Below are 931,230 nucleotides of genomic sequence, written 5' to 3'. Positions count from 1 at the left end.
AATTAAAAAAAAACATGACGAACTATTCTTTATTTGTTAATAAGTAATTCCGGGATATTAAATTTCAGCTTTGCAGAAACTTTGACTTTTCAATGTTTTTTTTTTTTTTTTTTTTTTTTTTTTTGAAATTGCTTAAAATATTTAAAATTGATTTTACGAACTTGCTTTCTAAACTGATCTCATTGGTTAATTTATTATACACGGAAAAATAGCACTCAAGTATATTGTTTCTTTGTGGTGTCAAAACACATTTTGATTCTGGGCCTTTAGCCGACGAATTCACACTGCTTGCAGAGAAGAGACAGGCTTAGCCCGCACCCTGGCCCGACAGCTTATTTAGCTTAATATTTTGATTTATTATTTTTGTTTTCGTCCTCATGGAGTTTCAGTTCTTTAAGTTTTCCTCTTCTCTTTTTCTTCCACAAGTCGGTGATAGAAAAAGATTTTAATTTACTAATTTCCTTGTTTAGACATCTAAGGCGGAGTCACATGATCTCAAAATTTGGTCTTCATCCGACGTATATCTTGCCTCTGGCTCTAAGTATTCCTATGCACCTACCTTGGGCTCGGATTTAAATCCTTGGCACAAACCTCCAAAAGCGAGTTCATCTCTAAGTGTTCGGTATCTTCTGCTGTCAGGCAACTCTCTGTTTTGAGTTGTTTAAACGCCTTTTGAACTACAAAATCCATTTTAAAGGGAATTTTCTGAAATCAGAATTCATTTCTGAAAGTCCGAAACAGACAAGTAGTTTCATGAACTTGCTTCTCAAACGAAGGAAGATGAAATTAATATTAGCCACAGTATTTTGATAAATCAGTTTGCTACCTAAGGAGACATGAAAAACGATATTTAAAAATCTATTCCAATTTCTTCAGGCATTCAATTTTAATTTGAGGTTTTTATTCCATCTTCCTCGAAGCGGTTTGTCTGTTTTTGATAAAATTTTTGTTTTCTTTCTCACTTAAATAAGGATATTTTTTTTATAAGCGTTTTTTTTAATTAAATTATTTTAATGTTTTTTATATTTTTGACTAAATACAGTTTCAACCCTAAAGACGGAAACTAATTAATTTCCTACCAAAACCACCTCTATTATATAAAATGAACCTTTTTTAGTTTTTGTTAAGAAGCTAAACTATTTTTGAGAATTGCAACTATCTTTGAAAAATCATGGGCCTCGGTTTTACTTATTTGTTCTCAGATGTATTAAGTCCTGTAAAATTTCTGAAAAAGAATCTTAGGGATTTTGAAAACAAAAGGCTTAGTTCTGGTTTTATTTTTATGCATATTATATCTGAAAATTATTTTGAATATCATACATATTATATCTTAATATTATTGAATTATCGAACGGCGAAACAATTTTATTTCATATTACGAAGGGATACAACCGAATAGATACTGTTCGTACTACTAAATGTTCGAAGCAATTGTAGTATATTTTAGTTTTAAAAGTAAACAAATGTATCTATAAATATTGATTTTCCCCCCACTTGGCAGTATTCTTCCTCCAGGAATGTTTTTAAACACTCTTTAAAACAAAAAAGGTGCTTAAATATTATTGAAATATAGCTGTGCAATTTATTTTACATTGTATAAATATATTATGCGAAACATAGTTTGCATCTTTAACGAGCTTTGTCGGATACATTAGAATAAAATATTTTTATGTACTTATATAAATGTGAGTTATCAATGAGCTTTAAAGACAAAAAATGTGTTACCTGTTTCTGAACTCTTAGAAATATCAGAGTAGTGGACTTCAGAAATTAAGAAGTGTTACTTATTTCTGAAAACTTAACTTCTATTGAAATTTATTAAGTTAGCGGAATATTTAATATCAAATCGATAAGCTACAGAAATTGAAAATTGTTCCCTGTTTTCTGAAGTCCCTTAAATATTCGCGAATCCAAAGAGCTTCAGAAGCGGAAGAAAATATTTTCTGTCTCTGAGCTTTATAACTATCATGTTAATGAGCTTAAAATGTATCACGTGATTCAGATGATTTACTGCTTTCTTTTTTCTTGAAAATTAGTTTTAGAGTTGAAAATATTGTAAAATTTAAATTTAGTTGAAAATAATTTTTAAAAATGGTGCTGAGTATTTAAAATATTTTTTGGAATAAGGTATTATGATCAAAAATAGTTTATATAGTTCAAAGACAACGCTTTATATTTGTAGACTGTTTTTATCGATCAAAAATAATTATAAAGAGAAATTTATATAACCTATGTCATAACTAGCCCATATCAAATTAGCAGTTATCAGTCGATAGACCTGTTCAGTTTAAATACGATATTTGAACCTTTATAATGGATATACTACTGTTAGCATTATATTGAAAGGAGAATTCAAAAATCATGTAAATATGCTTTTAAAAGTAATTTTTATGTTAAGTTTTTAAAATTATATATTTTTCTTCCAAGAGAAAAAGGTTCGCGGTATGTTTTAAATCAATTAGAAATTTAAATTAATTAGGAATTTAATTTAGCTAGAAAAAAATATTTGACTTGTTTTGCACTTATAGGTAAACAATAATTATAAAATAATTAATTGGAAGTTAACAGTTTTAGTAACTGTCTTAAAAAGTGTGTAATTTTTTTTAAAAAAATATGAAAAGTTTGAAATTTGTTAAACAGAATATTGATATAACTGAAGTAATTTTTAGTTCGAAATTTAATTATGCCGGAGCAGAGAAAGGGATTAAAAAATATACATTTAAGAAAAGTAAAAATATTAATAAAATTTGTTATATAAGTTAATAACTAAAAGAAATCATTCGGCAATTAAATGAGAAAAATGCATTTGCATTTAATTTTTTTTTTTTTTTTTTTTTTTTTTTTGCTCTCTACTTCTGCAATCTCCTGAACTTTGCAGAAAAAAGCAGAAGTTCTCGAGTTTGTAAAAAGGACATCGGAGTTTCAAAAAAAAAATTCTTTCGAAATTTTGGATGAATTTCTTCTTTGACTTGAAACTTTTCAATCAATTTTGCTTTTAATTTTTCACTGTATTATATTTAAGTGTTTATCACTTGAATATCATATTAAAAAAATTTTCGTATTGCTGTTTTTTGTTTCAATATCAAGAAACCCCCACTAACGCCATCCCTGAATTGCTGTTTCATTCATATTTAAGATAATAATTAATGCGTGATCTGTAATATTTTTAAAAATTTTAACAGCAAAAACTTTAAATATTTTGTTGCTCATTGAAAATTGATTTTTCTGAAACATTAATATTTTAACTCGTTACTAAACAGATGAACTCAGTTGAATGTAGTACAGAACCCGTTATCCGGAAATCAGAAAACCAAAAAACCGGAACGAAATTCGATTAGTTTTCCCGCCATTATAAAAAAAAAAAAAAAATTTTCCTCATAAGATTTTAGTATTTTTCTTTCTTTTTTTAAAGATCATTTGGATCATCACCTTACCATCATTTTGGAAATAATCATTAGTGTATTATTTCATCGTTTTTTCTTCTTTTTCAGATTATTTCCAATTTTTTTTTTAGTTGGGTTTAACTATAAAAAAAACGGCTTTTTGTAGCGATTCAGAAAACCGGAAAAATCAGTTATCCGGAATATTGATGGTCCCGATCGTTCCGGATAATCGGTTCCCTACTGTATATAGTTTCAAAAAACAGCATCCATTTCTGATTTTTTTTATATTTTTTTATTACAGTTCCAGTTCGAGAACTTTTATTTTTTTTTTTTTTTTGTCTTTCTCCTATTATCAACATTGATTGTAGGAATGCATTATCTCGACCTGCCACATCGTAATAGAATGCGTTTTGATTAAAATTTCTTATTTTGTTGCCAATTTTAAAAAAAAAGAATTTCTTGAAAATAAATATTTTAACCCGTGATTAAACCGATAAATCTAATTGCCAAAAAACAGCATTTGCATCTGATTTTTTTTCTATCAGTTCAAAAATATTTATTCTTTTGCAGCTGTACTGATTATTGATTGAATGTATGTATTATCTTTCACCTGCCACAATAAAATTGAAATTTTAAATAAATATTTATTGAATTTTACAAACTACTACCTTTTAGTGTTTTGCATAGTTTGAGTGATAATTAAGTGGTAGTGAGTTTGTTTTGGTGTGGCAATACGATCAAACTACTATCTTTTAAGTCTAATTTTGCATAACTAGATAGTAAGTTTATTTTTAAGGACTTTGCGTTCATACTACTATCATTTAGTCTAGTTTTGAATAACTAGATAGGGCTGTGAGTTCATTCCAGAGATGATGGAGTCTTGTTATTTGTAATCTGAGTAACTGATACTAAATTGCGCCAATGGGAGAAGCCCATCAGGGAAATCGGTATCCTTCTTTTATCGACAAATAGAACATTTTCATTTTAAAATTATCTATATGTATATAATCTGTGTGTGTGTGAGTTCAACGTTGAGTTGTGTTGTAGTACAAATTACAAAGTGTATATCCCCTTCCATTTGCTAAGATACCTTTTTCCTTTTATCACCTCCAACTTGGTGTTAAATTTTTTATTTCATTTTCGCTACGTTTTAGCAAATTTTTGATGATGGGTTATCATTCTATTGCACAATACTTTAAAATAAAATATAGGAAATAAAGGCATCGCTTTTATGGATTCGGAGATATGGTGTTTGATAACATTTAGAACTTTTACCGACTCATTTTTTAAAAGAGAAAACTAAAGAAAAAAAAATTATGTGGATTTGCAAATTTTGATAGGTAATTGAACTCTTCCTATTTATTTACTAATAATTTCTTGTTTACAAATAATAAAATCGCTTTTATTAAATGAAAATGATAAAGTTGATTTTGATTCTTTTGAAATTTCTATTAACATTTACGCTAAAACAAACGCTTTTTTAGAGAAGTCTGAAAACGAACTAAGACAAATCTAATTAAGATGTACTGTGATGAGACAACAGTGAATTTTCTAAAAAAATTTTTATATGTATTGCTTTGTTACAACAGCAGATTCCCTATTAACTTTATTAAGATATATTTAGAGAATGCTACACATTCGACGAGCAAACACTTTTCACTTTAATGTCTTGATCTTATTTCAAATTTTTCATTTATTTATTTTTTTTCTATTGATTTATTTCTGTTATAAATAAAGCAAAAAGTTATTTTTGAAAAGCATTTATCTAGGAATTATAAGAAATAACTCATATCCGTATTTATTCTTCGATTAATTTAAAAAGAGCAATAATATCCGCGTAGCATATAAATACACATTTTATTCAACACACAAATCAATTCTATGAAAAAAATGTTGTGCAATATTTAAATAAAATGATAATTTTCTTAAGAAAAGAAGTGTATTCTTGACGAAAAGAACGCCTAAGAATTTTACGAATTGAAAACAAAAAGTGTTGCCATATTCTCCTACTTTAAAAAAATGAGTCATATTTTTTTTCGTGCTGTAAAAATAGTGGGAAACTATTTAATTTCCCTTAGAAATTCTAATTAACTCTAACTATAGAGTTGTAATAATATAGTTCAATTAGGAAAAAAAACTTCTAAATTCTAAAATAATGCCTTCTATATCCCCTCAATCTGATAAGACAGCAGTGTGCTATTCTTTATGGCTTTTAAAGAGACTTCACAATAGAATAAATACTTGTGTGGGGTTTTATTATCGACTATGTCAACCTTCATCTATCAAAAGGTGCCCCTGGATAGAATCAAGTTAACATGTCTTATATACTAGTGGAATTCATTCTTCGAATTCTATCACAGGTAAAATTCTGGAAGGGGAGTAATGTGGCGAATTCTATCACAGATAAAATTCTGGAAGGGGAGTAATGTGGCGAATTCTATCACAGATAAAATTCTGGAAGGGGTGTAATGTGGCGAATTCTATCACGGATAAAATTCTGGAAGGGGAGTAATGTGGCGAATTCTATCACAGATAAAATTCTGGAAGGGGTGTAATGTGGTGTAACTACCACTATAAATATTAAATACCAATTCACAACTATATAAGATATGTTAACTTGATTCGATATATATAGAGGTACCTATTGATAGATGAATATTGACATAGTCAATAATAAAACCCCAGTAAATGATGACCAACATCATATTTAACTCTTTATACCACTCTGAGAATTGAGTTCCACTTATAGAAAAGAGAAATTTTAATGACTGATTATTTCTCAACAGAGTTCACTTATTGGAAAAGATTTCAAGTCTTGTAATCAAATTGGTTGGTATCCCCCCCTAATTGCATAATTCTATTTATATGTGGAAAAACGTATCTAGGACATATGGAGTTTGTTGTAAAGAATTGTTAGATTTTTAAGTTGAACAAATGTGTTTATAAAAATAATTATTAATTGTTGTAAAGAATTGTTAGATTTTTAAGTTGAACAAATGTGTTTATAAAAATAATTATTAATTGTTGTAAAAAATTTTTAGATTTTTAAGTTGAACAAATGTGTTTATAAAAATAATTATTAATGGTTGTAATTTAATACATTTAAAAAATTGGATTTTTCAAAAACTATAATTTGTAATATTTTAAAAATGTGGTCAAATATGAATACATTTAAGTTGAATATATTTTATTATTTTTTTCTAACATCAAATTAATTGTAGTTATCATATATGTACTTTTCTTGTATTTTAGAAATATAATTTAAAAAAATATGAATATTTTAATTTAATCTGTGATACCTGAGTATTTTTAATGTTTCTTTTCGTCATCGAAAAATTGTAAATTGTGTATGAATCTAAGTTGTGTTCAAATATTTTTTCCTAGATCAGTACAAAATATAGGTTTATATAGCTATTACATTTATGATATCTATTTTAATTTTTTTCTTTCTTAAAATAATTGCATATTTAGTTTAATGTGTTTTACGAATGAAAAATAAATTTGGTAGCTCTGTTGGAATGGTTAGAGAAATGTTCATCATATTTTCGCATTAATAATGTACGTATATAAATTAATGAAACGTGAACATGAAATTTCTCTTCAGAAATATATTAATTCAAACAGTAATAAACGTTATGGTAGTTTTAAATAACTCTCAAAAGCGTTTTCTTCTTTTAAATGAGGATGTTGCCTTCTTCGGGAATTAATTTCCGCTGGTAAAACCTCAGACAAAAAGGCTCGGGCGGGTACATGACTTGTGTCACCAACACTAAACTTTTTGGATTCTTTGGGTAAGGTGCGATGGTGATTTTCTCTAATTTCCGTTTGCTTTCTCGTTTTGGCCACAATATAGCTTAAAGCATGATTTAATTTCGTTACCACGAGTTCGATTGATTTCTACAATAAGTCTAACGCGGAATAGTCGTACCTGGCTTTCGTGCCAGTATGCATTGAATTCCATCAACCAATATAAATTTTGAAACAGATAAAAATCTTGGAAATGTAGCGTATCTAGTTAGACGTATTAAAACTGCTATTCCAACCAAATTTAAATACATAGAGGAATATATTAAGAGCAGAGTGTCCGATGAAGGACAGTCTGATTTCAAAATTTAAACCTTGCAAACAAATGACAATAGCAGAATGAAAAAAAAAAAAAACTATGTATGTTGATTGTAAAAGCAGTGAAAACTTGGTACATTAATTTGGAATATTGTAGATGTCGTGTACAAAAGATGTCGTTTTACTCTGTGCAGTGTTCTTAAAGAGATTGCAAATACTTCTCGAAAAGAATACAGAAACTATTCTTGAAATCACAAGGAAATCTGTTTAGAATGTTTCACTTTTAATTGATAGCACTGATCATCGGAGCAATATACATAGAAACTTAGTAATGCCATTACAGCTTGCAGCGTCATCTGCTGACAACTTATTTTGCAAACTAGCGAGTTTCAGAATAAAAATTTTATAGCCCTCGCCATAAACATTCCATTTGTTTCATTTCTCTTTTGTTTTTTCTTCTTTTGTTTTTTATTTTGACATTAAGCTATCCTTCGCTGAGCACCTTGAACTGTTCTCTTTGATGTGGTGTAGTTAGCTTTATAGCAAGCCATTTAAATGTCCTGCTTTACTTTGTCAATAACAAAAACGTAGGAGGAAGTATTAAATTTACTTATGTCCGTTTAGTGTTCGTGTTTGTTATATTGTGGTAATTTTTCGTTTTAAGTATAATCTTTGTATTATAAATGATAAAAAAAAGATTAACATTTTAATTTACGTTTGAAGTACCTATATTATTCAAATGACCATGTTTGAAGCTGTTGGTTTGATGATTAACACTAGAAAGACTGAAACTTAGTATGTACCTATATAGCCCAAAAGCAGTCAGAATGAGTGCATTGTGAAAGAATAACTAATGAGTAAAGAAATTTTTTTAATTAATTTTTAATATTTTTACATTATTTAAAGTTATATAACAAGTTATTAGTAAATATTAACACTAAAAAAATTTACTTCTCTTGGAAAGAAAATATAAATTTAAGCATTATTATTTGTATATCTTTTGAAAATTAAAAAACAGCCAAACTGACTTCCTTTAGGCAACCTAATGTTGAGGAATATGCTTTCAATTTTAAAGAAACTTTCATAAAACTGACCAATTTTCTAAATAGTTGTATAAACTTATGTTGTCTAACAGTTAGTGTGTTTGCTGCGTACTTAAATCAAAACTTTATTTTTACAATTGTCTCCTTTAGTTTCGTATCAAAATACCAGTGAAATAATTTTTGTTTATGTTGATATTTATGTACTTACATGTTACCTTTATTTGTCTTGTAAAACTGTTAAGTTATAAAGTATTTTCAATGCTGTAGTTTTAACGTTTTTATTGACTATAGAATCGAAACACTTTCATGAAATATAAACATAAACAACAGGAATGTATTTTGGGATTTCTTGATCCATATTTTTAAAAACATTAGTTCAGATATCCTATAAAGAGGAATAAAATTACTGTTATTGGTGTATCTTAGCAAGCATTTTTTTTAATGGCTTGCAAATTTTGATTATAATGCTCGACATTCTTTTATAGTGTGAACCTAAATTTTTCGGAATTAATGTACTAAGAGGCTCTACCATTTGCTTTCCCCGCTCACCTACCTTAATAATCGCTTCGTATTCATCATTATTTCTTAAATGTTCATGAGAAAGTATAATTTTTAGCGATGAAATATATTTATTTAGCAAAGAATTTCATAGGAAGAAGAAATTCCAATTACTATCGAACCAAATTGGATTAAAATTAACACTGGTGTTCGGTTCTCAAATAAAAAAACCTCTTTCAATATGTCTAGTTTCAACTCTGCAGCTAGAACAAATGACTGATACGGTGTTGTTATTGTGTTTCTGGAATGGAACTGCTGAGATTTTCAGAGAGAAAATTCTGAAGTGAGGAAGTTGAGTGGTAAAAGTTTTTAGAGCATCGAAGATGGATGTAAAGTTTGAAGATGACTGAAACAAAATGTGATGAATAAAGTACGGGAAGAGCAAATCAAGTTTCAAAATAAAGTCGTCCCCACTTAATTGCTCCAATAATCAAATAACCAGCTTATTCAAATAAAATTTAACGAAACCAAATAATTTTATATGAAACTAATGTAAAACTTTCCCGTTTAAAGGAATATTTCTTGTTTTTTTTTTTTTTTTTTTGTCTCCGCTTAATTGCATAAGGAAGATATACTGAAATTAAAACAAAAAATTTTGTTTTGATAATCCAGTGAATAACTCTGAGTTGGTTGCAAGCTGAGCGCGAAAAGGAATGATTTGAATTAATCAGAAAATAAAGACAATGAATCTTGGGAACAATAAATTAAAAAAAATCCCGAACTGAAATGACGCAATATTTTGAAATTTCTAAAGTTTTGAGGATTAGAAAAACATAAGTAAAAATATAAAAAAATTCTGAATGTATTTGAAAGGAATACGCAAGTCATAAAAGTCTTGTATAAAATGAAATGGAAAATCTAATTATGATAAATTGAGGAATTAAACGGGGATAAAAACAGTCTTCTATAGAGTGTTTCGGAAGGGATCAAATAATATTTAAGTACCTATTAAACAAAAAGGGAAGGGTATCGGTAAGGGAAGGATATCGAAAAAAAAAATATATATATATATATATATATATATATATATATATATATATATTTAAAAAAAAGCAAGTTTCATATTTTAAGGGGAGAACCCTTCAGATTATATAATAGTTAAACATTACAATACAACTAATACAAGCCAATGATTGGTGGTTCAATGGTAGACTGATTCTACTGGGGAGATTTCAAATTAGGCTAATTTAAAACACCATTTCCCAACACTCCCCACCTGATAATTTTAAAGTAAAGAAATTATCACAAAACTTTAGAATAGCGAAACAATACTTATTTTACATTTCACATTATTTCAAACACATTATATATTTTTAAACTAAAAATACACATTAATCGATTATTTATAAAACAGTAAAAGATAATTTAAAACATCAAATTTAAAGGAATAGTAAATTATTAAAATATCAGAATGTTCATTAATCAGTTTTCAGCTCTAAAAGAGATAGCAGTTGCACTGATGGGCTTCTATACTCGCCAGTTTTAATTTTTATGAGACAAGATCGAACTAGTCCGTCTCAACCCTTATAAGCTTCAAGTAGACGGTCTAAGTTCCATAAAAATTTGAACTTACTTTTGCCTTGAACGAGCACTACATCACCGATTTTTAGGTTTTTCCCACAGTTGGGTTCATGAGAAAAGTGTGATATTGTCTCAAAGTCAACAAGTATTCGTTTTTCCATCGTAACTACACTTGTTTCGAAAGACGAGTTTGAAAAAAGCTTTCTTTTTATCAAACTTTCTTGTGTTGGAGTCACATTAATAATTTCAGAAAAATTATATGGATAGTAGTTCACAAGTCCAGAAAACAAAAAATGAGCAGGTGTCAGGGGCTGTAGTTCTGATTTATCATCACTAACATATGTGAGTGGTCGGCGATTAAGGACGTTTTCAATTTCAACTAAGATAGTCATGACTTCTTCGAAGGAAAGTTGAGCCTTTCCAAGTATCTTTTTCCGAGGTTCTTTAATACTTCTCATCAACCGCTCATAAAATCCCCCCCCCCACTATGGGGCAAGCTCAACAATAAACTTCCATGTAATGCCTTCAGAGGAAATGAAATTTTGAAATTCTTCTCCTCTAATAATAGAAAAAAAGTACCTTACATCTTTTGAAGCAGTTATTTCTTCTTGACATGAAACGTCGTAAAACTAAGATAAATTTATTCGTAGACAAATTGGAAATCAGTTCCAGACGCACAGCACGTGTGACTACACAAATAAACACAGTAATGTAAGATTTCACAACTTCATCTTTATGCTTTACGTAAATAGGCGTAAAATCAACTCCAACCACTGAGAATGGTGAAGATTCTGAAATTCTATCTTTAGGCCGCTCTCCATTACGTTGATTGGCAGGTTTCGCAAAGTGTTTTCTGCAAATCACGCATCTTCCAATAATTCTTTTCGCAAGTTGCCTGGCTTGTGGAATCCAATAACTTTTCCTAATCTGTGAAAGAGTGACATTAACACCACTATGAAGCAACTTTTTATGTTCTTCAGTGATCAAAAGCTCGGAAAATTTCGAGTTCTTGGGTAGCAGTATAGGATTAACTGCTTCAGGACGCACTTCAGATTAAAACACTTTACTGCAAATTCTTAATATCTGTTTCCCATCTAGATATGGACGAAGACTAAATATGCTGGAGTTATTTTTTATATCTTCCTTCTTCATCAAGGTTTTTATTTCTTTTTGATAATAGTTAATTTGCGCCTCCCTTATTAAAATAACTTCGGCTTCTTTTAACTCTTCAGTAGTTAATGAACCTTTCAGTTTGTCATAACTTCTACAGTTTTGAATAAACCGCTTTGACCAAGCCACAATTCTTTTCCCCTTTAATAAAGAACAGCAATTTTCTAAAATTTTAAAAGACTCTTTAGAATCTGTGAGGCAACTGTGTTGAGTGATAACGATGTTTCCAAGATCTGAATCAACGGAATGCTGCTGATTAATTTCAGTATTTTACTAAGGTCACTTACTTTCATCCTCTATGAGCCAAGATGGTCCGAATTTCCGTAAGCTATCATCTACAAGGCTTTTTAGGGATTCTCCACGAGTTGCCAAAGTTTAGGGTCTGTCTCAGTTTGAAGTTTAAACACTCTGTTTTGCACGAAGGGTTTCAAAGAGTTGTTCTTCTTTATCCAAAAATATGTCATTTTTAAATCTGTCCACAAATAAAAATGCTTGCAAATGTCACTAAACAATTTGTGTAAATAATCATAAATTCTCGCACCAATAACCGCTACCATAAGCTCTAAGCAGGGCAATGTTAAAGTCTTGATTGGTGCTACCCTACTTTTGGACGTAATGAATGACGTCTTATTCCGTTTGAAATATTATATATATCCGTCTGAAGTACGCTACAGCACCATAGGCTTTTATGCTAGCATCAGTGAAAATATGAATGGTGAATTCTTTCTTATAATTACAGTTATCAAAATATTTCCGTTCTATAAAAAAATTCTTTAAATAGGGAACTTCAGAAATCCAATTGTTAAAGTCTGTTTCAATATCTAAAGGCTGAGGGTTATCCCAAACGAGTCCACAGCCTTCCAAATGTTTTGCAGTAAAATTTTCATCTTGAAAACAAAGGGAGAAATTAAACCGATTGGATCATAAATTTGAGCTGCAAATTTTAAAACAGTAAGCTTGGTGCACTGAATTGACTTAGATGATGACTGCTCTAAAGTTTTAAATTCAATCAACTGCAGATCACTTGCTGTATTCCACCTAACACCTCTGCATATGCAATCGATTCATTAATGGCAATGCCATTTTGAATCTATAATTTCTTTAATTCGTTTGAATTAGAATTAAATTTCCATAAATTCATACTCGCAGATTGCAAAATATTTACAGCATCAGATGATAGTCGATATGCATCATTAACTGTATCAGTTCCCCAGTACAAACCGTCCACGTACAATGAAGAATTTAACATTTTAACACAATCGGGTTTGTCATAAGCATATTTTTTAATGTGTTACTGCTCTATTATTGTCTTCAAAATGAAAGGGGAAGTAGTAACTCCGAGCGGTAACCTTTTCATATTCATAGTTTTAAAACGTTCGCAATTATCATAATTAACCCAAAGAAATTTTAAATATTTGCACTCATTTTCATCTGTATCTATCATTAGAAACGCCTTCTCAATATAACTAGAAAATTCAATTTCATGTCTTCGAAAATTAAGTATGACATCCAAAATATTCGGATTTAAATTTGGACCTGACAATAACATATCATTAAGGCAAAATTAAAAGTGATAAGATGTACATAGCCAATGAAGTAAGTTTTTTAGAACATCCTTAAATTTATAAGTACTTGAAAATCTTAATAAATGACTTACCCTTGAAGATATTTAACAACTAGTTTGGTTGGCAAATAAGCTTTAGTTGTTATACTGTTAACTAATAATAAAACTAAGAATAAACTACTAACTGTTACTGTTAACTAAGAATAAAAAGAAAACCATTTTAAAAACATCTATATAGAAAGTTGAATAAACCATCTAAATAAACAGTTCTCTAACTATTGTTACACCAAGTTTATCTTCTCTACAATCAGCCAACTGTATGCGCTACACAAACATGCTTAAAGTCAGTCTTATATACGAATGAACCACTACAGAAAAAAAGTAACATTAACAATACTTTAAGAAAATTACAATACCGAAAGAGACAAATTTCTCACAGTGCCAAAAATCCCAATATTTTATTACTCATTTACAGAGTTAACTGATTTATTTTGAATACATTAATCTCATTGATCAATTTAGAATGCAAGGCATACATTTCATACACAAGTACCAAAATTCACAAAAAACGATATCGTAAAAACTTAGCTTTGAACATTGTACAATATCGTAACGAAACATTGTATTATATAAAAATGGACCCCTTTTATAACGTATATTCAATATCGCGAAACAATATTGTTCGATATTGTAAAAACGTTGGGGAACGTCGATCGATACCTCTCAGCATTTCGGATATCTCTAAATTTATTTTTTGGAATTATAACAATTTGACATCATTTTTTGTCTTTTAAATGATTAATTTTGATTTAAGAACACAATAAAGTTTAAAATGAAAAGCTTTACAAACAGACTTTTAATGTCAAATCGACGGGTCACGACAGTATCGTACACTCAATGTCAATTTTCGCTAATATTGACAATGTCGGTCGATGTAGACTAAAGTTGCTACAATATTCCTGTGCTACTTGGGTACTGTAGTTATTATGAAATTTTGAAATATATATATAGACGAATTGTAGATGGAAAAAAAAATATTCCTAACTTTAATCAAAATTTTCTCTTAATACAGCTGCTCTAAAAAATGCAACCTTTATTTTTTAATATTCCTTATTATAAAATATACATAACAAAAATTTTAGCAATCTTCCTACCTTCCTAAATTTTAACAACAAACTCATTTATTTCCGTATGAGTTCATTTATTGTTATACATAAATAACAAACTATATAATTTCCTAAAAATTATGCAAGCTCATATTCGCTATATTACCGTTGATCTTACTAATCTATTCTTAATAATCAAATATTTGCGTTAGAATAACTAATATCAAAACATTCCAATATGAAAACATTTTTAGGTTATCAGAACGTTTCCTCCACAAATATTATTTAACTATTTTCCAGTGGGGGGGGGGGAGTTATAAATGCATTACAAATTTCATTCTCAGAGAAAAATAACATGTGAATGATTGTACGCTTTATGGAACTTAATATATCAACATTAATGCAATCTTTTCAAAATTAATTAGTTAAAAAAGCAAATGCATTAAATATGTAGGATTAACATAATAATAATTTTTACTTACGACAGCAGATTTACATGCTGCAAAAGTTCAGCACGTGCAAGCCACAACAAATATTGGCGATCGAAATGGGCTGCAGGTGGAGTAGAGCAGAACACTCTACCCAAAGAACTTACACTTATACAATCTTTGCTCTACCTATGGCAACATTTCACATGCCTTCCCCATTAGCGTGTGGAGAGTCAAAGGAAGTACGTTAGCTTTTCTCTTGATTTTCAAATAGATTAAAATCTTTTAAGTTGGTAAACTGTATGAAACTGAAAACTACATTAAACATAGTTTTAAAGAAAAGCATCATGGAAATTTTAAAAAATATTTTTGTTAAATAAAAAGGAAAAATATTAAGAAAAGAGAAAAATAATATTGTAGTTCATTGCTATACAACTGAAAAGAGGACGAGAGGGAAGGGAGAAGGGCTGAATGCATGAAACCGGTCTCTCCCCAGATGGCGTATTCGAGCGTTGCGATCGCCAATTCATACGAACACCGGCAATGTGGCGATTTTACAGAGAGAAAAAATCGCCACGATGATTGAAATAGGTAACCCATTTTTCATTGCCACCAAAGTTAGATATTCACTTCCTTTTCCGGGTTCCTTATATCTGCGAAAGTCCGAACTGTAGCACATCATCATCACATTTCGCGCGTATTGTTAAAAAACAAAACAATATATATTTTTTTTCTATGCGCTAACTTTTAAAATTAATGTTTACTTTCTTTGATTTCCTAGCAGTGAAATTATTTTAACTTTATCCAAAATTTTGGAATTTTTCTCTGCTTCGAGAACTGTTATAGTATTTTCGATTACTTTTGCTTCAATATGAATTCCGAGGACAATAACTATTCTACACTTGAAGAAATGAGAGATCACTTTGACAAAAGAACGGACGCTATATCTGATTGTCTCAAGTATAGACCCATTGATGGAGATGTTGCGAAAAAATTTCGTTTTATAAAAAGTGCCTTATCCGAGTTGAATGGAGTTTTTAAAGAAGCTAGAAAAGAACTCACTGCTAATAAAGAAACTGTTTTAGACATGCAGGTACTCATTTACTTACATTGATATGATTAATTTACTGAAACAATACTCAAAAGAAACTGTTTTTAAGGGGGAGATTTCCGTATCATGATCTGTGGCATAATAATCGCCAAGTCTGGGCAGTGGCCCGCGAGAAACTAAAAGAACATCACAGAAAGGGACCAACTCGAAATGTATAACTCGTAGCCAAAGAATATATAACTTTGAAGAAGACCAGCTCTCATAGGCCCTCATATAAACCTGCTCCGTAGGCAACGGTTACCTCCATCAAGGTGGGGAAGTATGCTAGGAAAACAACCTGCCTCCTTACAGTGGGTCCCTCCGTCCTTACCCCGTAAGCGACCCCATTCCTCTCCGCTCCCAACAAACACCTTTCTCATTGTCTCCCCCCACTCATGTAAACAGCTAATGAAAAGTGACTCAAACCCCGTCTGCTTTTGTTCATTACAGACTTATATGGTTTTGAAAAAGGTTTACTTATTAAACAAGGAAAATATTTACTTGTGACGAATTCATTAAAAGATAAATATAATTTACTATTTTAACATAGGTGTATAATGTAAATAGATATCGGTCACTTAAAGATGGCGAAAAAATTTGTTGTTAAACAAGTTTAGATACGCTATGATGGATGAAAGATGTGCGCATGCGCTGGCTCAAAAAACTTTGGTGCTTTTCTTGTCATGCAGAGGGACCTTGTTGGCCCCTGCTACGGATCGGAGAAGCTAGACTTCTTCTCACATTATATATTCTTTGTCGTAGCCATCCTTGGGCAAATATCTACTTTTCAAAAATTACAATGCAATTTTTTTTGTAAATATCTTCTTTTTAACAAAAAATTTGCAAATTTAAAATCTATTTGGCATTTTGGTCTAGTGTGAAACTTGCAAGTGAAATATATTTGTTTAAACTTAAATAAATTGTCTTAACAGCCGTCTTAAATAAATTAATTAATATATTCGTAAACTTAATAAATGTGTTAAGTCAGTCATTTGTAACATAGTATTTGTAATACTTTTTAAGCTTAATTTCTTAAATGTTTATTTCTTTACGTATGAACATTGTTTCTGACATTAATCATTTTTGTCAGCTTAATTATTTATTCCTCTGTGTTGTGTCTGATTAAAAAATTGGAAATGTTAAATTTCGCAAAAAAATTAGCTGTTGTGTTTGTATCAAAATTCTTACTTTATCTTTTTCACATTTACTCTAAATACTTTTAAGACCAATTTATTTTATTTAATATATTTCTTTTTTACAAAAGTTAATTCAGCATCTTTATTTTTACACCAAGTGCACTCAAAATTTTCTTCATTTTAGCGGGAACATTAATAGCGGGATAACTTAAACACAGGGTTCGTGATTTTTTTAAAAGAAATCAGAAGAATCAGATTTTTTTGATTTAAATTGGATTTTTTTTTATTTAAATCAGATTTTTTTGATTTTTATAAATACACTGTAAGAACTTCAATTTATGATTAAAAAAAATTATAAATGTTTAATCAAATTAACTTAATATTAAAACTATATTGTAACAATATTTTAGAAGCTCTAACTAAAATATTTTTTCATTATAATACATGGCTTTGAATGCTTAACTTAACAACCATTTTGAAACAAATGCATGATTAAAATTTAAAGACTAGAATTTAAAGAATACTTTAGTTGGTCTGTCTGGATTTTTCTGAGAGGTACCTATTTTGTGAAAATTAAAAATTATATTAAAAAATCAACACAAATATAGTAAAAATATGGATTTATCGTTTCTTACGAGACACAAAAATAAAATTTTAAGAAAAAGTATTTTGCGTGATTATTCTATCATTTTTCCTAAAGTTGAATTTGTAAAGGTAGTGTTAAACGGTAGTAAATTTGACTTGGACAGACCCCTGTACTTAAACTATTAAAACAAAGTTTCAGTTAGCAAACCATAACTTTAATTTAAAATTGTGATTTCTTTTTTTTTCCTCTTGATTTTTAAAATGACAAAATAAATGTAGCAGACTGTGTTTATAAATGTAGTCATCCATCAATAAATAAATAAATATTTAATCTATTTTTTTTATATTAAAATATTCATTTTTAAATCTATATCAAAATAGATAGGGGAGAGGGGGGCACATTTCAACATGGGGCACCTTTCAACAACTAGAATTTCTGCCTTCTAATATTGCTTAATGATTCACCAATATGCCAGACAATAAGCTTTAACTATGCATAACTGTTGACATTTAGTTTTAAGCACTTTCTTTTTACCACTGTTGTGTTACTCTGTGGAACATGTTTTAACATTCCAAAAGTAAAAAGACAATTTTGATTTTAAAACTGTTTATCGACCAGTAATCTTTTAATAAAGTAAGTGATATTTATTCATTTGCTAGCTTATTTAATTCTGCTTCTAACTGTATCATTTATTAGTAAAAAGTCTTTTTCTAAAGTGGTTGATAATACTTTAACCAAAATGTCTGTACCAGGGGCAGATTTCAACAGAGCTTAGGGGGCACATTTCAACAGTGTTAAAAGGTGTCCCAGGCTTATTATTTTTTTGTTAAGTAATCTTGCAGAAGTCATTAGTCAGCAAAAAGCCCATTAATTGCGGTTGTTATATTTTAAATACTCAACTTTTTCTGTAAGGCATTATTCTAAATATTTTGAAAAACATGTGAATGTGTTCAAGGAAGCATGTTTGTAAAAAAAATTTCAATTAAATAAAATGAAATTTTTTTAAAAGCTTAAAATCAAGATTCAGTTTGTTGCATTGTTGTTGAAAATAGAATTTATTTACAAAGAATTCATTAAAAGCATCAATAAAATAATTATTTTAAAATTTTGTAAAAATATTCAAGAAAATTTAATTTGGAATGAAAATAATTTAATTTTAAGAAAATTGAAAAGTTTAGGGTGTAACATTATATTTAATAAAATTCTCAATTCTGATATTTTACCTTCTTACAATTTATAAAAATGTTGCGAACATATAAAAAAAAAAACTCTCTAAACCAGAAGTTAGTGAAGAAAACGTTGAAAAAACAATGTAAGCAGTCAGAAATGGTGCATGTTTAACAGCAGCAGCAGACTTATTTGGAATAGACTTTTCAGCTTTATTTTATTAATTAAAAAAAAAGAAAGTCAAATAATTGTTTGGTTGGTGAAACCAAACAATGTACAACTACTAACACACAAAATGCTACAGTTCTAAATACACAAGCCAACAAGTTTTTGATGTCCAGCAAGAAACCCTGCTTTGTGAATACATAATTACATGTTCAATTCTCAATTATAGTCTAACTTACAGACAAGTTCGAAAACTTTCCTATGATAACGCAAAGTGTTTCAACTCCAAAATTCCTAGTAGCTGGGACAAAAATGAAACGTCTGGAATTGACTGGGTTAAAGGTTTTATGAAGTGTCACCCACAGCTTACTTTAAGAAAACTGGAAAACACCAGCTTTGCAAGAGCTATAGCTTTAAATAAAGAAAATGTTCAAGAATCTTTCAACAATTATGAGAGAGCTCTTAATTCTGGTCATTTTACAGTGGATCAAATATATAACTTGGATAAAACTGGAGTTTTAACATTTGTTCCAGCTCCGAATGTTGTTGCCAAGCTAGGAGCTGGTCTGGTGAGGCAGGTAGTTTCTGGAGAGCGAGGAAGCATGATAATCAATGTTTTATTTTCCTGAATTAGTAGTATAGAGGACATTAGTAGTATAGAAAGAAATGACATTAAAATGAAACTGCCTCAACCAAGTTTAAGCTACGTAACAGCTCGAGCTGTATTTTTCATGACATTCTCCGTAAACTTTGATTTTATTAAAGACCAAATAATGTAGAAAAAATCTAAATCAATCCAATATGTTCATTCATTATTATTATTTTATGAGTAAAGTTAATTTTCCAAAATGTATGATTTTGTTACGTTCTCTTCAGTTGTTGAAATGTGCCCCACCACCCGTTGAAAACTGCCCCCCAGGAGGGGTAGATTTCAACAAAATACATGGTTCACTAAATATGTAAAATTAGGTATTTTGTCTTTGGTTTAGACCTTTGGAAAAAATTGAGAGGTTACCTCAAATATCAAATTAGTAAATAAAAATTAGAACTTAGATTTTGAAAGCAATAAAACTTCGAAAATAATTCTTAAGCAAAAACTGTTGAAAGGTGCCCCCCTCTCCCCTAAGTTAAGCTAAAAAAAATTAGAAAATCTATGTACTCATTGGAATTTTTTTTCACCAAATTTCTTCATAGAATATCAGATAATGTCAATGTAAACATATTATGAGAAAAAGATACCAGTTAATAACCCTACTGCTTCAAATAGACTTTGAAAGGGAAGAATGACACTATATTAAGAAAAAAACATCTGAATTCATCAGCCCTTTTTTTTCTTTTTCTGTTTTTGGCATATTAGGGTAATTTCTCTTTAATATAACCTCAAGCTGCAGAAATATACATTTTCCACCAATAAAATATTATGTAGATTTTAATTCACGCTTTTTCGTTCAAAAGGTAGAATTCTAATTAACATTATTTGTATTATTTTTTGAAAAAAATTCATGTTTATTAATTACTTTCTACAGCTATGCAAGTCTATATTAAGACAGCGTTAAATGTTTACTTTAATCTGTACTTTCAATCTCAAGAATCAAAACATTTTTAAAAATGTAATTTCAAATGTGTTGGAATTTAACACACACCAAGAAAGTAATTTCGTTAACTAAAATGAATTAATGCAGCAATTTATTTAAATTAAATTTTAATACTAAGAAAAGAAAATAATAAAAGTATCAAAGATTTAAAATACTGTTTTTTGACTTTTAAAATCAATATATATAGATAAAAATAAATTAGGACGAACCCTGCTTAAACATTTTAATGTTTTAGTTGTCCTCCCTTAAATAATTTTTTCTTTTTTTAGTAGTTATGAATAAAACTCAAGTGTATTTTTCATGTCAAACCCTACATAAGAAAGATATATGCTAGGCCACTACTGTATATGTTAAAATATTCAATGTACATTTGGTTTTGGTGAAAATAGCTCGAAGTTACTTAAATTTACATCCAATTTATTTTAATGTAGCAGGTATTAAATGGTGATTAAATAGGAACAGAGTTGGCAAGATTTTGCCGCAGCTGCAAAAAACTGCGGTAAAAACCGTCCTGGCAGAAACAGGTTTTTGCCAAGCAAAGTGGCAAAAACCTATATTTTCCAAGATGAGTGGACAAAAACACATTTTTGATACAAAATTATTCCTAAAATTGAAATATATACTATAAATATTTATAATTTAAAGAATTAACAAAATTATTATTCCATAATTAAATTATAACATATTAATATATCATTTTAGTAGTTTAAAGCATTATTGATTGGAAAATTAGTGATTATTCTCTTTTTTCCAGTGAAATGAACTTATTTTAAATTGATATAACTATAATTCAAAGCATAAAATATCTATCAACATGTGTAGTTGATTAAAATATACAAGTATCAATGCAATTTTTTAAATTTGCGCAAATTCAATACTTTGTTCATCATCGCAATACAATTTGTGTTGTCTCAAACATAGCGTAACAGAACACTAGTTTTGAAACATTATTTACAGTAGGGGTGCTCAACCTGCGGCCCGCGGGCCAAATGCGGCCCGCCAACCCTCGATGTGCGGCCCGCGGCCGCAATCTGAACAAAATGAAAAAAAATTAAATATTTGTTTTTGAAAAATAATAAAAAAAATTCGTTAATTTAAATTTACACTTTTAAGTTTTTGACGCACCCAATCTCAATCAATGTAGTTTTTCGATGGTTAACGCTACGGATTTCAGCATAGTTTCAAAAATCCCAATATTTTTAATACATCATTATTACGATTTACGAATTTTAATTACCACTTTTGACGCTTTTCGTATGTGCCGATTCCAATGACTTTTAGGTAGTTATTGCTACCCATTTTCAAGTAGTTTCTGAAATAGCGATTTTTGAAAGTTATGAAACGCTTTATTTGTGCAAACCTCATGGAAAATCTAAATGACTTTAGATCCTTTCTTCAACAGTTATTGCTGCACATTTCCGCCCGGTTTTTAAAACTTCGATATTTTAGCACGATATTATTACGAATCGCGAGTAAAGAATCGCTCATTTAGATAACCATTTTTTGACATGGCTTATTTGTAACGATTTTATCGCAAATCAAATTATTTTTCAATCGTTATTTTAGAAATTATTGCTACACATTTCTACAAGGTTTTGAAAGTACCGATATTTTTTATACGCTATTGCGACATTTTAATTTCAAATCTCGCATTTAAATTACATAAAATATTGATGGACTTTATTTACTCCAATTTCATCTAAAATATTAAAGTACTTTGGTTATTGTTTTAGTAGTTATTACGTTTTCCCCGTGATTTAAAAAGATTATGATATTTTTAATACTTTGACAGCAAGCGAGTTTTGAATCGCGCATTAAAATAATTATTTTTTGCGTGCTCTGTTTGTGCCGATTTTATCATTTGCGTTGTACCGATTTTAACACGAATTTTTTAAGAGGTTTTTCGAAAGTGTTTTTTCTTCTTTCCCGTTATTGCTGCATTTTTATTTGTGATTTAGAATATACCTGATATTTTCCCACAATATTACAACTCGTGAAATTCGATTCAGCTTTAATTTTTTTTCGTAACTTAAAAAGTAATTACGTTTCTTAGCCAAATCAACACCTTCCCAGGAAAAAAACCCGAGATGTGTTTATATTAAACGCGGTCCGTTTTGCAAAAAAAAAAAATAATAATAATAATAATTCAAAAAACGGCATAATTCTTTAGTCCCATGAACATGTGCAAGTTTAACAACACACATCGAACCTATTCTTTTTGTTGTCACATGTAATTTAAAAGTCATACATCGTAATTTGTATTTTCGCTATCTGAAAATTGCGCATCGCATTTCGTATTAACATTAACGAGATTTAAAAATAATCCATCGCGTTTCGTATTTACGAGATTTAAAATCACATATCGCGATTCGTGTTCTGGCGTTTAAAATATCCGTTGCTACTTTTCTCGCATTTTCTCGCACGCGTTTTAAAAACCATATATCGCGATTCATATTCATGCATTTTAAAAATCAAGTGTTCTGAGTGGTCCTTTCGCAATTTAAAAGCCACACGATTCGTATTCACGCGATTTGAAAAACAAGCATCGAGTTTATTATTTACGCAATTTAAAAATCACACATGGCAATTCGTATTCAAGCAATTAAAAAATAACACATAGCAATTCGTATTCAAGCAATTAAAAAATAACACATCGCTATTTGTATTTCCGCGATTTAAAAACCCAGAAAGGAAGAACACCATCTAGGACAAATTTCAAAACTGATTATGTTATTTGCTCTAAGTTTAGTACTACCCACAACAACAGCTTTTGTCGTAAGACTGTTTTCCAGAATGAATTTGGCCTGTTCAAAATTACAGAGTAGTCTTTAAATACAATCATTACATTTTCATTTAATGGCTCAAAAAATATCACATGATCAAGTATATAAAATTATCACAATACTCAAAAATTTTGCAAATTACAGTGTAACCATTAAGAAATTTTTTAAGCCATTTTCTATCTTCTTGGAGCATTTTATATCATTTATGATTATATGCTGGGAAATGATTTGTATATCATTAAATTTTAACTGTATAAAAAATTTAATTAAGATAAGTTTCGAAAAGTAATGTAAATTTTATTGATTGTTAATTGATTGTGTATTAATTGTAAATAGTAAGTGTCATGTTCAAAATATATTCGTCATAAAAAGTTGTAAACAAGTATCTTAATAGTTTTTTATTATTAAGGAATATAGTTCCTTAAAATTTAGTAATGTGTTTTCTTCTTTCTTTTTCTTCCCTCTCTTTGCCTCTTATTATTAATTTAAAATAAAAATGTCTGTAAGATAAAGTACATTCCCTAATAAATGCTAAGTCTTATTTTACACTTAAGGGGTTTAGTTTTAGTTTTAATCATTTTTAACCCTATAAACTTTCTTTAAATCAAAGTATTTAGCTTGAATTTATATTAATGACTAGAATATTTATTTATTTGAAATTTAATTCTATGAAAAAAAAATTAAAGTTAAAATTTATGTTTAAATGGACTTTTGTATTTTGTAATGTGATAAAAAAAATTTCAATTTTTCCATAGTTTTTTAATTATTTCAATTTATCTAATTTTTTTCCGATAAATTGATTCTGATTTTCGAATTCTGTTTTCCTTCTTAAGTAATCAGTTTTGCATTTTCTAATTTTAAACGTTTTAAAGTATTGTATTTTCTGCAAAGAGATTACAAGGTTAACCGACAAAAAGAATTTAGTGTTATATAAACAATGATGTTTATATAACAATCACCACCAACAATTGCTTTCAATATGTCGGTCTAAACACTTTGGCATGCGGCCCTTCATTGGTCAATCTGCTGTGCATGTGGCCCTTCACTGAAAAAGGTTGTGCACCCCTAATTTACAGTCAACCTATTCCGAATTTTAGAATGTACAAATGAACAATTTGAAAACACTCTTTCATTGGCAGCACTACTAGAAGGACATGAGAGTAAATTAATTCACAAAATTCTCTGGAAATTTCACAAGAATTTTGTGCACTCCGCCATCATTTACTAGCATCAATTGTGGCTATAACTTGCTCTGAGAATAATATTTTAGGGAATGGTTTTTTTTTGTAATTCAAAATTCAAGGCATATGAAACAAATGATGGATTTATTCCTGCAAGAAATTCTCTGGCCGTCTCGTAAGATGAGTGTAACTTATACCACCCACCTTTTTTTATGTGAAGTCAGGGGGAGCTGGTTTGTGAGTGAAAAGGATCAAGGGAATTTAAATTGTGTGGTGTTGTTTGCATTTTGAAGTAATATTGAGAAATGAGGTGATTATCTAAATCTATCTAATAAAACATTCATCTTAGCTTTCTTATGTCTCTCTTTAAATATACAGGGTATCCGCACACCTGGAAAGTCATGAATTGTCATGATTTTAACTATTTTTTAAAAAAAATCATAGAAAGTCATGGATTTAGGTTGCCGAAAAATTTTATTTTTAAAATGGAATTCCCACCCCCACCCTAATTTCAGTGTATTCCAAATATCTGGATTTGTAACAAAATCCCCTCTCAGAGTCATATTTTATTAAAATATAAAAATTTTTTTATCGTGTTCTTTAAAAATTATAACCTTCTTTCAAAAAATGAAAGAAAAAACATCATTTCTGAAGCAAAGTATCTTTTAAACTTCTGTGATTTCAGAAATTTTGTTATTATTAATTTTTTTTATTTTATCAATTTAAAATTCTAGCTGAAGCAAGCCAGTCATTGGCATTTTTTTCTAATTCCGAAATGAGAACAGAAAAATCTGTAGTATTTCTGTCCTTTTTGATGAACAAGAAAAGTATCTTTATAATATAATTCTGCAGAAAAAAAAAAATTATTTGCCAACTATTATTTTTTCAGCTATTTTATTGCTTCAACTCTTTCTTTACTCTGTTTTTTAATTCTAAAATCAATAAATATAAAGATGCAGAGTAAAACAATTTTAGTTATACCTATCATTTCAATTAATGTTATTATAATGCTTTTTAAATTTATTATTCTGTTTTTATCGTAGAAAATAGTAACTTCGTTAAGTCATGAAAAGTTCTTGGAATTAGTCATGAAAAGTCATGAATTTGAAAATCTAAAATGTAGCAAATACCCTGAATATAGTGTAAGTGTGATATAATGTAAAATAATACATACCAAAAGTTATTATGAAGAAGTAAAAAAAATACAATTTGTAAAAAAACATTTAAGGATTCTGAAATGAAAAAAGGTCAAATACTTTCCATCTTTAAAAAATTATTACCCTTATATTAATTATTAATACAGTGGAACCTGTAAAAGTGACCACCTGGGTAAAGTGAACGCCTGAGTAAGGTGACCATTCTCTACAAGTTTTATTTCAAGAGTCCTTTTTAAAGAGTCTTCGTAAAGTGACCACCTCTATATAGTGACCATTTGACTTGGTCCCGAGGGTGGTCAATTTAGACAGGTTCCACTTATTTTAAAAATATTTTTCTTATGTAATGTATCAAAATTATTATTCCTTATGATTGATTTGAATTTGTTTCAAGTATTTTGTAATAATATTTAATCAGCAATTTAGATAATTTGGCTTTTGCCGGTTTTTACCCTTTTTTGCTGGTTTTCACCAGGGTTTTGCCACTGTCCTGGCAAAACCCCCTTTTTGCCGGCAAAAACTCCAACCCTGAATAGGAATATAATATTAATAATTTAATAGGGATTTTTAAATTTCTTTCTGTGTTCCTTTTTTGAACAATTATAATAAGCATTGTGTATTCATTTATGAAACAAATTAATATATACATCTATAAAACAAATTAAAGCATTACGTTATTTATTTTTTCTGTTATTAAATTGTTAAATTTACATATTTTCACATTTTCAAACTTTTAATTTTCTATTTTATTCACTCATATAGAACTTACTTGAAAAAGTGGAAATAATTATGAAAAGATTGGATCACATGGAGAGTAATTTTCCCTCAGTGTTAAAGAAACCAGCTGCAATTCCAGAAAAGTAAGATATATTGAAAAATCAAAAGATGTAAACTGTAAAAACCTGGGAGAGCGGCAGATTCTCAGGGCCTAATATTTCTAATGAATACAGTTTTTTTTTTTTTTTTTAAAGCTTCAATAGTTTTTTCCATCTGAATAAAGTGGCAGATCTGTTGAAAATAATAGAAATCATATTTAACTAAAACAGTAATTATTTAAAAAAAAAAAAAAAAAAAAACTAAATTTAAGGTCTCACTCGTAAACTTAAGGAATTACTGTTACTATGGTAACGAGCTATAACTATTTAAAGTAGGGGTACGGGGTCACTGTTTAGGAGTGGATTGGGTCGGCAAGAGAAAAAGGATCCCTTTCTTCGGGCTATTGTGTTAGCCCTAGAGTTAAAAGAAATAAGCATTCATGCCCGAAACTTCATTTAGAGCGTTCAATTCCTTTTTTTTTTTTTTTTTTTTTTTTTTTAAATCTTTTCACTTTTTCACAAGCTTCAGATTTAGAAAAAATTTTCAACCAATTTATTTTTGTAGCACATTTTTTTTCTATTTTTCATCTTTTAACTTTTTGGAATTTTGAAAAGTGCCTTTTAAATTTTAAAAAAGGTGAAGTTTTAAAATCAGCATTATAACTAATGCATTATATTAAAATAAGAAAACATTATTAAAAAACTTGGATGACTTCAGATGGATGGTTTGATGGGTGTTGATAAAAATTATCATTGATAGTTTTAGATTTCATCCTAGTTGCAGTAACTTGCTTTCTGTTTTAAAAAAAAGGCAAAAAAAAAAATTAAGATATTTAATATTTCTTTGCCATAGATGACATGAACTATTTCTATTTTCAGCATAAGCTTTATCTCTTAAAATTAGGGTTAATAAGTTTATGCGCTTCACTTTTACCAGAAAATTCAACTAATAAAAGAAATTAAACCATCTAAAAATCAATGAAAATTCGTAATAAAAAGCTCAAAATTAAAAAGTAACAACAACAAAAAAAAAACCTGCTCTACCCTTAATATCAGAATTTGTTAAATTTTCTTTTTTTCTTTGTACTTAAAGAATAGCAAAGAAAAAGTGAGTTAGGTAAAGATAATCATTTTAAGTAAAGAAGAAATATATCCATGTGAATCTTAAAAAAGTTCTTGAATCAGATTAAATAAGTCTCCTACTGGTGGCTGAGTCAGCCAATCTGGTATACTTCGCATACAAGCTATCATCAAAGCTACCCTCCCTAAAATGCGCCATTCTTGTTTCCATAGCACCAGGCGGTCTCAGACTTTGTGGCAGGAGGAGTACTTAGCTTGGACAGACTATATACTAATAAGAAAACTAATAAATAAACAAATTGAGAATTAAAATTCTTTATGTTTGTTATGTTTAGCTTAAAGTAGAAAATATTTTTTCTTTTTAGACAGTAAGTTGATATTGTATAGTAGGGGTGCTCAACCTGCGGCCCGCGGGCCAAATGCGGCCCGCCAACCTTCGATGTGCGGCCCGCGGCCGCAATCTGAACAAAATGGAAAAAAAAAATTAAATATTTGTTTTTGAAAAATAATAAAAAAAATTCGGTAATTTAAATTTACACTTTTAAGTTTTTGACGCACCCAATCTCAATCAATGTAGTTTTTCGATGGTTAACGCTACGGATTTCAGCATAGTTTTAAAAATCTCAAAATTTTTAATACATCATTATTACGATTTACGAATTTTAATTACCACCTTTGACGCTTTTCGTATGTGCCGATTCCAATGACTTTTCGGTAGTTATTGCTACCCATTTTCAAGTAGTTTCTGAAATAGCGATTTTTGAAAGTTATGAAACGCTTTATTTGTGCAAACTTCATGGAAAATCTAAATGACTTTAGATCCTTTCTTCAACAGTTATTGCTGCACCTTCCCGCCCGGTTTTTAAAACTTCGATATTTTAGCACGATATTATTTACAAATCGCGAGTAAAGAATCTTTCATTTAGATAACCATTTTTTGACATGGCTTATTTGTAACGATTTTATCGCAAATCAAATTATTTTTCAATCGTTATTTTAGAAATTATTGCTACACATTTCTACAAGGTTTTGAAAGTACCGATATTTTTTATACGCTATTGCGACATTTTAATTTCAAATCCCGCCTTTAAATTACATAAAATTTTGATGGACTTTATTTACTCCAATTTCATCTGAAATATAAAAGTATTTTGGTTAGTAGTTATTACGTTTTCCCGTGATTTAAAAAGATTATGATATTTTTAATACTATGGTTTGACAGCAAGCGAGTTTTGAATCGCACATTAAAATAATTATTTTTTACGTGCTCTGTTTGTGCCGATTTTATCATTTGCGTTGTACCGATTTTAACACGCATTTTTTAAGAGGTTTTTCGAACGTGTTTTTTCTTCTTTCCCGTTATTGCTGCATTTTTATTTGTGATTTAGAATATACCTGATATTTTCACACAATATTACAACTCGTGAAATTCGATTCAGTTTAAATTTTTTTTTGTACCTTAAAAAGTAATTACGTATCTAAGCCAAATCAACACCTTCCCAGGAAAAAAAAAACAAGATGTGTTCATATTAAACGCGGTCCGTTTTGCAAAAAAAATAATTCAAAACACGGCATAATTCTTTAGTACCATGAACACGTGCAAGCTTAACAACACACATCGAACCTATTCTTTTTGTTGTCACATGTAATTTAAAAGTCATACATCGTAATTTGTATTTACGCTATCTGAAGATTGCGCATCGCATTTCGTATTAACATTAACGAGATTTAAAAATAATCCATCGCGTTTCGTATTTATGGGATTTAAAATCACATATCGCGATTTGTGTTCTGGCGTTTAAAATATCATCCGTTGCTACTTTTCTCGCAATTCATATGCACGCGTTTTCAAATCATATATCGCGATTCATATTCATGCATTTTAAAAATCAAGTGTTGTGAATAGTTCTTTCGCAATTTAAAAGCCACACGATTCGTATTCACGCGATTTGAAAAACAAGCATCGAGTTTTTTATTTACGCAATTTAAAAATCACACATGGCAATTCGTGTTCAAGCAATTAAAAAATAACACATAGCAATTCGTATTCAAGCAATTTAAAAATAACACATCGCTATATGTATTTCCGCGTTTTAAAAACCCAGAAAGGAAGAACACCATCTAGGACAAATTCCAAAACTGATTATGTTATTTGCTCTAAATTTAATACTACCCACAACAACAGCTTCTGTCGAAAGACTGTTTTCCAGAATGAATTTGGCCTGTTCAAAATTACAGAGTAGTCTTTAAATACAATCATTACATTTGCATTTAATGGCTCAAAAAATGTCACATGATCAAGTAGATAAAATTATCACAATATTCAAAAATTTTGCAAATTACAGTATAACCATTAAGAAATTTTTTAAACCATTTTCCACCTTCTTGGAGCATTTTATATCATTTATGATTATATGCTGGGAAATGATTTGTATATCATTAAATTTTAACTGTATAAAAAATTTAATCAAGATAAGTTTCGTAAAGTAATGTAAATTTTATTGATTGTTAATTCATTGTGTATTAATTGTAAATAGTAAGTGTCATGTTAAAAATATATTCGTCATAAAAAGTTGTAAACAAGTATCTTAATAGTTTTTTATTATTAAGGAATATAGTTCCTTAAAATTTAATGTGTTTTCTTTCTTTCTTTTTCTTCCCTCTCTCAGCCTCTTATTATTAATATAAAATAAAAATGTCTGAAAGTTAAAGTACATTCCCTAATAAATGCTAAATCTTATTTTCCACTTAAGGGGTTTTGTTTTAATCATTTTTAACCCTATAAACTTTCTTTAAATCAAAGTATTTAACTTGAATTTATATTAATAACTAAAATATTTATTTATTTGAAATTTAATTCTATGAAAAAAAATTTAACGTTAAAATTTATGTTTAAACGGACTTTTGTATTCGGTAATGTGATAAAAAAAATTTCAATTTTTCCATAGTTTTTTAATTATTTCAATTTATCTAAATTTTTTCTGATAAATTGATTCTGATTTTCGAACTCTGTTTTCCTTCTTAAGTAATCAGTTTTGCATTTTCTAATTTTAAACGTTTTAAAGTATTGTATTTTCTGCAAAGAGATTACAAGGTTAACCGACAAAAAGAATTTAGTGTTATATAAACAATGATGTTTATATAACAATCACCACCAACAATTGCTTTCAATATGTCGGTCTAAACACTTTGGCATGCGACCCTTCATTGGTCAATCTTCTGTGCATGTGGCCCTTCACTGAAAAAGGTTGTGCACCCCTATTGTATAGGAATATGTTTCAATAGACTTTAAATATATATTTTTTAATATTTAATTGATTACCATCTTCTCATGCCTTAATTGTCCAAATGCTAACAAACAGTAATCCGAAAATGAAGTAATCTAATTAGTTTTGGTTAAGAAAAAAGAGCGCCGAAACATTCTTAAGTGGTTTAAATTAAATGCTTGCTTATAAATAACAACATTCCTTTTTTCCTTTATGCATACTATCAATGACCTTAGATGTCTTATACACTTTTAAGTAGTATGCTTATGAAATCCTAGTTAAATGATATTTTTCAATATGAAAGTGCCTCTAAGGACTCTTTTAGAAGGTTTGAAGCTTTATGAATAAGAGGTGTTTTAAGATAAGACTATGGATCCAGGTTTTTTAAATTTCTGGGTTTTTATTTTTAAAAGTGGATCCTTTTACTTGAAATTATACTATCTCCCCTTTAAAGACTTACATAAAAAATAACTGTTTGAATGATTAGTAAAAAAATTCAATTATTAATTAATTCAGTAATAATAAATCACAGAAAATTAAAACTGAATTTCTTTATTTTTTCAACTCAAAATTATTATCTCCTGTCATAGAGTTAAAAAAAAAGTTACACTGAATTTTACTTATGTATATTTGGTGTATAAAGCCATCGGTGGAAATAGTAAATCGTATTCGAGATTCCTTTGTGAAAAATCCTAGGGAGTCAATTCGTCAAGCAAGCTCAACATTCCAGATCCCAATAATGAGTGTGTGGCATATTTCATGAAAGCAGCTGTAAATGAAACCTCATCAACTGCAATTAGTGCAAAATTCGCGGGATATGAATGTTCAGTTACAATTATCTTTGAATTCTCAACAGATGATAGAGCAAGAAATTTTTCAGATAAAGTGATCTAAAGTGACAAGTGCACATTTCTTGTGTGTGGCAATGTTAATCCATTAAATGTTTTCATTTAGGACGTGCTAATCCTTTGGAAGTTTTGGCTGACGTGTATGATTCTAAAGTTTATGTATTTGCTATTATGTTTTCTTTACTAATGCATGGCCATTTTTCTCTGCAGAGAAAACTATTAATGACATTGTTTACCTATGCTACAACTGTGTTTCATGCTACAATCAAAGGAAGATCGTTAGTTTGGTCCATTTTTTAACAGGATGTAGCCCCCCCCCCATGATCTTGACAGACATTCATGATTTCTTATATAACGAGCTTCCTCTTTGTTTGATAAGACACAGGTTGGACTACAGCAATTGCTTTCTTTCATGGCCACCACCCTCTCCAGACTTGCCTCCCTGTAATTCTTTTTATGAGGTTACATCAAAGATTTTGTGTGTGCTTCATAAGCCATGTGATTTAACATAATTACAACAAAGTATCACGACTGCTTTTGCTACCATTGATTGTGACATTTGCAGCAAATGCGGCAAGAATTTGACTTTTCTGCTGATTCAAAATAAGTTTTTCTGTGGCAAAAATTTTTATGTTTCTTTATTGGAAAATATAAAATTTTTTGATTTTATTTTAATGATTTGTTTGTTATAAGCTTTCCAAACTCCTGGGAAAATTGTGATACACACTGTATATATAATTTAAGTTTTAAATGAGTGTTGTAAAGTTTTAAAAATGTTTACACGACTTTAAAAATGTCTGTCTAGACATTCTTGCTTTTTTTAGTCTTTAAACAGGAGTATAACTTGCATTATATTGGCATAGCTACAGGCAGAGTTATAGTTTTCTACAACTGAGGAAAAGAAAAAGACAAAATCTCTTTTAAATAATGAGTTAGAAAACATAGACTCACACTATTTTCAGTTGTGCTACTTTTTTGTTGAGTTTTTTTTTTTATGTTTGATTTCTAAAACAAAAGTAAATTGTGTAATGAATTTAAATTTTCCCTGTTCTGCAATATTCATACAAATCTTATAGTTTTCATTTTATTATCTTAATTTTTTAAAAATATAAATGGATGATGTTATATTTCTCTTGATCATCAACCCTTTGCTCATTTGATTTAATAAAAATGAGGATTATCAATTTTTACATTGCAGAAATGTTATGTGTGAAACTATAGGACCGTTCACGAATTGTGCTGAAATTGAGGTATTTTATCTTTATATTTTTCAATTTGTCAGTACCTGGTTTTCAGACTTCTGTGCGTTAGATTTCCTTATCTTAAAAGTTTATTTGTGTGATTTCCAGGGTTATTTTCTTATTTACCATTTTTAAAAAAATGCAATAATGAATCAAATATTGAATAATTGAAAATTGTAAAGTTCACTTTACATTATAAATGGTCAGATGATTATTACATGTCTGTGTAATATATAAACTTTTTACTGTATATTTAAACAATGTTTTTTTTTTTAATTTTAGAAAGGCTGAAACTGCTTTAAATAATGTTTCAAAGGAGAATGCCGCTCCACCAGAAACAAAAGGATCCAAAGTAATTGCTCAGGTGGCATATGTAACTCTTAAAGAATTTGATGCTGTTCCTAAGTTAGTAGACATCTTTATTATTTCCGTATTTTTTTATAAAATTTAGTTTTTTTTTGATTAATTATAGTTTTAAAAGTTACTTTTAGAAGTAAAAAAGTTTCTTCAGAAACTAACTTTACTTCAGAAAATAAAGTTAAATATAAAGTAAAAATTATCATATTTGATGTAACATGTCTAAATATGCCTGCTGCCCTTTGTTATTCAACCTGCTCTGCAAGTGGTCCTTCACTCAAAGAGATTGTGCAACCCTAATGTAAATATTAAATGATTTCTTTGAAATACTAATTGATATTAAATATTTATTTTTATTATTTATTGAAGTTATAATTAATGTTGAAACTTCCATGATGTTTTTGATTGATATCAGATGTATATGCCACGGGCAATGTAAATAATTGGGCATTGTTTATAATGCCCGGGCAATTTAAAAAGTGCCCAAAAGGATATGATAAAATGATAAATTATGTTGCAATTATTACATTGCCCGTTTATTATGTATAATGCTAAAAGTCAAGTGGGCAATTTCTGTCACACACAGCCACAGGGTATCTTGGGATATTCATCCACTTTTAGATGCACCTGGATAATTTTTTTAAAAAATTTTTCCCGCACATGCGCTGTATAAAGCAACTACTTCAATTACTCTTATCTGGCGCAGTTTTTATTATTTTTTTTTTTTAATTTTAAAGCAATAATTTTGGTATCAGTTAAAAATTGATTCAAACGTTTTGTTTAATTTTTTTTAAATATTTAAGCTATAGCAAAAGTGGCACTAGACCTAGTATATATTTCGGACATTTACCAAAGGTCTAGTCATACTAGGTCTGGTTAAGTGCCATTGCCTGGTATATCCTACACTGATGTTTTTTTAAGGTCAAGTGCCACTGCCTGGTATACCCTACATTGATGTTTTTTTAAGGTTCAGTGCTACTGCCCGGTATACATTTGCCCGGTATACCCTACACTGATGTTTTTTTTAATTTCAAGTGCCACTGCCCGGTATACATTTGCCCGATACTCCAAACGCTGATGTTTGTTCTAATCTATCGTCAGTAAGTATTAAAATATCGAATAAATGTAATTATATCCACAAATAAATTAGTATCAAATGGGATGTAATAAATATTTTGGACATTCACCAAAGCGACTAATTTGATTCTCAACATTCACCAGTGAACATTGGCCAGCCAGAATCACACCACACTCACGTGGTTGTCCCATTGCTGTCAATTAATCACAATGCTCAAAGAAGTAATAGCGGTATTTATAATGACCGGGCAATGTGAGAAATTATCGTAAAGTAATTCGAATTTATCAAATTGCCCAATTTTAATGGTCATTATTCATAATAACTAAGCATTATGAATACTGACCTAAATAATTACATTGCCCGTAACATATATATTGTTATCTTACTCTAACATTGAGTAAAAGAAAGGTTTTTATAGAATCCGTGTAGATTTTAATAAGTTTGGAAATTGACAGTACTTATTTTAAAAAGTGACAGTTTTTTTGTGGTTTTTTTTTTCGAATTGTAAATTTTAACTGTTCAAATTTATAAATAAAATTTGAAAAAATCTTTGTCTTAAAGCGCATTTTCTATTCAATTGACAGAGAAAAAAAAAAGCAGGTTTATTGTATTTGAAAGCTATCAGATTTTAGCTTGAATTGTTTTCACGGTAGACACTTGAAAAGTTAAATTATTATTTTATTCAATTAATTTGAACATCTACAAACATTAAGCAAAATCATCTTCAATTTATTCAATTTATTATGCCCCCCATATGCTCCTGCCTTAATCAGGCTCTGGGTGTTCTACTGCGGACATTGTCTTTACTATCAGTCCAATTTCAAGAGTTAAAATTATTGACTGCAAATATGTGGCTGAATATTGACTGTGACTTGAAATTAAATATGTGTGTATGTGTAACTCACTTATTATGTTATGTATTTTTGACATACATTGTCTGTAGTAAATTTTCTTTTTAAAATTAGGTACATGAAAGGGCGTCTTAAATATGAACAGATAAATAAATTTGTTGATGAATTTAATGCTGTTATAACAAAGAAATATCATTTGATGAGACTGCCTCGAAAAGAATTAAAACCCCAACAAATGGATGTCATTAAAAAATTAAAAGGACAAGAAAATAGTGATACTAAAGGTAAGAATACCAATATTCCTAATTTAAGTTATATATCTTTCTGTAAAACAATTATGCTGGTAATTGATTTTCAGTGTAATCATTAATAACAGTGGTGTAGTCTTGGGGAACGAAACCTCCTCCGAAATTACACATTACTTGATTAATAAACTATTGTACGGTAAGTAGGAAGCAGTCTTAAAATGATTTTCATTATTAATTTTTTGTAATTTAAACATTTGGAGAAGAAACAAATTATATATATATATATATATATATAATGTCAGAAGGAGATAACCAATGAATACATTAAAACTTCAACACTGATTAATAAGTAAAACATTTCAAATAACTTTTTAAAAAGTATTTTTTCGCTTAGACCATGTTTAAAAAATTTTCTAACTAAAAGAAAAAACTCAAAAGTATATAGTTTTTATCAACCATAAGACTTGCTGAGCTAGTTGCTTATGCAAATCATTGAGGTGGTGAAGTCCAAGTATGTGAACAAGTATATCCTTTTCAAAAGAAAGAAAATATCTTAAATATCAGAATTTATTGATATTTAAACTATTGATTATTATCAGAATTGATGATATAAATAATATTGATGTTGATTAAGAATTTATTTCAACAGACGGGCTGAGCCCATCTTATTTTTCGTATGTACAGATGTAGTAATTGTTCTTGTATATCTGATAAATAAATGTTAATGTAAGGTGGCAAATAAACACACAATTTATAACTAAATAAAATTTAATAACATAGGTAAAGTTTTAGAACAAATAAAAACTCTTAATAATAACAGAGAGAAGAAAGTCTTTTCTCCTCATTACATATTCATCTCGTTACTAGATCTATTCGTTTACTACACTATTGTCTGGTGATTAGTCACTACCGCCATCTGGCGGCGTTTATAGTTACGTTCAATTCCATGGCGTTAACATAAAGAATTTTTCTTGTTTTTTTTTTTTTCTTCTTTTCTTTTAAAACCCATTCACTTTATATTGACAGATAATAAAAAAAAAAATAATTTCAACATCAATTCTGTAAATTCAGAATTTTGTGTGAAAAATCTATCAATCTCATTTTTATTCAAGAATCTCATTTTTATCTCAGAACCTTTTTTTAATACAAAATTAAAAGGTTCCTAGAGCTTCTATTAAAAAATAAATGCTGCATGTCACTGTGAAAGAGGAGGATTGTTGTAATAAAATAAGATTATTTTGAAGGTTTATATAAAAAAAGTTTTTTTCTCTCATATTTTGGCTCCTTCCCGATTCAGTCCTGTCGTGCCATTTATTAGATTTGCCTATTTTGATATAGATATTTTATTCCATTTCTTCCTTTTTCTTATTACAGTGTTTATGCTTCACTGGTCTTAAATATCTGCTTTTTAGTTTATTAAATTACTATTTATTATTTCCAGGGACTGAAAATGAGAGTTTTAATTTATTAAATGTGGAACTAAACATCCAAATTATTAAGAATATTTATTAGAGATTACTGACAATTTTCTAATGAATTAAAAAAAAACTTTTTTATTGTTTAAAGGAGACTATTCTTATTTTGTATCCCATTGTTTATGTTAATTATTATGTAATAATGATTGTAAAGTTTAGTAAACAAATAAATAAGGATTTCTGTGTTAACTACTTCTAATTCAAATCATTCCGGCATTGAAAGAAAGAAAATGTTCGAAAAGAAACAAAATGTTAGCAAATAAAAATTAATGAAGTAGAAATAAGCATCATTGCAATTACATTGGGGTGTTTAGCATACTTGATAAAATCTTTTCAATATCTAAAAATGATATCTTAGATTTTAATATCTAAGGAACAAACATCTTACTTCGTTGTATCTTGTTTAAAAATTTTATTCCAAAACTTTTTTTTCTTTCAGGATTCTACTTTTGTACTTCAGATGATTTGAAAGAGTATGGAAATATACGACCTGATAAAATCTCTTCAAGTATAATAACAATACTGCGTCATTGCCTAAAAGTTAAAGAAATAAGAAGTCCTGGAATTATAAGATATGCAATCTTAGTCTGATTTTAGAGTCTGTTTATATTCTATGGTACAGATCTTTAAAACTTTTATAAATGATTAGTGCATTGTTTGTATATTCCCAGAGATATGCAAGAGAGTTTTGTAAATAATTTAACGATATTTATATATATATAGGCTCAGTTGGTCTTTCCTGAAGGTAGTACAAATGAACCTGCAGCTTAATACAATATGCATTATCAAAATGTTTTAAATAAAGATTTAAAAATAAATTTTTTAATTAGCATGATTTTATTTCTGGTAAAATAATAAGTTTGAAATTTGTTGCTCTCAGCAGTAAAGTGTAAGGTTAAGTCTGTCAAGTAAGACAAGACGAAAATTTTAAACATAAATATTTTAAAATTTTTATTTAATTGGCAAGGATAAGCACGATTCTTAAAGAACTGGACATTTTAGTCAACATAAAAGTAAATAAATAAACCACTTTTGTAATTTAAAGATCTATTTTAATATGTTTATGAAATAAATATTTGAAAATGTGGTGTTTTATATTCTTAAAAAACTTTAGTCTATTTTTATTGTTTAACTTTATACAAATACTAATATATATTGTTCTAATTTAACGACATTTTTACTAGCTTAGTTCTGTTTGGTGAATTTGTTGTTAAAATTTAGTAACTTAAAAAAGTTAAATACTGTTTATTTTTTAAACATCGAATAAAAAGAATGGAGCCTCTTTTCTAACGTATCAACAAGAAAAAAATTATAATTCACAACCACAGATTCTCAAAATTTTTTAATTGGGTGAAAAATTTCCCTCTTAGAATATGATGCTGCCTCCCCTTTTTTTAAATCAGTATTCAACAGAAAAAGAACCCTCAAGTTACACACATGCAAAGACTTTGATATATATATTAAACAAAAATCTAACTATCTCAGAAAAAAATCTTATTATAACTATACAACATTATTTTGCCGAGTCCAAAAATTTTTTTGGTCTTAGATGAATAAATGGTAAAAATCTAATTTGTTTTTAGTAATTTGAGTGTCTTAGGAGAACATAGGACATCTATTGATAAGAAACTTTAGAAAAATCCTTTTTAACTGCAAACTTAAACATTGAGAGCACAAACACTATGATGTAAGAAATTTTGCCAATTCAAAGCTCTCGTACAAGAATAAACACAAAACACATTCTTCCTTTCCCATTGTCTACGTATAAAAGCTAGTTGACTCTAACTCACTGAAATGCCACTTAGAACTTTAATCCACTAAGTTTTGTTTTTCTCACGTTCTAATGATTACAAATAAAAAATTATAAGACACAAAAAATAACTTTTATATAAAAAATTTATTAAACAAAAATACATTATCAGTGCTTTTTCTGTTTGGCAATGCTTTCATATTTAGATTTACTTCTGTACCACAACAAGAAAGGTATTCCAAGAGATGGCAATGTCATCACAGCAAAAGCAGCCCAGTCAGTCTGTAAGTAAAATGAAATTCACATAAATAGGGTAAGGTGGGATAAAGCGGGTATATGTTTAAACAAAAAAAAAACATCTATTTTCTCCTTTTAAACTGATACTATTATCATAACGATCTGCTTATGATCAACTTATACAGTATATTTGTTTAAGTCGTTGATGAACTTTTTTCTAATATCATTAAATACTGGCAAAAACTTTATTTAAATTCAGACTGGTAGAGGGACATCTAAAGAACAGATCTACATAGGAATTTAAGAATAAATTTCAAAATTCTATTTATTATTAATTGTTTTCTGAGGTAGGGTAAAATGGGTTTATGGTTAGGCTTAAATAAGTGTTGTATAATAAAAGATATTTTTCTTTAGCTTTAAGTATCTAATGCAGTGATTCTCAGCCTTTTTTTTGCTGCGGCACACTTTTAACAATTTCGAAATTTGACGGCACACAATGAAAAAAATTAGATTAAAAGTTGTTTAATTACCTATTTTACACTGTGTTAAATAGTTTGTGATAATAATTTTGAATTTGAAATAAAATATGTACTACAAAAGCTCATTTATTATGGGATTAATTATTTCTTTAGTTATCCTTTGTTAATTTGTTTTTTATATATTAAAGTGTGGAAAAATTATAAAAAGTATATATATATATACACAAACTTTTCTTTAATTTAAACTTTACTCTTAATGACAAAAAGCATTATAATTTTTATTGTATCATTTCTAATATTTGGCGGCACACAAAAGTGCCGTGGCACAGTGGTTGAGAATCACTGATCTAATGCTCTATATTTTATAATGATATAGCTAAAAAATAATTGACTTGCTTGATTATAGTCCTACATAGTAATTTTAACACTGAAAACAAAATTTATTTTTTAAAGTGAAGAATGATAGGGAGGAATTTAAAAAAAATTACCAAAATGATACAACTTAGTGAGCATATTTAAAGATATAGAATCATGCAAGTTTCTGCCTTCATATGGCAGTTTTATCGTGGAAGACAAAATTTCCTTAAAATAGTTAAATTGAATAAAAGTACATGTCAGCTATAAATAGTAAAAAAACTAAATTACCACTATAGATATTAACTTTTACAATATCCTTTATATTCCAAATAACACCAAAAACTATTACAGTTTTCTTGATATTTGATGAAATTGTGTAGTTAAGCAAAATATACAGCATTCAAAGTGAAACCTAATTGTGATTGTGCCATGAACATTAACTCTTTAATAACATGAAGATAAAAAAAAAATGTTAGCATTTATTTTTGTGAAGACAATCAGGATACATTAAATTCAGAACATTTTTTTTAGAAATCTAAAACAATTATGTATGTTTTTAAGTGAAATATATTCTAATTTTTGAACTATACCCACTTTATCCCACTCTGGGTAAAGTAGGTATATCAAAACTTCTTTTGAAGGCACTACTGTAAGAAAACAAAAATAAGTAATAGTTTATATTTAATCTATATGAATCCAATGTATATAAAATGCCTCAAAAATTTCAGTAAAATAAATTTAATGGTTTGGTTTTAGAGCCTTCTTTAAGAAAAGTTTGATTTTACACCCTCTATACCCCACTGTGTGTTAAAAGATTCATACCATAAATCATTGAAATAAAAAAAAAGCAAACTTTACCATGTGAGGAGAGAACTTTCTATCAAAATCTTTTCCCAATATGATAACAGCTTCACCAGGCTCAGTTGAATATGTTACCTAAAATGTAATGTTGAAATATATATGAATAATATATCGCTACACTAGGGAGATGCACTAACATTTCTAATCCGCGTAATTATATCTAGATATACAGAATGTCCAAAAAATATTAAAACAGACAAATGTCTTGAGAAATATGCACCATAACGTAAATCTAAAAATAGATGTGAAATATTTTTAAAAGATGCTTTCATGTCAAAATCGACTCCCAAATTTAGAATGGAGTATGGACAACCCAGCTGCAGCAAGTAATGTAAGGGAAGGGATCCTGTATGGTGTCACTAGATAGGCCATTCAAAATATTAAATTTATATTTTTGATCTTATGTTTTTTTCAAGATACCTCTATTTTAAACAATATATACCCTATTTTCATTGTACGATTACTGCACCACCTGAATCCAAAATAAACTCCTGTTTGTGAAAATTGCAACACCATGAAGGAATCGTCATAATTGAATGAAATTTACTACACAGTTGAGTGGTAGTGGCACAAATAAATGATTAAACTTTCAAAGCAAACAAACAATAACAAGAGATCGAAATCAGCATTTTGTGTAGCCACCACGCACCGCAATAAGCGCTGCTACACGACTCGGCATGGTGTCAAGCAAATTTTAGATGTCTGTCTGAGGAAAAGCATTCCATATAGTTTGTATGCGTACCCAAAGTTCGTTTGTAGAAGCAACAGGACGAGGATCGCGAGCGAGGCACCGAACAACGAAATGACACACATGTTCAAACGGTGACGTATCTGGGGAATACGCAGGCCAAGGAAGAAACTGTACCTGCCGCAATGCAAGGAAGGATTGAACAGTCCTAGCAATAGGAGGGCGGCCATTGTCTCGTTGAAATACAGCGCCTGGTAAGGCTTGAAGGAAGGGAACAACTTGGGGCTGTAAAACATCACTAATGTACCGGTTGTTGTTCAGATTACCCACAATTCGTAGCAATTGAGATCGTCCATGATATGCTATGGCACCCCAGACCATAACTCCGGGTGTTCGTCCACTGTGGCGCTCGAAAATGCACTCCGGAAGGTGGTGTTCACAGGCATCGCTTCTGACACGAATGCGGCCATCATGGTACCACAAAATAAAGCGGGATTCGTCAGAAAACACGACATGCTGCCAATCAGCACGCCAGTCCTTATGCTGATTGGCCCATTGTAGCCGCAGACGGCTATAGTTTAGCGTGATGGTGATCCTGTATAAAGGAGTCCACGCTGCAGTTGACGTCTACGAATTAATGAAGCACACAATGAAACACCTGTAGTTATTGACCACTGTGCTGCCAGTTGTCTAGAGGGAGCCGTACGGCCTGTCAGTGCCATGCGGACCAGGTGTCTATCATCGCGAGCTGACGTGACATTTCGGGGTCCACTCCCGGATTTCCGAGTTGTCTGACACTCGTCCGTCCTCTCCTTTCAAACACGTATCACTGTGCTGCTGTCACGCTGCACACGAGCGGCTACTGCACGATGAGACAATCCAGCTTCACGAAGGCTGATGATTCTCCCCCTTTCAAACTCCGTAAGTTGGTGAAATCTCGCTCTCTTTCGTCGAAGAGGCATAAGTAACGTCTGAGCTAACGTTTACCACTAGCAGATAACCACCGATAACCATACACGCCTCGCTACAGCCGTCTATTTATTCGGATCTATCCTCCGTTCAGAGGGCGCTGCTCAGCATACGCATGCGTTACGGGTCTGAAATTCTGATCATTTGCATATTATGCTCTACTTCACAATTCCTGAAAATTTCAGCTCACTCGCATAAGTCCTTCATGGTGTTGCAATTTTCACAAACATGAGTTTACAAAACCCTGTATATCAAATTTGGGTACTTTTTCTTGGAGAATCTAAATATGTAGTAGACTATCTTCTATTCAGTTTCTACTTAAATTGCTTCCTTATTTCATCTGCTGGGAGGTATAGTTAGGTATAAATGAAGACACCTTTGAAAATATTTCACACCTATATTTTTAGATTTTTGATCCGAAACCATTTTTTTAAGATTTTTGATGCTTTCCATAATATTTGGACACCCCTGTACATTGTATCCTTTTGGAATATAAGACGACTTAGAAAAATGAAAATAGGATACAATACTCTGAATTTATTGTTTGGAATTTTTAAAGTAACTTTATATATGAAAGTTACTAATTTGGTGCACTGAAATGTCATGTGCTGTAATTCACTTCTCGCAATTTGGATATGAAAAGCAATTCCAATGTAATAGTCTTTATTGTTCAAATAAAATGCATAAATCATTGAAAAAAATATTTGATAGCTATCATAAATTTTTTCTTTAAAGCACTATTTAATTCTAACATAGTACACTTATTAATTCTAACACTGTAGTAACTTAGAATTAAGTTTAAAAACCAAGTCATGATTTTTATGTTTCAATAAATCTATCATTTTCTCTTTTTATTATTATCAATACACAATACTTTTATATTTCTCCCATTGTTCAAATAGAAGCGCTGTGTAAAAAGAAAGTCTTTTTATTAAAATATAAGATTACAAACTATAACAAATTGAATTCAACTTCTATAAAAGGAAAAAATTTTAATTCAAATTATTACTTTTGTTCACAACAATTACTTATAATTGCCAAAAGCAAGTAAAAGCACAATAAAAATCCAACATCACAAACATGCATTATTTTATTTCAACTTTAAGTAAAACTTGTTGCTACAGTAATAGATATTTCAAATAAGTCTTAGCCAAACCTTAGTTAATACCCAAATTATGTTTCTCTTCTATTTAATAAGCAATATATAATTTTTACATTTTTAATTATCACTCAGTGAGTTAAACAAATATGCACAACTCTTTTATATAGGATTAACATAACAAATTATTTTTTTAGCATTAAACATGTAACAGTTTTGTCAATCGGCAAATTCAAAAGCAATGATCGTTTGACGTTAATTATCAAAATTCAGGCTTCGTTGGCTTTAGAGGCCTTATATGTTTATACCTCTTCTGGTAGTTGCAGTGAATAGCCAGGAGGCAGAGTGATCGCAATGTACGTCAAAGGTAAGGAATATGCATAAATTTATCATTCCTAGTAATTTTTAATGTTAAGCATTTGGTTGTTGGCATGAATGCTGTGTAAATTAAGTCATAGGATAAATGCGGCTGGGTGCCTGTTGTTTGATCTTTTCTTTTTTTTCCCTTCGTCCCTAACCTATTAAGAAACGACAGTGTTCCGTTCAATGCTCAACAGCTGTGTTTATGGAAACATGAGGTCCTTGAGTTCTTAATAACGTCATTAAGCATGCTCACTTTGTTCTACGTTGCCATTTTGATGCGCTGCACTGCTTTGTGCAGCCAGAGAGCATTGGTTGTGATTTCATGATGTCCTAACCAATGAACTTTAACAACCATAATGCTGTGACACCTGATGTGTTTTTAGTTATGAGTGTGACTGAATTTGACAGTCTCTAAGTGTATGCCAAGTTCACCGTTTTCTGCTATTTATTTGGATGATCAAATCTGCAAAATTATTTTGTATTCTTCTATGTCTTAGTCATAAGTGTGTTATGATTAAGTAGTAGGGTTAAGTTCATTTATTACTCATGAAATAATTTATATCGGCCAAATATTTTATTAAATACAATTCAAAGAATATTTTGTTTTGAAATTTCATTTCATTTTAAATAGTTTAAAAAGAAAAGTTATATTTTTTAAGATGCAAAAAACTATCTTTGTAATGAAATTAAAGAAAGGAAATAAGAATTTTTTTTTTTTTTTTAACAGTCTTAGAGATAGATTACTTTAGATTTCTAAATATGAATTTTTATGTAACTGCAGAAAAAAATACTAAAAGACTACTGATTATTGAGATATATCTTTTCCTTTGTGTTCCGTAGGTTGTATACAAACATATAAATTTTGTTGAATACAAACCTTTAATAAATCAGAAAAAATAGCAAAATAACAAAAAAAAAATAAGTAGCAGATTTTTTCCTCTCCAAATCTTTGAAACATAACTGTTATGCTTTTTTCTCTTTCTAACATGTTATAATTTTAAAATAAGCCTTTCTAGCTTTTTCTAAAAATATCAAATTATTATTGTCGATTTATTTTTACACACTGAAATATTTTTTTAAAATTAAATAAAATTAAGTTTTCAGCAATATAATTCTTTACGGAATTTCAACATTTACCTGTAACTCTTTGCTGTCTTCAGATGGATAGTAAGTCACTTCAGCAGCGGTAAAATTATATAAACCAGTTCTCTTAGGTCTATAGATTACTGTGTGAGACAAATTGCTACCACTACACATAAGTTAAGAAATTTTTTTTCTTAAAAATGTAAATAATATATTTGATCTTGAAGAGTTTTAGTTCCTAATTTTTCAAATGATTAACAATATATGTAAATAAATAATTTAATAATATGAAATAAATGATATATTTAGAAACACATAATAAATGAATGAATTAAACAGAAAGATCACATTTCAACCAGCTAATTTTAAAAATCACTCCCTGCACTGCCAGTAAAAAGCTAGATAAAGATGTAAAATTTATATATGCAACCCAACCTAGATTCCATATTTAGCACTCTATTATCTAACGGAAATGGTAGGAATGACACATAATTTCAACCCTGGACAGATGATGTGGACAGCACATGAGATGGTATCCTCCAAAGCAGAGGCGTGAATGATGCCTTAACAGACTGTGCCATCGGAGCAAAAAGTAAACTTTATGTATTTTGGGGAGAACAAAGAACTGTGGAAATCAGCATATTTTAAAATAAAGATCAAGAAATTAACAGAAAATTTTCAAACGTATAAAAACATATAATATAATAGATAAAGTAAAAAAATTCCACTGTGGTATAGCATAAAATTTCAATAAAAAAATATTTTTGATACTGAAAGTATGTATTTGAAAGCCTGTCACCGAATTTAACTAAAATATTTTTAAAAGTAAATCCTAAATTATAAGTATTAAAAAAAATAAAGACATAAAATAAAAAATTATACATAAGAACATCAAAAATATTCAATAGGAATGATTTTTTTTAAAAAATTTGTCCTTATGAATACTTAAGTCAATAATTGCAAATAGGTTTTTAGGCTGAAAGCAAAAGGTACATCACATAATGACAATAGCCTCTTTATATCATTTCTTGACTAAAAAGTGATTGATTATTGAAGTTTTGACTATGTTGTACCTACAGTAGGTTATGTGGAATAGAACTTATTTTCTAATAAGTAATCCTAAATTTTTCTTTAACAAAGTTCTGATTTTGAATATGAGTGCTAAATGTATCTCTTAGCACTGTGATAGCAAACAGAAAGATCAAGTCCAGGAAGGTCTGAATAAACCTTAGCCAAAGCATCGGTAAACTCAGTACCCATGATTCCACAATGAATTGGTATCAACAAATGATAAAGATTAGAAAAACATCAGTTTATAAATTATCTAATTAATATTTTGCATTGTACAAGTTTTAAAGATTATAGCTAAAAAATTTTAAAGTTACAATTTTTTTTTAAATTCACAGAATTTATAATATGTAAAAAAAAAAAAAAAGGATACGCTGCAAGTCTGTCAAGTTTCATGCTAGGAAAGCCAATTATCAATTCAAAATCTTGAAGTGGAAAACTATTATCTTTTAGCTGGACATTAACAGCAGCACTAAAAGAGATACAAAATGTTAAAACAAAATCTGCACTTTTAATTTACATTTTAGTATTATTTGGATAATTTAAAATTCAATGAATGTCCCAACTTTTATTAAATAGTATTTCAAATTCCAAAATGCTTCATTTCAATTGAGTTATTCAGTTACAAAACACATTATTTTCTGTTTAGGAAAGAATAAGTTGCAGAGAGTAGATGCTTAAAACTTTTATTGTTAATACTTGTTAAACAATATATATATATATATATATATATATATATATATATATATATATATATATACAGTAGGGAACCGATTATCCGGAACGATCGGGACCATCGCTATTCCGGATAACTGATTTTTCCGGTTTTCTGAATCGCTACAAAAAGCCGTTTTTTTTAGTGTTAAACCCAACTAAAAAAAAAAAAATATTTGGAAATAATCTTAAAAAGAAGAAAAAACGATGAAGTAATACAGTGATGATTATTTCTAAAATGATGGCATGGTAACCATCTTTCAAAAAAGAAAGAAAAATCCTAAAATCTTATGAGGAAAAAAATTTTTTTTTTAAAAATGGCGGGAAAATTTATCGAATTTCGTTCCGGTTTTCTGATTTCCGGATAACGGGTTCTGTACTGTATATATATAGTATATATATATAGTGATTAACAAGTTTTTTCAATACAAGTTTTAAAGCATCTACTCTCTGCAACTCATTCTTTCCTTACAGAAGCTTGAAAGAGAAATTTTATGTCTTATGTAAACAATTTAAATTAAAAGTAAGAAAGCAAAAACGAAATTCTAAAGATATGTATGTTAGCAAAGACAGCACTTTATCAGGGGTGTGTCCTCTGATGAAGTGCTGTTTTTGATAACATACATATCTTTAAAAAATTGGTAGTAATTATTCAGTATTAAATTGAAAAATAAGTATTAAATTTTATGCAATTATTAACTGAACTTAGCATAATCAAATATTCAAACTCATTTAATGGAGGAAAAAAAATTTAAAATTGACACTGCTACAAGATAAAAGAACAAAATTTTAATTACAAGTCTATTATTTATTTATACACTAATTTACTTTACAGGATGACTTCAAAAAGTTAGCCTAAAAACTAACAAATGGTTAACAAAAAGTTTCTCTTATAACTATTATTTTAAAAAAGTTAAATTTACCTTCCTCCAACATTATAGATGTTATAATCTGCTATGAGGTCTCTTCCTTCAACTAAGTATTTATTAAGAAGTCTTTTATGAACTAGAAGGCGGGCTTGAGTTTCCTCTTGAGCAATAGCAAGGCATATAACAGCACAAAAAACAGAAAATATGTAGAGCTGCATCTGTAAGAAAATTTTTTTTATATAAATAAATACATACTAACTCCAACCAAGATATAACTATCTTAAGCTAAGATGATTCAGAAGATAAGTGATCACTATCTAAAGCAATGACTCAGGTTCGAACTCTGCCCATGGGTGCAAGTTGGAAAAAAGGCCAAGACTGAAAATTTTTTGACTGAAATACCTAACATACACAATATCCCCTCGACATATGCAAACTATCTAAGAAAGCTTTACCATAATACATCAAGTTTAAATACTGTACAAAAAATATTTATTCATCTGTCTTTTGATAAATTACAGGTATGAAAGTGGACAAAAATAAAAAAAGCTGAACTTTTACAAAGCATGTCACTGGGAGGACGGGGAGGGAGGGGGTGCTCTATATGATACTGAGAATTATAAAAGCAACTTTTAACTATGCTGGGAGATTCTTATTTAATATTTAAAGTGGGAGAAGCATTTAGACAGTTAACTTCAAATTTTTCCGAAATAGAATTTTAAAATTTTGACTACCATATCAAAAAAAATTAAGCAATTATAGGAAGGCACAACTATTAAATTGCTTACTAATGAAAAATATACCACATCTTTACAGTAACTAATTCAAGAAAAAACTTACTTCTACTTCTTTGAAGAATCGCGATATTGGATTTTAAAATCGCGTGAATATGAGTCGCGGTATTGGATTTTAAAATCGCGTGAATATGAATCGCGATATTGGATTTTAAATTCGTGTGAATATGAATCGCGATTTTGGATTTTAAAATCGCGTGAATATGAATCGTGCGGTTGGATTTTAAAATCGCGTAAATATGAATCAAGCTGTTAGATTTTAAAAACACGAAAATACAAATCACGATATTGGATTTTAAAATCGCGTGAATATGAATCGCGATTTTGGATTATAAAATCGCGTGAATATGAATCGCGATTTATGATTATAAAATCGCGTGAATATGAATCGCGATTTTGGATTATAAAATCACTTGAATATGAATTCTGAGGTTGGATTTTATAATCGCGTGAACATGAATCGCGATATTGAATTTTATAATTGCGCGAATAAGAATCGCTATTTTGGATTTTAAAATCACGTGAATATGAATCGCGCTGTTGGATTTTAAAAACACGAAAGTACAAATTGCGGTATTGAATTTTTAAATCGCGTAATTAAGAATCACGATGCAGAATTTTTAGATCACGTGAATACAAATCGCAATGAGTAATTTTTAAATAGCGTAAAAATACGAAAAACGATATCTGATATTACAACTGCGTGATAATGAATCGAAATATTGGACTTAAAAATGAGTGAATACGAATCACGACGTTGTATTTTAAACTCGCGAGAATACAAATAGCGATATTGGGTTTTAAAACCGCTTAAATACAAATTGTGATATTGAATTTTTAAATCGCGTAATTAAGAATAACGATGCATAATTTTTAGATCAGGTCAAAACGAATCGCAATGAGTAATTTTTAAATAGCGAACAAATACGAAAAACGATACAACTGCGTGATAATGAATCGAAATATTGGATTCTATAATGCGTGAATACGAATTGTGACGTTGGATTTTAAACTCGCGAGAATACAAATCGCGATATTGGGTTTTAAAAACGCTTAAACACAAATCGCGATATTGGATATTTAAATTGAGTGAATAGGAATTGCTAGTATGAGTTTTAAATAGCGTAAAAAAAATCGCAGCACGTAACTTTTAAATCAGTTAAATACGAAAATCGATGATTGATATTAAAATCGTCTGATTAAAAATCGCGATTTTAGCGATTCCGGAGCAGTTCCCAACATTTAAAATTCGGAAAATCAGCCAAACAAAAGAAATCAAATAACGGTGGTCAGAAACGAAACGCTTAGACTCCTTTCCACTCTATAGCGGAAGTCGCGGTAATCCAACTATCGTTCAGGCGGCTAGGGTTCTTTAATTTAACTCTTCAAAAATTTTAGTTTTTGGAACATGGTCGGAAATTTTAAAAATTGGGAGAAAAAAGCGGATTTCCGCGGAAGTCTTTCATCCCTGTAAAATAACAACAAAGAAAGTAGACCAATAACGTAGACCTAAAAAATATTTTTAAGGACAGAATTTTTTTTCTTCCTATTTCCGTCTTCGAGTCAATCTTGTTTCCGTCTTACTTCCGTCCGCGGACACTTTCGAAAGACGGAAATCCGTCCTGGGGACGGAAGACTTGCACCCATGACTCTGCCAAAAGCTGGTCGATTTGATTACTGTTCCCACTTCGTAATAACATGAGTGTTGACTCAAAATAAGTTCAGTAGTAAGAGAAAGCTTGGTTAGAATCCTCTAACCCTTGAGCTGACACTGAGTGCTTTTTATTTACATAACTGCCAACTTGGATTGAAAAAAATACAGATTTTACAAAATATAAATTTCATGATAATTGTTGCAAAAGGTACTAAATATTTTACACATGGGGGATTTTAGGGATTTCGATTTTTATAGTCACCAAAATAGAAAATCTGCATTAATTTCTTGTCATGATTAACAATACTGAAATGTTACGCATTATGTTTATTCATAATTTTGCATAGTAATGCGAAATTTAATTTATCAAAGATAGTTAAATGATTTTTAATTAATTAAAAAAGAGACTTCTGAATAAAAATAAACTCAAAATTTCAGAACAAAAAAGTTTTAAACTGATTTTTATAAACGAGGCTCGCTTCATTATGTATTAATAACAATTATTTAAATATTCAATCAAATAATAATCTGCAGAAAAATTCTATTTCAATAGGGATTTCTTCAGGAAACTTACTCAATTTTAGGGAATTTTTGAAAATGTCTAAATTTAGGAGAATTTTTATTACATCAGTAGAGTTGGCAACTATGTATTTATACTACGCAAAGACAAGTTGGTTCAATTAATAAGTTTGCATGAAGAAGAACCTGGCGAATGTTTTCTCAGTTCAAAATTACAAGGCTAAATAGTTTAACATTAATAGCTATTATTTCTATAAGTATTGGCTGTTCAACAACAGTGATAAAATTTTACTTGACCTAAAATCTTTACAATAAGCAAAAACGTTGTGTTACATTACACACCTAAAAAAATGACTTTTAGATAACTGTGACATAAAATTAAAATTTCAAAATAATAAGGGCCTTCAACACTCATGTAAATTTTGAATGTGTTTAAATTTGCTGCTGCAGACATTTACTTAGTTTACCTTTGATTACATAATTAAATTGGATAATGGCAAACAGATCTTATTTTATATATAATTTAATTTAATGAAACATTTCTTAAGAAATATGGTGAAAATAACATAATGCAGTGGTTCGAAGAAAGTTTCTGAATGGCTGCTATAGTTTTTCTAAAGTAATAACTCCCCTAGCCATTCACTTGGACAGGTGGCAGTGATTATGGTAACGAGGTATAACTCAGTGTTTTCACTACAGAGCGAGAACGCGAGAATCTCGCATATTTTTTTCTTTTCTCGCATTAAAAAATTATTACCGCGAGAAAATCGCGCATTCTATAAACCAATTTAAAAATTCGCGAATTTCTCGCATTTTGAAAAAACTTTCTCATTGCGCCATTTAGAATAAAATCCGTTTCACTTTTCTTCTTGGATCTTTCTTTATTTTCAATATCTGCCCCATCCCTATTTACCAGGATTGTTCAGAACCTTTAAGAACAACAGAACACCATCCCTCCGAACCTCTTTCAGAACGCATTTCTCTGCAACCACGTGTTTACCGTAAGGTTTCTTTATGTAAGACGTTCAAATTTTTTGCGCATTAGTGCAAGATGGACAAATACCTTGTAAAGGCAATATCTTCTACTCCGAAACGGACAAATGAGAATGAAACAAATGTGGGTAGAAACGATCAAAACGAAACAAATACGCATTTGAGCAACCTAATGAGAATAGCTGATGAAAAAGTAGATGTAGAACATTTTCCATATGATGATGCAGCAAAAATATTCAATGCTTTAAAAATTAGAAGATGTTAAAAATGTATTATAATTAAAGAAATGATTTTTTTTTTCAAGTCACTTTGTGTTTTTCTTTTAATTTTTAGAAATCTCACTTAACTTTTTGAAATCTCACCCTGTTTTTGAGAAAGGATGAGAAATTCTCACCCATTTTTTCTCTGCGATGAAAACACTGTAACTATATCAAGTAGAGGTGGGGGGTCACTGTTTAGGACAGGTTTTGACTCGGATCGGCAAGAGAAAGGAAATCTTTTTCTTCGATCTACTGTGTTAGTCCTAGGGTGAAAAGAAGCTACCCTCCCTGAAATATGCTATTCTTGTTTCCATAGCAGCAGACGACCTCAACGACGTGGGGTTATTACAGCAGAGAAACTATAACCACTTCAATATTTTGAATTGAAAAAATATCTTAGACATTGTATCAAAAGACAAATTTTTTTTTGTATCAAAAATGATTGTTATATTTTGAAAATCTACATAATTTATTATTACATAAATTAAGAATATGTTGATAATATAATTAAAGAACTTGTTTGCAAACTTCTAACAAGTAAGCACTTACCTCATATTGAATGACAAAAGGTAGAAATTAAAGTGATTGCATTGCCATACCAAACTGAGAATTAAAGGATGGTCAATTGTTTGGCAGTTAGGGATTCCCAATTTTTCGTATTAATTATTAGGATGAAATAAATAGTTCACTAAGAAAAGAAGATTAAGATCTACTAAGAATAAAACATTAAGATCATCCTATTTCTGCATTTATTTACATTTTTTCCAATTAACTGTATGAGATCTAGACATTTACCATGTAGTACAGAAGGCTAGGGCATCACTACTTCGATTAGAAATTTACTAACCACAAAGAATTTTACGGGGTTTGATTCCTATTTGACATTATAAATGAAAATTACATAAATGTTTTGCAAAAAAGCTATGAAGAAAAGATGATCAGAAATATTTAATTTCATTCGATTTTTAAACAAACGGTTTTAAATGCAGGATTTACAGAGAATTTATTATTCGATGATAAAATGTGAATAATAAAAATTAAACTGCTTTTTTATAAATATAATTTCAGTTGTAAAATATTACATTAATCGTTGAAAGTCCAATAAACTGAGCAGATAACATGAGAAGAGCAAGCTTACAGATTAATAGTCTGATTAATTTGTAACCACCTAAGAAAGAAACTAACACTGTAAAGTTTTTTTAATAATTTAAAGAAATACTTACCTTGTGTGGATAAATAATGATCAGATGTTTAATAAATTGAATTCATAAGAAAGCGTAACGTTTACAATTATCAAGCTTCACAATCACAACATAGCAGACCGGACACGCTCGCATAAGACGTGGAAACAAACCGAAAATTTCAAATTGTTGCCATCTTTAATTTCGAGAAAATATAAAATACTTATTACTTTCGTATTATACGTATTTTAAATTAAAACCTTAGGTGAAAAGATCTAAAATTTTAAAACTCCATCAGCTCATAAGTTTATTTTCGAATCAAACTTTTAAAAAAACTATGCTATGTATTTTGTAACCGCACTGTCTTGGCTGACCGCCCTCTTATAACCCTAAACTTTGGCGATCAGCTGAAATGGGTGATTGCCAAACGAAATCTATCGCCAACTGCTTGGATGCCCGCTTTTTGAACGTGATTGAAAATGGCGAAAATGTTTGAGCTGGACGTACTCGGAATGATTAAGCAATGAAACGAATTCGCTAGGTAAGTCATATTTTTAATTGTAAATTTACTATATTATCTCCAATGTTCTTTCGAATGCTAAGAGCCGCACCATTTGCTCAATTAATTCAAAATGCCTTGGATATTTTTACTTGCTACCCATATATTCCAACTACCTCACTACTGAAATCAGTTATTTTGCATCTATAGTTTCCTGTCATATCATAAACAAAATTATTTTTCAAAGCCATTTTCTAGATTTGATTGAGCTGGATTTTATATTTTGTCATCATGAAAATTTTATTTACAGGTAATTCTTATTAATTAAAGATTTATAATATAAGTGTATGTTTTAAAAGCATTATATTTTAAAAAATCATGAGATTTTGTTAATATTAAGAGATCATACTAAATTTCCTGAAAATGCAAAGATTTAGAATTTAAATTACATAGTTTGTTTTCCTTTATGTATTTTTGAAAATCATAAACCAAAAGAAAAAATTTTCATTTATCAAAGTTTTTCCATGTTTCCAGAAATCTTTAGTTAGATTGTCTAAAATTAGCAACGCAGTTTAGTAATGAAATTTTTTAAATTTAAATGATGAGTTGATTTACGTTTATTTCAGAGACATAATACAAAGAGATTTTTTTTCTAGAAAATGTATTAATTAAATTTTATTTTGATAGGAAGCTTTTGTATTGAATTTTCTTCATAACAGGGGAGAGTTCTTACATCATATTCAAAATAGTTTTGTTTCAATTTTATTATAAACTTATGTTAAAAAGAAATTCTAAATATGAATCTGTAAAGAAACAGAAAAATTCTTATTTTGAATTTTAGATAATATTTATCATTTTCGTTCACAATTACTGCTCTTATTATTCTTTTAGATTGTCTAAACTATTACATTAATTATGAGCATGCATACTATAATCAAGAAATTTTATTCTATATGTATCACATTTATGTGCAAAACAATTTGTACACATAATTTAATTTTTATTTCAAATGCATATAAAATTATTATATTTCTTTAGAATATAACTCATATTAACAAATTAATAACAATTTAAATTAACTTATTTAGATTTTAATTTGAAATTAAATTTTTCATTTACTACAAACTATTTATATTTTTTTCTATCTATAATTTTTATTTTCTCAAAATTCCAAGATTTTTTACAGTTAATGTTTAAGTCAAAAACTACTATGTAAACCAAACCTTGCTTATTTCTTCTGTACTTCTGTCCCCTTTACTCTTTTTACTAAGGGATTCCATGGTGACATATTTAACTGTTTTCTTAAATGTTTAACCTTATTGAGATATTGATGTTGTCGCAGATGAATGTATTAGCAAAGATGGCATTCATTAAAACTGACAGGGCAATATTCAGTCTGTGAAGAATGCATGACTAAGTTGCTAAAAAGAAAGTGTATGTATACACGACTTTATGTTTACTTATATATATGTTAACTAGATTCATGAAAACATTGTACTCTTGTCTTGACATTTAAGCCTGATCACCACAACTCAGCCCATTCAAACAAGAGAGAGTAGTCAAAGAACTGCATCAGACTTAGCACTTTGATGCTGTAAGGAAAAATATTCAGTAGAAAGTGTTTTTTTCCCTGATATTCTTCTTTGTACTACTTTACACAATGGAGAAAAATGTTTAGAGGCAATAGAATGTTATGAGTTAATTTAAGTACTAATTCTCACAACGGTTGTGGTTCTGCCCCTGAGGGACAGAGGGAAGATCGCTAAGAACATTGCCCCTGAATTATAAATACTCTTTCACTTTAAATATATTTGGTATATACAAAGTAACATTATACAAAACTAAGTTGAGAGATTACTGTAATAAAAATTTGTCTATTGCACAGAGATTCATCTAATTTTATTCTTTTTTTAGCTTAAATGACAGACAGATTAAGAGGAGCCAATACGAGTATTTCAGTTAGTATCAGTAGTTAGTACTATTGCTACTAGTATAATGTTTTTTATTTTGATTATTCAACTAATTGTATATTAACTGTGGCATTTTAAGTGTTTTAGTTTTTTTTCTTCAACTATATTGTTGTAGTATTCTGTTTGCAAATTAAAATTTTAATAAAATAATAAAAGTCAAAATAAATATCTTTTGATGTTTATCAGTATTTGTCTTTAATCAAATGTAGGTTAAGAAAAAGTCAATGTTTTGCTGGTTATTATCTTCCTCTATTATTATTAAACAATAAATTTATTAATATATTTTTTATATTAATTATTTTAAAAATTATTTATTCTATTTGCTTTATCAATTTTAGAAATTTATTATTTTAGCATTCAATCTCTAAAAATGGTGAAAGATTTTAAAAGTATTTAAATCTTACCTCTTAATAAATGAATTATCATGCATAAGTATTCAACATGGTTGATTTTTACTTATAAAACTTTCAAAGTAATGTAAGGTCTCTTTTTTTCTCCCTAAATGACATATGGGCTAAAGAAGAAAACAGAAAAAAAAGCAATGAAAAGTTTATAAACTTTTATTATTAAACCATATTTTTGTTAATATTGGTTTGATGCTGTGGTTATTTTTTAAAGATTTGTATTTTCCCCTTTAAGGTTAACATAGTTCTTGTATCAGAAAGTTAGTTGTTTATGTTATTTTTTTAAAAATTTCTTATTTCAGCCATCAGTCTGTTACTGTCTGATCGGAAAAACCAGAATTAAGTTTGCAAGTTGTGTGGTATAAGAGGCAGTCTAAAAGAAATATGAGGTTTGTTTTTTAATATTTGATTCTATTTAAATTTTACTTGCTGATTTAGTAGTATTAGCATAATTCATAACACAAATATTTATCATGTTTTCAAATAAACTACAGTTACATAGTTTGGGCATAGTTATCCAGTAGCACAGTTTATTACTAGCAGTTTAGATGTAGAAACCATTATTTATTTCTCTTGAAACCATTATTTATTTATTTCTTAAGTTATACTTTAACAATACAAAGTTGAAAAGAAGCCCCTTTTTTTCTCTTTTGAATAAAAGGTTAAATTAATAGTATGTTACACCCTAAACTTAAAGTTACCAATAAGAAGTTATCAACTTTCCTTGATTTAGCAAGTTGAAGCAAGCCAGTCATTGGCAATTTTTTTATTTTTTTTATTCTAAAATTAGAACTGAAAAATCAAGTATTTCTTTCCTTATCAATGAGCAAGAAAAGTATTTTTAGAATATAATTTTGCAAAAAAGAAATTAATTGCTTTTGTATTTTTCAGCTATTTTATTGCTTCAACTCTTTATTTATTCTGTTTTTTAAATTAAAAATCAACTGAGGATGCAGATTACAACAGTTTTGGCTATACCAATCATTTCAATTAATGTTATTATAATGCTTTTTTAAATTTGCTGTTGTGTTTTTGTCAGAGTGTTGTGTTTTGTAAAGTTTTGAAAAATTCTAGGAATTAATCATGGACTTGGTAATTTAAAATGCAGATTTTATTATATTGCTAGTTTTTGAAATTTGGATTACATGTGCTAAAGTTTTTATGCTTACATACTTCATTATTTGTTTGATGATGCAAGAATAACATTACTACTATAAATGATATTTTTAAATTAATATTAAAATTTTGAATAATATTAAGGGTTCATGAATCAATAATCGAAAAGAACAAGTTCTGTTGTATCACAATTTGTGCTTCATGTTTTGTTTATCCAGTTGCAATGCTTTTAGTTTTCTTCCAGGTTGTTATGATCATCAGTTATTGTGATGCATCCTTAAATGTAGAGAGAAGGCTCCTTCATTGACTGAATTTTCAACCATGATGGCCTGAGAATTATTACGATTTCCAGGTCAGTGCTTGTTGAAATTCCAGTTTTGATCCGTCGTGTCCAGTTTTCTGTCAAATCAACATTAAGAAGGAAGTTATGATATTGAATAAGTATAAATTTTAATTTGTTTTAAAGATATATTTAATCTTGGTTTGTTTACGGAGTTAATATATTACGTTGTACTATATTTTATATTAACCTTATCTATTATTAATATTTATAGTTTTATATAAAGAAAATTCTATTAAAAATATATGTATATATAATTTATATGTATTTTAATATCTTACATAATTATTAATATGGTATCTCATGAAATTTTGTTTCATTATTGTCGCATCATTATTTTTTACACATTTTTTGTGGTTAAAAGTCCAAATTATTTTTTGTTGTAGTGAGTAAAACAATTAATTGCAAGAAATATGAAGAATTTCAATGTACTTTTACTATGTCTTATTGCCTTTATTAAATTTTACATACATTAAAGTTTTAGATTTTGTGTTTACGTTTTTTATTATTTGTAAGATTCTACTTATTAAACATTTCTGTAAATGACATTTTTAAATCTAATATTATAGTTCAGAATAATATGGAGAGACTAGTATAGAATTTGAATAGTTGAGAAGAAGCACAAGTAAGTAGCAATTGTATCACAAATTGTAATTTGTGCGTCTTCGTGTTTTGCATATCTAGATTTGTTGCAAGTTGAGACTTTCTTTTCATCAACTAATCAGGTGTATCCTTTAAAAGCTCCTTCAGCATGTCTTTGTCTTAAATGGGAGTGATGAAATTGCTTGTTATGACCATAATTTGTCGGAATAGAAATACCTACTGGACTACATGCTGTCAAAGACTTGTGTTGATGCTGAGTAAGTATAAGTGTCACATTTCTTGCCTAAATAATTGTTAGTGTGACAATTTCACTTGCTAGTCATTTATTGTTGCTGCCTCTCTGCATAAATCTAAAATTGGTATGCACCTCCGACATATTTTATATTTGTAGATATTTTAATCTCTTACATTATAATTAATTAGGTATCTTTTTCATTGCATTATATCTATGTGGGGTAAAGCAATTTTTTGTGCTTCTAATTATTATATTGGATATAGTTACTTATAATAGTATGAAAATATGCATATTTGAATTAGTTACTTGTGTATATTGAATATTATTTGAAAGGAAATATGAATGACTAATAAGTTATACTTTAATAATACACGGTTGGGAAGAAATCAGTTTTTTTTTCCTCTTTTGAAGGTTAAATTAGTATATTACACCCTAAATTTAAAGTTACCATTAATAAGTTACCAATTTTCTTTGTATAAATATCTTCAAATGGTATAAAAAATTGTTTTACATTTTATTATATTGCTACTTTTTAAAATTTAGATTACATGTGTTAAAGTTTTCTGTTTACATACTTCATTACTTGTTTAATGATGCTATGATTACATTACTACTATAAATAATACTTTTAAATTATTATTAAGAGCTCATTAATTTTAATAATTGAAAAAGCACAAGTTGTGTTTCATGTTTTGTATATGCAGTTGCAATGCTAATAGTTTTGTTCCAGGTTGTTATGATCATCAGTTAATGTGATGCATCCTTAAATGTAGAAAAAAAGGCTCTTTCATCCACTGAATTTTTAACTACTCTGACCTGAGAATTATCAGAATTGCCAGGTCAGTGCTTGTTGAAATTCCAGTTTTGATTCTTCAAAAATTCTGGGTACTCCAAATCAACATTATGAAGGAAGTGGAAATATTGATTTAGTATACATTTAAATTAGTTTTAAAGATATATTTAATAATGCATGGGTTATTTACAGAATTTATATATTATATAGTAGTATATTTTATATTGACTCTATATTAATTTGATTGAGTTAAGAAAATTGATTCAGGGTTATCTTTATAAATATAATGCTTTTAATTTTTTTTTTTTTTTTACAGATTATTACAATTTTCAGGAATCTTTTCATGAGTGGAATTTTAGAACTTAAGTGACTTTTTTGTAAGCTGTACTGTGATCGTTTTCTTCTAATTAGAAGAATCTGTTTGCTTCACTATTTATAAAAATTTATGCTAGGCTGTAATTAAAGTGTAGAAAATTTAACAATTACTATGATTTTTCATGAACATTATCAATTAGCTCAATATCAATATTATCAGTATCAATATTTTAATATGAAATGCAAATGCATACTAACAATGTACCACAAATTATTTTATAAATAATATATATGTGTGTGTGTGTATCTCTTTCCATAATGATTGAACGAAAGTTCTAAAATATTTATTAAAAAAATTTATCAGGGCCATGAAATTCAGCTAATTATGGAGCAAAAAACCAGGGTTGGGAATTTTTAACTTAATTTTTTCAGTGGTAAAATATTTTAGGCAATTAAAGTTGTTTTATTAGACTATTTAAAAAATATTTCATAAAAACGTTTTCTACCATTAATATTTTAATAAAAAGTAAGAAATTTCCCTTTTTCCTATACATTATGTTAACAAGTCTACTTACAAATATAAATGTATTGGAAGCATATGTATAGGAGTGAGTTATACTGGCTCTTTGCTCCTCAGTTCTATACATAAAAATGCTGTTCTTCAGAATTATATAATGTCCTTTTTCCAGGGTAGGTATATAGTTCAATTACTTATAAATTAAAGATATCTTGTTTTATTTTTCTCTTGACATAATGAAAGTTTTAATATTAAAGAACATGGAAATTCTTATGAAACTTTTAGGCATAACACAATATACTTATAAATAATGCAGTATTGGATAAATGCATTTATTACTTTAAAAAACTTTAAAAAAAAATATCGAATCCCTGAAAGAACCGATTCAGGTTTTTTCAAGGAATGGGTTTTTCCAATTTCGTCTGATTTTGTCTTCATTTCTTTAAATTTTTGTAGTTTAGTCTTGCTGCATAAATAAATACCATAAATTTTATTCCTAACCAAGCCATTAATAATAATTATTTAAACATTTCATTATCTATGTCATTAGTCACAAGTAACAATACTATTTTAAATGAGAGTAAAAAAGTCCAATTACCTTTGTAGGATTTACCTATTCTGTTTTAAAATAGAATTATAAAAAAAAACTGCTAAATGTTTTAACAAAGAATTAAATTATTTATTTTAATTCAAATAAAGTTTTTTACTTGGTTGTTGTTAATTTACGTCGCACTAGAGCTGCACAATGGGCTATTGGCGACGGTCGGGAAACATCCCGGAGGATGATCCGAAGACATGCCATCACAATTTTGATCCTCTGCGGAAGGGATGGCACCCCGCTTCGGTAGCCCGACGACCTGCGCGCGAAGTCGAGCACTTTACGGTAGCACAGTTTAGCGAGGACCAATACCGCACACCCTCGGTCCCTACGCAGACTGATCCAAGTGGTCACCCACCCGCACACTGACCGTAGCCAGTGATGCTTGACTTCGGTGATCTGCTGGGAACCGTGTCTTAACGTCCACTGCGGGACGGTAAAAATTTTAATAATATTACAAAATAGCATACAATGCCTTTTATGTAGAGTTTCATTAGAATGAATTTATTTGTAAATATTAGTTAGAATATTAGACTTAGAATATTTTCACATCCTACGAAAAATATAAATATTAAGGAATAAAAGTTCAAATTATATTATCAATGTTTGAATTTCCTTATGGGTGTAATATTCTAATTTAAAAAAAATTGTTCATTTAAAATTAAATTTTACATTACAACCGAAATTTATTGTAACAAAAAGTTTAGGACCAGATATCAAATTCGTAGAAGTATGCTCCGAAATGCTATTGAAATATGGGAAATGTTGCAACAAGTTTTTACGGATTCGTTATCGAACTAATGAATGAACAACCGGTATAATAATTAACGTTGTAATGATACACTCAAGAGCCAAAACATTATGACCACCTCTTAATAACGAGTTGGCTCACCTTTAGCCCGTAACACAGTTGCAACCCGCCTTGGCATGGATGCCACAAGTCCTTGGTAGATGGCCGGAGACAGATTGTACCAGATGTTTAAGCAACGGTCACACAAATCCGAGATATTGCGACTCAGTGGTCTTTGAACTCTGAGCTGCCGTTTCATGACATCCCAAATGTGTTCTATCGGATTGAGATCCGGTGAGATAAGTGGCCAGGACATTAACTGGAATTCAGCGTCATGTTCCTGGAACCAGTCCAACACAATTTGAGCCTTGTGACACGGAGCGTTGACCTGTAGGAAAATTCCATTTCTAGCTGGAAAAACAGAGGCCATGTAAGGGTGCAACTGGTCCGCAATGATGTTCAGATACCCTGTAGCATTCATGGTCTGCTCTGCCACAACCACGGGCCCCAGTGACGCCCAAGAGAACGTCCCCCAAAGCATGATACCGTCACCACTGCCTGTGTATGACCTACAGTACATTGAGGGAGCAACTGTTCGTCTGGAAGACAGCGTATCCTGACACTGCCACGGTGGGATGAATGATAAACCGTGATTCATCTGACCAGGCAACTCTCTGCCACTGATTCATGGACCAGTCGCGATGTTCCCGGGCCCAGCGCAGGCGTAGTTGGCGATGACGCTTGGTTAGCAAAGGCACACGAGTGGGACGTTTGCTGCGTAGCCCCATATCCAACAGTGCCCGCTGAACAGTGTGCTCTGATACTACTCTACTTGACCCTGCATTGTATTGGGCTGTCAGCTGAGCCACTGTCTGGCTCCGGTTTTGCTTCACCAAGCGAAACAATCCCCGACGACCTCTTTCTTTGATAGCGTGTGAAAGTCCAACACCATGTCGTCTACTGCTGGCTTCACCGTCATTCATCCACTTTGCATAAGCACTAACAACTGTAGATCGCGAACAACCCACGAGTCATGCAGTTTCGGAAATACTTGTTCCGAGCCTTCGAGCCCTTACAATCTGCTCTCTATCAAAGTCGCTTAGATCCGCAGCCTTTCCTATCACACACAGAAGTAAGTGAAAGAATGATTCTTCAAACTCTCCAGCAACAGTTAATACCACTTCCACCTGATCACGTACCTTCCACGTCATCCAGGAGAGTTCGTTGCAAAATGTAGGGGTGGTCATAATGTTTTGGCTCTTGAGTGTATAAAAAATAAACTTCTCCAGAAATCTTGATAATTTTAAATAATTTTTTTATTATTTTATGTATTTCTTTAATAAATTATATATTAATGTCTTGTCTACAACCAATCATTTCTTGTTTACATAGCCTCTAAGATGATTTAAGGAGAAATTTAAGACAAAACAATAATAAAAGGATGGATACGAACAAAATTGATAAATTGGTTGCATATAAAACTATCCTCATTTGTCCTGATATTTAGTTTTCAGTCATCTCTTCAGAAGCTCTTTGTTGATAGAAAATATCAATTCAAAGATTTTGTAAAAATCGATTTGAAGAATCAAAAGATTTAGAATTTTGATCTAACATCTTTTTATTCGCATAATAGTGCTAGTAAAAATAGCAAAATCTAATAAATCAAACTTGAGGACCGCACGCTGTGTATATACAAAGTTAATTTAAGCTCTGTGATTTTAACCAGTTTATAACATCTCAAATTTACAATCCGCTATTAATATTTAATAGGATAAATGTATCCTAAATTTAAACATTATACTATAACTTAATAGTAAAGTAGAAAATTTCTTAATTAAAAAATTTTTTTCTTTCTCCCTTTAAGTAGCACTAAAACTTAATTAACTTTATTTCAGATTCATTGCGCATAAAAAAGTAATATTCATGCCGTGTAAGATGCATATACAAATCTTACTTAACACTAGATTGCCTAAGGAAGTCATTTTGACCGCTTTTTCATTTTCAAAAATTGTACGAATAATAATGCATAAATTTTTTTCCCAAGTGAAGTAATTTTTATTCCCTTAATATTTATTATTAGCTTGTTATATAACTGTAGATAATATAAAAAATTATAAAAATTACATAAATTAATTTTTTTACACATTAGCCATTCTTTCAGAATGCAATCATTTTGACTGCTTTTGGGCAATATAGGTATATAGGTAAAAATACTATAGGTAAAAGGGCAGTATGGGTGAAAATTACATAAATTAATTTTTTTACGCATTAGTTACTCCTTCAGAATGCATAGTAATACTTTTTCAGAGTGCAATATAGGTAATACTAAGTTTCAGTCTTTCTAGTATTAATTAAAAATGTAGTAAAATTTTTGTGATATAACTTTACAAAAAGGTTTTCATGTCTCCTTTTCAGCCGTGTTACTGAAGACCGTAAACTCTTAAATTACCGGTAGAGGAATATTTAGAGTATGTATTTTTTATTGTTCTTTGTACTGCGCTGAAAATTTAAGGAGTTACTCGTTTTTTTTTTTTTTTTTTTTTTTTTTAAAAAATCCTGAAATGTGCCTCAAGAACGATTGCAAAATTCACTTTTTATTTATAGCATGTGAGCAGAATACCTTTTCTTCGTATGGACTGAAAAAAGCAAACAATGAATTAATCAGTGCTTAACCACATTGTGGAATATGCACAAGACAGAAAGACATAACAATTAAAAAAAAAAGCGAAAATTTTTTAAATATTTTTATATAGTATTTAATTTAGCCTTAACGCTTGACTTTACATAATTATAATGAGCGAAACACATTTTCAGTTGTTCGTTATGATTAAACAGGGTCATGTTATGCACGAAAAAGATTTGCTAGATTTTTAAGAAACATATTATTTTACATAAAATGGTTTGATTAAAAAATATAACTAAATGTATTAATTTATATCAATTTATTTTAGAAGTTAAAACCCAATTTTTAAGCTGAAATAGTTTATCTACGCAAATATCTAATTTCAGAAAGAAATTTTCCATCCTTATAAGTTTTTTTTTTAATATCTAAATTTAATTTGTTAAAATCAATTATATATTGTTTATCTAATCTCTTCTGCCTTGATCTTATTTTCTTAAAAAAAAATAGTTTTATTTTTAAAATTCAGTGATTTTTTTACGGAAAAAAAAAAGGCAGTTATTGTTTAGAGAATATAACTATGATGAAGTTAAATTTATTCCTGTTCTGTTTTCTGCTCTAAATGAACTCTTAATTATCAAATCGTATACTGTTTATTAACTTTACTAAATGAATATAACAACAGTTATTAATTAGTTATTTGTAGAAAAAAATTATAACGAAATCATGTAAATATTAAAGAAGTTATCAAATACCTGAGTAAAATTTATATAAAATTTTTAAAAGCTTGTTTTATACATCTGAGAATGCATCCAAAGATTTTTTTATCGCTAAATAGTGTCAATTTGAATAAAAAAAATTTCAAAATTTCAGGAAATTGACTTGCATAACGAATAAAAGAAATTGAATAAATTTGCAATACATCGTAGTAAACTTGACATTTAGTGATAATCGATATACTTATATTTATTTCATTTAATGCCCAGACCAATCATATAAAAAATCATTATTATTGATAAAGGTTCAATTCTAAAAAAAGGACACATAAGTCATCTCTGCTAGAGTTAGCTAACTAGAAAAAAAATTCAAGTAAAGAAGAGTTAATCACTATATAGAATATATCATACAGTTATATTCAATATGAGTTTTACAATATTTCATTCATGTCAACAGGGTGCTCTACAAATGGGGATCTGAAATTTGCAAGTAAAACAAACACCATATTCTTAGAAGAATAAATAACTGGTGTTCATTTAGCATATGATACGAACATGCATGAGTAGTGCCTCTTAATGTAGTTTCTAGAGAGTTACGGGTGCGTGTGGAACACTTGAATAAAATGCTAGTTATTGAATTAACTGCTAAACGTCAGTCCTGAGATACAGTTGCAGATACATAAATTATAGTTTTGAAACAAATATTTATCACTCTAAACACAAACCAGCAGGAAAACTTCATGAAAAAAAACATTCTCACGTGCTTATGTAAAAACTGAGATATGCTTTTATCCTGACATTATATGTAATTAAATTAAATAAGTGGCAATGAATGATTTAAAAAAACAAACGTAACACATTATTAAAAAAAGAAGGAAAAAAAACCAAAGCATTTACGCATGATATTGATTACTTTTTTTTTCAAACCTCTTCTTAACGTACTTTATGAATATTCAACTAATCATCTAAATAATAATTTTCTAAGAAAAATTACGATCGCAACAGAATTACATAATTGGGTATAAAATATTATACAGCTAAATTTCCGAAAGCAAATATAGAAGGAAAAAAAAATCTATGCACAGAAATCAATACAAGTATATGTACCTTTGTACTATGTTAGCACTTTGTTGTAAAATACCTTGATAAGTATGAATACTATTTAATTCGTTAGAATCCGGAAGAAAGAAAAAGAGAGTACATATAGTATATTTATTTGATTTGAATTAACTCGCATGAGTCTGAAAAAAAAATACGCTTGCAAAACTTTCTTGCAACGATTTTTAAAAATAATTATTAGACGATTTCACCACTAATTTTAAAAACATATCATCAAAGAAAGCTCTTATTTTATTAAGCATTCAGTTAATTCCTTCTCCTCAGTTAAGTTCATTGACAGTTAGATTTTTATTGGATGTCATTGATACGTGACACCGATATGGTTGACACTGAGATATGATCACACACAAAAGTATCAAATTTAAATTAAATAACTGCCATTTTTGAAGAAGATAATTCAGTTGTTCTCTAATCCGGGCAGTTAATATATATTTTACGAATCCTTATAAGTAATGGAATAAAAAACGTGTGTAGGGATCAAATTAATATTTAGGAGAGAAAGAACGCACACGCTGCTGAACTTTGATCAAAAGCATGATATAACGAGGTTAATAAGAGATGAAGGATTAAAATCATCTGAAATTATTTTTATCGAGAACAAAGTTTTTAGGCGTTTGTGATAGAAAGCATATTTCAAAAAAATCAACAGGTATTTTTTGTCTCTTCCTGACTCAAAGAACATTTGGTTAGAAATTTTTTTTCTCCAGATATATCAGATATTTCAATATACATATATCAGATATTTCAAAATACATATATCAGATATTTCAATATAACATATATCAGATATTTCAATATGACATACTAGAATAAGTTATTAGTAAAATAATAAAATCATAGGAACCCGAGTACTTAAGTTTTTTAATTTTAACACTGTAAAAAAAGTTCATGTTTATTTTATCATTTGGATATTTTCGCCATTACAAATATAATACTATTTGCTCGAATTTTATTCAGATGTTGACAAAAGACAACCTGATGAACCGTCAAATTTTCTAACAGTAATGTAGAAGAATCATTTTTCACTTAAAAAAAAAATAATAATGGTAAGAAGGGAAGCAGAAAATAAATCAGTTTATTGAATCAAATTATACAGGCAAGTTCATCATAATTCCAAATTCTGGACGTATCAGTTTTATAATAAAGCATTTACTCTGGTTTTTGGAGTGGTTAATAATGGTATAAATATTTTTCTTCCTTGCTTGAATAAAAATTTGAGAAAACAATCATATTTTGCATTATACGTGAAGGGAAACCACGAAAATATCTTTCAGATGGCTTGATTCCATTTAGAAGTTCAGTAATCGCAATGAATTTTTTTTTATAATGAATCATTTTTCAGCATCTTTGAGAGACTTCTTTGTGACTATAACGAGATGTTATTCAAATTTTTGTAGTTTTTAACCGAAAATCAAAGTAACTCGCTATTTTAGTATCGGAATAAAACCATATTTACGTTATAAAAATAATTATGTTTATAAAAATAATTAAGTTATAAATAAATTAAAGTTAAGTTAAAATAATTAAGTTAATTAATTATTTTAATTAATTAATTATAAATTAAGTTAAAATAATTAAGTTAATAAATAATTAAGTTGTAAAAATAATTAATTATAATCAAGATTAAATTGAAATTAAAATTATCAAATTTCGCGTTACACGCTATGAAAAACAGACAAAAATGTTTTTCAGATCGCTGTTATTGGTATATAAAATAAAATAATTTGCAATTTAAGTATCGGAGTAAAAATTATAGATAAACATTTTTTCATTGTTATTATCCTTAATAGATAGGGTACCATCTTTCTGAACAGAACGAAAAGCTCTTCTTATTAACTCAACCCAGAAATCAAAGTGTGAGCTTTTTTATTTTGTGAATGTAATGAAACACCCTTATTATGCTTAATTCAATTCAGAGATCAGAGTAATTAACAATTTAAGTATCAGAATACAATCATATTCATGAAAGTTATAAGAATAATTTATTTTAATGAAGATTAAATTAAAGTAATCAAATTTGTGTTACATGCGAAGGAAAACCACGAAAAAGTCTTTTAAATTGCTTAATAGTAATAGGTTTCCAGCTTAATGTTGATTATCGCAATAAAATTATTTTTTAATAATCAATAATTTTTTTTAATCATCTTTGATAAATAGTAAATGCTGTGAAATGCTCTAAATTTTTTTTGTACTTTTTTGAATTTTTGTAGGCCACCCAGATATCAAAGTTACTTGTAATTTAAATACAGGAATGAAATTATATTTTGAAAGACTTCTTGAATGAAAATAATTAGAATTTAGATTACGCACAAATGAAAACCATGAAAAAGTTTTAATAACTAACTAACTGAACGCTAACAGGCAATTATGAGACTCTATCTCAGCAATTATTAACATTTTCCAATTTATTGTTCTTCATGAAATTAAATGCTTTGGGCAGTTTAGATTGCTTATAAAACTGTTCTATTTTATTTTAATTATTTTATTTATTTTTTAGTTACTTTTATATTTTTTATATATTTTTAATAAGCACTTAAATTGTTTTTTTAATATTTATTTCAAGTATTTGAATTTCAGAACAATATAAAAATCAATTTTTTAAAATACATAAATTTTTTCATTTAAAATTTACAAATTATAAATCTTTAAAAAAAATTTGTTCAGATTTTTCTGGCACAGAGACAGAATGTTATTATTTATCATAACAATTTATGAAAATCAAATAAAAAAAATAGAGACCGGTGATGTGTCCGTTTCGTTCACCCTGACATCTGTTTGGTACAGTGATTGATCTTTCCATCTTTATGTCTTTGTTTGAGTATACGCAAGCAAAGGAGAGGATACAAGCATCTATATTCATTGTCTACGAAGTACTTCGATTGGTTTAAATAAATTATCAAACTGAGCATGCGCGTTATTAAAATTCTGCCAAGCAAAAATGCTAAAAGCGCCATTCTAGTAAACCTGACAAAACGATTAAGCGATAACGATGAAAACGATGATGTAATCGACCAATCAAATGCCTCTATTTATTAAAAAAGCGGTCAGCCAAGCAACAGCCATTTTGTAACTCGCGTGGCAGCTTCTTTAAAACACTAATGCTTATATTTTTGGATATGGCATCAACTGATTCAATTAATAGGTTTTTGTTCCGAATTGCCGGTTTTATTAAGAGTGCCATTAATATTTACAAGTAATGGCTAATTAAATTAAAATGTTTAAATTATTTAAAAATTCTAGATCAGCAAGGAGACACTTACCACACATACTGCTAAATTTACATGCTATTGATAAGCAATTAAAACCGTGCTATTTATGGGATGCATTTATAGCCGATGTTGATGAAATTCAAAACTATTTAAATGTGCTAAATTCTTGTGGGAAAATAAACAAAAACCTAAGCGTATTTTCTGTAAATGATACTCATTTTGTCACCCAAAAAGAGCATTTAAAAAATCATGCCGAAATTTTCGCCACAGACGAAATAAATTTAGTTGACGTGTCAGAAAGTGGTGATAAACCATGTATGCTTTATGATGACGAAAAGAAGCAGGCACTGAAGCCCATCGTGAAAAATGTTAGCATAATATTGAATATGCTTGCTGAGAACCGTGATGTGCATGACATTACTCTCAATGTTGATTTTTCTGTTTGCAATCTCACTACTCTTTACGGAGCATTGTTAGGTTATCCTGTTCTATATTGGTACAGTCCTCAAGAATCGAATTCTAGCTCAACATGTTTATCAATGGTACCTCTTGTTGTTTACAGAGTTACAAATTGTAAGGAAGAGACTAACGTTCCAAATCCCGCTCATAAAAACAATAGATTATACGACCATCAAATTTTTGCTTTTAGCACACCAAAAAGTTTGTTCAATCCTATTGAGTGTGGAGTAAATAGCTGGTTTAAAGAACTTGAAGCTAAATGTGAAAATTCTATGTTTGATGATTTAACTTTAAGTCGTGGTTTTGTTACATTGCCATATATTTCTATGTGAGTAACAAAATATTTGAGAATATTCACAAAATCCCAAATATTTTATTTAATTTTTCCGAAGATGTGATTGAAAACATTTCTTAGAACTATTTTTTATGTTATGAAATTCACTTTATCTATGGGTTCTTATTTCATAGTCATGAAAATGTGTTTATTATTATTTTATTTGACCCTTCTAAAGAAGAATTGCATAATTATCATTTCAATATATTCAGACCCATTTTTTTAAAGCTATAAAAATTTTCATAGAGCATAACAAACTCTCAAAAGTTTTTGATCGGAAATTATTTTTGACAGATGCTCTGTTTTTTGGCTTGTCAGAAATTCCTTTTTTTAAAAAAAAAAAACAAAAACAATATTTTCTTTACTCATTAATGTTATTTGAACATTACCTATAATAGTATAGTTAAATTTGATAGGACCTATAGTTTTAGTTTGAAATAAGTATGTTCTAATTTATAGAAATGAAAACAGATATAGAAATTTAATGGAAAAAATAAATTATTAAGTGCTTATCATAAATGTCAAAAAAATATTTCAAATATGTCATGCTTAAAATCTTAAGCTATAAAATTATTACATAACTTAATCCTATTATAATAATAAATTTTTGATTAAAAAATATGTTCCTGTTTTTGTATGGACACTGTTTTCGTAATTTCTTATGATCTTTATAAGTAAGACTATTTTGATTTCATTATATTTCATTTGCATGATTTATTTATTTGTTCTGTTTATTATTTTTTCGAAAAAAAGTAGCATGATAGTTTTTTTAAAAACTTTATTTTATAATTTATAACTGGAAAGAATTCTACCAGATTCAAGTTTTTCTTCTTCTTTCTAATGCTGTTTAGATTCTTCTGATTCTATCAGCACAGATCTTTTTCTAATAGTAACTGGAGATTAAAATGTCTGGATATAAAATTGTCTATTATTAGAGAGTAGCAAATAATGGGGCATCTTCAATTTCACCTAAAATAATTTATTTTCTGATTTTTTTATCAGTTGCTGTAACCATGCAATCCTATTTAATGTTTTGGATAATTTTAGTTATGGATTATATGAGTTTATGTAATAAAAAAAGGCTATTTTGCCAGAAAAATATAAAATAAACTCATAATTTCAGTAAATTTTCAAAATTAATTTTTTTACTACTAATGTTTTACAGATCTAATACAATAACTTTTTCAATGATCTAGTTGTGCATAGTCCCATCTTTTTTATTGTTTTCTTTCTAATAAAATGTTACATAAATAAAAAGGTATGATTTACCTTTTAAGTGTTTTCTTAATTTAAAGAAAAAGATAATTCAGTTAGTGAAGATTTACTTAGGCTGCATTTAAGCACCTTTTTCCTCAAGGAAATTTAACCCCACCATAAAATTTGTAAGCTACAAATCGGTTGTGGTTGCCCCCTTTGACATGGTTAGGGTCAGCCGAGGGGGAGATAAGGATTGATAGATTTATGAAGAATTAGAATGCAGAAAGTCTTGTCTTAACAATTTGTTCTTGAGGAATATAACATTTCTTTCAATTTGTTTTTATGGGGTATCTATTTCATTGAATGAAAAAGCTGTTTGCACGTAGCCTTGTAAATTGTTGAAGAGAAGGCATGCATTTTTGTCATGTTGCAGAGATAGCTGGAATTTTAGATAAATCTAAAATATCCAAATTTAACAGATAAATTACATCTTTGTAATGTGAATTCAACTATTTTTCATTACTCTTTCATGTATAAGTGTGAGTTTCATGTAAGCTATGTAACTTTCTTTATTTCATTTAGTATTGGAAGAGAAGTATACTGAATATTTAATTAAAAAAATGAATATAGTATTGATTGTCTGATGTTATTCCATTAAAATATATCTGTGATACTTATAATCTTTTGTAATACAGTTTACTAACATCTTGTTATGGATATAATAATCTTTGCCAATTTTGCAAGCATAGAAATTAGATATATTGTGTATGTTAAAAGTAAAAATACACTGTTTGTATTGATAAAAAATAATTTTAGAGGTGCTTTTAATTTGTTAATTAAAATGCTTGTCAAAGTTTTAGTATATTTTAGAACTAAGTTTGACATTAAAAGAAAATGTTCTAACATGTACTATATTATTTTATAATTATAAGTTTTATGAACATGTAAATTGTTCATTTTTATAAATAGTTTTTATGAATTTAATAAAGCTTTTTGATAATATTTTTGTGCTTTTTATTGTTTAGAACAAGATTTATAATAATAATAAAAAAGAAGTACCTATATGCAAGAGATTTTAAAATTTATAAAAACTGTATTAAAAATATATATTCTAATTGCAATTTAATCTAAGTCATGGAAATTTGCTTTTTTAGTTACAGAATAAGATGCCCAGTGGCTGAGTGGTAGCGCTTCACGATCCTGTTCCTTATTTGCTCCTGGGTTCGATCCTCGGGCTGGGCAAGTTTGACTCAGCCTTCCATCCCTTCAGTGGGTCGATAAATGAGTACCAAGCATGCTTGGGAACTAAACACTGGGGTTTTCACTTTCGGCTGACCACCTAATCGGAACATCTGCTCTTGCACCCCAGAGCCCAAGGTCAAGAAAACTGAGATGGGAACAGTAGGCCTTGGCCCTTTATGGGCTGTCGCGACACTGAGTTTAGTTTAGTTTTTTTTAATTACGGAATAAAAGCATAATCCTGTTTGATGGGAATACATTTTCCCATAAATTTTCCTTCATGATAAATCCTAAAATAAGATAATAAAAAACTGAAGAATCAGAAAATTTGAAGTAAATTTATTCATACTTAGAACATCTACATAATTTAAAATGAAATATATAATAATTCCTGTGAACGTAACATAGTTCTTTTATTAATACATTGCTGATTACTTACTATATACTTGAATAGTTACTAATGATAATATATCTTATAAATCAAAAAATAAAATTACTTTAATAAATATAACTTTTTTTTAAAATTAAATCTATTTAAAGAAGTATTTTAACACAGATATGAACCAATAAATTAATGAAAAAAATTGTAAATTTAAGTTTTTAGTGAATCTAAACTAGTAGAAAATTTAGTTAAAAAATGCAATGTTATATTCATTGTAATGATTTCACCATTTTCTTCACTTTTCTGGAACTATATTTCAAAGATTTAATGATACCTGTAAAATAATTTATTATTTATAAATGTGTGTTTGGCAAGTCATCAATCAAATGATATTTTACTAATTTATTACAAATATTTTTTCTCCAAAAAATTCTCCCCATTACTAAATTTCAATACCATCTTGATTAATATTTTTGAAAAAATAGTAAATTTAATAAACACACAAATAGTCTAAGAACATGTAAAATTTTACAATAGTCATAAAAAAAATCAAATTCTATTTTTTATTTTTTTCGGTAATGCTGCTAACATTCTCTGTTGAATGGGAAAAATGTATGATTGAAGGAAAAAAAATCAACAGAAAAAGATAACTAAATGTTGAGAAAAATTCATTGCTATAAAAAGGGATAAAACAATGGTTCAAAACATGCTTGTGAACTCCTAGCGCATCAATTAAAAATGAATAAGAATACAACTTCAACATTTCTAAAAACAAAGAAAGATATTTTATTCTGTATGCTATTTTTTTTTAGCATTTTTATGTTGTTTCTTGCATGATGTTATTGTTGCCAGATTTAATTCACTGTTCATGTTACACAAAATGAATCATATCCAAAACCAACTGATATATGTTTTTAATTGTCAATTGTAATTTTTAAAAATGGAAAAGCATGCAGTATTTTTCTTGGAACTAATTACATGTAGTCACCTTTGTATAGTAATGCCAAAAGTCTTATATTAGTAATGCAATTCTTCTTTAAATAGGCATTACATAACTATACAACACTAAAATAAATATAAATGAACATGAATGAAAATTACAATTGCAATTTAAATAATTAACTTGCATAAAGGAGTTTTAAATCCACAGAAACCTTTTAATATTGATTTTCTCAGAAGTATGAATTTTTGATATCTTTTTAGAGTTATGCCATGTGAAATAACATCTATTATATATTTTGAACTAAAATTAATTTTTTTTTCTTCAATAGAAACAGATTTGCAAAAATTGTGAACCAATAAATTGTCTTCTTTGGAAATTCCAGATACTATTAAAATAATATTTTGAACAAAACTTGCTATTTTGTTACTTCAATTGATTTTTGGGTCTCAACAGTCATTTTGAGCATTCACATTTGAAAATAATAAAACAAGTTTACAATTTTTAAACTACTAGTGCATTTTTTATAAGTATTATTTCGATCAAAAGTTTATGATATTTATAATTTTTTTAAAACCGAAACACCTGGCCGGGATAGCCTGGTTGGTAGGGCACTGGACTCAAGTTTGTGAGAACGGGAGTTTGAATTAATCTGGCCGAAGACTTTCCCTGTAGTAAATGGTGCCTGGTACACGTTAAATCAGTCGGGACACAAAGTCCTCCATGATCTAATAGCTAATTATACCTCTGGGAGTACTTAATTGGAGATTGATCATTCTTTGGTTCAGGTCAAAATTACGATCTGTGGATGTATGAATCTTCACCCTATACACGGGTGTGGCAGAAGTAAAAATCCTGGCCACTGGCAAGCAAAAAACTGCCACACCCCCTATGTCTTGATGGCTCATGACAGCAAACCAAAACAACTAAAATTTAAAAAACAAACAATAACAAACATTTAAATGAAAGAATTTTTAAAAACTTGACCAAATCCCAATAACCTTAAAAAATAAATTTAAAAATGCAGTTATTTTCTCAAATGTGTTTTTTAAGGAGTCCAATTTTAACAAATAATTTTATTTATTTTATAATTTTATTTATTTAACTTCATACAAACCTGCTGTTAAAATTCCTTTGGTACTCTGAGTAATGCTGGGCCAAAAAACTATATCTTCAATTGCTGAAATAAATTGAAAATAAAAAATCAAAATTAAAAATCTTGAAACATAATTTTTATTATTATAAATGATACATTTAATGCATTATAGAGTAGCATTGTAATTTTTCTTTAATAAATATCTGAGTTATTTCAGTCAAATAGCTTCTTTTATCATAGAAGTGCACAACTTAACTATCCAGAGGCCGAATGCAACCCTTGAATGGTTAATATGTTATCTTCCTCCTTGCTATCAAAAATTAATTTTTAAAAAACATACATAATTAGATTAAGAAACTTTATAACTAATTTCAACAAATTTGGAAAAAACACTAATATTATAAGATTAACATTTTAAAATGAAGGTATTAAAGATTCAAATTTTTCATTAACTCAGTTTTCTTTTGTACATTTTCTTTAATCAAAAGTTGTTCAAAAAAAATGTACTTCTAAGGTTTATTTAAAAATTAAAAAAGTGAATTAATTGGAAATTATAAAATTAGGTTTCCATAAAAAGGTTAAAATCATATAATAAAATTTTTTTTTCAAAAAAAGATTTTTTTTATTTTATAAATGATACATTTAATGCATTATAGAGTAGCATTGTAATTTTTCTTTAATAAATATCTTAATTATTTCAGTCAAATGGCTTCTTTTATCATAGAAGTACTCAACTTACTATCCTGAGGCCGAATGCAACCCTTGAATGGTTAATATGTGGTCCTCCCCCTTGCTATCGAAAATTAATTTTTAAAAAAACATACATAATTAGATTAAGAAATTTTATAACTAATTTCAACAAAACTTGGGAAAAACACTAATAATTTAAGATTAACATTTTAAAATGAAGGTATTAAAGATTCAAATTTTTCATTAATTCAGTTTTCTTTTGTACATTTTCTTTAATCAAAAGTTGTTCAAGACAAATGTGGTTCAAAGGTTTATTTAAAAATTAAAGAAGTGAATTAATTGGAAATTATAAAATTAGGTTTCCATAAAAAGGTGAAAATCATATAATGAAATTTTTTTTCAAAAAAAGATTTTTTTATTTTTATAAATGATACATTTAATGCATTATAAAGTAGCATTGTAATTTTTTTAAATAAATATCTGAATTATTTTAGTCAAATTGCTTCTTTTATCACAGAGGTGCTCAACTTTCTATCCAGAGGCCGAATGCAACCCTTGAATGGTTAACGTGTGGTCCTCCACATTGCTACCAAAAATTCATTGTTAAAAAATATACATATTTCGTTTAAGAAACTCGTTAACTATTTTAAAAATAATTTCAACAGACTTGAAAAAAACACTAATATTATAAGATTAACATTTCAAAATGAGCGCATCAAAGATTTAAATTTTTCAATTTCTTTAACAAAACTTGTTCAAAACAAATGTAGTTCAAAGGGTTAGTTAAAAATCAAAGTAAAAAATTTATTGAAAATTATAAAATTAATTTTTCCACAAAAAGGTTAAAATCATATAAAAATTAAATTTTTTCAAAAGAAGACGAAATGCGAAAAAACTTCAAATGTTTTTTTAAGTGAAAATATTATACTATGTAAATGTTTATAATCTGCTCTACTTTGTATAAAACTTTTAATATAAATTAAAATTATCTAATAAAGGTTCTTACTAAGAAATAAATAAGTTTTATATAATGGTTTGAAAAACTGGATTCATCGGCTAATGTATAATATCTTGTCCATGTGGTCCTTTTCTCCAAAAGGTTATGCAGCCCTATTGTACTATTTCATTTCTTTGATTTTGTTGCAAACAATCATTCATTTGTAATAAAATGTTTAAAAAATACTAAATAAATGCCTTTGAAGCCACAAGTGGACAATGATTGAAAAAAAAACGACTTGCTCATAATATATATCAAGTGTTAATTCTTTTATGAAGTTTGTATTAAGGATTATTGAAATTAGAATGACTTTGTTAGATCCTTGTCAAACAAATCATTTTAACTCAAACACATTAATTAATTATAAAGATATTTTATTTTGTCATAAATGTAAAATGAAAACAAAGTAAAGGTTAGGTAATGTGCCGTTAAACTAGAAAAAAAAGAAGTTCTGCAATAATAAAAAAGATAAATTAATTGAATATACATTGCTCAAGATCTAAAATTGAAATAAATTTTAAAAAAAGCAAAAACCATTTTAAAAACTTTTTTTTCTACATTAAGCTGACACTTTAAGTAGCTTAAGGTTAAAAGACATGAATATTTTGTACAGAAAAACCTTAGTAGTTTGTACCATTTTTAATAGTATATCCCTAAAATTAGTTACTTGTGAAAACTCTGAAAATATTTAAAACAGAAATATCATCCAATCAAATTTATGATTTGGAAAATTTTAGACTGCAAATGACAAGTTATTAGGAAATCTATTATGAGAAATAAATTTTACTTATTAAATACTGAATTCTAATACTTTAAAACTAATTTGAGAATAAAACTTATTTCATAATTTTTTGATATTTATAATATATTTAGCTGAATTTTAAAAAAAATCTAAGCAAACAAGTTACATGGGTAACTAAATACATAATTCAAAATTTTAACAAATCGTTATTTATTAATTGTTAATTATATTGAAAGAGTATTAGCTTAATTGCCTCTTTGAACCATGTGACTGCTTTCAGAGTCGAAGGCAACAACTTGAAGAATATCTTCAAGATCTCTATATCTTCCATCTTTGTTGTGCCTTACTAACAAATTGTGTTGAACTGTTTTTGGAAGAAGATTAAGATGATGAAGAGTAGCTGCACTTGACCCATCTTGCTAAAGAAGATAAAAAATTAAAGACATTTTTAAAAATAACAAAATTTAAATTTAATTAGATAGTGCACTAGATTTTTTTTAAAGAAAAGGGTGAAGAAAATACTTTTTATTTAAATATGAAAATTTAAAATTGAGTAACAATGAAATTTTTTTAAAATTTCAAACTGAAATAAATTTTAAAAAAAATCATTTTTAAATTATATCATCAATTGAAAATAATCTAAACTATTTTTAACTTTTTTTTTAACAAAGCTCCACCAAAAACTCTTAAAGATAACCAACTATTGAACAGACTGCTCCTGTTCTGCAGTTATTTCAATATGGTTTTATCATAACTTTATCTGTGTTGTCTTTTGCACTATTAGATTTCTTCAAGACATATTAAGAGTTTTAAATTTTAGGCATATGTGTTAATATAAAGTTCTGGTTAGCACATACAACATGGTAAGCATGTGATTGGAACACAAGCACTGAGAAGTTCAAACCACTGTCACACTTAAAATTCCACTGTTTCACATTATAAATTCCCTTGTTTTATAACTGTGAGTACATTTTTCCCCTTGAAAAAATTTTACACACAGTTATAAAATTCATTTATCCAAAGATAATTTCACACAAAAGTAACTTTAAGTAAATATTTGTTATTTTATTTAAGAATGGTCCAAAAATTTTGAATTGTGAGGTATAATTTTTTTTGCATAATTTAAAGAATGTAGATTTACATGGCAAAATACAAAATTTAACAAGATCGGTCTAATAGTTCCTGAGGAATCGAATTTTAAGTATCTGATATTTTTGAAATTCGATTTCTCAGGAACTATTCGACTGATTTCAATCACATTTTGTATTTTGCTAGGCAAAATTACATTGTTTAAAAAAATGCAAAGAATTGTATACCTTACAATTCAAAATTTTTCCTACTATTATTGAATAAAATAATAAATATTTACTAAAAATTCTCTTTTTTTTGCATGAATTATCTTTAGACAAACAAATTTATAATTATGTGCAATTTTTTTTTTAATTTACTTAAAAAATTTTCGAGACAGAGCGAAATATCCAAAGAGTAAAATTAACGTTATGGGGTCCAAACTTTGGAGCTCTCTCTTGACTGAACTAAGAGGATCATATTTTCTGCAACCCCCTAAATTTTTGGGGTCAAACATTCGAATCTGCCGAAGAAAAAAAATGGTATATTTATTCAGAGAAAAATAATTTTTATATCTGATTTTGTAACTTAAAACAGCGTCTGCACTTATTAATTAGCATGCTTGAGTTCACCTCCTCAAGCCTTTAAGATTGAGTTCTAGGACGTGAAGATCCGATCATTAATTCAAAAGTTATTCAGGGTGGTGCATTTTTTAGAGCTCTGTACATTCTTTGTGTTCTTATCATACATTTTAGAATGAATATTGTTGAATCAGGGAGTAGATGTAATGTGTGGGCCACTGTGTGTAAGACATGCACATAGAGAAATTTGTTAACTATGAATTTCTTTTCTTATATTTTGATCTATTTTTTCATAATACCTAATTTAAAAAAAAATTTTTTTTTTGAGTCTAGGAGGAAAATACAAAATGAAATATTTAAAAAAATTACCAGAATGATTTTTTTTTTCTCATTATTACTGACATTTGCATCCTAGGTAAATTAATCCCTATAGAATAATTTATCCATAGGAATACAAATCAAGAAAACAAATATTCAACCAACTAAAAATAAAGTGGAAATTAAATATAATTGTCATTGTCATTACAAAAGTTTTAGTTACTAGTAACAGTCCAGGCCAAACACAAGAAGAAAAAAAAGGAAGAAAAAAAACACTGGTTATAACTGCATTTTCATATATTATAAGCAAAACATTTGAGAGATATTTTATTTTCAAATACATCCTCCTAAAATATTTAAATATATAAACAACCAATTTATTAAAACAATTTCCAGAAATAGTAAGACAGCTAAAAATATGTTCAAGATGTTAAAACTACCTAATTTTTTTCAAAATTTAAGATAAGTTTATCTGCTATAAGCTATTTGAATTTTAAATACGATGAACTGCATATTTTATTTCCAAAAAATGAAATAAATTGTTAAAACTGCAATATCTAATTAAATGAATTGCAAAATAAACTTTACCAATAAAAGCATAGTACTGATCACAAGATTCAGTCAAAATTATGTATGCCATTCTGACTAAATATAATATCTATTATAGATTAATATTGCAATTTTAAAATTCTACTATTTCATTAATTTAGTAAGTTTTAAAACTTCTCAATACCAACATAAAATGATATAAGTCGTAACTTATATACAGTAGATGTAAAAAAAAATTTTATTCAATATATTTTTCCAAAACATTTTAGAGCCCTTTATCTTAATGTATTAAGTAACATTAAACAAATCAAATTTATGCAATTAAACATTAAATTACATTTCGTGCAAAAACATTTTAAAATGGAAGATGAAAATACTATGGCGATATAGATATATACATATGGCAATTAATAAATAAAGAATGAAAAAAAAGTATTCAAATAATAATCTTTTTTAAATAACATAAATTATGATTTATGTTGTAGTCAAATTATCATTACATATTTTGATAAAATTAATAATCATTTCAGTAAAATATTAATTAATTACTATAATATATAATTGCTTATTAGACAAATATAACATAAATATTAATAATATTACTCAACTACACTAATTGATATAATAAATGTAATTAACAAGTTACTTCAATTAGGTTTTGGTTAGGATTCCAGTGAAGCAATGGCATAGATTTAATGTGGTCAGCATATACATTTCTAAAGTATGGTACTTGATTTTGTACAATTTTCTGAACTTTTTGTTTATCTTCTCCAAAATACATTCGAAAATCTCCTGCAAACAAATTAAATTGTTAAGAATACAAAATTGGCGACTTGTTTCATTTCAATCTATAACTCGGTAACTAGCAATAGAGCAGAGCAGCGAAGTTGCTTTACTTATTAAAAGTATGACTTCCAATAATTTAAATGTGACAATTTTTTTAATATTTTTAAGCACTTATGTTGAATGATGAATATGATGATGTTACGATGAATTATATCATGTTGTTATGATGAATATAACTTAATTTGTCACACACAAAAGGAAAAAAAAAACAAATAAGAAAAATTAATGTATTTTAAAGAATAAACGCTATTTAAACAGATTTACTGATCAAAAAGGAAATTTTTTTTTTTATGGAAAAACAACAAAATTTGCTTTTTTCTTCTTCCACAGCATTATATTTGTTAAAAATCTGCTTTAATTAATTCATTTAAATCTGGAGATGAAATACTAATAATTTAATTACACTTGTTTTAAATAATTGTCATTCTGCAATAATTACAATAAATTAAGAGAACTATATTACATATTACAAATTTAAAAAATATTTCATGCAAATTATAATTTCTGTTCCTTCCAACTAAAAAAATATCTTTATTTCAAAACTATAATTTTAACATTTTTATTTATTTATTTATTTTTTGCATTGAGATAGAGTGATCTCACAGTGAAATATACTCTTTTAAAAAATAATAATTTATAATGCCTAACATTAATTTTCTAATCTTGATTCTAAAATTAAAATTTCAAACTTTTTTACTTCATTTTATTTACCTATTTATTTACTGCATTCAAGAAAAACTTTCCTGAGAAAGATTATTTTTCGTGGGGGGTGGAACTGAAATATGTAAATAAAAATATCTAAATGCAAGGTCCTTACTGTGAGGTAACAGATTACTAAATATACAGAGCAATAACTACAGAGGGTAACTGCTACATTTTAGATTTTCAAATTCCTGACTTTCCATGATTAATTCCAAGAACTTTTCATGACATAACGAAGTTACTATTTTCTCCGACAAAAACAGAATAATAAATTTAAAAAGCATTATAATACATTAATTAAAATGATAGGTATTACCACAACTGTCATACTCTGTATCTTCATATTTATAGATTTTAAATTTAAAAAACAGAGAGTAAAGAAAGAGTTGAAGCAATAAAATAGCTGAGCAAAAAAAAATGTATTTCTTTTTTTCTGCAGAATTATATTCTAAAGATACTTTTCTTGTTCATCAGAAAGGTAAAAAATACTCCTGAATTTTCTGTTCTCGTTTCGGAATTGAAAAAAATTTGCCAATGACTGACTTGCTTCAGCTAGAATTTAAATTGATAAAATAAAAAAAAATAATTAATAACAAAAATTCTGAAATCACAGAAGTTTAAAAGATACTTTGCTCTAGAAATGATGTTTTTGCTTTCATTTTTTGAAAGAACACCATAATTTTTAAAGAACATGATAAAAACACTTTATATTTTAATAAAATATGACTCTGAGAGGGGATTTTGTTACAAATTCAGACATTCGGAACACCATGAAATTGGGGGGGGGGGGGATTCCATTTTAAAAATAAAATTTTTCGGCGACCTAAGTCCATAACTTTCTATGATTTTTTTCAAAATAGTTAAAATCATGACATTTCATGAAAAATTTTGTTCAATACCAAAATTCATGACTTTCTATGATTTTTCATGACTTTCCAGGTGCGCGGATACCATGTAACTAACAAACTGGACAATTAAAACAGAAAGCTTAAGGCAGAAATAAAATTCCTGCTTAAAATTTAAGAAAATATAAGTTTATTTTAGAAAGAACAAAAAAACTTGATGCATACCTCTGTAAGATAATTCAGTAATTTTTGTATATAAGTCATCTTCAGAAAAAGACTCTGGCAACATTAACAGAGCAGCATGTAAAGCACTTTGCAAATTTGTATGCAGTGCTTTTTGTAATTCAACATTAGTTGCAGGTTTGATAAATTTTACCTATTAAAAAGAATGTCAATCACAAATTTAACGATACATCATAATTTGATAATAGTTAGTATTTACAAAGATAAAAGCAAAGAATATCTGGGAATTATTTTTGTTTCTTGTAGAAATTTTTATCAAAAATAAAATCGATTTCAAGAATTTCTGTTGCAAAGAGGATTGCATTTTTTTAACTATAGATGTTTGCTAGTTGATTCCAAGAATAGAACTGAATCAAATAGATGTTTTTTTTTATCATTTAATGTGTAAAAACAGTCAAATTGAGTCGTGAACACCCTGCATGTGTATGATGACAGGAGTTGTTCTTTTAAAAATTATTTCCACACCTATGCATCAAAAAAAGCTGTTTGATTTTCTTTTAAGATTATACCATTTAATTATTGCACATTCAAACAAATTGGGTAATCTAAATGAGTTAAATGTTTAAATTATTTCCGTCATAAATACTTTCCTAATAAACAAATTATTATAAAAAAATTGGAACACTAATCTATAAAATAAAAGCAAATGTGTAGAATTACACTTAAAAAGACAAGCGTAATAACAAAAAAGCATAAAATTTGAACATGTAGTTTATTGAATATATTCAAATCCAACTAATTTATTTTTAATTACTAAATGAGTGGAAAACTGTGGAGCAATTCCATTGCTTCAGACTTAAAAAATAAATATAAATTTCTTAGAAAAACTCTCTCACAAAATATAAGTTAAGTTTAAATCATCAGATTTTTATAGCAAATATTTAGTACATCATACATTGTTGGTTTGGTATATTGTCGGTGTTTGGTATATTATTGGTATATTGTCACACGAAAGCAAAAAATGATTGCTCATTTACAAATTGTCTAAACTGTGTGAATTTGACTGTAATTTAAATGTCTATGTAGTTCTTAGCTTATAAAATATGATGTATAATTAATTAAAAAAAAATTTACATTCGTGTCAGACGTAAATTCTTAAAGTTGGATGCAAATTAAGTAAATGACACCAATTATAAATACTAAAAATTACTTTAATTTTTTTACCTTAATGCTATAAACAGTATTTCTTCTATTAAATAGTTTCTTTAATTTATCCTTTATCTTGGAACTGGTGGATCAATGTGCTTTATAGCATGTTCCATCTCATAAAATTTAGTTGAAAAATCATAATTTTAATTTTAACTATATATTAACAACAGCAGTGTATATTAACAACATTGTAAATACAACTCATATTTAAGCAAATGTTTTCTCAAATAAAGTCTAATAATTTTAAAAATCTTCAAAAAAAAAAAAAAAAATTAACAACTGTCTCCAACAAGTTTTTTATTTCCAAATAACATGGGGGAAAATGCAGAAAAATTTCACACTTTTTAACTACAATAAAAAAATCTTTTGGAAAATATGTTACCGTACATTAAAAAGAGAAAGAAAAAAACTCAATTTTTTACAATATTATCAGTCTATGACAATTTTTTCTGTGAAAAAAATATCTTTTCAAGCAGTTGAAATGGTAATTCTGATTCTGTATTTAACACCAGCATAAAATTAAATTATTGTTTCATTAGGTTACTGAGATTAAATACATTATTCTAAATTAATTTTAAAAAAATATTTATTTATAGAAAGAAGAATTAGAAAGTAGGTAACTAAAGAATTAATTACTTTCTTTTCACATTTTACTTCATTTTATAAAGAAAAAGCAAAATATGATTTGAAAATAGAATGAAATAAATATAATGGAAAGAAAAGCAGTGGTGTCAGACATAAAAATAATTAATTATTAATTTGCAATAAAAATATTTATTATTTTCAAAACCAAAAGTGACTGCACAAATAAGACTTAGAATCTTGCTTTATACAAAAAAAAAAAAAAATTATTATGTGGTTAAATCTTAGTCGCACAGTGCAATTAATTATGTATCTTGGCGTCGGATGTAAAATCTCAAAAGTGCATTTTGGGAATAGTTCTGTACATCAAAACGGGAAATGTCTCTAAACATTTGTTCAAAATAACCTTTTTTGATACCGTTTACAAAACGATATTTTGAATGCTTAAAAATATTAGGCTTAAAATTTTGGTCATCTGGTTGACCTTACCATGGAATTACCCTTTGCATATTTTTTAACTCAGTGCTTCTTCACATGTCTATGCCATTTCTGCTAATAAAATTCAAGTAATGGGAATGATCATATTATTGTTAAGTGGGATGATGAAGAGTGGGTCCACCATCAGATCATCATTCACCATCATCATTCCCAGAGCCAGCTGCTATCATCCTCTATTGAGAACCAATGCAATATCTCAATGGTAACTCCAAATTGAAAAAAGCTTCACAAAAAATTGTTTTAAATTTCAATAACTTTTGAGCAAATTGAAATATTTAAAAAGTTTCAACAGTGTTTAGTGCAGAAAATCATTCACTTTCAGCATACCAAATAAGGCGAGTATTTGTTTGGTTTGAAATTCTGGTACACAAAATAAATAACGTTAGGGAATTAACAAATATTCTTTTTAAGAAGATAAGAAAATTTCAATAAATATTCCTACTGGTTTATGCAGTCTTCCACTCATATACAAGAACTTCCAGTCTAAAAGATCTTCAATAAGATTTGATGTCCGGATGACTCCATATTTTATTAACTGTAAAATAAGCATAATTAGTAAAATGATGTAATGTAAGAAATATAAATACTTAGACAATACTCATATATTTACTTTGTCTTCAATTTGGACTAATGTGTTAAAATAAACATTTGCACCAAAGTGATCTTGCAGTTTAGTTATAAATTCAGCACCTCCATATTTAATGATGGAATAGTGTTTTCTATTATTGACTAGATTCATCTTATGCCAAGCTAAGGGATCATCCACACAAAAAATAAAATCAATCATGTTTTCCTAAAATAAAAAATAGCAATATTTTAAAGATCTGATACTTTTAAAAGGATACGTTTAAGCATAATAAAATATTAAACATAGTGTTGGAGTAATTTAATCTATAATCAATGCTTGTAGATGATGAAGACTACTTTTAAGGTAAAACACAGTTTAGTTTAGGTTATTGCGTTTTCTGTTTAACCACGATCTGATCCTAAGACAAAAATCTTAAATGTACAAAATATTAAATTTTATTTATGCATGATTTGTGAATTAGAGTGACAAGATATTGTTTATGTAAGATTTGAATTAAATACAGAAGCTTTTTCTTTTCTTTCATATGCTTGTCAATGATAAATTTTATTTTTAATTATAACGACATTAAAAAATTTTAATTTCAAAATAAGGGAACAAAAAAAAGGTGATTATTTTCCCACTATTTAGTAGTTTTCTTTATTCTCACAGTTGCCATGCTATTGACAATGCATTAATGAATCAGGTAGTTTTCTATGGCTAAAATTTAATTTCTTTTGAATTTATGAAATTTATATTTTTGTCAAAAGATAAACTTATAAATCAAGTATATATATATATATATATATATATATATATTTTTAACCCTTTGAGCTACAGGCATTTGTAACTTTTGCAACAAAAATTGGTTTATCCCATGTTATCCAGTGAGAAAATATTGGGTATCAGAGAAATTTTAATTTATACAATTTGTGATATGAATTCAATGCTTGGAGAGTAAAAACTGTTGCAGTTTTATTTATTTCAGGGCAGAGGAGTTAGTTATGCCCCATTAAAAAATTTCACTAAATGTGTTCTTCCAAGGGCTATTAAAGCACTAGCCATGCCTTTAGTTGCTTAATTCAATATTTTCTATTTCAATATCAGTTACGGAACTAATAAAACAGATAATAGAGTGTGATATCTAGGTTTATGTAATAACTAACAGAATATGTCATTAAAATATTTACGAGTGCTTGAAAGATACAATTTAATATGCAAATTACATAAGTAGCAGCACCACTTTTGTTAAAAAAATATAATTATCAATGTTCTGAAACCTAATGATATATGGAATAGAACATAATAAAAATTTAAAAAAAGATAATTCCTTCAGATTCTAATTGCCTTTTAAAAATTCGAAAATAAAATGAGTAAAAGCAATTTGGAACATAGGGTTTAATAAAAATGTAATCTACTAGCAAGAAAAATTTCTCATGTCAATAAAATATCCTAATATAATAGTCACTGATTTTATCTATATCACTAATTTCTAACCACAAATCAAGAGTAATAAGTTTTTTTTTAGTTTTGAAAAAAGAATAATGAATAAATTAGTAATAAAGAGCAAGGTGGACATAATTTAAATCAATTAATTATTAAAAAAAACATTTGATTAAGATTTACTGATACTAAAAAGAAATCATTACTTTCAGTCAAAAATATTTTTTTATTTACGATCTTATGTAAATGTGGTGCATTTACATAATGTATGTTACATAATGTATGTATACTTTTAATATTCAAAATAGACTGAATAATAATAATAATAAAAACAAAATGTAGATCAAAGTATGAAAAACTTTTAAATTATAACTCTCCATTAGCATACATATTCATATTTCAATCATATCAATTTAGTTCTGTTTGTTTAAATACAAATAATTTTAAAGCTCATTAACTCTGTGTAAATAAATAATGAAGAAAGACTTCTCTGCCATGAGTAATTTAAAATAGGTGTTTTTTTTTTGTTTTTTAATGTCTTCTGACCTAATTTAATTTAATTTCCAGTTGGTAGCTAACTGATAAATTGGGTCCTTGTCTTTACGAATTCATAAAGAATGAAAACTAAGATTTTATTTTTAGTTAGTAATAGTTATTTTAGTTATTGTTTTTAAATAGTATTAAGCATTATTAATATATTTTATATCAGCTTTGATTGACATGAATTTAAAAAAAAAAATCACTTAAAAAAAAAAAAAAAAAAAAAACAGAATTTTAGCCAATCTTGCTGAAGACAATAAGAGATGGTTGCAGTAAAGAGGAGCTCAGATTTTTTATTGGAGATCTGAGCTTAAAGAAAAGCCCAAGATCTACGAGTTCTTTGAGCCAGGTGTACAAAAACCAAAATTTGTGAAGAAAAAAGTTAAGCATGATAAATTATTTGAGATGAATAATGAGATTTAATACCTTCTACATTCCATGTATGTTATTTTTTATTACAATGTTTACATTAATAAACTGTACCAAAATTTTTTTTCTTAATTTTAGTTTTATTTTAAAGTAGTACTGCAACCCAGAATCAATATCCAGATCAGCTTAATGATCTTAGAAGGAACCTCTGGTCTATGCTTCGATGAAAGACCACAAGGCCAAAACCATCTCACATCTTGCTCAATATTAGAGAAATTAGGAAGATTTCAACACCGATTTTTAAATTTTTATAAAGCTATTTAAAAAACAAACAAATTACATAAATTTGTTTAACAGCGATAGTAAAAGGATTTCTCCAACAGGACTATCTTAATGTTAACACTATAACAGATGCAATCGAAGTGAATATTTTCATTATGAAGATATTACTTATTTTCAACTTTATTGTTTTTGTTTTTTTAAATTAAGCGGATGTTTTGAAATAAATAATTTGATTACAGGAAATAAATAAATAAAGTATAATCAGTCATAAGTAATAATTTTAAGAATAAGAGATCTCAGACTACACTCAATTGTTCATAGAAATAAGTCAGAAAATAGGAAAAACCTTCCTTTCTTTTTTCAGAAAGCAAAGAATTTATCTATTAATTGGTTGGGCAAAGATTAATAGCAAAAATTCTCTTAATGATAACATTAAGAGAAATTTAAGAGGAATTACGTGGAAATAAAGTCCACTAAATTTTACTTTCTTAATTAGCTCTTTTATAAGTTATATATTTACTACTAAATGCTATGAAATTATAATTTTGGCAAAGTTGTTTACATTTTTCTAAAAGTGTCTTATTATTGATAGAACACAGAGTTGTTTTATAAATTATTTTATTGAGCATTTTCAAGTAAATAATTCAGAATTCCTTGTTACATTAAGAAGACATGCATATGACAAGTAATACACAGATATGAAATACTTTTTTTTTACAATTTAAATAATCAACTTTATTTACAATATAAAGAAACTAAAAGTAAAAATACTGTGTCATTTGCACTCTTACAAGAGAAAGCATAATGAATTTAAAGTAGATTTTTTAAAACTATAAACTTTTTTTTTAATTTAAAAAAGTTAAAACAGAAACTTTGTGATGGTACTCGCATACTTTTTACTGTCCAGACACTTTTTTTTAACATGAATTAGATTTTTCTTTTTAAATTTTGAAACTATTATTAATTTTTATAAAAAACAAACTGCTAAGCACTAGTTTTTCATGTAATAAAACAAGGAAAAACAACCTCAGAGTTCAGAAAAAGTCCGGAGAAATGCTCAAAGAGTTACTTAAAAAAAAAAAAGAAAAAAGTTGTAAATGATAGTTATAATAACTACGTAAATACAAAAAGAAAGATAAAAATATATCTTTAAAATTAATTTAATTTCAATATTTATTAACATGTAAAAATAAAAAATCCTATGCATGATTACAATGTAACAGATATAACACAATATCTTGAGGTACATACCGAACTAAATTTTTCTTGGTAATAATTAGTTTTTCCTCAAAATTTGCTTTATATTTTATTATCTGTTTAAACAACTATCAACAACTTTATATTTTTTACCTACCATTATCTTTAATTTGAAAAATCTACTTTAAGTCATCATCTTTCTAATGAAATGAAATCTGCATCATAATACCTGCACAATTCTCAAAAAACATTTTTATCATAATACAATCAAATGTTGAAAATATTGATTAATTTTAAAATAAATTGAATCAACATTCCATAAAATTTATTTAAATATTATCATTCGTATTTACTCATGACTTTTTTTCTTGTACAAATCTAAAACAAAAAACAAATGTTCTCAATCATAAAAACAATCACAAATCTCTTACAAATTGATAAAAATAATCAATTTCATGAAATAATAACAAATAAAATACTCTTAAATGTCTTAGAAAAACAAAACAAAATTTCAAAACATACAGATATATTTATGTGTTACTTTTATTGACTATTAATGATGTAAATTTTTAAAAGAAATTTATCATATTTTATCAAAATGATAATTTAAAGAAAATTCTACAAAACATTTATTTGTTTAATTTTACCTTTTTGTGCATGCTTTCTAATTTTAAAAGAGTACAAAGATAAAATATTAAAATTACCAGATTGTGGGAAAAACAATTTAAAAAGATACTGACACTAAAACTTGTAGACAGCAAACCACCAAGCTGTAATCTATTTAGAAATAGACACAACACACAACATTGATAAAGTGCATAGTCTTGATTAAATCTAAAGTTTCTTTTATAGAACATATAATAAAAATATCACACCAGATTTAGCAATACTTAATTAAAAAATATATATTATTAATAATGACCCTTCTAACTATAAAATATTCAACAATAAAATAGCATAAAAAATATTGATAATTTCATCAATTAAACATAATAAACTTTTTGCTTATTAACTGAAGTATTCAATAAATCTTATATATAATAATATTTATTATAATATTATAATAATATTTTTAATATTTATTATAATATTATAATAATATTTTTCTTATTATAATAATATTTTTAAATCTTTAAATTGTGTTTGCTACTTTGATCGTATGTCCATATTAATTATACATACATATTAATTATGTCCATATTAATTATTTGTCAGCACCAATGATATTTGTCTATTTTAAGTAGTGTAGAACAGTTTCATTCTTAAGACAATATTGTGTTTGTATGTTATCTTAGTGATTAAAATCTATAGAAATTTTCCGATATGAAATTACACTAATGTTCATCCGCTTCTGAATAAATAGGAAAATCTACCAAGTCCAATTTTTCAATCGTCTTATACGAAGGGTATAGTCCACTTTTTTTAGTTCTTCGATTCAAACCCTTAGAATAACCATCCCAATGATTTCCAGCAATTCCAACGATATCTCCTTTTACCATTGAAATTTCATTAGAGTTGCGGGCTGTGTGATTAAAAATGGCTAGCTGATTGTGGTCATTTTGACCTCCAAAATAAAATATATCATCCAAGGAGCGAAAGTAAGACGATGCATCTGGATGGAAGTTTTGCATGATTTCGTATGCAAGACGGCAAACCTGAGATGAAAATGTGCAAACTAAATAATCACATTTTGACAGCATGTGGATGTCGATAATTACTCCTTTTAAAGACTCAGTAGAATAACGTTGACCAACCGATGCACTTTTAGCCACATCCGGATCTCCATAAAATATGTAGTCTGGATATTTTTTCCTACTTTCGGCCAACAAAGTGGGATCGTCTGTAGCAAGATAAACTCTTCTTTTGTCCACCGAGCTCTTAAGTTCTAGAAGACGGAAGTAATCTTCGACGTGTTCCATGTACTCTTCGATGGAATGAAATTGAGCTTCGGTACCAATCTTGTCAGTTCTACGAACATGAATGCCAACAACAGGATGCACTATGTCCATTTTTTCTTCTACTTTTTCCAAAAGTGTTTTCATAAATTCTTGAGGTCTAAGAAGATACTTCACAAATTGAGATATCCACCAAACAACAGGGTTACCATGCAACCTTACAATTCTTTCAGAGAGGTCTTTAGGAATGGCTAAAGGCAAATAAATTGGACGAGGCCTTACGTTATCAATAATTGGAAGATCAACCACCTGTGTGGAGTCTGAACCAGGCCAAGTTGCCCGAGAAGAGCCACTATCGTCTTTGCATGTGTCACTAATAGGAAGAAAAACAGACTCCCATCCTTTAGAAGCATATCTCCAATTGTTTGAGCGTAAAATAAGGGTACGTTTTGTACCATAAGCCACTATAAAACAATAAACAGCATGATGAATCTGGCAACCATATCCACAACCCTTATTCAAATTGCACAAAAGTTTCTTGGCAGAAGAGCAATCCTTAGGATTTTGCAGATAATGCAATCGCTTTTGAACAATATCACCCAGTTCTCGTGCCTCTTTTTCACGCCACTTATTTAAACCATCTAAATTTTTAAATTTATTGAGGTTTGAAAGTAGAACTCTTTTGTAATTATTTGCATCTTCCATAAGCAGAGATACTTTTTTAGATTTGTCAGCACCTAACGAGACATTTAATTTTTTCAACTCCGCATTTAAATAATAACCCATTTCAAGCACACCATCTTCAATAAGCCTCCTAGTTTCTTCAAATTCTTTTGAAGGCTCTCTCATCATCACATTTTTACCACTTTGTTCTTGCATAAAAGTGCCTTCTTTTGTTTTTAAATTATCCTTCGATGATAAGGAGATAAGCTTTTCATTTTTCTCAGAGCTAGATGATAGCTGCAGGGAATTTAAAAGGGATTTTAACTCCTCATTCTGAAGTTTTAAAGCTTCTAATTCACCAAGTGCTCGAGACAATCTGACAAGAATCTGTTCTTCTGGCTCATTGTTATGGAACATAGGTCCACTTAAAAGTATAATAACTATTAGCCATGCTGCTAGAAATCCTATTATTACCCTTCCAATAGTAAATACTACCATCTTCTTAGTTAGATTGGTTAACTAATATGTATGTAAATCAAATAAAAATATATCGTGTTAATGAGATACTAGATAAAGAATATTGTGTTAGGTAAAGGAATGATTTCCATACAATCTCTAAATAGAAAATAGTGGGATTTTTTTACTTTAGCAGTACAGTTTTTTATAGATATATTTATACCTCTTTAGTCAAATTGTACTTCTTGCTTTGAGGGAAAATCGAGGAGCCATACGCAAAGAGTAGAGAAAAATGCTGAGGAAATTTGGAAAGAATATGATCGAAAACTTTTGCAGACATCGGCATTGTAGGGATGATATCTTTAGTTAGAGAAAATATGCTGAGATTACAATTGTTTAACCTAAATCGGTATCAAGATAAGTTTGTTTCAACTTTTTAATAAATCGAAAGATTTTTCATTCTTAATTAATTCAAATTATTTACATTTTGTATAATAACAAAGTAAACAACGAACTTAACAAATTATGCAATTAATAAAATTTATTATTCTGACGCGTTTAGTCAATAAATATTTATACTTCGGGTAAATGCGAAGTACTCCCTTCATACACTATTGCTCCTTTCTAAAAAAAAATCAAAAATTAAATGCTTTGACATGAAAGTGCTAAATTTAAAATAAAATTTAGTAATTGGGTTAAGAATTTTTTTTTAAATAAAATTTTTAATCAGATTGAAGAAACAAACTAAATTTTATTTTGACTTATCCTAGCGGCATTTTATCGAAACAATTGTTTTACACATCGATCCAATTTCAAATCTTTACTTTTGCATGTTTTCTCTTTTTTCTACAGCGACATCTACTGGCAGTAATCTTTATATATTGTCTTGTACTGACAATCGTAAACATTGAGTAGTCAGTGATAAAACTGTCAGCGGAAGCGGCGTAAATAACGGAGCAGCTCGATGTAGACTACTTATAACATTAAGTTTACACAGTTTTTATTTCGTTTTTAAATTTTAATTTTCTGCTTTTGATTGTTATATGCAAAATAACTAATGATGAGTGACGCTAACGAGGAAACCTTGGTGCTTGACAAGAGGCAAGAAAAAACACCTATGTTTGTTTATGTTGTTGCTTCCTTGTCAGCTGTGGGGGGCTTACTTTTTGGTTATGATACAGGTGTTGTATCAGGGGCTATGATTTTATTGAGGGATTATTTTAATTTAGACTCGACAATGCAAGGTGTTGTCGTTAGTGTCACAATCATTGCTGCTTGGGTAACTTGCTTATGTGCTGGACATCTATCAGATAGATATGGTAGAAAATTCGTAATTATTTCAGCAAGTATTGTTTTTTCGATTGGTTCTGTTCTTATGGGCATTTCTGCAAATATTGGCATGCTTCTTGCTGGGAGAGTCATTGTTGGCATGGGAATAGGTGAGTTGATTTCAAACTTTGATATGTGTCATTCGAAACTTTTATTTATTATGTTGTTTCATCATTGTCATAGTAAATGATTTAAATGCTCATTTACGTGTAGTAAAAGTATAAGATTCCTGATTTTAAGCATTCAAGCTTTGTGAAATATTGTTAGAGTTTTCAATGGGAAACTTGAGTACTTAAAAGGCTAGAGGCAATATAAGCCATCTTTTCAAATTGTACTTGTGTGCCTCGCTTTTTTGGTGAGCACCATCTCTCTGCAGGCATTAAGTTATTTCTCTGTTTTGTGCTGTCATTTAGCAAGAAATTTCGAAAACTTGAAAAGTACCTGTCTGGAAACAATACTACTTACCAGTTTGAAGTAATGATATCTACTTTCGAAAAAATACTATTATATATTGCCCCAAACCCTTTAATTTATAATATAATATGTATATAAAAATAAATTGCAAAATTTGTTTTGCACTTTTATATTCTCTCTAAGTTTAAATGAAAAGACAAGGTCACATTTTTATCATAAGGTTTTCTCTTATTGATATTTATTGCATAATCTAGACAAATAAATTTTATGACTGATATCTGAATCTATTTTGAAGAGTTAGATTTAAAATATGGGATTTAAGAATCTATGAAGTATATCTAAGAATAAAGAATAAGATTTAATTAAAATATTATCTTACTAAAAACTTATTGGTACATAGAAGAAACGTTTATCCATTGATCTTCTAACAATTTAATTTTATAGCAAAAAATTCACTTTTATTTTATCTTTTTAATTTATTCCATTGCAGTAAATTTTAATATCTCATAATCATTTAAATTAATTTATTATCTATTGAGTGAAATTTTAAAGATTGCTAAGGTTTTATTAAAAACACTATATTCTCCTTCTCAAAAGAGTAATAATTATTATAACTGCGATCAATTAAGTAATCTTTTTCTTATTTACTGCAATAGAGTTGTAGTTATATGGTAGTAAATGTTACATTAGAAATTTAAGTAATTAAAGTTTAAAATGAAAAAAATATAATTTTACTATGACAAGTATTCATTTTAAGTCATTTTCTAACTAACATAGGTTTTATACTTTTTAATATTATTTTATCTACAATTTAAAAGAAAATCAACTATATTCTTTTTTTTTTAAAGTTAATTTTTTATTGTGATAATTTTGCTAATTTCATGAAATTACAAATATTTTTATCTTTCTCGTTAAATACATAAATTGAATTTATAACCTTAAAATGCTAATTTGAAAAAAATTCTGTTAATATTTTCTCCTAATTTCTCTTTAATTTTCACACTTTTCCTGTTTTTATTCTTTTTTTTTTAAGACTGAATTATAAATTGTGATTTGATTGCTTCGTAACAGATTTATGAGCTTTATTATTTTTTTAATCAGAAGACAAAAAAAAAAAAAAAAAACACTTTAAGATTTAGAAAATGTGCAATTTTGCCTGCTTTTTTATAATAATTTGAAAATATTTTTGAGAAATGCTGGTTTTTCCAACATTATTCGAAAGTAATAATAATTTGTTTTAAAAATTTATGTCTAATATTCATATAAGACTGTTTCAAAATAAAACGAGTTATGATTTTGTATTTTAATCTATAATTTTAAAAAAACTTCTTTAAGAAATTTTTTTTGGGTAAAATGTTACTGCTTTAAACTTTTATTAAATAAATTTTTTCTTTAAATTTTTTCTAAATAAATAAATTTTTTCTAAACTCTTACGTTGCCCATAGATAGGAAACTAGTTAACTGACGCACAAAAGAATTTTATTTTATAACCACTATTGAACAGCCGACAAACTTTTGGGTTTAATACTACTTATGTTCTACTCCATAGCCTTATAATTTTAAACCCAATCCAGAAGACAAGGAAACTCGTGGGTCAAGGTATTGGGTGAAATTATCCCTCATGGAGGACTTTTTGATGAAACTAACTCGCATTTGCGAAAACTTCAAAACCTCCCACAGTTAGCCTGACGGCTGGAGGATTCTAACTGATGATCTGTCTACCACTGAGGATGTTTTATGTAAGCACTGTGGTTGGTGCAAGTTTGGTGGAGAATTCGTGTCGACCAGCCATTGCTGGGATTCGAACTCAGTTCATTTCATTGGAAGGCGAATGTTCTATCCTATCAGCTACCGCAGCCCACACAAAAAAATTAATGATTTTTTTTTTAAAAAAAACTTATTTGTTTGTGGGAATTAAAGATTACTGAGGATAAAATATTTCTATTCTTTCCAAACCGCCTTTTTAAAAAAAAAAAATTATTATTATTATTTTAGCAACCTTATACATATTTTAATTTTAAATTATAGTTTTATGTATGTGTCAGTGTAATTTTTTTTAATGATTTTTGTGCTATATGAGCTATGAATTTAATTTTTTTCATTCTTAGATATATTTATTTGCAATTAGTGATACTCAGCAACTTAATGTACCAATAACATTAGCGAAATTCATAATAGTATTATGTTTTGAATTAATACCTGGATCCTTTGCCATTTGCACCTAGGTAGCTGCTGTGCAATGCTTCGATGATTTTTAAAAAATATTTTAAAAAGATTTTATGAATTTAGAAAAAAATTTTTTTAAATGTTTTTGCAAACACTTTGTAAAATATTTTTGCCAATTTAAAATGATGCAGTTAATGCTAATTTGTTTTTAAATTTAAAAGTTAAATGAAATCGGATGGCGATGTTTTATGTTTGAATTCTTAATTAAGCGTACGGGCTAATGACGAATAAAACATGTGCAACGCAAAATGTAAAAATCAAAGTTGTTCGATTGTCGAAGATCAAGGTAAAAGCTTTTTGCTTTTATCTACAATGTAGAAGACAAAAATATGAAGCAGCAGAAAATTTACATGAACTGTTATAGCGATAAGAAAGTGAAAGTTTCATTGCCATTAAGACTAGTCTAGAATATTCGTTTCTTAGACATACACATTGCCATCTTGGACGTCTAAAAATATCTAGAAATTTTTGCACAAATTTCGTCATTTAACTACTTTGAGCTCTAAATTAACGTTTTTTTAAGAACTTAATAACATTAAAGTGTTTATTTTAAATTATTAGGGATCGTTTTAAGTAAATTTGAGATCGTTTACTAATCCTCCTTAAAATATTTTATTGTTATAATAGACCCTCCTTAAAATATATTATTATTGAAAAGTTCCCTTCACTAAATATTTTATTGTTGAAATGGAATCTTCGCAAACTATTTTATTGTTGAAATGGAATCTTCGCAAACTATTTTATTTTTGAAATGGATCCTTCGCAAAATATTTTATTGTTGAAATGGATCCTTTGCAAAATGTTTCGTGTGATTAAAAACGTACCTTTTTACCAAATTAATTTGAAAAGCTGATTCAATGACGCTCTTAGTTTATTATTTTCGACTTCTTAGAAGACCTCTCCCCCCCCCCCCCCACTTAAAACGTGATCTTATTTTCACATATTCACAAAAGAAAGAAGAAAAAAACGACTATGCAAAAAGAACCAGACTTATTTTTTTCCAAAACAAGACCTTTTTTCCAAAAGTCTGATCAGACCACTGGTGTTGAAATTTTTCACGAAAACGCACGTTCACATATTCTGGAATAGAATTAATGAATTTTTGTTGTGTTAGAATCCTAGCTAGTTAAAGTGATGAAAATAGAGCAATGAAATTTTGCCGAAAAATAGCTTAATTCATTTAACCTTATTTCATTTTCTTTCTTAAATGATTTTTTTCTCTTCGTTTTAAACTTTTAGAGGCTTAAAAAAAATCGAAAATAAATAGTAGTCGTCTTGCCTTAAAAGCATTTAATTTCTTTGATGCCAATTTTTGATTACTAATTAACTCTTCTGTATTTTTCTTGCGTTTTTCTACAGCTTTTCATAATTTTAAATGCCTTAATTTTGTGCAAATCGGGAGAAAATAATCGCTCTTTCCATACTTTGAAAGCAGCGGTTATGATAATTTTTTTTTTTTTTTTTTTTTTTTTTTTTTGAGTTTACTTTATTTTTTCTGTATATCATTAAAATAAAAATCAAGTCGTCTTACAGTTTTGTGCATTCTTATTGGACTGAAAAGAAAAATTACATGATATGATGGTTTGTACACAAAAATATCCTGGTTTCTTAGATTTTCATCAGTATAAAATTAAGTTATAACTATTTTTATTTGTAGATTATTAATTATCATTATTCAACGATATTTAATTGTGATATTTATCGTTCTTTCTCATTATTATTCTCCATTATTATTATTACGTTTATTATTTTGGTAATTATTCAAAATTAAAGGATTGAAGCTAAAAGTGCTGCATCATTATCATATTACAGTGTACTCTCGATATCTCCAAGTTAAAAGGACGCTAAAAGATTTCGAGATTACAAGATCAGAACTAAATATGTTCTAAAAAGTAGATACATGAAACATAAGAATAACTTTTAATAAATATGTATGTTATAGTAGACAATAAGTCTAAGTGCAACAATGATAATTTTATTTTTAAAACAAAGACAAAAATGATTAGGCATTAAATAGAAAAAAATTAGTTTACATTAAACTTAAAATGTGATTTTTCCGAAGAAAAAAAATGAATTTCTATTTCGAAAAAAAATTTGACACAACATGGTTTTCAGAAGAAACTCTTCGACATAGGAATTGAAATTTACATTAGGTTGATATATAATGCTAATGGGAATTTTTTTTTTATTTTATATAACAAGGTTTTCGAGTTATCGAGAGTATTCTGTATAAAGTTATCTAATTTTATTATACAATAATTTTAAGTTTTAATATCTTATAAACATTCATTTTTTGACAAGTGATTACTTTTATAATAAATTTTGTGTAAAAACTATGTTTAAACAACGTGGTGCTACAAATTTATAAATACTTTTACTACGACGCTCTTCAAACAATAAAAGTGCATGACGTCATCCAATATTTTTTTTAGCAACCTCTCTGATGTATTTTTACAAGAAACTATTGTTGGAACCACAAAGCGGAGAATGAACGCCTTGTAAATATGTACAGATGTCCCATTAGTCGTTTTGTTTAGTTATTGCTAATAAATCTTCCTATCCGATCAATAGTACTGCCCTGGCGACCGAATAATTACAACAATAGTTGATATTTATAGCGGGCCTGACTGTATTTTCCATGTTCTATCAGATGCTGGTAGCGCGATCGTTAATATTATAGTTCAAGTGTATTGTTATTAATTTCTCGCCTGTCTTACTAATTCAATGTAATTCACATCTGCTGTTCTTGACTACTGCATGAATATGTTAATCACCCTTAGTAATCCAGGCGTTAGCAATTATTTGCATTGTTAATAAATCAATCCTGTCTATGGCAGCTGAGAAAGTGTAATTTATTCAGAGGGGAAAGAGAAAGTCGTCAATGAGATTTAAATTTTCTTATTCACACACCTTTTAGAAAGAATACTTTTCTCAACAATGCGATCCTTGCCGTTATCTTTATAATATGTTATCTTATTGTGTTATCTATAATTTTATCTTCACGTTTTCGAAATGGGTTATAATTATTCCCTTTTAAACTTAAAATTCCGAGCTAAATCAAGTAGTCATTTTTTTTAATATTGTATTATTTTTGAAATTAACAAATAAAATTAAGAAATTGTTATTGTACAATATTTTGGTTTTATTTTAATTTTTTTCTCGTAAGTTTTATGAGTGGATATTATCTTAAATTGTATTATGAGTTTTTTCTTAGTTCTTCTGATAAAGACGTGTTTTGATGTTATTGGGATTGCAATTTTTTTTTAAAATCTGAAACTATGTTCCTAACCTCCTATAAACCTCCCTCCAAGAACTTATCATTAATAATTAGTAAGAATTGAGTATAGAATGTTTACTATTTATCTTTTATCTGCGATGTATTATCATGTGTCGTTCATGGGTTGCAATAATGCCAGTGGCACAACTAAAAAAACACGCGTTTTGAACTAAGAACAGGTGTAAATATGAAAATGCACATTCTTTCAGCAGCAATGCTAGCACAACTCATAATTCAACTTGAAGGTAATCTTCGTTTAAGCAAACTGAAGCATTTCTTATGCATTTTCCTTAGCAATGAAAACTTTAAACCCACTTATCTCAAAACATGATTTTTTGAGTTGTGCCGCTATTGCAGCCCATGAGCGATATATAATTAGTACCTACTCTTTTACGATGTTGTTGTTAATATTTGTAGACTAGCACAACAAAATATGACTATTACATTAGAATCTTTTTTTAGGTGACAGTTTTGTCTTGTTTATTGGTTTTCTCAGTGAAATTAAATTTCTTACAAAAATATTTTTTATTTAGAAAAATGCTAGTTTTGAGAAGTTTTTATTGATTCTATTAATTACGATAGCTAACTATTTTAAGTAGGGGCAAGAGAAGGTTAATTACTTTGGTTTTATAAAAAAAAATACTCTTAGAATTTTTAAAGTTGTGAATTTCGATTCATGTATAGGTTGTGCATCAGTTTTTTGAGAGACACCATGAGGCCTACAATTCAACTATTTCCTTTTTACAATCTTTTCTGCAATTCGCAATAATGTTACTTTTCTTAAAATATTCATCAAATCAAAAATATTCAAAATATTTATATAAAAAGAAAATAAATATTGATAAAATAGCATGACATTATTGTAATTTATTTCCATTGTTAATTATAAATTTATTTTATAAATTAAATCGTAATATCAAATTCGTAAAAATATGTTGTCTAAATTAATAATTTTTATGGATTTCATTATTTTTTCTTTAATAATTCATTATTTCATTTTTTAATAGCACCTGCTTGTTAATAGTTACATTTTTTTCTTTTAAAAAGGATTGATAATTGCATTATTTCTTTTAATAGTACCCAACATAATTTTTTTCTAATAATGGTAATTCATTTTATTTACAATATTGGTAATTCACTTTTTTGTAATATTAGTAATTCGTAATAATTTCATTATTTTTTCTATTAAAATTGAAATAATCTAATTTTTTAACGATAATTCAGAATTATTCTTTCCGGAAAGAACGTTGTGCTTTCGGTCGAAGGAAATTTAACGCCTATTGGTTTTTGTATTTAAAAGGTGAGTTTAATAAGTGGCGTTTTAAGCTTTAGGAAATCGAACTTGCTATTATAGCATTCAAATTCTTTTTCCTTTTTTTTTAACACTGTGTAAGGGGAAAATTACATCGAAATTAATTATACATATAACTAAAAACTTTTATTACTTTGGTAAGTTATATAGTCTCGAGTTTCTAACTTCTAGGTTAAAATTACTTTACTTTTTTGCCTATTTCTAAACAATGTTAAGTGTAATTTTATAAAACAAACTTTGAAATTTGCACTTGTGGTTTAAAATTTAGAATCTGTATGCATAATTTCATTATAATCGGAAATTTTGTAGTTAAAAAAATTATTTTTGACGCATATTTTATATTAAATGAAAAGGAAAATAATTTTATCGGAAAAATCATTCGTATTGTTGATTTTAAGTATAAAATCTTGAAAATGTGAATTTTTTCTTTTGAATATTTTATTCTTGAGAAAAAACAAGCGACCCGGGGAAGCTCTGTAAAACTTGTTTTGCTGCGGGTATAGTTATGGAGCAGTGAAGATGTTTTGTAAAACTCGATGGGGAATTCAGAAAAAATGTTTTATTTGAAATATTTTAGAGTGTTGAAGAAAAGAGGGGGGAAGCAAAATTTTTGTGTTAATAAAAAAGGGTAAAAGCTGTTTCGCTTTGAATAATAAGATAATTATTTTTTACTATGTTTATTCTGCAATAGTTTTAAATGTTTACCAAAACTCAAACATCTTTGAAAGTTATTAATATAATTTAAATTGTTTCTCCCTAATTTTTTTTTATAACCTACAAATGTTCTGTAACTTTTTTTATTTTAAAAAGCAATTTTTAATTATGTTGTCAAACGATGTTTTAATTTACTAAATACAAACGTTTGGAATATGCTATTGAAATTATTCAAAAGTACATTACAAGATATTAGTTAAATGTTAAGCTGCCGCCTTACTCTGTCCACATTCATTGAACATAAAGAACGTCTTGAACATGAAGAAACTAAGGTCTTCTCAAATTTTGATTGAAAATATTTTAATGAAATAAGCATTCAAGGATTATTTTCTTTTAGTTTTAAATTATATTGAATATTTTATTAAAATATTGAAAGTAAGTTATTGCGTGTTTGTTGCTTACTTAGTATAATTTTCGTGATATTCACAATATTTCATGCATATTTTATATTAAAAATAAATACATTACATTGTTTCCATTATTCATATTTAATAAATCAAAATATACTTTCGTTATTTACGCAAATGATCGTAAATTTAAGTTATTCTTAATGAAAATAAAGTTTTTCTAACGAAATTTTTAACTCCCTTGATCGGTATACTTTGGAAGTCTCTTTAAATGATATTGGAAAAGTCAACCTTTAGTTTACATGCTATTGCCTTTTAAATTAGTTGCTCTACATTAAAATGAAATCTTAAAAACTAATCAGACTTAGACAAAAGTGAAAATATGGTTATTTTTCTTCAGCTACTCTGTTTCTCAACAATACGCAATATAGTATTTTATGTTATTTGTTTAACGTTTCGATATACGCGGTTTTTCTGTCTTACGCAGATTTCAAATATTTTAAAACACTTACCTTGGGAAAAACATCATAATATATTTTCCTCTCTAGTATTCCTTTGCTTCTTATCTCAAATTCACTTGCGATTTATTTAAAGTATTTTTTTATGCTCTTGAAGTGTTAAAGTTTCCACATTACTATCTTTGTTTCTTCATTTTTCTTCTTCTGTCTTTTACAGATGTAATATAATTTATAGAACATAAATGTTTTTAAAGATATTTGTTTTCAACTGTTACTTTCGCATTTTGAATTTTCCAGGCTTTCATTTTAATGCACAAACAGATTAAATAATGAGTTATCATTTATATATCTTAACATTTATCATTATAATAAGCATTACTGGATATTTAGTACAAGTATTTGGTATTCTAAGTATTATAAACAAATGAGAATTAAGAAAAGATCAACAGAAAATGACAAAAATAGAAGATATTGCCTTGCTTAGGGTGGCAGTATGATTAACCCTTTAACACAGAATTTTTATTTAACATATTTTTCATTATTTTCTATTATTTTATATCGAAATAAGCGAAAAATATTATATTTAGCATTTTAATAATTTGAAATACTGCTTTTTTTTCTTTTTTTTTCTTTTCTTTTTTCGTTAAAAGTTAAATCTTCCAAACAAGGCTCTCTCTTCCAAACAATAATTTTTCGAATTTACACTTATTTGCGGTTATTTAGATCTCTAAGAGAAACAGTAATTCATAATTAAAATTTCTTTAATTTACAAAGTCAATTATTTATAAATTTTTAAATGGGAGTAATAAAAATTTCAAACGATTTTGCTTTGTTTTGGATTTTATATTTTAGTACAAATATAATCCCGATAATCAAACAGATTTGTTTAGTAACTAGAGGGTCTATATATATATATATATATATATATATATAATATATATATATATATATATATATATATATATATATATATATATATATATATATATATATATATATATATATATATATATATATATATATATATATATATATATAATATATATATATATAATATATATATATATATAATATATATATATATAATATATATATATATATAATATATATATATATATATATATAATATATAATATATATATATATATATATATATATATATATATATATATATATATATATATATATATATATATATATATATATATATATATATATATATATATATATATATATATATATATATATATATATGTGGGACACCAGTGTCCCATCTGTATCAAACTATTAATATCGTATAATGTACAGATGGTAATTTCAACGACAATGTAAACTATGGACTTTTAATAGTCAGTTTTATTGTTGTTGTCTTAACTGTTTTTTAGATATTTAATATAAATATGTTATAGTCATTTATTTGGTAATAAGTTTTCTATGAGCAAATAAATATAGCCTTATATCTTTCTAAATATTTGAGTGAATGTCAATATTGTTTATTTCTTGGGATATATATATATTTTTTTCGATCTATTTTATTTTCCCTAAATAAATCTTTTTAGTAAATTCACAGAAGTTCTTAAAATTTCTCTTTCAGAGCTTTCTTTATGTCAGATTCCGTCTCAAATAAAAACACGTGACGAAAATATTTTTAGTCACGTAGTTCTAACATACTAACAAAAAGGTAGCTTTGTAGACAAATTACCGTTGTGAAAAGAAGAAAAAAAAACTGAGAATATTTTTTTCTAAATAAAATATTAGTTCTGCTTCACCCTATTATATCCTTAGAAATTATATCACGTGATATAAATTTGTTCAAAGCGTCTAAGAGAACGTGCTTAGACTATACCTTCCGTAGTCCCCTTGAGTAATCCTAATGTATTTCAGGGCGAGTGAAGTTTGAGATTTGATTTTTCCCTGCTCATTAAATGTTTTATTTATCGATATACAGGGTGTGAAAAAAGAGTTTTGGAAACGGTCAAATATCTCGAGAAATATACACTGGTTATCATAAATTAAGGAAAAATCACAAAAATAGCGATAACTCTTTCAAAAGTAAGCCAAACCGTGCAAAATTTGCATATGTTGTCCACTAAGAGTAGCTGAGTAAAATTGCAATATGCAAATTAGTGGCGCTGCACTCGGCTTACGTCATCTGCCTGGAGCATAAAAGTCCAAGTTTGAGAGAAAGCACACAAATTTTACTGTGATTGCGACATTGAAAATCTGAGATAGCCAATTCGTAATAATGACCTCTAGGCATCATTTGCCTGAAGAACTACGATGGAGAGCCATCGGGAGACTAGAGGCAGGGCAGAGTCAATCAGAAGTGGCCAGATGGCTAAATGTGAGTCCATCTGTGGTTCATAGACTTTGGAGGCAATTTCAAACCACAGATTCGGCATCTAGGAGGTTCAGTCAAGGACGGCCAACTGTTACGACCAGTGCCGATGACCGATATTTGACATTAAGTGCACGCAGGAATAGAACCGCTACTCCGACACATCTTAGATCCTCTCTTGCTGCAGCCACCGGAAGGTTGGTGTCAACGTCAACTGTGCGCAGAAGGCTCCACGAAGGTGGTCTGTATGCGAGACGACCAGCCATTTGCGTGCCGCTCACATCACGCCATAGGAGAGACCGTTTGCAGTGGGCCCGACAACATGTCCACTGGACGTCAGATCAATGGAGGCCTGTTCTCTTTACGGATGAGTCCAGGTTTAGTCTAGAAAGTGACAGTAGACGTTATTTGATATGGAGAGAACCTGGGACCCGTTATCATCCATCAAACATCCGTGAAAGAGATGCATACGGAAGAGGCAGTGTCTGTGTTTGGGGAGGCATATCCTTAGGAGGGCGCACATACCTCCATGTCTTTCCAAGGGGAACCGTGAATGCTCAGGTTTATCGAGACAACATCCTTGATGCTTATGTGCGCCCATATGCCGGGGCAATTGGTGATTGCTTCCTGTTACAGGACGATAATGCAAGACCACACAGAGCTCGCATTGTTGATGATTATCTTCAACAGGAAACAATTACTCGCATGGAGTGGCCAGCTCGATCCCCGGACTTGAATCCTATCGAGCACGTTTGGGATGCTCTAGGGAGGCGTGTATCTGCCATCAATCCGCCCCCTCAGACCCTTGCCACGCTTGCAACTGCTTTACAAGAGCAATGGCTCTCACTTCCTATTGAACTGATAGACCGCATAATTGAAAGCATCACACTTCGCTGTTTGTGCTGTATTGCTTCTAGAGGCAATCATATTCCATATTAAAGGTACTTTTTCTATTGCAAACCGATACTTCCAATTTGTTTATTTTATACATGTGCTAATTTCTATACTACTATTAATGTCTGATAATTTCTTTTTATGTTGTTTAATACCTTACTATGTGTTGTATATTGTGGGTAAGTTTCATAAAATTCCATGTGTAATTTCTTGAGTTATCGCGATTTTTGTGAATTTTCCTTAATTTATGATAACCAGTGTAGATCGGATCGAAGAAGTGAAAATGATTGGCATTCAATATTTTTTTAAAAGCTTTCCAATGATACCAAATGCGATCTTCTAAATCTCCCTGGGGGCGGGGTTACAGCAAATAGCCCCCATTTTTATTGCAGATTTGTATTCTCTAAAAAACAAAGTAACCCTATTTGATCTTTAGGTTTATGCATTTTGTTTCCCAGATTGCAATGTAAGTGAGAAAATTTAAATTGAGTAAAAACTGTGTGAAATGATATCTCAAGATTCATCAGATTTAGAAAAAAAAAATGGTTTTAGAAATATTTAAAAAAAATATAAGGAAAAAAAATCAAAGACATTTGATACATATCTCTTTTTTATGTTCTTAATCTTAAGGATCTCGATTTTCGCAATTTTAAACAACGTGTACTCTACTGATTAAAAAACTTCAAAACTTTATTGGTATAAAAAGTATGCTGATAGAAATAAAAGTGGACACGTTTTAAGCGCTCAAAAATAGGTGCCCATTCTCGAGACATGCCAGACGTCTCATTCACGTCTTGCAAATCTTGAGAATGGGTGCCTATTCTTGAGTGCTTTAAACATGTCGGAGATCCAAGTGAGGTATCAGTGGATAACTTTTAAAAGAATATTGTATACGTCTGGAAAGAATGCAGTTGAGTTTTTCTAAAAGATTTATTTTAAAGGTATATGACAGATAACAACGATTCAAGCAAAAATTATTGAAGTATCGCGAATGATTTTAAACTTTATTTATTTTTGGAGGGGTGCGGTTGAAGGTTATCCTACAGATATGCTTATGGGACCCCCCCAAAATAAATACCCCCTTTCCTCATACAGCAGAAAAATATATTACAAAGTTTAAAATTGTTCTTTAATCAATGAGTTGTTTAGCATTTTCAGAATACAATGCAAATCGCTCAATTATTTTATTTACATATTTCTTAGAACAGATCGAATGAACGTAATGGAAAATAAATCTGCTCAACTGTCTTATTTTTTTACGATGTGTTTATATGTTGATTGAAAATTGGGAGTATCATTTTAGACTGAATAAATTTTTTTTTTAAAAATAAGCCTGCCACTATTAGCCTGACTGCGAGGGAACTCTAATCCATGATCCATCTACCACTGAGGATATTTTACGTCAGCACCGTGGTCTTTGCTGGCTTGGTGCGGAATTCAAATCATGGCCATTGCTGAGATTCGAACCCGGTCACCTCATTTTGAAGACGAGCGCTCTATTCCTTGAGCCACCACGGCTAAAAAGGAAATTAAAAAAAAAAAAAAGAGGTTAGTTCTGATCCCTGGCTATATAAATGCTTTTGTAAAGTTAGAAGTTGCGAAGTTCGGAGTTTAAGATAAATCTTGACTGAAAAAATACCTCCTATCCAAAAATTAAAATAGATGATTTTTATAATTCAGGAAATTAATTTGCCAAGATTTTAAATATAGACTTGTGTTGTTTTGCGTAATAGGTTTCTGAGATATTCTATTAAACTTTCGTATATTATTTTTTATTTTTTGGTTTGTTTTAAGCTTCATTATTTTCCTATTATATATTGTTAATGGAATTTTTTTTTTAAAGATAGAGACAAACCCTGCTGTTTATCTTTTGTTTATGACAATCTTGCTTCTTCCTACTGAAGATTGGTATTTATTTTCACGTTTTATTTGGTAAAACGTATATATTATGGTAAAAAAATAGGAAGTTGAGTTTAGTAGGACAAGTTGATATTTGTTGACATAACCTTCTGAAATGTCTTAGTAGTTGTTGCTCTCAAAAACAAATCTTAACGTCATAAAAGAGGCTTTAATAAATACTTAATGGCTTTGAACTTAGCATGACATAAATTGGATTGTTGATTGAAGTAGTGTTGTGTTTTTGTTGTTTTAAGTTTCAACCTTGAAACACTGAAACGAAGCAAGGTTGTGTCAGTTTTGACACTTAATGATAGTGCTGCAACCAATAAAAAAAGTATACATACTTTTTATGTATTTTATACATTTGTAGATGTTGCACTCAACTGATTTATTTTTAGCATCAAATATAAAATAATGTTTACATAAATAAGTATTTACTGAGGCAATGTCAAAAGCTAATGTGAATTTTGTTTTTGATTGGGCTTGTTATATCTGATTCATAAATTCGCGTCCTTTTTTCCCTTGTTTGATTCACTCACTCATTTTTATTCATTTATTTAACTGTTACTAAATCATTCACTTATTCACTCTCTATATTAATCTATCATTGTATATAGGAAGATATCATTTGGCAAACCAATTAAAAATGGTTATCATAGGTTGCTACAGTGACACGTACTTATTATAGGTTTTTAAACGTATAAAAAAAGATTCTATTTAGTTGATGTATTTTTTGTGTATTGTAGTCTATAATTTTTCATGCATAGTAATTGATATAGAAAAAAAGGCAGATTGAATTTGCAGCTTTGAATTTGCAACAAAAATATAATGAATCAAATATGAAGAGAAAAAAAGCTATATTTAAAATCAAGTTTATAATAAGAAAATGCAATATCACGCTTTTAAATATGCTATTCGTAGCTAATTACGAGGGTTGTAAATTAAATAGTGGCAACTTAACCTTTAAACTCACAGAAGGACGGGCATGCGCAAATTAGATATGGGAGCTGTGAGGTGGGGCTGTTGTCGATGTGTAGAGTGCAAAAAAAAGTCGATTAGCTTAGAAGGGTAGTTGTTGTGTGGCGTTAAAGTGAGGAGTTTCGTTTCCATCGCTCTAAAGCATGTTTTCAAAAGGTGATCAGCGGTCGTGGCTTACAATCGAGGTTGCCCGTGGCAAAAATGCAACAGAATGCTATCGAGGATTAGTGGAAGCCTTTGGAGCAAATGCTTTACCATATAGGACAGTAGCACGATGGATTCAAGCATCTCGTCTTTTTTCGTCATTAAGCCTTTTCACAACGTGCTTTAGAGCGATGAAAATGAAACTCCTCACTTTAACGCCACGCAACAACTACCCTTCTAAGCAAATCGACTGTTTTTTGCACTCTACACATCGACAACAGCGCCACCTCACCGCACCCATACCCTATTTACGCATGCGCGCCCTTTTGTGAGTTTCAAGTTTAAGTTGCCACTATTTAATTTACAACCCTCGTATGATACAAAAGGATACTTTACCCCACATTTATCCAATTGTTTCAAAAGTGGTGTCCGTGTTGAGGTCTAGTTTTCGTTTTTAGGCCCTTGATATATCGCTCACATTTAATAAATTGATCAATTGCTAGCTTTTTAAAGTAAAAATTGGCTGATTAGCGTTCATTATTGACTAGTGCAGCTGTTCCCAATTTTTTTCGGCTGCGGAACCCTTTATAATCAACCTTCTTTCGGTGGAACCCTGACTTTATAAAGATTATGAAAGTAATAGTGAACGTTATAACCTATAAATGATTATATTTAAAGCATTTAATTAGAGGAATGAAGATTTTTTTATCGTTTAATCATTAATAATCTTAAATTAGGTTTTATATCAGACGGTTAAATTTGCAGTCCATGTGCTATATCTAGTCTAGTTATGAATTTGTTTTTGGTGTATATGTGTTACGGCCAAAGCCCGGATTCGGCCACTTCGCGAATTGGCCGGCCAAATCACGAAATGGCTAAGAACGTTGTAAATTGGCTGGCCAATGTCCGATCTTTTCTTGATTTCGGGAATTGGCCGGCCAGATCGCGAAGTGGCATGACAGGATCAGCCAAAGTTGGAAGAAAAAGTCATTGGCACGTATTATTGGCTCTGTATAACCATAACTTCATTCTTTAAAAATTACTAGCTGCTGTACCAACACCTCCTAGAAAAGAGTAGGCCTCTGCACGGATTACCATAAATATCCTTTAGTAGTCCAAACGTAATGACATATTTCGTATTTTCAACCACTGCGCAGCTTAGTACCCCGAACGTAATGACATCTTTCTTATTTTTCATCAACTGCACAGTTAACTACGTCACATCGGATTACTAAATTGATCCGTGCTGAGGCCTTCCTACTTCTAGGAGGTGTTGGCTGTACCCGCAGCTAACTGCGGTGGGATGTGGCCATTTGAGACAAAGTAAAAAATTTCATTTTTTAAATTATAATTTAAAAACTTGTCCATTTTTTATATTTTTAATTTATATTTTTATTTTAATTTTTATGTTTTTAAATTAAAAAAGAAAACAAACTGGGCAATATTAGCAAATTAACTTTTTGATGAAACAAATATTAAAAATTTGTGATCCCACCGTACCACCCGGTATGTGAAGAAACATACCACTACAATTTTTTTCTTCTGTAAAGTAAAAGTTATTAGAAATACAAAAGATATTAAAAAAGTAGTAACAGCAGACAAATGTCTCCACGTGGCACATTCCCGCCGGAATTGCAGATTAGCAGCATACCGGGCATTCTTGAATGAGCACATCGCGTTTTGGCCGGAACATCGTGGCCACTTCGCGAAATGGCCGGCCAAAGTAGAATATTCACTGATCGTTTCAATTACATCGCACTTAGGCGGAAAGGTATGGCCAAAGTGCGAAGTGGCCGGACTTCGGGCGTTGGCCGTAACATATACATAAACTGAAAATTTAATAAAAGAAGCCAAATTATGGTTTAATTCAAAATTAAAACTTAAAAGAACTTGCCGAAACGGTTGAAAATGGTTATTAGGGAAACTTGATTTATTAAAAAAATTTTGATTTGAAAATATTTTATAAATACTTGCTCCATTCATAATTTATTCAATATACTGTTACTAGAAATATTATATTTTCTTTTAAGTAATGCCATTTCTATTTCATTGGCATTTCACTTGAAATAATTTCATGTGGTTATACCATGAGATTAAATAAATTTATGAATTATAGGCTCTAAATATAATCAGAGGTTTCAAAACCATTAGTTATAAAAAGTACCAACTCGCGGAACCCCTTTAACTTTTTACGGAACCCATGGGTTCCACGGAGCACTATTTAAGAATCTCTGCCCCAGTGAATTTCTAGATTTATTCTGTTTTCTTTTACCCTATTGTTTAAATTAACATTGGAAAGTAATACTAATAAAAATAATAAGTTAAGGAAACCCGTTGTTTTCCCCACTTTTTTTCTCTCTCTGATTTTGTTAATTAGCCCAGTTTGATTCGTAGTTGCGATTCCAACCGCGTGTAAATAGTACGTATTATCAGGATTTTCCTTGCACGCGTTGGAATCTATGATTATTTAAAGTTGGGATTTTTTGTTTCATGAATATTTCGATCAAAATATTGACACAGGATAACACTATTTATGTTTGGAACTTTCGTGATTGTTAAGATTCTAAGTAAACATTCTTCTCTTTACAAATACGCTTTATGTTTGTTCACCCACAATTACTCATTCAAGAAATCTCTATTATAATTTAGATTAAAAAAAAGTAATTTGTTTTTTAATCTGTAGTTTTTTTTTAATGTACATTTTTCCTTTGTACATTTTTGCCTCTGTTAAAGTGGATTCGTATGCCAGTTGCTTGTAGCTTTGACTTTAATGTATCCGACTAGTTTCAACAACTTTTTGTGAAAAATATAAATGTAAAATTTTGAAAAAACTGGTCTAATTGTTTTTATTACGTGTAAAAACTTATAAAACTAGCTAAAAAAACTTTTTTCTTCTTTTAAATGGCCATTTTTAGGTTAAAATAAGGAATTTTTTTGCATGTTCGCTAAATACTGTTAAAAGAACATTAAGTTATTTTACAGTATTTTAAGTTACGGTATTTATTAAAAAGCGGTATTTTAAGTTACGAAATGAGACACAAAAATGTACTCTCTGAATAAACCTGCCTTGTTTTCGACAGATTCGGATTTGAGATCCCCAAAATATAGGGGTCATCGCAATCTGGAAAAATATAATCCCTGTAGTTTGGTCAGAAATAATTTCAAATAAAAGAGAAAAATGGAGGAAGGTTCCTTGGAAAGGCTCTGAATCTCAAAAATCCGAATCTGGCGAAAAACCCGTATTCAGAGAAAGATTTCGTAAGTTCTACACTAATTAATTAGCATATCTGAAATCAGTCCCTCGATTAAAAGTATTATTTCGTCCTAGAACGTAAATATCCAGTTATAAGATCAAAAGTTATTTAAGGTGGACCGATTTTTATTTAGTGCACTGTATCTCACTAAGAAGGTTAGAAAAACTCTATTAAAATTTGAAGAATATGGTCAGATGATTTATCATGTATAAATTTCTTTGTAAACGGTTTTAATTTACATGTATTATAAAAAAATCCTGTTTTTATTATAAAGGTTTAAAGAAGAGAATATATATAAGAATTTAAAAAAAGAAATCTCTTATTGCACATCGAAAGCTAATTTATTTTGCAAACTATAAAATAAATCTTCTGTATGTCGTTTTACAAAAATCAAAAGTTCGAGTACATATTTTTGAAATCTTGTTATAAATATTTCCACATCATTTATTTTGTGAAATACTTTTAAAAGAATGTTCGATTGGAACCTGAATTATTCTCTTTCTTGAATTTATTTCAGTCAAGAAAACTGAAACATAACAATTTCAGAAAGCCAATACTTTTGTAAGAATAGGGTTTTTCTTCCGTTTTTATCTTTAGTTTTTTTCTTGTTATCTTTTCCTAAAATTCATGCAGTTGTTAAGGATTCAAAAATAAATATTGCTTTGATCAGAATATCTTGAAACTATGTATAATGATGCTGATTATAAGGGAATAATCGTATCATCAAATATCAACATTGAAGAATAATCTTATAAGGGATCTTATACGTATGGTTCTAGGCACTTTTAAAGAGTATTCAGGAAGGAAATCATTGATGTGTGAAAAAACTATTTACATAGGAAAATATTCACGTAAAGGAGTATTTACACAGGAAAATATTCACGTAAAGGAGTATTTACACAGGAAAATATTCACGTAAAGGAGTATTTACATAGGAAAATATTCACGTAAAGGAGTATTTACATAGGAAAATATTCACGTAAAAAATTATTTACAGAGGAAAATATTCACGTAAAAAATTATTTACATAGGAAAATATTCACTTAAAGGGTTATTTACATAGGAAAATATTCACTTAAAAGGTTATTTACATAGGAAAATATTCACGTAAAAGATTATTTACTTAGGAAAATATTCACGTAAAAGATTTACATAGGAAAATATTCACGTAAAAGATTTACATAGGAAAATATTCACGTAAAAGATTTACATAGGAAAATATTCACGTAAAAGATTTACATAGGAAAATATTCACGTAAAAGACTATTTACGTAGGAAAATATTCATATAAATGACTATTTGCAATATACAGGTATCCACATAAAGAATTTACATAAATAATTACTTAAATGAGGGTTCTGTTTAGAAGAAATTTCGGTCCGTTAACGGACCCTTCACAAAATATTTTTACTTAAATTATTTTGTGAAGGGTCCGTTTTTATCTTTTAATCGGACCCTTCACAAATTTGTTTATCTTCATTATTGTTTTGTTAATCGAATAAACCCTTCCAGGGGAAGAAAGACATGTAAACAAACTAAATTTTGTCTTCGGCAGACGCTTCTTCCTTTATTCGTCCGAAATGAATATTATGCGTTCTGCAGTATAGGCTAAATACCAAATATTAGTATGTTGCATCGCTAATTTAGTAGCTGCAATTGCTGTTTATTTTTGAAAATTTAGTTTTTTTTTAATTATTTTACAGTGTTGAGCATAATCTTGTATCTATTCACAATTTAAAAACTCCTTGAAAAAGTTTTTTTGCAATAACGAACACTGTTTGCACAAATTCACAAAAGCGAACCCTGGTTGAAAGAATGTGACTTAATGTTTAATTTATATTCACAAATTACGAGTAATTTTTTCACAATTTTACAAAAACGGACCTTTCACAAAATGTCTGAACAGACCCCTGCTTAAATGATTATTTAAATAAATTAATATTTACGTAAGCTATTAAAATTACATATTACAAACATTACATATTTACATTAATAATTTCATGTAATTTTGCTGTTGACATAAGAAAATATGCTTACAAAACGCATATTGAATTATTTTGCATCTCTGCTGAATTCATTTGCAAACAAATAATTAATTAAGTGAATTCCTTTTTTTTATTACAGTTATAATAAACGATTTATTGAGTGTATGGTTAATATAATTATCCACATTAAATGTTTTTACTGTCTTCTGTGAACTATGAGTATACGATTACAGAACCAGTAGGTTCATGCGGTAACCAGTAGGTTCATGCGGTTGATCTACTGTACTTTTATCGGAATTTAAGTTCTAAGAATTTGAAATAGCTTTAATAACACAAACTCAAACAACATCGATTGACCCTTGAATTTTGATTTCTTATCAAAACAGTGTCTAGTCATTACTAATAATACAAAATAAATATCTTATTTGGGAAGCCATCGTCCTTGGTGCAAAATCCAAAATTATCTCGTTACTGAATAGCCTGATTCAGCTGGTTTTAACCCGTGATATGGGTTTTCCCAAGGTTATATGCAACTGTGAATTTCTAAGACCTTGCACGGAGTTCACGAGACTTATAAGTTACTTCCTTATCCAATATAAACACCAATGACTTTAGAGTATAAAAAGCCCATTGTAAAACTGCTGTTCGATACGCGGTGTTGATGTTACGCATTAAGATTCCTCTTAGGAATGCGAAATAAGGTAGAAAAGTTCAATAAAGTCATATTAGATAAGATATTCTTAAAATTAGCACGGAATGAACTACTTAAAAACACTGCATATTTTATCGCTTTTAATTTGGAAAACATAATTTTTCGAATATACTAATTTGAAATTTAGCAGCCACACCAAAATTAATTGAAAAAAAGATTCCTAATTGCTTAATTTAAATGGTCAGCAAATATTTTCTTTTTTTTCTTCTTTTAATTTTGATTTATTATTAGTATTGTGACAAAATCAGTATAATATATTAACCGTCGTTGAACAGCCGACCAATTTTTGGGGTTTACGACTACTAATGTTCAACTCTGTAACCTTATAATTTTGAACCCGATCCAGATGACAAGGGAACTCCTGGATTAAGTATTAGGAGAACTTCGTCGAGGACTTTTTGATGGAACTAACCCGCATTTGCGTTACATAGTGAGGAAGACCGCGAGCACCTCCCGCGGTCAACCTGATGGCAAGAGGAATCTAACCCATGATCCGTCTACCACTGAGGATATTTCACGTCAGCACTGTTGTCTGCGCAAGCTGGATGCGGAATTCGTATCGACCAGCCATTGCTGAGATTCGAACCCGGTTCACCTCATTGGAAGGTGAACGCTCTATCTCCTGAGCCATCGTGTCTCTGAATATAATAATTGTATCGTGGTACAAATAAACATTTAAGTCAGTGATTCTCAACAACTGTGCCGCGGCACTTTTGTGCGCCGCCAAATATTAGAAATGATACAATAAAAAATATGCTTTTTTTAATTACGAGTAAAGTTTAAATTAAAGAGAAGTGAATATATATAATATTATATATATACTTTTTATAATTCCACGCTTTAACCGCGTGAACATCTTTGTCGGCGATTGTCTTATCTCTGAGAATCTTAAAATAAGAATGAAGATTTTAAATTGTCTTTGACAAAAAATTTTGAAATAAGTAGAAAAATTAATGACTATTAAAATTATTAATTAACAAAAGAAAGAAAGCTAAATATTACAGTACAGAACCCGTTATCCGGAAATCAGAAAACCGGAAAACCAGAAAACCGGAACGAAATTCGATAAATTTTCCCGCCATTTTTTAAACAAAATTTTTTTTTCCTTATAAGATTTTAGGATTTTTCTTTCTTTTTTGAAAGATGTTCACCTTACCATCATTTTGGAAATAATCATTAGTGTATTACTTCATCGTTTTTCTTCTTTTCAAGATTATTTCCTAAAAAAAAATTTTTTTTAGTTGGGTTTAACAATAAAAAAACGGCTTTTTGTAGCGATTCAGAAAACCGGAAAAATCAGTTATCCGGAATAGTGATGGTCCCGATCGTTCCGGATGATCGGTTCCCTACTGTACTATCAAATGGAAATAAAAGCTAATCATTAAAGTAAGCTATGCAATTTATAATTCTAAAAACAAATTAACAAACAATAACTAACAAAAAATAAGCTAACAATTAATAATTAGCAATAAAACTAATTAACAAGAAATCACAAAATAATAATTAATGTAAAAAACTAACAGTTAATAACAATTAAAAACAAGCTAACAATTAATAAATAGCAAAAAAAAAAATAACTGTTACTAATGAAAAATTTGTCGAAAGAAATAATTAATCCCTTAATAAACGTGTATTTGTAGTACATTTTATTTTATTTCATATTCAAAATTATTATCACAAACTATTTAATATAGTGTATTATAGGTAAGTAAACAACTTTTAAACTAATTTTTTTAATTGTGTGCTTTCAAATTTCGAAATCGTTAAAAGTGTGCCGCCTCAAAAAAAAGGTTGTGAATCACTGATCTAAGCTAAAAATCTACTTTTAAAAACTTAAGATTTTTAAACTTAAGTCTTTTTCTCAAAGTAAAATGTATATTTAAAGTATTGACTGTTCTTATTTTGATGTATACAATATTTCATTGTGATTATAAAAAAAAAAATCAAAGCTAACTTTTAGTATTGTACTTAAGCATTTTCAAATATGTTGTAAAGCATGTTACCTTTTTTTATTTAAAAAGTTCTTTCTCATATATTTAATTTGTTTCATGTTGGTTATCACCTTCTAATTGTGAGGAGTTTTTAAAATTCCTGAAATTTTATCTTCTTTACTCCCGCCTGTAACGCCAGAAAATTCTGCTTATCTTTTCCCACGTGTTGCAACATAAAAGAAATTCTGGAATATCAGAAATCTAATTTTATAGTAAATTTATCTAGGTTATCAGTCGACTCATGTAATGAACGAACTTTTGTTAAATGTAGGTTTTAAGCTACGCGTGTGCCTAACACATTTTACAATCTTAATTTTAACCCGATTTATATATTTCTTCAGTATTTTTTATGATTAAAAGGAAAAAATCGTGCCATTGTTAAATTTCTCTTTAACATGAAAACATAACTATGAAACAATAGCATGCTTATCTAGCTATGAACGCGTTTATAAGTTAAAAAGCGTATTTTTAACGCAAAAAAATCATAAAAACGTTAAAATATTAATCCTAATGAATTTGTTTTGTTTTAAATCGAAATCTCTGCATAGCTGAATAGGAAAATACCAGTAGATTTAACGAAATAATATCAATTTCATGATAACTGTTGCATAATGTACTAAATATTTTGCAAATAGAGAATTAAGGGATTTTTATTGCCATCAAAATACAAAAACTTAATTACACGAAAAACTATAAATATAATATTGCATGTCTATGAATATAATATCTGCAGTATTTTCCATTTATGATTGACATTAAATAAACTTGAATTTGAAATATTTTTTATTATGTTAACTTCTAATTTTGAATAGTTATAGACAAGTTATTTAATAATAATAGTTAAAAAATTAATTTAGAAAGGTGGTTCTGAATAAAAATAAACTGAAAATTTGAAGAAAAAAAAAAAGCTTTAAACTTATTACTGTAAACGGAGCTCACTTCATTATATATTATTAATACTAATTTAAATATTGAAGTAATAAATAGCGTAAAAATTCTATTTCGGTAGGAGTTTCTACTAGAAATTTTTTTAAAATTTACAAAAATCAGGAGAATTTTTATCAAGCCAGTAGACCTGGAAAAACTGGAAAAATCCAGTAGTCTACTGATAAATCCAGTAGAGTTTGAAGCTCTGTCTCTGTAACGAAATTTTTAAGGGATCATGAATTTTAAATTAACTTTGCATTCAACCAAGATATCAAATTCCGCGACAAAAATTGAAAGTTCATAATTTCAAAAACTGTTTAAAAGAAAAATTATTTTCTTGTTTTTGTTTTCAGTTTAGTGATCTAAAACGAAACTTTTGAAGGCTTAGAAGTGTTTTGTCATAAACGCGACACCTCCCTAACGAAAAATTATTAAATATCGTAAAATGTTAAATAATTTGTCAATTTAAAAAAAGAAGAAAAAAACGCTTTAGCTCTAAGGTGAATAAATTTTCTACATATTGTTGTTCTACATATAATTTTTTTTTAAAAGAAATGACGTAAGCGCGGTTATCAAAACTGATAAATTTTTCCCCGTTAATAATTTTAAAATTCATCCGCGGTTAACATTAAAACTAAGCCATCAAAGGTTTCACCAAAGGTGATTCAGAAAATAATTTAACGAAATAATGTTATCGGGAATATTTTTAGGTTTTCAATACGGTAGATAATTCGCAATTGTTTTTTTAGATATTATGAAAAGAAAAAAAAGCGTTCTAATTGATTATCACTATTGTTCTTATCGGCTTTAGAATTACTTATTGGTATGACGTTTTAAGCTGAGTAATATTCAACTTTGAAACCGGAAAGGTTTAATTTTTCAAGAAACTGTGACGGTAAAATACATTTGGCAAGATAAAGAATACTTGTGATAATTATATATTGATAACCATTACGTAAATGCAAATTTCTTTTGCCGATTGCATTAATTTAATAAAAAAAAATTCTATTTTATCAGTGCAATTGCTTCTTTAAATGGTAACTTTTATTTTTTTTAAATGTACCTGATGCGTTTTTAAACTCGATGCGTTTCGTTTATTTCTTGAATTAAGATTGTGAAAGTGTATTTTGATTGTTCATTTTATTTCATTTTAACAATCACTTCTAGAGTTTAATGAAAAACATCAAACTCTGTTTCATTGTCGGGGGGAAATAAAGTGGTTGAGAGGTGATTATTTGTAACACTTTCAAGTTTTACATCTTTCTCACTAGTGATTTGTTAAGAGTTTTAACTTTTTGTTTCTTTTTCGAATTACAAAAAATAAATTTAAGGGGCCGAAATTTTCTACTTCTAACAAAAATAAACTATTTTGTAATATTTTCCAGTTTATGGCTACATATTTTGATGCTCAAAAAAACTATTTTGTAATATTTTCCAGTTTATCGCTACATATTTTGATGCTCAAAAAAACTATTTTGTAATATTTTCCAGTTTATCGCTACATATTTTGATGCTCAAAAAAACTACTTTGCAATATTTTCCAGTTTATGGCTACCCCCTATATTTTGATGCTCAAAAATACTACTTTGTAATATTTTCCAGTTTATGGCTACCCTCTATATTTTGATGCTAAAAAAAAACTACTTTGCAATATTTTCCAGTTTATGGCTACCCCCTATGTTTTGATGCTAAAAAAAAACTGTTTTGTAATATTTTCCAGTTATTTTGATGCTCAAAAATCTAAGTTAACCAGAAAAGGATAGTATTCAGAGAAAGTACGCGTATGCAAAAGTACGTTTTGTGTCTGATTGCTTAATGTTATAATTAGTACTAATGAATTAGCACATTAAACTGCCCACCTCTTGAAACTTTGAAGTTCATACTTAGCACTTGAAACAGCAAAAGTTGTAATAGCTTACTGTATAAATAACAATTTATTTCTTTTCTTCCGTAAAGAAAGGGAAATAATATTTTATTTCAAAAGGATCTTGCCCGGAGTCATATAGCTCTAAAAATATAGAAAATTGTATTATAACAAATAGTTAGAAATAGTTTAGTTAGGTGAAACTAAAAGTTTGCTATCGTTGAAAGATCAAGTGACCAGCTGCTTCTTTTCTTTTTTATTCTTTTCTGAATTATCTATTCTTAAAATGCTGTTTTTTTTTTTTTGTTTTTTTTTTAAATGTGTATGAATAATTTAGAAAATTGTTGTGCACTTAGGAATTTAGAAAATTTACGTACATTTAAAAAAGAAAACATTAAAAATAAGCAAAATATGAAAATTAGTGAAAATATAATAAATTAAATGCAATTTAATTTTAAATTAAGTAAAATATTAAGATGCTTTTTCGTAAAACGTTGTTGCACAACAAAATTACACTGAATTAGTCTTTCGTTATCATCTATTTTTTTTTATTTTTATTTTAAGTCTTTTGTATCAGAAGTTCTTGAAAGTGGTTAAATTTACAAAATAATAGAAACCTCAGATTATTTATAACAAAAATATGAAGAGGGGGATTTAAGCTATATTTAGAATAAAGTTTGGAATTAGAAAATGCAACAAGTTCTTAAAAGCCGTTTTACATAATTCATAAACGTGCGCATAGAAAATCGGTTTAGATTTTCAATGCGCACGAATTCGTTTTAAACTAATACCCGTAGAATATTTCATTTTTACTTGGTCGCAAGCATAGAGTATTGATGAGAAAACATTTTATGAATTGATTTCTTTTTATGAATATAAAATGCTTTTTACTTTAAATTACACTCAAAATTTGAAATAGATTCGGAAAAAAATTTAAATGGGAGCATCTTTTTTCACAGTTATTCTGTATATTATAATTTAATTTCTCAGTCTGTTCTGTTTCTAATGCTTTATTAATATAATATCTTCTGACGCTTATTACAAAATCGTTCCGAAATATCGGTAAAACTTGTTTCAATTTAGAACTTTAGAATTTTAATCTGTCGGATATACTCAAATTTTAGGGGTTGCTGATGCCATAACATGTGGGCTCCCACTTTAGCTTTCATTATTAAGAAGATAGCTTTTAAGCTTTCCTAAAAGCAAGTATTTCTCTGGAGACGTCTTGTACGTGATATTAAAAATGTCAAGTACTTAACTTAAAGCAGCGCACGCAAACTTACTTTAAATAAATTATTCGAGAATAGTCCATGCTTTCAAACTATGGTTTTAGAATATGTTTAACGTTTAAGCTCTTTTTATTCTGAAACCATGCTTAAAAAATGTACAATATTTAAATAATATTTCTATCGATCAAATACTAAAAATATTTAAGTATATTCTTTTTTATTTTTTTAAATTTTTTTTCTGATTTCTTAAACAAATATACAAATACTAGGGTTCTATATATCTTATCAGAGATTCTCAATTTGAAATTTTTTTAATCCTTATTTATATTTAGATTTAATTATTAATCTATCGTTTAATATTTCGGTTGTCTTTATAAATTTATTTAAAGTATAACATTAAAAAAAAGTTTTTTTTTTTTTTTTTTTTTTAAAGTTTCTCTAACAATAATATCTTGAGTATATAATGAAAATTACTTGTATTTATGAAAGAATGTCTTATATTTCCCATCGAGCTTTTCAAGTCTAACTAAATTACTAAAGTCGTTTATAAAGAAATATGTAACCATTTTTAATGTTTATAACAACTTTGCTTTTGAACAAAAATCATAATGTGGCTAAATTTGTTTCATTTTCATTTATGCATAATACCCCAAAAACAAATTCAGGAGTGTAAATTCAATTGTGTCATATAAAACTTAATTTAACATCATTAATAAAAAAATTTCGTTCTTGTGAATGTAAAGTAGTTTTTTATTGGTTAATGTGCTCTTAATTGTTTTCATATACTTTATTTTATGCTACTTTTATGTACTTTATCATTTATACAGTCGGGGGTTCGGGGGGGGGTGAAGAAAGATCAATTATATTTAGGGTTTCATAGCTGAAAATTATTGGGAGCAATTGATAATACTATGTGATATTATAATGTTTTAAGGAGATAGTAGAAATAAAAACATAGTTGTTTCGAAAAGAAATAATTAAAAAAGATTTTAACACTTTGGCCTAATTAATTTGCACAGTTTAGTAAATAATTGTTAGTTCTTTCATGTTTTGAATTTTATTTTCTCTTTGTCGTCTAAATATAATTTTAATTTTTTGCATAATTTTAATTTTTAGCCAGTTTAAAAATAAGCTAAATTTTAATTCCAGTCTGTCAGAAAATGTTTCCCTAAAATGGTAATAAATCACATTAAAATCAAACATTTTCTAATTATGAAAATGATTAAATTTTTCTATTCTAGTTTTAAATAGTTAAGAGCTAAGTTAATTATGAAAAATTACACAATGGTAATATTTTTATATTTTTAAAGGGAAGAAAATAACTTTTTTGTCCTTTCATCATCTTCTGATACTCCTCATTAAATTTTTTTTATGCAAATTTTGTCTAATTAAAATTTCCTGGTAAAGTGATCGCAATGGTAAGATTAAGGAATTAGTAAATTAATCTTGATTTTGTAAATTGGAGTTAGTTAAACATCATTAACTCAGTGTTAAATGTTATGCATACTGTATTAAGTTGAAGCCACAAGAATGTGGTAAAGCTGATCAAAACTGCATAATCATAGCTTAAAAAGACAATTAGACCATCTTCACTAATGTTTAATTAGTGAATTCTCTTATTACGTTAATTTTTTTATTATGTTAATTCTTTTATTCATGTTTGACATGAAATTTATGCAAACTTTCATTAGAAAAAAAATTATTTAAGCGAGGGTCTTTCCCCGATTAATCAAAGTCCTATTTTTTATTTGAAGAGTTTAAATGGTACTAATAAAGAATTAAATTATGTGATCTTTACCATGTATGGGTACTCTTAGCAAGATTACATAACATTGTGATGTTAAATAAGATGTAGCAATAATTAAAAAAAAATATTAACTGTTATTAAACTAAAATATGAAGAATCTTTCTGAAGAATTGAGGCATATACCAATATAGGGCATATACCAATAATGCCGAAAACTTCATGACATCTTAAGGCAAGGGAAGTCGGTCCAATAATGCTGAAACTGACCTGTTTCGATGTACATTTTCTCAGTATCTAAGCAGGATATTGCTTCAGATTTTTCTTCGCAGAATATTTGCATTAGCATGTTTCCACTGTAATAACTGTTAATACATATCTTTGACAGAATTTGTTTTTAAAAATTATGAACTGAAAACTTAAACTTTTCATAATTTTTGAACAAAAATCTTTCATAACTCAAAGAGTATTGCCGTTAATGCTAAAACATTTTCACAGCATATAACTCATATATTCTTAAATATCCAGCACAAATTTCAAAGTGATACCAAAAGTAGTTTTTCTTAGAAAAGGTACATCGAAAAAGGTAAGTTTTAGCATTTTTGATATGTGCCCTATTGACTCTTAAAATAATTGAATAATTTTTTTGGCTAATACACATAAAACAGCTGTAAATTTCGAAACGAAATTCGCTTCGATATGAAATTCTGGTTGCTTTGCTAAGTCCAGCAGTGCTTATAAATTCGAATAGTATTTTTTTTATTAATTAGAAAAGTGACAGGACTATTACAGAGATGCCAACTTGCTCCGGACAGCAAATATATATTTTAAAGTGGTAGTTTATAAATTGTGACTCTCTGTTAAATAAATTCAATTTTTAGTAGATTTTTATCCACCACTATTTCTAAATAATTCGTAGCCTTATATGATTCACCACTCTATTATACTTAAGTTATGTTATATCTTTTGAAAAACAAGCAAAATAGTCAAATATTTGCTAAATTTACTCTGTAGTTATTTACCGTTTTTTTTATAATTATTATGGCGTGTCCGGAGCAGTTGGCATCTCTGCTATTAATTTTACTGTAATTTACGAATGCTGCAACTTGCTGTAAATTTACGAATAAAGTTCAGAAGAAGAAAATGATGGCTGCTGATTGCAGCTCAGATATCAATATTTTTTCTTTATCAGTGACAGACGATAAAGGCCTGTTTACACGGTCCAATTTCTTGAATCCGAGAAATTGGTCGGATTTCTCTGTCCAAGAAATTGGATGATTCGTTGACACTATCCAAGTTCTTGAATGTCGCTGATTCGTTGAAAGAAAAACTTGCGCATGCGCATTGTTCATATTCAACATTATAAAATAATACTCACATCAGTTTAAAATTACTAAATAAATTCAAATAAAATCATAATAACACAAATAAACCTCAACAGATCAATTTTTTTAGACTAAAATATATGAAAACCCACAACAAAATGACATAATTTGCTGCCAGCTTGTTGACGTCACAAAATCTAAGACGCTGATTGGTTGAGGGAGAAAAAGCTTGGATGGAAAGTAGAACATGCTCTACTATCGTCCAAGAAGTTGGACCAAGTTCTTGGATGTTTGTTTACACGATCAAAGCTCAAAGCAAAACAAGTTTCCATCAATATCAATCAATCTCTGTCCAAGAAATTGGATCGTCTAAACAGGCCTTAATGCCCCCCCCACCCAAAAAAAAGACATATTTGTATTTAAATTATTTATTTATTCAGGTTTTTTATTCGTTTAAAATCAAGAGTCAGCGAAATGAAAAAAAAAAAAAAAGAAAGAAATTTAATTAATTTCTCATTAATATTTAAAAATTAATCTAATTCTGGCTATTTATTATTTTCCAAGTTTTTTCTTTTTGTTATTTTAAACGAACTTTATAATTACTTAGATGTCTAATATTAAAAAATCCTTAAATTTAAATTAATTAAAAGTGTGGAAAATTACGAAATAAAGCAAGCATTTAATGTTTTCTTGTAGCCAGACTTTTTAAACTGCTTTATACCGCATATAATTCCATTTATTTCCAAATAACATTTATTATTTTATATTTATGTTTGCTTTAGTTTATAGCCTGGTGAGATTGCAGTTTAATGTTAACAAATACATCCTGCACAATCTATCAGTTTCATCTTCTCGAATTACATAACCTTTGACAAATATCCAAGAACCGTATTTTGTAATGTTGTATTAAAAAAAAAAGAAAAAAAAGAACATAGTACAACTTTTAGCCTCAAGGTCGAAACAAAACGCGTATGGAGTTAATTAAAAATTCTTTCTAATCTAGGACAAAAGAACTAGGATTAAAATAGTTCTATCTGCAGTTTATGTCAGACGTAAGGTCTTAAGGCATTTTATACGATTCTATGAACATATTAATTAATATTATAAAAAATCTGCTTTGTTTTTTTTTTTATTAAAATATTTTTAATACATTTAAAGACTTTCTTTTGACATTCCTTTTTTGGTTTGTATTTATTTATTTTTTGCGCAGTTGCTGTATTGTAAAGAAATGCAAAAACTTAAGCTAGCAATATCTAAAGATTAAGCATTTGACGATAGAACGTTTTTTGTTTCATTACTATTTTGAATGAATTCATCCTGATCTATATTTCGACTTTTTTAACTGTCAGACCATTTGGCTAATTATGAATTGTATTCCTGCTTTCACTGTTGAGTGAGTTTTTTTTTTCAGTCAATTTGCAATAAGGCGAGTATAATGTATGCTAATTGCAAAAGGCCTTATTATAAACTTATTGCTATAAACCTGAGCAAATTCAGTCATAGTAATTCTACACAGATTTTCTAATTACTAATAGGCTTATTGTAATGTATTTAGGAACTAATAGGCTTATCGTACTCATCCTAAAGAAATTGTCAGGGAGATAAGAAAATACTGAAATCTTTTCCAGTTATCTTGGTGCATTACAAACTGCTGGTAACGTATTCAAAAAACTGGGGTATTGAATTAATCTTTGATATATATATATGTTATGGTGAAACACCGAAATCTGGAGAAAGTTCGACATTCACGTAGTTGCTTGGTGTATGTCCGAAATATTTGCTTAATACCCTTATTTCTGACTCGCCGGTGAATGTCAACAATCACATAGTCGCTTTAGTGAATCTCCGAAATATTTGTTATATCCAATTTTATATTAATTTATTCGTTAATATTATTATATTTATTTGATATATTTATATTTATTCTATATTTTAATACTTACTGACGATAGATTAGAAGAAACATCAATGTTTGGAGTATCTGGCAAATATATACCGGGCAATGGCACTTGACCTTAAAAAAACATTAGTGTAGGGTATACCGGGCAAATGTATACCTGGCAGTGGCACTTAACCTTAAAAAAACATCAGTGTAGGGTTAAATCAGGGATCTGTTTAGAAGAAATTTGGGTCCGTTAACGGACCCTTCACAAAATATCTTTTCATAAAAACGGACCCTTCACAAAATATTTTAATTTAAAAACGGACCCTTCACAAAATGATTTTTCTTTTAATCGGATCCTTCACAAATTTGTTTATCTTCATTATTATTTTGTTAATCGAATAAACCCTTTCCAGGGCAGAAAACAAGAAAGATGGATGTAAACGAATTAAGTTTTGTCTTCGGCAGACGATTCTTCCATTATTCGTCCGAAATGAATATTCTGCGTTCAGCAGTATAGGCTAAATACCAAATATTTGTATGTTGCATCTCTAATTTAGAAGCAGCAGTTGTTGTTTATTTTTTAAAATTTAAGTTCTTTAATTATAATTTTACAGTGTTGAGCATAATCTTGTATGTCTTTACAATTTAAAAACTCCTTGAAAAAGTTTTTTTTTGTTGCAATAACGGACCCTATTTGCACAAATTCATAAAAGCGGACCCTGGTTGAAAGAATGTGAGTAATTTTTTCACAATTTCACGAAAAACGGACCTTTCACAAAATGTCTGGACAGACCCCTGGTTAAAATATCGAATAAATGTAATTATATCCACGAATAAATTCATATCAAATCGAATGTAATAACTATTTCGGACATTCACCAGAGCATATCAGTAATTGTCGACATACACCGGTGAGGGTCCGAATGTACAAGAATGTAATGAAATATTCGAACTTTCACCGACGTATTTGGTGTTTGTCGACATTCACCGGTGAAAGTCAACAACCACCGATTTCGGTCTTTTGCCGTGACATATATATACACACACGACCCGTGCTAAGCCAAATGCGATAAAATCGTAAATTTGGAATAAAATTTTGTTTTTGGCAAATGCATTGGCGAATAATTTTTTTTTCACTGGAATGAAATTTCACTTATTTACTGGCTAATAATTTGAAATTCTTAGAGCGCGCATATATATATATATATATATATATATATATATATATATATATATATATATATATATATATTATAAATACAAAAAGAGAAAATTAAGAGAATCAATAAGTTTTATTTACTGAGCATAAGCTGCAGGTGTATAGAACTCATAAATAAGTTCAAAATATAGAGAAAACATGGAAAAAATTACAGAATAATGAAAAGATAAGACAAAAAAATTATTAAAATAAAATGAAATAACATTAAAATAAGATAAATAAAATCCAGTGAAAAAAAGATAACCTCTTCATCAGCTTACGCTCTTTTTTCTCCCCAGATTTTGTTTATATTTTTAAAAATTTTTTTAATGTTATTTTATTTTATTATAATAATTTTTCTTATCTTTTCATTATTCTGTAATTTTTTCCATGTTTTCTCTATATTCTATAAGTTTCTACCTGTAAGTTTCTATTGAGTTAATTTCTAATAAAAACATATAAGTTATCTGTTTATTACAAAGAAAGGAAAACAATTTAAATGATCTGTTAAAAGGCTTGATATATAAATCATGAAACTCATTGTTATTGTGCGCTGTTTGCGACGGGACTATATCTCGCTTAATTTCGCTAATAGCTTCGGCTTTTTTTGGTATTTAAAAATAGATCAGATCAGTAGTCTTTTTTTTTTCGAAATAAAAAGAAAACATGATAATTATATAAAATTTTTCAACAGATTGAAGATAATAAAATTTTTCTGGCGTAAAACTATTAGGATTTTCATAAAAGATGAGTAGATTTGTTGAAATGTTTTTTCGGAAAAAAAAATTTGTTTTTTTAGATTTAAAAAGAAACTCTAAATCAGATTATTTCATTTTTATTATAATTGAATTAATTGAGGTTGACAAAAACATTTAAAACTAATGTATGCAGGGAACCAATATAAAGCTGGCAAAGTTAATTAAACAATTCTATTTTTATATTCCAAATAACACACACAACTTAACTTACTCAAATATTAGAACATTGGCCATATTTATTTATTTATTTTTATTTTTTTTTTGCACAAAATATCCAAAGAATTCTATTCAGATTCCTTTTTCTAATTTCAGAATGTATTTTCGACATATGCTTCCAAATGATTCCAAAATTAATGTTTCTTTTAATACTTTCTCCAAAAAAAAAAAAAAAAAAAAAAAAAAAATCAGATTCTAACTAAATGAATAATGTTTGCTATTTTTAGAAAAGTAATATTTTTGGATTTACCCTTTTTCGAAACGAAGCATTAGTTTTCAGTTTTTAAAAATTTATATTTTGTAAAAAATCAAGTCTTCTGCAATAATGGATTAGAAAGAAAGAATGAATAGAAATATAGGAGGGAGGGTAAGAATTCAATGAAACTTTCTGAAAAGCAATCTACTAGTTCTTAACGAGTAAATGAATTGTTTTGTACCAAAATGACCTCGTCATAATCTATTCCATGTTTATTTTATTTTTATCTAAATGTATTTTATTTAGAAAAAATTAAAAAATTGTTTTAAAACTAATGTTTTGCAAATAGTTTATTGCTATTAATTTTTTTAAAAATATTAAATGATATTAAATTAATTCACAAGCGAAAATTTTTACAGATGAATAAACGATAGTTGATCTTGTAAACTTACATTATTTAAAATGATATAAAAAATTGTGTACTTTGCAAATTACAATTCAAAATTTTTTCGACCATGATTGAATTAAATAGTAAAAAATAATAAATTGTAAATTTATTGCATAAAATTTTCTTTTTTATAAACGAATTTTATTTTTGTGGGAAATTCGTTTTTAATTCGCCTAATAAGCGTTATAGAGACAGCGTAAAAAGTAATAAGAGGTTCAAACTTTAGACCGCTTTTTATAGCGATGTTTAAGCCAAAGGCTGAATTGACTAATTTCAATTAATTTGAGCTAATATTGATGCTGATTAACTTTAAAACGAAATTTTTTCCATTAGTTTCTACTAGTTAATGTTTAGTTAACTTTTTTTTTTATAACCGGCGTTAAGCAGCAGACCCAATTTTGGGTTGACGACTATCAATATTAAACTTCAGAGCCTTGTAATTTTGAACCCTAAGCAGAAAATTAGAAAACTCCTGAATCAAGCATCGATACAAATTAGACTTCTAGGAGGACTTTTTGATGGCACTAACCCTTATTTGCGTCAGATGGAGAATAAAAATTACAAAAACCTCCCATGGTTAACCCGACGGCAAGGGAATGCTTCCTTTGTAATGACAATTTGACAAACTAGTACCAAAAAATCGTTCAAAGTTAATATAAGTATTCTAAACGTTACTTTTCTAATTTGGCTGGGTGGCGCAGTTGGTTGGTCGTCGGCCTTCTGAGCCCAAGTCTGCGGGTTCGATCCCCGGCCCAGACACCGGATTTTCGGGATGCAGAAAATCCTCAGCGGCCATGTCGTATGATTATGCGGCATGTAAAAGATCCCTGGAGTGCCTTATTGGCTCTTGGCATTTCCGGCAAAATTAAATTCCTAGTGCACTTTAGCATCCAAATAGTCTCGGTGCTGCCATCTAGTGTGGCAGAAACGAGACGTCCAAATTAACATGACCAACGGTATCTTACCCATTGTGGTGGTCCTGACAGAGTGGATACCACCTCTGCAGAACGCACTAGGTCTGCTCATCGGCAAGACCGATACTGCATCTCATTGGAAATAAAAAAATAAAAAAAAACTTTTCTAATAATGCTATTTATCGCGCATTTGGTTAAATTTCTGGGACTCTTACTTTTTTTTTTCTTCCGTAACCTAAATTTTCAATTGTTTATATATCTGCAACCAATGCGAAATGGTCAAATTCTTATATACTTATTTTAAAACCTAACAATTAATTGTATATAAAAAACAGTTTGATTTGCGAGTGACACTTCGCGACCTTCCTCCTTGTGTTTTGATAGTTATTTGGTTATAGAGTTCTCTCGTCTTCTGTGTTGAGTTCTAAATTATAAGGTCATGTGTTTTGAAATGCTTATAGACTAAAATCAGTTACGTGAATCGATTTGTCACCCGAAATTTGAAGAAGAAAAAATGGAAAAGAAAAGCAAGAAGAAATTTTCAACTGGAGAGCACAGTTATTTTTAAAAAAATATTTTTTCCTAACTTTTTTTTTATTACAAAAAAGAAAAAAAATAAACATCTTAATCTATTTGTGATCATATAAAGTCCACTCACTCGAACTTATGCTCTTAACAAACTTTCAGCGACATCATTTACTTTTTTTTTTAATGATCATTGAGTTAGCAATGATATTTTTCAGTTGGTTAAGTATTGCTGACTTAGTCTTTCTTCCTTTTTCTACTTTACTAATTCAATATTATATAAGTTCCTTAGAAAAAAAAAGAGACTTCAATTAATGGTACTCTGATTTGTAATTAACTACAGAGCGGAAATCGAAAGCTAATACGAATGTGGAAATCCGGAAATAGGGACGAAATCTTCAATTAGCAAAAATTTCCAATTAAAAACGTAATTATTTACGGTAACTAGCTTTTCCCTTTGAATCTGACATCAGAGAAAAGGGAATTATTGTAGAATAAAAATACACTGCGTTGGTTTTATTGTGAACTTTTCCCTAGTTCAAACTTAAAATCCCTAATTATATATTGTTGAAAGTTCTGTAGTAATATGCATTGTTTTATTCTCGAGAGAGAATTAATTATCATTAAGAGGAAAACATACGTTGTTTCTCAAGTTTAATATATTCTGCACTAGGAAGTTTTCCTCTGGTATAATGGAAACGGTTATTGTTTCTCATCGTTATTAAATTGCAATTAACTTTTAGTAAGTTTATTACAACTTTTTAATTAAATATTAAGAAAAATATTTTTTAGGATAATTTTTTTCGTAATTATAGTTTAATTCATTAACCAACTGTATACGCGCTTCAGTTGTGTATTTATTTCTCTAGTTTGGCGTAATTTCAGTCTAGTCCCACAGTAGACTACTCGAAAGACACGGTTCTCTATAGATCATCGAACTCGAACATCACTGACTATAGTCAGTGAGCGAGTGGGTGATCATTTTGATCAGCCTGATGCGAAGAGCCAAGTGTACGCTGTATCGGTCCTCTTTAATATGTTCTACCGTAAAGTGCTAGACTTCACACGTTTGTCGTCCTGGTCTCTCCCTAAATAACCCTGTCGGTGGTACCCATGGGTGTACCGAAACGAGAGAGCCAACCTCTGCAAAGGATCAAAATTGTAATGGCATGTTTTCGGATCATTTTCAGGGATGTTTTCCAGTTTGTTACCAACTGCCCATTGTGTAACTCTAGTGCTACGTAAATAAAGCACTACTACTTGTAATTTCAGTTTTAATTTTATAATCTTTGATTTTCTATTTCTGCCATTTTGTCCTATTGATGAAAGGGTACCCATGGTACCGAAGCGTGTTTAAGTTTTTAAACGTTTTTTTAGTCAATTTTAGTCTGAAGCAGTATTATAGGAAGCTGACTGTTTCAGATATTGTTCGAATTTTAATTAAGTTCTATAATTGTTGTGGCAATAGGAGGGTGGGAAGGCAAAGAAATTAATTGGATGTTTTCATTATAAATGCAAACAACAACAATCTCGAGGTCTTGACCTGATCTACTTCCGGTTAGAAAGTATACAGCTGCTTACTACAGCATATTCTAGGAGGCAATATTTTCAAACAGATAATTTTGTTTTTAATAAAAGAAATTATATAATTTCTGAGCTCATATCTACTGTATTTCATAAGATATTAATGATATTAAGTAATTTTGGTGAAAATTTGTTTTAGTTATTTAAGATGACATGGTTGTTAGATTTAGAAAGATCTCTCTTTTTTGGCAGTCCAGATTTGGCCTCTTTTTACTTGCTTTTACTTTTTGTTCTTGTTGCAAGCCGTGCATCATCATACGTTAGTATATCATTTAAGTTTATATTTCAAAGTAGGTATATTGCAGACAAAGAAGTGTTTTATAACAATTATTTTTTTCAAAGGACGATTCTTACTTCTTGAAGAGACAGGTCTTCAAATGACGATTTTTATAACGATTCTTTTTTTGAAACACAAATAATTAAGCAGGTAACAAATACACGTATACAAGAAATACTACTCAAAAGAAGCTCAAAACACTATGATCGCGTTGTGGGCTTCAAAATACACTGGAAGCAGTAACCCGGAAGTATAAGCGGTAAAGAGCTTTCATGCATCCTAGTGTAGAAAATACCATCCATTGGATCGATGAATCAAAAAAGAAGAATAGCTATTTTAAAGCTACCGCTCTAAGTATGCTAAATGTTTCGCTTATAAAATGTCGCTTCGCGGTTCTTTGTTGATCAATTTAAAACAGAGGATTTAAATTTATGAAAAATAATACTACTGAATTCAATAAGCAGCAAGATAATCAAAAAAGAAAACGAATGACATCTTCCTCCAAGCTTAGAAATTATAAATGAGGTTCAATTGGTTCTATGGATGGTGTTTTCAGTATAACTGTAAACAATAACAATCTCAAGCTCAATACCTGCTCTTGTTCCGGTTAGAAAGTTAGCAACTGCTTACAGATCATTCTGCGAGGCGATATTTTCAAACGGATAATTTTGTTTTCAATAAAAGAAGTAAATTAGATAATTTCTGAGGTCAAATCTGCCGTATTTCATAAGACATTAATGTTATTAAGTAATTCTGGTGAGTTTGGAGTAAAAATTTGTTTCAGTTATTTATAGATATATTGTTAAAAAAAGTGACATGGTTGCTAGATTTTGAATAACTCGCTTTTTTGGCAATCCTGATTTGGCCTCTTTCCATAAGTTTATTACTGTTTGTTTTTGTTGCAAGCTTTGCACCATCTTACGTTAGTGTTAGCACCTTTAACATTGTAAACACAAGTAATAAGTAATCAAATACCGCGTTTGCAAGAATCTCAAAACACAATGATCACGTTGTGAGCCAAATGGCTTTAAAATACACCGGAAACAGTAACCCGGAAGTATAGGCGGTATGGATCTTGCAGCGTTCCCTTGTGTAGAAAACACCATCCATTATATTACGAGTTCTTTGCGGAATGCAGTGACTTTTGATTAAAATTGAGGTTAAACGGTTAACAGTTAACGTGGCAACGTTACAAAAATCTCACGTTTTGCTAGGAGTTTAGTTACAGGCGAAAACAATATTATGCCCCTTTTGTAAGCACGCACCATCAGTTGAATGCTCCACTTTATAATTGCAGGGGTCAGTTTAGAAAAAATTTGGCGGACCCTTCACAAAATATTTTAACTTGAAAACGGACCCTTCACAAAATAATATCTTTTAGTCGCACCCTTCACAAATTTGTTTATTCGATTAACAAAACAATAATGAAGATAAACTTTTCCAAGGAAGGGGGAGGGGAGAAAGACAGATACAAACGAACTAAATTTTGTCTTCGGCAGACGCTTTTTCCTTTATTCGTCCGAAATGAATATTCTGCGTTCAGCAGTATAGGCTAAATACCAAATATTTATATGTTGCATCTCTAATTCAGTAGCTGCAATTGCTGTTTATTTTTTAGAATTTAATTTTTTTATTATAATTTTACAGTATTGAGCATAATCTTGTATGTCTTTACAATTTAAAAACGCCTTGAAAAAGTTTTTTGCAATAACTGACACTATTTGCAACAATTCACAAAGCGGACCCTGGTTGAAAGAATATGACTTAATGTTTATTTTATATTCACAAATTACGAGTAATTTTTTCACAATTTAACAAAAAACGAACCTTTCACAAAATGTCAGGACAGACCCCTGAATTGTTATAGTTTTCTTCACACTAATGAGCTATTGGCGACGGTTTAGAATTCATCCTTATTGATGATCCAACAACAATACAGACGCATGCGTACTCTGCATTACGGCAATTTAAATCGAAAAGCAGATAGTGGTCATAATCATTCGGCCTCTACACCACGCTCCTCAACCACCCAACAGTGCGTGGACATTTATCGCTCTGAAACTGCTACCAAACCACTCAGACATGATTGGAGGAAGTGTAGTTCTTTCAGACATGCACGGGGAATCAAATCCTGCTCCGAGTCTTGGTAGACATAGACTAAACCCACCACACACGTGGGCACATTGTTGTTTTGCATATTGCAATTTCAGTTAATAATTTTTTGCACTAATAAATATTTCGAAATTTTAAGGTTTTAACATTATTAACGAAGTAAAAAGTTTGATTAGTGAAATGTTCGAATATTTTTTTTTAAATTAAATACTTTTAACTTTCAGTTTAACTTTATCAGTAATTTAAAGTTTTATGTCCGTTTATTATCCGTCATTATTTGTATAAATATTTAGTGGATGGATTCCGTATTTCACTCACGAATTCTTCATATATTGGTTAAATTCTCTTCGCCAGTTAGCTAAAAATGCCGTACAACATCGATTTCCCATATCCACTCGCAGCATATCAGCTTCAGTCGCGTCGTTCTTCGAATTCTGTCGCTCCAGTTTGGGTATTAAATATTTATGAGAAAGACTACAGATATTTTCTATCCCTCTTGTATTTTTTTGTGTATCTTTAGTACACGGTAGGTACATTGAAACTGCAGTTTAGAAGTATTAAAATGGAATGCAATGATGTCACTGTTTCAAGTCTATCGACAGATATAGCAGTTTAGAACACATTCTCTTACAAGATAGGCTTAAACTTTTTGACTTAAATGTTAACTTATTGATAAAATGACATTTTCCCGTTTCGTATATTGTTATGTGTTAAAGTTACTTGTTTGCGATGGAATGAGTTGGTGAATTGGAATTTTAATAAGTTAGTTCTAGACATTATTCTTTGAGCATTATCCATTACTTTCTAGCGATCATTTTTAGAGATCATTCTAAAGATACAACAAAAGTTATGGAAATTAACTTTGCAATATGAGTTTTATGCAACATGTTTTTAGTTATCGCTATATTTATAACATTAATAAAAAATAAATCTTTAAAACTTACATCACGGCAAGAGCATGACTTTGTCTCACCCTCTGCTCTAAAACTGAAACAAAACTCACATTTCTGTAAAACTTGTTTATTTAATATTAAAAAATAATAAATTGCAATCAATAACAATTCTCGCAATAATGACTTATTTGTGTTTACAGACGTAAAAATAATGTATACTAAATGTTGGTAAATAAGTCGCTGGAAACACTGCTATAATAATGAAATATTTTGTGGAAAGGACGAGTTATCTCGTGTCTAGTTCAAAGTGAATATTTCTAGAAGATTAGTTATCTCATCCGTCTCGATGAAATAATTGAAAATAATAAAATAAAAATATCGCAAAGGCTGTGAATATTGTACTGCTGGCGCTATCTTGTAGAAATTTTGTAAAGAGAAACCTATGGACTGGAATGAGCTGAAAGTTTGGTATATAAGTCGCTGGAAACACTATTTAATATTGAAAAATTTTGTGGAAAGGACGAGTTATCTCGTCTCTGGTATATAGTGAATATTCCTAGAAGGTTAGTTATCTCGTCCATCTCGATGAAATAATTGAAAATAATAAAATAAAAATATTGCAAAGGCTGTGAATGTTGTGCTGCTGGCTCTATTTTGTAGAAATTTTGTGAAGACAAACTTATGGACAAGAATGAAGTCGCTTGAAACACTATTATAATATTGAAAAACTTTGTGGAAAGGACGAGTTATCTCGTCTCTAGCGCACAGCGAATATTCCTAGAAGACTATAGTTATCTCGTCCGTAGCGGTGAGATAGTTAAAAGGCTGATTAATGAGGCGTCGGAATGGATTGCGTTATGAAACATCAAGTCGCTACAACGGTTTCTAAAAATTTTTAACTGCATCGAATTCTAAAATTTTGTTGCAAAAAATAGCAATATTTCACGAAGTTTGTCCTAAACGGTGTCAAACTCACTAAGCTGGGAAATTTTTTGTTTTTATTTTATTTGCACAGTACTGTAGTTAACTTAAGTTCAAGAAAAATATTCAACACTTTGAAATAGCTGCTAAGCACAAACTCACGCAATATACACCTATTTACGAGCTATTTTCAAAATTCGCCTACGCATTTTCAGAAACTGCCATAAATAGGAATAAAATCGATGTTCGTAAAGTGCTTGCTAGTAGATATAACCCCTTCAGAGAAATAACTGAAATTTTATTTTGGTGCACTTTTTATATTCGTTTGAAACCTAAAAATTAATCCTTTAACTCCTTTTTACTCTTTTTCCTGAGAAGGAAGATTTTAAAAAATAATGCATTATTCGTATCTTTTATTCTCCAATACCCCGTTTCACAACTCTGACCTTTTCAAAACCATTCTCTTTTCTCATCAGTTATAACTCGAGTTGTAATTCATTCCCCACTTTTCCTTTTTCGCTTTATTTTAACGCTGTGATTATGCTTTTATTTATTTTCTGTTTTGTGCCATGAAATTACGAAAATGTCTCTTTTTTTTTCCATGCTCTTTTTTATTTTTAATTTGTTCCTTTTATTTCTCTGGTTTTTATGATTTTTGTTATGATTGTAATTATTTTGTTACTTAGGAACCCATGTAGCATGATACGTAAATTTTTGGGAAATTGGTAAAGTCGCTTTACAAGTAGATTTTACGTAATATTGACGGAATGATATTACCATTGAGAAATTTTGGTAAAAATATCTTTGGAACATTTTACGTAATATTAATGAAATGGATTTTACCCACTACCCTTCCGTAAGATTGCATTCGTATATTTTACGAAAGATTGACGAAAGGATATTTGCTATTTATATTTAGTTAAAATGATTCTGTGTATTTCACGTATTATTGACGAAGCAAATTTACCATTAAAATTTCGATAAATTTCGGTTCGAATTTATTGACACAAATTTTCTGTTTTTTGGGGTAACTACTTTTTTCTATAATTTGACGGTTTAAATTCAGGGTTTGTTGATTTAAATCACGATTTAAATCAAATGATTTTTTTAATATATATATATATATATATATATATATATATATATATATATATATATATATATATATATATATATATATATATATATATATATATATATATATATATATATTGGTTTAAAAAGTTTAAAAAAAAGTGTTTTAAATTATTGATACTTTTATTAATTCTTTTCTTAGTGTTAAAATTTATTATTGCTGCATTACTTAATTTTAGCTAATGAAATTACTTTCTTTCTTTCTTGGTATGCGTTAAATTCCAACACATTTGGAATTACAATTTTAAAAATCTTTTGATTCTGGAGATTGAAAGTACAGATTAAAATAAGCATTTGAGTATTTTTTTTCTCATAATATGTTTACAGTATCTTTGACATTATCAGATTTTCTATAAAGAAATTTTGTGGAAAAGAGATTTCAATGAGTACATAGATTTTTGTAAAAAACATTTTTAGCTTAACTTATCTATTTGATATAGGATTAAAAATGAATATTTTAATATAAAAATATATAGATTAAATATTTATTTATTTTTTGATGAATGACTACATTTATAAACCCAATGTGTAACATTTATTTTGTCATTTTAAAAATCAAGAGAAAAAAAATGTAAAGAAATCACAATTTTAAATTAAAATTATGGTTTGATAATTGAAACTTTGTTTTAATAGTTAAAGTATTCTTTAAATTCTCTATTTCATCTAGTCTTAAAATCTCAATCATGCATTTGTTTCTAAATGGTTGCTACGCATTCAAAGCTATGTATTATAATGAAAAATTGTTTTAGGTTGTTAGAGCTTCTAAAATATTCTTATAATATAGTTTTAATATTAATTTAATTTTGATTAAACATTTATAAAGTTTTTTTAGTCATTGATCAAAGTTCTTAGACTTTATTTGAATAAAAATCAAAAAAATCTGATTTTAATCAAAAAAAATCACGAACCCTGTTTAAATTACGTACATTTTGATGTAAATATGTAAAAATAACGTACTCATTCTTACCCAGTAAAAAGTAGTTGGTAAAATATTCTTCAAATAAACGAGTTTGTTTACGTAAAATGTTACGTAAATTTTACGTTTTTTGCGTAGCCATTTTTTGCTATAATTCGACGATTCAGTTTAAAGTAAATTTTACGAATACTGAATAAAATTAAAGGTGAAATATGCGTATTTTTGACTTAAAATTGATGGTTCTCCGCTAACTGGGAAGTAGTTTTGAACCATGTTTTTTCGATTCTTTAACATATTTTTCCCTCCAAGCTCCTTTTATCATCCGTATAACAAAGCAGTAGTAGAATGTTAAACTAAGGAAAGAACTCTGGTTTATCTTTCTCTTAATTACTTTCAAAAGATTATAAATCGATGTTTATTTTTTAAATAATAAAAACATTCGCAGAATATCCAAGAAGAGAGCATGCTACACCAAACTTTATTATTTCATATTGAATCGATAGTCCATAGGACGAACATCGATATCGTTCGCCATAAAATGGGCCCTCGAAATTTTTTTATTAAACTCATTTAAAACTTAATTTTACGAAAATTATAATATTTCAAAGGAAAATGGGCACATTATTTATTAAATAGTAACTAAATTATGTGCCATCTGTATATAGTTCTATGCATGCAAAATTATATTTGCTACTGAAAAAAAGAACTTTTGACAACTGTGTTAATCATTTTAATTTATTCTACGTAAAAAAGAATATTTATATAGCATAAATTATATATTTTTGTTTACTTAATGAAATGCAGATTCCCATTAGTATTTAAGCTTAAAAGTGGAAAATTTTTGTGAATGAATTTAATATTCTTCTATTTGGCTCGATTCAAATTGAAAACTATTTAGATAAATATTAAAAAATATTAATATAAATAGGTTTTTGTAATTTATATAAGAAAATAATGAAAAGATTATTTTTTATGTATATATAAAAACCATTTTTTTTCTTTCTACTTCCAAAAAAAACAAAACATTTGGTATCAACAATGGCATAACTTAGCAAGCACTTTGGTTTGAACCATATTTAAACCAGCAAACAATGTATACGAGTCAGTAAAGTTATTATGATTTAATATAAAGCATAATTTATGATTTGTATAACATTTGTTATTACTTTATGATTCTTATATACCATATTTATCAAAATAAAATTTGTTTTTTAATCAAAAATTCACACAGCACAGAGACAATCTGAATTCAAACTTAACAAAATTAAACTTACTTAGACTTAACGAAACCTAAACGGCTAGAAATTACATATTATATAAAAACGATTTAATAGAATTGGCAGTTTTTTGTCGATCTTATGAGAACATAATTATCTTTTTTACAACTAAAAACATTCATGTCTTTTATAATAGTTTACTTCTGATTTTGAGAAATGTTCAGCATCGTGCGAGCAGAAAACAAACCGTTGTCGCTTGACGGTTTCCTGACGTGAACCAAAATTAGCGAAAATAATTAATTAATGTATAGCTGCCAACTCTACTGGATTTTTCCTGTTTCTACTGGTCTACTGGTTTAAGTAAAAATTATCTTAATTTTTGTTCATTTAAGAAAATTCATTAAAACTGAGTAAGTTTCCTAAAAATTCCTTATTGAAATAGAATTTTTGCACGGATTATTAGTTGCTTGAATATTAAAATAAGTAATATATATAATAAAGCTAGCCTAATTTATTAAAATCAGTTTAAAACATTTTTTATCCTAAAATGTTCAGTTTATTTTGATTCGAAAATTAACTAATAAATATTTTAACTATCTTCGATGAATTTAATACCTTTTATTGTTCAAAATTATCAGTAAACTTTATACATAACATTTCAAATTCATTTAATGTCCATCATAACTGGTAAATATTGCAGTTTTTCTATTTTGATGACTATAAAAATCCCTAAAATTCCTTATGCGTAAAATATTTAGTGCATTATGCAACAGTTATCATGGAACTTAAATTATTTCGTAAAATCAACTGGATTTTTTGCTATACATGTTCGCAGCTATGATAATGGAATAAATGCATCTGAGCTTGGTGTGAGATTTATCAGTTATTGGTGCTAAGATTTAACTACATCTTTTAAAGTTAACATGAACGCTCTATTCGTTATTAACTTGAAGTAATCATACACACAATTTTTAGTGCTTTTCGACACCAAATTCGGATCGATATTACCCCACAGTTTTTACGGTGTATGCACCAATATGTCTTTCAGGGTTCTCTGACTGATGGGCAATATTTTTAAAACTGAATTATTATTTTGCAAGTGGTGACGTAACATTAAATTTTCAGAGTGTCGAATTATCAAATAAAAAAATAAATTCCACATTATTCAATAGTTTCTTGAGGATTAAGAATATAATAGAAAGATGTCTTTCGCTTCCATTTATTATGTATTATTAAAATTTAGGTCTTTTTTTTTAAAAAAAATCTTTAATCCTATTAAAAATTTAAGGTGTTATAAAACTAATTTCGAAGCATATATCTTTTATCGGGAGATTCTTATATATTTTAAAATTAAAATAAAATTGCACGATTAAGTGTTTTACTTGTACATTATTTCTAGAAACGAAACAATGTATTGCAGGTGATAAAATCATTTCTAATATGTTTTCAGAGCTTTTAGAAGCATCAAATAGAAGTTAGTACTGTTCAAACGCATCTTTACTGATAAGGTTCTTTTATTGATTTATTTATCTATCTTTTAACGTCGCATCAAGCATTGTCTGGGTTGTTTAGAAAATTCTGTAATGTAACATTTCCTCAAGCTACGTGGAATGTATGTTCATGTTATGAGAATGAATAAGTCATAAACATACCATTTAATGATTTGTTGTAAAATAATTCCGATTGTCTCGTATTTTGCAACGTTATTTTCCAGTGATGTTTATTAAAACCAATGACAATGCTTTAAATGGAAATTAAGTCTTATGTATCACAGTTAGACAGGACTGCCAACTTTCTAGGCATTTTGGAAAAGATTTCTCCTGGCTTTAGCTGAGTTATTGCTTTAATGTGTTATTCTTTTTTCATGCACTTGATTTAAAGTTATTTTTCACACCACTATTTGTAAATTATTCGAAAGCTATTCCAACTCTCTCGCAGTGAAGCTTTTAAAATGTTGGCAAAATTACCAAAAATTTTGTAAGCTTTAGTTTTTACTAGTCTACCACTCAATAAAATATTTAACGAAAAGCTTAGTAGTAAGCAGCGTTGTACTTAGGTTATAGAGTTACGAAAACAGTTTCAAAGTTGTCCGAAATAAAGATTGCAAATGAGGAAAGACAGCGGACTCGGTTGTCAAGCTATACGAAGTTTCTCTGTAACTGCGCTGTCAGCTGTAAGCTTTAGTTTTAAATATTCTACCACTCAATAAAATATTTAGCGAAAAGCTTAGTAGTGGGCAGCGTTGCACTTAGGTTATAGAGTTACGACAACAGTTTCAAAGTTGTCCGAAATAAAGATTACAAATGAGGAAAGACAGCGGACTCGGTTGTCAAGCTATACGAAGTTTCTCTGTAACTGCGCTGTCAGCTGTAAGCTTTAGTTTTAAATATTCTACCACTCAATAAAATATTTAGCGAAAAGCTTAGTAGTGGGCAGCGTTGCACTTAGGTTATAGAGTTACGACAACAGTTTCAAAGTTGTCCGAAATAAAGATTACAAATGAGGAAAGACAGCGGACTCGGTTGTCAAGCTATACGAAGTTTCTCTGTAACTGCGCTGTCAGCTGTAAGCTTTAGTTTTAAATATTCTACCACTCAATAAAATATTTAGCGAAAAGCTTAGTAGTGGGCAGCGTTGCACTTAGGTTATAGAGTTACGACAACAGTTTCAAAGTTGTCCGAAATAAAGATTACAAATGAGGAAAGACAGCGGACTCGGTTGTCAAGCTATACGAAGTTTCTCTGTAACTGCGCTGTCAGCTGTAAGCTTTAGTTTTAAATATTCTACCACTCAATAAAATATTTAGCGAAAAGCTTAGTAATGGGCAGCGTTGTACTTAGGTTATAGAGTTACGACAACAGTTTCAAAGTTGTCCGAAATAAAGATTGCAAATGAGGAAAGACAGCGGACTCGGTTGTCAAGCTATACGAAGTTTCTCTGTAACTGCGCTGTCAGCTGTAAGCTTTAGTTTTAAATATTCTACCACTCAATAAAATATTTAGCGAAAAGCTTAGTAGTGGGCAGCGTTGCACTTAGGTTATAGAGTTACGACAACAGTTTCAAAGTTGTCCGAAATAAAGATTGCAAATGAGGAAAGACAGCGGACTCGGTTGTCAAGCTATACGAAGTTTCTCTGTAACTGCGCTGTCAGCTGTAAGCTTTAGTTTTAAATATTCTACCACTCAATAAAATATTTAGCGAAAAGCTTAGTAATGGGCAGCGTTGTACTTAGGTTATAGAGTTACGACAACAGTTTCAAAGTTGTCCGAAATAAAGATTGCAAATGAGGAAAGACAGCGGACTCGGTTGTCAAGCTATACGAAGTTTCTCTGTAGCTGCGCTGTCAGCTGTAAGCTTTAGTTTTAAATATTCTACCACTCAATAAAATATTTAGCGAAAAGCTTAGTAGTGGGCAGCGTTGCACTTAGGTTATAGAGTTACGACAACAGTTTCAAAGTTATCCGAAATAAAGATTGCGAATGAGGAAAGACAGCGGACTCGGTTGTCAAACTGTACGAAGTTTCCCTGAAACTGCGCTGTGAGCTTTAGTTTCCAATGGCCTACCACTGAATAAAATATTTAACGAAACGCGTAGTAGTTGGCACTTAGGTTACAGAGCTACGACAATAGTTTCAAAGTTGTCCGAAATAAAGATTGCGAATGAGGAAAGACAGCGAACTCTGTTGTCATACTTTACGAAGTTTCTCTGAAACTGCGCTTTCTTATTCCGTTTTGGAAGATTTTCGATTACAGATTGATTTTTTTTTAGTGTTATTTTAATTCTGTTGTTAACATCTTGTGTTTTATTTAATCTTTGATTAAGTCATGACAAATTAGCATAATTAAGTAGAAAGTGAAAAATCAGTATCGATCGACGAAGTTTCTTTGTTGCTATGGCAACTGTACTTAGCTGACTTCAGTAATTACCTATGCAGATTTTCGTTTTTTTTTTTTTTTTTTTTTTTTTCTTTGTCCAACTAACAAAAGAAGTACGTATTTCGAAAATTCCTATTAAAATAAAGTTAGCTTAAATTAAAGGGCATGGGATTAAAAACTTTGGATGAAGTACCAATTAGCCGCCAGATCTGCCCTTAGTGTATAATTTGTCCCATTAAAGTTTCAGCTCATTTACTTTTTAAGTAACACAAACGTCAGAGCTAGTATTCGGGGTGTAACGGATCCCATCTAAGACGATTGAAGTTTATCTCCAATTTTCCAAAGTTGATAACTATTTACTGTTTTATTCAATTTATAACGTATTATTTTTTAATTTAAATTTTTTTAATAAAAATTAATTTTTTCATAAAAATATGGATTATTTTTAAAAAATTACAAAATTTTTAAACTTTAAATTACAAAATGTATTAATTGTGTAATTTTTTTTTAAAAAAATACTAAATCTTAATTTGCATTTTAATTTCAAAAGTTTTTTTTTTTTAATAATCCATATATTTGAATTAAAAAACAAAGCAAAAATTAAGTATCTATTTTTTTGTTTTTAAAAATTTAATTTATTAAAAAAATTAATTTAAATTACAAAAATAATAATTTATAAATTGAATGAAACATAGTAAATAGTTATCAACCTTTTCATAAATCGTATCAACCTAAATATTTTTTTATATTTTATTATTTTTTTTTTTTAAATATTTTTTTAAATAAAATTTGTAATACATTTTAGTCATATTTTGGGGTTAAAATATAGCTCTTTTTTTCAAACTCTTATTGCAAAAATGCTATAAAAATGCAAAACTCTTGATACATATTTATGAGTTTCGTTTAAAAATGCATTTCCCTTTCATTTCAATTGAAGGAAGAAAAAAAAAGTATCATTTTCAGTTTTGACATTTTTTTATTCATGTAGGAAAAAACCTTTTACACTTGAAAGTACTTATTTGCCAAAAAAATTATTTTATACGGATATCTATTATGTATCTACGGTGAATATACTAAAAATAATTTACTTTTTCTTCCCTGATAAATATAACAGAAATGCAAAACAATTTTCTTTCCTACAAGGAAATGATTTTAGAATCGGTAAGTCATAATTCAAATAGGAACCACTATTGAAGTACGGATAGGAATTTTTATTGTCGCCGTAAAGTAAATTAATAAATGGCGCAATTTATAGTAATAACGGATATTTGTGAGTTTCTATCCTGAAGTACACCTATAAATTGTTCCCCTGCGCTTTAACAATAGTGTAGGGCCCAATGCCAAAGATTCGGAACCATGCCAAATGCGATAAAATCATAAATTTGGCGAATAAAATTTTTTTTGGCATAAATATTGGCGAATTATTTTTTACACTGGAAAGAAAAATATAGGAACTCAATCTCAATATAACTCAATCTTCAAAATTACGTCAAAATGAATTTTTCTAAGCAAATCGATATTATTTATTTGATTACAGTAATTTTCGTGCATAACCAATTAGAATTGGTTCCAAATAATGTAAGCATGAAACAAACTACCGTAAAATAGTTTTCTATGCTAAAAAATTTATTATACAAAATTGTTAAAAGCATTTGCATTAACAATTAACAAAAGTAATTAACAAAAGTAATTGCATTTGGCAAAAACTTTTGAAAATTGCCGAATACTTTCGATATTTGGCTAATTTACTGGCTAATAATTTGAAATCCTTAGCACGGGCCTTGATAGTGTACTTCTTTTTAAAATTTCATCATACATCTGAATCAATATAAAGTGGTGCAGAACCAGCATACATTCTCTAAGTAATAGCATTAAGATAGTTTATAAATGAACAATGCTAGATAAAATCAGTTACAAAGAAGGACATTTTTGCTCTATTATTTCTCTATTTTCTACAAATTTTTATATTTTGCATTTTGTGGCATGGAAATTATTTCAACAAAAATAATTTTTCGATAATTCTTAACATCAATGCGTGACTAAATTGTTTTTTTCTGAAATTCTATAAAAATATTTGCCTTAATGATTTTGTGTCAATTATTTTCCCAGTTTTTCCGCAATGACGCAACTGCTCTTTGAAATCAATAGTCATTGAAACTATTTGTTGTCTACAATTTCTTTGCACTTGAAATAATCTAATTTGGATTTAAAGCTCATCATTTAATTTATCTCCAACACATTTTTTCAGCAATAGAAAAAAAAAATTCATTAGCGTTAAAAAGCAATTTTGAGTTAATAAGCTTATTAGAGTTAACTTAATTAGCATCTGCTTAATGCTTGTGTGTGTGAATTGTATTTGTCTTCCATTATCTTGTTCATAAAAAAAATATTTCAAATATAAATAAAAATTTAATTATATTTCTGTAAAACGTTTCTTAAATTTATTTGAATATTTCGATTGAACGCGTCAATGCAAACATAATATTACTCACCTTTTAAAAATTATCAGTGTTTGTGTAACAGCTTTTATGTTATGCTCTGCCAAATCAAGACTTTACTCACTGTTATTAAAATGAATTAATCAAATGTTATTCCATAATATTGTTAAAAAAATAATACAATACGTCATATATTTAAGAAAAAAAAGCTTTTATGCATCGTTTACGTTTTCTTTCTACTCTTAAATTTCCTTATAAAGTTCTACTTTTTTAATTCACTCCAAAACCATTTTACTTCTCTGTCTCGTAAAAAAATGCATGACTTTTTTATTATATAAAATTTATTTTTTCCCCCTGAAAGCTGGGGCATGATCTCCTGCACGCTTATATTCGCCAACCCCTGGTTTTATTTACGCAGGTCTTTTTTTATTTTTTTTTATTGCTTTGCTCTTTTGTTTAATCTAATCCCTATGAAATATGCCCCACCTTTTATACTTTATTTTTGATATTTTGCTTAAATATACACTTCATTACCCAGTGAACATTAAAGAAAATTAAATTCACGGAGAACCCTTTTAATAAGGAAAAATGAAGCACTAATAAGTTATTTTTGGTATTGAAGCAATTTTTTTTTACTTCTAATACTTCAGTTTTATTTAGTTTTGCAATTGAGGATATGAGCCATCGATCGATGTAATCTTCCTACACATTTTAGTTTGTCTTCTTTTTATGATTTAGTTATATTATTTTAGCGTAAAAAATTGTTGCATCTAACAGAAATCATAACCTATTTGTCACCCTCTAGAAAACTCAGTTTACTTAAACTTTCTTTCATACATAACGAATTCCAACTTGTTGAAAATCTGGCACTACTCCAATTTGACTAGGGAGCATTTTTACGATAGCGGATAAGTAAAGGGAGGGAAAGTTCTCGAAGTGCTTATTCAAGCAAGCAATTTCTTTTCAAAATGTATTTCTGCATGTTCTAAATTATCCCCTCTGAGAGTACCGAATAACGACCACTTTCGCGCAACCCTGATTCTATTTTATTGCTCTATCGCCTTTCGAGTGGAACCAAAACACCAAAAATAAGCCAGTGTTCCACTCCAGAAAATTCAATGTATCGAATATCTTATTCTGCCGTTTCATTCATAAATCACTGCATCAAATCCCACTATGGATGATGGAAAATGATGTTGCTCTCCAATGACGAACCTAATGATGACCATGGGATGAAGAAGAATTATATAGTTTGGTTTTCTGTTGGATTCGCCGTTTTGAGAGCTCGCGTAAATGGTGCTTTGGTGAGCGAAGAAAGCTCTGAACGATGCATTTCGAGAGCAAAAGGAAACTGCTTGTTTTATTTGTTTTCCTGTAAAGGTCAAAGGTTAAGAAGGAAAATTTATACCATAAGATGGCAATAAAAACTACTTCTAGGAGGGCGATCCATTAATATGGAGTCTTCGGCAGAAAAAGTGATAAAAGGAGAGTTGTAATAAAATTTTATGCATATGTTCTACCATAGACTTATATTAAAATGTATTTTATGCTTTATATAAACTGTCTTTTGGTTTGTGATTTGTGTTTTTTATGGCATTCTTTTTAATTTGGAAGATTTTTCAAAGATTCGTTATTAAAATAATATTTAATCATTCAAATATTAATATTTAATTATTAAAAAATTGTTCAGAGAGCTCAATCTTACTTACATCTTCTTACTATCATCTTGGCCTATATCTTCTCCAGAGATCAAATATTAATTTCGTTGCCTTTCGGGTTATCTGTGTGGACGTTTTTTCGTAGTTTTTTTTACTTCAGTAGCGCATGCTTTGCAAGGCTTATATTGGCGGCTATGGCTGCTTTTTTTTTATACATAAAACAGATAAAAAGGATTAATTTCAGAAATTGGCGACTAATTTTATAAAAATTTATTTTTGAAAAAAATATTGTTACCGAACTAGTGCCGCGTCAAATCTAGTTCTAATTTGTTTTTCCTCCACATCTGCATAGTTTTTTCAATCTAAAAACGCTGATATTTATGATGGAAATGACAAACTTGGCAAAATTGCTTAATTCAAATTTCAAGTTTCGTAATTTTGTAATTCAACTCTTTCAATTCGCAATTTAAATATTTCCGGAACAACCATTCTCTGTTCCACATTAAAACGGTCGTTAATGGAGGTTAGTCGTTCTTAAGGAGTTACTTCCATTGACTTCAAAATGTTATCGAAGGCACATGATTTTTGTAAGCGATTTTAATTTTACTTGGTGTCATTTTCTAGGTGCAGAAATGCCTCTTGTGTTGAGGTCGGGAAAACCGGATCGATGAATAAAATTTAGCTTCAATAAAAATGACTCCTACTCTTATAATTATGTGTAAAAACAAAAAAATTTAACAATTATGAATTATTGAACTATTTAAAATGAATATATATATAATTATGTTTTTTGTTTAAGTTTGCTTTTCCTCACATTGATATTTTGCACCACTTTCGTCATCGTCGAAGGCACTCGCTTAAAATGAACATAATCCATCCTAACAATCACGAATAACTGTTACTAACTTACAATAGTTATAAAAATGTCATATTGTTGCGAAAAAGGTTTAGTGTTGGTAGAAAGGCAATAATTACGCACAATAAATGATTTTGACTTCGAAGTCGAAGATAATGGTTGCGAGTACAATAAATTATTCAAATATTATTGAATGAGATATGAAGGCAAATACAGATATTAACAAGCAATAATTTTAATTTTTGAAGTAGCAATCCGATACTCAATTGTTATGAAAACTGATATCAAAGTTTATTGCGCCAAAAAACATATGAAAACATAGTATTTTGCCATAAACATTATCTGGTCTTAAAGGCTGTTTTTTCGAATGCTCCATCGTAATATGAAATGATGCTTTTTGTGAATAATATGCTATTTTTATAATTTGTGAATTTGCAACCATTACTCTCGACTGTTTGGTCAAGTTTAGCCTATCTAAAGTCTGGACTGTCTCTACCCTTACTCTTATTTTGAAAATGGCGCAAAACTTCTATGGAGAAAAGCCTCAGTTTTGTGAAAATGAAAAGCGTTTGTGGTCTAATATTTTAATATTAAAAATTTTACTACAATGCTGTATTTCTTGGGCTCATAAAACTTTGCAAGAGCTGTGGATAAGGCAGTGATTTTGATAATTTTCATCTAGGTGGAAAAATGTCGCCAAATTGGCTATTTTGTAAAAATTTAATAACTTTTAAAATATTTATGTTATTTGTCTGTTGTAAAGCCCAGATAATTCTTCACGCCAATATTATATCGTAACAAAATCACATATTATTTGCAAAAATGCGTAATTTCAAAGCATTCGTAAAACGATCCACAATACGTAATATATAGTTTTTTAGCAAAAAAGTTAGTCTATGGAATGTAAAGTGTTTTTCCATATAAATGGTAAAAATCAAACTGAAAATTAAAAATGCTTTATTTTAATTTTATTTTTTTTAAAAAGTGGAAAACTTATTTTTATACTACAGTATTCACTGCAGGGTTGATAAACTATTAAATTCTTTCATAGAAGATGTGCAACTTTAACTGCATTTAAAGTATTTGTAACTGAGCTATAAACTCACAACAGTTAAATAGTATATTATTCTCTTAATAGTGTTATTTCATATTACAGAACCTTCGAACAGCCTTTGACTACTCGTTCTCGCTTATTTATTGTCAAATGCTCTTGGAACCTTCTTCTACATCGAAAACATTCTAAGACAATCACTAAGGGCTTTCACGAAATAACTAAATTTACAAAATAAATAAATGAATGTCTTATTAAATAATACTTAAAAAAGTTTTGTTTTTTTTTGTTTAAAAAAATTTAATATAAGTGTTACTAAAGGACTTTCTTTCAATTCGCCATTTATCGAAGTTTTGAGGTCCTCTTCTGACGTCATAGCATTGACGTGACTATTTCTTTTTTTGACGCCTCGGATTTGTTTGCATATATGTACTTGGAATACTCAGTTCTGAGTTTAATTTTTGTGTCGCGTTTTTTCAAAAAAATGTGTTCTTTATATTTTGAAATATCAGAAGAAGATATTGAAAAAAAGTACTTTGGGAAATTATCCTATATTGATATGCCTGATATTGAGATAATCCTATATTGATATGCCTATATTGATAATTACCTGATAGTTGAGATGCGGATTTACGAAATTTAGTTTACACGAGCAGAAATTCTTCTACCTGAATCTTAGTTGAAGCAACCTCTACAAATACTGCCACCTACCGTGAAGAACATAAAACTCAGTCGGAAATAAGGTGAATACGTTCTTAAATTTGAAAAAATCAAAACTTTCTTTTCATTCAAATTCAAGAAGTTGCCTGTTAATGTATTATTACCTATTTGGTTTGGCACGTTTTCTGACAGTTTAGCATCTATTAACTTATCCCTGTAAAATACATTTTTTAAGTGTTTAAGTTGACTATTTTTTTTTTCTCTTTCATACCCTCTCTTGACATGATCCTAAACATTTTGTTTTTCCCCTAAGATTCGTTTTTATTTCTGCCTTCGCGTTCTACTTTCCGGATATGAAATTCGTTTCCGAAAAGCAATTTTCTTTTATGGAACAATTTGCCTCGGAATAAAGTGGCTTCAAAGAAAAAGAAAGGAGAAATTCTTGTAGATTTGTTTTTAACTATTGAATGTCAAAATAATAGAGAAACTCTTCGACGATTAGAGTCGGCATCTGGTCTTCTTTACTGGTTTCTTTTATTTTTACTATTTTGGGAGTTGACTAATAAAATGTGGCATATCTGATGTTAGTTTGATAATAGCAAACAGAAATTTCGATCTTAACTTGCTTCTCGAGCTTAAGGCTGTTTTCTATCACCGCCAAAAATCTCCTCTTGGTCTTTTGAAAGTGATGCGCCTTACTTTTTTTCTTCTCTGGCTTGTTAAAAATCAAATTATTTTCGTATTTTTTCATCCATTCGAAGTGTTTCATTTTATTTTAACGAGTCATTGTATCCCGATTTCCATTCTAAAATGTGACCAACTTTTATAGAAATTCAAATTTTTTTTTTTGTATTTATTGAATCTTTTAGTTAAATTTGTTTTTTGTAATTGTGTAATTAAATACAGAAAATAAAATTTAAGTAAAGAGAAAATGGATAGTAACAACATTTTATTTTTTGCATAACAATAATGAAAAATAAAAAATAAAAGTTCACTTTGGAAAAAAATCTAAGAACAGCATTCTATAAAATTCAGAGTGATAGGTTTTTTCACTCTACAGCAGGGGTTGCCAAACTTTTTTGATCATCGACCCCTACGTAATTTTTCGAAATCTCCATCGACCCCCATAAAAGTAATTTTCTGTTAATTAAAATAAAACTCTATTAGATACTGTGTTTGTACATTTATTTTATGATTTTGAACATTTATTAAAGTAATAGTACATAGTGTAACAATAGTTTTATGAAAAATATATTAATGTTGAAATATAAATACCTTAATATTTATGAAATAATAAGTAATTATAAATAAGTAGAAATAATAAGTAAAGTAACTACGGATTTATTGCTTCTTAATCAATGACATGGGTGTGCCTGGTGTTTTTTTTCTGCAAGGTTCGTTATATTGGGTTCAAAATTGGTCAATTTTAATCTTAAATCCCCTCGAAACTCCACATTTAATTTGTTTCTGTTCTTAGTTAAGATTGAATTTACGTCACTGAAACCGGCTTCAACCATATAGGAACTTAGAAATGCTATCATAAATGGCTGAGCTATTTCGTGAAGTCTTACATATTTTTGCATTATATTTATATTGGTCCAAAATTTGCTTATTGTTAAATTTTTAAAAAGCGTCTTTGCTTCAAATCCCCATAATAATTCAGCAAGCTCATCCTGCAGGTTGATGTCCACGTTTTCAATTTGAGCAGAAAATGGCACAATAATCCAATCAGGGATGTCAATGTTTTCCAAATCAACAAAACGCAGTTTAAAATCGTCGCTCAATTTTTGAAGATTACCTGTATATATTTCCAAGTCTTCTTCTTTTATTTCTAATTGTCACATATCTGAAAAATACTGATAATCCTTCGACCAATCGACCCTTCCGGTTCGGGTCGACCCCCATTCGACCCCCTGGCTCAGATCGACCCCCGCTTATGTTAAATAGACCCCTGGGGGTCTATATAGACCACTTTGGCGACCTCTGCTCTACAGTAACAATATTTTATTTTTTAAATAACAATGATGACAAATTTGAAATAATACACTATGCAAGAAATTCTAAAAATAACACTCAATAAAATGCTTGATTTGGTTTAACTTATTTTTAAATTTTAATTTTCTACTTGTTTTAGGCCTCGCCTCTATGTGTGTTCCGATGTACATTGCTGAAATTTCTCCCCAAGATATCCGAGGTACTTTGGTGACTATCAATAACTGCGCAATCACTTTGGGACAATTCATCGCCAGTTTGGTAGATGGTGCATTCAGTACAGATCACGTAAATGGGTGGAGGTAAGAGCCTAATAATTATCTTGTTCTAATAGTATTAATTTTTTTTTAAATAATTGCATGAAAATCAATAGTCTGGACGAATGGATATAGAAATGTACGATTTATTAATGTTCTCTATTGGAAACCGACAAATTTATTCTCTCCAAATTCTTAATTTTTCAATAGATGGCGCTGTTTATTAGAGAATCTTATCTATATATTAAATTATAGCGTTAAAATGACTGTAATATAAACTAACTATTATAGTACAACACTAAAATGTGTTTGTGTGTGTCTCCTATAACTCAAACCGTTTGCTCTATCAGCCAGAATTCGGATAGCGACTGCAAAGGCAAATTTTTGTCCTCGATCCAGAAATCCGTTCCAAATTTTAATTTGGATCGTTCGGAAGAGCCCTTAAAAAATTGGATTTTCTCAATGATTAGGAGTTAACCATTGTTTGTTTTAAATTAATCTATAGACAATTCTGTGTATGTCAAATATTTTAATAATGACATAACTATTGTTTCCTTGCTTATAGCTCTATTTGATCAAAAGGTTTATTTCACTTTATTATTTAATTATTTTTTATTTTCTATGTTAGATACATTCGATGATCAACGGTAACATGGGCGAACTATGTCACCAAATTAGTATTTCTAAAGTTACCTGAAACTGCATGTTTATTTTGTTCATAGTAATTCGTTTAAAACTTCTTTCGATGAAGCTAATTAAAATGAACTGTTATTGAAATGGAAAAAAAAAGATATATATTGAAAGGCGCAATCTATCTATTATATATAATTCTCTTACGTGGCTCCCAAATTTTGGCTTTATTTCTTTTCCGCCGGTGGCAACGTTTGCTTTGTTTTGAAAACACCAAAGCTTTCTGTCTTTTAATGGTGTGTTTCTGATATAATATATATAATTCTCTTACGTGGCTCCCAAATTTTGGCTGAAGTACTTTGTACAGCTAAATAAGATTCTTTTCACAACAGTTAAATATTTACTTTATTTTCTTCATTCATAGAGTAAACAGTCGGCAAAGAATTCTGTTAGGTTAAAAAACATTTCGCTAAAAAAATAACGAATTCTAAAAGAAATAATAATAAACAACTTAAAAAATAAAAGTGCTGTTGCCAGCCATGGAATTTTTTGAAAGTTAACTTAGCAACATAAATCAAAATGACATAGAAGCGCAACTAGATCAAAATTATGATACCTGAGCGCTTGACGTAACAAATCCTTCAATTATAAAAGTGTTGTATAGCCAAATGCCCAAATTAACAATTGTGTTCTTAAAGAAATTCTATAAAAAGTTTTAAATAAAAAATCTACTTCTACAACTGCTTCTTGAAGAACTTGGCTCATTGATTAAAAATAATGTTTTAATTTTACAGTACTAACTTTACTTCTACTTTCATTATTGCTATGACCCTCTTTCATTACATTTTACAACTTCATGCTAAATTTGAGGATTTTAAGTTGTTTTGTGGTTGAATACTGACATTTAGAAATGTGTACATAAAAAAATAATACTTAGAGGTTAAGAGTTGCCTCAGAAAAATTTGAATTGTTGACATTGAACTTAACAATGGAAACAATCGTTTTTGTGGAAAATTAAATTGTATTGTTGACATCAAAACCGCGGAAGAAAAGAATTGCCGCGGAGAAATTTGAATTGTTAGCAATGACTTAAACAAAAAGTTTTATTTTAACTGACAAATACTAGATTATAATTTTGACTTTTTCTATGACTATACTCATTTTCTTACTCTTTTCTTTGTTTTTTTATACATTTTATTTTTTTGTGATAAAATAAAAAACACTTATAGTTGTTCTGCTTCTGAACACTGATGAAAACACAAATGATGGGCTTCATCAACAATCACAAATATATATATATTTATTTTACAAATTCCATATTATTAAGGTGGCGCCCTTCAGAAAATTAAAAATACAAAATTATCTTCATCAAAGCTGTTGCTTTACATCCGGCGTTCAGGGACAGACTACTATTTCATATTGTTTTACAACACATGGCTTTAGCCCTCTGGTGGGAAAGACTTTAAAACAAAACTTACAACAGTTACTTTTCTCAACAACTGAAATTTAGAATAGTGTGATTAAGAAAAATATGTGAACTGTTTGCAATTTCAAATTAATATTGAAATGTACAGGTTTAAAATTTTCTACAGTGAAAAGTTTTCGGAACTTCAGTATTCAAAAAAGTATACAAAAACTAGACGTTAAGCACGTATCCAATGAGCGAGCGAAGCGAGCATTGGATTGCGAAGCTATCCGAAATGAACTGTGAAAGCAGTTTCGGGGGTTGGCGAGCGCCAGCGAGCAGGGGGCGAAGCTTCCTAGTATTTTTGAAATCATGATATCGTTTAATCATATCATGTTTTATAATCATGGTAAATCATGACATTGGCCATTTCAGAATTCAATCAGGTTCGACAGACAAGCGCGTGATGTCTCTTACATGCATCAAATTAAATCTGATTTAAATTTCGAGGTTAGTTATACTCACTTTACTTCTTCTCTAGTTGCGTGTACCCAATTGTCAATATCTTGATAAGTAAAAAATGCTTAAAATGTTTGAGCTATTTGTCCTTTTAAAAGGCTAGATTATTATTTTTTAGCAAGATACTATATACAGTGGAACCCGTTTAAGAAATTCCCGCTTATTAAGTTATTTTTAAGAAATTATTTTTGAAACAAACCAAATACCTCAATGTTAAATTTACCTTTATACAATGTTAAATTTCCCGTTTTTCCCGTTTAATAAGTATCGCACGTTTAGTTGAGGCCAGTATGAATGGTACAGAAAAATTATCGATTTTAGTTGCTAGTAAATCGAAAAATTTGTGTATTTTTAACCTTCAATTCCGTTTAAGAAGTTTTCCCGTTTAATAAGTCATTTCTTTCCACACCCTTGAAAAATTTCTTAAGCGGGTTCCACTGTATATTGTTTAGAAGTTAAGGTTTTGCGAATTATTGGCGTTCAAACAGATGCTTTTTTTCCCCTTTAGTGCTAAAACTTTTTTTAACAATTTTAAAACAAAGTAATCTTTAGTTGGGGTGATTTTAAATATCCACTGAAATTCCTACGCTCCTTAAAAATATTTGTATAGTATGTTTATAGGAATAACTAGCTTTTCAGCATTTATGTGTGTATTTTCTAAGATTCAATTGCACATAATAAAACAGTATTTTATCTGTTTGATTTCTTTTATGATCTTAATAAAATTTAGTATTTTTCGCACTCTTGAAGGTCGTTTTTTATTTCATAAAAAGCATTATAGAAAAACAAATTTGTCTGAGCATTTTAGGAAATCTATTTCTTTTATGTCATTCAAAATCGTCTTCTAGTTAGGACAAAATTGTTTACTAAATAGTATATTTTGTAATTCCATTGAAATAGAATTGTTTGAAAAAGTGGAGGATTCGGAGGTTAAAGAATTACAGTCAAGAATGTAAATTTCGGGTATCATTCAGTTTTTTTTTTTTTTTTTTTTTTTTTTTTTTTAATAAGATAAGATAGAACATTACAAAAAATTTTTAAAAATTAAAAATGAAGTTTTTATTTTGAGTTTTTGTTGTTTGAGTATTTATTGTTTTCCTACTATGCAATAACTACTAATACTATGCAATTTCCGATTCTCTGGAGCAGCGATTGCCAAAATGTGTTTTCCGGGACCTTAGGGTTCTGTGAAGGATTACAGGGGTTCTGAGAATTGTTCTTTTTTTTTACCAGAATAATGAAATTTGTAGAAAATAAAAATTTTCCATGTTGTCTGCGCTCTGTAGATTGTAGTAGATTTGACGTTACCCAGGTTGCACTGCGAGGAGGCCAACTACACCACTAATGCTCTAATGTTTTAAATGTTTATAATCTAATAATATTTTTATGTTGCATGCTTAATTAGATATTGTTTTATATTCAATGTTTATTCTCGTAGTATGTTTGCATGGAGTGTTTGCACACTCCACTGAATGATATTGTATAATAAAAAATAAATTAAATTTATATCTTGTCAATATTATTTAATATTTCGATTGTTTATATGAACTTAAATAAGTTGCCAATAAAAAACTGAGTAAAATTTTAAAAAAAAGTAAAATTTTAGTTTTATATGGAATAAATTATAAAAAGGATATGTTTCTATAAAAAAAATGCAGTTATTATTTTTTTATCGAGTTTTACAAAATAAAATAACTAAATTCAATAATGAATGATTACATTTTCTCTAACTATTCTCAACTATTATATCGGTTCTTTCTTGAAAATTATCATATATCTCATTTTACTAATTTTTTAGCGTATGTTTACACCTAGATCAATTACATAAATGCATCATTCTTCGGATTAAATATTTTTAGAGTAATTAATAGTCTCTTATTTTATTTATATGCTGATGAAAATACTTCCGTCAATAAAAACTCGACTTCCGGCGAAAAGCTTTTACTTCCGTCAATAAAAGCTCGATCTTTAGAGTTTCACAGCCGAAAAAAGTTGGGGACAGCTGCTTTGGAAAACTGTCCTGCGATAACAAAATTTTGAAAGCAAAATATGAAAACGATCAATAAAATGCCTGTTTGCTGAAGTATTTCGTTTTCGTTAAATTTTTTTCATGCTATATATTTTCCTCGTGCGATATAACTTCAACGCAAGTTTTAATATTTTCAAGATATTGTGTATGAGAGTTTTTGCAATTATTTTTCTAGAACTTTTTTAAATTAACTCTATTAGTTCATCTTATCGCTATTCTTAATCGAAGCTTTGTCTCCAAGGAAAATAAAAAGAGCCATAATTTAAGTGCCTTGCACTTGAAGCAATGCGATGATTTTAAATTATATATATAATCTTGCCGTGGAGAATTATTTGGGCTTTAGAATTGGAAAATAACTTAATTTAAAAGTTATTAAACTTTTTTTTAAAAATTCGCCAATTTGGCTACATTTTTCAACCTAGATGAAAATTATCAAAATCACTGCCTTATTCTCAGTTTTTGCAAATTTTTATGAGCCCATGTAATGCAGCATTGGAATAAGTTTTTAAGTATTAAAAAATTAGGCCACGAACGCTTCATTTTCATAAAACTGTGTCTTTTTTTTCATGTTGACATTTTGCGCCATTTTCAAAATGAGCGTTAACAGAGCTAGCTTTAGATAGACTAAACTTGACCTACCAGTCATGAGTAACAGTGGCAAACTCACAGCAGTTATAAAAATAGCATATTGTTAGCAAAAAAGCCTAATTTCGTATTACGACGGAGTTTTGAAAAACAGCCTTAAACTTCCTACAGTGATAGATTTTTTTCTCTCCTTTCACTAGAATTATAATTGATACAGAATCTTTGTCAAATTTCAATTAGTTTTTGTAAAATTTTACTTAAATACTAATGTTGGTCATAATCTTAATATTTATTTTTATCTTCTTTTTCCTGTTTAGATATATGTTGGGTATTGCAGCAGTTCCAGCGATCATACAATTGGTTGGGTTCATTTTCATGCCTGAATCTCCCCGGTGGCTCATTTCTAAAGGTCGTTACGACGCTGCTCTGGACGTACTACGAAGAACTAGGGGGCCGAATTCCAACTATGAAGCAGAATTTGAAACTATTAAGAGCAATTGCTTAGAAGTAGATCGAGAAAAAGAAAATGGTTCGTATGAAACTCCTAATACTACAGAATGTTTTTTCTTACAGAAATGAACAATGTATCGAAGTATTGAGAAATTTGTCTTCTTCTATAGTTCTACAGCAACCCTTGGTGGGCCCTGGCTTGTTCCATAATTCCATTCCATACAACCCTCTGTTTTTACTTCTCCCTCCACCTATGGATCTTCATTATTTCCAAGTCGTTAATAACGTTGTCCTTCCACTTTTTCTTGGGCGGCCTCTGGGCCTGGTTCCCATAGGTGTCCAGTTAATGATCTTTTTCGAACCGTAATTATTGTCTTTTCCCTCTATGTGCCCAAGCCATGAGAGGTGCTGGGATTTGATAAAGTGACCAATATATTTATTCCCTTTATGATATTATCAATTTCTAGGTTCAACTCTATCATTAATAAGTCCTAGTATTCTCCACAGGACCTTTCGTTCAAACACCAGCTGATCATTTTAATCTTTTTTGGTCATTGTTCATGTTTCACTTCCACATGTCACTGTTAGTCTAGTAATAATTTTACAAAGTCGCATTTTTAAAGATTTTGTGAGCAATTTATTTTTTGCAAGGCAACTGTATAAAAAGTATGAATGATGGTTTCCGTTTAGAATTTTTGAGTGTATTTCTTCTGAGTTACTTCCTGAATCGGTGGTGAAACTATGCACTCTTTCAAAATCAAAATGATCTACAGTAAGTTTTGTTATCTGATCATTTGAAGTTTTACTTTTTTCCATGTACTTGGTTTTTTCAGCTTTAATTTTAAGTCCCACCTCGCCCGCTGCTCTAATTAAGCATCTAGTGATGGAGGTTAATGCTGATCTTCTTCTACTTATAACCAGCAAAAGCTCAACTCTGCGATGCTCTGTTGCAGATGTTTCCTTTTAAGTCAAGTTGCCGAACAATATGCTCCAGAATCAAATTAAATAACGGGGGTGAAAGTACTTCAACCTATCGGACGCCAGCATTAATAATAAATTCATCAGCCAGTTCATTTTGCACGATTGAGAAATGTGTACTAAGTATTTTTCAATATGATTTAAATCACAAACTTTTAGCTAATTTTTTAAAATAAGTGAGCAACAGGAAAGCGAGACACACGGAAGGCGAATGTCCATACGTTTTCAAGAGCATGAGCACATGGTTCATGTCTCTCGTTTCCTGCTCGTTCTCTTAGTGCGTAACTCGACTTAATTATTTATAAAACCAGAATTATGTTCGTGGTGATTATAGAAACATTTTACTGACAGTTGACCTTCTGACGAGCATACCGTTAACGAGAATCTGATAAAATGTTGTAATATGGTCATTATTAAGATATGCACTGTGATAAATTATCCATTTTTCGTAATGGCTAGTTTAAATATTAGTTATATGTGATTTTAAATACGTAATTTCTGTTAACGTTTAGCTGAAACCACGGGGTCATTTTCATTGCATCCATTGAAGGACCCGCGAAGGTTTGTACCTTTCAAATTCGAAAAATTAGTTGCATTCAAACTAATTTACACTACTTTTACATTACTACATTACTACACTACTTTTTTAAAAAAGTAGCACACTGCACTACAAACTACGAAAAAAAGTAGCGACTATTGTAGTTTCACTACCTATTGTGCGCTATTTCCTATAACTGAGTTTAATCCTAGAAATTAGACCCTTTTGCGTGAGTGTTTTATAATTTTATGATTCACAATAGTAGTTACTTATTTTTGTTGCCGTTTCATTGTTTGATTTCTTCTGTTAACCAATTTTTCCTTCTCATTTTAGAAACAGCCTCCATCATTCGACAAGTATTGCGAAATTCCTCTTTGCGAACAGCATTGATTGTCGGCTGTAGTTTGCAGGCCATTCAACAGTTATCTGGCATCAATACTGTTATGTAAGTGAAATATTTCATAACAATTGAAGATACGGGGAAAAGAACGGTTTTTTGTCCATTTTTCTCAAAAATGACTATTTGATCGCCACTCGTTGCATTTTGAAGATTTAAATTTTGACAAATCAATAACGTGAAAAATTAGTTCTGCCCGAGAGTTATTACGCAATGAAGATGAGTCGTGCTATGAGAAAACAGTTCATGTGCACGCACTTTACCTTGATTCTTTAATTGAAGCAATTATGTTGCGTTTCGAAAATGAATCAAAGCTGAACTTAAGTTCGGAGGGATAAGTGACAAGTTTTTTTTTAAGGGTTAGACAATGTTGGATATTTAACTTTTTTGATTTTGTTAAAATTTTCAGGGTTTATTTTGCATGTAAAACTATTAATGTTTTTTTAATTTGCTAAAAAATATGTTCTTGAAGCTTTTTTTTTTTTTTTTTTTTTTTTTTTTTTTTTTTTTTTTTTTGGAGGATAAAAACTGAAGATCCTTTGGAATATTGAGAAAAATAATCTGTTTAGCGATTGTGTGATGACTGCTATTTATTTATAACTAACTACCTTAGGCGACTAGCTGATCCACGTTTTTAAATAAGTGGAATTTCGAGATTAAAATCGCTAATCGAAAATCAAGATAATATATAAGTATAATAAGCTATTAAATTGTTTAAGTGAGCGTGGATTAAAATTTTGTCTCTTACACCGTACGCTCGTATGGTATCCTTGTAAATTTATTGTTAAAATGTTTAGTATAACATATTAAAATTTAAGAGAAAATAAATAAATATGCTAACTATCTCAGTAGTTCCTTTGTTGATGGATAATAAATCAAATTGGTAACTTTGTCAAAATCAAACTGTGTAGTTATTTGCTGTTATTAATTATGCGTGCTTATGAATTTAATTTGTAAGGATGCGGTCTAAATTGTAAAGATGCGGTAAGGTCTTGAAAGCGAAACGGAATTTAACTGTTATAAATTTCTTAAAGTTAAAAGAATACACAGATCTAGAACATTAAACAGTACATTTTAAAGCAATAAATAAACTAAAAAACAGCATAACCAAGTAATGTTGCATTAAAAAGTTAAATACAATCGACATTTATTTGACCCGTTTAATTGGTTATCAAAATGAACTTTTATTTTGCCAACCAGTTTCATTTAACTTTTTTAGGCCAAAACGAAAAATTTTTGCTATTAAAAACTTCCCTTTTCTGAGACCCAACAATTGAGATTTAATTAATTTAAGTTTTAAATGTGTGTAATCAAACATATAATTTACGTACGTTTGTTACCCAACCTCTTATCCTCTACATTCTCAGTTATTACCATGTGTTGGCGACTGCTTTTCGTTTTTCTAACAATAAAACAACAACAAAACTTTTTTTTTTTTTTGTTGTTAGAAAAACGAAACATGACCAACAGGGAAACGAAATGAAAACGAAAGTAAGTTAATACTAGATAATAGATAATATTAAGCGCTAAAGCTGTATTAAATATGATCACTAAGACAGCACAATAAAGACAGAAAGGATTTTTAAAAAAAAAGATGAGAAAAACGAAGAAAATAAATAATAATTCATCGTTTACCAAAGCGTTCCTAACTTTATAGAACTTTTAAATGATAGTTGGGTCTCCAGAGGTTTAATGCGTGTTTTTGAAAACGCACGCAACCTGGTATTTCAGTGTGCTAGTCTACTACAAAATTTTGTTTTTCAAAGGGAAAAATCAATACTAAAAAAAAAATAGAAGCAAAAATAGAACTCTTTAATGAGGTTTTAACTGTGTAGATAAATTTAGTGCTCTGTTTATTTGCCTGTGTATAATAAATGAACATCATTTGGAATTTTCGACAAGTTTTTATTAGACTTTCTACAAGTATCTGTCATTTTTATTATAATTTTTTTTTATCAGTGTAATTATCGAGGCGCCATAGGCACCTTTTTTAACAATATTTATATCTACACGTTATTTCAATTATTTAATCTGATCGCTTTATATAGTCGCAATAAATTATATATAATTTTATTAAATATTTAACGTTTTACTGTATAAAAAAAAATTATTTTCGCTAGAGGGGTCATCTTATTACAACGTTATTTACAAAATTTTCTTTACATTCAGACTTTAAAATGCTACTGTCTCGTTTCTTAATTTTAGTTACTGGTATATGCACATTATACAGGGGTCGTAAATGTCCTTATATTCCTGATAAAAAATATTTTGTCTTTACTTAACACCTCTTCTCATCTTTCAAAGCTAACTAATTTTTATGATATAAAATTAAATGCAAACTTAAGCTAAAATAAATAATTGTTTATTTATTTAAAGTAGTTCTATCATTCATAATTGGTAAATTTGTTCTGACTCATAATTATATCAGTAGGGATCATTTTTATTGACGCTAAATTTTATTCATCTATCCGGTTTTCATGACGCCAACACAAGTGGCGTTTACGCATCAAGAAAATGACGCTGACTAAACTTAAAATCGTTTGCAAGAAATCATGAACCTTCGCTACCATTTTGAAGTCAATGCAGGTAACCCCTAAGAACCAACAACCTGCATTAATGACACTATTTTACTGTAGTACAGCGAGTGGTCGCTCCTGAGAGGTTTCACTGTACTTTATAATGAACTAAACATTTTGATGTGTAATTTTGATCAACCTGACATGCGCATTCCTTTTGCATGTTAGGTTAAGCCAAATAATTACAATAGGCAGATCTACATAATATACATGAACGCGAGAATGCAGTTCGCGTAAAATTTGTCACCATCGCGAAAAAATTTTTACTATTACTTAAAAGAAAAAACAAATCCACTTCTTCTAAGAAAGTTTGTCTTTTTTGAACTTCCGAGAAAAAAATTTTCATTTTTAAGCCTTTTCTTTATGTAAACGCGATTAAAAGCATGATTCATGAACATTCACATGATTTAAAATCTCAGAACGCGATTCCTATTTACGCTATTTAAGATTGTGCATCGTATTTTCGCGATTTTTTTAATTAAATATCGTGTTTTGTTTTTCACGGATTTAAGAACCGCTATTTTGATTCGTGATCAAGTGACTTAATTATGCATTGGAATTCGTATTTACGCGATTTTAAAATTAAACATCGAAATTCGTATCCAAGCGATTTTTTTAAAAATTGAGGTAATAAAAATTTAGGGTCGAAATACGCATTCGCACACTGAAATTATTTGCACATGAAAATCACTCATTGAAATTCATATTCCCACAATTTAAACAAATAAATAAAATCTCGCATCAATATTTTTCTTTAAACGTTAATAACATTCTTTGGATAAATTCTTTCTACATAATAATTTGGATAAATTCTTTCTACATAATAATTTGGATAAATTCTTTTTCCTTACCCAAACTTCTTACTAAGATGTACAATTTTTAATGTGCAGGTACTATAGTGCTACTATAATCGAGATGAGTGGTGTAAAGGATAAAAGCAAGGTCATCTGGTTGTCAGCCGCAACTTCAGGAATGAATTGCATTTGTTCTTTCATCGGACTTATATTCGTAGAGAGGGTAGGACGGAGGAAACTGCTTCTTACAAGTTTGGTTGGTATGTGTATTCTTTTTATTTTCTAAATGTTCTAGTAATGAAGCTGCTATGAGTACCAGTTACAAATGTTTGCTGTATATTACTTTGTTGTTTCATCGCAGTTTAAGTTTCGTTAATATTGATTTAATAATTTATGTACAGAGTAGCAAATAAGTTACCTGTTTAGCCCAACATAGAGTGTCTATTGTGGTGCATAGATGTCGATGAAACTTGGTATTACATTATATGAACCTTGCGAAAAACATGTGTGCCGTAAATGACCTTTCATTTCACAAACAACGATAGCGCTTTTCAAGTTATGTAAAAGACGCTATTGCAATTTGAAATCGTTTAAAATGGCAGTAGTCACTGTCGCAAAATCATTCTGCACTATGTCATTATTAAAAAGTAGATTGATAAAAAATAGATAGATTGAATAGATAGAAAGATCACTATTGAATTATATGATAATTGCAGGATATTTTTTTTCTACAAGTTCAGCATTTAATTTTCCTCTAACTAATTAATTATTGAATGTTAATTTTGTTATTACATTGTTATAATTCTTGAAGTTTTGCACAGCAAAGTAAAATGTAATGTAAAATTGAGTACCCAAACACAGTGGTGGTGGCAATGACTCATATTATTTTCTACTATTGAGAGATTTAAATAAAATTTATGTGCAGCTGTGGTCAAAATCATTATGAATACACTTCGATAAATCAAGATAAAAGTATACATTTTTTTTCCCATTTAAAGAAAAAGAAGAATCTTTTGACAAAATATAGAGATTTTTCAGTTATGCTATCAGTATGTTTTTATGTTTAATTTCTTGATTTTTATGTCTTAGGCGTAATCTTAAGTTTGACTGTGTTGGGAATCAGCTTCCAGTTGGCGGATACATATTCTCCAGCTTTGACCTATCAGGATACATCAACTGTTGGTTCTGTATGTCATACGTTTAGGTAAATATTTGTTATGCAAGTATAAGAAAAGGATAATATGATAGTATTTAAAAATGTTTCTGTAGTCTTCAATGATTAATGCTTCAATGATTCAATACTGTCTTAGATGAATTCTAGTTCCAAATTTAGAAATTGAAAATCAACAAAATTATATCAATTTTAAGGACAGGGTAATTTATACAAACACTTATATTTTAATTTTTTTATTCTTGTTTTAATATAATTTAGAGTTTTTAATGCAATTGTAAAATATTTTTTATACTTAAAATTATTTAATGTACTCATTTTATGTATAAAAATATTATGTAAAGCCTCTAACTCCTTCAAGAAAAAATAATTTTCAGGGGAGCATTAACTGACAGTAAATTATGAATAATAATGTATTATAAATGATTATGATTGTATTTATTTTTTCCATCTTGCATTTGAAAAGACAAAGGAAATCCAGTAGCAATATCAGGTGTGAACTGCAAAAATATAAAAATGTTTTTAAAAGGTACTAAATCAAATTGTATCCAAAAAAATTAAAAAACATTTTTGTTCAAAATGTGGAATGAAAAATACTGAAAATTTTATACAAATTGATGTTAATACAAATAAAATATTTTGGTTTTAAAAACTACTTAACAAGAACACACATAAAGTTTCAGCTCTTAAAATTTTTTTGTTCTATTAAATTTAAGAGTAAAATACCATCGAGCATTTACTTATATATTACTTATATCCATTAATTTTTCCATAATTTGTTTATTCACGAATCTCCAAAAGAGGATTAATGACGTCTATTTGTAAAAAGTATAAGAATTCACGCTAATGTTGTATAACTGATTTTGCTATTATTACTGTGTTTGATTATCTTCATAAAATTGAAGATTGAATATTTAATTGCATTGAAAGTATAGATTCAGTTGCTTTTATGAACGAAAAATTGAATAAAAATGATTTGCTCAGATATTCTTGATTATAATTTTCAGTTCATGTGCTGGATGTATTGACAATTCAGCGTGCGGGTACTGTTACACTGAGTATCAAAATGGCACTCTCGATGGAACCTGTTTAAAAAGAAATGCTACGTACCAGATATTATCAGATGGGGGACTTTGCGATAATGGAAACCTGCCTCCTCATGTTACTTGGACTTATGAATGGTGTCCCACCAAATACTCGTGGATCACATTTTTAGGATTGATGTTATATTTATTTTTCTTTGCACCAGGTACAGTTTGTTTTATTTATAAAAATTTATTTTATTTTGTATAATGTAGTGGTGCAAAACCTTAAGATCTGGAGGCCAGATGAATTCTTTAATTGTTTGATATGTAGCCTCCATAAAGATTTCTTTTAAAAAATTTTAGATTCCTTAGCAAATTGTAACACAGCATCTCAATTCTGAGCTGCGGTGGTTCAAGAGATAAAACGTTTGCCTCCCAGGTTCAAATCCCATCGGTGGCTGGTTGATGCGTAATTCTCGTCCCGGCTTGCGCTGACCACAGTGCTGGTGTAAAATATCCTTAGTGGTAACACACAGATCATAGGTTTAGAATACAATTGTCGATTAAGTTATGTTAATGTTTTGAACCAGTCATAAAGCAATATTTAATTGTGTTTATGTTGAAATATGTTAATAATTATTATTTTTACAATTTCGTTACCTTTGTTTTTGTCTTTAACATCTAAAGGAAACAGTGGAACCTCCAAAAAGGACCACCTCTATTTACGACCACTTGTGAGAGGCATGAAATTTTTTCCGTAGACTTGGTGTTTAAGAAAACCTTTATAAGAGACCATTTTAACCTCTTCCAGTGACCGGGAAAACATCTGCACCAAATGCGGAAAAGGTCAAATAAAGAAACACTAATAAATATTAAAACTAAACATTTAACAAAAGAAATAAGTAGATTAAAATGTATTCAAAATATTTGTGTGGCGCTCTGATTTAGAGAACTCTTTTTGAGATACAACATCATGTTGCAGTCAGAGTGCCCTAAAGACGTTGCTATCAATGATTTATTTTTAGGGTTGAGAATTAAATTAGAGAAAAAGTTATTTTAGATAGAACAACATCTCAAATAGAAAAGCCTCTTATCTTTTAAAGCAAACTAGTTTTTATGATATAAAATTAAATGCAAAATTAGGCAAAAAACATAATTGTTTATTTATTTAAAATAGCTTTATGATTCATAATTAGTAAATTTGTTTTTGCACGTAATTATATCAGTTGTGATAATTTTTTATAGACAATATAACAATTTTAAAATCAATGGAGGTACTAACCTCTAAAAATGACCAACCTCTATCAAAAACTATTTTACTGTGGAACAGAAAGTGGTCGTTCCTGAGAGGTTTCACTGTACCAGCATAATATAAATTTTTCTAATATTGCATTTTCTGCTAAGATTGCTTTTACTCCCAAAATCATCTTACTATATTTAATAATATGTATTAAATTAAAAATATTTTTAGGTATGGGATGTATGCCTTGGACAATAAATTCAGAAATTTATCCTTTATGGGCTCGTGGTACATGCTACTCAATTGCTACATCAACTAATTGGCTGTGCAATTTTGTGATTTCCTTGACATTTTTGGATTTGATGCAAGCTATCACAAAATATGGTTAGTAAAAATATTTATAATTATTGAAAACTAGATTTTACCTTAACCACGAGTTTACAATCGTAGTTTTATGTTTATAAGTATCTTTCACTTGCTTGAATTTTTTTAACTGCCACAAAATATTTAAAAATACTCTGAATTCTTATCTTTATTACAAACTGTAATATTAATAAGGATTAATTTTTAATTTAAAGTATTTCAAATTAATGCTAGAGTAACATTCATCTTTAAATGTCGTAAAATTTTTTGACAAATAATTACACACTTCCCATATCCAACCTATTAAAAACTTTTCAATGTAAATTCTCCAAGAAATTTTTATTCATATTCACCAATCACTGGTTTAAAAAAATAGCTCCATTATTCTTTATTGACTTTCGCGTTTGTCTTTCTGATATTTGGGTTCAATACACAACTATAGGATGTCCAATAATTTTGCTTGCAGTATTTATATTGTAACACACATAAAACTGAAATAATGTCTGAAAACACTATGCTACAAAAAAAAATTTTTTTTCAAGCACTGATGCTATTCCTACTGGTTCTTACTTGACCTTTTGAATCCAAATATGATGTGCAGGTCGTCGGGCTACCGAAGCGGGGGTGCCATCCCCTCTGCAGAGGATCTAAATTGTGATGGCATATCTTCGGATCATCCTCAGGGATGTTTCCCAGACCGTCGCCAACAGCCCATTGTGCTACTCTAGTGCAACGTAAATGAACAACAACAACCAAATATGACCCCCATTTACCAGAAGCCCTTCTCTTATGTTAATCACTTTTTGATAATTTTATGGTCATGAATTTGATTTGGGGGAAATAAAGGGAGAATTATTTTTGCTGTTAAGATGATAGAGAAGTGAAAAGTTCTGCAACGAGAAAGTTTTCAAGGTGTTGTCCTCTTCAACTGTAAAAAAATTATTAGAAATAATCATCTTTTTAGTTCATTTCCTTTAGAATCTTTTAAATTATTTTCTACATATTCTATCTTGCAGCCCACATTTTCTCCCCTTAAGAATGCTGAAAAAATTCTTTGAATCAGGTCTTCCCTCTCTGATCTCTCCCTGATCTACTTTTAATCAAACCGTTTGATAAATATTTTTATTTCTTAAGGGTGTTTAAGGGAGGAAAAGTGGCCTGCAAACTAGAATATGTAGAAAAAAGCTCAGAAGCGCTGTTTAAAGAAACTCAAAGAATTTTCTTCAAAAATTTTTTTGCAGTTATAAGGTGTGAAATGTGTCAAAATCCCCCACTTTTTTTCTAATTGTTCCCGTTTTTTGGATGTTTTCACTTCTCTAACCTCTTGTAAAAGGTTTAATAATAAAAATAATTACTTTCTTCAATCTAATTCAAAGCAATCAACCAAAAGCTATGAAGTGGTTTTACAGCTTCCAAACTCTTTGCATACCCTCCAACTGCTACGGAATTTCCGTAGTTTCAGAAATCTTCTTTTCAGACGGTAGCAAAATTAATGTCATAATATTTTTAAAAAATTAATTTTAGCGCAACTTGTCCACTATTACTTATAAAAGTGCAGGCCATATGGCTAGATTCTTAAGTTATGATAAAAGTTTTATGAGATATCCATTTGCTTTAAAAACTTCTACTTTGGTTCGCTACCACTAGAAAGAATTATTTTCAAAATCCTCATAAGTTGGAGGGTATGTCTTTGCATACTATTCTATTTTATTATTTTGAGTAGGAGTAAATGCTACTGAAACTGAATAATGAAGAGTGTACGAATTTGAGAGCAAGTATAGAAAGAAATTTTTATAAATGTTATCTGTCCTCGCCTGTATTAATTTTGATAAAAGACAAAAGCTTATACTTAATTTTGCCTCTTTTGTTGGGAATATAACTGTAATACTTTTCACTGTGTCTCAGAATGGTTTGCTTAAAACTGTATGAGTATTCCCTATAAAAGACTATTCTAGGTAATTTAAATAATGAATAAGCAATCTTTAATTTTGATAGGTATTTCGATTATAGAGGAGTTTGTAAGTTTAATTACATGATTTGTGACAGAAGCATGTTAAATTGTTTTTTCTTCTTTTTCTTAATGAAAGCTTTGTATGATTACCCTTTTGTTATGACAGAACGTGTACATTTCATTATCTATTTTTCTAGGTGCATTTTATTTCTATGATTCATTAGCTGTTATTGGGTTTGTTTGGCTGTTTCTCATGCTTCCGGAAACAAAAGGTGTTTCTCTGGAAGACGTTGAGGGACTCTTCAATCATCCATGGTGGAAGGATGCAACTACCAGTACAGAGAAGAAAACAGTGCAGTATGTACATATTCGTGGTATCAATCGTGCATTTGCTGCAGAAGATTCTGATGAAGATAGTTGATTTGTTATTTGTATTTCTTTCTTGCTTTTGTCTGTTGCATTGATGACATGGTTAGAATTCCAACCTTGATATTCCAGTTCCTACCTTAAACCAAATGATCTCTATCATTGTTAATCCTGATCTATCTGAAAAATCCAAACTCATCTTAAAAATATTTAACATACCGAATGTTCTGCAATCACTGCTTTGAATATATGACGTGTTCCTTAATGGCCACCCTTAATATATATTTTTTGTATCCATGTCAAAAATAAAGTGGGAAAAGTATACACATTAGAGAACACAAATTAATGTTTAAGCAACTAAGAAAACAAGAACTACATGAAGTTATGAGAAATCGATACAGAGGCAGAGCCAGGCTTAAAAATCTAATCAGTTTGTCGAAACATGAAGAGGTTTCTAATAATACCCTTTTTACTAATGTCTGTTTTTCTGGCAATCGTGGAGCTTTTGTTGTTTTTAGTCACATCTTCCATACTAATTTAAATTTTGATATTTTTTTTTGTCATTATGATCATTACAGAATACCCTGTACAAGTTTTAGAATCCTTGTCAAAAATGAACTAAAAGGAATATATGCATTAATAGTTGTAAATTAATATTGAATGAGGAAAAAGCGAAAACACTCTGAAAATCTCTCAAATCGCTGTTGAGAAGCCTGTTATTAAAACCTGTTAGGTTAATGGAAAGATACAGATTGTAGTTGAAAGATGATCATTAGAAACGCCTTCAAATTTCTTTTGGTTTTTATATTTACACATCAATATACTCTTAAAGTAATTTGTAAAGTTTTTTTTTTATTTTAAGGTATTTTGACTTCCAATGTCATACTTTTTTTAAACTAGAATTCTAAAATTTTACGTCAAAGACAGTGATTGTAGTAACAGCTGTATTTAACTGAGAATCTTTGCTTTTAAATAATGAACTATATTTCTATTAAGAACACAAAATTGTCAGGAATTAAAAAGATGTTTCTGCCTAAATATCTAAACCCGAAATAATTGAAAATCAGTTTATATTACTGTGAAACCTCTCTAGAGCGACCACTCTCTATTCCACGGTAAAATGGTCGTTAGTGGAGGCTGGTTGTTCTTAGGGGTTACCTCCATTGACTTCAAAATGTTATGGAAGAAACATGAATTTTGGCAACGATTTCAATTTTAGTCAGTGTCATTTTCTTGGTGCGAAAATGCCACTTGAAATGCCACATCATGAAAAACTGATCTCATTACCACTTGGTAATTTTGTGTAAAAACCAAAAATTTCTTTCAATTTTTTTCTGAAAATTATGCAAAAATATTTGTGTACGTCTACATAATTGTTTCGTGTTTTCATGATAAAATTTTTTATTTCCAATATTATTTCAAAAATCAAAAGGAAATTACTTTCAATTTTTTTTTGTTGCTTTCTATGATGTATTGCTGTTTGTTTGTGTTTCGTCTGTGTTTTTGTTGCTGTGTGTTCAAGCTTTTTACTTGTACTAATTTTCAACTCTTCATAAACTCTAGTCTTTAGATCTTTTTATTTTGGTTATCATAATATACTATAAGTGTTTAAATAGGAGTTAACTTTTCTATAGATAATTTTTTACTCTTTGAGAAATATGCACTTTATACCTGTTAAAAAAAAAAAACATTTTTTTTCTATTAAACTTTTTCTTAATATTTACAATTTTTATTTTAAATTACTCTTTTTAATAAGTCTGTGTTAATCTGCAGCATTAAAAAAGTTTTTTCTCACAATGTCCGAAACAATGGTATTTTTGTAATAGTTTAAGTCTAATAAGAAATGTTAAAAATTGAAATCACTAATTTTTATAGTCTGTCTGTAAATTTTAAAATAATTATTATAAAAATTTCAAAACCTGTAAATACTTTAGAATCCAAATTCTAATGTTAAGATAATTGCCTATATATACCTATAATCTTAAATTAATTTTTACAGTTAATGTGAAAACTAAAGATAGTCTTTTATTAATTTTATTCGTAATTTTTCTTAATACTACATAAACTTCCAAATTAAGAATTTCAGCCAGTTTTTAAAATTTTAAAAATATTGATTTTCTGTCATAAATGCAAACAAAAAGAAAAAACATAACAAAAAACAAGCATTCTATAACAAATATAACGACCAACAAATGTTTTTGTTTGATAAAGTATAATTGCAGTTACGCTATTGTTATTAAATGAAATATTACTGTAAGTGTAACACTGTTGTTATTACAGAAATTTTACTTCTAGTTTGAATTTCTGATCATTGAATTATTCATTTAAATGTGTATCTTTTTTATTTTTTTCAGAAAACACAAATATGAATATCTAGTTTTTAAGAATCTTAATTATACACAGACTGTATTAAAAATACAAAGTTTTTCATTATTAAAAGCGCTAAAAAATTTTATGCGCTGTTAAAACAATTTATCACTATTTACATTTTTTAGTTTTAGATATATATTTTTAATATTCTTTTTCTTTACAGAGATTAATTCATCGCCTTCGCTATCTTGAATAGACATGGTTAGTGTATTTTTTTATAATTACAAATTTCAAGTATGAACTATTTTATTAGTCTTTGCATAATTGTGCTTTCGAAAAATACTTGTAACTTAAAATATTTTCCGCTAAAGTATTTTGTTAGTCACTGTTAGCAACCACTAAAAAAATATAATTAAAAAATTCCATCAATATTTTTAAAAAATAACTTTCGATTTTGTGATATTTTTCTTTTTTTAATTTATGTGTATGTTTTTTTACTAACGTGTATGTGTGCATTTAACTGCATATACATGTTACTAATGCACATTGTTTTTGCAATTTACTAATGTACACAAGTGTGACATTATTTGCTTATGTGATGCTCTACCTTTTAGATAATGTTTATTTGGTTCATATGTTAAGACTGATGAGTTTATATATTTTATATGAGTTTATATATTTTGAATAGTGATTGTTTATGCACAATTTTTTTAATTTTTTTTTATGTGTTGAATAAATTTGTGTATATGTGTGAAAACAATCTTTTTTTTATTTTTTAACCAAACTAATGAATTGTGCTTATTTCTTGCTTTGTCTGTCCAAATAAATAATCATTTATATTTGTTATCTTGCAATGTAGATGTTTATTGTCAATATTTGTAGCTTTGAAGTGTTGTAAAAATGTGTGAATGTCCAATTTGCTTTTGTTTTTCTGTTATTGTTTAACTTTCCTGTTTCTCGAACAATACTACAATCAGATACGGAATGTGTGGCTTAAAATTGATATTTTTTTTAAACTTTTTAATAATTTCAATATTTTATTTGGTAAAAGATGTATTATTTTTTTTTCTAATTTCACAATATACCTGTTGTGTTAAAATTTTATTGCTGAAAATTTGTCTGAATATAATTAAACATTATTTTTAGCCATGAGGTTATGTGCCGATGTCAAGTGCCAGTCAAATTCGCATTTGACTGTCAGTTTTGATTTAATTTTAATAATATTTTTAGATAATAGTTTAAAGTAGTTAGGTAGTTTGTAGTGAAATGATATTTCAAAGTGCTTTGTTTTTAAAGATTTGCAGAAAATAATAAGTCGTATATATTTGTAGTGTTTGTAGTATAAATGTGTCTCTAGTTGCTTTTTTCTTTCTTCCTTTAAATTATATCCTGTTGTATAGTTTCCTTCCTGATAAAATAATTTGGTTAAAAAAAAATTTATAGTAGATATAACACTTTCCCTTTTCACTTAATTGTGTAAGTAAGTTTCCTTAATTGTGTAAGTAAGTAAGTACTTTCCCTTTTTAGCTTTTTCTTTTTAGGGTTTTTTTCTTAAAAATTTCAATGTAAGATTATTTTTTTTTAGATTTGTAGCTTGCACTCAAAAATTTTTGCAGGAATAGATTTTTTTTTTCTTTTTGTATCCCTAATATGGAAATTTTTTTTTGTGCTTTTTTAGATTGTTAGTGGCTGATATCCATTACTTATTTTTCTCAAGATTTTAAAAAAAAATATCAGACCATTTCTGTTATTTTGATCTTATATTTATTATTTGTTTTTGTAAAATAAGTGTGAAAATTACAACTGTTCGTCTTATTGATTAAGTATATTCTATTGCAAATAATTTGAAATTTTTAGTCAGATTTTTTTTTTTTCATTTCAAAATAAGTTTTTGAAAATTACGTCCTAGGTTTAACAAATGGATTAAGGAGCATAAGCAAAAAACATGAATTGCTATTATGAAACAAAATATCGTATTTTTTTAAAAATTCTTGATGCTAAATTTTACATTTTTATCCAGTTTTTAATATTTTTAAAGAATTGAAGATTTTTTAATTGGTGAAAATGTAAGGTAGTTATAAGATTTAAAATGTAAATAGCATTAAATTTTAACATTTTATAATGGTTGAAAAAAATTAAATGTTGTAATTTTTTATTTATACTTTATTGACATATTTATCATTGATGAGGAATAATTCTAATTTGAAAGTCACTTTCTTCAATCAGTTTTTTTTCTACTATAAGTTAAATGAAAATTGCTTTATTTTGATTTTTTTATACTTAAATATTCTCAATTAATTTGTTTTCAAAATTTTATTTTTCAACGCTTTCTTTGCATGCATGGTTCGCTGTTATGGATGGTTAACAGAGAGTAAACAATGCGTTACCAAAAATTTAAAAAAACTTAGTAAACTTCATGCATTCATTTCATTCATAATGCATATGCAAGTGCAAGGTGTGAACAGGCTCAAGATTCTTGGAAGCTTTATTATTGTATATTAAGTTTTAATTCAATATTATCAGTCAAATTTTTTTTCATGTTCCCAATTAATGAGGGCACTAAATTTTGAATTCAACTGAAAATATTTGAAAAATCAATAAATAAAATGAATAATATGTGCTATCTTTTGCGCTTTTTTAAGCATAAAATTATTTATTTATGATTATTTTTTTGATTCGTTTCATTCTAAATATTGAGGATAAAAAAAAAAAAACTACATAACGAAAAAACTCTGTAAAAAAATTAATAAAACTCTTAAAAGTCAGCATGATTGCATAAATTCTTTTCTTTTGCATGAAAATGAAATAGAAATGGTAACCTTGTAATCTCCTTTCATTTTCGTAACTAATGCGTAATTTACTTTGTTAATGAATTAATTAACAGAGGCTTAATTAATTAATTCAATTTCGTAATTAACTTTGTACTGTCAACCATCCATAGATTTAAATATTTTTTTAATTATATATTTTTTTTCTGTATTCTTAACAGTTTTTTCACTTTGTTTATGTTTTACTTCTTATTTACATCAGGGGTGATTGTATTTCGGGTTTTTCGTATCGTCAAAAACTAACAGTAAGGCATAAATCAATCTAGTATGGTAATTTTCTCGCAAATTTTGTAATTCCGCGTATCTCAAGGCCGTCGTTTCGCGGACTTCCTCGAATTAAAATTTTTGATTGTCGAACACAGAGTTCCACAATCTGAAATTTAAAACTTTCGCTACATCGCGTTAAAGACACATATTCATAAATGTTAATTTTCAGCCAATATTATTCTTTAGAATTGTCGGATTTGTGACATTTTTAGCACTTGAAACTACACCTGATTTTAAAGGTACACATTTTAAATTGTATTCACGCAATTTAAAAATCGTACGTGGCGATCCGTATTCACATGATTTAAAAATCCAATTTCTTGATTTTTATTTAAACTGTTTTAAAATCAGTATCGTGATTGGTATTCACGTGAGTTTAAAATCAAATGCCGTTATTAGTGTTCAAGCAGTGTCAAAAGATCGGTTATCGTATTTACACCCGATTTAAAAGTTACGAATTGCAATTCCTATTCTCGCGATCTAAAAAGTATGCGTTACGATTCGTATTTATGTTATTTAAAAATCCAATATAGTGGTTTGTAATTTCGCATTCTTAAAATCCAATGTCTCGATTCTTGCAAGAACTAAGTTTTTCTTAAATTAGTTACTAAAAGGTGTTATTTTTTTTCTTTTAAAGGTAATTTAATTATAAACCTTAGTTTAAAAAAATTATATTAAATGTTAACAATATGAATTAATATTGTGATTTCGAGTTTTTACACATAAAAGTTTCAGGGTTTTTTACTTTGTGTTACAATCACCGCTGTTACATCTTTGTCTTTAGTTTGTTATGTTAAGCAAATATTTTCTTATTTTTCTTTTTCTTATTTGTGTGCAGATTACAAACTGTATCCATTACTTCAACATCTGAATATGTGGCTGAGAAAAGTACTTAATCAAACCATACAGTGGCTGTCTCTAGAAAAAGCAGTGAAATGATTTATGTAAACAAAATCTGACATAGAATTTAGTCTAGACAGTCAGAATCAGACAAATAATGATTTTGACAATCCTTATTTATTTATTTGTTTTCACTAACAACATCTAGAGTTTTGGCTCTCTTGTTGAATTATCATCCTTTTGAAATTTCACTAATCATAAGTTCATCAAGGCAACTCTATTTCATTAATCATTAGTTAATATGTATATCATATATGTATATTGATCATAACATTTATTCTTTATTAAACAATGAAAACATAGTTCGGTTTACTATGTGCTTATGATCTCTTGACAAAGTCTGAAAAATAGCTAACCAAAATAAAAAAGTTTGTCTTTTTAACAACAACAATATTATTTAAAGTTTGTAAGATTTTATATGAATAATAAAACTTAAAGAATGTAATGAAAAATATGATGAATTTAGGCATAATGAAGTTTTTATATTAAATGATGTACAAACTTACAAAAATAAATTCAAATAGATGGCTTTTTTTAATAATTTTTGTCATTTTTCAAATTATAAAACAAGATTTATGTTTAAGTTTTTCTTAAAAATGTTAATGCTATTTTAATAATGATCTTTTTAAAAAAATCGAAAATACTTGGAAACTAAACAAAAATGCAAATTTTTTGCCGATAGTTTTGTAATCTTTTTTTTTTTAAAAGAAAATAATAAAAATAGAGAGACTTAACTTTTAGCACTATGTATTTAAATTCAAACAGTTCTATTGCAGTTAATGTATATTTAATCCCTGCAATTCTATTGTGACCAATTCTGCAACAGGATTAGAAAGCAATATTGCTTCAAAAATTTTTAAAAATATCACAATTTTATAAATATGTCTTCAATATCTTGTAAAATTCTCTGAAATTTCTAATAATCATGTTCTTTCTTTAATCTAGACTTAACTAATAGAACTATGTTTAAAATTTAATTAAATTTTGTAAATTGTTAATTACATAAATTTTTTTGGTAAAGTTGATTTTAATTAATTTATATCAGTTAAATGCTAAATTTTTGCCCTGATAAAGTATATAACTACTTCAATTCTATTGTGATAAGCTGGATATAGAAAAGTAATATTGTAATAAGATGAAAAAGTAATATTTCTGCAAAAAATTATTTTTAAAAAATTGTCTAAACTTTAGAAATATATCTTCACATTCTTATTCACATATATTAGTCAAATACTAAACATATTATCTATACTTTTAAACATATTATCTATACTTTTGAACATATTATATTAGTTAAATGCTAAATTTTTGCGCTGATTAAATGTATTTAACTACTGCAATTCTATTGTGATAAGCTGGATATAAAAAAAGTAATATTTCTGCAAAAAATTATTTTTACAAAAATTATCTCAATTTTAGAAATTTATCTTCACATTCTTGTAAAACTCACTAATTTTTATGATAATTTATATTAAGAAATTTATATGAATCAAGTGCTAAAATTTTAATGCTATCAAAGTATATCTAATTGCTGTAGTTATATTGTGATAAACAGACAAGCAAACTAATAGTATACATATCATGAAAATGCATAGTTTTGATACTTTTTGCTCTTTCTCTATAATTAGCTTTTTTAAATTTCAAATGGAAACCAATTTCTAGAAGATATTTTGGAAGTCACAAATCAGTCGTATTTTTATCAGTGTCAAATCAATTTTGTATTGAATTAGATATTGTGTATGCGGCAGTTTTAAATCAAAACATAAGAGAGGCATAATTAAAATTGTGATGGCTTTAAAGAATTATATATTGTGTAATGTTGAAAAAATTTTTAAACTTACGGACATTAATCAAAATAATTGACATTATTCATTTGTTTTGTATATTATTTGTACATATTCATATTGATATCTCAGTCAGAGTATTTAATGTGAAACATAAATCCATACTTCAAATCATATATTACATATTTATTGCAGTTTCCAAATTAATTGATTTAATGTTGACTGTTATCTGATGTTGCTTTTTTGATTATTTTTTATTATACACAAATGACTGTGATTGCTATTAAACCAAAAAGATCTTAACTTATTTCAAAATTGTAGCTTTATTTACTGAAGAAATTATTTTATGTATATTTTTTTCTTATGAAGAAACTTATTTTCGTTATGTTTTTATAAAGAATTTATTTTAACAAATGTACAAATTCCTAGAAAAATTCTGGTTGTTAATTTCAAAACTTAAAAAGCTAAAATAATTAAAATTTCTATTATTGCACTATAATTAAGTACACATTATTTTTTTAAAAAGAATCTGAATAAGGATTTATTGGCTAATAAAAGTTTTAATAATTTTTGAGTAAATAAAGAAATCTTACTTTATGTTTTGTGTGAAATTTAGCTTACTTTTATAATTGATATACTTTCACACTTAGTGGAATTGAACTTATTTTTTAATAGAGTAAATAGGATCATCATATTCTGAATACTCCAGCGATGTAATTATTCTGCTTTATTTGCTCAAATCGTAAAGAGTCAAAATTTACGTAAACGTAAATTTTAAATTTTTATGTTAACACCAGAATTTGTCTTTTCATGCCATAAATTTCATTCAGTTAAAGAATCTTCATCTCCTCGTATGACTTTAATTATGTTGCTTATACTTTACCAACTTTCTACTTTAATGCACTATTAGTGAGGATCTTGCAGAATAAAACGGGGATCCCTAACCCTATGGCTGCGGGCACCATGATGCCCATCCTTTGTTTTAACATGTGTTCAGAGCTGTGCGACCATGATAAAAAATATGTTTTAAAAATATAAGTACCAACTGTAATTTCACTTTGAAAAAATTAAATGGTTCCCGCTATCCAACCAGTACTCTAGAATTTGCTCCTGAGTACAAAGAGGGTAGCGACCCCTGATCTAGGACAATAACAGTGTAAAACAATCAATCTCTTAGCATACAATCATTTTGTGTGCCCATATATATTCCATGTACCTCACAGTTTTCAATGATCTTTGTGATAGGAACAAATATTTCTATTGTTTTTGTTAGAAAAAGTCTCTGAAATATATTATTTTCTTTTCTGCCTGCCAAATATAGTTGAGTGTTTGAAGGAATTTTGTTACCGTGAAGAATTAATGAACAAAGTTATCAGTTTTCTGATGTAATTCACTATTTATCTAAGATGGAATTGAACTACACCTACTTCTTTCTTTTCAATTGATGATCAAATTATTTTTTAAGGCTTCTTCGTATTGAATTGTGCCATTTTACTTAGATTTTCATATTTTCAAAACTATGTTAAAATAAGTATTTGATTGCATTTTATGCAAGTAGGAAACAATTTTTGTTTGATTTATATTTCAATTTATATTAAACATGAATGATCAATTACATTTATTAATATAAAATCCTACTAAATCTTTTCAAAATATTTATAGGATATAGAATTTATCCCTTTTTATGCTTATAAAGTTTTTCCTTCATATAATGGAATTTTAATATGGCATTTAAGTTTCTCACAAATGAAAAATCAAGTACTCTATATGCACAATTTTGCTTCTTTGGTTAATGATTATTCTGTTTGAAATATAGTATACGGTTTAAATATTGATTATGTAACCGTTTCATGATATATGTAGGTTATTATTGAATGTTTGTTTTTTCAACATTTAAAAATAGCTCCTGTTAAATGTATTGAGGAGGTATAATTATTTTAATCTAGAATGTTTTATATTTAAAATGATTTAATACCTATAAGGCAATGTATTTGTTTGTATTTTCTCCTTTATGCATAAATTTAAACAATTTATTTAATATTGTTTTCAAAATACAGGTGACCAGGAAGAAGTGTTTCAAATATAAAATGAAGCAAGAAAATAGGTGAATAAAAATATATTCCAATTTTTAAAAAAATATGTATTCTACATTTATGAAATCATGAGTGCAGAATGTTTGCCATTACGTGAAATGGCGTGATAGGAACAAAATATTGTATTGCTGACTCCAGGGCTTGCACATTAATTGACACATAATATTTCTCTTTAAATTACACATTTAAGCTGAGAAACAGTTTTGGGGTTTTTCTAATACACTTTTTCTTTAAAACTTCTCCCACAAAAAAAATTGCTTGGATTGAAGTCAGGAGAATAATGTGGCCGATTAATGTCTATTCCTCAGTGATCCGGATAGCCCAGAATAATTGCATGATTCGGAAAGTGATAAAAAGTACACGAAAAAGGAAGCATCTGCGAAACAGGTCCAGTTGTTAGTATTTTTATTCCTAAATTTTTAACGATTTATGTACAGTGGTTTTGGAGATATTAGTTCTTTATTGAGGCGCTTTTTTCTGGTCACCCTGTGTATAGGAAATGCTTTCATACAACGATAACATTAAACTATATCATCGAACTATCAACGATTACTTCAATTTTTTTTTCAAGTTATACTTGAAATTATATTGTCTCTCTGCTTTCCGTTTTGTACATGGGAAAGAAATTCAATAATTATCCATGGGTTAAAATTTTTATGTAATTAATTTATAATTTTTTCATTTGTTATTTGACAATAAATTCATTTGATAATACAGGGTGTCTACAATTTAAGTTAGTATTGGTGAGGAGAAAAAACTAAGCCAAAGAATTTCATGAAAATTGGGCACTGACACGAAAAACTAATAGCAACTTTGTCTCGAAAAATTTCGTAACTGCTTGTGTAGTTTGTTTCAGATTGCTTTGATAACTTAGTTGATACTTGCTATTTAGTCTAGCTTAAAATATATCATGCTTTACTCTTTTCAAAATGATGTTTTAAAAGTATAGTAAACAACATATACATCTTATGAAATCTTTGATTTTGATTTCTATATAGTATTTCAAAACTACTTGGAAAGCATATTTGGAACAATAATTTATTGAATTTCCCTGTATTCTTTGCTATAAATTACAGAATTAAGAGACACATCAGTTTTAAGTTCTTTATTTTGATGCAAAATCTTAATATCTATAAACAAAGAAAAATTTCACTCTTGCGTTAAAAAGTACCATTAAAACCATAATATATAGCTCTATTAATGCTATTTTTTAAATTAATGATCATAATTAAAACGAAAATATTGAACCTTCTGTATCCATAGACTCTTCGCTTTTCGCCTTTTATTTCTAAATTTAAAAAGCATATTAGATTCTCTTTTCATTCTTTTAAAAGCGGACTCGCTTGATATTTCACTTCTTTAAAACCAACACCAAAAAAAAAAAAAAAAAAAAATTGTTTGGTGACAATCAATAACATATAAAATCCAACAATAGCTTGTTTACCAAACATGTTCAGTATTATCTTAACTGTTGTCTGCAACATTCCGGCATCAAATTATCTCTTGTCCAATTGTTGATAAATTTTAAGCACATGACATTTCTTAGACAGATATGATGAGAGAGCAGTAGATAAAAGTTTTAGTCATCCTCGCATCAAGAAATATTCATGTTTGAGAATTTTTGAAGGCCAAGCTGTAAGAAAGTGATGACTAATAATTGCCATCCAGTTGCAATTTCTGGAACTTTTTTTTTTATTCGTTAGATAAATTCCCCAGCATTTTGTTTACCACTACTCAAGTTTTTTTGAAATTCTACTGCATATGAAACAAACTGCTCACTAATATCGACTTTAATTATAAACATCTTGTTTTTTCCCCCAATTCTTTTATGGTATAAAAAGCCTAACCAGATCTAAGTATGTTCTTTCAAATTTTTGACAAAAAATTCAAACTTTTCTAATTTTGTTTCCTTTCCAATTTTCCAACAGTATAGCTCAAAGTATTGAATTTATTTCCTGTGAACTAAAAGTTAAATCATAAGAACAAAGTATATCTTTAATTATGGCCTGTGTCATGTAAATAGTTAAATCTTAATGTTAGAATTTGCTTTTAATACTCGTACATTTCCACATGTGGGAAATATGCATGGCTGCTATAGCCTCCAGCAATAAGTGATGCCGTCTCTCCTACTTATAAGCTTATTCTAAGCCTTACCACCCATCTTAGGGGAAAAAATAGTCTAGTTTGGTATACAACATTCCAAATAGATTATATATTTTAGCTCTATTGAATGATATAATGTATTTTGCTGTAGGTTGTCAAGCATATGATTATTTCACTATAAGTCATATATCTTATTCTGTAACTGCTTTTAATTCCATTTTAAGTCCCATTTACAAAGCATGGTCAAAAAAGTTTGGTAAATGTTAAAATATCTAAGGAGAAACTAAGCCTCTAAAAGTTTCTGGAGTTCAGTGCAAATTTATGCCATTTTCATCACTTCAAAACATCTTTTTGCACAAAATTGCAATCACTTCTCCAATTTGTTTAAGAATGGACCTTTTTTTAAAAAATGCTCGAGTTTATCTCAACCTTTAAGTATAAGAAATATATTGTTAAGGTAACAAAATTTTGGTAAAATTTTTGTATCAATAAAAAATTATGATGCCGCATTTAAAAAAAGGAGAGAGCATTAATTCTTATAATTTAATGTAAATTAAATTATTAATTCTATTCATTACAAAAATATAAAATTGTGACTCCTAAAGTTTAACTTTTTTAAAACCTATCCAAACATTTATTCGAGATGCTTCAAAGCATAAAAACAAACAGCATTATTTTTTTTTGTGATTATGGTAGAACACGTTGAATCTAAAAATGTGAGGCGCAGTGCAGGGGGACAACTAATAAACTTTGAGTTTTGCTATCAATTGAACAAGATTAAGATGGAGGCCCATAAAATGTTGATGAATGTGCACAAGACAAAACTAATGAGAAAGAAATGGGTTTACTTAATACTCGAGGAATTATTTCTAGTCTCCTGTTTGTTAACATTCACTTCACACATTTAAAGTTTAGGATCATCGTGTTAACACTCTGTGTTAAATATAGTTTCCTCCAAACACCCATCACTTAGTTCCGCATATTTCAACCAATATTTCATGGTTCTCCCTAACAACTGTAACAATTGATACCAAAATTTATTGTGTTAAACATTAATTCTTAGAGAGACCAAAGCTGATGATACTTAAGGTACTTGTATTGCTTGAAGGTATCTTACTTTGTCTGAATAACCTTCAATCTTGTGTCAATTTATTTAAGGATTACCAGTAGCAACAAAAGTGAATGGAAAATGGCATTGTTGCTATTAGTTACCAGAAAACTCAATCAATCGGACTACTTAAGGACAACTGATTTAGTTCAGCATCATAAGTTGGATTTCTCCATTGAACTGTTTCACATTCGAATCAGTCCTGCTCACAGAAAATAGCATTTAGACCTATATTCTTTTAAGCTTGGGGCAACAATATTAAAGTTTCCGAAGTTATTGTTGTGCTTAACTTTCGGGGACACTTGTACACTTATTGTGCGAAGTTAACTGCACATTTCAAACTCTCATTGTTTTTCAAATGTTGAAACATTCGCCATTTTTTTTTACCATGCTTTGTACAATATATAGGAGCACATCTTGCATGTGTTCGTTTTTATTCAAAGTGTTATTAAATACTTCTTGAAACATTCTATACTTGATAAGTCATTCCTTGTACAATAAATATTTGAATTTTTTTTTTGTTGATTTTTAATGTTGAATAAATACAAAAAGAAATATACTTTGTAGTGTTTATTTATTTTGCACAAATTTTACACTTCACTTAATTGTTGACCAACTTTTACACACAATCATCAATTATGCTTCTTTTGTCACTTGTTTTCTAATAAAAAGGAAAAAAAAATGAAATCGGAGAAATTATAATATTTTTAGACTAAACTAAATTTAGTAAAGTAATAAATGAATAAAGTAATAGCATGAATAACGCTGTTTTTTTCTGGGTTTTTTTTCTGTTGCATAAGTTTTTTTTAGCAGATTTAGATTTTAGCAGATCTTAGACGCTTTCGTATCGCTGATTTCGAATCTGCAATCAGTTTATCCAAGTTTTTTTTTCTTTCTAAAATTATATTTTTAATCTATTTTTATTAAAATGTATAAGTTTAAAAATGTAACAGGGATCGCATAGACGTTGCGACAAACTTCTAAGAAAGTTAGGACACATCATCAGAATTAAGAATTCATAAGAAACAAGGAATGTCGTTATACGCCTCTACTGATTTTTTCCCTGTTATGAACTGTTTCTTCGAGTACTTCTGAACAGGATTTAATAGGGAAGCGCCTCTAGCTTACGACAACTTTCCTGTGCATGGGTTCCTTTGCAATTTTAAACCTGGTGGACTCTATCTCTTACTAGAAGTTTGTTACAACATTTACGGGACCCCCTGTTTTATATATAATGTTTTTAAACTTCTACATTTCGATTAAAAAAAAGAGACGAAAAATGTTATTTGAAAGAAAATTTATAGATTTAGGAGCAAAACTTAATTCCAGTTTGAAACACCCACACCCGAATTAAACAAATCAAGTATTTATATAAATGCAATATTATATCAATGCTATTTCCACAATGTTAAATTTATGATGCTTGCATGCAAAATTGGATTAATTCCTATTCTCAGCACCTAGACGCACATATACTGGAGTATCTATATATATATTTCTCTTACACGGCACCAAAAAAAAGCCTCATTACAACTCCCCGAATGGCAACGTTAGAAAATCGGCCAATGATTGCTGAGAAAAATGTCACATGAGGTGGCTCAACATATAGCGCTTTTAAAAATGGAAACAATAACCAGAGTGAGCATTATCAGGATGTTCAATTCAGATTCATGCCCTAAAAACATGATAATATTTAATTTAAACTCAATTGGGTATAATATGAAAAAAACACAACTACTTCGATTTAGTAGGAACAACATATGACGCAATGCTAAACGAATAGAATTTAGTTGTTGTTTATTTAGTTATTGTTATTAGTAGTTGTTGTTACTTGTTTTAGTTGTTGTTGTTTATTTAGTTTCAATAACTTTTCTTTATAATGCAATAAAATCTGGCGAGCAGCTATTTAAACGATCGAACACTTCGTTTGTTTATTTGTGGCTTGAAATTAGGCTCGCAGAAAATGCCGTTCATGGGTTAAATTTAGTAAGAACAACACAACCTGTGACGTAGGCTATATTATACCCAATTAGGAATTAATTTGGCTGGCCTTCTACATGACTATAAATAAGTCACAAGGTCAGACTTTTGAGAAAATCAGTTTAGTATTGACTAAACAAGTTTTTAGTCATGGACAACTTTATGTTGGTCTGTCAACAGTTAAATCATTTGACAGCCTTTCAGTTATTGCTCCAAGATGCCAAATCTATAATTGTGTTTTCAAAGAAATTCTAAATGCTTAGTGTAATTTCTTAGAGCTTTGCAGAAAAAAATGTTTTTTGGAAAAAATTTTATTGAAACTTCTATTGTCAGTAGGCAAGGGGAACAGCCAAAATCAAAACTTCCCGATTAGAAATGCAGCATGGCGACCTCCACGTAATATTTCTCGAGTAATGCTAACAGCCATGCATTTTAATTTATTGTATGTAAAACATCCTTATTTTGTTCTAAAATGTTATGTACTTTATCACAAATGTTAATTAATATAGAAATTGATTTCAATAATGCTGATCACCAAAAAAAAATTTTCATTTGGCGATAAAACAAATTTTTGTGTTCTTGAAAATGAAAGACTTTTTGAGGGTTATTATCTCACAAGGAAAAGTTAGGGTTTAAAGTTTATATTTTTAAATAATAAATTTTTTTTCTAAAACTTTCAGAATTTCTAGCATTAACTAATTTATTATACACATTTAGTTGAATTTAGGTGAGTAACTGCAATATTTGATAATTTATTTTGCTAATATGTTTCTCATTTAGCTAATGTTTTGATTTTTTCACCATGTACAATCTAAATAGCTAATATACTTTTTTAAAAGTCAATAAGAACATTGATAGAATTCTTCTACATAAGTACAATACTATGTCTTTAATGATAAAATACTATGCCTTTGATGATTGATAATATACTATGTCTTTGTGCTAGAACATTGTGTTCATTGGCGAGCGAGCGCAGCGAGCCATGGTTCACGGCGTGTACCACATAGGAATGCGTAGCAATTCTCGGGGGTTGGCGAGCGTTAGCGAGCAGGGGGCGGAGCCTCCTAGTATAATATAATACTCAAATAATAGTACGCATTGCTCAGCACTTATGAATATTCTTGGCCAAAACAAATGATTATGCACTGTTAATAAAACATACCAAAGAAGTTAAGTGCTTCAACATAAAATAATCCTCTCCTGATTACCATATAAGACATGGGCTCATTGGCAACAAAATTTGCGAATATTCACCCCTGTGGTAACCAAGCCATGTAGAGAGAGCTACTAGTAGCTCGTGGGGACATCTTTAGTACAATGCTTCAGCTGCCTAACTTTGATATCTCCACTGAGGTTGATAAGTCAAGTCCCGTAGTGGACTGATCGTCAAGACACGGTTCCCATCAGATCACCGAAGACAAGCATCACTGGCTGCGGTCAGTGTGCGGGTGGGTGACCACTTGGATCAGTCTCCGTAGGGACTAAGGGAGTGCGGTATTGGTCCTCGTTAAACTGTTCTACCGTAAAGTGTTCGACTTCGCGTGCAGGTCGTCGGGCTACCGAAGCGGGGGGGGGCATCCCCTCTGCAGAGGATCAAAATTGTGATGGCATGTCTTCGGATCATCCTCAGGGATGTTTCCCAGACCTTCGCCAATAGCCCATTGTGCAGCTCTAGTGCGACGTAAATGAACTACAACAAAAACGTTGATAAGCCAACTGTTATATTTTTTAAGTTGATAGTTTCCTTGGTTGATTGCTTCTTGCAATATTTAACAACGGTGCAGAAGCTTCATAATTTTGGTGAAAACTGGTTTTCACTTATTAAAAAAACACATTTAAAAAGAAATTTAAAAAAAACATCGAGCAATTTAGTTCTGTACTTATTAACTCTTTACACGGAAGTGTGCCTCTCTCACCATTGTGATCTTTAGGTAGTTTCTTTATTTACGTCACACTAGAGCTGCACAATGGGCTATTGGCGACGGTCTGGGAAACATCCCTGAGGATGATCTGAAGACATTCCATCGCAATTTTAAACCTCTTTCAGAGGGCATGTTTCCCCTTCTATGGTAGTCTAACGACCTGTGCTCGAAGTCGAGCCCTTTAGGATTGAACAGTTTAATGAGGACCGATACCGCGCGCCCTCGGTCCCTACGCAGGATGATCAAATTGGTCCTCCACCAGCTTACTGACTGCAACCAGTGATGCTTGACTTCGGAGTTCTACTGGGAACCATTATGATCTTTAAAATACGAAATAATCGTTGAAGTTTTCACAACTTCATGTTTATACTGCACAGAAACGACTAATAAGGTGTGTAAACGACTAATAAGTAAACGACTAATAACCACTTATTTTGTAACCTATATCTAATAAGGTGTGCATAAATATGGAGTTGTGTCTTCAAAAGTTCCGGTGTTTTTTTGCTATTTTTAATCGTTAGAAGAACTTTGAGCGCAAAAGATTTTGCTGGCCATATACGGAGGGAGCGAGTGTGAGGCAGAACACATACGGGAAGTGAATCCCCATACATTTGCATTAGAATGCGCAAAGGAAGCCAGTGAAGCTTTTATCAAGTAGTAATAATAATCAAATTAATAACCCCACCAAAAAAAATTTAAAAACATCCACCCCAAAGAAATTCAAACTAATGTTTGCAATACTTCTTGGATAGTATACGAGGCGGGAAAAAAAAAAGGTTGCCAGTAGGCTATGTGCAATATTTTCATTTAAGAATTCTTTGCGAGGGTGTTATTAAATTTTGTCTACTAACATTTTTCTGTTTTCTAAGGAAATTGGCATTCAGTGAAGGAATATATTGAGAGAGTTTTGAAAAATTTAAGTCATCTCTTAAAGATTGATTTCTAACGTATTATGAAGCATTTGCAAATAGATCGCAATATTTGGGGTATCTGAAAGTAATGTCGTTTCTGTGCATTTGATATTTGCAATCAAGATTTTATTTTTAATCAATAATGTACCCAATAATGTATGCAACAACCTTTCAACGTCGGATCGAAAATGAATCAAAATTTATCGATAAAAATTAATTGGTCATAAAAATGACTAATAAATTTTTAATGCTCCGAAACGACATCAGTTTCCGGTCCCCCGGATATTTCTTTCTGTACAGTGTCAAGTTTATTTAACAAGTGATTTAGTGCTGTGCACCATACTGGTGATGCATAAGTGGTTATCGGTCTTATGGTTTGTAGACACAGTAATTTCTTTAGGTGACGTGGCAGATTTGAGTGTTTTCCTATGAGTGGTCTTAGAGCTTTGAGAGCTCCCCTGGTTTTTGAGATGATGTCCTTTATATGGCCATTCCATGCAAGTTCTTTATTTAATGTCAGGCCGAGATATTTAGTTTTCTGCTTCACTGGAACAGTTAGGTTGAAGATTTGTGCACTTTCAGAGAATTTTGCTAAGATTTATTTTAATTTTAAGAATAATTATTCACTTTGTGCACTTGTTCTATAGAGTTAATCGTTACCAGGCTGTACGCAGAGTAGAAAGTAGGCGTTACTTTTCATAGCAAAAACTCTTTTGCACTTTGATTGGAGCAGGAAATGCTGTTTGCTTCTAAAACGAGTCTATAAATAAAGGTTACGCCCTCTCTTTAATAAACTATGGATATTACTTTATATATTTCTCCCTCCGTATATTATTCCAAATATTTCTCTCTGTGCTTTATTCCATATATTTTTTCTGTAGCAAGCTATTAATTATCTAATCACGTATTACAATTTTCTGTAGTTACGATTATCCATTCAAGTTAAAATAAATAAAATCATAACTACCACTAGAAAGTATTGTTTTAATAAATTAGTTATATAAACGACTAAATTCAGTAATGTATATGTGTGTGACTGTGAGTTTGCATTAGGGGCGTCGAACTGGGTGCTTGGTCACTCCCTCCGCTCCTGGGAAGGTCTGAGGAAAGAGCAGCTTCAGTTTCGTGACGAAACCATCTGTAAGAGGATGGCGAACTTACCAGCAACGTTGATCTTGGTAGTTTGAGTGTGATGTGACAATTGTCGTTGATTCTGTAAATCTGCCTTGATCTTGGAATTGGTTGGCTGCTGGGATCACAAGTGCGATATGCAAAGCTTGCGTAGATTGTAAGCAACTCAATTCAGACTACTCCACTTTCACACATGAATTTTTGATTTCTTTAAAAACTTACTTATTTTCTAGAATGTCTAAATTTTAACTAAAGCTCTTTGTTCGGTAAAAATTCAATCGTTTCCCGTTGGCACTTTTTTAAAATTTTATTTTCCTTCATTTTCCTACTGTACTTGATGAAACTTATTTTTATTCTAAAGAGATTAAATATTAAAAGGAGCTAAGATCACATTATTTTTTTTCTTTCAACTTTTTAAAATTTCTTTTTTCTTATAATAGTAAGTGATCAAATTTTAATTTGAATTTTGTGTCAAATAAAAACTCGAATTTCAATTTTTTTACAGATCGTTGTTAAGTTTAACTCTTAGTCGAATTTTTCATTAATGAGCTAACTGACACAAAACTGAAAAAAAAAAATTTAACCAAAGGGGTGGGGGGGGGGGAGTTTTTAAAAACCAAGTTTTTCAAGTTCACTAAAAGAGATTTCATTCATAAATGATCATTTCATTTATCATTTAGATTTTTCTTATAAATGATGGAAAATAAAACTAAAAAAGTCTTTTTAAGACTTTTTTAGTTTCACACCCAGGAAACCTGATATTTTTTATAAATGATGGAAAATAAATGATGATGGAAAATAAAACTAAAAAAGTCTTTTTAAGTTCAATAAAAGAGACTTTTTTAGTTTTATTTTCCTTCATTTATTTGCTGCACTTGATCAAATTTATTTTTATCCTAAAGTGATTAAACATGAAACTGAGCTGAGGGCACACAGTTTTTTACTTTGATCTTTTAACTTTTTAAAATTTAATTTTCCTTATTTGAACTGTATGTCAAGAAAAAGAAAAAAAGCTCAAGTTTCACTTTTTTACAAACCTTTGCAAAGTTCAGCACTAATTCGAATTTTGCTCATTTTGTATATTTAATGAGCTAATTGTCACACACACAAGAAAAAATCTCTTATCAAAGGGGGGTGAAGTGGGAGCTTAAATAGACCAAGTTTTTTAAGTTCAGTAAAAAAGAGGAAATTGATTTTGTTTCTGTCACACTTAAGATAATTGCAGGAACCGAGGGACGGAGAGGGTTTTATCCCCCCTCACAATTTATAAACAAAAGAACACAGCCAATTTTAAGATTACAATTTTTCACTTATTATTGATGTAGTTAAATTTACATTTGAAAAAATATTTTTTTTAAGATTGAATTTTTTAAAAAAAAATGTCTAATTCAAGCAAGCTTTAACATTTCTATGTTGAAGACAAGGATGAAATCATTCTAGAAATAGAATTGATATGTAATAAAAATTAGTAAGCATAAAAAAAAAGAATATGTTTTTCTTTCTTTTGTTAGAGTAATGGTCTCGAAAATAAGGTTTTTATTCTCCAAGAAAATGTCTGAAACCTTCTATCATATCATTAACGGAATAATGAATGATATTTGAAATATTAATTAAGTGAGATTCAGAGACTAGATAAATTTAAAACTAGAAATAATATTTATCCGCAATTCATTAAGAATATTCACTTTATTTTCTTTAGTTGTGATTATTTTCATATCTATTTAATTTAATGATATTTTGAATTTCGTGTAATTATTTAAGGTACTTTTCAGGACAGACTTCCGTATACTCACTTCCTTGTAGCTACGTCCAGTTTTCTTAATAACTATTTCAGATGCACTTCGAATTTTATTCTACAACGATCATGCAACTGCTATTTTCGATCATGCTATTTATTATGCTCAATCTTATTTATTCGAAAAATACTATTAATACTAATTTATAGATTTTAGTGTAGAATTCGTTGATATAAAACTGCTCGTAAATCTGATCCCTACTAAATTAAAATAATTTGAATTTATAGCCTTTAATATTGTAATTTGTAGATCTTATTGAACTAAAGTAACTTAGAACCTTAGTCGTAGATCTAAAATAGTTTATAGACTTGATTTTCATTGAATTTTTGAAAATAACTTATAGCTTTTAGTACTATATATAGTTTTATATAGTTTTATAGCTTTTTACAGTTTGTAAATTTAAAACGTTTTATAGATTTTTTTTTATTAAAATAAATTATAATTACTTGTATAGTAATTTATTGTACTTAAGAACTCATAGATTTTATTAAATTTAAAGTAATTTATGATATCAGTATATAGCTTTAGTAATCATGATCATCACAGATCTAAAACAGTTTAAAGACTTGAAAGTATTTTATAATAATATATTCATAGTCTTTAGAATAGCAGTCCGAATTTCAAGTTAGAATAGTTTAGAATAGATCCTTTTGAATAAGAGCTACTAATAATATCAAATAAAAGCCTTTAGCGCAGTAGTTCGTAGACTTCATTGAATAATTTTATAGCCTTTTAAACCATAGTTTGGAGGCTTTAATGGAATTAAATTATTTATAAATAATTGAAGCTAATGATTAAATAGATGATTGTGATTTATAGCGTTGAGTGTAAGAGTTCCTACATCAAAAACAGTTACTAGGTCTGATATCTTTTGAATTAAAAACGTGATATATTTAGAATGAGTATTAAGGGTGGATTGAGAATCTTAATCTTACTTTTGTGTGTTCTAAAATTTTCCTTCGGTCTCAATAATTCAAGTCATCTAGCATCTGTATCGAGGGAATACTTCACGAAGAACACTTCGTTTTCACGAACTAATAATGACCATCAAGATATTGCCAGAAAGTGGTCAGAAGCCGAAGTAAAATTAAAGCACGCTGTATCAGCCGCACTTAAAAGTCTTTTGTCTCGCATTGCACGATCTGATGAGAGTTTGAACTTATCACCCAACTGTACACAAGCCATGATAAATTTCTATGCGGGACTGAAACAGTTAAAGTTCTGGGCATTCAGAAGTAAGTACGTTTGGTATCTGTTTGATTGTCTTTAAATTCTTCCTAAATCAAATGATGTTTGAGAGTTCTGAATGCGTAACTGGAGATTTAATAGTTTTATTAAGAACCTGCGAACTTTTCATTGGAATCATGGCATGATTTTTGCCTAAAGCCTTAGCTCTATGATCCCTGGTGAATCAGAAAAATAAGTAGAAAGTTATTAAAATTATTATTGATATATATTTTTTAAGTCTGGAAAAAAAATTCCAGAAAAAATGCAGCATTTATTTCATATTGAAACGGCTATTTATTTGCTGTTATTACGTTGTTTTCTTACTAAATCTAGAAAAATTATAACTGAAAAAAAAATGACTATGAAAAGCCTGCTTTCAAAATTATAAGACCAAAAATTATAAAATTATAAGACCAAGAATATTTATCCTGCATAAAAAATTTTGCTAAAAACAATTAAATGAAATAAACGCTAGGGAAAAACATGCTAGTCAATATGCGTTTATTTATTTTTTGTTAATGTTTTCTTAATGTAACTGTACTTATAAGTAAGTTAGTTTTAAAAGATTTAGATAAGGGCCCAGAAAATTTTATGGGCATAAGGGGCTCATATTTGTCCTGATCATTTTATGCGCATTATCTATTTCTTTTAACTACAAATATTTAAACTTTTTTCATCTCTTAAATAACTTCATTAAAATTGCAAAATTCAAAATTTTCAAATTCATGCTCTAATTATATGTTGCTATACGATCATGTTATATTACTTAATGTATTTAACATGGAACTTTTTTGCTTTGTTCCGAAAAGAAATTTTTTTTTTTTTTTGCAAACGTGAAAATAATATTCCCCCTAGTGCTACAGATAATTTTTTTTTTAATTTTCCTTAAGAATTGTCTATTAGAATTATGAGTTAACAAGAATTGTAATAAATATAAGTTCAAATTTACTAATACTATATTGCAATTTGCACTTGTTTTAAAGAATTCAATGGCACTTCATAAATAAACACAAGTTTTTTTCTAAGTAACGACCAAGGAGCCTCTGACAGTTCTGTGGCTAGGGTCACCGCCTTTCTTGATCACGTCCTAATTGATGGATTAGATACTAAGGTAATTTTAGAGCATCAAGGATTAAGGTCACAATCTTTGAAAAACTCAAATACGTTTCGTGACTAATTGTTATTTTATTTACTTATTTGCTTAAAGTTTAATTTTTCTCTATCAGGATTTACTGCACCGCTCTTCAAAAACTGTTTTGTTTTATATTTGTACACAAAGTTCTTGAAATTTTTATTCGTTGGACGTTAAAATCAATTACGTTTGAAATCTATTACAGTAAAGTACTGATTATCCGAACGCCGATTTACCGGATGATTTAATTATCCTAATCTTTCAAAGACCATGTGTTTTTCCCACCTCCTTCTTCTTCAAAGGAAAAAAATTCGTGAAAATAAATCTTTATTTTTAGAATATCTGAAAGAGGCCGAAAAATGCCTTCTTTTGCCCCAAGATGACATTGATAAGAACATCACGCTCTTTCTGCCCAGTTTTTACTGTGTTCTAATAAGAGTTGTAATTAGAGTGTGTAGAGTCTAATAAGAGTATGCAGTTTCTAATAAGAGAAGAAATTTCTAATGAAATTTTAAAATTTCAAAAAATTAGAACTTTTAAACATGTTATCACAGGCATTACTACAATTTCCAATCCTAAGCTGAAAATTGCGACGGGAAGGTGCTTAAAATAATCTCGTAGCCGTTTGTTAAAATTGTCCTATTATCCGGGCTTTTCATTATCTGGATCGGCTTTGGTCCAGATCGATCTGCATAATCGATGCTCTACTATACTAAATTTCATAAAATATTTTTCGACAAGGTATTTTTTGCATTTTAAAGTTTAATTTTATAAGTTTAATTTTAATTTTAAAAAGACTCCTTATTCTAGATAGGTAGGTAAGTATTTTATTTACGTCGCACTAGAGCTGCACATTGGGCTATTGGTGACGGTCTGGGAAACGTCCCTTAGAATGATCCGAAGACATGCCATCTCAATTTTGATCCTCTGCAGAGGGGATGGCTCACCTGCTTTGGTAGCCCGACGACCTGCGCGCGAAGTCGAGCACTTTACGGTAGAACAGTTTAACGAGGACCGATACCGTACACCCTCGATCCCTACGTAGATTGATCAAAGTGGTCACCCACCCGCTTACTGACAGCAGCCAGTAATTCTTGACTTCGATGTTCTACTGGGAACCGTGTCTTTACGATCAGTCCACTGCGGGACTCCTCATTCTAGAAGAGAAGAGTATTCAAATAAAAAGCTTTCAATAATCCATTCCGTATCTTCCAGTTTCAAAGTTGGGTAATTTAACTTGAGCTGGGTGGAAATAGTCGACTCTTCTTAATGCCACTCCTTTTAATACACTTTTTCAGTGCTGGATTCATCTGGCAAGATACCAAGTGGATTATTCAGTGGAAGTATCAACACACTAGGTGATTACGATGGTTGCATAAGTATTATTGGCCCTCGAAAGATCCAAGGTCAGTACTGTGTTTTGGAGCTGTTTCCTACATTGCCTCCTAGGAGGCCTTTCTTCGCTTACCCAAATGGAATACCAGAATTCATCAACATCTCGCAGCCTGATTCAGTAAGACTTCATAACATTTTTAATTCTTGTTTTTCTTAATTACTTTCACGTCCTCTTTAATCGAACTAGATAGTCTCTGATGAGGAGCAATCCTCATTAGACATGCATAGTTTTAACCATAGAGAACAGAAGAGGAGGGGGAGTAAAGTTCCTAAAAGGGAGTGGGTCAAAAACTCTTTGGAGAGGTGTTTTTCAGTAAACTTTGTGTATATATATATATATATATATATATATATATATATATATATATATATATATATATATATATATATATATATATATATATATATATATATATATAACGGTCAAAACGGTTGTAATACAAAAGTTAAATAGTTTTGTATTAATAAAAGAATTAAAACTCTTTCGTTTTCATAAAATGTCTTTGTTAAAGAATAAGCGTAGAGAGATTCTAAGATTCCATTTTGGAAATTCAAGGCTGAAAACATATCATTGAAATATAAATAGATTTATATTTCAAAGGAAGAGTTATTTTTAGAATCGTTCCCTCTTTCACTCCCATATAAGGAAGCAGTAAATGATTTTCCTTAATGCGTAAGGTTACAAGGAATGTACGAAGTGTGCCTTTTTACCTCAAATCTGTGTTGGTATAAAACGTAAGAACACATAGTTTTGCGTGTTCCTTTTCATCATGATGTGATCCTGATAAGCTGTTCCGGAATTGTCCGGAGTCTTGTCCACTCCCCCTCCTTTGCAGGAGTGGGGACGTGAACTGTTATCAATACCAGCCTACCTCTAAATAAACCTGCTTAGAACGTCTGATGGCTTACGACTGCATTATTTCAAGCTAAATACAACACTGATAACAGGGTTGTAGCCCTGTTATTACATATATATATATATATATATATATATATATATATATATATATATATATATATATATATATATATATATATATATATATATATATATATATATATATATATATATATAATGTCCTAGCTTAATGAGATGCAGTGTATATTATATCCGACCGAATTAAGAGGCACATCCGATACATACATTATGCGTTCTACGTTGTTTTATAAAAGCACTTTTTGCATTGTTATATAATTGGGTATGCTCTCTTCGGAATATTAAATTTTTTAAAGACACTATATCGAACAATGCCGGCGATTTCAGCACTGTCTTTAATTTGCACTTGCTGGAAGATAATCTTAGATTGAGCCCAGTTACTGCCATTTTACTATCTAACGCCTGTCTGTCAATTTACTATTTTAAAAAAATCTAATTCGTTATGCTTTCTCGAATACTATTACCTTATTTTCGCTCAACTTCAGCAGGGGATTAACTCTACACTGAACATGCGTACAGCCTCGCGGGAGAGAAGGGTCCCCATGTTAGATTCCTTAAGTAACCGTTGTTTAGACATGTGCTTAATTGCATGCTTAGCCTGTCACACATGTTTTTGTATTAGCCTTGATCTTGTACATATTTTCACGCTGTTTTACACAAACTTTTGTATATCGCTCTCACGTTACCTAGTACATTGTCCGTTTTTCGTGTCATTTATTATTCAACCGGATTTATTTTAATTGTTTATTTAATGTAGCATTCATAGTTGTTAACCCATTTGGATGCTGATTCACACAACTCTGGTGTGTCCTTCCAGATCTCTAGGATTGTACTTGTGTACGTCCCCCTTTCTCTTTTTTTCCTTTCATTATTCATAATTATTTACCTACTTATATTGCTTTCAATTACCCGACTCATATTATCCACGTATTCGACTGCAGACGCCGACATCCTGCAATCGTCGTGAATCGTGAATGTTATTTACGGACAGAATTTTCTGATGGACTTTCTATCCTGTGGTGTATGCAATTTTGAGTGAGACAGGAGTTGGAAGTAGGCGTTACTTTACATCTTATAAGTGTTCTTCCAAGCTGAATAAACAAATATAAAAATATTATTTTAGTTTCCACCACTCATTTCTTTAGTAATTTTCTTATAAGAATTAATATTTTCCTAGATTAAGTATAAAATGACAAATCATAAAAATTACAGTTAATAGTCGAAAGTCTGCTGCACGTATCATGGTACGGATGCGGTGGATTATAACAAATAAAAATGTTCTATTCGTTTTATAATTTTACCTTTTGCCCTTCCACTCATGGTTGTGATGTTACGTAGATTGGTTTCAGTGATCAAATCGAACAGAAAACAATCTGATGGCTGTTGCCCTTCATTTAAAAGCATAACGGTCATGCTACCGGAAGTGGAACATATGAGAGATTTGTTCTTGAGATGCATCGATTAAAGGGGTTGGTATCATACTATAATGCAACCATTGCTTGTATCTATATCCAAGGGGGTGATACAAGTGGCTAAATATGTAAAAAGTGGTAGAAACTGAAATCATTCTTAATTATTTAATTTCTCTTTAATATTCCATCATAACTATCACTTAGATTTCAAATTATTGATAATTAAAACAAAAGCATTCTTGTTTGACCCTTCGGATGATATAATCCGTGATAATTCGAATTTCAGCCCAATTACCGCCTTTTTATGCTCAGACTGCATACTATCAAAATACTATTAACTTTATCATACAACTCTACTCAAGGGGATCTCCCAATTCCAAAGAAGATTTTCACTTCAAAACTAAAGATTTACTTCTTTAAGGACTTGATTTGTCGTTACAACTTCAAAGATAATTAGGACCTCATAGAATACGACAAAACAGAATCGATTAGAGGCGCTTCGCGCCAAACGTCGAGATAACCCCAATATCCAGCATTTGACCCTTCGGATGTGCACGCATTATTAATGAGAAGGTGTGATGAAGTTCTCACAATTTCCTGCTTGGAGTTAGCATTCCCCTCTTAGTAATGGAATACTCTGAGACCCCAATTTATCTGAATAATTTAAATGCTTTTATGCTAACACTTAATAGTACATCATAACACATACGTACATCATACATAATTACACATCATAATAGTGAAAAAAAATTCTTTTTGATTGTAATCTAATCAATATTAATCCGATGTAAGTTTTTTGTTTTACCTTAAGGTTTGTGTAGTCTTTTCCAATTTTCATTAACAAGTAACCACTAATTTCACCACAACTAACTTCACTCAATTTTCACAACTTGGATTCAGCATCTATCACTTTAGAACTAAAGCGGCCTCATTTGTAGTTTTCACCTTCATTCACTTTCAATAGTAAGCTGGGGGAAAAAATAGTTGCCAATTTTATTTTATTTTAATAAAATTCAGAATATTATGAGTCAGCACTTTTTGCATTTTTTGTCGATGGGGGCAACCCTGCGTATCTCCTTTGCTCAGATTTCGGAAACTTGAAACCTAAATTATTTGCCAGTAAAATATATATGAAATACTTGAAGAATAAGTAGGTTTATATACTCTTGTTTGCTCCTATGAAAGTTACAAAAAAATTATTTTACCTTAACGTCATAAACTGAAAATCGTCATCATAAACTGAAATGCATTATCGCCTACTTCCTACCACTCCCTACAAAGCAGAAAAGTGGTGACACTTAGTATTCATTTGAGTGATTTATTAAAAAAAAAATCATGTTTATTATTTATTTGCATAAGACTGTAGCTTGCAGAAAGAAACCATTTGGCAAATTTGAAATCAGCGATGCAAAAATATCTGAGACACTTTCAAAAGCGAAATTTATTGTTCGTGAAGCTAAATTGATGAAACAACTTTGCATAATTAATGCTATTTTTTCGTTCAATTGGCAAAATCATAGATGGTAGAGTTTAATGCTCCAGAGACAGAACGTCAGCAAACTCTAAGTATATATTTTACTAGCAAATTAACCCGTTTTGTCCCAACTTTATATATTGAAATGATACAAGAAGTGGTTTTATGGAAAAGGTGGTATAATATATTATCGAAATTAATTGGTTTTTCTATTGCTAGGGCATTCAAAAAGTCTTTGATAGATCAAAAAATACTTGCTCCTTTTAATTCTAGATCTAGTCAGAAATAACTAAATCATTGTGGTATCTGAGAATCTTTTAATTCACCCAAATAAATGAAAATTCTGAAAAAAGTTTCCCACCACACTGAGTGTCTTAAGGAACTGTCCTAAATATATGACGCTGGGCGTTAACCGGTTAATACAACCTCTTTGCTCTTCTCGTGGAATTCGGGTCAAACGGAATAAAATAAAAATATGTATTAAATGCAATAATGCCGACGCATTAAAATTTCAATCTTAGATCTGCGATGCTAATCAAATATTTAATTTCAAAAAAGCGAAGTTTATTGACCTGGAAGCTAAACTGACAAAACAACTTTGCATAATTAATGCTATTTTTTCGTTCAATTTACAAAATCATAGATGGTAGAATTTAATGCTCCAGAGACAGAACGGCTGACAAACGCTAAGTATAATGTACAAGCAAATTAATACAACCTCTTGCTCTTCTCATGGAATTCGGGTCAAACGGAATCAAATAGAAATTTGCATCAAATGTAATAATGCCAAGACATTAAAATAACAATCTTAGATCTGCGATGTTAATCAAATATTAAATTTCAAAAAAGCGAAATTTATTGACTTGGAAGCAAAGTTGACGAAGCAATTTTGTATAATTAATGATATTATTTCGTTAAATTTACATCCGATTAATCCGATGTATGTTTTTTGTTTCACTTTAATGTTTGTGTAGTTTTTTCCTATTTTCAAAAACAATTAACCACTAATTTAACAACTAACTTTATTCTATTTTCACCACTTAGAGTCAGCATCTATCATTTTAGTACTATGGCGGCCTCATTTGTACATATTTCTAGTTTTAATCTAATATTTAATCTTATATAATGCCAACACATTAAAATAACAATCTTAGATCGGCGATGTTAATCTAATACTATTATATTTCAAAAAGCGAAATTTATTGGCCTGGAAGCTAAGTTAATAAAACAATTTTGCATAATTAATGTCATTTCTTTTAAGTAATAACGTTCTGACCGTTTTAAAACTTTTCCCTTCAATTTCTGGTTGTGATTAGCAATGTGTCAATTGATTCACTGAAATGTCCGGTATTATGATACCAGTAAATAAATAAAAAAAATTTATGATAATTTTTCTATTTCTTATAATTTGCTTAATAACCAGTGGAAGTGCATTGTGTAATATATCTTAGCGCTCGGGCATCCTGCTATGCAGTTGATGCCTGAGTTCAATGTTAAGAAGAAGACGTGAATTCAGATGTAGCTTAACCACTCCTGAAATCGCCTAAGTTAAAGATCCGCCCATTTTTTATATTGACGGTCTTGGGGCATAATATTACGGATAAATTATATTAATTACTGATTTAGTTTCTGGCCTTACTATTTAATTTGATATTACTCCACAAGAGCTGTTTTACTACAAAAAGCTTATCAAGCACGGAGAGGCACTCGACGTTAATAACGATAATACAATGTAACATGTGTTCTTGTCTTTCTTTATAACAATAAATTTTATCTGACTCCATTTACGTATCAATAGCACATTTATTTAAGTCTTTCTGTTATAAATTTTAAAACTTACATTATAATTTATTAAATCTTTACATAATTTCAGTAACAAACAGGTGTTTATTTTTGAGATGCCTATTTTAATCAATTTATTGCAGTGGTTACAGTTAATAAAATAAGATACACGTGATAAAGATTAAATTATTAAATAAATATAAAATTAAAGTTAAAACTAATGAATAAACAAATTATAATTATTGTAACGCAAAAATAATTTAAGTTCAGTTTTAAAATATTGTAATTAGGAGCGCTGCATACAAGGCCATCAGCAGGCTTGTCATGTTGCCATCTTACGACTTCTTACCACAACATTACTCCCTTACCAGTAACTAAGTTTAGATGTTAGAAAATAGCCTTGAGAATTAATTTTTATACATATACATGGTGCTAATACAATCACAGCACATAATTTATATAGCCAATAAGCAAGAGAACTTATATATTTACATAGTGGATGGTTTAAACGGAATTTTTTGTTGTATATAGTTAACATATGTTATTTAGTTAACATAAACATCAATTAAACTTGATAAGTATAGATTAATTTGTAGTTTCAAATGAAATTCACATAATTTGAATGATATTGCTTTAAATTACGATTAATGAAACAAAGTAAAATTCACCTTATACACGCATGCCATCATGACTTTTGAAATATCACATAATTAACATTAACGATTATGGAGTAAATTTACATGAACATGATTAATCCCTAAATCTTACAGGTTTTTGAATTTTTCTACCTTTACAAGTAATTAAATTTTGGTCATTAATATGTACATTAAGAGAATTTTTGTCAGGGTCTTTCTTTGTATCTGGAGGTTCTTTTTCTACTAACAAATAGGAGGGCTTTAGCCTATCGATTGAAGCATTTACATTTTTTCCTTTAAGGAACATTGAGAAATACTTATCGTATCGTATACTTACCACAATAGAAAAAGGTCCTTCATATGCAGGTTCCAAACCTTTCTTTACTCTATAAACCCTAACAAATACATGTGTACACCATTTAAATTCATTGCAAACAAATACTTTTCGTGATGTAATAACAGGTGAGTTGACTGGTCGAAGTTGGACTATGAGACGCTGTAATCTAGTTACGAAAGTTTAAGGATCCATGTACAGCTCTGGCAGGGTCATCCATCACTCATAAAATATCCAATATTTTTAAACAAACCACCAGGGATGCAAACTGCTTCTCTTTCTGCGAGTGTTTTAAAAAATTGGTAACACAAGAAGAAGAAAAAATTTAAGAATAATTACGCCTACCCTTTAGGAGAGTAACCACAAAATAAAAAAAGTTTCATTTCATATGATGCTTTGCATTTTTTTATATGATTTTTGTGGAAAAAAGTACTTAACTAAGAATAACATAAATTTTGTTACTACAAATAAATTTTTACAAACAAGGTTCAAGTTGACATCTCTGGGAATAGTGGATTACTGTAAAAGAATGCGTTTTAATATAAATGTATTAACTCTAAGGAATCAAAATGTTGTTCAATTTAATTCATTCAACAGAGTTAATTGAGAACAATTTCTATATTTTATTTTAATTATGATCCAAACATAGCATCAGTTGCCTGATAAATATATTTAAAAAATCCCAATTATCTCTTCATTGTTTACAATATTTTCGTTAATGGAGAAATGAAGAAAGAGTTTCTTATTCGATGTCTAAATTTTTTTAAACCATTTAAGAACAAAAAAAAAAAAATTTTTTTTTTCAAATATGAACCACTTGTCAAGTGGAGCACCGTATCACTTTCATTTCCAAACCAGTACTTTTTTTTTTCTTAATTCATTCGAGTGAATACTAAGTCTCTCCATTTCTGCAATACGTAGGGTGGATAAAGAAGAAGAGGATAATATATTTCAATTTAAGACGCGATATTTTAACGTCAGACGTTTTTAAACATTCAGCCAAAAACGTGAACTAAAAACCCTTTAGATATACATCTGTATTTTTCCGAACGAAATTAGCGATAAATTTACAAACCTCACCAACGAAATATATACGGTCAAGTTTACTTCCGAATTCAAGTGCCTGAGTGTAATTATGTAGAAACTTGAGTAACTCGAGGAAAACATTTGTATCGGTAAATTAAAAAGAAGGAGAAAAACACATATTCTGATAACTTTCTATATTTATTCCTAGCACAAATCCTTTGTTGCTGTAACTAAAACAACTTAGCTTACATCAAAAGACAAGATCTCTAAAGATATTTTAGTAACCTCTAGAGATGAATAATTTATTTTATTTTATTTTCAAATGCATTTTATTTTGGAAAATTATTCCCTCTAAACATTAATCTTCTTTCATGATGTAAACAGTATGCGTGAAAAATGGACAGTTTTACTGTCTTTTTAAAATTGAATTGCCATCAATCTCTAACACCTACTTTCGCTTGAGTCAGCAGCTTTAATTGTCCCTGTTTGAAAAAGGTTTAGAAACTTACACTTCTATATTTCGCTAAAATTAAAGTAGAAAAAATTGCTTACACGCCGTTTGATATAAAATAATACAATCACCGCAACCGAATTAGGTAAGATCAAATATTTGCATAAATGCGATAAATTTGCTTTCGAGTGTAATTATTGTTGTAAGCATTGCAAGTATAAGAAAACAATCGTACCAGTAAATAAAACGAAAAGTATTTTTCAAGTTTTCTATCTCTTTGTTTCACCGTAAACAAGTTGTTTATCTGTTCATCTTAAAACTGTAAGAAAGTGAATTTGACCATAATTTTACCAGTAGTAAGAATAAAAATCATACTTTTGAGTGTTCTGTGTCTGAGCATGTATTATCAAAGATCATAAGGAAATAATCGGATGGCTAATAAAGCAATAACGGTCGTGGAACCGGAAAGTGGCAGAAATTCAGATCATTCTTAATTGTTTATTTTCCCTTTATTATTCAATAATAACTACCACTAGGATATATTCTCAAATTTTTGATAATTAAAACAAGAATTCTCGTTTAACTCTTCGGATGTGCATGTACTATGAATGAGTTCGTGTGATGAAGCTCTTTTAACAACTTCTTACATGTAGTTGGCATAGTAACGAAATACTCTGAGACCCCTATTTATCTGAATATCTTAAATGTTTTTATACTAACACTTCATCATAATAGTGAAGTGAAAAAAATTCCTTTTGATTGTAATCTAACCAATACTAATCCGATGTATGTTTAAAATCCCACGGATGTGCTCCGGACAGCAAATATATATTTTAAAGTGGTAGTTTATCAATTGTAATTCTTGGTTTAATAAATTCAATTTAATAGATCTTTATCCACCACTACTTCTAAATAATTCGCAAGCTTATATAATTCACCACTTTTTAATTCCTATGCGCCTAAATGCATTAGCAATAATAGTATAAAAAGAGATCTTAAAATTGATGACATCAACGTCTATATAAAAAATTTAAACCAAAATTTCTACGATGAAGCAAAACCCTGTACCACCAGCAAATTTAACTCACTCCTAGATATTGAATTAATTGACGACAACACTAAATTTAGCCCAATCACTGCCTTTTTCCTTAGGGATATGACGTAGCCCTAGCACACGAAATACACTCTCGATTTTTGGTGCTAAGCACCACCTCTTCCCCCCATCTCCAATCCACCTCACTACTCCTCATCATCGAATTACTACTACAGATGGATCGGTTAATGCCGCTTCGCGGCAGCGCACCGAGATTTATGTAATTTCTACCATTCTACCAATTCCTATGCAGAGAAGCCAACCTGCTCCGGACAGCAAATATATATGTTAAAGTGGTAGTTTATCAATTGTGATACTCTTTTTAATAAATTCAATTTGGTAGATTTTTATCCACCACTATTTCTAAATAATTCGTTGGCTTAAATAATTCACCACTTTAAAGTACGGATGTCGTTATCGGCTCCTCCCACTCTTTCTCACAATATTGATCAAAACAGAACAAAATAACCAAATCTACTCAGTAACCAATATTTGTGACCTTCCCGTGAAAATTGAAAGATTTCGTGGAGGGAATAGCCCAATAATGTTATAACTGCCAGAATTTCGGCCACACACAACGAATGTGCAAATCTCAACCAAGATGTCTAAAATGTGCCGCCGACCACCAGTGCCATAAGGATAAAACTTCACCACCTAAATGTTGCAACTGCGGAGAAGCACATACTGCAAATTACACAGGTTGCAGCAACCGTCCTCCCAGGAGAGGCCTTCGTGCAACTCCTGATACAATCCCATCAAGAACGATAGGTCAAGCCCATAGACTTGCATCAATTATCAAAGAACTTAAAGAACTCTTAAAAAACCGAGATGTATTTCAACTGCTGCAAACAATTATGAGGGAGACTACTCCGGAATAATTTCACTTTAGGACTAAAACTGAACTCTTCTCTGACTTTAAATATGCATCTCTATAAATTACAATTTAATAATCTTGAATGCTTCACACTAGATTACGCCACTAAGGCTTCGCAAAATTTGTAATTTCTTCCTGATTCTGATTACCGATTTTGTATATTCTTTGCTATCATCAACTCTGATTCCTGGCTCTGTAAATATTTATGCTTTCATCAATTTGTCTCCCGATTTTATATATACTTACGCTATCATCAACATTAAACACTCAATTTCAAATTTCTACTGATCATCAATGTAAATATCACAGATTAAGTTTGTATATCATGTTTTCATATCTAATCATGGCTATTTTCAATTTTCTTTGCAATTCATGTAAACCTTTGATCTAGTTGTACTTTCTAGTCATGGCAATATTATTATGTAACCATACTATCATATAACTCAAAATGACTATATACACTGTATTATTTTCATGATGGATGGGTTAGAGGACGCTGCGCGGCCTAGGCACCCAATTTATTTTAAATAAAGTAAGTAAGTAAGTACGGATGTCGTGTTATACCTTTTAAAAAGCAAGCAAAAATAGTGAAATATTTGCAAAATTTATTTTGTAGTTATTTACCGCTTTTTTAATTATTATGGCGTGACCGGAGCAGTTGGCATCTCTGCTTGCGTAGTCTTTCCCTATTTTTTTCATTAACGGCTAACCACTAATTTATCTACTAACTTCATTCTATTTTTACCACTTTGAGTCCGTATCTAAGTACCATACCGTAACTAAGTAAAATACCGTAATGCATAATGGTACTGCATGGAAAGAGAAGTCATTTTAACACTTCTGATGCTTATTATGCCGAAATGTCCGAAACTTATATTTACGTTGATAAAAAGTTGATGAAAATGATAAAAAGTTGAAAAAACACTTTTTTTGTATTATATGAAATCTTTAAGTATTTTGGCTAAACTCCACTTTAATTTTTTTTAAATAACAAAAAAAAAATCATCTTTGTGATTTTTTTCACGTTGAAAATTATGATGTTTTACATTAGGTGAAAAAAATTGTGTTGTCTCTAAAAAAAAAAGTTCTCGAATGAAAATCGTAAAAAAAATTTTTTTTCTCCCTAAACTAATTTGAGCAAAACATCTTTAAATGCTCGTATATATTTACTTACAGAATTTTAAAATTTTAACTACGTAGTTCCCCCCTTTTCCATCCATCTTTTTTGATGACTCCAAAATTTAAAAATTTGTTTTATAAGTGAAAAATTATAAACGTTAAAAACATATGAGCCGTCATCTATACTTAGGCCATTTTCTTAGTCAAATTTCAAAAAAGTACCTCTAATCAAAGTTTTGCCTGCAAGAAGTATCATAAAAGTATAAAAGTTTTCTTTTCTTCTTTTTTTTTTTGCAAAAAAGGGGGGAGGGGGAAAAAGAAAATAAATAAAATTATAAAAATTTTGAGATGTTGACTACGAGATTTTCTTTTAAATTCAATTGGAATGAGCCAAAGTGAAGAATTTTTAAGAGGGAGAAAACATCTCAATACATTAACGAATAGCAGAAGAGAAAAGAAAGGTTTGTCACATGACACTTGGTGTTTTTGTTTTTTTTTCTCCGCAAATGGTGTATGCGAACGTTGAGATCACACACGCAATAACATACACCATAGGGCATGTTTTCAAAGTAAAATTATCTAATAGGCTCTTCCGATTCTAACATACCGAATAAGCAAAACAAAAACAAATCTAACAAAATCTAAACTCACCAATTGGTGGAGTAACGGTAGCTATGATTGGCGGAGTTTCAATTAACTACAAAGATTCATAACATCCTTGCCGAATTTCACCAAAAATATAACGTTTCTCTCCTAGCGCGATAGTTTTTAAAAATTAGAAATTTTAACTTTTAAATTGTTAATACTTACTATACGAAATGCATACCTGCTAGCATATAGGCATTTGGCGTAAAATTTTATATTTAAAGTGGTCTAAAACGAAGTGGATAACATTTCTCTCTTAATTTTGCCTTTAGTGCGTAGCTAATTGTTTTACTTCAATTAGCAATTTATCAAAATGAATTATTATTAGCATTAATATTGGCGTTTTTTACACTTATTCCGCAAAAAATTACTTACATTTTTCTTTTAATTTTACTTTTCATTTCAAAACTTTTCTTTTATTGCCGTTAAGTTTAAATTACTTAGTATTATAAAAAAAACGTTTTCAAAATCATATCTATAAAAATATTAACGCGTGGTTTCAGCTAACCTTGAAAATATTAATCAGGTGATGTAGTCACATTGACCTTTCAGTTAACCTGTTATATTTAATTTTGAAAAAATAATTAAGTATTGCAGAACACGTAATAAACAACTTTTTTGATGAGAGCTATAAGCTAACAAACACCACTGGTGTTATCTTCAAAATATTTGACAAAACTCAATCGTCTATATCTTATTCTGTAATAACGGCTTCCGCTAAGCCAATGAGAAAATTCCATTCCTTAAATGTCTACGAATTTAAAAATCAGATTAAAAATCAAAAATCGGGTTTCGTAAAAAGTTCGCTGTTGTACTCATTCAGATTCAAGTTGTATTTCATATTCTTAGAATCTACCGTTCAATCAGGTATACCCGCAATCACAGGTATACAGCATACACTCCCTATTTTATTAAATTAAGACTCGGATCGTATATGAGATAAATAGACGAGAGCCTTCGGATGAACCGGTTAACGCCCAGCGTCATATATTTAGCACAGTTCTTTTTTTCAAAGACACTCATTGTGGTGGGAAACTTTTTTCAGAATTTTCATTTATTTGGGAGAATTAAAAGATTCCCCGATACCTCAATAATTTAGTTATTTCTGACTAGATCTGGAATTAAAAGGAGCAAGTAATTTTTGATCTACCAAAGACATTTTGAATGCTCTAACAATAGAAAAACCAATTAATTTCGATAATATATTATACCACCTTTTCCATAAAACCACTTCTTGTATCATTTCAATATATAAAGTTGGGACAAAACTTCAAAACAAGAATATCGAAAAACAAGACAAGATACGAGTCCTGCGTGTCCACTGACAAGGACAAGTGTTATGTAGAATGTAGGCGTTACTTTTCATAATGAACTTTTGTCCTTCATGTGAAATTAGTGACGATAAAGCATACCACTATATAAGTATTTTCAAAATTTTAAAGTCTATTGAAACTTCTAATACGATACTATAAGAATAAATCACTATTGAATGAAGGATAAGGAATAATGTAAGTTCTATGATTTCCACAAACGGATAGATCATAAGAACTAGAATTTATAATAAATATGTTTAATTCGAATCTATAATTTTTCACCTTTAAGTTAAGAATTGAGTAGTGTTTGGTTGAGGTAGAGGATGTAGGCGTTACTTTCCGTAATAAACGTTAAACCTACATTTTAAATTATTTATTATGAAGTACATCACTATTTAAATAATTTTTACATTTTCAAGCCGGAGAGCCATCGACGCGAAGATCTACCAGCACCTACTTCAAGACATCCACACCCTTCCTGTGGAAAATTCTACAATTTTTTTTTAATGCCAAAAGTCACCGAGGGCAAATTTTTACAGATGAAGAAGTACTTCACATAACCACATATAAAATTTTAGTAACTTTTACAATAGATAACCGTGCAAAGTAAAGTATTATTCAAATAGCTCTATGATTTCCACAAGTGGTAAGAGCAATATTTAGTAAATTGTAATTCTTGGTTGTTCTTAGTTTCTACAATTCTTGGTTTTGCTTATGTTAAATAAATCGGTTTCAATGATCAATTATAATAAAAATAGAAAAGAAAATAGCTGCTGCTCTTCATTATAAGCATAACAGTCACGCAGCCGTAAGTGGTAAATAAGGTGCGTCGATTATGGGGTTTGGGTTGGTACAGCAGGGACTCTGATGCAACGATTGCTTGTATCTGTATCCAGGGGGGAGGGGTTCCACAGGTGACTAAATATATAAAAAGTGGTAGAAGACTCAGATCATTCTTAATTATGTATTATCTATATTAGTTATCCAATCAGAACTACCACTAGGACTTAATTTCAAATTTTTGTCAATTAAAACAAGAATTCTCGTTTAACCCTTCGGATGTGCATGTACTATGAATGAGTTCATGTGATGAAGCTCTTATAACAACTTCTTACATGTAGTTGGCATAGTAACGAAATACTCTGAGACCCCAATTTATCTGAATAACTTTAATGCTTTTATACTAACACTTCATAACAGTGAAATGAAAAATATTCCTTTTGATTGCAATCTAACCAATACTAATCCGATGTATGTTTAAAATCACACGGATGTTTTTTTTTGTTTTTGTTTTTCCTTAATGTTTCTGTAGTCTTTTCATTAACAACTAACCACTAATTTATCTACTAACTTCATTCTATTTACACCACTTAGAGTCAGCATCTATCACTTTAGTACTAAGGCGGCCTCATTTGTACATATTTCTAGTTTTCACCGTCAGTCACTTAAAAAAATAATAATAATAAATAGTTGCGAATTTTATTTTATTTTGATAAAATTTATAATATTATAAACACCAATACAAAGTCGCGCACAAAACTTTCAAACAAAAACAGACGCAAATAATAAAGTTAAAGTGATTTCAATTTTCTTTCTTCATTATCTATTATAATTTGTTGCACTTCTCGGTTGCTTTGTTTTACTGGCTTAAGCAAAAACACATTTTGAGCAGTCCATCCTATCAAAATGAAGATTAACTGTATTCAGTATTATCTGGCATAATGCTACAATAATTGTATAATGAAACTGTGCAATAAGTGTGCAGCTGTATTCGGCACTTAATTTACTCTAAAACAGGTTCTACCTTCATAAGAGAATATTTGATACCTATTAAAATTACACCAACTACTATGAAGCCAGTAGTGCTCGTTAATAAAATTATTCATATTTAGTGACAATAACAGTATAGCGATTTTTAATCGTAGTCCGTAACGAATAAGTACCTTCTCTCTTTTAAGTTTTCTTTATAAATCTTAGCCTATTACCCATTGGCGAAATGTGTTTTATTTTGGGTTTGATGGCGTGCGCACTTTATTTGGACGTTATCACACTTTCCAACAATGTTCAAAATAAATAGTAAACAGTGCGCATGCTTCGTCATTGCATGAGTTGCTATGGCAACCGCTGACGTTTGATTATTTTTTTAGTATTCTTTTTTTTTTCCTTACATTTTCACCAGCAATCATTCTTAATGTACACTCTATAACAAAAAAATCGACGCACCGAGAAGCAATCATCTGATTGTTTTGAAATTTCGTATGCATAAATGTTTTGAACAGATGATGCCGACTGGGGACGTATAGTCTTTAACGACGAATCCCGCTTCCAACTGTGTCCTGACGATCATCGAAGGCGTGTTTGGAGACGTACAGGGCAGAGGGGGGATCCTGCCTTCACTACTGCACGCCACACCGGCCCTCAACAAGGCATTATGGTGCGTTGTCACACAGGTGCCATTTCCTTTGACAGCTGGACCCCTTTGGTCGTCATTAGAGGTACACTTACTGCACAGCGGTACGTCGACGACATCCTAAGACCTGTTTTGCTACCATTCCTGTTGCAGATCCCTGGGCTGGTTTTTCAGCAGGACAATGCCAGACCACATACGGCACATGTTGCTATGAACTGTCTGAAAGCTTGTCAAACTCTTCCTTGGCCTGCCAGATCACCAGATCTCTCTCCCATCGAGCATGTCTGGGATATGATGGGAAGACGATTGCATCTGCCACGGAATGTTGATGACCTCGTTCGACAATTGGATCGAATTTGGCAGGAAATACCGCAAGAGACCATCCGGGAGCTTTATCGGTCTATGCCACGCTGTGTGGCAGCTTGTATCCAGGCTAGAGGTGGGTCAACACCTTATTGAACTTGTTACTGTAACTCAGCAATAAATTATTCAATTGTTCTGAAATTTTAATCATTTACTATTCTGTACATTGTCTTCCTATCCACCAATTTTCGTTTCAATCGGACAACTCCTTCTTGGTGTGTCGATTTTTTTTTTGTTATAGAGTGTATTTACATAATAATTATTAAAACCCATCCGACGGCAAACATCAATTGAGGCAGTTTTTGCAATCCATGATTTGAAATGCTGTGGCGTTTATCGGAGTCAAACCAGAAGGGAAAAAAACTTTTCACCAACGGGTAACCAGTGATCGCAATAAAGCAATCACAATTTTTTCCCCTTAATTTCAATTTGGTACTTATTAACGAAATTCAGTTAGCATCATTGACTTCAATATTAATTGCAGATTTTTTACGCTGTCTAAAACGAAGTGGATAGCATTTCTCCTTTAATTTTTTCTTTAGTGCATAGCCATTGTTTTACTTCAACTAGTAATTTACCAAAATTAATTATTATTAGCATTAATATTGGCGTTTTTTTACGTTTATTCAGCAACGAATTAAATATATTTTTCTTTTATCATTTCAAAACTTTTTATTTTATTTTAATTGCCGTCAAGTTTAAACGACTAGTATTATAAAAACACATTTTGAAAGCATATCTATAAAAACATTAACGCGTGGTTTCAGATTACCTTAGGAATAATAATTTGGTGATGTAGTTTGTTTATGCTACTAGGATCACGTTCATCATTCAGATAACCTGGCGTAACAAATAAAATATAATTAAGTATAACAGAAAGCGCAATAAACAACTTTTTTGATTAAAGATAAAGCTAACATTACTGGTGTTATCTTTAAAATATTTGTAAGAAAAAAAAAGCAATCGTCTATCGTTTATTTTAAAACACTGGCTCTAAGCCAATGAGAAAATTCCCTTTTTTAAATTTAAGAAAATTCCATTTTTTGAATTTAAAAAAATCGGGCTTCGTAATTTGTTTATAATTTTACTCATTGAGGCTCATTTTGAATCTCGTATTTTCGGAGCTTACGGTATAGCCGCAAACAGACACGCATAAGTTCTTCACTTTATTGTGTATATTGATTAGTTGTTGTCCAATCCGATAGCTTTTCGATACTAGATTAAGCAAAACACATTTTTAGTAGTTTATTCTATTAAATTAAAGATCTACTGTTATCCATATTATTTGGCATAATGCCGTTGGCAACTCGTGATATTTTATTTAAATTTTTCCACACTTAAGCTGCTTTCTCCTGTACTTATCCATCTGTATAATAATTGTATAATAAAAATGTGCAGCATTGGTGCCATCATAATCGGCACCAAATTTACTCTAAAATGAGTTGTACCAGTATAAGAGTATATTTGGTATCGATTAAAACTGCACCAATTACCATGATGCCAGTAGTGCTTATTATCAAAACTAAGCATCATTGGTGCTAACTATAGCATGACTAACAGTATTTCGTAATGAATCAGTAATTTTTTTTATTAATTTGCCTTTTAGTTCACAGCTTATTTTTTTTATTTCAATTGGCCCAATCATTGACATCATCATTGACATCAATAACAATTTACCCAATTTTTAATGTACGAATATATACCTTTTTTCGATTAGTTTCTCTTTTTATTACATGGCTTATTTTTTACTTCAAATTATAATTATTACCAAAATTAACTTGCAAAAAAACAATTTTTTCAATAGAGCTATACGTTAATAAACACCACTGGTGTTATCGTTAAAATATTTGACAAAACTCAATCGTCTATGGCTTATTTTGTAGCAATGGCTTCCGCTAAACCAATCAGAAAATTCGATTTCTTAAATCTCTCGGAATTTAAAAATCTGATTAAAATCGAAAATCGGGCTTCGTAAAAAGTTTGCAGTAGTCATTCTGATTCACGTTGTATTTCATATTCTTATAATCTACCGTTTACCCGCAATCAGGTATACAGACACACACACGTACACTTTTTATTTAACTATATGTATAGATTTACCCTTTAATGGTAAGCCTTTAATGCCAGTAAAAGTGTATTAAAATATTCTTGCAATTGAAATTGATATAAGAATCGTATTTGATGTAAGAAAAAAAAACTAATTTGGCTTATAAAAAATTTATCTAAATTTTAATACTTTTTTTTTTTTTTTTTTTTTTTTTTTGTTTTTTTTTTTTTGTGGTGGTGATTATGTTTACCACGACCCATTAGGAACTTATTTATAAAATAAATTTTATGAATGATGCAAACTTCAAAAGGCATTATGTATTTCATAACTTTTATACGTTTTCTTAAACTAACAAAAATGGTTGCCAAATTTATTCACACCCACTTCAATAAAGCTGAAGTTATTAACAGATATGAACCTAAATGAAAAGGGGTAAAAAAAGTTTACTATGGACATAAAAAAGTGGTGATAAATATACTTACCTCGGCCTTCCGAAAGGTTAAGACTTGGTTCTTATATCAGATAAATAGGAGACAGCCATCCGATTACTACCGAGAAGCAAGTCAAAATCCAAGTCCTGAGCGTCCACTTGGAAGTTTTTTTTGTAGAAAGTAGGCGTTACTCTCCATAATTAGCTTTCATCTTTCATATGAAATTACCTTCATATGAAATTAGTGATGATAAAGCAAACCACTACATAAATATTTCTAAAATTTTGTAGTTTAATTAAAACTGATACGTCACAGATTTCTTTCTACCCACTTTTCGGTCTTCCGGATAAAAGTTTTGTGATTTCCACAAGTTGGATTGATCGTAAAGAACGAGATTTCTTTTAAATTAAAATAATAATGTTCTCTCTCTCCGTTTTATAATTTTACCCTTCCAATCATGGTTGTGATGTTAAGTAGATTGGTTTCAGTGATCAAATAGAACAGAAAACAATCTGATGACTGTTGCTTGCCCTTCATTTAAAAGCATAACGGTCATGCAACCGGACCGGAAGTGGAACATAAGAAAGAATTGTTCTTGAGATGCATCGATTAAAGGGGTTGGTATAACAGGGACTATAATGCAACCATTGCTTGTATCTATATCCAAGGGGGTGACACAAGTGGCTAAATATGTAAAAAGTGGTAGAAACTGAAATCATTCTTAATTATTTAATTTCTCTTTATTATTCCACCATAACTATCACTTAGATTTCAAATTATTGATAATTAAAACAAAAGCATTCTCGTTTGACCCTCCTGATGATATAATCCGTGATAATTCGAATTACCGCCTTTTTATGCTCAGACTGCATAATATCAAAATACTATTAACTTTATCATACAACTTTACTCAAGGGGATCTCCCCATTCCAAAGATGATTTTCACTTCAAAACTAAAGATTTACTTCTTTAAGGACTTGATTTGTCGTTACAACATACTACAACTTCAAAGATATTTAGGACCTCCTAGAATACGACATAACAGAATCGATGAATCGGTTAGAGGCGCTTCGCGCCAAACGCCGAGATAACCCCAATATCCAGCATTTGACCCTTCGGATGTGCACGCATTATTAATGAGCAGGTGTGATGAAGTTCTCACAATTTCCTGCTTGGAGTTGGCATTCCCCTCTTAGTAATGGAATACTCTGAGATCCCAATTTATCTGAATAATTTAAATGATTTTATGCCGACACTTCATCACAATAGTGGGGAAAAAATTCTTTTTGATTGTAATCTAATCAATATTAATCCGATGTAAGTTTTTTGTTTTACCTTAAGGTTTGTGTAGTCTTTTCTAATTTTCATTAACAACTAACCACTAATTTCACAACTAACTTCACTCAATTTTCACCACTTGGATTCAGCATCTATCACTTTAATCCGATGTATGTTTAAAATCCCACGGATGTTTTTTGCTTTACTTCAATAAGTAATTTACCAAAATTAATTTTTATTAGCATTAATATAGGCACTCTAGCTCGTAGTGGATTCGGTAGCCAAGGAAGTTTTGATGTAGTTCCACCGACTGCCGCTTGTATATATTCTGGTGATTCAAGAAATAACACAAGTGATTTCAAAAAGATTAAATGTATATGGTGTGACAAGGATTCACATAGCTCAGTAGAATGTTTCAAGTTGCACAATTTAAATTATAACGATAAAAAGACAGTTTTAAAAGAAAAAAGAGCATGTTTTCGTTGTTTGAAAATCGGCCATCCAGCACAACAATGCAAAAGTTCTGTTAAATGTTTAATTTGTAATAGAAGACATTTGACAGTAATGTGTTGGAACATAAAAAATGGTGAAAACCAAGGTCAAACAAAGTCAAGTACTAAAGGAAAAAATGATGAAAATAGCAGTAGTTCTAAAACTCTTGTTAATCAACAAAAGGGTGAAACGTTGATGCAAACACTGATAGTAAAAGTTGAGGGCATAGATAAAACAGATAGACTCGCAAGAGTTTTGATTGATTCCGGTTCCCAAAGGTCCTATATAAAAACAGAGGGGGTAAAAAAGCTAAATTTGCCAATAGTTGGAGAAGAAATTTTAAACCATGCATTGTTTGGCGGAATAGAAACTGGTCAGGAAAAACACAGTGTCTATGATGTCAATATAAAATCCCTAGATGGTCAATTCAAAATTACCTGTCCAATGTTAGCCCAGACAAAGATATGCAATTTCGTACCGAGATTAAAGAATCAAAACATTTATCCCATTCTACAGCAAAAATCAATTAACTTATCAGACGTTGGGGACAATCCTTTAGAAGTTAAAGTGTTATTAGGTGCGGATGTATTGCCTCAAATTCTCACGGGTAAAATTGAAAAATTGGATGAAAATATTATGGCTATTGAAACTCGGCTTGGGTGGACAATAATGGGTCAACAAAATGGAGAAGAAAAAACAAACACTACTTTAAGCTTATTCTGCCAACCCAGCATTGAAGACCTTTGGAGCTTGGAGACTATTGGAATACGAGATCCAGCCGAAGCTAAAACAACAAAAATGAAAGTGAAGAAGAAGAGAAGGAGAAAGAAGGCTCAACTTGTACAGCGTGGTAAAGAATCAAATAACAATTTAAAAGAAGGAGACGTGGTGCTTATTGGCGATGATAATGTCAAAAGAATAAATTGGCCTTTAGCAGTTGTCTTAGAGTTATATCCCGGCAAAGATGGCATATCAAGAGCTGCGAAATTGAAAACAATCCATGGAGAGAAAATAAGACCCTTACCAAAGCTGTTTCCCTTGGAAATTTCGCCTGAAGAAACAGATTTTTACAAACCGAAATCAGCAGTCCCTATTTCCGAAGGAATACGGGAGAATATTACTCGTTATGGGAGAAAGATAAAAATACCAAATAAACTGGACTTGTGAACTATAAAACATTTTTCATTAGGACATTAAGAGTTAAAAATATTTTTATAATCAGAAATTGTTGTCTTAAAACAAAACAAGAAAAAAATAATTAAAAGTTTAAAATTTATTTGTTGGTGGGGAGGACGTTGCGGGTTCGCATAGGTAATATTGGAAAGCGGGAAATAGTTTAGTTGTAATGGAATGGCAACAAAATATAAAATATTATAGAACAAACAATCGATAAGTTAACAAGAAAAACGATGTCTAAAATAGTTATTCTTTCTATGTTTCTTCCTATGTAAAATGTCCTCGTCATGTAAATAAATGTGCTCTTGTCTAAAACAACCTGTATCTTCTTCTTGTGAGTCGTAGTTCAATATTAGTATAAAATTCAAAGTTCGACTTCGCAACATTAAGTGGCGTCCGTGACAGGACAAAAGAAACGAAAGTAAGTGAAACTATCAGAATTTAATTAATATTTCACTTCATAAATGGAAGAATTAAAAAATAAAAGAAAGCCATTGCGCCAAGGATTTACTTTAACTGCCAATAATTTAGAAGCAGAGTTATCGAATACGGAAGTTAAAGTGGATCGCGTAAAGATTTTATTATCACAATTGACGAATAAATTCGAAAGATTAAACGATGTGCAAAATCAGATTTCTGAAAATTTATAAAAACTAGAAAATAATGATGATTATGAAAAAGATTTTGAAGCTAATGAAGAATATATTGACAGATATGTGTACTTAAAAGAAACTGTTAATCTTCGTTTGGCGAACAATGAACCAAGTTCACAAAATAGTGCGGAAATGAAGAGAAAATACAAGCTTCCAATGTTAGAACTACAGAAATTTAATGGAGAAATAAAAAATTGGCTCGGATTTTGGGGACAGTTCCGTAAAATACATGAGGACAACACCATCGATGATGATGATAAATTTCAATATTTGGTTCAAGCAATGGTTCCCGGGTCACCAGCAAAAGAACTGGTAGATAGTTTTCCACCGTCAGGCCAAAATTATCAAAAAGCAATTACTCAACTAAAATCGAGATTCGCGAGAGATGATCTGATGGTCGAAATCTATATTAGAGAATTGTTAAGATTAGTGTTGGCACAGGCTACAAAAAAAGGTCACATGCCATTGGCGACATTGTATGATAAATTGGAAACACAGTTACGAGCTCTGGAATCGCTTGGCGTTAAAAGTGATATTTATGCCGCCATGCTTTACCCATTAGTAGAATCAGCTCTTCCAGAGGATCTTTTGAAGGCGTGGGAGAGATCTCGATCATCTGGAGAAACAAATGCTAGCACAGAAAATCTTACAAAATTATTGAAATTTCTCAGAATTGAAGTTGAAAGTGAGGAACGCCTGCAAATAGCTCGTAGTAGAGAGCCTAGAGTAAAAGAGAGTGGACAAGGGAGAAACGATTCCTGATTGGTGGACAGAAAAACTTTACCGCCGGAGGCGAGAGTGGAAAATTCGCCATTGGAATTACATGGAGTGAAAATTATCTGACTCAAAAAAATTATGTTCTGTATTAATAAATGCATGTAATAAGTTCATTACTTACTTTTTTTCAATAAGAAACTTCACAGTTACAGTAAATGTTAAAATTATGGCTGAAAATTTGGATAGTTGTTAGTTATTAGAATTTATCCTTATTATCACTCATATAAAGTTATGTTTATCTCATTGTAAAGAGAACAAGGTGATGAAATAACTAATGGTTAGATAAGAATAAATGTATTTACTTTTAATGCACATAATTTCTATCTAAATTACTTATAAATTTTAAGATTTGAGCATCTTTTTATCAAAACTTCAGAAGTGCAGAGTTTGGCGATATTACTTTGACATGTTGGCGCTTTACAATGTTCGCGTTACAATGTTACAATGCGCGTTACAAAGTAGTATTTGTTTACTTTTCGTTACCAACTGTATAAAATGTTAGTTTGTTTTAAATTTCAACTAATTATGGAAATTTTTGTTGAAATAAACAATACCTTTTCAGGTGAATATGCGATAATTTTTTCCTGAAAAAGTAATAAATAATAATAAATTATATAATTTGTGTTATTAATTATTATTTCTGAAATAAATGGCATAATCATTATTAATTTTTATATTTTATTTAAGGCATTTATTAAAAGCTGAAGTCTTTTCATTAGTCTTTTTTTTTTTTTTTCATTGACGTTAATTTTTTAACAATTTCAGATGCTAGACAATGTTTTTTAAAAAATCTGTAATATCATGTGCTTTCCAATCTTAAAGTTTATATTATTGATACTTTAGTATATACTCTTAGAATAACAGAACCTTCAGAATAACACCAAATGAGCGAGTGGCGCCAATTTCGGTGTATCATCTGGCAACCCCCTTGGACAAAAATCTGACGGCAGCGCATGCGCTCTTGGATATTGTCATCACTCTTTTCAATACAGGCACTCTAGCTCGTAGTGGATTCGGTAGCCAAGGAAGTTTTGATGTAGTTCCACCGACTGCCGCTTGTATATATTCTGGTGATTCAAGAAATAACACAAGTGATTTCAAAAAGCTTAAATGTATATGGTGTGACAAGGATTCACAGGATTCAGTTAAGGTGTTCAAGGATTCAGTTAACCTGTTATATTTAATTTAAAAGAAAATAATTAAGTATTGCAGAACACGTAATAAACAACTTTTTTGATGAGAGCTATAAGCTAACAAACACCACTGGTGTTATCTTTAAAATATTTGACAAAACTCAATCGTCTATGTCTTATTCTGTAACAATGGCTTCCGCTAAGCCAATCAGAAAATTCCATTTCTTAAATGTCTACGAATTTAAGAATCAGATTAAAAATCAAAAATCGAGCTTCGTAAAAAGTTTGCTGTTGCACACATTGAGATTCACGTTGTATTTCATATTCTTCGAATCTACCGTTCAATCAGGTATACCCGCAAGCACAGGTATACAGCATACACTCCCTATTTTAATAAATTAAGACTTGGAGATCGTATATGAGATAAATAGACGAAAGACATCGGATTAATATCGAGAAACAAGAGAAGATATACGAGTCCTGCGTGTTTTTTTTTAGTACGAGTCCTGCGTGTCCACTGACAAATGTTTTGTAGAATGTGGGCGTTACTTTCCATAATAAACTTTTGCCCTCCATGTGAAATCAGTAATGATAAAGCACGCCATTATATAAGTATTTTTAAAACTTTAAATATTATTAAAACTTTTAATTCAACTGTTTCGTTTTCACAGTAATGTGAATACGGTGAGGCTTGCTATGGTTACAGATGGGAACTATTATTTTAAAAGACGAGTAGAAGTACAATAACCAAATATAACGAGAAAAAATTTTGATTTTGGAAAAGTACAGAACAAATAAAGTACCCATTTTAAGAGGAAACCAAACCATAAGTAAAAATTTTTGTGTATAAAAGGGAGTTTTAATTTTATTAATTTGAAAACTATCAAATCTTTAGAAATTTTGTTTTTACTTACGGAAACAGTAGTAATAAATTAAATTTTTGAACAAATTACATAAACATTATAACGTTCGTTTAAAGAAATGAATAAGTAAAGGAAAATTTGTATGCGTGTTCAGGAAACCCTATGAGATTTATTAAATTATCTTTCGTTTTCATAAACGTTAAAATATTTATTGTAAATAATGTAATTTAATAATAGTCAAGTTTTCAATTTGCGATATAGATAAGCCATAGTGAATGCACTCATAATCAAAAATTGAACACAAAAGTTTAATTTATGTACTTCCAATTACATGGTTAACAAACAATATGGCTAGTCAAACTTAAATAGGTACATAATATTTTTTAAAATAATATAAATTATCATGTATTATGTATATATAATAAAATATATATATAATATAATAATATGTAAAATAATATGTATATACGTAATCATATAGCGTGTTTGTCAATCGTTGCTTTTTGTGTAAGTCTTTAGAATCTTTATAAATTTACTGCATTATGAGAATCACTTTCAAAGTTACAAGCTATGCGATGTAATAATAAAAATTATGTTACCAAAATCTAACAAATAATTTTTTAACATCTTCGATAAGCAGCCTATCCAGCTAGTGAATTACAATATTCATTTTATTTTTGTTATTTTGGACAAATTTGGACGAAGAGCGAATCTCGAATTTTAAAACTCCTTAATCGAATTTTAAAAAAATCGTACATTTGAAATTCAATTTCCCAGGAACTATTCAACCGGTTTCGCTCAAATTTGGTATTTTGCCATGTAAGATTAGATGCTTCAAAAATAATGTAAAAATTTATATACTTTACAATTCAAAAGTTTAACGTCCGCTATTAAATAAAATAATGAAAAATAGTAAATATTTACTAAAATTTATTTTTCTGCGCGGAATTATTTTATGATAAACAGATTTTATAATTGTGTGGAAAGAAAATATTGCAATTCACTTAAGAAGTTCCCGAGATGTGGTGAAATACGTAAAAAATAAAATTAGCATTAGGGTGTCCAAACTTTGGATCACTCTCCTGATCAAACTATGAGGATCATATTTCTCAAATAGTTAGTACTTTAGGGATCAAAATTCGAATCGGTCGAAGAAATGTATGCTAATTTAGAGAAAGTACATTTTCGTTTCTGATTTCGTAACTTAGAATGTTGTTTGTTCTAATTAAAAAGCATATTTTAGATCACTCCCTCGAAGCATTAAGATGGAGTCTTAGAACGTGAAGATCCGATTATTAGATAAAAAGTTATTCAGGGTAGTTCGTTTTTTTTTTTTTTTTTTGTCGCATTGTACCTCCTCAGCAATTTTTTTCTATCTGAACTAGACTTGTAGAACTAACCAAATTACATAAGGAAATGTATTAACAAATGTGAAATAATGTGTCCTTTTATGCTCTATTGTTTATTTTATTTAGCAATTTACATAAATGAATTAGTAACGAAATTTAAAAAAAATATTTTCTTTTTTCAAATATCATGGAGTGCTAGAAGTGAAACGGAAAATAGAAAGATTTGATATTAAAATCATTTTATTTATAGCTGGTATTCAAGAGAATTAAAATAAGCCTTTATTTTTCTGAGTTATGATATATCCATCCTTATTTCAATTTCTCGGATTGATTGATTGATTGATATGAGTGGAATCTCGGTGTTAAGCGCAAAGCGCTTCTAACCGATTCATCTATACTGTTTAGGCATTTAGTCTAGAGGTCATATACAGTTCAAAGTTCTAAGTTAGGATCAGATAATAAGTCCATGATGAGGTGAGGCATGAGTTGATTCAGTAGTACATCAGTTGTATGGAAATTTCTCGGATTAAAAAAAAAGTTCTATATATCCGTTATAATAGTTAAAAAATTTTGGTAGTCATAAATATTTTAATCTTCCCTCCTCCCTAAATCTTCCTTCTTTCTTTAGGCACCTCCTAGGTGCATAAAGAAAGAAGGAAGATGACACTGGAAGGAGCGGAAAGTCACCGCTCCTTCGAGTGTCAGAAGGACAAAGAGTCTCCTCCTAAGTGCTGCAACTGCGGCAAAGCTCATACTGCTAATTTCTCTGGGTGCGAGGCCCACCCCAGCAGAAAGCCTTGAAGCCGTCCTAGTGTTCCTACAACAAAATCTTCAGCTCATCGACTAGTAACCATAGTGAAAGAACTTCAGGAACTTTTGCAGAATGAAGAAGTAGTTGCTCTTCTTCAAACCATCCTTCAGGGAAAGACCCCTGATCCTGATCTCTTGTGTTTCTCCATCCCACTCAAGTCTTCTCCAACCACCACTTCGACGCTACATTTACCTCTCCCTTCATATCTCGGAGTTTTGCTCCGAATTCAATTTCATACAAACTCAGATGAATGAGTTAGAGACCCTTCGGGGCCGATACTTAGATAAGCATTTCACATAAAGCATTAGCTTCCCAAAAACAAGTTCGAAGAAAATTATCTTCATATCAGTTTATGCTTTTTTCTACATATGTACTCGGCACCGAGCATGATATTTCATTTTTAAAATCAGTTGCAAATTTAGCTTGCCACGGACGACTAAAAATGCAAAAAGTTTTGACTGGTAAAATTGACAAATTTATATCAGATAATAAATTAGCAATATTATTATAACATGTTCTTTTTAGTTTACAATTGGGTATGTTAGTTAAGTATGATTTAATTTAAATAGTGATAGTTTGAAAAGTAAGTTATAGTGGTAGATACGATTGATTAATTAAACAGATAATAAATAAATCTTATACTATAATACGAGGAATGGTTGCCAAGTCGAAAATCGCCCCAGAATTAATAAACTCCAGTAAACTTGGGGGTCTGGGGTTTTTGGCCACGAGGAATCGATTGGCGCCGGTTTTGAAGCGCTACGGTCGAGCAGTTCGGAGTTACAGATAGGATATTTTCAAACTTTATTAGTTCGCCATAATGGCTATAGATACTTTTCTCCACTCTTATAAATTTATGCTAATGCGAACCTTACAATTGAAATATTAATTTTCGACAACTTAAACCAATAATATACGAAGGAATTAATAATTTAATTGTAAGGTTCGCATTAGTTTACATTTATCAAAGTGGAGAAAAGTTTAACTTTTGTGTTAAAATCACCGTCAACAAAGTCCGACATTTCAACATTCGTCAGATTTCAAGCTACATTTTCAACATGCAGAACGCACCTCTACATGAAATTCTTCAAGGAGCCGGAATTTTGGAACAACAAGCGATCAACTCAATTCTACCCGCAAATGGACAGCTAGAAGATACCGTCATTGTCAGAATGCTTCTCCATTACGCCGAACAAGCTTACCCGACCGTCAAAGTTGCCGTACTTCACCCTGAATTTGTCGCACGCTTCTACGTTACAACAGCGGATGGCGCTTATGAAGGAATGGCTCTTCTCAACGATATCAGCGACCAGAACAAGGCTTCCAACTATCTATACGGCGCTCAACAAGGATTCGACGTGCTACTCATTCCCATTCACAAGAGAGCTCAAATGGATAGAGGCGAGCACTGGATGCTAGGAATTTACGAAGCAAGCTATGGAGAACGTCAACTATTAGTCTGCGATCCAGTCGACAACCCGCTGCCCATCGATGCTGTTTTGAGAAAAATACTGCGACACGTTTTGAATACCGTTGTTACGAATGAAAAGCTGAAAGGATCCATCGTGAAACCTCGCAACGCTTACAACCACCAAGATGACGCGTCTTCCTGCGGAGTTTACATCGTCTTTTATGCTCGACAATACCTCTCTCATCGACGCCTTTTCCTGGACAAGAATTTTCAAGAAGCGGATGAACGGAAGCAAATTTACGAATTCGTTGTGAACAGTGTCTTTAATTGTATAATTTTTTGTTATCAATTACATTTTATTTCCTATGACTTTTCAAACTTTGCCTTTGTATAGAATAGTTCCCTTTCCAAACTTTGTTTAGATAGTTTACAATGGTGCACTTTAACCGGTTATCTTTTCACCAATGGTTTCACAAACTTTCTTATGGCATGTATTATTTTGATAAATCACAATTGAAAATTTAAATCTTCGAGTTAGCTTCGATACCTGTTTTCTCCGAGCGGAGCTCGGTCACCCGCTGGTAAAAATAAATCGAGTTTCTACAACTTTTGCATTTTTAGTCGGCTGTTGCATCCTTAATAGTACTAAAAAATAATACTAGCAAAATCGAGACTCACACACGCATTATTTAAAGCGCGGGAAGATTTCCGTATTGTGATCTGTGGCAGAATGATCGCCAAGTCTCGGAAACTTCTGGGCAGTGTCCTGAGAGAAACTAAAAAAAAAACACAGAAAGGGACCAACTTGAAAGGTATAACTCTTAGCCACCCCCGGGCAAACATCTACAAGTTTGTTTTTTTTTCAAAAAAAATTTTAAGTTTGAAATCTATTGGGCACCTTGGCGATTGTAGTTGGCGCGACAGATCACGATACGGAAATATTCGCGATCTCTAAATGGTAAATATAAATATTTTTAATCATTAATTTATTAAAATATTTTAATTGCATGAAAGTTTAAATACTCAAATGCGTGATTCTGAATACGTCGGTAGAAATAATATCGTATTTTAAATATCGTATTAAAAACTATCGTATTAATAATTTAAAGATTTCAAAAATGATGTAGAATTTGTGGGCCGAAAGTAAGACAACTAACTGCAACAACTGCGGAGAAAACGATTAGAAAATGACGTCGTACATTTACGACAGCATAGTCGCGAATTGAGTGCGACTAAAGTGATTAGTCAAATTTGAAATTTATGTGTCGTAATGACATCCATCATATTAAAAATGTCGTTGTTTGAAAAACCAGGAGAAAAGGACTGTAAATAAGAAGAATAACTGAAGAGAAAACGGTCGGAAATAATGTGGATTAACGATGTAATAGTCGCGAATAAAGTAAGCCAAAAAGTGATTACTCAAATCCGAAACTCAGGTGTCAAAATAAGACTGTATTTAAAATATAAAAATGTCGTAAAAACGAAAAAATAACTTCCGAGAAAACGACTTGGACTGATGACGGAACAGCCGCAAATCATGCGCATAAAAAGTTATTACTCAAATCCAAACTCGCGTCGTAATATCACCGTATCAAAAATAACGAAGTTTGAAAACTTATGTGGAGATCACCGAAAAAACAATTAATATATATCGAAAAAATGAATGGAAAACGAGGAGAATTTACGATGTATTCGTCGTTAATCGAGAGCGTCAAGAAGCGATAACTCTAATTCGAAATTCGCGTGTCGTATTAAAAATATCGGAATTTGAGAAATTACGTGAAAAAACGATAGAAAATTCAAATAATCAGAAGTTTTTTTTTTCAATGCCCGAATGGGACCCTTTTTTCCAGGCGGCCCTGGACCGACCCTTCGTCATACAGGCATCTGAAAGGCAAACTTGTTGTCCACTTTTTCAGGGACACCATATTAGGTTGGCCAACGTTGCTCCCACAGTGAGGACAGATAGTACCGAGAATGAAAGAACATCCATGCCTTGTGCGGGATTCGAACCCAGAACCTTTCTGGTGAGATAATCAGAAGTTTCTAGCAATTTTTGCTGCTCTGTTTTTCTCTAGGTTCTAACAATTTGCTAGTCGATGAAATCGAGGCTTCTAATTTGGTATATAAGCTTTCTGACTTGATGATAACCCACCAGCAGTGAGGGGATTACCTAATACAAAGCGAAGCCTTATTATTATAAGAAAATAATTGTTAATCTAAGATGAAAATAATATTTTATATTGTATTTTAATTACTAATGTGGTGTAGTTTTTTCTTTCATTATGAATATCAGGCTGCTCATGAGTTTATTAGACTTGCTGCATATTTTTATCAATTGAATTTCCGTTCATCAGTGTGTCTCCCTTCTCCCTGTTCACAGACAGATGCGAAGAAAATGGTGAAAAGAGGTATGACACTCATCATTTGCTGTTTTCATTTTTAATAATCAGCTTAACTTAATAATTCGGTAAAATTATGAATTCTAAGCATTCGCAATAAGACACTTTTCGTTTATTTTCAATATCGATTGTGCAATAATACTAATACAACTGTGCAATAATACTAATTAATTAGAATATTTAAGATTATGCCCTCGAAAAATTAAGATAGAGTCATAGTACGTTAAAATCTGATTATTAGACCAAAAGTTTTAATTTAGGGGTATTAACTTTTTTTTTCGCCCTGTACAACTTAGTCTCACAGGTAAAGATTGTTGTACCACTTTTATAATCTTAGTAAAATGTTTCTTAAAATTATTGGACTTAATTTTGTTTTTCTTTTCAGTGCTTGAATCTGCAGGTATAAAGCTTGAAATAAAGGTTCCCAATTGTGAAATAAAACAGGACTCTTTAACATTTAGCAGAAATGAAATTATTATAATGTGAGTATAAACTTCGTTGCCACTTATGCTGAAATTTCATGAAGAATGTTTGAATTATTCTGAGCCTCAATGTGAGGCAGGGATAATTTCAAAAAAGAAAAAAAAATGAAAGAATATAATAATTTTTGCAAATTCACTATAAATTACAAATGATAGTTTCTTATTTTAGCTATCCTTGATTGAAGAAAAAATATTGCCATCACTTTTTTATTTTCTTATGGTAGATGAAATCATCAATAAAACATATCATTTTGCACAGAGGCCTCCCTGATCAAGCGGTATCCCCCGCCAAACGCTGTGCAAAAGCGTGGAGGTAGCGGGTTCGAATCCCGTTGTTACCCTGGGTTCTATATTCAATGTATTGAAATGTCTTGGATATAAAAATCACCATATATGTATATAATTAAATATATACAAGATACCATGCTAGAAATCAGCTATTATCGTCCTCTCCTCATTTTGTCGATCCGAATTTCGCATGGTTAAAAATGACATCATTTCTAAAAACTTCAGGCACGATCTTTTAAATTATGTCAACAATCTAGTCAAGTTGCCCCGGGATAGCCTGGACGGTAGGACGCTGGGCTCATGTCCAAGAGTTCGGGGGTTCGAACCCCGCCGGCTGAAGACTCCCCGTGTAGTAAATGGTTGATGCTGCTCGTTAAAATTCCGTCGAGTCGCAAAGTCCTCCATGTTCTCATAACAAATCAATACCTCTGGGGGTACTGGATTGGAGATCGATCGTTCTCTGATTCAGGTCAAAATTACGATCTGTGGATGAATGAATGGATGTATGAATGGGTCAGTCTTATAAACAGGTGTGACGTATGGTGTGACGAAGACGACTTCTTGGTCATGTCATAGATGGCGCCACTGAAAAACAAGAATCGCACACTCTGCCTTAAATTTGCCCGGTTTCACCCCGCAGGCTTGCCAGTGTGGCAAGTGGCATTAGAACCAACCAAACATTTAGTCATGCAAAATCTTCCAAAACATTTTTTCCTGAAAAAAATTATAAAATTTTTTTTATATAGTGCTACTATAGAAGTGTTTCCATAACATTTGTTTGTGAGTCATAAAAAGTTGAGACCATTCGTGGTTTTTTTTTTTTTAATGCAATTTACTTTATTAAATCAACGCTAACATCATATTTTCTGACAGCTAAAAGGGTAAAAAATTGAAAAAGTTAAATATGCAGTAGCAAATTCAAAATTTGTGGCGATCGTAAAGTCCTAGTAATACAATATGTTAGAACCTTAAACATTTAATATCTGTTTATTTTTATTATTAGAAACTGGTTGAAAATAAAATAAGATAAATGTTATTATTATTATTTTTTTAAAAGAGAAAGCATTCCTCCACATCTAAATTTACCACAACAAAATCTTTCAAATTAATCTGTTACGGAAAACATCTTCTTCTTTTATTGGCATGACAGCTCTTTGTGGGCCAAAGCCTTCCCTAGAGCCATCCCCCATTCTGCTCTTTTCTTAGTAATTGTTCTCCAGTTAGTAATTCACAGGATTTTAAGATCCCCTTCCACACAGTCAAGCCATCTGATCTTAGGCCTACCTCTACTCTAGTACCAATTGTTTTGTAATTGACGATCTTAAATGTCAAGGATCTTAAATGTTCACTCAACAGGTCCATTCAACAGCCCATGGAACAGGAACGGGAACCATCTGCATAACAAATATATCTGCAGCTTTTTCCGATCTATCAATCACTGATACAGTAAATTCTAAATCTCGCAGTATGTTTCCCTAAATTATTTAAGATTTTAATTCGTTGCTCTAATTTTTCTATTTGCAATTTATTTACTGATATTGTAAGATATTGTAAGACTGATACTGTAAGTATTGTGTTGATACTGATACTTAATAAACTAAGCTGTTTTTTTCTTTCTTTCCTAGTGTCATTTTTGCCAGCTTTATAACAACGGCATTAATATCTACTCTTGTTGACGTTTACTTCAAAATAACACTTTCAACTAAGGGCTTATTGCTAAAAAAGCAAGGTAAGTCTTCCATATTTCTAAAATATTTTTAATTGAAATGTTTGCAAAATGTCTGCATTGAGTGTTTTAAATCTATATTAAAACACTAATTGCATTTAAGTGAGGGGCATACAACTATAGTTGGAAATAATAAAAGAAAAATAATTAGCAAATGGAAAAAGAAGTAAAAATAAATAAATGAAATGGCAACAAAAGTGATATAAAAGACAGTTTTTGTAATGAATACATGGAAAACAAGTCCTTTCAAATTAAACTATTTTAATTTCAAGGAAGTAAGAGTTGTTGTTGTTCATTTACGTCGCACTAGAGCAGCACAATGGGCTATTGGCGACGGTCTGGGAAACATCTCTGAGGATGATCCGAAGACATGCCATCACAATTGTGATCCTCTGCGGAGGAGATGGCACCCCCGCTTTAGTAGCCCGACGACCTGCACGCGAAATCGAGCACTTTACGGTAGAACAGTTTAACGAGGACCAATACCGCACACCCTCGGTCCTTAGGCAGGCTGATCCAAGTGGTCACCCACCCGCAAACTGACCGCAGCCAGTGATGCTTGACTTCGGTGATCTGCTGAGAACCGTGTCTTAACCCCTTGGGGACGGGTGATTCATTTGTACAAAATCAGAATCAAGTTGCAATTAAATAAAAAGCTGTAACTTAAATGTAGTCGTTGCTAATTTGACAGACTTACTTTGCTTTTTCTTTAATTATTGTTCGTTTAATCATATATATAATCAATGTTAGTTCAAAGTATAACTAAATAGTTTTATTTTGAACAAAGTAATGGTGAATTAAATAAATCAAACAATTATAACTCCGCCCACAAATAAACTGCTAAAGAATTACTTTGATTACCAGTTTTATATTTTTATCCTGATTGATACAGTTTCATGCTGTCACGTATTTGTGACAGTCGGCGCGAAAGGGTTAACGATCAGTCCACTGCGGGACCAAGGAAGTAAGAGACATCGTTTCCTGAACACCAATTATTGAAAGGATTTAATTAAAGTTTGCTGGCTCCACTGGCAACAGTGAGGGCAATCTCAAGAATCAGATTGTCATTGGGTCATTTCCATGACTCGGATCTTTTGGTATTCTAGTGGTAGCTACGTTAATGACTTAAATGTATTATTTTTTTTTATTCATTTAAACTTATTTTCGACGCCACTGTATATAAATGATTTAAACGTTCGTATGCAACGCCACTTTGCTCCCGCTTTCTCGTATCTACGCCATCAGTACCAGTCGCCCTAGAGCAGATTAACAGATTAAGAGGTCTGGTGCCCGTTAACGCTGGCAGGTATCTTGCCAAACACAGATCGTAGTCCCGCTTTCTCGTGGTGAAGTTTGGCGCAGCATGTCCGTTTTCGGATCTTGTGCTACTAAATCCCACATTCAATTCAGTTCAATTCTCGTGATGAAGCTTTTAAAATGTTAACATAATTACAAAATATTCTGAAAGCTTTTGTCGATAGCTAAATGTCTACCACTCTATAAAATTTTTTGCAAAAAGCGTAGAAGTTGGCAGTCGTGTATTTGTAATGGATATATGTAATCTAAAATCACAGTTAAAAAATTAAGAGAAAAGGAAAATAATTTTTTTAATATATTTTTATGTAATTATTTTTTTTTTAAATATAATTATTCAAAAAAATCTGCTGTTTTATATAATAGGATTGCGACGAACGAAGTAATAACGAAAAAAAATGATAGTTAAAGGTTTTCGTTAATATTTTCTTCACGGGTGGAATAACAACGCTTTTACTTGTATTATTCACCAATGCTTATTTCAAAATAATAATTATTCGAAAATGCTGTGAGCTAAAAAGAGTTGTTTCTAAAGCAACGTAACAGAGTAGCAGGTTTGAATCCCACCGTTTCGTCTGATGAATCTTAAGGTTGACCTTTTCGAACTTTACTGTTCGCATTTCAACGATAAGGGCTTAAAACTATAGTTTGTAATGAATGTTTGCATGGGACAGTAAGTAAATAAATAAAAAAAGGAATTAACTTATCTAATCGGTAATTAAAATTAATTATAGTTGCTATCATACATGATGGCGTGCACTGTCAGCTTTGCAGACAGTTATGTTAATGTGTTAAATGAATTTTTTTTTCCTTCTTTTTCTTAAACCATGAAGCCGTTATTATTATTTTTCTTCAGAATCATAATTCCTGAATTTAATGCGAAATAATATGTAGTAAAATAGATTTACATCTATGTATACGTTTTGAGCTTGGCCTTGCCCAAAAGAAGAAAAAGAAACTAATAAAAACTACATTACATTACTCAAGTTCAACTTTATATAAAGATGGTATTGGCCATATCATCTTTGTTTTATTGCTCAAGGGGGCGTAACCTATTCGCTATTCCATTGTACCCGGGCTGAGCCATTGCTGATCATTTGTTGGAGTGGGCGTTACTTTTTGGCAAAGCCAAGCATTAATGGTAGAGATGCAGTTTTTTCGGAGGATAACCACATAACCCGGTCTGAAGTTATAATTAATTGCTCATTGCTCTTCTAATTTTCAATTAGAAGAGCAATTAAAAGAAAAATTAGTTTACTCTAAGTAACTAATTTTTTTTAATTTTGAAGAAGTGTTTTAAAATGCATTACGTATTAATGGAAAATTATGCATGTTCAATGATCTGAATATGGGTACTTCAATTGAGCAACAATTCGCAACAGTTACTCATGACTACTTGATCAAGTTTAGCCCATCTAAAGCCAGTGACGTCTATGCTTACCCTGAAAATGGCGCAAAACGTCAATAGGGCGAAAAGCCACAGTTTTGTGAAAACGAAAAGAGTTTGCGGAATAAATTTTTAATATTTAAAAACTTACTCCAATGCTGCATTACCTGGGCCCATAAAAATTTGCAAAAACTGAGAACAAGGCAGTGATTTTGATAATTTTCATCTAGGTTGAAAATTGTCGCCAAGTTGGTAATTTTTAAAATAGTTTAATAACATATAAAATATTTAGGTTATTTGTTCTAAAGCCCAGATAATTTTTCACTACAAGATATAATTTTAAACCATCGCTATGTAAGGCACATAAACGGAGGCTTTTTCATTTTCCTTGGCGTGAGATATTCGAAATCCATGTTAAAATTTAAATAACATTAGGAATATTTCTTAATGTATTAAACTGCCCAAAGTAGAAATTAATACAATTTTGCAGGTCTGTGGATTAGATGTTTACTTTGTTTTTCCTGGTATGCAAATGGCAAGAACCTTTTAAAAAGAGATGATAACCCCGAGTCTATAAAAATATTTCATGGCATGAAAGTAATCACCATGCTGTGGATAATTTTGGGACACACTTATCATTATCTGAATAAGCAAGTTCTCAGTAAGTATTAAAAACTTATTAGTATTTATTTTTAAGGAATGAATATTATCTAATTTCAATTTGTTAGTTTTTACCGTGATTAAACGGCCTGCTAACTATCCTTTACGACAAGTTTATCAGTTATTATTAATCGAACAATTCTTGAATGTTAATTTTTTTTTATTCTATTGTACTCTCGAAACCTTTTTTTCAAACAACCACAGTGATTTGATGTTTTTAAGTCTTAAAGTTTTCGTGAAGCCAAAACAAAAGGTAAAGTTATGTTTTATGTTATCTGATTAAGCAAGTTCTCAATAAATATTAAAAACTAGTCATTGGTATTTATTTTTAAAGAATGAATATTATCTAATTTCAACTTTTTTTGTTTGGGTAAAAAAAGGCTTAACCGTCCACTCGTTCCGCTCATCAACCACTGTGATTGAAAGGCCCGCTTACTATTTTTTTCAACAAATTTATCAGTTAATATGAACCGAACACTTTTTCAGTAAGTACAGATAGTACAGCGAATCTCCCAGAGTAAGGACAGATAGTACAGCGAATGTAATGCCAGACTAGCCGTGGGAGGTTTACGTGTCTTTCCTCTCCATGTAACGCGAATTCGGGTTAATTTCATCAAAACGTCATCGATGAATCAAAAATTTCTCCCAATACTTGATCCTGGAGTTTTCTTGTCTTCTGGATTGGGTTCAAAGTTACAAGTCTACGGAGCAGAATATTGGTAGTCGTAAAATCAAAATTGGGTCAGCTGCTCAATGACGGCTATAAAATAAAATAAAGTATGTCTTAGAATTACACACCACACCCTTCATAATTTATAAATTTTTTTAATTTCTCTTATTAATAATCTCTTAATAATAAGTTTTAAGTTAATAATAAAAATTACGATATTTTCCCATAACTCTTTATAAGGCCGTGGTAAGTAAAATTCCCATCAACTTTTTTAATTCTTAAACATCGATGGGATGTTATTTTCCCGCCTGTGATTAAATCGACCATCTGCCATAATTTCAAAAAATACGAAGAAGAAAAAAGCAATGAATGAACAATAATCGGGATCTAGTTTCCTAGGTGCATTATACCTTTGTTCACTTGATCCAGTCCTTATGAAGATCTTAACATCGAATTAATAAAGTTGGTTTTTTATAAGCACAGACGTTGTAAGTTCATGACCAATTCTTTATAGTAAGCAAAATTTGGAATATTCCCTCATCCCGACAAAAACATTGATTTTAAAAATAAGGCTAAAAAATTTGATAGCTAAAAAATTTTCTTTTTATAAATCAATCCCAATATCAAAAATATTTTAACATAAAATTATAGGGAAAAAATGGCTTTAGAAAGGGTTAACATTATCAATGAATAAAATTTTGGCCTATATGAATGAAAGTTGCGAAAGTTTTTATTTAAGTGGCGAAATATCGGAATGATGAGAAATTAGTGAATCCGCGTTAAATGTCAAAATTTTAAGTGTATATGTTCATTAAATAAATGATCGCAAGAAACTAAAGCAGTAAGATATTACCTGATTAAAAACTCCATTCTCTCCTGAAATATATAAATAGGAAATAACAGTCGACATGTTTCAAGCGCTCAAAAACAGGCACCTATTTTCAAGACTTGCCAGACGTGAATGAGAAGAAACAAAAGTGATTTGGTATAAAACGTAAAGTAGCTAAAAAAAGTGGAAGAATTAAGGTGAGAAACAAAACTGGAAGAAACACAGTAGCCGAGAGAGAAAAATAGAAGGAAACAGAACAAGAAAAAACACGGTGGTGGAGGGGAGCAAATCAGAATAAAATGCATTTCCACACGCTATGGAGAGTTGGTGAAAAACTAATAATAAAAACATAGGATGATTGTTAACGTCATTAGTTTTTCACCACCTCTCCATAGGGCATGCAAATTCATTGCCCTGATTTTTCCCCCTCAGCCATTGTGCTTTTTTTTTTTCTGTTTTCATGTATTTTTCTCTCTCGACTACTGTGGTTTTTCTAGTTTTGTTTCTCACCTTTTTTGTTTTTCATTCGTTGTTGGTAACTTTTCGTTTTATATTCAAATTACTTTTGTTTCTTCCCATTCACGTCTGAAAAGTCTTGAAATTGAGCGCCTGTTTTTGAGCTATTAAAAGATGTCGACTATTATTTCCTATTTATATATTTCAGAAGCGAATGAAATTTTTAATTATGTAATGCACAGGTGCATGTTTTTGTTCCATTTTTGCCGGGAGCATTGACTTTTAATTTTAGAATGTTCCTAAATATTGTTACGGAGCAAAATGTCGTTTTAGTCAGATATTAATGATTAACTCTTTGTAGTGACTTTTAAAAATGTACCTTGACTTTATATATTTCTTTTTATTGTAACATGATAGGTTCTCTAGTGAAAATGAAGGAGACAGGAAAAGAAGTTCCATTCCAAATAATAGCAAACTGTTTCATTAGCGTTCAAACTTTTTTCTTCATCAGGTAAGATAAAACTTTTCTTCGACCTTTGTGTTGAATTTTTTTCAATGCTTCGATTAAACCACAAGTGAAAGTATTTCACTCTAAATTTTCCCCTTTTTCTTCAGAATGCATAATTTCTTTTCTTCCCTCTCCCTATTGAAAATTTGCTAAATTTCACCTTTTTTTTTAATAAAAAAAAAAGGCTTTATATAATAATCTTATATACTTGATATTTTTTACTTGATACTTGATTCTCTTCTTATAACAATAGATTTGATATTTTTTTCTGTTTCATCAAAATCGTCTTTTAATGGAATTGTTCTAAGTGCCATTGATATATTTTATTTTTTACTTTCAAAAGAAAAGAAAAAAACTTTAACAGAAGTTGCTTTCACTTCCTGTAGAAAACCCAAAGCAGAGCATAAGTTATTTGTCTGCAACAATTGTTCGTCAAGTCTTTAAGAGTAGTTATTTTACATAAAATTTTAAAAAAGTTATAAAAAATAAAATGATAAAACTGACACCTCCCAACTATATACAGAAATCATGCATATTATTACTAATAGCTGCCTTGCTCTGAATTATTATCCTCAAACCTCTCATCAAACCTAATTTGACAGACTTACTTTGCTTTTACTTTAATTATTGTTAGTTTAATCATATACATAATCAATGTTAATTCAAAGTATAACTAAATAGTTTTATTTTGAACAAAGTAATGGTGAATTAAATAAATCAAACAATTATAACTCCGCCCACAAATAAATTCCTAAAGAAATACTTTACCATTTTTATCTTTTTACCCTGATTGATACGGTTTTATGCTGGCACGTATTTGTGACAGTCGATGTGAAAGGGTTAATGAACTAGAAACAGAAAGAACAAATATAGCTTTAAACAAAGTAGACAAGAAGATTGATGTATGTTTTAAGTTGAAGTTGGTGTTTTTTACATTCGCCACGGATCTGCAAGTTAAAATTGTATCCGCTGGCCTGACAAGGACAAGGGCCGTAGTTTGCCCAACTCCGATCTAATCTAATCTAATATTATTATTACACATAACCCAGTATCACGTGGTATCCTTTGGATACAGGATTACATTTTTAATAGACTATCAATTGAGATAGCCGCCAATTCCAATCATTTATTAGATATTTAAAAACCGAATATTTTTTTTTCTAAAAAATACTGGTATATATAAAATATATATATATATTACTTTAAGAGTTTTACAAGTATCATGTATAGTGCGCAAAATAGTATGAAACGGACCTCCCCGAATAACTTTTGGATCTAATGATTGAATCTTCATGTTCTAGGACTCAATCTTAATGGCTTGATGGGGTCACCTCAAATATGCCAACTAATAAGTGCAGACGATATTTTAAGTTACGAAATCAGACAACAACAAAAAAAAGCATACTTTCTTTGATTAAACATACCGTTTTATAGATGGATTCGAATTTCTGATCCCCAAAATATAGGAGGTAGCCGAAATCTGGGATATATGTTCCCATAATTTGGTCAGAAGAGCGATCCAAAGAACAATTTTGGACAAAGAACAAAGAAAAGTTTGGATCAATTAATGTTTATTTTACTTTTTACGTATTTCGCCATATCTTGAGAACTTTTTAAGCGAATTGAAAAATTTTTGCACGTACTTTTAAAATTTGATCAAAAGATAATTCTATGCAAGACATAAATTTTAATAAGTATTTCTTATTTTTCATTATGTTATTAAATAACAGTCAAAAAAGATTTGAATTGTAAGGTATACAATTTTTTGCATGATTTTAAAGTATGTAATTTTACATGGCAAAATTCAAAATCTGAGCGAAATCGATTAAATAGTTCGTGAGAAATCAAATCTTAAATATATGACTTCTTAAGGTGTAATCCTATTGCCGTCTAGCAGTCTAAAAGACTTTTTCGTGGTTTTCCTTTGCGTGCAATGCAAAATTTGATTATTTTAATTTAATCTTAGATAGGTTATTTTTATTGCTTTCATAAATATAATTGTTCTTCGATACTTAAATTGCGACTTATTTTGCTTCGTGGGTTGAGTTAAAAAGAAGAGCTTTTCGTTAAATTCAGAGAGATGACATCCTACCTATTATAGATAATAATAATAAAAAATGGTTATTTATAAAAAATAATTTCCTTGAGATAATTATGTAATTAGCTGAAACAATCCGCCAAACAATCTGAAAATTTTTTTCGTGGTTTTCCTTTGCGTGTAACAAAATGTGATTATTTTATTTTAATCTTAATTAAAATTAATTATTCTTATAACTTTCATAAATATGAATGTATTCCGACTTACTTTGATAACTAAACTTACTTGCGACTTACTTACTTTGTCTTATGGGCGACTTACTTTGTCTTTGTCTTAAAAGTAAGAACAGCGTTTCATTATATTCACAAAAATTATAAAAAAAATAATTGATTATTAAAAAATAACTTTTTAAAGATAATTTAAAGGTTGTGTTAAAAGTAAGAACAGCGTTTCATGACATTCACAAAGATGACAGGCCATCTATCAAGAATGATAAAAAATAATTGATTATTAAAAAATAACTTTTTTGAGATAATTTATGGGTTGTGTTAAAAGTAAGAACAGCGTTTCATGACATTCACAAAGATGACAGGCCATCTATCAAGGATGATAAAAAATAATTGATTATTAAAAAATAACTTTTTTGAGATAATTTATGGGTTGTGTTAAAAGTAAGAACAGCGTTTCATGACATTCACAAAGATGACAGGCCATCTATCAAGGATGATAAAAAATAATTGATTATTAAAAAATAACTTTTTTGAGAAAATTTAAAGGTTGTGTTAAAAGTAAGAACAGCGTTTCATGACATTCACAAAGATGACAGGCCATCTATCAAGGATGATAAAAAATAATTGATTATTAAAAAATAACTTTTTTGAGATAATTTATGGGTTGTGTTAAAAGTAAGAACAGCGTTTCATGACATTCACAAAGATGACAGGCCATCTATCAAGGATGATAAAAAATAATTGATTATTAAAAAATAACTTTTTTAAGATAATTTATGGGTTGTGTTAAAAGTAAGAACAGCGTTTCATGACATTCACAAAGATGACAGGCCATCTATTAAGGATGATAAAAAATAATTGATTATTAAAAAATAACTTTTTTGAGATAATTTATGGGTTGTGTTAAAAGTAAGAACAGCGTTTCATGACATTCACAAAGATGACAGGCCATCTATCAAGGATGATAAAAAATAATTGATTATTAAAAAATAACTTTTTTAAGATAATTTATGGGTTGTGTTAAAAGTAAGAACAGCGTTTCATGACATTCACAAAGATGACAGGCCATCTATCAAGGATGATAAAAAATAATTGATTATTAAAAAATAACTTTTTTAAGATAATTTATGGGTTGTGTTAAAAGTAAGAACAGCGTTTCATGACATTCACAAAGATGACAGGCCATCTATCAAGGATGGTAAAAAAATGATTGATTATTAAAAAATAACTTTTTTAAGATAATTTATGGGTTGTGTTAAAAGTAAGAACAGCGTTTCATGACATTCACAAAGATGACAGGCCATCTATCAAGGATGATAAAAAATAATTGATTATTAAAAAATAACTTTTTTAAGATAATTTATGGGTTGTGTTAAAAGTAAGAACAGCGTTTCATGACATTCACAAAGATGACAGGCCATCTATCAAGGATGATAAAAAATAATTGATTATTAAAAAATAACTTTTTTAAGATAATTTATGGGTTGTGTTAAAAGTAAGAACAGCGTTTCATGACATTCACAAAGATGACAGGCCATCTATCAAGGATGGTAAAAAAATGATTGATTATTAAAAAATAATTTTTTTAAGATAATTTATGGGTTGTGTTAAAAGTAAGAACAGCGTTTCATGACATTCACAAAGATGACAGGCCATCTATCAAGGATGATAAAAAATAATTGATTATTAAAAAATAACTTTTTTAAGATAATTTATGGGTTGTGTTAAAAGTAAGAACAGCGTTTCATGACATTCACAAAGATGACAGGCCATCTATCAAGGATGGTAAAAAAATGATTGATTATTAAAAAATAACTTTTTTAAGATAATTTATGGGTTGTGTTAAAAGTAAGAACAGCGTTTCATGACATTCACAAAGATGACAGGCCATCTATCAAGGATGATAAAAAATAATTGATTATTAAAAAATAACTTTTTTAAGATAATTTATGGGTTGTGTTAAAAGTAAGAACAGCGTTTCATGACATTCACAAAGATGACAGGCCATCTATCAAGGATGATAAAAAATAATTGATTATTAAAAAATAACTTTTTTAAGATAATTTATGGGTTGTGTTAAAAGTAAGAACAGCGTTTCATGACATTCACAAAGATGACAGGCCATCTATCAAGGATGATAAAAAATAATTGATTATTAAAAAATAACTTTTTTAAGATAATTTATGGGTTGTGTTAAAAGTAAGAACAGCGTTTCATGACATTCACAAAGATGACAGGCCATCTATCAAGGATGGTAAAAAAATGATTGATTATTAAAAAATAATTTTTTTGAGATAATGAGCATTCAGCTTTAATCATAATGCCGGTGAAAGCTATCTGAAAAAAATCCTCCTGGTTTTTTCTTTTGCGTGTAACGCGAAATTTGCTACTTATAATTTCAATTTAATCTTGATTAAAATAGATAATTTTTAAAACATTCTTAAGAATGGTCTACTCCGATATTTAAATTGCTTTGATTTCAGGGATTAGTTAAGATGTTTTCGTGTATTAAGTGTCACGCAAAATATGTTTCTTTAAAAAATATATTTTTGCTTCTTCTTAGTTTTCTTTAAAAAAAAAAAACATTCAAAAAGGCAGCAATAGTTACATAAATCATGCGTAATGCTATCTTTCTTCCTTGTTAAAACTACAAAAGAAGAGCATTTGATTAATTGCAATTGACTAGAAGGGTAGATAGTCATTTGCGAATAAAAATAAATGTTTTGATAGAAGTTCAAAATACAGAGAGAACATGGAAAGAATTACAGAATAATGAAAAGATAATAGGAGAAATTTTAAAAATAAAATCGAGTAAAATAACATTAAAAATATATATATATATATATGGAAATCCGAAGAAAAAAAGACATAATTTCTTCATCAGCTCACACGATTATATCTGCAAAAAGGAGTGCTTTCTAATATTGTATCAATCTAGCCAAAGCATCACAAAACAAACATCACATCACAATACAAAATAGAACACATTATGTAATAAATATCACGTAAAGAAATAGAAAATAAAATGTAAAGAAAAAACAGAACAAGACACATTACGAAATTTATAAAGCGAGTAACGAATTCAAATGAACGAACTAGGACAGTTAACTTTCAATAATGATTTAAAATATTTTTGAAATAATATTGCCATATTATAAAATATGAAAACAGAAGCGCAAATTGAATTAAAACCGTAAATGCAGGGATTTTGTTATATAGCGCGTTCTTACTGTAGTACTGAAGCGCGTTTGATTTGTTAGTTACCAAGGATCGGCCCGAAATTGGATGTGCGCAATGTAATAATATTATACTGGATAATTTAAAGAAGTTTATAATGAATAAGGTTGACATTTAATTATACAATTGTAATGATTTTAGAAAATTAACATTTATTTAAGTAAATATTGGCCCATGTCCAAGAGTTCGTGGGTTCGATCCCCGCCGACAGAAGACTCCCCGTGCGGTAAAGGGTGACTGATGCACGTTAAATCTGTCGAGTCACAAAAGTCCTCCATGTTCTCATAACAAATCAAACCTCTGGGGGTCCAGAAGCTTCCATGTCTTATGGATTGGTTCAAAATTACGAGGCTACAGAGTTGAACATTAGTAGCCGTAAACTGGAAGACAACTGCCAGGCGGAGGCAGGCCTGGAGGAAGTTGATTGAGAAGGCCAGGGCCCACCCGGGGCTGTCGTGCCATTGAGGAAGGAAGGAAACCCAAAATTGGGTCGGCTGTTCAACGACGGTTATAAAATAAAATACATTAGTTCCTGAGGTGTGATGGCTCAGGGGATAGAGCGTTCGCCTCCCAATGAGATGAACCGGGTTCGAATCCACATCCAGCTTGCACCAACAGCAGTGCTGACGTAAAACTTTCCTCAGCGGTAGACGGATCATGGGTTAGAGTAACCCTTGTCATCCGGCTGTTCAACGACTTTTATGATATGTTAGTCCCTGACCAGTGGGCACCGCATGCCTCCATCTGTACATTTGCCCTTGAGCTACTGGGTCTATGAGCAATGTATTGCTGTAGTTGAAAGGAATTCCACAGGAAAACTCTGCTGTGCTCATCGAATACTCTTATTAATTTCATAATTTTAATTCTTTTCTGTGTACCATATGGTATACCTCTACAAAAAAGTACAAGCGATCGTTTATGACAGAATCTTTCAACCCAGAATTGATCTTAATTAAATTTGATAAATATTAAAAAAAATGTTGTATTATTCATGCCAATTCGAATAAAGGTTACTTTTAGAAACACTAAATGTATTACTTATTTGAATTAAAATATACCTAAATTAATCATTATTTGTGTTTAAATTCGCTTCATTCGTTTGTAATATTTATACATTTAATATGCGTGATTTTTCTACAGTCAGTACAAAAGCGGAGATATTTAGAAATCTTTACAAAAGTAGGCGTTTCTTTTATCCAGCTTAATTTTACTTTCCTTCCAAGGCAACTTGTAAAACTTACACATTTTATATCAGGAATGAGATCACAATGTGAAGTAACACCTACTTTTTTCTCAAAACTTTACTCGGAAAGGCGAACGCATTTTATCTTCGCGATAAAACTGCTTAAAATTTTGAAACAGGACTTTTCAGGATGTCTTAAAATTTTACTACAAATGTTAATCAATAGTCTAGATAGCAATATCAGTTGCTTAAATTGGTATAGGCAAAAATTATTTGCTTGTACAGATGAAACCTTTAATAAATTTTATAACTGCTAAACTATTAAAACAGACAACTTTTTGTTTTATTTTCATTAGATTCAGCGTAATGATAATCATAGTTAACGATACCTTACTTGCCTAGATAGCTATGTTAGACAAGTAGACATGTATACGTAAAAAAAATGTAATTTTTATACATGAAACTTAAATAATTTCAGAAATATTGCTCACTCTATTTACCGAAAAAAAATAGGAAAAATACCAGATTGTAGTCATTTAAATTTACCCCCTTATACTTTTAAAAAGGGAATAATAAAATGCCCTTATATCTCAAAATCATTTTCATATCAGTGATAATCATTTTTGTACTATATAAGTGAATGTACTACTATTTATACTATGCAATACAAAACAAATGAAATAAAAATATGACCACCGAAGCCGACGTCTTCAGGGGGTACCGGCCCCGGTAGCCATTAAAAACAAAACCATTTCTATTTGAGGGAGAAGCAAAAGCTTAAAATATCTCCCTCAGTACCCCGATGGTTTTGTATAGAGGTCCAGGAAAAACAAGATACATTCAAAAGAATAAACAAATTACGAAAAGAAAATCAATAAAAATCATCAGAAAAATAAAAACTCACAGTCACAGGTCAAGAATCAACTTCAAAAGCAAGTGGAGGAAAAGAAAACACTAAAAACTGAAAAACAACGCCCCCTATAATAATGCGCAGGAGAAGTTTAAAAATGAAATGAAAAAGGTCAGGGGAAGGAGATACGTAGATAAATTAATAGAATGCTTAACTGGGGCTGCTCAGTTAAGACTAGAATTGCGCCCTGTTAAAAGAAAAAATATATAAAAACTTAAAAACCATCAATCATTTTTTTAATTAAAAAATTAACATTACAAAAATTAAAAGGAAAATCATTTTTACTCAAATTATTTAAAAAATTATCCACAGCTTCCCGAAAACTTTCAACATTATTAAAAATTTTCTTGATCCTAACTAATTGCGAAAAAACAAGATTTTTGAATATTTTACTACACAAATTAGTTTTAAAGTTGCAGAAAAAAATAACATTAAAATTAAAGGCTTTTCTTTTATCAAACACACCAATTTTAATAAAATTGTTAACAATATCAATTTTAAAATCTAAATATTCAATATTAAAGCAATTTTCATTAGTTTTTTTCAGGACCAAATCACCAGGATAAATAGTATAAATAAAATTATAATCGTCACAATTAAACAAAATCAAATCATCAATGTATCGGAAAGCATTAAGTACTTTATGTTCAAGAAATTTAGCCTCGAAAAAGTGCAAAAAAATGTTGGCAAAAGCCCCAGAAAAGGAATTACCTTGTGGAATTCCAATAATTTGTTTATAAAAATCTAAACCATTAAAAAGAACATTCTCAAAAAGATTAAACTTGCATAAATCTAACCAGTTAAACCTATCAATTTTTTCATCAAATAAATACTTGTCATAAATACCTTCACAAATCTCAATAATTTTTTCATGTGGTATGCTGGTATACAAATTTTCAAAATCAAAAGTGTTAATGCTGGAAATATCATTACTTTCAATAAAATCCAAAACTTCAACATTACTTTCAATAATAATATTTTTCTCTTTTTTAATTTTAAGCAAAATAATTTTTAAAAAACAAAAAAACCTTTTACTAATATCAGAACTAACTATTAGTAACACATGCTATAAACCTAAATTTAATCGGATTTTTATGAAATTTAACTATTGGAAATAAATATGGAAATGTAATCCTATTTAATTTAAATTTTAATTTTTTACTAAATGCAATAATTCTTTTTTCAATAACTTTTTTATCTTCTTTTAACTTTAAATAGGTATTATTTGCTTTATATTCCCCAATAATCAATTTTTTAAAAAAATATTTACACATAATACAGAAATTATTTGAAGCTTTATCTACAACAGTAACAATGAATTTATCCTTAAGATTTTTAATTTTTCTAGATAAATCATAATCAATAAAAGTACCTTTAGGAAATGAACTAAAACTGGTATTAAATAAATTAAATTTAACCCTCTCAATAATTTTAGCTTTCCACTCAGAAAAACCTTCAACAGGCCAATGATATTTTCTGGAAATTTTTGCAATAAATAAATCTAGATCTTTTTTAATGGATAAAATAAAATCTTTTTTCATCTTAACTCTGGTTCTAAATTTTGAACCCTTACTTAAAATGCTAATTAAATCCTGATCACCCACAATTTCCAAATTTCCGGTAATAACATGTCCATAATCATTATCAATAAATTTTGAAAAACCCTCCTCATTACAATAACAATCAGATTTAGAAATACAATTAAGATTTCGACTTAAAAAATTATAATTACACACCTTTTTCCTAAGTGTAGAAGAATATTTAAAAGCAGCAGTAACCCTAATTTGTTCTAAAGGAAAGAAATCAGAAAGACCATGAATAATCTGTGGTAACTTAGCATTTTCAAAATTCTTATCATGAAAATTAATCGTACAAAAAACCCTTTCGACTTTAGAAACATTATTAAAAAGCAAATTAGTTTTATTGACACCAATTTTTGATTTAATTAAATCCAAAACTATAAATTTAACAAGTTCAGTATCAAATTTAATTTTAGAACCAAATTTAATAAGGAAATTTTTTAAAACTTTATTTTTAAAACCAAAAATATATTTCCTAATAGTGAAAATATTATTCAAATTAACAGGTAAGTTACAAAAATTCGAAAACTCATCAAACTCAATAAATTTACCCTTACCTTTTCCACCTCCCCTTTTACTTCTAAATTTTGAATCACAAACACCAGGAAAATCAAAAACTTTTAATTTATTATAAATACAAAAAGTACTTAATGCTTTCCGATACATTGATGATTTGATTTTGTTTAATTGTGACGATTATAATTTTATTTATACTATTTATCCTGGTGATTTGGTCCTGAAAAAAACTAATGAAAATTGCTTTAATATTGAATATTTAGATTTTAAAATTGATATTGTTAACAATTTTATTAAAATTGGTGTGTTTGATAAAAGAAAAGCCTTTAATTTTAATGTTATTTTTTTCTGCAACTTTAAAACTAATTTGTGTAGTAAAATATTCAAAAATCTTGTTTTTTCGCAATTAGTTAGGATCAAGAAAATTTGTAATAATGTTGAAAGTTTTCGGGAAGCTGTGGATAATTTTTTAAATAATTTGAGTAAAAATGATTTTCCTTTTAATTTTTGTAATGTTAATTTTTTATTTAAAAAAATGATTGATGGTTTTTAAGTTTTTATATATTTTTTCTTTTAACAGGGCGCAATTCTAGTCTTAACTGAGCAGCCCCAGTTAAGCATTCTATTAATTTATCTACGTATCTCCTTCTCCTGACCTTTTTCATTTCATTTTTAAACTTCTACTGCCCATTATTATAGGGGGCGTTGTTTTTCAGTTTTTAGTGTTTTCTTTTCCTCCACTTGCTTTTGAAGTTGATTCTTGACCTGTGATTGTGAGTTTTTATTTTTCTGATGATTTTTATTGATTTTCTTTTCGTAATTTGTTTATTCTTTTGAATGTATCTTGTTTTTCCTGGACCTCTATACAAAACCATCGGGGTACTGAGGGAGATATTTTAAGCTTTTGCTTCTCCCTCAAATAGAAATGGTTTTGTTTTTAATGGCTACCGGGGCCGGTACCCCCTGAAGACGTCGGCTTCGGTGGTCATATTTTTATTTTATTTCATTTGTTTTGTATTGATACTTTTTTCTGAAATTTCTGCTGCTTCTTAGCGCGTTTTTTTTCAAAGAAGTTTTATCCTTTTGATCTCAATTATTTGTGTTTTCTTTCAGTATTATACTATGCAAGTTATATTTGTAAGTGAATTGTTTAGAACTATTAATAGTTGCTAAATAAAGATTACAATATTCATAAAATTAACAAATATCAATTAATATTCTACAAACTCTGTGATTTCGTTTTTCTCCCATTACGAACAGCGTTGTGAAAGTATGAGATAATAGCGTCAAACGGAAAAACAAAATAATATTAACCAAAAGTCAAGATAAATAATAAAGTATGGTAACCCGTTACGAAAAACTGTTCGAGCAACCTATATTAAGCAACCCTATCGGCAACTTCAAACCTCGAAATTGCCATTTGAGTTGAGGATAGAGTGGAGGTTACGCTTACGGTTGCTCATAATTTTCTGTCGTGCGATATCCGTATAAGATTTATGTCTGGCAACATGTAATCTCTCTATCTTTTTCCACTTTATTTGTGATTTTCACCTGAATTAGTATTGAAAACGATCCAGTTTGAACTATAGGGTAGAATTTCTGATTCTTAATTAAAAGAATAAAAACAAAAATATCGCACAAATGATGAAATTCTCTTTTATTCACAACTCAAGAAGTATTTATGGGATATCTCTGGTCCCATATCTCAAAAATAAAACTCATCAACTTAATGCATAATAATATTAAAAGTGAAAAAAAGAATTCTAAAAAAAATATCAAACAGCAGCGGTCGCCACAGCAACGCATGCAATGACGAAGCAAGAGCACTGTTTACTATTACTCTCGAATAAGGCTCCTATACTATCAATTCAGGGGCTCTACTCTTGAACACAGTTGAAAAGTGTGATGACGTCGAAATAAGGTGCGAACGCCATCAAACCCAAAACAACACCCATTTTGCCAATGTGTAATAAAAACCTTGTCTGGAGCTTAATGAATTATGCGATTCGCAAATTTAAGTACTTACTCTAGGATTTGCTTACTGCGTAACTTCGTTTCAGGCATTTATTGTCTTTTCTATTTGTATTAACGAACAAGCAAGTAACCTAAGAGGTTACTGAAATGAAAATTAACAATTCATATGCTAACATTAAAAAATGAGTGGAAAAGACATAATAGGACAAAAGAGAATGCACATATCAGAGAACAAAGCCAAGTTAAGCCTACTAAAGTGGTGATTTCTACCAGAATATGATTACCATCTCTCTCTCTCTCTCTCTCTCTTTTTTTTTTTTAAATGGAAATGTATAAAATATTGGAAACATTATTCAGTTAAAATGTATTAAAAGGGAATAAAGGGTAAAATAACCAATGGATGAGAGCAAATTTGTATTTATAAATTTGTTTACTTATTTGTTTTGATAAGCCAAAATCTGGTGTTCGGCACCATCGCCTCTTAGGGTGAACAAAAATAAGCCGTCAGGGACTTTGTAATCGGAAAAGAACAGTATTTTTTAGTATCTTCTCTTCTGATTTGTTTTTGCTTACTTCTGTCTTAAAATGGCCATCCATTTCTGCCACTTTAATACTCTTATCTAATTTCAGTGCCGTGCTTCTTAGTTACAGAGTAACAAAGATGAAGGAAAGAAAAATAAATATATTTCTCTACATTTTCCGTAGAATTTGGAGGTAAGCGAGAGAAAAAAATTCTTTATTAAAAATTCACAACTTTTTTGCTTAGAAAGCTATAATAAATAGGTACTTTTCGGTTAACTGAACGCAAACAAATTCAACTATTTACATGATTTTTTAAGTGTTTAAAAAAATAAATAAAAAAAATTGGAGAGATCTACATTTTTTGGCGACTTGTAGTCAAACGTGTAGCGTATTATGTAGCTTGTTCCAGCCTCACCGAAAAGTACAATCAAATACTTTTTGAATAAAAAGGAAATTGAAGTTTAAGAGGAGCCTTAGTACCTAGAAATGATATGCCGAAAGGTTAATAAGCAAAGTAATATTAATAAGTCGACCGCCCTGTGTAGGGGTTAGGGAACTATTCTTGCATCAGAAAGATTCTGGGTTCGAATACCGGGCAAGGCATGGATATTCTTTCATTCTCTGTACTATCTGTCCTTAGTGTGTAAACAACATTTATCCACCTAATATGGTGCCCCTGAAAGAGTGGCCAACAAATCTGCCCTTCAGATACCTGTATGACGACAGGTCATTCTCCAGGTGGGCATTGGAAAAAAAATAGTAATAATAATAACTAAGTACAATGACAATTTGCGCAGCCCACCCACTCCACTGCATGAGTTCAGAAAACTTCAAAAGAGCTTTTATCCAAGTCAGTCAGACTCTTAGCTCGAACAAATGTTCATTAATTGAATACTAATTTAAACTGTTTGTTAAAGTACGTATGGTTTATTGACTTTATTACATAGTATTTTTGTCGCAAACAGTTTTATGGTTTCATATTTCAATTTTTAAAACGAGCTATTCTCACAAAATAGGAAAATTAAAAAATGTAGAAAATTACTTATACATTACTTTAACTGGAATAGACAGTATTATAAACATACACACTCGGTTATATGATAGACAGCGTAACAAGTTAACCTATAAAACGGGCCGGGCCAGCTTAGTTGGTAGGACGTTGGACTCGAGTTCGTGAGAACGGGAGTTCGAATCTCACCTCGTGTATTAAATGGTGACTGTTACACGTTAAATCTCGGGGTCACAAAGTCTTCCAAGTTCCAATAATTAATCAATACCTCTAGGAGTACTGAATTGGAGATTAATCATTCTCTGGTTTAAGTCAAGATTAAGATCTGTGGATAAAGGAATGCGTCGGCTCTGTAATACAGGCTGAGCCATGTGGATGTGGCCGAAATTGTATTCTTGAGCAAAGTTGGTAAACAAAAACCTACCCTCTGCCTTAAATTCGCTTGGTTTCCCAAGCAGGCTTACTGGGATTGGCAAGTGACAACAGAAACAACAACATATAAAACAATTTAATTCGAAATTTTTTATTCATATTTTCTGTATAACAAATAATACAGTATTAGTAAAGCTTTTTCTGAAGAATAAAGCTTTGTCAGTAAGTCAGTTCTTTTTTAATACAACATTTTTTTGTGAATAAATCGAAAAAGATTTTGTGATTATGGATAACTTAATGCCAAACTAGGGGATTTAAGAGGTCTATGCAACTAATTGCAGCAAACTTATGTCATCATGTTGTAATTACAGGTTGACTCCTCCCTTAATGTTTGTTATTGCGGGTGTCATTCTTTTACCGAATATGGGATCAGGTCCGGCTTGGAAAGAAACAGTCGCAGATGGTTTGTCAAGAAACTGTAAAGTGAACTGGTGGACAAATCTATTATACTTTAACAATTTCATCGCAAAAGATGAAATGGTAAGTATCGAGATTAAACCGACATGCTTTATGACGTTTCTTTGAAAATAGCATTCAATGACCAGAAATAGGTGGTTAGAAACTCGAGAAATTTTGTACATGACCTAACACTTTGCCATCCTGATACTTTTAAAAAGCCAATCGAACTATTGCATCCACTTGCATTTAGAAAAGCATAAATGATAAAGGAGAAACCGGTATCTAACATAAATAAACTATCATTACCATTAACGCAAATCTACAACCGCAATAACCTTATTACATTTAAACAAAATTTGTAGTTCAGTTCTAACTAGTTATTGGGAGGAGCAAAGATAAACCTTGGAAAATTCTATGTGTTTTGATTAGCTAATCACCATCGCTTTTAAATATTTTTTGCAATATTGAAAGTTGTAAAATTAGATGGCAAAAATAATGTACTTTTTCCATCTAATTACGTTGATGATATGTTTTGATGGTTGCTAGAAAAGATTAGATGGTGATAGTAAAATAATTAACGTAATTAGAATTTTAAGCTGCTTCGTCTATTAATATAACTGCCTAACTAATCTTTTATGAATATATATGCTTGAATTATTGATTTTTAAGAGTTTGCCATGATTTGTTTCGAAACTTTAAATGATGACGGTAAAAACATAAATGTTGCTACCAGAAAGATTAATTTCCCTTCATTGAAAGCGCGAATTGGCAGCCGTTATTGTCTTTTTTGATCATTAAAATAATTAATTTTTTTCGTTGCAGTGTATGGACTGGTCTTGGTATATACCAGCGGATATGCATTTGTATATTGTCAGTCTTCTTGTACTTGTTCCTTTAAAAACGTATGTTAATTCATTTATTATATTTTAAGTGTAATTTTAGCTCTCTATGTGATGTGTGCTCGAGAACATGAGCAAAAGTTAGTAATTTTTTGAAGAATCACAACTTTTTTGCAACGCGTAGTTTGTGCACAGTAAGAAAAAAATATTGTATTAATCCCTTGTACTCAAAAGTAACCTCTATGGCGCCACTGTTACCCGAAAACTCCTTACTACTACTCTAAAAGTTAACATTTTTTTATCGATCAATATTTATAGTAACTACTTGATTAACTAGTCTTCAGTTCACAGTTTGGTTCACAGTGTCTACCGTTGAAGAAAGTCTCAAACGAAAAATCCCTATTATTGATTCTGTTAATAACCAATTCTTTCAATAAACTCATTCTTATTCCTGAATATCGGATTAATTGGAGAAATTGTATTGTAAAAATTAGTTAGGTCAAATATCCTTGAAAACTATCGAATTTAGAATAAAGGTTACGGAAAGTTTTGTGCATAATAAGTGTCCAAAGAATGAGTTATGAGTTGTAAACTTTAAGTTGTTGCTGTTACTTATGCCACTGGCCAATTAGCAAGTTTACTTGAAATCAAGAGTGCGTTTCTTGTTTTCTTCTGTGGCGCCATCTACTGTTGAGAATACAATTTCCGCTACACACTCATCACAGATCGTTTTACAGGGAGGACACAATAACACATCATTCATTCATTCATTCACAGATCGTAATTTTGACTTGAACCAGAGATCAATAAATCTTCTATTCAGTACCTTCTAAGGTATTGATTTGTTATGGGAACTTTGTAACCCCGACAGATTTAACTTGCACCAGTCGCCATTTAATACGGTGACTCTTCGGCCGGCGAGGCTCGTTCTCCCATTCTCACGAGCACGAGTCCAACGTACTACCAACGGGGCAATTCTTGCCCAAACTTTAAGTAGTAGCCCCACTTTTCCTTAACTGAGCCATTGTGGCTCAGGGAATAGAGCGTCCACCTTCCAATGAGATGAACAGGTTCAAATCCCATGGATGGTTGGTTAATTCGAATTCCGCACCTGGCTCGCACCGACCACAGTGCTGACGGAAAATATCCTCAGTGATTGATGTATCATGGGAGAGAGTCCCCTTGCGCTCAGGTTAATCGCGCTAGGTTTTCCTCTCCATGTAATGCAATTGCGGGTTAGTTTCATCAAAAAGATTTCCATGAAGCCAAATTTCTCCCAATACTTGATCCAGTAGTTGCTTTGTCTTCTGGATTGGGTTCAAAATTACAAGGCTACGGAGTTGAACATTAGTAGTCGTAATCCCAAAATTGGGTCGGCTGCGCTATGATGGTTATAAAATAAAATTTTCTTTTACTGAGCCGTGGTGGCTCATTTGCCTTCCAGAGAGGTGAACCGGGTACGAATCCCAGCCATGGCTGGTCGATACGAATTCCTCACCAGGTTGACTCGCAACCACACTGCTGACGTAAAATATCCTCAGTGGCAGATGAATTGATGGAATTCTTATCTGTTAAATGTTTGAGTGTAAAGAATTTACTTATTGTTAATAACTGTGATCTTATTTTAATAACTTTTAAATGCTTTTAGCGAATAAGGCGGCATTTTACCCCACAAATTGGTAACAATTTTAGTTTAATTTTTTTTTTCTTGCTTTCCTACTTTGACTTGGTTATGAGCAACAGCAAAAAGGTTTTTTTTTAAAATTGTTTTAGTATGTGCAGTGCTGTTCTGGTAATTAATTTCTTCCTATATAAGCTTATCATATATATATATTTCGTTTCCGTAAAATTTACGTATTTTCTTTTGCCATTCTTTTCATTTCTTAAATAGAAATACTCTTATTATTTATTATACAGAGAGAATTTTATTTCTTACTCATCATACGCAAATCAAAATTTATTTTTTAAACAAAAGAAATTTTTTTCTGTTATTAAAGAGACAGTATATTTATGCAAAAAAAAAAGGAGTGTATGAAGTTAAATGTTGATCAAAATACTAATTTTTAATATAATTCAACTACTGTCGATTCTAAAAATATTTTTCCTAATAGTCGCAAAGGTAATATATTTATATTTTTAAAAATTAGATTTAAAGAAAATTTTATCCACCACAAAACCAAAAATATTTAAACAGACATGTATACCATTATATATACAAATAATCCTAAGTTCTAATAAATTTTTTTAAAAACAAATCTACTTGTTTAAAAAAATTCTGATTAATTTCACTCCCACAGAAAAAAAATCGCAACAGCGTCAAATAATTGGAGCATTTGATAAATAATTGGTCAAATAAATGGTCAAAAAAATGGAAATAATTGGAGTCAAATAATTCGAGTCTCAAATAAAGGTCGATTCGAGTTTGAAAATTCCAGTCTCATTTGACACTACTGACTCAATGTATTGTATTATTTTTACATTAGTAAAATACTAATTCTTTTATTTTACTTTTTAGGAATATTAAATTAGCATTCGTGATTAATGGTGCATTGCTAATTTTTGGAATTATCATTTCGGCTGGTTTGCACGTTTTCTATAGGCTGCCACCAACTCCAATTTACGTCTATACACATCCAGAGTAAAATATGAATATTTTAATCTTATTTCTCGAAAGTTATCTTTTTTAATATTACTTTATTTTGTAGAATAGAATAAACTTACAGCGACCAAATATACGAATTTTTAAAATTCGGTTTCTCGGGTACTATTGGACTGATTTCGCTCAAATTTTGTATTTTGCAATATAAAATTGCACTCTTTAAAAATTTAAAAATTGCAAAACTTACAATTCAAATTTTCTTTTCGATTATTATGATAATAAAATATAATAAAAAATATTTATTGAAATTATTTTTTTCATGGAATTATCTTTGGATAAGAGAATTTTATAATCTTTTGCAAAAATGTTTCATTTCGCTTATAAAGCTCACGAGATATAGCGAAACAAGCAAAAAAGTAAAATTAACATTATATACCATACAAACCAATTTTGACTACCTCTATACTTTTAATTTAAGGAATCGAAACCCATTTGACAAAAGTATGTTTATTCTGAAAGAGTACTTTTCGTGTCTGATTTTGTAACTTAAAATATCGTCTGCATAAAATAATTAGCATATTTGAGTCCAGTCTCGTGAACCATTAAGTTTGAGTCCTTGTATGTGTATATCCTATCATTGAATTAAAAACTATGCAGGGTGTTTTTTTTTCTGCGCGCAGTACCATGTCCAAAAGTAATAGATTTAGCACTATCACGTAACATTCTGTACGTTTATGTTGGCAACCTAAATTGATGTTTGATGACTTCCATCATTGAGATGTAGAGTAAGCGTTGAAGCATGAGTTCTATTTTAGTTAAGAACTTGTATAATTTCTATCTGCCTGCTCTTTTCTTTATTAATGGTTTGACAAGATCTTTCCAATTGAATTTGATGTTTATTAACAGATCAAAGACATTTTGTTCTTTTAACAATGAGGATAATTGATTTTAGAACAGGACGTAATTTTATATTATTGTTATATTCTGGTTTTTGTAGGATTATTCAGCTATACCAATTGTAAGTGCTAAGAATGAAAAAAATTTGAGTTAACAGTTTTTAACATTTTGAAAAAAGAAGAAAAAAAAAGAAAAAAAACATTCGTTCCAAAAAATGGAACTTTGGTGCTTAGAAGGTAAAACGTGAGATGTTGACAAGTACTAGGGTAGGAGGAAAAAATACTGGAGCACTTTTATACTAACGCTGCGCAAACTTCATTTTAGCAGCAAATGTTTTGAAATTTTTTACATGTCAAAACTGTTAGCCCAATTTGAAAGATCGTGCTTGAAGCTTTTAGAAACGGTGTCCTTTTTATGTTTGTAAAATTTGCATTGACTAGCAGCTTCTTAACTTTTTTTATACCATTATATTTTCAAAAGCATTGTTATATAAATTTCGCAATCCACTATATTGAATTCCGATTTATTGGTATGAAAGCTAGCATGTAGTTATTTACTTCATCTTCTTATTTTGATCGTTCCTAATTTTAAATGGGTAAAAAAATGGCCCAATTTCTTAAAACTGAAATCATGATATTTCCAATTGTGCAAACAATATTGCCTTTCTAAATCTTCCAAAACATTTACTTCTAAAGGAAAAATTGTTCCCATACAGTTAGTAAAGAAGTGTTTCCTTATTTTAGTCAAACCCTTGTATGTTTATTCAAAGTTAATTCATATATTTGGAATGAACTGTTCTGTTCGTGCGATTTAGTGGATAGATCACATGAACAGTATATTTGTGGAACAGGAAGCAAAGATATTTGCACAGATTGATGTAATACAACACTTATTGCACCAAGGAGTGGGATGTTTAAGATCGTCGACTATATTTTGTATACTAATTTTTACATATTTTATAAAAATGCAATCTACTATTATCGAATTCACTGTCTTTACCCTAAATTTTAGTGACGTAAGCTATTTCGCAGAGCGGGGTTACTACAGGTCATACTTGCACTTTGCTTCTTATTCAGTAGGTCTAACCGTTGGTCACATACTTGCAACCAAGCAGAATATAAAATTCACAAGGGTAAGTACAAAAGTTTGCCCTAATGAGAAGTCAATAATCGTGAAAGTGTCAAAAATATAGTAACAATAACAAAGCCTCCCATCATGGTTCTAAATTAGCGTGAGAGAAGGACGCTGCACATTACGTATAAACTAGTGAACTAGCTAGCATAAAAGCATTTTAAGTAAATGTAAAGTTGTACTAATCTGGACATGTACAGCACTTAACAGTACGCTACTAAGAAGATTTTTAATGGTAGGAGGTGAGGTGGACATTTATGGGCTATTTTGACAATAATGTTCTTATTGCTAATTGGTGGAACACTGTCTAGGACAGCTTTTGATCTAATGATGAGATTATTATGAACTAGTTCGAGGGCATAATCTTAAATAAGCTAATTAATTAGTGCAGACAATATTTAAACTTTCTGAATCAGACACGAAAACGAAAAAATAAATATGTATTTTTTGGCACATTAAATTTTTACCCACAAATATGGTAACCGCAATCTGGAAAATATGGTTCCAATCCCAATAGTTCAGTTAAGAGAGCGTGATCGAAAGTTTTGAATCTTTAATGTTGATTTCCCTTTTTGCATATTTTGGCACACAATTGTATAATTGTTTGAAACACAATTGTATAATTCTTTCACTCAAAGATCTAAATATTTATTTTATTTAGATTTTATTATTTTACTAATGCCTGAAAATTTTTTAAACAGTATGGTATACAAATTTTTGCACCATTTCAATCTACGTAATTTTAAATCATAAAATCCCAAATTCAAATAAAATCAGTCTTTGTGAAATAAAAACTGAAAAATACCACCTCTTTGAGACACCAACATACGCAAAAACTGAAACTAATATTAAGGTCTCTAAACTTTTGACTGTTTTACTAATTATTTTCCAGAATTGAAATCCATAAAAAAAAAAGGATATTTATGTCCGATTTTATAACTTTGAATGATGTCTACACTAATTAAACAGCTTATTTAAGGTTAGAACCTTGAAATGTACATTAAAATTCGAATATTAGTTCAAAATGTATTAAGGTGTTCTCTTTCTCATTTTGTGCACGTACGTCAATACCGGTTTTGCCAAGAACCAGCGCAAGTAAACAGTATCTCCATCTCCAATGAATCCATAGCAGCTTTTATGTTCCAATAAATCCAATGCTGAATTGATTTGTGAAAATTGAAGAATTACAGCTCGTGACATCTGTAGGCACTTCGTGGGAGTAAAGGAATGGTGCAATCACCTTTCGTTACTAAAAATCGTTCTTCCTCACATTGTTTTGTTCTAGAAAGATCCTTCTTGGCACGACTTTACATTCGTTTTATATTATCTCATGTAAATTAACTTACCAGTTACCCGCAGTCTTCGGTGCACTATAGTTTGTCTAACATAAGAACTCCTTCAGACATTCGTCTGGACCTGTGGCGGTGACCATGGTAACGAGGTATGACTATTTTAGGTAGGGGTGCGGGTCACTGTTTTCGAGTGGTTTCGGCGAGAGAAAGGGAATCTCTTCGAACTATTGTGTTAGTCCTAGAGTGAAGCTACCCTCCCTAAAATGAGCCATTTTTGTTTCCATAACACTAGACGGCTTCAGACTTTGTGGCGGGAGGAGTTCTTAGCTTAGACCAGTGTTTTCCAAAGTGTGGTACGCGTACCCCCAGGGGTACGGAAACAGTTTAGCGAGGGTACGCGTTCTTATGCAAAATATCTAGCAACAAACGAAAATTTCAAAAAATTTTCGTTTCGTTTCTAGCCATGAAAATTTACTATTACGTATTTTTCTATTGTCTACTTTTTGCAGAGTTATATGTTAATAATTAGTAGTGTCAACAGCCAGTTGTGATTTTTAGCTTTTGTGCAGTTTCTTTATAGTAAAAAATACATTCATTTTTTTTATTAGGAATACACAGCGCTGCGAAAAATTTAGAAAGGGTACACAAAAGACATAAGTTTGGGAAACACTGGCTTAGACAAACTATATCTTCTTCCCTTAATTGATTAGTCTTTGTGGGTAGCGCTGTTATTGTAACTGTATTTTTGACGCCCTCACACATGTCCAAGTTTTTATTTGAGTAATCCTTATATTTCATTTTTTTCATTTTGGTTTGAATATAGTAAAATCTGCTTTTAATATTTCAAATCTGTTACAAATTAGTTAACAAGCTGCATTAAAAATTCTTTCACAAGTTATCAGTCTAAATAAGTGATTGGATTTCTATTTGATTGTGAACTCATAAGCTATTTGACTTTTATTAATAATCAAGAGATAGAACAGAATAAAAATAGTAAAATTTAAAATGTGGATGTTTCTTACCGTGGAACAGATTTTTTTTATTTATTTATTTATTTATTTTTTGCACTACTTGAAAGTAGCTACTTAGGGAAGCGTTCATTTTGAATATAGAAGTGTTCATTTTGAACCTTCAAAATGCATGTAAGGAAATAATCTTAGTTTGAAATGTGCATTTGAATAAGTAGATAAAGCTCAAAATGCATAATAAAGAAAACTTCCTCTTTTGAACTTATCTATGTCCATTTTCTTAAAAGCACAATAATTTATATATTTTTTAAGCACGCATTTCAAACATAGTCTATTCAAGATTGAACTAGATTAACAACTCAGCTGTTACATTTAAGGTTGTCTCAATTTATTAAAATGGACTACCACAAAAGCAATGTTACTTCTATGACTATAGTAGCGCCCTTTATGTAAACAATGGCATTTATTAGAGTGCCAATACAATCACGTGTTTCTACAATTTGCATAATTTGAACTTTTATACTTTGCTGTTTTGTATATATTTCTCCTTATTAGTCGAATTGACCTAATTTAGGTCAAGCCTAGAAATTTTATAAAATGTGGTATTGTTTTCGTTAAAATATGCTTAAGTTATATCTATTAAGACACAAAAAAAGTTTCGTTCGAGAAAAATAGTATTTTATTGATATAAAATGGTGGGTATATGTATCATTGGCTAAATCAATAGTCAAACCATTTAGTTGAAGACTAGTAATTTTTATGAAATTTGTTTAGTGTTATTTTATTTTTATTTACAAAACTTGCCACTTTAATCCATCATAAAAAAATGTATGGTTAATCTCAAATGGACTAATTCAAATTTGTCAATAATCGTCTCAAGTTAAGAAACTAGTATATATTAAAAATTTCTTAGCAAAAAATATTTGCTCCAATTAAATTACTGACATTTTTTTAGATGTCTTCAAATCCCTTGATAATAGCAGAAAAATAAAATTAGTGAAAAATATACGTCACAATATTAATAAGAAATATTTATTGAACTGTTGCGTTTACGCACCTTTGGCCAAATATGGTTTAATTTGAAACGCGGAGATAGTTTTTGATCGTTGAATTTTTTTTTACTGTCCAATATAAAAGTATTAATAAAAATTAAAACTATCATTAAATTGCGATTACATTGTGTTTTGTTTATTTATTTACAGAAAGTTAGTGCCATAGGTTGGTTGGCAGCATTTGGTTTAGGTATTAGTGTCGTTTATGGAGTATATGACTGGAATCAAGGAAATGTTCCTGGCATATTTGTGTCCACTTTGTACGCATGCCTTAGCAAACTCGTGTGGGCTTTGGCATTGGCTTGGATCACAATTGTTTGTGCTACAGGCAATGGAGGTATGCATCGTTTTTATTCGTTAAACTCAAAATTTGAGGAAATCTGATATTCAACAAATTTTGAAAGGAAATTGAGAACAATCTTCTAGCATCAAAAACGTTTTGAGTTTTAGTACTGTTAATTTAGGAATGAATAATTTAAACTTTAAACAGTAATTTCGAACATGTAAGGTTTGTCAGTATTTATACGCTTTGTATTTAAATGGACAAAATATAAGTAATCAATCGAAGACCAACTAGTATATAACACCTCCATCTTGCAGCTTAAGGTGTCCTTATATTTTGAAGTATTAAGTTTCTCTATGATAAAGTACGCACCTTTTTTTTTTAATGTGTTCTTCGAACATTTAAAAGAAATCATTTAGCTTCGTCAGGCGTCGACCCTGTTGGACTGGTAAAATGTAATTTATATAGATTTCCTTTAGTACCAACTTTTATGTATTTTTTGTGGAAAACATTCAAGTTATTCTTTTTGGCAGAAAAAATATATATTTTTCAATATTTGATTCACAGTAATAAGTTTGATTTGAAATGTGGTTTTGATGAACACAAAATATGAATACTAAAAACATGTACGTAAAAAACTTAACACTCAAGTGGCAATGTTTGTAAGCTCCTGGTAAAATTCGAAAAAGCAAACAAACACATGGTTACTTTTAAAATATCTGCCTGCATTAAATCACTACCATGCCTTTACTTAAAAATCTTCCTCGAAAAGCGTAAAAATTAACAGCTATATATCGTAGTTAATTGTTGCAAATTAAGCAAGAAGCGGATGCATTTATAATTGATTGCATTGGTGTTACTTAAGAATTATGTGGTATTCGTAGGGATTGATAATTGCTAATATGAATGTCAGCTATTCACATTAAAACGTTACACTCTAAATTACATACTTTTTGTGAAATTTTAGCGACCTATTTATGCAGCAAGATGACAGTTTATAATGCATCGTCGTTTTCTACATCAATAAATTTAAAATAAAAACATTAAGACTTCTTAACTCTTTAATTCTTTTAATGCCAGCATTGTAATTCATTTCCTCTAGACAACTCTTCATTTATTCTGGTTGATAAAATAAGCGAATGAATAATAGTTATGCTTATCATTAACTTTCCATGTTTAACACTCTATTTGATATTTCAGGCATTGCTGCAACTATTCTTAGTTGGAATGCCTTTGTACCGTTTAGTCGCCTGACATACATGACATACCTGATTCATCCTATCATACAAATTGTGTACGTTGGAAGTACCAGAACACTCATAGAATCAGAACATAGAACATTGGTAATATCAATACATTACAACTAATATTTTCTTTTTCATATATTTCTGATCGTATTTCTTTGTTTCTAATTTCTTGTTTTTCTTGGTGTAAGTTATAAATACTGGCTCTTAATAAGCATTATGTTGTATAACCTATTCGGATAGTAATTTGCCCTTTTCACTTTAGCGCGGGTAGCACGACCCTGAGGTAGATAAATGATTTTTTTTATCTCCTGTTTTTTTCATTATTATTGAATGTACTTCGATTAGTTTAACAATAAACAAATAAGCCGGGATAGCCTGGTCGATAGGGCGCTGGGCCCATGTCCGAGAGTTCGTGGGTTCGAACCCCGCCGGCCGAAGACTCCTCGTGTAGTAAATGGTGAGTGATGCACGTTAAATCTGTCGAGTCGCAAAGTCCTCCATGTTCCCATAACAAATCAAAACCTCTGGGGGTACTGGATTGGAGATTGATCGTTCTCTGATCCAGGTCAAAAATTACCATCTGTGGATGTATGAATGGGTCCGCCTCATAAACGAGTGTGACGTGTGTGGGGTTGAAGACGAATTCTTGGTCGTAGATGGCGCCACTGAAAAACAAGAAACGCACCCTCTGCCTTAAATTTGCTCGGTTTAACCAAGCAGGCTTGCTAGTGTGGCAAGTAGCATTTGAAACAACAAATTAAACAAATAATCTGAAAACTTTCGACATCTGCATTATCACATAAAATTATTTTTAGCTAAAATTAGGTACTTTATAGATTTTGTGTAAACTTTTCTTATGAAATATTTTTTTTGAAAATGGACATATCTATTCAATGGACAAAAGTATTGTGCAATGGACAAGTAAAAGTAGTAGTAATGGTAAAATTAGTGGCAATGGACAAAACTTATTTGGTTTCACTTTCCATTATATTAAAAAAAAATAAACGAGTGAATCCAATTAAATTCGAAATACATAATATACATACCGACATTGTATTTATAAATAAAGGCACAAACCTCTGATTTCGTTTGTAGTATTCCAGGTCTTTGTCCACATTTGACCTCTTAGTATTGTTTAATTTTAGTGTTAAAAATAAATAAATAAAAATTCCTGAACAATTTTTTTAAATGATTTGGTTCCACTGTTTAACATTGAAAGCCACATTTTATACTATGCTCTGCTTCTTAAAGCAGATATGCTAATTTTCTCCGGATTGCGGATAAATATATTTTCTAGCGGTAGCAAAATTTCTGTTTTAATGTATGATTATTGGCTTTGTAAATTTAATTTATAGTGGTTTTACCCTTTCCTACTTCTAAATAATTTAAACTCTACTTTGTAAGAGTTGTTTCTCCTTGAGCCTTTTAAATTGTTGGAAAAATTAACCTGATGGTCTAAATTATCTTAAATCGATTTTTTATCAAACCAAGAATAAAATTTAAAATATAAATTTCGCTGTGACAAAGATAATGGATCTTTTACAGTTGTTACTGAAATTCCGAAGCAATTCCAGCATATTTTTACGAGGCCTCAGACATCCAATTACAGATTTATACCTATGCCTAAAAAAATTTTATTCTTACCTAACCTCAGACATACAGTTACAGATTTATGCCTATGCCTAGTTAAAGGACATTCTTACGCCGCCTGAGGCATCCAATTGCACCTATGCCTAGTAGGAGGGTATTCTTACGCGGTCTCAGACATTCAGTTACAGATTTATGGCTAGGCCTAGTTGGAAGGCATGCTTACGTGAGCAATTTTTATGAAATTCTTATCAAAATAAGATCATATTAAAATGTACGTGAAACCACAATTTTTTCTGTCCAGTTTGCTTTAAGCGTATTGGTCGAGGCACTAGCCTTTTCTTCTGAGATTTAATTGCCAAAGGCAGTGGACAATATCTCCATTTTTGGAATATGTCTTTTTTTAGGAAGATAAAGAATGGTAAGATAATTGGGTTTTTTTTAAATTTAATTTATATATATATATATATATGTCACTGCCGTCTACGACTGAAAATATTTCACGTCAGCACTGTGATCGGTACAAGCCGGATGCGGAATTCGTATCGACCAGCCATTGTCGGGATTCGAACCCGGTTCACCTCATTGGAAGGCGAACGCTCTATCCCCTTAGCCATCACGGCTACGAGTTAACTGTTTTATTGAAACAGAAGGAAAGAAAAACGCAGGTAAAAATCCTCTTCCCCATTTCATGCCTTTGAAGACGAATGAAATATCCGTGAGTGCCAAGAGTTATTAACAGTTATAATATGTATTTCCTTGTAGAAAATATGCTAAAATCAAGAAAAAGAATTGTTACTCTTGAATAGTTAACTTCTTTCGGTAAAAAAGGAAAATGAAACAGCCTAACTACTAGACCGTTCAGATAATCAAATAGTTGAATAATTGGAACATCAATAAAATTCACTTACAAGAACCTTTTATTTCCGTATTCAAGCTTTTAAATTATTAATATATGATGATTATATATGAAATTAAAAAAATATTTCAAGTTTACATGTGAATTAAATATTTAGTTTAAGTTTTACTATTAGGTACTTGTTAAGAAATATATCTGCCACTGCTTATCCTACGTAACAGTTTGCGAATTAACAAATGTAAGCTGGTTTGTTAATTCAAAACTGTTTAAATTTTTAATGAGTCTGAGCGAACTACCTTAAGTCTACCAAACTACACTTACCCAAAATTTAAAACTGTAATTGTCTAATAGATTTTATTTAAAAAACATTTGAATCATCGATTCGCTAAAATGAGAAAAATAATTATTATTTATGAAACTATTATGTAGATTTATACATCAAACATAAAAATTATTATTACGGAGTGAAATTTTTAACCCCGTTTTTGTAATTTCGTATGCTTACAATTATAATTCTACATCACACATTTCGGATTTTTTTTCCTCCAACGTATTACTTTCATAGTAAATAGTGATTAAAAATACCGATTCTTAACAGTGGCGTAGCTAGGTAACCAAGGGCCCTGGGGCAAATTAAAAAATGGGGCCTCACTGCTTTTTATCAAACTGATTAGGTTTTATCAAATAAAAATATGAAATATACAAATTCTTTAAAAATGCTAAGCTACTTAAGGGGACAATGGACGTTCAAAACCAAAAATTTTAATTTTCTTCCTAGCCATATGAAATTTTTATTGAATGTTGGTAAGCTCAATAGAAGCCTGTGTATAATTTTTTTTAAGAAAACGTTAATTATTTTTCAAGTTATAGCTAAAAGTATATTTTTAATTAACGATAAATTAGCAATACATAAAATGTCCCTTGCGCATCAGTTTTGCTTTTTTCAAAATTATTTTTGTAGAAAAAAGGAGGTTATAAGTACTTTAATGTATTTAACTTGTTTCAGGTACAATGTAGAGCAATAATGTGTATCAAAAGTTTTCTTACACATCGCTCTTAAATTTTCATCAAAAAATTAATATTCGTAAACTTTCGTTTAAATATTAGCAACACAAATTTTTGTGCAATGCTAACTAATTGTAGTTCTATCTTTAGAACAAACATCAAACAATCCCTGAAAAAAATTTCAGAGCAATAGAGCAAAAATTGATGCGCAAGGAACTTTTCGAAGATAGAAAATCGTCCAAAAATCTTATTCTGAGAAAAATCCATATTTTTCAATGCAAATGACTTACAACATACAAATTGAAACTCTTATAACTCGTTAACAAAAGCTCCAATTTGAATTCTGTTTGCTGTATATTATTCAGAAAAGCATGATTTTTTTAATATCACAAAAAACAAAAACCCAAAATTTTAAGGATTTTTCGTATTTTGAACGTCCATTGTCCCCTTAAGCTCTTTTCTGTGCACTGCAGGGCAGGTAATAAAAATATTAAACAGTAACAACATAAATTACAATTAATACTTGGTGTAGGTTTGGCTAATAAAACGAAATAGAGAAGATTCAAGGGTTTATTATATAAAGGTCGGGCCTACCAACTGACTAAATAACAATTATATTTACAATTTTTTCCTAGCTTTAGTTTTCGCAAAAGTATCCATGACTTCGTTTAAATCCAGGCTTGATGCGGTTTTGTTTTCAATTGCTATTAGCTATAAATGTCGGAGTCGAGTTTGGCCCATACTATTTCTTAAATAATTTTTTATTATTTTTAATTTGCTAAATGACCTTTCAGCTGCTGCAGAAGTGACAGGAATTGTAAAGAATAATAACATTGTTGTAAATACTTCCGTTAAGTCGCATTCTAGCACTCCATATTTGCTCATTATTTCCTTACATAATTGGTGAACAGTCCATGCTTGAGTTAGTTGAGGTAAAACTAGGTGGTAAATATTAATAAATTGAAGTGAAAAACTGGGGCCTATTATATCTGAATATTTTTTTTGGAATTCGTCACACTTTTGTAATAAAGTTGCTTCATCAACATGTAATAAAAATGTTGGTGTTAGAAAATCGAATATATGACAGACTGCACTCATACCAATAAAACGTGTATCTAATTGAGATATTACTGCGTCTAGTACATTATTGAAAATCTCAATTTTAAATATTTTTTCTCGGTTTGGAAATCGGTGATCAGCAGCTAATTCATCAAAATGTTTTTTAACTTTTCTTTGCCTTTTTTCTTGAAAATGGGTATCAATACCATATTTTCTTGCAGTTTCACTGGCTTTGCACTTGAATAATTCGATATCATTTCTATAAATTTGCAACTTTGCTTTGGTCTCTGCTAAAACTTTACTCGCCTCGCCCAAATTGATGTCGCATTTTTGTAAAGTTTTGGATGCATAATTGATGTCGTTCAATACACTGTGCATGAATTCGCAAAGCAACACGAACTCGAAATTTAGCATTTTTGTTTTAATACTCTCTGCTTCACTACGCTCATCTTTATTAGGATTCTTCAGAACTATTTCTGATAAAGCTTTGATAATATCAAAATAACGAAGTTTTATTGCAGATATCGTATTGACCCTACTGGACCATCTAGTCGGATTTAGTTTTTTTAGAGTGGTGTCCGATTCGCCAGTGAATTTTGACAGTAGATCCCAACGTTTGATGCTGTTTCCGAAAAAGTTATACAAATCTTGCAACGTTGCGAAAAAAATCTGTATTTCCTCACAACTGCTAACGGCATCATTTATCACCAAATTTAAATTGTGAGTGGCACAATGTACGTACTCTGCGTTAGGCTGGATATCCTTAATTATTATTACCTTACTGGCCCATATTTAGAACACGAAACGTAGTACGATTTTGAAAAACACCTATTGTTCTGGTTGATGTCTGTTGGAAAAGGTTCTGAAGGCTGTAAAGGCCCCATATCAAGAATTTGACGTTTTTCGTTATCACTTAATATCTTCTTCGTGAAGTTTCCCAAGTCATAAGAAGATTTGTCGTACACATTTTCGAAAAATGTAGAGGTCTGTGGTTCCTCCAAACCCTCCGCTCTAATGCGTGTCATGCAAACATCATCCACGTTCACATGATCGGCGGCGGGGGTATCTCCAACTGCAATAATTGTCGAATCTTCTTCAGTAGGCTTCTCAACCAACACTGCAGTTACCACATTATTTGAGTCACTATCAATAGAAATATTTTGGCCAGATGTAGTTGCAGAAGGCTGACAAAAAAACTTGTCAATTTTGGGCAATTTTTGTTTACTATCTTCTCTTTCTTGGCGTTGTTTGCGTTTAAATGCACCACTGGGTTTCTTCTTTTTATCCATAATTTTAGTTTTCTGATTTATTTAAACAATACAATATTAGATTGTGCTCGAGTAGGTAGGTACTCACTGTTCACTGACGACGTTAAAAGTAAAATAAAAGGAAAGAGAAACGCAATGATACGCTACAAGTCTCGTTGGGGAATCCCCGGAAAACAGTTATCACCGTTAGTGTTACCACATTTAACGGTGGAGACTGTAATGGTTGGCAACTGTTAGGCGATCTATTAAGGCGCACTTGGCGCATTTTGTCATCCCGTCGGAGGGATGCGAGAGAGAGAAAGGTAGATGTATGTTTGATATAATCGGGAGAGGGTTTCCTTGGTCTTCTAAGAGCTGGAAGCTCTTACTGGAAAACAATGCCTATTTCTTTTGTTTTTAAATAAAGTTAAGTTTTATTGTTTTAAAAATCTGGTCTGCTTATTTATTGGAAAGGAAAGGCATTACACAGACCATGAACGATCTCCTGCCCACGGACTTAAATTAATGTGCCTACTGCAGGTGACTTGCATTTTTTCACGATATTTCGCGTTATACAATGAGCTGTAGCCGAAATCTGTAGATTTGACACGATTTATTGACTTAACGGAGATCAATATGAGTGGTAAAATCAAATAAAATTGAACCACTATATTGACCAGTACAAAAAAATTTATTGACATTAGCTTACTTACTCCTGATACATTAATTTTTTAACCGTTCTCGAAAAAAAATCTTAATTCGAGTTCACAATAAAACGCACATCGATGAATAATAAAACGCACATATCACTATCCGTCAAATTGACAACACTGCCAACCTACAGAAAGAATTTAGGGGAATTGCCTAGGCATAACTTTTGAATTTCTCTCAACTGAGTTGTCATGATTAAAGTGGGGTTGCAACCTGTCATATTTATTTTGAAAATGGGAAAAATTTCCAAAAGTTCAGTTCGATTGAGATTTCTGGTAAGGATTCGAGGGCCCCCTAAGCTTGAGGGCCCCGGGGCACTGCCCCGCCTAGCCCCTTGGTAGCTACGCCACTGATTCTTAAACTTGTTTCTAATTGTTATAAATTCTTTATTTTAGATATTTATGTACTGCGGCAACGTTGTTATTGGTTTCACTTTGGCGTGTGCTTGCTACTTGCTGTTTGAATCTCCTTTCACGGCTCTGGAAAGAGTGTTGCTTTCATATTTTTATCAGAATGAAGGGAAAATGATGGAAGCATTGGACTTACAAATATCTAATAAAAAATTGCGTTTGCCATCCAATCATTCCTCTGACGACTCTGTATTTGTAATCAATAGCAATGTAGATGGTGTAACCATCAAACAAATCATCAATAAATAGTGAATTTGTATCTTAACAAAATGCCGAAATTATGCTCGGGCTTTCAATAGTTGCACAATATATACACTACAGTATATGTCATGCCCCGCGAAATTCATTGCAAATTTTTCTTGCTGTATATCTGAATTTTTCTTGCTGTGTGTATTGGGCCCGGATGCACCCCATATGTTTTACAACTGGGTATGGTGCCACTGGCTTCAGAACTTCGTGTTACAGTAATGATGTATTGGAGCTTGCGGATGTTGTTTTGAAGGCACACGAGGCCATTTAATTGTCCATGGACACGATAAAAGAAAAATTAAAAAAATACTTAAAATATTTACGCACATTTCTTAAAATTTTCATTTGTAAATTATTGTTGATGTGTTGTTTATTTCTGATTTCTTGATTGTCACATTGAATGGCTACGTTACTTTTGACCCATCTCTACTCCGGAAAGCTGTAAATAATTTCGAGGGGTAGAATTTTTTTGTTAAAAAAATAAGTGTTAACCGTAACCCAAATTTCATAAACTGCACATCGGGAACGCCTACTCTTAGTTCGTCGTTCCATTTTTAAAAAAGGCACGTCAATGTAGTGTACTTCTGCTTGTTTCTTATTTTAATAGTAATGTTTTATTTAGCATTCAATAATTAGCTAATCATAAAATGAGTCTTATGTAATTCATTGCCAACAACTCCTTGAGGAGGTGGTCATCTGTTTTGCCGATCCCACAGGCGGTCAAGAGGCAGAAATATATACAGTTGACATGCCCAGTTGTTTCTATTCACGATGTATATATATATAGTTTCAAATAATTATACTAAATATTAGTGGTAAGGTTTTAAAAAAATTATTGCTTTATTTTAGCTTTAATATATACATAACAAATCGGAGAAAAGTTTAAACTTTTTTAATTAAAGAGCAGAGGTCGAATGTAGCGGAACTATTGTAGTTCTCCAGTTAAGTTATTAAGTTAAGTTTGCCTTCTAAAAGTAGCGAAGTACTGACTACATTTCGAAAGTAGTTGGTAGTAGCTACATTTTTTTTTTTAAAAAGTAGTTGTAGTTTATTATAACTACTTTATTACAATTGTAAAAGAAAATATAGTTTTTCTTGCCACTGAGTGTTACAGAGTATACTGTATAATGATGATCTGCCACTTTATGGTGCCTTATATGCTTCTCGAAAAAGAAAAAAGTTCACATAAGTTTCTGGAGATGCAAATTCACATGATTATATTATGGAAATAAATAATTTTGATTTAGATCATTGCCTCACTGGATTAAAACATTATCTTTAAATTAATGAGGTGTAGTGCGCAGTATAATAATGAGTCTACAAATATCTCGTGTGACCACCCCCAAATATGGATAACTGTAAGAAAACGCCCACTCTTAATTCGAATTTCTATTCTTCCAAATCAAAAGGCACATTAAGAGGGTGTCCTATTTTCGCAGTTACTTATTTTTTGATGCAGCATTATATTTTGCGCTCACAGTTAGCTATTTATTATATGATTACTGATCATTCAGGGGTATCTTTCGAAAATCATTGCCATCAACCATATTGGAAGCGGTCTTAAAAATTGCCAGACCCGAGGGCGGACTTAACGCAGAAATATACACCCAATTGCTGTGCCCGTTACATGACAATGTTACAACGAATATATAGCTTCACATAAACTCACAAAACTTTAGTGGTATATCGAAAAACCTTTGTTCTACTGTTTTAACTTTCGATTTCTGAGTACCTGGACCCGCGCTAAGCATTCACCAAATGAACGAATAACGTGTTTTGGCGAAAGTATTGGTGAATGATATTTTCCACTGGAAAGAAAATTATAAATTTAATTCTATCCTCAAAATTACGTTAAAATGAGTGCTTTCTAAACAAGTCAGTATTATTTTTTTTTTATTCGATTACAGTAATTTTAATAATTTTTCTTCTCTCTTTTCATTTCTCTCTTTTCTCATTTCTCTCTTTTCATTCTCTCATTTCTCTCTTTTCATTCATCTTTATTACTTTCCATGTTTTCTCTATGTTTTAAGTTATTTTATGAGTTCTATATACTTGCAGCTTATGCAGTTAATCAATTATCAATTTTCTTCGTTTTTCTCTCTTTTCTTTTTATCCTTTTGTTTTTATTGTGCTAAGTTTTAGTGATCATATTTAATGTATTTTCTTATTTCGTGTGTTCGGGCGTTGAAACTTTGAGACTATTATGGATTTGAAGGAAAATTATAAATTTAATTCTATCCTCAAAATTACGTTAAAATGAGTGTTTTCTAAACAAGTCAGTATTTATTTTTTTTTATACGATTACAGTAATTTTAATAATTTTCTTCTCTCTTTTCATTTCTCTCTTTTCTCATTTCTCTCTTTTCATTCATCTTTATTACTTTCCATGTTTTCTCCATATTTTAAGTTATTTTATAAGTTCTATATACTCGCAGCTTATGCGCAGTTAATAAAACTTATCAATTTTCTTCGTTTTTCTCTCTTTTCTTTTTATTCTTTTCGTTTTTATTGTGCTATGTTTTAGTGATCATATTTAATGCGTTTTCTTATTTCGTGTATTCGGGCGTTGCTCTTTGAGCCTATATTTTTGGATTGAGCCTATTATGGATTTCAACAGTAATAATAATTTAGCGCCTGTTAAAAAGCTCTGCAAAACAAGAAAATCATGTTGTTGTTTTTTTAAATAATTGTTAAGTTTCTAAAATTGTATTATTAAAAATCAACCTTATTAATTTTTATTTTATAACCGTCGTTGAACAGCCGACCAATTTTTCGGGTTTACGACTACCAAACCATATTAAACCTATAAACTATATTAAACCTATGTTCTCTATACTTAGGGACGCCACAGGTGACTACAAATGCAAGAAGTGGTGGTTAATTAAAAAGAGAAGCAACTTTTTTAACTATTTCTTTCACTATTCAACTATTTCTTTTTTAACACTGGCAACTAAAAATTGAGAAAGTGGTGACTAATATTTTATTAAAAAACCTTAAAATTTGCAGCTCTTTCTAACTTTTTTTTTTAAAACTTAATATTGGAGAAGTTAATGTAAAAAATGATTTTCGTTTGAATATGAATAATGTAAAGTTAAGTCACAGTGGTAGATAATAAATAAATAGGAATTGAGTTTCTACCATTTTTCAAGTCAGTATTTTTTTATTAGATTAAAGTAATTTTCGGTAAATAAGCCGCTTAACCAATTAGAATTGGGTCCAAATATTGTATAAGTCTGAAACAAACTACCATAAAATAGTTTTCGATGGGAAAATATTAATCAAGAAAAATTTTTAAGATTTGCTATTTACATTGCTATTATTTTTATTAGGAAACTATCTAATAGACGTTTGGCTTAACCTGTTAGTGCCCAGCGTCATATTTATAGGACAATTTCCTATCGATAAAGACAAAGTGTACAGAAACGTTTTATTTCCTGCATTTCAGTCGTTATGCTTTTTACCAAAAACATTCATCATGTGGCTTAGAATGGTACAATCTATGCTTGTCAATTTAAATTTTCTTCACTTGTTTCTAATTTCAAGAAGGAGGATAGTATAGATTTTGTGCTACGTAGACCGAAACAATTATAAAACAAAGCGAATAAAGCACATGTCCATTTCTGTTTTTTATTTGCGCCTTATTCGCATTTTTTTTTTTTTCTTTCTTCATGTTTAAAACTTTGTTACTTCTGAAATCCCATTTCTTTAATAATTCAAAACCAAGCAGACAAAGGAAAGATTAGAAATAAATACCCACATTATTTAACACTAGAAAGCAGGGCTCGAAAAAACTCAGAAATTTTACCCGTCCCCGAGGACGGCTTGTCCAACAATGTACCCGTCCTCCTTTGAAACTAACCCGTCGCTTCTAAATAAATAAAAATATAATTTTCTCTTATTTATTACAAACATCTATTATATATAATTCTCTTACGTGGCTCCCAAATTTTGGCTGTATTTCTTTTCCGCCGGTGGCAACGTTTGCTTTGTTTTGAAAACACCAAAGCATTCTGCCTTATAATGATTTGTTTCTGATCTAATATATATCTTACGTGGCTCCAAAATTTTGGCTGAAGTACTTTGTACAACTAAATAAAATTCTTTTCACAACAGTTAAATATTTACTTTATTTTCTTCATTCATAGAGAAAACAGTCGGCAAAGAATTCTGTTAGGTTAAAAAACATTTCGCTAAAAAATTAACGAATTCTAAAAGAAATAAAAATAAACAACTTAAAAAATATAAATGCTGTTGCCAGCCATATAATTTTTTGAAAGTTAACTTAGCAACATAAATAAAAATGACGTAGAAGCGCAACTAGATCAAAATTAAGATACCTGAACGCTTGACGTAACAAATCCTTCAATTCTATAAGTGTTGTTTCACCAAATGCCCAGATTAGCAATTGTGTTTTTAAAGAAATTCTATAAAAAGTTTTATCTAAAAAACTTCTATCCAGCTACTTCTACAACTGCTTCTTGAAGAGCTTGGCTCATTGATTAAAAATATAGTTTTAATTTTACAGTACTAACTTTACTTCTACTTACATTATTGCTATGACCCTCTTTCATTACATTTTACAACTTCATGCTAAATTTGAGGACTTTAAGTTGTTTTGTGGTTGAATACTGACATTTATCAATGTGTACATAAAAAAATAATATTTAGAGGTTAAGAGTTGCCCCAGAAAAATTTGAATTGTTGACATTGAACTTAACAACGGAAACAATCGTTTTTGTGAAAAATTGAATTGTATTGTTGACATCAAAACTAAAAATATTGTGTTTCAATTTAACAATACTACCTTAATTTATACTTCAGAATTGCCTCGGAGAAATTTCAATTGTTAGCAATGACTTAAACAAAAAGTTTTATTTTAACTGACAAATACTATATTATAATTGTAACTTTTTCTATGACTCTACTCATTTTGTTACCCTTTTCCTTGTTTTTATACATTTTATTTTTTTGTGATAAAATAAAAAATTTATAGTTGTTCTGCTTCTGAACACTGATGAAAACACAAAATGATGGGCTTCATCAACAATCAAAAATATATACATTTCTTTTACAAATTCCATATTATTAAGGTGGCGCACTTCAGAGAATTAAAAATACAAAATTATCTTCATCAAAGCCGATGCTTTACATCCGGCGTTCAGTGGCAGACTACTATTTCATATTGTTTTACAAGACATGGCTTTAGCCCTCTGGTGGGAAGGACTTTAAAACAAAACTTACAACAGTTACTTTTCTCAACAACTGAAATTTAGAATAGTGTGATTAAGAAAAATATGTGAACTGTTTGCAATTTCAAATTAATATTGAAATGTACAGGTTTAGAATTTTCTACAGTGAAAAGTTTTCCGAACTTCAGTATTCAAAAAAGTATACAAAAACTAGACGTTAAGAACGTATCCAATGAGCGAGCAAAGCGAGCATTGGATTGAGAAGCAATCCGAAATGAACTGTGAAAGCAGTTCCGGGGGTTGGCGAGCAGGGGGCAAAGCCTCCTAGTTAATATAAATTGCACAATGAATTAGTAGTTACTAGGATTACAAATACTAGGATTACATTATACAGTAATAAAAGAAATACTAGGTTACTAATAGTATAACCTAGTATTTCTATTATTCTATCTCTGACGAAATAATTTAAATAACAAAGGTTAAGTTATCAGTCAATTATCATGTCAATTTATCTGATGGTACTGCGTTTTTTAAATGAATCAAATATGACGTTTGCCAGTTCCACAATCAAGCCAATGATTTACAGAGGTTTCTGCACAGAAATCTGAAAGAGGTTTTCCATTTAGGTAGATGTTCATAAATGCGTTTAACGCTTTTTGTTTAAGACCAGTAAGTAATGTTTTTTTTTTTTTTTTTTTTTGTAAGTTCATTGCTGAAAAGCCCCTTTCAACCACTACAGTACTCCCAGACAGAGAAAACATCAATTCCACCATGAGCAGTAAGTTGCTGTATTTCGAGATTAGAGGGTCATTTTAGAAGACTCTGAGGCGCTAGACTCTTGTAAGGTAACAAAAATTGAAAATGCATCACGAACATTAACGGGAAAATGGCCGTCCGCGCGGACGCTGGATTCGAGAATTTGTTGTCCGCGGGGAGTTTTTGACCGCCGAGGACGGGCGGTTTTTCGAGCCCTGCTAGAAAGCTCACCATTAACCCCTTGGGGACGGGTGATTCAGAAAAGCATTCGTACAAAATCAGGATCAGGACGTAATTAAATAAAAAACGGTAACTTAAATGTAGTCGTTACTAATTTGACAGACTTACTTTGCTTTCACTTTAATTACTGTTAGTCTAATCATATATATAATCAATGTTAATTCAAAGTATAACTAAATAGTTTTATTTTGAACTAAAGTAATGGTGAATTAAATAAATCAAACAATTATAACTCCTCCCACAAATAAGCTGCTAAAGAATTATTTTGATTACCAGTTTTATCTTTTCACCCTGATTGATACGGTTTCATGCTGTCACGTATTTGTGACAGTCGGCGCGAAAGGGTTAAGTGACAGCCACATGTTTTAAATGTGTTTGCGGAGAGATGGATTAGTCACGTGGGAATACAATGAGGTCAGTTCAAATATGTTTATCAGTTAATGCGGATGATACTTTAAAGTATGAAATTCCTCACAAAAATCTATATACTCTGGAGAAACATATTTTTTTTAATAGATTTGAATATTCACTATCAAAATATGCACCGATAAATCAGATTTCTTACAATAAGTGTTTACGTTTAATGTACTGTTCGTGTTTCTATTGTTAGCGTTTTAAATTATTGTGGCATGCCAACTATTGTGTCATGCAAATAATTCAATTCATTAAAAAAATGAATAGTCATATTAGTTAAAATGTGTAATTGGGTATTAAATGGGCATGATTTATGGAACTAAATATTTCGGAAAATTTTTAATACAACTTAAAAGAAAACAACGTAGAAAATTTCTTGAAAAATATAGAAACTAAATAGTGCATTTTTTATAATTGTTCCTTTTAAAAGTATTGTAACTAAGTACTGAATTGATTTGAATAACGTTAAAGCATAATATGTCAAACGTGACATAGATGAGTGAACTTGTGCGCTTATTTGATTAATGGATTTTCTTACTCCTATCAAAATATTTCATTTAAATGCTATCATATCTACTATTTTATTGAAATTATTTGTTTAAACTATGTAAGAAAATAAATTAAGGGAACTTTCAATATAAATCATTGGAATTGCAACTTTTAATGAAACATGCGAAGTGTTATTGACCGATTTTGTTTAATCAGAAATAAGTGTAGGCCTTGCAGCCAAAAAATATGCCCAAAATAAAGATGAGGGCAGTGTTTCGGAAATGAGGTGTCACATGAAGGTAAATCATCAAGAAAAATGGATTGCAGTAAAAGTTAGCAGCAAAATTTTATATGTTTATACGGAATAATGATCACATAATTTTGAACGCATTTTATTCCTAACTATTGTTCTCTTACCTTTATTTCATATTATAACCGTAGTTGAACAGAAGACCCAATTTTTGGGTTTGCGACTACTAATGTTCAACTGCAAAGCCTTGTAATTTTGAACCTAATCTAGAAGATAAGGGATAAAGTATTGAGAGAAATTTGCCTTCGAGGAGAACTTTTCGATGGAACTAACCCGCATTTGCGTTACATTGAGAGGGAAAATACGAAAACATCCCACGGTTAGCTTAGCATCAAAGGGACTCTCACCCGTGATCCGTCTACCACTGTGGATACTTTACGTCAGCACTGCTTTCGGTGCAAGTCATTTTCTTCAAATTTTCATAGAATGTTCACAATAAATATAATTTACGTTGCACGCAGGTTATTTATTTATTGGGTTCTCCTTTCGCCATTTTGTGAAAAAAATTCTTTTTAAAAACTCCAACGTGCAACGATAAAGTAAAAAAAAAAAACAAAAAAAAATATCAAAATTTGCAATAACTTTCGAATAAATGGAAATTTCAGAAAAAAACATACTCGTGTTCAAATTATAATACAATCAACACATTCAATTTCAACTTTGTAGTAGCATTTCAACGGACGACGAACTATAAAACGTAACATAACGACTAACAGGTTTTTTTAATTATAAGTTTAACAGTTGATAATTTTCGAATTAATAATCGAATCTTACTTTTTTTAGGTATATATTCCCTCCTATTTTCTGTACACTTTTTTACACACCTTAGAAATTTCAAGTTTCTAATATAATTTTTGCGCATCAAGCAAAATGTAACGTTACTTCGTACACTTATAATTTTTTAATATAGAAAATAATAGGCTCGACTTTTTGAAGAATAAATTATCGCTATTTTTTTAGTAGATTAGTCATGATAATTCCATGAAAAAAAAATTATTAAATGAAAATAAAGTCACATACAATTGAAAATAAGAACTTATAAATTTGGAAAAATCATCTAGAATGTCTTTGTGATTAAATATTCCCATATATTTTGATAATTAATTACATAAGATAAATTAAGAGTCAAACTATAAAATAAATTCATAACTTAAGTGTCCAGCTAAATCTAGAATCCAGAGTTCGTTGAGGTTTTCTCTTTATACAGCAAGGTGCACTTTAATGTAATACTTTGCTGAAGCAAAACATTTGAGAGAAAAAATTTAACTTTTATTTTAATTTGTAAGGGTAGTACAAGTATTATCTTTATTTTTTATTAATAATTTTATTTATTTATCTATTTATTTTTTGTTTATAACTGTAGAGTTATTTTATGTAGAATGTAATTAGAATATTTTTCCGTACGTTCAGAGAAATAAGCTTTATTTATTCCCGTGAAAATAACTACGTAATTAATGTAGTACCTACAGCCTACATCACAGGATCTCTTATTTCTGATAAAATATACTAAATAAGAGGTAAACAGATACATTCTCCGATTTACGGTGCAGTCGAAGTAATTAATAAATTTAATCGATTCAATAAATCTGCTGCATTTCGTATTGTCCTTGTTTTCGAAATTTATGAAAATTCTAGAATTGAAGGTTGTATTGTTGGAGTTTATCAGATTTTAAGAACTTAATCCTTGAAAATTTTTTGCATTTCAGGAAAATGAAATTTTTACCTTATCATTTGATGATTAATTTTGGATCATTGTAGTCTTATATAATCCACAAAAATAGAAATTGAAAATTAAGTAGGCGTTACTTCTCTCAATAAAATAAAAAATACGTGTTGCATTCTTAGGATTAAAAAAAAAGGCGTTACTATAATAGCTATCGTTAAAAATATGGCTTTACTTTTAAATTCTTGCTAAACTTATTGAATACATAACTCGCCTTTGTATCATCGAACCAGTAACACATTTCAAATCGACAATAATCGATTTGGTACTGAGTTTTCCCAGCTATCATTTCGCTCTAAAAATCTTTTATACATCAGCTTTAATACTTTGTATATTAGATCTACTGGAAAATTCGAATATGGAACTGAAGAACTTAAGAATGAAGAATTTATAAATGACTAACAAGGCTTTCAAGTACCCAAAAAACATGGACAAATCCCCCCATTTCTCGCCTTTGAAAAAGGAAAAAGATCAGAACTGGAATTTTTTTCATGAAACAATTAAATTCCACCGATTATACCAAGAAACGTATATATAACGAAGCCTGTGTCAAAACGAAAAGCATTGATACTTACAGAAAGATACAGATCTTATTACAGACCGAACCAAAAGTGAGTTATTACTTTTACAAATTACAAGCAGGGGTGAAAGCGAGACGGAAAAGAGGAAAGGCTGGTAGTAAAACCATTTCAGTTATAGCTAGTTTTGGGGAGGAGTTTACTTATTCTTTTTTTGAATTTTTCAACAATATCTACTTTATCTTGGAAAAGAAGCAGTTTTATATATATGCCAGAATTATAAAAGAAATCTTGATAGTTACAGATATTTCAATTTTTTCGATAAAAATACTGGAATGAAATGTTTTACGTACCAGGTTTTTCTCTTTTCCGTCTTGCTATATAAGGGCTTTCACCCATGATTACAAGAAGAAAGAGTGAATTATGGATATCCCTGCTGAGATTTCTGAAACTGATGTCAGTGCAACAGGATATATCTCATACTAATGTCCTCCAACTCCCAAAACGATTGTGAAGGACCCTAAGATTGTGCCCCCTAGAAGCTAGACAAGCGAAATTTAGAGTTTAAAATTGAGAGTTTGGGCCCATAGTTGTGTGTTAAATTAAATATATGGCTAAATTAATGAGTATATACAAAATTATTAAGTATTACTTAATAATTTTGTATATACTTATTAATTTTATAAAAAACTATTGCTTATATTTTACTACCACTAAATACAAAAGAAAAATATTTTCATAATTTATAAAATGTTCCTATCATCAATGGTTCATGCCACAAGTCACAACTATTATCATAACAACCAGATGAAGAAGTGAGATGCCCGCTCCGCGGGCAGGTACTTTGCTCCAATTTCTATCAAGTCAAGTTATCATCAATGGGACCTATTCTGCAGTTTTAGAAAAGCTTTACGATCTGACTGAACTGAATGTGGTATGGCCGGGATCGTAAGAGCTAGTATTATAAAAATAGATAAATGACATTAATGATTGTAACCATTTTTACAGAATCGCTTCTTAAATGTCTCAAGTCAAATGTCCCTTAAAATATTAAAAGCGACTGTCTACTGCAGGGATGGGCAAACTTTTTTGGTCGAGGGCCAAAAATCAAGAAAAAAAATATTTGGTGGGCCAAGTAAGATCTTCAAAATTTAAGAAAGAAAAAAAAAGCGATATACAAGTTTTAATTTAAATATTTAGTGGGAAATTGCGATTTCATTTCTAAAAGTTCCTTATATTAAGGTTCGAAGTGAGATGTGCTTATTTTAAGGAACAAGGCTAAATCCTTTTCTGTCAGTCTACTTCTGAAATAATTTTTTCTAAGGTTCATAATTGAAAACTCTTGTTCACGTTTATAAGATTAAGCTAACATAACACTGATTTTCTGGGCGTGAAATTTTAAATTTTGGAAACTAGCTTTTGGTAATGATTTGTCAAACTTAGGCATATTTAGAAACAACTGCTTCAGATTATTGTTAGATTATCCGCTCTTTGGAGCGTAAAATGCGCAGTCTGCCAAATGTGAAGTACAATTTACCTATATTAGATTCCATAAGTCAGCTCCTCGAGAAAGACAAACGCTAGTTGGAGCCAATCTACGGCAATTCTATAAAGAACTTCTGCTTTCAACATTTTACCAATAGAAGCTGTCTGTGCTAACTATTTTCATCAATTTATGTTTTGTAGAACAAAAATAGAGAAAGTAAAAATGTCATCAGTACTTTGTTAAAAAAGGAAAAACAGAAATAATTTTAAACATAGTCGACAATAAAAAGGATGTATATTGTTTATATTTGCCGCTGATCGGCAAATAAAAATTCTATCCGCGGGCCGGATAAAATCCTCCGGCGGGCCACAGTTGGCCCGCGGGCCGTAGTTTCCCCATCCCTGGTCTACTATATAGTTTCGAAAGACTGTGAGCAAAAAGCATGTAAACTACAAGAAGCGACTAGGGGAAGGACGATTTCATAATGTTTAAGACTTGAGTTTCGTCGGAAGAGTAAAAATAGGAAAGGAGGATCTAATATGAAAATATTGGGGATTTTTTCATTCGCATCCTTGGCTAAATTGTAAAGGTTTGCTGTCACCGTTCGCATTTGTTTATGTTTATTTCTTGCGACGTTGGCTGTCATTTTCGAACTCGTAAAAAATATCTTATTAGTTGAATTTTTTCGTTATATTTTTTTTTATTGTTGTTATCTGCTTTGTTGTTTTAATTTTTTTTATACTTTAAAGTTAGTTGTTTTTAATTTGATTTTTTGCGATCTGCAGTTTAAAATGGATGATATTCAACATAAATGTGTTGAATGTAAAGGATATATTCAACGAATTCCAATTGGTATAAACATATACGTCTGAAGCATCCGGATAAAAGTTTAGAAAATATGCTGTTCGGATCACGATCCGGCATCAAATGTGCTGTTTGTAATGAAACAATTCCGTCTAAAGCGAAAATGGAATTTCATGTTGAACACATGATATTAAAATCCAGAAGGAAATTTTTGAATTTTCTTCGTTGGACTCATTTTCTTCTTGGAAAGAAAATATTGATCATGAATATCATGTTATGTATGTTCAGAATTCTGGATCTAAAAAGAATGGTAGTTCTGAAACCGCCTACTACTATTGTCATCGAGGTGGTGTGTTAATTCTAGAGGTATTGCATTATTAATTTTACAGGGATTTTAAGCCAAATGATAAAATAAGTGTGTATGATACGTATGACAGGTCTTTTTTACTTTGCATTTATGTATCCTTATTAATTTAACGATTGTTTTATATTCAGATCTATAAAAATTTTGACTAATATGTTAAAAAAAAAAATTTTAAAAGTTAGCAGCGTAAGTTTTAATGGTTTTATCATCTGAGTGTCTGATGGTTTTATAATATACGTACTTAATGATTTTATTTTTTAATATTTTCACGTTACGTAGTTCATAAATTTGTTTTCTAATGTATAATGTAAAATCTTACATTTCATTAACATATATGTCATGACATTTAAATATTTAGAGGAAATTAAAATTCTTTTGAAATTAATATTGGAATTTCAAAACTAAGCTAAGACCTACTTTCAGTTTATAATAACAATAAACAGAGCTGTTCATTTTTTCCCCTAATAATGCTTAACAACAGCTGCTCGATATGCGGCATCAGACTTTCTCTGCATGGAGCAAATACATTGATTTATTCATCTGCCAAGTATAGTTTGCTTATTTCTATTCAAAAAATTTCAAAAGAAAGTTTTTATTTTAAATTTTTTAGGCTATGCAAAGTATAGATAGAGAAAACATATGGATACAAATTATGTTAGCCATATCATGTGTAAAATATATGTCAATAACATTAAGTTAACGTATTTTGATTGTTATCTTTCTTTAATGAACTTGTTTAATGAACTTTGTGAACTTCTGTGTTTGTTAGCAATTTCACGTTCTTTAAAGATAAAAAAAAAATAATAATAATAATCCATTCTAACAGTCTTCAATGTAAAGCCTAATAATCAATTCTTTCTTTTTTGATGACCCTAGTTAAGTGTTTGTTTCAGAAAACCCCTCCAAAATTTGGCTTCCAATGTTGGCGCCAAAATAAGGCGATATTTTGCTAAGCTAATGCTCTCACCGGCAACGTTTTCCCGATATCAAGTTCATTTCCCCTTTCTAAATTTTCTAAGTCCGTTTGAATTATGGAATCGTCCAGTCCCTAATCGCTTGTGTCCAACACAGACATTATCTCGCATGCGTAAATAACGTAAAATTTTTATTATGAATTTGTATTGATTTTGTTATTGTCGAGCAGTGATTTAGAAAACAAATAATGACTTTGTCCAAGAAAAAACACATTATAGCTTAGCTAAATGAAGAAAAAGCGGAAGAAGAAGCTATGTTTAACGTTAAAATCAAAATCTTGGCTGATTTCAATGCTCTGTTTGGATGTTATCAGCCATTGCTTCGGTCGGTAACGCTACGTTGTAATCCAACATCAGTTGATTTTGATTCGTTCGTTAGTCGTCGTTCAAGCTGAGCTTTCGATGGCATATGCTGTCTAGCTCACAAATTGACCAATCAGGGGTTAACGCTCTCTTGAAGCTGCCGTTTTGAAACGCCGAACTGTCCTGAGAAACCAGGCCTTTACGCGGGCCTGGTACCTTGCCAACTACAGATCGTCGTTGTAGGCAACGGTCCTGTTATTAGTGTTGAAAAAGGAGTTCCTTTTTAGAATAGGAAAAAGAGCACATTTTGCTGCTTCGAATTTATTTTTAATATTTTAAAATGATATTTGAATGTCAGGGTTTTATCCATAATGACACCCTAAGAACGTGGCCTTCGTTTCCCATTTGAAAGATAAGTTGTTATCAATGATAACATTCTTCTTCTAGCTCCTTTTTCTGGTGATTGTTGTTGTAGTTAATTTACGTCGCACATGAGCTGCACAATGGGCTATTGGCGACGGTCTGGGAAACATCCCGGAGGATGATCCGAAGACATGCCATCACAATTTTGATCCTCTGCGGAGGGGATGGCACCCCCGCTTCGGTAGCCCGACGACCTGCGTGCGAAGTCGAGCACTTTACGGTAGCCTAGTTTAACGAGGACCAATACCGCACACTCTCGGCCCCTACGCAGACTGATCCAAGTGGTCACCCACCCGCACATTGACCGCAGCCAGTGATGCTTGACTTCGATGATCTGCTGGGAACCGTGTCTTAACGATCAGTCCACTGAGGGACCTTTTTCTGGTGAATAGCACCGCCTGAGTTTTGTCGATATTGAGGGCAAGTTTTCAATTTTGGAAGTAGTCAATGATGGTGAGGAGATGATAAATAATATTCCTGTTGATATCGCTGATATACATGCATTGTGTGGCAATGGCTGTATCGGGGTAAAGTGCAGTCAGGATACTAGGATTTCTGGGAATATTAATAAAAATAAAAAATAGTAGGGGTCCTAGTTTACTCCCCTGAGGAACACCGCTATTAATGGATCTTAAGGTGGAGAAAAAGGTGCTGCAGTTGACCATGAACTTTCTGTGTGTTAGGTAGGATCGTATAATTAGAATAAGTGGTCTAGGGGAATTGTATTTAATTAATTTATAGATAAATGCATCGATCCATACCTTGTCGAAGGCCTTAGCCAAATCGAGAAAGACTGCATCTGTGAGTTTGTTGTGACGCCATCCTTCGTGTATGTATTCAATGAGCCTAATGAGTTGGTGTTGTGTGGAATGTTTAGGGCGAAAACCAAATTGCTCATCGATAATAATGTGGTTATCATCGCAGAAGTCTCTCATTCAACACAAGATGATGTCCTTAGCAATTTTGCTCAGTGAGGAGAGTAAACTAATTGGTCGATAACTGTCTGTTTTTTTTTTTTTTTTTTTTTTTGGAGTCTTTTCCTAGTTTTAGAATAGGTTTAATGCCTGCTATCTTCAAATTAGTGGGGAAGTATGATACGAACTTAGAATGTAACATTGTATGAGACGAAAGTTTAAGATTGAAATAAAAAATATAGTAACGTGAAAGGTCTGAAATATGAATTCCGTGAAATTTTTGGAGCTCACAGAATGTGATAATTCGTTTCGAACTCTAGGGCATTCGTCTATAAAACTCCAGAGTTCAATCTGTGCATCTTCTTGATTACTCAGAGTTGTTGTTGTTGTAGTTACTTTACGTCGCACTGGAGTTGCACAATGGGCTATTGGTGACGCTCCGGGAAACATCCTTGAGGATGATCCAAGGACAAGCCATCACAATTTTGATCCTCTGCAGAGGGGGTGGCACCTCTGCCTCGGTAGCCCAATGACCTGCACGCGAAGTCGAGCACTTCACGGTAGAACAGTTTAACGAGGACCAATACCGCACACTCTCGGCCCCTACGCAGACTGGTCCAAGTGGTCACCCACCCGCACACTGACAGCAGACAGTAATGCTTGACTTCGGCGATCTGCTGGGAACCGTGTCTTAACGATCAGTCCACTGCGGGACTGATTACTCAGAGATTCTTAATCACACATCTATGCATGCCAAACAAAAATATTGATTAATTGTAAATTACTGAAATAAACAAGAATTATAATCGCATAAAGCAGTTAAAATTTATATATATATATTAATAAAACTAAAACAAAAAAATATTTTCTTTCCCCTTCCGAACAGTAAAATTTGAAGAAAAAGACTTTTTTGAGGCGCCATCTGTTGGCTCCCATTTTACTAACGGTCTCGTTGATTCATACCTTAGTGTACAAAAGTAATGCTCACCAGACCATAATAAAATAAACGCATAATTATTGAAACATCGAAATTCCCCATTATAACAACAAGAAAATAAATAATTTTTTTGTTTTCATACTATACATTCTTTTCTTTTATAAAGGAAAAAAAATATTCTGAAGATGTAGAAAAGCTACGAAGAATTTCATCAATACGTTGATATTTTTTGTCGGACAACATTACTAAAAGTGTAGATACGATTAAGTTTGCTCTTTACCGTACATTTAATTAAGAAATCAATATTCTTTAAAACAAAACATTGAATAGATGTCAAGATTCATCGTTTTTAATACCAATAATAACTATTAAAATTTAGAGATTAGATTTTTACTGTTAGAACATTACGAAAATATCAGTAGCGTGGAGAATTATGAGTTATAATTTAATATTTTATCTGCGATAAAATCTTTTCCGTTGTTATTTTAACATATTACAAGAATAAGAAAAGGTCTCATATTGGTTATTAAAAATCATTACCTAACATAATAAGGACTACTAAGTATAACGATTAATTATTTTAATTGATTACATAAAATATGGAATCTAATTATATATGAAAATATGAAATCTAATTATATTGATTTATAATAAATTTACTAAGTTATTATACCGATTAATCGAACTGATTCACAGAAAATATCGATTGATTTTAATATCGAAATAATCAAAATGTCACTCTTACTATATTAGCCGAAGTAAGACTCTTAGTGAAAAACTCAATTCAATCGTTACCTTACCTTCCGCGCATTGTAAGTTGGTTGCGCAGAAAGCTTTAATTTAATTTAATTTCAAGGAACCTTTATAATCTGTTGTACAGCGAATTATGTGTATTAATTCATATAAAATTTGATGTAGTTTATTACTGGTAGATATGCTAATGGCTTAATAATGTAATTGCGTGGTTGTTGTTTCAATGAAATTCAATTACTATCCTATTTTTGAGAGACTATTATCTGTTAGGTATCGATAACAGTGAAAGAAGCACAATAGCCTTTAGTTATGGCATAGAACTCACTATGATTGTCAAGTTATAGTATTTCTTAAAATCTTTTTCGTTGGAAATACCTAAAAAAGAGAGAATTCTCAACGTGGTATGGGTTTTCAGAAAATGTTCACAATTTCATCCTTGTAGAAATCATTATAATTTTGAAAATTAAATCTTATTCACTTTGCTCTCCGTTTAACTTACGGTGGTAATTACCATACGTTAGCTCTCCGTACTGCGGAGAAGGAGAAAGTAGGCGTTACTGTCTAACGTAAGTTCATCATATTTGAATGACAAAACTTTCAAGGAAATGGACACGAAGTGTATGGATGGGTGATCGTGTAAAGCTAAGGGTGGTGGCGCTAGTGGTAAAATTGCTCTTTCAAGACTTCCGGGTTACTGCTTCCGATATATTTTTACGCCGCAGATTGAAAAAACGCGCCATCATATTATTGCATCATATCTTTTGCAGTATTTCACAGGTACCGAGTTCTTTCTTTCAGCCTTTAAACTTCAGCATTATCATATTAATATTATAATCATTAGAATATTTTCTAATTAGGCTAAATTAAAAAGATATTTTTAAAGGTATTTTATTCAAATGTAGCCAAATAAGGGATAAAATACAAAACATGGCAAACCTTTAGAATTATTCACAGTAAGATATTAACTTTCCAAAATTTTTTTTCGCCTTACGACCTCTGAGAATCAATACATTTCTGAAAGCTCTTATGAATGGTACAATTATGTTTAGATTTGAACCCAAATTACAATGAGAAAACTGCATAGAATATTTGGCTTGTTCACACATCGCCTCGTAGACATAACATAAGCGGAGGGATACACCGGAAATTTTCTAAATTTCTTCCGGTTTAAGGACGCTTGTTATTGTTTACATTAGACCACCCATCCTAATCTGAACTCTCTTAACCCTTTCGCGCCGACTGTCACAAATACGTGACAGCATAATACCGTATCAACCAGGGTAAAATGATAAAACTGGTAATCAAAGTAATTCTTTAGCAATTTATTTGTGGGCGGAGTTATAATTGTTTGATTTATTTAATTCACCATTACTTTGTTCGAAATAAAACTATTTAGTTATACTTTGAATTAACATTGATTGTGTATATGATTAAACTAACAATAGCTAAAATAAAAGCAAAGTAAGTCTGTCAAATTAAAAACGACTACATTTAAGTTACCGTTTTTTATTTACTTACATCCTGATTCTGATTTTGTACGAATGCTTTTCTGAATCACCCGTCCCCTAGGGGTTAATGCACGCCATCTTCCTCTATTTGTGATTAATTGCTTTTAATTCATATGTAACTGTCCTTCGCCAAGTTCAAATAAATTAATAATAAATCAAATTATATTTTTTTGTGCATATGCATTTTATTTTAAGACCTCTTTAATGGTTCACCCCTAAAAACCGGTATTGGCCCTATATAGGAGTATAGGACCAATATTAAAAAATCTAGGCATCCCAATATAGGTCCCTCTATGCATGTTCATATAGGATCTATATTATGCCAATTTTGACTCAACTGGGAACAAGATAAAATTGTCGCTAAGAAAGTTATTCGTTTAATTCCCCTCCACCAGAAAAAAAAAAAAACTTTCATGTTGCATATAATAGTGGAGGAAAGATTGCAACTCTTCTTTATTTACAGCTTTAATTTAATATAAAAAGTCTATGTGTAGATATTGAAATTTGTTTTATTGAATACTTTCATTTCAAAAAAAAAAATTTGTAATGTGGGAGGATGCGATCAAGATAATGCCATTTATAAAATTATGTCTTTTAATTGCTATTCCGTTTTTCCTATTTTTAATAAGGACATGAAATTTGATTTTATAATTATGTGGCTCCTAAATCGTCTAATCATTTATAAGGTTCCACCTCTTTTAATTAAAATGTCTCCTTTGAAGTTCTCATACTCACATGTGGTGGTTATCTTAGCATCAGCCCCGCCAGGGGCTCTAACTAATTCATCTGAGTGGGAATAAATAATGAATCGCCGAAGCGCAAATGAATGGTGAAAGTTGGAGTTCAGTAACATTTACTGAGTGAAAATTAAATTTAAGTACCGAGATTAAGCAAACAAATTTAAGAGAGAGAAGAGGTTTTTGTGGCAGACTGACTCGCCTCCCCTTTGAAGTTATGTAGTACTTTGAAAAGTGTATTTGCAACTTAGAATATAATAAGGGTAAATCATTGCTTAAATTTATTGGCGATATCTTTAAGTTTTAAGACAAAGTAAACTAATACTGTTATCAATCATAGAGTTTCAGAGAAAATTTTAGTACTTTAGCTAGTTTTAATTTGGTCAGAAAATTTTGGCTGGCAAACTAGATTCTTTTATTACTGTAATATCTAGATAAATCCTACTGGTATCGAGTGAGGAATGATTAAATCTTGGATTAACGCAAGGCGCGGAGCTTTAGTACGGTTTCGAGGTTAGTCGGAAATCGAAATTGTGACTGCAAGATTCTATCAACACAATAATTCACCCATAGAAATTCCATTGTAAGTGGAGTAAGATTCCCATAAGATGGGTATTTTATTTGAGTTAAAAAATTTTAATTAAGCAATACAAAATATGTATATTAAGAAAAAAATTTCCTTTCTAATATTTCGCAAAGTGACCAATAATGATCTCTTTTAATTAAAATGTCATTCATTTTAGTTTTCTTTCCAACATATCTTTAACTCAAGTTCATACTTGTTGTTGTCTTGGGCTATTTAAGACTAGGGGTGATTATTTTTGTCTTCCAGTGGCCCCCTCTATGGCCAAGAATTCAACTTCTGTCACACCCGTTTATAGGGTGGACCCATTCATTCATCCACAGATCGTAATTTTGACCAGAGCCAGCGAACGATCAATCTCCCATCCAGTGCCTTCAGAGGTATTATTTGTTATGGGAATATGGAGGACTTTGGGACCCGACAAATTTAACGCTGACAAGTCACCATTTACTACAAGGGGAGTCTTCGGCAGACCGGATTCGAACTCCCATTCACACAAACTTGAGTCCAGCACCCTGCTAACCAGGCTATCCCGTCCCCAAATCAATGGGCTATTACACCTGAATTAAAATCTATCTACAAGACATGGGGGGTATGCAGAGTGGTAGAGAAGTGTAATGATAGAAGACCTCTACTTTGATTGCGTGTAAAGAGGGATGTGTGCATTTTATGTACAATTGGGGTCATTTTTTTAAAAGTTAATCGTCCAGAAATGGTGAATATACAATAGACAGTAACGCCTACTTTCACTTTCATTCTCTACTTAGCAGTATGAACAGTTTGTTTGCATACGGTAATTACGATCTTAAGTTAAACGGCGAGCAACGAGAATAAAATTTTATTAATGTCCACAAGTTCGAAATAATTAAAATCTCATGAAAATCCAGAATATTTTGAGAATTCTCCTTCCTTTAAGCACTTACTATCAAAAGGATACTATGAAATATCGCAACTGTATTGTAGTTCTGGCAATCAGAGCGAGTCCTACAAATTCAAAGCAATCTACGGTGTTTTCCTTGCATAAAACCTTATGTATAACAGATTAAAAAACATAATTAAAAATTCAACTAAAATTTGTATGTTTATCTACCAGTATTTAAATGTTTAAAATTTGATCAATACTTTTGAAATTTTAAATTAAAATGATTAGGACACCGGCTGGAAATAATCAAAGCCTTCGGTGCAAAGTTGCAAAGTCCTTTGCAATGCGCGGAAGGTGAGGTGGTAAGGCAAGGTATGAAGTCTTCACAATTGGGTTATTCCTTTCCTACTAAATGTAACTAGAGCATTGTCTGCGAACCTGGTTTCTAGCAACAAGTAAAAGCATCAAACGAAGTGTCTTGTTTATAAGTCGCTACTCGCCAGGTTGGAATTGTATTAGTCTAGTTCCTTTGGAAATAATTTATATTGTTGTTTTACCGAAGTTTATGAATTTAGTAAACATATTTAAAACTCAGTTTATTAATTAAACTAAAAGGTAATTCCTAGGTGTTATTCCTAGTAAGTGGAAGTAGTTGTGCTTTTTTCATATTATACCCAATTGGGAAAATGCTCTACTTGTGTTAGGTTAGAATCTGGACTCAACGTAGTCTTCTATCGCACCATAATGAGCGCGAAAGGCATGACTATTCTTGAAATGTTATTTTCAAGTGAAGAAATCCAAGGTCTTGCCCTCTGTGGAACTAATTCCATCTATAGTCTTGCTGCTCACAACCTTCAGAGCTATTACCAGAGAAGAAGCTTGATACTTTCTTTTCCTCACGACAGCAACGCTGTCCTACCCTCTGCGTTTAGTTTCCCCGCAGCACTGAAATTGAAGCAAAATACAAAATCCTTTCAAAGTTGCTTATTTCACTTTAAAAAAAAAACTATTGAATTGCGATTAATAGCCATATTCACGAATGAAACAATAGAGCATAGCAAATATTCCTGGATTATGAGTTGTCTCGATTAACGCAAATGAAACAATAGAGCATAGTAAATATTCCTGGATTATGAGTTGTCTCGATTAACGCAAATGAAACAATAGAGCATAGCAAATATTCCTGGATTATGAGTTGTCTCGATTAACGCAAATGAAACAATAGAGCATAGCAAATATTCCTGGATTATGAGTTATTTCGTCCGTCTCGATTAATGCAAATGAAACAATAGAGCATAGCAAATATTCCTGAATTATGAGTTATCTCGTCCGTCTCGGTTAACGCAAATGAAACAATAGAGCATAGCAAATATTCCTGGATTATGAGTTATCTCGTCCGTCTCGATTAACGCAAATGAAACAATAGAGCATAGCAAATATTCCTGGATTATGAGTTATCTCGTCCGTCTCGATTAACGCAAATGAAACAATAAATGGATAAAAGCAACTTGTACTTTAGAAATAAAGTAAATTTTAAAACTTCGCAAGTATAACTCCGTTTGCGTGTGAGAAGAGGGAAAAAACGCTAAAACCATTTTTGAATCCGTGATATTTAGTTGCAGTTATAGGTTCAACTGGTATTGCAGAAGTCAGTACTCTGCTGATAGTTACTTAAGATTCAGTGATCCTATTTTTAAACTTTCTGATTAAGATTCATTGAAGAGATAACGAAGCAACTATTGGATTTAGTTATTATAGAAGCAATAGTTATTTTAAATTGGCAAAAAGTATTTCAAAAGTTATTGTTAGAACTTTTTTTTATATTTTTTTGGATTATATATATGAATTTTTATATGTAGTGTGTCAGTCAATAACGTTGTAAATCCATTTTGTTGAACCAAAATAAAAATTAAAAAAAGTAAGGATTTCCAAACCATTTTAAATATAAAAGCGATTCCTTCGAGAAAATCATTAAACTCTACTGCCCGCTATTGTGTTATTTTAGGTCTTACAGTAATAGTTTTTTCACGTCCTCTACTTCCATTACCACTTCAATTTAATTGCATGTGACACTTTAAAGGTTTGACTGATTTAAAAATTTCAAAATCCATACAACCATTAATATATAATCAGAATATGTCACTTAAACTAAAGAAGCTACTATATACAGCAATGATCCGCCCAATACTTACCTATGCCTCACCTGCCTGGACAACGATACCTCAACATCTACTGAAGAAATTAAACCAATGCCAAAACAAGATCCTTAGAAAAATAACCTGTGCAAGATGGTTCATCCGGAATACCAATATACATGCAGATCTCAAAATACCAACTCTATCACAGCATATATACAAGCTAAATGCAGATTTTTTCGATAAAGCCATAGAATGTAAAACAGCAAATTTTAATGAAATCTTTAAATTTGAAAATTATATCAAAGATAAAAACTACAGACCAATAGCTGCACATTTCACCTCCGACGCCTCATATCATAACTATCAAAACAAATAATTTCATCAACTTTTCTGAAAATAACGTTTACTCATGCTGATACAATTCTGAACAACTCCAAAATCAAACAAACACAGTTTAGAGCAAGCTGCTCAATTTATTTTTGATTCCTTTTTAGTTATTCAAGCAAAGAGCTTGAAACATTCATAAAAGCAACTCCATTGCCTGCTCACATCATTGCTCAACCAAAACTGTTATAAAATTCCAGATGAATGGGATAGGGGCCGCTTCGCGGCCCAGGTGCCCAATAAAATCAAAACACTAGGACTAGGACTAAATTTCAAAATATCGATTATTTTTTATTGCATATTTCGATACGATATACTATGCAGTATATGTGGACTAAACTATTTTCCCCGGAAACAACTTGATCTAGAAGAAAAATATAATCATCGGACCTGCCGTTCAACGAATTAATTTTACCTATTCTACAAAAAAATGGCTCATTTTATTCTTTAAAATTTTATCTATTTCCTATGAATAATTTTTATTTTTATTTTATAACCGTTTCTGAATAGCCCACACAATTTTCGGGTTTGCAACTACTAATGTTCCATTTCGTAGCCTTGTAATTTTGAATTTAATCCAGAAGACAAGAGAACTCTTGAATCAAATATCGGGTGAAATTTTGCCTTCTTGGAGTACTTTTTGACAGAACTAACCTGCGTTTTCGTTACATAGAGAGGAAAACCACGAAAACCTTCCATGGATAGGCTGCTGGAAAAGGGGCTCTAATCCATGATCCGTCCACCACTAAGGATATTTTTCGTCAGGGTATTTTTCGTCTGTGGTCGGTGGGAGCCGGGCGTGGAGCTCGAATCTACTAGCCATCGCTTGAATTTGAACTCGGTTCATCTTATTGGCAGGCTAGCGCTCTATCCGCTGAGCCACCACGGCTCTATGAATAATTGTAAAAGCTCACTTAGCAACTTAAGGAAATATTTAATCGTATAAAGATTCGAAATTAAAACATATTGTCTTTAAATTATAAATGAACTTTTTAATCCATGTATTTGTTCATTTCTTATAATTAGAAGCATTAACAAATATTTATTGAATTGTACGCCGCTCACTGGTCAAGTGTCCCTATTCTTGGGCTAAAGGAATTCAGTCGGACACTGCGAATACACTAGAATGTGGGGTTTAAATAAAAAAAAATTTAGAAATATTTAAATACTATTTTAAGTTAAATATATTATAGTATTATTTTACTTGATATAATTTTATATAAAATGTATACAAATAAATAATGAGTTCTAAAAATTTTTTTTTATGATTGTAATTTGTTTTCATAATAAAAAATTATTCCTAAAAAATACAATTCATGTTATAGAATACAAGAAATTTAAATTAAATGAGACGAAATTATTTTTTTGGGACAACTTGAAATGCTTCTCAAAATCAAAATGAAACCCTCAACAGAAATAAACAACTATATATAAAAGTCAATGTCAAAAAATGGCCAACAATTCATCACCTCACAATTGAATAGTTATGGTTCTCAGCCCTTCTAATAGTTTGGTTCAAAGATATGATAATTTTTTTCAATCAATGTTTCAATCAATCAATGTTTTTTTAATCAATTTAATGTCATCCTCCCATGGCTGATAAGAAATCTCGCCCCAAAATATTCAAACCCTCAATTTAGGAAAAAGGCAAAAATACATTTCGGAAAATATGAGCGTCTCTTTTTTTTTTATAATTTAAATAAAAAAATATTTAGTTATTAATATTGCAGTGAAAATCTCCTGGATATTTCATCGCAAGCATTATTTTGTGAAACTTCATTTTTAAAAGACAAAACTAAGAGCGAGGAAGAAAAATCCCCAGAAATGGCATGATATAGCAGTTTTCTTTCTCAAAAGAAAAAATCAAATTCACTAATTTATAAACTTTCTTCAAACTCCAATTTCTTTTCAACAAAATTACTTGCAGTATGTATTTATAATAACGTGAATGCGAAGGATTTGAATAGAAATTACTATAAATTAGACTAAAAATACTCCTTATTAAAAGAGATTTTAAAAATAAAGTTTCCCTCATCATTAAAAAATTTCTTCTTTATTTATTACTAAAAAAATATCGATGCGAACTATTTTTCAGCTAATTTTTTTAATAATCTAATCTATTTTAATAAATCTAATTTTCAGATAACTTTTTTAAAAAATATCTAAACACACTCCTTTAAAATTGCTTTATATATTCCACCTTCTTAACCCCTTGGGGACGGGTGATTCATAAAAGCATTCGTACAAAATCAGAATCAGGATGTAAATAAATAAAAAACGATAACTTAAATGTAACCGTTGCTAATTTGACAGACTTACTTTGCCTTTATTTTAATTACTGTTAGTTTAATCATAGATATAATCAATGTAAGTTCAAAGTATAACTAAATAATTTTATTTTGAACTAAGTAATGGTGAATTAAATAAATCAAACAATTATAACCCGGCCTACAAATAAATTGCTAAAGAACTACTTTGGTAACCAGTTTTATCCTTTTACCCTGATTGATACTGTTTTATACTGCCACGTATTTGTGACAGTCGACGCGAAAGGGTTAATAAACCCCTTAATGTTAGTAGATAAGATAAAATTGAAAAGGAGTCGATTCTTTTAACCCATTCCATAACCCGTCATGCATGCGTTTAACCCGTGTAAACCCGTCATGCATGCGTTTCAAGTGATAAAGAAAAAAGCCGCGGCCAATATAGTTCGCTATCAGTCTATTTTAGAAAGAACTAATCTATGAATTTTTAATAACCATATCACCTCAATGGGGTTTTTGATTTTCGGATAAGACTCACGATCTGATCTGAGAGTAAGACGTGTTTTGACTAGCTCTGTGCGAATCATGCCCTATCACGGAACTGCTCGCGGCGATAAGATTTGACCTTCTGGCCGTCGTCATGACTCGATTGAATATGATACATCATCTTTAGATGCTGCAATTGCGACTGCTTCAGAAGCTGCCAACAGTATCAAGTTTAGTCTTAACAATCTCAATTATTTAAATTGGTTAAAGGAGTTGGAATCAATGAAAAAAGAAGAGCCAGCTCCCATCTCAGAACCTCAAATCGACTTAGCATCAACAAAAGAGTCTGTGCCCGTTCCCGAGCCCAGAGTTCAAGCTTCAGAGACTGCTGCCACCAGTAAAGAACATAATACAGAACCTGGCGAGGAGGTCTCGGCCTCTGAATCAGCGATCCCATAAAATAACAGCAAGGAGCCTCCAGCCAGAAAGAGAAGGAAGATGAAGAAAAAGCCTGCCGCAGTTAAAGAAACCAAAGCCACCTCCCCACCCAAGGCTACAAATAGCTGAACTCCTACCAAATCTCTTCCACAGCCGGAGACACCCATCCCAGTCCCTATGGATACTACGGAGGAGAACATCAAAAAAGACTCTACAACTACAGATGAGAAAATGAAACCAGTAAAGTTCCTTAAAGTTCTCATTCATGGATTTCCAAAAGACTTTGAACCAGACATTATTTCTCTAGAATTAGGGAAATTAAACTTAGAAGAGTACAAGATCGTACAGTTCCAGAAGAGGGTGGGCGGACACTTTTCCTAGTCATCCTGCCTTAGCTAACCAATCATGAAAAGATATACTACACGGAAAGGATCAAACAGTTCCCGGTTAGCATCGAGCGGTTTCACGGCGGCCGCTACAGTGTTTTCGCTGCCAAGCATATGGACATACACAGAGTTCTCGCACTGATAAACCAAGATGCATGAAATGTGCCGAAGGGCATTTTTCCTATCAGTACAGGAAAAGCGAGGACACTCCTGCAACTGCAGTAACGCTCGCACATCCAACTTCTTCTTACTTGAATTAAACAATTTTGGTGATTTTTATGTTCATTTTTCCTAATTCATGGGAAATTTCGTCAATACTGAAATCAACTGGAAGTCCACGGATGAGGAACTTAGGAATTCTTCACTGGCATGACTTTATCTTTTGTAGTATCCAGACACAGGAACGTCAGTGATGTTCTCAATTGTAGTTTCCATCTGGGATGGGACTGCGGACTCCGGCTGCAATTCATGCTTAGAAGGAGAGCTGCTTTCAGTCTGGGTAGCAGGGCTTTGACTGTGTTCTGTGACTTGTACTGTCTTTCGTTTCTTCTTCTTTTTCTTCCTTGCAGTGGAGGTCTCGGTGACGGGACCTGTAGTTTAAGTCTCCACCATCGTAGCTTCTGTCGGTTCAGATTCATCAGTAGCTTCGTTGATTTGCTCTGTCATTGAAATCGGCTCAGCTTCAACGGTGATTTTCTCAGCAGTCCATTTCTCTTAAAGATCCTGTAGGTATTCTAGCATAACATATAAGAACTCCTGGCCGCACTAATTGCGCTGGGTTCTTCTTGATCCTTGGCAAATATTGGCTTGAACATACCACAAGCGGCCCCTGTGGATCACAATTTTTTTTCTTCAATTTAATTAAAAATGAAATTTTTGTTTACTTCAAAGCAATATTAGTCAACACTCTTCAATCCCAGTTAACCCTTTCGAATGCCATGGGAAGTATACTTCCCACCACTTTTTTACCACTTTTAATTTAGGTTTCCATTTGTTAATAACTTCGGATTTCTTGAAGTGCGTTTGAATAAAATTGGTATCCATTTGTTAGTTTACAAAAACGTATAAAAGTTAAAAAAAACATAATTCCTTTTGAAGTTTGTAGCATTTATAAAATTTATTTTATAAATAAAGAAAAATAAAAGTCAATAAGTTCTTAATAGGTCGTATTAAATATATTTACCATCAAAAAATGGCTATTTATAAACTAAATGAGTTTTTTTTTCTTATATCAATTACTATTCTTAAAACAATTTAAATTCCAAAAATACTTCAATTTACCTATACTAGTAATAAATGAGTTAAATTTGTCAGGTCACAAAGTCCTCCATGTTTCCATAACAAAAAATACCTCTGAAGGAACTGACTTGGAGATTGATCGTCCGTTGGTTCAGGTCAAAATTACGATCTATGGAGGAATGAATGGGTCGACCTTATAAACGGGTGTGGCAGAAGTTGAAATCTTGACCATAGATGGCGCCACTGGAAAACAAGAACAATCAACCCCCTCGCCTTAAATAGCCCACGACAACAATAAAAGAGATCAATTTGAGTTAAAGATATGTTAAAAAGAAAACTAAAATGAATGTCATTTTAATTAAAAGAGTCAAATATTGATCACTTTACGATAGATTAGATAGGAAATTTTTTATTAATTTTTTAATATATTTTGTGTTGCTTAAATAAATATTTTTAACTCAAATAAAATACTCATCTTACGGGAATCTTACTCTACTGACAATGGAATTTCTATAGGTGAATGATTGTGTTGATAGAATCTTGCAGTTAAAATTTAGATTAATTTCCGACTTACCTCGAAAACTTACTAAAGCTCCATGCCCTGTGTCAATCCAAGATTTAATCATTCCTCACTCGATACCAGCAGGATTTATCGAGATATAACAGTCAAAAAAGAATCCAATTTGTCAGCAAAAATTTTCTGAACAAATTAAAACTAGCTAAAGTACTCGATAACAGTATTAGTTGAATTTATTTTACAACTTAAAGATATCGCTAATAAATTTAAGCAATGATTTACCTTTATTATATTCTAAGTTGTACATACACTTTTCAAAATACTACATAACTTCAAAAAAGACATTTTAATTAAAAGAGGTGGAACCATATAAATGATTCGAAGATTTAAGAACCACATAATTACAGTACAGAACCCGTTATCCGGAAATCAGAAAACCAAGAAACCGGAACGAAATTCGATTAGTTTTCCCGTCATTTTTCAAAAAAAAAAAAATTTTTTTTCCTCATAAGATTTTTGGATTTTTCGTTCTTTTTTGAAAGATGTTTACCTTACCATCATTTTGGAAATAATCATTAGTGTATTACTTCATCGTTTTTTCTTCTTTTTAAGATTATTTCCATTTTTTTTAGTTGGATTTAACTATAAAAAAACGGCTTTTTGTAGCGATTCAGAAAACCGGAAAAATCAGTTATCCGGAATATCGATGATCCCGATCGTTCCGGATAATCGGTTCCTTACTGTATAAAATCATACTTCACCTCCCGATTAAAATGGGAAAAACAAAATAAGTTGTAAGTAAAAGACGTAATTTTATGAATAGCATATAACTCCTAGTTTATAACTCCCACACTAGTTTATAACTCCCACATTATACAATTTAAAAAAAAAAATTCAATAAAACAAATTTCAATTTCTACGCAAAGATTTTTTTATTAAATTAAAGCCGTAAGAAAAGAAGAGTTGCAATCTTACATCCACTATTGAACATGAAAGTTTTTTTTTTTCTGGGGGAGGGGAATTAAACGAATAATTTTCTTAGCAACAATTTTATCTTGTTTCCAGTTGAGACAAAATTTACATAATATGGGCACTATATGAACATACACCGAGGGACCAATATTGGAATGTCTAGATTTTTTAATATTGGTCCTATATTCCTATCTAGGGCCGGCCAATACCGGCTTTTAGAGGTTTGCTTTTAAGGGTGAACCATTTAAAAAGTCTTAAAACAAAATGCACAAAAAATATATTATTTATTATTAATTTATTTGAGCTTGACGAAGGACAGTTACATATGAATTAAAAGCAATCTGCAAGACATGGTAGGATAATCACAAATAGATGAAGATGGAGTGCATTAAGAGAGTCCCTAAGCTCAGATTGGGAAGAAGAGGAATATTTATGTATTCATTTTATATACATTACGTGTCCATTTCCTTAAAAATTTTGTCATTCAAATATGTTAAAGTTAAGTAAGCGTTACTGTAACTTAAGTTAGACAGTAACGCCTACTTTTTCTCTTAAGCTTTTCTCTGCAGTACGGAGATCTAATGTATGGTAATTACCACCGTAAGTTAAACGGAGAGCAAAAAGTGAATAAAATTAAATTTTCAAAATTATAATGGAGTCTACAAGGATAAAATTGTGAACATTTTCTGAAAATCCATACCACTTTGAGAATTCTCTCTTTTTTAGGTATTTCCAACGAAAAAGATACTAAGAAATACTGTAATTTGGCAATCATAGTGAGTTCTATGCCATTACTAAAGGCTATTGTTTTCCTTTCATTCTTATCGATACCTAACAGATAATAGCCTCTTAAAAGTAAGATAGTAATTGATTTTCATTGAAATAACAATCACGTAATTACACTATTATATTAGCATATCTACCAGTAATAAACTACATCAAATTTTATATGAATTAATACAAAAAGATTTAAGACTGAACTTGAAAATATCACGAAATGAGAACGTGAAAATGTACGCCTTCTGCGCAACCTACTGTACTGAGTGTGCTTGGAGGGTAAGATAATGCAGACTGCTCCGGACACGCCAAAATAATTTTTAAAAAAAACTGCAAATAACTACAAAACAAATTTTGCAAATAGTTGACTATTTTTGCCTGATGTAAGTACAGAGATGCTAACTGCTCCAGACACGCCAAAATAATTTTAAAAAAAGGCAATTAACTTCAAAGTAAATTTGGCATCTCTGTAAGTACTATAAAGTGGTGAATTCTATAAGCCTACGAATTATTTAGAAATAGTGGTGGATAAAAATCAAATAAATTGAATTTATTAAACCAAGAATCACAATTGATAAACTACCACTTTAAAATATATATTTGCTGTCCCGAGCAAGTTGGCATCTCTGATAATGTAATGCTAGCCAAACTGCCAGTTTCTCCGTTACTTCTGCTACTGTGATTTATTAGTGACTATGTGATTATTTCGATATAAAAATCAATTGAAATTTTTATCAATCTATTCGATTAATCGATATAATTTATAAAATTTAATATAAATTAATCGATTAATATATTTTAATAAGTAATCGATATAATTAGATTTCAGCAAAATAATGGATATCATCCATATTCTATGTAATCAGTTAAAATAATTAATCGTTACACTTAGTAGTCCTTTTTAAATTAAGTAATGATTTTTAATAATGGTTCGGGATTATGATATGGATAATGATTTTCAATATATAGTAGATTGCAGAGTAGTAGTATGATTTTTAATAACCAATTGGGGCCAAACACTGAGTTTCCATGCTGATCCAGCAACATAGTACGCAACTTACCATGCGCGGAAAGTAAGGTAATGAATGAATTGCGATTTTCACATAGGGTCGAAACTGCTAGTTCTCTATTACTTCCGCTACTGTGATTGTAAAGTAACAGTGACAATGTGATTATATCGATATAAAATCAATCTATAATTTCTATCAATCATTTCGATTAATCGGTGAAATTTATTAAATTTGATACATATTAATCGATAATACATTTTAATAAGTAATCGATATAATTAGATTTCCGTGAAATTATAGATATCATCAATATTTTATGTAATCAATTAAAATAATTAATCGTTATACTTAGTAGTCCTTTTTATGTAAAGTAATGATTTTTAATAACCCACGTATATATAGTAGTATGATTTTTAATAACCAATATGAGGCCTTTTCTTATTCTTGTAATATGTTAAAATAACAAAGGAAAAGATTATATCGTAGATAAAATATTAAATTATAACTCATAATTCTTCGCGCTACTAATATTTTCATAATGTTCTAACAGTAAAATTCTAATCTCTGAATTTTAATAGTTATTATTGGTATTAAAAACGATGAATGATGACATCAATTCAATGTTTTGTTTTAAGGAATATTAATTTCTTTATTTAATGTACAGTAAAGAGCAAATCTAATCATAAGTGCACTTTTAGTAACGTTGTCAGACAAAAAATATCACTGTATTGATGAAATTCTTCGTAGCTTTTCTACATCTTATGAATACTTTTTTTTTCCTTTATAAAAGAAAAGAATGTATGGTATGAAAACAAAGGTTTATTTCTTTTTTTGTTGTTATAATGAGGAATTTCGATGTTTCCATATTTATGTGTTTATTTTATTATGGTCTGGAGAACATTACTTTTGTACACTAAGGTATAAATCAACGAGACCGTTATTAAAATAGAAGCCAACAGATGGTGCTTCTAAAAAGTTTTTTTCTTCAAATTTTGCTGTTCGGAAGGGGAAAGAAAACAACTTTGTTTTAGTTCTATTAATAGATATAAAAATTTTTACTGCTTTATGCGATTATAATTCTTGTTTATTTCAGTAATTTACAATCAATCAATATAAGCCAAGCGGTGGAAAGATGACCTCCTAAATATCCCTAATGGTCCATGCCGTGAAGTTGTGGCACAGTTTCGACTCCTAACGGGCCACGACTGTCTGGCTGAACACTTGCACCGCATCGGTATTCTAAATTCACCTGACTGTTCGCTCTGCAACTTGGCAGAGCCCATGAATAGGACCCACCTCCGCCGTTGTGCTGCATTGCCTTCCGGCTCTGAATCGTCGCTTTATTGGCAAGCCAGAGAACTTTTAAGACTTCGGTCATTCTGTTTAGTTTATTTATTCACCTGTTTTGTCTTTGCATTTGTTTTCTGTGTTATTTCTTGTTTATGCCCTGCCATTGGAAATAAAAAAAAAAAACAATTAATCAATATTTTTGTTTGGCATGCATAGATATGTGATTAAGAATCCATGTTGAACAACCGACCCATTTCCCGGGTTTACGACAACTAATGTTCAACTCCGTGGCTTTAAAATTTTGATCTGGATTGAGTACTGGCAGAAATTTGCCTTCGTGGGGGACTTTTTGATGGAACTAACCAGCATTCGTTAAATGAAGAGAAAGACCACGAGAACCTCTAACGGTTAGTCTGACGGCATAGGGACTCTAACCCATTATCCGTCTAGGATATTTTACTGTCAGTACTGGGGTCGGTTCAAGCCGGATGTGGAATTCGTATCGACCAGCCATCGGTGGGATTCGAACCCAGTTCAACTCATTGGAAAACGAACGCACTATCCCCTGGATCATCACGGCTCCTCTAATGTCATTTGCTAATACCAGCAAGCCAGCGTGGTGAAACCAAGTGTGGTGTACCGTGCTTCTCGCCAGATGGCGATACAAGAAACTTTCCTTGTGTATCATTCCTCTCGCCAGATGGCGATAGAAGAAACTTACGAACTTTTTGTAATTCTGCAACTGGCAACACAAGACTGAACTCTTCTCATAACTTGCAACCACAACAGCTGGCTAGTCAACCAGTCGAATTTATTTCTCCGTCCAGAGTGGACGTACTCTCGCTCTGCAATATTCCGCAGCACCTTGCTGCTTTTCGCTGATTCGCCAATGTCGGACTTACTCTACTCGACTATCTTTAATAACTTTATTCTTATCCTAGAATCGTGTAACCTTTTTTTTAACCAACTTAATCGTTGCTTTATTTGTTATTTTTCATAATAGACTGTGATGTTAAATTTAAATGTTAACTTCCTCTCTTGCTTAATAATAACGCCACACAAGCAAATTTGCGTGCACCAGTTACCATTTACTACACGGGAAATCTTCAGACGGTGGGAATCGAACGCACGTCCTCTTTAACATGGACCCAATGCCTTACCAATTCGGCTATACGGCTAACAGAAATCTTTAATGCAATTTGAATTTTTATTAGACTTACGCCAGAACTTAAAAGTATGATTATTTGCCTGTTTGACATTTTATATATTTGTTTAAATTCTGTCAGATCTAATTTATTAAAATGTAACCTTACCTTTGCTACAACTGGAAAAAAAAGTTTCTAAAAATACGGAAATTTCGTAGTAATTGTTGGGTACGGAATTTACGACAAGGTAAGACGGTAACAACAAAAAAAAAGAAAAAATTCTGAAAATATCTTTCGAATATTATAAAAAATTAATATGATTTTGATATTCAACATATATGATAGTTTTCCCGGATGCTATTGAATCAAAAATTTCAAAAGTTTTTGTTAAAGTTCTACCAACTTTTTATTAAATATTTTTATTGAAGTATATAGTTGAAGGTATTGCCCATCGTTAGAGGGGTAGGCCGGTAGGAGTTTCTTATTGTTAGTGACCGCCCCTGTGAAATGGGGTGGCAATATACGACCTGCACGAAAACTTCGTGTGTGGCAATAAAATCTGGCCAAGATGTCTAATGTTTATTTTAACACATAATAAAATACGCATAATTAAATAAGAAATAGTACAATAGGAGAAATACTGGCCTAGCCTTTTATAAATCTCAATTACCACAGATACATACAGTTGTCATATCTGACTCTTCAAATTTATGATTATCGTGTGGCCAATAATGGACGTGATCTTAATGATCATTAAAACTTAAATATATACCAGAATTTTGCGACGGAACTGAGCTTATAATGAATAAACTAGAACGTTAAAAAATTTATATTGAACTTATCAAAAATCAAGTTAACTGTCGGTTAATTGTTAGCATAATGATTTAATAGAATCATATCTTGTCAAAAGAATATATCTTTGATTTATTCTAAATAGGGAGAGTTTCTTTTTGGAGCCCGGATTTTGAGTGAGAGTGCTTAGCCCTCCCATGTCACAGATCCAAGGTTCCATCCTCGGATAGACGGTTCCCAGCAGATCACCGAAGTCAAGCATCACTGACTACGGTCAGTGTGCGGGTGGGTGACCACTTGGATCAGTCTGCGTAGGGACCGAGGGTGTGCGGTATTGGTCCTCGTTAAACTGTGCTACCGTAAAGTGCTCGACTTCGCGCGCAGGTCGTCGGGCTACTGAAGCGGGGGTGCCATCCCTTCCGCAGAGGATCAAAATTGTGATGGCATGTCTTCGGATCGTCCTCCGGGATGTTTCCCAGACCGTCGCCAATAGCCCATTGTGCAGCTCTAGTGCGACGTAAATTAACAACAACCAACTAACAACAACAACCATCCTCGGATAGGGCAAGGTTGACTCAATCACTTATCCCTTCAGTGGTTTGATAAAATGAGTCAAGCATCATTTAGGGACTAAACATTGGAGGCTCCATGCTTTCGGCTAACCACGCAATCAGAATATCTGCCAGAGTCAAAAAACTAGGATGGGTACAGTTGGCCTTTGGGTACGGTCACGCCACTGATTTTAGTATAGAGGTTATTTTTTTAATTAAATGGCCTTAATATTTCATGTATAAAATTTAAAAATTTTAAATTGAGACCTGCAATTCTTGCAAAAATTTCATAACAACCCTACAAAAATAAAATTACTAATTAAGTATCGTATTATTAATATCGTAAGACTGACTGGAAAAATGCCAATGCAAAAAGTGATAAAGCCATATTAGAAAATAAGTTGCTTCTTAAAATCTCCATACATTTATTTTTCTAAAGTTACTGTAATTTAGAATCTGGTTGTGTCAAAAATGATGTAAATGTGTTACCGGCCCTGGATACCTGGTAATATTGGCCAAGTCCGGTACCCGATTGAAAAACTCTTTTTCGACGTGCGGGTAATGAAAATCTGGGCGGGTGGGTAGTTTACCAGGTACATCTCTAATAAATACATAATTCTTTTGTCGTTTGAAATATAACACGGGGGGGGGGCAATTTTCCTCTGTTGATTAAGATTTTTGAACGGATCTTAGATATATTCGCGCCGCTGACATCAAATCTGCAACCAGTTTCTGTGAAAAAGTGACAGCTTTTGTCCAATCCAAATTACTGATATAGTCTTAACCAAGATTATTTTAAAATTCACTCGAGTAAACACTAAGATTCTCCACTTCTTCGTTACGCAAGGAGTGGTGCGAAGAAGGGGAAAATACATTTCAGTTTATCATGGGAGTAGTTGGCAAGAAAGGGATAATGACTAGTCAGTAGAGTTGGTGTTCTCCCTGAGAGTGAGATCAGGATCTTGGTGACTTCTTCAATTTTGATGAGAACCAGGATTCATTTGATAATAGCCACAAGGCGATGGTCAGAAGATGTGGGATCTGTAGAGGTGGAAGGAGCTAGATTTCATGAATCTAAATCTTCCAGAGCGGGCTGGACATCCAGAGTAGTTAGATATATGAATTGAATTGAATGCAGGGTTTAGTGGCACAAAATCCGAAAAAGGACATGCTGCGCCAAACAATACGGTAAAACAGTTCAAAAGTCAAAGTGCATACTAAGCTTTACTTGCCTCGCTATTATAACTAATAAAATAGTATAAGTAGATGAATAGAGTCAGATAAAAGGATGAATAAAATCAGATAAAAAGTATGTGTACGGTATAAAACGCATGTAGTAAAATGGTATGAAGCTGATAAGATGCTTGCAAAAGTGTATGAAATTGTAGCTGTATTAAGACATTTATAAACAATAAAAAATACCAACAGCACGTAAAAACGCAAAAATGTTAGGATGATGGGAGCCACCTTGCAAATCTTCAAGAGTTAAAATAGAACTACCGAAAAAGGTAAGACGAGTTAAAAGGTGGAAATATTAATAAAATGTGATTAATCGAGAGAGGAACGCTACAAGTACTGAGAAGGAGGCTCTCCAAACAGTAAAAGTGGAGGTGGGTTAACCGGGTGTGACCGATACATAGATGTGTAAGCTTATCATCAGCACTACGCTAGGGCAAAACTGGCAAAGGCTTGAAATCGGATTTGATGCTATGCAGTTTTTTAAAAACATTGAGGTCGCACTGTTGTTGACATAATGATGTCACCAATTTCCGAATATGTAGTTTTTTTTTATCAGAGAAAGGTATGGAAAAAAATTAAAACAAATGTGGCAGATCAGGCAGCTGAGTCAGCTAGATCATTCCCTGTAATACTAACATGACTCGATACCCAGCGAAATAAAATCTCAATGCCATTCTTCTGAAGAGTGGTTAGCAAATGAAACATAAAATTTATGTGAATCACAGTGAAATTTTTATGATTGACTCAAAACGCTCATACTATCGGAGTATATTCAACACTTCCCAGTAGAGCATGAGGAGATTAGTCGTAGTGCAAGTAGGATAGCTCAGCTTCAGCAGTGAAGACGGAACAAATCTCGGGAATTTGGTAGCTGTACGTGAAGTCCGCAATGATGACACCACACACAACATATATAGAAGATTTTGAGTCATCTGTATATATCGGGACATAATGAGAAAACTAATGACTTTGAAAAGGGAAAAGTTGTTGAAATATGGTTGGTGATATGGTGATTTATTACATACCTTTAATAGAAAATAAAAATTATATGGTGAAACAGTCCAGTGTGAAATAAATAGGTGGTCTACCAATTATGATGGCGAATCTGAAATCTCAAATGTTTGAATATGTGAACGCATACGTGTTATAAGAGAGCAAACAAGAGAAGGTCGAGAATCATATAGGCGCATTAAACTTATTGGGGTAACTTAACACTGTAAAAAGACCTGATACGATAGTATTGCGTTAAGGACAATTACATTCTGCGTAGATCCAATGGTAGCTGATGACAAACAGCATGCAAGCATTCCACGGGGGAAGTTCGAAATGCACCGCTACAAATGCATAATGCAGTGTGATGCACCGTACCAAGGCGTTGTAGTCGCGAAGCAGAACCATAAACTATACATGCATAGTCCATGCATGACAGTATAAGTGTTGGAAAATTCACAATAGCGTAGTGCGGTCAGCTCCCCCAAAGCGTGTTAGAAAACACTCGTAACATATTTTAGGGTCTCTTGCATCTTTTCCGCAATTGCTTTATGTAAGGCAGAAAAGTAAGCTTATGATCGAAAATAAATTTACCTTTTTGATTTAAAGTTTGATTTAGACGTAACATCCATTGGTGGGTTGTCGAAAAACGATTCGTTATCCGATGGATGTATTGTTATTTCAGTGTCCATCTTCCGCAAAATATCTGATGTGGACTTTTTAACGATTTGTATGAATTTTTGATCATTATTCTTTTTAGGAATGCCTGGTTTAGGGTTAGGTAGCAACTTTACATTCGGACGCTGCTTTAAGACAGGACGAGACTTTTCTGGGACGTCAATCGAGATGTTTTTGGAGGTGGAGATTTGGATACAGGTCTGCGAGAACTAGATGGTCCAGTGTAATTAAATTGTGGTTTCTGTTTTGTTCGTTGTGAAGAAAATGATGTTAAGGTATCTATTTGCTTAATTATGATGCAATATGAAGTATTAGCTGCAGCTGAATAGGTTGTTGTTGTAATTCATTTACGTCGCACTAGAGCTGCACAATGGGCTATTGGCGACGGTCTGGGAAGCATCCCTGAGGATGATCCGAAGACATGCCATCACAATGTTGATCCTCTACAGAGAGGATGGCATTCCCGCTTCTGTAGCCCAATGACCTACACGGGAAATCGAGCACTTAACGATAGAACAGTTTAACGAGGACCCATACCGCACACCCTTGGTCCCTACGCAGATTGATCCAAGTGGTCACCCAACCGCACACTGACAGCAGCTAGTAATGCTTGACTTCGGTGATCTTCTGGCAACCATGTCTTAACGATCAGTCCACTGCGAGATACCGCTGAATAGGAAACTCCCGGATAGGGAGTGCGGGTAGTAATTATTCGGTGGGCTTTCATATTTGCTAACAGTATAAAACTACAACTTTCATTGCAATTTACACGTTGCAGAAAAACAGCAACGAGTATTCCGTGCACTCGTCAACGTTCGTTAAATAAGGATAAACCCTAAGATTCAGACAGAAATGAACTTAAAAGTTGAAACAGTCTAAAAAGAACACTCATTACTAGTTTTGCGAACGAAGTTTGAGTTTCGCTTTGCCCTTTCAATATTAAATATTTGTTATCATTTACATTTGTTATCAAGATCAAGTGTATAATGGTGATCGATAACAATCACAATTAATTCATTCTCCTTTAAATATTACGTATTGCTGTTTAATTGTCTGCTAAATATCGACTCCAGTGTAAACATGTCTGACAATAAAACTCAAAGATTTTTATGTACATGGAAGATTGAAAAATTTAATAGCATTCCAAACGAAAGGCAGCTCGAGAGTCCTTCATTTCAAATTAAAAAATTGTATCATAGTAAATGGAAATTAGTTCTAAAATCTAGTAATCCAAAGTTTGTTTCCTGTGAAGTTGTAAACACAGGTTCTAAAATTGCTGAAGAATCCTATTAGCTTTCGATTCCATTTGTTATGTCCCAAAGGCGATGTTCATAAAACGTCTGAATTATTCACTGAAAAACATTTTGAGTTCAAATATTCATCTTGTTATGACCTAATTACAGTTGATGCTTTGAAGCAAGAAATGTCTAATTGGCCAGAAGATACATTTACTCTTTGCTGTCTCATGGAAAGTGTGCTAGATTATGATTCGTTATCGCTGACAACAAGTAAAACAGCTGTTACTGGATGTAAACTTGAAACAAATATTTCTAAGTATGATTCCTCATTTACATGGTCGTCAAAAGAATCTAAAGGATTAAAAAAATATCCATTGAATATTAAAGAAATAAAGCTTGGAGACATTACAGTGAAAGTGATTATTACAAAGAGATATGGGTTTTGTAAGCTTTATCTTGTCAGTGATGTCAATGATAAAAGGCACCATGCTTTATTTTGGCGTATATGCTTTGCGAAAGAAAAACAAATAGAAAGGTCATTATGTAATTTTAGTGAGGAAAAAAATGTTTACTACACTGGTGCTGAAATTGAAAAGTATAACATACAAAATGAAATCAAAGTAATGTTTTATATAACTTATCTTGCTCACTCTTTGATGAATTATTGCTATACAGATGAAAAGTATGATATTGAAACTCAATCAATATCACTGGAGTTGTTCAAAATCGGAAGGACTTCAGAAGAGGAGAGTGTTTATTGTTTACAGCAAAACTTCAGTAAGTTGCTTTTGGATAAAATATTTACTGATGTTAAGTTACGAGTGGACGATGAGATAATGACCGCTCACAAAAATGTATTAGCCTGTAGATCACCTGTGTTCGCTGCGATGTTTGAACAACAAATGACAGAAAATAATACAGGTATTGTGGATATTGTTGATGTAGAAGCAAAAACCTTTTCTTCCTTTTTAGAATATATTTATACAGGGTCAGTTAAAAAGATAGATGAAGAATTGGCTTTAAACTTGTTAGTTGTAGCTGATAAGTATGATGTACCATCACTGGCTAAGAAATGTTCTTTGTTTTTGATGTCTGTTTTATCGAATAACAACTTATGCAAAGTATTATTGATTGCTGATATGGTTAATCAAAAAGAACTGAAATCATTTGTGGTAGAATTCATCTTAAAAAATTCTACAAATATTTTATCTTCTCCTGAATGGTTGCAGTTAGTTACGAAGAATAATACTTTGGCAACAGAGTTGCTGCTTTTAATATCAAAAAAATTTGATGAACAGAGTAAAATTAGTGAGGTGAGTTATGATAAATTATTCTACAATTTCTATTCATGTTTGTGAACAAATTTGATATTTTACAAAGTCTTGTGTGAATGAATTTAATATTTCTTACCTTAAAATAGCCATTAAAAAAGCTATTCATAAAAATTAAATATAACTTTTTTATTCTTCTGCAGCAGAAAATGATTTAAGAAAGTCATGATTAGTTTTAAATGTAATCAATAATAATAATTATAATTTTTTAAAATTTTGAGTGGTGAGAACAAAAAGTAAAAATTGAAAAATAATTTTACTATTAAAGTACTTTTTAAAGTAATTAAATAATTCAAAAAAAAATTTTTTTTAAACTGCATTATTTTCTGTAACAAGAAAAAAAAGTTAATTTGTCATGGTTATTTTTTTATATATCTATATATATATAAGTATGTCACAATCATCGCTGGAAAATATTGCAGTTTTTCTTTTTTAATAACTATAAAAATCCCTGTGTAAAATATTTAGTATATTATGCAACAATTACCATGAAATTTATATTTCGTAAAATCTCCTGGATTTTTTCCTATCCATGTTGGCAGCTATGGTTATGACTACACCCCATATTTTAAGAGTCAAGGTTTAAAGTCAATTAAAAAATATTCAGAAGTTTTTTTTTTTTTTTTTTTTGTCTGATCTTATAACTTACGTCCACACTAATTAATTAGTATATTTAAGTCTTATGGACTATTTATATCCTATCGTTATATTTGTAATCTGACCATTTGCTCAAAAATTATTTTTCTTATAGCACAAATGTTAAATTTTAATTTGTGCACTATGCAGGGAGGAAAATAAAAAGCAGACCACCCTAATTAACTTTTGATCTACTGATTGAATCTTCGCGCTCTAGAACTCAGTCTTAATAGTATGAGGAGATAACCTCAAATATGCTAAATAATTAATGTAGACAGTATTTTAAGTTACGAAATCAGACACGAAAACATTTTCTCTGAATAAACATATACCCTTTTTTTAGCAGATTCGGATTTCTGCCCATCCCCCACAAAAAATATATGGGGTAACTGCTATCGGGGAAATATGGTCCCCATAGCTTGGTCGGGAGAGCTTCTAGGAAAGATAACCTCTATTTAGGACCATTTTTGGGAGGCACGAATTACCCATGATCCATCTACCACTGAGGATATTTTTCTTTGGCATGCAAAGTCGTTACAAGCGGAATTCGTATCAACCAGCCATTGCTGGGATTCGAACCTAGTTCACCTCATTGGAATGTGAACACTCTGTCCCCTGAGCCATCACGGCTCCTATTTTAGATTGTACGAAAGCGCCATTTTCCACGTTGGATGAAAATACTCGGTCTACATGCGTTTACATCAAAGAATTTTTGAGGGCAGGCGCCGAGAACTTATGCTTTTAGGAAGGAGGGGGAAATCCCCCTTAGCTGAATGAAATTTTGAATTTGACTGAACCATTAATATAAGTGTGTAGTTCAGTACTTCATTAGATTCAATAAAAAAAAATTCTTTTGTTGCTAATATTTTCACAGCACATTAATTTTTTCTACCAATATATCACTGATTTAATGACTATTTACAGTGAAACCTCCAGGAAAGACCACCTCAATTTGCGACTGCGTTTAGAAGGCACAGAATTTTTTACGTAGAATTTTGTACATAATTGAAGAAAACCTTTAGGAGAGACCATTAAAGCCTCTCCCAGCGACCGGGAAAATATCTGCACCAAATGTGTAAAAAGAACCATGAAAAAATATCAAAACAAAAAATTTAACATAACAAATAGATTGAAATGTATTCAAAATATTTGTGAGGCTCTTATTTAGAGAGTTATTTTTGACAATACAACCTCATGTTGCAGTCAGAGTAAATGTGTGCTTATCTATTATATTTAAAAAACATGTTTTTAAATCAATATCCTTTATTTATTTTTTTTTCACTTATTTGAAGAAGATATACAACATTACAAATTATGTATTTTGACTTCTGTTGAATAAATTATTGAATATGTTTGATTATTTAAATCATGAACTAGAAAAATAAAGAGCTGTTTTTACTGTTCAAAAAACTTTCATTCAAAATACTTTTTGACTCTAAATGAAATGATGTTTACTTGTTTAGCTGATTTTGAATACTTTTATTTTATTGTGCTATTTCCAAAAAATTAGTTTTTATTTAACTTTTTTCATTTATTTCAGAGAAAGTAGGGTCAAATCTCCAGCAAGATCATCAGGGCCACGTAAAGTTTACGAAGCTGTAAGGCGATTGAAGTAGCAAGTTGCAAACAGTGCATTTTTTGTAATGAGTAACATCTTCAGTACACATAATGGAAGTTTTAAAAGTTAGAACTTAAATGAAAAGGCTTGAAAAGTATACAAGAAATAACCACCTTAAGTTTTAAGGATAAATGCCTTTTTCAAATTACAAAGTGCTAAGTAAATCAAAATTAAAATCACGTTTATGATATAATAAGGGAAAGGGAAAAAAACAGGGAAAGGGAAAAAAACAGCTTAATACATTGAAATTTTCTTATAAATAATAATAACTTTCAAGAAGTAATTAAATAATAACTTTCAAGAAGAAAAATAAATTCAAGAATTGAATGAAAAATTTCATCAAATTATAACTAATGAGATAGGCAACATAACACACTGTCTGCAAAAGCTAGTTTTTAATTTTTAGAATTTGTGAAAGTTAATGAAAAGAGCTTGTGTTAAGGGTATAGTTATTTTATGAATTATTAAAAAAATATTTAAAATAACTTTACTTTTTTCTAGCATTAGGGGAAAATTCTTCATTAAATCTCAGTTATGCTCATAGCAACAAGGTTTTAAAACGGTATTCTAATCAACTATTTTTTTTTAAAAATTTCTTTGTTTAATTTGTTATTTTATTAAATTAACGTTGGTAATAGCAATTTAAGTTCTTATGAAAAAAATTTTGTTGTCTATACTGTATAACTAAAAAATTGAATGTATTGATGGTAAATAATTTGAAACATGATGAAAAAAAATAACAGAATTTATCTTATTTATGTTCATTCAAAAGTAACATTCATTTTTTTAATTGTTTCTAATATGTCTGTTTCCTGTTTAATAAGTATATACAGGGTGCGTAGCGCTTCTTAAAAATGCTTAAAGGCACTTATTTTTATTTTGTTTTTTAAAAGCCCTTAAAGGTGCTTTTTTTATTCAAGGTTTTTTAAAAAGTGCTCAATTTTCTATCTTTAAAAAAGAGATTTTTGTTTGCTATTTTGATTGTCGTTCTAAATTACAAAAAAATGCATGATTTTCACAATTTTCTCTGCAGTATTTAACAGAGACTAATTATTTTATCATGATTATGTTTTAAAACAACATTTTATCAAGCGGATAGAAAAGTGGAGACCAATTTTATTCCTACTACCAATAAACAAAGAACATGGGAGCATGTCTCCTTTTGTAATTAATTACTGACACTATCTAATATTCCAAGGTGTCTCGCGTTTTTAAAAAGTGCTTATTTTTGATTTACATTTTTTAAAAGCCCTTAAAGATTCCTTTTTATATTCGGGGTTTGTAAAAAGTGCTAAATTTTCTATCTTTTAAAAAGATATTTTTCTTTGCCTTTTTATTGTTTTAAATTACAAAAAATGCACGATTTTCTCTACGATATTTATCAGAAACTAGTTATTTTATCATGATTATGTTAAGTTTGTGAAAATATTTTTGAATTTTATTGATTTTATATTCATAAATTAAGAACTTAAAAGATAGAAGGAAATTATTTTTATTATTTCACAGATCCTAATTATGATTTTTTTTTTTAAGTGATTAAAAATATTTTTTGACTGCTTAAAAGGTGCTTATTTTTTGTTAAAAAATCTGGCTATGCACCCTTATATATTCTTCCAAGCAACTTAATCATAGTACAGTACCTACCATTAAATGTGATTCTTTTGTCACTTGAAGGTTTTGATTCCAATAAATGGCCAACTCCACTAACCGACTTAAAAACGTCTTTAACCATTTTTCAGTATTCCTTAAATAGAGGATCTTTTGAATAGAGAGTGTGCCTTATTTGTGGTTGTCCTTTACAGAAGGTACTGCTAAATTCAATTTGTAAAAATTTATAATTGTTGAAATTAATTGTAATGTAAGGAATTAATCTATTTTTTATAATTGAAATTAATATATGCTTGTTGTTGTTGAATTTTTAAAACTTTATGATTGTTGGATTTTGTAATGATTTAAAAATGGATATTTTTGTAATTGTTTTGTCTTCCATGTCTTTTGTTTTGTTTTGACTCCTTAATAATTTCACTATAATAAAAATATATAATTTCAATATAGTATCCTATAAATACACATTATACATAACTATGACATCAGTAGTATGAACTGACTGAAAAATATCCTTTAAGTTTAGTTAGCAACTTCTAGCTGCAAACTCTTAAAAATAATTTTAAAAACAGAAGTTGTAGTTTTTATTGGTGTATTCAGCTGCTGGAAAACTGAAGTTTCATTGTGTCAGTTTACTTTGATTGGGACAGGAAAAAAACTTGGTTGGAATATTACAGAAAAAAAATTTAGTGAAAAAGTAACTTGTTTTATAAGTAAAATAAATAGCATTTACACAATATACCTTTTTACATTTCTCATTAAAATATTCAGTAACTCTCAATATTTTACTACCACTGCTTATACTTTAACAGTATCTTGATTTCTTGCTGGCATCTAAATTAAAATACACACACTAGTTTTCTAAATTTCATACTAAAAAAATTATTAAATTTGCTACACATATGCAAAAAGATGTTCTGTTCCTTCTTTTACCTTTCATGAGTTTAAATCAATAATTCATGAAAATATTCCTTATTTGAAATATTGATGGGACTTAAAAAGATTTTTAATTATTGAGGGGATATATGCATACCGTCCTTCCCAAAGACCATCCATGCAATTTCTAATACTCAAGGCTAGACACAGGATTTTATGAGCCCAGTGTAATGTTCATTGCAGGCCTTTCTTCAAAACACATAAAATCTAAATATCATATTTTTTATGTTATATCAAAATGCCTTTGATTCTAAAAATATCAATTTTTATAAATATACTAACGCATTTCTTTTTTTAAACTTATTTTAAGCAAATAATAAATATTTGTTGATTTCTATTTTCATCTACATGTACTAAAGATAGATTATTGATAAGAATGGATTATTTGATTTTATATTGATAATGTAAAATTGTAAATTGCGTTTCGTTTCCATAAAATGACTAAATTTCGAAAAAGGTGTAAGCCATAAACCCTGGGTATTAGTACATAGTAATAAAATGTCTGGTTCCTTTTTATTAGAAATTTCTATTCAAATTAAATTTAGAAGATAAAAAAAATTTTTTTTCTTTAATTGTCATTTACTTTTTAAATTTTTTTTCTTTTGAGAACCTGTTAATAATAATCAGATAATAGATACCGTTTCACTATCATCTGAAAATAAAATCTGATTCTCAAAATAAAAAGAATTGAAAGTTATTACAAAATACATAATGTTGCAAAAATTAGTTTTTAAAAAAACAAAACCTTCAAAAAAGAAAAAAAAGTTCCACCAAACAATATACGTGTTTCAAGAGGGAAAAAGTGTAAAATGTATTTTAATTATAGAAAATCAGTACATACCCTTTTGTAAAATCATACTTTTTCTAATTCAATAAAATCAGTTAATTTTTTTCCATTTTAACGAAGTAATTTTAAGAATTTCTAGAAATCAAAGTAAAAAAATGAAAAAGATTTTTCTTTTATAAAAAGTGATATTTGTTTTCCCATTAGAAAAATCTAAATTCAACCCCTGATAAGCTTGTAACAAAAAACTGTTGACTTTTAATATCTTTAAAAAAAATAATAAGAATAAATGATTTTGGCAAATGGATGTTATAATATGGTGAATTAGTTAATTCCTAAAAGAATAATTTTTATGAGAAAACTTGAAAAAACGGAATCAAATGGTGTCTTTTTTATTAAACATGTATTTTGATCTGTGTCCATTTTTAAGGAATAATAGCTTCTTAAATTTCAGTTACTTTGATTTCACAGTTATGCAATATCAATAGTGAAACCTATCAGGAGCGACCACTCTGTTCCACAGTGAAATTGTCGTTAATGGAGGCTGGTCATTCTTAGGGGTTACCTCCATTGACTCGAAGAAACATAATTTTTCGCGAGCTATTTCAATTTTTCCCCGTGAAGTTTTCCTAGTGGGGACTGTAACACAAGATTGTCTATCTCTTTCAGAAATCGTCAAAAAGAGCTTTCCTAATAAGATCCACTCACAATTATTTTGTTAATATTTTTTACTTTGATATTTTTTCGTGTTTTGTTATTTGACAAGGTGTGTAGTGTTTCTTAAAGGTGCTATTTTCAATTTTCGTTTTTTAAAAGCCATTAAAGGTGCATTTTTCATTAAAAGTGCTTAATATTCCCTTTTCCAAAATGAGATATTTATTCTTTACAATGTTAATTTTTGCCACGAATTATGCTATTTAACGTTTTCACAATTAATTCAACCCCAATCTATTTCGGTGTACTGTCAGTCATAGCGCATGAAACACCATTCGTTTCACATATTTGATGAAATACTTGCAGGTTCGCATCTACGTATACCAAGCTAAATTCTGGGTGAAGCATTTTTGCCCTGTCATGTGCAACTGTGCTGCATTTTGCACGAGATTCTCAATTTCAGGCTTCATTTTCCATCCTCTGACAGCAAACCAAAAAATGTCTTGAATTTTAGCAGATTACAGTGACCAACTAAACATAGTCAAATTTTTTTCCCTAATAGCTATTGAAAATTTTATTTCTTTTGCTAATTTCATCGTTGATGATGCGCAATCGTCTTCATAACTGGCAAGCTAATGGCCTTGTGCCATTCTATTTGTAGATCAGTACCATAATATTTGAACTTTACTTGGGGACCATTCACTACAGGTGTATTTTCCCATAGGTCTCCAAAGCAATTAAGAATCCCAAAGCTTCATAAACTCCTCAAAATTTCCATCTCTCTTTCACTCATTAAATTTAAGAATTAATTGAGAAGTTTAAGAGTAATATTTTTACCTAAGGGACCATCCACCAATTGTATAAAGTTTTTGTAATTGCTTAAAATTCTATTAACATTGGGGACATTTTATTTGACATTAAATCATGCATAATACTTGCATTACATACTACTATAATTATAATTTATATTATATATCATTTATAAAAAATATAGCCAAAATCATTATTTTTCTAAACAAATGGTTTTCTTAATCTATTACGATTAATAACTATGAATTATTATCAGTCTAAGTATTGATTTTAATTATTTTATGCCCCAATTTAGACAGATTTTTACATTAAGTAAAACTGAAGTGGTCGCCAATAATTGTCTGATCTCAAATTATTTTAAAAAAATTATAATATATGCTCTTTTATTCAAGAATTGTGTAAAATCAAACAAATTTCTTTTCTTTTATAAACTTCACTTTCCAAAAATATTTTTAAAAAGTTATTGTACTAGAAGAAAGAAAAAACTAAAATTTTTGAGGAAATTTCGATTTAAAAAAAAAATTAGTTTTGAGGAAATATTAGGGACTGAGAATTTTCTGCACTCCTGCTTATATGTACATAAATATTTCCAATAAATCATGAATATAATATACTCCCTGATAAGAAAACTAATTATAATTTACAAAAAAAAATTTTTTTTGTTTAAATGAGTTAATTTTTTTAAATCAATCAATTCTAGGATTTAATTAGGTACAGTAGGGAACCGATTATCCGGAACGATCGGGACCATCGCTATTCCGGATAACTGATTTTTCCGGTTTTCTGAATCACTACAAAAAGCCGTTTTTTTATTGTTAAATCCAAATAAAAAAACAAATTTTTGGAAATAATCTTAAAAAGAAGAAAAAACGATAGAGTAATACACTAATGATTATTTCTAAAATGATGGTAAGGTAAACATCTTTCTAAAAAGAAAGAAAAATCCTAAAATCTTATAAGGGAAAAAGAAATTTTTTTAAGAATGGCGGGAAAATTTATCGAATTTCGTTCCGGTTTTCTGATTTCCGGATAACGGGTTCTGTACTGTACTATCAATTTTTACTATGCTTATTAGAATAAATTTCCTAATTACATGTTATTTTATTATGTTATAATAGGTAAGTAGGTCAACATTAAAGTTTATACAGCTGAGCATCAATCAAAAGAACAGTTTCAAATTACGGTTTTATTCATACAAAACTGAAAAACGAACTTGGTGTACACAGAGGGCTTCAAAACTAATTTTTTGTGAATGTTATTTTGTAAACTATTTTGTTGTTTTAATAAAGTAATTCAAGAACATGATGGAACACTTATAACTTTACATGTATGTTAATTTAAAATACTTATCTATACGCCAAAATTTTGAATCTTTGACAATTATCAAAAACTATTTCAAAGGTTTTTTTTTTGGCATGACGGTTAAAACAGTCAATTGTCAAAAACTTGTCAAGCCTGCCTAGTTATATTTTTTAAAGTGCTTAAAGATATTTGTGTGTTTGAAAAGTGCTTACTTAGCTGTGATAAGAGACAACCGCAATGCCACAAAATTTTTATATGCTAATAATTTTTGCTTAATTTTGTAATCATTTATGAATAAATTGATAGTAACTAAATAAAGATTTTTTTTCCAACTTTAATTTTAAAATAAAATTATTGCAAACTGATTTCATTTAGAAAAAAAAAATATTTAGAGAGAGATGTTTATTTTTTTAAAATTAGGTTTTTTTCAAAATATATGTTATATTTTTTATGGAAGATGCTGCTTGTGGCGGTCAGAAGGGCTTAAATATCCCTTTACAGCTTCATCCGCACTCAGGACAGCTGATGACAAGAATGTTTTATCACACAAACTGCATTAATAAAATTTTTGTCCACTATAGCAAGATATTGTTCAAAAGTAGCTTTATGTGAGCCCTGTGGCAGAATTTTTTCTGACTTTGTGCGACAAACCTAATTAGAGCCAATATCTTTCTACGAGATATTTTTATCGTTATAAATGTATGTGTAATGAATTTATAATAATATATGAAATTCGTGTTTATAAAATAAGTCTACTTGCATAGAATAAAACTGTGTAGAATTTTTTTCTTAATTTCATAATATAAGTTTACATTTCTTAATAAGTTTAAATTGTTGAAGTATAAATTTACATAATCTTCGATAATAAAAAGTTATAAATGTATAGATCTGCAGACAAAAATGCTTACTAGAGCATAAATAAAGATTACCCAGAACCTGTAATAAGATAGAACTTATAGAAATAGCTAAGAATGGACAAAAAGATTAAATTTATAAAACAAGATAACTGAATTTGAAGTATCAGTTTAAAACAGTATGATTTAATGTTTCATTATAGTAGTTATATCAGGTACAGAAACAAATCAGGTGAAAAAATTAATATTGAAGTTGAGTAATCAAAATAATAAAATAGTATTGACTATAACCGAATTCTAAAAGCAAAAAAATTAAAGCAATGTTTGCTTCAATTTTTTCTACATCTAATTAATTAGATTCGATTAATATTGTACTGACTAATTGAAAATTTTTTTTTTAAAAAAAAGGAGGTAAATAAAACTTTTTTCGTGATCAGATTAAGTTCAGAACGAAAAAAATACACAGCGCTTGTGATTTCGCACTGTATTGTGTAAATATATAGCACTGATTCCACACGAAGTATGCAGAAGCAGTTTCCGACTCATATGCTCAAGTCTATTCAACATCTCGAAACGAAATAGTCTTTATCAGTACTGAAACATCGGTATTAGAGCCATACTCATTGGATGCAATTTTTTTTGCATGCGTATGGAAACCTGTTTGAAAGTGACCAGTAAACATTTTTCACCAATCTGGTGAGATATCTTTCAGGCTTTATTTCATTTATCGTTAGATTGCGTTTTTTTTTTTTTTATTATCGACGATTTAATTCAAAGGATATAGGCATTTTATCTTTAAAGTATATATATATATTTACTTTTTACCTTTGACTGCTTCTAAAATTTCTTGATTTGTTGGAAATGCTGTCTCATCGATATACTATCGATAGTGATATCTCATCGATATCGCTACTAGTTAGAATATTTGGTTCGAATCTAGAACGTTTTTTTTCTTTTCTTCCAATATTAGTAGCGTGGGAAGCTTCTTTTCCTGTCGCTTTCCAGAAAAAAAATCTCAGACATCGCTAGATGTTGTCGACTTCCATCTTATTTCTTTTTCGGAATGCCGCCTTGAAAAATCGGTTTTCAAATTTCTTTTAACTATTGTGGCTTCACAATTGCAACAAATAACCTTTTCGCTAGACATGATTTTTTTTAAAAAAGAATCTTTTTACGCATGAAATTTTTCACATAAGTGCAAAAAATATAAAATGCTCTGTTCTCATAAAAAAACACAAAGCAAATTACTGCGCCAGCGATAGAGGCCGAAGTTGGCAAATTTCCAAAAATAGCTTAATAAAGGGGAAAAAAATTCTCCCCTTTTTATCCAGTAACTGTTTGTGTTGGAGATTAACAGAGAATTACGAGCGCTTTCTCCTTCCGCGGTACGCTAGAAAAAAAATATTTAAAACAATTCTGTAAGAAAAAAATTTTGCAGAACCATTATTGCTTCTGCAGAAATTTTTTGTTTCTGAAGAAAATGTTTTTTTTTTTTTTTGGATAAACAGCTTCTGTTTCTGCAGAATTTTTTTTGAGAACTTTTGTTTGTGGCAAACCAAAAATTTTTATTTCCCAAATAAAAAAAATCTTTCTGCAAGAACTCAGTCGCTTTCTGCGACAATGTCGCCGTGTTTCTGCCACGAGGGTATGTGAGAATGGTTCATCACAAACACAGCGTGAAAAAGGTGTTTTTCTATTATAAACAATTAGCTTCAAAGATTTATCAGCACAATACATAAAGTTTTTTTCCAGTATGAAACAAAATATAGGTTTATTTTAGGAGTGAAAAATTTATCTGACACACTGTAATATAAATTTTTTCTCCAATTAGAATTTTCAAAGAAGTTTCCACACAAGAATGTTCATTTTTAGTTATCTGCAAAAATAATTTATTACACATTGCATAAATAAAGCTTTATTACAATATAAATGAGATCATTATTTAAAATAACTTTTTTTGAGAATGTTCTGTTGCACAAATTGAATTAATAAGGTTTCTCTATAGCATGAATGAGACAGTGTTTATTTAAACTAACTCTATATTTGAAGGATTTATCACACATAAAGATTCTCTCCAGTATGAATAAGATAGTGTTTATTTAAACTAGATCTGAGCGTGAAAGATTTATCACACATACTGCACGTATAAGGTTTTTCTTGAGTATGTACCCGCAAATGTCCATCTAAATGAGTTTTCTGAGAGAATGCTTTACCACACACATTGCATGAATAATTTTTTTCTCCGCTATGCACAAGATAATGTGTTTTTAAATTACCCTTTAATAAGAATGTTTTACCACACAAATCACAAAAATGACGTTTCTTTCCCGCATGCATGAGATAGTGTGTCTGTAAACTAGCTTTGTGTCTGAAAGATTTATTGCATACATCACACAAATAAGGTCTTTCTCCAGTATGTATAAAATGATGTTCTTTTAAACTAGATTTGTATACAAAAGATTTGTCACAGACAGTGCACTTGTATGATTCTTTTTCAGTAGGACGCAGAGAGCGTCTTTTTAAGACAGTTTTGGTTCTGCGCGAATGATTTATTTCTGTGCCATGATTGCTATGTATACGATAGTGTTGATTTAATTTATATTTCTGTGCGAAAGCTTTACCACATATGTTACATGAATGAGGTTTTTCACCTGTATGAACAAGACTATGATTATTTAAATGATCTTTACTCTTGTAAGATTTATCGCACACACTACATGAATAAGGTCTTTCATCCGTATGAACAAGAGAGTGACGATCTAAACTTCTTCGATGAGTGAAAGATTTATGACAGACACTACACGAGTAAGGTTTTTCTCCAGTATGAATATGGAAATGACTTGTCAAACTAATTTTATGTAAGAATGTTTTGTCACATACATCGCAAGAAAAAGGTTTTTCTCCAGTATGAACAGGAATGTGTCTTTTTAACAAAGCTTTGCGAGAAAAAGATTTGTCACACCAACTACATGAGTATGCTTTCTCTCCAGTATGGACAAGATAGTGTTGATTTAAATAACTTTTACGGGCGAACGTTTTATCACACACACTGCATAAATAATTCTTTTCTCCACTATGAATTACAAAATGTTTATTTAAAGTATATTGATCAAAGAAAGATTTATCACACACATGGCAAGAAAACGGATTGTCTCCAGTATGAATAAGAATATGATTTGTTAAACTAGTTTTATGTAGGAATGTTTTGTCACATACATGGCAAGGAAAAGGTTTTTTTCCAGTATGAACAAGAGTGTGCTTTTTTAACAAACCTTTGCGAGAAAAAGATTTGTCACACAAACTACATTTGTATGGTTTCTCTCCAGTATGAATAAGATAATGCTGTTTTAAAGAACTTTTACTAGCGAATGTTTTATCGCACACACTGCATAAATAATTCGTTTCTCCACTATACATATCAAAGTGCTTATTTAAACTAGATTTATCACTCTCACTGCATGGATAAGGTTTATTAACAGTATGAACAGAAGATTGTTCTTTTAAGTAGAATTTCTGAGGGAATTTTTCATCACACATACTGCAGAAATAAGATTAATCTACTCTCCGAGTCAACTTTAAATAAGCTACATGAACACGGCTATTCAGCAGAATTAACAAAATAAATATGCATTTTATATAACTAATACTTTTGTAGCAAACAGCGAGTAAGCAAATAATCAAAAAAGCATGCTTGTATGTAGAATATTGTGACGATCTCCTTGCGTTAGCTTATAGCTTTGTATTCTTATTTTGAGGCTAGATAGATAGCAAAAAGTTGCTGCCGCAATAAACTATAGAGGGCGTTGCTGTATGAGACGAATACCTGCGATTCATTCAGTTACTCTGGATACGTCTTTAATGTAGCGTGTATCATTATTTCATTATTGTGGCTTATTAAACTTAAAAAAGAAAAATGTTTGATATTCTTTCTTATGTAAACGAAAACAAAATGGGTTTTTTTAGAGAAGGAACATCCAAAGCACATCGGAAAAATATTTGTAAATAAACAGAAAAAAGATATGTATCTTCTTATTTGAGTTAAAACCTAATGCCTGAGAAATAGTTTTACTAAATTTAATGATATAACATGAAAGGCCTATTTAAACTTCACATTCCACAGTTTAAAGAGTCATAATACTTTAAACATTACAATAAGCAAAAAGTATTCATAATTATGTATATATAAAATTATATATCTTAAGCCTTATAATTTTATATAATTTAATTTTGTAAAAAAAAGTTTTTTGACAACAATTTTTATCAAAAAATTATAAACTAAAAAATGTAAAATAACGAATTGTTTGGATAAAAAAAAACGATCTTTATTATAAAAATCATGACACTGACCTGCATTATAAATCCGGAGAATTCCATATTAAATGATCTTTGTTTGAAAATTTAATTTTCAAATAATATGTAGGCACAGACTATCCCTTTATTACTTTTAGATAACATACCACACAGCAAAATCTTATAATTGTAAGATCTCGATATGAATTTTAATATGTAGCTTAAAAACAGATTAGCTGAATTCTAGTTGAAATTATTCTTTCAAAACTAAATAATATATCAAGAAAACGATAAAAATTTATTAATAATCAGCACAAATGATACTATTTCAAGTAATTCAGATAATTCTTTATTGTTGTTTTTCGAATTATATAGATACAGAAATATATACTATTCTATAAATATGAAGAATATTCTATTATAACTATTACAGTTTTGTACGATATGAATTCCCATTTTTTCATTTGAATGTGGAAAGCAATGTTGACTTCACTTTAATTTGTAATGAATTGAAGAACGAAAAAATTTATTTTACCGTAATACAAACATCTGTAACAGTATGCGATCCCGAAATCGGAAGTTATCAGTAGCAAGGTTGTTGATAATAGAAGTTTAAAATTATTGAGGAATTTTTCTTCAAACATTTGGCGTGTTCTGTTCCTGAAAGATTTACAGTCACTCGAGTGACTGTACCAATGTTCTGGAGAGTTTTTTCTAGTTCTTCGACCTTTTCTTAGGGAAATTTTGCTTCTTATTTGCTGCTTAGAAAATGGCGTCTGTCTCTGCCATTGATTCTGATGGAACTAACTGAAAACTTAACAAATTAATGCCTGATAATTGCGATCACTAATTAGTAAAAAATTGGAGTTTGGTCTTCAAACAAGTCACGATATAGCTGAATTCTGAAGAGATATGGTTGTAGTTGTAGTTAATTTACGTCACACTGGAGCTGCACAATGGGCTATTGGCGATGGTCATGGAAACATCCCTGAGGATGATCCGAAAACATGACATCACAATTTTGATCCTCTGCAGAGGGGATACACCCTAGCTTTGGTAGTCCGACGACTTGCACGCGAAGTCGAGCACTCGGTAGAACAATTTAACAAGGACCGATATCACACACCCTCGGTCCCTACGTGGACTGATCCAAGTGGTCACCCACCCTTACACGTACCGCAGCCGGTGATGCTTTGTAGAAATACGGAGATTGGTACAGCTCCTTACGAGTATTATGAAATGCGGGACATTCCAGGAGAAAGTGATTGTTCGCGTCCACAACTCCGCAGTACGGGTAGTAAGGGCTTTGTATGAGTTGTGTGCAGGGGCCCCCATCAGGGGGGAGGTGGGCGCACGATGCGCCCACTTAAAGCTTGGGGGGAATTTAGACGTGAATTGTGAATGCGTCAAAGAGCTTGGGGGGGGGTGGGGGCCACTGGTTGTGTGTATGGTCTTATTGGTAGGAACGGATTTAATTCTAAGCCTGGTAATTAGTACATCAAGGTTTCGGGAACTGATATGGGGCGGTTGACCTGGGATCTCAAAGAGATCGAAGGAAAGGAAGTACACTTTATAACAAAAAAAAAAAAAAAAAAAATCGACGCACCAAGAAGCAATCATCCGATTGCTTTGAAATTTCGTATGCACGAATGTTTTGAACAGATATGCAAATGATTAAAATTTGGTGTCCAATGAATGAATAGTTTGATCTCTGACGCATCGGAACTGCGCATCCAGGAGACGCAATAAGGAGCAGCTCTTCAACGGTTGTTAAAACTTTCATTTAGATTGCGATTCAGATTACTTTTCAACAACTTAAAAAATGCGTCACTGCAGGATTCGCGCTCATTACGAGCAACTTTCAGAGTTTGACAGAGATCGTATCATTGAATTGAAAGAGGCTGGTTGGACAAATCAGAGAATCGCTCGTCATTTGAGTCGAAGCGATGCGGCGATTCGAAGATGCTGGTAAGGATGGGTGGAAAATGGCAGAGTTCAGCTTCAGGATGGTAGCGGTCGACCTAGGGCTACAACAGAGAGTAAGGACAGAGTGATTGTCCGAGCAGCTGTCACAGCGCCTTCTTCATCTCTATCAACCATCAGACGTTCAACCCAAACACCAGTGTCCACCATGACCATTCACAGACGGTTGAGAGAGCGAAATCTACGCTCGCGGCGACCGTTAGGCCACCTGCCACTCACGCCTGCACCAGATTAAAGTGGTGCATGGCTCGAACAGGCTGAAATGATGCCGGCTGGGGACGCATAGTCTTTAGCGGCGAATCCCGCTTCCAACTGTGTCCTGACGATCATCGAAGACGTGTTTGGAGACGCACAGGGCAGAGGGGGGATCCTGCCTTCACTACAGCACGCCACACCGGCCCTCAACAAGGCATTATGGTCTAGGGTGCCATTTCTTTTGACAGCCGGACCCCTTTGGTCGTCATTAGAGGTACACTTACTGCACAGCGGTACGTCGACGACATCCTAAGACTTGTTTTGCTGCCGTTCCTTTTGCAGCTCCCTGGGCTGGTTTTTCAGAAGGACAATGCCAGACCACACACGGCACGTGTTGCTATGAACTGTTTTCAAACTTGTCAAACTCTTTCTTGGTCTGCCAGATCAACAGATCTCTCTCCCATGTCTGGGATATGATGGGAAGGCGATTGCATCTGGCACGGAATGTTGATGACCTCGTTCGACAATTGGATCGAATTTGGCAGGAAATACCGCAAGAGACCATCTGGGAGCTTTATCAGTCTATGCCGCGCCGTGTGGCAGCTCTTGTTTGTATCCAGGCTAGAGGCGGGTCAACACCTTATTGAACCTGTTACTGTAACTCTGCAATAAATCATTCAATTGTTCTGAAATTTTAATCATTTACTATTCTGTACATAGTCTTCCTATCCACCAATTTTCGTTTCAATCGGACAACTCCTTCTTAGTGCGTCTATTTTTTTGTTATAGAGTGTATTTGCAACCCGTCCAAACACTGCTTTCCTTCCTTAAGGAAGGGTTGGCTGAGGTCTAGAGGTGATGAAAGAAAAGAGGCCGTGAACTTTTGGGAGGCGGAAAATGATTAATTTGTAGAATAAAATTCCTAATTTGACCGAATCCTAAATAAGTGTGTTTTTCATTTGCTTTGATAGAAATTTTTTTTGTTCCTAATATTTTCACTATATTCTACTAATATTACAGATGCAACGATTTTATACCTAATTATTCCAGTAAATGAGCCATGATTTGCCAATGAGTAAATCACTAACCTGTCGTGAAGAGCTGGGGTTCGATCCCCAGCCGTAGCTGGAAGCCCATCAGGTCGATGAGCATCAGCTTTTCTAGACAGTAGATACTGTTTGTGCGCAATGCTGAACACATTGTCACAATCAACAAAATTGAGGAGCTTAACCTCCATAAACTCCTTATCCACAATGAGCTGTTTCTTTCCTTTTATTCTAGTCAATAAATAATGAATAATTTAATAAGTAAATAAAAAAAAGATGAAGACATAATTTTTCACTATCCCACGAATTAAATAATTTGGCAATCAGAAAATCTCGTCAAATACCGAATAGAAATGTAGTCTGTGTCACATGAGTACGGAAATTGAAGACCAGGCATATAAGTTTATATGAATATTAACATCGAGCCTACTTGTAGGTATATAACTATGTTATCTTCACAATTATTTAATCTTTAAAATCTGGTTCTTGTTGTTTTTAAAAGACCGATTTTTTTTTAACCTTTTGGGTTTTGCAAAAAATAACCAGATGCATAAAAAATATCAGGGCCATATGGATGGTTGATTGAATTTATACAATAAAAACTTCCTAAAACCGGAAGAAATTTAGAAAAAACTTCCGGTGTATCCCTCCGCTTATGTTATGCTTACGAGGCGATGTGTGAACGGGCTTAAGGAAATTTTGTAAACGTGATTTATGTTTTAACTTTCTCGTAATTTTACCATTCATAAGAGTTTCCTGTAATTTATAAATTCCAGCAGGTCATGAGTCTAAAACAAAGTGAAGAAAATTAATATCACAACATAAATGAAGTGCAACATGTTTTGAGTGTTATCCCTTATTTAGCTATACTTGTGTAAAATATTACTGTCAGTTTTTCTTTGGGTTGCATCTTGTATAGCATAGAATGCTTACGGAGTTTTCCAGATTCATATGTTGCTTGTTTCGTTGAAATTTAAATTGAAAGAGCGTGTTATATTACAAACACTACAGGTTTAATAATACTTGATCGATCCTTTTTTCAAGACTTTCGAGAAAATGCGCAGAAAGTAGTATCCCGGAAGTCTTTCTGCGAATTTCAACCCATGGCGCCATCCGTGCTTAGCTTTACACGGTCGGTTTTGTACTACTACTTCCGACTGATTTTCACGACTAATCTTGAAAAAAAAAAACGCACTATCCAATATTATTATACATGAAGTGTTTAAAATATAGCGCGTTCTTTCAATGAAATAAACAACTAATAAATTTGGAAGATTCTGCAAGCTTGCTATGATACTACCCAATGAATAACAAACAGTGCTATTTTACACAAATATAGCCAAATAAGCGTTTTTATATGGCTAACCTATTTATGCTGTTGTATTAATTTTGTTGCATTTGTTCCAGGCTCACGACCTGTTAGAATTCATAAATTGCAGAAAACTCTTATGTATAGTTAAAGAACGCGTAAATTTGAACACAATTCACAATCATAAAATTTCCTAGCATATTATGCCCCTTCACACATCGCCTTGTATGCGGAAGGATACACTGGAAGCCTTCTAAATTTCTTCAGGTTATAGGAAGCTTGCCATTGTTTGTATTTAGTCAATCATCCATAGCTGCAAAAAAATTCTAATTCCTTTGCTAATCGTGGGTGAGATTTTAAATTGGGACACAGCTCTTTATTATATGCGTGGTTATGAAAATTGTTACAGCTTAAAATGCGTGTTTACGAAAATGGACACAGTTTCTGAGCTGTGTCCGTTTTCGTTCATATTTTATTCATTCAGTTTTACTCAGAATGGATGTTAGAGATATAGATCTGTAAGTGGATACAAGATAAATAGGTTTAAGGATTTATAAGTAAGGGTTAGCACACCCTGGCTTAAATTCGGTTTGGATCTTTGTTTTTACTATTATTGTGTTTTAACAAGTCACTTGAGAAACCGACCTGCCTCTCTTGATGTTGACTGGGCTTCTAAAGTGGTGTGATTTGGCTCAAAATCTCCCAGTGAGATAAATAGGGTAGTTAGGGATCAGCTAAAGAATTGCAATTAGTCAACTAAAAATTGGACCTTAGGAGCATAAAGGTTCACACGTGAGAAAGTGCAGTCAGAAGTGATAATTTAAAGAGCTATAATTTCGTTGTCTGATGGTGGTAGATTAGGTATAATTTTCATTAATAAATTAGGATCAACCGCAATGACTAAATCACGTTTTTTTATCAATATAAATAGTAGGAATGTAAATAAAAAAATTGAGCCACAGATATGATAAAAATAAATAAAAATAAAAAATCACAGCATCGACTTAATGACAAAGCTTTTAATTAGTGAATCCTGAACTGAGTTAGCTGTGTGACATAGTTGGTTTCTCAAACAGCAAACTAATTGAAAAAAAAAATAAGAAAAATAGAATGCACCTAAGTTAAACACTAAACATATTATTTTATGATGATTTTATAATCCAGTTTTGTAGGTACTTTAAATGTTAATATATTTAAAATGTGTGTGTTTTTTTTAAAATCAATATAAATAGTAGGAATGTAAATAAAAAAAATTGAGCCACAGATACGATAAAAAAAAATCAGCATCGACTTAATGACAAAGCTTTTAATTTTTAATTAGTGAATCCTGAACTGAGTTAGCTGTGTGACACAGTTGGTTTCTCACACAGCCAACTAATTGAAAAACTAGCTGGAGGTGAAGTTTTTGAATAATTCATCGAAGTTGAATTAAAGTGAGAAATAAAATGCATTAAAATGTTGCTTTTTTATCAATATAAATAGTAGGAATGTAAATAATAAAACTGAGCTACAGATATAAAAAGAAATTTAAAAAAATCACATCGACTTAATGACAAAGCTTTCATTTTTAATTAGTGAATCCTGAACTGAGTTAGCTAAGTGACACATTTAGTGATAGATTATACCAAATTTCTATCTTAAAAACGCTAAGAATGAAGATTTGTTTTTGACAGAGTAGGTAAAAGCAGATTAAAAAAAATTCTTTTCTAAAACTATTTGTCCACGCACAAACAATTGTACTTGGTTTAAATATATAGAAATACTTTCTCTTAAGAATCTGTAGTTTGCAAAGCAAACAGAATGACTGGTTCCAAAAGAGAAAATATACTGTTGCTGACACAAGAAACTCACACTGTTCTGAGTTTTTCAGGACATATTTAAAGCTTAGTTACAACTTAACATATTTTAGAGATCATTAAAAATTTCCTACATTAAAATTATTATATATTAAAAAAATTATTCATAGCATGCCACGACACTTAAATGCGGCTATTTCAGGGGATGTCCACTTATAGTTCAAAATATTTTTCATCATTTACACAAAAAATATGCATTTTGATGAAGAGTTTCTAGAGGAAAGGTATAAAATCATTAGTCCATTTATTTACAACAAAAATAGTACATCAGATGTACAAAATATGACTCTTTTGACGAACAAAGAAGTTGAATTAATTTAGAAACCACATCCTATAGAAAGTCTCCTATTTTTAGGCGGATTTTAACATTGACTGCAGCAAGTTCTGAAAATAGATAACGATACACATATGGAAGGTCGATCAATGTCACGTGTTTGTTAGTGCCACATATTGTGCAGGTCCATTCACGTGCTGTATATTCTACATTTGTGATCATTCTTTCTTGATGATCATAGATCGGCGATAATGCATTTTCACACTTCATACAAGCATATTGCTGAAAGGAGAAGAAAAAATTATTTTTCCAGACACACTTCAATACATAAATAACAATACATAACATGTAATAAAATGCATGAATATTTTGAAAGAAGAAAAAATTATTTTTCCGGATATGTTTAAAAAAGCAAATAACAATTATCTTTATTTCATAACATGTAATAAAATGTTAGACTGTACATCAGTTTCGCTAGAAAAAGAATATGTTATGTCTTCTCAAATTGGCATATCTTAACAAATAAAAGTGACACTAAATTTATGCAAATTATTGTATAATACATAAACTTTTTACACATACAAATTTTAAGGATATTTTTATACTAAATATAAGAACATAAAATATTGAAAAAATTATGTTCATAAAATTTTAACTTAATATTTTCTGCTTATAAATTGGCATTAACCCCTTAATGATCAGTTAATTTTCTAGAAAATGGTCATAATAGCGCCTATTTTTTTATTAGTGCTATTTGATTAGTGCTGTCATCTAGTTTAAAATAAACTAACTATCTACAATTACCTTAAAAATATCCTGGTACTGCCATCTGGTGTGTAAAATGAGAAACGAAATGTTTTCCGGACAAGAGAAATAAATTGGTTTTATTCTTATTGGCGCGTTACTACTGAACACTTCAGCCCGGAAATATCACGGGAGCGAGAAATAAAGGGCAAAACCTCACCCCGTCATTTTCACGGGAGTGAGAAATGGCCTTGAACATTTTTTTTAAAAACAGGGTTAGTAAAATTTTTAAATCATAACTTTAAAAAAAAAAAAAACACTTAAATAATTTTGCAAATACAAAGAAGGGAAAATACTTTCGGGAATATAAATAAACTTTGTGATTAAAATACCAATACATTTTGAGATAAATAAACTTTGTGATTAAAATACCAATACATTTTGAGATAAAAAAGATAATGAAAGGCATGGAAATTACCAAGTGGGAGGGGGCAAAAACTGTCCCTCACACAAAGTTGTAAAACCACACTTCACTTAACATGACAACAGGTTAACCAACTGATTTCTTTTTTCAGTAAATTTTTGTTTCTAATATTTAAAAAAAATCTGAGGTGTTTTAAAGCAAATTTGAGTTGGCTAATTGTGCATTTTGCTCTCCGACGAATTTTATTACTTGCCACAGCTGTTAAAAAGTAGTATTAATTTCTTGAATAATACAAAGATGGAAACTAATATGGCAAAATAAAATTCTTATTAACATTATTGAAATTTAAACATATATAGGATATTTAAAGTGTTAGGAAAAGAAAATACAGGATACACAGAGAAGATAATAAACAATTAATAAAATAAAGGAGAAAAAAAAAATCACAATTAATAAAAAACAAAAAAATATTTTTCAAAAAAAGGAAGAAAAAAAACTAATAATAAGTAACTAGCAAATAATGATCAATATTTCTTTTACCTGAACAAGGTCAGAACATTCTGCAAATCTGTCATATAGGAGTACTGATGCACCACTTGCAATTAAGGCATCTCTTTCCATTTCACCAAATCTGATACCACCATCCCTCTTTCGACCCTTCACTGGTTGACGAGTCAGAGGATCAACAGGTCCAGTGGAACGAACCTAATAATAAATTTTTTACAAAACTTATTTTTAATAAAAAAAAACAAAGCAAACAGGAATGGAAGTTAAATTAGTTAATAACATGGCAATTTTTAAACTAAAAAACTTGCTCTTCAAAAACTTCATGTTTACAATACAACATATAGATACAATAAATTCTAAAATTAAGAACATAGATTTTTATATTAAGAGCTGGTGTTGAAAAAAGAATGACTAATGTAATGAATTCATTGAGAACATTGGTACATATCAGTGAGTATAAAATTATATCATACAAGAGATCAGGCTCCTTTGCTGACTGCAGCTTCTTAAACTATAACAGCCATATAATTATTTTACTCAAACTTTTTTTTCTGAAGTTTCCAGAATTTAGAATTCTGGATCTTCAATGTTATACAGTATTAATTAATAACAAATGAATAAAATTTATCTACCTCTCATATATACTGTTAGCTATCAGAAAAATACATTTACAAATGAATTTTGAAAGTAATGGTTAAAACGAATTCAGGATGCAGAAAAGGTACAAAAAAAAGCTGAAACAATTTTGGCACTTTTAAGAGCTTGCCTTAACCTCAGTCTTGATTGTCTAAGAGATTAATGATAAGCAATATTTACTTGATATTTGTCTGCAACCATGTGTCTCAACCTTTGATAGTATATTACACCAAAGAATATATCAGCTTCGAGTTCTCGACCATCAACTCCACTGTACATCCTCTCAGTGCCATAATAGTCAAATCCAACTGTTAAATTAAGACAAAACATAATTAAAAATAAATAAAGTGAAGAAAAATATTGAATAAAATGTATGCAAAAACATACACATTTTCAACTTTTGGAAACAACATGACAGCTACCATTTAAACATCTAAATACTAATTAATTTCTATAAACATTTCATAGTTGCTCTGATGGCTTTCTCTTACAAATACTACAATGAAAATAATTACAAAAAATTTTCTGATATTATCCGTTTGATGATCGTTTAACAAATAGAGGAGAAATATAATAGTTATTATTGAAAAAACTTTTCAATACAACAAACTTATTGAGAAAATTTTCAAACGTATTATATATCATTAAGTCTTCGTAACTTAACTTGAAAGTTAGTTTCAATTCTCTGAGATTATGTTCTTCTTCCTTTGTTTATTACATCAAGGGACATTTATGAATGTTCTTGCTGAAGAAAACAAAATAAACCAACTTATCATCCCAAAAGAATCAATTCTGAGTTTCTATCTTTTTCTTAATCATTATCAACTTTCTTAGTTTGCAGTAGGTGAAAGTGGCAGCCTTTCTAATGCATCAAAAAAAAAAGAAAAAAAAAAAAAAAGAAAAAAAAAAAAGAGAGAAATCAATCTAAAATTTCCCAAACAAAATAATGATTAAAATTGTTACCTTTTTGTAAACGTTCTCCAAAATAATGGGCAGCTGTGTCAGTTTCTGAAAACTGAAATGGAGTGGCATCATGAATTGTTCCTTCCATCGCTCCTGCTTTGCCAGCCATGCTTTCTATCATCATACCTAAAATTTCAAAGTTTAGGAACTTAGTTAGTTAGAAACAAAGTTTAGAAACTATATAAATATTAACAGTAAAGAGATTTCAATAACACAATTCCATATAAACAGCATTGACTTTACAATCTTTAATCAAAGCAAACCAAAATTGATTAATTTAAGTTTTAATGCTTAATGTAGAAGTTTAATGATACATGAAATTATCTATGTAACACAAATTCTCTATTTGTCAAATTAATAAAAAACATCATTATCATATCTGGCTAGACAGCCCAGGGTGGGCCAGTGCCTTCCTTTGAATTCGAATCCACTTCTCTCTACTTTTGACACTTGTTCGCCAGTTTTTCTCCTTTAGAGTAAGGAAATCAGTCTCAACTAAATCCAGCCATCTCAGCCTGGGTCTACCTCTTTTCCTGTTCGTTAGGGGTTTGTGTAATAGGATTTTCTTTAAATTTGAGTCATCATTCCCTCTGAAAATGTGAGCTGCCCAGTTCATTCGATTTATTTTAATGAATTTCACAATATCTGGCTCTCTGTAGATTTTATACAGTTCAGTATTATATCGTCTTCTCCAGGAATTATTTATTTTTATCCCACCAAGGATGGCCCTCAAAACTTTTCTCTCAAAAATGGCAATTTTATTTTCACCAGCTAGAGTTAGGTTCCAGGTCTCAGAGCCATAGGTAAGTATTGGCCTAATTAATGTTTTATAGAGTAAAAGTTTTGTATTTTTTGATAAAAGAGATGATTTGAAAAAACGTTTTAAACCATAAAAAGCCTTATTTGAACAAATTAGACGACTCCGAATCTCATTGTCTATGTTATTGTCAGCAGTAACAATTGAACCAAGGTAAGTAAAATTCTGAACAGTCTGAAACCTGTGGGAACCAATCTCCAGATAGGATTCACTAGAATTTAATTTAGCAAGTACAGGCATGTATTTGGTCTTATCGGTATTGATGATTAGTCCCATATCCCTAGCAGCAAGCTCCAAAGAAAGGAAAGCTTCTTTTAATGCAGGAACAGTTCGTGCAATGATGTCTAAATCATCCGCATACGCCAATATTTGAATAGATTTTGAAAATATGTTGCCTCTGATATTGATTTCAGCATCTCTTATAACTTTCTTTAGAGCAACATTAAAAAGAAGACAGGATAAACATTAATGATAATAAAAAACATTTCTTTGAAAAAGTAAAGTAATATCTTTACTGTAAAGTACTACTACTTTACCAAGGTGCGTAGCCCAATTATTCAACAAAAAATAAGCACCTTTTAAGCAATCGAATAATATTTTTAAGCACTTTAAAAAAATATCATAATTAGGCAAGGTTGGAAAGTTTTTGACAATTGACGGTTTTATCTGGTTTCAACAGTCATGTCACAAAAAAAAAGTCTTCTGGCATCGTTTTTGACAATTGTCAAAATTTTTGAATCATTTAAATCGAACGGCGTTTTCATAAGCTACGGTCTGACGATGCGCCGAAATAGATTGGGGTTGAATTAATTTTGAAAAAGTTGAATAGAACAATGTCAACAGTGTCTTTCTGCATAATTCGTTGTGAAAATCAGCATGGTAAAGGAAAAATCTTAATTTAGAAAAGGAAAAATTAAGCGCTTTTCAAAACACTTTTTAAAAACGCTACGCGTACAGTAAAGAAATTTAAATAACACAATTCTCTGCAAACCGTATTGACTTTACAATCTCTAAAGCAAACAAAAATCGATAAATTTAAATTTTAATGCTTAATATTGAAGTTTAATGAAACATGAAATTATCTATGTAACACAAATTCTCTATTTGTCAAAAAGATTAATGATAATAAATAATATTTCTTCGAAAAAGTAAAGTAATCTCTTAACTGTAAAGTACTACTATTTTACAGTAAAGAGATTTAAACAACACAATTCTCTCCAAACCGTATCGACTTACAATCTCTAAAGCAAACCAAAAATTGATAAATTTGAGCTTTAATGCATGGTAAAAAATTTAAGTTTTAATGCATTGAGTTTTATTTCATGGTAAGTTAATTTTATTATTATTTTGAAAATAGTAATGACCTGTTCCAGATAAACATAGCAATGCTTAATAAAGAAGTTTAATGATACATGAAATGATCTATACTAAGAGATTAATGATAATAAATAGTATTAACTTGAAAAAGTAATCTCTTTACTGAAAAGTAATGCTACTTTACGGTTAGATTTAAGTAACACAATTCTCTATAAACCACATTGACTTTACAATGTCTAAAGTAAGCAACAATTCATAAATTTGAGTTTTAATGCTTATAGAAAGTTAAATTTTATTATTATTATTTGAAAATAATAAGGACCTGTTCCTGATAAACATAGCAATTCTTAATATAGAAGTTTAATGATACATGAGATGATCCATACAACACAAATTCTATATTCTATGCTTCAAAATTTGTATTATAAATATTTTCTACTGTAAATCTCATTTTAGCGTTCTTTCATTACATTTTTAAATACATTGAACATAAGTCAGGAAGCAATTACATTCACACGCATTAGACATTCAGTTGAACTCTATATTTGTAGAGATTAATAGTTGGAAAAAAAATCAGCTAAATAGAATACTTGAACAAAAACCAATTAATTTAATGTATTTAAATTTTGATTAAAGACAAGAATTTGGATCTTTAATAGAAAGAGTTGCACAATTCATATTCACACAAGGAAAAAAGAAATCAATACGATTTCTTAAGGAGAAAATTTCTATCGCCATGAATGAACTTTTCATTCTGATTTCAATATTTAATGTACAAAATGTAGTTAACAAATTAATTATAAATATATGTATTTATTAAAATATGTACAGAATATGCACAGAGCTCTCAAAAGATTCCCAAAATATTTAAATATCAGCAAACTATTCATAAAAGCAAGAGGAAATTTTTTTAATTAAGCAGCCACATCATTTTAAATAACTTTCATTTCCTAATCACCAAATTTTTATAAATGTAATAAGATGTCAAATTATTATGGTAACCAGGAACATTTGATGATAAATTTGATAAAATGATAAATGAGAACATATTTATGTTCTAAAGTTTACAACCACTGTGGAAATTTTAAGACACTCCCAATCCCTGCATAAATTTCTAAAAATTAGTAATAAAAACAGCAAGATCTACAGATTTAACATAAGCTTAACACATTCGCTGCCACTAAAAAAGATATTTCCATCCTCAGAGGCTGGATTACAAAACAGTTTTAATGGATTAAATGCTCCTTATATTTTACTAGAAAAACCAGAAAAACGAAGAAATATATTATTTTCCTATTTAGAGAGCCTTTTTTCCCGACGCTCTGGAGTGTCAGTGGCACACAGACTCAACCTGCCTTCGTGAGTGCCACTCAACTCCAGCGCGTCTGATCAATATTCTCAGAAATTACTGGCATATTGCATAAAATAGCAGCTTAAAAGGAATAAATCGGAATACCATTCAAGTATATGCAGTACCATTTATGAGACAATACTGAAAATATTTACAAATAATAAGCACAATATACAGATATTGGCAATCACGCACATAAAAAAATTCAAACCAAACTTTTGAAAACCAACCACAAAAAATGAAAAAATAATGCTTCACTAACGTGCTGAAACAATCTCTCTGTTCAACTCCCAAAGCCACACTAAACACAGAGCATATAACTTATCATAGTCGATCGACGCGCTAGCACGTTTTAGGCATACCAAGAGGTGCCGCTCTGAGGCGCTATTGCGTCGGTGGCAGCGAATGTGTTAAGTGGCGTTTCTTCTTCGTTGAAATTTGGCTAAGAAACAGTTAAACTAAGAACCTATTTTTAAAAAAATATTTAAAACTCTACAATATTCAATTTGTTAACAAATACAAAAACAAACCACATAATTATGATTTTATAAGATAAGTATTCCATACCGATTGTCATACGAGAAGGAAAACCGTGTGGATTAAATATAATATCAGGAATCATCCCTCCTTCCGTGAAAGGCATATTCTCTGGTGGCAGTAACAAGCTGCAGATTCCTTTTTGACCATGTCTGCTGGCAAATTTATCACCAATAATTGGGTTTCGCTGAAAGCACATAACTATTGTAAAAACAGAATCAAAAAATATCTTGCCATAATATTACATATATATATATATATATATATATATATATATATATATATATATATATATATATATATATATATATATATATATATATATATATATAAAATATTGCTTTTTTTGCAGAAATTTTTTTTTCAAAGCTTCTATATAACACTATTAGTTCATTAATCCTTTTAAAACAGAATCAAAAGTATAACACATTGAAGGAAAAAAGTAAGCAATAAAATAAAGAAAGCAAATAATAGGTCAAGATGTATAAGAGTTTGTAATTTTAAAATAAAAATTTTGTTAGTTTTGAATCTGGAAATATAAAATAAGATTTTAATTTATAATTTGGTGGCATACCCCAAATAATAATTCACCAATATATTTGGCTGAAAAAAGATGAGTCAGTAAAAAAAAAAAAAAAAATTGTACAAAAAATATTGAAATTAACATAAAAAATAATACTTCATTAGAGTGTTACACAGCTTATGATAGTTTATTAAACTTCCTCACAAAAGTAAGGAATTTTTTTTTTTTTTAAATAAATGTAAGATAGTGTACATTAAAATAATCATATCTTCAAAATATAATTTTCATTAAATAAACAAACGGTTGGTTCATTTAAAGAAAATTAAATGATTTTTTCAAAAAAAAGAAAAAAAAAAGTAAAACGGAATGCAATATTTAGTAAAAAATAAGGCAAAATATTTAGACCTGTATATAAATTAAAAAGTTCTACAGATTACATAATAAGAATTGCCAAAATTAAGCAGTAACATTAAAAACTCACAGGTATTCTATATTTGATAGCTATTTGTTGGTTAGTATCAGTTCCAGTGTCATTGCCTAAAATTTTCACATCATGAACATAAGCTTCTTCTGTTGATTTATATTTAACGAATGAAAATTCGCCAGTTGTATTGTCTTTGTAGCTAAAAATATACTTAAAAAATTATTTTGGCAACACAACAGAGAATAAATATTTATATTACTAAAGTATAAGAGAAATAGACATGAAAATAACCACATAGCGAGTTTTTTTCTTCTTTTTCTTAAAGTGGCGACTTAAATAAACAATTGGCAATTTTTTTAAAAAAATCGGTCAATGATTAAAGTACATCAATACAGACAGAGACTCTGGATAACAGAATTTTTATTAATAACTTTCCAATGTCTCAAAAAATTTCTCCATCCGAAAATTTTGATTCTTCAAAATCTATCAATTTGTGGTGGAAAGATTAAGGGGGAAGAAGAGTTTTTGTTTAACAATTCACTTATTTGAAAATTGTAATGTATACATTTAATGCATTTTGACTCCTCAAATATTTTTTTTGTTCTTTAAAATCAGGATGTTCAACTAAAATTTTTTCAATTTTTATATTACTCTTATGGCAGAATTAACATTTTGTGGACACAGATTAGTTCTAATGCCAATTTTTTTTTAAAAACATAAAATTTAATTCAAGCAAAAAGTTGCTATTAAATGAAAAGGACATATCGATATTAGTCACAGACTCATTAGGTTTAACGAAAAAGTGGTTATTAAAGGAAAAGGATCTATCGATATTAGTCACAGACTCGATTAGGTTTGACCAGTGGCTACTAAGTCACTAGAGTCTATCGGTCACTGGCTATCAACTGAAAATTTACATTTTCAGGTCTTGTGAAGTGCAAAAAGTGAAATTTAGGCACTTATTTAATGAAGTTTAAATTAATTTAGATGCTTATTTTAAAATTTTCAGATACCTTTTTCGCAATAATTTCTAATGCTAAAATATAATAAGAACAAAATAAGTAAAAAAAAAAAAATTTAGATAATTACACGACTATTTAAACACGTAAATTTCACAGAAAGGTTTTAAAAATAAATTCAAAAACAAAATTGAAATATGTTAAAAAATTAAAATAAACTAAATAGTTCAGAGGAAAATTATTAGTATGAAATAAGCAACAATTTTTACCAGCACACAGGATCTCCATAAGTTAATCTTGTACCAACATGAGGCAGTCCATCTTCATCAACAAATTTGAGAAACTTAGGGTCATTTTTACGACAGAAAACCAATGTGCCTTGCTGACCACGGTCACCAGAAATGGTCCTCAAATTAATAATTTCTGTTTTATAAATGCTGCCATGTTTGAAACCACGCTCTACGGAATGCTTGTTTAATACAATAGCGTCTTCCATATCAAAGCCCTAAAAATTATAGATTAAGAAAGTTAACTGACTTTTATGTACATACCAAACTTTTAACTGTAATTATATATTAACAATATACTGTATACAAGATTTTATATTTATCAATAAATAATAAGGGCAATTTTGTTACCCACAAGAGATAACAGCATTCAACAATATCAGTTCTCAAGGCTAGAAGTTTCATATCAATTAAAGAGAAATAGGGCAGAAAATTCAAGTTTAGCTTTTATTTAAACATATTGAAATATATATATTTTTAAATGTTATTCCTCCACTGGAATATACAAGCACAAAAAAAAGTTTTTGTTATTGTTTTGTATGTATTAAAATAGGTAGTAAATGTAGCATGGTCAAACTGAAAATACTGTGGTCATCTTTACACTGGCCCTTATGCCAACTGAGAGTTTTCCTCTCAGGGGTAGGTTCAGGCTTTATTTTTTTTAAAGAAAAATTTATAATATTTTAGTGAGAATTTCTTAATTAATGAAAAACATTCAGTTTTAGTAATCACTGGACTTCATGTTTCAAAATAAGTACATGAAGTAATTTGATAAAATACTTAAATAACTTATATTTTTTGACAATGCCAAGTTAAAATATGATACTTACATCTTATTTCTTGCTTAATGATATAGACAAATAAAGATTTGGAGATCATTAGTTGTCTGCAGGATAACACATACATAAATAAGAATTTTTTTAAATAGAAGTAAACTGAATTGCTTAGAAAAAAAAACCTATGAACGTTTTCTACTCCTCATTTGTTAAATTATTTAATGAGCTTTTCATTGACAATTAGCAACCAAAAACTATCCAAATACAAGCATTTACATTTTGACAAATAGAACTGAATTTTGTACTTGAATTCAAAATGTCTATAACTCCAAGTAGTTGAATTATAAAAGGCAGTTCATAATATGAATCAAGATGCAATGATATGCCCAAATATGAAACACTACATTTGATTTTTAAAAATCACACAATTAAATTTGCAATAAAGGATTTTTAAAACATGAGTACAAATCGTCATTTTGGATTTTTAAATTGCAGGAATACGATTCATGATGTTTGAATTTTTAAGTCACATTAATTTGAATCTCGATAGGCAATTTTCAAACTGTGTGAAGCACAAATTGCAATATTTAATTTCTTTAAATCGCAACTAAGTAAATAGAAAACTAGATGTTTGATTTTAAAATCATGTAAATATCAATCGAGATATTAGACTTTAAAAACATGTCAGTATAAATCATGACGTATGTTTTTTTTTTTAAATCACTTTTATTTGCAAGAATACCAATTACAATGAGTGTCGATTCATAGGATTATGGACCATGATATTTGATTTCTTTCAATAGCATGAAAACAAGTTACAACACATGATCTTAAAAATTCTGCAACTATGAATCATGATGTGTGATTTGTAAATGAACTATCTTCGATGGGGGTTGTGAAATCACTGTGAAACAGTTTTCTTTGTGGTTTGTTTTAATTGTACTCTCATTGATGATGAGGACTTATCATATCTATATATTTATTACAGGCTCTGGATTATTATGTTTAAGAATATATACAATTACACACATTTTAAATTAAAAAAAAAAAAACACAGTCCAACTCTCAATTTCTGGAGTCACCTTACTCCCTTCACCTTCATTTATATTCTCTCAGCAACATGTCCATAACAATATGATTTTTCACGAGAGTCCATCTCTTTTAAAAAACCTTCCTCATTTGAAATCATTTTTCATGAGAGAATCTGAAGATTGAATATTCTGTTCATAAAATTTTAATTTAATCAACAATTTTTGTTAATAATTTAATTTTTTTAGTACTGATTTAACTTTACAAAAGAGATCAATTCAAAATTTTGTATTGACTAATGTTCAATATACAAGATTTGATTTCATCGTCTAAACATAGTCAATAAGTATACAACACCTAATCTCTCTAATTAAATTTTCTAATTGCTAAGTTTATTTAATCAAGTTTTTTTGTTACTATATTATTCAAAGACCATAGGAATTCTGAAGCAACAAACTGGTTAGATCTGTAAAATATTAATACCAATTTTATACAATTTGTGGATAGTCCCCCAGTTTAATATATCACATTTTTGCATTGTTAAGATTGCTAATTAGATCTTATAATGGAAATCAAGTGGAAAAAAAAGAGAAAGAAATCAGCGGATTCGGGAAATAGTGGCATGTCTAATGAATTCAAATGATATTAGTTCAAACAATTGATATTCACTTACTGTATAAGATATAACAGCAACAATAGCATTGGTACCTAATGGATAATCATCCAAATGGTAGTAGTCGTGCATTTTAGGTCTTACAACAGGTGACTGAGGAGTTTGAATGTGATACAACTTATTATCAGATCTATATTTAAGAGCATGACAAGGAGTTCCCATTGTTTGTTTACCCATCTGCAAGACAAAAGGAATTAAGCATTACAGACAAAATATTCAATCCAGCAAAGGTGTGCGTAAAGAGAAAAAAAACAGTACAGGAAAAAAGTTTACCTGACATTCATACATGTTTCTGGGACTCTGATTGAAATCAGAGTAAGGAATCTGATTGGCCAACATACTCAGTACACCAAGCGAAGAAATTTCCTGATGAAATGTTACCTAAATATATTTTAAAAGAATAAAAATTTGATATTTACTCCACAAAACTGTTACTACAGAAATTCAATATATATATATAAATTTTTTTTTATAATATTCCCAAGCTTAACAGTTTGCAAGCTTGGCAGTTTAGTAAATGGGCAAAATTGGGAGAATGTTTTTCCCCTATACTCCGATTCCCTATCTGATTACATGGAAAAACCAGTTTTATTAAGCAGAGAAAACTGCAGGTTAAAATACGACTTTTTACGTTTAGAAGGGTCAGTGGGTAAGACGCTAAGAATGACATATAGAAGACTATGACCTCATATGGTTACCTTATAAAACTGACAAAACATAAAATACCAGTCATTCCAGTGTAACTCATGCCTTGTCAACATAGCAAAAACATTATAATAGGAATATAATGTACAATAATAGCAGTATAATGAAGTAATTGCGTTAGGCAACCAACTTGGTCACCTTTTAAAATGATCTTGTACAACATATAAACTTTAATTGTAACCAAGAAATGTCCGTGATATTGTCAAAGTTCTTTTTGTATTGGATTTTAGCAATAAAATCTAGAACTGTCTAACAGCCATTAAATCTCATGAATCACTGTAAGTATGAGTTCGGGACAGTTCAACATAATAGGCAGCAGAAGTATTAAAATTATTTCCATCTCTCTCCTGAGATACGATAGAAAGCTCATTCCAATGTTCCATTACATGCTCACGTACATCTCAAGTATTAACTTGAGTTCTCTTGCTTGAAAAAAGCAAGCTCCATTATCAATAATCAATATGAAAGTATACAGCGTTACAGCTAGCTTTACATTTAAAATTTATACAGCCATTTCAGAAATTATCGAAAATAAATCTAAATAATTAATTTGTAACTAATCTTTTACTTCTATAAAATTATTCTAAATGAATACTTAGCATATAATTAACTATTTAACACTGCTTAAAATATTACTTAAGACAACCAAACAAAATGAATAATAACTATAGTGTTAGCATTAAAGAAATACCCAAGCTTATTGTACCGCTTAAGATACATAGAGATAGATAATCGATTAAGAATTATACTCACTCCAGACACTACTTTTTCTTCATCTAATGCAATGTGCAGGTACACTTGCTCCATGGTACCTATAAGCTCTATAGTGTCAGATGAGATATTTTTTACAGGTCTCATCATTCTTGCTGGAGTTGTGAAGATAAATATACCAGGGTATTGTGAAGCATGCTCTGTTCTATGAATAAGACATATTTCCATGGTGCTTGGAACCTGTTTTTTTAATAGAAAGGAAACTTTTCTAATCAGTAGGGTAAAAAATCTATTATTGAATTCACACTCTTTTACAGGGTGTGTAGCCAAATTTTTCAACAAGAAATAAGCACCTATTGAGTGCTTTAAGCACTCAAAAAATATTTTTAAGCACTTTGAAAAATATAATTAGACAGGGTTTGCAAGTTTTTGACAATTGATGGTTTTATCCGGCTTCATTTAAAGTGACGAAGACGATGGTGCGTCAAACGATGAAATTAACAAGTAAAATGAAATTTTCTATCACTAATAGAAAAAAAAATTTAAAATTTTTAGTTGGTCCCCGTAATCAGCGAAAATTGGAGTGATTTTTCGATTCTATTACAGAGGGCGGAAAATGAAGTCTGAAATTGAGAATCTCTTGCAAAATGCAGCAGGGTAGCACATGAGAGTCAAAAATCCTTACCACCTAATGCAGCTCGGTATACATCAAACAATCATACACTACAGACCAGCAGTACGCCGAAATAGATTGGGGTTGAATTAATTGTGAGAATGTAGAATAGGAAAATGTCTTTTTGCATAATTTGTGGCAAAAATCAACATGGTATAAAAAGTATCACATTTCGGAAAAGGGAAAATTAAGCACTTTATAAAAACACCCACGGAAAAAAGCACCTTTAAGGGCTTTTAAAAAACGAAAATAAGCACCTTTAAAAAACGCTACGCACCCTGTTTTATCAAAGCAAATATTAAGGGATTTTTTTTTTTGAAAAAAAAAGGAAAAAAATTAAGGATATTAATAATGATACAATAATTATCCACTATCAAATATACACCCATTGGAACAGTGTCAATTCTTCTTCCATTTATTTAAATAATTTATTATTAAATCACGCTTATTTAAATCATGTTGACCATCTGCATAAGTGGCTGTTTTTTCAAGTATGTTATGGGTACTAATATTAGATAAAGTGAACTCAAGTGGAAAATTGCAAAAAAATAATAAATGAATGAATAAAAATTACAGTCTGAAATAATTTAGCAACACAAGAACATTTGAACAATAAGTGCAATAATATTTTAAAATTTATGCTTAAATGCTCTCATGTTGTTACACTCATAAAATTATTAAGATCCAAAGAAAAAAAAAATATTCTTACAAGTGCTCTTACTAAAATATTTTCTAAATACAAATAGATAACCAACTTAGTTATTACTTCTAGTATTTATCAAATTTATTCATTCCTATTCAGTTATTAAACACCAAAACAAGGGGAGTACAGTTTCTTCCACAGATTTATTTCAATTAATTTCTTTTTTAAAAAGCAAGTTATAAAAAGTGACACTACAAAAGCTTATTAAACACATGATTTACTCAAATAATTTTAATTAGCATATATTTTGAATTTTGATAAACGTATATTAGAAAGAATCACAATTCAAAAGTAAATTTTTTTTTCTTGAGACAGTTAGTCTTCAATACATATTTAGATCAATCTTCTAAAGCAATTATGTTAAAACCAAGGTAGGAAAAAAAAGGGTTTTTTCTTTATTTATTTAAACCTGTTTTTTTTTTAAAAAAAAAAACCAAACGTCAAATAATTAAAACTCTTAATTGAAACTAATTCAACCATTTCATTAACCTATTAATAAATGTTTTTCAATAAATTCAAAGATATTCTTCTTAAATAAAAAATACAAAAAAAGAATAACTGCATTACATACAACTTATAATAGGTAAGTACAATTTATAATATTACTTTACAACTCCACTTAACAAGCAAATAAACACTCAAAAACTAAATTTTATTTTAATACATGTGAAACAGTGATTTTTCCATTGGTTGTCTACAATATGTAAAAATTGTAATTCAGCATTATTCAATTAATGCTGTTTTTTGAAACTCTGTTGCTATGGAAAGAAACACATAGTTTAAGAGCCTTACACTTGAAGCAATGTGACTATATACATAATCTTGCTGCTAGAAATTATCTGGGATTTAGCACAGAAAAATAACTTAAATATTATAAAAGTTATTGAACTTTTTTAAAAATTGCCAATTTTGAGGCATTTTTCAGCCTAGATGAAAATTATCAACATCACTGCCTTATTCTCAGTTTTGGCAAATTTGCAAGAGCCTAATGCAGCAATAGAGTAAGTTTTTAAATATTAAAAAATTAGACCACAGGTGCTTTTCATTTACAAAAAAATTTGGCTTTTCTCCATTTTCAAAATAAGCGCAAAAAGCGTTGGCTTCACATAGGCTAAACTTGAACCAAACAGTCATGAGTAACAGTCGAAAAATTAACAGCAGTCATAAAAATAGCACACTATTTGCAAAAAATCATAATTTTATATTTTGATGGAGCCCTCGATAAACAGCCTTAATATCATTGTATGGTATACAATTTATAGCACTGTTAATTAAATTTTATATAAACATCTCATTTTTCAATCGTTTGAATGAATATAATTTTATAGAGAAATATTTAAGGCAATAATTCATACAGATTTTATATAAACAAAAATTAAAAAAATAGTAATTGAAAAATGACGGTTTCACAATACTACTAAATTAGGGCCTTCTGGCTTTTACTTCTACTAAAAGGAATCATATTACATTAGGAAAACATAATGTTGTAGGGCAAAGGGTTTAACCAAGTTTCTTTATTTGGTTAAAACCAATAAATTGTTAAGTTCTTTTCGCTCTAAAATAAGTACAATATTACAATCTTACATTTTGAAGAGATTTTGATTTGAGGTGCCTCAATTTGTAGACAAAACTAGCTGCTTTTTTCTCCAACATCCACCCAACAACTTTCCCGTCCAACAAGACTGTCAACACATCTTGGAAAGATGAAAAAGGATCATCAATCGGTATCATCCCGAATTTGCAGAAAATATTAACCAAGTGATTGGTAGGAGGCTGCACATTCACAACCTAAATAAATTTAAATATTAATAAAAAGATTAAAAAAATGTCTAGCAATAAAAAAATTTATTCTTAAAGGAGTCTAAAACAATTTTGTAAATTGACAATTTTAGACAATTAAGCAGTTCAAACTCAAAAGTCACAAATTTTATTCTATTTAAAAGTCACATTTTAATAACAAAAATTTGTTCAAAACAAAATTTATTAATTTAATTATTTATTTTTAACTGTTTTTTATTTCTATTTTGTACTAAATAAATAAAGAGTTTTCTGATTACCTTAAAAAATTCAAATAAAAATTAATGTACTGAAACAGATTGACAGGCTTAAATATTGCAAAAAATTTATTAATTAAGAACATTAAAATAGCGTACATTATTTATAAAATAATCACAATTATTTTTAAAAGCAGTTGTTTCAACTATCAGAATGTAAGTTCTGGCATTCAAATTGGTTGCTTTTCACAATAAAATAAACTTGTTTTGCTGTTAATCAATATTGTTATCAGGGAAACAATGAGGAAGAGAAAAATATCATACAAAATTGCACAATTAAGGATTAAATTTTCAGAAGAAAAAAAATTCTTTTTGACTAAAAATAATTACCCACCTGACATTGAGCAGCCATATGATTCAATAAGCCACAAGGTGTTCCATCAGGTGTGTGAACAGGACACAAAAATCCTACAACATAAAACAAGTATTAGAACTACAAGCATTATTGCAACTTATATAAATTAAGTATACAAACGTTTTTGTCAAAGAAATGTGCATGTTTTTGTTTTATGCTGTTAAAATCGTGCAAAGACAAAATGGTTGTTAATAAAGTTATCAGAAGTCCAATTTATGGGCATTTGAAGAGGAAGTTTTAAATTAATTATGTATGCTTTCATTTACTTTAGTTAAATAAGATATATCATTAAATATTTTTAATTCTAGATTAATCTAACAAACAAGGGATGTACACAACTGCAAAATTCTTGTTGAAACAAAATCAAGCTTCAGTTAAAAAGCATGGTCAAAAATATAGTATGAGACCCTTCAAAGTTTTAGCTCATTTAAAATGAAGATTAAAAAATAACAAGTAGAAAGAGTATTGATGGCTGAATGATTAAAGTATATGACTCAAAGCGGAGAGAACACTGGTTCTATCCAAGCTATGTAGCCGAATTCACAGAAAAATCTTTCATGCAACTAATTGCTAGAAGAAGAAAATAAAAGACCAAGTTGCACAAAAGTAACATTTATCAAATTTATAGAGAAAATTTTTGTAATATTTAATTTTCTTATCAACATATAAAAACATAAATGCCATGAAATCTCTCAAGAGTGACTACTCTCCATTCCACAGTAAAATGGTTGTGGTTTGAGGTTAGTTGTTCTTAGAGGTTACCTCCATTGACTTCAAAATTATTATAGAAGGTACATGATCTTTTGCAACTATTCTAATTTTAGTCAGTGAAATTTTTTTGGTGCGAAAATATCACTAAATTACTGGCCTTAGCACAGGCCCTGTAGAAGGGTGGCTAAGTGAAATGAAGAGCAGAAGCGAAGGGCCATACTAAAGAGTGTAAACTGTATAAGGATAAGAAAAATCTGCCCTCAAATAGAAACAAAATTACGTTTTGATAAGAAAATTAATAAGTTCATAAGAATTATGCCATTTTTAACATTGCAATGCAAAAAAATAATCATTCAACAGAAAATTGCAAGTTAACATAGAAAAATTAATAATATAACTTACTCATTACAATAACGAGAAATTTTAACATCCTAATATTTGACTATGATGTTAAAAAAAAAATCTACTAAATTTCTTACCATATAATTCAACTCATTAACTTTTAAAACCAATGATAATGATTTTCTTTTTGATTCCTTTTTAGAGCCAACACCTAAATATGTCATTAGACTTGCTTAAAAATTTTTAGATGCACTTTAAGTGGCACAAAAAGCATACAAATTACAATTACTCTAGTTCTACAAACTAACTTAGAACAGGCGAAAATGATCAACTAAAAAAAGAAATTGATTCTCTATTGAATAAATAGAAGAGTGATACAGAGTGAAACATTTGGAGGAATTCAAAGCAAGGAAACTAGTTTCCTTTATGAAACGAAAGTAAAAAGTACATACTTTTAATTGTACTTCGTTACTTTTTAAATTTTGTACTTTTACTTGTTTTTTTTTCTTCGTTACTTTCAGTTGAAAAAGTTCATATTTTTGTAACGAGAATGTTGAAAGAAACTGTTACTTTTTTACAAGTTACATTTGAGACTAACCACAGAACTATATAATGATTTAAATACTCTTCTGGGATAGAAAATGGAATTTTACTCCAAGGAGAGGGGAGAAGTAAAATTAAAATTTTTAATGAAAATAATAATCAAATATTAAATGAAACCTTAATTCTTACCCCAAGCTTCAGGAAGGAGTTTTCGGACAGTCGTTGTTCTCATTTCAGCAAAAAAGGCACCTCTGTGAACAGAGCGAAAATGTGATAAATATCGCCAAAAATTTAATTTGTCAGCTAGAATAACTAAACCCGATGACTGCATCAGATTGCTTTCATATCGTGCCACAAAATTTCCTGTTGCAAGGAAATTTTCTATACTTTTGGACACATCCATTGTCTTGAAAATACAGTTTTTCATAACATCTACGAAATAAAAAGAAATATGTTGAGTTGGATATTATGATATAAATCATTTTCCAAATGGCAGACACATTTTTAAAATAAAAACATAAAAGGCAAAATACTAAAACTTTAAAAGTAAAGCTGATTTAGATCAGAAAAAAAAAGAAAAAGTAAATAAAGAAAAATATCCTTTAAGTTGAAGAACTTATTTTAATATTTATTTAAAAAACTATTTCACATATAAGATCTTTTTGCACACATTTAAGAGTCAAATTCCATTTTTTAAGCTGAAAGTAGGGTATGAAAATAAAAGTTCCTCACATGTACCAATTGCTACACGCCACATATCAGAACTTTTCTTCAAGTACAATCCAAAGACCAAAAAGGCAGTTATTGTCAATGGCAAGGAAAAAAAACTTGAAAAACAAGTGAGCAGTTGCAAACCAAATCATACAAAACAAATCCAAAGTAAATGTAAAAGTAAACAAGCTTCAAAGTTTGTTTTCTTCATTGGAATTTTTCATATTTGTACACAAATGTTATAATTAACAATTTACAAAATTGGAAATTCTGCCCAAATTCTGAAGAATCTCATGATTCTGATGTGCAATTCAAAAATCATGCTTCTATCGCGCAACTGAAAAATCAAAGCAAGTGACAAAAACCTCAATATTGAGATTTTAAAATATTTCACATCTTTGTATAGTTAACTACATATTGCAAAAAAAAAAAAAAAAAAAAAAAAAATTCAAAATGAACTTTGCTTTATCAGTTTTTTGAAGGAAAGTAGTTTTTTAGTAGAAGTCACTTTTCTCGGTATCAATCGTGAAGCACTTACGTTGTTTGTTTTCTTCTTCAATTTCACGGCAGTATTGTTTTTGTATCCTCAGCAAAATATTCTCCCGACATAATTAATAAAAATGTAAAACAACAAATGCAACTTTGAAATAAATTTTTGCTTTAGAAAAATTTAAAATAGTACACTACTTTGATCAAAGGTTGTGACTTTCCCAGATTTTATTTTCTTATCAATGGCGAGTCTTAAAGTTCCCAGCCAAGAGTATAGTTTTTCCTGTAATAATACATAATATTAGCTGAAAAAATAATTAACAAAGAAATAAACAATTCAGAACAGGATAAACAATACAAACATTTAGAGTTCAGCAAATCAGAAAACAATAATTAAATAATTTTTAGTAGTTTTAATAGTTATGAAACTACATATTGTTTGTTATCAGACTTCAGTCCATTTAATTTACCAAATATTTTGTTCATTATCTGTTTAGAAGGTTGCCACTGAGGTAAGACTACAAAAATAGTCACTTCAGTAACTTCAAATATGAGAAATAGACTCCAAAAGAGTTTCTACAAGCATAAAATAATCTAAATAACATTATTATTTTGAGCTATTATTATTATTATCCTTTTTTAAAAATATTTATTAATTACCAAAAAATGATTTTAATGGAAAAGATTTAAGCATTTTTATTTTTTATAATTGATAGTACTCTGGAAATTCTGCAAATATTAGAATTGAAGATACAACAGCAATTGAATTTTAAAAAGTTATATACTTAAAATTTGATTTCTCAGGAACTTTTCAACTGATTTTGTTCAAATTTTGTATTTTGCAATGTAAAATTACACTTTTTGAATTGTGAACATTATATGTACTTACAGTACAAAATTTTTCAACTTTTATTAAATAAAATAATAAAAATTTATTTAAAAAAAAAAAACTTTTTCTGCATAAAATTCTCCTTAAAAAAAAAAAAAAAAAAAAAAAACAAATTTTATAATTTTTGCAATAAATTGTCAATCTGCTTAAAAAATTCTCAAGATATGGCAAAGTATACAAAAAGTAAAATTAACATTAAGAGGTTTAGACGTTGGATCACGCTCCTGACCAAACTATTGGGAACATATTTCCCAGATTGCGGCTATCCTTCCCCAATTTTCAGGCTAGAAATCCAAAGACGTCAGAAAAAAAGTATGTTTATCAGGGATGAGATTAGCCAAAAGGCAAAAAAGCTGAATTTCCACGATAGTAAATTTTACGCAAGCGCAACCCTTTAATAATAAATTCCAGACAGTTTAAGGTAATAAATAATGCGTTGACATACAATTGTGTACTAATCTATTATTATATAAATGATTATATTGATACTTAACATTTAGTGAAAATAAAAATTACCAATTGAAAAAATACAGCTGGAAATTATATTTTTCCTCAGTTCACCCAAGAGACAATTATTACTTGAAAAACTACCTGGTTTAGCAAATTAAAACTACTGAGAACAAACATTAATATTTCATTTCTTTTAATAAATACTGTTATGTGATTTATAGCAAATATATCAGTAATATTATTTTTTAAATTATATTGGAGAAAAAAAAACTTGAACCGAATCATTATGTTCATATTATAGTCTAATCTAACTAGAGCCCTTTGAAACATATCAATAACAGTGAAATAGAAATATATAGTAACTCCTTAACATACAAAAATTGCTATTTTAGTTTGAAAAATTACATGACAATCAGCAACTGTTTAGATAATTGTTTTTTATTTGATAAGAATTTTGCATTTTATAGCATAAATAACAGCAATTTTAAATAAAATTTTGATGATGAGTTAATTAACTCTTTTTCCAAAAAAAAAAATTAACTAAATCTCTTTTTAAGTGATTGCTTTTGTTTGCTATATTTAGTCGTTAGTCCATCTTCAAACATCTTGTGACAAATCCTATTTTTTCTTCTTTGCTACCACAGAATGTAAGTTTTGAATATATTCCCTTCCAGTTTCTCTGATGTTGTAACACTTGCATATACTAATAATCGTCGTTAGAAAAACAACCACCTTTATAGTAACTGATTTTAAAAAAAATATACTTCTTACAAGAATCGCGATAGTTGATCTTAAAATTGCGTGATTATGAATAGCAATTATGGATTTTGAAATCACATGAATATGATACTAGATATACGATTTTGAAAATGAGAAAATACAAACAGGGATATAGAATTTTTAAAAGGCGTAAATACAAATCACGATTCATGATTTTTAGATCGCGTAAATACGAATCATGATGCATAATTTTTAGATTGCATAAATAAGAATTATGAATTTTTAGAATGCGTGAATGCGAATCCCAATGCTTTATTTTAAAATCACGTATAAATACGAAAATCAATGTTTGATATTATAAACCGCATGAGCAAATCAAGACATTGAATTTTAAACTTGCGTGAATACGAATCGCTACATAGGTTTTTAAAAAGGCGTAAATACGAATCACAATATCGGATTTTTAAATCTCGTAAATAAGAATCGCAACGTACAATATTCGAATCGCGTGAATAAGAATCGCAACACGCAAATATGAAAAGCTATGTTTGATATTAAAATCGTATGAATAAGAGTCGAGATATTAGCAGATTCCAGGCTTGGGACCTCTAAAAGGTTTGTCAGACATAGCGTCGTTTGAACTACAAAAATCGGATTTATCTGGAGGGCGGGTAAAAAATTCGGAAAATCTTATCTGCTGCGTGTAAAAGGGGAGAAAATAGCTAAAATAAGTAAAAATGAGAAAGGATTGGTAGCTATGTAGTTTGAATTTTCTGTTTCTCTTTGAAAATCGGTGAATTTTCTGAAAAAGCGGAATACCGATAAAAAAAAGTGAAATTTTTAGAAAATCTGAATTTTTGATAAAAAAAAAAAAGCTGAAATTTAAGAGATAAAAGTGAAAAAAGCGGAAAAATCTCATCCCTGAGTTTATTCAGAGAAAATATGTTTTTGTGTCTGATTTCGTATATTAAATATTATCTGCACAAATTAATTATTATATTTCAGGTCACCACCTTGAGCCTTTAAGATTGAGTTCTAGAACGCAAAGATCCAATTATTAAATCAAAAGTTATTAAGAGCAATACTTTTTTTTAAGCAGACAATTATTAAATCAGTCATTTATAATCTCTTTATAAGAAGGTAAAAAAAGGAAAGCATGATGATGGTCGTTGTCATGCAAGCAGTATATTTAATTTAAGAAGCCAAAAGATAAAAAAGTAGTTCTGTCCTAATTTTTCTATAAATTAGTCATTTTACTCACTGTTTTAATTCAATTTTTCCAATGAATTGCATTCTACCAATGTTCATTATAGACCCAAGGTGGCTCAGGGGATAAACCGTTCGCCTTCCAATGAGGCGACCTGGCTGGCATCGATAACAGTGCTGACGTAAAATATCCTCAGAGGTGGACGGACAATGGGTCAGTCCCCCTGCTGCCAGGCAACCTGTGGGAGGTTTTCCTCTCCATGTAATGCAATTGTGGATTAGTTCCATTAAAAAAGTCTCCCACAAAAGCATAATTTCTTCCAATACTTGATCCAGGAGTTCCCTTATATTCTGGATTGGGTACAAAATTACAAGGCTATGGAGTTGAATATTAGTAAACCCAAAATTGGGCCGGCGGTTCAACGCCGATTATAAAATAAATAAAAATTTTTAAATGTTCAGCATAGAAGTAGAGTTACTTGAAACCACAAAATTGAAAACCTCTACCTAACTTCTATGCACTGTATGTAAAAAACAAATGGATCACCCTGAATAACTTTTGATTTAATGATAAAATCTTCATATTCTAGGATTCAATCTTAATGATTCAAGGGGGTGACCTCCAATATGTTAATTAGTGCAGACAACATTTTAAGTTATAAAATCAGACACAAAATACTTTCTTTAAATAAACATACTTTTTTTCAACGGATTTCGATTTCTAACCCCCAAAATATAAGAGGTAGCAGCAATCTGGGAAATATAGTCCCCATAATTCGGACAGGAAAGCCATTCAAAGTTTGGACCTCATATTGTTAATTTTATTTATTTTTTTTTTGTATATTTCGCCACATCAAAAATTTTTCAAGCGAATTGAAACATTTCTGCAGACTATTATAAAATTCATTTACCCAATGATAATTCCAAGCAAAATATAACTCTTAGTAAATATTTTTTTTTGTTTTTGTTTTCTTCAATAATGCTCGAAAAAACTTTGAATTGTAAGGCCTAAAATTTTTTACTCAAATGTAATTTTGGCAAAATAAAAAATTTGAACAAAATTAGTCGAATAGTTCCTGTGAAATTTTTTTCAACCATTATTAAATAAAATAATGAAAAGTAATAAATGTTTACCAAAAGTTATATTTTACATGGAATTATCTTTGGATAAACAAATTTTATAGATATGTGAATTTTTTTTTAAATTGAGGGATGATGAAATATGAAAAAAAAAATAATAATAAAATTAATATTAATGGGTCCAAACCTTGGACCGGTCTCCTAATCGAACTATGGGAATCGTATGCCAGAGATTGTGGTTATCCCTTATATTTCGGGGGTCAAAAATCCGGCGAAAAATAAAAGGAATGAAAAATAAACAAAACAAATTTAATGTAAGATCTAAAAATTTTTAATGCAGATCAAAAATTTCTAAAAAAAAAAAAAAAAATTCAAAAAGTTGTTAGGAAAAAAAACTAACTACTCGATCTTACATTCAGTAAGAACGAATTTAATAGTTGATTCATAAGGTTAACGTTTACGAATTTAGAATAATGTTTAGCATTCTTACGCTCAGTAAGAATTAATTTATGAATACCAAAGAGAATTGCCTTAAGAACAAGAAGAAAAAGATGTCCAGGCAGCAGGACCTCCTGATTCATAGGGTTATCTGGAGATTCCAATGCACATTCATTTTTTACAAGTGCAAATAATTTTTGTATCATGAATCTAGAACAAAGAAAAAAGTTACAAAACATTATTTCACAAAGTAATACAATAAAATTCATAGTTCAATATGGATGAAGACATAGTTTATAAGATTATTTAACATTGGAACTAGCTTTTTACATAAGGCATTTTTTCAAAGAATTAGTCAGTAAGCCCTGTGGCAGAATTTTTTAGGGCTATCTGCGACATACCTCTCTAATACTAATATCTTTCTGCAAGATATTTTTAAAAACAACAAATATACATGTCACCAAATTAAAGAAACAAAAGCATCAACTTCAAAAAAAAAACTCTTCGGATCAAAAATTTTTTTAAAATTAAATATGTACAGTAGAGAACCGATTATCCGGAACGATCGGGACCATCGCTATTCCGGATAACTGATTTTTCCGGTTTTCTGATTCTTTACAAAACAACTTTTTTTTTTATTGTTTATCAAACCTAACTTAAAAAATATATTTAGAAATAGTTTTAAAAAGAAGAAAAAACGATAAAGTCTCGCATAATACATAGGTTTAATAAGATAAAAAGGGAAAAAGAATGAAATTTAAAATATATATACAGAAAATAAAAATATATACAGAAATTAAAAATATTATAAAATGAACAAATAGGTAAAATGAAAAAAAAGTATCAGCATTTTTTTTAAAAAAATTCATCCATTTTCTGTTGACGGAAACTTGGTTTTTGTTGCATAAACAACTGCTGAATCTTATAGATTGACATAATGTGGGATTCGTCCACAAACGGTTTTTGCTCCATCCCCTTAATAAGTTCTTTCGTCAACTCGATGCATCGTTCGTTCGAAATAAAGGCTCCTTGATTTTCATCTTCCTCGTCGCTTTCTTCAACTTCGTCGTTGTCTGCGCCGGGATTTAAAACCATCTCAACTATCTCAGAGTCTGACAGTTCGTTTACAATGGGAACATCGTTGTCGATGTTAAAACATTCCTCAATTTCAGAATCTGTAAAAATATCCTTTTCGCTCCACTCCCCACTGTATTCTAAAAGTTCTCTTTGAAGGGCTTTCTCATTAGAAAATTTGAAGCCTTCAAAAGGCGATTCTTCTTGATCGTCTTCGAAAAAGATCGATGTAGGAATCAGCTTGCGCCATGCATGCACTAAAGTATCGCGAGTTACTGAGCTCCAGGCTTTTGCCGCTAACCATATAGCTTCCTTTACATTGAAGGATTTCTGGAAATCTTGTATTGATTTCCCCTCATTAGAGGAATCAATCATTTTTTTCAGAAAATCTACTTTGTAGCGGCACTTGAGGCTTCTTAAAACACCTTGATCCAATGGCTGAATTATTGATGTGCAATTTGGGGGGAGGTACTCAATCTCAACATTATTTGCATTTAGCACAGATGCGGGGGGATGTGCTGTGCAGTTATCTAAAAATAAAATAATCTTGCAATCGTCAGGTAGCCCTACTGATTTGCAGTGTGCCCGAGATTTTTGAACAAATTCGCTTTTGAACCATTCAATGAATAGTTCCTGTGTCACCCATGCTTTTTTATTTGCTTTGTAACAAACTGGGAACACTTTAACCCCTTTCAGGCAACGAGGATTCTTGCTTTTGCCAATTACAGTAAGTCTTAACTTGCACGTACCCGCTGCATTGGCGCAAGCTAGCAGCGTCAATCTGTCTTTAGCAACTTTTAAACCGCTAGGGTTCGTTTCCCCTGCTAATGTGTACGTTGTAGGAGGAAGAAATTTATAATACAGGCCAGTCTCGTCAGCGTTAAAAATCTGATCCATCGTTATATTTCGAGTTTGAACAAGGTTCAAAACTGTTTCGACATAGTGTTCTGCCGCTTCAGTATCCGCATTTGCTCTTTCTCCACAAAGTTTTGTAAGCCGAAGACCATGGCGTTGCTTAAAACGGGCAAACCATCCAGTGGTATATTCGCAACTGTTCTCTAGGCCAAGATCCCGGTGGAAATTTTTAGCCTGAGCCATTATAACTTGCCGACTTAATGGGAATTGCTCAGATCTTCTCTGCCTTATCCACTCGATCAGTACTTTATCAACGTCTTTGTTTTGAGCTTTATGTAATGTTTTTCGCGAGGTCATTGCGTCCACTTGCTCGCAATTGGAAAAAAACTTCAGTAGATCTTTTTTTTGATTTTTGATATCATAAATCGTTGATAAACCGACGTTATAACACTCGCTTAGTAATTTTACTGACGAACCTTCGTCTAACTTTTTCAAGATCTCTACTTTATTTTTTATAGATAAACTGACGCGTTTTCTTTTTTTAGATGACGAGGCAGCAACTAGTTTAGACATTTTCGAAAGACTAAAATCTAAACACAGCACGTAAAAAAGTAAGCAAAACAAATTTTTTAGAATGAATGCACTCAGTTTGAAACAACTCCCTAACAAACCATTCCTAAAGCAAAGAGCGAATGATAATAAATCCCTTAAGTTAATCCCTTAAGAAAATAAATCCCTTAAGTTAAGGAAATTAATCCCTTTTATTAGGGGGTGGGATTATATGAAGAGCTGGTACTTGAATGGAGAACTCTCCAATTCTGAAAAAGATCTCAGAAAATATGTCATTACGAGAGGGGTGGGAGTTTATTATTGTCTTTGCAATTCTCAGTGGGAGGAGAACACATTCAATTTTATTTCCTCTTTTATGTCAAAGTAGAAGACCACCATAGTAAGTAGAAAAAACGCTTTTTAGACCAAGTGTAGATAAATCATTAATTTTACTATTGGTTCTCAAATTAGGTGACAAAAAAAAACAATGAAAGGGAAGTTTCGCTCATTGTAATTCATTTTGTTTTGAATACTTAATTACCATATTTCGTATCTCGAAATGATATCATATTTCTTTGAAAAATAAAATTATTACTGAATAATAAGTGGACTGGATACACTTGAATAAAAAAATCATCTGCTCAACATCAACTTCGGAATTAATTTAAAAACGCTACTTAAGTAAGAATTAGGAGGATTGAACTGTCTCTCTCTCCCTTTTTTTTTTAAATTATTTCTATTCTTTTTATAAATAATCATTATTTTTGCATTCTGTTTTTTATTGTAAAAATAAGGAAGGCGTGATTTAGAAAAAGAATCCGCAAATAGTAAGCCACACTACAAAACAAGCTTATTAAAAACTATATAAAATAAGCATTTAGAAAATTAAAACATCTTTCTAAAGGTTCAATAAACAAAATTTAAAAATCTGTGTTACTTATTTGACAAATCTAAAGCAATGAAATTATGTGCAAATGATTGGGAATGTCATTTATTTATAAATAGATCTTTTTTTTTTTTCTTTTTAATCAAATCCTTGAATATGGCTAGGACTGAGCTAGAAATCGATGCATCGCAAAATATGCTATGCATAGTTTCTTTATGCCCTATTTTTGTCTTTGGGAGTTTACTTTTCTTGAAAATAATTTTCAGCTGGACATGCGTAATTTTGTCAACGTTCTGCACTTTATTTCGTCGGGATGTAACGTTTCTTGTAAATTATTTTCAGTGAGACTTTTGCTACTTGGCGATCATTTATTTCATTGTGCAGTATTTCGTCGCTTTTTTTTTTTTTGTCTGTCGGGATTTAACGATTCTTGTCAATTATTTTTAGTAGACCTATTGTTACTTGGCGATCGTTGTGCAATCTCTGTTATCTTAAATTTTCGTTCTGAACTCAATCTATTAATGAAAAGAGATTATGAATAATTGTTTTTCCTTTTAAGAGATACAATTTAATAGGGGTATTTTGTATTTAACTTCGCTAAAAAAAGTTAATTTTTAAAAAAAAATTATTTAATGAACGTAAATATACTAATTTGATTGAAGTTGATTATTTTTAAACAAATAAATCTTCAGTCGTTTTTAATTATAAAAAAATTTGGCTATTAGTTAAAACAAATATTTTTTTAATTGAATAAAAAGTTAAGCAATGTTTTGACGCTTTTTAATAATTTTTTTTTTTCATTTTTAATGCAGGTATGTAAAATATTTTGTTAGTTTTATTATTATTTTTAAACCAATAAATCTTAAGTCCGTTTCAATTTTGAAAGAAAAAAATTAAAATAAAGCTTGGGTTTGTTTTTGCTTAAGGCATTTTATTTTGTAATAAATTTATTCCTTTTATTTATTTTTGATTAATTTAAAGATTTTTGATCGATAATTTTTGAACATATACTAAATCGCGATACATCGCAATGTCTAACAGACGATGTATCAAGATATAAAATTTCTTACATCGCCCAGTCTTAAACGTGGCATTACAGGTGATTTTTTTTTTGGGGGGGGGGGCGAGGGTATTCCAGGTAGCCAGCTCTCTTCATGTTAGCATTGATCAACACTAATAAACGTCTTGTGCGTCTCGCGATTTCTCAGAATACCAATAATTCTCTCTATTTCACTCATAAAAAAAAAATTCCGTCATCAGAATGATACATTTTTTGTTTCTTAACTTGTTTTTGATGTCAGAATTTTATTTTAATTTTAGACTTTTTTAAGGGAAGATTATTAATGATTTTTTTTTTTTTATCTGAAATATTGTGTTAGGGAGTACTTTAAGAGATTTCTAGGAATCAAAGATGACAAATAAAATAATTTGTTTTAACTCTCCTGCATGAAGCAAGGAACAGATGCCAGGACTCCTACTATGAGAAGCCCCTAGTTATGACTCTGCCTGCTTAAGGCTGAGCTGATACGAAAACAGGTGTTCAATGAGTCACCCTTTCTCACTTGAGCTGTGATTGAAAAGAAGCAACTAAGTAGGGAGTGAGGAAGGGAATGATTGATGATATTTAGTACAATACTCTTCCTTCTCCTGACAATGTAGAGGGAACTAATGATTATTTCAAAAATAGGTGGTAAAGTAAAAATCCTTAAAAAGAAAAAAAAAAAAAAAATTTTTTTTTTTTTTTTTTTTAGAAATTAGAAATGGGGGTAAAATATATGGAATTTCGTTCCGGTTTTCTGGTTTTCCGGTTTTCTGGTTTCCGGATAAGAGGTTCTGTACTGTAATATTTTTTATGCAAATAGTATGGGCTATGAAAAGAAAACCAACATTTTTTACTTTATTTTTCACTGTTCTCAAATGAGAATAGAAAAAGCATTTTCTCCAACTGGGATGTGCGAGAAAGGCATCTTTTGAAAGCAATTCTGAAGAAAAGATAAAATCTTTCGAAAATTTCAACAAAAGAAAAAAAAAAACTTTTTACTTCCCAAAAGAAAAATCGTTCTGCAAGACCTCAGTAACGTTCTGCGACAATGTCGCCATGATTCTGCCACGGGGTCAGTAAGGATATCATTTAAGTATTCTGGACTTACAAGACCCAAAATTTGGTTTATAGTTACCGCAGTCTATTTATTAGTAACATAAATAACATCAAAAGTCATACCTTGATAGCATTTTTACATTTTTAAAAATTACATAAGTAAAATTATACTTGCCAACGCTGTAATCTGCATGACCTTACATTTCTAAACTAGCGTTTTACACGCTATTAAAGAACATTTTTACACAGAATTAAGGATAATCTGCTGCTGAATTTATAAAACCTTTAAAAATACATTTGTCAATTATATATACACTTTTCTAAACAATTATCCTTTTGAAAACAATTTAAATTTTTTTTTATATAAATCCTGACAAACTTTTTTTATTATCAATAACATAATTTTTTTAACGCACTACTTATACACAATTTCAAAATTTAATTTTCCGGGTTAATAAAAAAAGAAAACGTTAAATTAATATTTAGGTTTAATTAACAACAAGTAAAGTTTTAAATGTTCATATGTATCAGACTTAGTTACTTTTAAGAATTCCTTATAAAAGGTCTGCTCATAACATCTAGTTTGAGTGGTTTTAGCAACTAGAATGTTCTCCATGGATTTGTCAGACTAAGACTTTCTTTTTGAACAATGCTGAATAGTCTTTCATATTCAGCATTGCTCTGTGGTATGCTCAAAATAGTAACCATGATTTCTACTATCCTATAGTATTTTTTAAAGCAGCCACCATAGAATGTTATTTCAAAAATAACACACCATTTTTTGTCCATTCTTATTTTTCGTTTTACCTCAGCAGGTAAATCTGCTATATCATTTAATTCTTCTAAAAGTCTATATTTCCCCATATCTTCAGCATTTTTACTTGCACACATTGATGAAATTTTTTTTAAAAATAATTTAAATTATTCAATTCCTAAAAATGGAAAGAAAAAAAAACTTACACTAGCAGATCAAACTTTTCTTTGTCATTCTGAAGGTGGACCAATATACAATTTCTGAAAAGTAAAAACTTTCTTTAAAAACACCTGGATAGGCATATAAAAAATAGAACTATATCTACTCACATGATATAGCAATTATTTTTAATATTTACTATGATGAAACAATAAAGTTATATACCAAGAATTACAAAAAAAAACATGATAAAAAACTAAACAGACAGTTTATGTATAATGATATTTCTTAAAATTCTAATGAAGCTAAATTTAGATAAAGTATTAAATAAAAGCAAGAGAAAAAAAATTATGAATGAGTTATTAACTTGAACGATTTCTATACAAATTAATGATCTACAAGGGCTATTTTTTTAAGTAAGGACCGTTTGAAAATAAAAACCAAACAAAAGAAAATTTTTATGAAGCAAATTTATTTTTTGATTCTACATACGTTTCTTTTTTCAAAATAGTTGTTAAGTTTGCTTAAAAACTTATCATACCTTACAACTAGATTTAGAATACCTTCCTCATAGCAGCACCAACATGAAGTTCGATTTTTCCACACTGTATATCATTCTTAAATATATTTTGTGCGTTCATCTGGATTTCTGACACTTTCCTTATCATCAAAAACAAAAATTTTATTGTTAATGATTTTCCTACATATTTTTTAAATATTTGGAAATTATAAATTTAATGTGGCTGATTGTCTGGTTTTAATTGGCTGATTATCTGTGTCTGATTTTAACTGTATATTTATCTCTATTGTGTGACATAACCCTGTTATCCTACTGATAAAGGTGTACAAATGTGACAATGAAATGCATACAGGTTTAAATAATTTTTTTTTTACCATTTGTGATTTTTAAACATTCCTTTTTTAAAAAATTGTATTTCCCTTACAAAGAATAACTCTAAAATTTTAAAGTCAATGAAGAATGCAAATTAAAGATAGAAATTTCATTAAAAAATTTAGGAATAAAAAATGCATCTAACCTGAGTAAAAACCTGGCAACATCAGCATTTTCATACCAAGATGGTAATCCAAACTTGACACTAAACATTTTTCCAACATAATTTAGGGCTTGGTTATGGAAGACAATTCCTTCAGAATTAATCTGACGCAGCATCTTAGTAATACAACTGAAAATAAAAACACAAATTAATTTTCCATATGAACAACAATCAAACTTATTTAATACAGACTTTTTTTCACTCAAAACTGCTCTCTTTTCAATGATTTCTTGCTTGAGTATAACCCTGCCTTTTTTTTAACACTATCAACATTTAAAAGGAAAAAAAATTTAGTGGTTAGTTAATATCAGTTAAATTTCCAAAAATATCAGTAAAAATTCTGCAATTTTGAGAAATTTTGTTTTGTAAATACTTAAAATAAATTAAATTTTTTTAACTAATTTCTTTTTTTAATTTGGATAAAAATATAAAATTGGTTGAATCTTTTATAATTAAAAACATAAATATTAGAATGAAAAGGACTACACTAAGTGTTAGATAAATATAGTAAAATATTGAAAATTAAAGCATGTTAAATAATAATAAAAAGAATAAGTTAAAAAAACAATTTAACAAGCAACATTTTTATTTAAATGCTGCTTCAGGATAGTGAAAAGTATCAGATTTAACAATTTATAACAATTATTTAGGACATGTTTTTTTTTAAAAAAAATTTAACAAAAGAGGTAATATATAACTTGTAGATTAATAGGGCAGAAAATACAGAATTTAGAAACTGCTCAAATTATCTAGGAATAGTGGAATATTAATTACAAAATTTGAATTTAATTAGATTATTCTACTACATAAAAATAAAATTACCAAAATATGAGATGAAAATGTAATAATCATTTAAAGGGAAATGTTTATAAACATTAAAGTGAAATTACCCTTGGAAAAAATTATCTTTTTCTCTTCCTTTAATAAGTTGCTGGTATATATAATTATCTGTTTCATCAATAAGGACTTTAAGAATCAACATCACAGGAACAAAAAAAAGTTCTTTCTTATAAGTAAACATTAGTTTCACAGTACCATCAGATAAGTAGTGAAGAACAAGATTCTAAATAAAAAATGAAACATACAACCAAAATATATTAATGCAAAGTTGAAAGGACACAAAAAAATTTCTTATAACTAAGGCCCGGATTTTGATGACATTAGCATTTTTTTGCATTTTTGGACATTTTCTTTCCATTAGAGCATTTTTTCAGATTTATAGGGCATTTTTTTTTAATTTTGCGGTGTATTTTGTTTAAAGCATTTTCTAAGGTTTTTGTTAATTTTTTCCAATTTTTATTATTTTTTGGGGTATTTTTATTACATGAAATGCAAGATTTGTCCTATAATTTTACTTTTCATATAGTAACTCTCAAAGAATGTTTCAAAACATTTGCTAGAGCATACATTTATGCACTAGAATGTTTCAAAACATTTGCTCCTAGTCAGCTTTGCCCCCAAAACCAGTAATCACACGATGGGGTACCTGGTTGGATGCATGCGTATAATACTACAGTGAAAATTTTAAGATAGTGAAGTCTATCGTCAGTACTTTTGATTCGGAAGATGCTGCATCAATTTAGATAGCGCTAAACGTGTTCGCTTCTGATAAAATCAAAGGAAACTTAGCATTTATCAAGTTTAACTTTGCTATTGAGTCCTCGACAATTACAAGCCTGGAGAAACAAGAATTGGAACTTTGTGATGCAATAAATTATATTGATGTAGTGAGTCGAGTGTTGCAAAACGCAAGGGGGGAAATAGGACAAAGTGTAGCAGCTAAATTTAACAAAGTTTCGGAGAAGAACACTGGCTTCCAAACAATGAAGAAAATCTCTAGGACACTAACAGGTGAAGCAACAACTTTTCAAATTAAAGATGAATTGTCAGTAAGTGAGACCATCTTTTTCAAATATGCATCATTAACATCAGTAGACGTTGAAAGAAGCTTCTCCAGGTATAAAGATTTACTTTCAGACAAGAGACACTCGTTTACATTTCAAAATATCAAAAAACATTTAATAATCCAATGTAATTCTGATATTTAGTAATATTATTACATGTAAGTTGTTATATTCATTAAAGTTTCTGTACAAAATGAAAATGTTTTGGTGTCAATATATTTTCCTCTTTTTTTGTTATTTTAGGATATAACACATATTTTTCAAATTTTAATGAACGTAGAACAAGTATTACATTGCTTTATAGTTTTTGAAATGACTCATAATTTTAAAGAGTAAAATATAGTTTTAGTTCGATATTTTTACTTACTCAACTACTAAGTCATGTCATACTAAGTCATGTCATAAGGCATTTTTAGTGCAATTTTCGCATTTTTAGAGCATTTTTTGCACTTTTTAAGGCCATTTTTTGCATTTTTTAAGGACATTAGTTGAGATTTTTTAGGTCATCAAAATCCGGGCTCTACTTATAACCAAAGAAACATCCCTTCCGATGGATTTAAAAATGAAATGACAAAAATTCATTGTTTCTAAAAAAAAGTCTAAAAATTCTCAGAAGCTTTATTAAAATTTACTGCAATTTATTAAAATAATGGCACAATTACTTTAAATTAATTATCATGCACAGCAGCAAACACATTGCATTTTCAAATTTTAGCTCCAATCTTAGTTTACGCAGATAATTTATATTAAAATTCAAAAGTTATCAACAAATAAATCTCTAGTCAATTTCCGTATAATCAAGCCTCAATATCATAAACTCAAGGAAAGACACAAAAAAAAAAGGAATAAAAAAAAAGAAAAAAAAAAAGAAAGAAATATGGAGTATTGAAAAAAGAAATTTTTTTTTTTAAAATCTTAGTTCAAATAGTAACTGTACTGACATTTTAAAAGTTGTATAACATGTATTTACTACATAGTTACTTTTAAAAAAAAATTTACATTTTTTTTATTTCTTCATTCGATTTTAGTTTTATCAAAATTTTTCTTTTCATCTTTTGATCAGTTTCTTTTAGATTTATTATTTAGACCATTTACTCCTGTGGATGTTCTTCTATTATCTATGCTATTTCTCTTATCTATGACATACATCTTAGATGAATACCAGGCAACTTATTTTTAAAAAAGGCAATTTCTTTTTTATTAGGGCTTAAAAAAATAGATCAAAAATTTTTTTAAAGAGGTTTTTAAAAATTTTAATTTAAGAAAGCATTTTAAATACTTTTTAAATTAGGAAGAAAAAAAAACTTTTGGTGATGAAAATATTTTGGGAAATCAAGATTCATCTGGTATTCAATGTATGCAGTCGAGATACTAAACTAAAAGAGATCTTTTTCTATTATCAACAGAGCAAGTGTAGAGAATTCATATTATTTCATAATAACGAAAAATGCATTTTATTGAAGTTCATAATATTGAGGTTTATGTATGCATTTGAAGAATGGTTTTCAATACAGTAATCATTCATTCAACATAAATATTTCAGAATCCAAAGTTCATTAAATAAGTTTAATTTTAATGTCACACTAGAACTCCACTATGCTAAATGGTAACACTTACACAGTCACTTATTTAACTTCAATTAGTACTACACTATCCAAATTTAGATTAGAAGGAATATGATGGTAGTAATAAACTGACTGCAATAGACTAAATGATAAGATAATGATAATGGTACATAGACTTTTATTGCTCTAAAACCACTGGAGACATCAGATTAGCATAGATTTCAAACAAGTAGCACTTAAAACGATGAATATGTAACCTGATTAGATATCTAGTCTTTAGAGCAGGAAACTAAACTCAAGCCCATGCCATGGAAAATAATAATAACTTTTTTTATATTTATTCATTACCTTAGCATTTATAACAGAAATTTATTAGTAGTTGAAAATGGACAGGTTAAATAGAAGTTCTGAAATTCAAACCACTCACACATCCACTTTGATCATCAGCAACGCATCTAATGGAGACTCCATAATCTGTAAACATGTCACCTCTTTTTTTCCAACCATTTCTTTGCATAGCAATCGGCTATAAACAATAACAAAAATCATTGTTAACTATACATATTGTATGGCTTTCAGGAGAACTCCTCTACAGATTGGTCTTGCATTGTGGCAGGTACTATGGCTATGGGGGTAAGTCACTTCGGATAGAGGTGAGTGGAGATTAATTTAGTCTTGCTATTGGCTCAAATTGGCATGAAAATCCTTGCCTTGTGACTAATCGACTCTTCATTCCGCCCATGTACCCTCATCAAAATATGCTCTTTCTCTTGTTACCACAACCCAGACAGCCCCAGACTTTTAGTCTAGAGGAGTTCCCCTTACAGCTGAACAGTAATAGTGTTTGATAAATACATAAAGATCCTTGAGAAAATTTAACATTGTGCATACTTTTTTTAAAAAAAAATTTCTATTGTAGTTTTATTTTCATTTGATTAGTTGTATTGTTTTCAAGGTTTTAAATACTTAAAATTGACATAATTTTGTCTTAAAATTAACAAATTTTTTTTATAACAATTACAGCTTATAGTTTTTAATTTTGCAATGGCAAATTCTAACCAGACAACAACGCCTCACCTTTAAAAAAAAAAGTGCTTTAGTTTTTCCTCACAAACTCTACTTTTGTATACAGCTAATTTAATGCATAATCTTTATAATATATAGAAACAAAATATCAGATATATTTATAAATCAAAAATGAATAGCTGGAGCTTTTACTTTAAGAAGTATTATTATAGACAAAAAGATGTTTTAACTATTCAATTGAATATCAAGCTGCTTTAAAAGTACATTAAAAAAATTAAAGTGAATATATATACATATGAAAACACACACACATATATATACGATATAAATATTTACATATGGATAAAAGTATCTAAATAAACTTACATAGTTTCTTCTTTGCATGATCAAAAGACGGATAACTTTTTCAAGGCCATTTATAATAAAATAACCACCAAATTCCTAAGAAAAAATAAAAAAAACTATGTATACATTGGACCATATAAACTATGGGCACAATCTGCATTTACTGCTACATTGCTCCTTTAAAATAGGGAAAAACATGCATATTAAAAGAAAGTCAATTAACAAAAAGGTAAACCATCCCCAAAAACTACTAAAATTATATCAGAAATGAATTTTATATTTTACTACAGTATTTTGGATATTTTAGCAATCACAACATATGCTTAACATATAACTAACATAATTCTTGTAAAAATTAGTTCAACTATTATTTTTCCACTGAAAACTTTTAAACATTTTAATCTGTTAAACTATAATTGAAATTAGATAAAGAATCACAATTTAAGTTAGATAGAATTTTTTTAGGAATTCATTGGAATGTTGAGAAGGTGTCATCTAAACTTCATTGATTCACGGTTTCCTCTTAAATGGTATAACAATTTCTACTGAGAACACTGACCTCAGTCAAGTTCTTAGAAGAAAAATTTTATTGCAAATTAAAATTATAAAGATAAATTATTTATGAGTGAGTCAGAAGGAGCAAGAAGCATAAAATAACAAATAAAGCATAAAAAGTAAAATGAATTATAAATAAATAAATGAAAAGACGTACATTTTCTTCTTCTCCAACTGCAATTAATTCTTTCGGCTTCATTTTACTAATATTGCAAGCCTGAGACTAGAATGAAAAAATAATCAAATAATCTAAGAAACAAATTTCTATACATTAATACTTTTATCTATAGAAAAAAAAATATAAAAAATAGCATAATATTTAGTAGTAGTGCTTTATTCATGCAGCACTCGAGTTAAACAATGGGCTTTTGGTTATAGTAAGGGAAATACCCCTGAGGATGGGCCAAAGTCACGTCATCGCAATTTTGATCCCCTGCAGAAGGAATGGCTACCCGCTTTGGTAACTTCAAAACCAGTGTGCGAAGTTGAGCACGTCACAATAGAACAATTTTGTTGAAAATATTTTAACTAATCCAGTAATCAATCACATCTTCCCTCAATTACACTTTTTCTTAATTCGCCAAGCTGTAAAAATAAAGTTTAAGGTCACATGACATTCCTTCTTCTTCTTAAGGAGTAACACACATTATGGTATAACTTATTACATTTTAAGTAAGGAGAGAAAAGTTTACATCCAAACTTGTCAATATTTCTCCACTTTATTGATATGCAAAATGACCAGGTATTATGAATCAATTCAGGACACAATCAAATTTTGAATAAAAGTAAAAGATTTTTTGATATATAGTTGCTTTGTCACATTGTGGTTTTTAATGTTCTCACCTCCCCCAATAAAATGCGAGAATATTGCCCATAATATTAGAATATAAAAAAAAATTACTTATTCAATTAAAATTTATATATATATAATAGCAGGGCTACATCCCTGTTATCATTGTTGTATTCACCTTTAATAATTCAGCCGTAAGCCATAATAAGTTCTCAAATGGTTTATTTAAAGGTAGGTTGGTGGTTATAAAAGTTCAGATCCACACTCCACAAGGGAGGAGGTGTGGACAAAACTCCGGATGGTTTCGACAGATCTTTTATGGACCACGTTAATCAGCAAGAGACATGCGAAAACAATCGCTCCCGCATTAAATACAAACAGAGAATGATGTAAACAGGCTCAAGTCATACATACCATTGTAACTCTACGTACCATCGATAATCATTTAATGCTTCCTAATATGGAAGTGAAAGAGGGACAAGATTCTAAAAATAACTCCTCCTTTGAAATATAAATTTATTATATTTCAATGGTATGTTTTCAGCCTTGAATTCACAAAATAGAATTTCTACACCTAATCTTTACCAAAGACATTTTATGAAAACGAGAGAGTTTTAATGTTGTTATTAATACAAAAGTATTTATAATTTTTGTATTACATATATATATACACACAGGATTTTTTTTTCCTTAAATTAGTAACATATATCTTTGTTATTATTAAAAGTATTATTGAAGGAATTTTCGAAACTCATGAAATATGTAATTTTTCTTCTTCCAGGAAATTAGCAGAAAGCATAAAAAATTATAGTGTTTCTTTAAGTAAATGGAGGACATGTGCAACCATTATGTTTTTCAATTAACTTGAAGAAAAAAGAGAATCGGTGCTTAGAAAAAGAGACTTATTTACACTTATAGAGAATATTATCCTTTTTTAAATAGCTTATTTGATTTAAAGACTGAAATTTGTCTAAAACTCCATTATTAATAGAATATAAACACATGTTACAAAAGTTACAACTGCAACATGTTACAACTGCATAAATATAAAATTTCAAACCAAAATTGGTACACAAGTTTCCACAACTAATGCGTGAGAAATTCACATATTTTGACCTACCAGTAGTCAGAAACTGTAAAAAAAAAATTTCATAGCAACATGAGTCAATCTTAGCATTGAAAAATTATTCAACTAATATGTATATATGTTTATCCTTCAATATAGGCTATGCAAAAAAATTAAATATCTTTAAAAATAATTTACCTTCACCATAACAGGGATTTCACCAACCAATCTTTCTATATATTCTTGTAAATAGCCATTCAAGCTCCATGCTACAGTAATTGTAAAGGGAGCTTTGTAAGAAACACAGCGAGAACGACACTACAAAAAAATAGCTAATTAAAATTGTATTTTAAACCATAATATTTGAATTATTATTATAATATTTGAACTATCTTACATCATTCAAATAATATTTTGTTACACACATGATGGTACATTACAACTTACTTTTATCAAAACACTCATTCTTATCTTGTTCACGAGTTTAAAAACTAAACAAACACATGTAATTTTAAACTTCATATAATTCGATCCAAAATCAATTTTGTTTAAATACATAACTTGGGAACACTAGAACTCTTTTCTGCAATCTGATTCATTTAACACTATTTCATTTTCAAGTTTAATCATTTTAAATACTTTATCATATTAAATTACGCTAAATCTATTTTAAAAACATCCAATTATTTTTTTTCGAATTTTTTTATATTTTTAGCTAAATTTAAAACTTTACTTTTCTAGCTAGTGAAGTTAACAACTTTTTCTCTTAACTCTTTCCAAATATATTAATTTCTATTAAGTTTCTAATTTTCAAAAAAGAATTCCAAATATACGAAAGCTTTTCCAAAAACAAAATATGAATCTAAATAATTTTAAATACCAGTCTTGCTCTTCTTGGTGACCATAGACATAGAGTGAGGGGTAAATTTTTTCTTTTCAGAAAATAGTTAATTTATTTTAAGTTTTATGTATACATGCATATTAATTTTTAATATGCATGTATATTTATATATAACTGCATTCATAAAACTTAAAATAGATAAGCATTTTTCTAAAAAATAAAAGTGTGTGCTCCCCCTCACAATACGCCTATGTTGGTGACTAGTTTTGATGATTCTTTAGATTGCTTGACAAACTTTTTTAATAACAGATAATTTCAATTCCTTTAGCATTTAGAATACTCTCCTTAACTATTGAACTTTATTTCTTTCCACTATAATTTTGAAATCCAAATGCATAGTTCCAAGTGAAATTTTTTTTTGTTATATCTTTTTATTTTTTTTTAATTTCAGTGGCAAACACTTTCCAGTTACTTTTTGTTTTATTTTTCAAAAGTTTGTAAGCACTTCGGTAATATCTCTTAACAATTCAGCAAATTGGTAAATTTAAGAGTAACTTAGACAACTGAGTTTTCTTTAATCTAACAACAAATTTCAAATTTTACATTGTAGAAGATAAACCAAAATTTACAACACTTCAAATTCTACACAGGTTCTAGGTAAGTTTTCAATTCAAAATGAATTCCGGTAGTTTTAAATATATTAAAAAATTTTAACTGTTGGCTATGATTCTATGCTCCCAAATTACCTAAATTCTTTGGCTAGTTTTTGTATGTTCATCTAGCATTTTTTTATTTTTTATTTCAGACTTATCTCCATACAACAAATCACAATCTCCATTTTTTCTACAGAATTTTTCATCTCTAAGTGACCGAAACTTTTTCTAACTCTTCAATACTCATATTTAAGATTCATATTCTTCGCTGTTATCATTTCTTTATTAAATTATAATACAGTATATATGTACAGATTTAATATTACTGATCGCTGGAACACACTTCACTCGTATTTTGTAAAGTGAATGCAAAATTCAAAATCATAACGTAACAAAAAAAAAAAAAAAGCTTATCATACAATTAATTTCAAGTTCATGCCAGCTGCAAAGACAAAGTGACAAGATGAAAAGCAGATAATACAAGCACCAACATGATGCAAACCAGCATTTTATGTTAAAAAAATAAAAAAAAAACCCGACTAATATGTTCATCTCTTTATTCTAGGTCTAAGCATGCATCTTTTTCTAAGCAAAGAAGGATATAATTGATTTATTACAAGTAGGTAAATGATTTGTTTACAGTGAGAATAATATATGAAAGATAAATAATTTCATAAAAGGAAAAGTAGGAGATTATTCTGAATATTCTGATTTATTCTGAAAATAAAAATGAGATAAGAAAAAAGACCAAAATTTACTCACTTCAGCTGGATAAACTTTAAATGTTCTAGCTGTAGTACCCCGTTTTATGCAGGGTATTCCAATATTGCAATTCTAAAAGAGCAAGAAAAAAAAAGAGAAAAAAATGTGTACATGTAAGTAAAGCATAAAAAAATCATTTAATTATCTCTTGGAAAAGGAACATTATTTATACGATGTAAATATTTTCTGTACAAATATAGCGCTAATTAATAACTATGAATTCAAAATTAAATGATGGAAAAGAAATGTAATTGCACAAAGAATGGAAATTCAATATTTATTATTTATTGAAATCTTTTTATAATAGGAATTTTTCTCAAAAAAATTAAAACTCAAGAATATAGAATAAAATATTTATCAAGAAATTGTATCTCCACTTTCAAAAGATTCAAGCAGAATATTAACTCAATAATCAGATGAATATTTTAAATTATTTAGAATATTTTTAACTTATATGATAAAATAATTTATACATATTTCTCAAACTATTTGAACTAACAGATTACAAATATAGAGAAGAAAACATTATACAACTTTTGGCAAAAAAAATATTAAAAGTTGAACTTTGATTCAATAGTAGCGATTACGAGTTTACTGCATTTTTTATTCATAATTAGATAGCATTGTTAGATAAATATGCACAAAAATAATAAAATTTTGAAAGAAAAGATGAAAGAAAAAAAAAAGAGGAAAAAACAGATTTTAAAAATGAAACCCAATTTGTGATAAATAAAATTTTATAGAAAAAAAACTAAAACATTTTACGAAAATTACAGTGAAAACTAGAACTGCACTTATTTCTTACAAAAAGTTTAGCATCCAAAAGTTATAACTTATTTTACTTTACAATTTCAAATTAGTTAGTTAAATAATTTAAAATTAGTCAAACATTGTAAAGATTAAAATAGGCTAAAATGCAATGCTTTTGATGAAACAAGCAATTATTCATTCATTTCAAAAATAAATTAATGGAATCCTTGACAGAAATAAATTAAAATATGAAAAATTTCAGAGGCATTGAATAGTTCTCAAATTAGGAAACTTATGTACTAAAATTAATTACAAGATATTCCACTTAAAAAGTTATAAATCATTAAGATACACTAAACATAACCTTTTTTAAGCTATAAAATAATTGATCTAGTAATTAAAACTACAGAAAAATAAATGTTAAAATATAATTGCAAATATCATTTACAATAACTAAAATAAAAATAATTACAAATTACTTATAAAATAATTCTCTTCTTGTAGATAACAGTTATTATTGCATAGTCAGTATGAAATAATACAAGTAAAAATTTGTGGGGGTAAGATAAAAGTCTTTAAATTATTTTATGTCAGTTGTTACAAAATCAAATTTTTAATATTAAACCAGAGTCTTATAGCAGTTAAATTGACACCTGACTCTAAACATACAATTGGTATTTGATGAACGGATTTCTAAAAGAAAATAGTAAATATTATTAAAATTAAAATTCAAGAACAAATTCTGTCATTAAAAAAAAATCGAGCACTATGTTAAAAGTTAAAACATTTCAATGTCATTGCATTTGATTAACTCAAAAAGCAAATAATTGTTTGAAGAGGTAATGAAATATTTTTTTAATAATTATAAACAATACTAACAGTTATCCAAACTTTCAGACGATCTCCATTTGGTAATCCCATTTCTAAGGGTTCAATGTTCTGCAAAAACAAAAATTAATTTAGTCTTAATTGACAGTTAGTTCTGCTTTAATAAATTATATGTAGTATGGAATTCAAAACATAAAATATGAAAGAAAAAAAAACTAACTTTAACAATTCTCGGTAAACCATCATTTAACATATAGTTGAAGGATTCAACATGTGCACGGCTAATGTCTTGCAAAACCTGCAAACGCAATAAAAAAATTACAAACATATAATTTATTCTCATAAAAATATTACAATAGAGTATGCTGTGAAACATAAAATCAATTCAAGATAAATACATTCAACACGATTAAAGAGGTATAAAATACAGAAATTGATAATTATATTACAAATTAATTAATTGAAAATGGATGGTAGCAAAATACAGTTATATAATTTTAATTAATATTTCTGTATTGCTAAGTAAATAATGGGTGAAAGAACAACCTAAAACCCTAGTTCTATATTTAATGGTTCATAATGATACAGAAAATTGAGTCAAATTATATTGCCGAATTATATTACTATCATCTAAACTCTTCCAATTGCTTATTCCAAAAATAATAAAAAACATTACAAGATACAACAGAAAATCTAAAATTATCATCAAAACCAATGCAAAATAATATTACCTCGACCACTAAATAATACTAATTTGCATAGAATCAAACATATATTGCAGAGAAAATAGCAATCTTTGTATTGTTCCAATATTTGAAAATTGTGCAAAATAATGATAGATGTCCTTATATTATCTAATATTATGAGCTACTTGGGTAGTGAATATTTATCTGACATGTTTTTTTGCAGTGAAATTAAGGAGGACTATCAAGGTGTACTAATGTAAAATTGTATTGTGGCATTTCAACACTAACCCAAGTTTTTCATTGTCTTCAATGGCTTTTTTCATTTTATTTACTTAAAGAGTTTCAATAGATTTTATCTACAAAATACTAGTTGCCACAATTTCATGACTGGACTAATTTGGCCTAAGTTTTACTTTAATTTTTGACTGGCTTTTAAATCCAATCATTGTACCCATCATTACAAAATAATTTATTCAACATTTTAATACAGAGTGAAAATCAATTTCTATATATATAGATATTTATACAGTGAAACCGCCCGGGAGTGACCGCTTTCTGTTCCAGTAAAATGGTCCTTAATAAAGATTGGTCGTTCATAGAGGTTACCTCTACTGACTTCGAAATGTTATCAAAGGTACATGATTTATCGCAAATGATTTTAATTTTTGTCAGTGTCATTTTCTTAGTGAAATACCACTTGTGTTGGCGACATGAAAACTGGAATGATGAAAAAAATTTAGCGTCAATAAAAATGATATCTACTGATGCAATTATGAGTAAAAATAAATTTAACAATTACGAATAAGAGAACTTTTTTAAATAAAAAAAAAAACAATTATGTTTTTTTCAGGTTTGTATTTAATTTCATATGATTGAAAATTAGTTAGCTTTAAAAAATAAGAAGAGGTTTGTTTGTATGAGATGCTTAGTTTGTCCTTAATTTACCTTTTAGTTACGCTCAGCTTTAGCATTTGGTGCAGAGGACTGCCCGGTCGCTGAGAAATGTTTTAATGGTCTCTTCTAGAGATTTTCTTCTACATCAAGTCTATAGAAGAAATTCCGAGCCTCCCAAAAGTGGCCATAAATAGAAAAGGCCAGCACACAGAAGTTGCCTTTCTGGGGTCTTTTATTTCACTTGAAAAAAAAATTCCCTTTTACTCTTCAAAAAGTGCTTTTCTTAATAAATGCACCCTGCTCCCTTTTAAAAGAAATGTGAACGTTGCATAAAGGTAAAAACAGATAAACCTTCCAGAAAATAGCTTATCAAAGATACTCTTCAACACAAATTTATAAATTCATAAATAAATCAAGAAAACCTAGGTGAAAGTACAACTGAAATAGGCAATAAATACTACTAACTTTTACTTGCTCTGGTTTAGGAAAACCAAACTTTTGACTCTGAGTATTTTTTATGGACGCTTTCTCCATTGCTTCTAAACTTGAAAATAACTTCTAAAGTTTCTTTACATTTGTACCACTATGTAAAATATAACGTGAAAGTCCAAGACATGCTAGTACTTGCAAACTGAAAACAGCGGTAAACCAAAACAATAACACGTGTTTCAGTCTTCATCGATGAATCGTAAAAGAAAGATATATTCTTTCACATTAAACTTTAATTTATGAATTAGAGTTTTTATGCATTTTTAGTTATGTAATCATATATTTTTATCCAAGAAAATTACAAATTTTACTGAATTTCTCTTTTATTAAGCTTTCAGTTAAGCGAAAACAAATAAAATAATTAATTAATCTCCTTCGTAAATTACAAAAGTAAGCAGTCGGAAAAGCCCCATATAATTTTGGCATGGAAGGGAAATGACGTAAACTGAAAATAAACAAATAAGCATGTTTGTTGAAAGTGTGAAATCATTAGTTTTTAATTGTTGTATTCTGATATTTTATAATAAAAAAGAGATGGAAAAACTGAAAATAACTGTATTATTTTAAATATTTTCTGAAAAGTTTTCAATATTTTTAGAAATGGAAAGTTTTACCTGCGAGTTAGAATGGTTAAAAGCAAGTTATAATCCAGAAGAGATGGAACATTTTGTTTCAAGTACAAAAGCATTAAATTTCATCAATTAAATTCTAGCTGTTAAACAGGCTATAAATTACCTTATAATATGTGCGTTTTCCGCACTTCGTTAAACTGAGTTATTATTAACTAATTTCATGAATAAACTATATTATTATTTTATTTTTTATCTACTTCTGCTTTATTTTATTCATAATCCTATCTAAATTTGTGTTTTTTAGAAGTTTTCTAAAGCGCATAAATTCAAATCGAATGAGAAACAATATTTGTTTTCTACTAAAATTATGAATAATTTAACTGCATCAATTTCTGCAAATGATTTTTCTTTGGGACAACTGGTCATTGAGAAAATGTGAAGTCATATGAAATGAGGGTATTTCTAAATCCTTGTTAGTTTTTTAAGTAGAAATTTTTCAAAAGAAAACAAAATTTCCCATTGAAACTTGACTGGGTATTAATTAGTTTAGAAACAGTTTGTGTCTATAATAAATCATAGGAAGTTTTATTTAAAACTAAAATGTTTAATAGTTGTCAAACAATTTGTTTCATGATAATATATTTAATTTATTTTCCTTAAATTAATTATCGTTAAAAATTAACTTTAATTATTAATGAATTAATAACTTTAATTTGTTAATGAATTCACATGAAATGAGGATATTTCCAAATCCTTATTGGTTTTTTAAATTGCAATTTTTTAAAAGAAAGAAAAATTTTTTATTTAACACTAAAATGTTCTGATAGTTGTCAAACAATTTGTTTCTTAATAATAATGTAGGTATTTAATTTATTCACTTTAAATTAATTATTGTTTAAAATTTACATTAATTATTTACTTAATTTAAATCTTTAAAAAAAAGTAGTATACACAGGTCTTGAAATTCAATAACCTAAGATTTTTTACTTTGTATTATTTGATATAACTAGTATTACAATAAATGTTTATTTTTTTTAATAAAGAACTATATTATTCATAGAAACTCATTTTGACCTTATTTACCCCTAGGAAATTCAACAATTTTAAAGTTTACTCTCCATCAAGGAACATTTGTGACATTTGAAATACCTGAAAGATATCCTCAAGAAGCTGCTCACATATCCGTCTGTTCTTCAGAAATGACGAATTCCGAGAAGTGCGCCATTGAGAAAGACGTTAGAAATTATGCTCTGCAACTAATTGGTAGGCCTATGATCATGGACTTAGTCACTAAAACTCAAGAATTATTTAGACATCATTGCGTGGTGGAATGTAAAAGAAATGAGCAGACTCTTTTAGAACAAGGTATTGATATTTCTTTTAAAAGTTCCGTTATCCTTAACCTAAATTTTTCTAAGAAAGGTGTATAATAAAGGTGTTTTGGGGATTTCAACCAATTTCTTAAGGAAAAAAAAGTGGGAATTGAAGTTATTTCTTTTAAGAGTGTGTAGTAAAAACACATCGATGAGTAATTATTTTTTAATTAGTTTGTATAAAATTGTAAATGTACAGTAGGGAACCGATTATCTGGAACGATCGGGACCATCGCTATTCCGGATAACTGATTTTTCCGGTTTTCTGAATCGTTACAAAAAGCCGTTTTTTTATTGTTAAACCCAACTAAAAGAAAAAATTTTTTTGGAAATAATCTTAAAAAGAAGAAAAAACTATGAAGTAATACACTAATGATTATTTCCAAAATGATGGTAAGGTGAACATCTTTCAAAAAAGAAAGAAAAATCCTAAAATCTTATGAGGTAAAAAACACTTTTTTTTAAAAAATGGCAGGAAAATTTATCGAATTTCGTTCCGGTTTTCTGATTTCCGGATAACGGGTTCTGTACTGTATATGTAGGTATATATTTTATTGATTTCTCTGTTTTATGCTATGAAAATACAGTGAAACCTCAAGGAAAGTGAATCTATGGTGCCAGCTCCTGTACACAAGGCTGTAATCTAATCTCAGTCCTCAGATCTGTAAGCTAGAAGTACCGCCAGTCAATGTAAGCTGAAAGCTGATCCCTGTGCACTACGAGGAAGCAGTGGGGATTTCCCAGAGAGAGAGAGCAGGTTGGAGAATGAACCAAAAAAGACGTGATGATATGCACTCCAAAGAGGAGTTATACAAAACTTTTAGACGAACTCTCATTTATTATTTTTTTGTTATTTAATCGTTAATCGTCCGTTCCTATGCAAATTTAATCTTCAATATATATGTTTTTGTTTAAGAACGTGCCTTTTATTTAAGACGACCAGTCATGCAGTCCCCACAAACTATGTAGCGACCACTTTTGGGTGGCATGGAATTTTTTTCATTGACTGTGTTGAAGAAAACCTTAAGAAGAGACCATTAAAACTTCTCCCATCAATCGGGAAAATATCTGCACCAAATGTGGAAGAGGTCAAATAGGAAAATATGGACAAAATATCAAAACAAAAAATTTGACATAGCAATTAAGTAGATTAAAATGTATTAAAAATATTTGTGTGAGGCTGTTAATTACACTCTTTTTGATGATACAACCTCATGTTGCAGTCAGAGTGCCAGAAAGAGGATGCTATTGATGATTTACTTTTAGAGTTGAAAGTTAAATAAGAAAAAAGTTATTTTAGAAAAAACAAGCATACCAAATAAGCAAGCCTCTTCTACAACTTTTAAAGCTAAATACTTTTTTCGATCTAAAATTAAATGAAAATTTTTTGTTTTAGAAGATTATATTGCTGTGATAAGTATAGACCATATGAGGCAAAGACGGAAATACTCAAAGACTCTTCAATCATGGGCTTGCGAGCTAAATATTTGTGGAATACTTTTGTTTTGCCAAAAATGGATATATCTTATTCTTGAAGGATTGAAAAATGACATTAAAGTAAGATTAATAGCAGATTTGTTAATAAAAAAATGTATTTACATAAATGGACTCACTATGACTGTGTAAAGGAAAACTTTTAATATATATACAGTGAATTCGCGATAACTCGAATCTGGTAGGACTGACGAAAAACATCGACATATCGGAAGTTCGACTTACCGTTAGTTTCGGTTTTGGACTTTCAAAATATTGTCGGATTATTTAATTAATTCTTATTAATTACAAATCTTCTAAATGCTTACAATATTTAAGATCATTTTTCTGACAAGCCATTTACGATAAGACTGTTTGAAGCACTTTATGATACCCTGGTCCATCGGCTGCAACTTTGCTGTTGTGTTTGGCGGGAGAAACTGCAAGTTTACTGCTTTCAAATTAGGTAGATCACTATGCGCTGTGCATTTATCCATAAAGAGTATCACTTTTCTTTTTTTAGCGAATAATTTCCGATCCAATTTTCTTACATAGTCTTCAAATAATACTGATGTCATCCGAAACTTTTTGTTAGACTTGTAATCCAAAGGATACGTTTCTACATTCTTGAAACATCGGGGATTTCGATATTTTCCGATAGCAAGTAAGGGCAATTTCTCTGTTCCAGACGCATTTCCTCCAACTAGGACAGTCAAACGTTCCTTGCTCATTTTACCCCCTGAGCAGTTTTCATCCTTAAACATCATAGTCTTATTTAGAAGACATTAAAAAAATAAACCCATTTCATCAATATTGAAAACATCATTTTAACTGTATCCTTGAAGTAAATTTGGTAACGTTTCATTTGACCACTGTTCACATACTTCAAGAGGGACAGCTTTAGCTTCTCCATGAAGAGTGCGAAAGACATTGTGTGTGTGTTGCAAAGGAAGGGACAAGATATCAGCTCCTAGGTTTTTTTTCTTGCTTCAAAAGATCCAAAAAAAATCGAGTTAAAGGGAGTAAAATTCAAGTAATCGAGAATAATTAACATGAAATTGAAGATAAAAGGGCCGGGACATCATAAAAAAATCAAGTTATAGTAATATTCGAGTTATCGTACTTCGATTTATAGCGAATTGACTGTATATATACATTTTTTAAACAGTTTTATTTGCCTTTTGTTTTTGTTCCTGGAATGAAAGACTTTTGCATCACTTTATAATATTTTTTCTTAATGTATTTTACAAAAGCAGATTTTTTGTTTTTGTAAGAAAAGTATATACATATTCTCTCTTATTTCATTATGTTAAACACTTTTAATTTCAATCAAATGACAAATCTATAAAAGTTGCTAAACCTTCAAGAAAACTTGTTTTTTTCTGTTCTGAAAAAATAACATATAATTCAATTCTTTTGGAATTAATTAAATGCAAATTAAAAAATATGTCAAACTTCTTTTGTTTAAATGCAATGGAATTATGCTAAAGTCAATCAATTGAAATGATTTTTTCAATTAAATAAAAAAAAGACTGGCAATAGTCATTTAATTCTTAAGTACAAGTTCAACACTTTTAAAAAATTTATTGTTTTTGCAAATTTGATGGTGTTATGCTCTCTTGATCCTTTTCTGCAAAGCATTTCACGAGACATTTTCAATTTTCTGAACTTTTCTGAGTCGATATCCAGTCCTATATTAGTATACGTAATATTCCATGTAGGATTATTAAAAAAAAATTTATTAAGTGAAACAAATCTGAGCATAGTAACAACAATTCATGTGTCTGTAATCAATAGGAAATGGCCTTTTTTTTTACCATCCACTTAAATTGTAATTGATGGATAGGAAAATGCAATTTTTTGAGATGACAAGAAAAAAAAAAGAAAAAAAAATTGTTTCATAATTTGTTGGAAATATGTGTTTAGTCTTACATTTGAGTCTTATTATCACTGAATATTACTTTAAGTCAAGTAAGTAACCGTCTCTATAATATATAAGTAGCAGTAACAAATAGTATTTTGATAAAGCTTGATGCAGCTATTTATGTTTATTATTATTTTTGCTTTAGAACTACTTAAAATATAGTTTACACAGTAATAAAATCTAAAACAGATTGAGAAAAACAACAGTTTTTGAACCTTCAAAGTGCTTCTTTGGAAATGTGCTACGAAAATGCTTCATCAACTTATTTAAATACTAACTTTAATGTTCAGAATAATATTTAAAACACCTTAAGATTGCTTCATCAATCCTTTATTTTATTTTCAAATTTTGTGCATTTGTTAGAGTAAAAAAATTCAGCAAAATAATTTATGCTCAAGTTATATATTTTACTTTTAAGTTATCTGAATTTGTTTTCTGTCATAATTGTGCTAAAACATTTTTTTTTGTTGTTGTTCAATTTTCAGGAATTCATAGTTAGACATAAGACTATTCCTGTTGATGTCGATTCTAGTGGAAAGCCATGTAAGGAAAAAATGTGTAAAGTTATCTTTGAAGGAAAACAACCAAAAGTGTAAGTATAATAAAACAGCTTTTCATTATGACCGTAACATATAAAAATGTTCGCTTTATTCTCTTTGAGGAAAATATAAATTTGTCATCTTTTTCATGACAATGCAGTAAATCTCTCCAAATATTTTGTGTTAAATTGTGGTAATGTGAGCTCCTCTCTACTGGGAGAGTCTTTTTTTAAAAACTGTGCAGTGAAGTGTTTTTTTATAACGTTTTGCACTATTTGTTCCCAACTAGTATTCTACAAGCACTGGCATAGTTTAGGAGGACAAAACCACCTCCAAAATTAAATATTGCTTGATTAATGAACTATTGTATGGTTAGTAGGATGTAGATATAAAAAAAAATTTCAGTAATAATTTTTTTTATTTTTTGAACATTTTTAAATTAATGTGTGTGTATATATATATATATATATACATACACACACTAACAAATCAAATGCACTTCAGTAATGCAGTAAGAACACACTTTAAAACAAAACTCCTTTAGTTACGCTTTTATCTCAATTTCCTCTTTTGTTTTCATATTTTGCAATCTTGTTACGAAAATATTTTAAATCATTCTTGAAAAATTTCCCGTTCGTTTAAGTTCATTTGATTTCGCTACTCGCTTTATAGATTATGTTTTTTCTTTATATTTTATTTTCTGTTTTTACGTGTTATTTTTACTTATTGTGTTCTATTTTATTTGTTGTAATTTTTGTAAAAATTTTTTGAATGCTCCTCACACTATTGTATTGATATATTTTGCTTTGGCTATATTGATACAATATTAGAAAGCACTCTTTTTTGCGGATATAATTGTGTGGGCTGGTGAAAAGATTATATCTTTTTTTTACGGATTTTTTAACAGAATTTATCCTTTTTTTCCAGATTTTTTTTCTCCAGTTTTATTTATTTTTATTATTAATTTTCTTTTCCCCCCTTTTTTCATTAGTCTGTAATTTTCCTTTGTTTTATCTTCATTTTGAACTTATTTTATGAGTTATATTTACTTGCAGCTTATGGGCAATAAATGAAACTTAATGTTTTTCTTAATTTACTTTGTGTTTTTTTGTATTTATTTATTATGCTATTTATATATATAATCATAAGGAGATAATCGATAACCCTCCTCGAACATACATTAAAACTATGCCACTGTCTAAAAGGTAGGTCATTATCAACTCTTTGTGAGTTAGAACCAGACTTTGTAAACTTTTAAGGTGGTGCTTACTTGCATAAAAGACAGGTTTTCCATATGTTTTTCAATGAATACGTACATTGCACAAGAATTTTAGTACAACTTTGCTGCACAAGAATTTTACAACTTGACAATTTGAGAGTTAAAAAAGATTAAAATATTTATTTAGTTCCAGTTCTGAAATTTAGCAAGGAAAAAAAAAGACCTAAATACAATATACAGGGGTTGGACAAAATAATGGAAACACTTCTATACAAACTAATTTTTTTTTATATTTCTCAAAAAGTACTTGGAGAATTATTTTTAAACTTCAGAAGCATTTAGGCATGCGATTTCTCATGCATATGAATAAGATTAAAGCTTTTATAGTTTTGAGGAATTGACAATAAATTATGAACAAAAAGAAAAATATTTTTGAACACCCTATGCGATATCTGGACAATATAGTAACAAGCTTATAACTCATGTCCATTATGTTGGTTATTATATGCAATAGCTGCATAAAATTTTGTAAACCTATCTTAAATATTCATTAAAATATGGGAATTTTTTCATAAATTTGTTTTCAATCATATTTAGTAACTTTTAAAAAAATTCGATTTGAATATATTGTAAAGTTTCTAGCTATTTTCTAAGTAGTTTTAATGTTAATTTGGAAAGAAAGATTTGAATGGTAAGGGCGTTTTCAATAACTTAATTTCATAATATTAAACAAGATTTATTAAAAATGAGATAGTCATTATATAGGACCACAAACTATTAAATTATGTTTTATATCCTGATGCTATCATGTCTTGTCCAAACCATCATTTTAGGGTACTATCATTTGTTATTAAATTTCGTTTTATATAACAAAATGGTATTTAGGTTAATAGTTTAATGATCATTTAGAACTTTCAATAAAAAAGTACAAAAGTTACTTAGAAATTTGCTAGAAACTTTTTTCATTTTCAAATCGACTTGTTTCTGAATTTACCAATTACAATTCTGAACAAAATAACGGAAAAAAAGTATTTTTATGTTTTTTGTGTATGCACAGTATAAATAGACAGGATTACTTTAAATATTCATATCTTGTGCAATTTTTAATAATTTTTTTTTGAAAATTTAAAAATTATATTTTTATTATTAATTAAAAATTACTCTAAAAATTTTGCATAGTTTTATTGAATATTTCTGCAGTTATAGTAAGTAAACCTAAGTAAAAATATTAGTTTTTTTTACAAAAATGTCCATATCTGCATGAATATTTAAGCTTGGTTTACGAAATTTTGTGCACTTATTACAAAACGTGTTTGTAAAAGCTACAAGGGTATCGCTATATTGTTTAGCATAGGATGTTCAAAAACATTCTTTTTCGTAAGTAATTTATTGACGGTCCCTGAAACCTTTAAACTTTATTGATATGTATGAGAAATTGCATGACTCATAAACTTCTAAAGTTTTAAGATAATTCTTGAGAAATATAAAAAAAAATGAGTTAGCCTAGAAGTGTTTCCATCATTTTGTCCAACCCCTGTATTTACTGCAAAATCTGAAAAGATAGGGACAATATTTTATATAAAAGCTATAATCCTTCAACTCGTCAACAATACGAGGGTTGCTATTTATATTTCTGGCCTTGGCAACAGTAAGTGTTGCTAGGCGACCGCAAATGATTTTAATCGAAAGTTTGATACTTTTAAACATAAATTCAGCAGACGATTTACCATTATAGCTTCATTTGTGTTGTTGACAGTAAATTGAAAAATTCTTCTCTTTCAAAAAATGGAATTGAATCGTGAACATTTTCGTGCCATTATTTTTCATAACTTTCGACGTGGATTGTCAAGACAAGAGTGTTTCGATGAACTTAATTTTTTATTCAGCGATAAAGCGCCATCCTACAGCACTGTAAAAAATTGGTATAACGAATTTAATCGACACAGGACGAATCCCGTGCAGGTCGTCCAAAATCCGTTATTGTGCCAGAAAAGATCGATGCTGTGCGTGAACTGATAAAGCAAGATCGTCATGTGACATACCGTGTCTTTGGACATTAGTATGACTAGCATCAATAAAATATTGCATGAACATTTGAGCGTAAAAAAAATTTGTTCGCGTCGGATCCCGCATAATCTGACAAACGCTCAAAAAAAGGCTCGTGTCGATTGATGCAAGGAAATGTTGGAAAAATACGTTCAAGGTACATCAAAGGCTGTGTATAACATCTACACAAGTGACGAATCATGGATCTATGCATATGAGCCGGAAACTAAACAGCAATCAACTGTATGGGTCTTCCAAGACGAGGCAAAACCAACAAAAGTTGTTCGAGGAAGAAGCACATCGAAACAAATGATTGCCTGTTTCTTCGGCATTAGCGGTCATGTGGCAACAGTGGCGTTAGAGCAACACAGGACGGTCAATTCTGAATGGTACACGACCATTTGTTTGCCAGAAGTCATCGGAGAAATTCGAAAAAAGCAGTTTCGATCCTACGTATTTCTTTTTTCATTATTAGGCTAGAAATATAAATAGCAACCCTCGTAAGCTTACCAATAAACTATATAAACTCTGGTAACGAACCAATGGTGTTTGATACTTTCCCTCAGTTAGAGATGAGATGGGAATGCTTAATCGAAAACTATTATAAAAATGAGCTATTTATGAAATAATTATTTGCTTACTTAAATTTGCTAATAATAGCCTCATTCTGCGTTTTCAGATTCTCTTCATTTATTATCGAAGAATTTTCAAGTGTTAATATTATGGAAACTTATTTCACAGAAAGAAACCTACATCAAATCCTCAAAATATTAGAAACTTGTTACAAAATGAAATGAATATATAGTGGAGCCTCGATTTAACGACCTTCGTGAGACTGGACGAAAACATCATAAATAAGAGGACATGGCTGCATCAGGAACATGATAAATCTCATGAAAACAAAAATTTAAATATGTACAATTTGATTACATTTTGTTAAATACTAAAATGCAATGTGAAACTTAAGTGTCCCCTCCCCCCTGACGTTAGGGGATTGGCCTTATGAGCCATTTCTCTTCTAACAGCCTTTGAAAGATATTTGTCAAATCTTCAAAACTCATCACTTCGCCTGAAGAGCACAGAGGGCAGTCAGAAGCTTCCGAAACATCAATCCGGGGAAGGTGAGCCTGAAGATAGTTGTGACCAGTTAAAGTACGAAAATTGAAACTTAAATGTAATTTAAGATTTTAATAGTTGGGTGATTTTTTAACAACTGGGTGAAAGACAGAGTTGGGTTTTTGATGTTAAAAATCTGACAAAAACCTGGGACAAGTTCATTTTTTGTCATTTGGGACATTTTATTTTTGTTAGTAAATCATACACAATACTTTCAATATATACAATTTTAATTATGATTTATATATAATGTATACAAAATTTTTTATTCTTAAAAAATGTGTAGCTTCCCAAAATATTTCTTTATTAAAAAAAACAGTAAATATCTGTCTATTCCTGTATTTATTAGTTACAATTCTTTAAGTTAATAAGTGGGAGCTTAAATTCAGTTTAATAATTTATCATTATTTAAATATATTTTTCTATTATTTTTAACAAATATGCTCGTTTATTCAAGGATGGTGTAAAATCTAATGAATATTTTTATTTGCTTATTTATCAAAAACTTTTATCGATATATTAACTTTACTTTCCAAAAATAGTTTAAAAAAGTTATTTAATGAAAAAAAATTGGGGGGGGGGGATTTCAATCTTTAAAAAAAAAAAAAATTGTTTTGTGGAAATATTAGGCTCTGAGAATTTTTGGCAACCATGCTTATATGCAATAAATCATAACTATAATATACTCCCTGGTAAGTAAACTATTATATTTAAAATGAGTTAATAATTTTTTCAATCGATCAATTCAATAGTTTAATTAAGTTACTTTCAATATTTAATACAGTTATTAGTAAACCTGAAAAAAAAACCACTCGCGACGTGGTGAGTCAACAAAAAAAGCGAGGACTTAAATTAACAACCAGTAACTTTTTTTTTTGGAACATTTTTTAATGATAAAAATACATCAATCCAGAAAGAAACTCAGAAAAACAAAACTTTTTTTTTTCAATGTCTCCCTTCAAAATTTTGACACTTCAGAATCCATCAATATGTGGTGGAAGGAGAATTCTTTAGCAATTCAGATATTTCATTTAAAGGTATTTTGCCTCCCCAAATATTTTCAAACAAAGTTTTTTAAAGTCAGTATGTTTAACTAAATTTTTTTCATATATTTATATTATTTTTATTATTGAATGAACTTTTCATAAGCCATAGGTTATTTCTTAAAAGAATTTTTCCAAAGAAATATAATTTTATCAACAAAAAAAGTGGTTATTAAATGAAAAGGACGTGTCTATATCGGTCACAGACTCATTAGGTTTGAGGAAAAAATGGCGACTAGTCTACCTTTTTTTTATTACGTGTTATTTTATACAGCAATAAAAGTTTTAGTAGGTCTACATTTTAGTGAAAAACGAACTTGGAGTACAGAGGGCTTTAAAACTATTTCTTGTAATCCCATGCCGAGAAAGGAGTAGTGAAAATTGATTTTGCATATGATAAATAAGATGATTAAGTGTTTTTATTTTATAAGATGATTGTTTTGTATTTTTATTCTCAATAATTAAATTGGATGGCCGTGGTTGGCAGAATGCTGAACTCACATTCGTGAGAAAGGAAGTTAAAATCCAGCGGGCATATGACCCCCTCCCCGTAGTAAATGACTAGTGCACGTTAAATCTAACAGGTCTCAAAGTCATCCATCTCCCATAACAAATTATACCTCAGTGGGTGAGCCGCGATAGATCAGGGGATAGAGCGTTTGCCTTCCAATGAGGTGAACCGGGTTCGAATCGCAGCGATGGCTGGTCGATACGAATCCACATCCGGCTTGCACCGACCACAGTGCTGGTAGACGGATCATAGGTTAGAGTCCCTTTGATATCAGGCTAACAGCGGGAGATTCTTGTGGTCTTCCTCTCCACGTAACGCAAATGCGGGTTAGTTCCATCAAAAAGTCCTTCACAAAGGCAATTTTCTCCCAATACTTGATCCAGGAGTTTCTTTATCTTCTGGATTGGTTTCAAAATTACAAGGTTACGGAGTTGAACATTAGTGCTCTTAAACCCCAAAATTGGGTCAGATGTTCAACGACGGTTATGAAATAAAATATCTCTGGGAGTACTGAATTGGAGTTTGATCGATCTCTAGTTCAGGTCAAAATTACGACCTGTGGATGAATGAATGGTTCTGCCATATAAATTGGTGCGGCAGAAGTCTAATTCTTGGCTATAGATCACACCTCTTGCCTTAATGGCTTACAACAATAACAATGGATTGGGTAAATTCCAATTTTACATTTTTTTATTAATATTTAATACACCAAAACTCAGGGGGACATGACAACAATGGTCAAATAAAAAGATTCATGGGAATAGTATTAAAGGACACCTTAAATACCATGGTTTTTTAAACATTAAATGATATCAGAAATAAAAAGACGTTAAAAGCGATATCCTCAAGTGACGATAAATCGGACTTCTTTTGTACTTGTTACTTATGCTCAAATATAAAAATTATTTTACTTTTTTGATTATACATGTGTAACTTGTCAAAATTCACAACTCATAGGAGTCTACTTTTTAATAAATGTTTATTTTTGCCATACTACTGCTTCCTTGCATTACAATTTATAAGATATTAATTTTTAACTTCAGTTAGTTAATTATATTATTTTGCTTTATTTATAAACATGTTTTGAAACACAATAAATTCCGACTCCTATTTTAAAAAATGTTTAGATTAAAATATATATTCAAAAAATCAACAGTGTAAATAAATATTTCATTAGTTTGTAATGTAAGTACAGTACAGAACCCGTTATCCGGAAATCAGAAAACCAAAAAACCGGAACGAAATTCGATAAATTTTCCCGCAATTTTTAAAAAAAAAATTTTTTTCCTCATAAGATTTTACTTTCTTTTTTGAAAGATGTTTACCTTACCATCATTTCAGAAATAATCATTAGTGTATTACCTCATCGTTTTTTCTTATTTTTAAGATTACTTCCAAATATTTTTTTTTTTTTTAGTAGGGTTTAACACTTAAAAAACGTCTTTTTGTAGCGATTCAGAAAACCGGAAAAATCAGTTATCCGGAATAGCGATAGTCCCGATCGTTCCGGATAATCGGTTCTCTACTGTATATAAGTTTGTAAGGTCTCCTTTTCACTAATTGATTCTTTTCACTTAAATACATTTATCACGTTTTTGAGCCTCTCTCTGCAATCCATTATCGTGATAGTTGCATTTCAGCAGAACCTTGTTTTTCAGTGATGATGTGGTATTAATTATATAAAGTCCTAAGACATCAAAATAACTTCTGATCTGATAAAGCTGTAATTATTTAACTAATTAGACCAGGTACAAAACAGTATATTGCAAATTTAAGAAACAGAGAAGAAGAAAAAAAGTTAAATGCGTCATTGTATCAGATATTTGATCAGCTTTAAGATAAGTAAACTCTTTGCTTTTTTGTTAACACTAGCTCATTATATCAATATAAGAAAAACTCAGTATACTTTACTGAGTGTACTCTTTTGATATTTTATCATTCTTTTCTGGGTGCAGTTAAATTTTGTATCTGGGTTACACATACATATGTAAATGACACCAGTTCTCCTAATAGCATAATATAGGGTTATATTATCATTCCAGTAAATGGTAAAAAAATTTCAGAGAAAGACACATTGTGCATGCACATAAAGGTTAAAAAAAGAATGTAAAAATTAAATGTTTTCATAGTGTTCATAAAACTAAAACGTCAAAAACTACAACAAAAAAAATAATAATAATTAGTGTATCAAAAGCTAATTTCATATTTAATAGCTGATGAGTGTTGAATCATAATTGTTTTAATGGTGACACACTTCTTTTGTAATTGTAGATTTATCAGCTTAGATGTTATTTGAGTTTGTTCTAACTTTACTTTGTTGTTCGACATTAATGTTTTCACTAATATGTATGTTTGTATAAAGCCAATTCTGTATATTATACTGCATAAAATTTTAAGTTTATAAACTAGTTTGTTAAATATTACCTGTTAATTATTTAAACAATTTCACAAGATAATACAAAAAGGCTTATAATGAATATAATGATTTTATTTTAAACTTTCTGGCACATATAAATACATTCAGTCATGATTAAATTATTTACAAGCAATATATCAAGACTACATAATATGGCGAAAATGAAACTGATTTATAACTTTACTTAGAATTCAATTAATAAAGAAATGCTATATTATATTTTCTTTTTTTGGCAATAATTGTAGGCTTATTTTTTTAAGAACTATTTTACACAATTCCACTTGAAATGAAACTATTAACACTTACCATGCCTTGAAATTGTTTAATAATTTAATAAGCATAATAATGTTAGAGATGGCTAATATTTATTGTATGAAATAATTTTGATATGTGACAGAATTTTGCTTTAAAAATAATATTTTTAAATATTTGTTGAATATTTTCTGTAACTGTAATTAGATTTGGGCTAATTTTAAATTTTATTACTGTCTGAATAGTTTGAAATTAAATTAAAAATCTTTCCTAATAATTTTTTTAATGTATTACTGGATAAAATATAATATAAAATATATTTAGCTCCAGTTTTATTTTTTTTAAAAAAAAGCTAGATGTATTGATTATTTTAAAAATTAATATTTTTTAACATTTTAGTGGAAATTGTGGGGCCTAATTATCACGATATTTACCTAACAATAATATTATGGATAACAATTCCTTAGTTACAATTTTAGCAAACCAGAAAGACTGATGAAATAAATCTTTGCATATATTACCTTGTTTGTAACACATTTTGTATCATAATAGCTATATTATATTACTATGGTAGCTGTTGGCGATAACCCATCTCCAAAAAAGAAAATTTTAAAATTAGTTAACATTTGTTTAAAAGCAAAATAACTTATTTAGGCACTCTATATCACACATTTTAAAAATAACCAGGACTGTGTAGTCTCAGTCTCTAAAAACATGTTGACTCTAGTTTAGGTTGAATTTTGTTGGATGATAAACTAACTAAAAAGGCAAAGAAGAACAGCCATTTTTAATTATTCTCTGAACAACTGGTGTATTCAAATCAGGTCAATCAGACTACAGACATAGCAATTGAGTCTCTATCATCCTCTTTCAATGATTGAATTAAGAGTTTGAGAAAGATTTGCATAATATTAAAGAGGCTAAAGAAGAGCGAATGAAATTGAAAAATTTCTAGACAGCCTTTGAAGAGAAAAATAAGATTGCTCTAGTAAGACACCTAGTTTAAAATTTATGCAAATCTATCCTGAAAAGTTAAAATATGTAGTCCTTACAGCAACAGTCCTTCCACCTGTATTTACTCTTGGCAAAGATATGACTATTCTCATCTATCAAAGATCTTGCCAAAGTTATGCCGGTTATCCCATTTAATAATAAATGATAATTAATGTGAATATTTTGATATTTTTGTTAACTCCACAGCCCTGAAAATAACTAACAATAAACAAATAAAACAAATATTGCCTTTTTAAAAGACCTATGATTTTTTACAAATTTCTCTTCCTCATACATTAAAATCAAGTTCAGTAATACTCAAATATTAAAGACCAGCATTAAGAGAATTAAAAGTGTAGAAAATAAATAAAACAGTTCAAAGATCAGTCTTTAAATTTAATTCTTTTTAACAAATATAAAAAATTCATTGTCAATTTAAGTACATTTTACTAACAAACAGGTATCTACCTCATAATGAAAATGACTAGTCAATGTGCAAAAATTTTACAAAATAATAATAATAATTAATAATTTAATTAGAATGGCAACTTAATGATTATAAAATTTTCTTAACTTGAATAACAAAATTATTACTCATAATTTTAATTGACTTATAATAATTTTTAAATCTTGAACATAATTGATAATTCATGAATACCAATGAAAATTCAATTTTAAACAAAGCAATAAAATCATGACTAAGTTCATAAAACAATAACCATTCAAAAAAATACTACAATGTGAGACGTTATTCTCTCAATATACCATGAGACCAAGTAATATCCATTCAAATATCTGTATAATTTAGATTGCTTTGGGGTTAAAAAAAATTTTAGGCTCAAAATTAGCAGTTCATTACAGAAAACTTAAAAGCTTGAGAAAACATTAGAAAGATATATGCTTTATTTTCCTTTTTGCTGAAAAATAAAATATCTTCACAAATTGCGATGCTGATTTTTGTTTCGACCAGTTTCTGTCACAATCACGCCAGATAATTGTATATTTATTTACTATACTACCAATTTTATAATACACCACATCAACGGATAAGATATTTACATTTTAAAATCACAATTTGTTTTTAATTCTAAATCATTCCTGGAATATATTTTGTTTCATTTATTCATCACTGCAAAAATTTGAAAATTAATACTTGGTCTAATGATAAACAACATTATTCCATGGAACATTACATTTTTTAAATTTCTTTTTGCTACATAGTACTTATCTATAAAAATATTTTTATAGGCAATTGTTAACTTCACATTTCAAATAAAAATATACAATAAAATCACACTAATTTCTTCAAATGAATATATGAAAAATACACAAATAATATTAAAAAAATACATAACAGTTTGCAAATTACAGTCAAAGATGAAAGACTTATAAAAGCAGATTTCAGTCAAAAAAATATATTCTACTGTGAATTAGATAACGAATGCATATATATCTTGATTCTGATATTGTATATAATCACGCATGACAATGTTGTAAGACGATTAGTAAAATAATCAGTGACCTATGTCTAAGAAAAAATCTTACTAAAACATATTCAAATCATTAGATAAAAATTTCGATAAAAACTGAATTACGGGTAATCGTAGTTGTGAGAATCAGAAGTTAATTTATGTCCCATACTTATTGATGGATTGATTATGAATGTGATTTTCCTTTAGATAATTTATAATTTGAAATCTTTATTTTAATTCTTCTGATTAATAATAAAATTTGTAAAGTAAGCTTATACGTGCATATATACAGGAACTTTTTCTTTAAAAAAAAAAAATTTCAGTCTTAAAATATAATACACTTTTAAGTAAAAGTACTTATCACTTGGTCCCCGTAAGGAACACACTTTTCGCTTTCAATGGAACCATACCAACAACAACACATATTGAAACATGATACTTAGTTAATAATACAGATCTAAATTTTTAAAATATTTTTTTTTCATTGAATTATAAACTGTCAATATTCATTCAAATAGTAAGTACTTAAAATTTTACTGATCAGCTTTCAGATTAATAATTGAAAATTGATATTTTTAATCTACATAACAAATAATGTAATTCAAATCATTAGAGAAACGGTACACTTATAATTTTCTTTTTATTTTTTGTTAGGAAAAATGAAAGGGATATTATAATGAAAGTTTTTTTGAAGATTCTAAATGGCTTTATTTTTTGTTTCACTGGCTTTTTTCATGCGTTTGTTCGAGGATTACTTCTAGGGTAATTGTAATATCAATAACAAATATCTAGTACATCATTTCTTTATCAAATTAATAAGTTCACAACCATTAGTTATGATTATTAAAAATGTCAAAAGCTTTTTGTATAATTCAATCAGATTAAAAATCATGTAAGTAATACTTTTTATCCTTAATTAGCTCTTTGTTTAAATAGCCTAACGTGTACTTTAATCGTTTTTTTCATGCTTTTGTTCGAGGATTACTTCTAGGGTAATTGTAATATCAATAACAAATATCTAGTACATCATTTCTTTATCAAATTAATAAGTTCACAACCAAGTTCAAATTAATAAGTTCACAAGTTATGATAATTAAAAATGTCAAAAGCTTTTTGTATAATTCAATCAGATTAAAACTCATGTAAGTAATACTTTTTATCCTTAATTAGCTCTTTGTTTAAATAGCCTACCGTGTACTTTTATCGCTTTTTTCATGTTTTTGTTCGAGGATTACTTCTAGGGTAATTGTAATATCAATAAAAAATATCTAGTACATCATTTCTTTATCAAATAAATAAGTTCACAACCATTAGTCATGATTATTAAAAATGTCAAAAGCTTTTTGTATAATTCAATCAGATTAAAAATCATGTAAGTAATACTTTTTATCCTTAATTATCTCTTTGTTTAAATAGCCTACCGTGTACTTTTAAAACACTCTGTAAAATAAAAGGATCATGTAAAAACTAAATCTCATATCACAATATATTTGGTATGGATCCACTTTTAAAAAGTATAAGATTTGAAATTGCATTTAAATGCTGAGACCACACAACGATTGTCTGGTTAAACAAAACTATCATTTTTGAATGACGTCATTAACGTAAAATAAAACTAATATTTTGCAGTTTTTAGGAATAGATACTATCCCCAAGCTGGCAACACAAAATAAACATATAGGATTTTTTCATAAATACCAACAAATTTCTTCAACAACTAGAGAAGTGTCTCATAAAGATCAGGCACTGCAAATAGGCCATAACAAGACAAGATTTTGGCCATCTTTCTTAAAGGCAGGATGTGGAGTTATATTTGTGGACTCAACAGCTAAAGTTCTGCTTTTATTACCCAACATGCATTGCAGCTGTGGATTTACAATCACTCTTAAGTCTTTACCTTGTAAACTAGAAATTAAAATAAATTTAAATTTAGTTTATTAATATTCATATCATCTTCATGATACTAAATACAATAGCTAAAATATCATTCTTGTTGTTTAACATAAGTTAAACTCACATTCTTTAACCCCCTGGCGACTTAGCAAATGGACAAAATTGGGGCAATATTTTTTCCCAATACATTGATTGCTTATCTCATAACATGTAAAAACCGGTTTCGCTAAGCGGGAAAACTGTATGTAAAATTACGACTTTTTACATGCAGAACCGTCAGTAGGTTAAATCTTAATCTTTGAGAATTTTTTAAATTCTATAAAAATTTAAAAGACACCTTTAATACACAAAGAAAAGAAAAGTTTTTGTTGAAATTTGACAACTTAAAATATTCAAAGAATTAATATATATATTTATATTTAATAATTAAAAACACAACTTGTATGATAACACTTATTTTCGAAAATTAAACCTAAATGACAACTTTCAAAAGCAAAAACTAATTACACAGCTATAAATGTTATATAATAATATTGTAAAATCTCTTACATGCAAAAAGAAATCGAGACTTCACATAAAAATATTAGAGCAATTAAGTAACTAAAAATTTTTTCGCATAAGTATTTTTGTTTCAAATCGAGCATGAAGAGTAAACTGAAAGTTCAACGATTGTAAACGTTAAATTTTATCACTTATCTTTACAATAATAAAATATTCAATAAAATTTTATTTAAGCTACAATAATTTGTTTAACATAAATAAAGGAAGTATAAAAATAAACATGTTTTTAACTGCAAGTCTATGAGTTGTAGAGTAATACTGCTTTATATTTAGATATCATAAGCTAAATAAAGAAAAGATTTTACTTACAAGTGCCATCTATGAACAATAATTCCAACTAATTCTCCCACTCTTTCATCTTCATTTTTAGAAGTCAGTGCTGTTACAAGATCATTATTGCCACGTAAATGTAAAATAATCATCTGATCAGGTCCAGGCGTTACACTGACGCCAGTTAACTAAAGAAAAGTTTAAGAAAAAAAATTATATGTCTTAGAATTTTATCAACAAATTCACTTGAAAAAAATCATGCTTTTAAATTGTTTAATTTTTTTGTTATTTCTGTTAAAGATAAATTACAACTGGTATTATAATTATGTCAAAACATAAAGAATAAAAAGCATGTTGCAGGTCTTTAAATATATGTGATAAATCATACATAATATCAGTGACTTGGACTATTCAATATAGTGAATGTTGGACTATTCAATAACTTTTTCTTTTATTTTGTGTGCATGCAAAGCTAATTTGGATAAGTTTGCTACAAAAAATACCTTAAGAGCAGTTAATAAACATCAAAAAGAAAGAGAAAACAGAAGTATTATTTTGATTTCATCTGTAAAAAAACGTTTAGTTAAATTTTTTGCTATAACAAAGAAAATTAAACTTTAAAAATTATAAACAAAATAAAATTCAAACTAAAGGAGTAGTTTTTATTTAAATTAAGACCCGCAAACCTATTTATTTATTGTATAAAATTATTTATTGTAAAAGTTTTTCAACCATTGTAGACATAAGACAAGAAATGTATAGAGGGTCAGTTTTCATCAAAACTTTATATAAGTTAATTTTAGTTTTTTAGAAAAATTAATGGAGTTAAGGGAAAAAAATATGCAAACAATGTATTCAATCTATTTTTATCATATTCTTTATGACAAAGATTTAAAATCTTGCTAGTTAAATTAGTTAGTCCTAGTAAAATAGCATATTTCAACTGTGTTAACATTAATATAGCTAACAGTTATTATATTTAATCTAGAACTTTAGTTTCAGTTTAAAATTAAGATATTATTAATTTATACATCATTAGCAAAATCAATAGTTTTTCAAAGTAGCGCACTACAGAAATACCTTTTTTAAAATACTTACATCAGTAATAGGTATTGCAGATCGTAAGGGTTTGAACTTTTTGCTATCAAGTTTGTATATAAACTTATCCGTCACAACTATAGCTCTTTCTGCACATTTGTTGTGCTTGTTCACCTTAAAGTGAAAAAAAAAATTTTTATTGTTACAAAAAATCACAAATGTAACTTTGATTGCAAAAGAATATCTATATTAAGTTATGTTGTAATATATTTTTTAGTTTTAAATTGAAATTCATTTAAATCAAGAAAAGTATTTAAATCTACAAAACATTAACCAATACTAAAATGTTTCAAATAAGATATTAATAAGTATATACAATATTTATCTTTTTTTCTTTTTATTGAACACAAATATACTTATACATAAAAAACTGGTTTTTTTCTTTAATACCTGTGTATATATAACTGAAGAGAGAACATAAATTATCATTACTTTCCTTAATTTGAATGCTTTTTTTTTTTTTGATCAAGCATATCAATTAATAATTATTATATATATATTTAAAAAAAAAGCAGACGGACAATAATTTATTGACCATTATTCCTTTACAATACTCTTTTTAATGTAAAAAAATGCAAATATTCTCTAAAATATATAAGCAAACAGTGATAATAAGAAAATTTTAAAATGCACAATCGTACTTTCTTGATATAACTGGAAAATAGAACTTTTTGAAAATGATCTTTGTTTCTCAAATTCCCAATGGATTGCACAAACGAAGTGGTATTGTCGTTTTCAGAAATCTGAAATAGAAATTAATAAATTACTTATCCAATTTTATTCAATTAATAATAATATTATCATATACAATGAAAAAGATTTTGTAGTCAAGTATAATAACAATAATACACAAGGAATGAGAAAAAAGAGCACTAATATTTCCAGGTAATTACATTTTATAAATTCTTAATTAATTTTTGAACAACTGAATAAGAGGAATCATTTTACTAATTTAAAATGATGTAGCAACACAATGCAAGTTGCAACCCACTGCTGAGAAGAAACTGTGTACTATATTTGTTTCTACGAAAAATTTTCTTTAACTTTATAGGTAAATATAATAAACAATTAGTAATTCATTTTTTAGAGGGTGACAAAAAAGTTAAACTTCTATAATAATTAACTGTGAACTAGTATTAAACCATATCAAATACATGTTACTGTGAATGACCAAAATTGGCAGTTGCTGACTTCTACCGGTGAATGTTGACAATCACATAGTCGCTTTGGTAAATGTCCGAAATATTTACTAGTTTTAAATAAGTGCCACTGCCCGGTATACCCTACACTGATATTTTTTAAGGTTCAGTGCCACTGCCCGGCATATACTACACTGATGTTTTTTTAAGGTTCAGTGCCACTGCCTGGTAAAAATTTGCCTGCTACTCCAAACACTGATGTTTCTCCTAATCTATCCTCAGCAGATATTAAAATATCAAATAAATATAATAATATCAAAGAATAAATGAATACCAAATCGGATATAACAAATATTTTGGATGCTCATCAAAGCGACGATGTGATTGTAGACGTTCACGGGTGAAAGTCGACATTCTCTTGATTTCAATCATTCATGGTAACATACACACGATAAATAAAATAATTTGAATTTTTCCTGAAGATTTGATGCATATCATATTCATGCTTCTTTCAATATTTTATAATTCCAAAATCTGAGAAAATGTCTCTTTGATTTCTAAAAACTTAAGAATTCACATATCTTTTTATTTATACCGTTTAATAAAATTTTAAAGCTTGGTTTTCCTCTGCAACCAACAGCAATTGTGTTTAAAATTTAAAGACTTTACTGAAGGTTTCTATAATTTCTTTTATGGTATTTTACTTTCATTTCAGAATAGTTTTTAATCAATGAAAATATGATTAATTATTTTTAATATTACAATCATTACTTATATACCACAGTAACTAAAATATAAAATATTTTACATACTCGATGAAATTACTTGCAAGATTTTATAAAATTTAGTACAGAATATAATTAAATTTAGTTTGCTCTTTTAAAAATAAAATTATTAAATGAATTCTCTAAATGAATGCTCTAAATAAATTTTGAAATCAAATCATTTGCATAGCTGTTACCAAATAATATATGTTTTGTCAAATATTTTTTATATATATATGTTTTTATAATATGTTTTAAATAATAAGTTTTACCAAATAATATAAATTTCTTGATAGCTGTTACATAATATTTGAAATATTTTTTATACAGGGAATTTTATGGATTTTTACTGTCATCAAAATACAAAAATTTTGTTACACTACTAACTATAAATGGTCTGCAAAAACTTTTTATTAACTTTTCATTTTAAATAGTAACAAACAAGCAAATCATTAGTAATAATTTAAAGATTTTATAATTTAAAAAGGGGATTCTGAATAAAAATAAACTGAAATTTTTAGAAAAACAAAAAATTTTAAACTAATTACTTCAAGTGAGGCTTCCCTCATTATGTACTAATAATATTTATTAAAATATTCAAGCAGGCAATAAATTGTGTAATAATTCTATTCCAATAGAGATTTTTTTTAAAATACTTACTCAATTATAGGGAATTTTCTAAAATTCACAGAATTTTTATTATACCAGTAGAACAAGAGAAAATGGTAAAATCCAGTAGTCTACTGATCAATCTGGTAGAGTTGGATGCTATGCATTAGTCATTATAAATTTATATGGTAAAAATTTTTCACTTACAGATGCTAAATAATTTCCTTCCCACTTCCTATGATAACCCCAATCTTGACGTCGGCTTTTCAACACTTCCGCAGCCATTACTTTTAAATGCATTTCAGGCCATTGTTCACGAGGTATCTTCCTTAGAATCATATAGGCACGCCATCTAAATAGATTTTAAACTTTTATTAGTACACTAAAAAATGAGGTGATTAATTGAATGTAGGGTTTAGTGGCACTAAGTCCAAACGAGGGCATACTATGCCAAATAATAAGTTAAAGTTGGATAAAATAGTTTTTTTTATTTATTTTACTTACAATACACAAATAATCATAATATGAAATAGTATTTATAAATATTTATTCTGAGAATCAGAATTCCTTTTATTTGATTATGTATGTCTAAATATTATCTTTCTTTTTTTATATTATTCAATTTTATACACTAATAATAACATGCCATAGTTACACTAATGAGCTAATTAACTGTTCAACTTACAAGCTGGGCTTGGGTTTAAAGCATGGACTTTCTCCACTTTGAAACCGATGGAAACATTAGATTGAAGCGGGTTCAGTACCACTAAGACATGACAGGAGAAAAAGCAACGAAAGAAAAGTTTTGAGCAGACAATATTTAGGGAATGATATTTGGTTAAGGTAAAAAGATTTATGCATTAACCATAAAAGTGAGTGAAATTTGAACATTCATTTCACTAACCATATCTATAGCGATTTTAACTAAGTCTATTTTTTTCTTGTTTTTTAATTGCAAATCTTTTTAACTTTATCAAATGAGGGCAACATATTTCAATAGAACACATCAACTAGTTTAATACTGCCAGACATAAAGTCTGCACCATTCTATTTTATAAGCCGATAAATAGGTGAAATTAGTACTATTTTATTTTAACAATTGGAATAAACTTATGAAGTTCTAATAATTTCAATTTAACAGGCTTTCAGTTGTCATGAGTATCATTATCTTTAGTTCTCCATTCATTCATAATCATTCTTTTATCATTATGAAATAAATATCCTTATTTTTTTTAAATAAGTAGCCTGTTTGTAGTTTTCAGCTCTCATGCTATGCTTCTAAATGTTAGAACTTATTTCTATGAGAGCTACATTTAACAAAGAATTGACTACAAACAATAGTAAAATTACGAGAGTAATTTTTTGAGATAATATTCAAGTTTATTAAAAGCAATGTTAAAAATCACAAATGATAAAATTTGTGTCAAAATCTATATAGGTATATAGATTTTGGTCAAAATGGTACACCTTCATTAGTAGAAAAAATGGCAGGGTAAAATTTTTATTAAAACTTCTATACGTTTGAGTGTCATGGTAGTACACCTTCATCAGTAGAATTAATGGTAAGGTAAAAATTTTTTAAAAATCTATATGCATTGCAGTGTCACAAGAGTACACCTTCATCAGTAGGATAAATGGCAAGGATCGTGAAACAGAGACAATTTAATCAGAAAATATTTACATCATACTAAAATAAATATTCAATTAAAAGGGAAAAAAATTAAAATAACAAAGTTAATGATTTCAAAATATTTGATAAATATGGTATAACAGCAAGAAGAAATAGAAACTTTCCAAAAAGTGTAGGTCAACTGGATTTTTGGGAGTTATCTCTTAAATCATCAAAATCTCTATTTTAATCATAATCTCTGTTACACCATCTTCATTACTTCTCCTAAATCATCTCTGTTTTACCAGTCCTTCCATTTATCCTACTGATGAAAGTGTACAACTGTGACACTGAAACCTGATAGGTTTTAATAAAAATCAAACTATTTGTGATTTTAAACTTTGTTTTTAGTGAAACTAAACAAACAATTTTTACGAGGGCTATGAAGCAAATAAACCTTACCTTTCATGTACTGTTTGAAGATCGGATGCAATATTTCTATGAGCAGTGGGTGCGGGAGGCCATACAACTTTTTTCCCATAGTCTCTTGATGATTTAGCATTCCTTTAAACACAAAAATAAACCACTTTTAATTAAAAGAAGTTTTGATTAATGTCGCTATTAAAGTACGATTCCTATCAATAGTTACAAGCTATGATCAGAATATAATTAATAAAAATTACTATAAACTTTATTTTCATGTCTTACCTGAAAAGTAAACATAGTTGATTGATATACTGCCGCAGTTTCTGATAGCGGTAAAACTTAATAATGGCTAGCATTGCTAACATTTTTCTGTATCTCAATCTAGCTATTGCCCCTCTCCATAACTAAAAGAAGAAAAAAAAATATGTAACACACAATATTTTTTAAACAGTATTTAAAGGATTTATTACTATCCTCAATTATGAACCATGATGGCTCAGGGGATATAGTGTTTGCCATCCAATGAGGTGAACCAGGTTCCAATCCCAGAGATGGCTGGCCAATAAGAATTCCGCATTCGGCTTGCACCGACCACAGTGCTGACTTAAAATATCCTTAGTGGTGGATGGTTCATGGGTTAGAGTCCTCTAGCAGCCAGGCTAACTGTGGTAGGTTTTCCTCTCCATGTAACGCAAATGTGGGTTAGTTATATCAAAAAAATCCTCCACGAAGGCAAATTTCTCTCAATACTTGATCCAGGTGTTCCATTGATTTCGGCTGTTCAATGTCAGTTATATATAGAGAGAGAGATATATATCTTCACAATTAAAAAGTTCTTAGTTGAATAACAAAGAAAAAAATTAAGATTTCAGACAAAATTATATGAACATGGTTCATCTTTAATTTATAAACTTATTGAATGTTACAGATTTTACACATAATTTTAAATTAATATTCCACCCAGAGTTTTTTCTCTTTCACAGTAAATGAATCACAACCAAATAGTGATTCTTCCCAATAAACAAACGAAACATAACCCCACACGTCATACAATTTCTTACCTTCTGTAGAAAAACTACAATTCCAGGAATCAACTCTAATCTGGAATATTCCAACTGAGAGATGGTTTGTGGTGACTGGATGAAAATTTTAGTTTTTCCATATCGAACGTCATCTGAAAATCCTTGTTCATCAATAAGCACCCGGCAACCTTCTTTCTCTGATCCTCCTCGAAAATTGGGCCAAGTATATTTCGAGATCATTTTATATCTAAAAGAAAGGTTGTCAATTAAAATTATTATCAATTACCCTTACATCAAATTTAAACTTTATTACTACCTAAATATAAAACACACAACTTAAATATTGTGTGCTACCTTCACAAAATAAAAAACGTTTTAACAGTACATATTTCAGGGATGAGATTAGCCGAAAGGCAAAAAAGCTGAATTTCCACAATAGCAAATTTTACGCAAGCGCAACCCTTTAATAATAAATTCCAGACAGTTTAAGGTAATAAATAATGTGTTGACATACAATTGTGTACTAATCTATTATTATATAAATGATTACATTGATACTTAACATTTAGTGAAAATAAAAATTACCAATTGAAGAAATAAAGCTGGAAATTATATTTTTCCTCAGTTCACATAAGAGACAATTATTACTTGAGAAACTACCTGGTTTAGCAAATTAAAACTACTGAGAATATACATTAATATTTCATTTTTTTTAATAAATACTGTTATGTGATTTATAGCAAATATATCAGTAATATTACTTTTTAAATTATATTGGGAAAAAAAACTTTAACAATGGACCGAATCATTATGTTCATATTATAGTCTAATCTAACTAGAGCCCTTTGGAACATATCAATAACAGTGAAGTAGAAATATATAGTAACTCCTTAAAATACAAAAATTGCTATTTTAGTTTGAAAAATTAAATGACAATCAGCAAGTGTTAAGATAATTGTATTTTATTTGATAAGAATTTTGCATTTTATAGCATAAATAACAGCAATTATAAATAAAATTTTGATGATGAATTAATTAACTCTTTTCCAAAAAAAAATTTTATTAAATCCCTTTGTAAGTGATTGCTTTTGTTTGCTATATCTTTTATGTTTGCTATATTTAGTCGTCAGTCCATCTTCAAACATCTTGTGACAAATCCTATTTTTTCTTCTTTGCAAGGCAAGCACAGAATGTAAGTTTTGAATATATTCCCTTCCAGTTTCTCTGATGTTGTATCACTTACATGTACTACTAATAATCGTCGTTAGAAAAACAGTCACCTTTATAGTAACTAATTAAAAAAAAAATTTACTTCTTACAAGAATCGCGATAGTTAAGCTTAAAATTGCGTGAATATGAATAACAATTATGGATTTTGAAATCACATGAATATGAAACTAGATATACGATTATGAAAATGAGAAAATACAAACTGGGATATAGAATTTTTAAAACACGTAAATACAAATCACGATTCATAATTTTTAGATCGCATAAATACGAATCATGACGCGTAATTTTTAGATTGCATAAATAAGAATTATGATGCATAATTTTTAGAATGCCTGAATGCGAATCCGAATGCTTTATTTTAAAATCACGTATAAATATGAAAATCGATGTTTGATATTATAAACCGCATGAACAAATCAAGACATTGAATTTTAAACTTGCGTGAATACGAATCGCTACATAGGTTTTTAAAAAAGCGTAAATACGAATCACAATATCGGATTTTTAAATCTCGTAAATAAGAATCGCAACGTACAATATTCAAATCGCGTGAATAAAAATCGCAACTCGCAAATATGAAAAGCTATGCTTTATGTTAGATATTAAAATCGTGTGAATAAGAATCGAGATATTAGCAGTTTCCAGGCTTGGGACCTATAAAAGGCTTGTCAGAAGCAGAGTCGTTTGAACTACAAAAATGGTATCTATCTGGAGGGCGGGGAAAAAATTAGGAAAATCTTATCTGCTGCGAGTAAAAGGGGAGAAAATAGTTAAAATAAGTAAAAATGAGAAAGGATTGGTAGCTATGTAGTTTGAATTTTCTGTTTCTCTTTGAAAATCGGTGAATTTTCTGAAAAAGCGGAATATTTATAAAAAAAAGTGAAATTTTTAGAAAAATCTGAATTTTTGATAAAAAAGCTGAAATTCAAGAGATAAAAGTGAAAAAAGCGGAAATCCGCTAAAAAGCGGAAAAATCTCATCCCTGATATTTAAACATGAGGTGGAGAAGAGTTTAAAGTGAGAGTTAAAGATTTGCTATTTAAAATTACATTTTTTAAAATTATTTAAAAGTTTGTATAAGTAAAATGTTTTTGGTTATTATTAAATAAGTTTAAAAAGTCATGAATAACAATTCAAAATCATTTCAACATAGAAATTTTATATATTTATTAAATTTATTTCAAAATTTTTTTTGCATAAACAAGTTTTATAATTGTGTGCAAATATTTTTAGATTCACTTAAGTCCTTGAGATGTAGAGAAATGTGCAAAAAGTGAACATAACATTATTATAAAGAAGTTTAAACTTTCAACTATTCTCTGGGAAACATTAGAGGTTATTTTGAGGATAAAGAATCCAAATTCGTAAAAAAAAAAAAAAAAAGTAAATTTATTCAGAGAAAGCAAATTTTTTTGTGTCTGATTTTGTAACTTAAAATATTATCAGCACTAATTAACATATTTAAGGTAAGGCTTTTGAACTATTAATATCAAGTCTTAGTAAAGGAAGTTGTCTTTTTTTGTGCATTGTACAGAAGCTGATGACCTTTGAAGTTGTGCAGAAGCACATTTACTATTTTAAAGTCAAAATATAGGAACAATATCTTCAAATTTGACTAGTAAGTTGGAACTGTAAGTATTGTCTTTCAGTAAATGAAGCCACTTATAGACCACACTTTTCACCATTAAAAAAGTAAACATTTTTAGCATATGTCAGACACACAATAATTGAATAACTCAAGAGCAATTTTAGTTTTGAAGTAAATATAATACTACATGTTTTAAATCACTAATGAATAAATGACACTGTTTAACACTAATGCTTTATAAAATGCCCAATTCTAACTCAATAACAATTGTCAATTAAATAATCTCTTATGTATGAGAAAATTTTAATTTTAGTAATAAATAACTGTAATAATCAAATATTCTGAAATAAGAAGAATATTAACCTTCGTAAGAAGCGGTTATATGTTTGCCGATATGCAAATCCAGCTCTCCTTACTCGGACATTCTCCAGTAGACCCAAGTAGGACACTTGATGCATCACCATCTCATCATCAAAGCAGGACGGAGATTTCTGATCATTGGGTTTGATACAACGGACATAGTAGGGCTCCTAAGTAATAACAAAGAAAAAATGATTTTATACATTGATAGGTATTTCATTTGCACTAGAACTGCACTATGGGCTATAGGTGACGGTCTGGGAAACATATCCGAGGATGATCCGAAAACATGCCATCACAATTCATGACACCACTTGCTCAATTTAGACATAGATCTGAAAGGGAAGAAAATTTCTTCTAGATCCCTGTACCCATACCCATGGTACTGCTCACCGACTGACCCAAGGACCTTCAATTCACAGATTTTACGAGCACGTACATCACATGTGAAAGTTCAGAATTGAACCTCAGCCCTTTTGGATCAGAGTTCGATTCTGTAACCACTGGGCTACCACGGCCATATACATACGTAAAATTTACATATTTATAAATGCAACAAACTTGAAACATAAAAAACTTCAATATATTAATGGTTTAGAATGATAATAATTGCTCTTGAAAAATATCTGCATTTAAAAGGCTAATATCTGTTAATTAAAGACTGCATGATGGCTAGTAAATTCTCTGAGATAAACACATAAAACTATTAAAAATAACAGCATCAGAAAATGTTATAAAATGATACTTTGTAAGTTCAAAAATATGCAACTATGGTGATTAGAATATTACCATGAGAAACATTTATTGACAGTTTCCAGCAATTATTCAATTGATATAAAAAGTATGCTATATCTAATGGCGATTACTTTGGCAGAATAGGTATTTTATTTGTATAGCTTGTTCGAACATTTAATGGATTTTTCAAACGCATCTTGTATTTTTCAAATTAAATTAACATCTTGTCTAGTTTTACTTAAGGTTGAAGTACGGTTTATAAAGATTTCTACAATAAAAAGTTTATAACGATACAGTTTATAAAGATTTCTACAAAAAAATGTAGAGTTAAAAAAAAATAATAAAAAATATATACCATTCTCTTTGTGCTGGAAGTAAAAAATAAAGTAACAATATAAAAGAGCATAAATAAGAAAATAAAAAAGACATCTTTTTTAGTACTGCTAGTAGCAGCTATCACTTGGAGATAAAGTGAAGATTGTACTCATTTAAAGTATCAAACCAGCAATCCATTTTTTGCACTTGTATCTAGTATATGTCTTTATTTAATTTATCAAATAATCTTTAAAGGGAAGAAAAAGAATATTTTAGTTAAAAAAAGAAGACAAAAAAACTCTACAAAAGTATAATTTTAAATTTTTTGTGTTTGCATAAAAATGATAATTTCAAGATATAAACTGCCATAATGCAATTGTTAGACAGCCGTGTCCAAACTATATTAAATTTTAAATTTATTGCAGGCAGCACATGAGCATTTCAACCTGTATTTTATATGGATAATTTTAAAATTCCTAGTATTTTTTTCATAATACAAAATAAAACATCATCATACATAATAAACTCAGTAGTATAGGCAAACTGAATGGACTAGTCAAAACAAAATTGATACAGTACATTTTTATCTATGCCCTGTATAGATGAAATAAACTTATTGAAGTTGTATGGATTTTATTTGATTATTTTTAACAAATGATCAAAAAATTAAATTTTAATTACTAAATTTTGAAATTTAAATTTGATTTAAACTTTTAATTTAAAACTAAGGTTAACATTTAAAAAAATATGCATTACAACTGAGTAAATAATGATCAGCAACTAAACATACCTTGTTACCTAAATTTTTTACTAGAGCAATCATAGAATTTTTAAACAATGTTCCAGCAGTTAAAGGCCGCTTGGTAACCTAAATTTAAAAACAATTTTAAAATTAATAAAAAAATTATACAATCATTAAAACTCTATATGTTTATTTTTTTTATTTTTTTGGGTTCTTACTTGAGTAATATCTTTATCTCCATCTGGAAATAACTGTGAGAGCATTGGATCAGCACTATAATGAAAAATTCCCAAAAAGATTAGGTTTCTTAACAATATATGGAAAAACTATTAACACTAAAATGAAAAATAGTAATATTTGGCAGGGTGATTATAAAAACGGAGAATTTATCATCCCTAACTCCCCATTTACACGACACTGACATCAAGCACATGCTGTCACAAGCCTGATTTTTCACTGATTCTCCAAGCCAGTTTTCAGGTAAGGATTTCCGGACGAAGGCAACTCAGGCATGCATAGACTGGCTCTTTTTATCACATGTTTATAGATAATGTTCTAGGTGGAGTTCTTAATTTAAGGAAAGGTGTAAATTTGACAAAACTTTTTTTCAGGCTTGAGACATCAGAAGACGGCTTTCGGAGCTTCTTATTTTTTCCAAGTCATTGTGTAAATAGGGCATAAGATGGATGATTAATTACTTCAACACATTAAAATAACAACTCTATGGGGTTACTTCTCGAAAGAAAAACTTTTGCTCAAATACCTTAATTGTAAAAGTTAAAAAAATGAAATATTGTTCAAATGTTAATGAAATTAATATTGATTAACGCCTAATATTATTAATAATAACTAAGTAAGTCAGTTAAAGTATGCATGAGCGTATACCGTGAAAAGACACTAAACCTTAACATTAGTGTAGGGTATACCAGGCAATGACAATAAACCTAAAAAGATCATCAGTGTACAATAAACTCAGCAGTGACATTCACTTTCCTTGGTTAATTCGATTATTAAAAATAATAAGCAGCTGTTATTATGAATAGCAGCATTCCATAAAATAATATTTTGATTAACCGGAGGGGAGCGATTAGGTAAAGGGAAGTGGTAATAAGAAAGAGATAAAGCTGCGTGAACCTTAACTTATTTATTAGGAATTGATCAAATCCCTGCCATATATATATCTTAGCATTATAAAAAAAGTATAACAAAAATTAAAAAAAACACCATACTTTTAAAATAAAATCTCATTACAGCTTAATACTGTAACAAGAGCAATTAATATTTCACCTAGTATATAATAGCCTTTTAAAATCTTGAAACAACGAATCCGTGTTTTTCTCCATGAATCCTTCAATGGAATAAGTCACGTCACCAGCATAATGTCGAATTCTAAAATCCCGACCATGCTCTAAGGTCTTATCGGTTGGAACAATCTAAAAATACATTATATAGAAGTCTAGTACAGTAATCCGTAATTATAAATAAATACAATAATCAATATTAATTAAAGAACTAATTTCAAAAGAAATATTTGTGTTTTTTTTTTAAGGAAAAAAATTTAAAGAAAAATGAAATGAGTATTATAGTTAGAATTTGAACACAAATTTCAAGATAATTATTGAATACAGAAATATACTACAGAAATAGGATAACTTGATAATTTTTTTAAACTAAACTTTTACAAAATGTTTTTAAGGGAAACATGTACATTTGCCCACTGTATGGGAATAAGAGCGACCATAATTTAGAATTTTAAATTTTTAACATTATGGTAAATAAAAAATATATATAAATTTTTGGTGAATATGAATTAGTACTATTCCTTCTACCCTTTTTTATACTATACCTTTTAAATTAGTCAATAATTTATATTCAGTCTGAAATTCTTTAAATTTACTGTAAAGAAGAAAAAAAATCTTTTTACTTTATTGTTTTGCTTAGGGATCATACATAATACTTTACAGTGCTCAATTTTAAGCAGTAAATATGAATCATTTTTAGCAAATGAAACCATATTTCAGCAATTCCCTTTGTTACTTATTAAAGGCTTTGAAAAAAGTAAAATCATTTTAAAATTGTTCTAAAAAGCATGTTGAGGAGGAAAACGAAGTATATATATATTTAAAATTTTTATGATACAATGTTAATTATTTTCAAACTAGATAAAAACCCAATGAATTAATTAAAAATGCTAGATTAACAATAAAAAACAGTTCTAACAATATAAAACTTACTTTTCTACTACTGTAATGTTTGTGAGAGGCAAGTTTGATATCCATTGCTTCAAGCAACATCTGTAAAATTAAAAAATGCAATAATTAAAAACAAAATTTTTTTACAGAATTAACTTTTAGCTTACAGGTCATACTACAAGTGGACCAAAATTACAGGTTTCACCATGCCAAATACCCTATGCAAAAGATTAAAATAAAAAATATGTTAAAACAGACATGTGATTGCTGAAAGAAGAAATTATCGAAAATTTTTCAATGTGTAGTTTTTTTTCAGTCCTTAATTTACTTTAGTTTTTTTTATCTTTTTGCACATAGAATATAAATAAAAGCCTCAATTTTATGAACAAAAGTAACATAAAATTTAAAGAGACAAAAGAAATTGTTTTATTTTACATTTTCTTTTTCTAATCTACACATAAAAGAATATTGAGAAAATTGAATTTCGACACATCAAATACTGAATACTCTGGTGCACAATTTGTATTTCCCATATCATAATCAAGATCTTAAAAAAATCATGTGAAAAGAAACAACAATAACTGCAAAAAAAGAAAACAATCGAAATACCGCATGGATTTAGCGCAAATTGAGCATGTCCAAAAGTAATTATTTAAATGTCTCGTTTCTTAATAATAGCATAGGAAAACTTCAGGATTTAAAAAAACCACAAGCAATAATAGCCAATAAAATGACTGAAATACCACATGGATTTAAGATGGTATGCACACACATCGAATGCATCAAAAAGTTATTACTATGCGCAATTCTGTGTGTTGTAATAGCATTGGAATTTTAAAAACACAAGCAAATCAATCGCATTAACCGCAAAAAAAAGAATGGAAGCACAGCTTTACGAAAGTATTGAACGTGTGGAAAAGTGATCACTGAAATGTGCGATTAGAGATTTCCACGTCATATCATTTGAAAAATTAGTTTGATCTAATTGCAGGCAAATGAAAAGGGGACAAATATATCACATTGGTTAAACAAATCTGTTAAAAATCGAAATTTGCACCAAAATTACTACTCATTAAAATATTTGTTAAAAAAATTTACGAAAAAAATACCGTTTTTTCTTGCGAACAACGTTTTAAATGTTTGTTATTTCGGAATAACTATTCAGATTACAAATTTTACACTTTAGTGTTTATCTTAGTATTCGTTATTTTAATGTTCATTTTATTTTAGTGTTCTTTATTTTTTGACAAAGTTATTGTGGATTTTTTTTCCTGTCTCGTGTTCTCTATATTTATCCTTCTTTAACAAATCTGCATAAAAAAAAAGTCGTTATCGAGTGTGAATGAGAACTTAGGGGAAAAAAGAAAAAAAGGTGGTGCTAGTAAAGCACAGAAATTTGAGTATTAGCTGAAGAATCACATGAGTGGTAGAAAGTTCCAGTTCAGGATATATGTCTCGTCCACGAAATTTCGCGTAAATAGCGAATTTTAAATTAGTTGCATTCCAATAAAATTTTTCTGAAATATATATTGATTCTCGAAAATCCAAGAAGTAATGGTTTTAAGATTCACAGAAATTTGAGAATTAGCTGAAGAATCACATAAGTGGTAGAAAGAACTATTATTACAATCGATTTTAGTCAACATTATCAGGCAAGCAATGAAAACTACTAACTTCATCAGTGACTTTTCCCACAGAGAGGCAAGCCTCATCAGCTATTGCAAATATTCCTTTGTGTTGCTCATCCATGAGGGCACAAATGATTGAATTGTTGAAATAGTCTACGTTCTGCCACGTGATTCCTTCTCTCCGGTATTCCTCTTGCTCTTGCTTAAGCACAAGCTCTATGAACAGCTGTTGCAATTTCTCATTGCAGTAATTAATACAAAATTGCTCAAAACTAGAAACAAAAACATACAATTTAATATAAAACAAAAAAGTCTTAAAAATATTTTAAGACATTGATAATATTTTTAGACTTAAAAATAATTTTAGACAAACAATTGATAGTACTTACTAACTTTTTCATTTATCTTATTATATTTACGCATTTATTCTTGAAACAAATCTAAATATATTTGGTTTTTCTGTCACCTAGATGTAATCATCTTAATGTTGATGCTTTGCTATTGCTTTAATATCTTTGTATTTTAGTTCGTTTCACTGCTTAAAAAATAACACCTTTATATAAGCAATAAGAGAGAAAAACCATAGACACCTAAATATTGCATGACAAAAGCATGTCATGCATGATTTTATCATGCATGACAAAAAGAATTAAAATATTAAATTATCTTTTAAAAGTTACATTTTTTAATATAATGATCACTAATATAAGAGTAGAAAAATATGGATCGATTTTCAATATAATTTGAAATTGATTCGTTATTTAAAAAAAATAATAATAAATATATAAATAAAAAAAAACAGAAAGAGAAAACCAACTACATACTAACATTGCTGCACCACAAAAGCCTTTTCGTTCACTACTGTTCTTCATAGTTAAATAATAATGCAATTCTGTGCTTGCAGAAACAGTTATTCTTAATATGTTAAAAATTGTTTTCTAGCTTTACGAATGAGAAAAAAGTTTTTTTTTTGGACATATTAATGCTAGATAAATTAAAAGTACAACTTAACATGTCCTTAGCTGAATTAATATATAGAACACACAACCAATTAACTAAAAATAAAGTTTTTTTTAAAATTTTAATTCCACCAAATTTAAGTAGGGTCATGCAAATAAATAGCTCTAGTAAGCGGATGCTATTCTGTGTGATTTATCAAATTTGTCAATTGAAAAATGCTTTAACAAATTACCTATTATTTTCAAAAATTTCAAATCCATAGATGTCTAAAACTCCCATAACTGTATTATTTTTCTTCAAGCCATGACCATTGTTATCAACTTCAATAGCCTCATTAATGCGACTCACAATGAACGAAAACAATCTTTCATAGATGGCCTAAAAATATGAAAGAAATATAAGTTTTTTCCTTAAAAAAATAATAATAAGTGAAATAAACTAGAAGCACATAAAAATATAAACACAAATGCAGACTTCAATTAATGACTAGTATTGATTGGCCCTATATCAGACTGATTTATTAATATTTTAATGAATTAATTTATATTTCAAAATATTCTAACAAAGAAATTTTGAAACAGCAGTAAACTCCAAAACTAACCTATGAATGGCATACCATTATGCTTGGTTTGTGCGATTTTACTGAAATAACTCGTTGGTTATTCAATAAAAATGTTCCTTGCTGAAAAAATTAAATTTTGCTAAAATTTCAAAAGCTAAAAATAGCTACAATTTAAAATTTTACAACTTAATACATGCACTTTTTGAAGTTATAATATTCTGAAGTTTGGTGCATTAAGAAAGGTACCTAACATTTAAAACATGTATAAAATTAGCAATCTATCCAAGTAACTAAGTGCTGTAATAAATTTTTTAAAAAAAATGATATCATTTACAACAAAAAAATAAAATAAAAAAATAAATAAATTTTTCAGAATTTCACCAAAGTAGTACTAGAACTAGTACTTTAGTTACATTGCATGAGAGCTGTACAAGGAGACGGTCTGGGGAACGGCCTTAAGGATGATAGGAAGACGACATGCCATCACAAATCTGATCCAATGCTAAGGGGATAGCTCCCCTGCTATGCTAACCCGAAAACCTGTGCATGAAGTCTAGCACTTTATAATAGAACAGTTTAACACTGAATAGAACAGTTTAAGGATCAATGCTGCACACTCTTGAATTATATGCAAACTGATCCCTCATGAATCATAACCAGTGATGTTTCACATTGGTGTTCCAATGGGAACTGAGTCTTTATGATTAGTCTAATGTGAGACGAATTTTTCAGAGACTACCATAAGAATTATTTAGAAGAAAATAGTTTGCTATTAGTAAAGGCAAAAACATTCAAAACTTCTGAAATTCAAGTACATTAACTCAGCACAAATACAACAGCTTTAAGAGAAAAGTTGTTGTTGAGAATGATGGGTGTTTGATAATTCTATGCAACTAGAATATTACTACTATCTATTTATAAATCATAAAATAATATATTATTTTTAAGATTTAAATTCATAAATTAAGAAACGTAAAAATTAACTGTACAACAACATGGGTTAAATCGCAAAAAAGAGCCTTAAAAATAATTCTTCATAATTTAAATTCTTTGCAGTACAATTTTTTAAAAAAAGTTCATCATAACATAACCTGCTATTACCTAGAATGATGAACATTGTTCTTCAAATATTACACAAATGAACACTTAAAATGTTTAGATTTATGATGAATATATTGAAGGAATAGAAGTATATGAAACTGCAAAGATTTTAAGTTTTAGCACAGAACTGAAATAAGTTAACTTTAGTCAGAGAATTTTAGTCGCAAAAATAATTTTTGAAAGACATAAAAAAAATTTCTAAAAAAAATATTAATTTATTTTAAAAACAAATATTGAAAAATATAACTGTAGTTTAGACTTATTATAAAGCATTACACTTTTCAAATAACTGAACACAAGTTAAAATTTACTTATACCAATAAAATTTATTAACAAAACCAATCAGATAAAAAAATTTGTTATGAGAATTAATTTTTAAAAGGTAAATTCTACTAACTTTTGCAAAGGCGTCTCTTCCATAAACAGCTTCAGGGACAGTGTGAACTTTTTCCATGACCTCTCCTCGAGCAGCAATAACCCTATGACAAAGAGCTTTCTCCAAGCTTTCGCCTGATACGCCAAGGCACTGAGAAACAGATAAAAGCAAATCTCTGTCCTGTACAGACGTAACTTCATCTTTGCTTAAAAATTCAATGTTTCCCTATTCAACAATAATTTAATTTTAATTTTCAGTACAAAAATTTATAAATGAACAAATTACTTAAAAGAAGTAGAAATTCCTTTTAAAGGATTTCAAAGTATTAAATGAAATTCTGAAATAAATAATAGAGTAAATATTAAAAATAATAGGAATAGAAATAGAAGTTTTTTTTTTTATTGAATTTTATTAAAAGATTGCATTTACTATTCAGCACCAATGGAACTAATATTTAAAATAATGAGAGAAATAATTCTGATAATAAAAAAAAGAGCAAATCAATCTTGAATGATTTTGTATGGTAGTTTGATATAATAACAGTGATTTTATAAGTATTATAACACATTCAGACATATCCTGCATTATAAAAGTGCAATAATTCCAATAATTGCATTAAAATCCTCAAAATAAATAAATAAATACTAACTATATATTTGTATGGGGCTTTTTCTACGCCTACATTTGCAAAAAGATATTGATTTTAAAATTCATTTACAAGGAGATCATTCAATTTAACAACAAATAACTTCAAAAACTGCTAAATACAATGTTTTAGAAAACTCAGAAGTTTAACAAAAATGAACTTAAGCAAGATCAACCTCAATAAACTGGACTAAAATTTGAAGTAAAATTAATTTAAAAAAAAACATATAGATAATTTATATATTCATATATATAATTTAACCTACAAGTTGCAAAATTGCTGCTAAAATTCGCCAAAGAGTTTCAGACTGTTGTTGATGAAATCCCAAAACTTTCATAGCTCCACATACTGCTTTGTGATCTGTTTTATCATTTATTGAATCAACCTTTAAAAAAGAAAATATTTCACTGAATAAAACATGTAAAATTTAAGAAAACTAATTACAGATACTTAGTGATAGGTTTGAGATACAATTAGATTGTTTTACTGCACAAAAATAGTTTCCTGCAATGTTGATCAGTAGAGAACCTGGGCTTGACACATAAATTTTTATACAAATTTAAAAAATTTATTAGATTAAAGAGAATATAGAATAAAATTTTATATCCTTCAATTTGAACACAAACTTATGTATAGAAAAAGGGTTGAAATCAAAGTTTAAATGTATTTAACTATATTTAATTTTATTTTAGTAATATATTGCAAAAATTAGCCTAAAAGTTTAACATCACACAAAATGATAATGATAAGCATAATGTAATTTCCATTTGGAATAATTGGCAGATATAGCCTAATATTCTAATGATCATAAAATCTTAGCATGATTTCATAAGAGACTACAATACAAAATATAATAATCAAACTACTGCTTATATAAGCAGTTTACACAATTGAAATATTTAATAAGTAAATGAGATAACAGTAGTCTTCAGTTGTAATTATAAACAAAACAGAAGATCTTTAATCCTTATTTATAATTTAAATTTTTTAGCAAAGTAATGTCTGTCTGGCGTATGTTTAGTTACATTAAGTTGATAATTCGATTTTCTTTATTTAATTGTTAGATAAATTAAACAAATGCAAATATTAAGAGCATAAACAGTAGAAAAAATGAAATCAACAGTTTTTTTTCTATCATTACCAACAGAAGATTTGTTGTTTGTATTTAAATATCTTTATTCTAATCATCATATAATCTTGGCATATTTTAATAAGAGACTACCCATTATAAAATTTAATAGTTAAACTACAGCTTATGTTAGCACTCACACAGTAGAAATATTTAATAAGTAAATCAGATAACAGTAGTCTTTAGTTGAAAATATTTATAAAAAACAGAAGGTGTGTATGGTAAACCAACCAGTGAAGGAACACTACCCAGTGAAGGAACATTTCATATATATTCATTAAAAATAAGAATTTGAAAGTTTTTCTTTAGATTGATTGGTAAGAATAACTTACTGCCAAACAATAGGAAGTCATCTAGCAATGTTTTGGATTACCTGGTCAAATAGACTTCTCTGGAAAAAATTTTGAAGTTGTTATTATCTCTGCAACACCTTGTTTCTTTGAAAAAATTATAAGGTGAGTGTTTGTATTTATATGTTTGAAGTGGAATTAATTGCATGTAATAGTTTCATTTTCCTCACTGTGAAAAAGAGAATTCAAAATATAATTATTGAAGTTACATGTTTTTTTTTTTTAAGCATCATAGCATAATAAAGTACTGAGATAAGGGGGTGTTTATTCACTGGATCACCAAACGATGAAAAACCAGTGAAGGAACAAGTGTTCCTTTACTGAGTTTTTTTTTTTTTAAGTTAATGAAAATAAAAGATAAACTTTAATTTTCTTGTACCTTTAGTGATGTTCCGCATCAAAAGTATGTTAAAAATATGAAAAACAACTTCTAACCAGTGAGGGAACAGGCATGTTCCTTTACTGGGCATAGATTTCCCAGTGAATGAACAGTATGTGCTAATATGTTGACACTTTAATTTTCAATTCATGATTACAAAAAAAATTTATTATTTTCCAAGTATTTATATGTTATAATTTAAAGAATAGGCTTTTTTTTAAATATTTGTATGGCTTATAAATTCATAAAGAGCATTAAAAAATAACCAAAATTAAGTGTTCCTTTACTGGGTGTTTATTCACTGGTAAGAGCTGTTCCTTCACTTGGTCTTCTTACTATTTGTTATTTGAACCTCCAAAACTTTAAAACAATCATTATTATGCAATCAATATTAATCAACAATCAATATTATGTAAGTTCTCTACAATTTTTTTACATAATTTTCAACTAGTAACAAATATGTTGACACTGTCAATTAACTAAAATTACGAATTTTGAAATTAAAATGTTTTTCTAAAAGGCAAGCGAAGCTTAAGTGTTCCTTCACTGGTTACTTTACCCTAATCCTTACCTACATTTTAAATTTCTCAGCTGAATAATGTTATTAATTATACATTTAATAAGATAGCATTCATTACAAAATGAATTTAAAATGAGAATTTACTTTAGGGCTTCCACCTTGTCGAGTGTAGTGATAAAGAGAAGCATCCCTCTTAACTCCATATTTTGCTAGCAAGGACTCAGGTGTTCCATAGAGCAGCTGATAAAAAGCATGGAAATTCCTTTCACCTCTTTGTTGAGCAACAACACGAGACTAAAATGAAAGTAAAAAATATTATTTCAATATCATTTAAAAACCAAAAAAGAAATTTTTTAGTAGTTTTTTATAATGAGAAAGAAACAAAATGGAGAAATGTTCAGGAGAAGAATAAGGCCCACTCCGGGCTGTCTTGTTAATGTTGATGATGAAGAAACAACACTACAAATGATATGTGATTAGTAGTAGTAGTACTTCATTTTCGTCTCACTAGACCTGCAAAATGTACGCTTGATGACGGTCTGGAAAATATCGTTGCGGATGATCCAAAGGCATGATATCACAATTTTAATCTTCTGAAGAGGAGGTGTCCCCTCCACTAAAGTAGTTTGATAACCTGTGCACAAACTTGAGCAATTTATTGCAGAATAATTTAGTGAGGACTGATATGGCACACACTTGGTCCTTTGCAGAGATTTATGCTCACTGACTGCAGTGATCTAATGAGTACCAGTGATCTTACGATCAGTCTATGGACTGAATTGCGACTTAGACATTAATAACTTCAAACTAAAGAATCTAATAAAAAATATGACAACCAAACTGGCTCATTTTTGTTAAATACTTTTTAATAGTGAAGTGTTGATGTTTTCAACAGAATTAGGTTTTAAAATATTAACTGTCCTTTAATAATTTTGACTATTTAAAGACTTTTTGTATCATCTAGAAAGAAATTTTTTTTTATTTATTATGATACTAGTAAACAGTAAAAGTTGAAGAAAAAAGCAATTGTTACTCTTTAAATAAACACTGTTTTAATTAACCTAAACTGATAATAGAGCTTAAGTTTGCATATTTAATTTTACTAAAAGACATGAATATTGTAATACAACTTCCAAATAAGAAATACAATAAATAAAAATTGCAAGTAATTTTATAATGACCTTTTCTAAAAGATAGTTGCTTATATGGCCACCATAAGGATCTCCTTTAAAATCAAAATTTATGTCCATGTATTTTCCAAATCGACTAGAGTTATCATTTCTGTTTGTTTTGGCGTTCCCAAATGCTTCCAAAACACAATTTGATTGCAATAGTATATTCTTTACCCTGAAAAAAAATTAAAGAATGTAGTAATACTTAAATTTGATAAATACTACATATGCAGACTTACACAATACCCACAATAAAGCAAAAAATACACTAAACTAAAAGAAAATCAAAATGTGCTAGCAAAAAGAAATTATGATTCACACTTTAAAATTCACATCCTATCTTTTAATCTATTTTAAGTTCAACTATGCATTAACTAAAATTTTAACATTAATCTCTGTAACTAAGCGTGAGAAAGCTAAATTTTCCAAGACCTATTTAATAGATCAATTACAATTACTAAGATTTCACTTATTTCCTGAAACGAAAAATTTTACGGATTTACTTTGCAATATTTTCCCTAACTTTTATTGAAGAGCACAACAATTTTGTGTCACTCTCTAATAATTATTTACGGATTTTACGGATTTCTCTCTCTAATAATTATTAGATAAATATTGTACTCTCTTTCCCTGCCTAAGGCCTGTTTTTATTCTTCTTCTCAGCAACGACGTTAGCAAGGCCGTAGCCAGGATATTTTTTCGGGGAAGGGGATATGGTAAGAAGCAAGGACAGTTTCAGACATGCAAAGTAGGGGAAAAACATTGTTAACAAATATTGTTTATTCTGTTGTTTGCAAAAGTTAAACTAGTAATTAAAAGACATTACATAATAGTTATTTTTCAATTAATATTACATAATAATTATAATCAATTTGTAAACAAAGTTTACAAAGACATGCGACAGGGATTTGAAGAAAATTTTTCGATTACTTTTTTAGGACAAACCGGAATATCCCGAAATATGCTTAATAAAGTTAGCCCTGTTAGCCTTTCTTCTTTAGTAGCATTTCTTGTTGCTGTTTTTATGCGTTTAAGAGTAGAAAAAGTTCTCTTTGCAGTTGCTGTGGTGATTGGCAACATGGTCAATATTAATAACAAGCAATAAATGTTTTGGAAAAAGATACTGTCACATTCTTCCATTGCTGAAAGTGCCGTATCTGGTCTACTAAGAGGTTCGCGCAGGTTCCACTTTGATGCCCATACTTCCATTTCTCCCATGAGGTTTTCGATGTCAATGAAATCTGCATAGATTCGGAAATTGCATAAATTAATATGCTGAAAAACAAATGATTTCGGGGGAGGAGTCTAACCAAAGGAAAGATAAGCCACAAGGTCAAGTGAAGATTATACACTAGAGAAGGTGGTGTACTGGGAAAAGGTTTGATTAGACAGTTTTTGTTTTTCTTTTTACTGAGCGGCTCAAAGAAAGACTAAAAAGTTTAAATCCCAGAATTTCGGGAGGGGGGGGGGATTTGTTCCGACGGTCCCCCCCCTGGCAAGGGGCCTGGACGTTAGATATGTATATTAGAAAAATAAATAAAAATCATTGTGACATTAGGTCACAGCCTAATTTTCTAAATATCCTTTTTTTTAATCAATAATACTAATTCTTTTGACTTAATTCATAATTTTGTAATACATTTTTTATTTCATCATCTTTCTTTAGCCCCTTAAGCGGTAGCGCAATTTGGACATTCTCCCCCTAAAATTCCTTACCAGCTCCTTGAAGAGCCCCTTTCTTTCGAGAACATTCCACCCTTTTTTTTTCTGAGAATTCGCACTGGTTGTCGGCATCTTTCATCTCCGCGTGTATGTTGTGTTTCTCAACCGTAACTGTTAACGTATAATCAATTTTTCGTCTCAACTCGTGATTTTTAGATAATTTAACTTTAACTTGCACAACATGTAATACAACTTCAACTTTAAGTTTTTGTATCTTATAAAAAGGAAGAGCGCGAAAGACGAGGGGCTTTCGATATTTTGATGGTCAAGTAATTTGCTGCCCTCCGCTTAACGGAGTTTTTGATTATTTTGCTCCCACCTCCCTGAGGTGGAGAAGCTTTTTGGAAGAATGGCTTCCTTGCGCCATCTTTATTTGTTGTTTTGTTATCTGTAACTAACTCATCTACCGCCATGTTGTAAATCTGCTGTCCTTTTCATTGTCTCGGATAAATGTCTATTAAAAAATTTTCCTGATAAATCTCCAGCTTTTAAGATGATCCGCTGACCAGCCACCGCCAGTGATGGAAATCCTTCACAGTCATTTTCTAACTTCATGATCGGGATATCTCCTGCTGGTTAATCTCTTCAAAAAAAAATCTCAAAAAGAATGTCGGCAGCTTTTTCTTTTCTAGAAAAAATCCGGTCTCCTGTTCCAGTTATCACTAGTTACAACATTTTTAGGATGTGCCATTGATGATTCCTTACATGATGTGCCTCAATATGATGATTTTTAACATGTTCTTATCCAATAAAACAACAAAGATTTTTTTCAAAAAAAGAACTGGACTAATTCATTTTCACTAGCCAAGTTTTTTTTCTGTTTGTTTCATCTTAGACTCAGGTAGCTTCTATGGAGAAGGAGGTATGTTTTTTTAGAATATACTTGTTATCTTCTGGAACTTAGTTTTGAAGAAGAAAATTTACTATTCCTTATGGGTTATAAATGTTTTGCGACACCACTTCAAAAAATGTACTAACTATATGTTTCACCCGGCCATTAATTTTTAGTTTTTTTTTCTTTCTAAATTGTTATCATTTTTGCAACTTTTCATTTTTTATTCTATACCCAACCGTAACAGGGCAATCATATCTTAATTATTTAGCCATAAAGTAGCATTTTAACTATTCAAATTCAATAGATTATAACCAAAATTTAAATATATGACTTTTAGTTTTTAAATAAATAGTCATGACTATTTTAATTTTAGGATGTATAAACTTGTTTATTCTGTAGATTTTACCAAACCACCATGCCAACAAACACAGTATACAAAATAGGTAGGTGCAAAGATAAGATCACTTGTAATAATATTTTTAGAAATCCAACATCAAAATTTTACTTATTTTTTATCATTACTTTGTAGTTAAGCGGTTTAACTAGCCACACATTAAGTGTCTATTTGATATTTTCGAATAAGAATTAGAGAAATCAATATCTAAAACAAAAGGATAAAAACCACTAAATATCAATAAAATTTAGAGAAAAAATATAAAAACAAAGCCTATTAAAAGGTTTTACTAAGTAACAAAATAAAAAATTAAGTATACAAGATGCGGCTAAAATTTCAAGGACTGACCTAAAAATCTTTTAAAAAATTGTGAATACTCATTTGATAAGCTTCGAAATAACCTACACCTAATTTAATGCATTTCTGTAATCAGTTTTAAATGTTTTAGGAACAACTTTTAAAAGTCTTTTTCGAAATACTCTTCAATTCTGACGTTCTTTAACCTTGTTCCTTCAGTAAAATGTATCATTTCAGAAACAAATATTCCTCAAAAGATATGTTCAAAGACAATGGTAAACAAGGTTTAAGAATGTTGAAGACATTAAGAAAAGTTCAACAACAGAATTATAGGGGAATTTAAAAGTAGTATCTGAAGCTTTTATATTTAAGTACATTACGAAAGTTACTTCGACACTCCATAAATAGACATGTAATGCACAAAATATTTTTGGATTTATTAGATCAATTCTGGAAATTTATAACTGCATTTTGTAATAATAAATGTGATTACACAAAATAAATGTAATCTAAATAAAGTTAGTTAGAAACGTTTTCTATGTAAACAAGGTATTTAAAATCTTTTTAAAAGTGTACAGCTGATCTCTCTTCTAATAGAGGAAAAAAAAAACCTTTTGGAGAATAATATTTTTAAAAATTATAATGCCAATTTTACCTTTCAATTTCTTTCTGACCACTAGTATTTGTAATTGCTGCTAAATATCTCATAATTATCTTAGATGCCTCAGTTTTACCAGCACCACTTTCACCTGTAAAGGAAAAGAATTTAGGTAATGCAATGATATCAAAATGCTAAAAACTAGTTTGCAAAACTAGATACAAAAAAACTAGTTTGTAGTGATTCCTGACAAATATTTTTTACTTTAGTTTAGTAAAAAAACAGGGTTCTAACACAACTAATTTTTCAATTTTGATGGCCACAAATCCAATGTAATTTTCCAACCACTGACCACACCAATATTAAGCAGTTTTGGTATAGATAATGTCAAAAGAGGTTTTTATAGGCCTACGGGAGGAATAAGTACAACAAAAAATTGCTTTATTGTAGCAAATTTTGACTATTATGAGTTAGCTTTGAACAACAGCATCATACCAAATGACACTGAATACAATAAATCCCTTTTTTTTTTATTGGATGAAGCACTAAAAATGTGTTTTGCTAACTCATATAACGCATAGGAAGAGTAACAAACAACACATTTTTAAAAAATTGGAATTATTTTAAATTTATTAATTGTGAAATGTCTTTTAGTTCTATGCACAATTTAGTTTGTGTAGATAAATAACGATTTTTTAATTATTTACTTTTTTTTCTCATATGAATAACGTGTAGTAAGAGATGATGCAAAATGAAATTGTCTTACCCGATATAACGACACAAGTATCAAGGGAGTTTCTCTTCATAGATTTATAGGCAGCATCAGCTATAGCAAATATATGAGGTGGCCTTTCAAAAATTTCTCGGCCTTGGTAGTTATTAATATAATCCTGACCATAAATATTCATTGTTCTGTAAGGGTTGACAGAGACACATACTTCACCAATATATGTATAAATATGACCTGCATTGTACCTGTAAACAAAGATATTACTAACATTAATCTGAAGTATATAACAACTATCTATTTAACTAGAAAAAAATCATGTATATGTTAGTAATAATTATGTGCGAAGGAAATTTCTTTATTTATTACTAATTAACTTTCTATTAATGATATATATTCCAATAATTTCTTTATTTATTAATGACTCTAACTTATACCGGGAGAACTCAGTCTAAATTAGAGTTATTAAAAAGAAATTAGCATTTCTCTTTATACTTTTTAAAGAAATAATGTAAAAATACATCTAATTTTATTCAAAATGAATAAAAATTGATATTATTTTTGTAAGAGGTCAGCATCATTGAAATAAAACAATTTGCGTCTGAGCAGTTTAACTTTTAATGGCTTGTGTATTAATATAGAATGTTAATTTTAATAATTATAAAAGTAACTGCAGTAGTCCAAGGTAATAATTCAAGAAAAGTATCTATGCTGCTTCAAGAAATTGAATTTAGTTTATTATGATTTGGGTAAGTCCAAGTAGATTTTTAAAATGTTTTTATTTATTAAAACATGTTAATGGAAAAATATTTTGTAAAGAATAAAAAAAAAAAATTTCCTAATTTTTTTATATTTTACAATCGTTGTTGAACAGCCGACCAGATTTTGAGTTTATACTATTATTCAACTGCATAGCCTTGTAATTTTGAACCCAATCCAGAAGACAAGGGAACTACTGGATAAAGTATAGGGAGAAATGTGCCTTCAAGGAGGACTTTTTTGATGGAACTAAACCGTATTTGCTTTAATGGAGAGGAAGACCAAGCGAACTTCCCAAGGTTAGGCTGACGGCAAAGGGACTCGAACCCATGATCCGTCTGAGAGTATTTCACGTCAGCACTGTGGTCGGTGCAAGCCAGATGTGGATTTGTATCGACCAGCCATTGCTGGGATACGAACCCCGATCACTTCATTGGAAGGAGAACGCTCTATCCCCTGCGCCATCGCGGCCCAAGAATTTTAATTTTGTATGAATCCTATAATTTATTTAAATTTCTACAAATTACAATGGACTCAAACAAAATTTATAAAAATACATAAACAACGATTTTCGCACTTATAAAATACATCTTTTGTTGAAAAATTAAGAACTTTAAAAAAAAATAATAATAAAACGAAAATTTGTATTTGAACATCTGTGAAGGTTTTCTAAAAGATAACAACTTACAATAAACTTATATAAGCTATAGAATAAAATTTTAGTTATTTCCATAAGGAATATGAAATAATATAGTTTTTGCAAAAGAAAGGCGTCATTTCAAAGAAATGTTTTTAAAAAATTAATTAATTCTTGCCAATTTTTTTTATATAAATACGTATAAAAGGTCAACTTTAGTAACTTTTGAGTGCTAGGAGTGATCAAATCATTTTTGTATGGATTTCAGAAAATGATTGACATGTTATATGTATTTCTCATGTGATAAGTATTTCTATCCAATAGAGGTTACTAGAACGGGATTTTAGGAACGAAGACAAAATCATTTTATTTTTGTTAACTTACATTAAAAAAAAATTCAAAGCCGTTGGGGAACATTAATGTGTTCAATTATTTAATTAAATAGTTTTATTTTTACGAAAAAAAAATTATTTTTTTTTATCTTGAAACAAATATATAATCTATAATCTATCCCAGAGAAGAAAGATTAAATTAAAATAAATAAATAATTAAAACCTTAATTATACACTGGTGTCATTCCCTTTTCATAGAAATATAGCCAAAAAATGGGCTTTAAAAGCACAGCATAACTCATTGTTCAATTCGATAATAAATTTTTAAATTTAAATGTACTTTTCATAAACAATTAAAGTTTTTATCATTTCCTTGCAAGAGTTTTTTTCTTTTCTTTCTTTCCTTAAGATGCCAATATTTCGTGATACCTATACGTAATCGAACAAAATAAATTATTTCAACGATACCAGAAGTTACAATTAATTAATTACAAAAAATAATAATAAATCTTGGAAGAAATTTCACTTTTCGAACAAAGGAAACGATTCATTGAAGTAAATAAATTCATAACTAACAGATAAAACTACGTATTTATTTAACCCGATTTTAATCAGGCAATTATAATTCGTTTTAAACTGAAGTACGACTCACAAATTGAAACGGATATATGGGTCAATAGGATCGCTAACATTTATTCCCCGCCAAAACAAAAATGAAACCAGTTTAAAAAAGAAAAGTCAATTTCAGTCATTTTCGTGGTTAGTAAATCGAAATTAAAAACGTAGGTTACGTCAATGGAAAAAAAATAATAAATAAATAAAAAAATACGTCATATATAAATTAAGAAAACTTATGACTCGCTTCTAGAAATAATTTTAAAAGTAAATTAAGTCTTGTTTAAAAGATTGTTTTTTTCAACAGTGCCATTCGTTGCGCATTAAAAAGTCTTCTTTTTTTTAATTTATAGGTTTTTTGCACTTGACTAATTAACGTCTTTTAAAAACTCCTTGCCGCTAACACAAATAAAACTAATTCAATTTAAATAATGGATAGTTAAAACAACCCAAAATAAACATGACCGAATCATCTTTGTGAGAGCGGTTCTTCCATTTCAAATAAATAAAATCTTTACATTAATATTTTCTTATTAAGAATTTTAATTTATACTGTTATGCACTAAATCTAACAGTGTTGTAACCCGATTAATTATATTTCTAAAAAAAAAAGAAGAAAATTATAGTCTCACTTGTTCTTTCGTAAAAAATTTAATTAAATTGCTATTTTTAGAAGTATTTAGAATATGTTTAACTGTTAATAAAACATAACACAATCAGCATAAGTAAAATAATTGAATGAAAAAAATTTAAAGTTTTAATTTCTTAAAGGAACATATAATCAATTTTAAATTAATAAGTCATTCAAAGTTTAAGAAACCATGAAAAAGCATAAAACTTTCCAATGGCTATCTGCGTAAGTTTTTCAAATAGCATCAACATTCCTGAAATGATGTAAGCATGTGTATCGTGACTCACATTACAAAAGAACATTGAGAGCCTTTACCTTGACTTTCGATTTCAGAAGAAAACATATTGAAAAAAAAATTTATCCCATTGTAAAATATACTTGATCTTACTCCATCTGTGACTTTTAAAAGATTTGGTTATGTCTAAAAAGTACATGCAATGAATGTGTTTACTATGATTCATAAATATGGAAATTCAGTTCTTTTTATTTGTATAGTAGGTGTTTTAATAAAAATGCATTTATACTATTCAGAGAAATGAAACGAAGTACTATCTCGATTATTTCAGCAATTATAACCGACATTAACATCAATGCTACAAAAGATTTCGCGTACGGAAATATGTATTGCTTTAAAAAAATTCAAAATCCTAGAAAATTGTCAAATATAAATCGAACACTGGATATTTGCGTCCCAAAGATTAAACTTGATTCCCTAATGTATACACAGATCCCAATTTTGCATGGGTTTTTGTTTTAAGGGTTCTTTAGGCGTTAGGGAATAACAATATGACTCAAAAAACTTGGCATTGGACTTCTGTTTGAGAGCACGCCAGTCAATCTCGTTTTAATTTAATTTCGAGAATTTAATTTTTTTTCTTCTGAATTTTGAGGTAAATACAAATATATATTTGCCATATTTTGAGTAATATATAGTAATGTTTGTTCTTATTAAGTAATAATTGTACCTATTTAGTATCAGATTTAGAAATTTTTTGTGTAGATTTTTGAGTATCAGAATTTTTTAGTATCAGATTTTGAAAATTTGTTTTGTGGGATATATTGTCCCAATCGTACTTACCATTGGGACAATATATCCCAATCGTACTTACCAGTGGGACAATATGTCCTATGAGTGATAAAAATATTATAAGACAAAATTTTAGTTTTTGTTTTGATTATTTTATAGCGGCAACTTCTGGTAAGACTAAATATTTGGATGAATCTATATTATTTTCATAATTTATTCCAATGCAATATATAGGTATTTTTACGATATTCAAGACTTAGAGCCGCAATGGCTCAGAGGTTAGAGCGTTCGCCTTTCAATGAGGCGAACCGGGTTCGAATCCCAGTCAATACGAATTCCGCATCCGGCTTGCACAGACTACAGTCCTGACGTAAAATATCCTCAGTGGTAGACGGATCATGGGTTAGAGTCCATTTGCCATCAGGCTAACCGTGGGAGGTTCTCGTGGTCTTCCTCTCCATGTAACGCAAATGCGGGTTAGCTCCATCAAAAAGTGCTCCACGAAGGCAAATTTCTCCCAATACTCGATCCAGGGGTTCCCTTGTCTTCTGGATTGGGTTCAAAATTACAAGGCTACGGAGTTGAGCATTAGTAGTCTTAAATTCATAAAATTGGATCGGCTGTTCAACGACGGTTATGAAATAAAATATTCAAGACGATTTAGACATATAGTCCCAGGAGATTTCCGGGAAAACGGGAAATGTGGAAAACTTTAAACTCCTAGTATACTTACTTTAATATGTCAGCATTAACATAAACTGCTTTTCATACTTAAATTTTAATGCTGCAAAAGTCAGGCTGAAACGGTTAAAAAATTATCCCACTGATATCTCACGGATGAAAACACAGATTTTCAAGTACCAAAAACTGTCCAAACGCCCATTACTCTAAATGGAACACTCAATCCCATAATCTGATCTTAAGGATGTAAAATTAGATTTAGGCACTTAATTCCATGGGGATTTTTACCCAGATCTTCAATTGAAATCCAGTCAAGATAATGGAGACTCCGAAAAACAAGAATACAAAACTAATTTTGCCAATTAAACGTCAATTTGCATTTAATCAAAAATAAGGTAATATTATTTGAGTTGAGTCAACTTCATACCTTTTTCATCCAAAATTAAAATAAATGAAATTATTTACTGCGAGGATATAATTCCTTGGCATGATTTGCGACTTTTTCTTTGGCACATTTATGATTCTTGTCACAAAATATAATTACTTGAGAAATAAATAATAGCAGATCTAGTGCATAACAGTGTAATTTTAAGTTCTGAAGAAGAAAACGACATCAATACAAATATTTAATTTGCTTAAAATTTTTCGTGGGGATCTACAGCTTATCATTACGTTGCACGACTTCATCGATTTTCTACTAGTATTAGCCGTTTTCCATTTAATTTTACAAGTTAACCTCATAGCAATTTCGGACGTATAACTTTGCAGACTTTAAATATGCTTAACTTCAGATTATTTTAATTTTTATTAAAAATAACTCGTGGTGTCATTTGCATTTATTACTATTTTCAATAACTTTCAAAAAGTTACATTTAAAAAATAAATAAAAACTAATTGCTGCGGACATGTTACATTCGTAACAGCAAGTTTTAGGTTTAAAAAGAAAATCCCAAAGGTTAATAAAAAGTACAGTGAGTTTAAGCAATAAATAGCAAGAGTAATTTTAAGAAAAAATATTCAAATGGATTAATTAAAAAAAAAAACTATGCTGCATATAATTTAAAGTTATTGAATATTACATTCATAATGATAAAACTGCCTCTCTAACATAAGTGTAAATGTGTATTTTAAACTGTTTCAAATGATAAAATAAAAAGCAAATTTAGCATCGTTCCATGAAAACCAATTGAGATCTGTTTTTTTAAAACGGCTAATTCGTAATTTATTTATTTTGGAATGCCATATGAGTACATATATGCCCTTAAATAAAGAATAAATAATATATATAAGGAATAATCTCAACGAAAAGACAATATTTTGTGATCATTTTATTTCAAACAAAACATAAGAAATTTTATTATTCCTCGAAATGTTTAGGATGCGCGCTTACTTCACAAATACTAAAATGTGTAACGAGGCTCAATAAAAGTAGGTCATATGGCTCACTCGATTGCGACATCACATCTAAAAATTAACATTCAGAAATAGCAACCGTGCACGAACATTCCACACACTGACAAAACGGAAGCGATGATTAGAGATTGTGTTCACACTTTTTCCCGCGAAAAGTGTTTTGTTATCGTCTGCTCAACAATTCGGAAAGACAAATTGAAAAAAAAAAAAAAAAAAGTCATCTGACAAAGCAGAAATGAATTAAGAACCACTAACAGTAAAAAAACACCTTCGTTGATAGACTCATTTTGAAACCAGTTAAGTCAGATTGAGTGATAATATTGCAACGCAAGAGTGGTCAACTGAAATGCTGCGAACCTTATTAATTGTTTCTCGAACTCTTTTGTTGACACTGAATGGAATTATTTGTTTAGAAAATAAGGTTCAAGAGATATTAGTAAATGTTTATCTCGAAAATCATTCTTTCGATGCAACAAATGAGTCAGCCAGCGCAGTGGTTATAACAACGTTAATTGCTGGGTGTCAATTTTTGACTTAAAATTATTTAATGTCACAATTTAAGAGAGCTAACTTGTTATATTAAGTTGGCAATTGTGTACCAGTCCGCCGAGTGAAAAACTAAGAGATAATCGCGCATCAACATTAATCATGAAATTAGTTTACAAATCCTAGAGTTGATGTTAGTAGGTAAAAAATAAAGGGGATAATTTAGAGAAACATTTAGCATAAGAGAAGATTTTGCACACGCTTGATGCTGAACATGCTAGCTTATATATTTATCTTTAATATTCCTTTCACGTATGTCGGTAACGTTATTTCGAACAAGTCCGCAAGATCTATAGAGAACCGGGATTGTTCTGTTTGATCTAAGTTTTATAGTTGCATAAATCTAAATATTTCCATTTTAAAATATAACTCTATTGAATCTATAATTGGTTAGCTGGAGGTATTTGGAAGGTATTAATTGCATTTCTGTTACAAAATTTGGTTTTTAACAACGTTTTAATTTTTGTTTTTGTTTTAGACTACTTGATTTGTTCAAAGTTAATTTATATAATTTTTAGAAGAAAAATTAAAAAGAAAATTTTTCCTCCTTAAACTCCGTATTGGCTTTTGCTGGATCCAAAATTTCAAAAATAATTTTAATACACTGATTTCGAAAAAGTGCAAAAACAGAGAAAACTTTGAGTTTAAAGAAAAATTTAGCTCGGTTAAGGAAAAAAAAAAAAAGGGGGGGGGAAGGATTTTAGGGTTCGATATTAATTAAAATAAAGTTCCTTCTAAACTTGGAACTAAACAAAATTTAGAAGAATCCACCCCGCAATTCATAATAATACAAAACACCTTAAATATTGTATTTTATACACAACCGAGCTAGAAAATTACAAATATTTTAGAAGCTTTCTCCGAAGAACTAAATAAATAGATAATTTAACTAACGATTAGCAGTGTTTGTGAGAAGAAGCTGATCTAACTTTTAAAAAGATCTGACGTAATGTTGATCTTGTAACGGTGACCATAAAAAAAATATTTTTCTGTTTCTCTCTGTAGATTATTCTAAAAATGAGATTGAGAAATAAGCCGTTCATTTCGCGCGCCATAGGAAACGGAAAAGCTGTCTTCTTTTTTTATTTTCCCCTTTCGTTTCTAGTAAGAGGATGACTCAGATCTACACGCAAGTATATTGCGCAATGATTTCGATTGATTTTTTTTTCTTTTCTTTTTTACTTTAACATCGCAAAAGTAAATATTGACGTTCGAAGAAACTCTCTCCTAAATGATAGATAATACACGGAAATCGAAACGAGAAACAACGAATTGCTAAATCGAAATTCAAGTAATTATCACAAAAAAATTTTTTTCAATCTTTCGTTTTCCCCAAATTTTGATATCTGAGATTTTTAAATGTAAACATTATTCAAATATGTACTGCATGCGTCATAATATTTTGTTTTATTTCTACGAAATGAAAAAAAAATATGGCATATATTTTAAAATAAAATATTTTGTTACTTCGGCAAAAAAAATCAGTTCTAATTTCTAGCACATAATAAACAATTATTTTAAATTTGGAAAAAACAGACAACGCTTACATCTTGAAAAACCCAAATTTATTTCCTACTATAAAAGTAAAAATAACTTAAAATGTTTCCAAGGTAATGAATTTTCTTTCTTGATTTTCAGAAAGCTTTAAGTATAAGTATTTAAAATAGTGTGCCACAAAGATATCTGAAAATTTAACATTTGACGATCTACTTTGGCCAATACAAGTTTGCATAAAACATGCAGCTCATATGAATCTTTAAACTTTAATCGAATGTTCCAGAAAACGTTTTTCGGCCTCATATCGAATAAGCAGAAACTATTCATATTATTTTCTATTTTGGAAACGTTAGGCAATCACATTCAATATTTATTTTTGATTATTTATTAACTTCGACTGATCATTTTTTTTCTTCAACTTCACCGAAAAAATTTAAAAACGGAGACAAAATATGAGAGCAGAAAAGATAACTCAAAAAAGATATCTTTGAGTCATGGAACAACAGACTTAGGCATTAGGCTCATCACGGATAAAAACTCCGAAATTATGTTTTCTAAGACTTAGACTAAAAACTCTTCCTTCGAATGAAACAATGATTTTTTATCGAATAATAGGCTATTTCATAATTGTTGCTAGCTCGTAACATTTGTTAAAAAAATTATAGGTTAAATTCTGTTCTTTTATTTATGATCGAAAATGGCAAAAAATATCAAGTTAAAATTTCGCGAAAGTGAAAAGCGTTTGTAGTCTAATTTTTAAATATTTGAATACTGCATAGCTCTAAAGTTGGTAGAAATTAAGAAATCTTGCCAAAAAAAATTAAGAAATCTTGCCAAAAAAAATTAAGAAATCTCGCCAAAAATTTAAGAAATTTGGCCAAATCAGCGATTTTTTTTACTGAAAGTTTAATCATCTTTCAAATAGTTAAAATTATTTGTTTGTTTCAAATTCTAGACTTTTGTCCGCTAACATAATATATACTATTTAAAATCAAAACTTTGGTTAAAATTTACAAACTGTTCTTTTTTTCCCCCCATTCTGTTTAGGAACTATTTGCACCCCTGTCCCTTTCTTTCTTCTTTTTTTTTGTACTGCTTTTTCCATTTTTTTTTATTTAATTAAAATTAATTCAAGTAAATGAGCTTTGTTTAAATTTATGACAATCATCGAAAACAATTCTTTTTAGAGGTTTGTAACGGGCGATTTGAAAAATAAGCGAAGTTAAAAAGCAGAAGAAACAGCTAATTCTTCGCTTATCTCTTTCTCTCTTTCCATCAAGGGTATAAAAAAAAACCGAGTTGAGACGACTTCCTACGAAATATGGTGATGAGAGTTAGGAAGAATTTAACAGCGGAAGAGCGAGAGCGGAAAACGACACGTGCTCCTAAAAAAAATAATCATAATAAAGCTGCTTAAATATTTTTATGCCGAAGAGAAAGGAGGGCACTCAACATATTTTAACTTTTGACCCACATCCTAGAGTGGGTCAAAGTTATTCTTGAAATTAACAAAGTGAGAAAGTCCTAATAATTTGGATATTGATAGAATAACGGAAGAAATTATAGTATTGAATAATACGATTTGCGCATTATCAAAATTACAATTACAATGTTAAACAAATATTGCCTAAAAATGTATCCAAGTTCTGATATCTACAGTTGTGCCATTGGCAAAAATTTGCTTTTTCGTTTTTTGTAGTTCAAATTCAGGCACAAAAATCTAAGCAAATTGTGAATATCTTGAATAGACTTTCATTTTCTTTCATTCGCCTTGTTCATTTGATGAGCTGGATGCAATAAAATGATAAGCCACATTTTCCGATTGTTCAGGTTCGGAGAGAGATTTTGTTGAAAAAACACAATGACTTGCTTAGTAACAATAAGTTGTTTCTGAGTATTGAGCTGTAATCGAATGGAAATTCTAGAAACTTGTAAAGTACTAAAAGAATTAGATGAGAAAATGTCACCTTTTGAAAACATGTGACTTACTATGACTTCCCCAGCTAGTAGTACAAGCTCTTCAGTTATTTGACTAAAACCTTTTAGTATGACATTTTTTAAAGAAATGCCATGCAAATAAACGCTAAGTGAATGAGAAACAAAACTTCTAAGCTTGATTTTAAATAAAATGCCTGATGCTGCCACAAAATATTTTAAAAGCACATAATAAAGTACAAGCACGCTACAAAAAAAAGAAGAAAAAAAAAATTTAGTAAGTAACAAACAGCGCACACATGTCTTCCAGAAAAAATGGCAGAATTTTCAACAAATAAAACATGAAATGTAAAGAATTAAGAAGAAAAAAAAGAGCTTGCAAGACGTCAAGAGCAAGGTTCAGTTTAAATATAAATATCCTTCGTATACTTTTAAATAGACTCTTTAAAAAAAATTTTGAATGTTTCAGGGCTAAAAATTCGTTATAAAAATAAAATCTGAATAATAATAATAAAATCTGAATATTGTGTCAACAAAATAAAAGATTACGTTGGTATGTAATGCATACTTGTCAACTTCTCTTGTTTTTGTCGGGAAATTTTTCTTAAATGTTATTAAAATTACATGCCATATTATTATTTTATTTTTGATTAGTAAAATTTAATTTTTGCAATGATTTTGCTAACCATTATAAATATATAAACAATTAAAGCAAATATATAAAAGACCCCATATTCTTGCTTTCAAATATTTAAACGTGAGCACAATTAAGCACAATCTCAATTTTTAGTAAGCTAACTGCTTTATGTTTTGGACGGAAATGTAATTTTAGCAGGCTTAGTTGAGTTGTCGGTGCATTAAAATTGCGTACAATACTTTTGCCCACTTTACTTATTTTTAGATTGTAGTATATTATAAATATTGATTGTTCTTAGGTAATTTGAAGAAAGCGAGGAGCAGTTATACTGATTTGCATTCAAACACATGCATAAAAAAAAATGACCTATGCTCAGAAAGAATGTTAGCTTTTGTAGACTCCTACTCATGTATGTGTTATAAAGTAGAACATAGCGGAAGTTTCAGACTCAGTATTCTAAAAAGAGATGTGATGCGAATCCTACGTCAGGACTTGCCGCTTGGGAAGCACATCGGCTTACAGCCATGCTCTTCAATCAATTGCCACCCTTTACTAAGATTTAATCCTTTTTCAGGCATCAGAGGTCCCTAATCATGTTAAAACATGCATGCAATGCTTTAACTCAATCCAGATTTGTGTACACGCTTATGAATGATGGCGCAGATTGGTTTATTTAAAGAATAACATTGTCACGAGCGGTCTCGAAGCGACGTTAAATAATGCAAACTTTAAATAAAAAAAAAATTTAAAAAAAAAATAATAAAAAATAGGCTTTTCGTATTATTTTAATTAGCAGACACAGTTAGTTAGAACGCATTTTAGCCTTTTAAAAGCTCTTGTTTCAGTTTTTTTCCCTTCCAAATATGTTGCAGCTTTTTATCTACTACGCAAAGGAATTTGTTGAGTTTCACAGGTGAAAGATACAAAATCCGTTATAATTGTAGCTAAATTCAGCGATATTTCTAACTAAACTTTGTTTTAACCAATTTTAACTAACTCAACGATGTTCCAAACTGAGTATGCCGGGAATAAAACCAAACGAAAGGAAGAAATATCATTGGGATCTCAGCGTCGTGAGAAAATTTTTTCTTACCTAAATAGTCCCCAATTTAAGAAGCATACAGTCACATACATTCACGAATTGTACCACCAAAGAATTTTGCCCGACGAATTTTCATTGCGATGAGTAGTGACTACGATGAATAGTCACTGTAACGAATTGCGTGGGTCGAATTATCACCTCGACGAATCAATGCAAAACTTTATACCTCATGTTTTAATTCTTTCAGGAATTGTATACAAAAAATATGGGCATTTAAGTTGTCAGTACGTTTTACCAATCATCGTCCACATGTTTTAGTATTATTGTTACTTTCTTTAAAAAAAAAAAAAAAAGCTCTGACTGTAAATAAAAATTATATTTTCATTTTAAGCAAATAAGTACTCTAAGATAACTACTTTAGTTTTTGTTTTAAAGAAATGACTACTATTGGATACCTAATACTTTACTTTTAAACAAGTGATTTCTCTTTGATAACTACTATACTTTTAAACAAATGACTACTATTTGATAACTAATACTTTACTACTTTTAAACAAATGACTACTGTTTGATAAACTACTTTATTTTTAAACAAATTACTACTCTCTGATAATCAATTTTAAAGAATAAAAATTAATATATATATATATATTTTTTTATATGAGGCAATTTTTTCAAGTGAAGATTTATTTCATTATTTGCTTTAACGATTACTGAGATTAAAACAAAGAGACACAACGCTTGTTTAAACATTTTACATCATTTTTTCATTTTAAATTCTTTTCTCACTTTTTTTACGGGCAAAAAAAAGCCCGAAAAAAGAACATTAAATCAACCTAGTTACTAAAAGTTCCATACCGTTTATTTCCTCTATCATGACCAGAATAAAGCAAAATCGTATCAATCGCGTTACATAAAACAATGAACTGTTAGTTTCGTAACAAAGTCGATATCGAACATCAACAGTTCACATTTTTCAGACACGTTTTTGAACAAACGATCTGAATGGTCGGGGGTCACGATACAGACCTTTGCAGGAGGGGGGGGGGGATTATAAAAACTGCGGGATGGAAGATCAAAACAACGACGATGTCCGGAAAAACCGGATCTGGCTGCGTTTCCTAGTGCAATGCTCTCACAAAATTCGCCAAACGGCACCTTAATTGTTAATGATTTAATTCAACACGGGAGGTTTCTTTCATAATACGTATCGAATATATAGAGAACTCAAAACTCACCTTCTATTTAAAGTGGTTATAGTCAATGTAATGAAACTAATAATTACTTAATGTGTTTTTCTAAGATGCAAAAATAAAGTTAATAGTATGAAATGAAATTGTTTTCGAATAAGGTATATGTGTATCATTGCAATACATTTTAAACTATGTTTTAATAATTTATGTTTACGACTTATCATCTGGAATTTATATTAAACACGGCTAAATGTCGAAGAGCCGTGTTTCGAAGTTATATTTTTCATAGAAAATAATTAAAAATGAGATAATTTATAACCACCTTTTATAAACTTTATAACTTCCGTGGTAACCCGAAGAAATAAATAATAAAAATAATAATTAAAAAAATAGGCACTATAAAATTAAAGTTTTTTTTTTAGTTATAAAGTTTTTTATAATTTTTTTTTTAGTATATAAAGTTAAAATTTTTCAAAACTACTGAGAATACTGAACTGATTAATTTGATTCAAATCACGGTAACATCACATTAAAAAAAAAAAAAGTTTTTTTCCTTTCTAAAAAAGAAAACACCTATTAAAACTTTGAATAATTCTGTGTTTTCGCAAATTTCTTGAATAAATAAATAGTTAATTTTAAAAAAAAATTATTAAATGAGACAAATTAAACAAATCCAATTTAGTCAAAATAATCGCCATAACTCACAATGTTGACAATAAATCTGATGTTTTTTATAACACACCGGAATACTACATTAAAATGTTATTTAGAAAATTCTGATTAAGGAATAATAATTATTTAATTATAATTTAATAAGGTTAATTACAATTTAGAACAAGACAGCGACTGGCGAATTTCATTAAGAACTTAACGAAATTCAGCACTACTCCTTTATTCATTTTATTTATTATACAATGCGCAAAAAGAAAAAAAAGGAACGGACCATTTTGAATAACTTTTGATCTATTGATCTGATCTATACGGTCTAGTAATCAATCTTAATGGTTCGAAGGGGTGAAATGCTAATTAGTTAGCGCAGGCGATATTTTAATTTAAGAAATCAGACACAAAAACGCACTTTCTCTGAATAAACCTGAGTTTTCTTCTGACCCCCCCCCCCCCCCCCAAAAAAAAGAGATAGCCGCAATCAAGGAAATATGGTCACCATAGTTTCGCGAATTGGAAAATTTTTGCACGCAATTATTAAAATCTGTTTATCCAAAGATAATTCTGCACAAAAATAAATTTTAGTAAATATTTATTATTTTATCAAACAATAGTCGAAAAATTTTGTATTGTACGGTAAACAATATTTTAGATTATTTTAAAATATGTAATTTTAACATGGCAAAATATAAAATGTGAATACGGCAGTGGTTTTGATAATTTTCATCTAGGTGGAAAAATGATGCCAAATTGGTAGTTTTTCAAAATGTTTAATAACTTTTAAAATATTTAAGTTGTCTGTTCAAAAGCCCAGATAATTCTTCACGGAAAGACTATATATGTAGTTTAAAGTCATAGCATTGCTTCAAATGTAAGGCACTTAAACTATGGCTTTTTTTATTTTCTTTGGCGATAGAGCAATTGAAAAACAGCGTTAAGGCAGAAAAAGGCACCTGTGTCTCAGGCTGTATTTCATAGCTATAAATTATTAAAATACTAAATATAATATTTTTCCTTTATTTTGACCTAAATTAATATAAAATAATGAAAAAAAAGTATAAAAAATATGTTTAATAAAAATTCTGAGTCAAAGGATTATCACTGTTTTGGTTTTTAAAAAAAATCCCACAATCTAGCTTAAGTAAAAATGATCTAGCTAAAATTAAAAGTAAAATAAAGATTTAAAATTAAAAATAAATAAATGCATAAAAATAGAATAGCCTAAATTTTTTGAGTTTTCTTTTAAAAAAAAAAGAAAGAAAAAAAAGGAAACCTGCAAGGTTAGTTTTATACATAAAAAGAAAAGGAAAGGTTTTTCTAACACTTATTTAAATCAGTTAAGATTAAGATCACACACTGATTGAGACACAGTTCTCGAGCGGAAGATACTTCCATTACACAAAAAAATCTTGAAGATAGTACTATTGAGCAATTGCCACACCTTCTGCCCCGAGGAGACTATTTCAGCAAAATCTGTGTCATCTGACAAGCATATCAGGAAGTTAAGATTCACTCTCGTTTTTTAAACTCTCACTACTTTCAAACCACCAAGAATTCCATAAAAATGAAGGCATTAGTAGACCAATGATGTTTACGATTGCAGTTAGTCTACCGAAACAAGTCTTTATTTCCACACTGATGGTAACGAAGTCAATCGCGTGTCTTTTTTTCTTTTACATCGGAATCTTCATTTTACAGAACAGGACATTTAAGTTTTATGCAAATAGACAGAAGGAATGATTTATTATAAACGAAGCTGTTCATTTATTTCATTAACATTTTTTCGGATATATTTCGCAAATAAATAAATTAGTAATTTCAACATACTAAATTACAATTCAATTCTAGCTTTTGCATAATTAATGTCAAGCTTTATTAACTTTTCTTCAAAGAGAATTTGCCATAATTTATGACCGTCATATTTTATAACCGTCGTTGAACAGCCGACCCAATTTTTTGGGTTTTTACCTATGTTCAACTCCGTAGTCTTGTAATTTTGAACCCAATCAAGAAGACAAGAGAGCTTCCGGAACTAGGCATTGGAACAAACTAGCCTACGTGGAGGACTTTTTGATGGAACTAACCACATTTGCGATATATAAAGGGGAAAAACCACAAAATATTCCCATGGTTAGCCCGACGGCAAGGGGACTCTAACCCATGATTCGTCTACCACTGAGAACATTTTACGTCAGTAAATGGTGCGAATAGGGAGCGGATTCGAACCAGGGTCACCTTATTTGGAAGCGAGCGCTCTGTCCTCTGAGCCACTATGGCTCCAAAAATTAATACGGAGACTCATCTAATTAGTTTAGTACACCCAAAATATTATGCAATTGGTGAACTAATAAAATTGTCGAAACGTGTCATTTAATGAATTACAAACTAATTCTTTTTAAACTCTTAGTATCATATTACCTCTTGGCAATGGTTAGATGCTAGCAATTAAGTGACTTGATCAATGCTACGCACTCAATATTATTTATTTTCTTTTAAAATAGTAATAAGAGTATAATAATATTTTCTCCTTAAAAAGAGAATATTTAGACTTTTCTAGTTATAATAATAACTAATTCTATTCTGGGTTAAGAAGAGTATTTTTCAGAATGAAATTTAAATTTTAAAGAAATTTCATGTACAGGTGTCTAGTAAACCTGCCATACTAATTTCTAAAACATTTCAGACCAGAAAAACTAAAACAGTTACATAAGGGACTTAATTCAATACCATTTTTCGAAATTAATTTGTGAAAACTCAACTGCAGAGTAGTAAAAAATGTTTAATGCGGATTTTGCGCAGGAAAATGTTAATGTGCTTTATCGTCTGGTCAAATAAATCGATTTTGTACTTTGCGCAATAGAATAGTATAATGAATATTCGGAGCTTTATTTCACGTTTTCCTATTTAGTACCAAAGCAAATGTTTAACAAAAACATCATCACTTGCGTTAACTAACTATATTTGTCTAAAAGTTAATTCTTCCATTACAATAAACTGGTTTGAGTTTATTTCATTAAGTCATCACTTTTTTATAGTAATACCTTTAATCTCTGGTTTTAAAATTTTACTAAACGTAATTTCGAAGATGCACAGGTGCACCAAATTATATCACAAGTGGAAATGGTCAAGACCACTCATCCACTCTAGATGGGATGACCCCTTTAGGTGAATTTTCTCTCGCATTATGTAAAATTCTTTCTTTTTTTTTTTGAGTGGGTGTGTAAAATTTTAGCCAGAGTAGGAAGAAAAAAAAAGACATAGCTTCGCAACAACATACCCTGCTTAATTTTAATGCTTTAACTATGGATTGCGCAATTAGAACCGCATATTTATGCTAGAAAGTACATTATTAACAGCATTACATTGTTGCAATAAACTTTCGGCATTTTTCACAATTAATTTAGAAAAGTGAGTTCAATCATTTAGAAGGATCCCTTATCTATGATTCGTGTAATAATTTAGGGTGGGCTTCAGAAATTTTAGACAATTAAGCCGTTGTGCTGAAAGCTTTTCGCGTGATAACCCCAAAACATGATCTAGTATTTCATTTTATAATTATTGGAATTTGTTAGTAATGAAAAACTCTATTAATCATACAGTGGAATAAATAAAATGGGAAAGTGTTTAATATTACATTTATGAATAAGTTCTAAAATAGTTATACAATATTTATATTAAGGTAAATCTTTTATAAACGGTTTTAAAAAAATTAGAAGAAAAAACTAGGAAAGGACTGTTTATTTATTCATCAATATATCCTCGAAGTGGCATAGCATTTGCGTAAAAAAAAATAAAAAATAAAAATTAAAAAAAGGGGAACATGAAAATTAGAAGCTGGTTATATTCATGTTACTTGAAAATAAAAAGCATAGCATTTTTCTAAAAAACTAAACAGGAAAATAAATAAATAAAAAGTGTAATTTTTTTAATTAAATAATGTACATAATTGAAGAAAAAACATCGTAAAATTTAAACCGTTCTAAAGAGACAATTTTTGTATAAAATTTTTTTTTCTTCCCTAACTTAACAGGAATATGAAGAAAAAAAAAGTTATAGGAACTGGATTTGAAACGCTTGTATATTGTAAAAAAAAAAAAAAAAACCAGCCCTGATAAGAAAAAGAAGCAAACGATTCTGGAGTTTCGTGCAAAAGAAATAAGTTTTTAATTCAAACGATAAATAAAAACATTAACAACTTCATCAACGGAATATAAACTAACAGCGAATGGCCACTTAAAGAGGAAAATACTAAGCAATAAATTGTCATTCAGAGATCTAACAAAAGAATTATCTAGGCGGAAAAGGCTATAGAGGATATATATAATTTTAGGGAGCACGCTGGTCACAACTTAAAAATCGTTTCGCGTAGCTACACACATCAAACATCCTTAGTGGTAATGATTCCGTTAGGTGACAAGTGGATACCACTATGAAACGTCACAGTCGAATCATCACTTTTTTTCACGCTTACATTCACAATCCAGATGGTATCAAATTCTACCGTATTCATTACGGACGCTCTATAATTATTCTATAAATTGACACTGCAAATAATGAAACAAATAGCTGAAAGGAGTAGATATAGAAGGAAATAAATAAAGGATATATGTTTCAAAATAGAATTTTTTTCCCCTCGCCTTTTGGAGTTATTTTAACCATTTGACAACTTACACAGAAATTTGGCATATTAAACTGAAGGACAATGCAATTGATGTGATTTGGGTTTTTTCCGTTTCAGATCAGTTTGAAAATGCATTTTTGTCATAGAGTTTTGTTATATTTAGAACAAGTAATCACTTTAGTAGCAGTTTGGAGTAATACGGTTATAGAGTAATACTCTGTTTAAAGAATATGTTGATTTTAAAAAAAAAATTTAAAAAAACAGGAATTAACTTATGGACAATTTGAAACAGCTATTTTTCACTTTTAAAGCAGTTAATAGCAACAGTTTTAGACTTTTGAAGCATTAAATTGATTTTTGAGCAATGATTTTTTTAATATTTTTTTTAACAAGTCATACACTCATTTAATTTTAAGCGATTTGAAAATTCGAAACAGCAATTTTAAAGCAGTCTGGTATACCAGTTAATATTTTTGGGGCATTCAGCTGAATTTATTCGAATTTGTAATTAGAAATAAAATTTCTTCTAATAAACATTTTAATAAAAAATATTAGCAATTATCACCGATTTTTTAGGAATCCCAATGTGTTTCGGCGAAAGTAATGGCGAATGATTTTTTTCTACTCGAAAGAAATTAAAATTACGTCAAAATGAATTTTACTAAACAAATCAGTATTTTTTATTCCATTACAGTAATTTTTGGTAGATGCACCATATAACCAAATAGAATTGGGTCCAAATAATATAAGCCTGAAACAAACTACACTAAAATAGTCTTCTATGAGTAAGAAAATAATCATAAAAAATTAAGATTTGCATTTGGCGATGACTTTCAAAAATTGGCGAATACTTTTGATATTTGGTTTATTTATCGGTGCTAATTTACTGGCTAATAATTTGAAATCCTTAACTTCGGGCCCTGTGTAACATAACCGGAATCTGTTATACTGTACCCCGAATACAGTCGCCAACACGCACTTCTTGTAAGCTAATTAAACTACATAATAAAAACAAAGAAAACATTAAAATGCAAAGATCACTGATTTATATCGAAATTCGTGATTACCTAAAAAAAGGTAAATATCATTAAAAATATATATTGTCAGCGAAGGCATCAATGCTAAAGATCCACAGTAAAAACATTTAACATTTTTTTAGACAATGGTATGTTAATATTGTAGTATATAGGAACACTAAAAGAATTAATAGAATAATTTTTTATCAACTTTTATTTCAATTTATATATTCTTCCTTTCATTAAAATTCAGAGTATTATTTCATTACACATCAGATTTTCAGAAGCAAATCAAACTTAATGTTGAAGTAATGCGACTTATGTATATAGCATGATATCATGCAAACCGCAAAAGTTATAAAAATTGTTTCCATCACCGAATGCTTGCAATAAACAATAAAGGAATTCTTAGACGACAGGGCTTGCATCACTTTATCAGAAACAAGAAATAAAAAAAAAAAACGATGGAATTTTTAAGATAATAAAAGCGAGCACGAAACAATACCGTTTCCAATTTTTATTTATCCATACAACGGGCAGAACGGAACTTGAATGGCGTCACCCTAACACGTCACACACACTCCAGAGAAGTGTCAACAAGAATAATATTAAAACGAAGGTGCAGAAATGTTAACTACAGAAACGGATGCATTCGATAAAAAGCGGTTGCTTTTATCACTTGGCAGTTCTTAAAGATAATGTTCCCGAATTATGGACATAAATAGAAAAATGTCCTCAATTATTGAGAGGTCAGCAAGCCTTTTGATGAGCTATAATGACCATAAGAAGAAGTGTTTCACTGGCAGATATATATATAAACATTAGAGAGTATGGGTTCTTATATGATGACAGGCGAACAACATACTTTTTAAGCTCAACTCTAAGTTATCGTATGTTCACGGGGTTATGACAGACTTTCTGTTAAAGGCGCTGTTTTTGTGAAAAATCAACTCATAATATTCTGAATCTTAAATTATCGTAGAATTGGGTTCTTTCTGACGAGATCTGTAGCAGTACTAAAATTGATATTTCAATTGATCCTAAATAGGATTAAATTCAAATAAAAGATATTACTTTGCTTAAAAAAAATTACGTTCGAATTCACTTTCTATAATTTTGAGTAAAATATTCTTAAAGACTTTATAGTGTTTTTGTACTTTTTTATGCGTTTTATACGTTTTCACTTGAAGTCAAAACTCTTAACCGGTAACATTCTTTAAAGAATCCTGCATTTTTTTTTTCTTCCAGAAAAGCGAAACTGCTTTTGTGAAAATTTGTTGAACAAGAAACTGTAGTTTAAAAAACACGAACGAAAGATGCCATTCAAAATGAAAAATAATGTAAAGAGCCTGTTTTTAAGATAAAATATTTTGTGAAGGGGATGTCTTTAGAACATAATATTCCATGAAGAGTTATCGATTTTAACGATAAAAATTTTGTGAAAGCTCCGTTGACGAATATAAACTTGCCCCCAAATCAACCCTGGATATTATGCATTAGTGAAGCAAAATAATAACAAAATGAATATATTAATAACAAAATGAATGATAGATTGCAGGGAATAATTTAGATAGGAATTTTCCAGAAAAGATTTTAAGATGTGCTCATTAACTTCATCTGAAAGTCAGAGGAACCTCATTGTTATGAATCGCCTATGTACGAAATAAATATATGTTTTGTTTATTAATTATCAGGATTGTCAAAATTCATGATTTTTTGTTTTAAAAAATCCGAAAAGAATCGGATCATCTTCATTCCTCGAATTAAATATTTTAAAAAAAAATTTTTATAGGTTATAACTCTTACATTTATACCCATTTAGTTTTATATTTATTTGAATACTTTAAGTGTTTTTAAAATATAATAAATACGTAGTTAGTGTTTAACAATATTGAAGAAAGACTTGTTCTGCTTAGAAAGCCTAGAGAAAGGCAGTGATTCCCAATTTTTTTCGGCAGCGGAACCCAAAATAATCAGATGTTTCGGCTTAACCCTTTATGTTTTAAAAGCACTTAAAGTATTCAAATAAATATAAAACTAAATGGGTATTACTGAAATATGTTTATTACCGGCAAATGTTATAAACCGCTTATAGAAAATAATAATTTAACAGTTTAACATTACTTTTTTCCATTTTCAGTATAAATTAACTTATTTATAATTAAACTATTTTGAAATATAATAATTTACCCTTATATTATTTCATTGGATAAAATCTTCAATATCAATTAAATCAAGACTTCAACAAGAATCATCACACTTTAAAGAATACATTCATAAAAATATTTTCGACATTATAATTTACCTCTTAAAAAAAAATCAATTAGTTTAAATGAATGATTTTCTTTAAACAATTACAGTTGATTTAAATCAATGATGTTTAAAAAAAAAAATCAAGTAATTTATATGGCGAATTTAATCATAATTTAAATCAAGTGATTTAAATCAAGTCAACCCTAATCATTATAAGTGTCAACATCAAAACTATTCGTTACTTTCAAAATATACATTAGATGCTTGGCTTTGTTAGAAGCTTTTTTTTTTATCTTGTTACAAATTAACGAGCCTATAAAATTAACATTTATGCTAGGTGGTTTCTATTGTTCTGTTTTTTTTATTTTTACCAGTTATTTTATTAAATATATCGTGCTGTGTTATCCAAATTAGCTATATCACCCTTTAATTTTACTTTAGTAATTAAAACGGGGTAATCATAAATTAAAGTAATAGCATTGAAGTAATAATAAAGAAAAAGCATTAATGCAACTCGGAAGACAGTATTTTAAGGATCATGAATAACTTTTGATGTGAAATTACCCACGCTATTTCCGCTACATGAAAAACGAGCTTCAAAAATGTTATGAATTCTTAACAGCTATCCGTGGTTTGCCAATTAAGTTTCATACATCTTTAGCCAGCTGATTATAAAAAGTCGTAAAATGTCAATATTAAGAAATAAGTTAGTTTTTTGAAAATAAAAAGCGTTTTCGATCGAATTTTTAATACTTGAAAAGTCACTAAATAACACTACATATCTGGACTTATAAAAATATGTAATGGCGATTGTTTTTAAAAATTGTTTAATAGATTTTTAAATAATTCAAACATAGGTCTTTTTAAATTTCAGGAAATTTTTTTCACAGTAAGATGGTATATTAAGTTTCAAAAAATTACATAGTTTTATATTAATTTTTAAGTTTAACCTATTCAGAGGCAGTAAGATAAAAACTATTCAACATATTCGTCTTGACAGTAATATAAAATCACAAAAATTGAAATTGTTTTTACCAACCACTTTTTATTTTAAAAAAAATGTAAAAAAAAAAATTATCGCATCAATCTGAACGTGCATGCGATGACCAAAATTCTTTGGGGTTTTCTTAACTAAATTTTTTAATTAAAATTTTTTGTCCTCTCACCAAAGCGTTAAGCTCTCCAAGGGCATTATACATACAACAAACATACAATAACAAATATTATTCCATTTTGTGCTATGTTTTTATCCAGCAAATTAAATAAAAATATAATACAAATATCCATGCGAAAAAAATACTTGCCTAATAAAATATGAAGAAAACAAGAAAAAAATAATTATAAAAACAATTGGATAAAGAAAATGTACGAAAATAAAAATGTTAATAAATAAATGATTTGAAAAAAAAATAATAAAAAAAAAACTTTATTTTCAAAAAAGAAGGGGAAAAAACTGCGCAAAATATATTATTTTGCAACAAACATGAACATTTGGCTCGTTTCAGTTCATTTCTTCACCAGTTAAACAATGTTTAAAAAAAATATTCTTTTCTGGAACTCAATACTTTTTAATATTTTTTTTTCCAAACAAGATCATTTTCTTTTCCAAACAATATTAATTTCACCCATCATTTCCCAGCTCAAGTGATAAATATTTCAGATCTTCTCCAACTGGATATTTTATTCCCTCTTCAGTAATTGTTGATTAAATTTTGAGAATAAAATAAAAAAATAATAAATAAAAATAAAAAAACGCAAAAATCGGTGTTTCAACTGAAGAGATTGTTTGGCTAATCAGTATTAACATAAGAATTTTAACTAGAAATCTTTGAATCTTGAAGCAACACATTTATTTTAAGATATTTTTGTTTGTACTGTAAAATACAATATCAGAAAAGACAAAAAATTACCACGCTGCAATAAAAAATAAAAAAAAAATTCATAAATAGAAGGTATGTGAAAACGCTTTTCTATAGTTTAGAAAATGGGACAATTAATTTTTAAAAATTTTCAGTTTATTTAAAAGAATGAAAACTAATTTATTAGCAAAAGTGATTATTCAGGACTTTTGCAAAAAAAAAAAAAAAAATTGGGTAATTTTTGTTATGTTTCAATTAATAATTTTTAGTTTTGTACCAATCAGACTTAGTAAAATTACCCCATGAAGAACTGTGTTAAATTAAACGATTGTTTTTCTTTTTTTGTTTAATAAGAAACTATTATCAAAAAATTTTAATAACATACTAACTTTACTTCGTAAAAAGGTTTCTAAGAAGTTATAGTAACTATAGAAAAAAATAGGGAAAATTTCAAACCAAAAAATTTGCATCCTCGAAAAATATTACGCTTTGAGAATTTTATGCTCCTTTGTATAACACAAGTGCTGAATGTAATTATACTAATATACAAAACCAAACTCTTAAGTGAAAGCCTCCTTGAACATTTAAAGTAACTAAATTAAACAATGTTAAAAACAATGACTGACATAAAAATTAAACAAATAAAAAGGAAATAAAATCCTTATTCACACAAAGTTTGAGAGAAAATGAAAATTCATTTTCCTGAAACTAGGAGTTTCAGGAAATGTAACACATTTCATAACAAGGATGTTTTTCAAAAATATAAAGATTTAATACTAAATTATTTCATTCTCGAAAATTATTTAATGGGATCAAGACAGATGTGTTCATTGTAGTATATTAACAAAAGTATCTTATTACAAAATTTATGCAACTGTACAATTTTAAAACCAAAATGGTGTAGGTCACGTTAGAAAATATCAAATTAGTCTGAGCATTAATGCCCTATCACTTTTTTTTCAAAATTTTTTATCATTACCAAATGTGGTGATTTAGCAACATAAATCCAGAATGGATAGACAAGAAATTCAGTTTCCTTTTTCATGTACACATTTACCTTTGTATGAATTTATAAAATTTCATGAGTTTATACACGTTAAGTGTATTTATAATCGACAACAAAAAAAAAGAGCATGGTGTCAACAGATTTTAAGATAAATAATTGAATTTTTCAACAGTTAAATCTCCTGATACAGTCAAAACTTTCATTAAACTGTGATAATAAAATGTCAATAAAATATTTGATCAAATAAAGCAATATTAAATAAAATAATATTAAATATAGTTGCAATTAAACAGCTTAGAATAACTTAAATAATTTATTTATTAATCAGAGCAGGACTTAGGTTTAGTGAAATCCATGGCATGTTAAATGTAATGGGCCATTTTAATTCCAATTTGAATTTCAAAAAAATATATAAAAGAATATCAAATTTTCAAAATAACAATTCAACTTGTTAGGAGTCTTTTTTTCTTCAATTAAAACAATCTAGATTTTTAAGCTAAAACAAAGTCCAGCTCTGGATAAAACATACAACAAAAATTTAATAGTAAAGATGATTGACTTAATTTATAGTTAAGTAAAATCAGATTATTATTATAGGTAAAATAAAATTCTAAAATTAAAAAAAAAGATCTAATAAAATGATATTGTATTTAAATTGCAGCGAAGACTCAACCCTATAAAATTAAAGAAAGGTAATGTGTCAAAAAAGTCCATTCCTATCCAACAAAAAGCAAATTTAGCTCATACTTCAATTGTTAAAGTATTATATAAATATTTGTAGTAGTTTTAGAGAAAAACATTCTTACCATAATAGCTCAATTTTTAGAAAAAATTCTTAATACAAAATTTATATTAACATTCATACCATAAAAAATCTTTTGTACAAGACACTGTAAATAAAAAAATAATTTAATGACTGATTATGGCTTGTTGAAGTTAGAATAAAAAATCCTCCTTATAAAATAGAACAGCATTTCCAGTATAATGTTCAATTCTATTCTACACAACTAGATGTGTCTAATAAATTAATTCCATAAAATAAATATAAATGATAACTCAAATAAATTTATACTTAAAAATAAATTACCAATATACTATTTATTTAGTTAAAAGAACTCCATTTAGTTCTGTTTATACTTATAAGAGTTGTTTGTTTTAATTAAGATACAATTAGGAGAGAAGTCAAAAAAAAATAATTTTTTTTGTTTGTTATATCTCAGTTGTGTTTTAGCTTAGTGTTGTTTAGTAGTCAATAGTTTAAAACATAGATACAGTTATGAGACAACTCATTTTATAATAATACATTTAGAAAAATATTTGAAGCTCATTTTTCAACAAAGTTTTTAAGCTTATACTTTGACTAATTCAGCAATAACCTTTTATCTAAAACATTGCTGTTATTTGTTATAATTGCTAAACATAAAAATACTTCTATTCATTATGCAAAATAAGTTTCTTTCAAAAAAAAAAATATTTAAATATAAACAGATTCTCAGCGACTCTACTAAAAAAATGTAAGAATAATTTATTTAATACAAGATAAATTTAGGAATAAGTCTTTTAAATAACTTATAGCAAATATAAATAAAATAAAAATTCTTTACAAAAGCACTTAAAATAAATACAATATTAATATGTATCGGATTTTAAAGTCAGTAACATAGAGATACAATCATTTAAAATTAAAAGAAACAAAAGGAATTATTTGATCGCTATTAAATAAACTGAAATAGTTTATGAGGATATTTATATTTGATTTAATCCATTTCTGCTACATGACAACAAGCTTAAAAGAATTTAAACTGGCATAAAATTTTTTTTTTAACAATTCAATGTTTAAAAGGTACGTTGTTTACGTTAACGAAAAACCGGCAATAAAACATGCTTTCTAGAGATCATAAGGGAGGGGCTAATAGACAATCGAACTGGTTTTTTAAAACAGAAAAACCATCAAAATATCGATCAATAACAAAAGATGATCAGAACATACCGTAATTTTAAGTTTTTCATAAATTCTTCCATACAAATATCCTCCAAAAGCACAAAATCGCCGATTCCAGCTTCCCCGAAATCCGCCATTGTTATTTTGAAAATGACAGGTCCGCCAACCGCTCCACTATGTTGTCGTCTGGTTAGTTTTCTCAGTTGTTTAGTCAACACGAGAGGAAAAGGTTTACTGCAAAAGAAAAGAAAATCGCCAACTAACGTTTCAACGCCAATGACGATTTTTAAGTAAAAAAAAAATTAATTGTAACCAAATTTTGATTTTTTTTTTTTTAAACTTACATATTTATAGATATTGAAAATAACCGTAATAAAAGTGTCAAATAATTTTTGTTTTCAGACTGTGTGATTTTATATTGCAATAGAGCCAAAATTTAAAATTGGGCGATTCAGGGAGACTAGTTTTTGAAAGGCACGAAATAAAAATGCACAGTAGTTCGCAAAATCTCACAATAAAAAAAGGACGTAGCTCTTTTTCTTCCATTTGCTAAATGTCCGTCAAATAATTAATTATTTTTTCAATGTCTTGAAATGTTTTAAACATTTAATAATATATAAATTGATAGTGATTCATGATCTTTTTATTATTATTAGTCTGAAATATTGGGGGGAAATCTTTTTGAGGCTTATATTTATTCAGGGAAACATAAGTTTATCCCCCCCCCCAATGAATCACTGGTTGAAGGATATCCAAAAAATAACAATTTAGGACATTGGACGTTTTACAAGAACTGGGAGGTCACTCACCAACCCCCGGTGTTATTTAGCCCCGCAAAAATCGGTATTTTTTCAACAATAAAGATCATTTTGTCTATAAAATGTATAATTATTATAATTTAGGGAAACGACATTTTGTTAATATGTTAATCATAGCAAGATGAACGTTAACTTGATTATTTGGATTTGCAAAACAATCAACAGAATATGAACAAATTGGCGTTTTTTTTTTCTTCTTTTATTGCAAAAAAAACCTAATTAAAACATTATTTGAAGTATTTAATCATTTTAGCTATGTTGTCAACTATAGTATTTTATATTATTATAGTTAGATTTTCAAAACATTATATCAAATAAGGTATCTAATTATAACAATATTGCATTTATGCGTATTCAAAATCACGGTCTTTTTGCAATAAATTCTTGCATCAGATAATATTACATTTATTTCAGATAAAACAAAAGTAACGACAACTGATTAAGCACAATTAAATTTCAAAATTTTAGGAACATGTTATAGTCAGAGAAATGTTGCTTTGAGTTGAGCACAATTTAGAAATAAATATTTCTGGTTAAAAAATTAAACTAAAGCAGGTTTGAAAAAAAATCATTTTTCACTTACAGCAAAATAGTAAAATTTTTGTAAGCTTCTGATTATACGTATTCTGTACTAATCAATAAAATAAAAATTAATGAATTTACTATTAAAGAAATAATACAAATAATTAAAATCAATTATGACAATTTCTAATAAAATTATAACAATTAAGTAGCATATTTTGTTTTAATTCGTTATTCATTTTTTTAAAAAAATAATTTTTAAAAAATCTTTAATGATTGAAAAAGAATTATTGATGGAGATACACAGAAAAATAATAAAAATAATGTATTCAACAGAAAAATAATAAAGGATAACAAGACTTTAGCTGTAAAATAATTTAAAAAAAAAAATCATAACTGAAGCTTTCTTAAAATATTAAAACGCTTAACGCTACTTTTTTAATATTTTTTCTTCATTTTATACATATATATTTGACTTCCACCGGTGAATGTTGACAATCACATAGTCGCTCTGATAAATGTCCCAAATATATACTAGTTCTAGTTATAAGTACCACTGCTCGATATACATTTGCCCGGTACTCAACACTGATGTTTCTCCTACTCTATATCCTCAGCAGATATTAAAATATCGAATAAATATAATAATATCAAGGAATAAATTAATATAAAACTAAGAGGCTCCGCCCCCTGCTCGCTGACGCTCGCCAACCCCCGAGGATTGCTACGCAGTCCTATGTGGTTCACGCCGTGAACCATGGCTAACTGCGCTCGCTCGCCAATGAACACAATGTTCTAGCACAAAGACATAATATATTATCATCAAAGACATAGTATTTTATCATCAAAGACGTAGTATTTTATCATCAAAGACATAGTATTGTACTTATGTAGAATAATTCTACCAATGTTCTTATTGGCTTTTAAAAAAGTATATTAGCTATTTAGATTGTACATGGTGAAAGAATCAAAACATTAGCTAAATAAGAAACATATTAGCAAAATAAATTATCAAATATTGCTTCACTAATATTCTGCATTTTAAAGCGTGAAAATTCAATGCGTAAATAAACGCGAAATATAAAAAAAATTCAATGCATTCAATACAAACACTTAAACGTTTTTTAGACGTTTAGGTAGCTCCCAGTAGAAAAATATCAATTCAACAGCGGCCTTTTAAAACATTCTCACTTCAATTAATTAATTAATTCCTAATTGGGTATAATATGAAAAAAACACAACTACTTCGATTTAGTAGGAACAACATATGACGCAATGCTAAACGAATGGAATTTAGTTGTTGTTTATTTAGTTATTGTTATTAGTAGTTGTTGTTATTTGTTTTAGTTGTTGTTGTTCATTTAGTTGTATTTAGTTTCAATAACTTTTCTTTATAATGCAATAAAATCTGGCGAGCAGCTATTTAAACGATCGAACACTTCGTTTGTTTATTTGTGGCTTGAAGTTAGGCTCGCAGAAAATGCCGTTCATGGGTTAAATTTAGTAGGAACAACACAACCTGTGACGTAGGCTATATTATACCCAATTGAGTTTAAATTAAATATTGTCATGTTTTTAGTGCATGAATCTGAATTGAACAACCTGATAATGCTCACTCTGGTTATTGTTATCTGGTTGCTCACTACGTGCTCTTGCGCGCCGAATCCAATCAATTAAAAATGAAAACTGTTGCCAGAGCGAGAAAAGAAATATCATCGGTTTTATTGATACATACTTACATACGTACGTATTAGTGTTTTATATAATAAGATAGATTGGATTATAACAAATATTTCGGACTTTCACCTAAGCGACTATGTGATTGTTGACATTCACCGGTGAAAGTCGACATTCCCTTGATTTCTTTCTTTCACGGTAACAACATATAAGCTAGTACAGGGATGGGCAAACTTTTCGGTCGTGGGCCAAAAGCTGGAAAAAAAAGTTTGGTGGGCCGAGTAAAAACTTCTAAAATAAAAATTCTAACTTCTGAAATAAAATAAAGTCAATTCATCATTGAACGCATGGCACTCTGCATCAACTTTGCATTTTTTAGTTGCCATTTTGGGATTAAAAATGTTTACAAATAACTCAAAAAGGCAGTAGCCATTTCATACATTTAATAATTTCACCGTTATTCACAATGACTTTGTATGTGTGCAGCCTTTCCATAAGCAGTAAATTATGTTAGAACTCATGCCGGAAGAAAAATCCGCTCGTTGGAATTTAAAATGCGTAGTAAGCCTCATGTGAAGTACAATTCACCTATATTAGATTCCATATGTCTGCTCCTCGCGAAAGACAAATGCTAGTTGGAGCTAATCTACGGCTATTCTATAAAGGACTTTTATTTTCAACATTTTATCAATTGAAGCCGTTAATGTTAACTATTTTAATTAATTTATGTTTTGTAGAACAAAAATAGAGAAAGTAGAAAGTTAAAATTCTGTCCGCGGGCCGGATAAAATCTTCCGGCGGGCCACAGTTGGCCCGCGGGCCGTAGTTTGCCCATCCCTGCGCTAGTAGGATGCCCGTTTTCCGTACGGGGAGAAAAAGAAGTAAATGATCTATGCTCTCGTTTAAGCCAGTATTGAACAATACAAAAGTAGTGCAAAATTGAAAGACATACAGAACCGAATCAATTTCTATTTTTTTTATTTATTTAGTATTTTGTTTTTGCCAGTGGCTTTAAGTTATAAGATTAAACAAATTACTTTTTAGTATTTCATCCCCCCAAAGTAAAAATTAAAACGGTATTCAGTTTCTTTTGGTATGATGCTATTACTCGTGGCCTACTCATCATAGGAAAATTTTGCGCAATCAATCAATTTTATTATCCTTTTTAGAAGACGTAAAACACTTATTTCCTCAGCATCTATATTAAAACCGCAAAATATTGGTGCAGTTTATATAAATACCAAATATAGGGGAGAGTGGTGTCAATTGTAACAGGATACGATTGTAACAGAGCAAAAATTTCGAGTATCGGGCTCTAGATTTGGTTCCTAGGTGGCGCACAAGGAGCATTTAATAAATCTACATGTACACCCCTGCTGGCAACCATTTTTATGTACTTTTGAAAGAGTTACATCACAAAAGATATTTTCCCGCTACGTAAGTACTTTTTTTGGTATTGGAATATTATATTGTAACAAAGTAATTTTGTTTAAACAAATAAAAGTTATTAACCGAATATATAAATGGACACCTTAATTAACATTTCAACAAAAAAAAAGATTAGTTTTGTTAATTAACTAGCATTGTTTTTAACAAATGAAGCTGAAATGGCGTCTTGGGGACGATTGTAACAGCTGAAAATAAATAATCTTATGTTTGCAAACCATTACTTAACTCTTTAAGAACCACCAATAGTTTCCTATATCATTTATATTATGTTGCATGTGCATTATTTTATTTGTCACCTTTCACAAAATAAATTAAAATTTTTAACCCCTTAAAGTTAAAAGTTTAACCCTTTAGGTCTCTGCTCATTATTATTTTTACTCCTAAAATATCACTACTATTTTGATCAATAAAAAATATATCACAACTATAATAATATGTATAATTAACTATGTTTTAGTTGAATTTATGAACTGTTAGAATTGACCCCGAAAGTGGGGACAATTGTAACAAGTGTACGACTGTCAAAAATTGTTAATAACTAATATAATAACATTTAAAATAAGGTATTTATTTTTTTTCTAGTAGAGGATAGTCTACTTTACTCGTCTGTCAATTAATACTAATAATATATCGGATTTTTTGTCAGTTAAAAATAGTTAAGTAAAAAATGTTACAATTGACCCCACTCTCCCCTACTAATTGTATTTTTATTATTATATTTGGTATATCATCCCAGCACATTTCTTACTAAACTGCACCATTAAATTTACGTTTTTCCTTAACGAGTTAATACTATATCTCTTTAATTTTACAAATTTTATTTTTTATTTCAAATAATACCTGTTATCAAAATTGCTTAAGTATCATTGGCGTCAATAATAGCATGACGATTTTTCACGTTTCTCTTAAAAGAATTAGTAAGATTTATGCATTAATTTTTCATGTATGATTTTTTAATTTCAATTAGCATTTATCAGCAAAATTAATTATGCACCATTTGGCGCCAAAAATATTGTGGCGAATTTTTACTTTTCTCCGAAACGAAAATGAATATGTACCATTTCTCCACTAATTATGCTTTTTAGTACCTACTTGTTTTCTTTGTTTTAATTTCCTTAATTAGTCACCAAAATTATTGAAGCAACATTGGCGTCAATAATCGTACGGCGATTTTCCAACTTCTAAATAAATTAGTATCACTTCTTCATTAATCTTGCTTAGTACGCAACTTATTATTTTTTTTTTATTTCTATTAATACCTACTATTACCAAAATTAATCAAAAATTATTGGCATCAATAACAGTATGGAGATTTTTATGTTTTTACCTTAGAGAATTTGTACTATTTCTCCATTGATTTGGCTTATCAGCTCATAACTTAATTTATTTCAATTGCCGTTGACTTAAAATTAACTAGTTTCATATAGCACGTTTTAAAAGCATAACTATTAAGAAAATCATGGTTTCAGATAACTTCAGGAATGCTAATTTACTTACGTAATCCGAATGAATGTTACCACATTCACGTTGATCATCGAGTTTCATCTGACATTACGAATTAAAAAAAAAAACAAATAAACGTTAGAACTACAATAAACTCTTTTTTTAAAAAAAAATTTTGATTAATGTATATATACAAATCTGAGAAATTTTTTTTTGTGATTTGAAGAAGCGTTAATAAATTTTGCCGTTGGTAAATTGTAAGGCAGTTCCTAAGAAACGTTTGAAGCATTTCTATTTAATTATAAGTGAAGAACTGGGCTGCAAACTGCGAAATACTAACACTCCAGAATATTTATAGTGGTAGTGAAATTAAAACTAAATACGCAATTTCAAGAAAAAAGCTTTTAAAGCATTACAAATGTTAATTAATTAAATTGCATGCGTTTTTGAATTATTTAAATTTAAAAAATTTTAAATTATTAGCTAAAATATAAAATTTTCACACCACTTTAATTGTGAAAAATACTTGGCTAGAAGCTGAAAATTTAAGGGATATACGTATGATCTAGAACAGAATATAGTAATGCCACTGTTCCCCCCATTTTTATTTTTAACAAAAAAATAATATAAGACATAGGGAAGAATTTAAAAATTTTTTTTTATCTATTTTTAACCGTTTTTTAAGAAAAAAATTTTTTTTAGAAAATTGTCTTACTTGAACTAAACGAGCGAAATGGAGTGAACGAAAAGGCTTTTAATCGTATATTTAGCTCGTGCTAGTTTCATATAAATGGCTTTTAGGAGAAAAAAAATTCGATTTCTATTTGATTAGAGAACCAATATTTAAAGAAAATTTAAAAAGTGGCATTAATATTATAATAAAGAAAGCACAAATTAATTTTCTTTTATTAGCTTTTAACTTTTACCATGGTTCTGCGTCGCTTCTCTCCGCGCACAATTCATCATGACGATCATTAGACGCGCACAAATTCTAGTGGGATAATTCGTCGAGAACACAATTCGCCACGGTAACAATTCGTCGTAGACACAATTCGTCACGGTTAAAATTCGTCGTCGGTACAATTCGTCACGGGCACGATTCGTGGCACGTACAACTTGTCGTACTTATTATCGTAGCAACGATTCATCGTTAGCGCAATTTAGATGATATACATCTATTTATGAAGAAGACGAAGCTCTAATACGTCTATTTACGAAGAAGATTTGCATAGGTAAAAAAGATACAATTTCTAAAAGCTTCCAGCATAATCTTTCAAATTGTGCGAACAGTTTTACCTCGTCGAACCTTCTCAAACATTTAATTGCTTAAAGATTGAGTTACTATAAAAGTGTTTCTATTTTTTTTATCATAAGCGATTAAATTTCAAATTTGGCCGGACCATGCTATTGGTCGAAAATGACATCACTACTTGTGGGAAGGGAGATGGTACGTATCGACTGGCGTTTACGTGACTTAAATATTTATTTTGTTGTATAGTTTGTCTAAAGTAACAACTCCCCTAGTCATTCGTCTGGACCGGTGGCGGTGACTATGATAACGAGGTATAACTATTTCAAGTAGGGGTGTGGGGTCACTGTTTAGAACAAGTTTTGGCTTGGATCAGAAAGAGGAAGGGAATCTTTTTTCTCAGTCTACTGTGTTAGCCCTAGAGTGAAAAGAAGCTACCCTCCCTGAAATGCGCTATTCTTGTTTCCATAGCAGCAGACGGCCTCAGACTTCATGTCGGTGGGAGTTCTTACCGTAGACAAACTATATTTATGAAAACGAAGATCTAATACGTTTATTTAAGAAGATTTTCATGAGTAAAAATAGACACAATTTCTAAAAGTTTTAAGCAAGATCCTTCAAATTGTGCCATCAGTTTTGCCTCGTGAAACCTTCCGAAACATTTTATTGCTAAGAGATTGTTTGCACAAAGATACTATATTTCCATATTTTTGTCACGAGCGATTAAATTTCGAAATAGCCGTATCACGCTATGATTGGTCGAAAATAACATCACTAGATTTGGGAAGGGAGATGGTATGCATCAACTGGCGTTTACTTGACTCAAATATTTATTTGGTTGTATGCATTATACATTATAACATTTATAACTAAAGCAAACCAAAATACTGTCTTACAGTCGCAGTATTTATATTTATTACCTATCAGCTCTTAATAAGACTTAACCACTGTAGTACTATCATTATTTTTCTTCCACTGTAATACTATCATTATTTTTAGTATTATTTTTTTTTTCTATTAAACACACATTTCTTTTATTTAAATTAAATTTTTTGACATGTTAGGCTAAAAAAAAACACGTCTGAAAAAAAATGTAGTAATATATCTTGAATGGTTTATTATTATAAAGTCAATAAATTATTAAATAGAAATAAAGAAACTCAAAAACTAACTTGTTCAGAGGCAACATTTTTAGCAATTTTCTAAAATCGCTTCAACGCAGCCAATCTTCCTTCACGCAAACAATGATGTCATTTTCGACTAAATAGCGTGATCAGGTAGGTCACTTTGAAATTTAATAGCTCGTTTTTTTTTTTTTTTTTTTTTTTTTTTTTTGTCCTACCCCTGTTTCTTCGCGATTCTTTTCTCTGATTTGTGCTAACAATCCTTCTACTTATTTGACAAAACCTCATGAGACTAAATTGAGCACACGAGCCTGCAAATGTATTTTTTACCAATAAATAGTCTTTCACAAGATGCTGAGATGCCAACTTTCTCTGTTTAAGAGAAAACTTTTTTAGTCGTAACTAGTTTAATGTATTTAAAATTTTTATTCTCGGCTTAGACAATTTGATTTAGACAACTACTACGCATTTTGAAAATTATTATATAGAGTGGTAGACATTTAAGAACTAAAGCTTTTAGAAGTTTCTAATCAATTGGCATCCATGTGTACATTGTTGTTGTTGTTAATTTACGTCGCACTAGAGCTGCACAATGGGCTATTGGCGACGGTCTGGGAAACATCCCGGAGGATGATCCGAAGACATGCCATCACATTTTTGATCCTTTGCGGAGGGGATGGCACCCCCGCTTCGGTAGCCCGACGACCTGCGCGCGAAGTCGAGCACTTTACGGTAGCACAGTTTAACGAGGACCAATACCGCACACCCTCGGTCCCTACGCAGACTGATCCAAGTGGTCACCCACCCGCACACTGACCGTAGCCAGTGATGCTTGATTTCGGTGATCTGCTGGGAACCGTGTCATAGCAATCAGTCCACTGCGGGACCCATGTGTACATTGAAAATTAGTATAGATATCATCATCATCAACATTTATCTGGGCGCCTGGGGCCGTTAGCGGCCTTTTTCCCATTCGTCTTGAATTTTGATCTTTGGGGTGGTTCTTCTGGTAATTGGAATGCAATTGAAGTAAAAGGAAGTTAAATATTTTGAATTTTAGATAAAATTACGTCACTACAAAAATGAGCTGCCATCGGTCTGAGGTTTATGTCTTCTCTTAAGTTTTCAAAAGTAAAAATTTCGTTGAATCCTGCGGTGTCACAATTTATGGTTTTTTCAAGAAATCTGAAATTTAGCTTTGCAATGTGATGTTCTAAAGAATCTATGTTGAGGTCGCGATGTATGTTTTTATTTCTGATAAACCATCTTGCTTTTGTTATTTTCCTGAGGATTTTGTTCTGGCATGTTTTGAGTTTTTTAAGGAGTGATGTGGTGATGTTGCACCAAGCATTAGTAAAGATATTTACTTTTACTTTACTTTTATTTACAAAAATTGGTCACCTGGGCGGCGCAGAAGGCCCATATTCCATACATCATGTAATATTACAGAAATTTATTATAAAAAACAGTTTGAGTTCAGCCGTCTATAGGGCGACTGTTACTGAAAAACAAGTACCTTGCTAGAAGTAAAGATATTTGCAGGGCTGTCAACTTTCTATGTTTTTTTGGAAAATGTTCTTCTAGTGGTAGCTAAGTTTATGAATTAATGTATTATTCTTTGTTTCGTAAATTTGATTTAAAGTTATTTTCCACACCATATGTAAAGGCACGCCTGCCAACTACTACGCTTTTTGCAAAATATTTTATACAGTGGTAGACGTTTAAAAACCAAAGCATTCAGAACTTTTGATAATTTTGCTAACATTTTAAAAGCCTCGCTATGAGAGAGCTGCAGGGTTTCCTCAGCTCTTGTAAATTTTAAAAAGTGGTAACGAAAATTCAACAAATATCGATAGTTTAATTTCTGTGTAACTACCAGTAAAAAATGTTTTCCAAAGAAAGTATATATGCATGAAAATTCCAGCTTCCAAACCACTTAACAACGAAGTATCATATTAAAATAAGAAATATCTTTAACCATTAATCTAAACGTAATACCACTACCATACCTGCCAACTTTCACTCTTTCTGAGAATGAATTTTCCAAGTGGTAGTAAAACAATTACCGAAAAACAACCTTACTCAAAAATATATTTATATTTTGACTAGGTTAAAATTCGCTAACGTTAAGATTAGTATGCTTTTATATATTTGATTTAAACGTAGTGGTGGTCAAACTCATTTATAATTATTATTATAATTCAAAAATTTTAATGACATGACATGAGTTTCGGTACAACTTTAAATACAAAATTAAAATCTTCCGGAAAAACCGGAAGAGTTGGCAGGTATGCAGTACTAAAATTTTTCTAGAACCGAGGAACCCCTGAAGCTGAAAAAAAATGGCGTTCGATAAGAACTTTTAAATCATTTATATATAGTGGTGTGGAAAATAAGTTTAAATGAATTAATAATACATTAAAACATAAACTTAGCTACCACTAGACTAAATTTTTACAAAAAGGATAGAAAGTTGGCAGCTCTATGAAACACCGCTTGGTCCCAGTTCTCTCGTGTTGAGGCTTTAAAAGTGTCAGCAAAATTGCCGAAAATTCTTAAAGCTTTATTTTTACTTGTCTACTACTCTATAAAATCTTTCACTAAAAATGTGATAGTTGACAGCCAGTATTCATAACAGTAGAGTTTTTTCTCATCATTATTGATTTTATTTAGAAAAATGAGACTGAGAATAAAATTGATCTTTATTAGCAACAGAATTAGTTACAAAAAAAGAGTGAATCTGTAACAAAGAGGATCAAGAGAAGCATTTGTGTACAAAGAAGCTATACAAAGTGTTAGCAAAGCCACACGAAAAGGAATTCAATACAACTTTTTTCTTTCAGGTCTGGAAGCACTTGCACCAAAACAAACTGCTAAGAAATAAAAGAGAGAAACACACATTAGTACAAAAAATTGCTTAGTTTACTAGCTGTATACCAGTTAAATACGGGATGAATATATATAAAAAAGAAAAGAATCTATAAATTAGTATTGAATAACATCAAGAAATCATGCCCGTAACTAAAAGACATATACCAACACAATTTATAAATCTAAAATAATTTCAACTATTTTTTACCCTTTTGCAAAATGGGTATTGTTTTGGTTTTGATGGCGTGCGTGCCTTATTTGGACGTCAACTGTGTTCAAGAGTAATAGTGAACAATGCGCATGCGTCGTCATTGCGTTGCTATGGCGACCGCTGTTGTTTAATAATTTTTTTAGAATTCATTTTTTTTTTCTTTTTATTTTCACCAACAGTCATTCTTAATGTATTTATAGAATAATACTCTACAGAATTTTTTCTATTCTTTTTAAAATTAACTTTTAATTACTTACTTATATAAATATGAATACAGAAGAAGGAAAAGTAATTTCTAACGTCTTGAAACACGTATATAGTCAGGATTTGTAAACTAATCAGACGACATTTGAGACAGTTGGACATCAATCGGGACAGTTTGTACAACTCATTATTTGAAATGTTGTGGCTTTTATCGGAGTCAAACCAGAAAAAAAAGCAATTGCCCAATGGGCAACCAGCGATCGTAATAAAGTGATCACAATTTTTAATTTTTTTTATTAATTCCTGAGTGTTCATTTTTATTATTAATTATGTTTTTTCCAAGTAAAAGTCGTACTTGAGCTTTCTAGTAACAAACTGCATGTATTATGGCAACTTTTTTTGACTTACAATGCCATTTACTGACCTCGTAACAAGAAAACGTAGGAGTGTATTTTACAGTAAAAACTTAACTCTTGTTTTGGATTACGAATTCTCGATTTATTTATTTACTCAATTTTTCCTCAAATTTTCCAGGTCGGTACGATTTAGGGAGCTGGTGATACGAATTAGGCAACTGGTTTCCTAAATCGTACTACTTGCAGAGCTTGTAAAAAGAATTAATTTTCATAACCCTACTGCAAAAATATTTTTACAAAAAAAATAAAAAAAATAAGTAGCTCTGAATAACTATATTTTATTATTAAAATATCTCAAATGCATTTGTCAGTGATTTGTGATTGTTAAAAATTTATAAGTGAAAAGTGATACGATTTAGGCAGTTCGCCTCTAACTTTATTAACCCTTTCGCACCGGACGGGACATTTGCTGTCCCAGTCCATGGGTGAAAGCCCTTATATAGCAAGACGGAAAAGAGAAAAACCTGGTACGTAAAACACTTCATTCCAGCATTTTTTTCGAAAAAAATGAAATATCTGTAACCATCAAGATTTCTTTTATAATTTTGGCATATATATAAAACTGCTTCCTTTCCAAGATAAAGTAGATATTGTTGAAAAATTTAAAAAAAGAATAAGTAAACTCCTCCCCAAAACTAGCCATAACTGAAATGATTTTACTACCAGCCTTTCCTCTTTTCCGTCTCGCTTTCACCCCTGCTGATTTTTCGCCGTATTTCGCCGAAAGGGTTAAAACAGAATTTGTATTGGTGCAGTTTTAACAATTACCAAATAAATCAGTAAAATACTTCGTACCTATATTGGCATATTTGGTACCTATTACATAACCTCTAACAGTGTGAAATACAATTATTAGAGGAAGCAAACCAAAACCTATATACTTTAAAAACAAATAGATTTTTTATCTGACCCAAATAAAGATTTTAGTGTATGGCTATTTTTCAATCTAATTTTTAAAATATCGTTTAAAATATTCATAAGTAGTGGTGGAAAAACGTTCTTTTAATTTTAATTCATTAAAATATTAATACGCTATCTTTGCTACCACTGGAAAAAAATATTTTTTGAAACTACGGAAAAACCGTTGTAAAATTCCTGATTACAACTGCATTAATTAACATAATAACAACAGTACGTATTACTAAAATTATATAAGCGAAATTATATACTATGGTGATTTTTTACATTTCTTCTAAACACATAAGTAACTTTTCTCTGTTAATTTTTCTTTTTAGTCCATAGCTTTTTTTTTCTTTTTTTTTATTTCAATCTTTGTAAGATATGAAACTATCAACAGTTCTTCTTAAGATATGAAAATACTAAGTTTCAGAGCTTTACAAAACCTGCTGTTCCTTCTAATAATCCAGCTTGTTTTTTGCAATTGCAATTTTCGTCAAAAATCACAATTCCATCAAGTCTAATGCAAATTGCGTCGAAAATCACGTTTTAGAGAGGCAACCACTTTGTTTCGTGGGAAATGTTACGAACGTTATTTTACGCTCCAATTTAAAATAGAAAAGTAAACAATGAAAATAATTTTTATTTTACTGGATTATCAGAAGACTTGTATTCGATGGTTTTCTCTATCGCAGGCTAGTATCTGTCCGGTGGGGGATACGGCGATGCCTTCCAGACCCTTAAACTCTCCATCACCCGAACCCCAAGTCCCAAAAGCCTTGAGGAAAGTCCCGTCCGGGTGGAAGATCTAGAAAGAACGATACATATTAGCAATATGTCCAAGTACAATTACGAAAATACAATTACTAGTTGAGTAGCCAAGTAAGTAGCCAAGTTTTCTTAAATAATAACATAAGTGATAATAAAATTTATGATGTTTTGTTTTATTTTTGATAAAATAATTTTGATTATTATTAATTAAATAAATTTGAATAAAATTGATAGCAAAATTTACATTAATTGAATACTTAAACTTTAAAAAGAAGAAGACCTCCCATACCCACACATGTGACCTATAACGTCAGCTAATCTTTATCAGCAAAATGGCGTATTAAAGTTAAGCTAAGTTTATATACATAAGACAGAATGTTAATTAATGATAAGTTAATTAAATTCTGCGCCGCATCGAACATCGAATTAATATAATTCTTTCATAAAGTTGAAATATAATTCTTTCTTGTCTACTTATTTCACTTAACTATTTGTTTAGCAGTTTTAATTATTTGTTTATGTATTTTATTGTAACGGTGGTATATTTTTGTTTTATGTACCAGGCAACTTCAACTGCATAATTAGTTTGTTTATGTTCCTGTTTTTGTGCCAGTTTCGTGCCTGTTTTTGTGTTAAATCTCTGTGTAAATATATAGTAAAAGAATTGAAATCTGGGAAAAAGAATCTTTGAAAGAATTCAGAATGTGTCACTTAAGAGAATTGATATTTGACGGTCTAGGCTTAGTCGAAATCGAATATAAGGAACATTTGCTAACGTAAGCAAATACCACTTTTCAACACCCAATCAGGATCCAGATACACGCAGTACGTCACTCGTAGGTATGTCTGAAATTTGCTTATTTGTGGGACCGTTACAGAGCTGAAAGCACCATAATCTGCTCCTAATCTCAGACTGACGGTGGCTCGACACTGATGATAACATTGAAAGTGTATCTTTCAAATTTAATGTGCTAATTGCGCTTTTTCTAAGTTATTTTTTTTCAGCTTAAAGATAACCATAATTTGCATTGTTACAAAACTGTTTCAAGCAAAAGACTTTCCCCGTTTAAATGTTCTTACCTGAATTCGATTGTTGCCACTGTCTCCAACGATCAAATAACCCTGATCGTCGACGGCTACTCCCCGAGGATATTTGAACTGGCCTTCCTCCGATCCCTCCGTTCCAAATGTCGATAGAAGTCGACCGTTGACGTCGTAAATCTGTATTCGGTGGTTGTTGCTGTCGCTCACTATCACACGATTCGTCGTACTCACAGCCACGTAGTGAGGATGTTCCAGCTCCCCGGGTCGCTGCCCAATTCCTCCGAATTTCGTCACGTAGGTACCGTCTCCCTGGAACACCTATAAACATTGAAAATTGTATTAACTTATTTCCAATATAGTAATTTCAACCAGCATAACAGCAGCAACTCTTTTTAACTCTCTTAGTATCAATGTATAGTGTGCAAAATAAAAAGCGGAACACCCTGAATAAGTTCTGATCTAAGGATGATAGAAATTTTAATCTACTAACATGTAATTAATTCTTTAAAGAGTCAAACTTAAATTTGCCAATTGATTTGCGGAGACGACTGCTCGAGAATCAAGCAGTTTTATTGATATGCTACAATAGAAAAAAAATTTAGAAGTTACACAGATATTTAATTTTTCTCGAAAAAAAAAAATGCTAGGAGGAATTGTCCTTCCTACCAGTTTTTGTTCTTTTCCGTCCTGGTATATATAAGCTTTCAGTCCTGTCTGGTACTGAGACTGGTGTAAGGTCTTGGAGTCCTATGTTTGCCTTTTCAGGAATAGTCTTTTAATGTATGATTCGTGGTTTAATAAATTCGATTTATCGAATTTTTATATACTACTACTTCTAAACAATTCAACGGCTATCAGCATTCTAATACGCCCCTTAGCTGCAGTTAAACCGTGTTGAGCCATTTAAAAAGACGTCAAAATCAACCAAAATTCTTCAATTTTTAGATTTTAGTTCTCAACCACTTTTTTAAAATATTCTGTCTTGTCCGGAGCAGTTGGCATCTCTGGTGCTGTAGGTCATGATTACGTTTAAATGGAGAGCAATGTGGCACTACACACTATTTTTGGCCAGACATTTTCTGTAAAATGTAGATATTTGCCGATGATTGGCCAGCCAGATATCCAGACTTTAACCATATGTCTGATATGCTTAAGGGAGGTTAATTAACCCCCTCCGAGAACCATCCAGTGTCTCAAATCAACGTTATTAAATAAGTGAGACAAACTGCCACAGGAATTCAAACTGTTTCATTTCCAGTATGAAAGGTGAGAAGCCTATATATCTGTATTAGGGGTCATAACCCCCTATTAACCCTTTCGAAGGTCGTGGGAAGTATACTTCCCACCACTTTTAATTTAGGTTTCCAATTGTTAATAATTTCAGATTTCTTGAAGTGCTTTTGAATAAAATTGATAGCCATTTGACAGTTTACAAAAACGTATAAAAGTTATAAAATACATAATTCCTTTTGAAGTTTGCAGCATTTAAAAAATTTATTTTATAAATAAAGAAAAATAAAAGTCAATAAGTTCCTAATAGGTCGTGTTAAATATATTTACCACCAAAAAAATGGCATTTTTATAAACTAAATGAGTTTTTTTTTCTTATATCAATTACTACTCTTAAAACAATTTCAATTCCAAAAATACTTCAAATTACTTTTACTAGAAGTAAATGGCCCTTTAACCCCTTGGGGACGGGTGATTCATAAAAGCCTTTGTACAAAATCAGAATCATGATGTAAATAAATAAAAAACGTTAGCTTAAATGTAGACGTTGCTAATTTGACGGACCTACTTTGCTTTTACTTTAATTATTGTTATTTTAATCATATATGTAATCTATGTTAGTTCAAAGTATAACTAAATAATTTTATTCTGAACTAAAGTAATGGTGAATTAAATAAATCAGACAATTATAACCTCGCCCACAAATAAACTGCTGAAGAACTAGTTTGGTTATCAGTTTTATCTTTTTACCCTGATTGAAACTGTTTTACGCTGGCACGTATTTGTGATAGTCGGCGTGAAAGGGTTAAACTGTTTTTTATTCAATTCTGCAACCACTCTTTTATACCATTCGAATCTGGTGAGTGTTACGCATGATAATACGTGTGTATTAGAACAGTTGAATGGTTATTATTTTTGTATTAGATCAATCTATTACATTTAATCAAAATCTGTCCAGTAGTTCTGGAGATAATCGACCAAAGATAAAAATTCTCCAAACTTTGTCCATCATAGTAATTAAGTTATATACCCCATAAAAAATTCTGCAATGTTTCAAAACAGGTGTTTAGTTATAGTTCAATACCTATGGTATATTTTGCAAGATATATTTAATATATATGATATACTTTTTTATATATATACCTATGAAATATTTAAGTAACCATCATGCCTGAAAGCGAGACGGAAAAGAGAAAATACTGGTAGGACAACTATTTCAATATTAGATAATATTTGGGAGGAGTTAACCTTTTCTTAACAATAAACAATTCACTGTAATTAATTTTTGTACTGCGAAGAAACAATTTTTTATAAAAATTGTATCCGTTAAAAACAATTGGTAGTTATAGATTTTTATTATTCCTGGAAAAAATTAAAAAATGAAATTTATTTGTTACCAGTTTTTACTCTTTTTCGTCTTGATATGTAAGGGCTTTCAGCCCTGGTAACAATTAATGATATTACAGGGATGCCAACTTGCTCCGGACAGCAAATATATATTTTAAAGTGGTAGTTTATCAATTGTGATTCTTGGTTTAATAAGTTCAATTTAGTAGATTTTTATCCACCACTATTTCTAAATAATTCGTCGGGTTATACAATTCACCACTTTCTAGTTCTTCTGTCATGCTATACCCATTAAAAAGCAAGCAAAAATAGTCGAATGTTTGCAAAATTTACTTTGTAGTTAATTTACCGTTTTTTAAATTAGTTAGGAGTGTCCGGAGCAGTTGGCATCTCAGATATTAATTTAAACAACTTATGTATGATATAGGCAACTACATTGCATTGCATATGCAAAAAAATATAGAGCAACGTTGTTCTAGATAACTTATATCCAAAAATATATTTTTAACAGAAAAAAAAACTGCCATGGTTCAAAAATAGGAGGGGAAAAAAATCAGCATTATTATCTTGAACCTCCACTCAGGAAGAAAAAAACAAAGAGCTCTAAAAAAGATTTAAAAAATAAGCGATGCCTGCTTGCAAAGTAGAAAGAAAAAAGTATGTCATCATTCTCAGGTTAAGTAGGAAAATGTTTTTGCTGCACATATTTCGTCTTCCCTATTATTTAGCTTTAACAACTAATTAGTTCTCGTTTAAATATGAGGAATGGGTATTTAACATGGTTACGAAACAGCTATTTACATTGGTTTATATGCGTTTGGTAATTAGTTTCCATGTATCTTTAAATGTATAAGACACACTATATGCTTTTCGCATTGTTATTAGTTATACTTTTGTTTGCATGTACTTATATTTATTAATTTTGAATAAAAAATTAGTATTTGAAGAAAAAATTTTTTAATGTGAATATTTTTTTCATTTCGTAGAACTGTTACTCACAAAGAAAAGAAACAAAACTGGCAGTAAAACCATTTTTTATAGTTCATTTTAAAGTAAAATATTTATTGTTACCAATAGCAAGTTACTAACGTTTATTAAGAATATTTGCTTGTTAATGACTTCACGAGTATATGCAGGTGTTTTTTTATTTTTTTATTAACCTTATAACCGCCGTTGACACCCAATTTTGGGTTTACAACTACTAATGCTCAACTCCGTAGCCTTGTAATTTCAAACTAATCCAGAAGACAAGAAAACTCCTGGATCAGTACCCCCAGAGGTATGATTTGTTATGGGAACATGGAGGACTTTGTGACTCAACAGATTTAACGTGCGTCTGCCACCATTTAGTACATGGGGAGTCTTCGGTCGGAGGGGATCGAATTCATGACCTCTCGGACATGGGTCCGGTGCTATACCGACCCCCTATATGCACGGTTGGACAAAAAATGCGGAAATACTTCGATACTAACTACACGTGAATGATCATCCTTTTAACAGCAAATAATTTTGAAGAGTTTTTATGGCATAACTCTTGGCACAATTTAAAAGATCACGCTTGAAGATTTTAGAAATTATGTCCTTCTAACTCATACAAAAGTTAATTATTTTTATTTAGCTTCAGTAACTAAAATGTTAGGCCGGTATAGTATGGTTGGCTGGGCGGTGGACTCACGTTTGTGAGTTTGAATCCAGCGGGCAGAAGACTCCTCTTGTAGTATATGGTGGCTGGTGCACGTTAAATCTGTCGGGTCACAAAGTCCTCCTCGTTCCCAAACTAAATCATGCCTCTGGGGGTTACTGAATTGGAGATTTATCGCTCTCTGGTTCAGACCAAAATTACGATCTGTGGACGAATGAATGGATCCGTCCCATAAACGGATGTGACATATGGATGTGGCAGAACATGAATTGTTGACCATAGATGGCGCCAATAGAAAACATTAACAATCGCACCCCCACTGCCTAAATGGCCGACAACAACAACAACAACAATTTTGAAATCATTCTACTATATCTGTGTAAATTTGGGTTCGGAGTATTTGCTCCTTATTGGAAGATTAAATTTATCGGCAAGAGGGGTGGGGGAGTAGTGAAATCATTCTCTAGGATTGTGGTGTTTGCATAAGAATACTTTTTAAATTATAGCGCTATTCAGAAAGAAAAGAAACTTTTAACTTCATGCACTCATTTCGGTCGATGCGAATTTTGCATGGATAAAAAAGTTACATCACAAACATGTTATTTAAAATTGTGCCAACGTTCTTGCCATGTGAAATCGTCCAAAACATTTACTGCTAAAAGAGAGATAGTTTACATTGATTTAGTACAGAAGGGTTTCCATAATTTTGTCCAATCCCTATACGCAACTGTTCAACGGCAGTCATAAAATAAAATCCCTTTATGCATGGGTAAGCGTTGTAACCAAGAAAATAAGTGGTACTCGCATATAATTTACATCTTTAGAAAACGAAAAGAAGAAATGAAATATAGTTATATAAACAGTTTCTCCAATTTTTCAAAATATTTTGCCGAAATTAATTTTATAGTTTAAATTATAAGTGAGATCGTGTTTTATAATTTAATAGAAATTAGATATAAAGCCAATGCTTCATTCATATCAGTGAGCATTAGTTACCAATTTGTACGACAGTTAGAAAAAAATTTACGAAGTGATAACTTAATAATACTTCAGATACATAAGATTTTCTCAGGTCCTTCGCCAGCATGAATGTCTTAACAAACATATCCTATACACATATATTTTATTTTATAACCGTCGTTGAATAGCTGACCCAATTTTTGGATTTACGACTACTAATGTTCAACTCCCCAACCTTGTAATTTGGAACCAATCCAGAAGACAAGGAAACTACTGGATCACGTATTGGGAGAAGTTTGCCTTCGTGGAGCAATTTTTGTTCGAACTAACACGCATTTGCGTTACATAGAGAGGAAAACCACCAAACCCTTCCACGGTTAGCCTTACGGTAAGGGGATTCTAGCCCATGATCCGTCTACCACTGAAGATATTTTACGTTAGCACTATGCTCGAAGCGAGTCAGGTGTGGAACTCGACCAGCCATCGCTGGGATCACACACGATAAAGAACAACACAGAGAGATGCATCTATGCTTCGTGAGCGATTCTAACCCGCAACCATTGGCTTCGCAGTCAGGTACGCTGACCGCTCTGCCACCTGGTCGCCGGATGTTAAAATGCAAGGTATCCATTTTTCAGAAATATTTAGAAACTAGTTGAAAAAGATGAAGAAAATGAAATGTTTTAGTTCATTATTATTGACCAAAAATATGTGGAAAATGAATATCTCTGTGAAAACTGAGCAACTGGATTCCTAAAATTTTTGTGAAATTAAAGCCAATAAAATTTACGCTCCCTTAATTCATTAATGGAATTTACTTCTTTTCAGTAGCATTTGGAATAAGATTACTTTACATTTGGGATAAAATTACTCTTTAAGATTACTCTTGGGATAAGATTACTAAATAAATACAGAAAAGAATATGATGGCGAGAAATTTGTTAGCATTACCTCATAATACTAAAATATCAATACAGAATATCATAAAGAATATAAAGGAGCTTTATTTATTAAAGGATCTCTATCCTGTACCACTGGCATTCGGTGTAAGGTATCCCATCTATTTAAAGTGAATACAGAAAAGAATATAAAGGTGTGACATTTTTGAGTATTACCTCGTAATACTTTCGATATTTTTTTTTATTTTGAGAAACTCTCATTTAAAAATAAATGAAAAAAAAAACATTTTGTAAATTGGCAACTTGTCCTCAAAAAAAGAGAAGTTATTAACGACGACACTTTCGTTCTTTTCTACTCTCACCTAAAGGAGCTTTGTTGTGTCACGGATAAATGCCGGCACTTGTCCAAACCTTTGAAATGGTTAAACGCAAACGATTGTGCGAGTTCTAGAAAGCATGCCCGCTTTTTCCCGACTTTCCTTTTTTAACGATCGCTCAAAGTGTCAACGCGAGAATGTCGTTTCCATATATTTTGGCAAGTAATCGTTCAGGACATACCAACTCTTTCTGACTGAAAAAATCGTACATTTATGTTTTTACATGACATTTATTAAGAGCGGAAAGTTATGAATCATAGAACTCGTAGTGGAATTCAGAACACCTGATTTTATAAAGTACGCATCTCGTTCAGATCTTCCATGCCACAAATGTTCTTCGAAATTCGTTAAGGCGTTATTGGCCTAAATAGGAAATAGCTAAAGAATGATGTTTAAGCAGCAATGACTAAATGGTTAAAGGTACTGAGTTTTTATTATGGAGAACTGATGTTTGATAGTCCATAGCGGCTTGAAGTTGCTTGTTCTTATTATAAAGAACTAAGGTTTGATAGTTCATAGTAGCTTGATGTTGCTTGTTCTTATTATGAAGAGCTGAGGTTTGATAGTCCATAGCGGTTTGAAGTTGCTCGTTCTTATTATGAAGAACTAAGGTTTGATAGTCCTTAGCGGTTTGAAGTTGGTTGTTCTTATTATGAAGAACTGAGGTTTGATAGTCCATAGCGGCTTGAAGTTGCTTGTTCTTATTATGAAGAACTAAGGTTTGATCGTCCATGGCAGTCCAGTTTCAGATCAATGGGTATCAGTTTGCCTGAGAAGTAAACACAGCCTTTTGCACAATGCTGAACACACTATCACAATCATACTATTAGTCTGGAAATTATAGAGCCTCACTCTTCATGATCCTAGTGGCTCACAATGGGCTGTCCCTGAATGGCTTTATTTTTAAGAGAATAATGCTTCATTAACAATTTTTAAGCGTTCAACAACTATATAAAGGGCTTAGGGCTCATGATAAATAAATGATAAGTATTTTATTTCATATAAAATGAAGGGGGGAAATAAACTCATAAATGTAAAAATTACTAACAAATTTCAGATCAAAGTACTTGGTAATGTTCAGGTCAAAGTACTTGGTAACTAGATAGATTGGAAATATTGTTATACAATTGAAGGTTTTGTTATGAAATATTTATGAGACATAATATTATTATCCTTAATTCATGTGAAAATTCAATTATGTTTGCCAAAGAAAAAATTTCAACAATTTCAAAGTGAACTAGAAAAAGTCGACGTGTTTCAAATACTAAAAGCAGGCATCAGCCGATACGTGAGTATTGATTCCACGTATGATGGGTCCTAATATTTGGCGGCCTGTTTTGAGTGTTTGAAATACGTCGAATTTTTGTAAGTTTTGCAATAACAAGTACATCTTTCTGTTTTAGTTTAACTGGATTATTAATTCCATTTAATCATATTGTCCATCTCTTTTTTTTAAAAGTTTTTTTATTGTTTCTCTTAGCAATGGCAGTATAATTGCAAAAGAGAACATGTTGCTTTTAATATTTTTGTGGAAAACTGGGCCTCGACAATCCTTAGCCAATGTATTTGGAGTCTAAATTTCCTTATCCAATGTATTATGAGTCTATATTTCCCTATCCAATGTATTAAGAGTCTAAATTTCCTTATCCAATGTATTAAGAGTCTAAATTTCATTTTAAAAAGATGGAACATTCTAAAAGGAAAAAAAAAAGAAAGAAAAGAACACTACTGTTAAACAAACATCACCATCAAACTATTAACCACGACTCACACTAAAACTCTTTTTCATTAACATGCATCATTTCAGACCACACAAAATATTTTATAAGACCATAAAGGCTGCCAATTTATAGAACAAATCATTAACATACTGTCAACTTTAAAATAACTAACTTTAAAATCCAGGAAACGAAGCTGATTGGGAAAAAATAAATTTTTTAAGTTTTAGACGAGGCTAAAAATATAACTCAAAAAATTAAAACCTTTTACTGTTTTACATTAACCCTTCCCGGCGTTGTGTTGTCATTCTGGCAACAGTTAATCCAAAAATGTTACAAAACACTAGAAATGCAAAACCATTTACTTCTAGACTATCACTAATTTTTAACAACCATTATTTTTTAGGCAACAAAAAGATAAAATATGACTTTTCAAAAAAAATCCACTGCCTGAAATGGCAGTTGCTCGTGTGTCACCTGACCAATATTTACGAACGCAATTTGCTGTTCGGTACAAGGTTAAAAAAGATTGATAGGTAGTTTTGTGCAGTTTTAATATTTTTTTAAAAAATACTAGTGAATATGTTAAAAAAATTTTGTACTTGATGTTTTGAGTCAAGAGTTTGCATCGCGATCTTTAAATCAAATAAGCGATATTCCTATCTTTTCCAGTTTTTTTTTTGGATTTGATAAGTTCTTGCTTCTTCATAAACGGTTGTTAAAAACGAGTGTTACAAATAAAGAAAGACGTTTAAATGTGATAAAAAGTGTATAGGCAATTCCAACTTTTTTTTTTACAGGTTTAACTGGAGAACTAATTTCATGTTGCATTTATTCAAGTACTCGATCTAACCAAATCTGAAATTAACTGTTTTGTTCGGAAAGCTGCAGTTTTTTTCTAAAATGACATTCTTAATTTAGTTTATTTGAATGTACAAGTTCATGAAGAACGTATAGGTTTATATGCTTATTTATACACTGTCTGCTTTTTTTATAACACTTAAAACAAAAATATATAACCTTAACGTTTTGTATCATAAATTGAAATTTATTATTTATTTATTTCTACCACTCCCTGCGTAGCAGAGAAGAGGAGACACTTAGTACTCAATCGAATGAAGTTTTAAAAAAAAAAAAAAAAAAAAAAAACTTCTGAGGAATAATTTTTTTAAAATTTGCATGAAAAATGAAGCTTGTAAAGAGAAACTGATTTATAATTTGAAATAAGCGACGCAAAAATATAAAATCTGTTCATGCAATAGTAAATAAAAAAAGATTTGTTTCCCAGTGTTATTTGAGGAACTTGCTTCTCAGCCATTATCACTTCACCTAATTCCGTGGATAATGAATAGTTTACATTGTTTTCTTTTATAGAGTTTTTCGAGATTGCAAAATTACTCTTTCTTGAGATGGGTATAAGCACTCCACTGCATCCAGTAGCAACACTCGCATGCCAATAAAAGAAATTTCAAACAACCTTGACTTACTTGAATCCTATGATTCTCCTTGTCGCATACATAGATGAATCCCAGGTTATCTGTGGCCACACCCCACGGGTAATTGAACTTTCCATCCGATCTGCCTTCATGCCCAAAAGCTCTGATGAAGCGGCCATTAGGATCAAAAACTTGCAGACGATGGTTGTATCTGTCCGACACAATGAACTGACCGATTCGATTGACAGTAACTCCGGCAAGACAGTCAAATTCTCCGTCTGCGCTACCGTATGTTCCAAACTCTTGAATATATTTACCAGAGGCGCTAAAAACCTGAGAATAATCAATTAAGAATTTTTTTAGAATACTGCACAAGATGAAATCAAATAAAGAAAGAAGTGGCAATTTTAGAATATTTTCTAATTATAATCCAACTAATGACTCTAATCTCTATTCTATTGAGCGTTTTTGTCATTTTCAAAAGGAATATTTAGTACTGCTATTAATTTTAGAAATAAGTCAAAGAAAAGAAACAAACACAGTATAATTCCCTTAATTAAATGACTAGAAATATGATAGATTTTTACCAAGATCATATATTTATGCTTTGTCACAAACAAATTATATTTAGAGGCTCCGTACAGTTTATTTTATTTTCACCTTTTACATTAACTTAGTGACTTAAATGAAGAATGAAGTCGTGACAATCTTAGAATAATTTCTATTCTATATTTTCTATTATATATTCTATTCTATATTTTCTATTATATATTCTATTCTATATTTTCTATTAATATTTTCTATTCTATTTCTATATTTTCTATTCATATCGACCAGCAATTACTGGGTTTCGAACCCGGTTCACCTCATTGGAAGGCGAATGCTCTATCCCCTCTGAGCTGTTAGAATGATAGAGAATTTGAAAAACTTATGCTTACCTGAACTCTATGATTGTTACTGTCAGCCACTACTATGGTATTGTCTGCTCCGACGCTGACACCTCTAGGCCAGGTAAAACCTCCGTGCTCAGTCCCCCTAGAGCCAAATTTGAAGCATGATTTTCCCTTTTGCATGTATGTTCTTCTAGGAAGGCTGAATCCTCTGGGAGAATTGCTGTCACCCCTTCTAGAATAATCTGTTTTTCTCCTGGGAGGAGTATCTTCATCAGAGCTATTATCACTTTCTGACCTTGGTGCAACAAGGGATGCAGATGTCCGGCTCCTGACTAGTCCAGTATTCGTTGTACTAGGTCTTCCACTATTTCCATATTTGTTCTTCATATACTGAGACCAGGAATGCGGAGCTGTTTCTTCTGGACTCGCGTCTCGCATGGCACGTCGAGTTCGATATCTGTTTCGTATCGCTGTTAAGGTGTCATCTTCTGGGCTATCTTCAGCTGGGCACAGGTCGTGAGTACTCTTGCTTCTGGCTATTCGGTTTCGTCTAGCTAAATAGCTGTTGTCTTCGGGACTGACGTCTCTCGCTCTAGTGTTGCCAGACGTGACACTAGAACGACGTCTGTCGAAGAGACGACTGTAAGGTGTACGTTCTTCGGGTTCAATGATAGAAGTTTTCCTTCTAAAAAATAGATATTATTATAAGTTCTAAATACCTGTATAGATTAATCATGTGTAATATTTTGTTGCATAATATTGTGGAAAACAAGGTTTTTTTTTAACGTCAATATGTGTGTTGACCTTGACCAGATTCAAATTGTTTCTTTTTTAATGAATTAAGTTAAAATTATCTATATAATTTTTTTAAATTACAATTGCAGAAACGGGTTTTAATTTATATTAAATATATAATTATTGGACTATAAACTGATGTAATTCAAGCATTTCTGTATTCGAAAATCATTACTTTCCTCGAAATTAGATAGGAATTCCCTTCCTTAAAGAGCTTGATACAATGTAATGCGATAAACTAATGTGTGAATTACATCCAATAAACTTGTTTTTATTCAATAAGATTTTTATAACGTAAAATATTATGTTTGAAATTGTCAATAACGGTTCCATATTAGATACAGTCTGGAACGCTGGAATGCAGTATCCAATTCAAGACTGTATCCCAATACGAATCTGCTTGTCCAATAGCTATTTAATTTTGTTTTATAACTTAGATAAATAAACTATTGTAATCCAAGAAAAAAAGTGAAAAAGAAAGAAACAATAGTCTAAAAATTAAAGATTTCTTTTAGGGCTGCCTTCAGGAATTTCATGCATTAGCAGTTTAGAACCTAAAAGATGAGCTCTTCAGATGCCATGTGACAATACGAAATGAAGTCTTTAATTCTGGTTAAATATTGAGTAAAAATCTGGTTAAAGATTTTATTCTTGTTAAAGATTAAAGTAATACAGGCTAAAGATTGAAAACAAGCCCTTATATTCTACCTAATTTTTAGAAATTTTAAAATGAGTTGAGCCGTAATTTCATTCAAATTTGTTCCTCAGAACAGTGGTTTGTTAAACAATATGATGAATACTTCTTGAATTCGACTATACTAGGTATTGTACTTGAAATGAAATAATGTTCAGTTTAACTCTATTTAGGAAACCATGTTTAAGTTTGTACCAATTTCATATCGCATTATTGCTTAATGTCGAATAGATTTTCCTGAGAATAGTAATGGAAATTTTTGCAACGGAAAATATCAAATGATTCGAGATTTTGAATGACGCTGGCAGAAGGCAAAATTCTCCTTTCTCTAATCCCACATAGGTTATTAACCCACAAAAGCAATGGACATTTCGATCAGCCATCACTAGGATTCGAGCCTGAGTCGCCTTACTGGGAGACGAGTTCTTGATCCTTTAAGTCTTTCTAGCCTAATCAAACTACATTTTATTTTATTTTATAACCAGCATTGATTAGCCGTCCCAATTCTGAGTCTACGACTATTAATTCTCACCTCCGTAGCTTCGTAATTTTAAACCTAACCCAGAAGACAAGGGTACTCCTTGATCAAGCATATTTGCAAACTAGCCTTCTTTTTTGATGCAACTAACCCACATTTGCATTACATGGAAAGAAACTGCATTTTATTTTATAACTGTCATTGAAGAGCCGACCCGATTCTGAGTTCACGACTATCAATGTTCAACTCCGTAACCTTATAATTTTGAATCCAACCCAGAAGACAAAAGAACTCTTGGATCAAGTATTGGGAGAAATTTGCCTTCGTGGAGGCTTTTCTGAGGCAACTAACCCGCATTTGTGTTACATGGAGAGGAAAACCATGAAAACCTCACACGGTTAGCCTGATGGCAAGGGGACTCTAACCCATAAACCGTCAACCACTGAGAATATTTTATGTCAGTACTGTGGTCGGTGCTGGTTCACCTAATTCAAATCTGGTTCATCTCATTGGAAGACGAACACTCTATCCCCTGAGCCACTACGACTCAGGGGAACTACATTATAAAAATCATAAATTAATTAACCTTGGCGATGACAGACTTTCTCTAGACGGCTCTTCGTCCTTTCTTAGTGATTCTCTCCAAGGCCTGTTGGAAGGTCGTGGTAGTTTGTCCTCCGGCTGGTTAAGGATTCTAGCCTGTGTGTTAGCACTCTGCTTTCTTGCTTGAGCACTGCGTGCTAATAATGTATTTACTGAGGGACTAATATCTCCTCGCTTAATTGCAGCTTCGCTATCTACATCTTCACTCTCACTTTCTGAGCTTGAGCTAGTCTCGCTGGACGAAGGGGAATGCTGAGGTATGGACAATCTGAGCTTTGGCCTGTCATCTCGTTTGTCCATCGGACTAGAGCGACTACCAGCTGTTGTTGAAAGGTTGGAACGACGTGGAGTATCTGCTGGTGCGTCATCTTTGTCTAGGGATGATGGTTTTGGCAAGAATCGACTAGTTGGACGGTTACTACAAAATGAAAAATACTATTATTTTCGAAATCAAACAAACAATGGAACATCAAATCAAACATTGGAAGAAAAAAACAATAAATCAAAGGAAAAAGGCGAGCATGGCTTACAAAGGGATTTTCTATAATTGAGGTAAAAACATCAGGACAGAAAAACATCAGGATCGAAATTTCCTGGTTTTTCTAAATGTGTATTATTTTTTCGCACAAATCCTATTTTCTTGTTTTTACACTTGCAACTCAAATCAAAAACATATTATGTTGTTTTAACAAGCACTTTAAATAAAAATAATAAACAAAAAAATTGAGCTTAAATTCAAAAAATTTTATACGAGTTAACCCTTTGCACTCTAGATGCGATTCTAGGTTACTATTACCAAGTGTGAAATGGTAATTCACACATGGTAGTAACGTAACGCATTGTAATTGTAACGTATTTCGTAATCCTTTTAGTCAGCTCCGTTTTAGGTGTTTTTATGAAAAATATATGAAAAACGAATCATAATTTGTACATTTTAAGTAACTATGTCCATTATTTCGGCTCTAAATAAACAGTCTTATTTATTAGAGTAGTTCAGAAATCTTTTATTTTGCTAGAAATAGCACATGACAAGAGAAATTGAGTTTTGGCGTTCTAAGGATTTGAGAAATTAAAGCCTTGATTTCTTAAAAATGTAAATAATTTACCTCGCTGGTGGTGTCCTGGGAGACGGTGGAGGCTTGTCTCTGCCTCTGGTTGGGGAGCTCGGAGGACTTTGGGATGCATCTCTTTCAGTCGCAGCGCTGCTTGTTGTCCTCCAACTCCTCAATCTTGAAGGTGGCGGTGTTGGTGTTTGGCTTTCCTCCTTCGGAGTTCTTCTTCCACTTGCTGATGAAAGTGGTGGCTCATCTCTGGACGAATTTCTTGTTTTGGGTGTATTAGTTTCTTCGGTTAAGGTACGGGATGATGCGTATCTAGAAGCGTAAGGGGTTCGTTCTTCTTCTCTTTTAGGAACTGGTTTTGTTGTTCGGGAATTTTCGATACCTGTACCACTCTGCAAGGAAATGCGACGTTGTTTTACACTTACATTTACAGATCTTACTTCAAGTTACAATGTTATTAGCTTGTAATACTTGGGTCGCTTAATGACTTCGGAATAAATACCTTTGACCCCTTTTGCTTTAGTATCTCAAACAAGTCAGCTAAATATGACGCGAAAAAATTGAGTCAAAGTTAAGTTTTTTTTTTTACCTCACGTAATTAAGTTTAGCAAAAGCTTTTAACTAAAGAATAATGGCTTACAATGGGTAGTTAGCAGTAGAACAATGGTTTGGTTTTTGGTTATTATAATGTTAGAATAGAGCTATATTAATAAATTATTGGCGATGGTCTGAGGTTCGTCCTTAATGGTGATTTAAAGGTACTGGTGCATGCCCACACTACAGTGTCATAATTTAGCTCGAAGATCAGATGGTTGTTGTAATGACTCGGCTTCCACACCTCGCTTCCCAACCACCTAATTAAGGCGTTTCAGTAGAGCCGGCAGCAAACCACCAAAACACGATCGCAAAAAGTGCAGTCCGATCAGACACTCAGTCTGTGGAGAATTAAGTCCTGATCAAAGCCGTAATAGGCAAAGTTTAACCCATCACACCAACTGTGTAACCAAAAAATTATGATTTTTTGCAGCAAGGTTTTTTTTTATCTCTGAGGATGGACAATACATTTATCTTTTTTTAGTTACCTAATTAATTTTGGAACAAATAAAGCTTGATCTAGTGTTCAATTACGAAAAAATACAAATTCATTCAAATATTTTGAGCTTACATCAATAAATTGGTAATCCGGCTCATTGCGAGATGGACAGGTGGAAGAAAGCGAGGTCAGATCTCGGAGCGGAAATGAGCCGCTTCAGCAGTATCAGAGGATGGAGCTCCTTACATATAAAAAAAACTTATTTTCGAACAGAATAATTTTTGGGTGAGGATATTTAATATTTAGGTTGAAAATGTTTTGCTTCGCCTATAGAGTTTCAGAGACTTAAATAAAATATATTAAACATATTATATATTTAAAAATATATTAAAGGTAGTTAAATCTTTAATTAGTCTGCTGACAAAACCATTTACCAGGTTTCCATTTATGTGAAATGATTCCATTTCCATTTATGAGAATATGGTTTTGATTTATGTTTCCCTTATTCGATATTTGCCGTTTTGGATCAGATGAAAAATTTGCGACACAATTAAAAAATGTTTCATGACTGCACCAAGAAACAGATGTGAATGTAACACGAAGAATATTAACCTCAAAACTGTTGTTTAATTTACATTACTAGCAAAAGGTTTGATAAACCAAGTACTTTTTTGCCTTTCGTCAAATGCATTTTTATTTTTTATGGTCAAATACCTTTCAGACGGTAACTGGTTGATTCCTCTTAATTTATTTTCACTCCAACACCCTTTTCTAATATTGATTGCCCAGAACTCTTTGGGAGACAGAAAAATGTGAACCATAATTTTAGTCAAGAATAGCCACGATGAGAATTCTGCGTGCAATAGAAAAAAAACATCGTAAGTGCTTCACGATTGATTCCGAGAAAAGTATCTTGACACCTATTTTCCTACTCTTGCAAATGCTATGAACGCTAAAACAGAATTTCAAAAAAGCTGATACAGTCAAACCCCGCTATAGTGAACACGGCTTATAGTGAACTCCCGGATATAGTGAACGAAATGCTCGGTCCCGTGCCTTGCTATACACGTATAATGTAATTTTTAGTGGATATAGTGAACCAAAAAAGTGAGGAAGTTGGATATAATGAACATTTTTCTGTCTTCGACTGATTCACCCCCCCCCCCATTTTCTTTGTAATAATTTTGAAATTTGTACTTCAAAATAAATACATATACCGATTTTTAAAACCATCTATAGAAACTACTTTTATTTGCTCGAATGGCAGGTTAGACAGGTTTAAAAAGCGGAATAACAGAAATTCAGGAAAAATTATCTGAGAGTCGGTAAATGTTTCCATATCTGATGTTGAGGATTGCTCATCAGCTAAAGATTAATAATTTTTATTTGTACGCAAGACGAAGAGTGATGAAAAATAACACATTTTTTGCTACTACATAATATTTTTCAGTCATTTATATGAATATAATGTAATAAAAGGGAGGAGTTTGGGAACCATTAGTGAAATTGCCTGCGTAACGGATATAGTGAACCGAAATTTCGGTCCCTTGAAGGTTCACTATAGCGGGGTTTGACTGTAGAATAAAATTTAGTTTTGGAAAAAAAAAAGAATTTTTTTTGTGACGTGTAATTTACCATACAAAGATGCCAAATATATAAAAAAAAAATATATTCGCTGAAGTTGATTTTTCAATTGCACGGCAGAATTGTGCTCATGGTATGCACGCCTTATCAGAAATTATCAACTTAGTTCACTTATTTGTTACCAATTTCTCCAAAAGGTTCTTTTTTACATTGTTGCAAAGTGATGTGCTAGCGCAACGTCAGCTACTGTATAACGGTTGCGAAACCAAATTAATGCAAAATAAAAAAGAAATTGTAAGAGTCAATTACCTTAGCTGTTGTACTTGGGGAGCTAGTTGCAGCTGCAGCAGCAGCTGCTTTATTTTCTTTCTTTTGTTTTTCGATTTCGTCTTCGCTAAGCTGTCGAGTCATAGGTCTGGACACAGGAGGAGGAGCAGGAGGCGGCATTCTAGCCTTCCGTTCCTCTTCCTCTTTCATTCTTTTCTGCTTCACTTCACTATGGTGAAGTCTTTCCATCACGTGAGGACTGTCCAGTATTCGAATGACCCCACTTAATGGCCCTTTAGTGGCATCTTCAGTTTCACTGACGTGATCTGTGCAAGCCTGTCCTTCCATGGCCGATCGACTTCGAGAAGGCGTGTCGGAATCATCGTTTTCATCAATGACTTCCCTTGATGAGAATCGATTCTTCTGATTGTGCCTCACTTCTTCCAGTTCCCTTCTCCAGGAAGATGGAGAATGATCACGATTGTTAGGTACGTCTCTCTCACTGCTATCACGATCTTCTCGAACGAACTTATCCCGAAATCTTCTGGATAAAGCGTTCTCATTGTCATCCTGATCTTTTCGCTTTTGAGATTGCCTCTGACCACACAATTTGTGGTCGCTTTGACTCCTTGACAAAGCGTTTGTTTTGGGTGGGGTCAGGGTAACTGTAGGACCCTGGTTAAGATTATTCGAACTGTTATACATCCCGCCATTTTGCAATGGCTGATTTTCGTTTTGATTGGGATTCGGTGTTGATTCTTCGTTCAGTTTAACCTCGGCGAAATCTATTAGAGTTTTGTGAATCACATCGGGGTCGGACCGAGGATGGAATTTTACTTTACGAACACAGTCTGCCGGATCTGAGTCGAAAGCTCTTAGGAATTCTAAAGTTTTCTGGAAAATTTCTTTATAGTCCGTGAGTTCAACATCTGTCCAGTCAACTCCATTGTTGACGTACTTGTCAACTAAATCACAGTTGCTATTAACATTGTTTAATTCTATTTCCAAATCGTGTTCTAGCCTGCGCATACTTCGAAGCTCGTTTTTTAAATAAATGTCCAGGTGATGTTTTAATTTTGATTCAGTGTCCAGTAAGTCTCTGTTATAGCGCCGAACAACTTCTTCGATTTCATCTTTCACCTATAAGTAAAAAATATAACAATAACTGAACTTATAAAAAATGTATAGCACTGCATTGTCTTTCAAAATTTTGATTTATGGCATTTAGTGTTTTAATTCCTTAATCAAGAACTGCGACATCAATCAGATGTAAAAACAATGACCCCCCAAAAAGTTATACAAAATACTAAGCCCAAGTTGGTGGAAATAAGCTAAATATGTAATCACGTACGTTAAAATACCTTATATGAAGTGTTTGTGAACTACGTTAGTATGTCCAGATTTTAGGAGGTCAAATATTATTTTATTTAATTTATTAAATATAAAAGAGAGTATAATAGCATATTAAAAATTTTTTAAAAATATATGTTTTAGTGTATGTTTAGTTTAAAATATATCGTTTTACCATTAACAACCAAATGATATAATCTGTTTATATAAAAGACAATTTTAAAAGAACTAGATTTACTTTGTAACTTCATGCATTTCCCCTACATAATTCTTTTCTATCGTATACTTGGGGAGATTTCCGTGTCGTGATATGTGGCAGAATAATCGCCAAGTCTTGGCAACTTCCGGGCAGCTGCCCACGAAATACTTAAAATAAAATAAATTTAAAAAATCACAGAAAGGAACCAACTAGAAAAGTATAACTCGTAGCCACCCCCAAGGAAACATCTACATGTTTTTTTATTATTTTTATTTTTTAATTGCAAGTATAAAATCCACTTGGCGCCTTGTAGTTGGCGCGACAGGTCACTAAACGGATATATTCCGAATTAATATCTTTTACATACAATCAATATTCTGAAGTAGAAAAATAGAACTTTAACATTAGGTTGTATTATGAATTAGTCAGTCAAGCAGTTGTCAATTCAGTTAGAAAATAAGTAAACAAATGAAATGTTTTCAATGATTCTTATGATCATCGTCCAAGAATTCTAAGTATAATCAGACACTTAAGAAAAATGAAGTTACAAAAACATTTTTTAATCATTATGGGGAAAAGATTGTATACAGGGATTTTTGTTTAATTCCCCTAGCTGTCAAGTTTACGCTTCTCTTCTAAATAAATAGGGATTGCAAAAACATAATCATTTCCTGATTTCTCTGCCGAACCCAGAACTTGTCATAGGGTGTAGTGATGTTGTTTACAACGGAATTTTATTTTAATCTTTTTTTGCCAAAATTGTGTTAACTTTTTGATATAATGCAGAGAGAAAAGGATATTTGGTTGGCGAATTGATATTTTTTTTATTCAAAAATATTCATTTTGTCATTCTAAAGTGTTATAAGTAAACTGGTCAATACATAGAAATAAAAAGTGTTTCGAAAGTTTTCACCAAATGGTTTCATCCCAGATAGGAAATTGAAATATTTAAGATTTTTTAGTTTTTTACTAGAGATGCAAATAATTCTTAATCCCTTATTTATTTATTTTTAGTTATTTTTTTTTATTCTTTAAACCATTTCTCCAGAAAAACTACAAAAAATAAATGATTGCTTATTTGCAATAATTTTTCTTATATGTAATATTGAATTTATTCAAAGTAATAGACTGGACGCGAGAGTTGTATTTTAAAATTTTATAGCTAAAATATGTTTGCAAGATGCATTTGCAATACAAAATTCATTCAAAATTTGCTTAAAAAGAAAACTATAAAATCACGATAGCGAATTGTTTTTGTGTGTGTCGAAAATTTAAAGAATTAAAGAATTAAAACTACAAAAAATAAATAATTGCTTATTTGTAATAATTTTTCTTATATGTAATATTGAATTTATTCAAAGTAATAAACTGGACGCGAGAGTTGTATTTTAAAATTTTATAGCTAAAATATGTTTGCAAGATGCATTTGCAAAACAAAATTCATACAAAATTTGCTTAAAAAGAAAACTATAAAATCACAATAGCGAATTGTTTTTTTGTGTGTAGAAAATTTAAAGAATTTAAAGTCTGATGTAAATAAAGTACTATTTTTCTTGAAGAATTAAAATGAAGTGTAATTTTTTAACTTTCCTTTTTTTCAAATTTAAATATTGCTAAAATTGCAAATTTTGTTTCAAAATTTGCTATTTTAGTGAGAATCAATAAATTGTTAAAATTGTTTTTTAAAATTTCAAAAATTACAGAAACGAATTTGAAACATGATTTGTAATAATTTGAGGAATGTTTTTTTTTTCCTCGGTTGAATTCCCCCCTCCCTTCTGAGGAAAATTTTTGTAGATGCCCTTAACAAAAAAAAAGTAATAAATTAAAATAAATAAATAAATTGATGAATGCCAAAAAAAGTTTCAAACTACTGTCCTAATTTCGACTCCCTGACCTGGGAGCCGAATGGTGGAGCTAACCTGGGAACCGATAGCGACTCCCAGGTTAGCTCCAGATAGGAACACGTCTCGAGTCGCTTTCCAGTATGAATCGCAACTTATCACTGAAGAGAACCTACCCTCAATAAACCTCTGTCTTAAACAGGTGTTTTAGACACCATGCCAAACGGTCAAACCCACAGTCAAGGGGATGCAGACTACAGTGCACCTGGTATACATGCCACCTGTATTGCAGTCTCTGCGTGACTGTTATCCGTGAATTAAATGTTCCTGATGCATTATACAGGTTGCGAGACAGATCTGTTGCTGTCGTGGACCTATTCCTTTTCGCTAAAAGTCTCAAATAACCGTCTTAAACCGGCGTTGTTGCCCTTCTGCGGCCTTAACCAAATCGGCAGACCACTGTGTTCCTGTCTCGGTGAATTGTTTCCACAGAGTAGACTCCACCTTTCTTGAAACTCAAAGTTCCTTACAACTTATGGCCTGTGATTTGCTCGCTTCAAGTCTTCCAACTATCCGCCATTTGTGTGCATTGTCTAGAGCAGTGATTCCCGAAGTGGTCTATGTCGACCCCCAGAGGTCGACGACAATCTGAAGAGGGTCCATGTCAAGTGGGAAAAATTGGGGGGGGGGGTCCATGAAAGGAAAATGGGGGTCAACGAGAGTGTATATCATATAAGCAGATTGTGACTTTTAATTTTGGCATTTCATGAATGGAATAATCAACATACACTGATAGTACCTATTTACTTACATTATACTACCTTATAATGTAAAGACATATATCTATCTACATTCTGCATAATTTATAAAAGTAGCTATGAAATAAACTTTTTATTAAAATTTAAGTTATTAGGATTATTTTGTTGATTTATGAAACTGAATTATTATAAACTATCAGTTGCCTGCAGCTCACCTCCAACTTTATCTGCACACAAGATCACGGAGATTTGTTGCTTAGTTTTTACGTGAAAACGTAATTAACAGACCGAAAATACACTATTACGGTTTTATATACATTATTTCCGCAATTATAATGTTAGTAGCGGAGTACCAGTTTTACAGTGCACTATTTTATTCCCTTTACATAAACTAGTAATTAAATTCGTTTGAATTTAATTAATAAATTTGAGAAATTAACATGTGTTTTTTTTCTTAATGTTTTTCACACTACACTTTTACTACAGTTAAAAATTTAAATCTTTCACAGTGAGTGGCACTGTACCAGCTGTCAAAAATACATTTGAAGTTGATGAATTTAAAAAAAATCAATATCAGGTAAGCAGGGGGTCTACCCAAAACCGAAAAACATGGCAAGGAGTCTACGAGACAAAAAAAGTTTAGGAACCACTGGTCTAGAGTCTAGAAGAAGACAAAGAAATAAAAAAAAAACAAGTAGTGGGTATGATGTTTACGTCCTTACGCTACAAGCTTCGGCGAGGAAAAGAGCTACCTCTACATAAATGCGATCACAGCTCCATTGCCTTACGACATGTCTGCCACTGTATGGCAGAGATATCTGCGAAGAACTCAGCTATCACCTGATACCTTATTTGCGTATAGGCGTTACTTATTTCTTTTTTTTTAAAGATTTTTCATTTTTATTCTTTTTATCAGTGAAGATGTTCAGTTCATTTCCATGTATTGGCTGTCAAAATTCTCAATTAAATTTACGCTTCCCATTAATGAAATAGAAAAAAAAACATATTCCCTTACCACTATAAATATTAAAATAATAATTTCAGTAAAATCGAAAAAATATATACAATACACTTGTTGTTGAAAGACTCGTAGCAATCTAATCACGAGAAACTGCGAAATTCACATTTACATGTGTGGACTGTGGAGGACGCAGTGGCGTTAAGATTAAGAGACTAAAGAGACAGTATTTTTTTCGTATTTTTTAAAAAAGTGGCATGTTCTTGTTTTCCTTTTATCAATTATTATATCAAAGAGGAGTGCGAAGCTAGTTTTTAAGCGATTTTTGAAAGAAGCCAACTGGATACATCTCGATTTTCACGGTGACCGCGATAAACTGCTAGATATGGAAACCACATACTAAATGAGAATTATTCTAGCTTGGCGTTGTTTTAAATAGCGGTCGCCGTTGAAATCAAGATGTACCGCTTACCGTTCATTTTACACTAGCCGCTTTATCTAGTGATGGCAGTAAGGAATTAAAAGTAAATTTATTCCTTATTTGTAGATTATGACATAATATAACTTGCTTTTTATGCAACCAAAACATTGTTAAAATAGATTTTATGTTGTTTTTTTCCTATGTAGAATATAAAATAAAGCACGGAATTCTTTTTCCTTTAGTTCGATTTTGAACAAATTTCTTATAAATCATTTATGATACACACAATTCTTACTAGACAAAGTTGCTGATTTAAATCCTTGTTACTGCACGTTTACCAGAAGTATAAGTGCACGAAAGGAAAAAGATAATTGTTTTTCCATTTTAAAATTATTTTATTCTCAGTAATATATCCTTTTATTTTATCCGTTAAATAGAATTATTATCCATTTAATAGTATTTTATCCTTTTGATATTATTTAGATTTCCAAATTACTGCTGAAGATGGCGCTTAAAAATATGTAGTATTTTTTAATTTCAAAATCTGGCAACCCTGAATGAGAAGCAGCTGCCAATTATGTGGGTGGATGCTTTATGAGAATGGTACTAGAGAGTGTATGTAATGTAGTTAATTATTATGTTATATAAGAATGGTGTAAGGAAATGGTGCGATAATAGCATTTGTAGCTTTTCGGTTTCAGAATTTAGAGGCTGGGCTAAAATAGTCTGAACTTGTAAGAATCCGAGTTCGTAACAGCATTCGTATGGATGGTGTTTTCAATACAAATATAAACAATAATAATTTTGAGCTCAATACCTGCTCCAGTTCCAGTTTGAAAGTTTGCAACTGCTTACTGCAGTTTATTCTGCGAGGCGATATTTTCAAACGGATAATTTTGTTTTCGATAGAAGAAGTAAATTAGATAATTTTTGAGTTCAAATCAGCCGTATTTCATATGATATTAATGTAATTAAGTAATGCTGGTGAGATTGAAGTGAAAATTTGTTTTAGTTATTTATAGATATATTGTTAAAAACGGTGACATGGTTGCTAAATTTTGATTAACTTGCTTTTTGGCGATCCTAATTTGGCCTCTTTCTATTTGTTTATTACTGTTTGTTCTTGTTGCAAGCTATGCACCATTTTACGTTAGTGTTAGCACCTTTAGCATTGTAAACACAAATATTGTTAGCATTGTTAACCCAAATAATAAATAATCAAATACCACGTTTGCAAGAATCTCAAAACACAATGATCACGTTGTCAGCCAAATGGCTTTAACCCTTTCACGCCGGACGGGAAATGTGCTGTCCCAGTCTTGAACTGGAGTAGAAAACAGAGTGCCTGTCCGCGAAGCGGACAATTGACTCCTTCATCTGAGGTGATGCCCGTGGGCGCCTGTAATGATGTCGATGGAGAGAAGGGTAGAGTGGCGAGCGAAAACGCAGAAGCGGAAGTCACAAAATAGTTTAAACTAAGAGTGAAGATCTGTCCCAGTCCATGGGTGAAAGCCCTTATATAGCAAGACGGAAAAGAGAAAAACCTGGTACGTAAAACATTTCATTCCAGCATTTTTTTCGAAAAAAAAATGAAATATCTGTAACTATCAAGATTTCTTTTATAATTCTGGCATACACATAAAACTGCTTCTTTTCCAAGATAAAGTAAATATTCTTGAAAAATTTAAAAAAGGAATAAGCAAACTCCTCCCCAAAACTAGCTATAACTGAAATGGTTTTACTACCAGCCTTTCATCTTTTCCATCTCGCTTTCACCCCTGCTGATTTTTCGCCGTATTGAAAGGGTTAAAATACAACAGATACAGTAACCCAGAAGTATAGGCGGTATGGAGTTTGCAGCTCAGCAGCTGTCCCTCGTATAGCACCATCCACTTATATTATTTGCATCATTTTTTTTTCTTTTTTTAAAAAAAACTTTTTGTTTAGATCTTAGTAGAAATTTAGCCTTACTAGAAATAAATGGTTCATTAAGGACTAGGACTGAATTGTTTCTTTCAAAGAATTTATTTGCAGAAGCAAGACAATTATGCTCTTCTGAATACAATAACATTGTAATTAGAATTTATACGACAGCGATTTCTTTCTTATTTTTCCCTTTTTCTTATTTTTGTAAGGTTTAAAGGCAATTTAGTTTAAACACAAATGCACTACCTTCTTTGAACTTCTCTTTAGTGTTAACTCAGTTATTTTGTCTGTCCTTCTCGAGGAACGTTATCCCCTATCTCATATGACTTCAGAACAGTTGGTGTTAGTGCTCTGAAATTTGGAAATCATTTCGACTTAAAATGACCAACTTTAGCACCCCATTCCAAAAATTTTTAATTAGTTCGTTCGGGAGATGTCTATAAAATAGTTTTTTTCGTATTAGCTTAACATTGGCCGTTGTTATAAATAAAACTGTAGACGATTCTGTTTTAGATTCCATTGAAAATCCTTTACTGTTTAATTTTTTTCTTCTTTTTTTTTGCAAGCTCAGTAATCAACAAAGTGGCATTACGGATCAGTGCTACGTCACTTTATTAGTATTCCGAGTATTATCTGAAATCACACGTTTATTTTGTTCACAGTTGTGTTTATAAAACATGTTGTGATTGAGATAAATAATTCAAATTAAACGGTAATAAAAATAAGGAAAAATAAGATACTTACTAAACGAAAAATTAATGGAAAAAAAGGAGCTGATTCATAATCAAATCATTATATATTATTGACGTTAATGGTGCTTAATTAATTTTTGTAATATGTACTATTATTATTATTAAACAAATCACGATATATTATTGACGTCAATGATGCTTATTTAAGTTTTGTAATATGTACTATTATTATTATTAAACAAATCACCATATATTATTGACGTCAATGATGCTTAATTAATTTTTGTAATATATACTTTTATTATTATGGCAATTCGCAGGGCTTTCAATCTATACAAAATATACTAAAATAGAAACTTCTGTACTATGGTAATAGTTTTTTCATGGTCAACCGTAGGGTATGAGTATCGGGGAAAATATCTTAATTACGGCTATTATGAGATAATCTCGAGCAAGTATATCACGGCAAATGATACTGATTGATATATATTTGCACAATTTCTAAAAAAAGTGATATGCTGAATGTAATAACGCTAATCTTTGAGTTAAATGGACGAAAATAAAAAGATTTTAGTTCTGTTAAAATATATACTTGAGTGAAGTAACGTTTGCATACAAGATTTCTCTAAAATCGCTAAATTCGATGGATAGGGCAGTAGCTGAAGTTGCCCGAGAGTTAAAAAGATATTTCCATACTTCATTAGTCACCCTGTATATCGAAATATTGTGGTGATTATAATTTACGCATGGAAGCACCAATGAGAATTTGTATGTGAGTGTTGTGTGTAAATATCGAGACAAATATGTGCATCGTGTTTTGACAAAATATCGAGAAACGAGCACCCCTTGTTGAAAGAAATAGCTTATGATTAAATTTTCCTTTATAACTATAAATTGACAACCGTTAGTGACAACGTTGCCATCTCCTGCAATTTTCTTCTATTACTCTGCAATCCAATTATTCACATATTGGTATATCTGTTTGGATTATCCATCAATATTTATACGATTTTTCTATTCAAATATTGAAAATAATGTATTGATTAATACTTCACAGTGACAACAACACGAACGCAAAAGTTTTATCTATTAAGTTTCGAAAAAAAAAAATTTGAAACTGAAAAATTCTAGGAAAAAAATTAAAGTACACGACCTTAACTCGGAAATTTCTATGGTTATCGTAAATAGCTTTTAACCTAACCTAACTTTGTTCTTTATTTTCTGTATATGAAAAAAATACGTGTTGATCACAGTTGCGCTCCAACTAATTTAATAAACTTGTCTAGAAAGTAAAAATTCTTTCCGTATGTCATCTAATTTAACCCTTTCGAACACTTTTTTACCTAGTTTAATTTAGGTTTCCATTTGTTAATAACTTCAGCTTTCTTGAAGTGCGTTTGAATAAAAATGGTAACCATTTGCTAGTTTAAAAAAACGTATAAAAGTTATAAAATACATAATTACTTTCGAAGTTAGTAGCATTTATAAAATTTGTTTTATAATTAAAGAAAAATAAAAGTCAATAAATTCCTAATGGTTCGTGTTAAATATATTTACCGCCAAAAAAATAGCATTTATGTAAACTGAATGAGTTTTTTTTTTCTTATATCAATTACTATTCTTAAAACAATTTCAATTCCAAAAATACCTTAATTTACCGTTACTAGAAATAAATGGCCCATTAAAGGGTTAAATGCTGCAAGCAATTGTTTACAACTCAAAAATGAGAGCTCAGATTTAAATCGTTTTTTTTTTTTTTTCATTTTTTTTTATTTATTTATTTTTTCTTATTTTTTTTTTTTTTTTTTATTTATTTTTTCTTATTTTTTTTTATTTTTTAATTTTTTTTTTTTTCTTTTTCTTGTGCGCGTTTGTAGAGTGTAAATATTATCCACGGTATGGATTAAGAACAAATGACTCTATCCTACGAAGCGTGGCAAAATTTGAAAATGATAATTGTTAGTACCTACAAATAGTATGGTAACAGAACTTAAACGAGAGCTATTTCGCAATGAACAAATTTTGTGTTTTTTCTATTTTAATAAAAGTTTTAAAACATAAATATTTTTTCTTATCTTCTTTATGTTTTTTAATTATTATGTCTGCTTTTTAGTGTATTTACTGAATATCTCATGTGTGTCAGTAAATTTTATTTGTGTTCTAGCGATGTTTTTAAAATTTTTCCAGAAGCTTTCACGAATTTCGGTGTTTTTTTTTCCCGTGACGAATTTATAACCTAAATTATTACATGCTATGGTGCATTTACTACTCAGGACTAGGCTGCGAGTAAGAAGTAGGCGTTACTTTTGACACTCGTTTCCCAAATTTATTTAATATGCAAAAAAAAATAAATACAATTAATCTACCACGGCTATTGAAAAAATAAAGTTTATATAATTTATAAAAATTTTCCTTGCTTAAATATTTATTCAATTTATGACTACCTAATCTATGCCTATTAAATTTAGATGAATCAGTTAGCGGCGCTTCGCGCCGAATACTGAGTTACTATTCATTTCCAACGTGCTTAAATAACTTATTTTAAAGTTTTAGTTGAAATTGAAAAACAAGCAGCTGCTTATTGTGGCTGGCTGCTTCTGCTTCTGCTTCATGAGATCGAGAATATAAATGGAAAGAAGAGTACTATTACATACCTGCCAACTCTTCCAGATTTTCCCGAATATTTTATTTTCATATTTAAAGTGGTAGTAAGTATATACTATTTTTTCTTTTATAAACTTAATTTTTAGATGATTTTTATCACCACTATTCTTGCAAAAATTAAGCACATATACTAATATGCGTTACTTTACTATCATAGTTGTCAACTTAAGTTTTCTCAAATGTAACGTATTTGTTTGCTTAAAATTGAAGGTTTGGGAAATTTGACTTACTTAGTCAGTTTTCACTTTAATTTATGTTAGAGTATTCACAAACCTCATCATTGAGCACTCAAAGTGATAGTTTATAATATTTTTCATTTATTTATTTATTTATTTTTTTTGAGCAATGGTGGGTAAGAAAAGTCAAACTATTATAACCCCGCCCACAAATAAACAGCTAAGTTTGGTTCACAATTATGTCATTTTACCCTGATTGATGACTTTCCATGCTGACACGTACTTGTGACAGTCTTCGCGAAAGGGTTAATCTTAAGATAATATGTTTATATCCAAAATAATATTGAAATTTTGTAATTTCTCCACTTTCCGCAAAAGTTTTGATAGATTTGCAGCGAATTGGATAGTAAAACTTGTAGAATAAGGATAGCTACGCCCACTCTTTGAAAGTGTCATCAAGTGATAACTGCTTAGTCTAGAGCCCCTGAATTAGACAGGCCGACTTATCATTTATTGTTGGAGCAAAGAGCTAACATAAGCACATCGAATAAATATTTTCAAGTGGTAGTTTATTAATTGTAATTCTTGGTTTAATAAGTTCGATTTAGTAGATTTTAATTCTCCACTATTTCTAAACAATGCGTAGGCTTATATAATTCACCACTTTGTATTACTTATTACATGCTTTACATTTTTAAAAGCAAGCAAATATTGTCAACTATTTGCAAAATTTACTTTGTAGTTATTTACCGTTTTTTAAATTACTTTGGAGTGTCCGCAGCAGTTGGAATCTCTGTAATAACACAGCGAATACTAAAATAACGTTAACTTGCGAACTTGTTTGCTCCAATATTGCTTGATAGGTCAGCTCTGATAGTATAGGAGCCTTAGCTTAGTCCTAGTATGTATTTAGATCTGGGCCGGACAGCGACCCATCCCATCCATTTAATCGTTCGGTTGAAATCATTGAAGTTAGCAATCGGGGTGTTGACTTTATTTGAGATTTGAACTGGGTCGCGAAGCAATAATCAATTTAAAGAATTTATGACTTTATCTGTTTGTTTATATTTTTACCTGTTCTATCTTTTTTTTTACAGCAATATCATTTAGCTACCTAACATTAAGTTTACTAACCCAAATAATTTTAATATCAATGGCCTTTGATTCAGTTTGTAATCATATAATTTACGGAGGTGGCATTTTTGGCCAGGTACTCCTGTGCACCAATTATTAGTTTCCGCGAAGCTGCCCCTGTCCAGCATGAAGTGATAAACATTCATTGTGGTCAGCAGTCGTTGCCGTCAGCAGTTGAGCACTAAACCTCTAAACGCTAGCGGGCACTAAACATCTAAATCTATAATTTGCCCTAGGGAAACCATGACTAACACATGAAAAAACCTCTCGCGAAAATCCATAAAATTGAAGAAAATGCTTGCGAAGCGTTGTTAGATACGAAGGACTTAAGCCAATGTAGTATAAAGCTAACTTTTTCAGAAGAGTGTTTTTTGATGAAAAATACCGATATTTCCATGATAGCAATGGGATATTTTCGCGTTTTACTGTAGTTTCGAATGCTTGTGAAGTACCTATTTAAAAACAATTTTTAAGAGCACTATGATTCGAAAAAGCCAGCTTTGGAAGAAGTATGGCTTATCATGCATTGTTCGTAGCCCATCATATTTAATACCTACAACTATAAATAAAATTAATACCTGTGAATAGTTCTTTTGTAACTTCTCTTCATTTTCTTTGGTGCAGCTCAGCGCATTGCAAAGTTGTTGAAGACCTTCCCGAACTTGACCGTTAATAAGTGCAATTTCTTTCCTCAAGATGTTAACGTGTGCAGTCTTGCATTCCTTGCATACTTTACGGTTGCAGTGAGCGCACAGTACAAGTTGCCCTTTTTCTTTACAGGTATTGCATTTCTGCATAGATGCTGGCAGTTCAGGTTCACGGCCACTTACCTAAATGTAAGAATGAATTCATAAATTTAATTGTACAAAAACAACAAAATAATCGAAGTCCTCGTAAGCAATACACGCAGCTTTGCTAACAAGAAGAACTTGTAAACATTTTTAAGAAATACTTCTTGATATTTTCTTACAAATAAAAGAAATTCTTTCTGAAACACAACAATCCTATTTAGATAGATAAATTAGAAAGAGCTTTATTGTTTTTCTCTCTAGTATACGATAGCTGCCAACTCTCCCCTAAGTTTACAATCATATATTTAAATTGGTAGCAAAATCTGCGCTTCTCTACAAATTATTGGTTGCATAAATTTAATTTAAAATAATTTCGGCCACCACTTCAGGATAACGTTTAATGTTATCTTTTAAAAAGCATGAAGTACGTTTTATGACAAAAATTCATATAATAGTTTATGGAACCGTAGCAAGCCAGACAATCTAGTAGCAAACTTTTTAAAATGGGATATTATAAAGCAAATTGAATATTCCTTAACCCTTTGATACAAAATTTTTATTAAACTAATTTTTCATATTTCTTCATTATTTTGCATTAATTTAGTACAAAATAAATAAAAAATATTACTTTAAGCATTTTAATAATTTATGGTTATGAAATACAGCATGAAAAGCCGCTTTTTTTCTGCGTTGTCTTCCAAATACGGCTCACTTTGAAGCAATAATATTTCAAATTTGCAGTTATCTAGATTTTAGAGAAACAGATATGCATTATCGAAATTTCTTTAGTTTGAAAAATCAACGATTGATAAAGGTTTGAATATGAAAGAAAAAAAATATTTTTTCCAACCACTTTTTTTTTTAGATTTTATATTTTAGTACAAATATAATTTTGATAATATATTTGTTTTTTAAGAAACTATTAGGCCGTTTTTAATAATTAAAAAACACCAAAATATATTTTTGCTTGCAATTAGAATAAATATACAAAAGAGACCCATCTGCATCAAAAGTTAATTGTAACCTCGCAACCATTTAAATCATGTGGGGATCTGGGACTTTCGTATTTTATGTTTTTTACGAAGAAAGAAAAAAACGTCCTTTTCCTTAAAGAAAATTTAGTAGCCTTAAATTTTGAGTTAAGATTATAATTCATTAACAGAAATACAGGAAAGTCAGAATTGAAATAGTCTGGCTAAATTATTAATAACTGATTTTTTTAAAATTGTATATGATTATACAAATTATATCATAATGTAGTCACCCCATCACTTCTAAAGAAACTAAAAAAGAAAAAAAAAGCCGGAATAAAATATTCCGAAAAATAACACAAGCAAGATGGATAAAAGAAGATACCTCGCGACTCAGTCCATCGCCTTTTAGACCATCATATTGCAAAGGTAAATTGCAAATTTTCGAAAAAAATTGTGACTCGCAGGATTTAAGGAAATTTTCACTTTTGAAAACTTGAAAGAAGACATAAACCTCAAGTTAATGAATGACAGCTTATAATTGTAGCGACGCATCTTAATCTGGAATGCAAAATATTTAATTTTCTTTTCCCTCCAATTTGTATTCTAGTTACCGAAAAGAGCCACTTTAAAGTTAAAACTTCAAGATAGACTGAAAAAAGGGCCATAAACGTCCCGAGGCGCCCAGATAAATTTTATGATGATGATAATACTTCTCTTCCCTTTTGAAGTACAACACTAAGTACAAATTTATAGTTTGCTACCGCTTCTATTATTTTCTCACACTGATCAGCTACTGTACACTGACACTATACCAGTCGCCCTAGGGCATCACCACATATGAAGATGTGGATTAAAAGATGTTTGCGAAAAGAGACATTAACGGCCTCAAACGCTCGGAAAAGTCTTAATGATGATAATGCTTTTCAGGTCTGCCAAACATAAATGCCGAATTATTTCTTTGCACGAAATTCATAAAAAGGGCAGAGTGTTCTATGTAACCGTCTACTTGCCTAATTTCCGTAAGATTTCATTATTATTTTAAAGTGATAAAAAACTTGTGCTTCTCTTGTGTGAAGAGCTTAGTGAAAGAACCAGGTAAGTGACATTTTTAGAGAGGTAAGACGAAAATAAAAAAGTAATATTCGAACTATTTTATTATAGATTTGTTAGAAGGTGGCGCTAATAACTCTTTACCGTATTTTATTTACCACTGCCTAATTGGAAATAAACATCACTCAAGCAGACTTAAAACTAATCAGGATTAGTTGTGTGAAGAAAGTGAAAACAACTCTTTTACATTCAGCATACTCATATTGATGCAACCACTTTTGTGTTATTTTCTCTGATTCATTAATACCCTTAAAAAAAGTCACTAACCTGATTTTTGCACTAACTTCATTATAATCCATTAATAAATGAAGTAATCGATTAATAACTTCATTTATTAATTCAATTTAGAATGATTTAGGCCACCGCTGCATGTGAATGCCTTGTATATACGCACGATAATCATGCGTCATACCTGTTTGTTTTTTCTCTCAGAGGATGATTTTTTCTATTAATGTGTTACAAAAAAATGCAAATACAAGCAGGAATATTTTTATATTATGCAAGAGCTTAAGCGCACCTTAAAATATTATTTTGTATTAAAATATATATATATGATTAATTTTTATCAGGTGTTGGACAAAATCATTTTAAATTAAGTTTATAAAGCCAAGGATGCCAACTGCTCCGCTTTCTGCAAAAGTTAATAAATTCGTAGCGAACTGAACTGTAAAACTTGTAGAATGAGAATAATTACACTCACTCTTTATAATCATTACCACGAGTTAACTACAATGATGTTGTATTTCATATGATATTGCGAAAGAGTGTTGAAAATATTACTTCAAATGAAAAGTACAATATTTTTTTTACAAAACGGAGCAAGTTGGCATCGCTGTAAATCCAAAAATTAAGTAGAGGAACATAAATTTTGCTGCCACTGCTAATACGTTGAAGAATTTAAGCTCTACCAAAATATAAAAATATTTTTGTTTGCAATTTTTATATACTACCACTAAATAAAATCCTTTTTAGAAAAAATTAAAGTTAGCAGGTGTGGAATTAGTTATATAGTGTAAAGATAACTCGTGGAGATGTAACGTTATGTTATTGTTGTTGTCCAATGCCACTTGGCAATACTAACAAGCCTATTTTAAGACAGTGGGTGCGTTTCTTCTTGTTTTTCAGCGGCACCATCTATGGGCAAGAGTTCGTTTTCTGTCACACACATACGTCACAGCCCATTTTACAAGGAAAACACATTCACATACCATCCACCAGTCCGCAGATTGTAATATTGATCTGATCCAGTACCCCCAGATATCTAGATTTGGTTTTGAAACTTGGAGGACTTTGTTACCCTGACAGATTTAGCGTACTCCGGTCAACATTTTTCACACGGGAAGTCTTCGACCGGCAGGAATCAAACTAATAACCTTTTGGACAGGAGCCCAACATCTATATACATATTTCTCTTACACGGCAACAAAGAAAACCTCATTACAACTCCCCGAATGGCAACGCTAGATAATCGACCAATGATTGCCGCTAAAAATGTCACATGCCAAATCTAGCTGAGATGGCTCAACATATAGCGCCTTTAAAAACGGAAACTGAAATAACCAGAGAGAGCATAAGCTAGGCAGTAGTGAGTAATCTTTGTCGATAGATCTCTATTTTAGTATTTTGTCGAAAGCTTTTTTTTTCACGAATTTTACGAATTTATTTGACGATTTTTGATTTATATCACGAATTTATTTGCTTTACTAGAATTTATTTGTTTATGCAGGTTTTTCCATTGCAATTCACTTATTTCAATTTTTAATAGACTTAATTATAGCCAAAATTTTAACCTTTTTAAAGAGATATCAGTTTTAGAAATTTTATCTTAAGATTTTATACTATAGCACATTTCTAATAGGTTTAACGAATTACATGTCATTTATTTGAATTCAAATTTATTTTAAGGACTTAGTACTCACTAAAAAGAAGTAATTTTTTTTTTAAAAAAAAGTTGTTATATGGATTTGAATGATTGTTTTGAATTCTTAGAATCTTTTGCATTTGCAATGTACCTAAGTTAGTAGTGAGCGAAGCGAGCTTGGTTTGCGAAGCAAACCATATAAGATTGCGTAGCAATTTTCGAGGGTTGGCGAGCGTTAGCGAGGATGGAGCGCAGCCCACTAGTATAACGAAATAACGGTTTAATTACAACCGCTCTTTCCAAGTTTTTCATATTATGCAGCATCTGATGCTTTTTACTAACCTCGAATACAGTGAAGCATGAAATAAAATGAAGCATAATGTCAACTGAATACACCAATACAAATTTTTCTCGAAGTGTTAATTACCTCTAATTCTAATGGAAGTGTTATTCAGCAACTATAGATAGCTATAAAAATTAGCATTCGCGACTGCACGCAGCCCACATCCTTGGCAACACACCAGATTCAGTTTGATTCAAGAATGTAGGTAATCCATGAAATTAAAATATTTCAATTTTGAAATGATGCCATTGAAAAAGTAAACTCTGAAAAATTATATTTTATGAGAGCCTTCCTCTCTTACTATGCTGGATTTTAAGTTAATTTTTTTAATTTTCATTATGATAAATTTTAATATAGTAGAATATTGATAACAGAATATTATTCTGCAAGACAATGTAGAGTATAGAATATTGATGACAGAGTATTATTCTACAAGACAATGTAGAGTATAGAATATTGATGACAGAGTATTATTCTACAAGACAAGGTAGAGTGAACAGTATAGAGTGAAAATTTTGATTTATTAGTTTGGGAGAAATAATGCTTAATAGCTTTTAGAAATTATGCAATATTCTCCCGATCTTTAACCCTTTCGCGCCGACTGTCACAAATACGTGCCAGTATAAAACCGTATCGACCAGGGTAAAAAGATAAAACTGGTAATCAAAGTAATTCTTTAGCAGTTTATATGCGGGCGGAGTTAGAATTGTTTGATTTATTTAATTCACCATTACTTTGTTCAAAATAAAACTATTTTGTTATACTTTGAATTAACATTGATTATATATGTGATTAAACTAACAATAATTATAGTAAAAGCAAAGTAAGTCTGTCAAATTAAAAACGACTACATTTAAGTTACCGTTTTTTATTTAATTACATCCTGATTCTAATTTTGTATGAGTGCTTTTCTGAATCACCCGTCCCCAAGGGGTTAAATTATGACAAGAAAGGTGATAAAGAAAGTAAACTCATAAATGCGATAAAGTATTTAAAGAGAGAAAGAAATGACTTTAATTTTTAATTATTATAAAAAAATTCTAAAAAATAATTTTATTATAAACTTAGTTATGATAAATGATAAAGATAGTACTTTTTTCATATTCAGCGAAGTTTTTATCAAGTTTTATTAAATGAAAAATGATAAATATTAATTTTCAGCATTTTTAAATATCTTGTTGCTACTGATCAACTGAGTTCCTCAGATTGACGTAAAGTTAAAGTCTATAAAATTTAGATTATTCTCATAACACATATTTCACCACTTTTTTAAATGTATCCAGACTGTGGCCTCCCTCTACACAATTTTGTTTTTTAAACGTCTATTCCAATAATGAAATATTTCTGCTTACGTTTTTTTCCCTTTGTTTTTTATATGCGTGATAGAGTTATGAGCAGGAATTGTCGTACCCGCCAGCATTTGAGTTTTGTGCGTTAGATAATTATCAGTGAAAGTAAACTAAAACTAAAAATTTTGAAACAAACAGAGCTTTCCTGAAATATTTATGCAAAATTTAAAAAGTAATGTCAAACGTCTTATGAGGTTATCGCAAATTTTACAGGTTTTAGTTTCACATCAATTTTAGAAATTTAGTTGTACAATTGTAACACAGATACAAATCTTTTTGGCCTATAGTATTTAATTTAAACATTTTCTAATAAGTTCCAATATTTTTTAATATAATGCTACCCTTACATGTGCATTATGCGTGCGCTACACTACTACTATTCAGCTTCAGAAAATTAAGATGAATAAGAGCATCAGTGCAGGATTCAATTACTTAGCAATAAACATAAGTAATTAAGCCAATTGAGAGGTGCTATAAAGTATGTCTGATAAAAATGGGGGGAAAAAACCTGGTCATACGAAGTAAAAAACTTTGGTTATATTATAACCTGGGAATCTGTACCCAAGGGATTTCTTCAGGTAAAGAACCATAGTGGCTTATAAATAAGAAGCAGCTGCTTGTTGTATCACAGCTTCTCAGCTCCACGCTATTTAATTGTCCAAATTTTTCTTAAATTTATCCTAGTTTAAAATACCTATAGTAATTACATTTGAGCGAGAGTCGATCGGAGAAATAGCAATCGCAGCAGGCATGAATCTTGCATCAGAGAAAATCGAAACCCAACTCAAGACACGGGAATGGTAGACGCTATTCACTATACTAATTGAGTAATGCAATGTATTTAAAATGAACAACAGAATGTTTACGGTTTGAAAATGGTTTGAAACGACTAGTAATTTCACAAATTATCAAAATTACATTATCACTATTTATAAGAACTTTAAAATACTCACTTGTTGTCTGAGTTCCAAGAATCGAACCAAAGTTACGTTATTGGGAAAACCCTGGACACCTCCTTGGAGAGGCATTCGATGTTCTGCAGAACATTCTGGACATTTGATTTGGTGTTTGTTTGCCTTGTCTACACATCTTGACAAACACGGTTCTGCGCAGAATGTATGGTTACATGGTAATAATTTAGGATTTCGAAACCTGCCTGAGCACACACTACATTTGAGAAGCTGGTCCATGCGATTCCATGGTGACGACATCTTGAAGATAACGTTAATGTAAAGATAAGCACTTTAATTTTCAACTTAATGAAGAAAGCAGTTCATGCCTTAGGATAACCTGTCGGTAAATAATCGTTTCATTCCAAGAAACGAACGTAATTAGTATCTGTGATATAAATAGCTTTTCTTTTTATACATATTAGACCATCACAATAATTACAGGATGTTGACATCTTGGAAACACGAAATACGTTGCAGAAAAAAAAGAGTTGTGTAATGTTGAAAAATGGCGTTTATGTATTGTTTTTGTTTTATTTTCATTCAGTTATCGAAGGTAGTGTAGAAACAAGCTACGTTTTCTTCTTATTCAGCGGAGTGGGGGTTCTTCTGAGGAGGGAGATTATTCTGGTGGAACAACAGGTGCTGGTCGCTGTCCAACTCTTCCAAGAGAAGGAATGTCACTGTTACATGAGTGAGTCACAGCTAAGAGGCTAAATTAATCCATTCTTCATTGCCAAATAACTAAAAGGCAACTGTCGAAAGGGTTTGCTTGAATATTTCAGAGGCTTTAATTCTAGAAATAGAATAAAAAATATGTTAGAATTTTTAACTCAATGATTGTAATGAGCTGTAATTTAGAGCAGGATTTACTTTGCCTTCAAATAAATGAAGAGTTTAAAAAAATGAAGAAGAAAAAATAAAAAGAAGTTTTTTATTAAATAGAAGTAATACAATCATAGTAAGCAAGCTTACTTATAAATTTCACGCACTTAAAACATATACAGCCCTGCCTACAACTACGCTTTTTTTATAAAAATATTTTATAGAATAGAAGAGTTGGAACAAGGTGGTGTTGTATATGAACTTTTAAATCATTTATATGTAGTGGTGTGGAAAATAAGTTTGAATTAGTAAAAATAATAATACTTAAAATCCTTAACTTAAATACCACCAGAATAAATGTTTACGACAAGGGTAGAAAGTTGGCTGCCATGATTTAAGGATGGTTCTCGCGCCGTGTAAAAAGTGGTGTAGTAAACAAAACGCAATAATAGGAAATAGGTTAAAATAAGCAAAATTCTTTTATTTGATTGTTTTAAAGATTCTCAGAAACTAGAACTAAGCTTCATTAGTAACGGTGTTCGTAGGGCGCGAAGTGTTAGATACATTCCATTCTTCTTTCAGTTGTCGTATCATTGAGAAGCAGGCCTTCCAACTACTACACTTTTTGTAAAATATTTTATAGGGCGGAAGACAATTAAAGTCCAAAACTAACAGAATTTTTAGTAATTTTGCCAATATTTTCAATGGTTCACCTTATTTTAAATGACTCTTTATAGAAACTTTCGAATTATTTACAAGTAATGTTATGAAAAATAACTTTAAATCAAATTTGAAAAGGAGAGGGCAATACATTAAAGTACAAAATTAGCAATCGACGAAAATTTTCTAGGCAGGCTTGGAGAAATAGCCAACAGAGTGAAAAATACTTTTAAAACAGTTTGATCTAATTTTATGTGTTTAATATTGCTAAATGTAGTTGCAAATAATTAATTAAATTGTGAGATTGAATATTTCCAAAGAAAAAGAGGGCTAACATAATTATTTGAATCTTAACCTTTATTTTGCAAAATTGGGACATTCGTGTGCTCAATAACATATTAACATCTTTAAATAAATATCTTTATATAAGGTAAAAGTACTAACATATATAGTACCTTCTATAGAAAATATATGGTTTGCTTAACAGCATATGTCCTACAGTTTGTTTTATATAAGTAAATTTCTTGTGTACAAATGTTGCTTATACTCTCCCTTCAGAAAGTGGGTTAAACAAAGAAATAAATATTAAAACACTCATTTAACTTCCTCTGGGACTAGTTTTCTACTAATGAGGCAAAAACTGGCAGCCATGTGACGTCAAATTTTCAGCCTTTTTTTACGAACTGTACAAAACCATGCATCAAGATTTAAAAACTAATACAGTGAAACCTCTCGAGAGCGACCACTCTCTGTTCCATAGTAAAATGGCCGTTAATGGAGGTTGGTTGTTCTTAGGAGCTATCTTCATTGATTTCAAAATGAAATCGAAGGTGCATGATTTTTCGCAAACGATTTTAATTTTAGTCAGCATCATTTTCTTGGTGCAGAAATGCCACTTGTGTTGTCGTTATGAAAGGACGGATCGATGCAAAAAAGCAAAGCGTCTATAAAAAGGATCCCAACTGGTATAATTATGTGTAAAAACACATTTACCAATTATGAATGATGGAACTATTTGAAATAAATAAATAATTTTTTTTTTTATATTTGAAATTTATTTTTTATCATAAAAATTAGCTTTAAAAGATAAGAAGAGATTTGTTTGAGATGTAAAGTTTATTTAATCTACTTATTTGTTTTGTTAATATTCTTTGTTTTGATATTTTTTCGAGTTTCCCTTGTTGACCTTTTCTGTATTTGGCGTGGAGATCTGCCCGGCAGCTGGGAGAGGTTTTAATTGTTTGTCCTAAAGCTTTTCTTCAACACAAAGTCTATGGAGAAATTTCTGTGTCTCCCAAAAGTGGTCGTAAATAGAGGTGGTTCCTGGAGGTTTCACTGTATTAGATTTTTAAATCATTAATATATTGTGATACGTATTATTGATATATTTTTCCTGTCTTAAATAAATTCGAATGATAATAAGATAGAAAAATATGCTCAACAAATAAAATAATGCACTCTTTACTCAATATTATAGATTATTCAACATTTCTTAATTAATTAATATTTTATCGACGTACTTCTAGAAAAGAACAAAAAAATTTTAAGGTAAAATAATATTATTAATTCATAATTATTATATTCAATCTCCTAACCTGCAATTAAGTATAAAAATGTTTCAGGCATAAGACCAGCCACTTGTCTCTCCAGATCCTAAATATTAATCACTATTGCTTCATATGATTAAAAATAGAAAATTCTGAAGTAAAAAAAAAAAGAACCGTAGAACGTTGTGAAATCATTCAGTGTCTTTTTCTCATTTCCCAACATTTGGCATGCTTTACTCAATTTTCGGGAATGCGCAGAAAAATAAAGTTGTTTAAATTTAGCTGCTCCGACAGGTGATATTTCCGTTTGAACAAAGACACCGTTTTCTACTTTCACTCGCCCCCACCCCTTCCCATCTTTAAAATTTTATTACGTCAGACCAGCTATGTTATTATAAAGATTTCAGCCGTGATGTTTATGTAATATTTTCATTTTTTCGAGATGATTGCGAAACTCGTGTGCAAGAATGATCTGCTTTCTGGCATCAGAATAGTTGAAAGTGGAAGAAATAGTCATGGATTTCGAAATAAACTATTTTAAATAACGTCATAAATCACACAAAAATTTATTATTTATGCAATTAAATATTTATATACTCTAAACCATATACTAGAAGTTAGGGACAGAAAACTATCGACAGAAAGCCATTACCCTCAGGAAGATTTTGGAGTGATTCTATCATGCTGAGTGTTTATAAGTTGGCTATCTGGCAGGGCTCGAAAAAACTCAAAAATCTTACCCGTCCCCGAGGACGGCTTGTCCAACAATATACACGTCCTCCTTTGGAACTAACCCGTCTCTTCTAAATAAATAAAAATATAATTTTCTCTTATTTATTACTAACATTTATATAAATTGCACAATGAATTAGTAGTTACTAGGATTACAAATACTAGGATTACATTATACAGTAATAAAAGAAATACTAGGTTACTAATAGTAAAACCTAGTATTTCTTTAATGAAATAATTTACTTAATAAAGGTCAAGTTATCTGTCAATTATCATGTCAATTTATCCGATGGTACTGCGTTTTTTAAATAAATCAAATACGACGTTTGCCAGTTCCACAATCAAGCCAATGATTTACAGAGGTTTCTGCGCAGAAATCTGAAAGAGGTTTTCCATTTAGGTAGATGTTCATAATTGCGGTTGACGCTTGTTGTTTAAGACCAGTACGCAGCGTGTTTTTTTAATGTCCATTGCTGAAAAGCCCCTTTCAACCGCTGCAGTACTCGCAGACAGAGAAAACATCAATTCCACCATGCGCAGTATGTTGCTGTATTTCGAGATTAGAGGGTCATTTTAGAAGTGAGGAGCTAGACTCTTGTAAGATAACAAAAATTGAAAATATATCACGAACATTAACGGGAAAATGGCCGTCCGCGCGGACGTTGGATTCGAGAAATTTGTTGTCCGCGGGGTATTTTTGAGTGCCGAGGACGGGTGGGCGGGCGGTTTTTCGAGCCCTGCTATCTGGTCACTCGTCTCGTGTCAATAGGATTTTTCTGCTATGACGGCTGTTAGCCATGACCTTCCAAGGGCCGACTAATTCTTGTAAAAATCCATAACAATGGAAATCCATTCAAATGTGTTATGTTTATTTATGTAATTATTATTTATGTACTCTGGACCATATACTAGAAGTTAGGGACAGAGTATATACCATCGAAATTACCTTCAGGAGGATTATAGAGCGATTCTATCTATTATGCTGAGTGCTTATAAATTGGCCTTCTGGTCACTCGTTTCGTGTCATTATGGTTCTTCTATGGCGACCGTTATCCTTGGAAACATACCAAGGAGCCACTCTCTCTCTCTTGTAAAAATCCATAGCAATGGAAATACGCCAAAAAAATTATATGTTTGTTCTAAAATAAATACAGTTTTGCCACAGGCATCGTAGCAAAAATCAGCATCTGTTCTAGTTAATCATCATATAATAGATATTTCAAATTAAGAAACTTACATCTTAACATATAAAAATCAGATCATTAAATCAAAAGTTTATCAGGGTGTAATGTTTGCTATGTTACACCCTAAATAATTTTTTATCGAGTGTTTAGACTAGTTTCTACGAGGTTTAGGATGTAGCGTTTCACTAGAATTCTTCTGATGGTGGCTGACAGGCTTACAGGAACTTAATAGCCACTACCTCCTGTGTGGTATTGTATACCACAAATGAAATATTTGTTTTATAACATAAATATAATTTTCTATAATTAGGTATAATACATGGTTTAATTAATTTACAATGAATGCCATTAAGTTAATTATGTTACTTTAATGTAGTATATATTTGTTAAATTAATATATTTTAATTAAGAAAAATTGCTGTGATTTAATTACTACCTCCTCAATGGAATTTATGTTACCAATTACGAATTATTTACTTCATGTGTGAACTAAAGTAATTTTTTTTCAATACGCTACTTTCATAATATTGGATAAAAAATAATTTAAACAATTTTTCTTAATTAAAAATTATTAATTAGCAAAAAAATACCGCATTATCTTAATGACATCCATTGCAAACTAATTAAAACATGTATTATTGTTAAAAATATAGAAAAACATATTTATATAACAAAACAAATATTTCATGTGTGGTATATAATAACCACAGCTCCTATATCTTGGATTTCCAAATCCCAACCACCCCAAAAATTATTCATTCTCGGGTTTCAAAATTCCAACAGTCCCAAAAACTGTTTATTCAAATAAAAGTATGTATACTGGATTCAAAAATTTTTATCGTGAGTCTTCAAACTAAATAAAAAAAATTGCATTCTATGTAAAAATCTGATCATCAGGCCAAAAGTTGTAAGGGGCATTTTTTTTAACCATGCCTTCTAATCAGGGGCCCCCATCAGGGGGGAAGGTGGGACCACTTACAGTTTTGGGGGGGGGGATTTTTACACTAAATAAAACGAATAGTTTGGGGGGGGATTTAGAATTTGCCCAAGAATGCGCCCAAGAGCTTGGGGGGGGGGCCACTGCTTCTAATTCTAATGCCAGAGAAACGTTCAAAACTGTTGTGCTATCATTTGATCAAAGTTGATTGTTGTATAAGACGTTTTGATAAGATCATCATTACTCAAGTCAAAATTTTTTATGGTTTTCCATTGATGAACCAACATAATCTTGATGGTAACAATAATTCCATCATGAACCATTATATTTTTTGATGGTAACCAACATAAATAACCATCATCCCAATGTATGAATTCGGACTGATTTATGATAGGTTAACATGAAAACAATTGTTTTCATGCTATATTCCTTATAACTAACAAGAATTTCCATTAAAACATCATGGAAATGTACAATTGGAACCATCATGAACTGTTGGTTCATGAGAATCAAACATCTCCTGATGGTAAACCATCATAGTATTGCAGCATTTTCCAACATTTATAGGGAATGATGGAAGTTTGTTGGCATATCAAACACCATGAACGCGTAATGGAAAATGTTGGATGATGGTGACCATCAAATGATGTTGGACCATCATGAATCGCACTGAAACCAACATAAACCATCAAAATTTTTTGATTGGACCATCAAGAATTTTAACTTGGATAGGAATCTTCTGCTGTTGGTGATCGGTCTTATCAGGAATGTACCTAAAAGAGAGCAACTGCCTCCTATATCTTGGACATCTCGATCCGTCGACAAAAGTGATATGTTTATTCAAATAAAATATTATTTATGTTATCGATTCCATAAACATTATCATCTGCTCCAATTATTTATCACATTTTCAGTGGATCCTCAAATTAAGAAAATTGCCTTGTTGTATTAAAAAATCTGATCATTAGTTCAAAAGTAATTCAGAGAGAAAAAAAAATTTCTTAGCTTTTTGCATTGTATCTTCCAATACTTATAACAGAGGAACATCCAGAACCCGATTAGAATTGATTGTAGCTTAAGGAGAAAGCCTCAATCCTTAGAGATTTCGAATTTTAGGCTTAAAAATAGCTCTTTCTTTTAGTTATTTTCTTCAGAGATTCTTTATGAAAAGTAAACAAGGAAGAGGGGGGAATGATCCCATTGCTCTCTTTCTTTTCTTTTATCTTATTTTGGGGTGGGAGAACTGAAGTGAAGAGAAACATTTCTCACAGTAGATCAAGGAGAATTTTTTTTTTCTCTTGGAAAAATGGAGTAAAGCCGTTATCTTAGTTACGGCATGAATGGAGAGGATATAAATATATATAACTGCCAGATCTAGGATTTTGTTTTTGCTCAATGACAAATGTTTAAGGAATTATGTGTTTCTTTAAGGATATTGTTAAATATATTAACTACATATTTCAGGTTCCAGTTATCTTTGTTTCAGGTTTTTTTTTTCTAAAAAAGAAGCTGGGATTTTCTTATTTTTACTCCGATAAACAGAAATGATTTAACATGCTTGGTTTCAAAACATGTTCTGTTTAATTTTCGAAAACTTCAATGAATATGAAATGAAAAAAAAATTCTTCAAAGATGCCAATAATTTCCGTTTTAAGGGGAATAGTTAACAAATGTTTAAGGAAATAGTAAAGGTAAAATAGTAAAACTATTTTAGTAAACTATTTTACTAAATAGTAAAATAGTAAAACTCGTAATGTTTAAGGAAATAGTAATAGTAAATAGTAAATAGGAAAAGTACTTTTAATATACAACATGTAAAAACGCTGTATATTTCAGATACCTATAATTGTGAAAAGTACATTTAATGGCGATTAAAATCTTTTTAACTCAAGATTATAAAATCGATAATACAATGTCGCAATAGCTAACTCTCCCGAATTTTAGCGAAGATTTTCTTTTTATACTAACATCAAAATTTAGAGTACTACTTCTTGAATACTATATAGTTTTTTATGCTTCTAAAATATTAAAGAGGTTAATTTACAGTCTTAGCAAGATGGTAGCAAAATTTATGTTTTAATTATAAAATAAGATAATTAATGCTTTATTTAATTAATTCGATTTAAAATAATTGATTATCATTATTATAAATAATTGAAACAAACATTTTGAAGACTTAATAGCCAATTGATGTGATGTTAGTTATTGACGAAATGTAAGAACTTATTACTTTGAAATTGATGAAATTTCAAAACCATGTATTTGTAAAGTGCGGGCAAAATTAAAGAAAGTGTATTTACTTAAATGTTTTTACTCCGCTACTCATTTCTAGTGTAAAACACTTTTGAACAAACATTGTATAATTTGGCTGTAATGTTCATTGGACAATTTCTTTTTCCCCCATTAAAGTGAATGCTAATATCACATTTGATCTCATACTCATATGTTGTAGTTATCTTAGCATCAGCCCCGCAAGGGGCTCTAACTAATTCATTTGAGTGGGAATGTATGATAAATCGCCGAAGCGCAATTGAATGGTGAAGCACATTTGAACATCTTAGTGACAGGGATGACACAGGTGACTAAAAATGTCAAAAGTGGTAGTAATTCAACTTTTTTTATTTATTATATCATTAATTATATAATCGTAACTACCACTACGACTTAAAATTTAAATCATTCATATTTAAAGTACCCTATAATTATATATCAAGCTATCTAAACTAAAAAAATATATGCCAGAAAAAGTAGCCAAGTAATCTCTTGTAATAAAATTTAGAATTTTATTGGTCACCCCGTGGTAACCCTGTAGTGATCTGTGGCTGATTGCCAAAAAGACTGATTATTTCCAAAATAAAAGTATTAAAAATGTAATACAAATACATACTCGTAAAATAATTATAGTCAGAAATTCAAAATTTTGAACTTATTATTCTGAAGAAGTTAGTGAAATTAACTTTTTTTCATCGAGACGAACGAGATAAATCGTCTTACGGGATAAGTTCAGAAGATAAGATAAGTTCAGAACACATAAAAATTTAACTATTGATTTCTAAGAAAGTAGGTGCAAATAGGTATACAACTACGAATTTTATAAAAAAAAAATTCTTCAACTATCATTTTTTCGAGTTTTTAGAATGTTGAGCTCATTTATTCTAATAAAGTAAAATCTCAATAGAAAATGCGAAATTTGATACATTGTGGTATGATATTTCACGAAAAACGAATAATTCATTTCGAAGCAGAAAAACGTAATTAATTTACATGTTTACGAACTTAAACAAAGCACTCTTATCCCATTATTTTTTTTAACTAGTTTCTTTTATTTATTTTGATCTCGTTTTTTCTAACAACGTAAAATCGTATTAACCTTCCTGCAATAAAGTTGAATAAACCAACATAAGAAATAAGAATGCTTTTGTTGGAAAGCTGGAGAAAGCTTGTTGTTCTTTTTCCAACTGTAGCATTGCTATTTTCTTTGGACTCAGCTCAAAGGGGTGTAGGCGAGAATAAGAAAGGTGACGATGAAAAAAGAGTGAGCTGTTTTTCCAACAGTAGCCTACTACCTTCCAGGAAAACTCAAAATCTCTGGCTCGTCACTGTTGAACTGGAATTCGGTGTTTTTTATGTGTCCAAGTTCTCACGGGAGGATAATCATTCACACTCAAACGATGGCAACTTTCTTTTGTTTTTTTCTCTCCCTTCAAGTCACCCTCTTTAAAAATCTTTTTTGGCATTACGAGATCTGTAACAGTTTCAGACTCTTAACATTCTTTTAAACTTTTTTTTTTTAGTTACAAAACTGGATAAATTATTCACAGTAACTTATCATCGGATGTTTCTGAATTTGTAAATATTAAATTGGAATAACGACTAATTATAAATTAGATTGAATTGCTAATTAAGTTAAAGCACAAAAAGATTCAATCAGCCAAGCAAAACTAGAACTTCATTATTGCTTTCGATCTAATCATCGAATTTCCGTATAGTAAGTCTCCGTAGATTGATTTAAACATTTAACAGTTACTGATTAATTAACAATACCCAACAATAAATTTAAAAAATCTAAAAAGTTCTTTATTCGAATGTCGTATAATATGCATAACACCAGGGTGTGTGGGTTTCTTTTCATGTTCATCATCATAATAAAACACTCTTATTACATGTAATGATCATCTTTAACTACAATGATTGTATATTTCGAAAACAAAATATTCTGACTTCTTGTGGAAAATATCGACTTTAAGTGTGGGGGGGGGGATAATGAGGAATCAGAAGCATTTACAGGAGTTGGCGAGCAGGGGGTGGACCTTCCTAATTAATTTAAGACAGTCGTCCTTTGTTTTGTGCTTAGAATATTTTATTAACTTTAAGATATTAACTCTTACCGGAACGGTATTTTGATTGGAGATTTTAGTCAAGCAGGATATTAAATAGTGCAAAAGTGAAGTGACATACTTTAGCTCTTTGTTCTTTTAAGACTACTCATACTCATATGTGGTGGTTATCTTAGCATCAGTCCGCCAGGGGCTCTAACTTATTCATCTGAGTGGGAATAAATAATAAATCGCCGAAGCGCAAATGAATGGTGAAAGTTGGGGTTCAGTAACATTTACTGAGTGAAAATTAAAATTAAGTAGCGAGATTAAACAAACAAATTTAAGAGAAAGAAGAGGTTTTTGTGACAGACTGCCTCGCCTCCCCACGAGGTATTACCCCCGAGCTTCTCAGATGCAGAGTGGCCACATAGCCTCAGAGAAAAGGAAAAATGCATGATAATAAATACGCAAAAATATATATACAAGTATTTACAATTATTTACAAAATTTATGGGACAAAACTCCATCGGATAGGAAAAAGGCGTTCTTTTAAGAATAGAATGGTAGAAATCATATAAATCTCGGTGCGCTGCCGCGAAGCGGCATTAACCGATTCATCTGTATTACTTAATCGATGATGAGGAGTAGTGAGGTGGAATGGAGATGGGGGGAAGAGGGGGTGCGTAGCACCAAAAATCGAGAGTGTATTTCGTGTGCTAGGGCAACATCATATTCCTAAGGAAAAAGGCAGTGATTGGACTAAATTTAGTGTTGTCGTCAATTAATTCAAAATCTAAGAGTGAGTTAAAATTGCTGGTGGTACAGGTTTTTGCTTCATCGTAGAAATTTTTGTTTAAATTTTTTAAATAGACGTTGATGTCATCAATTTTAAGATCCCTTTTTATACTATTATTGCTAATGCATTTAGGGGCGCCGACGAGTCTTCTTATATTCTTCCCTTCTGCCATAGAGAGTTTATTTTTTAAATGATCACTTAGAGTGTTAATGCCGGGGCAGGCATAAGTTAGAATTGGCCTAACTGCCATTAGATAGACAGTGCGCTTGCATTTTAAGTCTAAAGATGACTTCGAGTTTAATATGGAGTTGAGGGCTCAATAGGCACCATTCGCTTTTTTAATAATTATATTTATGTGTTGTTTCCAACTTAAATTAGAGGTGATGGTGACTCCTAGATATTTTGCACTCCTTGTGGGTTTAATGATCTGCTTCTATAGGACTATATCAGGAATAGTTCTACCTTTCTTTTTACTATTGAAAATAATCATTTGGCACTTATCCGGGTGTAGTTTTATCTTCCATTGTGAGCACCATTTTTCGATATTGTAGATCTTCTTTTGCATGTATTTGAAGGCTTGTAAATGACTCATAGATTTCGTGATAATTGCTGTATCGTCGGCATATTCTTTTAAGAATAATGGTTGTTAAGCGTTTTAAAAGCAATTAGTTTTACATTTCTAGTGGTTTGTAACATTTGTTGAATTAGTGTTGCCATACTGGTCACACTGCACCTATAAGAGTTAACTTACTAAGCAGAAGATTCGAATATTTAATTTTGAAGTGAAAACTAATAATAAGAAATTTTCAACTTCTTTATAACAAAATTGATAAAAATCGCGTAAAATTGAACTGTTACACTGTTCAATTTTTACAATGGCGAAAAACTATTCATTTTATCACTGATATAAAAAAAATTTGTTATTTAATTATTTTATTTTATTTAATTACTTGCTTTTATTATTTAATTATATTATAGTTTAATTATATTTTTATCGATGATGAAAAAAATCATGATATTGATAAAATTCAAATTACAATCTATCAATCGAAATCATGTTTTCGAATTAAATTTATTTTTAGAATAGATTATAATCTTTCGAAACAAATAGCAATTTTTACATTTTAAAACAATTGCCTCCTCTCAACCTATACATTTTTATTTATCAATTTGATTTTCGTAGTTATGTAATGGCACAGCCTCTTAAAAATAAGGGATGATGCGTTTGCTTCTGAACTAAGAGCTATATTATTACTTTCGACCGAATTAACTCGTGGGCAACGAAACATATGATATAACCTGTTCATATCTGAGTAATTTGGCACCAAGTATAAGATAATAATCAAAAAACTTCCAAAGTTACAGCGAAAATACTAAATACCGTTTTTTTTTAAATTGAATTTCGCAGCTCTAAAAAAATTAAATTATAAAAGTTCTTTGTAATATTTTTCAGTAGTGTTTGCATTAAAATAGTGTTTGCATTATGGTAAACTTCAATAAAAAAAATTCAGAATCCTAAGTAGAATTTTAAATAAGTTATAGAAAGTGAAAAAAAAAATACATAAATGCTTTCTTTCCTTATAAAATAAAAACCACCTAGACCTTTTAAAAAATTAGGTAGGGTCAGATGGGGGAAAATGGGTACATGGGGTAAAGAGGGTGTATATTTAAAAGACCAGTAAGTTGAGATAATTTATTTAATATTTTTAAAGACATTTACGGGCTAGCATTTTCATTTCAATTTCAGAAACTGAAAAAAAAATTTTTAATGTTTTTTAACTATTTGTTCATGATTAATTTAAGTATATTACTTTAAGCTGAAGAACTTTCTTTTAATATCATTAAAATCTATCAAAAACTATTAATTTCAGTTCAAACTGATAGGGGAACATCTAAAGAACAGATCTACATAGAAATTAAAGATAAAATTATAAAATTCTATTTATTATGAATTGCTTTCTAAGGTAGGGTAAAGTGGGTACATGGCTAGGCTTAGCTAAGTGTTGAATGATAGGAATATTTTTTTTACTTCTGCGTTAGCTCTTGTAAGTATCAAATGCTCTTTATTTTATAATGAAATAGCTAAGAGATGATTTAATTGTTTGATTATAGTCCTACATAGTGATTTTAACGCTGAAAATAAAATTTCTTTTAAATTTTATTATTTAAAGAGAAGAATGATAGAGGGAAAAACAATACAACAGAAATATAATACAATTAAAAAAAATTACATAAATAGCATAATGGTACAATTTAATGAACATATTTAAATATATAGATGAGTTTTCATGCAAGTTTCTGCCTTCATTATGGCAGTTTTTTCATGGAAAACAAAAGGTTAGGAAAAAAAGAACAAAACAATTTCTTTTAAGTAACTAAATTCAGCATAAATACCTGTTTGCTATAAAAAGTAAAGACACTTTAAATTACCACTATAGATGTTAATTTTGCCACTTTTATTTATATTTCAAACTTGGCAGAAAGTATGTATATATCAAGACGGAAAAAAAGTAAAAACTGGTTACAAAAAAAAAATTTTTTTTTTTTTGCTTTTTTTTCGGGAATAATAATCTATAACTACTAAACTTTTTTAACAGATGCAATTTATAAATTGAATTGATTCTTCCACGAGAAAAAAAATAATAGCAGTGAATTGTTTATTGTTAAGAATAGATTTACTTCTTCCGAAAATTATATGTTATTGAAATAATTCTACTACTAGTGTTTTCTCCTTTCCTTCTCGCTTTCAGACCTGATTTCAAATAAACCAAAAACTATTACAATTTTAGCTTCTTGATAAAATTGTGCAAAGTATATTGCATCAGAAGTGAAAACAAAATTTGATTAGCCATGAATATTAATAATAAGAAAAAATTAAAACTCTAATTTAATAATAATAAGAAAAAAAAATATTTTTTAGCTTTTTTTTAAATATAATCATGATACATTTATTTAAGAACATTTTTTTTTTCTAAAACAATGTTTGCATATGTATTTCAGAGAAATATATACTAATTATAGAGCTATACCCCCTTTACTCTAGGGTAAAGTGGGTAGATCAAAACATGTTTCTTGTAATACATAATTGTAAGAAAACAATCACGAAACAAAATAGATAAAGTATCAAATAAAATAGATAAGTTATGCCTCATATTTAATCTATATGAATCCTACGAATTTTTGAAAAAAACCTGCCTCTACATTAAATACAGAAATAAAATCTTCCGGAAAACTTAGCAGTGATGCATATGAATTAATGTTTTAATTTCGATCAGAAATTTAGAAACCAATGCTAGAAAAAATCAGATTAGACTACACTTGATAGCCTATCACTTCACTGTTACAGCAGAGATGCCAACTGCTCCGGACACGCCAAAATAATTTTAAAAAAACGGTAAATAACTACAAAGTAAATTTGCAAATATTTGACTATTTTTGCTTGCCTTTCAAAAAGGTATAGCATGACACAAATACTATGAAGTGATGAAATATATAAGCCTACGAATTATTTAGAAATAGTAGTGGATAAAAGTCTACTAAACTGAATTTATAAAACCAAGAATCACAATTGATAAACTACCACTTCAATATATATATTTGCTGTCCCAAGGAAATTGGCATCTCTGTTACAGTAACAATAATCTTATGCGAATATAGCAAGATAACTCATCAATTTATTATTTATATCACTTCACAAATACTGGTAAATGAATAATGTTGAAAAATTGTTATCTCGCTTATTGAATATTAATTTATTTCATAAAAGATTAATTTTTTTGTCATTATCTTTCCCTAAAATTACATCACAAATTTCAGCCAAACACCGCAATAACATATTTTAAATTCTAAGTCATTAACTCACCTCTTATTTAAAAAGCCATTTTTCTTAGAAAAATCCAATGGTACATAAATTTTCACGGTCACCCTTTCGACTGGCACTTTCGAACAAAACTGAAACTAAACAGGAGCAAACGATCTTTCCTCCACCTCGTCGTCCGATCTTCTTTCCGCAGTTAACTAGACTTTTCTTGCGCGATTCGCCCTCCAAAATCGGGCCGTGTGGAACTATATTTATCCGCGCATCGAGGTGCTGTGGAAATGAAGTCAGGGTATTCATACGTGCATGCTGCCTGAGTCACAATCACAGGTTATGAGGATAAAAAAGAAAAGAAGAAAAAAAAGGAATTAGAGAAACAGGAACAAAAAAACAATCCAGGATGCGGGGGTGACGCTGCAAATTCGAAAATTTCAAGAAGAGTAGCTCAGGACGATTAATAAAATTTTGTAAACTAGCTTAAAAATAGTGCTTCAGCAGTTTCTTCTAAGATTAAGGATAAAGATAATCAGTAATTAATGAAAGAAAAGCGACCGTTTTATTTTACTCCGAGATTTAATTAATCTTATAGGACTCATTATTAAATTGTGTTTTCGGTTAGTAAACACGTTTAAAAATAGCGTTGCTACCGTTCTCTCTATGTTTTAGATTGAGAACAAAGATATATAGCAATTAGTATATTAGCAGCGTTCAGTTTGTAAACATTGAGTTCGCAATATTGAGCTCTATTATTTTTCTGAAGTTAATCGAATTGTTTTCGAAGCAATTAAAATAAGCAGATATATTAAAAATAAATTATAAATCAAATAAATAAATAAGTAAAAACCAATAAATAAATAGTAATTGCATTTTACATGAAATAAAAGAGAACTATAATACTGAGGGAATATACTACTATATTAAGATGCTAAGCGTCATATTTTAAGTGATATCTCTGGTCAAATATGAGTTAACATGCTTTATATACTACTCATTTCGTATTTAATATTTATAGTGGTAGTTACGCTACATTACTTATTATATTTAAGCTTATCAACTTTTTACACGCCAATTGGATTTTGCTTTAAGGAGATAATAAAATCAATATATCTATACATAATAATAAACGCGGCTGTGTGTGTCTGTAATCACAATATATCGCCCCAGAAGCCTCGCCCAGGCACGAAACTCGGCATATAATTGTGTTTTGACATAATGAAGAAGTATTTTTTTTCTTTTTCAAAAATTTGGATTAGTTTTTTAGTTATTAGTCATTTTGTAAGAAAAATCTATGCTTTTTCGTCTTCAAAAAGCCATTTTCAAAAAACTATTAAAAAATGCATTTACTTTTCTCCACTCTTATAAATGTATGCTAATGCGAACCTTACAATTGAAATATTAATTTTCGACAACTAAAACCAATAATATACGAAGGAATTAATAATTTAATTGTAAGGTTCGCATTAGTTTACATTTATCTAAGTGGAGAAAAGTTTAACTTTTGTATTACTTTTTGGCAACATATAACTTTGTGGCAACATATTCGATACGTAAATAGAACGCTTCGCTTTGATATATTTGTCGCTGTTCATCTGGATATGAAGACAAAATTGCAGGACAGGAACACTTTAATTGTCCACTAATCTTCTGATTTCCTGCTATGTTTTAAAAAACTTTATTTGTGAAAACCTTTAGCGTGGCGGACAGCTGGCCGCCTTAGGCGGCTAGTAAATAAATAAATTAAGTAAAATAAATAATAAAAATTGCTAAATATATGTGCTTGAATCTTATTTGAATTGAATTTTGAATAAAAGTTATAGATATAGTTTATAAATATTCCGTTCATGTTGCTAATTTTCGTAAATTGAAAGCGTTAAAGCTTATGTGTATTTTTTTTTTCAAAAAGAAAAAAGGCTGTCTAAAAGAAATTAAAAACATTTAAATATCTAAACTCAATAATTATACCATGAGAGTCGTGGTGGCTCAGGGGATAGAGCGTTCTCCTTCCAATGAGGTGAACCGGGTTCGAATCCAAGCTATAGCTGGTCGCTACGAATTCCGCACACGGCTTGCACCGACCACAATGATGACGTAAAATATCCTCAGTGGTAGACGGATCATGGATTAGAGTCCCCTTGCCGTCGGGCTAACCATGGGAAGTTTTCATTTTTTTTTCTCCCCATGTAACGCGAATGCGGGTTACCTCCATCAAAATGTTCTCCATGAAGGCAAATTTCTTCCAATATTAAATCCAGGAGTTCCCTTGTCTTCTGGATTGAGTTCAAAATTACAAGACTACGGAGTTGAACATTAGTAGTCGTAAACCCAAAATTGGGTCGGCTGCTAAACGACGGTTATATTATAAGATAAAACTTTTTAAGGGATTACATAAATTTTGGAGAGAGTCAAATATTGAAATAAAGACAAAAAAAGTTGTTTACAAAGCTATTGTTAGAGCAGCACTATTATATGGCGCAGAAACCTGGAAACAGACTACAGACTAAGATCGAAATACAAAAATTAGAAACCTTTCAAAACAAATGGTTAAGATTTATTTTTAAAATTTTCTGGCCTTCAAAAGTATCAAGTCAAAATCTATTAAAGAAAGCTAAAATAAAAACAATAGAAGGTGAAATTAAAAAACGAAGATGGAGCTGGCTCGGACATATCCTTAGAATGCCCAAAGAAAAAATTACATCTGTTGCACTTACATGGGCCCCTGATGGTAAAAGAACAAGAGGAAGACCCAGACTTACCATCCAGCGCATGTTTTTAGGCGAATTAAGAGAATGTAGAATATCTGGCTGGGAGGAAGCAAGATCTATTGCAGTGATTCTCAACCTTTTTTTTGTGTCGGCACACTTTTAACGATTTCGAAATTTGACGGCACAAAATGAAAGCAATTAGTTTAAAAGTTGTTTAATTACCTATAATACACTGTGTTAAATAGTTTGTGATAATAATTTTGAATGTGAAATAAAATAATATGTACTTCAAAAGCACATTTATTAAGGGATTAATTATTTCTTTCGACTAATTTTTTATTAGTTAGTAACAGTTTTTTTTGCTAGTTATTAATTGTTAGCTTGTTTTCCATAGTTATTAACTGTTAGTTTTTTTACATTAATTATTATTTTTTGTGATTTCTTGTTAGTTAGTTTTTTGCTAATTATGTTAGCTTATTTTTTTTTGCTAGTTATCCTTTGTTAATTTGTTTTTATAACTATTAATTGCATAGCTTACTTTATTGATTAGCTTTTATTTTCGTTTGGAAGTTAGTATTTAGCTTGTCTTAGCCTTTGTTAATTAATAATTTTAATAGTCATTAAATTTCCTACTAATTTCAACATTATTTAAAATTGTGTGTCAAAGACAATTTAAACACTTCCTTCTTATTTTAAGATTGTCAGAGACAAGACAATCGCCCACAAAGAGATGTTCACGCGGTTAAAGCGTGGAAAAATTATAAAAAGTATATATATAATATTATATATCTATACACTTTTCTTTAGTTTAAACTTTACTTGTAATAAAAAGAGCATTAATTTTTATTGTATCATTTCTAATATTTGGCGGCACATTTTAAGAATTTGGCGGCACACAAAAGTGCCGCGGCACAGTGGTTGAGAATCACTGATCTATTGCTACAGACAGGAGGCGTTGGAGGGATATGCTAGAGGCCTTAAGTGCCCAAAGGCACGTAGAGGATAAGCAAGTATAAGATAAAATTATACCATGAAATAAAATAACAAATGTACAATCTTTCGCTTAAACCTGTTACTTACTGTATGAAGTATTTGTAAGTAGTTTTTCACGCATTTTACAAGCCTGAGAAAGACGCAGTCACAGAGTCTATATGTTTTGATATATTAAAAATGTAGCTAATAAGTATTATAAGCTATACTAGTGATTGAAAATCATATGTTGAACCTAAAAAAAAAAATTGTATTGTGAAATAAGTTAGTCTCGTATGGTTCAAACATAAAAAAAATCTTAAGGCTATTTTTCAAAGGATAAGTCGTAATATGAAATTATTATTATCATTTTTTTTAATAGTGTGTTATTTTTAAAACAGCTGTGAGTTTACAACTGTTACTCCTGACTGTTAGATCAAGTTTAGCCTATCTAAAGTCAAACGTTGTTTACGCTTATTTTGAAAATGGCGAAATGAAAGCCGTAGTTTTGCAAAAAAGAGAAGCGTTTCCGGTCTAATTTTTTAATATTTAAAAACTTACTTCAATTCTGCATTACCTGGGCTCATAGAAATCTGCAAAAACTGATAATAAGGCAAAGATTTTGATAATTTTCATGGAAAAATGTCGCCATATTGTAGATTTTTAATTAAAAGTTTCATAACTTTTAAAATATTTAAGTAATTTGTCTGTTCTAAAGTTCCAGATAATTTTTCACTGCAAGATCATATCTATATAGTTTAAAATCATCCCATCGCTTCAAGCGTAAGGCATTTAAACTATGGCTTTTTTATTTTCCTTGGCGACAAAGCTTCGAAAAACAGCGTTAAAGTGTCTAGAAAAGTCTACTTTTTATTACTGATCTAGATAATGAATTCTGTCTTGCCGCATCGGTTTACCTGTAATCTTTAATAATTTATTTCAATTACAGGACACAACGCAATCCGTTCATTACTCTCAGGTTGAATCAGAGTCTGATCTTTAAAAAGTTGAAGAGACCCTATCCATCAACTAAAAAGTCGCAATCAGACATTATCTCCACCAGACATCGCAAATTAAAAATATATTCCCCGAGTCCAAAACTCCAAAATGGCGACGCATTCTAGAATAATTTCAAAAGAGTAAAAACATTCTATTTGGAAGTCAATGTGTCGTCACACGCTGTCTAGTTCAATTGTTTCGCGCTAAGCCAAAAATAGGGAATCTGAAACAATGAAAAAGATTTTTTTTATTTATTTCTATTTCAACTGAAAATAGTCGAAAGGTAACAACTCGGAGGCACAATACGGCATCGTTTGATAACAAAACGCTCTCGGATATAATAACTGGTAGTTAAAATTTTTTCATTGTTACTTTTCATTTTGGAAAAATAAAACTTTCTGGTTTGCTGCGATATATTAATAACATAAGGCTTCAAAAATACATAATTAACATTAAAACTATGTTTTATTTAATAAAAATAACTAAGGGACAGAGGCCGGGAAAGCCTGGTTGGTAGGACGCTGGGCGAGTTTGTGGGTTCGAACCCCGGCCGAAGTAAGTGTAGTAAAATGGTGACTGATGCACGTTAAGTCTGTCGAGTCGCAAAGTCCTCCATGTTTCCATGACAAATCAGTACCTCTGGGGGTACTGAATAGGAGATTGATCGTTCTTTAATTCAGGTCAAAATTACGATTTGTGGATAAATGCATGGATGTATGAATGGGTCCCTATAAACGGGGGTGACGTATGGATGTGGCAGATGTCGAATTCTCGGCCATAGATGGCGCCACTGGAAGACAAGAACAATCGCACCCCTCTGCCTTAGCAGGCATACGTCAACAACAACTAAGAGACAACTATTACGATAAAATATCTGCTAATTTAAGTAATAATATAACACTACTCTTTCCTCAAAAGCATTTTCACATGATTGCAATGCTAAAAAATCCGTCCTTAATAGGTTAAAACCATAAATACTAAGTGTCATCTTAAGTATACGACTGTCATTTGGTTTAAAACAGTAGTGGTAGCAAACTGTGGAAACTATCCACTATGTCAATACTACCTTTCCTCTTTTTTTCCCCACAAAAGGGCTACTACACTGCAAAAAGTCGAGTATTTTGAGTTAAAATACGAAAGCCTTTTTCAGTATGTGATGTCATAGTCGGAAGGAAAAAAAAACGAGATATGTCCGTAACCTTAAAAAAAAAACGAAGATCACTGAATACTAACAAGAACGATAACCTGCAAATATATTTACGCAACTTTCTTAATAAAGATTTGAATGCATTATTTTTGTTTCATGCGACAATATGATAGTGATCCTGATCAGTATCAAACATCGTTGATGCCAATGAATATGAAGGAAGGAAGGATTGTCAATAGCTCTCATTTCACATTTGATAACTCGGGTATCAATAGTATGTAAGGGAAATCTTGAACTGCCAAGATGCTGCCAAAGTTATAAAGGCTAGCAACATTAGACGGCTTGGACACCCTTTTAAATGTAATGATGACTTAAATCCAACTAAATTAGTGACTTTTTTCAAAAACAGAAGGTAAAAAAAAAATGGAAGCTCCCCCCCCCCACACACACACATATCAGGATGGCTGATTCTGTTGAGAGAGATCTATTGCTCCAGACAGAGTCAGATGGAGGCAGCCTGTGCAAGTGATAGGCTGCAGTGCTGAAGAAGAAGAAGGATATTTTTTACCTCTAAAATTCTGTGAAGCAGAAAAACTATAAGTTACTTTAAATAGCAGAATTGATCCGCGTGAGATTGAGTAATTGATTGAGGAGATTGAGGAATTGAGAACTCAAATAGAGCATTCGCCTCTTAATGGGGTGAGGCAGATTCCAATCATAGCGGTTGCTGGTTTATACGAATTCAGCTCCCGGCTCGCATCGACCACAGTGCTGATGCAAAATATCTTCATTAGTAGACATATCATGGGTTAGAATCACCTTGCTGTCGGGCTAACCGTCGAATATTTTCGTGACTTTTCTCTCCTTATAACGCAAACTCGTATTAGTTCCATCAAAAAGTGATCCACGAAGACTAGTTTGTATTTAGGATAATTATGACTCTATAACATTTGAGGTAATTATGACTGTCGTTTATTAGTCTGGTACTGAATTGAGAAACAAACAGGATTCCGGGCATAAAAAAATCGATTGTTTTAATCTTTTTGCTCATTTACTTTTAAACACTCTATCCCGAAAATATCACGGGCACCAGAAATAGAGAGTGAAACTCTATCATTTTGACGAGAGCGAAAAAGAGGTTTCAAGAATCTCTGCTCTTTGAGTTCAATACAAATATTATAACTCGTATTATTAATGTAAGAAGATAGATAGAACAATGCTGTTTCTTCAAAATAAATGGTAATAATATACACTTCTTCTTTATTTGAAATGGGTTATGGGGCATTTTCTGAACCAATGGATTTAAGGGCATTTTTTAAAACCGTTCGATGCATAAAATATTAAAATTAGACTCTCAATAAGAAAAACCTACTTTTTTATTGCAAAGAAAACTTATATTAAAATTGTATTCGATTTTTTTTTTTTTTTTTTTTGAATAATTGTTTGGTATCGTAGAATGATTTCCGAAAAAGCGCCAAAAAGGCGAAAGATAACATGTTTGGTCTGGGGTTCCTTGGTTTTACGAAATGAAATTTGAAAGATGTGATTTCGGATGCGTTATTTATCATAATATAAAGAGGGGAATTTTTAAAAATAGTTCCCGTTAGAGCGTCGAGAATTATATATGTTTTTCCCCTTTAACAGTGCAGCACTCTGGGAGAAGGTACCTTGACGAAGTATAAAGAATCTTTTGTCTTAACCGTAGTGGAAATAAACAAGGCACCGTTGTCACTAGAAAAAACTTACACGCGGGTCATCATCATCTTTCCCACCTACAAATTCGAAGGTGATACAGAGCTGCAAATAGGTAATTTTTCCTTCAAGATACCATTTAACACCTTAGAATAGGAATAAGGATACCCCAATTACTCCCTACTCCAAGTTTAGCACTCTCTTTTACGAACATCTACGAATGCGCCTGAAAATTTACGATTCGTGAAGTCCTTAACAAATGTATGATTAAAGTAGATAAAATTTTCTCGTTTTAACTATAATGTTTAAGGCGTTGTATAAGTTGAGTTACTTAAGTTAAATATGTTATGGTAAAAACGAATGAGTTAGATAATTTATATCTTCAGAAAATTGGTTAAAAGGAGAAGCAATTTTTGTACCGTTTTTTTAAATATTTTTTTAAACTGTTTAAATCATGAATTTTGAAGTCAGAAATCCAAATCCATCTCGAAAACATTATGTTTATTTAGAAAAACCGCATTTTTCTGTCTGATTTCGTAACACAACTAATAAGAAGACGATAAATAGGTAAAAAGTTATTTAGGATGTATTTTGTTTGGATTATTGTATAGTTTTTTATACCTGTGGAATACAATATTTTCGGGGTTCAATTATTCGTTTCTTAGTTCCTGTTTCTTTATCCACGTTTGATGAAATGAATCTTAATTCCTTATGAGTTGCATGTGTCGAATTGTTACAAACACATTTTATGACAGTAAATATTTAATGACAAGCAGGGCTAGAAGCCTACGTATACCAAGGCCCAAAAGAGTAAAAACTGTTACGAAAGGCTTTTCATTCTAGCATTTCTTTCTAAAAAAAAAATGATACATTTCTGTTACTACCAAGAATTTTTTTTACAATTATACTATGTATATAAAACCGCTTTCTATCGGAAAAAAAGAAGAAGAAAGAGCGGATATTGCTAAAATAATTTAAAGAAGAAAATAGATAAAACTGTAATGGTTTTACTAACAGCTCTTCTTCTTTTCCGTCTCGCTTTCACCCATGTTAACAAGAAACTTTAATGATTATGTTGCAATGTTGAGTCGAATCTGAACTAATTAATAATACATTGTGCTAAGCACCATCTATTAGAAATATTATTGACACATACAATATACAGGGTGTTTTGTAATGACCGCGCTTTACACATAATTTTGGAATCCTTGTGGAGGAAAAAAAGAGTTTATACATTAGGAAACACAAATAAATGCTTAAGCAAGGACAAAAGCAAAAACGCTATCCAAACCCAACGAATTACAACTGGTTATTATTATTGGACGGGACTAAAAACATTAAAACTTGTTTGGTTGCCTGAGGAAACTTATAATCCTTAAAAAGGGACTATTAGAAACAACTTAAAGTTCAATCAGGCAATAAAATTGGCTTTCATTTTTCCAGTACCACGTTCCTCAATAGTAAATTGTGTAAATTCGATATGTTTTTGTTCCGCCCTTGCTTAAAATAAATTTGCGACCCCTAATGCAGATGCTGTATTCGACTGATTACTTTTTTCTTTAACACAGGCTGTTGGATTTTGTTGAGAGCAAATCAGACTGAAAGTCACGTAGAACAAACTGAAAACTTAACTTTTATTTACATCCAAAAAGAATATAAAAACAATAAGATGTTGCCAGCACAGGAAACTCAAACTATCTAACTAATCTCGAACTCAAACCTCAACATCCTCCCCACCCTGGTCGACCTCGAGGGGGATGACCAGAGCTACCGGACGGGTTATATTGTGACCATTAACTCTCAGCTCACAGGATCTTATTTTTCCGTCTCGTCCTTCATGCAAGTTCACCACTCTAGCTTTCTTCCACATGTGACGTGGTCGGACATCTTCTTGTAGAAGTACAATATCGCCAATTCGGATGTTAATGATATTGTCCTGATTACGAACTTGATGAAATGACCGCAATTGAAGCAAATATTCCTTAGACCATTTTTTCCAAAAGCAGTCGAGTAAGTCCTGCTGCTGCTTGTAGATTTTTCTTAGCTTTGTGTTGTTATTTGGGCTGGATGGAATGGCGGTTAGTTTTCGTCCTGTCAAGAAATGGCTTGGTGTTAAGGCTGTGGAACTGCCATCTTTTCCATCTTCGTATACCAAAGGTCGGCTGTTCAGAGCGGCTTCTATTCCAATGAGGGCCGTGGACAGACCTTCCTCGTCAAGAAGTGCTCGTCCGAGTACCTTTCGTAAACATCGCTTGACAACTCCGATTAGGCGTTCCCACCAGCCTCCCCACCAAGCCGCTCGTGGGGCGATAAATTTCCAAGTTATGCCATTTTGGGCATAGTATTGCTGAGTTTTAGCTGATGACAGAACTTGCCATAGCAGAATCAAGTCCTTATTTGCTGCATGAAAAGTGGTAGCATTGTCGGTATAGATTGTGTGTGGGAGTCCTCTGCGGCCAACAAAACGTTGTAGTGCCAAAAGAAACTTGTCTGTGGTAAGATCCGACACAAGTTCGATGTGTAATGCACGTGTTGTTGCACAAGTAAATAGTGTTATGTAGGCTGTGTCTCTTGATTTCAAACATCGAATATTCACGGGTCCAGCAAAATCAATTCCTGTGGTAGTAAATGGAGCAGAAGGTACAACTCTTTCACGAGGTAAAGGAGCTTCGATTTGTTTTCCGCATTTCGCTTTGAACAGCTTGCAAGGTAGGCATTTGTGAATAACTTGCTTTATAGCTTGACGTCCTCTTAAAATCCAGAAGGTTGAACGTAACTCGGACAGGATTATACGCACACCTAAGTGGTGGAGTCGTATGTGTGTATGCTGGATCAAAAGGTGGACAAAATAGTGTTTACAATCGAGCAATAAAGGGTGTCGAGTGTCAGATGAAATGTTTGAAAATTGCAGCCTTCCCCCAAGGCGCAAATAATTATCTTCGAGAAAGGGATTGAAACAGGAAATTTTGGATTTTTTCGGCAGGGGACGTTCCGCTTTTAAGGCATTTATTTCAGCTGAGAAACATTGATTCTGTACAGTCTGTATCCAATAGTTTTTAGCTTTCTCTATTTCATTACAATTCAATTCATGAGTTATGCGTTGCTGTGTCTTACAGTTGTATACAAAACGTAGTATCCAGGCAGTCACACGAAGGAGTTTCGTATAAGAACTATAACGAGATATATCTATGATGGGTTCTGTTGTTGCAACGTAGGAGGATTGAAATTTGGTTTTTCGTGATTCAGCTTCAACTAAAGGTTGTGTACGTGTAGACAAAACTTTGATAGGCCAAGTTTCTGGATCATTTTTTAGCCATTTCGGGCCGTGCCACCAAGATTCTAAAATCGATAACTGTGATGGAAAGGTACCACGAGTAAGATGATCCGCAGGGTTATCTGTACCGGGACAGTGGCGCCATTGTGCTGAAGTAGTGTTTTGAAGAATTTCTGTTGTTCTGTTGCAGACAAATGTTTTCCAAAGGTTAGGATTTCCCTTTATCCAACTTAAAGCTACAGTAGAATCGCTCCATAGTATGGCAGTGTGGGAATTCATGTTCGTTTCCCTGCAAAAGTATCGGAGTAGGCGAGCTCCTAGTAGTGCAGCTAACAATTCAAGTCTCGGAAGGGTGACCCTTTTGATTGGGGCTAGTTTATTTCGACTGCAAATGAGATGGATCTCTGTAGAAATATCATCTGCGTGACGCGCGTACAAGCAAGCACCATATGCACGTTCCGAAGCGTCGCAAAACACATGTATGGTAACGTCGGAATTTTCGGAAAAGCCAATCCATCTTGGGATGCATATTTCATTCAGATAGTGTAATTCATTTATCCACTTGTGCCACTGCTGTGCTACAGATGGAGGTAATAGTTCATCCCACTGAATACCACTAAGCCATGTATCTTGAAACAATTTCTTCACAACTACTGTAACTGGAGCAAACAAGCCTAGAGGATCGTAAAACTTTGACATCAACTTCAGTAGTAAGCGTTTTGTTACTGGTTCTTTACATGCTTGAACAATTTTTGTCTGCACATCAATTTGAAAAACATCCCTGTTAGTATCCCATTTAACGCCCAAGACTTGCGTAATATCCTTAAACGAGACGTTTTCTTGTTTCCACATATCTTTCAAAATCTTAGAATTTGTAGTCCATTTGTCTAATGGTAGGCTAATAAGTGATATAAGTTTCTGCAGTTCTTGGTAAAGAATCAGAGCTTCAGTATACGTAGACGTTCCGGTTACAAAATCATCCATATAGGTGTTATTCTCAATGTGTCTAGTTGCTGTAGGATATGCTTGTTTGTGTTTTGAAGCCAATTCGCGAAGAGAAGCTGCTAATAAAAATGGACTAGAGACGAGTCCAAATGGAAGACGTGTGAATCGATAGGTTACAATTTTATCTTCAGTGCGGAGTCTCCCATCAGGAGTATATGTAGTATTGTACCAAATAAATCGTGTTGCATCTCTGTCTTCTTCTGCTAGAATCAGCTGCAGAAATGCTTGTCGCCCATCACTAGTGATTGCTATTTTAGAAAGTCTAAATCTCAACAGTGTGGCTAAGATATCGGGAAGAAGATTTGGTCCTACTTCAAGAGCGTCGTTCAAAGATGGGTGACCTGGAGAATGTGAAGATGCATCAAAAACTATACGCCACTTAGTTTCTCCATTTGTGATTTTCTTTACTGCGTGATGGGGCAAGTAAAATAAACGTTCCTCATTATGTGTTTCTGAAACAACTTCAACGTGTTTCTTATCAATGTAATCTTGCATGTGCTCAATATATTTTACTTTGAAGTCTGAATTTGCATGCATTTTCCTTGTTAAAGATTTAAATCGTTGAATTGCAACTTCATAATTGTTCGACGAAAGTTGAACTTCTGGTTTCCAAGGCAATTTTACAACTCTTCTACCATCGATGATTGCAAAAGATTGATGAAAGTTCGTTAAGAGTTCAGAGTTGTGAGGACTTATTTTTTCTTGTGTTGGTTGTATGCCAATGCTCTCTAAGTTCCAGAAATCTCGTACCACATTGTCTAATTCCTGAGTTGAAGTATCCACATCAACATTATGAACCGTTGAAATGAAGGAAACTGTTGCGTGTGATCGAGTTCCACTAAGTACCCAACCGAAACTTGATGGGACCAAGGCCAGAGAATCCGACAACCTGACTGGAGCTTCAGAATTCATAACAATCCAGTAGTAATCTGCACCAATTAAAATCTCAATTGGTAAGTTCGACAATGAATCATCTGGATCAGCAAGTTTCATTCGCTTGTTTTTAGCAAAGAGTGAAACATCCGTTGATGAAGGTAGGTGTGATGCATATTTGTTGGAGCTTTCAAATGCAGTAACATTAACTTTAGATTTGTCCCAGATACTTGATAACTGAAATTTGACTTGTCTTCGCGTGTAGCCAACATTAGCTGGGGATTCGAATGCTTGAATGTCCAAATGTCTGGTTGAAATGACTGGAAGTTTTAAAGTATCCACAAGATTAGAAGAAACGAAACTAGATTGACTTCCACCATCCAAAAGACAACGTGTCAATTTTGTAATCCCAGTGGGCCCAGTTATGAAAACTCGTGCAGTTTGCAAATGAACGAAATTGGAAGGCGATACATCAATTTTGTTTGTAGATGTAGCCACAGGCTGCTCATTGGTTAGAGGTTTGCATATTGATGTATGGTGTTTTCTCTTGCATTTGGAACAGACAAATTTTTCTCTACGAGGGCAAATTTTTTTGGTATGTCCTCGGTTAGTGCACAAAAAACATCTATTACTAGTCTTCAATTTCTGTATGCGCACGTCTATGTCCGTTACAACATTGCACTGTTGAGGCCAATGTCCGACAGTTTCACAGAAAGGACAAAAGGGTGACATTATTTTACTTTTGGTAACTGATTTAGAATTCACGTTAAAATTTTCTAAGGAGGATTTAATAGGATAGTCTGGAGCAAGTGAACCTTTAATATTACTTGCAGTAATTGCAGTGGCGTAGCGAGCTTAACTCGCGCCCGGGGCACAATACCCTTTTAGCGCCCCCCCCCCCATTCGAAAACCATATAATATTATATGTAAAATATACTCGCAAATTAATAAATAAATAAAGTAAAATAAATAAAGACATAGACTCTATCTAGGCTTTAAATTTGAGACAAATAATGTAGTTGAGAGAACAAGACTAGATTTTGAAATGCATATAATCATCTAGAATTAGTTCAAAAGATACCTATCATTTATTTTTCATATTTATAAAGAAATATTTTAAAAACACGCAGTTGTAAAACAATAAAAAAGTAAATATTTATTATCTCTAAGGAGATACATATATTTAATAATCATATGATTATAATACATTAATAAAACTAATTACTATGTCTACATTTTCAGTGCTTTTGATGAAGCAAATGTATCAATAATATCATCAAAATTGATCATTTAAAATTTTTCTCTTTTCACACTTAAAAATGCTAGGTCACTTAGGCGATCTGTCAAAATTAATTTTAATTTGCTGAATGAACGTTCGCAGCTAGCAATTGATGCTGTGATAGTCAGGAGTATTTGAAGTGCCGCTCTCAGATTTGGAAAAACATCTTCTCCATTCGAGATTGATTATAAAAATAAGAAATTCTTATGGAGTTTTAGGTTCAATTTCTTTTCTACTGCGGAGTAACATTTTGCTGTCACATATTTTGATAAAAAGTTCTACTACATTGAAATCTGTTTTATAAAATTCACCCAAATTTTCACAATTTTTTTTTCAAGGTCGTTATCAAAATATCCTTGTTTAATAAATTTTCACCATCTAGTAGAAATCCAAAGTTGAAATTAAGGTCACTTAATCGTGTATACATTTCTTGCCAATTCTCCAGACACGTATTGTTGTATCCATATCCCATTTTTCACAAAGAGACTCCGCTTTTTCTATTGCTTCTTTACGGAGCTTGTCTCAAATTTCGGCTAGTTCAGTCGCTAATGATTCAAGATCATAGAACACTTCTCTAAAATTCATTCTAGCATCTTGTAATCTGAGCTGCACACGATCAATCCTTCTTAAGATTTCATACCAGAAATGAACTACAGTTATAAAACTAAAGGTTAGTATATTTTGCAACAGAATTGTAGCTTCACTTCTGTTGTCACTTGTAGTGGTAGTGTGCTCTGCTAATCTTTCTAATAGTTCTTTTATTTTCTCTAGCCCAGAGATGATAAGGCTAACTGCTTGTATTCTGGCGCTCCATCGCGATTCAGATGTGTGACCTGCCATCACGGCAGCATTATCGTAACATTGTGATCTGCAGTTTGTTAATGAAATTTCATCGTAATTTAATTTCTTTAAAATTGTATTTTCGATCGAGGCTGCATCTTTAGCATGTATTTCAATAAAACTCAAAAAAGATTCTTTGATGGAAACTTTTTTATTGATAAAACCAGTATCTACATGAAGTTGAATCGGTGAGAGATATCAGAAGTTGAATCAAACAAAAGTCCATAATATTTATTTCTTTTGATATCGTTTATTAGTTGATTTCGAATTGTAGATGCCAGAAGATGAATGAATTCATTTTGAATCTGTGGTGGCAAATATGAGAACAACAAATTTTTCTGTTAGCAAATTTTTTCATACTCTATTCACTTAATAATAGAATCGTCGAGTAGATGTAGTAAGTAATATTTGATTTATTACTTACCAAGAATGCCTTGAACTTGAAAGGTAGTAACATAGTGAAATATACAATATAATTTATGCTGACATTAAACTTATATATAACATTTAATATTTAATAACATTTCATTTTTATTCTAAGCAGAGCGCGATGACAAGGAAGCAAAACTGAAAAATACACCCCCAAAATAACTTAAAAGTTACTATTTCGGGTATTTCACTAATTTTTCGCAGACTTCCACAACCTGTCTCAAATGTCACGGATATGTACAGTCACGGAAAAAAGTATCCGGAAAGTAACAAATAATCTTTTTTTTTTTTTAAAAAACAGATAATTCTCAGGCACACAACAAATATGGCGTTGTTTGTGCCCTTTCTTAGAAATGACAAAACGTTGTATTTGTTGTGTGTCTGAGAAGTATCTATATTAAAAAATAGACGATCCTTTAGTTGTTATTTTCCGGACACTTTTTTTCCCGTGACTGTACATATAAGTACATTAGAGTGTTATGGTTATCGTTTTAAAATAACAAGCGTAAGCTACATTGTTTTTATACAAATAAAAATAAATAGATTTCTGAAAGAAAGAATGTTTGTATTTTGTACACTGCAAATATTTATTTTAACATATTATGAGATAATTTCACACAGCATAGAAGGAAGTGCTGACAGACACAGGTCGAGTTAGGCAGACACTCTGCCAGTGGAAAAGACGTGCCATTTTGTATTATGAATATATTATTACAGTTTGATTTAGACTATTAAACTGACATTATGAATTAAATATTATGAATAATATTTATGAATTAAATATTATGAATAATATTTATGAATTAAATATTATGAATAATATTTATGAATTAGCATTTATTATATCACACTGGCACTAATTTAAAATATATTTTCCAGAAATAAATCATAATAAAAAAAATTATCCAGCAATTTTTTGTTTTGCGGACCATTTGGCGCCCCTTTGTGACTAGCGCCCGGGGCATGATGCCCCCCCTTGCCCACCCCTCGCTACGCCACTGAGTAATTGATCCCTCGACCTCTTCTGATAAAAATTTCATTAATTTTGAAATTTCGCTTTCACCAAAATTTTCACGTTTGGCATGTACAATCCAGTTACGACAGATTTCATGAGGAAAAGCACGAAGTATTTTAGGAGCCAAAATTCTTCCGTATGATTGAGTTTTTTCTCCTAAAGCATCTAAAGCCTGTATTCTTCGATTACAATCAATATATAACTCATTTATTGCTGCTGGAGAGTGATTTTTGACAGGTTTTAGGTTTTCTAAATAATCGAGATGAGCCTGTATTATTTTATCTTTATCGCCATATTTCGATTTCAAAATATCCTTTGCTGTTGCATATGTTTCTGCAGTTATATTAATTCCATCAACTATTCGTTTTGCTTCTCCATCTAAATATCCCCGCAAAAAAACATGCTTGTCAATCAGCGATAAACTTTCGTTTTTGTCGATACAGTTTTCAAAACGCTCCCAAAAACTATGGAATTCCTCAATTTCGCCGTAAAACGTATTTATTTTTATTGTAGGCAACTTTACTGTAACATTTGAAGGCGAAGACGAAAAATTATTTATATTGGCAGCTGTTGGCGATGTTTCAGAAATTGAATTCGTGTTCCGATTCGCTGTTCTTTTGAAATTAAATAACGCCAAATGAGCATTTTCTGTGTATCTTTCGCATTCTATTATGTCTTCCTGATATTCTTCATCATTTAAAAAATTGTGTATTTCATCGTCTGCCAAGGTTAATTCTTTTATTTTATCTTGTAAACGCTCAATGTTGTATTCTTTTTCAGTTTGTGTACTAGCAGCATCGTTCAATTTCGTCGTTAGTTTCGTAATGGCGGTACGTAGCGTCGTTCGTTTGCGTTTAAATATTACAAGTTTTTCACTACCGGTAGCCATTCCAATTCAGAACTTTGACGAAAGTAATTATAAAAGGTTCAGTATGACTTACCGAGTTATTTCGGCACCAAATGTTGGATTTTGTTGAGAGCAAATCAGACTGAAAGTCACGTAGAACAAACTGAAAACTTAACTTTTATTTACATCCAAAAAGAATATAAAAACAATAAGATGTTGCCAGCACAGGAAACTCAAACTATCTAACTAATCTCGAACTCAAACCTCAACACAGGCCTTTATATATAAGAATTATTTTAGAACTTTAGCATCGATTTCTCATACATGTCAATACAGTTTAAAGCTTTTAGGAGTTTAAGGGACAGGCAATAAATTACGAACAAAAAAGAATGTCTTCGTACACCCCATGACAAAAATACTGTGATAAGCTTGTAAATCATCTCAATTGCATTGATTATCATATGATATAATTGTTTGAAAAACATTTCGTAAACCTAGCTTTCCAGAAATACGGACATTTTCATAAAAAATTAATTTTTGGAATTACATTTTCTTACTATAACTGCAGAAATATTCAATAAAATTAAACAAAATTTTTGGAGCAATTTTTTCTTAGTAATAAAAATATCATTCCTAAATTATCTAAGAAAATCTTTAAAGATTGGTAACCAATGAGAAAAGTCCGATTTGAATATCTTGTAAATTTAAAAAGTTTCTACCAGTTTTCTAAGTATGCATTTGGGGGGGGAAGCTTTGAATGATAAGGGGTTTTCTACAAATTTCATTTTGTATCATAAAATAAAATTTTATAATAAATAATAATACCCTAAAATGATAGTCATGGCAACAAACTGTGATGGTATCAGGAAATAAAACATAATTTAATAGAGTGTGGAACAATTTAAAAAAAAAAGTATGAGAAAGCGTCAACAAGTAGGATCCTCAAAGCAAACTTGTAAAGTAAAATCTTTGAGTTTTTATTGCAATTTCTACTCATGTCATGTCATTTATCAAAGTAAATTCTCCGCCTCGATGCAAATTTGTTAACCTTTTTTTAAATTAATTTATGCGATTCAAATGCAATGTAAGTTTTCCTATAATTCCCGTCGTATTTTCAACAAAGTAAATTCGTATTTTTGACTGAAGTTTTTAAAAAGTTTTGCGACTTAAATGCGGTATGCGATTTTAAAAAACGGCGTGAAAAAACACTAAAAAGCAGGTTCCGTAACATGAATTTGAAAATTTTTTTTTTTTTTTTTTTAATTTCCATTGATACACTTTCGGTCCATGTTCGCCACCAAGGAATAAAAAAATTCATTTAGAACCCCCGGAAATTAAATAAAGCAATAATCATTCAAATTATTATTTAATTTACTTTAAAATGTTATTGATTTTTATTTTAAACAAACATAAATAATGCTAGTAACGTGTCATATAAAATCCATTTCAATCTCATAAACTGAGCGCAAAAGCTTCATTTCAAATTTAATGTATAATTAATATATTTTTTCCTTCAAATTAGAAGATATACTGAAAGATGAATACATTATTTAAAATATTAGAAAAAAAAAAATTAGAACTAGATTGTATTTTTCTGCTCATATTTTATTTAATAAAAGAGAATTTAAACAAAAATTATTTTTGTTAATTTTAAAATGTATTAAAATTTATATGTTGTTAATATTTTGAACTGAGAATTTAAATCTAGTTATTATATGTAACTTATGAAAATAACTTGACGTATACTTGCAAAAATATTTCTCAGAAATAATTAAAGAATAAATAAATTTATACATGATTTTTTAATTATTATCATTATATATTTTTCTTGGCTTCAACTACCTGTGAAAATTTCTGAAATTGACCTTGTTTCGATTTCTTTTTTCACCTCAGTTAAAAATTACCATTTATGTTGAAAAGTTGTAATTTTGTAAATGTCCATGGAAACAATACGATTTGTTCCTTTTTTTTTAAAAAATGAAAAAACTATTTTTGACAACCAATTTTGAAAAGTTTTACTTGTCAGATACAAAGCTTGACGCAATTTTTTATTTTATTTTGTAATGCAAACTCGTGAAATCAATTTTCAAACTCGTATATCATTATAATAGCTTTCACTTTAAGATAGAGTTATACATTTTAAGTATTTTTAACAGCAACTTTTCAAAAGATTTTACGACTGAGATGTGTCGAAATCTTTTTGTGCAGTGTTGACTTTTTGTCTGTTGACCAAAGCGAGACTGTTTTGATTACAGCGCCACATGACCTTTTGAGGTTCGTTAAAAACATTTTGCTGTGCATAATATTTTTCTGATTTGGCATCACTTATTTTGCCGGTGTTTCTGCTGTCTGACATTTCAAGATGTCTGCTTGGTCTGCTCCAGTGTCTGGAAATCCACACGTGTTTTTAGATGTCAAAGTCGGAGAAGAAAAAGGTTTATACTTTATCCTTCACCTTATATGCCATCATCTCACATACTATATTTATTGTTTTAGTTTATTTCTTTAACTTATTCTTTAAAATAAAAGCAAGTTGTGTGTCTTTTGTCAACCAAAACATAATTCTTTAAAACCAAAACTAGATTAATCTTGCCTTTTATTTTTAAATTTATTAATTATTTATAAAGATTATTTCACATATAATGTCGAAGCATTAGGTCTGATCAATTGTTATATTGATTATCAGAGAAATCCATTTCTCTTTCATTTGTTTACATTAGTCTGTCTGTAAATAAAACATATTACGTGCTATTATTTTAGCTTATTCTTTGCCAATGTAATTTTTATTATTTTGTATCAACTTCTATCCGGCAATTTATAAAATGTGTAGCGTATCTACCACTACAAAATTACAACTACAATTCACTAGTATATAAGACATGTTAACTCGACTCTATGTCGGGGTACCTTTTCATAGATAACGGTTGACATAGTCGATAACTCTCCCCACATTGGTGACCCGGACGTGATGTGAACACACCTACCTCGGCAGTAACGCCTACTTCGATGGATAGTCCACATTGAACAGTTGACTTGCTACTGGTGACTGCGACAAAATCCACCTCCTCGCACTGTTACTACTCAGTCTCGAGCACACAACGTCGGCCTGCATACACTCGACTGCTAAAAGGCAACACAGGAGCGACTATGGCCGTGAAGTTAATACACCTCTCACATTCAGCACTCAAAAAGTACGGTGATCTTAATACAGCTCTCCCGGCTCAACCGCACAAAAACAGCAATAATTCAACTAGTGGTATTCATTCATCGAATTCTATCACAGATATAATTCTGGTGGGGGAGTACTGTAGCGTATCTACCACTACAAAATTACAACTACAATTCACTAGTATATAAGACATGTTAACTCGACTCTATGTCGGGGTACCTTTTCATAGATAACGGTTGACATAGTCGATAACTCTCCCCACAAATGTAATACAGTATTATATTCCCAAGTATTATGTTGAAAGGATGTTTATAAACAATTAAACTCTTACACATTATACAGAATGTTTCCAAACACTTCTATTTTTGAGACTTTAATAGTTTGAAGAACGATTTATGTATTTTATTAATGAGTAACAGGTGTTAATGTAGATATTCTTTAAAGCATTTTGTTCAATTAGAAAAACTTAGTTTCCTTAAAAGAAAACAGCAACAGTTTCTACAATCCAAGACATGTCTCTCTTACTCTGGTTCTCAGATAAGAAGAGTGATTGTTAGTTAAACTTTAGAAAAAACGGTAGTTTCACAAAATCCTTTTTCTTAAAATTTTAATTTTGTGTCTAGTAAGAAACGATAAATCCATATTTTTATCATTTTTTTGTGTTGGTTTTTTAATGTAATTATTAATTTTCACAAATTATATCTAAATTTTCACAAAATAGGTACCTTTCAGAAAAACCACGACAGACCCCTAAACTTATATGTGTAACTTAACTAGCGGAGATTTCCGTTTCTTTATCTGTAGCAGAATAATCGCGCTTAGTCTTGGAAACTTTCGGGCTGAGCCCTCCTAGAAACTAAAAAAGTCACTGAAAGAGACCATCTCGAAAAGTATAACTTGTAGCCGGGGGATATTTCTGTATAGTTATCTGTCGTGCCAACTACAATCACCAAATACAAGATGCCAAATTGATTTTAAACTTGCAAATTTTTTAAAAAAAACATGTAGATCTTTGCTCGGGGGGGGGGGGGGCTGCGAGTTATACCTTTTGAGTTGGTCCCTTTCTATGATTTTTTTTTAAGTTTCTTGTGGGCCACTGCCCGGAATTTTCCAAGACCTGGTGATTATTCTGCCACAGATCACGATACGGAAATCTCCCCTGTAGCCACCCCCTTGGATTAACATCTACTTGTTTTATTTGGAAAAAATTTGCAAGATCAAAATCTATTTGGCACCTTGGCAATTGTAGTTAGCTCAGCTAATCATGATTCGGAAATATCCCCATTAATCATACTAACCTATCAAAATTAATGTTATTTATAATGAGATCATGACAATGTAAATAGTAAATATTGTTATTTAGAAAGTTAATTAAACAATAACAATGAATACTAGCTATTAACTTTAAGCTTTCAATGATACAATAACAATGAGAGAACAATGTTTGAGCATCTGCTACTTTATACCTATGTAGCATACCTAAATTCTAATCACCTTCGGCAATTCATTGTAAGTTCTTGCAAGAGGCCTCTATGATAAAGTACTCTAGTAAATTTTTAAAACGTGTAAAACATTCCTAACAAGATAAATTTTAATTTTCTCCTTATTTTAACTAATATGTAAGTTTTTTTTTAAACTTTCTTTGAGCTATTAATAAGTATTTTCTTACAGTTGGAAGGATAGTTATTGAATTGTTTAAAGATGTTGTGCCTAAAACAGCAGAAAATTTCAGAGCTCTTTGCACAGGAGAGAAGGGAATTGGAAACTGTGGAAAACCCCTGCATTACAAAGGAGCAACATTTCATCGAGGTAATGTCTTTTTTATTTTTGCTAAATGTGGCTTAATATCAAATTATTTTATTTACTGTATTGTTTTATTAAAAAATCAAGGTATAGTTAAGAACGAGAGGATTTTTTTCAGTAAATTATTAGTTTGAATATACTATTACACGTTTTTTTTTTTTTACTGAAGTGTTAAAGTTTAAATTTATATGGTGTTCCATAACCACTGCCTGCCCCTATTACATTTTTTGTCTAAAAGATAAATCAAACTTTTGAAATTAATTAATTAACTCAGTATTTTTATCATTTAAATTTTTTTTAAAATTAATTGCAAACCTTATTGGCAATCGAAATGGCCTACAGGTGACATAGAACAGAACTCTCCACCTATGGCAACACTTTACATGCTTTGAGTCATAGCAGAGATGCCAACTGCTCCGAACACGTCAAAATAATTTAAAAAACGGTATATAACTTCGAAGTAAATTTTGCAAATATTTGACTATTTTTGCTTGCTTATTAAAAGGTATGACATGCCATAAGTTCGATAAAGTGGTGAATTGCATAAGCCTACAAATTCATTAGAAATAGTGGTGCATAAAAATCTACTGAATAGAATTTAATAAACCAAGAATCACAATTGATAAACTACCACTTTAAAATATATATTTGCTGTCCGGAGCAAGTTGGCATCTCTGTCATAGGAGAAGGAAGTATGTTAGTTTCTGTCTTGATTTTCAAATAGATTAAAACTTTTAAGTTAGGAAACTATGTGGAACTGAAAACTGCATGAAACATAGATCTAAATGAAAACGTATTGTAAATTTAAAAAATATATTTTTAACAATTAAATAAAAAAAGGAAGAAAATATTGTAGGACATTCCGATACACAAAGATAAATCGGAAATCGTCATGGAGAAATCTTCAGAGGAAGGCATTGGGCTGTTTGGCCAACTGTGATGATGATGACATTCCTGTACAACTGAGAAGAGGATGAAGGTCAAGACATGAGGGGTAGGGTCAAGACATGAAACCGGTCTTCTCCCGAGGTGGTATATTCGAGCCTTGCGATCGCGAATAATTCAATGATATATTTTAGTTAAATTCATTTAGAATATATAGGAACTACTAAAATTATTTTGCATTAAACTGTGCTTAGGCAGGGGTCTGTCCAGGCCAAATTTACTACCGTTTAATGGTACCTTCACAAATTCAACTTCAGGAAAAACGGTAGTTTCACAATATTCTTTTTCCTAAAATTTTATTTTTCTATCCCTTAAGAAACGATAAATCCATATTTTTACCCTATTTTTGTGTTGATCTTTTAATATAATTTTTAATTTTTCACAAATTATGTCTAAATTTTCACAAAATAGGTACCTCTCAGAAAAACCTAGACAGACCCCTGTTAGGTAAATGGGCTTTTTAGTTGTATTCTAAAATACTTTGATTTGTTTAATTATTTTCAGAAATACACTCTTGATGAAATTATTTTGAAAAGTTTTCAAAATTAAATGAACGCAACTAGTAATAAATTCAGAATTCTAAACTAGTCTTCTTTTTTCCTCCAGAGAGTTTCAAAGTAAAGTCTGTTTTAATCCTTATTTTGATGTTTGGTTCCTCTTTTGAATGATTTAAAAATTATTTTCAATAAGCCTTTTAATTATGATAAAAATGCGATGCACACAAAATTTGCATGTCGACCTCCCTCCGCATCCTTCATGTTGTTTGAAAGCCAATGATGCTGATGTTAGTGAACTGTTTAATTATAGATCAGTGCCACAATCATTGAACCTGGGGATCAATCTTAATTTAAGATTTTCCATGCTAGTTTAGAAAAGTGAAATGACAGACGGCATAGCTTCACCACCTCAAAATTTTCATGTCTCTTTTATTCATTTTATTTAATAAAGGTCAGACTTTCCACTTTTCTGCAGAATTCTGCTTTAAATTGCAAATGATTTATTGTTTACTAGGGAGGCCATGTGTTTGAAATAGCTTACATATTTTACACTATCATTAGTCATTTGTTGTGGTACCTGAATTTACAAATGGATCTTTGACTGAAACAGGTTGCAAGCACTTTAAGCTAATTAGACTTTCATCAACTTTACTTTTTTGTTACAACCGAGATCACATTTTCTAACTTCAGCTTCTCCCCATATTTTGAAACTTATGTATCCTCCATACCTATTAAAAGCGATTTGTGACTTCTGTAAATGTATGTCTCAATAACTTACTTGAGATTTTCCTTTGTAACTATTAAGATTGCAACTGCAATTTAGTATGAAAATATGAGTATTCATTGATTTTCATGTACTTATGTATATCGGTGGAGGTTTCACGTTCAGCTGACCACCTAACCGGAACATCTGCTCCTGCACCCCAAAGCCCAGGGTCAAGAAAACTGAGATGGGCACAGTAGGCCTTGGCCCTCTATGGGCTGTCACACCACTGAGTTTTTAGTTTATGTATATGGGAGAAACTAAAAGGAAATGAGACTAATGTAAAAGAAACTAAGATTTTTATACTTGAATTGAATTGCCATAAACAATAATTATGATTTGTACAGTAGTGTCAGTTATTGCTGTAATGATATTACATAATTATGTCAATTTTTGCTCTTTAACAAGGTAAATAAAATCTTATATGTCTAGTGGTAAATATTTCATAAACTTGTTTTTAATTTTACAAATATCGCTTTATTAGTATTATGAAGAAAAAAAAAAAAGAAATTGTTGTTAGTACCAAACAGAAATGAATTTTTCTTGGTTTGGAATTTTAATTTCTAAAAAAATTGAGTTCTATAATTTGTTCCATTTTCTTATATGCTAATTTAAACCATTTATTTACTTTAACACTATTTGATTTTTAATTAAAATTTAAAACTGCAATCAACTAATTTTAATATTGAAGTTCATGTAATGCCCTATAAAATTAGCTAGATATAAGCATCTATGAAAGAATATTAAAAAATATTTTTTTTTCTTATTTGTTCTATTTTCAATTTTAGTTATTCGTAGGTTTATGATTCAAGGAGGGGATTTTATACATGGAAATGGCCAGGGCTCAGAAAGTATCTATGGTGATAGTTTTGAGGATGAAAACTTTGACTTAATGGTATGCCTAAGTTTTTTTTAAAAATTATTATTAAAACACATTTAAAAGAAATTTTAATCTATTTTTATTGTACAATTTATTTTTATTTTTTGTTAGTTAAATAAATTAACAAAGATACATTTAATTATGACAATTATTAATTTAAAGTGTTTACAGAAGAAAGTATCGAATAAAACGTTAAAAAAAATTAATTGTAAGAGTAATATTTTAATTCTAATATTTTAGGCGCTTTCTCGCATATTGTATTCGAAAAAGTCAGCTAATTATTTCCTCTTTCAAATGTTGTAAATCATTACAAAAATTAAAATTCGTACTTAAATTAAAAATTGTAAAATCCGTCCAGTAACTCCAAAATAAAGACCGATGACGAAATCACTCGAATAGGACTCTTAAAAAAGAGATACTAAACTAAGAAGAAAAAATGAAAGAATCATCATTTCTAGAACTATCTTTTAAACTTTCGCGATTTCTGAATTTTTTTAATTTTATGTTATTAATATGACATTCTAGCTGAAGCGACTCATTACTTTTTTTTTTCAATCCAAAATGAGAATGGAAAATCCATAATTATTTCTTTCTTCCTCTCTGATACACAAGAAATAAATCTTTTGAAAAAAATTCTGCAGAAAAAAAAAATCGAAAAATTATGCAGAAAGGAATACTAATTTTTTTTCTTTTCCTGAATGAAAAATCTTTCTGCAAAAACTCGGTAATGTTCTGCAACAATTTCACAGTGTAGCCTCAATTCTGCCACATGCAAGTCTTAATCCTGTAAAAATATTATTTTACTTAAAATTTTTTTAAAAAAATTGATAGATTGTTACAGCGCGCTTTTTATGAAAGTTTTTATTTGCAGTGATTTTTTTATGTTATTGTAAAGTCTAGCATTATTCTAGGCACATAAAATTCTTAAGTTATTAAATGTTGTCTTTTAGAAATTCCTGGGTCTTAAAAAAAAATTTCTTCTTCTGTTTTTAGCATGATCAACCAGGATTATTAAGTATGGCTAATAGTGGCCCTAATACTAATGGCTGTCAATTCTTCATAACTACTGTACCCACCCCACATCTTGATAATAAGCATGTTGTTTTTGGTAAAGTGAAGTATGGTTTGGGTGTTGTATCAGAATTAGAAGGTCAAATCACTGACAATGATACTCCGTTAGAGGTTGGTAAAAATGTTATTTTATTGCATTGAATTTTTGTTGCGTGTCTAAACCCACTGACAGTTCTGCAAATAAAGTCTTATTTTAATATGTGGAAAAACCCCATTGAAAAACTGGTTTTTCCTTGTCATTAGATAGGGAAATAATGTATTGGGGGAAAATCATTCTCCTAATTTTGCCCATTTTCTAAACCGCCAGTGGGTTAAAAATCTAATGTTTTTTTTTTTTTTAAATCACTATTTTTTTCTTCTTCAAAATATGTTTACTGACACACGCATATTAAAAGTTGTTTAAAGATAGGTTTTATTTTAACATGCAATTTTCTCCCTATAGCAAAACCTGTTATTTTCCATATCATTAGGTAGGGAAATGGTGTATTAGGGCGAAACATTCGTCTAATTTTGCCCATTTACTAAACCGCTTGAGGTTTAAAAATCTAATGTTTTGAATTACGATTTTTTTCTCTATGTTTACCGACACGCGCACATTAAAAGTTGTTTAAAGATATGTTTTATTTATTTTTATTGATTGTCTAGTTTTGAAATGCATGCATTAACCAGTGTATTCTTTTCAAACTGTATACTGAATCTAACAGGTATTTAGTTCTGCCATTTAAAAATCTCCTTGCAGTTTTCTAAATTACCTCTGTTCAATAAATGTCTGCCATATTAAATTGTTAAAACGTGGACCTTTCTGTTAAATTTTATTAACTATTTTCAGTGCATTAATGACTTCTTATCTAAGAAGATCGTATCATAAAGTTAATGCTTTTCTTGTCATTCTACAAAATTTTCTTACTTCCTAAATATTGAGTGTGTGCTCGGCAATCATTGTTAAACCGCTTTTTCCGAAGATAAAAATAGTAACCTCATGAGAAGTTTGAAAAGAGCCCTTTCATTTTTGTATTTGTTAAAAAAATTTATGATTCAGCGCAGTTCCCTACATTAAATAATGTGTAAGATCTGGTTTTATGTTCCAATTAAATATGGTTTGGTGACAGAAAAGTTATTTTTGAATTTTAGATTGGAAAAGAAATGAATAATAAATAGTCAAATAGAGTGGCATTCTTTTTCTCCTCGAGCCTCGAAATTTATCTTATATTCCATCTATTAAATACATATCATCAAGCCTAATTGATAGAGCATACACATTCACCTTATTTTATTTGTCTAAATATACTAATTTTTTTCCATCGCATACTCTTTACTTGTTTTTGTTACAATATCAGTTAACAGAAAATAATCTTCAACACTTTAACGTGTTGCTTTATGTTTGAATAGCTTGCATATTGCATATATTTCAGTATTAATGTGTGACGATTGACATGTTATGTTTGCAAGACATTCGACTTTGTAAAAAGAAACTATATTAAAATTCATTATTTGTTTTCAATGTCTCAATAATTTAAAATTATATTTTCTGCATTTAAAACTTTTTTTTAATTGAACAATGCAAAATTTTTAAACAATTGTGGAAAGAATATTTAATATAAAATAATTTTTTATTATTATTAAAACCATGTGTAATTTATGATTTTTATATGCTATATTTTAATTATACTGTAATTGAACTGTAAAAATTTATATTTGAATATTAAAAAACTAGAAAATGCCAAAATATATTCTGGGTTTTAATTATACAGTAATTGTATTGTGTAAAAATGTACTTGAATATTTAAAAAATAAATTTTTTTTTTCCTTAAATTGAAAATCTTAAAAATCATGCTTTAAAAAACTAATTTTTAAAAAAAAGAATATTTATGTATATTTTTTTCCTTTCCTGTCTAAAATTTATGCTACTCATTTCTTGTAACTTAATTTTATAATCAAGTGCACTTATAAAAAGAAAATTTAATAACCTTACATTATTAAATAAAATGTGTGTTTTTATTAAAATAATAAGACTTGTAAATTTCAATTATAGTAACAAAGCGTTTTAGGCAGTTCTCTATAGTCTCTGATACCATTTATACTTTTATATTGTAAATGATAAATTTTCTTTGAGTAAATAGGAAGTATTTTCCATTCAATTTTACAACTGTCATTTTTTTGCAGTCTTGTATAATAGAGAATTCTGGAGAATTTCTGCCTGGTCAAGATTTTGGTCTGTTTGAAAATGATGGAACTGATGACACATATGCAAATTTTCCTGAAGATTCTGATCTGGATTTCAATGATGTAAGAAAAATTATTTAATTTTTACTGTTCCTAAAATTGCATATGGCTTTTTACTGGTAAAATAATTCAAAATATTATAGTTTGGCTTAGATTTTATAATCAAACTTTCTTTCATGTGAATTACTATTTATTTTATCAATTATTTGTCTTTATTTTCTTTAAATTGAATTTTTCATAGGGTTCATCTTGTAAAGCTAATTGTTTTTTATGTTTAAAGTGCATTGAAGTCAAGTTGTGTCATGTCCGTTTCGAAAAGAGTGTTAATTTCTGACTAATGACATTAAACTTTTCTGGTTTTTTGGGAATTCCTCACTATGATGAATTAAAGTAAGGAATCCAGTGTTGATATGTTTTAAGTTTATTATTTTTTTATCATTAATTATTGATATGTCATATTACCATAAAGGTATACCCTATATTGAGGAGCCTTCATCACTAAATGATTAAAATTAATGTTATAGGTTCAGGATCGTATTTGTTTATGTTTCATGCTTGTTCTGTTTGTTCTATAAAATTCTTTTAATTTTAATAAATATTTTACATTATAGATTGATGAAATACTATGCATTGCTGAGAAAATAAAATGGGCTGGAAATATATATTTTAAAAAAGATGATTATTACAGTGCTGTTAGAAAATATAAAAAATCTCTGAGGTAAAAGTTAAATTTTATCTGTAAATTTATACGAATTCTCGTGTGTTAGCTTGCATTATAATATTATGTTTATATTGTAGGTATCTAAATAAACTCCATGAACTTCATGAAAATGTACCAAATTTAGATAAAAGGACAAGTCCCATAGTTGTTCCCTGTATTTTAAATAGGTAATGTACAATCTTTATTTGATGTTTACTTAATAATGTCTGTTAAACGTGTAATGGAAATTTAATGGGAGCTGTTTTAATGTTTTAACACTGTATACCTATTTTTTTATGCCTGCTATATTTATCTATGCAAAATACCTTATGTGCTAAATTTCTATATGTATGTATGCATATGTAAACACATTATGTATTTAAGGGATTGTGGGGTAAGACAGGATACCTAATATTCAAAGACCTGTGGGAGAAAATTGCTGAAAATTTTGTTATATTTGTATGAAAATTACAATTTTACATTAGGATCTTCAAAACTTCTACAAAATATGACTGTGCTTTGAAGAAGGTTCCCACATTAAAATTAGTTCTGGCCAGTGAAACTTTTGTTCAGTCATGAATGTAGTTATCTTCAACATTAAGTTCTATAAAACATTGAAATATAATCTATAAATCTAATTTTAATTTTGTCATTGACAGAAAATAATGTATTATCTTTTCTCCAATATGACGAGAATGCATGCAGGGTTGCAAAAAACCCACCCTAAAGTGGGTTTTTCTGAAATTGATTTCTTATTTATCCTCTGTTATATTAAAGAGCTATTTTATTGAAATACAGTAGAGAACCAATTATCCCGGATGCTCGGGACCATCGCTATCCCGGATGTCTGAATTTCCCGGTTTTCTGGATCGACCAAAAAGTGTCGTTAATCGATGTTTTATCGCATGCGAATTATAAGGAAAAAGTGTAATGCATAAAGTAAGAGAAAAAAGAAAGGTACTCCTAACTTTAAAAAAAAATGGTAGAAAAATAACATTTAAAAGAATAAAAAAATTTGCAAGTTTAGAAAAGAAAAACAAGTTTTAAAAATACAAAATTCTCGTATTTATTTTTTAAAAATAATTACAATTCCTAAATTAACTAAGATAAACAAAACCAATGGTTAAATAACGCAATATATTTCATACCTAATTATACAGGGGAAACGATAAAATAAAAGGAAAACTACTTAACTAAATAAAAACGCTTGAAAAATATCGAACCGGAACGATAGTTAAAAAAGACACTAGCATAAATATTAAAACCCGGAACAAGGCAAGATCAACGGAATTTAAAAAAAAAAACCTAATGATAAAATTTATGAATAAAAAGAATCAATTTATTAAGTGCGAAATTTATTGTGAAAAGAAAAGAATATCAAACGTAGTGGAATCAGAAAAAAAAAACTGCAATCTGCTTCATAAAATAATCCTATGTTTAAATTAATAAGCAATTCTCCTTCTATTTTTTGTTGTTGATAAAAACACGATATTTAATTACAGCAGATGTGATTCCACATCAATAAAAACTTGAAAATGATACCGTAATTCCAAAGAATGAAAATTTATTCAGAAGAAAAAGATTTTATTTTTATTAATCAGTGTCAAATAGATAAATATATTTTTCTCTTTCATCTTCTGTTCACTGATATGCCTGCAATGCATTTTCCCCACCCCCTCGTAAGTCAAACAGAAAACGAAATCAGCATGCCACACCCTTGAGCTTGATTGACGGCCTAAAGGAGAAAATAAAACATTCCTCCCTCCCCTGCCTTCAAGGTCACGGAGGAAATGACGTTTCTCTGGGTTAACGGGGGAAAATATTCTCCCCTTCCTTACATTTTCCTCTACTCAACTTCAAGGATGAGTTCAATTTCCGCTTTTTTTTTTCATAATCGTTCTCATTTAAAATGGCGGGGAAAACTGATCAAAATTTTTTCTGGTTTCCCGGTTATCTGGATACCGGAGAAATAGTTCTCAACTGTATATATGTAGTCTAGCCTAAAAAAATGAATCTATGGTGAAAAAACAACATTTATAGACTGGAGTCATCTTCCTGGCTAGATTTGACTGTATGGCCATAGTCAGTGCCTTTGATTCGCTTTCTATGCAAAAAAAATATTTCCTCAAATATTTTTTAAGATTAAAATGTAAATAAAAAGTAATCCTGTGTTAAAATGAGTTTCAAATGTGCTATGTATGTGAGTACATATAGCATTTTGTATTGTGATGTCAGAATAAACTTTCTTCTGACTTTTGCACCAATTTATTTGTATTAATTATTAATTACACTTTAATTACCTATATGTTAAGTCAATTCATAAAATTAAACTTAATTGTTAATATTAAAATATGGTACTTATCCCTGCCCTCTCTTTTGAAAAAAAAAACCCAGTAAAATCTGAAATACCCAGAAAAACCCAATAGAACCCAGAAAAGTCCTATGAAACCCAGAAAAATTCACCCTGGTTAGGTTTTTCTGGAAAAACCAGTGTTTTTTGCAACCCTGATCGCACAACTAAAAATCCAGGACAAATCTTTGCTCACACTTCAGGAAATTCTAATGGGAAAAAATTTTCTGTCTCTGTCCAGTTTTGTTCTGTTTGTATTGTTAGCAAAATGAAAATTATGACAGAAAATTTAGAATTTGTTAACATTGATCTTATAATTTTATAAACTCAAATAATTTCATATAACACCTAAAAATCTTCTACAGAACCCAGTTTGAAAATCCCAGCTCTGAAAGCAGAACTAATTTCATCACAAACGAGGTACTAGGCCACTTTTCTCCCTATTGAGATTTTGTTTTAAAAAATTTTTCAACCAAAAATTTCTCTTGTACAACTAAAATTAATAATTTTAAATTAATTTTTAAAAACTCTGTAGGTTTATAGTATATCTTCCAAGAAAGGATTTTAAGCTAATGTTTGCAAGTTAAGATATTCATAAAAAGGAAGTCATTCAATTTACTGCTTAATGTTTTAAAAAATACAGCAAATATAAATAATTTCATGTAGCATTTGTTCAAAATCTTATGTGTGTCTAAAAATTTGATAGAATTTGTAGTACCGGCATTTTTAATGCATGGAATTTTAAAAAAAGGTATTAACGTCGAGCTTTTTTGATTTTTTTCTGAAACTTAAAGGCATACGTATATTTGTGTTCAGCTGACATTAAAAAAAAAAATGAATAAAAGAGCAAAAATTATTTAAATTTTTACACAACTTTCAATTTACTTATTTCAGTGCTGCTTGTAAATTAAAGTTAAAGCAATACGATCGAGCTTTGGAAGATTGTGATGAAGTAAGTTAGAAATACCTTTGAACTTCTGTTCTATTTTTTTTTTATCAATGTTTATACTCCTACAATTTTATTTATTTTATCTAGGCTTTAGATATTGACCCTACCAACGCCAAAGCTCTTTATAGAAGAGGTCAAGCCTTTCATGCACTGAGTGATTATGACCGAAGTTTAGTGAGTTACATTTTCACTTTCTGTTTTGCTAAATAATGTTTAAATGCCAATTTGAACTTTTGGTGTGTTATACAATTGAAAAAAAAAATTAGTATGGCTCAGTTTAACAAGTTCATTCACAGATCTTTTTCAGTCACGAAACTTCTAGTATTTATTAAATATTGTGGAACTAAATGTTAAAAATTAAGTTGTCTTAGTTACCAGCAAATTATAAAAGTCCTTAAAATTAGACTAAGGTAAATTAATTTTTGTTTCACATTGTGTTTAGGCATTTTATATTTTGTTGGAATATATTCAGTTAGAAATTTGTTATATTCAGTTAGAAATCTTATGAAATTCAGATTTTTCATTTCAAAATATTTAATTCTTCTCTATCATTTAACAAATAATTAAAATTAGAAATTCAGGTATCTCAGATTTGTTAAATATAGTGAAAATAATAATTTTCTTTAGACAAAGATATTTAATTTCAATACTCATTGTATTTTCATTAAAGAAATACTGAACCAAATTATAAATTTAAATTAAGAACATAATTGGGGCCATTCACTAATTTACATTTGCCATATGAATTCAATTTTAGAAATCTTTTTCTATTTTTAGTTTGCTAAACTCTCTACACATTCTTATTATTTCAGGATGTTCGATAATTATAATCTTGTTTAATGTTTTTCAATCTATGTAATTAATCTAATTTAATGTTAATTAATTTAAAAAAATAGATTGAGAAACTCTGAATTAAATTATAAGTAATTTATTTTTGTGGTCAATTTAATCAAATTAGTTCTTTGATGAAAACTTGTTATTTTATCACAATGCTAAAATCTGTAAATTTTGTAAAATCGGAAAAAATTTGGCATGGTAATTTTATATGCACATATTTGATGAATGTAGAATTTTTAGCCATAGGAAGAAAATATTTTTTTTTATCCTAGTTATAATTTTTTTTTTTTAGTGCTAAAAATTTTTGAGTGCTTAAAAAGTACCTAAAAGGTGCTTATTTTTTGATGGAAAATATGACTGCACACTGTTAATGCTTTTTTATCATCTATTTCTTTAAAATTAAATTATCTATATAATGACAATCCTCTACTGAATTGCTTTTCTTTTTTTCTTTATCTTTATAGACTGATTTATTAGCAGCTCGAAAAATTGCGCCACATGATAAATGTAAGTAAATGTTTTGTCTGTATCTTACTTTTGAAACTATAACAGAAATAGCTTCTCTCAAGTTATACCTACTTATATTTAATTTTTTTAATGTGAAATGTACAGTCCTCCTAAAAGGAAAAAAAGATTTGATCTTATGACTGGATGTTCAGGACGTTCTAGGACTCAATCTTAATAGCTTGAGGGAATGACCTCAAATTTACTAATTAATAAGTACAGATGGTATTTTAAGTAATGAAATCGGACACAAAAACGTACTTTCTTTGAATAAACGTTACCTTCTTTTTTTTCTCGATGGATTTGGATTTCTGAACCCTGCAATATAGGGGTAGCTGCATTCTGGAAAATATGGTCCCCATAGTTTGATCAGGAGAGCGGTCCAAAGTTCGTGCCCCTCTTTGTAAAGATTAGTATTTGCAAATTCTGTTGAATAGATTTCTCAGGAACTATTAAACAGATTTTGCTCAGGTTTTGCATTTTGCTTTGTAAATTTATGTTCTTTAAAATTTAAAAAATTCTATACCTTACTATTCAAATTTGTTTTGACTACTATTAAATGAAATAATATATATTTACTAAAAAATATTGTTTGCATCAATGGATAAACGAATTTTAAAATTGTGTGCAAAATTTTTTCATTTTACAAATTAACCCCTTCATGTTTTATTTTTACTTTTTTCATATTTCTCCTTATCTAGAGAAATTTCAAAGCGAATTAAAACATTTTTCATTTTACAAATCAGCCTTTTATGTTAATTTTACTTTTTACATATTTCTCCAACTCTCAAAAAATTTTAATGCTAATTAAAACAATTTTGCACACAAATATAAAATTTGTTCGTCCAAAGATGATTCCATGCAAAGTATAACTTTTAGTATCTATTTATTATTTTATTTAATAATAGTCGAAAAATTTTTGAATTGTAAGGAATACAATTTGTTGCATTATTTTAAGAAATGCAATTTTAAATTGCAAAATAAGTCAGTCGAACAGTTTCTGAGAAATCTAATTTTGAAGAAGTTGTATTTTTAAAATTCAATTTCTCAGGAACTATTGGACCAATTTTGCTAAAATTTTTAATTTTTCCATGCAAAAATACATATTTAAAAATGTTGTAAAAAGTTGTATACCTAACGATTCAAATTTTTTCCGAATGTTATAAAATAAAATAATAAAAAAATAGTAAATATTCATTAAAAGCTATTTTTTGCATGGAATTATCTTTGGCTGAATAAATTTTGTTATTGTGTGCAAAAATGTTTTCATTCGCTTAAAAATTTCATAAAATTGACATGAAGGAGGTCAAGCTTCAGACCGCTCACCTGACCAAACTATTTCGACTATATTTTAGGGACCAGAAATCCGAATCCGCCAACAACAAAAAAGTGTGTGTATTCAGAGAAAGTACGTTTTTGTGTTTGATTTTGTAACTTAAAAAATTGTCTGCACTAATTAATTAGTATTTTTGAGGTCAACCCTTAGATTTATTAAGATAGAGCCCTAGAAGGTGAAAATCCGATCATTAGATCAAAAGTTATTCAGGATGGTCCATTTATTTATTTTTTTGTGCACTGTACATATTATGACTATGAGATGTTTTACACTTGTCAAAAAAATTTCATAAACTACATTTATTAATATTTTCTTTTTTTTATTTATTTTAATAGCTGTTATGGCTGAAATAGCAGCTGTTCGAGGGGAGATGCAAGCCTATAAAGCTAGAGAACGACAGGTTTACTCCAAATTATTTGCATAAAGGAAAATGCAGTTATAGAGAAATATTGTAATTAACTGATATCATCTTCAAAACCTGTGGTATATTTGTTTTTACTGTTATTTCTTGTTTTATTGTGCATCTAAGTTTCATTCATTTGTGTTAATATGAAAGTCATTCTCATTATTATCAAATATTTTCAGCATATTACGTTGTCTATTAATACTGAAGCTTTTAGTTTTATTTTAAAGGAAATAATTTGTATGTGAGAGTTAAATGATATTTATCTACTTTATCATGAAAATATAACCATCATTAAACCTTAATTTTTTAAATTTAAAAATAGGATTTCTAAAAATAATATGGGGCTAATATTTGTGTTTTCTTTTTCTAACTCACCAACAGAAAAAAAAATATATATATAGCCATTTGGATACATGACCGAAAAAATGAGTAATTGTAAATGAATACTTATGTATCTCTAAGCTATAAAAAAGTTTAAGTAAAAATAAAATTGCTTCAATATTTCAAAGTTGAATTTTGAACTCGAAATTTATAAAATCATTGTAAATAAAATGCAATAAAAATATTGATCTGAAGAAAAAAATAGTTCTTTGTTTTATAACATAAAAAAATCATGCTTGTAAAAATGAAACTGTTATAATTAGTATATAATTATGACATGTGCAATATGTATTAAAAATGTAAAACGTTTTGAAGATTAAAACTTTTATCTGCATATTTATGCCAAAAATTTTATTGATAATAAATATCAAAGTTATGGGGAAATCATAAAATAAACGAATTAAGTAATTACCTAGTTAAAAATTTTCATACAATTTACATAAATGTTTTAATTATAGATTCATTTTATACAATATTTTAAATCTGAGAATTGTATTCTTTGTACAAAATTGGCTCCCACGTTTAATTCAATATCTATTTCTGGACAGTTGTATAAATTTTTAATTTATACTATAAACGTGAAAGTTTTGGGTAAATCACAAAAAATATAAATAATTACCTATTAAAAAAAATTGAAAGCAATTAATAATGTTTTAACTATAAATTTTTTCTATAATTGTTAAATATCTATATTTTTATGTGTAAAATATTTCAAAATTTCGTTTTAAGGATTCTACTTTTAGTGATATGATATAAATGAATCAAGTATTGAATACTATTTGTTTTCAGAAGTTATTAGTGTTGGTTTAAAATTTTTAGATCTATTTATAATATAAAGTGTGTAGATTTATATTTGTATATTCAAACATGCACATTATATTTGTGATAGTGTAGCCATCAAAATGTGCAAAATAACCTCAAATATATGTGTTGTGGTAATGAACTATGTAGAATAAATAAATGAAAAAGAGATATTATAATATTTGAACAATTGTTTCATTAAAATATTTTGATAAAATCTTTTACTATCTGTGTAAAATTCTATTAAAAATATTACATTGTAAAAACTTTAAAATGACTTAACAAAAAAAAAAATGCTAACTATGCAACATTTGACTGTGATTTAAATACTGTGTGATGCTGTTTTTATTTTTCCTCTCAGTGTAATTTTTTGTGCTAGATAGATTTTTTTCTTTTAAGAAAATTAATAAATGAAATTAATACATATTTTTAAAAAAAAATTATTTAATTGTTATTTCAAAACTAATTTGCTTGTGAGTAAAATCTACCTCTTATTTATTTTCTCACTGTTGTAAAAAATTATTTTAATCATTATTGTTTTGTTTCAAAGTTTAATTTTTGAAAGTTCAAACCAAGAAGATTTATTTTTAAGCTTTATTGTTAAATTTTAAGTATATTAAATATAATAAAGTAATTGTCAGATTAAGCTTAAGTAATGGTGATATTCTACACCAGAACTTAGTAGTTGTATGGCAGCTTTACTTTTCACTCGTTGTGCCATTTGTTTTATAAATATTGAATTAATAGGTTGTAATTTGTTAGTAATATTTTTGAAATATTATATGATTGTCTTGTCAAGAATATATTAGTAAATATATTCTTAATATTCTAAGTTAAAATCTACTGAACTGCTAATGTTACATTCTGTAGAAATTAAGACATTGCCAGTTAAATTTAAAAATAGGAAAATAATAATTTTGCTCTTCAAGTTTAGTTATTTTATCAAAATAATTTAATGTAACGTTTTTATTTCATAAAAAAAATTATTTTAAGAACTCAAGTGATTAAATAGGATTTCGTTTTGTATCTAATTTAAAAAGTATAAACTCACATAAAATTAAAAAAAAGAAAATTAATCATAAACTTATAGTTTTTATTATTTTTTTACTTTGTTATTAAAAGTTTTATTACAGTATGAGTTTTTTTTAGTGCGGTTTTTATTGGTGATGTTTTTGTACAGATATTTGTTAAGGTGTGGATAAGAGATAATTGTCTTCACGTAAACAAGAAATTTTCAGTTTTTATTTTCACTTAAGTTATTTGCATGTTGCATTTAATATTAAGTAAAGGTAATTTTTCTTTGGAAGATTCAAAAGTAATACTTAATAAGTCTGAAAATCATTCTAATGTTAATTGTTATTTTCTGCTTTAAAATTGTTATTCTGCTTTCAAAGTAATATATTCTAAGCAGTTTATTAAATCAGATAACTAAATAGGTTAATGTTGCAATCTTCACTGTGTATTTCATATGATGGGGTGAAGACAATGGATTTCAGAACTAAATTATGGTAAAAATTTCTTAATCCAATTCTCAAAAAGACTTATTTTCTAATCAGCATCTTCCATCTATAAAATGCCTGGCATATTTGCATTAAGATTTATTTAATCATGTAAATGAGTGGTTAAAAATCATTAAAATAAATCATTTAAGTTCATTTCAATGCTTAATGCCAATTAATTTTTTTAGTTCTTCAATCTAAATGTTATTGTTAATGCTTATTAATCTTTTTGAACTAAGAATTTTTTTATTTTATAAATGTTAACACCTGTAAAATATGCTAATGCACGCTTTTATTGTAATGTAGGCACAATATTTCTGTTTTTAAAAAGAAAAAACTAGATAATTTAACAGGCGTATGGAATATTTTTTTTAAATAAATGCTTGTTTTTTTATAATTTTTTTTCAATTAGTTAAAAATTGCTCAAAAAGTTTTTTCAGACAGCATTTTAAATTTAAAAGTGATGTTTTTTTATTTAATTTAAAACATTAAAGATTTAATATAATTTTTTTTAAATTTCCTAAAACTCTTTTAAAAAAATATCAGTCCCATAATGGCGAAGTAAAAGAACTCATATTTTGTGTTATAATTTTTAGGTATTGAGTTGGATACTGTAAATGCTAAAAAATTTCTTTACCTGCAATCTAATTAAGATAAATACAATTATTTCTATTTTATTAGCATTAATATTTTAATAAAGTAATTATCAAAATTTTCAAGATTTTTTTCGTCCCACATACCCACCCTAACTACTATATTTGATATAATTCAGATTATTGAAAATTGCATTAAATACTAATTGTTGAGCTCACTTGTGCATATTTTATTGAAAATTTAGTTGATACAGTATAATTTGTTTATTGCAAGTCTTAATTTAACAAATACTAAGTTATTTGAACATAAGTGGTTTAAAGAAATCTTTTGGTTCAAACTATGCAAAAAGTTTAGGTAGATAAGAAATGGAGAGTAACAATTTAAGCCCTTCACCCGTCTTGTCATGAGTTCGACAAGTCACAGTGCTTGCAACCGATAAACAAAAAATTGTGAGTGATAATTACAGCAATAAATAGAAGATGTTGCTGTGTAAAACATCGAATAGATTCGGCCTCCTGTTGATCATATGCATGCCTGTCTGTTCCTGTCCACATTATATGCTGTGAGTGCTGTACACTAAACGATTGCCAAGTCACAAAGCCAAATCACTAACAAAACTCACATTTTTTTCCTTCAGTGTAAGTAAAAAAGAAGTATTCCAAGCATTTACTTCTTTTGGATTTTATATTTGATAATGTAGGTGTAATAAGCAACCTGATTATGAGCAAGTTCAACTGTATCTAATTCTGCTGATTAATATTTTTCTTGTGTTAAGTTTATTTTAAATGTAGCTATATTTTGTAAATGTGTAATTTATAATGCATTCTATATTCATGACATTTATTTGTAGTTAAGTTCTTTTGTTTTAATATGTACCTAGCCCTTGCACTTGTATTTGATATCAATGTAATTGTTAAAATTGCATTCAATGCTTTATTATTTCAAGTCTGTTTTACATATAAATATATATATCTGTGCTCCCTCCATTTGTAAAATTGGCTATAGATCAATATTTATAATAAATTTTTGATATAGATTTTAGTTTTTTATTTAGAGTTTTAATATATAGTTGGAAACTGATCTTCAATGTTTAGAACTGAAAATTTTGACTCCTACTACAAATTTTTCCCAAATCTGTTGAAAGTATTGTTATGATATTAATTTCAAATTTTATATACAATTACTAGAGAAAATAATTTTTTTAAAATACATATATTTATTCTGAGAAATAAATTATAAAGTATTGATATTGTGAATAATCATTATAAGAAAATAACTATTAATCAATGTGTGATAAGCTTATGCACACGTATACAAATATCTTATGATAAGATGCTTTTGTTGAATTTGCATGTATTTTTATTATCTTTACAACTTAGTTAAATAAATTTGTTTTTGAAATTTAAGAATTAAAAAGGAACTTGATTATAATTCATTTATTAATATCTACTTTTCAAAAATTTTCTAAGTATTTTTTTATTAGCTCAATCTAACATAAGCTCAAATGGGAAAAACAAAGCTTGATATGAAATAATTCAAATTAATATTTGCCTAAATATATTTTATAGTACAGCCTATAGTACCTTACTTGATTCAGAGTCTGCAAAAGTTTTTCAATTTTGGGAATTCTGAATTGGAAAGTGGCACCCTCTGGTGTGAGTAAGAAATATTACTCGCACCCAAAGGGGTCACTTTCCAATATAAGTGACTGAACAATTTGTTAAAACTATATTACTATGCTTGAATGTGGTGATGTTCTAGTACAAAAGTTTCATTAAACACGTTTGAATAAAACTGCATGTTTTGACAATTCCAAACAAAGCACAAAATATAAATAACATGTTTCGAGTAAGATGGGAACATTAAAAATAAATCTTTAACTGTGATGTTTTAAATGAATTGAATTTTGTACTCTGTCATTTGACATTCTGTACAATCGGTTGTATAAAAAATTCATTCTTTTCATTTCGAAAGTCATTTTCCAGGCGGCAATGAAGGGTTCAATGATAGCTACAAGAAGACTTTTATCCCAAATTATAATTTTCGTTAATCCAAATTTTTGATCACCTTCCAAATTACTTAGGTGCTCTAATTTCAACTGCAGCTCTGAGTGTGAGAACAATGAGTTTTAATTTTTTCCTGGCCACCACAATCAAAGTTTGTTTATATTATAGTGTCTGGAAATTAGCTTTATTGAATGTTTTGCCTAGCAAGTATATTTAAATTTTAACTGGAGTTCTGTGTTGATTGATAATACAAGTTGTCAATCGTTTTCTGAATAGTTATAAACATAATTTTCAACATGTAAAAGAACTTAATGCCCATCGAAATTTAAACTAGAGCTTGATGCTAATCCAATTTAATATTGTTTTTTGAATAATGCGAGCAAAATTAATGGTGATATTACCATAAAGTTTCAATATATCAAAATGCAAACAAATTAATGCAAGATTACTTCCCCTCTTCCTAGTGCTGAGTAATTTTGCCTTAATTTATTTGCATTTTGAAGAAAAAAAATTGAGTTTTTGAAATTAAATGGCTTATTCTAGGTTCACCAGATACACCACTTTACTTTCAAATTAATGTAAATGAAGGCATAATTTTACAGTGAGCTAATAGAATTTAGACAAACAGCATTGATTTTTAAACGCTTCCATATTCCATGAGAAATTTAAAAAAAAATTTCTGTTACATAATCCAACTGTGAGCAGCCAAAGAAAGCAGTATTATCTTTTTTTCTAAAATCAAGCCGTAAAAAGCAACTTTTAAGTCCAAGAAGAAGAAAAAAACTAATTTCTGTACTATAAATGTACTACCATTATCAGCGCTAAGAAAGGAAAAAAAGTGATTCTCTATCTTTTATGTTCCGACATCGACTAGTGATAATAGTTTATAGTGACAAAATGGTTGTTGACGCAGTAATAATCCCTGATTGGTTTTTTTTAAAGCCCAATCTGGGGACTTTAAAATTGATATTTATCGGCAAAATAAACTGATACACTATTTTCCTCCATTTTAATAGATTAGAACTGACTGTGGGTTTGGCTTAAGCCAAATTTCTCGTCAAGTTCTTAATCCGTTGATTTCAAAACTAAAGGTCGATATCAGTAAATTCTTGTTTCCTCTTCCAGCTTTCTAACTCTGAGTAGAGGAAGTACTATTTCCTGCGATAAAAAATAATTGAACTCAGTTCTTTTCCAACATATTTTGATTGTTCAAAATAGTGACAGGCATTTTGAATGAATGCTTTACAAAAATGCTGGAATTGTTCATGTGTTTACCGTTAATAATGGTGCTGATCTTGCACATGACTTTTCACATTTCCATGGATGAAATTTTCGATTTCAGATTGGGTAGCTATTTAAACTACAATAAGTACGAAGACGATCTTCAGTCATCGAGGAAGGTATGATTTTGTAAGCATAAATTATAGTAAAATATGTTTCAAAATGAGAAGAGTAGCGGTATACAGTTTCAGTTGAAAAATATAGATATTTATTTATGTAAAAAATTATTTAGCGTGAAAACATAACAATTTTACTCTGAAAAAGATTGTTAATTGAAGAGAATAAACTAAGACTTTAAAAATCTATAATAAGTGCCAATTATAATATATATACATATAAGTTAAAAATATATAGAAAACATGGAAGAGATTAATGCAAAGAGAAGAAAAATGACATTTAAAAAAATATGTATTAAAAAGCAGGGAAGAAATAAAAAGATATAATATCTTCATCAGCTCACACGATAATATCCTCAAAAAGGAGTGCTTTCTAATATTGTATCAATATAGCCAAAGCAAAATATATCAATACAATATATGTATGATACAAGTTTTTTAGTATATATATAGATTTAAAAAATTGTATTATACCTATTTAATTTATTAACTTAGCCTCCTTTACGATTTGTTGTCCTACTCCCTATTCATTCAACCACAGAAAAAAGGAAAAAAACCGGTAAAACTTCTACTTTGCGATTGTTGAGCTCAAGCTGCCTCTGAAATCGTTCTTGGACGATTTTCTGACAAACAATGCTAGAAAAAAGTTTGGTCCTAATTGATGTTGCTAAAATTTTGTTTCATGAATATCAACCTTAATATATTTATCTTTTCAAATAAAACTATATTCGTTGAAAAACATTAAAAATCCATTCATGAAAACAAACAGGTGCTATGAAAAAAATTCATTAATGTAAATTAAATAAATAAACCCCAAAAATTTTACGAGTTATGTTTTCACATATATATTAAAAACATAAAGATTGAGCGAAGTAACAAAAACGGGGAACGTATATACTTTAAAGCTCATCTTCAATTGTCCAGTCAAAAAGAACTAGAGAAAAAAAAAGAAGATTAAAATAGTGTCGGAAAATAAATTAATAAATAAACAAGAATAATATTTCGTAAAGAAACCAATAGTATTAAAAAATATTAATAAGAACCAATCGAAAATGCGGCATGAAACGTAAAAGGAACAAACACCTCTGGTTAGACGCAGAGCGTGACTATTTTGATCTGAATAATTATTTGGCTCTGTACTTTTGACCTAAAATACTTTTTTTTTTTTTTTTTTTTCAAGTTGGATACAAAAAGAATTGATTCAAACTGCACAAATCACAGAATCGAAATCATTATAAATCAAGAACGTTTCAATCAAATTTTGTGTAGATAACTGAAATTACACCTTTATGAGTACACTTCTTCCATACTAGGTGTTTTTATCTTTCGTTCAAATTCCAACTATTGAAAAAAGAAGGTGGTGGCTTTCGCTATTTTTTTGTTAGTTATAGAGTTAATTATAGAGTTAAAATTTAAACATTAGGGATTTTTCAATGTGTTTGCAACAATTGTATAGATTAAATTCTTGTCAATGATATCTAGTTTTTCCTTTTTGGTTCTTGAGATTCTTTGGTGATAAAATTGTTATTACCAAGCCACTCAAAGAAGAGTGTGTCTTTTTTTTTTCCCAATTGAGTAAAAAGTAAGCATTTTACTTGTACTTCGCTGCTTTTTAAATTTAGTATTAAATTTATATTTTTTTGTTGCTTTTTTGAAAAAAAAAAATAGTGTTTGTAACGAGAACGTCGAAGAAATCGTTACTTTTTTATGAATTTTTTTTAAAAAATGTTCCTTTTTAAAAAAGTTTTTTTTTTTCGAAATTTATTATTTTTTTTTAACTTATAAATTTAATGTATGAAATTTACGATTTCGTTGAATTTGGATTTTCTCGAAATGTACTTTAAAATCGCTACTTTTTTCTATTTCATACTTTTAAAATCGAAAACTTTTATATATTTTATAAGCCAAAATTTTTATTCGTTACTTATTAAAATGAAAACTTTTTTCTCGTTGCTTTTAATTCGTCTTTTAAAAGTTATGTTCAAGTGTATGCTAAAAGGTGCATAACGATGCAAAAAACATTGACCTTGCTAAAAACATTTCCTGATTCAGATTTGAAAGATTTAGATATTTTTCAGTTAGAGCCTGGTGGACCAGGAGTTATAATTGATTCGAAAAAATATAGATGAAAATAGCTTAGAGCTTGCTATTCCATTCTATATGCCTGTGAATATTTTTTAAAAAGTATTATTGAAACATAGGGCTTCTATCACAGCTTTCTATCTCTCTCGATTTGTGGCCAGGTATTTTATTGCCTCTCTCATGTCTTTCCTATTGTTTACAATCGTCCTGAGCCAAGTATTTTTTAGGTCTTCCTCCTTTTCTACTGCCCTGAGGGTTCCAATCAAAAACTTGTTTTACTTTAAATTTTCCAAGTTTACGTAGAACATGACCAATACATTTCTTAATTTCCAGATTAATCGGTTTATGTTTTGCTTTTCTAAGGATTTCTGTATTACAAATTTTATGGAATCACTTGATACGTAAGATTCTTCGTAAACACTTGTTAATAAATACTTGAAGTTTTTTAATGTTATTTTTATTGCAATGACAAGTCTCAGAGCCATATAGTAGGGCAGATAAAACATTAGTATTGAAAATTCTAATTTTTGTTGAATTAGTTATGTTTTTCCAGAACGTATTGTGAATAGCATAACTGCTTCAGACTTTGTTTAATCTATTTAGTATATCTTCAACAGTTCCTTCTTTTTTGTTAATTATACTAAGATAAGCAAAACTGCTTACCTCCTCTAGTCCTAAGTCAATAAAAAGTAAAGACAACCGAATTGGAAAAAGTCAGTAAAAATTTTTTAAAAATGTCATGAATGTGTGAATTGTGCTCCTTTTGAGAAATTTCATTAACTATCCTTGAAGAATATCTCCTTAATGTGTCACATTTCATGCTTTAAAAATTTTTTAAACTATTTATATATTTTATAATCGTTAAAACGTGCTCATTATTTGCTTCTTTTTTTAAATTATAGTTTGCCCGGCAAGCATATTGCCAATGCGAGTGCCAAAATCAACTGGAAAGAAGCAAGACGGATTTACGCATCGAAAGATCAACTTGTGATTGTTTGTATCAAACAGAAATTAATGAAATATATACCCATCAAGGTTTCTGCAAGTAAGTAAATAAGTTTTCTACCATCTTTGTAAATAGAATCGGAGTAAAAAGGTTAAGTAATTTCCCCACTCTCCACGCTTTTCCCCTCTCTGCTTTTTTTTCCCTCATGCAAGTATATTCCTTTCTGTCACTGCAACGTACTGCAAATGGTTAATTCTATGCCATCATATATAAAACTCTTCTCATTTTGTAGTAATAAGTTTACTTTCCTCCATTTAATTCTTAATACACTTGTTAGTGACCACTAATTCTGAAACCAAATTTATTACTTTTAAAAGGGTATAGCTATCTCTTATCACTTTTTTTGCACACTCTAAATCGAAAATAGTATTTTGTGGTAATTTTTTTCTCTTAAAACATATCCTCATGTCATATAAATATAATAATAAATGTTGCAAAAACAAACGTAAGTATTTTCTTTAAAAGGTATTTACATGTTCATAGTATATTGGTGATGCTCAATAGCTCAGTGATTCACTTTTTCCCAGACCGTTTAGCTTATAGATAAAAATTATAATTCTACTGTTTTCCACGAGGTGTGCTGAAGACAGATTAACCTTGCAGATCATAGTCATTTTAATATACCTAAACGTCACTTTTAAATTATAGCTGTTGCCACTCGAAAGTTAAAAAGGTGGATAAAAATTTAGGGGACGCTCTGCATTTTGTATTTTAAATAACATAAGTTTAAAATTCAATATACTGAAAAATGCAATTTTATTTAATTTTCAGGTGCTTGCCAGCTAATGAATTTCAGCAAGAAGTCCGAAGAAGAAGGCCTCCAGTTTAAGATTTTAAAAAAAATGTAGAATCTACTTAAATATTATTTAAAGAATGTGAGCACTTATGCATCTTAATTCGTCATAGATAAATGTAAATAATCCATCTTTTCCAGAATATCATTTGAGTGACATATATCTAATAATTTTTTAGTAAATTAGTAGTGAGAGCAGCACTCAACGTAGGTCACTTATAAAGTAAAGGGATGGGATTTCTTCAGAACGGAATTAGGCGATTTTTTCCCGGTCTCTCGATGGGAACCTTCGGCGATTCTCTTTTTCAACCCCCGTTGGGTGATGGGATGTGAAATCGCCACTGCCAGGCCTAAGATTCAAATTTTTAAACACTAGTTTTCTTTTACAGGTTTCCTCCGCAAAGCAAACATCCTGCCGGCTTTCTAATAATTTTTTAGTAAATTAGTAGTGAGAGCAGCACTCAACGTAGGTCACTTATAAAGTAAAGGGATTTCTTCAGAACGGAATTAGGCGATTTTTTCCCGATCTCTTGATGGGAACCTTCGGCGATTCTCTTTTTCAACCCCCGTTGGGTGATGGGATGTGAAATTGCCACTGCCAGGCCTAAGATTCAAATTTTTAAACACTAGTTTTCTTTTACAGGTTTACTCCGCAAAGCAAACATCCTGCGAGGCTTCTAATAATTATTGGATCCACACCGATATTTTTTAGTTATATACAAGTCATTACAGCATGCAGTGGCGTATCTAGGGTATGGCAAGTATGGCGAATGCCATGGGCGCATTATTTCAAAAAGGCGCAAAATCGATCAGCATCAAAAATTTTTTTTACCTATATATATATATATATATATATATATATATATATATATATATATATATATATATATATATATATATATATATATATATATATATATATATATCCTTTTACGAAAAGTCTTTTTTAACCACATATATAATTTCAAATGAATTTAAAATTTTCGAAAATGTAGCTTATCATTGCTTTACAAGTTAAAGCTGTAATAGAAAGAATTTAAGTTACAGCCGATACGGAAAAAAAGGAAACAAAATATAAGCTCATTATTCATTATAGAAAATTACAGAGAATTTAATTTTTTTCCTTCTTTTCAGTGTATTATGTATTTCATTTTTTTCAATTAAAAATGAAAAATAAAGCACAAACTAAACGTAAAATTGTTTGAAGAAACGAAAAAAAAAATATTTTTTTCAGGAATAAACGATCATAAAATAAACAGTTTAATAATGTTCATTCAAAAGGTTTATTCGCGCATAAGAGTTTTAAAGTTCACAATCTTATAAACAAACAAGACACTATTGATAAGACTTTATTGAAACTAACTTAGAGTCAAACTGTAATATTGCATAAGGAAAAGAACACTGAAATAGCCTCAAAATATCATGGTTAATAATCAAAATATTTATAAAAATAAAATAATTCAGTAAATAAAAAAATTTAAGTTACAAAGGTATAAAGCATATACTAGTATTAAGAATGTATGTTGTTAATGCCATATTTCAAATGTTTATATAGCCTGTACAATGTATGATGTTATAGCTCTTGAGTAGTAATATATCGATATAAATCAATGTCTTTTTCCTCTGCAATGCATAACGTATTTATTTAAAATCATGTACTTTTCAATAATAAGAACAGAAAACAAATCCTAAAAATATTTATTGATTTTCATGTAGAATAGTTTAGTTTGATATTCATTTCAATTTAAAATAATTTACTTAAAAAAATGCTTTTCGACTGAGATTGTTTGATATTATTTATGCATATTTGAAAATACCATACGTTAAAACTAAACTATAATAAAGAAGCTGAGTCTTTAAATTTAAAATATTTATCTATATGAAAAAATTAGCAAAAATATAACAGACTAAAAAAAGAAAGGCGAACGAACGAAACTAAGGATGTTCAAAAGTAGGTGGAAAATGTAAAGAAACTTTTTTCCCCTTATATCTAAAGGAAAGTGAGCAGTGCCGTAACTTCACCCCTCCGGGCTCTGGGGCAAACATTTTTGGAGGAGGCCCTTTCAAAAACTTTCAGTACTCCATCTCTAACGTCATTTTAGCTATTTATGTACTATGTTAGCGAATATATTTATGAAAACAAGTTATTTGTTCGTATATAAATTGGACTACAAAACATTGTAAGTTTTCTACATGGCAAAATATAAAATTTCAGCAAAATCGATTAATCCTGAGAAATTAAATTATAAAAAGTCGTTCTTATAAAACTCAATTTCTCAGGAACTAATGCACTATTCAACCAATTACGCTCAAATTTGTATTTTCCATGTGGAATTAGATACTTTAAAATGATACGGAAAAAAAATTATATGGCTTACGATTCAAAAGTTTTCAGACTATTATTTCCCGAAGTGGAGTGACCGTTAAGACACGGTTCCCAGCAGATCACCGAAGTCAAGCATCCCTGGCTGCGGTCAGTGTGCCGATGGTGACTACTTGGATCAGCCTGCGTAGGGACCGAGGGTGTGCGGTATTGGTCCTCGTTAAACTGATCTACCATAAAGTGCTGGACTTCGCGTGCATGTCGCCGGGCTACCGAAGCGGGGATGCCATCCCCTCTGCAGAGGATCAAAGCTCAAGGGATGTTTCCCAGACCGTCGCCAATAGCTTATTGTGCAGCACTAGTGCGACGTAAATGACCAACAACATCAGACTATTATTAAATAAAAAATAATAAATATTTACTAAAAGTTATTTTTTGCATGGAATTATCTTTAGATAAAAGAATTTTATAATCGTGTGCAAAATTTTTTCGATTCCCTTAAAAAGCTCTCGATCTGTAGTGAAATACAAAAAAAAAATAATAAAATTAACATTTGGGGGTCCAAACTTTGGATAGCTCACCCGACCCAACTATTGGGACCATATTTTCCAGATTACAGCTACCTCCTATTTTACGGGGGTTAGAAATTTGTTGAACAAAAGTTATGTTTATTCAGAGAAAGTATGTTTTAGTGTCTGATTGTGTAACTTAAAATAAAATATCGTGCACTAATTAATTTGCATATTTGAAGTCATACCCTGGAATTATTAAGATGGAGTCCTAGAACGTGAAGATCCGATCATTAAATCAAAAGTTATTCAGGGTGGTACATTTTTGGTTCACTGTACGTAAAGGGTACCCATTTATGACATCTCACCGAGGAAATATGACTAGGGGAAAAAAAGCAAGGTGTTAAACATTAGGCAAGGTGTTAAAAAAAAAGCAAACAACTGTCAAAAGTAAAGAGAAGTGGATTCGAATTCAAAGGAGGGCACTGGCCCACCCTGGGCTGTCTAGCCAGATATGATGATGAAAAAAAAGCTATTCATGTTGTCTACTTTTGTCCCCCATGTCCACAGTAGCCTCCTTTTCCTCTAAATATAATTCTAATCATAAAATACCAATTTTATAAACCTGTTGAATCCGGTTACTATATCGCAAGGAAGGTCTTTTCAAGACAAAACCATTATAAAAATGAAAATTTATTTTCAGTTTCAAATCTAAAAGTTTTTTGATCGCATTATGGAAACTGAAGGAAATTATAGACTTTTTTTTTTCTATTGGCACATATACCACATTTAAAAAAATTCCTAATAGAAAAAAATATACCGAATTTTTTTCTCTATATACATCGATTAACAAAAACAAAGTTGCCTTACTCCAATATGGACATGTCCCTAGAAAATCGTTCTTGAATATTTGGACTATGTATTCATGACACCATGTAAAAATGAAAGAAAAATGAGAAAAAGTCAAAGCATATTTGCTAATTAAAATTTTTTTTTTTTAAATGGTTTGTCAATGCAATGAATTTTAATTGCTACGGATTTCTAAGCTGATGTTCATAGCACTTTTATAAAATTAAATGCGTTTTTATAAAGTTAAATATGATATTTTTTTTATATCTAACATAAAGATTGCATTTCATTTTTTAATGAAAACAAAGTTGTTAAAAACCCTAAGAATTCGAAGTTCCAATTAAAAAAAATTAAAGGTCTTAATAATTTAAAAAATATAAAATAAGAACAAAATCAATGCACACAATAAACAGCAAAGTTATCAATTAAAGTACTATACAAACAAAATTTTATATACGAACGTAAAAAAAAGCAATTGCTATGTTACCATTCTTATAAAAGAATTCTAACAGTATATAAATATAAAATTTAAATGTATTAAATGAGTTAATGCAAACAATTACTTACCTCCTTATAAATAAATTTACATTTGGTTTTCCAAAGAAAAATTTTATTAAGAATGGGAATAATTGATATCACGATTTATGTTTGAAAAAAAGGAAGTTGCAAAGTAATTTCAATAACTGTTAATTAAAGTTAAATTTTAATTTCAAAAATTGAATAAAATAAAAGATAACAGAAGATTTTTATCTGAATTAAAAATGGTTAATTTAAATGACGCAATTAAATGCGCTAAAAACTGGAATTTAACTGGAACCTTTTACGTTTGTCTCAGAAAAAATCTCTTGGCAAAATGACCTAAGTAAATGTCAGCAAGAGTCATCCCCTTGGTTCCCTTCAGTCAAAAGATGCTTTAAAATATATCGATTAGTTTCAGTGTAGAATGCATTTTTCAGGTGCAAAACAGTGGTACTTATTTAGGTTTTCTAAACACTTGTTATGTTTTTTTATGATGTGCAGCTCTTCTCTTTTCGCAATTTAGTTTTAAATTTTTTTAATAAATTAGAAGTCGTAACATGTAGAAGAAATTGAAACAAAACCGAAGTACTTTTCTTGTGGGGAGGAATTTCTATTTCAATTTGTAAAATAGCTAGTAAATTGCAAAAAAAGTAGTTTCTTTTTCTAAAATTCTCAATTTTTTTTACTTTATTGTAGCGAATGTCAAATTTTCAGAAGAGGTGGCTCACATTATCTGCCATCTCAATTAAATTTCAGAGGAAAATAAAATTTTCGATTTGGAAAATAGCTTTAAAGTCGAAAATAAGAGTTAAATATAAATTTTACTTGACCTTATGTCTGAATTTCAGAAGAAGTGAAGTATATTCTTCGCCCCCTCATTTTAATTTAAGAAGAAAATAAAATTTTCTTTTTGGAAAATAGCCTCAAAGTTTTTTTTTAAAACAATTTTACTAGACTTTATTATTTCAAATGTCTAAATTTCAGGAGATACAAAACACATTTTAGCCCCCCTTACTTTATATCAGAAGAAAATAAAGTTTTCTATCCCCTTACCGTGATTTAAGAGAAAATGGAGTTTTCTTTTTGGAAAACATCGTCGAAGTTCTGAAACAAAAAAATTTTTTCTTCTAAAATTTCCAGCTTTTCTTGATTTTATTCTATTAATGTCTAAATTTCAGAAGATGAGAAGCAAATCCAACCCCCCTCTCACTTTTATTTCAGAAGAAAATAAAGTTTTCTGTTTGGAAAATAGATTCAAAGATGACATTTTTTTCTGATACCAATTTTTATTATTTTTGATCACTTTGAAATTTCAGAAGGAGTGAAACACTATGTTCGCCCCCTCATTACTATTTCGGAAGAAAATAGAGTGAAAATTGAAAATAAAATATTTTTTTCCACTTTTACTTTACTTTTCGAAAAGTCAATAAACACATTAATCGCCCATAACAAGATAAAGTTTCTTACTTTATGTATATCTGCCAAACTGAAGAAGAATAGCTTTTTTTTTCTTCTCTAAAATTACCTATTTTACTAAACTTCGTCTTGGCGAATTACTAAATATCAGAAGAGGCAAAGCACATAAATGTTAGAGGAATATATAAAGTTTTCTATTTAAAAAATAGCTTCAAAATTTATTTTTTTTTAAATTACGGATTTTACTTTATTTTCGTGAGTGTCTAAATTTCAGGAGGGGCGAAACGGATCGTTTGCCCATCACTTAAATTTTAGAGGGGCCCTCTGCCTCCCCCTGGTTGGCACGCCACTGGGTCTGACGCTAGAGTGTAGAAGAAACAACTGAAGTTAACCAGAAGTGTAATAAATAGAAAGTGTTAACAGTCAACTACACGCAGCTGTGGCCTTTCCTCTTCTCTACAAAGCGTGTTTGTTCTGTTGGGAAAGGGAAATAATTCGCGAAAAGGTGTTTTACAGTTTTTTACCCTTCCCTTTATGTTATAGTAGGTACGCAATTACAAAAAAGAAAATGTTCATCAACTCTATCTTAACACTATTTCTTTCCTACATATATATAATTAGAGTACTTTATTTTGTAAAAACATGATGTGGTCTCTTCATATGGGGCCCCCTTGATCGTCGGGGCCCCGGGGCGGTGCCCCGACTGCCCCGGCGTAGTTACGGCCCTGAAAGTGAGACCTCCCATAGCGCAGCCCACCATGACTCTTTTGAAGAAGCCCCCCGTTCTTAAACTGGAAAAGATTAAAAGAAAGACCAGAATGCAGAGAATCTCTGAATAAATTTTTATTTTCTTTATTTTTCCACTACCATAAGCAAAGAGAAAAGGTAAACAATTTGTTCCTCCTTTTCGTATTACATTGCAAGACTGTAGTCCTTCTAAAAAGGCAATTAACCGTGGGGGGGGGGGGAATGGATGGTACCCCTTCAGGCAGAGATAGATCTTTGCTGAGGACAGAGAAATGTAAAAACTATAGGGTGTCTCATGCTTGTAAATCTTCAGTTTCATCAGGGGTTAAAATCTCTTTGAAAAACGTTTTCCGAATCTGTTGAATAGATTTCAAAAAGAACCCCTGCTGTAAATTAGCGTAAATCCTTCCAAAACAGGAAATATTTGCCACCCATGATGGGAACCACCTCTACAAAAGTGTGAAATACTAAAAATAGGAGGAGAATCTGCCTGGCTCATCAACTATTTTGAACCAATGAAGCGATTAACAATGAATACACCCCACTATTTTGAAAAATAAAGACAGGCGTAATTGTAAGTTGTTAGGTGTTCAGGCACATATGAAAAATTCTGCTTGTTCTAGTTGTTATTTCAAAATTTAATTCAAGAGAATAAATATTTAAAGTCTAGTTTGGAATTTTATAATCTAATTTAATAAGTTACAGCTCTTTATGATTCATTCAACTATTTAAGTGGTAGGATTTTCTTCCTTGATTGTAAGTAATTATTGATTTTTTGGTATTAATAATTATATATTGTATAATTAAATACTTGTTAATGCTTGATTATTAAAAATAATATATAATAAAAAAAACAAATGTCAAAATTTCAAATGTTATTGGGGATATAATTTTTTAAATTTCCTGAAAATTAATTGCGATAGGTAAATACTTTTGTGTAAATTAAGTAAGTAACGTTCTTTAAGTTCAGCAGTTGCCAACTACCTAAAAATGTTTTTCTTTTTATTCATAATAGATAAATTTTGAATTTAACCACTCGAAAGTTCGATTTTTTTTTCTTTCCTTTGAATAGTTAGATTAAGAAACATATCGTCAGTTGCTGGCATTTTTTTTTTCTTTCTTTTTTTTTTTACAGAAGTATTATTCACTCACAATTTTTATTATATTTTGATGCTTTAAATGTGAATTTCAATAATCCTTCTACCTACAAATTGAAAAAAAAAAATAATTTTTAATTTTTAAAGACATGTTTGTTTTGAATTTTTAAATTATACTTATTTAATATTTATCAAACTGTCTTCGAGCTATGGAGCACGCTTCCTTATTTCTCAGGCACAAAATTTTGCAAATCTTTCTCCTATATTTTTTCTTTTATTTCAGATTGCCATTTTCTTCCTTCAAACAAAAACAAACAAACAAAAAAATAGATTAAATAAATACTACTCTTTTAATTTTATATAAATGCTAATTTTTTAATTTTTAAGTCTTTCGCAATATATATCACATTACATTTATGTCACTCCATATCATATTGCTTGAAAAAAATTAGTGTACTGCTTTTAAATGGGTTTAAAGTGTCCTCTATTTATATATTATATTTATTTCTTATAATCAAAGTAAAATGATAACAAAATAATATTAAGGGTATAATATGTAGTTTATAACCCAATCATTACAACAGTTTAGTAACTTGAGAAAAAAAGTTATCAATAAAATGATAATCACAATAATATTTTTTCATTAAATAATTATTTTTATTTTAAGAATATATATAAAAAAAAGCATCTAATGAAAAACTAGAGTCTTTTTAGTTATGAAGCATACGCATTCTTATAATGTATTTTCATAAAGATGCGAAAAGTCATCTTCTCAAATATTTCAATGATTTATATTTTTCTTTTTCCTTAAAAACAACTTTTAAATCCAATTAATTTTGATTAGTTTTATAAAGTTTTTTGAAAAACCTGTTCTGCAGGTTAGTCTATATTCATATAGTTCGAATATGGAGTTCGGTTTTCTGAAAAATCGAATTTTAAAAAAGTCGGATATTTAAAATTTGATTTCTCATTAACTGTTCGATCAATTTTGCTGAACTATTGTATTTTCCCATGTTAAATTACCTTCTTTTAAAATGACGTAAAAAAATTTTACCTTACAATTCAAATTTTTAAGACAAATATTAAATAAAATAATAAATATTTACTAAAAAAAAATTTTTTTTAAACTATTTTCAAAATTATAAACGATTTTAATAATTGTGCAATAAACGATATAATAATTGTGCAATTTATTATTATTTTTTTTCGCTTTGTTTGAAAATCTCTCTAGGTACTTCTCAAATTGCGATTACTCCTATATTTTGGGGTTCAGAAATCCAAATTCGTCGAAAAAATGGCATGTATAAATAGAAACTTCAGAGAAAGTACGTTTTAGTATCTGATTTCGTAACTTAAAATATCCTACCTGCATTAATTATCCTATTTCAAGTCACCCCTTGAACCATTGAGATAAGAAGAAAGTAAAGATCTGATCATTAGATCAAAAGTTATCAGGGTGGTCCCTTTATTTATTTTTTTGCGCACTGAACGTCAAAAAATTAATAATTCAAATCTGTTTAATTTTTTGCTTTATCTTTAATTTGTTCTATTGTGATGCAAAGAGAGAATTTTTCATATTTTTTTTCTTCTTTTAATTAAATATACAGATATCGGTCTATTTCTTTACCTCTTGCCTTTTTTTTTTACTGTTTGCAAAATAATTATTTCTAGATATTCTTAAAACTAAAACGTCAACTTCCTTTAATTTATTTCTCAATGAAGAATGTATTATTGTCGCTATTAGTGTTTTGTATGTAATTATGTGTATATTTTTTCATATTATCGGTTATTAATGTTTGCGAAACTTAATTATATTACGAGCATCGGTCTTTTTTTATTGAACAGTAAATAAACTAACCAAAATATATCTTTTGATTGTAGCTATTTTATTTGTAACTATCACAACAAATCTAAATCATTTACATTGTGATGTTTAATGAATTTATTATATCGCGATGATTTTATTGTTTTGACGTTAGCAAAGCGTGATTATTTAAAAAAAATCAATTTCCTTCAGTTTTAATTTTGAAAATGTTAGGTATCATCCGGTTATATTACAGTTCTTCTTTAACTCAGAGCTACATTTGTTGTGTGTGCGTATTTTTGTTACCAAATTATAATTGTAAAGCTTTAAAATATAATAGTGCTTAATTAAACAACTTGTTAGAATTTTTATTGGCAATTTAAAAAACGCAATAGAACCTTCTATAAATATGATACAAAAGGTATTTTTATTTCTTACCTAGGAGGATTTCGAATACACGTGAACGCATAACAATTAAAAAGAAATAATTTTATTGTTATATTTAATATTTATTTATTTATCAATTCGTTTTTTTTCCTTCTATAAATTTAATGCAATCTTTTTGCAATATTGTCAAAAGAGTTAAATACTTCAAGCAATGCTTTTATTTTGCATTGGACAAAAAAAAAAAAAAATTTAAGAAAAAAAAAGAGAATATTAATATTTTAGGAAGGGCGCCAGTAAGAGATTTGCCATAGGCGCTTCTTTCCATAGATACGCCTCTGACAGCATGATTAACGAGTTCAGTTTCGGCATAATCTTTTATTTTACTAAACGATGGTGAAATAGCGTTTTCACCCCTCTCCAGACGGAGAGGGAGAGACAGAGTTACAGTCAGATCTGACGAAGTTTAGTTGGTAAACATGAAACACCAAAAGACACGCGAAAAGCATCGCTCTTAGGTTTTATACGATACTTTCAATGGGTAAACAGGGCAGTCATATTGCATTAATTGTATTCCTACGCCTCATTAAAATTATTTATTACTCATGGAAAATCGTTTAATCTTTCCTTATATGGAAGTGAAAGATCTTAAAATAACTCCTCTTTTGAAACATAAATCTAATTATAATTCATCGGCATGTTTTCAGCCTTGAAGTCCCAAAATAGAATATCTGCATTTTATGAACACGAAAAGTTTTAATGCTTTTATTAATACAAAAGTATTTTTATAACTTTTGTATTACAAGGACAGTCATACCAACATAAATTTTATAAATTCGTAGTATTCTAAATTTTATTATTATAATTTTTTTTGGCTTACCAAAATTTTTTTGGGGGGGGGGATGTAATACAAAAGTTATAAAAATACTTTTGTATTAATAAAAGCATTAAAACTTTTCGTGTTCATAAAATGCAGATATTCTATTTTGGGACTTCAAGGCTGAAAACATGCCGATGAATTATAATTAGATTTATGTTTCAAAAGAGGAGTTATTTTAAGATCTTTCACTTCCATATAAGGAAAGATTAAACGATTTTCCATGAGTAATAAATAATTTTAATGAGGCGTAGGAATACAATTAATGCAATATGACTGCCCTGTTTACCCATTGAAAGTATCGTATAAAACCTAAGAGCGATGCTTTTCGCGTGTCTTTTGGTGTTTCATGTTTACCAACTAAACTTCGTCAGATCTGACTGTAACTCTGTCTCTCCCTCTCCGTCTGGAGAGGGGTGAAAATGCTATTTCACCATCGTTTAGTAAAATAAAAGATTATGCCGAAACTGGACTCGTTAATCATGCTGTAATGACTTGTATATAACTAAAAAATATCGGTGTGGATCCAATAATATTAGATATATATGCCAACTAGTTACGTGCTGAATTGGAAAGTGCTAAGTGAGCAAACACTCTCATAAACGAATAGGGTATACAGTGTTATAGTATATTGATTTTAAAATAACATCAGGTATTTTAATCTTTATTAATACAAAAGCAATAGATCAAATAGGGCCGAATTTAATTGCCAAATACATAAAAAACTCACAATTAAAATACCATAAAAAGTTATAAATAACTATTTTTGTTAAAAGAAAGTTCAAACTTTTAAAAAAGGGCAGGGTTGGCCTCATTGGTAGGGCACTGGGCTCATGTCCAAGATGTTGTGGGTGCGATCCCCACAGGCCGAAGACTACCCGTGTAGTAAATGGTGATTGAGGCACGTTAAATCTGACGAGTCACTACGTCCTCCCTGTCCCATAACAAATTATACCTCTGGAGGTACTGATCCAGGAATTTCCTTGTCTGCTGGATTGGTTCAAAATTACAAGGCTACGGAGTTGAACATTAGTGGTTGTAAACCCAAAATTGGGTCGACTGTTTAACGACGCTTATAAAATAAAACTTTCAAAAAATTATAAGCATAGTAAAAAAGAAGTTAATTTTAAAGTTAAAAGAAATTAAAACTTATAGCTATTTTCTGATTTTAAAAAAAATTACTTACTTTTATATTTAATTCTAACATTCGTTTCCCGTGGTTTGACACACATATCTATGATATTTGATTTATAATTTTTCAAGTAAAAATAATTATGACATCTGATAATATTTTATGATTCAACGTGCATAAATCTGTAAAAAAAATTGAGTACACAGAAAAGCAATAAGAGTAGTACTATAAGTCAACATTCACAACACACAGATAAAAATTTATTTTGTACAGCTTCTTATGATACAAAACAACTTTGTACATATAAATATAATTTTCTTTGTGAACATAGTTAGCAAGAACATCCATTAATAAAACAAGTGATTAAGAAATACAGATGTCATTTGTTACTTATTATGTGCAGTTGGTTTATTTCTTGTTTTAATCCATTCTAATTTCTATGCTCAAGAAAAAAAAAAGTATAACTCATTATAGAAAAATAACTCTTGTTTAGTTATATCACAAGTCAGTCTTATTTTTATCAAACTAATAAACTATATTTGATTTTCTATAAACTGTATTGACTAAATTTTCTCATCAAACTAAAAAGGTTTAAAATAAATATTAACATATCGTATGCTTGTAACAGTTAAAAATAAGTTTTTGAAACACGTAAAATGTTAACATGTATTTTCTGTAAAGTAAAAATAGAGGCAGCAAAACTATTTCATTTTCATTTTTTTAAAGAAATAATATATATTCCAAACAAGCATACATATAGTAAAATATAGTAATTTTTTACATTAGATTTGGGGAAAATACTCATTTTTGAGAAGATTTAGTAAACCTTTGTGAAATTTGCATTTTAGATCAATACTGATTGACAGAAGCTTATAGATATTTAATGGATAGTGCGGCTTTAGAGCATTTATATAAATTCATATTAGTGAAGATAATTTGTTTAATTTTACAGCTACATGTCTAAATTTTATTGTTAATAAAATAGTGGCGATATAAATTTTTCAAAACAGCTAAAATTATATCCATTGTTGGAAGTTAAGAAACAGTAGTACAGAAAATTATCTGTGACATAGTATCATTATTTAAACTCCAGCATGAATAACTGTCTTCTAAAAATAACTTTTTAATAATATTTTAATATTTTTAAAGTTAAAAAGCTCATTTAAAGCATCATCAGTTATATAAAAAAAAACTACTATATATACATCCAACATTAAATGACACAATTTTGAGCATTATAAATTGATTTAAAAAATGAAAATTTAAGTAGTTTTAGTGACAATGACTAGAAATTAAGAAAGGATTGAAGCAAACTAAAGTTAAAAATATAAATCGCTAGAAATATTATCAGTTGACAAAACATTTAATCAGTGAAAATATACATTTAACTATACAATAAAATAATTTCCTACTTGAAATATACGAATAATTTTAACCTTCCACGCAAACTCATCTATTTTGATCATTATTATTCATACTTGCTGATGAGATTGATTTATTTTATTTTATTTATTTTCATAAATAAAATAAAAAGGATATTTTAATACAATGAACTGATTGTAACAAACAGTATGAGTCTAAAACTACATGTGAAAGTTAAAATACATTAAAAGTTTCAAATACAAAAGTTCACATTCATTAAAACCATCTTAAAAACACTTTTAAAATATATATATTTAGCAATATATGTAAGGAGATGTGATAAGTAGTTGCATGAAGTTTAGAATTAGTTATTTTGTAAAATTGATGTATTTAGTATACAATTTAAAAGCAAAAATTAAAAAAAGTAATAATTCTCCATTTTGAGAGAAAGGTCAATATCTATTCTCTTACAGCTCACATTGCTGAGAGAAAGGTCAATATCTATTCTCTTACAGCTCACATCGTTGAGAGAAAGGTCAATATTTATTCTCTTGCAGGTCACATTGCTGGAGAAAAGTTAATGTCACCAGTATAAACGTGAGCAACACACTGTAGACATTAGTTTTCCTGCTGATTTGATATTATTTTGTATCAATTATATCAAAATAGCGAAAAATTCTGAAATGTCTTCACGATGTAAAGGAGACAACTGAGTTTCTAAACTTAAAAATCAAATTTTTGTTAAAGTTACCTATTTCATTGATAAGAAGAATTTAACAACAAAACAAATGCACTTTAACTACAAAATCTCTAATCTAAAGGAGGGTGCAGGGGCTGTGCACATGATCACTAACATGTAAACTTAGTAGGACAAAAATACTATAGAAAATACTTGAATAGCTTAAGATTGGAGACTTGGGCAAAAATCTTAAGAGCTAACAGGTCTGTATGTGATAAGTGAAGATGAGTCTGTATGTTTATGAGATAAATGAAGATCAATTACACTTATAGATATTGCTGATTCAACTAAAGGAAGAAGGGGAAAAAAACACGTAATAAGGTAAGTAAATAATTCATAAATTTTCTTAATGCTAATGTGAATATGAACAATACAGTTTTACAACTTAACACAAATTGCATTTAAAATATTTTAAATCATAATATTTAATTCTATTTAATATACCGCAACCAGGAATAGACAAATGAGTAAGAAGAAAAGGTCATGGCACCATAATGAGGAATGCATAACTTTTTATTTTCAACAGTATGTCACCAAAATTAGAAAATACCAGGGGGTTGGGTAATATATAATGAACACGAAGCTGTGATCGTAAAGATAAAAGGTTTATTTAGATCCTATTTGAAAGTAATTTATCTGACTCAAATATGCATAGTTAGCTTTTTATTAAAATGCAGATAAACAAATAAAGATAAATTAATAAATTTAAAGAAATATAGATAAAAGATTAAAAAGCAATTTTTATAGCACACACTCTTGCTTGCAATTTTAAGAATAAAAAAAATTTAAAATTTTCATTTATCCCAAAAATAGTATTAAAATACAAGTTTTAATTAAAGTTACTAATATAATATCTGAAAATATTTATCAACTCAAATCATAGAAAAATAAATAAACCATTGTGTCTGAAACAAAATAACATAGAAATATTAAAAAAGTCAGAAAATTCTGCCAGAAGTCTGAAGAATCTCATGCCTGTTCATAGGATATAGGTTATGCATTCCTAATCTGAACGTTTGTTTTAATATTTTTACATTTGACTACAATTTAACAAACCACATACACACAAAATATTTATAATTCATATGCTTTATACAGTAACTGCTTAAAATAATAAAAATAAACTTAAAATTTTTCATCAACAACAGCTGAATAACAGACAATTCAATAAAATGGTATTGTAATTAAAAAATAAAAACAATAAGTAATTTGTACTCTTTTATAGTAAATTCTAGCATTTATGCAACACTTAGAAAATATAGAAGCTGTACGTCATAGAGTAAAAAACAACTTTTTAACAGTCAAACAACATGCACAAACTTTTATGAAAAACTCCCTCTGCCATGCACTGTTATCCCATAATTGGGAAAACCAGATTGTTATGTGGGAAATAAATAAATATTTATTTCTTCTGTTTCTTTCATATTTATTTCTTGGTGTCAACAGCAAAATTACAAAAAACCACTGGACGGATATAATTATCATGTAAGTTGATAGAACTTACAATTGTCTAAACGTTTACACATCAATTAAATATATTAAAATCTATGACTCATTTCATAACATGCAACCAACATAAAAAAAAATACAAATACTTCAAAGAGTAAATGTTATATTCTTTTAACAGGAAACAACCAAAAAACCATGTACCAGACCAGTAACCATCACACACGAGTGATTGGATAGACGATGAAAATATAAAGTACTTAATCTCCTATGTCTTTCGTATATTCTGAGTGAACAGCAGATTCCAAAGGGCAAAGCTAATGCCCACCATCGCACACAGGGCGACTAGATATAACAAGCTTTGATTCAAAAATTTCCATCTGTTGCCACTTTTTTCTTTGAAATTACATCCTATGTTCAAATATAGAATTATTATGAATAATTTATAATATTCTATATGAAAATTACTTTATTTTACGCTTGTTTCTTAATTTTTTCTCTTTTTTAGAAATGAACTTTGTGTTACCATAATACCTTTAAATGTTTACCATTTAAAGGTATTATTCAAATATTTTTCAAAACCAGATATTTTTCAAAAGAAATGTCTAATATTAAGCTTATTAAATTGTTTAAAACTTTTAATTCTTAAAAAAGTGGCCACTAGCACTAGGAAAATTTCTTAATTTTGCTCTATAGCAGATTCAATACAATATAGCTGGTTGTCATTCTCAGCAATTGGACTCAACTCAGAATATCTCGAATAAGTAATGTGAAACGTAGGTCACCGTGTAACCAATCCTCTAAAACACCGCAAACTTCATTTTTTATTTATATCACACATTAAAATTAATAATGGTCACAATAAATATGGACATCCTTTCACAAATGATACAGAATTAAAGGAAAATATGAGGTCATTATTAATATCTCTATTTGGGGGGGGGGGGGAAATATGGATTTTTATTTGAATACCTTTTATTAATAAATATCAATTTGCAAAAGGAAGCCTAACAATAAAGAAAAACGATTTATTTAAAATTAAATGGCAATAAGACTAAAAAAAAATATAAGGTAATGTAATAAATGTTTACAATTTGATTATTAACAGGATAGATGTTAAGGGCAGAAAAACTAAGTCTTCAGTACATAAGCTAAATTTTGCTTTAAGTATACATATATATATAAAATTGACAGCTAAAATAAACAAAAGAAAATGTTAAGGAAAGACAGTGAGAGGTGCAAAATGATATTATGTAATATAATATAAAGTGACTGCAGTTTTAGAAGAAATATAATCTGGAATAAATTGGCAGAAAAAAAATCTGCGTACTAGGTAAATGCTTAGTATGATTCCATATGAATGAACTTTTTAAAATTTTAGAAAAGCATATATTTATATAGAAGAATTTTTGTAAGAATTTTTGTTGGACTAGCATAGTTCATTTTTATAAACAAAAAAATTATTTGACTGATTATTATTTTTCTATAAAGAATTTTGTTAGTAAAATGAAACATTTGGAAAAAAATAAATTAATACAAAATTGTACTTTAACACTACTTAAAGATTAATACAAAATTAATAACTTAATATTTCTAATTTGACAATTTCTTAAGAATTTGACACAAAATTTGCATAAAATAGAAAAGTCTGTAACGTTAACACCAAATTAACGGAAAATAAATTTAAGATTAAGAAAAGGTATATGAATCTGTAATGAATTATAAAACTTCATAAAAATTAATATTAAAACTGTACTTAGTTTGAAAACTCAAGTCTTTCCCAATACTAATAAACTGAGAAAGTTAAGAGTAAGTTTATAGTAAAGAATGGTTAAAAGTAAAGGTTATAGCAATTTGAGAATAATAGAAAATATTAAATATTAATTTAATTAGAACTTTAAAATATTCTTGAAAAAGAGCAGGCAAAATATTGAGGCTAAAATAATAATTGATTTTCAGATATTTCAGAGATAAAAAATGCAAGGAAAAAAATAACAAAGCATAGTTAACAACAACAAAAAAAAATATTTTTTATTCATACTGACAATATATTTGAAATTAGTATTACATACCAGTAATACTTTTCAAATATATAAAGCAGTGTAGACTTAATAAAAAAAATTCCTTAAAAAATATTCAGATTTTATAAAAAGTTCAAAAAAGAAATAAATTAAACAGTTTACATAGTATTATTTACAGTATTATAACAGTTACTTATTATTTTGCAAATTGAGGAATAATTAAAATTGAAAAAGAAATGAAGTAAAGGAAACAATACTGATGAAAACGAAAGTTAAAATCAAGTGAAGATAATTACATTATTCTTTAATTTGTTCTAAGAACTAATACCTGAGTTACCCATGCACATCTTGTCAAAAAAGTTCATATAGCTGAACAATAACACATCAGCATCTAACCATCATAAGTAAATAAATTTCTGTCAACTTGCCCTTTTTTACAATCAACATTTTAAATTGCAATTAATTACATTACTTACATAAATTAAAAAATACATTAATTTACAATTTTCAAATGAAATCAAACTTTGCTAATGTAACTGCAAACCTTTTCAACCAGGATTCAAGAATATATCTATAACACCAAGATGAACCTCGGAAAAGCTGTCGAAAAAAACTCTCGTTAAATAAGATTAAAAGACATAACATTTCAACAATTTAATTGAGAAAAATTTTTTTATCATACAAATCAGTAAACATGCAATAATTATTATTTCAATAAAATGTACAATCTTTTTAAAAAAACATCTACATATTAGTTATTTCATTATAATAAAAAATGAATAAAGATTCCGTGTGTTAAAAAATAAAATTCAAAAGTACAATTTTATTATTTAGATATATTTATGTTGAGCTAAATAAATGAATTTTTTTAAAAATAATTATTTAACATATGAATAATGTTTCTCTCTTGTACCTTCAAGAAATGCAAAGCTTTCAAGTTTCATTAAAAGTATATTTATTAAACATAAACATTATCAAAATAAGACAGCAACCTCTCAGGCCAGAACAGAGCAAGTACTGAGACTGAACCTAAACAACATCAATGCATCAATAACGTCACAGTTACAATCACAGTTTAAACACATATGTGACAAATAAAGAATCTGTATGTTGAAGAATAAAATAATTCAAAAGTACAATTCGTTTGATTATTTATATGGATATATTTATGTTGAGTTATTCCATTATAAATGATTTTTTTTAAATAATAATAATATTAAAGAACTTGGCATTGATACATTGAGGGTAAGAAAAATATTTATGTATTATACGCTTTGTAATATTTTTTAAGGTATAAAACAGGCAACAGTTCAACAGTTGATATGAATAAGCTCCGGGTAAAATCGGCATATTTTTTTTTATGCAATTCCAATTTTTTTTTTATGCTTTTATACGGATCACAACTTAACAGGAAGCTTTGTAAATTGTAAGTAACAAAAACAAAATATGATGTACTTGGCAATCGAGTTTAAAAAGTAATGAGATTTCATTTTCTCATCCTAACTCACTTAAAAATAGCAAACAGAAATGCAACTTTTCTCAGAAAATACTAAATTAACTCTCACAAACATAATTTTTTAAAATTTTATATACAGTATTGCTTGGTTACATTTATTGTTGTTAACAGAAAGAAAGAGAGAGTTAAATTTTTAGTGACATATAATATTCCAAAAGAAATTTAAATATCAAATTCTAAAGACAAATTTTCAAAATATTTTTGTTAAAATTCTAGAAGAGTAAATAATTTAAATAAAACAGCAAAAAAGTTTTATGAAATTAACAGTATTTTCAATGAAAACTACAACAAAAAGGTAATTTTTAAATGGGTTAGGATAGAATACTTTGTTTCTCTTAATGTAGCTGAAATTCATGAAATTATATGCAAAAAAATCAAGAAATCAAAACGGCCCTTTTACCATATAAGATTTAAACCACGTGTATAGAAAAGTCAATATTTGATATAAATAAAAAAAATACAAAACATGATGCGCTATCTTAAATTATGTATATAGGAATCCTGGTGAATCCTTAAATCTCATTTGCATTGGTAGTTAAAAGCGTGAAAGCGATTTTTTTCCCTCAGGAATTCAAAAAAGATAAACTTCCGTTAAAGAGGCGGATTTTTAAAATTATTTTTAGTAAAAGTAAAAAATTTTCTGCAATAAGTGTTCGCACATTCCTGTAAATTATATTATCAATCTGTAAGCAAGGTAATTTTAACTAACCCCAAACCAGTCTTTTTCAAGAACTCCATAACAGATGGTCTCAATTTTGCCCCTCTTTCGCTGTGCAATCCTTGACCAGTTATAACAGAAATAGATTGAGGAATTGCTTGCTGTGGACTTTGCATTGCTTGTTTCCAATTACGAATGAATTTATCAAGAAGAGGTATTGCTTCCTGTACGTACAATCCATGCAAATCAAGAACACGTGCAGATAAAGAATCATTCCTACAACAAATGAAAAGAAACATTTGAATCAATACTTAATAAAAGCTTCTTTAATAAGCATTATTAATATAAATACTAATAATGTTAATATATTAATTGAAATAAAACTAAGCAAGCTTCTCCCAAACACATCCTGAACGGTTTGGGACTTTCCAGAGAGGACATATACTCATCACCCTCTCTAGTCCTCGATTTCCTTAGGGTCAACGGTCTGATGGACCTTGTCTGACTTCGTCAGACATTTGGAGGATAAATCAGAACACAACAACAACAATAAATAATAAAATACTAATACTAATACAACAATAATACAAAAAATACTTTTGTACTAAATAAAATATGACAAAATTTACAATTAATTTTATGTTAGGAAACAACAAGATTAAAAATTCTTACCTCTGCTCAGAAATTAATTTGGAAGCCATTTTATTTATCTCTTTGAATTTTTGTTGATGTTCACTACCCTAAAATATTTAAAAAAATTAATAATAATACAAAATATCCTAGAACCTATAGTTTAATCATGATTATCAGAAAATAAATTTTATAATCAAACAAATTTCTTGCATTTAAAGTTAAAAAAAAGTTACAAATTTACAACATTAATAAAAGTTAAAGACATATAAAAGCAAAATTTTAAACTTTATAATTCAAAATAAAATTTTAAAAAATCCACAAAGAGTCTTTAATATAGAGCGGCTCGAAATGCATGTTTAAGAAAATGAACACAGATCAAAATGTGTGCTTACGTAAATGAACACAGCTAGTTAAGATAATGAAAAAATCATTTGATTCCGCTTTTCAAACTTTTTTTAAAGAATAAACTAACGATTAAAAAATAATGCTTATCATAAAATCTTATCATCCACTTCCATAAATCACTTGATGCATTTTATAAAATTTGTTTTTTTTTTTCTTTTTAAAGACTTTAAAAGTTCACAGTTGGTATAAGGTTATAAATTTATAATAGAGGGTAGTTAATTTATGTTGTAGCAGTGTCGAGTTTTAACTCGCTATATCATTATCTAAATATAATGGCATCGTCTGAAAAGTTACATCTCTAATGTAACCTATCCACCAAAAAAGAAACAAACAGGAATATTAAGCAAAACATTAAAAATCAAGGCAAATAAGGACAGAATATTTTGTATCAGGAAAATCAGGAGAACTACAAATCCTGCATAAAGTACATTAATGTATTATTTTATTAATCAAATGCGCTAAAGATGTTTGGGCACTTAAAATTTTCATTCGGACATTTATTTCGTAGATCGACACACTCGACAAGTCACATACGAAGTTTTAAATTTTCTCTTCGTCTTCATAAATAATAAGAATTAGTGAAATAGTTCCTACCCTTTGAGAATAAAAAGAAGCAACTTCCGACATTCCTCTGTGGAAAGCATCTTTTGCTTTCTGTATGAAGTACTGACGTTGATTGAAATGATCTGTGGCAAGTTGCCTCAGTTCTAGAGCTTCTGATGAAATTGTTGGTGCAGATGGAATTATTCCTTCTTTACTGGAATCAGAATTCGTATACTGTACCCATTTTTTCCAATCAGAATTAACCTGGAAGAAAAGCAAGCAAAAAATAAATAAAACTTATTTTAACTGATTTTTAATACATATTTGAAAAAAAGTGAAATTATTGATTGTAATTGCTAATGATTCATGTTATTAATATATCAGTTACATCATTTTTAACTTCGTTTACTATTTTAATGCATAAACTCATCATCAAGTTTCAACTAAAAATAAAAGTTTTGTGATAATTTTTGCTTCTAGTAATTTTGGTTTTAAGAAAACTATCACTGAGTATATTAAAATTTTTTTAAATTGATTTTGCGATATAATTGCCTTTTTGAATAAACTGCAATTATTTTTTGTCAGTGGAACGAAAATGATAACAAAAAAGGCTATTTTGATTTTTTTTCTTTCAAATAAAGCTTTCACAAATCCACCTTTGACTACACACTTAACACTTCAGAAAAATTTAAAAAATATATATTACTGGGCATAAAACAAAACACTTCATGCAGAGGATGCATCAAGTCTCAACTACTTCCCACCAATTATAAGTATAATACCTGGTTGTAAACACCCAAGGGAAGCAAACATTTGCATGAAAGTAAGTGAAAACTTTTCTAATTAAAGGTATTAAACAAAATATGGAGAGAAAAAGTGCTTGGCCATCAACAGGGTGAGATAGAGATTCATGACAAATCCCTATATTTCTATAAAGTGAGAAAGTGTTAGAAAATGAAAAATACAAAACACTATTTTCGATTTCTCTCATAATTTATCTGTGAAATGACTCAAATGTGTGGAAAAGTTTACAAAATTAGCTCATAAAAATTATAAGCATAAAAAAAAGAAAGAAATAGTAGGGTAAGTTAAGATTATGCCCATCATACTATTTGAGTTAAAAAGAAATAGTTTTATTTCGAATTCAAATTAAGAAGAATTGGTTGATACCTCCTACTTACCATCAGTATCAGGGTAGTAGGCCAGGTCAAGCCATGATCTTTTTTCATAACAGAGAAATCTGTACCACCATCTCGAGCCTCTCCAGTGACCACTTAAAAGAGTTCACGTTTTTCTGAGGGTATAAAAGCAAACCCACTTTGTCCCAAGTACCACCATCTCGCGCCTCACCAGCGGCCATGTAAAGAGTTAGTGTTTTTCTGAGGGTATAAAAGCCTACCCACTTTCCCCCAAGTACCACCATCTTGCGCCTCACCAGCGGCCATGTAAAGAGTTAATGTTTCTCTGAGGGTTTAAAAAGCCTACCCACTTTCCCCCACGTACCACCATCTTGCGCCTCACCAGCGGCCATGTAAAGAGTTAATGTTTCTCTGAGGGTATAAAAGCCTACCCACTTTCCCCCAAGTACCACCATCTTGCGCCTCACCAGCGGCCATGTAAAGAGTTAGTGTTTCTCTGAGGGTATAAAAGCCTACCCACTTTCCCCCACGTACCACCATCTTGGGCCTCACCAGCGGCCATGTAAAGAGTTAATGTTTCTCTGAGGGTATAAAAGCCTACCCACTTCCCCCCAAGTACCACCATCTTGCGCCTCACCAGCGGCCATGTAAAGAGTTAATGTTTCTCTGAGGGTATAAAAACCTACTCACTTCCCCCCAAGTACCACCATCTCGCGTCTCACCAGCGGCCATATAAAGAGTTTATGTTTCTCTGAGGGTATAAAAGCCTACCCACTTCCCCCCAAGTACCACCATCTTGCGCCTCACCAGCAGCCATTTAAAGAGCTTATGTTTCTCTGAGGGTATAAAAGCCTACCCACTTCCCCCCAAGTACCACCATCTTGCGCCTCACCAGCGGCCATGTAAAGAGTTAATGTTTCTCTGAGGGTATAAAAACCTACCCACTTCCCCCCAAGTACCACCATCTCGCGTCTCACCAGCGGCCATATAAAGAGTTTATGTTTCTCTGAGGGTATAAAAGCCTACCCACTTCCCCCCAAGTACCACCATCTTGCGCCTCACCAGCGGCCATATAAAGAGTTTATGTTTTTCTGAGGGTTTAAAGCGAACCCACTTCCCCCCAAGTACCACCATCTCGCGTCTCACCAGCAGCCATATAAAGAGTTAATGTTTTTCTGATGGCATAAAAGCATACCCACTTTGCCCCAAGTACCACCAACACCAGGTTTAATCTGAATATATATTGGACTGTTTGGGACCTATATGGGAAGAAATTCATTTATCTTCTCTTCTTGTACATGATTTCTTTCAAATGCCGATGAATTCTTAGATCTAGTCAGAGGGAGTCTGAGCAGGTGGAAGATAAGCAACAAAAACAAAAAATTCCAAAATAAGCTTTACTTTTTACGCTGCTAGAGTCGTTAACTCTTTAAGGATTTTGAGTCCGTAAAAACCCTGATTTTAGAAAATGCAAATTCACGCAACTTACGAAATCATTGAAGATATTTTCCTGTTTCTGGGCAGGTGCAACAGGTTTCTTGTAGTTTACCATTACACTTTCTTGTATCACCATCTTCTGTTCTCCCAGTTCTTCACCCAATGCCTTTATACTATTCGCTATAGAGTAGCTGAAATGACAACATGGCCATTAGTCTAGCAATTTAAATAGAGATGAAAAATCAATTAAGTTTTTTTTATTAGGCATAATATATACGGTGACGTAATAGATAGTTATCTTAGTAAAATTATTGTAAAATACAGAGCAAAACAATAAAAATGCAAAGCATTTAAAACTAATGACATAAGCACAATTAGGAAATTTTGCAACTGGCAAGTTGTATCATTTTTGACAGTAGTTACTTTTCAAAACATGAGGCCACTTTTTCAAAAATTGAATATTTTAAACGATTAAAAAAACTGCTGATATTAGCAATGTAAAGCAATCTTTTTTATGCATTTCTCAAAATTACAAGGTTCGTTTCTAATATAAAATAGAAAATGATGATAAGTAAAGAGATTTAATATATTTTATCAAAAAAATTGAAACCAAAACATAGTTAAAATTTAAAAGTATAAAATTTTATTGTATTGTATTTTATTTTTAAATTGTATTTTATCTATTATTGTATTTTTTTATCAAGTTTTATTTTGAAATTTTATTGATTTAACTTACAAACATATTTTGCACCACTAGTCAACTTACTTGTTAGACTCAAATATTTCATCCAAAGCAGTTGGATCAGCTCCAGGATACAAATTATACAACTCTTGTCTTTTTAATTTAGTTGAGAAGTCTATGTCTTTCTTTAACTAGAAATTAAATACAATAAATTAGATCTGTTGAATAATAGTTAATCACGTTAATCAATATCTTTGCTCAAAGATGATAACATTATCATAAAAAATTACTAAGAATTTATAAAAAAAAAATTTCCTGAGCTTTTTAAATATTTTTTTTTCAAACGAGAAAAAAAAAGATAAAGAAAAAGCATACATAAAAGCAACATTACTGAATATAACAAGAAAGCAACAAATAGATTTTTTGTCCAGTTAAGGATAAAGAGAAAAATACATTGAATTTAATAATTAAATTTGTTGCAGCTATTTCATTTGTATAAAATATGAATACCTTCTCTTTCTTGTGAAGCTCTAACGCATATTCCATATCCATAATTTCAGTTAGAGTTAGAGGCTCATTAACACTATGTTCTGATAGAGAAGGTGTAACTTTGCTAAGAATACTTTGCTTCGGTTTCCTTTTCTTTTTTGAGTCTTTATTTATAGTTCCTAGTAAAAAATTACAATTCAAAGGAAAAATAACTTTAAAATTACATTAACGAAACATACAAAGTTATAAAATCATAATGTTTTGACAATTAATAAAAAAAAATTATTACTTTCATATTCCTAAGAAATATAATTCTACACTTACCCAAATATTACTTCACCATAAATAATTAAAAACTTATTTCATATACCTTTCAATAGTTGAACAGTTTGAAGGAATTAAGTTTTCATCTAAGTAGTTGAACTAAATACAGAGGTAAAAATAGTTGAACAATATGGCCAAATCCTTTGTGGGGAGAGCTTCAAAGACAGAGACAAAATTTATAAATATTTTTATAATAGAAATGTGAATGTTTCATCTCTTTAAAGAAAACCCAACAACACCTTATATTCAATGCAACTTCGTTACCCAAGTCATGCATTGTGCATATTCAGCTTTAAGCTTAATGAGCCATGATTTTATGTATGATAATGAACTAAACTTGACAAATGGTAGATCCACAAACTGCGTGAAAATAAGATCTGATATTCTGCTAACTTCAAACTTTTTTTTGCATCCATATGGACGTCATTCATAGAATTAGCTGAACATACATTCACAGTCTACAGTAGTGCATTCACAGTATTAACTAATTATTAATTGTATCAATATACTGTTTTCAACACATTCTTGAAAACTTCTTATATTTTCATGTTGTTCTATTTTAAACCGCTCATGCATAAGGGCCTCATATGCAGTGCAGAATAATTTTTCCAAACAGCTTTAGTTGATAAATTACACGCAGTTCGTGAAGTCAGAACGGTCAAGCGTTTTCTTCTTCTTTTTTTTTTCCCCTTTGGGGACTTGAAGTAGAATATCTATAGTTTAGCTTGGCTTCAGCTTTGATTCCACAAATGAGCAATAAAATGTTATAAAAGGATTCATTTACAAATATGAAAATTTAAATTACAGCATTGTTGAAGAATTTTGACATATTAGATTGTAATGATAGAATAACCAGCTTTTCGTCATCACACATATCCAAAAAAAAAAAGAAAACTCTCTATCTTCAAAATTTAATACCTCTATTCTAAAAGTCTATTTTCCCCCTCATTCCTGAAGATTTTGTCCTTTTGTTTAGCCACACAAACCAAGTCCTTTGCTCAGTTGGATTGCAGCTGAGAATATTTGCACAATTATTTTTTAAAATTCATCTTTTCAATTTTATAAATGTTCTTTTTTTACAAATATATAATTTTTTATACGGACAAATTCTTAAAAAATAAGGCATTTAGGGCAACACTAAGATATGTTATAAGCAAAACTTTAGATAACAAATAAATTGCAACGACCAAATAATGAAAGGCTGAACTCAATCAGTAATTTATTGCTATAGAGGAAGGTTACAATCAAGTTAGGGTTTGCATCATGTCAAAAAGTAAACAAAAAAGCAGAATGACTAACTGGCCATCCTGTTTTTTTGTCTTTTTGTTTCTTACAGGTAGAAAACAGACTAAAAAACAACTGCATTTTCCTTTTTCAGAGCAGTGAAACAACTGTATCAACTTTCCTAAATTTAAAAAAAAAATGTTTTTACATTTTTTAAATTTATATTGTTTAGAAGGAGGTCAAGTCAAGACTTAGCAAGACTTTTCAGCTATGGGCCATAAGTCCTACAACTCAGTTTTAAAGAAATATTGTTTAAAAAGGAAACAAATTAAGAGCCAATTTTTAAGGGAAAAAAATTGGGCATATCAGGCAGGTTTGAATATTTGACATTTTCGATTTTATTGAAACTTTCAGGATATGTTCTTTATGAAGAAACTATAAAACACATGTTTATTTATTTTTTCAAAAAAAATTTTTTTTCCTTTATGGGAGTCAAAACTAAAGATTTTTTTAAATTTTGCAAAAAAAAAAAAAAAAAAAAAACCCCATCAATTTATAAGTGGCAATACTTTTTGTGAAACTAGTGAATGATCTTTGATAGTAGAACATAAAATAAGGTTAGTGTCATGGTTCATTCATTTCACAAAAAGTAAAAGCTTTGTTATAGTTTTGCAGAAAGAATATATCTTTACAATTTCAGCAAAATAAAAAACATCACGTTTTATCTAACATTGTCTAATTCTTATAAAAAAAAATTTAAAAAAACTGGCTATTAAATTTTTTATTTACCATTTGAATCAGGCGGGTTTTCATCATTTTCCATACTATTCTTCCACAACTTATGAATAAGTTCAGCAGTTTTCATATCTATTTGAACAATTCTTTGGCATGGCAGTAAGAAATCTGAAAAATTTAAAATTACTTTTGAGGATAAGAAATTTTTTTCCATGTGATTTAAAATATGCATGCAATAATATACACTGATGCGATTAAGGAATTTTGCTTTGATATAATAATTTTATTCCACTCAGAACTGCGAATGAACCTTTTTTTTTTCAGATTGAGGAATAAGCATATTAATTTTTCAAATATAAGCTGAGAATACAGTTTATAACCTTAAAAAATTAACCCTAACTTACAAACCTATAGGCCAATTAAAAAAAAATAAGACAAAATATTTTGTGAGCAACTTATAACTTCCTTTTTGGACTATCCAGCTAACTTAGTTTATTTATTTACTTTTGTTCAAAAATAAAAATTCATTCAAAGTCCCACTGGTTCCTTCCTTTCTGATTTTGTTACCCTCCTCTCTTTTTCTCCAGTATTTCAACTTATGAATTGTTCACATAAGCAAGTCAACTTAATACAAAGCCATAGTAAATCAAATGCTGATAGTGAGAGCCATTTGAATTTTGAAGTCATCATACTTAGCTTTTTAGGAGGTATAAATAACAAAACTAATTTGTATTAAAAAAATTTAATTACATATGTGCATATTTAATAAAAAAGGAGTTTAAATTTTGACAAGATTCACAAGAAAAAAAGATGCTGACAAGAAATTAAATAGTGGATTAATTTTGGGAAAAATAATTGTTTTAAACCAGTATCTGAGAGAAAATAAAGTAGCTATTACATCACTATAACAAATAAAATTAATACTGCAGTAGAACCCAGATTGCTTGACACCTGTTTATACTAGAGTCCCAACATCTCAACGTAGTTTAGAAAGTTATGATAAACAAGCAACAACCTGCAATTGGCTGAGAGCCAAAATTACAATAGAAACCCAAATAAAACTTTTCCTAGAACATTGAGACTATTGACAGGTTATCTTTATCTGACAGAACTTCATAGTAATAATTATGTTTTCTTTTTTTCTGGGGCGACGGATTCAAAAGTATTGAAAGTATTATTATACACAAAATTAATGTTATATAATAATAAATTCAGTGAAAAAAATAAATTTCAAATTTTGTGATAGTTATAATTAGAACTGTTAACAAGTTATATCTTAAAATATGTTAAAACTTTTTAATTTTTTGATAAAACATTACATTAATTTGCTGGATAAAAAGATAATTTTTTGTAGAAAATTTGAAAAACTGAAAATAAAGTTTTATTTTTATATTTAAAGAATTGGTTGTATCTGTTAATCTCTCTCCCAACTTCCAAAAAATATCAAATAATCTAATATTCTACTGCATTATTAAAAACAAATAAAAAAGGTCCTAAGCAAATATCAATTACCATTACACTCCCTTTCAACAACTGGACCGAAAAGTTCTTCTAACTGGTAAGCAAAAGCAGGATCAAGAGAAAGCTGCAAATTGTTTATAGAAGTCATGTCAGATTTTGACTGTGGAATTGATTCATCAGAATTAATTTTGCAATTCTCACCATCTGTCATCAATTGACAAGGAATCCTGTGCTTAATAGGTGATGAGTTTTCATACATTTCATTAGTAATTACAAAATCAGATTTAACATTCTTCTCCTTGAGGTCAAGGCTTGACTGATTAGATTGGAAATTTAGTGAACTATTCATGATGGATTGACTAGCATTGGGAGATGGTTCGGTAACAGACGAGTCAATATTTTCTATTTTTGTAGCATCATTATTAACATTTGTAAAATTGTATTTATATCCAGAATCTAAAAGTAAATTTGTCAACCAAATTTCATTTCCGTGACACAAATCCAAAAGGTGTAACAGATCATCTTCACAAACATCAGGAAAGCATTCTTGGACACGATTTAGTTTCTCTGATTTTTCAATTTCTAAAGCTAAATCATCAGTACTTGTACTTTTTTCAAATTTTGCCACTTGAGATATATTTTCACTACTTTCAAAATGCATTTCATTAGTATCTTGCCAACATATTGAGTCAAGGGAAGGGATTAAGATTTTATAATTCATCGAGACATATTCTCCTGCCTCTAACTTCTGCATGATTACAAAGTCCGATGGCTCTGTGAGAGTAGATGTTTCACAAACTTCAACAGTAGTGTCAACAAGAATGTCATCATTTTTACTATGGCTGGGTATGAATTCCGGAAATTTCCAATCTGTATCTATATGCAAACTTGCATCTTTAAATAGATAGGGTCTTCTTTTAATTTCAGGAACATTAGATAAATTTTTATTTTCAGGTAAATTATTCTTAGATTCTATCTCCATAGAATTTTCAGAAGTATTTGAAATAAATTCTCCAATGCTACTTTCTTTTTTATCCAAGATTTTTCTTGGAGGTTTTGGTACTGGTGGCAAAATATCTATAATCTCGAGATGACTACCTGTGAGGTTTGATTCATGGTCATTTTCACTTTCCCATTCTTGACATTCTTCTAGCATAAAGGAATTGGATACTTGTTTATCTTGGTCAAAACTATCAAGACTTTTGGATGAGTTAGTTCTTTTGTTAGACCTTGGTGGCTTAGGATCACAAATTTCAAGCGATTTGGAAGGTGTTAAAGATGCAAAACGATATTTGTTAGTAGAATCCTTTTTAAATGATTCAGACTCTGGGAATAATTTTTTAGCATCATCATTAATGTCAGTAAATAAAGCACTATTCGGAGCTTTTGAAATATCCAAATAATTACTATCTTGTAGGTTCTCATTTTTCAAATTTATGCCATTTGTTTTAGCATTTTTTGCACTTACATTATCTTTAGATGAAGTTTGATTATTTAGAGATGTTTCATTTAAATTAAAATTTAGTAAAATTGGCTGATTTACGTATGGAAAACTTTTTGGTAGAGAACAGCTTATTTTATCTGCATTCTTATTCACTGAATCAACGCTAATATTTTTTATATTGGATTCAGGATGAGAAATTATATGCTTATTTAAATTATTCAGAGATATACTTTTTGTAACTTTAACACAACTCAAATCAAGAGGGCTATTCTCATTTCCAAACTCAATGTGATTTGAATTTTTAGTTAACATTTCTTCAACAAAACTGAGACTTTTAACTTTCTCACTCAGTTCTGATTCTGGGTTTACTTTGTCATGGGTTAAATTTGAAGATATTTTATTACCATTGTTGGTATCATAATGTAAGTTTAAATCATGCTCTAAACTATCAGATTTACATTTTTGGTCTTCAGGTTCATTTTCATAATCGGTCACAAATGATAGTGATAATTCATTTTGAGAAACATCTTTCCAGTAAAAATCTTCATCATGTTCAGTGATATCAACCCAATCAGCATCCTCGCACGAGGTTGCACTACGCGTCTCTTCACTATCAACTTCAACTAATGATTTTAATTCTTCTAAACTTTTTATACTATTATCTCCACCAACTTTAAACTCTTTATGGGAGATTTCATCAAAAGTTTTATTTCCGCTTACATCAATTAGTGATCCATTTAGATTTTTAGGAGAATCAAAGGGTTGCTGCTCAGAGTGCAAAGTAGATAAAATATTATCATTCTTAGATTTTTTGTCTTGAGGAGGAGTAACTTCTTCCAATGAACTTGCACTTTGTGTTTCCTCACTATCAATTTCAACTAAAGATGTAAATTTTTTCAAATTCTTTAAAGACTCACATTTAGAAATCTTTAGATTTTTGTCAGAGACAATACTCTCAACATTATTTACATCTTCCCTTGCGTCTAACAAACCTTCATTAAAATTTTGAGTACAACTATTAAATTGCTGATCTGACTGCAAAGGCATTGGAACATCATCCGCCTTAGATGGTTCTTCATGGTGAATGACGGCTTCGAAAGAAACGCTGTCTAACAATATTTGCTGGTACTTTTCAATGTCTTCTATTTGTGATGGAATACTCTTTCTAGATAAGTTTTCTGCTGGCCTGTTTAAGCTATCTAAATGTTGTATTATAGAGTCTACAGTGACATTATGCTGATATCTTTCAAGCATTTTCTTTATTTTTTCCTTTGGAACACCATGAGTATTTTTCAACGACAAATCTCTGGGTCTAAACTTCCAAGGAGTATTTGGTTCCAAAATAAATATTTCATAAGCATATTTTCTACCAAAGGCAACATAAGGAAACATTTCCCAAGCTTCTGTATTAGTGTTATCAATGATAATTGGAGATCTGTCGTCAACAAAAGCTTTTTGTGCACGCCGTTTTGTCCAAGCATGGGCTTCATCAAGTTTTGTACAGTCAAAAATATATTTACCTCTGTGCACAAAAAAATCGTCCGTGCTTAATATAACACCAGAATGCTTCAGTTTTTTAGCTAAACTACTTTTACCACTGCCTGGTAAACCTCGCAAAATAATCAAAACACGCAAGTTTGATTTTATTTTTTTAACAATTGATTTATAAATACTATCCTTCTTATTTTTCTCCTCAAAGGTTTTAAAGGGAGATTTGACTTGATTTGAGCTTTTAGAACTACCATTGGTGAAATTTTCTTTTTTATCAGGAGATTTTAAAGATGCAGAGGAGGAGTTTCTTGCAAAAGGCGTTACAAATTGCGGAACATAGTTCATGTAAGGTGCAGATGAAAATTGCTGAGAGTAACCACTAGGAGGAAAATTATGAGACTCATTTGGAGGACAATAACTCAGACAAGGATCATAAAAATTACTATACTGAGGCATGGACTGATATGGACATGGAAATCCTATATTTTGTCCCTGAAACATTACATTTGAAGGGTAAGTGCCTTGCATTCGTGTCTTTATCTTAGAAGCATACATTGAATCATTTATTGGTGTTGCAGAGAATGAATCGACACTTCCTACATTCGAAAGATACTTAGAAAAGCTGTCCTTTAAATTAGAATCTTCTTTAGATTGATTTGATACTTCATCTTCTGATACTTGTGAGGCATAGTTCTCACTGTTTCTTGAATCTTCACTAACTGATGATGATATGCTAGTCGTATCTTCAGTATTACTAAGCTTCATTAAAGTTTCAACAGCTTGCTCCACTAAATAAAACAGATGAGATAAATTAAAAATGATTCAAAATATACAAATAAGCTTTCGAGAAAACAGGTATTAAAATTTGCTAAATCTATTTCAATATTTTAACAGTTAGTAACATAGAGTTGCCAATCAATAAAATAGTAAATAAAGATTTAAAAAAACTAGAAAAATTGTGGTAGTCGAGAATAAAACAGTTCTAGTTTGTTTTTTCTCGTATTTCCATTTTTGTTTTTCGTTGGCAACTTCATGTTTTCTGTTTGAAATTATTTTTGTTTTCCTCATTCATGCATGTTAAGTCTTGAGAATGGGCACTTATTTTTGAGCTCTTAAAACACAGCGACTTTTATTAGGGATGTAACAAATATTCGGCTTACTCTGTCCTTTTGCAGAATATTCGGTTGGTCGACTGTTCAGCCAAATATACGACAAAGGTTTATTTCAGAATTTGAATAATTAAAAAATAATAATAAATCTAAAATTATATTTTTTTTTACTTTTCAATATTAGTAATAGATTTTATACGCATTTCAAAACTTGCTAAACTTTGCTCAAGTTCTAAGATTTGCCACACAGCTTGCAAATTTACACATGGAATATATCTAATAATTTATACTGGAAGACAAACGGAGAAACGAAATTTGAAGAATTAAAACTAGATTATTTAATGCTGATTCTGGAATTTTGTTCATCCTATTTTTTAAAATCCAGGCAAGTAAATTTCATTGTTTTTTCAACACTTTTTGCTCTTAATATACTTTATCACTTTTTTCCCATAATGCAATATAAACAGGGTTGGATTTTTGATGTAAAAAACGTCTTGAAAAGTGCCAAAAACTATCAAAAACCTGGGACAAGTTTCTTTTTTTAACATTGGAGACACTTTATTAATGTAATAAAGTGTCACTAAATCAGACACAAAACTTGCATTATATACCTACAACTATAATTATGATTTTTATTACAGATCACGTATAAAAAATTTAGTCAAAACTATTAATTGGTTTTTCTAATAGTACTCCAAATACTTTAAGATCCATATTATAACGATTTGGTTTCCATTACAGGTAATAACTATGAGTTGTTATTGATTATCAATCTAAATATTGATTTCAATTATTTTCCATTACAATTTAGGCATAATTTTTAGATTAAGTGAAATGAAAGTGATCATCAACAATTTTTTATTTTATTTTATAACCGTCGTTGGACAGCCGACCCAATTTCATGGGTTTACGACTACTTACGTTCAACTCCGTAGCCTTGTAATTTTGAACCAATCCAGAAGACAAGGAAACTCCTGGATCAGTACCCCCAGAGGTATTGATTTGTTGTGGGAACATGGAGGACTTTGAGACTCGACAGATTTAACGTGCATCAGTCACCATTTACTACACGGGGAGTCTTCGGCCGGCGAGGATCGAACCCACGACCTCTTGGATATGGGCCCAGCACCCTACCGACCAGGCTATCCCGGCCTGATCATCAACAATTGTAGGATCTCAATGCATAACATTTTATCATTGATCCTCAATATTTCTTATTCATTGTACTCAGGGGAGCAGGAATATCTCTAACCGCACGAACAAGGCTTTAGAGGAATTTCAGGCAGCCATAGGGAAATTTTTGGTCTAAAAAAATTTCCACAAAATATTTTGTTAGAAACAGTTTACTATTTTTTTATTATTTCATTTAATAACAGTCTAAAAATTGTTGAAGTGTAAGGTATAAAATTTTTTTACATTATTTTAAAGAATTTAATTTTAAATGGTAAAATACGAAATTTGAACAAAATCAGGAGAAATCGAATTTTAAAAATATGACTTTTTCAAAATCCTTTGGTTCTTTCTTTTAGTTTAGCATACTGTACATGAATACTTCTAATATTAGCAAACTAATGATAATTATATTATGATTAGTGAACTAATCATAATTTAGAAAAAATATAATTGTTTAATTAACTGAGTTAATAATTTTTTCAATCAATCAATTCAAGGATTCAATTAAATTACTATTAATAATCAGTATAGTTATTAGAATAAATTTCGTAGTAACATATTATTTTATTATGTTACAATATCTTTAGTAGATCTACATTCTAGTCTATGCAGCTCAGCAACAATTGAAAGAATAGTTTTGAATTTCGGTCTTATTCATACAAAACTGAAAAATGAATTTGGAGTTCAAAACATTTTTGTAATCACATGCTTTAGAGAAGGGAGGAGTTAAAATGGGAGTAAATGAAAATTGATTTTACATACAATGAACATGATAATTGTTGAAAGTTTCGTTGTTAATTTGATTGTTTTTGTATTTATATTTTCAATATTTCAAAAAAATTAACGGATTTGATAAATTTAACATTTTTATTTATAGTTATTTAGAATTTTCTACATCAAATGTCAAAATAATTTAAAAACATAATTGGTAATTGGCACTTGCAATTTCATCTGTGCATTTCTTCATGGATCCTAGCTAATAATTATTCTTATACGAAAGTCTTGGGTTTTAGACACTTGTCAAAAATAGTTTTTTGACATGACGAATAAATCTAGGCAGGGTTGGGTTTTTGACGTCAAAAAGTGGTTTTTGACATGACAAGGGTATAATACTGGTTTAAACCGTCAAAAATGTCAAAAACTGAAGTTTGCCAAGAAAATATATAAACTTCAAAACTACCAACAGTTGCCATGCATTATATTGAAATTTAATTTTACTATAGGTAATCAGCAGGTTTTAAAATATTTTTTAATTAAAATTAAGGTAAAATAACAGATTTAAAATCTCAGAAATTTATATTCAAATGCATGTGCACAAAAATTGTTTAAATATTTATATTTAACAATTTTTTTTTTCTTTTTGATACTTAAGAAAATTAAAAGTTTATTACTATGCATTTTTGACATATAAGGAGCATATAACTAATATTTATAAGGAACTTACAAGTTATGTTGTATAAATACAAACTTGATACAAGATACAAGTGTATAAAAAAAATTTTTTAATGTTATACCGAATATCTTTATTATCCAGTATGTTAATTTGAATTTAAAAGTAGTTATATTTATGAATAATGATAAATTTAATTCATATTGTTTATTATATTTATTTATAATTATTACACTTATCATTTTAAAAAATTTTTATCTCTTAATTTTTTGTTCTCCACTCGTATTAAGAATACAAATAATGCATATCTTGAAAGCAAGAAGTAATTATTCAACAGCTGAATATTTAGATATTCAACAAAACTATATCATATTCAGCAAAATGAATAGGCTGAATATACTGTAATTCGACACTAACTACTCTGTGTATTTAACAGAAAGCACTTAAATTTGTAATGTTAAAAAGATTATTAAGAAGATTTAAAAAAATATTAAAAAGATTTTTCTTTAAAAGAAGATGCCTAATGTACAAAACTGCTAATGTTTATCTTTAAAAATGTCTAATTTTTAGTATAATCTATACTATACTATACACTAAATTTGGTTATAAATAAATTTCTTAATAATATCACTGCAGATTTTCAATAACACATGAAAATGAATACATAATATTACAAAAGATGTGAGTTTTCAAAAGTACAAGATTTTGGTTACTATTCAAAATATAAGTGTTTCTTCAAAATTTTAAATTTATTTTTTCTAGAACATATTTAGAAACACTATCCTTTAAAAAATATATAAATTTTATGTATTAATTAAATTTCACATATGAATATGGGTTTTTGACATTTTCGACATTTTTGACAATGAGGTTTTTGACGTGACGGTTTAAACCATGGTTTAAACTGTCAAAAACTGTCACATGTCAAAAACCTGCCAACCCTGAATCTAGGGTTGAAACTGGATAAAATCGTCAATTGTCAAAAACTTGCCAACCCTGAATATAGACAACCAGTAACAGAAAACTGTGATTTTCAGCATTGAATTTATGTTTCAAAAACTAAGAAAAAAGTTTCTTTTTTTTCTTGTTTTTCGCTTGCCTTTTTTTATATAAATTTTTCTTTTCATTTACATTTTCCTGAATTTAATTTTTAAAAAAATTACTTCTGTTATTAATATTTGTTTAAAAAAATTATCTTATCAGATTATTTTTGTTTCATTTCTGGTGTTTTACTGTTTTTAACACAGAGAGGCATTTTAATGAAGTGTTAACATAGATAAACAAAAACATAGAAAACTGTCATTTTCAACATTAAAGTTACGTTTTAAAGAAATAAGAATATTTTCTTCCTGTTTGTTTTTTTCCTTTTTTTTATTAACTTCTCTTCTTGTCAGCGCTTTTATTATGCCATAGCAACTTTTAATAAACGTAATTTTTGTCATCATCACTTTTTTTAAAAACGGTGGCAATATAAAAATGTTAAAGTAAGATTTTTGACGTTAAAGTCTTTGTTTAAAAATTCTGAATGATTTTTGTTTTAGTTCCATCTAGCTTTTTTGTTTTCTAAAAAATTTTTGTTTACATTATGACATGGCAAATTAGAGGGTTTCTATTAGATTTGATTCTTTTTCCCTCACTTTTTCTTGAAAATACAGTTATTGAAAAACTGAGAAGTTCAGCTTTAAATTTTTCTTTCAAGAATTTGTTTTGATACATAATTTTTTCTTTTCATTATAAAATGGCATATTTGAAAGCAATTCTGATAGATTAAATTTTTTTTTAAAAATTTATAGATACTTTTTTTTCCAGAAAAAATTATGTTTAGCATTCAAGATTTATTCTCTTTTTCATACACTTATAGATGACACCTGAGTATGATGGACGGTCTGACGAATTATGCGCCCGAGTAGCTAAAAATTGAATATGAGTTAAAAACACCATTTAAATTGCTTTCATTTAAAACATTAAGAATATGTTTCATAAATTACTGCCACATCTCAATATAATGAAATAAGTTAAGAGTAAATCAATTGATTTCTGCTGATTCCAAAGACAAGCACATTGAAAGACGAGCAGGATGCGGAAATATCCGCCGTTATAACTTAACCTAATACTAACTAACAATAATTAGCCCTAATAACTTTATCATTTTGTTTTGCCCTAAAATTTTATGCATCAAAGCAAATATTTAGAATAAATGTGCATTTATTCATTATTCAATATTAATTATATGTTTAATTTAACTTATGAATATTATTATACACCTATAGATTTAGATGGAAAATGGATAACTACAAAGTTGTAAGCAGAAAGAAAAAGATTAAATACGCAATTTCATAAAAAACACTAAATGTAAACAATCTAGTTTTAAATCATTATACCGTCATAAGCACATTCAGAAAACACCATAGTTATGACATCTTCATCAATTTTTCCTTGAAATATATCTTTAAGATACTTAAGGGACATCTTGGGATCAGTTCCATCCAAAGCAACAGAAGGATTTCTGTAGATTTCAGCTCCATCGCAATTAAGCATGGTTCTGCAATAGGGCTTGAATTTTCCTTTTGATTTTTTCGGCATTTTCAAGTTTTGTGACTATTTATTGAACCATAAAATAAAGATTGATTTAAAATTATAATAAAAGAAGAAAAATGCCTAAGTAAATAAACAACATTCATGTTTACAACACAAAAACGTCAAGAGGACAAACGTTGTTTATTATGTGACTGGATGTGGAAATCAAGAAAGTTGTAGTTATTGTCAGTATAATCTAAACACTAATTTAAAAACCTTTGAGTTGAATACGATCAAACAGGTGATTCCATTTAGTTCGTAAAATAATAGTACAGAGTTTCTTCTTCTTTTTCAGTTTAACGGGAATGCACCGAATGAAATCAAACTGGATTAGTAAAAAAAAATCTAATTTTTAATAGTATTTAGGGTGTATATTTAATGATCATTATTAATGTTTTAATTCACTCATGAAAGATAAATTTTGTACCAATTTAAAATTTAATAAAATTTAGATTTGTCTCCCAACTACTTCAACTTTGATAAAAGACGTTTTCATTGGTGAATACGGAGATTGCATCATTTATGATTCCACTTTTCATTCGATGAAAAAATATTACCAGCCAATCATATTTTGTTTTTCAACTCTCCCGCTTTAGAAGATAAGAAAACGAAAATAACGCGATAGGCGAAGATAGACGGAGAAAAATGCCAGATTCAAAATGATCATTCGCAACGTGACTGTTGTTTATGTCTAGTTGATTGCAAGAAAACTGTGGATATATTTCACAATGTTAAATACACAGTATTAAAAATTGCGGATGTATATCGAAGTGATATCAGAGTTTCTAATCATGAAAGAAATGAAAAAGGTTAGATTTTGATTTTTTATAAAAAATAGTTCCTTACCCTATAATTTCATTGAATTAATTTTTTTTTTTTTTGAATTCGAATTTACTAGTTAATTCAAAAAAATTTATGTTAAAAGGTTATTGAATAAAAAGAAATTATAATTACAAAAATTCATATTCTTGAAAATAGATTACATATATAATCTATACCTATTGTTTAGTACGATATATTTATGGAAATAATTGACTTCAATAGAATAAAAATTTTGTTCGAATATTTTATTTATTTATTTTTGTAAAATTTAGCAATAATAATTTTCTTAAAAGGTTATGCCCTTGTTGAGAATTTGTGTGACTGGGAATATGCTACTAAATTTTGTTACATAATAGTTCTTCTATTCAAAAATTTTATATACATATGTGCATATATGTAACATAATTAGCTTTAAAAATTACAATACTGTAATACTCCATTATAAAAATATATCATAATAAAATTAATTACTATAACATTGCTATTTTCACAAAATTCAAGCAAAATACATAATTGTGTCCTTTTTTTTAATATTTTGTCAAATTGAAATAAATTATAAGCGAAATTTTAAAAAAAATTCACATTTGTAATTCTTAATTTAGATTTAAAATTATGTTACATTAATTTATTTTGCTAATCATTATTCAAGTCGCATTTTATAATGTGTATGATTGTTTATACGCGTAATTTGTTTGAATTTTATGGAAACAGTTATGCATATTAAATTGTTTATAATATAAGCAGAAAAAAAACTGTAGAAGATACAAACTATTATAATTTAAAAAGATAAGATTTTTAATTATTTATTAATTTTATAATAAGTCTTTTAAGTAATGAGAGTTCTAGAAATCTTGTTGAATTAAATCTTTAAATAAAATTAATTTCTTTAAATTTATTTATAGATGAATCAAGCTGAGAGTTAGTTAAAAAAATTTACTTGAAAATTCAAACAAATTTTTGGAGGACTCTTTTTAAAAAATTTCTTAGATGTCGTATATTTTGTACTTATAAGAATTATAAATAAATAGGGAAGAATGGGGTTAGGGTGGATATGGCGCTAGAACAAACAAATGGAACATTTCTGTATCACTCGAAGAATTTCTGTAAATTTTTGGGAGAATAACAGTACTGCATTTTATTTTCGTATAAAGTTACACGACAAAACAATCGATTGTTTGGCAGAAAATTTAAATTCTAGGATTTTATAGGGGAAAAGCAACTTCTTAATTGCATCTTTAAATTAGTTTTATTCATTATTTTTAATAATAAGAGTTATTATGCTAAGAATGAGTATTTTTATTACATATTTTAATTGATTTTTTTAAATGTATCATTAATTAGTTCTAAAAAACTAATGATTCCACGGAGCTGTTATGGGCAAGTCAACAGTTTCTTAGTGGTAGTAAATTTTGCGTTCATGTTAGAGGGTACAATTCTCATACAGATATATTTTCTTCATGAAATAACAAATAGCGGTGGTTAAAAAATTATTAAATGAACGAACTTTGCCAAATTTTCATTACCACTAATAAATTTTTCTATAAACTGTAGGGACCCTGATGAATGTTTACACATTCAAAGTTGCGGAATTTGTATATTCTTGAAACATTTAAAGTGCTAGTGCAATAACAATTAAGGTAATAACAACTAAGACTTGTTTAATTAATTTCGCCATCGCTCAAGAACTTCACTGCACAATTATCAGGTTTTGTTTAAATATTTATATATCATGGTAGACAAATCGTTGTAAATCAGCTTCATTAAAGCAACAATAAAATAGTAAAGAGTAACATTTTCTACCCTCTAAATGTTCAAAAAAGACTTTTTGATAAAAGAAAAAAAGTTAAAATTTATGTTTTTATTGGGCTTGAACATTAATTATTCTAAAGAATTTTGAGATCAAGATTGTATTTTTATACTAAAATTAGCTTTATTAGGATTTTATGTGCTGTTTTTATTAAGTAAAACTAGATTAAATAATAAGTTTTAAGACATGTTCACACTAACCCTATAACAATGGGCTCGTGTAGACAAATATGTTTTTTTACTTGTTCTATATAATTATTGGAAAACTTTTTTGGCAAATTTGTGAAAACTATCTACATTAGCCCCTCTCTCCTATATAGTTAATTTTAATAAAGAGCTGAAATATTTGCTTCGATAATATTTATTATAAACAACAATTTTATTCCTTGAAAATTTTACATTAATGAAAGTTTTTTTTCATTATACACCTCTTGTATGTTTCCAAAGGCTCTTATAAATTTTCTAAAAATACTAATATTCCATTTGAAATATTGCATTAAAAATTTTATGCACTTCTTGCGATAGTTATTTTAAAAAATTTGACAATACGTTAGGTTAAGGGTTGTTAATTTTCATTAGCTAAAATATTTTTACTAATATTTTTGAAAAAAAATATTCGAAAATTTTCACAATTTGCTAATTATTAATTCTTTTTTATCTCATTTATATTATTTTTTTTGCTGAGCCACTAGAAAAATAAAATGATTTACAATGCAGTTCGCAATAAATACTAAGAATTGGAATTTCATACTCTCTAATAATTGGTATGATCGGTATAGTCAATTTTTTTTTCTTCAAAAAAGTAATTTTTTATTTGAAACACATTACTCTTGTGCAGTTATTGGCATTATTTATCAAAAGTAAATTTGTTTCATTATTATTGAGCATAAGTTTTCTTGTCGTTATTTATTTTAAAATTTACTTTAAATACATAAATATTTTAAAAAGCTCAACACACTTCAATTTCCCCTAAAAAATATCGGATTTTATTGTTATTATTATTATTATTATTTTTTTTTTTGTATTTTTATGAAATTTTGTTTCGAAATGGTTTTGAATAAAAACATATGCAAAGATTTAATTATTCCAGTATTATTGGTTACACGCATTATTGCTATTTATTTTTAATGATGTTGCAAATGTAATTAGACTTTTTCATGTCACTGAAAAACTTTCACACTTATTTATTTTTATATGAATTATATTTTATACTTGTACATTATTTGTTGTAGTTTTATAATTACTTTTGCTCATAAAATTTTTAAAACGGTTGATCTCGTTTAAAAAAATTTAAATACTTTAACTATTAACAATTTTAACTCTATGACTGTATTGTAGAGACAAATTTCATTCAAATTTTTTATTGATTTGATCATGGACAAACTTAATAGATAAATGTTTAATTGCTTTTATGGTATTTGTTTAGTAAGTGTTACTATGGTGTTTCGATACTGTTTATTTAGTGATTTGAAGTATAGATATTTAAAGTATTTGTGTCAACTTATTTTTTATGTAATGTGATTTAGTGACGAGATGTCAGAGGATCGAAGCTACTCAGTCGCCGACTCTGCGGATGTGACTGTCCATCGTCCATTCTCCTTTTTCCAAAGGTTCTTTTTCTGGAAAAACAGGAAAAGGCCTCCAGATAAGCCCCTGAGGATCGTTATGAATAATGTCACCCTGCAAGAAAATGTTCCCCCGAAACTTCACCCCCACAAAGGATATGCCTGCAATCGGATTCGAACCACGAAGTACACCATTCTATCTTTCATTCCAAAGAACCTTTTCGAACAATTCCACAGGATAGCCAATTTATATTTCATTGGCATAGTGCTTCTAAACTGGGTGCCAAAGATTAACGCTTTTGGCAAAGAAATAGCTATCATTCCAGTTATGTTTGTGCTCGGTGTGACTGCGATTAAAGATTGGTTTGAAGATTTCCGGCGATACAAATCGGATAAAAGGATTAATAACTTGACCTGCAGAGTTTACAGTCGGTAAGTTTTTGTTATTCATTACTAATATTTGACCTTATTATAGTTTGTCTAAGCTAAGAACTCCTCCCGCCACAAAGTCTGAGGCAGTCTGGTGCTTGTTATGGAAACAAGAATGGCGTATTTTAGGGAGGGTTCCCTTTCTCTCGCCGCCCGAAACCAATCCAAAACAGTGACCCCGCGCCCCTACTTGAAATAGTCATACCTCGTTACCATAGCCACCGTCACAGGTCCAGACGAATGTCTGCAGGAGTTCTTATTTTAGACAAACTATAGTTGAATTTTAAATCTGTTAATCTGTATATCTAGTTTTTTATGATATTCAGCTGAGTTTCGAAATAGGCAAATTGTTCCAATGATTGCGGAAGCATCTCAAGAGTGGGAAATCTTTCCCCATAGATATTAGTATTAACTAAATCCGAATTATCTGAACTTCACAAAATGGCAATCAAGAATTCGAAATTGCAATTTTAGCTTCACGATTCGAATTGTTTTAGAATTAAAATGAAATTAATAAACGTAATAGTTTATCTATAAATCATTTATTTCTCATTTAACGGTATTTTTTTTTTTAATTCTATTTCACTGTAAATATATATGCGCTATGGATTTAAAATTATCAGCCAAATATCAAACGTATTCGTCAATTTCTAAAAGTCTTTACCAAATGCAAATCTTAACAATATTTTATGATTAATTTTTTTCCCATGGAAAACTATTTTACATTAGTTTGTTTCAGGTTTATATTATTTGGACCTATTTCTAATTGATTGTGCGGTGCATAACTGAAAATTACTGTAATCGAATAAAAAATACCGATTTGTTTAGAAAAATTCATTTTGAGGATCGAGTTAAATGTAGAATTTTGTTTATATATATATATTATATATATACGTATATATATATATAACGTCGTTGCCGAGTGGAAGGATTAAAACAGGTCATAGGTCGGGAAGGAGGGTACAAAATTTATTTATTAATTATTAGACAAGAGCAGTCATGAGAAAGAGTAAAAGTGCACACGAAAAGTTGCGCTCCTTGGTTATATGTTAGGGAAAATCTTGCAAAGTAAAATCCGTAAAATGTCTTAATTTAGGGAAAGAGGGAAATCTTAGTAGTTGCTATTGGTTTATGAGATAGATGGAACGTTTCCCACACAAGAGCAAAGGGAAAAATGTCCTGCTCTTAATTAAATGCATACTTGAGCCAAAAATAGATTTAAGAACAGGATGTGGCTTTTAAAAGTATGAGAAAGTATTTCAAATAGAATAATTAATTAGGAAGAAGTTTTATAGCAGAGAAACTAACATAAAAAGATTAATTGAAGCTTTTTATGTTACATCCCCCCTCGCCAATAATGTTTAATTACAATCCAAAATTTTAAAAAAATTTCCATTTGCAAAATCCTCCCTATGGTAGAAGTTCAAATAATATAACCAAATTTGTAATGGTAACAATATATAAAAGTAATATAAATTATAAAACATTTACATATGTTCTCATTGTAAAAAAATTAACACAATCAAAAATCTGTAGTAGCATTATCAGCAATTTTAAAATTTTCATTTTCAACAGTTTTTTTTTTTACTTAACAGTTTTTTCAGTTTCAAAAATCTTTTGTTTAAAAATCACAACACAGCTTTTTCACTATAAGAAGTATTCTTCATAAAAACACTATTTACGTTAACTCTTCAATCATGATAAAAAAATTTATAAACATTTGTTAAAAATGTGTAATTTAAAATGTAAAACACAAAAAACATTTTTACAGGAAAAATTTCAATCTGGAATTAGATTTGAGTATTGTTTACCTTGTTTGATAACAAAATAAAATAAAATATGACACAGTGGTTGTTACTCTGAAGTCCAAGACTTCAGAATTTACTTCATTTCACTTTATTTATTATTTACCTTACATTTTTTGTCACTTTACTAGCAAAATATTTGATAAATTTTTTGCAAAATCACCTGAAGTTAGGAATTTATTAATTTTCTTGGGTTTGCACAATTCTGTCAACATGATTTTGACAATGTTACGCACCATTATCATATTTAGTCTCAAGAATATTAGAAAACACAAGACAATTTTAAATTTTGCTATTTGAATTGTTATTATAATTATTTTTTTTTTATGTCCAAAATTTGCCTTCTATAACATTTCTTCTTTTCACTCTTTTATTTTCTTTCTACTTTCTATATTGTTTATACTTTTTCTTTATTGGTATTTTTATTGCAATTATTAACCCGGATTTCAGGAAATATGTAAAGACAAATTGCTTTTATAATCGGAAAAGGTGATCACTCTTCTCAGATTTTGCATTACAACCTGTTTAACACAATCGTTAATTAAAATTCAAAACAAACTTTCAAATTCAATATGGTATTAAGGTACATCAGTTTTTAATTTTTGACTGATCTAGCTATTTTCCTTATTTTTAATCTGAAGTGCAAGTTTGGTTTCTTTGCAAATTACCTTTTATTTTTTTTTTCATTTATATCTTTCATTCTTTTTTTTTGGACATAATTTGTTTTTTTTTTTTTTTTTAAATTTTAGTTCGGATATTTTTTAAGTAATTTTTGTGCAGAGATCTTAATTGATAATTTAATTTGTCACAATTGCTAGGGAATTCAAATATTTTCATTTCTATTTCTTACGTGTTTTTGAAGTGTATTTGGTTACTAAATTTTTCAATTTGTGTTTGATCATTTTTCCATCTGTATGCTGGAATTAAAGTTCAGAAATAAAGAAACGATTTGTTTATGGAAATTACTGAGCTAGAACAGAGCTATGAGTTAATTACCAACGTTGGACTAAAGGCATTAATGTCTGGTTGTACTTCAATTTAAATTCTAAACACAAATATTTTATTCATTTTTCCAAATTATTTGTGTGAGTTTTAACATTTCTTGATTTAATTTTTTTCACAGCGTAATTGCATTCATATAATAAAATTGAATTTCAATAATTATTGTGGTTGCAGTACGAAGAGAAAAATATTTAAATAGCATTTTCATCTTTATCCTAAACACTACAGTAAAACAAAAACATAAATTAAACTAATCAATAAATCATAGAAGCTGTAACACATAAAACAATAAATTTGAAAATAATTTCTCGAAACATTTCTTATGACATTCAATTCACTGAAAATAAAAATTTCAAGAAAAAAATTTCAACAGTAAATACGATTAATATATAAAAAGTAGTTTCACTTTGAAACATCAAATATGGGAAAAAATTAAAATCATAATCATTTAAGAAATTGTTTTATGAGAATTGTAAAAAAAAAATAAACTCAAAGGATACGTGAAAAAGTTCAAATTAGTCCAAGATATTTTGAAAATCACAACATCAGAGATGAGAGTGCGTTGAAATTCCGTGAACACAATTCCAAAACCAAAGACGAGAGCTGCTAGGGAAAAAATTTGTTTCTTCGTTAAGATGAATCGTAAATTAACACCAATAGTGACGGAGAAATTGAAGCTTATTTTTCTTTTGAATGTCGAACATCTAAGGAGACCATCGTAAATTATTCCGGGGTGTGAAAACAATTCATCGACGATAAGATCCAGCTCAGCACTTAAGAGTGGTAAAATCAACGCTTTCTCAAAGGGATAGGGTTTCAATAAAAACATTTTAATTATCAGGAGTTCGATGCAGTTTTTCTTTTTAGTCCAAGGAAGGAAATTGAAGCTCAGCTTTCTAGTAGTCTCAGGAACGTAGACAAAATATGCAGCATAGACATGGAAAACGGATGATCGTTTAGTTCCACTGTGCGTAGGTATAATTTATAATAAACTAAACGTTTGATGATTGAAGAGATTATTTTTTTTGATGAAGATACAGGATGAATTAATTATTGCCATAAGTTGAAGAAGAATTTGACTGCTTATTTACCAAATGTCCATTTGAAAAAATGATTTGAAGTTATTCCATATTTTTGATGTACCCTCTTCCGAAGTTGATTTATTTAATTTCAAATGAGAGATATTCCATATCGTTGATGTACCGTACCCCGTTCCCGACCGTTTAATCCTGGCGACTTATAACGTCGTTGCCGAGTGGAAGGATTAAAACAGGTCATAGGTCGGGAAGGAGGATACAAAATTTATTTATTAATTATTAGACAAGAGCAGTCATGAGAAAGAGTAAAAGTGCACACGAAAAGTTGCGCTCCTTGGTTATATGTTAGGGAAAATCTTGCAAAGTAAAATCCGTAAAATGTCTTAATTTAGGGAAAGAGGGAAATCTTAGTAGTTGCTATTGGTTTATGAAATAGATCGAACGTTTCCCACACAAGAGCAAAGGGAAAAATGTCCTGCTCTTAATTAAATGCATACTTGAGCCAAAAATAGATTTAAGAACAGGATGTGGCTTTTAAAAGTATGAGAAAGTATTTCAAATAGAATAATTAATTAGGAAGAAGTTTTATAGCAGAGAAACTAACATAAAAAGATTAATTGAAGCTTTTTATGTTACATATATATATATATATATATATATATATATATATATATATATATATATATATATATATATATATATATATATATATATATATATATATATATATATATATATATATATATATATATATATATATATATATATATATATATATATATACACGTGCTATAGCTAACTTGAAATAAGGGACATTTTTTTCGGAAAATATCTTTTTTTATTTTTTTATTATTGCAAATTAAACTATACAGATATTGAGTGAAAATTTGTTATCTCAGAAGGGGTTGTCTTTCTTCGTTTATAAAATGTAAGGGGGCTACAGTCCCCTCTGCCCTATCCCTGGGTTTTATGGTTTCGGGATTGATTTACCAAGGCACCCAAAAATTTTAAAATGGTATCACAAATATCGGTGTATGGCTAATGTTAATGAGGTCTATTTTCTCTTCCACTTTTTATTTTCGATGAGTATCAAGCATATTTGCTTAATGTTTTGAGGTAATAAATGGCGCATACAAAAGCCAAATCATTGTTACGTCGCCAACAAATGAGTTGACATTTGTTGGATGCGATTTCTTTTCTTCCTACATTCATTTCTATACACAATGGCATAGATTTCAAATTCCCCCCATATTCTTTTTTTTAAATATTTAAAATGTAATTTAAAAACAAGGCAAAACACGTTTTAATTTTATTTATTTATCTTTTTTATATTTCGTTAGTGTTCAAAGAGCATCATTTTAAAATTATCTGATGTTTCATTTGTTTTTTTAAGCTATTTATAAGTTTCAGCAGTTAAGTTCTTTTTCACAAAATTTAGTTAACCAAGAAACACAATGTAAAGCGTACATTTTGCTATCAGAAGACACCTAAAAATTTAATAAGGTGATTTTCATCTAAAAAAACAATAATCAATGAAAGATTAAAGTAAGGGAAATTTTCTTGTTTTTTTATTAGGTTATTATTCATAAAAAAAAGCCTGTATAACTTTTGATCTAAATATATCATTCATAATGGTATAGCTGATTAAAATTATTCTATATCCAGGTTGTGTGTGCTATTTACAGTGATTTCCCGCACAGTTACACAAAAAATTATACAAAACTCGTTCATAAGAACAGCACGTTCCATATTAATTTCCATTACATTTGTAAAGCACATAATCCGACTCCATGGGATATTGTTCATAATGAAGTTCTAATTCTACATCAGTTAGGGAAGATACATTCTCTAACATACACTGGTGGACAAAATTAAAAGATGGAAGACATTTTCCCAAATATCTAAAAAAATACTGAATATAAATAAATGAAATTTGGTATGGATATAGCTTATTCCATGATAATAAAGTATGCAAAACAGAAATGAGAGTGTCATTCACTGGCAAGACCTATTGCCATTAAATCCAATGTAGTCTGAACTTAAGGATAAAAGATGACTGTAAAAGTGAGGTTTGTACAGTGTGTGTTGCCTCTAGTATGGTGTATGGTCACCCCCGATAGACAGACAGCATGCACAACGAGTATGCATGCTGTTAATAAGGGAGTTAAGGACTTGTGGAAGACCCTCCCATTCTTCCACCAGAGCAATTTTTAACTCCAGAATGGTTCTGGGGGGGGGGCACGTTGGCGCTTTGCAATAGCTCTCCCAAGAGCATCCCAAGCATGTTCAATAGGATTCAGGTCAGAGGATTTGGCTGGCCAATCCATTCGTTGAATATCCTCGCTTTCCAGATACTCATCAACCATGAGACCCCTATGTGGTCGCGCATTGTCGTCCATAAAAATGAACTCAGGGCCAACAGCGCCCCTGAAAAGACGCACATAGGGCTCTAGGACCTCCTGCCTGTATCTCTGGGCATTCACGGAACCATTGTCAAACACATGGAGCGGTGTGCGGGTATTTTGCATGTGCGAATGAATGTACGAAAATGCTTTCCTTCTCTTAATTTTGTCCACCAGTGTATATTTGTAAAGAGTAAAACATATTCTCGTGACTGTTTTAATGGTTGCAAATAAATTTCGAACTAGAATAATAAAGAAATTCTGTTCCATTACTTTAAAAAAGACTTTTATACATACAAAAAAAAAGAAACAAATGTGTAACTAATAAAAGGAAATATTTAAAAAAAAAAAAGCAAGTTACCTCTTGTTCATTTTGAAAAACACAGATGCTATAATATTACATCATTTTCCGCTCTCAGCGAGCAATAAGTTTGATTTCTTTTATATTCTCTGTAAATTAGAAAAAGTAGAATCGTTATCGTGACTTACGGAAAACAAGAGAATGCCGACTTTCACCGGCGAATGTCAACAATCACATAGTCGCTTTGGTGAATGTTCGAAATATTTGTTTCATCCGATTTCATATTAATTTATTCGTTGAAATTATTAATATTTATTCGATATTTTAATATCTGCTGAGGATAGATTTGGAGAAACATCAGTGTTCGGAGTAACGGTTAAATGGATACTGGGTAGTGGCGCTTGATCTTAAAAAAGCATTGATGTAGGGAATACCGGGCAAATGTACGCCGGGTAGTGGCACGTAATTAGATCTTGTATATATTTCGGACTATTACCAAAGCGACTGTGTGATTGTCAACAGTCAACATTCACCGGTGGAAGTTAAGAATCACCAATTTTACCACCCTGTAACAGGATCACAAGTTCTTAGTTTTTGGTGCAGTAAAAATATATAATGAAAAAAAAAAATTATTTCGGAATGTAAAATTTAATTTTTCTCTAAGTACAACTTTTTAAAAGTTTTCATTCTACTTTTTTTTGAAAAATAGATTTCTAACTTATTTAAGAATTTCGTATTCCTTGATTTCTAAGCTTTGAAACGAGTCCACATTATTTAGAATTTATTTGGTATAGCTTCATTTTATCCGATTATTACTTTATTCGTAGAAAAACATGAATTCATTTCGTTGGCTAGAAATTGGATATTAAGTTTACCAGGTTATATCCCTTTGTTTCTTTTATTAAGAATGCAATTGATTAATTTTCTTTCTTTTTTTCTTTCTTTCGTCTATTAAATTCACGAAATTGTTTTTTCGTAAAAATTATTTTTTGCAAACCCAATTCCGTTTTCTGAAACTTTACCGTTTTTTTACGCAGAATTATTAACTTTATGAGTATTAAGGAGTTTTTTTTTAGCAATTTTTGTTTTGATTGGATTATATTAAGTATTTCAGGCATTATTCATTTTTTTATTTTCATTTTTGGATTACAAAATATCTTTGCTGACATATTACCCTCTGGGGAGGATACTTTTCAATTGATCGGAATAAAATTATACCCACAGGAATTGTGATTTATGCGTTCAAAAATTGTGTTTAAAATGATTGCGTTGCTCTCACGGCTACAATTACAGTGACAAAATTTCGAAATTTTCAAAAGGCGACACCCACTTTTTTTTTATTTATTTCAAAACGCAATCCTTACATTAATAAGCCTAAATTGGAGTTGGAACGATATTTTTAGCACAAAGAAATGGCGACGATAGACATTTGCCAAGCGTTGCCATTTTATTTTATTTAATATCTGTCGTTGAACAGCTGACCCAATTTCGAGTTTACAACTACACACGTTCAACTCCGTAGCCTTGTAATTTTGAACCCAATCTAGAAAACAAGAGAACTCCTGGATTAAGTATTGGGAGAAATTTGCCATCGTGGAGATTTTTTGGATGGAACTAACCCGCTTTTACGTTACATGGAGAGGAAAACCACGAAAACCGCCCACGGTTAGCCGGACAGCAAGGGACTCTAACCTATTATCTGTCTATCACTGAGTATATTTACATCAGCACTATGGTCAGTGCGAGTCGGGTGCGGAATTTGTATAATGAGCCATCGTTGGAATTCGAACCCGGGTCTGCTCATTGGGAGGCGAGTGCTTTATCCTCCAAGCCACCACGACTCAAGAGCATTGCCATAAACGAGAACAGGGTATGATAAAAACATTTAAAAGCAGATAAAAATTGCATATAAAGCATTTAATGCTTCAAAAACTTTTGACACGTCCTTCCTTACATTTTCGACAGGTCTATAGTTTCTTATTTTATTATTTTAGTAATTCAAACGGTATGCTCTTCAAAAGATTACGTACGCATACATTACCATCTATCATACTTATATACGCATACATTACCTTTAGGTCAATAGCTATGCTTAGGGAAATATTAGCTGTAAAAGGATAGCCTGAATGTCAGATTTTTCGAAAAATTGAAAATATTGCACACATAAAGTTGCGTATGACGCATAAATGAAATTATTATAAAATTCAGTTCTTTTTTTCTTTCAAAGAATATCGACTAACACTAGCTACATTTACTGTTTTCAAAGAAAAGAAATTTTTTAATTGCAACATAGAGAACCTGCCATGTTCAGCGAACTCTTTAATTAAAAAATTTAGTTATCTTAAACGAACTCTGTTTGATATCGAAAGTAAGTTTGATTAGAAAGTAAATATCTAGGTTTTTTTTATATATTTTACTAGGTGACCGAGATGTCTTTATTTTGTTTGCTAGCTTCTTCCAAATCCTAAAACTTTTATCTCCATTCTACATACTTCAATGATAAAAAGAGTGATTTTAAATGGGGATAAATTGCGTTGTGTTTCTTAATACATCTGGTTAGTTCGCATGTCCTTGGGGGAACGGTACAATACTTTAGAAGATCGTTTACTAATAACATTTTTTTAAGATAATTATCTTCTGTATCTTTTTACAACTCGTGAGTCTGAAGTCATTTTAATCTTAACAACCTTCATGTGGTTATCATTATCTTAAACACTAAACAAAGCAACGTTTGCTGATTTCGAGGTGAATTAAGCACAAGGGGACAGGAAAAATTCCGAAATTTTTTTTAATTTTTCACTATAAGTATCCTATACTTACCTAAAAGGTTTAGCATTAACCCTTTGACGCATAATTTTCATTAAACACATTTTTCATTATTTTATTTTGTATTAATTTGTTCAAAATGAGTGAAAAGTGTTATATTTTAAATTTTAATAATTTATAGTTATAAAATAGAGATAGATAGGCGCAGATAAGGACACATGTGTCCATTGTGGACAGACGGCTCACTTCCAAACAATTTTTTTTCTTCAAATTTGCTCTAACTCATCATTGGTGATTTATAATTGAAATTTCTTTAATTTTCAAAATCAATTGTTGATAAAATTTTGAACTTGAATGAAATTTTTTTTAAATTCTAACTACATTATTTGGATATTTGATTAAAAACTTCATTCGTTTCAAAAATACACAAATTAGAAACGACAGTCGACATGGTTCAAGCGATCAAAAACAGGTACCCATTGTCCAGACTTCATTCACGCTGGTTGTTCAATGCCAGTTATAAAAGAAACTATATATTAAAAAAACAGTTTTTCGAAATGTAAAAGAAAATGCTACTTTGAAACTAAAGCACACGGCTTGTAAAAATGTGCCTACTTTCATAAAAAAAAAAAAGTACTCATTCATGTAAAAACAGAACACGCGTCGTCCCATATTAAGTCCTAGACAAAATACATTGGAAAAAGATACATATCGATTAATATAAAAAGTATATTTAATTGTTAAAAATGATCACTGAAGTGCTTAATATTAGATGCAGATTTACTATTTTGCGGTGGAAAGTCAACACTAGGAGTATCAGCAAGATAATGCAACCATTCACATAGCATGACAAACAACAGATTTTTTCAATATCAATAATAAACAATTATCGACTGGTCAGAGTCTTAAAAAAATCTTTAAACTTGATCACTATTTATTTTGAAGTTTAAAAAATAATTAGCTGTATTAATTTATAAATATACTCCAAACTACCTCTTGTTGGTTTATTACTGAGTTTCAATTGCGGAAAGTTTCACTTAACTATTTCTGATATTAACATATTTATGATATTATTCAAGGAAAAGAGAATTTACTATATTATTTTCCATTCATTTCCGTTCAATATTTTATGCGATACTATTTTCTTTTGATTTTTATAAATATTTAAAGCCTAGTACCAACTTTTCTGGGAAGTAAAGGCTGATGGTGCTCAATACTAACCACATTGCCACCATAATGCCACTGGTTTCGAATTTACGGTGCTGCAACCTTCTTGGCCGACAGCAGGTAGTTGTTGGACTGCTTTACATTTTACAAGAAAATCAAAATTTTATCAGGTTCTAAGCTTATGATTCGTAGCGTAGATTAAAAGTTATGTTTTGCGTGAAGATGAAGTGCATATGTACTTCCTTGACTAAAGTGCAATCGAAGAAGTACCTAGAAAGATGTAAAATGCAATGATGTTATTTTTTTGCGGTAATGCAATATAATATCTCTGTGTAGATAACGGAAATCAATTCACGACCCTTTGGAATATCAGTTTCTTTGATTTTTCTGAATTGTAAGCAAGACAAAAATGAAACATACCTTTATCAAAACCTTTGTACCATCATTATTTTTTTTCTCCATTTTTTAATTTAAGTGTTAAATTAATTATATTGCTATAAAAAAGATTCTAATTTTTTTTATTTTTAAAAATTATTTTTATTCTCTTTAACTTATTAGAAATTATGATCTTTCTTAATAATCAGAATGAACAGCACTGAGGAGCAAATGTTTCGTTACATTTATACAAATGCTTGAGCTTGCCCAATTTTTCGGTGTGGGGATTTCAAATCTAAAACTATTTTTGCCCTTAAAACTATAAATTTTTTTAAACGTCATGGGGTTGCGTAAATGTTGCGACTAACTTACAAGGAGCTAGGGCATATCATTAGGATTAAAATTACATAGGAAGAATCCATGCCCGGAAATGTCGCCTACGCGGCTAGGGATGTTTTCCTATTATGACCTGCTCGTGAACAAACAGTTCATAATAAGGAAGCGACCCTAGCGGAGTATGATTACTTTTCCGGCCATGGGTTCCAATGCGATTTTAAACCTGATTATGTCCCTTGGAGATGATGATGAACTTTCTTAGGAGTTTGTCCCTTTATTCATGTGATCCCTTGTAACGTTTTTAAACTTGTACTTTTCAACAAAAAATTGACGAAAAATATCATTTAAAAAAAATTTTGTTTATGTAAAGAGATAAACCGATTGCAGATTTGAAATCTGCAAGTGCGAAAGTATCTACCATGATAAAAGTTTATACTAAGATCTGTTCAAAAATTTTATGCAACAGAAGAAAAAAATATTATTGTAATAGATGATAAACAACCATTTGTGCAGTAATTGATGAAAATGTTTTTTAGTGGTAATTGTTTATGTTTTAATGTATGAATCTCGGTTTTTAAAATTTAATTTTTTTTCTCTCTCCACAATAACAAATCCACAGTTCACACATTTACATCTAAGATCTGTTCAGGGCTAAAGAGAATAATCAGGGCTATCTCTTTAGCCCTGAGATCTGTCAGTTACACAGCTGTACTTTTTAGTTTTGTTAAAAATTGTTTTATATCTTTAAAAATCTCTTCCTTAATTTATTATAACTTTACCGTATTGCTTCGTAAACTCCTTCTCAGTGACTGCGTAAACTGGTAGTTATCTGAAAATCTTGAATAATAATAATAATGAAAAAAAGTGGGAAATGGCAAACTATTATTTGTAGTATTTAAATTATTATTTTTTATTGATTATGTGAGTAAGATAAGTGATAAGCACGTACGAGTTTTATAAAACGTCTAATTTCAGTAAAATTGAAATCGTTAACCTGCTTGATTTGAATGCCCCTATTGCCATTGGCAGGGAAAATGTTATGGCTTAAGTTAAATTTTTGTGAACACTTTTTTTAAAGAAAATATCATTAACTATTTATTAAGCAATTTATTTTTTTAAAAAAATTTACACTCTCTCATGTGCTAGATTCAACTTTAAAAAGACTAACAATAATAAAAGGCTGGACCAAACTAATATATTTTACTTAAGTTATAACATACGATGCCTCTTATGGGCACCCAAGCATAACACAAGCATAAGATAAATCTAGCATTACATATAGTTTGCCTATGGAAAGAACTTCCCTCGCCACAAGGTCGAAGGCCACCTGATATTATGGAAATAAGTTATCTCGGTAACCCGATCCAAAAATCCGTCTTAAATATTAACCTAACACCCCTACTTGAAATAGTTACGCCTCGTAACCATAGTCACCACCTCTGCTCCAGACAAATGGCGATGGAAGTTCTTTTCACAGACAGACTATATCTAGAGTGATGTTTGGTGAACCCAGTGTATTGTTTAGCTGGTTAATCGCCACTGTTCTCATGCACTCGTTAATGTATAGTGAAGAGTTTTGGATAAAATAAATTTTTTTTAGTTACTACATTGTTTTCTAAATTTAACCCTCAGAACTTTGTCTGTTGTCGGTAAAAATATCATGAAACAACGATAATTCTCGACGATATATCGCGATATTGAAATTTTAAAATCCCTCATCACCACTTCTAACTTTATTTTATAACAGAATGTTATAATTTTTGTTTACAAAAATGCAAATTTTTTTTTAAAATTCGGAATTATTATTACATTCTTTGAAGTAATGATCTCTTATGACAGTTTTATATTGTCTCATACTTATTTCCAATATTCATTGATATAGATACATGTCTTTAAAACTGCTTTTATTTGTGCCTTAATTTTAATTTATCCGTGATCAAAAGTAGGAAGACAATTTATGTAATTGACTTATTAGAATGTGACAAATTTATAAACACAATGTGAATATTCGAATAAATTTGTTTATTTATCCATTTATTTTTTGAAATAAAATATTAGTTTTTATTTCATATTTAGGCAATTTAAATCGCCTCGGTTTCCTGCACTTGTTAATATAGAGTGAAGAGCTTTAGACAAAATTAAAAAATTTTATTACTATTCTATTTTTCTATTTTCTAAATTTAACCCTTAGCACGTTATTTATTATCGTAGAAATATCATGAAATAACGATAGTTCTTGTCGATATATCACGCATATGAAAATTTCAAAATTGCTCACTTTCAACAATTTTTGTTTACAAAAATGAAACAGTTTTCTAAACTTGTGATCATTATTTAATCTTCAAAGTAATAATCTTTTAAAAAAATTTATCGTCTCATAGCTATTTACCTCATGGCTATATAATGTATTATAGCTATATAATGTCTTAAAAACTGTTTTCAAAATCTCTCACTTTTAACAATTTTTGTTTACAAAAATGAAACAGTTCTCTAAACTTGTGATCATTATTCAATCTTCAGAGTAATAATTTTTAAAAAATTTTATTGTCTCATAGCTATATAATGTATTATCTCATCATAGCTATATAATATCTTTAAAACTGTTTTCAAAATCGCTCACTTTTAAAAATTTTTGTTTACAAAAATGAAACAGTTCTCTAAACTTGTGATCATTATTTAATCTACAAAGTAATAATTTTTCAAAAATTTTATTGTCTCATAGCTATATAATGTATTATCTCATCATAGCTATATAATGTCTTTAAAACTGTTTTCAAAATCGCTCACTTTTAACAATTTTTGCTTACAAAAATGAAACAGTTTTCTAAACTTGTGATCATTATTCAATCTTCAAAGTAATAATTTTTTAAAAATTTTATCGTCTCATAGCTATTTACCTCATGGCTATATAATGTATTATCTCATAGCTATAAAATGTCTTTAAAACTGTTTTTATTAGTGTCTCAATTTTTATTTGTCTGTATTCAAAGCAGGAAATCAATTTCTGTAATTGACTTATCGCTATTGCACAAACCTATAAAAACTATAAATACTAGAATAAATTTATTTATATATTTATTATTGCAATCAAATATTAGTTTTTGTTATACATAAGGGCGATTTAAATTGAATGACAAACATATAGGTACTTGAAAAATAAACAGACTCATCTGCCGACCTTCGACGTCTTAGGGTCATAAAAATGTCGAAGGCCGTCACTTTTTTATATGTATCATACCTACGTATTGACCGTTTAACCTTCATTCTGTCGTTTTTCGTAGAAGCTTTTAAAACAAAAAAACATTTCAAGTTTTGTTGCTATTATGTTGCTCTCCTACTCCTTCTATTGTTTCCGAAAAAATATCAATGATTCATCATCGATGGTTATGGGAAATTTCAAACACGGAAATACGGTTTATTTCTATATTTGTGTATTTTATTTGTGTATGCCTTGTTTAAAACATTTATAAAAATTTCTGAAAGTTTAAATATAATTTAAACAGTGAAAAATTGACCCTAAGTTCAAATTCAAATCAAAAATAGAGAGTGTAAAAAAAATTTGAGATTGTCAAAGCTTTTTAAGAAATTATAAAGCAGTTTTATGAAGTTTAATTGTAAAAATTTTTTAAAGAAGTTATAAAGCAGTTTTATGAAATTAAAAATAAAATCTGGCGTATGTAGTCATTTGAAAGGATGCACGAGTTAAATTTTTGTTGTCTACAGGAAGATACACTTTTGTTGTTTTTATGTAACAAGAAAAAGAGGATGTTTGAAAAAATTAAAATGTAAAAAAAAAAGTATTGGGGTGATGTATGATTTGAACTGAAGAAACAAATTTCGTTTTTAGTTATTATTTTAGCTAAAGATCTAATTGTTATACCAAAAAAATCATAATTAGATAAATAAATAAGAGAATAAATAGATAGTTAAATAAAAACGAGGGAGTGAATGTGTCGAATTAATTGTATAGGTTAATTTATCAGGTTAGCTATCAGGAGAACATTAAATCTAACAGAAATTTTTGAATACTGGATTTTAAGCTGAAGCCCCGTCAGAAAAAAAAATTACTTTCACCTATAAATAAATAGCTTGGAGAAATTTAGTGATAAGCCTTGCCTTTTTTAAAGGTAATATCTTTATGCCAAACTGTTCCTTAATATTGTTTCCAGATGTTTACCATATAACCAGAATTTCTATATAATGGTAGTACAAAACTCAGAAGTACAATATTGCCTACATGAAAGTTTATAAATATTTATAAAAATTAGAAAATATTGTAAGAAAATATTTATATTAAGAAAATATTTATGAAAATATCTCTAGAGAATCCTAAATATAAATTTTAATGAAAACTGGTAGTAACGTGCAAAGGAATAGAAACGAAATGGTAACGAATAGCCAACTCTAAGTTGTAATGTTTTTCTTATCATCAAAAAGTAAAAAAATTAGAATAATTAAAAGAAACTTAAATCTAATAGCGTATAGAAAGAGAACACTAATTAATAAATTATTTTATTTTTAACGGGATTAATTAAGCGACGACCTTGCATTTAATAAAAACTTCTCGAGGTTCTTGAAAACATATACATCCTTGAAATATTTATCAATCATTATGGGTATAATTAAAAACAAATGAAATCGTTTGACTCTTTATTTTGATTTAATCAATAAACAATTAAAAAATACACTTTTTTTGATATGTTGACACTTGACACTTCATGGTGCAGAAAAAGCGTAATTTCTTAATACTAAATTTATAATTTCAAGTTATATTATAAAAATAAATTATAGTACACTTTTAGGACCTTATGAAACCTAATATCACTTTAAGACCTTATGAAATAAATTTAATCCAGAAAAATTTTTGTTGCGTTTTCAAAATTCTAACACATTTTTCTACGGGTAAAAAATCTAACTAAAACGCTAATGTAGTACAAATATTATTTCTGTTACATCTCCTCCTCTTTCCTTTTTTCGATTTGCTATCTCCTATTAGTTGTAACTGGCATTAGTTGTAATTAATTAGTTGTAACTGGATTTTTAGCTTGTGTATGAAATTATTTTTAATTAAAAATAGCTTTAAAATCACAGTTCCCTTTTTTACAAGAATAACACATAAAATATGTTGCTTTTTCTTAATTCTTTTAATTGTTTTGCAGCTTTAAAATTCATTGTTCAGTGAAATTTCCATATTTATTTCAGTTATTAGTAAAATGAAAACAGTTTATTCTATGTATAATCTTTATTTAATTCACGGTGTTAACTTAATGCTATCAAGATTTAAGAGTGTAATTTATTTTGCAAGTTTATTCATAGTTAAAATTCAAAATATTGAAACTCATCTTTTTTTTTTAATTTCTTATTTATTTATTTATTTTGTCGAAAGCACCATAAGGAGATTTTTATTAGAATTTGAGGAATTAAGTATTTTTCATATTACCATAATAATGCATTAATTTTTGAACTAACATAGTATTTTATAATTTTGAAACTTAATCATCTGAGTGGAATTTATATATTTTATTTCTTTAAACTAAGTTATTTTGAAATAATAAAATCCGAGATATTTACATCTGCTTTATTTACACATAACTAGAGGCTATAAAAATTTTTATTAAACATTTTATGTAGATTTACCTTTATGTAGCATTGAGAAATTCAAACATTTGAAAATATTTCCATGAGATGATTTTTAGTATACTAATTCCTAAAAATGTTATCTCAATTTCAGTGTAATTACTTTTTATGATAAGATTACTCCATAGAAGAATTTGGAATTCCTTAAAGTTTCCTAAATGTACAGCATTTCGAAACTTTACGACACAATAAAAAAGAACTAAATTGAAAAATATATGCTCATATTATTGTTTAATGCAATGATTGTTTACGTTAACTTCAAACTGGTTGAATGTTTAAACAATTACGTTCAAAATTTTAAATTATCTTTAAAAAATGTATAACTATATGTAACTATACATATATAACATGGTAACTATATATATATATATATATATATATATATATATATATATATATATATATATATATATATATATATATTATAAGAAAAAAGTAGCAATGAATATATTTTTATATTCACCCATTTTAACTTTAAAAAAAGGACGTTAGCCTTGATTTCAGTTTTAAAAATATAAATATTTGTATTATTTGCATATTAGGGTAGACGAACTATCTTATTTCCACAAAATAAAATCTAAGGACAATACGATTGTATTACCACTTTTTTTTAGAAAAATTTGCTGATGATCTTGCTCATATTATTAATAATTATTTAGTCAATAGAACATTTCAAATTAAAATTAATGACCATTTCTCTACTAGGAGAAAAATACAAGCAGGCGTGCCACAAGGCTCTATTCTGGGGCCCATTCTCTTCCTAATATAATATACTGCTCGGACTTCCCAGTTAACAGGGGAGATATAAATATTCAAACAGTCTTCTATGCGGATGATACCGCGATTCTCAGCAGATCCTTAAATGTAAATAATGCAATTAAAAGACTACAAAACAACGTAAGAGATATTGAAACCTGGTGCAACAGGTGGAAGGTTAAAATCAATAGCTCCAATTCAAGCCTACTCATTATTTGCAAAACATATAAAAAGAAAATTATCAACTACGAAAAAATTTTGTTATTCAACGAAGAAGTTCCCAAAGTCTCTAAAGTAAACTATTTGGGTATCACTATAAACTGCACTCTAAATTGGAAATATCACGTTTCTAATATACTTAAAAAAGCTGAAGCTGCTTATCAAGCTTTGAAACCCATTTTAAATAGCAATAGCAAAATGGCTTTAAACACGAAAAGGCACATTTATCTAATGTGCATAAGACCGATCCTCAGCTATGCTTCCCCGGCTTGGGGGACGTTTACAAATGCACAAAGAAAGAGACTCGGGGTCTTCGAACACAAAACCCTAAGACGAATCACTGGGGCTCCCTGGTTTGTCAGAAATAACACCCTCTATAATGACCTCAAAATCGACAAAATAGACGAGTACCTTTTTAAACTCAATGCATCCTTTTTTAAAGATGCCAAAAACTTCAACTTGCAAGTTCAATAAGTTGTTAGACATCGATTTTATAGATAACAATAAAAATTTCAGCCCGATAACCGTTTTTTTCTTAAGCGACTGTGTTCTCTCTAAGCATTTCGGATAATCATGACTATCCCCACTGCCCTAGACAAACTGTGCACTCTGCACCAATGAAGCCCGGCTACCGGAGGGAGGCGAGAGAGTGCACAGGGAGTCTTCCCCCTTTTGTAAATAGTGTAAATATTCTTTTTTTATCTTTATCTTCAATTTGTTTCCTTTATTATGTATCAACTTGCGAGTTATCTTTATGTGTAACCCAGACTTGATTTTTTGATTTTCAATTATTGTTCATTCTGAGATTTAACTTAATGTTAACGCAGCACCTCCCTTCCTTTCCACCACATATTCTTCAATTTAGATGAAAGAGCAGATATCCATTCATGGATAGGTACTCTGACAAACTTGATTAGTTAGTAAGTTACTGAGTTAATAAAGTGATTATCCTCTAGTATCTAATATAATAATGTGATTGATATTTTGTAAAAAGAATTAGCCATATAAAAAGCATTCCAGCAGAACTGGAAATGTTTCTATTTTTTGATAAAACTTATACATCTAATTTTACTCGATTAAGCAATGCGATGACTAAACATTCGCGAAATAAGATTCTAAAGATCAGTTTTTATCGATGCTTTTGTCCTTGTCCAACCTTCGCCTGAAGGAAAATGATATCAGAACGATTCATAACGTGAATTTTGATAAATTTAAAAATTTTGCCAGGTATGTATAATTACCGTTGCATATACCTCGCTATCTATTGAACTTTGTAGACTGATTTCTTATCTTGATCTGCTGGTTTAAGATTTTTGCTTTTTTTAAATGTTGACATCATTATTTGTGATGACACAAGGCTTTAAAATATGTAAAACATCAAATAAAAGAAAAATAATTGACGTTAAGTAATCAAACTCATTCGATGATAGAACAAATTTTTAAATTTGAATATCTTGATGTACCATACATTTTTATTTTAAGTAACATATGACGTTTTAATTGTGATTCGTAACGTGTGTTGCAAACAAAACATTAACGACTTAATGATGAAACGTGGATTCTTTTATTTTAAGCAGGGCTTTTATAAGTTTGTTTAAACTACTTAAATATAATCATAGTTCAAATAATTCCAAATAAAATTTTTTTCAACAGGAATTCTACTTGTGCAGGCATGACGGCCCTGTGTGTAAGGTTACATTAGCCAATGTCCTGTTTTACTAAAATTTTCAATAAAAAATTGCTATTCAGATAAAGGTTCACTGTTGAAATGCATCGTTTTAGAAAGTTTAGAGTAGATGATTCTGCCAAGGTGAATTAGTCAGTCTACTTTCTCAATCTCAGAATTCATGTTACGTTTCATGTTGACAGATGTATTTACGAAATGCCGGGTAGATAGATGTAAGGAGTGGAAAAAAAATCTTTTCGCTAATGAGAATTATAAGATAAACAAGTGTGAAACAGAAAGCGCTGACAGCTTAAACAGAAAACGATATTATTCTAGGAAAGTGAAAACCTGTTTTCTTCTTGTCTTATTGCGGTTTCTTTGACCCGACACAAATACGGTCCTTAACTGTCATATTTTATTATAGATCTTCTCTTCTTCTTCTTCCGCTTCCTCGAAAAGAATAGGAGAATGATGGAATATATTTATTCTTTTCCCTAGATTTGATTGGGAAAAAAAAATTATCGATAATCTATTTCGAAGTTCCCAGAGGCAACGATGTATGATGCCAAAGGGCAAACTAGATCAGTAAAACTCTAATCTCGCTTGTTGTTTTGGTTATTAAGAATCTATCTCCGTATAACTTTCTCCTTTTGTTTTTAATCATTGAATGAAAGGAATAAATGAAAATAAAATTCGATTGTTCATTCTGATAGCTTTTCCAACAGTTTTTTTTAGCAGGCCTGCTCCGAATGACAACCTTAATGTGTGCTTAATTAATCCCAATGTTTTGCCAAAATAATAGTGGCAGCGAAATTTGCATCATCAAAAGCTTTCTTGTTTCAATACATGTATTTTGAAAAGTTTCTGATCTCCGCAATAATCCTTAAAGTTAAATACTTATATAGAAATCTGACATCTAGTGGATGAGAGGTATTTAAGCTTAAGTGGTTGCTAAATCAGGGGAGCTTTGACAGAGCTAGTTAACTAACTTTTGAATATTTATGGTGGATCATTGGAAACTGGATTGATTAAAATCACTTTTAACCCTTTGCACTCCGAGTCCTTTTAAACACTGTTTGATCTAGTATCAGCACTATAGCATTTAAAATACACAATATAGTATTACTATACAATTTAAAAATTCCTAAATGACGTGGTTACTAATTATTAAGCTATAAAATTTCTTAATTTTAAGGTGGCGACTGTTGATGGTGCCTCTGGTTGTTGATGTTAGATACGATATGAATTTAAAAATTTCTTATCATGCATAGGGTGATCAAAGTAATGAAAACACTTGACACTTCTGTAACTCTGCATAATTTTTTTCTTTTCTTACAGCAGCAGATATTTTGGAAAATTTTACGTAGCAAAACTGTTGGCGCAATTTGAAAGATCACGTTGAAGCTTTTAGAAATGGTGTCCTTTTCGACCAGGCAAAATTTGCATGGATCAAAATATGCTGAAAGCTGATTTTCTTTTTCATTACCATTATAAATGAAAAAGCATTCTTATATAAACATTGCAATCCTGTAGAATGATTTAAAAATTCTAGTATTTAAACCAAAAAGAAGTTATTGATTTCCAATGCTCATTTTGGTCGATTGGAAGATTGGTAAAAATGCCATCATATCTAAGAACTTCAAGCATGATCTTTCAAAATGTGTCAACAGTTTTGCGATATGTAATCTTCCAAAACATTTGTTATTCAAAAAACTTTTTTTTCTTTTTTGCATAGAGTTAGTTTAGAATGTTTCCATTATTTTGATCAATCCCTGTATCGTGCATTAACGAAAAAAACTTTATACTTTATGTGTTTCCGCTTGTTCAGGGGCAAAATATTCCATAATTCTTCTGTAGAAAATCTTATCCGATTAAATTATCTAGTTTTTTTTTCTTTAAGTTTACCTAGTTTGACAGGTTTTATGGATTTAATTATCGAATATAGATATATTTTCATAAATGTTCTAAAAGCTCTCGAATTTAATCTTTTGAACTAAAATAATCAAAATAAGAATGAACTTTTAGGATGTTTAATATTACAAGCACAAAAAAAAAACGCTGAAAAGGTTGCTTTTTTAAAAAAAAAAAAAAAAAGAAAAAAAAAAGGCCATTTAATTTGTGATCTCAGGAGAGTGTGTTTAAATCGAGTAGTCACATTTAAGGACTCATTAAATTTTGTATAAATATTGAAGATCAAATTTTGTGTATGAAAGCACTCGGATATATTTAAAATATTATTCAAGTTGCCCCTTTTCTTTCCTAACAAACTCGAGTGCTAAATGGCTTCGGTTCAAATTTTAACTGGTTTATTCCTTAAAAATTTACTTTTCGCTTAAAAATTATTCATGGGGATGATTTTTTTAAAGCTGAGCTAGCAATCTTTACCATCAAATTCTCTCACTCACTAATTAAATTTAAAAAAATCACTCATGTGTATGCAATAAAGAACAAAATTCAACGAGGTGTTTGTTCTTACTTAAAATAAATAAATAAATGAAATAATATGGAGAAAATTCTGTGATGAAGCCGAAAAATTTTGTTGATAAAAAAAAGAAATAATTGAGCTAGTTTTGGTAAAGAAACGAAGAAATTGCATATCTGCTTGTTGATAAAAATAAAAATTTGAGCTAGTTTTAGTAAAGAAACGGAGAAATTGCATATCTGCTTCATCGGAATATAATTTATCGCAAATGTTTTATTTTTCACATGGTTCAGAGCATGTTACAGTACATATATAGTATCTTGCGACCCTAACTTTGAGACCCATAGGAGAAGTTTTGTCTTTAACCCCAAAGACATGTATTGAAATAAAATTTTAAATACTTCTATAGCATATATTGTTTCAAAACTGTTCCCTACAAGAGTAAAATGCAGAAAATATTCTATCAAAATTCGCAGATTATGTGGATGACCTGTAGGAAATATTTTTAGTCTAACTCAAAATCATAAATCGCGCAAAAGGCCGTGTGTTCTCAAGGATGTATTGAACATCCACTCGACCGATTCATTGTCTCCCTAATAATGATCTTGAAAAATACTTTATAGGCCTTTAGCTTTTCTTTATTTTTTTTTTTTACCGTTATCTCTCATAAGATGGCTATGTAAACACGCGGCATCACGTGGCCACTCTATTGAAGGTTCCAGCTGTAACACCTGTTCTTTTGATGCCCTTTGGTGGAAGGTGCTTTACCTGTACTCTTTCAATAGAATGTCAATTTTTTATTTTATTTATTTAAAACGATAGTATCATTCGAAATAGATTTGTTGCTGCATAAATTTGATGAAATGTTTTTGCGTATTTAAATTTTATAAAAAATTTAAATCAAGCCATATTAAAATCTAACGTTATTTAAGTTGTTCTTTAAGGAATTAGCGAAATGTTCTAGTTGTCGTCGTTTTGCCATTGCTACGAATTCGAATGTAGCAATATTTAGAGCGGTACCTATTTAAATCAAGGTTAACTTGATTTGCTATCATTTAGCGTCGATGCGCAACTATCATGTCTTATATTTTTGCTTAAATTATTTACGTAAAGTGGTGATCGAAATCATTATCATTCAATTTTGCTAAACTAAAAAAAGATAATAGAACGTGAAAAATTTTACCACTTTAAATATTAAAAAAAGGTTATATAATAAATGCTCTCATTAGAAACAAATTTATTGTTTAGCAAATTGCATTTCTTATTTTTACAGTGTGGCACTTTAGATTCAATGAGTAGCCAGATTCTTAAAGTTTACATATCACTTATCTGCTAATTAAATGCATTTAGTTTTTGGAAAAATAATCACAATGAAAAAATGGCATACAAGTCACTTTTTTGTGTTTTTCAGTTTCTTTCTAAATATGGAATAAATGTGATTAAAATAGTTCCTATTAGAAGTTTTGTTAATAATTGAAGAGTTTAAAACTGTTATTTGTATCTTACTAATGAATAAATATGTATTATAATAAACATACGTAAGGATAACAAAATGAGGAAAAAAATCTTTTTCTATAAATACTGAAACACTGTATAAATGCAATATTAAACTAAGAATGAACAACAAGTAAAATTAAACATTATGCAACGAAAAAAGGATTTAGAACAATTTTTATTTTAATATATAAAAGCTAATGCGCTTTATTTTTATAATAAATAACTAAAATAGTACATTATACTCAATTGTTTATTAAAACAATTGAGAAAGTGATCGTAAAAATGCTTTATTTTAGTCCATTTTATTTGGCTTTAACATAGTTTACAAACCATTAATTTTGTAATTGTTTGCAAATTCTGATAAATAGAGGAAACAAATACGAATATTTAATCTTACAAAAACAACATTTGTATTAACTGTGTTTTTAAATTTTAATGAACAAACTAATTTTAAACTTTCTTAAATAAACAAATTAGTTTCATAAATAAGTTAAACCCGTGTAAAACATTGTGATAAACAAAATATTTTTTTTAACGGGCAAACTTCTATTTTATGTATTTATGTTTAAAACCTTATAAATGATACTTCAAATATTCGCTTTTAGGTTTCATTATTCAAAGTTAAATTCGAAATTAGACTTGTCTAATGGAGTGAAAAGTTATTATTCTTTCCATTTTTAGAAACTACAGAGACAAACTTTTTCGAAACATATTAACGGAACACGACACTGTCCGAGTATGAAACTAATATATATTTCTTTTTTTTCTTTTCTGGTTTCATGTGTCGTGCGTTGTCACAAATGGTCAATGTTTTCGATTCGCAAATGAGCTTCGGAAATTTTTATGGAACGTAATTCCTGTCGTCGATGGTCTCAAATCGAATGAAGGAATAATTCGAAATCATTTTCTGTTATTGGAGGAAAAAAACAGGAAAAAACGTTAGCTCTCGTTTCCGTGGAGACGAGATGATTCCCAAAGGGAAAACAGAAGAGTCCGATCACAATTACAGTTTAGTTTATCGCAATGTATTTCCTTTCTTTTTTTCAGTTGCAGACGATTTCAAATAATTCGATTTGTGATGATAATTGTTTACTATACATATTATACTTTGTTACCAGGAATAATTAAGCTAGGGTATTTGCCCAAATCCCATTTAAGACATTGAAAAAATTTTCAGTTGTGAATAAAAGGCTAACACCTTGATAACTTTTGATCTAACAATTAGATCGTCACGTACTAAGACTAAATCTTTCTCATTTGAGGGCCTATACATAAATATGATAATTAATTTGCTCAGACGATATTTTAAGTTACGAAACCAGACTCAAAAACAAACTTTCTCTGTATCAACATACATTTTTGTCAATGGATTTAGATTCTTGAGCCGTAACAATGTGGGGAAAGTCACAATCTTGAAAATATGGTCCCAATAATTAGCTCAAGACAGTTTAACGGAAGTGTGAACCCTTAATCAAACCTAAGAAGTAAAAAAAGCTTGAGATTTTTTGTGACCACGGCATAACGTAAGATGCAGAACAATAAAAATTTTAAAAAAATAATAAATGCCCTTATTTCAAATCTTACCTTAAAATAAGTATGTTTTTTTACTTTAAAAATTACAAAATAATAAATCATTTAATTTTTTTAAAAACTGATTGAATGAATGAGCCTGCATTTTTCAAAAAAGTTACATAAAAAATTTTATGAAACTTTTTATGATTTCTCTTTACACGACAAATTCCCCAAAGTTTGTTTTGACAAATAACAGAATTAAATCTGCATTTTCATCACGTTACTAATTATTCTCTCATAGATTACACCTCTGTGAGATATGGTTAATACTGACAGCTTTAAATTAGCCAACACACTATATTATTATAGGTATTACTTTTCCTGTACTGACTTTAAATCCTTTTGTATTAATTTTATCAAAAGAATTAAAAACTTCTGTTCTGTCGTATCTTCGTATTGTATAGCACAAAACTCAGTTTCTGGAATATTAAAATTTGAGCTTTGTTACCTTTTCCTAAAACTTATACAAACATAGAAAAACTATCAACAAAAAACATGGTGTTGGAATAAAAAAACAATTGAAAGATATGTTTTGTAAATGCATTGCTTTGTATATAGGCAATATTAAATTTTTTTTTCCTCTTTTATATTTTAAATTATTAAAAAAAGAGGTTCTAAAAATGAATTAATGGCTTAGTAAAAATTTTTGAACAACAAAATTGCTGATATGCAGAAAAGCAACCGTGCGCATATCCTCTGTGCAATTGTGCACATATAAGTATGTAAGCTGTACACATATCCTCAGTTTTATACCTTTAAGAAAAAAGCTTAAGAACCTGAGATTGGATTCTAAAGCCTGATAGTTGGCAGGTCTGGCTTAATGTTAATTTTACTTTTTGCTTATTTTGTCTTGTTTCGAGAATTTTTAAGCGAATCGAAAACTTTTTGAACATGGCTATAAAATTTGTTCATGCAAAAATAATTTCATGTTAAAAAGTAATTTCAAGCAAGCGCTTATTGTTTTTGTTGTTATTTTACTTAATAATGATCGAAAAACTTTTTAATTGCGAGGTATATAGATTTTTAGATCATTTTGAAGAATGCAATTTTAAATTGCAAAGTACAAAATTTGAACATAATTGATCAAATAGTAATTGCATTTTACCACCACTAGAAAATGCTTTATGATTGAAAGTGAAAAGCAGCTATGCATGTTTCTATGACAGTACGCTATGCATGTTTCTATGACAGTACGCTATGCTGACTCTGTTTCTTCAACGCAGCATCTGAGGCAGTTATATCTGAGGCGGCACATATTGTGCTGATAATATGTCTGTAAAGAAAACAATAATAAATTTAAATTATAAGCGAATAATGCAGATACCAACTGCTCCGGACACGCCAAAATAATTAAAAAAAAAAAAAAAAAACGGTAAGTAACTTCGAAGTAAATTTTGCAAATATTTGACTGCTTTTTAAATGGTATAATATCATACCTGCCAACTTTTAATCCCTTCCATTATCAATTTCCCATACCTGCCAACTCTTCCGGATTTTCCGGAAGATTTTATTTTCATATTTAAAGTGGTAGCAATACTCAGGTTATTCCAATTGACTTTTTGAATTATAATGATAATTATAAATGAGTTTGACCACCACTACATATAAATAATTACAATAAATATGTCAAAGCATAATATTCATTGCGCAAGGAACTTTCAACGGGATCAAAATATAAATATATTTGTGAGTCAGATTGTTTTTCGTTTATTGCTTAACAACCACTCTGAAAATCCATTCTCGGAAGGAGTGAAAGTTGGCAGGTATGATTTCCCCATTGGTATTAGAATGGAATTAAAACTTCAATTTTAAGCAAACAAATACGTTGCATTTGAGAAAACTTAAGTTGACAACTGCATATTGATATATGTGCTTAATTTTTGAAAGAATAGTGGTGATCAAAATCATTTAAAAATTAAGTTTGTAAAAGAAAAAAATAGTATATAGTTACTACCACTTTAAATATGAAAATAAAATCTTCCGTAATATCATGAGGGAGATTATATAAGCCTACGAATTATTTAGAAATACCTACTAAATTGAATTTATTAAACCAGAATCACAATTGATAAACAACCACTTTAAAATATATATTTGCAGTCCGGAGCAAGTTGACAATAATGTTATAAAATTTATCTTTTATTAAAAACAAATTTAATCAAAGTATGCTTTTACGCATTCTCTGGATTTTTCTACTTTTATATTTAAAGTGGTAGTAAGATGCATTAGTTTTGTTTATTTCGGACGTTAAAATGGTTTATATATATAATTATACGACATTTGTGCGTTTAAGCGTATATAAAATGTACTTCTGCCTTAAATTGTAATTCTCTTTCCCTTGTACTACCACTGGGAAAAAAACGTCCGCGGAAAGATTAAAAGTTGGCAGGTATGCGCTTTACCCAAATGCACTTGTCTCTATACCCATTTACCCATGTTCTCAAGAATTGCTTGGGCTCTTATAACTTTTCAATCTATTTCTATTTCGTAATAAGTTGACTACTCATTAGATATTTGTTCTTTTGTCTGAAGAATGAGATTCTTTAAAATTAATTCATCTTTAAAATTTTGCGGGCCATAAATAGGCATCAATTCTTAACTACTTAAGATGATGAAGTTGAAAACACTTTTAAGTACTTCATCGCCCACATCTTCTTTTGAAGCTATTGAAACCTTTCTCCTCATTAATTAAAAATGCATTCAGTGGAATAATAAGAGCTGGATTTAGCGGTAGATAGAGGAACAATAACCATTTATTCGGCGAATTGTATTTTGGAAATAATATAAGCACGGCCGAAATAACGTTGGAGCTGTTTTTTAATGTTATTACGAACGAATGTTATTGCTCAAAAACTATTCTACTGATTTCGCACAAATTTTTTATTTTGTTTACTAAATTAAAATAGAAATTTAATTTTCTTCTACTATTATGTAATGAAATCATAAAAAATAATAAATCTTTTGATAGTCGAAATATCAAATTTAGAAGTAACTTTAGACAATCGAATTTTTTTTAATTGTGTGCAAAATATTTTTGTTTCGCTTAAAAAGGAAATATGCAAGAAAGGAAGTTAAAATTAAGGGGCCTAAATTTTCGATTATTTACCTGACTAAGGTATTGGGACCTTATTTTTTAGATTACTGCTACTAGATATTTTGATGTTTATAATTGTAAATTCATCGGAAAAAATGTGTTGTTTTTTTCATTCAGAGAAAGTATTCTTTTGTGTTTCATGTCGTAACTTGATTCACTATCACTTGATCTCTACTTGATAATTATATCGACTTATTGAGTTAATACCAATCAATTAAAGGGTCAAACCATTAATATTAACAAGAAATACATGAAGAATCAAATCAAAAGTTATGCAGAATGATTTTCTTTTACTCTTACAATTTTCTTTGTCTCTGTACACACTTTTGTCGTTATGCATTCATTGCATACTTTTTTTATTTTCTGAGCAAATCATCTATAGGGCTGTCAACTACTACGCTTTTTGCAAAATATGTATAGAGTTGTATACTATCAAACACTAAAGCTTTTAGAATATTTGGTAATTTTACCAATTTTAAAAGCATCGCCACGAGAGAACTGGAACAAAGTTGTGTTTCACGTAATCTTTTGAATTATTCACAAGTAATGGAGTGGAAAGTATTTTTAAAACAGCTGTAGAATAAAGAATCATACATTTAAATATAAACTTAGCTATCACTAGAAGAAATTTTCCCAAAAAGCATAGAAAGTTGGCAGCTTTGTAAATGGTTTACTCTAGGTCTACATGAACTCACTTATCTATAAACTTCAAATTTTGAAGTACTAATGAAAGTGGAACAGAATTTACCATAAAAAGTTTCTCTCACGATATAACATCCTCGTAATAAGACTATCTATAATTCATTGCTAGTGAAGAAAAGACCATTGTGGTATAGGATTTAAGTAATCATCCGCGACTGCAAATAGTTCCATCTTATTTTGTTATCAAATTATGCAAATATGCTTTCAAAACAATATAAAAGCTTTTCAAAGTTAAATACGTCAGGTAGAAATTTAATTTGTGCTATCTTTTGCGATACATATCATAAAATGGCGCGTCTTATGCTGACATGCCCTTAACAAATCAAATGCGAGATAAAGAATTTTTACTTTTGTTTCTCTGTAGCAGTAAATCGTCTGCAAGAAACAATATTTATTATTCTTTTATCAGTTTCTTTAAATATGAACAGAAAGGCGTATATTTGCTTCGATTTTAAAATATCATTTTTATTGATTCTTATTACTTGTTAATCGATTATATAAGTTTTGTTTTCCTCATTTCACACGGTTTAAGAAAGCAAGCCAAAAGAAGGTTGTGCAACGACGTTTCAAGAGTTGGCGGTAATTGGCATCCATTTGGCGTGCAGTTAGATGCGAATAGGCTCCCACCGTAGGTATAATGGGTTTTTCTTAACTTACAACAGAGTATAGTTTTTCAAGACTGGGTATCCCTGTATTAGAATACTAAAGATTATCCCACCACTACATATAAATGATTCAAACAGACATATTTTTATTTTATTTTATTCAATACCCTTTGTTAAACAGTCGACCTAGTTTTGAGTTTACTACTACTAATGTTCAGCTCCGCAGCCTTGTAATCTTGAACCTAATCCAGAAGACAAAGGAACTCCTGGATCAAGTATTGGGAGAAATTTTGTCTCTGTAAATTTTTTTTGATGGAACTAACCCAACTTGCGTACACTGTGAGGAAAACTACGGAAACCTCCCACGGTTAGCCTGACCCATGATCCGTCTACCTCTGAGGATATTTTACGTCAGCACTGTGGTCGGTGCGAGTGGGCTGCAGTATTCGTATAGACCAGCCATCACTGGGGTTCGAACCTGGGTTGCCTTATTAGGAGGCAAAAGCTCTATCCCCTGAGCCATCATTACCCTGAACAGATAACAGGCCCGATTAACAAAGGCCAGGATTGGCAAGGCCAGATTGGCAAATGCAAAGGCCTGGTGTTTTGAAAAAAATTGCATAACAATTCAGTTATTTTATAAATTTCTGCTTTTGCGCCTTGCCATTAAAAAATTGCTCATGCCTCAAACAATAGAGGATATGAGCACTTTTTAAATTTGCCACTCAAATTTAATATGTTTCATTATTTTTTTTTCCTTAATGACAAACTTAAGATGCTAAGAACAGTTTGAAAATGAAACGTATAAATAAGGAAACTCACAATAGTATTTTGTTGTGTTTTTAAGTATCAAAACATTCTTTTTTTTTTATTATTTTTATCATTCTATTGAATTCCGACGGTGTGGAACTAAGTTAATCCCAGTTTATTCGATCTAGTCGTGTTTTCCTATTCTCACGTGCTTGTTTTTCTTACTCTGTTTGTTTAGGTGATCTTCGTGAAACAAGGCTTCAGCAAACGTCAGATTTTTTAAGTATCTGTATAGATACGGGTCTTAGCAATGACTAAAAATATATTTTTGTTTTTATGCGTTATCGGTTGATGATCGTTGCGCTTTGAGACTATTACCTCTTGACCTCGTTTCTTCAACTCCCTCATATTTTTACTCTCATACTATGCATAATTTTTTTTTAATATTAAAGCTCATAGTAAACACTTTTTTTAAGGAAAATAAAACATAATTTTTATATTATTCTGTCTGCTTAGCATTAATCTTTGAGATCGTATTCAAATGATGTCGCACTCGTAGGGAAGGGGGAGGTATGTGACAGTTTGTGACAAGACAAAGGGGTTAACAACGAGTGAAACATCGCAATGTTTGGTTAAAATAAAAACAATTTAGCTGTAGTAGTAGTGCTTTATTTACGTCGCACTAGAGCTGCATAATGAGCTATTGGCGACAATCTGGGAAACATTCCTGAGATAATTTAAAGACTTGCCAACAATGGAGCCAGCAGGGGAGCCATCCTCTCTGAAGGGGATGATATCCCTTCTTTGGTACCCTTTCGACCTGCGGGCGAAATCCAGCATTTACAGTCGAACCTCTTAACGAGAACTGATACCATTCACCCTCAGTCCCTTCACAGGTTGATCAAAGTGGTCACCCAACCGCTCACTGACAGTTGTCAGTGATACTTTACTTCAGTGCTCTACTCGGAACCATGTCCTTACGATCAATTCACTGCTAGACAAAACATTTCAAATTAGCAGCTTTTTTATTTTAATTATTTTTATGCTGATTTTCTTTATTTTGAGTAAAATTTCGCAAATTTCGAACAGTAGGAAAAGACAAAATAAAAATAATAATGCATTAAGGCAAATTTCACTTAAAGTTCAAAAATGCTATTGTGTTTAATTGCTCTTTTATATTAATATTTTATTATTATTGCTCAAACATTATGCTTTTTGTTGTAAACCTTAGTTTTTCTTCAAGCAAAATAAGAGCACAAATATTCTTTATTATTGTTGTGTTCATAAATATCAAAATACACAATTAAAGTTTGAAGATAAAATATGAACCATAAAGTATAGTGCTTTGTTTTTGTACTGCAAGTAAAAAACATGCTTACATGCTTTCAGATAAAAGTAAAGATATTTGTTTTTTTAATATGTTGTGATTGACACGATATTTTTATTGAAGTGAGAATATGCTCTCTCTAAAACAGCACTTATAAGGAGTGCATCATCGATAAATACACAAAACGGTGCTCCGGTTTGGGAGCTTGGTGCGGAGAACGGGTGATTGCTACAACAATCTGGTTTCCAAGCTCGCGAAGCGACCCTCAAGCTAAATCGGGGTAGTGTAGCTTCATTTTTAGGGAAAAGGTAGTAAAATTTTAGTGGTAGCAAAATTGATATATGATAATTTGGTTTATTATGAATTTGCCTACCATGACTTGTAAATAATCCAAACATGGAGATAAAACGTCATTTTCAGCTATTTAACTCGTTGTGATGCTTTAGTACGTCCAAATGGCCAGTTGAATCAAAATTCTGTAAGAATAAATTTTAATACTAACTTCATAAAACTTCTAAATTTATTTATTTATTTTTTATCTAACGTAAAGCATTTCATTTTAAGCATGAAACACTTTACACGATTTGTGATTTTGATAGAAATAAATTTTAAGATTCAATTATGTTACTTGAAACCAGCTTTTAAAAAAAGTTGTAACTATATATCTCCGTTATCGATTTGAAAAAGGTTCGCCATTTTTCCGAGATATTCTCAATTTTCAAACGTCCCGGTACCAAAATATCGAAAAATCAATTACGTGAAATGCGTTCCCTTTAAAAGCTTTTATTTCCTTTGAGAAAACAATGGAACACTGACGATACAGTCCATGTGTTCGTTTTGTAATGATTAATTTTAATTTGTTTATGTCTGAGGGAGAAAAAAATTGTAAGCACCTGTTTTTTTGTTGACGGAGAAGAAACAGCTAACTTATACGCCGTATTTTAAATCCTTTTTCCCTGCAGTTTCTGGAGGTCTTCAAGACCCTAGAAACAATTCATTCTTGCGTTTTTCCTTTTTATTAAATTACTTTAACGTCGCATTTGATAGTTGATATGTCACCGATTATTTGACCTAAAGTAATTTGTTTTATTGTTTCACTTTAAGATGAAACACTAATCTTTCAAATAAAAAAATAAAGTTATTGTTTAGCCATTTTTATCATGTATATATAAATAATTATAAAAAAGAAATTTCATCTTCATAAAAAAAATTCTAAAAGGTAGGCCACATCTGGGAAGCTTTAAAAAGGTGGTGATACCTCTGGCTATTATAGTCCGAACTTTTATATTGTAACGATGAGTAAAAAATGGTAGTATACATTAATGTTTAAATTAAGGTAGGCCACATCTGGGAAACTTTAAAAAGGTGGTGGCACCTCTGGCTATTATAGCCCGAACTTTTATATTGTAACGATGATTAAAAAATGGTAGTATGCATTTAATGTTTAAATTAAGGTAGGCCACATCTGGGAAACTTTAAAAATGTGGTGGCACCTCTGGCTATTATAGCCCGAACTTTTATATTGCAACAATGAGTAAAAAATGGTAGTATATTAATGTTTAAATTGTGTAATTTATTCTGTTAATAAGCACTTCAAATATTTCTGAGCTCCATAATAACAAATACTTAAATGAGGCCATTTATTAATTTATTCACCACGATGATACATATGTTTTATTGCTCCAAGGTAAAAGCTTTTAATGAAGTAATTGCGCTACCAGTTTTTATCTTTTTGACAGAAGGAAGTCTTGAAATAAGGGAACAGGGCGCTTTCAAGTTAGAACTGATTGAGGAATTGGTTCTGTTGATGTCGCAGTGTTATGTCACAATCTTGCACTAATATTACATTTCTCTTATGTCCGAGATCTAGAGAAATGCGTTAGTTCTACTTAAAAAAAAGAAGCTAATCGTCTGTAGACCTTGAGAGTTGAGATGTTTTCATTTCGGCTCTTCGAAAAAGTATCGCTTGGATGATGTTTCTTATAGTTGTAACCTTGGGTACGGATTGGGCGGAGTCTAGTAGCTCATTTTATTCTAGGTCTGGTCAAAGTAGCCAGAGTGTTTTTTGAAGCATAATGATTCCATGATAAGGTGTTTTCATCTTATTTCACTTGACACAAATGAGAGCTTTTCTTTAATTTATTCCTAACGCCGTCATAGATTACGGGGTAAAACATATGAAGCATGGCATTTAAACTCTTTAAATTTAATGATTATAAATTTACGTTAACCATGTAATTTAATATAGTAATATACGTTGACTCATAGGAAATATCATTCACATGATCACCCATGATAGAAAAAATATGATAGATTTTTTTCACAACACTTATTTCAAGTTTTTTTTATAGATTATCGCAGGCCTGCCAACTACTACCTTTTTAGCAAATATTTTGTAGAGTGGTAGAAATTTAAAAGCCAAAGTTTTTCGAAATTTTGGTAAATTCGCCAACTTTTTAATAGCCTTACCACGATGGAACTTGATCAATGTGGCGTTGCATATGAACTTTTAAATTATTTATATGTAGTGGTGTGAAAAGTAAGCTTAAATGAATAAAAAATAATGCATTGAAATATAAACATAGCTATCATTGGAACAAATTTTCACAGAAAACGTAGAAAGTTGGCAGCTCTTTTATCGTGAAACGATCTTGATCTCCACAATCACTCGATACCTCAAACACATATAAAGAGTTATGTTACGAAAGCATCTAAAATTTAGAGCAGTTTAGTGGTTGCTATTAGGTGAATTTCAACTGTTTTGATGATAAATTTACTGCCACTATAACAATTTTAAGGGACTCATGGATGCTCTATTAAATAAGCCAGAATAGTGCTATTAAAACAAAAAATGATCAATAATATTTCATGAGTTAGAAGTTGCAGGTATTTCAATTATATCAAAAATAGGTAAATTAATGCAGCAAATTTAGTACCACTTTTTCTTTTAGAAGAAGTAGTAAAATAACTTTTCAAAATTTGTACATATTATTAATTTGTAAATAGTGTAAATATTCTTTCTTTATCTTTATCTTCAATTTGTTCCCTATATTATGTATCAACTTGCGACTTATTTTTATGTATGACTTAGACTTGATTTTATCAATTATTGTTCATTCTGAGATTTAACTTAATGTTAACGCAGCACCTCCCTTCCCTTCCACCACATACTATCCAATTTAGATGAAAGAGCAGATATCCATACATGGATAGGTACTCTGAAAAAATTTGATTAGTTAGTAGTTAGTTACATATTATTACCCCTCGAGATTTGATCAGAGGTAAGATAATCCCTGTAACTTCCTCTCTACTTTAACAGATCCACATATTGCTTTAACTCGTCCCCCCTTAGTATATATTCCCAAACTGCAAATATTCTTTAGTGTTTATTTTCTCAATGTACTTTAATTTTACCTTTTTTCATGTACTTTTTATTACTTGTAATTTTGTTATTACCTAATAAAGGCAAAGTGCCATTTTTTTCCTCTCACGAACTACATTTTGCGCCCCAAACACTTTTTTTTGTCATGCATGTTTCTTAGTCTAATTTCAGGAAAAATGGGAAAAAGGCCGTAATGGCCTCAGACGCTCAGTTCCACTACATCGAACGAATGAATGTATATATTATTATAAAGATTAAAATTTTACAAAAAAAATTCACAGTTGCTGAACTCGGTCTCAATCAGAAATGTAAATATTTAAATATTGAAGGAGCTTTCTCGTGCCGACATATTTTTACTCATCTACAACTAACATTTTTGAAGCATACCTAGTTTAGAGCAAGATGCTTTTATTATTTTCATCTATTTTTAATGACTCAAGCTAACTGCTTGAAGTGTATATACAGCAACCTCACTGCCTCCTGATCGTAAAAACTCAACACAAACTGAACTTAAATTCGCGATGAATGGGCCGTTTCGCGTTCCCGGTGCCCAGATAAGGCTAGGACTAATGAACAACTAGGACTAGTGAATTATCATTACTTCATTTGCATTCCACCGCCTCATCGAAACACTACAAAATTCATATTAATTTAAAGATTAATGGAAAAAGGGCCGCAAGCGGCCTCAGGAACCCAGGTAATCAATACAGTTCAGTTCAGTGAATTATCATCTTGCTAATATTTAAATTTGAGGCTGACTGAATTTCAAGTTACACCCCTTTATTTATATATTTAAATAGTGGTAGTAAAATTATCTTTCTTTTTAACAAATGAAACATAGTAGTAATACAGATATGCAAATTTGCTCCATTTTGTAAAACAAATAAATAAATAAATAAACTATTGTATTATTAAATTTGTAAAAAGATACTGATAATGAAATTTAAGTATATTCATTTAGTATTTTTCAGTATTTTTATTCATTAAGTTTTATATTTTATTCAGTATCATTTATTTTACTCAGTTCATATTATATGTATTCAGTATTATAATTTAGTATTTTTCATTTTAAGTAATTTTTCCACCATTACATATTAAAAATTCAAAGTATCATATCAAATGCAACTTTGTGGCATTAGCAATTATTTTGTGACTAAAATAAGTTTTATTAAAATTAATTTTGTGGCTAAAATAAATTAATAAGATTTAGATTAAAATTCAAATATCGCCCAAGACTAGTATATATAAAACTAGTTTTTCAGCTACAACCGAATAAAACAGAAACAAAATTTTTTTCTTTGTTTTCAAAGTATTGACTGCGGTAACTCACTTTCCCAATTTTTGTAATTCATATTCAACAGGGTTACTCATCCTTGTTTTCTTTTAAATTGATAAGTGATCTCATCAGTTCTCTAACAAGTCAAACTAGATATGGTTTCCTAAGTGGTGCTTAAACAGTACTCACTGTAACCTTGATATTCACAGGGAAAACTTTTAATTTTAAAAAAATCTACTTAAGGTTCGTTTAACCAGATAAATACCCTGAAATCAAAACATTCTTGAACCTTTGGGTGTTCCGATAAATACATGACCCTGACATATATTAAAAAACTCATAAAAAGGAAACTTTGGATCCAAAAACTGCGTTAGCATTTATTTTCTAATGTCTCTTTGTTTTTATAGTTGGGCAGGATATGAATCGATGATTTATGGGTGTTTGTCGATTTTGGATATTTTTAAGAATTTCGGGATTTTTGATGGCGATTCGTATATAAACAACGTTCGTACGCATCTGAAAAAAATTAATCACTGTTATGAATTTTCTTATTGCAAATTTCCCGTGTGCCTTGAAAATTGTTAAAAGCGGTTACGAAAATAAAACAAATTTCGATATTTTAATTTCTGTGTAACCACCACTAAAAGTTTTTTTTTATAAAGAAAGTATATATCCATGAATTAATCAACTTCTGAAACTCGTTACGATCAAGTGGTATATTAAAATACGAAATATCTTCTAGCAGTAAGCCAAATTTACGACGACAGCTAAAATTTTTTAATATTAGCTTTTATTAATAATTAAAATGTAATATCCTTCTTTAGTTATGCTAGCTGGGCCAACGCCTCCTATAACTGAAAGCCTCCACACGGTTTTTTACAGGTAGTCCGATCTGACCACTGTTAAGGATATCCACTTACCGAACGAGTCATTTAATACAGAATATAGTTAAAATAAGAAATTGGTAGCAAATATATGACTAAAAATTTATTTTATTTATGAATATTATTGATTTGCCTTATTCATTTGTCAACCACTACAGATTCAATTCTCAAATATATAAGATAAATTTCTCTCAATTACTTTTATAAAAGGTTTTGGGTTCATGCGCAAAACTGGTTCACTTTTTAAACAGACTGCGCGGACTACTTATAAAGGACCGTGTGGAGGCTTCTTGATATAGGAGGTAATGGCTGGGCATCGATTAATTTAAAGTAATTATTATTAAAAAAAATCTATTAACTTTTTTGTTCCGACTGTCACAAATACGTTCCAGCATAAAACCATATCAATTAGGGTAAAAAGAGTAAAACTGGTAATCAAAGTATTTCTTTAGTAGTTTATTCGTGTTAGACGTTATAATTGTTTGATTTATTTAATTCCCCATTACTTAGTTCAAAATAAAATTATTTAGTTATACTTAGAACTAACATTGATTGTATCTATGATTAAACTAACAGTAATGAAAGTAAAGGCAAAGTAAGTCTGTCAAATTAGCAACGCCTAAATTTAAGTTACCGTTTTTTATTTATTTACATCCTGATTCTGATTTTGTACGAATGCTTTTATGAATCACCCGTCCCCAAGGGGTTAATTTAATCGATTAATTTAAAGTATTGATAATAAAAAAAAAGCTCATCTCTACCTTTATTTTAAAAGAAGTAAACTTTTTGTGACTAATGTAACTTATAAATAGTCAAGAATATATAGAAAGTTCACAGATTCTATGCATAGATTAGCTTTGAATAAGGAAAGGTAATATTCCTCTAAAAAAAGAGAAAAAAAATATATTCTTACTACCACTGAATTCTTTAAAATATTCAATATTTTGTAAGAGTTTAAAAAATTTCCTCAAGTGCTGATCCTACATAAAAAGTTTTATAACGTTAACTATTGAATTCTTTTACTTTTAACACTTTCTATTATATTTCCTTAGTTGCAACTTTTAGTATCGCAAGATTTGCTTACGTATTAAACTTTAATTTTCGTGCTTATATTGTAAATTCAAAACTGAGCCCTACACTGCTTTTAGCTTCACGTGTTGAAGCTATTTTCAGAAGTTTAGTTGCTTTTTTTTTTAAAGAAAATAATATGAATTCGCTCTGAGTTTTTTTTATACTCATTTTTTTCTTCTTTATTTTTTTAAAAAATTTTTGTACTTTTTGACTTAACCATCTGTGCTGTAACCGTGTTAACAGAGCCAAAACAATTCTAAATTTTTAGGTCGTGCCGATTTTCGATAGGCGAAACTCCCAAAAGTCTGCAAAAATATTCATGTGGTAACAAACTATTCATCAAAGCAATTTTCCAACTTTCGCAAGTACTTTAATTTAAATAATATTCATGTGGCCTTTTTCAGACTTATATACAATCAGTTTCCAAGTCTTCATGATGAGCAACAAAATTTTATGATCCATTTTTAAAAACAATACATACATTTCATAGAAATAAATGTTGTCAGCAATTGAATATTTTTAACGAACCTTTGGGATCTTACTCCATCTATCAAAAATAGTCACGAACTTTTCGGATGACCCAATATTTTTGATAACAAATGATTGTCCCAAATCATAAAATATAACTTTTTCTGAGAATCTCTTTCAATTTGTTGCCAAAAAAAACTTCCCATTCTCTCGAAAAGTATACATTAATTTAAAAATTCTATTAATTTTATTTTAAAAAAAATATGCCGTAAATAATATTAATTGCTGAATTCTAGAAATATCATTTCCACACTGTATTCATATGTAAAAATATTGCGCAAAGAGGTGAAAAAATTGGAACAATCAGAAATTTGATTGTCTTAAGATCGTGAAACGAGTATAGAAACATAAAATTTAATCGTAAAAGTATTGCAATAACTGTTTGAAGAAAGTTTCATTGATAACACTGCCAATAAAAACGATATTTCTCTTTTTATTTTTAATTTTTTTATTTATTTCAGTCGGGGTTTATAACGATTCTTTATTGCACAAGGTTCTGGCAACGTAGCCATATCACATGCTTCGGTTAAGGTTTTCGTCTAGTAATCTTATCTTTTCTTTCGAGGACAGACTGCAAACTTCATCAAAAAAAATCGGTTGAGAAAAAAGTGTTTTCTAATCTTTAATTGGTTTAAAATGTAAAATGTTTAATGTCAACACTTTAAGACGGTCAGTAAACTTTAATAGGTTGATATACCTTTTGATAATAATAAGATTTCGATGTTTCAAAATAAAGCATGTGATTGATTTCCAAAATAAATATAAGATTGAAGTATTTTTCTTGTTTCGATTATCTCTTGTTTCAATTTCACTCTAAAAAAATTCTGTCACGTTACGGAAAATTTCTGGCAGCTAAATTGAAAGACGTGATACGGAAAAAACACGTTGACAGAAATTTTCTGTTACAAAACAGTACAGAAAATACCTGTGCACATCAGGTATTTCCTATCGGTCAGGGTACAGGTGAGAAATTTGACATGCAAGTAGCTGTATACTCCAGAGATGCCAACTTGCTCAAGACAGCAAATATATATTTTAAAGTGGTAGTTTATCAATTGTAATTCTTGGTTTAATAAATTCAATTTATTTGATTTTTATCCACCACTATTTCTAAATAATTTGTAGACATATACAATTCACGACTCTCTAGTATTAATGTCCTTTCACCTTTCAGTTGCGCTTCGGCGATTTATTACTTATTTCCACTCAGATGAATTAGTTGGAGCCCCTAGCGGGACTGATGCTAAGATAACCAACACATATGAGTATGAGTATTAGTGTCATTCTATACCTTTTAAAAAGTGAACAAAAATAGTCACATATTTGCAAGATTTACTTGGTAGTAATTTACCGTTTTTTTTTAATTATTTTGGCGTGTCTTATAGGGGAGAGTGGGGTCAATTGTAACACTTTTTACTTAACTATTTTTAACTAACAAAAAATCCAATATATTATTAGTATTAATTGACAGACGAGTAAAGTAGACTATCCTCTACTAGAAGAAAATAATAAAAACATTATTTTAAATGTTATTATATTAGTTATTAACAATTTTTGACAGTCGTGCACTTGTTACAATTGTCCCCACTTACGGGGTCAATTGTAACAGTTCATAAATTTAACTAAAACATAGTTAATTATACATATTATCATAGTTGAGATATATTTTTTTATTGATCAAAATAGTAGTGATATTTTAGGAGTAAAAATAATAATGAGCAGAGATCTAATGGGTTAAACTTTTAACTTTCAGGGGTTAAAAATTTCAATTTATGCTGTGAAAGGTGACAAATAAAATAATGCACATGCAACATAATATAAATGATATAGGAAACTATTGGTTGTTCTTAAAGAGTTAAGTAATGGTTTGTAAACATAAGAAATGGGGCCTAAGGGGTTAAACAATTGCAATTGAAATTATGAATTTTATTTTCAGCTGTTTCAATCGTCCCTTTACTTATTGTTACAATCGTCCCCAAGGTGCCATTTCAGCTTCATTTGTTAAAAACAATGCTAGTTAATTAACAAAGTTAATAATTTTTTTTTGAAATGTTAATTAAGGTGTCCACTTACATATTCGGTTAATAATTTTTATTTGTTTAAACAAAATTACTTTGTTACAATATAGTATTCGAATACCAAAAAAAGTACTTACGTAGCGTGAAAATATCTTTTGTGATCTAACTCTTTCAAAATTACATAAAAATGGTTGCCAGCAGGTGTGTACATGTAGATTTATTAAATACACCTTGTGCGCCACCTAGGAACCAAATCTAGAACCCGACACTCGAAATTTTTGCTCTGTTACAATCGTACCCTGTTACAATTGACCCCACTCTCCCCTACTCTCTGATTTGCATTGTGAAACAGATTTTAAAAGTTTTGATTAGTTATTAAATTATGCCACTTTTTGCGTGATTTTCCACGATTTTTGAGGTATCGAAAACCATCACGTTAGGCTCGGGGAATTTCCCCCCCACTGTTATAGGTTCAGGCTTCCCGATGAGGGATTCGAAACCAGGTTCTTCCTTGCCCACGATACGGTCAATACATTCAGGTCGACATCTGTTTCAATGTATCAAATTATTTAATGCCGTTTTGTTGCCAAAGTTTTTCATATTCAAAACTGAAAAACACTGTACCCAACACATACAATGATGGTTACAGATTTTATTTGTTAGAAGAAAAATGGTTCTTTAGACAGCTTACGATGTAGTTTAACAGGAAATTTCAGTAGTTTTAGAGAGCAGAAATTTTCTGTAGGAAAGTTAAAAAATTATTATGTAATCTTAACTGAAATTTTTTATTGCGTGAAGCCTACTGCCTTCTAAAAACGTCGAACATTATATTCTAATTTTTATTAAATTTATAGGACTAGGGCATCCGACTCGCCAACCCTGGTGGCAGTACTAGATGTCTCGTCCAAAATCTCGTTTCTTTTATGATATAGATGTCTTTCTCGATGTCTCGTTCTTAGATGTCTCTCCAAAATCTCGTTTCTTTTGCATTGCATTTAGTTAGATTAAGAATAAAATGCGTTATTTTAAATTGCATTAAATTATCTCATTTTTAAAGCAATAGAAAATTTGTTTGTTTTAGTTTTGAAGGACTAAAAACAAATTAAAACGTGAAAACAAATTGTGGTTCCATCTTCATTTTTTGTGAAGCAAAATCTTTTATATGGTTATTTTATATTTTTCATTTTAAAGGAATACTAAGAAAATGATCTAATAACGTCTCTCTGTTGGTAGCAGTAAGTAAGCTTCGTGAGAACTTACCACATCAGAAATTAAAATTAATTGAATTAATGATATGTTTTGGTGTGTATGATTTATCCGTTAAAGACTGAAGACTGTCGAAAATGCTCTGATTTATAAAATGGCTATATATTTAAGCTTGGAGCCGAAATTGTTGGTTTAGCTACGCTACCACTTTAAGTTAGAAAAGTATTTGCTTTCCTTGCAATGGATTATTCTTTATCTATAATGGATTTTTTCATTACAAATGCTTTTTAATAAATATAATTGGTTTGCGTAACCAAGGTAAAAGCTAGTATTGAAATCATGTTACTATAATAAGATAAAAACGACCAGTTCTATAATGATGGCGCTCTGGATTTGTTTTAATTAATTTATCTACAAATATGTGTTAGTAAAGGTGTTAATGTCATTTTATGTAATTTGAAGGACCATTAGGAGTATTATGATACACAGAAGTAGGACAAAAATATGGAAACACTTCCGTACTAAGTCTATGTAAACGTAACGTAAGCAATTTTTCTTACATAGAATTGTATCGAAGTGTAGTATCGTATCGAAGTGTAGTAATTGTATCGAAGTGTTGTATCGAAAAGCAAATGCTTTAGCAAGCAAATATTAGGGAATATTTTACGTAGCAAAACTGTTTGTACAGTTTGAAAGATCTTGCTGGGAGCCTTTAGAAATGGTGTTCTTTTTACCCAAGCAGAATTTACTCGATCAACATTAGCGTAGGAACATAAAAGCTTTTTCTTTTTTTTTTTTTTTAACTTGTTGAATGCCACGCTAATTTTACATGGCTTGCCCGTCTGGCCAAAAGGTAAATAACTACAAACTAAATTTGCAAATTTGACCTTTATTGCTAGTTTTTTAAGAGGTTTAGCATGACTTTTCAGTTAAAAAAGTGCAGAGATGCCAACTTGCTCCGGACAGCAAATATATATTTTAAAGTGGTAGTTTATCATTTGTAATTCTTGGTTTAATAAATTCAATTTAGTAGATTTTCATCCACCACTATTTCTAAATAATTCGTAGGCTTACATAGTTCACCACTTTATAGAACATATGTCATGTTATAGCTTTTAAAAAGCAAGCCGAATTAGTCAAATACTTCAAAAATTTACTTTGTAGTTATTTACCGTTCTTTTAATTATTTTGGCGTGTCCGGGGCAGTTGGCATCTCTGAAAGTGGTGAATTATATAAGCCTACGAATTGCTTAGAAATAGTGGTGGATTAAAATCCACTGAACTGAATTTATTAAACCAATAATCACAATTAAAAAACTACCACTTGAAAATATTCATTCGCTGTCCGGAGCAGGTTGGCATCTCTGTGTATATAAATAAAACTATTTTTGTGTTTTCTATATTGCATTACTTTCTTCAAACCAATTTAGCAACGATAATAATATAAAAATTTACTCGTGTTTCTAATAATCTTGGCTTCGTCGGTCACCGGTGATCCCTATGGCATTCAACGTATCAATAGTACTATAATTTCAAAAGCATTAGTATCTTTATATCGACAATCCTATAGCAATAGTTCAAAATTTGATGATATTAAAGCTAGAAATGAGCAATTGACTTTTTCTCCTCATTTTAGTCGATCCGAATTTCGTATGGGTAAAAAGAACACCATTTCTAAGAGCATGATGTTTCAGATTGTGCTAACAATCTGAAACATCATGATTAATTTTGCCATGAAAAATCATCCAAAACATTTGCCGCTGAAAGAAAAATTGATTTGCTAAAAAGTTTAGAAGTGTTTACATATTTTTGTACATCTCCTGTACACTTTTGTCGAGGTGAATCTGGAGATAGAGAACTTGCCTCCCAATGAGGTGACCCAGGTTCGAGTCTCAGCGATGGCTGGTCGATGCGAATTCTGCACCCGGCTCGCACCGACCACAATGCTGACGAAAAATATCATCAGTGGTAGAGGGGTCATGAATTAGAGTTCAATTGCTGTAAGGCTAACCGTGGGAGGTATTCACGGTTTACCTTTCCATGTAACGCAAATACTGGTTAGTTCCATCAAAAAGTTCTCCACGAAGGCAAATTTCTCCCAATTTTCGATTCAGAAGTTCTTGTCTCCTGGATTGGGTTCAAAATTTCAAAGCTACGGAGTTGAACATAGGTATCTTTAAACTCAAAATTGGATCGGCTTTTCATCGACAGTTATGATATAAAATAAAACCCATCTGTATCTACTTTTTTTTTATTCTGTAGAGGGAGATAATGTTATTTTAAAGTGTATTTTACTATTTTAATGCAGTTAGATCGTTAATAATGTTTCTTCTTAAAACATATCAGTTTTTTTTTAAAAAAAATATTTATTTCAGGAAATATTTATTATATATAGTATCAATTTTCCATATATAGTAAATGAAAGTGAAATTAATAAATGACACGAATTCGAAATTCTCAGGATATAACGTCATTTGTAGCCGATAACGTCATTCTCTTGATAGCTGTTACTAACCTTGTTCCTCACCTGACGCTATCTACTTTTCTAAAAATAGAACAATCGCAAAGTTAAAATGTTCTTTAAAAATATTATTTCAGTATCGATTTCAAGCTATAGTTGAACTCTCTAACTATAAGTCAACATCCATAAATCATCCGTTATTTCTAATTTAAACTTCAACGCTGGATTTTTTTAATTATAAAGAAATTTATTTAGTTATACGTGAATTCATCGCAAAATAAATAGATTCTTTGATAAATATGTTAGCCCTACAACGGGGTTTTAATTTTTATTTCTAGTAAGGGTATATTAAAATATTTTTGGAAATTTTATGAAAAAAAAAACTTATTTAACTTTTTTGATGAAAGTAATTTAAATTGTAACACAATTTTTCATGGTAAGCATACTTACCCCCACACGTTAGGTCTTATATTTCGTAACCGCAGTTGAACAGACGTCCCAATTATTTGGGTTTGCTACTACTAATGTTCAACTCCGTAGCCTTGTAATTTTAAACCCAATCCAGAAGACAAGGAAACTCTTGGATCAAGTATTCAGAGAAATTCGCCTTCGTGGAAGACTTTTTGATGGGACTAACACATTTGCGTTGTTACATGGAGAGGAAAACCATGAAACCTCCCATGGTTAGCCGGCGGCAAGGGGACTCTAACCCATGATCCGTCTACCACTGAGGATATTTTATGTCAGCAATGTGGTCGGTGCGAGCCGGTTGCGGTATTCGTATCGAACAGTCATCGCAGGGATTCGAACCCGGTTTGCCTCATTGGAACTCTCTATTCCGCGGTTCCTTTCAGATATTGAAATTTAGAAAGTTTTACCAAAAATGCAAAACTTTCCGATGTAATTGTAATGATTCTTATTTCCATTTTACTAATTTACCTCTTTTCAAACGTTTTTTTTCCCATCTTTTTTTTAAGTTAGAAACTATTTAAAAGATTTTCCGGTGCACACCACGTGGAGGTAATTATTACAAAAATTCCTATGTATTATTTTTTTTTACAAAACTTTGTTATCATAATTCATTATTGTATAATAATTAACATAATTATAATAATGGAATAAGAAAATAGTTTTTCGCTAATTCATAAAAAAATTATGGGCATTCCCTAGAAAATATTATTTTAGTGTTCGACTGTTTGATTATTTTGAAAATCTGTAAAGATGTTCCACTATCCTTTTAGATACGTTTTCTTCGAATTTTTCCAAATTCTTCGTACAATTTTGATTTTTTAAAGTTCATATTTGGACTTCATATAAACAACGGAAACGATATTATTTTAATTAACGTTTGGGGAGGTTTTATTTCCCCTAACTCCCTCCCAGTTACGCTATTCATAGAATGTGAAAAAAATGAGTTGAAAATATTACTCAGTTTCTTCCTCCTTTTTCCCACATTAATAATTTTTAAATACATAATAATCATTTGAAATTCCCGATTTTTCTGTCACTGGAAATAATCAATAATTACCCGTATTTATAGTTCCCCTGTTTTATTTGTTATTTTAATTAAAAAAAAATGCATTTTGAGCGGACTTTTCGATATTTCAAGTTTAATGTCGTAAATATCATAATTATAAAAACAGTTTTATTTAACTTTTCTGGTTTACTTTCTTAAACCTTATTTAATTTACCGTTTTTCTTATGTAGCTCAGTTTTAAAAAGGCCCAGAAATCCTTAGAAAGATTAAAACACAAATTGCGAACCTGCGAAAGTAAATGTATAACCTTAATTATAAAAACATCCATTGAGATACACCCTTACTCTGCATTGTTTTCATTCCACAAGGAATGATTAAAAAAGGTGGAACGAGTCATAGTTTGTATCATTTCCTGTATTTTCCATTGCACACACACTTATAGGACTCATTGTTTACTTCATTATATTCAAACGCCTTGCATCACGCACTATATAAAAACTATTGTGTAATTGTATATCGTTTCTTGAAAAGTGCTTTTTTTAATGTTTTTATTTTTATACACTTAGAAGAGATTCGAATAGATTTCATTACAACGTAATAAAAATTTTAAGTTTTTAAGAACTGAATATCTGAAAGCTACGGTCCTTGGTCATATTATAAGACGCACTAAAAGATTCTATGTAAAATCTTAATTTTTAGGTGAAACTATACAGCTTTATTGTTTTTACGCGTCTGAAACCGGTTTTAACTTGTTTATGTTCGTGTATCTATTGGTTAATATTGTAAAGCAATATGTTAAAAAAATAATGTATTAATGCAAATAGGAAGTATATAAAAAATCTCCTAAATAAAAACCCATTACATGTGTGTTTAAATATAAAAGTATTGCATATAAACTCGTGCAAAACATGTAATTATTAGAACACTACAGTGTGTCGAATAATTTAGCTTAATTATTATAATATACTAATATAATACTACACCTGCGTAAATGTTAATATTATTCTAACCCCTGTAAATATTTTTATATTCTAATCTAAATAGTTTAGTCTCAATTATGTTTAATTTTTTAGCTATTTAATCATATGCTCAACCGACTGGTTCCCTTCTCATGACTTTACTGTTTGGTTCTGGGCACCCCCTCTCCCCCCAATTCTACTCCCACTTCACACATTCCCCTATAAAATGTTTAAAAAATCCGATGAATCAGTAAATGCCGCTTCTTGGCAGCTCCCTGAGATTTGAGCTATGTTCTAATGTAATGTTCTAATTTACTTAGCTCTTAAATGAGTAAGTAGTTTAATTTTTAGAAAATATTTCAAACTTAAATTAAATTGTTTTACTACCACTTTGTAAAATCTTTTTCAGCTACCTTACAAGTTGACAGGTATGCTTAACCGTAGAATGTATAAATAGGGAAATAGCTAACTTATTTTCAGATTCTTTTTACTTAACTACGATAATATCAATTATCTCTTGAAAGCGAGCACAATCAGAATTGTTTTACTACCACTTTGCAAAATCTTTTTCAGCTACCTTACAAGTTGGTAGGTATGCTTAACCGTAGAATGTATAAATAGGGAAATATCTAAATTATATTCAGATTATTTTCACTTAACTACGATAATATCAATTATCTCCTGAAAGCGAGCACAATCAGAATTGTTTTACTACCACTTTGCAAAATCTTTTTCAGCTACCTTACAAGTTGACAGGTATGCTTAGCCGTAGAATGTATAAGTAGGGAAATATATAAATTTTATTCAGATTATTTTTACTTTACTACGATAATATCAATTATCTCTTGAAAGCGAGCACAATCAGAATTGTTTTACTACCACTTTGCAAAATCTTTTTCAGCTACCTTACAAGTTGGCAGGTATGCTTAACAGTAGAATGTATAAATAGGGAAATATCTGAATTACATACAGATTATTTTTACTTAACTACGATAATATCAATTATCTCTTGAAAGCGAGCACAATCAGAACAAGCCTTATGACCATGAAAGCATGTAACGCGCTCATTCATTAAAATATCTTCAATCTATTGCGTCATTTTTAAGACTGCTTTCAATGGTTTATCTTTCTTTTTCCTTTACAGGCTAATTTTGTAATAGTTAGCATTGTTTTTTTTTAATCAATCTTTCTCTCTTCAGCGTAGAAAACGTCAATGCTGATCAGTTACGATAAAAGAAAGAAGTACCAATTCTCTTTTATCGTTAATTTACGAAAACTCAAAAAATTCTTCGGTATCGTGATTAAACATACAATAAACTGAAGGTCGTATAAAAAAATATCTAAAATGCCGAACTTTAGAATGTTTTATCGTGCATCTGGCTTTGGAATGTTCCAAGAACTCTAGAACGTCCTTTCGAATAAGTAGTTTCAACCAAATTTTAAATTGCTTTCATATTATGTCATTCAAAGCAGTTCGTGAAATCGTTTCGAAATCTTGCAAAGCTACAAATTGATTTGGTGCTGCAGGAAGAATTTATTTTATACTTAAAGGGAAAAGGTTTCTCTATTTAGGCATGATAAGATACATATGCATAGTCTGCCTGGTTAAACATACCTTCTGTCAGTGATTCTCAACCACTGTGCCGCGGCACTTTTGTGTGCCGCCAAATTCTTAAAATGTGCCGCCAAATATTAGAAATGATACAATATAAATTATAATGTTTTTTTAATGATATATATATATATATATATATATATATACTTTTTATAATTTTTCCACGCTTTAACCGCGTGAACGTCGGCGATTGTCTTGTGTCTGACAATCTTAAAATAAGGTGGAAGTATATTGTATATGACACACAATTTTAAAAAATGTTGTAAGAGCTAATCATTAAAGTAAGCTATGCAATTAATAAACAAATTAACAAAAGATAACTAAAAAACAAATATATAAAAAACAAATTAACAAAGGATAACTAACAAAAATTAAGCTAACAATTAATAATTATCAAAAAAACTAGTTAACAAGAAATCACAAAAAATAACAGTTAATGTTTAAAAAAAATAACAGTTAATAACTATAGAAAACAATCTAACGATTAATAACTAGCAAAAATAACTGTTACTAACTAATAAAAAATTGGTCGAAAGAAATAATTAATCCCTTAATAAATGTGCTTTTGTAGTACATATTATTTTATTTCACATTCAAAACTATTATCACAAACTATTTAACACAGTGTAAAATAGGTAATTAAACATCTTTTAATCAAATTTTTTTCATTGTGTGCCGTCAAATTTCGAAATCGTTAAAAGTGTGCCGCAACAAAAAAAACGGTTGAAAATCACTGCCTTCTGCTCTGCTTGAAAAATTGACAAACTCAAAATACGCAATGAAGACTTACATTAAGATATAAAAATTTATTACCTTCACAACAGCAATTTAAATTCTTACTTCTTTAACAAGGTCCAACTTTACATGGGAGGAAAGTTTAACCTTTTCTGGTGAAGTGTTGCCAGGCTGTCAATACATAATTCAGAAATGTTGCAAGCCACTAGGCAAAAAAGTTTAGCTGCAAAACTATTTACTTCTTAACTTTCACTAATTTTTAGCGATAACTACCGCTTAAGAAACCAAGAGATAAAGGAGCAATAAAGTATTTTCTTTAAGAATACATAGTCTGAGGTCGCAGTTGCATACCTGCCAACTTTTAATCCTTTCGAGAATAATTTTCCCCAGTGGTAGTAATATGTAATTTAAATTGCAATTTTATGCAGAAACATATGCGGTATTTTAAAGATGCTTCAGCGGACTGCCACAATAGTATTTCATATTTATAAATATATTTAATTTTTTTAAAAATAGTGGTGGTCAATTAAATTATAAATTAAGTTTATAAATGCTAGGAATATATGGAAAACATAAATTTTAATACCACTTTAAATATAGAAATAAAATTTTACGCCAAATGCGTAAAAGTTGGCAGGTATGCAGTTGCCTGATTAATATTTGCAACCCAAATTTGCTGTTTCGCAAAAGATGAATGATATTTTCTAATTTGATATGCTACCAGTTTTATATCACTTTTACATTCTTTCCTTGAATGTTTGTTTGTTTATTCACAAATCCTACATTAAATAAAAAGAATTATAAAAATTAATCATTACCACTTTTCAAAAAAAAAATTTTATAATGAATAATTTACATATTTACCCTTTTTCCTCTTTTTCGAAGACTAGATTTTCTAGCTGGTAGCAAAACAAATACCGAAAACAAGTCTTTCTCAATTATATAGGGTGATCCTAAAATATATGTCAAAAACGTAAAGGTAAGTAGAGGGGACCTAAATAAGCATATTTCGTATAGGATTGTGTGTGCGGTAATGCCACCTTAAGCCGGTAGGGAATCGAATTTTCTTTTGTCTTTTCAGTTTCCTTTGATTCATACTGCTTTACATACTAGTGCTTTAATGTGCCATTACCGCACACACATTCCTATACGAAATATGCTTATTTATGTCCCCTCTGTGGGGAGAGTAGTTACAGACCATGTCAACCTTCATCAAAGGTACCCCGACATAGAGTCGAGTTAACATGTCTTATATACTAGTGAATTGTAGTTGTAATTTTGTAGTGGTAGATACGCTACAGTACTCCCCCACCAGAATTATAGCTATGATAGAATTCGATGAATGGATGCCACTAGTTGATTCATTGCTGTTTTGTGCGAAGCCGGGAGAGCTGTATTAAGATCGCCGTATTTTTTTAGTGCTGAATGTGAGAGGTGTATTAACTTCACGGACTTAGTCGCTCCTCTGTTGCCGTTAGCAGTCGAGTAATCACAAGTATGCAAGCCGACGTTGTGTGTGATCGAGATGAGACTGAGTAGCAACTGCGTGAGGAGGTGGATAATGATGCAGTCACAAGTAGCAAGTCAACTGTTCAATGTGGACCATCCAACGAAGTAGGCGTTACTGCCGATGTAGGCGTATCCAGATCAAAGTGGGCGTTTTCGCCAAGGTAGGCGTGTTCACATCACGTCCGGGTCACCAATGTGGGGAGAGTAGTTACAGACCATGTCAACCTTCATCTATGAAAAGGTACCCCGACATAGAGTCGAGTTAACATGTCTTATATACTAGTGAATTGTAGTTGTAATTTTGTAGTTGTAGATACGCTACACCCTCTACCTACCTTTACATTTTTGACATATATTTTAGGACCACCCTATATGTATTAACAGGGCTACTAACTTCCTAGGCTCTTTTAGAGATATTTTTTCTAGTGGTAGCTAAATTTATGTATTATATCTAATAAAGTTAATCTTATTTACCACACTACTACATATAAATAATTTAAAAGTTCATATACAACGCACTTTGTCTCAGCTCTTTAGCAGTGAGAGATTCTTAAAATGTTGGCAAAAACTCTGACAGCTTTGGTTTTTAAATCTACCACAAATCAAATTATTTAATCAAAAACGTAATGGTTGAAATCCAATATCATAAAAACTATTATGCTTTTTTATATTTATTGTAATTATTTATAATTATTATTATAATTCAAAAAGTTACATGATTATTATTATAGTTATTATTATTGAAAGTTATTGTTGTATATCGAAAATAACATGCATTTCGCAACTACTTTAAATATGAAAATAAAATAGTAACTGTTGCAAACTCAGAACAGTTAGGAAAATAGCACATTATTCGCAAAAAGCATTATTTATTCATCATTAGGAAATTAATTAATAAAAACTATTTTAATTTATCTAAATTTCCTATTAATACATATTTCAACCAAAGCAGTGTTAAAATTCCAGATGAATTGGATAAAGGCCGCTTCGCGGCCCAGGTGTCCAATAAAATCAAAACACTAGGAATAGGAATAATAAATATTTCATTCCGGACTAAGGGCTTATAACTTTTTGTGAAAAAATTATTAATATTTAACGATTTTTTTAAAGATATAAGACCGAAACGCAACACATTACAATAACATTATAGTAAAAAATTTTTGAAACGTTATAGCGGTTAAACTATAAAAGCCAACTTTTCAAAACTTTGTCAACCATCCTATTTTAGGACTAAAAAATGCATCTGTGGAATAAAAAAGACATGTTTCTTTAAAAAAAGTATGTTTTTATTTTATTTTACTGAAATAAGCATATTTCGTCACGATCGCATTTATCATGTATTTTATGAAGAAAATGCTCTTTGTTTTTGTTTTAAATATCAACTTTAAAGCAAAAAACAAACAAAACAATGTTGAATTCGGAGCAATCAGGGCGGTTGCTGAGAGGTGGCACTTAATAAGAAATAAAATAATGAGAAAGCAAATTTGGATGTTACTTAATGAATGAAAATAAAACGAAATAGCATTATTTTGAAGCATTGTTCAAATAGCAATGATATATGTTATACATCAATTTTACTTACTTTTCTGGAATGTTTATTGACTAATCTTACATAGGAATTATTAAAAATTAGTAATTACCACTTTAAAAAAGTAAATTTAATTTATATATAATTGAAATGAATTAATTATGGCGTTTTCCATCATTATCATTCTTGTATTGAAAAACTGCTACCTCTTAGCAGAAGAGTTGAAGCGTAGAAATGCCGATAGTTTAACTATTTCTCTGATTTTCGGGAGGGTTAAATCTACATCATTCATCACAATTAGCCATTTCTCGACTTAGAACTCTTGGTCAGGGTGATATCCATGATTTTCTAAAAAGCATGGTATGTTAGCAACAATTTAAAAAGTGGTGACAGCTGTTTCATGATGTTATCATCAAATTTAAAGACTTTGAATTCATGTAAATTTTAGGAATACAGTTTGTACTTAATTTAATAATATTTTGGAGTGATAATAAAATGGTAAGAACACTTCACCTTCGTTAACGTCCAGTTTTTGATTTTCTTCAGTTTTGATGTTTACAGAGTTAATGCTTTCCTAAGTTCCACGAATTTGGGAATCTATCTAGGAGAATAGACGTAACAAAATTTACTCTCATTTGCATACCTGCCAACTTTTAATCCTTTTGAGGATGATTTTCCCCAGTGGTAGTAAAGTGTAATTTAAATTGCAATTTTATGCAGAAACATATGCTGTATTTTGAAGAATCTTCAGCGGACTGCTACAACAGTATTACATATTTATAAATATGTTTAATTTTTTTAAAAATAGTGGTGGTCAATTAAATTATACAGTAAGTTTATAAATGCTAGGAGTATACAGAAAGCATAAATTTTGCTACCACTTTAAATATAGAAATAAAATTTTACGCCAAATGCGTAAAAGTTGGCAGGTATGCATTTGGACCAATTCTCCTCAAAGGGTGACCTTTGCCTTTATTCAACTTAATTTCTTTTTTTTTTTTTTTAAGAAAACTATTAATGCCTTCCAACTATATTTTTTAAAAGCATTAAAATTTATTAGATTATAAATAGCATTCCAAACAGCTTAATTTAAATGCGTTAAAATTCACTTCTGTTCTCTTTTCCTAACTTAATAGCAAGATTTTTAACGAAAATTCCATTGCTACAAGGTATATAATGTATGTATGTGTGTATGTATATATAATACAAAATGTGTTTTGTTTATATAATACAAAAATTATAAATACTTTTGTATTAATAAAAGCATTAAAACTCTGTCGTTTTCATAAAATATCTTTGGTAAAGGATAAGTGTAGAAATTCTATTTTGGGACTCCAAGGTTGAAAACATACCAATGAATATTAATTAGATTTATATTTCAAAAGAGAAGTTATTTTAAGATCTTTCACTTCCATTATAAGGAAGGATTAAACGATTTTCTATGAGTATTAAATGATTTGCGATGAGGCGTAGGAATACAAGAAATGCAATACAAGAAAGAAATTAAAATTCGACTTCTCAGGAACTATTTGACCGATTTTGCTCAAATTTTGTACTTTATGCTTAAAAGTACATTTTTAAAATGATGAAGAAAGAAAATTTATACCTTACAATTCACAATTTTTTGACTATTATTAAATAAAATAATAATTTTTTATTAAAAATTATATTCTGCTTGGAATTATCTTTGGAGAAAGCCAGAGGCGAAATTCGCATCGACCAGCTATCGCTGGGATTCGAACTCGGTTCACCTCATTGGAGGACGAACTCTCTATCCCCTGATCCATTACGGTTCAGTAGTCGCAATGTGGGAAACATGGTCCCAATAGTTAAACTAGTTAGAGAGGTCGAAAGTTTGGACCCTTTAATGTTAATTTTGCTTTTTGGGTATTTTGCTATATCTCGAGAACTTTTAAGCGAATGGACACAATTATAAAATGTCACACAATTATAAAATTAATTTATCCAAAGAAAACTCGATGAAAAAATAATTAAAAAAAAAAAAACATTTATAATTTTTTATTATTTTATCAATAATAGTCGAAAAATTTTGAATTGCAAGGTTCACGAATTTTTAAACAGTTTTAAAAAATGTGATTTTATACGACAAAACACAAAATTTTAACCAAGTTAATCAACTAGTAAATGTGGTGTCAAATTTTAAATCTACTTTACAAGAAATTTAACAACTCAGAAACTAATGTACGGATGATGCGATATTTTAACTTTAAAAACTACATGCTTTCAAATGATTTATTATCAATTTTTTGATTTAGTAACACTTGCCATAAAATTTATAATACCTTTATCACTGACCTTTGGATTATGAATAACCCAAGGGTGTAAAGTTTTTGAGCTAACCATAACCCAAAACTTTTATTTTCAGAGTATGAATTATTTCTCCTTTCTGTAAAATATCAAATAAATAAATGAATACTGTAATATTTTCTGCATCTAAGGAAGACTCGATGTTATTTGCTAGGTAAAAAACTACTTCCGAAAGTTTCACTTTTCTATATAAAGCTACAAAAAAAAAATTTTTTTTTTGTCATCCAACCTTGTCAAAGACAGGGTTGTTGTTGTTTATGAGACAATCACACAACTTCCTATGCCATTGAGGTTGGATTTATAGTTCCTTTTTTTTTTCTTTGTTCGCAATTAACAATAGAACTTAAATACCATTATCGTTGTTCTTTTGATGAATTTTATACCCCTATTACTTAAAAATTATTATTTAACAAAAATTCGCTTATTTGGGAGAAATTTTTCAAACTTTATGAATTTTTTAAAAAAAATCAATAAGGATACTTGCAGGTGGCACTGTGTGGGTATCTCTGATTGATTGTTGAAGCGCAGCATTTACGTACGTTAGCAACTGTTCATTCCATTCGATTTCGAGTTAGTCAAACCTCTCTAGTATCAATTCTCTTAAGCAACACGCTCTATATTTTTTTAAATTTTTTTTTTAATTCTTTCACTTCATATTTCTTACTTAACACAACGACAGACACAAAACAAACACACAAAAAAAAACATATATACACGAAAAAAACAACTTATTATCGTTTACAATAATATAAATAAACAAATAATACATCTAAGCTAAGTAAAAGATGCAGACGAGAAAGAATTACTTTTCAAAAAATTCGATGGGCGATGCGACGCTGTATTTAAATAACTTCACGTTAATTAAGATTCTAAGTTATGTGGAGAAATTTAGCTTGACTTTAACACGCCATCTTGTTTATCAACGATCAGCTGACTCTGAGGTCATAGGTCACGTGTCTGTGTATGAGTGATTGTCCTCTCGAATTTCAAGAACCCGACTCTAAACTCAACCAATATCTGGACTTAACAGAGACTAACTAACTTAAATGTTTAAAAAGATGTCTTTTTTTTATTTTTTTAAGGAAATTGCCAACATTATATAATTTTTCCACCAAGCTGAAAATCGTTAAAATTAAATTTAAAAAAAAAATATTTTTATAAGAAAATGCTTTGGAGTAACTTTTCAAGCAGGGAAAAATCGATTATAAAAGTTTTTTGAAGAAAAAAAAAAACTATCGCTTTTCCTTGTATTGACATTTTGCACCATTTTCATAATTAAAATAGAGGACGCTAGTATCAAAAATGTGCAAAACTTAACTACCATGAATAATTTTTGCAAACTAAGAACAGTTATAATTATTACAATAGCATATTAATCACAAAAAAAGGTTATTTTATGTGAAGACAGAGCATTAGAAGAACAGCCTTAAAGTGATTAACTCCGCTGTTTCATGCTATTTTCATGATGAGTTACTATTTTAAAGTTTGGACGGAAGAATAAATACTGTTGCCAATAAATGCTACCATTCTTTGTTCAACCGTGTATGTTTAAAACTTAACCCTGTTAAGTTTTGAAGTAATAACAATTAGTTCAAACAAATAAATAAAAAGAGCAGTAATTTTAGTTTTGATTTCCGAAATTTAGAGTAATTCTATCAGATGACTGATCCGTGAATGACCGAACTCAAGAGAATGTCGACTTTCACCGGTGAATGTCAACAATCACATAGTCCCTTTGGTGAATGTTCGAAATATTTGTTATATCCGATTTGATATTAATTTATTGGTTGATATTATTATATTTATTCGATATTTTAATATCTGTTGGATAGAATAGGAGAAACATCAGTGTTCGGAGTAACGGTTAAATGCATACCGGGCAGTGGCACATAACTTTAAAAAACATTAGCGTAGGGCATACCGGGCAAATGCATACCAGGCAGTGGCACTGAACCTTAAAAATATTGATGTAGGACTTACCGGGCAGTGGCATTTAGCTAGATCTAGTGCATATTTCCTACATTTACCAAAGCGACTATGTGATTGTCAAGAATTACCGATATCGGTCATTAGCAATAACATGTATATAAGATAAAACAAAGGGATAAAATAAACATGGCATAGTTAAAATCTAAAGAATTACCTGAATATCATACGTGAGAATAAAAAAGATATGTGGCACTTTAATTGAACAATGTGTAACGTGATAAATATTTTTTTCGGAATTTCCTGAAAAATTTAATTTTTGTACTTAAAAAGGTGACGAAATTTATGTTCAATAATTAATTATTTGTTTTATATAAATAATTTGAAATAATTTTAACCACCACTTTATAAAAAATAATAAAATATAAATATATTTAATAATAAAACTTACGTACGGGACATGCCGTTGAACAACTGCTTAACTTTAAAATGTTGTGATCTGAATGTCACATCACAAAAATTTGAGAAAATCCTCCTTGGAGAGGATAAAATTTGGCCGGTGTGGCATACCCTCCAACTGCTACGGAATTTCCGTAGTTTCAGAAATCTTCTTTTCAGACGGTAACAAAATTAATGTCTTAATATTTAAAAAAAATTAATTTTAGCGTAACTTGGCTAGATTCTTAAGTTCTGAAAAAAGTTTTATGAGAGATCCATTTGCTTTAAAAATTTCTACTTTGGTTCGCTACCACTAGAAAGAATTATTTTCAAAATCCTCATAAGTTGGAGGGTATGGGTGTGGTATACATATCCTACCTGCCAAATTTTAGTCCTTTCGAGTATGATTTTCCACAGTGGTAGTAAAATGGAATTTAAATTACTATTTTAGGCAGAAACATAGGCGGTATTTTAAAAAAGCTTATTCGGGCTACCACGAAAGAATTACATATTAATATATATGCTTAATTTTTTTAAAAATAGTGCTGGTCAAAAAGATTATAAATTAAGTTATAAATGCAAGGAATATATAGAAAGCATACATTTTACTACCACTTTAATTGTAGAAATAAAATTTTACGCCAAATGCGTAAAAGTTGGCAGGTATGCATATGCAATTCTATCAAAATATTCTGTGTTTGCTGAAATAAAGCGATTATTGACTGCGTCAAAACAAAATTATAAACTTAAAAAGTAGTGTTTTACCAACCAACACTGAGAATTTAAAAATTGTGCTGGCATTTTAAATTGACAAAAATATTCTAATTTTAATCAAATTCTCCCGTTCGGACTTAGAGTACTTCGTCAGAACTGTGGCAGATCACCCCCCCCCCCCATCGTTTACACTTGGTCTGCCAAGCATTAAAATTATATCAAAACTTAAACATAACATGATCACCTAATAAAAATTCCTAACAAGTTTGAACTTGTATATGCTGCAAACGCAATAACAACAAACAAAATTAAATTACGAGGTCGTACACCCACAAGAAGAAAAAGCTCCGCATCAGTCGCTTTCGTCACTAAGGCAGGAGGTCAAGGAAATCCAGATTCACTTTAGGAAGAACAAATCCTCTCGCATTTCTCCCGCTATTCTTCCAGCACAAATGAAATTGCGCCATTACATGAAGAAAAGCGTTTGTTTATCGAAAATGCAACGCAATGGTAGAAAGAGAAAATGCACTTCCCGTGATCGTTTGTTATGGAAAATTCTTTGTTCCGTTTCATGTCATGGTTTCATTGTCGTCTGCAGTTACAGTTTTATTATAGTTTGAAAAAAATTAATCGTATTATCGGCAGGCGATTTCGTTGGATTATCATTATCGTTTGCATTAATATTTCATAATACTTTCTTTGGAATTCTATACATTTTGATATTTACATTAAGTTTTGATTTAAGAGCTGAATTTACCAAAATTTTTAAACTTATTAGTGTGTTTTTTAAGACTTACCTTAGTCAATTTAAAACTTTATACGCTTACTTTCACTGATAAAAAATAACGAATGTTTTTCTTATTTTTTAACAACACTTTTTAAAAGGGAAAAAGAACTTTAAAAACATTTTAACAAGAAAATTTATTTCAGAATTATTTCTAAAAGATGCATTTTTAATGTATTTAAAAAAGACAGTTCCACCTTTTGTTGAGATTTTAAAAAAAATTCTTACCTTTGCAAATACCCAAAACTTAATTTCGTAACATAATACTGTGAGAATGTGTGGCAATAAGAATAAAAAATAAGTCATTCCGAATCAACTCGCTTTCAAAATGTTTTTTTTTCCTTGCTCTTGTTCATAATATATGTAATTGAAAATTTTTCTTAAAATCTATAAAAAAGAAAGATTGTTTTTTAATTTCTTAAGCTTTTTATTCTACTTTTTTATGTTTTCATTTAAACTTTTTTTTAAAAAAATTATTAATATGATTGAAGTTTTTTTAAAGAAAAAATCATTAACGATTGAAAGTTTTTGGGTGAACAAAAGATTTTTTCAGAATTTTAATGATTTACCCAAACCTTCCGGTTAATATGTTTGAAACCTCACACTCACTTTTTTTCTGTGTAAAATAAACAATCGACTCAACATTTTACATTTGCGGGAAAGCATTGTGTTCATAATTTGAAAATAAAGTTTAGACATTCATAATGCTACAAATTTTTGAATAATTTCTATTCTGAGTATTTCTATTTTTTCTATGCGTAAATGTAATATCATGGTACATAGCGTTTTTAAAAAGTACTTTAAGGTGCTTATTTTCGATTTTCTTTTTTTAAAAGCCCTTAAAGGTCCTTTTTTCATTGGGTGTTTTTAAGAAGTGCTTTATTTTCCTTTTCGAAAATAGGATTTTTTTTCTTTACAATGTCGATTTTCGCCACGTATTATGCAAAAGCGTGGTTTTCGCATTGTTCTATTCAACGTTTTCATAATGCATTTCTACGTACCGTCGTTTGGTAGCGCATGAAAGCGGCAATCATTGTAGTAGTACTTGATCTACAAGTTTGTGTTGTACTTTTTTAGTAGTACTTGTTTGGTGAAATACTTGCGGGTCCACACATGCATCTACTGAGCTGGGTATGGTAAAATTCTTGCTCTCTCATTCTCAGATGCAACTCTGCTGCATTTTGCAAAATATTCCCAATTTGAGGCTTCATTTTCCACCCTCTGAAATCGAACTGAAAAATCTCTCCATCTTCTTATGATGGCTAATATAATCAAGAAAAAAGTTCTTTGTCAAAAACTAGTTGTTTTGTCATGATCATGTAAAGTCTTTGAAAATTATTTTGCATTTTTTTATGTATATAGTGCTTTAAAATATTTCTTGAGTGCTTAAAAAGTACTTAAAATGTGCTTTTTTTTTGTTAAAAGATTTGGCTACACACCCTGAATATTGGTTGCATTACCTTATATAAGTGTCTTAAGCACATTTTCAAAAAGTAAATCAATTTTAAAATGGCTAAATAAAAATAGAAAAGCCCTCTGCGTCAAATATTTATAAAACTGTAAATATTTTTACGGAATACTAATACAATGGGGAAAAAATGAAAATATCATAAAATGTCTAAAATTCACTGATTTTCGTGTTGTTTCATAGAAACTTTTATTAGTAAAATTATTATTGCATTTTTACAAATCTTCCCAAATCATATCATAGTTCAATCATATCTATTGTAATCGATTGATTGATTTTTTTTATCTACTTGATCTATATTTAAGTTTGTTTTTTAAAAATTTTCGGGTGCAAGATCAGGTTAAGTAGATGAAAGCTGTTCCGCTTCTAAAAAAAGCTTCCCATAAATTACGATCCCATCCTAATTTTGTTTGTCAGAATGATTTACATTTTCTGTGAATCGTTATGGTCCACCCACTGCCAGATGTTGCTTCCGTGTCCCAGACGTCAAGGCCACCGAGGATGAAAAAAATAAATATTTTCTTTTAAATTCATAATCAGACTTTCTTTTAACTCGTAAGCATTCGAGCTAATTTCTAAAACACTTGCTTAAATATTTTGGACATTACGTTGTTTAACCAGATCTGTTTAAAGCAAGATTCCTATCTACTAATACATCAAACACGATAGCTAGAGTTTAAGTGGGAGAACGTCAAAAATGTTCCAGTCGATAAAAAAAAATTATCTTATTATTCTCCTATTATTTATTCTATGTTTTCACTAAATTTTCTCCTATTACTTAATATTATGAGTCCTACATCCCAACTTTATTGTTCACCTATTATTAACTTAAAAGTCCTTACATGTTACTATCCTGCTGCTTTACAACTTCGAAACCAATGGTCCCACTTCCCATTGCTCTGTCACTACGAGAAATATGACAGCCGATCTATCGTGAAAACATGACAAAAATTCTCGAAACTGGAAATATATTAATTTTTAAGATCTTTTTAGATTTTATCGTAAGACCATTTTTAAGATTTAATGACTAAATTGCGGCATGACGTGACTGAAGGGCCTTATAAAGCAAGACGGAAAATAGCAAAAACTGGTACGAAAGATATTTCATTCTAGCATTTTTTTAAGAAACATAAAATATCGTTAACTGTCAAAATTTCTTTTATAATTGTAGTATATATATATATATATATATATATATATATATATATATATATATATATATATATATATATATATATATATATATATATATATATATATATATATATATATATATATATATATATATATATATATATATATATATATATATATATATATATATATATATATATATATATAAAACTGCTTCTTTGTCAACGGTCGTCGGGCTACCAAAGCGGGGATGCCATCCCCCCTGCAGAGGATCAAAATTTTAATGGCATGTCTTCGGATCATCCTCAGGGATGTATCCCAGACCGTCGCCAATAGCCCATTGTGCAGCTCTAGTGTGACGTAAATGAACAACAACAACAGCTTCTTTGCCAAGATAGGGACCTCCCTGGCCGAGCGGTATCGTCTGCCAAACGATGTGCAAAGCATGGAGATAGCGGGTTTGAATCCCGCTGTTATCCTGATTGTACGCTGTTTACCTTCGTGCTGTCATTCTCTGTACTGTGCTATCTGTTCTTCTATTTGCCAAAGGTTTATAAGCCTAAATTGAGCACACGAGCCAGCAAATGTATGTAATTCCTATAAACCAAGATAAAGTAAATATTGTTGAAAAATTTAAAAAAAGAATAAGTAAACTCCTCCCCAAAACTAGCAATAACTGAAATGGTTTTACTACCAGCCTTTCCTCTTTTCCGTCTCACTTTCACTCCTGCGGCATGACCATCGCAGTCTAATGTTTGTCACAGAAGCTTGTCCTATAATAGCATTTTATCGCAGTTAATACTTGAGCAATATAGCGATGTTGGCCTATTACTTATAACCTACCCTACTACTTTACTGTTTTCCTATTACTTACTATTATGACCCCTGTAACCTTACTTATTCCCCTATTTCTTTGCAAAAATACTTATTATTTCCCAATTACTTTCTTTTAAGATTCTTACGTTCTCACTTACTATTTCTTACTACTACTTACTACACATAAGACAATCACGAAACTGATGACTAACTTACTACTAACAACAAACAAACACGACAGCGGTTGATTAGTGATATCATGTCAAGAATTTCCAAACATAAAATTTTTTCATTCTTTTAATATTTCCATCCAGTTTGATGACTAGATTGCGGTATGACCTTCACAATATAATGTTAGCTGCAGGTGAGTCAATTCTTATGACTTTTTGTTCTTTTATCTCAGTTGATACTTGAGTAATATTGCGATGTTAGCATAGGGTTGGGTCGGACCTTTAACTGACGATTTTATTTGCTTTGAAACACGGATATTCTTTTAAAAGTTCTATTCACTTAAAAGAATTAAAACATCGATAGGTACTTTAATCTTAAACTAAATATAAAAAGGTTATCATGATTGCATGGCAATGTTTTATAAAAATAAAAACTTAGAACTAATTCTTCTTTAACTGATAAGAAATTTTGAATTTCTTACTTTCGTTGTTGCCAACTTGTATGCTTGTTGGGGAAGAATTTACGAAGCAGTAGTAAAGTGATAACTAAAGTAGGAAGAATTTTTCTTCGTCAACGCTTAAAAGCATAACTGCTGAACAAACAGTCCTTACATGAATAAATTTACATACGTATGTTGCTTGAATTATTTATTTGCCACATTAACCGTTTCCCATACCAATTTTTTTGAAAAAAAAATGCAAGAAATCAAAAAAAAAATTTTTAATTTCATCTATAAATACAAAGATGCCAACTTGTTCCGCTTTGTGAAATAGTATTTTCTAGTGGCAGCGAAATTTTAAGTTATTTTTAGTTTCGTATTCTTCATTTTAAGTAATTTTTTCACCACTAAATATCCAAATTTTTAAGTATGATACAGAAATGCAACGTTGAACAATGGATATAGTGGATACTCTTTTAAAAAGTAGGCGTAACTATCCTTCAACGAACTTTACTGTACAAATCGCTACCACTTTGTTAAAACTATTGCGCAAAGCGGTGCCATTGGTGTCAGACTATGAATTTCAATGAACAAGGTTCGAGTAAGAGTCAGAGATCACGAGTTCGAAAAACCTCTGAAAGAGGGAGTTCGAACATTTAAAAATAATTTAACGACAGAATTTGCATAGTATTAATTTTGAGTGTGTAAGTACCCTCATTATGCAACAACTGTTATTTTGTATATACAATATAACAAATCAAGATTGGATTTGAAGTTTTGTTTCTTTTGATTTTCATGACTGTATGTATTGAATTCGTTACCTCATGTTATGGAGAGGATTGTTTTTCCTTTATGATGTTTAAGTTAAGTTATGATTTTTCTTGCTTAATAAAATTTCTGATTAGTTAAAAGATGACTTTTTCATTATGCTTGCTAAGCATTTTCCACTGAACTCTGCCAGCAGTTGGCACGTCTGTAAATACAAGACCATCATATATTCAATCGCACAAAGCACGTGCGCTGTCCCAAAATCCATCAGCATAACTCACAAACAAAACTTGACAAACTTCCGATCACAGCAGATTATCATTATTAATAATAATATTATTATTATTGCTATTATTATTTTGCTTATAAAACGTGATGAAACAAAACGTACTGACAAATTCAGCTACGGCCGAGTTTTCTCGGGATAATAAATATTTGAAATACATGCCCGAGTTAACTCGGGATAATCAGGGAATCGGTTAAGTAAAAAAATTTTTTTCTAACTTTCAAAACAAAGATTTTTACATTAAAGGATAAATATTTCTAAGACAAAAATATTTTTTATTATCAGCTAGTGTACAAGTGCCTAATATGTACTTTTTAAAACCCGTGTTTCGAAAACTGCTTTATTCAACTAAAATATGATTTCTTTGTACTTAAAGATAAATGATAAAAAAATAATGTAAAACTCGAATTATAAGAAAATTAATAAGTCCTTATAAAATAGAGCGTTTTCTTACCATAAATAATTAACTGTATTAAATAATTATTTTGTGAAAGTGAAATAAAAAAGTACTTTTGATTTTACTAAGGGAGAAATATATATATATATATGGCTTTATTGATGCAATATCAGAAAGCACTCTGTTTTGCGGATATAATCATGTGGGCTGATGAAAAGATTATATCTTTTTTTTCCGGTTTTTTAAATAAAATTTCTCTCCTTTTTTTTTTTTTTTTTTTTTTTTAAACTGTTGTTTGTTATTTTTTAACTTATTATTTCTCCCCCTTTTTTTCATATGTCTATAATTTTTCTTTGTTTTATTCTTCATTTCGAACTTTTTTCTATATATATATATATATATAAAATAACAAACAACAGTTCAAAAAAAAAAAAAAAGGAGAGAAATTTTATTTAAAAAACCGGAAAAAAAAAGATATAATCTTTTCATCAGCCCACATGATTATATCCGCAAAACAGAGTGCTTTCTGATATTGCATCAATAAAGCCATATACCTGTATGTATATATATATATATATTATACATACAGGTTGCTTAGCTGCTATCTTTTACTATTTTCGAGAATTATTTCGTGAAATGGTAGTAAGATGACTGTTGAATTACACCGTAAGGCAAAAATATTTTTTTTATTTTGCCAGAATGTAAACACACAATTGCACTAGGACTACGATTTATATGAAACTGGGGGGGGGGGGGGGCGAAGTTGTATTATTGAGGTGAAGTGAAAAATAAATTATGGGAAAGAAAATGGAGGTGCAAAACATCGAAAATATCGTCAATAATAGAATAAGAAGTTGCAAGTTAGAAGTATTTGTGCATACAGAGACCCTCAATTGTATTATTATCAGACATTAAAAACAGCGCTGCGTTAATTTATGTACAGTGGTGATCCTATAAATTTTACTTCCATTTTAAATATAAAAATTTTACGAAAAATTCGCAGAAGTCGGCAGTTATAAATCTTGGATTCGCTGGCATCAGGGTATTTTGGGGAAAATTTTTTTAATAAGAATCTTCACGAACATACAAAGATTTGTTAAAAACAGTAGTAGATTTAAAAAAAAAATAGTGCAAAATTGTTGTTTATGATACAATTGTCTTCTTATAACACCTAAGAAAGACTTAACAAATTCATGCCGCATGACTTACTTATACATTTGGGAGTAGCATATATGTTATGCTACATCAATGACAATTTTGAGATAAGAATATTCTTGTTATCAGTTTTACAGTGTTCGTACAATTGCCAAACACCGATTTGAAATTTATAATTTGATTATCAAGGTAATGATAGATTCGGTTTGAAAAATTATCAAATTAATTTTATTTTTATATTTGAACTGGTAGAAAAATTTAACGCTTTTTTTTAAATTTTTTTTTAGTTAATAAATTTAATTTAAATTGATTTTGAGTTCCACCATACGCATTGAAATTAGTGTTCAATCTCTTGAAAAATAAAAATTCTGCTTACAAATGTAACTCAACTTCTTCTCCTTCAAGCACTTAAGATAATCAAATCGAACAGTATCAAATATCAGACGAAGCATATGTTGGCAGACTTAAAATGTGCTAGTCATTCATTTAAATCAAAATTTCCTCGTTTGCATAACAACGAAATCTCGGGAAAAATTTCAAAATTTGTCTCTGCAGTGCAGTTTGCTTACAGTTCAGAACTGACTGTTTTTTTTTCGCATAAAAAGTTTTTAAAATTAAAAAAAAAACTTAATTTTTGATATTTTTTAAGTTTTTAAAATTAATATTATTTCAAATTTAAATATGACTTTCATTTAAGACTCTCTCGTATAAGGCACATTTTCATTAAGAAAGTATGAATACCACATACTTATGTCTAGTTTGATAAAAAATAACAGTATAATTCAGTAATATATAATAAATGATAGCAATTTAATTATTATTAATAACAGATACCAAAAAAAATTATTGTATAACATAAATTCAAAAATAAAAATTTTTAAAAATAAAATTTTACAAATTGTTGTTTCTTTTTCCAACAATCATTTTAGTTATACAATTTTCTTTTATGATAAATGTATTATTGATTGAGAAAATATTCATGAAAATCAGAGTTTAGCTCCATTCAACATTAGCTGGACTCGTGTAATACTTCCGTTACTGTAAGATTTGTTGCTTTTTTTTAACCCCTTGGGGACGGGTGATTTAGAAAAGCAGTCGCACAAAATCAGAATCAAGTTGTAATTAAATAAAAAACGGTAACTTAAATGTAGTCATTGCTAATTTGCCTGACTTAATTTGCTTTTACTTTAATTATTGCTAGTTAAATCATATGTATAATCAATATTAATTCAAAGTATAACTAAATAGTTTTATTTTGAACAAAGTATTGGTGAATTAAATAAATCAAACAATTATAACTCCGCCCACAAATAAACTGCTAAAGAAATACTTTGATTACCAGTTTTATCTTTTTACCCTGATTGATACGGTTTTATGCTGTCACGTATTTGTGACAGTCGGCGCGAAAGGGTTAATGCACAACACAATAACTTATTACCTTCAATTTATATGAGCACGTAAACTTATATTATAGAAATATAAGTTAAGAATGCATAATATAAGTTATGAATACGTCAGAAATATAAGTTATGAGCCGATAACGCCTCTGTTGAAACTTTTAAAATATTCAGCAACATTTTAAATTCCGACATTGAGTGATAAAAAGGAAGAACACCCTCAGAAAACTACAAATCTCACACGCTCTTAGACACGTGCCCGAGTTTCTATTCTGAATTTTAAAAGGTTTCTTTGGGAGTTATTTTTCTTTCTTCCATTTTCTTTTTAAAATGCATTTCATTAGGCAAATAGGTGTTTTGCAATTTGACCTCGAGTAACATTCCGTTATCCTTTGCGAACGATTAACTGTTTTATTTCCTTTCGTAATATTATTGCCGCATTAGTGGGTTAATTGTTTCAGTTTAAATTTATTAACCTCCGTATATATCTATTTTATCAAGTTTATATTTTATTGTTTTTAGACTTCAATGATTTTTCGATATTTTTTTTTAGACAAGTACTTTTTGCAAAACGTTAAAACTGTTGCGCGTGTAAGTATCAATGCTGTAAACCGGAAAATAGAAAAAAAAAGAAGAAAAACTGGTCGTAAAATTATTTTTCTAGATTGTTTTCGGGAATATACCTATAGACTACCATAAATTATTAACAGCTGTAATAATTTATATATATATATTCTTTACATGCAAAATCAATTCCGATTTAAAAAAAGAAATGAAAGCTATAATTCTAAGCCTTTTTTTCTGTTCTAAATTATAAATTATACGGAGCTATATTTTTTTGAGTAAATAAAAAAGTCCTGCGTGTACTATTCAGCTATTTCGAGAGCTGCTCTCCACTTATGGGAGGCAAAGATTTTTTTTCCATAGACCGGATTTTCCATAGACCGGACATTTTTTTCCGGATTTTTTTTTATGTTGAAGAAAACCTTTAAGAGAGACCATCAAAACCTCCTTCAGCTATCGTGCAAACCTCTGCACCAACTGCGGAAAATGTGAAATATGGAAGCGCGAAAAAATATATTAAAACATGAAAATATTAACAAACAAATAAGTAGATTCATATGTATTCAAAATATTTGTGCGTTGCTCGTATTTAGTGATCAGAGTCAACTATCATTGATTTAGTTTTTGAGTTGAAAGCTAAATTAGAAAAAAATAGTTATTGAAAAAAATTGAACATGTCAAACAAACATACAAACCTCTTCTCATCTTAAAAAGCTAACTAATTTTTATGATATAAAATTAAAAGCAAACTTAAACAAAAAACATAACTGCTTATTTATTTAAAATAGTTCTATCATTCGTAATAGTTAAATTAGTTTCTACACACAGTTATATTAGTTAAGGTCATTTTTATTGACTATTAATTTTAGTTTCATTTATCGATCCCGTTTAAATGACATCATCGACATTAGATGACATTTCCGCACTAAGAAAATGACACTGACTAAAATTAAAATTGCTTTTGAAAAATCATGTGACTTCGATGTCATTTTGAAGTCAATGAAGGTAACCACTGGGACCATTTTGCTGTGGAACAGAGAGTGGTCGCTCTTGAGAGGTTTTATTACTGTATCCTAATTTTATATAGATTTTTCAATGAATATAAGTAAGCTTATTTTTATGTATTCACATTTGATACTGCAATTTTTCACAGATATTCATGCATAAATTATTATTGTTGTTTATTTAAAGAAAGGGTTAATTTTTTTTGTTGATAAACATGTTAATTCTGTGAGTCACGTGTGGTATAAAATGTTGCAATCGCCCTCATATACCTCTGTGAAAGTGATTAAAAAAAATCAAGCAGCATGATCTCCATTATATATTTATCATTAAGGATTTCAGAAACATATTTATTTACTAAACTAGCTCTGGTTTCAGTTCATTTACTTTGAAAGAACTTGCCACTTTAAACGTTCCGGTTTTTTTTTTTAAAAAAATATATTTAATTTCAAAAACCAGCACTCAATTATTAGTTTAATTATTAACTTAATAAATTGTTTGGATATTACTTGATCACCACAACGTTTACAGAGACCCCAACTGCTCCGGATTGGATAAAATGTTTTTAAAATACAGTACATAACTACAAATTAAATTTTGCAGATCCTTGGTGACTGTTGCAGGGATGCCACTGTCGACTATTTATGTAAAAAGTGGTAGAAACTCAATTGACTTTAATCTTCTCTTTATTCAATCGTATATGACGGCTATGTATTCCATCGTATATGATAACTCTATGACCTACATTTCATATTATTCACATGCAAACATTTTTGCATACTCTTTCGATAGTTAACAGAAACATCATATCTACAAAAGTTCCAGGGCTGAAAGCCTATATATATATCAAGAAGGAAAAGAGTAAAAACTGGTAACAAATAAATTTCATTTTTTACCCTTTTTTCGGGAATAAAAGCTAAAGGTTGCTTGGATGTAATAAGTTGTTTGGATATTACTTGATCACCACAACGTTTACAAAGACCCCAACTGCTCCGGATTGGATAAAATGTTTTTAAAATACAGTACATAATTACAAACTAAAATTTGCAGATCCTTGGTTACTGTTGCAGGGATGCCACTGTCGACTATTTATGTAAAAAGTGGTAGAAACTCAATTGACTTTAATCTTCTCTTTATTCAATCGTATATGACGACTCTATGACCTACATTTCATATTATTCATATGCAAACATTTTTGCATACTCTTTCGATAGTTAACAGAAACATCATATCTTCAAAAGTTCCAGGGCTGAAAGCCTATATATATATCAAGAAGGAAAAGAGTAAAAACTGGTAACAAATAAATTTCATTTTTTACCCTTTTTTCGGGAATAAAAGCTAAAGGTTGCTTGGATGTAATAAGTTGTTTGGATATTACTTGATCACCACAACGTTTACAGAGACCCCAACTGCTCCGGATTGGATAAGATGTTTTTAAAATGCAGTACATAATTACAAACTAAAATTTGCAGATCCTTGGTTACTGTTGCAGGGATGCCACTGTCGACTATTTATGTAAAAAGTGGTAGAAACTCAATTGACTTTAATTTTCTCTTTATTCAATCGTATATGACGGCTATGTATACCATCGTATATGACAACTCTATGACCTACATTTCATATTATTCATATTCAAACATTTTTGCATACTCTTTCGATAGTTAACAGAAACATCATATCTTCAATAGTTCCAGGGCTGAAAGTCTATATATATATATATATATATATAAACTGCTGTTTGTAGAAAATGCAACACCATGAAAGAATCATCAGAATCAAATGAAATTTAATGCAGAAACGACTTGTACTGATACAAATAAATGATGAAATTTTCAAAACAAAAGAAACAAATTAAGCGTCCGAAATCAGTATTTGGTGCAGCCACCACGCGCTGCAATAAGTGCTGCTATACGACGTGGCATGGAGTCAAACAGATGTTGAATATCTGCTTGAGGAAGAGAATTCCATATCGCTTGTATGCGCAACCAAAGTTCGTCTTTGGAAACTGCAGGACGCGGATCACGAGTGAGACGCCGACCAACCATATCCCACACGTGCTCAATAGGCGACATATCCGGCGAATAAGCAGGCCAAGGAAGAAGTTGCATGCGTTGTGCTGAACAGAAGTCTCTAACAGTCCGCGCAACATGTGGGCGTGCATTATCCTGCTGAAAGATAGCTCCAGGGATGCCTTGAAGGAAAGGAACGACTTCGGGCTGTAGCACTTCACGGACGTATCTGTTGCTATTGAGATTACCCTCAATTCGTATCAAATTGGATCGTCCATGATACGAAATCGCACCCCAGACCATAACTCCGGGTGTTCGACCACTATGTCGTTCAATAATACACTCAGGAAGGCAGCGTTGACCGGCATAACGTCTAACACGAACACGGCCATCATGGGTCCACAAATTGAAGCGTGATTCATCTGAAAAGACAACTTGGTGCCAATCAGCTCGCCAGTCTCTGTGCTCAAGAGCCCACTGCCGACGCAGCCGTCGATGATCCGCCGTGAGGGGAATCCTGTATAATGGCACCCTTGCACGCAATCCACGGCGCAGCAGACGACGACGAATTGACGAAGCCGACAATTGTACACCTGTAGCAGTAGACCAATGTGCTGCCAGCTGCCTGGAGGAAGCTGTGCGATCATTCACCGCCATGCGGAGCAGGTGTCGATCATCGCGCTCTGACGTCACCTTCTGTCTTCCAGTGCCTGTTTTTCGAGTTGTTCGGTGCTCGTCGGTCCACTGCTTCCAAACTCGCATCACTGTGGAACTGTTCCGCTGCATACGAGCTGCTATTGCGCGATAGGAAAATCCTCCTTCTCGAAGGCCGATTATCCTCCCTCGTTCAAACTCCGTAAGTTGCTTGAATTTCTTATTCTTCCGTCGTGGAGGCATACTCAGGTCACACTAAACGTTTGCCACTAACAAATAATCATAGACTATTTTCAACGTCCCGCTACAGCACTTTATTTATACGCTTTCAGCATCAATTCAGAGGGCGCTGCGCGCGCCACGCACGCGCGATGGCTCTGAAACTTTATTAATTTGCATAATATCCTATAATTGACATTTGCTGCGAATTTCATTTGATTCTGATGATTCCTTCATGGTGTTGCATTTTCTACAAACAGCAGTTTATATATATATATACAATATCAAGAAGGAAAAGAGTAAAAACTGGTAACAAATAAATTTCATTTTTTACCCTTTTTTCGGGAATAAAAGCTAAAGGTTGCTTGGATATAATAAGTTGTTTGGATATTACTTGATCACCACAACGTTTACAGAGAACTCAACTGCTCCGGATTGGATAAAATGTTTTTAAAATACAGTACACAACTACAAACTAAATTTTGCAGATCTTCGCTTACTTTCGCAGGGATGCCACTGTCGACTATTTATGTAAAAAGTGGTAGAAACTCAATTGACTTTTATTTTCTCTTTATTTATTCAATCGTATATGATGGCTATGTATAGTTCGTTCACCAGGAGTTGACACTTGGACGCAGAGATCATTTCAGAGCGGGAGTAAGAAGAGAACTCCGCGATTGAAATCGAGACAACCCTTAATGTGCGCCAAACACAAACAGTGAATTCTTTTTCAGTCACTTACTTCGCTTTATCATCTGTAATTAAACCTTTCGTTTCTCTATCTAATTAAATATATTTAAAAACTGCTGTTTTCCCAGCAAAATGCCTCAAAAAGGACAAACTATTCACTCACAAGAAAGAAATATCATCAAATTTATGAAATATTTAATGTTAAAAAGTGCAGATAAAGTTTGTGAAATAAATATTTTTGCCATACGATCGCCAAATAGCAACCTTGTTCAGGATTGCTCACAACCATCTCCCAAAAAGTATCGTCGCATACCACGTGGTGAAGGCGGAGCCAAGTGTCAACTCCTGTTGAACGAGCAATATACCATCGTATATGATAACACTATGATCTACATTTCATATTATTCGTATGCAAACATTTTTGCATACTCTTTCAATTGTTAACGGAAGACAATTATTTCGAGAAGGAACCAGGGTTGAAAGCCTATATATATATCAAGACGGAAAAGAGTAAAAACTGGTAACAAATAAATTTCATTTTTTAGCTCTTTTTCGGGAATAATAAAAATCTATAACTACCAGTTGTTTTTAACGGATACAATTATTATATTGAATTACTTCTTCACCGAGAAATTTGTTTTGTAAATTTGTAAATATTCTTTCTTTATCTTCAATTTGTTCCCTTTATTATGTATCAACTTGCGACTTATTTTTATGTATGACTCAGACTTGATTTTATCAATTATTGTTCATTCTGAGAATTAACTTAATGTTAACGCAGCACCTCCCTTCCCTTCCACCACATATTATCCAATTTAGATGAAAGAGCAGATATCCATACATGGATAGGTACTCTGAAAAAAGTTGATTAGTTAGTTAGTTAGAGAAACTTGAATAATTTCAGTAAATTGTTTACTGTTGTGAATAGATTAACTCCTCTCGAATATTATCTAATATTGAAATAGTTCTACCAGTATTTTCTCTTTTCCGTCTCGCTTTCAGGCCTGATAGTTCCTAATTTTAATTTCCTTCCAAGAAATTTTGATAGTTACCATTTTTTGAAATTTTAGTCGCCCGTGGCAACCCTATTTAAACAAATTTTTTAAGAAGCTCGACACGGCTTAGCTGTAAAGAAGTAGCTATCACATAAGCCTTAGATGTAGTGGTGTGTAAAAACACTGTAAATCGAATTCACTAAACCAAGGATCATACATTAAAAGACTACCACTCGAAAATGTTTATCCTCTATACGGAACGACTTGGCATCTCTGCATTCAGGATTTTAAAAAAGAAATATTTTTTTTTTATATACCAGTACTGAGTTATTAGTTCAACAGGTTTGAAAATGCCTTGATCCCTGAATCGTGCAAATATTTAAAACTTCTACTGCAAAAACACTCATTATGATGTTTTTAAAGCGTTCGTTAAATTCTTAAAAAATAAAATAGTGGTAAATCATTTATGACTAAATTATTTAAATATATTTCTTAGAACTATTGTTTAAGTTTCATAACATAATATAAATTAATTTTTGCCGTCATATTTATTGGGCAGTTTCTTTTTTCAAAAGCATATACAGTGGTAGGACGATTGCTTCAGTACTATACTATTACATAGTTGTCTTAGAATTCAAAAGATTTTCATCCACTGTAATTTATCATTGTTTTAAGTATCTGTGACTGTAACTATACGGATCTAAGACTTTTTGAAACGAAATGATGGCTAACAGTTGAAAATAGCCACTTGATTTAATATATTTTTCCATTCTTTCTATAAAATTCCTTTTCGTATCGCTTAAATAAGAGAGTGGATTAAAACAAGCTAATATTAATTACTTTTTTTGAATTTTTTTTTTTTTTATAATGACGAGTGAGTTTATACAATCTGAATAACACGTCTCTCGAAAATTTCTAAAAGACGAAGCAATTTCACTACCATTTTCTTTTTCAAGTATTGTACGAACCTTGTTTTAAGTACTGCAAGATTTTATAAACTTCTGCCCAAGATGCCAATTGGCTCCAGACAGCTGATAAATATTTTTGAGTGGTAGACTTTTAATGTATGATTCTTGGTTTAGTAAATTTGATTTAATATGATTTTTACTCACCACTACTTCCAAACAATTTAAAAGCTTTAGTGATACGCCACTTTGTCCCAGTTACCCCGCATTGAGAAAAGGGAAAACTTACCGAAAATCTTACTTTGTAGTTTTATACCGTTTTTTAAAATATTTGGAGTTATCCGGAGCAGTTGGCATCTCTGTTCTGATAGCCCATTTTGTTCTTCCCCTCTTTAAATAGTGTAAAAGAGTTCAAATCTTTTGGATGATCAATGGCACTTAATTTCCTGAAAATGTTTATTGAAATTGAATTATTAACACGTTGAATGTCACGCTAATTTTACACGGCTTGCCCGTCTGGCCAAACGGTAAATAACTTCAAACTGAATTTGCAAATTTTGCTAGTTTTTTAAGAGGTTTAACATTACACATCTAATAAAAGTGGGGAATTATATAAGCCTACGAATTGCTTAGAAATAGTGGGAGATAAAAATCTACTAAATTGAATTTATTAAACCAAGAATCACAATTAATAAACTACCATTTGAAAATAATTATTTGCTGTCCGGCGCAAGTTGGCATCACTGTGTAGATGAATGAAATTATTTTTGTGTGTTCTATATTGCATTAATTTCTTCAAACCATTTTTCACCACCAAAAATTAAAAACTTACTCGAATTATGTGTTTCTAATGAATAATTATAATATAATTATAATGAATAGAAATTCTAATGTTTCTTATGTGCTTCGCCGGTCACCGGTGACCACCATGGAATTCAACGTGTTAATGTGGCTTAAATTTTGATGTAGTTAATGAATTTAAAAAAATGTCTTTTCAAGAAAAATCGAAATTACTGCTCCGTTTGGAAGGTAAATTAACAATTCGCTTTTATTTTATTAAAATTCTTTCTTCTATTCCTATTTTATTTAGAGAATTGTTATTCAAAACAAACTATCTCCTAGTTAACTTAAATAATCTTTATAATTGTGTTATTTATTTCTCGTAACTCTGTTCATAGCCCATAAACGACATTCTGTTACGATCCAGTTGTTGTTTTTCAAGGTCTTCTTATCAATCCCCTCCAGTCACGCTGTCGTAATTTTCTTTAATAACACATTTTATACCGTTTAATGGTATCGTTCAACATGAATAATTACTATCTTTTTATCGCCCAGTTGACTGCGGCGATGATCACGTCTAGCTTTTAGCTTTTTTAATCCGTTGTCGACATTAAAAGCTCTAAAAACAACCATTGGTTATGAAAAATAAGCTCTTTAAAAAAAACCTTCTCTCATTGGAACAATATTTTGTTTCAGTCGTTTGGAATACTTAATTTCTTTTTTTCTTTGAAGATTCTTTTTTCCCCTGTCAACTAATTGCTTTTACACACGGCTAGATGGTCAAATGAGCTATATTGTTTATTGTGCTGTTAAAAGGTCTCTTTTCACTCTTACAAACGTCCATTGTGCTTTGAAATTGTGCTGTTAACATCAAATTGTAAAATAGTTATGGTTCAATAATAGAACTTAATAAATATTTTAATGCCTTGTTGATGACTCATGGAAAAGTTTTAAAATGCTTCAAATGTTTTTAAGATTATAACGGAGAGCAGATTAATTGCAAATATGAGGATAAAGCATTTGCCAAGTTTAATTAATATAATTACAGTACTTACTGTACATATACAGGCTAGACTTTCACCTTAGTAATATTTGTTTTTTACCTTCATATATTTTATAAAGATAAAATTTTAGTATGTACTTCACCTTTTGATCTGTTTCACCATAATTTTTGGAGCAGCATATCCTCCTCTGGTTCTTATGCCACTAAACTCTATGTTCCACTCCACTTATCCGTATCTGCGCCATTAATAATTACTTAAATACTCTCAAAATATTCCCCTTGCCATCAGGCTAACAGTGGGATGTTTTCGTGATTTTACTCTCCGTGTATCGCAAATGTGGGTTAGTACCATCAGGAAGATCTCCACGAAGGCAAACTTCTCCCAACACTTGATCCAGGATTGGGTTCAAAATTACAAAGCTACGGAGTTGAACATTGGTTGTTGTAAACCTAGTTGGACTTGGACTGAGTCGCTGACAACTGGATCTTTCATCTATTGTTATGTCCTTAGGCGACTAGAATATAACAGTGAGCAGCTAAACTTAAATCTGTATTACATTTTATTTCATGCTTTGAATTTTTAATATGTACTGGTGAAATTATGCATGTCGTGGAATATAAATGTAACGAAATGTATATGCGTAGAAAGTATGTGTGTAGTGAGAAAAAAAACTCAATTATTTAAGAAACTAATGTATAATTGAAAAGTCAGTATTCCGTTTAATCAAATATTTTCGTTAACCAAATCGAATAAGATACCACAGAGATGCCAACTGCTCCGGACAAGCCAAAATAATTAAAAAAATGGTAAATAACTACAAAGTAAATTCGCAAATATTTAATTATTTTAGCTTGTTTTTTAGAAGGTAAAGCATGACATAAGCACTACTAAGTGGGGAATTATATAAGCCTACTAATTATTTAGAAATAGTGGTGGATAAAAATCTATTAAATTAAATTTATTAAATCAAGAATCACAATTGATAAACTACCACTTTAAAATATAAATTTCCTGTCCGGAGCAAGTTGGCATCTCTGATACCATAGAATTTCGATGATCAAGTCAATGTATAATGTGCTTTAATATAACGATGATCAATGTATAATACATTTTATTATTAGATTTTAATATTCGGGCGTCTAATTGATCTGCATATAAACAATGTTATGACATCTATAAACATCTATTGTTATGTCCTTAGGCGACTAGAATATAACAGTGAGCAGCTAAACTTAAATCTGTATTACATTTTATTTCATGCTTTGAATTTTTAATATGTACTGGTGAAATTATGCATGTCGTGGAATATAAATGTAACGAAATGTATATGCGTAGAAAGTATGTGTGTAGTGAGAAAAAAAACTCAATTATTTAAGAAACTAATGTATAATTGAAAAGTCAGTATTCCGTTTAATCAAATATTTTCGTTAACCAAATCGAATAAGATACCACAGAGATGCCAACTGCTCCGGACAAGCCAAAATAATTAAAAAAATGGTAAATAACTACAAAGTAAATTCGCAAATATTTAATTATTTTAGCTTGTTTTTTAGAAGGTAAAGCATGACATAAGCACTACTAAGTGGGGAATTATATAAGCCTACTAATTATTTAGAAATAGTGGTGGATAAAAATCTATTAAATTAAATTTATTAAATCAAGAATCACAATTGATAAACTACCACTTTAAAATATAAATTTCCTGTCCGGAGCAAGTTGGCATCTCTGATACCATAGAATTTCGATGATCAAGTCAATGTATAATGTGCTTTAATATAACGATGATCAATGTATAATACATTTTATTATTAGATTTTAATATTCGGGCGTCTAATTGATCTGCATATAAACAATCTAGGAAAGGACAAACTGGCTCCTTCAATTTTTCTAATTAAACAGTATTATTCAGTCTTTCTAGTATAAAAGCACAAATCTCATACTACTCTTTTAAGGAAAGTATTTTTCATATCATTACAAAATATTGCATACACACATTTGGATTAAATGTTAATAAATTTTGATCAGTAGCCAATAAAATCAATTACTAAAAATATTAAAAAAAATAGTAAATTCTCCGAAAGAGAGAAAAAAACTGGTAGTAAGAACCTTCCATTTCAGTTTTCAGGTCTTTTAAATCGCTACGGTTCATTAAACGAATTTTTTTTATTTTATTTATTTTGAATAAATTGCCTATTTGATTTGCGAATAGAAACTGTTTTATTTTATTTATTTAAATAAAAACTGGTAGCATAATTAATACTTATTTTGAAAAACAGCAATGTTTGTTTATCTGGATATATTAATAATATAAAGATTCTCCATTGAATCTGTTACCATGGGAATGTGTTTTTTCAAATAACTAAAGTGTCAGCTAACTTTAAAAAAATTATCCGCAATAATTGTGTACGCCTATACTTTTTATAATAGCGCTTCCCTTAAATGCATTATAAATACTTTGGGCGTTAAAGAAGCAAGCTATTTTAGCGAATATATTTTTTCTGACGATCCCTTAAAATATTTTTGAAAATGGAATTAAAGTTAATTTTATGATATTAGTCAGACGAAGAATTAGAATAATTCTTTCTTTACGAACGTTTTGAAGTGCGTCGTATTACATCATTGAACGGCTTTTCATTTAAGAGCCCGTGTCTCCCACGTAAATAATGAAGTCATATTTGAATGTTGCCGCCTATAATATGACATTCATAATTCCGCTTCCGCTTCGAACAAAACTTACATAGTGAAGAAAAAAGTGGAATTTATTAAAAAAAAATGGGTGTTACTTGGCTTTTATTCCCAATTTGGAAAGTACGTAAAGGATATCCGCACTTTGTCTGGTGCCGCTTATTCAACACGAAATGGAACAATATTGGACAGATGAGTTCGAAATGGAATTTCCTTCGAAGTTTTATCTTGATCGAAACAAAAAGAGGGTGTCGGAAATTTAGAATTCACTAATTTGAATGTTTTTTTATTTTATTTTATAACCGTCGTCGAACAGCCGACCCAATTTTTTGGGTTTACGACCACAAATGTTCAACTCCGTAGCCTTGTAATTTTGAACCCAATCCAGAAGACTAGAGAGCTCCTGGATCAAGTATTGGGAGAAATTTGCCTTCATGGAGGACTTTTTGATGGAACTAACCCACATTTCAGCACTGGGGTCGGTGCGATCCGGGTGCGGAATTCGTTTCGGCCGGTCATTGCTGGGAATCGAACCCGGTTCACCTCGCGAACGCTCTATCTCATAAGCCACCACGTCTGTAAATCGAATGATGTTCGATTTTTGAGAAGTTGATATCCGCGAATTTTGACTTCATAGCTTAAATGTTTAATTTCGAACATTTTAATTCAAATCTTTGAACGAAATGAGAGCTCCTGAAAAAAACACTTTAAGTTAGCAGTAAAAGTTGATGGTATAAAAACGTATTTTTAGAATATTTATGTGGAAAACTTGATTTTATTGTGATTTATTAAAAGCTATAAAAAATTTATTTAAAAAATTTTGATTTTCATTATTATTTTAAAACAATATTAAAATTTACAATACTAGGTGATTCCTCCCTCTACTTGCTTCCCCCACCAACCCTCGCAAGTGCTTCGCAGTCATTTTTATTTACTGTCGATAGACTGTTATATCAAAATAAAAAATTATTCAATTTAAATGGAGCTTAAATTTTTTTATTGTATTTATGAAGGTTTAGTTATGGATTTTGTTGAGAAAAAAGTATGATTTCCAACTAGTTTAAACCAAAAAAATAATAATAATTTTAATTTTATGTCTGGTAAGCAGGGGTTCTAAAATTATAAATTTAAAGTTAAGTTAAAAAATTTGTAAAATACTTTTCAAAGTAAGGTAAAATTTTCAAGGTAATATTTTTCAAATTTATAAAATATTTTTCAAAGTAAATTGAGTTCAAAAACTAATAAACTTTTATGTCTAGCTAACAGCACCGCAACAGATTGTAATTTGTAATGCATTAATATTAATTTTTTTTCTAGATCAAAAATGTGATTACCTGGGTTTCAAAATTTTTAAAAAATTTAAAAATAAAATTAAACAGAACTAAACATACTGTTCAATACTGAATTTATAAGAAAAATTTCTAAATATCTTAATTTATGCTTGATTAAAATAACAGATTCACAGTTAGTCTTTAGATTTTACTTTAGTCTTATTCACTTTAGATTTTAGCTTTCAGTTCAAAACATAACATTATATGAAATTTACATACGAAGTTTCAAAGAATTCTATTATAAACTTTTTTTTTGTAATGTGTATCAGCGCAATGATTTTTTTTCAAAACCAACATTTTTCAAAAACTGCATTTTTATATGCAAGAAAAATCAGAAATATAAAACATTTCTAACAGGAAAAATAAAATAAAAAAATCGAAAATTAATTTCTGAAAATAATTTTTTTGTCACAGAAATATTATTTATTCTAATAGAAAAAATGTTTCAATACTCAAACCGTAATATAAAAATATCTTAGTTTTGTTTTAGTAAGTTTATTTGTGGTTTTGATTTCATCTCTCAACGTACGAAAAAAGCAACAATAACTTCATTTCCAAAAACCGAAGATCAAAATTTCAGAGGGTTTTGGAAAGCTAATGAGTAAAAGTTGGTTATTAAAAAAGAAATTTAAATTTTCGCTGACATTTTCAAATTTTCCGATTTTTACCCAGTCGAACACCTTAAAACATAATAATTTTGCTCACTCACCGTTCAACTTCACCCACATTTTTTTTTATTAATATTTTACTTTTTTTAAAACTCTTTAAATATTTCTCACCCAGTATAATATTTAATAATAGTAAGAAAAATTTCTAAAAAGATAACCAAGAACAATTGCACCCTTTACTTTAATGGCCTACGACAAAAACATAAAAAAATCAATAATAATTAATTAAAATATTTGATTAATAATTATTCATTAATTAGTTAGTACTTAATTAATTACATTTCATTTTAGAATTTTAAATCGAAATTATATATACATCCTTTTAATTGCATTGACTGTACGCAATTTTACGCAAAACTTTATTTTAAAGTTATACTTTAGTACTCATAATTATAATTATTAGTGTGATGTTTTGATCAAAATATATGCCTCTACAACTAAGTTCACCATAAGACATAATCAAGGTTTGATCTAAAGTAAAAATACCTAGCGTATCTTTTATTAATTATAAAAGGGTAACATAATATTTTTATCATAAAATGCTGCATAATAAAGTAGCATGATGCAATTACTTTATAATATAATAAAAATAGCATATTTTGCCTTCAAATTTAAATTATAATCAAAATTAGCTACATAATAATAAGAGAGAATAATATCAAAAAGGGTTGATAAATTCGCATTACTTGTAAAATACCGTTAAATGAAGGATAAGGGAAGGATTTATAAGAGAATACCATTACTATAACTTTTATAAATTTTTCGCTGATGGCAGACAAGAATATCTGAATTTTTTTGTTTATTAAAATCATGTTATATGTTTTTTTTATTGAAAAACGTTCAAAACTATTATAAGAAGGCAATTATCTTTTTATAATATATAGGGATGTAGATTTGTTTCAATACCATGTTTATTCTTTTAAGATTTATTTAAATTAACCTGTACTTAAGTACAAGAGCAACAGACAATATTAAATAACTACTTGGGGACTACGTTTGCGTCATCTTACTATACTCTTTGGAAATAGAAAATGATCCTCAAGGTTATGATAAGCAAAATTTTCCGTAACTATGGTAACAGAGAGAGGAAAAGTGGGGAGAATGGAGAAATTGCATGACCTTCAGACACCTATTTGCAAAGAGTGTAAATTCAAAGAATAAAAATCTATAAACTCGGTCGATTTAGCCTCTAACCTCTTATTTATAATGGGCGCAACTCACTCTATCCTGTAACTTTCAACAACAGTATTTCTGTACAACAGATCAGTACAATAAAACAAGATTTGTTCTGTTACCTGTCGTGTAATTCAACATGTAAGATATTCGGATATAATTTATACTTTAAAATAATGAAATTTCTATAATGATACAATTTAACTTGCGTATTAGTTTGATCCAACTTAAGGTATCCGATACAATATGTATGGTTATGTGGTTCAACCGGGAAAGTTACTAATCTTTCAAACTACTCTAAACATAATGAGTTTGAAAAATTTTATCTATTTCGATGCGTGAAATCACATTTTTTATGACTTTTGAATACTACTGAATCGTTTATAAGCGTGAGATTATATTTTCGAAATTTCATTATTAAAATTGCTTTTCCAGAGTTCAGCATGCAATATATTTCGGCTCAATTTAAATTATGCAATAATGAAATTTCTACAGTAATGTGTTTCAACTTGTTTAATAATCTGATTTAACTTTTATAATAATCCGGTAAAACTTACATGGTTATGTGGTTCAAAACGTGAAAAAATACGTGTCCATGTCACAATATTTTAAATACAATAAGTTTGAGCAGTTTATTTTATTTCAATGCGTGAAACCAAGTTTTTTGTGACGTACTTTAAGAATCGCCTATCAGCATGAAATTGTATTTTCAAAGTTTTTTGTAATCATTGAATATAAACAATTTTAACTGAAGGTTGAAAAATAGAGTAATAAAAAATAGAGTAATAAAAAATCAATCAAATTGATAGTTCCGTTTTCTTACAATAACATTCTTAGAAACATCAAATAAGAGGTACAGATCTTGAATTGCTGGATCTATTTTTACATAAATTGTTGCATTGCGTCATTTATTTCAACTTACGTAAGCATGTCAATACTCGATTTCATTTTTAATCATTTGACTTCTTGTATCAGATTTGAGTGCCCATAATTTGCTTAGATGACGCTATTAAATCTTGCTTTTTTTTATTTAAGATCTAAACCACAGATAACAAGGGAATACAACCAGTTACTTGTTAGTCCACGCAAAGAACATATAAATTCGAGTTTCATGGTCAGAAGTTAATCATATCGTCTTTATTGTTATTATTTTATTTAAAAACAAGATCCTGTTTCAAAATAATTCCACTATTAAAGCATGTCTCGATATTTCAATTATTTATGTGAAATTTAAAAACTTTTTTATTGTTCGAAATTTACACTAAAAAATTTCTAATTAGAATAAAATTTCAGCTTTTTTTAAAAAAATATTATGCTAATGGGAAGCACTGTTTTTTTTTTTAATTTACTTTCTTATGAGAGACATTGATAAAATACAGCAAAGTAAGACATTGATAAATACAGTTTGAATCACTAACCGTGACTTTTACAGCAGGACTCAAAAAATATACTCAGAATAGCAAAAAAATATGTTGGTGACAAATTTAGAATTATTATGAAAATTGAAAATACATTTGTTTTAGCTATTTGTTAAATTTATTGAAGTCAAATACACACAATTAAATATGTTGCAATGGAAATTAAAACGACTTTCCTCACATTTTACCAATTCTTTTTTCGTTCTTTCTTTCTTTCTTTTTTTTTTTTTGTTGAAACATTTAAAAATGCATTAGTTCGTATTGTTCTACGGTCAGTTTTACATTCAGTCTTACTTTGTCAGTCTTATATTCTCGGAAATAATTTATCGAATTTGTAACAAATTAAAATTTATAATATTATAAGTGTTAATATTTTCGAAGTAACGAAAAAAACAAAACAAATGTCTGACTGAATTATTAGATCAACGAATAAATAAAATGTCGAATCAGTGAACAAGAGAATAAAACAACGACTTAATGCACAAGCGAATCAGCAAGACAAATTATCATTGATCGAAGAATCATTAAATTTCTGTTTGAGTGATTAACTCACTCACTGATTTATTGATTTGTTGACCCGCTGATTCTAAGGCTGCTACTGCACTTCTTGCAAAATATTTTATAGGGTAGTAGACAACTAAAAACTAAACCTTTTAAAATTTTTGGTATTATTACCAACTTTTTAAAAGTCTCATCACGAAGGAGCAGAAACAAAGTCGCGTTTCATATGAACTTTTGAATAAAGGTGTGGAAAATAACTTTAGTTTCCCCAACTAATAAAATTAAATTTTACACCACGAATAATTATATATTAAAACTTAAACTTTGCCCTTGGAAGCCCTTTGATTCAATGTTTCACACTTTCATTGGTTCGTTTACCTTTATTCACTAATATCGATGATATACTTACTTATTAATTCGCATATTCATGAGTTCGCTCATGGTTTGATTTTCTCTTTTATTCAATCGCTTATTCATTGATTTAGCAATTCATTAATTTGCTTTACATCATTTCGCTTTTATTTCTCATTTGGTGATTCATTAATAAAGTTATTTCCTGAATTCAGCTACTTGCTTCTAAATGAATAGTAAGAACGAGCTCTAACTTGGAGATTATTTCTGTTTTATACTGTATGGCGCTTAATGTTGTTGTTTTGAATGAGACTTGAACAAGCCAAGATTGTCAGCCATTGATCTTTTGCGAATTAGGTCAGGGAGAGGCTTCTTTTGTTGGACAAAAGATCTCCGCAAGGAGGAAAGCGCGTCTTAGCTCAGTACCGCACGGACAGATGGCAGCACCAAATATTTCATTTTATTTAATTACCGTCTTTGAACAGCAGAGTTTACGGCTACCAATTGGTACGGCTACCAATCCGTAGCCTTGTAATTTTGAACCTATTCTAGAAGACAAGGAAACTTCTGTATCAGTACCTTCTGAGGTATTGATTTGGAGGTCCTTGTGACGCCAACGGATTTAACGTGCACCAGTTACCATTTAATACTCCAAAATTTTTCGGCCGGCTGTTTTCGAACTCCCGTTCCCACGAACGCGAATCCAACCCCCTATCAACCAGGCTATCCCGGTCCCAGTGACACTCATTCAATTTTATAACCGTCCTTAAACAGCCGATCGTATCCTTGTAATGTTGAACTCAATCCAGAAGACAAGAAAGCTCCTGGATCAAGTATTGGGAGAAATTTGCCTTCGTGTAGGATTTTTGATGGAACTAACCTGCATATGAGTTAAAGGGAGAGAAAAATCACGAAAATATCCCATGGTTAGCCTGACGGCAAGCGGTCTCTAACCCATGATCCGTCTATCACTGAGGATATTCTAAGTCAGCACTGTGGCCGATGCGAGCCGGGTGAGGTATTCGAGTCAACCAGTCATAGTCGGAGTTCGAACCTGGTTCACCTCATTGGGAGATGAGCGCTCTATTCCCTGAGCCATCACGGCCTTTCAGTGGGGTTAACCGGGTTCGAATCTCAGAGATGGCTGGGTGATGCGAATTCCGCATCCGGCTCGCACAGAAAACACTGCTGACCATGGAAGGTTTTTGTGGTTTTTCTCTCCGTTTAACTCTAATGCGGATTAGTTTTCTCAAAAAGTCCTCTGCGAAGGCAAATTTCCCTCAATACTTGACGCAGGAGTTCCTTGTCTTCAAAATTACAAGGCTACGGAGTTGAACATTGATAGTCGTAAACTCAAAATTGGGTCAGCTGCTCAACGACGGTCATGAAATTAAATGCTCAGCGTAATTTAGTTCAGAAATAACGTTTAGAAGGGCCTGGGGCAATTATGATTTTTTAAATATAACGTCCAATAAGAAGCAATAAGTCCTACTTTGTTTAACCCCTTGGGGACGGGTGATTCAGAAAAGCATTAGTACAAAATCAGAATCAAGTTGTAATTAAATAAAAAACGGTAACTTAAATGTAGTCGTTGCTAATTTGACAGATTTACTTTGCTTTTACTTTAATTATTGTTAGTTTAATCATATATATAATCAATGTTAATTCAAAGCATAACTAAATAGTTTTATTTTGAACAAAGTAATGGTGATTTAAATAAATCAAATAATTATAACTCCGCCCACAAATAAACTGCTAAAGAAATACTTTGATTACCAGTTTTATATTTTTACCCTGATTGATACGGTTTTATGCTGTCACATATTTGTGACAGTCGGCGCGAAAGGGTTAAGTATCTAATCTATTTGGAGTAATTAAATTTTTAAGTTGAGTTTTCTAAAGAACGAATCCACTCCGTAATTTTGATTTGTTTGTTGCTCGCTTGATAATTTTTCTCTGTAGCAAACTGTGAGATAAAAAGATCCGCAGCATCAAAATAACTTCGCCCCTTATTGGACGAATATTCACGAATTTTGGCTCAATAAGGGCTCAAAGGGCCGTTATTTTCCAATATCGGCCCTATATGGAGTAGTCCGATTCAACCTATATTTTAAAGCCACTATTCAGTCAATAACGAATCTGAAAAGAACTCACCAAGCTGTTTCGTTCCAACGATTCGTGAGCAATAAAAAGCAACGGATGCATCTTTTACTGTAATTAAAATAAACTACATAATAAACTGAAATACAGAAACTGAGGTGATAAACAGGACTTAGGAGAAAAAATGAGTGAAGCTAGCTCAGCCAAGCGATTTGAAAGTAACTGCGTCTGCACATTCAGGTATTGGCGAACGACAACCAGCAAGGGAAAGGAGCCACTATCCATTTACATATATATTACTTATATATTTACATATATTGAATGTCAAGTATTGTACTTTGAACTTGGAATTTATATGTTATACAGTTATGTTGTATAGCCTCTTGGAAGCGACCATTAAAATGGTCGTTAATGGAGGTTGGTATTTCTTAGGGGTAACTCAATTGACTTCAAAACGTTATCGAAGGTACAAAATTTTTCAGAAACGTTTTTAATTTTAGTTAGTGTCATTTTCTTGGTGCGGAACTACCACTTGTGTTGGTGTCATGAAAACCGTATCGATAAATAACCATTTGGAGTAAAAAAAAATTATCCCCACTGAAATAATTTATGTGTAAAAACAAATTTACCAAGCATGAACAATAGAGCTATTTAAAATCAATAAAAAGGTTTGTTTGTTGTAAAGAGGTTTGTTTGTTTGAGATGCTTAGTTTTTTCTAAGATAACTTTTTGTTTCTAATTTAACTTTGAACCATAAAAATAAATCATTGATAGCATAGTTTTTAGTGCACTCAAACTGCAACATGAGGTTGCCCATATCTTTCAGAGATCGTCAAGAAGAGCTCCCTAAATAAGATCCTCACACGAATATTTTGAATACATTTTAATCTACTTATTTGCTTTGTTAATATTTTTTGTTTCGATATTTTTTCGTGTTTCCTTATTTGAACTTTAAAATGCTTGGTGTAGAGGCTTGCCCGGTCGCTGGGAGAGGCTTAGATTGTTTTCCCTTAAGGTTTTCTTCAACTTGAAGATGGGACAAAATTCCTTACCTCCCATAAGTGGGCGTAAACAGAGGAGGTCGCTACATAGAGGTGGTTTCTCCTGGAGGTTTCACTGTATCATGATATGTAATCACATGTTTATCTCCTGCCATTCTTATCTCTCTTTCTTTGTTCTTTACTTTTCTTATCACTTCAATAAAAAAATTCATTTCTTACCTCATGATTGGGAAGAAGAGATAAACCCTTTTACTAACATCTGCGGAACAAAAACAGTTACTAAATCAAATTTCGCTTTATTTATTTACTGTAATTAAAATATTCTATATAATAAACTGAAATACAAAAACTGCGGTGCCAAACAAGAATTAGGAGGAAAAAAGTGAGTGAAACTAGATCAGCCAAACGATTTGAAAGTAACTGCGTCAGCCATTTTGGAGGATTGGCCGGCGACAGCAAGTAGGAGGAAGGGCCATCTTGTTATTCAAATAAATATTATATTAGATGCGAAGTATTGTATCTTGAACTTGAACTTGGAATTTATATGTTATATAACTTGACCAGGATATGCACTCACATATTTATCTCACTCCGTTCTTATCACCATTTCTTTGTTATCACTTCAATAAAGAAAAATTCATTTCTTACCTCATGATTGGGAAGGAGAGATAAACTCTTTTACTGACATATGCCGAACAAAAACGGTTACTATATCAAATTCCGTTTGTTTATTTAGCAATGACAACAATCTTTGCTTTGTTTATTTAAGAAAAGATAACAGAGACATGAAAAAAAAGACGTTATTAAATAAGTGTCCGTTTTGTAGAACTTTGCCCCATATATTATACAGGCCTTTAATGACAAATTGATTTTGACTGTATAGAGTGTTCTGTAATGATCGTTCGTAATGTAAATTTTTAACATCTTTTTTTATAGTTGAAGTGAAAAAATAAAAGAAAAAATTGATGTCATAGTGTTTCATAATTAGGATAAGTCTATGAATTTGTACCATCATTCAGGAAGATTTTACAAAGAGGCAATAATATAATAACCAAAGAACCAAATTATTAAAAAAAAAAGGTTATAGAAATTAGGCTATCTCACTAACCGTTAAAAGCACATCTGCTTAACGATGCCTTTATATGTACGCTTAAATTATTGATTTGTAATAGAAGGTAAAACGTTTTTTTTTTCACCCTTAAAAACTAAATTTTTTTTATAAGAATATAAATGCTGTTACCACTTAGAAAAGTGTTCTCGAGGACTTTATAAATTTGCAACTTTGTTGAAACTTATTTCGTATGATGCAAATCATCATTTGCTTTTTTGAAAACTAAAGTAGTAGAAATAAATATGTACTACCACTTAAAAAAAATAATAATATATAGATATATGAATTTTTATTAATGACCAGACATTATTAAATTGGTCATAAATGCATTATTTTTTTTTTTTTTTAACTTTAGTTTCTTATTAAAAATTCGATATAAACTTAATATAATGCTTCAATGTGAAATTATTGAGCGAGGTACCTGCCTTGCGGCACTTGCATCCTCATCTAAAAATATTTACCAAAGGCAACGGAAGTATGCGATTGAGAGTTTTAAGTTTTTTTATTTTTATTTCCAATGGCACATTAAAAGACAATTGAACATCAAAAAGATAACAATAAATCTATAAATAAGAGCGAGCAATCTAATAGCGTTCCCAGATAGACTTCCGAGGGAGAGCAGGGCACCTAGACAGGTGAGACAAGACCATTACCTCGTGGAGGTCACACAATGTACAAAAGGGATCATGAACCACGTAGATGCGGCATAGATGTTTTTAAGTTATAAGTAAAATGAAAAGTAAATACATAATAAAAGGAATCCGAATAAAAAAAATACATGTACAAATATGAGAAGTCCGAATAACATATTTATATGATCGAAAAATTTATATTTATAAACGGAGAGCGTATATACTTAATCGAAAAAATTTTATTCACATATTAACAAACGGAGCGAGTGTATTCCTAACATCACTTTACTTTACTTTATTTTTAAAAAGTGGACACCTGGGCCTGGACCTCTCAGCGACCCTTATCTCACTTTCCTAACATCAGTTAAAATTGAAGAAAATACATCGCTAAATAATTTTATTTATTTAGTAGTAGTTTAAATCATTTAGTAAGCATTTTGAATACGGGAATACAAAGTATGCAATTTCCTGCAGAAAATATCTCACATAATAAGCGAGAAAGTTGGTATGTATAAAGTTACTACTGTAACATGTCCACCTTTTTTATATACGTTTTTCGTCTCCTAACCCGCATATTTCTGTTGCAGGCAGGACCAGCGCTATGTGAAAACATATTGGAAAGAAGTGAAAGTAGGAGACATGGTGCATCTATCGTGCAATGAAGTAATACCTGCAGACATCCTGCTGATGAAGTGCAGTGATGACCAGGGACTATGTTATCTTGAAACGGCCAGTCTGGATGGAGAGACCAACCTCAAACAGAGACAAGTGGTCAGAGGAATCATGTCCTCGGTAAGAACAACCTTCTATTCTTTTAAATATCCTCATCGTTATTACATCACATTTACGTACAGATTTTGAAAAAATTAGAGAGTGGTAGAGAATTAAATTACTTTTACTCAACTTTTCGAACAAATTGAACTACAAAACACATTTGCTACAATAAAAACATATTAATAAAAATTGCATTTCAGCTTTCATATTAATTTATATGATCATGTCGTTTTGTTTATTAGGGAAACAATATTACGAAATTATATTCTTCGCTTTTAAAAAAATTTATTTCCAATTTTCTTTTTTCAATGACTGTATGAATTTGTAGCAACAGTGTTCTGGTTTACTATTGCTTTTGATCTATTGGTCCGATTTTAAATGTTCATAATCTTCCTACCACAAAAGGAATTATTGAATGCCCGATATGGAACCTCGCTTTCAACCGCATCCATAAGCAAACAAAATGATAATTTTCTAAACATTTTAATATTTTTTATGGACTCTGATTCTCGTCTCTGAAAATATAAATAAATATAATTGATAGCCGGAATCTAGAAAATATGTCCCAGATAGCAAAATAAGGTTTACTTTCACTCAACAAAAACTTTTTAATGTAAACTTAATAAGGTTTGTAATACGGTTTATGTGTAAACCTTCTAACCTTGAAACGAGATCTGTGACAATCTGCTCTATTCTACCCACAGTACCCTGATCCAAAACCTTAGAAAACAACTTTCTGTATAAAAACCTTAAATCGAGGTAAACTTACGGCTTCCAAGTGTGAAAAAAATCATTCAATGGATGGGTGGTCTAATGTAAACAATAACAAGCGTCCTTAAACCGGAAGAAATTTAGAAAATTTCCGGTGTATCCCTCCGCTTATGTTATGACTACGAGGCGATGTGTGAACAAGCCGAATATTCTATGCAGTTTTGTTATTGTAATTTGGGTTCAAATCTAAACATAATTGTACCATTCATAAGAGCTTTCAGAAATGTATTGATTCTCAGAAGTCGTAAGGCCAAAAAAAAAAAATTTTGGAAAGTTAATATCTCACTGTGAATAATTCTTAAGGTTTGCCATGTTTTGTATTTCATCCCTTATTTGGCTACATTTGAATAAAATGTCGCCAAAAATATCTTTAAAAATATCTTTTTAAGTTAGCCTAATTAGAAAATATTCTAATGATTATAATATTAATATGATAATGCTGAAATTTGAAGGCTGAAAGAAAGAACTCAGTACATGTGAAATACTGCAAAAGATGTGATGCAATAATATGATGGCGCGTTTTTTCAATCTGCGACGTAAAAATATATCGGAAGCAGTAACCCGGAAGTCTTGAAAGAGCAATTTTACCACTAGCGCCACCACCCTCAGCTTTACACGATCACCCATCCATAATGCTAGTCTCAAACAGTGAAAAAATTTTTAATCTAGGTAATTATAAGGTTTCTTTTCGCTAAGTCTTTTGTGCTCAGCTAAAATCTACCTTGTCTTGAAATTTTAATGAACAATGCGCCTTTACGATCCTATCGCTAGTGTGACGTCAGCTAAAACGTCATTTTAGACCTAAGTGACAATACTTTTTAAAAAATCTTTAAAAAAATTTTTTAATCCTTTGAGAATGAAAGGTTTGAAACTGCAATATTTTTGCTTTATTGAAAAAAGGTTTTTAGTACAAACATTTTCGTGACAATAAAAAGAAAGCTCCGACATAAGGTTACCGTAAGGTTATATACTTTCTTTGTGTCTTTCGTCATTTAATCCCGAAAGCTGTTGAAAGTTCGAACCTTTTTAATGATGTTTTTAGTTTTTCTTCACATTTAATTGGGTATAATATGAAAAAAGCACAACTACTTCCACTTACTAGGAATAACATTTACCTTTTAGTTTAATTAATAAACTGAGTTTTAAATATGCTTACTAAATTCATAAACTTCGGTAAAACAACAATATAAATTATTTCCAAAGGAACTAGACTAATACAATTCCAACTTGGCGAGTAGCGACTTATAACAAGACACTTCGTTTGATGCTTTTACTTGTTGCTAGAAATCAGGTTAGCAGAAAATGCTGTTTACTAGTTAAATTTAGTAGGAATAACACGATCTGTGACGTAGGCTATAGTATACCCAATTGCGCAAATTTTTAGTATTTTACACATATTTTTAAATCTTCCTTGCGCAAAGATGAACATCTTTACAAAATATATCTTATAAATAAAATATTATTTTTACAAATGATTTATTTTATCTATTAATGTTTTATATTCAAACGATAATTTAAATTACGAGGCATAGTTACTCACTTTTATACTTATTGATGAAGATTTTTTCCATTGATAATAAAGGGATAAAATTACACAATTAAAATTATAAATATTACTTTCTTCTTATCTTCATGATATCTTTGATAAACGGGGGTCATGAGACGAGGAGATAATTTTTAAATCTATTCTATGAGTCATAATATTCATACTTTTCCTATAAATTCTTTATAATGTAAATTATTTAAGCTTCAATAATCTTTAATAGTTTTTATGAAAAAAAGGATGATTAAATTTAATCAGTATCTAGATAGTTGCTTTATTAATAATAATTAGTGCATGGTACACAAAACAATTAATTTAGTTTAGAAACTATATTTGGTTTATTTTTAAAACTTATTTATATTTATTATATAAATAAAAAACAATTACTATGCTTAAACGACAACAAACGACATTTTTTTAAAAAATTAATGAGGTTTAAAAAATGTACCATGCTTCTAGAGCTCAAAACAGACGCGTATTCGCGATCGCAACACTCGAATACGCCATCTGGGGAGAGACCGGTTTCATGCCTTTAGCCCTTCTCCCTTCCCTCTCCTCCTCTTTTCAGTTGTATAGGAATGTACTACGATATTTTCCCTTTTCTTAATATTTTTCCTTTTTATTTAATAAAAATATTTTTTAAAATTTCCACGATACTTTTCTTTAGAACTATGTTTAATGTAGTTTTCAGTTCCATATAGTTTTTCAAGTTAAAAGATTTTAATCTATATGAAAATCAAGAGAGAAACTAACGTGCTTCCTTCCTCTATGACTTTCCACACGCTAATGGGGAAAGCATGTGAAGTGTTGCCATAGGAAAAGAGTTCTGCTCTACGCCACCTGCAGCCCATTTCGATCGCCAATTATCAAGACAAACCAACACGTGAATGATAAAAAAGATGCAAAAGAATAATTCAAGTATGTTCTTTTCTTTGAAAAAAAAAATTAGAAAAATCACATCAAATCCAAAAACGCTCTCTTATCGTAAATGAAAAATAATCCTTACTCAAACGCCATTGCGTCATTTCGCACAGAGGGAATGCAGCTGCTACGATCCTTACTTCCTCAACCGTCGTGATCTCGCCTCACTTTTTTGAGTTTATTTTTCGAGATTGAAGTGAGCTGAAACCACTCCAATATTTACGTTACTATAGAAACACGCGATAAAGACTACAAAAATTTGGAATTTAAAATTTCGGCTTAATTTTCCAACCTTGGAAATTTAAAAAAGAAGTGAAATCTTTTGTTACTTACTTACAATATTATTTGTGATAAAATTTTATTGTTTGTCTTCTTTTATCGTCATTTTATTGCTGATCTAATCATGTCGAACCATTTTGGTAAAGTTATCGTCGCATTCGGACTCTTTAGTCTACTTCATTCCAGTTTTTCTGCTGCTCAATATCGATCTAATCTTCGACTAATGCATCAAAATTTCTTCCTTCTGCCATGTGATATCATTGCTCAAACATTATTAAGTCTATTTCTGACGTTATGGGGTGTTACTATCATAGCTGGTGATTTCAAAAGAATAAAATCAATCGAATCGTATCAAAACAAGACTAGTGACGAACTGCTCAACAGATCTTCGTTTTATGTTTTTAGTCATCGGGGAAGGAGTTTCTTTCAAGAATAGTTACTTTATTGTTATCAGTTGAAACATAAACAAATAATTAATGTGATAATACGGATCTTCCTATTTGTCTTTACACATGCTATTATTATATGTGTTTTATCTTATGCAACGATTGTTAACATTTTCTTTAAAATATCCTGAAACTCAATATCTTATTTGTTACTTTCAGACATTATTTAGATATTTGTTTTAAAATTTAAGTAGACTTGAGTATCAAAATATTTGTTAAACTTCGGCTATGTGATATTATTCCATGAACATTGCCCTGGTCTGAATGTTTCCAAATAACATTACAAATAGTTGATTGAGTTTAAATTGCTTTCATGTTTTATTATAATTATCATAATAATTGATATTTCTGTTTAATATGTTTCACCTGATTATAGCTTGTACCGTTGCTTATTTCTTGTAATCTACTACTTGGACGTCTAAATAAATTATTGTATTTCAAGTCCTGTGGTTTTTATTGCGTTTTGATTAATTAAGTTCATATGCATGTTAAATAATTTTGTAATTTTTTCAATTAGTTTTTTTTAAAGCCATCATACATTAATATTGATACCTCTTTCTAGTTTTAAATTTTTATATATAATTTTATGTTAATAATCAAATCAACATTTTAATTACTTAATCCTGCCGTGGAAAATTTCGAGATGAAAAAATTTATATAGAGGCGCTCGTAGTTTTAGTGTGCATTAGAGAAAAAGAAGCGGCACGTCTGACTGAATTTATCTAAAATCCTTTGAAAACAGTCTCAAGGTTATTCTATTGCACTCCAAAGTTGTGGATTAGTTTAACTTATAGCTGTGATTTTGTAATTTGGTAAGGTGTATATGCACGCCAGGGGCAGTTAACGCATCGGCTTAACAAAGTGTATCTATATGCCTATAGCAGGCAAGGAGTTAAAAAAGCCTAGTGCTTAGAAAATTGCAAACTTCAATTTCATTAAATTTTATTCAAGAAAATTGCAGACTTGCCTTTTTCAAATTAAAATTTCTTTAGATGGCGCAAACAATTTTGTTAGTGTTATTTAATTAATTAAAAGAATAATGTTTTTCAGTACAAATTTTTGACAAAAAAAACTATCTTTCTTCAAATCACATGTTGTTGAAAATGTAAAAGTTATGACTATTTAAATTTAGAACTACTACAGGAAAAGTAAGACAAATTTAATTTTTAAAATATGAATTTTTTTAATGCTATTGTCTTTTTATTGGACGATGTTAACTCAATTCTCCACCTCTATCAGGGATTTCTTTCAGAGGAGTTAAGAAAACATGGTTGAACATTGTGGTTGCCATTTTACTTGTTTATGAGTTAATAGCTTTGGAAACTTGACCTATCTTAACCATGTTCATTCATCTTTGAGCTGTGTATGATTATTTGGGCTTATTTTCTTGAATCTTAGCAGTATATTTTTATTAGGGCGTATAATAAATAGAGGAGGTCGCTACACAAAGGTGGTCTTTCCTGAAGGTTTCCCAATTATTTATTTATTGTTTATAAAATAATGTTAAAGAAAAAAATGTCGTTTAATTTTAAATTAAGTGTCAACTCAAATAGTTCTAGTGAAGCGATGATGAAACAGAGGAGTTTTCCGAATAACAGAATTAAGTTTTTTTTCCTTTATACTGGTTTATAAAAATTCACATGATAAAACCAAAAATGATCATTAAAAGTGTCGTTTTTTTGTCAAAAAGTTTAACAATAAGCATTAAACAAAGCGGAAAGAGGTTGCTGTTCTAATATTAAAGCAAGTGCTGCATATAAGGAAATTTCTTTAATTTGAATTGCATGAAAGTAAAATAAAAGCTACAAATTTTTTTTGAGGTTTGATCATTATAGTTAGGATAATTAGAAATTTGCTATAGATTTTGCTTAAATTACTATTGGATATTCATCTATCAATACCTCTGCCAAAATAATTGCCAACTTTTGGTGGGCTGCTGTAAGCAATTAACTTAAAAAGTCATAACAGAGACAAGCTCAAGTACCTTTGAGCAAGTTGTTATATATTTGTTTTTTTAATTTATTGCAAGTACATGTACTTGTACTCGTAGCAATAGCAGTTGCCACTAAAAAGGAAATGATATCAGGGCTGATTGTGCTCCGGAAAAAATCCGATTCATAGCACTTGATTGAAACCGAATGCTTCCGAAGATGTTTATCCTTATCACGTTGCGTTTATCCTTATCACGTTGCATTATCGCACGAAGATGTTATATGTTTATCCTTATCACGTTGCATTTGCTCCTGTCACAAACTTGTTTACGTTTTTTAACAGTCTTTGTGGTATAAGATTTGAGCTTAATCGATGGCTTAAAACCGTGATAAATAGTGTGAATCCAAAATGCACAGACATTATTATTTTGTGTGATAAATATTCATGTATAATGTAAAACAGGAAATAGTTCAATCGATTTAATTCGATTTTGCAAATCAACTTTGGTCATTCATGAGCTATTAATTTTCATAACTTAAAATAACGATTTTGTATTAATCTGGGCTGATTGTGCTCCGGAAAAAATCTGGATTTTCGGAATTTTCGTTAACAGTGATCTGGAAGTTTCCGGAGATCGAAGGTCCACACATTTCAAAAAATCATTGATCACAGAAGTTTCCGGAAATCAAATTTTCAAAGATGGAGCTTAAAAGCACAGTTTATTTTATTTGTTTGTAAGGGAGAGCCAGAGAGATACTTTATAAGCTTATATTCATTTTTTATCAGTAAATAGTTGTTATAATCATAAACTCAAGAAAGAAAGACTTATTTGTAAATTCTAATTACTTCTCCAGGTCATCGTAGGTATGTGTAAATGGTATAAGTATGTGTAAAATTTTAAATATATTTTAAGTAAACTAAGAAATATTGAGAAATAGGAAAAAAACCTTGTTTAAATTTTTTTCAATTTAAACTTCTTTTTTTTTCAACTCCAGAAATTTTCCGGAATTTTGACTTGGGCTCACAATCACCCTTGTGATATGGAAATATCCCTAAGCATTAAACTTCCCAAGGAAACTTTCATTTTTTATAGATAAAACTTGCCAATACTTCAAAAGAAAAATTCTGATGAATTTAATTTTCTGCAATATTGGTGTTTTATAAAATGTTTTAAAAGAGTTTAGTTTTGTTCTAATGAATATAGCTTCTATCCTTATTTATTTTTTTAAGATAAATACTAATACATAATTGTACTTTTGCAGGGAGAGCCCTTTCATCCATCTACTTTCAATGGAAGAATAGAATGTGATCCTCCAAATCACAGGATATACCATTTTAATGGTTGCATGTATGTTGAAAAAATATTTATTAGTTTTTGTGCTAATAGTGTTTTTTTTAAAATTATTTTTTTACTTTAATGTATTTGTCTATTTTTTATGTAAGCACAATCATTTATTGATATATATACATATTTTTTTAGAACCTTATCTTCTGGTGCCAAAGTGCCTATTTGTAAAGAAAACTTGCTATTAAAAGATTGTGTATTGAAAAATGCAGATTTCATAGAAGGCATTGTGGTTTATGCTGGTAAATTTAAGATATTTATTTTTTTTGAAAACAAATAAATAAAACTGATGTTTTCTGAATTAAATATGTTGTTATAAAATTGTACATATTCTTTTATGTGTAATTGTATATGTCTTTCTTTCAAATATATATTCTTTCATGTGTTGATAAGAGAAGAAATTTATCAGATTACAAAATTTTCTTTTTTCTCTTTAAATTTTATAAATGTTACTTTTATGCATAAAAATCACAGTTTTTTTTATTTATTTGTTTTATTTATCAAAGAGGCAAAAAACATTTAAGTACTAAAAAAAACTGCACATTAAGAAAACAAAATTCAGATAATTTCTTCTTCCAGCAATCACATGTTTGGATATAGTAAATTTTTTTATATGTTTAAAAACTAAGAAAAATTTAATTGAAGTTTGTTACCTTATCACGATATAATTGATAATTATTTTTACAAATATACATTTAAACTTTGGTATTTTTTTCGTAAATTTCTCATGGGAGATGATGTGATGTTATAATAATTGCTTTATGCATGGTATGTGTTGGTTCAGTTTTTGTAATATTCATGCAGATTTAGCAATAAAAGGCAGTCTTTGGTCAAAACCATTAGAATAATATGATATGTAATGAGCTTCCCTTGATTTGGTAATGCTTAAAGGTTAATTTTGCCATGAGTTTAGGAGCATTGGTAAATTTTTGTTCTTTAGTTATTTTGTAAAATTTTGTTCTCTCTTTAGACCTTAAGAAAGACCAAAATCAAAATTTTATTATTTACTCTAACTTTTAGCTGGATTTATTATCTTAGTACATGAATAACAATAATAAACCACATTATTTATTGCACAAATTATCTTATTTATGGATTCACTAATTGATCGATTATTTTATTTGCTGACTTATTGATTTGCAAATTCATCAATTTGCTCTTTCATTAACATTTTGATTCGTAGTTGCAGTAGTTACCCAAAATAAGGTTTTAATTTTTGCTTTTCCTAAAACACAAAGTAAAAACATTAAGTTACAGATAATTGTTTACAATTTACATTTATTTGTATATAATTTACATTAACGTATTTATACGCTTTTTTTAAAAAATCTTATCAATTGTGAGTAATCTTTATCATTGTGATTGCTTATTTCCTTTACTTGATAATTTTTTTTATTAATACTATAATTATTATTTATTTTTTTAGGTCATGAAACCAAAGCAATGTTGAATAATGATGGTCCTCGTTATAAGAGGAGTAAATTGGAAAAATTAATGAACCGGAATGTTATATTTTGTATAATAATGTTAATCTTACTGTGTCTCCTTGGTGCTGTAGGTGTGTAAAAAATTTGCTTGTTTTTTCCTTTTCCGTTAAAATACCTTTTTATTTGTTAAAAAAAAACCCATCTATTTTAGTATTGAATTTTAACTTTTCAAATCAAAGTATTGAGAAGTACATTTAAAATAATTGCTATTTATTTTTTGTGTGCATTACTTAAGTATGCTTCTTTCCTTTTAATTATTACTTTTTATCAATATTGACTATTGATAAAAAAAAAAATACTGTTTCTCATTTTTAAATTTGAGTCTTAAAAAATAAATATAAAAATTTATTAACTTATATTAAGTGCTTTTTCTAAAAAAAAATTGATAACTTTTTCTTAATAGAGAATTTAGTATTAACTCAATGTTTTTAAACCTAAAGTGGAAGTACAGTGGAACCCCATAAATCTAAAATTATGTTAACCTGAGTCTATATTACTTCTCAAAATTATAAATAAAAGGAATCTTTGTAAAAATATTTGATATATAACTTAGTGGAAAAATAATGCAACAGAATTGTCAAAGATTTTATTTAAAATGAGGATTATGTGAAATTTAACAATAAAGTAAACGAATCTTTTCAAGAACTAGAGTTGCTCAAATGAATAATTTGACGATCATGAAAAGTGTAATGCTTAAGTGAGAACATACATTACATCATTCTAAATAATAATTTAGAATTTATCTAAATACCAGTCACAATGAAGAATATCATCGAAAGTATGCTATGTATCTGTATATTTAATTTGTTTATTATCTATATAACAAATTTGAAACAGCATTGGAAAATTTCCTTGGCCTAACAAAAAAATCAGAATCAGCATAGAATTCCATGCATTTTGTTTCTGATTCTATGCCTATTTAAAAATCGACATAGAATCAGAAACAAAAATGATTTAGCTTTGTAGCATTAAAATAAAAATAAAAATTCTGTGGATCATAATATAGCATGGTTGGAAGACACAGATTTTATCTGAAATATGTAAAAAAAAAAAAAAAAAAAAATTACACATACGTTAACAACAACTAGAATTTTAAATTGTCCAAATTTTTGATGTTTGAAAGAAGCTTGAGTCTCAACTAGTGCTGACTAGTTTTACTGTGTATTCATGTCTAATTATATTTCTTGCAGTAAACAAGTTTGACTTTATAAAGCAATATTTTTTATATCCCTTTTAATATGAACTATAACATTGATTGTTGTTTAACAGAAATAATGTATCAATCTCGTTTTTTGAAATTCTGTTTAAGGTAATGGAGTTTGGCTTAGCACCTACCATGACAGAAACATTGTGCCCTTTCTTCCTGGCTTTTATTTGAACAATAATGCCGAAATATATAATGAAGCCTTTTTAATATTTTGGACTTTTGTTATTGTTTTACAAGTAAGTAAAATTTTCACTAAACAATACACATATTTTTAATAATTCTTTTCTTACTTCAAGTTTTAAACATGTTCTAAATTCTTTCTTTTTTTTTAAAATATAAATTTGGTCATTCTTCTTTTAACTATATTTACAAAACTACTCATTGTGGAACGCATTTAAATTTTTAAAGCATTTCTACTCTAATTTGGGACCAAGTTATGATGTGAAATAACTACTTATATTTGATTTAAATCCACTTTGCATATAAATATCACCAAAGCTAAAAGTGTTATTACAAATATGCAGTGAATACCATAGTTATGTAATTTTTTCAAATGTTTTTACTTGGAAGACAGAGTCCTGCAGAAAAATAATATAAGAACATCATTTGACCCTCTGGGCCCCTGGTTGTGTATTCCTATTTTTCTGATATGCAAATTGAAAACTTTTGGATAAAAATAACTTATGTTCAATATGTTTTGCTCTTTTTTTAAATTTCATTTTAAACCTTTTTCCTAATTAAAATTATCCCTTGTTATGAATTTTTGCAGGTCATGATTCCTTTGTCACTGTACGTAACCATTGAAATTATTAAATTAGGCCAAGTGTACTTCATTCATCAAGACTCCAGTTTTTTTGACAAGGCCTCTGGCAAGAAATTGGAATGCAGGGCTCTGAATATAACCGAAGAGCTCGGACAAGTAGAATACGTTTTCTCAGACAAGACTGGCACTCTAACTGAAAATAATATGGTGTTTAAGAGGTGCACAATTAGTGGAGTTGATTATAGCCATGACAGAACCTTTCCTGCCAAATGTGATGGTATTCTTATTAAAATTCTTATCTAGAAAAAATTCACTTTAAAATGAGCTTTTGATTTTTGTTTTTACCATAGATTATTGACACTTAAGGTCTTGTAACATGAACTTTGACATCATATTTATTTTTGTCTGAATTTCAGTATATATAGAGATCTATAATGTAATATATAGCTCTAAAACTTGTAATATAGTTGTGAATTTGAACAGTAAATGCTCTGCAATTTATTATCTCTGCTATATATGTATTTGCACATGTTCATTTCCTTTTTATCTATTTATATTTTGAAATTAATTACTAAGAGGAAAAAAATAGAATCAACATGGATAATTTATCAAAATGCTCTGTTTAGTATCTATATGAAGTAACATTTTTCAGTTATGATTCCCCGAACGATGTGCATTCAGAGAATTGAATGGAATGCACACATGAATGCACATTCTGTTCAAGATGAAAATAAATTTAAAGACAAAAAAAAAAGAAATTGGAGAGTGGTTAAAATATTTAAATGGAATTGCAATCTTCTTTAGGCTCTAAGAAATAAAATCCATTTGTCTTTCTTTAATACTTGGGAGCTTTAATTTTATATATTTTTAAAAATTATCTTGTTTTAAAATCATCTTTGGGAAGTTATACTATTGTTCTATTTTTCATTATGTATTTCATTATAAAAATTTTGGTAAGTGGATAGGATATTTTTAGAATAAATTTACAACTTACGTTAGTATCTGGATTATTATCTACAAATAAATTTCAAATAGTAATACAGTCAAACCCCGCTATAATGAACACGGCTTATAGTGAACTCCCGGATATAGTGAACGAAATGCTCGGTCCCGTGCCTTGCTATACACGTATAATGTTATTTTTAGTGCATATAGTGAACCAAAAAAGTGAGGAAGTTGGATATAATGAACTTTTTTCTGTCTTCGACTGATTCCCCCCCCCCCTTCGTTTTCTTTGTAATAATTTTGAAATTTCTACTTCAAAATAAATGCATATACCGATTTTTAAAACCGTCTATAGAAACTACTTTTACGTGCTCGAATGGCAGATTAGACAGGTTCAAAAAGCGGAATAACAGAAATTCAGGAAAAATTATTTGAGAGTCTGGAAGTGTTTCCATATCTGATGTTGAGGATTGCTCATCAGCTAAAGATTACTAATTTTTTTCGTACGCAAGACGAAGAGTGATGAAAAATAACACATTTTTTGCTACTACATAATATTTTTTAGTCATTTATATGAATATAATGTAATAAAAGGGAGGAGTTTGGGAGCCATTAGTGAAATTGCCTGCGTAACGGATATAGTGAACTCCTGGTTATAGTGAACCAAAATTTCGGTCCCTTGAAGGTTCACTATAGCGGGTTTGACTGTATATATGTTACTGTGAATGACCAAAATTGGTGCTTGTTGACTTCCACCGGTGAATGTTGACAATCACATAGTCGCTTTGGCAAATGTCCGAAATATATACTAAGTCTAGTTAAGTGCCACAGCCCAGTATACATTTGCCCTTTATGCCCTACATCAATGTTTTTTAAGGTCAAATGCCACTGCTCAGTTTGCATTTAACCGGTTCTCCAAACACTGATGTTTCTCCTAATCTATCCTCAGCAGATATTAAAATAGCAAATAAATATAATAATATCAATGAATAAATTAATATCAAATCAGATATAACAAATATTTCAGACATTCACTAAAGCGGCAATGTAATTATTGACATTTACCCGTGAAAGTCGACATTCTCATGACTTTGATCATTCATGGTGAACATATACATAGGTTATTGCATTATTCTTATCAATACACTGCATAAAAGTAGTAAACGAAATAAATATCTCAAGATGTCCTATAAAAAATAATTGAGAGTGAAAAAAAGAATTTCTCAAGTATTTCTAAAAAATTTTGATTTCTTATCGTCCTTTTTCCTTATGAGCATTTTCAAGTTATAATGATTAATACAAGAAGATTATTCCATTTTAATGAACTGTCATCTGTATTTTGTCATAAATTATAATTTTTTGTTCATTATTTAAAAGTACTGTTTTCTGGAATATTTTTTCTTTACCATTATTTTATGTTCTGATTTTTTTTCTGAAACCAGAGCTAAAATACTTCTTTGTATGTGTTTATTTTTAGGGAGTATTACATTTATTTTTCTTTACTTAGGAGATGCTGCCAGTCCTGCTTGTGATTCTGATGAAAAAGTTAGTTTATCATACCTTTTTTTCTTGAGGAATAAATTATATTAGCTTTCTATTTGATTCTTTTAAATTATGTACTATGAAGGTGTATCATAAAAATATTGCATTGTCAAATAGAAAAAAATTTAATGCACACAACAGTGTTTGTGCTTTGACAGAACTTTAATATTTTGATAATTTAATAATTAAAAATAAAGATGCCAATTATGTGTATTATTGTTAACGTTGTTGTCATTTATGCAAAATTTCTCCCTTGTTTACCTCCTTGAAGAAAAGATAAATTACTTTTCAAATCATATATTTTAATTGATTTTTCTCAAATAAGCAAGAAAACTTTTGATATATTTTATTTGTAAATTATAGAATTGAATTTTATTTGATTCTAATCAAACAGTTGGAAAGTTTTCAAAAGTGGATCGCTTATTTATCTAAATAATGTGAGTTTTATTTCTAAATATGTAATATTTTGATAGTGTTAAAATAGTTTTCCCCATTGTTCTTTGGATCTTTGTTCTTTTTTATAAAAAGTAATATTTTTGTGTAGTTAGAACAAAAGATGAACTTGAGCTCACTTTTGAAAGTCTGAGCAAAGGGATCTATAGGAACTTTTGAGACCTATTTCATCCTGAGATTCAATGTGTCTTATAAGAATTTGTATCATGTTGTTAAATCTAAGTTATTTCTACATAGTTTTTAAAAAAAATTATTTTAAATGCATATACCAAATAGATTTATATATAATAGTGATATAATGATAATAGATTATAAATGTAACCAAACATTTCTTTCTGCATATAAGCCTCTCTAATTGGAATACTTGGCTTTACCTACAGAACTAAAATTTAAATAGTACTAAAAACTACTTTGATGTATCAGGCATAGAACCATATACACAATAATTGGTAGTGAGCTAGTAAAATTTAAATTTTTATTTTCTGCATGGGTTATAAATGAATTCTTGGTCTTCTAACACAAACAGTGTAATCAGTTGTGATAAATTTTAAATTATTTAAATTTGAAAGATTTTATAGTTGTTTTTAAATTATTGTTTAGTCATCTTGTGGTTTAACTAGCCCTCTTATGTTATTTGTTTCTTTTACCTTTAGGGTGATCTTGTTTTGAATCCTAGTCTTGTAGAAGAATTATCTGAAATGGAAATTCAACTGCATGTCAACTCATCCACAACAGAAATCACCCATTTGTCTACACATTCCCAACGAATACAGGATTTTTTCCTACTCTTAGCTCTTTGCAATACAGTTGTTGTTGCAAAATATCCTCACAAAGATCAAGTAAGTTAGATTATTAGTTAAGTACTCTTAATGAACATAAAACATGTTTCTTTTTATAATTTAATAAAACTGCATTATCCCTAAATTTTGGACATCAGTGTATTTGTAATATGCTGATGTGCAAAATCATTGAGCTTTGCAACAGTACAATTATAGCATTTAGTATTGCAGCAGCAACGTAAAAAAAACTCTGCATAAGCTTTAAACAAAAGTATCATTTGTGCTGTTGCAAAATTTGTACAGTTTATATATATATAAAGCATAAGATAATAGCTTTATTTACCTTGCATAGAGTGTATCTTTTTCTTTAAAATATCTCTAGTAATATCAATAAGAAGCCATATGTTTCAATAAGACTTTCCTTTTTATATTTTCATTAAAAAATTGCTTAACTTATGACTGTCATAAAACTTTTTTTAATATGATTATTATAAAAAAATGTTTTTTTCTTAATTTCTTAGCACCATGTTTCTTTCAACACTGAGAAAAGGGATTTTTTCATTGTTTATTAGCAGGCATTTAAAAAGAAGCAAGTATTAGTTCAATAAAAAAAAATATTTACTTCTAAAAACTAAATTTTGGCATGCTATCTTATTGGGCCAAAATTAACTCTTTTCAAATTAAATTCAATATAGGCCTAATTACTGGATAGTTATTATCATTGACATGAGTTTTTTTTCTTACACTCGGAATTGAAGTTTGAATTGTAACTATGTTAGATCAGTTCCTTTCCTGCATTGACTTTAGTCTTGACTTAAAATATTCCCTGTAGGCGTCATCCTTTTTTTTCCACACTTACTCAACTTGTTTAATTGGTTGAAACTACTGTACTCAGATTTGCTTGAGAAGGGTATAAAATTGTTACCTCCTTGTTTGGGATTACTTTTTCAAAAACTTTTTTTGTTTAAAAATTGACTAAAAATGGATTGTATTTACAACTCTCATTAATTCAAGTTTTAACCTCCTTCCTTAGATGAATTCCAGTGGTTTGTTTCTAAATCACGCCACTCCCATTGCAAATAGAATGTTGAGGGGTTCTGCAGATGGATGGGAGAATTCTAATGATAAATACGCCCATCTCTTGAGTGAAGCAAGTACGCCAGCCAGCTCTACTACTTCAACACCTATCAAGAGACCTCGCAATCTTACTCTTCCTTTACACCTAGGTTTAGGGCACTGCACAACACCCACACCTTCCCCTTTAGAATTCAGACCAATATATGAAGCTGAAAGTCCTGATGAAATAGCACTGGTAGAAACGGCTTTCAGCTATAACTGTCGGCTTTTACGACGGACACCTGAGTCAGTAACAGTTGCCTTGCCAGGTACTTTAAGAGATCCTTTCTTTTTGTTAACTTTATTTTAATTATTGATCTATCTGTACCATTATTTTCTAATAGTTTATTGTCATTAAAATCAAACAATTTGTGTCAAATTAAATTACTATAACAATTTTTTTTTTTTAAAAAAAAGCATAATCAGTTTTATTTATCATTTTCTTTGTCAAGAAAATGTAGGGTTTCAGACTTCCTAATAATACTATACTAATTATGCATATGTTTATATTATGAGTGTTGGGAACAGTTCTTTCTCAAAGGAAAATAAAAGGGGTGTAGTTTGAGATATTTAAACTAAAAGCAAAGAAGCAAAGCTTTATTTTTAAACTACACTTACTATCTTGCTCAAAATAATTGCCTGGACTCTTATATTCAAAAAATTCTGAATTATTATATTCAAAAAATTCTGAAACTTTTTGAAATATTGGTTCTTTAAAAAGTTTGTTTCCTTAACAAAGATTACTGAAATTGGTAAGCAATTCTCAATTTTTACTCATATTATTCATAGCAAAACTCGATTTTACATTATGACAGACTCTTGAAAGAAGAGCATGATCATCTTTTTAAATAATTGGGTCAATTCTACCAAACTCTACCTGTGTTGACGCTAAGATTTTGGTGTTCATACTTAATTTTATTTACAAATGTTTTAGAATGAAATATACCATAGACCTTGTTTTATTCAAAAGCATATAACACCAAATTTGAATGCTTCGATGGATGTTATTTGCATCTCCCATAAAATTTCTGAAAATATGTTGAAATAGTTTTGAAACTAAAAACCTCATAGGCTTAAAACTGAATGACTTTATAAATTACACTTTCGATAAATATGTTGATAACTTTTATGTCATCTAGGTGAAGGCCTTATTGAGTTCAAATTGTTGCATGTTCTTCCATTTGATGCGACTCGTAAGAGGATGTCAGTCATTATACAGCATCCGATCACTGGTGAAAAAATTCTTCTCTGCAAGGGAGCTGACTCTGCCATTTTGTCACACCTAGCACCTAGTCAAAGTAAAAGTATGTTATTACCACCTGTAACTTGCAGTCCTTATTTTCCTTCTAAGTATTTTTATAGTCTTTATATTTGATCTTATGAAGTCAGTAGTAAAAATGATCTAACTCAACTCTGGGCATTAGTCTGCATAAAAAATTTTAATTTTCTTTGTCTATGTAAAATTTTTCAGTCAATTCTAGGAAAGTACAGTTTTTTTCATTCTTTTATACAATCCTCTTACCCCCATTGCAGCAATCTGTTCGTTATAATGGCTTATGTAGTGAGTTCTGTTTGCTATTTCATTGATGCAATGTTATTTTAATTCCCATTTGGATTTTACAAAATGAACAATCCATTTCAATATAGGGACGGAACTTAGTTTCATTTTCCCCCCTTTCGTTTCAATTGAAATAAATTGTATAATGAAAATGTTGATTAGTAAATAGTCACATCACAGTGTTTTATTTTTATAATTGATCAAATATCATTAAAAATTTGAATTAAACAAATTTTTTAAATGAAATATTTTTATTACAGCTATTAGGAACATGATATTTAAAACAGAGCAACATTTAAACAATTATTCAAGAAAAGGCCTTCGGGTTTTATGCATGGCTAAGAAAGTAAGTATTTTATAAATAGGATACTTCTATAATATCCATATTGTATTTTATTACAGAGCAGGTGCTTTATAGCACCTGCTCTTGTATTGTTTTAACTTGAAGCTTTATATATATTTTATGAAGCAGTATTTTATTTTGTTTAATTTTCTTATCTCTTTGTTTATCTTCCTGCTGTCCATAACTTTTAGGCAGATAGTTAACTTTAAACCTTTCAAAATGCTTTAATTCGTTTGCCTAAGAATTTTTTATTAAGTAACGCTGTACACTTTTGAATTATTCGATTATTATAAAAATAATTGAGTTGTTGAGTAGTAGTAATAGTACTTCGTTTACGTTGTACTAGAGCTGCCCAATGGGTAATTGACAATCTTGGAAGCATCCCTGAGAATGACTCAAAAACATGCCATCACGATTTTGATCCTCTGTAAAGGGAATAACTCTACCGCTTGGGTTACTTGCACTCAAAGTTGAGCACTTCGTGGTAGAACAGTTTAAGGAGGACCAATATTGCATACCTTCAGTCCCTCATGAAAGTGGTCATCTCCTCACACACTGATCGCCAGCCAGTGTGTGGGTGGATGACCACTGACTTTGGTGATCTGCTGAGAACCATATATTACAATCTGTCCTTCTTGGGATGGACGGTTAGTTTAATAGAAGAAGAATAGAACAAGTTCAACATAATTAGATTCCAACCATTTAGACCATGAGAAGTACTTAGATGGTTTGTTTGTAATTTTTCATAATTAACAAGTAAACAATTAAAAATTATTCAAAAAGCTAGATTTAATGGAAATTAATTTTCTACCTAATGGTTCTAAATGTTTGAAATTTGTTAAATTGATTTTATTTTAATGATTGATCCTTGTCTGCTCTAGATAATATCTCCTGAAGAGTATAAAGTGTGGCTTCCTTGCCATTTAGCTGCTGAACTTTGTATTGAAGATAAAGATAAGAAACTGTATCAGTCTGCATGCAACATAGAGAGGAATCTTGAACTACTGGGTGCTACTGGTATTGAGGACAAGCTGCAGGATGGTGTACCTCAAACCATCAGTTCCCTCAGGGCTGCTGGAATTGTAGTCTGGGTACTAACCGGTGATAAGCAGGTATGTCTATTAACCAAACCCATGGGTTATTTTGATTAATAATTAGGTATGCCTAAAACTTAATTTAAGCTGAAATGTATATTATAGAAATCTTTTTTTTTACCTAAAAATTTCTATTTTTAATGTTTTAAATATTAACTTTTTATGTTTATAATTTAACTGTACTTAACGATAGTAGTTGAAGACCATAATTTTTATTTTTTGAAAGTTGAACAAAAAATTATAATCGTTTTTATTTCAACTTGTGTACTTGTAGAGATGAAAAGTGTTGCAAATGTCTAAAGGGCTTTTAGATTTACTTCTAATTTTATTGTGAATAAGTAAAATTACGAACGTCTAAAAGTTCCAGAAAAATTCAAACCCTTTGTATGACTAAAGGTTGATAAAAAAATAACAAGTATTGGAAACAACAAAAGAATTTTATGTTCCTTCTACGGTATATTTGCATATTGTACAAACTTTGCTTATCTAGAATTGTCCCTCTGTCTAATTCCATTTAAAATCTAGAGTAATATTTAAAAAGTTAATTTCTGTGACTGAATTACATAAAGATTTTTAATCTAATTATTTTTCTTTTTATAATTTTTTTTAAAATCTGTTTTATAACTTTTGTACTTAATATGTGTTTGTTATGAATTGATTTAGAACGTTAAATTTTGACACACTACGACATTAAACCAGTATTTTAAGAAGTAGTAAATGTTTAACTAAAACAATATTTATGGAGAAATCTTCAGAGAAAGACATTGGCCCGCATTGGGCTGTCTGGCCTACTATAATGATGATGAAAGCAATATTTAGTTGTAGCAATGATAGAACTGGTATTTTTATTAATGACCACATTTAATATTATTTTATTTGATTCTCTTAGTTATTCTTTTTTGTGTGGAGTATTTAAATTAGTATTTTTTAATTTCAGGAAACAGCTGTAAATATTGCTTATTCTTGCAAACTCTTTTCTTCTGATATGGAGGTTTTAACACTAAATGCTAGATCTAAGGTTTGTTATGGTTTTTGGGTATTTGCTTTTCTTATTTTATTTTAGTACTAAATTGTTTTTAAGTGCATGCTTAAAATCTGCAGATAAATGATAATAAGTGACATTTAAATAAATTGTTGAAAATATATCCTGTTTTGCTTTCAAAACTGAACCATAAACAAATTTTTCTTTAATGGATAGTTTAGAGTTCTAAAAATGTTTTAGACTAAAATGGTTTCCTTAAAAAAATTTTATTTATTTTCTTCTCCTAACATTTCTTTTTTTATAAACTTAACGCTTTTATGAGTAAATTGTGTATAATTTAAAATACGGAAACTTCTAAAAAAAGCTCGAGATATCTGGCTATAGACAACAAATACAAGCTATAGATAGAATTAGGTACTTGCACTTCAATAAGATCACGAATACCCACACACATAACCTATGATGGCAGCACCAGCTGATCATTTATAAGCAAAATGGTGTGTTAGAGTTGAGCTAAGTTTCTCCTTATAAGTTAGAATTTTAATTAGCGTGAAGTTAATTTAATACTACACCATATCGTACATCAAATTTGTAGAAATATAATTCTTTCTTGTCTACGTCTTTTACTAAGCTTAGATTAATTATTTGTTTATGCATTTAATTGTAACCATGATATTTTTATTTTGTGTACTTGGGGACTTCGATACTTAATTAGATTGTTTATGTTCTACGTGCCTTCACGCTTGTCTTTGTACTAAATACGAAATATTCAGTGAAAGGATTGAAATCTGTTTGAAAGAATCTTTGTGAAAGAATATAAAATGTGTTACTTGACGGGCTTGGTATACTCAAAATAGAGTGAAAAGAACAGTTGTGTATGTAAACAAATGCCACGTTTATATATTCATTTATTTTGATTTTCAGGAAGCTGCAGAAGACACATTGGAATTCTATTTAGATCAAATCAAGAAAGACATAGTGACTCAAGAGGGTTGCACTTACGACCCATCCTTAAATTCTAGTGCCTCTGGTAGTGCTCTGAGGCATTTTTTCTTCACTCCAAGATTATCAGTTGCCTCTGTGCACCAAGACAAGAGGCGGCGTGCTCTAGTCATTGATGGCCGTACACTCTCGTACGTCCTAGATAAGCCACTTGATAAGCTATTCCTTAGCCTTGCACAACACTGCACTTCTGTGCTATGCTGCCGAGCAACGCCACTGCAAAAGGTATCAAACTTGGACTCTGTAGAAATAGAAAGTAACTTATATTTTAATTACTTTGGACAGTGGCTCCTAAAATTCTATGAATAGTGGAACTAAAGTAGTGATAACAAATCTTACAAACTCAGCATGCCAAATTTCTGAAAATATTTTACATTACTCTGTTGCGGTGTCAATAAAAAATAGTCATAATTTTTTTATATTTTCAACATAGTAAATAAAAAAACAATGTATGATTTTCATACTTATTTTAAGTATTTAAATGGTTTTTTATCTAGAAAGTATACCGTAAACATATGTATAAAATGAGCAAAAACTGAAAATAATGTACATTTTGCAAAAAATACTTATGAAAAAAATAGTTTTCATTTTTTTAATGTTGAAAGCATGCAAAATGTGTGCACATATCTTTTGCCAAAGATTCTGTGGTTCTTTGATTGTCTGTGATGAAAGGCTTTCTTAAATCAATTAGTTTTTTATTAATTTCTTTTCTCTTTACATATAAACTGTTCTCTTGAGTATTTTTGCATTAAAATTTTTTTGTTGATGTATTTCATTTGAAATGCTTTTTCTATGTTCATATTTATGAGGGTCTTTATAATAACTGCATTCCTTGAAAGATGAAATTATTGTTAGAAAACTTCATAAATACCGATTATTGTTCTAATATTTTTCGAATCATCTTCACCCTAAACTTTGGTACTTCTGTTTAATATGTATGGTTCAGTTATTGAAAATTATTCTTTTTTTATTTACTGTTATATTTGTTTAGGCTTAAATATTATAATAACCAAACCATTAGTGCTGCTGTTTTTTTTTTTTTTTTTTTTTTTTGTTCTTTATTAAATTAAATTTGAAAAATTTTCTGTAGAAATTAAGACCAATACTAAAACAAAATTTCCTATTTCTATCTTCTAGGCATACATAGTCAGCTTAGTCAAAGAAACTTTAGATGTGTTGACTCTTGCCGTAGGTATGTATTTTACTTTACTATCTCTATTTAAATGAATACATTGACTTTTTTTTTGGAAAACATTTACAGAATCTGAGTAATATTTTTTGATACATAGTTCCTTGATTCAATTTGGTTCTGTATAAATAGCACCTCCTCCTTCTGTAATTAGTACTTTTTGGGAAGAGTTCATGTTGACAGAAATATAAAAGTAGCTTTTGGAATATTATAGCATCACAATTCTTTCTTTATTTCTAGAACCTAAACTCATTTAGATTAAAGCAAAAAAAAAAAAAAGCATAAATCAAGCTCAAATGAAAGTACTTAAATGGACATACTATAGTTTCAGTTCTATAAACAAGTACCTTCCTCAGTGTCAAAGCGTTGAACCTATGATTGTTTTTCATGCTTTGACACTGAGAAAGGTTCTTATTTATAGAACTGAAACTATAGTAGTATGTCCATTTAAGTACTTTCATATGTGCTGTATGCACGTTTTTTGCTTTTGTCTATATAACACAAAATATACCTTATCCTTTGTTGGCTAAACTCAGTTTTATTATTTTGGTTCACAAAAGTTAAATTAAAGTACAGTAGGGAACCGATTATCCGGAACGATCGGGACCATCGCTATTCCGGATAACTGATTTTTCCGGTTTTCTGAATCGCTACAAAAAGCCGTCTTTTTTATTGTTAAACCCAACTAAAAAAAAAAATAGTAGGAAATAATCTTAAAAAGAAGAAAAGACGATGAAATAATACAGTAATGATTATTTCTAAAATGATGGTATGGTAAACATCTTTCAAAAAAGAAAAAAAAATTTTAAAATCTTATGAGGAAAAATTTTTTTTTTTTAAAAATGGTGGGAAAATTCAGCGAATTTCGTTCCGGTTTTTTGGTATTCCGGTTTTCTGATTTCCGGATAACGGGTTCTGTACTGTATTATGCATGATATTTATTTGTAACATGTGTGGTTTTACTCTGAAATTCCAGAAAATGAAAAGAAAAAAAAACTTTACTGATACGTATATAAATGTTATTTTGAGAACTGCTGATAAATTTTTAATCTAAATGTAAATAAGCTTCTATAGTTAATTTAACTGTAGCTATTGTAATAATTATTGACTATAAATGTGTTAAAACATTTTCGGTTCATTTACGCCTGCTCATTAGTTATAATGTAATTTCTTAGTGTGTAAGAAACCAACTACTGTGTGTTGTTCACCACATATATTTTTTCATTTGTGTTTAGAATTAAGTAGAATTTGTTATGATGTTTTAAGGTGATGGTGCCAATGATGTGAGCATGATTCAAACGGCAGATGTTGGTGTTGGAGTGAGTGGTAAAGAAGGCATGCAAGCTGTTATGGCAAGTGACTTCACAATTGTACGTTTCAAGCATTTGGAACGCCTCTTACTAGTCCATGGTCACTGGTGCTATGATCGTTTAGCGAGGACCATTTTGTACTTTTTTTACAAAAATTCTGTGAGTTCTTATCATTATTTTTCTTCAATTATAAAATCTTAATTCTATTTTATTTTTATACCAAAATATCTGCAACTTTGATATAATTTCCGTGATTTATACTTCTATAAAAGAGATATCTTTTGACGTTCTAGAGTTGAACCAAATTTTAAATATGATTGGTATTAACTACAGTAGGGAACCGATTATCCGGAAAGATCGGGACCATCGCTATTCCGGATAACTGATTTTTCCGGTTTTCTGAATTGCTACAAAAAGACGTTTTTTTTATTGTTAAACCTGACTAAAAAAAAATATTTGGTAATAATCTTAAAAAGAAGAAAAAACGTTGACACTAATGATTATTTCCAAAATGATTGTAACAGCTTTCAAAAAAGAAAGAAAAATCCTAAAATTTTATGAGGAAAAAAGATTATTTTTTTTTTAAATGGCGGGAAGATTTATCGAATTTCGTTCCGGTTTTTTTGTTTTCCGGTTTTCTGAATTCCGGATAACGGGTTCCGTACTGTACTATGTTTTACTTCTTAACAGTTAATTTTCAATTCTTCATAATTTAATGAACGTCAAATATTTGTATTATATTAGGGGCCCTAACTTTGCTTGTTTCACTTGGAACAATTTATGTTCTTGCGCATTTATGCTTAATGAATAATATTCAAAATAGAATAAACTTGTTTGATCTTAAAAAAGGCCTATTTTTAAAAAAGGAATCATGAAAGCTTCTTCCCTGCTATGTTTCACTCTCTCATTCTGTGTTTCGACACTGATGAGAGTTTTTCCTTATTGAACCGAAGTTATAAAATTTTTTTATTTATGTGGCGTTAATTGTGCTCTGTTTGCATTGTTTAGATTTATTAGCGTGTAACACAAAGTTTTCTTTTGTTTGTATTAATATCTAAGTTAAATTTCTTTAATGCATTAAAATGCCATTTAACAAATTCTTTCACTAAGTTTTTTAATTATATGCTTGTTTGTGAATTTCATATTTTGCTGCTTCCCCCTGTTTTGTAACTTTAAAGTTTTTTCTATTTTGCAGACATTCATATTTATCATTTGTTGGTACCAATGGTACTGTGGGTTTAGTGCCAACGTCATGATCGACCAAATATATCTCATGCTGTACAATGTCATGTTCACCTCACTGCCCCCTCTCGCACTGGGTATCCTAGACAAAGACTGCCCAGACCATCTGCTGCTCAAGTATCCTGTTCTCTATCGTCAGGGACGAAAAGGAGAAGTATGCATTCTTTTGCTTGTCTTTTCTTTTCATCCAATTTAGTTTTTAACTCTCTTCTGTGCATTCAATTTTTCAGTTTTTGCCCTGGCTCCTTCACTGGATAGTGAGCAGGTTTCCTTGTATGTTACAATGATAGGGGGGGGGGTCACTCAGACTTGTCTAAATATGTTACTGTTAAAAGGTTAATGCTCATTAACTTTTTGGAATACTTAAAACCAAATATTTCTTATATTTATTTTCATTTTTTTTATAATACTTATACGTTTTTGAAAATAATAAAACTTCATACTAATTGTTGAAGTTCTAAAGCAAAAATAACATGCATAACATAAAATGTTAAACATATCAACATAAAATGTTAAAAATAATAATTTCTATCTATCTTAATATTTTTTAAAGCTTCCAAAATCTTCTGGCAAGATAAATATGGGACTTTTTAATGATGTAACCTTTTTTTTTTTTGTTCTTAATAAATGCTAGCAAATTCCAGATCAAAATCTTTTCCCTTTTTTTTCTTGAAAAAAGGCTAAATTAGTTTAAAAGAACAACTTAAGTAAATGGTTAATGAAAAAAAAATGATAAAGCTCTAAGAAATGAAGAACTGTTACATTTTCTAGAATTTCTATGTCTAATAATTCTTCTGTATACTGTTTAAGTTCACAATTCAAGAAATAAATTGCCACACACCACTTTCCACTTGGTTAATTACATACATTAGACTTGAGTCATTAATCTTAAATTATTGGAATTTGATTTCTGATTGTGCATTGAGGGATTCTGATATAAAATCCTGCATAATCCTTGATGCAAAAGTAAACAACAAGGTTTTGAAGATTGCCTTTTTGCAATTAATTATGCATATTTACATCGTTTATAAATAGATTTCACAAGGTCGAAAAAACTAACACAGTTTCATCCCTGCTGATCATGAGACATTGTACTATGGGTACAGTAAAACTTTGGTTTTTCATGGGGAACTAAAAATTTTCCCACAAGAGTTTTTAAATTTCTAATAATTTTGAGTAGATTTCTTTTCATAAGAAATCTGCTCAATCTTGTAGATTGATTGTAACAGCGGATGTAGGTACAATTTACAAAATTATGAAATAGTTAGCTGATAAGTAAAAAAAATATCTCTAAATTGTTGGATTACCTGAATTATTAATTCATTTTATTGTATCATTTATAAATTCATATAATTCATTGCTTTTTAATAATTCATTAGTTATTGCCTGTCATTATTCTTTTTGTTATACAATACATATTTTCTAACTCAATATTTTGTTTACAGGTTCACACAAAGTACTCATTTTGGGTGAATATGTTAGATGCTATTTATCAGAGTATTGCAACTTTCTTCATTCCTTATATGGTACTAAAATAATGCATTTGCCATTTGTTTTACATAATTTCTTTAAATTTTATGTATTTTTACATTAACACTTTACATCAAAATAGTATTTAGCCGTTTATTTTATTGCTGCATATAAAAATATTTTGGAAAAATGTCTATAATAGCAATAACTCATTAGATTAATATTTAAATTTATTTTAGCACTCTTTCCATCTTTTATATTTCAGAAACAATTCCATTATTTCTAAAAGTTATTTATGGGGGATTTTCTAAATACGTTCAATTTCAGTTTAATTTTAATCAAATATTTTAGTTAATTATTTTTTTTAAATACAGAATAATCGCTGTTACTTTACATTTTTGAAATTGAGATCTGAAATTTGTTTTGTATTTGTGCTTTTAAAAAAAAATTCATATTTATATTTTTTATCTCAAAAAATAAACTTTTTGACTTGATTGAAATGAAGTCCATTCTGGGAAACCTAAATATTTTTTAATGAATTAAAAAAAATTCTTAAATATATGACCACATTCCATTATTTCTTTTATTTATGGGAGATTTTCTAAATAGGTTCAATTTCAGTTTAATTTTAATCAAATATTTTAGTTAATTATTTTTTTTAAATACAGAATAATCGCTGTTACTTTACATTTTTGAAATTGAGATCTGAAATTTGTTTTGTATTTGTGCTTTAAAAAAAAAAATTCATATTTATATTTTTTATCTCAAAAAATAAACTTTTTGACTTGATTGAAATGAAGTCCATTCTGGGAAACCTAAATATTTTTTAATGAATTAAAAAAAATTCTTAAATATATGACCACATTCCATTATTTCTTTTATTTATGGGAGATTTTCTAAATAGGTTCAATTTCAGTTTAATTTTAATCAAATATTTTAGTTATTTTTTTTAAATACAGAATAATCGCTGTTACTTTACATTTTTGAAATTGAGATCTGAAATTTGTTTTGTATTTGTGCTTTTAAAAAAAAATTCATATTTATATTTTTTATCTCAAAAAATAAACTTTTTGACTTGATTGAAATGAAGTCCATTCTGGGAAACCTAAATATTTTTTAATGAATTAAAAAAAATTCTTAAATATATGACCACATTCCATTATTTCTTTTATTTATGGGAGATTTTCTAAATAGGTTCAATTTCAGTTTAATTTTAATCAAATATTTTAGTTAATTATTTTTTTTAAATACAGAATAATCGCTGTTACTTTACATTTTTGAAATTGAGATCTGAAATTTGTTTTGTATTTGTGCTTTAAAAAAAAAAATTCATATTTATATTTTTTATCTCAAAAAATAAACTTTTTGACTTGATTGAAATGAAGTCCATTCTGGGAAACCTAAATATTTTTTAATGAATTAAAAAAAATTCTTAAATATATGACCACATTCCATTATTTCTTTTATTTATGGGAGATTTTCTAAATAGGTTCAATTTCAGTTTAATTTTAATCAAATATTTTAGTTATTTTTTTTAAATACAGAATAATCGCTGTTACTTTACATTTTTGAAATTGAGATCTGAAATTTGCTTTGTATTTGTGCTTTTTAAAAAAAAATTCATATTTATATTTTTTATCTCAAAAAATAAACTTTTTGACTTGATTGAAATGAAGTCCATTCTGGGAAACCTAAATATTTTTTAATGAATTTAAAAAAAATTATTAAATATGTGACCACATTCCATTATTTCTTTTATTTATGGGAGATTTTCTAAATAGATTCAATTTCAGTTTAATTTTAATCAAATATTTTAGTTATTTTTTTTAAATACAGAATAATCGCTGTTACTTTACATTTTTGAAATTGAGATCTGAAATTTGTTTTGTATTTGTGCTTTTAAAAAAAAAATTCATATTTATATTTTTTATCTCAAAAAATAAACTTTTTGACTTGATTGAAATGAAGTCCATTCTGGGAAACCTAAATATTTTTTAATGAATTAAAAAAAAATTCTTAAATATGTGACCACATTTCATTATTTCTTTTATTTATGGGAGATTTTCTAAATAGGTCCAATTTCAGTTTAATTTTAATAAATATTTTAGTTAAATTTTTTTAAAATACTAGTTATAATATGTCTTATGTTTGCTAAACTCAAATTTCTTTATTTTAGAAATATATTAATCAATTCAAAAATGAATTTTTGCCCTCCAAAATTTAAAAATTCTGAATGAAACTTTTTGGTGCTTGATCAATAGTTAAGTATCTGTTTGAGCAATTTTGATAACTAAAAATATTTAGAAAAACTATCTTTCATTTGGATAATTTGTTATGTTTTGTAACACTTCGTTTTTTTTAAATTCAATTTTTGATTTTAACTAATTATTCTTTTGATTCCTCTGATGATTCTAAATTTATACTTAAATCAAATAATCATAAATAATAGTTTTTGAAGACTAAAAATATTTCAAAAAACTTTCCTTCATATGGATAAGTTGTTATGTTTTGTAACAATTGTTTTTTTAAAATTCAAATTTTGATTTTGATTAATTATCCTTTTGATTTCTCAGATGAAATTAAATTTATGCTTAAATCAAATAAGCTAAACTTTCTTTGATTATCATAATTAATAGTTTTTAAGATTTAGACTCGTGTCTTAAGGGTTTTGTTAATCCATCTTATTTCTCTGTAAAAATGTTAAAAGAAATTATTAAAAATTTGCTTTTTCCACATTATAAACAATTTCTAAACACGTTGCTTTTTTCTGAATACAGGCGTATTATGACTCTGATGTTGGAATTTGGGAATTTGGAACCACCATCTGCACTGCTTGTGTTATTGGGCAGTTATTGCATTTAGGTATAGAAACTAGATCGTGGGTAAGTATAACAATAATTAATTGCATTTTGAAAAAAGAAACATCATTAGTAAAATTTAAAAATATCTAACACTGGAATTAAAATGTTTTTGTTCATAATATTTGCAGTTTTAACATTTTAACTTATTGCCTATTGGTTACTCATTGATTGTTAGTTGTCAAATGCGTTTGGAACTTTCTTCCACTCCAATAACATTTAAAAACTTTCTGTTAGTACCTTCGTCTAATGATATGTGAGCAAAATCTGAAGATATGGCGAATAAATTAATACATATAGAAATAATAATATGAATATACATAAATAATTAATATATAATTCTATTGTTGTATAGATAAATAGGAATAATGTAAGAACTTTCCTTGGGAAGTTTTAATTTTTTCAAAAATTGTCACTCATAATCCTTTTTTTTAAGTTGGATATTTTCTTCGTTTAAAATTCATTTAATCATTTTTAATCTAGAGTAATTTACCACTATAGATTTAAGAAAAAAAACAGTTGAATTTTTTATGTTTATAATACATAATGTAAATTTATTTTATTATAATGACTAGAAATAGTTTGCCTAAATAAGATAAATGTTAACAATGAAATCATGTTATGATACATATTTACTAATTACCTATCCTCAAAAGATGACATTTGGCCATAATAATTGTCTATATCTTTAAATAAAATTCGTTGCCTTTCGTTGCAATTCGTTGCCTTTTACCATACATACAATTGTGAATTCTCTATGGAAAATATAATGACTAGAATATATATATATATATATATATATATATATATATATATATATATATATATATATATATATATATATATATATATATATATATATATATATATCATTGAAACTGCATTTTAAGTTAAAAACTCCCGCCATATGGTTTTTTTAATCTCAAACTATCATTTTGCAAAGTGCAGCATACTCTTGATATCTCAAAGTTAAAGAGACGGTAAAAAACTTTCCAGATAGCGAGTTTTTGAGATAGCAGGTTCAGAACTAAATATGTTCTAAAAAGTAGAAAAATATACTCTAAAATATTATTCTTTAAAGTAGAGTAATGAAACAGAAGAATAACTACTAATAAATACGTATATAATTATAGTTGATTAAGTCTAAATACAACCATTATTATTTTATTTTTAAAAGTGGGACAGAAATTATTATGCATGAAACTGAAAAAAAAATGGTTTACAATAAACTTACAATGCGGTTTTTCTGAAAAAATTTATTTTCTATTTCGAAGAAAATTCTACGTAACAAGGTTTTAAGAAGAAACCCTTCGACATTGGAATTCAGATTAACATTAGGTGGATATATAATTCCAAGGGAAAAAATAATTTTTTGACACAACAAGGTTTTCAAGGTATCGAAGTTGGAGATATCGAGAATATACTGTATAAACTTGTATTAAACTTTTGCACACAGCTAATAAGTTACCCATTTGTAACTAGTGGTTGTATTTCTTGCATGTAAGTTGTAAAGTGTATGGCATTTTTGTTAAAATATTTTTATTTTTTATTCCAGACCCTTCTCCATCTGGTGTCACTGACGATCAGCTTCTTTTTGTATTTCGGTTTTGCTCTCATCTACAATTATATTCCCGCCATGAGTGCCGGTAAGGAAGGACTGCAGAATCCTTACTGGGTCATATACCATGCAATATGCTCATCTGGTATATTTTGGTTCTGCATTATACTGGCACCTTTGCTCTCTGTTCTACCAAGGTGTGTTTTCCTTTTTTTGCGTGTTCATGAATATCATGAAAAGTCCAACTATTATCCAGTATTTTTTTATAGCTTTCCTTATTATATATTTAAAAAATCTTGGTGAAAAATAGAAAAAAACATGCCAAAATTGTATCTCATGGCCAACAAAACATTTTTGGACTTCATACTTCATTGTGAATATATTTTCTCTCCAGAAAAGTTTATCTCCCCAAATTTTTTTTATCTATAAATCTCTCATTAGGCTAGTCCTAATGCTTGGTTCAGAAACCTGTTCTAACTAAAAATAGAGAACACGAAATAACAGTTTTTGAAAGAAAGGTTCTCAAAAGCATTGTTGGTGGCATAAAAAAAAATAGCTTTTGACGAACGTGTTTTAACTCAGAAATATAAGGAGTTTTTAAAGAGCTCTTTAAAATTTTACTACTCTTTCATTATTAAAATTGAAATAATGAGCTAGCTGCTCATATGACCAGAATAAATGAAAAAGATCCAGTAAAGAAATTTTTGTATCGGTGCCCTTCACTTGAAAAAGAATAAGGTCGAATCAATAATTGCTCGGTTCAGAAACCTGGCCTCTAACTAAAAATAGTGAACACAAAATGTCAGTTTTTGAAGGAAAAGCATTGTTGGTGGCATAACAAAATGGCTTTTGGCAAAAGATGTTTTAACTCAGAAATATATGGAATTTTTTAAGAGCCCTTTAAAATTTTAGTACTCTTTCATTATTAAAAGTATTAAAATTAAGAGAATGAGCTGGGCTGCTCATGTTACCAGAATGGACGAAAAAGATCCAGTAAAGAAAATTTTTGTATCAATGTCTTTCACTGGTAGATGATTACTAGTAATGAAGCTAGCCCTTCACTTTAAAAAGAGGAAGGTCAGATCAATAATGGCTCGATTCTGTGGAATCAGATTAGTGATTGGGATAAAAGACTGGGAGTCCAGGCCTGAAGGAATCTTCATCAGGAAGTCTTAGCCCAATGATGAACTTAAAAGGTTTCAAATTTATATTACAATGAAAAATATAAAAAAATCTTTTCAAACTTTGGCAAAGAATTTTTGAGGTCAAAACAAAGTATTGATAACTACCAATTTATTTTGAACTGTTCAGAGCAAAAGGCAATTACTTTCCATTCTTTAAAAAAAAAAAAAACAATCTGTTTTTCAGTGAGTTTTATTTATGTGTTGTTCTTCTCCGTTCAAACTTTGACAAATATCTTTGAAGGTCAAAGAAGTGATTATAATCAAAAATCAGTTTATTTAAGACCAGCGTTTAGGCAGCTCATAGCAAAAATTGAATACATTAGCCATGCAGATCGAAAGCAAATTGGTTTTCAGTGATTTTTATTCCTTCTTTGCTCTACTTTTTTTTTCTTGATGATGAACAAAAAAAATAATTACTTTAGTTCTAAATTTTTATTATTATAATTGTAGAGTTTTTAATGAATTTTTATATTGTTATAGCTTTGACTTTCACTATTCAGCATTTTTATGCAAACATTTTGCACAATATTCCCTATACATGACATCTATTTATTATTTCAGATTCATGTTACGCTCATTTCAAAGTAGTATGTTTCCCTCTGATGTGTCCAGGACTATTCGTGTGCACAAAAAAGAAGAAGCAGCCTCTGAGGTGTCCACAGTGTCCGTCGCTTGGTCTAAGGACTCCAGCAACGAGTCTTCCATTGATATACCCATTCATCATGACAAAGGACTCCAATCAGAGCAAAGACTCTCTATACAAAGTGACTGCCGTGAAGTCTCAATCGAGTCATACTCCATAAATTCTTCTTCTAGTTAATTACATTTTCTTGATTGCTGTTTTTATAGTCATTTGCCAATTATATGTTTCAAATTGTCTCATTAAACTAATTCTGTTCGTACAAAATTGTTACATGTTAGATATATTTAATATATATGCACTAATTTAGGAATATTCACATAAGTATGAATTATTTTGATGAAAAGCGGGTATGTCAAACACTTATGGGCTGAATGTGGCCTGTCTACTAGTCAAATATGACCTGTGAAATGCTGATAAAAAAAATTGTTATTAACTATCATGCATCCATAACAAGAATAATTATTATATTTTGTATGCATTTTTTTAGTTAAAAAAACTGCTCATTGTGTTATTATTCTTGTTTTGGCCTTTTTAAGGTGTATCAAGTTTGACATACCTGATGTAAAATGATTAATTGAATGTTGCTTAGCTTATGCTTTGATTAATGACCCATACATATAAAGAAAACTTTTTTTCAAATCCATAAAAAGTTGTCACTGTGGTTACATATCTGTTAAAAAAAATTTTTATGTCAAAGTAAAAAATATTTATGTGATCCAGAGTATGCTAAATGTTTTAATTTTATTAGGGATGGTCACATTTTTTTTTTTTAATTTCTTTTAAATCATAAATATAAAACAAAGTTTAGACCCAACCAGAGAACCATCATTCAGAATTGTCAATATTATTATTACACATTGAAATATAACATTTTAGTCTACCTTCCTTTATATGAACAGCTCAATTTAACCTGAAATTTACGTCACCTTACGTATTGATAAGGTGAAAATATGCATTTTTGGTAAGGAAAATTAAGATTTTCCATTAGAGACAAATATTTTATATTTGATAATAATTTTTTTCGCTGTTACTTTACATTTTTGAAATTGAAATCTGAAATTTGTTCTGTATTTATGCTTTTAAAAAAAATTCATATTTATATTTTTTATCTCAAGAAAATAAACTTTTTGATTTGATTAAAATGAAGTCCATTCTGGGAAACCTAAATATTTTTTAATGAGACTAAAGAAAATTTCCTAAATATGTGACCTCAAAATGCAACTTTTTTTTTCAACTTGAAATAGTGAAACACCTTATTAAGCATGTACTTTGGTTATCCACAAACATTTAGAATTGTACAAATAACTTTAAATACTATGTTATAAAATTTGAAATCTATTATTGTTGAAACTGAAGTTTTATGTACAAGTTAGAAGTTTTTTTACCTTTTTTTTCCCATATGCTTACAATTACTATAGAATTTTTCAAAAAGCATCATTTCTTACATCAATGTGGATATTGGTCACTTTTATTTTTAAGTTAATATTTTTCTTTAATTCATAAAATATATAATGGATGTGATTTATTATTTTATTACTTATGTAAAAAAAAATACAAGCCATTTTATTTTAATTTTGTTAATTACATTTGCAATAAGAGGGATACAGTGCAAAAGCTTTGGCTTATAATACTATTGCAGTGAAATCTCAGTTATACAGACATTCTTGGGATCAAAAAAAAAAAGTTTTGACTTATGAGAGTTGTCCATTTACGGGAAGTTATAACAAAGTATACTTATAACAAAGTTATACTTATAACAAAGTATACTTATAACAAAGTATACTTATACAATACTTATAACAAAGTTTGGTCAAATAATTTCAATGATGTATTAATAATTATTAAATTTATTATAACTATTTACATTGATATTTATTTAAATTTAAAAAAAATATTTTCTTCAATACAAAAAGAATACATGACAAAGTTTTCTAAATATATATGCATAATTTTAGATGTAGCTATAAAGAAATGATTATGTTTTTCCTATTTACACCGATATTCAATTTATTTACACTATATAAAATAGTCGCTTTTGGTCCTACCTCACTTCCTCAGTTGGTTCTAATTATTAGGTTTACACCTCCCTGTCACTTGAAATGAAATGTGGTGGTGCCTCATTGAAATAGACCTCTTACTAATCATAGAAAAAAGCATGAGGCTCTAAGAAGTTGTTACATTTGCAAATCGATGATCTGTGAAGTGTTTGAATAAATGTTTGATTTACATGAATACCTCAATGACTAGATTTCTGCTCTGTTCTCTCCTTTTTTTATTTATTTGTTTTATTTTAAGCTGGCTGTGTTAAATACAGGGGCCAAATTGAATCGAAACGGAAAGGAATTTTAGGCAAGGGAGAAAAATTGAGAGCATTTAATGCCTAGTTTCAGCTTTCGGGGTCATATAACTCGGGCCCTTCAGACGAAAAGGTAGTACTACTGTTCGAAATACTTCATATGAGCAGTTTCATTTTCTCCCCTTTCTTTGCAAAGTGACGAGAGAGTTATTGATAGAGAAATAACTGAACAGTATGTTCAGTTATAGATAAGGCAAAAAAATTTGCAGGCTTCAAAAAGTGTGGAAAGTTGCATATTTTTTCTTGGAATTTTAAGCACTTTTTTTCGAATTTAGAAAACTTTGTATCCGGTTGTAAAGATAGAAAACAACGTTTGGGGGCATAAATGACTTCGCGTCCGACTACAGGTGTATCTGCTTTGCGGAGAGAGTACATAATGGTTTATTTATAGAAGATTCTCAGAGAATTAAAAATATGTATGTAGTGACTAATGAGAGGTGTCCGTAATGTGAGGTTTCACTGTTATATGTTTGAAATTTCCTGAAATGTTGAAATAAACTTTTTTTTTAAGATATCAAAATGTCTAGGTAACTTAAATCTGAAACACACACGATGCTAGTCACAATTGTTGAAAAATTTCTATCAAATTTTGAGTTTTGATAGAGGGTAATGCCGTTGTTTTAAAACATTTTTTAATAAAATTTTAAAAGTAACTTTTCTTTTGTTCTTGTAGAAATAGCTATATTTCTAACTGGGTTTTTTCATGTTCACTGTTCTTTTAAATTCTTCTTTTTCTAATAATTTTAAAAAAGTTTCTTAGAAATTATACTTTATTTCAAGAATAGCAATAGTAAAATTTTTGTTTAAAAATTATGAATGAATTTAATTGAAATTTTTTTTGTATCCAACTACAAGTCACAAATGTACATTAAATTTTTCTTTCTTATTTTCTTTGAAATGTGCAGTCTGTTGTGGTAGAAGATGTAAAAAATTATTTTTTGAAGTAATATTATCAAATGTGATTATGCTTATTTGATATTTAAACCTAGTCATTTATTTATTTTTAAATGAATTTATTGCAATAAAATTTTGTTAGACTTTCTAATTTTGTAAATATTAAAATATTGTTGTAGATTTCTTTTGCTGCGCTGTTTTGTACTTAATTGATATTTTTTATGATTGTTTCATACTCAAATCGTTATTTTTATCTAAAATAATTTATGAAAATACTTGCCATGCAGTAAGCAGTAAAATTTTTTACTTAAATTTAAGTTTGAAAGATGCATATATTGGCTCTCATTAGAGGCTTTGTTTAGTTGTAGTTTATTCACTGATCAAATATTTTTCGGGCATGGAATTCGAAAATCGATAGATTTCGACTAATAACAATTTAAGATAATAACATTAATAACAGATATAAATTAACCTTTGGACAATTGTATTCAAAATCTAAAAAATTAAAGCTTCTTCTCATAGTTTTATTTTTAATTTCTGTTCAAAATCTCATTGTTGACGTAGATCGAGTTTCATTTTGCAAATGTTGCTGTTTTTTTTATCCTCCATTGTCTGACAAGATCCATTGTTTCTCAAAAAGTCCAACACAAAAAGTGGGGTCGGACAATCTAGATGTCCTTCCTAGAGAGACCAAAGCAATCCTAAATGTGCACAGCAAAAACCTGTACAAATAATTACACAAGATAAAAATTAATATATGCATTTTTACAGAGATACAAATACTTACATGCATTCAATATTTTAAAAACATTTGCTAAATTATAACCAACACAAAATAAAATTGTAATTATAACATTATTAAAAAAAAGTATACATTACATTAAAATCATACATGATTTAAAATTATAACATAAGTGTTTTAAAAAACTAATTATCAAAAGCTGTTTTTGAATAAATGGGATAATTGCTCCAATATACGTATGAAATTTCTGTTCAACACCTTAAACACAAGACTTTAAAATGGCTAGATCTGAAAAATGTCGAATTTTGTATGCCTAAAGTTTCTTGATTAGCATTGAATAAACTGTAACCTAACAAAATTTAAGATGATTGTGTGGAGTTATTTGTTTGTGTTTGAATGATGCGCATTATTTTGTATGAAATCAGTTGTTATAAACACTTAAAAAGAAACATATGAAGAAGCAACTAATGTAAAATTATGAATGTTGAAAAGAAACATTCCTTCCTTTAAAATGCAAGGTGAGATTACTGTGCATTTTCTAGTAAACTATGTTATATATAGTTAGAAACTCTTTATTATTATAGTTATTTTGTATTACAAGAAATATCAGATATTATAAACTATTGACACAAAATACATTTAGGATTGTAAAAATTATTGCAATAAGAAATATTAATTCATAATCTGTTTTATGATTTTTAATTACAAAAAAGTAATTCAAAATTATATCAATATAAGTAGTTAAATTTCAGAATTGACTATTCTTAAGCATACAAATTATGCACCATTAGCGTTTGAAATTCTATATAATACCCAAAATTAGTTGTGTTAATTTCTTCCATAAAATCAAATCTTCTTATTTTTTTATATTAATTTTTTGTTCTCTACAATTTGTTTATTTATAATTGATTTAAAAATAGAATTTTTTCCCCCAAATTTAACCTTTTAAGTAATGAAAGAAACACCTTTGTAAAAAAAACATTAATACATATTTGTTTTAATGTACTAACTGAATCTTCGTTTCTGCTACCTACTATTTTAGATTTAGAAAAGCACTGTGCTTTGAATTTAAATCCAATTTTATATATTTATATTGTTAATATATATTAATAATATCCTTTTTAAATAAAACTCGTCTTTTAAAGGAATCTAGTACCAAATAGATTAACATAAAGCTTTGCATTTTATTAAAAATTTGTCTGAATATTTCTGGGGAAAAAAAGCATTTTGTTTTAAGTTTCTCAACATGTTGTAATTTTTTTCAAGAATAAATTACTATTAAGAGCTTTGAACTATGCACAGTTTTGAAAATGCACTTATTAATTATTATTATTTCTGTATTGATTTCTCATGACATCTTTATCTTTGATTGCTTTCTTGTGTTTTGTTGTAAATTGTATGATATTTAATGAACAATGAATGCAAAGCAACCTCATAAAGTTTTAAGGTTGTTATTTCTATTATTTATTATATTTGTAAAATAAAACTTTTTTTTTAAAAAAAAAGACATTTTTATGCTTTTAGTTTTTGAGGATTATATCATTTAATTTTGTATGTTCATAATCATTCTTATTGTGTCAAACTTTCATTTGTTGAGAGAAAAAAAAAATACAGCTATCCTACATAAATAAATTGTGATATCATTTACAGTGTCTTCAACTTAATATTGTAAATATCTCACCTTTTTATGAAATGATTGACATGTTAGTTGTCTTTTGTGCAAAAAAAAAATTATTTTGAATAAAGAACTTAAATAATTTTTTCCGCATTTAATTTTTTTATATTTATTACTTTCTTAGAACTTTACAATGTTTGCATACCTGCCAACTTTTAAGATTTTCAAAAAAGTTATTTTTCTGTGGTATTGAAATAATTATTATAAGCAAATAGTGTTTATCTCAATAGGTTTACATTGGCCACTCCTTTTACCACTCAGTAGGTTTACAGTGACGCTTTGCTTTTTTTTATTCTTATTTTTCTTATTTTATAGTGATTGCATACTTGCCAAATTTGTTCTTTTTTTTTCGTCCAATGCCAACCTGTGTTAACATCCGTCAATTCGGGAACATACAGGGCAGTTTCGTTGGCCTCTCTTTCAGGGGCACCATATTCGGTGGGCCAACGTCACTCCCACAGCGAGGACAGATAGTACAGAGAAGGAAAGAACATCCATGCCTTGCCCGGCATTCGAACCCAGAACCTTTCTGATGCAAGGACACAGGCCGGTCGGCACTTGCCAAATTTTAAGATTTTCAAAAAAGTTATTTTTCTGTGATATTGAAATAATTATTGACGGGATATTATTATAGGCAAATAGTGCTTATCTCATTAGGTTTTTACATTGGCCACTGATTTAACCACTCAGTTGGTTTACATCGACCCTTTGCCTTTTTTTCTTTTTTTAAATTTCACAATTATTGCATATACTATTAACTATTCAAGAGATAATGTCAGCAAATAGTACTTTACTAACTTTTCGCCACACAATAAGATAACTAGCTGGTCTTCTTTATGCATGTTAAAACTATTTATCTGCAGTGGTAGTAAAAAGAATATTAAATCGAGTTTGTTAAAACAAGAATCAAGTATGAATGCAAATATTTTGGTACCACATTAAATATTTAAACAAAATTTTCCGAAAAATCTGGAAGAGTTGGCAGGTAGGACAATCTCCAAAATTAAGAGACTCGCGTGAATTGTTAAAAATGGCTCCGACACTAAGTGTGACTTGAGTTAAACAGACTTAGAATTGTTTTGATTACTCAGAGCTCTGTTGGGCTCTCACTGATTCATCGGATCTGACATGACTCAAAGAAACATGGCCAGGCATATAGTCTAGTATATGGAAGGCACAAACATTAATATAGAATCTTGATGGCTCAGGAGATCGCTTCCAATGAGGTAAACTAGGTTCGAATCTGCATCCGGCTTGCACCGACCACAGTGCTAACGTGAAATATCCTCAGTGGTAGACGAATCATGAGTTAGAATCCCTTTGCCGTCATGCTAACGGTGGGAGGTTCTCGTGTTCTTCCTCACCATGTAACGCAATTGCGGGTTAGTTCTATCAAAAACTCCTCCACGAAGGCAAAATTTCTCCCTATACTTGATCCAGGAGTTCCCTTGTCTTCTGGATTGGGTTCAAAATTACAAGGCTATGAAGTTGAATATTAGTAGTCGTAAAACCAAAAATTGAGTCGGTTGATCAACAACGGTAATACAAAAAAAAAAAAAAATGGCAGTATAAGTGCACAGCAAGTGGACCCAATTCCCCCATGGCTGTCTGCAGTTTTTGTGGTGGGTTGCTCTCCGATTACACCAGTCTGATATATGGGTGATTCTTTTTAAACATGACAATTTGGACCAAAATATTTCTTCAAATTTAAAGTCTTCAAAATAATCTAATTTTTTTTTGTATACTTCTTTAGTTACATTAATTAATATCTTACAGACAGCAGTGTAGTTTATTGACATTTGCTCGAGAAAAAAAAATAAAAAAGAAATTCACCAAATCTCGAATGCCAGGAAAATGACATTTTTGCTTAGAAATTTAAAAAACAATCATTTTAAGTTAATGGTAAGTAACTCAACTTAAACTTTTATGTTAGATGGACCATAAATTGCTTAAACTAATTATTTTTATCCACTGCAAAAAGAATCAAAAAAATTTTTGTTGCTGATATGTACAGAATAAAATTGTGTATAATAATCAATCATTAAATTAATAAATAACTTTGATTAAATCCAAGCATATTACAATCATACATAAACTTGGTATTAGGTTAATATTTGCTTTTCCTCCTTACAGTATTAGCAGTTAAAAAGAAATTCTGGTAACACTTCAATGTCCTGGCGTTCATGAGCCAGGATAATGACAAATTCGCCATTTTATAGCACATAATTTTACTTTAATTTAATATTTTGGCCTAAGACGTTTATATTCTGCAGAAAACAACAGAATTTCTTAAAATAATTCAGATAAAATCTATGTAGCTTATGTTATTAATGATTTCAAGAAGCCAGGAAAATGACAACACAAAAACCTACTCACCTTGAAAAATTTTATGAAATAGATTTTGAACCAGAAAATTGGTTCTTTATTCATTCATATAGGAGGGTATCTTGTCAATCTATTGACATAAAATATTGATTGCTGCCTCTATCTATTTTGGTTATGAACCACTAAATTAAAGTATCCAGGAAAATGACAGATTTTCTTGGGACAAACAAATTATTGACAGGAAAAATTAATTTAAACGAAGTTTTTGTAAATAATACCCTCTGCGTATATTCTAGAAATGCTTACACCGGTTGAGATAAAAAAAAATTAGATATTGAAAAATTTATGGGAAGTTTTGAAGCTAGTTATTATTGGAAACATTGTTTGGGACATGCCTGAAACATGAAATTTTGAAGTACAATTAAATTTTTTAATTATACAAAACAATCAATGCTAGTGCAAAGTCTTTTTAAAATGCTAACAGCAATGCTGTTTATTAATTTTCTAAAGAAAAGTTCTTTTAGTATTGTAGTATTAGATCTTGGAGCAAGGGACAGTGAATTGTCATATTTCGTGAGAATCACCCATATATGAATTATAATAAAATTAAAAGAAAGGCATCTTACACTATTTACAGTTATTCTTGGATAGTATCCCATCTTGTAAAAAAAAAAAAGCTGCCAATGGGCTGTGTGTAATATTTTCACTAAAAAATTCTTTGCCGAAGATATCATTAAATTTTGCCTTATCATATTTTTCTGCTTTATTAAAAAAATTGAATTCATTGAGGCAGAGTATATTGAGAGAGTTTTAAAAGATTTAAGTTATCATTTAATATTTGATTCTCAACGTAGTGAGGAGTATTTGTAACGGATCGTAATATTTTTTTCCTGACAATGTCAAGTTTATTTATCAAGGGATCGGGTGCTGTGCACCATGCTGGTAAAGCATAATTGACTATCGGTCTTATGGCTTGTACAGTAGTTTCTTTAGATGAAGTGGTATATTTGAGTGTTTTCCTATGAGTTGTCTCAGAACTTTGAGCGCTTTCCAGGTTTTTGAAATGATGTCTTTTGTATGGTTATTCCGTGTAAGTTTATTATTTAATGTCAGGACAAGGTATTTAGTTTTCTGCATAACTGGAGCAGTTTGATTTAAAATTTGTATGTTTTCAGTGAATTTTGCAGTGAGATATTAATAAATTGCTTTTTATCAGCATTTATGGCTACCCGCCTGTTTGTGCACTTGTCCTCATCCTTAATTTTGTAGACAAAGTCTTATAGTCTAGAAATAGCAAAATCAGGGTGTAGAGCTTTATGGAAAACTGCCTTGTCGTTGGCATAGAATTGGTATTCCCATTCTTCTTTGGGAAATCTGATGTAAAGAAAATTTACAAGGAAGGACCAAAGCAAAGATACTTCCCTGGAGGACCCGGGCATGTATGTTTCTGACAGAAGCGTTTTCTTTATTTAACTTGATATGGACAGTTCTGTTAGTTAAGTAGGAGTCTAGTAGTTGAAGTAAGTCTAAAGGCAAAATGAAACTATATAGTTTTACTATATGGCCTAGGTGCCATCCGCGATCAAAGGCCTTAGAAACGTCTAATAGTATTACAGCCAACGTCTGTTTTAAGTAAAAGCCATTTGAAAAAACTTCAGAAAACTAATGAGCTTTTTTACAATTGAAAATTCTTCTCTAAGCCCTCACTATTCATTGGAGAGTATCTCAAGGAAAAATTTTAAGGGCTCAAAAAAAAATTTCTTCTGCTTATAGCTGGTAGCAGGCTGATGTGTCTAAAGTCAGAAGGATCCGAGTGGGGTTTTTTCTCCTAGGTTTAGAGATTAAAATCACGGCAGATACTTCCATGCTGAGATGTTGAAATCTGCAATCAGTTTTTCTCTACCAGCTGCAACTTTTATGCGATATAATCCTGACCAAGGTTTTTTGAAATTCACTCGCGTGAATTTCAAAAAGTGTCTTCACTTCTCTGCCATGTGAGGAGTGGTAGGAAAAACACGATATAATATTTCAGCTTATAAGGCGACACGTTTAGTTCTTTTTATTATTTTTTTTTTTTTACACATTATGCGCAAAGGTGCTAACATATGTATTTGTAAGTATATAAACCAATATGTTCCATATAAACTTGTAGATTCAGACAAAAATTAAACTAAATTATAAGCAGCACTTTGAAAAAATTCTATAGCTTTCCGTACAAAACTAATTTTAGATTTGAAATCCCTACACCCGAATAAAGTAAGATTAAGAATTCGTGTAAATGCAACAAACAATTTCTTCCCCAGTGTTACTAATTTAGTAAATTTATTCCAAATATTAAATTTTATATTCTACGATAAATATATAATTCACACTTACATTTACTGTGATTTCTAGGCACCTCCTGATTGGTTTTCAAACCCTTTACGGAACAGCAAATCTCGATTGAAAGTTTTCCTAAGGCATTAGCAACAGCGATCTTGCACAGTGCGTTCTAAGTGAAGCTACGTACTTTAGCTCCTTGTTGTTTAAAGAATAATGGGTGCTAAATGTTTAAAAGCAATTATTTTTAGATTTTTAGTGGTTTAGTGATTTGTTGATTTAGTGTTGCCTGACTGATTATACTGCATTGAAAAGGGTCAACTATTTTATTTTATAACCGTCGTTAAGCAGCCGATCCACTTTCGAGTTTACGACTACCAATGTTCATCTCGGTAGCTTTATAATTTTAAACCTAATCCTGAAGACAAGGGAACTCCTGGATCAAAAAATTTTTCTTCGTTCGGAACTTTTTGATGGAACTAATTCACATTCGCTCTACATGGAGAGGAAAAACAAGAAAACCTCCCACGGTTATCCTGGGGACAAGGGAACCGTCATGATCTGTCTAATACTGAGAATATATTTTTATATCAGTACTGTGGTCATTGCGAGCCGGATGCGGAATTCGTAAAGACCAGCCATCGCTGGGATTCAAACCCGGGTCGCATATTTAAGAAGTGAGAGCTCTATCTCCTGAGCCACCACGACACTCAACTAGTATCAACTATTAGTAAATTTCAACAAAATTCTAATATCTTCAATTTTTGTTTCTCTACCAATTTAAAATTTTTTTTTGGCAGAATGCGAAGAAATTGTGATCCAGATATAGGTGGAAAAAGGCTGTAAGCGGACTCGGGCATCCCCTCCTACTGAAAGTACCCACACGGTTTCTTAAGGGTAGTTAAATCAGACCACTCTGCCAGTAAGCCAGTCTACACAAATAGTCATTTAATTGAAAATCTAGTAAAAATATGAAAATGGTAGGAAATGTTTTGAACTGACTTCAACGACCTGGAGAAAGACAAACGAGTGGCAGCTAGAATTTTTAAAGACTATTATAAACTGCTTAAATTAATGTTTTTTTTTTGGGGGGGGGAGTAAATTACGAAATGATTCGTGAGTCATTTTTTACACCCACATATATTTTCTTTAAATAAAATATTTATTGATAGCTCAAGACATTTTTTCCCTTTATTTTAATGACGGTCCCTTGGGTCTATTTCCCATTGGCCTCAAAAATGCCCGAATTGCTACTCTCTTATCGTTACCCAATGGGCACTTGCGGCTAAGCCATGACAGTTGAGTAGCGTCGCCCACGTCACACAAACCCGTTTATAGGGCAGGTTACATTCACACAATCACACATGCCTACGGTGGGATCGAACCCACAACCCCTAGCCCCGCAGTCCAGTGCATTAACCACTAGAACAGTGATCGGCATAGCTGCAGACATCTAGATACATCTCACTTTTGCTATCACTTTTTAAAAAATTCCAGATCGTGGAAACTCTGTTTAATTAATGAATATAATTGGTTTATGTTAATTCAGTGTTGACCAACACATATTAATTGATCAAATATTAACAATATTAAAGTAAGCGAAATTTCTTTCTGGGATTTTTATAATCGCAATTCGTTTTATGAGCAAAATTAGTTTGCGCAGCTCACTTATAAAAACAGTGTGAAATGTTTTCAATGTAGTAGGCATTGCCTTACGATATTCTGAACCAATTTCGTTTTAAACCGTTGTAAGAACCTCAAGGGTAAAAAGTTTGATTTACTCTTTTGTGATTGACTTTTTAAAAAAAAAAATTTCAAACAGAAAAGTGTAAAAAATGGCAAAATGAGGATAAAAAAAAATCCATCCAATAGCAAATAAAGAAAAACTCAATAGTTAAACGCCGTTTTTGTGTATTTTAAAACTTACATCATATTGTTCTTAATTCTTTCTTACACTTTGTTCTCGGAGAGACGAAATGAAATTTCATAGTTCGAAAAATATTAAAAAGTTTATACTAGGGCTGCTAATTTTGGGAAAATACAGAATACCAGCCGTAACAACAATAAATTCTTACACTTTTGGTTTTGGGAGAATATTAAACTATCCATAAATACAACTATTTACAGTGACCAGTGGAAGTGGAGTCTCTCACGAGTGGGGGAGGTCTCTCTCATATATATATATATATATATATATATATATATATATATATATATATATATATATATATATATATATATATATATATATATATATATATATATATATATATATATATATATATATATATATATATATATATATATGGTGTAATATCTCAGCCGATTGCATCATTCTTTATCATGTAATACTGAGAAGAAATCATGTGATACTACTTCCTTGTAATTGAGAGGCGCCAGCCAGTCCAAAAGGGGAAGTCCCGAAGGGAAACTCCTGAATTTATAATTAACTCTTACTTTATACCATAGAACACTCTTAATTCTTAGTCACATGCATTCCGGAGACCACTGCGAGAAGGCAGCTCTCACGAGTCATGTCAATAATGTTAACTGCTGTATCCTTCCATCCTTTTAATTTCTATTAAATTGTTATGTTTGTTAAACTATCGTCGTTATTTACTCCTATGCTGCACTAACTTCCATATATATATATATATATATATATATATATATATATATATATATATATATATATATATAGTATTAACCGAGTCCAAATTATCTGAACCTGAATGGCTCTCAAGAATTCGAATTGGCAACTTTAACTTCATGATTCGAATTTTATTAACCATTTGCACTCCGTGTACTTTTATATGCCCAACGATCTAATATCAGTACAATAGCTGTTTTAATTCACGATATAGTATTATTACACAATATTAAAATTCTTATAATAAAGTGGTTACTAACTATTAAGATATAAAATTTCTTAATTTTAAAGTGGTGACTGTTGACGGTGCCTCAGTGGAGACATCGGAGTGCGAAGAATTGTTACAACTAACTAGAAATAGAGACATTTTTTTCTTCCAGATTTGTTGTTGTAGTTAATTTACGTCGCACTAGAGCTGCACGATGGGCTATTGGCGACGGTCTGGGAAACACCCCTGAGGATGATCCGAAGACATGCCATCACAATTTTGATCCTCTGCTGAGGGCATTTTTTTTTTAGAATTCAGGCAGGAATAAATACCTATTTTTTTAATTGCAAATTTAATTACATAAATATTGAGAGAAAATTTGTAATTTTAGAAGGGGTTATGTCCCTTCATTTATAAAATATGAGGGGCCTAAAGCCCCTCTGCTTCTGTCCGGTTCTACGTTCCCTGACTATTCGTTGACTATATACGCATACATAAAAGTTCATGAATTTTCACAATCAAGGGCTTATAAACCGTCTGTATAATGAGCTCACAAGCCTGCAAATGTGTGAAAAGATGACAATTTACACCGTTTTTAGGAAATAGTTATTCTAGTGGGGAAAAGATTTATATTGATCCTGTTAGATTAGTAAATTTAACACGTTGAATGCCAAGCTTACGAATTGTTTAGAAATAGTGGTGGATAAAAATCTACTAAATTGAATTTATTAAACCAAGAATCACAATTAATAAACTACCACTTGAAAATATTTATTCGCTGTCCGGATCAAGTTGGCATCTCTGTGTATATAAATAAAACTATTTTTGTATGTTCTATATTACATTCATTTCTTCAAACCATTTTAGTAACAATAATAGTATAAAAATATTAAACATTTACTCGAATTATGTGTTTCGAATAATCTTGACTTCGCCAGTCATCGGTGACCCCCATGGCATTCAACGTGTTAATTTAATTCCATGTTTCCATAAATAATTCAAATATTCATATGGCATACCATTTCTGGTCGTACTATTTCGTAGCGAGTCTCTTAAAGTAATATCGAAAATTAAACAAAATGAATCAAATTAATTCTCTACCACTTTTTAAAATCTTTTGTCGAGAGCGGAACAGGTAGCATTTAATAAATAAAGCATAGAAAGTAATAAGTGTTATATTTATTTATACTCTCTTTAATTAATCAATTTCAACAATAGTTATGACTTATAATTCAAATTATCGATAATTAAAATTCTTATTTCCTTTCAATGCCTTCTCATGCCAGACAGTGTCAGTCGCCTACTATGGGCACAACACAGATGAAGATGGGAGGTGCCCGCTACTGCGGGCAGGTACTTCGAATCAACATATATCAAGCCAGTTCAATGGCAGTATTCAATGTGTATGCTTTCAATTGTAAACGGAAAAGAATATGCCAGAAAAAGTTACAAATTTTAATCTCTTTTAACAAAATTTTAAATTTTATTGCCCACCACTTTATTAATTATTAGTCGCACGTCTCAATACAGGTATGTGTATCAATTAATTAATTTTATTAATTTCACAGATTAATAAACATATTTTATTTTTAATGAATAGTAGAAGACATAGATATCTTCTTTTTTTTAAAAAAAATAATTGTTTGAATGAAATGTTTTTTCTACCAGGACATAATATTTTCAGAAAATTTACAGTCCTGTTTTATACGATTTTCTAAGAGCAGAAAATACATTTGTTTAATCTGTCAACAGTTGATTTAGAAACAGTAATTGTCTAGATTTGATTGGCTGCTGCGTGCCAATTTGACTCGATTTTCTATTTTAAAGTAAAAGAAGCAACAAAAAAGAAACGAACAACAATTCAATAAACTGGATTTAAATTTTTTTTTTTTTTTTTTCATTTTCAAAGTTCTTTAACAATTAGTCATCAATGGGGGAGGGTAAAAAAAAAAGAAGAATAAGCGATGGCGCTGATTGTCGCCAGTTCCAAGCGATCGAAACGAGCCTCAAAGTCTCATATGAGTGGCGATTCGTGACGGTCATTTTCCCAAAAGCGTGTTACGATAGCAACTAAAGATGTCTTGCGAAAAGAAATGGCTGCCTTTAGAATCCAATCCAGATGTAAGAATTTTTTCAATTAATACATTTATAAAATTTTTAGAATTACAAATATAAAAATTAAATAATAGTATTGCCTCGAAATTAAGTACTCAATTGACAAAACTATATTTAAATCATATATATTTTATGTATACAAACAATCATTTTCACATTTTCCTACCAAAAATGCTTGTTATTATTTTTTATAACAAATATAGAAATTAAGTTATAGTTTTAAATGTCAATAAAATTGGTGAAAATTATCATAACTTTATTTAAATAATTATGCCACATATATGTACAAATCAATACCATATTTTTCATCGTCTACTATTCTGATCATTTTAATTAATTTTATGTAATAATAAAATAAGTTAAAATTACTTGTTAGTTTTTATGTGGTAGGTATAAAAAATGGAAAACAAAAATAACAAATCACCTAGTAAATGTCTCAATGATGACTCCGTAAAATATTGAAACATAAATAGTTAAAATTAGATTTCTTATTTATTTAAGAACTTTAAATATGCCGCAAAATTAATTAACAATAAAAATATATTGTTAAAAAAACAAACTGTCATTTAATTATTACAACTTTTAGAACAGAAGTACAATAATCTAATCGGTGTCCAGTTATATAGCTGTCAATTTTGCGCTTTTTGTGGAACGTTTTCACTGTTGGAATAGAAAAAATAAAAAAAAAGAATTAAATTAGCACACCCTCCAACTGTTTCAAAATTTCTACAGCATAGCTATCATATTTTATGATTGTTCAGGAATATCTTTCTTGTTAGTAAAAACATTTCAATGCTTAAATATTTATTTAAAAAAATATTATTTAAAGTACCACTATAAATTTAATATTATAAACATAATTATATAAAACATATCTTTTATAATTTGTGTAGTAAACATATCAGTAACTTTAATGATAATTTGTGTAGTAAACATATCAGTAAGATACCTATCTGTTACCTATATATACGTTAGTAACTTCAACAAGTGGTATAATTTATGGTAAGGTAGGCTATTGTAGAATAATATATTATTCCTAATTGAATACGTTTGATTTACAGAACTTAGATCGCAACTATTTATAAATATAAATAATATAAACTCAGATGTATGTAAAACCAAGTAGCAAATCACCATGGATGCCAACTGCTCCGATTTTTTGGAAAGTTTTAATAAATTGAATGGGTTGCGAAAAAATATCCAGAATAAGGATAATTACGCCTACTTGATATAAGAGTAAACCCGAGATAGTTGCAGTTAAGTTACATTTCGTATGATAGGTACTTCGAATTTCTGATATGAATTTTGGTGGAAAAATTACTTAAAAAGATAAATACTAAACTAAAAATGGCTTAAATTTTGTTACCACTTGAAATATCTTTTTAAAAAGTTGCATACCTGCCAACTTTCACTCCTTCCGAGAATGGATTTTCAGAGTGGTTGTAAAACAATAAACGAAAATCAATCTGATTCAACAATATATTTATATTTTGGTCCCGTTGAAATTTGCTTGCGCAAACTGCGGAAACTAATAATTGGTGCACCGGAGTACCTGGCCAAAAAGGCCACCTCCGTAAATTATATGATTATAAACTGAATCAAAGGCCATTGATATTAAAATTATTTGAGTTAGTCAACTTAATGTTAGTTGTTAAATAAAATTAAGGAAAAGAAAATAGAACAGGGATAACACAGACAGGTAATAACATATATATATATATATATATATATATATATATATATATATATATATATATATATATATATATATATATATATATATATATATATATATATATATATATATATATATATATATATATATATATATATATATATATAAAATTAATTATTTATTATAAATCATTATTTATATTTTATATATAATTATTGAAAAATAAGCAGTTAGTGATTAACATTGTTAGTAGTTGTATTAGTAAATTGAATCAAAATGAGCCGCAGTAATTCCGCGAAGTATTGGGCCAACCCAAGAAGGTGGAAAAGGGTAATAATGATGATAGAGGAGCCAGTCAGAGGGATAGAAAAATCATCAAACGATGTCTTGGAGATTATTATAGTAATGGAGAATGGCCTTAGGCCGTCTCCTGCACTTAGGGTCATCTGGGTCGTAGTTAGAGGAAGACCATATAAGGGGGTTGAAGTGTCCAGTGCTCTTAAGAAAATACTTGATAGAACTAATTTTGAATAAGTCAAGAAAGCTAGGCGTACAGGTGACATAACGGATATTTTTATTCCTGAAATACCAGGTGGAATTTGTGATATTGAAATTTGCTTGTTCAAGGATTCTTATGTTTTTATATATTTATTGTAATTATTTATATGTAGTGGTGGTCAGACTCATTTATAATTATCATTATAATTCAAAACGTTAATTGGAATAACCTGAGTATTGCTACCACTTTAAATATGAAAATAAATCTTCCGGAAAATCCGGAAGAGTTTACAGGTATGAAGATGAGCAAGTTGGCATCGCTGAATCATGAATATGTCACTGCACTGTTCTACCAAGGGATGCCACGAGCTCGAGCTACTAAAAAAGTGGTAAAAACGATTAAAACTAGCAACTTTTTCCAGCATATTTCTTTCAGTTTACAATTGAAGACATATTTAATGAATGTTTTCAATTTAAATACGAATGATTTGCTCTGTAAGTCATGGTCGTTGCGATTGAATAATTAAATAGATTAAATAAAAAAATTGAGTTTTTTTTTAATATTTTTAGTCGCTCGTGGCATCCTTGCCTACCTCATCGACCAAGGATGGATAGAAAAAAGACCTGTCCACTGCCTCATTGTTAAGGCACCCAGCTAGTATATAATATGAAGTAATCGTGAAGTAATCGTAATTATTTGTGATAAATCTGTGTAGGGATCCAACTTTTTCGGATTTTGTAAAGTGGTAGTAGACGATGTAGAATTTTCTTTAATTTTTAAAGTGATTTTACAGCGCTGCCAACTACTACTTTTTTGCAACGTATTTTATATAGTGGTAGGCATTTAAAACCCAAAGCTTTCGGGATTTTTGGTGATTTTGCGAACATTTTAAAAGCCTCGCCACAAAAGTGCTCGAACAAAGCGGCGTTGCATATGAACTTTTGAATCATTTACCTGTAGTGGGGTGAAAAATAGGTTTCAATCGATGAAAAAAAAATAACATGTTAAAACATAAACTTAGCTACCACTAGAAATTTTTTTTACAAAATCCGTTGAAAGTTGGTAACCATGTAAAGATATAAAGTGGCACCTTACTTATATGCTTAAATATGTCGTGGTGGGAAGAATTACTATAATTGAAATTTCGTAAATGAATAAAAGTTTTGCAACACAAATTTCGCTATCACTAGAAAATAATCTCTGAATTTGTAAAGTAGTAAAAAATTATTTTTATCTCGCTGGTGGTCAAAATTATTTTTATAAATTTTTGCCTAAAATGTTTCGTAAAAAGACAGTTCTTTCCAATTATTTCCTTGCACTGGGTTGCCGCATGTGACTATAAATGTAAAAAGTGGTAGAGGCTGGTTTCTCTTTTTTATTTATTTATTATCTCTTTAACTATTCAATTGTAACTACCACTTTGACTTTCATTTTAAATTATTCATATTTAAAATTAAACTTGACTTAATAAATTTTTATTAAGCATTCTTTTAAAAGTAAGTATTTAAATTCTATTAATCAGCATTTTTGTTGCTATTTTAGTCGCACCTGGCAACCCCATTAAAGAGCAAATTCATTTTTCAAAAATAATGAGTCCTTCTTTTTAATGTAATATATTAAAATATCGCGCGTAGTAACTGCGAAATATTTTTCTTAGCGGTTGCAAAGTTTTTACTTTAATATTTTATTCTTGATTTGATAAATTGTATTTAAAAAGATTTAAGCTGTCACTACCTATAAGCAAATTAAACTTAAGTATAAAAAGTCAATAAGCATAAAAGTCAAATAACCTTTATTAATGATAAGCCATATTTTCAAGGAGAACATTTTTTCTTGAACAGCTTTGAGGAAAAACACCACGATTTGTGCGTAGGCAAATAGTTTCTCGTATTGTTCTACTGTCTGGTAGAAACTCCGGAAATTTGCAAAGTACCTGTCAAGAAACAATAATATGGAGTTCAATGTTGAAATATTACCCATGAAAAAAATGTAGCTTATCTAAAATTGCTTCAAATCAACTTTAATATATTTAGGATCAACCTGCTACAAACGGTCTTATCTGTGTGGTCTATGTTGCAATTAAGTCTATAAGGTGGGTTAAAAGTAAAGAGGAGAGGAAGGGAGTAAAATGAGCTCCGACTATTCTTAATTATAAACCATTTGTCACTATTTACTTTCTCTCGGGTAAGAAACCGGCCGATTTATACGTTATAACAGTTAAAAAGTTTTTATTGTGATGGATATTTTATTCTTCCCGAAAACAAGCTGAAATAAACTAATTTTCTGATCTGTTTTTGCTCTTTTTCCGTCTTGATTCACAAAAGATATATGAATTACAAAATTAAACATTACAAAATAGGATACACAAAAAGAAGTTATGAATTGCAAAATAGAAATGCAGACACTTCTATACTAAATTTATATTTAAAAAAAATCTTACTTTTAGCAGCAAATGTTTTTGGAAGAATTTGCATTGCAAAGTTAGAAGCACAATTTTGAAGATCATACTTGAAGTTTTTAGAAATATTGTCTTTTTCAAACTTTCAAAATTTCCATCCACTAAAATAAACGTAAAAAAATTTAAATCTTCTTTGTTTTCTTTAATACCACTATTTATAAAAAAGCATTCTAAAATAAATATTACAATTCTGAAGAAGAAGATTAAAATTGTTGTTGTTGTTTCTAATGCTACTTGCCTACACCAGAAAACCAGCTTGGTGAAATCAAGCGAATTTAAGGCAGAGGGTGCATTTCTTGCTTTTCAATGGTGCTATCTATGACCTACCACTTCAGCAAAACACACGCAGATCCCCTTTTTAAATGGGAGGCCCATTCATATTTACATTCATTCATCCAAGGATCGTTATTTTGACTTGAACCAGAGAAAGATCAATCTCTAATTCAGTACCCCAAAAGGTATGATTTGTCATGCGGATATGGCGGACTTTGTGACACTACAGATTTAGCGCGCACCAGACACCTTTCACTACTCGGGAAAAATAAAGTAATTTCCATGCGCTTTAAGTATGATCTTTCAAATTGTGCCAGCAGTGTTGCCATTAAAAATCTTCCTAAATATTTACGGCTAAAAGAATGTTTAGATAGAATTAGTATTAGAACGTTTGCATAATTTTGCTCAACCCCCGTAAATAAACTTTCAGCTCTGTCTATGAGTCCTTGCTACTCCATTCCTTCATATTATGTTAGTTTTTTCATATAAATAATGTTTTCAATTCATGTAGATTATTTTTATGAAAATAATATCCATTGTTAATAAAAAAAATAATATGTATTGTAATCTGTATCTATTGTAATATCTATTGCACAAATTACAATTATTGTTCTTTTCTTTTAGGTAATGAACAAGGTAGGTGGATAAAAAACTATCTATTGTCAAACAGTCAAAAATACTGCTGATTTTTGAAGGAAAGTATTGTTTTCCCGTAACAAATTATCCCTTTTCATTTTCATTCAATATACTATCAAATTTTTATAAAAAATACAGTTGTAAAAAAAAAATTTCAAAATTGTAAGCCAATTTTCTCGAATTAAATATGCCCTTTTTATAAAACAATATCGATTTTTAACCATCAAGTAAATTAATTTTTCAAGATTGATTTCATTAAAAGGGTAATTTACGAAAAACTTTCGAACTGAATGATAGTTTTGCTGATGGTGAATATCAGCAAAATGCATAACATTTACATACAGCATTTTAGTTGAAAGTTTTTTCTTTCAAAAAATCATATTTAGTAGTGAAACTTCTCTGGAACGACCACTCTCTGTTTCACAGTAAAATGTCCGTTGGTTGTTCTTAGGGGTTACCTCCATTGACTTCAAGATGTTAATAAAGGTACATGATATTTCACTCGTCATTATTTTAATTTAACTCGGTGTCATTTTCTTGGTGCTTAAATGACGTTGGTGTTATGAAAACCGTATTGATCAATAAAATTTACCGTCAATAGAAATGTCACTGATATAATTTATGCGTAAAAACAAATTTACCTATAGGGAACTATAAAACTATTTTAAACAAATAAGTAATTGTGTTCTTTGTTTAAGACGTTCATGCCGGGTGTTGCGCCTGAAAGCGGGACGGAAAAGAGAAAATACTTGTAGAAGAACTGTTATCAATCTTAGATAATATTCGGGAGGAGTTAATCTATTCTCAACAATAACAATTCACTGTAAGGAAATTTATCATCATCATCAAAATATATCTGGGCGCCTGGGGCCATTAGCGGCCTTTTGCCCATTCGTCTTGGATTGTGATCTTTAAGGTGGTTCTTTCTGATAATTGGAATGCAATTGTAGTATAAGGAAATTAAATATTTTATATATTAGTTAAAATTAAAATTTATCACGGTTGGATGCTGGATATTGGGGTTATCTCGGCGTTTGGCGCGAAGTGCCACTAACCGATTCTGTTTTGTCGTATTCTAGGAGGTCCTAAATATCTTTGAAGTTGTAGTATGTTGTAACGACAAATCAAGTCCTTAAAGAAGTAAATCTTTAGTTTCGAAGTGAAAATCATCTTTGGAATTTATCACGGCAAAGAAGCAATTCAATATAAAAATTGCATCCGTTAAAAACAATTGGTAGTTATGGAATTTTTTGATTCCCGAAAAAAAAACTAAAAAATGAAATTTATTTGCTACCAGTTTTTACTCCGGTGCGCCGCTCGATGAGACAATCTAGCGTGATCCACCGGTGAGTCACCCCGGCGTGAACGTGTTAAGCTTGCCTTTAATTTCATATCATGAAATTTAGTTTACTTTTAGAAACGAGAGGTTTGCTTGTTTCAGATGCTTAGTTTTTCCTAAAATAACTTCCCCAGCTAAACAGAACAGAATTTTTTCGAAATCATCAGAACAATAGCAGCACTCTATTGCAGTGATATGCATCATATTCCCGACATCAATAACACATACATTGCCTCATTTTCATCATATCAGTTTAGCTAAAGTTCATACTTTCACAATATAGTCCTATCACCCTACTGCATATAATTACACAGTCAGAACCTCAATGATCCACATGAATACTTCTTTACTTTATCTGCATTCCACAACCTCATCGAAGCACCACGAAGATCAAGCTAAAGATGAATGGGAAAAGGGCCGCAAGAGGCCTCAAGTGCCCAGATGCGGTTTAATTTTTTCGAAATCACCCAGCCATATGGTAGAAGATAAACTTAAAATGACTGTTACTACCTCTCCCATACTCTCACCATAACTTGCCTTACTGTCAAATTCCAGTCTCAAAAAGGTATCACTTCACATGAAGGAGTCAATTGTCCGTTTCGGTGGCAGGTGCTCCGAATTCCATATCAGTCGAAGTTTGTAAATACTTTAACAGAGAGAAATATGCTAAAATAAGTTCCTAATTTTTATCTCTTTTAATAGATTTTCTCATTTTTACTCACCCGTTGCCTTGCAACTGCTTGGTTTTAGAAACAATTGCATACCTGCCAATTCTTCCGGATTTTCCGAAAGATTTTGTTTTCATATTTAAAGTGGTAGTAAATATATACCATTTTTTCTTTTATAAACTTAATTTTCAAATGATTTTGATCACCACTATTCTTCCAAAAATTAAGCACATGTATTAATATGCGTTACTATCATGGTTGTCAATTTAAGCTTTCTCAAATACAACGCATTTGCTTGCTTAAAATTGAAGTTTTAATTCCATTTTAATACCACTGAGAAAAATGATAATGGAAGGGATTAAAAGTTGGCAGGTATGCAATTGTTCTATGTGTGATTTCAACAAACTATTAGATATTGATTTTATCGAAAACAATAGAAACTTCAGCCCGATCACCGCTTTTTTCCTGAGCGACTGCGTTTTATCTAGGCATTTCATTTAATCTTTCTGGACAAACTCTGCACTCTACACCAATGAAACCCTGCTACCGGGAGGAGGCGAGGGAGTGCAGAGGGAGTCCTCCCCATTTGTAAATATCTTTTCTTCTGTAAATGTCTTATTGTTTTTATTATCTTATGTACCATTTGCGACTTATATTTAACCCAGATTTGATTTCCCAATTGTATTTATATGCGATTTAACAAATGTTAAGTACCGCACCTCCCTTCCTTTTACCTAAACTCGATGAAGGAGCAGATATCCGTCTAGGATAGGCACTCCTTAACTACTTGAATAGTTAGTAGTAGTAGAGTAGTTTAGAAACAATATAGATTTTTATGTAACTAATATACAGTTTGATTGATAGGGATATTCAGCTTCTCCAATACAAATGCTAAGAATGAAAGAACACAGTTACCAGTCTTTAATCTTTTGAAGAACACAACACGTTCCAAAAATTAAACATGGTCATTATAGCAGTTAAAGAGTTGTGTTTATGTGTGCGTCTTTAGTTTGGCAGAAAATTTCAGAAATTTTTAAACGTTAATATCGATGATTATTATTACTTAAAAAAATCTTTTTTTTATGAAATTTCTAGGTTAATTTTAAAAGTTGAAGTTATCGAGAAAGTTTTTAAATATCATTTATTATTACAAACCATAACTTCGGAATCGGCTTTTGAAGTTCAGACTCATATTCATTATTCTGTAAAAAGAAAGTAAAGCTTATGAAATTTAAATTGAGTACAAATACTTACTGCATTCAGTATTGAGCGAGCAAATATTTTTATTGAGAGCAAAAGTATTTTTTTTTTTTTTTACTCAGTAGACATGCCATTGAAATTTCGAATAAATTTATATCAAACGATATTAAATCTCATCTTTTTGTTAGTTAAGTTTAGTTGTTGTCTTGTCAAGGGGTATGATATTTTGCTTCACTTTAATACGAAATCCCTCTATTTACGCTTTTACCTCAATTTGAGCTTTTAGTTTCATATTTTGCAATCTTGTAACCAAAATATTTTAAATCAATCTTGAAAAATTTCCTATTCATGTAAGTTCATTTTAATTCGCTACCAAATCTATAGATTTCGTTTTATGTTTTATTCTGTTTTTTATTTACATTTTATTTTCTGTTGTTACGCGATATTTTTATTTAATGTATTCTATTTTATTTGTTGTAAACTTTTTTGAGTGCTCCTCACACTACTGTATTGATATATTTTGCTTTGGCTATATTGATACAATATTAGAAAGCACCCCTTTTTATTGATATAATCGTGGGAGCTGATGAAAAGATTATATCTTTTATTTTCCGGATTTTGTTAATTTTTTCCGGTTTCTTTTTTTATTTTCATTATTACTTTTCTTTTTTTTCCCCTTTTTTCATTGTTCTGTAATTTTTCTATGTTTTCTCTACATTTTGAACTTATATATGTTTAGAAAAGTGAATGCATAAGAATTTTTTTTTAAATGTAAATAGTCAGGGAAGCCATAGGCGACTAAAAATTATGTTAAAAGTGGTAGAAACTCAATCCACTTTTATGTATTTATCATACTTTTAATTATTTAATAACTACCACTATGACTTATAGTTCAAATTAATAATTTTTAAAATAAAAAATTACTCGTTAATATTCCAATAAACTGAAAGGAATATTCAATAAATTGTAACTAATATTAATTTCTTCAATTAATTTTATTAGTTATTACTTTTTGGTCGCGGTTGAGAAGCAATAAAAAGAGTAAATAATAAAAAGATAAATACTAATATAGTATAATAAAAAGAGTAAATACTAATGTGTGATTTTCAGTCTTAAGAAGTTTATTAAGAAATTTATTATTACGCATTGTCAACTTCCGTCGACAGTTTTTAATCTATGACAGCCAAAAGAATGATCCACCACAAAATCTAAATTTAGTTAATATAGAAGCAACATTTTAAATAAAAAAAGTGGTAGTTTAAATTTGATAATTATTTCTAAAAAATAGCTTTTTTAATGTTTTTTGTAAATACCGTATTTCTTAATGCAAATTTTTGGAATAAGATAGTGTTTTAGCCCAGAAATTCTTTGATATAATGGAACTCAGACCTAAACGGTTACTCTTCATCTCGATGATCCGTCCCATCCTGACTTATGCATCTCCAGCTTGGTGCAACATCTCCACATCACTCCTTAAAAAACTCAAAATATGCCAGAATAAAATCCTCAGGAAAATAACAAAAGCAAGATGGTTTATCCGCAATAAAAACATACATCGCGACCTCAACATAGATTTTTTAGATCATCATATTGCAAAGCAAAATTTCAGATCTTATGAAAAGACCATATATTGTGACACCGCAGGATTCAACGAAATTTTGAAAACTTAAGAGAAGACGTAAACCTCAGACCGATGGCAGCTCATTTTTGTAGTGACGTAATTTTAACTAAAATACAAAATATTTAATTTCCTTTTATTCCAATTGCATTCCAATTACCAGAAAGAACCACCTTAAAGACCACAATACAAGACGAATGGGAAAAAGGCCGCTAACGGCCCCAGGTGCCCAGATATATTTCGATGATGATAATGATGAAATTCTTTGATATGCCTCTGATCACATTAAAATAGAATTTTAAATCAGGATAACAAATACTCTAGTCTGGTTCATAGTTGGGATATATATTAGTTCACCTCACAGTTATTTAGTAATGAGTAAGGCCCGGATTTTTATGACATTTGCATTTTTTTTGCATTTTTGGACATTTTTTGTCTTTTAGAGCTTTTTTTTTAGATTTTTAGGGCATTTTTCTTTAAATTTTGGGGTGTAGTTTGCATTTTAATGCATTTTTTAAAGTTTTTTGTTAATTTTTTCCAATTTTTATTATTTTTCATCAATTTTCATTATTACACTGGCTTCCAAACAATGAAGAAAATCTATAGAATATTAACAGGTGAAGCAAAATCTTTTCAAATTGACGAAAAATTGTCAGTAAGTGAGACCGTCTTTTTCAAGTACGCACCTATAACATCAGTAGACGTTGAAAGAAGCTTCTGCAGGAATGAAAATTTACTTTCAGACAGGAGACGCTCGCTTACATTTCAAATTATCACAAAACATTTAATAATCCAATGTAATTCTGATATTTAGTAATATTATGAAATGGAAGTTGTTATATCCATTAAAGTTTCCATACATATTAAAAATATTTTGGTGTCAATATATTTTCCTTTTTCTGTTATTTTAGGATATAAAACAAATTTTTCAAACTTTAATGAACGTAGAACAAGTATTGCATTGCTTTATATTTTTAAATGACTCATAATAATTTTAAAGAGCAAAACATTTTTTTAATTCAATATTTTTACTTTATTTAAGGCATTTTTTGCGCAATTTTTGGATATTTATAATAGCATTTTTTGCCCTTTTTAAGGGCATTTTTGCACTTTTTAAGGGCATTAGTTGAGACTTTTTAGGTCATCAAAATCCGGGCTCTAGTAATGAGTTACAACCAAAACAAGTCACGTAATAGAATAATCCACTCTAGACAATTCGTCTAGTATTGACAAAAAAAAAAAAAAAAAAAAAAAGAAAAAAAAAGAATCAGCCGAAACGTTCCTGTTGAGAAAGCATGATCTTGACCAGTTGGATTCTCAACGTGGCGGCTGCCGGACTCGTCGATATTTATGCATTCTCTTATCGATTAATCGCAACGTCCTTCACATTATTTGTTTTCGTCTGGCAAAAGTAATATTTAGTTTTGAGATTTTGTATCGAAAGCGACGGCGCAGGTAAATCGATAATGAATAAATATTCGAAAAATTCTTTCTCTCTTTTAAACATTCTTTTAAATTTTTTTTCTGTGACTGTTAGAAAAGCTGTAATATGTAGGGTCTACGATAACATATAGGGTCTACGATAAGAATTCCAAATTATTAGCCAGTAAATTAGCCAAATATTAAAATTATTCTGGCTTATATTATTTGGACCCAATTCTAATTTATTCTGCGGCTCATGTACCGAAAATTACTGTGATCAAATAAAAAATTATCAAGTCCTTGTCACTACTTACTGGGACGCCACGGGTGACCAAAAATGTAAAAAGTTGTAGGAACTTAATTCACATTTATTTATTTATAATCTCCTTAATTAATCAATCGTAACTACCACTATGACTTACAATTTAAATTATTCATATTTAAAAAAAAAAGCTTTTGATCAAATTGAAAAAGAAAAATTATATCGGAGATGCTACATTGCACCGGACATTAATAATTATTATCGAGTAGTAAATAGTAATTCATACTTGCAAACTCTTCCGGATTTTCCGGAAGATTTTATTTTCATATTTAAAGTGGTAGCAATACTCAGGTTATTCCAATTAACTTTTTGAATTATAATGATAATTATAAATGAGTTTGATCACCACTACATATAAATTATTACAATAAATATATCAAAGCATAATAATCCTTGCGCAAGCGAATTTCAACGGAATCAAAATATAAATATATTTTTGAGTCAGATTGTTTTTCGTTTATTGTTTTACAACCACTCTGAAAATCCATTCTCGGAAGGAGTAAAAGTTGGCAGGTATGGTAATTTATCAATGCATACCTGCCAACTTTTAATCATTTTGAGGATGATTTTCCCTACTGGTAGCAAAATGGAATTATAAATTACAATTTCTGGCAGAAACATGCACAGTATTTTGAACTAGCTTATGCGGATTATCAAAACAGTATTACATATTAATATAAATGATTAATTTTTTAAAAAATAGTGGTGGATCAAAAAGGTTATAAATTAAGTTTATAAATGCAAGGAAGCATATATTTTACTACCACTTTAAATACAGAAATAAAATTTTACGCCAAATGCGTAAAAGTTGGCAGGTATGTCAATGTGTGATTCTTGTTTCAAATTTTTATTCACCACTATATCTAAATAATTCGAAAGCTTATATCGTTCGAAAATTTCGTTAATATGCTCGGCAAATCTAATCATGGCTGTATTCATTTTTCAATGGCAATTAATGTAAATCTCCGATCAAGTTTGTACATACTTCTAATCATGGTTACTTTATTAGAATGTTACCACATTGTTATATAATTCAAAATGTTTTATTCACTGTATATAATTTTTATGATGAATAGGGTAGGGGACGCTGCGCGGCCTAGGCACCCAGTTTTGTTTAAAGAAAGAAAGAATAATAGGCTCGGCATCTTTCCCAGGGGTGAAAGCGAGACGGAAAAGAGGAAAGGCTGGTAGTAAAACCATTTCAATTATAGCTAGTTTTGGGGAGGAGTTTACTTATTCTTTTTTTAAATTTTTCAACAATATCTACTTTATCTTGGAAAAGAAGCAGTTTTATATATATGCCAGAATTATAAAAGAAATCTTGATAGTTAGAGATATTTCATTTTTTTCGAAAAAAATGCTGGAATGAAATGTTTTACGTACCAGGGTTTTCTCTTTTCCGTCTTGCTATATAAGGGCTTTCACCCATGATCTTTCCTATGTATGGTTGCGTTATGGTATATTTCAAGATGAATGGGAAAAGGGCCATTTAGGCCTCAGATGCCCAGTTCTACAACAACGAACGAACGAATTAATAGGCTCGGCATCTTTTAAGAGATACAAGAGCTCCTTCAAAACGCCGAACTAGTGACGATGCTGCAATCACTCCTCTCCGGAGCCCAAGTCTAATCCAACATCCAGGACTAAGCCTTTTCCACAAGCCGATCACAGCTTGCTTCAAACTTTACTTAATGGGGTCTCCCCATCTGAATGATGATCATCTAGCCACAATTCATGCTCTACTCCAATGATGACCTGAACTCTTTTTTGAAATTACTTGATGAACTCTAACATATGACTTCCTACCATATGCCATTCTAGTGTAGACGATCCAGCACCCAGTTTAGTAGACTCCAGCAAATGTTATACAAAAGGGGAAAGAATCTAGGATTCACTCACCAGCGCGTCATCTCTAAAAACAGGTCACCTCCCAACCGCTAGACAAAACTTCTACTCTTATCTACATCAGCTAATTTGGCAGTCATTTCTTGTAACTGTAATTCTAACTGTTTTCTCTTCCTTTCAGAATCTTGTCTTGATGTGGACAAGGCATTTACTTCATTTGCTAATTCTGCTTTCTCAACTTCAAGATTTGCTTTAAATTTCTCTAAAGAAGCTTTAGCTTTTCTTAGAGAATCTAATTTCTCATTCAAATTTTCTAAAGCGGAAAAGTTTAGTGGACTCGTCCGGAGCAGTTGGCATATCTGGAATATAAATTTCTTATTTTGAAAGAAATAAGGACACACACGGAAACTTTATTAGACAAGTCTTCAATAAAGCACTCTATTGCCATGCAGCTAACTATTAAAATATTTTAAAACTGAACTGCTGAAAGGTGAAACATTCAGACCACTTCTGCAACTTTAGATGATATTTTATCTAACAAATTTAATTAATTTACCACTATACTGAGAATGTTTTGGTACTTTTATCCTAATTTATAAAGCTACAGTCAATATAGGTTAGTGGCGCTTCGCGCCAAACGCCGAGATAACCCCAATATCCAGCATCCTACAGTCAATTTCTATTTCGTATAAATTCCGTTTATTTTACTCAACTACTTTATTACCAATTATCGCAGCATACTTTCATTTTTCTTTGTTATTTTATTTCCAACGCAAATCACGATGAATATGATCCGATAAATCATTATAAAAAGGTAAAAGGCTCATCAAGGCTGAAAGCCTTGAGAAATCCTAAAACTATAACTATGCATTAGCCCTTCAATAGTAAACTGAAAAAATATGCTAGGTGCTAGAAAAAAATATGTTAATTTTAATCTCTTTTAAACAGATTTTGAATTTTATTAGTCACCACTTATTAAATTTTTAGTCTCCCATGGTAACTCTGTACTTTTGGACTGTTACACTATATTTATATTTACATGTGAAATCTTGTACCACTATAATTGTTTTTTAAAAAAGTCAAGTATAAAGAGCTTTATGAGTTCCAACATGGTATTGTAAGCTCCATACCAGCCAACTCTTAATCCTCTTGGGGATTAATTTCCCTAATGGTAGTAAAATGAAATTTAAATTAATATATTAGGCTGAAACGTACGCAGTATTTTGAGAGAGTTTATGCGGTTTTCACTACTTTCCTTTCCTTTATTTAGCAAAAATTGGGTGACTGAACTGCGCACCGGCCCCTAACCCATACATCATGAAATAATTATATTCATTGATTTAAAACATTTTGATTTAAGCAACATTATGGTAGTTAAAAAGTCAAGCACTTTGCTTGATAAATTAAAAACATTTTGTATCAGTTTAAATATGATAATTATATACAGGCATGATTTGAAAATATACGTTGGATATCATAAAACTCTACTCAAGGGGATTTCCCCATTCCAAAGATGATTTTCACTTCAAAACTGAAGATTTACTTCTATAAGGACTTGATTTGTCGTTACAACATACTACAACTTCAAAGATATTTAGGACCTCCTAGAATACGACAAAACAGAATCGATGAATCGGTTAGTGGCGCTTCGCGCCAAACGTCGAGATAACCCCAATATCCAGCATCCAGCGTTGGTACTTATTTACAGACATAATTGGAGATAGATAAATTAATCATTATTTGAACAAAAAGAAACATTATATTCAAACATAATAAGTGAAATAGTAATTATATTTATATATATGCTTAATTTTTTTAAAAAAAATAGTGGTGTTTAAAAAGACTATAAATTATTGATATGTTTATAAATGCAAGGAATATATAGAATGCATACATTTTACTACCACTTTAAATATAGAAATAAAATTTTACGCCAAATGAGTAAAAGTTAGCAGGTATCCTATCAATTCTTAAATCCCAATCTTTGTTGTTACTTGCGTGATAGTACTTTATATTTATTTGACAATATGAAAACAAAAAGAATCATCCTACCGTATCGAAAAACACCCTTTTTTCTTGTCTTTCAGTTCTTGAGTAGTGTTGGAGTGCCAGAAGAATGGTCTATGATTGATGTTATTGACTTAGAAGACGAGCACATAGAAAACTTACCAAAGAAAGTCAAAGCCGTTCTCTTATTATTTCCCACCGGTGAGCAGGTAAGAATAAATTCGAAATAATAATTATTATTTGAATTCCGCTCTAAATAATTAGATATTTTTTATCATCTTCAAATTTTGAATATAATGACGAGAATGCTATAAAAAACAGAACAAGTTACATAAACCTGCAAAAATATATAACAAAAATGTTCGCACCATATGTAAAGCCTTTAATGTGTTGAAAGGTGGAACAGTACTGATACCCCTCAACTGATACAAATTTTCCATAGTTTAAAAAATAATTATAGTTTAAAAAATTATTATAGATCCAGTAGTTGCAAAATTAGACTTAAAAGATTTTTACCTACCACTACATAGAAATGTAATCAATTAGAAAGGTAGTCCGATCGCGCAATATTTAAATAGAAGGGTCTCAAGCTTCCTCGGGTGCCTAGCTTCAGGATCAGAGCTACATACATATTCTCTGGTGTTTTAACCCTTTCCCGAACAGCTAATTTCGATTGAACATAACTTAAGTATGGACATTTTAATTCAAAATAGACAACAAAAGAAATTAAAATTGAAACACAATATTTTCAGTTTTGTAAAAAATTTTAAACGTTATTTTTTTAAAAATGTTTCGAATCAGATACGTGAGCATTTTTTGTATACATATAGAGATATATAAGAACAAAATAAAAAATACCAAACAATACACACATTTTCACAAAAATTACAATAATGTGCCCAGGATTCCCTTAAAAACGGATTTTAGTTGCATCAACTGAAATAACAGATTTTTAATTAGTTCTCAGGCTATTTCAGCACCTCGGAAGCTAGAACATTTTAATGGCTTCTCTTATAGAAGTAAGATAAGATGTAAATAAAAAGAATGAAGTTGTTCTTTAAAGGTTTCTTGAACGTTTGTTTTTCAGTTTACAACTGTAGTTCGTTGCTTTCACGTTTCCGTATAGGATGTTTTTCCAACGCCATCTTGGATTTTAGACAAACTTTTTGTAGTTTTGATTCTTAACATCTTAATACAATATGATAACAAACATTCAATAGCACATACTTTCATAAAAAGGTGGAAAATAAGGCTTTCCCTTTAGGATATTGGAAGAAATAGCCCTGGATAGTTTTTAGAATTTCTTCCGAAATTTTAGTACATCTTTCGCAAGAAAGTTATTTTGCAAGTTATCTTATTTACATTAAATTTGTTTTGGTTTTTTTTTTTTAAATAAATTCTTTTTATAGTAAGTGTAATGATAAATTACCCTTCTGAAAATGCTGTATGTAGAATTGTATTAGCATAAATTTCTGGAAGAAGAAAAAAAAAGAATATCGTTGAAGTTTTAAAATAACGCCCTCGCCATTTTAATTTTGAGAAGACCTTGTATTTTAAGTTTGGAGAGTTATCATCGAGCAAACTAAATATTAATTATCACATTCTTTTTAAAATCGAAATATAGAACCCATTATTCAAAATGCAGAAATTTGCAGAAAACGAATTAGAACCCATAATTCGTTTTCTGCAAATTTCTGTTCGATGCATATATTTCAAAATTTCTCTTTTATTCGTAGTTATAAATATTGCCATCTCAAATCGGAGCAAACATTTTTATATGTGAATATATGGAATTTAATAATAAAGAAAATATTTTCATACATTTATATCTGAAACTGGTCAAACTTAATTCTTATTTGGAGTAATTTGTAAAGCTTTAATTAAATTATTTACTAGCTACTGAGGTGTAGTTAAAATTGCCAGAAAAAAGTTAACTTATCCCATGTTTTTATTTCGTATCATAAACATAGTTAAAACATTAGGCAGATTATAAAATAATGAATTTTAGTAAATATTTTTTTTTAAAAAATCTGAGATTTTATTTCCATCAAAATTATAGAGAATATTATAGTTAAAGCAAGCAATTTGATTTGTGTAGCAGCAAAATTTTAATGACTCTCACATTCGCCTCTGATTTTTTATTAAAAAAGGTTGTGGGGACAGGTTTTCTACTTATTTGTTTTCACTATATAATTAAGCTGCCTAGCATTCCTCGGAAAATTAAAAAACTTTTAACAAAATTTCTAAAAGAACATTCGAAGATTCACATCCCTACATTTATTTTAAAAAAAAAAAATTTTTCTATGGATCTTGCCGAGAAATTTCTGTCCTCAGCAATAAGTATTCAAATGTCTGTTTAAAAATTTACTATCGGTTTTTTAAGCAGTGAGTTTTTGTTAAAAAATTTTACCGTCGAGTTTTTTAGCAGTGAGATTTTTGTTAAAGCAGTGAGTTTTCAAATATTTGTTTCAAAATTTTACTACCGATTTTTTTAGCAGTGAATTTTCAAACATTTGTTAAGAAATTTCACAATCGGGTTTTTTTAGAAGTGAGTGCTTTGTTAAAGCAGTGAGTTTTCAAACATTTGTTTAGAAATTTTACCACCAGATCTTTTAGCAGTGAGTTTTTAAACGTTTGTTTAAAAATTATATTACCGGGTTTTTTAGTTTTCTGAGGACTTTGGTCACCTAAAATGTAATACCTGTTATTAATAGAATATGAAAATAATATATTATGTTACAAAACTCAACCGTCTTTAAAAGCTTAGCCCCGGTGTGTAACAAAACTTAGATAATAAAGTTAAATTTGTTGCTATGAGGTTTTGGATTTTGCAACATAAAATATTTCAGAATTGTGAAATGGAGATTCGGGTAATTTGGAATAGTCGAGCAATATGGAAAAACATTAAAAAATTAAAAGTGCTAAAAATTAAGAAATTGTGGAATTTTTTGAAATGTTATGAAAGATAGAATCATGTTATTAATTTTTTAATCTAAACTACTAATCGTTTATTAAGTGTACAAGAAAAGAATTTGCTGGTTTCGCTTTCATAAAACAATAGTCTTGGAAGTACATTGACTCTTTAAGGGATATGGAACTCTTTAAGGGATTGACTCATTAAGGGATATTGACTCCTTAAGGGATATGGACTCTACAAAGTGAAGTTTTAGAAATAATTTTACATTAACTGATATGAAGTTTTTTAGTAAATTTTACATGTTGTTTAGCTTGGTTGTAAATTATTGATTATTTAAATGAAATTTTATAAATAAATCTAAAAATTGCAGAAAATTAACCAAGTATTAAATAAGTACAAAAATGATCCCTTTTGCATTTGTTGCGCGTTAGCAACAGTATGCCAAGATATGTTAGTAATGTTGATTTTCAAAAAATATTGTTCTTCGGCAAAGCTACTATTCCATATTACCCGACTATTCTATTGGAACTACGAAGTGAAATTTTCGTAATAGATTTTCTAGAGAATTTTGTACTTTCATTTTAGTTTTCACGGTAGCAAATTAGAGTTAGAATATTAGAGCATTTAGTATGTAGAGTATATATTAGATTATATAGTATTCACAGTAGCCAAGTCAAGCCGATTTTAGCTCCATACACCCTAGAGAAGTAGTTTCGCACACACAAGTGATAACACTATAATTGTTGTATTTATGTGTAATAATTTATTTAGGAAAGGAATTATTCTACCAAAAGTAAATGGTATTCCCTTTTACCCGAATCTCCTCTAACTCAAAATAAGGCATTGGACATTCTGTGTGGTGTATGTATGGCATCTCATTTTATACAGGAAATATTAGGTTGTTCCATATGAAACGGACTTTTAATTATTCATCTATAATTATTTTTTAATAATTCATCTATAATTAACCTCCTTCTGCTACGGAATTCGCGCAGAAACTACAAAATATTTTTGCTATTGCTATCAAAGTATATGAATTAAGATTTTATTTTCGGTTTAATAAGTTGAATTTAGTAAAATTTTAAATATCACTGCTTATATTTAATTTAAAAGTACATACAGGGTTTCCAACAAGTAGGGAAGCGGTGTTTAAATATCTCGAAAAATTGCATCGGATTAAAAATATAAATGTGAGCGTATGAAACATTTTCGAAAGATATTTACGAAGATATCAACCTCCTCAAACTCACCCCTAAATATGACGTTGGGTACACTTTAAAATCTCAAGCAGAATCCACCATGTTTTATTGCGGATTTGGATTCTTCGAAAAAATTAATACATTTCAATTATTAGGTCTTTATATTCTTATTTTCAGAGGATTCTATAATAGACCAAATGATAGTGATTAAAAAATTTTTATTCAAAATGGAAATATACCCGGGAAAATATAGATCAAATCAAAAAATTTAAAAACTGTCTTGTGTGATGTATTGAGAAACTGAGCAAATGATATCAAACTCAACCCCTCCGCAAAAGTATTTAGTGCTAAATGAGGATCGATTTTGGCGTCATTAATCTGGTTTTTCAAAACATCATACGAGGCAATTCTTATTTTTAACATCAAAATGTATTTCGTAAGTTTTCTACATTGTAAACAATTGTTTTATTTTAATTTTGCGATTACAGAGTACTCTATAACCTGAATTGCAAAGACTTGCTAATTGAATTAAGTTTTTTTTTTTTTTTTCTTTTTTTTTTTTTTTTAAGCACAGAAAATGGGAACTCCCAGTTATAAAATTATATTGTATTATTATCAGTTTTTTCATGTCTGGGCTTAAATTATTCATCCGCTTTATGAAAAAAAGAATTAAAAAAAGCGTTCCTTTCAAATAATATGTTATATATACTACTCATACACTGACATCAATATATGTTACTTCTTTAATATTTTCCGACATTTTTTTGTCAATAAAAATAAACAAATCCAGTAATAGGCTTTAAAATAATAAAAGGAGTGCAATGGCTGGTTGATACGAATTCCGCACCCCGTTCGCACTGACCACTGCGCTGTCGTAAATTATCCTCAGTGTAGACAGATCATGGCTCCTTGCTGTCATGTTAACCGTGGGAGGTTTTCCTCTCCATGTAACGTCAATTCGGGTTAGTTCCATCAAAAAGGGTTCCAGGAGTTCCTTTGTCTTCCGGATTGGGTTCAAAATTTCAAGGCTACGGCGTTGAACATTCGTAGTCATAAGCCCAAAAATTGGGCAGACTGTTCAATGATGGTTATAAAATAAAATAATAAGTATTCTAAGATGAGTGCATAATTTTCCATAAACGCATATGCTTTAAATTTTTATGAGCTATCGCAGTAACGAAAGTATAAATTGATCAGGACACAAAAAGATATAAAAGCAAATTTGTCCCTACTTTTAATTTTATAAAAATAACACTGTCCTGATTCACAAGGACTGTTACAGCCCTGCAAATTGGATTTAATTCTAATTTTTTCGAATTTAATTATTTTTGCATTATAGAAAAGATATTTTTTTGATAAAGAGAATTTAGTCAACTAAGTATTAATCATACTTTCCTGCATTTTGACGCATTCGTATAAAGCAGAGGTGCCAACTTGTTCCGGACAGCAGATAAATATTTTAGAGGGGTAGCCTTTTAATGTATGATTCTTGATTTGGTAAATTCGATTTAAGTTCTTAATCACCACTACTTCCAAATAATTCAAAGGCTTGTTGTTATATTGTTATAGTTAAGCCGTATTGAGTATTTTTAAAAGTTAGGAAAATTAACCTAATGTCTAAAAATTTTAGTTTGTAGTCCTTTATTTAAAAATTCGACAAAATACATTAAAAAACGGTAGAAAACGACCGGAATAGCCTGGTTGGCAGGGTGCTGAACTCACGTTCATGAGAACGGAAGTTCGAATCCAGCCGGCTGAAGATTCATCGTGAAGTAAATGGTGACTGGTGTACGGGTCACTAAGTCCTACATGTTCCCATAACAAACTATCTTTCTGGGAGTACTGAATTGAAGATTGATCGTTCTCTTGTTCAGGTCAAAATATCAATCTATGGATGAAAGAACGGATGTATGATTGGGTTCCTCTCGAAAAACTGGTGTGACGTATGGGTGTGCAGAAGTCGAATTCTTGGCCAGACATGGCCCCTCTAGAAAACAAAAACAATCTTAGCCTCAATATCTTATTGGCCTACGACAACGGTAGAAAACTAGAAATTAAAATTTTTAGATTCTTCGATTTATTTTGCCAACTTTTTAAAAGGCTCAACACGACTTACCGATACTTGAACCGAGGTTGATTACGTAGTACCTGCCCATCTAAGCTGACACTTCACTCCTTCTTCGATAATAGTGACAAAATTAATGGCTTACCTGTAACAAAGAGGCCTATAACATAAGCCGTTAAATTATTTAGAAGTGGTGAGTCAAAATCTCATATAAATCGAATTAACAAAACCAAGAATCCTACTATGAATACCACCACTCGAAAAGATTTATTCGCTGCCCGGATCAAGTTGGCATCTCGGGCATAAAAAATGTTGCAACAGCCATTCAAATATTTTGTAAGACCAAAATGTGTTTTTGTAAATGAAATACCTAAATTTGGAAAGAATATGTTCGAAACATATACAAGGGTTAAAAAAATATGGAAACACTTCTATACTATCTCAATGTAAACGATTTATCTTTTGCCAGCGAATGTTTTGGAAACTTTTACATAGCAAAACTGCTGACACAGTTTGAGAAATTACGCTAGAATCTTTTTAGAAATGGTGTTATTTTTACCGTTGTAAATTTCTTTTCATTTTCTACATCACCTGTCGAAAAATGCATTCTCTAAACATTGGAGATAATAATCAAATGATACCTTGTTTCACATAACGTTAATTAAATATAAAATACATTAATAATTAAAAAGTGGTAGCAAATATATGTCTAAAAATTTGTTTAATTTATGAATATGATTGGGTTTTGTCTTATTTACTTGTCAACCACTGCAGATTCAATTCTCAAGTATATATGATAAATTTATCTCAATTGTTTAAAATACAATTTGGGTTCATGCGCAAAACTGATTTGTTTTACTTATAAAATCCCGCGTGGAGGTTTTCTAATGTAGGAGGTGCTGGTTTTGTTCGACTTTTTATAGACATTAGGTCACACCATTTCTGAAAGCTTCAAACATTATCTTTTAAATTGTGCCAACAGTTTTACAGTGTAAAATATTCCAAAACATTCACTACTAAAGGAAAAATTGTTCACATAGAGGTTGTCTAAAAGCATTTCCTTATTTTTGTCCAACTCATGTACTTCTTTGTGACATTCCCATCATATTGCTGGTCAAAAAGTTAAGATTACAATATGGGACAACCTACATAAGGCATATATTAGTTCCATATGTACTTTTTAAATTTTATTGACGCGGATACGTTTTTTTAAAACATTTTATTACGTTTTAGCATGACGAGCATTGTAAGAGTGAGCAAGAAGCTATCGACGCAGAAGGTCAAGTTGTCAGCGATAGAGTATATTTCATGAAACTGGAAGCAAATAATGCAAGTGGGACAGTCTCTCTTATACACGCTGTTGGTAACGCTGCTGACGACGAATTAGAATTAAGTAAGACTTTTAGAAAATTAATTGACACATTCATTTTACTACTGCCATGTTTCCATAACATATTTTGGACAATATTTCGACCAGGTTTGGTTTTATATTTGCTTCATTATTTTTTTTAATTAAAAAAAATTCTTTCAATTGTTTTCACCAGTGTATAAATTTAGCTACCACATTAATCTGTTACCTCCTAGTATCCTCACTTGATGACAGCTCAGCTCTCATTTTCAAAAGAGAAAACCTGGTAGAACAATTCTTTCATAATTAGTAATTTTTATAATTTTCAGGTGGTAGTTTATTAATTGTGATTCTTGGTTTAATAAATTCAATTTATTAGATTTTAATTTACCGCTATTTCTAAATAATTCGTAGGCTTATATAATTTACCAGTTCAATGTGTTTAAGTTCTACGCATTTATTATGTCTTTCTCCTTTACTCTGAGGCTATGTGGCTACTGTGCACCTGTGAAGCTCGGGGGTAATACCTCGAAGGGAGGCGAGGCAGTTTGCCGCAAAACCTCTTCTCTATCTTAAACTTGTTCAATCTCACTACTTCATTTTAATTTTCTCTCAGTAAAAGATACTGAACCCCAACTTTCACCTTTCAGTTGCGCTTCGGAGATTTATTATTTATTTCCACTCAGATGAATTAGTTAGACCCCCTAGCGGGGCTGATGCTAAGATAACCATCACATATGAGTATGAGTAGTTATGTCATACGGGATAGGGGCCGCTAAGTGGCACAGGTGCCCAATATTTGTAAATAAAGTATAATAGTTATGACATGCTAAACCTTTTAAAAAGCAAGCAAAATTAGTCAAATATTTGCAAAATTTAGTTTGTAGTTATTGACCGTTTTTTAAATTATTATGGCGTGTCCGGAGAAGTTGGCTTCTCTGAGCATGTACCGTTTAATTAGAATCTTCAATCATGGAGTAGTGATTTATTTAAAAATTGCTCATATAAGAAAACACCCACTTTAATTAAATATTAATATGCTACCACTCTTTTAATAATAGCACTTTTAACATCTTCGCACCAAAAAAATAAAATTTATATATGTTACCCATGTAATAAATTTTCCAGCAGAATCAGCAATAGTTTGCCAAAATACTAAAGTGGTAATCATATTAAGAAACTAACAACTTAGCCTATGCCCTAATTTCCTACCACTTTTTCAATAAGGTGCTTTTTGAAAACTGCTAAGTAGAGTAGAAATGCAACCACAGTGGGAAATAAGTCATCAAAAGCTTATTTCTGGAACTTTTTTTTACTAAATTAAAAAGATAAATTAGTAAGTAAATTATAAGTATTAAATTAAAACGATAAATAAATGACTTAATTGATTTTGGATTTTTATTTTAGTTTGACGAGCATTTGCGTTGATCAAATTGCACCATTAATCTAAGTATTTATATTTTGATCATAAATTATATAGACTGGCAACATTTTTAAAACTAAAATGATTGTCACATCGAAATTACAAGGTTGCAACGGGCGACTTAAAGTGTAAAAAGTAGTAGAAACTCAATTTTTATTTATTTATCATCTCTTTAATTATTCTAAAGGCAACTACCACTATCAAATTTAAAACGAAAGCAATCTTTGTAATTATTATCAATTGTTAACTAAAAAATATATGCTTTCCAAGTTGCTAATTTTAATCTATTCTTCTTCTTGAATTTATTAGTCACCATTATTTGCATTTTCTACCACTTTGTGCAATAGTGAACTGTTAACATCACAGCCAAGTGTGGCACAAACTCCATATCTTTAAGAGAAATAATTGATATAATTTATTTAAATTGTGTCAACAGGTATTAACACTTATTTAACATCTAATTTGTTTACAAAATTTTATCTATCACAGAATATATCTGATTTGATTTTAGAAATGATATTTATTTTTTAAATGAGGTGGTAGTAAAAAATTATTTTTTTTTCAAAATAATATTTTAAATTTTTTAAATAATGTATCTATTACACAGCAAAACAACGTTTTCCCTGCTACATGAGTTTTTTTGAACGAATTATAAATATTTTCACGATTCTGATTTGAAATGAAGTCTACAGATTCGATTTCTCTCGACAAGATACAAATTTTATGTTGTTTAATAACATATTCCTAACCAGAGCTGTTTTAAATTTACGCAAATGAATACTAAGTGTCCCCACTTCTCTGCTACGTCAGAAGTGGTAGGGAAAAAAAGCAACAATACGTTTGAGATTATGATGCAAAACGTTATTGTAAGAATTATTGTAACTTTTGCTACGCTTTTATTTTAAGAATTATTTACAATAAATTTACATTTCATATGATACTTTGACATTTCTCTTATGTAGTGGTGAGAAAATTACTAAAAAGGAAAAATACTGAACTAAAAATAACATAGAATAAGTTGCCACTTGAAAATACTTTTTTACAAGGCGGAGCAATTCGGCATCTCTGACGATATCCTAAAAAAATTATTATTTCTTCATTTCGGTTTTTTTTTCTTCACTGATGTTCGAAAAGATATTAAAGATTAGTCAATCTAACTTTAACTATTGTTTCTTATAAATCATTCCTACCACTCCCTACGTAGCAGAGAAGTTGTTTGGGGTTATTTACTCTTGTTAATTTTAAAACATCCCGTTGAGGAATATATTATTAAATTGACCGAAAAGTGTAACTTGAAAAGAGAAACCGATAGCAGATTTGAAATTAGATATGTTCATAAATCACATGCAATGGAAAACAAAAGAAAAACAATTCTTGAGTACTATTGTCATAATACAGTTACAGTTCATAGCGCACAGCACGGTATTTTTAAACATTATCTTTTTAAATAATATTATCCAATAATATTAAAAGTAAATTCTGTCATATGTGTCACCCGAATACTGTTTGACTTTCGAACATTTTCGAAGATTATTTTTAGCTTCCAATACACTAGAGAACAAAAGATAATCGATAAGTCATTGGAAAATACCATCAAAAGAATGTGGGTCAAGGCTTTAGACATTTTTGCTCATTCATTTCATATGAAAGATGACAAATCGAACGACCTTTTTTTTTTTACGTAACTATAGAACATTAGAAACGCAAATTTCTAAGCAACATATTGGAATTGTTTTAAAACATTAACTTATTTTTTATTCGAAAATAACATTTGAAGATCGAGAGACTTTTAACACCAGCTGAAGCAATTAAAACAAAAATTGAAAATAAGTAATAATAAATCGTTTTCCTTTTCATTCAAATTCTAAAGATTTCTCATGCATGTCACCATTAATGACTGAAATATGAAGAATGTCGACTTTCACAGGTGAATGTCAACAATACAGTTTTGGTAAAAGTCCGAAATATTTGCTATGTCCGATTTTAAAGCAAGCAGGGCCATTAAAATTTGTCTATTTTTTGCAAATTTAGTTTATAGCTATTTACAGTTGTGGCCAGACGAGCATGCCATGTAAAATTAGCGTGCATTCAACGTGCAAATAACTATGATTTAATCCTATTCATTGATATAACGCGAAAAGCGGAACTTCGTACTTTCTGAGAAACAATTGAGTGAGAATTGATGCATAAACTAAGCTAATAATTTTTAGTGGTGGCTTAAAATTAATATTATAGTTTTGAAAAGTTTGACCTCGATATTGTATTTTTTAAAATACATATTAGTTTTAAAAAAATTTTGCTTTTAGATTATTTCAGATCAAAATAAAAATATTTATATTTTTATAATTATAACGCTTATACGAATGTTCTTTCGCAAAGAGAAATGGACTAGTAGAGTAACCAGTATTATCGATTTACCAGTCTTAGTTAATTTTGGATAAGGTTTTTATTTTCATTTTATATTTTTTTAAACCAACATTTTATAAAGCTATACACAGAGAATATGGCACGTAAATTGTATATGTTTTCACTGTAAATGTGCTCTGTCTTGATTACACAAGAATCTCATAAAAAACCAGACAGTTTTGCTACTTTATTTATTTATTTTTCTGGAATAAAGCGACTGTCTATCTTAAAGCATACAAGCTCCATATAAAACAGTTTTTTTTTACCAATATTTTCTTTTTTTCCGATGTATAAACAGCCCCGGTTGCTATTTTAACCCTTTCCGGAACGACAAATTTCAATTGAAAGTTTTAGTCTGGCAGGACATTAGCAAGCGTGATCTTAGACACATCATACTTAGTGAAGCGACGTCTTTTGGCTCTTTGTTGTTTTAAGAAGAGTGGTCGCTAAATGTTTAAAAGCAATTAGTTATACATTACTAGTGGTCTATAACATTTGTTGAATTAGGGTTTCTAGACTGACTACACTGCACGACAAAATGATATTTCAGAATATGTTCGTGCCAACATAACCAACATGAACAAAGATTTGAAAGCGAAATTTTACTTTTTAATGCAACTTAGTTAATTTTTAAAGAGAATAAATAATGCAAATTACAATGAAAAATGTGTTAGAAACATATACTTCATCTCATCTTTTTTTGCTAAAGACATGACTGAAGCTAACACAATTATTCATCTTCAAAGGCTTTTTGCCGCAGGCTTATCCTAAAAGTTAAAACAAGATTTTTTTTTCCTCGTTAATTTGAAATGATCTTGAAAACAAGAATGCCAACTACTCCGCTTTATGCAAAAGTTTTAATGAATTGGTAGTGAATTAGAAAAACTTATATAATAACTTATATGATAAAACTTAAATAATAAAACTGATCTAATCAAAGAATGAAACTGATTTGCAAATTCAGAAAAAGACAAGTAAGTAAATAACATTTCAAGTAATAAATAAAAATAGAACAGCGTTTGAAGCTGCTAAATCCTAATTTGTTTTATTTTAATTTATAAAGTCAGAAAAACAATTCTAACAGAAAACAAAAATTATTTTAAAAAATTATAAAAATTTTAACATATGTGCGTTAACACATATCTTAAAATTGTATAACACATCTATCTTAAAATCTTTATAATTTTTGTTTTCTGCTGAAATAGTTTTTCTGACTTTATAAATAATAATAATAATAAAACTTAATAATAAAATAGTAAAAACTTAAATGGTAAAGACTTAAATAGTAAAACTTATATCATATGAAAACTTACGTCTACTCTTTAAAAGACTAGCCGCTAGATAAATGCAATAAAATTGTATTTCGTAAGATACTTTGAATTTTTGATATGTTGTGATAAAAAAAATGACTTAAAATGGAAAATACTAAACTAAAAATAACTTAAATTTCGATACCACTAGAAAATACTTTTTTACAAAGCGGAGCAAGTTGACATCTCTGAGAATATTAAGACTTTTGAATAACTCAAATACATAATATGAAAGACTTGATAGGTATATTGTGATATTTTCATGTACTAACGAAATTTTTAAAAACACTTCCTTCATTTTAAATTTTTTATCTTTATAAATATATAGAGAGAGAGCTTCCATGTTGACAAGTTTGTCTTTGGGTTCTAAACCAAGTTCGCCCTTCATCATTTATCAAAAAAGTGCTTACAAATTTAAACAATAAGCTTTAGGTTTTTATTCTCGAACATGATTTGCCCGCTCTGAAGAGGTTGACAGTAACTTAATATTTTAACCCGTTGGACTCTGATTTATTTGAGACCAAGATCTAGTGCCTACAAGACATCTCCTCGTACGACTTTCACAGTGTTTGGCTGTGGTGAACTTTTACACAATGAAATTTATGCCTAATCAACTTTGGACTGTTTAGTTTCGATGAATCATTTAGCAGCGCTTCGCGCCGAATACTGAGATACTCTACATTTCCAACATTCCAACAACAGCTAAATCAGAAACGGGCAGTAAGTTTTTAATTAAAGATGATTCATTTTTTTATTTAGTGGATTATGTACCTACTAAATCGAATGTGATACTTACTACATTACCATTCATAGGATATGGGAGTAATCAATACACTATCACCTTTTCAAACAGTCTAATGTCAGCACATTTTTGACACCACTTTTTATTTATTCAAAATAAATACGTGACGAGTCTCGTTCGTAAAATGATGACATTTTTGTAATATTTCGTGTGTTAGTATTTCCCAACGTAACTTCACTTGTTTAAACGGGATATTGTTTTGAGTATTTTACTTTGTTGTAAATTTAACGATTAGAAATTTTATTTTTAGTAATTTGGTCACTATGTGTAATCATTTTAAATAAATATATTATTATAATTGGGCCATGAAGCCTTTAACTTTATGAATTAATATAATGATGTTTTTTAATTGAAAAATAGAACATCAGACAAATAGCAGCATGCTATTGCAGTGACATTCCCGACTTCAATAGCGTATACATAACCTCATTTTCCCCATACCAGCATGGCTCAAGTTATACTTCATATTCTTACGTAATGTTCTTGTCTGCATATAACTACACAATCAGATCTCAAGTTCTCGATTAACACTAGGTTTACGGACGTTTCTTATATACCTATCTCTACGAACACGCGTCAATTTGACGCATGAACGAATACATATAGCAACACTTGCAGAGATGCCAACTTGCGACCAAATATATATTTTAAAGTGGTAGTTTATCAATTGTGATTCTTGGTTTAATAAATTCAATTCAGTAGATTTTTATCCACCACTATTTCTAAATAATTCGTAGGATTATATAATTCACCAATTTATGTATGCAAAATTTACTTAGTTGTTATTTACCTTTTTTTTTTTTTAATTATTTTGCCGTGACCGGAGCAGTGTACTATACTACAAGAAAAAAACTGAAAATATGAGATATTTATTTATGAAATATTTTAGTATTTAATTTTTCAATACTCGAATTAAGCAACAGAAACCTTCCAAATCTGACACTCTAACATCAATTGATATTCAGCGTTTATTCTTTCTATTATTGCTTATCGGCAGCAGTTGTTTGTCGCTTGTTTCATTTGAGATAACGACATCGGATAACGGATCGAAGTATTGTCGGTACCTATTTATTAAGGATGTGATGTTTGCATGTTTACTCAAAATTTTGTCTAAATTACGATAGCGTCAAATTGACGCATATCCGTAGAGATAGGTATACCACAAAGAGAATTTCAATATTTCAACGCTTTTGAAGAAAATGGACTTCAATATATATTTACCTCGATCAATGGATAAAAGTCATTACAAGAGATAAAATAAAAATTCTAACGGGTTTTGTAATTTTCCTTGCAAAACTCGAAATGCGTCAAAATGACGCGTCACGTAAACCTAGTGTTAATAGAAAGTTTTTTTATATCTCTAAATAGATGTATATGTAACACAATTATGTAAAGAAAAGTTACATACAATTACGTCTGTATTCTGGTAAGTGTACACGTAAGAAGAAATAGCCAACATTAATTAAATAAATGAAATTAAATTATTAAAATTTTTAATAACAGTTATTTTTTATCTGCTTTTAAATTTAAGTATTCTTAAGCATAAATTATTCGTTAGCAAATAAATAATAAAATAAACTAACAAACAATTTTTATAATGGGAAGAGTAAATATGGCATCAATAATACCCCTCCCCACTCAGTGCTACACTGAAATGGAAGTAAAAAAAAAAAAAAAAAAAAGGTTGTCATGACAACGAGAAAAAGCATATGACGCTTTCCAGTCTCTAACACGAGACATTAAAAGAAAAAAAAATTAAGCAAATTTCTTAGAGGTACGAATAATCAATAAAATAGCCGTTTTATGGTATTTCCTGGAATTTTATGAAAGGCATATATCAATCGAATAAATAATTAAGTTGGCAGTCACAGTTTTCGCTGTCATTTACAAGCCATGCTAAATATTTTTTTTATGCGGTTATTGAAACTGATATTAATATCGTCCCTAACTATGTCTAGCACTGATGAAAATCGATTCCATACCAAAAGCACTTTAATATTCAGATTTTCGCTCAATTCAAAGGTTTCAATCTTTCTGATTGAAAACGTTTCAGCAACAAGTTATAATAAACTGATTTCTAATCACGTGTAGAATATATTGAAGTAATTGCAATCTAATTTTTAAGTTTTTGATTTAAAAGTTTCAATTTTTTTTAAAAAAAAAATCCCCTTTTGTTTTTTAATGTTAAATAATCTAATTCCTTTTTTTTCTCAACGCATAAATGACACAGATTGATTTATTAGACATCAATGTTTGCATTGAATAAAAATACAGTCGGACCTCCATTTAACGAAGTCGCTAAATCCCGATAATAAGCTCGTTATATGGAAAATTCGTTAAATCGAAAAACAGCTTTTGGAATACTTAAACGACACAAAACAGGTTTCAAATTCATAAACACTACCCATAATTAAAATAGCAATTGTTACACCTTTATCTTGTAAACTAGTATCTACTATTTATTTTACAAATCGTAACCATATAAAAGAAATCGGCATGGAAAGCAAGAATAGAGCAAAACATTATCCAGTGTTAAACAATCATGCTACATATATTTTCAATCAAATAAAGCAAAATTTATGTATCAAATTATAGTTGCTTATATTATTAAAGTAGTTTTAAACATACATTACCATATGCGTTCTTAAGTTTATTTGCTACAGATAATATCCGTCAAATTTGTCAGAGTTTTTTTGTTTGAAATGCGAACAAAAAGGGAACGGGATTTTACTGCTTTCTCGAAAACTTAAGTGGCTTCGAAAGTCAATTCAAGGTCATATCCCCTGTAAAAGGAGTAACAAGTTAGAAATGTTCTGAAATATTTTAGGGAAAGTGGATCTCAAAGAAAAGTTCGTTAAATGGAAAATTCACTTTGCTATTTGGAAGTTATTTTACGAAGAAATTTCCAAAATGTTCTTAGTCCCTCGAAAAAATTAGCAAAATAGAAAAATTCGAAAAATGAAAGTTCGTTAAATGGAAGTCTGACTGTCTTTCCATTTCGCAATCTAAGCCATTCCAACATTTTCAAAAAGTATTATATAGCACTGCTAAACCATATTTTTTAAATATTCGGAAATCATTAAGTTTTTTTTAATTTTATTTATTTATTTATTTTTGTCGTGACCCCTCTCGAATCACATCTCTGTTTTGCCACCCATGCACTTTGTCCTGCTGTTACAGAGAAGCTAACTGGCTCTACCAGTTAAAAATATTTTTTCTAGTGGTAACGAAATTTTAGATATTTTTAGTTTAGTAATTTTCATTTGAAGTTATCCCTCCCCCACACTACATAGCACGAATTCTAAGTTTCATACGAAATGCAACTTTATGAGAGTTATGCCGTAGTGACACCTTTAAAAAAATGAAGGTAATTAACCTTATTCTGCAAATTTTAGTACTTAATTCGCTACCACTCTAATAAAACTTTTGTAGTAAGCGAAACAGTTGGCATCCTCACTGATAAAGGTATACCACTATGGCAACGAAACGCGTACAAGTTTTTAAAAAAATTTAACTACTTTTATTTTTAAGCGTTTTTTTAATTAATAAAGGGTTTAAAAGCCATACTTTATGATGAGCATTTAAATCTGCATAGGCGTGTGTAGCAATAAATTAATAAGTTAATAGTTCAGTAAATAAAGAGACAAAATTTAATGACTTCGTACTGTTGCCATAATTTTCTGCAACACAGCTTGAAGCTTGCACAGTTTCTAACATTATTTTTAAGTAAATCTTAATGCAGAGATGCCAACTTGCTCCGATTTGTAAAAAAAAAAAAATTTTTCCCTAGTATTAACAAAATCTAAGTTATTTTTAGTTTAGTACTTTTCATTTCAAGCAATTTTTTCCATCACTGCCTATCAAAAATTCAAACAACTTTATTGCTGGTACTTTTATAATGAAAGCGTAATTATCCTTATTACACAAGTTCTATTATTCCATTCGCAACCAATTCATTAAAATTTTAACACATGGCTAAAACTACTAACTAAGTTAGCAATTTTAGACAGATTGTGCTAGATTTTTAAAAGGCTTTGCATGCTTATCTGATTGATTGATTGATTGATATGTGTGGAATCTCGGCGTTAAGCGCGAAGCGCTTCTAACCGATTCATCTATACTGTTTTGGCATTTGGACTAGAGGTCATATGCAGTTCAAAGTTCTAAGTTAGGATCAGATAATAAGTCCATGATGAGGTGAGGCATGAGTTGATTCAGTAGTACATCAGTTGGATGGGGAATTCCCCTGGATTAAAGTTGTGAGAAGATGCAGCACGTCTTGGTCCTTCAGCAAGTCTTTAAGTTCACTGATGAGGCTAACAAGTCTGTGGGCTCTAAAAGTAGCCGTGTCCTTGATCGTGTTCCTCTTTCGACTGGGGCGGGCCTCGCACCCAGTGAAATTTGAGGTGTGGTTTTGCATGCAGTTGCAGCATTGAGCTGGGGAGTCTCGGCTCTTTCTGCACTGGAATGAATAGTGCCCTTCAGCACATTTCATGCATCTTGGGCTGGAGGAGCAGGAGCGTTGGGTGTGACCGAAACTCTGACATCGAAAACACTGCAGCGGCCGCCGGCCGCCGTGGTATTTCTCTATGCTGATCGGGATCTGCTTGATGCTCTCAATATGGTAGATCATCTCGTGATTGGCTAACATTGGCATAACGATGAGGTACAGGGGGAGGGGCCTAAAGGCTTCACCCACTTTCTTCTTAGACTGGACTATTTTCAGGATTTCAATGTTCCGCTTCCCTAATTCAAGGGATATTTTATCTGTACTAAAATCATCAGGAAGGCCACGGATGAGGACTTTAGCATTTTTAACTGGCTGAGCTTTTTCTACTGAAGTGGAAGGCTCTGTGGCTTTGTTGATAGTCTCCTCCGTAGGTTCTGATGCAGTAATAGGGGTGGGCTCCGGCATGAAAAGAGATTCCAAAGGAGTGCAGCTTTTCTGGGTCATGGATGGGTCAACATTTTCTGTAGCTGCGGCAGACTTTTTCTTCTTCTTTCTCTTTTTAGCTGGTGGCTCTTTGTTGTTTCTATTTTGGATCTCAGGTTCAGAGGCTGATGTCTCTTCGTCTATATCCATATTCAGATCTTTACTGGAAGGAGTTGTGATATTATTCGGAACACTGTGCTCGGAAACGGGCTCAGTCTCTATTTCGTTAGTAACACTACTTTCTGGGATGGTCACAGGGATTTCCGCTGTCTCAATGATAGTTGTCTCCATTGTAGTTGAGGCAGTTGACTTCTTTTGACTCGACTCAACAGTTTGAATTGAGGACACCGCTGCGTTAAAGAGTTCATTGTAATATCTACTTAGTGTTGAGTTTGAAATCTCGCAGCTTACGAAGTTCCACGATATCAGTAGTTTGTTCTAGAAGAAATTGTGAGTAAAATGCGTAGTTCATAGATCTGGCCGGTAAAAATCTTTTGTCGATCAAAGATGTCTCATCTAAGTCTGATGTTGGCATGCGGCCGGAAGGGAAAACCTTTCCGCCGCGGGCAGTTCGGTGATACGGCATAATTGCGGAGCAGAGAAAAACAAGTCTTGTCTCCAGCAAGGCTTGAGCTGGTCCCCATGGCCCGGATTCTGCATGCTTATCTGGAAGAAAAAAAAGTGGTGAATTATATAAGCTGTGAATTGTTTAAAAATAGTGGTGGATAAAAATCTACTAAATTGAATTTATTAAACTAAGAATTATAATTAATAATCTACCACTTGAAAATATTTATTGGCTCTCCGGAGCAAGTTAGCATCTCTGTGTATATAAATAAAACTATTTTTTTGGTATTCCATATTAAATTAATTTTTTCGAACCATTTTAGTAACTATAATAATATTAGAAAATTAAAAATTTATTCGAATTATGGATTTCTAATAACGTTGGCTTCACCCAAAGGCGCTACGAACAAACCCAGTGCCTGTCACCGGTGACCCCCATGGCATTCAACGTGTCAACAAAAAGCGAAGCAGTTAATATCTTTTTTAAATCAACCACTATTTTATATTTTTAAAGTTCAACATATATTTTGAAGCTACATCTGTAGGAAAGAATAGTTATTTTGATCTTTAATCGTTTAAATGACAATGTTCCACTCTAATGGAACATTTCTCTTGTTGGAAGTGTTGAAAGCAGATAATTCTAATGTTTAATATTAGAGCGTTACTTTTAGTATATTTTCATATCCACCATTGAATATAGCTATTATATATCTTGTTCTATTATCAACTAGCAATGTTTTGTATCCAAACTAATTCATACCTGCCAACTTTTAATCCCTTCCATTTTCATTTTTCCCAGTGGTATTAAAATGAAGTTAAAACTTCAATTTTAAGCAAACAAATACGTTGTATTTGAGAAAACTTAAGTTGACAACCATGATTTTTTACCGATTTAAAATTTAAGTTTCAGTGCTCCTAGCCCGCAGGGCTATCTACACTTTCATCGAATAGTGAGAAAACAATAAGGGAGGAGAGGGGGTCAGGGGGCGTGCAGGCGTTCTGCATATAAATGAGAAGTTGACAACCATGATAGTAACGCAAATTAATATATGTGCTTAATTTTTGTAGGGATAGTGGTGATCAATATCTTTTAAAAATTAATATTATAAAGGAAAAAATAGTATATAGTTACTACCACTTTAAATATGAAAATAAAATCTTCCGGAAAATCCGGAAGAGTCGGCAGGTATGCTAGTTGCTAATCGGGGGAAATTTTCATTTACTTTTTTATGCGAACTTGCTATTACAGTTTTAATTAAGACAATTTTCCCAATTGCAAAATAAGAACCCAGCATTTAAACGCTTATTTTTAAAAAAACAATTATTTCGCACGCATTATTATAAGTTAAAAATCCGTTAAATAAATATTACTGGTATAATTTAAAAATAATAATAATAATAGCAGTACATAATGAGACATTGTCACTAAAACTGCATTAATGAAAATAGAAAAGGGGAAATTTTCATTTAATTTGTAATGCAAACTTGCTACTACAGATTTCATTAAGACACTTTTCCCAATGTTGCAAAATTAGAGTCCTGTACTTAAATGCTTAATTTTATAAACAATTATTTTGCACGCATTTGCTACTACGTTAAGTAGAAAATCCGTTAAATAAATATTACTGGTAAAATTAAAGAAAAAAAATAGTATTTAATGAGATATTGTCACTAAAACTGCATTAATAAAAATAGATGATGACAGTATAACCTATTTCTGTCCATTAGTCTTAGTAAAAGAACCTCTGAATATCCATTAGAGTGTCCGGTTTTTGCGGATAACAGTCCATTGATTCATTAATCTTCGACTTGCAAAGTACTAAACGGAAAGATGAGCGAATCATAAAAGAATGCATCTGATACGGATAGACAGTCAAAAAAAAAATCTAGATCAACTGAGTCATTTTTTATGAAAATATTCATTTCTAGCGGTTGAAAAAAAAAAAAAATTTAACTATATAGTATTTCAGATATTTGCTACTACGTTTGTTTCTTTAATGTAAAAATTGGATATTGAGTTTTCTGAACAAAGAAGAGAGGAAAGAGACTTCATCAAGTAAATGGTCCTTGTTTGTTACAATAATTTCAGTTTTTGTGGAAGATCTAATCTTTATATTTAATGTGGTAGCAAAATTTATGAATTTACTCATATTTCTATTTAAATAAAAGTAATTTAAAAGGATTTTATCTACCACTATATTTAAATAATTTTAATTTATATATATAACCTACTGATTTTTAATTTAACACTGAGCGACGCAAAATATCAAGCAGTAGAATTAATATTTTATGGACATAAACATTTTAGATGAATTATTAAATAATAACTAATTACTTTAAAATAATGCTTTATATTTTAGGGAGGAGCATTAATTTTACAAGTAGGGAGTCAGTTATTAAAACTCAAACAAAATCCTAACTCCAAAAAATAAAACATATCTTTGTTATTGTTTAGTTTCCAGCTGAAAATAATATTTTTTTTTCCAATGCCCACCTGTATTAACATCCGTCAATTCAGGCATATACAGGGCGATTTTGTTGGCCTCTCTTTCAGGGGCACCATATTAGGTGGGCCAACGTCGCTCCCACAGTGAGGACAGATAATACAAAGAAGGAAAGAACATCCATGCCTTGCCTGGGATTCGAACCCAAAACCTTTCTGATGAAAGGACAGTTCCCTGCCCCCTACACAGGCCGGTCGGCTAGCTGAAAATATTGGTCGTCCATTGTGTTTGTGATTTCATTTTTAATGAAAAATGTCACATGATTCTATACCCCTTTACTCATGTGGGTTTAAATTTTGTATATGTACTTCCAGTGCAACATGAATAAAGCACTAACCATACAATTAATCCGTACTTCAAAGGATTTTAATGACAAATTTTGAAGAACCCAAACTTTTTTTCCAGGTGAAGATTCTAGTTTAAAAGAATTCCTGGAACGAACGAAGGATATGGCGCCTGAGGAGAGAGGTCAAGAATTAGAAATGGACGAGGTGATGAACACGCATTTTTCTTTCATTTCAAATTACTCTTCGCACGTATCATTATTATTATTGTACAAAGTAGAAAATAAGCTTATAATTCATTATTTTTTTTATGACTTGGAGGCTCTCATCTTTATTTACTCCACTCACCAATCCTCTGCGATTGCTACACAATCATCATTTTTTTCCTAATATCAATATTTTACATAAAGCAAAAAACGCTTTTTGAATATAGTATATAATTACTAGCCGCCCTTGGCGACCAGTTTGGTGAACTTTCAAAATTTTCTTGAACAACTTATAAACTTTAATGTTAACTCAGTCGAATTAGAAATGGATGTGATAAACATGCTTTTTTCTTTCATTTCAAATTATTCTTCCCACGTATTATTATTGTTATTATTGTGTAAAGGGGAAAAAAATCTCATAATTTATTATTTTTTTATGACTTGAAGGCTCCGTTCCGTATTATCTCCACTCACCAATCCTCGGCGATTGCTTCACAATCATTGTTTTTTTTTCTTCCTAATTTCAATATTTTCTACAAAAAAATTTTTTTTTTGTATGTAATATATAATTACTAGCCGCCTTTGGCGACCAGCTTGGTCACCTTTCAAAATTTTGTAGTACAATGTGCAAAATAAAAAATGGACAATCCTCAATAATTTTTGATCTAATGATTGGAGTTTCACGAGCTAAGACTCAATGGTTTGAGGGGGTAACCTCAAATATTCTAATTAATTAGTGCAGACAATATTTCAAGTTACGAAATCAGACACAAATGTGAGTAAACCTAACTTTTTTTGAACAGATTCGGATTTTTGATCTCCAAAATATATAGGATAACCGCAATTTGGGAAATATGGTCCTAATAGTTTGGCCAGGAGAGCGGTCCAAAGTTTGAACCCCTTTATGTTACCTTTATTTTTTGCGTCTTTAAATTTTGAAGAGATTTTTAATATACGACTTTTTTAAAATTTGATTTCTCAGGAACTATTCGACCAATTTCGCTCAAATTTTGTATTTTGCCATTTAAAATTACGTACTTTAAAATGATGTGAAAATTGTACAACTTAAAAATGTTTCGATTGTTTTTAAATAAAGGAATTAAAAAACTATAAATATTTGTTAATATTTATTTTTTGCATGGAATTATCACCAAGTACTCTGAGTGCATAGGGTCAAACAATATATTAACCAAATTTTTTCGCAGTCTAGCTGTTGCCCGTGGCTTTGCTCACGCGGAAGTACTTTGATTTCACAGAGTACCCGCGGGTCTTCTAAATTTTAAAAAGTGGTAACGAAAATTAAACAAATGTCGATTATTTGATTTTTGTGTAACTTCCACTAAAATTGTTTTCCAAAGAAAGTATTTACGCAAGAAAATTAACCTAAATTTACTACCACTACTAAAAATTTTCAAGGACCGCAGAAACCTTGTTTCATTTTTAAAAATTTTTAAGGGATGTCTGCGATATCGTCAAACTCTTTATGTACTAATTTTAGTTATAATTTAAAAATCTTACATGCTGTACTACTTTCTCACGCACCTCTCTATCGTGACATGGCTTGAGTACCGTATGACATATACAGGGTGGTCCTAAAATATGTGTCAAAAATGTCAAGGTAGGTAGAGGGGACTTAAATAAGCATATTTCGTATAGGATTGTGTGTGCGGTAATACCGCCTTAAGCCGGTAGGGAGCGCTGATGACTGTGGCGTATAAAAGCGCTTGCTAGCTAGATTCCCGCACTGATCTCAAACAGCATGCATCGTTTCACCAATCTGGAGCTTGCCGACGTGCATTTCATGTATGAGGCTGCACAAGGAAATGAATTAGCTGCTCAGAGGATGTACAGGGAGCGTCAGAAATCAACTGCACACTGTCTACGGCCAGCATTGGATTGGACTGGGTGGTCCAGTTCCCTGGCCACCACGTTCTCCTGATTTAACCTGCTTGGATTTTTTCTTTTGGGGTCATATTAAAAGCCTGGTGTACGAGAGTCCCATCAAGAAGATCTTGTTGCCCGCTTGTCTATTGCTGCTTTGCATGTGCTCGACATGCCTAACGTCTTTTCTAATGTACGCCGATCCATGCGCCGTCGCTGTGAATCTTGTATCGATGTTGGTGGCTTTTCTTTCAAGCACCTCTTGTAAACTGTTGATAAATTTTTATTTTCTTTTGTTTTTACTTGTCTTTTCAGTTTCCTCTGATTCATACTGCTTTACGTACTAGTGCTTTAACGTGCCATTAACGCACACGCATTCCTATTCGAAATATGCTTATTTATGTCCCCTCTACCTACCTTTACATTTTTGACATATATTTTAGGACCACCCTGTATAAGCTATAGCTTGAAAAGGGCAAGCTCCACCATCAATAATTGAAATGGCTTTCTGCGGCCCCACAGCACCATTTATGCTTAAAATTTTTAACAGTCAATTTAGATAGCAATAAAAAGTTAAATAATCTCAATAAGTTAAATAAAATAAAGAAATTTAGACAATTACTTGGTAACTATTTTTTATTTCTGTAAAAATACAAAATTATTCCAAATAAATTCTAAATTAATGCTTTATTTATTGCTAACTATTTATGTTCACTAATATTATTTAATTATTCTAAAATAACTATTTATATTATATAAATTATTCTAAATAAATACATGTATTACATAAATTATTATATAAAATATTCTAAATAAATACTTAACTTATTGCTAACTATTTAACATTACTTAAATTATCGCTTAGGACAGTCTATCAAAATGAATCTAAATAAATATTTAATGTTTAGCTAATTATTTAACACTACTTAAATTATCCACTAGGCAACCTAAAAAAAGGAATCTATATAAATACTTAACGTTTAACTAGTTATTTAATACTTCTTAAATTTTCACTTAAGACAACCTATCAAAATGAATCTAAATATTCTAAATAAACACTTAACTTATTGCTAACTATTTAACACTACTTAATCTCTCCTAGCGCAATCTAGTAAAATAAATCTAAATAAATATTTAAAATTTAACTAATTATTTAACACAACTTCAATTATCAAATAAGACTACCTAAAAATGAATCTAAATAAATCCTAAACGTTTAACTAATTGTTTAACACTACTTAAATTATCACTGAAGACTATCTATCGAAATGAATCTAAATAAATACTTAGATTCATTTCGATAGATAGTCTTCCATAAATTATTTGGATCCATTTCGTTATCTAATAAATTATATAATATTATTGAATCTAATGTTAAAACATATTAGATTCATTTTGATAAGTTGCCTAGAATCTAAATAAATACTTAACGTTTAACTAATTATTTAACGTTACTTAAATTTTCACTTAAAACAACCTATCAAAATGAATGTGAATAAATATTCAGTGTTTAACTAATTTTTTAATACTGCTTAAATTATCACTTAAGACAACCTGAAAAATGAATCTAAATAAATCCTTAAGATATAACTAATTATTCATCACTACTCAAATTATCACTTAAGACAACGTAACAAAATTAATCTAAATAAATACTTAACGTTTAACTAATTATTTAAAACTACTTAAATTTTAATTTAAGACATCCTATAAAAATGAATCTAAATAAATATTTAATGTTTAACTAATTATTTAATACTACTTAAATGATCATTTAAGACAACCTGAAAAATGAATCTACGTAAATCCTTAACATATAACTAATTATTCATCACTACTCAAATTATCACTCAAGACAACCTAACAAAATGAATCTAAATAAATACTTAACTTTTAACTAATTATTTAACTCTACTTAAATTTTAACTTATGACAACCTATCAAAATTAATCTAAATAAATACTTAACGTATAACTAATTATTAAACACCACTTAAATTATATCTAAAGACAGTTCAACAAAATTAATACTAGATACCCGAGTTTATGGTGTCATATCAGAATATAATACGTATATATGTTATAAGTTTATGAAAGAACGAAGTTATATATTATTCAACTATATAAATTTTTAAATTGCCGTAATCTATATAATGAATGTGTTGAATGCAACTCAATAAAATCAAGGAGGTCACATGTTTCCTAACTATGGACTAGAGTATTTGTTACCCTGAATTAAAATTTTATTTTAATGTGATCTGGGGCATATCAAAGAATTTCTTGGCTAAAACGCTATCTAATTCCAAGAATTTGCAAATATGGGCCTTCTGCGCGGCCCAGGTGTCCAATTTTTTATAAATAAAGAAAAAAGAATTCGCATTAAAAAATACAGTACTTTCAAAAAACATTAACGAAAAATTATTTTTAGAAATAATTATAAATATTAAAGTACCACTTTTTTTATTTAAAATATTTCTTCTATATTAACTAAATCTTGTTAATTCAGTGGTAGGTGTGTGGTCCTGGCTCTGGAATTAAAAACAGTCGACGGAAGTTGACATAGTGATGATAAAAGTGGTCCTCCTCTCTGAATAAATTTCTTAATACTGAAAGTATCGCAAGAGTTTTACCCTATCTATTATACTAGGGTTCTCTCATGCGACCAAAGATGCGAAAAGTTAATTGACTATTTTATTACATATTTATTACAATTCTTCAAAATTTAAAACAAAAATGTTTTATTTTAAATATGATTAATTTGAATAATAAGTCATAGTGGTAGTTATGATTAAATAATTAAAAGTATGAAAAATAAACAAAAGTTAATTAGTTTCTACCACTTTTCACATTTTTCGTCGCCTGTGGCTTCCCTGATTATTTAAATTTGAAAAACATTTATATATATGTTACCGGCAAAGTAAGAAACGCCGGCATTGTATAGAATGCCGGATGCTTTTAGGCGAAGTATGAAATGTGAGAGGTATTACATACTTTCCCTAGACATTGTATAAAATGCCTAGGTAATCTATAGAATGCCAAATGCTATTTGGGCAAAGTATGAAATAAACGTCCTGATGAGGTTACTATGTAAATGATGTTCATGTTACTGTGAATGACCGAAATCGGTGGTTGTTGACTTTCACCGGTGAATGTTGACAATCACATAGTCGCTTTGGTGAATGTCCGAAATATTTATTACTTCCGATTTGATATTAATTTATTCGTGGATATAATTACATTTATTCGATATTTTAATACTTACTGACGATAGATTAAAAGAAACACCAGAGTTTGGAGTATCGGGCAAATGCATACCGGGCAATGGCGCTTGACCTTAAGAAAACATCAGTATGCCGGGCAAATGCATACCGGGTAGTGGCACTAAACCTTAAAAAAACATCAGTGTAGGAATTACCGGGCAATGGCACTTGTCCTTGAAAAAGCATCAGTGTAGGGTATATCGGGCAAATATATACCGGGCAATGGCACTTCACCTTAAAAAAACATCATTGTAGGGTATACTGGGCAGTGACACTTGATCTTAAAAAAATATCAGTGTAGGATATACCGGACAAATGTATACCGGGCAATGGCACTTAACTAGACCTAATATGATTAGACCTTTGGATTATATACTAGGTCTAGTGATGTAATAAGATGTAATAAATATTTCGGACATTCACCAAAGCGACTATGCGATTGTCAACATTCACCGGTGAAAGTCAACAACCACCGATTTCGGTCAATCACAGTAACATATACACATCCACACAAATTTTAACTTTTTTCTTCTTTCCTAGAGTCTATGTGTCATGCACGAGTCCCTTGCCAAAGAAGGTCAAACGGAGGTGAGTTAACGAACATTTCACAAAATATAAAAATTAATGCATCGATTAGAAAATCCAAATTAATAAAGAAGTAGCTCTAAAATTAATTTGCGATTGTTTATTGTTTAATAGTACGAAAACCATTTGCAAGCTTGCGTGCTCAATTAAAGCTGCGATTTTGCGAGTTACGCAAACTGGGTTATACGTCTGTAAAAAATTAAGAAGTTACAGTAATATTAAATTTAACTTTATGTTTGTACTTTACTATATTTGCAATTAACAAAAGTTAATAATTGCTCTAACTAAATGCATGGGGAATTGGGGTAAGACCGAGTATAGCTAAGATTCGAAGCCCGGTTGGATCTAAACTGTTCGACCTAGAAATTGTCAGATTTAAACAAGATATTTATGTTTAGTTGTGTAATTCTTGAAAAAGTTATCATTACTCTGTATTTTTCATGCGTGATTTTTTTTTCCTAGAAAAAGGCTTAACACCCAATTTTAGTGGGGTAGGTATATGTAAATTCTATAAGAAGTTTAGAAATGGTACTTACAGTTTTATTGAAAAAGTACCAGACATTTTTATTATTTCAAACAAATTCAGTTACTATGTACGAAATTCACACGTGAAGAATCTATCTTCTTTCTCTGCATCATTTAAGTTTTCGCGAGCTTAACGAAAACACTTTCCACATTGGTATCCTCATCATTGAACACAAATAAACTCAGAACGAATCTATGCAGAAATTTACGCTTTAAAATTTTATAAAAAGCACATTTTTGAAGGCACATAGCACTAAAATAAAAATGAAAACCGCACGAACTCCATACGGTACAACATTCACTTAAATATTATTACCGTAGCTGCCAACTTGTGTGATTGTTGCGATAGTGGTTTTTCTTTTCTTTTTAGCGCCAGTAACGTTTAAATTTAAATAAAACTAAAATTTTGAAAATTAATCCTGAACAATAAAATAACATTCTAAAAAAATAATAAACAAGAGGAAGTAAGTAGTTTTACGCATCTTGGAAGTATAATTAACAGCAAAGGAGGAACCGATGACAATATATATTAAATAGATTAAAAAGCCCGAACTGTTATACTATTCTCAATAAATTCTGAAAAAAACAAAAACATAACAAATTCAACAAAAATTCGACTTTTCAATATCGAATCTGTCCTACTCTATGGATCTGAGACTTGCCACTGCAATAAAAATGACATGGAAAACTTCAAGTATTTACTGTCTAAGAAGAATCTTGAGTATCAAGTAGTTCCATAAAATTTGGAATTCAGAAATCCGTAGAAAAGCAAAACAGAAACCAATTGATCAGGAAATTAAAACTTTAATGGAAATGGATTGATCATGTTCTACGTAAACCTGAAAAATTTAAAGTAAAACAAGTTTTTGATTGGAGCCCTCAGGGCAATAGAAAAAGAGGAAGACCTAAAAAGTACTTGGCTCAGGACGATTGTAAACGAATTGAAAACAATGGGAAAGACATGAGGCAAAATAACTGGCCACAAATAGAGTCAAAGGGAAAGGTGTGATAGAAGCCCAATGCTTCAATTCAAAGTAAAAAGGAATATGTATGTGTAACGTTTAAATTTTAATGTATTAAAAGCTAAACCCTTATTTTTAAAGTTAAAAAATGAACGTTCTAAACACCAGAACAAAATAAAAAATTCCTATTACGCATGTCAAATCTATTAGTTAAGCAACTGAGTTTCTAAGATGAGACGAGGTAGCTTAATGTTTACAAAATTCTTCTCACTTTATTATTGGGCAGCCACTTCGTAAAATCTTTTCCAACACGATGCAGATTAAAAGCTACGCATTCTTATAACTAAGGCTCACGCCAGCATGGCGACAATTGTTGCTAAAATCAGACGCGTAGGAGACAAAATTGTCGTCTCGAAATGAGTTTTGAAATAACAAAATAGTAACGAAAAATATATTTTTTGCATCGAATGTTATGCACTTAAAATTAATTGTTGTTTTTATTGTTCTACGCGTAGGTTAGATTTTAGTTTTAAAGTTTTTCAAACGGAATAATTGAAAGTGTCTGATACAAAAAATCTTTAATTTAAATTTTGATATTTCTAGTTGACATGTTGTACTGTGCTTTGTATTTATGGACTGACAGTATAATTGTTCAATAAAGCATTGTTTTTTACTCTTTTAGAATTTTTAGATAATTATTTTTTAATACAAAATTTTGTAACTTCTTACATTCTCTGGTTTCTTCATTTATTTATTCATTCCCCTTAAGCATTTTAATCTATATGTTGAATCTGATTACTAATATTATTTTAGTTTTGTTTACATTTAATTTTAAAAAATACGAATCTTAATGCGGTAATGGACATAATTAGTTTTAGGGTGTAATAGATGGCAATTACTAATTTTTGATGTGTACTATGACATTAATTAAGCAATTTTAAAATTCGTTTTTTTATCTCAAGTTAGTCTACAATATTCAGATTTTGGACCACTAAATTTTCATTATTGATGTGAACCCTTTTTATAACTAATTTTTTCCTTCAAATGTAATAGAAATAACGCTAAAATTATTTTTTGAAAAATTTAGCTCTGTAGGGCAATAATGTGTTAAAAGATAATAACATATTTAATATATGAAGTATATTAATGTATAGTAATTTTTTTTATAGGCACCAGAAGGGGACGAGGAAATTAATCTACATTTCATAACATTTGTTTCCGTAGATGAGCAGTTGTATGAACTCGGTAAGAAAAGTATTTGCATTGCTTTAAAAACACACATTAAAATTGACTTTTTGTTCCATAATATTAAAATAAAAAAATTTAAAATTTTTTAAAAAATACAACTTTTCTATGGATCTGCAGAAAGAGTAATAAATAAAATACTGCGAACTTATGAAAATCGAGTTCTTATCTTTCCTCTTTATTGGCGCCACAGCCCATGGTGGGCCTTAGCCTGTCACACAATATTTCTCCCGACAAATCTGTCCCTGACCTTGATCTTCCTGTTGGATGATTGGAAGTTTTTTAATCATTCAAGACATCAACCATCCCTCTTTCCAACGCAATTCCGACGTCAATGTGACCAAGCCATAAAAGACTCTGTGCTTTCGAGTGTATATATTGTCGGCTATTTTTTTAAATATTTTTTTCATTTTATATTAAGTTTATCTTAAAAATAAAATGAAATATAATATTTATAAGTAATCATGAGAACCTTTTTTTTTAATGAATAATCATAGAGCCTTTTAAAGGTAATATCTTTATCTACTTGCCTTATCTTACCTTATCTACACGCAAATAAAAAATATTTTTATTTTGATAATTTGAAATGCGAGAATTTTTTTTTTTTTTTTTTTTTTTTGTTATTAGTATTTATTTCATGAGAAAGTAACTCTTACCTCAAATAATTAAAACAAAATAAAATTGTTTTGTTAAAAAATGCCTATACATTATATTTTCAGATAAATAATAATAATAAGCTAAAACAATTGTCTTACTGAAGTTGTATAAACTGTAGAAGGAGAAAACATGACACTTTCTTCTAGATAATATAATCAGTTCCATCATTTAGTGACAATTCAGAAAACTAAATACAATGTTTTATAAATATAGTTCTCTTTCTCAACACTAGATAGCAGCATTACAAATCGAAATTCTTTGCAACGTCTTCAAATGCAGCTTTTTTCCCCCCTCTCATTTAAACTATTTATTAACATTCAACGTATATTTAAATTAAATATTAAGAATATGAATGTTAAAAAATTGCGAAAAAAAGATAAAGAAACTTGTTAGATAACAAGAATTAACTTCTATTGAAAATTAAACCATGTTAGATTAAGAGTTAAGCCCTGCTTTATAAAATGTAATTTTTATTTCTTTTTTCCCCCTTTAAAGTAGAAATAAGGACAACTGAAAGAAATTGTTTATTTACTATACATTCCATTTATGCATTTGTTTAGATGCACGATTCCACACTTTAATGCTTAAGCAATTCTATATACTATTTTTAATCAGTAGATGGCAGCACCGATGACAGTTTAAAAAATTCTCGTTTCACAAATAAAACAGCGTGATACTAATACTCTAGTAGGACTTAATTTTAAAAGTTAAATATTTTTTGTTAGTAAATGACATATTTCTTTTAATAAAATCTTTTTGTTATATTGAATTGAAAAGTACTAAGCGTTCATTATTTACTCAACCTACGCTAAACATCGAATGTTAATTTCACTGAAAATTTTAATCACAAAAAGCAATGACTGTCGCATTTCTGTTTTAGAAAATTAATCTATTGTTTAGTATTTAGAGTTGGTGTTTAGGTGATCAGAAGGTGGTTAGGGTTGGTTGGGATGGTTAGGTGGTTAGGGTGGTGTTCAGAGAGCACTCCCAAATTTTCCTATTTCACTATAATTTAATTTATATTTTGCATCCAGTATCTAAGTTGAAATAATATCGATCTGAATTGCGCGGTTGGATTATGATTTTAAAAAATTTTACCAATCAAATATTTAAATTAGAATTCGCGATCGCAACGAACTATAGGGGGCGTTGTTGTATGAGACGCATACCTGCGATTTCTACATGAACCGTCATTCAGTTACTCTAGAGACGTCGTTAATGTAGCATGTAGCATTGCAACGTTCCTTCTTTATTGTGGCTAATTAAATTTAAAAAAGAAAAATGCTTGATATTCTTTCTTATGCAAACGAAAACAGAATAGTATCTCTTTTTATTAGAGAAGGAATATCCAAAACACACCGGGAAAATATTTGTACATTAACAGAAAAAAATATGTATATTCTTATAAGAGTTAAAACCTAATGCCCGAGAAATAGTATTACTAAATTTAATGATATAACATGAAAGGCCCATTTAAACTTTACATTCTATAGTTTTAAGAATCATATTACTTCAAAAATTAAAATGAACAAAAAGTATACATAAGCCTCATAATTTTATGAAATTTAATTTTGTAAACAAAGTTTTTTGACAACAATTTTTATCAAAAAATTTCAAGTTTCTATAAAAATCATTGTTTACAAACTAAGAAACGTAAAATAAAGAATGCTGACGAAACAAAAACAAAAAAAACAATTCTTTTTTGTCGCCATTTTTAGTGCTACAAAAATTCGTCTTTGGGATTTGCCAAAAACAAAACAAGATGCAATTGTATTTTTTTAGGAGGGAAATATTTTACCGAAAAAACGAAAATTTACCAATTCCCACAACATGAAACTTTATCTTGGTAAACGTACGTTTTGGAAATGTTATTTCATTTGGAATCTTATTTATCAGAGTTCATATGGCGATATGATTATTTTGAATCTATGCTAAACTCTATATCGGCTCATTTTCCACCGAAATCCGATTGACTATTTTGATTTTAAATAAAGTGTTTTATTTTATGAATTGTCGCAAAAAGTTTAAGTGTAGATTAGCGGCACTTAAAAACCGCCAAATCTGTAGCGGCGGTGGCGTTAATACGTAAGTATCGAATTTTTGTTCCATACTTTTCTGAATCATATTACTTCAAACATTGGAATATACAAGAAGTATACATAAACATATAATGTTATACCATTTAATTTTTCAAAAAAAAGTATTTTGAGAACAATTTTTATCAAAAAATTATAAACTAAAAAACGGAAAATAAAGAATTCTTGGGATAAAAAAACATTTCAAGAATTCTTTACATTGAAATAAAAACTTTCATATTGTTTCTTTTTTTATTATTCTTATAGTTCTTAATCAGACGTAAAAAACCATTCTGTAGAGAACCATCATCAAATGAAAAAAAAATTTTTACAGGCAAATTTTTTATTGTAAAAATCATTGCACTTACCTGATTTATAATTCCCGGAGAATTCCAAAATGATAAGTTCCTTGTTTGAAAACTTTATTCTCAAATAATAGATACATAGTTTATCCCTTCATTACTTTTAGATAACATACTACACAGCAAAATTTTATAATTGATATGAATTTGAATATGTAGCTAAAAACAGAATAGCTGAATTCTAGTTGAACTTATTCTTTCAAAACTAAAAAATACTTACCAAGAAAGCGATTAAGATTAATTAAGAATCAGCACAAATGGCACTATTTCAAGTAACTTGAATAATTTTTTATTGTTGTTTTCCGAATTATATGGATACAGAAATATATACTATTCTATAACGAAGAAGAATATGTTATAACTATTACAATTCTGTATGTTCTGAATTCATATTTATTCACTGGAATGACGAAAGCAATGTTGACTTCACTTTAATTCGTAATGAATTGAAGACAGAAGAAATGCATTTTACCTTAATACACACATCTGTAACAGTATCCGAAATCGGAAGTCATCAGTTGCAAGTTTGTTGATAATAGAAATTAAAAATTATTGAGGAATTTTTCTTCAAATGTTTGGCGTGTTCTGTTCCTGAAAGATTTACTAATATTCTGGAGATTTTTTTCAAGTTCTTCGGCCTTTTCCATAGGGAAATTTTGTTTCTTATTTTCTGCTAAAAAATGGCGTCTGATTCTGTCACTGATTTCGATGGAACTGAATGAAAACGTGATAAATTAATGTCTGATATTTACAGGCTCCCGCTAGACGGCGTACTCGAGCGTTGCGATCGCGAATTAGAGAACAAGTAGTAAAATTTGTTATAAGCTTAAATATTTCCAAAAAAAAATTTTTAGAAATATTTAAACGGTACTACCGTAGTAAGAATTTAACTTTTCAGTTCACTCGACATAAAAATGTGTATTTTCAATATCACTTTGTTCCATTTTTTTAGCAATTGGGTATACTATAGCCTACGTCACAGGTTGTGTTATTCCTACTAAATTTAACCCATGAACGGCATTTTCTGCGAGCCGAACTTCAAGCCACAAATAAACAAACGAAGTGTTTAATCGTTTAAATAGCTGCTCGCCAGATTTTATTGCATTATAAAGAAAAGTAATTGATATTCGATTTTTGATTAATAATTGATTTATGTGGATAGTGGCATTTATGTGGATAGTGGCATAGAATTTAGCATTGCGTCATGGTAAATGTTATTCCTACTAAGTGGAAGTAGTTGTGTTTTTTTTTATATTATACCCAATTCCACAATTATTTTTAAATTCTAAATTGTTAATTAAAATCTTTTAGCAATCTGAAGATTACTTTTTCTTCCAAATTATTTAAATAGACATAGATTAAAGCATATATTTCAGCCTTTCAGAACATTCTATTCATATTTTTAAATTTCAGATGCTCGGAAAAACTGTCCTATCAACCATGGAGCTACAAGCATGGACACGTTATTAAAGGTAACTCATTTTCTTTAAGATACCCTCCAAATACAGCGGAATTTCGGAAAATATTTTTTCTTTGGAAATTTATCAATATTTTTTTTAAATAAAAATGTTGTCTGCCCTTACATTAATTTGAACGGATATATAAACTACCAGATGTACAAATTTAGACAGAAGTTTTGATAAAAGCTTTAAAAAATTCTGTTAGTATAAAATTTCTATTTTAGTTCTCAACCACTGGAAAAAAATATTTTGTGAAATCCACAAGTTGGTTAGACATTCTTTTTTATTTAATTTAATATAACAGAACTATATTTTAGAATATTTTTAATTTTTTTAACACCATAAAAATTTGAAATGCTCAAAACCACCTGTTTTTTTAAAAATTAATGCTTCAAATCAATATTTTGCCTTTTCAGCGTTGTTTAATGCAACGTATAAAACAGCACAATTTTCAGACAATTGGGTCAAGAAGAAGAAGATCACTGATACCCACGCATGTGATCTAAGACTTCAGCGATAGCTGATCATTTATAAGAAATGGCGTAATAAAATTGAGCTAAGTTTCTCCAAACGAATTAGAATGTTAGTTAAAGTGACTCTGATAGATGGCCCCTCCGGGGGCATGTTAGTTAAGGTGAAGTTAATTAAATACAGTGAAAATATATCGCACATCAAATTTGTTGAAATAGAATTTTTTTTCGTCTGTCTCTTACTTAACTTAGATTTATTATTTGTTTATGTGTTTTATTGTAACCATTATTTATAATTGTTTTGTGTTGTTTATGTTCACACATAGCTTCCTGTCTGTCATTGTGTTAAGTGAAAAATCTATAGTGAAAGAATTGAAATCTTAGTGAAATATAGAATGTATCATTTAATGCAGGGCTGTCCAACTGCAAAGAGCCCACGGGTCAGAATTCCGGTCACTGATCACCTGGCGGGCCGCAGTTTGAAAAAGTTGAACAGTAACCTCTTATACAATAACAATTAATAGTTGAATTATTAATTATAAAACAATAGAACAGAAGGATTATAAAACAATTTGCTTACATTTTAATGGGAAAACAGAGGCCGATCGGCTTGAATAAGAAGTTGGCGGGCCGCCAGTTGGACAGCCCTGATTTAAGTGAATTGATACTTGACGGGCTTGGTTTACTCGAAATAGAATGGAAGGAACAGTTGCTGACGTAAACAAATGCCTCATTTCAACAACCAATCAGGATCGAGATATGAGATACTTGCAAGTCACTACGCCACTTGCAAGTATCCTATAGCCAATATAAGATTCCAACACACCAAGAAAAATATCTTAAGTGGTTTCAGTTTTGTTAAAAAGTAGATGAAAATTACTTAGAATTAAAAATTGAAATGAAGAATTTCGGATCTAGATATAATTTCTAGAAAAGTAATTCAATGCAGTTTTTTTTAAATTCTAATATAATTAAATTACCAATTTTTGTAAATTTTTTCCTTGTGCGTACAGAAAAATCTCATTTTTTCAAAACTTGTAATTGTATTTTAAATCGAGATTAAAATACGCATCTCACGTTTCATTATTTGTATGCTTTCAAGCGATCAAGTTCAAAGAAATAAAAATAACTGTAACTTTCAGAATAACAATAACATAATTGAAGCACTCTAAGTACAAAAATGAGTGGTTGAGATCTTTCACTTTCAAGGTGATAACTAAAACGGATCTAAGCCTACTCCATTATAAATTTTTTTTTTATTGTCTGCCAACATCGTTTCGGGAATCTTTTTTGGACATGTTTTCTAATCGTGATTGACAACCGTGGAAGAGTTCACAAAATTATTTTCCTGCAGAACAAAAGGATCTGTTTCTTATTCAGTGACAGAGTTAGGTGGAACAAAATGTATTGTCCGCTGATAACAACAATGTTTTTAAGAGGTAGTTAAAAAAAAAATTTTTTTTAATTGTAACAATTTATTTAATATTCTAAGTACGTTTGCTTGTATCCTGGAAACATTAATTGCCGAAGTCTTGTTCTTGCTTCAAAGATAATTCGAAAGTGTACAAAGTAAACAATTTTAATTAGTTTGTGGCATAACTACCACTACAAATATTAAATACCAATTGCTTAGTATATAAAACATGTTAAGTTGTACTTAAAGAGGTACTATATGATAGATAAAGGTTAATTTGATTGATAATAATAATATCTCTTCAAATTAAAATATCCCTTCAAATTAATACCAGACAAATGTATCGAAATATATTATTCCAGATAAACCAAAATTGTGATATCTAAGATTTTGGTTTATTTTTTGAAATCAATTTTTTTCTTTTATTCTTTCGGGAGCTGTTGGATAAAGATTGTCTCACTTGCTTTTGACAGTTATATAAACCTCTAAATTTGTATTAATTTTTATCTCTTAAATAGCACAATTTTAAATCAACCATTTTAGATTTTGAAAATTAGCAACATAAAACAAATAGTTTACTTTCGGACGTGCCTACAATGTCCATATTTCTAATGACTTTTTTTGACTAAATTTTCCTTCTCGCAAATGGTTAACAGAATATATACAATGTCTGCCAACTCTTGCTCGTTCCAAGAAATAATTTTCTGAAGTGGTCGCAAAATGTAAATTGAAATATCAATGAGATACCTGCAAGTAACGTAGTGTGTGGGTATCTCGCTCCTGATTGGTTGTAGAAACGTGGCAGTTGTTTACGTTAGCAACTGTTCATTCCATTCTATGTCGAGTAACCCAAGCCTGTCAAGTACCAATTCTCTTAAGTAATACACCCTATATACTTTCACGAAAATTTCAATTCTACCATTATACATTTACACAAAGACAGGCACGAAGCCATTTTGAACATTAACAAACTTATTCTGCATCGAAGTTGCCAGGTATACAAAACAAAAATATATCACGGTTACGATAAAAAACATAAACAAACAATAAATCTTAGTTAAATAAAAAAAAAAGCAGACTGGAAAGAATTATATTTCAACAAATTCGATGTGATATACTGCTCTGAATTATTAACATTTTAATTTATGTAGAGAAATTTAGCTGAACGTTAATATTTCATTTTGCTGAGAAAGTTCAGCTGGTGCTGACGTCATAGGCCATATGCGTGGGTATTGGTTGTCTTCTTGATGGAGAGCAAGTACCCAAATACACAATGTTGGTAAATGTTGTTATTGACCGTGCCATCTATCAAAGGGTTACACCAACCAAAATTTATCATGTCTTATATACTATTGAATTGATGTTTAATAATCGTAGTGGTAGTTATGCCACACACATAAACATTTTTTTACATTTTACTACAACAGCAACGAACTTCACTTGTCGAATGGAGCTCGGTTACCTGAGCAAACATGGCCTTTGCCCATTCATCGGGACCATAATAGCTGTTTGCTATTTAGCTTATTTCTCAACGTCACAATTAGCAACCACTGCTAGCGTTGTTCACAATGGAAGGTTTAGGCACAAGAAATATGTCCGAATCCAATATGACTTAGTTACACGTCTCTATTTCATAAGAGTGATACCAATAAAATATACATTCCGTTTGAAGTTTGGTTGAAATATTGATTTTATTACTATTGATGTGAAATGCAATGTTCCCTTTAAGTCTTTAAATAAAGAGAAAACGGAAATTTTGTACGTTTCCCATATGGTAAAAACGAAATTTAAACTTTTCGTTTATTTTATTATCACTTTTACACAGTTTTAGAAGAGCAATAAATTTTTTTTCATTTTTTAACCAAGTTCGTAGCGTTAATATTATTTATTTTAAAAATGATGTTATTATTCTAAGAAAGAAAATACTTATTTCTTTTTATTAGTTTTCACTTTAAAATTAAAAAATTCGATAAGTTACATTTTTAAACTGAATATATTCATTTGTCTATTTCATTGATTGGTTCGATTGTAATTTGTAAATATTTTGATTTTTAATTTAACTTATGTTTACGATCAACTTGTTTTCTCATCTCGTAACATTTTGTAAAAAATTTCTATTTATTTTATTGTATATAATTAAAAGTGTATTTTCATGTTATTATCTAATTAATACCATGGCTAAGAGCCATTTTTGTTTCCAGCCATGCAAACAGCTTTTTTTAATGGGAAAAGGGAAAAAATCAAATCTTTCAAGATGGGAAAAGGGCCATTCTTGGCCGTATGCGGCCATCTACACCGAAAAGACCAGACCATATTCATTTTTATGCATAACTTTGTAATGCATAAACTAAATAATAAAAATGCATATCATTTTCTTTATTTACTACGATTTTTTATAGAGCGTAAGCTCTCAGTTTGAAAATAACATTGATTAGCCAAACACAAAAAGCGTATTATGCAATGTTGATATTCTTACTAAAAAGAAAAAAGGCCGGCACAAAAATTTAGCTTACAAATCCAATTACATTGACGTAAATAAATAAATAAAATGAGATTAAAAAATCTATAGTGGAGATGCATAATATTAACTTAGTAGATATATACTTAGTTGAGACAACAGTCATCATTCTAAAATTAAAAATTTTTATACTTTAATAATTAGATACCACTATATCTTAAAAATTTTAAAAACTGTGTAAAAATATATTTTAATGTAATATTAATTTAAGCAAAAGATTTGTACTAACTTATGACTTATTAAGTTGAGAGTAGTTCAAACCCATGTCCGGCCAGTATTCATTATAATTACAAATAATTTAGTGCTAATGTGAGTTCAAATCGTATAATAAAGTACTAGGAGGGCATAGGGTTAATAAAATAGAACCTAACTTTAAAAGTAAAATTCTTTTTTTAAAAATAAAATTCCTTCTTTAAAAGTAATTTTTTTTTAAATAAAATTCTTTCTTTAAAATAAAATTCCTTCTTTAAAACAAAATTCCTTCTTTAAAAAATAAAATTCTTTCTTTAAAATAAAATTCTTTCTTTAAAATAAAATTCTTTCTGGAATGAAAAATTCCTCCTTTAAAATAAAATTCCTTCCTTAAAATAAAATTCACTCTTCAAAATAAAATTCTAAATTTCTGGAGCTGAAGTGGCGTGCAACAGAAAGAAATGCTAAATTTTTATAAACGAATATACATTCAGAACTGCCAACTATTGTTTTTGCAAAATATTTAAACAGAGACTACTGACAACTAAATACTAGAGATTGCAGAGGTGCGTAATAGATTGAATCTGGTTGTAATCTATTGAGGGAGGGGGGGATGAAAGCACTGAAACAAAGTGGCATTTCATATTGCAACATTTACATATAGTGATGTGGAAAATTGCTTTAAACTGAATATTCAAACAAAAAAATCATACATTAAAATATAAACTTAGCTGTCATAAGACGAAATATTCCTCAAAATCGTAAAAAGTTGGAAGCTCCATGTATTGCACCTTTTCTCACATAAGGATTTTTCATATATAGATCACTTTTTAAAACCGGGTATTAAAAGTGTAAACTATCAATTTAAAATAATTTATTCAAGGTTCGTTAAGATTTTTAAAAATTAAAAAAAAAAAGATTCTTATAAAATAACTCTTTTTTTAAAAAAAAATTTCTTTTTCTTACTCGTAGGATGCTGTTGCAGTTTGTAAAAAGTTCATGGAACGTGATCCTGAGAATGTTAATTTTTCAATCATGGCCCTGGTAGGAGGTGGTGGAACTTCCGTCGAAACAGAGGAGGAAGAAGTAGAAGAGTAAAGAATATAAAAACTACACTATTTTTTCTATTTTGCATTGCATTTGCACTAAAAAAGTAAGTTCAAAATCCATTCATTCATATACAGTTTCTTTTTTCTTGCAATTTTTTTTTTAATTGAGAGATTTTCGGATATTTCCTTAGATGAATTACTGCTCGGAGCAAGTAGGCATCACTGAATTTTGGTCAAAATGATTATTACTAAAATGGCTGTCACAGTGGAATTATCAACCTATCTACTGCGCCCATTCTTTACTACATAGTGCAAAACTGAACTGTTACATCACTACGAAAGTATTGAGTTACTACTGAGAACTCTGAGATAATTTATTAAAACCGTGTCAACAGGTGCCGACACTTTATTTAATTGAGGGATGCACTGGTTGATAATGCATACCTGCCAACTCTCCCGGATTTTGCGGGAGATTTTATTTTCATATTTAAAGTGGTAGTAAATATATACTATTTTTTCTTTTATAAATTTAATTTTTAAATGATTTTGATCACCACTATTCTTACAAAAATTAAGCTTATATATTAATATGCGTTACAATCATGGTTGTCAACTTAATTTTTTTCAAATACAACGTATTTGTTTGCATAAAATTGAAGTTTCATATTCCATTTTAATACCACAGGGAAAAATGATAATGGAAGGGATTAAGAGTTGGAAGGTCTGATAATGATTGATATACTACATGCGGTTTGATTTACTTCATAATATTTATTTTTAAAATAAGGTGGTATTTAAAAGTTAAGATTATTTTTAAAAAAATTAAGTTCTTTTAACCCTTTCGCGCCGACTGACACAAATACATGCCAGTATGAAACCGTATCAACCAGGGTAAAAAGATAAAACTGGTAATCAAAGTAATTCTTTAGCAGTTTATTTGTGGGCGGAGTTATAATTGTTTGATTTATTTGATTCACCATTACTTTGTTCAAAATAAAATTATTTAGTTATACTTTGAATTAACATTGATTATATATATGATTAAACTAACAATAATTAAAGTAAGTCTATTAAATTAGAAACGACTACATTTAAGTTACCGTTTTTTATTTAATTACGTCCTGATCCTGATTTTGTACGAACGCTTTTCTGAATCATCCGTCCCAAAGGGGTTAAATAAGGCGATTATTACAATTTAATAATAAATATATAAATATTATTTATTTATTTATTTTTGACGGAGACTTCTGAATGAAAATTTGATAGTTACGCGACGCTGATTCCAAATCAACAATCGGTTTTCTCTCTATGAGTTACAGTTTTTATGCTATTTAGTAACATATTCCTAACCAGGATTATTTAAAAATCACAAGATTGAATGCTATGTGTACCCACTTCTCTGCTACGTAGGAAGTGGTAGGAAATAGGCGGTAATACATTTCAGTTTGTACTGAAATACGGTCATATGTTTTTTGTAGTAAGTGTTATTTCCAAAGAAGCAGACAAAATTATATGTATGTATAGAAACCTGTGCGCTCACTATAAATTTGTACATTCAAACAAAAAACAAACTAAGCTAAAAATACCATTTTGAAAAAATCTGTAGCTTTCTGAGCAAACTTACTTTCAGATTAGAAATCCCCATACCCAAATTAAATTATGTAAGGTCAAGTTGTATAAAAGCAAAAATAAAATTTTGCTCCCTAGAGTGATTTATTTTTTTTAATTTAACAGGAATAAGTTATACATACTTCTAGTTTGCTTTAAATGATAGCTGTTTTTTTCCGTTGTAATTGAAAATTCAGAAAAGCAATTTTTTCCCTGTTCGATTCAGATCTTTTGATCTGCCAAAATAATTTAAACGGTAGAAAATTTTACATCTCGAAATGCGTTTCGTGTGAACGATCTTTACTCTCGGATACATTTACCAAACTCAACGATCTTTACTCTCGAATACATTTACCAAACACAATGATCTTTACTCTCGAATACATTTACCAAACACAACGATCTTTACTCTCGAATACATTTACCAAACACAACGATCTTTACTCTCGAATACATTTACCAAACACAACGATCTTTACTCTCGAATACATTTACCAAACACAACGATCTTTACTCTCGAATACTTTTACCAAACACAACGATCTTTACTCTCGAATACATTTACCAAACACAACGATCTTTACTCTCGAATACATTTATCAAACACAACGATCTTTACTCTCGAATACATTTACCAAACACAACGATCTTTACTCTCGAATACTTTTACCAAACACAACGATCTTTACTCTCGAATACATTTACCAAACACAACGATCTTTACTCTCGAATACATTTATCAAACACAACGATCTTTACTCTCGAATACATTTACCAAACACAGCGATCTTTACTCTCGAATACATTTACCAAACACAACGATCTTTACTCTCGAATACATTTACCAAACACAACGATCTTTCTCGAATACATTTACCAAACGCAACGATCTTTACTCTCGAATACATTTACCAAACACAACGATCTTTACTCTCGAATACATTTACCAAACACAACGATCTTTACTCTCGAATACATTTACTAAACACAACGATCTTTACTCTCGAATACATTTACCAAACACAACGATCTTTACTCTCGAATACATTTACCAAAACCTAACATTGTAAGCATTGAGAAGAAAAGTGAATAATTTTAACTTTAGTAGAAAAACTATTGTCTGCCCAGAAACGACAATTAATGCGAAGCAATCATCGGGGTTGGCAGGAGGCTTAGCCACCCAGTAACCTTAATTGGTTTTTAAACTAGAGCATTTTTCATTAGCTTTTATAAGCTATTTACTACCACTAGAATATTTAATGTAGACCACCAGGAGACCTGTCAATAATTACGATAACTCTAGTTCCTTACAAAATATTAAATCTTCCTTTTCATCTTGCAACTACTCTTCAAGTTCTTTCGCCCCATCTTCCAGGGGTTGATCACCTCAACAAAAATCTGAACTTCAGAATGATTGACGTCTGGATCCTCTACCCTCCCACCAGCCCAACGTGTTGAAAAATGATTTCAATATTCTTTTTTTATCCACACCTGTTCCAAGTTCAATTGACGTAGTTAGCAGCATCAACCACGGACAGTAGCCCGATGACAGGATTCATCAATTGTTGTCAATCAATGGCAACATTTTCTTTCTCTGCAGCACCCACGCCAAGTAACCCTTTGTCGGTTGGACCACCCTCAGGAGGATGCCAGATGGAATGGAAATCTGGGCCTTCACCCCTTTCTTTAATTCTCAAGCACCCTGATCGTGTTACCTTCTAGAATCTCATGCTTCTGGCGCTGTCTTGCCATTGTTGGTTTGTAGTTTTTTCCTAACGGATCAGGTGTTTGTTCGTGTGCGTTGAAGGATGGTTTATGGAAATAAGAATTGAAAAGGACGGTGGGATTATTTCTGTTACCGGACATAGTTACAAAGGGTGCCTTCCATATCTTGTTCCCTTCCAAAAGATGAACAACTGTTGGTTTGTTTTCTTTTGATATTGACCATCTTGTAATATTTCGTTGTGGGAAAGGTATGACAACAGTTTTATTTTTAAGAGAAGGGGGTATAGAACGGAAATGTTTGAACGAAAATAAGGTTTTTCTGTGTAAACTTTGTGTAAGGAATCATTACGTTAACTGGTAAGTATTTAGCTTCATATTAACAGACAGGGAATTTTTTTTTTAATTTCTGCACTTTTTCAAAAAGAAAAAATCTATTCGTTGTACATCTACTTATTAAAAATTGTGTTATAAACTTTCATAGTTTATTTTTGAACTCTAAATGTAATGCTTATTTTAACACTTTAAAGGTAAAAACACATTACTTAATTCCGCGAGAAAAAAAAATTACTAAAAGAAAATATTATTTCTACCAGTTTTATAATAAAAAAAATTATTTTGAAATAATTTTACAGCTTTTTGTTTATAGCATAGAACCGTAAAACCTTCCCAGTTTCGTTACAACGAGCGAACGAATCATAACAATTTTTTTCAGCAAGATAGTAGAAAGTTGTCGCGCAATTGCTTCGATACGAACATATGTCTAAAAGGAACGAGATATTTATTAGCTCTTAACCTCTTCAAAACGTAAGGTACCCATTATGATTCTTCATCAAATACACGGTATTCACAACCTGAAAAAAATACAGTGTGGTGACCAATTTTCTCGAAAATACTTAAATTTTCATAAAATTAACTTTAAATTCTTTTTAGAAAAGCAGTTTCGAAGTTTTCACACCAGGATAAATGGAATAAAAAATATTTTAGCACATATAAATACTTCTAAGTAAGTAAAAATTTAGATACACCTTTAAAACAATTTCCAGACTCTTTCTATACTATAGTAATGACGTGTTCACGTGTAAGTGTGAATGCTTTATTTCTAATATAATATTCCTCAAGCTTGATGTGAACTTCTACAATATTGACTGCGAACTTCTACAATCGTTAGAACTATTTTACAAGCAAATAGCAAGATAACGATTTAAGAATGGAATAATTTTATAATTTTTAATAACTTTCTCGGGAATAATGTGTATAATTATTTTGTGCCTTCAGACACATAATCTTTTGTAAAACAAATAAATTTAAATTATTTATTAATCAAAAATATTTTAGAAACATAATCAAAATTATGTTTTTTAGAAAAAATTTTTAAGACATAAATCTTTTTGTGACTTAAGAAACTTTTCCCGCACGAAAATGCTTTTTTTTCTTTTCTTTTTTAGTTTCAGGAAAAATTTCATTTCTTGTATTTAAATTGGTAGCAAAATTCATAATCGATTTAAAATGTTTTGAATGAAACGTTTAAATTAGGTTAAATTAATTCGATTTCAAATGAAATTTCAATTATAAATAAAATAAACTTTTCATGATTGCTATGGCTTACACTCATTTTTGTTTCTATCATTTGCTCTTATATCTAAAATTTATTTATTTGCATTTAGTGGTTGGCAAAATCATGGTAAATTAAATATATAAATCTAAGAATTATATATATAGATAAAATAAATTTTTTAATATGAGTTTAAGGTTAAAATATATAACGTTTAACGATGAATAGTTTGTATTTAAGAGTAGTAAGAACTTGTTTAACTCCTCACACAAAAAGCAAACAGGAAATGGTTTTATTACCAACCACTAGTTTTTCTTTTTTATTTATTTTCCAGTCTTATTTTCAGCTTAGGCCCACGCTAGTTAGACATGACAAATAAATACAATCAAATAGAAAAATACAGCCCCAAATTAATTAAAAAATTCACTTAAATTTTCTGAAAATATAGGTTTCTCGTCTGTATAAATTTATTCATAATTCTTAAAATAATATGGTATTTACGAAGATTCTCAAATTCTTTTGTTTAATTTTTTAAGAACCGCGAATAAAATCAATCATAATTCTATAACTGTAGAATTCCAGTAAATTAAAATAAAAAAGCAAGTTATTTTTAACTTGATGCCCCCACTTCTTAGCAAAAGTATGGTGAGAAAAACTAATTTTTTTTTTCCCTTCCAAATATTAATTTAAAATAGCTATATTTCGTTCTCGTCGACCCTTGTGTGGGAAACGATGAATTTCAAGGTCCTCATGCTCCCTTCTCAAGATTGTATTCCAAATGGACAATGACCCTTGATCTGACCCCCCACAAACGGACAGTATATGGGTGACAAGCGTAAAATCTCATTTAACGCCCCCTTAACTCACCCTTGCTTCCTGCAACTGGATAGGGTTAACTGTTGCAAGCCGTTGGATCTATTGTAACAATTTCTAAAACTTTCTGTAATCTTATTTTGCCCTGTTAATTTTGTTTTGCTTCATTTAGTTTTATTTTCCATTATTTTAAGATTTTAATGTATTTATTTATACTGCATAGGTATAATATAATAAATTAATATCTTTCAAAATTTGCTTTTTTTTCTTCCCCCAGGCGATTTTTTTCGTAGTAATAGCAGGGATCGCAACTACTCCGCTTTTTGCACAAATTATAATAAATTGGTAACGAATTACCTAGTAAAACTTGTACAATACGGATAATTACGCCTACTTTTTTAACGTGTCACCACGACATAACTGCATACCCGCCAACTTTTAATCCCTTCCATTATTATTTTTCCCAGTGGTATTAAAATGGAATCAAAACTTCAATTTTATGCAAACAAATACGTTGTATTTTAGAAAACTTAAGTTGACAACCATGACAGTAACGCATACTAATATATGTGCTTAATTTTTGTAAGAATAGTGGTGATCAATATCATTTAAAAATTAAGATTATAAAAGAAAAAATAGTATATAATTACTACCACTTTAAATATGAAAATAAAATCTTCCGGAAGAGTTGGCAGGCATGCATAACTGCCATAAAGTTACATTTCATATGATACTTTGAATTTTTGTGATACGTAATGATGAAAAGATTACTTAAAATTAAAAACACTTAACTAAAAATAATTTCGTTGCCACTCGAAAATATTTTTTTACAAAGCGGAGCAAGTTGGCATCTCTGTAATAGGAAAGATGGATTAAAGCCATCAAATAAAAGAAAGAGATGCTAACACTTAACAAGGTTCCCGCGGGCTATGAAAATTTTAAAAAGCGGTAACGAAAATAAAACAAATTTCGATATTTTAATTTCCGTGTAACCAAGAAACTTGTTTTCCAAAAATATCTACTCGTATATGCATGAAAATTCCACTTAACAATAAAGTTGTATATTAAAATACGAAATATCTTCTAACACTACCTAAATTTACTATCACTACTAAAATCTTTCGCGGACAGCGGGAACCTTGCTTAATCCATTAACACTAGCAACTTTGTTCTGTGATGTAAAAAGTGTTCTGATTTATAAAGCGGTAATACATTTAAATTAAAACTAAATTGACATTTTTTCTGTTAACTACCAATTTAGATTCAAAAAAGGACCATTTAAAATATCATATCCATTAATAATTTATTCGAAGGTGTGGAGATAGCAGGTTCGAATCCCGCTCCAAGCATAGGTGTATCATTGTGTCTCTAATTTGTTCTAAATGTTCTTCAACTTAGCAAGGTCGTAAGCCGTCTTTATTATGAACACTATAGATGTTTATTTACGTTGCACTAGAGCTGCACAATGAGTTCTCCATGTTCCCATGACAAATTATACCTCTGGGGGTACTGAGATTGATCATTCTCTGGTTCAGGTCAAAATTACGACCTGTGGATGAATGACTGGAAGTAGTAATGGATCCGATGTGTGTGGCTGAAGTCGTATTATCGGTCATAGATGGCGTCACTGAAAAACAAGAAGCGCACTCTCTGCCTTGAATTCGATTAGTTTCGCCAAGCAGGCTTGATGATATTGGCAAGTAGCATTAGAAACAGCAACAACATAAATAAATTTTATTAAATTAGATATTTTTCGACAGCCCTTGATGATTTTGGCTTTCCCCAAAATCCGATGCCAGGTTGTTAGCTTTGTTTTGCCATTCAGTCAATTTTAATGTTTGAGACAATCCAGCTATCTAAATTTGAGCCGTTTTTGGTCTATCAATACTAGTGTTCTTAGCTCTAGTACGATGTTCACCTTATCGTAACCTTTGAATGTTAATAAAATTAATTTAGGTGAAATCGAATCTTTACCGGATACAGTGATGTCGACAGCTCCGTTTTAACTTGAAATGGTGAAGAATTAAAGATCGAAACTAATATACATTTTTGCCCTTAATTTTTAAAGCCCACCACGAGGTAACCTCAGAGCTGCAAACTTTCTAAGCTTTTGTAAAAATGCATTCTAGTGGTAGCTATGTTTATGTTTTAAAGTATTATTTTTAATTCATTTAAACTTATTTTCCACATCACTACATTGAAATGAATTAAAAGTTCAATTGCGAAGCCACTTTTTTTCAATTTTCTCGTGTTGAAGCCTTTAAAATGGTGGCAAAACAACCAAAAATTCTAAAAGCTTTGATTTTTAAATGTCTTATCACTCTATAAAATATTCTGCAAAAAGGGTAGTAGTTGGCAGGCGTGTAACTAAAAGGTGGGACACAACATAGCTATGACTAGAATAAATTTTTACAAAAAGCGTAGAAAGTTGGCAGCTTTGTTCATCATACAAAGATGCCAACTAGTTGAACTTTGTCTAGTGGCAGCGAAATTCAAGCTTAATTGATGCAAAGTGAGAATTCCTGCCATATATATGTTGTTTTAATGTGTAAATAAATTACCATTTTGATAAGTATTAGATATAGCCGTCTTTGAGCACAAAAGTTTGCATATGTAAGTGTAGCAATAAATAAATTATATAAATAAGTGTAGCAATAAATAAATTATATAAATAAGTGTAGCAATAAATAAATTATAGTAATTAAGTAAGTGTAGCAATAAATAAATTATTTAAATTGAAGTGGTTGCAAAATTAGAAAATATACCCTCTTGAATTACTAGTTAAACCCTTTGCACGCTGAATACTTTAAAATGCTGTTTGAACTTTTCGCGTTTGAACTATAAGGACTAAATCATTTAAAAAACATAATATGGTATATTCTTTACTTTTTAAAATTCTTAAAATAATACGGTTACTAATTATTAAGGTAAGGTATAAAAAATTTTAATTTTACAGTAGTGACTGTTGATGGCACCCCAGACAAAGAATATAGAGGGGAATTATATATTCCTCTATATTCTTTGCCTCAGAGACAACATCCCAGTGCAGAGGGTTAAAAACAGCTCTGAATATTTTGGGATAACATTTTCCGGTACCAGTCGGATATAAAACACTATAAATGTAAAACTAATTACTCTTAAACGCTCAGTAACCACGATTCTTTAAAAAACAAAGAGCTTAAGTATGTCACTTCTATTAGAATGTATCATACCTGCCAACTCTTCCGGATTTTCCGGAAGATTTTATTTTCATATATAAAGTGGTAGTAAATATATACTATTTTTTCTTTTATAAACTTAATTTTTAAATGATTTTGATCACCACTATTCTTACAAAAATTAAGCACATATATTAATATGCGTTACTATCATGGATGTCAACTTAATTTTTCTCAAATACAACGTATTTGTTTGCTTAAAATTGAAGTTTTAATTCCATTTAATACCACTGGGAAAAATGATAATGCAAGTGATTAAAAGTTGGCAGGTATGATGTATTGTCTAATGTGGCACTTGCTACTTGGCTAAAATTTTCATTCAAAGTGTTAAAAAACCTTGCTCTTACTATTAATCGAATAAACTATTAAATGGCTTTAATTAAATCCACCGCTATCATCCATGCTCATATCCTAAACTTATGCATCCATGCATAAGTTTAGGATTGTTTTTGTTCCTTTATACATTTTTTTTAAACATTTAATATAAGCCAGATCAGAGGTAGATTATAAAAACATTTTTGTCATCTAAAGTCTAGCGCATTTATCTTCTTGTGCGGTCTCTAGAATTCTTGAGACTGACTACTAGGAAGTCAGTCACCCTCAACACAAGAAAAGTTCTGTTCGGGATGCACGCTCCACTTTGCTAATCGACCGTACACACAAGATTCCGATTCAAATTTCGGGTCGCGAACGATTCATTCGCTAAGCGTGAAAACGATTCATAGCACTTGATTGAAACCGAATGCTTCGGAAGATGTTTATGTGTTTATCCTTATCACGTCGTCTTTTGCTCCTGTCACAAACTTGTTTACGTTTTTTAACAGTCTTTGTGGTAAGATTTTTGAGCTTAATCGATGGCTTAAAACCGTTATAAATAGTGTGAATCCAAAATGCACAGATATTATTATTTTGTACGATAAATATCCATGTATAATGTAAAAAAAGAAATAGTTCAATAGAGTTAATTCGATTTTGCAAATCAACTTTGGTCATTCATGAGCTATTAGGCTTATTCATAACTTAAAATAACGATTTTGTATTATTTAAAAAAATGAGAAACGGCATTGATAAAAATTTTCGAGTGGTATTCTTTAAACTTATGATTCCTGGTTTAGTAAATTCGATTTCTAGGGTTTTTACTCACATCTACTTCGAAATCATTTCAAAGGCGTATGTGCTACGCCACTTTGTCCAGCAGAGTTGCCAACTTGCCCCGCTGTGCAATAAATAAATAATTTTCAAAGGCGTATGTGCCACGCCACTTTGTCCAGCAGAGTTGCCAACTTGCTCCTCTGTGCAATAAATAAATAAATAGAATAAATAAATAAATAATTTTCAAAGGCTTATGTAATACGCCATTTTGTGTAGCAGAGTTACCAACTTGCTCCGCTGTGCAATAAATAAATAAATAGAATAAATAATTCCAAAGGCGTATGTGCTACGCCATTTTGTCCAGCCAACTTGCTGCGCTGTGCAATAAATAAATAAATAGAATAAATAATTCCAAAGGCGTATGTGCTACTCATTTTAGTTATTAGTTCTCTACCGTTTCTTAAAATATTCTGTTGAATCCGGAGCAGTTGGCATCTCTGCAACAGTCATAAGTAACTGTTATAAATTCACAACAGTTATAAAAATAGTGCATTATTCGTTAAGATACATTATATCATAAGACGACAACATATGCACCAACATCTGTGATATATTTTCCCAGTAATAGTGAACTAAAATAGAAACTTAAAGCTATTAGGGTTTTTAATATAACTTTTTTTTCCAAATTAACCCTTTGATGCAGAATTTATCTAATCAACTATGTAAATATATAATACGTATATGTATATAATATGGCATGCATACATAAAAGGGACACTGGTGTCCCGTCTGCGTCAAATGGTTAAGAACATGGCCATTAACCTATCTGATATTTTATATATGTCTGTTTAACGTATACATAGTAAAAAACATTTTTTTAAATTCTGGTTTAGTGAAAAACGAATGAACAACCTTTGCTTCCTCTGGAAATATATTTTCTTAAAATGCGGAAATTCCGTAGTAGATGAGGTGCAGCATCCTAACAACTTCTGCACTCCAACTGAATGTAATTCTACTCAGAAATCCATGACAATACAAAACCGTCAACACGTTGATTTTTTTTATTTATTCCACGTTTAAAAACCTTTCAAGTTGGCTAGTTACGGGGGTGCATTAGGTTTTGCGGGAAATCCCCACCAAATCCAATCAAAGTTATTCTTCGTGAGTTGGACAAATCTGAAATCCGATCAAAAGCAGACCGAAACTCACGTGACAAACAGTTGAAAAGCTAAAAAAAGAAAATTACGGCTGACAGCACTTTTCTTCCATCGCGTAAAGATCAGATTTGGGACATTTAATCCTTTCTGGATGGAAGGACAGCTGCAACTGCGACAGCTGATATTATATGAAACCGATCACAGCTCTGAGAAGCCATTCGTATTGTTTATATGTAGATTTACAGATTTTTTTTTTCTCCCCACATTTTATCAATGAACATTATGGTATATGTTTCCATCGAATTATAAAGTCAGTTTCCTCTCTAAGTAATTTTTGTCCTAATCAAACATCATGAAAAAAGTTTCGCTTACGTATTATTACTAGATTAGAGACATTTAATACCTTATTTTGTAAGTGAATGCTTAATCTTTTATACATCAATACTTTTCATTTCGAAGCATAAAACAACTATTATGCGCCGCAGACTTGAAGAATGAATTTGTGTTTTCAGTTCATGTCTAATGTCAAGGTCATTTAGACCAAAATAGATTTCAGTGAATGGAGATAATTCAGTCTTAATTTCTAGCATCCTTTTATTAGCATTACAGAACCGTAATTATACTAACTGTGAAATTTTGCGTTTCGAGCTTAACTCTTCACCCATTAATTGCATCCTTAATGATTATTTCTCAACATAGTAAACGTGGTTAATTACGGTTATTGACTACAACTAGTGGAAGTAATTTTTTTATGCGTATTTTATATCTGTCTTTGAACAGCCGACTCAATTTTTAAGTAATGTATGTTTATAAATGTCTTTTTAAAAGTATTTATAAATATATTTCGTAAATTTTAAAAATGGATTATAACATTTTCTTTATCAGCACAAAGATTTGGAAACTTATTGCATACATAGAAGTCTGATAACATCCAGGATGAATTTTATCTAATTTGAAGTGGTTGCGAAGATATGAAAGATTCAAATTACTTTGATGACTAGTTTGGTACCACTTTAATATATAATATATATATTAAATATTAAAGTGGGATAGAGTAATATATAGTGGTATACAGAGATGCCAACTGCTCCCGACGAATCATAATAATTTAAAAAACGGTAAACAACTACAAACTAAATTAGCAAATAAATTGGTGAATTATATAAGCCTGCGAATTGTTTAGAAATAGTGGTGGATCAAAACCTACTAAATTGAATTTATTATATCAAGAATCGCACATTAATAAAGTACCACTCGAAAATATTTATTTACTGTCCGGAGCAAAGTTGGCATCTCTGGGTATAGAGTAATTTAGTGCCGACCGGCCTGTGTAGGTGTTAGGCAGGGGTGAAAGCGAGACGGAAAAGAGGAAAGGCTGGTAGTAAAACCTTTTCAGTTATAGCTAGTTTTTAGGAGGAGTTTACTTATTCTTTTTTTAAATTATTCAACATTATCTACTTTATCCTGGAAAAGAAGCAGTTTTATATATATGCTAAGATTATAAAAGAAATCTTGATAGTTACAGATATTTTATTTTTTTCGAAAAAAATTCTGGAAGGAAATGTCTTAGGTACCAGTTTTTTCTCTTTTCCGTCTTGCTATATAAGGGCTTTTAGCCATGGTGTTAGGGAACTGCCCTTGCATCAGAAAGATTCTGGGTTCGAATCCCGGGCAAGGCATGGATGTTCTTTCCTTCTCTGTACTATCTGTCTTTACTGTGGCAGCAACGTTGGCCCACCTAATACGGTGCCCCTGAAAGAGAGACCAATAAAACTGTCCTGTAAATGCCAGAATTGACGAAAAAATGTTAACACAGGTGGTCATTGGAGAAAAAAAATAAAAAATAATTTAGTTGTATATATTGGTGGCGAAAATCATTTTGAATTAAATTTATGGATTTCAGTAGAAGGACATATATTTCGCTATCACTTTAAAATAAAAATAATAAAATATTGAAGGGAAAACTTAACATTCTGTTCTATATATTTATTATTAATAAAATCACTATATTACTTATTAGCCGTTTCCGGTGACCAACTGGTTCGCTTATACGGACTCACCGTTTCACGGTTCCACATTGATATTGCGCGAATTTTTATCCTTATCATTTAAAAGAAATTTAAGGTTTGTATGAATTGTCAGTATTTAAAAAAAATTCATTTCTTAAAAAATTATTCTTCAAAATATTACGCGAACTCACCGATGTGTAGTTCATTTTTGTCCTTATCGTTGAAAAAAAAATTTTAGGTTTGTATGAATTGTCAGTATTTAAAAAATATGTATTTCTAAAAAATAATTCTTCAAAGTATTGCGCGAACTCGCCGTTGCGTGGTTCATTTGTGTCCTTATCATTGAAAAGAAATTTTAGGTTTGTATGAATTGTCAGTATTTAGAAAATATGTATTTCTAAAAAATAATTCTTCATTATAATGCGCGAACTCACCGCTGCGTGGTTCATTTTCGTCCTTATCATTGAAAAGAAATTCAAGGTTTGTATGAATTGTCAGTATTTAAAAAAAAAAAAGTATTTCTAAAAAATGATTATTCAAAATATTGCTCGAACTCATCGATGCGTGGTTCATTTTTGTATGAACTGTCAGTTTTTGGAAAATATGTATTTCTTGAAAATGATTCTTCAAAATATTGCTCATATGATTTATATAGTGCAAAATACAGCAATTTTTAGACTCATTAAAAATACTCTTTTTATCTTCTATTATTGAATGTTCTATTATTGAATGCTGATGCTTATAACTAATAATTTTTTAATTGTTTTCCCTTTTTTTTCCTAGGTTAAATTTAGAAAAAGAAGAAGAAAAAAACATAAGATGCTTATGAAAAATAAAGTGCTATGAACCATTGTTAGCTGAAAGTATTAAACATCACCGCCTGTGCCTGAAAATTAAAAGATTTTGAACTAGAACTTAATTTCCGATTCTATCACCATATGCCTGTTCGAAGCAATTAGACTTATTTTCATTTCTAATAGATGATTTTGAAGGGAAACTATATTTAAAAGTGTGTACGTTTCCAACACTTATTTTACAAAATATAATGTTTTGTATTTCAGATGATAATATCAATGAATCACATGTATTGCTGCTTATGAATAAAGAAAAGCTGTTATATTCATTTTCATTTATTTTTTTATTCTTGTCATCGGAAATGTTTTTACAAGATGCACCGATAACAACTGGACAAGGGAAGAATCCCCGCTGTTCAGTCAACAGGCTCTCTATCCAGTTAGAAATAGTAAAGTTTTGCTTATCCTACTCCACATCGTTGTAGCAAGAAAGCTTAATCGTTGTGAGACAACGAATGCTAATTTGGTGTTAGATTGCAATTTACCAGTTTTGTTTTTGATCTTTTTTTTTACCAGTATTTTTTTCCAAAACAAAAGCCCGCTTAGCCCTTTCTAAGGCCGTGGTAAGAATACTTACTACCAATTTTTAAAGTCCATGTTAACTTTTCTACGACTTTTAATTTAGGTTTCCATTTGTTAATAACTACAGCTTTCTTGAAGTGTGTTTGAATAAAATTGGCTAAAATTTTTTAGCATAAGAAAACGTATAAAAGTTATAAAATGGATAATTCCTACTGAAGTTTGTAGCATTTATAAAATTTATAAATAAAGAAAATTATTTATAAATTTATTATATTTTATAAATAAAGAGAAATAAAAGATCCTGTCCTTTAATCTATTTATTCCCTATGACGAAGCCTTTTACGGATTTACTTTGCAAGATTTTCCCTAATCTATATCGAAGAGCACAACATTTCGTAAACACTCTTTTACAGCTGTTCTCTGTCTAGTAATTAATAAATATATTTTATACCCTCCTTCCCTGCCTAAGACATGTTTTAATCCTTCCACTCGGCAACGACGTTACATATATTTATTTATTTATTCATTTAATTACTTTTTTTTAATTTCATTCATTTATTTATTTTCTTAAAAATATGCCGGAACTATCTCGCACAATTTAAAAAAATTTCCTAATAATTTATAGGGCCTTAACTATAACATTAATTCTGCCATTACTGTAGTAAGGTTATTCACCTGTTTTTATGCCATAACATAACAGTGCCTGCTTTCCTTCACAATCATGGCTAACTGGACAAAATGAGTCGTTTTCGGCCCCCCTTTCTTTTTTTTTGCTAACAATAAATATTATATCGAATATCCTATCATATTCAACAGAGTAAAAAGAAGAAGAAAATACGTATTTCGGAAGTAAGCACATTGAATCCGAACCTTAGTACAATGTGCTAAATATTATTCACACCCCTATTCTCACTAAAACGCATGGGAGTGACCGGCAGTAAAATTCAATGTTTACAAGGGGGCATTTTCCAAGGGTAAAAGGGTGTTTGTTAGAAATCGTTTGTTGTGCTATCGCTACTGATTTATGTGGTCATAGAAGATAAAACTTTTATCTGCCATCGATACCTATTCTTTCGTTCGAATCAAACACGGATAGTCCCTCAAGTGCAATAAATTATATAGACAGAATAAAATATTGCCGGAAGGGGCCGGCAGGCGTTTTAATGATTTCTGGCACTTTTTGGGTTGCCTTTTGAGGATTTATGTGTAGAAAGGGTTGAGGTAAATAAGATGTTATGATAGTGAAATATGTTCATTTTTTCCAGGTGTTCCAAGTAAATAATAAGTTTTATTATTAAGAGTTGATTAACAAATTTTTAGTCAAATCTATTGCTGCAATATATATTATTTTTTACATAATAAACGTAAGTTGGTTTCTTATTTTACAACCGTCATTGTACAGCCGACCCAATTTTGAATTTACGGCTACCAATCTTCAATTCCGTAACCTTGTAATTTTGAACCTAATCCAGAAGACAAGGGAACTCCTGGATCAAGTATTGAGGAAAATTTGCTTCTTGGAGGACTTTTCTAATGGAACTAACCCACATTTGCGTTACATGGAGAAGAAAACCTCACACGGTTGGCCTGACGGCAAGAGGACTCTAACCCATGATCCGTCTACATATAATATACTACTTAAATACATATAATATTTATAACATATAATATAATACATGTCTACATATAGTATACTACCATAATCTATATTTTTCTTTCCATTGGGAAAAATCATTCTTCAATACTTTCTCTAAAACACAATTCTATTCGCCAAATTTACGATTTTATAGTATTCGACGAGATGGCAAATGCTTAGCGCTGGCCCTGTATATGTGTGTGTATATTTGTGAGCCCAAATCAAAAATCCAGAAAATTTCTTGAGTAAAATCTCTAATTACGCACTTAAAAAAATTTTATGTCTTTAAATTTAAATCATTGATGTTTTCACAACATGAAATTCTAAATAAATTATAAGCAGCATAATTTAAATTAATAATTTTGTATAAGTTTACTTTTATCTAAAATCACATTTATTATTCTACCAGAAAAAAAATATTTACAAATGAAAGAGATGCCAAGTATAAATTCTAGTTCTAATATTTTTAAATAAAATATACAAGAATTTTTATACATAAATGTGATCGATGATTTCTTGAAACTTCTGGACCTTGCATTTTCGGATCGTAGTTAGGGAAAAATCCTGAAATCCGAACTTTTTCCGGAGCACAATCACCTCTGTATGTATATAAGAGTATGTCTTGCCACTTTTCAAAGACACTCTGTGTGTAATGATCCTGCATTAATTTGAAACGTAACTAGTGTGGTGGTCATCATGTAATAATATTATCAAAAATCAAAATTATCTTGGTCTCATTAAAAATTAAATTAGTGAAAATTTAGTTTTTGACTTTGCTGATTTCAGTTATAATCTCGGTGATAATTCAAAACTTTAAAGTTATATTTGTGCTTACGGTAGGTATTGTGCGAAAAGACACAATCAAAATTATTACAGATACTGAATAATTCGTATTTCAACTCGAAATATAAAACTAATTGATATAGCAAACAAATATCAATTTATTTTTCAATTCTTTTCACATCAATTTCAATTCTGAAAATAGCTTTCTAGAGATATTCGTCCTGAGGTCAACGAATGACATTTACATATATATCAATAATGACTGATGCATCGAATCTACATCAACAATTTGACGAAACTAAATTATGGTGCAAATAATTAAATACAATTACTTGAATCGTGGGAAACACTAAACGGCTGACACATAAAAAAATAAACCCTGGTCAGCTGTTTATAGATTTGAATAGCTCATCAGTCACCGTTTACCATAAAGTTAAAGTTCTTTTTTCAGTAGTTTATCTGATGCTACTAATTACCATTTGCTTCAAAAAAGGTAGCAAATAGGAGTATTCTTGGCGTGAAAACATACAGCAGTTCAGGCATTTCCCATAACCCACAGCGATTAGCCTCAAATCGTGATTTTGACTTCAAAAAGAAAATGGCTCAGACTAGTTATTAACAGAATAAATTGCTAATATTTCTTTTCCAGAAAACTCTTCAACTACTGCGTTACACCCGATCATCGTGCACTACCAGGTAATGGGTGCTTTACTTGATGTGACAGTTTAATCATGCCCGTACCTTCCGAAAAGTTGAAGTCGAAGTGTTTTTTCTTCTTCCAAAATCCATGAATTAAGCCTTTTTTTAAGAAGTTCATCACGAAAAGAACTTTTGTCGTGCGGGCAGCTTCTGCAGAGCGCATGTCATTAATTTATGGAATGTTAATAGCGGCGTGTTCGGACATTGGTGCGATACCAAAATGCTGTTGGTGAATTCGCTTTATTTAGTCGTTTAATGAATCTGGAGTGACGTTACCTCACGGCTATGGCTGTGATCGTGAGGTGCTGTGTTACGTGTCCTGTAAAGTAAGAGAGATTTAATGGAAGAGTACACTGGAAAATTCGTTTAGAGTTGGAACTAGGTGCTTATTAAAACAATTTAAAACATAACTTTACAATCTCAATTCAGTTCTTGCATAGATGAACTCATTTTGCGGCTGTTGAAATTGTGTGATTGCAAAACAATCTGCATACATCAACTTTTCTTCTCTCCTAAAAAAAGGGTAATAACCCTCGCTCATTGAAACTTATTTAAGAATTTTCTGTTAACTTCACCGTGATAGTACACTGATTAAATCGTGAATTGAAAAAACTTACCTCGATTTTTCTATGATGCATAACGATGCATAAACGCTTTAATGACACTTCGAAAATTCCAGAAATTTTCATGCGAAACTTAATAACGCCCGAAATTTTTATGCTCATAACCCTTTCGTGACCTGCGTTCTTTATATGAAAGACAGTTTCAGAATAAGTAAATAAAGTGCTGTTTCATTATTTAGGATTTGATTTGTGGAAACAAGGTAGTTACGTCTACCGCACAACACACACTAATAATATAAATATATTAATATTTTAATATTAAAAAAATCAAGAAAAGAAAATTATGAAAAAAAAACTTTATTTAAAAGAAGAAACTATTAAAACTATTTAAAGAAAAATTAAGAAATATTCATTTGGTATAAATAAATATTAGACAACTTTTTGTGGCAAGGCATAGTCGTGTTAATGAAAAGTTAGTAATATATTTACATCGAAAATGAATAAATATTTTCAGCTGTTTATTTAGACTTAAAAAAAAACACAATATTAATTTCACATCAAATGACCAGGGCCCCTAATTTTTGGAAGGTGAAAAAATACTGGTAGAAAGAGCATTTTATTTTTATTTCTGTATTAATACGAGGAATACAAAACAAATGAAATAAAATAAAAATATGACCACCGAAGCCGACGTCTTCAGGGGGTACCGGCCCCGGTAGCCATTAAAAACAAAACCATTTCTATTTGAGGGAGAAGCAAAAGCTTAAAATATCTCCCTCAGTACCCCGATGGTTTTGTATAGAGGTCCAGGAAAAACAAGATACATTCAAAAGAATAAACAAATTACGAAAAGAAAATCAATAAAAATCAACAGAAAATTAAAAACTCACAGTCACAGGTCAAGAATCAACTTCAAAAGCGGAGGAAAAGAAAACACTACAAACTGAAAAACAACGCCCCCTATAATAATGCGCAGTAAAAGTTTAAAAATGATATGAAAAGGTCAGGAGAAGGAGATACGTAGAAAAATTATTAGATTATTAAAAATTAATAGAAAATTATTAATTTTTCTACGCATCACCTCCTACATCGGAAAGCCTCGACACGGTTTTTTAGACGTAGTCTGCGCCGACTGTTCAAAAAGCGAATCAGTTGTGAGCATGAACTCAACTTCTATTTTTAAAGAAATTTATCATATATATTTGAGAATTGAATCTGTAGTGGTTGACAAGTAAATAAGACAAACCCCAATCATATTCATAAATTAAAAAAATGTTTAGACGTATGTTTGCTACTACTTTCTTATTTTTACTAGATTTTATATTAAATGGCCCTTTCGCAATCTACCTCCAAACTGAACTAATCGGACTAACTATAAGAAACCGTGTGAAGGCTTTCAGTTAATGGAAGCATTGCCGGTATGATTACCATATTTATGCAAAGAAAAGTTACAAAAAATAAGGTCTGTATTCTAGGAAGTGTATATATATAAGAGGAAATAGCCAACATAAATTAAATAAAATTAAAAAAAAATATTTACTACTATATTTTTCGAAACTTGACGGCCTTGCAATTATCTGCCTCAATAAATATAGTTGATATTATTGAATTTCTTAACCATGGTAATGTTAATAATGTAATTTAAATCTATATGGAGCTAAGGAAAATTTAAACTAGAATTTCGATTTGAAGTTAAGAAAAAACTTAATTCTATGACTTGATAAATATAACACATTTTTCTTTCTCATTTAAAGTTTCCCACAAGATTGTTAAGTTGACTAGCACAAATAAAACTCTTCAAAAAATGATGTAATTTAAATGCGGGATTCGAAATTCAAGTGTCGTAAAAGTGTATTAAAAATATTGGGACTTTCAAAGCCATGCGTAATAATAATAACAACGAAATTAAAGATTAAAAAATAATTGCTGCGGTGTGGTTACGAGACGTTATTTTTAGACGAATAATTTAGCCGTCCCTGGATTTAATTATCGTGTTCCTAATAAAACTCCGTTAATGTAATTACTATGAGCGATCTACGATTATTTAAATAAATAAATAAAATAATAATTCCAACATGGGAAATATAATACACGATGTCAAGCGTGAAAATAATAAACAAAATTTTATAATGACCGGTTTAAATTAGAGATATCCGGATCAAATAAAGATTTAAAAATAAAGGAAGAATAGATAGCGACTTCAAACGAAATCATATCTGTTTTTGACATAAGTAAACATTGACTGTTGCATCTGCTTCATTCATAAATTGCATACGAAAACCTCGAACCCCGTCGTTATGATATAAAGATAAGAAATTGAAATTTTATACGTTTTTTAATAAAGAGTTGATATTTAATTTCCTGATTTGAAAAGTGATTTCTTTTGATAAAAGTGCGAATTTCTCCGTAATCTTCTGCAGCTTATATTGCTGTTTTTTGGTGAAATCCTGATAGTAGATAATAAAACGAGATTAGGTACACTTTAATTGAAAGTGAAACGGGATAAAACCGCAGCGAATTAACATCTCTCTTCGCGTATGCATAATTGCCAACTTCCGGTTGTTTAGTCGGTGATTTTTCGCCAACTGTTTTAAACTCGTAATAAAACTAATAACTAATTTAGTATTTTTAATTTAAAAGAATTTTGACCACGACGAAGCATCAACTGTTTCTAAGAAGTACAGGGTGTTACGTAATGGCTATCCTTAACCCATAATTTTAGAGTTCATGTTACAAATAAAATAAAAAAGCATACATATTAAGGATCAAAAATTAGTATTTGTATTTATAATGATATTATTATAACGTGGTTATTTTTAGTAATTATTATAAGTAATTATTCTATCAATTGATTATTAATTTAATATTCTGATTAAGAACAACTTTGACCACAGCAGTGCATCTTTTATTCTATAGATGTACAGGTTGTTCCGTAATGGCTATCCTTAACCCATAATTTTAGAATTCATGTCGAAAATGAAGTAAAAAAGCATACATATTAAGGATCGAAAAATAATAAATATAAAGATATTATTATAATATAAATATTTTTAGTAATTATTATTAGTAATTATTCTATAAGTTGATTATTAATTTGATATTTTTGATTAAAAAGAACTTAGACCACAGCAGTGCATCTATTACTCTATAGATATACAGGTTGTTCCGTAATGGCTATCCTTAACCCATAATTTTAGAGTTCATGGCAAAAATAAAGTAAAAAAGCATACATATTAAGGATCAAAAATTAGCATTTGTATTTATAATGATATTATTATAACATGGTTATTTTTAGTAATTATTATAAGTAATTATTCTATCAATTGACTATTAATTTAATATTTCTGATTAAGAACAACTTTGACCACAGCAGTGCATCTTTTATTCTATAGATGTACAGGTTGTTCCGTAATGGCTATCCTTAACCCATAATTTTAGAATTCATGTCAAAAATAAAGTAAAAAAGCATACATATTAAGGATCGAAAAATAGTAAATATAAAGATATTATTATAATATAATTATTTTCAGTAATTATTATTAGTAATTATTCCATAAATTGATTATTAATTTAATATTTTTGATTAAAAAAACTTTGACCACAGCAGTGCATCTATAACTTTACAGAAGTTGCTCCGTAATAATCACCGTTAACACATAATTTAAGGATTCTTGTTTAAAATGAGGTAAAAAAGCAATCATATTAACGATTGAAAATTAGTTTTAGTAATTATAATTATAATATCAGCATAATAAAATAATTATTAATAAAAGTTATTTTCAGTAGTTATTATAAGTAGCTAATAAATATTAAATTAAGAGAATATTTGTTTATTTTTATAATTTGCATTGGGACAAACTAACCTTCGTAAAGGGCATTTTTGATGGAACTAACCCGCATTTGCATTGCAGGGAAAGTAACTCCTCGGAACCCCACCCCCCTCCGCCGTCAAGCGGATTCTAACCCATGAATCATGATCCTTCATTCACTGAGGATATTTTACGTCAGCATGGTGGTCGGAGCGAGACGGAGGCAGAATTCGTATCAATCAGTTACCGCTGGGATTTGAACCTGGGTCACCGGAATGGGAGGCGAACGCTCTGTCCCCTGACCCACGACGGCTCATTTCGTTACGATAAATAACAACATACATAATAATTATATAATTTATTAACAAAATAAACTTTGCTTTTTTGATAACACTGTTTCATCTCAACTGGCAGCCATTTTTTTCCTTCCTTTTTAATAGAAGAAGCTTAATCAGACATTAATCTGAACAATGCCTTTTTAGAATTTTTTGTTCTTTCAAAAAAATAAATTCATTGAATTAAAATTATTGAAACATCTAATGATGAACAGTAAACTTTAAATTATATAATCGCTTAAGTATTGAAGGTTTTTATTATTATTCTTTTTTACTTGAATGGTTATTAAAGTAGTAAAAAATAACTCAAATCGTATATTCAACGAAAATAATTTTATGTTCGGGTTCCAGTATTTAAATCCCACTTGTTTACTGCAACCTCTTTTCGTGCAATTAAATTTAAAATATTCTCGGTTAATAAGATACGATACTATTAGAGCGTGTCAATTGCTTAGGCTAAGAAAAATGATTCTGAATTAGCATTTCAATTAAAAGAATTCACTTCAAAGTGAAAATGGCTTTTTAATGCTGAATGGACTATTAAGAATATTCTTATCTGTTTAGCATTTTTGTCGGTAACACGTTTAGAAAGTTAATTACTTTCTTTTGTGTCTCTTTTACATCGATCGTAAAGTGTAAATAAAACAATTTAAGTAGTAGAAACTAAAAATAATTCTTTTATATTCTTGAATGCATGGTGTTTATTATTTTTAGAGCCTGTATAACATAAATAAATTGAAAATCGTTTTCAAATGGTTTCTTTGAGTTTCTAAGAAGCTATTAATCTTACGTCTGATGAATTAACTAATAACTCTGTAACCGTGATGACCGAAATCAAGAGAATGTCGACTTTCCCTGGTGAATGTCAACAATCACATAATCGCTTTGGTGAATGTCCGAAATATTTGTTATATCTGATTTGATGTTAATTTATTCGTTGATGTTATTATATTTATTCGTTATTTTAATATCTGTTGAAGATAGATTAGGAAAAAATCCAGTGTTCGGAGTGCCAGTTAAATACAGCACCATATAAATACCAGTTAAGCATACAGTACTGGTATTGTGGTACTTGACCTTAAAAAAACATTGATGTAGGGCATACCGGGCAGTGGCACTGAACCTTAAAAAAAGTTCAGTGTAGGATTCGCCGGGCGCGACTTTACACATTGTCGACTCCCGGGCACTTCTTTGGCACCGTATTTTGAAATTCGCCAATGTTACATTCGCCAAGTCGGGTTTCAAATTTTCTCGCGAAAATCTTCGAATATTAATTCGCGCATGTTTCACTTGCGACATACGATTTAAAAAACGCGTGAGTGAACATGAGGTGTGAATAAATTTAGCTGCTTTAAAAGTTTTTGTGTATTATCATTATCTTTTTATTCGGACTTCCTGAAACACATATTTATTTCTTACTTTTTTATATCCTTTTTAGGATAAAGTTTTGTTGTGGGTGTAGGATGTATGAGTAGAATATAGCTTTATAATTATTTTTATAAATTTATTGCAAATAATTTATGGTGTCTTTATCAAGCATGTGGACGTAATATTCAATAATGCAGCAGGGTTTTGTACCTTATTGTTTAGTTTTTAAAACCTTTAATTTAAGTAACTACACAATTTATGAGTTTTAAGCATTTTCATTTTATATACGTGTAATGATGAGGAGATTGTTGCTGTCAGCTTTATACATGAATTTATTCTTTTTTACTTTTCTGACATTGATATCTATGATTAAATTTGATGTAATGATTCCCATTTGCAGTGCGAATAATATTTGCTTCCAAACAATTGTACTTAGATTTGACACTTTTTTGTAAATGTTATGTCCCAAACGATAAATTCCTTCATACGTATTAGCCAACTCCACAGCTTTGGTAGCCAGGACTTAAAAATTTGTAGCAGTTAAAGTATATTTATGAGGTGAACACAATTTTGATTAAAGAAAACTTTTTATGATTTGTAAAATAAAAATATAATGTAAACAGTAAGCATCAACTTTGACATTCTCATATCATAACTCATATCATATAAGGACAATCTGTTTATTTATTTCTGATTCATTAAAGACAAGATATTGAGTCAAATAAGAGAATCTTAAAAAATTTTAAATTTAATAATTTACTTTAAATAAAGAAAGTAGTTTTAAAGCAATATGGTTGAAAGGCTGCGGACTTACACTTTTCTCAAAAAAATTAATCGATGTTATGATAATAAAACAAAACTCTTGCGATCTCAGCAAAAGTAAGATTTTTATTACCAAATAAGAAACAATTATTACCATTCTGCAAGGAACAAATAAAATAAAATAGGTCATACAGTTTTCAGATACACAGACTGCATGACAATCTAAGAATAAAAGTTTGAACTTTTAAAGCAAATTACATACAATAAAAGCTATAGTGTGAAAAAAAATTAAAAAAACAAGTTGTTACAAATGAGACTATTATATGATTCCAGCAACTTAAAAATTCTTTTGGAATTTTAAAGACTAATGAATACTATTAAATAATAACAGAAAAGTTTTCTGTGTATCTTTTGTCTCATTTTTGTAGCAGAATATAAATTAAAATACACATTTCACTTTTACTGATCCTGCTTTTCTCTGAATCGTTCTTATTAAAATAGATGAATCGTGTTAAATTACGTTACATTAAGTTAGTAAATGTGTTTTCGCATTTAGGAGGAAAAAAAGGCCTAATTTTAGATTGACAATAAATGTAATAATTTTCATAGTATTTTTTCCCTATCTTATTTAGAAGCCCAAAAATTGAATAAAGAAATTATAAAATATATAGACCAATTGTTGAGTTATAGAATCTAATAAGCTATAGTTGTTATAAAATTATGAATAAAAAGTTACAAGATGGATAAGTTATGAAATTAATGAAGCATAGAATGAAAGGATAAATATATATAGCAAATTATATGATAAAATTAATTAGGAAACAATTAAAACGAAGGTGAGTAATTTCAGATATATACAAATAATAGTGATAGAAGCAAGAAAAATGGAATATATCGGAATTTTCCATGACAAATTTAAGAAACATTAAAAAAAGTTGAGCAGCCACAACTTTAAGTTTTAATAAATATGATTTGATGTTATAAAAAATAAATTAACTATACGAAAATAGTAGTGAATATGTCATAGATTTGTTTCTTTATGTCATGGCTTTACTAAAAATATTTTTTCTCCTTGTTTTCATAATAGCACGCATTTTACAGAAAATATTTGAACAAATTTAATGAAAATATTTTCAAATTTTTTTAAGGACTCTCTTATGAAGAAAATATTGTCAATCAAAAGTTGTTCAGTATAAAATATACGCAATTTTTTTAAGATATTGTAAGCATTTTGAAGAATACATATTTTTTCCAAAATAGAAACAATTGAAAAAAACCTGGTAAAAATGAAGGAAATAAATATAATTATTTTTCAAACTGCGTAAATTTTTTTTAATACTTTTATCTTCAAAAATATGTACACTTAATAATATGATGATTTATATGGGGGATTATTTTTTTAAACTTTGTTTATTAATTAAGATATTCAAAAGAAATTGATTATTCTGAAGATATAAATATTTTATTACTCCAGATTTTTATTTAATTTACAAGAATAGTTTCTATTTGAAAATTTTTTTAACCGAAATATGTATGTAATTAACTGAAATAATTGTGTGTATGTAACTTTTTCTTTATAGAAGGACGAAGTATTTTGATCTCGTTATTTGAATTTTTCTAGTCTTAAACGAGGATAAAATTTTAACTTAATTCAACAAGCAACTTTTAAAAATATCCATGAGCGCGAAGATTCGTTTATGACTTTTGCGAGTGCTGTATTGCGGCGAGCGTAGGGTTGCCTCTGAGTGAGGGTTACTAGATAAGGCGGTGAAACAGTTGACAAATAAAACCGCGGCGAGTGGAGGTGCCCGGGAGTCGACAATGTGTAAAGTCGCATACCGGGCAGTTAATTAGACCTAGTACGTATTTCGGACGTTTACCAAAGGGACTATGTGATTGTCAACATTCATCGGTGAAAGTCAACAACCACCAATTTCGGTCATTCTCAGTAACAAATCCACGTTAAGATTAGCAAGCTATTAATGATGCATTTGTAGAGTATATTTATTTAAACTATTTATACATTATACATCACATTTTAAAATAAATTCGTTATGTGATTAATGCTTGCATGCTCGACATAAGACACATATATTTTAAAAAGAGAACGCTAGAAAACTGCATTAAACGGAAATAACTATCTAATTAATCATTGAAGCATAATAGTCACATTTAAGTTTTAATATCATCATATAAATGTTGAGCTGCTAACTAATATGTTTGTTTTTTTTAAATATTTTATTGAGTGATAGACAATTAAAAATTAAAGCTTACAGAATTTTTGGTCATTTTGTCAATATTTTAAAAGCTTCACCACTACGCGAGGGTTTGAATCTTTTATTTATTGAAATTTCATATATTCATTTTAGGCTTACAAACCTTTGTCAAATAGAAGGAACGCCTCCTATAACTTAGAGCCTCCACACGGTTTTTTGTAGGTAGTCCGATCAGACCACTATGAAGGTAAACCAATTGGTGGAAGAACTATTTAATATGAAATCTATTAAAAATTAGAAAGTGGTAGCAAATATATGTCTAAAAATTTGTTTAATCTATGAATATAATTGGTTTGTTTTATTTACTTGTCAACCACTACAGATTCAATTCTCAAATATATATGATAAATTTCTCTCAAGTACTTTTAAAAAATAGAATTTGGGTTCATGCGCACAACTTGTTCTCTTTTTAAATAATCTGCGCACTACTTATAAGTAACCGTGTGGAGGCTTTCTGATGTAGGAGGTGGTGGGTCAGCCAACAACTACGCTTTTTACAAAATATTTTATAGAGTGGTGAACATATAAAAGCCAAAACTTTCGGAATTTTTTCCAACGTTTTGAAAGCCTCACCATGAGACAGCTGGAACGGCGTAAGTAAAGCGGCGTTGCTTATGAACTTTCAAATCATTTATATGTAGTGGTATGGAAAATGAGTTTAAGTGAATAAACAATAATGCATCAAAACATAAATTAGCTACAGCTAGAATAAATTTTAACAAATTGCGTAGAAAGTTGACAGACACGAACCTCCAGACCTTGCACAGCGTTTCGCAAGCGATACTCTACTGCAGTGTTTCCCAAACTTATGACTTTTGTGTACCCTTTCTAAATTTTTCGGAACGCTGTGTACCACTAATACAAAAATGAATGTATTTTTTAAGAAATATATGTTTATTTTTCTTTTTTAGTACAAAGTTTTGTTGATAAGTTTATTTGCATCAGTGAGAAGGATGATATTGCTTTTGCTGTGATTAAAAAAAATCGCACAAAAGTTAAAAATCACAACTGGTTGTTGACACCACTAATTATTAACTGTTAACTCTGCAAAACTAGCCAATAGAAAAATACGTAATCGTAAATTTTCATGTCTAGCTTTGTTTTTATATAAAAAATTTTGAAATTTTCGTTTGTTGAAAGTTATTTCGCATAAGAACGAGTACCACACTTTGGGAAACACTGCTCTACTGTATGGAAGACCTCTGGAGAGCAAAACTAAAATGGCTTTTTATATTAGCTTTCACATTATTTACAAGTAGTGATGTGAAAAATAACTTGGAAAAAAAATTTTAAAATAAAGAATAATACATTAAAGCATAGAATGAGCTACCACTAAGAGAAATTTTTCCAAAAATAACGTTAATTTGTCAAGCCTGCAACTGTTAAACATTGCATATATAGCCGTACTTTGTGAAGCAAACTCAAACTTCGACTGTTAATTTGAAAGAAAAATAACAGCTCGGCTTCTGTGTTCATGATACCATTATACAGAATCACATTCATGAATCTGTTTATGTCCAAATATATATAGGTTACGCTGTGCAAATTTGGAAAATTAGTTTTTATACTGTCTTTTACAGGGGCATGGGTGAAAGCCCTTATATAGCAAGACGGAAAAGAGAAAAACCTGGTACGTAAAGCGTTTCATTCCAGCATTTTTTTCGAAAAAAAATGAAATGTCTCTAACTATCAAGATTTCTTTTATAATTCTGGCATATATATAAAACTGCTTCTTTTCCAAGATAAAGTAGATATTGTTGAAAAATTTAAAAAAAGAATAAGTAAAATCCTCCCCAAAACTAGCTATAACTGAAATGGTTTTACTACCAACCTTTCCTCTTTTCCGTCTCGCTTTCACCCCTGTACAGGGGTGCCAACTGTTAAGCTTCTTAAAATATATTTTATAGAGTGGTAAACAATTAAAATTTAACGCTTCCAGAACTTTTGGTAATTTCCCCCAACATTTCGAAACTCTCCTCACGAGAGACCTAGAACAAAGTGACGTTTCATCTGAGTTTTTAAATCATTTAGATGTAGTGGTGTGGAAAAAAAAAACTTTAAATCACGTTTACAAAACGTGGAATTTATACACAGGAGATTAAAAATGTAAAAAGGGGTATAAACTCTATTTTTTAATTATTTAAAATATCTTTTTCATAATATATTTAACTTAATCGCAACTACCACTATGACTAACGCTATATAACGCTAAAAAACATTTTTTTTTCTATCTGTTGCGTTACATTTTTGAACCGATCTTGAATATTTTTGCGTCACTGTTTTCAAATCTGTAATCATTTTCTCTCCTCAATAAGCTACAGTTTTTACTCGATTTAACGATATATTCCTAATCAGGATGTTTTAAAAATCCCTAAAGGGAATACTACCCCACTTCTCTGCTATGTAGGGAGTGGTAGAAAAAAGGCGATAATACATTTCAGTTATGCGTAGTTATTTTTTTATTTTTTATCTTAAGCGTTATTTTCAAAGGAGCAGACAAGTGTATATATATGTACATATATAAACATAAACGTTCTTTATAAACTTGTACATAAATGAACTAAAATAAAAATATCATTTTGAAACACTATAGCATTTAGAACAAAACTAATTTCGAATTTGAAAACCCCAACAGCTGAATCAGGTAATATCGGGTACTGGTAATTAGTATCGACCGGTACTTAGGTAAGATCGTCAGCAAAAAATTTGTTCCCAGTGTAATCTTTACGAAGCATAAAATATGAAGAAAACATTAGCTTTTTTGATCTGGTTACAGTTAGTTAATCACAAACTAGGTAATATTTATTACACTTCACGCGTTTAATTTCACCATTAATATTTTCTTATTTTTCGTCTGTCATTATTTGCAATAAATAACTCTCAGGACAAAACAGAAAACGATGAAAAAAATAAAATAAAGAAAACTTATATTAAATATTGTAATACAATAATAATAAGAAAAACCAGCAAACGATATCTTAAACGCCATCGAACCACTAACATTTATGAAGTGGCAAGTGGTCGAACAGTAGCTCACGATTATTTCAAATCTGCCGACTTAAATATCGTTTGCGTGACATACCGCTCGGCCTACCTGTTGGAAATTGTACCTTAGCGCGTGAGAAATCGTTTTCTTTTTATTTTTCGTTCTTCGTGAAGTTCGCTTTATACGAAAAGAATTAAAAAAGAAATAAAAAGTAAATAAAAAAATGAGATATTTTTAAATTTAGTTTTCGTGAAAGTGGCATCAACACGAAGATTTCGTAACAAATGAAGGGCGTTGGGATTTTATTCCTAATTAGAATTTTCGACGATAATTAGAAAATACAATCACGATCGAAGAAGGCTTATATATTCGCACAATATGTTTACAGTTTGTGGTGTCGAACATTCGTGGCTTATTTCTTAATGTTATGATGGCGATTGCAACATTCCAACTTTTCAAGTTTAAATAAAGGTAAAAAAAAAAAATATGATTAATTTATAAATAAACGAATGTTTATAGAAAATGCTCGATTTTAGGTAGGTATTTTCTTTAAAAAGAATAGTTCAGAATATTTAATTCTATTTAATTTTATTTTCGTTTTTAGTTCCGTAAGTTTTTAATTTTATTTATTGAAAGGGATTCTTTAACTGCTTTGCGCTGTCCTCCGTAGGACTAAATGACGCTATTTTAAATTAGGCTAAATTTCAGCTAGATCTCCTGTGATGACTCTTGGTAATAGTAATAACTAACAAATGAGTAATAACTAATTTTTACGTAATTTGAACATGAAGTTTTTCTTCTGGTCTTATACCAATTAACCCTTTTTAAGGCCGTGGTAAGTATACTTACCACCACGTTTTACCACTTTTAATTTAGGTTTCCATTTTTCAATAACTTCAGTTTTCTTGAATAAAATTGGTAACCATTTGTCATTTTTAAAAAACGTATAAAAGTTATAAAATACATAATTCCTTTCGAAGTTTGCAGCATTTAAGGAATTTATTTTATAAATAAAGAGAAATAAAAGTCAGTAAGTTCCTAATAGGTCATGTTAAATATATTTACCACCAAAAAAATGGCATTTTTATAAACTAAATTAGTTGTTTTTTTATATATCAGTTACTGTTCTTAAAACAATTTCAATTCCAAAAATACTTTAATTTACCTTTACTAGAAATAAAGGGCCCATTAAAGGGTTAAGTGAACTAAATTATAAATTTTAGGTAAAAACACTTACAACATCCTCTTCAGCAAACATAACTGTTATATGAAATATATTTAGGAGATGGATTTTAAAATTTAGCTCCCTTAAGAACATCTCCCAATTTACTGAAATTTGTTTTGCAATTTTATCAGAACATGTTCTTAGAACAGTGTTTCTAACTAAACAATAATGCCATAGAAGAGATACATTGTAAATTGTTACGAGTAAGGGAATGATATGATTTAAGAGTGCTAAACTCTTTTGCTAAATAAAAAACTCATTTAACGACCAAAAAATTAACCTAATGCATATTACATTGCATGCGTTAATTTTAAAAGAAAAAAATTACTCAAGAAAAATATAGGTATTGCAAGACAATTTATTTATTTATTTTTGCATTTGTTTTTTAGATAATAAGAGTTACGGGTAAGAAAATGAGATTTCATAAGTTACAAATTAATTAAAAATATTTATCTCAAATAATGTTTCACTCCTATGGAATAATGTAATAAAAAAATATTAGAACTATAAATTCAATGAAAACTGAAAATTCTTTCATTTACATTATTTTAGCATCTTTGCAGAGAAGAACTTTAAAATGTCATTTGTGCTAATAAGGCTACGGAGTTGAGCATTAATAGTCGTAAACCCAAAATTGGTCATTCAACGACGGTTATAAAATAAAATAAAATTACAACACATACATACTAATCAACACGTGAAACAATAGAATCTTAACCCTTTAACAAGATGGGGCACCGGCGTCCCTTTTAAATATATATCTAGCGCTTTAATTAGGAGCAGAAATATATTTTGGTATTTTTTAATTATAAAAAACAGTCTAATATTTACTAAAAAAATCTGTTAGGTTATTGGAATTATATTTGTACAAAACTATAAAATCGAAAAAAAAAAAGTTTTTTTATTCTTATTAAATAATTTAGCAGTAATTGATTTTACAAATTAAAAACCTTTGAAGTTAAAAACATTCATATGATGATAACTGTTTCTCTTAAACCTAAATACCTTCAAATAAGTGCTAATTTGAAAAATTATTGTTTGGAATTGAGCCGTGTTTGGAAGATTTAAGGGAGAAAAAGATACTGGTATTTTATGCAGTGTGTAATCATGAATTATTAAAATGCTAAATATAATACTTTTCATCTATTTTGAACTAAATTAATACAAAATGATAAAAAGGTAAGACAAATATGTTTAATAAAAGTTCTATTTCAAAGAGTTAAACACACTACCTGCATTATATAATTACACACTATATAATAGAGAGATCAAGCAATAAATGAAAATAAAGATTGAAAAAAAGTCATTTATGTCCTATTAAAGTCTCTCTATCCTTCTCTCCTTTAAAAAAAATTATGTAACGTAAATTGTATTTACAGAAAGAGAATATAAGGTATTAAATTTCTAATGGATCCCAGAAAATTTTAGTTCATACCCAAATCTAAGAATTAATTTCGATAAAAATTCTCGAATCAATCCAATCGAGAGTATGATCGTAATTTTGTTGCCAAGTAGAATAATTATCATAGTAAAGGCCTGAGACCTAAATCGAGCTAGATTTTATCGCCTAAAATTACAAAGAAAGAATTTTAATTTATGTAAAAAATAAATCTTTTATTTTCTCCCCCTCTTTTATGTTCCTTACTTAGAAGCTTATTTTGAAACTCAGCGCATTCTTTTGACAAGTTGGCCAGGATAATAAAAATTAATTTAAATAAGCATACTTGATCATAAATTATTTGTGGACGATTATTTTTCTTTTATTTATTTATTATTATTATTTATTTATTATTTTTTTATTATATTGTAGTTGAATTCTTTTCTTTTGATAAACAATGGGCTACCTAAAGTTTAAGATAAGTGATTCTATTATCAAATTCGAATACTTTTCAATATTTTTTTTGGGGGGGAGGGGGTTGTTTGTTAGGCTATCATAATTATCCTGTATTTTATTGACCTGACTAAATTGAGCTAGATTTTATCCACTAACATAACAAAGAAAGAATTTTAATTTCCATAAAAAAATAAATCTTTTTCTCTTTTTTATCCTTACTTCGAAGCCTATTCTGAAAGTCAGCGCATCCTTTATGTAAGGTTCCCAGGAAAATAGAATTAATTTAAATAAGCATGTTTGATAATAAATTTGTTTGCGAATGATGCTTCCTTTTTATTTATTATTTTTTTATTATTATTAAGCCTGTTATATACAGTGATCAAGGTTAACGTCCTCAGAAGAATCATCGTTCATAACCAAACGATATTTTCTTCAAGAATGCGAGCCGTATATTATTCTCAAACGATAACGCACAAATCGCAGAAAAAAGTTTTTTAAAGAAATATCTTTAATGTTTCCGAAAATCTCAATTATGAGGTATTTTAATGCTTTATCGCGATGGAATATATCCCATACGAGCATTATTGTGGTCAAAAGGTTAAAACGCACCAAAGCATCCAAATTTGTTTATGTAATAGCTTATATCAAGAAACAAAGTGAGCCATTATATTTTACGAAGTCATAAAATGTCAAATTCAGTGACCAAAGGGGTTAAAGAAAACCTTATCTTCCCACCATCCATCAGATCTGGTGTCCCCCGCGAGTCATGTGACCCCTTCGTGAAACATTGACCGTTGGAGATTTGTGTCCCAGCCAAATATATGAGGTGCAGTGTTATGGGACAATACAGACAGTTTGTCACAAGTGATAAAAGACTCCTTTCAATTCCTTAGTTGAGAACAAAACTCAAAGTATGTGTTAGGTCAAAGTTTGTTGCCAATTCGTCGTACGAAAATGGCGGAAAGAATTCCAATCGCCATTTTCTTTTTTTCTTCTTTTAACAAGTTTTTCTTCGCAGTTGTTTCGTGTTCTTTGATTTTTTTATTTTGTTTTTCAAGATTTGTTTGTATTTCAGAAGGTGTTCGTGATTAAATTATAAATTAGGCAAACATGATGTCTGCCGATAAATTTTGGACGAACACGCATTTCTTTCAGTTAGCGAGTGGTCGAAATTTGTTCTACTAGTAATTGTGCATTGTTCGATTTCCAGTTGTCGCTATTTATCGGTGTCATTCCGACTGCTCCAGAAAGTGATAATAAAAAATGTTTATGCATTTTATTTCTTTGTGAAAAGTATCGTAGGAAGAATGACTGAAGAGAGGAATCTCAATAAAAGAAATCGATTGCGAAAATAAAAATAATGTGTCCGTGATGCGGTAATAGTTTCTTTCAGTTTCTGAACCTATTATTTTGTCATCTAAAATATAACTTGATTAGCATTTTATTTATTACTTATTTCACAATTGATAAAAGTAAAGAATAAATTTTGAAGTAAAGAGTATGTATATGAATACCAATTAGAATTACTTTCAATTTTCAACATCTTGAAAAGCAATTACTTTTAATTTTCAATATCTTGAAAAGCATTTAAAAAAAAATTTTCTTCACATTTTTCGTTTTTAACCTACTCTCGGTTTGTTTAAGTATCTTTTTAAAACTTTATAGTGTTCGATAGGCTGTGCATTAAAAAGTCGATTATTTTAGTATTTGTCACGCATTTATATTATTATTGTACTTAAGCAATTATTTAGTTCGATTAGTTTGCAGTTCGTTGTAAGTTAAAACTAAACGGTTTTAAATTCCTTTTAAAGGGTGACTAAAATTGTGCAATTGATATTTAAATTAATCTGCCTCTGTTTTTTATTTTTAGTCACCTACTATAAAATTGTATTTAAAACTTCCCTTTTACAATACTCAAATCGACGCTGCGAGGGTGATAGACCCATATTAATAAATTTGCCCTAGGCACTGAATTATTAAGATGAAAAAAATTTGGAAAAAAAAAATATTGAATGAAAACGACTATAAAACCACAACTAATTTATTAATTATTTTTTTTAGTGAAAACTTTTAAATTATTCACATGTACAGTGGTATGAAAATAAATTAACTTTAAATCAAATTCACTAAAAGAATAACGCAATTAAACATAATCTTTGTTTAAAATAAAATAAATTTTCTCATAAAGCATAGAAAATTAGCAACCCAGTTAAGTGTGATTTTTAACGGAATTAACGTCGAAATTTTTTGTCTTCAAAACAAGTCAACCAGTAACATTTTCATGGTTCCCCAGGGCGACTAAAAATGTGAAAAATGCTGACTAACAAAATTCAAATTGTTCTTTAAAAAAATTTAAATAAGCAACTTTTTATAGTTTTTTTTTTCAGATTACTATTTATTGAAAGAGAATGCGAAGAATATTTTGTTCTAAATATGACTAATTTGAAATGTTAAGTCTTTAAAATTCATAGTGGTGGTTATGAGTGAATAATGAAAGAGATAAAAAATAAATAAAAGTGAACTGCGTTTCTACCACTTTTTAAATTTATAATCGCCTGTGGCATCCTTGCATTTGAAAATAAAAAAAATTTGTTTCAAAAAGAAAAAAAAAAGTAGGAAGAGAGAATTGAATGAAAAGGAGCAAAAAAAAAAAAAAAAATGATTTCAAAATTTCATTTTCTCATTAAATTTTTGAAAAAATTAACTGAGCAATATTTTTTGTATTTTGAAATATTAATTTTTTGGTCCCATTTCACTCTAATTTTAGATTTTGTAATTTAAAATTACAGTTAATGTGACGCAAAAAAACTTTTTAAAAAATAAACTGAGAAAAACAACAACAAAATATTTTTTTTATTGAATTTTTGAAAAATGAACTGAACAAGAAATTTTTTTTAAGAAAAAAAAGTATTTTTAGATATAAATTTTACGGTGATTAATCGTTCGATTTCGTTCTACTTCCAGGTTTTGTCACTTAAAATTGCAATTAAGATGGTGTAAAAATGCTTAACTAAGAAACTAAAAGTTTTAAAACTGTCAAGATGAAATCAGCTTAAAAATTTCTGTCAGTTCTTTTTCTTTAAAATGGTAATAGTTCTTAAAAACATGTTCTCTGCAATGTTATCAACACAAAAAGTAAAATTTATTTATAAAACACCTTTTTTTTTTTTTTTGCAGTTAATATTTCTTGTTTCACTTTTCTAGAAGAAAAGCGCCTTTTATCCTTGAGTTATTTATCTGTTACGCAACCATATTATTAAAGTTAAAGAACGAGATTTAAGCTTTTATTTATCCCACACAGGAAGAGAACATGACGAGAAATAAAAACGCGAATAAATTAAACCTCTTGTCACATCACCTTTAAAAGCATTTTTCCTTCTGATGTCATAAAAACCGGGAGAACGAAAATTTTTGAATCTTACCGCAGAACGATAACATCTGTTAAGGTCGTTGCTTTTTATTCAAAACCACTTATATTTACATAAAATGCAACAACTTAGGCATTTAGAGCATGCTGAAAAATATTATTGCAATAAAATGTGGAACAAAATATCATTTCGTTCCTTTTATTTCGAAGAGAATATGATTTCATATGGCGCTATGCCTCTAACCTCTGAACTAGGAAATCAAATGCTGTGGCGATCGTCTGCCGCAACAGGAAATGAGCCTTGATGCCATCTTTTTTTTACTAACTTTAGACAAGAAAAGGAATAATGAAAGAGGAGAAAATAAACACTCGAGTACAAAATGCTCTTTTGATTTTTTTTTTCTCTCCTTCGGGGAAATATAATAAAATTCTTTCATAAGTTCGAAGGTCATTACAAATCTTTCCCCTCCATCTCTGAAAACGATTCTTTTGTAAAAATTAATGAATGAATTGAGAATGAAAATATGACAGTAATCATTGCTACGCGTGACTCAAAAAACTAATGAAAAACGAATAAACGCATGCGAGTTAAAGAAATCGGTTCTGTGAATGAACTAAGCTCTGTTGTAAACATATCGTTTTCACTTAGGAGGTTCATGAAGCTAATAAAAAGAACCAAAATTACGTTACCTTTATGGTTTTCCTTTCGAAAAAAAAAAAATATATTAACTCTAACTTCATGCTAAATTAAACGAAGGAAGATATTATCGTTTGAAAAATTTCAATAATTTAAAAGCCCATTTTAACACACTCTTATGCAATGAGATACAAAAAATGTACTCATTTGGATTTGAAAATATACATTTCACAGCGAGGAAAATGCAAATTCTCGATATCAAAGTTAAAGGAAGGCTTAACTTATAATATCAATAGCATGATTGATTGCTAGAACAAAACAGAAAGGAATGTAAAAGGGGGCTATTGGAATCTAATAATATAAACTAAGGGTGGTGACTGCAGGATATATATTATACACCAGATACATATTATTAATACAGATACCATCAAAATACTGTACAGATACTCAATTTACAATATGCAATAATGTGTTTAACTTTTATACAGTATATAAATATTCGGTTTAGTCGAACATTCTTCGCCTTCCGTATCTGAATCCAAATTTATGTATAGTCTAATTGTTGGGTCCCATGATACGAAAAATACGATTTGCGTGCGATTAAAATGATAATTAAGACGAACAACAAAAAATTATAAGCAAATAACAACAGCTATTATATCCCGAACGACAGTTATTATATAATAATATCAACAATAATTTGTTTCATATGAACCGTTAAAAACCTCACAATAGAAATATATTACATAAAAACGATAAACCTCATTAGTTAGAATCTAAAATCGACACGAGGAAGAGTGGGGGAAAGGGTTGATACGAATGGCCATATTCATATTCGCTAAGGCACCAACACTATTATAGAACATTAGAACATAGCTCAAACCTCAGCGCTTCTCATATAATGGGGGAATGTGTGAAGTGGTAGTAGAATTGGGGGGAGAAGAGGTGCCAAGCTCCATAAGTGGGAAACCAGCCGGTTGAACATATGATGAGATAGATAGGAATTTAAACATATTTGATATTAAACTAGATTAGTATATAATATTCACAGGGGTCTGCATATATTAGCATTTACGCAGGTGTAATGAAATAGAAATAATGAAAAGATATACAACTATTTACATATTTACCAGAGTACCAACATATCTAGTATAATAGTACTCTCTATTTCTTTTTTCATTTTTTAAATGGTTGTTTTTCGTTGATTTCTGTTAGCTAACTACCTGTCTCCTAAGTACATTTTGGAAACACAGTAATTGAGCTACCACTTTTTACATTCGTTAGCAAAAAAATGCCTACCACTTTGATTGTTAAAATTTTATGTTTAGTAACCTCGTTGTTTGATTGTCTCTAAGAGCAATGTTATGCGTGGCGCAGTTGGTAGCGCTGTGGGCAAGTATAATATGTAGTCCCGGGAGTCCTGGGTTCGAAACCCTGCAAGGGCCGACTTTAAAAGGAGAAAAATACTAGCAGGCGTACCACAAGGCTCTATTCTGGGGCCCATTCTCTTCTTAATATACTGCTCAGACTTCCCAGTTAACAGGGGAGATATAAATATTCAAACAGCCTTCTATGCGGATGATATCGCGATTCTCAGCAGATCCTTAAATGTAAATAATGCAATTAAAAGACTACAAAACAACGTAAAAGATATTGAAACCTGGTGCAGCAGGTGGAAGGTTAAAATCAATAGCTCCAAATCAAACCTACTCATTTTTCGCAAAACATATAAAAAGAAAATTATCAACTACGAAAAATTTTTATTATTCAACGAAGAAGTTCCCAAAGTCTCTAAAGCAAACTATTTGGGTATCACTATAAACTGCACCCTAAATTGGAAATATCACGTCACTAATATACTTAAAAAAGCTGAAGCTGCTTATCAAGCTTTGAAACCCATTTTAAATAGCAATAACAAAATGGCTTTAAACACGAAAAGGCACATTTATCTAATGTGCATAAGACCAATCCTCAGCTATGCATCCCCGGCATGGGGGACGCTTACAAATACACAAAGAAAGAGACTCAGAGTCTTCGAACACAAAACCCTAAGACGAATCACTGGGGCTCCCTGGTTTGTCAGAAATAACACCCTCTATAATGACCTCAAAATCGACAAAATAGACGAGTGCCTTTTTAAACTCAATGCATCCTTTTTTAAAGGTGCCAAAAATTGTTCAACATGTAAATTCAATAAGTTATTAGACATTGATTTCATAGACGACAATAAAAATTTCAGCCCGATAACCGCTTTTTTCTTAAGCGACTGTGTTCTCTCTAAGCATTTCGGATAATCATGACTATCCCCACTGCCCTAGACAAACTGTGTTCTCTGCACCAATGAAGCCCGGCTATACCGGTGGGAGGCGAGAGAGTGCACAGGGAGTCTTCCCCCTTTTGTAAATAGTGTAAATATTTTTCCTTTATCTTCAATTTGTTCCCTTTATTATGTATCAACTTGCGATTTATTTTTATGTATGACTCAGACTTGATTTTATCAATTATTGTTCATTCTGAGATTTAACTTAATGTTAACGCAGCACCTCCCTTCCCTTCCACCACATATTCTTCAATTTAGATGAAAGAGCAGATATCTATTTATGGATAGGTACTCTGAAAAACTTGATTAGTTAGTTAGTGTTTCTATGAGCTATTTTATTTTATTTTACAGCCGTCGTTGAACTGCCGACCCAATTTCGGGTTAACGACTACTAACGTTCCAACTCCGCAGTCTTGTAATTTTGAACCTAATCGAGAAGACACTCCTAAATGAAGTATTGGGAGAAATTTGACTTCGTTGAGGACTTTTTTTATGGAACTCACCCACGTTTGCGTTACATGGAGAAGAAAACCTCCCACGGTTATCCTGACTGAAAGGGGACTCTAACCCATAATCCCAGAGATGCCAACTTGCTCCGGACAGCAAATTAGTATTTTCAAGTGGCAGTTTATCAATTGAGATTCTTGGTTTAATAAACTCAATTTAGTAGATTTCTTTCCACCACTATTTCTAGATAGTTCGTAGTCTTATATAATTCACCACTTTATAGTAGATATGTCATGCTATACCTTTAAAAAAGCAAGCAAAAATAGTCAAATATTTGCAAAATTGACTTTGTAGTTATTTACCTTTTTGTTTAAATTATTTTGTCGTGTCCTGAGCAGTTGGCATCTCTGTGATCCGTCTACCACTGAGGATATTTTACGTCAGCACTATAGTCGGTACGAGTACGAGCCTGGTGCGGAATTCGTGTAGACCCGGTTCACCTCATTGGAAGATGAACACTCTATCCCCTGAGCCACCACGGCTCTATCTATATGTTATAGCCTCCTCTTATCACTTCCCTTATTTCTAATTAACAACTAACTACTAATCTAACAACGTTTATTTAATTTTATTTCCTTTTATAACCGTTGCTGAACAACAGACACAACTTTGGGCTTACGACTACTAATGTTCAACTCCGTAGCCTTGTAATTTTGAACCCAATCCAGAAGGCAAGGGAACTCCTGGATCAATACCCCAGAAGTATTGATTTATTATGGGATCATGGAGGACTTTGAGACTCGACAGATTTAACGTGCATCAGTCACCATTTACTACACGGGGATTCTTCGCTCAGCGGGGATCGAACCCTCGACCTCTTGGACATGAGCCCAGTGCCCTACCAACCAGGCTATCCCGGCCCCTTTATATGTTACATAGTTATAGTGCAAACTATGCGTTTTGTGTTGTAAGCTCTCAGTGGCTGTGGGTTTTTCCTTCTTTTTTTTTAAGTACAGGTAGAGCCTCGGCCTTTCTTAAGAGCTATAACGTGTTTAAACACACAAAATATTCGCTAGTATAGAGAATACGGACTATTTCATAGCTGCTAGCTTGTAGAGTAATTTGAAAAGTGGTTCAATTTTAAAAAAAAGTAAGAGGAGTTTCAAAAACTCTTAATTACTTAATGATACCTGCCAAACAATTGCTTTTTTATTCATAAATTGATTTTTCTGTGAGTTGGTACTAATACGTAAATAAAAATATTCATTATAAACAAATATAGTTTTATATTTTGCCAAAGCTTATTCTCACAGGTGACTAAAACTGGAAAAGGTGGTGATTAATAAATACCAAAATTTAATTAAATGAGATGATAATTAGAAATATTAATTTTTTTAGCATATTTTTTTTTCAGTTTACTTTTGAAAGCATACCTGCCAACTGTCACTCTTTCCGAGAATGGATTTTTAGAGTGGTAGTAAAACAATAAACGAAAAACTATCTGGCTCAAAAATATATTTATATTATGGTCCCTTTGAAATTCGCTTGCGCAAGGATTGTTATGCTTTTATATATTTATTATAATTATTTATATGTAGTGGTGATCAAACTCATTTATAATTATCATTCTAATTCAAAAAGTTAATTGGAATAACCTGAGTATTGCCACCACTTTTATTATGAAAATAAAATCTTCCGGAAGAGTTGGCAGGTATGTGAATGTGAATGGATAAATTTTTCTTTTATTTTTAAAATATGAATAATTTGCAATATTAATCATGGTGGTAGTTACAATTAAAAAAATATGGATGAATTGAGTTGTTTCCACCACTTCTTACACTTTTAGTCGCCCGTGGCATCCATAGTTACACCATCGAAAGTTTAAAATGCATTTATATATATGTTTATTTTATTAATTAGTAGAGGTGATTAAAATCATTCTCAATAAAACTTCTAAATTCATGAACAAAATAAAAAAGCAAAGGTTAAATAACCAGTTTAAACATAAAAATAAAAGCTTCCGCATTTTCCATGAAATTGGAAGCTTCGAATTTAGGTGCCATAGTGTGATAATTTGAATAATCTGTGGTAAAATTAAAAGGCACCTTTCTTCAGCAATTATATGATTGATATTTAACATTAAGTACCACTTAGGGACGATATTTAGCTGTTAAGCATGCACATTTAATTACTGAATACAATTTAATCCGTATCATTCATTGCTTCTTTGGAAAGGTATTGGCTGGAACAATTTAACTGCGCCTGATTTGTAAGTATGTATTAATCAGCCTTATTTTTGTAAGGAGTGTTTAACCTGATTTGAAAGTAAACTTTAAAGTCGACAAAAAAATTATATCAGATGTCACAGCGTTCTAAGTGGTAAAAGAATTATAGTACTTTATAATTTATATGATATTGTCAATTCTATAAAAATGAATACGACCAAGAGACTTTATTAAAAATGTCTACTGACACAAAAGGTTTGAATTTCAGTAGAAAGTTTCCATGAATTATTCATTTCTTTGTAAAAACTTCCAATTTTTAACTGCTCTCTATTCAATATCATATACACACAACAAAAAGGGGCAAGAAACGAAAGAGTTCAAACATATGGCAAATAATCAACCAGAAAACTCTCTTTTCCATCTCCTGATGCAACAGTTCAAGACACCTGAGCAATTTTCAATGCAGCAGGGTCAAAGCAATCTTTGACACTCAATTGAAATGAAGATGTTTTGTTGTAAATAAGTTGAAACTGTGGTAGTTCTGTGGCATTCTTTCTCTCGATCATTTAAAGTCCTGCTTGCTTTGTAATCGATGGTAGAGATTTCATCTGACCTGCAGGTCTCCATCCTGGTGAGAAACTAGCCAGTTTGCACAACAAGAGCCCTCAAAAGCTTACCTTATCTTTGGCATTGTTTTCAGATATAGAGATGCATTACACATTTACTTGTTTTTGACAAGGAAAGGTCCAGCAGGTGCCATGGAAGAGAAACCGAGCAACTTTTTAAGCTAACTCGGAAGCATCATTGGATCTAGATGAAGTAAAATGACTCACAAATTTATCACTGAAGATCTGACAAGATTTTGACGTCTTTATGGTGTTTCATAATTCCATACATCTTGATTATGTGACGCTTTACTTTCTATTTTACATAATTTTGACAGTAAGCATTGTGGATTTATCATTCTTACAGTTTAATTTTTTCCACAAACGTGTTTAAGCGCTTGGAGTTTTTTAACCTTTGAATTTTTGGAGAATAAGGAAGGCGCCATGACTGCTATCTCCATCTGCAACTTCGAACTGCTTGTATTGTATTTTTCTGCATTTTGCCAACATTTTAAAAGAGAGCGGGAACAAAGTGACTGTATATATGAACTTTTAAATCATTTGCATGCAATGGTGTGGAAAATAACTTTAAAACAAATTTACAAAAACAAATAATCATACATTAAAACATAAACTAGAAATCTTTTTTCCAAAAAGCGTAGAAAGTTGAAAGCTTTACAAGTTGGCATCCCTAAAAGATGTTTTCCCAAATAAACGCTATATTTTCTTTTAAATGGATTTTATTTCATATTATTTTATTTTATTACCGTCGTTGAACAGCCGATCCAACTTCCAGTGACTTCCCCATCAGTCAATGGACACTTGCTATTCTGATTACATTATGTCATTTCATTGACTTGTCAAACCGTTTTTTTTTTTTTTTTTTTTTTTTTTTTAAATCTAGAATCGAGCAAGACAGAAAGCATGCTTTTTTTTTTCTTATAATCCAAAGCATATAATAGTATCTAATTATTCTGAAAAATTTTACATTAGGTCATGAATTGTAAAAGTATAGTCAAATAAATAGAAAAAAAAATTTATTCTCTTTCTTACATTTTGTTATTTCAGTACTAAGTATATTCTAAAATAACAGGAAGACAACACGGACATAAGTTAAGGAATTTCGATTTTTTTTAAAAAAATTTTTCTAGTTGTAGTCTTTCTTTTCGGAAGCCATATTGCATTTTTTTCTTTTTCTTTTTCTTTTTTTTTTTTTAAATTTTCATCCATAAAATACCTTTGAAGTTCTTGAAACTACTTTCGAACATCTTCAGGAGAAATTTTTATTTTTTCATTTTTAGAATTTTTTTCTGCATTGGGCTATATTATGAATGCAATTTTTCTTTAAAAAAAAGAAGTTTTGTCTACATTTTATCTAGATGATATACAGTAAATGAATTCTTTCTCCCAGTATCTGTCATAACATTGCACACACCATTTTTCGCGTAATCTATACGTATAAAGAAACCCAATTTTGGGTTCACAGCTATTTAATCTTCTAAAAAATTTTCGCCGGAAGATACCAATACTTGTAATAGTCCCCTATGTCTATCTTATAGTTATCCCTCATAATTTTGTTGACATGTGTTGCTTATGGAATATTAGATGGAATTCAGACTAAGTTGCTTTGATCTCACAATTTCTAAGACTCTACGTTAACAAGGCCTGTTGCTGAATGAACTAACCTCCAACTCTTCCATTTCCAACATTTCAGGTCATAAGTGAGATTGCTTGCAACAGGCTTTATGAATCCATTCTCACCCAAAAAAGTAAGAAAAATTTCGCATTTATGAAAACTTATTATTGATAACTTAAAGAGAAAAAAAACTATTTGATTAATATTGTAAAAACTTTTTTTCCTTCAAAAATTGTAAAGGTGTAAAGAGTAAACATGTTTCAAGCCCTAAAGTAGGCACCCATTATCGAGATTCACCAGACGTGATTGTGAGTCTATTTTGATTTTCTCATTTCCGTCTGGTGAGTTTTGAAAATGGGCGCCTATTTTTGAGCGCTTAAAACATGTCTACTTTTTCCACCTTTACAATTTTTGAAGCAAACAAAGTTTTTACTATATTAAACGAATAACATAGGTTTTTTTTGTATACTTCTTAGAACTTTGATACATAATATGAGGAAAGGTATTTTCGCCTAGGGTTTTCCGGAGGCGAAAATACCTTCAAATGGAAATTAATATTCTTTATTTTCAAAAATACAGAAACATACCAGTGAATGAACATGAGTTCATTCATTGTGTTTTTAATGACTTGCTAAACCAATTAATAAACACCCCCTAAAATCAGAATTTTCCTATGCCATAATGTGTATATAAAAAAATTAATAATTAAATAAATAAAAATACATTTTCACCAACCATATTTAATTTCAATTTTTCACACGGAGAAAATAAATCTACTTATTGAAAATAATCAATTGTATCTAAAACAGAAAATCACTTAACCCGTACAATTTTGTCAGGGAAACTAAGTGCTTTGCAGATACAATAAATAAATAAAAAAATTGCCTTTTCTTCAAGAGTGAACCATGTGCCTAGATGACCAGTACACTGTTAGATGGGTTCCTATTGTAAGGTAGTAAAGCTACTGTTCCCAATATATCCAGAGAAAAACTAATAAAATTTTATTTTTAAAAATATTCATTAACTGTTCATTCACTGGGGTGTGTTCACTTACTGGTTGGTGTACTCTTTCACTCTGAAGGTTAATTAGATCTAGCAAGAAACATAAAGATATCAAAAATGTTTTTCTTTAAATTAAATTAAAATTCAACCACCATATTTTTCCAATACATTTAATCCTACAAATTTTCCAATTAGTTATTTTAACCCCAATCAGTCGGCAAGTTGTAGGAAGTTTCTTTAAAAGCATTTTTTTTTTTGGTATCATGCTTTGCAAAGTGATAAACGAGGTATGAAGCTTATTTACTGGTCAGTTACGGTATAACGTATTAATTAATCACTCTGATCCACGTCGGTTCATTAATTATCTTCAGGGATCAAAGGTCAAATCGTTTTCATGACGAAATGTCTTGACCCTTCTTGGTAAGTAACACCCAGCCTCGTCATTGTGCGGGGGTGAAGTATAACTCAATTAAAAAGATCCACTAACAGAAATTCTTTTTTTTGGAAAGAGAATACAGTTGAACTTGGTTATAAGGAGCTCTGATTTAAAGAAGTTGTCGGGTTTAGCGAGTAAATTTTAATTAAACTAGTGGGCTGCGCCCCCTGCTCACCAACCCCCGAAAATTGCTGCGCAATCATATTTGGTTTGCTTCGCTCGCTACTAACTTAGGTACATTGCAAATGCACAAAATTCTAAGAATTAACAATCATTCAAATCCATATAAAAACTTCTTTTCTAAAAAAAAAAAATTACACCTTTTTAGTAAATACTAAGTCATTAAAATAAATTTGAATTCAAATAAATGACATATAATTCGTTAATCCTATTAGAAATGTGATATAATATAATTCGTGATATAAATCAAAAATCGTCAAATAAATTCGTAATATATGAATTCGGGAAAAAAAGCGCTGTCGACAAAATACTAAAATAGAGATCTATCGACAATGACTACTCACTTCTGCCTAGCTTAATAGTATGAAATTGCCGCAGCTGATAGGGTGAATTTCGGAAGAGATCACTTTTGGTGAGAATGCTCTCTGATTATTTCAGTTTCCGTTTTTAAAAGCGCTTTATGTTGAGCCACCTCAGCTAGATTTGGCATGTGACATTTTCAGCGGCAATCATTGGTCGATTTTCTAGCGTTGCCATTCGGGGAGTTGTAATGAGGCTTTTTTTTGTCGCCGTGTAAGGAATATATATATATTTATATATAGATGCTGGGTTAAATGCCTGCGTAAAATCCTGTTATTAAGAGCATAACTCGGATTTAACGAGAAATTTCTCTGAATTTCTTGAAACCTGTTTTATTGCAGCTGACAGCTCTTTTATTGAAGCTCTTCTCCTCACCACCTACCTATTGTAGTTGTTTTATAAAGCAAAAAAACTACTTTTTTCTGGGAGCGAACCCAGTCCCAGAAAGACCATGTAAAATTTCTAAATTGCTAACAGCGACAACATATACTTCACCAAAAGTCCGGCAGAGGGAAAAATGTTCGAAGAACTGAAATAACTAATGAAAATTTCTGAAATTCAATCACTGTTATTCAATTTGAGTAACTGATGACAAAGGGTGTTTGAAGTTGCTCCTCCCTCCACTTAGAATTTTTCTTTTTTCAAGGACTCTGCTCCTGTTGAAAAATACATAATTTAAAAAAAATATACTACGAAACCTGAAACGAGCATTGACGTTGCGTTTAGTTTAGCATTTAGATCTAAATATTGTAGCGTAGCTACCACTACAATGATTCAATTCTAATTCACTAGTATCCAAAACATGTTATCTCGTTTCTATAGTTTTAGATCGATGAAGGTTAGCAATTGTAGGTAGCCAAACTCAACGAAGTACAGTGCGCAAAAAAAGAAAGAAAAAAAAAAGAAGAGGAAAGAAATATAACGGGCCGTCCTCAGATCTTCACGTTCTAAAACTCTAAAAAACTCATTGGCGCAACAGCCCATAGAGAGCCAAGGCCTACTGTGCCCATCTCTGTTTTCTTGACCTTGGGCTCTGGAGTGCAGGGGCAGATGTACCGGTCAGGTGGTCAGCCGAACGCGGAACCCCCAGTGTTTAGTTCCCAAGCATGCTTGGTACTCATTTATCGACTGTATGAAAGGCTGAGTCAACCTTGCCGGTTCGAGGGTTGAACCCAGGACCTGCAGCAAGCACAATATTAATGGCTGGAGAGGGCGGACCTCAAAAATGCTGATTAATACAGACGATATCTTAAGTTACGAAAACAGACACAAAAACGTACTTTCTCTGAATAAATATACCTTTTTTAATGGATTCGGATATTTGACCCCCAAAATATAAGGGGTAGTCGCAATCTGGGAAATATGGTCCCCATAGTTTGGTCAGGAGGGAGATCCAAAGTTTGAAGCCTTTAACGTTAATTTAACTTTTTCGGTATTTCCCCATATCTCGAGAAGTTTTTAAGCTAATTGAAAAAATTTTTCACTCAATTATAAAATTCGTTTATTCAAAGATAATTTTGTGCAAAAAAAAATTGTAAATATTTATTATTTTATATAATAATGGTCGTAAAAATACTGAATGGCAAGGTATACAAATCATTGCACCATTTTTAGGGAATATAATTTTACATGCCAAAATACAAAATTTAAGCGAAATCGGTCAAATAGTTCCTGAGAAATTGAACTTCAAATATCTGACATTTTAAAAATCAATTTCTCGAATTCAAATTCAACCGATTTCGCTCAAATTTTGTATTTTGCACTGTAAAATTATATTCTTAAAAATGCTGCAAAAACTGTATACCTTACAATTCAACATTTTTTTCGATCATCATTAAATAAAATAATAAATAAACTAAAAGTTATTTTTTGGATGGAAGTATATTTGGATAAACAAGTTTTATAATTGTGAGTAAAAATTTTTATCAGACACTATTTCACAGTCTCATTTAACGAGGTTAATAATTTTTAACCTTAATTTTGTTTTAGTTTGCAAAAATATTGTCACATAATTACAAATGAAAATGAAAAAATACATATTAACTCGATAGTGCCCATTGTCTTGTTTCTTTCATTCCCTAGAGTTCTTTTACCCCACTTGTTATAAAATTTATAATTCAATATTTTATTCTTTATTGAAATATTTAATTTGAAATTATTTGGATCATAACAGTTTATTAATAATTTAAACATTATTAAATTTTGAAATGTTTATTTTGACGTGTCCCTAGGGACAAAGACGTGAAAGCATTAAACATAATTCAAACATCCATTGTCAACTATTAGACATCATTTCAGACATCTATTGTCAACTATTAGACATAATTTCAGACATCTATTATCAATTAACACTATTTTAGACATTCATTATTCAATTATATTTCATCAAGTCAAGAAAATTAATTAAGGAAAGTAATGGATCTCTAAATAAATTGCAAGTTACCACTACAATTGATTCTAAATAAGTGTCTGTGAAAGTCATCAGTCACTTTTAAAAGGAGAACAGAAATTCACATTTTAATAATGTAGAATTTTGATAAATTAAACACGTCTTTTTCACTTGCAAAATAACACTACTTTAAAAAAAAAAAGAATCTAATCTATTCTCAAGAGTTAACAATCCAGTTTTGCACGCCAATCTTCCATATTTTGATTGAAAAGCTAAACCACGATATCTGATTACAAGACTTCAACAGAAAATCACGATATTCATCAAGGAAACGAACCTTATTCTTTGTTTTTTTCAACCTTCGCCGCTTCTTGTTTCAGTTCTTTATTTTTGAATAAAAAATCGAACTGATTACCAAACAAAAACAAGCTACTGCCATCGCCAATAAACACTTCTGAGAATCATAGAGGTCGAGCGAGAGACATTTAAAACCGATTTCGTGCTCGGAGAAGCCCTTGCACCCAGAATTGTGACCCCCGTTCAACATTCCGTAGCGATTTCACCCTTTTCTATCATCGAAAAAGAGGGATAGGGGTAGACACGTGACTATCCTGCGAAGCACCAAATCAGGAGATCATCTTCCCGAATCATCTCGACAGGCCATTTAATGAGGTCTCGACCCTGCCAATCAGCCGAGTCTCGCCCCTTTTATTCTTCGATGTTCACCTCTTATGATGCTTCAGCTTTTTACAGGTGAACGCACGCTTTCACACCAGGATATTATATTTGCGACTTTATTCAACAATAAAAATTTCTTAACAGGGACATCCAGTTATGAATGGAGAATGAAATTGGCTCCATAGATAAATTCTATAAGCAAAATTTGATTCGAGCCACGTTACTCAATTTACTACACATTTATTTAAATTTATTACATTACTATATTTGCATCTAATTGAATACTTATGGGTGCTTTTTCTAGATCGGTCGTTCGTTATAGTGGCAGCTCCATTATAACGACGGGTAAAATTTACATTTTACAAATGGGGCCAACGGCCAAGTGCAAAATATAAAACTTTATGTTATGACGATCAATTGAAAGTCCTGATTGTCGCCCGCACGAGAATTTATGAGTCTTGACTTGTGCAATGCAATGTCCAGACGGACAATTTATTTCAAATTGTTTTTTTTTTTTTTTTTTTTTTTTTTTTTTTTTTTTTTTAATTCAGGGTGATTGTAGGACAAATTTTAAACTGAATTCGCGTAATATTTCCAAAAAAAAAAAGAAAAAGGTTTATTGAATAAACTTCTAAATTATGAAACATTAAAAATCACGTACACAAAGAATAAATTTAAGTGAAGTTGTGGCGAAAAGCGCTGTGTGTTGTTACAATACGTAAAAACTACGCTTAGAGGATAATTTCACAGATATTTTTTCGTAAGCACCGTGGCCGGTGCGATCCTGGTGCAGAATTCTTATCGACCAGCCAGCTCTGGAATGTGAACCTGTGTCCCTGAGCCGCCACGGCTATGCAAAACAATTGTTCTAAAGCATACTTCAAATTTATTTTCTCAAGTTTTAACTGTTGTTCTGAAGCATATTTCAAATTTATTTTCTCAAGTTTTAACTGTTGTTCTGAAGCATATTTCAAATTTATTTTCTCAAGTCTTAACTGCTGTTCTGAAGCATATTTCAAATTTATTTTCTCAAGTTTTAACTGCTGTTCTGAAGCATATTTCAAATTTATTTTCTCAAGTTTTAACTGTTGTTCTGAAGCATACTTCAAATTTATTTTCTCAAGTTTTAACTGCTGTTCTGAAGCATATTTCAAATTTATTTTCTCAAGTTTTAACTGTTGTTCTGAAGCATACTTCAAATTTATTTTCTCAAGTTTTAACTGCTGTTCTGAAGCATATTTCAAATTTATTTTCTCAAGTTTTAACTAAGTTTTTAATGACATTAGTGGTCATAGCTAAGGTGACCAGCATGGGTGAAAGCCCTTATATAGCAAGACGGAAAAGAGAAAAACCTGGTACGTAAAACATTTCATTCCAGCATTTTTTTCGAAAAAAATGAAATATCTGTAACCGTCAAGATTTCTTTTATAATTCTGGCATATATATAAAACTGCTTCTTTTCCAAGATAAAGTAGATATTGTTGAAAAATTTAAAAAAAGAATAAGTAAACTCCACCCCAAAACTAGCTATAACTGAAATGGTTTTACAACCAGCCTTTCCTCTTTTCCGTCTCGCTTTCACCCTTGGTGACCAGCGCCCTGAAGAAGCTAAAAAACTGGTAGTAAAAATCCCACACGGATATTTGAAAGTTTACTGCTTTTGTTCATTTAATACTCTGAGAACTTGAAGCGATTCTCTAACAAAAATATATTTTTTAAATAATCGGAAAAGTAATGAGACGGATTTTTGAATGTTCATTTAAAATTTTACTACCAATTTCTCTAATTTTCAGAGGATGCTCGTTATCATAAGCAAGACAATAATAAGGTTCAGAGTTGCATTTATTTATTTGAAAAAATATTAAATAAATAATGTAAAAACACTTCATCTGCAGATTTTAAATATCTTTTTTTCTAAACCGAAAATTCAAAATATTTACTTTGATCAGTTAAACGCAGTTAAATAATAAACAAACATACAAAAACGCAAAAATAGCAAATACTACAGTAGTGAAATTTTCATCGGTACTTAATTTTTTACTTTATAATTTGATATAATAAAAAATATGTTTTTACTGTTACAAATATATAGAGTTTATATTCAACACCCACAATCTGGGTGAACTACAGTTAAACACCAATTTTTAAAATACTAACAAAAATTTGAGAGAATAAAAGACATTCTGGGAAACTTTGATAATAAGCCATAATTTTTTAAATATTAGCATCTTTTGCATATAATTTATTTTTATTTAAATACAAATTTCTATAAAATATAACTCTTAAGTTCAAGATGAACAAATAAATACTCAAAATAACAATAAAATGTATAAACATGAAAAAAAAACTCAGGGTTGTATACCGAATTTATGTTATTTTTTCCCCTTTAACTTTTGATACATACACATTGATTAATTTTTCTTTCCTTTGGCGCCTTGTTATTGTTTCACATCTAGGTCTCATTATTCTAAATTATGCATAAATTTATCGAGTTTTCAAATAAATAAGTAAATACACAATACTTGGCTTGTATACACAATACTTGGCTACATACGTGCTGCGTAGAAACTCATGAAATCAGATTTTTTTCTCTAAAAATTTGAAAGTGAAAGTGCTTCCCACTTGAATAAAGGCCACCTTGATCTTGTTCTATAACTGAACGCTAAGACAGTCAAACATTTTATTAAAATAGTTTATATCTGAAAGCATATTTACAAAGAGTAGTTAATGCTCCATGAACAGGAAGAAAAAAAATCGAATAAGTAAAAGAAGTATCCCATCGAAATAATTCCACTTCTAATTATAGTTAATATATACGATAAGCTTATATATGACTTGAAATATATGATGTTGTGTGCCATTTACAAAACCCTGTAGGACACTGGTATAAATGGTAGCATTTAATTCTGCTACAAGTTGTAACTGCTACATTTTAGCATATACAGTCTTACTGAGGATCACCTTCCCACATTTTCTTGGGGGTAAGGTCACCCTCTTATCCAAAAACCAACTATGTGAAGATTTTGCATCGTCACTGGAGGCATTGTCCGTCTGAAAAATCCAATTTGGGCCACCAATTCTCTCGGTAAATGGCAATAAATAGATTTCCCGATTTTTTTTTTTTTTTAAATTATAATCGGGAGCCCCTATACAGCCTGGAGGAGAGGTTAGGTCAAGCTTACCGAACAGCAAATGTGGCGGTTTATGAATGCCGTGAGAAGGCTTCGGTTGATGGTTAGCTTAATGTATAGCTTTACCCCGAGGCTAATGAATACCAAAGAAATGCTAGAAACTCATTTACTGGCATTTGAAGACAGAATTGTTGATCCTTGTCTGATTTTCAAGCAACAGAATTCCTACATTTTTGTTGCAAAATCTTTACAGTTGTTTTTTTGCAGTGGACTGATCATAAAGACACGATTCTCAGTAGAACACCGAAGTCAAGCATTAAAGGCTGCGGTCAGTAAGCTGGTGGGTGACCACTTCGATCAACCTGCGTAGGGACCGAGGATGTGCGCGGTATTGGCCCTCGTTAAAATGTTCTACCGTAAGGTGCTCAACTTCGCGTGTAGGTCATCGGGCTACCAAAGCAGAGGAGCCATCCCCTCTGCAGAGGATCAAAATTGCAATGGCATGTCTTCGGATCATCCAGTGCAGCTCTAGCGCGAAGGAAATAAAGTACCTATACCTACCTACAGCATACCTGCCAACTTTTAATTCTTTCGAGGATGATTTTCCCAAGTAGTAGTAAAATCGAATTTAAATTACAATTTCAGTCAGAAACATGCACTGTATTTTGAAAAAGCTTGAGCTTGAACTGAATTCAATTTCAGTGTACCTGTCCGCGAAGCGGACACTTCACACTTTCATCGGTGATTGTGCCCGTGGCACCTGGAATAATGGCGTTGTATTTGAAAAAGTCCTAGTGATTTCATTTTATTGGGCAGCTGGGTCGCGAAGCGACCCCTTTCCCAATCGCCTGGAATTTTAACACTGTTTTGGTAGAGCATTGAGGTAAGCAGGAAGTAAATTGCTTTTTTAAAGTCATGTTAGATATTAATATATATGCTTAATTCTTTTAAAAATAGTGGTGGTCAAAAAAATTAGAAATTAAGTTTATAAGTGCAAGAAATCTATAGAAAGTATACATTTTGCTACCACTTTAATTATAGAAATAAAATTTTACGCCAAATGCCTAAAAGTTGGCAGGTATGCTATAGGGAGCATACCATGAATGGCCTGTCCTTTTTCATGACCACTAACCCCCAAGAAACCGTGAAGGCCTATCCTTAGTTAAAACAAAAAACAAGCAATTTCATTCGGTTGGCGAAATGAAGACTGCCATCATTGGAATTACATATAATTATTGATGCTATTGTGGGATTGGTAAATGATATGCATCAATACTTAAAATCATGTAAGAGGAGGATATTTTGGCTAAAATCAGAAGTGGCTTTATTTCAATGGGACACTTTCTCCCCCTTTTTTATTTATTCGAGATTTTTTTTCCTGTCCAGGTTAAGCAAAAACTAACAATAAATACTTAAATATATCAGTTTAAGCATTTTATTCATTGTTAATGCATATTTATATGGAATTACATTAAACCTATTATTGATTTAAAAATTATTTCGGGCAATAGATTTTGAATAAATAAATCTTCATTAAATATGAATTTTTAAAAGAATAAAAATAAACTTCCTTATCTTTATCTAACATAATTATAAAGTTAAATTAAAGTTCAGATTGATGTCGGCAAGAAAATTTTTAAAATTTAATCTTCTATTCTGAAGAAAAATTTTAGAAAAACAATTTAGTATCTAAAAGATAAATTCTCTAGAAAAATCTAAAGAAAACAAATTAGTTGGATATCTTCAGTTACTTGGTTTCGCACACAGACTATATTCTTAATAAAATCTTAACACGTTGAACGCCACGCTAATTTTACCGGTCTGGCCAAACGATAAATAACTGCAAACTAAATTTGCAAATATTAGACAAATTTTGCTACTTTTTTCTAAAGGTTTAGCATGACATATCTGAGAAAAGTGGTGAATTATATAAACCTACGAATTATTTAGAAATAGTGGTGGATAAAAATCTACTAAATTGAATTTATTACATCAAGAAACACAATTAATAAACTACCACTCGAAAATATTTATTCACTGTCCAGAGCAAGTCGGCATCTCTGTGTACATAAATAAAACTATTTTTTGAATTTTGTTCTATATTGCATTAATTTCTACAAACCATTTTAGTAACGCTAATAATATTTAAAAAAATTAAAAATTTACCCGAATTATGTGCTTTTAATAACTTTGGCTTCACCTTGACCCCCATGGCATTCAACGTGCTAATATTGCCAAAGCAAAATGTATCAAAACAATAATGTGAAGAGTATTAAAAAAAAATTTAAACGAAAATAGAACACATTGAGTAAAAAATATGCGAAACATATCCAGCAAAAAACAGAAAATAACATGCAAGAAAAATACTTAACAAAACGGTATTAATAAAGCGAGTAACGATTTCAAATAAACTTATACCTACCGAAATTTTTCAAGAATGATTTAAAATATTTTCTTAATATGCCTACCAGATTTCAAAATAAGAAAACAGAAGCGCAAATAGAGGTTAGAAACGTTCTTTTTATCGTGCTATATATATATATATAATTAGAAAAGTGAATACACAAGAAATTTTGTTTACATGTAAATAATCAGGGAAGCGACAGGCGACGAAAAATGTAGAAAGTGATAGAAACTCAATTAACTTTTATTTATTTATCATACTTTTAATTATTTAATCATAACTACCACTATGACTAATAGTTCAAATTGATAATTTTTAAAATAAAAAATATCATCCGATAAAATTTCAGTAAACTATAAGAAATATACAATAATATCTTCAATTAACTACTTTTTACATTTTTGGTCACACGTGGGGAACTCTAGTATAAAGGATAGAGTAATACTTATGCGAGACTTTCAATCTTAAGGAAAAGTATTAAGAAAGGATCACATTTAATATCACTTTGGCAACTTCCGTCGATAATTTCAAAAACCAGAGTATTCGCTAATGCCAGAATATCGGACTCCTCCCTCCCGAATTACTTAGAGGTTTAGTTAATATAGAAGCAATATTTTAAATAAAGAAAGTGGTAGTTTAATTCAGTTATTTTTTATAAATAATTGTAATGTATATTTAGAAATAATTGTAAGAACTCTAGAAAAATAGATAGAGTAGTACTTATGAGTGATTTTCTAACTTAAGAAATTTATTATGAGAGGAACACATTGTCAACTTCCGTCGACAGTTTTTAATTAAGATTGCATTTCATGTATCTTCTGCCTCTAGATCAGCGGTCCCCAACTTTTTTGTACCTAAGAGCAAATACCAGAATATCGGTCGAATGGCGGGCACCATTTATTTTTTAAGATAAATTTATAGTTGATAGACATAGGTAATAATAAACACTACATATAATGCACAAAAAATTTAATTTTGAAAATGAATTTAACTTAGGAATATAATTAGTATTAATATTCTTGTGTAAAATAAATGATTACTAAATTGCTTTTTCAAACCATACGAATTATAAAAATTATTTATAAAATATATAAAATACAGTCAATGTGATCTTTGCCATTGCATTTCACTGGCCAGCGCTTTATAATTGGGAGAATATGGTGAAATTCCTGCTCGCAAGCAATCGTCAAGGTGTTCATCTGTTAGTCGGGATCTATATTTTGATTTTATGATGTAAAGCAATGATTCGCACAAGTATGTGGAACCAAAAAACTACTTCATTTTATATGCTGCTCTTTTTAAGAATGAAATTTATTTCTGACAACTATATTCCAGAATTTCTCATCTGATAATGTCATTCTGAAGATCCAAAATTTCTATCTCCACTTCTTCTCGCCATACTTGAAGAAATTCTGAAATGTATGTTGCTATTACGGTTACGTTTATTTGATTGGTAAAAGGATTTACAAAATATGTGATCAAATATCTCGATGATATTGAATTGTTGAAAGTGCTTTTCAAATTGATCATGTATGGAAAATGCACAAGAGACTTCATTTTCAAATGTGATATCCACAAAACTAGCTTAGCTCTAAACGAATTTATAGCCCTATCATTCTTGCTATATGTTTGTCCATTCCCTGCAGCTCCAAGTTTTATTTATTTAATTTTTCCGTTATGAAAGACAAATCTGTTAGTCAAAGAGGGTCTCTTAGATCTAAAAATACTTGATTTTCGGCTGCAAGATAATTTTTTATTTCTTCAATTAAATGTAGAAATCTATCAAGTACTTTACCTTTACTGAGCTAGCGAACTTTTGTTGCATAGCATTTTATGGGGAAATGGAAAACTGAAATATTTTATCGTTGGGCACAAGCAGCGGGCTCCATGGTGCCCGCGGGCATAGGGTTGGGGACCCTTGCTCTAGGTCTAGAACTAGATCATCTAAATTTAGTTACTATAGAAGCAATATTTTAAATTAAAAAAAAGTGGTAGTTTAACGTTTATAAATATTTCTAAAAAATAACTTTTTTAATGTTTTTTGTAAGTACGGAATTTTTTAATGCAAATTTTTGGAATTAGATAGCGTTTTAGCCAAGAAATTCTCTGATATGTCTCTGATCACATTAAAATAGAATTTTAATTCAGGATAACAAATACTCTAGTCTAGTCCATAGTTGGGAAACGTGTGACTTCCGGGATTTTAGTCAGTTGCATTCATCATGCGCATTTATTAATATGTAAATTATATAGATTACGGCAATGTGAAAATTGATATACAGTACACTCTCGATTATCCGTGCGGGGATTATCCGGTTTGTGGATTATCCGTGCTCATTCCGGAGTCGTACAAAAAATTTAAAAAGAAAAAGCTTCAAAATTTAAAAAATTTGATTCATGAAGTTATAGCACTACCAAATCTTTGGAAAGCAATATTCGTTATTGGATTGCAGTATATGGAATATCAGCAGCACAATCAAAGGTAAAATCGTCTATGTTATCACGATCATGGAAAAAGATTATACCGCTTGATGAATAACCTTCTTCAGATATTCAAGAAGAATATAATAACAGTATTCTCGAACAAGCAAAAGAAATCTAAAGTTTCGAAATTCTTGATGAAGAAAAATTAAAAGATAGGTTTCAAAGTGATGCGTGTGAGCCTGGCTTCCAGTATTTGACAGATGAGGACATCCTTATGTTGTTGAATCAAATAGTGATGATAGTAACAGATGCAGAAGATGTAATAAATGAGGGAAATACAATTTCTGCTGCTCTACAATCTGTTGAAACTTTATTAGATTATATAGGAGTATTTGATTACGGTAACTTAACTACGGTTCGTAAAATATGTGTCAATATGCGGCGTATTACAAATTTTTTTAAAAGGAAAATTCTTAGTTTGATGTTATACGGGATGCAAATGAAAGTAATTTTTATATTTTTTGTATTGATATGGATTTTTTCTTCAATAAAAAGAAGTTTTTTCATTATCCGTGTTTTTCGATTGTCCGTGTGACCTGTCCCGGTGATTAACCCGGATAATCGGGAGTGCACTGTAGTTGAATAATTTATGACTTAGTTCTTTCATAAATTTATAACATATATACGTATTATTCTTATACGACACTATAAACTCTGGTATCTATTATTAAGCTGTCTTTTGTAATAATTTAAGTAGTGTTAAATAATTAGTTTAACGTTAAGTATTTATTTAGATTCGTTTTATTAATTTGTCTTAAGTTAAAATTTAAGTAGTCTTAAATAATTAGTTAAACGCTAAGTATTTATTTAGATAGGTTGTCTTAAGTGATAATTTAAGTAGTATTTAAGTAATTAGTTAAATGTTAAGTATTTATTTAGATTCGCGTTCGCAACGCTTGAATACGCCCTCTAGCGGAGACTGAAAATATCAGGCATTTATTTATTAACCCCTGGGGGACGGGTGATTCGTAAAAGCATTCGTACAAAATCGCAATGTAAATAAATAAAAAACGGTAGCTTAAATTTAGGCGTTGCTAATTTGACACACTTACTTTGCTTTTACTTTAATTATTGTTAGTTTAATCATATATATATAATCAATGTTAGTTCAAAGTGAAAGAAATAATTTTATTTTGAACAAAAGTAATGATAAATTAAATAAATCGAACAATTATAACCCTGCCCACAAATAAACTGCTAAAGAACTACTTTGGTTACCAGTTTTATCTTTTTACCCTGATTGATATGGTGTTATGCGGACATTCGTTAAAATTCCAATAAACTAAAAGGAATATACAATAAAAAATAGCTAATATTAATATCTTCAATTAAATTTTCGAATTTTATTAGTCATTACTTTTTGCATTTTTGGTCGCACGTGGGCAGGGGTGAAAGCGAGACGGAAAAGAGGAAAGGCTGGTAGTAATACCATTTCAGTTATAACTAGTTTTTGGGAGGAGTTAACTTATTCTTTTTAAAACTATTCAACAATATTTACTTTATCCTTGGAAATTAAGCAGTTTTATATATAGACTAAAACTATAAAAGAAATCTTGATAGTTAGATATTTTATTTTTCCAAAAAAAAATGCTAAAATGAAATGTCTTTCGTACCAGTTTTTGCACTTTTCCGTCTCGCTATATAAGGGCTTTCAGCCATGCACGTGGGAATCCTAGTATAAAGGATAGAGTAATATTAATGAGCGATTTGATTATCTATCATAAGAAATTTATTAACAGAGGAATATATTAGTCATCACATTTGTCAACTTCCGTCGACATCTTATAATATTCTATTAGTAAATGGCGCTGATATTCGTTGAAAGATTTAGTTAATATAGAAACTATTTTTTAAATAAAAAAAGTGGTAGTTTAACATTTACAGTTGTTTAAAAAATTATTTCTTTTGATAATTTTTCAACGTACTGTATTTTTGAATGCAAATTCTTGGAATAAGTCTTTTGACAAAGAAATGACATTAAAATAAAATATATGCCTCTGATGACGTTAGAATAAAATTTTAATCCAGGATAACAAATACTCTAGTCATTATCTATGACCTCCGAGATTTTATTGAGTTGCGTTCAGCACTTGCATTAATTAATATGCATTTATATAAATTACGACAATATGAAAATTGATATAGTTGAAAAATTTATAACTTAGTTCTTTCATAAAGTTTTAGCATACATACGTATTTTCTTATGCGACACCATAAACTCGGGTATCTATTATAAATTTTGTCAAGCTGTATTTAGTAATAACTTAAGTAGCTTTAAAAAATTAGTTAAACGTTAAGTATTTATTTAGATTCATTTTATGAGGTTGTCTTAAGTATTTTTAAGTAGTATTAAATAATTAGTTACCTTGAGATATTTAGAAATTCTGAAGATTCTTTTTAGTAGGGAAGTGAGTTAATCGTTGTAAATATGTGTTTATAAATATACTTTTTTATATGTTTGGATCACCTAAATTTTTTCTTATGGAATGAAATCAAGGTAGCTTATAAATGAATGTATTACTGAGTCTGTCAACAGGTGGCGCTACTAAGAAATTTCGAAAACAATATTTTCAAAATCTATCAACAGACAGCAATGCCGTCTGTTGATGAATTTTATTACTATCTCTGAAATTCGATCAGAATAATAAATTGCTTCCAAAGCAGAACGTAACAAACCTCCAATTTCTTACTTTCTTTTTTTCCCTCTTTTCTCAAATAGTTTATTATTTTTGGGATACCAGGTAATACGGATACACATGTATTGTACAATTACAAAGAAACTATACAACATTCTCAATTATGTATTTATTGTGCTTTGTTTAAAAACTTTTAAAAAATACAAACAAACTCACAGTAAAGAATAACGCAATCCATATCACACAGGTTCCTTTATACAATGGCATAGCCATGTTTGTTCTAGTTTATTTGACAGTGTAGAAAGACAAAGTTATTTTTATAAAAATAGATACTCTTCGAGAAATTATTACAAAATATATGTAGCACCAAACATATGAATAATAAAAATACTAAATATGCAGAAAAAACAAAATGATTAAAATCTTTTTTTTCTTCTTTTTTTTGAAATCAATAAGAACAATACGTACAGGGTGTAACGCAATCACCTCCTTTAATATGTATTTTTAGAACTCTGGTCAAAAAAGTGTATAGAATTACACATTAGGGATCACAAATCAATATTTTGGTGTCGAAACGGAAAAATAAATAAAATGACCGACGAATCACTTCTGAAGAAAGTCAGTTTTATCGAAAAGTCCTCCACGAAAGCTGCTATTTCCCGATGCTTGATCCAGGAGTTCCCTTGTCTTCCGGGTTGCGTTCAAAATTATAATGCCATGGAGTTTAATATTGAAAGTCGTCACTCAGAATTAGGCCGGTTGTCCAACGCCGGTTATAAAATAAAATAAAATCGTTTCCTTGTTACTTTGACATTAATTTGCAACCTGTAAAGTATAATTTTTTGTGTGCTTAATTTAAATAGTTCTTAATATATATATCAAAGGCGGTAGTTATGGAACACCCCGTACAAATAAAAACAGTTATACAATAATAAATTGATAACGCTATTTAGCCTATTACTGTTTACATAGTTGACCCTGCATCAAATCCAAAGAATGAATCACATTTTTTAAGGTGTTAAAAAATAAGTCTAAGTTGTTAAATAAGCATTGATATACAGGCGAATAAATTAGAATTTAGGATAAATTTAATATTTAATAGAGACTTATATAATATATCACTTGCATTAATAGTCTGTCAATATTGTAGATTTTAAGCATTATAAAATAAAATATATTGGATAAAAAAAAACAGTAAAATATAAAGTTGAAAAATAATAATAATATTCAATAGTCTACAAATATTATCAGACTTTTTCATTATGCTTAGTAAATCCATCCCAATCATAAGAGAATAACCAGTAAAATATAGCACAGGAAATATGATTGGCACTATACAAAAGATTTCTGGTAAAAAGATTGGCACTTGTGAATTCACGGTAGTAAAAGATTTTTTTTTCTCTTTAAAATAAAAAGAGCTTTTACCAGTATTTAAGTATTAACATATGGCACAGTATCCTTTTTTAAGTAAAAAGGCATAACATTTTGCTGTTCAAAAAAGTACTAAACTTTTTTATACATCATGTACCGACAAAGTTCCATGGAGCTAATTTTCTGTGAAAATATTAAAAGTGTTAGTAATCATAAAACAGTTCAGTAGTTTTCCCTAGAAATTTTCAAATGCAAAATAAGACATTATATCAATGCTTTGAAAGTGTTTTTTCGCCTAACAGTAAAAAATAATAATAATACATTAAAAAAAAATATTTAAGCTCCGAAAAGATTCAAACTTATTAAAAGTAAATTACTTCCGTTACTAGAAAATAACACCTGTTTTAAACGCATAGGTAAAAAATAGCTTTTAACTGTCTTTAACGCAATAGTATTAGCTATAACATTCTTACCAAAATGTAATAATAATGCTTTTTAAAATTATTTAAAACAGATTAACCAAATTATTTGACAGCTAAAAAAATACCAAAGTTCAATTTTATTAAATGAATTAAAATATATAAATGAACTCAATTTTTGTACATTAAAAAACTGCTAGTTAATTCGCAGAATAGTTATGAAAACTAAAAATACCGATTAGCCATCTAAGATAGTACATAATTATAATATTTTTAACATTGATTGTCAATATAGATCTAGAACTTTCAGGTAGTATCTCATATGTTTAATTGTTTATCCACGAGTAGTTATCACGTGTTAAATTGTTCTCAGCTTGCTCTGTAGTAACTTCGCACAAAGCATGAATTCTACTTGGAAGTACTAAAATACTCCCATATCAAACGATGTACTTATGTTTTTGTAATATCGATGTACTTAAAGTTATTATAGCTTCACATATAATATCCAATTAGTGAAAATATTTAGTCGTAAAAGTGGAGATAATTCCGTATCATGATCTGTTACGTCATCTACAATCGCCTAATAGATTTTAAACTTACAATTTAAAAAAAAAAAAAAAAATTGCTAGGTGGGTGGCTACAAGTTTTACCCTTCGAGTTAGTCCCCTTCTGGGGGCGAGTTACCAAGACTCGGCGATTATTTTGGCATAGATCACGATACGGAAATCTTTCTCAAAAACTTAATGCACACATGTTGTTTGTTTACAAATGGAATATTTGAACAGCATACAGAGAGAAAAAAACAATCTTGCCCAATTAAAAATTACAATAAAGAAAAGGTCAAAAAAAATATTACAAAAAATATGTACACTTAAAAAAATACAATTTATTCCATCTTCATTGCTGGTATATTACGCAGAAAATATTTAGAAAACGTAGCTTAACGACAACCAGACAAAAAACAATGTTTTTTTTTCTTTCTTCTTTCTTTTTGTTTGAACTATCTTCCAAGTCATTGAAATTCAATTCCACGTGAAAGGAAAAAAAAAAAAAAAAAGCTGTGAGCTTCAACATAAGTCTCGAGATTTCTTTTTTTAAAATTCCATTCAGACCACACCCGTTTGTTTTCTTTTTCACAAAAACGCTCTCAAGTTACAATTAAATGACGAGCATATTTATCAAGCGATGAAAGGGTTCCGTTGTTTCAGATGCATTTCATTTGTTTTTCGGCAGGTGGCGCTTCATATGCAAAGCAAGATGATCTGATCGGGCGAATGAACGATCACATACTTTACATTTGAAAGGTTTTGATCCTGTGTGCTTTCTGTAATGGCGAGTTAATTCATCTGACCTAGCAAATCGCCAGTCGCATGTTTCCCAAGTGCAGCGATAAGGTTTCTCTCCTAGAAAAAAAGAATTTTTTAATAATAAGAAACAGAAAAAAAATGAACTAAAATAAGAAGCTTCCATTCAGAGAAGTGAACGGAAATTTCTAGTTTAATAGAAGTAGACATGTACCGAGTACCCGACCACTTTTACTGGGTACCCAGTGCGGATAATACTCATTTATGTTCGATAGATCTTATATTTATTATTATAGCAATTTGTAACCTTTAACGTATTCATATATTTTTTGACATCCATCAGTTTTTTAATAATCAAGTTGAAATAAGTGTTTAGGCACGACATATTTTACTTGGCAGAATTTTAATTCCGGGAAACCTAAACAATATTTTACCGGGTACCCATGTGAGGGTAACATTCATTCAACTCAACTATATTAATTCAGAATTATAACTATTAGTTACCTTAAAATTATTCATATACGTATATTTTGAAATCTGTGTATTCCATCAGTCTTTTAATAATCAAGTTGAAATAAGTGTTTAGGCACGACATATTTTACTTGACAGAATTTTAATTCCGGGAAACCTAAACAATATTTTACCGGGTACCCATGTGAGGGTAACATTCATTCAACTCAACTATATTAATTCAGAATTATAACTATTAGTTACCTTAAAATTATTCATATACGTATATTTAGAAATCTGTGTATTCCATCAGTCTTTTAATAATCAAGTTGAAATAAGTGTTTAGGCACGACATATTTTAATTGGGAGAATTTTAATTCCGGGAAACCTAAACAAAATTTTACTTGGTACCCATGTGCGGGTAACATTCATTCTACTCAACTATATTAACTTAGAATTATAACTATTAGTAACCTTAAAATTATATATGTATATTTAAAAATCCATGTATTCCATCAGTTTTTTAATAACGGGGCTGTTCAAAAAGTACGTACACAAAAATGGAGAAATTTTAAACCCCCCCCCCTTCGTACATTACCGTACAAAAGGTCTTACTCCTCCTCCCTTATCGTACGTACATTTTATTAGTCTATCCCCCTTTTTCATAAAAATTAAAATAATTATGTTTAAAAAAAATTTAATATTTATTTAAGGAGTGTGTAGGAAAAAGTCAAATTAAAATTTGGTGTATGCTTATAATGTACGTACTTTGTATAATACCTCCCCCACCCCACCTTACAAAATAGCAAATCCCCTCCCCCCCTTCGGGATGTACGTACTTTCTGAACGACCCCAATAAGTTGAAATAAGTGTTTAGGCACGGCATATTTTACTTAACGGAATTTTAATTCCGGGCAATCTCAGCAAAATTTTATTGGGTATCCAGTGCCAGGTAATACTCCTTTATGTTCGACACAACTATATTCGGAATTATTAGTAAGCTTAATTATTCATTATATGTTTTGAAAATACACGTATTCATCAGTGTTTTAATAATGAAAGTGAAATAATTATTTCGGCGCAACATATTTTACATAGCCATAATGCTGTTGCATAACCAGCAAATAACATCACTGGTTACCGTTTTTGCTAGTTTTTGGCCAGTCTAATTAGTTGCTAATTATATGAGTTACTCTTTCAGGAAACCATTCACTTGTCTTTTATTCCGTTTCATATAATAATAGCAGAATAAGTTCTACGTTTATTTATTTTATAATACATTAAGTTTAGCTCAAATTACTCAATTCTTAAAATTATAAGGATGAGGATCCTAAATTAGCATGTTTAACCAACTTAAGTTCTTTCAGGTCTCGAAATTAGACCTTAAAAATCCTCATTCATTAACGATTTCTTTTTCATTCACTTAATGAATTCTGATTACTTCACAGTCGCCCTTGAGCAAAAATTCATACAAGTGAATAAATTGGACTTAATATAATGTCTATATCAGTTACAATCACAAGACATGTTCGTTAATGTGTTTGTTACCCTAGCAATGGGTGGGAGGGGGGAAGCGAACGATTAAAATTGTAAAGATATCATATTCTGAAATCAGTTTCTTCATATTCATTTGCATCTGGTGGTGATATCATTCATGCAGTCGCGTTTACAGCGATTCCAAGAAATTCATTCTTAAAATAGACACCGTATTATTGTTGAAAGAATTATTAATTCGGCGCAGACGATTTTTTTATAAGTCTGTCTAAACGGATTAGATCAATCGCAAAATTAACACCACTAGGAAAAAAAGGAAAAAGACATACAATGCAACTTGATACTGAACTACACCTGCTATGTAGCGACATAAATTCTAGAAAGAAATAAAATTTAAAAACAGTAAAAATTTTTTTTAAAAACGTAAACATTTGAGAACTGATTAATAATTGATTTTATTTATTGTTTCTGCTGCCTTATTCAATCAAAATAAATAAAAAGTAATAATAAGATATATATAAAATATTCATTAATTATAACTAAAATAATGAAAGATAAAACATTATTCTTTAGTTTGTTCCAAAAGCTGGTTCATATTTTGAATTAATTTTAAAAAATCAATGATATTAAAATAACTATGTAAATAGTTTTACTAAGAAAAGAATGTAAAGAGATTTTTCTTATATTTTAGTTCAGCGGTTGCTAAATGGTGTTCTGTAGAACCCAAGGGTTCCGCGGGAGTGTTATTAGGGTTCCGATAGTTATGGACTTTTTTTTTTTAAATCTAAGTAAAGATTTTGGAACTGATAATTATATTTAAATCCAATCAATAATCCATTATTTCTTTGATATTTTGGTTGCCTTTATAACATTATTTCAAAATAAATGTCAATGAAAAAAAAAATTTATACATAATTTTTCTAATAGCAATATATGGAATGACTTATGGAAATTACATGCATTTACAAATAATTAAACAAGTTTTCCCCCTTGGGCTATTTAAACAAAATAAAAGCAACTTAATTCACAAATAAAGAAATATGTCTCCCTAATAACCATTTTCACTGTTTAGAGCAGTTTTTAAATTTTCGATAGAAAAAGAAAGAAAACAAAATAATTCGACTTCTTCAATTGTTTTCAGGTTGAACATTAAAGACTGATAATTACTATGCTGACTCAAACTTCCAAGACAATGAATTTAAAGTCAAACATAAAATCTGATTTAAGAATTTTTAAAGATAAAATTATTTTAAAAAAATCATTTCTAATTAGTCTCAAAACAAAATAGTATTTATTAAAATAAAACGTCCACGATTATCTTTATATATTCTATTTAAAAAATGGGAATTCCGTTGAGAAAAATAAGTTTGATCATTCAGGATTCCATAGCCGAAAATTATTGGGAACAACTGTCTTAGTTCACGTAAAGCGAGAACTACATTGGTGCTATAATTAATTGAATATATATTCATACATGCAATTTTAATTTTATTTTTAATCCTTATTTTTTACTGTTTAAGTAACGAAAGACAGGAAACGTTAGTTCATTATTATTTCCTCTCACTCTTTTTTTTTAGCTAACAGCAAAAGTTAAAAACAGCTCTTTAATTTTTTATCCTAATCATCGTTTTTGTTATTTTAATTAATCACAGATGTTTTATATTTAATTTCTGGACCGACAGTAATTGTTCTATCCTTATTTTTTGGCCATTAAAAATGTCAAAATGCAAACAATTCAATTCATAAATTTTAATGGTAAATGCTTTTGCAAACTTTTTCCTGTTTAACTCCTTATAAATTGTGTAAATTAAATAGAAACACCTCTATTTTCAAACAATCAAACTAGTTTGATGCCTCATACATACAACTTTCCTCAGTAGTGATTCGGTAGCGCTTTCGTTATTTTCCTTGCTTATATTTGCGACCTCTGTTGAATAACTTCAGGAATTAAGAAATGACTGGCTTTTTTTTAAATTTTTCTTGACAAAAAGAACTTCGATATCACCCTTAACAAAACAAATTGTGAATTGCCACAAGCATTTATCATAAAAAGCATGTTCACTTTAAAGAACTTACAAACAATGAGCGAAGGAAGCTTTAAATAATATTAATGCCTCTTGGATACTGAATTGATTATCAAGTTATCTTGGACGAAGGCAAGTTTTGTACTTGGTGTAAACATCAATTAATCTCCGTCATCCAATATCTTAACACATTTGATAAAGAGAAAAAAATAAATAATAAATAAAAGCTTTAACATTCTAGTATTATGGGAGACGTGTTAGAGTTTTAAATGTTTTCAACAGTTATTCATCACTGTCAAAAGGTTAAGTCGCATAGTGGAAAATATTATCTTGTTGTGTTATTGACTTTGTCACTAACCAGAGTTCCAACTCTAATGGTTTATGAGGCGCAAGGAGAGGAATTTGTAGATCAAAATACTTCAACAAGAAGATAATTAATTAAAATTTGTAAAAAAACAGCACCTACCTCTCACGAACACTGATTCAAACGAAAATTGATTATGAGTTTAAAAAAAATTTATATCAATTGCTTTTTTTTATTTTTAAATTATCGGGTAATTGTCTTCAAACCCAACATATATACAGAGTTCTGCACTATGATCACCCTTAAAGTATATTTTTATAATCCTTGTCAGACATGAAGTCAAACAGTGTACAAACCCAGTCTTGTAAATCCTAGGTTTTGTAGGTAAAACGAACCAAATTGGCTTAGAAAAAGTCAGAAGTATGCTTTAATATGATTCCATTTCTACATTTAACAAAGCGTTGGCTGCTAGAGATAGGAGCTGCCAAGACACATAGGTTAATCATATGTTTTACTGGTAAAAACTATAATTCACCAGACATCGAATTTGTACAGTTTTTACCTTAAAAAGTCTAGTAAATCCTAGTTTTCACTAGTAAAACCTAGTTTTTATCTGAGTGGCCTGGTAAAAATCCGAAGAATACTTTAATATGATTCAATTTTGGCCTCCTTGGAAGCCCTTGTGGTAAAATCTAAGTGTTATCAAGCCAATATGGTAAATCCTAGGTTTTACTGATAAAATCTAAAATTTACCAGAAGTCGGGTTTCTACAGAAACATAAATGCAATCGAAATCTGGTGAATCGCTAGACAGGAATGTGGAAAAAAAGCATCTGAACTAGGGTGTTTTTAATAATAGCTTTTTAAATTATCTCTCGCTTCAGCAAATCAAACAGGGTTTGATGTTTTCAGTTCTGCTTTTCTTTTGTAATCCTTTAATGATTACTTATAACAATATCTTTTTTTGTTTTTTGTTTCTTAAATATAAAAATTGACTTATTTTTTGACAAGGATTCTAGAAATATGTGTGAAGGGTGACACTTACGAAACACCCAGTATATAGTTCATTAATAAAACTTGTATAGTAAAATCACATTAGTTATTAGATAACTCTGAATTCAAGATCGGATCGTTTCCAAGGATTAAGAACAGAATATATTAAAAAGCATATATCATGCGTTAACAAAAGAAAAAATATAGTTTATTGTTTATGATTAATTAAATTTAGGGCTAGGTGCTGAAATTAAAGGGAATAAAAAGCATCTAACATAAATACAATAGTCAGTTTCATACTTCTTAATTAATTAATAATTTACATTTGATATAAAAATTTGTTTCTTAATATGAAATATAATAAAAATAAATTTTAATCTGATTTAGTAAAACAATCTACGGTCATTAATTGCAATCCTGATAGAAAAAACAGTTCAATATTTTCATTCAAAAAAAATTGAAGAAAGACACATTTAAAAAGAAAAAAAAAAAAAATTATCCCATTTTTATTGCTTGCTTTTTGAACCAAGATCCTTGCATAATATCAAAATAAATCATATTATAAATATGTACAGGAAAAGCATGTGCACGTCGCAGCGAAAAAAAAAAAAAAAAAAAAAATTGTTGTAGAAATTAATAGCTGATGCCATAGTTTAACTAAAAATATTACTTTCTTTTCATCGAACGTTATGTAGGACAAGGCAAGTAATTTTTTAAAAGCATTCTCGGAACAGGAAACAGGAAATTTGACGAAGGCGACATACAGCCACCGACCGCCTATTTTTCCAACCTGTGAAATCCCTTTTATTTGAAAATGATTGTGATAAATTGCAGTAACTTTATTGTGCGAAATCATTTTCACTCTTAGCGATTCACTGTTTTCTAATTTGCATATCGAACGGCAAATTACACAAAAAGGTAACCGGCGCTTAAAAGACCGGAAGCGTAGCTTTTTAGAAGATTCGGCACTTGTAGGGGCATTTTGCAGGTTACGGATACAGTTTAGTGAAATTGATAGATAGCAAACGATCCCATTCTTTAGGACATTTTTTTTGTTCTGAAGAGAAAAGTTGGCTTCCCGGTTTCCACTGGGACGTCGGCACGCGTCCCAGACGATAATCTGGATTGGAGGTGCGGTTTTCAGGTGAAGTAGAAAATCTAAAACCCCAAGAGATTTTTTTCCCTGTAGATTCGCTTCCGTTATGTCTAGCAAACCTTTGGTATTGATGATATTAAGGGAACGAGATCAAGTGAGAAATAAAATTTTAAATCAGGTTGCAATCAGGTGAGTTTTACAACAAAGCATGCAATTTATGCAACTGCAAATATTGTTTTTTTATTTCTGAAAGCTGTCTATGATATACAAAAAATAAGTTATAATTCCGAATTTATCTCTAGAATATTTTAAGAGATATAATTTTTAAATGAATAAAAATCGGTTGACGGATAATTTGTAAACCCCCAAGAATATGGTTTAAATTATAAATTTTTATTAAGCTGATAAAAAAGGGGGTGAAAACGCAAATGAAAACAAGAAAAGTTTTTATTGACTAATTTTTTTATATGCAAGAGTATTTTCATAATTTATTAATTTCATGTGACTTTTTAAATTAAATCGTATTTACGAAAAGTATTTATAATGTAGTCAAAATAAGATAAATTGAGATTTTCTTAGTCTTAATCTCAAAAGCAAGGAAGAAATTTATCAAACAATCAAGAACTATTTATATTCATATGAATTATACATATATTCATGAATGTATTTGAATTTTATTTACTATTTTATAAAAAGCGCGAAAACTAAACAAAAAAACTTGTTTTTTAACTAAGTCGTGGCTCATTTGAATTTTCATTGAATATATTTTCATGTTTTAAGTTAACAAATATAAATAATATTTAGTAAAATAAAATACATTAGCAAAAAAAAAAAAAAAAATCGAAAACAATCAAACAAAAGAATCGAACTTCAGGGTCATAAATCACAGAAATTATTCTCAAGCCGATTTTGTCCCGTTGAGATGATTAAACGTTAATTTGAATGCATCATAAATCAACAAGAAGAATTGTAAATTATAATTTAAAAAAAAAAAAAAATTGCTATAATTTTTACTCATACGTATTATGAATTTTATTAACTGGAATTTCAGATTTATTAACAAATATTCAATTTAATTCTTGAAGATAATAAAAATTATGTCTTCTCCAGAGTAAATCGAGATTCACAAGGACAAGACATAAGCAGCTTTTGCAATCAGGTGACTTCTCCAACAAATCAGGTGACTTCTGCATTTACCACTCCATTAGGAACCCTATTAATGGTGCAGAATTGATTTGACTTCACTTCCGAGACGGGGGAAAAATCTAAAATGAATAGGAAGGACTGACACCAAAAGATGGTATTGTGCCCCATGATGAACGACCCCTTGATGATGTAAGACTGGCCTTGATTTTTCTCAGGAGGTAAAGAATGCGCCCCCTTAGCGACAAGACGAACGCCCCTTTTTTATTCCATTCACATTTGACAAAAAGAGGGAAGGCACACAGACACATTGTGTTTTAATGGCCACTTTTCTTAAAAGGGTTCCTACAGGCCTGCGCCTCCCATTCCATATTGTGCCACCTTTCTCAATCGTTCTCTTTTCATGATATGTCGAAGATACCTGTTCCAAGGAGAGAAGATGCATCTAAAGAAGTCACCCCCTAGATTTGGACAAAGAGGAGACATTTTTTTAAGATGAGAATCGCTCTCGTTTAGACACATTGTCAGTAAAGGAATTGCCACTTTCGCTTCCGTCGTTATGTAGACAAATAACACCTCATGATACTTTTCTGCTATTAGGTTTTCTATTGATGAAATTCAATTAGGTTTTTCCTTTTGATGAAATTCTAGGTTAAATTCAGGCATATTCAGTATAAAGTTGCGAGTCGATTACGAATTATAACAACGCCACGAAAACCTTTGCATTTTATATCAATGAATCTAATTAATTTAACTATTTTGGTGCTCTTCACTTAAGCCAAATTCTAGATTAACTACTGTATCTATAAATAAAAAAAAATTCTATTGTCAGCAAAGGAACTGCCACTTTTTTCCGTTACATAGAAAAATCACTATGCCACCTGATATTTTTCTCTTTATTAAATGTATCAAGAATTTTTTTTTCTTTTGAAGGCGATTGTATAGCGTAACATTTTAAATTCTATTATGGCATGGCCAATATAGAATTTCGTGCCAAACTATTATGAATTATAACAACGTTAAGGAAACCCTTGCATTTTACACCAATGAATCAAACAAATTTAACATTTTTAGTGTCATCCACTATAGCCAAATTCTGAATTAATAATGAAAATCATAATGTCACCAAAAGAATTACCACATTCACTTCCGTACGAACAAATCTATAATTAATTTAACTGTTTTGAATTTCTTAAGTAAAACTAAATAAATTACTGAATCTCTAATCATTTTTTAGGTTTCTGTCCTCTTCTGAATCTATCTACTGAATCTAAATCTTTAATTTAACTAATTGAATCTGCAATTTGTTTTACTTCATTTAGTTCTTTCTTAATACAATATTCCAAATACACAACTAAAATTACATTTATATATAGACGAAACTACAATTGGTAATAATACACTTTTTTGTATCCTCCACGAATGCCCGATTCAAAAATACACGACAAAATAAACTACTAAATCTATAATTATTTTTACGTTTTGTGCCCTGGTGTAAATCGAAATTCTTTTCCAAATTCAAAATAGACCATATAATACGAAATAAACTACTAAATCTATAATCATTTTTACGTTTCGTGCCCTGGTGTAAATCGAAATTCTTTTCCAAATTCCAAATACATCACAGAATACAAAATAAATTACTAAATCTATAATTATTTTTACATTTTGTGCCCTGGTGTAAATCGAAATTCTTTTCCAAATTCCAAATACACCATGTAATACGAAATAAACTACTAAATCTATAATTATTTTTACGTTTTATGCCTTGGCGTAAATCGAAATTCTTTTCCAAATTCCAAATACACCATATAATACGAAATAAACTACTAAATCTATAATTATTTTTACGTTTTGTGCCCTGGCGTAAATCGAAATTCTTTTCCAAATTCCAAATACACCATATAATACGAAATAAACTACTAAATCTATAATTATTTTTATGTTTTGTGCCCTGGTGTAAATCGAAATTCTTTTCCAAATACATCACAGAATACAAAATAACCTACTAAATCTATAATTATTTTTACGTTTTGTGCCCTGGTGAAAATCGAAATTCTTCTATCAGTGTTTTAAGTTTTATATCCTGCTGTGTTTCTTCTTTAATAATGCAGAGAATAACAAAAGGTCATCGAAATAAAAATAAATAAAAGAATCCAAGATTAAACCAGCGACCTTGAAAGGATTTTTATTACCCTTGAAATTCAACTGAATAGAATTTTCGAAGAAATATGGGTCAGGAAATACCTGCTGAGCAATTGTATTGTATAGAGACCAACAGCCACGTTGTAGGGACTCTAAATAAATTAAATGGAAAGAAGGGGGGGGGGGAATGGTCATCAGGCTTTGAATTTTCGGTGACCATAAAAGAACAGCTGGACATCGCGCTAAGCCGGTTTAGATATTTTAGTCAAGATTCGAATCAGATTACCCACCTGTCTGTGACTTGTTTAGGATATGTGATCGATAGGACATAAATTATAAATGTCACGGTTACGGGAAAAACATGAGCCACCAAATTCAGGATGAAACAGGTATCATTATCTTATGTACAATAAATATGACCTACAAGCATTGCACCAGAAACAGTAATCGTAGCGTTATTATAAAAATTAAAATGATGGTAGGAAAGTTACGATATTTTTCGCAGAACATTTCAGATGAAACGAAATATTTTAAAATGCTAACAATTTAAGTAATTATATTTAGTTCTAAATCAAAGTGAAATCTAAAAAAAATCAATTATTCTTGGAAAGATTTAAATTAAACTTAACCTTTTATTTGTTAAAGCAAATTGGTTACCACATTCAAATTTTTCATAGGATTTTGAGACCAAAGCCAGAAAAAAAAACTCTAAAAACTTCAGATTTATTTTCAAAATTTGGAATGAAAATTGAGATTATACGAAACTCATCAAAGAGATTAAAAAATTTAGATTTGAAAAGTAAGAAAATATACTATTGTTATCAACGGTATCCTCTGTCACAATTACAAGCTGAATTTGTTGATATGACATGCGTTTTTACTGTAAAATGTACTAGCATAGCAACATTTGGAATGCCTGTTATGAATTTTCAAGACGGTGCGTAATTTATTGGTTTAAATTTGAAAATAAATCTTTAAAATTGTTAAAGTAGTTTTTAATCTTATGTAGTAACTTTGATCGAAAAAATGGATAGTATCTGCACTAAATCAAGAAAATGAAAAAAAATATCGTGCTGTTATATCGAAAACTATAACTCATGTTGATGGGGAAAAAATGCTTTAAGCGAAAGCTTGCAAACGATATTATATATCAAGAGACAATAAATGTTAATTATAACAAACAATTTATCTTTACAAATTACACTTGGGAACAAATTTTTTGTTGCAATTACAGCGAGTACTTGATCTTACGTTATTCGTGTGTGGGTATTTCAAATCTGAAATTAGCTTTATTCGAAAAGCTACAGATTTTTTTTCCAAACAGTATTTACCGTTTAGTTTACTTATTCTTTGTTTGAATAAGGAAGCGTATAAAGAACGTATAGACTAATATTCAGAGATATATTGTATTTTATAACAATCATTGAACAGCTCAAACCAATTTTTGGGTTTACAACCACCGTTTAATTCCGTAGCCTTGTAATATAGAACCCGATCCAGAAGACAAGAGAGCTCCTGGATCAAGTATTGGGAGAAATTTGCCATTGTGGAGGACTTTTTGATGGAACTAACCCGCATTTGCGTTACATGGAGAAGAAAACTCCGAAAAACTCGCACGGTTAACCTGACAGCAAGAGGACTCTAACCCATGATCCGTCTACCACTGAAGATCAGCACTGAGGTCAGTGCGATCCAGGTTCGGAATTCGTATCGACCAACCATCGCTGGAGTTCGAATCCAGTTCACCTCATTGGAAAGTGAACGATCTATCTCCTGAGCCACCAAGGTTCATTCATAGATATAAACTTGTCTGCTCGATTGAAAATAAAACCAAGACAAAAAACATATGACCTTAAACGTATAGCATCATCAACTGAAATGTATTATCGCCTTCTTCCTACCACTCCATACGTAGCAGAGAAGTGGGGACACTTGGTATTTACTCGAGTGAATTTTGTAAAATCTTGGTGAGGAATATATCATTAAATTGCTTAAAACTACAGCTTACAGAAAAAGTGATTGCAGACATAGAGAAATAAGTGACGCAAAAATATCTAACATCAGTCCAAAACTATCATGCAATAGAAAACGTTATAAAATATTATGAAGTGTACCTAAATCAAAAAAAAAAGAAAAAGTTAATAAATTTGTTTAGTAAATATTCTTACCCGTATGTATTCTTTGATGAGCTTTAAGATGTGAGCTTTTCGTGTAAACCTTCGTACAACCTAAAAAATAAATAATTTTTAATTAATCAGAATTTTCTTTTTTAATTTTCTACATTCTCGTGTATACTAGGCTTGTTTATAATACTTGAATTTTAAATATAATGGCGGCTACTCACATGCATTACATTTGCAAAATTCGAAAAGAAAATGACCGACTCGCCTTCTGAGTTGTATTCAATGTTACAAGTATACGATAGGATCTCCAACAATAAAATAAAATACATTACGCATTAAAACTAGCATTTAATATTGTGTTTCTTAAAATATTAAGAGTTTTTTTATTTTTATGATTTCAGCTATGATTGAATATTGCCTGTAAACAGAGTAAAAAAATATAATTACATAATAACTTAAAGTTAATTAAAGAAAATTATTCTTATTTGTTAGATATGGTAAATAAGTGATTATTCTAATTGTTATTAGTTACGTAATATATATAATAAAAAATTAATGATCGCCACTTATAAGTTTAAAATTTCACGGCAAGGTGGTTTCATTATCTTATTCAAGACTTTTTAATTATTATTATTAAATATTTATTTTTAAGCATCACTATGTTAGGTAATTATCATTTAATCTTCTTTACAAAGATGTTAAAAACAGAAGGAAAAGATGGCGTTTAAAGAATACCATATGCAGAGTGCCTAAATATAGCGGACAAACATTGAGGACTCGTACAGCTAAAACACACATTTTTTGTACATAGTGTACAAAATTTTTGTACTGTAATTTGTACAATGTCTGGAAGCACACACTCAGAAAATTAGACATAAGAAAGAAAATCACTTAGTTATACTACAATTGCACATAACTGGATGCCAATTTAGGCCTACTGGGCCAGTTCGATGGCCACCTTGATACCTAGATTTGAGTACCAATTTACTCCTTGTGAGTTGATGGCGATCAGTTACTCATTTAAGGGTCTCTTTTTTTGACAATTTATCCTCCTATTCCGAGCGTAGAACATATTATACAGCATTTGTCATAATTTCATCACTTAAAAAATCATATTATAAGATTTGTTTTCCCTGTATATTTGTATGCTTTAACTAAACAATTGCCTAGGTAAAAATACAATTTAATTTACCTTTGTAGAGCGGAGTTTTTAACAATATCTTATTATTTGAGTCGAGTGAATTTTGTGATTTTAGTGAAATAAGAAATAAAACTACAAAAATATCCCACATTATGTAAAAATTACTATGTATCATTTTTTGAAGTAACAATTAAAAATAAAATATTTTTATTAAGTTCAGTTGATTTTTTTATAGCATTAATGAGCTAACATTTTTCAACACATGAAAAATTATATAGGAAAAATTCATTAAGTTAAAATCTCACAACTACTAATGTAATACAATCATTATTTCAACGATATCGATTGTTGCTTTATAAAGATTTCTGCTATCATGCATAAACAACGCTGTAAATAAACAATGTTAATCATTTCACGCCCTAATACATTACAGGAAAAAAAAATTTTTTTTGCAGGCTGCATCAATTTTTGAAGTTTGTCCACCCCATGACCGTACAACAATTTGAATATATATAAAAAAAGACTAATAACAAATAATTTTATTTTAATAGTTTACATACAGGGGTTGGACAATAATATAGAAACATTTCTTTATTAACTTGGCGTAAACAATTGTTTTTAAAGCAAGAAAATTTTTTGGAAAGCTTTACGGGCAAAACTGTTGGCACAATTTGATATATCGTGCTTGGGGCTTTTACTAATGGTCTCCCTTTACCCATGCAAAATTTGCATTGACCTAAATTGAGAGTAAGAAATTAAAATAGTTTTTTCCTCCTTTTTTAATTCCACTATTACTTGAAAAAGCATTCTTTAATATAAATATTTCAATCCCATAGAATAATTTCAAAATTTCTTGAATTAAAGCTAGAATGAAGTTATTAACTTCTTGTCCTCATTTTAATCGATCTGAATTTAGCGATCATTGTAAAGGTGACAATGTTAGAAAATGGCAAAACTGTTAGTACAGGATCATGCTTGAAGCCTTAAGAAATGGTGCCATATTTTTTACCCATGCGTAGCTCGGATTGACTAAAATAACGACAGAAAATTCCTTTTAGCTTTGATACCAGTAATTGTGAAATAATTTTAAACGATTACAGTATTTATAGAAACACGCCTTTTCAAATTATAGGGGAATTTTTAAAAAAAAGGGGGGAATTATCCTCCTATGTTCATTTTGTTCGATACAAAAAATAAATAAACACCATTTCTTAAAGCTTCAAGCATAATAATTCAAATTGTAACAACAGCTTTACCACATAAAATCTTCTAAAACATTATTTGCCAAAAGTTTGTTTACATAGAGTCAGCATAGAAGTGTTTCTATTTTTTTGTCCAAACACTGTGTATATATAGCTATACATACATTGTAAATACTTTTGATGGCATATTACCTGCGAAAGAACAATGGTGAGTGCGCCTTTTTTCTAATTCAGGATTGTTACGACGATTGTAGGCGGGTTTTAGATAGGGTAGGTCATCTCTGATCTCTAACCTAGCGGAAAGAGAAGGACTCGAATAAGGCGGAGGAGTCGCTCCCATGGATAGTGAGTCTATGGAATCATTGCTACCCGGTTCAGAACCGGGTGGCGTTAAAGGTGGTATCATCAATTTAGACAATGAAAAATGTTCCAGATAAGTCTGTTGAGCGGACATTACAGTGGAATATTGCTGAGATTGCTTATTTTCTAATGTACAAGGTTCTCTTTTCACAATCACTTGATCTGGTTGGCTAACGTCTAACAACGATGAGAATTCTGGTGAAGCATAAGGGATTGAGTCTGTTATAACTTCACTTTTGATATTACAGGCGGGTGCTGGACTCTGATAAGGTGGCGTCACACTGTCAAACAGTCCAGGCAAATTGGGAGATTCGCCAGAGTACTCCAAGAAGTTCATCGAATGTGCGTTTGTGCTCATCCCTTTAGCTTGCGAAGGCACTGAGTTTGTAAATGACCGTGATGTCGTGGATTTCATCACTTTGTTGTGCAAGATCTGTTCAGGTTTCTGCGTCATCAGCTCCAGCAAGGCGTCAATGTTCTCTAAACTGAGAGCTGTACTGATGCCATCGCTGCTTTCGAAGAATTCGTCAACTCTGGAGGCACTCTCACGACGGGGTTTGTGGGCCGAAAAGAAGCCCCAGTCATTGTTTGGAGCGTATCTATCCAGGGCGTTGTGAATGGTACTCTAGAAATGAAAAGCAATACATTAGTTTGTTGTTTATGTTAGACAAGTAGTAGTAGTAGTTGTTTATTTATGTCGCACTACAGCTGCATATTTTTACAAAAAGAGGGCGCACTCATAGGGAATAAAATAACAGGGAGGGTCACCCTTCTAAATAGGCTTAAGAAGAACACTGTATTAAGGTATACTAATAATGAATCTCAGTATGTTACATATTGCAATTCTTCTAGGAAACCTTTTTCACTGAAATTGGGAAATTTTGATTCTTTTGGAATATCAACTTAGCATAGGGATGCTAGCATTTCAATATTACGAGATATTTCACTAAAGTAAAATGTCACATGCAATGTTTTTCTAGAATATCTCTTAATTGAACCATAGTATTAATTTTTCTTCGGATAGATATTTACCTATCACCATAGACAAGGTTTCAATTTATTTCACTATTAGGACGAAGGACTGAACGTCCGTTAAAAAAACACGGCTGATTGAGTAGCAATGATACAAAACATTCTATGTTCCGCACGCGTTTAGAACATTTTTGAATTAAAAGCTTCAATCCGTCCGGCATACTTTCTAAGGATAATTTAGCTTTGTTAATTGTTCATTGTTTCCTTAACGTAAACTAAATAACTTCAAGTAAATTTTTCAATTTATCACTTTCGTTTTTTACTTGCATTTCTACTTTTAAGGCGTTCATAATAACACCTAATCAAACGCAACATATGTGTAACAATCATAGGTTTGAAATAGAATGAAATATCGATGAACTTAGTAAATTTCATAAATAATGATTTTATAAATTAATTTCAACGAAACAAATGCACCGCTTAACGAAAAATAAAGATTAAAATATACTTCAACAGCAAATCGGTAACCTTGAAATCTTATAAATAAATATGAACTTTTTCCAAGAATTTATTGTCTTACTTTATTTAAGATTCAGAAACTTCCTTCCCGAATCAACCAGAGTTTCCGGAAAGAAGTTCTTCCTCAGTAAACCTTAGACAATTCAAGTCGGGGAGGTTAAATAATTGTCTCATGAAACAAATCAGACTTTTTGAATGTATCCCACAAAAAATATTGTTTTTTCTTCTAAAAAAATAATCCCGCCTTATTAGAATTTGAACAAAATAATTAAACTCGATGAACAGCTTTCCCACTCAATTGTCGAAAAATAAATCCCCTGACATTTCCTGGTGAATATCAATGAAAATCGAGACGATATTTTCTATGTGCATGAAAATAGCTGTATTTTTCATCAAAAACGCTCCTGAAAGCCTTTTTTTGAAATTTTTTTAAAAGAGCCATGTTTACCTAGCATGACATATACGTCACGCGAATTAGGAGTATTCCTCTAATTTAAAACATGATTGTTTTCCCAAACAATTTTTTTTTTTATTTTTGGCAAAAAATTAGGTAGTTGCTAACAGAAGAAATTATCATTCAAGGCTATTTTCGAAAGCTCTGTAATCGCATAAAATCATGCTTTTTTTGTTGTTGCCTTTTTTGCGAATAATGAGCTATTTTCATAACACACGTGAGTTTGACCCACGTGAGCTACTCATGACCGCTAGGTCAAGTTTAGCTTATTCCCTCTATGTTTATTCTAAAAATGACGCAAAACGTTAATATAAAGAAAATCCACAGTTTTGAGAAACTGAAAAACGCTTATGGTCTAATTTTTTTAATATTTAGACACTTACTCCAATGTTGCATTATCTGGGCTTATAAAAAAATAAAGAATAAAAAAAATGGGAATAAGTCATTGATTTTGATAATTTTCATCTAGGGCAGTGTTTCCCAAACTTATGACTTTTGAGTACCCTTTCTAAATTTGTCGTAACGCTGTGTACCACTAATAAAAGAATTAATGTATTTTTTACTATAAAAAAATTGCACAAAAGTTAAATATCACCACTGGCTGCTGACACCACTAATTATTAACTGTTAACTCTGCAAAAAATAGCCAGTATAAAAATCCGTAATCCTAAATTTTCATGGCTAGCTTTATTTTCAAATAAAATTTTTGGAAATTTTCGTTTGTTGCAAAATACTTTGCATAAGAACGCGTACCCCAGCTAAACTGTTCCCATACCCCTGGGGGTACGCGTACCACACTTTGGGAAACACTGATCTAGGGGGTAAAACGTTGACAAATTGGTGATTTTTTAAAAAAAGTTTACAGCAAAATGACATATACAGTACAGTACTATACAGATGGCATTAAGGCTTTGCGTCATAAGTAAAGCACTTAAACTAAGGCTTCTTTTTATTATTTTCTTTTGGGAAAAAGCTTCGAAAAACCTAGCTATTTAAAAAACATAACTACTATTTTCAACAAGAGCTTTTTTGCGTCATGGCGTATAAAAAATTCTGGCATTAATTTTAAGGCGTTTTAAGCAAAAACTTGCTAATGACTGACTCAGAGCTCGGAAACACATTTTAAAGCTAATGACTGACTCAGAGCTCGGAAACACATTTTAAAGCTAATGACTGACTCAGAGCTCGGAAACACATTTTAAAGCTAATGACTGACTCAGAGCTCGGAAACACATTTTAAAGCTAATGACTGACTCAGAGCTCGGAAACACATTTTAAAGTTGGACATCGCATTTTTTTTAAACTTTCAATTTCAGTTTTTTGTCCCCCAAAGAAAATAAAAAAACGGTGATATCGTGTTTATTTTAAAAGAAAGTTCAAAGCCCCACGCATTCTGTTTGTTACAAACATAAGAAAACAGGAACAGAGAGAGATCGCCGACCCTTTTTGCATTGCAACATCTGCAGCAGCACACACATATAACGCCATCACCCGTTACACGGCACATTGAAAAGGAATCAATGTCATGGCAGGAAAAACGGACATTTTCCACTCCAATTCAAATTGATCTAAAAAGAACCTGTTGATATTTTGCAGATTTTTGTGGGTGATCTGGCAGTAAGATCAAGGAACTTTCACCTAAAGCAGTGTGGGGGACAGGGTTGCCGAAGAACAGTGTGTAAGAATAAAAAAACATAACCAAAGTAGCCTAGAAGAGAAAGTTCGTTGGCTTTGTACTAATATCAGTGATAAATATGTTGTTTGTTGGCATCAAAATCATTTTAAAAAGAGATATTAAATACGAAAATGTTGGCAGGATTTGTTTTTTTTTTTTAAATTTATTCTAAAATAGTATGTAGAGATTTCAATTTTTTTTATCAATAAGAACTCAAATAGCAAAAACGTGTATTTATTTTACGATTTTAATTTATATATCATAATTTTAAAATCAGGAAGTAAGATTACTATTATTATTTTTTTTTAAAAAAAGAGATTTAAATACTAAAATTTTGACAAAATTTAAATAAGATTTTTTTAATTTATTCTAATAGAGCATTTATTATAAAACATGTATTCGATTTTAAATCCTATATAAAGAACTTGAACAGAAAAAACGGGAATTTAATTAATTTTTATTTTACGATTTTAACTTCAAACATAATTGAAAAATCAGGAAGATTTAAAAAAAAAAAAAAAAAAAAAAAAAAAATATTAATTAAGAAAACTTTGAGAGCATTTAAATAAGATTTTTTTTTAATTTTTCAATATAGATTTCAAATATTGTACCAATAAGAACTTAAACAGTAAAAATGTAGATTTAATTTATTTTTATTTTACGATTTTACTATAATATCATAATTGAAAAATCAGGAAAGATTAAACGAGATTGAAAGTATTTACAGAATTTAAGTAAGATATTTAATAATTCTTAATATACAATTTAAATTCTTACGACACTGAAAACTTAATAACAAATAAGTATAAAAACATCAAATAAAAAAAAATTAAACATCAAATAAGAAATTTTAGTACTTTTCTATTTCGAAGGAGCAGTAATTTTATTTTTTACTTATTTACTTTTTAATAATTTTTTATCTAATTATTTTTTTTCATAAATAAACATCGCAGGAAAATAAAAAATGAATTTTCATGCATCCGGTGACTTTTCATTGGCAACTTGCTTGCGCCGGCGAAATTGAAAAGTATCGAAAATTTTTACAGAATTCAAATAAGAAAATTATTATTATTATTTTTTCACTTTAGAAATATCAAATAAGAAAACTAATAAGATAAGAGTTTGGTATATCAAATAAGAACATTTTTCCAGAATTTAAATAAGGATTTTTATTTGTTTGCCTTTTACAATTTAAATTTCTAATGCATCGATGAAAACTGAAATATTTTAGACAAAATATTAAATATTTCAGGAATTTAAATTAGATATTTAATATTTTTAATTTAACATCAGTGAAAAACATAGTACATAAAAGATATTGACATAGAATATAAAAAAAAGTAACATAAGATATTGTAATCGACTACATCAGTAAGTAAATTTTTTACAGAGTTTAAATAAGAAACTTCTTTTTTAAGAAAACAGAGTTTAAATAAGAAGTTGTCTTTTTTTTTTTTTTTTTCATTTTACAATTTAAATTTTCATTGCATCAAAGAAACTATCACATTTTTAAGTTTTTATATATTTTTTTAAAAAGGTATTTTATATTTATCGATATAAATTTTTTATTGTATCAATAAAAACATGAAATATCAAGTAAGAAATTTCTTACAAAATTTAAATCAGATATTTAAAAAAAAATTTAAAATTTTCTATTTTCTTTACATCAGTTGAAATTTGGAGAGATCCAGTTTCCTTTTTTATTTAACAATTTTAATTTCTATTACATCATCGAAAATTTTGAAATATTATGTTCTAAGAAATTTAATAAATTTGCAAAATAAATTTCCACTGCAACAGTGAAAACTTGGGAGATAAAATCTCTCATTCGTGGAATTTAAAAATTATTAACAGCATTTAGCGAATTATCATTTTTTTTTTTTTAACGTATTAAATTAATTTTCTTTCAGCCTAAAATTAACGCCCAGTAGGTGATAATTCGCCAGATATGGATTGAATATGTGATCCAAAAAAAACTATATAAATTTAGGAGGGAGGAAAGAAAATAAATAAAAGTGACAAGACCGGATGAAAACAGAAAAAAAAAAAAATAACAATTGAGGGGGAGAAAGGACATTTTTTTTTCCTGTTATTGTTAGCCATAGTTATTTTGTGGATGAACCAAAACAACCCCAGAGTAATTCGATTTCTCCCCCATAAACTGTAGCATAAGTAATTGTATGCAGAGAGCTGTCATCGACTGTAATAAAACAACATTAAGGTCATACACAGTTAATGAAAATTCTTAAATACGCAATATTCTAAAAAAAAATTATTTATTCCCAAAATTCCTTTATTTGTCGAAAAAATGCTTGGGGAGGGACGAAGAAAAAGATATCTAGGTAAGGGGAAGAGAATTTTTCTGAATAATTGTAATCAGGGTTTCCACTCAATTTCAGACGGAAAAAAAATTCCCCGACTTTTGCAGGTATATCGGATAAATTTCAATAAAAATCTAGACCATATTAGATTGTTTTTATTTGTAATGACAAATGTTAGATTTTGTTAGCAGAAAAAGAAATTGAACGAGAATGCGAACACATCAGTTTGACCAGAATGTGAAATTTTTACGACAAATAATTGTAACGGATTTCAGAATTATTTTACTCGGATTTCAATAATTGAGTACTGATACAGACAATTTTAAGACCGGTTACTTTAGAGGAAAGGTATAGGAATTTTCCAGAGTTTTGTAAAAAATTTCGAATTTCCCTGATTTTTAGAGTTAAAATAAAATTTTCTGACAATTTCAGGTTTTCTCCCTTACCCGAGGGAGCTCTGAGTGATTGTCTAAGACTTGGCGAACAAAGAACACGCTATTCTCAGGTATTCTTTGGCCAAGGTCTAAGATTTAGCAGGAATAAAAGCAAGAATATATAAAAAAGGTTGTCATATTAAGACTCCATGCTTCTTTTTCCCCCCATAGTTTTTGATTCATGTAGAGTTATAATCTATAAAGTATTAAAAAAAATAAAAAAAAAACGAATTTTTTTTTGTTTACTGATAACCTATGGCTATTACTAGGCTATCAACATAGACTTAAAAGTAGACGACAAAATATAAATAACGACACAATATAAAAATACGATCCTCGCCTCACATTCAAATTAGAAGTTCGGTCATCAAACGAGTTACCTTGTTGTGAAATGATGAGAATCAAAATTCAACCAAAGACTATGTATTTAATATTGTTTCAGTTTTAGACATTTCAATAATCCGAAGGAGTTTTTGTCTGATGATTCCGATCAAAATTTTGAGTTTTTGCATTCAGATTTTTGAACATCAAATTTTATGAATAGTCGATTAAAATTTTTTTTTTGTAAATAATAATTATTTCCTGGTAAAGGTTTTACAATTAGGGGAAAAACTAATGATTTCAAGAAGAACTTATTCTAAATTCTTAGACCAGCGGTTCCTAAATTTTTTTCGGCTATGGAACCCTAATTGATCTAACTTCTTTCGGTGAAACCATTAATTTCTAAATAATAAAGTATGTAAAAACAATTCCGAGCGTATCAACCAATAAAAGATAAAAATATTTAATTAGAGGAATGGATTTTTTTTCATATTTTAGTTCATTAGTAGCGTTAAATTAAATTTTATATCTGGCAGTTGAATTTGCACTTCTGGAGCTGTATCGAATATTGTTTTAAATTTAGTGAAAATATATAAGCTAAAAATGAAATTAATAAGTCGAATTTTGGTTTCCGTTGAAATGAAAATTAAAAAAAACTGCTATTTACATTAAAATGGTTACCAAGGAAACATATTTCTTTTTTTTAAAGCGAATATATTTATTTTATTTTATTTGAAAAAAGTCATGGTAATTATCAATGCAGTTTTTCTTAAATGCAGGTCCTTTTCATAATTTATTCAAGACATTGTTATTAGAAGAAGAAGAATTTAAAGAAATTCTATTCTTTTTTTCATTTTCAATTAAATTTAATTTCATAAAAAGAATCAAATATTAAATAAATAATAGATTATTAATTAAATCTAATTATAATTATAGTCCTCAAAAATTATTGCTGTGAGGTAAAAACAAGCCCGTACTATTGGAACCCTTTTTACCCTTTTGCGGAACCCTAAGGTTCAACGGAACACGATTTGGGAACCACTGCCGTAGAACAGTTCAGATTTTTACATAATATTTTTTCCCGTGGTTGTGAATTAAAGCGGGCATTTTTAAAAAAATGGAATATTTATAGTATTATGCATTAACTGAACTCATAAATATAAGTTATTTTATAACACTATAAATATGATATTACAAATTATAAATATTGTCAATATAACCGTTAATATATCTGTTTAAATTATTTATATGTAATAGTCGATAAAATTCTTTTAATTCTAATTTCTTAAACAATTAACTTTTTTACCACTTGGAAAAATGTTTTCTGAAACTACGGAAACTCCACAGCAGTTGGAGGGTATGTTCGCTTCTTTTTCCCATCGTTATAATAATTCTATACTGAATTGTTCAATGTCAATCTATTCTGAATAGTTCAAATTCTAGAATAATAAACTCTGAATACGTTGGAGCCAAAACGCGGATTGTAACTAAACCGTTCATAAAACTAATAAGAACGAGACATTTAAAAATAGTGATATCTAGATATAGATTTTTACTGAAATTTTAAAGTGCTAAAATGACATTTTTCTGCATTTTCCAAGGTCTTCAAATGATGTGTAAAATCTGAAAATCTTCCCCCAACCAGGAAACGAAAATTATATTAATCGGGAAAAAGTGAAAATAACAGTTCTCACCATTAAAAAAAGTACAGTTAAAACTACTTTAAATCGTCTCAGAGAATCCCTCAAAACGTTTATGAGTCAAGTGAACGATTTAATGTATTTCTGGCAACAAAGAGAACACTTTTAGTACCTTTTCGAATGCAATCTATGCAAGATGAGAAAAACTAACACCTTTCAGCAATCTAACTGTGACTGTAATCGAAAGATTCCTACACTTATCTTTGGCGCGAGACACAAAAGAAAGCTTATTGAAAGTATCGCTGTTTTATGATCGGCATGCGTTTTATGTCTCGTATGCGTACTTTCGAATCCAAACGGCCGTGGTTCCGATTGGGAGCCGGAACAGATTCGGCTCTCACGTATTTAATGCACGTTTTATACTTCCTCGATTGGCAACATAGAAAGAGAGGGGGAGAAATACCGTTTGATGGAACAGAAAAAAAGTTCTATTTCGATCGTCGGGAAGAAGAAGATATTAAAAATAGTGTGGGAAAGGCCGAATCGATAAATTTTTATAGTTGGAAAGTAGGCTTTTTCGCCCCGAAAAAAAAAGAATGATTTCGGAAGTTCTAAGATGTTTTAAATTGGCGAAACATTGCACTATAAAAAGCACAAGTCTGATCCTAAACTGACTATTATTTAACAAGAGAAACGTTCTCCAAAAAAATATTGAAAATCTCCTCAGTTAGGTAAGACATGCAATGGATTAACTTATAGGAACTACGTAATGTATTCCCAGGGTAATTATTAAGGTTTTAAAGCTAGTTTAAATGTAAATTCCATGAAAACAAAGCCGAGATGGTCATTATTATCAACATTACGGGAAAATAATTCATTTCTATAATGCTCCTATTAAAAAACACTATGCTATGAAAAGAAAATTGTATTTCAGGGGACTAGAATATTCTCTCCTACAACAGGATTATTATTATTATTATAATTTTTTTTTTGGCTCAGACTGGGCTTCTGGAGTCGTAAAGATCTGAATGACTCCGACTCCGGTTAAATGGCTCCTACAGATGAAAAGAAGAAATGAATTCTTTGTTCTTATATGAAAATAAATATTTAGAAATAATGTGAAAAAGACATCGCTTAAATTAATATTGTGACTATTATTTTAATTTTAATTAAAGTATAAAAAATTTAGTCTATTACACTTTCTTACATCTGTAAATAATTAAACTATTAAAAAAGAACACAAAAAGTTATTGAAATTTCGATTCATATCATTGACACGTTCAGTTTACACATGTACAAAATTTATCAACTTTTCGAGGGAAAAAAAAAAACTATAGCTTGATACATATTTATTCCTCAATGTAATGAATCTTTACATTTTAATGATGACCTAAAACTTTCCTAAACCTAATATAAAATCATATTTTATTCTTCATAAAATAATTTTCTTGGGCCAAATATTTTATCACTTAAAATTTTTTAATTCATGACAAAATAATCGAATTGTAATTAAAGTTCTAGAAAGCATATTTATCTAATGACTGGCCCCATTCACCCCCACCCCCCTCCTATGCATGCCATTGGTTGTCGAACTTTTAGAAAAATTCGGAGTCGGCCATTTCAACAACTGTTTTAAGTTACTTTCCAACATCAGATATGACTAAGAAAGTACCTAATAAAAATTACGTTTTGTCCTTTTTTAATAATTATTTTCAATGTACTTCTGAAAGTCTATCAATAGCAATAATGAGATTACAGTATTTCACAATTTTTGGAATGTAAGTCAAAAGCATTTGGAATATAATTACAGCTATATTCATTAAAATAATACAATTTAAAATTATTTATACAGCGGAAAATTTATATAACAGCATTAAACATTTAGTTAAAATATGCAAAAAAGAACAGGACTAGCTAACATATGCATTCATGGGTCGGTTTAGAAGAAATTTGGGTCCGTTAACGGACCCTTCACAAAATATATTTTCATAAAAACGGACCCTTCACAAAATATATTTTCATAAAAACGGACTCTTCACAAAATATTTTAACTTAAAAACGGACCCTTCACAAAATAATTTATCTTTTAATCGGACCCTTCACAAATTTGTTTATCTTCATTATTGTTTTGTTAATCGAATAAACCCTTTCCAGGAAGGGGGGGGAGAGAAAGACAGATGTAAACGAACTAAATTTTGTCTTCCGCAGACACTTCTTCCTTTATTCGTCCGAAATGAATATTCTGCGTTCAGCAGTACCAAATATATTTATATGTTGCATCGATAATTTAGTAGCTGCAATTGCTGTTTATTTTTTAAAATTTAATTTTTTTAATTATAATTTTTTTAATTATAATTTTACAGTGTTGAGCATAATCTTGTATGTTTTTACAATTTAAAAATTCCTTGAAAAAGTTTTTTTGCAATAACGGACCCTAATTGCACAAATTCACAAAAGCGGACCCTGGTTGAAAGAATGTGACTTAACGTTTATTTTATATTCACAAATTACGAGTAATTTTTTCGCAATTTTACAAAAACAGACCTTTCACAAAATGTCTGGACAGACCCCTGGCATTAAATTTTTTACTAAGATCTTTAATTTTTGAAAATACAGATCGCACTATACTACCGACGATAGTTCAGTAAATATTAATAAAGGCATACATTAATACAAAGGCATTTAATGTCCTTTTTCAATAATATTAATTACATAAAATATTTCTATGATAAATAAAAACTATCGCAGAATACTAGATGTGACTAGTTAAAACATGCATTGAATTCCACTAAGATCTTCAATTGCTGAAAATGTATCCGTATAGTAAAGATATTAATAAAAATATATTTATTACTATCCTTTTAAAATGATAAATAATGTAAAACATATTTCTATGCATTTTTATAATACGAATAATATTTCTATGCTAAATAAATTTCTCTACTAGATACCATTAGTTAATTGGTCCCAAACTAGATACAATTAGTTAACATATGCATTGAATTCCATTAAGATCAATAAATTATATTAAGATTGATAAATTATAAATAATTATTATGTATATTAATAAAGAAATATTTATTACTATCCTTTTAAAATAATGATTAATGTTTATTTCTAAGTATTCTTATAGTGCAAAATATATTTCTATGCTAAATAAAGCTATAGCAAACTTGATACGGCTAGTTAACATATGCATTGAATTCCACTAAGATATTCAATTGTTTAAAACATCCGTGAAATAAATATATTAATAATGTTTATATATTCCTATAGTGCAAAATATATTTCTATGCCAAATAAAAAGTCTGCATTCAATACAAAATGCAATGATAAATTACTATTTCAGACTTGATTTAGTAAACCTATTTACGTAATCATTATTTATAGGAAACAATTTCATACGTCAGTAGATTGGGTGTTGGCCATGATTTAAATCCTTTCGCATAATCCTGTCACCCAAGCAAAGTATACGGTTGAAGTTAAATCACAAAGACACCTCCGGATGAGATCCATCATTTAAATAAGAAGACATGCGACACAAATAATCACATTCTTCGCAAACGGTTCAAGGTTCTTCCCCCAAAGATCACACAAGACAAATAGCTTGATTCAATATAATAAATACATCAACACAATTTGATTCGCCCAAAGTGATCAAAGTGAGAAATAGTTAATGTGGGTTTCAGAGTGTTTATATTTTAATCGATGACGTTAGTATGATCTGTATTTTTAGAAATTGAAGATCTTAGTGGAATTGAATTCCAAGTGACAGATTGATAAGAGCTTTTTCTGAGGTTCTTCGCTTAGGAAAATGAAAAAGCCAGTTTCAAGTGCTTTAAACTCAAATGAAATCTTCAATTTTACACCAGATTTATTATTGTTCTTTAAAAAAAAAGCGATCAGGCTTTAAAGCGAAGGAGTTGTTTAAATATTTTTTAAAAGAAGATTAAATTAAAATAAATCAATAAAATACCACCGACTTATTGAATTGCTCATTGTATATTTTTATGAATCCAAATCAATGCAATGTTGGAGTAACTTTTCAAATGCTGAAAGAAAATTTAGATCGCAAATCCCCCTTTTTTTTATTGATATGCTGCACTATATCCATATTCATAGCTGGCTTGTTAATATGCAGAACTAAGAATTCACGAACAACTGCTAATAATTCCCTTGTTAAAAATAGCATGCTTTCAAAATCTGAAATTCATAAATTATCTAAATGCCTTTTTTCCCTCACAAAATGGTTGAACTTAACTTATCGTTTCAAAACAAAATATATTATTGAATTAATGGGAGAAAATAAGTATGAAAGCAGCTGTTTTGAGAAAATGAAAATGACATTTAAAGTTCGAGAATGTGAATACTCAATCCATTTTTTCAGACCAAAAATCCATTGAAAATATATTTATTTTCGAATATTTTCAGCATTAAATGAGAATGTCGTGGTTCAGAAAATTAATTTTATTATCTTACTATATTATTCATATATTTTTGATTAGTTATCAATCAAGCTATTTGTATAAATATGACTGATTGCTCAATTGTTTATAAGGTCTAACTATTCAGAAGCTAATTTAGTGTTTACTCTGCTATCAAGAACCATTTGATTGATTGATTGTTCAAATGAACTAACTATTTTGAAATTCATCGAAGATCTTTGCACTGATATCACGATACCAATAACTATTTGACGTTACCATTGTTGACTCTTCATTAGGACAAACTATTTTGATACTAATCGAGAATTTTTAACAATGATATCAGGAATGGTACGCTCGAGTAAAATAGAGGACATCTCCATTTCAAAGCCGGAAAAAAAATGATTAAAAAATTATTTTGATATCCTCTATGGTCTAATTCTAAATCAATAACAAAAAGGACGAAACATTTCCGGCAGAAAGTCATCGACGGCTTCCTATTTTATTTTATTCGACACTTACATTTTATGAATGAATTATTATGATATTTGATTTGCGAATTGAATTAATAAAAAAAAGAAAAGGAAAATGAATTCCAGCGTGAAATCGTTTTCTAAGAAACAATTATTTGATCTAAGTTCATTGCCAGATTCAACAGCGATAGAATAACGTAACTCTGATTTCAACCAATCACAATCATATAATATGAAATCGTCTGCGCTGTGAAAGAGGAGTCATTTTCTTAAAGTGCGCCCTGAGAAAGATCATTCTTAAATTGAGGATGTCATCTGCCTTGATTACGATAAATGAAAAGCTTTAGTTGTCTAATAAGGAAACAGATTCAATTATAGAATAATATTCTTTTTACTCAATTAAAAATCGTTTTCTCGAGGAAAACTTTTTTACTCTTTTCACTAAACGGTAATAAGTGAAAAGTTTCACAAGCGGTCTCTTTGAAAGGGATATCACTATCGGCATAAATACGTACATATTTTATCTCAACAGGTTTCCAGTTACAAGCAAACAGAACATAAAGTATAAAAAGTAGCTATATTTTCATACTTTCGTAATGATGAAGTTAACACTTAATCAGTCTAATTTTTTACTATTGTAAGCTATTGAGACACATATAAAAATGTCGAAAAATTAAAAAAGTCAAAATATTTCCTTCTAAAATCACAGACATATCAAGAAGAAATTTCCCGTCACAAATTATTTTACCCTAAAAAAAGACCCTTTACAAATTTTCTTATTGTAAAGTTGTATTCTTACGACTTCTTTTTTGTGTTCGGTTGAGTCAATGACGTCTTTATTTATAGTTTTAAAATTACAGTTCCATAAAAGACATGGTTCTTGTTTCCATCTTTCACACTCATTAATTCCATATAATCTCAAAAGTAAAATTTTTTATGAAAGAATCCAAATCTGTGACATTTTAGTTAAAGAAATTTAGTATATTTTTCAGATTCGCGAAAATGGGGTATTGGACATACTCCTGGTTTTTCCTATTTTTTACAAAATCGGCATAACAGAATCCCAGTTTCACTAATTTACTAAATTATGAATAAGGTTTTTACGATTTCTCGAAAATCAGGACCTTTTACAAATAATCTGGTCCTTAAACACAAATTATCTGTTCTTTCTTATAATCTTGACGTGTTATTACATTAGCAAATGAACAAAATATACGTAAAGTAAACCTATTTGAGTCGAAACACCATCGATTTGTCATAATTATTTGTTTTTCTCAAGTTCCCATTAAATGAGCATAACTGCATCCAGAAAAAAGAAACATGATTCCTACAATATACAGCTATAAGCGTTATTCTATAATGTCTTAGATTATGAATACTTAATCCTAAATCCAGAAATATTTAATCTAAGCTAGGAAGTATTTATCCTCATGATAAAGTTCAAATTGTAACCAATATGTCAATTAATTAATAAATATTTCGAAGGACATAAGAATACTTAAGATTTTGAGAAAAACATCTCATTTTTTAACTTCACTAAAAAAAAAAAAAAAAAGAGAGAGAGAGAGAGAGAAATTTCGGAAAAAAAAATGGCGCAATTATTTAAATTCAGATAATAGTAAACGAATGTAATAAGGAAATAATATGAAGGTCACTTAAATGGATTGTGAGGTAATTATCTCTTTATATTCGTAAATATCATGGCAAATATCATACTACTTTAATAGAATAGTTTATGTAAAACATAAAAACAAAATAAATACAATGAAAATAAAAATGTAATAGGCATCATCAATATTTTATCGTTTGCGTAATGTTAACAAACAAGATCAATCTTCGAAAAACCCAACTCCTGCAATTATCGTTTGCGAACGGAGTCTATTCTTCTGACGTAATTATGTGCATATTTCTCTTTAAAGCTCATTTTGTGTTAACAATTTTAAGAGCGAAAAATACTTCCGTTGTATTTGCGTGATTATTAGGGGTCATTTGGCAGAGCAATTTTGTATTGAGACTCAAACAGAATGGGGAAGTAATAAAAGATGTTTGTAAACTCATATTGAAATGATTTATACATTAATGATTGTGTATCAAGAGAATATTAAAAGAAACTGCGGTTAGCAATCACATTTACACGAATGTTTATTTGAGATTTCATTCATTATGAATGTTTGAGTAAGTTCAACTGATAGATTATTGTAAATAAGCAAATTTTACAACACAAGGAAACGAACGATAACAGCAAAATTACATAATATTCTAGGTTCGAATTATTTTATGAGAAATCCTAAATTACCGGAAATGACTAAAATTTTTGTTTATTGTGTTTAAATTTAAATATTCAATCTATATTTAATATTTAAGTTCAAACTATTCTTACAATGGGATACCTGTAAATGATGTAGGGTGGGTATCTCGATCCTGATTAAATGTTGTAACGTGGCAATTGTTTACGTTAGCAACTGTTCTTTCAATTTTATTTAGCCAAGTCCGTCAAGTATTAATTCTGTTAAGTGACACATTCTAAATTTTTTCACAAAGATTCTTTCTCTAAGATTCCAATTCTTTCACTATGTATTTATACAGACTTAACACAAAGACAGACATGAAGTCACGTGAAACATAAACAAACTAATTATGCATCAAAGTTGTCAGGTACGCAAATCATCAATTAGTATTTTCTACTACAATGTACAAATTTTATAATAGTTGCTACTATTAGTTGCTGGGGTATTTGAGGGCGGTTTCCAATTAACTATAATTTAAGTGCGGTGCAGTTTTATTCCAAAATTAATGGAACAATTGCTGAAATATTTTAAATTATTAAACGTTTTGAAAAATCTACAATCAGTCAAGATTTTCCACTTAAATGAAAATCATTAAAATCTACGAATAAATCTAAATTTTAAAAAATTCCATATATTGTAGTGTAGGAGTAACTTCTTAAACATCAAAAACTTAGACCACAAATCCATGTACTTTTTTTTCATGAAAACTATTCCCTTTTTGTTTTTTTCATATAGACGTTTTGCGCCATTTTAAAAATTGGGTACTTCAACAACTCGAGAAGAATACTGCTAAAAAAATCACATAGATGTGTCTAATCATGTAGTTGTGCATGACGTGTAAACATTTCAAATATTAGGCTTGATTTATTATCACGCTAATACAATTTTTGGATCAGATTTAAATTACACCACGCATTTTTCAAGTAAATCTGAGTAGTGGAGATTAAAAAAAATTATATAATAAATAAAAGCAAAAAAGTTGTTTTTTTGTTAGTAAACAATTTAGAAGGTTCAATCAATAGGGTTAATTATAAAAATAAAATGAATAATCTGAAAAATTTAATTCTAAATAGTTGAAACAATAGGTAATTAATTATTAGTATGGCTTATGAATTAAAAAATTTTTTTAACCAAGTCATCTATATTAGGATTATTTATTAATGTTCAAACTAAATTATGCATTTTAGGAGCATATTAGTTCTGCTTGAAAGATATTTTGACTTTTTATTATGTTCATAACATTTGTCTGAAGTATGTGTATAAGCAAACCTACTACAAAATTTAAAGAGTGAATCGTGTCTGGAAAATGTGTTGCTGGTAAAATTTTCTAAAATTGAGTAGATGAATTTTTTAAGAATTTCGAAAATTTTCTTCATTTTTTATCGTTTTTGCGTACCACTACAAAAAATTACGCTTTGCCACACAGTAATGTGAGTTAATAATTCATAAGCTAAATATATTGTTGTTCTATGAAGCCCTAAAATATATTAAAGCGTTTTTCAACAGTTGTGAAAAGCAGAATGGATTTTATCAACATTTCTGTTCTGAGAAGAAAAAAAAAAGTTAAACAATCAGGGAGCCATTTTCATAAAACATTTCATGCTGGTACAAGTTAGCAGCATTTTAGTTGTGATGTATTTCCGATACAGCACTGGTGTTGAGCTAATATGGTTAAGGTGTTAAGCTAATATAAAACATTCATGCTGGTACAAGTTAGCAGCATTTTAGTTGTGATGTTAGGTGTTAAGCATTTAGTTAAGGTGTTAAGCTAATATAAAACATTCATGCTGGTACAAGTTAGCAGCATTTTAGTTGTGATGTATTTCCGATACAGAAAAGGTGTTAAGCTTTTTAAAACATTTTTATTTAAATTGTGCCATTATTCTCTGTGAGGATTTTATTGAAATTGTACAATAAACAACTAATTACAACAAACCATGATTACCGATATACATTCGAATAACATTCTGATCTGTGTTACTCCACTTGTGTTTGGCAACATCTCGGGCGTTACCGCGGGAAAAAAGAAACATTGGAGAAAGTTCTCTTTAAAAAAAAAGGAGAAAAAGACGGAGTTTCTGTTTAGTGTTGTAGGTGACAATGGTGTTCTTTGTTAGCGAATAATGAACATGCGTTCTCATTTGTCCGTCACACGGGAACGGAAGCGATACGGTCCGCCCTCAATTTGTAACCTGAACCGGCCAGTCATCCTGAAAGATTGGCTAAGAATAGACCCCCCCCCCCCCCCCAATTTTTTTAAACTTATGAATCGACATTCATCTTCCAACTATTTATTTCTTTATTGTAGTAACTTCATATTATAACATTGAAAAAAGTGTCAAAAAATTCAATCCTTCACATTATGAGAATAAATTATACATAGTTGGATATTGCTTTCTATGTTAAATAATGACGAATCGAAGAGATGTTTTAAATGGAATTTTTTATTTTTAACTTCCACAAGACAAACGATTATAATTTAATAAAACAACACAATATCACAGTAATAATTTTGACTATTTTGTTTTTCATACTAGCTTTAAAATCGTAGGTGTTTATTCCAATAAGTAGCCCCAAATCTTTGTACTGCTTTGGAACAATTAATTTTCACAATATTACGTTATTGTAGTGTTTCCCACCCCCAATTTTTGTACCGCTTTAAAACAATTAATTTTCAATGTATTACGTTATTGTAGTGTTTCCCACCCCCAATTTTTGTACCGCCTTAGAACAATTAATTTTCAATGTATTACGTTATTGTAGTGTTTCCCACCCCCAATTTTTGTACCGCTTTGGAACAATTAATTTTCAGAGTATTACGTTATTGTAGTGTTTTCCACCCCCAATTTTTGTACTGCTTTGGAACAATTAATTTTTACAGTATTACATTATTGCAGTGTTTCCCAAACTTATGACTTTCGTGTACACTTTCTAAATTTTTAGTAATACTGTGTACCATTAATAAAAAATGAATGTATTTTTTACTATAAAAGAATTGCACAAAAGTTAAAAATCACATCTGGCTGTTGACACCACTAATTCTGCAAAAAATAGCCAATAGAAAAATACGTATCGTAAATTTTCATGTCTAGCTTTGTTTTTAAAATAAAATATTTTGAAATTTTAGTTTGTTGCAAGATGCATAAGAACGCGTACCCCCGCTAAACTGTTCCCGTACCCCTGGGGGTACGCGTACCACACTTTAGGAAACACTGCGGTTTTTGGAAGGAAAAAAAAGTACCCCTTTAAAGTTTTGATTTGTTTGTTCTATTATATTGCTGAAAAAATCCTCTAATAATTATGCTTATTTTTTTCGCCACTTAAATGGCAAAACCCTTTAAATGAACATTTTCACTTACCACAACTAATACACCTAATTTTGCGAATCCTGACTATTTACACTGGAGTACCATAGGATATTTTGAGGGGTTGACGAAGAAAAGAAGAAAAAAAAAAAAAAAGGAAGAAAGAATATAGCAAAAGGGGGGACGTTATCAGTTTGTCGTTCTCCATCCAGAGGTCAAAAGCAGCCCTCTCTCAGAATATTGGCGCCAAACCACGCCCACGCATTATGCATTCCAACACAAAATGGAACTATTTGCTTGCACATTCCAAGCAACAATCGTGAACGACTTTTATAGTATTGACTTTATATCGATTGAGAATTTCTTTACATTCAATGAGTTAGAAGTTTGAAAAGCTCTTTGACAATCGGTAGCTCTTAGCCATCTTTCGGATACGTCTAATTCATTATGTTTGACAAGCTTAGAAAAAGATGCCTATCTCAAATAAATTATATCAAATAACGTATAAAAGCTTTTAATTAAAAATGTAGCAAAATGTTAACAGCAATTTATAAAATAAATTGCTTGTAACTAAAAAATCGATAGTAAAATACTCGATATTCAATTAAGCGAATTTAATTAGATGAGTTGGTTTCGAAGTAACCCAACCTAACGTATATTAGTGAAATATTTAAGGGTAATTTTATTTCGCATAAATAAATATATAATTGGAAAAATATTATTCATAATCATATATTCGTGTATGATTTTTATATTTTATTAATATATAAGATATACATTGTTTAATCTCTTAAAGGAAATATTTTGTGTAATTTTAATTTCCACCCATAAATATGATGTAACAAAAAATATTAACTTTAATAAATTTTGTGTTTTATTTAATTTTCTATCAATTTGCAATGACAAAATAAAAATAATGATTTTAGTAAAAAAAATTTTCTACTAATAAATACGTTACAGGAAAAAATTAACTTAATTTTATTTTGCATTTACAAACATTGGAAAAATATAATTTGTAATGATATATTTTTTGTTTGATTTTTATATTTTATTAATATATAAGAAACACATTTCTTAGATTTTATTTTAAATAAATATTTTGTGTAGTTTTAATTTCAATCCATTAATATGCTGTAACGAAAAATATCAATTTTAATAAATTTTGTGTTATTTAATTTTTTATCAATTTGCTATGACAAAATAAAAATAAAATAACGATTTTAGTAAAAAAAAATTTCTACTAATAAATACGTTACAGGATATTAACTTAATTTTATTTTGCATTTACAAACATTGGAAAAATATAATTTGTAATAATATATTTTTTGTATGATTTTTATATTTTATCAATATATAACGAACACATTTTTTAGATTTTATTTTAAATAAATATTTTGTGTAGTTTTAATTTCAATCCATAAATATGCTGCAACGAAAAATATCAATTTTAATAAATTTTGTGTTATTTAATTTTTTATCAATTTGCTATGACAAAATAAAAATAAAATAATGGTTTTAGTAAAAAAAAAATTTTACTAATAAATACGTTACAGGAAATTAACTTCATTTTATTTTGCATTTACAAACATTGGAAAAATATAATTTGTAATAATATATTTTTTGCATGATTTTTATATTTTATCAATATATAAGGAACACATTTTTTAGATTCTATTTTAAATAAATATTTTGTGTAGTTTTAATTTCAATCCATAAATATGCTGCAACGAAAAATATCAATTTTAATAAATTTTGTGTTATTTAATTTTTTATCAATTTGCTATGACAAAATAAAAATAAAATAATGGTTTTAGTAAAAAAAAATTTTTACTAATAAATACGTTACAGGAAATTAACTTAATTTAATTTTGCATTTACAAACATTGGAAAAATAGAATTTGCAATAATATATTTTTTGTATATTTATATTTTATCAATATATAAGGAACACATTTTTTAGATTTCATTTTAAATAAATATTTTGTGTAGTTTTAATTTCAATTCATAAATAATAACGAAAAATACTAATTTTAATAAATTTTGTGATATTTTATTTTCTATCAAGATGCTCTACAATTATGCGATTTATATCCAGCAAAAAAAAAATTCTTCTAGTAATTTTTTTTAAATCAATAAATACTTTACAGGGCAAAAATTAACTTATTTGAACAATCGTGTAATTTTAATTTCCACCAATAATTTATTTTATTCAAAACCAATGCTATTATACATTATTAGAACATTAAAAAAAAAACATTTACATACACAAAATAATAATATTGCATGCTAACATATGTGATTTTGGAAATTTACCTTAATGGAAAAGATTTATGTGTCACACTAGATAATTTTTTAAGATTCTTAATAAGTCTTAAAATAAAAGTAAACAAAAATTAGCCTTCGGAGTTGGAATCAAAATCGGCGTATGAGTACGAAATTATTTTAAATTCAAAGCAACTGTAATTAGAAAAATGATATAAAAAATAAATATAGACTAATTTACTTCAAAAAAAGAATGAAAAAAAAACTCTTTTAGCAATTAAAGAATTACTAATCCATTCCTTCTGTGTCCCATGTGGTCTAGTGGTTAGGATTCGTGGCTTTCACCCACGCGGCCCGGGTTCGATTCCCGGCATGGGAAACCTTTTATTGTTTTTTTCTATTAAAATATTTTTGTCATGTTATGTAATGAAGGCATGAAGATAGTAATTAAAAAGTCAGACGCATGAAATGTTTTTTTTTTTTTTTAAAAAACAAAATTAATAGAATTATAGAAAACATCAAAAACGATTCAATCATTGACCTTCGAGTGCTTCACTCAGCTCCGTGTTGCAGCACAAATTGTTAATAAATGAAACTATCTTCCCGTGTTTTTGGACACAAGTGGTCATTGAAGACAATATAATAATTGACAGAAAACTAATTAAAAGTTAGTAGTTCATTTTTCAAAGGCCTTATAGTTAAGCTAGCGCAAAAGTTTACAGAGAGTGACTCCCATGTGGTCTAGTGGTTAGGATTCGTGGCTTTCACCCACGCGGCCCGGGTTCGATTCCCGGCATGGGAATCTTTTTATTGTTTTTTTTCTATTAAAATATTTTTGTCATGTTATGTAATGAAGGCAAATATGAAGATAGTAATAAAAAGGTCAGACACACGAAATGTTTTTTTAAAAAAAAAATTTAAAGAATTATAGAAAACATCATAAACGATTCAATCATTGACTTCCGAGTGTTTCACTCAGTTCCGTGTTGCAGAGCAAATTGTTAATAAATAAAACAATCTCCACATGTTTTACGAACTGTACTTGGACATAACTTGTTATTGAAGACAATATAATAATTGACGGAAAACTAATTAAAAGTTAGTAGTTCATTTTTTAAAGGCTTTATAGCTAAGTTAGCAAAAGTTTACAAAGAACGACTCCCATGTGGTCTAGTGGTTAGGATTCGTGGCTTTCACCCACGCGGCCCGGGTTCGATTCCCGGCATGGGAAACTTTTTGATTTGTTGTCGTAGCTTTGACATATAAAGGTGTTTTCAAAGTAAAGACCATATAATAATTAAAAAGATATTATTTTTTTAAAGCTACGTTACTATGTTATAGTTACTATATTTTTTATGCTATATTAATTTCCATTAAAATGTGTACTTACTTTAAAATTCAGAAATATAATTGTGTTATTAAAATAAAATTTTGTTTTGAAGATTGTGTAATAAAACCAGGAATTATCAAAATTTTAATTGCCATTTGCTTATTTATTTACTTTTTTTGGCGAAAAAAAAACAGACACACTGACTAATTTTTATTTTTATAAGTTAATAAACATAATAAAAAAGCATTAAGTTACTATTTTGTCCTTTGGTTGCATTCTGACAAATCCAAAAGAAGTTTTTTATTTACTTAGGCTTAAACATACTATCATATTTGTTGCTTTTTACTCTATTCGTGAAAAATTTTATATTTAAAATGAAAGCAAAATTTATGCGAAGAGTATTTTTTGTGTTTATAAATTTAATTTAAAATGATTTTCAACACCACTTCTTATAAATAACATAAACGTATGTATAAATGTATACTAATAATAATTACGTATTCATTATTTTAGGTTCTTACAAATCATAAAAATATATTTCAGCAAATAACTGTGATTCAACTTTTATTTTATAACCACTGTGAAAAATCAACTCCGGAAAGATTAAAATTTGCCAATGCACACTTTTTGCGATAGGTAAACACTCTTCTTTAAATAACTTGCATTTACTTTTACGTATGAGAAGTTGATTTATTTAAGAGTAGTTAGTAGTCAAAATAATTGAAATTGAAAATCTAGTAGTATTAGAAAATGTTTCTAATTTTTTCTACCACTTTAAGCACCATCTATAATAATCGAATAGCAGTCTTTGTTTATCTGAAGTGATAAGTTAACTTATATCAAAATAATTTTCTAAATTCGTCACCCATGAATAGAATATGATTCATTAAAAAGTATTATATGTATTGAAGTATTTTTATTATGCATAATGATATATCCAGAAATAAAACAGGGTGACCATAAACTCTGAGAAAAAAATTTCTTAATTTATCAAATTTTCTTGATTTTTGTAACCGTTGGCGAAATTTTATTATTAATTTTGCAATTATGGCTTGTTTTTTAATTAATAATAAATAAAAAAAAATTATAGTTAAACACAGGTTGTTCACCGAAAAAACCTAGACAAAAGTTGTTGCATCATAGAATAGAAAATTTTTTTTTATTTCTTTTTAATTTGTGAGTTCCTTTTTTCTTTTTGCCTACTACTTAAATTATGCAAAATATTTTATTTTATGTCTCTTAATTACTTTCGGTGTTACCTTTATTATTATTATAATTTTTTTTTACAATGTCAAGCAAAATCCATGGACTACACGTAACGGATAACCTACCCTAATACATGTACCTATGAATGATTGGCTATTCAGGGATGTAAGCTTTTGGTAAAAAAAAAATTATACTAAGAATTAGAAGAAGAAAATTAACAGGTGCATATTCGCCAGTTGCAACCGAGCAAATATTTTTAAAAATAAAATGAAATTTTTTTTTTGCAATATAAAAATAAATCGTAACAAAATGGTAAAATTAAGGGGAAGAACGGTTTATGCCCATTTTTCAAATTGGATAGCCAACTGTGTTATATTATGAGGATTACTTAGTTTAAACTAATTAATAGCGAAAAAAACCAGTTCTTCCCGAGAGTTATTGCAAAGTAAAGATGGGTCACACTGTGAAAACTCCCTTCCTCTTTACGCGTAAATTGTTTTTTTTTTAAATAACTCTGCTAGGTTGTTTTTTCATTAACGAATCTGCTTTTATGAACATAAATCGTTCTTCCTCGTTGTCTTTATATGTATACAAACAATTTCAATAATTTAACTAAATCTACTAAACTGACAATTTTGGTCAAAATTGTTTAAAAGAAATACCAATAAATTGTTTTACCTTCAAAGCAGTATTCGATGGAGCTTGGAAGACGGTGCAACTCCTATAAGAACAATCTGGTACTATTTGATCTTCTTCAAAAACATTATCCTGTAAAAAATAGAACTCTTTTTCCATAACTTAAGAACTAACACCTTGCTCTAGCGCACAAAAACCATAAACAGCATTAGATCCGCGGCTCCTGATTTTTTTCGCGCGTTAGCACCATTTATTCGACAGAAACGTTCTTGTTCTTGCGACTCCCTCAAAAACGAAAGAACAAGTGTGTGTGTGGAGGATTTCTTCAATGAAATCCGACTCCTCGTTTAAACGCTTTGGCCCCGCCCCTTTACTGTGACGTATAATTCCCCGCGTGCTTTTGTGTTGTCCCGCTGGGCTTTTTTTTATTTTTTTATAGAATGTTTAGATCCCTGTGGTGAAAGAAGAATTTGACGGACGAGGGGTGGGGGGATCTAACTTGTAGTAGGGAACTTAGGAAACCAGGAATTTGATGAGTGAAGAAGATCGCCAGTGATTTTTTTTTTATTTTTGGACATAGCTCAAATTGTATGTTTAAGGAAATGGATATATGATTTAATTTTTAAGCAAATCACTATTCGATGATTAACAATTTATGTCATTGACCCATAAACAAGACATCATGATAGATATGCAATTTTTGTTTCTTTCAAATAAAAACTAATAATAAAATAATTATTTTACCAGCTTTTACTTTAAATAGTTTTTAATTAAAATTTTTTTTAATCAGTTTCATAATTGAGGGATTAAAAAATACTTTTTTCATCGATAAAAGTAAAAAGCTGGTAGCAAAAACATTGAATTTTTTTTTCATTTATTTTAAAAATATTTAATGATTACTGACTGACACCGGCGTCACAATAGAAATATTTTTCTGAAAAGGATTTTAACCTTTTGCCTTCCGATCTCCCTTTCACCTCTGATCAGACATCGATGGTTACCACAGTGATATGAAAAATAGTTTATGTCTTAATAATTAGTCATACTGTAAAAAGTATTAAAAAAATTTTTGCATTTAAACTAATTTATATAGAGTTGACGTTAATTCCATACCAGTGTTGCCAGAACTAGTAAAAAGTAGCGAATGGGAGCTCCAAAAGTAGCGGATTCGAACATTTTGTAGCCCAAAAAATAAACGAATAAATAAAAAAAAAACAATATATATATATATTAACAAAATTAATATCACAGCATTAATAAAGTGTAAAGTTTGCCATGTTTTGATTGTTCTAATTTATTTGGTTATATTTCTGTAAAACAGCGCCGTCTGCTATATTTTGGGTAGCATCATAGCAAGCTTGCGGAGTCTCCCGAATTCATTTGTGGTTTGTTTTGCTGAAAGTGTTAAATTGCAAGAACGCGTAATATGAAAAACACTAATATTATAATAATATTGGATAGCGCGTTTTTTCAAGCTTTTTTATGTGTAAAAATCAGTCGGGAAAAGTAACCCCACTTTCCAATCTTCTATCAAAGTTGTGAATAAAAATATGTTGTTTTTTTTTTGCATGAGAAATATTATTTTTTCATAATCTTTTTTTAATACGTAGAAAGCTAGGTAGTTCTGTAGAAAAAGATACTATTAATAAAAATATATTTTTAAATTTTGCAATTAATTATTTAAATTAAAATAATTTTCAGCAATATTTAATTTAGAAAAGAAGGAAAAAATTGCAGAAATTTTGGAAATATTCGTCTTAACACATTAGCTTATTCTTTTGACTAAGTTAACCCACTAAAACTGCTGAATGCAAAATTATTGTAGTACAAGATAGTATAACCGAAAGTATGTGATCTGCCTCTTCATTTTCCTCTGTCGATGATTCCCCATGATAAATCGATGAATTAAATTTGAGCATTTTAGCTGATGGTATAAAATCATAGCAACATGTATTTCTATCTTCAAACATCATTTTAATTCGAAGAATCGATGATAAAAGTTCAAGTCTCATTCTGTTTCAAAGTTTGGTTTTTGTTGATGTTACCCTTGAAAACACTCTCTCAACTGTGGTATTGCTAATCGGTAAACTTTACATATTTAATCCAAATTGAGACAATTCCTTAAAAGCAAGATCATCACCTGCATTTTTAATTGTTGTGACCTTGCACCAGAAATCTATCCCATTTGTAGGAATGCCATCAGGAAAAAAATTGTCCCACTTTGTTGGTAAGAGACAGCGCCACTGATTTTATATCTCTCCAATTTGGGATTTTTGCGGTAATAATTCTATTGGCAAATCTGAAAATGGTGGACGTGTATGCGATAAGCAAATGTTCAGAGAAAAGTTTTCAATTTTATTTGAAATTTCCATATTTCCTGGAATGCTATTTTTCGTGAAACTGTAAATATATGGTAATTTTGTAAAGTAAAATGAATTTACTAAAAACCATTTAAAAGTACGATATTTTTTGGAAACTCATTGTCATTCACAACAACTATTTCATTCAGCATGTTTAATGACTCTAGATTTAATTTTTCTGAGTTTCAAAGCGAAGCGAATCACGTAATTTGTTTTTCCAGAAGAAAACCGATTAATAGTGGTTGAAGATTTTTTTCCCCATCGTACTCTCCGTATATTTTTCCATATAAATCTTTGTGATTTCACGAGTCTACGATTTGAAACATAGATAGGGACAAATCAAGAATCCAAATCTAAAGTTAAAGCGTTTTTAACAACAACAAAAAATGTCCTCTTTGAAAAGGGTAAAGAAACTGCAAACTATCAGAATCATTTTATAATGGGAAGGGGAAAATTTAAAAAAAATTATATATATTTCTGTGAGGAAAAAGTAGCGCATTTTTAAGATTTGTAGCATTCGAAAAATAATAAGTAGCCCAAATTCGATTCTCAGTAGCGGGGACTTTTAAAAGTAGCCCAATCCGCTACTTGTAGCCCAATCTGGCAACTTTTAATCCTTTCGAGGATGATACGATTTTGCGGAAAATTTTGCGCGGCTGCGGTTGAAATATAATAAATTTTCTTTAAAAAAAATAGTGGTGGTCAAGAAGATTATAAATTATATTTAAAAATGCTAGGAATAGAGAGTATACATTTAACTACTCCGTTAAATACAGAAATGAAATTTAACGCCTAATGCGTAAAAGTTGGCTGGTATGAAATTCGAACAGCATATTAAAGTACAGGAGTAAAAAAGCTAACATGAAAAATTTTAATTTCAATAAATATTAAGTTCGATGACTTTGTTTTATTTTATAACCGTCGTTGAACAGTTGAATCAATTTAGAGTTTACGACTACCAATATTCCACTGCGTAGCCGCGTATTCTTGAACCCAATCCAGAAGACAAGGGAACTCATGGATCAAGTATTTGGATTCATGGAGGACTTTTTGTATGGAAAAAGGATGATTTATAAGATAAGTTTTAAATTAAAATTTATTATTAAATGTAATTATTGAATAATGTATTTAAATTAATGACCTATAGTTAATAACCTATGGGGTATGCAACCCCCAAAAGATTGTTATGGAATCTTATATGCTTGCTGTGCTAACCATGCTCGCTGCTAAGTTAAATCCATTTGAAATTGATCCTAGCGTAAAGTCTAAAGAATTGAATTCAGCTATTAATATTTATAAAACTAATTTCTCTTTAAAAAATTAAACTTTTTAGTTAATAATTAGTTACAACGAGAAAAGAGCTTTCATTCAGAAATTTGTAAACATGTGCGCTTACGCTTTTATACTTATGACACCTCACGCGCTTGATATTTCAGCCCTTTGTTAATGACTTGAAAGAGAAATGAGAGCTTTCTTTGTAGCCGTGTAAGAGAAATAAAAGATGTATATATTGATTGCATAACGTCAATAGTATCAAATTTTTAAAATGCATGTTGCAAATTTTAAAAATACATACTGTAAAGATAAAAATGTCAAATATAAAAATTTTCATTACTAAAGATATCTTTAATCAAACTACACTTTCGGCAAGTTCTGCCCGTAAAAGTGCACCACATTTTACAATAGTGCCAATTGTTCTTTTATAAAAGAAAGTAGTTTGGGGTATTAACCCTTTAACTCAATGGTATTGTCCTAGCTGAAGAAGACACAGTATATACGGCTCAAAAGAGCAAGTGCATATGTATCGGTAGTATTCAAAAGAACTAACAATAGCAGTACATCTAACGTTTACATTTAAAAAAAAAATTAAAAAATAAATTAATAAAATAAAAATAAAAAAATTCGAAGCAACTTCCTCATCATTGTATAATAAAGCATGTAGCGTGTTTTATCACGGACAAAAATTTTCGGTAGACCCAATACTGTCTGACTAGCTAGATTACTTAAAACTTAACAGGAGCTCAGTACCTGATGACAATATGAGCTTCAGTTGTTTCGTGATTGCTGCTCGGAAATTTCAACATTTTTTTTCCTTCAAATTTCGACCTCTTTCCAATTACTATGTAGAGAATTCAAATCTTAACAGATTGAACTTGCTAACAATATTAGTTTTAATTGTTTCCTGAGTGCTAAAAGAATTCTTCTTCAGAAGAATCTTCAATTGTCGAATCGTTATTCTATATTTTGACCACTTTCAGGGTAACTAGAGTGCTCAAATTTAAAAAAAATTCTCTGGCTGAATATGATTACTACAGTTTTTGATTAATGTAACTGACAGTAAATTTTCTTAATGTTATGAAGTATTAGCAGCTTCCGAGATATAAATCATCCATTAAAAATTAATTTTTAAGTATTAACAAAATTATTTTTAAAGAAACCGCAGGACATTATTATTATTATTATTATTTTTTTTTTTTTTTGCTTTTTTTAAAAGTTATTAAAAACGTAATTTCTGTAAAATATTTTATAGAGTGGTAAAGAAAGGAAAACAAAACTTCCAGAATGCTCAGTAAATTTGCCAACATTTTAAATTTCAATATGACTCTAATACAGTGATTCTCAACCTTTTTTTGGGGGGGGGAGGGCGGCACACTTCAAACGATTTCGAAATTTGACGGCACATGAAGGGAAAAACATGCAATGAAAGGCTTTTAAGATATTCCGTTTTAACCAAAATATACAGAGTAAAAAGTTAAACTAAAATCTTTAAGTGGATATTCATTCTTTTTAATGTGAAACTTTATTGCAATAGTGTAATTTCATTCTTTTAAAAATGAAGTTTTTGAATAAAAGAGAGATAAATCATCGAAGCAGTGAAGTACTTTGAAATACATTCATAATGTGAAACTTTATTGTAATAATTAATTTCATTCTTTTTAAAATGACGTTTTAGAATAAAAGAGAGATAAATCATCAAAACAATGAAAAAATTTCAAATGCATTCTATTTTTGAGGAAATATCAGTCAGTTACACCAATTAAACTAAAATCACTGATTTGAGCAACAACTGAAGTTTCATTACATTTTAATATTAATTTATGTTGTAAAACAGTAATAAACTCCAAAAAAAAAGTTCTATTTTTTATCTGTTTAGCTGATGTTACTATTTTAATCGCGAATACTGTTTTAATCGAAGAATATCAAACCTACATTGCAATTGGTTTCACTACAAATGTAGAGATGCCAACTTGCTCCAGACAGCAAATATATATTTTAAAGTGGTAGTTTATCAATTGTGATTCTTGGTTTAATAAATTCGATTTAGTAGATTTTTATCCACCACTATTTCTAAATAATTCGTAGGCTTATATAATTCACCACTTTATTGACATGTGTCATGCTATACCATTTAAAAAACAAGCAACAATAGTCAAATATTTGCAAAATTTACTTTGTAGTTATTTACCGTTTATTTAATTATTTTGGCGTGTCCGGAGCAGTTGGCATCTCTGCAAATGTTTTGCCTAAAGCAAATGAAAGATTTTCAAAACAGTGGCGACAAATTGGAATTTCTCGAATTCAAATAGCTAAAATAAACCAACAGGTTTTATTAGAAATATTGTTTTGTTTAAAATCAAATTGTTCAATTGTTTTAAATCAAACTACTATTTAGAATTGTCTAAATGTGATTCGAAATTTGAATCGATAAATTGTTTTTAAGATTATAATCACCATTACAGATCCCAACCTTGAATATAATGTTGAAAAAATAATTAAAAGAAAAAGAAGTCAACTGAAAGCAAATAAATGAACTGAAAATAAACCCAAATTGTAATTTAGTTATTGTAGAAAATCTGAAATACTCAATTGAAAATTTTTTTTACAAATGCGATGTTGTTAGTTTGTCTTCTGGGTTGAGTTCGTAATGAACATACGTAGAAGCCAACAGTCCCGAATTCAACAATTAAAAAAAAAAAAAAAAAAGAAACGGTAAGGAACTACGAACTAAAATTCGTCGTTGATTTTCTGTAATTCTTGCCATATTTTTAAAAGGCACAAAACGCGTTAACTGCAGAAATGCCAACTGCTCCGGAGGACACGCCAGAATAATAAAAAGACGGTAAATAACAACTAAGTAAATTTTGCAAAGATTTGGCAATTTCTGCTTGCTCTGTATGCATACTTGCCAACTCTTCCGGATTTTCGGGAAGATTTTATTTTCATATTTAAAGTGGTAGTAATTATATACTATTTTTTCTTTTATAAACTTAATTTTGAAATGATATTGATCACCACTATTCTTAAAAAATTTAGCACATATATTAATATGCGCTACTATCGGGGTTGTCAACAAATGTTTTCTCAAATACAATGTATTTGTTTGCTTAAAATTGAAGTTTTAATTCCATTTTAATACCACTGGGAAAAATGATAATCGAAGGGATTAAAAGTTGGCAGGTATGCTATGTGGTATAGTAACACATAAGTATTATAAAGTGGTGATTAATATAAGCCTACGAATTATTTAGAAATAGTGGTGTATAAAAATCTACTAAATTGAATTTATTTAACCAAGAATCGCAATTGAAAAACTACCACTTTAAAAAATATATTTGCTGTCCGGAGCAAGTTGGCATCTCTGTAACTGTAATTTGCCAACTTAAATTCCGGGTACGGAGTACCTAGCTTGAGGGGCTATCTGCTCTTTCATCAAAATTTAATAGGATTAAGGAAAGAAGATAGATGGGAAGATTACGTTGGTAAATAAATATTATATTAAATACACTGATAGGTCATAGTGTTAAGTGTATTTATTTATTGGTACAACATACATTTGCAGGCTTGTGAGCTAAATTAAGACTTATAAACTTCTGTCAAGTAGAAGGACATATAGCACTATACAGAGAAGGATAGCACGAAAATACATCTAGGGCAACTGTGGGATTCAAACCCGCTACCTCCACGCTATTGCACAGCTTTTGGTAGACGATAACACTCGGACAGGGAGGTCTCAGTGTGTAAGCTGTAAAAAAAGCGGCTTATAATTTAGTGTTAATATTTTATAATAGTGGTGAGAAAAACTCCATAAATCGAATTTGCTAAACCAAAAATCTAATGTTAAAAGCAGAGATGCAGCCGCGATGGCTCAGGGGATAGAGCGTTCGCCTTCCGATAAAGAAAACCGGGATCGAATCCCAGCGATGGCTGGTCCATACGAATTTCACATCCAGCTTGCACCAACCACAGTGCTGACATGAAATATCCTCAGTGGTAGACAGATCATGGGTTAGAGTCCCCTTGCCGTCAGACTAACTGTGGGATTGTTTCGTGATTTTCCTCTCCGTAACGCAAATGCGGATTAGTTCCCTCAAAAAGTCCTCCCCAAAGGCAAATTTCTCTCAATACTAGATCCAAGAGTTGCCTTGTCTTTTGGATTGGGTTCAAAATTACAAGGCTATTTAGTTGAACATTAGTAGTCGTAAACCCGATAAATTGAATCAGCTGTGCAACAACAGTTATAATTTTTTTTTTAATAACGGCAGGCACTGAACTTTCGTTTTTCGCCTTAGAAGATGACGGAAGTGTTACTCATTTATCGCTACCCAGTGGGCACCTGTGAACCAAAGTCACGGAGGCGAGCAACATTACCCTCGCCACATTGCCACAAATACCCGTTCATAAGATGGGCCACATTCATACATTCACACATCAGAAGACAACAGAGAGAGAAAGAGAGAAACATCCATGCCCAGAGCGGGATCCGAATCCGCAGTCATTGGCTACGAAGTCAGCCACGCTAACCACTCGGCCACCTGGCCGGCACAGTTATAAAATAAAGTAAAATAAAATAAAATGGCAGAGATGCCAACTTGCTCCGGAAAGCGGATAAATATTTTCGAGTGGTAGTCTTTTAATGAATGATTCTTGGTTTTGTAAATTTGATTTATCGAGTTTTTAACTCACCGAATTCTAAATAATTCAAAGGTTTATGTGATACTCCACTTTGTTACAGTTGAGCCTCCTCGGGGGGAGGCGAGGCAGTCTGCCACAAAAACCTCTTCTCTCTCTTAAATTTGTTTGTTTAAATCTCGCGATTTTATTTTAATTTTCACTCAGTTAATGTTACTGAACCCCAACCTTCAGTTGTGCTTCGGCGATTTTTCATACATTCCCACTCAGATAAATTAGTTAGAGCCCCTCGCGGGGCTGATGCTAAGATAACTACAACATATGAGTATGAGTACAGTTGAGCCTTTCAAAAAGTTTGTAAAAGTGACTAAAATTCTGCAAATTCTAGTTTGAAATTTTCTACCATTTTTTAAAACATATGATGTCGAATTCTCAGAGCTGTTAGCAGCTCTGTAAGAGACTACCACTCGAAATTATTTATCCGCAGTCCGGAGCAAGTTGGCATCTCTGCAATATGACTCGCACTCAGGGCTCGAAAAACAGCCCGTACGCCCGTCCTCGACGGTCAAAAATTCTCCGCGGACAACGAATTTCTCGAATCCGACGTCCGTGCGGACGGCCATTTTCTCGTTAATGTTCGTGATACATTTTCAATTTTTGTTATCTTACAAGAGTCTTGTAAGTTACAAGGCAGCAAAATGACCCACAATACAGCAACATACTGCGCATATATTGATGTTTTCTCTGTCTGGGAGTACTGCAGCGGTTGAAAGGGGCTTTGTAGCAATAAACTTACAAAAAAAAACACAATACGTACTGGTCTTAAACAAGAAGCTTTAATAGCAATTATGAACATCTACCTAAATGGAAAACCCCTTTCAGATTTCTGTTCAGAAACCTCTGTAAATCATTGGCTTGATTGTGGAACTGGCAAACGTCATATTTGATTCATTTAAAAAACGCAGTACCCTCGGATAACTTGACATTCCAGATAACTTGACCCTTGTCATTTAAATTATTTCATAAAAAAAAACTAGGTTACTATTAGTAGCCTAGTATTTCTTTTATTACTGTATAATGTAATCCTAGTAACGACTAATTCATTGTGCAATTTATATAAATGCTTGTAATAAATAGGAGAAAATTATATTTTTATTTATTTAAAAGCGACGGGTTAGTTTCAACGGAGGACGGGTGCATTGTTGGACAAGCCGTCCTCGGGGACGGGTAAAATTTCTGAGTTTTTTCGAGCCCTGCTCGCACTTGAAGACGAATTTGCTTATTATACTTATTCATGCGAATCATCACTATGTGAATTATACTTATCACTATGTGAATAATGCTTATTCATAGAAAGCGATAAAATAAACAGTTAGAAAATAGCTCAGATTTCACAATTTCATTAGAAGGAAAAAGAGACGACTTTTTATCAGTCATTAAAAAAAAAATAAGTCAATACAGGTGTTATGACTTAACTACGATTGACAAGAGCTTCCTCTCCCTTATTGTTTAGTTGACGTCACAAATATTTTTTTCCCCATTTCTCGAATTTTTATCGCTGCACATGAAAGGGACCGCCAAAATCGTCGTTGAAATTACCTGACAGCATATCACGTGATAAAAACATCTCTTACAAAAGGCTCAATAGTTTTAATCTTAAGGAAGAAATAAAACTCTTATCAACAAAGATATTAGTTTGAAGAATATGTGACGGTTACTCATTTGTTTTATGGTTTACAACCTATTTTTTTTTATTTTATTTATATTATTATCCGATTTAAGGTAAACAAATACTTTTGAAAAGTTCCCGTTTTAGGAAATAGAGGCAATTCGATACCGGGGTGCCACGACTGAAAATGCAAGAAGTAATAGAAGACCGATTCGTTCTTATTTATTTAATCTATTAAATTATTTAATTGTAACTACAACCATAATTTACGTTGTAAATTATTGATATTTAAAAGGAATAAGTATTTTGCAATCATAAAATTGCCTAATAATGGCGAAGTGCATTTTTTCTCACTCACGAACTCCCACTTTGCACCTCAAACTTTATTTTTGTCATGTATATTTCTTAGTCTAATTTCAGGATGAATGGGAAAAGGACCGTAAGGCCTCAGACGCCCAGTTCCACAACAACGAACGAACGATTTTGATAAGTAGAAATCTGTTAAAATACACTCTATAATAAAAAAATCGACACACCAAGAAGGAGTTGTCCGATTGAAACGAAAATTGGTGGATAGGAAGACAATGTACAGAATAGTAAATGATTAAAATTTCAGAACGCAGGAAGCTGACAGCCTTGTTTTGTTATGTAGACAGAGCTGCCAATTTTTCCAGCATTTAGCAAGCCGGAGGTCTTTTCCACTTGTTATAAGTGGTAGCAAAGTTAATGATTTGAAATTTTTTTATTGTTGTAATAAAATTGATTTCAATTAATTTTGAAAACAACATATGAATAATTACTTAATCAATTAAATATTACTGAATGAAAGTGACCAATATAATTAATATTTTTTTAAATTTTTTAAAAATTTATTGAGAAAATAAATTAAATCCTCAAAATTTATACCCTTTCAATAATCTTTTCTTTAGCAAAAAATAAATAGCTTCTCGTTTAAAGATTCACGAAGCGAAGGATTTTAATCTTCACACTGAAACAAACTTATCACAATGTTTTTTGATAAAATTGTCTCAAGTAAACATTTCGTTGAAATGTGTGGTGTCGCCATCTACCATAATTCTTTTAAACTTTTTTTATGTAGTACATTGATAATTTATTTTAGACTCAACTTTTATTGTAGTTAGCAACATTAAGATCGTACATTAAATCGAAACAAAATTTAAAGTGTAATAGTTATAACTTATTTTAATACTGATTTTAATACAATATTTGTGAAAACGACCCACATGTCAACGAAAATTGAAGTTATTTTCTTTCCGTGTCAGTAGTATTTAAAATCTATACTGTGCTTCAAATAAATTTTTTTGAAAAGAAAAAAATTCTATGAATGTAAAAAATGGTGAATATTTTATTTTAAATAAGCTGTATGATTACTATTTCATTTTCATAATAAAATATTCAATTTAAGCTACTGCACTTGGAGTTATTTAAATATTGCGTTGATTAAGAACATGCAAAAGCAGTATTATTTTACTGAGTTCCTACGGTCTTTGAGAAATTTAAAAAGCTGTGTCATCATTTCATTAACCCTTTCGCGCCGACTGTCACAAATATGTGACAGCAAAAAACCGTATCAATCAGGGTAAGAAGATAAAACTGGTAATCAAAGTATTTCTTTAGCAGTTTATTTGTAGGCGGAGTTATAATTTTTTGATTTATTTAATTCACCATTACGTTGTTCAAAATAAAACTATTTAATTATACTTTGAATTAACATTGATTATATATATGATTAAACTAACAATACTTAAAATAAAAGCAAAGTAAGTCTGTCAAATTAGTAACGACTACATTTAAGTTACCGTTTTTTATTTAATTGCAACTTGATTCTGATTTTGTACGAATGCTTTTCTGAATCACCCGTCCCCAAGGGGTTAAAGAAGTAACAAATTCATATTTTGTTGTCTTCACTTTAAAATTCAATTCATTCTAACCAACTTCAATGAAGAGCTGGATGCCTGAGGTCGCTAGCGAACCTTTTCTGCATGATCTTGCTGAATAACGCAGTTTAAACAGAGTGCCTATTTTAATTTGTGATTTGATTTATATATTTGAAAATGTTAAACATAGTGGTAGATGCAAATTTAGTAAAATACATTTTATTTTATTAATTTTGCTATTACTTTTTAAATTTTAAAAGGCCGAATGAACTCTGTTCTGCTGAATTTGGCCAGCCACGTATTACATACCTGCCAACTCTTCCGGAAGAATTTATTTTCATATTTAAAGTGGTAGTAAATGTATACTATTTTTTCATTTATAATTTTAATTTTTAAATGATTTTGATCACCACTATTCTTACAAAAATTAAGCACATATATGAATGTGCGTTACTATCATGGTAGGCAGCTGAAGTTTTCTCAATACAACGTATTTGTTTGCTTAAAATTGAAGCTTTAATTCCATTTTAATACCACTGGGAAAAATTATAATGGAAAGTATTAAAAGTTGGCAGGTATGGTATTATTTTGATTATTAGTTTTTTAATAATCGTTCAAACGCTATTAAAGGTTTAAAAAGGAAGGGAAAACTGCGATTAAGTCAGAACGGAAAGAAAGCAGGGAGAAAAAAAAAACTGGTAGTTGAAACATTTTATTTTCCGCTGTCTTCCGAGAGGAGTAAAATAAACTCTTACAATTCTCAATAATAAATTACCGTTGGGAAATCATTTTTTGTTGTATTTATACAAATGCTTGATCTTGCCTAATTTGAGTGTGGGAATTTGAAATAAAAAATTAGTTTTGCTCCTAACCCTACAGTTTTCCTTTGAAATGTACAAATTAAAAAATGCTATACATTACAGGGGTCAAGTAAATGTTTTGACTTGCTTCAAGGGGAGTTAGGGCACATCATCATCAATGTCGTCGTAAACTGCTAGGGGCGCTACCTCCGTTATGACCTTCTCAGAAGTCCACGACGAAACAAATTGTAACAGGGAAGTGCACCTAGAGGCGTCTGATGACATTTCAGGGAATGGGTTTCTGTGCAATTTTAAAACTGTTGTTGAGCCCTAACTCTCCAAGAAGTATGCCACAACATTTATGAAACCAGTACTGAGTTTTTTTTCTTTTAATTCTCAACTGAAAATAAAATCAGAACCAGTAATGCATAGAATATGGATTCATTGTTTGTAACGTTAATCTATCATTCGTTGTAATCTTTACTCTTTTCTTTTTCAAAATTCTCTATGTTCTTTCTTTCTAACATGGTAAAAAATCCTAAATAAACAATAATGGAATTAAAATTTAAAGTTTGAACTTATTAACACATTGCTGACCGGCAACTTTTCTGAAAATTACCCCAAGTGCGCGGTTATTGTTTTGAAAGCAGATGTGGAAGTAAAACAATATAAATAAACTTTAAAATTTTTAATTTTTAATGCCGTATGATAAAAAGTATAACAATCACCTATGTGTAATGGTGCAACCATAAGTTTTGCAAATATATGGGGTTTCGTAAAGTTATAGTAAATTGGTAGAAAATTAAATAGTGAAACTTGAAAAGTAAGGAAAATTACGCCCACTTTTTAAAATAGTCACCACGAGATCACTGCTAACGAAAAAACGAGTTAACTCGTGACCGGTCACCAACGTTTGGCCAAAAAACACGAGTTAACTCGTGACAGGTCACCAACGTTTGGCCAAAAAACACGAGTTAACTCATGACCGGTCACCAACGTTTGGCCAAAAAACACGAGTTAACTCGTGACCGGTCACCAACGTTTGGCCAAAAAACACGAGTTAACTCGTGACCGGTCACCAACGTTTGGCCAAAAAACACGAGTTAACTCGTGACCGGTCAGCAATGTGTAAAGTGAAAATTAATGTTTTTTGACTGGAACCGCCACTCATAACTCAAAAACTGCCTCAATTGTAAGCACATTCACAACAGAGATAGATTTCATACAACAAAGGTAAAAAGCTAAGGACGTAAAGATTTCTGTTTGGGGAAAAAAGGAAAAAGCTGATCATGTTGATTTTCTTACTGTTTTCGTTAATTATAAATTGAAATATGGACACTTCTACTGATGTAAAAATGCCTCAACAAAAAGAGGCTTTATTGTTTTTTTTTTCTTTTAATATTTTTCATGTTTTTTTACGTGAAACTAAGTCTAAAAAGGTATCAATGAAATTGCTCCGCTTTTAACACATTGCATGCCGACCAATAGAAATATGCTTCTGAAATTTACGCGAACATAGGAAGTTTGAAAAATGGTAGGTAGCAGAGTTATTTCGTATTCACTCTGTTTTTCAACGAAATAACTCATTCGTTATGACAGTAAATATAATGATTCTGATCAGAATTGCAATTAGTCGGAGTGAAAATGATTTAAATTTGAGACCAGAAAATCTTGTCCTTCTACTTCTTTAGATTTTAATCCAAATCAGCCGAATTATATTAATAATTCGGCTGATTTGGATTAAAATCCAAATCGGTCGTTCAAGAAAATTATTTATAATAATTTTCTTGAAAAATTTGCCAATATGCAATGTGTTGTAATTTTATAGAATTGTACAAAGTAAAACGAAAACAAAAAGATTTAAAAAATTATCCACCTTAATCGTAATCTTGTAAACTCTATTTCCTTTTTAAGGATTGCGCCATCTCTTTTTATTACAAAATTACACTTAAATTTTAGCAAATTTGTACCACTAGAGTTTTTAAAGTAGAGTTTATATGACTTCATTTTTTATAACATTAACGATGTTTAAAAAATTTTACTTCTATAATTAGCAACCTTTTATAAGGATTTGTTAGTTATGAATTATATGCAGTAACAAGGTACCTAAAATGCTGAGTGCGCCAATTTATTATTTTTTTTAAAAGTCCTATATGTTATTCGAAGTCGCGTTATTATCACCTATAGTTATCATATCAGATAAATCGGTGAGAGCCTTCGGGCTGGTTCAGCAAGACCAGGTCCTGTGTCCAGTTGTCACTGTCTGTTTACTCTTGTCGAATGAAAAGGAAAACTGAAACTTTCTTACTACCAGCTTTTGTCCTTCTCAGATAATTAACATTTTACATTAAACTCATAAGCAATTCACGAGATCATTAGTAAGTTGCGTTAAGTGATGTAAAGTGTTTTACGAAAAATATGGTAAGACATTCACTCTTTAACGAAGTTAATAATTTTTAACTTTAATTACTATTTTAGTTTTATAAAAAATATTGTAAACATAATTACAGATGAAAATATTATATTATTACCTCACTAATGCCCACTGTTTCGTTTCTTTCTTTCTCTAGAGTTCTTTTATCCCATAGTGAAATTTATATTTCAATATTTGATTCTTATTTGAGATATTTAATTTAAAATTATATGGACCATTACGATTTATTAACAATTTAAACATCATGAAATTTTGAAATGTCTATTTTGAGGTGTCCCAAAAAGCAAAGACGTGAGAGCATTAAACATGATTCAGACATCCATTGTTAACTATTAGACATCATTTTAAACACCTATTGTAAACTATTAGAAACAATTAACAGACAGTATTACAGACATTAATTTATATTTCATCAAGTCAAGAAAATTAATTAAGGCAAGTAATGGATCTCAAAATAAATTGCAAGTTATCACTACAATTGATTCTAAATAAGTGTCTGTTTAAATCATCGCTTACTTTTAAAAGGAGAACAGAAATTCACACTTTAATAATGTAGAACGAGCTTTGATAAATTAGACCAGTCTTTTAAACTTGCAAAATGAAACTACATTTGAAAAAAAATAATAATAATAATAAAATCGTATTTTTTTTTGCCAATCTAATCTATTCTCAAGAGTTAACATTTTTGTACAAATTTTGCAATTTGCCACGAAAAGTTTTAAAATGCTGCAAAAAAATTATAAAACTTACATTTAAAAAAATTTTTGACCATTATTAAATAAAATAATAAATATTTCTAAAAGTTATTTTTTGGATTTAGATAAACAAATTTATAATTTTGCAAATTTTTTTTTTAATTCGCTTAAAAAGTTATATATCGTGAAATACGCAGAAATTAAAATTAACCTGACCAAACTGTGGGGACCTTGGCGAACAAAGAGCACGAGTATCCTTTGTACGAGCATCCTTTGCACGAGTATCCTTTTGAGTATCCTTTGGCTAAGGTGGGGACCATGTTTCCCAGATTGCGGTGCCCCCCTATTTTTGGGGGGTCAGAAATCCGAATCTGTTGAACAAGATTTACGTTTTTCAGAGAAAGTACATTTTTGTGTCTGATTTAGTAACTAAAAATTTGGTCTGTACTAATTATTTAGCATAATTGATTATTTAGATAAACATACAGCCCAATATATTTTCTATAACTGTAAAAGAAAGAAAAAAATGTAGTCATGTACATTTTAATCAACTTGAAAACAAGCTATAATTATTATGTAATGATTTTCTTACCCACGTTATTGTCTTGCTATGCATCGAGTTCCAGTTCCGGATTAAATATTTACTAATTCCTTATAAAATACTTATGAACTCCTTAAAAATACTTATAAACTTCTTTATGCTCATAGTACTAATTAATTATAACTTACTTATAAACTCCTTAAGAAATACATTTGAATAACTAATGTTTGGTAGTGAATAGGGAAATGAAAAATTATCCTTACTACTTTAGACATTTTTTTTTAAAATCAATGTTTAATCTCTTTACAAATTTTTCATGTGTGACACAAATGAAAGAAGAGTTTATAGTGAAACAATAGAAATAAGTCGAGTAATAATAATAATAAATAACTAAAATAAAGTGATCAAAAATAAATAAAAACTTAATTAAAATAAATGAATAAATAAAAGAGAAAATAGTATAAATACAAAAGTATTTTGCAAACATGATTAAATGCGAGAGCTAATAGAAATGTCCAACGTAAATTCTTTTTTAAGGGGTCTAGATAATTTTTTTAAAATTTTTTGAAAAGATATACGTTATGTGTGTTTGTGTTTCATATGGCTTTATTAGGAATTCAATCCAGAAAATTCGACAGCTCACTGCATCACAAAGGAGCAGAAAAATAACAAAGAAACAATTCAACAATTTAGGTAAAGTGAGCAAAAAAGAACAATAAACATTTGAATCAATAAACATTTCAACAATATAAAATTTTAAATATTAACATGAAAAAGGTAAAGTTAGTGACAATTCATGAGAGTTCTTGCGTCTCAATACAATTTAGTGATATCCCCACTTTTCTGGGAGTTCCTATCTAGTCCCTTGCACAATAAGAGGTGATCAGAGTTTAACCCCTTGGGGACGGGTGATTCAGAAAAGCATTTGTACAAAATCAGAATCAAGTTGCAATTAAATAAAAAGCGGTAACTTAAATGTTGTCGTTGCTAATTTGACAGACTTACTTTGCTTTTTCTTTAATTATTGTTAGTTTAATCATATATATAATCAATGTTAGTTCAAAGTATAACTAAATAGTTTTATTTTGAACAAAGTAATGGTGAATTAAATAAATCAAACAATTATAACTCCGCCCACAAATAAACTGCTAAAGAATTACTTTGATTACCAGTTTTATCTTTTTATCCTGATTGATACAGTTTCATGCTGTCACGTATTTGTGACAGTCGGCGCGAAAGAGTTAATACACCTGTTTCACAAATTGGACATGCTTTGCTGGGAAGAATTTTTATGTTATATAAATGTTCTGATAAGCAATCTGTTTTAAGCCTAAAAGCAATCTGAGAAGCAATCTGTGGCCTGTTTTAAGCCTAAAATGGGTTACTGCTTCCTTACGGGGTTGGTAACAGAGAAATTTCCAATTGTCTTGAATATTTTCCCATATTTTGCCTTTTGATTTTATAGTTAAATCATAATTATTTATTTCGTTGAGTTTTTTCATAACGTATTTTTTAAGAGTATCAGATGTGACGGTTGTTATTTCTTGGAACATTGTTGTTCCGTTTTTTGCCAGAAAATCTGCGTTCTCATTGCCTTCGATACCAATATGTGAAGGGATCCACTGTATAACTATAGTTTTATTCATTTCCTTGAGGAGGTTCATATCGAGCTGAATTTCGTTTAACGGAGAGATATAATCAGTTTTATTCTGAGCAATACGACACAGAGTTTAAGACAATACTCAAAAACTTTCATCAAAAATACTGACAACAGAAAACACACCCATTTTTGAAATCGTCTACAAACTCAAGTTTTTTGTTCATACTTATTCATTTAAAGTTTTTCTTCAAATCTGTTCACATAAGTTCAAATTTTTTCATCTGACCTGCAAGATTACTCGACTTCTAATATACCTATGAAGTTAAAACTTGGTACGAGTATAGTTTGCCCAAATTCACACTAGCATTTGAATATTGGTAAATATTTTATATTTTTCATATTAAACTCCTTTAAATTATTTAGGATCTTAAGTTAAATTGTATATTTATAGAATTTATTATATTTTTTTAAGTACTTTAACGCTTTCTTGATTGATTGGTTGATTTTTTTATTGTTTTTTTAAATTATAAACTGAAATATGGACACTTCTACGGATGTAAAAATGCCTCAACAAAAAGAGGGTTTATTGTTTTTTTCTTTCCTTTTAATATTTTTCATGTTTTTCTATGTAAAACTAAGTCTTGGTTCTCTCAGATGTGAAAAAAATTAAAAAAAAAATATCAAGGAAATTGTCCCGCTTTTAACTCATTGCATGCGAATCAATATGTGATTCTGAAATTTACGTGAACATAAAAAGTTTGAAAAATGGTAGGTAGCGGAGTTACTTCTTATTCACTCCGTTTTTCGACGAAATAACTCATTCGCTATGACACTAAATATTATGATTCTGATCAGAATTGCAATTAGTCGTCGTGAAAATGATTTAAATTGAAGTTGTAGCTATAGAGACCAGAAAATCTTGTCTGCTGCAGCGTGAGCCCGCTAGCGGCAGATCATGGAGAGGACGAGAAAGTTTTAAAAAACAAAAACAGTAGTAGTACTAGAAAGAAAACGAGGAACGCGCCCTGTCGAACTATCTCACTAAAAACTTCTCAATAGCTATCATCTAATATATTCCATTAATGTAAATACATCATCATCATGTTTTGTTGATCAATCCAATAAATGTTATATAGTTCAAATCGATGATCATTATAGATATTTATTGTTAAATATATTATATGCCAAACCCGGAAACAAAAGAGTAAGGTTGGTCTTAATGCTTCTAATCATTCAGAACACAGCAAGGTAAGTGATACCTTCCCTTGATTCATTTTTTGGAAGTAGTGACGCCTCCAGTATAGAATTCTATTGTCCTTCTACTTTTCTAGATTTTAATCCAAATCAGCCGAATTATATTTTTTGAAAAATTTGCCAACATGAAATGTGTTATTAATTTTATAGAATTGTACAAAAACGAAAACAAAAAGATTTAAAAAATTATCCACCTAATCATAATTTTGCAACTCTTATTTTATTTTTAAAGATTTCATGATCTCTTTTTCTACAAAATTGAACTTTAAATATCAACAAATTCCTACCACTAGAGTTTTTAAAGTAAAATTTATATGATTTTATTATCATATGCCAATTAATGTAAATATACACTTATGATTTTCCTATAAACAAAGCCGATTATAACAGCATAACAGCCTATTACGCAGACGATACCGGTATTATTATTAAATCCAGAAACCCAAATCATGCTCTTCAAAAACTACAAGACCATATAGACGAAATAGAAGACTGGTGCTTAAAATGGAAAACTGCAGTAAATGCTGGAAAATCACAAATATTAATTATACAAAAAAGAAGAATTAAAATACTTCCACAACTTCAACCAAAAATGTTCAACATACCAATAGTTAAAAAAGCAAATTATCTTGGCCTTATAATCAATAGCAAACTCACCTGGAATGATCACATCAAAAGCACAATAGATAAAGCAAATGCAGCAATAATAGCCATACAACCATTAATATATAATCAGAATATGTCACTTAAACTAAAGAAGCTACTATATACAGCAATGATCCGCCCAATACTTACCTATGCCTCACCTGCCTGGACAACGATACCTCAACATCTACTGAAGAAATTAAACCAATGCCAAAACAAGATTCTTAGAAAAATAACCTGTGCAAGATGGTTCCTCCGACGCCTCATATCATAACTATCAAAACAAATAATTTCATCAACTTTTCTGAAAATAACGTTTACTCATGCTGATACAATTCTGAACAACTCCAAAATCAAACAAACACAGTTTAGAGCAAGCTGCTCAATTTATTTTTGATTCCTTTTTAGTTATTCAAGCAAAGAGCTTGAAACATTCATAAAAGCAACTCCATTGCCTGCTCACCTCATTGCTCAACCAAAACTGTTATAAAATTCCAGATGAATGGGATAGGGGCCGCTTCGCGGCCCAGGTGCCCAATAAAATCAAAACACTAGGACTAGGACAATTAATGAAAAAATTAAAAATCTTTGCTGATACTATTGAAAACCAGTTTACCCTAAATAATTATACCACAAATACCCAAAATGATATCAATATCAGCATAGAAAATCAAGATTACTTCAACAATAACAGTAGCCTTGATATGCTTGACAAAGTTACCAAAGAGAAATTAACACAAAATATAAGGAAACTAAAAAATAGTGAAGCCCCAGGGGAAGATAATATTAACAACAAAATGATAAAACATTTACCTAATAACAAAATCAATGATATTATCAACATTTATAACTCCAGTCTTAAATACAACTATTTTCCAGATGCGTGGAAAAACGGTGTGGTAGTACTCTTCCCTAAGCCAGGAAAAGATGCCAGAAATCCCGAAAATTTTAGGCCCATTAGCCTGCTCCCCACACTGGGGAAAATCTTCGAAAGGATTATCTTAAATAGATTGGAACCATTCTTAACTTTTATACCCAAAGAGCAGTTTGGATTCTGCAAAAAACTCTCAACAGCAAAACAACTAGTCAGACTTGTAGATTTTATAAGTAGCGGATTCTATAAAAATGAGACTACAGCGCTACTCATGCTAGACGTGGCCAAAGCTTTTGACAGCGTCTGGCATGAGGCCTTAATCAACAAATTAATTAGGCAAAATCTTCCTTTTGACTTAATCAATATCTTGAAGTCGTACTTAACTAGAGAGATCTAGTTCCCACGCTTGATGCAACAACTCTTTGGAGCTCTATAAATATTCTTTTAAAACCATCATATAATTCTTTTACTCAGCTAAATCTACATAAAAACAACATGTAATTCCCAAAGGCATCTACGGTGAGTCCTTTCCAGCCTCAGGGAGGTCTATTTATCCATTTTTAATATTCAGATTTTGATGTTCCATTGATCTAGGCTTAGAGTACCAGACCGCCATATTAACATGTCTTTCAATGCTAACTGATTTCAATGGTAATTTTGAAATCAATTATTTTTACTAACACTTTTCCATTTTTAACTTATAACACATCATTTCATTCGCCCATGCGATTATCTTTCAGTTTTTATAACTTATATATCTTCCGGCGGTCTGGTACTCTTTATTTCAATATCATTTTAAAAGTGTCGTAAATGTGAATAGGCTATCGCTGTGTTAAATTTTACCATTTGTAAACTCCGACTTTGGTCATTGTAATTAATGTCTTATTGTTCTCGCTTCAATCTATTTTTTATATTTGTTGTTCCCCTAATTGTCCTTTATTGCCCGAAACCCTGTTTTTTAATTTTCTCCCATCCCTTGATTTTTCATAGATTTTTATAGAGACTTCACTTTTCAATGTTAACGGTGTTCTATTCTCCATAGCAATTTGTAAACAAACTTCATGATTTCAGATACAGTTAAATGCGTTTAATCACGTGCCATCCAAGTTCTTTTATTAAATTTCTATAAATTAGACCTTATGCTGCTCTATATCTTTTCCAATTCCATGTTGTATTCAGTTAATATTAAAGTCAGAGTTTACAATTCTTTAATATTTTTTCCTTTCTTCCTTTCCTATTGTACATACATTATTCCAATGCATTTTTTATTATTATTTTACATATGTTAGGGCTATTCATATTTTCTAATAGTAGTTTAATCACATGTTTTTTTTTTTTCTTTTTCTTTTTTTTTTTTTCTTTTCTTAAATTACGTATTGTGTGTACTTTTATTACGACCTAAGTCTTTCATGTATTTTTTTACATAACTTATGGTCAATTAGTATTCTTTTTCCCAATCAAATGATTGAAATATAGAATCAACTCAATGATGGACAGCTTCAGGCCAACTATTCAAGACCGGTACTAATTAATAAATTGCCATATCTACTCTCACCACTTTAATTTATATCATTAAGTTTGATTATGTTTCATTAGCACAGCGATGACCGATCACCTTAAAGTAATTATTTACATTGCTGTAACACTCCATGGCCCATTGTAATTCCTCTTTATTTCTTCTTCTTCTTATCTATCTTCAGTATAGTTATTGATCTATCTTTTATTTTATTTTAACTGATACATATTTTGGTTTTCATTTATTCTCATGTTTTGTGTGGTGTTGCCAGTGGCTCAATACTAGTTATCATAGTTTGTATCAATTAAATAGGATTGTCTAGCACTGTCTAGCTTCGTCTTCGACTATATTAGTTTTTTGTGTAGTGTATTTCTATTAATGCTTTAGTTCTTGCAATTATCATATTAATTAACATTGATAATGTAATGATCTTAATATTTTTGTCTCTGCCTAGCGTCGCAATAACGTTTTTCTTTATTTATTGCGTTTACAGTTTCATTGCTGTAATTCTCTTGGTCAATCATAAATTTACAATTTAATGACACGATGGTAGAATTCTTAAAATAGACTGATAGTTTTTTTAGCCTAAACAATATATCTTAATTCACATAAGCAATACTTTATTGTTTTCGCTCATGTTTTCATTCAGCCTAGCGCTGCCATTAAGCGTAAATACCCCACGATTTCCTCATAACTTGTTTTTATACACTTAATGCAGTGTTATCATAATTTTCGACTGTTTCACTAATCTTTGAATCACTGGCATCGGCGCACACTAGCATCAATGGAGCATCACATCAAATCAAATTTTTAAATAAAAATTTTTACATCTTTCTTGGAATGATTTTTTCTGGGTAACTGGTTGGGACTCACCCTCGCCATTTAAAATAAAAAATTAAAAAATTGGTAACTAATACTTTAGTTTCTCGAAACGTCATTTTCCTCTGACGTATTGACTCTACGCATTGACTGACAAAAATCTCTGCTTACATATTGACTACCTTCTTTCATGGCTAATTCACAAGTTACAGACAATTGTCAAAATCCTGCAAGATCAACAAGATCCCAACGCAGAGTTACACAAACCTTTCAAAGAATTGACTACAATATCTCACTCACAGAAACTCCTTCCAGACCAAAAAATTCTCATCGAAAAGATAATAAAATCATACAATGTGCTGATACTAATACATCACCTTCAGTAATCGTTGATCTCACTTCTGTCTATGAACATACTTCTCCGGTAACCAACGACTACATCATCAGTGATACGCCAACTTCTACCAACAAAAATACCTCCATCATGTCACAGACTAAAACGGATATCGAGCGCCTTCTGCAAATAATAGAGAAAAACGTCAACTACAGCTATCATAAGAAAATATTCCTTCCGCAGGAACCACGATCTGCTTGTATCAACGCAATTCAACAAATAAGGAAGATAACTTCGGAACAAGAAACTCATGACTTGATAAACTCTAGAAACTTCCAAACATCCTTAGACAGGAAAATTGACGACATACGAATAAAACTTGCTGACTTTTCATTAAATGTTCACTCCTCAAACCCACTAAATCAAATTGAAGAGAATCTAAGGACCATCAACGCAAGACTCGAAAAATTAGAAAATACCACCTCTATCAATGTTGATGTTCCACGAGTAATAATACCACCAAAACCAATAATAGTAAGACCACAAGAAGACTGCTCCACAACTGATATCGTGGAAAGGCTGATTCAGGAAGAACCTAAACTGCCCGTGAAAAAAGTTTACAGAAACAGCAAGATGCTAGAACTAAAGTTTCATAACAATCAACATAAAGAAACGGTCCTCTCAACCTTACAAAAGACAGGCATCCAATATCACGACAAAGACGTAAAGTTGTTCTCTCTAATTCTTCTCAACACACCTACCACATTCACAGAAACTGAGATTATTGACTTGATAAAAATCAATGGCAATTTCGATCCTGCCTACGATATCATCAAACTGACCAAAGAAATCCCACATGAAAGAGATAATTCTAAGAGACATATTATTATAAGAGTCAACAGAAAACTCTCCATCAAGCTTTTGAATCTTAATTATTTCTATGCTGGACTACAACGTTGCACAATTAAAAAAAGACTGGTCTTATTAAGATGCAGAAAATGCCAGACAATAGGCCATCACCAAAACACATGTATTGAGTCACACTGTTATTGTGAGAAGTGCGGATACCAAGGTCATATTATTGAACATTGCACGGAAAAAGAAGAATACTGTATAAACTGTCACTCATCCAACAAAGACTCCAATTTAAATCTCGACTGTAATCACAGAGCCTCCTCACCTTCCTGCCCAACTTACCTGCACGAACTTAAAGAGCTACGTCAATCCAATCAAGTCTACACAAATCCCTACTAAAAAGACATATATATCTGCTTGTTAACATTTCTCTATATCTAGTGATACTTTTAACTCTATTAGTTTTTTTTTCAGCGCTATCTTTTTTTTATTAACTTATTTTATTCATTTCTTTTTACATTCCATATTTTTTTTCTTTCCATTTCTTACTTTTCATCATTTTATTTATTTTTAAATTTTTAAGGCAACTTTCATTCTTGTTTAAACTTTAGTTTCTAAGCATTTCAACTTAATTTCATTTAGTAATGCTTAATCAATTTAATAATGATATAAAACAGTATACTATATCAACAAATCTTGACGGACTTAACATTCTACAAATTAATCTTCAAAGGTGCAAAGCAGCTATCTTTTTATTGCAAAAAACGGTTGTTGAGCACAAGATCGATATAGTTTGTTTTCAAGAACCATATTCTCCTAAAGGAACAATAATAGGATACCCAAGCTTTTGAAAACTTTTCGTGTCGGCAGATGGTAAAAGTGGTATATTCATACCAAATAAAACAATAACTCCTCTACAGTTAGATATCCTACAAAATTCAGTTTCGATTTCGATAAATTCATCAAATAATTCTCCATTAATATTAATCTCTTTTTATAACTCTCCAAGTAATAACGAATTAAATTTAATGAAGGATTTAATCTATTACAGCAACAAAAATTTTTATAATTCACCTACTCTAATTTGTGGGGATTTTAATGCTCATCATGACTTCTGGGGATATAACAACAGTGATGCCAGGGGCGATGCTTTACTGGATTTCATAACATCTAATGATTTGAAAATTCATAATACCCAGCCAGCGACACCGACATTTGTAACCTCCTTAACTTCATCATTTCCTGATCTTACTTTAACAAATAATCCAGATGTTTTAACATCCACAACATGGAATGTAATGGATATAAACAGTAATTCTGACCATAAGTACATATTAATCCAAGTAAATAACACATTCTCTTTTTCCTCATTCACGCGATTCAAAACGAAATACGGAAATCACAATAAGTTCAGAAAAGTTTTTTCAACTTTTAACCTAGACCTAATAGATGATTTAAATACAATACAAAATCATTCAGACCTAAACAGTTTAACGAATAACTTAATTAATAAAATTTTTATAAGTTGTCAACAAACTTACAAAACTAAAATTTTTCATCGTCCAACAAATGCCACTTGGTGGACAACACAGTTAACAATTTACAAAAAAGAACTTCAAGCAATTAAAAGACGCTTTCAACGATCAAATGATACAGAGATTATTAATAAATATAAAACAATTTATAAGAAAAAAAGAGCAGAGTATAAAAAACATATTATACAAGCTAAATATAAAAGTTGGCAGATTCTTTGCGAAAACACTAAGAATATTTACGGTGCCCATTATAAATCTACATTTAGAACAAATTCATATCCAACAATACTCACAAATATATACAACAACAATTCTCAACTTGACGAAGCAAACAGCATTCTCAAAAATCTTTATCCTGACGATAATATTATTCCTACACGTCCATTAATTTACAATAATAACACACCGGATCCCCCATTCACACACAATGAGTTACAACGCCTAATTAAGTCTCTTAACAGAAAAAAAGCACCCGGCATCGATGGAATAGATTACATTGTAGTTAAAATTTTATTCTCATTTTTCAGTACTTTAATACTTAAATTTTTCAACAAATGTCTTGCTCTAAATTATTTTCCAGATCATTTTAAGAAAGGTCAGGTTTTACTTTTTCTAAAAAAGGGCAAAGATCCAAAGCATTTAACATCTTATCGCCCAATCACCCTTCTACCTTGCTTGGGTAAATTTCTGGAAAAACTTATTATTAAAAGACTAAATTTTCATTTGGAAAATGTAAACGCCCTTTCAGATTTTCAATACGGTTTCAGATTCGGCAAGTCAGTCCATTTAGCTTTGGATAATTTTAAAGATAATTTAACACACCTAAAAAATAATTACAAACACGTTGCAGCTATATCTTTAGATATTAAAAGTGCTTTTGACAACATTCAATATAGTATAATTAATCATGAGTTGTCAAAACATCATATTCCCTCTAATCTTTGCCTTTTCACAGAAAGTATAAACACAAATAGACAAGCAATTGTTTCAACAGATCAAGGTTACGTAACTAAAAACATTTCAAAAGGTTGTCCCCAGGGGTCATGCATTGGTCCTACAGCATGGAATCTTACTATCAATAGTTTGCTTAACATACATTCTGAAAATTATATGATCCAAGCTTTTGCAGACGATCTGATTATACTGACTTTTGCCAACTCAAGGAGAAATTTGGAAGAGATTACAAATAATTCCCTTAATGAAATTCACACATGGCTAATTCAAAATGCTCTAAATCTTTCTATAGAAAAAACAGTTTACATCCACTTTTATAACACAGATCGCAGTGCAATATTTAAAATCAACAATATTAAAATTAAACATTCTAATCATTTTAAATATCTAGGAGTAGTCATTGACAAAAAATTAAACTGGGGTTCTCACATTAATCTTTTAAAACAAAAATCTAAAACATTATTAAATTCGCTTCAAAAAATCAACCAAAAATCATGGGGTATCAACCAAAAAGCGAGAAAATTAATATACAATACAGTAATAATTCCCGCATTAGCTCATGGTTGCAGCCTATGGGCTACGAATATCTCTCCACGTATTTATCGCTCTTTACAATCTATTCAAAGAAAATTTCTTTTAAACATGAGTAGAGCATATTATTCTACCCCAACGGCAGCACTTCAAGTACTAACAAATATTCCTCCTCTCGCAGAACAGATTATGTCAATATCTTGTTCAACAACCGTAACTCACCTCCAAAAAGATGCCAATTTTAATAATATAACGTATAATACACTAGACTATGAGAAAAAGCTAAAAATACCACATCGCCATCCTTCTTTTCACATAATTAACAAAATTACTTTAGTAGAACAGAATAATTTTGATTTTAACAGAAAAACAAACTATTTTACAGATGGCTCGAAGACAAACACAGGCACAGCTTTCGCTTTCCTCAATATTACACATTCACAAAGCTACACATTAGACAGGGAAAATTCGGTCTTTCAAGCAGAACAGTTGGCAATCTTTGAATGTATTAAATACATTAAGAGCACTAAAAACTTCAATAATAACGATATTTATGTAATCTGGTCAGACTCAAAATCATCAATATCATCAATACTTGATTTTGACACAAATAATAGAATTTCTTTTGATATTCAACAAGAACTACAACACACATCAATTCAAATTTCCTGGATTAAAGCACACAGCGGTAGAGTAGGTAACGAAAAAGCAGACGATTTAGCTAAACAATCTACGAGACAACCAAAAAATTATGTATACCCACTTCCAGTTTCATATCTTAAACGACGTGTTAAAGATTCTCTTCTAACAAAATGGCAATTTCAATGGAATAATTCAGACAGAGGCAGACGTCTATTCAAAATTATTAACAATGTTACTTTTTTTAAAACAATTCCTCCAAAACAAGTCATCTGGTTCTTGACGGGTCATGAACCATTCCCAACATTCTTTAATTACCTGCATATAACAGATACTGATCTTTGCACCTGCGGCCAACAAGGTTCGCCTGAACATTATCTCACTAGTTGTTCCTACACTGTCTCCTGGCACAGTCGTCAACCTAGCCCAACAAATTTAGAAATTTGGCAGAAAACTTTTATTACAAACAATACCTTAAACAAAAGATTAATAACAGTTATGAACTTCTTAGCGGATAATGACTATCTATTAAAATTTTAATAACTTCCCATTTTACATGTATAATATTTTTTTTGGTCTTATTTCTTCCTAAATTCCACACTTTCAGTAAAATCTATTTTTTTTTTTTAAATTTTTTAAATTGTATGTTATTTAGGCTGGAGTGGAGCTGGACCAGCGGCCAAGTCCTGGGCTATATGGTTAAGGGTTTTCATAACCTAGGTACATGCTCAGGGCTTGGAGGAAAGAAAAAAAAGTCGTACTTAACTAAGAGAACCTTTCAAATTAAATTAAATGGTGAGCTATCAGATAAAAGAATAATCAAAGCTGGCGTGCCGCAAGGCAGTATTTTAGGACCAGTCTTATACCTAATTTTCACCAGTGATTTCCCAGTGAACACCAATAATAACAACTACTTTATCGCATTTTATGCTGACGATACGGCCATCGCCATGAGCTCTATGAACCCGAATCAATCGATTGTTAATCTAAATAAATTAATGCCACCAATTGAAAACTGGTGTATAGAGAATAAAGTGGCCATAAACACTAGTAAATCTAACCTTATGGTCATAAGGAGGAAAAAGAGACATAAAAGTATAAATAGTAATGTAATGTTATTCAATAACGTAATACCAATCACAGACAAGGCCAATTACCTAAGCCTATGCATCAATAACAAGTTCACATGGAACCTCCATATTGATAACACTGTTAACAAAGCCTATGCTGCCTATAGCTGCATAAGGCCTCTACTTAACTCAAAATCAGCCCTCCCACTAAATCTAAAGAGGTTATTATATTTACAATGTATCCGACCGATAATGACTTATGCCAGCCCAGCTTGGAGCTGCGCAAAACCTAACCAAATCAAAAAACTAGACATAGTGCAAAATAAAATTCTCCGTAGAATCACTGGTGCACCCTTCTACCTCCCAAATTCCGCCATCAGAAAAGACTTAAATATAGATAGTATCAGCGAATATCTAAATAAGCTAAATGCATCTTTCTATAGAAATGCAAGTAACACAGATCCCGCCGATTTTTATAAAATCCTAGACAAAAATCTTATCCCTGATATGAAAGGATACAACCTGATTACATCTTTTTTTCTTTCGGACATGATCTTATCAAAATTCTATCACAAACAAGCACAGTAATTACACAGGACTACGGCAAACCCGGTGAAGGAGTAACTCTGAAAAGGGTCCGATCCGGGCAAGCCGTAGCTTCCTTTAAATTAGTACAGTGAGCAACCCGGTACGAGTGGTTTAAACCAGGACGACCGGGTCACTGTTCTAACAGAGACTCATTTTAAACATAAACATTTCCAACTTCAGATTACTTGCTAAAACATCTCTTAAATCTCAAATCTATGCGTAATATTAAAATGTAGATTTTAATTTGACCACCGCCTCTGAATTTCACTGCCTATGATCCACGTACAACGTCAATATTCCAGGTGTCCACGGGCACAACCACCGATGAAAGTGTGTAGTGTCCGCTTCGCGGACAGGTGCATTGAAGACAAACTCAGTTCAAGTTCCAATTAATGAAAAAAATTAGTTAAATAAATAGCAACCTTTTATTAGGATTTGCTAGTTGTGACTTACATGTAGTAAATCATGGTATCTAAAATGCGCAGTGCGTCAAAATTTTATTTATTGTTCCCATTCGCGTTATAATCACCTTCTATAGTTACCATATCAGATGAATCGATGAGAGCCTTCCGGCTTGTTCAGCAAGACAAGGTCCTATGTCCAGTTGTCACTGTAAGTTTACTCTTGTCGCATAAAATGGCAAATAGTAACTCTCTTACCACCAGCTTTTATCTTTGTCATATAATTAACATTTTACATTAAACTCATAAGCAATCACGAGATCATTAGAATCTGCGTTAAGTGATGTAAAGTGTTTTACGAAAAAAATATGGTAAGACATCCACTCTTTAACGAAGTTAATAATTTTTAACTTTAATTACTATTTTAGTTTTATAAAAAATATTGTAAACATAATTACAGAGGAAAGCATTATATTATTACCTCACTAATGCCCACAGTTTCGTTTCTTTCTTTCTCTAGAGTTCTTTTAACCCATAGTGAAATTTATATTTCAATATTTGATTCTTATGTGAGATATTTAATTTAAAATTATATGGACCATCACGATTTATTAACAATTTAAACATCATTAAATTTTGAAATGTCTATTTTGATGTGTCCCAAAAAGCAAAGACGAGAAAGCATTAAACATGATTCAGACATCCATTGTTAACTATTAGACATCATTTTAAACACCTATTGTAAACTATAAGAAACAATTTCAGACATCTCTAGTCAATTAACAGACAGTATTACAGACATTAATTTATATTTCATCAACTCAAGAAAATTAATTAAGGCAAGTAATGGATGGAAAATAAATTGCAAGTTATCACTACAATTGATTCTAAATAAGTGTCTGTTTAAGTCATCGCTCACTTTTAAAAGGAGAACAGAAATTCACACTTTAATAATGTAGAACGAACTTTGATAAATTAAACCAGTCTTTTTAACTTGGAAAATAAAACTACATTTGAAAAAAAAAAATAATAAAATCGTTTTTTTTTTTTTTTTTGCCAATTTAATCTATTTTTAAGAGTTAAAATTTTCGTACAAATTTTGCATTTTGCCACGAAATGTTATATTCTTTAAAATGCTGCAAAAAATTATATAACTTTCATTTTAAAAAATTTTCGACCATTATTAAACAAAATAATAAATATTTCTAAAAGTTATTTTTGGGATTTAGATAAACAAATTTATAATTTTGCACTATTTTTTTTAAAATTCGCTTAAAAAGTTATATATCGTGAAATACGCAAAAAGTAAAATTAACCTGACCAAACTGTGGGGACCATGTTTCCCAGATTGAGGCTCCCCCTTTTTTTTTTTTGGGGGGGGGGTGTGTGTCAGAAATCCGAATCTGCTGAACAAAATTTACGTTTTTCAGAGAAAGTACATTTTTGTGTCTGATTTAGCAACCAAAAATTTGGTCTGTACTAATTATTTTGCATGATTGATTATTTTGATAAACATACAGCCCAATATATTTTCTATAAAGAAAGAGAAAGAAAAAATATAGTCATGTACATTTTAATCAACTTGAAAACAAGCTATAATTATCTAATATATATAATTCTCTTACGCGGCTCCCAAATTTTGGCTGTATTTCTTTTCCGCCGGTGGCAACGTTTGCTTTGTTTTGTTTACGTTACTATTTCTCTTAGACGGCGAATCGACCAATGATTGCCGCTAAAAATGTCACATGCCAAATCTAGCTGAGGTAGCTCAACATATAGCGCTTTTAAAAACGGAAATTGAAATAACCAGAGAGCACCAGCTGCGGCAATCTCATACTATTAAGTTAGGCAGAAACGAGTAATCTTTGTCGATAGATCTCTATTTTAGTATTTTGTCGAAAGCGCTTTTTTTCACTAATTTATGTATTACGAATTTATTTGACGATTTTTGATTTATATTACGAATTATACTACAGCACATATCTAATAGGTTTAACGAATTACATGTCATTTATTTGAATTCAAATTTATTTTAATGACTTAGTATTTACTAAAAAGATGTAATTTTTTTTTAAAAAAAAGTTTTTATATGGATTTGAATGATTGTTTTGAATTCTTAGAATTTTGTGCTTTTGCATTGTACCTAAGTTAGTAGCGAGAGAAGCGAGCTTGGTTTGCGAAGCAAACCATATAAGATTGCGTAGCAATTTTCGGGGGTTGGCGAGTGTTAGCGAGCAGAGGGCTCAGCCCACTAGTTACGTAATGATTTTCTTACCAGTTACCGTCTTGCTATGCATCGAGTTCCAGTTCCGGATTAAATATTTACTAACTCCTTATAAAATACTTATAAACTCCTTAAAAATACCTATAAACTTCTTTATGCTTATAGTACTAATTACTTATAAACTCCTTAAGAAATACATTTGAATAACTAATGTTTGGTAGTGAATAAGGAAATGAAAAATTATCCTTACTACTTAAGAAATTTTTTTTAAAATCAATGATTAATCTTTTTACAAATTTTTCATGTACGACACAAATAAAAGAAGAGTTTATAGTGAAACAATAGAAATAAGTCGAATAATAATAATAATAAATAACTAATAATAAATAATAAAGTGATCAAAAATAAATAAAAACTTAATTTAAATAAATGAATAAATAAAAGAGAAAATAGTATAAATACAAAAGTATTGTGCAAACATGATTAAATGCTAGAGCTAATAGAAATTTCCAACGTAAATTCTCTTTTAAGGGATCTAGATAATGTTTTTAAATTTTTTGAAAAGATATACGTTATAATCAGTTTTATTCTGAGTAATACGATACAGAGTTTAAGACAATACTCAAAAACTTTCATCAAAAATACTGAAAACAGAAAACAACACACCCATTTTCGAAATCGTCTACAAACTCAAGTTTTTTGTTCATATTTATTCATTTAAAGTTTTTCTTCAAATCTGTTCACATAAGTTCAAATTTTTTCATCTGGCCTGCAAGATTACTCGACTTCTAATATACCTATGAAGTTAAAATTTGGTACGAGTATAGTTTGCCCAAATTCACACTAGCATTTGAATATTGGTAAATATTTTATATATTAAACTCCTTTAAATTATTTAAGATCTTAAGTTAAATTGTATATTTATATAATTTATGTATTTTTTTTTAAGTACTTTAATGCTTTCTTGATTGATTGGTTGATTTTTTTTATTGTTTTTTTAAATTATAAACTGAAATATGGACACTTCTACGGATGTAAAAATGTCTCAACAAAAAGAGGGTTTATTGTTTTTTTTCTTTCCTTTTAATATTTTTCATGTTTTTCTATGTAAAACTAAGTCTTAATTCTCTCAGATTTGAAAAAAATTAAAAAAAAAGTATCAATGAAATTATCCCGCTTTTAACACATTGCATGCGAATCAATATGTGATTCTGAAATTTATGTGAACATAAAAAGTTTGAAGAATGGTAGTAGGTAGCGGAGTTACTTCTTATTCACTCTGTTTTTCGACGAAATAACTCATTCGTTATGACACTAAATATTTTGATTCTGATCAGAATTGCAATTAGTCGTCGTGAAAATGATTTAAATTGAAGTTGTAGCTATAGAGACCAGAAAATCTTGTCTGTTGCAGCGTGAGCCCGCTAGCGGCAGATCATGGAGAGGACGAGAAAGTTTTAAAAAACAAAAACAGTAGTAGCACTAGAAAGAAAACGAGGAACGCGCCCTGTCGAACTAGCTCACTAAAAACTTCTCAATAGCTATCATCTAATATATTCCATTAATGTAAATACATCATCATCATGTTTTGTTAATCAATCCAATGAATGTTATATAGTTCAAATCGATTATCATTATAGATATTTATTGTTAAATATATTATATGCCAAACCCGGAAACAAAAGAGTAAGGTTGGTCTTACTGCTTCTAATCATTCAGAACACAGCAAGGTAAGTGATACCTTCCTTTGATTCATTTTTTGGAAGTAGTGACGCATCCAGTATAGAATACTATTGTCCTTCTACTTCTCTAGATTTTAATCCAATCAGCCGAATTATATTTTTTGAAAAATTTGCCAACATGAAATGTGTTATTAATTTCATAGAATTGTACAAAAACGAAAACAAAAAGATTTAAAAAATTATCCACCTAATCATAATTTTGCAACTCTATTTTATTTTTAAAGATTTCATGATCTCTTTTTCTACAAAATTGAGCTTTAAATATCAACAAATTCCTACCACTAGAATTTTTAAAGTAAAATTTATATGAATTTATTTTTTAAATATGATTTTTATATTTAAAAACTTTACAATGAATTTAGTTCAATAATTAGCAACTTTTTATTAGGATTTGCTAGTTGTGAGTGTGACTTACATGTAGTAAATCATGGTATCTAAAATGCGCAGTGCGCCAAAATTTTATTTATTATTCCAATTCGTGTTATTATCACCTTCTATAGTTACTAAATCAGATGAATCGATGAGAGCCTTCGGGCTGGTTCAACAAGACAAGGTCCTATGTCCAGTTGTCACTGTAAGTTTACTCTTGTCGAATAAATAGTAACTCTCTTACCACCAGCTTTTATCTTTGTCAGATAATTAACATTTTACATTAAACTCATAAGCAATTCACGAGATCATTAGTAATCTGCGTTAAGTGATGTAAAGTGTTTTACGAAAAAAAATGGTAAGGCATTCACGCTTTAACGAAGTTAAAAATTTTTAACTTTAATTACAATTTTAGTTTTATAAAAAATATTGTAAACATAATTACAGATGAAAGCATTATATTATTACCTCACTAATGCCCACTGTTTCGTTTCTTTCTTTCTCTAGAGTTCTTTTACCCCATAGTGAAATTTATATTTCAATATTTGATTTTTATGTGAGATATTTAATTTAAAATTATATGGACCATCACGATTTATTAACAATTTAAACGTCATTAAATTTTGAAATGTCTATTTTGAGGTGTCCCAAAAAGCAAAGACGAGAAAGCATTAAACATGATTCAGACATCCATTGTTAACTATTAGACATCATTTTAAACACCTATTGTAAACTATAAGAAACAATTTCAGACATCTCTAGTCAATTAACAGACAGTATTACAGACATTAATTTATATTTCATCAAGTCAAGAAAATTAATTAAGGAAAGTAATGGATCTCAAAATAAATTGCAAGTTGATTCAAAATAAATGTCTGTGAGTCATCACTCACGTTTAAAAGGAGAACAGATATTCACATTTTAATAATGTAGAACTTTGATAAATTAAACCAGTCTTTTAAACTTGCAAAATAAAGCTACATTTGAAAAAATAAAAAATAAAATTGTATTTTCTTTTTGCCAATCTAATCTATTCTCAAGAGTCATTTTTGTACAAATTTTGCATTTTGCCACAAAAAGTTATATTCTTTAAAATGCTGCAAAAAAATTATGTTACTTACATTTAAAAAAATTTTCGACCATTATTTAATAAAATAATTCTAAAAGTTTTTTTTTGGATTTAGATAAACAAATTTTATAATTTCGTGCAAGCAATTTTCAATTCGCTTAAAAAGTTATACATTGTGAAATACGCAAAAAGTAAAATTAACCTGACCAAACTATGGGGAACATGTTTCCCAGATTGTGGTAACTCCCTATCTTGTGGGGGTCAGAAATCCGAATCTGCTGCAAAAAATGTACGTTTTTCAGAGAAAGTACGTTTTTGTGCCTGATTTCATAACCTAAAATATAGTCTGTACTAATTAATTAGCATAATTGAGGTTACCCCTCGCGGCATTTGTTGCTAAAAGGAAGATTTATGGTATAGAGTTTAAACTGGAAGTGTTTCCATAATTTTATCCAACCCTTGCATATTGAGCCGTGGCGGCTCAAGGAATAGAGCTTTCGCCTTCCAATGAGGTGAGCGGGTTCGAATCCCAGCGATGGTTGGTTGATACAAATTCCAAACACAGCACACTGCTGACGTAAAATATCCTATATCCTCAGTAGTAGACGGATCATGGGTTAGAGTCCCCTAGCCATCAGGCTAATCATGAGAGGTTTTTGTATCCATGTAACGCAAAGCCTCTCCATGTCGTCAAAAGTTCTCCACGAAGGCAAATTTCTCTCAGTACTTGATCCAGGTATTTACTTTTAGGTTTTTGCAAAGATGCTTAATTGTTTTGATGTTCTCAATACTTAATAGATTTATTATAATATCATTCTGTTAAATTTATTTGTAATAATAAAACAGATTCCGATATTGAAGCCCGCACAAATAGGCCAATGCGGTGAAATTTAGGGTTTTATGTTCCTGAAGCATATAAATGGCAGCACCTTCTTAAAATTTTTATTCATTGATTGTTTTTCTGTTTTACTTTTTTCAAGATTTTTTAAAAAAAGGTCACCACTTGATTTATTTCTAAAGTTTTCTCAATGATTTGGCAATTTATATGTTATTTTGATGTGGCTAATCTAACTGTAACTTTATTTTTCTTATTTGCGGGGGTTTCTTATGTCTTATTTTGTGTACTTTTAAGTCATAATTAAGAATTACTTCGTGATTGTTTGTCATTTATTTTTCTTTGCATTTACATTTCAATTTTTCTAATTGCTTTTTCTTATTTGATTTTCCATAATGGGGCCTCAAGGCGCTGTAAGTTTTTGGTTTCACCCAGGGACTAATATAGGGGCTCGACTACTAACAACTGAAGGGCTCCTGAAATCTTTAAACCATATCTTAAAATCTTTATAATTTTTGCTTTCAGCTGGAATTGTTTTTCTGACCTTACAAATTAAAATAAAACAAAATTGGATTTAGCTGCTTTAAGCGCTTTTTTATTTTGATTTATTACTTTAAATGTTACTTACTTATTTTGTCTTTTTCTGAATTTGTAAATTAGTTTCATTCTTTGATTAAAGTACCATTCCGTAATATCTATCTGAATGACCGCGCAAAGAATACAGAAAAGAGTCTATAAAATCTATAGTCTATATCTATAGAATCAAATAGATCTATAGATATAAAATAGATCTTAGATTCTATAGACATCAAATAGATCTTTGATTCTATAGACTATAGAATCTTTCATTCTATATCTATAGAATTAAAGAATATAGAAAAGAGTTATAGATTCTTTGAAACTTACATTTCTACAACATTAATTACTATTTCTAAACCTACATTGATTATTATTTCTAAGATGTATACATATTTATACTATAAAATTATTTTATGCTCTTACTTAACCAGAAACTGAATAATAAAGGAAGAAATTATTAAGTTTTCTTTTTTTAAATTTTAATTATGGAACGTAAAACATTGAAAAATAAATGTTAAACGAATTATTATCTCCCTCAAACGTTAAATTGATTTATCAAAACGCATTTAAGTCAAATTTTCTTACGCTTATGCGGATTAATTTTCAAAGTACCTAAACTCTAAGGGTTATCTGCTTCTCCATCTAAAATAATTCGAAATTATAAAACCGGAAAAAGGAAGGAGAAATTGGACGCAAATTTAAGGTGAGAATCAAATTGTTCGACTGGCTGTTTTTTTTTTTAAAAAAAAGAAAAAATCGGAACTTTTAAGCCCTAGAGGAGCTTTCTTCATCTGAAAATAAATGTAGTAGGGAAAAGGAATTGACAGCAATGATATGTGGAACTTAAACCTTCTATAACTTCGGATTTTTCTTGAAGAACTTTTTGTTAACAAAATGCATATACGTTTATTTGTTTAACTTTATGCAGTGTAAGGCTTCTATGACATTGGTTACTAGATAAAATCAACACTTCGAATTTAATATTTATGTTGAAACTTGATGATCATCTAGCATTCAATGGATATATTTAGAAAAATAAAAATACCAATGAAATAACATAGGCGATTAATGTTTCATAATCATTTGAAATAATTATATGCGCCAATGAAAATGTAAAATCTTCATAATGTTGCGAATTTGTAAATATTTGTATAATTTTGTGAGGATTCTTTGTTTATGTTACCAAATATCTCAATGGACCCTAAGTAATAAGTCTAATAAGAAAAATTGCGTATTTATAAAGTAATTCATTCCTCGGCTTGGTGACACTTTTACCGACTTGGCAACTATTGTGGCGATTTAGCGACACTTAGCGAACATTTTGGCAACAAAATGAACTATCTAGAAATTTTAGTTTCAAAGTGACAAGAGCTATATTTACGCAGTCATGCAAGAACTTCTAGAATGGTGTGGAAAATTCTAAGATTTTAGTGTACCCGTGTCCTAGTGTTCTCACCTGATTTAACTCAAACTGATCCATCAGAAATTTTGAATGCTGTGTTTTGCTGTATTACGCTTTAAATTGAGCTGTAATTGAGTGCTGATAAAATTTTGAAATCTTAAGGACTGTTTTATTCGTCTCCAATCCAAACAAATTACTGTGCTTGGTAAAATAGGATGCTTTCTAAATATACATAAATTAATAATCCGTCAGAAAATTTGAAAATATTTTTATTACATATTATAACAACAGGAAACACAACAATAGACGATTGAAAGAACATATACATTTATATACAGAGGCGATAGGTTTTTGTCAAGAGTACTACAGGTAATAACAATAAACAACGAGAAGTCACATTTAATACAGTTATCAAGGTATGGATGTTTTTTTAAACTTCTCCTTAATTACAATGACTATAAATCCTTATTATCATTTAAAAATAAACAATAAAGCTCTTTCAAAATAACTTCAAAGCAAAACTAAATTTTTAAAGTTTTAATTTATTTAATGTCTTCTAAACTTCTTCATACCGTTGACAAACTTATCACACTTTCAGAAAATCTTAGTGATAATCATGATCAAAATCTAGGGTGTTCCTTAATCACTATCCTTAGAGTAAAATTTTAGAATTCTTGTAATAATAGGAGTCAAAAAATTATACACTTTGTGGTAGAAAAGCTGGGGGAAAAACAAACAAACTATCGAATTTTAAGAAATCAGAACAGACGAAGACTGCCTGAATGCATTCAAGACCTGCTTGATTGCCTGCTGAAACTTGGAGCTAATCGCTTTTCAAATCCTCATTGCATCATACAGCAACCAATTCTTGTTGGTTTCGCCCCGCCTCCCTCAGTAGTTACTTGCTAGATTTCAATAGTGTTTTTGTTCTTTCCTCGGCCAAATAATTACATTCAGGAAAAAAAATGTTCCGTTGCATCAAATGTTTTAATTGATCTTGCGCAATTTCGCAATGTTTATTTCAAATCTGTTCCTTTCCCTATTGGTTTCTTTCCACAAACTAACAGCGTTTATGCAATTTAATATAGTCCTAACCAGAAAATTTTCAAAATTCACTTGAGTGACTACTAAGTTTTCAAACTTCTCTGCCACGTAAGGAATGGCGGGTATAAGGCAATAATGCAATTCAATTTATGTTACGATAAGTTAAGTTCACTCACAAATCTCTCTCTTTCTGTCTCTCTCTCTCTCTATATATATATATATATATATAGTCTTTTCAAAGGAGCAGACCAGTGCATATATATGTATAGAAAGTTCTTTAGGGATTAATTAATCAAATCATTCAATCAAAAAATAAACTAAATTAAAAATACTATTTAAAAAAAAAAATCTGTAGCATCTGGACAAAGCTGATTCCAGATTTGAAATCTCCACACCCGAATTAGGTGAGATCAAATGCTTATGTAGTTTGCCTATTGGAATAACTGCCTCGCCACAAAGTCTAAGGCCATCTGTTGCTATGGAAACAAGAAACAACAAAGATGATTCTCTTTCTCTCACCGATCAAAACTCTTTCAAATATTGACTCCCCACTTTAAATAGTTAAACCTCGTGACTATAGTCAACTTTCTTTACATAGACTGACCATATAAATGCAACAATTTTTTTCCCCAGTGTCATCTATCAACCATATTGTGCATACTTATGACTTCTTTTTCGCAAGGAATTTAAATGTATATAATAAGGACTGTCATTACGCAACACCCAGAATACAAGTCAAGCATTTTAATGATATCTTATATCCGCGCTTTAAGGATATAACCCATAAATTCATTAACAATCATAAAACACTGTAACTTATGTATATACATATGTATATATTTATTTTATTCACATTCTTAATAAACGCCATTTTAAACAATCTATAACACATCTAGACACTCAAAAGATAACATAAATATTCAAGCTTGTTTATAATAATAAGTTTCATATTTTGCTGTCAAGGAAAAAGACATGCAAAACGTTTTATTTCTTTTTACATTATATACAATAAATCGCTAGATTATCTCTAAAATATTTTAAGGAATATGAGCTTTATATATTTTCTCTAGATATGTTTAATTTTATTTCTAGTTACGCTTAATTTAAATGGTGGACAATAATTTTCTGAAAAGCACCATCGTTTTTTGAAAGGCAAGGTAAGGTTACAACTACCTGAAATATATTATATATTCACTTATGGAATTGGAAAATGTTT

General features: G+C 29.7%; 20 protein-coding genes, 1 long non-coding RNA gene and 4 other non-coding genes across 36 annotated transcripts; 14 read left to right on the top strand and 11 right to left on the bottom strand.

Moving 5' to 3' along the window:
• Window positions 1–15,472: 15,472 nt before the first annotated feature.
• On the top strand, window positions 15,473–37,781 carry LOC107438293 (SKA complex subunit 1). The gene is made up of 5 exons (XM_087158965.1): window positions 15,473–15,928; window positions 26,455–26,552; window positions 33,225–33,347; window positions 35,343–35,512; window positions 37,391–37,781. Exons 1-5 carry the CDS (start codon window positions 15,707–15,709, stop codon window positions 37,540–37,542), a joined length of 765 nt encoding a protein of 254 aa, XP_087015091.1. The 5' UTR covers window positions 15,473–15,706; the 3' UTR covers window positions 37,543–37,781.
• Window positions 37,782–38,829: 1,048 nt separating this feature from the next.
• Window positions 38,830–53,016, bottom strand: SsRbeta (signal sequence receptor beta). The gene is made up of 6 exons (XM_043044080.3): window positions 52,932–53,016; window positions 47,543–47,706; window positions 46,279–46,377; window positions 44,892–45,003; window positions 40,633–40,710; window positions 38,830–38,983 (listed from the first exon to the last, which is right to left on the bottom strand). The coding sequence occupies exons 2-6, from the start codon at window positions 47,704–47,706 to the stop codon at window positions 38,870–38,872; spliced, it is 567 nt and encodes a 188-aa protein (XP_042900014.2). The 5' UTR covers window positions 52,932–53,016; the 3' UTR covers window positions 38,830–38,869.
• A 15,570-nt stretch (window positions 53,017–68,586) lies between these two features.
• LOC107438271 (UPF0739 protein C1orf74 homolog) lies at window positions 68,587–71,725 on the top strand. Its single transcript, XM_087158968.1, has one exon. The coding sequence runs from the start codon at window positions 68,739–68,741 to the stop codon at window positions 69,522–69,524; it is 786 nt and encodes a 261-aa protein (XP_087015094.1). The 5' UTR covers window positions 68,587–68,738; the 3' UTR covers window positions 69,525–71,725.
• A 554-nt stretch (window positions 71,726–72,279) lies between these two features.
• On the bottom strand, window positions 72,280–101,864 carry LOC107438291 (phosphatidate cytidylyltransferase, mitochondrial). Of its 3 annotated transcripts, none has more exons than XM_043044078.3 (8): window positions 101,732–101,864; window positions 84,801–84,983; window positions 84,633–84,725; window positions 81,944–82,094; window positions 79,972–80,117; window positions 77,063–77,228; window positions 74,402–74,464; window positions 72,280–72,678 (listed from the first exon to the last, which is right to left on the bottom strand). In XM_043044078.3, exons 2-8 carry the CDS (start codon window positions 84,975–84,977, stop codon window positions 72,614–72,616), a joined length of 861 nt encoding a protein of 286 aa, XP_042900012.1. In that variant the 5' UTR covers window positions 84,978–84,983; window positions 101,732–101,864; the 3' UTR covers window positions 72,280–72,613. The 3 variants fall into 3 exon arrangements, with proteins under 3 accessions (XP_042900012.1, XP_042900010.1, XP_042900009.1); XM_043044076.3 differs by lacking the exon at window positions 101,732–101,864 and adding an exon at window positions 92,180–92,282; XM_043044075.3 differs by lacking the exon at window positions 101,732–101,864 and adding an exon at window positions 91,824–92,199.
• On the bottom strand, window positions 87,991–91,825 carry FucT6 (alpha-(1,6)-fucosyltransferase 8). Its single transcript, XM_016050528.5, has one exon. It carries the CDS (start codon window positions 91,640–91,642, stop codon window positions 89,921–89,923), a length of 1,722 nt encoding a protein of 573 aa, XP_015906014.2. The 5' UTR covers window positions 91,643–91,825; the 3' UTR covers window positions 87,991–89,920.
• On the top strand, window positions 92,472–181,912 carry LOC107438289 (proton myo-inositol cotransporter). 3 transcript variants are annotated; one of them, XM_021146293.4, is made up of 11 exons: window positions 92,482–93,039; window positions 150,829–150,988; window positions 156,429–156,640; window positions 158,411–158,522; window positions 161,941–162,104; window positions 162,934–163,048; window positions 164,023–164,264; window positions 165,512–165,664; window positions 167,792–167,951; window positions 170,494–170,531; window positions 174,204–181,912. In XM_021146293.4, the coding sequence occupies exons 1-10, from the start codon at window positions 92,658–92,660 to the stop codon at window positions 170,498–170,500; spliced, it is 1,707 nt and encodes a 568-aa protein (XP_021001952.1). In that variant the 5' UTR covers window positions 92,482–92,657; the 3' UTR covers window positions 170,501–170,531; window positions 174,204–181,912. The 3 variants fall into 3 exon arrangements, with proteins under 3 accessions (XP_021001950.1, XP_021001952.1, XP_021001951.1); XM_021146292.4 differs by lacking the exon at window positions 170,494–170,531; XM_021146291.4 differs by lacking the exons at window positions 170,494–170,531; window positions 174,204–181,912 and having other exon boundaries at window positions 92,472–93,039; window positions 167,792–168,705.
• Window positions 181,913–187,198: 5,286 nt separating this feature from the next.
• On the top strand, window positions 187,199–187,488 carry LOC147813472 (Nuclear RNase P). The gene has a single exon (XR_015432800.1).
• A 2,503-nt stretch (window positions 187,489–189,991) lies between these two features.
• LOC139425143 (nose resistant to fluoxetine protein 6-like) lies at window positions 189,992–268,596 on the top strand. The gene is made up of 16 exons (XM_087160043.1): window positions 189,992–190,328; window positions 192,751–192,965; window positions 223,433–223,547; window positions 223,924–224,020; window positions 225,934–226,037; window positions 229,226–229,396; window positions 231,768–231,861; window positions 244,157–244,240; window positions 245,801–245,969; window positions 246,711–246,790; window positions 249,243–249,365; window positions 251,235–251,355; window positions 254,817–255,003; window positions 256,150–256,292; window positions 263,060–263,152; window positions 268,570–268,596. The coding sequence occupies exons 1-16, from the start codon at window positions 189,992–189,994 to the stop codon at window positions 268,594–268,596; spliced, it is 2,160 nt and encodes a 719-aa protein (XP_087016169.1).
• A 33,111-nt stretch (window positions 268,597–301,707) lies between these two features.
• LOC107438288 (protein maternal effect lethal 26) lies at window positions 301,708–307,779 on the top strand. Its single transcript, XM_016050524.4, has 2 exons — window positions 301,708–303,457; window positions 305,652–307,779. Exons 1-2 carry the CDS (start codon window positions 302,330–302,332, stop codon window positions 305,658–305,660), a joined length of 1,137 nt encoding a protein of 378 aa, XP_015906010.1. The 5' UTR covers window positions 301,708–302,329; the 3' UTR covers window positions 305,661–307,779.
• A 6,794-nt stretch (window positions 307,780–314,573) lies between these two features.
• Window positions 314,574–316,387, bottom strand: LOC107438287 (uncharacterized). Its single transcript, XM_016050523.4, has one exon. It carries the CDS (start codon window positions 316,209–316,211, stop codon window positions 314,730–314,732), a length of 1,482 nt encoding a protein of 493 aa, XP_015906009.3. The 5' UTR covers window positions 316,212–316,387; the 3' UTR covers window positions 314,574–314,729.
• Window positions 316,388–323,580: 7,193 nt separating this feature from the next.
• On the bottom strand, window positions 323,581–369,337 carry Polr1B (RNA polymerase I subunit Rpl135). The gene is made up of 26 exons (XM_043044071.3): window positions 368,935–369,337; window positions 367,110–367,187; window positions 366,941–367,000; window positions 365,312–365,383; window positions 363,254–363,373; window positions 361,357–361,422; window positions 360,666–360,740; window positions 359,701–359,799; window positions 356,695–356,867; window positions 355,787–355,933; window positions 354,797–354,850; window positions 348,467–348,584; window positions 343,790–343,874; window positions 342,581–342,823; window positions 340,775–340,848; window positions 339,971–340,174; window positions 337,053–337,250; window positions 335,868–335,975; window positions 335,595–335,771; window positions 333,099–333,334; window positions 331,928–332,069; window positions 330,954–331,110; window positions 326,902–327,027; window positions 326,119–326,246; window positions 325,336–325,500; window positions 323,581–323,909 (listed from the first exon to the last, which is right to left on the bottom strand). Exons 1-26 carry the CDS (start codon window positions 369,001–369,003, stop codon window positions 323,685–323,687), a joined length of 3,399 nt encoding a protein of 1,132 aa, XP_042900005.2. The 5' UTR covers window positions 369,004–369,337; the 3' UTR covers window positions 323,581–323,684.
• A 44-nt stretch (window positions 369,338–369,381) lies between these two features.
• LOC107438285 (RWD domain-containing protein 3) lies at window positions 369,382–379,895 on the top strand. Of its 2 annotated transcripts, none has more exons than XM_043044073.3 (5): window positions 369,382–369,634; window positions 370,620–370,895; window positions 372,300–372,460; window positions 374,786–374,892; window positions 378,784–379,895. In XM_043044073.3, exons 1-5 carry the CDS (start codon window positions 369,559–369,561, stop codon window positions 378,899–378,901), a joined length of 738 nt encoding a protein of 245 aa, XP_042900007.2. In that variant the 5' UTR covers window positions 369,382–369,558; the 3' UTR covers window positions 378,902–379,895. The 2 variants fall into 2 exon arrangements, with proteins under 2 accessions (XP_042900007.2, XP_071033423.2); XM_071177322.2 differs by having other exon boundaries at window positions 369,410–369,634; window positions 378,846–379,070.
• A 6,644-nt stretch (window positions 379,896–386,539) lies between these two features.
• Window positions 386,540–442,377, bottom strand: Myo31DF (Unconventional myosin ID). Of its 3 annotated transcripts, XR_015432457.1 has the most exons (23): window positions 442,216–442,377; window positions 415,899–416,107; window positions 415,190–415,283; window positions 411,296–411,461; window positions 410,259–410,408; window positions 408,002–408,121; window positions 407,112–407,315; window positions 405,284–405,429; window positions 404,138–404,363; window positions 402,506–402,565; window positions 401,559–401,704; window positions 400,490–400,544; window positions 400,320–400,397; window positions 398,483–398,649; window positions 395,338–395,545; window positions 394,559–394,680; window positions 394,313–394,414; window positions 392,449–392,593; window positions 390,371–390,472; window positions 389,730–389,843; window positions 388,671–388,819; window positions 387,325–387,812; window positions 386,647–386,844 (listed from the first exon to the last, which is right to left on the bottom strand). XR_015432457.1 is itself a non-coding variant. In XM_087158963.1 (22 exons), exons 1-22 carry the CDS (start codon window positions 442,302–442,304, stop codon window positions 387,647–387,649), a joined length of 3,018 nt encoding a protein of 1,005 aa, XP_087015089.1. In that variant the 5' UTR covers window positions 442,305–442,377; the 3' UTR covers window positions 386,540–387,646. The 3 variants fall into 3 exon arrangements, 2 of the variants coding, with proteins under 2 accessions (XP_087015089.1, XP_087015090.1); XM_087158963.1 differs by having other exon boundaries at window positions 386,540–387,812; XM_087158964.1 differs by lacking the exons at window positions 415,190–415,283; window positions 415,899–416,107; window positions 442,216–442,377 and adding an exon at window positions 413,003–413,135 and having other exon boundaries at window positions 386,540–387,812.
• Window positions 442,378–453,133: 10,756 nt separating this feature from the next.
• LOC107438284 (uncharacterized) lies at window positions 453,134–525,468 on the bottom strand. 4 transcript variants are annotated; one of them, XM_087158960.1, is made up of 11 exons: window positions 525,362–525,468; window positions 493,383–494,175; window positions 486,580–486,831; window positions 473,922–475,019; window positions 471,041–471,387; window positions 469,918–470,352; window positions 467,410–468,049; window positions 466,523–466,804; window positions 456,900–457,181; window positions 455,700–455,856; window positions 453,134–453,322 (listed from the first exon to the last, which is right to left on the bottom strand). In XM_087158960.1, exons 2-10 carry the CDS (start codon window positions 493,638–493,640, stop codon window positions 455,707–455,709), a joined length of 3,744 nt encoding a protein of 1,247 aa, XP_087015086.1. In that variant the 5' UTR covers window positions 493,641–494,175; window positions 525,362–525,468; the 3' UTR covers window positions 453,134–453,322; window positions 455,700–455,706. The 4 variants fall into 4 exon arrangements, with proteins under 4 accessions (XP_087015086.1, XP_087015088.1, XP_087015085.1 ...); XM_087158962.1 differs by having other exon boundaries at window positions 453,134–453,319; XM_087158959.1 differs by lacking the exon at window positions 525,362–525,468 and adding an exon at window positions 508,242–508,509.
• On the bottom strand, window positions 514,469–522,608 carry LOC147813471 (uncharacterized). The gene is made up of 6 exons (XM_087160042.1): window positions 522,562–522,608; window positions 520,620–521,431; window positions 518,820–520,505; window positions 517,858–518,720; window positions 515,760–515,810; window positions 514,469–514,591 (listed from the first exon to the last, which is right to left on the bottom strand). The coding sequence occupies exons 1-6, from the start codon at window positions 522,606–522,608 to the stop codon at window positions 514,469–514,471; spliced, it is 3,582 nt and encodes a 1,193-aa protein (XP_087016168.1).
• Window positions 525,469–527,543: 2,075 nt separating the features above from the next.
• Window positions 527,544–544,190, top strand: Cyp40 (Cyclophilin 40). Its single transcript, XM_043041086.3, has 11 exons — window positions 527,544–527,702; window positions 530,108–530,245; window positions 533,233–533,339; window positions 534,318–534,506; window positions 536,559–536,681; window positions 537,230–537,336; window positions 537,417–537,506; window positions 540,563–540,620; window positions 540,705–540,791; window positions 541,919–541,961; window positions 543,630–544,190. The coding sequence occupies exons 1-11, from the start codon at window positions 527,630–527,632 to the stop codon at window positions 543,716–543,718; spliced, it is 1,104 nt and encodes a 367-aa protein (XP_042897020.2). The 5' UTR covers window positions 527,544–527,629; the 3' UTR covers window positions 543,719–544,190.
• Window positions 544,191–550,132: 5,942 nt separating this feature from the next.
• Window positions 550,133–554,429, top strand: LOC107438275 (uncharacterized). The gene is made up of 3 exons (XM_016050510.4): window positions 550,133–550,381; window positions 553,363–553,505; window positions 554,238–554,429. The coding sequence occupies exons 1-3, from the start codon at window positions 550,232–550,234 to the stop codon at window positions 554,293–554,295; spliced, it is 351 nt and encodes a 116-aa protein (XP_015905996.3). The 5' UTR covers window positions 550,133–550,231; the 3' UTR covers window positions 554,296–554,429.
• Window positions 554,430–570,395: 15,966 nt separating this feature from the next.
• LOC107452955 (NEDD4-binding protein 2) lies at window positions 570,396–592,342 on the bottom strand. Its single transcript, XM_087158958.1, has 10 exons — window positions 591,719–592,342; window positions 582,782–586,453; window positions 581,324–581,437; window positions 579,008–579,165; window positions 578,582–578,688; window positions 577,868–578,006; window positions 575,291–575,503; window positions 574,331–574,398; window positions 573,710–573,934; window positions 570,396–572,084 (listed from the first exon to the last, which is right to left on the bottom strand). Exons 1-10 carry the CDS (start codon window positions 591,918–591,920, stop codon window positions 572,033–572,035), a joined length of 4,950 nt encoding a protein of 1,649 aa, XP_087015084.1. The 5' UTR covers window positions 591,921–592,342; the 3' UTR covers window positions 570,396–572,032.
• A 109-nt stretch (window positions 592,343–592,451) lies between these two features.
• Window positions 592,452–719,056, top strand: LOC107438279 (phospholipid-transporting ATPase VA). Its single transcript, XM_016050515.4, has 23 exons — window positions 592,452–592,723; window positions 596,069–596,539; window positions 685,225–685,429; window positions 692,566–692,651; window positions 692,784–692,890; window positions 694,075–694,206; window positions 695,445–695,578; window positions 696,112–696,382; window positions 698,558–698,595; window positions 699,699–699,884; window positions 700,858–701,209; window positions 702,080–702,244; window positions 702,759–702,844; window positions 703,723–703,953; window positions 704,873–704,953; window positions 705,842–706,144; window positions 707,057–707,111; window positions 708,375–708,577; window positions 709,614–709,814; window positions 711,106–711,186; window positions 713,908–714,012; window positions 715,544–715,743; window positions 717,292–719,056. The coding sequence occupies exons 2-23, from the start codon at window positions 596,076–596,078 to the stop codon at window positions 717,548–717,550; spliced, it is 3,945 nt and encodes a 1,314-aa protein (XP_015906001.1). The 5' UTR covers window positions 592,452–592,723; window positions 596,069–596,075; the 3' UTR covers window positions 717,551–719,056.
• Window positions 719,057–736,608: 17,552 nt separating this feature from the next.
• LOC147813470 (uncharacterized) lies at window positions 736,609–737,394 on the bottom strand. Its single transcript, XR_015432456.1, has 2 exons — window positions 737,272–737,394; window positions 736,609–736,764 (listed from the first exon to the last, which is right to left on the bottom strand). It is a non-coding gene; the product is annotated as an uncharacterized LOC147813470 (long non-coding RNA).
• Window positions 737,395–744,456: 7,062 nt separating this feature from the next.
• LOC107438278 (ubiquitin carboxyl-terminal hydrolase isozyme L3) lies at window positions 744,457–803,534 on the top strand. 2 transcript variants are annotated; one of them, XM_087158957.1, is made up of 9 exons: window positions 744,457–744,478; window positions 748,700–748,828; window positions 756,034–756,193; window positions 770,499–770,584; window positions 776,264–776,311; window positions 778,965–779,040; window positions 783,548–783,606; window positions 789,161–789,341; window positions 803,195–803,534. In XM_087158957.1, the coding sequence occupies exons 2-8, from the start codon at window positions 748,736–748,738 to the stop codon at window positions 789,284–789,286; spliced, it is 648 nt and encodes a 215-aa protein (XP_087015083.1). In that variant the 5' UTR covers window positions 744,457–744,478; window positions 748,700–748,735; the 3' UTR covers window positions 789,287–789,341; window positions 803,195–803,534. The 2 variants fall into 2 exon arrangements, with proteins under 2 accessions (XP_087015083.1, XP_087015082.1); XM_087158956.1 differs by lacking the exon at window positions 744,457–744,478.
• Window positions 803,535–849,448: 45,914 nt separating this feature from the next.
• On the bottom strand, window positions 849,449–891,202 carry LOC107438277 (Krueppel-like factor 3). Its single transcript, XM_071177280.2, has 4 exons — window positions 890,871–891,202; window positions 866,401–867,193; window positions 863,911–863,970; window positions 849,449–852,193 (listed from the first exon to the last, which is right to left on the bottom strand). The coding sequence occupies exons 1-4, from the start codon at window positions 890,985–890,987 to the stop codon at window positions 852,006–852,008; spliced, it is 1,158 nt and encodes a 385-aa protein (XP_071033381.2). The 5' UTR covers window positions 890,988–891,202; the 3' UTR covers window positions 849,449–852,005.
• On the top strand, window positions 887,964–888,035 carry TRNAE-UUC (transfer RNA glutamic acid (anticodon UUC)). The gene has a single exon. It is a non-coding gene; the product is annotated as a tRNA-Glu (tRNA).
• TRNAE-UUC (transfer RNA glutamic acid (anticodon UUC)) lies at window positions 888,387–888,458 on the top strand. Its single transcript has one exon. It is a non-coding gene; the product is annotated as a tRNA-Glu (tRNA).
• On the top strand, window positions 888,816–888,887 carry TRNAE-UUC (transfer RNA glutamic acid (anticodon UUC)). Its single transcript has one exon. It is a non-coding gene; the product is annotated as a tRNA-Glu (tRNA).
• Window positions 891,203–931,230: the final 40,028 nt, after the last annotated feature.

The sequence above is a fragment of the Parasteatoda tepidariorum genome, chromosome 3 (genome assembly GCF_982258835.1).
Source record: "Parasteatoda tepidariorum strain Cologne lab strain chromosome 3, Ptep-v5.0, whole genome shotgun sequence".
In the NCBI taxonomy this organism is placed as follows: Eukaryota; Metazoa; Arthropoda; class Arachnida; order Araneae; family Theridiidae; genus Parasteatoda; species Parasteatoda tepidariorum.
The sequence above is the reverse complement of the archived record's forward strand: the minus strand, read 5'-3'. Positions and strand labels throughout refer to the sequence as shown.

What these genes read in the sequence shown, in the direction of transcription:
- LOC107438293 (XM_087158965.1), top strand. Translation starts at nt 15,707, where the DNA reads ATGAATTCCGAGGACAATAACTATTCTACACTTGAAGAAATGAGAGAT. An exon ending in AAACTGTTTTAGACATGCAG is followed by an intron (nt 15,929 to 26,454) that starts GTACTCATTTAC and finishes TCACTCATATAG; the next exon opens with AACTTACTTGAAAAAGTGGA. An exon ending in GAATTTGATGCTGTTCCTAA is followed by an intron (nt 33,348 to 35,342) that starts GTTAGTAGACAT and finishes TTTTAAAATTAG; the next exon opens with GTACATGAAAGGGCGTCTTA.
- SsRbeta (XM_043044080.3), bottom strand. Translation starts at nt 47,706, where the DNA reads ATGCAGCTCTACATATTTTCTGTTTTTTGTGCTGTTATATGCCTTGCT. An exon ending in ATCTATAATGTTGGAGGAAG is followed by an intron (nt 46,378 to 47,542) that starts GTAAATTTAACT and finishes TATCTCTTTTAG; the next exon opens with TGCTGCTGTTAATGTCCAGC. An exon ending in AAGACAGCAAAGAGTTACAG is followed by an intron (nt 40,711 to 44,891) that starts GTAAATGTTGAA and finishes ATTACATTTTAG; the next exon opens with GTAACATATTCAACTGAGCC.
- LOC107438271 (XM_087158968.1), top strand. Translation starts at nt 68,739, where the DNA reads ATGTTTAAATTATTTAAAAATTCTAGATCAGCAAGGAGACACTTACCA.
- FucT6 (XM_016050528.5), bottom strand. Translation starts at nt 91,642, where the DNA reads ATGGTAGTATTTACTATTGGAAGGGTAATAATAGGATTTCTAGCAGCA.
- LOC107438291 (XM_043044075.3), bottom strand. Translation starts at nt 91,946, where the DNA reads ATGCCGATGTCTGCAAAAGTTTTCGATCATATTCTTTCCAAATTTCCT. An exon ending in TACTGAATTATCTTACAGAG is followed by an intron (nt 80,118 to 81,943) that starts GTATGCATCAAG and finishes ATTTGTTTGCAG; the next exon opens with GAGATTTTCGAATGTATTTT. An exon ending in CAAAGGAATTTTAACAGCAG is followed by an intron (nt 72,679 to 74,401) that starts GTTTGTATGAAG and finishes ATTATTTTACAG; the next exon opens with GTATCATTAAATCTTTGAAA.
- LOC107438289 (XM_021146291.4), top strand. Translation starts at nt 92,658, where the DNA reads ATGATGAGTGACGCTAACGAGGAAACCTTGGTGCTTGACAAGAGGCAA. An exon ending in CATTGTTGGCATGGGAATAG is followed by an intron (nt 93,040 to 150,828) that starts GTGAGTTGATTT and finishes TACTTGTTTTAG; the next exon opens with GCCTCGCCTCTATGTGTGTT. An exon ending in AGATCGAGAAAAAGAAAATG is followed by an intron (nt 156,641 to 158,410) that starts GTTCGTATGAAA and finishes TTCTCATTTTAG; the next exon opens with AAACAGCCTCCATCATTCGA.
- LOC139425143 (XM_087160043.1), top strand. Translation starts at nt 189,992, where the DNA reads ATGAGTATTAAGGGTGGATTGAGAATCTTAATCTTACTTTTGTGTGTT. An exon ending in CTTATTGCTAAAAAAGCAAG is followed by an intron (nt 226,038 to 229,225) that starts GTAAGTCTTCCA and finishes ACAATTTTGCAG; the next exon opens with GTCTGTGGATTAGATGTTTA. An exon ending in TACGTCTATACACATCCAGA is followed by an intron (nt 249,366 to 251,234) that starts GTAAAATATGAA and finishes CCTAAATTTTAG; the next exon opens with TGACGTAAGCTATTTCGCAG.
- LOC107438288 (XM_016050524.4), top strand. Translation starts at nt 302,330, where the DNA reads ATGTCTAATTGGCCAGAAGATACATTTACTCTTTGCTGTCTCATGGAA.
- LOC107438287 (XM_016050523.4), bottom strand. Translation starts at nt 316,211, where the DNA reads ATGTGTGATGAAAAATTCCCTCAGAAATTCTACTTAAAAGAACAATCT.
- Polr1B (XM_043044071.3), bottom strand. Translation starts at nt 369,003, where the DNA reads ATGGAGAAAGCGTCCATAAAAAATACTCAGAGTCAAAAGTTTGGTTTT. An exon ending in GTCTGAAAGTTTGGATAACT is followed by an intron (nt 365,384 to 366,940) that starts GTTAGTATTGTT and finishes TTGCTCTTTTAG; the next exon opens with AATTGCAATATTGGAATACC. An exon ending in ACTCCTTCCTGAAGCTTGGG is followed by an intron (nt 340,849 to 342,580) that starts GTAAGAATTAAG and finishes TTTATGTTGTAG; the next exon opens with GATTTTTGTGTCCTGTTCAC.
- LOC107438285 (XM_043044073.3), top strand. Translation starts at nt 369,559, where the DNA reads ATGGAAAGTTTTACCTGCGAGTTAGAATGGTTAAAAGCAAGTTATAAT. An exon ending in GATGGAACATTTTGTTTCAA is followed by an intron (nt 369,635 to 370,619) that starts GTACAAAAGCAT and finishes ATTTACCCCTAG; the next exon opens with GAAATTCAACAATTTTAAAG. An exon ending in GATTGAAAAATGACATTAAA is followed by an intron (nt 372,461 to 374,785) that starts GTAAGATTAATA and finishes TTCAATTTTCAG; the next exon opens with GAATTCATAGTTAGACATAA.
- Myo31DF (XM_087158963.1), bottom strand. Translation starts at nt 442,304, where the DNA reads ATGGCGGATTTCGGGGAAGCTGGAATCGGCGATTTTGTGCTTTTGGAG. An exon ending in GAGATAAAGATATTACTCAA is followed by an intron (nt 400,398 to 400,489) that starts GTAAGAACCCAA and finishes TTTTAAATTTAG; the next exon opens with GTTACCAAGCGGCCTTTAAC. An exon ending in TTGTAGTTTTTCTACAGAAG is followed by an intron (nt 394,681 to 395,337) that starts GTAAGAAATTGT and finishes TTCTTCTTTTAG; the next exon opens with TTATGGAGAGGGGCAATAGC.
- LOC107438284 (XM_087158960.1), bottom strand. Translation starts at nt 493,640, where the DNA reads ATGTCGTCACCATGGAATCGCATGGACCAGCTTCTCAAATGTAGTGTG. An exon ending in CCCAGGACACCACCAGCGAG is followed by an intron (nt 470,353 to 471,040) that starts GTAAATTATTTA and finishes TTCATTTTGTAG; the next exon opens with TAACCGTCCAACTAGTCGAT. An exon ending in GAAAGTCTGTCATCGCCAAG is followed by an intron (nt 468,050 to 469,917) that starts GTTAATTAATTT and finishes TCTATTTTTTAG; the next exon opens with AAGGAAAACTTCTATCATTG.
- LOC147813471 (XM_087160042.1), bottom strand. Translation starts at nt 522,608, where the DNA reads ATGGGATATGGATACAACAATACGTGTCTGGAGAATTGGCAAGAAAT. An exon ending in CTGGAGAATTGGCAAGAAAT is followed by an intron (nt 521,432 to 522,561) that starts GTATACACGATT and finishes TTGCCCTCGTAG; the next exon opens with AGAAAAATTTGTCTGTTCCA. An exon ending in ACTACGTTTTGTATACAACT is followed by an intron (nt 518,721 to 518,819) that starts GTAAGACACAGC and finishes AATGTTTCTCAG; the next exon opens with CTGAAATAAATGCCTTAAAA.
- Cyp40 (XM_043041086.3), top strand. Translation starts at nt 527,630, where the DNA reads ATGTCTGCTTGGTCTGCTCCAGTGTCTGGAAATCCACACGTGTTTTTA. An exon ending in GTTCCCTGTATTTTAAATAG is followed by an intron (nt 537,507 to 540,562) that starts GTAATGTACAAT and finishes TACTTATTTCAG; the next exon opens with TGCTGCTTGTAAATTAAAGT. An exon ending in AATTGCGCCACATGATAAAT is followed by an intron (nt 541,962 to 543,629) that starts GTAAGTAAATGT and finishes TTATTTTAATAG; the next exon opens with CTGTTATGGCTGAAATAGCA.
- LOC107438275 (XM_016050510.4), top strand. Translation starts at nt 550,232, where the DNA reads ATGCTGGAATTGTTCATGTGTTTACCGTTAATAATGGTGCTGATCTTG. An exon ending in ATCTTCAGTCATCGAGGAAG is followed by an intron (nt 550,382 to 553,362) that starts GTATGATTTTGT and finishes TTTAAATTATAG; the next exon opens with TTTGCCCGGCAAGCATATTG. An exon ending in ACCCATCAAGGTTTCTGCAA is followed by an intron (nt 553,506 to 554,237) that starts GTAAGTAAATAA and finishes TTTAATTTTCAG; the next exon opens with GTGCTTGCCAGCTAATGAAT.
- LOC107452955 (XM_087158958.1), bottom strand. Translation starts at nt 591,920, where the DNA reads ATGCCGAAAAAATCAAAAGGAAAATTCAAGCCCTATTGCAGAACCATG. An exon ending in TGTTGAAAGGGAGTGTAATG is followed by an intron (nt 581,438 to 582,781) that starts GTAATTGATATT and finishes TAAATTTTTCAG; the next exon opens with ATTTCTTACTGCCATGCCAA. An exon ending in AAAATATCTTCAATGATTTC is followed by an intron (nt 575,504 to 577,867) that starts GTAAGTTGCGTG and finishes CTTTTCTTCCAG; the next exon opens with GTTAATTCTGATTGGAAAAA.
- LOC107438279 (XM_016050515.4), top strand. Translation starts at nt 596,076, where the DNA reads ATGTCAGAGGATCGAAGCTACTCAGTCGCCGACTCTGCGGATGTGACT. An exon ending in TACCATTTTAATGGTTGCAT is followed by an intron (nt 692,652 to 692,783) that starts GTATGTTGAAAA and finishes ATATTTTTTTAG; the next exon opens with AACCTTATCTTCTGGTGCCA. An exon ending in AGCACCTAGTCAAAGTAAAA is followed by an intron (nt 702,245 to 702,758) that starts GTATGTTATTAC and finishes TTTTTATTACAG; the next exon opens with CTATTAGGAACATGATATTT.
- LOC107438278 (XM_087158957.1), top strand. Translation starts at nt 748,736, where the DNA reads ATGATTGATGTTATTGACTTAGAAGACGAGCACATAGAAAACTTACCA. An exon ending in AAGAATTAGAAATGGACGAG is followed by an intron (nt 770,585 to 776,263) that starts GTGATGAACACG and finishes CTTCTTTCCTAG; the next exon opens with AGTCTATGTGTCATGCACGA. An exon ending in CCAAAGAAGGTCAAACGGAG is followed by an intron (nt 776,312 to 778,964) that starts GTGAGTTAACGA and finishes TTTTTTTTATAG; the next exon opens with GCACCAGAAGGGGACGAGGA.
- LOC107438277 (XM_071177280.2), bottom strand. Translation starts at nt 890,987, where the DNA reads ATGGAAAAAGAGTTCTATTTTTTACAGGATAATGTTTTTGAAGAAGAT. An exon ending in CATCGAATACTGCTTTGAAG is followed by an intron (nt 867,194 to 890,870) that starts GTAAAACAATTT and finishes TTTCATTTCTAG; the next exon opens with AGTACCATTCACAACGCCCT. An exon ending in TCACCATTGTTCTTTCGCAG is followed by an intron (nt 863,971 to 866,400) that starts GTAATATGCCAT and finishes TTTATTTTTTAG; the next exon opens with GTTGTACGAAGGTTTACACG.